The sequence below is a fragment of the Budorcas taxicolor genome, chromosome 6, assembly GCF_023091745.1.
Source record: "Budorcas taxicolor isolate Tak-1 chromosome 6, Takin1.1, whole genome shotgun sequence".
In the NCBI taxonomy this organism is placed as follows: Eukaryota; Metazoa; Chordata; class Mammalia; order Artiodactyla; family Bovidae; genus Budorcas; species Budorcas taxicolor.
This window is the reverse complement of record NC_068915.1, coordinates 68,613,150-69,766,582: the sequence shown is the minus strand read 5'-3', so window position 1 is coordinate 69,766,582 and position 1,153,433 is coordinate 68,613,150. Positions and strand designations below refer to the sequence as shown.

Below are 1,153,433 nucleotides of genomic sequence, written 5' to 3'. Positions count from 1 at the left end.
ACATCACCGTTTGCAGCTGGGACTCACCCTTGTTCAGAGTTCATCTCAAAAGCCATTTCCACTGAGAGGAGGCCCATTTTCTGGGCCTTGGTTTCCTCGTCTATAAAATGAGCTTGACAGCACTTGTCACTTAGCATGCGCATAAGAATTAAATGCAACATCATATGATGTCATCATCATGGAACGAGCACAGCTTGATGCCGGGGGTAAAGTAAACATTTAGCTTCTGAGCAACAACCACCTGTTCAACTTTGGCTCTATCCAGGGGTGGGGTGAGTGCTGGTGGTGCGGTTTGTTTGCTAGCCCTTTCTTTTTGTTGTTTTTTGTGTGTTATTTGGAGTTAGGCCAGTCTAACTTATCATCCTTATCCTTATCATGTAAGATTTAGATTTCTCTTTCTCTACCTTTGAGGCAAGGCATCAGGCCTGTATGATCCAAACTTCTTGCTGAAAGCACAGTTTCCCCACTTTTTCTCACCCCCTGTTTGTTGGCGCTCTGGGAGAGTGACTTTGGGTGGCACCAATCCTAGTGTGCTGTACTCGGGGGTAAGGCCTACTGTATGGCTCTCGGCTCAGCTCAATATTAAAGGGTCCTTCCCTGTTCTGTCAGCAATGACCTGCTCCAATCCTGTGCTGTCCCAGCTGCTAACTGTCAACAGGGCTGCCATTCTTACCTCAGCTGGTCTTGACCTCTGGGGTCCCTGGTTTTCACTCGACAATGGACTGACCTTCCTGGGTTCCTGACTGTGGCCTGAAAATCTTAACCTATTTGGCTCCTTTGGTTTCCCTATTTCACTTCCTGTTTTCCTTGTAGAAAAAAAGGAGTGAGGTAGAAAAGGGTGGACAGACTTGGGTTGTGGGCTGCTTACTAGCCCTGTGATGCTAGGTAAGCTAGATTTTCTGGGCCTTGGTTTCCTCATCTATAAAATGAGCTTGACAGCGCTTGTCATTTAGCATGGTCACCAGGATTAAATGCGACATCATATTATGTCATCATCATGGAAAGAGTACAGATTAATGCTGTGGGTAAAGTAGACATTTAGCTTCTGAGCAACAAGCATCTGTTCAGCTTTGGCTCTGTCCAGGGGGCATTTTAGCAGTGAGGAGTGGTGGGGAGCAATGTACACAGCTTCCTGCTCAAACAAACTTACTGTCTGGAGGGAGAAACAGACACAGACAAGGAAACAAATAAAGGAATAAAAGATGCTTGATAGTAAAATGCTCTAAAGAGAATATGTCAAGGCAAGGGGACGGGAAGGAATTGGGTAGGAAGACCAGCCACAGCCTCCCAGAGGAGGAGATGGTTGAGCCAAGACCTAGTTGACAAGAAGGAGCCAGACATGGGGGGATGTGAAAGACTCACTTTCTGAACAGAAGAATTGGCAGGTGCAAAGTCCCCGTGGGCCAGCAGAGCCCAGGTGAGTGTGGGTGAGAGGCTAGTGTGGCTATAGAGAGGGTGGGAAGTAGAAGACCCTGGGGGAGGCAGGTGGCATTTTGGAGGGTCAGGTGCTATTTCGTCTCTTTCTGTCCTTCCTCCCAAATCTGGCCTCAGGCTGGTACCTTGATCTCCCCTGCCTTACAATTCAGGTTGGGAATGTTACCCTGGTACCAAATTCTGACCTTGTTCCCAGTGTCTTAGTGTTAAGGATTTAAGGCTCTTCCTCATCGCCCGTGCCTCCCCCCTGCCCCTGCCCACCCCATTCAACCAGATCCACAATTTATTCCCAGTTGCTAAGACTCATCTTTTGAGAAACCGGTCCTTTCTTGCTGTTGCTTGCTCCAGTCACTGCCTTGTGAAGGAAGCACTGTGCCATGCTTCCAGGTTTACACGTAGGTTTTGCATATTCATAATTTCTTCTGAACACTTACACTCTTCTCTCATCTCTCCAGCTACACATAAGGTCCTTCAAACAGAACCATCACTCCTTCTCTTTCTTTGGTAACCCTCCATGACTACTACCTTGTGTAGCTACTGAGTGAATGAAAGCTCCCCTCTTTCCACTCAAGCTGCCACAGGCATCACTGTTGACACCAACTTTCTATTTTATGTTCTTTATAGCATTCTCACTATCCAATTATCTGGTCTGTTCATCGGCTGCCTGCCCCAGTGGAAATGTCGATGCCACAAGAGCAGGGCCTCACCTGTGTTTTCCCTGTGCTGCCCCAGGAGAAGCTCAGTGAATGAATTTTTCTGCACTGAAGACTTGGCCTTTAGTGGGTGTGTTGGCCAAGTTAGCCTCATTGGTCAGGTGATCCTGACTTCATTGTGCAAAGGAGAAACTTGTTCTGGAAAGGCATCTTATGCCTTCTCCCTGACTCTACTTCTTGGAAATCAGACTATGGGGGTCTGCCAAAGGCTGTTGCTTTGGGTCAGTGGCAAAATCGTGCATGTCCTGTTATGTCCCTGTGGCCTCTTTCAGTACTTAATCTAGAGGTGAAAAGTTTGGGATGGTTGGCAGCAGCGGCCCTGAGGTATACGTGTTCCCCGAAACTGTGACTTCATTTGTTTAATTCATTTCAACCATCTCCTTTTTAATTGACCATTTACAATCCCCCGGGACTATAGTAATGACCTGTGGGGTTAAGAGAAAATAATGGTGTGTCAATGATGAGCCTGCTCTCTGCGCCTTGACACCCACTTTGCCTCCCCCGCTGGCTCAGGGAAGATGTGGTTTATATTAGTGACCTGGAGAAAGTTCGTGCCCTCTGGGAAAAGTATGTCCATGAAATGGCAGAGTGATTAATGGTTTACTTGCAGCCCTGACATCCAGCCTGTCAGGACCCTTCAGTGGCCTTTGATGTAAAACACACTGAGAGGCCTTGGGCCGTCCTTATCTGCTCAGAGGAGAGAAATCAGAAATGAAGAATGGTGGGCTGAGGCTCTGAATGGGGGACTTCAGGGGTTTAGATGATGAAAACAGACAGGGGCCCGGGCACGGGGGTGGGCAGCACTCAGCAGGGTGCTCTAGCGTCTTCTCTGGGTGCTCATTTTTCCTTTTTTAAAATCTTGTGTCTTCTTCGTTGGGTACCCCTACATCAACTCAGATCCCTCAAGTTACACAGGGTAATGATTTCACAAATTACACAGGGGTGTTCCCAGGAGTAATGTCATGGATATTTGTATTTCTCAGGGTGGGTAGGTGGGTGGGTGTGTGGGTAATGGCTATGCCTTAGTGTTGAACCATTAATGATCATTTAAAACTCTCTGGCCTGTGGAAGGAGCCATGTTTCTTTAAGAGAACAAAAGAACCCCAAACGATCCCCAGTTGCCCAGGACAGAGGACAGAGTCTGCAAATAGGCGGTCTACAAGCTGAATCCAGCCCACAGCTGTATTTTGTTTGGCTGCAGAGAGCTGAAAAACTTCTTAATAGCTGCCAACATTTAACAATAAGATTTCAATTTCACATAACAATTTGGATTTCTGCTTTCTCTTGAAAGTTTTTCTCTGGAAAAACTGGGCTTGGGTTCCCTCACAGCAAAAGGGGCTGCAACTGAAGAGAGGCTTCTCCCCTTTAACCTGAATAAGGTCTCTTTTCACTGATTCCTCCCAAATGGCGCTGTATGTTCATTGCCATTTGTCACTGTGTTTGAACTGTTGTTTCATTTATTTCTAATCTACTTTATGCATATTTTGGGTGAGTTATTTAATCTATTTTCTTTGAAATCACAGTGTTTTGATCAGTAAACTGGGGATACCAAAACCACCCTGAATGGTGATGTCACAAGAGATAGCACCAATAAAGAGGTTAGCGCAGTGCCTGGCCTATAAAACATGTTTAGCAGATGGTACTGATTATCTTATTGTAGACATGAATTTAGGCTCTCCATGCAGTAGATTCTCTCTGGTGATTCCATCTTGGTTTTGAAGCTAAACTGTTCAAATCAATGCTTTAGGAAAAGGTTCTGCCTTTATAAAGACCCTCCCCCCACCCCTTCCTCTTCCCTGCACTGAGATCAATAATATTTCAAAGTAGCCTGGATTTTGGAGTTTTAAAGAATTCTTTGAGGATGCTGATTGCAAATACTCCACCTTCTGAGGTGAGAATTTAGGAAGCACCATGTGCTTTATCATTTCATGGTAAATTGGTGTTGAGCTAACCAGAAATGTATCTGGCTGAGAATGAATAGATGTAAAAAGAAATAGTCCTTATAAAAGAATGTTAGGATAGTCTCTGCTGCTGCTGCTGCTGCTAAGTCGCTTCAGTCATGTCTGACTCTGTGCGACCCCATAGACGGCAGCCCACCAGGCTCCACCATCCCTGGGATTCTCCAGGCAAAAATACTGGAGTGGGTTGTCATTTCTTTCTCCAATGCATGAAGGTGAAAAGTGAAAGTGAAGTCGCTCAGTTGTGTCTGACTCTTAGCGATCCCATGGTCTGCAGCCTACCAGGCTCCTCCGTCCATGGGGTTTTCCAGGCAAGAGTACTGGAGTGGGGTGCCTTTGCCTTCTCCGAGGATAGTCTCTAGCAGTTCTCTATCCTCCTGTGGAAAAAATGAGGCAAGGGAGAACAGCAGTTGGTCTAATGAGTCACGACCCATAACGAGACACATGTGGCCTAAAGTACTTGACTCCTAGCAGGCATTCTGTTTGCCTTCCTTACTTTGTAATTCCTCCTGTGGTTCTTCCCAGGCCTGTTACCTACAGCATGGCAATCTGGAAGCAATGGTGTTTAGTACAATTTGATGTATGGTTTCCAATAGTTCTGTCTATAGCCATGAAACCTCACTTCGATGCAAGAGGGAGGTTGGGTCATTTGGAATCAGGTCCACACAAAGGAAATGACCAACTCTTGATTCTTTTGCCCACGTTATTTCCTAACTAGAAAGAGGTCTGTGCTTTTGGATGTGTGCCTCTGAGATGTTGATTTCCATCATGGCTGCTGTGGTGTGCTTAAATTAGCATGAACCAGAATGCTTTTGGCTGCAAGTGACAAGCAGATAAAGGTATTTTGTTATTTCATTCATCAAGAAGTCAAGTGTCGGTTTAGTTCTTTCCTACCAACAGGGCTCGAGCTTTTGCAGATAGTTGAGCTATGTTTCCCAGTGGCACTCATGGGAGAGTCTTAGAATAAAATTCCAGGAATAGAAAAAAAAAATTGGTCTAGTACTAAAGCTCTGTTCTATGTCACATGTAAAATTCTGCATTGAGGAACAGTTAATAATTCTTAGATGAAGTCTGTTAGGACCTTATTTAAAGATTTTTTTTCTGTTGCTTGTGAGAGAAGAAAAGCCATGTTGAGAATTTGTGGACAGCCATCTACAAACTCTGGTGGTTCAGTGGTAAAGAATCCGCCTGTCAATGCAGGAGACATGGGTTCAGTCCCTGATCTGGGAAGATCCCATATGCCGTGAAGGAACTATGCCTGTGTGCCACAACTATTGAGCCTGTGCTCCAGAGCCCAGGAGCCACAACTGCTGAGCCCACGTGCCGCAACTGCTGAAGCCCAAGCGCCCTAGAGCCCATGCTCTGCAACAAGAAAAGCCACTGCAATGAAAAGCCTGCACACTGCAACTAGAGAGTAGCCCCTAGCTTGCCGCAACTAGAGAGAAACCTGCGCAGCAATGAAGACCCAGCACAACCAAAAATAAACAAAATTTTAAAATAATAAAAAAAGGAGAAGAGTATCCAAAAGCTTGTGTAATGGGGCAGACATCCTCTGAAATTTCTGGCTGCAGTGGTAGTGAGATGGCAACTGGATAAGCAAGGAATGCTCTGTGTTGGGTGGTTCAGGGTGCTGGCATCTGGAGCAATAGCTGGTGCATGGTGAGGAGATCTCCTGGGGGTGGTGTTAGAAGGTGCTCTGACCACTAGAACAGCATGTGAGTTCACAGCAGTAACTATAGAAGGTACAAAGTAGATTCCCAGTTAGAGATGGTACCTTGAGGGAATAATATGCAAGGATCTGGGTCAGGATTTCTCAACATATAACCTCTAGTCTAGCTGCATCAAATCATCTGGCAGATTTCTTGACCTTACCCACCACCTTTACATTTAAATAATTTTTAGGAGCATGGCCCGAGAACCTGCATTTTAATCAAGATATTCTAGGAGATTTGAAGGCACAGAGAGCAGATGAGGCAACAAGAGCTGTAGGACTCCAGAGACAGGTAGCTTCAGAAAAGTGAACTGACTTTTGCGTCAGATTTAACCTGGGAGCAGTTGACATTTCTGGCCTCAAGCTGAAGGTGAAGAATCTCAGGTTTATACCTGAGGAGGGTTGCATCTTTTGGAAGAGAACTGAAGGCCTCAAGCAGTTGACCAGCTCCTCACTCAGGACTTCTGCATAATTTGGGGGCTGTACTGGATGGGAGGCCACAGGAGGTCAAGAGCCTTTGAAAATCAGAGCAGAGTTTCAGCAGTCTGGCGAGGCAAAGATTCATGTTCAGGACCTGCCAGGAAGAGAGATTGTGTAGAATATACCAGCCTCTCAGCTGAAAACCCCTGTCAGGGGAAAATAAGTTGTGATGTGGATGAAACTAGGGCCTCTCATGCAGAGTGAAGACAGAAAGAGAAAAACAAATATATCATATGTTAATGCATGTATATGGAATCTAGAAAAATACAGCTGATGAAACTATTTGCAAGGCAGGAATAGAGACACAGATGTAGAGGATGGAATTATGAACATGGGGAGGGGGAAGGAGAGAGTGGGGTGAATTGAGAGAGTATCATTGACATATATACTGCTGCTGCTGCTGCTGCAGCTGCTAAGTCACTTCAGTCGTGTCCGACTCTGTGTGACCCCATAGACGGCAGCCCACCAGGCTCCCCCATCCCTGGGATTCTCCAGGCAAGAACACTGGGAGTGGGTTGCCATTTTCGTCTCCAATGCGTGAAAGTGAAGTCGCTCAGTTGTGTCCACCTGGTCGTGACCGCATGGACTGCAGCCCACTGGGCTCCTCCACCCATGGGATTTTCCAGGCAAGGGTACTGGAGTGGGTTGTCATTGCCTTCTCCCGACATATATACTACCTTGTGTAAAATAGATAGCTAGAGGGAAGCTGCTATGTAGCACAGGGAATTCAGCTTGATGCTCATTGATGACCTAGAGAGGAGACATGGGGGGTTGGGAGGAAGGCTCAAGAGGGAGGGGATATATGTATACTTATGACTGATTCACATTGTTATACAGTAGAAATTAACACTTCATTGTAAAGCAATTATATTCCAATAAAAATAAATATATTAAAATTACAAGAACTACGACAGAGCTTTCATAGAATACCACATTTATTGGCCTAGTGAAAGGTAGGGTGCACCCTCTTTGAAAGAATTTACCATCACATGGAGCTTCTACACCCTTTAATACGCAATGTCTCTCCTTCATTCAGAAAAACTATTAGTCATGGCAAAAGAGGGCATGACAAGAATAAAAATCAAGAAATAAAACAAATAATAGAAATAGCCCTACATTGGAGTAGCTAACTAGAAATTTAAAATAACTATGACTACTATATTTTTTTAAAAAGGGAAAAAGGTAGAGAAAATATATGATAAAAGAATTTCACCAGGGAATTGGAATTTGTAAGAAAGAATAAAATCAAATTCTAGGAGCAAAGAACAATACCTGGAATTAAGAACCTATTAGATGGGCTTAATGTCAGTTTAGATAAGTGAAATATGGGAACAGGTGATTGAAAATAACCAAACAGAAGCACAAAGAGAAAAAAAGAATGAGACTGCAGGAAAGATGATTGAGACATGTAGGGCATATGCGTGATTAGAGTTCTAGGAAAAGAGGAGAGAGAAATAATTGGTCAGAGAAAGAATAGGACAAAAGAATATTTGAAGACATAATATTTAAAAGCATTTCCCAAGCTGACGAAAGATATTCACCCACAGATTTGGGAAGTTTTTCGAACCTCAAGCAACATAAATATGAAAAAAAAAAAACCCACATACAGATGCATCATAGTAAGATAGTTGAAAATTATAGACAAAGAGAAAAATCTCAAAAAGAGCTAGGAAAAAGTGCGCATTACCTTTAGAGGAGCAAAAATTACTCTAATAATTGACTTCAAGACAATGAAGATATTTTTAAAGGGCTGAAAGAAAAACTATCAACCCAGATTCTTCAAAAGTCAAGGGGAAAAAAGAAAAATGAGAGAATTCATTGCCAACAAACCTCAATAAGAGAAATTCTAAAGAGAGTTCTTATGACAAAATGAAAATAATTGCAGAGGAAACCCCCAAATGGCAACAAAATTGAAATAAAGGTGACAGAAATGCTGTTATACAAATGTGTAAATTTGAATGAATTTTAAATAAATATTAACTCTATGCTATATATGACCATGGGGTTTCCCTTGTGGCTCAGTGGTAAAGAATCCACCTGCCAGGGCAGGAGATGCGGGTTCCATCCTTGAGTTGGGAAGACCCCCTAGAGAAGGAAAAGACAACCTACTTCAGTATTCTTGCCTAGGAAATCCTGTGGACAGAGAGGAGTGGCAGGCTGCAGCCCATGGGGTCATGAGAGAGTCAGACATGACTTAATTACCGAACAACAATAATATATGATTATACGTGGTATTAATACATATAGTATTAATCATATCTATTTCTCTATATAGAGAGAATTAAAATTTAGGATAACATTAATGCAAAAGTTGAAAAGATTATAAATGCAGTTAAAGATTTCTAAAGTTTTGGCACTGTATAGGAATTCATAAAAATAATCATTTCTATAATAGTAAGTTAAGGAAACATTTTAACATGTAAATGATCACTAAACCATTGTAAAATGTACATAGGAGAAAATGGAACAATAAAGATTAAAATTATGATTCATTATTAATCAAAAAAAGCAGGAAAAGAGAAAAAATATGGGTTACATATAAAATAAATGGTAATATAAATAAAAATGCCAATATATCATTAATTAGACTAAATAGCCCAACTAAATCAAGTGGCAAAGTTTTAGTAGTCAAATGGTAGGCAGTGATACTGGAGGTTGGAACATAGTGATCCAAGTCTTACAGTGACAAACATATTTGTTAAAACTGTGCCTGAGCTCTTGTGGCAGGAAGACCATGCTACCAATTCTTTAACTTCAAGGAAAATGTTTGGAAGACAGAATGTTAAAAGTGTGTGGTTGTTGTGACCGGATGTATTATTAGAAGAAAGAAATGCGTTCAGACTAGGATTTGCTGATTTGAAATCATAAATAAAAATGGATCTAAGGAGTCCAGATATTTGAATACTGAAAGATTAAAAAATCCATCTGCTTTTAGACTCCAAACACTAGGAAATAAGATGGAGAAACCGTCTGAACTACATTGGTTTATTAAGGTGCAGATTTATAGCAAAGATCAGATTATATGGCTTTTTAGATCCAAGCTGGATGGCCTGAAGTTGGTTGCCATTATGTTAGAGAGTCATGGGAGCAAGAGAGCAAAGAAATATATCAGACTATAAAATGAATCTAAAAACTGATGTTTGCAACTAGCAGGAGGCAGATAGATGGGAAACATTACTCTATTTTTGAGGAAATTTTGTTACCAAAGAAATATGAATAAGGAACCATGAAACTAGACTAAAAATGCCTTTTCCTGTTTAATGCATAAGATAACATTTGGACCCCACAATTTGAACCTGCAGGAATGTTTTCACACCTGGGCAATCCCTGAAAGGGCATTCTTTCCAATGTCCACTTCAGATGCACCCAAGTAGGCCATGGTGGACATGGAAGAATGTCCCATAGGGTGGAGCCATGAGTTATGGAGAAAAATAGACTTCTGTCTAATGTCCTCTTAGCAAAATCAGGGTCTAATCAAGAAACCTGTTCTATCTTCAGAATAGAGATTTTTCTAATACCTGTCCAGCAAAATTCCATCATTGCTATGGCATAATTATGCTGAGTATTCCCCATGCTTTCTATTTGTGAATGGAAGTTTCATTGTGGTTATTCTATCTCCCTCCCCACTGTATAATGGTGTGTGTGTGTGTGTGTGTGTGTGTGAGAGAGAGAGAGAGATGAGTTCATAGGAGACTGAATCACAAGGACCACATTTGGTCATGATTGATAGAAAATAAAGGGGAGTCAGCATTCCATTGGGGGTCCTGGACTTTGAAATGATTGGATGGGACTTTGGATTGCCTCCCTTGGCGAGAAAAAGTGAGATGGATATTCAATGACTAAAATGTTGGACAGTGACTGAGAATGGTGTGTGTTCACCAAAACCTGTTTCCTCTACTTCTTGAGCCCACAGACAGACAGACTTGTTGTCCATCTTCCCTCGTAGTTACACGGGGCCAAGTGCCCAAATTCTGTGGGTAGAAGTGCGTTATGCCACTTCCAGTCCTGGCCCATAGAAACTTCACAGGATCTCTTACATTCTGTCTTTATCCATAGGCTGACTAGACGGCAATGCCCCAGGGGACTTTGGGAGATGTATACTGATGGTGGATACTCAATCAACCTTTGTTCCTGAATAACTGCAGGGCACCTCCCTATATGCCCACCCTCAGCCACTGGCCTTTGTGAACTTCCACTGTATTAAGTCAAAGACATCTGGAGGTTATCTATTTTAGCAGCTACCAGTATTCCCTACAAGTCATCCCCTACATTCTTTGATGCTCTTTAACTTGTATTAATACCCCTATGGTTACAGAGAGCAAAGAGTGAGCTTTGACAGCTGGGTAGCCAACAGTACAGAAAGAAGTAGATTACCTTGCTGGATTTGGACATCCCAGAGAATGGAAAAGGGTACAGCATATGGTCATGGCTCCAGACATCGAGTGGAGTTATTTTACAATCCTGTTTCTGAGCCACACCCCCATGACCTTAAAACTCTTTCCGCAATTCCGGTCACTGAAGGGGCAGCAGGGCCTGTGAGAGAGCCACCCCTTACTACCACTGAAAACCTTTATTCTGCTGTGGATGTGCTTACAACATGTCTCTCTTAGAGCAGTTTTCTGCAATGGGGTCAACATATTTTTCCCCAGAGCGCAAATCCTGGAAATGTCTGACTAACTCTAGCATCATGTCTTAAGGGGGTAAAATAGTTTTGCTATCTGGCCCCAGGAATGTAGGCCTGCTAATTTCAAGTAATTCATCTCATAGGGGTGTTTTTGTGTGTTAGCATGTTTTCCTTGGTCAACTATACAGTCATCTCATTGCAGCCAGAAGCAATTTGTTTCTCTTAAACCATCCAGCTTACATGTTTTGCTTTCCAACCAGGAAGGGCGTTGTGGGGAACAGTTCTGTCTGACACAGACTGATTCATGATTGCATTAGGGAAATAGTTTCTTGTCATCTTATTAGAATATGAATTTGGCTGCTGAGTTCAGTTTGTACAAGAACAGAAGAGAATAAGTTTGCTTTTGAGTCTGTGTGTGATTCTGTGTGCCTGTCTTTTATTATGCAATGAGACAAAAAAAATAAATAAAGTCGATTCTCAGAGCCCTAGAACATGCATGATTTGTCATGAAAACGGGAAGCAGGTTTCTGGGAAGCCATGCTTAGGCCCAATTCAAGAGTTTTGAATCTGATGATTTATTTAGGAAGTCTGATGGGAGGAAGCCTGGCCCTAACTGGCTGAGGCCAGCATAAAAGAGCTAACAGGAGGTTGTACTTGATTTTTGTCAATAAAAGGAAGCCTCCACCGCTTGCCTCACACCTTCTGAAAGTCTGAGGAAGATAATTTCAGAGACTGTGTCTTGGATTGTATTATACCATTCATCTGAGAGATTCCTCCCTGGGGAATGAGAATTTGAGATTCGGGGATCTGGTGATAGAATTTTACGATTTCGCATGGCAGCAAAGCTGAGTTGGATCCACTGACTGATCCTTTCCTTCATCATGTATTTATTTATTAACAGTTGCCACAGTAGAGGTCCTAAGCTAGGACCTGGGGGTACAGTGGGGAGCAACACAAAGAGCTTTAGCCCCTTTGAAATTTACAGGCCAGAGTGGGAGACAGATCAGTGCAGAGACTCAATTATAGTGAAGCATAGGGAATGCTATGAAGTGGGTAGCAGAGCTGCGAAGGGATGCCAGAGAAGGGTCATCCCATCCAGCTTTGTGGAAGGGCCAGAGAGGGCTTCTTGGAAGAAATGATGTCTAGACCATGACACATGAGATGAGGGGAAAGCAGCTAGGTAAAGGACTGGGGTCAGGGTCAGGGTCAGGGAAACTGGGTGATTGAATGGAATGGGCTGATGAGTTTTAAGAGAGGGAATCACAGAGACTGTATTGTGGGAATACAGAGCAAACACATGACTAGATTCTAACATGGGAGGCAAGAAAAGTTGAAATCTGACTGAGGGCAGGAGTCAGAGCTTGCTGAGCACTGTGGAATATTTTTAAAAAGGCTGCCCTGTATTTCAAGAGAGATAAAATATATATTCTTTTTCAGATTCTTTTCCATTGCAGGTTATCGCACACAAGGTATTGAAAATAGTTCCCTTTGCTACACAGTAGGTCCTTGTTGTTTATTTTATATATAGTAGTGTTTATCTGTTAATCCCAAACTCCTAATTTCATATATGCATTTTTCATGTAAAACAGTATTATCAAGGGGACCTCAAGTTCTTAGGTTTTCAATCAGATAATATTAAAAAATGGGCTTCCAGGTTAAACAATTCCAGGTAGCATGAGAAGAAGTTAAATTTCTTTACTAAGAAATGGATATGTTAATGTGCCTTGTGACTCTGAGAAAGGAACACGATCTGCAACACTCTTTAAGATTCTCCTAGTGTGCCTGGCCACAGAAACCTTTTTAGTTTTGGGTGGATCATCATAAAGCATAGGGCTGATTATAAGCCATTTAGAAAAAGACATGATGTCTCTGAGGCTGAGCACTGCCTCTGGGACGGGGGGATCCCAGCCCCACTCCAGCCTCCTCCCCTGGCCTGGGCTTTGTATGCGTCTCTGTGACCAGGGCACCCAGTGGCTAACACACTAATGGCTATTGGATTCCTCTCTCCAGGAGAGATAATTTGCTGGTTTGCTAAAGTCTCCAGGGATTCATCCGAGAGTGAAGGAACAGGACTCAGAAATGCCGTTCCTTTGTCAAAACAAACACAGGCACCCCTGCGTCAGCAAACCCCACGGAGAGTAACTTGCTCAATATTTGAAATAGAGTTTAAATGAGGATTTGGGGTCTTAAACTTGACATTGAGGAGAAAAAAAAATCTTTGTTAAGAAAGAGCGTATGTGACACAAGTGCTGGGCAGATGAAAATCTTGGTTAATTCTGACGCCTCCAGATGTTTAATTGAAAATATGATACAGAAAACTCTCTCTTAAAAAAACTCATCTTTCAGACAAATAAAACCTGTCATAAAAGGCAAGAAGCTCCAGGTGACATCTGCCTAAGGACATGATGTTTTGAAAACAGCAAAAGTAGGAGAGAATTCCTAGGACACATTTGTTGAAAATCTTAAAGGGCCACCACCCCATATCCAGAGGAGTTTCTTGAAATGTACTTTCTCAACATATTCTTACCGATACATATAATTTTCACCAGCTCTTTGTCTTTGGATCTTACAAGTATCATTAGAAGGGTCATTCACATTAACTGAACAGATAAATTTATGATTTAAGAAAGATATTAACAGTAACAATACTCAAAGACCAGAAAGGCTCAACAGGTTACATATCACCCCCCCTCCCCCAATCTAGTATGAATCCTTGACCAGATTTTCAAAAACTGTAAGAGAACCAGTTAAATGCAGGCAAGTTAAAGTAAAAAGATAAAGGCTGAATCTTATCAGGAAGAGAACTCTCCCTCCCTCTACCACAGCCCGCCCCCCGCCCCACCCCTGCCACTGCCCCAGTCACGCCAGCTGGACTATCTGCCAAGTACTTTCCACAATAACTTTTATTAATTTCATGATCCTAAGAGGCTCATATTATTCCCAGTTTGCTAATGACTAAATTGAGTTCAGAGAACTTAGGAAACTCTCTCAAGTCCTCACAGTTGAGTGTTGAATTCATATTTTAACCCAGATTCTTCAATGAATGCATGACCTCTGTTCAATGTTTTTGCTTCCAAAGGCAAAGTTGTCCCCCCTAAACACATTTAAGTTGAAAGTCAAAAACAATAGATCTGGAACAAGTAAGGAAACTACTACTGTTTTTAAATGAAATAGAATCCACGGATGGGAAGAAGTGGCACTGGAAATAAAATCGTTTCTGCAAACCTATTCATTTTATTCAGCACACATTGATCTAACTCTGACTAGGCATAGGTTTAAGCACTTTGCAAATAAAGGTCCTCCTACTAGTCCTATGAAGTAGGTATGATTAGCATCTCCTTTTTACAGAAAAAGAAACAGAGAGGTTAAGTAATTTGCCCAAGGTTCTCCAGCTCATAAGTTGCAGAGCAGAGTCCAGACCCAGGAAGGCAGCCTCCTGAGTCCGTGTTTTCAGCCTCTTGGTTAGGCGCATCTTTGATGGACCACTCCAGGTCTCAGGAACAGCGACATTAGAGTGCAGGGTCAGATGTTCGCCTTCACAGCGCGTCTACTTGCCTAACATAAGTCGTGCTTTAGGCCAAAGCAGATTTTCAAAGCTTTCCTGACTCCTGCTTTGTCAGGGAACAGGAGGCCTGGATGTCTATATCTGATGAGGATCTCGTAACCCCGCACAACCTGCCTGTGCTTTTCTAAGGGGTGGTCTATTTTCCTCAGCCACGGTGAATTAAAACCCCACCGGTTTCCCATTTGGGTGGGCAGCGGGTGGGAGGTGTGTATTGCCCAGAGGGTCAGAAGCATCTATTGGCACAGAGTAATAAAGAGGATCACTTTGTGTTCTCTATGTTCTAGGAAAACCCAGATTAAGAGTAACCCTTGCCGCTGCTAACACACACACACACTTGCACACACAGCTGAGTCCGGATCCCTCTGAACAAACATCTGTGCAGAGGCTTGACAGAGCAGTATTGTGCTTGGGCTAAGGGCTGGGAGCCGAGCCCTCCCAGCAATCGTTTTACCAGAGTTAAACCTACAACTGGCCCTATAAATAATTACCACATTGAAAAATAAGGGGGTGTAATCATACAAGCACTTTTGAAAAGCAGCTTGCTGATTGACAAAGTACTTCATGATGTTAAAACCTTCCCACTGAAGTCATTTTCCTCTATCTAGGTCAAGGCATAAACAAGCAATGTTTTTTCCCTCCCTGCTGAAAGACAAATTACACAAGCCATGAAGCAAAAGATAGCACAGGATATAAATACAATTCTCTTTAAATCGTGACACAGACACTCGCTTCAGCTCGCCATTTTCTTTTATGTAAAATAATGGTAAACACTTCCTTTGACTTCTAATTTCCGTTTGTCTTCTAACTTTAATAAAATTTCCGTTTGTTTCTTTTTCACATTTTCACTTCAGGAAGGTCTGAGACACAAGATTTAAATTGTCAAGTTTAATCGGTTTTTAAAAGACACATGAAATATTGGTAGAAAAAATTTTTTCAAATAGCCTATTTAATCTAGGGAGTACTATGTAAAATATGTTTCCTTTGACCAGAAACTAACTGGTAGCAGGTCTACACAGCTCTGGATTTTTCCAGCCAGAGACACTGGAAAATTTCACCTTCTGGGCTGAACATGCAAACCCATTCCATTTTCAGAAAGTCAACTGCTGGAATGCCCTGGGTGTCTGGAAAGAAGAGTGCTTGCCTGCGAGGTATGTTGACGTTTTGCTGAAGAAGAGAATGACCGCAATGCTGAGAATCATGACTGACCCTCAGCATTTCCAGATGTGGAACCAAGTGTCAGCATAAATTTCCCCAGATTCGTTTCAGGTCCGGGCTTGGCTCCCCGTGCTGCCCGGAACACACAGGCAGAAGGCACCGAGGTAGGGACTCTCCTGCCCTGTGTCCACCCAGCATATATCTTATGTGTAAGCCAGCTCTACAGAGACAAAGCAGAGACACAATGTTGGCTGTAGGTAAGATCTTCCAAACCTCTAATACCAGACTAAGAAATTCCAAGAAAGCAAGGAGCATGGGGACCCAAGAGAGAGTCCATCCTTTGCTTACGTATCTTAAGCTTTGTTTCAAGACAAAGATATTTAACTCTCTTCCCTTGACACTTCTGTGCCTACACATTTCCATGTGTATATATGGCTATATAATCTTTACAATCATAATTTAAATTATTGATAATATTCCTTTGGGTAGCTATCTTGTAACTTAATTAATCATTTTTCTGCTCTTGAAAATTGGGCACCTTCTGATCATTTAATGAAGTAAATAATCTTAATTAGTATTTCTATGGATATGATTACCCTCAAACCATTTTGTGATATTTCCTATTTTCAGAGTGATTCTTTCAATGGAATGTACACGGGTCATTGGTATACATATCCTTTTAGCTCTTTAGTCACACCATTGCTTGGAAATCCATTAACAAGCAAGTCAAAAAATAAATCTGAGAAAATGTCCATTTAATAAAATCTGAAGGTAAATAAATCTGTTGCGAGATCTATGTAAGCCTTTAAAAATTAAAATAATTTTTTAAATGCAAAAATGGAAAAAATAGAAAAAAGTTCCCACAATCTTAACCATCCTAATTAATAATTATACAACCACATATACCAGAATGACACTGTTTTGTTATTTTTGTCCAGCCCTTTTGCATTTGCAGAGACAAAACAGCATAGCAAACATATATTAAAACATTAAATAATATGCTTTCTCTGTGCCAGGAATTTTTGTGTAAGAGTTTTATGTGATAGTAACTTATTTAACCCTTGGGGGGAGAAATCTATGAGGAAGCCATTACTGTTTTTCCTAATTTACAAATGAGGAAATGAGCATCAGAGATATTAAGTAAGCTATCCAACGTCACAGCTGGTAGGTGACAGGGCTGGGACATGAACCTAGCCAGCTCAGCTCAGTGATCTTTGCTCTTAACCGCTATACTTACTGACTTTCTAGAATGCACACATAAGTCTGTGTTTGGCTCTCTTCAGTAATGTTACATCATGTATATACTCCCATATGTATATGTGGCTATATAGATTTTATAACAATTATTTTAATTCTTGCATAACACCACCATAAAATTTTCCATAATGATTCAATGCACCCACTACTGAAAATTGAGTTTCTCTAATTGTTCAAAGTTATTAGTGATCTATGATAAATTATTCCATGAACATGATTGTTCAAGCCATTTTCAGAATTTCATTGGCATAGATTCCCATCAATGGTACTTCTAGATCAAAGAGTAAACATTTAATGACTCGATACATATTTCAAGAATGATTTCCAAAAGAGTCATTCCAATTTACATCACCAACATTACCGTATGAGAACACTAGATTCTTTGAAACCTAGCCAGGATTGGATATTTGTAATAGTTGTATTTGTAAAATTTATTATTTTCAGATGTATGGCTTTGGCAAATGTTTGTAATCATGTACCCACTACCTCAGTCAAGATATAAAATATTTTCTTCACCCTCACCTCCAAAATTCTCTTTGTAGACAATCTCCTCCCCAGATCACCAGCCCCTGGTTTTCTCTAATGTGTCTTCTGTTCCTACAGTTCTTCTTCTTCCAGAGTGTCATATATATCAATCATAAAGTATGTATGGTTCCTTGTTGTGGTTTCTGTCATAGCATAACAATATTTGAGATTTTGCCATATTATTGCGTATATCAGTGACTGTTCCTTCTTCTAGCAGCATGGTATTCTTTTGTACGAATGCACCACCATTTGTTTATCCATTAGCCAGCTGGGCTGTTTCCTCTTTGGACAATTATGAATCAAGTGGCTATACATATTTGCAAACAACTTTTTAAAAAATCTTCTTTGAGGAATTTTTGTCCAAGTAATTTTCTTTACCAGTATCTTTGGGTTTTGTTATCCATTTATATCAGCTCTAGGTTGAAAATTTTTCTCTTTTTCAGACATTCAATATTTGTTTATCCTGGCCTTTAAAGTTATTTTTCACTTTTAGTTCTAAAATGTGGTAAAATCAGTCTCTTCCCTTGTTAATTATTCTGTTACTTCTATGCTTAGAATCTTACTTTGTCGTCTATACTTAGTAAATTACACCTATGTTTAGAATTTTGAAAAATATTACGTTTTCTTCATTGGTAGTTGGTTGGAATTTTTATGTTGAATTTCTGTTCACTTGGAATTGATTTTGATTCATGGGATAATAACTTTAATGTTTAACTGTTCTATGATACTATTTGTATTGATAAATATCCTACCACAGAAGTCCACAATGACAGTAGGTAAAGCCTGTGAAAAAGACGTTTTCAACCCCTTGTGTTCTTACAGGCTTCAAAAAGATGGAATTAGTAAAAGACATATCCACTCTTGAGTAGCTTTTAGAGGAGTTAAAAATCAAATATGTATTCGTCAGGGTTTTCCAGAGAAAAGAACCAATAGGAGATGTGTGTGTGTGTGTGTGTGTGTGTGTGTGTGTGTGTGCTGTTTATTATAAGAAATTTGTCCACATAACTAGAAGGCTGTGAAGTCTTAAGGTCTGCTGTCTGAAAGTTAGAAACCCAGGAAAACTGGTGCCATAGTTGTAGCCTGGGTCCAAAGCCTTGAGAACCAGGTGTAAGCCCCAGTCCCGGAGCAGATGACCCGCGCCTCAGCTCCAGAAGTCAGGCAGAGAGCACATCCTCTCTTCCTCTGCCTTTTAGTTCTATTAGCTCTAGGCTCTTAAAGGATTGGTTGGTGCCCGTCCACACTGGGGAGGGCCATCCACTTTACCTGGTATACTGATTCAAATATTAATCTCATCTGGAAAGCTCTCACAAACATACCCAGAAACAATATTTAACCAAATATCTGGGTGCTCCCAGGACCCAGTCAAGCTGACGTGTAAAATCAACCATCATAGATACCTAGTTAAGGTGGAAGGATAATTCAGGTTAAATATTTCTGTTCATGTCAGTAGCTACAGTTGCTGTAGTCCTAGAACGTATACGAATGGAAGGTATTTGACATCTTTGATTTCTTGTCAGATTAGGGCAATGGGAAGTGAGATAGTCCCACCATCAGAAAGGAGAGATCTAAGTGTGGGTGGGTGGAGGAGACTAGGAAGCTTTCAGAGAGGAGGTGGGTTACTTGAGGGGGGAAAAAAAGAGAGAGATTGAAGCTCTCAGGTGTCATTCAGTAATTTAATGTTGTCTGTGGAATCCACTGGCCATCAATCTTGATGAGTTGCCCGGGCCAAAGGGGTCAAGCTTAAGCTCCCCCACCAGGGCTCTTCATCTGGTCTCTGTGTAGGATGCTGAGCAGCCATGGTTGCTGTTCCTGCCTGCCCATCCACTCCTTCTTATTTGTGGTAGAAGAATCTAATCCTGGGGAGGCTGGATTATATCAGCATCGAGTAATCCATGGCTGTCAGACTCCCACAAGGAGTGTGATAATAGACTTAGGAAAATATGGGAATATACTCACCCTCACACGTTTGTAAAGGTGGTTGCCTCACTTTAATGGGCAGATAATTTGAGGCAAAAAATATCCAGACTTGGAATATAGAGACTTGCTATTTACTTGCTGTGTGACTTGGGCATGTTGCCTATCCTCTCTGAGTCTTGGTTTTTGCTAAGATAAAAAAGGAATTCAGTTCTCTAGAAACAAGTTCTGTGAAGTTTTCTGTCCAGGCCCTTGAGATCAGTAGCTGTGAGCCTGTTATTGGTTTTACTTAGCTTTACAAACTCACAATAGATGTGTCCATCGCACTTAGGTAAGTTGATTCATTTTCTAAAGAAATAGAGCAATTCACCACTTAAGTGAAACTGCTGGTAGTTCCTCTGGTTAATCCAATGGATTTTCCTTTGATTATTAATTAATTAATATAGATAGGCTGTTGTTGTTTAGTCACTAAGTCATTTCCAATTCTTTGCAGCCCATGAAATGTAGCCCGCCAGGCTCCTCTGTCTATGGGATTTCCCAGGCAAGAATACTGGAGTGGGTTGCCATTTCCTTCTGCAGGGGATCTTCCTGATTGAACCCACATCTTCTGCATGAGCAGGAGGATTCTTGACCACTGAGCCACTCACTCCCTTATTCAGGGGAGCCTAGATAGAGACATAAAAAGAAAGAAATATTTAGCCAGAAGCCTTATTTAAAATGAGAAACTATGTTGGTCAGCTAGGCAATTCCCTTCCTCCCCTGAGTAATTCTCAAAAGAGGCACCACTAGACATGAGCCTCCCCCGGTGGGTCTCCCACATTTATTACCTTTGGGATAAATTTCTTGGCCATCTTCTAGGAAAACAGGAAAGGTGCCTCCAAAAGTCAGATTTGAGATTTGCATCTGTGCTTTACTTTAGCCCCCTTCAAAGCTATTGCCCTGACAACCAGCATCACTCTGGATATCTTGTCCAGAGTATACTGACATCTAATCCAGTGTGACAGAGCATAGGACCACAGCCTTCAAATTTGGTAATGACTGAGACTCAGTGAAAGGATGAGCCTCTGGACAACCTGGACTAGACAGTGAGGGACCAGAAAGAAAGGAAGACCATGGTAGCTTAGGTGTGTTGACTGTAGCTGGCAGATCTGTGAGCCTGCATGAAAACGCCTTTGAAGATGCCCCAGTGAGCTGAGGGGACTCTGAAGGGGGGGTGAGGACTGTTGTCCTGAAAACAAACAAGTGGGAATTCTAATTTGGCTTTAATCTTAGTGCGATCACACGGGAGTTCACAAGTTGCTGAAGCCGTAATGCAGCCTCTTTTCAGTTTCCTCCCAACTAACGGGCTCCAACTTTGACCCTGGGGTCAGGGTGCTCTTATGCCCCTTACACGTCATCATCACTCTACTTCCACTCTCTGGACTAGAGTCAGCTTTTTGTCTCAGCATCTTAGGTCCCTTAAGAAAAATATTTCCTCAATCTGGGCTCCATGCCAGCAACTGGTCAAAACTGCCCTCCTCACACCATTTTATCCAGTAATCTAGTTTATGTCTCCTGGCATCTGTCCCTGGAGGCATTTTCATTTTTAATGTAGTTTTAAAAATCAAGGTTATACTGCACAGCATTTAAAGAATCAAATGTATCTACAAAGTTTCCCCAAAACACAGCAGCCTCTCCCCATCCATATACCATGCCTCCAAAGCCCTTTCAACTCCTTTGGCCTTTCTTGTGGTTCAAGTACAATTCTTGATTTTTCAGTGTTAAGCATCATCTATTGACTTTCAGGCTCTTCTCTGGTGGCTAAGAGGTTAAAGTGTCTGCCTCTAATGCAGGAGACCTGGGTTTGATCCCTGGGTCAGGAAGATCCGTTGGAGAAGGAAATGGCAACCCACTCCAGTATTCCTGCCTGGAGAATCCCATGGACAGAGAAGCCTGGTGGGCTACAGTCCATGGGGTCGCAAAGAGTCGGACACGACTGAGCGACTTAACTTTAACTTAACTATTGACTTTCAACTATGGAAGATGAGGATTTATCTTTCTTTCCAATCCCCACCTAACTCTGCCACAGAGACTTTTTTGGCTCCATCTATTGTAATTTTGGTTAGATTGACGTGTAGTACTTGATGACTTTGTAAACTTCATACCTGAGTCATGTATGATTATCTTCCAGCACAAACATTTGTTGTCCTAAAGTTAATAACGGTTTTGGTTCTACATGTGCTTAGTTTCCTGTGCAGTTGTCATTACCATATTCCTAAACCGTCCCCCAACTGTATCTCTCTTTCAACATCTTTTCATATATTAGAGAGTCTATTAATTTTATATGCTGTGAAATGGTCCCTTCTGGAGTCTGCCCTGTGGGCCTCATCACAGTTGTCATCTTGGGATTTCCCTTCCTCATTTTCCTGAATTTTTTCTTCACTTCTTTTCATTGGGTCTCCTATTTTCTGCATTCTATGTCTGTCTCTTCCTGGGTGTACTTTCTTGTTTTGGTGAACGATCTCTGAGAAAAAATGAAAAGGAGGTAGACTTTTGGGGATCTTGGAGTCCAAAAATCCAAAATCCTTTCATTTCCTCTTCCCCTCATTTATCTTGGGTAGGGCTTGCCAGGTGGCTCAATGGTAAAAAGTCCCCCTGCCAATGCAGGAAACTCAGGAGCCACGGGTTTGATTCCTGGGTCTGGTAGATCCCCTGGAGGAGGAACTGGCAATCCTCTCCAATATTCTTGCCTGGAATATTCCATGGTCAGAGGAGCCTGTTGGTTACAGTCCATGAGGTCATGAAGAGTTGGACATGCTGAACACACATGCACTTATGCACTTAACATCATTCTATGTTGGAAATCATTTTCCTTCAGAATTTTTAAGGAACCTCTCCCTTGTCTTTCAGCCTCAAAGTTTGAGAAAGCCAATGCCATTCTGCTTCTTGAGACTTTGTATAATCCTACTTTTTATCTCTGAAAGCTTTTAGAAACCTCTTTGTTTCCTATCACCTTCCGTTGGGTTTCCTGGAAACTGAGATTAAGACAGGAATTAGAGTGCATGTGACTAATTGAGGGATTCCTCTCAGGAGAAGGTAAATGAGGGAAGGAGGATGGGTCTGGGGAAAAGAGCTAAGGATGTGGTTTTGGCTGGAAGCTAGCTTTGGCCAGTACCCAGCCCTGCTCTGGTGCGCAATTTGTACCAACATTGGTTCCTCTTTCGGGGCAAGGCTCTAGACCTTTCTCTTCAGTCATTGGTGTGAACTCTCCTGTGCAGAAGCTGGAATGGTGGACAGATCCTTCCAGGAGACACAGCTGCCCCAGAGGAAGGGGCTATGAGCCCCGAGAGGGAAGTAGTTGGATGTGCTGGGCAGGTACAGGCGATCTGGACAAAGAACCTGCAGCATCTTCTAAACACATGCTCTGAAGCTTGCAGTGATTCTGTTTCACTCTGGAAACCCATATTTCAGTTCTGAGAATTTTCCTCCAATCATTTTGTTGATAACATCATCTTCTCTGGAACTCCTTTTATTCAGATATTGGAGATTCTGGAAACGTTCTCTGACTTATTCTCTGTTCTCTCCTGTTTTCCTTCTGTTTTTCATTTTGTTCCTTCTTTTTCTCCCTTTCTTCTGAGCTTTAAAATCTCTTCTATCTTGTTTTTAATTTCTGAGGCCTCTTCTTTGTTCTGAGTATTCTTTATTTAGTCTCCCGCTTCTATTTCATGCTGCAATATCTTCTTTTCTTAAAGAGAGTAATTATAGTTTTTTTTTCTTTTCAGTTTTTCTCTGCCTCCAAGTTATTTTCCTCTGTGTATTGGTTTGTCCCTAATATTTTATAATTGAGAATTTCCCCTAATATGTCTGGCTTGGATATACACTCATATTTAAAACTGGGACACTCTAAAGCTGATTGGAAATTCTTAGTCAGTGGGGTTATCAACTGTGAGCTTCCTGGTAGGGTGAGCCAGATGAGTCATTTTGTCAGTTCAATTCAGTTCAGTTGCTCAGTCGTGTCCAACTCTTTGTGACCCCATGAATCACAGCATGCCAGGCCTCCCTGTCCATCACCAACTCCCAGAATCCACCCAAACCCATGTCCATTGAGTTGGTGATGTCATCCAAATCTCATCTTCTGTCATCCCCTTCTTCTCCTGCCTTCAATCTTTCCCAGCATCAGGGTCTTTTCAAATGAGTTAGCTCTTAACATCAGGTGGCCAAAGTATTGGATTTCCAGCTTCAACATCAGTCCTTCCAATGAACATCCAGGACTGGTCTCCTTTACGATAGATTGCTTGGATCTCCTTGCAGTCCAAGGGACTCTCAAGAGTCTTCTCCAACACCACAGTTCAAAAGCATCAATTCTTCGGCACTCAGCTTTCTTCACAGTCCAACTCTCACATCCATACATGACTACTGGAAAAACCATAGCCTTGACTAGATGGACCTTTGTTGGCAAAGTAATGTCTCTGCTTTTTAATATGCTGTCTAGGATGGTCATAACTTTCCTTCTTAGGAGTAAGCGACTTTTAATTTCATGGCTGCAATCATTATCTGCAGTGCTTTTGGAGCCCAGAAAAATAAAGTCAGCCACTGTTTCTGCTGTTTTCCCATCTATTTCCCATGAAGTGATGGGACCGGATGCCATGATCTTAGTTTTCTGAATGTTGAGCTTTGAGCCAACTTTTTCACTCTCCTCTTTCACTTTCATCAAGAGGCTCTTTAGTTCTTCTTCACTTTCTGCCATAAGGGTGGTGTCATCTGCATATCTGAGCTTATTGATATTTCTCCTGGCAATCTTGATTCCAGCTTGTGCTTCCTCCAGCCCAGCATTTCTCATGATGTACTCTGCATATAAGTTAAATAAGCAGGGTGATAATATACAGCCTTGACGTACTCCTTTTCCTATTTGGACCCAGTCTGTTGTTCCATGCCTAGTTCTAACCGTTGCTTCCTGACCTGCAAACAGATTTCTCAAGAGGCAGGTTAGGTGGTCTGGTATTCCCATCTCTTTCAGAATGTTCCACAGTTTATTGTGATCCACACAGTCAAAGGCTTTGGCATAGTCAATAAAGCAGAAGTAGATGCTTTTCTTGAACTCTCTTGCGTTTTTGATGATCCAGTGGATGTTGGCAATTCGATCTCTGGTTCCTCTGCCTTTTCTAAAACCAGCTTGAACATCAGGAAGTTCACAGTTCATGTATTGCTGAAGCCTGGCTTGGAGACTTTTGAGCATTAGTTTACTAACGTGTGAGATGAGTGCAATTGTGCGGTAGTTTGAGCATTCTTTGGCATTGCCTTTCTTTGGGATTGGAATGAAAACTGACCTTTTCCAGTCCTGCGGCCACTGCTGAGTTTTCCAAATTTGCTGGCATATTGAGTGCAGCACTTTCATGGCATCATCTTCCAGGATTTGAAATAGCTTAACTGGAATTCCATCACCTCCACTAGCTTTGTTCATAGTGATGCTTTCTAAGGCCCACTTGACTTCACACTCCAAGATGTCTGGCTCTAGATGAGTGATCACATCATCATGATTATCTGGGTCATGAGGATCTTTTTTATACAGTTCTTCTGTGTATTCTTGCCACCTCTTCTTAATATCTTCTGCTTCTGTTAGGTCCATACCATTTCTGTCCTTTACTGTGCCCATCTTTGCATGAAATGTTCCCTTGGTATCTCTCATTTTCTTGAAGAGATCTCTAGTCTTTCCCATTCTATTATTTTCCTCTATTTCTTTGCATTGATTGCTGAAGAAGGCTTTCTTATCTCTCCTTGCTATTCTTTGGAATTCTGCATTCAAATGGGTATACTTTCCTTTTCTCCTTTGCTTTTCACTTCCCTTCTTTTCACAGCTATTTGTAAGCCTTCCTCAAACAGCTATTTTGCTTTTTTGCATTTCTTTTTCTTGGGGATGGTCTTGATTCCTGTCTCCTGTACAATGTCATGAATCTCCATCCATAGTACTTTAGGCACTATGTTTATCAGATCTAGTCCCTTTAATCTATTTCTCTCTTCCACTGTATAATTGTTAGGGATTTGATTTAGGTCATACCTGAATGGTCTAGCGGTTTTCTCCACCTTGAGCCTGTATTTGGCAATAAGGAGTTCGTCATCCGAGCCACAGTCAGCTCCCGGTTTTGTTTTTGCTGATTATATAGAGCTTCTCCATCTTTGGCTGCAAAGAATATAACCAATCTGATTTCAGTGTCGACCATCTGGTGATGTCCCTGTATGGAGTCTTCTCTTGCATTGTTGGAAGAGGGTGTTTGATGTTACCAGTGTGTTCTCTCGGCAGAACTCTACTAGCCTTTGCCCTGCTTCATTCTGTACTCCAAGGCCAAATTTGCCTGTTACTCCAGCTATCTCTTGACTTCTACTTTTGCATTCCAGTCCTCTGTAATGAAAAGGACATCTTTTTTGGGTGTTAGTTCTAGAAGGTCTTGTAGGTCTTCATAGAACTGTTTAACTTCAGCTTCTTCATACTGGTCGAGGTATAGACTTGGATTACCATGATATTGAATGGTTTGCCTTGGAAATGAACAGAGATCATTCTGTTGTTTTTGAGATTGCATCCAAGTACTGCATTTCAGACTCTTGTTGACTATGATGGCCACTCCATTTCTTCTAAGGGATTCCTGCCCACAGTAGTAGATATGATGGTCCTCTGAGTTAAATTCACCCATTCCAATCCATTTAGTTCACTGATTCCTAGAATGTCGACGTTCACTCTTGCCATCTCCTTTTTGACCACTTCCAATGTGCCTTGATTCATGGACCTGACATTCCAGGTTCCTGTGCAATATTGCTCTTTACAGCATCTGACCTGCTTCCATCACCAGTCACATCCATAGCTGGGTATTGTTTTTGCTTTGGCTCCATTCCTTCATTCTTTCTGGAGTTATTTCTCCACTGATCTCCAGTTGCATATTGGGCACCTACCGACCTGGGGAGTTCATCTTTCAGTATCCTATCTTTTTGCCTTTTCATACTGTTCATGGGGTTCTCAAAGCAAGAATACTGAAGTGGTTTGCCATTCCCTTTTCCAGTGGACCACATTCTGTCAGACCTCTCCACCATGACACAGCTGTTCAGTGTTGCCCGTCCAGGTTTGCCCCACACGGCATGGCTTAGTTTCATTGAGTTAGACAAGGCTGTGGTCCATGTGATCAGATTGGCTAGTTGTCTGTGATTGTAGTTTCAGTCTGTCTGCCCTCTGATCCCCTCTTTCAGCGCCTACCATCATTTTCTAGGGAAGCCTCATTATTTTTAGGCCTTTTCCTGTGAGTCGATCAGATTCCAGAGAGAAGGCTGTGTTAATGGAGGATATAAACCTGATTTCCAGTGCTTTGAGAGCCAAGTAAGGTGAGATTAATGTTTCAGTTTCAATATTACGTAAATATTCATTTAATCATTCTTTTTTTCTTTTTTAAAAATTAATTTATTTTAATTGGAGGCTAATTACTTTACAATATTGTAGTGGTTTTTGCCATACATTGACATGAATCAGCCATGGGTGTACATGTGTTCCCCAACCTGAACCTCCCTTCCACCTTCCTCCTCATCCTATCCCTCAGGGTCATCCCAGTGCACTGGCCCTGAGTGCCCTGTCTCATGCATTGAACCTGGACTGGCGATCTATTTCACATATGGTAATATACATGTTTCAATGCTATTCTCTCAAATCATCCTACCCTCGCCTTCTCCCACAGAGTCCAAAAGTCTGTTCTTTACATCTGTGTCTCTTTTGCTATCTTGCATATAGGATTATTGTTTCCATCTTTCTAAATTCCATATATGTGCATTAATATACTGTATTGGCGTTTTTCTTTCTGACTTATTTCGCTCTGTATAATAGGCTCCAGTTGCATCCACCTCATTAGAACTGATTAAAATGCATTCTTTTTAATACCTGAGTAATATTCCATTGTGTATATCTTACCCATTCATCTGTCAGTGGACATCTAGGTTGCTTCCATGTCCTAGCTATTGTAAACAGTGCTGTGATGAACATTGGGGTACACGTGTCTCTTTCATTCTGGTTTCCTCGGTGTGTATGCCCAGCAGTGGGATTGCTGGGTTGTATGGCAGTTCCATTTCTGGTTTTGAAAGGAATCTCCACATTGTTCTCCACAGTGGTGGTATTAGTTTGCATTCCCACCAACAGTGTAAGAGGGTTCCCTTTTCTCCACACCCTCTCCAGTGTTTATCATTTGTAGACTTTTTGATAGCAGCCATTCTGATCAGCATGAGATGGTACCTCATTGTGGTTTTGATTTGCATTTCTCTGATAATGAGTGATGTTGAGCATCTTTTCATGTGTTTGTTAGCCATCTGTATGTCTTCTTTGGAGAAATGTCTGTTTAGTTCTTTGGCCCATTTTTTGGTTGGGTCATTAATTTTTCTGGAATTGAGCTGCATGAGCTGCTTGTATATTTTTGAGATTAATTCTTTGTCAGTTGCTTCATTTGCTATTATTTTCTCCCATTCTGAAGGCTGTCTTTTCACCTTGCTTAGAGTTTCCTTTGTTGTACAGAAGCTTTTAAGTTTAATTAGGTCCCATTTGTTTATTTTTACTTTTATTTCCATTACTCTGGGAGGTGGATCATAGAGGATCCTGCTGTGATTTATGTCAGTGTTTTGCCTATGTTTTCCTCTACGTGTTTTATAGTTTCTGGTCTTACATTTAGATCTTTAATCCATTTTGAGTTTATTTTTGTGTATGGTGTTAGAAAGTGTTCTAGTTTCATTCTTTTACAAGTGGTTGACCAGTTTTTCCAGAACCACTTGTTAAAGACATTGTATTTTCTCCATTGTATATTCTTGCCTCCTTTGTCAAAGATAAGGTGTCCATAGGTGCATGGATTTATCTCTGGGCTTTCTATTTGTTCCATTGATCTATATTTCTGTCTTTGTGCCAGTAACCTTACTGTCTTAATGATTGTAGCTTTGTAGTATAGCCTGAAGTCAGGCAGGTTGATTCCTCCATTTCCACTCTTCTTTCTCAAGACTGATTTGGCTATTTGAGGGTTTTGTATTTCCCTACAAATTGTGAAATTATTTGCTTTCGTTCTCTGAAAAATAGCATTGGTAGCTTGATAGAGATTGCACGGAATCTGTAGATCGCTTTGGGTAGTATACTCATTTTCTAATCCATGAACATGGTATATTTCTCCATCTATTTGTGTCATCTTTCTTTCATCAGTGTTTTATAGTTTTCTATATATAAGTCTTTTGTTTCTTTAGGTAGATTTATTCCTAAGTATTTTATTCTTTTCATCTCAATGGTGAATGGAATTGTTTCCTTAATTTCTCTTTCTGTTTTCTCATTGTTAGTGTATAAGAATGCAAGGGATTTCTGTGTGTTGATTTTATATCCTTCAACTTTACTGTATTTATTGATTAGTTCTAGTAATTTTCTGGTGGTGTCTTTAGGGTTTTCTATGTAGAGGATTAGGTCATCTGCAAACAGTGAGAGTTTTACTTCTTTTCCAGTCTCGATTCCTTTTATTTCTTTTTCTTCTCTGATTGCTGTGGCTAAAACTTCCAAAACTATGTTGAATAGTAGTAGTGAGAGTGGGCATCCTTATCTTGTTCCTGACTTCAGGGGAAGTGCTTTCAATTTTTTACCATTGAAAGCATTCTGCTTTCATTACACCATCTGCTTTTATTACATCATCTCCACCCTCAGCTATGACTGGTGTCCTCCAGTCCATAAACCATGATTTATCTTTTCCAAAGACCAGTCCTCTTTCTTTTTCTCACTTTGGGTAGAGCTTGTCACTTGGCTCCATAAAAGAGAAGGGATATGAAGGGTCTAAGCTCCTCTTAAACAGATTTCCATTCAACACCGTTAGCCTCACCTCTTCCCCAAGTTCTACAAGTGCCTCCGATTCCTCAGACTTTTGTGAGATCTTCACTATAAATTGTGTCTCCATTTCCCTCGCTTAAGATTTATCTTTCTTGAGATGATCAGTAACTATGCAGACATCTGCTTTCCAATTTCCAAAATTTTGTTGCTATTGTATCCTCTCTGGAATTCTTTATTTTTATGTGTTTATGCCTTTTTTTTTTTCATCCTTTTATTGTTATTTGAGAGAAATTTCAGGAGGGACTAGATATTAAGATATGCATTCAATCCAACATCTTCAGTTGAAAATTCCCCATAAAATCTTGTAATATTTCTGTCAAGGGAAAGAAATTTTCCCTGACATTTCTCTCAGCTCCTTATTATTTATTTTAATTGTGTTGAGCTTGCTTTCTTCATGGGTAAGGACTGTCCTCATAGTCCAAACCTCTTTCCTAGAATGTACTTCATCTCAGGTACATAATAATAATAATTTTCTGTTAAATGCTTATGTAACATTGTACACAATCCTCAAAGAGCTTATCTAGTTGAAGAAACACACACACAGTACAACAAAGGGCTGTTCCAATGTGTTAAAGAAACAATAATCTGTTCAGAGATTCTGTAGCAATAGATTTTTTAACAGCAGATTCAAAAGTCCACATTAACAATTCACTAATTCACATGCATAATCTAAATTACCTCAATTCACACACTTTACAAGAGATGGAGTTTTCATCATGTGCTTCTAAGTTGTGTTCCAATGTGGAGGAGCTGACTAGAACTGTAGCATCAGAAACTGATATGGTGGTGAAATACAAAGCTATTTCTACCTTCCCTTTCCTCACACCTGAAGGTCATGAAGAACACTAGTGCCTAGAATCAGGAGAAATAAATTTCATAAGCTGAGTACCGCAAAGACAATAGTTTAGCACACACCACTGGCATTCTTCCCAGTGGTCTTAACTTTTCACCTCTACACACCCAAGGCTGCTTGCTGTGAACATTGACAACTCTTTCTGAAGACTTTCTTCCTGATTGCAGGATCAAGCTCTGTTTGTGCATAGGATAGGCTAGAAATACCAGAGTTAATATCCTTAGTAATCCTTGAATCAGTAGCAGATTCGAGATGTTATTGATGGGTAAATTCACCAGCTTCCTAAATACTTCAGTTGAGATAACTCTGAGGCATGTTCTATACTACCATCCAGCAGGACTGAATTTCAGTTACCCACCCTGCTAACTGACTCTGAAATGTACCCTTCACTGGCTTCTTTCCCTTTCTTATCCCTTCTTCACTTCCTTAACAGTGCTTCCCATGGTCAACCCCAAAATAAATGACTGGCACTCAAAATTTTGGTTTAGTGGAACTCAAACCCAGATCAGGAGCTTCCCTAAAGACTATATATTTCAGAGAGGTCATATTCTTATTTTGAACTTTACAGAAGTAGAATGAACCCAAAAGATATATCAGGAGACTGTCACTCCAGATACACATAACATTAGAGAAAATCAACAGCCAACCAATGCTTACAAGGCTAAATCTTGGAGCTGGAAAGGGTTCAAATAGTAATTCAGTACAACTTCCACTCAAAATGAGAGCTGTCTTCTAAAGATCCCTGATCAGTGATCACCTCAAGTCTTTATTCAAATACTGCAAAACAACAGAAAACCTAAAGAAACTCAGCCTTTCATAAATAGGTTCCCACATTGAGTTGACCTTGGTGGACCCTAATGAAGAAGATAACAAAAGATGTCCACAATACATGGATGGCTTTGAGAACAATTTAGACTGTCATCTACAAGAAAACCAGTGAAAACAGACTTTATACATATTACCAAGCCATTAAACTAAGTTATTTCTTTGGCAATGAATTTCCAAAAGATCTCCTTCTCTAGCTTCTAACCCATCCCTATTTTCCTTGGATTGAAAATTTCCTTCCCCTCTCTCTTTTTCTATCCTTCTCTGTTTGAACAAGTATGTTCTCGACAGCCACCCAGTGGACCCCGTTGACACTCAGTAGATAGTAAACAGTTTTAGCAGCACATGTCCATTCCTAGTCACATAAACCTCATTAGAGACTGCTTATCACAAAGTCTCACCCCCTGGGTAAACAAAGAAAAGCTAAGAAGTAGTGTGAATATATAAATTATTGCCCAAACCAGGAGCAGCTTAGACAAAGCACAGCAGCAAACCCAGCCTTCCATAGAGTTTGTTAGAACACTGGGTGGCTTGCCATAATTCTCCTCCTTCCCCCAACACGGAAACACTCTCAGAGCCACTGAATATTTTCAAGGGATATTAACATGCAAACTTCTGAAACAGAAGGCAACCAACCAATCTAGGATGTACTAGAATCCAGTCACAAAACTTTAGGGGCTGAGGACAATTGACTTCAGCAGCTGGATGGATGCGAATGCACAGGGCAACATGACGGAAAGAGCTGTATTCTGGAATGTGTTAAGATGTAGATTTCAATCACCAGTATATGAGCTGAGGCACACAGTTAGGCTCTCTTAACCTCCATTTGCTTCAGTAAAGTGGGAATGATACTGATATTTGAAAGATTCTTTGGGGAGTAAACAAATTAAATATGTTTAGTAAAATATCAAATTATATGGCAAAGTATCCAGATTACTTATTACCTTTCCTTGCTGCTGTGCTGCATTTGGTGACAGCAATGCCCTATTGCTATTCGAATGATCCAATCTGAATCAGGTAGCCTTAGTCAATCCAAAGCAATTATCAATTTTCATTAAAAATCATTATTACCATTGTAAGACTATGACTTACAGATCATTTCCAGCATGTTAGGGACTGTTAAGCTCTTTTCATGATCATCTCATAGAATTCTTAACATAGACCTATGAGATGAGCTATTTTTCCTGTTTTATAGCTGAGGAAATTGTGGTTCAGGGAAGTTGAATTTGTTTTATGAAAACTACAACAGACATGTGGTAGTACCAGGGTTAAAACTCAAGTCTGTCTGACTTTAAAACCTGTGCTCTGAACCATCAGTAGCTGCAACCATGGTGGTTGGATTTGGTGAGAGTGGGAGCCATGGCATTCTCAAAGGAGGGGGAGCTGGGGTGGGGGTGCAGAGGAAGGCATTGGCCAGGGCGACTGGACGGCCACACTTTACACTGTGATGGGGCTAAGTGAAGAGTTTTGCCAGGGAACTAAGTGGGAACCTAATGTATCAAGTTGTTAGATGTGTTTTATCAAGGCAAAAAGCTCTTACCATGAAACATCTAGCTGCAAACAACCAAAGACTCAGCTTCAAATGGCCTATGCAGAATGGAATTTAATCTCAGTAAATACCAAGTCCAGGGGTGGAGTGGCTCGAGGATCAATTTGGCCATTTGACGGCATCATCAAGGATCCAGGTCTTTAACATCCTGCTGTTCTGCCATTCCCAGAATGTCTACAGCCCTCTCTCTATTCTCTGACAAGTTGTATGATGCTTGCCGTAGTTCTGATGCATCACAGAAAATCCACACTCAGCAAGTAGGGGTGTTTCTTTCCACGTGCCTGCTGCTGCTAACTTGCTTCAGTTGTGTCCAACTGTGCAACCCTATGGACTGCAGCCTGCCAGGCTCCTCTGTCCATGGGATTCTCCAGGCAAGAATACGGGAGTGGGCTGCCATGCCCTACTCCAGGGGATCTTTCCAACCCAGGAATCAAACGCAGGTCTCTCCCGTCTACCTGCATTGGCAGCAAGGTTCTTTACCACTAGCGCCAACTGGGAAGCCCTTCCATGTGTCTGTCTCTTCTTATTATGCAGAAAAATCTTTCCAGAAGTCCTGAAAGGACCACCTCAGCTTCCACTTGTCAGATTTGTGTTATGTGGTTGCACCCAAACCAGTACATGGCAAAAAGTTACTATAATTAAAAATTATTATAATGTTCATCTTCTGGGACCAGGATGATGTGTTCCATTGAGAACATGGGAGAGGGGCACCTAGACAAAATCAAGGCTCTACCAACAGGGAAGAAGTATGTGTGTGTGTGTGTGTGTGTGTGGGTATGGGTGTGATGCATGCGTGTGCAAGTATGAGCTCTAGAAGAGGCAAACAACAGGTTCTGCCACAGCGGTCTGCACGCAGTGTCTCTCCTGAAAGTGAGAAACCTTTCCTGGAATTACATCAAGGAAAGTTAGTCTGCACTAAACTTTCTCAGCCAGAGGTCTCTGTTTTCTCCCTGAGCATTGTCATTTTATTATTTGTTGAACAGACCTACTTCCTGCCTGGTCTGTATCTGACCTGCCTCCGACATCACTCTTCCATGACTTTGTAGCCTTTCTCACCACTTGCCATGGTTGGTCCTAGAGCCCTTATTCCCCAGATCTTTATTTCCCTAGGTTTTTAAAAAAATCTTCCTTCTATATTTTTTTAAAAGAAACATCCACTGACACCATGGATCCCAGTTTAGGAACTGCAAAGTCAACAATTAATTCAGCAGTAAATGATTATCGAAAGGAAAGACAGAACCATAAAGACTATCTTGGGGAAAGAGCATTTCCTCCTGTAAACATTCCTGTATTTTTAGTTCCTACTCCCCAAAGCTGCTCTCTGTGTCCCATTAGAGAAACAGATGCCACCACACCACTTACCCAGCATGCATCCAGCCTCATGGCACCCCCGTTTGTTTCCTTAGCAGGCACTGAACACGATGGTGTCCATCCTTCCTCACGCGGATGGTGGCGGGGTGGGAAGTTTGACCTAATATTGAACAGAGCTGCAGCTAGTCCTGAAATGAGCAGTGGCCAGGAGCCCAGCATTAAAGACATAAATAAGCTGCAGGTTTTTAGAAACTTGCCAGCAACCCTCTGAAACAGGAAGAGGATACTTAGAGCTGTTCTGCTAACTCTCAATCGTGAGCCTGCCGTTAAGGTCTGAGGCTCCCTGGCTGCTGAAACCACCAGCCTTGGAGCTGACTCCGAGGGCACCAAGCTGAGAGGACACCTGAGGTCCCAGGGACCGCTGATGGGGGAATCGCTAGATAATCCCTCCATTTGCAGGAGCAGAGAGGGGTTGTAAATGTCATTCCTTTTCTGGGAGGTGTGGTATCTGACTCCATTAGACTTCCAGGAGAGTTCAAAACAAACAAACAGAAAAGGCAAGGGCTTAGGATAATGGAATAGGGTCAGTGCCGCCACTGGAGTGTCATTAGGGAACTGACCCACGCACCCTATGGTCTGGGACCCCAGCTTGACTGGCATTGAGAACTATGCTGCTCACATACAGATGGGCTGGAACAAGTCTTTGAAACTCTGCTGCAATCAAATGAGGCTTTTGGGGGGATGTTTCTCAAGTCTGAAAGCCATTAGTTTTGTATGAAAAGCCATCATGGATGAACACAGTAGTTAAAACAGATCCTTTGTACGAAAACAAGTGATAAACAATCGAATGTAACTGATGGTCTATTTAGTCAAGCAGTGGTTGATAACATAGAATTCCTATCCAGTAGGTGAGTGGGGATCATTCCTTAGAGTTCATGGTGCTTAGAGTCAAACCTAGGAGATAGAACTCTAAATTTCATCATTCAATAGGAAATATTGATATTTAACAAGCACTCTGTGCTCAAAGACACAAAAGATGTCTCCTATTCTTCAGAGCTCAAAATCATTACAGCCATATGAAGTTAAATAATGATTTAAATAATAGGATGAGAGTACATGAGGAGTCTTAGGTGCTATCTGAGAAATTAGTGTATATGTGTTAACACATGTATATGCTTAGCTTCTCAGTCTTGTCTGACTCTTTGCAACCCTACAGACTGCAGCCTGCCAGGATCCTCTCTCTGTGGAATTCTTCAGGCACAAGTACTAGAGCAGTTTGCCATTTCCTGCTCCAGGGGATCTTCCTGATCCAGGGATCGAACTCCCTTCTCTTGCATCTGCTGCTTTGGCTGGCAGATTCTTTACCACTGTACCACCTGGGAAACCCTAAGACATTCATCAGTTCAGTTCAGTTCAGTTCAGTCGCTCAGTCGTGTCCGACTCTTTGCGACCCCAGGAATAGCAGCACGCCAGGCCTCCCTGTCCATCACCATCTCCCGGAGTTCACTCAGACTCACGTCCATCGAGTCCGTGATGCCATCCAGCCATCTCATCCTCAGTCATCCCCTTCTCCTCCTGCCCCCAATCCCTCCCAGCATCAAAGTCTTTTCCAATGAGTCAACTCTTTGCATGAGGTGGCCAAAGTATTGGAGTTTCAACTTTAGCATCAGTCCTTCCAAAGAAATCCCAGGGCTGATCTCCTTCAGAATGGACTGGTTGGATCTCCTTGCAGTCCAAGGGACTCTCAAGAGTCTTCTCCAACACCACAGTTCAAAAGCATCAATTCTTCGGCGCTCAGCCTTCTTCACAGTCCAACTCTCACATCTATACATGACCACAGGAAAAACCAGAGCCTTGACTAGACGGACCTTAGTCGGCAAAGTAATATGTCTGCTTTTGAATATGCTGTCTAGGTTGGTCATAACTTTTCTTCCAAGGAGTAAGTGTCTTTTAATTTCATGGCTGCAGTCACCATCTGCAGTGATTTTGGAGCCCCCCAAAATAAAGTCTGACACTGTTTCCACTGTTTCCCCATCTATTTCCCATGAAGTGATGGGACCAGATGCCATGATCTTCGTTTTCTGAATGTTGAGCTTTAAGCCAACTTTGTCACTCTCCTCTTTCACTTTCATCAAGAGGCTTTTTAGTTCCTCTTCACTTTCTGCCATAAGGGTGGTGTCATCTGCATATCTGAGGTTATTGAGATTTCTCCCGGCAATCTTGATTCCAGCTTGTGTTTCTTCCAGCCCAGCGTTTCACATGATGTACTCTACATAGAAGTTAAATACGCAGGGTGACAATATACAGCCTTGACGTACTCCTTTTCCTATTTGGAACCAGTCTGTTGTTCCATGTCCAGTTCTAACTGTTGCTTCCTGACCTGCATACAGATTTCTCAAGAGGCAGGTCAGGTGGTCTGGTATTCCCATTTCTCTCAGAATTTTCCACAGTTTATTGTGATCCACACAGTCAAAGGCTTTGGCATAGTCAATAAAGCAGAAAGAGATGTTTTTTCTGTAACTCTCTTGCTTTTTCCATGATCCAGAGGATGTTGGCAATTTGATCTCTGGTTCCTCTGCCTTTTCTAAAACCAGCTTGAACATCAGGGAGTTCACGGTTCATGTACTGCTGAAGCCTGGCTTGGAGAATTTTGAGCATTAGTTTACTAGCGTGTGAGATGAGTGCAATTGTGCGGTAGTTTGAGCATTCTTTGGCATTGACATTCATAGGTGGGTTCAATTATGATGAGGTGGAGTGGCCTGTGAAGGCTTCTGAGAGAAGGTGGGACTTGAGGTGGGGCTTATAAAGGAAGGATCTGGATAGATGAAGGGAAAGAGAAAGGAGGGGCTTTAAGAAAACTGCAAGCAATAGTCATATATGAAGTGTTTATACTGAAGTTTCCATATACCCACATGTCCATCCACTTATCATCACCAGCCTGAAAACCATTGTTATTATGGTCTTCTTTTTGTTGCTGTTCTACAAGTGAATTATTTTCCTTTTTAACTGCCTTATTGAGATACAACTGAAATGCAAAAACTGTACTCATTGAAAGTATATAATTTGATATGTTTGTTTTTGACATATGTAATACAACTCCACAATCAACACAGTGAACCTATCCATCACCTCTACTAAAAAGTTGTAAACTTGTTTCAAATTGGAAAGCCCAATATATGGCTTCGGGACACTCATTCTACTCAGATTCCAAAAGCCAGTTCTCTCATCTCTGACATGAGGGCTTCTTTCTTCCTCTCCCACCAAAGTACACAGGTTTCATCTTTTAATGATAATTGAAGGGATTACCCTTCATTGAGGGCATTTGGCAACCTGGAATTGTGCTTATTTCTTTATTATTCCTAAGGAGAACCCATGAGAAAGGTATTAACGTTATTCCCATTTTGCAGGCAGAGAAAGCAAACCTTAGGAGGGCAGTCACTTGCCCAAGTCTGATAGACTTATAGTCAGTAGATGGCAAAGCCGCTGTTGGATCTCAAGGTTGCCTTTCCTTCAGGCATATCCTCATACATATGTATTCTTAGACCTTTATAAACCTTTTCCAGGACAAAGGATCCTGCCAGCCTGGCACATAGGGAAGGAGGATACGGAGGACTGAGTTTCTAAATCATTGAATCCTGACCATGGATACACAGTAAAATCACGTTGGCTCATTCAGCTTTCAAAAGTATCAGTTTACATTACTTCAAAGGTGCACGTGGGTTTGCTTTTCTCCATATCCTTGCCAACATTTGTTGTCTTTGTCTTTCTGATTACAGTCATCTTAACAGATGTGAGATGATATCTCATTGTGGTTTTGCTGGCATTTCCCTGATAATTAATCTACACTCCCACGTTCAAATCAGCATTATTCACAATAGGAAAGATGTGGAAACATGAAAACAACATAGATATCAATGGGAAAGTGAAAGTCTCTCAGTTCAGTTCAGTCGCTCAGTTGTGTCCAACTCTTTGTGACCCCAGGAATAGCAGCACGCCAGGATCCCTGTCTGTCACCAACTCCCGGAGTTCACTCAGACTCACGTCCATCGAGTCAGTGATGCCATCCAGCCATCTCATCCTCAGTCGTCCCCTTCTCCTCCTGCCCCCAATCCCTCCCAGCATCAAAGTCTTTTCCAATGAGTCAATTCTTCACATGAGGTGGCCAAAGTACTGGAGTTTCAACTTTAGCATCATTCCTTCCAAAGAATCCCAGGGCTGATCTTCAGAATGGACTGGTTGGATCTCCCTGCAGTCCAAGGGACTCTCAAGAGTCTTCTCCAACACCACAGTTCAAAAGCATCAATTTTTCGGTGCTCAGCCTTCTTCACAGTCCAACTCTCACACCCATACATGACTACTGGAAAAACCATAGCCTTGACTAGATGGACCTTAGTCAGCAAAGTAATGTCTCTGCTTTTGAATATGCTATCTAGGTTGGTCATAACTTTTCTTCCAAGGAGTAAGCGTCTTTTAATTTCATGGCTGCAGTCACCATCTGCAGTGATTTTGGAGCCCCCCAAAATAAAGTCTGACACTGTTTCCACTGTTTCCCCATCTATTTCCCATGAAGTGATGGGACCAGATGCCATGATCTTCGTTTTCTGAATGTTGCACTTTAAGCCAACTTTTTCACTCTTCTCTTTCACTTTCATCAAGAGGCTTTTTAGTTCCTCTAAGCTTTCTGCCATAAGGGTGGTGTCATCTGCATATCTGAGGTTATTGATATTTCTCCTGGCAATCTTGATTCCAGTTTGTGTTTCTTCCAGTCCAGCATTTCTCATGATGTACTCTGCACAGAAGTTAAATACGCAGGGTGACAATATACAGCCTTGACGTACTCCTTTTCCTATTTGGAACCAGTCTGTTGTTCCATGTCCAGTTCTAACTGTTGCTTCCTGACCTGCATACAGATTTCTCAAGAGGCAGGTCAGGTGGTCTGGTATTCCCATCTCTTTCAGAATGTTCCACAGTTTATTGTGATCCACACAGTCAAAGGCTTTAGCATAGTCAATAAAGCAGAAAGAGATGTTTTTCTGGAACACTCTTGCTTTTCCCATGATCCAGCGGATGTTGGCAATTTGATCTCTGGTTCCTCTGCCATTTCTAAAACCAGCTTGAACATCAGGAAGTTCACGGTTCACGTATTGCTGAAGCCTGGCTTGGAGAATTTTGAGCATTAGTTTACTAGCATGTGAGATGAGTGCAATTGTGCAGTAGTTTGAGCATTCTTTGGCATTGCCTTTCTTTGGGATTGAAATGAAAACTGACCTTTTCCAGTCCTGTGGCCGCTGCTGTTTTCCAGATTTGCTGGCATATTGAGTGATGCACTTTCACAGCATCATCTTTCAGGATTTGAAATAGCTCAACTGGAATTCCATCACCTCCACTAGCTTTGTTCGTAGTGATGCTTTCTAAGGCCCACTTGACTTCACATTCCAGGATGTCTGGCTCTAGATGAGTGATCACACCATAGTGATTATCTTGGTTGTGAAGATCTTTTTTGTACAGTTCTTCCGTGTATTCTTGCCACCTCTTCTTAATATCTTCTGCTTCTGTTAGGTCCATACCATTTCTGTCCTTTATCGAGCCCATCTTTGCATGAAATGTTCCCTTGGTATCTCTAATTTTCTTGAAGAGATCGCTAGTCTTTCCAATTCTGTTCTTTCCCTCTATTTCTTTGCATTGATTGCTGAAGAAGGCTTTCTTATCTCTTCTTGCTAGTCTTTGGAACTCTGCATTCAGATGCTTATATCTTTACTTTTCTCCTTTGCTTTTCGCCTCTCTTCTTTTCACAGCTATTTGTAAGGCCTCCCCAGACAGCCATTTAGCTTTCTTGCATTTCTTTTCCATGGGGATGGTCTTGATCCCTGTCTCCTGTACAGTGTCACGAACCTCATTCCATAGTTCATCAGGCACTCTATCTATCAGATCTAGACCCTTAAATCTATTTCTCACTTCCACTGTATTATCATAAGGGATTTGATTTAGGTCATGCCAGAATGGTCTAGCAGTTTTCCCTACTTTTTTCAATTTAAGTCTGAATTTGGTAATAAAGTGTTCATGATCTGAGCCACAGTCAGCTCCTGGTCTTGTTTTTGTTGACTGTATAGAGCTTCTCCATCTTTGGCTGCAAAGAATATAATCAATCTGATTTCAGTGTTGACCATCTGGTGATGTCCATGTGTAGAGTCTTCTCTTGTGTTGTTGGAAAAGGGCATTTGCTATGACCAGTGCATATTCATGGCAAAACTCTATTAGCCTTTGCCCTGCTTCATTCTGCATTCCAAGGCCAAATTTGCCTGTTACTCCAGGTGTTTCTTGACTTCCTACTTTTGCATTCCATTCCCCTATAATGAAAAGGACATCTTTTTTGGGTGTTAGTTCTAGAAGGTCTTGTAGGTCTTCATAGAACCGTTCAACTTCAGTTTCTTCAGCGTTACTGGTTGGGGCATAGACTTAGATTACTGTGATATTGAATGGTTTGCCTTGGAAATGAACAGAGATCATTCTTTGGTTTTTGAGATTGCATCCAAGTACTGCATTTTGGACTCTTTTGTTGACCATGATGGCTACTCCATTTCTTCTGAGGGATTCCTGCCCACAGTAGTAGATATAATGGTCATCTGAGTTAAATTCACCCATTCCAGTCCATTTTAGTTCACTGATTCCTAGAATGTCAATGTTCACCCTTGCCATCTCCTGTTTGACCACTTCCAATTTGCCTTGATTCATGGAACTGACATTCCAGGTTCCTATGCAATATTGCTCTTTACAGCATCAGACCTTGCTTCTATCACCAGTCACATCCACAGCTGGATATTGTTTTTGCTTTGCCTCCATCCCTTCATTCTTTCTGGAGTTATTTCTCCACTGATCTCCAGTAGCATATTGGGCACCTACCGACCTGGGGAGTTCATCTTTCAGTATCCTATCATTTTGCCTTTTCATAGTGTTCATGGGGTTCTCAAGGCAAGAATACTGAAGTGGTTTGCCATTCCCTTTTCCAGTGGGCCACATTCTGTCAGACCTTTCCACCATGACCCGCCCATCTTGGGTTGCCCTAGGGCATGGCTTAGTTTCATTGAGTTAGACAAGGCAAATACCGCACAATTGCACTAATCTCACATGCTAGTAAAGTCATGCTCAAAATTCTCCACGCCAACCTTCAGCAATACATGAACCGTGAACTCCCTGATGTTCAAGCTGGTTTTAGAAATGGCAGAGGAACCAGAGATCAAATTGCCAACATCCGCTGGATCATGGAAAAAGCAAGAGAGTTCCAGAAAAACATCTCTTTCTGCTTTATTGACTATGCTAAAGCCTTTGACTGTGTGGATCACAATAAACTGTGGAACATTCTGAAAGAGATGGGAATACCAGACCACCTGACCTGCCTCTTGAGAAATCTGTATGCAGGTCAGGAAGCAACAGTTAGAACTGGACATGGAACAACAGACTGGTTCCAAATAGGAAAAGGAGTACGACAAGGCTGTATATTGTCACCCTGCGTATTTAACTTCTGTGCAGAGTACATCATGAGAAATGCTGGACTGGAAGAAACACAAACTGGAATCAAGATTGCCAGGAGAAATATCAATAACCTCAGATATGCAGATGACACCACCCTTATGGCAGAAAGCTTAGAGGAACTAAAAAGCCTCTTGATGAAAGTGAAAGAGGAGAGTGAAAAAGTTGGCTTAAAGTGCAACATTCAGAAAACGAAGATCATGGCATTGGGTCCCATCACTTCATGGGAAATAGATGGGGAAACAGTGGAAACAGTGTCAGACTTTATTTTGGGGGGCTCCAAAATCACTGCAGATGGTGACTGCAGCCATGAAATTAAAAGACACTTACTCCTTGGAAGAAAAGTTATGACCAACCTAGATAGCATATTCAAAAGCAGAGACATTACTTTGCTGACTAAGGTCCATCTAGTCAAGGCTATGGTTTTTCCAGTAGTCATGTATGGATGTGAGAGTTGGACTGTGAAGAAGGCTGAGCACCGAAGAATTGATGCTTTTGAATTGTGGTGTTGGAGAAGACTTTGAGAGTCGCTTGGACTGCAAAGAGATCCAACCAGTCCATTCTGAAGGAGATCAACCCTGGGATTTCTTTGGAAGGACTGATGCTAAAGCTGAAGCTCCAGTACTTTGGGTATCTCATGCGAAGAGTTGACTCACTGGAAAAGACTTTGATGCTGGGAGGGATTGGGGGCAGGAGGAGAAGGGGACGACTGAGGATGAGATGGCTGGATGGCATCACGGACTCGATGGACATGAGTCTGAGTGAACTCCAGGAGATGGTGATGGACAGGGAGGCCTGGTGTGCTGTGATTCATGGGGTCGCAAAGAGTCGGACACGACTGAGCAACTAAACTGAATTGAACTGAGACAAGGCTGTGGTCCTAGTGTGATTAGATTGACTAGTTTTCTGTGAGTGTGGTTTCAGTGTGTCTGCCCTCTGATGCCCTTTTGTAACACCTACCGTCTTACTTGGGTTTCTCTTACCTTGGGCGTGGGGTATCTTCACGGTTGCTCCAGCAAAGCGCAGCCGCTGCTCCTTATTTTGGATGAGGGGTATCTCCTCACCACCGCCTTTCCTGACCTTCAACGTGGGATAGCTCCTCTAGGCCCTCCTGCGCCGCACAGCCACCACTCCTTGGACGTGGTGTTGCTCCTCCACCGCCCCTGGCCTCGGACGGGGGGTGGCTCCTTTCGTCCGTCGCCCCTGACCTCGGACGTGGGGTGGCTCCTCCTGGCCGTTCCTGTGCCGTCGCAGCCTGGCACTCTCGGCCGCTGCCCTTGACCTTGGACGTGGGGTAACTCCTCTTGGCTGCCGCCCTTCGGGTATGGGGTCCTCCCGGCTTCTGCCCCTGACCTCGGACGTGGGGTAGCTCCTGTCGGCCGTGCTTAGTGCACCGGTCGCAGCCGCCTGCGCTTAGTGCGCTGGTCACAGTCAGATCCAATTCTTTGTGACCCCATTGGACTTCTCCAGGCCAGAATACAGGGGTGGGTAGCCTTTTCCTTCTTCAGGGAATCTTCCCAACCCAGGGATTGAACCCAGTTCTCCCACATTGCAGGTGATTCTTTAGTAGCTGAGCCACAAGGGAAGCCCAAGAATACTGGAGTGGGTAGACTATCCCTTCTCCAGTGGATCTTCCTGACTCAGGAATCGAACCAGGGTCTTCTCCATTGCAGGCGCATTCTTTACCAACTGAGCTATCAGGGAAGCTCTAAATGTCAATAGGTGAATGGATAAATATATTTGCTTTATATATATATTTATAACATAATTACTCAGCTTTTTTTTTTTAAAAAAAAGGAGGGAATCTTGCTATTTACAACCACATGGAGGAACCTGGAGGACATTATGCTAAATGAAATAAGCCAGATACAGAAGGCAAATACTGCTGATTCTCTTTATCAGTGAAATCTAAAATAGTCAAACTCATAGAAGCGAAGAGTTGACTGGTGGTTACTAGAGACTGGGCATAGTCCATTGTGCCTCAATCAAGCTGGAAGAAAGAAGTTAGATTATGACTTCTCCCCTTCTGTTTCCTGTAAAAGAACTTCGGTGGTCCTGAGTGGGAGTAGGATGACGTTTCCTCCATCTGCTGCTGTCCCTGCAAACCCACCCCATCGCTCATCCTTCGCAGAAACTCAGCCAGGCTCTTTCCTAACCGCCAGAAGCAGACCGTCTCAGAAAGAAGAACAAAGATGAATGTCTAGCTCTCTAGATCACCCCTGTTGGCCTCCAACACACCGGGGAAGGGGGACCCAGCTCTGCTTGCTGCTGTATAAATGTCCTGTCAGGCTGTTTATATGCTTAATGCATTTTCTTGGCTTTCCCCGTTCTGTTAATTGCCCCCCGTTTAGGAATCTTCGAAGGGATGAAAGCCAGATTGCAGAAACACACCAGTGTTTATCATGAATGACTTTCCAGGGATCACCATAACAGCAAGAGGCAGGTCCTTTCCTACAGAAGCCAAGGCTTTGCTGCCTCAAGTCTGGGCCCGACTTTGGCTCCTGCACCAGCTCTCTTTGAACAAGGAAGGGGTTTCTGGTTCACAGGAGATGGCTGATTCCTCCTCTCACTCAGAAACTTGTGTGAAGTTGCAGCTCATAATGTGAAATGCTTGTGCTGTGCAAATGGGTCTTTGATTATGTGCTTTTACATTACAATATTTCACCCTCCTAGCTCTTCTAGACAATGTTTCATCGAGCCTCCGAACACTGATCTTGCCCCTGCTCCTTCTTCCCAGCAATGTCTCACTCTTGGGCTTAGGGACTTCTTTGCTGCAGGTATTGATACTCAAGGAGGGTGTTTAAAAGTATGTATTTGGAAAATACTGTATCAGAAGGATCCTTCTTTCTTCCCTTTCATTTATTTATTTATTTTTATTGACAATTGACGTACAATATTATATAGATCGTGCTGTGCTGTGCTTAGTTGCTCAGTCATGTCTGACTCTTTGTGACCCCATGGACTGCAGACTGCAAGGCTCCTTTGTCCATGGGGATGCTCCAGGCAAAAATACTGGAGTGGGTTGCCATGCCCTCCTCCAGGGATTATATAGGTAACAAGTGTACTATTGTACATAGTGGTTCACAATTTTTAAAGTCTATACTCCATTTATAGTAATTATGAAATATTGGTTATATTCCCCACTATATATCCTTAAGCCCCTTACCCCTATATCACCCCTCCTCCCTTCCTTCTTCCCATTGGTGATCATTTGTTTGTTTTCTCTATCTGTGAGTCTGCTTCTTCTTTGTTATATTCCACTAGTTTTTAAATATTTTTTAGATTCCATACGTAAGTGATATCATACAGTATTTGTCTTCCTTTGTCTGGTTTATTTCACTTGAGCATAATGCCCTTCAAATCCATCCATGTTGCTGCAAATGACAAAATTTCATTCTTTTTGTGGACGAGTAGCATTCCATTTTGTGTGTGTGTGTGTGTGTATCACATATTCCTTATCCACTCATCTGTTGATAGACACTTAGATTGCCTCCATATCTTGGCTATTGTAAATAATGCTGCAGTGAACATTGCGGTACATATATCTTTTCAAATTAGTGTTTAATCTACCCAGTAGTAGAATTGTTGGGTTATATGGTAGTTCTGTTTTTAGTGTTTTGTGAAAATACCATACTGTTTTCACAGTGGCTGCATTAGTTTACATTCCCACCAACAGTGTATGAAGGTTCCCTTTTCTTCACTCTTTGCCAATGTTTGTTATTTGAGTTCTTTTTGATGATGGCCATTCTGACACCACCCTTATGGCAGAAAGTGAAGAGGAACTAAAAAGCCTCTTGATGAAAGTGAAAGAGGAGACTGAAAAAGTTGGCTTAAAGCTCAACATTCAGAAAACGAAGATCATGGCATCTGGTCCCATCGCTTCATAGGAAATAGATGGGGAAACAGTGGAAACAGTGTCAGACTTTATTTTGGGGGGCTCCAAAATCACTGCAGATGGTGACTGCAGCCATGAAATTAAAAGACGCTTACTCCTTGGAAGAAAAGTTATGACCAACCTAGATAGCATATTCAAAAGCAGAGACATTACTTTGCCAACAAAGGTCTGTGTAGTCAAGGCTATGGTTTTTCCAGTAGTCATGTATGGATGTGAGAGTTGGACTGTGAAGAAAGCTGACTGCCAAAGAATTGATGCTTTTGAACTGTGGTGTTGGAGAAGACTCTTGAGAGTCCCTTGGACTGCAAGGAGATCCAACCAGTCCATCCTAAAGGAGACCAGTCCTGGGATTTCTTTGAAAGGACTGATGCTAAAGCTGAAGCTCCAGTACTTTGGGTACCTCATGTGATGAGCTGACTCATTGGAAAAGACTTTGATGCTGGGAGGGATTGGGGGCAGGAGGAGAAGGGGACAACAGAGTATGAGATGGCTGGATGGCATCACTGACTTGATGGACGTGAGTCTGAGTGAACTCCAGGAGTGATGGACAGGGAGGCCTGGCGTGCTGCGATTCATGGGGTCGCAAAGAGTCGGACACGACTGAGCGACTGAACTGAACTGAACTGATTCTGACAGGTGTGAGGTGGTATTGTGATTTCGATTTGCATTTCCCAGATAATAAGCTATGTTGAGTATCTTTCCTTGTGCCTGTTGAGAAGGCCCCTTTTGTTAAGGAAAGCACTGTATGTACAAAGATAACTAGAAGATGAGAAAATATGACAAGTTCTTAAGACAGTCAATGTAATATTGGTGTTCAAAGGAGAAAATGCTAGATACCCAGTTGGGGAGCAGTAGCAGAGGTGTATTAATTAAGCATATTTCAGACATCATATTATTTCACCTTCGCAGAAATCCCTCTAGATCAGGAAACTAAGGCTTAGAGATATGAAGTAATTTAATTCAGGTCACACAGTAAGCAAGCTGTAGAATAGGGATTTGAACTCCGAAAGCCTGGTTCCTACCTGCACTGTCATACTGCAGAAGTAGCAGTAGAGCTGGCCCATGGAAGGTGAATGAGATCATGCTTAGTAGGGTTGGGAGAGGGCATTCTTGGTTTGGAGGACAGGAGGAGAATAGTGAAAGACACGTAGTAAGAATATTGTTAAAAGCATTCCTAGGGAAATCCATCCATCCATCCGTCTATCCACCTATTCATCTATCCATCCATCTATCCAGTAAATATTTTTTGAGAATCCACTGTGTACCAGGCACTGTGGAGGCTGATAGAAGTTATAAGGGTACGAACAAAGATCCATGTCATCATGAAGCTTACATTCTAGAATGAAAAGACAGATAATGGAAATAAAGTATGTTAGAAGTCATAGAAATAGAAAAAATACGGCCTGGTGAGGGAGAGTTTGGCATGCAGGGTGAGGTGGAGTCAGTAACAGTTTACAACAAGGTGGTGAGAGGTCGGCCCGCCCCTTACTGCTCCCTCTGACTCTCCCTTCTCCTCCTTTCATCTATTTGTTTATCCATCTATCACACCAGACTCAGAAACCCTGAAATTCTTGAGGTGGCATCTTAGGACAAGTTCTTCTTGCCACACTGACAACTCCAAGCTGCTGGAAGAATCTTCAAACCAGCCTGGGAGGTGTTGCAAGCTCAGATGGCTATGATCCGGGCCCAGGGCTGAGAGTGGTCGCTGATATTTCCTGCTCTCCAGGCCAAGCGGCGCTTGCTGCCTTCCTGTTTACCACACCCTACTCAGCCTCCTTCCACACCGGAGGGTCAGCTGCTAGGACAAGGTTGGGTGCAAGCCCTCCATGGGTCATGCAGCCAATAGTTTTGCTGCCCAGTGACCCTTCCTCAGAGGAGGCATCAACGGAATGCAGAGTGTGACTAAGGGAGGGGCGTGCAGAATTCCGCTGGAGAAATACAACCCGTCCGCAGCACCCTGGCCTGGATTCTGCAGTAAACAGGCAGAGAGCAGCGTGCTGAGGGGATGTGTGGAGAGAGACACTGTCTCAGAGCAGAGACTGCCTCTTAGGGAGTCACTGGGGAACTCAAAGTGAACCAGAGCAAAGTTGCTGCGGGGAAGGACATGGAGGGAACTCAGAGTGGGGGTCTTTTTAACTAACGACTCAGTGACGAGGGTGTGGAGTAACTTGATTTTGGTCTAGACAAGCAGCATGTGAGTCACAGAAGGCAAAAGCAAGAGAAGATGACCTCTTTAGTCCTTTGACACCTTGTGTGCCCCCCACCCAAATGGTGTATCACCCTCCCCCCTCCACCACACCAAACGAAAACATCTCCTTTTCTGACCTCCAACTCAGTAGCAGATCAAATCACAGACATGTATCAACACAGCATCCTTGTTGGCACCATTCTTTCCCAGTGGGCCCTGGTGACCACCCTAGTGTTTTCCAGCAAGATTTCATTATTTTCTCAGGGAAGGGGTGTAGGAGAGGGGCAAGGATGTCATGGGCTGGTTGAGACAATGTTAAGGTTGAAAACCAAGTGTTAAAAATTCACAGAAAACCCAGAAAGGGCCTTTTGTAGTCAGATATTATTTAATTTCAATGACCTGAAGACCTCTCAAACTGGTTTAAATGAAAAAATAAAAGGAGGGGGTGAGGTGAGGATATATCTTTGGAAGGGTAAGAAGGCATGTCACACACCTGAGATGGGGGAGAGCCAGGCTTAGACAGCACCTGATTCAGAAAGCCGTGAGCTGAACGCACTCTGAAGGCCTCTCCCTGCACATCCGCCTCTCCCTCCCCTCTCTGCAGCTGGCTTCCTCTCTTTCCATGTCTGTGCAGACCCAGTTCTAGCATCACACAATGCCTGGGGGTCCAGGGCAATGACCAGGGTCTCTGGATTCCATTTCTAAATGCCTGTGGGGCAGAGTTGGCCCATCTTAGTTCAGCTGTTTAACCTTTCTTTAATTGGATGGAGCCAGGGAGGACTGAAGTTATTTATTACAAAAATGGTCACAGAAATTCCCAGAAAGGAGAAGCAGGGCAGAGGTGGAGGAAGGGGGAAATTTTCTGAGAAAAGGGTTTAGTTGGGCACTTGTTCCAGGAAGTGTCTATTGCAGGCTCTTTACTAGAATGAAGCAAATTCAATACTATCAACTAGAATGCAGGTATGGCTACTGTGATGCACACCCTGTTTTAAAGAAGGTGAGTGTTTATTTAACCTCCCCTAATGATTAGGACATGACTGAGTGACTGAACTGAACTGAACTGAACTGAACTGAGTGATTATAGCAAGGAGATCCAACCAGTCCATTCTAAAGGAGATCAGTCCTGGGTGTTCTTTGGAAGGAATGATGCTAAAGCTGAAACTCCAGTACTTTGGCCACCTCATGTGAAGAGTTGACTCATTGGAAAAGACTCTGATGCTGGGAGGGATTGGGGGCAGGAGGAAAAGGGGACGACAGAGGATGAGATGGCTGGATGGCATCACTGACTCGATGGACGTGAGTTTGAGTGAACTCTGGGAGTTGGTGATGGACAGGGAGGCCTGGAGTGCCACGATTCATGGGGTTGCAAAGAGTCAGACACGACTGAGTGACTTAACTGAATGATTATAGTGGAGAAGGCAATGGCAACCCACTCCAGTACTCTTGCCTGGAAAATCCCATGGGTGGAGGAGCCTGGGAGGCTGCATTCCATGAGGTCGCTAAGAGTCGGACACGACTGAGCAATTTCACTTTCACTTTTCACTTTCATGCATTGGAGAAGGAAATGGCAACCCACTCCAGTGTTCTTGCCTGGAGAATCCCAGGGACGGGGGAGCCTGGTGGGCTGCTGTCAATGGGGTTGCACAGACTTGGACATGACTGAAGCGACTTAGCAGCAGCAGCAGCAGCAGCAGCAATGATTATAGCAGAAACAGACCAACAAGGAGAGGGCAGCTTCATGGTGTCAGGACCCAAGGGAGGCAGCCTCTGAAAACTCTTCCAGGGACCCTCTCCTCCTCATCCTTCATGCCCTGTGGAAACACTTCCACTCAAATGTAGGCTGGACCTGGAGACTTCCTTCTATTAATAGCACACAGCAGAGGTAATGGGAGGTGGCTGCTGAGAGTGGGGTACAGAAGGAGTGTCTTCCATTTTGTTGGCTCTTTCTGTTTTCCTTTCACCCTCAGGGAAGCCGCTGCCATGCTGTGAGCTGCCCCACAGAGAGGCCCACAGGAAGAGGAACTGATGTCCTGGTTAACTGCCAGCTGGGACCTGATGGCTGCCAACAACCACAAGAGTGAGCTTGGACATGGGCCCCACTTCAGTGAATCTCTGAGATCCAGCAGCCCTGGCCAGCACTGTGTTTGCAGACTTGAGAGAGACTCTAAGCCAGGAGATCCAGATTTCTGACCCAGAGGGAGACCATAAATGTTTGTTACTTAAGCAACTGTATTTTAGAATGGCTTATTATAGAGAAATAATAATCTAATACAGGGTACCAGGTTTCTTCCATCCCGTTTCTCTGCCATCCTGCCCATCTACATGGTACAAGATGACTCACCAGCAGGAAGGGGGAAGAAACACAGCAGGGCTCGCTTCTTATTTTTCAGAGCTTAATTCAGAAGTTGCACACATCACTTCTGCTCATACCCCATTGGCCAGAATTTTGTTGCTACCAAGAAGGGTGCGAGGGGTGGCCTTGTGCCCAAGGGAAAATCAAGGATTATATTACAATGAAAGAACAGGAGAAGGGACGCTGGAGGACAATTAGCAGGCTCTGCCACAAACACCCACACCCATGTTTGTTTGCTTTGTGTGTGTGATGAGACTCCAGCCGTATGTTTCTGGTCCACAGAAGCTGGGATACACATACACAGAGCATCAGGAAGACTCCAAGGAGGTGGTAAAGAGAAGCCGCCTCCATAGTCCTAGCACAGAGCCTGCAGGGCAGGTGACAAATGCATGTTCATTGGAGGAATTCTTGCACCAGAAACCGAGGCTCCGTCTGTTATTTCTTCAAGGTCATGCTCAGCAGCAGAGTCATTACATAAGCCAGGGCTTCGGTCTCCCAGCCCAGCTCTCTCTCACTCCGCTCCTAAAGGACAATTTTAAAGAATTGTTTTTGAGTTAGGACTACACCAGCAGTATGAATACGAAGAGAGGATGGCACACAGCAGAAGGCTTCACTTGCAGTCCTGGACGTGACTTTTCCTGCCAGACCAAAACGGTTTGGTTTCCAGCACCTGGTGAACGCTATGCCTGCTCTTCATATCTCCGTGAGCTCACCCAGTGCTGCATCACCGCTGGGTGTTCAAAACATTTTAATTCAACTGATGCCAGGTGAGAGGAGAAGGGGTTCACCTTCCCTGTGCTCTCCTGCAGAGAAATGAATATATAAGGGATGATCTATCTGTGAATTTAGTTAAAATAGGTTGGGGTTTTCCTTTTGACAAAGGCATCACACTCACAAAGTCCTTTTTTCTTCAAAGTTTATGGCAAGATAGAATACTGGCACACAAGCAGTACCCGATAAATGTTTGTTAAGTGAAATTACAGACTTAATTCCTTTCTAATAATTACTGAGTCATAGAGGAGACTACTGTCCCCCCAGTACTCCCTGTATCCATTCTCCCACTTTTTATTTAGTAACAGAACTCCTGCATTTCACTGGGCGTGTTGGTGACCAGCCACAGACTGTATTATCCAGCCTTCCTTGTGGCCTTGTGACCATTTTGTGGCCTTTTGACCCATTTGGGCCATGGGAATGTGAAAGGCAATGGCGTGAGCAGCATGGGGTTGGTGGGGGGATGTCCCTAATCCCTGAGAAATGGTGGCAGTGCCGTTGGAGTAGCATTCTTAGACTCAGCAATGGAAGTCACATGTTGATAAAGGGAGAGATATCAAGCCTGGTGTGTGGATGAGCTCGTGGCTGGAAATACCTGCACCCAAGATCACCTGCTTCACTCTGGACTTTTATACAGGGATGAGTACATTTTCATTTTCTATACTTGGGGTCATTACTTTCTACTATAATACATTACTAAGTTCACTAAGTAATATATACTAATATTACTATTGTATACTACTAGTGTTACTATTGTGTACTAATGTACTATTAGTAACTAATGTTGGTAACTAACATATACTAATCTTAGCATTACTCTTAGTCATGTGTTCTAATATTGCTAAGTTTGAGACATTCTTTAATCAATATGTTTTCCTTTCTTCTAAGACAGTGTGTGCACTCAAGCATGTTTCATCTAATGTATAGACTAGTTTAAGAGCTGGATGCTAACATTTCTCTAAGTTGATCCCTGAGTGCCAAGGTGAAGGACAGATCGGCTAGTCTGGTACTGTTCCATGGATAATAACATTGATTTTACCACACGACACACATCTGTCTGCCTTGTCAAAATAGAGATTAGGGTGCTATGACTACACAAAATATCTACTCTGTGAAGGATAGGGTCTTTTAAGAGAAAGTGACCTCATTACATTTTATGAGTCAAGAGTGTAAGAAATTCCATGTAGGTGATGAAAATACTTATTGTTTAAAAGACTACTCATATGTCCTGATGGTTCCAAGCACATTATGAGTGTTCACAAAATATCCAGTAAAAACCATGAAATAATTGATCCCCTGTTACAGAGATAACTGATCCCCATTACACTTGGCCCTGCATTTCTGGGGCTGCACGCTGAAGTTTCAGCCTGGGTACCTCTTCATAGGTACCAGCCTCTTCGCATCCTCTTCTGTATACTTGTCATGTGTTGACTTTTCAATGACAAATTCTTGGCATATGGCCATGCTCTCTCTGCAAGGGTCCAAGACATATCCTTGGCATTTGCTTCAGCCTTTGCTGACCTGAATTTTTCCTACAAATCTCCCATCACTCCTTTTATAATACTGTATCATCTTTCAATCACATAGTATCAATCTGTCTTTTTTGGACATCCTTATACTCACAAATATATGTATATAAAGAGAGATGTGTGTATGTGTTTAATATATGAAGATGTATAAATGAATGAATTGAACATCAAAAATTCTACCTAGAAAGCAGCATCTTTCCTTTTTTACCATTTCTCATCAGATACTCTGAAGACTTGAATTATTCTTCACTACCCATTGGGTAAAGTCTCAGGCAGTCCAATAGCTTTTTTGGTCAATTTCGAATGTTAAATGTCCAGGCTTATCCATTAAACTCTGTACTCTCTTCCAATGAGAATGTTTCCTCCTTTAGCTCTGACCTGCCTCAGGCAAGGACACTGCAGTGGACACGGATACAGTAATGTTTTCTCCTCCCTTCCTCACTAGACCTCCTTCTTTTCCAGGTTTTGTTTAGCTCTGAGGGTCAGGATAGCAAGGGGTGGGAGAGGCCGGGTGAATTAGAGGATGAGGGCCTAGCTGTCACTGCGTCTATCATTAGGACCCTCTGTGTGCTGTGTGCTCCAGAGCTTGTGGTTCCCTGGTTTCTTGCATCCTCAGCACTGGAGATTTCACATTTCACACCTGAGGTTCCTTTGAAGCAATGTCTGCTTTGACTGGCTGCAGTTGCCCCCTGCCCCCGCCTCTCTTGCTTCTGGGTGGTTCTCTGTTGGGGTCACCTCATCCCGCCTGCAGCTCCTTCCTCAGGCCCACATTTGGCTTGGGAAACATGAATGGATCCTCTTCTTCCCTCTCCCAAACCCAGCAAGCACTGACCTTTCTCAGGCAAGCTGCTACTCCACCCCACACCTGCTTTTAGAGTTATAGATGAAAATACCAGTCTACAAATTTCAGGGAACATAGGTTGTGGGGTGCTTAAAGGAGTCCCCACCAGCCTTTTCACTTTGTGCTGAACAAGAGGAGGGCTGGGTTCACATGCTGTCTCCACGTTCCCCGCTGAGAACTGTCCATCTGATTCTTTTCTTACTTGGCTCCTCACTGCAGGGGTCCCCATAACCCAGCCAACTCCCCAAGGGCTGTCTTCCTAAAGCCCTTCTTGGTTGAGGAGGGCATCAGGTGGAATGTTGGCAGCAGCCTTGTGCCCAGCTGTGTGGTGCCAGGGGCACAGCCTGCAGGTGTGCACGAGTGGCCCCCCAACTGCTCACTGAGCCAGGCCAGCTGTTAGCACAACCACCAGCAGACAAGCAGTGTGCCAGGCCCTGGGAGTCCTGCATGGCAGGGCAAGGCTCACCCAGAGCTGTGGCTCCAGCCTTGGGGTGGTACAAACACAGCCCAGTAAGGAGGCCCCACTAAGCACCGCCCCCCCAAGGCTTTTTTCTGATTTATGGTTCACCAGATTCCCACCAAATTGAACACATGTGCCATTGTTGATTTAGCCACCATTTGTTGGTCAAGTTTAGTTTTGTTTTAACCTACAGCACCTTGATTATTTCATCAATAGATACTTACATCTTCTCTGGGTTGTGGCTGAGGTCTAAGCCAGGTGAACTTCTGTGGCTTTTATTTGTCTATAATTTTTCATTTTTGTTGTAGTATAGTTGACATAATGTGTTAGTTTCAGGTATACAGCAAAGTGAACCTCTGTGCCTCCTTTTAGATCTGGTATCTGTTGGTGGCTGAGGTCAGGGCTGGGATGGTGGGGGAACTCAAGGCACATTTCTCTCTGTAGCCAAAATCCATTTCAGCTCACACTGAAGAGGAGGTAGGATTGGGGTTAAGGGCCCAGGCTCTGGAGCCAGACTGCCTGAGTTTGATTTCTGGCTCCATCAGTTATCAGTTGTATAAGCTGGAACAAACAAGACCAATGCGTGCATGCATGCCGAGTTGTTTCGGTCGTGTCCGACTCTTGCCATCCTACAGACTGTAGCCCACCAGGCTCCCCTTTCCATGGGATTCTCCAGGCAAGAATTCTGGGGTGGGTTGCCATGCCCTCCTCCAGGGGATCTTCTAACCCAGGGATCCAACTCACATCTCTTACCTCTCTTGCATTGGCAGGTGGGTTCTTTATCATTGTGCTGCCTGGGAAGTGCATTCCCATTTCCTGTTCTGTTTAGTTAGGATAATAATCCATGATGTCTTCAGAACAGGGCCTGGCACACAGGAAGGTCTCAATAAATGTCAGCTGTCATTATAAGCAGAGAATGCTTGCATACTTTAGTAATGGCCTACTTCCCTTGCATCATGCTCTAAGTTCTGTATCAGCTTGCTTGGTCAACGGTGCCCAAAACTCAGCAAATGGCTGTGTGGTGCATGTCAGTCTGATGCAGATGCTGACCTTGATCACATTACATCCCAGCTATGTCCCATAAAGACCTAGCAGTATGATTTCAGTGGTCCCCATTGTCCCAGCTCAGGCTGCTATAACGAAACACCAAAACTGTGTGACTTAGAAAGATAATCATCCATGTAAAAGAAGTTAGAACAGTACCTGGCAAATAGAAATGTTGAGTAAACTTGGTTATAAGCATTGTGGTCATTCTTAAAATGCTTATTGTTGAAAGCGAGTGGTGTGATGGTTTACTATTACTGGTTTCTGCCTTCACGGTCTCTGATTTAAGAGATCTGGGGTGGTGCCTGGAGTTTGCATTTCTAACCAGCTACTGCTGCTGCTGGTCTGGGGACCACACTTTGAGAACCACTTTCTTATTTCTTTCAGGGGAAATCAGGAGTACACCGAATGGGCACTTTCACCTTGACCTTCAGCACTGGGCTGAGCTTTTTAAAGACAATGATGAGCAGATGAGCCTTTGAGCTCTGCGTGGGGACAGCAGAAGCTCTCACACTGTAGGAAAAGAAGTGCCAGCTCCTAAACTTAGGGGTCAGGTGAGAGGGAGCCCCCACTATACCCTTCCTCCCACTGACAGCCACATGTTCCCAGGCAGGAACGTTTGCCCGGTTTTGCCTGGACTTCAAAGGAGGGTCTGGTCACCAAATGTCTGCATGTGCTGAGCAGTTGCTGCGGGGGCTGGGGGTCCCTGGAGTGGGCCAGTCTTACCTTGGCAGAGGCTGGCTCGAGCATTTCTAGGCTGCGCTGAGTCCCACGTGTGGTAGCAAAGACGCTGTGTTCCTCTTGTGCAACCTTCACAGCTGTGATCGCTCAGACCCACGGGCAAGGCAGAGTTGCATTTGAAGCACTTTGAGGGGCTCACAGACAAATATTTTTGGAATGATTGTGGTAAGAAGCCCAGCTGGGGAGGGTACTGGTATTGCAGAACGGTTCCCAGTCGCTGCTGTGTCTGCTCTTGTCTTTCAGCCCCGGAGCTGGGCTGGACAGGAGGAAGCAGCTGATTTTCTCTGTGGAGCTGGCCCTCACTTGACTTAACCACTCTCCCTGATGGGTGGCTTGGAGGTGGTTGAGACAGTGACTGCTGAAAGAATGTCTGGGAGTCGTCTTATGATTTCCCCCAGGATTGGACCTCTGGCTGGTGCTTCCTTTAACACAGGTAGACATCAGCTATAGTGATTACCCTCCAGGTGACACAGGGGCGGCTTCCTGCCTGTGTGACACCTACACCGTCACCATGACCCCCACCCCCACCCCCCACTCAGAAGAGTCCACACCAGGTGCTTAATATTCTGTGGTCACTGTCTTGAAATTCTGAGTAAATTTTGAAAGGGTCCTGAATTTTCATTTTGCTCTGAGCCCTGCAAATTATATAGAGGTCCTGGGTGGCAGTGTCAACCAGAAAGTTAAGAACAGAGTCAAGAGGAAGGAAATGGATTTCCACTGGAGCTCCTGAATCAAGTGAGCTTTCAGCTTTGCCCTCCTGAAATCCTGGGAACCACCAGTGAGGAAGGTCACTCACTCCGAGTCATTCCATTCAGCTCCAGGGGCTCGGAAACTTCTGTGTTGAAATCTTGTTGGGAGTAAATATCAGGGTAGTGGTTAGAATCAGGGAGAGTTTTTCACTTTTCGTGCATGCATGCTAAGTCTCTTCAGTGGTGCCCGACTTTTTGCAACCCCATGAAGTGTAGCCCACTAGGCTCCTCTGTCCATGCGATTTCCCAGGCAAGAATACTGGAGTGAGTAGCCATTTCCTTCTCCAGGCAATCTTCCTGACCCAGGGATTGAACCCACATGTCTTAAATCTCCTGCATTGGCATTGGGAGGCAGGTTCTTTACCATTAGTACCAAGGTCTTATTCTTTAACCAGTGTGCCTTGAATGAAATCTGGCCAGATTGAGTCAATTCAGATGGAATTCCATTTGACAGATTCCTCCCATGATGAAGCAAGAAGATAGACCACAGTCCAGGCTCACAACCTGTCTGCTAATCATCTCTAGTGAAAGGAACACATCCCTTTTCTAATAATATCAAAGAGAGTCTAGAAATTGAATTGTATCGGTCTAGCTTTATGGGTCGGAGAAGGCAATGGTAACCCACTCCAGTGTTCTTGCCTGGAGAATCCCAGGGATAGGGGAGCCTGGTGGGCTGCCATCTATGGGGTTGCACAGAGTTGGACACGACTGAAGCGACTTAGCAGCAGCAGCAGCAGCAGCAGCAGCAGCAGCAGCAGCAGCTTTATGGGTCACGTGTCCATCCTTGAACCAATCACTATAGCCAAAGGGAATGAAAGGCTCTGATTGCCTAGGTCTGACTTCTATGTCTATATAGTGTCAGAGGGGTGGTCTCAGTGCCTTCATCCCAGATTTTGTCCTGCAGTGGGGTCATAGCTTTTCTAGAGCACTGACCTGACCTTATACCTCCCACAATTTCCCCCAGCACTGGGCCTAGGGCAGGTGCCTTTAGTGTTTGTTGTTTACGATGATGGTCCTGACAGTGAACACAGTTCCCCCTCATCTCTCCTGGATTCCCAAGAAGCTAGAGCCCCTTGTCACCCAAAAAGATCCTTCCTACTGAAATTACCACTTACTCTCCAAATTGCTTTCCTCAGTTCAGGCAGGGTCAACCCAAAACAATTCAACCAAACCCCCAAAGATATTTACAGCCCTTCACTGTATTGGTTACCTCTGTTACTATACAATGCTGTGTAAGAAAACACCCCAAACTCAGTGGCTTAAAACAGCAATCACTTGTTCTCATGGGTCTATCACTGAGCTTGGTTGATTAAGTTTGTTGTGTCTGGGAGGCTTTGCTTCAAGCTGTAGGTCCAGCCGGACTTTTCTGGGAAGCTCTGCTCCAAATGTGTTACTTTGGGCCTGGATGAAAGGTGGCTTAGCTCTACTCAGGGAAAATGCCTTTCAGGGATTTGGCAAAAACGGGAGAGGGCAAGTGGAGATACTGAAGGTCTCCAAAGGCCCAGATTGAGAACTGTGTATGTTACATATGTCCACATTCCTTTGAGCAAGCCAAGATACATGGGCAAACTCAAAGTCAAGAGGTGGGCAAATATTCCCTGCCAGTATAAGGTGAAGAATTGGGGCTGATAATTCAATTTACTCTAATAATCCTATTACCTAAAATATTCCATCTGTACTCTAGCCATAACCTGGGGCCATTTTTTCTTGTGCATATGGCATCAACAAGATGTCAGCTAACCAGGTAGTGAGCAGAGAGCAAGTAGAATTAAGTGGAAACATACACCCCATGGTCTAAAATCCCCAGATTCTTACCATGTAAGCCAATTTATTAAAATTTTCCTAGCGAGTATGTGAAAATGTTGATATCCTATTCCCTGATGGCATGACAGAGAGGTCTGGGCTCCAAGATTCTGCATTTTTATAAGCACCTCAGGTGAGATAAGGCCAATATTTTTCTTTTTCTAAAGTTTTATCTATTTATTTTTGTCTGCTCTGCTCTGGGTCGTCGTTGGTGCGCGTGGGCTTTGTCCAGTTGCGATGAGCAGGGGCTGCTCTCTCGTGGTGTGTGAGCTTCTCACTGTGGTGACTTCTCTTGTGGCGCACAGGCTCTAGGGTGAGCAGGCTCAGCAATCGTGGTGCACAGACGTAGTTGCCCTGGGGCATGTGGAATCTTCCTGGACCAGGGATCAAAACCTGTCTCCTGCATTGGCAGGTGGATTCTTTACCACTGGATCACCAGGGAAGTCCATGTCTGAGGTAAATTGTCTTAATCCTTAACCACACTATTAGGTTAATCAACACTAGGATGTTGGCAAATTTGAGCAGATCTGCTGAAATTCTTTGTGATGGGTATTTAGTAAACTTCTACACAAATGAACTCTTTTTTCAATCTCTCCCATTCTCTTCATTTCTTGGTATGTCACTACCTACCAGTTTGACAGGCAGCTTCTGGGTTAGAGATACTCACTCAGCACATCTATCTTAGTGCCATCTTTGAAATCTGAAAACAAGCTTCTTGTGTTTGTGCATAACTATAAAAAGTATCTTAATCAGCGAACTCCAGCTTTTGTGACTTCACTCAGATTTTTTTCTGGTAGTCACACCTCTCTCTTTCAACAAGGGGAGGCACCCAAAGTCACCATGATTATTGTGAACAGCCATGTATCCCAGCCTGAACCAAATCTCATTCTGCAATTTTGCTGGTAGGAAAAAAAAAAATGTTTGGAGCTGCTAGAGCTCATCTTGACCACCACAAAACTAAAACCTGCTGAAGAGTGAAGTCAGTACAAAGGAAAGCAGAGCAAAGGATTTCAGCAACAACTCTGAGCACCTGAATCCAACTGTGCCTGAAGGTGTTCCTCCTGGACTTTTCCATTATATAAGCCAATGCGTGGTCTGTGTCGTTTAATCTAGTTGAGTTCGGTTTGTTTCGCTTGCTACTGAAAGGGTCCTAAAGGATATATCATAATCTGGTATTGAGGCCAATACGACCAAAGCAACGGAACTAGTCAGAACTTAGCAAAGCCCAGAATTCACTTAGCTAGTCATACACAGATACAAGTTTATTCTGATAAATCAGACCAGACTTGGGACCAAACCTTATCAGTAGTTACTGAGGTACTTTAAACCAAAATAGATTGAAAAATGAATACAGCTATTAAATATATCTGTGTATTCTTAGCAAGGTCTAATTGCATTTTAAAAAACTACTCCATGGCAAAGGCATAAACTTATTTTATTAGTACTTTGCTTTATTGCGTTTTCACAAACTGTGTGTTTAAAACAAGTTGAAGATTTGTGGCAACCCTGCATTTTTAGATGATGGTTAGCATTTTTTTAGCAATAAAATATCTTTAATAATTTTATGTACATCATATTTTTAGACACAATGCTATTGCCCACAGTATAGTATAAACACTTTTATATGCAATGGGAAATGAAAAAAATCGTGTGACATACTTTATTGCAATAGTCTCCTATTGTGGTGGTCCGGAATCGAATCCTCAATACCTCTGAGGTGTGCCTGTGTTTACAGCTGCTACAAGAGTTACAGTTTCTCTCTCCCAACTCCCATTAGTAACACATTCAGTGGCTTCTTCCCAGGTATTGCACAGAAGGATCTCTCTGAAATCTTTTTTTTTTCCCTCTGCTTGGCTGTGCTAAAAGGACAGAAGCCTCACTCTGGACAGCAGGAAATAATGCATCACTTTTAACAAGTTGTCTTTTTATTATAAATATGATGATATGGCTAGGTGGGACGGCTTCAAAGAGGCAGGATGTTACCTTAAACATTTACAATGCTGTGGTTAAAACAGTCTCTTTAAATTACCGTTTCAGCCCATGGAGCTTGCATAAATATTTGGCTGTTGGTGACAGGCCTAATAAATCTGTTTAGGATGTCGCAGCAATATTTACTTACAAAGTAAAAGCATAAGCCCGCCTTGGCCAATAATTTTAAGACGAGATGCTACTTTTTAGCACCTTGCGTAAATATTTGCAAGACCTATAAATCCAAGATAACCTTGCCTCTTCTCTAAAGCTATTTACTATTAATACTTCCTATCATGGTCCAGCCAAATGCCACTTTTAAATGTCTTTTGATTCACTTCGCAAAACTTGACATTTACTTGAAATATATTAGAAAACATCAACTGATTCTTGGGCAATGGAGGAATTTCTAATTGCCTAAAGTTTTTAAAAAAAAATAGTTTAATTGGAGTATACTTGATTTACAAGGTTGTGTTAGTTTCTGGTATACAGCAAAGCATATTGGATATATATATATATCTCTCCACTCTTTTTTTAGATTCTATTCCCATATAAGTCATTGGGAGTACTGAATAGAGTTTCTGTGCTATACAAGGGTTCTTATCTATTTTATGTATGAAGTGAAGTCTCTCAGTTGTGTCTGACTCTTTGCGACCCCACGGACTGTAGCCTACCAGGCTCCTCTGTCGATGGGATTTTCCAGGCGATAGTACTGGAGTGGATTGCCATTTCCTTCTCCAGTTTTATGTATAGCAGTGTGTATATGTCAGTCCCAATCTTCCAGTTTATTCCTCCTCCTCCTCCTTGGTAATAATAAGTTGCTTTCTGTATCTGTGGCTCTACTTCTGTTTTATAAATAGGTTCATTTGTACCATTTTTTTTAGATTCCACACATAAGTGATATTATGTGGTATTTATTTTTCTCTCTCTGACGACTGCAAGGAGATCCAACCAGTCCATTCTGAAGGAGATCAACCCTGGGATTTCTTTGGAAGGAATGATGCTAAAGCTGAAGCTCCAGTACTTTGGCCACCTCATGCAAAGAGTTGACTCATTGGAAAAGACTCTGATGCTGGGAGGGATTGGGGCAGGAGGAGAAGGGGACGACTGAGGATGAGATGGCTGGATGGCATCACGGACTCGATGGACGTGAGTCTGAGTGAACTCTGGGAGTTGGTTGATGGACAGGGAAGCCTGGCGTGTTGCAATTCATGGGGTCGCAAAGAGTCGGACACGACTGAGTGACTGAACTGAACTGACTTGACTTGGTACGGCAGTCTCTAGGTCCATCCTTGTTGTAGCAAGTGGCATTATTTTATTCTTTTTTATGGCTGAGTAATATTGCATTGTATATATGTACCACTTCTTTATCCATCCCTCCCTTGATGGACGTTTAGGTTGCTTCCATGTCCTGGCTATTGTAAACAGTGCTGCAATGAACATTGGGGTACAAGTATCTTTTCAAGTTATGGTTTTCTCCAGATATATGCCCAGGAGTGAGGTATCTGGATCATATGGTAACTCTAGTTTTAGTTTTTAAAGAAATATCCATACTGTTCTCCATAATGGCTATACCAATTTACATCCCCACCAACAGTGTAGGTGAGTTCCTTTTTTCCCACATCCTTTCCAGCATTTGTTTGTAGATTTCTTGAAGACAGCAATTTCAGTTGGTGTAAGGTGATACCTTTTTGTAGTTTTGATTTGCTCTTGTCTAATAATTAGTAATGTTGAGCATCTTTTCATGTGTCTCTCGGCCATCTGCATGTCTCCTTTGGAGACATGTCTATTTAGTGCTCTACTGGCCTAAAGTTCTGCATGATACTTCCAGGCTAGGGGAAGGGCCAAACTTCCTTTGCCTCTAAAGCTTGTGAATCAAAATATGCACAGTTAGGGGAAACATCTTATTATGTCTCATCAGAAACTGAAGGACACTCTTTATTTGATTTTCCACATTATACGGATTGTAGAAAACTTGAAACAAAAGTAGAAAGGATGGTGGCTGGTTGGGCAACTGTTTACTCTGGAAAAACTGAGATGTAACCTCAGTGTTCTGGGCAAGGCTTTTACACAAACTGGAAAGGACTCTGGTCTTTCTCAAATAGAATGAAACACCATCTGAATTCTCTCTTGGTCTTTTCAAGAGTTGAGTTTCTTCCTGATTTTAAGAGATGGCTCCCCAGGGGAAAGACACCAACAGTGAGTGGCAAACATCTCTTTATGGAGGTCAAGCAACAAAATAAACTCTTGATTGCCCAACGCATGCCTGTACTGGGTTTTTTTTTTCCCCCCATAGTTGAGTTTTTTCAAAAACTTTAAGAGGTATTTCCTGTTTACTACATGGTAGAAAAACAGGCTGTGGACAACTCACCCCAAGCCCAGATACCAGAGAATTCCAAAGTGCTTGTCATTTGCGTATTAGTTACATTATCAGATTTGACTTCCAGTGAGTGTTAACTAAGCAAGTGGTCACCATTTACAGGAAAACAGAATGACTGATTTAGAAAAGAAAACAATTTTTTTCCAGTATCATGTAGAAATTACTTTTTTCCCCAAACTCATAATGAGGCCTCCTGGTCTGAATATTTCTGAGGAAGGAGAACAAAAGAAGTTTGCTTTGGTATTTACATTATCTAGGGGTGGAAGAAAAGGCTACAACCAAGACTTTGATGTTTCTGAGGAGGACGGGAGATGATTTGATATTTATCCCTTCTTAGTATGTGAATTCATACCAGATGGTCCATTTAAAATAGTTCCCATTGTAAACCAGTTTGCATTAAGCAGGGCCGACCAGAAAGCTCTCATTTCCTCTCTGGCGATAGCTGGTGTGAGACCAGCCTCCTAGGAGTGGCAGGACTGCCACATTTGTGTCTGCTGCCAGGCTGCAGGAACTTGCCTGCCCTGCCACCCACTAATGCCAGATGGTCCAGAGTAACTCCAGGAAGAGAAGTCCTAGCCAGTGACTGCCGTCGGGGTCACAGCCTCTCTCCTCTCTCTGGGAATGGTGGATGCGAACAGTACTTTGTCGATGTGTTTCATTTATTCCTGGGAGGATTGTGGAAGGTGTCACAGAAGATTCAAGGAGTAGATGAGTCAGGCTGGGCTAGGTGTTATAACAAGCATCCTCAGGATACAGCGCTAGGATTTGGAGACACAAAGTAAAGAGAACAAAGTCCTGGTTCTCACAGAGCTTCCATTTCAGTGCCGCTTTCAGGGTTACACTGAACCTCTAAAGTGAATAATCCTTTCCATCAAAGATCAGTTCTGGACTCTTTCTACATCAGTGTCACTCTCTGTAAGGAATGGGCCTGGATGAATGGATGCTATTTACATATCGAAACAAAGGGAAAGAGAAGCAGAGAATTCAGATAATTCTGTTTCCTGCCCACTAGAAGAAATACCTTCCAGTTCCTCTCACTTGAGTCTCCTTCAAACATCTCAGCCTCTCCTGTGGTTTTCAATTCTTGCTGCACAGTAAAGTCACTGTGTGTGTGTGTGTGTATGTACACTCAGGCAGATCCAACCCTTTGTGACCCCATGAACTGTAGCCCTCCAGGCTCCTCTGTCCATGGAATTTTCCAGGCAAGAATACTGGAATGGGTTGCCATTTCTTCCTCCTGGGAATCTTCCAGACCCAGGGATTGAATCGATGTCTCTTGTGTCTCCTGCATTGGCAGGCAGATTCTTCACCACTGCACCACCTGGGAAGCCCTATTAAAGTCATCCTTCCCCCTCAAGCACCATCCACCACCACCCTATCAAAACCTACTACTCTGGGAACTTCCCTGGTGGTCCTGCGCTAAGTCGTTCAGTTGTACCTGACTCTTTGCAACCCATGGACTGTAGCCCACCAGTCTTCTCTGTCCCTGGAATTTCCCAGGCAAGAATACTGGAGTGGGTTGCCATTTCCTTCTCCAGGGGATCTTCCCAACCCAGGGATCGAACCCGTGTCTCTTATGTCTTCTGCACTGGCAAGTGGATTCTTCACCACTAATGCCACACGGGAAGCGCTGTGGGAGGTAGGGTATACAGTAACTCTGTATTTTCCACAGATCTTTTTTATGAGCCTAAAACTGCTCTGAAAAATAAGGTCTGTGGATTTTCCAAAAGTCAACCATTTTTTTTTCTTCCTGGAAAAAAATCAATGATTCATAATTCAAATTCATAATTCATCATGGAGACTGCCTCTCAAGCAAGTTTTGCCATCTCCTCTTTTCCCTCTTGAGGATAAAAATCAAGGTTGATATTCAGACCACTAGATAAATAATATTTCTGGATTAAAGTATGACCCTAAGAAGTTATTTAACTAGCGTTTCTTCTGAAATGTTAGTCCTGGACAACTGAGAATGCTGCCCTTTTGATAGTGCTCATTGGAAAGGAGAGGCTAATTTCACAGCCCGTCTTTTAAGGACAGCTCATGGAGGGAAGAAAAGTGCCTGGCATGAGTGTTACAAAGAAGGCCGTATTCCTCTACAGGGCATTTCCCCAAGCAGCTGGGCAGAGTCCTACAGGCTTATTCTATGGTGAAAAACTCAAGTGTTTGGCATCCAAAAGTGATGTCATACCCACCTAACTTTTGGTAAATGTGGGTTTAGTTAGATTGGTTGCATTTCAAGACTAAGGGGAAAACTGGAGGATAAAGTTGTTTCCTTCTGATCACACCCTGGTACGCACAGACAGAAATCAAATAGAAAAACCAGCTGTCATCAAGTAGTGAAAATATTGGGATAAAAAATAGACTGTGAGGCATTACAAAGATATTCTACAAGGCTGAATTAGCTGCAATCAACCACTGGGGGTCTGATGAATGCCTACGAGTATTTCTCTCTTCTGCTCTCTTCCAAGTATTCCTGCCCTCACTGAGGTTAACTCGGGATCAAAGAATCTTTGAATCCACTCGAGTGTTCAAGAACAGCCTGCCCTTACATGGCCTGAGTGACCCCCATAGCCCCCGCACACTCAGGCACTCGTGTGTACCAACTCAGAGACACCCTAGACTGAGAATTCTCACAACCACACACACATACACTATATATATATATATATATATATATATATATATATATATATATATATGTTTCCTCATCTTATTCTTTAAAGTTTGAAGGCTTTAAACTTTTTGGATATGTTTCAGAGATAGAATCTTCATAATATAGGTACAGGTAGCAAGTAATTTAATAGTAAACCACTTAATAATTTATTAATGGGAAATATTAAATGAATGGGTTTCCCTGGAGGCTCATATGGTAAAGAATTTTCCTGCAATGTGGGAGCCCCAAGTTTGATCCCGGGGTTGGGAAGATGCCCTGGAGAAGAGGCATCCTTCTCAAAATTCTCCAAGCCAGGCTTCAGCAGTACATGAACCATGAACTTCCAGATGTTCAAGCTGGATTTAGAAAAGGCAGAGAAACCAGAGATCAAATTGCCAACATCCACTGGATCATCCAAAAAAGCAACAGAGTTCCAGAAAAACATCTACTTCTGCTTTATTGATTGCACCAAAGTCTTTGACTGTGTGGATCACAACAAACTGTGGAAAATTCTTCAAGAGATAGGAATACTAGACCACCTTACCTGCCTCCTGAGAAATCTGTATGCAACTCAAGAAGCAATAGTTAGAACTGGACATGGAACAACAGACTGGTTCCAAATTGGGAAAGGAACATGTCAAGGCTATATATTGTCACCCTGCTTATTTAACTTATATGCAGAGTACATCATGCGAAATAACAGGCTGGATGAAGCACAGGCTGGGGTCAAGATTGCCGGGAGAAATATCAATAGCCTCAGATATACAGATGACACCGCCCTTATGGCAGAAAGTGAAGATCTAAAGAGCCTCTTGATGAAAGTGAAAGAGGGAAGTGAAAAAGCTGGCTTAAAACTCAACATTCAAAAAAAACTAAGAACATGGCATCTGGTCCCATCACTTCATGGCAAATAGATGGGGAGATAATGGAAACAGTGACAGACTTTATTTTCTTGGGCTCCAAAATCACTGCAGATGGTGACTATAGCCATGAAATTAAAAGACGCTTACTCCTTGGAAGAAAAGCTATGACCAACCTAGACAGCATATTAAAAAGCATTTTACTTTGCCAACGAAGGGCCATCTAGTCAAAGCTATGGTTTTTCCAGTAGTCATTTATGGATGTGAGAGTTGGACTGTAAAGAAAGCTGAGCACTGAAGAATTAACGCTGTTGAACTGTGGTGTTGGAGAAGACCCTTGAGAGTCCCTTGGACTGCAAGGAGATCCAACCAGTCCATCCTAAAGGAGATCAGTCCTGAATATTCATTGGAAGGACTGATGCTGAAGCTGAAACTCCAATACTTTGGCCACCTGATGCGAAGAACTGACTCATTTGGAAAGACCTTGATGTTGGGAAAGATTGAAGGCAGGAGAATGGGATGACAGAGGATGAGATGGTTGAGTGGCATCACTGACTTGATGGGGAAGAGTTTGAACAAGCTCTGGGAGTTGGTGATGGACAGGGAAGCCTGGCGTGCTGTGTGCTGCAGTCCTGAGGCTGAAACTCCAGTACTTTGGCCACCTCATGCGAAGAGTCGACTCATTGGAGAAGACTGATGCTGGGAGGGATTGGGGGCAGGAGGAGAAGGGGACGACCGAGGATGAGATGGCTGGATGGCATCACTGACTTGATGGACGCGAGTCTGAGTGAACTCCGGGAGTTGGTGATGGACAGGGAGGCCTGGCGTGCTGCGATTCATGGGGTCGCAAAGAGTCGGACACGACTGAGCGACTGAACTGAACTGAACTGAAGCAACTGAACTGAAGTGAACCCACTCCAATATTCCTGCCTGGAGAATCCCATGGAGAGGAATAAATGAATAATACTGTTCATTTTAGGAAGCCTTATCAGTGCCAGCCATGGTACTTGGTGTTGGGACAAATCAGAGATGAAACAGATGCAGATCAACGTGCAGAGACTTGAGGCCCGGCGGATAATGGGGTGTATTCCCAAGTAACAACAACGTGAGGCAGGCAGTGGTAAATGCCAGGAAAGAATCTCAAATGACAAACAGCAGGAGCGCAGGGCAGTGGGCCTTACTCCCAGCTGAGCGAATGGAGGAGGTGGTATTAGTGATATTAGACGTTGATCTGGGAGGCCAGGATTGGGTCTGCAGACAGGGAGCATCCTAAATGCCATTTTATCAAACACTCCAGGAGAGGAGAGCCTGCTTTCAAGAGCAGGAAGGGAAGAGGGGCTGGGGTTGGTGGAGGGGAGGAAAATCAGGACTATCCAAAGGCATTTTGCCCTGAGCGGGCACCACAGACATGGAGATGACAGGGGCACATCCAGGAGGAGTTGTGGGGGAACATAGGAAGGAGATGGGAAGAGTGGGGAATAGGTGGTCTCTGGCCAGAAGAATTTTGTTTTTTCCTTTTATTTTCTTTCAAGTTAGAAGTGTTCAGATTTCTGGCCATGTGTGCAGGATGAGGCGAAGAAATGGGAAGGGAAGGGATTAGAAACACAAGGAGAGGTGGGGAAGGGTGTGAGGAATGATCAAACATTTGGACAAGAATGTTCACAGCAGCTGTATGCGAAAGAGCCCCAAACTGGAAAACCTAATGCCCATCTATGGGGGGGTGGTTAGAGAAACTGCAGCATATATTCAGACAATGGAATGCTACCCAGCAAAGGAAAAAATAAAATACTGGCATTTTATGAGCAACATAGATTAATCTCACAGATATGGTGCTGAGTTTGAGAAGCACAAAGTTGAAAGAGTACAGATGCCAAAGAGTTCCTATTGTGTGACTGCATTTATACAGAGCTCAGAATTAGGCTCACTAGTCTATGGTGGCAGAGAAGGCAATGGCACCCCACTCCAGTACTCTTGCCTGGAAAATCCCATGGGCAGAGGAGTCTGGAAGGCTGCAGTCCGTGGGGTCACTAAGAGTCGGATACGACTGAGCAGCTTCACTTTCACTTTTCACTTTCATGTATTGGAGAAGGAAATGGCAACCCACTCCAGTGTTCTTGCCTGGAGAATCCCAGGGATGGGGGAGCCTGATGGGCTGCCGTCTATGGGGTCGCACAGAGCCGGACACGACTGAAGCAACTTAGCAGCAGCAGCAGCAGCAGCAGTCTATGATGGACAGAGGTAGGATGGTGGTTACTCTTGAGGTAGATAATAGCTGGAAGGGGCCACAAAGGAGCCAGTGGGTGTGAGACTGAAAATGTTCCTTATCTTGACTCGGTGTGTGTGCCTATGGACAATTATGGTGAGCTACAAGTAAGACTTGCGCACTTGACAGAGTTTATTCCTCAATAGGGAAAGAGAGACAAGAAATTGGGGGCAAAGAGGTGAATGAGATAAAGCTAGGAGACTGGGAGAGTGTAAGGACAGGGATTGTAAGGTAGAGTGAAGTCAAATTGCTCTGTTGTGTCTAACTTCTTCATCCATCTAGGTATGAGCAGGTAGTGCCTCACCTGGAGTGGTGGGGATGATGGAGATGGAAAGACAGGGACAGCTTCTGCAAGGGCATGGTCTACAGGAAGTGGCAACTGAGTACAGGACTTGGAGGGCATCTGAAGAAGAGGAGGGAGTCTCAGGTTCTCCCAAGGCCCAGAACCTAGATGTGTGCCCTACATCACTGTGTCTGGTAGAAAGGCATTGACCCACCTACTGGGCACTTATCCCAGTGATGGAACATGACCATACATCTAATTCATGGGCTCCATCCTGTCCAGTATCAACCTTGATTTAGCTGGTTCTAGCTGAGTCATCAGGAGCCTTCAGAGGATAAACAAACATGTCAGGGAATACTGTTAGTTTAGTTTAGCAGCAGCTCTCATCTTGTCCTGGGTAAGACTGAGTAGGGGCGGGGCTTGGAGTTGTCCCCCAAAGCTATTAAATGCAGTCGCTTGCAATGCAGCTGATGCTGGTGTGAATTAAGGGGGCCTGAGTACGGCTTCATAATGGACACACAACAGAGAGCCTGTGCCTGCCAGTACCGACTGGGAAAGCCAGCTCAGAAGCCCTGGGCAGAAAGCAAAGGGAAGGAGAAGCAGCGAACCCACCGTGCATGCAAAGCTTCCCTTCCCCTGGGCAGCATCAGAAAAAGCAGGGAAGCACAGTGTGCTTGGCCCTGCTCTGCCAGTGGTCTCACGTCCTTCCTAAAGCACCTGGAGTTCCACACAGACGGAGTCCTTTCTTTAGGCCACAGTGAGATTCAGAAATCCCATCCACCTGGGCAAGTTTGGGAAACTGGGCCATCAGGGATGCTGAGAACTGGGGCAGAGAGTTGCCCAGCTGGCATCTCCTGGACCCTGACCCTCCCTTCTCCTCCTGGATGAAGATGTGGTTTTACTGGTGTGAAGTCCTGGTCAGATCCAGGAGAGCTTGATGCTTGTGAGTGCTGAGTGCTCAGTTGCTCTGTTGAGTCCGACACTTTGCATCCACATGGACTGTAGCCCGCCAGGCTCCTCTGTCCATGGGATTTCCCAGGCAAGAAGACTGGAGCAGGTTGCTATTTCCTTCTCCAGGCTGATGCTTGTGATCAGCCCCACAAATGCAAGTCCATTGGTCGTTAGTGTAAGCTCTTCCTGGGGAGGGGTGAGCCTAAGGCTAACAGTGGCTGAGCAAGGCTTGAGCCCTCTCCTGAACCCTGGCAGAGCCCCATCTGCAGTGCTGCCTGTAAGAGAACTCGGGAGCAAAGGAGAAACCTCGTCCAGACAGGCCGCACCTGCTTCTGCCTGGGGTGACCATTTCCCTGCCCTATTGCTCTGTATCCTGCCTAATAAACAGGACTGTCCCACGAACATGTGCACGCAACACGCGAGAGTGTGTGAGAGCCCTTCAGGGAGCGTGTAACCCGCTGAACCAGTGTTGTCACCGTGATTGCATCACAGGCTGTGGAAAGAGGTGGGCACAAAGGGATGCGGGGGACTCAGGGAACCTAAAAAGCAGATCGCCATCGACCTTCCGAAAATGCTTGGCTTAAAATACGTACCACCTGATGTGGGCCCCAAAGACAACTCCAGGCCAAGGAGGTGGTACTGAAGAGAGGTCCAGAGAACTGATGGGGGTGAGGAGAGAGAAAGGAATGCAGGAGGGGAGGAGACAGGCGAGGAGAGCTGTCAGCAAGGGCAGTCAGAGAAGGAGGACAGCGTGATAAAAGGACGCTGGATCGGGGGTCTTAGAGGAAGCAGCTTAAACTTAGGATGAGAGAGAAAGGAAATTATTCTCCCCCCAAGAGAGTTGGTAGGTACAAAGGCACGGGGTGGGGGCAAGTGGACAGTGTTCAGGCAGAGAAGGAGCAGAACTTTGTGCGCTGGGAGTCAGCTGTGTCTGGCAGAGTCCACCTGCCGCTTCACGTGTTAGTCAGGCAGCAGTCAGCAGGGTAAGTCAAGTGTTTTATACTCACACACACCTCTCTATATATAATTCACATGTAATTCTATACATGAGTATAGGAGGCTGTGGGCTCAGTAGAAGGTGGGAGGATTAAGAGAATAGTTTTAAAGGAATAGAAACATATAACACAGCATGAACTCCATGGACATGAGTTTGAGCAAACTCAGGGAGATGGTGAAGGACAGCGAAGCACAGCCTGGTGTACTGAAGTCCGTGGGGTTGCAAAGGGTTGGACACAACTGAGCGACTGAACAACAACATGCAACAGAGATGACTGCAAAGTCAGTATTGCACATCTCGTTAATGTAGCAACAGGTAAGAAAAGGCAGCTCTCAGCGGTGCTCCCACAGTCACCGGGCTACCGGGGTGACCTCAGTCCCCTCCTTCAGCTCCTCAACGTCTCAGAGCAGCCCCATTGTCATGGAGGCTGGGCTGTGCGACAGGCATATCTGGTTCAAGCTTGCCTCTGCCACTCTCCAGCCATGGGACCGCTGGCAAATTACTTGCTCTTCCTGAGCCTCAGTTTTCTCATCTGTAAGTGGGAATACCATAATATAATCAATCTCAGAGGGTTGTCATGAGTTTTATTGAATCTGGAGGAACCAAGTCCAGTGTCAGAGAGCCCTCAGCCAATGTTAGCTTCTTTTATTATCAAACATTACAAGTTAGAGGAGGTGACAGTGTTCTCTGCCTCGGCCACATGAGTGCTAAGATGTGTGGCTTACGAGGCCCCTGTGGTAGAGAGTAGTTGCCCACCCAATATCTAGTCTCCCCTTCTTCCTTAGTAATTGACCCTTTATTTTGTTCAACATAGATTAAATACACACACACACACACCTATTTCACTTGCTTCCCTTGCACCTATGCCCATCCTGTTCTGACCAAAGAGATGTAAGCACTAGGTGTACCCTCTATGAAGCTCTTTAAATGAGTTGACTGAGGAAACACACACCACTTTGCCCTTCCTAATCTTCCTTTTTCTTCCTGCCTAAAATGTAGATGTGATGGCGGAAGCTTCAGCAGCCTGGTTGAACCATGTAGTGACCCAAGGATGGAAACCTTAAACTAAGGCTGGACAGAGAGACAAGGAGCAGAAGGGTCCCAGACAATGATGTGTGTATGTTTGTGTGTGTGTGTGTGTGTGTGTTAGTCACTCAGTTGTGTCTGACTCTTTGTGACCCCATGTTCTGTAGCCCACCAGACTCCTCTGTCCATGGGATTCTCCAGGCAAAAATACTGGAGTAGGTTGCCATTTCCTTCTCCCCAAGACAGTGATAGAGCAGCATGAACGTTTTAAGCTGCCTATCTCTTAACTCTTATTGCATGATAAACATATCTCATACATGATAAACTTGATAAACACCTATACTGTTTGAGTACTGTATGTATGATACTCACCACTAATGACATTTCCCCATGACTAAAAAATAGGATTAGGGGCTGGAGCTGGCTGGAAGCTGAGATCCCTGGGTAGGCAACTGGTTTCTTCCATGCCCTTGCCTCTCTCTCTTTCTCTCTCTTATACAAGCACACACCTGCAGTGGGCTGAATGTCCATCTCCCAGTCTCCAGAAACTGTGACTGTTACCTTATTCAGAAAAAGAGGTCTCTGCAGATGTAATTAAGTTACAGTTCTTAAGATGAGGTGATGATCCTGGATTATCTGGACAGGACCTCAGTCCAGTGACAAGTGTCCTTATAAGAGACATACAGAAGAGAAGACAGACGAGGACGCAATGTGACCACCAAGGCAGAGGTTGGGGTGATGCAGCCAGGAGTCAAGGAAAGCTGTTAGCCACCAAAAGCTGGAAGAGGCAAAATAGACTGCTTCCTGGAGCCTCCAGAGGCAGTGTGGCCCTGCCAATGCCTTGATTTGGGGCCTCTGTGTTTCTCTCCAGAACCACAAGAGAATACATTTCTGTTGTTTTAACCAATCCAGTTCATGGTAATTTGTTATGGCATCCACAAGAAACTCATACATACCCACTGGCACACTGCGCCCAGGCTTATATCATGTAGAGTGGGAGCCTTGAGCCCTTTGTGGTTCTTCAATAAATTCTTCTTGAACTAAATGGGTATTGGAAACATGAAAGCCTGGCTGCTCTCCCCTCCTCAGGAAGGAAGGAGCAGGTCTACAGCTCTGACATTCCCCACATACTGTCCTGCACAGACTCTGTAAACAGCTGTATTCCAGTGGCAGCTGCGACCCAATGGTACACAGAAGAGGAAAACCGTTTGTACCATCTGGAGGACACAGCCTGATACTCTTTGCTCTGAAACATCTCTGAGTTTAGAAATCTAAACACATATTCCAGTTTGTCAAGCTTCCTGAAAGACTGGGATCTGTTACATGGTTGCATAATATAGTTAAGTGACTGCACTGCTCTGGCCTCCCGCCACCCCCACGTCAGGACCAAGGTTAGGAGAGGAAGTAGGCTGGAGAAGATGGGCCAGAGGATGGGAACCAGAAGGGCAGGAAGCATGGGCAAGCACACTCAAGATTCTAGAACCTTCCAATGGGCTGTGGGAGGAAAAGCTGTTGTACTACCCGCTACTTTTGTCAGAACCGGAAAGCAACACAGGCTGGTGGTGATGTGCACGGTGACAGTCTTGAATTAGAGACGAGGTTCTTCCTCTAACCTGCTGTGTATCCTGGACCAATTTGATCTGTAAGATTTGTCTTACCTGTCCATAAACTGGGGCTAGTAACTACATTTTCCTCTTGGAGTTGGTTGTGAGGATTAAGGGAGATAAAATGCATGGAAAGTGCTTTGGGCAGTACTTGGTGCTAGATAAGAATGTGTTAACAGAAATACCAAGTGTTTCAGAATCCATGATAATCAAAAATGCTAGGCTTCTCCCAGTCACAGAAGTTCATCAGCAAGGCATTCATTTCCTGTGGGTAAGGTGTTCAACCACAATTTTTCAAGGACTTCCCTTTGTATTTTTGTTGTTGTTTGTTTTTATTTACTTATGTATTTTTATGGCCACACTGTACAACAAATGGGGTCTTAACTCCCTGACCAAGGATCGAATCCTCACCCCGTGCTGTGGAAGTGCGGAGTCTTAACCGCTGGACCATCAAGGAAGTCCCACTGCTAAACAGTGCTGGCCCAAGCCTCATACCACAGAATTCCTCCACTCCTCATTCATGCCTGAAATTCCATTGCTAAAGGCTTTATTCCTATCGAATCCAGAGAGGTCAGCAAACTATTAAAAGCTAGAGAGTAAATACGCTAGGCTCTGTGGGTTACATGTGGTCTCTGTCACATAGTCTTCCTTTTTTATTTTTAACTTGAGAGGACTACAGAGTCTGGATTTGGCCCAAGGGCCGTGATTTGCCAAGTCCTGCTAGATGAAGATTTAAAGAGCCTCGAAGTTTTCTGACGAGGTTAGTCATTAGATAAAGAAAGAGGTTTTCTGTCTTCTCTCCCTTTAGCAGGAGAGGAGGAGATGGCAATGGTGGCCCCCAAGGGGAAGGACTCACTGAAGGGATTAACTGACTAAAGGACATAAAGCAGACCTTGAAGACAGAGCAGATGCCTGATTTTGCCCGAGGCAGGCCTGTTTCAGAGTTTGCAGCCATCAGTGAACAACAGGTGAGAACCAGACTAACATCTGTGCTTTAGTATGGCTCGCATCGCACACTAAAAAGTGCTGTCATTTTCCAGCAATCTAACCTAGTAAATGCTCAGAAGTTAAAATGCCAAAAACCTGATTTCGTGAGTAATCCACTCCTGTTGATAGGTTCTCCTCATCCTGTGACCTTTCATTCGAAGCAGCAGAAGACAGGACTATGATTTTAACTCTGACAGCAACAAAGAAACCCCCTGGATGATAGAATGAGATCACAGATGCAATCTGCAGGGCCAGAAGACTCCCATCTGCGCTTGGTGGAAAACTGGCTTGTGAAGATGCTGACCACTGGGCCAGGATCTAATGGATATGACTGCACAGAAAAGAAGAATGCTGAAGATTAAGTAAATTGAGCCTGGACGGAATGTAAACTAGTCTTTGATCAAAAGAGAAAGTAGAATAGATCAAGTTTTTCTTTATCCAAAAATGACCAAAAAAATTTATAAACATGCTCAACAAGGTTTGGAATGACAGTTCTTAATGGTTTCTGCTGAGGTGGATATTTCAAGGGATCTTTGCTTCCTACTAAAAGTTTATTCTTTCCCTGAGTTCCTATGTATACCCAATGTATTAGTATGATTCTCTGGGGAAAAAGAACCAATGATACATATTGGTTTTGTTTGGTTCTGTTTTATACATACATACATACATACATATGAGAAAGATGGATTGATTGTAAGGAATTAGCTTACACAATTGTGGGGGCTCGCAAGTCTAAAATCTATAAGGTAGACCACAGGCTGGAAACACCAGGAAGAGTTCATATTCCATCTGAAGCTCAAACGCAATGTACAGGTAGAATTCATCCTTGGGAAACATTAGCATTTCTCTCGTAAGGCCTTCAGCTGATTGGATGAGGCTCATACACATTATGGAAGATAATCTACTTTACTGATTTAAATGTTAATCTCATCTAAAAAATATATTCACAACAACATCTAGATTGATGTTTGACCAAATAGCTGGATACCATGGCCTCAGTTCAGTTCAGTTCAGTTCAGTCACTCAGTCATGTCCAACTCTTTGCGACCCCATGAATCACAGCACACCAGGCCTCCCTGTTCATCACCATCTCCTGGAGTTCACTCAGACTCACACCCATCAAGTCAGTGTTGCCATCCAGCCATCTCATCCTCTGTCATCCCCTTCTCCTCCTGCCCCCAATCCCTCCCAGCATCAGAGTCTTTTCCAATGAGTCAACTTTTCGCATGAGGTGGCCAAAGTACTGGAGTTTCAGCTTTAGCATCATTCCTTCCAAAGAAATCCCAGGGCTCATCTCCTTCAGAATGGACCGGTAGGATCTCCTTGCAGTCCAAGGGACTCTCAAGAGTCTTCTCCAACACCACAGTTCAAAAGCATCAATTCTTCGGCGCTCAGCTTTCTTCACAGTCCAACTCTCACATCCATACATGACCACAGGAAAAACCATAGCCTTGACTAGATGGACCTTAGTCAGCAAAGTAATGTCTCTGCTTTTGAATATGCTATCTAGGTTGGTCATAACTTTTCTTCCAAGGAGTAAGCGTCTTTTCATTTCATGGCTGCAGTCACCATCTGCAGTGATTTTGGAGCCCAAAAAAATAAAGTCTGTCACTGTTTCCACTGTTTCCCCATCTATTTCCCATGGAGTGATGGGACCGGATGCCATGATCTTCGTTTTCTGAATGTTGCACTTTAAGCCAACTTTTTCACTCTCCTCTTTCACTTTCATCAAGAGGCTTTTTAGTTCCTCTAAGCTTTCTGCCATAAGGGTGGTGTCATCTGCATATCTAGGGTTATTGATATTTCTCCCATCAATCTTGATTCCAGCTTGTGCTTCCTCCAGTCCAGGGTTTCTCATGATGTACTCTGCATAGAAGTTAAATAAGCAGGGTGACAATATACAGCCTTGACGTACTCCTTTCCCTATTTGGAACCAGTGTGTTATTCCATGTCCAGTTCTAACTGTTGCTTCCTGACCTGCATACAGATTTCTCAAGAGGCAGGTTAGGTGGTCTGGTATTCCCATCTCTTTCAGAATTTTCCACAGTTTATTGTGATCCACACAGTCAAAGACTTTGGCATAGTCAATAAAGCAGAAAGAGATGTTTTTCTGGAACTCTCTTGCTTTTTCCACGATCCAGCAGATATTGGTAATTTGATCTCTGGTTCCTCTGCCTTTTCTAAAACCAGCTTGAATATCAGGGAGTTCACGGTTCATGTATTGCTGAACCCTGGCTTGGAGAATTTTGAGCATTACTTTACTAGCATGTGAGATGAGTGCAATTGTGCAGTAGTTTGAGCATTCTTTGGCATTGCCTTTCTTTGGGATTGGAATGAAAACTGACCTTTTCCAGTCCTGTGGCCACTGCTGAGTTTTCCAAAATTGCTGACCTATTGAGTGCAGCACTTTCACAGCATCATCTTTCAGGATTTGAAATAACTCAACTGGAATTCCATCACCTCCATTAGCTTTGTTCATAGTGATGCTTTCTAAGGCCCACTTGACTTCACATTCCAGGATGTCTGGCTCTAGATGAGTGATCACACCATCGTGATTATCCAGGTCATGAAGATCTTTATTGTACAGTTCCTCTGCGTATTCTTGCCACCTCTTCTTAATATCTTCTGCTTCTGTTAGGTCCATACCATTTCTGTCCTTTATCGAGCCCATCTTTGCATGAAATGTTCCCTTGGTATCTCTAATTTTCTTGAAGAGATCTCTAGTCTTTCCCATTCTGTTGTTTTCCTCTGTTTCTTTGCATTGATCACTGAAGAAGGCTTTCTTATCTCTTCTTGCTATTCTTTGAAACTCTGCATTCAAATGCTTATATCTTTACTTTTCTCCTTTGCTTTTCGCCTCGCTTCTTTTCACAGCTATTTGTAAGGCCTCCCCAGACAGCCATTTTGCTTTTTTGCATTTCTTTTCCATGGGGATGGTCTTGATCCCTGTCTCATGTACAGTGTCACGAACCTCATTCCATAGTTCACCAGGCACTCTATCTATCAGATCTAGGCCCTTAAATCTATTTCTCACTTCCACTGTATAATCATAAGGAATTTGATTTAGGTCATACCTGAACCATAACCTAGCCAAGTTGAAAACACAGAATTAACCATTATACCCTGAAATAGTAGAATGGGTTTGCAATTCCACCCCCGCCTTTTTTTTTTTTTTTTTTTTTTTTTTTCCGAGAGAAAAGCTTTCTCAGAAACCTCCCCAGAAGTCCTCATTTGCTTCACTGGATAGGCCTCTCATGTGACCACCTTGAACTGCAAGGGAGGCTGGAAACACTGCTGCTCCAAACAGAACTAGGTTTCTGTTAGCAAGAAAAAAAGGAGATGAGACTATTCAAGTGGGTAACTTACAGTATCTGCCACAAGGATAGTATGCAATTACTTTTATCTGGATTTTAAAAGATATATTTTTTAAAAAATTAATTTTTATTAGAGTATAGTTGATTTACAATGTTGTATTAGATTCTGTTGTATAGCAAAGTGAATCAGTTTTACATATACATATATCCTGGGGCTGTCCCAGGTGGCACAGTGGTAAAGGATATGCTTGCCAATGTAGGAGATGTAAGAGCTGCAGTTTCAATCCCTAGGTCAGGAAGACCCCCCTGGAGAAAGGGATGGCTACTCACTGCAGTATTCTTGTCTAAAAAATTCTGGGGACAGGGAAGCATGATGGGCTACAGTCCATGGGGTCACAAAGAGTCAGACACAACTGTGCACAGTCACATATGCACACACTCTCACACACACATATCTACTCTTCTGTAAGATACTATTTCCATTTAGGTCGTTACAGAGTATTGAATAGAGTTCCCTGTGCTGTACAGAGCGTTCTTGCTAGTTATCTATCTTGTATATAGTAGTGTGTATATATATCAATCCCAGTATACATCTGTGACTCTATGTCTGTCTTGTAAATAGGTTCATTTGTAATTTTTAGATTTCATTTTTTAGAAATCATATGATATTTCTCTTTGACTTCAGTTAGTATAAGAAGTATTTTTAAAGTTTCACATTTTGCCATTTGTCTAATAAATATTATGCCTTCTATAAGATAAGTCTGTGATACCACAGTGAATACCACAGTGTACTTGCTCTTAAGAAAATTAAATCTATAGTGGTTTCCAAGAATAAACCACTATTATGAGAGAAATGTGATAGAGGAGGGTACCCAATTAATTCTTTAGAAAGAAGTGGGTGGGAAACTGGGACAGTTTCAAAGAGGAGGAGACAGGAGAATACAGTCTTAAAGGATGAGTAAGAGTTGGCTTTGGGGATGAGGAGGCAACGGAGGAGAATAAGCAAAGGCCTGTGGTGGGAAGGCAGGTTGTGTGAATCAGTCAGGGTCTCTGCAGGAGAGCAGACACCTCTTCAAGTACTTACAACGGAGGAAATTTAAGGCAAGGGACTGGCTGTATGGTAGAGAGAGATGCTGAGAGCTAAGCATGGGATGATGAGTCCATGCAGAAAATGGCATCAGCAAGAAGCCATTATCACCTCAGATGGTAAAGAGTCTGACTGCAATGCATGAGACCCAGGTCCAATCCCTTGGTTGGGAAGATCCCCTGGAGAAGGGAAAGGCAACCCACTCCAGTATTCTTGCCTGGGGAATCCCATGGACAGAGGAGCCTGGCAGGCTACAGTTCATGGCATCGCAAAGAGTTGGATACGACTGAGCAACTAACGCTAAACTAGAGGGAAAAAGAAGGGACCAGAAGCTGAAATCACACTGGGCCTATTTGGTAAGGGCCAGAACTACAGAAGACACATAGTTACTGCTGTGGAAGCCACCAAGGCAGCAAGGAGAGAGATACCCTCTCCCTTCTTGCTATCCTCCCTATTTCACCAGGGCCTCCCTCTGGCCTAACCCAGCCAGCTGGCCATCAGAAACAATGTGGCCTGCAAGTGTCAGCCATGGTGGATAAAAACAGAGCAAGGGGAGGGTGAGCTTGGATTCCCAGGTGAAGCAAGGGACCAGAGATGCATCTTTGGGAATCTACAAGTTTCACTAATGTGCAATAGTGATAGTTGACATTTATAAGCGTTTACCAAATGCTAGGAAGCGCGCTAAGTGTTTTATATGTATAAACCTATTTACTTGGTATAGGTTAGGTACATAAAGAGGATTGGCAGGAGTTGATGCTGCAATATGGAATTAACAGCAAGGGTCACACCACTAAAGGCTTATATACCATATCAAGATTTTTAAATTTAGTCCTGAAGGCACTGGGAAATCAATGAAGCTTCGAAGCAGAGGAATGATATGATTTGGTTTGTATTTTTGAAAGATCATTTCATGACCATGTCTAAGTTCTGACCATCAATAATTCATCAAAGTAAATAATGGAGATGTGACTAAAGAGACTTGGGAGTGTGACCAGTTTCTCTTTCTGCTTTCTCTGTTCGTCTGCTTGGAGCAGACAGCATCAGTTCTGAACACTTGTGTCATCTGTTGACATGCTGGAACTTTGTTTACTTTAGCTCAGCAAAACTGGAGCAGTAGACCTTTTAAAAGCAAAATATTTATTACTAATCTATACAATAGCTATGACAGTTAATGTATTAGTGTATTACTCACTTCATTAACACACTTCCGGAGGAATCTACATCCTAGTAATGTTCTAGAGATAGTCTTTCTCTATCTACTAGTCCCTTAAAGTGTATGTGGTACTTATGATTTGGATTTCAACTTTTAAAATAAATCAGTGTCATTTGTCATTGGGTGTGGAGGTGGCAGTTGGAGACAGAACTTCAGATTAGCTTGAAGTGTTGACACAGTGTTATCACAGAGCCAAGACTTATGGCCCTAGAAGAGACATTTAGAGTTTTTTTCATCCAACAACCTCTTTTAGATGAGAAAAGTGAGCCCACACAAATAAAACCACTAGCCCAAGCATTTTAAAGTGGTTAGTGGAGCTAGGGTTACAACCCAGACTCTCAGATCAATTCTTTCCACACTTGGCTTTATTGCTAAGGCATCTAGAGGTAATAAGAAGTTGCCATGTTCAGAAATACTGCTCAGGTGACCACTTTCATCTCACATGGACTTGAGCAAAAAAATAAATAAATAAAACAGTTTATTGGCTCAGGAAACAGTTTAGGGGATATTTCAGTTTCAGGCATGGGTCAGTCTACAGGCTTGCTCTTATAGTTAGGACTCAACCACTTTCTTTTCCTTTTTTAAAAAAGCTTTTTATTTTGTATTGGGGTTCAGTTCAGTTCAGTTCAGTCACTCAGTTGTGTCCGACTCTTTGCGACCCCATGAATCGCAGCACGCCAGGCCTCCCTGTCCATTACCAACTCCCGGAGTTCACTCAAACTCATGTCCATCGAGTCAGTGATGCCATCCAGCCATCTCATCCTCTGTTGTCCCCTTCTCCTCCTGCCCCCAATTGCTCCCAGCATCAGAGTCTTTTCCAATGAGTCAACTCTTTGCATGAGGTGGCCAAAGTACTGGAGTTTCAGCTTTAGCATCATTCCTTCCAAAGAACACCCAGGGCTAATCTCCTTCAGAATGGACTGGTTGGATCTCCCTGCAGTCCAAGGGACTCTCAAGAGTCTTCTCCAACACCACAGTTCAAAAGCATCAATTCTTTGGCACTCAGCTTTCTTCACAGTCCAACTCTCACATCCATACATGACCACTGGAAAAACCGTAGCCTTGACTAGACGGACCTTTGTTGGCCAAGTAATGTCTCTGCTTTTGAATATGCTATCTAGGTTGGTCATAACTTTCCTTCCAAGGAGTAAGCGTCTTTTAATTTCATGGCTGCAGTCACCATCTGCAGTGATTTTGGACCCCCAAAAAATAAAGTCTGACACTGTTTCCACTATTTCCCCATCTGTTTGCCGTGAAGTGATGGGACCAGATGCCATGATCTTCGTTTTCTGAATATTGAGCTTTAAACCAACTTCTTCACTCTTCTCTTTCACTTTCATCAAGAGGCTTTTTAGTTCCTCTTCACTTTCTGCCATAAGGGTAGTGTGATCTGTGACGGGGTCCAGCCCTGGTGGATCCAGGGTGATTCGAAGGTGGGGACGGAGTCGGCGTCCTGGAAAAAACTTATTTAATTACAGATATAGAGGGAGATTAGGAGCAGATAGTGTAGTAGAAAAAGAGGCTGAATTCAGATAGGAAAACTGGGAGTGAGAAAAAGACGACACGGGGGAATCAGTCTTTCCAGAAACTGATCCAATTTCTTTATTTTTCAGGTTCGTTTATATACCTTTTTGTTATACATAGGGATGAATACAGAGTCATGCGGGGGTCAGCAGACCTGAACCTTGTCACAATCAGGTGCTTCATATAAAATTATACAAAGGTCTTATGAGTTTCATCATCTTTTGGCCATGAGGTCTGCTGACATTTTATGGCCCTTTCTGATACCAGTCAGTTAACCGGAAAACTTATTTTTCCAGGGGTGATTTTTTCTTAAATCAGGCGCCACCCTCCAAATAAAGTTGCATTCCTATAGGGTGAGGGTGTAGTGAGTTACAATCAAGAAAGGAATTTACTTAACCTAAGGTTTAACATGATTAATCTTAAAGGTTAATACTTATTTCTCCTATATGCTAGTTATATTCATTATAAGGGCAGGAATATGAAGATTTAGCAGCAAATATTGGCTCAACAAATGTAAACCCTTCACCAACGTTCCCCTGAAGATCTATTTTGTTTTAAGATAGTGATAAAGTTACATTTTTGCATAGCAAGGACACAGTGATTTATAGTGATTTATAACAAAGTACAGTGATCTATAATAAAAGAGAAGATTCATTAACTCAAAAAGTCTAGTATTGCTAACATCAAAAACTACTATATTGCCTTTTCTATATTCCAAATACATTGATTAATATATTCCCAGGTGCCTAGGGATATGGAGGGCTGATGGCAATCATTGACTCATCAATGAAAAAAGCCTTATGCTAATATTCCAAACTCTCTGTGCTGTTTATGATTGAGGGGTTGTCACACAAGCTAGTCTGTCAGCAGAGAGGTTTGACCTGAGACACCCTTGTCATACCCAGGGCAGGGAATTAGCAGTAATTATTGGCAGGACAAATGAAAAAACCCTTCACCAATGTAATTCCTAATCAACCTACTAATACTATACTAATGATCTTCTAACTTCTCAAAAGAGTCTGTATTTAGAAAGTTTTAAAACATCCCGTGCCTCTCACTGTTGGGAGGCTGTAAACAATCACATGCGGCTGGACGAGCCTGATCAGGCAGGCCAGAGAACCTTCAGAGTTCGTAAGTTGAAACACTCTTGTCACGCCCAGGAATTTTTATTAACTGGAGCTGCAAGTTAACTCCTTTTCTGAGAGAAATGGTTATGGGGGAGAGCTCCCCGTAAAGTACTCTGATTTGGGGGTAGATGCTCGGGAACAGGGGGTTTCCTGAGGCTTGATCATGCCTTTGCGTATGCCAAGCTTCCTTCCTCATGACCTTTATCATGGGCGGAGTTCCTCACACTGGCTCCCAACAGATCTGCATATCTGAGGTTATTGATATTTCTCCCAGCAATTCTAGGACCAGTCAATGAGGTTATGATAGTTTCAGGTGAGCTGCGAAGGGACTCAGCTATACACATTCGTGTATCCATTCTCTCCCACACATCCCTCCCATCCAGGCTGCCACGTAACACTGAGCAGAATTCCAGGTGCTATACAGTAGGTTTTGTTGGTTATCTATTTTAAATATAGCAGTATGTACATGTCAATCCCAAACTTCCTAACTATCCCTTCCCCCCATTCTTCTCCCCAGTAACCATAAGTTTGTTCTTTAAATCTGTGAATCTGTTTCTGTTTTGTAAGTAAATTCATTTGTATCATTTATTTTTAGATTCCACATATAAGGGATGTCATCCGATATTTCTCCTTCTCCGTCTGACTGACTTCACTCAGTATGACAGTCTTTAGGTCCATCCATGTTCCTGCTAATGACATTATTTCATTCTTTTTAATAGACCCAGCCACTTTCATCTGAGTAGGTTTCATTCACATAGGCTCTTCCCATGATGAGTCAAGGAGACCAAAATCCAGACCTACCGCCTGTCTGCTCAGCATCCCTAGTGAAAAGGACTTGTCTCTTTCCTAATAAAATCAGTGAAAGTCTTGGAAATAAATTTTATTGGTCTAGCTTGGGTCCTGTGCCCATCCTTGAACCAATCACTCTAGCCAAGGGGAATGAAATGCTCTGATTGGCTAGGTCTGACTCCTATGTCTACACAGTGTCAGGGGCTGGTCTCAGCACCTCTGTCCTCAAATTGTGTGTTTGGAGAATGAGGGCAGTTAAATTCCCTGGAGAAGATTCAAGTTTCATCAACCCAAGAAGAGAAAATGGGTGCTAGACAGGCACAAAACTGAGATGGACTCTAGACTCTTATGTCAAATAACAGAGTGGATTTCTAGGTATTATTGGTTAGGGTTATCCTGACCCTACCCCATGGATTGATCACTTTTGAGAAACACTCCTTTAACCAAGAGACTCTTGCCTTGGGCTTCCTTTAGAGGCAGTCACTCCAACAAATTTAGCAAACTGAGTGTTTAACACAGTAGGGTGCTCAGGGGTGAAAAAGAAACTTGAGGTAAGGTGAGTGTGTCTGCTCAGAACTCTCTCCAAAGAAACAAGGTTCCAAATGAATCTGAGCATTCAAGTGAAGAAGCAGCATGCCTTTGGGCATCATTGTCTATTGGGGGGGCTTTACTGGAATGTTCATGTTCTGTGACAAATCAGCAAAAGCTAACTAACTCTAGTAAGCAAAAATATATAAAACTTTATTCCACTGTAATTTAAGTCTCACTGAGTCTCTTCATTGCCTCTGTTTCTTTTGTCTAAAAAATGCATAAAACATAGCTATGGAGGTTTGCTGAAGCATTGTCTAAAAGCCTCCACATTTCCTCAGAGAGCAAAATGGAGAACTTTGTAAGCATGATTCCAAGGCAGAAACCTTCTTTTTTCCTAATTAAAAAATTTTAAGTATATCAGTTCAGTTCAATCACTCAGTCGTGTCCAACTCTTTGTGACCCCATGGACTGTAGCGTGCCATGCTTTCCTGTCCATCACCAACCCCCGGAGCTTGCTCAGACTCACGTGCATCAAATCAGTGATGCCATCCAACCATCTCATCCTCTGTCATCCCCTTCTCCTCCTGCCTTCAATCTTTCCCAGCATCAGAGTCTTTTCAAATAAGTCAGTTGCATCAAGTGGCCAAAGTATAGCCTCAGCATCAGTCCTTCCAATGAATATTCAGGAATGATTTCCATTTAGGATTGACTGGTTTGATCTCCTTGCAGTCCAAGGGACTCTCGAGAGTCTTCTCCAATACCACAGTTCAAAAGCATCAATTCTTTGGTGCTCAGCTTTCTTTATAGTCCAACTCTAATATCCATACATGACTACTGGAAAAACCATATAGCAAAACACTATTAAAAAGTTAAAGGACAAAAGACAAACTTTAAAGAAATATGTAACATATTAAAAGCTGATAAAGAATATCTTTTACATATAAAGGGTTCTTTTGAAGAAAAAGATGAAAAATGTACCACAATAGAAAAATAAGGTAACGGAATGCATAGCTAGTTAATTAAAAAACGGACAATACATATATGAAAAATAATTTATTTTACTAGTAATTAAAGAAATGCAAATTAAAACAACAGTTAGATGCCACTGTCACACAATCAAATTAGCAGAAGAAAAGAGTGATGCTACTTGGAGTTAGCACAAGAAGAGTATATGGGAGTGAAGATTGATGAAACTTGACATGGAATGTGGGTGTTGGGAAAGTTGCAGTTTAGTATCAACCATTCTGAGAAGCCTCACAATATGCACAATATTGACTTGACACCTCTAGGAATGTATCCTAAGGAAATGAGGAATTTGCACAAAGATTTAGGTTGTTTATAAGGATAAAATACTGGATATAACCAGGCTGTCCAATACAGGGGATTAATTAAACATATTATGACATGTTCATTGTAAGTGGAAGAAATGAGAAAATTATTTTTAAAAAAAGTTTAGTGTTATCTTCCATTTGGTTTTCTGCAGAAAGCTTTGGAAGAATATTTAAGAAAATGTAACAGTGGTTTTCTTCTTTTTGGCCCATTTGTACTTTCTCATTTATCTTAAGTGAACAGAAATGAAAATTGTAATATTAAAAAAGAAGCAAGGATAAGCAAGCCTGGCTGATACCAGGGGCTTCTGATCTTTATGCCTTGACAAGCGATATCAAGGCTTAGCGAAGTCTTGCTCACAATGCAAACATGAAGAAGAAGGGGCTTTTTACATATGCCAGGGCATTTTCTTTTTACTTTAGAAATACAATGTTTCTTGGATTCCGGCTGCCACTGCACACAGATATACATCAGCTGTTCCAAGAGAAAAAGGGAAGTGGAAAGAAAGACAAAGGGAATTCAAGTCAGCCCAATTTGTCCCCAGGTCCTATCTGGTGTATTTTTAAGTCTACTAGTTTATATCTCTTTCTGGATTCTAAAACCCCTCGATAAGATTCCCTTTGGGTATCTCTATGCTTTTCAGGGAAAGAGATTCAGAGCTAGCCAGACCCTTTCATCTCTAGCTGATAAAGCTGCGTGTTTATTTAGATTCAGTCATATTGAATCCATCTCAACATTTACACATTAAGCCTCCCACCCCCTGAACAATAGATGCTCCCTTTGCCCCTCCCATAGGCCTGGATTTCCAAGGAATTTGAGAGATGTGAATCAGAGCTCTGAGAGGGAATGATAGGCTTATTTCTAAGGTCCAGGAGTATACAGAACTGACATGTTTTCCAGTGCTCCCATCCTTCCCAATCCCTCACTTTAACCTCATGTCCTTTGATTTCACTTGGTTTTGTTTCGCTTTTCAACATAGACGCTTCATGGCTCTGATCGTGCCTCATCTGGATGGAATTGCAGGGTTACCCTCTCCCACCTGATGGATAATTTCCTGCACAGCACGTTGCAAGACAATCTGGTGAACACTCCTTCCTCCAGCCCAGCCAAAACATTTCATAATTCTTTAGCCCTTCACTAGGGGATCCAGAAGCTGCCGTGACTCAGAAGAGAAAGAGTGTTTCCATTGGTCTTATCTTTTTTTCCTTTTAGTTTAATTTCTAAATATATATCTTGAGCTTTATCTGAACCTGTTGGGTCTCGTGGGTTGAATTTGGCTTCAGAAATCAGGGGACAGCATCCTTGTGAACGTCCCCTTCACTGCCGTCTTTCTAAGTGATTCCAAAAAGGTCACTGAGAGTCGATACACTTTCTTTCCCATCTGTTTACAATAAGACCTCAGAGAACCCCATCGGGTTGGATGAGCCTAGTTTATGGAGTGCTTAGAAATCCCTGAAGGACACTTGTGCTCCAAAAGCCTTTTTCATCATTAGCAGACATGCAGCTAGGAAAGCAGAGAGTCTCCATAACGGGTAATTAGTTCCTCTTAAAGTTCTGAAAGTCAGCTTTGCAATGGAGGTGTCTGTCACTCCACTCCCAGTTTCTCTGCCGAGTTTCCCTATATGTATTAAAAATCTTTGCTTGTAAACTGTGTTTGTCTTTACCTTAGAAAAGTGAGACAAATTTTAGAGGAAGGGGAAAGGAGTTCTGGGGGTGACTTTTATCTTATTCTTCATTGTAGTAATGATTTCACAGGTGTGTACATACGCCAAATCTTATCGAAGTTGACACTTTAAATGTGTATAGTTTATTATGTCAATTATGCCTCAATAAAGCTGTTAAAACAAGGACAAAACAAAACACTGTGACATTCCCTGCTTCCACTGCCAAGAGTCTGCTGTACTGCCCTCCACCGTTACCAATAAATAGATATTTAAGTGGAAAAAACAAACAAAATGCCATAAAGAAATAGTGTTGACCTAGGCAAAACTTTCTAAAGTATTAAAATTTTATTCAATTATTATTTTGCCTACTTTCAGAATCTAAGAGTATTTAAAGCAAGATTTTGTTTTTGGGAAAAAAAATTTGAGAGTAACTTGCCATCAGAAAGAAGGCAAAGTGATAAAGTTCCACCAGAAATTATGAAAGACAAAGCCATATCCTGGAGATACCTGGGAATCCACTCTCAAACAATCTTCAACATTTTTAGCCTTTCTCAGGCATCACCTTAATTGTTATCATATGGTTAACTTCTCTCCAGTTCTCATGGCCTATGATTTAGGCAGTGATTATTGGTCATTTTTAAGGCTAAAATTTCCAACAGGCCTCTATGGATTGGAACAGGAAGCATATAAGCAGGGAAAGGGAAGAGTTGATGATCATTTAAATGGTGAAAAATTGCCTTTTCTTTGTTCACTACCAAAAAGGACACTGAATTTGCTCCTCTACTTAGATCAAATGTTAAAACTGCTTGTGGATGGGGAAGAACCAAAGGGGTTCTTGCAGTGACTGAATATTCAGGAGTTACATGGGATAACACTCACTGGAAGGGAATCAACAGCAGGGCTTTCTCTCCCACTAGGTCTTGGTTCTTTTTCCATGGTCAGGACCCAGGGATGGGCCCGGAAATTATGAAGCAGAACATTTCCCATCTGATGATGGCCAACTTTGTCTTTCTGCAATATACTGTGGTCTATGTAACTTCCCTGGTGGCTCAGACAGTAAAGAATCTGCCTGCAACGCAGGAGATCTGGGTTTGATCCCTGGGTTGGGAAGATCCCTTGGAGAAGGGAACAGCAATCTACTCCAGTATTCTTGCCTGGAGAATTCCATGGATAGAGGAGCCTGGTGGGCTGCAGTCCATGGGTTGCAAAGAGTAGGTCACGACTGAGTGACTCACACACATGCTCTACATGGGGCTTCCCAGCTGGCACTAGTGGTAAAGAAGCCACCCACCAATGCAGGAGACATAAGAGACGTGGGTTCAATCTCCTGGAAGAGGGCATGGCAACCAACTCCCATACCTAGAAAATCTCATAGACAGAGGAGCCTGGTGGGTTACAGCCCATGGGGTTGCAAAGAGTCAGACACGACTGAAGTGACTTAGCACGCACACATGTGCTCTGTATGTGTTGTTTTTACCTAAACCTCAGGTTGTTGTGTTTTTTTTTAAGGTGGTAAGATATTTTGATTAGGTTATTCTTTTAAAATGTTTTTCTTTTTTCTTTATTTATGTTTGACTCTGCTGGGTCTTTGTTGCTGAGTGGGTTTTTCTCTAGTTGTGGCGAGCAATGGCTACTCTCTAGTTGCAGTGCGAATGCTTCTCATTGTGGTGGCTTCTCTTGTTGCTGAGCACGGGCTCTAGTGTGTGCGGGCTTCAGCAGTTACTGCTCCCGGGCTCGCGAGCACAGGTTCAGTAGTTGTGGCACACGGGCTTAGTTGCTGCTCGGCATGTGGTATCTTCTAGGATCAGGGATGGAACTGTGTCTCCTGCACTGGCTGGTAGATGCTTTACCACTGAACCACCAAGGAAGCCCCTGCACCTCACACTTTGAAATAGGCGTCGCTTTCCCATTTTCCAGAGAGGAATCGGAAGCACAGACGTATGAAGCTACTTGAGCAAGGTTACACAACATGAATATTAATACTAATACTAAAAGAATAACACAGCATTTATGAGGAGCCAGGCAGGCTCTACACCAATGCCTTTACATATATTAACATGTTTATATTACTATGAGGTATGGAATACAGTTATTCTCACTCAGTTCAGTTCAGTTCAGTCGCTCAGTCGAGTCCGACCCTTTGGACCCCATGAATCGCAGCACGCCAGGCCTCCCTGTTCATCACCAACTCCCGGAGTTCACCCAGACTCACGTCCATCGAGTCCGTGATGCCATCCAGCCATCTCATCCTCTGTCATCCCCTTCTCCTCCTGCCCCCAATCCCTCCCAACATCAGAGTCTGTTCCAATGAGTCAACTTTTCGCATCAGGTGGCCAAAGTACTGGAGCTTCAGCTTTAGCATCATTTCTTCCAAAGAAATCCCAGGGCTCATCTCCTTCAGAATGGACTGGTTGGATCTCCCTGCAGTCCAAGGGACTCTCAAGAGTCTTCTCCAACACCACAGTTCAAAAGCATCAATTCTTCGGCACTCAGCCTTCTTCACAGTCCAACTCTCACATCCATACATGACCACAGGAAAAACCATAGCCTTGACTAGATGGACATTGGTCGGCAAAGTAATGTCTCTGCTTTTGAATATACTATCTACGTTGCTCATAACTTTTCTTCCAAGGAGTAAGCGTCTTTTCATTTCATGGCTGCAGTCACCATCTGTAGTGATTTTGGAGCCCCCAAAAATAAAGTCTGACACTGTTTCTACTGTTTCCCCATCTATTTCCCATGGAGTGATGGGACCAGATGCCATGATCTTCGTTTTCTGAATGTTGAGCTTTAAGCCAACTTTGTCACTCTCCTCTTTCACTTTCATCAAGAGGCTTTTTAGCTCCTCTTCACTTTCTGCCATAAGGGTGGTGTCATCTGCATATCTGAGGTTATTGATATTTCTCCCGGCAATCTTGATTCCAGCTTGTGTTTCTTCCAGTCCAGCGTTTCTCAGGATGTACTCTGCATATAAGTTAAATAAGCAGGGTGACAATATACAGCCTTGACGTACTCCTTTTCCTATTTGGACCCAGTCTGTTGTTCCATGTCCAGTTCTAACTGTTGCTTCCTGACCTGCATACAGGTTTCTCAAGAGGCAGGTCAGGTGGTCTGGTATTCCCATCTCTTTCAGAATGTTCCACAGTTTATTGTGATCCACACAGTCAAAGGATTTGGCATAGTCAATGAAGCAGAAATAGATGTTTTTCTGGAACTCTCTTGCTTTTTCCATGATCCAGCGGATGTTGGCAATTTGATCTCTGGTTCCTCTGCCTTTTCTAAAACCAGCTTGAATATCAGGGAGTTCATGGTTCATGTATTGCTGAAGCCTGGCTTGGAGAATTTTGAGCATTACTTTACTAGCATGTGAGATGAGTGCAACTGTGCAGTAGTTTGAGCATTCTTTGGCATTGCCTTTCTTTGGGATTAGAATGAAAACTGACCTTTTCCAGTCCTGTGGCCACTGCTGAGTTTTCCAAATTTGCTGGCATATTGAGTGCAGCACTTTCACAGCATCATCTTTCAGGATTTGACACAGCTCAACTGGAATTCCATCACCTGCACAGGCTTTGTTTGTAGTGATGCTTTCTAAGGCCCACTTGACTTCACATTCCAGGATCTCTGGCTCTAGATTAGTGATCACATCATCATGATTATCTTGGTCATGAAGATTTTTTTGTACAGTTCTTCCGTGTATTCTTGCCACCGCTTAATATCTTCTGCTTCTGTTAGGTCCAGACCATTTCTGTCCTTTATCGAGCCCATCTTTGCATGAAATGTTCCCTTGGTATCTCTAATTTTCTTGAAGAGATCTCTAGTCTTTCCCATTCTGTTGTTTTCCTCTGTTTCTTTGCATTGATCGCTGAAGAAAGCTTTCTTATCTCTTCTTGCTATTTGGAACTCTGCATTCAGATGCTTATCAGTTCAGTAGCTCAGTCGTGTCCGACTCTTTGCGACCCCAGGAATCGCAGCACACCAGGCCTCCCTGTCCATCACCAACTCCCGGAGTTCACCCAGACTCACGTCCATTGAGTCCGTGATGCCATCCAGCCATCTCATCCTCAGTCGTCCCCTTCTCCTCCTGCCCCCAATCCCTCCCAGCATCAGAGTCTTTTCCAATGAGTCAACTCTTTGCATGAGGTGGCCAAAGTACTGGAGCTTCAGCTTTACCATCATTCCTTCCAAAGAAATCCCAGGGTTGATCTCCTTCAGAGTGGACTGGTTGGATCTCCTTGCAGTGCAAGGGACTCTCAAGAGTCTTCTCCAACACCACCGTTCAAAAGCATCAATTCTTCAGCGCTCAGCCCTCTTCACAGTCTAACTCTCACATCCATACATGACCACAGGAAAAACCATATCTTTCCTTTTCTCCTTTGCTTTTCGCCTCTCTTCTTGTCACAGCTATTTGTAAGGCCTCCCCAGACAGCCATTTTGCTTTTTTGCATTTCTTTTCCATGGGGTTGGTCTTGATCCCTGTCTCCTGTACAATGTCACGAACCTCATTCCATAGTTCATCAGGCACTCTATCTATCAATTCTAGGCCCTTAAATCTATTTCTCACTTCCACTGTATAATCATAAGGGATTTGATTTAGGTCATACCTGAATGGTCTAGCAGTTTTCCCTACATTCTTCAATTTCAGTCTGAATTTGGCAATAAGGAGATCATGATCTGAGCCACAGTCAGCTCCTGGTCTTGTTTTTGTTGACTGTATAGAGCTTCTCCATCTTTGGCTGCAAAGAATATAATCAATCTGATTTCGGTGTTGACCATCTGGTGATGTCCATGTGTAGAGTCTTCTCCTGTGTTGTTGGAAGAGGGTGTTTGCTATGACCAGTGCATTTTCTTGGCAAACTTCTATTAGTGTTTGCCCTGCTTCATTCCGCAGTCCAAGGCCAAATTTGCCTGTTACTCCAGGTTTTTCTTGACTTCCTACTTTTTCATTCCAGCCCCCTATAATGAAAAGGATATCTTTTTTGGGTGTTAGTTCTAAAAGGTCTTGTAGGTCTTCATAAAACCATTCAACTTCAGCTTCTTCAGCATTACTGGTTGGGGCATAGACTTGGATAACTGTGATACTGAATGGTTTGCCTTGGAGACGAACAGAGATCATTCTGTCATTTTTGAGATTGCATCCAAGTACTGCATTTTGGACTCTTTTGTTGACCATGATGGCTACTCCATTTCTTCTGAGGGATTCTTGCCCGCAGTAGTAGATATAATGGTCATCTGAGTTAAATTCACCCATTCCGGTCCATTTTAGATTGCTGATTCCTAGAATGTGACGTTCACCCTTGCCATCTCTTGTTTGATCACTTCCAATTTGCCTTGATTCATGGACCTGACATTCCAGGTTCCTATGCAATATTGCTCTTATAGCATTGGATCTTGCTTCTATCACCAGTCACATCCACAACTGGATATTGTCTTTGCTTTGGCTCCATCCCTTCATTCTTTCTGCAGTTATTTCTCCACTGATCTCCAGTAGCATATTGGGCACCTACTGACCTGGGGAGTTCCTCTTTTGGTATCCTATCATTTTGCCTTTTCCTACTGTTCATGGTATTCTCAAGGCAAGAATAGTGAAGTGGCTTGCCATTGCCTTCTCCAGTGGATCACGTTCTGTCAGACGTCTCCACCATGACCCGCCCGTCTTGGGTGGCCCCACAGGCATGGCTTGGTTTCATTGAGTTAGACAAGGCTGTGGTCCTAGTGTGATTAGATTGACTAGTTTTCTGTGAGTATGGTTTCAGTGTGTGCCTTCTGATGCCCCCTTGCAACACCTACCATCTTACTTGGGTTTCTCTTACCTTGGGCGTGGGGTATCTCTTCATGGCTGCTCCAGCAAAGCACAGCCGCTGCTCCTTACCTTGGACGAGGGGTATCTCCTTACCACCGCCCTTCCTGACCTTCAACGTGGGGTAGCTCCTCTAGGCCCTCCTGTGCCTGTGCAGCCACCGCTCCTCGGGATGCTTCTCCCGGCCGCCGCCTGCCCTGGCCTCGGGCGTGGGTGTCTCCTCCCACCTCCCACCCTTGGCCTCGGGCTCAAGGTGGCTCCTCAGGGTCACCGCCCTTGGCATCGGGCACGAGGTGGCTTCTCCCGGCCGCCCCTGACCTCAGACGCGCGGTAGCTCCTCTCGGCCGCCACCCTGACCTTCGACGCGGGGTGTCTTCTCCTGGTCGCCAGTGACCTTGAACGCAGGTTAGCTCCTCCCGGCCGCAGGCGGCTGCGAGAGCCAGCACACTAAGCGCAGCCGAGAGGAGCTTCCCCACGTCCGAGGTCAGTTATTCTCACTAAAGACAAGAAAATATGAAGGGGATAGTAACTCTTCCACTCACACGATTGATCATCAATAGAGTCTGTTATGCACTGAATAAAAAATTGTGTGCCTTTCTAGTCTATTGGAGGTGCTCTGTGGGTGTTTGTGTGTGTGTTTGTACGTGACATTTTTGTGTGTATTATTGGGCAAGTAAGTTATGGAACATAATAAATTATTTTTATAGCCCAAATCCCCTATTTGGCTAAAATGATTAAGGTTACATTGGAGTTGACCTTTACTGCAGTTTCTGCTCTGCCAGGGCCACGGAACTGGCCATACGACACTAGCCACTTTCTATTCACAGCTTTCAACTGCCTCTGGGCAGCAGGCCCACTCACTCTCCTGCGGGTTCTTCTTCCCAGAGAAGGGTAGTTAATGACAGCACTCAGCCCTTGACCACAGAAATGACCGTGTACTCTCTAGCTGGCCAACTTCAAACCTGTTCGTGGCCACAGCAACTGGCCCAGCAAAAAGCATTTGACCAAGTAAGAACCAGTTAGAGTTTTTTCTTGAGTTGTTTATATATGTGCTCAGAGAGAAAACCTCTCTGTTTCTTCTGCAAATTTTCATTAAGAGTAACTATGCTTGAAGCTGCATGAGGCCACCTTCTTCCTCATGGAGGAGGTTCAACCACGATGGGAGGAACTGAGGCCCAAATACCCTGAAAATCAGAGACCAGAAAGACACAGAGATGGAACGAGGCAGCAGATCACATCATTTGAGACTTAAAGGATCCTCAGGCCCGCTTGATTTCTGAATTTCCTAATTATATGAACTCATTTCCTTCATTATTTAAGATAGCTTTATTTGAGCTTCTTTCATTTGTTAAAGAAATGAAAGTGCTTAACAGTACTGACACATACAGGAAATATTCTTATTTTTTTTCTTAAATATTAAAATTATGCCCCCTCCAAAGTTACTTTTAATAATGATAGCATTATACCTACAGCATTATGAAGGAAGGTAATTGCAATTCTTCAAATACTTATAGTGAGAATACTATTTTATTTATTTTTAGGTAAGTCCTACTATGGAATGTAGTATCGTTGTTGTTGTTTAGTCCCTAAGTCATGTCCGACTCATTTGCAACCCATAGACGGTAGCCCGCCAAGCTCCTCTCTCCATGGGGTTTCCCAGGCAAGAGTACTGGAGTGGGTTGCCATTTCCTTCTCCAGGGGATCTTCCCGCCTCAGGGATCGAACCTGCATTGGCAGATGGATTCTTTAGCCACCAGGAAGGCCCTGTAGTATCATTAGAGAGGAAAATAGGATCAAAGGATCAATATTACCCTCTCTATCAAAATCAAAACAGAATCAGAAGAGCAGAGACATGACTTAGACAAAACTAGTGAAATGCATTGGACATGAGAATAAAAGTAGACTCTGTGTTGAAATGATTGCTTTGGGCAACATGAAAGATTAACCGGGATCAGTAAAAATCAGGGCCAGAGTCTAGAACTTCCCTCTAAACCAGAACACATTTGAAAATTTTCCAACAAAATCTTTCCCAGGTTCAGAGACTAGGGACTTCAGGGCAGAGAAGTTATCATAGAAAGAGACCTTTTTAAAAAATCCCCATATGTTTCTGAAATTCCTCCTTTAGAGGGTCATCCTATTGATTAGCATTCACTCTTTCTCTAGTTTCCCTTGAAAAAAACTTCTTTGCAGGGTAATATTACATTACTTTTATTTTAAGATGGTAATGTTATAGTAGTTAAGTAGTTAATTTTAGCCAAACAGCTTGGGGTCCCATCTTGGTTGCACTGTTTATTAGCTATGTGACTTTGCCTCTCTTTACCACTCCCACGCCATACCTTATTTTACTTATCTGTAAAGTGGGGATAATAATAATTATATATATATACACACACACACACACACACACATATACACTCCTGGACCATTATGGTGGAATTAAAGAAGACACCATATGAAAGGCTCTCAGCATGGTGCCTGGCACACAGGGTGTATTTGATAAATGTTAGCTATTCTCCTGAGAGTGAGGCATTCTAGCTGGGTGCAAAGGGCACTGAGAAACTAGCCAGGAGCACTGATGCTAAGCCTGCATCTCCAAACACTGTCCAGGTGACTTCAACCAAGTGTATCTTGGGTTCCACTGTCCCCCCTCCCACCCCCCACCCGTTCCCACCGCCCCGATGAAGGGCAATACTAATGCGTCTCATGCTAGGTTTCCAGTGGTGGCAAACCTGAAATAGGCGTTTTGAGGATAAAATGAAGTGACTGAAATGAAAGAGGTTTGGAAAGAGTAAATAGATTTTATAAATAATTGGGCGGGGGGATAGTTTATTCATTCAGCTAATATTTACCAAGTGTCTACCAGGTGCAAGGACCAAAACCAGTTTTATTTTCAAGTGAATCTTACTCTGTGATGAAAGAAAGTCAGACAAGAGCATAAAAGTCAGACAAAATTAAGGAAAATACAAGAAATGGGAGATGAGGGAAGGACCAATCTTGCCTTCTCCACACTTTTGCAGCAGGTTAACTCTGCAAGGTTTTCCTGAATCTTCCTCAGTGTGGCCAGCCCAGAGTCACCTTAGTGTCTTCTGCTCTGCAAGCCAGTGCAGGCAAAGTTAAGTTGGGCCTGAAAGAGAAACTACTGCAACACAGCATGCTCACAGCTCTGAAGTAATGCCACCTGCTCTCCAAGGAACGGAATACATATACATACATACATCTATATTATAGATAGAGATTGTATATATTATATATATAATATAGAAGTATATAAATATATTTTATGTATATTTATATATGTGTATATATAGAAATATTTAATTGTAATAAAATGCACAACAATTTACCATCTTAATTATTTTCATGGTAGTTCAGTGGTATTAAATACATTCATAATATTGTCCGACCATCACCACCTTTCATTTCCAGAACTCTTTTATTTTGTAAAACTGACACTGTACCCATTAAACAACATTCCCCAATTCCTCTGTTTCCCCAGTCCCCCTGGCAACCTGCATTCTGCTTTCTGTGTCTATAATTTGTTTTCTGAGCCTCATATAAGAAGTGTCATGCAGTATTTGCCTTTTTGTGATTGGCTTATTTCATACAGAGTTCTTTTGGAAAAGGTCTGAGATCCCTGTCCCTGGAGGTTTGGACATGGCCGCTTTCCCTTCCTGTATCTGCAAGCCCACAGGTTTATGACAAGTTCTCTCACGAGGTTCCAATGGCAGCTAGGCTTCAGTAAGGTTGGGGAAGGGGATACTCTGTGTTTCTTACAGTTTTTAACCCAAGCGACAGTGTCGGGTTCCTCAGATTCCACCTTTTTTTGCTTCTCTCCATTTTCCTTCACTTTCCACATAAACAAGGACTTGGGGGACGGGGTGGGTGGTGTGTGAGCCGTGGCCCCTCAGACACTTTTGTCCAAGGAGTTTAATGGAGGCTTCTGAAGTCTGTAAAGCACAGTGAGAAACAACAGCTGCTTGTTCACCCCGAAGCTCCATTAATAATGAGATGTGCCTTTGTCGTAAAGGTAAACACACTGAAATGGGAAAGTTACCAAGAGGCCCTGAGCGAGGCTTATCAGCAGGAGGAGAGGCCAAAGGTACAGGTCACCACCGATGCAGGGCCATCAGACAGAGGAATGATGCCACTGTTACCTTGGGAACGGGCCTCGGCACCTGAACCTTGGAAAGAACACAGGGTCTGTGTGTCCTCATCTGCTACATCTGGGCTCCCAAGACACATTCTCAGCTAAGCAGATCCCACCTCCTTGCGCAACTGATATTTTAAGAAAGCCTGCCTTTCAGAATTTACATTCCCAAATGGAGATTGCCCTCTAAAGTCGCCACACCATGGGGATGTTACCTTGTCTACCAGGGCCTCCAGCATTCCACGTGGAATGCTGCTTTGCACAGACCTACGAGCAAAGATGAAGTCCTCTGAGCTTTCTCAATGGTGTCAAGTCAAACTTTGGCTTGGATTTTGAGACAGATGGTGAAATAAGATAGAGGAAGCATGTTATCCACACAGTTAAGTTATTTGGGGTGAAAAAACAAGGCACCAATTCATATAAAACAATATGTGATGTTTATTGTGACAGGCCAGGGACTGTTCTAAGTGTTCTGGATAGACTATTCTATTTAATTCTCATAATAACCCCATGGGTTGAATTGTGTCATCGCAATCTTTCAGAGCAGGAAACTGAGATACAGAGAAGAAAGTAATGTGCCCAAGGTCACACAGTCACTGAGCGGTAGAGTCAGAGTTCAGGTCAGGCTCTTAACCAGTCTCTATATCGACTCTGTGATTTGCTTGAGTGAATTCTTTACTGGAATTACTGACTTGAGAGGTTACCAAAGAGACTTCTGACTCAATCTCTTACTCTTCCCCAGGTCCACAAGGCCTAGAGTTTCACTATTAGAGTTACTCCTCAGGCATTTGGTTTTGACAGAGGCTCCTATTAAAATGCACATAATTTGCTTTGGAGAACATTTATTCAGGTGTGTCTAATCAATTAAAAAGAACAAGGAGACATAAATATGGAAAACAGAGCTATGCATTTTGATGGGACAAGAAGTAGTGAGAGAGCCTAATCCTAGAGTTCCTTGGGATGATAGTCTGGATACCCCGTCCATCCATCCATCCATACATTCATCCATCCATCCCTCCATCCATTTATTTAACAGATATTTACTGAAGGCCTGTGATGTTCTAGGAATCATGCCAAAAACTGAGGCGCAATGTTGAGCAAAAACAGACTGAACCCCTCTGAGAGTTTAGAGTCTGAAAAGGGAGAAGTAAAATTTGAAGCGTGATAACATCTGGGAAAGAGAAATACAAGGTGCTATGAGAACAGATAACAGAGGGCTGGAATGGAATGCTCTGAGGGCAATGGGTGTTGGGAGGAGGGAGAAAGAGATGCCAGATAAGAGGCAGGGAGGCGCTCAGCGTGGTTGATGGTGCTGAATGCTCAACGCGTCCATCTGGGTCCCCCAAGGTAACTCTGCCTACATGTTTGGTGGTGGACAGGCACATATGTGTGAAAACTGCTTTAATCCTGTGAAGGAAGTTATTGTGCTCATACAGAGTGTTATTTAGAGAGGAAGAAATAATGACTTTGAACACACACTCAGCCTTGACTCTTTACTTCCCCAAGCTTACTTCTCCATCACTTTGACATCCTCCACCGTAGTTGCCTCGTGGATAAAATGGTGAAGGCAGACAGACAGAGGTTTTCTCTAATCTCCCTTGAGAGTCTGCATGAGGCTGTGAAAGGAGCCCAGAGGACAGTCTCCTCTGTCTGTCTTTGGTTGTCCTGGTGTCCCTGTGGAGCCTGAGAGACACGAGGGATGTTGCAAGGCAGCATGGTGGCTGAGGCATTTGGTGCCAGAGAGTCCGAGATGGGGAGTGGCAGGGAGAGCAGAGACGACTTTCTTTCCTCTGTTCTTGGAGGGAGATAATCAGACAAAAAAGTTTCAACACTGTATATACTATAATCTGAAAGCTGGGCTCATTTAGCCAGGGCCAAACCAATTCATTTTGGAAACATCCCAAAAGACAGGGTTTGTGTGGCAAATTCATAATGTAAGAAAGAGTGCAGTCCAACCTCTTGCTAAGAGCACATGTTTCAAGCAGTCATTTAGTTATTAATAATGTTAATAATAATAATAGATAATGTTCATTGAGCATTTACTATACCCTCACGTGGGCTTCCCAGGTGGTGCTAGTGATAAAGAACTTGCCTGACAATGCAGGAGATATAAGAGACACAGGTTCAGTCCCTGAGTTGGGAAGATCCCCTGGAGAAGGGCATGGCAACCCACTCCAGTATTCTTGCCTGGAGAATCCCATGGAGAGAGGAGCCTAGTGGGCTACAGTCCATAGGGCTGCAAAGAGTCAGACACAACTGAATGCATAGCATGCATGCATTCATGCCCTCACTTTCTCATCCATTTCTCACATTAACTGTGAAGTGAAGTGAAGTGGTTCAGTCGTGTCCAACTCTTTGTGACCCCATGGACTATAGCCTACCACACTCCTCCATCCATGGGATTTTCCAGGCCAGAGTACTGGAGTGGGTTGCCAAAGAAACAGATTGTTGTTATTTAGTCACTAAGTTGTGTACAACTTTTCACGACCCCATGGATTGTAGCCCGCCAGGCTTCTCTGTTCGTGGGATTTTCCAGGCAAGAATACTGCAGTGGGTTGCCATTTCCTTCTCCAAGGGATCTTCTGAACTCAGAGATCAAATCTGCATTTCTTGCGTTGGCAGGTTCTTTACCACCGAGCCACCTGGGAAGCCCTGAGAAATAGATACTGTGCTGTTATTCAGTTCAGTTCAGTTGCTCAGTCGTGTCCAACTCTGTGACCCCATGAATTGCAGCACACCAGGCCTCCCTGTCCATCACCACCTCCCAGAGTTCACTAACTCATGTCCATTGAGTCAGTGATGCCATCCAGCCATCTCATCCTCTGTTGTCCCATTCTCCTCCAGCCCCCAATCCCTCCCAGCATCAGAGTCTTTTCCAGTGAGTCAACTCTTCGCATGTGGTGGCCAAAGTATTGGAGTTTCAGCTTTAGCATCAGTCCCTCCAATGAACACCCAGGACTGATCTCCTTTAGGATGGACTGGTTGGATCTCCTTGCAGTCCAAGGGACTCTCAAGAGTCTTCTCCAACACCACAGTTCAAAAGCAACAACTCTTTGGCACTCAGCTTTCTTCACAGTCCAACACTCACATCTATATATGACCACTGGAAAAACCATAGCCTTGACTAGATGGACCTTTGTTGGCAAAGTAATATCTCTGATTTTTAATGCTGTCTAGGTTGGTCATTACTTTCCTTCTAAGGAGTAAGTGTCTTTTAATTTCATGGTTGCAATCACCATCTGCAGTGATTTTGGAGCCCCCCAAAATAAAGTCTGACACTGTTTCCACTGTTGCCCCATCTATTTGCCATGAAGTGGTGGGACCGGATGCCATGGTCTTAGTTTTCTGAATGTTGAGCTTTAAGCCAACTTTTTCACTCTCCTCTTTCACTTTCATCAAAAGGCTTTTTAGTTGCTCTTCACTTTCTGCCATAAGGGTGGTGTCATCTGCATATCTGAGGTTTTGATATTTCTCCCAGCAATCTTGATTCCAGCTTGTGCTTCTTCCAGCCCAGCGTTTCTTATGATGTACTCTGCTGCAATTACATATTATTATATAATATTATGTATTATATTATAATATTACCCCCATTTTACAGATGAGGAAACAGTGGTCTAGAGATGTCATGTGACTTGCCCAGGGTCTTATTGCTGTAAGTGGTATACCCAAGGTTAGAATGGAGGTCTGACTGCAAAGTCCAGACTTTTAAATACTACTCTCCACTGCCTTGTGGTGAAAGCTATTGATATCCAGATATTTACCAACCTGTAACTTGTTCATTAAGAAAGGCAGATTTCTAAAGACGCTGAGGCCAACATTGTTAGATTTTACAGATGCGTAAAATTTTTAAAGTATTTGGGAGTCAAGGGGTATCAAGTTTTTGCTTTGCTAAATGAACACATTCCTCTTATATAAAAAATAAAAAGCCTATTTCACCATTTTTCTTGAATAGTTAAAAATCAAAACATTAAGAACTAAATAAACTTAGAATTTCAAAGCTGGATAAATATAACCCTGTGAACAAACCACTGCATGGTTCTTGCTTTTCTCTTTTTGCTTCAAATCAATGAAAACAGAGTCCCAACCCACTGACTGGCACCAGGGTAAGAATTAATACTGGAAGTATCTATCCTTTGGCCACTTATTAGCAACACTTTGATTTTTAATATAGCTTGGAAAAAAATAGGATGGTATTTCTTAGAATCGTTTATAACTCAGACTTTCCACTAACTTCATCTGGTTTCTATCCTCCCCCACCATACAATTAGTTTGAATATTTGAGGTTTTCCTATTGTCTCCAGTAAGGTTCTTGGAGACAAGGTCAAACTAAGGGCAAGTCTCACAGGTCAGAGTATTGTTTTGAACCATATGGATGTTTCTCTAAATAATTTTAAAAAAATAAAATCACTGAGTAAATGAAGTTTTTTAAGTGTTCAAACCACATAGGTGACTAGGTTTGGGGCCAAAACTCAAGGCCATATTTTAAAGACGATCGGTGATTTAAAACTGGTAATTCCTCACAGCACAGATCGGCAAAGAGAATCCACTCCAGCCGTGAGGAAGGTATGGATCTGATCGATGTTTGGGTGAGCCTGATTTGTTTGGGGCCAGTGACCTTTCCCTGCTCTGGTATTTCTTCAGACCTTTTTTTTGACCACAGCATCACACAGTTCTTAGTTTATGCGTCACAGGGTATCTCCAGGGCAATGCCTCCTTTTCTGGGGGTGTACATGAAATTTCAACCCTGTAAGCTGTGTGCCATCAACTTACTTCATTTTTCGTTTCTTGGTCACTTTGGAAACGATCTGTCGAAAGTGTGCAAAACACCTAAACATCTTCCTTTAAAATGAAACAAAGCACACGAGGAAATACTACCTAGGTGACGTTTTTTAATATTAGAAATAAAATGCTGCACTTAATATAAGAGTATCACCAATCTTAAACACAAGTCTTCATATCTTCAAGTCACCCAGATAATTTGGATGGTGCAAACATCGTACTTCAGGATTTTAATCTTTCATTTTCCCCTCAGTTTTCAGAGTGATTCAGAAGACAAGTAAAAATAAAGATAAGGGCTCTGAGGTTTTTAGGAAGAATTTTCCATCAGTATAGCCTATGCCTTTGGACTCTTGGAAATAGACATATCTGAATCCCCATGTGGGTTGTACCACTTACTTTTATTTGACCTTGGGCAATATAAGCACTTAAGTTTCAGATTCCACATTTATAAAAACGGGATGAAGCAAAACCCTATATGTAAAGGTCTTAGCACTATAATTAGTACATAATGAAACTTCAAAAATGACAGAGATCCTCCTAGTTCAGCAAATATTCTAAGCACTTCCCTACATTTCCCAACTTCCCTTGATGTCAGTAGGAACAAAAGGAACATGAGCAGATTTTCACATTGGATCTAGGCAATTAAAAGCTGGTATATATGCTCTCTTTTTCTCCCCCTGCCCTAGTGATCTTGAGAGCCCCATTTTAAAAACTGATTTTTAAAATTAAAGCACAGTCCCATTACAATATTATATATGTTACAGGTGTACAATATAGTGATTCACAACTTTTAAAGGTTATATTCCATTAATCAGTTCAGTTCAGTCGCTCAGTCGTGTCCACTCTACGACCCCATGAGTCGCAGCACGCCAGGCCTCCCTGTCCATCACCAACTCCTGGAGTCCACCAAAACCCATGTCCATTGAGTCAGTGATGTCATCCAACCATCTCATCCTCTGTCGTCCCCTTTTCCTCCTGCCCTCAATCTTTCCCAGCATCAGGGTCTTTTCAAATGCGAAGAGTCAGCTCTTCACATCAGGTGGCCAAAGTATTGGAGTTTCAGCTTCAACATCAGTCCTTCCAATGAACACCCAGGACTGACCTCCTTTAGGATGGACTGGTTAGATCTCCTTGCAGTCCAAGGGACTCTCAAGAGTCTTCTCCAACACCACAGTTCAAAAGCATCATTTCTTCAGTGCTCAGCTTTCTTTATAGTCCAACTCTCACATCCATACATGACCACAGGAAAAACCATAGCCTTGACTAGATGGACCTTTGTTGACAAAGTAATGTCTCTGTTTTTTAATATGCTATCTAGGTTGGTCATAACTTTTCTTCCAAGGAGTAAGCGTCTTTTCATTTCATGGTTGCAATCACCATCTGCAGTGATTTTGGAGCCCAGAAAAATAAGTTAGCCACTGTTTCCACTGTTTCCCTATCTATTTCCCATGAAGTGATGGGACCAGATGCCATGATCTTCGTTTTCTGAATGTTGAGCTTTAAGCCAACTTTTTCACTCTCCTCTTTCACTTTCATCAAGAGGCTTTTTCCTCTTCACTTTCTGCCATAAGTGTGGTGTCATCTGTATATCTGAGGTTATTGATATTTCTCCCAGCAATCTTGATTCCAGCTTGTGCTTCTTCCAAACCAGAGTTTCTCATGATGTACTCTGCATATAAATTAAATAAGCAGGGTGACGATATACAGCCTTGACGTACTCCTTTTCCTATTTGGAACCAGTCTGTTGTTCCATGTCCAGTTCTAACTGTTGCTTCCTGACCTGCATACAGGTTTCTCAAGAGGCAGGTCAGGTGGTCTGGTATTCCCATCTCTTTCAGAATTTCCCACAGTTTATTGTGATCCACACAGTCAAAGGCTTTGGCATAGTCAAGAAACCAGAAAGAGATGTTTTTCTGGAAGTCTCTTGCTTTTTCAATGATCCAGTGGATGTTGGCAATTTGCTCTCTGGTTCCTCTGCCTTTTCTAAAACCAGCTTGAACATCTGGAAGTTCACGGTCCACATATTACTGAAGTCTGGCTTGGAGAATTTTGAGCATTACTTTACTAGCATGTGAGATGAGTGCAGTTGTGTGGTAATTTGAGTATTCTTTGGCATTGCCTTTCTTTGGGATTGGAATGAAAACTGACCTTTTTCAGTCCTGTGGCCACTGCTGAGTTTTCCAAATTTGCTGACGTATTGAGTGCAACACTTTCACAGCATCATCTTTTAGGATTTGAAATAGCTCAACTGGAATGCCATCACCTCCACTAACTTTGTTTGTAGTGATGCTTCCTAAGGCCTGCTTGACGTCACATTCCAGGATGTCTGGCTCTAGGTATGTGTGAGTGATCACAGTTATTACAAAATATTGTCTCTATTCCCCATGTTATACAGTATATAGTTGCACTTTATTTTATACCCAATACTCTGTATTATTTCCCTCCTTGTTGTATTGCCCCTCTTTGTTCCCTACCCCACTGGTCACCACTAGTTTTTTCTCTGTATCTGCTTTTTTTATGTTACATTCACTAGTTTGCTGCCGCATAGAAGTGATAACATACAGTATTTGCCTTGAAAGCCTCATGCTACCATGACAGCATCACAGGATAGAGCGATCCTTGATCCCTGAGTCACCACTTGGAGGAGAACTCCTGCTGAGCCACATCAAATTTTATTGTAAAGACTCATCAAACGTTTTCATATAAAGGCCCTAAGGCTTTGAGGATTATCTGTGGGTTGCCATTTAGTTGCTAAGTTGTGTCTGACTTTTTCATGACTCCTTGGACTGTAACCCCCCAGGTACTTCAGTCCATGGGATTTCCCAGGTAAGAATATTGGAGTGGCTTGCCATCGCCTTCCTCAGGGCATCTTCCCAACCCAGGGATTGAACCAGTTTACCGTTTAGCCACCAAGGAAACTCTGTCTGTGGATAGTTTACATTATTTACATTTATGTACAATATATTTACATTGTATTAATTAACCCAGTGATTGAGATACATATGTTCTTACATTCATAGGATCAAACACATTACATGTACCAGGACCCCTTGTGCACAGAGTTACCTCAGCTTCCTGGGATAGGAAACTCAAAGAAGCCTCCAGCTCATACATAATTGGTCCCCTCCTGATCTGTAAGAGGAGAAGCTCAGTTTAAGAGTATGAGTTCCAACCAGTCAGTTACCAAGTTCCTGGGAAGAATCTGCCTACCTGATGGCTATGTGTTCACCAAGGTTTCCAAATTCTCTTCTTAAATGATCTCTAAGCATATGTAATGGCAACCCACTCCAATACTCTTGTCTGGAAAATCCCACTGATGGAGGAGCCATGGATGGAGGTTGCAGTCCATGGGGTCGCTGAGGGTCGGACACGACTTCACTTTCACTTTTCACTTTCATGCATTGGAGAAGGAAATGGCAACCCACTCCAGTGTTCTTGCCTGGAGAATCCCAGGGACAGGGGAGCCTGGTGGGCTGCCGTCTGGTGGGTCGCACAGAGTCAGACTGAAGTGACTTAGCAGCAGCAGCAGCAAGCATATGTAACAACTAGCATATGTAACTTTTAAAAGTTCCATGTATTATTTTTTAGCCTAAGTAGTAAATTTAAGACCTGAGTGAATGCTGAGTGTTTAAGTTTCCATAAAAAAAGTACCACAGAGTGGCTGCTTAAACAACCAGAAATTTATGTTCTGACAGAGCTGGAGGCTGGAAACCTAAGATCGGGGTGTCGTGGGATTCGTCTCTTCTGAGGCCTCTCTCCTTGGCTTCTGGATGGCCGTCTTCTCCCTGGGTCTTCACATGGCTTTCCTTCTGTACATGGCTGTGTCCATTTTTTCTCTTTTAATAAAGACAGTAGTCATGTACAGGTGTGAGAGTTGGACCGTAAAGAAGGCTGAGTGCTGAAGAATCAATACTTTCAAACTGTGGTGTTAGAGAAGACTCTTGAGAGTGCCTTGGACTGCAAGGAGATCAAACGAGATCAAACCAGTCAGTCCTAACAGAAATCAACCCTGAATATTCATGAGAAGAGCTGATGATGAAGCTGAAGCTCCAATACTTTGGCTGCTTGATGGGAAGAGCCAACTCATTGGAAGAGACCCTGATGCTGGGAAAGATTGAAGGCAGGAGGAGAAGGGGACGACAGAGAATGAGACGTTTGGATGGCATCACCAACTCAATGTAAATGACTTTGGGCAAACTGGGAAGACAGTGAAGGACAGGGAAGCCTGGAATATTGCAGTTCATGGGGGTGCAAAGAGTTGGACATGACTCAGTGACTAAACAACAACAGCAATAAGGATAAAAGCCATCTTGGATTAGGAACCACCTTAACAACCTCAGTTTAAGTTAATTACCTCTTTGAAGACCCTATCTCCAAATCCAGTCATATTTTGAAGTACTGGGGCTTGCTTTGATGTACGAACTTGAGGAGAACATAATTCAACCATCACACTGGGTTGCAAGGATTTCATCGAGAAATGAAGCCCAAACATGGGTGTCTCGTGGGCTTTCAGCCTCCCATGTATGAATCTCAGACAAAGGACTCGTATGAAAAGTAAATGCACATGTTGTGACCCAACAGTGAGATTCTTAGACCCTATTACCAGGCGGTGGCGGAGCCTGGTGGGCTGCCGTCTATGGGGTCGCACAGAGTCAGACACAACTGAAGCGACTTAGCAGTAGCAGCAGTAGCAGCTGGTCAGAACACAATTTTTACTTGTGCTAATTTGGGTAATCTCAAGATTGATCAATAATCTATCTAGAGCCAGTCTGAAAAGTACACACTTTTAAAACTCATTTAAGATAGAAAGAAGAGTGGACTTTTCACTAGTTTCTCTGCTGCAAGTTAGTAAACAATAGCAGAGAATGAAAAAAAGCAAAAGAACAGTCCGTTCCCACTCTGCTCTTTAGCTTTCAGGCTTTTGTTTACTTTGTGTTTATCAGTCAGCTGGAACTGGAAAGCTGGACCAGCCCATTGACTGAGTTAGTCTGAGCGGCTGGTTAATGTGCCTTCCTCGGGGGCATACTTTCAATCCTGCAGAGGAGAGACTGTATTTGCATAAATAAAACTTGGTCATAATCTTCTCCAATTTGAGGAAAATATGTCCTTTTAAATGGATTTTGCTCCACTCTTTGAATATGCAAAATGCCAATTTGAGGTTTCATATATGCTTTGGCATCGTATCACTGTTTCAAACTCATGTATGAGTGCAAAGACTTTAGAAGGAAGTTAAACTGAGACTCTTGGAGCAGGAAGATGTGATTAATTGCTGGCTTTTCAAGTCAAGTCACCACACAAAGCGAAGTAGTAAATTAATAATGCCTCAGATCAGGAGTTAATAAAGACAGTTTTGCCTGAGAGGCCTGGGCAGGCAGAATGTCCTGGACAGCCGTTAGGCTGTAAGACAATTGGAAAGAACATCCACCGTGACGGCATTCACTATTACTGTAAGAAATGCAACAAACAAATCTCAGATCCCAGAGCTCATTTAGTTTAGATTGGAAAGAAACTTTTGACCTGTACCAATTTTGGGCACCAACTCGATGGACACAAGTTTGAGTAAGCTCCAGGAGTTGGTGATGGACAGGGAAGCCTGGAGTGCTGCAGTCCATGGGGTCTCAAAGTGTCGGATACGACTGAGCAACTAAACTGAATGGAACTTGGGCAGGGGGTGTCCTGATAGCTTAGTTGGTAAAGAATCTGTCTGCAGTGCAGGAGACCTGGTTCGATTCCTGGGACAGGATGATTTGGCCTGGAGAATTCCATGAACTATATAGTCCATGGGGTCACAAAGAGTTGGACATCACTGAGCGACTTTCACTTCACTTCAACTTTGGACAGGGATGGGGGCTATTTGGTGTTGGTATCAGAGGGTCTCCTTAGTGGTATCAGAGGGACACCTTAGTGATCAGGGTCAACATGCCTAGTATTTGCTGATGGCCCAGACGTCTATAAGTGCGCACTGGGAAAAATAAAGGTGATCAGTCTGTCAAACCAGGGGGTGGGTTTGGTGGCAGGTGTCTGTGTCCCAGCCTCCAGCAGGGAGTGGGCTGGGCTGTGGTCTGCAGCACTCTTTGACAGCCACAGTCACCCAGTTCTGCCTCTTATTGGACTTATTTGAGGTAAACAGGTTCGGAGCACTGTGGGAAGAGTGCTGTATTCAGGGTCAGGGGGACTGGATCTTAGTCCTGACTCTCATAAATGTATCCTGTGAGTGTTAGCTACTCCCATCGCCTCCCATGGCCTTTGTTTCTTCATTGGTAAAATAAGAGTTGGAAGATGGTTTTCAACTTTTTTTAGCTCTCTACCATTTTCTTCAACCCAAAGTTTAAGTAGAAGCCAAGGAACTGGGCCTGTGGTTGCAACAGGAATGAAGGTGACCCCTCCTTCCTCATGCCCACCCCACCTCAGGGATGTGCTGAGACCATGGCTTAAATCTGAAGTCTAAAGCAGTGCTCCTCAAATTTCAACCTGCTTTATCACCTAGCTCTTGTTCAAACACAGATTCTGACTTATCACTTTGGGGGTGGAGAGGGAGACGTGGGATCAGAGTTGAGATTCTGCATTTTAATCAACCCCCCACCCCCACCTCTGCCAGGGTAAGCTGATACTGCTGGTCCATGGACCCCACTTTGAGAAATGAGATCATCTCTGTTTAATTCTAAAAGCCTATGAAGTCTTCTGACCCCCAGCTCAGTGCCCATCACCACCCAGGGTCCCCAGCAATGATGGGAGGTACCAAGCACTGGCTCTCTGTTTCTTTCACTCTTAATGGAAATGTGTGGGAGCACTTTTGGACGCCTTCAAGGGAGATATCAGCATTTAGTAATTTTAAGCTCAGGCCAAGCTAGATGCTCTGCAAAGCACAGAACTGCTTCAGGTGGCAAAGAGTTATCCCATATCCTGCATAATTTCCTTTTCTTAAACTCAATAGCCACTTCTCAGGTGGTACTAGTGGTAAAGAACCCAAGACTCAGATTCAATCTCTGGGTCAGAAAGAGCCCCTGGAGGAGGGCATGGCAACCCACTCCTGTATTCTTGCCTGAAGAATCTGATGGACAGAGAAGCCTGGTGGACTACAGTCCATGGGGTCACAAAGAGTCGGACATGACTGAAGCGACAGCGTGAATGCATAGCCAGCAAAAAGCTTTCTCTCACATTCAACTTTTTATTCTGGAAAATACAGGTGTCCCTCAGTATCCATGGGGCATTGATCGTAGGAACCTTGTGGATACCAAAATCCATGATTGCTCAAGTCCTTTATATGAAATCGTGTAGTGTTTGCATAAAATCGTGTAGTATTTGCATAAAATCGTGTAGTATTTGCATATAATCTACACAATCCTCCAGTATACTTTAAATTCTCTATAATGTAATACCTGATACAATATAAATGCTAGGTAAACAGCCACTAGGGCAATGAAAATTCAAGTTTTACTTTTTGGGAATTTTTAGAATTTTTTCCCCAATAATTTTGATCCATGGTTTGTTGAATTCACGAGTGTGGAACCCATGGGCTGACTGTACTCACAGGCTTCCAAGATGGCACTAGTGGTAAAGAATCTGCCTGCCAGTGCAGGGGATGCAAGAGACGCAGTTTGATCCCTGGGTTGGGAAGTTCCCCTGGAGGAGGGAATGGCAACCCACTCCAGTATTCTTGCCTGGGAAATCCCATAGACAGAGGAGCCTGCTGGGCTACAGTCCAGGGTTGCAAACAGTCGAGCATGATTGAGCAGGCACACACGCACAACTGTATTCACACCTACAGAAAAGGTGCAGGAACAACTGGTAATATTTTGGCACATTTGCTTTATTATTGTTATGTATATAAGAAAATCTCTTCCTGTCTCCTTGTCTGAATCGTGTGACATTTCATTGCAGATATCCTAATGTTGTCATTCAGTTGCTCAGTTGTATCTGGTTTTTTGTGATCCCAGGGACAGCAGCACACCAGGCTTCCCTGTCATTCACCATGTCCCAGAGCTTGCTCAAACTCATGTCCATTGATAGTGATGTCATCCAACCATCTCATTCTCTGTTGCCTCCTTCTTCTTTTGCCTTCAATCTTTCCCAGTATCAGGGTCTTTTACAATGAGTTGGCTCTTCCCATCAGATGGCCAAAGTATTGGAGCTTCAAATTCAACATCATCCCTTCCAATGAATATTCAGGGTTGATTTCCTTTAGCACTGACTGGTTTGATCTCCTTGCAGTCCACGGGACTCTCAAGAGTCTTCTCCAACAGCATAGTTCAAAGGGCTTAATTCTTTGGTGCTCAGCCTTATTTACAGTCCAACTCTCACATCTGTACATGACTACTGGAAAAAACCATAGCTTTGACTAGATGAACCTTTGTTTGTAAAGTAATGTCTCTGCTTTTCAATATGCTATCTAGATTTGTTATAGCTTTTCTTCCAAGGAGCAAGCATCTTTTGATTTCATGACTGCAGTCACCATCTGCAGTGATTTTGGAGCCCAAGAAAATAAAGCATGTCACCACTTCCATTGTTTCCTCATCTATTTGCCATGACGTGATGGGACCAGATGCTATGATCTTAGTTTTTTGAATGTTGAGCTTTAAGCCAGCTTTTTCACTCTTCTTTTTCATGTTCATTAACAGGCTCTTTAGCTTCTCTTTGCTTTCTGCCATAAGTGTGGTGTCAGTTGTATATCTGAGGTTATTGATATTTCTCCCTGCAATCTTGATTCAGCTTGTGCTTCATCCAGAGCAACATTTCTCATGATGTGCTCTGCATATAAATTAAATAAGCAGGGTAACAATATATAGCCTTGACATATTCCTTTCCCAATTTGGAACCAGTCAGTTGTTCGATGTCCAGTTCTAACTGTTGCTTCTTGATCTGCATACAGATTTCTCAGAAGGCAGATAAGGTGGTCTGGTATTCCCATCTCTTTAAGAACGTTCCAGTTTGTTGTGATCCACACAGTCAAAGGCTTTAGCATAGTGAGTGCAGCAGAAGTAGATGGTTTTCTGGAATTTGCTAGCTTTTTCTATGATCAAATGAATGTTGGCAATTTGATCTCTGGTTCCTCTGCCTTTTCTAAATCCAGCTTGTACATTTGCAAGTTCTTGGTTCACATACTGTTGAAGCCTAGCTTGGATTTTGAGCATGACCTTGCTAGCGTGTCAAATGAGTGAAATTGTGTGAAAGTTTGAACAGTCTTTGGCATTGTCCTCTTTGGGATTGGAATGAAAACTGACCTTTTCCAGTCCTGTGGTCACTGCTGAATTTTACAAATTTGCTGACGTATTGAGTGCAGCACTTTCACAGCATCATATTTTAGGATTTGAAATAGCTCAGCTAGAATTCTGTCACCTCCAATAACTTTGTTTGGAGTGATGCTTCCTAAGGCCCACTTGACTTTGCACTCCAGGATGTCTGACTTTAGGTGAGTGATCACACTATCGTGGTTATCTGAGTCATTAGGATCTTATTTGCATAGTTCTTCTGTGTGTTCTTGCCACCTCTTCTTAATATCTTCCGCTCTGTTAGGTCCATACAATTTCTGTCCTTTATTGTGCTTATCTTTGCATGAAATTGTCCCTTGGTGTCTCTAATTTTCTTGAAGAGATCTCTAATCTTTCCCATTCTACTGTTTAATTCTATTTCTTTGCACTGATCACTGAGGAAGGCTTTCTTATCTCTCCTTGCTATTCTTTGGAACTCTGCATTCAAATGAGTATATCTTTCCTTTTCTCCTTTGCCTTTTGCTTCTCTTCTTTTCTCAGCTACTTGTAAGGCCTCCTCAGACAACCATTTTCCCTTTTTGCATTTCTTTTACTTGGGGATGGTTTTCATTACTGTCTCCTGTACAGTGTTATGAACCTCTGTCCATAGTTCTTCAGGCACTCTATCAGATCTAATCCCTTGAGTCTATTTGTCTCTTCCACTGTATAATTGTAAGGGTTTTAGTTTAGGTCATACCTGAATGGCCTAGTGGTTTTCACTACTTTCTGCAATTTAAGTGAATTTGGCAATAAGGAGTTCATGCTCTGAGCCACAGTAAGGTCCCAGTCTTGTTTTTGCTGACTGTATAGAGCTTTTCCATCTTTGGCTGCAAAGAATATAATCAATCTGATTTCAGTATTGACCGTCTTGTGATGTCCATGTGTAGAGTCATTTCTCAGGTTGTTGGAAGAGGGTGTTTGCTAAGACCAGTGCGTTCTCTTGTCAAAACTCTTAGCCTTTGTCCTGCTTTATTTCGCACTGCAAGGCCAAACTTGCTTAGTCTCCAGGTATCTCTTGACTTCCTACTTTTGCATTCCAGTTCCCTATGATGAAAAGGACATCTTTTTTTGGTGTTAGTTCTAGGATATCTTGTAGGTTTTCATAGAACCGTTCAAATTCAGCTTCTTCAGCGTTAGTGGTTGGGGCATAGACTTGGATTACTCTGTTTACTGAATGTTTTGCCTTGGAAATTAACCGAGATCACTTTGTCAATTTTGAGATTTCACTCAAGTACTGCATTTCAGACTCTTTTATTGACTGTGGGTCCTACTCCATTTCTTCTAAGGGATTCTTGCCCACAGTAGTAGATATAATGGTTATCTGAATTAAATTCACCCATTCCCATCCATTTTAGTTCACTGATTCCTGGAATGTCGATGTTCACTCTTGCTGTCTTCTGTTTGACCACGTCCAATTTACCTTGATTCATGGACCTAACATTCCAGCTTCCCATGCAATATTGTTCTTTATAGCATCAGACTTTACTTTCGGACATCCTAATACTTTACCCCTAAATAATTCACCTTGTTTTTTCTAATTATAAGGTCATTCTCTTCCATAACTACAGATTATATACTCAGGAAATCTAACACTTATACAATTCTATGTCATATTAATAGTTTATAAATAGCCCATATTTATAAATGTCCCAAGATGTACCAAAAATATTCTCTCTAGATGTTTTTAAAAAATCCATAATATAATCAGAAATTTTCTCCATAGGGCTTCCTAATACTCACTGGACATTTAGGTACATAACAAATTAAATCTCTTTGTTTCTGAGCCCAGAATCTAACTTTATAAGTAAGCATAAAGAAAATTTTCCATAGTTTTAATAAATATTAAATTTTATACAAATGCATTTCCTGGGTAACAAAACAAAGAATACACTTTGTTTTGCTTGACAGTTTCGGTAAAGTTGTCCACCGTTTTGATAGATCACATCACTGATGGTATGCTACTTGTGGGGTTTGGATTGCCAAAATGACCCACCTCTATTGATCTGTATTTGTCATAGGAGGCCTCATAAGGACTCCACCCACAAGTGTGAGCATTTGACTATTCAACTATGGCTTCCAGTTTATTATGCCCACTTATTTACATACTGAAATACACATTATTTTATTAGAAATTTTATATTTCTCTTTCACTTACAGTTAGGGCATTGTGTGGACTTTCTGTAATTATTCATTATGAATAATGTTAATGTCTCTGTCGTATCTGACTCTTTGGGACCGCATGGACTGTAACCCACCAGTCTCGTCTGTGCATGGGATTTCCTAGGCAAGAATACTGGAGTGGGTAGCCATTCCCTTCTCCAGGGAATCTTCCCGACCCAGGGATTGAACCAGAGTCTCCTGCACTGCAGGCAGATTCTTTACCATCTGAGCCACCAGGGAAGCCCCCAATATGGGTAGGTATAATAACAAATTTTATTTCTGAATAATAGAAGGGGTGTTACAAAGTATTCATTATAGAAAGGAGTTGTTGACTTCTGTGACATCAGAAAGACTGACCATATTGAGTGCTTGCAAAGATGTGGATAGTTGGGATTCTCAACTATCAGCACTAGTAAGAATATAAAATGATAGAGCCACTGTGGGAAACAGTATGTCAGTTTCTTAAAAAGTGAAACATATACCTACCATATGATCAGTCATTATCTTCCTAGAGATTTACTCAAAAGAAGTAAAAGCATTTGTTCATAAGAGGACCTCTACACAAATGTTAATAGCAGTTTTACTTGCATAGTCCAAGCTAGAAATAATCCAACCAAATATCCACCGACAGATGAATGGATAAACAAATTTCAGTATATCCACACAATGGAATACTACTAAACAATAAAAGGAATGAACATAATACACACAAAATTATGGGCAAATTTCCAAATAATTTTGCTGATTGGAAGCAACCAGGACAAAAGAGTACACTTTGTATGATTATTGAAAATTATAGAAAATTCTAGAAAATAGGAGCTAATCTACAGGGATGGAAAATCAATTAATGGTGCCTAGGGGCAAAGGGTGGGTAGGAAGGGGCCTGAGGGAGAAAATTTGTAAGAGTACTAGTTATGTTCACTATGTTGCTCTTTCAAAAGTGCATACATATGTCAAATCATGTCAAATTGTTATACTTCAAATATGTGAAAATGTAAATATGTCAGTTATACCAACATACAGCTTTTAGAGAAAAACTGGGGTTGTTGTCAACATCTGCCCTATTAATTGCAGTCCATACAGCATCCTCCACAACCTGGGCCTGTATGGCCTTTGTTTAGGTAACTACTCTTGGGTGGTGGATCCCTAGTGGTCTAGGTTTATTATGGTGTTTTTTATAATCCCTTTGTCCCTCAAAGGGATTGAATTAAGTGTGGGGATAAATAGCCATTCTGCACAATGAAATACAAGGGACAAGGGATAGTGTAGGGCAGAAAGAGAAGAGGGTATCAGAGGATGAGCTATCTGGATGGCATCACTGATGCAATGGACATGAACTTGGGCAAACTTCAGAAGATGGTGAGGGCAGGAGTAATGGTGTGCTGCAGTCCATGGGGTTACAAAGAGTCGGACACGACTGGGCAACTGAACAACGAACAACGCTGTGTAGGGCAAGGTTTTGTGAAGGATTTACCTCCTTCAGAGAAAGACCGAAAGAGGAGGACCCCTCTTTCTTTCTGGCATGGGTATATCCACGTGTAATATCTGGAATTTCTGTAGCCATCTTGTGACCATGAGGGGTCCTTTGTGTTTGAGAACACAGCTAACATGTTGAGGAGTGTAAAAGGGAGACATGGGAAGAATCTGAGTCCTTGACAGTCTCCAGACTATATTGTGTGGTATAATGAGCTCCCCTATCACGTGAGGCAATTGAGTTTAGGTTTGTTGTTACATGCAGCCAAAGGCATCCTACCTAACATATTCCTTATCTTTAAAGACTCAAGTCAAGGACTACCTCTTCCAGGAAGTCTTCTCTGATACCTGCTCCCTTCTAGGCCTGGGCTGAGTTATATACCCCTACTCTGTGTTCTCAGGATATCCTTTTAATGGTCCTTAAAAAAAAAAAAAAAACATTGCATGTAATTATCTATTCACAATTCTCTCCTGCATTGATTGAACTGGGAGCTCCCCAGGGCAGGACTGGGTTTCATTTGTCTCCACTTCACCAGAATATAGACAGTAAGTAAAAAACAGTAGGGATGTAATAAATGCCAGAACATCTGAATTGAAACTCTCCTTTTCGTGCACTAACAAATGAGAATCTCACTGCTCCCTAGTCATTACAACTTAATTAAATTTTTCATATCTGAGAATTCCTTTCTTCTATTCCTCAGTATTTTGTGGTTGCTCTTCTTGAGTATCTTTAGAAACTGGAGTTATTTTTGAGGTCTCCCTGGACTACAAAAGATCATCTTCCTGGTGTGCCCTTACAGGCTGCAAGGGAGGAAGGAGAGGGGGGTTCCCCTTTCTCCACGTTTGGGGCACTGCCTCTTCAATTTCTCCAACTGTGGTCTTGGCTCTTTGGGGGAGTGTTGGCTTTTCCGTCCCAGCAGAACAGTGGACTGAAAGACCTGTGCCTTCACCTGCCTCTCCCTGCCTCCTCCCCCAAGTCCCAACCAGGATTATTTTTTTACAGCTGTCTTGGCTCAAGTTGGCCAGGATTTCTGAATTCCCTCTATTAGATCCTTCTGTGTGTCCTGTGGGACCCTTTCCAATAGCACAGCTCCAATGACACTGACAGGTAATGTTTTTTCTGTTTCCCAGATCATTACCAATGAAAAAGATGTAAACCCAGAGCTGGCCAACCCCTTGCCCCTGGGGGTCCTGCTCAACATTTTTCTTCCCTTCCTTCCTTGGAATCTCAGGCTGGAGGCAACACTATTCATCATTTCTTTGGCTGCAAATTGTGCAAGAAGATGCATTCCATTTTCAAAAAAAGAAAATGGAATAAACAGAAAATGGCATCTTCTCTCTCCTTCCCATCCCCCTCCTTTCTTACATCTGTCCCCTCTCATTCACTCCCTCCCATCCCCAGAATTTCTTCCATATCTTCCCTAGATTACTACTTAAGTGCATAGACTCTGGAATGAGAAAACCTGGTTGCGGATCCTTGTTCCATAACTTCATAGCTCTACTGTCATCTGGATGGAGAAACTTAACCCTCTGTACTGTGACATCCTCATTTAGAAAGTGATGATAATTATGCTTAATAGAGTCATTTTAAGTGTTAAAATGCAGTATGCACAGGGATTACAAACACACCTAATAAAAATGCCAAAACACACCTAATAAATGCAATATAGATGTTTGGCATTATTGCTACTACTACCATCATTAATACTACTACTAGCCAGCATTATTGAACATATACTATGTATCGTGTGCTTGATGTTTACTATACTAAACTTCAAAAACATGGTCCCTTTTAATCCTCATAATAGCCCTCACAGATGGTTCCCCAAACCCCACAGTTTTTGAATCCTCTGTGACTGACTCTTTGCTAAGCTCTGTACACTTATTTTATTGTTATTTTCATAACAATCCTATCAAGTAGCTACTGTGAAGGTCCAGCTGACACAGATGGCAAAACTGAGGCTTAAATTAAAAGTCTTGCCAATGTCACACTAAGTATAAATGGAGAAGCCAGGATTTGAATTCAGGTCTGTGTAAACTTGGAATTCTCAAACAATATGCATCAGATCATCAGTTGGTTAGTCACTCAGTCATGTCCAACTCTTTGCAACCTCATGGACTGTAGCCTGCCAAGATCCTCTGTCCATGGAAATCTCCAGGCAAGAGCACTGGATTCGGTAGCCATTCTCTTCTCCAGGGGATTGTCCCGACCCAGGGAAGGAACTCAGGTCTCTTGCATTGTAGGCAGATTCATTATACAGTCTGAGCTACCAGGAAACCTCTAGATCCCCTGGGGGCTTGTTAAAACACATATTGCTGGGCCCCACACCCAGAGTCTCTGGTTTAAGAAGTCTGGGATGGGGCCTAAGACTTTGCATTTCTAATAAGTTCCCAGGTGATGCTGACACTGATGGATGATCTGGGGCCATATTTTGAGATCTATTTTATTAGTGGTAGGCATTGCTTTATTCTTGGAATAGGCATAACCCTTTGGTTGATATCTTGAGTTTTGCTATAGAATCTTAACTAAGAGCTATTTCTCATCATAGGAACAGAGGGGAATATATCATGTTCATCATTCCACTCATGATGTTCCAGAGACCTTCTGACTTCAGTCTTATTTACAAGCTAGTAGTTTTGTGTTAGCAGTGCTATCACCTACATCTCATGCTCTGGTTTAGATTTATATTCTTTTATTCTTTCTTTTTCTACAAAGAGGCCATTTATTTCAGAAGCTTTCCTTGCAAAGGAGCCATGAATCGGAGCATCAGAGATACTGATGTTGTAGATTTCAAATGCCAAAATGTGCAGAAAATCAAGCACCAGTTTGAAGGGGTGATGGTTACTTTTATATGTCGTCTTGACTGGGCCACAGCGAGTGCCCTGATTACATGTTATTTCTGGGTGTATCTGTGAAGTTGTTTCTGGATGAGTTAGCATTTGAACAGTTGGACTCAGTGAAGTAGATTGCCTTTCCTAATGTGGGTAGGCATCATTCAGTTCACTGAGGACCTGCATAAAACAAAAGGTGAAGGAAGAAGGAGTTTGTTCCCTTTTTCCTATGTTATTGCTTTCCTGGGTCTCCAGCTTATAGACAATCATGGGACTTCTCTGCCTTCATAATCCCATGAGCCAGTTCCTCATAATCAATTTCTCTTTCTCTCTATGTACAGGCTTGAGTGCAATGATGAGTTCCTTGCCAATGTGAAATATAGATCCTAATAACTCATGGCATCTGGTGGCTTCACAATTAATCACACTAGGGTGGTCATGATGATGTCTGAATGGAAGCAAGGGCTGTGGCATTGGATGGATTCTCCTGAGGGCACTGGATCATCTATAGAAAGCAAATGACAAGCTGAGGCCTTTTAAATCTCAGTTCAAGTAATGATCTGAGAGCAAGAAATATCCATGGCAGCTACAAAAGAACCCAGCATTTCTTAGAGATAGAGGTTCATATTGCTGAAAATCAAATAAAATGTAATTGGGTGGGTTACAGAGTTGCAATGTTAGTTGAATTCACAGCCTTACCAAGTTTCTCATGTAAAAGTCAGGGAATTGATAGGAAAAGAATGAGACACTGAATCCAGAAGTCAGTTGCTATGTTGGAACTAATGCTTTATCAACCCCACCTCACTTTGGGGTTCCCTTGCTAGCGGAAGTAGCTTGTCTTCTTCTATTTAAGGAGATGAGCCTTCCTTGAAAAGTCCTGTGGTAACCTTACTCAGGATAGAAACCTTGCAAGGGGAGTTTCATTCTCCTAAAGACCCACCACAGTTGCCCCTTGTTGTCATTAAAGCAGTTCAGTTCAGTTCAGTTCAGTTCAATTGCTCAGTCATGCCCAACTCTTTGTGACCCCATGGACTGCAGCACACCAGGCTTCCCTGTCCATCACCAACTCCCAGAGCTTATTCAAACTCATGTCCATATAGTCAGTGATGCCATCCAACCATCTCATCCTCTGTCATCCCCTTCTCTTCCCACCTTCAATCTTTCCCAGCATCAGGGTCTTTTCCAATGAGTCAGTTCTTCATATCAAGTGGCCTAAGTATTGGAGTTTCAGCTTCAACATCAGTCCTTCCAATGAATATTCAGGACTGATATCCTTTAGGATTGACTGATTTGATCTCCTTGCAGTCCAAGGGACTCTCAAGAGTCTTCTCCAACACCATGCTTCAAAAGCATCAATTCTTCAGCGCTCAGCTTTCTTCATAGTCCAACTCTTACATCCATACATGACTACTGGAAAAACCATAGCCTTGACTAGATGGACCTTTGTTGGCAAAGTAATGTCTCTGCTTTTGAATATGCTATCTAGGTTAGTCAGAACTTTCCATCCAAGGAGCAAGTATCTTTTAATTCATAGCTGCAGTCACCATCTGCAGTGATTTTGGAGCCAAAAAAAAGAAAGTCTGTCACTGTTTCCGCTGTTTCCCCATCTATTTCCTATGAAGTGATGGGACCAGATGCCATGATCTTAGTTTTCTGAATGTTGAGCTTTAAGCCAACTTTTTCACTCTCCTCTTTGACTCTCATCAAGAGGCTCTTTAGTTCTTTGATTTCTGCCATAAGGGTGATGTCATCTGCATATCTGAGGTTATTAAAACAGTATTTAGGATCAAATTTCAGTATACCCAGGGGTCCAGGACCTAGGAGGAGGAAAGAGCATATACACATTATAAAATTTCACTGATACCTAAAACCTGAAGAATATGTATGATAGTGGATTTTTAAAAATATAATGCTATGTCTTTTCTTTGGGACACAATCAAGAGTCTTTTTTTTTTTTTTTTAAGAAAAACAAACTTCATTTTATGGAAGAGTTTTGGGGAGATTAGTGTTTATAGAATACATTATAAAGCTACAGTATTTGAAAAAGAATGATACTAGTATATAAATGAACAGAATGATCAGTGAAATAAAATAGAACCCAGTGAAATGCCAGTTAAAATAGAACCCAGTTAAATACTTATTATGAAAAGTAACGATTTATGGAAACAATGACACTTCATATAACTGATCAAAGAACAAACCAATCAATCAATCAATAGCACTAAGACAATTAGCCAGTGATCTGGGGGGGAAAAGGAAGAGAAAAAAGAAGAGACAGAAAGAGAGAAAAGGGGGGAAAGAGGAAGCTGAGGCCTACATTATTGCTTGCCTAAAATAAATTCCATTTTGGTCTGTTATTTGCAACAGATAGAAAATCCATAAAAGATTTAGAATAGAGATTGAATTTTATCCTCTGGAACAGTGAAAATCTCTCAAAGCATGACATAAGATGCAGGAGGTATAAAGAACAGATTTGTAAAGTTGACCACACAAATGTTTTAAATAGGAAAACAAATACACATAGCCAAGGGGCAAACAACAAATGGGAAAATATAGCTACCACCCATATATCAAAGATTCATTTATTTAATTTACAACAAACTGCTATAATACAATAAGAAAAGGGTAAAAAATAAATGGAAAAATTGGGGGGGGGGGTGGAGATAAAAACAAGCAGATCACACATAGAGGATCCTGCTGTGATGTATGTCAGAGAGTGTTTTGCCTATGTTCTTCTCTAGGAGTTTTATAGTTTCTGGTCTTACATTTAGATCTTTAATCCTTTTTGAGTTTATTTCTGTGTATGGTGTTAGAAAGTGTTCTAGTTTCATTCTGTTACAAGAGATTGACCAGTTTTCCCAGCACCACTTATTAAAGAGATTGTCACACAAAAATAATATTAAAAAAGCTATTCACAATACAAATGGATGTTCACTTTTACTGAGTCAAGAATATGCATGCAAACAGCACAAGAAAAACAGAAGAAAGATGTGCTGTGCATAGTAGTGTCCAATTCTTTGTGACCCCATGGACTGTAGCCTGCCAGGCTCCTCTGCCCATGGGGGTTCTCCAGGCAAGTATACTGGAGTGGGTTGTCACGTCCTTTTCCAGGGGATCTTCCCAACCTGGGAATTGACCCAGATCTCCTACATTGCAGGCAGATTCTTTACTGTCTGAGACATCAGGGAAGTCTAGGTGTAGAAAAAGGGGAATTGGCCTATACTCTTGGTGGAAATGGGGCTTTGCAGGTGGTGCTAGTGATAAAGAACCAGCCTGCCTATGCTGGAGACAAAAGAGGCATGGGTTGGATCCCTGGGTTGGGAAGATCCTCTGGAAGAGGGCATGGCAGCTCACTCCAGTGAGATTGCCTGGAGAATCCCATGGACAGAGGAGCCTGGCGGCCTACAATCCATAGAGTTGCAAAAAAGTGGACATGACTGAAGTGACCGAGCATGCAGCATACTTGATGGATGTACAAACTGATTCAGTCTTTGAAAGCATAGTCAGGCGAATCTATCAAAATTCAAAATGAGTATGTTGTTTGATCCAGTTCTAAAATATTTCTGAGAGATATGCTCACACAGGTGGATGGGGTATTTGAACAAGATGCTCATTGCTGGTTTGTTTGTATTAATGAGAAAAATGTTGGATGCAACTAGAACACCCATTATTAGAGAACTCATTAAGTAAATCACTTTACACCAATAATATGACACTGTAGAGCCACTTAAAACTACGTGCTGATCTGCTAGTGTCCAACTTTTTGTGACCCCATGGACTGTAGCCCACCAGGCTCACATTTTATCCATGGGATTTCCTAGGCAAGAATACTGGAGTGGGTTGCCATTTCCTTCTCCATAAAACAATGAGGTAGATCTATTCAATAGAAGCAACAACATGGAATTGAATATATTATTATGCCAAAAAGTAAATTTGCTGAATGATATTTATTTTATAATTTCATCTATGGTCAACCAAAAATATACATATTAATATATAGAAACACTAGAGAAGGGAATGTAAACCACGTCAGTATTCTTGCCTTGAGAGCCCCATGAACAGTATGAAAAAACAAAAAGTCACTAAAAAATGAACTCCTTAGGTTTTTAGGTGCCCAATATGCTACTAGAGAAGAGTGGAGAAATAATTCCAGAAAGAAGGAAGAGATGGAGCCAAAGCATAAACAATGCCCAGCTGTGGATGTGACTGGTGAAGGAAGTAGTCCAATGTTGTAAAGAATAATATTGCATAGGAACCTGGAATGTTAGGTCCATGAATCAAGGCAAACTGGAAGTGGTCAAACAGGAGATGGCAACAGTGAACATTGACATTTTAGGAATCAGTGAACTAAAATGGACTGGAATGGGTGAATTTAATTCAGATGACCATTATATCTATCATTGTGAGCAAGAATCCCTTAGCCACCATAGTCAACAATAGAGTCCAAAATGCAATCTTGGATGTAATCTAAAAAATGACAGAATGATCTCTGTTCATTTCCAAGGCAAACCATTCTATATCACAGTAATCCAAGTTTAAGCCCTGACCAGTAATGCTGAAGAAGTTGAAGTTGAATGGTTCTATGAAGACCTACAAGATCTTCTAGAACTAACACCCAGAAAAGATGTCCTTTTCATCATAGGGGACTGGAATGCATAAGTAGGAAGTCAAGAAACACCCGGGATAACAGGCAAATTTGGCCTTGGAGTACAGAATGAAGCAGGGCACAGGCTATCAGAGTTTTGCCAAGAGAACGCACTCATCATAGCAAACACCCTCTTCCAACAACACAAAAGAGACTCTACGTGTGGACATCACCAGATGGTCAATACTGAAATCAGATTGATTATATTCTTTGCAGCCGAAGATAGAGAAGCTCTATAGAGTCAGCAAAAGCAAGACCAAGAGCTGACTGTGGCTCAGATCATGAACACCATACTGCCAAATTCAGACTTAAACTGAAGAAAGTAAGGAAGACCACTAGACCACTCAGGTATGACCTAAATCAAATGATTTATGATTATACAGTGGAAGTGACAAATAGATTCAAGGAATCAGATCTGATAGAGTGCGTGATGAACTATAGGTGGAGGTTCATGACATTGTACATGAGGCAGTGATCAAGACCATCCCCAAGAAAAAGAAATGCAAAAAGGCAAAATGGTTGACTGAAGAGGCCTTACAAATAGCTGTGAAAAGAAGAGAAGTGAAAGGCAAAGGAGAAAAGGAAAGATATATCCATCTGAATGCAGAGTTCCAAAGAATAGCAAGGAGAGATGAGAAAGCCTTCCTCATTGATCAGTGCAAAGAAACAGAGGAAAACAATAGAATGGGAAAGACTAGAGATCTGTTCAAGAAAATTAAAGATATGAAGGGAAATTTTCACACAAAGATGGGCACAATAAAGGACAGAAATGGTATGGACCTAACAGAAGCAGAAGATATTAAGAAGAGGTGGCAAGAATAAACAGAAGAATTATACAAAAATGTTCTTCACAACCCAGGTAATTATGATACTGTGATCACTCACCTAGAGCCAGACATCCTGGAATGCAAAGTCAAATGGCCCTTAGGAAGCATCACTACAAACAAAGCTAGTGGAGGTGATAGAATTCCAGGTGAGCTATTTCAAATCCTAAAAGATGATGCTGTGAAAGTGTTGCACTTAATAAGCCAGCAAATTTGGAAAATTCAGCAGTGGCCACAGGACTGGAAAAGGTCAGTTTTCATTCCAGTCCCAAAGAAAGGCAATGCCAAAGAATGCTCAAACTACTGCACAATTGCACTCATCTCACACACTAGTAAAGTAATGCTCAAAATTCTCCAAGCCAGACCTCAATAGTACGTGAACTATGAACTTCAAGATGTCAAGCAAGGTAGAGGAACCAGAGATCAAATTACCAGCATCCGTCGGATCATCCAAAAAGCAAGAGAGTTCCAGAAATACATCTACTTCAGCTTTATTGACTATGCCAAAGCCTTTGACTGTGTGGATCACTACAAACTGTGGAAAATTCTGAAAGAGATGGGAATACCAGACCACCTGACCTGCCTCTTGAGAAACCTATATGCAGGTCAGGAAGCAACAGTTAGAACTGGACATGGAACAACAGACTGGTTCCAAATAGGAAAAGAAGTATGTCAAGGCTGTATATTGTCACCCTACTTATTTAACTTCTATGCAGAGTACATCATGAGAAATGCTGGGCTGGAGGAAGCACAAGCTGGAATCAAGATTGCTGGGAGAAACATCAATAAACTCAGATAGGCAGATGACACTACACTTATGGCAGAAAGCAAAAAAGAACTAAAGAGTCTCTTGGTGAAAGTAAAAGAGGAGAGTGAAAAAGTTGGCTTAAAATTCAACATTCAGAAAACTGAGATCATGGCATCTGGTCCCATCACTTCATGGCAAATAGATGGTAATACAATGGAAACAGTGACAGACTATTTTAGGGGGCTCCAAAATCACTGCAGATGGTGACTGCATGAAATTAAAAGACACTTGTTCCTTGCAAGAAAAGTTGTGATCACCCTCGACAGCATATTAGGAGAAGGTAATGGCAACCCACTCCAGTACTCTTGCCTGGAAAATCCCATGGACGGAGGAGCCTGGTAGGCTACAGTCCATGGGGTCACTAGAAGTCGGAAACAACTGAGTGACTTCACTTTCACTTTTCATTGCATTGGAGAAGGAAATGGCAACCCACTCCAGTATTCTTGCCTGGAGAATCCCAGGGATGGGGGAGCCTGGTGGGTTGTTGTCTATGGGGTCGCACAGAGTCAGACACGACTGAAGCAACTTAGCAGCAGCAGCAGACAGCATATTAAAAAGCAGAGACATTACTTTTCCAACAAAGGTCCGTCTAGTCAGAGCTTTGGTTTGTCCAGTAGTCATTTATGGATATGAGAGTTGGACTACAAAGAAAGCTGAGCACTGAAGAATTGATGCTTTTTAACTGTGGTGTTGGAGAAGATTCTTGAGAGTCCCTTGGACTGCAAGGAGATCCAGCCAGTCCATCCTAAAGGAGATCAGTCCTGGGTGTTTTTTGGAAGGACTGATGCTAAAGCTGAAACTCCAATACTTAGGCCACCTGATGCGAAGAACTGACTTATTTGAAAAGACCCCGATGCTGGGAAAGATTGAAGGCGGGAGGAGAAGGGGTTGACAGAGGATGAGATGGCTGGATGGCATCACTGACTCAATGGACGAGACTGACTAAACTCCGGGAGTTGGTGATGGACAGGGAGGCCTGACATGCTGCAGTTCATGGGGTCGCAAAGAGTCAGACACGACTGAGTGACTGAACTAATACATAGAAAAAGTCTGAAAGACACACTAAAACTTAACAGTTTTTACCTCTGGGGGCGGGATGGGGGAGGTTGTGCTTGATAAGCAGTGTGAGATTTTTACTTTTTATGTTATACAGTTCTCATTTTTGTAAGCATATATCAATTTTATATTTTAAAATGCATTCCTCTCTCTTTTTCTCACTCTTTTTTTAAAAAAGAATATTCCTTTCTCTTTCTTCTTTAGTGCTCCCTGCCTCAGAAAGACTTTCCTGTCCTCCAGTCTGGATGTTTCCCAGAGGGATCCCGCTCCAGCTCCACCTGGGTAAGAGGACCCCAGGAGATGTGGAGAAGGCACTGGCAGGTTGAGAGGCAGCTTTGCTCCCTCTAAGGAAATGATCTCGTGTAGCTTACTCGGCCTCTGGGAGCCTCAGTTGGGAAATGTGACCATCGGGAAGGTTTTCCCCAGGGTCTGTGTCATATCGATGGCCCCAGCAGTGACCTACTGCAGGTCAGTAGTTTTCCAGGCTCTGCCCTTGCCTCCTGGAGACCATCTCCTGCCTTATATGGGAAGCTTGCAGCACCTTTCACACTGAGGTGCTGCTGACACTGATGGGTAACAGAGCGCTTTATCCACCTCAGGCCTGTTCTATTTCGGGGCTGCTATCAGCCATTTCTCATCTCAGACTTGCCTCTGTTATCTAAATGGCCCCTTGGGGGAGGGGAAGCTGATGCTTCAGCCTTCAAGGAGAGCTGCTTTTGTCTAGGTTTGAAGTTGGTTTCTCTGAGTGAGCGTGTCACTCAAATGCCCTGGTGGCTCCTGAGTTGCATCTAGAGACATTGTTGGTTGAGTCACCTGTATGTGAAGACGATAGTCCCAGGCTTTACTGCCAACTCTCTAAATGTGACATAAACAACTCCATAAACATGACATTGTGTGAATGTGTGTGTGACTACCTGGTACTAAGCACTCCCTCTGTGCCTGCCAGCCTGCTTGATGCTCTACATGGGACCAGAACCTAGGGGCTATGTGTTATTAAGCCCATTTCACAGATGAGGAAACCTGAGACTCAGAGAAAGCAAGTAACTTGTAAGTTCATCTATAAGAGATCCTTTAGTTTTAAGAAGTTGAGTTTAGGAGTAGCCACGAAACTTGACTCACCTTAGTCAAGTCTGCCGCTTTCTTTTGCTTTTGGCAAGTACATAACAAGTCATCCAAAACACCGCAGTAACTACTGGAGGAGAACAAAATTCATTGCTGATCTTTTCTTGGCTCTTCCCCCACCCCCACCCCTCAACCGCCACCAACATTTGATTATTTCCATTTTCTTTCTTCACCAGATATTTGTTCAAAGAAATAAAATCCTTATGGTTAGCAGTATCTGCCAAGTTTTGGCAGCTGGGTCGGGGAGAAGAGGACCAGCACTGAGCAGGCGGGGTACAAAGCAAATGCTTATGTGTCATTTGAAATATGGTCTGTGCCTGTGTCAGACATTTGCACAACGCTCTGAATCAATTTTGTTGATTCGGGTGCTTTTGGGAGAATAACAAACCTATCTTGAAATACGGGGCCAGGAAACAACTTCCCTGGAGCTCATTTTCCAGTGACAAGTTCCACCTTATCTCAAGTGGCTCCACTCCTGAAATTATAAGCATATGTCCTACCGCCATTGAAAATAAATTTGTCGAGACAACAAGCTGGCGTGGAGAGACAGTGTGCAAAACAGGAAACCACAGCAAGTGCTTCCATACTTCTCCAGGAGACAAATTGCTTTGTAATTTTCACTCAAAACAACTTTTAGAAGTTAGTACTTTATTCCCCAGTCCTGTAAAAGCCTAATTGGTGCCCATATATTAGACTAATATTTTTTCCAGCCCTTTAAACTCTGCTGCAAATTTAGAATGGGGGAAAAAGAATAACTGAGTTCTCCTTGGAATGAGATGACATCACCTGAAAAATGCCCAGATTTCACCTATAAACTGTTGGGATATTTCCTTGATTGTTTCATGGCTCTTCTCTTAGCCCCTCTCACCTTCACCAGGAAAACTCCATATAGCCTTTGCATATCCCTTCTCTATGATTTAAAAGCCCCAGTTGCTTCTTTGTGGACCTAAAGATTCTTCTCTAGCCCCTGGTGTGTTTGGTAATATTCCCAGAAGAAGGTACACATAAGCTTTTTAAGAGGTCGCAAGAAATTGCTTCATCATTCTTGAATGCGAGGACCTTTCTGGGAGAGAAGGGATTTTTGTCTGCCTTCTTCAGTCTGCATGCCCATTGCCTAAGACAAGGTCAGGTACATTCTTGGTGCTCAACAAATATCTATTAAAATCAAGGAATAAATTACTGTAGACATCTGCGGTTATTGCCTGCCTGCACTCATTCCTTTCTTCCTGGGAAGAGCACTTGGAGCTTTTCTGGAAAACCTCATCTTTCTCATTCCCAGTGTGCCTGAGTGTGATCTGTAAAGGTGAATTATCCCCAGCTCCAGGGGTGGGCACATGTCCCAGGCCTGAACCATGAACCACAGCGATTGGTTCAGAGATGGGCACATGATCTAAGGTGAGTCCAATGAGAGTGAGCCTTGAGGATTTTATGGGAACTCTGGGGATAAGAGTTTTTGTTTTGTTTTCCCCCACCATAACTGTGATCTCTAAGGATACTGTGAGCCAGGAGTTTCAGCCATCACCTCATAGAAAAGCCCTCCCTACGAATCAGTTTAACACAGAGAAACGCAGAGCCAAGAGAGGGAGGAAAGGGTTAAGTTCTACGGTCATTGTTTAATCCTTGAATCTAACTATATCTGGGCCCCAAAATCCCCTGGAGTTTTTAATCTTGTCACCCAATAAATTCCCTCAAACTGGTTTCTAGAAATCTAATATTTTTAAAAATAAAATAAAGAACCAAATTAAGGAAATGTCAGCGATTTCACCATTCTGATAACTATGGTTTCTATTAGAATGTGCCCATACTTGACGCATAGGAATCAAGAATCAGGCTGCTATTTCTAACAGACACCAAGAGGCAACAACTTAAACAGGATAACTTTTTATTCCCCCATACTGAAATCTGGGAAGCAGTCCAAGCTGGAACAGTGGCTTAACCAGTATTCTATTTTGTTACTTTGCCATCCTCAAAATGTAGCTTTCCTTTCCTGCTCTCATGGTCTGAGATGGCTGTTTGAGCTCCTACCATCATGCGTCTTGCCACCAGCGGAAAGAGTAAAAGCAGAAAGTGAAAAACATGTTCATCCCTTGGCGCCGTGGACTTGGAGAAAGGTATAGGTGGGCAGATCAGAAGTGAAACTGAAAATAAGTCCTCCCTCCCTCTTTCCTTCTCTGCTTTTTTCTTCCTTCCTCTCTCCCCGCTTCCCTTCTTCCTGCTTCTTGCTTTCTCTCTTCCTCTCTTCCTTCCTTCCTTTCCTTCTTCCCTCCTTCTGCCTTCCCTCCATCCCCCTCTCCCTTCTTCCCATTCTCTCCTTTCCTCCAAGGATTCACTGAGGACCCACTATGTACCAGCTACTGTGATGGGTACTAGAGAGACAACATTGAATAAGGCGGACTATTAAAAATGCCAGAGGTCCAGTTTTGGGAGGTAGCAGCTCTCAGAGTGAGTTTTGGGACTTTCTTTTTACAAGATTGAGAAAACCCTGCCACCCCCAACTTCCAAAAGCCTAGAGATTGCCAATCTACCCTGTGTCTACCAAACCAGGAAAAGATCTATTACCTCTATTTGCATTTTGAGTAGCATTATTCATGTGTACATATTACTTTTCTCCATCCCATGTATATTATAAACCTTTGATGTTTAATCATGCTATTAAAGACTTTCTTTTCCAAGGAATTTCAGGAAATCACAAAAAGGTGAAAAAGATATTTCTCTATAAAATGGAGACAATAATGTTACCTGCTTCATAGATGTGAAAATTAAATAAGATAATACATATAAAGTGCTTAGTATAATAAAGATTTAATAGTTTCAAAAATGATATTTATTATATTTTCTGACCAGAAAATGTTCTTTTTTCCCCCTAATTCTATTTGGGGCGCTTGGTAAAGAAAACGTTTATATATATTTTTTTGTAATGAATATATATGACTTTTATGTTTAACAATTTAATATTCAAGAAGGATGACTATTCTGTGTTTGTAAAAATGGAACATTCTCATCGTGAATATTTAAGAAATGGAGAAATGTCCATGCTTTATAATAACCCCAAATGATTATCATTAAGTGAATGATATTTCACATCTTTCTAAGCAGATGAATCAAGTACAATGTTTTTAGCTCCAAAAAGATGTGTATAAAATCTGATTCAAATGGGTTTAGCTCATATGGAATGTGTTGATTGCCATAACTGATGTTCAGAGGCAGCAGTCTGATCCACTTCATTTTCCTGTGGCTCTACCCTCTGTGTGTGGGGGCATTAGCCTCAGGCTGGCTTCATTTGTGGTAAAAATGGCTGAAGCCACTCTGGGCTTTGCACTTTCCCATACCAAGTCCAGAGGGAGAGAAGGAGCCTCCCCTGGTGAGTGTGGTGTGTGTATTGTAAAAGCTAGAATACCTCTTTTCCCAGAAGTCCCCAGCGAACCTTCCCTCAAGCTATGCTGGCCTTACTCAGCTGGGTCACAAGCCTAGATTCTGAGGCAGGACTGTACCACACTCTGGTTGGCTTTGCCTGAGTTCCATGGGATAAGGAGAAATGGGATTATCCTGGGATGAGTCACCACATGGCAGAGCTAGAGCTGGGCTCAGAGTCCCCTGTGCGGGTTCGATCCCTGGGTCAGGAGGATCCCCTGGAGGAGGAAATGGCAACCCACTCCAGTATTCTTAGCTGGAGAATTTCGTGGACAGATGAGCCTGGCAGGCTACAGTACATAGGGTCGCCGAGAGTCAGACACGACTGAAGTGACTTAGCACATGCATGCACGACACATATTATCTGGTGGAGATAGCTAAATGAAAATCAGGGCACTGTTTAGAAGGGAGAAGACAGGAGAGAAGAAGGTATGCTTGAAGAGACAAGATGACACAGACCTAGAGAGGAAGAAACCTTTTTACAGAAGTATGAGAATACCACACATGCTATTTTTAATAAAATAATAGATTTAATATGACTTGAATTTAACATTGGAAAAGTAAAACTAAATTAAAACTGAAGGAATCACTGCCCTTCTGTTAAATGTATCTTCACCACAAAGGCCATTATTTCCTTAAAATTCCCTCTTGGGGAAATAAGGTTAAGAAGCGAAATTATGAAAGATTTTAAGATGTTGGAATCATTACTTCATAAGAATAGGTTTCAATTTTAGAGAGTATTGAATGACTCAGGATATGAAACATGAGTAAACCCTTTGTCTTGCACTTCCTGTCATCTCCCCACCCCTCACCCCCCTGTGCTGACTCTGTTACTGTTTTTTACAGTATCATCATTTGTAACATTCACATTCTGTTGTGGAAACATTACTCCCATAATGGTTTCATATCATCAGTTCGGTATTCAAGTAAATTTTATGTTCATGACCCGTCTTTTTTACCCCATCCTGTCCCTTTCCAGATGCTTTGTTTTGCCTCATCTCTAAATTGACTGAGTTTAATCACTGAGTAATTTTTTCGAGAAAGATCATAGGTGTGTCTTCTCTGAGTCCTTTCCTATGTCAGAATATTTGTCTGAGATATTTAAGCTAGAAATCATCTTGGGTGAGTAAACAATTCTTGAGTCACACTCTCCCTTAGAAGTTCTAGACGGTGCTTCATTCTATTCTGGCACTGAGTATTGATTATCACAGTTAAATGCAGACCTAATTGACTTCCCTCACTTTTAACGTCAGTATGCCAAAGGATTTTTTTTTTTTTTGGTTTTCCCTTCAAGTCCTTGATGTTCAATAAGCTAAAGAGGCTGTGTATCAGTGCTGAGCATCCCGTTTTTCCTTTCCTGGATCCTGCTGTGCTCTATCAGTCTTTGCTTCATTCCATCAGGTGTCAGGGCAATTTTCTTGTTTTATATCTTTGCATATTTAGTCCGTCCTATTTGTGGATTCGCTATTTTAAGAATAACAAACAGGTTTAAATTGCTTTGCGCTTTTCATATTTACTGTTTATCTCAAGCATTTTTTTCTGTCTGTAATTCTATTTTGAGCTGTGTCTATTCAGCTTTTTGCTATTTTTATTTATTTATTAGTTCCATGATAATATTTTGGTCTTTAATTTCTTTCAATAGACTTTAAATCTCCATTTTTTAAAAAGATCATTCTCTTATTATTTTTCCCTTTGGGCCTCAGTATGTTGAATTCATATTATTATTAACCTGTTTTATAACCTCATATACTCAGCTAGTTTTCTTCTTCCCAGATGTGGAACTTTTGATGAAAATGCTCAAGATTTTTGATAATTCAAGGCCTCTAGGAAGAGCACAGGGTTGGAATCTGCACTCTTCTAAAAGTTCCCCTTCCTTTCCTTGTCCTCCTCTTTTTTAAGTACTTTGCTTCACTTCACTTGACGCTATTTCACTTCCTTGTTTGTACCCATTTCCTTGTTTGCTTGCTGTTGCTGATTTCCTTTTCTTACTGGTTTTTATTATTTTTGTTCATATACTATATATTAAGGGAGGAGAATATTTTGTCTTCATTCTGCCTTCTTTCTTCAGAAGTTTGTATTATTTTTATTTACTGACACTGGTTATAAAGTCAGAAAGAAGTGATCTCCATTGCTTAAAAATAAATCAATGATGGGGCTTCCCTGGCAGTCCAGTGGCTGAGATTTCACCTTCCAGGGCAGGGGGTGCAGGTTCCATCCTGGTCTGGGAACCAGGAGCCCACATGCCTCTTAGCCAAAAGTCTGAAACATGAAACAGAAACAGTATTGCACCAAATTCAGTAAAGACTTTAAAAAATAAAAATAAAATAAAACTAAATCAATGAGATCATGTGAGGTTTATTAAACACTTTGAAGTCCTATGCAAATATTATTTTTAGAAGGTGAGATCATAGCATCTTAAGCTTAGAAAAGGCCTAGGATCTTGTGTTTTAATCCCGCAGCCAACTCAGAAACCCTCCTGCAGCATTTCTCATGATGACTTCTCCTGCTCTCTGTGATGGGAATTCACTGTTGGGGAAAGCCAAACAAATTCAGGGAATAGACAGCTCTCAGTGTGAGTAACTACCTCTGTGTATTAAAGCAAAATGTGCTTTCCTGAACTTCAGCCTAGAGACTCTAGCTCTGCTCTGTCAGCAGGTGGCAAAACGGGCATCATCTGAAGTTGTCACAACGTGGAGACATCAGCAAACTACAAGGACAAAAATAAGAAAGGAAGATTTAATGGGCTTGCATATGAACAAGACAATCACAATAATTCGTGTGAACTGTTTTCTACTTGTGTCCCCAAAACACACCTCAGGAAAAAAAAAGGATTTTAGCTGTAAGAATGATTAACTTTGTAGCAAGTTTTTATCTGAATTTAACCGAATCCTACAAAATTTTGTTATAGGCTCATAGATAGTTGCTCCTATAAACGTTGGCAACCTTCAAAGAAGAAAGATTGCTCCTGATATCTGGCCCTTATCACCTCTTTCTGCCTCTCAGGCTGCAGAGTAAGCACTTGCTGAGTGAGAAACACATTTCCCAGTGGGTCAAGCACTTCTCAAGAGGAAGCCAGCCTGCCGATCACTTCCTAACCTACACACCCCTGCCAGGCAGTGCTAAATGACCCATTTGGAAAAAGTTTTTGGACAAATAACTGTTCCTGTAGCCAAATGTTTTTTAAAAAATACTTCCGAAAGAATCTTTTCAACAATGCTGATTCTAATCTGTAACAGAAATGCATTTATATTTTACGATTTTTTTTTTTTTTGGCATCAGTTCAAATTTCCCTTGAAAATGCTTAGGAGCTTTGGGCAGTCTTTTGTTCTCCTTTTTAGAATAAACATTTCCAAAAAATTTGTGTGGCACTTCAGTACTGACACTTAGGTGTTAAATAAGAGACTGATGGAGGGCGGTGTAGAGATCCACAGTGATACAGGTTAAGAGTCCCCTGAACCCCCCATCAGCCCTGCCTTCAGGAAGGTTCACGTGGTTTGTGAATTCTTTCCACAACCTCTCTATATGAGGTTGACACCTCCGAGCTTGAGAACCGCTTGAGATCCTTCTGTGGAGTTTCATTTTTATTTATTATTATTATTTTTAGTGAAACATAGTTGATTTACAATGTTGTGTTAGTTTCTGGTGTATAGCAAATTGATTTAGTATATATACCGTTACTGTTACTGTTAAGTCACTTCAGTCGTGTCCGACTCTGTGCAACCCCATAGACGGCAGCCCACCAGGCTCCCCTGTCCTTGGAATTCTCCAGGCAAGAACACTGGAGTGGGTTGCCATTTCCTTCTCCAGTGCATGAAAGTGAAAAGTGAAAGTGAAGTCGCTCAGTCGTGTCCGACTCTTAGCGACCCCATGGACTGCAGCCCACCAGGCTCCTCCGTCCATGGGATTCTCCAGGCAAGAGTACTGGAGTGGGGTGCCGTTGCCTTCTCCGTCAGTATATATAAATATATATCCCTTTTCATATTCTTTTCCATTATGGTTTATTTGAGTAAAGTTTCATGCACACACACCTTTAGGTAATCCTTACCCAAGTCTACATTTTCTAAGGGACTATCTTATTATTTATTCATTTATTTTCCTGAGGACTGGGTCAGAATCTTTTCAGCTGCAAAGGCGATGATCTCAGGGTTGGTTTGTTTTTTTCTTACCCTCCTTGTTTTTACTTCAGAGAAGAGGCAGGACAGTTCTGTCCCTCCATCACTGGTCTGGTGCATGAGAGGGCTTAGAGAAGAGCCTCCCCAGTGCAGGGCCTTTTCCTTAAACTCTCACCCTGTGCCAGGCCGTTTGTGTGCACTGCTTTATCTAATGCTCTCAGCAGTTCTCTGGGGTTAGTTGTACCTTATTCCTGCTTCACACGTTGGGAAATGAAGGTGCAGAGAGGTTCAATGGCTTGCCCAAGGTTTCTCATCTTGGAAGCAGAAGAACCCAAATGTGAAACTCAGTCTGATTCAGAACCTTCCCACCCCCACTACTGTGCTGCTCCCCTACAATGAGGGTGTCGAGTACCTACATCAGCAGCCGGGTAACTAGCTCAAATGATCATCTCCAGCGACCCTCTTGCTAGCAGCTCTTGAGTGCTATTATAGGAGATAAATAAAGTGACAAAGGAAGATGTCTGCGGGTGGCACACGACGCTGGCAGATTCTTACACAGGATCTCAGGGGCCTAATGGGCTTTCTATTTCCAGCAATGTGGTGGATTGCAATACATAGAGCCCTCCTGCTATGAAGACACCTGGAAATGCGATCTGAAATAGAGCTAGCATTCCTTTAAATGTCATACTGGGCTCAAAAGAGAGAAAAGGAAATCCCAGGGACCAAAAAAGAAATGAAAACTAGAAACCAGAGTGCGATCTGCAAACTAAAGCTGGAGCTGCCTGGGGGGATTTGATGATCTCAGAACCCGAGGGGCTTGGGATATAGTGGTTACTCCGGGACAGAAGGAAAACTCAACATCTCTTGTAAAGCTGGTACCCGTAGTGAAAGGGTAAAGAGAAAAGAAAAGACCCTCAAAAGACTGAGAGAAATGACAGGAAGGCTCACATTCCTTGGAGTGAGTTCTCAGTGGTGGAAAAGTTTGAAACCCCAGGCCTGCCCTCTCTAGCCTTGGAGTTCAACAGTGAACTTCCCATGTGGTACCAGACACCTCTGGATGTTAAATTAGCATAGTGGCATTTCTTAGATGTTCCGCAAGTTCCTGACAAATGCAGAGCTGAGGCATTACTAGAGAGATATCCCCAAACCTGGAGCCCCAAGATTCCCATGGATCAAACAGTAGATGAAATGAGTTCACAATCCAAGGTCTTTAAAAAAAAAAAACAAAACAGCAAATGTATGAGCCAATGCCAACAGGCATAGCAATAGAAATATCCATCTTTCCAAGACCAGATATCAGATAGAAGCTATAAAATAAGAACAGAGAAAGTGATTAAAGGTAAGAAAGGAGTAATGAGAAAAAAGATATCATCAAAAAAAAAAAAAAAAAAACCACCACCAAAAAACAAAACTAAGCAGATTGCTTAGTGCAGATAGAACTTTGAACAAAGGAGCAAGGCTACATACTTCAGAGCAGCTTAAGGAAGAACCAGGGGAGCACTTGATTCAACTCTGTCTGACATCTGAGACAGATGGAAAAATTTCCAGAACACTGCACAGGGGAACAAGTGGTCCCAGGAAGGCAGTCTTGGGCCTTTTACTGGAAACAACAGACAAGAATAGCTCTTTTTGTATTGGACTGCCCTGTCATCAGCAAACCATTGTTGTAAAGGGCCATATAATAATTATTTTCAGCTTTGCCAGCCATGCGTGTCACATAATTGTCTTCGCATTTTTCTGCAACCCTTGAAAATGCAAACATTTTCCTTAGCTCACAGGCCTCGGGTGGGTTTTGACCTGAGGGCTATCATTTGCAGACCCTGTGCTGAGCGCTAGTCTGCCGTTCTCCTGGGCATTTGCCACCACCGTGTGCATGGGGAGAGTCTGCCTGCGGATGAAACTGCTCGAAGGAAGGCCTTGCCAGGAAGAGGACAAAGAGAACACAGATTCCTGATGACAGGGTTTGAGTGTCTGGACCCACCATACACAAAGGTCCAACCAGGAATTCTTAGTTATGTGAATTAATAAATATTCTTTTTTAAAAAAAGCCACTTTTCCTTGGTTTTATGCCACTTACAAACAAAAGAGCAACATGCACATTTAGCAATGCCCTTGAAGCTCATTTTAAGAGAATCTTGAAATCCTTTGTGTGTGATAGTCGGCTGGCCTTAACATTGTCTAAACAGAAATTGATTTCATTTGGAAATTACAGAAGATATAATGAGTGCACCATTATTCTACAATCAGCTGCTATGTGGAGGGAAAAAGAGAAGAGTCCAGCACCATACTGAGTGTTTTACAAGTTGTCTCATTAAAGCGTTACAATGACTTTTTCAACCCCATATCGCAAATGTCCTAGATCAGGGGTCATCAAACTTTTCCTGTAAAGGGCCAGAGAGTAAATACTTTTGGCTTTGTGGTCTACATACAGTCTACTGAAACGACTTAACCCCGCCATGCAGAGCAAATGTAGCCATCAGTTCAGTTCAGTTCAGTTCAGTCGCTCAGTCGTGCCCGACTCTTTGCGACCCCAGGAATCGCAGCATGCCAGGCTTCCCTGTCCATCATCAACTCCCGGAGTTCACTCAGACTCACGTCCATCGAGTCAGTGATGCCATCCAGCCATCTCATCCTTGGTCGTCCCCTTCTCCTCCTGCCCCCAATCCCTCCCAGCATCAAAGTCTTTTCCAGTGAGTCAACTCTTCGCATGAGGTGGCCAAAGTACTGGAGCTTCAGCTTTAGCATCATTCCCTCCAAAGAAATCCCAGGGCTGATCTCCTTCAGAATGGACTGGTTGGATCTCCCTGTAGTCCAAGGGACTCTCAAGAGTCTTCTCCAACACCACAGTTCAAAAGCATCAATTCTTTGGCGCTCAGCCTTCTTCACAGTCCAACTCTCACATCCATACACGACTACAGGAAAAACCATAGCCTTGACCAAATGGACCTTAGTCGGCAAAGTAATGTCTCTGCTTTTGAATATACTATCTAGTTTGGTCATAACTTTTCTTCCAAGGAGTAAGCGTCTTTTCATTTCATGGCTGCAGTCACCATCTGCAGTGATTTTGGAGCCCCCCAAAATAAAGTCTGACACTGTTTCCACTGTTTCCCCATCTATTTCCCATGAAGTGATGGGACTGGATGCCATGATCTTCGTTTTCTGAATGTTGAGCTTTAAGCCAACTTTTTCACTCTCCTCTTTCACTTTCCTCAAGAGGCTTTTTAGCTCCTCTTCACTTTCTGCCATAAGGGTGATATCATCTGCATATCTGAAGTTATTGATATTTCTCCCGGCAATCTTGATTCCAGCTTGTGCTTCTTCCAGCCCAGTGTTTCTCATGATGTACTCTATATATAAGTTAAATAAGCAGGGTGACAATATACCGCCTTGATGTACTCCTTTTCCTATTTGGAACCAGTCTGTTGTTCCATGTCCAGTTCTAACTGTTGCTTCCTGACCTGCATACAGATTTCTCAAGAGGCAGGTCAGGCGGTCTGGTATTCCCATCTCTTGAAGAATTTTCTACATTTTATTGTGATCCACAAAGTCAAAGGTTTTGGCATAGTCAATAAAGCAGAAATAGATGTTTTTTCTGGAACTCTCTTGCTTTTTCCATGATCCAGTGGATGTTGGCAATTTGATCTCTGATTCCTCTGCCTTTTCTAAAACCAGCTTGAACATCAGGAAGTTCACGGTTCACATATTGTTGAAGCCTGGCTTGGAGAATTTTGAGCATTACTTTACTAGCATGTGAGATGAATGCAACTGTGCAGTAGTTTGAGCATTCTTTGGCATTGCCTTTCTTTGGGATTAGACAATATGTAAATAGAGCAGGTATGGCTGTGTTCCAATAAAACTTTATTTGCAAAAACAGGTGGTGTAAAGCAATCAGCAATCAATAAAAATAAATAAATATTAAAAAGCAGGTGGTGGGCAGGATTTGGTGTGTGGGCTGTAGATTGTTGACATTTGTACAAGATGATCATTGCCCTCCTAGCAAATGAGCTTAGCTATTTGAAAAGAGCACTTCCCCCAACACTATAAAGGTTACTTGTGCTTCATCCAATATTGCATTAAGAAATTTCTATCAAAATGTCAGCTTGGATAACCTGACTCTTTCATCTGGAACTTAGCACTCATCACCTGTTAAAAATTAGTGATCTTCATGTTTCTGCTTGTTTGCCCTGACTTGACTGGAAGCTCTTTAAGGATACGGTTGTTTGTTCACTTATTGTCTAAAATAGGGTAAAAGTGGACGTGTTGGTTGCTCAGTCCTGTCTGACCCTTCGTGACCCCATGGACTGTAGTATGCCAGGCTGCTCTGTCCATGGAATTCTCCAGACAAGAATACTGGAGTAGTAGTCATTTCCTCCTCCAGGGGATCTTCCCAACCCAGGGATCGAACCTGGGTCTCCTTCATTGCAGACAGATTCTTTAAGGTCTGAGCCACTGGGGAAGCCCCAAACAGGGTAGTCAGTGACTACCATCCTTGGGCTAAATCCTGCCCCTGAGCAAACTCTGGCCTGGGGATCAAGCCTGCCCCCGCACTGCTTGTTTTACAAATAAAGTTTTATTGAAGCATACTAATTCACTTTCATATTTGCTATTTTAGTGCTCTAATGGCAGAATTGAGTAGTTGTGGCAGAGATCAAAGCCAAAATTATTTGCCATCTGAACCTTTGCATAAAAGGTTTCCTGGTTCATTCTCTAGACAGAAGGTGAAGTTATAATTACCTTAATTGCTGGCTGAGTATTTTCTTAAGTAGGAAGTTGTCTTTGCTTGGGAAAATAGGTTGATGACAGTTTGGTCTGGAGAACACCCAGCACACAGGTATTTGGAAGAGCCCAGGCAGAAAGATGTACCATTCTATGTAAGAAAATGAGAAGAATGTTGGGTTTGGCTCCTAAAACAATGGAGGGGAAAAGCAGGGTGGGTGGTGGGAAAGACTGGAGAGAGAGGAGCTGGGAAGTTCTTGAGAGGTAGGAACATTACAGGAGGTGGTAGCCAGGCCGAAGAAAGAGCTAATACATGATTTTAAGTTGTTTGCTCAGTTGTATGCAATGTCACCCTTCCTGTGATCACTTGGTCTTTAGGAAAACGCCTTGTTCTCATGGTTGCTTTGGGGGTGGGTTGGGTCAGAGAAGGAGCTGTATGCTATATAGCAGCTGGTGCCAGAGCAGAATGAAGAACTAGCGACAAGATAAAGAGCAAAACAAAGTTTGGTAAAGTCAGGACATGAGAACTAATCATATAACCATACAACTAACATGAGAATTAACTATAAGTCTATAAGAACTTCTCCTCGAATTTGAAGAACCCTTGGAAGTGCTTTAGGTGTCTTTCATCTATGGAATTGGGTTTGGAGCCATCATCTAGAATTTAAGGACCCGGGTGACCCTAGCTGATAGCTGAGTTAGACCTTTACTCAACAAGCATGAGTAAAGCATTCTCCTTACTCCCAGGAGCTCACACTCTGTGGGAGACAGAAACACATGCGTAATAAGGTCTCTGACAGAAAGAGGCTGTGAATGCACAAAAGGCCAGGTGTCATGGAGGAATTCCTGCAGGAGGTGACCTTTGAGCTGAATCCTGAAGGATGAGAAAGGGTTAATTGCTCAGAGAGGGAGAGGGAGGATCTCCCAGCCAGAGGGAACCAGGGGTGCCCAGATGGGAGTCAGGAAGTTTCCTGTGAGGGAAATTGAAGAGGCAGACTGTGCAGAGATGGGTCAGGGCCAGGTAATTTTGTTTACTTCTTATTTTTCCTCCATAATGTTTATTATACGAGGAAGAGGCCCAATAAAAGATGTTCTCAGATGGGTTAGCATCTATTATTTAATTGATGCTGGGAAATATTTAAGGCAGGAGAAGAAGGGGATGACAGAGGATGAGACAGTTGGATGGCGTCACCGGCTCATGGATGTGAGTTTGAGCAAGCTCTGGGAGTTAGTGATGGACAGGGAAGCCTGGTGTGCTGCAGTCCGTGGGATCACAGGGTCAGACATGTCTGAACGACTGACCTGAAATGATTTAATAGGAACTGGGCATTGATGAGGCGTCTCGTGGGCTTTCCAGGTGGTGCTGGTGGTAAAGAATCCACCTGACAATGCAGGAGACATGAGAGACCCGGGTTCGATCCTTGGTCAGGAAGACCCTCTGGAGGAGGAAATGGCAACACACTCCAGCATTCTTGCCTGGAGAATCCTGTGGATGGAGGAGCCTGGCAGGGTACAGTCCATAGGCTCACAAAGAGTCGGTCGGATACAACTGACTGACAGCATGTGTGCGCACGAGGTGTCCCTTTCTCATTGCTCTTTAGACTGTTTAATATCTGGAGGCCTTACAGCTGTTCTTACTGTGAGCATGCATCTTGAGTGAACATCGTGATCTATATCAAGGACTGGGGGATTTTAACTGATCTTTTAAAGTTTTTTATTGATGTATAGTTGATTTATAGTATTGTGTTAGTTTTAGGTATACAGCACAGTGATTCACTTATACATCTTTTTTATACATTCTTTTTTATATTCTTTATATTTATATTCCTTATTTATATATGTTGCTTTTCAGATTCTTTTCCCTTATAGGTTATTATAAAATATTGAGAATAGTTCCCCATGCTATGCAGTAGGTCCCTGCTGGTTATCTCTTTTTTATACAGTAGTGTGTATCCTAACCTTCTAATTTATCCCTCCCACCAACCCCCTTTCCCTTTTGGCAACCATAAGTTTGTTTTCTATATCAGTGAGTCTCTGTTTTTGAAATAAGTTCATTTGTATCATATTTTTAGACTCCACATATAAGTGATCTCTTATATTTGTCTTTCTCTCCAACCATGTTGCTACAGATAGCATTATTTCATTCTTTTTATGGCTTAGCAGTATTCCATTATGCACATGTAAGACATCTTTATCCATTCCTCTGTTGATGGACATTTAGGTTGCTTCCATGTCTCGGCTGCCGTAAACAGTGTTGCAATGAACACTGGGGTGCATGTATCTTTCTAAATTATGATTTTCTCCAGACATGTCTAGGAGTGGGATTGCTGGGTCATATGGTTGTTGTGATTTAGTTGCTAAGCCATGCCCCATTCTTTGCAAGCCCATGGACTGCAGTGCAGATCATATGGTAGTTTATTTTTAATTTTTAAAGAAACTTCCATAGAGTTCTCTGTAGCAGCTATACTAACTTACCTTCCCACCAACAGTGTGGGAGGACTTCTTTTTTTCCACATCCTTTAGCATTTATTGTTTACAGACTTTTTGATGATGACCATTCTGACTGGTGTGAGGTGACACCTCATTGCAGTTTTGATCTGTATTTCTCTAATAATTAGTGATGCTGAGCATCTTTTCATGTGCTTTTTGGCAACCACTATGTCTTCTTTGGGCTTTCCTAGTGGCTCAGTGGTAGAGAATCCACCAGCCAATGCCGGAGATGCAGGTTCTATCCCTGGGTAGGAAAGACCCCCTGAAGAAGAAAATGGCAACCCACTCCAGTATTGTTGCCTGGGAAATCCAATGGACACAGGAGCCTGGCAGGCTACAGTCCACAGGGTCACAAAGGGTCGAACGCAATTTAGCAACTAAACAACAATAAACATCTTCTTTGGAGAAATGTCTATTTGTAATTGATTATTTATGTTGTCAAAGATTATGTGTTAAAAAAAAAAAAGGCTCATGCTTGAGTTTAAAACCTGACATTACCACTTCTTAATTGTAAAGTACAATTTACTTAACCTCTCGGTTCACTCTCCATGGAGGGGGGGATGATGATATCTGTGTAGCATAATTATGGAGATGAGCAAATTACGTGACATAAGTAAAATTATCAGCCCAGTGGCTATCACATAGTTGCTGTTCCATAAATACAAGCTCCCTATTTCCAATTAAATCTCTGTACATGATTCTTTGACAGTTGTTTACAACATTCATATTTTCCAGTAGAGTAGCCACCAGCCATCTGTGGCTATCGAGCACTTGAACCATGGCTCGTGAGAACTGGACGTGTCATAAATGTAAAATGCATAACAAGTTTCAAAGACTTAGTATGAACTTAAGAGCAGAAAATACCCCATTAATACATTTGCATATTGATTACAGGTTTAAATGATATTTTGGATATATTCAGATAAAAGATATATTCTTTTAAAAAATATCTCACTTCTTTCATTTTAAAAAAATTGTGTGTGTTTATGTATTTGGTTTTATTTTTGGCTGCACTGTGCCTTTGTTGCTATGTTTGGGCTTTCTCTAGTTGGGGCAAATGGGATGCCCATTCATTGTGATGCTCTGGCTTCGCATTGTGGTGGCTTCTCTTGTTGTGGAACATGGGCTCTGGAGCTCGTGGGTTTCAGTAGTTCTGGCATAGGGTCTTAGTTGTCCTGTGGCATGGGGATCTTCCTGGACCAGGGATCGAACCTGTGTCCCCTGCATTGACAGGCAGATTCTTAACCACTGGACCACCAGAGAAATCTCTCACCTGTTTCCTTTTAATTTTCTAACATAATAGAAAATTCCAAGTTAGATTCATGGCTCACCTAATACTGCTGGTGGACAGTTACTCATCCGGAAGAGTGATGGAATTAAATTTTAAGGCTTCTCTAAAGCCCCTAGATGATCAATTAAATGTTACAATTTTTCACCTTTTGCTATAAATATCTATTGCCTTAAATTCAATGGGGTTTTGAAAGTAAAGTACTTAACCATTAGGGAATAGGCTAAACGACTTTGATAGAGAAAAACTCAGTGGGTAAACCTGTTCTTTTTTCACATTTTTACCACCACCTGTGTCATCTGAATGCCGTGTTCTCTAACGTGGGGATGAAGGTTCAAGAACTGCCTCTCTGTCTCACTTCTGATGGATGGAATCCCGAAGCCCAGCTGCCCCGCAGTACTCTCTGTCCCTTCTGGATTGCACAGTGAATTCGTTTTCTTTTTATGTGCGACAGTGCCTTCACTTTTTGAACTCCCCATCTTTCTTAGAAACCACACAGGGATGTCCCTGGACTACGGGGGAGATTCTTTTGAACTCTAAATCAGCAGTAGGCCTTGGGCTTGACATCAAAATCATTTAAACACACAAATGAGGAAACCCAATACAGGAGGTCTGGTTTGTATCTAAAATCCAGTACACTAGCTGCCTTTGGGATGCAGAGAAAAGCTGAAGCATTTCTTCACACACTGTCTCTCCTCTTCCTTGCTACCATCTGTTGATCTTTTTGCTGGGGGAGGCAAGGGGTGAGTGAGGCTCCCATTAAGCACTTGACATGGGTGGAGGCAGAGAGACAAAGGAGAGGGAAGCCAGTTTTCATTACGCGGCCACGTCGCTTTCATAGTCTCCATTTTCCTTTCACATCCTCAAATCCTCTAACCTCTCTTCCAACCCTCATACCCTCCCACAGTGGCTGCTTCTTCCCAAGGACACCCATGACCTCTGTCTCATTGAAACCCATGGACACTTTCTGTCCTATCCAGGGATAATCATAAAGTCCACATCACTTATCCACTGCCGGCCTGGGTACCACAGCTGTGTTCAGTCTCTCCCTAGCCTCATCTCCCAGCCAGCACTCTCCAGTGGGCTTTCTTCTGCCACGCCCAGCAGCCTTCTGAACGGCTCCTTCAGAGATCGCTCATGACGCGTGTGATGCCACATCAGTGGCGTCTGTCAGTTTCCATCTTCCTTGACCGCTCGTCAGCCCATCACTCCTTCCACCTTGAGACCCTTTGTTCCTTGGCTTTCCAATACAATCCTCGCCTAGTTTGCTCCTAGACCTTTGGACACTCCCTCTCTATGTTCTCCAACAATCATAACATTTCCAGGGTTTCAACAACTAATAATCCTGATATTTTTCAAATTTACATCCTCAGCCCAGAAAACTTTTCTGAGCTCCAAGCGCATAAACCTAACCTCTTTCTAGACATTTCAGCTTGAATGTCTCAAAGAGCTTCAAAATTAACAAGGCCAAAATGAACCTCCAAGGCCTGGTTCTCCCCAACTCTTTCCTCTTTCAAGGAGTAATAGTAGTATTCATTTCTTGTGTGAGCCAGCAATCACTTTGAAAGTCACTTTGAAAGTCTCCCTTTCTTCGCCTTTACTATCTGTTCCATTATATCATCCAATCCCAACACTCCTATATAGCTATAGTCTCTCAGATCCATTCACTTCTTTCCACCCTCCCTGCCAACCCTGGGGCCACAGTTCCCATCATTTCTTGCTTGGATGTCTTCAATAGACTCCAGTCTTCTTCCCATTCCTCCCCAAACACAGTAACCAGAATCATTTGGCATACTGAGTCTTAGGCCTGTTGAGTCTTCCACAACCTGGTTTCCTTCCTGAGTGTAGAAGTCCTGGACACTTTGGGATATGTGACCTGGGAGCTCTATGATTTCTAAAAGCCTGAGGGTTTTACAGGAGTTCAGGGAAGGATAAAGTTACTTCTAGCAAGGGGCTGGGGATCTTCACAGAGGAGGGGCTTGACTGTGAAGGATGGTTAAGTCCCAATCATGTGGATATGAGAGAAGGGCAATTTAGAGAGTGGAAACATGCGCAAAAATAGGGAAGTGGAAAATGTAAGTATTGGTTCATTGATTTATTGAACAATGAATTATTGAGCATTCATCATGAGCATGGCTGGGAAGGGCTGGGAATAGTTTGATGAACAAAACAGACATGGCCTCTGGCCTCATAAAACTGATAAGAGGTGTGGTATGGGGAGTGTTTGGGTCACAGAGCACATAACGGTGGATCAAGGAAAGTTAATGTGGAAGAGAGAACAAAGGCCAGTTAGTAGGAGAGCCTTAAAGAGCAAACAAGGAGTTTTAGACTTTCAGTCAAGACTCAACCTCAAGTCCTTACAGGAGATGCTCAGGAAATGTATAGGGAAGTAGTCTGGGTGTGAAGCAAGAGGACGAGTAGGTAAGGATTGGGGCAGACTGGAAATCCCAATTCTATCCAGAGCCGTGAGTGATTACTCACCGCAGGTATTATTGCCATTCAGGGGCACAGGCCCTGAGTCCCTGCTATCAAAAGAGGGAAACACAGGATTTTAGAGCGATTTTTGGTTTGTTACATTTTGATAAGTAGTTCAATTCACTTATTTTTCAAAATACGTGAAGGTCAATCAAACTCTGTTGGCTAGATGCTGCTTGTGAGATGCTAGTTTGTGGGTTCTGCTCAAAGGAGATGGGAGACACTTAACACATTATTGACCAGGGGATTTTTGCAGAAACCAATGCCTGTGCCCATACTACATCGCCAGTCAATAGTGTGTTAATATCTAGGAAGACTATTCATGTGTAAGATGGGCTGAAGGTGGGAACCTTAGGCAGAGAGCCCACGAGAAGTGGCCTAGGAGACAAAGAATGAGAGATTGCATTAGAATTAGGCAGTGAGAAAGAAGGTGGGCCTATCCCAGAAAGATTCAGCCTCAATAACCAAACCACATGCAGGGTGCCAATGTCCCTTCTAGCTGGGGTCTGTCATTCTGGCTGATGGAATAACAGCATATTGTTGGGTGGGGTTTCAGAAACAGTACTAAAGGAGTGTGCCTTTTGTTATTTATTTATTTATTTTTGCTCTTTATTTTTTATTAAAAAAATTTGTTTTTTTACTTTACAATACTGTATTGGTTTTGCCATACATTGACATGAATCTGCCACGGGTGTACATGAGTTCCCAATCCTGAACCCCCCTCCCACCACCCTCCCCATATCATCTCTCTGGGTCAACCCAGTGCACCAGCCCCAAGCATCCTGTATCCTGTATCGAACCTAGACTGGCGATTTGTTTCTTACATGATAGTATACATGTTTCAGTGCCATTGTCCCAAATCATCCCACCTTCTCCCTCTCCCACAGAGTCCAAAAGTCTGTTCTATACATCTGTGTCTCCTTTGCTGTCTCGCATACAGGGTTATCATTACCATCTTTCTAAATTCCATATATATGTGTTAGTATACTGTATTGTTGTTTTTCTTTCTGGCTTACTTCACTGTGTGTAATCAGCTCCAGTTTCATCCACCTCATTAGAACTGATTCAAATGTATTCTTTTTAATGGCTGAGTAATACTCCATTATGTATATGTACCACAGCTTTCTTATCCATTCATCTGCTGATGGACATCTAGGTTGCTTCCATGTCCTGGCTATTATAAACAGTGCTGTGATGCCTTTTCTCCCTCCTGCCTTTCATCTTGGAATGTGGGTGTGATAATGGCTGAAACTCCAGCAACTATCCGAAGCCAGAGTGAAAGATGATAGAGGAGAAAGATGGAAGAACCTGGGTCCACAGAACCGTCGTCTCAGCCTGGGCCTGCTACCTCAGGATTTCTACTTGGAAGGAAAATAAGTTTCCTCCCTTTAACTCCTGTTATATATTTTCTGTTATATACAGTTCAACATAATTGTAAAATGAGAAAGCACCTAACTAAATGTAGAGAGCGGGGAGGGGGAGGCAGGGTGACAGAAGCTGGTTGTGGGTATGAGATATTGGAAAAACAGAAGTTGCAGGAAGCTTGACACACATTAGGAAGGGTGTAAAGGACACATTGAGTCCTTGCAATGTTTCAGGCATTGCTTTCCACAGGCTAACTCGTTGAAGTCTAACAACTGCTCTATAAAGACATGATTCTATAACCATTTTACAGATGGGAAAACCAAGGCACAGAGGAACTAAGTAACTTACCCAAGATATCCTGGGTAGTAAGTGGTAGAACCATGGGTGTCCAAGTGGCATATTCCAGAACCCATTCCTAAAACCTCCACGCGGTGCCACCTCCACAGGGCAGGAGGCCTGTTCCTACCATCACTCCTATAGCAGCATCTTCTCCCTCCCTCTTACATGCTGCTTTCCAGCCACACTGCTTCATCCCGTCCTGCCTCAAATCAAAGCTTTGTCCTAGCTGAACTCTCTGTCCACAAGGCCCTTCCCTCTCATCTCTTGATTGGCACTTTCTCCTAATTCTGACCTCAGTTCAAAGATCACTTCCTCAAAGAGGAGGCTTTGTATCAGTAGTTGGAGTACTTTTGCAATGCATGTTTCTTGTGTAGAATTATAAGCTGTGTCCACAGACCCAGACATCTATGGTTATGTTTCTCCTTTTAAGCTAAACACAGTGATCTATTTAAAGAAAAAAAAAAAAAAAAAAACCAGAAATCTGGGACTTGAATGCCAGACAGCTATCCATGCCCTCAAGAAATTCTCTGCCTAATGGTGTGGCACACAAGAACATCTACGTGTCTGGTGCGTAATCAGTGCTCTTAGGGACATGCAGGTGAGACGCAGACCAAGGGCAGAAAGAACAGCTTCTGCAGAGGCTGCTGCAAATAACTGAGAGGGAAAGTGTCAGAGTTTACTACTTGTCCCCAGTATTTTGCTGGACATATGACCACCCTAAACAGTGACTGCATTTCCCAAATCTGTTTTGCAGCAAATGTGGCCATGTGACAATTACATGGAGACTAAATGAAGATTAGTAAGTGGCACTTCTTAGAAGGGACCATCAGGGGAGGAGTAAGACTCTCTTTGGTCCCGCTTCCTTCCTGTGGTTTAAAATGTGGTGCAGGAGCTGGATCTCAAGCAGCCATCTTGGCCCATGATGTGGAAGCCACACGGTGAAGAAAATGGAGCAGTGAAGAAGAACTTGGGTTTTGGAGACTTGAAAAAAACATTCTTGTCATATGAGAAGGGGGGAAAAAATCAATGTTTAATAGTTTATATCACTTTTTAGTTTTCTGTTGAAAGAAAGATAGTGAAGTCCCCTTGTGACCCCATGGACTGTAGCGCACCAGGCTCCTCCGTCCATGGAATTTTCCAGGCAAGAGTACTGGAGTGGACTGCTATTTCCTTCTCCAAGGGATCTTCCTGACCCAGGGATCGAACCCGGTCTCCTGCATTGCAGGCAGATGCTCTACCATCTGAGCCACCAGGGAATCTCTAATCTTGAGTAAGGGAGTATTACATAGTAAATGAATCTGAAAAGATAAAGCCAAAACAGCAGTGTCATTTCAAGGAATATCAAGAAACTTCAACTTTATCCTGAAACAATGAAAAGAGAGTGAACTTTTTTACTGGTAGGTAAGATAGGGTTCAGATTTTTCAAAAAGTTACTTTTGGGAGTAAAAACGTTTTGGGGAAGCATGAAAGGGAAGGGGCAAGCCTAGAGTCAGGGAGGGCAGTAAGGAGGCTGTTATAAGTAATGCAATGGAATAATAAACTTCTGAATTGTAGTAACAGACAGAGTGGGAGAAGATGGACTGCAAAGAAATTAAGGGGGCAGAACCTCTAGAATTCTTGTCTTGTTACTCTGGCCAAGGAGAAGGGAGCACCTTTACTAACTTACAGATTTCTGACTTGAGCAGCTCCATCACTCATGAGTGGAAGTTACAAGGAGAAGCTCACCAGGCTGTGAAAGGATCTCTAAGAATACAGAATCAAAGGGTTGGCAGAGTCTGGAAACAGAGTATTGTTAATCCAGTTTCAAAATTTCAAATCTGCAGAGTCAAAAGCATGCACCAAATAGATTGGTTCCAATTTCGGACAAACCAAGCCATGTTGCTTGATGTTAGGCCTATTTATTTAACCTCCCAGATCTTCAGTTCCCTTAACTATAAAAGGGACAAGACCACAAAGACCTCATTGGTTTCTGTGAAGAATAAATGGAATTCCCAGTAGATGTCCAGACGTACTAAGTGGTCAGTACATGGTAGTTATTGTTATTTGTTGCTTGCTAAATATTCAGACCATCCATGTAGGAGTATTTTTCCTCCTGGTGCTTCGGATTGAAGGTTCATGTCCCACCCCATCCCCACAAAAGTCATGTGTTGAGGGGTGATTAGGTTTAATGTGATCACAAGGGTGGAGCCCCTGTGATGGGATTGTGTGTGTGTGTATGCTCATTCACTCATGTCCAGCTCTTTGCAACCCCGTGGACTTCAGCCTGCCAGGCTTCTCTGTCCATGGGATTCTCCAGGCAAGAATACTGGAATGGGTAGCCTTTCCCTTCTCCAGGGGATCTTCCCAATCCAGGGACTGAGCCCACTGAGTCTCCTGCACTGGCAGGTGGATTCTTTACCACTGAACCACCAAAGAAGCCGTGATGGGATTAGTGCCTTTACAAGAAGAGGAAGAGACTTGAGACCTCTCTCTCTTCCTCCTTTCCCTCTCTCTGCCATGTGAGGATACAGCAAGAAGATAATCACCTTCAAACTAAAAAGAGGGCTCTCATCAAGAACATAAATGGCTGGCACTTTGAACTTGGCCTCTCCTGTCTCCAGAAATGTAACAAATCAATTTCTGTTGTTTAAGACACAGGTTTTATCATAGCATCTTGAGCTAAGATGCCTTACATAGTCTCTGGAATGTTGTTAGTACACAACACAGCATGTAGGACCTTCAGTCTCAGCTAACTCTCAATATACAGCACATTCTCAATAAAAACACAAGGAATAAAAGAGCCCAGTGTATCCTCACTGGTTGAAGGAGAACCTATTCAGGTTTACTCTCATCTTGATTCTCTTCCTGCCCCGAGATCTCTCTTACCTTCTCCCAGACTGTATACTCTACCTAGAAGTTCCAGCAAAGCGTTTTTAAAATTAAATATTCCTGATAAAGATTTTGGAACATTTCTTGATGTCTTAGTGTGGTATACAAATGATTCCTTCTCTTTCATAAATTTTTTTTTCCCTTTGGAAGAATCTCAGTTGATATTATTAGACCCACCCCCCCCCCCCCCCCGGCCAAAAAAAAATCAACTTGGCATATATATTAACCAGCTATGAGTCTGGAAGAAATTCAAAAAATCAAACAGAAGTCTTTGATTTTTAAAGCATATTTAATCATGTTTTAAAGCAAAATGAAAGACCGCAAATCTATTCAGACATTCCAAACAGTGAAGGAATAATTTTTATCAAAATCTGTAGCCCTACTCATGCAGAAAGAAATTGTCCCTAAGCAGTGCTGACAACTCTGTCTGAGACGTGAATCTGAAAACACTGCACATTTTTTCAATTATATTTTGGAAGCACTGAGTGTGCTCAATGAAATTCCAGAATTAATCCACTCTGGTTTTGCAATAGACACTGACTCATCCAAACTCCTCCCCTCTTTCCTTTTGGCAAAGTCTCTCTTCTACTACCCGCTTTAACACACACACACACACACACAACTTAAGCTAGAGCCAATGACTATGAAACATCAAAATATTCAGCTAACCCAAAGACTTTCATTTCTGTTTCCTGCCGTTGTTTTTCTACCCAAGATAAAGGGAAAACACCTCATTTACCACCTGCAACATCTCCCAGATGAGCTGAGATGCAAGGTACCCTCCCCTCTAAGGGCATAGGCTGCCCCTTCGTGCCCATAAATTTCATGGAGTGACAAGACAGCTACTGATAACTACAAATGCTGAGATTGCAATGGATTGACAATTACTGGGCAGTCATCAGAGAACAAATGATTCACCTAGAAAGAGACAGAGTCTTCCAATGAGATGGATCATTCTGATTCCAGTGCTGAAGAGGTAGAGAGTCCATGAAACAAATTGGCTTCAAAATTCATGGTTTTAGTTCATAATAGCTATTTTTTAAAAAATTAACTATTTTTGAGAAATAATTTACATATATAAAATTTAGCCTTTTAAAGTGTACAATTCAGTAGGCTTTAGTATATTCACAAATTTATATAACCATCACTATTACTTATTTCCAGAATATTTTTATTATCCCCAAAAGAAATGCCATATCCACTGGCACTTAAGCCCAATCTCTCCAACCCTCCAGCCCTAGGCCATCACTCATTTACTTTCTGTCCCTCTGTGTGTGTGTGTTGGTTGCTCAGCTGTGTCCGACGCTTTGTGATGCCGTGGACTGTAGCCTGCCAGGCTCCTCTTGTCCAGGCAAGAATACTGGAGTGGGTTGCCATAGCCTTCTCCATAGATTTGCCTATTCTTAACACACATTTTGTATAAATGGCTACATGTGGCCTTTGTGACTGGCTTTTCTCACTTCATGTTTTTAAGGTTCCAAATGAGATTTTTTGATGATACGTTGAATTTCTCTTCTAACAGTCTTCCAATATTGAATGATTTTCCACTGTGAAGTGCCGTACACGCATCGTCTCACATCATTCTCACAGCATGGGATGAGGCATTCACAACTATATCTATTTTACAGACAAGGAATTGGGGTTTAGAGAGAAGTCGAGTAACTTGTCCAGGGTCAGACAGCTAATAAACAACAGAGCAGGATTTCAATCTAGATCCATTTGACTCCAAAGCTGGTGATCATAACCTCCAGGCTCCAGGATTTTTAGAGATGTGTTCTGATTTGTCTGGCCTTTCCAGTCACTTCTTTTACACAGGAAAATGTAGATTGGGAAAATGCTCAAAAGTGAAGGAAGTTCTCTGGGGCCCGGACTGGGTGCAATGAGTCTGAAATGCAGGCTAGCCAGTCAGTGAACTGAGTATTGGTGAATGATGGCTGGAAGTCTAAGGCCACAGGAATCTCAGAAACTTTAAGGAGATTGACTGCAGAGCTTCCATCATACCAGAGCAGCAAACAGCTTGGGGTGTCTGGCTGAAGCTTGGAATGCCATTAACATCCCTGCTTGGGTCTCCAATCGGTAGGCTCATAAATCAGATTATTCACCAACAGAAATGGTCTTCTTGATGAACCTTGGAAAAACATAAAAGAAGAGTCATCTTGCCCATCACATTGCTATGATCCACAGCAAGGCTCAATTTAAGAATCTTGGGATGACATTCAACTTATTTTTTTAATATTTATTTTATTTTTTAATTGAGATGTAGTTGATTTACAATCAGAGTTTATTTCTGAAGACTCTCCAAACAGTGACAAAATGTCCATGCAGAGATCTATCAAAGGCTGTCAATTTTCTTGTTTCTCCCAGGAGAAATGACAAAAATTCTAACTGAAACCCACAGCTTAATCTTTAACCTTCTTTCAATTTTTTGTTCCAACTCCTCCTTTGAAATTTCAAGAACCCAATGGCCAGGAATGATCAGCCTCACTTCTTGTTTCCACCTCCTGACTTTGAGAGGCCTTGACATGCTTAAACTGTGACGTGGTTCAAAATGGGCTGCATTTGAGCAAATTAGAGGCTGTGAGGAATTCTTAAAACACTGGCCCGTATGCATTTTGAATGCAGGTGCGGAGGAAACGGTCTTTCAGTGAAGATAGATTATTAGGCCCATTGTTAAAAGCAAAGTCAACCAAACTCAAATGCTGAGCTCTTCCTCTTGGTGCAGCTTTAAGCTCAAGTTGAATCTTTAAAAAATTTATTTTAATTTTTTTTAACTTATTTTGTATTGGAGTGGGGTCGCACAGAGTCAGACATGATTGAAGTGACTTAGCAGCAGCAGCATAGCCAATTAACAATGTTGTGATAATTTCAGCAAAGGATAGTGATAGTGAACAGCAAAGGGACTCAGCCATATATATACATGTATCTGTTCTCCCCTCAAACTCCTCTCCCATCCAGGCTGCCATATAACATTGAACAGAGTTCCCTGTGCTATGCAGTAGGTTCTTGTTGGTTATCCATTTTAAATAAAGCAGTGTGTACATTTTTCTTTTTTTTTATTGTAGTATAGTGGATTTACAGTATCGTGTTAGTTTCAGGTGTAGACGTAGTGATTCCATACTTTTGCAGATTATAATCCCTTGGGTGCATGTTATCGTTTTAGTTGTGTCTGGCTCTTTGTGACCCCATGGACTGTAGCCTGCCAGTCTCCTCTATCCACGGGATTGTCCAGGCAAGAATACTGGCGTGGGTTGCCACGCCCTTCTCCAGGGGATCTTCCCGACCCAGGGATCGAACCCACATCTCTTATATCTCCTGCATTGGCAGGAAGGTTCTTTACCACTAGCGCCACCTGGGAAGCCCTCATGATCCCTTACAGATTATTAAAAAACAATGGCTATAATTCCCTGTTAAATCCTTGTGGTGTATCTATTTTACATATTATAGTTCATTAATCACACACTCCTAACTTCTCACTCGTCCTCCTTCAAAGGGAAGTGAGAGTAGTGTTTTCCCTCCACTCCAAAGGCAGGGGCAATCAGCTGCCTGGGCCCTGCTCTCCTTCCGCTGTTTCCAGTAGTGGGAACCTTTGCTGAAAACAAGTCCTCTGACATCACACCTGAGAGAGCTCACTCTAGCTCTGTGGTCAGACAAGAGCACCTCGGCAACCCTACTCTGCAAATTACTTAATCTCTCTAAGCCTGTGTTTCCTTCCTGTGTTAGGAAGATTGAATGAGATCAAAATACGTGAAGTTCTCAGCAGAGTGTCTGACATGGAATGAGTACCAGTAAACACTGGCTTTTTTTTTTGTTTTGTTTTATAAAATTCTCAGAGCTATTTGGAAGCACGTCCCAGTGAGATGTTACACTGTCCTTATTTTGGCCTGCAGAACACACACATGATTTAGAGAGGCTGTTGCTGCAGCTGCTAAGTCACTTCAATCGTGTTCGACTCTGTGAGACCCCATAGATGGCAGCCCACCAGGCTCCACCATCCCTGGGATTCTCGAGGCAAGAACACTGGACTGGATTGCCATTTCCTTCTCCAATTTAGAGAGGCTGGGAGGGAATAAAGATGTGAGCTCACCCTCCTAGGTGCTTTCTGGTATGAGCACTGAGTCTCAAAGGCAAGGCTTAGAAATGGGAGTGTTTCTGCCACTGATCTCCTCCAGGAGGAAGGAATTAAGGAGCAAGGAGCCCAGACAATGGAAGATTCTGAGGCAAGAGATGAAGGCCTCACTTCAGACAGTCAGAGTGAGGAGAGGAGGGTGCAGGCCCATGAGAGTAGAGGCCGGGAGGCAGCTTGGCCACTGCTAGCCATAGACTCCCAGGAGCCAGTTAGGGACAGGCACCCCTCCACCCAGGACCCATGATTTTGCGAGGGGAGCACAGGATGGATTCCAGTCCCCTACCCTTCCTCTTTTGTCTCCTCATGTAAGTCCTTTATCAGGACCCAGACTTCACAGCCTCAAGCAATAGCTGAGGGCTGGGCATGGGTATCTGAGTTTGGATTTGGACCAAGAGTCCAGAACCATGAGGATAAGAGCAAGTAGGCTGCTATCTGTGGAGGGCAGGAGGGGAAGAAAGGAGGGTCTTAGCAAAGTGTTTCTCTATATGTAACGGAGGAGGACCCTATCAGGCCTTTCCCAGGACAGATTCCCACCCCTCCTTCCCACTCCATGTCCTCTGCCTGCATCTTTTTCATAGAAAAACTCTAGCCCCCTAGGCTTTCCCTGAGTTCCAAATAATAAATTTAATACAAGAAATGAGAAATCGCAGAAACAAAGGAAAGCAGTCAAGAAGGCAAAATAATAATAGTTTAGCCATTAAACAAAGTCAGGGATCTTTAGTTCCTCCTCAATGGCCATAGATAGCATTCTGAGCCATGTCCTTCGAGCTGCTTTGCAGATATTGAAAACCCCAGCAGGTGGGAGAAGTTAACTACATACTGATCATGATCACTGATCACTGATAACTACATACTGACCCCAGGCCAGTTGGAAACAGGAGGTTAATGATGATGTTCATTCTCGATTACCTCACCACCCACCAACCAGAAGAATGTCTATGATCTGACCATGCACCCCAAAACCCCCTCCTCACCAGGTCTTGGAAAACTTTTCCCTGAAAGCCATCAAGGAGTCCAGGTCTCTTAGACACTAACTGCCTGAACTCCTAGCTTGATGCCCTGCAATGAACGCTGTACTTTCCTTCACCATAACCAGTGTCGGTAACTGGCTTTACTGTGATTGGGCAAGTGGACTCAAGTTTGGTTGGATAATGTATACTTTGCCAAATGTGTGAACCACCTTACAGGTTGTGTTCTTCAGAAAATGAAGCTGAAATGAAGGTTGGAATTGTTGTGTTGTCTCTAAGTTGTGTCTGACTCTTTTGCAACCCCATGGACTATAGCCTGCCAGGCTCCCCAGTCCATGGGATTTCCCAGGCAAGAATACTGGAGTGGGTTGCCATTTCCTTCTCCAGGGGATCTTCCTGACCCAGGGATTGAGCGTGCATCTCCTGTGTTGGCAGGTGGATTCTTTACTACTGAGCCACCAGGGAAGCCAAAAGTTGGGATATGAGATGTTTATTAAAGATAAATGTGAAGCACAGGATTGGGCCTAGAGGAACCACCAGCTGAAAGCTGTTGACCAAACTCCCGTCAGCTGGGCAACAAGGCCTTCCTAAAAGGGCGGTGTGGCGGCGCCGTTCTAAGTGAACCACAATTACCAGTCAACAGCACTGAGTTAGCAAGTAGTGAAACGTTGCTCCTGGGGAAATACAGGGCCTAGGTTCCTGTGAGCCTCTGATCACAACATTGTCACCAACAGATCAATACGGGACCTGGTTTGATGTGTGTTTCTTTTTTAAGGCAACTTTTAGAAAATATATTATTGATTCATAGCTGTTGAACTCATGGTCAACAAGACTGCAACTCAGGCCTGAGCAAAGCTTAATCTAACACACGTGTTTTCTGTTTTCTGCGTAAGGCTCATTATAGCCTTCTAGTACTCAGAAACACGAGTCCAGCTTCAGAATTGAGCCTGGGGGCCATTTTAAAACAGCAAAACCACCGATGAGAAGCACAAAATATAGCACTAAATAGACCTTGAAAAGGACACGTTGGCAGGGTGTGAACTGAAAAAAGAAGTCATCAAGTCACCTGTCCAGTCTCAGCTGAGAACTTGCAGGTCCGGCAATACAATTTTTTGCTCCTTTGCACATCAGCAAATGACCGTGGGAGCATCGTAAGTACTGGCTTTGGGGTCACAGGTACATTTCGGCAAGCAGGCAAATTCACAGATTCAGAATCCATGAAGAATGAGGATCAATCATGCTTAATATTAATTGCCTCCTTAATTTAAAATGTTACTCTACTTTCACTCTAGGTAATATTGATGAAATCATGGTTTAATTGTGCAGGATGTGTTTTTTCTAACATACATTAATTTGAATACATTGTTGTTAAAATTGTTCATCTTTACATCTAAATCATCTCACACAGCACCCGAGTGGTGCACAGAACTCAGGTGTCCATGGTTCTTTGAAGCTGCATTTTTGTGAGTGTCACGGATTTGATACATGGATGATTTGGTCTGACCCACTCTCAGGATATCCTTCTCTCCTCAGGTTTCTACTGGAATCATTCATTTGTTCCAGGATCTCTGGACTAAGAAGGAATTCTCATCCACATTCCACTCAGCATAAGCTATGCTTATCCTTTACTTGCTAATAAAACAGCAGCTTGTATTTAATGCGGATTGATTCAAATAAGAGAATTCAGCGACTTTCCAAACCCACCAACTTCTTCCTGTGTGGTTAAACGTTCCCATATTTGGTGAAAATGGAGAAAGGAAATGACAAAGGATTGGATATTATCCTGAAACCTATTTGTTTACTTTAAAAATCTTAATAAAAAGATTTCTCCAATTTATTTTTCATAACTTCGTAGGAAGCAAGAACAATTTCTGAGAAAGAGCTGGTTTTTAGACAAAAATGTCATTTAATCTCCAATTACACAGTAAATTATTTTAAAGTGCTACTTGGCATTTGTTATCTAAGATGTCCAGAATCAATAACATTGCAAAGATTCTCTGATAATCATGAGGATGCAGATTTATTTCCTTCAGTGGAGAGTCCATTAAAAGCATATGAACTTTTTAACTGGCCTCCAACCTCTTATGCCATGTGATCTACCTGCATTTTTCCATAATTTGTAAGCATCAGCTGAGGTTTTTTAATAGTTGAAGCTAATATTTGTTAACTGAAAGTGGAGGTGATTTAAACCAAACCAAAGATAGCATGTATACTTTTTTTTTTAACATTGAACCTATGTTGGGACCTTTGTTCTATTTTCTTCTTTGTGCTTTTCTTGTTTTGTAAACAAATTTCAGCTTTATTAAGGTATAACTGACAAATATGTTATTTAAGGTATTTAAGGGTACATGTGATGATTTGATACATGTTATGAGAGAATTCTCCCCATCTAGTTAATTAACACATCCATCACCTCACATATTTATCTTTTTTTTTTTTAAAGAGAACATTTAAGTACTATGCTCAGCAAAATTCAGTTATACGATAGAGTGTTGTCAACTGTAGTCACCATGTTTGAAGTTAGATCCTCAGACCTTGTTCATCTCACACCTGAAACTGTGAACCCTTTTCATCATCATTTCCCTATTCCCCAGCCCCCCAGCCTCTGGCAACCACTGTTTTATTCTCTGTGTCTAGGAGTTAGTCTTTTTGTGTTTGTTTTTAAGATTCCAGGTATAAGTGACACTTTGGAGTCTTTGTCTTTCTCTGTCTGGCTTATTTCACTTAGCATAATACCCTCAAGATCCATTCATAAATGGCATGATTTCTTTCTTTCTGAGAGCTGGATAATATTTTACATCTCTATCCATTCATCTGTCTGGACATTTAGGTTGCTTTCATTTCTTGGCTATTGTAAATAGTGCTGCTATGAACATGGGGCTGTAGTTATCTCATTTGATACCCTGTTTTCATCCCCTTTAAATATATACTCACAGTTGGAATTATGGAATCATATGGTAATTATATTTTTAATTTTTCTGAGGAACCTCCCAATTGTTTTCCGCAGTGACTGAACCATTTTACATTCTTACCAACACTGCACAAGTGTTCCCTTTTCTCCACAGCCTCGTCAACACTACTATCTCTTGTCTATTTGGTGACAGCCAGTCTAACAGTTGTGAGGAGATAACTTGTTGTGGGTTTGACTTGCATTTCCCTGATTAGTGGTGTTGAGCCTCATTTCGTGTACTCATTAGCCATTTGTCTTCTTTAGAAAAGTGTCTATTCAATTCCTCTGACCACCTTTAAATTGGATTGTTCTCATGCTACTGGGTCTTTTGAGTTCTTTTCATATTTTGGCTACAAATATAACATAATTGATAGTTCAACTTGCTAGTCCTGCTCACCAGGAGGGACTTTCCCATTCTGAATGTGGTTTCCAGATGAGGACAAAGTCTGTGATCCCAGCACCTGATCATCCTCAGAGCCTTCACAATTCTGCTTCCCCAGGTTTTTATAGTCCCTGGTTCCCCTCTTGTGGGTTTTAGCCCATGATGGCAACAGTAGGTTTTGATCATCACAGAATACACGCCTGGTGTATATCACCTGCTTTGTTCTCTGGACCACACTTTGCCCCCTGAGTGGCAGCTCACAACTATGTTCCAAACAGGTCATCAATATATGCTCCTCCTTAGTACTTTGGCCACCTCATGCGAAGAGCTGACTCGTTAGAAAAGACTCTGATGCTGGGAGGGACTGGCGGCTGGAGGAGAAGGGGACAACAGAGGGTGAGATGGCTGGATGGCATCACCGACTTAATGGACGTGAGTTTGAGTGAACTCTGAGAGTTAGTGATGGACAGGGAGGCCTGGCGTGCTGCGATTCATGGAGTCACAGAGAGCTGGACACAACTGAACGACTGAATGGACTGACTGACTGACTCAGCCTTCACAGTGGTCACATGGCCCCCTGGAGAGGTTAGAGCCCTGGAACTCTCACCCCTGGCCTTGAATAGCCTCATTCGTATCTCACACATAGAACACAAATGATCATTTTCCACATGTACTGGGACGTGAATAGGTTGGGAAGCACCTCTGAAGACTAAGATTCAGCTTGGCTTTGGGAATCTCCAAGCATCCCTCACTACCTCAGTTCTGTGTGCTAGACTCTGTCTCCAGTACCTGGATGCCAGTCCCCAGAACAACTGGCCCATCTTTAGACTTGAGACTCACTTGCTTCATTCCTGTGGCAGAGACCGACTGGATGGTCACCCAACCCGCTTCTCTCCTGGGTTTATACACAAACTGCATTTCCAAGGCCCTTGCATCCGGGCAGGGCTGTGAGACTAGCTCTGGCTGATGGACTGTCAGTGTAAATGACGTATCACTCCTGGGTTAAGACCAGTAGAGCTGTATGGTCTCGCCACACTTTCCTTCTAACTTCTTTGTCCAAAGTGTCCTTTGCATGTGTTGAAGATGGTTACTAGGTCCCTAAATGACTATACCCTTTGTCCAGCTACCCCACAGCTTCTAACTGAAACAAACTTGGACTTGAATGAAAAGAATTTATTGGGTTAAGCCCTAAAACGTCAGGACTTATCTGTTATAATAACTAGCATTATCTACAGTAATCAGTACAGTTTCTCTATCATAGACATTCATGGTGTTCGGGGATGAACTATGCCACCCTAAAATTCATGCATGGAAGTCCCAACCCCCAGGATCTCTGAATGTCATGGTAAGTTCTTTAAAGAGGCATTTAGTTAGAATGAGGACATTAGAGAGGGTTCTAATCTGACATGCCAGTGCCCTTATAGGGAAAGACATAGACCAGAGGTGGTAGTACACAGGTGGATAATGATGGGAAGAGGCAGCGAGAGGGTGCCCGCCTGTGAGCCAAGGAGGGAGGAAACCAAGCCTGCCAGTTCTTTGATCTTGGACTTCCCACCTCCAGAGCTGCAGGCAATAAATTCCCTTTTTTTTTTAAACCACCCAGTCTGTGGGATTTTTGTTACAGGAGCTCCAGAAAACTAGTACACATGGTCCCGTCTCCCTGTGTATCATTTTGCTTCCTTGTTTCCCAACAGATGTGTTTATTTAAAATACTATCAGTTCTCAAAGATGCTAGTTTTGCCAGCTTTCCTGTCTTTGCCATTTTATCTTTCATGACTTGCAATCAGTTTTGGTAATTCCTATTCTTACATAAACCCAAACACACACACATACATGTATTGCTTCTGCTTGATATTTTCCAATTTCACAACAGTCTTGCTCTTAGAGGTTTGCTCAATAAAAGTCTTTATTGAGGGCTGCCGTGGATTTGAACTTAGCCAAGTCCAAGTCTGCACAGTGAGCTAATGGGTTAAGTGAATACCAGCTCCAAACATTCTGTGAGATCCTCCAATCCCTGTCTTCCCTTCCCATCCACTGCCCTTGAAGGTAGTCGCTAGCAAACTCCCTAAGTTGCAGGTTTCTCTGACATAGGATCTATCTTCAGAGACCGTGAACATAAGCAGCCCTGACTGTGTGAGTGCAAGGTCAGCACAATCGCCCATTTCCCTCACTGTGTTGGAGCCAGGCCCTGCTCTGGAATCTGTGAGCCTGTCAAATTGTGGCAACTGTCACACTGAGCCAAAACCAAGTTTTGCTGATGGAAGCAAGCTGCACAATCCAGGGCAGCCCACAAACCCCAAGATACCACCTTGCAGAAGTTTTGCTCTGGCTCTGAGCTTTTAACTAGGTAACCACCTATTGATAAATGGAGCTTCCAAAATACACACAGGGACCACCTGTTTGGCTAATTCCAAGTATTTTACATTCGACTTCAGTAAATTGTTTAACACAGCTCCCTCTACTGGGCTGTTAGTGACGCTGAAGCTTTTGGTTTCAAAACCAGGGAGAAAGGTTTTGAAACCAAAACCTTTCAGCTACCACCAGTTGGGCTGACAGAATCAATGAGGAAATAGCATTGCCTGATGTGAAAATCCTAACGGGTATTTGAGTGGGACCCTTTGGGGTTTTGCCAGTGCCTTTTGGGTCTGCCACCTTGCATCTCAGTAACTTGCCATCTGGGAAAAGGGGGTCAGCAATCCTGATGGGCTTCCCAAGAGGTGTATGGGTTAATACAGCGTTTGTTTCTAGGAACAACTGTGATTCCAAGTTTAGCTCCACAGGAAGTCAACAAGCACAAGAAACAACAGGGCAAAGGTGTTCCCAAAAAGCCAGCCAAAACACATTCGCAAATGGGGACCCTTTCAAAATAAAAGCAGACCGAAAGTAAGGCAGGCTGCTTTCCCAAGAGTCTGATCTGGGACAATCAGCGTGAGTTCCAGGTTTGAACCAAGGCCCATTTGTGACCTTTGTTCTGACCATTAAAGACTCTTAAGAAGGACAGTCCAGATTTGCTTCTTTCATCCTGAATCAGGAAGCTCTGCAGTAAGGGATGAGGCAAAGAGAGTCCCTGAAAATTTGTCTCCTTTGTCTACAGGGCTCAGGGTGATCCTGGTCCCACTGAGCATGTGGAGTGAAGATTTCCTTCAGCCCAGCCTAAGTGACACACCCACCCCTCTGCACCTGTCTACATGTCTGCCCAGACCCTAAGTAAGCATCATCTGTGTTGGAGATTGAGAGAATCCAATAAAGCAAACGGAGATCAAAATGACAGTGCTGATACAAGCTGGCTTGGTGAGTGCGGCTTTGATTATATTAGCCAAGTGGCTTTTTAATCTCTCCCTCTGTACTGAACGTACTTCCCAGGCTCTTGCCGGGAAGGTTACAAAGAGTCTGTTCCCCGCAAAAGCCTGGCTCTGTAAAGTTTACGGCACAGGGGAGCAGGAGGAACGATCCCTGCCAAAGAATGACTGACTCATTCTCCCGGTTCCCTCTCCTGGACTCACAGATCAGATAAGTCATTCCTCTCCCCCTGGGGAGATGAATAAAGTGGTGGCGAGAGTCCAGGAGCTGTGCTTTGGTGGAGGTGTCCACATGGAAGGAAGCATCAAGAGACGGAAATAAGTGTCCCCAGCAGCCTCTTCTTGGAAGCCCCCGTGCAGCCTCACCCTACCTCCCTGTGTATGGATACAGGTGGGTGTACACACACACGCACACACACACCCACCAGCACCTCCTGCAAAGATCGACTCGAGGCTCCACCGTGGGCTTCATAGCCTGTGATGATGTCTGTGTGTGTGCTAAGCCACTTCAGTCGTGTCTGACTTGTTGCCATGCTACGGATTGTAGCCCACCAGGCTCCTCTGTCCATGGGATTCTCCAGAGGAGCAAGAATATTGGAAAATGTTTCCATGCCCTCCTCCATGGGATCTTCCTGACCCAGGGACTGAACCCACGTCTCTTACATCTCCTGCTTCGGCAGGTGGTCCTTTACCACTAGTGCCACCTGGGAATCAGTCTCCTTAGCATTGTGCTCCTCCACTGTTTCCTTTCTACCTCCTCCATTAGGACTTGAACTCCCAGAAGGCAAGATTGTATTCCATTACTTTTTTTCTTCCAATTTTATTGAGAAATAATTGGCATATATTATTGCATAAGTTTAAGATGCAAAGTGTGATGGTTTGATTTCCATATATTGTGAAATGATTGCCATGATAGATATAGATAAATTTTACCATCTCATTAATATACAATTTAAAAACTTTCTTCTTGAGAGAAGATTTATCTGGACTTTTTCACTAATCATGATTTTAAGATTCTTCTATATTGTTGAATGTGTTAATATTTCTTCTGCTTGCTGAGGAGTATTCCATTGTATGGACATACTAGACTTTATTCTTGGGTTCAGCAGTTGATAAGATATTTTGTTCCTTTTCTTTCTTTCTTCTTCTAGTTTTATTGAGAGATAATTGACATATGGCACTGTAAAAGGTTAAGGTATACAGCATAATGATTTGACTTACATATGTCATGAAATGATTATCACAATAAGTTTAGAGAACATTCATCATCTCACATAGACACACACACAAAAAGAAAAAAATATCCTTGCGATGAGAACTCTTAGTATTTACTCTCTTAACAACGTTCATGTATAACGTACAGCTGTGTGATCATGTTGTATGCATTGCGTATCTCTGTTTACCTGGAATTCGCACATAGTAGATGCTTGAGAAATGTTTCTGGGCTGGCTGGCTGGATGGATGGATGGACAGATGAATAACATGAATATAGAATAAAACTTTGGGAACCCAGAGAGATAGGGCTTTTTTCTAGATGCAAACTAAGGCTTTGACTCAGTCTTAGGGCTGCCTCAGGCCTGGGGCGATCCTGGAGCAACCCCGGAAGCAGCCAGCTGCACAGAGGCTGCCAGAGTAGAGAAGATCTGGTATGTGTGTGTTAGTCGCTCAGTCGTGTCCAACTCTGCGACCCCATGGACTGTGGCCCGCCAGGCTCCTCTGCCCATGGAATTCTCCAGGCAAGAATACTGGAGTGGATTGCCATTCCCTTCTCCAGAGGAACTTCCCAACCCAGGATCAAACCCTGGTCTCCTGCATCACAGGCAGATTCTTTACCATTTGAGCTACAGGGAAGATCTGGATCTGAACTAAATTCCTCTGAATGCCAGGGTTTCCCAGGTTATATCAGTCCCCTGCTGGACCTCCCCGGCCTGGCTCTGGCCCCTTGGTCTGAGTGTGGACCTTTCCAATGTAGGGTTCCTTCTAGCTCCCCACATGCTTCCCTCCCTCTCTCCTGCAGACTGGCACACCTGCTAGTTCCTAGCCAGAGACTTGGTTTGGGGATCTTCAGCTTGAGAAACTTAAGACCCTCTCACAACCGAAGTACAACTGTCAATAAAATATGAGCTAAGTATTCACATACTATACATCATGCTATTTCTTTTTGGCCTGTGTAGACTCAAATAGCATCTTGCCTAGAGAACATAACATGCCCAATAAATATTGGTTAAGTAAGGAATTAATCAATATAATATATTTAATTACACTGAGAACGAGTAGGAGGGCTTGGATTTTGACCAAGGAAGACTATGGAAAAGAGGTGGTATAAGCCCCTATGGACTGTTTTCTAGGACATCTGAGGCAGCGGTTAAGATGTGAAAACTAGCCCTACAGGCTTGAGTGTGTTCCACCTCTGCTGTATCATCGACACACCCTATAATACTTCTATAAATATAGGAAATTACCGTTTACTCTTCTGAAGTCTTCTGGAGATTAACATCACACCTATCTCATAGGTTTGCTCAATGAGAAATAAAATGAAACAGCATAAAATGCTTAGTATAGTATCAGGCACATAGTTTTTAACCAATATCTTTTTAAGTTGCTGATGCTGTTTTGTTATTTTTTTTTTTTTTTGAGTCAGGATTCTGGGGCAACGCAGGGGGAAAAGATCATTATTGGTGTTCAGGGGCAGTGTGGAGGTGGTAAAGCCGAGGGTGGCATCACAGCTGTGTCACAGCTCTGTGAAGCTCCGGATATGCACAGATGGAATGGTTTTCTGCAAAAAGAAGTAGTGTAAATGGAGTCAGAGGAGCTTACAGGAGCTCAGAGAGAGTTCGAAGAGGGTTCAATCACAAAGGCACATAGGAAGGCTCGAAAGGAGAAGGCACAAAGCTCAAAAGAAAGCCCTGACAAGGAAGCCTCGTGGTCTGACCTGGAGAGCTTGCTCGTGGGCTCCCACTCACACTCCATCCTGTAAAGTGTGTGGGGAGAGAGAGACAGAGACTCAGAGAGAGGAGCCGGCCCTGCTCACACCTGCTGCCGGCCCACCCAGCTATCCCTCAGACCTGGCTTCCTGCCTCTCTGGTGAGGGATGTGTCCCTTGGCTCAGTAGCCATCAAAGGTCTTCGAGCATAGAGGGACATCTGCCAGGGAAAACAAAGGGACCCCGCCCTCTGCTGCTGGGGAAATCTCTTGAGGATGCTCTAGAGTACTGTCCGCACATGGAGGCAAGCAGTTCATCAGCGCTGGGGACCTTGATGGATGCTGGAGAGACTCTGCAGAGTCAGGGGGGAAAGCCGCGGGCTATTTTAGGCCAGGCCCAGACTGGAGTCAATGGAAGTTTTGTTTATGTAACATCTGCCGAAGGCCCTTTGGAGAGAATGACCCCGGGCTCCCCGCCGGGGCTGTAGTGAGCAGGGGTGGGATGGAAGCTTCCTGTTGTTCTTGGCCGGGCCGCCCAGCTGGTGGTGCAGCTCCCCTCCTGGAGCTCTTGGTTTTGCTCCGCCCGCTCCTTCCAATCACCCTCACTTCAGCTTCCTTCCTCCGGCGCAGTGCAGGCAGGGTGTCCCTCAGAGGGGGTGACTCAGGCTCTGGACCCCACAGAGCTGCCCCCTTGACCCCAGGCCTCCCTGCTCACTCTATGTCTTGGATGTTCCAGGGCGTCCTTCCTGCACATTTCCTTGGCTGCGGGTTTGCTATCAGACGCTGCAGTTAGGGAACGGGGCGGGGTCTGAATCTAGCGCTACCATTGGGTCCTTGCTGGGCAACTTGTAGGATCCCTTGAGTTTTTATTATATTCAAATATGTATATAAATACATCAGACAAAGCATATATGTCAATTTCCCTCCTATCAGCCTTATTCAAAGGCATTCAGACTATTTTGGTATATTTTTTAAACACAGATTCTCTTGGTACTAAAGTATGTTTGAGTCCCTCCAAAATGTGTGTGCTGAATTCCTAACTCCCAAAGTGATGGTATTAGGTAGTGCAGTCTTAGATCATGAGGGTGGAGCCCACATGCATTAAATATTTTAAGGGTGGAGTCCATATAAAAGAGCCTCCAGAGAGATCTGAGGTCCCTTGGCCAAGTGAGGACACCGCAGGAGGTCTGCAATCCAAAGGAGAGCCCTCAACATTAATCCTGGCACTCTAATCTCAGATTTCAGCCTCCTGAACTGTGAGAAATCTATTTTTATTGTTTATAAGCCACTCAGTCTATAGTGTTTTATGACAGCAGCCTGACCTAAGACCATTGGGAAGGATGGTGGTGGGAAGGATGGTGGTAGGAAATAGAAGGACTTTTTTAAGGTTAAGACATAAAGATGTACAAATCTGAAATGGACAGTTGGATGCAATCTGGTTATCTAGATATCTACCCATGTAACCACTAGTCAGATCAAGACACAGTGTGTTTCCTTCACCCTTATGTGAACAGTTCCATTGTGTATCTGTCTAATCAGTAACTTGTTCACACCCAATCTGCCCTTCTTAATCTGCTTAGGCTACCATAACAAAATAGCACAGGCTGGACTGTGTAAATAACAGAGACTCATCTCTGAGTTCTGGAGGCTGGAAGTCTGAAATCAGGGTTCCAGCTTGGTTGGGTTCTGGTGAGGGCTCTTTTTCGGGCTTGCAGATAGCCCCCTTCTCACTGTGTGTTCCCCGGACCTCTTATTTGTGCACCGAGCTCTTTGATGTCTCTTCTTATAAGCACACTGTTCCTATCAGATTGAAGATAGAGCCTCCCTGGTGGCTCAGAGGTTAAAGTGTCTGCCTCTAATGCGGGAGACTGGGGTTCAATCCCTGGGTCGGGAAGATCCCTTGGAGAAGGAAATGGCAATCCACTCCAGTATTCTTGCCTGGAGAATCCCATGGATGGAGAAGCCTAGTAGGTTACAGTCCATGGGGTCGCAAAGAGTCGGACACGACTGAGTGACTTCACCTTCACCTATCAGATTAGTGTGCTTGTGTGCATGCTCAGTCATGTCCGACTCTTTGTGACCCCATTGGCTGTAGCCTGCCAGGCTCCCCTGTCCAAGGAGTTTTCTTCAGGCAAAATACTAGAGTGGGTTGCCATGTCCTCCTCCAGGAGATCTTCTTGACCCAGGAATCAAATTCAGGTCTTTTGTATTGGCAGGCAGATTCTTTACTACTGCGCCACCTGGGAAGCCAGGCCAGGGCCCCACCCTTATGAACTCACTTAACCTTAATGAGTTCTATAAAGGCTCTGTCTCCAAATACCATCACTTTGGAGGCTAGAACCTTAACACAGGCATTTTGGAGGAAGACAGTTCAGATCTCAGCATTAATACCACTCCCTCCTCCTCCAGCCCCTGACTGTAGCCACTGCTTCACTTACAGTGCTTCAAATCTGAAAGCAACCCAATTGTCCATCAACACAAAAATGGATAAGAAAACATTGTTCAAGTAAAGTCACACAAAGGAATATATGCTACTGCAATTTACAAAAAGAATGTGTACTGGTACATCGGATCCATTCTGGGCGTTCCTCTGATCAAGTTATGAACAGGGCAAAGTAACACAGGCCTTTGGGACTGACATTCTAGTCTCTGCCTCCTCTTCTCCAAAGGCTGGTTCATTCAGGCCAAGTTAAATTATCCCCTCACATCTGAAAGCAAAATTTCAAGTCTTTCGGGACCTTGGCTAACCACTGACAATCCTTCCACCCTGGGGTCATGATGGAGACCCCTGCTCCCAGCATGAGTGGTTTTCAGTAGAGCTTTGTTAACATAAAACATAGCTTTCTTGGGGGCAGAAACTGAATTTGAACTTTCTGTTGTTTTTATTAAAAAACAATAGAGTACCCCATTGGCCTAGGAAAAAGCAGTTGTTTCAAATTAGGTGTAATTTTGAATTAAGACAATATTGGCTTAACAGATTTTACCCAAGATATTTTTCTATACATATACATCTATACATGTTTTTGTTTTTTTTTTTCCTGAGAAAAACTGTGGTAGATTTTCATGTCCACTGTTGTTTCGCTTTATATTTTGTAAAGTATCAAAGTAAGTTTATTTTTAGCAATTGTGCTTTAACAGATTGGGCTAAACTGTTTGAGAAAGGGTTCTGCTGATAATCATCTCTTTTGAGGTGGAGAGTTTTAATTCACTGATATAATTGATTTTAAAATGAAGGCAGCTAGAACTTGAGATCTGAGATAACAAGCTAGTTCAGTTCAGTTGCTCAGTCGTGTCCGACTCTGCGACCCCATGGACTGCAGCATGCCAGGCTTTCCTGTCCATCACCCACCCCTGGAGCTTGCTCAAACTCATGTCCATAGAGTCAGTGATGCCATCCAACCATCTCATCCTCTGTTGTTCCCTTCTCCTTCTTCCCTCAATCTTTCCCAGCATTAGGGTCTTTTCCTATGAATCAGTTCTTCGCATCAGGTGGCCAAAGTGTTGGAGCTTCAGCATCAGTCCTTCTAATGAATATTCAGAACTGATTTCCTTTAGGATTATCTGGTTTGATCTCCTTGCAGTCCAAGGGACTCTCAAGAGTCTTCTCCAACACCACAATTCAAAAATATCAATTCTTCGGCACGCAGCTTTCTTTGAGGTCCAGCTGTCACATCACACATGACTACTGGGAAAACCATAGCTTTGACTATTGCCATTGTGTAAATCACAGCATTTCCCAGGCAGTGGACTGGATATTCTACTTCCAGATATTTCATTCTGATTTCTGTGAGTCTGGATTTTTTATCCAGAGGCCTTTCTTGCCTGAGATCCCAATTTGCCTTTGGTGGTTTTTTTTTTTCTTTTTTCTTTTTGCACTGGGAAGATATTTAAAAGGCCAGAAGCAGAGATGCTAGTGAAGTATAGAGGCAGCATCTGTGTGTTCACATCAAAGACCCATGTTTTGGGTCCTATTTATTCCCTCTGCCTGGCTATGTGATCTTAGTATCCATTATCCATATCTATCCGTATCTATAATCCATAGATTAGGGATGTTGATGCCTCCCTCTGATTTGATAAGAATTTGGAAATAATATCTGTGGCATGCCTGGCACATGGTGGTTTATTCATTCAAAAATATTTATTAAGTGCCTATCACATGTCAGATTCTTTAACAGTGGGGACAGAGCAATGAACAAAATGATCTCTGCCCAACAGAGCTCACAGTTGTTCAGTAAATAGCCGCCATTCCAGCTGGTACATGAAAAGCTGCTCAGCATCACTAATCATCAGGGAAATGCACATCAAAATCGTAATGAGATTGTCTCACGCCAACTAGCAGGGCTGTTACATTTCTTTAAGGTTGTGTTGCTAAGAATTTGGAGAAATTGGAACTCTTGTTGGTGGGGATGTAAAATGAAAGAGCCACCATGAAAGACAGTGTAGAAGTTCCTCAAAACATTACAGATAAGAACTATCATCTGATCCAGCAGTTTCACTTCCAAGTAGGTATCCAGAAGAATCGAAAGCACGACCTTGAAGAGGCATTTGCATTCCTCTCTTCACGGCAGCACTGTTGACAATAGCCAAAATGTGGAAACAATCTAAATGCCCATTGATGGGTGAGTGGATAAGGAAACTGTGGCATGTACATGCAATGGAATGCTATTCAGCCTCAGAAAAGAAGGAAATCCTACAGCGTGCAACAACATGGATGAATCTGCAGGGTATTACGCTAAATGAAATAAGCCAGCCACAGAGCATGATTCCACTCAAGAGAAACAGAGAATAGATTGGTGGTTGCCAGGGGCTGAGGAGAGGTAGAAATGGGAAATAGCTGTTTAACAAGTATGGGGTTTCAGTTCTACAAGGCGAATAGAGATCTCTGTGCAGCAGAGTGCCTGGAGGTCACAGGACTGTGCAACACATATGAAAACTGTTAAGATGGTTGATCTCTTGTGAAGTGTTCCTACCACAATAAAGAAACATTCTAAATCTGGATTATGGCAATGTTTGCATAAGTGTAGATTTACTTAAATTCATTGAATTTTATGGTATGTAAATTATACCTCAATAAAGCTGCTTTTAAAAAAATCAATGGAATATTATTCAGTGCAAAAAAAAAGTGAGCGATCAAGCTGTGAAAAGACACAAGGCAGCCTTAAACGCATATTACTAAGTGAAAGAACCCAGTCTGAAAGGGCTACATCCTTTATGATTCCGACTATAAGACACTCTGGAAAAGGCAAAGTAACAGAGACAGTAAAGAAGATTGGAGGTTGCCAGGGGTGGGATGGAGGAGAGGGATGAAGAGATGGGCCACAGAGGACTTTTAGGACAGTGAAACTACTCTGTATGATATAATGATAAATGCATGTCATTATATGTTTGTTAAAACCTATAGAATGTACAACACCAGGAGTGAGTCCTCTGCAGGGAGAGAATGGAGATGCAAATGTAGAGAACAGACTTGCCGCCACAGGGCAGCTGCTTTATGATGCAGGGAGCCCAGCCTGGCACTCTGTGACGACTTAGAGGGGTGGGATGGGACCGAGGCTCAAGAGGGAGGGAATATATATATATATATATAGTTATAATCGATTTGCATTGTTGTATGGCAGAAAGCAATACAACATTGTAAAGCAATTATCCTCCAATTTTTTTTTTTAAAAGTGAACCCTAAGGTGTAAACAGTGGGCTTTGGTGATCATGATATATTGATGCTGGTTCATCCTGGGGCAAATGTACCACTCTGATGACCGATGTCCATACTGAGGAGGCTACATGTGTGTGGGGGCAAGGGGCATATGGGAAATCTCTGTACCTTTCTCTCAGTTTTATTATAAACCTAAAAGTGCTATTAAAAAATCAAGTCTTATAAAAATTTAATAGCTCTGTCTCCTTCAAGTCTGTTCCATATCACCACTCCTCTTCCCAAACCTTCTTTGCCTGCTCTGCTTTTGTTTCTAATAGCCACCTACTATACTATAGAATTTATCTTCTATAGGTAATCAGGGCTCCCCTGGTGGCTCAGACCATAAAGAGTCTTCCTGCAATGCAGGAGACCCGAGTTCGATCCCTGGGTTGGGAAAATTCTGGAGAGGGGAATGGCTACCCACTGCAGTATTCTTACCTGGAGAATTCCAAGGACAGGAGCCTGGCAGGCTACAGTCCATGAGATTGCAAAGAGTCAGACACGATTGAGCGACTAACACTTTCACATAGGTAGTCAATTCTGAATTGCACGACATTTTACACACTTTGAAGAGAAATGAACTGCTAGTCACTCAGTCATGTCCGACTCCTTGCGACCCCATGGACGGTAGCCTGCCCTCCAGGATCCTCTGTCCATGGCATTCTCCAGGCAAGAATACTGAAGTGGGTTGCCTTTCCCTTCTCCAGGAGATCTTTCCAACCTAGGGATCGAACCCAGGTCTCCTGCATCAGAGGCAGATTTTTTACTATCTGAGCTACCAGGGAAGCTGTGAAATCAGGATTTTTAAAAAATAATTGGCAGCAATTATTAGCACCAATTTCTTTTTTTCATGGCACACAGAATAATGGTATGTTTGTATCATTGCCATCTTAGAGATGGTAAACTACGGCGTTATTTAATTGTTTCTTGGCCCTTTCTGCCTTCTAGAATATCAGCTCCACAAAGGTAGGGGTCTTTACTTTGTTCCCTGCTATATTCCAAGTCCCTTGAACAGTGTCTGCTACATAGTAGGTCCTCAGTAAACACTTGTTGCATGAGTGAGTGAATGATTGGATGCCATGCCTGCTGATAATAAACTGACAATAAAGCAAAGGAACTGAAATAAAAAGACAAGATGAGTTAAGAGCAGAACAACCTACCTCCATTATTTCCTCACTGTTCTATCCCCTGGATACCAGGAAAAAAGCCTAGTTAAGAAAAATGTCAGCAACTCACCAAGACTCATCTTCCAGGGCAAGAGACTCCCTGAGACATGTGAGAGGGTTGAAAAGAAGGCTACATGCTTCGTTAGCTCAGTCCCAGAAGCTTCTGTCCATACTGTCTCCCACTGAAGTACTAATTCACAAAACTCCCTAGAGATGATGTGAGAAGCCCTGTCCTGTAGGAAAGTGTTCGGGTTCCCCTAGGTGGTCAGTTCATCTCTTTGCTGCACTCCCCAGTGGTCTGGGATCACCTGTCCCCCAGAGCAGGCCCAGTCTTTTGGTTTTGTTAGCCAGTTATGGCGGCTGGCTCTCAGGAACTGAGACATGAGAACCCTGAGTTTGGTCTGGGAGTGGGTAGTTTCCTGGGCTTCTGGAGGGGCTATGGGCATTCATTCCTGATGCCCTGGGGGTATGATTTACACCAGGCCTGGGTGTGCAAAAGTTCCTTAGAGGAACCACTGCTCTAGTTCACATTAGCCCCATGACAAGTTGCCTCTTTATTTTCCTTTAGTTTCAAGGGACAAATCTCATAATGTCCCTCCCCCTGCTGGCCCTCTAGAGGGGACGGGAAGGAGGGAAAGGTGGGGAAAACCCACTTTAGGAGACGAGACCCCTTCCTCATGTAGCGGCTTCCCCATTTCTGTCTCTCCCAGCCACTCACCCATCAGGCACAGTCCCTGGGGCCTGTGATGATTTTAGAGCCCACAAAAATGTTTTCATTTCTTTTAGAATCAGAAGAAAAAGAAAAGAACTTTCAAAGGTAAAAAATGTTTTTATCTCACAGGGAAAAAAAGAGAAAATTTTAGGATTTCTAAAAATCAATGGCATTTTGCCTGAAATAAAAATAAAATGTTGCAGTATTTAAAGCTCTATTAAAAACTTTTAATTTTGATATTATAATGAGGAAGGGGCCACAAAAGTCACATGGAGGCCCTGCTTGTTATTAAATCAGAAAAGCGATCGTGTCATTTATGGGTGGCCAGGTGGATCAAGAACATTCGGGGCTGTGGCAAATAGTGAGTGCATTTAAGGGAGAAGGCAAGGGGGATGAGCATTTCTTGAGTCCCACTCTGTGGTCAGCGTGATGTTTGGTATTTTAGGTTTATTATCTCACTGAAGGCTTTCAACTCCAGGAGGCCATTTAACCACCCACTTTTATTATGAATTTAATGAACCACTCCCTTGTCTAACTCAAACTATGAGGCATGCCAATGTAGGACCACCCAAGATGGACGGGTCAAGGTGGAGAGTTCTGACAAATTGTGGTTCACTGGAGAAAGGAATGGCAAACCATTTCAGTATTCTTGCCTTGAGAACCCCATGAACAGTATGAAAAGGCAAAAAGATTAGACACTGAAAGATGAACGCCACAAGTCTGTAGGTGCCCAATATGCTACTGGAGAAGAGTGGAGAAATAACTCCAGAAAGAATGAAGAGACAGAACCAAAGCAAAAGCAACACCCAGTTGTAGATGGGACTGGGGATGGAAGCAAGGTCCGATGTTGTAAAGAGCAATATTGCATAAGAACCTGGAATGTTAGGTCCATGAATCAAGGCAAATTGGAAGTGGTCAAACAGGAGATGGCAAGAGTGACGTCAACATTCTAGGAATCAGCAAACTAAAATGGACTGGAATGGGTGAATTTAACTCAGATGACCATTATATCTACTACTGTGGGCAAGAATCCCTTAGAAGAAAGGGAGTAGCCATCATAGTCAACAAAAGAGTCTGAAATGCAGTACTTGGATGCAATCTCAAAAACGACAGAATGATCTCTGTTCATTTCCAAGGCAAATTATTCAATACCATGAAAAGCAGAGATATTACTTTGCCAACAAAAGTTCGTCTAGTCAAGGCTATGGTTTTTCCAGTGGTCATGTATGGATGTGAGGGTTGGACTATAAAGAAAGCTGAGTGCTGAAGAATTGATGCTTTTGAACTATGGTGTTGGAGAAGACTCTTGAGAGTCCCTTGGACTGCAAGGAGATCCAACCAGTCCATCCTAGTGGAGATCAGTCCTGGGTGTTCGTTGGAAGGACTGATGTTGAAGCTGAAACTCCAATACTTTGGCCACCTGATGCAAAGAGCTGACTCATTGGAAAAGACCCTGATGCTGGGAAAGATTGAGGACAGAAGGAGAAGGGGACAACAGAGGATGAGATGGTTGGATGGCATCACCAACTCGATGGACATGGGTTTGAGTGGACTCTGGGAGTTGGTGATGGACAGAGAGGCCTGGCGCGCTGCGGTTCATGGGGTCACAAAGAGTCAGACAGGACTGAGTAACTGATCTGAAATGAACTGAACTGAATCCAACCAAGTCTATGCCCTGACCAATAAGGCTGAAGAAGCTGAAGTTGAATAGTTCTATGAAGATCTACAAGACCTTCTAGGACTAACACCACCAAAAGACGTCTTTTTCATTATAGAGGACTGGAATGCAAATATAGGAAGTCAAGAAACACCTGGGGTAACAGGCAAATTTGGCCTTGGAGTATAGAATGAAGCAGGGCAAAGACTAATAGAGTTTTCCCAAGAGAACGCACTGGTCATAGCAAGCATCCTCTTCCAACAACACAAGAGAAGACTCTACATGGACATCACCAGATGGTCAATACCAAAATCAGATTGATTATATTCTTTGCAGCCAAAGATGGAGTAGCTCTATACAGCCAGCAAAAACAAGACTAAGAGCTGACTGTGGCTCAGATCATGAACTTCTTATTGTTAAATTCAGACTTATATTGAAGAAAGTAGGGAAAACAACTAGACCATTCAGGTATGACCTAAATCAAATCGCTAAAAATTATACAGTGGAAGTGAGAAATAGATTTAAGGGAATAGATCTGATAGTGTGCTTGATGAACTATGGATGGAAGTTTGTGACACTATTTAGGAGACAGGGAGCAAGACCATTCCCAAGAAAAAGAAATGCAAAAAGATAAAAAGGCTGTCTGAGGAGGCCTTACAAATAGCTGTGAAAAGAAGAGAAGCCAAAAGCAAAGGAGAAAAGAAAATATATACCCATTTGAATGCAGAGTTCCAAAGAATAGCAAGGAGAGATAAGAAAGCCTTCCTCAGTGATCAGTGCAAAGAAATAGAAGTAAACAAACAGTAGAATGGGGAAGATTAGAGATCTCTTCAAGAAAATTAGAGATACCAAGGGAATATTTCATGCAAAGATGGGCTCAATAAAGGACAGAAATGGTATGGACTTAACAGATGCAGAAGATATTAAGAAAAAGTGGCAAGAATACACAGAAAAACTGTACAAAAAAGATCTTCATGACCCAGATAATCACGATGATGTGATCACTCATCTAGAGCCAGACATCCTGGAATGTGAAGTCAAGTGGGCCATAGGAAGCATCACTGTGAACAAAGCTAGTGGAGGTGGTGGCCTTCCAGTTGAGCTATTTCAAATCCTAAAAGATGACGCTGTGAAAGTGCTGCACTCAATATGCCAGCAAATTTGGAAAACTCAGCAGTGGCCACAGGACTGGAAAAGGTCAGCTTTCATTCCAATTCCAAAGAAAAGCAATGTCAAAGAATGCTCAAACTACTGCAAAATTGCATTCATCTCACATGCTAGTAAAGTAATGCTCAAAATTCTCCAAGCCAGGCTTCAATAATACGTAAACCGTGAACTTCCAGATGTTCAAGCTGGTTTTAGAAAAGGTAGAGAAACCAGAGATCAAACTGCCAACATCTGTTGGATCATCTAAAAAGCAAGAGAGTTCCAGAAAAACATCTATTTTTGCTTTATTGACTGTGCCAAAGCCTTTGACTATGTGATTCACAATAAACTGTGGAAAATTCTGAAAGAGACGGGAATACCAGACCACCTGACCTGCCTCTTGAGAAATCTATATGCAGCTCAGGAAGCAAAAGTTAGAACTTGCCATGGAACAACAGACTGGTTCCAAATAGGAAAAGGAGTACGTCAAGGCTGTATATCGTCACCCTGCTTATTTAACTTATATGCAGAGTACATCATGAGAAACACTGGACTGGAGGAAGCACAAGCTGGAATCAAGATTGATGGGAGAAATATCAATAATCTTAGGTATGTAGATGATACCACCCTTATGGCAGAAAGTGAAGAAGAACTAAAGAGCCTTTTGATGAAAGTGCAAGGGGAGAGTGAAAAAGTTGACTTAAAGCTCAACATTCAGAAACCTAAGATCATGGCATCCAGTCCCATCACTTCATAGTTAATTGATGGGGAAACAGTGGAAACAGTGTCAGACTTTTTTGGGGGGCTCCAAAATCACTGCAGATGATGACTGCAGCCATGACATTAAAAAATGCTTACTCCTTGGAAGAAAAGTTATTACCAACCTAGACAGCATTTAAAAAGCAGAGACATTACTTTGCCAACAAAGTTCCATCTAGTCAAGGCTATGGTTTTTCCAGTAGTCATGTATGGATGTGAGAGTTGGATTATAAAGAAAGCTGAGTGCAGAAGAATTGATGCTTTTGGACTGTGGTGTTGGAGAAGATTATTGAGTGTCCCTTGGACAGCAAGGAGATCCAACCAGTCCATCCTAAAGGAAATTAGTCCTTAGTATTCGTTGGAAGGACTGATGTTGAAGCTGAAAATACAATACTTTGGCCACCTGATGGCAAAGAGCTGACTCATTTGAAAAGATCTTAATGCTGGGAACAATTGAAGGCAGAGGAGAAGGGGACAACAGAGGATGAGACGGTTGGATTGCATCACTGACTCAATGGGCGTGAGTTTGAGTAAACCCGGGGAGTTGGTTATGGACAGGGAGGCCTGGTGTGCTGTAGTCCATGGGGTCACAAAGAATTTGATATGACTGAGTGAGTGAACTGAACTGAACTAATGAATCACTTACTACCGAGTCCCTCTGACACCTCCCTGTGTATTTCCATTTTCTTAGACAAATGAATTCACAGGTTCATGAATCCTTCTCAATGATCTTATCTAAATATTATTTTGAAATCATTTTTAAAATGCATTTTCCTTTTGATCCTTAAAATAGAACCAGAATAATGGGTTTTGGTAGTCAGAGGCCTGACTTAAATTCCAAGCAAGTTTTGTCTGTATTCTACGATGCTCCTGGGGTCTTGGTTGTGGGGAGCTTGATTACCTAAGGCAGCCTGCCTTGAAGAAATGTGTAATTTTTTTTACTGATCTTTTTAAGAAACAAATTTCAGATGTCCAAAGGTAATTTAAAAAACAATTTCACTGTCAGACTTCAGTGGTCTAGTTGGCCCCCAGGCAAACACCCACACCGTCCTCAAAATGTGGCCTACAGGCTATTCAATTAGGAAAAACAGAAAATAAAGCCTACCCACTGGAAACAAAATCCTGAAATATCTTGTCCTAGAAAAACAAACAGTGATGACTCTAGGAGCTCTGGTTTCTTGATTGAACAACTTGATTCATTCATTTAGTCAGTGTCCTTGAGTCCCTGCTGTTATGTGTTTGGTTCCATGCTGGGGTTGCCAACATAAATGGGATTTTGTCCCAGCTCTCATGTCACTCCCAGGCTAATGGGACAGCCTTTCATCTGGATACTGGCAGAGGCCTCCTAACCAGTCTCCCTGCCTCCATCCTGGCCCTCCATCCTCCAAACATTAGACAGAGGGATCCTGTGGCATAGGGATTCAAATGTGTGGCAGCTCATCCCCTCTAACCACCTAGCGCTCTGTTCCTGCTCTCTGGTCTGGCTCCTGTCTCCAACCCTTGCTGACTGTGATCCAAGAACTCTGGCCTTTTCTAAAGCAGGACAGACCCACTCCCACATTCAGAGTTCTCCACTTGCTATTCCATAGGCCAGGATGCTTGTTCAGCAGAGGTCCAAGAGGCACACTCTTCACCTTCTTCAGGCCGCTATTCAAGTGTCGTTTCAAAGATGCCTTCCTTGACTGCCTGTTCAATCCTGCAGTTCCCACCTCAAGCCTCCGTATGCCTCCTCCTGAATTATTTTATTCCATTGCACTTATCATCATCTAACCACCCTGGGTGTATTTTGCTTATCTTCTTTCATTGTCTCCCCTTTGCTTCTTGAGAACAAATATTTTTGCCTTTTTATACCTAACCATATCCTTAGTGCCTAGAATAGAGCTTAGAATATAGCATTCACTCAGTAAGAACTGATCTTTTGAATAAAGAGGTGACTGAATGAGACATTCATGTAAAAAAAAAAAAAAAACAGAAAATGCTATGCAGGTATGGTGTTTTGAGAGCACAGAGGAAAAAATAAAACCATCTGCTTAGAGAAATCAGGAAGGTTGACTCAAAGAGGTAACTTCATGCTGAATTTCAAATGATAAGTAGCAACTAGCAAGGTGAAGAAAAGGAAATGTACTCAAACAGGAAATGGTGTAAAGAACGTGCCTGTTTGGGACCTATAGGAAGTTTGGGTACAATAGAGAAAAGGATGCCTGAAATGAGATGGGAAATGTGAACAGATATCAACTCATGTCCAGTTAAGGAGTTTTGATTTCCTTCTTCAGGTGAAGGGGAGATACTGAAGACCCAAGCAGAAGAGAGACATGATAGAATTGATGTTTTTAGAAGGCCTCTCTGGGGAATTCCGCAGTGGTCCAGTGGTTAGGACTCTGCGTTTCCTCTGCTGTCCTTGGGAAAAGAAATGTGGGGAAGCTAGGAAGACCAGCCATAGAGGTTGCTTCAGTAGAGCTGTTGAAAGATGACAGAGCCCTGCAGAATGACTGCAGCTGTGACAGAGAGGAGGGATTTAAGAGACATTGGGGTAGCAGTTTCTAAAGGACTTGATGAACCATGGTGGGGGTTGGAGAGGGGACCGGCTTGAGCAGAAAGAGACAAGAATGACTCTCCCTAGTGTCTTTTGGGTAATTGAGTAAATATTTAAATTCATCCAACAAATATTTATTGAAAACCTACTATGTAGCAGGCACTAATCTAGGCACTGGGGTTATGGCTTTACACAAAGTAGGAAAAGCCCGAGCAGAAGAGGCTGCAAATAAATAAACAAAGAGATGGTGGAATTTCAGACTGTGATAAGCCTTATGGCAACAGATATAGCTTGCTAAAAAGTTGGAACATGATGTTTATTTTATGCAGGAGCCAAGGAATGATTCTCCAAGGAGACAATATGAGAGCACAGAGGAGCCATGTGAAGATCTGGAAGGAAAGATATGTCCAGGTGACGGGAAGAGTGGTGTAGAGAACTTGTGACTGGAACAAGGGGTCTTGTCTGACAAACACTGAGAAGGTGAGTGTGGCTGAAGCTCAGTAAGTTAAGTCTCAGGTTAAAGGAGGGTGGCAAGGGCAGATTCTTACAGTTTTGGCCACCATGACAATGAGTGTGAATTTCATTTGAAATGTGGAAGGAAGCAACTGGATGGGGTTGGGTAAGGGAGAGACATAACCTGACTTATGTTTTTGCTGTTGGTGTTAAGTTACTCTGGTTGTGGAGTATAGAATGAATTTGAGAGATGCATGAATGGAAGGAATAATCCAGGCAAAAGAAAATGGTGGCTGAGACTTGGGTTGTAGCACTGAGAGTGTGGAAAAGTAGGGATCTTTTTTGTTTTTTTTGAGGGTAGAAAAATCAGGATTTGCTGATGGATTGAATGTGGGGGGGGGGGGAATTAAAAATCACTCATAAGTTCATCACCTGAGACAATAGGTGAATATTAGTGCTCTTTACTGAGATTGGGAACTGTTGGGAAGGAATAGGTTTTAAGGCAATGGAGGAGGAAACCAAACATTTTGTTTCAGACATACTTTACTTGGAAAGCCTGTTAAACATCCAAGGGGAAATATGGAAAAACAGCTAGACACACAGATCTGGAGCTCTTAGGAAAGGTTTGGGTGGAGATAAAAATTTGAAAGTGTTTGATGTCTTGAGATTGAATGAGGTCACCGGGGAGCTGAACATGGATTGGGAAGAGAAGGTGGTCCAGGACTGCCCCTTGTTCACTCAAGATGATACCAGTTGACTGGAGAAGGAGCAGCCAGTGAAGGAGATTGAGGAGGAGATGCCAGTGAAGGAAATTTGAAGGATGGTGTTCCAAATACCAATGAAGAAACTTATTTTCAGAAGGAAGGAAGGCATTTCTATGCTGGATGATGCTGAGAGGTCTAGTAAAGTGAGATCTGAGGATTGACCCCTGGACATGGCGAGACGGAGGTGATTGGCAAGCTTGACAATAGCTGTTTTGGCAAAATGGTGAAAACACAAGGATACTGGGAGCTGAGATAGTGAAGAGAAGGCCTGTTGATGACACTTTGAAAAATATTGGCTTTAGAAGAGTAGAGAGAGATGGAGTAGAGCTGGATGGGGACGAGAGGTCAAGGCAATTCAATCTTGTTTTGTTGCCACAGCATATTTATGTACAGATGGGAATTATTCGGTAGAGAACAGAAAACTAGTGATCTAGAAGGAAAAGGAGCAAATCGTAGGACTAAGCAGGAGGATGGGATGCAGTGTGTAGTGGAGGGACTGGTCTTGGAATAGGTTCTGTCCCACCTGTTTTAAGAGAAAGGAAGACAGAATGTAAGTGCACAGGTGCTTGGTCTTACCAGGAGGAGTCCTCTCTGGTTGGCTTTACTTTCTTAGAAAACTATTCAGCTGAGAGTGAGGAAGTATTACTAGAAGGGATGCTGAAATTTTGAGAGGCCAGTGGTGGGTGGGTGAGGGGAGTATGAGTAGCTGCAATATTGAGAGAGCAAATTGGGTGGCAGTCATGTTAGGATTGCCAGGCAGTTGTGATGCTCACCTAAGCGATATGCGATCTTCAAATGTTTTTCTAGCTGTATTGAAATTTAACTGACATATAGCGTTGTATAAGTTTAAGGTGTGCCATGTTGATTTGATACACATATATTCTGAAAATATTACCACAGCAGCCTTAGTTAACACCTTCATCATTAGCGCATAATTACTATTTCTTTTGGCGTTGAGTACTCTCTTAGCAACATTCAAGTATACAATACAAAGTTGTTAACCTCAGTCACCAAGCTGATCTCCAGAACTTGTTCACCATAGAATTGGAAGTTTGTATCCTTTGACCGACATCTCCCCATTTTCACCACCTACCAGCCACTGTCAACCACCATTCTACTCTCTCGCTTTTCTAAATGAAAGATTTTATGATGTGGCTTCAAACTGGGCAGCTCCAAACTACTTTTTAAACCTTTTATTGCCAGCATTGATGATAAATTAAGTGGATAATCCAACAACTATAAGGACAGAGAGCTAAAAATGGGTACATCTTGGTTTCCTTTTCAAGAAAGAAAGAAAAGATTATTACTCCATATTTACATAGCTCTGTGTATCTTCCTTCCTAACCCCCTCCATTTCTGATCACCATGCATTGCCAAGAGTGCAAAATTAAGATCCAGGAGATACAAGTTTCAATATTCTTGCTGCCCCTGACTCTTGGGAGCTCTGCCCTATTTCTCTGAGTTTGGCATTTTTAGGTTTCACATATGAGATCATACGGTATTTGTCATTTTCTGACTTGTTTCACTTAGCATAATGCCTGCAGGATCCATCCATATTCTTCCAAATGACACAAATTCTTTCTCGTGGCTAAATAATATGGTCTCAAGTAAGCTCAGTCAGGCTGATTGTGTTTAACTCCAATGAATTTAGCCAGATGGGGGTAGGTGTAAAGTAGGAAGAGAAACAAAAGAGATGATGCTTTGGTGGACAGAGACATTATGTGGTAGGAAGAGAAGAACTCAGCTTGGAATATGCTAGGTTTAAAATAGCTACAGAGATGCAGGTAAAGCTGTCTGGTAGACAGTTGGAAGTGAGTTTATGCTATACATAGAGGTTTGGGAATCACTCGCTGATTTAGCAAACATTTTACTGAATGTGTCTCAAACATTTACTGAATGTGTCTTGAGTGCCAGACACTGTTCTAAATCATGGGATGTGGCAGCAAACAAGAGACAGGCTCTCTGCCCTCATGTGGAGCTTGCATACTGGAGAGGAAAATTATCATGTGTAGTTCAAAGGTTTCCAAAGAGAGATGTGCAGCTCAGGGATGGCCGAGATGGTCTTTTGGTATGTGGCTAGAAAATAGTTGAACTTCCACTTCTACATTTCTTATCTCATTTACTATCTATCTTTATATGTGTGTTATTTTATAATACATTAACGCAGTAGTACATATATCATTACATAATAAATATGTGTATATTGGGGGCTTCCCAGGTGGCACTAGTAGTAAAGAAATTGGCTGCCAATGCAGGAGATGTAAGAGACACAGGTTTGATCCCTAGGCCAGAAAAATCCCCTGGAGGATGGCATGGCAACCCACTCTAGCATTCTTGCCTAGAGAATTCCATGGACAGAGGAGCCTGGTGGGCTATGGTCCGTAGGGTCACAGAGAGTCAGACATGACTGAGGTGACCTAGCACACACGTACACATGTGTATGTTGGGAGTTGCATGCTCAGAAATCACTTACTGAAGGAGGTGCTTCATCAAAATAAACTTGGAAAACACTAGCCATATGTGAGTAGTAAAGGAAGAAGGATTGTATCAATATATCAGTTCCTTCCAAATAACACTGTTGAGAATGTATATAAGGAATAAGATTCATGTTCTATGGGGCACAGCCACTGAATTATCCCATCCTGTGTATAACATTTCTAAGTGATGAGGCTTACAGAAATGGCACAGGATGAAAACATCAAAAAGAAGATTATTATGAGTGTGCTGTTGAAAAAAGGACAAGCTGCAATGTGACACAGTGGAGACCCTTCATAGAGGCAAGAAGATCATTGGTGAGGTTGACTGTGGACAAGCTTGGTTCTTGCAGGACCCTGTTGATGTGATAGAGAAGATCTGATCACACAGCCTTCAAGTGCGTTGTAACTCTAAGCATCATTGGGGAATTATAATTCCAAAGAGTTGAATAGAGGATGGGTGAATCATAGCCTTACATCTACAAACAGAGGGGCAACACTCTGCCCAGATGGGAGCCCAGGGAGAGCAGGAGAGCATGTCAGCATTTCTAGCTTACTTCGTGGGAGAGGGTGCTGAAGAGCAGATGTGAACATTCTGGTTTCTGTGGTTGGTGTTTTCCTGTAGTGGAGGAGAGTGACTCATGGCATCCCTGAAGCCTGATGATAATCATCTCGAGAGGCTGCTTGGAATCATGGAACGCTGCTCCAGGTTTACAAGTAAGGAGACTGAAGCTCAGTTCAGTTCAGTTCAGCTGCTCAGCCATGTCCAACTCTTTGCGACCCCATGAACCGCAGCACGCCAGGCCTCCCTGTCCATCACCAACTCCCGGAGTCCACCCAAACCCATGTCCATTGTGTCGGTGATGCCATCCAACTATCTCATCCACTGTCGTCCCCTTCTCCCCCTGCCCTCAATCTTTCCCAGCATCAGGGTCTTTTCAAACGAGTCAGCTCTTTGCATGAGGTGGCCAAAGTATTGGAGTTTCAGCTTCAGCATCAGTCCCTCCAATGAACACCCAGGACTAATCTCCTTTAGGATGGACTGGTTGGATCTCCTTGCAGTCCAAGGGACTCTCAAGAGTCTTCTCCAACACCACAGTTCAAAAACATCAATTATTCAGCACTCAGCTTTCTTTATAGTCCAGCTCTCACATCCATACATGACCATCTAGTCAAGGCTATGGAAAAACCATAGCCTTGACTAGATGGAACTTTGCTGACAAAGTAATGTCTCTGCTTTTTAATATGCTGTCTAGGTTGGTCATAACTTTTCTTGCAAGGAGCAAGCATCTTTTAATTTCATGGCTGCAATCACCATCTGCAATGCTTTTGGAGCCCAGAAAAATAAAGTCAGCCACTGAAGCTCAGAGAGGGTAAATCACTATTCCACAGTCACTCGGCTGATAAATGGTGGAGCTAGAATTCAAGCTGGGGATATCCAACTTAAAATCCCATGTTTTCCCTGCTATGTGTAAATGGAGAATGTGTCCTAGGAAAAAAACAGGGGCTGCAGGGGGAAGGTACAAGAATGCATTCATTTGGATGATGTGGGCTTCTATAGACAAGAGACCCCAAAATCATGAAAACCAAACAGTGGTCTGAACAAGATGCAATACTTCCCTCTCACACATAGGCAGCCCCAGAGTGATATACCAGCTCCACTGGGTTGGACACCAGGCTGCTTTTAGATCCTGGCCCTGCCATCACTGTGGCATTGCCTTCAGCTGCTTGGTTGAAGATGGCATTGCACCCCACCACATCCACTGGGTCTGTATTTCGTGCTGTATGAGGGAGAGGAGAAGGGGGTCCCTGCATCGTCTGGGTTGTGATCATCACTGCACACTTTGCTTCTGCTCCCAGATCACTGGGCAAAACTAATCACATGGCCACACCAAGTCAGGAGAGAAGCTAGGAAACATCTTCCTTCCAGGGATCTGTCTGCCTAGTTAAGCCTCAGAACCTCTCCCTCTAGAAGAAGAAGGGGAACGGATATTGACAGACAACCAGCAGCCTCGGACCCAGGAAGTTACATCTGTTAGAAGAACAAGAAGAGGTACACAGAGGAAAGATTGAGACTATTCTAGCTTAAAATGAGGGAGGGCAGTCCTGGCACTGGAAACAGCCTGGGCAAGGGCAAAAGAGACAGGCCCATTTGTAGAGAAGAGCTTGTGGTCAAGTTGGCTGAAGAGTTTAGTGGTGCACACAGGGAACATTCAGAAACAAAGCTAAAAATTTCCATCACGGGCCTTCAGTAGATCAGGGAGGAATTTGTACCGCCTCTTGGTCAGCAAGAGATTGCAGGAATGTAAGCAGAAAAGGTTCTGATTAGGGTTGCACTTGTCAGAGATTTGTTCTCGCAGTTGCATGCAGAGTGTAGATAGAGCACGGCAAGATAGGAAGCAGGGAGGGATTGTGGAAAAACACTAGATGGTGTTCAGAAGGCCTGGCTGCAAAGCCTCTGCCACTAAGCCACTCTTGTGCAGCAGTTACGAGTCTGGCTCTGGAGCCATGTCCATGTGTTCCATCTCAGCTCCACTGCGTACTAACCACGCAGAGAACCCAGACGCTGATGGAGAGTTCTTAGCACATGCCAGCACAAGGCAAATGTTAGCCTGGCTGTAACCTTGAATAAACCTCTCTCCTTAGTGGAACATAGATTCCTTAGTTAAATCTAAAGGTTCAATGAGTTGATTTCTAAAGACACTTTTAGCTTTAATACTCTCTGATTCTAAAAACTAAAATAAAGTTCCCTGATTACATGAGTATAATACAAATGTCTAACATTGGTTGAAGAAATACGAGAATAATACTTTAGAATAGTGTTCTTTCCCTTGAGTAATGTGTTACTGCTGCTGCTGCTAAGTCACTTCAGTCATGTCCAACTCTGTGCGGCCCCATACACGGCAGCCCACCAGGCTCCCTTGTCCCTGGGATTCTCCAGGCAAGAACACTGGAGTGGGTTGCCATTTCCTTCTCCAATGCATGAAAGTGAAAAGTGAAAGTGAAGTCTCTCAGTCGTGTCCGACTCCTAGCGACTCCATGGACTGCAGCCTACCAGGCTCCTCCATCCATGGGATTTTCCAAGCAAGCATACTGGAGTGGGTTCCCATTGCCTTCTCTGGAGTAATGTGTTACTATTGTTAAATTCACCTCTGCGTCTTCCCCCACAACTGAATCGTGGCTCGGTGGTAAAAAATCCACCTGCAATGCAGGAGACATGGGTTCAATTCCTGGGTTGGGAAGATCCCCTGGAGAAGGGAATGGCAACCTATCCACTATTCTTGCCTGGGAAATCCCCTGGACAGAGGAGCTTGGTGGGCTATAGTCCATGGGGTCATAAGAGCTGGTCACGACTTAGTGACTAAACCACCAACACCCAACTGAATTGTAATGATTTGTTGATTAGAGGAAAAGAGAATTATTTTTAAATCACATTTTACTCAATACAAAATAATGATGCTAGTCCAGGACATTGGGGAAATAGTGCCACCCAGCTGTGTATTTCTGTCTCCTGTCTTAGAAGAGGAAGGAGGATTCCATATAGCCCGTTAGTTTCCTAAATCAAATCAGGAAGTAGTTTCTTTATCGTAGTCTTTTGAGAAAGCTACTAAAGAGATCCCTAGGTCCAAATGCACTTTCTAGATAGATTTTCTACTTCCTGGAGAGTTACTGGGGACCCTTGGATCCCGAGGTTGGGAGAGCACAGTGAGCAAAGGAGCTGCACCTCTGTAGCTAAAAGGGTGGATGGATAAAAGGGAAACAGGCAGCTAGTCTGATATCATTTAGTCCACACTAAGGGTTAGATTGTGTCCCCACTAAAGTCGTATGTTGCATCCTAACCCAGTGCCTGAGAGGGAGATAGGGTCTCTACAAGGTAATCAAGGTAAAATAAAGCCATTCGGGTGACTCTAATCCAGTACAAGTGGTGTCCTTATAAAAAGGGGAAATTTGGAGAAGACATGCATGCAAGGAGAATGTCATGTGAAGATGAAGGCAGAGATAAGGGTAATGTTTACAAGCCAAAAAACACCAAAGATCATCAGAAAACCACCAGAAGCCAGGTGAGAGGCACAGAACAGAGTCAAAGAAGGAAGGAGCCAAACCTGACAACACCCTAGTCTCAGGCTTCCAGCTCCCTGAACTGTGAGACAGTGTTGATACATTTCTATCATTCAAGCCACCTAGTCTGTGGTGCTCTGTTCCAGCAGCCCTAAGAAATGAATGCAGTCCTCATCACAGAGAAGGGAAAATGACCAGCTCATGAAAAGTGCCTGCCTGACATATAGTAAGTGATCAATAAATACTTGTTGGCTGGATAAATAAATTCATGAGGAAACAGCTTTGAACAAACCCATGACCTACCCTCACTTCAGGAATCTGCCCTCTGTTGTAAATGGTACACCCTACACCCTTTCTGGGCAATAAGAGAGGGGAACAGAGGTCACGAGAGCAGGAAGAAGAAGCAAAAACCTCCATTAAAAAAATTTTTTTTTCTCTCCAGGTTGCAGGGCTCCAGCTTTGGCCAGCCACGCTCAGTCCGGGGAACTCACCTAGGAGGTTGACAAGTTGCCATTTATTATTATTTATTATTAGAGCTCAGAACACAGTCACCTCTATAAATTCCCTTAGTTATTAAAATCAGCAAAACACGTTCAGAAGGTTTACAGACCGAGGGTAACCTCTGGTGTGTATTTTCAGAAAAGTTTTCCACTTTATTGTGAAAGACATCTGAGTTTCTGAGAAAATTTAATCCATATGTTTCTGGCCCCTTTATCCTGAAAACCTCGGGAAGACTTGCTCTGTGAGCTCCATGCAAAAGAAACGCTGGAGATCTTTCAACCCATTCCCTGTGAATGAGTTGTATTTCCTGTCGCCAGCTTCACTGGCAAAGTCTTTTGATTAAGTCCTGTTTCCCAGTCCACTCTCAGAGCTCACCCGTGACTTCTCTGGTTGTTTCTTCTTCAGAGAACAGACCCATTTCCCAGTGGGTCTGACTCGAATGAATCTCACACGTAGGTGATACAGTCCCAGACCCAGGCTTTGCTCTATTTCTTAAATAGCAGAGATTTACTTCAATTCTCTAGCCACCTCTCCTCTGTGTATCTCTTTCTGGAAGGTGGTAGATGATTTCTTGTAGATTTTTTTTGATATTAAAAAAAGAAAAGCAAAGTACTAACAACCCCCCAAAATTGGACAAGATAAGAACTTGCTCAAGTATTAATGGAAGCAAAATATTTGTCCCATGCAGACCAGAAGAAGATTGTTTCATAGTAAATTCTTATGTCTCCCGTTCAGAGAAATGTGAAGCTCTATTCCAGGAAAACTCCAGATTATATAAACCACATGGGACTGAGCCCTTCCAGTTTAATGCCTCTTACGACAGTCCTCTTTGGAATTTGTTATATTCATTTATTCATTGCTTTGTGTAGGTAGGTAACTTCAGACAGTTAGTTTAGTTTCTCAGTCGTGTCCAACTCTGTGCAACCCCATGGACTGCAGCACGCCAGGCCTCCCTGTCCATCACCAACTCCTGGAGTTAACTCCAACTCGTGTCCATTGAGTTGGTGATGCCATCTAATCATCTTATCCTCTGTCATCCCCTTCTCCTCCTGCCTTCAATCTTTCCCAGCATCAGGGTCTTTTCAAATGAGTCAGTTCTTCGCATCAGGTGGTCAAAGTATTCGAGTTTCAGTTTCAACATCAGTCCTTCCAATGAATATTCAGAACTCATTTCCTTTAGGATGGACTGGTTGGATCTCCTTGCAGTCCAAGGGGCTCTCAAGAGTCTTCTCTAACACCACAGTTCAAAAGCATCAATTCTTTGGCACTCAGCTTACTTTAAAGTCCAACTCTCACATCTATACATGACTACTGGAAAAACCATAGCTTTGAATAGATGGACATTTGTTGGCAAAATAGTGTCTCTGCATTTTAATATGCTGTCTAGGCTGGTCATAACTTTTCTTCCAAGGAGTAAGCGTCTTTTAATTTCATGGCTGCGGTCACCATCTGCAGTGATTATGGAGCCCCCCAAAATAAAATCTGTCACTGTTTCCATTGTTTCCCCATCTATTTGCCGTTAAATGATGGGAACAGATGCCATGATCTCAGGTTTCTGAATTTGAGCTTTAAGCCAACTTTTTCACTCTCCTCTTTCACTTTCATCAAGAGGCTCTTTAGTTCTTCGCTTTCTGCAGTAAGTGTGGTGTCATCTGCATATCTGAGGCTATTGATATTTCTCCCGGCAATCTTGATTCCAGCTTGTGCTTCCTCCAGCCCAGCATTTCTCATGATGTACTCTGCATATAACTTAAATAAGCAGGGTGACAATATACAGCCTTGACGTACTCCTTTCCCGATTTGGAAACAGTCTGTTGTTCCATATCCAGTTCTGACTGTTGCTTCTTGACCTGCATACAGATTTCTCAAGAGGCAGGTCAGGTGGTCTGGTATTCCCATCTCTTTCAGAATTTTCCACAGTTTTTAGTGATCCACACAGTCAAAGGCTTTGGCATAGTCAATAAAGCAGAAATATATGTTTTTCTGGAAATGTCTTGCTTTTTTGATGATCCAATGGATGTTGGCAGTTTGATCTCTGGTTCCTCTACCTTTTCTAAAACCAGCTTGGACATCTGACAGTTCACGGTTCACGTATCGCTGAAGCCTGGTTTGGAGAATTTTGAGCATTACTTTACTAGCACGTGAGATGAGTGCAATTGTGCAATAGTTTGAGCATTCTTTGGCATTGCTTTGGGATTGGAATGAAAACTGACCTTTTCCAGTCCTGTGGCCACTGCTGAGTTTTCCAAATTTGCTGGCATATTGAGTGCAGCGCTTTCACAACATCATCTTTTAGGGTTTGAAACAGCTCAACTGGAATTCTGTCACCTCCTCTAGCTTTGTTCGTAACTTCAAAACCCTCAAAAACTCCGTCATCATTTTTAAGCAGCCAAAGGAAATTTAAATGAGAATTCTTTATTTGAATTGAAAACATTTTACTGGTAGGAGATGTGAGAGAAAGAGAAACAGTAAATGCTCGGGGCGAAAAACCTGTGGGTCTTGGGACAAGCTACAGGATGTGAGTAAGCCAACTGCAGAGTTGGCTGACTCAGCCAACTTGCGGACAAGAGGCATCACACCCCTGAGCAAGGCACAGAGCATCCTAGTCTAAGTCCTCTCAGGCTTAACTCCTGTGTCATTTACCCAACCTGAACATGCAGTTCCCCACTTGAGGAGTAAACCATCTCTGAGCTGATCTGTGAAGGGGAAGGACAATTTGAGTTAGCAAAATTACTGAAGTGCATTGTTTTCTTAAACTCACATCCCTAGTGTGGAATTAGCTCACATTTCTCATTTCATGATGCATTGTTAGAATTGTCCTTGGAAAGTCCCTTCCGTTCTTTTCCTCCTTTCCATTTTTTTTTTCTTCTTTATTTTTTAACCTTTTAACTGTCTTCCACATCGCCATCCATTCTGGCATGTTATATATGTTTTTGAATGTACATGTAGTTTGCCAAATGAGAACTATGCTTTTGTGCACATGCACTTTCATTTTGCACATTGTATTGTGTTACAGATCTTATGATATGCAACATCAATACTTAGTCATCCAGTGTCCCAGGGATAGATATGGAGATGGCCTTCAACAAGTCAACCCACAAATAAGCCTGCAATTAATTCATTTATTCAGCAAATACTTGTATAAGCATCTACTATGTTTCAAGTGTAATTCTAGGTACTTGGGATGTATCAACAGAGGAGGCAATGGCGACCCACTCCAGTACTCTTGCCTGGAAAATCTCATGGACAGAGGAGCCTGGTAGGCTGCAGTCCATGGGGTCACTGAGTCAGACACGGCTGAGGGCCTTCACTTTCACTTTTCACTTTCATGCACTGGAGAAGGAAATGACAACCAACTCCAGTGTTCTTGCCTGGAGAATCCCAGGGACAGGGGAGCCTGGTGGGCTGCCATCTATGGGGTCGCACAGAGTTGGACACGACTAAAGCAACTCAGCAGCAGCAGCAGCAGCAGGATGTATCAAAAAACAAAACACATAAAAATTCCTCTACTTGCAGAGTTAACAATCCAGCAGAGAAAGAGAGAAAATAAATAAAAACATAATATATAAGTAATTTACATAGTATGTTAGAAAGTGATAAAGGTGACAAAAGAAAAAAAGTTGGTCAGAGAAAGCAGGACTGGTGTAGTGGGGAGGGAGTGGGCAGTGATTTAAATAGTTTATCAGGGTAGTCACTGGAGCCTAGACTTTGAAGGAGATGTGGGGATAATCATGCAGAGACCTGCGGGCAGGGAGATTCAAGGAGCAGGCACAGCCATTGCAAAGCCTTCAGAGTTAGAACATGACTGACCTGTTCAGAGTAGAGAGGGCAGGCCAAGTGACCAGAGCAGCGTGAACAAGGTGGAGGGCAGTAGGAAGTGAGGACAGGCCATGGAAGGCCCTGGAGGGCACTTCAAAGGACTTTGATTTTGGATGGGGATTTTTTGGGAATATTGAGCAAGAAAGTGTCGTGATCTGATTTGTGTTTTAACAGGATTAGTCTGGCCAACATGTTGAGAAAAGACTGCCTGAAAAACAAGGGTAAAAGCAGTGATTCTTATCTGATTAAATAAATTTGTAATAATTTGAGCATGAGATGATGATAGATGAGATCAGAATAGAAGTGGTAAAGATGGTGGAAGGTGGTCAGATTTGAGACGAACTTTAAATTTAAAACTGATAAATGTCTCAAAGTTCCATTTTTACTCAGGATGTAGAAACCCACAAGAATACTAATAATGAGAAAAGTCTGGAATATCTATAAAATCATAACTTAATCCATCAGAGAGCTGAGGTCTCAAGGTAACCGAAGAAATGGAATTTTAACGAAATGATAAGATTCTCCCAGCAGAAACGAAATACATAGACAGTTCCACTTTCAGCAAGACACAGGGAGAAGAGGTGGCTGCCATAGAAGTGAGTCAAAAGAAACAAGCTAAAATTTTAGGAAATTCCCAAAGCCCTAGAGTGAGTAGTGTGCCAGTATAACTGGAAGCTATAGATATAAGGTGAGCATTCACTCTTAAGTTTTTTCTCCATAAGCCTCCAACAGGTATTCACAGGGACTGAGGGCAGGGCAGGGGACCAGAGAGAGTATCCGTCAGTAGCCCATGTGTGTGGGAAATGACTAGACACCCCTGGAAACAGGGTGAAACAACTGCACACTCTCCCAACGTTTCTGCCATTCCATTCCAAGCAAAAGCCTTATGTTGCTGGGGGAAGCACAGGGGAACTAGCTCACCTCCAGAGCGCCTTGTTGGGAGTGGGAAGGGGTGAAAGGTAACCCCATCTCCCTTTGAGGGAAGTGTATGAAAGCCTCCTTCCTGCCCGCCAGAAACCAGGCAGAGATGCACTGCTTCTAGGGGAAGGATAGAAGCCAAAACCATCTTCCCTAGAGAAGGGACAGGAAAATCTCTTGGTACCTGGATCTCATACCAGTACAAAGCAGAGGTCTGCAGCTGCTGGCTTTATTTGCAAGGTCAAGGGCACAGCCTTGCCTAAGATCAAGGCTGGACCAGGACAATTGACAATCTCCTCCTGTCTCCTGATCAGGAGCCAAGCGCGAAGCCACAAGCACTAGTAGTGTCCACTGCAGGAACAGGGGGTGGGGGCAGGAAAAGAGCACCCTTCTATGGTGACTTCACAGAGACTGCTGAAATCTGAGGGTGGAGAAGACATACAGGAAAAGTTACTCTGGTGCCCGAGGCCTCTCACCACAGAAGGTAAGACAGTGTACCCCGGGAGGAACGTGAGGTGATGTACTGGAGGGAATGACAGCAACAGTGAGCCCCAATCCAGCTCAACTACCGAGCAGACAGACTGTTCCCCAATATGAATGGCCTGACAGAGGAGGCACGCCCACTTTTGGAACTGAATACTACGTGTCCTTCAGTTCAGTTCAGTCGCTCAAGAATGTCTGACTCTTTGCCACCCCATGAATCGCAGCACACCAGGCCTCCCTGTCCATCACCATCTCCCGGAGTTCACTCAGACTCACGTCCATTGAGTCAGTAATGCCATCCAGCCATCTTATCCTCTGTCATCCCCTTCTCCTTCTGCCCCCAATCCCTCCCAGCATTAGAGTCTTTTCCAATGAGTCAACTCTTCGCATGAGGTGGCCCAAGTACTGGAGTTTCAGCTTTAGCATCCGTCCTTCCAAAGAAATCCCAGGGCTGATCTCCTTCAGAATGGACTGGTTGGATCTCCTTGCAGTCCAAGGGACTCTCAAGAGTCTTCTCCAACACCACAGTTCAAAAGCATCAATTCTTCGGTGCTCAGCCTTCTTCACAGTCCAACTCTCACATCCATACATGACCACTGGAAAAACCGTAGCCTTGACTAGACGGGCCTTTGTTAGCAAAGTAATGTCTCTGCTTTTGAATATGCTATCTAGGTTGGTCATAACTTTTCTTCCAAGGAGTAAGCGTCTTTTAATTTCATGGCTGCAGTCACCATCTGCAGTGATTTTGGAGCCCCCCAAAATAAAGTCTGACACTGTTTCTACTACTGTTCTTTAAACGTAGTGCCTGGCAGTCAATGAGAAATGATGAGATACAAAAAAGCGAGAGAAAAAAAAGACATTATTTTTTGTTTTCCCTAGTTTTATTGAGATATAATAAAAATAGAACATTGTTTAAGGTGATTGGATGGATGTATATATTACAAAACAATTACCACAATTAATTAACATCCATCACCTCCTATTTTTTTTCTTGTCATGAGTGCGTCTAAGATCTTGCTTAGTAATTTCAAATATATACTACAGCATTAAAAACTATAATCACCAGGCGGTCTTTATGTTACATCCTTAGGACTTATTCATCTTAAAATTGAATGTTTGAATCTTTTGAATACCTTCCCCAACTTTGTAACTTTGGACCATCTTCTCCTTTCCCCCATTATTCCCTCTGCCTCTGGCAACTACTAATCTGTTCTCTGTTTCTATAAGATCCATTGTTAAAAGAGAAAGCCATTAATAGAAACAACTCAGAGATGCTGGAATGATCACACTTTGTCTTTAGGATAACTATGATAACTATGTTAAAGGAACAAGTAAAAAGTTGAACTATATGCATGAATAGACAGGAAATTGACCACTCACAAGCAAGAAGGATGATTCTTTGAACAATTACAGATAACTTCTTGTGACTGGTGGATTGGTGTGTGTGGGTTTCAATCTATAAGCATAAACAATTCTTCCTGTAAACTGAAAAACATCAAGGCTTGCCAGGAGCCAGCACAGGAGATCTCACCCATGACAAGGTCGTGTGGAAGAGACCTGATAAGCAAGGCTTCAGGACTCGAGAGACTCCCTAGACCTGCTCAAGCATCTACCCCAAAACCAGAATCTGTCTGTCGTACTATTTTAGGCCTTTCACCAACTCTTCTGATATTAACAGGGGGCTATCCATGACCACCTTTCTCTGGAGAAAATCAACTTAGGGCTCTAGCTAAGTCTCTTGGGCATGAAAGGAGTATTTCAATTCAGATCCCCCTGTTAGCATTCTAGCTTGCCTGACAGGTTTATCCAGACTCTTGCAGCTACGCTTATGATTATTCACAGCTTCCTAACTGTGAGAGGCATGGGAAGCCTAAAAATATAGAGTCTTTCAAAGAGTTAAAAATATTAGAGTAGTGCTGGTGTAGGATTTCACTGTTGAGCCAATGCTTGCTGCTAAGTTCCCATATCTCTTATCCACTGTGCGCTTGGGAGTGCGTTAGTTAACATAGTTGGAATGCAAGAAAAACAAGTGTAGCCTTGGAATTAACCACATCAGACCTTTGAGCTAATTGGTTCTTTTTTTGTTGTAACTCACTGCACCTTTGCTCCATGAGAAATGTAACTCTGTTTAATACTTTCTGAGGCTGACATAGATTAGAAATATAAAGAAAAAACACTTTGAGGGAAAGTAAGTTTTTTGGTTGAGCCGCCTTTATCAAAAGAGGGTCATAAAATGTCCACAGGCCTCCAAGGCCAGAAGATAATGTACACAATATTGTTTATGGGAAAGGTATGCAGAAAAAATCCTGGTTTCGATAAGGGCAAAACTGCTGGAGTGTTTGGGCTGATTCTGCATGACCTTGCATCTTTCATTTCCCTCTAGGTACAAGTCAAGGTATAAAAGTCCCTTTTGAAAATAAAGTTAAGGGCCTCGCTCACCGAAGAAGCTTGGTCTCCCCATGTCTTTCTTTCTTTCTTTTTCTCTCTTACTCTCTTTTTCAGGCTGATCCCTTGGAACATAGAGGCTCTCTGTGTTCACTTTCCTGCCTGGGCTTCTAAGACCTGAACAGAAAGGCGCTCTGCGTCTTCACTCCCTCGGGAGACCGGGAGGGCGCCTGCGGGCTCCGTGAACACAGCAAGTCCCTTGTCTTGGGACTTTATTGGCTTTCTGTGTAAACCAAGGAATATCAGCTTCTCTTCTTTCCTCTTTCATTCATTTGCCGATGCCATTTCTCCTGAGGGTTCCCCTGGATCCTGCGGGAGCTGGACCCCAGCAAAGGCTCTGCTAGCAAAGAAAAATGAAGAAACGATTACAATGGAGGCAACCAACAGCAACATTGCAAGAATACTTATAGGACTTGAAAATCACTACTCTTTACGGGATAATTTTCAAAGACTTAAGGCAAACTCTATGTTCTTATCTTCCACTACCTTTCAGGTGTGTCTGTGTGAAAGTTAAGGTAATGTAAGAAGGAATGTCCACAATGACACTGAAGCCACATTGCTATTGTCCCTGGACTGAGTCAGAACTCATCATACACTAGATGAAGAAGCCTTAATACACTAGGCTGGACCTAGAGGAGAAAACAGACATGGAGGTAAAAACTCAAAAAGGAAATGGAATTAAGCAGAACCACTGGATAGGGAAGTGATCCATACAAACAGAGCTCAGAGGAGAAACAAATGGACTTACAATGCAGTAAAGGGGAAGAAAAGGAGAAAAACCTAGACAGCACAAAACTAAAACCAACTCCAATATCATTGTGAGTTTTACCAATTAGAATGCCATTACTAAAACTAACTGTAAATTTGACTATAGAGGCTTAAACAAGGAGTTGTTTGGATTTTTTTCATATAATATGAACTGTGGAAGTTGACAATTGCTAACATAGTTTCAGCAGTTTCGTGATATTAGGGCTGACATCTTTACCATTGCAATATGGTTGCCACAGCTCCAGCCACTACATCTGAATTTCAGGAAGGAAGATGACAGAAGAGGTTGCGGTAAGGAAAGCTGTCTCTGTCCTCTTTATCAGGAAAGCAGCCACTGTACCAGAACCAGCCCTCTCCATCAATATACTTCTATTTACATTCATTGGCCAGCTGGTCACATGGTCACTTCTAGCAGCAAGGGAAAGTGGGAAAGAAAGTCCATTTCCTCTGCAAACAAAATCTAGGTTCTGTAAACAAGAAGGAAGGGAGTATATGATATTGGATAGACAATATCAACAGAGTCTGCTCTGTGAGTATTCATTGAGACAGTGTATGCAAAAGAAGCTAACATAACATCTGGCATGTATAGGCACTCAATAACTTATGTTTTTATAAAGCTGAAGAGATGGAACTTATTGGAGATGGGAGGATAGGAGACAGCCTGTATATCAGAGGTCAGGTTCCCACACTGTAAGACTGACAGATTTAAAAGTTTACACTTGATTTTGTGAATCCTTAAAATACTCAGCAAAAATAGAGCCATACACTTGAAGAGCAGTATTAACAGTTGGAGGAGGGTGGTTGTCTATATATCCTTAACGGGTGGGATGGTTATTGTAAACCGAGAGAAAGAAACAGGGCCAGATGCAGAGAAATAGCAAATGTCACAGGAAATAAGCAAATGCAGAGGTAGCCTCAGTTCTGAAGAGGACTTCTGAGAGGTGGAAGACAAATGGCACACAGAGTCTGTAAGTGTATTTTATATACACACATGTGCACTCTATAAATATTTCACAGGCCAAGCCATTCTTCAGAATCGTGATATAGGAGAGGTTTCCATACACCAAAACAAATCATCTCAACATATCCCTTCTATCAACTTTGCAAAGTTATTACAGACTATTAACTTTGTTGCTTTTAAGAAAGTTTAAGGGATAACTTTTAGAGTCTGTGTCTACACAGTCTAAGCAAAAAGAGGAACTGAATTAAAACACTCAGCTTTTTTTTTTTAACAGTGATAACCGAACAGCATAATGAATTTAAGCTCACCACAAAATCTCTTCCATAGTAATAAATTCTTTTTGTGACATTTCTGATGATAACAGTTCTAGAGCATAATTTTCAACTCTCTTAATTTCTTGAGGGTGCATGAGTCTACAAGTCAGAAGTATCACAGACACCATGGGTACCTGGCCCTTTTCCAGGGGGCATTCTGAATCCTCAAGGCCATCTCCTTTTCTATCAAACAGAAAATGGCAGAGCAGGGTAACTATAGAGATGTACCAGACATCTCTGAAAGGATAGCAGTTAAGAGAATGTATCTTTAGTTGAGATCATCCTGTGGCAAATAATTATCTTCAGTCAGTGCCCTGTTAGGGATCTTAATCAGGTCGCAAGACAAAAAAGATTGGTTTGAAAGGATTTCTTCACTATTGATGAATTATTAACTAACATTACCATACAGTTAAGTTAAACATAGTAACTAATTAGAAACCTACCACATAGGAATGTTTCACTTTGACCACCAACATTTTTTTACCTAGGATTATTGCTGTATTAGCTTGAACACAAGCTTTGATGCTTTAATAAAGACCCCCAAATAACATTGATTTCATAGAAGTTTGTGCTTTCTCATATAGAAAATCAAGAAGGTGATCCAGAGCTGGTATAACAACTTCACAACCACCATTATCCCAGGCTCCTCCTAATCTCATTGTCCTGTTATCCTCAACATGTGACTTTTATCTCATGGTCTGTATCAGCCTGCTGGGGCTGCTACAACAAAATACCACAGACTGCGGAGCACAAACAAGAGAAATGTATTTTCTTGCAGCTCTGGAGGCTGGAAGTCCCAGATCAAGGGGCCAACAAGGCTGGTTTCTGGTGAGGTCTCTCTTCCTTACTTGTCAATAACCACCTTTTTGCTGTGTCTGCACATGAACTTTTTTCTGTGAGTGTGCACATCCCTGGGGTCTCTTCCTCTTTTTTCTGGTTTTTGTTTTGTTTTGTTTTTTAATTGGAGTATAATTGCTTTACAATGTGTGTTTAGTTTCTGTTGCACAATGAAGTGAATCAGCTGTATACATGTCTATTTCCTCCCTCGTAAACCTCCCTTCCACCGTCTCTCCAATCCCCCCCACCATACCATCACAGAACACTGAACTGAGTTCCCTGTGCTATACCACAGGTGCCCACTAGCTATCTCGTCTACACATTGGGTGTTCCCTGGTGGTCTAGTGGTCAGGATTCAGTGATCTCCTCCTCTTCTTATAAGGGCACCAGCTGTATTGGATTAGAGCCTCACCCTTATGACCCCATTTAACTTCAGTTACCTCCTTAAAGGCCCTGTCTTCATATACAATCACATTGGGAATTAGGGCTTCAGCATGTAAATTTTAGGAGGGTACCGTATGGCCTAGCATAGCTGCCCCAGCTCTCACCACAATGTCCACATCCCATCCAGAAAGCAGAGAAAGAAAAAAGGGAAGGACACAAGTCCTCTCTTAAAGGGCATAGCAAGAAATTTAAACCTATCACTTCTACTCCAATCTCATTCAGTTCAGTTCAGTCACTCAGTCACGTCTGACTCTCTGCAGCCCCATGGACTGCAGTACGCCAGGCCTCCCTGTCCATCACCAACTCCTAGAGCTTACTCAAATGCATATCCATTGAGTTGGTGATGTCATCCAACCATCTCATCATCCTCTGTCATCCCCTTCTCTTCCCATCTTCAATCTCTCCCAGAATCAAGGTCTTTTCAAATGAGTCAGTTCTTCGCATTAGGTGGCCAAAGTACTGGAGTTTCAGCTTCAACATCAGTCCTTCCATGAATATTCAGGACTGATCTCCTTCAGAATGGACTGGTTGGATCTCCTTGCAGTCCAAGGGACTCTCAAGAGTCTTCTCCAACACCACAGTTCAACAGCATCAATTCTTTGGTGCTCAGCTTTCTTTATAGTCCAACTCTCACATGCATACATGACTCCTGGAAAAACCATAGCTTTGACTAGATGGATCTTTGCCAGCAAAGTAATGTCTCTGCTTTTTAAATGCTGTCTAGGTTGGTCATAACTTTTCTTCCAAGGAGTAAGCATTTTTTAATTTCATGGTTGCAGTCACCATCTGCAGTGATTTTGGAGCCCAAAAAAGTAAAGTCTGTCACTGTTTCCCCATCTATTTGCCATGAAGTGATGGGACCAGGTGCCATGATCTTAGTTTTCTGAATATTGAGCTTTAAGCCAACTTTTTTCCTCTCCTCTTTCACTTTCATCAAGAGATTCTTCAGTTCTTCTTTGCTTTCTGCCATAAGGATGGTGTCATCTGCCTATCTGAGGTTATTAATATTTCTCCCAGCAATCTTGATTCCAGCTTGTATTTCTTACAGCCCAGCATTTCCATGATGTACTCTGCATATAAATTAAATAAGCAGGGAGATAGCTCCTAACCACATGGTCACACTTAACTGCAAGGCAGGCTGGGAAATAGATTCTTTAGTGGAACTTCCATGTGCCTGGCTTAAATTTCTATTCAGAAGGGGAGAACAGATGTTATGAGATGACCAGCAGTTTCAGCCACAGTTGGAAAGATTCCGTTGCCTGGTATAATCTAACATCTCCGTTTTGTCCATTCTGTTTTCATTTCCCTTTCATACCCCTCTCTTTCCCCTCCAGAGTCTTGGTTCCACTCAGTGCAACCTGGGAGGAGCCTGTTGCATACTTGGAACTAAAAGCTTCTTTATGGCATCCATAGAAGACAAGAAAGTATTATTATACCAAAAGTTCTCTTTCCCTTCAAGGATGAAGGAGATAAAATATGGGAGGGGATGATGCAACTAGCAATGTAAGAGTAATTAGGGGAGAATGTAGGGTCAAGAAAGAGAAAGGAGATTGGCAACATTAGAGCACTTAGTCTGCTGGTAGGAGTGATAACCCTTTGTTCTATTTTTAAATCTCTGCAACAAGAACAACCTTTTGTGCTGGAGGAAATGTTTAGAACCAGTTGATTTTCTATGCTTTTTCACTCTGAGCAACAATGGCCTCTTGCCTTCTGCTTCATGTCTCTTGAAAGTGGAATGTCTCCTTTCATTAGCATTTTTAATCTGGTTCCTCCAACATTGTGCAATTTCCTGCTATTTCTTCTCCAGTAATCCAGCCAAGTTCTGCTTTGGGGGAATCTCCCCTGTTGCTTTAAGGTCTCCCCAAAGCCCTCCGTCATTCTCTTACTCTTCTATGCCTTTGTGGGAACACTTTGTTCTGGTACTCACAGAAGAGCTGAAAGTGCATCTTGTTACCTTGGCCCCATTTCAGTCAACAAGTATTTATTGAGAGCTGCCTTTGCTCCAGTGCTATTCTAGATCCTGTCAAATATAGACATGAAAGAGTCTTGAGGTCTGGAAAGCACCTTAGAGATAGCTGCTCATTTTCCAAATGAGGAAACTGAAGGCCAAAGAATAAACAACTTGCTCCAGGGTCATGAGGCCATTTAGAAAAAGAACCTGCTGAGTTTTCCCATTTCCTACTCTCATGTATGATTTGTCCTTTGATTGGGAAGATGAAATAAAGTGTATGGAACATTATGTCACCTTTTCCAAGCCAAACTTCATGGTTTCAGTATGTTATGTAAATTGCATCATCTCCCAAAGAATTTAGTAAGATTATCTACTAACCCCACCCCCCCAAAAATTAATTAAATTATGCACAATAGCTTCTCCTACCCCATGGTCCTATCTAGATGAACTCATAGTCCAAATTCTGGACATATAAAGCTAAGGGCCAGATCCTGGATCCTCCAGGTGCTGATACTTTGCAGGGACTGTTGGAGAGCAATAAGCCAGACATCTTGGGGTCTACCTTTCTCTTGACCTTGTGTAAGTTGGTAACTATATCTTCCAAACATCCCTGTGAAGTGAATATCACTATCCCCATTTCATGGATGAAAACATCCAGGCTTAAAGGGGAATTCCTATGCAGGAGACTGGGCTGATTGCCAAAAGATTCTGAAGGGATTCAAGCTTTATTGATGTCTCTTCTTATCTTTAAGTCACATCTGTCTTTTCTTTGTACAGTTTCCCCAGCATGGAATGGTACAAGAGCATGGGGCAGGAGCACATAGGTGGACAGGGACTTGGCTGTCAGGACGAACTTGATGGTGAGTTCTGACCCTCACAGCTGAGCTCTGTGTGCAGCTTTAAGTCTCATGCCCCTCCCTGCACAGGAAGAAGAGCTCTTTCAGGGTGAGGCGCAATGAGCCCCTGAGCCTCCAGAATGGAACTGAGCCCCCTGGAAACAAGCAGGGGCTAGAAAAGACTGTCAGAGCCGTGTTGCGGTGGGGAGTAGAGGACTATAGACCAGAGAAGATGCTCAGGCCAGGTTCCCACCCGAGATGGCTCTGTTTGGCCTGAAATGAGAGTCCAGGGGAAAGGCAACATTTTGAACTATCTTCCAGAATCATATGATTGCTCTCTGTGTGGAACTGAGTTCTGCCTCCCTAATCTTCTAGATGGTGCAGGCCTAAGAATGGAGTTTTATATTTGTGTATACATGCAGGAAAAAAAAATGTCTGAAATAATATCCATAAAAATATCACTGGTTATTAGAGGGGAAGGGTTTGGTGTTTTTTAATTTCTTCTTTCTGCCGATGCTTTCTGCACTATTAAAAATAATAAGCCAAAATTACTTTTCAATCAGAAAAAATGAAAATTTCTTTCATTGTTGTTTGGGAAAGAAAGAAACCACCACATGTACCCACTAGCTTCTAATGTGATTGCTGCCTTGGGGATATTTGGTAGTTTCAAAATGACTTTGTGTGTAAAGTGATATTCTCTGGCCACACAAACAATTTCAGAAGAGATAGAAGAAATTTAATCTAAGAGCATGTCTGTACTAAACCGGCTTTTAATCTGAGAGCATGTTTGTATTAAACCAATCACACATCCCACCTTTTCTGGTTCCCAGAATAGGCTGTCTGGTATTTCATGTCCCCACACATCATCACCTTCAAACTTTTCAGCTACTTGCTCACTGTCCCTTAGGGCAAAAAGAGCAATTTACAGCTAACTGTCATTAGCCAGGATCTAGTATAAGAAGCTCACAAAACAAATGGGGAAAATGAGTGTGGATTTTCCAAATCGGGATCCAAGAAGAAAGATGACCACACCACAGTGAGGGACAGGAGGTAGACGAGAGTCAACATAGATAATGCCCACTTAGTACTCTAGAGTGAGGCCAGTTAAATGTTGGCCTAGGAACTATGGCAGGCTGCAGATATCCTTCTTTGCAGACCTCTTCTCCAAAAACATGTGAACATCCAATAGGATTTGTTTATGTGATTGTCTGCATAAAGGCACAGAGATAGACTCCATCAATTTCCCAATGTGTGGTTACAGACAATTCATATTTTACTGTATCTCAAGAGGAAAACAGCAATTGCAGACCTACCCCCTTCTCCCTCTCTATCCTGAGTGTGGCATTCTTAAAATTCATCAACTTTTCCTAAAGGCTGTAGTTTTCAGAGTCCAAGTTATATAATGCATCAGGGCTGGATCACTGAAAAGGAAGAAGGAGGCATTACTCCCTCTATTCCTACCAGGCAGAGGGGAGCAAGGGTACAAGGGTCAGAATCCCACCATTTTTGAAGAATTGGATCTTTGTTGGAGAAAGAGTGTTTTCTTAGGCTTTGGCTGTGCCACATGTAGCCATGTGTGAGTATGTAAATTTATGTTAATTAAATTAGGTGAGGGAGTCTTGGAGACACGGACACAGACAGAAAGTTCCTGAGCTAGGACCTCCTCCTGCTTTCATCTTTCTTACTTGTTTGAGAATTCTAACAAAAAGTATTGACTACCTCCAAAAAACTGGGCAACGAATTTTTGTTTTAAAAGAGTCTACTTTCTTTTCATGTGACAGGAAGAAGCTTAGAGGGAGGCACAGTTCAGTTCAGTTCAGTCACTCAGTCGTGTCCAACTCTTTGTGACCCCATGAACCGCAGCATGCCAGGCCTCCCTGTCCATCACCAACTCCCGGAGTTTACCCAAACTCATGTCCATTGAGTTAGTGATGCCATCCAACCATCTCTTCCTCTGTCATCCCTTTTTCCTCCTGCCCTCAATCTTTCCCAGCATCAGGGTCTTTTTGAATGAATCAGCTCTTTGCATCAGGTGGCCAAAGTATCGGACTTTCAGCTTCAACATCAGTCCTTCCAATGAACACCCAGGACTGATCTCCTTTAGAATGGACCGGTTGGATCTCCTTGCAGTCCAAGGGACTCTCAAGAGTCTTCTCCAACACCACAGTTCAACAGCATCAATTCTTTGGTGCTCGCTTTCTTTCTAGTCCAACTCTCCCATCCATACATGACCACTGGAAAAACCATAGCCTTGACTAGAGGGTCGCTCAGGTCTCCTGCATTGCAGGCAGATGCTTTACCGTCTGAGCCACCAGGGAAGTTCCCCTGACTAGGGGGAGGCACACCCAGTGACTAACTATGGGACTCAGAGTGGGACATGAGGGCCATGGGTGAGAAGGAGAATGGGGAGATGCCGAGGGATTTTCACTTGTTCCCATATCCACCTCTGGGTTGTTGAGGTTTTTTCCTTTGATGAGGTTATTTTCATTTCTAGTGTGAGAAAACTATTACAGAGACTTAAAAATGAATAAGCAAACAAACACATGGATCCAAAATGCTAGCTAATCTCATTTTTATTCTCTAAGAACAAAGATTGTGAAGAATAATAAACAAACATTTGGGAGGAAATCTTGTTTGTTTCCAGCCTGCATGTGTTTTGCCTGGTCCAAAGCAGCTGTCATGGCATTGTTTACCCATGATGTGTGTGTGACTTGGGTTGGCTTCATGTCCTGGGCTCTGCAATTCTAAAATTAATAGGAGGCTAACTGGGGAACTTCCCTGCCTTCAGTGCGATAGGGGCACAGATTTGAGTTCTTGGATTTGCTTGGTAAATCCTTCCTTCCATTTTAAGAGATAACTCTTTGTCTTATGTAGGGGTCAAACTGACTGAGATGCTGAGCTTGCTCTTTATCTAAATGGTCATAGAGGTATGTCCTATCTATCTATCTAAAGGAAATCAGTCCTGGGTGTTCATTGCAAGGACTGATGTTGAAGCTAAAACTCTGGTATTTTGGCCACCTGATGTGAAGAGCTGACTCATTTGAAAAGACCCTTATGTTGGGAAAGATTGAAGGCAGGAGGAGAAGGGGATGACAGAGGATGAGAGGGTTGGATTGCATCACCAACTCAATGGACAAGAGTTTTGGGTAAACTCCAGGAGTTGGTGATGGACAGGTAGGCCTGGCATGCTGCAGTTCTTGAGGTCACAAAGAGTCGGACACGACTGAGTGACTGAACTGAACTGATCTATCTACCTATCTTCAACCATCCAAGTCTTTTTCCTGTTAAGTAAGTTTAAAAACTTCCCAGCTAGTATATACGGAACATTATAATTCACTAAAAGCTGAATATAAATGGAAATTGACAAATAGCTAAGAAAATATCAAGTAGGAATCTCATGATTATTTATGAAAGTTATGCTCTGATTCTTCTCTCAAGATTCCTTAGTTCTTTTTAAAATACAGTGTCAAAAAGAGTGGATATATGTATATGTATAACAGGTTCACTTTGCTGTATACCTGCCACAAATACAATATTATAAATCAACTATATGCCAATAAAATTTTTAAATGAAATCTCAAAATCCAGGTTATAATAATTAAATTCTCTGGGAGGCAGCATAATGTAGTAATGTTTCAGTCCAGTTGCTTTCAGTTACAAGTAACAGAATACCTCCATTAAAAGTGGTTTTAAACAGAAAGGAATTTAGTAATCTCATAAAACAATAATTTGAGAGGTAGGCGGGCAAGGACAGAGCTGAATCAGCAGATCAGCAGCATCATTAAGGATGGAAGTTCTTTTCCTCTCTCCACTCTGCCATCTTCAAGATTGACAGCATAGCTGCAAAAATGCTGCCACTTGCCAGGCAACACAGTTATGCCCCACAATATCTGGAAGAGAGAGATTGAAAAGATAGAGACAGGGATTTCTTGCCCAGCATCTTCTTCTATTAGGAGGGAAATTCTTCCCCAGAAACCCCCCCGCTGATGTCTCCTGAGGTCTCATTGGCCAACACTGGGTCACATATTCTAGCTGCAAGGGAGGCAGGAAGAGAACACTACTCCAGTCCCTTCCAGGAAGGAAGAATGGCAGCCAACAGGTCAGCCACACAGAGATTGATAGGATCAGAGCCTCTGGTACCAAACTGATGAGAATGCTGTCTCTTTCACTTAATGCCACTGCAAACTTGAGCAAGTTACTCAATTACTCAGTGCCTTAGTTTCTCCTCTGCTGTGTGAAATAAATTCTACCGTATATATATATATAAAGCCCTTTATAGTGTCTGGCATGTGCTGCCTATTAGGCATCACGGTTATTTGCATATCTAGGATGACAGAGGGTCTCCTGGGGTTTGGAGTTCATCCAGATGCTCCCACTGAAAATTTGACAGATAAGTTGGATTTAAGTTGCTGTGATGTTAAATTCCTATAGGACCCTAACCACAATGGCCAACATCCGCTGGATCATGGAAAAGGCAAGAGAGTTCCAGAAAAACATCTATTTCTGCTTTATTGACTATGCCAAAGCCTTTGACTGTGGGGATCACAATAAAATGTGGAAAATTCGGAGAGATGGGAATACCAGACCACCTGACCTGCCTCTTGAGAAATCTGTATGCAGGTCAGGAAGCAACAGTTAGAACTGGACATGGAACAACAGACTGGTTCCAAATAGGAAAAGGAGTACGTCAAGGCTGTATATTGTCACCCTGCTTATTTAACTTATATGCAGAGTACATCATGAGAAACGCTGGGCTGGATGAAACACAAGCTGGAATCAAGATTGCTGGGAGAAATACCAATAACCTCAGATATACAGATGACACCACCCTTATGGCAGAAAGTGAAGAGGAACTAAAAAGCCTCTTGATGAAAGTGAAGGAGGAGAGTGAAAAAGTTGGCTTAAAGCTCAACATTCAGAAAACGAAGGTCATGGCATCCAGTCCCATTATTTCATGGGAAATAGATGAGGAAACAGTGGAAACAGTGTCAGACTTTATTTTTTCGGGCTCCAAAATCACTGCAGATGGTGACTGCAGCCATGAAATTAAAAGAGGCTTACTCCTTGGAAGAAAAGTTATGACCAACCTAGATAGCATATTCAAAAGCAGAGACATTACTTTGCCGACTAAGGTCCGTCTAGTCAAGGCTATGGTTTTTCCTGTGGTCATGTATGGATGTGAGAATTGGACTGTGAAGAAGGCTGAGTGCCAAAGAATTGATGCTTTTGAACTGTGGTGTTGGAGAAGACTCTTGAGAGTCCCTTGGACTGCAAGGAGATCCAACCAGTCCATCCTAAAGGAGATCAGTCCTGGGTGTTCTTTGGAAGGGCTGATGCTGAAGATGAAACTCCAGTACTTTGGCCACCTCATGCGAAGAGTTGACTCATTGGAGAAGATTCTGATGCTGGGAGGGATTGGGGGCAGGAGGAGAAGGGGGCGACCGAGGATGAGATGGCTGGATGGCATCACTGACTCAATGGACGTGAGTCTGAGTGAACTCCGGGAGTTGGTGATGGACAGGGAGGCCTGGCGTGCTGCAATTCATGGGGTCACAAAGAGTTGAACACGACTGAGCGACTGAACTGAACTGAACCACAATGGCTGCCCTCAATTCTTCAGACTTAATGCTTAATATTGTCATTTATTTTTAAAATCTTTTAGCTGACAGCCTTGTCTATTAAACTTATTTCCAAAAAAACTTCCCAGAGATAGAAAGAGTGTCTTTGGTTCCTATGGGAGATGCCAACCTCTTCCAAGATTCCATCTCTTCCTCTCTCACATTGCTTGTGTGTCTGACTTTTTGGTCTGTTCTCATTGCAGCTTAATGCAGGCACTAGTTCACACAGTCCTATACCTCATCTCAGCTCTGTTTCCCAATCCCCTGGCGTCAAATGAGGGCAAATTCAGGATGAGGACAGAAAGTAGCTCTTAGGAGTTTCCTTTAAAATTTGATACACTGTTAAATGGGATGGAAATTGGCACAACCTTTCTGAAGTGCAATTTGACACATGAAATATTTAAATACATAATTCCCTTCACCCACTTCTATGCATGTAAGCAAGAAATAAAATTCATAAAGCATCGCTTGCCATAGCAAAAAAAAAAAAAATTAACAACCTAGATGTCCATTAATAGTAAATATGTTAAATAATTAGAGCATTACCATAATATAAGATTGCTATATCGGAACATTTTTTAAAACATGAGGAAGATCTTTATGTACTGACATGAAGGGATGCCTACAGTATATTATTGCGCTTAAAATCAACAAAATACAGACTGTTGTTTACCATACTGTATCAGTTTTCTATGGTTGCATAGTAAACCATTCCAAAGCTTTAGTGTCTTAAAACAACCGTATTTATTCACAGCTCTTTGATTTGGCGTTTGAGTTGGGCTCAGCAAGAACAGCCTGTCTTTACTGAACGTGCTGCTGGCTGGACTCACTCGTGTATCTGAGGCCTCGGCTGGTATGTCAGGGACAAGTCCGTCCCTCTTCCTGTTCTCTCATCCTCAAGGAGGCGAGTCCAGGCTGCTCACATGGCAGGAGCACTCCAAGAGGGTGGGAGCAGCAAAAGGAAACCTGGTTGCTTGGCTCAGGACCCTGACAGCATCATTTCCCCCAGTTTCTCCTGGTCAAAGCAAGTTTCAAGGTCAGACCAGAATCAAGGAGTGGAGAAAGAGACTTCTCCTCTTCATGGGAGTTGCTGTCTCAGAGCCATCATCCAAAATGTCCTTCAACCACCCTCGCTTGCTGAGGTCCATGCCTCCGTGTAGCCCTTCCGCTATTGAGCCTGGGCTGTCTGTTGGACCACCAGGATGTCTGAGTGTGTGTTGGAGTGTGATGTCAGAGGCTAGATCACACCAGGTCTTGCACCTTCCACCTTGCTCTCTTGGTCCTCTCCCTGTGGGGGAAGTCAGATGCCATTTCATGAGGAAATTCATGTGGAGAGGCCCGGATGTATAGGAATTGAGGCCTCCTGCCAACAACCGGCACGGGTATGTCAGCTGTGGGAGTGAGCCACCATGGAAGGCAATCCTCCAGCCCCAGTCAGGTGTGCAGGAGTGTAGCCCCAGCCAGAATGTGACTACAGCCTCGGGAGAGCCCCTCAGCCCCCCAGAACCTAGAACTACTGCTCAAGCCCCTCTTGTCCATGGAAGCTGAGAGACAGTAAATGATTAGTGTTTTTTTTAAGCCACTAAATATTAGAATGACTTGTTACACAACGTTCAAGAATGAATGAGATGCAAATGATTTGTGGCTTCTGTGTGTGTGTGTGTGTATACGTAAATATACACAAGATAAATGTTGTCTATCTATTTAATGTTTATCCCTAGAGACCAGGAATAGGGTGTGTGTCTGTGTGTGTGTGTTTTTGTTGTCTGGCACTAAGAGGCAGGCAGACATACTTTTTAATTAAGGCCCTTTTTTCTTCAGACTTGTTTGAGTTTCCTACTAGGAAAGCTTTACTTCTATAATTGTTTAAACAAAAACCTTTTCCCTGCCATTTCAAAGCCTTTGTATGTACACATGAATATGAGCAACTGGGCTAGGTACAGAAGGAGGAGGTACAGATCCTCCTTCTGTACAGAAGGAGGTACAGATCCATTGAGGCGTCTTTAGAGAGGCCCCCTCGCACAATTTTTCTGGACACTTCAGTTCTAGTAATGGTGCCACACGCCCCCAGCACATCAGCACAGGCTTGCTCTACGGAGATGAACACTGTCCAACCAAGCATAGCATCAAGACTGCAGTAATAAGGCAACTACAGTGAGATTTAAGCATCCGTTTTCTTTTTAAATGAGATTTTCCCAAAAAGACAACATCCAACCGAGTCACTGAAATGCAATTAGTACATACAGCTGGATCGAGTTTAGAACACTGAGAATCTGTTTGAAAAAACACATGAAATGGGGTCCAGCTGTCTGAACTTTTTAGTTTTGTGAAATCCACATTTAAAAACAAAACCCGCCTATATGTTTTCTGACCGTTTTTTCATTGCAGTGTGGTTTTACAAATGAACCAACCCAATCAATTCATCAGTGCAATTGACCAGGCCTCTTAAAAATAAGGAATCTAAAGCCTTTTGTCCCCTGAAAATAGAGATAAATGTCATAGAATCTTGGTTTTTTTCCCTAAAGTCTGTGGTAACTCCATGCATTTCTGGGTTTTAAGAAATCTGAATGCCTGTCACATTATTATTTCCATTCATTCATTTATTATTGCTATATTTATTTGTTATTTACCAAGTATTGATGGTATCCTCAGAGCTGGAAACAAAATTCTAGAGGAGACTATAGTTTTTGCCTAAGAGATTACAGTCTTGTCTTCTCCGTGATGTCCCAGAATGTACAATATTTACTCTTATGGCATTTCATATAGCCCTGAAAGAGGTCGTTTCCCCTTAATGGATATATCTCTAACTTAAAAAAAAAAGTATATAGTAAAGAAATATATACATAAAGACATCATCCTAACCCCTGGGAATCATAAGCAGAGCATTGAGAATTTCTAATATTTGTGACACAGTGGAAGAGTTTAAACACATGTGGTCTTTCTACTCAGGTTAAGTTTAGAGGCATTGCAAAGAAAATTGGATTTTTCTTAATGTAACAACTCATTTTATTTATTTTTATTGCCCAACCTCTGCCCCCAAATCCAATTTAAGACAGTAATCTGGGGCACCTCATGTGTTTAAATATGAAAAAGACAACCTTTCTTCAGAGATTGCAAACAATTTTCCCAGGAACTGTTTGGAGAAATTCAGTGGTAAAGAATCTGCCTGCCAATGCAGAAGCTGCAGGAGACGCAGGTTCGACCCCTGAGTCAGGAAGATTCCCCTGGAGGAGAAAATGGCAACTCTCTCCAGTATTCTTGCCTGGAGAATCCCATGGACAGGGGAGCCTGGTAGGTTACAGTCCATGGGGTCTCAAAGAGTTGGACATGACTGTGACTACACATGCATGCATGTACACACAGCCACTGCCCAGTAATTTGGGATTTCTGGCGTGCAGGTTTGAGAGCTACATATTTAATTCATGTGCCTAGCACCAGGACCTGCTGTGGTTTTGAGCAAGCCCCCTATATCCTTCTAGCCTATTCCCTTCAATGACGTGATACTTATTTGTGAACAAAGCTTTGTAAAACTATGGTTACACGGATGACAAAATCTGGAGTCGGGATGCATGGCTGTGTGAATTTGTTTGGGTTGACTCAAGGGCAAAGCTGATTCATATAAAATTCCTCAGGGAGTTTTCCTGGGTTTTGTTGAAAAATCTAGGATGTAGAAAGACTTCATTTTAACCCTGATTTTGGAGGCTTAATAACTGGCAAACACTTGATGTACACACTTTATAACTCAAGTGTTAGATTTATTTTCACATATGTTTACACATAGATATAGAAAAGTTGTTTATGAGGGGCTTCCCTGGTGGTCCAGTAATTAACAGTCCACCTTGTAATGCAAGGGATGTAGGTTCGATCCCTGGTCTGAGAAGATTCCGCATGTCATGGAGCAACTAAGCCTGTGCGCCTCAATTACTGAGCTCTGGAGCCCATGAGCCACAACTAGAGAACCATGCACTAAAACTGAGACTCAATGAGGCCAACTAAATAATTGTTTTTAATGGACGTGATTTTTTTTTAAGTTGTTTATGAAAGAAAAAAGTTAAAATACAACACAAATTGCTGATTCTGGTTGAGGACAGACATCTAGAGCAAGGGGGATCTTAATACAGCATCTGCTTTCTGAGGAGGTAGATTGAGAACGAAGGTTTCCTGCCACCTTCCCTGAACTATAAGACCCACAGGACTCTGACTCCTCCAGCCAACGAGAGGGAAGAAAACGGAAGCAAGAAAGCAGAGGCCCGTGTCCACTGGCCTGGCATCCCCACACGCCCTGCCTCTAACGGGGAGGTGGGGGCTGCATAGTCACCACCTCCCTTCATCCGAGTCTTGCCAGACAAGATCCAGGAGGCAAAGGAAAAGAGGTCTTTGCTTTTCAATGCAGCAGTCAAGTACCTGGCATAGGGGGCCCAGAAAGGACCTTCTCACCCTGTCTTTCCAATCAGATTGGCCATCACGTCTCTTCTTGGGAGCAGCACCAGGAAAGCTGGGGAGGGGAGGGTAGATGGAAGTGCAGTTCTAGATTGCTCCTTCCTGGGGAATGAGTCACAAGTTCCTTCTGAAATATGAACAGGAAAATAAATGTTTCTTGGCTGTGCCTCAACACCAGTAAATAAAATGCCTGTGAGAATAAATTATCTCATGGGCCTCCCCAATGCCATCTAACACATGCTCACCAGGACCCGAATTCAATGAGCAGTCAGGGAGGGTGTGGCTGATGATGAGTCTCCATATTTTAGAAAATTTACAGGAAACACAAAATGTTCCTGCTTAGAGGTTTGTTTTTTTATTTGGGTTTTTTTTGGGGTATGTCAGTTGTTAGAGAATTTGGAACAGATTTTTCCCCATAAACTGATGTTCTAAATCTAAATGGTGTTTGTCTTCCCAAAACTGGCCCCCCAAAGTTTTTATAGCAGTACAGTCTTTGCCTTATTGTTTTCATGGGAAATTAATTACAAAATTAACACAGTCAGAAATGCATTAGTCCTGGGTCCACACCAGTCCACCCCCTTCTTCTCCCCTGACATCTCCCTGGGCCATGTTGTGGCACTCCCAGATGTAACAGCCAGTGGTCTCTCAGAAGGGAGAACGGGGTTAGATTCTCTGAGACCACAGTTCTTTGCTAATTCTCAACATCTGCATCTACAAATTCTATCTGTGTCTGAATAAGAACTAGTAAGTACCTCTCAACAGCTATTTAACAAACTCTTCCTTAAGTGATCTGAATTGAGAGGAAAAGATTTTTCTCATTCAATTACTCATTCGTTCATTCAACTTAAAAAAATTTGGAACCTGGACATGTAGCTGTGAACCAAACGGACATAGTTGCTGCTTTCCTAGTTGTAGGTGGAGGAGTGGACATAGGAGGGTAAACTGTATAAGTTCTATATTAAGGAAATAAGCAAATAAATAATACGCTTACAAATCACATCAAGTGCTACAAAGAAAATAGGTGCTGGGGGGATATGCCTCTAGGAAATGACATTTGCGCTGAGACCTGGAAGATGAGAAAGAGGCAGGAAGAGAGTGAGTTTGTGTGCTTTTGGCAGAAGATCTGGGAATGGGGGTGTGAAGGTCAGTACACGCCAGCCCAAGATTAGCAAAGCTCTGAGATGGAGAAAAGTTTGGAGTGTTCAAGAAACTGACAGTAAGCTAGTGTCGCCAAGGCAATGTTGGAGAGGTGAGTGGGGATCAAATTTGCCAAGACCAGCTGGCCAGTTCAGAGATTTTATATTTCCTCCTTATTGCACTGGAAAGCCTTGAGGCTTTTAGGTAAGTTAATGGCCTCATGTGACTTATCTTTGAAAAATCTACTCTGGCTGGAATGTGGAGCTTAGATTTGGTTAGGGGGGGCAACATGGGCAGCAAGAAGACCAGCTAGGAGCCAAGATGAGGGCTAAAGTTGGGTCGGTATTTGTGGTAGTAGAAGTTTTGAATAGAAAGTTGCAGTTGATATCAATTTAGGAGGTGAGATTGACAGAACAGACTCATGGGTTGGTTGTGGGACTGGAGGGAGAGACCGGAGCACTTGGGTGGCTGGAAAGATCATTGGCTAAGATGGAAGCAGCTGCTGCTGCTGCTAAGTCGCTTCAGTCGTGTCTGACTCTGTGCAACCCCATACACGGCAGCCCACCAGGCTCCTGTGTGCCTGGGGTTTTCCAGGCAAGAATACTGGACTGGGTTGCCATTTCCTTCTCCATGGAAGCAGCAGGAGGGGGAAAAAGAGGTAGAAGGCTTGGCTTTGCCTGAGTGGAGTTGGAGATGGCAGTGAGATTCTGAGAACACGATTGGAAACTCAGAAGAGAGTTCTGAGCCAGAGATCCAAATATGGGAGTTGTTGGCACAGAGATGGTGTTTAAAGCCTCAGGGTGGAACTTCGCACTCCTCATTGCCTCGCCCATTTGCAGACACAGGTGGACAAACTATCAGTGATGAGCATGGAGGAGGATAAGGAAAGCAATCAGCCCATAATGGTCTAAGGAAACCATTTTCTGCCTCCTATTTTGATAAATCCATGTTCACCCTGAGCATCTTGTAAGCATACAAACAAGCCTAAAAGAAAGCGAGTTAATCTTCTGATTTCTTGCTCACAGAACATTGAAATATGGAGGGGAGAGATGAATTAGGAATTTGGGAATAATACATACACACTATCATGTAGAACATAGATAAATAATAAAGACCTACTGTATACCACAGGAACTATACTCAATATTCGGTTTAAAAATCTATGTGGAAAAAGAATCTGAAAAAAAAAAAATATATATATATAACTGAATCACTTTGCTGTGAAACTATCACCTGAAACTAATACAACAATGTAAATCAACTATACTTTGATTAAAAAGAAAATAAAAAGAATCCTGAAATAGCTCCTCTAGCATTTTACATAATTCAGTTTTAAGATTCCTCCTTCAAAATGCACCAAAAATGACATTTTCTCTGCATACAAGTGGACACATTACTTTTAGGGACACTTAGAAAGGCCATATTTCTTTGCATGGCAAAGTTGTGCTTGCTTTCCCATAATAATTAAAATCCGTGAGGATTCTAATTGCATCTGGATGTCTCTGCTGAGTTGGAACCTGTCACTCATCTACAACATCCCACACCAAACGGAAAGGACATACTAAAGCCGTGGCATTTGCGCAGACCCAGGTCCCACACAGTGAGTTGCCAGGGAGTGAGTAATTCTGGCCTTGGAAAGGGCACATTTGTAAAGCTAAATTAATACGTCCTGTTTTTCATCCGTGACTTCTCTCTGTTTCCAGTTTTAAACAGTCAGCTGCCTTGGTTACATGACCATGCAAAAAAAAAAAAAAAAATGGGGTGGGGGGAGGTTTGTATGTTTATTGTCAATCCCAGAATGGACTCAACTCTTGGAACCAACTCAATCAGTACTGATCCAGATGCTCAAAGGAGAGGAAGGAAAAATAAAATCCATCTACTTCATTACCTTTCTGAATGGAAACCCCCAAAGCATCTGACAGTCCCCAAGTCTGCTATCTTTATTCCCTGGTGGTGAAAAGCTGTGAAGCAGATGAGGAACATGAAAGCTTTCATTACATCAGCTCCCTTCCAACATTTTGGTTTTCATTTCATACGATAAGGTTGAAAGGCCCATTTGACTTATAAATTGCCTTTCCTCATCAAAGAACTCCAAGACCAGAGTCTGTAAACATATCTGGACACTGTGTTTAGTTGTAAACCACTGGGAAAGAAAAATGAAATGACATCTAAACTAAAAGCCCGGCCCCTTTCCAATCTTCTTTTTTTATTGCTATAAATCCAGTAAATGTCTTTAGTTTCTGTTGAGAATGAAAGCTGACCAACCTCAGACTTCAAGGCATATGTGGCCCCAGAGTGAAGTACCCCTAAGCTCCACAAAACCAAATGCAAGTGTCCCATGTGCAAGCAGCGGCCCTAATGTCACAAGTTCTATATTTACAAAAACGGACAACTTAGACGTTGCTGGGAGGCATCTCCTTGTCTCCTAATTACAGGTTTTACTTTCCTTTGACCAGCAGCCAGTTGCCCTGGGTAACTGCACTGGAGAGCTACATGCTAACAGTTGGAAGTAAAGATGAGCGCCCCCCCCCCCCCAAAAAAAAATGTTGCACTAGGACCTGAGGACTGAAGATACATGCGCTGATTTCTTCTCATCAGGCAGAAGTTTCCAGGTTGGAACTTAAAAGTATTCATCCCCTGAATTATTGATTAAAAGAAGCTGGTAACTGTTGGGCTTCTAGAGTCAAAAAGACGAATCTGCGTGATCAGGCCATAACTGAAGCACACACACAGGCCAAGAGATTTACAGGGCCCTTCCTTCTGGGTCAGTCAGAATCACAGTGGAGAACTGGGTGAAAGCAGCCAGCAGCACCCCCTTGGAGAAGAAGAGAGGGTGCCATGGTAGGTGAGTCCTATGCACAAGTCACATAAAGGTAGCACCACCTCATAACTCCTGGAAGAGGTCATTTAACTAACCGATGAGCCGTGGTTCTGTTTAGACTTCTATTCCCGGGCCTAAGAGTTTGTTTAAGCAACTCTTTGGCCATCACAGGAGCTGTCAGCCCACCAAAGTGCTTAAGCTGACTGTTGGGAAAAGCAAGACTCAGAAGAGCATCCTTCCAGAAGGGCAATTTCTACATTTTTAACTAGTGGGGTCACTGTGCAGGAGTGACTTAATCTCTCTAATCCTTATTTTCTTCATCTACAAAATGGGAATGAGGATGATAGAATTATGTTGAGAATGAAATGAAATAACACAGGTTGAGGTCATTAGCACAGCACCTGGCAGACGATAAGCTGTCAATAAATGCTGGCAAAGATGATGCCGCTGATGATGACCGTGACATTGAAGAGTAAGTAGAAGAAAACTTTATTCAAACAATAATCTTGTATCTTTAGAGGATGTCTTGAAAGTCTTACCTGTGTCTTTAAAAGTCTCGGCTTGTGTCAGCCATAAACTTGCTCATTCTTTTCCTTTGGCTACAAACGTTTGCCAGTGTTTGGTTACAAGAGATGCTGCCTATGGAAAAATCTTTGAAAGATTTGGCAAGGCATTGGAGCGAGTCAGGATTGCTTGGTTGGTCCAACATAGATTTCACACTTCTGATAGAAATGCACACTTCTTTGCATATTTAAAATTTTTTAAATGCCTGGGGCAATTAAAAAATGTCTGGGGCCCCTTCAGGCAGCGGCCAGCTCCTGCCTCTTTAGAAAGTGATCCCAGCATGATGATGTCCCAGCCTGGTGATGACCTGGAGGGGTAATGACCCTGTGTTTATTTCCTTGTTGATTTCCCTTCCCTGGCTCCAAGCTCATTTTCCCATTGCCTGCAGGAAAACAACATCCAGGGGTGCGGTAGGCCTGACTTGGCAGCCCTAAAGGTGAACAAAAGGACCTGGCTCTGGCCGAGAGCAGAAGGAAGTTGGAGGGAGACTCAGCCCATCCAAACCAGAACAGACACATCGCTGATGCTCTTGAGTGGCTGCTCAGTGGTAGCCACTCTCCCTGGAAGCTCCCCAGAGGCTGCTCTCGGGGTTATGGCTCAGTTCTGTGCAGAGCCTGCAGCAGGGGCAGGGGATGCACTGATTGAGTCCAAGGTGGAGTGGATCTCATGTGTGTCTGGAAGACGGGGCACAGGAAAGAGAAGGGAAATTTTCCCAGGCTACTGCTGAGTCAGAAAAACTCAGTTCCCGAATGGACTTCACCCGAAGGCCTCACACAGCTGAAAATTGATCCGCAATGCAGCAAAGGTAAGAGGCCTGCCACCTCCAGAGGGTTGCGTCTCAGGCAATTGGAGAAAACTGTCCTGACTCTCCGAGCCCAGCCCCCACCCCACTCCTGCCATATACCACACACACACACACACACACACACACACACACACACACACACACGCACACACTTGTTAAGGAGAACTTGTTAAGCGCGCACACACACACACACTTGTTAAGGAGAACTTGTTAAGGGCACACACACACACACATACACACACTTGTTAAGGAGAACCTAGAAATACTTTCAACACTCTAGAAAGGCCTCAGGACATTTACTGTCTTTATGTTCAAGGATACCACTTCCTTGACTTTCAAAAATAAAAACTACTTTTTTATTTCATTTTTCACTGGCCAAACTGGTCAGTTAAAATGTAAGTAATCCAATTAATGGTAACTGGGTTTCTATAACATTATTCTTTATCAGTATTCAAAACACATTCACATGTTTTGTCCCATTTCTGTGGTAGAAAATAGGCATTTCCGTTACTGTTTTACCCACAGAGGCACTTAGGTGCAGAGAAATTGTGACCTGCCCAGCAGTATGTAGGAAAGTGACAGGCAGCTCATCTTGTCTCCATTCCTGCCTCTTTTCAGTAGAATGGGGACTCTACTTTCTAAAGCAAATGCCAGACTACCCTGTCTGTCGCATATTCCAGCAAATGGTCTGATGAGAGGATCCAGAAATGGAGAGTCACAGTATCCAGGACAATACCCCACTGTGTCCTGTATCCTTATTCACATCCATCCCTGGACACTGAAGCCAGTTCAACAGATATTGATAAGCAGTGGCCCCAGTGCCCAGTTCTGGGTCACACATCAGTGCAAGGTGCAGACCCTATGCCCAGAGGGTGCTGAAGGAGGCAGAGTGGGGGCTGGGGGACGGGGTATGAGTGAGAAAGCTCTCCATGGGAGGGGAGCTTCACACTTGGGCTTAGCATGCTGAAGGAGCAGTTTCAGATCAGCACAGCCCTCGAGTAGGGAGGGAGTGTACATTTATAGCAAGACCACAGCAGCAGGGCAGGAGGTGAAGAGCACAGCCTGAAGAATTAGACCATCCAATGGTGAATCCTGGTTCCACCACCTACTAGCTCTGTTGTTGCTGTTGTTCAGCCACTAAGTCGTGTCCGACTGTTTGTGACCCCGTGGACTGCAGCACACCAGGCTTCCCTGTCCTTCACTATCTCCTGGAGTTTGCTCAAACTCAAGAGCATTGAGTCATTGGTGCCATCCAACCATCTCATCCTCTGTTGCCCTCTTCTCCTCCTGTCTTTAATCTTTCCCAGCATCAGGGTCTTTTCCAATGAGTTGGCTCTTTGCATTAGGTGACCAAAGTATTGGAGCTTCAGCTTTATGTCTGGGCTAATTCAGGTAACACCTCTGACCTCAGTTTTTTGACATGTAAAATGGGAACAATTGGTGATACGTACCTTAAGGAGTTGTTTTAAAGTATAAATGAGATAACACATATGAAATCTTGATTGGCACACAAGTGTTTAATACATACTAACTGGCTCCATGGGAGATGCCAGGGATAAAGATAAGAGGAGCCCTACCCTCAATTTGATCACAAGATCATGAGTTCCTTGTGTGCCACTATCAATATATGCAGTGTGGTAAGGGCTATGGGGTCGCAGAGAAGGGATCCACTCAGTCTGGGAGATTCTGGATGAAGGTTTTGGGCAGCCTGTTGGGGGAGGTGGGGAGAAGTTACACAGCAGAGGCCGTGTAGGAAGGTGGCAGAGAACAGGATTGCACTGATTTGATGTTGAACACCAACTTCATCCTCCCCCAGATGCCTCCACCTGTTAGACTGCTGGGACTGCCATAACAGTACCACAGCCTGCATGGCTTAAACAACAGAAATGTATTTTGTCGTAGTTATGGAGCCTGAAGTCCAACATCAGGGTGAGGCCATTCACCTTGGCTTGCAGCCGGCCACCTTTTTGCTGTGTCCTCATGTGGTCATTCCTCTTTCAGGAGAGCGTCTCTCTCTGTATGTCCAAATTTCATCTTCTTAAGAGAGCCAGTCATTAGTTGGATTAGAGTCTACCCTCAAGGCCTGTCTTTAACTCAGTCACCTCTCTCAGGGCCCTATCTCCAAATCCAGCCACATTCTGAGACATGGGACTTCAGCATATGAATTTGGGGGGATACAATTCAACCCATAATGTTGAGGCTGTTACTAAGACTTCCCAAGCCTTACTTCTTTATTTATAAGATGGGGACAATCTACTTAACAAGGAGAACCATTGGAATGATTATAAAAAGAACCTGGGCAGCATCTATCCCAGTTTCTGACCCTTAGAAGGTGCACAGTAGCAGTGGTGGTCACTATCAGCACTTTAGGCCAAGTCTCCAAAGAACATGGGGTCCCCTGCACAATCCATGTTCCAGACGGACATCGGAGAACTGGCCCTTAGGTATCCTGCAGACTTTTGGACAAGGCAAGGGGCATTCAGTGCTTCCACTTCCTTGGTTCTGGCAGAAAGCCCATCATCAGATAAGTCAAGTGGCTGGCATGTGTCCTACAGAAACTGTGTTCTCTCTCTCTAGTTATTCAAGAATCCAGATGCCCATTCTTTACTAAGTGACTTGGATGAGAACGTCCATCTCTGCACCTCAGCAGAGAAACAACACTTGGCAGATACACCCTGATTCTACTCCTGGGGCAGCCACGCCAAGCTCTGTCCACCCAAGGCAGGCCCCAGGTACCTGTGTCCTGGCAAGTCTGGAAAACGGTATCATTCCAACCTACACCACTAGATATAGATATATTATTTTGAAAAATCTCAAAGTTACAGAAAAGTTGCCAGCACAATACAGTAAAAAAAAAAAAATTCTATAATGTATTTTTCCTGAACCCTTTGAGAATAAGCTGCCAAAGAGATGCCTCATCTTCCACAAATACTTTAGTGTGCATTTCCCATACACAGTACATCTCCCACACAACCACAAAACCAGGAGCTTAAAGTTGATACATTACTATTATCTAATCCTCAGACTCTAGGAAGTTTTCATTAATTGTCATTGGATCCTCAGACCAGTTCAAGTTCTTGTCACTTGTCCCCAAAATAGTCTTTATAGCAAAAAGAGTACTTTCAAATCAAGCGTTGCATTTAGTTGTCACATGTCCTTAATCTACTTCAATATAGACCCTTTCCTCAGTATTTCCTTCACTTACATGACCTTGACAGTTTTTTTTTTTCTTTTTTTTTTTTTTTTTTTGAATACTGGCTGGTTATTCTGTAGAATGTTCCTCACTTTGAGTTTGTCTGAGTTTTCTCACACTTAGATTCAGGTTCTACAACTTTGGCAAGAATATCACAGAAGTGATGCCATGCTCTTCTTACTGCATCCTATTAAATGGCAAAAGATTTTAAATTCTTTTGAGAATTTCACTGAGGCCCCAGTCTCCAAATAGGAGATCACTGGGAGTAGTTGGTTAAAGTGATATCTTCTAGGGATCTCCACTGGAAAGTTCCTCTTCTTCCTTCTTTAAATTCATAAGTGTTCTGTAGAAAAGGACCTTGAAATTATGTAAAATCTCATACCCATCAGACTGTCTTTTTGATATGTTCCCATCATTATTTGCACTTCCTTACTTGCTGTTACGATGAGATGTTCCAGCCTTATAGTCAAGGAGCTCTGGTTCCATTTAGTGGGAAATTATTTAGAATCCAAATTCTCACTGTTAGGTAGGCTCATTGCTGCATTAGGTATTGCTGTTCCCCGATTCTTTCAGTGGAAGAGCTAGGGTGTATGAGTGTGTGTGTGTGTATCTATGATTTGGATGCATTGAAAACCAGGATTTCACTCTCATACTTTCAATTCCAATCCAACCCCTCATGTTTCATTCTAGCTTCCTCCCTTTCTATATTGTAAGTTCCTTCCCTCACATTACAGAGCCTGGTTTCCATTATCCTTAATACACTTGCTTGTTTGATCAATCCCCTGAATGTAACCAACCGCTATCATGACCTCTGCTATCACGACCTTCCCTACAGGTGCCCTCCTCATCCCGCTGGGATTCTGGCAATTGAGCCAGGCTGTCCCTCCAGAGGAACCCCTTCCTCTGCCCATCCAGGGTCTGGCCCTTGTGCAGGGCAGCCCCTCTAGGTGGTTAATCTCCTTACTCTATCTGGACCAGCATACCAGCTCCACCCACCATGTGGGTGATTACCTTACTCAGACCCCATTAATGGCCTTAAGTATTATACTAAATTAGGAAGAGAAGAGAAGATGAAGAAGACATTCATTTAATTTTAACATTTTTTTGAAACCTGGAAGTGGCTCTATGACCCCTGCTATGCATTTGTATGTATGTAAGCATTGTCAGTCTCTTTGATTAGTGGGGAGCAGTCTCTGCCATATGAATTGGGCACGTGTTTCCAGTACTAACCCTGAAGGCATGGGGTTCACACCACTGATTCAATTCCATTCAAGACCTCTCTAGTCTACATGGATGTGGACCTCCCACCCCACTGTCTGCTCAGGGTACCAACAACATTTCTAGGGTGAAAGCTAATATTTGGACAGTCATTACTCCATCTTCTACACCAAGTCCCAGTCTGGGCTCTGCCTCCTTTATTTCCTTAAGACCAGGTACCAGGCATTTACTATGAATTAAGTACTTGGCTAGGTTGGGACACAGAGATTTAAAGCCTTGTTCTCTACCCTCAGGGAACTCTCAGTCCACCATGAGAAACAGACAAGAGTCAGACAGTTACAATTCCATGTGGCAAAGTGCAATGTGAGCTGTCTGAACAGCCAGCCACAGGAAGACATAGGTGTCCCCAGACAGGGAAGGCAGAGAGGGGATACCAAGGGGAACCCTGAGTGGGGATTAACAAGGTGGGACAGGCAGGAAGGAAGGCTCAGGGAGAGTTGTGTAGAAGGGCCAGCGGTGAGGGGAGAGCTGGAAAGGCAGATGCAGACAGGTGGAGGTGGGCACACCCTCCAGGTTAATATGCCCGGAGTTTAGACTTTAGGACAAGAGGTTCTGAAGCCCAACATTCTGGGTTCAAATCGTGGCTCTGCCACTTACTAGCTGTCTGATCTTAGGCAAGTGACTGCCCTGTGCCTCAGTTTCCTTGACTGTAAAACCAGAGATTATAATCATGCTTATCTCATGGAACTGATATAATGGTTAAATTAGTTATTTTATATAGTGCACAGAAAAAAACATAGCATATAAATAGCAAGTAATAAATATTAAGTGTTATTATCATTTCCCAATAGATGGCTTAAAAGAAATTGTGGTAGCTTAATCGCTCAGTCGTGTCTGACTCTTACAACCCTGTGGACGGTGGCCCACCAGGCTCATCTGCTCATGGGATTTCCCAGGCGAGAATATTGGAGTCGGTTGCCATTTCCTTCTTCAGGGGATCTTCCTGACCCAGGAACTGAATCTGGGTCTCCTGCATTGCAGGCAGATTCTTTACTGACTGAGCTATGAGAAATTGGCAAGGCAGAGACAGCAAACATATCATTAGTTAAAAGAAAGAGAAAGTTTTTAAAAATAGATACTGGCATTTCAAAAGAAACTCTATGCTGTTATTTTGGAAAAATTAGGACTTTGTTGTCTTTCTCGAAGCACATTTTATGGTTTACTGTTGTTTTTCCTTTGCCATACTTGGAGGGATGGGAGACTACCATAATCTTTCCATTGCTGCAGCCTCTAAAGGTCCCAGAGAGGTGTTACAGAGAGACACACTGTGGAGACCTCCTCTCTCATTTTTCACTTAATATGTAGCATTCTCAAGGTTCATTCATATTGTGGTGAGTGTCAGAATTTCCTTCCTTTTTAAGTCTGAGTATTATTCTATGCATTGGAGAAGGAAATGGCAACCCACTCCAGCGTTCTTGCCTGGAAAATTCCATGGACGGAGGAGCCTGGTAGGCTGCAGTCCATTGGGGTCGCAAAGAGTCGGACACGACTGAGGACTTCACTTCCACTTTTCACTTTCATGCGTTGGAGAAGGCAGTGGCGACCCACTCCAGTGTTCTTGCCTGGAGAATCCCAGGGACGGGGGAGCCTGGTGGGCTGCCGTCTATGGGGTCGCACAGAGTCGGACGCGACTGAAGTGACTTAGCAGCAGCAGCAGTATTCCATTATATGTTTATGCCCTATTTTATTTATTCATTAATCTGTTCATGGATATTTGAGTTTCTTTCATCCCATGGCTATTGTGAATAATGCTTCTATAAACATGGTGTACAAATATCTGTTTGGTTTCCTGTTTTCAGTTATTTTGGACATATACTCAGAAACAGAATTGCTGGCTCATATTATAATTCTATTTTTAAGCCTCTGAGGAGTCACCACGCCAATTCCCCATTTTTCTTAAGTGCTCTTGCTCATTCCTGGAAGTGGGGTTGTCAGCAAGCTGGTTCCTTCGAGGGGGTGACGGTGGGAGTGGATAAGTGGATTGAGCTGCAGGGTTGGCTTAGGTGGTCTGCGTTACACCTTGGCGGTGCTGTGTGCAAGGATCATGTGTAGTACCCTGCTTTTGCTCCTGGTACTTCAAAAGTGGAAATTAGGATTTAGCCTTTTTATTTTTTTTAATTTTTATTCTATATTGGAATACAGTTGATTTGCAGTGTGATTTCAGTTTTATGTGCACAGCAAAGTGAGTTGGTTACACATATACTTTTATCTATTCTCTTTCAGAATCTTTTCCCGTATAGATTATTAGAGTATTGAGTAGAGTTCCTTTTGTTATAGAGTAAGTCCTTGTTGATTATCTCTTTTATATATAGTAGTTGCTGCTGCTGCTGCTAAGTCACTTCAGTCGCGTCCGACTCTGTGCAACCCCATAGACGGCAGCCCACCAGGCTCCCCCGTCCCTGGGATTCTCCAGGCAGGAACACTGGAGTGGGTTGCCATTGCCTTCTCCAATGCAGGAAAGTGAAAAGTGAATGTATATATTAATCCCAACTTCCTAATTTATCCCTCCCCTCCCAAACTTTCCTCTTTGGTAACCATAGGTTTGTTTTCTAAGTCTGAATCTATTTCTCTTCTGTATTATGTTCATTTGTATCATTTTCTTAGATTCCGTATGTAGGTGATATCATATATGTCTTTCTCTGTCTAACTTACTTCACTTAATACAACAATCTCTAGGTCCATCCATGTTGCTGCAAATGGCATCAGTTCATTCTTTTTATGGCTGAGTAATATTCCATTGCATATATGTACCACGTCTTCATTATCCATTCATCTACAGTGGACATTTAGGTTGCTTCCATGTCTTGGCTACTGTGAATAGTGCTACAGTGAACACTGGTGTATCTTTTTGAATTACGGTTTTCTCCTGATGTATGATCAGCAGTAGGATTGCTGGATCATATGGTAGTTCTACTTTTAGTTTTTTAAAGGAAACTTCATACTGTTCTCCATAATTTTACCAACTTACATTCCCATCAACATTGTACAAGGGTTCCCTTTTCTCCACATCCTCTCCAGCATTTATTGTTTGTAGACTTTTTGATTATAGCCATTCTGACCAGTGTAAGGTGACACCTCATTGTAGCTTTGATTTGCATTTCTTTAATAGTTAACTATACTGAGAATATTTTCATGTACTTTCTGAGGTTTTGGCCTTTTTATACCTATTGTTCATAATTTGCCCCAACTGTGCATGCACACAATTATTTTTAGTCCCTTAATAGTTTCTTTGTGTTCTGTTGCTCGAGGAGATATTTGTCCAGTTGCAAGCACTCCAGTAGAGGGTCTCAGGTCCAATCCTGTCTCAGCTATAGCTGGAAAATATGAGAGCCATATGCTAACATGGCCCATTTCTGGCCAGCAGAGTGTTTTTAATTTTTTATACTTGCCACCAATATCTAAAAATCAGGAGATTTCATATAAAAATCCAAATTCCAAACTGTTAAAATGTAGTAAAAACCTAGCCACACTGGTCCCACTGAGTCATTAATTCACTCAACAGATGTGATTAGGTGACAGTTCAGTGCCAGGCATTGCTATGGGTTCTGGGGATATAGCAGAGGTGAGAGACAGTAAACAGATAAATAAGATAATTTCAGAAAATGATGAATAAGCAGGGTTCGGGGCTAGGGACTGACAGTGGCAGGAGGTGATGCTATTAGAGTAGAATGGCCGGGAAAGATCTCTTTCCATTTGCTACAGTCTACACCATGCTCCATTATCCCCACTTACTTCAGTCATTTACTGCTACCTGCCTGGCAGTTAAAGGTATCTGAGATTTTATGAACTCTGCAATAACAATGATTGGAAATATAATCAAGAATTTAAGCTGGGAACAAGGAAAATAAAAATAAGATTAGGTTGACAAGACCAGAGGAATAAGAATCAAGTATGAATGCCAAAAAAGCCTTCATCACTGATACAGCTGAGCAGCAGATTGAACCCTAAGCTTCCAGACAACTAGAGCAAAAGAGAGATATGTCCAATGACATCATCCTCATTTTCAGAAAGGAAGAAAGCAAGCCATTCCTTTATAGGTACAAAGCTTTCCTCACTTAAACTTGGAGTAGAAATTGACCATATCAGGCTTTTTATAAAGGGAACTGTGATCAGTTCCTCATGAACACATGCACAGAAGTATGATACATTCCACTGATCGGTCATTCATTCAAAACCCCTTTGTTGAGACACTAACATAAGCGCTACCGATGCAAAAATGCCTGTTGTTTTCTATTCCCTTAGTGTCCATAGATAAGAGATGAGGGTATCTCTTACAAGAATGTTGTTGTATGAAAGGTCAAGTTAATGCCATGCAGACCTCTTCTCCTGCTGATTTCAATTCACGAAGTATCAGAAGAATGCACAGAATGCCTGTCACTCAAACTCTCATCCTTCCATGAATCTTCTCTCAGCTGGTTAGACAGAGGGGGATTAAGAGTAGAATTAACAGCTCTACATGACTTTCCTCAGTGACAGCCACTCCTACTGCTAAAACGCAATTTTTGCAGCCCTTGAAACTTCTGATTTAAGTAGATAAACCTCTCTCTTTCTCTGGACTAGCCCAGTGGGGGAAGCGCCTATAGATACACATTCTGACTGCTTAATACTGAGAAGAGCCCTCATGAGGGAAGGAAATTCCTACATCTATTTATTCACCCCCTGCATGAGAAGTCTGCCACACTCCTGGGCTGGTGACCTAATACTGGGAAACTAGTCTGTCTTCTAGAATGCTCCTGGGAGCTCTTTCGTGGCTTCAGCGTCCAAAGCTTCTTAAGGGCTCCCTTGCTAACAGAGCCCAAAGGATTCCTACATTGTATATCCCCCAAGTACAGTGCATACCCATGTTTTCAAATATATCTCCTGCCCCACAAGAAAACACACCGGCAGAAATAGAGTTAAGCAAATTTTCCACCCTTATTTTTTGGCCTGGGGGTTGCCTAGCTGAATCCTTATCACCAGGATTATCTTTTGGCTCACTGGCGATTTTGCGGACTCAACTCTCCTACGCTTGGCAAGAACGAGGTAGTCTGAGGTCTAGGGCCAAGCTTTACTTCTCCCTCACTCTTCTGAAAGCTGAGAAGAGCCTTTGGACTGTGCTAGTTATAATCCCTACCCAGACTTCCTCCACTCCATTACCATACCTCTCTGTTACTCTGACTAAATGTTCCCTTTGAGCTAACCTCACAGAACTGGTTCTCTGGGTTTGCAACAATGACCTTCCAGAAACACCCTGAGCTCAGTCTGGCTCAAGCCTCATAGTCTCTGCTTGGCTATCTGGCAAAGAGGCCCTGCTGGTGCCAAAGTAACCGACCCCATCTGAGATCTGATCCAAGTCACCTGACATGGAATCCTGCCCCATCCTGCAATGGGACAGCCCAAGAGTTCCCAAGGATTTGCTACAAGAGCCCAGGCTAGTGCTGTGTTTCTGACAAACTTCATTGTGAAAATTTCTTTCCATGGACATTGAAAAAATATATAGGGTGTAATCTATATACATGCATAGTACCTCAATACAAATCATTTTTCATTCATTTCTTTTTATCACTAAAGTCAAGTTCTAAACAGTGCATCCAATGTATCCACTGAGCTTTGTTTCCAAACAGAGAGGGTTCATATTATTAAGACTTTTAGAGTAAATGCTTTGAAGACTAATAAAAAATTGTCACCAACTGGCACTGGGGGGCTAGGAAACACCTAGAAAAGGTGCTTTAAGTTCAGCAGGTGCTTAATTCACAAAATAATGACAGTCACTTCTGAGTTCTTTCCAGTCTGTCAGATCCTGTCAGACTCTTCATGTGGCTTGGCTTATCTGGTTTAATTCTCGTGATTCTGCAAAGTACTAAGGTAATTTCCATGTTTCAAGTGGAAACTGAGTCTTAAAAAGGTTACATCATTTGCCCAAAGTCCCTGAACAGCAGGACTGGGTTTGAAGCCAGGTCTGTTACACAGCAGTTCTTAACAGGAGGGAGAAGGCAAGGCAGGGGAAGGTGGTGAGAGGGTCAGAGGTTTTGGGCAGCTCACTGCTCACGACCCCTCAAGCTCCGTGATCAACTCTCCATGTCTGTACTGTGGCGCTCGTCTGCTTAATGGACATAGAACCAGTTTTTCAGAATCTGCAGTCATATTCTCTGTCCATTCTTGTTGACAGTTGATTGAGTCATACAAAAAACAATTTCCCAACCTCACCAACACTGGCATTTAGGGCTGGATAATTCTTGGATGTGGGGAGCTGTCTTGTAGAATATTTTGCAGCATCCTGGCTTCTGCTCACTAGATGTCAGTAACATCTCCCAAGTTTTGACAACGACATTTCCAGACTTTGCCAAATGTGCCCTCATGGAGAACCCTGCACTGGATACTATGAGAAGTGAGAGGAATTGAAAGTTTCTCAGAGGTGATGGCAAAATTCCCCAGAGGACAGGCACTTCTGTGGGTGTTGCTGGGAGGCCTCTGGGATTTCTTCACACAAAGCTGCCCCTCTCCTAGTCACCCTGCAATGCTGACCTCAAACTAAGTGGAAAAGGTCAAGACCCAATCACCCAAAGGACTTCCCTGTAGCTCAAATGTTAAAGAATCTGCCTACAATGCATGAGACCAGGGTTCGATCCTTGAGTCAGGAAGATCCTCTGGAGAAGGGGATGGCAATCCACTCCAGTATTCTTGCTTGGAGAATTCCACGGACAGAGAAGCCTCGTGGGCTACAGTTTGTGGAGTCGCAAAGAGTCGGACATGACCGAGTGACTAACACACACGCCAATCACCCAAAGGAAGGCCAAACCTCAGGCCCCACAGTCTTGCAGGTGAGCAGAGCACGGGGTCCCTCCAAAAGGCCCTGATGGCCATGGTTGACCTTCCCAGTGTCACCATTCTGGTAGGAAATTTGCATTGATCTGGGAAAGGGTCCTTTCTTCCATAGCCATCTCTGTAGCGTTCAGTTGACCCCAAGTATAAATGGCTATAGAGTGACCATGCCAGATGTGACTTTAGGGTACACCGGGTATGTGAGAAGTATCCAAGCTGGCACTGGTGTCTCATGGCCCATCACAAGGTAGCCAATGGGACACCAGAGTCCTTTGTCTCAGGCCCCACATTGGACCTCAAATTTAAAATGTTGACATCCTCTCCAATGTTATGTACATGCTGAATGTTTGCATGTGGTCAAAAGCACTCATTTGTTCAACATATGCATTTAAAATGCATCACCCTTTTCATATGGCTATTTTGGAATTTCTTTTATTTTAAATATCTTAAGAGCCTCAAAAAGTGGGCATGACCTAGGCCTGTCAGGCATGGCCTATTTGCATCATAAGACTGAGCCAGGCGAGAGTGATCTCCAGGCGCCTGAAGGCCCCAGGCCCCCAAATCATTCCCCATATGCTCTGGTTTGTTGTTGTCATGTATTCACTAAGTCATGCCCAACTCTTTGCAACCCCATGGACTATACACACCAGGCCCTTCTGTCCATCACTATCTCCAGGTTTGCCAAAATTTCGTGTCCATTGAGTCAGTGATGATATCTAATTATCTCATCCTCTGCTGTCCCCTTCTCCTTTTGCCTTCAGTCTCACCCAGTATCAGGATTTTTTCCAATGAGAGCTCTGATTAGTTCTATCAAAATCGTCTATGCAGTGTCTTACATTCCATGATAACTCTTTAAATAAAAATATCTCTGGGAGAATCTATAATGACCTCTCAAAACTCAATCATGAGAAAATAGACAAGCCAATTTAAGGAATGGTTAAAAGATTTACACAGTCACTTTGCCAAAAGATGATTTACAGATAATAAGTAAACACATGGAAAAGATGCACAACATGATTAGTCATTAGAGAGAAGCAAATTAAAACCAGACTGAGACACCCTTACATACATATTAGAATAGCTAAGTCTAAAAAAGAATGACCATACCAAACGTTGGAAAGTACAGGACCAAATACAGGAACTGCACCTACTAGTGGGGGAAAAAAACGGTACAACTACTTGGACAACAGTTTGGCAGTTTCTTAAAAGGTTGAACAGATACCTACAGTATGATCCAGTTATTGCAATGCTCAGAATTTACCAAGAAATGAAGGCTTGTATCCACACAAAGACTTGCATACATATATTCACAGCAGCTTTACTTGCAATCACTTCAAACTAGGAATAACCCAAATGCCCATCAACAGTGAATGAATGGACAGACCATGATACATCCACACAATGGAATACCACTCAACAGTAAAAAGAAACAAACCATTAATACACACAATATGAATGAATCTCAAAAAGTATTGTGCTGAGTGGAAAAAGTCAGACAAAAAAAGATCATACTGTGATTCCATTTATGTGGGGCTCTAGAAAATGCAAATAATCCATAGTTATAGAAAGCAGATTGATGGTTGTCTGGGGATGCAAAGTGGAGGAAAGAGTGAGACGAGGGATTATAAAGGGGCATAAGGAAACTTTAGGGGGTGATGGACATGTTCATTATCTCGATTGCAGTGTGGATGAAGAGAGTCACCTGTTGTATCAGTAAACAAAGGATGTTGCAACCATCAAGGAAGCAACCGCTGCAACAACCCCCCAACCCCCACCCCCACCCCCAACCCCCACCCCCACCCCAGAATTCAGGATGGAGGAAATCAGCATCCTGGCCCTAGATATTACTAGTTAAGATGCATATCAAAGAATGATTTTAGTGAGTCCAGACTCTTGCATCCTCCCATACATAAAAAGGCACTAAATTCATTAACTTGAGATGTCAAGTTTTCTTTAATAGTAATCTTTTGATGTTCTGATTACCTTGTTTTTGTTGCAGAACTTCTATACATCCTGACTCCTCCCTTACCTTTGTGAAGCAGTCCCTCAGAGCTATCTGAGAGGCTGTCTTCCATGCTTATATCTTCAGTTTTGTCCACCGAATAAAACATAACCCTTAACTTTTAGGTTATGCGTTATTTTCAGTCCACAGTGGTGATTTCATGACTGTATCTGGATGCCAAAATTGATCATACTGTACACATTCAATATGTGCATTAGGATGGAGATCAGGCACTAGGGTGTTGTGAGGGGAACAGAGGCACAGACATTAATTAAATCCACCTGGGCAGTTTCTCCATCTCCCTCTCCCTGGGCTAAGCACAGAGCTGTAGCCATCACTCTTGAATGCTGCCTGGATTATGTCACTAGTCAAGTGTGAGAAACCCATAAAAAATGCAGCAGCTTCTGGGTGGGTGAAAGCCAGGCTGTGACATCCTCTCATACTACCTGAAGGGCGCCTCTTATCTGGGTGAGTTCTCTTGGGGCCAGAAGAGACTAGATTAAAATATACTAGATTTATTAAGACTTGCAGGGCTAAAAATCCCTCCTTCTTAGAGAGGAGAGAAAAGAGGGTCCCTCTCCACTAGAGCAGAGAAAGTGGCTAAGCAGCTTGGATCCCCTCCAGACGATTCAGGCCAAAAGAACCGTGCAGTGTCCCAGTGTTCATTGAGGAAATCAAATGCACACACACACACACACACACACACACACACACACACAGAGCAGCACCAGAGCCCAGCCGCCTTCAAGGCTGGGGTCTGCAGGTGCAAACTCCAATTAGAGCAGCCGGCCTTCCAATACCTTTTCATCCCAAACAAGGACTGGGTCTCAGCCCCCGCCAGGGATTGAGGAAGGGCCCGGAAGGACTGCCGACCAGACTGGAGAAAACAAAGACTGTCCAAATAAAAGCAGTTCATGTGAGTCGAACCTGAAACCCTCCCTTCATTTTTAATACTCTTGGGAGAATTAGCCAATGTGCACTTAGTGGAAAATCAGTCACTGGCCACAAGGAAACAAACTGCCTTCCAAGGCACTCCTCTTCCTCCCCCAAGTTGGGGACATTTCTTTTGCAAACCAGCGAGGCGCAGATTTCTATAAGGGCACAGTCTCCTTGGTCATTTCCACCTGCAACAATGGTTCACCCTAAGCTGATGTTTCTTTCAGGATTACGGATGCAGTGTGGTCCCTTTATAACTGGCGGCTCTTTATCATCAATTTCCCATCAAGGTTTAAGAGAAATAAGCCTTATGGTTAGCAAATAAGTGTGTGCTTGATATGCTTGCCAACCCTCTATCCTCAGCAGAAAAATATTGAGGCCACAGACTCATGTTCTCCACTCCTCCTTTTCTTCCTCTTTATTTTCTTTTATTGACTTTTTAAAGAGAAGGCTAGATAGGTCAAAAAGCTTAAATGGAGCTCGGTGCTTCCTCTATAGTCAAGCCAGCTTGTACCACAGCTAAGGAAGCACTCCAGAGGTGGGAAGACATCTCTGCAGGGGAGTCACTTCCTTCTGAGCTCTTTGGGTGTTTAGCCACCAAGGCCACCACCCCCTTTCAGCGAGTGCTTCCTCCCCTTCCTGACAATCTTGCTTGTTTCTAAATCTAAATCTCTGAAGGAGTATCAGCAATTAGAAATATAAACAAAAGAATGTTTAAACCGTTCTCGACCTTTTTAGTCTTCTCTTTAAAACTTTAAACATTTGTTTGAGGTCAGAAGGTCTGCCTTTGAGTGGTGCTTCAGCCTCCATTGGCAGCCTGACCTTGAGCAAGGCGTACATTTCCTGCTCTGTAAAAGCGGAAGTCCAGAGTTCATCAATTCAAAGACACTCATTCTTTCACGTCTTAACATATCTGAAATTACGTGGTCTTTTTGTTTTGTTTTACAACTGATGGTGTGTCATGGTTTAACTGGCAGCATTCTGTTTTCTTTTTGGGTGGTACATAAAATGAAGGTGAATATTCCACCCTTTGGCCTCTTAGAAGCAGTGAAATACAAGAATAATGATACCCACCTCATGATATCTTGAGGACTGGGAAATGCTGCAGCTTGACAGGGTTGATGTGAAAAAGTAAACAGAGTGTGAAAGGATATGGACAGTGCAGAGCACTTGCAAATGAGGGCGTTGTTATCATGACTTGGGAGTATTTTCTTGCTCCTGGAATAGATGAATCTTTTTTACTTTTGAAGTTACTCAGGAAATTTCATAAAAGCTGCACCCGTGATCCCCTATGACTATATTTTTCATGCAATGGTTGTTACAAACGAATTAGTTTAGTGGATCATGATGTTTTTGTCATTGGAAATAGATTCCAAAAAGCATTTGAGAACTACTGCTTTGGGAAAAGCAAAACACAAGTTTCTGGGGGCCAGAGCACTCCTTCCTCCACGTCTATGATGTTGCAACTGTGGGTCTGCATGGGACCTGATTATTGGGATTCTATTATTTGCTGTGAGATTCGTTGCCAGTAGAAATTAGATTTCCTCTCATAAAACTGCTTTTGCATATGTTCTGTCGTTTCAGTGGTAAAAGGGATGTGAAACAATTGAGGTAATAATTCAGTCCTAAATTATTAATATACCCCGAGATTCTTTCACATAGTTCATCCAGATTATCACCTCAATTGCCCTTCTTTTGCAGGCGTTGGGGGAGATGGGAGGGGGAGGGGGAGGAAGGAAGATTACCTGGATCCTGAGTACAAGAGAAGGTTTGTAACACCTTCACTCCAAACAGATGTCTTAAACTACAGATCTTGGCCATGTTCTTTACACATGTTTGTTTCCTCCTTGATATAAAGGGAAGGGAAGCCGCTCAGTCATGTCCAACTCTTTGCAACCCCATGGACTGTAGCCTACCAGGTTTCTCCATCCATGGGATTCTCCAGGCAAGAATACTGGAGTGGGTTACCGTTTCCTTCTCCACTTGATATAAAGGAACAGTATAAATCCAAGACATTTCTCTCGAGTCTAAATACAAATTTAGGGTGGTATCTGTTGATTGCATGTGTAGGACTGAATGTCTGCTGAGGGTTTGCTCCCTGAGAGCAAAGCACAGCAGTCTGCGGTCCTATTGCCGACTTCCTATCCAAGTAAGTAAATAAATGGAAGGGCTAGGAAACCAGGATTCATCAGGCTCCTAAGTGCCATTTTGTTAGGTGCTTGTGCTGTTTCAACATACTTAAACATGAGCGTTACTGTTTCCATGTCTCTATGGTCACAACCTGGCACTTGAAGGTAAGATGATTTGTGTTAAGGTCATAAGAGTTTCAGAACAGAGTCACCCTAACATCCAAATCCTGTCTCAAAGCCCAGCTCTTCTATTCTAAGGGGCAAGAAGGGCCAACCAGTGTCCCAAAGATGTCGTGATAATGGCCCTGCCATCTGCTTGTCCTACCACCTTCTCTAAAGGGAACTGCAAACCTGACTACATTATTCACATGGTTATTTTCGCAGTGACATGCAGAAGCAGATGCTTGCTAATTTTTTTGAGACCACAAAGTTTCATTTTTCTCTAAGACTGAAAGGATACATCCCTTTCATCCCACCACTTCTCCTCCCTTAAAAAACAGAGAAAAGTTAATAGAAGAGCAGTCTCAATGAGAGTCCCCTTCGGTTTCCATTCTGAAAAGCAGATATTGTCCTCAGAGGTTATTACTTTCGGAGAGCTGGCCAATAGAGATTAGTATCTCCTTTGTTTAAATGCAGTGCGAGAACACAGATTTTAATTGACCTGCTCAAGGTCACACAGGAATTAGCAGTGGAGCCAGAAGTGGGGCCCAGTGCTCGAATTTCCCTTCTCTGGCCGTATCAGCCCACACTGCTGTTTTATGTACACTCAGTAAATATTTACAGCCTTCAATATCTTCCCCATTGCAGTTAGGACAAGACGTACTCTCATATACGTGTGTGTGCATGTAAAACAGATGTGAAAAATATAAACTTGAATTATATGGACACAACGCTCCTGATAGTCAAGTGCAGAGTAAAACTCAGAAAACCTAAGATTCAAGACTACAGTTTTGTCCTTTCCCACCTCTTGGTGGTTTTTCAATGTTCTGAACAGAGTACATTTTTGACTAAGAGACCTAAAATCTGTGCCTACCTAGAAGAGCACTGATGAAAAAGGACAAGGAAAACCTTCCCTGTGTTGCAACCTTCCCAAGTTCATGATGCCCTAAAACAGCCCATTGTAAGATGGCTGAGTTTTGTGTTGGAAAGAATATTGATCAAATCATGCCCCACTTCCTGAGACTTAATTTGCTAAGTTAAATCACATATAACTCACATCAAGTGTGAGAAGAGAGTGATTCTACTTTTCTTTATATGTGTGTTAGCTGCTCAGTCGTGTCCGACTCTTTTCAGCCCCATGGACTGTAGCCCACCAGGCTCTCTGTCCACGCAATTCTCCAGGTAAGAACACTGAAATGCGTAGCCATTTCCTTCTCCAGGGGGTTTTCTGACCTGGGATCAAGCCTTCTTCTTCAGGTACATTCTTCTCCAGGTGGATTTTTTTACTGTCTGAGCCTTGAAATACAATTGACCCTTGAATAATATGGGGATTAGGGCACCGACAGTAACCAAAGTTGAAAATCTGCCTATCACTGATAGTCAGCCCTTAGCATTCATGTTTCCTCTGTATACACAATTCACATCCACAGATTCAACCAATGTTCAATTGGGTAGCAGTGTATTTACTATTGAAAAAGATTGCATATGAGTGGACTTCCGCTGTTCAAACCCATATTATTCAAGAGTCAACTGTAATTGCAATGTATTAACACTAAATGCACTCATTCTAATCTAATTGCATATATTCTTTAATATAAGATACTTGAAGGAGAATATCTATCTGAATGGAAGACTATATTTTTAAAATTAGATTTTTAAAATGTTGTAGTAAGTTATGTGCTGCTGCTGCTGCTGCTAAGTTGCTTCAGTCGTGTCCGACTCTGTGCAACCCCATAGATGGCAGCCCACCAGGCTCCTCTGTCCCTGGGATTCTCCAGGCAAGAACACTGGAGTGGGTTGCCATTTCCTTCTCCAATGCATGAAAGTGAAAAGTGAAGGTGAAGTCGCTCAACTGTATCCGACTCTAGCGACCCCATGGACTACAGCCTACCTATAACCTCAATTCTGACTAAAGAAAAGGAGAGATTTCATTGGCTCACGTAACCAGGCAGTCCAGGGCAGAGTTCTGGCTCAATCAGTGTCAGCGTTTTCTTCTCTCTCCACATCTGGCCTCTGTATTTGTAATACTTTGGTTTCTGAGTGTACTGGTAGCATTCTCTCCACTCCCACCCCCTGCAACAGGAGAAATGGATGGTGAGCTTCATCCTAACAGCTTTTGTTCAAAAAGATGGGGGATACTACCCTTCTAACTCTTATTCCAAGATACTGGAGAAGGATTCTGATTCACTTGATGAGCCAGCCACCCCTTGGACCAATGTCTGTGACCAGGGAGAAGAGGACTGTTGTCAATGGAGGCTGGGTGGCAGGCCCATCCTTCCTGTAGAGGATGGGATGATTTAGCTGGGCAACAAGCCACCATGATCGCAGCCCCGCTAGGACTGGGGATTGGAGACAGAGCTCTCCAGAGGAAAAGGAATCCACTGCCAGAAGGCGGAGAATAAAAGGAGCTGGGCAGATACAAAATATTAATTAGCTCCAGCTGTGCCATTAAACTTATGGTAATAATTATTATAAAAATCCACTTGAGCAGCTGGTATTGGGTTAATGCCAATTGAACCAAAGCTAATGTGTGACCTGCAGATTTCCCTCCTTCTTCAATGGAGCATGTGATCGTGACAAACACGATATACTTCATGTCCCACAGAGTTGAATTGCAATAGTTTCATAACATTATTAACAAGAATATTTGTAACAATATACATTGTTCTTAGTTGGTTTCTGCACAGGGTTCCAGTGCTTCCCTCCCAAAACATTTTATGAATTCTAGGAGGTCCCTAGTGAAGTAGCTGGCACATATTCTGCTATAGAGCCTTCCTGGTGATGGAGAAACTAGACTCCAAGGAGGTTATGTAATCTCCCCAGTCCCACAGCTAGTTTGTGGCTGAGCCAGTAAACTCTTGTCTCAGGTTCTGGCTGTGGTGATCAGCTCCCTTCTGCTCCACTGTTTGGCCCAGAAGTTGAAGACTGATGTTGATGAGGGTTCTTTATGTCCAGTGCTAGTGTAATCGGTTTTTAATGGGCTTATTTTCATCTCACAAGGAAAATAACATATCCTTTCCTGGCTAAACACTATCTCAGAAAGAGCCACAAACCAACCCCCTGAGTCCTGTTTACAGAACTGAACCCAACCTAATTCTGCTGAATTGGTAAAAACTGATAACTTCACTGCTGCTTTCCTGGCCATGGCCCACAGAACAAGGATCTGTGTTTCTGGATATTACTGTATATCTCTCTTAGTCTATCATGGCTGGAGGAAGTGAAAAGCACTATAAAAAAATGAGGTGAGGAACCCTGGGGAAAGGAGATAGTAAAAGGATAATACAGAAGAGAAGAAAGAAGAATGGAGAGACCAAGAAAATCATAGCACAGGGGCACCAAAGATATCCGTGGAGGACCAAGTTTGGAGGGAGGTAGCAGGAAGGTTCTAGGAGGCAAGGGAAATTAACATCCCTGGATCTCTACTATGTGCCATGGAATTTCACGTCCATCCTCTTGCTGCATTTAGTATCATCACAACATCCTGGCAAGGGATGCAAGGCCATTCCAGATTTTATTGATAAGGAAATAGAATATCATAGCTTCCAGGTAATTTGATGGATTCATGCAACAAAGAAGTGCTGACACTGGTGAATCCAGACGTATCTGACTCTGTGGTTCATATTCTCTCTGCCCTCCCCTCCCCATCACCCACATACTATCTACTCATTACTTGTCCTACAAATTATCTGGAGCCTGAGTCAAGGATTTTTATACAAAGGATGTCTTGAGGAAGGGCTCTCAGGAGAAGAGGAATGAGGGAAGCAGGATGGGGCAGGGAATCTGTAAGCGAGGATAGAGCCACAGTGAGTCTAGCTTTAGCCTGATCAGACAGAGCACACGGATCACCCTTCAGAATTCATCCCACCTTGAGGCAAGAGGCACCCCAGCTAGTCAGTCATTGTCTGTGGGCCTTGCCACCTGGCCAGAGTGGAGAACACTGTGGGGGTGTAACATCTCAGGGGAGCATCTTCTTAGGAGAAGGGGGCCCTGAAAAGAAGAAACCACCACACTAGTGGTCACTAAAGACCCATGCAAAGTGTTGATGTCAGTTCCAAAGGCCTGACCGCTGAGCAGCCAAACTGTGGGTAACAAGATTTACACTGGGGTAGTTCCTGTGATAGTGCAGCCCTAGGTCTGTCCCTCGCAAATCCCCTGCTCCCCTCAATGGCCCACCTGCCTCCCCTCCCAGGTGACAGTTCAATGGATTAGAAGAACCAGAGGACCAGGACCTTTGAAGGTAGCCAATGGCTGGTCTCACTTTCACTACATTCATGTATGTATCCCTTTCAAATATTTTACCATTCATATTTATCACCAACTCTCTCCACTCTCCATCTTGCTTTTCTCCAGCAGATTTTATTTCAAACATGCGATAACTATGGCATCTCACTAAACCAGGGATTCTCAAGGACTTAAAAAAATATACACCAATGCCCAGGCTTTCTCTACCTTCAAGGGGGTTTTGAATTGATTCACCTGAGATTTAAGTACCAGAGTGATTCTAATGCAGGCAAGATTGAGAATCACTATATCAGACATACTTCAGTCACCTGGGGCCGGTATATTAGAATCACCAGGGCAATGAAAAAATTACCCATGCTTAGGTCCCATCCCCCAGAAATTCTGATTTGATTGATCTTAATCAGAGCTTTTTGAAAGCTCCCCAGATGCTTCAAATGTGCAGCCAAAGTGGAAAGTTGGGGGATTTTTGAATTGTGCCACAGGGAAGCATGTCATGATAGGAGATTTGGGACTGTGTTGGGATCAGAGTGCTTATGAAAAGAGGACCCTGAGGACAACTGTGACAGAGGTGAAATGAGAAACTCTCACTTTTAATTCAACAGCCAATAGCCAGTTTAATTACATTTCCTGTCAAAAGCAAAGTAAAACCTGGAGAAGGAAATGGCAACCCACTCCAGTGTTCTTGCCTGGAAAATTCCATGAACAGAGGAGTCTGGCAGGCTCCAGTCCATGTGGTCACAAAGAGTCAGACACAACTGAGCAACAAGTGAGTGTGCACACGTACACACACACACACACACACACACACAAAGTAAAACCAGATTTTTCAGGAATCTTTATGTGTCTTCAGGTCTTGCTGGAGAGCTTTCTGGTAGCAGTTTTCTACCAGAAGTCCACAGGAGGATCCCCCCAAGTGATGGATCTTTGTGCCTGATCTCAGGCCCAGAATCAATTTGGCTGATCGATCAATCAACCTGATCAAGATGGCTCAGGCTCCTGTATTATTCCACCAAACACTCGATCCTTCACCCATGAAAACCAGCCACTGGATAATGAAATTCTTTCCAAGTGTCTCCCTCCCTCACACAGCCCTCAGCCCTCCTTCCCCACCCATCTCTCTTTCTCTCCCCCTCTCTTTCACACACACACACACACACACACACACACACACACACACACACACTTCTCCATATTGACCCGATCCATAAGACTATACTTCTATCCAGTGGAGACTTATTGCAAAGTTCTCACCTAGTTCCCCTCATTGCCTTACCTGGACTGGCTTTGCATGAACTGGCAAAAATGCACAAAACTGCACAGAAATGTAAAAAACAACAACAAAAAAAGCATTAAACAGATCATGAAAAAAACATGTTTATAGTATGAAAGCTGATAAAAGAAGGCAACTGTGTCTGAGCGCTTCCACAGATGACTGTGAAAGTGTCACAGGCATCGAATCTGGGATTACAAATACATTTTAGTAACTAGGAGAATCCACAAGTATGGAATCTACAAATAAGAAAGATTGGTTGTGTAAGCATCCTGTTCTGAGTGATAAGATTTGTTTTAATGCCTTGTGTTGCTATTAATTTAAAAGCCTCTGTTCTAAGCAAGAATTCCTGAAATACTACATAGCTCAGGTCAAGAGAAAACTCACACAGTGATATTATACTTCTTTATTTTTTTAACCAAGAAATAATTTTTGTGGAAAAATGCTCATACTTCCAAAGATGATTGAAGGTACCCCCCCCCCCCCCCCCGCTGCCACCAACCAATGAAACATAATAGAAAAAATCAGAATCCACACATTATGTAGATTTTGGCTTTTCACTAGGATAGTGTTTTGTCATAATGAGAAAAACATTTATTTATGCTCTATTGAGGGAGGCCTGGCGTTCTGCAATTCATGGGGTCACAAAGTCAGACATGACTAAGTGGCTGAACTGAACATGGAACTGTGGATATATGAAGAGGTTCTTTCCCTTCCTCTTTGTGCAACATTGTATCATTCATTCAAAAAAAATCAGACCATAGTGTCTGTGTCATGTAAAACAAAAGGCTCCCTCCCGCCAAGCCAGGGCTGTTGATCTCAGTGTTGTCCCACTGAGATCTGCTGGAAAGAGGCACAGACTTGCCACCACCACCCTGATCACCCCCAGAGACTGAGCAGATTTCAGGAGTGGGTGTCTTTTTTCCACCTCCCAGGTCTGAGCCTGTCCCTAACCTCTGGTTCAGTTCTGTTAGAAATGGCTTTGCCTTTGGTTCAGAACACCCTTGAACTGGGCTGCAGCCTGTGTACAGACGGGCCATTTGGAAGGCACACTCCTTTCCAGGTCAAGGAGTGAAGCCACACTTTGGCACTGCCTTGAAAAAAATTGTTAGGTGCTCAGTCACGTCCAACTCTTTGTGGTCCCCATGGATTGTAGTCCCCCAGGCTCATCTGTCCATGGGATTTTCCAGGCAAGAATACTGGAATAGGTAGCCATTACCTTCTCCAAGGGATCTTCCTGACCCAGAGATCGAACCTGACTCTTTTGCTTTGCTGGCAGATTCTTTACCGCCTGAGCCACCAGGCATTGCCTTGGCCACATTTGAAAGGATGGGTCAACACAGCTCAGAAAGAGCTAGAGAGAGTTCTTAGCACTGAAACCCTGCGCCTTTGCTGGATGGTGTGATACTGGTCTGTTTCTTGGTGGCAAGAACCTTGTAGCCATCATTCTGCCCGCCGCCTCCCCATCACTCATCTAGGGGCAGCTTCCAGTCTTGTTTGTGGATGCACTGAGGAATGGCTGGAGCCACAGGGGGTGGGGGCTTCCCTGCCCTGCCCATCTCGAGTAGCCCCCCCATCAGCCCACACAAGCACTCAAAACCTGTGTGCTTGCCACATGCACTCAGCTTCAAGAAGTCTTTACTTGCCCCGTCCTCACAACCAAATGGCTGCCTCCACACTTTTCCTAATGAAAATCCTGGAGATGATTCTGTTCCCAGTGAATTTAATTTTCACTCCCACTTGAAAATGAGAAAAGGTGCTAAAGAAAAAGCCTTCAGGTTGGAGTGCTGTGAACCAACACCCACGGTCTTCTCTTTTAGTTGCTTCCTAAATGCAGTTTCCCTCAGAGACTTCTGAAGTTGGAATTAGGTAAATCCCAGGTCCACTTGATCCAGAGCTGAACACTCCCATTGGGCCCCCACCTGGAATCCTCCCATGGGAAGTGCAAAGAAGGACTGGCTAATAAGGAAGGTACAGGCTCCTTAAAAACCATGTCTGGATACTTCAGAGGGCCAGCAATGGCAGTGGAAGCTTTAACAGGCTCTAGGTCAGCTCAGAGTATTACATTTTTTAAATAATAAATTTTAACTTAAAAGTTTTTTAAATTTCTTTAAAAAAATTATACAATTTTAAAGGTTACTTTCCATTTGTAAATTGTAAGATATTGGCTATATTCCCTGTGTTGTACAATATATCCTGGAGCCTATCATACATGCAATAGTGTGTATCTCCAACTACTCTACCCCTCTACTGCCCTCCCCAGTCCCATTGGCAACCACTAGTTTGTTCTCTGTATCTGCGAGTCTGCTTCTTTTTTGTTACATTCACTCGTTTTGGTTGTAGTTTTTAGAATCCATAAATAAGTGATATCATACAGTATTTGTGTTTCTCTGACTTATTTCACTTAGCCTAATGCCCTCCGAGTCCATCCATGTTGCTCAGAGCAGCATCCATGTTACATTTGAGCAGATTATGGTATCTGTCTTCCAGAGGTGTGCTGACTCAAGACTGCTTGACCCTTTACCACATTTAAAAAAGAGCCACCAATTACTTTGCTTCCATACACTCAACAATTATTTCATTTCTTTAATATTTAAATTTTCTTTAGGTTGAGAGAATCTAGTCTGGGATTATTTCATTTTATTGGAGTAAAAAAAAAAATCAATTCCAAGTTTAAAAAAAATCGCATTTTTTGGAATGAGTTGTTTGCAAGTGAGTTCCTTTCAACATAAAAACTTGCCATCAGTAGGAATTCTCATGGAAGAGATGTGTGTCAACCCAAGTTATTTGGAAGCAAATTAAGCTTTCAACAAGATAGCTCAACTCTGTTAGAATCAGTTTAACACACCTTGATTCGGCTTTCCTTATAAATGTTAATGAGAACTGGGAAGGGTGATGAATACATTCTGAGGACCAGATTGTACCTTCAAGGACTGTGATAAGAGAATTGAGAGGATGGGGCAGCCCGTAGGTAATCCATAACTCTGAACCAAGCCGTCTTCACGCCATCTAGGAGAGTCTCATTACACTAGCTAAGTTTTCCTTCTCCCTGAAGACATAACTGTCCCAGGAGACAGAGGCTGGGCAACAGTCTGAACTGTCCTGTGCTGCAGCCCCACTAAGTACCCGGGGACACATGAGGTCCAGGGGACAAGAGGGAGACATGTTGCAGCAGGTGGCTCCCCCGCGTGCTGCTCCTGGGCAAGCAAGCTGGCCTGGGGTCCTCAGCACTCATTCCATGCTGTGGTTTGTCAATAGTGTGTGAGGAATGAAGGCCCAGTCCTCCAGATCTCTTGCCATATTCCCATCTTCACTTCCATTTCAGACTCTTGGCAAAGATGGGCCTATGTCATGCTTTTTATTAGGTTTCAAAGGTAAAATTAATACTCAAGTCTTCAGTTTTACGATTATAAAGCTCTTTTCTGAAGCCCCTGAGAAACCCTGGAGGGTTTTTTTTTTTTTTTTTTTTTGTGATCACAAAGAGGCTAGAGAAGAGCTTATTTGCCTTCCTTGCTCTGTTATTTATGGTGAAAAGAGTGTAAAGAAACGATATTTGACTAGCAGCGATTTGATACTCTGTATTGGCTAACTCCCAGTTTTTTCAACTGTCCATATGGCTCTTGGTGCCCTTCCAGTCTGGTCACCATGAATCTTTCTCAAAATACTGAGATGACCAGCTCCTAACACAATCCCTTGTTCAAGGAATGTTCCACAAGAATTTGGTAATTGAATGAACGAGGAAATGAACACTAACTTGCAGGTAGTTAATCCCTACTTTTTTCCTTTTAAAAAAAGCTTTATTGTGTTATAATTCATGTATCACAGAATTCACTCTTTTAAAGTGTACGATTCATTTACAAGGTTGTGCAACCATCAACACTATCAAATTTCAGAACATCTTGATCACCCCAGAATGAAATCTAGACCCAGTCACAGTGCCTCTCCATTCCCTGCTCTGCTCAGTCCCTAAAAACTTCTGATCTATTTTCTATCTCTATGGACTTGCTTATTCTGGACATTTCTTTTAAGTGAATCATACGATATCTGTCCTTTTGAGTCGAGCTTCTGTCACTTAGTGTAATGTTTTCAAGATTCATTTGTGTTGTAGCATGTATCAGCACTTCATTCCTTTTTATTAGTGAATAATATTCTATTATATGCATAGCAGAGCTTCCCAGGTGGTGCTAGTGGTAAAGAATCCACCTGCCAATGCAGGAGACATAAGAGATGCAAGTTTGATCCCTGGGTCAAGAAGATACCCTGAAGGAGGAAGTGGCACCCCATGCCAGTATTCCTGCCAGAAGAATCCCACAGACAGAGAAGCCTGGCGGGCTATAGTCCACGGGGTCGCGAAGAGTCGAACACGACTGAGTGTCTGAGCACACATATGGGTATATCCTATTTCGTGTACCCATTCATCAGTTCATGGAAGTTTGAGCTGTTTCCATTTTATGGCTATTATGAAGAATGCTGCTATGAACATTTGTGTACATATTTTATATGGATACATATTTTAAATGTTCTTAGGGATATGTATTATATAGCAGTGGAATTGCTGGATAATATGTTATCTCTGTTTAACGTTTTGAGGAACTACAGAACTCAAAAGTGGCTATACTATTATACAATCTCAGCAGTGTATGAGGCTTCCAATTTATATCCTTGTCAATGCCTTTTTTTAAAATTTGCTTGGTTGGTTTTGATTTGTTTTTGCCAAGTTTAAGGTGTATTGTGGCATTAAATACATTCACTTCTTGTATAACAATCACCACCATCCATCTCCAGAACTTTCTCATCTACCCAACCTGAAAATCTGTACCCATTAAACTATAGCTTTCCCTTCCCTTCTTCTTAAGACCCTTGCATCCACCATTTTACGTTCTGTGTCTATGAATTTGACTACTCTGGGTACCTTATATAACTAAAATCATACAGTATTTGGCCTTTGTGACTGGCCTGTTCCATGTAGCATTATGTCTTCAAGGTTTATCTATGTCATAGCATAAGTCAGAATTTCTTTCCTTTTTAAGGTTGATTAATATTTCATTGTATGTATGTACCTCAATTTCTTTATCCATTCATCCATTGATGGAACTTGAATTGCTTCGACTCTTTTGCTATTCTGAATAACGCTTCTTCAAACATGGGTGTAGAAATATCTGTTTGAGTCCCTGATTTAAATTCTTTTGGATATATATCCAAAAGTGGAATTTCTGAATCATGTGGTAGTTCAATGTTTAATTTTTTTGAGGAACTACCATACTGTTTTCCACAGTAGCTGCACAATTTCACATTCTCATCAGTCATGAACAAGTGTTATAATTTCTTCACATCCTGGCCTGACTTGTTATTTTCTTTCTTTCTTTTCTTTTTTATGTTTAAATAATAACCAATCTGATGGAAAGGAAGTGGTATCTCCTTGTAGGCCAATATTTGTCCTGTCTTTTTTATTTCAGATAACCCTAGTGGGTGTGAAGTGGTATCTCATGATTTTGATTTGTATTTCCCTAATAATCTGTGGTGTTGAACATCTTTCCATGTACTTATTGACCATTTGTATGGTCAATAGTGAAAGTGAGGGCACTCAGTCGTGTCGACTCTTTGCGACCCCATGGACTGTAGCCTATCAGGCTCCTCCATCCATGGGATTTTCCAGGCAAGAGTACTGGAGTGGATTGCCATTTCCTTCTCCAGGGGATCTTCCCAACCCAGGAATTGAACCTGGGTCTCCCACATTGCAGGTAGACGCTTTACCGTCTGAGCCACTACAAATGTCTATTTAAGCCATTTAAGAGAAATGCCTATTTAAGTCATCTGCCCAATTTTCAACTGGCCTGCTTGTCTTTTTATTGTTGAGTTGTAAGTGTTCTTTATACATTCTTTTAAAATTGTTTTTATTTTATTGCTCAAGCACAGAAATTGAGGCAAACCTGGAGAGTTTTTATATTAATATATTCTGAAGACAAGTTCCTTATCGTATATATGATTTGCAAATATTTTCTCATGATCCATGGGTTCTTTTTTTTGTTTTCTTGATGGTGTGCTTTGGAGCGCAAATATGTTTAATTTTGATAAAGGCCAATTTATTTCTTCTTTTGTTGTTTTTCCTTATGCATCGTTTCTAAGAAATCATTGCTTAATTCAGTCTTCAAATCATAAAGACTGACTTTTATATTTTCTTCTAAGAGTTTTAATTTTCACTCTTGCATTTAAACCAATGATCCTTTTTAAAAGTTGAAATGTCATTGACATATAACATTGTGTTCATTTTATATGTATCATATAATGATTTACACATATTACAAAATGACTACCATTAGGTTTAGTTAATATCTATCACCACACATAGTTACAAAAATATTTTTCTTGTAATAAGAACTTTTATGGTGTACTCTATTAAGAATTATCAAATATACTGTACAGTATTGTTAACTATAGTCACCATGCGAATAGTCCATTTTGAGTTAAATTTTTATATATTACATACCTCTAATTTAAAAAGTATTCATCAAAAACATATAAATCTTTTTTAAAAACAATTGATTTTATTCCTTACTCTATGAAAGATGGCTGTTGCTGAAATGTCAGGCAGTTTCCTTAACTAGAATCATTTTCTTATGAATTCTTTAAAAATATAGAAGGATGTTTATGTATAAAAATTTTTTTCTGATCTTTAACCATATGCACATTGTATTTAAGAATTTTTAAAATCTTTGAATATATTTTTAACCAATCATTTAATAAATTTTTGTGTGTCTAATGTGCACAGGCAGGATTCCAAGCAGGGGATGGTCTGCGGGGCCAGACCAGGTCAAGGCGAAGGACAGCTAGGGAAGGCCTTCAGGTTTGGTGGTTGAAGATTATGAGTGCCCGTGAGGACGCAGCTTTAGCAGAGTTTGGGGTGGGAGGTGTTGTGAGGGCCATGAAGTTGAAGCAAAAGAGCTTACTTCTTGAGGAAAGGACAGAACTAGGATAATTATTAAAAGGTACAAAAGAGTCAAGAATTATTCAGCATAGAGGTAGCTGGAATATTAGTGTGTCGAGAGGAGACAGCCAGTAGGAAGATGAGCCTGAAGTTTCTCAAGGAAAGGAGAACAGGAGAGCCCTGTTCTCAGAGGGAAGAGGAGAGGGCAGAGGTAAGAGCATAGGTTACTCAAGTAACCGGGCAATCAGGAAAACGTATATTCCTTTGATGAGTAACTATCTACAGATAGACCTTTCAATGCAAGACTGTCATTTAAACTATTATGAAGGAAGTTCAAAATGTATAACTTGTACTCCAGGTGCAAAGAGAACTGGGTTTAGATTCTGGCTTTGCTACTCATTAGCTGAGCAGCCATGGGAACGTTATAAGGCCACAGGGCTTCAGTTCACTTGCCTATAAAATGGGAACAAAGAAGACCTACCTCATTGGACTGTGTGTGAGGACTCTGAGGAGGACTACACATACATGTCTGGATAGGTATACATTCTCTGTAGCTCTAGCAGAAATGAAACACACCCGTGTTACTTCAGTTGAGAATTCAATGGGTTGAAATGATATTTTATTCATGTTCTATGGAGTCAGACCTCTTCCCCTTCCACCCTCTGGTGTAATGGAGATGAAGTTAGCCCTTGTTTAAGTCAAGCATTCACAGTGGCTGGCCTGGATATCTTCTCGCCATACGATTCTAGAATGGTGGATCCTGAGTGGTGACATCAGCACACCATTTTGAAATCTCTTTCAGCCCCAAGTTTGGATAAGTTATTAAAGCTTTTTAAGACTAAATACCACCATACACCATATCCCTTAATCTCTGGCTAATGAAAGGACAAGCTGTTTCCCTCTTTATTGTATAACCATATTCACCCCTAGGCAAAACTCATGAAAACTCCCCTCCCAAAGAATAACAGTTTACTTCTAAGAGAAATGAAATTGTGAAAGAAAATGCTGCTGATTTCCAGTTAAGTTAGATTTTTCAAGTCCTATAACATAGACAAGGGTGAGGGATCTTTCCGGCAACATATGCGACAGCTCTATGCAGTCACTCATGTCTCCAGCAATGCTGTTTTTCCCCAGCAAACGCAAGAAACTGTGCTGTGCTCGAGGTATTTGGTTTTCTCAGAAATTTTTCGTTTACACTTTTAAACCTTTTCCTTCTCATGAGCATCTTTCTGTGTTTTCTTTACAGGATCCTGTTGTAATAAGAGGATTTTGTTTTTATACTGATTTGGAAAACTTCCTTCCTGGCATTCAGATTCTCTCTTCAGATGTCAGAGTGAGAGATAATGGTCCCTTGCCAGCCCTTGGGTGGGGGAGCAGTGGAGAAACAAGGGGAGCCCCAGTCTGCCCAGGCCGGCCAGGTTGGCAGTCTCCGTGTGTGAGAACGGCCCAGTGTGTGCCAACAGTGCTTCACTGTTCCCTCCCACAACACCGGGCCATTAACATGCAAGGCTAGTGTTCTGAAAATTGTCAGTATTTTCCAATCAACACACTCGTTGAGGCATTAGTCAGTTTTGTAAGGAACTTAGTCACTCAGAACAAAGTTGGGTTTATTGCAAATGCCAACTTTCTTGATCAAATCCACTCTTCCTGGCTTGCAATACGCCTAGGTCTTTCTGAATCAGGTTCCATTCAATAGATTCCTTTTCATGAAAAACTAAAAATACAATAAACAATGATTTAAGAAAACGTCTGGGGAAATAGGGAAAGCATATAACTTAGTGTAACTTGCCTATGAAAGAGATTTTGAAAACTGATTATCCTTCAGAGGCCTGTTTAAATAAAACCTGCATTTCCCAAAGTCGCTTGCATTAGATGGCATTAATAGCTCAGAAATATTATAACTTTAGTGTTTAAAGCGATCTATGGTGGGGCAGGAGAAGACCAAGGGGGTTTCTGAGTCCAACTCCCTCATTTATTAATGAAGGGACAGAGCCCAAGAAGGGGAAAGGAAAGGACCACAGTGATTCACCCCAGATCAGCAACGTATTCAGAGCCCAGCTCTTACCCCCGTGCTCATTTCCGATTATGTCACGGCCTCTGTCTTTTGAGGTGGGATCTGGGAAATCAAAGTAGAATGAGAACTCATAATGTGATCTTTTCAAAAGTAGGAATTGGATTAACCCTTGGCCACTTCCCAGTCCCCTGTTGTTCTAACTTTCTGTCTACACCCATTACGTCCAATAGGGCCAGTATGACCTGAATCTGCAAATTACAGAGAAAAATAAAATGAGCTCCCTGATCTTGAGAAACTCTCAGTCTAGTACTAAAGACAAACAGATAAATAAACGACTGCAGTCTGGTGCTGTCATGGAAGGATATCCAGTTTCTCTACAGGTCAGAGGAGCCAAAGGATAGAAGGATATTCCGGACAGAGGGTGTTACAGGGGATATAACTGGACAGTTAAAGAGAATGGCTTGGTCCTTCCCACTAGCTGGAGCTGTACTTTTGAAACTTTATTATACATGCAAATCGCCCGAGGTTCTTACTCAAATGCAGATTCTGATTCTGTAGGAGTGAGCTCTGAAACTCTGCATTGCTAAGGAGTTCCCAGGCGATGTCAGTATACTCTGTGGCCCCCTTTGAGTAGCAGGGGCTATAGGAGAGATAAGGTGGGAACAGAAGTAGGAGCTGGTTAGTAAAGTGTTTTAAAAGTCATGCTATAGAATTTAGATTCTCTCCTGAAAGTAACAGGGGTAACCAAAATACTTGAATAACCTGAAATTGGTGGCTTTCTAAGTTTATTGGAAGCTCAATAAGGCATTTCCTCCAGGAAGCTTTCTCACTCTTCCCTGGGAGGAGCATCATGCTGCTGCTGCTGCTGCTAAGTCGCTTCAGTCGTGTCTGACTCTGTGTGACCCCATAGACAGCAGCCCACCAGGCTTCCCCGTCCCTGGGATTCTCCAGGCAAGAACACTGGAGTGGGTTGCCATTTCCTTCTCCAATGCATGAAAGTGAAAAGTAAAAGTGAAGTTGCTCCGTCATGTCCGACTCTAGCGCCCCCATGGACTGCAGCCTACCAGGCTCCTCTGTCCATGGGATTTTCCAGGCAAGAGTACTGGAGTGGGGTGTCATTGCCTTCTCCAGGAACATCATGTGCATACCTTAATTTAGAACTAGCTTTACTATAAGGTAACACTGAGCTACCCTTCTATCAAATTCACTTGATTCTAAATCCTAGAAGGACAGTGATGTCTTTTTCAGTATTGAAGTCTCAGATAGAATCATCAGACTCCTGCCACTGTATCTGACTCATAGGGGTTTATTTATAAATTGTGATCCTATGACATTCTTGCTCTAGATCAGTGATTTTCAAATATTCACATGCATCAAAATGACAGAAGGCTTGTAGAGTCAGAAATTGCTGGATCCCACCCTCAGAGTTGGTGATGCAGTAATTCTGGACTAGAGCCCAAGAGTTTGTACTTCTAACATACTCACATGTGATGCAGATGCAGCTGGTCCGGGGACCACATTTTGGGAACCACTGGTCTAGAGGAGATCACAGATTGCTTCCTACCAAGTAGTACTAACAAATGAGATAAAGCAAATTACTGCCTTAAAAGCATGGACCCTAAGCCATGGAATCTTGAGCAATTAGTTAACGTCTTCAGGCTTCAGAGTACTCATCCATAAAGTGAAGATGGTAATTCTAGCACATACCCCACTAGGGCCAATGTGAGGATTCACTGAGCTAATATATATGTATATAATATATATAAAACACTCAGGAATCACAGATATTAATTGTCATTGCTAAAAGAACTCACCTCACTTGCTGATGGTGTAGAGAGAATAAAACAGCTTCTTAGCAAAGCTAAAATGTGCTTCCCTGATGGCTCAGGAGGTAAAGAATCTGACTGCAATCCGGGAGACCCAGGTTCAATCCCTGGGTTGGGAAGATCCCCTGGAGGAGGGCATGGCAACCCACTCTAATATACTTGCCTGGAGAGTCCCCACGGACAGAGGAGCCTGGTGGGTTACAGTCCATGGGTCACAAAGAGTCGGACATGACTTAGTGACTAATACTTTCACTTTACAAGTAAACTTGGCAAATGTGAGTTTTACCCCTCTTCTTTGAAGTCTGTAGAAATACAATAGCTCCTGTTGCATTTTTATAAGCACAGTTTTCAAATTTTTAATCTGTAAAACATTAGCTAACCTCACATTTGTTAAAAAGATTTATACTTCACACTCATCATGATGGCTATAATAAAAAAAAAAGTGAAAATATTAGTCTCTCAGTCATGACCAACTCTTTGCAACCCATGGACTGTAGCCCACCAGGCTCCTCTGTCCATGGAATTCTCCAAGACAAGAATACTGGAGTGGGTAGCCATCCCCCTCTTCAGGGCATCTTCTGACACTGGGATCAAATTGGGTCTCCTGCACTGCAGGTGGATTCTTTACCATCAGAGCTACCAGGGAAGCCCTGTAATAAGAAAGTGGATAATAACACACATTGATGAAATTGGAACCTACATACACTGCTGGTGGGAGTGTAAAATGGTTCAAACACTTTGGAAAACAGTTTGGCTGTTCCTTAAATTGTTTAACATAGTGTTTTGATTTGACCCAGAAATTCCATTCCTAGATAGAGTTGACGGAGAAGGCGATGGCACCCCACTCCAGTACTCTTGCCTGGAAAATCCCATGGACAGAGGAGCCTGGTAGGCTGCAGTCCACGGGGTCACGAAGAGTAGGACATGACTGAACGACTTCACTTTCACTTTTCACTTTCATGCATTGGAGAAGGAAATGGCAACCCACTCCAGTGTTCTTGCCTGGAGAATCCCAGGGATGGGGGAGCCTGGTGGGCTGCCATCTATGGGATCGCACAGAGTCGGACACAACTGACGCAACTTAGCAGCAGCAGGTAGAATTGAAAACATGTGATCTCACAAAAACTTTTACATGTTCATAATAGTATTGTTCATAGTAGCTAAAATGTGATAAGAACCCAAAGTCCCATCAATTGATGAATATGTAGTTAAAGAAACTGTAGTATATATCCATACAAGGGAAGAGCAGTCAACCTTAAAAAGGAGTGAAGTTCTGATACATGCTACAACATGGATAAAGCTTTGATAACATTATGCTAAGTGAAAGAAGTCTGATACAAAACACCACATATATTGTATAAATGAGTCCATTTATATAAAATGTCCAAAAGAGGCAAGTCCATGGAGACAGAATGCTCTGTTGGGGCTGGGAAAAGAGGGGAATGGGGAGTGACTGATAATGGCATGGAATTTCTCTGGGGAATGATGAAAATGTTCTGGAATTAGTGGTGATAAAGAGTGGTAACCAACAGTCTTGTGATAATAATAAAGAGCATTGGATTGTATGCTTCAAATCAGTGTGTGAATTTTATCTCAACATAAAAAATAATTTAAGACGCTAAAATCCTACTTGGAGAGAAAAACGTTTTCATCCTAGAGTGGCACTGTCCCATAAGATAGCCACCGGTTACATGTGGCTCTTGAACCCTTGAAATGTGGTTGGTCCAAAGTGAGCTGTGCCGTAAGGGTGAAATGCACACTGCAATTGAAAGTACATTTGAAAAATTGAAATGATTCTATTTTAGAGACATTTAGTTAAATAAAATGTAATGGTAAAATTAACTTACCTGTTTGTTTTCCCCTTGTAAAATGTGGCCACTAGAAAATCTAAAATTCTGTAGGTGGCTCTCATTTGTGGCTCACATGATCCTTGGATTGGCCTGATCTGCCTCCGAGGTCCTCCTCACTGGGTTCGAGGCTTTGTCAAGACACATGAAAGTATTTGCATCTGGGGTTAGTGAATCTGAAGCTGGTCCTTTTCCTTTACATAAAGGGCTTTATACCCAGGACTTGATTAGCTCTGTTCCATCAGCATGACTCAACACATGTAAACAGGGCAATTCAATGGATGCTTCCAGTTTTTGTTCTTTGAGTAGAAGGCCACCTGCAAAAACAGAGCCTTGTTATCTCAAAGAGCAAGGTTCTGGACCATTATTATTTTAGAAAGTACTTTTTGTGTGTCTTGCTAATGAACTACACAGCAAGTCATCTGAAAAAGAAATTTTTAAGGCATAATTTCTTTCCGCTTCACAGTTAATTTTTTTTCAAGGCTCAAGTCCTATGTCAAAGTTTTCTTAGCCTAGATATAAATTTTTAGATACCAGTGAAAATTGATCATAAGAATTCTTTGGAAAGGGAAAACTGTTTTTAAATAAACTGAAGACAAGGATTTATTTGGTAGGCAAAGTAGTTAAGAGCAAATTATTTAAATATTGCAGGAATGTCTATCAGTAAGTTAACTAGGTTGATTGCTTTTAAAAACTGTAATTTTTTATTATAAAAAATATGCTCTTATATATGCTCTTTTGAAAACAACAATATATGCTATTTTGAAAAATTTAAAAAACAACAAAAAGCAAAGAGAAGTAAATAGCCAACACTCCTAATCATACTACCAGAGATATTTATTGTTAATATATACTAATAGATGTTTATCCTCCTGGGGACAGAAAGGTCCAAATTATCCTATGTAGAGAAAACTGGCCCCAGTTCTATTAACTTTTGGTCAAAAAATAGTAAAACAGTGATTTTTCATCCAATAAAAATAATCCTATTGGCACTCTAAATTTTGAGAAGATAAATCCAATTTTTATAAGTTTGGTTATAATATTCCTGTGCTACAATTTACTTGCTGGGCTGAATGTAATCCTTTAGCCTTTACTTCAATAAAACAAGAAAGATATTTACTTTACACACATCAAAGATGTGGGTGGGCATGTCTATACATTTTTCTCCTCTCTTCACAAACAAGGTTGTATAAAAATATTTACTGCTTCCCCATAGGTTCATGTATGGGGTGTAGTGTCCACGTCATGAGGCAGAAGGATGGATTATTCACTGGAGTTTTTATGGACCCACATTCAAGTATTTCCCCAGCTGTGTTTACAGCTTTGGGTTTCTAAGCCTCTTGAAAAGTAATCAGTTTTGATCATCTTAAATCCCAAAGTAAATTTTCTTTTCTGGAGATTATTCTAGTTGCTAACACAGGTTAGTCTGGCCTATTGAGCCATTTTTTAGTGCTGTAACATCCAAACATGAAAGCTGTGGTTTTGCTTCAAGGAAACAGGGAGCTTTGAAACACGACTCAGATTCTTCCCTACAAGAGGTGAGGTCTCAGAAATGCTTTGTTCTCTTTTAAATTGTATCTTGTCTTATTCTCTGGTCATTTCATTTTATAAGGCTGGTCACTTCAAAATAGTGTAAATACCTTTAAAGCCAAGTTCTCATATAATGCTATTTTTTGTATTAGTTTATATGTTTTAAAACTTTCTGTGTACAACTGCAATAATGCTGTCAGTAATACTTGTTCTTGACTAATGAGAAGTACAGTGATATTTAAAACTTTGGGGATTGTCATTTATAGGTGATTTCTTGTTAGATAACTTTTACAAACTACTATGTTTAATATTCTTTAGCTTAAACCTTTCTGCTGTAACCATTTTACCTACAAAAAGCCAGAATGTTTGCTAAAAGCAGGAAAGCTAAGACTTTACCATGTAACTGTGCTGGCTTGAGCAGATAAATTAGTCCATCTGTGCCTCAGTTGCCTTATGGAAATAATAATGAACTAATAACTCCATTAGCTAATTTATGTAAAGTGAATAGTGTGATGACTGATATACGATAAGTGCCAATCAATTTTAGCTGCTCCTCCTGCCACCAGTAACTATAGTCAGAGTCATGTCCAACCCTTTGTGACCCCGTGGACCATAAGCCCACCAGGCTCCTCTATCCATAGGATTTCCCAGGCAAGAATACTGGAGTGGATTGCCATTTCCTTCTCCAAGGGATCTTCCTCAACCAGGGATTGAACCTGGGTCTCCTGCATTGCAGGCAGATTATTTACCAACTAAGCTCCCAGGGAAGCCCATAGTCAGAACACTCTGGTCCAATGACATCAGTTCCTCCACCAAGTGGAGACGGGCTCACTTCCTCCAGCCTGGCAACTATGAGAACTTTCTATGTGGAAAAGTGAAGCAACAAGCGATCATCTGCTGGGCTGTTCAGGTAAGCCAAATCAACCACAAGTCACCATTTGTTCAGTGACACATGCAAACACTAAGAAAATGAGATGAAAGCAGCAACAGGTGTCTCACGAGACACTTAATTTGGTCAACAAACGCTGACCATCCATGGGTCACATGGTGCTGTTCTGGGTATGCGATACTGGAGCACAGACACATAAGATGTACTGCTTGCCTTTAGAATCTTCTGTCTCTAAGGAACTTTTAAATGCATGGTACTTAGGGGTTATTTGCATCCATGAAGAGAATGTATTTTCCAAGATTTCTAAGGAAAAATATTTAAAAGGAGCCCCCATTATACACAGAACACTAGAAAAAGAGAAAGAAAAGATAGACACTCAGTTAAAATATCCAAGTGTCTATCTTCATCACTTATTGCTGTTACGATAAACTGCTTTAAACTCAGTGACTAAACCGACAACCCTTTGTTATTTCTCATAATTCTGGGAGTTGGCTGAGCTCTTCCACTGTGGATTTTGCCTGAGATCACTCGTGAGCCTGCTTTCGCCTGCCAGGTCTGAGATGGCCTGACTCCCACATCAGGGAGTTGGTGCTGCCCATTGGTGAGAGCCTCTGTTCTCTTCCAAAAGCCTTTCATTCACCAGTAGACTTGCCTGAGCTTCTCAACAGCATGGCCATCGCAGGGTCCCAGGAGGGTGAGAGTGGAGGGGGCCAAGCCTCTCAGTGCCTAGGCTCTGGAACTCCCACAACATCCTGAGGCCTGAGCAGGTTGATTCACGGGGGTGGGGACATGGTCCCTAATTCTCACTGGGAGAAGCATATCATATTGCAAGGGGGTTGGACACAGCATCAGTTAACTACTGCATAACAAACCACCCCAAAAGTTAAAGACCTAAGACTAATCTCCCACAGCTCATTCACCTCTCTTCAACTTGTCTCCTGTTCTCTTCAGTGGCATGTGTAATTATTCCTGCTGTTTCTGCAGTTCATCAGTTTGAAATGTCATGACAAAGTTAGAATCAATGACTTGAGGGAAAAAGAAAACTACACTTCTTTTTCACTCTCAGAGTTCAAAAGCGTTTGAATGCATTGAGGAATAGCTCCTGAAGTCAACTTGGGATAAGATGAAGAGAGGACATGTTTCATTAAGAAGAGGAGCCAGATTTGGAGGCGGGGCCACAGCCTGGTGTCCTCCCTGCACCTGGAGCTCCTTTGAAGTGAAGGAAATTGCTCCGCCACGAGGAGGCGGAGGGAGGCAGACAGATGTGAGCACGGAATGTAAAACTAGCAAACGTTCTGTACACACCCAGGGGGCAGTCAACAGCGTAGGCCGCCTAATAGTAGCTCTGGTTCATTTTCTTGGCTTCTTGTATTTTACCTCATATTTGATGCTGAAGAAGTTTACAATTTAGACTACTTCAAAGTTCTTGGACTTATGATCTAAAGAGCAACTAGTCATTTTCCAGTACCTTCACTTTCTGCTTCTCTGTTGTGGGGAGAGAACCACGGCCTGACGCTCCTAGAGAAGCGGCCCCAAATTGTGTCATTTGCTTTAGTTACAAAGGTTAACCTAGGAGTCATTTCACAGAAGGAAGTATAGACAAAAAGCAACAGAGGTAGAAACCCCAAAGGATATGCATTTCCAGAAGGATGTTGGAGCCTTTCTGAGTGCTGTTTCTGAGATGAGACACTATGCCGCGAGGGGTGTGTTGGCTCAGCCATGTCTGACTCTGTGATGCCGTGGACTGTAGCCCATCAGGCTCCTTTGTCCTTGGGATTTTCCAGGCAAGAATACTAGAGAGGGGCGCATTTCGTAAGTCTTTGGATTAAAAATGGGAATCCCAGAAGCAGAAATTCTTTCCTGAGGAATGTGTCGGTGCAGGGGTACAAATGAACAACCAGTGTTCCTGGAAAGGAAGAAGTTATCAGGGAGACGGAATCCTTCAAACTGGCTGGGTGAGGTCTTTATGTCTGAACCATACACATTCGCGTATTTTCACAGATGCATGTGTGAGATCAGTTTAAACACAGGCGTGTGGCTGTGTGGGTGGCCTTTTGGCTTGTTTTCCTTTTTGTAGACTTGGTGCCCCCTCTTCTCTTACATCAATTCCCCACCCACCCACCTACACAGATAACTGATATTACTAATCTAATATGTATCTTTCCTACTTTTGCTGATGACTGTATAGTCATATAAAAATGTATGCCTACACACACATGCACTTTCTGATCGTTGTTTGGCAACAACAGAAAAATATTACCCTTCTTTTCCCTGCATTGTGCTTTACTCAGTCAATAATACTTTCTGAAACTTCCTGTCACCTAGCAGAACTCTGTCGTTCTTTTTGATAGCCGTGTTGTTCGACCACAGGGCTCCCCTATAGTTTATTCAATCAAACACAGGGCTCCCCTATAGTTTATTCAATCACTTTCCTATTGCCAGAAACATTGCAGCTTTCAGAGACAATTTGCAAAAAAGAACTAACACAGTCCTCCCCTTCCGAAAAAAACACTTTATATAAACCCTTAGGTTCTAGCAACTACATCTATTGGAGTGTTTCCCAGGAAGAAGATTGCTGGCCTCAAAAGTATGTGTATTTTAAGTTTTAGTAGGTATTGCGGTACTGCTTCCCCAAGAGGCTCTAGCATTGCTCATTCTGACTATGAAAGTGATCCCTTTCCTACAACCCTGCCAGCAAGAAGTGCTTCAGATCTTTTAAGTTTTAGAAAATCTGGTAGGTACAAAATGATATCTCATCATTAATTTGCATTCCCCTCACTTTGGGTGAACTTGGACATCTTTCCGTGTTTCTTAGCCATTGGATTTGCTTTTCAACGAATTACCCATTTATATGTTTTGCCCATTTTCCTACTAGTTTGTTCTCATTCCTCTTGTCAAATTACAATAAATCTTTGTATATTCTAAAAATGAAATAAACTATCTACACAATATGGATTTCTGCAAACCTACTTTTGGTCAATGATATTTTTACAATAGCTTTGCCTTAAAGTTATAATTTTAGAGTTAAATATGCCTTCATTTTCTCTCATAGAATTTGACTTCTCAGTTTTGATCAGGAAAGTTTTCCTGTACAATATAGTACATATAATCTAGATCCTTCTTGCAAGAGCTTTGCTTTACCTTTATATTTTTACTGGTACATTTTACTCATCCATTTGTACCTTTAGATAATACAATAAAATTGGGATCAAATAAGGTGCTTATCTGAATACAATGGTTTTCTAGAGAGTTCTAATAACTGGTGAGGAAGTCTCTGCCCCATGTTTACTCTTCTAAAATTACTTACTTTTTCTTCAGTATTTCACTTGTTTTCTAGAAATGATAAAAATCATCTTATTTAATTGCCAAAGCCTAACAAACCAAAATACCCACCTCGCTGTGAGTTTTAGTGTAATACATACACAATTTGAGGGAATATTTTTGTGGCATTGAGTCTTCTCATCCAAAAATATGGCATGTCTGTCCATTTCTCCTTTTACATACATATTTTAGTATGATTTTGTTATTTCTTTTTTTTTGGTATCTATTTCTAAGTATTCCATAGGGGTTGATTTTGAACGTTTTTTTTCCATTCCTATTTTATTGCTAGAGTAGAGAAAATTTAATGATTTTTGTTTTTTGCATATTTTTGGATCCGTCTACTTTACAAAATTCTCTTCTTAGATCTAGGAGATTTTTGCCAGATTCCTTTGGGTTTTCTAAGTTTACAATCATATCATCTGCAAAAATAGATCATTTTTCCTCTTCTTTTCCAATGTTTCCTACAGTTTTCAAATTTGTTGCCATAAAGTTTTAAATTATATTTTCTTTTAATACTCTTGGTCATTTTAATATTTGATCTTTCTATTTTCTGATCTTTTATAATTGTGCTTTTTTTCTTTTAAAAAATTAGATTATCAAGTGGATAGAATTTTAATATAATAAGATTTTAAATTTATTTATATACTTTATTACTTTTCTCCTTTCTATTAAGATTTTATCTTTATTCAGTTCAGTTCAGTTCAGTTCAGTCGCTCAGTCGTGTCCGACTCCCTGCAACCCCATGAACTGCAGCACGCCAGGCCTCCCTGTCCATCACCAACTCCCGGAGTTCACTCAAACTCATGTCCATCGGGTCAGTGATGCCATCCAGCCATCTCATCCTCTGTCGTCCCCTTCTCCTCCTGCCCCCAATCCCTCCCAGCATCAGAGTCTTTTCCAAGGAGTCAACTCTTCACATGAGGTGGCCAAAGTTTATCAATCATTCTTTAAAGTTATTTTTCTAATTTCTTAGAATGTAGACTTAGTTTCTTTACTTCTCATCTTTATTCTTTCACAAGGAAGGCCTTTTGACTGTAAAATTGCTACAACTCCATGAAATTAGAGTAGAAAAATTGTACAGTCAAAAGGCCTTCCTAGTGAAAGAAGGTCAGTAATTTCCCCTTTGATTTCTTTTCAAGTCAATTGTTTTCTATTTCTTCATTTTCAAGAAGACAATTTTTGGTCATCTTTTGATAATTTTTTTTCTTACTAATTGAATTAGGATCAGATAATGTGACCTATAAAATCTTTATTTTTTGAATTTCTGAAGCTTTTTTTTGTAGCCAGCTATATGATCATTTTTATAAATGTTCTATAGACATAAAAAGTAATGAAAATTATCTATATTTGAAATGTAGGGTATTCTCCAGTTATTGTGTGTGGGAGCAGTATGGCACATAGATTAAAAGCAAAGAATGGAGGAAAATGTCTACTTTCAATCTCAAACTTACCGTATGACATTGACTGTATTTGTAAGACATAAATAATAATGGTATTTACCTCACAGGGTATTTGAGAGAATTAAATTATTTAACATTCTTAAGTACTTAGAATAGAAATTAGCACATACCAAATGCTATATCACTAACTTTGTAAACAAAAAGAATTCATATATGTCAGTTCATATATGTCCTTATTTCTTCTTTTCTACGGAATTGCCCAATACAGTCCAAAGAGATATAATGGGTTTATTTAAGTTTTTGGTGTCTTTAAGGATGGCTCTGTATCAAAACATTGTAAGTGAAAGTGAAAGTCACTCAGTCGTGTCCAACTCTTTGTCACCCCATGGACTGTCCATGGAATTCTCCAAGCCAGAATACAGGAGTGGGTAGCCTATCCCTTCTCCAGGGGATCTTCCCAACCCAGGAATCAAACCAGGGTCTCCTGCATTGCAGGCAGATTCTTTACCAACTCAGCTATGAGGGAAGTCCTTATCAAAACATCGTTCTGGTTCTATTTTAAATTTCAAATTATTAAAGTGATAGATTTTAAAATGTAATCCTTTTTTTCTTCTTTAGATTTTCGATGCTCATTTTACTTCCTTGAATTTTTTCTTATCTCTATTATTAATTTTTTACATTTGATGCACAATTAAAAATGTCTTTGCCCTTTAATAAACTTAGTCTCAGTTTCATTCTTCCTTAATTAAGTTGCCTTTTCTCCCAAATCATACATAAATAACCATTCTCCTTATACTTTAGAATGCTGGATTTCTTTCAGAGGAGTTCAGGCAAATTAAGTAGCCTGTGTAATCAGATTGGATTACAGGTGTGTTCCCAAAATGACGTTAGGTGTACTGAGTTCTGTAGTCAGTTCATTCTTACAGTTTCCAATGTCCTTCATTTGTTGTGTAAGTCCAAGTTTTTGTCTCATATCATATTCCTTCTGCCTAAAGAAATCTCTTTAAACTTTCTTGCAGTTCATGTCTGTTAGTAATAAATGATCTAGGTCTTTGTTTTTCTGAACAAAAGTCTCAATTTTCTTTCATATTTGCTATAGAATTGGGGATTGACAATTTTCCCCTTCTAGCATTTTAAAGACATTCCTCTGCAGCCTTAAGCTTTATTCATTTCTCATGAGAAGTCTGATCTTTCTTATCTTCCTTCCATAGACCTGAACCATGAGGAAGGCTTTCTCCTACCTTCTACTCCACCACTGTCAAATCCAATCATTGAAAACAGCTTACCAACAGGGGCCATTTCCAAAGGTAAGCAGGAGGCCAGGGCAGACTCCGAGCTAGAGATAGTATGCTTTTCAGGGGCTGTATAGTTGGATAGTAGTAGTGCTCAGGCGTGTCCGACTCTTTGCAACCCCATGGACTGTAGCCCGCCAGGCTCTTCTGTTCATGGGGATTCTCCAGGCAAGAACGCTGGAGTGGGTTGTCATTCCCTTCTCCAGGGGATCTTCCCAACCCCGGGATCAAACACACATATCTTGTATCTCCTGCATTGGCAGGCAGATTCTTTCCCACTGATCCCACCTGGAAGCCCAGGGCGTGTGGGTGAAGCCATTACCATGCAGGAGAGAAGCAATAATTAGAACTCAGAGAAAGACAGCTTGTGCCCTATGTCAGAAAATGAACCACTCCATTACCCTGGAAGGGGAGTTTAAATGCATGAAAGAAAACATGTCACTTCCCTCAGAATTCTATACCCCCAAAGCATCATCTTTCCAAGTTTCCTGCTTATGCATCTCTCTCTTCTTGGAAGAAGTAACCCATGACCTGCTATTTCCCACCCAAGCGGTTCAGGCCCATTCCAGACATGAACACAGATTTTCAGTCTCAGGGAATTAAATGAAAGAAAAATTAGTCTGTCTCTGCCTTTGCACTGATATTTATAATTCATTTCTGGTGTAAGAAATAACAAATCCAGCTAGACTAAGTACACCTCGGATAGGAAGTATGCTCACATGCCGTTTGGAGCTCTAGTTAAGCTTGGCCTGAACCCCAGTACCACCTCCCACGAGAGTTCAGAGTCCTTGGTACAATCTCTGAGGGTCCTGGGTTCCTTTGTCTTATGTCTCCCTCTCTCCAGCTCCTACATCCACATGGGCTCTGCTAGTTCTGCTTAAGTCTAGACAGTTTATCAGTTTGCCCCCAAATACCACCCGCCCATTACTTCAGTATGTTGTGGGTATAAAAACTTTAATAACAGGTCACATATCATTTGGTCTCCATTTATTTTTTCTTCAAACACTCTCCAGTTTAAGGAGGATGTCCTGGGCTTATGATAAGAGAACAGAGAAGTCCACCAGCAGTAGTTGCTGGTATATTTTTAGTGGGAGGGTGAGGGAAAAGCAATATAAATTCTTTCCTAGGGAGAGTAGAGCAAAAATCAGCAGCTCATCAGAAACTTGGAATGGACATAGCCTCAAGTGATAAATTGCCCTCCACTAAATTCATAGAACAATAAATGGATTTGAGCAGCTCCCCTGACTTCAGCACTACCAACATCTGTGAGAATTGTTAATATGTGTGGTGGCCCCATGTTGCAGTGAATGGCCATCAGAAATAAATTACTTTCCATTTGTGAAAACATTGCCAAATGTTCTAGGCAAATGTGATTGTCCGTATACTTGGGTTGATTTTCAAAATATTTAATAATCAGTACAGCAGAGGCATCAACCAATCTGGATAGACCTGACCAATCATTAGAGATGTTAGGAGTAAGGACCCACTACAGCCCCGTGGTGGACACCAGGTGAATACCTACCCTGCCTACAACTTAATAACAACTCTGCTAATTCATATCATTTTGTACCCAGATGCTTCCTTTCTCCTTCCCTTTCCCAAGGGAAGGGAAACTGGCCAAAAAAGTTTTATGGAAAAACATTTTGGCCAGCCCAATACTTTGTTCATTCATTCATCTATCCATCTAGTCAATAAAGACATCATTAAGCTCTTCTATTTGCTTTCCCAAACTTTTACTCGGCTCCTGTCCTATTATCCCTCATACAGGTATCTTCCCTAATTACGTCCTTACGTGCTTAGCCTCATCCTGGCATCTGTTTCTCACAAGACCCAGACTAATTCCTAATAGTGGTGTCACAATCACAGACAACAGAGTAGTTTGTTATATTTGAAACCATCCTTGTATCACTATGGAGGGTAACTTCCTTTCCATTTCTTTGGGCATGCGCATTAACAGACCCTGATTGCTGTTTCTCACTCTGTTCCTCTTCCCATCACACCAGCAGAATTCTACAGCTTCCCAATGAGAACCTACTTTTGCTTTTATATGAAATCTCATATGATCGCTTCCAGCGGAGGATAACAGAAGTCAGCCATTTAAGCAGGAGTGAAGACAGTAGTATTCGGATGCCATAGAACAGGAAGATTTGTAGGAGAGGGGCTGGTGGAGCAGGGCAGGGAGAAATAATAGCAACCAGTTTAGAATGATTGGTTTAGAGAAGACTGGAACTTGGAACAGACCTGTTGGTGAACTCTGGCATGTGGTTCCTGGTTCATTTATTCTGGAGAAGATGCTACCTTAAGATGGGTGGAGGATAGACCAAGAGAGTCACAGATCTTCTTCCAACTTCAAGTTCATAGGAGTTAGTGTGTGCAGTGTTCTCTGGTGGCAGAGATGAGGACAGGACGTGCCCAACATAACTGCTGCCCCCTCTGCCAAAACCCTGCAGCAACATGACATTGACGAATAAGCATCCTGAAGTCCGCCTGGCTTGCTGCCACACACACTCCAAAATCACAGCTGTGACTTTATGGATGGGTGGACAGAACATGATCAGTGTTGACCCAGGTGCAACCAAATCACTGAGAAGGACTGGCCACCCTGGGGAGACACTTTAATGAGAGTCACCCAACATAGAGGTGGGAATACACCTGTGGCAGGACTTGCCAAAGACGTGCTTTCAGTCAGCCTCTGGGGCAACTCAGAGAAAGTGGGAGAAAGGACTGAAAGCAGCCTCTCCCTTGCCACATGGACCATGCTGCTTCAAGGGGACAGGCTGAGCTGGAAGGACCAGTCTAGCCACCCTAGGCTGATAGCCAGTACTGATATTGACAAAGCCTCAAATTACAACAGGGCAAATGGGGAACTTAGTGATCCAGGGCCTCTGGATCACTGCTTCTAGCTCTTAACTCTCCATAAATATTCATGGAACTAAGCTGAATGGATTTGAAAATTAAATGGAGGCATCTTTCAGACATTCTCATACCCTAGAGAGAATGGGTTCCTGCTGTCTCACCTGTACTTTGGCCACTTGGTTGCAGTTGAGGTCAGCATTTCCAGTGCGGGATTAGATGAGCCATCCAGGGGTGGAGGACTCGAGGATAAGTCCACAGTGATAACACATTCTCATAACTGGTAGGAGGGGAAACTATTCATTACTCTGTGATCATCTAAACTTCAACTGGAAGTGCAGCTTCTATGCTGCCCTTGGGAGGAGCAGCAGCTCCTCGGGCCAGAGGTACCAGGACTGGCCATGGAAGTGCCTTTGTCCACGTCACCCGAGCCTGTGTCCATGGCTCCGCCTTGTTGTGGCTTCACGGCCACAAGGAAGTGCCCTTACTTACTCCAGACCCCTCATCGTGGCTTAGCAGCAGGTGCCCAGGGAAATTCATCTCTAAGAAGGGCTGAAAAGAGAGGCAGGCAGTCATCCAGGTTCAGTGTCCAAGTTGAGAAGGAAAATCTTCACCTGCTTGTGATTTGAGAAAAGCCAAACGAATTGCCCCTTGCTGAGATTCTGTTGGAAGATTAACAGCTGTCTCTGCTTTAATGGTGAGTAGTTTGCAAGATATTCTTTCTTATATGTGACTTTGGAGAATTGAAGGACAGGATTCTTGGCAGTGAACCCCGCTTTTGAGGACCTGCCCTCTCTTGGATGGAGGCAAAATTTCACTGGGAAGGAAAACACTTCTCCATCTAGACGCTGGCTTCTTCTATGCTTACAACACCCAAAGGGACCAGCAGCATGCTTTGCCTCTTGTTTTTGCCTTTTCCATGCCATCTCTTATTGGGCCATTTTGGGTGTGTATCTATGAGTCACTGTAGGTTATTAGTTATTGTGAAATTTTAACTTTAACTTTATCAGGAAGAAGTTTGAAGAAGTTGGGCTCTTAGGCCTGGACAGAGCACTCTATTAAACAACATGAAAGATAGCAAGTATAAGGAGGTTTTGTGAAGAAAATGGTCATTTGGTCTTATTCACTGAGGATTGAATATACAGAAAGTAGAATTAAGTGGGACTTAAATTATGCAACACTGAAAGCTTATGAAGTTTAAGGAAGGAATCTTTAATAAGGGTTTACTAACATTGTCAATTCCACTTGAAAGGAATTTAAATTTGTCTAAATAGCTACAGATGTTACTGTCACATGAGAGCTCAGGTCTTTTTCAGGTTCTTCCCAAGGTACCACCCAAACCTGACTGTGGGCATGAAACTCCAAGACCACGTTTGAGGCAGTTTTTCTACCCACTCAAGACAAACCACATCTACATTTGTGAAAATCATTAAGGTGTAAGAGGATCCCCTGGAGAAGGAAATGGCAACCCACTCCAGTATTCTTGCCTGGAAAAATCCCATGGACAGAGGTGCCTGGCAGGCTGCAGTCCATGGGGTCAGAAGAGCAGGACATGACCACGTGACTAAAGCACCACCGCCAAGAAGACCCAGATTCTCTGAAGCGAACCTAGAGGCACAATGGGCCCCTGTTCTCACGGGCCCCCTTTTTGGCAAAGGGCCAGGGCAATGCCATGTGGGCCCGGGAAGGTCACGGGCACTAAAATGGACCTGCACCCCATTGTAAGCTCTGTCATTACCAGTTGGGCGAACTTGGGCAGAAGTTTTTAACAACTTAAATCTTTTCAATGAGAAGAAACAAGCCACCCTTCCTCTTTCCTGTAACTGTATGAATACCTGGCAATCTCCACCTTGGGCTTTAATCCTCTGTCTTTATCTCTGCTTCTTCATGGATGAGGAGTTCCTGAAAACTGAGATTCTTCTCCTTGACAGTGACTAGCACATCAACAGTTTAATACGTTTTTTGAATATTTGAATAAATGAATCGTGAAGGTCTAGGTTGTGGCATTACAGTGAAAATTAAGTGTAATAAAGTTAGTCTCCTTTCTAAAGTCCATAGGCTTAGACTTCTAGGAAAAGGAAGGGATCCTTCCAGATGTAACCTAACAGTGAGAATTCCCTCATTTGTCCACTTGTTTTACAGTCATCTTTAGTTCTTTTGACTAATGTCTGTTGAAGGCACTGGGCAGTGTTCCTTCCAGACACTGGGCCAAGTCCTGCAGGTCTATGAGAAGTCATGTTCCCTAGCTGACTGTCTAGAGAGAAGACTATCTTTTAAAAATTATAATCAGGATAATAACTGCCTGAGTAGGGCATGCAGCGAGCACAGCGCGCGTATGGATGTCTGCTCAGGAAAGTGAGAAGAGGTTCCATAAAGGAGGTGGCACTGTGCTGAGCCCTGAAGATAGAGCAGGAGTTTCCCAAACTGAGGGAAGAGAAATACCTGAGTGTTGGGTCTGCCTGTAACCCACTGGGCAATTTGGACAAGTTACTTTACTCTAAGGGATTCAGTCTCCTCACCTGTCAAGTAGAGTTAGCTCCTGGGGTTTCTGCCAGGATCCTGTAAGAGAGCATTTAAAAGTGCCCCACATCAATGCAGGTGATGCCAGATGAATAAGAACTGTTAGGGTGGTGTTGCATGAATAAGAGCCCAGCAGTGAGAGACCCTGGTTGTTTTGGGAACCGCAGGTTTTCTTGGGTATCTAAGAGGGTCCCCAACAAAGAGTGCTTCCCTTTCCCACCTGAGTTTGGAATAATTAGAGAAAAATTGAAGAGTAATTACTGAGGCCAAAATATCACCTTTCAAATGGTAATCGCTAAGTTGGAGAACAAGACCTGGAACAAGGTAAAAAGAGCTTGAAGGCACCCAGCCCAGGCAGATCTGGGCATGATGTCTTCTCAAACAGAAGCCTGCCCTGGGAAGACTCAGCATATGGAGCGGCAGAGGAAAACTCCCAAGACAGCCAAGGGAGGAGTGCAGCTGAGCTGGCCCGTCGTTCTTTCCTCTTTTTCCACTGAAGGACTTGTAGGAGGCAGGGTGAGTGAAGGGCAAAGTATGGCTGGAGTTTTCTTTGGAAATCACTTTCTTGTGGAAATTTTGGGGCGGTGAGGGGGGCAAGGGCAGACCCCTCTAACACAGTGTTACTAGGGCATGGGGGCTGGGGCACGGGCAGTATTCTGAGGGTGGAAAGGCTATAGAGATGTTGCTGAGGTATGATAGGCAGGCAGGGCCCAGGGTCATGAAAAGCCTGGTGTGCCAGGCCAAGCAAATGGACTGCAGGTGGGCTGACCGCAGAGAAGAGACATGGTGGACCAGGACTGCTGAAGAGATCAACTAGAGGGGCTGGCATTGCAGACATATGGATACAGTGGCTCCAACCCTCATGCTCATAGGAAGAGAGAAGGCTGGAGCCCTGGTTCCGCCAGGCCATTGGGAAGTTGAGGATGCAGGCAAGGAAGTGGGATCTGGGTCAGACAAGCTTGAAGTGAAAACAGAAGAGAGAGAGATTCTTGGATGAGCTCCAGAAGTCAAGAACAAGGAGTACAATCCATTCAGAGAGGAAAGCAAAATTTGAGTAAGGGAGTGGAAAATTTGAACAGTTAAAAGAATATAGAAGAGAGTAACATTCTCAGAGTTTTTTGAAATGAAAGATTTTTGGATGATGAGAAGATGCAAGTGGCAGCCCTGAAAACGGGCAGCTTCATAGGAATAGAGGTAAATGTCCTTAGAGTTGGTGGGGTCAAGGATGTAGAGGGGTCATCCACAAGGACATGGACTCCCTTAGAATGAGGTCACAGTTCAAAAGGAGAGGCAACATTTTACACTTTCGACATATGGTACTAGGTCAATTGGGCTTCCCTCATGGTTCAGATGGTAAAAAATCTATCTGCAATGTAGGCTACCTGGGTTCAATCCCTGGGTCAGGAAGATCCGCTGGAGGAGGGCATGGCAACCCACTCCAGTATTGTGCCTGGAGAATCCCATGAACAGAGGAGCCTGGCAGGCTACATTCCATGCAGTTGCAAAGAGTCCAACATGACTGAGTAACACATACACACACACATTGTGTCAATTTTAATAGCTATATGGGAAGATCCCCTGGAGAAGGGAATGGCAACCCACTCCAATATTCTTGCCTAGAAAATTCCATGGACAGAGAAGCCTGGTGGTCTACAGTCCATGGAGTTGCAAAGAGCTGAACATGACTGAGCAGCTAACACAAATGATGGAACCAAGAAAGGCAGACACAACAACCTTCAAAATATCAACAACCATCAGCAAAAAAATTAAATAACCCACCTGGTTTATGTAAGAATGGAGTCATATAAACACAGATATTTACAGTTGTGGAATATAGGCCTTGTAACATTTATAGAGGGAGCAACAATGAAGTTTTTTTTTTTTTTTCTACTAAAGAAGAATGCACTGGCTGCAGGTCCATGGAGGAAATCTTCACACAATATGTGCCACCTCCAGTGGCTAATGTACTCCCTCTTACCTCCAAAGCACACAACCTGGAGCAGTGTCTGCCCCCAAACTGTAAATCCATCCGTATCCTAGAAGCTCATCTGCAAACCAGGCTACACATGGGCTGTGAGTTTGTGAGAGAAATGCAGTCTCTTCCACATATACAGAACCAGATGGCATTTATCCCATCAGCTGATATTTGTGATTATTACTATTATTTTCTGTAATTGCCCTTCTGGGTTCTATTTACTCATATCATGCTAAGTAATTGTAATTAACCAATGAAATATTTGGAGCTAAGCTAGTTCAAGGCTATGGTTTTTCCAGTGGTCATGTATGGATGTGAGAGTTGGACTGTGAAGAAGGCTGAGTGCCAAAGAATTGATGCTTTTGAACTGTTGGAGAAGACTCTTGAGAGTCTCTTGGACTGCAAGGAGATCCAACCAGTCCATTCTGAAGGAGATCAGCCCTGGGATTTCTTTGGAAGGAATGATGCTAAAGCTGAAACTCCAGTACTTCAGCCACCTCATGCGAAGAGTTGACTCGTTGGAAAAGACTCTGATGCTGGGAGGGATGGGGAGCAGGAGGAAAAGGGGATGACCGAGGATGAGATGGCTGGATGGCATCACGGACTCGATGGATGTGAGTCTGAGTGAACTCCAGGAGATGGTGATGGACAGGGAGGCCTGGTGTGCTGCGATTCATGGGGTCGCAAAGAGTCAGACACGACTGAGCAACTGAACTGAAGCTAGTTCAAAAAAAAAACTGAGACCAACATGATGGAATGTGTACAGCAATTCCATCTCATAATGCTATATACTTTCAGCTAAAGTGTATAGCATTTTATTAAAATCAGATGGAATTTGTTCACTTTTGTTGTGGCGTTCAGTCATCTTAGACAATCCTACAAATATGCTATGAAAAAAAAAGGAAGCCAACAGGGGCAAAGTAATTCTCACGAATCTTGAGGTACTGTCTTAGCAACAATTCTTTGCCAGGAATGTCTTACAATAGTTTTCTGCCAGGAAGAATCCTTGAGAATGCCAACCTTCATTGTGGTGATCTAATAGGAAAGAGCTTTGAAAAACAGACCTCCTTTCCCCCATAGATTTCCCAGTCAAGATACATAAAATAATTCAGACTAATCAAAAAGCCCAAGTGAGCTGGCTGCCTAACTAGGACAGGCGCAACCTTGAGTTCAGAGAGCTTTCTAATGCATTCCATCCGTCTCTCCAAAGAACAAAGTTTACAGGATATGTTGACTGCAAAGGAGGCTTGCTTCTAACGAGAAAGATGATCACATAGTAGCTGAAATGGCATATCATGGAAGTTTAACTCAACTCTGAATATACTGTTGCTCTGAATAAATGACCCATGCCCAAGATGCTGAATTTTTTTCTCTTTCTTCCTCCCTCTCTTCCTCCCTTCCTTCATTCTTTCCCTCCTTTCTTTATCTCTTCCTTCTTCCCTTGCTTCCCTCCCTTCCTTCCTTCCTCCATTCCTTTTTACTCTTTCTGCCTTTTGCTGTTTAATCATCATGAGAGAAGTAGCTGGAAGTCATGCGAAGACCTGAGGAGTCAGCCCTTGAGGTTCTTTATCATCTGGTCCTCCTTTCCCATGCAAGCCAAGCAGAGGATGGCTCCTCTTCACCCCAGCAGGATGAACACTCTATTGTCTCATCTTTTCCCTTCTTTCCACTCACACCTTCCTCCCCAGCACTCACAGGCTGTGATCACTCTGTCTCCACCTGCTGTCTGCACTGGCTTTTTTTGTTTTGTTTTCTTTGTTTTCATTGCTGCACAGGCTTATCCCCAGTTTCAGAGAGAGGGAGGGGGCACTTCAGCTGTGGTTCCATGGGCTTCTCACTGTGGTGGCTTCTCTTACTCCAGACGTGGTCTTAGTTGCCCCAAGGCATGTGGGATCCTCCTGGATCAGGGATCAAACTCATTTCTCCTACATTGGCAGGTGGATTCCTTACCACTGAGCCACCAGGGAAGGCCCCTGCCTGGATTTGTCTGCCCCTCTCAACAATCTCCCCATATCCTTCAAGGTCTAATTCATGTTCCATTCTCCATGAAATCTTGCCTAATGAACCAGCCAACACCAATCTTATCCTTTCCTGATTATCCCTCCCACTTACTATCAAATCAAGGATAGAAATTGTTGCTGTGCTTGGACCTCTGTCTTGAAGATTCCTAGGTTACCTCTGAGCTGAAGGCCTTCTAGCAATAATGATGAGAATGATATAGGAGCAGTGTGTGTCTGCTGCTGCTGCTGCTAAGTCGCTTCAGTCGTGTCTGACTCTGTGCGACCCCATAGACAACAGCCCACCAGGCTCCCCCGTCCCTGGGATTCTCCAGGCAAGAACACTGGAGTGGGTTGCCATTTCCTTCTCCAGTGCATGAAAGTGAAAAGTGAAAGTGAAGTTGCTCAGTCATGTCCGACTCTTTGTGACCCCATGGACTGCAGCCTACCAGACTCCTCCATCCATAGGATTTTTCAGGCAAGAGTACTGGAGTGGGGTGCCATCGCCTTCTTTGAGTGTGTGTCCAGTACTTACCAAACCTGGTCTAAACTATCTAACTTGGTAGTGGTTGCATTGGAACTTAATTTTACACAGTCTCGATTATCCAAATGTATAAAGTTCTAGGCTCTTATGGCCCTTCTGATAGCATTTGCAGCTTTTAAGGGATAAACCGTTAAAGTTTTAGAGAGAGAGAACCATAAAAGATGTCGTGGAGAGTTACAACTGATCCCTCTGGAGGGGCCCCTCAAGTTGGCTTTCCTTTCTTGGGTTGGTTTGACAGAACCCAAAATATGATTTTGAGGATGCACTCAGGGTTGATGGATTTCCTGGTGTGTTTTCTCACAAATACATGTATAAATGTATCCATCTACATACTCAATATGTAAACCAGATTAATAATTCTTTTGTAATTAGAGATAGTCCTTCCCAGAAACTATACTTCCCAGGGCTACATCTACAAGGCACTTCCTTCTAAACAGAGGATGGGTAAGAATTTTGATTAGTGCCCAAGAAGTTGCCAGGGAACATGAAATCAAACCCTTTCCACATTTTTCCCCCCAGTGGATGAAACTGCTCCGGTCCTGTCACTTATTGGCTGTGCTGGCCTTTAGCATGTACTCAATATCTCTATGCCTTGGTTTTCCAATTGTCTACACAAATAGTACGTAACTCAGTGTCGTTGTAAAAAGTGCTCACAACAGTGAGTAGCACCAGCTAAGCACTTAGTCAATGGTAGTTTTTTATGATTATTATGTATATCTTTTCACCAGTATTTGAGACATACTTCCATAATAACACAACAGCCCTAATGGAATAATGAAGCCCACACTGATTTTTTTGAAACTTCAAAGATTATTCTAAATCCAAGAGCACCAAGTCAAATGGCCTATTTTTCCTTTGTCTTTTGTACACTTCTCCACTCTTTTTGTTTTTTTGACCGTGATCTCTACTCCTGGTTGAACTTCTTTTCTCAATTTTTATTCATCAAAGCACAGGAGCAGAATGCTGTGTGTCTCTGAAGCCCTTAACCTCAAGGACTTGTTGTCACTTCCTGAAAATGCTTTTCCCCAGAAATCTTGCTCCTCCTTTTACTATATTTTCTGTGAAAGTGTTAGCTGCTCAGTTACGACCTATTCTTTGAGACCCTATGGACTGTAGCCCGCCAGGCTCCTCTGTCCATAGGATTGCCATTTCCTTTTCCAGGGGATCTTCCCAACCCAGGGATTGAACCCGGGTTTCCTGCATTACAGGCAGATACTTGACCCTCTGAGCCACCAGGGAAGCCTTGTGGCTTCCCCCTACCTAGGTGGGACCTGCCGCCTTCAAAGCTGATTGACACACATGGAAGGCAGCTGTAGGCAGGCCTGGATGATTCATGAGGCTGGCGGCTGGCCCTGCGCCTCCTCCTGTCTCGGGGGACACTCAAGCCAGGGTAGAAGCCTGTTTTGCAGGGGTATCTTAGTTGAATATCAAACCGGTGGACCGGTACTTATTCCTGAAACACCGGCAGGCATATAAAAGACTTTGCTGCCTTATTCTTTTTATGTAGTCGTTGATAATAATAAAGGAGTAGCCACACCTACCATAGTTTCTATTGGATGAAAACGTGAATGGGGAATTTTTTTTTAAGCTTCCAGCTCTCTACGAAGTGCAGGCAGTTCCCAGGTGGGGACGGTGGTCTAGAGCAGCCAGGGACAGCTCGGGAGAGCAGCCAGGGACAGCTTGGGATAGGACCCAGCTCTATTGCAAGAGAAATATGCAGAGCCTGCCCGGTGGACCCGTGACTAGAATTTTTCCTCCTTCCCTTCCTGGTTGTTTTACAAGGTATCGGATGACTGGAGGCACCCAGTCAATGTGGAGAACTAGAGACTGGAGTCAACACCTTCCTCCCTTCCCCCTCCTGTTTATTCTTCTTCCTCTACCCCTCCCCCTCAGTCAAAACACCAACCCACCAGCCCAATTTCAAAACCTCTGAAGAAGTACAGTGTTAGAATGTGTGAAATCAAAGGATTAACAGTATCAAGAGAAGAGGGAGTACAGTAGAAACTAACACAGCATTGTAGAGCAACTATACTCCAATGAAAGTTAACTTAAAACAGAGAGAGAGGGAAGACGGAGACAGAAGAAGAGGAAGAGTCAGAATTTCAACATTTTTTTCTCCTTCCAGGGAAAAAATAGAGTATATCTCTCTGGGCAAGTAAGCCATCCACCTGGGGGGAGAACCCACGTTTTCCCCAGGTAGTACATTCCAGAGATGCTAGACTGGGGCCATAGAAATACATGATTTAAAATGCAATGATAGAAGCTGTTGACAATCCTTCGAAAGATGCCAGAGGGTTTAAGAGGCAGCTGCAATACCTCACAGGTGCTGCTGCCGCACCGGCTGAGTTGCAGGGATCCTGTCTTTTGCTGCTGGAAAAGCTGAGGCAACACAAGGACTTGCCCAGGGTCACACACCGAGCTTGGGACAGAAATAACCCTGACTCCTCCTTCCTGGCTCTAACCAGCTGACAACGCCACTTTATTACTGCACTATCATTCCAATCTGAATCATGTAAATTGCTCCTAATTGCAGGTCTGAAGTGAACTGTAACCTCCATGTGACTTTTAGCTGCCAGACCAGCAAGCTAGGAAGTGACTGAAGTTCCACAAACTCCTGAACATGGAATGAACTGCTGGGGCAGGGAGTGGGGGAGTGTTTGAAAACTTGACTCCGAAATTTCTGAAAAGCATCATATTTGGATTTTTTTTAAAAATGAATTTGAAATGTCACCTCTCATTTATTAAATCTGAACAAAGAAGCACTTGGGATCCAAATGGATGACATTCAGAAAAGCATTCAGGAATAAATCTCTGATATTTTCCAAGCATTCAATCTTCACACAGTTCCTTTTCATGCTCATTAAGTGACTGTTTTTGTATTTAAACATCCTAGGTTATCACATGTGAAATCTAAAAGATAAACGAACAGACTCAGAACAAACTAGTGACGACCGGTGGGAGAGGGAAAAGGGGAGGGGCAAGACAGGGTAGGGGAAAAGTGAAAGTCACTCAGTCGTGTCCAACCAGTCGTGTCCGACTCTTTGCAACCCCCTGGACTGTAGTCCGCCAGGCTCCTCTGTCCATGGAATTCTCTAGGCCAGAATACTGGAGTGGGTAGCCATTCCCTTCTCCAGGGGATCTTCCCAGCCTAGGGATGGAACCCAGGTCTTCTGCATTGCAAGTGGATTCTTTACCATCTGAGCCAGCAAGGAAGCCCTAAATGTAGGGCACTAAGAGGTAAAAACCAGTAGATATAAAATAAATAAGAAAAAAAGATATATTGTACAGCACAGGGAAATATGGCTGTGATTTCGTAAGAACTTTAAATGGAATAAAATATAGAGACTAAAATAACATTGCAAATCAACTATACTTCAATTTTTTGAAAGCTGTCAAAATGATAAAAGTAAATAAACTTCGTCTATGGGGTCGCACAGGGTCGGACACCACTGAAGCAACTTAGCATAGGATAGCATTGGAAGGGGGTGGGAGGAGGGGCCCAGGAAGCAACCAGGCATAGAAATTCAGACCTGTTCTTGGGGCTGGACACGTGCCATGCAGGAAAGAAAGTAAATTCCAGTCGGCAAATTGCTCTAACTGATTCATCTGTCCACCCAGAGACGCCACCTACCTGCTCGCAGGTATTCAGGTGAACGACAGGTGGGTGGGACCTACTGACTGTTTCAATAACTAAGGTCCCAGCAATGTTTTATCTGTCGAGGCTCCTGTGATGTCACACATTTCCTGGTCTCCACCAACCAATGCCCTCCTTGTTCCTCTAGGCACCTGTAGGACGGAGTTGGAGGCCGGTTACTGCCGGGGCAGCCCAAGGAGTTGCTGGACTCAGCCACAGGCGTGAGAACGGCTGGGGTGCTGCTGCTTTGAGAGCCCCAGGCAGCATTTGGAAAGGTGAGCTGAAAACCTGTTTGTTCCTCTTTAGACCGTGGACCCCTGACGGATCTGAAGGAAGAATGTGAGTGAAAAATAGAAGCTGAATGGTTTAGCCCTGGGTGTTTGTCCCAGAGGGAGAAGTTCTTTTTGAAAGGAAAGAGATGTCTTTGACATTTTGGATGCAGAAGAAAATTCTCCCAGGTCAGATATTTAATCCTTTCGGTTTCTCTTAATCATTAATCCAGCCTCTGATTGTCTGGGAAGTTGAACTGATTATTATTATTTTTAAACTCTGAGGTGGAGTGGATACTTTTTTTTGAAACTTCAAGATGCAGACCTGTGTTGGGAGGGGGCTGAAATCTTATTTTCCCTTACCTTCTGCGTTCACCAGAGGCAATTTCCATCTAAACCTGTGAGATGACCTTAATTATTTCCCCCCACCCTCTGAAAATCTGTTCCTCCGGCAGGTAAATTCTATTGCCCTTACTCAGAAGCACTCCAGGCTTCTTCCTTCTTTCTTCTCTAGAGAAGTCTACTATTTTCTTTGTCCTTTATTCTTTTTAAAACTACTTCACAGACTTGGATTAGAATTGTTTACATTCAGACCCTGAGTTGGCTGCCTGCTGACCTTTGGCTAAAGTAAAGATCATTTCCTCAGTGTTTACAAGAATATAGATTCAGGTCTGATATGTAATTTTTGGGAACTCTTCCATTTTTTTTTTTCTCTCTTTCCTTTGCAAATATACCAAGGAGACTGTTCTGCCAGGACCTTTCTTCCTTGAGAAATTTTGCCTCTAGGATCCATTTTGTTTTCTTAATCCTGACCACACAGACTGTTACCACTTCTGTTCTCGATGGCCCAGTACCCACACACACTCTCCACCCAATACTGTTGTTAGAGGAAGAGAAACCATTTCCAAACCTGGCTCCCTACTGGGATGAGCTGGAAAACTGGGGGAGAAAAGTCAACCTGTGAGGGAGGCATTTCATCCTGAATTCCTTCATGGGCTATTTTTTCTGAGATTTCAGTTAGCAAGGTAATAATCTGTTAGGAATATTCCTATTCCTATAAATATTCATATTCATCCACCCAGAAATTCAAAGTGCATGTCAGTTCTCCTAAAGTATAAACAGACACAAATTGAGAACACTTTAATCTTGGATGTTTGCTCCTCCCCTGAGACTCTGCCTCACATTTGTTGCCAGTTTCTCTTACTCCTCAGAGGCTTGTATTGCTCTTCAGCTGACCTTTGAGTCTGTCCTTTTCCCCTGAGCCTTGTGTTTGGGTGGTGGTGGCTGCTTGTCCTTCACCAATAGCCTCACTTGATTCAGAGTTTTGTCAACACAAGTGAGAAAAAGATCGCTTAGATCCTAAATCTTCTGGATAGAATTATGTCCTTAAAGTCACAAACCTCTCCACGATATTTCCTTCCCCCTGTGGGCCGCGGTTCGTTAGGTCTCTGCATAGTAGATAATGTATGATTAAACCAGTCAGTTTATCACTATATGTCAGGGCTCCTGACTATTAAAGGAACAAAGCTATGGATACTATGCCCCTAGATATAAGAAGAAAAAAAAAATTACAGAGACTGGAATTCAGAGTCAGGTGATTTGGAATGCAACTGGTATCTTGGATAATGTGTACATGAGTTTTGTTCACAGGGATGAAAAGACCCACAGTGGTTCCCTTCCTATAGTAACTCCATCCCTTGGTTAAGTGCAAAATGGCTTGATTGAAAACGGTACAGTCTCTTCCATTTACATCTTCCTTATATTACTTCCCTAAGTCTCTGTTTCTTCATCAGTAAAACAAGAACTAATAATCCCAGCAACATAAAATGGTCCTGAGAAGTGCATGGGGTAATAGATAGAGCATCTAGTGGCCAGTGCCTGGTGTCAAGTGGGTACCAAGCAAAGGCTAGATCCAGCCTCCTTGAGGCTGTTTATCTGGATTGCTGGAGGAAATAGTCTGACCTTTCTGAGATAAAAGGTCTAATGTGGTTGCAATTGTTAGGAACCCTGATAGTTCTTGTTATGGTTATTAGTTGTAAGTAATTAACACCGATGTTCACAGTGCAGAGAAAGGAAACAGGCAGGAGGGAGGAAAATGCTTAAACCGTGTCATTAAACAGGCCAGGCAGATTGGTTCCTGCCGTTCTCCCAGGCCAGCTTTAGGAGCTGCTAGCCACGCTGTTACTCCTGCCTTTTTCCTCCTCAAGACTCTCATCCCACAACAGCCCCACAAAATGTGGTCCTCCACAGGCTTTCGGGGGATGGCATTTGTGCAATCTGACTTGGCAGACAGCCCTTTCTGCTTTCAATTGTGTTATCTCCAGGGCAGACTGGTGCTTGGTCTCCTCCAGTCTTGGAGGTAAACACACTTGGCTGTAGCCTGGTGAGCTGGGAGGAGGAGCCTGCCCTGGACTGAGGAAGGGGAACTGGGAAGACTTGCGAACATGATCATCCCTTTAACGGACTGTCGTGTGCTCTTTGATGACCTTGAGCCATTGCATGAGAGCAGGCGTGTTCCTAGTGCCCTGGGAACTTCTCCAGGTCTCACCTTATCCTGAAAAGATAAGGTCATCATCAAGAAGAAAATTTTCATCATCAAGAGCAAGGTAACAGCCTAGTGGATTGAGATCAGGGGTTTATAACCTTGAACTGATTACTAGCTTGCTCAGTGGAACCTGGAGATGCACCTCAACCTCCCCATCCATCAGTTTCCATATTTACCTTTTCCCCCAAAAGAGATGTCAATGTGTTGTGGTTCACATCCCCAGGCCGCATAACAGAAGCTGGATGGGCTGTGCACCTATGTGAGTAGGTCAGGTTGACTGCAGGGGAGTAGCCATATGCCTCACTAGGAAATATTAGTCTTATTTATTGAATTCTAGGTGGAATGGTGCTACTGCATTAGAACAGTGGCCTGTCCTTTGCCATCAGCCTCCCTGAGTTCAAAAACCCAGCACCACCTCCTACTAGCCTTGTAACCTGGGATGCGTTATTTAACCTCACTTCACCTCAGCTAAAAGAAAATTATGAAGCTGAAATGAATTGAAATGTTTAAAGTGCTTAGAATAGTCTTTGGCACAATGTCAACTATTATTTTCTTAAAAGGAAGGCATAGTGGCTAGAATCAATCAGATCTGGGCCAGTTCCATCAGGTAATTATTAAACTAAATAAGTAATTGAATATCTCTTTGTCTCAGTTTCATCATCTGGAAAACAGAATACTTACCAAACCCAGTGTTATTGTGAGGAATAACTGAAATGGTTTCATATAAAGTGCCTGGTATATAGAAAGCACTCAGTAAGTGTTAAATTGTGTAGTATTAGAGGAAACAATTATTATATTGGATACAGCTAGACTTCCTAGGTCATGCTACAGTTTGGGTATAATAATGATGGAAACAGTAGTAAATTGAGAACCAAAGACTCTCTGAGCAAAACAGATTTCCCAAAAGCCCCCCAAAGGCTTAGAAGGAGAACCTGGTAACAAAGATTATTAATATCTTGTTTATCTTGGAGTTCCGGGCTGGGGTGCTGTCAGTTGAAATGCCTGGTCCTTTGCAGAACTGTGGGTAGTAGGATTCTGCGATGTAAATAAACAGTGGGGTTTCGTGATTCCTGGCTTCCAGTGTCTCCTTTTTAGATTTGAATTCCACACTCCAAGTGGAGAAGATAAGGTCTGCTAGGATTCTAACTACTTAAAAGACCATTCTGTAGGATGCTCCTTAGAGGGGACATATGAGAGGTACCCTAAAATGTGTCCTTCCCCCTTGCCTCAGCATTCATGGACTCTCTAGTGTACATAACTTGTCCTAATATTTGCATGCTGGCACCGCATAGACTCACTTTTATGTGGGTGGCAAATTTATTGTTCTCTGACAGGGCCTCTAAATAACATGGGCTTTTCAAAACCATTTGGAAGGAAGACTACATCACTCTTTCTGGGTTAATAGGGTTTAACCATCTATTATCTCCAAAGAATAAAGGCTTACATGAAAGCCATACAAATTGCAAAGCACAAAAACTTCACTGAGCTGAAATAAGAACAGAGAATGTTGATTCTCCTCTATAAACTTCTTCCATTCATCTTTTCCTCTTCTTTGGTTCTAAGATGAGGACAACGCAGTGACCTGTTGCCTACCACAGATATATTTCAGATCAACATGAGGCAGAACTTTCTAAGAATTAGAGTTGTCTAAAAATCCAGTAGACTGCCTTGCAGTGCACTGAGCTCCCTGTCTGAAGGTGATTGGTTTTTGCTATATTTAGTACCTAGTACAATGGCAACCCACTCCAGTACTCTTGCCTGTAAAATCCCATGGATGGAGGAACCTGGTAGACTACAGTCCATGGAGTCCCAAAGAGTCAGACACGACTGAGCAACTTCACATGTTTACTGAACGAACGAATGAAAGAGAAGACCTGCATCTCTTTAGCAGCACATACCACTCATCTGTACAATAAAAATTAGATCACGGATCTCATAGGGTCATTCTAAAGATTAACTGAGAACATACATGAAAAGTATCCAACATAGTATCTTGCACTTAGTGAACTGCTCATTAACTAGTAATAATTATGTCTTATTTTACATTATAAAATATAACCTAAAAAGGAGGGGAGAGAAGGGATTCCTGGAATTCAAGTAGAGGATAGACAAGATGACCCCCAAATTTGAGGTTTGTGGTTTTCTGTTCCTGTCCTCTTCACCCTGCCCTTCTGTGTCTGCCTTTCCAGAAGAATACCTCATCCCCTCCCCGACCCTCTCTCTGGTTTAGGGAGCCACACTCTTTGACATGGTGGATTGGCAATACACTTCTGTCAGTGGCTAAGTTCTGCCCCAATTAACCAGAGATCTTTTATATATCTATCATCAATATGTGACTTAGAATGTGTGGACTGCAGCTCCACCATTATTTCCCAGTGACTCTCAGTCGCTTCTTGTGTTTGAAGCATTTGTCACAGGGATGGAAAAGACTGCACCAATAGCAGAGTGGAAACTCTACAAGAATTTTCTTTAATAGCTTCTTGGCATGGAGCATGGCAATAACACGCATATGATGGTGAGGTCTAAATATGTCATTGCTATCTGTTGAGATGATTTACATAACTTGCTTATGACTGCTCTCACAGTCACGTGGCCATCTTTGAATAGTACGCTACATGTTTAGGCTTCAGCATACTCATGTTAACACATGAGTCATCTGGTGTTTTCAGATTCCTCATTAACTAGTATCATTATGCTTGTCTTATGTCTTCCACAACACACGCACAAACTCAGCTATTCTACCTGTAGTTCTTTTTTCTCCCTTGGGGCCCTAGAAATTTGGTTGAACAGTCATCTCTGGAGACATCTGTGTTCTCGCTTAGCTATGGATTAAAAGAAAATTAGGTTTTTATACTAGGGCAGAACTGCTATCCAGAAGTATGTATTAATAGATGTCTAAATGGCTGCCACTCACCATATTGTCCCTAAATCCTGTAGAGAAGCATTGGAAAAGATCATGGGGAATGTGTACCCCCTTCTGGGTATACAGGGCCCTGTTTTCATTTCCTATCGCTGTTGATATGAATTACCACACACCTGGCATCTCAAAACAGCATGCATTTATTTCCTCACAATTCTGGAAGCTGGAACTGTGAAATCAAGGCATTGGCAGAGCCCTGCTTCCGCTGGAAGCTCCAGAAAAGGATCCTTCTTTCCTTCTTTCAGCTTCTGTGCCTCCTGGTGTCCCAGGCTTGTGGCTGCTTCATTCCAATCTGTCTGCACATCCCCATCTCCTCTGTGTCTTCTCTTCCTCTGTCTTACAAAGACACTTGTCATTGGATTTGGGGTAAATCAGATAATCCAGGATGATCTCATTTCAAGATCTTTAACTTAATTTTATCATCAAAGACAAGACCGTTTTTTCTAATAAGTTCACACTCTCAGGTACTAGGAGTTAGGATGTGGGCATATCTTTGGGAGGGACTATCCTACACGTAGGCCCCTCCCACTTCTTATGATGAAATTCCTTATCTACTTGGAGATTGATATATTGGGCAAAGTACAGCCAGGGAGAAACAGAATTGGCAACCTTCACCACTACAATTATTTATTCCTATGTTCAAAGTTCAAAATACAATTGTGAAGTGTTTTATATGCTAAAGACCTGCTGAATCTTTTCAGTCACTAGTATGATGAATCTACAAAAACAAATCAGTGAAGGTCATCTTAGGTTGCTTTAACAGTTAGGTGGTATCCTGGCTAAGGAAACGTACTGGAGATATTTCAAACAGAAGCTGGTCATCCCCCAGCATGTCATAAAGAGGATTCTTGCTCTTGGTGAGAATCTAAGATCATCACCCAACTCAAATCCCTGTGACTTCTTAATAATTTTAAAATCTCAGACATGTGGGAACACCAGACACATGGTGGGTGGATTCCTTTTGCTTGAAGAATTTGCTCAGTTTCTTCCTTCTGCCTGGATTTCTTCCAACTTTCCCAAATTTCTTGAATCTTTCGTGACCCTCCCTGAGGACAATCTGTTCCAAGAACTTTGCTTGACTGTTCTGAGCCATGCCACACTGCTTTCTCACTCCTTTTCCTCCACACTTGTCCCTGGCTCCTATTTTGGAGGACCATACTTATTGTATGTTTTCTTACACTGTTTAAAGTTTGTTTTTTTTTTCTATATGAAAGCTCTATTTTCCTAATTAGAAAAACTCGTTGAGGGTGAAATTTAATTGCCTATGGGAACTCCCACAAAAATGCAGACAAGAGAAGGCAATGGCAACCCACTCCAGTACTCTTGCCTGAAAAATCCCATGGATGGAGGAGCCTGGTAGGCTGCAGTCCATGGGATCACTAGGAGTCGGACTCGGCTGAGCGACTTCACTTTCACTTTTCACTTTCATGCATTGGAGGAGGAAATGGCAACCCATTCCAGTATTCTTGCCTGGAGAATCCCAGGGACGGGGGAGTCTGGTGGGCTGCTGTCCATGGGGTCGCACAGAGTCGGACACGACTGAAGCAACTTAGCAGCAGCAGCAGCAGTCAGGCACATAAGAGGTAAATACCTATAGAATTGAAGCAGTAGAGAAATGTTGAGCACTTAAATGTCTTCCTCCACCTTGTCCTTTCTTCCTTAAACCTTGGTTATAGGTTAAAAGAAAAAAAAAAAAAAAAGCATTTCCTAAGTATGTTTAGGCTACCCACTCCAGTATTCTTGGGCTTCCATGGTGGCTCAGACAGTTAAGAATCCACCTGCAATGCAGGAGACCTGGGTTCAATCCCTGGGTTGGGAAGATCCCCTGGAGGACGGCATGGCAACCCACTCCAGTGTTCTTGCCTAGAGAATCCCCAGGGACAAGAGGAGCCTGGCGGGCTGTGGTCCATGGGGTCACAAAGGGTCAGACATGACTGAGCGACCAAGCACGGCATAGCAGAAGGATGTTTTTCAGCCTTGAGTGTAAGAAGGCCAGTCTGCTTCTTGATCATACTTCTCATCTGACATCAGCCCTGCCCAGGACCTTGTGATAACTGACTGCAAGGGCCATGAGCCGTTGGTCAATGCAGAATATTCTGCTTTCATTTTGTTGTTGGCAGGGGGTCAGTTCCACCTCAATATGTTGGTAGACCAGAAGTGGAAGGACGTCTTTTATGGGCCGGAGTTCTTACAAACAAACCCAAGTTTGAAAGGTGTGCCCTGACACCCCAGGGGAAAGGCAGTAAAGTCTTCTGACAAGAAAGACAAAGCTCCTCTCCAACAGGAGCTTGTGAAAGTCCATCGTGACGTCTAAAACTTAAATTTCTTCTCGTGTAACACTCCATTGTTTTTCCCACTCTCTGAACATCTATCTTCTCAGTTATTGACTCTAGGTATATCACATGTTCTCCTTTTAGTTCAATTTTCCTTGAATTTCCTGACTGTATTTCAACACTATACAGACAGGTGTCATTCACAGACTGCATTAATGAATTACTCTCTCTTAGAGACTGGTGATTTGGATATTAAGTAGGAGCAGAGCTAACCCTGACCTTTGTATCCCATACACACCTGCCCTCCCTCTGTCCTCTCTTTCCCCTGCAATGCATATGGCGCCCTCATCTCCCCACCTCCACTTCCAACCCAGGCTCTTGGTTTGAACATAGTTTTTATCCTGTGCATGACTCTTTTTATTCAGATCACTAAAGTACCTGGAAATGGAAGTGTAAGTCACTTAGTCATGTCCAGCTCTTTGCAATCCCATGTACTGTAGCCTACCAGGCTTCTCTGTCCATGGAATTATCCAAGCAAGAATACTAGGGTGGGTTGCCATGCCCTTCTCCATGGCATCTTTCTGACTCAGGGACTGAACCCAGGTCTCCTGCATTACAGGCAGATTTTTTTACCATCTGGGTCACCAGTGTGCTAAATTGCTTCAGTCATGTTTTTGAGCCAACAGGGAAGCCCATTAAAGCCCCTAATTTCTCCCCACTACAAATAAGTTAAAGTATAGCCCCCAGAGCATTTGTCTAGCCTCTTATATATCTTAATTCAAAGTTAGTATTTATATAAAAAAAAATGATGGCACTTTGATACCTGCAAGTCTCATACAATTTATCCATAATTTAACATGTAACTGTAAATTTACATTGTTTAATAGAGAAAGAATGAAGTAGGGCAAAGGCTATAGAGTTTTGCCAAGAGAACTCACTGGTCATAGCAAACACCCTCTTCCAACAACACAAGAAAAGACTCTACACATGGACATCACCAGATGGTCAATACTGAAATCAGATTGATTATATTCTTTGCAGCCAAAGATGGAGAAGCTCTATATAGTCAGCAAAAACAAGACGGGGAGCTGACTGTGGCTCAGATCATGAACTCCTTATTGCCAAATACAGAGTTAAATTGAAGAAAGTAGGGAAAACCATTAGACCATTCAGGTATGACCTAAATGAAAACCCTTATGATTATACAGTGGAAGTGACAAACAGATTCAAAGGATTAGACCTGATAGACAGAGTGCCTGGAGAACTATGGACAGAGGTTCGTGACATTGTACAGGAGGCAGGAGTCAAGACCATCTGCAAGAAAAAGAAATGCAAAAATGCACAATGGTTATCTTAGGAGGCCTTACAAATAGATGTGAAAGGAAGAGAAGAGAAAGGAAAAGGAGGAAAGGAAATATATACCATCTGAATGCAGAGTTCCAAAAAATAGCAAGGAGAGATAAGAAAGCCTTCCTCAGTGATCAATGCAAAGAAATAGAGGAAAACAATAGAATGGGAAAGACTAGAGATCTCTTCAAGAAAATTAGAGATACCAAGGGAACATTTCATGCAAAGATGGGCACAATAAAGAAAAGAAATGGTATGGACCTAACCTAACCCTCTTAATACCTAGAAGATATTAAGAAAAGGTGGCAAGAATACACAGAAGAACTAGCCAAAAAAGATCTTCATGACCCACATAATCAAGATGGTATAATCACTCACCTAGAGCTAGACATTCTGGAATATGAAGTCAAGTGGGCCTTAGAAAGCATCACTACAAACAAAGCTAGTGGAGGTGATAGAATTCCAGTTGAGCTATATCAAATCCTAAAAGATGATGCTGTGAAAGGGCTACACTCAATATGCCAGCAAATTTGGAAAACTCAGCAGTGGCCGCAGGACTGGAAAAGGTCAGTTTCATTCCAATCCCAAAGAAAGGCAATGCCAAAGAATGCTCAAACTACCACATAATTGTACCCATCTCACATACTAGTAAAGTAATAATCAAAATTCTCCAAGCCAGGCTTCAGTAGTATGTGAACCATGAACTTCCATATGTTCATGCTGGATTTAGAAAAGGAAGAGGAACCAGAGATCAAATTGCCAACATCTATTGCATCATTGAAAAAGCAAGAGAGTTCCAGAAAAATCATCTACTTCTTCTTGACTGACTATGCCAAAGGCTTTGACTGTGTAGATCACAACAAACGGTGGAAAATTCTTCAAGAGATGGGAATACCAGACCACCTGACCTTCCTCTCAAGAAATCTGTATGCAGGTCAGGAAGCAACAGTTAGAACTGGACATGGAACAACAGACTGGTTCCAAATCGGGAAAGGAGAACATCAAGGCTGTATATTGTCACCCTGCTTATTTAATTTATATGCAGAGTACATCATGAGAAATGCTGGGCTGGATGAAACACAAGCTTGAATTAAGATTGCCAGGAGAAATAGCAATAACCTCAGATATGCAGATGACACCACCCTATGGCAGAAAGTGAAGAACTAAAGAGCCTCTTGATGAAAGTGAAAGAGGAGAGTGAAAAAGCTGGCTTAAAACTCAACATTCAGAAAACTAAGATCATTGTGGTCCCATCACTTCATGGCAAATAAATGGGGAAAAAATGGAAACAGTGATAGACTTTATTTTGGGGGGCTCCCAAGAATCACTGCAGATGGTGACTGCAGCCATGAAATTAAAAAACACTTGCTCCTTGGAAGAAAAGTTATGACCAACCTAGACAGCATATTAAAAAGCAGAGACATTACTTTGCCAACAAAGGTCCATCTAGCCAAAGCAATGGTTTTTCTAGTAGTCATGTATGGATGTGAAGGTTGGACTATAAAGAAAGCTGATCACTGAAGAACTGATGCTTTTGAACTGTGGTGTTGGAGAAGACTCTTGAGAGTCCCTTGGACTGCAAAGAGATCCAACCGGTCTATTCTAAAGGAAATCAGTTCTGAATATTCATTGGAAGGACTGATGCTGAAGCTGAAACTCCAATACTTTAACCACCTGATGGGAAGAATTGACTCATTTGAAAAGACCCTGATGCTGGGAAAGATTGAAGGCAGGAGGAGAAGCGGACATTAGAGGATGAGATGGTTGGATGGCATCACTGACTCAATGAACATGAGTTTGAGTAAACTCCAGGAGTTGGTGATGGACAGGGAGGTCTGGAATGTTGCAGTCCATGCGGTCGCAGAGTCGGACACGATTGAGCGACCGACCTGAACTGAATAGAGAGATAGAGTTTGCCCTGACTTTGGCAATTCCTTTCCCCCAATAATCTAATTTAGGTGTTGAAGCCAGAGCCAGGGCAGTGGTTGGACTGATAATCATTGTAGAAAGGGAGACAAGGCCGTTGGTGTTACAAGAATTTATTGGCATTGTTCCACCCACTCTTTTCCTCAAGGGCTGTATATCTAGTCTCCACAGTTTCAATGTTCCTGGCTATGAGTGTGATCTGTACTGTCTCTGTACTGCGACATGGCCTCAGTGACCAGTTTGAAACCAGCTCTGCAGCCATTCTGCCCTGTGGAGCTTCATCCAAATTTTAAAGCATCATCAACAACAGGAAAACTTTAAGCTCAGTTTCATTTTTTTTTTTAAAGGCTAATTCTTTTTTTTAAATTTTAAACGTTGAAGTGTAGTTGATTCACAATATCACGTTAGTTTCAGGTATATAACACAGTGATTCAGGTATATATATATATATATATATATATATGTATATTCTTCCTTAGGTTCTTTTACCTTGTAGGTTTTTAAAAATATTCAATTTAGTTCCTTGTGCTACACAGTAGGTCCTTGTTGGTTATCTACTTTATATATAGTAGTGCATATGTGTTAATCACAACCTCCTAGTTTATCTCTCCCCCAGGTAGGGCCAAGTCCCACATTGTTTGTATAGCAACAGTTCATGCAGTGTCCTTCCTTGAGAGAACTATTTCTATTACTTGCATGGGCTCTCTTATATACTCACAAAACACAGCTCTTTCAGGATTCAGTTGTCCTGTGATTGTTTGGCGGACCTGGCCTTAGGCTACATTTTCTTCCTCTCATTTGAAGAAAGTTCTTCCTCCTGCTTCATGAACCCATCAGCAGATTGCTCACCTGCTGCCTCTATCAAGCATGTATCAAGACAATGCTCAGTCAAATCAGTTTAGATCTTGGTTAAATTTAGTGGTACACCTGTGACAAGGTTATAATTCTTTGCTTTTGCCATTGCACCTGACTGGGAATCAGGGCAGGTCCAAGGAAAATATTGAGACCCACAGAGGTAGCTGGAAGCAGAGCTGAGTCCTCACCATAGCCTCAACACACAGCTCTACCTGAGTCTCTGAAATGGCAACAGTGGCAGGGCCATGAGTTTGTGAGGCAAATGCAGGACTTGCCTTTGGGTGTAAATTTTAAGGGGGCCCCCTGGTAATCATGATAAGTACTGTTTTAATGCATTATTTTAAAAAACCAAAATTAATGCGAAAATCCATGATGAATAAAAGGATCAGTAGCTCAAGTTATCTAAAGATTACTTAAGGTTATCACTTAGTCAAAAGAGATTGTCAAACAGCAGTTTCCTCAGTTGAAAATCAGACAAAAGAATAGGCAGATTTTTGAAAATGCTATTGCTGGGCTTGCTTCCTTTAAAGCCAGGAAAGTGAAACTATGGGGTAAAAATGTTTGTTTTTAGTACAAATAAACTATTTAAACTTAAAATAATGTTGTACATTTAATATATGTGTTTTTCATGTTTCCCATGTTTTTTCAATTAGCTTAATGATCTAGGGGAAATTAACCATTAGAAAATATACATGTATATCACGACGCATATCTCCTTTGGCCTTAGGCTGCAACATAGGGACTTCCTCGATGGCTCAGTGGTAAAGAATTCGCTTGCAATGCAGGAGACACAAGAGACATCGGTTTGATCTCTGGGTCGGGAAGATCCCTTGGAGGAGGAAACAGCAATCCACTCCAGTATTCTTGCCTGGAAAAATACCCCATAGATAAAGGAGCCTGGCGGGCTGCCGACCATGGGGTTGCAAGAGATAAACATGACTGAGTGACTAAGCACGCACTACATATTGCAACGTGGACCACACAGCACTGGTGGGATAAGTGTATCTGTTATATAGGAATGTCTTCAGTGGATTTTTTCCTGTGTTTGTCATAGGCTAAGTAGGAATTTTCTATAAGCAATGCTTTCTGGCAGATAAATGGAGAAGCCTAATGTTCCAAGGTGACTGGCTAATAAGCCTCCTTAGGTACACTTTCCTTCTCAAGCACTTGTGCATCTTCTTCTTCTCCCTTTTTAAAGCAGCTGGACAGGAAGAGGTACAGAGCATTTGGAGTTGCAGAATTTCTAGTTTATTCCATCACCTGCCCCTTCATCAGCTGCCCTTGGCCCTATTTTCATTTTTTCATTAATAGTGAATTTCAGTGAAAACTCCATGTTTATGCTCTGGATGGGAAAAATTATCTCAGATTTACCATTTTTTAAAGTGGTTTCCATTTCTCTTGTGTTATGTATGTCAGGATATTGTAAAATACCAAGAGTTGTCAAAATAAAGGAATGTTTACAAACAAATGGGAGAGCCCCAAATTCCTCAAATACCATTCATTCTTCAGTTCAGATTATATGCTGAGAATTCCAATACTGGAACTGTTTGGCCATTAAGAATTTTATTTTGTTTACAGAAATCTAGCTAATGCCAGTAAATATCACTGCATTTTCTAAATTGCTCCAAACCCTTGCTTTCGCCTTTTAAAGCATCTACTTCTCCACTTCATTACCCTTAATCTTTTTTCACTTCTGTGGCCAAGACTTCCTAATAGCTTCCTTCAGGGCTCAGTGTAATGTCCCCTGCTCAGCCCTGGCAGGACTGCAGTAACAGCCAAGGTGTGTATTGCCACCAAGAAAGCAGATGCAGTCTTTGGCTATGGGAGCAGTTGGTTACTCTCATTTCACTCTGTCTTGGAGGCTGTTCATATGTTGCAGGAAGTACACTGATAAGTTTAGAGCTTGCAGAAGAGTGTGGTCAGGCTCTTGGAGTTTGGAAACTGGAAGGAATGTCGGACACACCTAAGGCTGCTGAACCTATGGGAAGACTTGGGGGCTGTCTTCAAATAATTGAAATGGATTTAAGGAATTAGACATGTTCTAAATGGCACCCATGAAGGGGTTAGGGGAGTTACAGAGAGAAAAAAATTTGGTCAGTGTGTAGACTTCCCCTCCTTAGTAGGTTGTTATTATTTAGTCGCTCAGTTGTGTCTGACTCTTTTGTGACCCCATGGGCTGTAGCTCACCAGGCTCCTCTGTCCTCAGGATTTCCCAGGCAAGAATACTGGAGTGGGTTGCCATTTCTTTTTCCAGGGGATCTTCCTGATCTAGGGATTGAACCTGTGTTTCCTGCATTGGCAGGCAGATTCTGTACCACTGAGCCACCATGGACGCCCACATCCCTAGTAGTTATTTATCCTTTAACTGTAATTTTTTATCTTTTGACTACATTTACCCACTCTAACTCTCCCCCCACTCTGGTAACTACAAATATGATCTCTTTTCTTCCAAGTTTGTCAAAGTATAACACCATGCTAATTCCTGGTGTACCACGTAGTGACTCAATATTTCTATACATTACAAAATGATCACCACAATAATCTGGTTACAATATGTTACCACATGAAGATATTATATCATTACTGAGTATATTATTTCATAAAATATAAAGCTCATTCATTTTGCAGCTGGAAGTCTGTACCTCTTAATCGCCCTCCTGAAGGCTGCTCTTAAGGCTACTAAGTTTCCAATCCATTGAATTTTGCAGTCCAGGTGACAGTATGCATACGACCTCTAATGAACCTCTTGGCTGCAGATGGCGCTGACTCACATTTGCTCTGAAACGTATCTTTGTTGTCAACCACAGATGTTTAGAATTTCAAAGTTAGGTAGAAGAACTTCTGGACAGATTGCAGGCACCATGAAGTAGTGGGGAAGGAAACAGGGATTAAGGACAAACAGAGATGGGCGTTGTTATTTTTCCTGTCACTTCCTGGCATGCCATTGGTGGACTACACATCTCTGTAAACATCCCCTCAGGCTTCTATTCTACCCCAAATCAGAGATAAGGAGGAAGGATGGTTCCTAAGTCGCAATAGTGTATCAAGGCACAGTAAGATATCCCCCCATCCCCATACACATACTCAAGGAAGGAATCTACTTCCTGCTTTTTCTCACTCCAAACTGCAAAAAAAGCCATCTTGCATATCCCTTTCTCCTTACCACAGCTAGGACCAGATTGCTGACAGCTGACATACAGACTAACGTGTATGGACAGACCCTCTTGCTCCCTCTTAGGGGACAAAAGAGTCTACCTTTTAAGCCTTAATGAGTTTCTATAATTTCTTCTCAGTTCATCAGCAAGGCACATATATGTCCAAAAACATGACACATCATACATATTTATAAGATGTAAACTGGAAATAAGAAACATCAAGTAAATCACATTAATCATACTTTTTAAAGTCTACCTAGTTCTTTTTTTGGAACCCAAACTCCTTTTTTTAGCCAATTCTCTCATAATCTGCGTCTATTCATATAGGCTTTATTTAGTCTAAAGCAAAGTTGAAAAATATATACAGCAGTGTTTACTTTAATATTATATGAGGAATCTGGTTTACTCACAAGAGTAAGTGCCAGGGAATTCAAATTGCTCTCAGATAAAAAAGAATGAAAGGAAAAACAAATTGGTGTTGGAGCTAAAGCCTGCCATTTCTGCTTACTCCAATCTACTTATCCTGTCTTAGGCATTTTAGCACTCAGTAAAGTCAAAGAATCTTTTTATTCAGAGATCTTGGAAAACTCCATTTGCAATGGGGCCTACAGGGATTTTTAACCTTATAATTTCCTGGGGCTCTTATATTTGGTTCAGTTCCTGGGTCGGGAAGATCTGCTGGAGAAGGGATGGGCTACCTGCTCCAGTATTCTTGGGCTTCCCTTATGGCTCAGATGGTAAAGAATCTGCCTACAGTGATGGAGACTGGGCTTCAGTCCCTGCATTGGGAAGATCCCCTGGAGAAGGGAAAGGCTACCCACTCCAGTACTCTGGCCTAGAGAATTCCATGGACTACAGCCCATGGGATCTCAAAGAGTCGGACATGACTGAGTGACTTTCACTTTCCTTTTTACTTTTTTTGGATTCTGACTGGTCATAGTCAAGATAGGTTATGGGAGAAAAGTAGCAATGTTGTAAAGAGCAGTAAGGAGTTATGAGCCCCTGCTAGTTTGTTCTTTTTTGGTGTAACTGGCAAGTTACTTACCTACTACACCCAGTTTCCTTATCTGTTAAATTAAAAACAAAATCCCTGGGGATGTGTAAGGATTAAACAACATAATTATATATATATATGTATATATATATATATATATGCCCCAGAAAAAAAAAAAATTCCCCAAAGCCAACCACCCTAAAATACCCCAAGAAAACACCTCTATTATATTAGCATGGAATCACAGGACTTTGTTTCTGAAAGGGATTTCATGGTATCTAGTCCGGAGGATTTTTTTTGGCTTTTGTTTTCCTTAAGCCATGGTCCTTTGAACAGAATCTATGAGGAACCTAATGCATGAGATGAAAGTGGAGCTGGGTCTGGGTGGAGTGGAAAATTGGACACAGCCTACCATCCCCCTTCCCTTCCCTGGAAGAGCCTGAGGCATCTGACACACCTTGCCGAGCACAGTGAGAAAACCAAACATCAGGTCCAATTCCACCTTTGCACCAATGAGGAAGTGGCCCAGAAACGTGACATTGTTGCAGTGGTCAGAGCAGGGCGACCACCGGCAGTCCTATCACCCTTCCCTTCAGCACAATGAGAAAGAATACGTGGGAGGATTTGACCCAACTCTAAGTACTAAAGACATAGGGTTTTAGTTCAAAATATGTGAACTTTTTTTTCCTATAGCAGATGATAATCTTTTGGGTGGCCCATTTCCATTTTCATGTTTATTTTCGAACTGTTTTTCATGCTACTGAAAGTATTTCCTGTGTGGTTCCAATATCTTCTCTGAGCCTTGAGGACAAATAGCAGCTGTGTAGGTTTCTATGAAATTTGACTATAAACAGCTTCACCCCCCTCCTGTATCCTCTACTTTTGCCTCCTGTGATCTCTTCTGATGCTAAATAAAAGTCTGTGATTTCTACATGCTTTCACATTTGGGGCACTTTACTTCTACCTCTTGACCAGAGTGTTCTTCAAGGCTTATTAACACAGTGCAGAAATGTAAGCTGACTCAGCACAAGTTTGAAGTCAATGTATTTTCTTTTTGAGATAAGGCTATGTTTGTAGAAACAACCTCAAACTTTACTTGGAAAAGAAAAGAACTGTAAGGCAGTTTGTGACTGCTGTGCTGTTTCAAAATATGGCCAGTTTCCTGTTAGGCGATTCATCTGTCTTTATGTTTCTGCGGAAAACTTCAAGTCATTTTAGTTACTTTTGGAAAAGAAGAAAGTTGTGTTGAGGGCTGGGATACGACAGATTCTTCATTGTCATGAGTATTGACCTTGAGTCCCCTAGTGCTGACCTCTGTCTGCACTGCTTACCTGGGTTTCTCATTATTTGGTCATGTCCACATCCCCCGGGAAGGTCTGGGGACTCCAAGAGGGTAGGCATGTCTTTTAAAGCTCTCTTGAAGGTCTCCCGCACAGCCAGTTTGCTACCTTGCTCAAGATTGGTGCCTACAAAATGCTTATTGAAATCAGATGTTTATGATTATCATTGTCACTAATCTCACACTACTGCAGTTCATTAATAAAAAATATTGAAGGCAAAGAAAAAACTGTTTATTGACTGGTCAGGAGACTTTCCTAGATGTTGATCAGGCATGTTGAAATCTCCACTTTAAACTCCTATACCACAGGAAAAATAGCTTCCCTGGTGGCTCAGATGGTATAGAATCTGCTTGCAATGTGGGTGACCCAGGTTCACAATCCCTGGGTTGGAAAGATCCCCTGGAGAAGGAAATGGCAACCCATTCCAATATTCTTGCCTGAAGAATTCCATGGACAGAGGAACCTGGCAGGCTACAGTCCATAAGGTTGCAGAGAGTCAGACACAATTGAGCGACTCTTTCACTTTTCACCAAAGGAAAATACATAGTGTGATAATATTCTACTAGTTTGAATATATATATATATATAATTGAATGAAAGAGAACTATGAGAATAAAGCAAAAGACCCCTGAGAGGAACTATAGCTTTCAGTTTCCAGGCGAAATGAGCTTGGCTGGAGACAGAACGACTTCAGCAACAAATATATGTAAGAATAGTTAATACTTACTGGGCACTTACTGTATTTTAGGCATAATTCTAAAGTGTTTTATGCCGCATATGTCATTTACTCTTCACAACAACCCTCTGAGATAGGCCATTACAGTATTATCTCCACTTTACAGACATGGAAGTGAAAGTGAAAGTGAAATCACTCAGTCGTGTCCGACTCTTTGGGACCCCATGGACTGTAGCCCACCAGGCTCCTCCCTCTATGGGATTCTCCAGGCAAGCATACTGGAGTGGGTTGCCATTTCCTTCTCCAGGGGATCTTCCTGACCCAGGGATCGAACCTGGATCTCCAGTATTGCAGGCAGACACTTTAACCTCTGAGCCACTACAGACATGGAAACGGAGACTTCCATCATTGGTGCAGTGACGGTGAGATTGGCACAGACAGCGTGGCTCCGGAAACACCTTTACCACGAAGTGACTGAATAAATGAAATGCACGCAGAAGAAAACAATGCTTTCATCTTCATAAAAATACAACTGTGTCAGCAGCTCTTATTTCTTCTCAGATGATTTAGTTGAAGACTATGAGGTGTCCTTTATTTTCTGGGTTTTAGAGAAAGGTAGTGAAGAGAGATAAGAGAAAGCCATCAGAGCATTAACATCTTCTTCTTGTCATGATCTGACAGGATTTTATAAATCACTGGTCTGTTTTGTTAGGGCCTGTTTCTGGGCATTCCCAGATTTCACTCAAATAATTTTCACTGCACTAATATGAGGAAATTAGGCGTAAGTATTATTCCTGCTAAGATAGGTAGTTAAACTGAGGCATAAGGAAGCCAGGCTTCAGGTCTCGTTGGTCAGTCACCACGTGGTCACTCATTCCAGGCCTTCCTAGTCACAGCTCAGTTCTGTCCACTGGCAGCACCGCCTACCGTCCATAACCAAGATAGATGAGCAGTCTCATTCTCTTTCAGGTTTGTGGATGGCTCCTAGAAGATCCTGATTTACTCTGGAGGAAATACTGTTTTCCGGGGTTGGTTTCCGGTCATCCTGCTCCACCCACTCCCAGTTGACCATGAACCAGCCAGACCCCGCTGAGGACCCGGATCCCAGCGCTGCACCCCTGTGTGTGGTGTGCGGCCAAGCCCACTCCCCCGAGGAAAACCACTTCTACACCTACACGGAAGATGTGGACGATGACCTCGTTTGCCACATCTGCCTGCAAGCTCTTCTGGGCCCTCTGGACACGCCATGTGGACACACCTTCTGTGCAGTCTGTCTCACCAACTTCCTGGTGGAGAAGGACTTCTGCCCCGTGGATCGAAAGCCTCTGGTTCTGCAGCACTGCAAGAAATCCAACATCCTGGTCAACAAGCTCCTCAACAAGCTGCTGGTGACCTGCCCGTTCACGGAGCACTGCGCCGAGGTGCTGCAGCGCTGCGACCTTGAGCATCACTTTCAAACGAGGTAGGGAGGGGGCTTCCCTTGTGGCTCAGCTGGTCAAGAATCAGCCTGCAGTGCGGGAGACCTGAGTTCAGTCCCTGGTTTGGGAAGATCCCCTGAAGAAGGGAAAGGCTACCCACTCTAGTATTCTGGCCTGGAGAATTCTATACAGTCCATGGGGTCGCGCGAAAGTCGGAGGCGATTTTCACTTTCGCTTTCTAGGGCTGCTGCTGCAAGGGCGGGGTGTTGCAGGGTCCCGGTGCTCCCGGAAATACCTGTTTTTTTACCTTATGCTTTGCAGCCAGTGAAAGGATTCATTCAAAGTAAGAAACGGTTGAGATATTCTGGCTGTGGTTCAGTGTGAGGAAACAGCACATGGTGGAGTTGTGGGGTGTGAATGTGTGTATATGTGTGGGTGTGTGTTTATACGGTTGGAAGGTTTTCTGGTAAAATATAAATAATATAAAATTTGCCGAGCATTTTTAAGTGTGCTTTTAAGTGACATTAAGTACGTTTACACTGATGTAACAATCATCACCAATAACCATTTCCAGGATTTTTTTCATCTTCCAGAACTAAAACTTCACATCCATTTAAAAAATTAAAATAAACCCCCCTCATTTCTTCCTCTCCAGCCACTGGCACCCACCATTCTGCTTTCTGTCTCCATGAATTTGACTGCTGTAGAAACCTCATATAAGAAGCATCGTTCAGTATTTGTTCTTTTGTGACTGGTTTATTTCATTTGGGTGCATCTGAAATGTGAAAGATACTGCAGAATCTAATGAGAAGCTTTCTCATCTCATTTTGTGAGGCTTCAGGTTCCCAAAAAGATATCCTGGAGAACATTGCTTGCCTTTTTATGTAAGAAAAAAAAAAATCTCTCCCAGTTTGGCCCATGACTTGCTCTGTACAGGAAATACCAAAGCCCAACTATCCTTTGAGGAGACACGAGGTATTTTCAACTAAGTTTCTAAGAGGAGAGATTTACAAAACTTTTGTCCTTCTAGTGATTTCTTCTGCACGTTTTTCCGCACAGGTGTGCACACTGATGCAGAACTGTGGTGTGACTGCTCCTGCTGGTGGTCAGCACCATCCACCCCACCATCTACCTCTTACTTCACCCACTCACATCGTGTGTTCCTGAGCGTGCTTCTTGTGGACAGCCTCAGGGGGTGGCCCTGGGTCTCAGGCGCAGGAGTTCCTCTCTTAGAACATCTAAGGTGCTTAATAAGACATGAACAGTAATACCAGAATTATTTTGTAAGAGGAAATTTGGAAACTGGTGTTTATCTTGGTTCCTATTGTGACAAGGGTGAGAGGCAGGTGCGGGTGTTTTTTTTTCCTAAAGATCACATTCCTTAAGCCCTGAATCTGAGTCTTTGTCTTTGGGGACATGCAGAATCTCTTAACATGGAAGTTTGCATCCAAAGCACCTGCCTGGGTATAATGCTTCACACATGTTTTCCATAGTAATTAATTATGTTGGTAAACACACTTTCCCCCACTAGATGTTGAGCCAGATGCATCTATGTCAGGTTTGTGAGTTGCCTCTGACCCTCTGTGATCTCAGGTGTGTGAGCTAGGATGTGCCTCTTGTCTGGTTGCTCGGAAGGAAACGTGGCCAGAGGAAAAGGGGTAAGGGAGTCTGTGTGTGACTTTTGCTGCAAGTTTTGTCTGGGTAGGGGAGGCGTTGCCTGCATAAGGGAGGCATTGCCTGCAGGGGAGTGGGCCTGGGGTCAAAGATGAGGTGGATGCAGACAGATGCTAACACAGGGCCAGGGCCAAGACTGCAGCCACACCAGATAGAAGAGGTGAGGAGCAAGAGGAGGAGAAAAGGCCCTGGGAGACCTCCCTGCCCCATTCCCATGTTGGCTACTTTTGCCGTTTATATAATACATTTGTGTTTGGGAGCTGTATTTGATTCCTGCTGCTGCTGTAACAAATGATCGCAAACTTAGTGGCTTAAAACAATGCCAGGTGTGTTACTTTCCAGTTCCGAGTATTCGAAGTCCAACACAGGTCTCACTGACATCAGGGTGTTCGGAGGCTGGTTCCCTTTGGCTCTGGGCTTCCAAAGGCCCCTGCATTCCTTGGCTTGTGGTTTCTTTCTCCATCTTCAAAGCCAGCAGCCTAGCATCTCTCTCTCTTCTCTCCTTCCTCGTTCCCTTCTCTTTCTCTGTCTCTCTCCTTTCCTTCCATCACCACATCTCTTTCTATGACTGTGATCCTCCTGACTTCCTTATATAAGGACGCCTGTGATGACACTGGGATCCACTCAGTGAATCCACCTGGATAGTTCAGGTTCCTTTCCTCATCTCAGGATTTATTTAGTTGCATCTGTAAGTCCCCTTTGCCATGTGAGGAGACACATTCACAGGTTCTGAGGGTGAGGAGGCAGACTGCTTTGGGGAGGGGTGTGTTAGGTATTCTGCCCACTACTGGAGTTTTGCAGGAGAGGGGTAGAGAGGACAGAGACAAGGAGAGAAATAGAAGCACTCTGAAGTAAGAGAGTAAAAACACGGCAGCCCTACCCCCTCCCCTCATCAAGCACTGACTTGGGGCCAAGAATATCCCTAAGAATTGGGATAAGATAGCACATGGAGCTGAGAGCAAGGCTGGAAAGAAGTGCTTCCAGGGGAGGTCTGGGAAGAGACTGGTCGGGGTCAGGAGGGGTGGGGCGCTTCTGGGGTCTAGAGAGAGATGACTCAAGTGCACCTCAGCTGCCCACACTGGCTGCATGACCCCACACCTCAAGGAAGCCTGGGAGAAAGGTCTGCTGAACGCTCAGCGCATAACGAGGTGTGCAGAGCTAATTGAATTCACATGTCTGAGCTGTGGCCTCAGAGTCTTTCACCTTCCCCTTCAGCAGCCCTCGGTGACGAGGGAACTCTCAGGGCAAGGTGTTGGGCCTCCACACTTGCTGTGACTCCACACTTCAGCTTCCTAAGTAGGTTAAAACCAACATTTCCAAAAATACATTGAATTTGTTAGTCATCAAATGCTTAATATATACTTCCTTGCCTCCTGCTCCCTGAGCATTTTACTGGCCAGGATTCAGAATCTGGAGCTAATCTGGAACTTGACTCCAGAGCCCTCTTGGGCCCAGGGCCTGTGACCAACCAGTTCAGTAGACTGCCTCTTCCTCCTCTTAGAAGAGAGGTTAAGATTAAGGCACTACTACTGCTGGAGTCTCTTAAAGTAGGAAAACTCAGATGTTACCAGGAAGCTGGTGTTTTCCTTACATTTGGATTCGAGGCCTCCAGGTTGGTGGCTGCTTGTATGGAAGTGTTGTCATATGTTTGTACTAGAAGATAAATTTATATTTATAAATTTTGCATTCTTCGTTTCAGTATTTAAAATGTAATGAGTTAAAAATATTTCCTTTGACTGATGGTACTTTGATGAGTATAAAGTAGGCAGGCTGAGAATTGACCTAAAATGGAGAACTTCACTGTAATTCTGGTTGATGACTACGGGGAGACTGACGTGGATCCACATGTCCTTCCAGGGGATCCTAGAGAGCTAGCAACCGTGGGCTTCACGGGAAGCTCCTTATAGGCGGTTTGTCCACCTGTGCAATGGGAATTTATTTCAGTTGACTCCTTGAATACTAAGCTCTTGCAGAAATAAATCACATTTAGAATGTTTCCATTGTCCCTTTAGTAAATAACCTGTGTTCAAGAACTATTTCCCCAAGGTCTCTGTTCACGGCCTGTCTAGAGGATCATGCATGCTATGGTTATCAGGGATGCTGCCTGTTTTTCTGCAGAATTTATGTCATTTGTAAACATTGCTTACTACTTCAGACCCTGGGTTGAATATGAATCCTAAAGTAAAGCAGGTATGGGCAACTGGGGTGTGTATGACCGGCTGGACCAGCAATGACTTGGGTGACTTTTTTAACTTCAGACTGGAGAATTCTTCTGTGGGAGTAAATCTAAGCATGTAAGCTGATGTTTGGAATCTTCTGGATAATTCTGTTGTCCTCTGCTCTTAGATGATTGCACACTCCTATCACATGGGTCTACTATAAAGAATTCCCACAAGAGTGATGGGCTGTTGAGTGCAATGGCAGACTTCCCAACCAAGGGATATTGGCATAGTTGGGGCACAGCAGAGGGTCAGTTCAATGCACCTCTCTTGACCCAGACTGGCAGTGAGAGGGTGTGTGGAGGTGAAGTTTTACTTCCTTGATCCTGAGTGGGCATTTTTTTAGTCTCAAGACTACATCTCTATTTTGCAGTATCATTCTCTGCATATATAATATTTATCAACAATCCACAATAGGCCAGGCCCAGAATGAAAGAAAAATCTATATAAGCCACAATTTCTGCCTTTGAGAAAATGACCTCTGAAAAGTCAAAGAGAATTTGAAAACACACACATGTTGAGTTCATGGGACAAGCCACTTTGCCCTTGAGTTTCTCTCTCATGGATGATAATAAAAACGTGAGATAGTAAAGCTGACCCCCTTCAGTATTTACGTAGCACAAATAAAGAGCTCATTGTTCAGTGTTTTGAAAACAGTCCTGGGTGAAAATGTGACGGTATTGGCACACCTGACTGAAGACTCTCTAGAGTTATTTTCTTGATTAAGTTTAAACCCAGTGTCCTGGAAATTTCTTCCCCAAAGACCTACACTGGAACCTCTCCTGACCTTTTCTTCTATCAGGGGCCCTTCTCTGTTGTTGTTCAGTTGCTCAGTCATGTCTGACACGTTGTGACCCCGTGGACTGCAGTGCGCCAGGTTTCCCTGTCCTTCGCCAGCTCCTAGAATTTGCTCAGACTCATATCCATCGAGTTGGTGATGCCATCCAACCATCTCATCCTCTGTGGCCCTCTTCTCTCCTGCCCTCAATCTTTCCCAGCCATCAGGGTCTTTTCCAATGAGTTCGCTCTTAGCGTCGGGTAGCCAAAGTATTGGAGCTTTAGTCTTAGCATCAGTCCTTCCAATGAATATTCAGACCCTTCTCTGTACCATGTTCCATAAACACAGACTCAGGTAGCTGCCTACAGGGCAGGGAAAGTTCTACTGCCAGAGTAAAGGACTAGGGACTATTACCCTATGGAAAGGTGGTCAAGTAACAAGTCTCGTTGGTCATTTTAGCCTGGCTTAACATCTCCACTCTGACTGTGCTTAACATGCATCCTTCACATGACTTTCCAAACCTGAACCCACTTTCTCCTGGCCGTGCCTAACTGAGATCTGTTCTTTTAGTTCTCCTGGGCACAGAAGAGATGAGGAAAATTTCTGCCTTTGTTTTTGAGAGAACCATTGAGCATCCATCAGGTTATGCTCCAAGAAATTCTTTAGAGAAATCACATTCTCCTAGACACCCATTCCAAGAAATATTCCTTACCTTTTTCCTTGGTTCCTGGGCATTTATTATCCATTCATATACATGCTCAACCCCTGCCATCACTCTCATAAAGTTTGAAGTCTGTTTTTGCTAATTTGCCTGTGATCAAGAAAGACTATTCCAAGAAATGGTCTCTTTAACCAAGTTGAATTCTCTTTCATTCAACAGATATTTATTGAGCATCTACTGTGTTCTAGGCACTGTGATGAGAATACAGTAGAAAACAATATCAATAGAGCTCCTGCCCTCAAGGAGTTCCCTGCTTAGTGACAAGAAAAAAAGACAAGAAAACTGGAGGTGATTGATGATTGGTGATGTCTGAGCTGACATTTAAAGATAAAGAGGACTCAGAGCCTGGAGGCAAGGATTAGGGTTATGACTGTACTGTTTACAGTGATCCATGACCATTTGAAAGTAGGATTTTATTCCAAAAAGATTATATTAGATAGGACTACATCTGAGGATGGGTAATAAAAGATTCAAGTTATATTGATCTAACTATGTAGAAGTTTCCTTTTTCTCATTTAGCACAAACTTTGGGGCTAGGAAGCCCACAACTAGTATGATGTTGCTATCAGGAATCCAGGCTCCTTCTGCTTTTCAATTAGCATTCATCCTCATAATTATTACCTCCTGGCCTCAAAATGGCTGCTCAAGCCCCAGCATCACATCCAATTTCCAGGCAAAAAGAACCAGGCCTCAAGGGCAAAATGCAGTGTACAAACTGAGACTCCCTCCTTTAAAGAGCTTTCTAGGCTGTGTCACCCAGTAATTTCTTCTTATACCTTGTTAGCCATTGTCATATTACATGGCTGCCTGTCTGTGGGAGAGGCAAAGTGCATCACCACCATAAACAAAACACAGGTGCTCTTAAAAAGAAGATGAGATTAGATATTGAATAGGAAGCCAGCTGTTTTTGCAAGAGTAACAGAAACAATAAAAAACAATACCTTCATTTTTATATTGCATTCATATCCATTGGGATTCCCTGGTGGCTCAGATGGTAAAGTGTCTGCCCGCAATGTGGGAGACCCGGGTTCGATCCCTGGGTCAGGAAGATCCCCTGGAGAAGGAAATGGCAACCCACTCCAGTACTCTTGCCTAGAAAATTGCATGGATGGAGGAGCCTGGTGGGCTATAGTCCATGGGGTCGCAAAGAGTCGGACACGACTGAGCGACTTCACTTCACTTCACTTCTTCAGATCCATTAAGGCATCTTATCCTTTTGAAATGCAAGAAGTGAAAGGCAGACATCTTTCTTTTTAACAGAGACTTGGAGAAGCAATCTGACCTACCCAAGATCATCAGAAATACAATCCAGCACACTCTGAAGCCTCTATGTTATATACGATGCTACTTATGAGTTATGCTCTATACAGTAGGTCCTGGACATTCAAGATGAGCACGTCCCAGGACTCTGTGAAACTCTGTATTCAGGAAAAGACTGAGCAGGAGGAAAGAAGGGCCAGGGTGAGAACAGCAAAGCCTTTTGGAAATAGATACTGATCTGCCAGCCAGGCTCATCCACAATTATTAGTGGCTATTAATAACAACATTTACAACAACAGCTAAACACTCATACAGTCCTTTGTTCTTACAGGCATTATTTCATTCCACCTTCATAACAACACTGTGAGTTAAGCATGCTATTGTTGTCTTTACAAAGGAGGATACGGAAGTTCAGAGAGATTAAGCAACATGCCCAGTGTCACACAGCTCATTCCTGGCAGAGCTAGGGTTCAGACTCAAGCCTGTTTGATGACAGCATCTCAATTCCAAACCTAACTTCCTTTTTTATGCTCTTCACAGACTCTGACTCTCTTGCACACCAGAGAAAGGGAGTGGAATTCAAATTAGGACCTCCAAAGAATTATAGATGCCATGCTTTATCAAGGTTGTGTATCTCAGATCTAAACTGTAGAAGTGAAATCTGTACATCCTCAGGGTCTCCTGTAGTTAAAGCCTTTTAGCACTGTCAAAGATGAATGCAAATCTCTGATGCCAGTTTCCTGCTTGTGTGTGTGTGTTTAAGTCGCTTTAGTCGTGTCTGACTCTTGTGACCCCATGGACTGTAGCCTGCCAGGCTCCTCTGTCCATGGGATTCTCCAGGCAAGAATATTGGAGTGGCTTGCTATTTCCTCATCCAGGGGATCTTTCCAACCCAGGGATTGACCCATGTCTCTTCTGTCTCCTGCACTGGCAGACAAATTCTTTACCAGTAGCACCTGCAGTTGGTGTCATCCTGTAGATTTTCCTTAATCTTCTTCCTGTGAAGTGGAGTTTGTTGTAATTGCCAGGTTGTGGTTAATGTAACTATCTTTTTGAGCCAGTTCTATTAAGATTTGGGTCTTCAGTTACCAAAATGGATTTCCATCTTCTTAAATATGAACTAGAAGGAGAGGAATCTGAGGCTTCTATGGCATTCCAGAGCTTAGGCATGCAAAGAAGCCCTCGTGTTAAGACAAGTAATATGGTCTGGAATCATAGACCTCAAAGGTGGAAGAGATGCTGTGGTCCAGCCTCCACAGAACCAAGGAATTAAGGCATTATTAGCTCCATTTCAAAAATGAGATGACTGAGGCTCAGAGCTTCAATGAGATGCCCAGAATCCTGCAGCTAGTGTCAGAGCCTAATTCAGTTACTCCAGGGAGCAGGAGGAATGGAATAACTTTTCTTCTTACAGATCAGGAGTCTGTGTACACTGTTTTTAAAGAACTTCATGTCTGTCTATTGAGGCCTTTGGTTAGTCTCAGAGAGAATGACACAACCTATTCTGTCATGGGGACAGTTTTCAAAATTAACAGGAAAGATATCACTTCCCTTACCTCTGTCTGTGTGGTCAGGAAATTGACAGGTAAATTACCTTAAGTACATATTCTAAATATACATGGAGAGGTGGAGCTGGTTCCTATTAACATTCCTGTGCAACAATATCCAAAGACTCACTTTGAGCTCAGCTCTCTAGGCTCTGTTCCAAAGATGCTGATTTCAACCCGTGTCTTCCTCCAGTCAAGCTGGAGGACAGCTTCTGAGTATCTGCTTATTCACACAGTGGGCTCTGCATGTGCCATCTTCATGCCCTCTTCCAACACAGATCAGCTTCCAGCCCGGCTGCTCCCGGCCAGTGATGTAAATGTACCAGCTGCTTCCTGAGAACCAGTCGGCAGCCTGCAGGAGGGGGCAGGTCCCTTTCCCAGGCATCAGCCTGTCTGCTCTCAGCCTAACCCTCTCTCCAGCCTTGGTGGGGCCCTTCATTCTCATATCTCCCCATCTGAGAATCAGAGCACCTCACAGTCCCCTTACGAGCCTGTGATTTATCAACGCAGCTCCAGCCAAGGGCTCTGAGTCTGATTCTCCATGATCTGCTGATTGTGGGAACATGGCAAAGGTTGTTTAAAGGGGCGGGCTGGGCTGGGCCCCTGCCACTGACAGAGAGAAGGTGGCTGGTGGGGGGAGAAAAAGCTGCACCCTGATCGGAAAATGAAGGCGCTTCTGTTGCTGATCCTGCCTTGGCTCAGCCCTGCCAACTACGTTGACAATGTGGGCAATCTGCACTTCCTGTACTCAGAACTGTGAGTCCGCCTCTCACCGTGCCTGCCTGTGTCTGTGTCTCGGGGTGTCGGGGGTGGGACCGAGTCTGTCCTTGGGCCGGTATGTCGGTTTAGAGGGATAAATTCCACATCCACTAGATGCACTTGGACAAAACATCCTGCCAGTAGTTTGAAGTCGCGTGCTTAGCAGTCTGTGACTTAAAAGAGAAACACCATCTTACTAATGCAGTGCTTTCCCAACAAGGCATTTTTTCCCCTGCATCTGTGCCAACACTGCTTTCTTCCTTCCTTTTTTTTTTTTTTTTTTTTTGATACTCTGCTTTTTCTCAATAGCTGCTTCTTCACTTCCCTCCATAAATAGAACCAAAGGACCGTTAAGAACAGAAGCTGCATGTACAGACCTGAAGTCTCTACTGGACATTTCTAGTTATAAACAGATATCATCCTTTTTTGAGACAATCGGTCTCCAATCCTGAAAACACCAAGAGTGTCAGTATGCGGGCAAGATAGCCCTATATGTAAAAAATCTACACCCTTTTTGTTTTTATTTTTGATAATTTTTATGCATCAGAAAGCAGAAAGAACCCTGTAGTGAATACCTGTATTCCTATCACCTAGATATAATGATTAACATTTTGCCAATTTTGCCTCATTTGTTTTATTTTTTATGGAAGTGGTTTGGAGTACATTGCAGTCATCATAACATTTTACCTCTAAATATTTCATTATGCATCTCAAAAAAAAAAGACATTTTCCTCCATGACCTATGTTCATTTTGTAAGAGGAAATGACACACATCCCCAATCTTTACAGTAATATTTTTCAGGCTGTTTTTGTTAATAAGCTTTGAAAAAGGATTGCAGACTGATGTGAACAGCTTCTAGCAATCAGATGCAAAGTGCTGCTGTGTATGTCTCAGTGTTGGGAGTATTTACAAAAATGTAGTTCTCTTTACTCACTGGACAGGTGAAAATAGCAAGAGTTGCTTCTTTATAAATTAGAGTCTGGGTGAGGGGTAATTGAAAAGAGGGACTCTAAATAGAGTCCAGACATCAGACATCCCAGAATAGAAAAGCTTGACTGGTCAGATTTAAGTAGAGATCCTCACATGTTCAGATATAACCAGTGCCTCTGTTATAGTTAGGCAGACTGATCAATTTGCCCAGCGCAGTAGATGCTCAATAAATGCTCCAGAAGCAGAGAAGAGAATGAATGACCTGGGTCTATGAAGGACATTCATTTTGAGGACTCTTCATTTTAGGGTTTCCTGGTCCTATCTTATGGGAATGTAAACCTGGTCTACCTTGGATAAGAAGGTTCATAGAGAAAGTATCTGGCTTAAGCCTGAATAGTGAACATCTCTGGGGTAATAATGACATTGTGGAAGCTTGTCTAGAAAAACATATGATGGCAGATTTAATTGGGATTATGGAAAAGCCCCTTCCTGTCTCATGATGGATGCTGAAGCTATCTCTCAAATCTAGTGCCAGAAAGCGTTCCTCCCAACCCTTTTCACCTGCATCTCTCCACCCCCATCCCCCACCCCCATCCGCTATCCTTGTTATTTGCTGTATTAGTTTCCCAGGGCTGCTGCAACTAATTATATACAAGACAGCACATATTTAATCTCTCACAGTTCTGGGGGCTAGGAGCTTGAAATTAAGGTGGCAGTAGGGCCACACTCTGTGAGGGCTGTCGGAGAGAATCCTTCCTCACCTCTCCCAGCTTCTGGGGGCTCCAGGCATTCCTTGGCTGTGGCTGCCTCACTTCAGTCTCTTCCTCCATCTTCACATGGCCTCCTGCGGCGTGTGCTCTCCAGTTCTACATCTTCTTCCCCTCTTATAAGGATACGTGTCCCTGGATTCAGGACTCATCTGGATAATCCAGATGATCTTGAGAACCTTAGTGTAATTGCATCTGTAAGACTCCTTATCCAAATAGGGTCACATTCACAGGTTCTGGGTGGCATGTTTTTAGGGGCCACCATTCAGCCCATGTCAGGTGCTAATGAGGAACCTTTCCATTGAGGTACTTTCCATTGATAGCCTAATTAAATGCAAGCTCTTCATACTGGCTTACAGTTTTCTTTTCCACAATTGCATGAATCAAAGGCAACTTTTCTGAGTGAATTCAAGCTAGCCACCTTTTCTGAATGTGACGCAATCCAGGAGGCATGATACAATTAGAAATATCACGTTCCTGTACTGATTTGATAGAACTTTCTTGGAAGCTCCCAGTTCTGTGCAGCTGTTACCTGATGCTGCTAGTGATAATGAACTAATCAGTGAATTAAAGACATGTTTCAGGTGCTGGGGCTTCCCTGTAGTTCATGTACTGCGGCAGGTACTGGAAGGAATATATGGGCAATAAAAAATTAGTCACAGCACCTACCCGCAGGTAATGATCTAAGACATAAAGGGTTAAGTCTTTAGACAGTAGGTTAGGTAACCAGTTGAGAGGAGGAAGAGATTGTGCATTTCAGTGAAATTGATCAGGGAAAGTTTGGCAAGGAGATGGGGGCCTGAGCCGGCATTTGAAGTAATTAGGGAGGAATTAGGCAGAGTCAGAGATGCACAGAGAAATGTTTCAGGCAGAGTTTCAGAAAGGATAAGAGGTGGCTGTGGTTGTCAGCAAAGGTTAGAAAACAACTGAGAGCTGTGAATGGCACTGCTGGTTGGTTCTGCTCAGTATTCTTGGCACTGGGGCCACAGGGTGGTGAGATGCTACTGTCGGCCGCTGGGATCTCAAAGGTGGAGTGCATTAACCAGGCTTTTTCTGACACCCTCGTCTAGGCTTTGGTGTCCAGGCCTTGGGTAAAGCTTGCCCTGTGTCCTGAGCTTCCAACCACAAAACTGCTTCTGGATTTTCCTTTCTCTCTGACACCAAGACTCTCTCAGCCTGAGTCCTTTTCCCTAGCATCCCAGCTGGAAAACTGGAGTTAATCCAGTAAATGGATTCAAATTTAAGATGTGGTCCCCAAGGGTCTCAAACTCAAATGCCTAGAGGAACCAGGCAGGAGTTATCTAAACATGTGAATCATTCAGATCTAAGATTACAGGAAGACCTGAGGCCTCTGATCAACTGCTGAGAAAGTAGGTATACAAATAGGTATGCATATATATATAAAAACATGTATGAAAAGAAATTGAAAGTGAAGTCGCTCAGTCATGTCCGACTCTTTACAAACCCATGGACTATAGCCTACCACACTCCTCCGTCCATGGGATTTTCCAGGCAAGAGTACTGGAGTGGGTTGTCATTCCCTTCTCCAGGGGGATCTTCCTGACCCAGGGATCGAACCCGGGTCTCCTGCATTGTAGGCAGACGCTTTACCATCTGAGCCACCAGGGAAGTCCATACACATATATATGTATATATAAGGTCAGGGGAGTGTGTAATTTCCTCGGTTCTATCTCATCACAACAAAAATTTAAAGTGACAGACGTTAAAGCCCTCGGACAGGGCGTGTCACAGCTCTCAGCTCTCGGACAGACCATGTTCCTTGTCTTTTAGCCACTGCCATTCTGGACTCCTTTTTCCTATTCTAACTACCTAATATATAATATACATATTACGTATACAGGTTCGATCCCTGGGTTTAGAAGATTTCCTGGAGAAGGGAAAGGCTACCCACTCCAGTATTCTGGCCTAGAGAATTCCATGGACTGTATAATCCATGGTTCAGTTCAGTTCAGTCACTCAGTCATGTCTTACTCTTTGCTACCCCATGAACCGCAGTACACCAGGCCTCCCTGTCCATCACCAACTCCCGGAGTTCACCAAAACCCATGTCCATTGAGTCAGTGATGCCATCCAACCATCTCATCCTCTGTTGTCCCCTTCTCCTCCTGCCCTCAATCTTTCCCAGCATCAGGGTCTTTTCAAATGAGTCAGTTCTTCCCATCAGGTGGCCAAAATATTGGAGTTTCAGTTTCAACAGTGATCCTTCCAATGAACACCCAGGACTGATCTGCTTTAGGATGGACTGGTTGGATCTCCTTGCAGTCCAAGGGACTCTCAAGAGTCTTCTCCAACACCACAGTTCAAAAGCATCAATTCTTTGGCATTCAGTTTTCTTTATAGTCCATCTCTCATATCCATACATGACCACTGGAAAAACCATAGCCTTGACTAGATGGACCTTTGTTGACAAAGTAATGTCTCTGCTTTTTAATATGCTGTCTCAGTTCAGTTCAGTCATTCAGTTGTGTCCAACTCTTTGCAACCCCATGAATCACAGCATGCCAGGCCTCCCTATCCATCACCAACTCCCGGAATTCACTCAAACTCATGTCCATAGAGTTGGTGATGCCATCCAGCCATCTCATCCTCTGTCATCCCCTTTTCCTCCTGCCCCCAATCCCTCCCAGCATCTAGGTTGGTCATAACTTTCCTTCCATGGAGTAAGCATCTTTTAATTTCATGGCTGCAGTCATCATCTACAGTGCTTTTGGAGACCAGAAAAATAAAGTCGGCCACTGTTTCCACTGTTTCCCCATCTATTTCCCATGAAGTGATGGGACAGGATGCCATGATCTTAGTTTTCTGAATGTTGAGTTTTAAGCCAACTTTTTCACTCTCCTCTTTCACTTTCATCAAGAGGCTTTTTAGTTCTTCACTTTCTGCCATAGGGTGGTGTCATCTGCATATCTGAGGTTATTGATATTTCCCTGCAGTCTTGATTCCAGCATGTGCTTCTTCCAGTCCAGCATTTTGCATGATGCACTCTGCATATAAATTAAATAAGCAGGGTGACAATATACAGCCTTGACATACTCCTTTTCCTATTTGGAACCAGTCTGTTGTTCCCTGTCCAGTTCTAACTGTTGCTTCCTGACCTGCATATAGGTGTCTCAAGAGGCAGGTCAGGTGATTGGTATTCCCATCTCTTTAAGAATTTTCTACAGTTTATGGTGTCCACACAGTCAAAGGATTTGGCATAGTCAATAAAGCAGAAGTAGATTTTTTCTGGAACTCTCTTGCTTTTTCCGTGATCCATCGGATGTTGGCAATTTGATCTCTGGTTCCTCTTCCTTTTCTAAAACCAGCTTGAACATCTGGAAGTTCACGGTTCACCGTACTATTGAAGCCTGGCTTGGAGAATTTTAAGCATTACTTTACTGGCGTGTGAGATGAGTGCAATTGTGCGGTAGTTTGAGCATTCTTTGGCATTGCCTTTCTTTGGGATTGGAATGAAAACCGACCTTTTCTGGTCCTGTGGCCACTGTTGAGTTTTCCAAATTTGTTGGCATATTGAGTGCAGCACTTTCATAGCATCATCTTTTAGGATTTGAAGTAGCTCAACTGGAATTCTATCACCTCCACTAGCTTTGTTTGTAGTGATGCTTCCTAAGACCCACTTGACTTTGCATTCCAGGATGTCTGGCTCTAGGTGAGTGATCATACCATTGTGATTATCTGGGTAATGAAGATCTTTTTTATACAGTTCTTCTGTGTATTCTTGCCACCTCTTCTTAATATCTTCTGCTTCTGTTAGGTCCATTTCTGTCCTTTATCCAGCCCATCTTTGCGTGAAATGTTCCCTTGGTATCTCTAATTTCTTGAAGAGGTCTCTAGTCTTTCCCATTCTATTGTTTTCCTCTATTTCTTTTCATTGATTGCTGAGGAAGGCTTTCTTATCTCTCCTTGCTATTCTTTGGAACTCTGCATTCAAATGGGCATATCTTTCCTTTTCTCCTTTACTTTTCGCTTCCCTTCTTTTCACAGCTATTTGTAAGGCCTCCTCAGACAGCCATTTTGCCTTTTTGCATTTCTTTTTCTTGCAAAAGAAAAAGATGGTCTTGATTCCTGTTTCCTGTACAATGTCACAAACCTCCGTCCATAGTTCATCAGGCACTCTGTCTATCAGATCTAGTCCCTTAAATCTATTTCTCGCTACCACTTATAGTCATAAGGGATTTGATTTAGGTCATACCTGAATGGTCCAGTGGTTTTCTCCACTTTCTTCAATTTCAGTCTGAATTTGACAATAAGGAGTTCATGGTCTGAGCCACAGTCAGCTCCCAGTCTTGTTTTTGTTGACTGTATAGAGCTTCTCCATCTTTGGCTGCAAAGAATATAGTCAATCTGATTTCGGGTGTCGACCACCTGGTGATAATCCATGGATGAGGTCACAAAAGAGTCAGACAGGACAGAGTGACTTTCATTTTCATATATATATAAACATGTATATATATACATAACATATATATTATGTATAACATGCATAATATATAAAGTAAACATGTATACATATATCCTGGCTTGATGTTGTTTTAGTTGCTAAGTCATGTCCTATTCTTTTGTGACTGCATGGACTGTAGCCCACCAGGCTCCTCTGTCCATGGCAAGAATACTGGAGTGGGTTGCCGTTTCCTCCACCAGGGGATTTTCCCCACCCAGGGATCGAACCCATGTCACCTGCATTGGCAGGCAGGTTCTTTACCACTAAGCCACCAGGGAAGTCCATAGATACTGGCTAAAAGGCATTCAAATTCAACTTAACTCCAAATAAAAACACCTGTGTCCAATTCAGCAGACGCTTCTGCCTGCCTGGTTTGGCCTTGAGGGCCAAGAGTTTATGACCCTAGGCAGCTCCTTCTTTAAACATTTCCATCAGCACCTGTTGACATGACCCAGAGGAGAGTGAATTCCGTAGAAGAAGCCTAAAACCAGAGTGTTTAGTATAAAGGAGTCCCAGTCAGAGATTAGGGGGCAGGGAGCCGAGGATTGCTCTTGAGGTCTACAGAAAGCCTGCCAAAAGGATCAAGGGCAGTGCTTTCTTTCATAAGCCCTCACCTCCAGACTTCTATGAACTCTTTCTGAACTTTCTAGATGCCCAAGCAAATTGAAGAAATAGACTTTGAGTTTCACACACATGAGCACGGATCCAGCGTTATAGCCTTTCTGGGTCTATTTACAGCTTCATGCATGTCCAGACTTATAGGTGAAGTCCTTGGAGCAGCAAGGGTTCTGAGGACCACCTACATAACAACTGAGGGCTGATTTTTTTTTTTTAATGCAGATGTTCAGGCTCTAAATCACTTCCCTAAAACAAAAGTCTTGGGTGGAGAGCATCCATTTTCATTCTCAAGTTCCCCTTGATTCTTATGAGGCCCATCCTATTTTCATTCTTAACAAAAAACTCCGCAAGTGATCCTTATGGGCATTACAGTTTAAGAACCCTTAGTTCCAGCTCAGGTGTCCACTCACCCTGACATCCTGTGGAAAGTTGTCTCTCTGTCCCTCTGCATTCCTCTGTGGTGTATCCTGTACAGCGTTCCCATCCATTCTGCTCTGCCTGCTGAGTCCTAAGGAGGAGGGTTGGTTGAGAGTTGTTTATTTCTTGCACCCAGTGTCTGCACAGTACAGGCTTAAATTGAACTAAATGAAATGAATTCATCTCGTGTCTTGGCCGCTTCCACGACAAGTTGTCTGTATATCAGGTTTTGCAGAAAGCAGCACTGGGCCTGAGTAACTGAAACGGCTGCTGCTGCTCAGGTTAATAAATCTCCTGTGGCTTTTGTAATATTTCTTTAAATATTTTGTTTAGCAAAAATCCCAAGGAGAAACTTTAGAGTTGGGGGTGGTGAAATGATGAAATGAATTTTACGATACACTCCCAACTCACAAAAGCTATTTACAGAAAATTGAAAGTTTTGTCATGTTTCCCCAACCATTCAAATTCTGTCTCCTATTGTGCCTGAAAACAGTTCTGACTTTGTGTCATATTTTGGTGGAAACTGTGTTTATGCTTGTGGTATAGAGTCGGAGCGAATTCCCTGAATCTGGAGCCCTTTTCTTCAAAGCAGGTAACTGTCCTTTGTTTGAAAGATGAAAGTATCAATAAGGCAGCCAGGCACTGTCAGCCAGTGGGGGATAACTGGTCCCTAAAACTGGTGCTATGCTATGGCCATGTGGCTTCTCAGGTTGTCAGGAAATGCCGGCTGTCGTTCTCACTTACAGTCAAATATTCTTGGTTTGGAACTGGCATCACTAGAAACAGAATCCATGGCCATATCTGGCGGGAGAAATTGCACTCTTTCCTGACCCCTGCAGAGAGAGTAGCTCTAAACAGGGATGATTTATTCCCCCTGGAGTTTTGTGCTTGGGAAATTAAAATGCATGACTCCAGTTTTGCAACCTGAATCATTTAAGGCTGTGGAAGGATGTCTCTGGAGAAGCTGCCAAGAACAGCAGTTCTGAGGCGGCCCTGTGTGTGTCCTTCTGGGAAGTGGGATAGGGCCTGGGAGTCAGAGACGCAGAACACCCACTGCATGTCTCGGGTCCAAGGAGCCCAGCCACCCTCTGCTCCCCTAGCAGAACTTCCTTGAGCCAACTTGCAAAACACACCTCGGACAAATTGCAGTCTTCATTGGGGTTCACAGACCAATAAGAGCCTTAAATCACACCCCGCTGGGCATTCTGGGCTTTCAAGGGTTTCAAGATGGTTTGCCCTGGTCCAACTTCTCCATTTCCCCTTCTTTAGAGAAAGGTCATGTGGTAGCACTGGCTTCCTCCCTGCTGGCTTCAGCCAGACTTGGCCATGAGCTACACAGCCCGGGGAAGCATCTTTTCCAAAGGCTTTGTACTAAGCAGAGGTCCACACAAGGCACGTCGAGACGATTGCTGTTGGACTCTTCTTCGTGTGAATGAGGAGGAAGAGGGTTGAGGGAGAGGAGGGCAGTAGAATGACCTCAGCATCCTTTTCCTCCTCACTTCATTTGCACTGTGTTAACGACTCCCAGCACTTTCCAAGTTTAAACCAACAAAGTGAACTCCATGGGTTTGCCAGGAGATTCTTTCCAAGTTAAGTCTCAAAGAAATTATTTCTTTTTCATCAAAATTGAAAAGGGGGGAAAAAAAACCTGCTGATCTCTGGATTTTTCTCATCCTCTGTTTTGAGACTCCAAGGTCAAGTTTAGATTAGGATTTAGAAGGAAGGACATAGCATTCACAGAGGAAATGGGGTGAGGTGGAGAAATCCTACTCCACTAGAGAGGAGCAAGGTCCATTCTGGGGGAGTAGAGCCAGAGTCCATCTGTGTTCAGTGACTCTCAATGTCTTCCAAAGCATTGCAGCTCAGCACATGTCTAATAGGGCATTTCCCCCTTAAATCTACAGCTTGTGTATCTGGAAGGAAATTGAAGCTGCGTGTTCCCAATTCATTATACTCAACTCATCAAAATGGTGCTCTGTAATGATGCTTTGTCCAAAGAGCATAGTGATCCTGTTTAATGGTCTTTTTTTTTTTTTTTTTTCTCCTTGAGAATCAGCAAGTTCTCTTTTGCCAGTAGAAAAGCAACATCAGTCCCAAATTATTTACATCCTGATCTAAAATGCCAAACTCAGGGGCCTCAAGGTACCACTCTAGTGCTCGGTAAATTGTTTGCTTTTCTTGATGTCACCTAACTATGTCAGGTTGATGAAAGACAGTGGGGATTTTTTTAAAATATCGGGCCTCACTGATTTCTTCATGTTTGGTTGATTTTTGTTGTAAAATTCTTAGCTTTTATAATGAAAATCTCAGTGTAAAAGTAGAGTATAAGGAATCCCCATGTACATTAACACCAGTCTCCAATAATTAACAATTCATGGCTATCTTTTTTCATCTATAGTATCTTTTGAAGCAAATCTCAAACATCATAGTTCATCTGCAGATGTCTTAGTGTTTATCTCTGAAGGATACAGGTTCTTAAGAAATGTAGCTATAACATTAATATCACACAAAACAACCATAATCCCTTAAAATCAAAATGCAATCAGTTTAAATATGCAATCAGTTCAGCATTTCCCTGTTGACTTGGCAAACTCCAAATACCAGGTTAGTAGCTAGAAAAAAATACAGCAATTATTTAATTTACTGTAAAGTTGAGGGAAATGTAAAGAAGACAATTTTTACATTCAAAACGTGGAACAGTCTTATGAATTCAACCAAGATAGGTGTTTTTGATGACTTTGTCACCCAGAAGCTTTAAGAGGGGAAACTTAAAGAGGATTGGGCAGTATCTTCTCTTTAAAGTGATAGTCTCCCAACTTTTTTCATCACAGTGTTAGTCACTCAGCCATGTCCTACTCTTTGCAACCCCATGGACTGTAGCCCACCAGGCTCCTCTGTCCATGGGATTTCCCAGACAAGAATACTGGAGAGGGTTGCCATTCCCTTCTCCAGGGGATCTTCCCAACCCAGGAATCAAACCCAGGTCTTCTGCATTGCAGGCAGATTCTTTACTGTGTAAGCCACCAGGGAAGCCCTTTTTCCATCACAGACCTATAGCAATACATTCCAGGCAAGAACACTGGAGTGGGTAGCCATTCCATTCTTCACGGGATCTTCCCCACCCAGAGGTTGAACCAAGTCTCCTGTATTGCAGGCAGGTTCTCTACCATCTGAACTATCAGGGAAGCCCTTACCTATCCTGTGTTGTGTTGTGCTAAGTCGCTTCAGATGTGTCCAACTCTTTGTGACCCTAAAAAACCCTGACAGGCTCCTCTCTCCATGGGATTCTCCAGGCAAGAATAGTGGAATAGGTTGCCATTTCTTTCTTCAGGGGATCTTCCTGACCCAGGGATCAAACCCACATCTCTTATATCTTCTCCATATGTATGATATATTTACAAATTATATACATGTATTAATGTGTTATATCCATTATCAGACATATAAAAATGCTGTTAAAGGATCAGAAAATTCTGCATAAGAGCTCTATTATAGTCCCCCACATTCCTCACGGGTATCATCACTTTGGCGACTACCGCGGAGGAATGGCAGGCTCTCAGGACTGGTTGGCATCAGAACACAACCCCTTCATTAAAGTAAACAGGGGAAATTTCCCACTGCCAGTCTGTGGGATTGGCCTTGGAAGGAATAGGGCAGGAAATGGCCCGTTTCTGCAAGCCAACGAAAACTCACAGACCAAACAGCCAGACAACTTTTCTCCTAGTTATTTCCCCATTTTCAGTCATCATTACTTCTTCTGCGTGGCCCATGTGGACCCTACTCTCTTCCAGCTTCCTCTATCCTGAACAACACCTGCTTTCATAAACACTGGGTCTGGTAGCATTGGGGGGCGGGGGTGGTCCAGGGTTGTGAAGCCTGAAGCATTTAGAGGAGTCCTCTTAAAAAAAAAAACAGGATCATGAATTCATACTGGCTAGGTCCCTGGTGAGGTCTTGGAAGGACTCATGCGTGCCTTGAGCTGGAATCATCAGTCTTAACAGTAACAACTGCCCCCCACCCCCCTCCCATGCGTGAGCACTGAAATACCAGCTGTGTGTCTGTATCCCCTTTCCCTCCCTATTTCTCACTTTTAGTTCCCTATAGAACAAGCTCTGGGAATGCCGGTGCCTCTCTAAGCCCACTCCTGTGTTTTAACTCCCACATATCCAGAGCTAGAAGTCTTCCTGACTGTTCTGTAGGCCAAGGAAGTACCTGTGGCCCTTTTCCACCATCTTCCTTCATTATCAGTTCTACCCAGAAGAGTCAGGGAGAGGCCTGGGCCCCAAGACCTTTGTCACCCTGAGAACTGTGATGAAGTGCCCACCACTGAAAAGTTGGAGGTGAGGTAACTTGGTGATTAAAGGCACACACGCTGCAGTCAGGTTGACTCAGCTTCCTATTCAGTCTCTGCCAGCTGGGCAAACTTAGACAAGTTACTTAGCCTCTCTGAGCTTTTCTCCTCTATAAATGAGGGTAGTGACACCTATCTCACAGATTGCGAATATTGAGTGCAATTATATAAAGCGTTTACTACAGTTCCTGGTACCTAGCAAACCATTATAGAGAAGGAAATGGCACCCCATTCCAGTACTCTTGCCTGGAAAATCCCATGGATGGAGGAGCCTGGTGGGCCACAGTCCATGGGGTCGCGAAGAGTCAGGCACGACTGAGAGACTTCACTTTCTCTTTTCACTTTCCTGCATTGGAGAAGGAAACAGCAACCTACTCCAGTGTTCTTGCCTGGAGAATCCTAGGAACAGCGGAGCCTGGTGGGCTGCCATCTATGGGGTCGCACAGAGTCGAACACGACTGAAGCGACTTAGCAGCAGCAGCTGCAGCAGCAAACCCTTAAGTTATGGATTTTATTAGTAGTAATAACAGTAGTTATAAGAACTTCTCATCAATTTTAAGATAATTCTTCATGTAAGAGCCACCCTTGTCTTCTAATGGCACTGTACAAAGATAAGGGTAGTGCTTTTTTTTTCCTATTTCTGTAAAATAATGGTGTACCTACAGTAGATGAAATCTTTAATGAAATTTGATAATAGCTAAATTTCATCCAGGATTAGCAGGGATGGGCTGAGATCAAGAAAGTGGAGTTACTGAAAGTGTACATTCCCTCCTTTCTTCCCTCCCTCTCTGAAGGCTTAGCTCAGACAGGGATGACTAGTGTCTCTGGGAAAACCTGGGGAAACGCTAAGCCATTTGTCAGTGGACAAGGGCCCCGCCTCCCACACAGCTCTGTAGGTCCTTGTCTCTGAACTGACTCCCGTGCTTCCTCCTCCCCAGTCATTCCTCCCCACTTGGCTCCTTGTCTTGTAACCTTGACACTGCAGTTCCTACTTCTCCTTTCCTCTTTCCTACCCTTCTTTCCCCTTTCCTAATTTGCAGAGGAAGACTCGATCCAGCATGGTTCTTGGCTGAGGAGTCTGTGGCCCAAAGTCATATTTTTTTTCCTAGCCAAAGGGGGCTGTGGAGATGATCCAACCCAGTCTGCCCACTTTGTAGAAGAACATGAGGTATAGGAATTCACCCAGATAACTCAGTCCTACCAGTGACAAGCTACGTGACCTCAAACATGATGCTTTGGGGGAAACAATGCATTCATTATTTTAATTTTTCCTCAGGAAACAGTAAAGCTGGAGTTAGTTGTTAAAATTGGACAAAGCAATGGCATAGATGTGATAAAAATGATACATGTGACATCATCTTTAAGGAGTGAGTGACTTCTGAGGGTATATGACCACCCAGGCGTACTCAGCATCGTTGTGGGACTTCCTTGATCAGTTTTGGACAAATGCAACCTAAGGTCCTTAGGTCAAGAATAAAGCTTAGCTTAGGTTAAGCTAAATATAAAGCTTCACATTGGAATATGGCATTCCAAGGATTTTCATATAATCCCAAGGGTCTCATATACAAGGGATGGCAGCAGAGAGACAGGGTGGAGCCCGATCACAAAGCAGTCACAAGCTTCAGCTTGTAGAGATTAAAACCATGGCTTCAGAAGGTACTCACATCTGAATTCAGGTTCTGACCTGTCACTTACCAGCTGTGTAACCTTGGATAGATTACTTAAGCTCAGCTAGGCCCCAAGTTTCTCATCCTTAAATCAGAGGTTTTAATGATAAGTACCTAACCCCTGGGTTAAAAATTAAATATACGCATGAAGCGCTTAGTAGATGCTTGGAGCATTCCAAGGACACTATAAACATTTTCCATGGTGATGACAACCTAGCTCATTTGAACCTCATAGCAAATGTAGTGACTCCCCGTCTTATTGATGAGAAAACTAAGCTTCACTGAGGTTAAGGAGGTTCCCCTAGAATACAGGCATCCTGATTCAAGGACCGAGGCTGCTTTTCTACTGCATCTCTCTTTGTTGCCGTGGAGATGGCATCACTGAAATGCATCTTGGGTTGCTCCAGGCCTTTACAATTCATTAGCACCAGGTTGGGGAACTGAGATGGATTCGGAACCCCAAAAGTCAATTGCTTTGTAGATGACACATTTCTGAGTGAGATATTTGGGTAGTTCTCTGGCAAGTTGTGCTGAAGACAGAGCTTTCCCGCACACACAACTATTTTTGCCACTGGAGTAGGCATAAGAGGGCAGACTACAAGTGGTCCCAAAGACGTTCTTTAAAATGGTCAGCCAAAAATGGTTTTGGGCCCCATAAGTTAATTGATGATAGATTGAAGAGGATCAAAGGGATTCTGTTGCAAATGCATCTGAAATAACCCTTCCCTCCAAGGTGCTGCTGCAGTTTTTGTAGAAAAACATCTGGGCACCATCAAAAGTGGAAGTCCGTTCCATCCTCGCTCCCTCTATGAGACAAACCCTGTGCAGGTCGTATAGCATTATGGTCAGGAGTGTGGGCTCCAGAAAGCCAAACCGACCCTGGTCCTGTCATTCACTATATATGGAGGCTTCAGGCAGCTAACCTAACCTCCAAGATTATCCTCTGGAGTGAGTGGGGACTACAGACCCAGCAACATGCCTGCCACATGAGCATTCACAACCAATGGTAGCTCTTACGCTTCGGGCTTTGCTACTCTACAACGCAACTTCCTTTCTTCACTCTATGCACATTTTTCTCTTTTCGAAAGAGGAGTGGTGGTGGTGTCTGATTACTGAAGGCTCCTTGCTGATGAGATATCCCTCTTACGGTCTCGTTGGATGCTAGTCAGGACAGCAGCCCAACCCCATCAGGGAATTATATTTCCTTTAACATCATGAAAGAATGACTCAACCCCTGAGAGGTACTGATTCTCCAAGAAAAGCCCCCAGACACTTATAGTCAGCTTCCAAGAATTAAATACTCCAAGTGGCAACTAGACAGGAATGGTGTCTAGGGCTCAAATACAGGACTGGGGAGGGTAAAGGAGAGGAAGAGAACGTGTGTTTTTAACTCAGCATCATTTCCTTATGAAAGAACCAACAACTTAGATTATTCTGTGGAGAAAGGAGTCAGTTTGTTTGTTTAATCCCTCTTCAGTTTCTTGGCATCAGTAAAGAAAGCATCAGGGCAATGAATTGACTTTTTTCACCTGAATTTTCTTCGTTTCTCTGCACATCCATCTATCCCCTCCTCCTTTCTTGGTGTTGTTGACAGAGTTGGGTCAAGCCATGTGGACATCCAAGGAGTCCAGTGGTTTGGTTCTCCTTCAGATTCTTTATTTAACACTTAACAAAAGCAGGGAATTTCTGTTAATAAAAACAGTACCTTACAGAAACTGTCTGCTCGGTCCAGTAGACATAAATTAATATTCTGGACAAATCTAACAAGACATTTCCTATTCCTCTGTTCAGCATTTTGTTTTATAAGTGTGATTTTTTTTTCCAAACTAGGTACCTTTAATAGATTAATTAGTGTGCATTTAGGTAATAAAAAGAAAGCATTTGTTCCTGAGAAGCGTATAATTTAGTAACAAATATTTATTGAGTACCTGTGAAGTATCAGCCATGTTTGAGACCAGAGACTCTGTAGTAAACATAGATTCCAGCGAGAGGGCAGAAAGCAAGCAAAAAACAAAGTCATCATAGCTGGTAACCTCCACTTGTTTTCCACTGAAAATGGTATACTTGTCCCTGGACCCTCCTCACGGTGGCTTCTCAGAGGCTGTGAGCCTCTGGATGCCCTGCACCAACGCAGCACGGTTAGAAGCTCTGCGAAAGATGCAGACTGAAGGCTGAAGGGACGGTGGCTGCAGACCAAGCGCTCCTTTCCCCACCACCTAGTTTCCCCTTTAATTTTTTTTTTTTACCATTTTAACTTGTTGTTTTGTATTGGAATATAGCCAATTAACAATGTTGTGATAGTTTAGGTGGATAGGAAAGGGACTCAACCATACAAATGCATGGATCCATTCTCCTGAAAGCTCTTCCTCCATCCAGGCTGCCACATTACACTGAGCAGAGTTCCCTGTGCTATATGGTAGGACCTTGTTCTCACATCCCCATTCTTAATCAGTATGAATTCATGTTAAATATTCTCATCCCTAAACTATGTTGTTTTCTAAATTTATCCAGCCTGTTTGTATCTGTTTCCAATGGATCCTCTCTTTGCAGATGTGTCTATGTCTAACCTAGTTTATTTTTTTTTTCTTGCTCCTCTCATATTTTCCATGGCTCTCCCCACCAGAGTATCATCCATAAATTTTGTGACACCCCATCCTGGGTCATCTGTCAGGGTACTAACTGAGACTGATGTGGTGGCAGCTTGTTAAGACATCTTCTGAAACATGTCCCTATGACTGGGCTTAATACCATGTTTGTTTGAGATTTCTGTCCATTTTCAGCCTCCCTTCTGAATCTTTAGGTTAATGGTGAAATCTTGACTGAGACACTGCATGTTCATGCACCTTAATGTCCCCCTCCTCATCCCTTTACATTCTTAACTACAAGAATGTGTCAAAGTCGTCAAGATAATCTCAAGTTCATCTGCAGTTATCTAAATGCAGACATTGTTTTATTCACCTCTGCTATTCTGAACCTCCCTAAATTTTACCTCCCTAGTGTTTATTCTGGCCTTCCCAGGTGACTTGGTGATAAAGAATCTGCCAGCAACGCATGAGACCCAGGTTCAATCCCTGGGTCGGGAAGATCCCCTGGAAAAGGGGATCCCACTCCGATATTCTTGCCTGGGAAATCCCAGGGAAAGCCTGGAGGGCTAGAGTCCATGGGGTCACAAAGAGTCGGACATGACTTCGTGGCTGAATAACAACAGCGTTTATTCCACAGCTTTTAACACCAGCAATTGCATATATTATATGCTAATTTTTCCCTACCCTTTCCTTCTGTTTTCTTTCTACATTACTGCCACATGTTGTTGGTCTTTTTCCAAGCTTCTGACATTCCCCCTGTGTGCAAGGTAATTTTTCAGAAATAATTGTTCATCTTCACTGCACCATTGTTCAGTAAGCATATTAGTCAAATTCTTTTATTCCCTGGAGCTGTATGTCTTCTGGAGCAGCTGATTTATGTGTGTGTGTGTGTGTGTGTTTGCCAAATATTCCTTTACCTAATTTTTTCTTGTCCAAACTACTCTGCCTAAGTTTAATTCTTCAAATTTTTATTTATACTTATTTGTACTTATAAAGATATCTTTAAGGAGTTTAGCATTTCATGTGTTAACATTTTCATTTCAGTGTTTGCCTCTTTTAAAAACTTAGATCTGTGTTCTTTCAAGCTTCTTGGCCTATTTTTTTTATGACTACTCAGAGTGAGCTTACAGATTTTAAAGCTATTGCTAAGTATTAAATCCTCCTGTTTCAACTCATATGTATTCTTCTCTGAGTTTAACAAAGTCCCTTGTCTGGGCATTTTACTGTTCTTAAGTATTAAAAACTGTTTAGTGATTCTAAGAGTTTCTGACATAGGACTGAATAGATGTCCTCTTTTTCCATTTGATGTAAATAGTTAGAGACTGGAGTTAAGGAATTATGAACTGTGGATTTCTTTCAGAAAATAAGGCAATGGAATATGCTGATCAGCGTCTTAGAACCCACCAAGTCTCATCTTCCCAAAGGGCAGAATTTTCCACTATGTAAATAGTTTGGCACTAATTATTCACTCTTTCCCTCCGAGAAATCATTTTATTCAACCCAGCCTCTTTTTTTTACCATGACCTTGCCAAGTCATCATGCTCGTACAGAGCATTTTGCTGAAGCTTATTCTGTGTCCTGATTTGGTTGATACCTCCACCCACCCACTGGAGAATCCTCAAGTCATAGAACACATTCCTGCCAGTTATTTTTAGAGTCTAGTCCAACGCCCTTATTTTACTAAAGACAAATGTTTGACCCCAATAAGCGAGGACACAAATCTGTAAGGACTCTTTGCCAGTGATGACTCCAACAGAAAACTCTGTTTCTGATGCAATAACCCTTCTTAATGAGCTTTGCCAGCTGGTGTGGCACTTGACTTGGAGGCTGTGTTGGAGAACGTTTAAGTGAGGCCCCATTGTCATTTGAAGCTGTTGGCAAAAACAGTGGCTGTGCTGTTTTATTGTATTCAAATGCATTAGATTTGGTATTGATTAGTAGCCTGAGCAAAAAAAGAATTGGAACAAACCCAAATACTAAATTCCCAGTTTTAACCGTGCAGCCAAATCAAAACCTTTGTTGCAAGGACTGCAGAAATTATTACTAACTGCTGCTAGGGGTAGAAGAGGAAGCAGCCTGGTCATGGTGAGTCCCCTACAAGCAGCTGTTGTCACTGTCCTCAGAAAGCAAACTTTTCATCTTAAAATAAGCAGTAAACAACGTCTTTGATAGTATCAATTTTATATAGATAACAGAAGTCCTGGTGTTTGGAGACTTATGTATACATACACGCAAAAGGGATCAGAGCGGGGGTTAAAGCAAACAGGTTAGAGCTGAATCACTGTCTAAAAATTAAAGACTTTGTGTGAATCATGATCCTGCTACTAGAAGAAAAATGTCAGTTCTAAAATATTACTTACCGAACCCAGAACTAACCACCCCCACACTCCAGGGCCACTTTCACCTGAGAGATATGCATTCTGCCTATGGGATGTGTATCTCTCTAAATAAACTTGCTTTCACTTAAGAAATTTTTTTTCTTTTAATAAAATGTTACCTACCAAGGTTCTAAAATCTTATGCTTAGATGATTCATTTTAAAAGGAGGAACTAAGGACCATGTGAGCATTTATCAGCCCAGACATAACTCAGTGGGTAAATATCTCTATATGTCTTATGGACAGGAGGTAAAATAATGTTCCCTCTTCTTGAGACTCTGATTAGAGCACCAGAAGGGTAGGACATATTGCTGGGGACCTTCTGGGAAGGAGATAGCGGACATTCTCTAGCTCAGATCTAGCCTTGGGCAGCTTCACTTGGCAGAGGGCCCTTGTGGTCCCATTCCTGCCAGAGAGAGCCCTTAACTCATGTGGGCTTCTTTGAGAAGTGGGATATGGCTGATCCAGTTTTAGTGAGGAAATCTATCTTATTTAAAGTAGAAAAAAAAATGCAAACAGATTAAGGCCTTGGAACTGACCCCATTTTCAGTGGAACCGAGTTGATTTCATGCTCTTTCTGGAGCCCCTTCAGCCAGGCAGCTCTCCAGGAGTCCGTCAAGTAAACGTGCAGAAGTGTCAGTCAGCTGTTTGGCTTACTTCCTCTGATTGCTTCCAGAAGGGGTAGAACATGTTGTCCCTACTGAGGGTCTTCTGTTACCCCCGCTCCCTCCCTCCCTCCCTCTCTCTCTTTCCCCCTTCCCCCAAAAGGGCCCTTGTTCCCGTGTGTTCATGTTCGGCCTTTCCTGACCACATGAAGATCATAAGACTGGTTGCTAATGACACCTGCATTGTGACTCTTGTGTCATGTCCCTAGTGACCTGTACACCTGTAAATCTGAAAGTTCTTTCAGTCACAGCTTTTGAATCACAGATGAATTCAGCAAGAATCAGGAACAAAGCTTTCTGCCCGCAGAAAGCTTTTAACCAAACAAATGCCATGACATCAGGCTTACAACATCTGGGAGATCAAGTGGATCGACTGACTCTTTTAAAATGTAGGACTTAACTCAGATTAATTGGACCAGACTGTAATTTAGTTGTTTTCCAGAGGTAAACCTTAATCCATTCAGAAAAGAAGAAGTGTAGGGTTCTTCTGTCCTACCGCACCTCCGTTCATGCATGTGTCTCTTCCCTGCATTTCACCTGGAGTTATGAGCCCCAGATGCAGCAAGACTGTAAGGAAAAGCTGTTCTAAATAGCAAACGATAGTGCTGCCAAAGGTGCTTTTCTGTCACTGCTGATCCTGGCTCTTAGTCTTAAAGATGAGGCCCCACTCGATACAGAGGTTATGTGGCCAGACCAGTAGAAAGAGATGCAGATAGAGCCCAGACACCATAGTGTCCCAGCCCCAGGTGCCATCCAGACATCCGCACTTAGGGCTCTGTGTATGACTCACTGTCCCTTCCTCTGTGTTCTTGGCTTTGGAGTGGATTCTGTGATTGTTTGTGGGTTGTTGTTTTTTTTAATGAGACATTCATATTTAGCCAGTAGCTGTTTGAAACCAATTGCCATGCAATTTATTTTTATTTTGGGGGGCTCCAAAATCACTGAAGATGGTGACTGCAGCCATGGAATAAGAAGACACTTGCTCCTTGAAAGAAAAGGTATTACCAACCTAGACAGCATATTAAAAAGCAGAGACATTACTTTACCAACAAAGGTTCATCTGGTCAAAGCTATGGTTTTTCCAGTAGTCATGTATGGATGTGAGAGTTGGACTATAAAGAAAGCTGAGCACCAAAGAATTGATGCTTTTGAACTGTGATGATGGAGAAGACTCTTGAGAGTCCCATGGACTGCAAGGAGATCCAACCAGTTCATCCTAAAGGATTTCAGTCTTGGGTGTTCATTGGAAGGAATGATGCTGAAGCTGAAACTCCCAATACTTTGGCCACCTGATGAGAAGAACCGTCTCATTGGAAAAGACTCTGATGCTGGGAGGGATTGGGGGCAGGAGGAGAAGGGGATGACAGAGGATGAGATGGCTGGATGGCATCACTGACTTGATGGACATGAGTTTGAGTAAGCTCTGGGAGTTGGTGATGGACAGGGAGGCCTGGTGTGCTACAGTCCATGGGGTCACAAAGAGTCGGACACGACTGAGCAACTGAACTGAACTGCCATGCAAATATAATTCTTTACTTACTTTGGGTCCCCTAATGTTTCACACTCTGAAGAAGAAGTGAGAAGCAGTTGCTGACAGTAGCCAAGCCTCACCCAGCTTGAAGATACTGTCTCAGGTCAGCCAGCTCACTGACTTCCCTGTGTCGTGACCTGAAAGGAAGAATCTGGCTGGACCAGACTGTGCATGTTTATGAGGAAGGAGTACTACTCTCGGGAAGCACTTTCTATTTTCAGTGACCGAGACCTTCTCCTTGGCTCTGTGGTAGAGTGTGGTTTGCTGGGACTCCTATCCAATGCGGAGGCAGTGCAAAGGAAGGTGCCCGGGCTGCCCACCTCCGTGGAGCTTGGGCGTCCCCGAGTCTCACGAGGCTGACAGCAGAGCCTGGTGCTGGGTGCAAAGCTGAGCTAGAATGGAGAAGGTGAGAGGATACTAATGGAGCCTGAAAAGTGGCCACATCCCAGTGCTTTGTAAGGTTTCAGGGTGTGTGCACACGCACACAAATGCATGCACACCTATAAAGGAGTAAAACTATTGAATGCTTTCCAAAGAGCAAGCATCTGGCTACCTACTGATAGAAAAATAACAGCCTCCCTCCCTTCTCCACCCAGGAGTAGAACTGGACGTAGCATTAGAAACTGACCCTCAGTCTAAAGATTCATTCCATTGAGAAAAGGTACACCTAAGGCTGTTGTATGCAGAGGCTTTCAGGGCTGTTGTTTACTATTAAAGCATTTATAAGCATGCTCTCAATTCCTATATGATTGGCTCGATGTTTGCATAAAAGTGCCAGGTGTTCATGCAAGTTGGATGCCTTTAAATGTATCTTTTTCACTTAGTTTAAGGCAAATTACATTTCATAGGAAAATCAGTGTACCTTTCCCGGTACCAGCCTAAAATGCAAAGGGAAGTGACCTAGAGGTGAATCTTTTCGCTAGTGGCATGCTAATGACCAGCTCAGACTAGAAATAAAGCAATAAACAAACAGGTAGATTTTCCTAAGTAATCAGGAAGTGATTGCTGCTAAAACCATGTTAGTGATACTTAGAATTTACTACAAGCAGAAAAGATAACAGTCCTGGGACTGGAGTGGAAATTCCATCCTGATGCTGATATTTGCATCATTGTGTGATAAACGCTATCGCCCACATCTTTAGCGGTGGTGTTCAGCTGGGTCAATGCATCCTTAGGTGGGGAATCAAGAAGAGGAAGAGAACCAGCTAATTATAGAAAAACAAAGGGGTGATTTCTCAGGAACATTCTGTGCTTCCTCAGTGCAATCAGGGGCTCTTGAGAGGCCCTGAGAGCATTCAAGGAAACTGTCGCTTTGGTATCTAAAACTCTGAAGTGACGTGGGAACAGAAGCGCCAGACTAGGAACGTGGTGGCCTGAGATCTAATCTGGAGTTCGCACGTCAGGACTGCTGAACCAGTTTCAATAAAGCATAACTTCAGAACACACCGAGTTCTAGGACAAAGGTGGAGGAGAAAGGGGAAATCTTTTCAGGCCAGGAGTTGCTTGTGGTCTAGGCACCATTCCGTCAAGAACATTTCTAGGTGCTTTGCTGTGACCATTTTGTACTTGTCTTCCACAGTAACAGTTCCTCAGGGGACAACCTCAGTAGCTGTACCTTTTGTGTTAAGATCATCTTTCAAAGAAGGGGTACAGTGAGACTCTCCTCTCCTCTGGGTGATGAGTATCTTCAGTTAATGGAGAAAATCCTGCGAGGCATTTCCCCTGAAAGTCTGACTTGAACTTGAGACTTGTTCAGTCACTTAGGTGTGTTCTGCTCTCTGCAAACCCATGGACTGCAGCACACCAGGCAGGCTTCTCTGTCCTTCACTGCCTCCCAGGGTTTGCTTAAATTCATGTCCACTGAGTCAGTGATGCTATCTAACCATCTATAGGGGACTAGCGACTATCAGAGGTGTATTCACAGATAGAGGGCTTTGTACTCACATAGAGATGGCCTTGCGTGTACACTCAATCCTGTCTGACTCTTTGCATCCCTATGGACTATAAATCGCCAGACTCCTCTGTCCACAGGGTTCTCCAGGCAAGAATACTGGAGTGGGTTGCCTTGTTCTGCTCCAGCGGTCTTCCTGACCCGGGGATTGAACCCACATCTCTTCAGTCTCCTGAGTTGGCAGGTGTTTTTTTGTTTTTTTTTTCTTTTTTACCACTAGTGCCAGCTGAGAAGCCCCAGAGATGGCCTTATTCTCTACCTATTTCCTCATGGTTAAATGAGGAAACCACATGACCATGTCATGTGGAATAACTAACTAAACAATGGTAAGACAGTTACTTACTAAAAGCAGGCTGAAAGACTTCAGGTCGGGGTCAAGTGATTAACCCACAAGGCTTACATTGGTGCAAGTCCCTGAAAAGTTCTCAGCTGTACTGGCCTTGGTTAAGTCTAATACTCCAATATTTGAAGTTACCCTTCTGCAAAATGGGGGTGATGGTACCTTTGTCAATGGTTATCAGATGCTATTTCAAATGTAGGAGTAAAGATAGTCCCAGCCCCGTTGCTCAAGAACCGAGCCAATAGATGAAGGAAAAATAATAAAGGAAATAAGAGAGATGTAACAGGAAGTGGGGACTGACTATGAACTGGCATCCATATGGGGCTGGGGAGCTGAAGCAGGGATGTGAGGCTGATCATTGAGTCAACTCATGTTTCGCTGGCTTTTGTTATTCCTCATTTCATTCCAGTCTACATCATGGGGTTACCATGTTTTGTTTTGTTTTGTTTTGTTTTGTTTTGAATAACTGATAATGTTTACCTTTGAGAAGATTAATGTGCCGTTTAAAAATATTCACTAATAGAATAGAAGTGTCTATTGATAAAAATAATTTTAATAAAATGTTAATAAAATTAACATTAGTATATGTGGTTTCATTAATGTTCAGTTTCATTACAATGTGTTACTAATGAGCCAATCTGTTTTATTGGATTGACTTCTCATGTGCCTGTGCAGGTAGGCAGAGTAAAATAGTTTGCTCTTCTGGATGGAGGGGAGATATTTCATTTGTGGCCCCATCAAGAGGCAGATTTTGTGTCATAGAAACATTTCAGGGGGAAGACAATAACTGCAGTAGAATTTGCAAAAGGAGAAAAAGAATCATTCCTTAAGCATCCAAAACAACAAAGCCTGTTCTCTGTTGTTTATGGGGTCTACTGAGCCTAATTTTGCACAGGAAGCTTTGGGAGATGTTGCTTACTGTAGTCTGCCTGAAGTTGGGACAAAGTTGAACAAACAAGGTGAGTGTTTTTCTAATCTTGATATGTCATGATTCATGCCATGAGTTTTATCTTGAATAATAACTTGTCTGTGTCCTGTTGCCATCCCTAGCTGTAAGGAATGATGATAGTGAAGAATAGTGAACATTTTCATATTTTATAATGGAAGGTAGGAAGTAGAGAGAAATGGCTCTTAGCACCATCCCTGCTACACATTGATGCATTAGTGATATAGCTGAGGTCTCTTAAGTTTAAAAAATAAAATCTGTTTTTCTCTGGAGGCAGTAAAGAATATCAGAACGTGAGCTCATGAGTCAGAATCTGGTTTTAAATCCAGGCCCCTCAACATATCAGCTGTGTGATTTGGAGGAAATTACTTAATGTAGATCTCATCTGTGAGTTAGGATAATAATAACTGCCTCATATAGTAGTTGTAAAGATTAAGTGGAATTAGCATAATATCCAGCATAAGATTTGTTGTTGTTTAGACACTAAGTTGTGTCCAACTCTTTTGTAACCCTTTGGACTGTGGCCCACCAGGCTCCTCTGTCCATGGGATCTTCCAGGCAAGAATCTTGGAGTGGGTTGCCATTCCTCCTCTTCCTGATCCAGGCATGGAACTCATGTCTCCTGCATTGGCAGGTGGATTCTTTACCATGGACATTAGTACTTGATAAATGTCAAGCAGTGGAACCACGTGTATTATTGTTCATGGGCTCCTTGATATGTATAAGACACTGCTAGAGAATTTAAGTATCTGTTTTCTAATATCTTTGACAATATCAGCCATATCTTTTTCTGCTTAAACTTTCCCTGTCACCCCTATTATCTTGTTTAAACTTTCTTTTTATCTGTACATCAGTTGTTTTCTTTTTTATGCTTAATTTTAAAATTTCTATTAATAAAAATATGTTGAGTAACCTCCTTAAACTAATAAATGCTTTAAACTTTCTGCCAAAGGTGTTTTTTAAATTGAGGTACACCCATGGCAGATTCATGTTGATGTATGGCAAAACGAATACAGTATTATAAAGTAAAATTTAAAAAATTTTTTTAAATAAATTTATATATGGTGAAAATGCCTAAATCTAGATCTTAACTAGATCTAGGCATTAACTATATACTCTTAACTGTATAATCCAAACAGTTTTGGTAAACGATAATCTCTTCTCTGATTTCTATCACCATAGATTACTTCTGCCTATTCTTTAACTTCATTTAAAAGGAATCGGACAATATTATGCCTGGTTTCTTTTGTCTACTGTCATGAGTTTGAGATACATTCATATTAAGTGCTCAGTAATTTGCTTTTTATGCCAGCGGTATCCCATTGTGTTTGCTGAAGTGGTTATACCATTTGCATTCTCACCAACAGTATCAGAGAGTTCCACGTACAACGTGTCTCATTGTGGTTTTAACGTGCATTTCCCTAGTGACAGATTATTCACCTTTCCATGAGCTTTTTGCCACTCTCATCTTTGTGAAGTCTCTAGTCTAATTTATCTTTTTTACCATTGATTTTAGGCACCTTTTATAAATTCTAGATACAAAACCTTTTTCAGGTATGTATTTTATGACTATTTTGTCATATTTGTGTATAAAACATTGTGTCTTCTCTAAGATATCTTTGTCTGTCTTCATAGTTCCCAGATTATATACCCCAGTAACATGAGGTGCTGTGAGATATTTTTAATTTTTAACGTCTGTTGGACACAGCACGAACTAAGAATCAGTGAAGTTAACAATTTCAGTATTGAATCTTACTCTATTACTTTGGGTAATGTATCTTTGAAGCAAGTACTACACGGTTGGTGTGGAACATGAGGTTGGGCACTGGTTGATATGACCTGATTCCCTGATGGAGGACTTAAGCAATATGCAGCAGACACACTTATCTCTGTAAATTGTAATTAAGAATGAAAATTCTATTTTTATTCCATTTCTGTATTTTTTTTTTAAACTGCTACTCAATTGTTAGGAAAGTTATGACCAACCTAGATAGCGTATTGAAAAGCAGAGACGTTACTTTGCCAACAAAGGTCCGTCTAGTCAAGGCTATGGTTTTTCCAGTGGTCATGCATGGATGTGAGAGTTGGACTGTGAAGAAGGCTGAGCACCGAAGAATTGATGCTTTTGAACTGTGGTGTTGGAGAAGACTCTTGAGAGTCCCTTGGACTACAAGGAAATCCAACCAGTCCATTCTGAAGGCGATCAGCCCTGGGATTTCTTTGGAAGGAATGATGCTAAAGCTGAAACTCCAGTACTTTGGCCACCTGATGTGAAGAGTTGACTCACTGGAAAAGACCCTGATACTGGGAGGGATTGGGGGCAGGAGGAGAAGGGGACGACAGAGGATGAGATGGCTAGATGGCATCACTGACTTGATGGACGTGAGCTTAAGTGAACTCTGGGAGGTGGTGATGGACAGGGAGGCCTGGCGTGCTGCAATTCCTGGGGTCGCAAAGATTCGGACACGACTGAGCGACTGAACTGAACTGCACTGAACTGAACTCAATTGTTAGGATATAAAAACTTTCTAAGTAGTTTGGACCTGACCTCTTAATAAATTGAAATGTTAGGTATTTGTTTTCGTGTAGGAGAAGGCAATGGCAACCCACTCCAGTACTCTTGCCTGGAGAATCCCAGGGACAGAGGAGCCTGGTAGGCTGCAGTCCATGGGGTCGCTAGGAGTCAGACACGACTGAGCGACTTCACTTTCACTTTTCACTTTCATGCATTGGAGAAGGAAATGGCAACCCACTCCAGTTCTTGCCTGGAGAATTCCAGGGACGGGAAAGCCTGGTGGGCTGCCGTCTATGGGGTCGCACAGAGTCGGACATGACTGAAGCGACTTAGCAGCAATAGCAGAGCCTAATTAAACAAACTTAGCTTGGAAATGGAAATGGAAATAGTAAAGTTGGTGGGTCCCATATGATTTTGATTATATTCTTTATGTTCCTTTAAAAAAGAAAAAGTCTAAACCTTTAAGTAATGATGCAAAAAGAAAAGTCTGCTTTTCTTTCTCTTCTGATTCTTTATAGCCATAAAAAATCATAATTATTCAAAGGAAGATATAAACACCTTCCCTAAACCCCATGACTTAATAGAACATTTCCATTTACAATAGGTTGCCACTACTGGTTTCTTTCCTTTCACGTACAAACACAAATCACCTCTTCCCATTTAAATTTTTTAGAATCACCTTGCTAAGACCTCTCACTCATCCTTCAGCAGTTCAGTGAGTTAGGTCAGGCATTATCATAGGGGAGGACACCAGGGCCCCCAGAGACAGCAGCTTGGCCAAAGTGTATGGCTGCTAAGGAGAAAGAGAGAGTAGAGCAGAAATTATTTGACTCTCTATATGGTACTCTTGAACACTAGAAGATAGTGGAGAGTGGAGAAGTTTCTCCTTAACTTTTTCATCCTTCCCCAAGGAAAAGATGTGCCAAAGTACTGTGGCACAGCCGGTAACCAAAACATAAGCCCTAGAAATAACTCCTGCTCTCCCCGTGATCTACTTATGACGTTTAAGGTTGACGATAGGGCCCTCCTACGGAGAAGCACAGTGCACTGGCAAAGACTTGCAAACTCTCTTGAGTCAATCAAGCCAGCAGAGTTATAACAATGGGGAAATTGGCAGTGAAGCTAACATTTCAGACACACAGCTGCTCAGCTTTCCCTTGCTTTTCTGCTTGGGGGTAACTGGACCCTAAGGTTACTCATCCCCATGGTCCCATAATAAGTCCTGTTAAAGTCTCCCATGGGTCCTGCGTGGAATAAATTTGTAAAGTGTGTTGTGACTGTCTTTAGTGTTACTTATCTGAGTGTGTTCCATGTCTGCCTTGACCCATCCTCACTGCCCTAGCAACCTGATGTCATCAGCCGGTTGACAACACAGGTGGAAATTCTCAAACCTCAGAGTGCATTGGAATCACATGCAGAGTTTATTTAAAAACAGAAGTACTCGGCACCGCTCTAACCCAAAGAGCAAGGTTTACTCAGCCTTGGGATGTTGGCATTTTAGACCAGATGCCTCTTTGCTGCGGGGGCCATCTGTGCATCACAGGATATTCAGCAGTAACCCTGGCCCCAACCCACTGGATGCCAGTAACCCCTTCCCTAGTCATGACAACCAAAAATGTCTTTAGACATTGTCCCTGGCTAAGAACTACTGTCCTAGGGATTCTAAGTCCTAAGGGAAGAGTAGCCACGATTGTCTTTTTAACGTACTTCCCTTCTTCCCTTTCAATGCCCCATGTCCTTCAGCCCCTGCTTCCAAGGCCACCTAGAGGATGACTGCTGTCTTAGTAAAAGTAAAAGGTAAAGCCCAGTTCTCCTCTTCCCAGGCCAGGCCAACTGTGCTGCCCAGAAGGCAATTAACTAAATAAACAAAATCCTGCTCTGTGCTATTGAATGGCCCACTCTGCATCCAGGGAGCATATGTGCTTAATACCAGAGCACTTTTGGAGGGAATGTCCCTGCTGTGGTTGTATAAGCCAAGAAAACAATAAATAGGCTCCCCTGATGGGATCTTTGGACCCAAAAGGGAGAAAGCAAAATTGGTATGGCTGGCTCCCAGAGGGGGAAATATTTAGAGCAGATGATGCTTGGTAGCAACTCCCGGGGCAGCATGGAGCCTTCCCTGGGGAGGCTGGACCTGAATTCACGGGCAGGTGAGGCAGCTTCAGCAGAGACCATCAGCCTGCAGCCCAGCACAACCTGGGCACCAGCAAAGCCGAATCTGACGCGTTTGTTGCAGTGTGAATGGCTTGGATGCGTTCAGGAATTCCGCTGTTTAGTCTATCTCCTGTGGTTGGAACTTCCTCTCCAAACAGTCATACTGGGGATGTTATTTTCCAACTGGCACGAGGAGAATTTCCTACGGTAACTCTAAGTGCTGTGCTCTAGCCGAGCTGGTCCATTCAAGGCGAGAAGGCCTTCCGCAGGGATCTTTACTGAAAGCAAACCTTTTGTTCAAAATAAACCTGGTCGCGCTCTGGGGACACAAGGGTTTCTGGTCTGTGGGTTTCCTTGTTTTCAACTGTTGTAGCTGGTGACCTGTGTCAACAGGTGTACCCTCAAAGAGGACACTGAATATATTGTTGGTATTGCGTCCTCGATCCACATTTTCTGAAGAACTTAAGCCATTGCAAATGTACTTTGAAATAAGTACATATGTTGCCTTGATTGGTTTCTCACTGGAAGATCAGAATAGATGTTTGGGGGTCAGCTCATGGCTTGGATATTTCTTAAACTACACCAGAGGTCTTCAGTTCCTTTCCAGAAACAAAACAAAACAAAACAAAACAAAAACGAGTAACTGAGGCAAAGGGTGATGTCCAATCCTCAGAGAGGCCACCCTGTGTCTCCTAGGCATCCCTGAAGAGGCAGAGATTATTACATCACCGGGACGATGATGTGATGGGACAAGTCCTGAGCGCTTCGTCCTAAGATCCTTCTTAGAACTCCAAGCCTTCGTTATGGTCCCATGTCAAAAAAAATGAAGTGCAAACATCACAGTTTACCAGCAGCTTGGTCTGAACGTATTGCAAATGCGGGGCATTGCAGTCTCATGTTTAATCCTCATTCACAGTTTACACAGTGATCACAAGTTCATTCACCTCCTTTATATTCTCCCCAAGCTTATATGTTTACATGGTGGGGAGGCATCCGAGCAGGCAAAAGCAAGCAGGCAGCTTCAAGCTAAGATAATTTATACTAAAAACATTTTGAAACTAAATATTGTCCTAACCACTGTCTTTTTCTGTGTGCCTCATCCAGGAAGCTGTGGGTGTACAGTAGGAGACAGACTCCTGTCTGAGCCAGGACGAGCCGTAGAATGTTAGGATTATTCTGGGCAAGAGAGGTGATCCAATTCAATCCTGTGCTTTACAGATGAATAGACTGAGCCTTTGGAAAATTAAGTGGCTTGCTTCTGAGAACACAGCAAGCTGGTGCAGAGAACGGACCGTGGCATGTCTTAATTTCTGACCCAGTCTTCTACAGATCACAGAATTCTGTTGCCCATAAAGTATCCTGTCCCTGCCTCACAACCACAGCACTTTCTCATTAGATAAAAGTAGAGACAAATCCTCAGTCAATGCCAGTTGAACTTAACTTATAGAAGAAAGAGAAGGCTGAAGTTGTATGTATCAATAGTATGCATGAGTTGGCTCAGGCTGCCATAACAGTGTCACAGGCTGGCAGAGAGGTGGGGTGGGCTGAAACAACAGGAGTCTAGTTGCTCACAGTTCTGGGGGTAGGCATCTGTGGTCAGGGTATCAGCAGGGTTAGCTTCTTCTGAGGGCCAACAGGGAAGGGTCATGTTCCAGCCTTTCTCCAGCTTGTAGATGGCTGGCTGCTCCAGGTGGCTTCTTGTGTTCCTCCCTTCCTACCCTTCTGTGTCCTAATTTTCCGTAAGGACACCAGTCAGATGAGAGCCTACTCTAAAGACCTCATTTAACCTCAATTACCTATTTAAAGACCCATACCTGCAAACAGTGTCATATTGAGGTACTGGGGCTTAGGGCTTTACCATAAATTTGCAGGGACACAGCTCAGTCCGTGCAACATATGTACACATGTTCTTTGCTGTTGTTTAGTCGCTAAGTCATGTCCAGCTCTTTTGCAACCCCATGGACTATATATAGCCCACCAGGCTCCTCTGTACATGGGATTCTCCAGGCAAGAAGGCTGCAGTGGGGTGCCATGCCCTCCCCCAGGAGATCTTCCCAACCCAGGGATTGAACCCATGTCTCTTTCACTGGCAGGTAGATTCTTTGCCACTGAGCCCTAGATACATGCATGTTTTGTGCAAAAGAGAGAAAATGGAAGAGAGTAACAGAAAATAAGGACAGGAACAAGAGGTCCCTTGGAGGCCTGTCCGGGAGGCATTATCATTTCATGCCAGGACCTTGGCAGGAGACTGAGGGAGAAAGAAGAAGAAATAAGAAAGGAAGGGAAGTGGGGCTTCTACCTGGACAAGTCTGTGGACCCTCAAGATTTCTTATTGTCCAACAGGGCCAGGTACACTTGAACTTGGTGTGTTAGTCTTCCAAGAGAACAAGCTAGAGGTTAGAGCATCATACTTCTAACTGAATTATTTGGTGTGCAAACACATTACCCAGGAGTCAGTACTAAGTCAGAGGGGCTTACAAGGACTGGCTGTGTACTGCTGTTACGGTAGCCACAAGCCTCACGTGTGGCTCTTGGTCCGGCAAATGTGGCACTTCCAAGTCCAGATAAGCTGCAAACAGAAAACAGTCGATTTCTAGAACTTAGAATGGAAAAAAATGTAAATTGTTTTATCATTTTTTTATTGATGTTGAAATAGCAATATTATACCCTAGCCTAAAGTATATTAAAAATTAACTTGTTTCTTAAGATCCTACTTTATATAATAGTGATTAGAAAGTTTTAAATTACCTATGTGACTTTCATTAATTTTCCATTGGACAGTTCAATGCTCTAAACTGCACGAAAAAAACATGACTTGAATGAAATTAAGCTTATGTTATATTTTAAATATATATTCATATAGTTTCTAATCTTTTAAAATGTATAGTATATATAGATGTATATATAAGCAATTTTCTATCTTGCATTTCTTATTTTATATTGTAATCAATAATATTTAATATTCATAATAATTGAGTCATGTTTCCATTTTATTTACTATTCTTTACAACTATGATTTTTAAGTTTGTAGGGTAGAGTTTTTCAAACATAAGTAAAAGTAGAATAGTTTAAGGAACTCCTGTGTGTACATCTCCCACGCTCAACAATTATTTCATACCCTGCCCACCAATTTTTTATCTTTTTTTTAAACTGGAATATTTTAAAACAAATTCCAGACATATATGTAATTTTACCCAGAAATACCTCAACAAAATGTTTTTCACTTGCTTCTTGGTATTCTGTCTTTTAGCATGTCATAATTGATTGTCTCTATGTCTAGAGAATAGACATATTTAAATTTTCAGATTCTAACCCTAAGTAATCTGTGAGGAACACCTTTTGTGTGTGTGTTTGATTTTTTAAATTTATTTTTAATTGAAGGATAATTGCTTTACAATGTTGTGCTGGTGTCTGCCATACATCAACATGAATCAGCCATGGTATACATATGTCCCCTCCCTCTTGAACTCCCCTCCCACGCTATCCCTCCCCTCTAGGCTGTCACAGAGCACCAGGTTGAGCTCCCTGTATTATACAGCAATTTCCCATTAGGTATCTACTTTACATATGGTAATATATATATATTTCAATGCTGCTCTCTCAATTCATCCCACCCTCTCCTGCCCTCGCTGAGAACATTAGTCTGTTCTCTCTGTCTGAGTCTATGTTCCCGCCCTGCAAATAGGTGTGATGAACATCTTTTAAGATCTTAGTAGAATTACTTATTCAAAGTAGGAGACTTTAAAAATATGATACATATGCTAGGTTGCCTTCTAAAAATTTAAGTTCCTACTATAAGCATTTATCAAAGTGCTTCACCTTAAACACTTTGACCAGCAGTGGATATTATCAATGCCAATTTGATAGATGAAATACTGTCTCAGTGTTGCTTCTTTAATTATAATGTTGTACTTCTTTAATTACAATGAGATCAAACAATTTTTTTTCTCCTGCTTCACTGGCTATTTACATGTCGCCCCTTCTCCCTTTGACCTTTATTCTCTTGTTTCCTGGGAATCTCAGTCTCCACATGAAGGTAGAAATAAGTGAACGTAGTAGCTTGGTTGCCTGAAAAAATCAGCGCTCATACTATCCTCTTTTTCAGTTGGATTAACCTCTCTCGGTCTCTGGATCAGGGAGAAGACAGGTGTGAAAGAAAGCATCTTTTCCTCACCAACCCTGAGCAGATTCTGTTCTGTTTCATGAGTCAGTGCATACGGTGCAAGGTAGCTACTGGCTTTCTCAATCCAGTTCCAGCACCCCCATCTCCTAGACTGTGTCAGTTCATTGTCCTAAGTCTTTTCATTCTCTCCCCATCCACCTCTCCTGCCTTAATCATGCTGTGTTGACCTGTGTTCTCATGTGTGTTGGTCAGGACTCTGCAGCTGCAGTTGTCAAACCAGCGAAAACAGGACAGCTCATACCAAAAACCCCAGGCATCACTGGATGTTGAGTCTCCATGCCTCCATCAGTATGATTTTCTCTCACCATCTCATACTCTGTTTTCCTCTCAGATGGCTTCTTTCAGAGACAGCCTCTTCCCACCAACTGAAATACAGAGTGCCAAATTGGATTCATCTGATGGGAGTCACATGCCCATCCTGGACCCAGTCCCTTTAGCTGTGGATGCTCTGATTGCTAAGATAGATCACCTGCCTCACCCTTCTTACCTCCAAGGAAGATGGTCCCAGGGGAGATATAGTCCACTAGTTCATAAGGCTGGCTTTGATTTATATTGTTCAATTATTTATTCTTGCTGGTTGCTGTGTAGGCTGCTCTTGCTTTTTATTTATGTTTTAAATAAAGATATAATTGACATATAACATTGTGTTAGTTTTAGGTACACAGCATAATGATTCGATGTTCATATATACTGCAAAATGATCACCACAATAAATCTAGTTAACATCTGACTCCCTGCACAATTATAAATTTTTTTTCTTGTGATGACAAATTTTAACGTTTATTCTATTGGCTTTCAAATAGTATGATCTATAGCCACCATGCTGTACATTACATCCCCATGATTTATTTATTTTATAACTGGAAGTTTGTACATTTTGATCCCCCTTCACTCATTTTGCCCCATGTTCTATACCACCCACCCCACCTTTGCCTCTAGCAACTACCAATCTGTTCTCTGTGTCTGTGAGCTTAGTTTTTTACTTACTCATATGAGATCATATGATACGTGTCTTTTACTGTAACTTATTTCCCTTAGCATAATGCCTGTAAGAGCTATTCGTTTGTCACAAATAGCAAGATTTCCTTCTTTTTTGTGGCTGAATAACATTCCATTGTACATATACCACATTTTCTTCATTCATCTATTAATAGACACACAGGTTGTATTCATACCTTGACTCACACCTTGGCTATTGTAAATAGTGCTGCAGTGAACACAGAAGTGCGTGTATCTTTCCAACTTAATATTCATTTTCTTTTGATAAACACAGAATTGTTGATTGTGCGGTAGTTCTAATTTTAATTCTTTGAGAAAACTCCACACCATTTATCATAGTGACTGCACAGATGTACATTCCCACCAACAATACACAAGGGTTTCCTGTTCTCCACATCCTTGCCAACACTTGTTACCTCTTGTCTTTCTGATGAAGGCAATGACACCCCACTCCAGCACTCTTGCCTGGAAAATCCCATGGATGGGGGAGCCTGGAAGGCTGCAGTCCATGGGGTCGCTGAGAGTCACACATGACTGAGCGACTTCACTTGCACTTTTTACTTTCATGCATTGGAGAAGGAAATGGCAACCCACTCCAGTGTTCTTGCCTGGAGAATCCCAGGGACAGGGGAGCCTGGTGGGCTGCCGTCTACGGGGTCGCACAGCGTCGGACACGACTAAGAATTGATGCTTTTGAACTGTAGTGTTGGAGAAGACTCTTGAGAGTCCCTTGGACTGCAAGGAGATCCAACCAGTCCATTCTGAAGGACATCAGCCTGGGATTTCTTTGGAGGGAATGATGCTGAAGCTGAAACTCCAGTACTTTGGCCACCTCATGTGAAGAGTTGACTCATTAGAAAAGACTCTGATGCTGGGAGGGATTAGGGGCAGGAGGAAAACAGGAGGACGGAGGATGAGATGGCTGGATGGCATCACCAACTCGATGGACGTGAGTTTCAGGTGTGAGGTGATATCTCATTGTGGTTTTGATTTGCATTTGGCTGACAGAGTGATACTGAACATTTTTTCGTGTACATACTGGACATCTGTGTGTCTTTGGAAGAATGTCTATTCAGATCTTCTGCGTATTGCTATCTATTGCTCCCTTTAGGTTTGTTAATGCTTACTTTCTATATTTGGGTGCTCTCATTTTGGGTCATAGATACTTACAAATGTTATATTCTCTTGTTGGGTTGACTCCTTTATCATTGTATAGCACCCTTCTTTATCCCTTTTTACAGTCTTTGTTTTAAAGTATACTTTCTCTGTTATAAACATAGCTATACCCCGCTTTCCATTGATTTCCATTTGTGTGGAAACCATGTAGAAGGGTCTTGTTTTTTAAATCCATTCAACCACAGTTTTTTGATTGGAACATTTAATCACTTTGCATTTAGAGTAATTGGAGAAGGAAATGGCAACCCACTCCAGTACTCTTGCCTGGGAAATTCCCTGGATGAAGGAGCCTGATAGGCTACAGTCCATGGGGTCACAAAGAGTCGGAGAAGACTGAGCGACTTCATTTTCTTTCTATAGTTCCTTTTGGAGAAGGAAATGGCAACCCACTCCAGTATTCTTGCCTGGAGAATCCCACGGACAGAGGGGCTTGGTGGCCTCAGTCTGTGGGGTTGCAGAGAGTCAGACGTGACTAACAACTACACAAGCAACTAACACACACACATTTAGGGTAATTATTCATTGTTGTTGTTGTTTAGTTGCTAAATCGGGTCTGATTCTTTGTGATCCCATGGACTGCAGGCAACCAGGCTCTTCTATCCATGGGGTTTCCCAGGCAAGAATACTGGAGTGAGTTGCCTTTTCCTTTTCCAGGGGATCTTCCCGACCCAGGGATCAAACCCAGGTCTCCTACACTGGCAGGTGGATTCTTTACCACTGCGCCACCAGGGAAGATGGGTATATACTAATTGCCATTTTGTGATTGTTCTCTACTGTTTTGTAGTTACTCTTACTCTCTTCCTTTGTGGTTTCATCACTTTCTTTAGTGTTATGCTTGGATTTCTTTCTCAGTATCTTTTGCATATCTACTATAGGATTTTACTTTGTGGTTACCATGAGACTTACCTATAAGGACTTTTACTTATTATAAGTTCTTATAATAAATATATTTTATATGAAGTTGATAACAAGTTCTGAGCACATTCTAGAGCTCTGCATTTTAGTTGTCCGGTCCCTTCACATTTTATGATTTTGCTGTCACATCTTTGATCTTTCTGTCTCGTTATTCTTCAATAATTGTAGTTATTATTTTCACTGCTTTTTGTGGTTAACCTTTATGCAGCTCCACAAGTGATTAATCTACTATCTATACTAAATATTTACCTTTACCAATGAGATTTATACTTTCATATGTTTCTTCTTACTAATTAGCACATTTTCTTTTCAACTTAAAGAAATCCCTCTAACATCTCCTGTAAGGCCAGTGTAGTGATGACCTCCTTTAGCTTTTGCTTGTTCGGAAAGCATCACTTTTTCAGTTCTGAACTTTGCTGGGTCGAGTATTCTGGGGAGTTTTTTCTTTTAGCACTTTGACTATATTGTGTCCCTCTATTCTGACTAGCTGAGTTTCTGCTGAAAAATCTCCTGAGAGTCGTATGAGGGTTTCCTTGTATATAACAAGTTGTTTTTTCTCTTGTTGCTTTTAAGATTGTCTCCTTGTCTTTAAATTTTGACATTTTAATTATAAGAAGCCTTGGTGTGGATCTCTGTGCTTCTTCTCATTTGGAACTCTCTGGTCTTCCTGGATCTGAATGTCAGTTTCCTTCCTCGGGTTAGAGAAGCTTTCAGCCATTATGTCTTCAAATAACTTCCTGCTCCTTTCCCACTCTCTTCTCCTTCTGGTACCCCTGTATTTAGAAAATGTTAGGCTGCTTGATGTTGTCCTATAAGTCAGTATTGTTATTTTATCTTCACCTCTAATTGGTATTTTCTTATATTTTCTATCTCTTTGTTGAAATTTTCAGTGTGTTCATCTGTTTTTCTCCCGAGTTCAATGGGCATCTTTATGATCATTACTTTGAACTTCTTTCATTAAACCTTTTTTCCAGAGATTTTATCTTATTCTTTCCTTGTAACATATTCCTGTTTCTTATCCTTGACTCTCTGTGTTGGTTTCTAAGATTATATTAAATAGCTACATCTCCCAGTCTTGATGAAATATGCTCATGTAGGAGATGAACCTCATCATTCAACCCTGCCTTAGCTCTTGGCTGTCTCTCAAACCTTTGTGATTATCCAAGCAACTGATTTTATTTTACACCCTCCCCATAGTTGAGGGTGTGCCAAGGCCTGTCAGTGTCTCAAAGGGAAGGATCTTAGCACCTAGATTCAGGCTGATTGGAAGCCAGACTCTAAGGCAGCAACTGTTAAGGTATGCAAATAGACAGTCCTGCTGACCGCCACAGCCAAGTGATCCCGAGGTGTCCCGAGGTGCAGTTGCAGAAAGTGAGGTTCCAGATGTGTGTCTAAGCTCCTTTCTGTAAGATACAGAAATATTTTCTTGGGTTTCAAAATCACTTCAGATGGTGACTACAGCCATGAAATTAAGAGATGCTTGCTCTTTGGAAGAAAATCTATGACCAACCTAGACAGTGTATTAAAAATCAGAGACATCACTTTGCCAACAAGGGTCCGTCTAGTCAAAGCTATAGTTTTTCCAGTGGTCATGTATGGATGTGACAATTGGACTATAAAGAAAGCTGAGCACTGAAGAATTGATGCTTTTGAACTGTGGTGACTCTAGAGTCCCTTGGACTGCAAGGAGATCCAACCAGTCAATCCTAAAGGATATCAGTCCTGAATATTCATTGGAAGGACTGATGCTGAAGCTGAAACTCCAATACTTTGGCCACCTGATGTGAAGAAATGACTCATTGGAAAAGATCCTGATGCTGGGAAAGATTGAAGGCGGGAGGAGAAGGGGACAACAAAGGATGAGATAGTTGGATGGCATCACCAACATGATGGACATGAGTTTGAGCAAGCTCTGAGAGTTGGTGATGGACAGGGGAGCCTGGCGTGCTGCAGTCCATGGGGCCGCAAAGAGTCGGACACAACTGACAAACTGAACTGAACAGTGAGGCAGAGGGAGAATGCAAAGAAAATGTCCCCCAGCCTATTTTCCCTGAGAGTACCTCTGGAGGCTCGGAGGTGTGCACGCTGAACCTGAAGCTTGCCCCTCAGGCCGAAGCTCCAGGACTAGCAAATTTTCCTCTTTAACAGAAAGGCCGAGACTGTCTGTGTAGTGCTCTGGGAGTGGTAGCCTGCCAAAAGCTATCTCTGGTTGTCACTGTCCCATGGCTCCCAGGACTGAGAACCAGGTGATCAATGGATATTCCCTGGGGGCCAGTCACAAAAGTCAGGGCAGCAGATGTAAAAACTGAGGCACTAGACTTGTGAGAAATCCCGTCCAAGTGATATTGGCGCTCTGGAGAGCATGAAGACAATGCCTGTCCTCCCTGGTCTCAGGAAAGCATTACAGTCAGCCTTTGTTGTTTAGCTGCCAAGTCATTTCCCACTCTTGCAACCCCATGGGCTATGTAGCCCACCAGGCTCCTCTGTCCGTGGGTTTTCCCAGGCAAGAATACTGGAGTGGGTTGCCATTTCCTTCTCCAGGGGATCTTCCTGACCTGAGGATCTTCCCGATCCAGGGATCTAGCCTACATCTCTTGCATCTCCTGCATTGGCAGGAGGATTCTTTACCACTCAGCCAATGGGGAGGCCCATAGTCAGCCTTTAGATGTGTTTAATTAGATGTCTGCCCCTTGGGCTGCAGCCAGGATAATAAGCTGATAGGTTCGGAAAGAATGATCTTCCAGGTCGGTTGCTTCTTGCTGCGCCCTGAGGGTGGTAGCTGTTTAAGGACTTTTTCTCCATTGGTTACTGTTCTGTGGGACCTGCAAAGGTAAGCTTCTTGGGCCACCAGACCCAGGAGATATAGAGGTGTCCCCTGGTAGCAGCCACAAAATTCAAGGAGCCCGACCAGGATATAAACACTTCCCTAGGATGTTGATGAGCTGAAGCCAGGTAGATGGAGAGCGCAAAGGTTGCATCCCCCCGTCTCCATTCCCCAAGTGCACCTGTGTAGCTCCTAGAAATGGGCCAGGCCAGAGGCTGCACTGAGCCAAAGCTCCTGGGCAAGCAAATAGGCTCCTTTCTCAGAAAAAATGGAGATGTTTTGTTCTGCTCTGTGCAGTGTCCTGGGGGGTGATCTGCCAAGAACTGTCTCTGTGAGTGTTACAATCCCATGGGACACAGGAAGGCGAGCTGCCCTGGCCTTCAGAGCCAGCCAACCAAGGGACATCCCCTGGGCAGCGGCCACCAAAACCTGGGCATCAGGCACATATGTAGAAGCTCCCCTGCAGGTGATACAGGCACTGGAGTGTGGCTAATGCAGAGGATAAAAATACCACCACCACCACCACAACCCCCCCCTCGCCCCCCCCCCAGAAAACAGTGGCACCTGCAGGGTTTAGCAAGGCAGAGGGACAGTGTGAGCATGGTGCTCACCAGCCTCCATCCCCGGAGAATATCCCAGCAAGCCCCTGCCCCTCAGGCTGATGCTCTATTAGCAAATGAACATCTTTCCCATAAAGTCTAGGTACTTTCCAAATGGCTGCTTCTGTGCTGTATCCCAGCGGGTGCATGAGTCATTACAGAGCCCTTACAGAGCCATTTCTCAGTTTGGTGCAGTTTGGTGGGTCTCATGCACGTGGGCCCTGCTGGTTTTCAAAGCCAGATGTTTGTGAGGACTCATTTAGAGTGCAGGTCTTAAAAGATAGGGTGCTTGGTATGGGGTTTTCACGAAGACACCTCAAGTTTTGAGTTCCCTCCTGGTTGTGGGTCACTGTGTCGGGGAAGGGGCTTGTGGTGAACTTGTGTCTCAGCCTCTCCTTCCTGCTTTAATGTGTTTCCCTCTCATTTGTTCAAGATGCAGAAGTCACTCAGCTAGTTCTTGGTCTTTTTTATTCCAAAGAAAGTGTTGCAAATCGTAGCTATAGACTCAGTGTGTCTGTGGGAGGAAGTGGGCTTAGGATCTTCCAGACCCTCACACTAGCTTTTTACTTATTTTGCATATCTTCCCTGGGCAGTACATGATTGGTTGATTGAAGTCAAAGGGAGGAGCCAATCTCAAAGGGGAAACATGGACACAGGGGAAAATAGGCACAAAGGGTTAAGCAACAACATCTGTGGTGTTATAAGGCATCAGGGCGGGGGTGGGGTGCTTTCCTGGTGGTTCAGGTGGTAAAGAATGTGCCTGCTATGCAAGACACCTGGTTTCAGTCCCTGGATCAGGAAGATCCCCTGGAGAAGGGAATGGCAACCCACTCCAGTATTCTTGCCTGGGAAATTCCATGGACAGAAGAGCCTGGAGAGCTACAGTTCGTTGAGTCTCAAAGACACAACTGAGCGACTAACGCTTTCACACTTTAAGGGCATCTTAGAAGACAGAAAAACAATGGAACACGGATGGGAAGTTTAGGTAATCTTCAAAAACAAAACTTTATTCCCAGGACCTGGCATGTAGTAGGCTCAACTTTATATTTTGGCAGGGTAAATGAATGAATGGAAGAAAAAGTAGACTCTTTCAGACCACAATCATCATCTGGTTGCTGGAGGCTTTTTGCCTGTGTAATGGGATTAGAATCCATCTGCTTGCTCTTTGATTATTGGGGAAGATCTGAATCTGTCATGCAGAGGGTGGTTTCCCGAGGTCTTTGTCTTCAGACACACTAGCTGTCAGCCCCAGTGCTCCAATTCCCTGGTGCGGCCCCCTGTTGCACTCGACACCCTCTGTGGTGGATCTGTGGATGTGGGCATTACCGCTGATCCAGTGAGGAGTCAGGATTCAGGCTTGGCTGAGTGATGGGGACAGAAGGTAAAGACAGGAAATGTACAGAGGCTTCCAAGCATCTCCTAGACACAGTGAAGGGTTTGAGAGGGGACTGGGGTGTGCCCGCAAGATGGAGCCAGCGGATGCCCTGGGATTGAGGACCTTTATAACATCAGAGCCTGCACCAGGCGTGTGGAAGCCGATTCTGGGTATGGGGAGTCATGCAGATCCCTTCCCAAGGATTTTGAAGCCAGCAGAGAGTGAGCAGCACATCAAATTAGGAAAACATTTAGGTGGATAAATTCCTAAAATGGAAAATTAGTTACAATGGTAACTAATTAGTTACAACCCTTGACTTAAATAGCCTATTTGTACTGTGAACCTGGGAATCAGCTAATTCATTGACTATATAGAAATAGAATTTCAGTAAATGGATATAGTTTTATTTCAGGTGCAGTAAAGAAGTTGACCTTGGTACTGATAATATAGAACTGAATTTCTTTTTAAAATTATTATTAATGGATTTATTAAAGATGTTAATAAAAATAGCTGGCAATCCATAATTTTGGATTTAAGCTTATGCTTTCAGTTATGTACATAACATTCAATATTGTGTGTAATGCATAGTATTTTGTAAAAATGGGATGACATTGTACATTCTATATTTAACATGCCTTTCTTTTCACATAGCACTGCACTCTGGGTACCTTCCTATCTCACTGAATATTCTTCTCTACCTTTAGTCTTTTTTTTTTTAAAGAACTGAATTTTCTAAATTCCTAGCCATATATTTTAGTTACAACTACTATCTCTAAATGCAAGCTCAGGTTGTTTTTTGTTTTCGTTTTTCTTGGGGTTTGGGGGGAGTTGGGGTGGGAAGGTTCAGGAGTCTGAAATTTTATTTGACCCAGCATATCTTTGGGCTCTAATTCAAGCATTCCCTACCCCTTGCTTAGGCTTCATTTTCTATTATTTTGGGCTTCCCTGATAGCTCATTTGGTAAAGAATCCGCCTGCAATGCAGGAGACTCTGGTTTGATTCCTGGGTTGGGAAGATCCGCTGGAGAAAGGATAGACTACCCACTCTAGTATTCTTGTGCTTCCCTTGTGGCTCAGCAGGTGAAGAAACTGCCTGCAATGCGGGAGGCCTGGGTTTGATCCCTGGGTTTGGAAGATCCCCTGCAGAAGGGAAAGGCTACCTACTCCAATATTCTGGCCTGGAGAATTCCATGGGATAACAAAGAGTCTAACACAACTGAGAGACTTTCACTTCTATTACTTAAAAATGAGTGTATACCTTACAAAAAGGAATTTACTCTGTATTTTGATTCATTCTGTAACCTTGTGAGCCTTCCATGGAGCCGACTACTGAGGTTATAAAGATTTTAATACGCCTCTCTACAATAAAGATAAGGTTTCCCTAAAGAGACTGAGGAATTCACAACTAATAATTGCCAAAGGTAACAAAGTTTCAAAAGAATAATTTTACCCTGAGAAGCCTAGGAGAGGTTAAGCAAGCAGAGACTAGAGCACATGGAAAGGCGCTGAGAGGGTAGCCACCTGGCTGCTGGAGGGAGAAATCTCTCAACATTATGACTGAAAGGATGTGCATTCTGCATCTTTATCAGCTGCCTGGGCAACAGTTTTCCTTGGGCTTTAAGATTTCTTCCAAACGCTGTCATTCTAATAAGAAGTTACACTTGATTTCCCCATCAGGTGCCAAGTTACTCATTGCTTGACTGGTTGGTAATTCGGACATGAGAATTTCGGATTATGGGACAAGTTCAGAAGTAGCTGATCTGTTTCATTTACATAGTAATCAGTCCCCATCATTTTACATCAACATGTATAAATTCCCCAAACTGAATTTCTGATGAAAACATAGGGATGAACACTTAGGAATGTGGCCAGTGATTTTTTGTTGTTGTTCATATCATCATTGCTTAGAAGAGTTTTCTTGTTGAATGTGACTTAAGTTACCCTGAAATTTTTATTACCTTTTTTTCTTTCTAAAACATTCCAAAACATGCTATGGTGCTTTCTTTTAGGCAGCTTCTAAACAAATTGCCAGCATTTTTTTTTAATTGAATACCCATAACCAAGTGATCATTTTGATTGAAGAATAATTAGATATTGACAATTTGTAAAGTCCAATTTGCAAATTACCCCTTTGCCCGTTTTTATAACGTGACAGGGTGCATGCCAACACCAATCAGGTGATATTTCCTAAAAATGTGGCTGAGCTAACAAAGAACCTCATTATCTTAACTATCAACCCAGCTTGCCAGCACCTCCCCACAGGCACACCCCTTCCTGGCCTTCCAGTACTCTCCCTGAAAGGGCGGGGCTGCTTTAGCCACTGGATAATAGCATTCACTACCAGGTTTTTTGTTTTGTTTTTTTTAATTGAAGTATAGTTGGTTTACAATGCTGTATTAATATCTGCTGTAGAGCAAAGTTATACATGTATATTCTTTTCATCATAGCTTATCACAGGATATTGAATATAGTTCCTTGTGCTATACCATAGGATCTTATTGTTTATCCAATCTATTTAATGTGTGTAATAGTTTGTGTCTGCTAATCCTAAGCTCCTAATCCCTTCCCACTTGGCAGCCACAGATCTGTTCACTATGTCTGTGAGTTGGCTTCTGTTTCATAGATACGTTCATTTGTGTTGTATTTTGGATTCTACATGTAAATTATATCATAGGGTATTTATCTTTATCTGACTTACTTCACTTAGTACAATAATTCCTAGGTGTATCCATGTTGCTGCAAATGACATTGCTCCCTTCTTTCTCAAGGCTAAGTGCTATTCCATTGTGCCTAGGTACCACGTCTTCTTTATCCATTTCTTTATCCATTCCCCTGCCAAGGGACATCTAGGTCGCTTCCATGTCTTGGCTATTGTAGATAGTGCTGTGATGAACATTGGGTGCATGAATCAGGTCACATTATTGCTTTGGCCCAGGAGTGGAATTGCTGTATCATAGGGTAATTCTAGTTTGGTGAGGAACCTCCATGCTGTTTTCCATAATGGCTGCACCAACACTACTGTGTTTTTGATTCAAGACCCTTCTGTCGAAGGTTGCCTCCTGCTGAGTCTCTACCCTTTAGAAATCTTAAATACTTGACCTATTTCCAGTCACCAGGCTGACTGATAGCTTTTTCCCTATGGTAGTGATGGCCAGCCAGCTTTGAAGACTAAAGGATAGACATATTTCTGAGATTTGCTGAGATCAAAATAGAGCTGGAATTGCAGATTAGAAACCAAGCATCATTATGTGTGGTTAACTAGATAAGCTGGGCAGAGCAGAGAACTGAAAAAATAGAAGTAAGGAGGTGGGAAAAGACATGTTTCTATCCTCTTGGTTTACCAACTCTCTGACTTTGCACAAATGGCAGACCTTTTAATTAGTTTCTCAAATCTGTAACAAGGGGTGCTCATGGCCTACCTCAAGTGGCTCTGGGAGCTTTAAATGAGAGTGAAAGAAGATCACGTGAAGTATATGAAGGTCTTGTGGCTTCAGAGGCTACAAAATGTAGCTGACTACTGTCTGTGCTACACATGAGAGCTTTCTGGAAGCTTCCAAATCAATCACAAATTCTCACCTGTACACTCAAAGATTCCTTCCACACTAGACCACCTTTAGATCATGTGTAAATTAGAATAAAGCAGTCCCTTAGCAAATGGACAGAGACTTTTTTAAAAAAAAAAAAGAAAGGGCCCCTTCCTCCTGGCATGTGAATTCTTTGCTGGCACTTAACTTGGAAGGCAGAGCACAAGCTGGATGCTGGCCCTCAAACCCTCACTTGGGCACCTTTGTGCAGAATCCAAACTGCCCAACTGTGCTCATATCCCCTAAACCTTACTAGTAGTCTCCTCAGAAATGCAATAAACTTCCCAGGAATTGGATTCATTCTGAAGATGACATTTACTGGTAGAAAGAAATGGACTTGAAGTCATATAGACCCATTTTTCTTTTCTTGATCTGCCATCTGCCAGTTGTTAGCATTGAATGACTTCCAGGAAAATCATCTTGGTCTTCTTGTGTGATCTTGAATGAATGACTTAGTTTTCTCTGACTCTATTTCCCCATCTGTAAAATGGAGACCCAATAGTATGTAGGCCGCCCAGTAAATGTGAAAGATACCACGTATGAAAGAGTAGCAGAAGGCTCGACAAGTGTCTGCTCAGCAGAAGGCCACTTACAACCTGGCTCATGGGTTATTATGGGACAAGAGACTTCACTCTCCATCACTAGCTCTTCAGATCACTGCAAAATTTCAACAAGATGATGAATAAGGTGCTGTCAAGGTCCAATGAAAGCCTTGTTGACTATAATTTTAAAACAGAGGCTGTGGGGGAGAACCCACTTTAGTTTAAACATTGAACTGTTTCTTTTTCTTTTTTTGGCTCTGCTGCTTGACATGCAGGACCTTAATTCCCCAACCAGGGATCAAACCTATGGCCCCTGCAGTGGAAACACAGTCTCAACCACTGCCAGGGAAGTCCTCCTGGACTGTTTCTTATCAAACCATATCTTCCCCAAACACACTGATGCTATTAACATTAAGAGAGCAGATGTCAGGTAAATCTCCTGGTTTTCTGGGAGAACAAAGACTTATCCAAAATGTCAGTTTTATGTACTCCAGTTGATGGTCAATTTAAGAATAGGCTGACCAGCCAGATGACAATTAATAGAAAAAGTTGTCTTCTGAAGGTCAGTTCTCAGTACTGAATTAACAGAATCATCTACTGTAATTACCCAAATCCTCTGTCACTGACAGGCAAGCAGGCGGAGAGGGGACAGTGTAAATGGAGTCCCCAGAGGGTATCTTAGGACAATTGGCAGAGTGTCTGAGACCACCTGAATCCAGAGTGATTTCTGCAATATCCGAGCCTGTCTTCATATGAAGAGGCCAAAATTATACTTTCAAGTCCTCATACAAATCAGAAAATCTGTCTGATTTTGCATGAGATGTGCATATTCATACTTAAACTCATTATACAGCTTGAGGTAATCATTTTCAAATATCAGAGTATAACATTCTTTCTCTCTAATTATCCTTTACTTGGTCAAGAACAGAAACCCATGCCTAGGTTGATCTTCCCTTCGAAGATTTCTCGAAGGTCCTATTATTTAATCTAGCTGGAGGTCTGTGCAATTTTTATCTTATGATAAACAACTCACAGCAGATGAAAGGCCTATCATCTAAATAAAACTTTAAAATATCTAAGAGTTCAAATCTAAAGGCTCTTGGCATCAAAGTTCCATCCTTTAGAGACGGAAGTCGCCCGCTGTTTGTGACGATGCTCTGCAGCTTTACTCCCCACTCTGCTTTCCCCAGTGTTGGCAGATGGGTAAAAGCTTGCTTGGACAACTGGGAAGTCCACATTTCTCTGATAAATCTGGAGCCCTGTTTACTCCCTCTGGAATAATTGGACAGATTAAACTGTTTGACCCCCATTGATTTCAGTGCAGTTCTCTGATGATAGATTTTAGTCATGAGCAAGTTGAGTGATAAATTAGATGGTTGGCAAACAGCCAACACTTAGGTTTCCCTTACGTTCTTTTTCCATTCCCTTTCCATGCTATCCCTTCCCTAGGGATTGTTGAATTCCTAGAAAAGAAAAAGGAAACCGAATCAAATGGATTGAAACCAAAAAGGCAACCTCCAAGCTCACAAGTGGTAGAAAGTCGGGGCTAAAGCCATGTTGAGGATTCAGTCAGGGTCATAGGGGTCAACACCAAACACCGACTGTTGAAGGGTCACGGTACAGACAGAGCCTTTAACAGGAGGCAAACCCTAAACTCTGCTTGTTGAAAGTCATTAAGAACACATGCTGGGTAAGTGGTACCTTAAGACATTTACCCGCTTCAAGGATTTTATAAGCTGTGTGTGTGTGTGTGACAGAGAGAAAGTGAGAAGAGAGAGTAGGTGAGAGCGGGCGTGAAAATAGCTTTACCATCAGTGTATCACTGCATCCCCTTCCAGTGTTTCTTAACCTTGGATGAACAGTGGGATCACCTGAGGAGATTTAAAAATGAGTGTGGAAATAAATGGGATGATGAGAAAGTTAGGGGTATTGTTAAAGTTATTTCAATTTTAAATGAGACTGTCAAACCAGGAATTGAGTGACACTTCTACACTTCTTGTTGGAATCAAGAATCTAATTATTAAAATATGCTTGTATCAACACTTAACACATGTTCATTGACAGCCTGTCATATATTAAGCACTCAGCCTAGCTCCCAATAGGGATTTATTATTTTAAGCTTATAGAAGCTAGAGCTGAAAGAGAACCCAGTAGGTTCTATTAAAAGGTTTAACCATCTAGGATGATGGGAAAGACCTTCACATAAAAATCTATCACTGTGTTTACTGAGGTGGCCTTTCAATTTACCCTTTGTGATCATAATGGCCATCCTTTGATGTGTTGTTGGCCCGATTATACCTTAACTATACCATGCAAATAAAACTGTAAGAATTCAGCGAATTGCATTTTAGATAAAACACTGATTTGTGCAGCACATTGTAGCCCCTCGCCCACCCCTCCCCCTCCCCCTGCCATGCACTGTGGAATGTCAGGGTTAAGTGACCGCTTTCCCATGGAGGAGATGACGATGAGTCATAATCTTTTTCCAAGTCCAGATTCGATAGCAGGGAAAGAAACACCATCCCACCTCCTTCCCTAAGGGACTGCACACCTAGTTCTCACCACCCCAGACTATCTCCACGGATGGTTCCCAGCACAGCCTTCAAGGAGGAGTGAGGGAAGTACTTCAGCAGTACCCTGGAAGCCAGCACCCCTGGTTGCTCAGAATCAACAGTGAGAAATACATGATTTCAAGGATTCACACAGCAGTGATTGGCTGATGAGCAGTCAGTTCTAAGCAGATTCTATAACTCAATCAACTAAAATAATCAGTGAGATGGAAAAGGTTAGGCTGGTGGTTCTCAACCAGGCTACACATTAAGATCAGCTGGAGAGCTTTACAAAAACATAGATGCATGGTAGACCCACCCCAGAGATGTTCATTTAAGTACCTGAGAGGCTGGATTTTTAAAAATCTTCCCAGGTGATTCTATGGTTCATAAGGTTAAGAACCACTGGGTAGGGGAACAAGCATGTTGATATGCTGCTGCTGCTGTAAATAACTATTATCAATGTATCTCAAATGCCTTAAAAACGTGCATCTCATTTGGTCCAGTTATGGGAAAAAAGTAAGTATAAACAGATGGATATGTGTGTCTATACATTTAAAGAGATTAGAGGAATAAAATAACAGATTAGCAAAAATAAAGATTAGCAAGACTTCTTTGTGGGATCATTATGGGATCTTTATTTTCTTTTTTCTATATTTTCAAAAATTTCTTCTCTGAACCTCTATTGCTTTTGAAATTTAAAAAGGGGACTATTTTAATTTGATTCTAATAAGACTAAGTATTTTATGAATATCCAGCATGCTCTTAATCCTGTTCTCATGGTGGAGGATGCAAAAGACGTGATCTTAGGGGCTTTGCTAGCTAGTCCAAGAGATATAAGCAGTGTCCGTCAATTTGGAGTGAAATATTGTCCTGGAGCCAAGAGTGTGGTTCAGACCAATCTTGTTTCTGTGCTAGATCACTAGCTAGTAAAGGGCAGAGCCTTAGGAACACCTAGCCGTGGGTTTGGTAGCCACTCAGATCTTTGTGCAGAGAAGGCAATGGCACCCCACTCCAGTACTCTTGCCTGGAAAATCCCATGGACGGAGGAGCCTGGTTGGCTGCAGTTCATGGGGTCGCACAGAGTCAGACACGACTGAGCGACTTCACTTTGACTTTTCACTTTCATGCATTGGAGAAGGAAATGGCAACCCACTCCAGTGTTCTTGCCTGGAGAATCCCAGGGACGGGGAAGCCTGGTGGGCTGCTGTCTATGGGGTCGCACAGAGTCGGACACGACTGAAGTGACTTAGCAGCAGCAGCAGCAGCAGACCTTTGTGGAAGGCAGGAATGAGTTCAGAGAGCAGAGTGATTCCCCGAAGCATCAGTGGAGAAAGTGGGATTAGCGTTATCGCTGGAGAATATGAGTTGGCATGGCCACCGTTCAAACAGATCCAGGGAACAGGCCCGTGGTGGAGTCGTGTGTGTGAGGAGCGACAGCTTGCAGATGTACTGGACTGCAGAAGTCTTGTCGAGGGCACTGACTGTGCCACACCAAACACATGGGGCTAAGCCGCAGCCAAAGGGCAGGGCTGGCAAGACGAGGAGAAAGAAGTGTTTGATTATCTGAGAAAAAGAAATAAGAGCCAGCGTTTCCTGCAAGTGCTCCCTCCCCCATTTGCATAACACAACTTGGGGGAAATGAAATATGACTTACAGGAGTCAGGGAATATAGTGAGAAGGAAGAAGCAGTTCACTTAGCAAACAGAAGCTGGCTGGGAAAATAGGGTTTTTGTTTCAGGCAAAAAGATTTGGCACAAAAGAGCAAAGTATCTTCACAAGGCATATTCTCAAACACAGAGCAAGACAGAACCCACTTTCTCAATACCTGAGAGTCCCATAAAGTCCATCCAGGAGGGCTCTGGACATCCAGCCCAGAAAGAGCTTGGAAAAACTGGGGCATTTTGAGTTAGCCCTGAGGGCACTTAGAGGAAAGAAGGAGATGCTTTAAAATAGCATCTGGGAATGATTTCCACTGGAGGGTCCTGATACCGTCTCCCACCCCTCCCCCATCCCCATGCCAAACCGTCACCTCTGAGCAGCCCCTGGGGTTGTGCAGATTTCACAGAAATTGAGGCTCTCAAAACCTCATCCGAGGTGGCTAGAAGCCTAGGCTGCTTTCAGAGCCCATCAGAAAACCTCACTGGGCAGTCAGTTCCAATATTTAGAAAACCTCACCACCGTGAAACCCACCGTTTCCCATTCCCCTAAACACAGTTCCTAGTCAATCCTGAAATAGAAAGCGCCATTGACCCATAGCCCAATTTCCCAAAACTGAGAAGCTGAACCTTGGTCATTTTTAAGCATTTTAAAAGTAAAGATGACAAGTCTAAATGGAGCCATGAATTGCAGGGACCTAAATGTTAGCCTCCCCAAAATGATGACCCTCCCCCCGACACGCACACACTGTAACCCATGGAAAGCTGACAGAAGACTCCAATCATTTGTGCCTCGGGAACTGTCTGCTCTCCCTCCCCCCAAAACATCCAGGAAACAACTTCGTGACCCCAAAGATGCCGGAGACTCACAGAGTGGATAAACCACTGTGATGTCTCTGTGAGGAATTGACCTGGCATGTGGACTGTGCCTGAGCCCTCAACCGTCGCTCATTAAGCACTGTCAACTTCACATCTGGTTTGGGCTTTGGAATTCTTAGACATCACCCCAGGGAGCAGCCTGGTATTCATCAGGCACCCCTTGCTATCAGCCAGGGTCCTCCTCACTAACAAGTGAAGCTGATTCTTCCAGTTGTGGGAAAGCCCTGGAATTGCCTGTGTTCCGTACCTGTCGGGGCTGCTGTGAGGCTGAACTGAAGCAGCGGTGTAGGGAGGTGGTCTTCTGGAGGCCCTGCTAAGAGGGTGTCTTCTGAGCACACACTGGGAGGCACTGAAACCATGAAAGCCCCCACCTCAGTCGCTTCTGCTTCTGTGAAATTGTGGAGTAAAATACATGCAAAAGGAAACAAGGCCATAGTGTACCATAGTAAAGGGGCTTCCCTGGTGTCTCAGACAGTAAAGAGTCTGCCTGCACTGCGAGAGACCCGAGTTTGATCCCTGGGTTGGGAAGATCCCCTGGAGAAGGGAATGGCAACCTACGCCAGTCTTCTTGCCTGAAGAATCCCATGGACAGAAGAACCTGGCAGGCTACAGTCCAAGGGGTGGCAAAGAGTCGGACACGACTGAGTGACTAACACACACACACCATAGTAAAGAGTATGTTATTTGGAGTCGTGACTCTGACTTAAACTCTCTTTCTGCCCTTTACCGAGTGACCAGCTTGTCCTGGTGTGCCTGGCACTGGCCTGGGTTTAAAACTGAAAATCCTACATCCCAAGAACCCAGTCAGTCCAAAGGCAAGCTGGGATGGCCTGTCACCCTAGGTACTGTGTGACCCTATGCAAGTGAACCTCTGTATTATGTTTCTACATGTGCAACGTGGGCATAATGATTATATCTACCTCATTAGGTGGTGGTAAGGATTAAGTGAACAGAGGGGAAAGTGCTTTGAAGCACCTGACCCACATTAAGGGCTAAGATAACTTGATAATTGTGTGCTCATGCTAAGTCACTTAAGTCATGTCCAACTCTGCGACCCTATGGGCTCTAGCCCACCAGGCTCCTCTGTCCATGGGGATTCCAGGCAAGAATATTGAAGTGGGTTGCCATGCTCTCCTCCAGGGGATCTTTCCAACCCAGAGATCGAACCTGTGTCTCTTATGTCTCCTGCATTGGCAGGCAGGTTCCTTACCACTAGTGTCATTTGGGAAGCCCATTACACATTGTTTAAATCAGCAACAAATTCCCAGACAGAGCTATGTTCAACTTTCAGCTCCTTTGCCTTAGTGCTCTGTCATTTTGGATAAACTACATAACTTCTCTAAGCCTCGCTTTCCCCGTCAGTAAAATGGGGATAATATAAGCCAGCTGGGGCAGTGTTGCTAGCCTAAGCCCTATTTCTATGTCTGATGATAAAGACCAAGCTTGGAACAAGTGACAGCTCAGGTGGTTACTGATATGACTTGTTATTAATAGGGCAGAAGATGATGCAGTCCTTGCTGGTATGGGATGGAGATGTCTGCCTCTTTTCCCCTGATAAGTTGTTTTCCACCACAAATGTGGTGCATTTGAGTATCTAAATGCCCGGACTAAAGAGCTCCCTCTAGAGGAAGAATAAATAAATCACAAGTTACCCACTCACCCGGCCCAGATTGTTTTAAGCCACTGCCTCTTATAGAAGTTTGAAGTGGAACCTGTTCTCAGATAATTATGTTATGTTTGGAGAGGAAGGAGAGCAGGAAGACAGCGAGCCTGAGGGCACATGGGGACCGCTGCAGTTGCCTCACTCTACCAGCAACCCACCACGTGAGCTCCACTGACAAATGGTCCTGCTGAGGGCAGAAACGGAGGTGCAGGCAGCTCAAAGCTTGCCGCTCGTGTCTGTCAACTGCAGGTCTGAAGATGCCAACTTGATTAGAACAGGCCACCGTTCCAGCTCATGCCGTTTGTATTTCTTATGGCAGCCACACCATAGCTGGCAGCAAACAGTAGCTGCAGTACAGAGTATACCGTTATAAAGGACCTTCTCATGTTTCTTGCCTTTTCCCTGCCTCCTACATTGCAGTCCCCTCCAGACTGTCCGCCACCAAAATTCATGGCATGTTACAATCATGAGGTGCACACTTCAGCTAAAATCCTGTCTGCTTTGGGTTCAGATCCTAGCCCCTCCACTTGCCTACTGTGTGACCTTGGGAAAGTTATTTAACCTCTCTGTGCCTTAGTTGCTTATTAGCAAAGTGGCTAACTGGGATGATGCAAAAGCCAATGAATTAATATGCATAAAGCATATTATGCATAATAGTGCTTAGTCCATATAAGTGTACTGTAAGTGTTGGCCATAATTCTAAATTGTTATTAATATATGAGTTGAGATTTGAAGGATAAAAAGATGAAGTCACAGGTTGGCTGACAGACCTAATCCTGCAGACTAACAGAAAACATAGAAAAGGAGCCTTTAACATTAGGTAAAAGAATATCTGCCTTTCTCTGCCTAAATAAAAATAGACACTGTGCAGAGAAGGGCCAGCTGTTTCTCATGCCTGCACAGCACCAGGTCATCAGTCTCACAGGAACACATCAGCATCTTTGGTAAACTGAGTCACGTATGCTGGCTTCATTGTCATTAGACCATTTGTTTGTGGAGCCACTTTCACTTTAAGAGCATCCTGCCCCTCACCCCATCTCACGAGGCCCAGGAGACTGGGGTTCCAGTTGCCCAAATCTTGGCCTGTGCTTCCAAGGCACTCTCCAGTTTGTTTTAAATCTCCCTTCCTGGGATTCATTAACAAGGGAGGCAAGGGTGGTTGGAATCACTGGGGATGTTCTCCCCTGTGGTTTGGAGGCAGAAGAAAGAAGCTAATGAGAGGAAGAAGTGTGTGGTCGGTGGTGATGTTAAGAAATCCCTTGGTCCCGTGGGATGAGGGCCTTTCAGGCTCAAGTTCATATCCAGGGTCTAAGGCGACTCCCAGATGGTAGGCTTGTCCAGCTGATGACCTCCTTCACTTATTAACCGACGCTGGTTTCACCCATGAGTACACAACAGTGCTAATGACTCTTCTATGTATGGTTTCGGGTAGCTTCATGAGTGACCATGTAATTCAGTCCCAGGGAACATGCATTTTAACCAAGAGGAGAAAAAGTAATCCAAACAAAGAACGACTTTACCTAATATCCTTAAACCAGAGATTAGTTTCAAAGCTGCAGGTATAATGAGTGAAATACAGAATTATCCAATTGAACTCAGAAAATGCCCAAAAAAGTTGCAGTGCTTAGGATCTATCTGCTGAAAAACTAGAGGAGTCATATTAATAGAAGTTATATTATTGTTACTTGAGTCTTTTCCAAGTGATCAGGACTTAATTAGCAAGGGTGGGTTCTGTTAGAGGGCGGGCTCAGGGATCCCAGGTGGGTCTGATTTAGAAGATGACTGATGTGTTTATTTTTATCCTAAATATAATAAAGATTTCCAGTGTCTTGGATTTTAAAAGTTACTAAATATTCTCACATATTTAAAAACACAGCCTGTCTTCCTCCAAAAAAAAGAAGGCAGCTTGCAATAATGGAAACATACCTGGGTCAGCATGATTAAAAATGTAAACAGAAAGTGTCTAATACAAGGAGCCGAAAAGTATATAGCATAGGGTATTATGCTTAGAGAAATAAGTCAGAGAAAGGCATATCATATAAGCCTATGTGTGGAAACTTAAAAAGCGAAAACAAGACTCAGATATGGAGAATCAATCGGCGGTTGCCAGAGGCAGGGGGTAAAGGCTAGGCAAAATGGGTGAAGGGTGTCAAAAGCTACAAACTTCAAAGTTATAAAATAAGTCATGAGGATGTAGTATACAGAATGGTATATATAATCTGCATTGCATATTTGAAAGTTGCTAAGAAAGTATTGGATTGGCCAAAAAGTTTGTTTGCGTTTTTCTGTAAGAATGTATGGAAAAACTCAAATTAACTTTTTGGCCAACCCAATGGATCTTAGGGGCTTCCCAGGTGGCGCTAGTGGTAAAGAATCTGCCTGCAATGTAGGAGACCCTTGTTTGGTCCCTAGGTCAGGAAGATCCCCTGCAGGAGGAAATGGCAACCCACTCCAGTATTCTTGCCTGGAGAATCCCATGAACTGAGGGATTTAGCGGACTACAGTCCATAGAGTCTCAAAGAGTCAGACACAACTGAGCATGCACACAGTAGATCTTTAAAGTGCTCGTCAAAAGAGAAAAAAATTAAACTATGCACGTTAGGTAGACTTATTGTGGTGATGATTTTACAATATAAAAATATCAAATCCTTATGTTGTGTACCTGAAACTTATTATAATATGTCAATTGTACCTCCATAAAATCAATAAAAAACATATCTAAGTCAACATAATTGAAAGTATAAACAGAAAGCATCTAATAAAGCGAGTAAGAAACATAGCTGTTCCCAGGATCTCTCAGACTGTTCTGACACATGGCTGACCCCATGTCTCTCTGAGCGCTGTGTGGTGTGTTGAGGATTTAGTGGTGACCAAGACATGCTGGACTCTTACTTTTGGGGGGAGACAGTGATTTAAAAGGGAAGCAAATAAACATACAAAATCATTTCCAAAGATGTTAAGTGCTGGGAATTGAAAGCGGGTGCTGGGGGGAGAGAAAATCCACTTCAAACAGAGGGTAAGGGAGCCTCTGTGAGGGGGCGACTTGGAGCTCTCCATTGTCACCTTCATCCCTCTTCTGTGTTGGCATCAGACTTCTCAATGCCCTAGTCTCCTGCACCCACAGGCATGGCTTCAGCCCTGCCAAACTCCAGAGGTGGCAACAAACGAGTAGTCAAGTACCCTGGGCTTTCTCCTCAACACCACTGCTAGCATTTGTCTTCCTCTTTGGCCTCACTTTTGTGTGTTTCTCCATCAATGTCTCAAGGGATAAGATCTGCACCAAACATAGTAATCCTGCCATGCACTTGCATCCTTGGTGTCTTTAAATGTGGCATTCACACCTAGTCTGCCAGAACAATGTCACTCACTTTCCTAGACTCAGCTCAGATATCACCTCTTCTGGGACACCTTCCCTGATTACCCCTTGATAATGAGCTACCTGCAGAGAGTGAGTGGCCCCCTTCTCTGAGGTCTTCCAACACTTGGCTTGTACCTCCATCTCTCTCTGATAACCTGGCAGTTTTCTGTTTTCATACCAGTCTCCTCGCAGGCATATACTGTATAATATGTTTCTTTGCAACCATAGGACCTAACATTATGCTTGACATATAATAATCATGCTGATTAGTGCTTATTGAGTTGCTAGTATATTCCAGGTGCTATTAGGGGCTTGGCATAGATCTGTAAATCTTACTATAAATTAACACTGAGCCCATTTAACTTCTGGGAAAGTGAAAAGTGAAAGTGTTAGTCACTGTGAAAAGTTGTGGAAAGTGAAAGTTGTGAAAGTGAAAAGTGAAAGTTGTGTCTGACTCTTTGCAACCCCATGGACTGTAGCCCAACAGGCTCATCTTTCCATGGAATTCTCCAGGCAAGAATACTGGCGTAGGTTGCCATTCCCTTCTCCAGAGGATCTTCCCGACCTAGCATTCAAACCTGGGTCTCCTGCATTGTAGGCAAATTCTTTACCAACATCTGGGAAAGGCTGAAAGGAGTCACGGAACTTGTCCACAGTCACAGAGCTGGTGGTGCAGACCTAGGATTCATACCCAGATGTTTTAAACGTGAAAGCCTGAGCTTTTTCCACATCACTCCACCCTCTTTTTCAGGAGGTCCTCCGTAAGTGCCCACTGAATGAAAAAACAAAGTATTAGTATTCAAAATCACTCATCCCATTGTAGCAGCATAACCCACCAAAAGAAGGTATATGGCAACTGTTTATTCCTCCTATGTACAGACTGGTTTTAAAACCCAGATCCAATAGAATCCTTTTAGAGTTACCAGGGAAGTATGTGAAAAAGAGAGAATGTTAAAAATCTCACTTTTTCCTCTTCCTTCTCACTTCTCATCTCGCATTAGAGTGCAGGGAAATCATGAGTTTGCTGAGGGGAAAAGGCAGCCTGGCAGAGGCATCACAACCAACCACAATTACATGTTAGCAGGACCATGTGGGTGGATCATCAATCCCCAGTCACGTAATTTCAGTAGAACACCCAAAGGGAGACTTCAGTCTAATTCAACACATGTTTGCCAAGTGCCTGCCTGAGGAAATCTACTGACTATGTGGACTCTCTGAAAGTCACCAGGTGAGCAAGGCTTTGTTCTTCCCTCCATTCCCTTCTGGCTCCATGGAGCAGACGTGCCCAAAGCTGACCAGGCAGCTGACACAGAGCTGGTGTGTCTGGACTGTCAGCCAGGAGGGACATGGGAATCCCTGAGCTCACTCTTTCTCAAGAACCGATATGATGAAGCCCCTTTGAACCTAGAGGGATAGAGTTTTCAAAGTTTGGTTCAATTGGTGGTTGCTGCTGCTAAGTCACTTCAGTCGTGTCGGACTCTATGCAACCCCACAGACGGCAGCCCACCAGGCTCCCCCATCCCTGGGATTCTCCAGGCAAGAACACTGGAGTGGGTTGCTATTTCCTTCTCCAGTGCGTGAAAGTGAAAAGTGAAGTGAAGTCGCTCAGTCATGTCCGACTCTTAGCGACCCCATGGACTGCAGCCCACCAGGCTCCTCCATCCGTGGGATTTTCCAGGCAAGAGTACTGGAGTGGGGTGCCATTGCCTTCGATGGAACTAAACTCCCTCTCTCCCCAACTTTGGAACTTTTACTCCAAAATAAGCAGAGAAGAGAGAAGTAGGGAAGAAAAATAAGAAGGGTTAAAATGTTCCAGGAAAAAGCTGCTGCGTGAAAAATGGTGCTCAGGCAAGGTGGGCTTCAATCACAGACCCAACGAGGCTGAAGGAGCAGACCAGGCGGGAATCTGGGGCACGTGTTCCAGACAGAGAGCAGGAGCAGAAATGCAAGGTCCAGGAGACAGGAACATGCTGGGCAATGGTGAGAACCAATAGGAGGCCGGATGAGCGGGAGATGGAGATGGGAACGAAAGTAACCCAGAGAGCATACAGGGCCCACTGGGCTATTCTGAGGGCCTTGTGTTTTAGTGGCATGGAGAGCTGTTTTAAAGGGATGACACTACTGCTCTGTTGAAAATAAACAGGGGAGGGGAATGAGTGTAGAAGTAGAAAGACCTCTCAGGAGCCTGTTGTAATAATCCAGGCTTTGATGATGGCAGCACGGACTAGGGCCGTGGTGGTAGAAGTGATGAAAAGCATTTGGATTCTGGATAAATCTGGCTTGATTATATCTGTAGGGTTGAAAAAAAGAAAGGAATCAGGGCTGACTCGGGAGTTTCGGGTCTGAGAAGGATGTAAGGTAAAACAGAAGAGGCAGGAAGAGCTGGTTTGGCAGGGAAGGTTGGGGCGTTTGGATGTGTTAGGTTTCAGATGCCTATTGAGAGTGAAAATGTGGCATGAGCAGTCAGGAATCTGACTGCACGTCAGGAGTCTGGAGTGTAGGGTGAGCCCCAGGCTGGAGGCCAGGCCACAGGAGGGGAGAAAGCATGGACCCCACAACTTGGATACGAGCCCCAGCTTCACTCTGACAGCTAGAAGGGAAGAAAGCTTTATCCAAGTTTTCATATCCTCATCTGCAGAGTGGAGGTAGTTTAACTGACTTGACAGCTGGAGCCACTGGGAGGGTTTAACAAGGTTTTAGCTGAGCCTAAGACCACATTTCAGCGAAGACAATGGCACCTCACTCCAGTACTCTTGCCTGGAAAATCCCATGCGTGAAGTAGCCTGGTAGGCTGCAGTCCACGGAGTCGCACAGAGTCAGACAGGACTGAGCAACTTCGCTTTCATTTTTCACTTCCATGCATTGGAGAAGGAAATGGGAATCCACTCCAGTGTTCTTGCCTGGAGAATCCCAGGGACGGGGGAGCCTGGTGGGCTGCCGTCTATGGGGTCCCACAGAGTCGGACACAACTGAAGCAACTTAGCAGCAGCAGCAGCAAGATCACATTTGTGAAATGTAACACACAGTACACAGTAGTCCAATAGATGTTAGCTCTTCCCAGCCCCTTTCTGGGTTGCCAGACCCTATCATGAGGCCATGATCAACACAGCTCAGAGATAAGTTCAGTTCAGTCACTCAGGCGTGTCCGACTCTTTGCAACCCCATGGACTGCAGCACACCAGGCTTTCCTATCCATCACCAACTCCCGGAGCTTACTCAAACTGATGTGCATTGAGTCGGTGATGCCATCCAACCATCTCATCCTCTGTCGTCCCCTTCTCCTCCTGCCCTCAATCTTTCCCAGCACCAGGGTCTTTTCAAACGAGTCAGTTCTTCGCATCAGGTGGCCAAAATATTGGAGTTTCAGCTTCAATGAATATTCAGGACTGATTTCCTTTAGGATAGACTGGTTGGATCTCCTTGCAGTCCAAGGGACTCTCAAGAGTCTTCTCCAACACCACAGTTCAAAAGCATCAATTCTTTGATGCTCAGCTTTCTTTATAGTCCAACTCTCACACCCATGCTTGACTACTGGGAAAACCATAGCTTTGACTAGATGGACCTTTGTTGGCAAAGTAGTGTCTCTGCTTTTTAATATACTGTCTAGGTTGGTCATAACTTTTCTTCCAAGAAGCAAATGTCTTTTAATTTCGTGGCTGCAGTCACCATCTTCAGTGATTTTGAAACCCCCAAAGTTAAAGTCTATCACTGTTTCCATTGTTTCCCTATCTATTTGCCATGAAGTGATGGGACCAGATGCCATGATCTTAGTTTTCTGAATGCTGAGTTTTAAACCAACATTTTCACTCTTCTCTTTCACTTTCATCAAGGGGCTCTTTAGTTCTTCTTCACTTTCTGCCATAAGGGTGGTGTCATCTGCATATCTGAGGTTATTGATATTTCTCCCGGCAATCTTGATTCCAGCTTGTGCCTCTTCCAGTCCAGCGTTTCTCATGATGTACTCTGTATATAAGTTAAATAAACAGGGTGACAGTATACAGCCTTGATGTACTCCTTTCCCAATTTGGAACCAGTCTGTTGTTCCATGTCCAGTTCTAACTGTTGCTTCCTGACCTGCATATAGGTTTCTCAAGAGGCAGGTCAGGTGGTCTGGTATTCCCATCTCTTGAAGAATTTTCCACAGTTTGTTGTGATCCACACAGTCAAAGGCTTTGGCATGGTCAATAAAGCAGAAGTAGATGTTTTTCTGGAACTCTCTTGCTTTTTCAATGATCCAATGGATGTTGGCAATTTGATCTCTGGTTCCTCTGCCTTTTCTAAATCCAACGCTCAGAGATGGCCCTGGGTAAATACTTCAACCTGCGGAGCCGGGACTTGATCCTATAAGCAGTAGGAAATACTTCCATGGGAAGTTTTTGAGAAAAGAAATTGTGTTGGTGTGGTTGTGTTAAGGATGGATTGGATGATGGGGAGGAGGGGCAAGACTGGGAGCAGGGAGATGGGCTGGAATGTGTTGAAAAGCCCTGGAGGTGTCAGAAGGGCCAGGATGGCAGCCCTGGAGATGGAGTTGGGAACCAGACACATGAGCAAGGCCCATCCTCAGCCTCTGGGTCACCAGCATCCTGACACAGACTCTCTCTGAGCTGGAGCAGTGTGGGTGGATTCCATGAGGCTGCCAGTGGCCCATCTCCCAGGCACCTTGTCCAAGGACACCAAGGAGAGGCTGTGGGTCTCTGACAGCAATCATGTCCTCCTGCAATGGGCTCCCAACCTGGCCCCAAGGACCCCACTTTGAATAAAGCTTGAGTTGTTCATCCTGTTCAGTAGAGCAGCTGAGCCTATGACCCAGCCGTTAGCAGGGAACCTCGCTTCCCTTTAGAGCCCCCTAATCTCGATTCTCTTGGCCTGAAAGAAAGAATTCATCCATTTGAGTTGAATGTGTCCCTTTTGCATGATGTTGTAACTTCCGGCACATGACGAGCTCTCCCATGAATGGAAGACAGTTGGGAATATCCCCTTCTCTGACTGGGATCAGAAATGGGGCTGGGGCAAATGTTGAAAGGGAAGCCCCATCTGAGGCCATGTTCTCTGTGCTTGCACATGCATACACCCCCACAAAAGTGGGGAGGAAGGGAGGGAGGGAGCGAGCAAACTCAGCGGGAGAGTGAGAGGAGTGTTGAGTTGCTTCCGGAGGACTGAAAGAGAAATGGGTCTGACTTACACACATTGGCAGGTGTGTTTTTTTTTTTTTTTAATTCCCAGAGGCTGGAATTTGTCATCCCTTGAGATAGATCTGGCCTACAGATGTGGTTTTTTTTTTTTTGCCCAGAAAATGGTCTGAAAAGTTTTGAATTTGTTGCCAGCTTTTAAAAATGAAGAGATTTCACATTAAAAACTGGGATTTAGGCTTCCATATTGTTTGCTCTAATAACACTGGACCACTCTTACGGTTTTTCTTCCAGTTTTATGAAGATACAATTGATATATAGCACTGTGTAAGTTTAAGGCATGCAACATAATGATGTGACTTAACATACATCATGAAATGACCACAAAGTTTACTGAACATCTATCTTCTCATATAGATATAAAATTAAAGAAATGGAAAAAAAAATTTCCTGATGAAAATTCTTAGGATTTACTCTCTTAAGGACTTTTCATATATAACATACAACAGTGTTAATTGTGTTTACCATGTTGCACATTAGCTCCCAAGTACTTAGTTATAGCAAGAAGTTTGGACATTTTGACTGTCTTCATCGAATTCCCTTCCCCATCTCCCACTCCCTCTGCTTTGTGCTTAGTTTTGTTTTGTTTTTAAGATTCCACATATAAGTGAGATCAAACAATACTTGTCTTTCTATCTGATTTATCTCAGTTAGCATAATGCCTTTAAGGTCCATCCATGTTTTGCAAATGGCAAGATCTCATTCTTTTTTATGGCTGAATAATATTCCATTTTAATATATATACACAATTACTGTAGCCCACCAGGCTTCTCTGTCCACAGGGATTCTCTAGGCCAGAATACTGGAGTGGGTAGCATTTCCGTTCTCCAGGGGATCTTCCCAACCCAGGGATCAAACCCAGGTCTCCCACATTGCAAGTGTATTCTTGACTGTCTGAGCCACTAGGGAAGCCCTGTATGTATATATACACACACACACACAAGTATTTATCCTTCAGAGGGCACTTAGGTTGTTTCCATGCCTTGACTACTATAAATAATGCTGCAGTAAACATGGGGTGCATATATCTTTTCCTGCTAGCATTTTCAGTTTCTTCAAATAAATACCAAGTGGAAATCCTGGATCATATGGCAGTCTATTTTTAACATTTTGAAGAGCCTTTATACTGTGCTCCATAGTGGCTGTACCAATTTATGTTCCTACCAGCAGTGCACACAGCTTCCCTTTTCTCCACATCTTCACCAACATTTGTAATCTCTTGTATCTTTAGGTGTCTTAACAGGTGTGAGGTGATATATCGTTGTGATTTCAATTTGCATTTCCCTGACAAGAGAGTGATGTTGAGCATCTTTTCATGTACCTATTGGTCACCTGTGTGTCTTGTGTGGAAGAATGTCTCTTCAGATCTTCCTGTTTTTTAAATCTTTTGGAGGTTTTTTGCTATTGAGCTGTGTAGATTCTTGTTATATTTTGGATATTAATTTCTTATGAGATATGATTTGCAAATATTTTTTTGCATTTAGTAGTTGTCTTATTTTGTTGATGGTTTACTTTTTTTGTGGAAAATCTTTTTAGTTTATCTGTTTATTTTTGCTTTTTCTGCTTTTAGTGTCAGATTCAAACAATCATCTCCAAGACCAGTATCAAAGAGCTTATCATCTGTTTTCTTTTAGGAGGTTTATGATATCAGTTCATACATTTGTCTGTAACCCATTTGAGTTAACTTTGGTGTGTAGCGTAAGATAGGGGTCCAGTTTCATTCTTTCACATGTGGCCGTACAGTTTTCCTAACACCATTTACCAAAGAGACTGTCCCTTCCCCATCATATAGCCTTTACTCCTTTGTCATAAATTAATTGACCATCTGTGTGTGGGTTTATTTCTTGACTCTCTATTCTGTTCCAGCAATCTACATCTGGGTTTTTTGCCAATATCATACTATTTTGACTACTATAGCTTTGTAATATAGATTGATATCAAGGAGCATGATGCCTCTAGCTTTGCTCTTCATTCTAAAGATTGCTTTGTCTATTTGGGATCTTTTGTGGTTCTACACAAATTCTAGGAATGTTTGTTTTATTACTGTGAAAAACACCATTGGAATTTTGATAAGAATTACACTGAACATGTAGATTGATTTGTGTAGTATGGACAGTTTAACAATATTTTCCAATCCATGAGCACACAGTATCTTTCCATTTATTTGTGTCATCTTAATTTCTTTTATCAACGTCTTACAGTTTTCATTGTATAGATCTTTTGCTTCCTTGGTCAAATCCCTAGATATTTTTCATGCAATTGTAAGTGGGATTTTTAAAAAAATTCCTTTTCTGATAGTTCTTTGTTAGTGTATAGAAATGCGACAAATATTTCTGTATTGATTTTGTATAGAAATGCAACAAACATTTCTGTGTTGACTTTATATCCTGCAACTTTGCTGAATTCATTCAGGAAAATTGTAGCGAGGTTTTTTGGGTTTCTTTTTTTTTGAGTCTTTGAAGGTTTCTATATATAATATGGCATTGCAAACAGTGACAGTTCCCCTTTTCCTTTCCAATCTGGCAACTTTCATTTCTTGACTAATTGCTCTTAGGCTGGTGTTCTTGAGGCAACACTCAGGAGGTCTGTAGGGCTGCCTGTCGCACTTTTCAAATGGAATAGCACTGATCACCACAACCACCGCTCCCCTCTCCCCTCTACCCCCTGGCCTGATTAGCGTATGAGTTTGCAAGCCCTAGTTTAAAGTAAGAGCAGACTGAGCAATTAATGAACTCAACTTGAGGGCAGATTCAGTGTTTACCTAATTCAGAAGTGAACTGAGAAAGAATGTGAGGGAAGTTGAAGCATCAAAGAGAGGTGGTATAATTACCCAGACTGTTATAATGAGTGTATTGAGGCTTGATTTCTCAAGGACCTCTTTTATTCTATCATCAGAAAGGAGCCCTCCCCTGCAAACCAACTTGTGCTGAGCTCTGATCCCATCAGAACCTCTGTAAAGTACACCAGAGGTCCAACCTGCTTGCAGTCAACCCCCATTAGCAGTGAACTCACGGACTCAGGAATTTTTGCAAGAAGAGCTTCATTTTCTCTTCTTACTTTCGCCTCTCCCTTGCAGAAAAGACAAAAATTCCATGGCACATGCCCCCAGTGTCAGCATTTTTATATTAAGACAGATTTGCCTCCGCTCACTTTGATATAGGAGCTCAGGATCTCAACTCCGTTATTAACAAAACTGATCTTCAGAGCTACTTTAACAGATGGCATATCAAAAGTGGTTGAAAAATGGTTTACCACGTTCCTTGTGTTCATCCTTCAAGTTCATGGCTGTCACCCATCACCACCTGAGAGTACTTAATGCTCAGGATAACTAAAGGGAGAATAAATCCTGTTTGCTTTGAACACAGCCCAGGGTTCAGCATATGTTCCTGTACTGGCCAAGGCTAATCAGCTCTTTCCCCCTCCTCCCCTCACTTGTGCCTGTAAATCAAGAGGCCCCAGGATCAGTCAACACGAAAGAGGTAATTAGTAAGTACAAGCTGCTACCTTCATAGATCACGCTGTGCCTTAGATTCAAGCTCATCCAAGAAGCTGAAACAAGCAACATTACACAAGTATTAGTCACTTTTACAGAACCTTTTTCACACAAAGCTTATGAGTCTGAATGTTTAAATCTACCCTCCCTGGCTATTGTGAGGATACCTGAGGTACGAGGCCAGAGGGGAGTGATCTTAGCCATTTTATGATGTTTTCCTTTCCTGGACTAAAATGGGTCTTTGGAACCCCAAGGATCTGAAACAGAAATGGTTTCTTAATGGCATAGGCTTGGCATTCAGAGATCTTTAAATACCTTACCCCTTCTCACAGATGTGGCAGCAGAACAAGATGCTACTTTTTTCCACTGATATGTGGTCCATCCCCTCGGAAGGCCATGGCTTGTGCCTTTGCCGGTCATTTGTCCAATTGGAAGATTCGTTTCCTGCTCTGGCAGGGCACATGGTGAAGAGCATTGCTGCCCCAAAAAAAGAAAGACTGTTTCTAGTCCAACAAAATAGCCTAGGAACTTCCTTCCCATGTGTTGCTAGTCTGAGACTGCTGGCTTACGGAGAAGTGTTCCACTCATGTGTTTATGACTTTGGAGCTGCTCAACTGCATGCTGGCTTTTTATTTTTTCCATCACACGTTTCTTCCAATTTTTGAGCTTCTCATATCAACCACTTTGCTATTTTTAAGCAGAATGATTCAAACCCAAAGTAGCTCATCAGAACAGTAAAATCTCACCAGTTCAAGCAAGAAGCTTATACTCTTTCAGGGAGAGAAAGACTAGTATGAGAAGCTAGAGTCCCATTTCATCTTCTATAAGATAAAGATGTAGGTAGAGTTGTATAATCAGTCCTTTTCTACTAATATTAAAACCACATAAAATCATCATCATTGATTATAAGAAGCATCATGTTTTATGTACCAACAAGAAAATTTTAAAAACTGTCACTGGTTTTTTATCATTGCAAAACACTGTTAAAGATATCCTTGCAATACATGAGTTGGTTAGATCAGACTTCAAAATCCATTCAGACAAATTCCATTCAGACCTCTCCTGCCCTCTAGTTGTATTGTTTGGCATGAAAGAGGCCCATTCTTTTGGATGATTTCAGTAACAAAATGTGACACCACTTTTCATCTCCTTGGTGGTATCTTTCTTTCTAAGCAAATAAAGCGTCTGCTTGTCTCTTCATAAGAAAATCGGAAATTGCTGTCCTTCTAATGACAAATATTTACTTTGCCAATGTCAAATTTACATGACACTGCTCTGTTTTTGAGAGTTTCTATTTATACAGTTACTTTTCGTTTCAATGCTTAATTGTAATGTAATCTTTTCTAAGACAATGAACAGCATTTAAACTTGGCCTAGTACCAAGAGTGGATGCCACTCAATGGAAGGGACAAGCTGGACACCTGTTACCATGTTTGCCATGCTTGGACAATGGCGTTTGCATCATGACTGCAGCTTGGCAACTGAAGTTTTGGAACCCCATCCATCCCCCATGCACTCTAATCTCAAAGAAGTTAATGTGATAAAACAGGCAACTTAGATGGTTCAGTTATGGAAGTGGCTACAATCTGTTGAGAATTTTCCGTATATCTGGCAAAATACTAAACTCTTGCCAAGACCTAATATCTAGCAGACTTCACAGCAACCCAAGATGTATGTGCAGATTAGAAAGTTTAACCACGTTAACAAAATTTTCCCAGATGATACAGCTACGTAAATTTCAGAGCAAAGATTTCCATCCAGACAGAGGCCCTTCTATCCACCAGCTCTATGGCTCTCTCAGGCCGTATCAATTATGGGCACATCAACTGCAGGCTGCTTTTGATTCTATTCAGAAACATCACTCCAAATAGGCTCTCAAAGTGTTATCTAAAATAGCTCAATCATATCCAGTTTTCTGTAATGAGTTGGTGAAGATAATTTAGAAATTAACATCCATTATATGCAAATGGTCGCTTCTTAAAGGGACTTGCCCATTCAATTTCTGCCTTCATGATCACTGGGAAGCTAGTGTGGCTGTCTGTGGCTACATCCTCACCACAACAATGAAAGAGTGAAATCATCAGCATTTTCTGATCGAAACCTACCTAAGAACTGAGATGACTTGCTTAGTGATAATGGAAGGGCATTCACAGCAAAAATATGGACTTAGATAAACTCAAACCTTGGTCTCCTGATTCTTAGGCTTGCTGTTTAACATGGAGGGTGAATGGATATAGACCTATTTTTTAAAAGACCGTGAATGTTGTTTTACTCTCCCAATGTTAGAAGACAGGCACATTTTTAGTCCATGGGAGCCCCCAGTCCTCAGTCCCTCAGAGGTCCTGGCCACTCTGAGACCAGCCCCAAGGCAGGGAACTGGAAGCCAGCAAGCCGGCCTCTAGAGAACCATGGTGCTGAGCAAACTCCTGTGGCTTTGTAATGTGGGCGATTCTATTTCCATGGACAGTTAAATATGGAATCTGGGAGGAGTTTTGTATTTATGTTCAGTGGTTTGGGAAACTAAACCCAAAAGAAAGGACTGCGAGGGTGACTAAGGGCTTTCATGGTCAAGATAAATACCAGCAAGAAGGAATTACCACGTCCAAATAGTTGAAGATAGCCAGCCTCAAGCCCTAGTCTTTGTGACCCCATGACAACTCTTACAGTTTGCATTTCAGGCACCAGGATAGAGAGTGTTTTAACAAAAAGCAATAGACGAATTTTAAAAGCTGTTCTCTCAAGTCATTCATTCGTTTGATTGGCAAGTGTATATTGACTTACCTCCATGTGAAAAGAGAGGGGAACCAGGGGCGAGCAAATCGATTTCTGAGGGCAGCAAGCACATGCACTGGAAGAGGCCCAGCTGAGCGATGTGCAAAGCTTTCTCTGACCTCCTTCTGGCTTTGTTACAGCTGCAAAGGTGCCTCCCACTACGGTCTCACTAAAGACAGGAAGAGGCGCTCTCAGGATGGCTGTCCAGATGGCAGCACCAGCCTCACAGCAACAGCACTGTCCCCAGAGATTTCCACAGTTCCCACCGTCTCCTTAATGACAGATGAGCCTGGCCTAGACAACCCTGCCTACGTGTCCACAGCAGAGGATGGTCAGCCAACTAGCCCCCTGGACTCTGGCCGGAGCAACCCAACAAGGGGTGAGTCAAATGGGTGGTTGTCCGGGAATGGGCTCTTCTGCCTTGGGACTGTCCTCTGTGAAACGGTCACTGTGGAAAGTCCTAGAAATGTTTTGTTTAAGAGGAAATTGTTCTGGTAGTTTTGGCCACAACCCAACATCCAGTTCTCCAAAGTGAAATGAAACCACGAGGACTTGAGATCATTAGAAACGTGTGTAATCTGACTTGGTGAAAGGAGTTGAAGTTAGCCCTAGTGATTCATCACTCCCGCAGCGTCCATACCTTCCCGCCCAGGCAACTCGAGAAAAGTGCTGTTATATTCCATCCAGCCTAGGAAAAAATGACAAGCAGATTTTAAATAAACCGTCCATATTTCATTGTAGAAAACTGAGAACATACAGATAAGCAAATTGTATCATCCTGCCGCCTCGAAGTAATCACCGTTTGCATTCTGTTGTGTATCTTGCCAGCCGTGTCCATTAAAAAGACCTTTTTCTCTCTTGTCTTCAGCACGGCCCTTTGAGCGATCCACCATCAGAAGCAGATCCTTTAAAAAAATAAACCGAGCCTTGAGTGTTCTCCGAAGGACAAAGAGTGGAAGTACCGTTGTCAGCCAAGCTGACCAGGGACGAGAGGATTCTGAAAACACCCCTGTCCTTGATGGTAAGTTGCTTCCCCATGAGGCTGGGCGTGGCCTGGGCTTCCAGAATGACGCCAGGGGTGATGACCACAGGACTAGCCCTCACTTTCTACGACACCTCTCTTCCTAAAGGCATAAATATTTTTTACCTTGATTACTCTACTTATATAAGTAACCAAAGGCAAAAAGTACTTTTCCTTTTTTTTTTTTTCTGGCTACATTGGGTGCTTGTTGCGGCTCACCGGCTTCTCTAGTTTGGCATGGATCTTAGTTCCTGAACCAGGGCTCAAACCCATATCCCTTGCATTGGAAGGCAGATTCCCAACAACCGGACCATTAGGAAAGTCCCTATTCTCTTTTTACATAGATTGAGGGAAAAGATTTTGGAACCCTTACCTTCAGGTCTTAGCTTAGTGTATATAAAGAATAATATAGTTAAGTGAAGAGCAGTTAGAACAGTGCCTGGCACACAGGAAATGCCACATGAGTATCCTTATCTCCACCTTGTGTGATGTGTGATTCTGAGGGTTTTCTATGTATTAATTCATGTACTCCTCAACAACTCTATGAGGGAGCTACAGTTATCATCCCTGTTTTATAGATGAGGAAACTGAGGTACCAGGCAATTACTTAGTTTGCCCCTTCTGAACTTGGAATCCAAGTAATGTGGCTCTAAAATTCACGCAAATCAAGTTTCTGGATCTTAGATTCTACATCTTTTTTTCAATATAAATGGAGCTGAGAAAATACTGTCCTGTCCTTTCCTTCTCATCTTACATTAGAACTTCACAGCAGTAATGATAATAACTAAAAGAACGCTTTTGAGCTTTCCTGGGTGCCAGGCAGTGCTCTAAGGCATTTAAAGGTCACAATGATAAGAGATGGGGATTGTGATTCCCAGTTTACAGAAGAAGAAACCAAGGTTTAGAGAGACTGGGTAACTAGCCCAAAGCCACCCAGCTGGAAAATGGCAGTCCTGGGATTTTAATTTGTGTCCTCTGGCTCCAGAGCCCACTCGTTTACTCACTGGATTAAAGTGCCCTCTGCTCCTTCAAGATTGGGGAGTGAAAGTGTTAGTTGCTCAGTCATGTCCGACTCTTTGAGACCCCATGGACTGTAGCCCAACAGGCTCCTCTGTCCATGGAATTCTCCAGGCAAGAATACTGGAGTGGGTTGCCATTCCCTTCTCCATAGGATCTTCCCAACCCAGGGATCAAACCTGGGTCTCCAGCATTGCAGGCAGATTCTTTTCCATCTGAGCCACCAGGGAAGCCCCCTCAAGGCTGGGGGCTAAACCCCAAACCTCTGTCTTTATCATGTTCTCAGAGAACTTTGAGCAGTTGTATAAGCCCCTTCTTACCTGTCTTACCCTGTACCTATACTACGTGCTCTTAGTACTCTCACTGCTGCTGCTGCTGCTAAGTCGCTTCAGTCGTGTCCGACTCTGTGCAACCCCATAGATGGCAGCCCACCAGGCTCGCCGTCCCTGGGATTCTCCAGGCAGGAACACTGGAGTCTGCCATCGTGTAAATACTGTTTCTCTCACTTCCATGTTGCTGTCCAACCTGTACTCTCACTTGCCTTCAGCTGGCATCCTAATTTCTCTTTAGGCTTTGCCTCCTCCTGGGAGCCCGCCTTGACTCCCCCAGTCCTCTCTCCTTTGTGTTCTCAAAGCACCTGCATCTCTGTTATAGCAATGTCATCTTTTATTGTAACTCTACCAGTGAGGGCAGGGGTTCTTTATCTAAGTCTTTGTGTTCTCAAGGCCAAGCACAGTATCTAGTACATAATAGTTTTCACCGAATGTTTCTGCAATGAATAAAAGGATCATAACTTCCTTTCTGCCAGTCTTCCCCCTTATTCAGTTCAGTTCAGTTCAGTCGCTCAGTCGTGTCTGACTTTTTGCGACCCCATGAATCGCAGCACGCCAGGCCTCCCTGTCCATCACCGACTCCCGGAGTTCACTCAAACTCACGTCCACCGAGTCAGTGATGCCATCCAGCCATCTCATCCTCTGTCGTCCCCTTCTCCTCCTGCCCCCAATCCCTCCCAGCATCAGAGTCTTTTCCAATGAGTCAACTCTTCCCATGAGGTGGCCAAAGTACTGGAGCTTCAGCTTTAGCATCATTCCTTCCAAAGAAATCCCAGGGCTGATCTCCTTCAGAATGGACTGGTTGGATCTCGTTGCAGTCCAAGGGACTCTCAAGAGTCTTCTCCAACACCACAGTTCAAAAGCAAAAGCCTCCTTAATTCTATTCCACAAAAAGTTTTCTCTTGCCTGAATAAGACTGATTTGCATGTTTATTGCCGAAACTTTTAAAAATAAGAGATTACTATGTGTAGGACATTGGCCTAAGCTTTGTGCTTTTTTAAAATTGAAATATAGTTGATTTACAATATCGTATTTGTTTCAGATGTACAACATAGTGATTCATTATTTTTATAGATTATACTCAATTTAGAGTTATTATAAAATATTGGCTATATTCACTGTACTGTACAATGTTTCCTTATAGCTTGCTTATTTTGCATAAGCAGTTTATACCTTTTTCCCTGTTGTGTCCCTCTCCCTTTCCCTCTCCCCACTGGGTATCTACTAGTTTGATCTCTATATATGTGAATCTGTTTTTTTATTTGTTTTTATTTTCTAGATTCGACACGGAAGTGATAACATAAAGTGTTTGTATTTTACTATCTGACTTATTTTACTTAGCATAAAATGTTCAGGCCCGTCTACACTGTTGCAGATAGCAGAAGTTCATTCTATTTTATGGCTGAGTAGTATTCCATTGTATACATACCAATCTTTATTCATCTGTTGATGGACACTTAGGTTGCTTCCACTTCTTGGTTATGAACATTGGAGTCCATGTGTCTTTTCAGATTAATGTTTCTGTTTTCTTTGGATGTATACCCAGAAATGGAATTGCTGGATCATATGATAGTTCTATTTTTAGTTGTTTGAAAGCTTCCATACTGTTTTCTATAGTGGCTGCATCAGTTTACATTCCCACCAACAGTGTGCCGCTGTTCCCTTTTCTCTTCATCCTCACCAACATTTGTTATTTGAAGAATTTTTGATGAAGCCATTCTGACAGGTGTGAGGTGATTAACAATGTTGAGCATCTTTTCATATGCCTGTTGGCCAGCTGTATGTATTCTTTAGAAAAATACCTATCTGTATCTTCTCCCCTTTTTAAATCAGGTTATTTGGTTTTTTTGATAGAGTTGCATGAGCTGTTTATATATTTAGGCTCAGTGATTTTATATAAGAAACTGCCTGCCAATGCAGGAGACACAGGAAATACAGCTTCAATCCCTGGGTCAGGAAGATCCCCTGGAGAAGGAAATGGCAACCCACTCTGGTATTGTTGCCTAGGGAATCCCGTGGACAGAGGTGCCTGGCAGGCTACAGTCCATAGATTCACAAAGAGTCAGACACAATTGAAGCAACTTAGGACACACGGAGGACTTTTATATAAAGATTATAAAATCTAGTTCCTGGCTCCAAGGGGTTCATTCAAGACTAAAAGAAAAGAAAATACCATGAAGACTGAAATATAAATAAATGAAAATGGGGGCCACCAGAAGAGACACACCACTTGCCAATGGGACAGTGTAGTCCGTGTTTAAGGGGCAGTTATGACCTGGATGGGCACTGGGATCTTGACTGTGTGTTGGGAAGTGGGGGAAGATGAGGATAAAGCTGGATTAGAAGAGTCCTGGAGGCCATTTAGGAGTCTTGACTTGGGGCAGTGAACATACCTGAATGCTTTTGCATCAAGTTATAGCAGAATCAAAACTTTATTTCACAAAGATGAAGATTGCAGCTATATTATGTGTGCAGGGGTTTTGCATGGGAGAGAATGAAATTTCCTTTTCTGCTCCAGGACCTATTACTTCACAATGGGGGAGGGATTAAGACTCAAGTGAGGCTGGTACAGGATTTGTGAGGTAACAGAGATTTCAAAAATGACCTTAGGGTCTCATTGCTTCAGTAACCCATGGTTAGTGTGGTGAACTTCCATGGTTTATCCATCCTTTTCATATCAGTAAAGAGATTGGCTTTAATTTTTATCAGCCATATGACCTGCATGGTTTACTTGACTCCTCTAAGCTTTAGTGTCTCATCATCTAAAAAAACAGGGATAATAATAACCTAGTTCCAATCTTAATCTATTGTGAGGACTAAACAAACAAACAAAAATATCATACAAATTGCTTAGCTGAATGGTCAGCGTATAATAAACACTTGGTAAATGATACTATATTCCTTGGTCCTTAAGTAAGGACAAAATATTGGACAACTGTTTCTTTTCAGACCAGTACCAAGTGGGAATTAAAAATTTCATTAACTCTTGAAGGTCTCATTATCGTGGCTGTAATTAACATTTTCAACTGTGACTGAGTATGTCCTTTCAGACTATCAAAACAAACAGTGTTGACTCGTTTAGATTTGGGAGCATGGTTTTTGTAACTCTGTTGGGAGAAAGCGTAGAAGGGGGGCGGGGAGAGCAAAAATCAGCAGCTTTGATGATTATTTCCAAATCTTTCTTAGCTCAAAATGATTTTTTAAAAAAAACTTCCATTCCCTTGTCACCAGAGCTGTTCCAACAAATGCTTGTGGGTAGCGCCTACTTAAGGTAATCAAAGCAGTTTAAACATTAATTGAACTTGATCACTCAAGCACTGTTAGCACCAGGAACTGACAGATGAAGACTGCTGCCCACAACCTTACAACAAAGCCCAGTTGCTTACATTAAATCAAATCCCAACGGCAGTCAAGGGCCCACATTTACAACCCGGCTTCCTCTGGCCACTAAATTTCTTTGTTTATCATGTTTTGTAATATTTAGAAATAATTTTAATTCTTTCTGTATCGTTCCTAGAGAGTTGAGTACTTGTTAATGAATTTGGAGTTCATTAGGGAAAATGGACTAAGGTCATGGGTTTTGAAAATAGTCGCAAAAAGTGTTTTATGTAGAACCAGGCCTGCAGTTTTGATCTTTCCCAGTGATATACTTAGAATCTTAGGGCAACGGCTGCTGTCAGCAGCTACAGGAGACAAAAGTAACCCCACCTTCAATGTCCAGACTCGAGCCTCCAGCATCTGGGGAAGAGCTGCGGCTCCTGTCATGCTAGGTGTTGTGTGGCAGCTGGTGTTGCCTCTATACCCTTCTATTCCACCGGGGTGGAGAACCATGCCAGTTGGCACTGCTGGCTCAAGAGAGTGTGTGTCTACAGAGCAAGTCCCCTGTGGGCCTGTTGCCAGCTATGAAGGAGGGAGCCTAGCAGGAGCCCCAGGTTCTGACCCGGTTTTGGGGACCACCACTAAACTACCACCTCTAACTGGTCATGTCACTTCCGTTCTCCCAGCTTATGCATCCTCACTTGTGAAATAAAGGTTTGACTGTGGCTAACTTTATTTGGGGGCTCCAAAATCACTGCAGATGGTGATTGCAGCCATGAAATTAAAAGACACTTACTTCTTGGAAGGAAAGTTACGACCAACCTAGACAGCATGTTAAAAAGCAGAGACATTACTTTGTCAACAAAGTTCTGTCTAGTCAAGGCTATGGTTTTTCCAGTGGTCGTGTGTGGATGTGAGTTGGACTGTGAAGAAAGCTGAGCACTGAAGAATTAATGCTTTTGAACTGTGGTGCTGGAGATGACTCTTAAGAGTCCCTTGGACTGCAAGAAGATCCAACCAGTCCATCCTAAAGGAGATCAGTCTTGGATGTTCATTGGAAGGACTGATGTTGAAGCTGAAACTCCAGTACTTTGGCCACCTGATGTGAAGAGCTGACTCATTTGAAAAGACCCTGATTCTGGGAAAGATTGAGGGCAGGAGGAAAAGGGGACAACAGAGAATGAGATGGTTGGATGGCATCACCGACTCAATGGACATGGGTTTGGGTGGACTCTGGGAGTTGGTGATGGACAGGGAGGCCTGGCATGCTGTGGTTCATGGGGTTGTAAAGAGTCGGACACGAATGAGCGACTGAACTGAACTGAACTGATGGTTGTCAAACTGCAAAGCCTGAAATGGTCTTCTGTGTGTGGGCTGAGGGGATGGGGGCAGAGGAACCTGTGAAAATCTTCCCAGGGTAAGGGTCCTCACTGAAAATGTATGGTTTGGAAACCCCAGCCTAGATCTCTGAATCTCCTTCTAGCTCTGAATTCAGCAATGCAAGAGGATCAGGGACGAACCCCTTGACACCGCCAGCTGGGCCCGGGTGCTTTTCCTGATTGTGAATTAGGCCATTTGACTTCCCTTCACTGACAGCAGGGGTGGGGAGAGAGCCTGCTTTTCAGTGAGACTGAAAGACAGGGCCTCCCAGGAGGAAACCTTCAGAATAATCAGAAAGAGCAGAACAGGTTTGTTCTGTTTTTTCCCCTTGATAAGTAAGTGAGCAAACTGTGGTCCATTCCATAATGACTGTTCATTCATTCCTCTTCACTCAATAAACATGGGACAAAGACTTCTGTGTACAGAGATCTGTGCACAGACCTAAGAAACAAGGATCTTAGAGTCCAGTGATGGGTATAAGAAATGGCCATACGTAATACTAATAGTAATAGAAGGCTCAGTGCCCTGAGAAATACAGCTTTGTGGGAAATAGGAAGTTGAGAGAGAGTAGGGGAGGAGGGAGGAGGGCAGAGTTTCATTGGAAGGGATCATTTCATGCAGGCCTTGAAGGAAAAATTGGGTTTAGGCCTAGGATGGAAAACATTCCAGGCAGAAAAACTTATGCTGGCTCAGAGGCAGGAAGATGGAAAACATGTACAAAGAATGATGAATAGTTTAGTTTGGCTGGAACCAAAAGCCTGGCAAGAAGAGAAGTGGTTGGAAATGGCCGTTGGTGGGTGTCTTAAAAGAACACTGTCTTTGTCCATTTTAGTCTTTCCAAGGTTGTATCACCTGATTCCAGATGGTGAAATTACCAGCATCAAGATCAATCGAACGGATCCCAATGAAAACCTCTCCATTAGGCTTGTGGGAGGCAGTGAAACCCCTCTGGTCCATATCATTGTCCAGCACATTTATCGTGATGGGGTGATAGCCAGAGATGGCCGGCTCCTGCCAGGAGACATCATCCTAAAGGTAGAGACTGTGGCTGTGGGGGCCATGAAAATGGGCTTAATAAGAGTCACTTCTGAGCACATCATTGGATGCATGGGTTAGGGTTATGATGGGTGAGTGGTTGGACAAATAAGTAAGACACTAACATAAATGTGGAACAGTCACTTTCCATAGTTATTAGGTTGATATGACTCTTCATACAAGATTAGTAATTTTCAGTAGGTCCCTAACCCTTCTGTCTTGTTCTTCTGACCTCTTTCTCTCTCTGTATAAATACTATCTTTATATCATTTTGTCTCTGTCCTCCTCCTTCCTCTTCTTATGTCTTCCCCTCCCCTAACTTTCTCTACCTCTTCAGTCTTCTCTCTTCCTTCTTCTCCCTCCTCATTCTTCCTCTCCTACCTCTCTCTCCTTCTTTAAGTAACAATAACATAAAACAATATAAAACTGTAGCATATTAAGTTGTTTTTAAAACAGATTACTGGAACATTTTGTATTTTATCTAATCACTCACATTCACACACTCCCCTAAAGTAAATTTCCTATAGCTTAATGACCCTTCAGCAAAGAAAAAAAAAAAAAATCCCTAAGCTATTCAGCCAACCCACAGACATTCCACGGGAGACAGGTGGTGGAACAGAACGCCTTGGGCATTACTGTCCTCTGTGGCTTGGCCGAGGGTAAGGATGCTCGGGAAGAATTTTCAGTTGAAGAGAAAGGACAAAGGAAGAGTTGTTCATCAGACAGAAGTCTAACATGTGCCAAAAGTGATAAGGAAAAATCCCTCCCTTGGTCATATATTTCCTGTCTGACCCTCAGATGACAGTTTCATCCTATCCCTTCTGGGTTGCTGACAGGCCAGCTCCTAACACATTATGTGCTATTTCTCTGGCAAAGAAATTCTTATTTTTTTGGAATAAGAGGAAAAAGAATTTGAAGCAGTTATTGTAGAAACACTGATATTCCCACTGGCCTCTGAGATGGAGTACGAGGCAGGGCCCGTCAACCTCAGGGGATGATTGGCCATGCAATTAGCAACACTCTACATGGCTTCCCTCCAGTTCTATGGAAGCTATGCTGCCTGGGAGGGTTGCATAAGGAAAACATTTTGATTCTTGTGGCCTTCAGCTGGCACTTGCAAGCAAAAAAGCTGCCAGGACTGTTTAGCAGGCGACCCTGACTTTCTCTTGGCCCGGGTGTGATGGGGAAAGCTGGACATGGGATAAGGTGACAGAGCAGAGAAAGGCCTTTGAGCTCACCTGCGCTTGAACAAAGGTTCTGAGCCTTGTCCACACACGAAGGAGCCTCCGTGCATCCCTGGAGATGCAGCAGAGGACGGGCAATTGCACGCGGCAGGCAGGCCCGGGAAAATCTCACTCCGCGACTCTTCTAACAGTTGGCTGCCGAGTGCGAGAAATCTTCCCAAACCATAGAAATTCAAGAAGGTTGTTTCTCTTCTGTGGGGCCTCCTTCCTTAAGAACAGTGCAGTGCTGCTGTGAAATTATTTTCTTCCCAAGTAGTGACCACCACTGGGGGCCGAAGCCTTGAGGCTGGGTCTGCCTAGAGTAATTAAAACCAGAAAGCCCCACACAGCATCAGTCCCACAGATTATTAGTGAGGCACAAATGAGTGGGCCGAGCTGGAGGATATTTAAGCAGTTTAATAAGGGGACCCAGGCTTTCAGTAAAAGAGCCTAAAACTTCCATTTACATCGGTTCATTTGAAATAGTACAGAGATTTTTTTTTTCTCTTTTATTGAGAACATGGGCAAAAGACCTTGTAGGAGACTGCCTGGGGACTTCACAGATGTACACACTGTCACACACATTCACACACTTGCCAAAACACAAATACATGTATGTACACATACATTCTCTGTGTCACACACACACACACACATACACACACACCAGTGAAGCCTAGAAATTCCAGTACAGGTGACCTAGGGAGAAAAATTCATTTGGAGATGTTTGGAAAGGAAATGTCAGCTCAGTTTTACTTAAATAGCACTTTAACATAATCATTAATCAAAAATTTTCTTTTCTTCTTTGGCCTTCTCCCACTTTTTCTTCCTTTTCCTTCCTCCCTCAGCCAAAAAATAAGTTTAGCAAGCAACAGCAATGAGGGTTAGGACCATATAATTAAACTTGAGGGCCTATGTAAGGACAGGGCTGAGAAAAGATTCTGTCTGCTGAGACAGAGAGTTGAAAAGGTGTGCAGGTAACAGTGGAGGAAAGCTGGGTTACAAGTCCTGTTGGAAGATGGAGTATTTGGGCATTTGGACAGGGAAGAAGGGGACAGAGCAGAGTGGTCCTTTAGGAAGGGCCCTGGTGGGTGTGCAGGCAGGGCCTTTTAGGCAGGATTGTGGCAGGTGGATCTGATGGCTCGGTGGCTCCAGATTCGAGGTCCCCTTCCTGCAGGTCAACGGGATGGACATCAGCAACGTCCGACACAACTACGCCCTGCGCCTCCTGCGGCAGCCATGCCAGGTGCTGCGGTTGACCGTGCTCCGGGAGCAGAAGTTCCGGAGCAGGACCGACGGACAGCCCCTGGATACCTACGGGCCCCGGGATGACAGTTTCCACGTGATCCTCAACAAAAGCAGCCCAGAGGAACAGCTTGGAATAAAACTGGTGCGCAAGGTGGATGAACCAGGGGTGTTTATTTTCAACGTGCTGGACGGTGGCGTGGCAGACAGACACGGCCAGCTGGAGGAGAATGACCGTGTGTTAGCCATCAACGGGCATGACCTTCGGTACGGCAGCCCAGAAAGTGCAGCTCATCTGATTCAGGTAGGTCACAGACGAGTACGAGATCCTGGTCAGAAACTGCCAGCATGAGCAGGACTGCTCATCGCCTTGATCCACCTACCCTGTTTCTACCCCCGGTAACACGCAGTGCCTCCTTTTCAAGAGTCAAGAGTGAAGGGCCAGGTAAGAACATTGCTCCAGCAAATGATGTGTCTCAAGGTCATGGGCATTCTGTTAGTGTTGCCAGCCATCCAGTCTGACTGCAGGTAGACCCATTGGGCTCTGTTGCAGCCTCACCAGGTTAAGATCACTCAGGGTCAGCAGGGTTGCATCATCCTTGTACCCAGTATGGTAGTCACAGACCTTGGGGTCACGCAGATACACTCTGAGGACATCCGGTGTGCTACTCACATAGAGGCTGGGCCATGTGCCTTTCATGATCCTGTGGATCAGAGACCATGGTAGGACTGGCTAAGTTTGAGCCCCCTCTCCATGGCTAAGTCCAGCCCCTTTCAAAAGCCCATGGGAACTCAAATATGAGCCTAAGGAAGCCCTCTGTAAGAGAGACATGCAAATTATTATTACTCAGGCAAATAGAGCTCATGACAGCCTGACATTGGTTCAAACTAATTCACGCTCCTGACAGGCATGATGCCACCAAGCCCCAGCATGCATCTTGTTAACTTCAGCTGGATGACCTTGAGTTTTTGTTGTTGGTTTTCTTTTTAAATTGAAGTATAGTCGATTGACAATGTTGTGTTAGTTTCAGATGTACAGCAAAATGATTCAGTTTTACATGGATATATATACATGTTCAGTTCAGTCACTCAGTAGTGTCCAACTCTTTGCAACCCCATGGACTGGATGTGTACCTATATAGATATATAATATATTTTATATATGTATAAGATCTATTCTTTTTCAGATTCTTTTCCCTTACAGGTTATTACAAAATATTGAGTATAGTTCCCTGTGCTGTACAGTAGGTCCTTGTGATTTACGCGTTCTACGTATAGTGGTGTATGTATGTTAATCCCAAACTCTTAATTTATCCCTCCCCTCTCCTTTGGTAACAATAAGTCAGTGGATTTATTTCTGTTTTGTAAATAAGTTCATTAATATCTCTTTTTAGATTCTACATACTAGCAAAATCATATGATATTTGTATTTTTCTGTCTGACCTTACTTAGTATGATAACCTCTAGGTCCATCCATATTGCTGCAAATGGCATTTTTTAATTCTTGGTTTCATGAAAAAAGTAATATTTTTAACTTTGCTGAGTAATATTTCATTATACATATACCATCTTTTCTTTATCCATTCCTCTATCGATGAATATTAGATTGTGTTCATGCCTTGATTATTATAAATAGTGGTGCTATGAACATAGGATTGCATGTATCTTTTTTAATTATAATTTTCTCCAGACATATGCCTAGGTGTGGGATTGCAGGATCATATACTAACTCTTGTTTATTTAAGAAACTTCCATACTGTTCTCCATAGTGGCTGTTACCAATTTACATTCTCACCAACAGTGTAAGAGGGTTCCCCTTTCTCCACACCCTCTCCAACATTTATTTGTAGACTTTTTGATGATGGCTATTCTCACTGGTGTGAGGTGATACCTCATTGTAGTTTTGATTTGTCTTCCTCTAATAATTAGTGATGTTGAAGATTTTTTTTTCATGTGTCTGTTGGCTATCTGTATGTCTTCTTTGGAGAAACATCCACTCAGATCTTCTGCCCATTTTTGATTGGATTATTTGCTTTTCACCATGAGTTTTTCTAATATTCACTGAGCTTCCAGCTTTATTCCTAGAGACAGGCTTTGTTCTGGACTCTTATATTCTAACCCTTCTGTTTACTTCATTTAGCCAAAATGTATTAAGTTTTTGCTTCTTGCTTAGTTCTGGATTGCGTTCAGAGAACAGGGAGATGATAACCTCTTAGGCTGCTCTTCCAAAGGAGCCCACAGTTTAGTAGAGAGGTGGGTTTTTTCTGAATGACGGCCATGTGGTGTGATAGTGTGTCATGGAGAAATTAAGCGTGGTACTGGTTCAGACAAAGGAGAGATTTTTTTACTTAGTGGGGTCTAGAAATTCTTCACAGAGAAGGAAAATCTTGCACTGGGATTTTGAGGGATCAGAAGGGGTTCTCTAGGTGGTTGAGGCAGAGAGGGTCATTCTAAGGAGATACAACACAAAAGAATGCTTCCCCCAAAGCCAGGTAGGGAAATGGTTAACACCTGGAGTGTGGTATACACTTTTAAAAGCAACAATAGATAAGGTAGGAGTGGTAGCTAAGGGCCAGATCATGTAGAGTTTTATAAGTCATGCTAAGAAGTTCAGACTTTACCTCTAAGGCCATGAGGTATCATTGGAAGGGTTTAAGACAGAAAGTGACATGATTTTCTAGAAAGATCTCTCTAGAGGCAGTGGAAAGCTCATAGGAGAGGGACAGGAATGGAGGCCTTAAGATGTGTTTCTGGTTATCCATACATCATGTCAGCTTCCCCTTGGTGGGTTAGAATGAAGAAGTATTCATTCTTCAAGTATATATAGAGAGAGTCAGCAGCAGTAGTTGAGTGGACCTTGTATCAAAGCTCCACAGAGGATGACAGTCAGAAGACAGAGCCTCCCCTCAAGGACTTGATCATCTCAGTACAAAACAAATCTCCCTACCCTTGGGTTCCAGTCATGGAGTTCTTCCAGGTGTTGGCAACTCTTTTCACTATCATGTGTGTAGTATCTTATCTCTGTTTTTTAGGAGGAGAACCAAGTAGTGGTTGAAATCATTGTCATTTTAGATGTGGAAAGCCTGAAGCAGAGGGTGCAAGGGGACTTCCCCTGCTTCTTCCATCCATCAGGACAGGAAGGCTGCATGGTGCTTTGGCCCCTGATCTGGGGCTTTTGATGGTGTCTCATTTCCAAGGTCATTCTCAATCTGGTGGATGCCCATCTGCCCTAAGGGGCCTGATGTCATGCCCTGTGGAGCCGATGAAGAACAAACCAGAGTTACAAGAGGCATTTCCTTCTGGAGTTTATGTCATCCATTCCCAAGTTCACATGCCCAGTCCCAACTTTTCTGAACACCACCCTTACATGGCCAATTGCCTACTTGGTATCTCCATCTGAATGTCTGAAAGCCATCTCAAATTTAATATTCAAAAGTGAAACCTTGGCCTCTCCACTCTCCACCCCTTGCCAAACCTGCTGTTCCCCTCAGTCTTTCCTTAACTCTAGAAATGACAACATCATTTATTCAGTTACTTAGAGCAAAAAGTATCTTGACTCTCCTCCACATCCCCTGCCTGTAATCTATCTCACCTGCAAGGCTTCCATCAGCCAGGCTGCCATTACCTTTAGTCTGGGCTGCTGTAAGAACCTCTTAACTGGTCTCCTTGCTTCCATCTCCACTCTCATTCAACGTTTAGAATGACCACTTTACAGAGTTAATCCCACTATATCACTTTCCTGCCCTCAGCCATCCAGTACTTCCCAAGACACCTAGATTCAAATACCAAATCCTTCCAGTGCCCAGCAGAGCCATATAAGCTGGTCTTTAGTTGTCTCTCCAACCTCATATCTTAAGCAAATGGGAGGATTTCTGGTATTCTCCCCCTTGTTTAGCCATGTTCTTCTTAACATTGCCTTCTTTCTATTGCTGCTCCTCAAGCATTTTAGGAACTTTCTCAACCCAAGGCTGATGATCTTGCCTCTCTGAAAGACTCTTCCAGATATCTGCATACTCTTGCACTTCACTCAGGTCTCTCTTCAAATGTTACCTCGGATACACCTTCACTGACCATCCTGCTTAAAGTAGCATCCCCTACCCTCAATTCTATATCCTCTAATCTTATGTGCTACTAACAAATTATTTGATTAATACCTGCCAATCTAGCATAGTATAGTATAGTATTTTATCTCGAGCAATTAGAGAAATGTCTGGTAGTAAGAGACACTCAATAAATATTTGAATGAATAAACTTAGCAAGTTATGTTGTTGTTCGGTGGCTAAGCTGTGTCCAACCCTTTGCAGTCCCATGAACTGCAGCACACCAGGCTTCCCTGTCCTTCACTATCTCCTGGAGTTTGCTATATAATTCACACATTAATTTCATCTCATAGGGATATTTTTTGTCAAACCATTTACTGAAGAAAAAGCACCAAATCCACTTTTACATTATTTTTCCCCAAGGTAAAAGTCTTTTTATCCCTTTGAATTTGTTCAGTTATTATTGGTTGAGCACCTTCTAAATGTCAAGAGGTGTGTAGGACAATGGAGAACGAGACTGACGCAGTCCTGGCCTCGTAGAGCTTAGACTACATTCCCATCTCTCCCCAAATACAGTCAAGTCAGCACTGAGCAGGCAGTCTAGCCTGTATGTACCAATGGGTGAGAACAGGAAATAGACAATGTTTATGAAAATATTAATCCATGGAAAATGAAGAGCCCTGCTTTTTTTCTTTATTAAGAAACTGCACTCTCAGCATGCCTTTTCTCTTTAAAAAGCAGACTCTTGGGTGATCATCAGTTTTTTCCGTTATACTTGTCAACTCCCTCTGCAGGTCAGTTTGTGCAGCTCACAGTCTAAAGATCACCTGCCAACTATCCTTCGCAATAGACAAAAGAAAAACTCCCTTACTCATGTCACTTGGAAAAATCTTGATTACACATGGCATTCGACTTTTGTAGATTAGTAACAGAAGAGGAAAAAATTTTTTCCCTGAGAACGTTAACTTATGAAATAAAATCTTGCTTAACAGTGGGATTTCCTAAAAGAGTCTTCTGCTTACCAAACAAAGCCAATGTGCTTTGTAGGCAGGGGAAGAAGAAAGGGGAAGAAAAATTGGGCCAAATGAGTTGGAAAAGAAATGGAAAAAGTAGAATGCTGAGCAAACTCAGTTAAGTAACCTCAAGTGTGGATTTTATTCATGAGATACTTGTAACACACACCCGGCTGGGGGGATTAAACCAGATGCCCTTCAAAAGTTGAGAGTCAAATTTCCAACCAATCTTTGGCTGCACTGGCCTGGTGTGTCCACTCCATGAATCATGTTTGTCTTGCAAAGAAATTCCCAGACAACATGACCTTTTGGTCATGTTTTCACCCACAGTCCCACGCATTCTACCTTTTTCTACATTATTTCAGGGAAAAGTTATTACAGAGAAGCCACAACTGTTTTAAATTTGACCAACTTTACATATGTAGAGCCCTAACCTTGGCTTACTCAGCAGAAGCCCTAAGTACCAGACCCCAGAGTTAGGCTGAAAGTTGATCGGCTCTTGGAGAGAAACCCGGTGGAGATGGAAGCTTCAAATATGAGGCACTTGACTTATTTAGAACTTAGTACAACTTTATTTTTCTCTGTTGTCAATTTTAGCTTTTTGAGCACCATGACTAGAATCTCTGCATGTAAGGGACAACTATCTGGTGTCATACCTAAAATAATAGAACAAAGAAATATGGCCAGAGATCCCAAACCTGGAAGGTTCCACATATATCCATCCAGTATTCAATATGAGAATGATTTCTGCTGAGAGTTATACCTGCTTTGAGATGCTCTCATCTACCTGCAATTCTGAATCCGTGAATCTAGGAGTTCAAATGTATACATAGTTAATAAATGAAGAAAGCAATGATGGATTTTAAATTCGAGTATCTCCTTTGTGCCCTTTTTTCTTAGCCAACTTACCATACTTGATGCAGAAGCTGAAATAATTCAAAACCATTTGCAGAGGTTGTGATAAGATGAGCTCTCATTAATATAGGTCTATGTGATTTTCTTTCCCTTTCACATGAATTAATGTTTAAGTGAGAAGTTATTTCACTAAAGAGCAACTGACAACCAGGTTCTTCAGACTTTCTAGAAGGATATAATAGGCTTTTAAACAGATTCAGAAATTAAATAATAATGGACTACTCACATTACCTACACTTGTTCTAAATAGGTGGTTCCAGTTCATGAGCTTAGGGGCAGGACTTTTGTCCCCAGGAGCCAGTAAGAATTGCCAATAAAATAAGAGTTCTGTGTGTGTATATGTGTTTTACAGATTAGTGCAGCTAATATAATCCCTATTTAAACAAATTTTCTTAATGTGGCATGGTAGTAAATTTAAAGCACATAAGACTAAACAGTATGTAGATTTTTAAAACATTCTTCTTGAGCTGAATTCTTAGCGTCCAAATGACTTTTAACACAAAACTCCAGGTTCCATGTGTTCATGGTTCAAGCATGACTTGAAAAACTGTTCAGTTTTTCAACTCAGAATGTTATGAGTGAATCTTCTGCCTAGCCACACTGCAAATATTAGGGGATCTCGAAACTTCACTATCCTTCCCCAACTCTCACTACCCTTCCCCACCTCTCATGTCTCCACACATGATTTTGTTTTGTTTTTTATTATTGTGGAACGAAATCAATCAGAGTAACTTCCAGTTGCCATAAAAGAAATGGCGTTTGAGGACTTAGGTCATTCTGCTGAGGTTCAGGACCTAAATTCTTATTTTGACCTTGTCATTGACATCTGTTTGACCCTGTATAAGTCAGACTGTCCATTGTTAATTTCTTAGCACTTAAAAAATACACTTCTGGGAACATAAAGATGTACATGGAGCTAAAGTCTAGTGGGAAAAATAGATCAAATTGCTGTGTCAGATCTCCTCTTCTACCCTCATCAAACCCTAAGTTCCTATTCATCACTTTTCCTCAAAGCCTCCTTAATCTCCTTTTTTCTTGGCACAACTCTGGTCACCCTTAGCTCAAGTGGCTGCCGCCTGTCTAAAAGACATTCACAATTCTCTTTAGACTGTGCCAGGCTTTCTATGTGCCAGGAGCTAAAGTCTCGATGGTGAATTAGTCGACATACCAGATTTGCCTTCACCAAGCTCATGTTATAGAGAGTAGCAATTAACATTGCCCCATGAGCTCAACCCAGAGTTGTAATTCTGGAGCCCCCAACTTATTGCCCAGTGAGAAAGATTTCCTTTAACTTTTTTATTCAAGCATGGTTGATTTGCGATGCAGTTTTAATTTCTGCTATATAGTAAAGTGATTCCAAACTTCCAAACCCCTCCCTTGGCAACCACAAGTGTGTTTTCTGAATCTGTGAGTCTGTTTCTGTTTCTTGGATTTATTTGTGTCACTTTAGACTGCACACGTAAATGATATCATGTGATATTTGTCTTTCTCTGTCTGACTTCACTTAGTATGATCATCTCTAGTGCATCCATGTTGCTACAAATGGTCTTTTTCATTTTTATGGCCAAGTAATATTCCATTGTATATACATAACATCTTCTTTATCCATTCATCTTGTCAGTGGACCCTTAGGTTGCTTCCATGTCTTGGCTGTTGTGAATAGTGCAGTTATGAACAGGCAGGCATGTATCTTTTGAATTATAGTTTTGTCTGGATATAAGTCCAGGAGTAGGACTGCTGGATCATCAGTTCAGTTCAGTCGTTCAGTCGTGTCCGACTCTTTGCGACCCCATGAATTGCAGCACGCCAGGCCTCCCTGTCCATCACCAACTCCTGGAGTTCACTCAGACTCATGTCCATCGAGTCAGTGATGCCATCCAGCCATCTCATCCTCTGTCATCCCCTTCTCCTCTTGCCCCTAATCCCTCCCAGCATCAGAGTCTTTTCCAATGAGTCAACTCTTCACATGAGGTGGCCAAAGTATTGGAGTTTCAGCTTTAGCATCAGTCCTTCCAATGAACACTCAGGACTGATCTCCCTTAGGATGGACTGGTTTGATCTCCTTGCAGTCCAAGGGACTCTCAAGAGTCCTCTCCAACACCACAGTTCAAAAGCATCAATTCTTTGGAGCTCAGCTTTCTTCACAGTCCAACTCTCACATCCATACATGACCACTGGAAAAACCATAGCCTTGACTAGATGGACCTTTGTTGGCAAAGTAATAGGTAGCTCTATTTTTAGTTTTTTGAGGAACTGCAGTACTGTTTTCCATAGTGGCTGCACCAGTTTACATCCCCAGCAACAGTGTAGGAGGGTTTCCTTGTAGGGAGACATCTTTCTGTTTCTCAGCTCTTCTCTTGCTCACTGGCAGAACCTTCGGGCAAGGATTTTGTTTCTGTACCTCACTGTGAAGTATGTTGCTCTGTCAGCAGGAACAGCTGAAAACTGTTACTTTGCTAGCATATCAGTGGGTAACCCTGTTCGGATGCCTCCTATTGCCTGCATGGCTGTGTATGGTCTGTGTGCCACATGTGATCTCAGAGGCAGGCTGCACTGCTGTGATGTATTCACAGCAGCATCTTGGGAACCTCCCTGTCATCTTTCAATTAAGCAGCAATAACCAAGACAGACACCTGTGGAGTTCTTGGCCCCATGGAACAGAGACAGTCTTTATGCATATGTGAAATGACAAAATGGGAACTCCATAAATGAAGTCCTGGGTGCAGCTGGTCCATCCAAAAACAGTTTATTCTGCTGGTCAGACTATGCTATATCTTCTAGGTCTAATTCTCTTATACACACCCAGCTCACTTTATTAGAGTGAGTTCAGAGTTCATGTTTTTGAGGCGACTTGTTAAATATGAAAGAAACTAGAAATCCTTGACCTGGAAAGGAGAAGAGCTAAGGGAAGGTCATGAGAGTTATTTTCAAATAGGCTTGTCACATGGAAATTGATTGGGGTTGCCTGAGAGGACATGGCTAGAACCAATGGGCAAGCAAGAGAAAGACAAATTTAAATTTGCCCTAAGGGCAAACTTGCTAATTAGTGCTGTCTAAAAATGGCCTGCACCACCTTGGGACACAGTGACTTCACTGTCATTGGATGCATTGAAGCGCACACCGGGTTACAACATGGCAAGGAGTTGGAGGGGAATTGAAGCAGGCTGCCCATCAGTCAGTTCAGAGTCCCCTGTGTCAGGCTTTTGTATAGAATGATACTCTGCAGCATTGAGGGGGCAGGAGTGTGGTAACTCTTGAGATTTTTTGAAGCTAATATGTCAATGCAATGACCAAACCCACACAAATTACAGTTTACCAAATATTTTATTTAAGCATATATGTATGCTAAAATACGGGCTACCCCAGTGCAGCGGTGAAGAATCCACTGCAATGCAGGAGTCACAGGAGATGCAGGTTCAATCCCTGGGTCGGGCCGATCCCCTGGAGGAGGGCATGGCAACCCACTCCAGTATTCTTGCCTGGAGAATCCCATGGACAGAGGAGTCTGGCAAGCTACAGTCTATAGGTCACAAAGAGTCAAACACGACTGAAGCGACTTAGCATGCACACATGTATGCTTAAATATGTGTGTGTATAAATATATATATACATGTGTCTGTCACACATATTAAGCAGCAAATGCTAGTGTGCATTTGGTTTAACTCCAGTGTTTTGGACATGAATAGGTAGAGAATTTGGCTTGGTCACCATACTTTTAAGTACAGGTAGTCTATCAACTCTTGCTCTGCCCTAACTAGCCTCCATATAGACCATGCCACTGTGGGTCAGTATAGAGTCCTACTCTGCTCTGGGCACAGCTCTGTAGAACATCTGTCCTGGCCCCTGGTGCAGTGGCATCTTTGATTTCCACCTCTCTACTCTGTGAGTCTGAGTGAACTCCGGGAGTTGGTGATGGACAGGGAGGCCTGGCGTGCTGCGATTCATGGGGTCGCAAAGAGTCAGACACGACTGAGCGACTGAACTGAACTGAACTCTGTGAAGAGCCTGGTCCTTGTTGCATCCTGACAATCAACTGAAGTGCGTTTTGTAGAAAAAAGAGCCATTTCCAAGCTGAACACAAAGGAAGATGCTTGCCCTGGGAAACATCAGAGTAGCACTCTCAGACTCTTCTTCCTTCTAGCTATGAAGGATGGGATTGTATTATTTTAAAATGGGCTAAATATAAATGAGGCTGCTGGACTGTGCTTGCCTTTTGTGACCTCTGCTTACTCTCATCATATAAACATGATTGGCAGCTTTGAGTCAAATCTCAAAAGAGCAGAGAAGTCATTAAATGAAACAAAAGCAAACAAGCTTTTCTATGAGAAATGCTATTCAGTTTTAGCCTTCTGGTTTTCTCTGAATATGAGATTTGTCCTGTTTTTTCAGCTAGGAGTAATTGGTCCCACTTCAGGAGACTTTTATGTATGTTACTCATGTCTCCTTCTTGGCACCTGTTTCAGACTTTTCCTGAAGTAGGACAACCCCCTGAGGGCAGAAGCCTTGTCCCCAGGGCTCTTAGAGGCTAGTCTAAAGCAGACACCTGTCAACCATGGGGACAGAATGTTTTTCGAGAGGCCTGCCAGCAAGTGGAGGTCCACAGGGGGGAAGGTGGAGGCCATTAGAATCCCTTCCCCTTAACCAAGGAAGGGAGAAGAGAAAGTTAAGGCTTCGGTGCTTAGAATAGAAAAAATACGGTATTGCAGTCAGACTGTGCAGCTTATAACCTCTATGTCCAGAATTTGTCTGGATCAAAATTTAGACTGTTTAAAGAAGAGAAGGGGCTTGCTTCCCTGGTGGCTCAGAGGTTAAAGCGTCTGCCTGCAATGTGGGAGACCTGGGTTCGATCCCTGGGTCGGGAAGATCCCCTGGAGAAGGAAATGGCAACCCACTCCAGTATTCTTTGCCTGGAGAATCCCATGGATGGAGGAGCCTGGTGTGCTACAGTCCACAGGGCGGCAAAGAGTCGGACACGACTGAGCGACTTCACTTAAGAGGGAGAAGAGAGGAGAGGAAAATTACCTCTAGCTTGGTCTGTTACTTGAGTTGCAATTGTTAAACAGTTCTTTTGCCCAAATTACAGCATCCCAAGAGATGCCAGAAAGAAGCAGGGCCCTCTCTTCTTTTGAGAGTTATTTAAACAACAGGTCTGCTGCCCACCTTCCTCCTGGCACAGATTATATGGGTATGAAATAAGCAAGTTCTTGCCATTCTCTCCTTCATTCAGTCTTTCTATGATCCCCCTCCTTCTCCCACTCATCCCACATTCACACTACATTCAACCAGTGGAAAGAAAGGCTATCTGGTGCTAAGGGCTGTTTCTCAGCCCTAAATCCAGCTGCTCCTGAGAGTTAAAGCCAGGATAAACACATTAGCCCATTTTCCACCTTCAACTTCAAATACTTGGAAAGAAAGAGCATCAAATAGCATCTCTCTGAGAGCAATTTATAAGGTGGCTGGTAAGAGCCTGGGATCTAGCCTTGCAGGGAATTTATTTCCAAGTAAATTGATACCAGGGTTATTTATTGGAGTGTTATTTCTGCCAGAGCCGGCATTTGAAAATCCAGTGAGAAATTCATGCTAGAAAATGTGAATTAAATAGCTCTTACAGGCTACTCCTTGGCATTTGGGATATTGCCTAGTGAGTTGATTCAATCTGTCTCTGATTTTCTCAATTCTTATTAGGTGCTTAGGCCTGCAGCTGCTGCTAGTCCAGATTGAACACAGCACAGCACGTGGGCCTAGACACAAACCTACCACCGAGATCTTTCAAAACGTTGGAGTTTCCCTGAAGATAAAGAGCATATTTGGACTCAGCAGCTGAAGTTTTGACTTGAATGTTTGCCACTTCTTATCTTTTAGTGACTTTTGCTTCAAAAGGTTCCTAGAGATAACCTCATTTGGATAAGTGAGGCTTACAGTATAAAGAAAAAGCTATTACAAAATCCTCTTCCAAGAATTGAGTTTAGTTGGCTAGTACCATAGTTCTTCATGTCAGCTTACTTCACTGTTGTTTCCTGGCCTTGTTATTTTTATCCTGGTCTGACACAAGCTTTATATATGATGAGAAACACCAGGGAATTCGAGATAGGCAAATGAGCAGGGGAGACGAGTATGTAAGTGATGACTGGGCAGAGCAGCAGAAGTGATGATCAAGCTCGATATGAAGGAGAGGGAGTGAAGGACTTAAACTCTCTTTGTAGGGTTTTCTACATGTATGTGTAATGAGTCATGCTGGCCCACCATCCACCATGATGTTTACAACAGGCACTGTACTTTAGCAGCTGTTTTTTAACATTCATCTAATTTATAACCACCCAGCTGATGACCTCTACGTTTCTAAAGAGTCCTGAGATATTAATAGAAGAATGTAAAGCCACAAAGTTTTGGGCTAGGCAACTGTAGGGATCTGATTTCATTGGTGGGGTTCTCATTGCTTAAGATTTTAAAACAAGGTCCTAGTTCCTGAGAGTGACTTACAGGCCACGGGAAAGAAGAGGCAGAGAGGCACTCCCATTGTCTGAGCTCATGGAGAAGAACATGGACTTTCCGTGGCCTCTTTTCATGACCTGACTTGTCCATGGTCTGAGAACCGTGTCTGTGAAGGAAGAGGGCAGGTAGGCCGCTATCCACCTGTGCTGTGATGCTGGTGGCTAGGGGAGGGGATGTAGAGGGAAAACGCCTAGAACTTAGTCTTCTCTTCTCCACCTCCCTTGTCCCCAAACCTAATCTTTCCTGGTTTCCAATCCAATCCAGCCATGCCTCAGCCACAGTCAGCTTTTATTCAAGTGACAGGGAGGTCAGCAGGCTCCTTCAGCCTGGGCCATCAGGGAGCCTTGTTAGGTATGTTTCACAGGTCCAAGGTTTCCTCTATCTCGCCTGCAGGTCTGGAACCTCTGTAGTCAGTGGTTCTAGAATAATGACCCCATGTGTTCTCAGACACAAGTGAAACTCCTCAGCGGCAGAGAGCCAATTGGTAGGTTTATGGTGTGGAATCAACCTTCCTAATAAGCTGTGCAGCTGCTCTTTGTCAGGGTACATAGCAGAGAGGACTGGTCAACACAGTTAGTGACTGTCACATTTAAAAAAAGGATCAGGGCAAAGGGCTTTAATCAGGCTGTGTTAGAGCCTGCTGTCATCCTCAGATTTCTGAAATGCTCATCCTTTCCAATACTCACATGTTTGAGGCTGTCACTCACAGGATTCGTATTCCTGCAGTGGTAGTGTTGCCATCACCAACTCCATTTTCCTTTCCTCTTTACCTTTGGTCTTAGACCTTGGCTCTGGGATTTGAACTAGGCTACAACCTTACACAGCACACTCTGTTCTAGCTGGAAAGTTCTTCAGTCATGGCTTGTGTGCAGTTCATTAAAAATAAGTTAGCAATGCCCAACAGTGTCTTTTCAAAGACTGTTGAATGAGTCAAATATTCCTTAGTTTCTCCCTTTGAAGTGATGTTCATTACCTAAAGTATAGGGATAAAGGAAATAACTCAAGTTCTGGCCAAATTACAAAGTGGGTATAATCACGGAGAATGTGAGAAATCATTTTTTTCCATAAAAAAGGTAAAACCTTGGGGAAAAATGGATACAGGTATACGTTGACCGAGTCCCTTTGCTGCTCACCTGTAACTATCACAACACTGTTTATCGGCTGTACCTCAACACAAAAAGTTAAAAAGAAAAGTAAAACCAGACTCACATCTCGGTAAGTCATCGGTGCTGAATGTTTAGGATGGAAGCTCCAAGTGGCTAACGCCTGTGTCTCATCACGCAGGCCAGTGAGAGGCGTGTTCACCTCGTCGTGTCCCGCCAGGTTCGGCGGCAGAGTCCTGACATCTTTCAGGAAGGCAGCTGGAACAGCAACGGCAGCCAGTCCCCGGGGCCAGGGGCCAGGAGCAACACTCCCAAGGTGAGGCCCAGCCGGGATATGTCCACTGGTCCTGCAGGGAGCTCTTTCTTGGGAAGCCTACACACTTGAACATTTCTAAGTGTCATCTCTGGACTTCATCACTTAAACACTGTTTGACTTGTCTTGTAAAACAAAAGCCCTAAATCCCATCTTCGCGACCTGGCGAGATAACAGGTGTCTCCTGTCCGAGGAGGGGGAAAGGTACAGGAGTGTTTTGAAACTGGATCGTGAAAACCAGACCTCATATGGGGACCTAATTTCTAGTCTAAGCCAAATGGATGTCTTATTTTTAAAACAAGCATTTTGTTTAAGGATGGTTCCCATTCACGTTGAAATGAGGAAGGTGGCTTGGTTTCTGGCTTTTGAAGTACCCAACCTGCCTGAAAATGAATGATTCTCTGCTATCTTTTTTTTTTTGCTGCACCACAAGTCAGGCAGGATTTTAGTTTCCCAACCAGGGATCAAACCCATGCCCTCTGCGGTTTGGAGCATGAGCGTTAACTACTGGACCACCAGGGCTGTTTCCCCCTTCTATTTTTAGTGTGTTTATTTTTTGCAAGAATACCCAGGAAGATAATAAAAACATTCAATTCATGTAACATTAGGGAGTAGTGGGGATTGGGACAAATTAGAGAGCGTATGCCCTTATGGTTTTCAATTCCAGAAAAACTTTAAAACACTGTGGATGAAGCAGAATGCATCTCTAGGCAGAATGCCTCCTTCAGGTCAGCAATTTGTAGCGTCTTTAAGTGAGGTGACTCAGGCCAATGTGTACTTTTGTCTATGGCTTTTATTTGAGGGAGTACTGTACCCTCCCCATTTGGATGGGTATCTAAGTAACACAAACCTTGCTTAGTCCTATGCCTTGGCTTGGCATCCTACTGTGATGGCAATGAGTTTCTAGCTGTCATTTCTCCTGAGACCTGGTTTCATTAATCACTTGTCACTAAACTCTTATAGGTAGCCCATTCTTCTTGCAACAGATATTAGGAATGCCTACATTCTATATCGGGCTGTATTTCAGTTTGGAATCACTCACAAGTTTGAGTTTTTGAGCAACGTATGCAGATTTTTTATTTTGGAATATCTGTTTTGTATACTGTTAACTACATAGCCTGCAAGGCTACACCACCTTGCCTTCCTCCAGCCAGCCAGCCAGCCAGCCATACCCCATAAATCCATAAATTTTAGGTTTGTTTACAATAAGCAATCCAGAAAAACCAAGTACCTCCTGCTAAAACCTTTTATGGATAATGACTACCTGGTGTCTTTTTGATAATAAATACCATTAGTGTTTAAGTTAAACCAATGGTATCTGTTAATGGAAAACTGGCTTATTAGCTCAATTATTTATTTAAAGTTTTAGTGTGAGTTAACTAGACCATATTATATTCTGGTTCATTAAACCACTAAGAATGTGGCTTCCACCAGCACTGTGGCTTTATAATCCCTTCCACCTAACCATCATGAATCATGGAAATAGGGTAATCTGATCAAATTTTTGCTGCAACCTTCTGTCATGTGTCCAGTTTCTGGAAAACATACACAACAGACTGGCCTAGTGGGAAATTGTAATTATTTTCATTTTAATTTATAGTTCTATCTGCCTTCTGAAATGTCCCCTCTCTCTCTCTCTCACCTACACACAGTGGTATATTTAAAACATGTAGACATTTGATGATTTAGTTTTTCATGACCCTACTCAAGTGTTTTTTTTGGTTAGGAAGTAATATGGCTTTTTTAAAGCAGGCACTTAATGATTCAAAGAAATACCAAAAGAAGGGAAACCAAGATTTGTGAAATAGAGAAGTTTTTAGGCAGTTGAAAAGCTAAAGGACGATTGACAGTATGGTTACCTCTGTGGGGAAGAACTAATGCTTACCTACACAACCAGTCTCTACAGGGCACTTCAAAGTTCTAAGGTTTATATAAACACACCCCCGATGTTAGAAGTACTAATTGCAGCATATACCTTGCTATAATTATTAATTTCCAATTTATTATTCTATTACGATCAAAAACAAGGTGTGCCAACTTGCAGTTTATCCATCCATTTATTCAACAGATGTATACTTATTGTCATCAATGTGTTAAATGCTATGCTCCGTGCTAGGGATACACTCACATGGCATTACTGTATATAATAAAACCATTACAAGAGACATGGGTTATTTAAAACCATAGGAAATCATGAGGTAATAAATGCGCAAAAATCCTAGGTTTATCTTGCTTCATAATGAAGCATTAAAAATTGATTCTGTGCATGCAAGCATTAGTTCTGTATTATGAAAACCATCAAATTTACAGAAGTTTGAGTATAGCCATTTGGTTTACTGAATACATAATATATTCACAGAGTTCAAAAGATGGAAAGCATAGTTTCTCACCTATCCCTGCCCTGCCCAGTACTCACCTCCACCACTTTTTCTTTCAGAGATCCTTTATGAAAATGCAAAAGCTAATACAAGTTCTTATTTCAGAAGCACGCTTACATTTTGTTCTGTGACGTGATTATTTTTGTCAAATTTAAAAAATTTTTATTTCTTTAGATAGAACTATCAGCCATGTTTTGAACCATAGACCTCCTTGAGGTTTGATCAGGTGTTATATTGATTTGCAGTGCACATGCTGACTTAATCTGCTTGGTCACTGCCCAAGCAGGAAAGAGAATAACTTTTTAGAAAAATATATATTGATATATATTCACTGATATATATTCCTTGACTCACTCTTAATGCTTTCAAGATAATGTTGCGTATGGCTTTGATGTTTTTAGTCTTGTGCTGTTGAATCAAAATCACAATTCTCTTGTTTTAGAAGGTATTCTATTAATACAATGTGTATTATGCAATGTGTATATTTTATGTAATAAAATTAAAGGGAATAACTGCACATTTTTTAGAACGCTAAAGTAAGAATAAAGTTGTCAGCTGGAGAAAACCCAGATATTGGTGAGTTTTTAGAGCACAGTATCTATGAAGTTCATTATTTTTCTTTGTGGATTTCTGTGATTACCTGAATAAATTAAACTGAGGCCATTTAATTTAAATATGGTTACTCTTAACTTAGAAAAAGGTGCTGATCTTCATGAGTGACAAGCGTTTCATGAAATGCTGACTCACTATATCAGGAATAAATGAGTCACATGAAAAATTTTGGGTGCAGTTCACTTTGTATGCTTAATATTTCTCCAGTGGTCTCCACCCTATTCGTCTTTCCATTTTTTACTTCTCTATTTGAAATGTAAATGTTCCGAGTCACCCAATGGCATTTGGGATAATGTAACTGTAGTGAGGACCAAGTGAGTTCTCTGCATCTCTCTCCCTCCAACTCTTCCCCCCTCCCCGCCCTTCCTCTCTGTAAGACAAGAACCTCCATCACATTTATGCAACTTTGGTAGTTTTTGTATGTAAGCAAGTCAAACCCACTTGTGAACAAATGTGCTATATATATATATATAATTTTTTTTTTTTTTGGTCTGTGCCTTTAGCCCCTCCATCCTGTGGTCACTTGTCATGAGAAAGTGGTAAGTGTCCGAAAAGACCCTGGTGAATCACTCGGCATGACCGTTGCAGGGGGCGCATCACACACAGAGTGGGATTTGCCAATCTATGTCATCAGTGTTGAGCCCGGAGGAGTCATAAGCAGAGATGGAAGAATAAAAACAGGTAAAAAGTAAAGAGACTTAAGGAACTAGGGCAGCAGAGTGTTAAAAGGAATTAGGGTGGCTTCCTGGATTAGCTGTTTCCAGAAATTAACGAGGGAATGTAAGGGTGATCTGGCCAGGACATCTCTTACTCATTGACCATAAATGGTTTGAGTGTAGTTGCTGGACTGGGTTTCACCCCTCTTGGTTCATGTAGTTTGATTGTGGGCCACGTTGCTTGCTGAGAAAGTGAGTACCTGCCAAGGATGCCAAGCATTAATGGGAAGAACTGCAGTTATGAGCAAGCTGCTTCTATTAACTGGAGTAATTTGGTTCTGTTCATTCTAGATTCTGTGATTCTTTGCTAGAATGACCAGTGATGAAACTGTTTGTGAATTGTTTATTTATGGGTTGGATAGGAAAATGATTTGAATGAATATTAAGTGAAAATACCGAGCCAGATACTTGTTCGTCGGTGAAAAGTGTTTCACTACTTTAATCTTAATGTGATCTAGGGTACTCTAAGTAAAGGAAAGAGATGTCCAATCTCATGGGAAGCTTATTTATTCACTCAATCTGTATTTATGGGGTGTCTACTACATGCCAGGATCTGTGTAAGCTTTTGCCACCTTGCTCTGCCTTTGTGCTAAAAATAAAAGGGGGTGGGAGAGGGCAGGGAAGAAAAAAAAAAGGTTTTCTCTGATTAGTGAATGTGACTATTTTGTCTTCCTCTCATTCTCCCTCTCCCTTGTCTTCCCTCCCTTCCCCCCATTCTAAAGGCAAGAGCCAAATACCAACACATACGTTTAGAAACCGCCCCCCCCACACACAAATTTATCAACACCTTGCAACATGCACGCTGCTCACAATTTGCTATGTGAGAACCAACCTCACGTCACCAGGGTGTCCTTTGCCCTCACGTTTCCGCATCCCAGTCAGCCCTGCCCCTTTATCCTCTCCAGCAGAAGTTCCCATTTGTAGCCTCACCAAGAATGGCTTCTGCTTCTCTGGCCCCTAGGTGATATTTTGTTGAATGTGAATGGGATTGAACTGACCGAGGTCAGCCGGAGTGAGGCAGTTGGTGTATTGAAAAGCACGTCCTCCTCGGTGGTACTGAAAGCTTTGGAAGTCAAAGAGTATGAGCCCCAGGAAGATGACAGCAGCCTGGCAGCCCTGGACTCTGACCACGACACAGCCCCACCCAGCGACTGGTTCCCCTCGTGGGTCATGTGGCTGGAATTACCGCGGTGAGTTCCAATGTGACATCCTTGGGGAGGTGTGGGAGGGAACAATTATAGTTCGTAGACCAGTTTCACTCTCGGGCTGATTCAGGGCAGTTAACAGTCTTAATGAGACCCATGTGTGATTGTGGGTCTATTTGAAATAATTCATCTTCCCTTTTGTAACTGAAAACACAGTAATCCTCAGGCAGGAATGAAAGCTTGAATATGGGCACTCCTGTTGAGGAGCTTACAGGGCTGCCATGTACAGTGGTGTGGGTCATACATGCAGCAGGAAGCCCAGCCAACAGGGAGAAGGGGCTTGTGTTCACACACCCTGGAGCCATGGGAAGGTCCCCTTTTCCGAATTGGCTAGCGGCAGCGCTGGGAACTTGCAGAGGCAAAACTCTTCCATGGCTTCCCCTCTCCAGCTTTTGGGTGGCCCTGGCTAGACACAAAGCGACGCAGCAGCACATTTTCCTTTTGCCCGGATGCTGGGGCACGTGCTGATTGAGGGTCTGGCTCAGATCACCTCTCCTTAGTTCCTACTCTTATAAAGTTCTTGCGCAAGCCTTCAGGAAGTGGCTGCGTTGTCATTCCAGTGAGACGTAACTAGAGCCTTATAGGGAAGCCAGTTAAGTGTTTTAGTTCAGGAAAAGATTTGGGAGCAACCTTGCTCAGGGCTAGATACAGAAATCAAACATTCACAGGACAGATAAATTTGAGGTTTGCTCACCTGCATCAGAGTGTGAACTCTTGGCCTACGAGAAGGATTGCCTTAAAAATCCCAAATGTGTGATTTCAGTGTTAAACATGGGCGTTGCTGATGACAACATGCTGGCAGAGGATTAAATGAATGAAAGTAGGATGTTTGGTTTGAGTACATTTGCGGGGTGGGAATAGGTTGGCCTCTAATTTTTAAATGAGGTTTTAAAAAACAACCTTATCTTAAATACAAACCGGGATTCCTTTTTGAGCCTTCCCTTGATAAAATGTTTTTTACAACGAGTACGTTTTAGGTTGAAAATTGAGCATTGAGTTTAAAAATCTTTAAAAATGTTAAAACTGAGCCTAAGTGGAAGAGAGTATTAAAGTTATATTAAAAAAAATCTAAGCCTGCAGTCTGCTAAAATAGATCATTTTGAAGTATATTTGTACTTGAAAGCTATGTCATACAATTGAAGTTCCTCGTTCATTCATGTAAAGCAGAACAAATGTGAGATGTTTTTTTTAGTCCAAATACAACCAAGTGAATAGCTTTCTCTCCCTCTACCTTTTGCCCCTGACCTTGGCACAGCACTTACCCCCTTGTTTTTTGTGGCACTGCTGGCAGGAGCTTAGTTCCTCCACCAGGGACCGAACACACCCCGCTTGCAGTGGAACTGCAGAGTTCTCATCACTGGACAACCAGGAAGGTCCCTTCCCTGCTCTTGCCAGAAGTCTAACCTGAGCTTTGCTCATTTCCTTTAAGAATAGAAAGCATGTAATGACAACACTGGTTTGCTGTCACCCTGGCAATTCTTGTTTTCCTTCATCCACGTATCTCCTTGCAGTCACGTAATAAGCAAAGTGAACATGCACAGGCACCAAACGCTAACAGAGTGACCCTCTGAAAGTGACTCTCCCAGCCCTTGCCCTTCAGATCTGCTCAACAGCGGTCACGGTTACCAGTTCCTTGTGTAGTATTTCAGGGAGCGTCGATGTCAGAGGTTGGTAAACTTTTTCTGAAAAGGGCCAGAGTGTGTAGGTTTGGAGGGTCTGTCTGTCTCTGTTGCCACTATTCATTTCTGCTGTTGTGCAAAAGCAGCCATAAACAGTAAATGCTCAACACATAAATGAATAGGTATGGCTGGTTATTTATAAAATTGGGTGTTGGGCTGGGCTGCAGTTTGCTGACCCCTGGTCTAGTACAGATGTACACCCACACACAGTGGAAACACACACAAATGTGCTATACCATACTTTTTAAAATCTACAAATATACACTGGTATCATTTCACATCAGGACACATCAGCTTGCCTCTTCTCCACGGCCGAGAGTATTCTCTTGTATAGATGTGCTATACTGATTCAGCCAGTCCTATCGGTAGTGGACACGTAGGTTGTTTCCCTCTTGGCTTTCACAAACAATGCTGAGAAAAGAATTCATAAGGTACAGTGATACTCACTGTAGTATTGTCATGCCCACTACTGGTAAGAACTGGTTACAGAAATCATGCTGCATCTGTACAGCCCTGTGACAGGTTACTTGGTTATGAAACTATCTCATCACCTCTTTTTGGACTTTGTAGGTGATGCATCACTGTTGACTTGCACTGAGTGGTGATGTGGAGAAATGAGGTCCGTCTCATTTCTTTACTTCCCCATGTGGCTTGCTCTTTGCATCTAACATTCAAGATAAATGTTCTCTGTTATTTGGGTTCTTCTTTTCAGGGAGTTCAGACATGTATTTATCTTTTTCTTTTTATCCTTTCACTTGAATCATTGTCATCTGTTCACTTTCATTCTGCTTTGTTTGAGCGCCTCTTCATACTCCGAAGTTTCCAGCCATTCATCTTTGCCTTTGTAGGCACTTATATATTTCTGTTTTTTCTCTTCCACTTCTTTCTTCTCAACCCTTTTCCTCTCATCTTTTTATTGCCCCTTGGAATCTTGTGTCTCTGCCTTAAGAGCTGTTGTTTCAGGAATATTTTAAATTCATAGGAAAAGGGCTGGTGTTATACATTTCCTTGTCTATAGCGGCAGTTCTTTTCTGTGGCAGCATTTTTCTGGTGAGTTGTTTTTTGTCTGTTACTGTTTTTACTGCTACTTTCCATCCTTTTATTTTTATAATGTGTCTCTACTGGTTCATTCTTTTTGAGCTAAATTTTTCCTGGAGTGGCTATTTGCTGGAATTTTATAATGAAAGGAAGAAACCAGGACCATCTTTCAGGTGGTAGAAACATCTCTTTATGACAAGAGTTGTGTGTTTTACTTCTCCCAAGCCAATTAAGATCTGCCTTGCAGGGCCACTCACAGTACACATCCTTCCCCCACCCTACCACCAGGACAGGCTGCTAATTCCTGCATTTCCAGCCATGCATCCTGTGTGGGTTATCTGTTTGGGTTTTCATTGCCTCACTCATGCCCTTCTTCTCAGCCAAACTGGGTCTGGTGCTGTCTGCGGAATGGCATTCTGCACATCAGAGGGGCACTCACCATGGGCTCAGGGCGCTGCGGGCTTGGTTTGCAAGCCCCTGGTGTAGGCAGCCTCATTTCCATCTACAATCTGACTTTCACTGCCTTTGGTGGCTCTCCTTCAGTTTTAACATGGAGTTCTCATCTGTTTCCATGATCCCTAGTTGGCGTTCTAGTAATTTTTGAAAGCAAAAGGGTTAACAGTCTGCACTCTGACATTTAGAGGTGTGGTTCTTTTTGGGAGTCCTTAAAATTCAGTCATGCTCTTGCAAGTCTTCTCCAGCAGAATTAAAAAGCATCAGTTCTTCAGTGCTCAGCCTTCTTCATGCCTTCATATCCATACGTGACTACTGGAGAAGCTACAGCTTTGACTATATGGACCTTTGTCAGAAAAGTGATGTCTTTGCTTTCTAATATGCTGTCTAGGTTTGTCATAGCTTTCCTTTTGAGGAGCAAATGCCTTTTAATTTCATGGCTGCAGTCACTGCAGTGATTTTGGAGCCCAAGAAAATAAAATCTGTCACTGGTTCCATTGTTTCCCCATCTATTTGCCATAAAGTGAAGGGACAGGAAGCCATCAATTTCATTTTTAAATGTTGAGTTTTAAACCAGCTTTTTCACTCTCCTCTTTCACTCTTTAGTTCCTCTTTGGTTTCTGCCATTAGGGTGGTGTCATTTGCATATATGAGGTTACTGGTATTTCTTTTAGCAATCTTTTTTTTTAAAATTTTTAATTGGAGGCTAATATTGTGGTGGTTTTTGTTCTTTTGGCAATCTTGATTTCCACTTGTGCTTCATCCAGCTTGGCATTTCACATGACGTACTCTACACATAAGTTAAATAAATAGGGTGACAATATATAGCCTTGACGTACTTCCTTTCCCAACTTTGAACCAGTCTGTTTTTTCATGTCTAAGTGTTGCTTCTTGTCCTGCATATAGGTTTCTCAGGAGGCAGGTAAGGTGGTCTGATATTCCCAACTCTAAAAATTTTCCACTTTGTTGTGATCCACACAGTCAAAGGCTTTAGTGCAGTCAATGAAACAGAAGATTTTTTGCAATTCCCTTGCTTTTCCAATGATCCAAAAGATGTTGGCAATCTGATCTCTGGTTCCTCTGTCTTTTCTAAATTCAGCTTGTACCTCTGCAAGTTCGTGGTTCACAAACTGCTGAAGTCTAGCTTGAAGGATTTTGAGCATTACGTTGCTAGCATGTGAAATGACTGCAATTACACAGTAGTCTGAACATTCTTCAGCATTGTCTTTCTTTGGGATTGGAATGAAAACTGACCTTTTCAGTCCTGTGGCCACTGCTGCTGAGTTTTTCAAACTTGCTGGCATATTGAGTGTAGAACTTCATCAGCATCATCTTTTAGGATTTTAAATAGCTCAGTTGGAATTCCATCACCTCCATAGCTTTGTTCTAAGTAATGCTTCCTAAGGCCCACTTGACTTCACACTCCAGGATGTCTGGCTCTAGGTGAGTGACCATACCATTGTGGTTATCCAGGTCATTAAGGCCTTTTGTATAGTTCTGTGTATTCTTGCCAACTGTTCTTAATCTCTTCTGCTAGATCCTTGCAGTTTCCGGTTCTTTATTGTGCACATCTTTGCATGAAATGCTCCCTTAATATCTCCAATTTTCTTGGAGAGATCTCTAGTCTTTCCCATCCTATTGTTTTCCTCTATTTCTTTTCATTTTTCACTTACGAAGGGTTTCTTATCTCTCCTTGTTATTCTCAGGAACTCTGCATTCAGTTGGGTATGTATCTTTCTCTTTCACGTTTCACTTCTCTTCTTTTTTCAGCTATTTTCCAGGCCTCATCCGACAACCACTTTGCCTTCCTGTGTTTTTCTTGGGGATGTAAAACTCCATGACTCCTGTAAGGTGAACCTACTAATATCAAGTCTTACTGTGAAATACAGCAGATAACATCCTGTACGATGTTATGAATCTCTGACCATAGTTCTTCAGGCATTCTGTCACCAGATCTAATCATTATTCTTTGCACTATGCTAAATCTTCACCAGTGAACCAGTGAAGTAGCTTCAGTTGTGTCCGACTCTTTGCAATACCATGGACTGTAGCCTACCAGGCTCCTCCATCCATGGAATTTTCCAGGCAAGAGTACTGGAGTGGGTTGCCACTTCCTTCTCCACAAATCTTCACAACTAGGCCTAAATTTAGAGAACTGAGAATAGGAAAAAAGCTCATATTTAAATTTCGATTTTAAATTAACTTAATTTCTCAAGGGTATATCCTCAACATTGATCAAGACAGCTGCCACATTTCCCAGTAGAGAGTGAAGTAATTCAACTTAAGAAAAAAATGCCCTAAAACTTACTCAGTCCCAACTGACCAAGATCTGACTCTGAGAGTTTAACATAGTGAGTTCTCACTGCTATAATGAAATAAACACTTAACTGAAGGAAAGCACTTAATGAAATAAAATTAGTAACACTGAAATTCCCTTGAATAAAGCTACACAGGGCAGGGGTTTCACCTGCTTTGTTCACTGATATATACCAAGTGCTCAGAACATGGTATACCCATATCAAAACAAGAGTCTAAGAAAAAAGACACACTTGTGACTTAACGTTATGCTGAAAATTTTCTATTGGTACATAAAAATTTTAGATGGTTATTTGTATAGCGTGTCCACATGGGATAAAATATTCAATAAGAGTCAAGGTGATACTTAATGAAAAAACAGTCAAAAGGATGAGAAATACTTAAAGTTTCTGAGTACTGCTTTTTGTACCCGTTCATATATTTTAAAGAATATAGAGATATATTTGGTCATAACCTTGGATAAGAAGCACCCACCTGCTTTCCCCCAAGTACTGGCATAGGTGAGAACATAAGTGCTCTGGGGTTTGGGGAACAATACCTGCTATGAACACGAGCTGTTAGGGTGCCACTGTGTAAAACTCCACGACTCCTGTAAGGTGCACCTACTAACATCAAGTCTTACTGTGAAATACAGCAGATAAACATTTTACAGTAAAAACATGGTTGTTTCATGTAATGAAATCAATACTTTTCAGCTGTCATTTCAGTGAAACTGATTACTGTAAATGCTCTATGATGACAGATACAAAACAAAAAAACTGAGTTGAATTTTAGTACTACATTTTAAAATTACCCACCATCAAACCCAAATCTTATTTTACTTCAAATGGGAGTCTAAATGCCAAGAAAAAGTTGTTACATTAATTAGCAAGGTCGGTAACAATAACCAATTTTATCACTTAAAACATTTCATAAGAGAGTTTTTTAATTGGTTTCTCAAAAATCAGTTAATATTTTAATGTAGAGTTTATAAACAAAATCACCATATCTTGATTTTTACCAACATGAAAATGCTAATTTCCTTTCAAAACAGTTCCTGGCCTGGGGATTCTGGAGTCAAATCCAGCTCCTGATATACCTGTCATAATTGTAACACAGTTTTGTACTTAGCTTGCATCTATGTTAACACTGATCTAATTGCCACTGAATAATAAAGGAACAGCTTCCTCAATCTAGTTTTCTATTTTAGCTGAAGGTTCTACTCATTTACAGAAGACCTGTGGTCATTCTCCTATTCCTACTATAACTTGCTATTCAGTTTACCGCTGGGTTTTTTCCCCCTTCGATATGAATCATTCTTATTATCTTTAAATGTACCTCAATCTCCACTCACTATATTATGTGGCCTGCATGCTTCTCTATAACCTATCAAATATGTAGAACTATGTATAAACTGATTAAGTCAAAATAATACTTCAGGAAATGCATTAATGACAGTTATGTTTACATTTTTTCAGATTAACCATTTATTCAAAGACTTTCCTTCATTAAAAATTATTTATATCCATAATTTAAAAAAATGGTACTGTAAGTATGCTTGAATGTGGTTCATCAGTAAAGATTTAGGCATAACTAACTTTTTAATATAAATTGAGGGGTTAAATCTTCAAGGGGAAAATGAATCTTTCCTAGTAGACATATAAACAGAATGTAATAAATAGATGGCCTCATTTTTTAAAGGGTGTTTAGAAAAGGTAAGTTCAGTGAGAAAAAGCCAGCTTTTTAGCACAAAGGTTACTGGGCTACGACAATTTTGAGTGAGAACCATCGCATGTTATTAACCCTAATAATGCCAATAAAGGGAATGGGAGATGAACCACAGTAATTACTATGAGTTCAAATTAACTGTGGATTTACATTGATTTTGTTCTATTTAAGGTACCTGTATAACTGTAAAGATGTTATATTACGAAGAAATACAGCTGGAAGTCTAGGCTTCTGCATCGTAGGAGGTTATGAAGAATACAATGGAAACAAACCCTTTTTTATCAAATCCATTGTTGAAGGAACACCAGCATACAATGATGGAAGAATTAGGTAATAATAATGACTGCTTAACAAAACACTTATATTCAAAGATTCTGGTTTTTATGTGCAAAAGCTTGGCCCCATTTGAAATAAGGCATATATTTATTATGCCTATTTTTATTGGTCATAAATTTTAAACATTTATGTAGCACTCCATTCCCAAGAAATCCAAAATTAAGTTATTCTTGATCCCACACAGCAACTTCTGCTACTTTTAGAAATCTTCCTAAAACAAGATGAATAATACAATTTGATAGAATTTAAGTGATGGATGTGGGGAGAATCTTAGTTAGAAGTAATATAATCAAAACTGACAAGCGTAGCAAAAACAAGGACCACCATAAAAATTGCATTAACTTCAGCTATGGCTCAGAATGTTAATCATATACCTTGTTTATTTATTTACTTTTTAGATGTGGTGATATTCTTCTGGCTGTCAATGGTAGAAGTACAACAGGAATGATACATGCCTGCTTGGCAAGGATGCTAAAAGAACTTAAAGGAAAAATAACTCTCACCATTGCTTCTTGGCCTGGCACTTTTTTATAGAATGAATGATGGGTTATAGAAAAATAGGAAATCACAAGTAAGCTAAGTTGAAACAATGTATTTATCTTGTCATTTTTTTTTTTTATTTGAAGGCTATACTGTAAAAATACTAAACTTTAACATCAGGAAAAGTAGGATCTAATGAAAGCAAATTACACCTCAGAAAATATAATTCTCAAAATATAAAATTTTTATTCAGTGTGGAACATTTCTCATTACTCCACAGCTTTAAGATTAAATTTTCTACTCACTATAAGGCTCTTCAACAGCTGACATGGTTTGTATGCTCCCACTGAATTCAAATCATACAGTTTAATTAAAATTTGGTATGTGCTGAGGTCTGTAAAGCATTCATTATGGACATTTTAAAAACAATTTCCAGACACGGGATTATAAAAGTGCACTGCTGAAAAGTGTTCATCAAATGAGAAATAAATATTTTTTTAAAATTATATAGCTGTCCTTTAGTATGTGATACTAAGTACATTTCTATCATCACTATTTAAAAGTTCCTAGTAATTCATTCTTTTAAAACCATGTTGTTACCTTCACTGACAAACACTTCCTATGGATTATCCCTAAAAATGCTCACAGAATTTTGTAAACTTGTATTTTCTTAAATGTTACAGAAAATGACTAAAGCTCTTGTTATTTATTTTCATTCACAATATAGCTAGTAACTATAAAAACCCAACATGCTGCTCAACCAATAAGCCTTGAAAAAGCATCAAGAAAAGGCCAAACCACTTTGACCCTGGTTTGGCTCACAGAAGATGGCAGTGAGGCAATTCAAATTTTTGTCACAGTGATGAGTATTTGTCCATGTGCCTGCTCTCTAGAAACTACAAGTTATTTTAGAGGCAACCCAAATGCCATTAGATTTTATTACTGTGGATATAAAACTTCCCCATTTAGTTTCACCATAAACCCAAATTTAGAACACTGAAAACCTGCTATAAAAAAGCTGTGATATCAAAACTGAGTAAGAGTTCTTTAATATGCAAAACCACAGTGCCACAGCAGTGATGAGAAAAGACTAGTTTTAATCTCAATATGCAGAGGTACCTTTTGATGCCTTTTGTAGTGCAACTTCGTAAGAGACTGGTATTTGATTAAGTCAAGAAAACCAGCCAAGACCTCTTCTGCGGGGGCTGGCCCACTCTCTTGCCCCGAAAGTGTACTGCTTGCTCGATAAATCTTGCCTGCTTGAGCTGTAAAAAAGAGAAAGAAAGAAAGAAAACCGGCCAAGAGGGAACCTTGACTTTTATCAGAGATTGTGTATGTACACAGCTAAACAGAGCTCTTTAAATTCTCTGCTGAGTAACTCATTCACATTACTTTCTTCCATACAAAGTCATTACTGCCTTTTTATTTTTTAAATATTACAAGACAAAAATTTTAACTTAACATGAAAAACTCACTCTTTTATTTTGGAAGAGAAAATTAACTTTTCATACTAACAGAACAAGATGAAAGGCAAGTTTCTTAAACATTATCCAGAAAAATAACAAGATTTACAGTATCTACTTCTGGCACTACTATACACAGAAGGCCATGACCACGCCTATTCTGCAGGTGTAGCTTCAGTGCTCTCCTGTTCAGGGGCAGGCTCACTGCCAGCTTCTTTTCCTTCTTTGCTTCTTTTAGATTTTTTGTGCTTGTGTCTCCTATGACTGTCTCCTTCTTCACTTTCATGGCGACGTCTACTATTGCTGAAGGCAAAAAGAAAGGCATATTTTTCTTAAAAATGTTTACCTACATAAGTAGTGACAAATCAACCCACTTTAGGTAAATTCTTGGGAGAGCAATGGGTTTTAAATAACCTAATACTTTTTTTTCTCAAATACATTTTGGAGAGTGATCACATTCTATGTGACTTCTATGCTGGGATTATACTTACATTTAACGCTCACCTTCACTGTTGTTATACTAGAACAGTAAGGCCCACATACTTTAGATTATGAGACTGACACAATGCCCACTGTGCCGAGAGGGCCAGTAGGGACCATATACTGTATTCTAAAAGAATAATTACAAATTAGAAACTAAAGTACTAAATCATAACAGGAAATACTTTCTAGAGTTGATTTTATGCAAACAATACACATTAAAAATGTAATGCTTTTTTTTGAGACTACAGGGCCCTGAATGTTTTTTGATTAAACTGAACATTGCTTTAATAATATTTACTACTAAAAACTGATTCATGACAAATTCCCTCCTGCTCAACAAGATAATATAGTAAAGTTTAATTTTCATATATATATTTTTCATTTCATGCTAATTTTGGCTTATGGGTATTAAACATAATCTTGTTAGATTTCAAGGTCTTTGTTGAAATTTGTAAAAGAACCAACTATTTTAACAGATTATTCTTGATCTTCTAATTAGGAACACATACATGCTCTAGTGGTTATTGGCAATGTCTGCTTCTACTTCCTGAAGTCAAATCAATTTGCCTGGCTTCAAACTGATTCACTATTAAAGAGCAAACCTTCGAGAGGACTTGTGTCTGGTTTCCTCTTTCTCTCTGTGTCGTCTTTCTCTGTGTCGTTCTTCTTTCTCCCGACTTGCTCTGTGGCGCTCATAGCCTCTTTCTGCATACTCCCTGTATCTGTATCGTTCTTCATCACTGAAACAGAATAGAAACAAGTATTCTTGACAGCTGGACTGTTGATTCTGAACGACTTCAAATTATAAAAGAGGTGACCTGAGTCCAGAAGTTCCCATGTTAGCACATTAAACAGAACAGGTACAAAGTATGTGTCTGCTGAACTGAGAAGAAAACAATGCTGCTCCCAAATTAGTACTAGATCTAATACAATACAAAATATACAGTAATTACACATTATGTTAAAGGATCAAGTTTTTTCTATGCTTTCAGTTGTTACAGGGAAGAAATTTTACAAAAACAATGCTGTTTTTCTTCAAAAATTGGGAGCTGAAACTGATTTAAATTTTAATTTGCACCTTCCCTTGTGGCTCAGCTGGTAAAGAAACTGCCTGCAATGCGGGAGACCTGGGCTTGATCCCTGGGTTGGGAAGATCCCCTGGAGAAGGGAATGGCTACCCACTCCAGTATTCTGGCCTGGAGAACTCCACGGACTGTAGTTTATGGGGTCGCAAAGAGTTGGACATGACTGAGTGACTTTCACTTTCACTTTATTTTAGTTTTTAGAATTAAAAGAATGTTTGCTTATCTCAGATTTCCAACCAAAACTCTTATATTTATAAAACCTTAGGTAGACAGTTAAAATTCTAAAAACATTATTAAAAATATTTGGCTTTCAAATACAGATAAGGTTCTTAAGATTTTGAATCACATAAAAAGTATATTCATCTAAAGAAGCAGTACAAACATTAAGAACAGTGTGACACCAAAGCAACTTCCACAAGACCCACACAAAATGCAGGCTGAAAACTGCCTGTGTACACTTGAATTCCGACATCCTGATAACACCACTACTGTGTGTGTGTCACTGGGGGTGGGATGGAGAGGTGGCCATGGGAATAACTTCAAATCCATATTAAGCTGCACCTCCATTTTCTGATCTTGGAGAAAATGGACTAAGGAAACTGGGACTGATGGCTACTGTTACCAGCATAATCATCTTTACCTACCTCCTGAGACCTCTCTTCAGGCCCTTTTGTGAAAACAGAGATATACTCTGTTTTTTTCTTAATCCTTCAGGTCTTTTTATTTAGCATACAAGCCAACATTCTCTACAGCCTAATATCAGTGAACTCTTCTTTTAGAATGAATAAAAGTATCTTTTGGAACACTGTGTGCTAAAGAGCTATGGTTTCTAGAAATATTCTGTGTAATACAAATTATTAAATTAGTAATTTGTACACAGCATCAAGATGCTAAGGAATCTTAGAGAGTAATAGGAAACAGATTCAGGTGGAAGTATAAGCCATATAAAAACCAATCAACCTAATTGTCTCTTAGCAACAGTGATAATTCAGGAGTGCTATACCTAATGCCAAGTCATATTGCTGACCAAGTTGGTATTGCCTGTGATACATTTTTATTTTTAAAAGTATTCATATATGCAGACATACATAGAGATATATATGCACACACACACACACACACGAAAATAATTTTTCCTAATCATAAATATGTACTTGGTATTGGGAAAATGGAAATGTGCCACCAGAAAGGTAATGCACTATGTCCGGAAGTGGGAAGTAGCAAGAGCAGTCTGGGCAGAGCAGGCCCCAGGGGAATCCTGACTCTGCTATGGTCCAAGGTAAGTAACTTAACCTCTCTCCTCAGTTATCTCACCTGTAAAACTGGCAACAGTCTTTTTCAGGGTTGTTGCAGAACTGATAATAGTATTTATAAAGTGTGTCTGGAACAAGAGTAGGCCCTCAACAAACATCCACTAACATGCAGGTTCATTATCTTCATTAAATTTAATGCTAAACTTTTCAGAAGCAGAACCCTTTTTGTAAAGGTAACTGACTAATAAAGTTTCTAAAAGGAGAATAAACTTGCACCTAGCTACCATGACAAATATTAGCATTAATGTTATCCTCCTTAAAAATGAGGTTCTTGGGGACTTTCTTGATGGCCCAGTTATTAAGAATCCACCTTGCAATGCACGGTACGTGTGTTCAATTCCTGGTCCAGGAAGATCTCACCTGCCACAGGGCAACTAAGCCCCAGCGCTCTAAAGCCTGTGCTCCACACCAAGAGAAGCCACTCCAACAAGAGGCCCATGTGCCAACTGCCCATGCACAGCAACAAAGAGCCCGTGCACCACAAGGAGGACCCAGTGCAGCCAAAAATAAATGAAGCTCTTTGTAATGATTCCAACTAGATTTACATAAAAATAACTAAAGTCAATTATCTCACAATTTGTCATTTCTAACCTCTTTCCCTCTCACCCTGCCACCAATTTTTATTAGATTTGAGCCAGATTCTGAAAGCAAGCCAAACGGTCTTCTGATGAGACCGTTCCCACAGATGGTGGAAGATTTGGTCTCATACTCAAAATATAAAGACCCCTTCTCCGATAAGCAGCTGCAGCACAAAGGTTTTTCTGGGCCTGGAAATCATTAGAGCTCATTTCAAACACCCTAGAATGACCAGCCTTCCCTCTGGCCCACAATTAAGCAGCCTAAAAAACACGTTGAAACTTGTCTGTAATTTTCAAAACAATAACTCTGTAATTTGTAACACAGCACATACTACATGCCACATTGCTAGAATGTCAGTCTTGAAGAAACACAGCCTTCACTTACACTTCGCTGGGACTTTCCAGAGATCACTACTGCTGGGATAATTCAGAACACCACAGAATTCTTCCACCTGTTTTCCCCTCTCTGGCCTTGAACTTTTAGTCAGATTTAGGTAAACATTACCCCTGATGCCCTACAGCTAGCAACCTGAAAATCAAATGTGGTTTAACGATTAACACTTTTTAGCATCAATAAAAATTGAGTAGAATCTGTGCATGGGTGTGCCTGAAATTAAACTCAAAGTATTTTATAAACATTGTATTATTCATGCAAAGTAAACTTATATGAGCTCTAGCAAAGCAATTCATTTTAGACTTCTTTCCTATTAAGTTTTGAATTACGTTCCTTACCTTGTGAACATGTACATTCAAGAGATAACAGTACTATCTCGAATATATTAATTTTAACTACATTCGAAACAATTCAACTTTCTGGAAAGTAGTGCCCTTGATTTAACAGAATTTGTGCACTTTTTTGACTAAAGTTAACAGCACATTTCCCACCACACAAACTTGAAACATACACTACACACACAGATACAAACATGTATGGACCCATACCTTCACTTATTTAGTCAATAAAATTTTACCAGGTGCCTACAATATATAAGTCATATTATTAGCAGGTATTAGAGAAAAAAGATTAATAAATCTTACTGAGTTTCTTTCTGCACTTTTTTTTTTACACAACCTTTAAACTTCCAACCACAGTCCTAGTTAAGGTGACAATTATTATATGGTTAATCTGTAACGACAGTATATGAGTAATTCTGTATCCTCAGCACACAACTTTGTCCCTGGCATATAATGGGGATTCAAAGAATGTCAGTTAATGAATGAAAGAATTAATCTGATTCCCCATGACCTCTAAAAGAAGAAAGAAAAAACAAAAATCAAGTACAGAAAAATAAGAAAAACAGAAGGCAATAGAATTTTTAAACTACCAAATTCCAAGACTAGAAATGATTTTAAGTAATATCTCAACCATATTTCCAGTAGATACCATGGTTGTACTGTTGGTTTAATTTCTCTATGCTTCCATTCTCTCACCTGACAAGTTAAAATTTAGGCTGGATAATCCTCAAGAACCTTTCTGGATTAAGAAGTATATGATTACATGATCACATCTAACAAAACAAATGTTGTCTGAATCAGGCATATGTTCACATCCTGAACTGAAACATTGCTTCATCTCACCAAGCAACATCCGGAAAACTGTGTACCTGTGTATCTTATGCATAAAAGTAGCTGGTAAAACAAGAAAAAGTTATCTTAAAGGTATTTCATTCTACACTGTAAAGGTACCTCAATGGATATCTTAATTAGAAAGATGTTCATATTAATGCCTTGACAGTGATAAAGGGTGATTTTTAACCATTTCAAAACCTATCTAGCTAGCACAGTTTCACCAAGTTTACAAGATCTTTTTTTCTCTATTGTATTCACCTCCCTGATATGTGTACGTCATTTTATTCACCGACATATTCATTATGTGCCAGGCATAAATGGACAAAGGGGTGAGAACAGAGAGATGAAAAATGGCAGTCAATGCCCTCAAAGAGGCTTACTAAGAAAGACATGCTCTAAAGAAAATACATGAAGTGCTTAGGGAATATGTGAAGGAATAATTAAATTCTTTCTTTCAGGTTCAGAGGAGCTCACGGAAGACAAATGTGAGCAGAACCTTGAAGAATCAGTAGAAATTTGTGAGGCAGTAAAGGATAGGAATAACATGAAGGAGTAAAGGATAGGAATAACATGAAGGAAGGAGGTATGAAAACTATGAGGACTTCCAGATGTACAACTAGTTCACTATAGATAGAGCATGCAGTATACTGGCTTGGGAGAGAATTGGGGTTAAAATATAGAAGGGTGCACTGGACTTGTGACTTATGGGTCATAAAAAGAATTTTGAATTCCTTCTTTCAGCTAGCAATAAATGAGTTCTTTCCAATGGCACAAAGTTTTAGGGAATCAATTTCCATACCCTGAACTTCCATATTTATTCTTTCCTAAACGTGCTTAGTCATTCAGTCATGTCCAACTCTTGGCAACCCCATGGACTGTAGCCTGCCAGGTTCCTCTCCATGGGGTTCTCCAGGCAAGAATAATGGAGTGAGTAGCTACTGCCATCTCTAATTCCTTCCTAAATATGGAGTGCCTAATGATACACCTGCAGGTAAAACATCACACCATTTCTCCAGTTAATCTCTTCTCCATCATGTTCCTGATCTTTTACAAAACAAAGGCATTCTTTTCAACAATTTTCTACAGTACATTATTGGCTCAGGGTATAAAAACCATCATGGCATCAATAAGATCTAAGTTAAAAATATTAGTGTCAGTAAGACCAATTTTATTTCAGAAACCATAAATTTTTTATAGGGCTTTAGGCCTTTATCTCTTATATATCCTTCTGTTACAAAGTATGAAGTAAGAAATGGAATATTTTGGCCTGTGTCGTGAGACATTCTAACTTCAGATATACTGCAGAGAAGCATGGTGGGAGTCCTGAGAATTTTCCCTGAACTAGTAAAAAAAATAAATAAATCAAAAATTCCTTCTAAAGGAAAGCAAAAACAGCGTTGGGGAGGCAGCACCTTATTTTGAGTTCTGTGACTATTTTATCTTAGACAAGAGATATGGACTAACTCATTTAACAGAACAAGAAAAATGAAGTCAGACTTTTCCCCCACAGAAATTGGGTATAATGTGGCTGGCTGGCTTGCCAATAAATAGGAGCTGTATTTCATGAATTATTTGGTAGCTATTTTCCATAAATGGAATGGGGGAACTTGCAGCTCCAGGTTTGCATGAAAATAAATATGAAAGTACACATAAAGGTGTTCCATTAATTTTTAAAGACATTTTGGAAAAGATATACTAAAATTAACAGTATTTCAATTTTCCTAACCCTTGAAAGAGGAGAGTGAAAAAGTTGGCTTAAAGCTCAACATTCAGAAAACGAAGATCATGGCATCCAGTCCCATCACTTCATGGGAAATAGATGGGGAAACAGTGTCAGACTTTATTTTTTTGGGCTCCAAAATCACTGCAGATGGTGCCTGCAGCCATGAAATTAAAAGACGCTTACTCCTTGGAAGAAAAGTTATGACCAACCTAGACAGTATATTGACAAGCAGAGACATTACTTTGCTGACTAAGGTCCGTCTAGTCAAGGCTATGGTTTTTCCAGTGGTCATGTATGGATGTGAGAGTTGGACTGTGAAGAAGGCTGAGCGCTGAAGAATTGATGCTTTTGAACTGTGGTGCTGGAGAAGACTCTTGAGAGTCCCTAGGACTGCAAGGAGATCCAACCAGTCCATTCTAAAGGAGATCAGCCCTGGGTGTTCTTTGGAAGGAATGATGCTGAAGCTGAAACTCCAGTACTTTGGCCACCTCATGCGAAGAGTTGACTCATTGGAAAAGACTCTGAGTTGGACACAACTGAGCGACTGAACTGAACTGAACCCTTTCTAAGCATACTAAGTTGAACAGGGTACCTCTAACATGAAGAGTATTAAATATAATTTGTAGTCTTCTGGTAAGTCTTGGTAAAGTCCTTTTGATATTCCAAGAAACTCAGAACACTGAAAACTTTGGAAACAGGATCTTTCTGGATGTAATCATCAAGGCAAGATTAGGTTATACTGGATCTGGCTGTGCCCTAATCCAAAGACTGATATCCTTATAAGAACAGGGAAACTTGTACGCAGACAGAGAGAGGAGAATGCTGTGTGAAGACAGAGATAAAAATTGGAGTTAAGCATCAAGGGATACCAAGGACAGCTAACAACAACCAGAAGGTACGAGAGGGGCAGGGAACAAATTCTCTCTCAAAGCCTCCAGACCTGTGAGAGCAAATTTCTGTTGTTCTAGGCTACCAGTCTGTGGTACTTTTATTGTTACACTGAGTAACAATTGGGTGATTTCTAATTCTTTGCTTTTAAGAAAACTAAGCCATGAGCTTATGGATTCTTAAAAGTAATTTCTGATGATATGTAAATTGTATAATTTTGACATATCACTAAATCTTAAAGTGCTCAAATAACATCGACAGAGCCACAACAAAATTCCATTAATTCTTATTTACATATTTCATGTGAACAAGGTTTGTCAGGGCTTACATCTATACAATAAAGAAAGAAAGAAATATAATACTGGCAAAGCCTTTTTTCCCCCTAACAATAGTAACATTTATTTATGGATACAAACATTAATTAAGAGATGGGCAGAAGCTCTTTCATCACACTAAGGAATGTAGCTCCAGTGAATTATTTTCAGAATTTGCATATTTATATATAGAAATAAATCATGATAACCAACATGAGAAAAAAATTTTAAATACTTAATAGGAAATGGCACCCCACTCCAGTACTCTTGCCTAGAAAATTCCATGGATGGAGGACCTGGTGGGCTACAGTCCATGGAGTTGCAAGAGTCGGACACGACTGAGTGACTTCACTTTTACTTTACTATGGTCATTACGTTTTTAATACATTAACTTACATAGGTATGTTGCAGGGTAAATAGGATGGATAATTAAAAATACTTTTTCATAATAAAAATACTTTACATTAGAATAAAATTCTTTCAGGACATGGTTCAGAAATAAGAATTCAAGCACAAAAAGAAACCCAGAGTTTCCAACTGTTAAAGAGAGCTTGCTTATACATTTTAAAAAGATGGATAATGATGTTTAACAAATCACTGTAGTATCCTTAATCCACTGGATATGTTCAAAAGAATAACAGTAACTTTCAAAATTATGATACTTATAACAGACTGGAAATTTTATCTATGTGGTTGGTTGGTTGGTTTAGTTGCTAAGTTGACCCCATGGACTGCAGCCTGCCTGGCTCCTCTGGTCATGGAATTCTCCAGGCAAGAATACTGGAGTGGGTTGTCATTTCCTTCTCCAGGGGACCTTCCCAACTTGAATCAAACCCGGATCTCCTGCATTGCAGGCAGATTCTTTACCAATTAGCCAAACGTTTATACTTAAAATGAAAAATTTTATGTGGCAAGTGGGGGTATGACATTTTCAAAACTGTTTTAAGGAAGAAATGAACAAAGAAATTTGGACACTGTTGCTTTAGATAGTGGGAAGTCCTTAAGAAATACATGACAGCCTTGATGCTTTTAAAATGGCTATCCTCACTACTCTTCAAACAATCCTTTCCCAGTTGAATTGGATTTTCCATTCTGGCACTGAATAAAAATTCTGAAATGCATATAAAACACACATGTATAAATCCCTGTGTGCTGAACATACCTGTTGAAGACACTCGGCGTGGGACTGTGATCACGCTCCCTCTCCCTCTCTCTGGTGCGTTCTCGTTCTCTGTCTCGATCACGGTCTCGCTCTCGGTCTCGGTCTCTCTCTCTGTCTCGGTCTTTCTCTCTCCTTGAGTAATAGTCCCATTGCTTGCTGGTGTCCACAAGACTAGGCCATGAAGGAGTAGAACCAGGAAGGTGGGGAAAGGCAACTAAAGAGAAAGAATAATAATTAAAAATAAAAGTTATGGTACTTAAAAAACAAAAGAGAAAGACGAGGGAGAAAAAAGGTAAAAATCCCACAAAAATGCTTCATTAGATTAAAAAGAAAATTATTTAGTATGTAGAAAAGAGAAGTAATACACGGTGAATACCCACAGTCTGGGGACATGGCCAGAAACAAATCTTAAAGGTTTAACTCTTCATTTGAAAGGTGGACAGCAAACCAGAATTAGATACATCACCAACTTCCCAAAGAGCAAAAATATAAACCAGAATACATTAGGACATCTTCAGAGTGCTGAGACAAAGTAACGGTCAACCTAGAAATGTGTACTCAAAATTATATTTGAAGAATAAAACAAAAGGCATTCATAAAAAATAAGCAAAAGTTATAAACAGAGTTCACACACAAAAATAACTTCTATTAGATATATGCAAAATATATTTCAAGAGTAACCACTAAAAAAATAGAGATAAATATATTATTTCAGAACAATGTAGGGAAAAAGAATATTTTAAAAAATCACCTAAAAATTTCAGTCACTTCACAACAGAAAGAATGGGGATATGCAAGACAAGTTTGAATGGCTCAAAAATCACAGTAATACAAAGAGGATGGAATTAATCACTTAAGTGACAGAAATTGTTGATTTGTATTTTTCAAAATTCTACCTATATTTTGAACACTAAACATAAAAACAAGATGGTTGAAAGTGAAAGGATGGGAGAAAAAATGGAAAACACTAATATCCCCTAATATCCATGAGTAACTGTGTAAGTGGCAAAGCATACTCATACAGAAAGGGTCACCCGAGGAAGAATGACTACGTGAAGATGGAGGATGCAACTCACTAAGGACACAAAACAAATTCAACTTCCAAATATCTAACAACACAGCCTTACTTTCCATGGAATAAAAACTAATAGAAATAATACAGGTAGAAACAGAAAAATCAACCATGATCATTGGAGACTAATGTAATTTTTCAATTATCAACACTTTAAGCAAACAAAAAAATCACTACAGATATATAAGGACTAAGGAAAATATTGTTAATAGAGTTGATTTAATGAACATAACATAGAAATCTGCCAGGCAGGTAAAGAGTACTCATTCTCTTCACCCATATGAAACATTTATGAAAATATGTTCTTTCAAAGCATAATAGACATCATGCTTTCTGACCACCACACAATTTAAATTAGAAGTAAAAATGAAAAGTTATGGGAAAATAATCTCCACTTATCTCAAATTTAAAACACATTTCTGATAACTCAGGGGTGAGTCAAAAATGTCATAAATTTAAAATCATTTAAAAACTGAACACAAAGAAAGTACAATATGTCAAAATGAAAACTGTTCTGAAGGAAATTAATCTTAAAAAAACCTGCATTACAAAAGATGGAACGTGAAGGAATTAAGCTTTCAACTTATGAGCTTAGAAAAAAGTAGAATAATCCAACAGAAGGGAGATAAGAAATCATGTCAGCAGAAAACTACCATGTAGTAAACAAAGGTAGAAGTTGGCTCTTAAAGACTAGATGAGTAAAACATAATAATCTTCTGACAAGATTAGGAAAGAGACCTTATAAAAAAATATCAGAACCAGTAAGGGACTACAACTACAGATGTTACAGGGATTAAACAACACAGAGTATTATATATTTTAGACCAACACATTAAGTAATTCAAAGAAATCTTGACTAGTCTCATAATTATTAAAGACATTAAATCAGCAATTTAAAACCTTCCCACAAGACCAGATGGCTTTTACAGGTGACTTTTACTCATTTATAAGGTACAGACCAGTTGAATAATACAAAAACTTTCAGAGAATGGGAAAAAAGATTATCCCCTTAACTTATCCCATGTGGCTTGTATAACCTTAATACTAAAACCAGTTAACGACAATAGAAATAAAGGAAAATCACAGAACAATATTACATATGAACTTATATATGAACTTAGATGTCCAAATTCTAAGTAAGTCTGTATTTATTTTAAAAAAGTAATCAGTTGTGACCAAATTAGGTTTATGTCAGCAAATAAACAGTGGTTTAATATTAGAAAAATTTAGAAATCTGCCACATTAACAGAGAAAGAAAACAATACGATCAACTCAGAAAGCATCTGATGAAACTCGATATCCATTCACAGTTTAAAAGCCCTTGGAAAACTGGAAGAGATTTTCCTTATTCTGACAGAGGGTTCTATCAAAAATCTGAGAGTAAAAATTGCATAATATAAATATAAAAGGATTTCCTTAAAAAAATTTTTTTAAAGGGTAGGTGGGGCAGTTCCAGACAAGAACTCCACTTGCAGTACTTCAACATTATATAGAGGTCCTAGTCAGACCAGTAAGATCAAAAAATGAGGAGGCATGGGGTGTGAGGAATAAATACCTGAAAAGGAAAGAAGGGTAGATGATATTGCCTCAGTTCTACAGGTAACAGCTACAAAGTATATACTGATATACCTGTTATACATATAAATAAAACAAAACCCAATTCTATTTCTAAATACAAGCAAACACAAACAGAACACGTGGCTTACATGAAGATACTATTTATAAGGACAATAAAAACATTAGGTACCTATGACTAAATCTAACTAAAGATGTCTAAGAAGTGGAGGGAGAGTTATAGCACTCAACTGGAACACATTAAAGAATATCTCCGTAAATGGAGAGAATGCTTGTTCAGAAGTTAACTCAATGTTGTAAGGCATGAATTCCTACAAACTGACCTAGAGCATCAGGATAATAACACAGTACAGTAAGAGAAAGGACTCTGGCAGCAGGCTGCATGGTTTCAAATTCTGACCTGACTATGCCACTTACTGCGTGACACTGGGCAAATTACTTAATCTGGCTGTTCTTAAATTCCCTAGTCCATAAAATAATGGTAACAGTATGCCTGCTTTATAAGGCTGTCAGGATTACATGAATCAATAGTTTGTCATATTGTAAACATGAGTTAGTCATTAATAAAAATCTCAATAGTTTTCAATGAAACTTGAAAAGTTGATTCTAAAATAGATATATAAAACCAATGGCCCAAATCACTTCTGAAGCAGAGTAAGATAGCTTTTGCTAAAACAGATGTCAGATTTACTATAAAACTCAAAATTAAAGAGTTTTATAGTAAGTGTGGCACTGTTAGCATAGGGATAATTAAAAACTAACCAAATGAATAGTCTTGAAAGCTAAGAAATAGATACATGCATGCAGGGAACTTGATACACAATGGAGATGACGCTACTGCTACCTCAGGAAGGAGGGACAATTACATCTTTACTAAAGAAATGAAAAATATTCTGTTAAGTAACCTGGAATATATGTAAGACTCATTATTTCTAGAGTAAACATTTTTAAATTCCTTTTAAGATAGTACTTTAAACCATGGGAGCATGTTTCTACTATTTTAAAGAATTTAAGTACTTTACTGGTTTAAACTGAATCCGGGCAATTAAAAAATAACACTTACCATTGCCATATGGAAAAGCACGTGCAGAACGACTATCATAACCAGAGGAATGTCCACTGTCAAAGAAAAATGTATTTTTACATGTTGCAAGTTCTGAATTTTAGCTTGGCGCAAACGCAAAACATAAGGTAGAATTATGACTTTTACTTAACCACCATGTAATTTGTTCTGTTTGTTTTTGTTTGTTCTTAGTCGCTCAACTGTGTCCCACTCTTTGCGACCCCATGGACTGTAGCCCACCAGGCTCCTCCGTCCATGTAGTGTTAGGTGTAATACTGTTAAATAGCCTGTGTTTTCAGTACTAAAAAATTAAGTTACTATGGAATTACAACCACCATATTATGGTAGCTGCAATTCCATAATAACTTTATTTTTTAATACTGAAAACACAGGCTATTAACAGTATTAAGCCTAATACCACATATAAAGAAGATACAGCTTGTTAGTATTATTTAACATGAATAGTCCAATCAATTCAGCCTGACACAACAGATAACAGAAACTTTGAGGCTGACAGAGTACTTCAGACATAGTTAAAATTTAGCCTTAAAAAACTAATTTTAATGAATAAAAATCAGAAATTCCGCCCTACTGACAGACTCAACAAATACTACTTCTTAACATTTTGAATGAGAAAACAAATATATATAACAAGGATTTAAAATTAAATGCTTATGGTCTCACAAGTCACACTTTGCTGAGTTTTATCATTTCTTCTGAAAATCATATGCAGTTTGATGCTACTGATCTAAAGTTCCCATGATTTTTCTTTAGTTTGAATCACTTTCTCAGAAATACAGTATTTTTTTTAGTTTTTTGCCACTCTTAAGGAAATAATAATAGCTACCATTTATTGGTTATTTCTGTCTGCCAAGAATGGTGCTGATGCTTTATATTCACCTGAGTTGTTTTAATCTTCATAATTCTATCAACCCCATTTGGCAAAAGAGGAATCTGAGTCTCAATGAGTTATTATGCACCCTGCCTTGCCACAAAGCTGGGAAATTTTGAAGGCAAATTTGAACCAGGTTTGTGTGATTCCAAAGCATATGCTGTTAAACATGATATTGCCATCCATGAGGTAAATGTTCTTTACCACAGCATTCCAAATAACATAAACTATAAATACAGGGTATAAAAAATAAGGTAACTGCCAGGCAGAAGGGATCCATTCTTCCTCTATGGAAGCCGAGTTGCACTGGGTCGCAAGGAATAAGGCAGCTTTTCTTTACTGTGGTCCCTGATAGTAGCTGTCCTTACTTAATCCTAAAACAGACATGCATTATTCATAATTTCTAGTCATCTGTTTGTATATCCCACAAAACTTGACTATAGCCAGGTTTTTACCAATCTAGCGGTTTCTTTAATAAGAGTACCATAAATCAAAGCAAGCTATTTCAAAATAACTATCATTTCGTTTTCTTTGTCCTGTTCTATAATTAGGTATAGGTCCAATATCTTATCTAAGAGTAAATAACACAGATCTAGACTCATGAATTAAAAGGTAGGTACTACTGTTTACAAAATTAAATCTTTGAAAATATTACCAAGATACATATGATTCTTCTGTCAAAAGCCTATGAATGATAAAAAATTTATAGTGTCCATACTGATTACCTTTCTATTGTTGGTATAAGGGATGGAGGTGGAGCACCTGGTGGAGGAGGAAAACCTGAAACATTCAATCATAAGATAAACAGAAGTTAGAATGTAATACAATGTCGAGGTAAAAGTTGTGTGTCATTAAATTTCTCTGGGACTATAACGTGCTTCTCTATGTTATAATGGACAGGAAAAAAATGGAGCTTAAATTTATAAACAGATTTTGGATCAATATTAACTTTGAATGAACAGTCTGGTCTAATACACAGAGCACAAACTGGGAGTCAGGACACTCGGTCTTATTTTCAGCACCACACACAGCCCATTTTGTGAGTATAAGAAAGTTAATCTCAATGCCTTACCTTTTCCATATATTAAACAGTAGTAGGATTGCCACCAGATACATTTAAAGTATTTTAGAAGAAAAGCAAATAAAATAACATTTACCTCTTTCAAAAATATTTTGAGAGTTTATATGTATAGAAATGGTCTTAAAATGCATAATTTTAAAATAAAATCTTACCAGTAAATATATAATGCTTAAGGCTGAGAATATCCATCATAAAATGTGTTTTAAATAGCACAACCCTAAAGAACTAATTTACAAAGAAAAGCATATAATGTAGTTTTTAAATTAGTTTAGAAAGGAAATAATTTGCAGCTTTGTATCATGAGGTCTGCATTCTGAATAATCCACAAAACCTAGATGAAATACCACAGAATACGGCTACCAGGGACCTTAACAGTTAATCTACTCTGCACTTTCAAATTCAGTCAGGCAACAAAGCATCTCAACAACACTTGAAGAGTCTACAACTTACAATACCAATTCTTTATGACATCAATTTTTGCCAAGTTTTAACAACCCTGACTATTACAAAGTACATTAAATTATGTAATATAAATTTCTCATACTACAACTCACATACTGATCTTAATGAGGACAAGAAGCAATCCAACAAAATACATGTTTGAAAACACTTCCACTAAGCCTCCTTTTTAGTATTCTATGTAAAAATGAATTTCAGTTCTCCTACCCCTTTTCAAATGTCCATTTAAATCAATTTTTAGCCTTGTTTCAAGCTGTTTTAAATTCACCATGCTCATCTTCACTGTGTCGAGTTTTAGGTTCTCCTCTATTAAATATCTTAGCAGTGTAAAACTTAGCAATTACTACTTAGTCTTAGAGTCCACAATCCTATTTTAGATAATCTTACAATCACATTTCTTTTTAACCTGTAAGGACAGACCAATGACTCCTTTAAGACTTCTCCTGATAGGTCTTTTTCAGCCACACTCATACATAATCAGTGACTCTCTATCTGACAACTAAATATGTATACTATCCTAAGCTATTTAAACTCCACTATTTATCAAGGTCATTTTGAATTTAGACCCACCCTTCCAAGCACTGTCACCTCTCATCTCTTTATATTTCATGACTTTCAATACTGAACTTCATAAACACACACTATCATATCTGTATCACACTACAAAACAAAAAAAACCACCACCCTGAAAAACTGTACTAAAAAAAAAACAAAAACCCACACTGGGCCACATGTAACACTCCTGTTGATCATATTCTTAGAAGAGTGAACAATTAAATCACTGCTCCATGAACAATCATCTGACCAGCTGTCAACCTATCAGTGTGGTTCAGAACATATTTTCTCATAATATTGAGTTATGTCAGGAGGGTAAAACAATCAGAAACCATGATAAAATCAAGATAAATGGGAACTTTCTCTTCTCTTGCAGTCACTTCATCATATAAAAAATTCTTTGGTTTGAAAAAACAATTTTTAATAAAAATTTTCTTTTTAATCCTATACTCTGTTTTCTTCAATAAATTGATATGGTAAGAATTTTCTCAGAATCTCTATTTCTACAGAAATGGGTAAGACAGGTATAAGAAAACTAAGTATCTTAATCAAAACTGGAATGAAGCAAAGGCAGAGCTGAAAATAGGACCTTGAAATCCCAATAACCTATTTTATATTCTAACCACATCAACACCGTCCCTCCTGTAACTATAAGCTTGAAATTTCATGTTTATTAACAATGATGGAGAAAACATGAAAAAAGTTTTACCTGGAGGTGGTACAGTTATTGGAATACCTAAAAAACAAGTGATGAAATTTAATATAGTAACTGGATTTCAAAACCTGTTATGTACTTATGCCATCACGAAAGAAAACTTTGAAATAAAACCCCTCGCCTCATCGTCCTGGCTTATTCACTCAAAAGCAGCATTCTGTTTTCTTGCAGAGGACCAACAATTCGAGTATAATATCAGACTTCCTGATGAAAACCCAGTCTAACAACTTGATAACAAGATTTCCCCACTAATTGTAACCACGAACAAAGTGAGATGTTAGTTAAAAAAAAGCACCTTTGTGCACACACAAATATCAAACTCCATGAAATTAACACTAAGCTTGATAATCAACATCTGATCTTGTTATTTTAACAGTATATTAGGCAAAGTGATAGGGGGCTCTTAAATACTGCAGGTAATACAAGGTAACTCGGAAGATGATGGATATTCACTATAGTAAAGCTATGAGGGATGTTCAAGTATGGACATGAATTGTTTCTATTGGTGACAGGAGTGTGGAAAGGTTATTATTTCCCTTGACTTGTGGGAGTAGAGACAAGGGATATAGCCAATTCACATATTTACATCCCTAGGGCACGCTAAAATGAATGTGGTGGTTTACTTCAACACAAGTCAGTAAATACTAACTTGAGTGACTCTCACTCGCACACATTATAATCTTTAAAGGAATAAACTACGGATAAACATTCTCAATTTACACTGGTCAAGAAACTGAAAGTGTTAGTCGCTCAGTCGTATCTGACTTTTTGCGACCCCATGGACTGTAGCCCACCAAGCTCCTCTGTCCATGGAATTCTCCAGGCAAGAATACTGGAATGGGTAGCCATTCCCTTTTCCAAGGGTTCTTCCTGACCCAGGGTTAGAACCTGGGTCTCCTGCATTGCAAGCAGATTCTTTATCATCTGAGCCACCAGGGACTCTTCGAATGTGTCCTTAAATCCTAATTTAAAATTTATGTGTCATACAAATTATAATTTTCTTGTTTGAAGAAAAATGACATTACTAAGTAGAAAAATTTCAAATATGAAAAACTTTTTCAAGCAAAACGTTCAATCATAAAGAACTTCAACAAAGTCAGAATGGTTTACTAAATCCTATCTTTTAAAAACTGCATCAAAACTATTCCCAAAGAGGAAAAGTAACCTAAATTCATTAACTAAGTACACAGGAAAAAATAATGAAAAAAATTGCTTTCAAATGTTTGCTTGTCAATGGAAACATCTGCTAATAATTTAAAAATTTTCTATGCATGTTTTACCAGATTAAGAGGTTTATTCAAACAGAACTTAAGGAAATAAGCAGGCCTTAAAATGGAGAATGAAGCACCTTACTTAACCACCCATGCAATAAAAGGATATGGTAAACTCAAACCAACAAGATGAAATAAATAATGCAGCAGTCATGTTTCAAAAATCATTAGGCATCCACAAGTCTACTACAATGAGCTACACTCCATGGCAATTCTCATACCTCGAGCTACCTCCCTGCTTCCTACATTACTAAGCTAAAAGAATCCAGCAAACAATACAAACTAACAAAAGTTCCAGACACCACACTAAGTGGGAAATTAAGGCAGGCAGAGTATATTAAATGCTCTTAATAGCTATTACTTGATCTTCATTAGAAGATTATAGATTTTTTTTAGAGTACTACTGAACTTCACTATATGTCCCAGTTTTCATATTTAAATGCATGACTATTTAATTCATGACCATTGTCCTAGGTATGGTAAGGTAACCATGACGATTTCAGCAACCCACCCTGTAATCCTAATAACTTTACCCAAGTAAATACATGAACAACATACATCACTTAAGCTAACTACAATGTGAACTCATATAAAATAACTAAGAAAATACTATTCACCTCTCTCAACATTTAGTCTTCAAAAACATTTAAGTTACCAAACTTCCACAAAACATAAAAATAAAAGAATATAACCAAACTATTAAGTGTGCTATGAAGACAGTTAAAATTACAAACATTCTGCTTTTAAGTTTTCTTACTATATTAGTATCATAAGAAAGATTCTTCTCAAAAATCAACTGAAAGGAATTAAGAACACAAAAATTATGCTACATAGATAGATATGGATGTCTTTCCAAACAATATCTACACATCAGAAAGTTGGCATAGAAACTAGAGAAGATGCTTTGCGTGAGACATATACCTCATCTAAGATAGCGCGAGATGTATATCTCATCTAAGATAATTCAAATCTTAATTTTGAATTAAAGTTCACTGAAACAGAACTTTAGAGTTGATGAAACACTGTACGATCCATTCTTTTGACAATTAGTAAATATATTTTAAGTAAGTAAGTAAAGTCACTCAGTCGTGTCCGACTCTTTGTGACCCCGTGGACTGCAGCCCACCAGGCTCCTCAGTCCATGGGATTCTCCAGGCAGGAATACTGGAGTGGGTTGGCATTTCCTTCTCCAGGGGATCTTCCCGACCCAGGGTTCGAACCCGGGTCACCCGCATTGGAGGCAGACGCTTTAACCTCTGAGCCACCAATGCTACTTAAAAAGTTTAATATGTAATATAATGTTAGACCAACACAATTGTCATCTAGAAAATCACTATTTAGTATTTGACTTTTGTTAACGAGAGAACAGTAAAATGAAGGACAAAATTCACCTCAAAATTCCCTGTCCTGTTTCTCCTGGCACTCCCAACTTTCCTGGCCAACACATGTGCTGCCCAGCCAACAGATTTGAAATACACAAATTACACACTGTGTTTCTATATGCTTTATCTTTAAAATGAGTAGCAAAAACAAAATGTTTTCCTGGGAAATTCTGCATACAGTAGTAAAAGTAAGATTTCTATTACTGGCAAAAAGCTTTTGGAAAAGTTATATTCAAGTTCTAAAGGGAATGAATAGGTGGGGTTTTGACACTTTAGCGACCACCAGAATTACTTCAAGAATTTGTTAAAATGCAGATTGCTGGGCCCCTCCCCTGGAACTTCTGATGCAGTAGGTCTGGCATGAGGCAGAGAATCTGCATTCCAAACAAGGAGATGATGGTGTTGCTGACCAGAGACTGTATTTTGGGAATCAATGGATTTACATTCAGACTTCCCTGCAAACTGCACTGCGAAGCTACTCAAAACGCATAAACTCCATTTCAAATTTTTATTAAAGCATGTGCCACTGTGATATAAAACAGTACAGCTGTATGACAGCCTATACTGTCTGGCACCTTCAAAAGAAAGAAAATAGGATTTAACTTTTCTAGTATGTAATATGAACTTTTAAATGTAAAGAAGTGTAAGGGTGGGTGGGGGGACTGTCAGGGGGTTGAAGGAACTGGTACAAAGGAACAGAAAGGCAGCCCGCCAGCGAAACATCACATCGAAAGGAATTCAACTATAAATTCATTATTTTTAAAATTCTCACAAAAGCAATAGCTCTGTATTTAAGTTAAAAACTGGAATAAAAATTATCTATGAATTCATTCTTAATGTATCCCATCATTATTTTACATAACTTAGGCAAAGAAAGAGTTCTGTGATAGGAGGCCTCCAACTTGGCTTCCAATGATTCCTGCCTCCTGGTATTCATGTCTTTTTACACCCTCTGGTATTCATATCCTCTCCTTGAAGGTGGGCTAGATAATAATTTATTTCCAACAAATGAAATACAGCAAAAATGATGGAATGTTATTTCCATGACTAGGTTACAAAAGAGACTGACTTCTATTTTGCTGGTTTCTTCTACTGTGTTCTCAGCATTCATGCTATGATGAAGCAAACTACCATGGTGAAGAGGAAGTGAATCTTTTAACAAAGAAGTCTGTGAATCTGAACATGAATCTTTTCTTAGGAAGTCTTTGAGATGACCATCTCAAAGTCTGTGAGAGACCTTGAAGCAGAGAACCAGCTAAGCCGTCCCCACATTGCTAATCCACAATCACTGTTCAACAATAAACGTATGTGTCTTAAACCACTGCGCTCTACAAAAGTAATCTGTCGTCGTGGATCAAGAGCTAACTAATATATATAGTTACCAGCTATCAACTACCTATTATTTCTCTATTCAGTTCAAATAAAAGAAAGAAGCACACCAGAACAATGGGAACTATGCTTTCTATTTCTCACTTGGAAATTATAATCTTCATCAACACTAGTATGTTACAAACACCAAAAAGCCTAATCGCTTGCCTTAAGTCTCACCAATTACTACTTTCAAGTCATCAAGCTCGTAAGTAAATTCTGCACACACAAAAAAACTGAGTACAAAACATCAAGCTTTATAAAAATCTTTAAATATGACCTTCCACCACATGCTTTTCTATGTACCAGTGTTTTAAAGATTACATACACATACACATCATCTACAATCTATACTTAAAAAATATATGAGGTAGAATACTTATAAACCTATAAAGTAAAACAATTACAAGGTGCAACAAGGAACAGGAGTAATTTGAAAGAAAAAATTGTGTTAAAAGGCACTATGAACACTTAAAGCATCAGAAATAGTAATCACCATACTCTACACCTAAAAAGTAAAAAAGATAATTTTACATTAACTATAAAATTGGTGAATTATTTTATCTTTATTACAATCTCTCACTCTTCCAATTATAAAATAACCTAAAAGCCTATGGGAAACAAAAATTCTTTTAGACAAAAACATCTCAGATTAGAAATACCGATATTTTTACCTGTAAAGGAATTAAACTCTAAAGGCAAAATAACTAGACGAGTAGCACGAATGAAAGCAAATATTAAATCATCATTAAATTCTACAATATACAGCATCTATGCTGGTGAAGAAGACTCTTGAGAGTCCCTTGGACTGCAAGGAGATCAAACCAGTCAACCCAAAAGGAAATCAAGCCTGAATATTAAGGACTGCTCTTGAAGCTAAAGTTCCAGTACTCTGGCAACTTGGTACCAAGAGCCGACTCACTGGAAAAGACTTTGATGCCGAGAAAGACTGAAGGCAGGAGAAGGGGATGCAGAGGACGAGGAGGCTGGATGGCATCACCAACTCAGTGGACATGAGTTTGAGCAAGCTCTAGAAGACGGTGAAGGACAGGGAAGCCTGGCGAGCTGCAGTCCACGGGGTCGCAAAGAGGTGAACATGACTGAGCGACTGAACAACGAAGGATGTGTTAAAAATATAACTGTTATAAAGGGAGCAACAGGGAGAAAAAGACATTCAAAAATCAACGTCTTAAAGAAGCTTTTAATTGCTATTAAACTTAAATTGTGCTCATTATAATCAGCATTATACCCTATTTTGGGTTTATGGAAAACACCAATAGACTATTGTATTTTTTTAATATAGAAAACTACAACAAAACAGAAAATGAGTACTTCTTCAAAAATTCAAGAAGTTATTTGTCAAAAGGTACTTCTGGAAACTACATTTTTAGTGCTTTCATTTTTGGCAAATAGCATAGATTAACCTGCAGATTTGCTGTGTAAGACCAAAAATCTTGATGAAACTGTAAAACCAGCTTAATGTTATACTCACAAAATAATTTCTCAAATAAAGGGACAAAATCATACTTCCTCAAGGGTGCAGATAACATTCACTGAATATAAGCCAAGCTTCTGCAAAGTAGCAGTTCTCAAAGTATTATCTGGAGCTTCCTGGGGGTGTCCCTAAGGCCCTTCTAAGAATCTTTAAAGCTCAAAACTCCTTTCATAAAAACACTAGGATGTTATTTGCCATTTTCATGCTCATTCTCTTACAAATGTACAATGAATTTTTCCAGAGGTTACATGACATGTGCAATCACAACTGATTTAATGTGAAAGCAAACAGGAGAATCCAGTTTTTGTGTATTATGCCACATGAGCAAAGAGATTTACAAGGTGTAAAAGAAAGCCACTCTTTGCACTAAAATTTTTTGTCATTCTGGAAGAATAATTTTTCATTAAAATGTTATCTTAGTATGTAATTGGATTAGATATACATTAAAAATAATATTTAAATAAAATATCTTAATTTATTGGGTTTAATTTCTAATAAAAAGATGAATATATCACACATAAAGAAAAGCTCTTTGGGGTCTACAGTAATTTTTAAGAGTATAAAGGGATCTGTGACCAAAAAGTTTAACAGCCACTGCACTAGAAACCAGACTGCTAACAGGAAAATAATCTAAAGACAATGAAAACCCTGAGGAAATACTGAAAAACTTCAGAAGTAAGCTGCTTTCAGCCCCATGTGTCATCACTAACTCAAATTCAAAATATTTAAGGAACAAACAAGATTTTTAGGTTCATATAATTTGTAGTACTAGATGACTACTAAGATGCTATTTGTCTTACCTACCTAACAAAAGTCTTTTAGTAAAAAAAATACTTTGCTCTAAAATGCAGAATTTTATACATTTTGAAATCTAGATAAAGAGCCTAAATCCTATGCATGTATGCTAAGTTGCTTCACTCATGTCTGACTGTGTGTGACTCTATGGACTACAGCCTGCCAGGCTCCTCTGTTCATGGAATTCTCCAGGCCAGAATACTGGAGTGGGTTGCCAGTCCGTTCTTCAGGGGATCTTCCCAACCCAGGGAACGAACCTGGGTCTCCTGCACTGCAGGCAGTTTCTTTACTGTCTGAGCCTCTAGGGAAGCCCACTAAATTCTATATCCAACTTTAAAAGCAGAGGTGACTTATCTATGGTCTGGGCTCCATCTCCGTAAAGCAAAGAGACTTACTCAACTTAGTAGAATTCTACTCATGCGCTAAATTTCAACTGTTGCCAAGACTTAACAGAACAATAGTCACATGAGCCTCAACACTCTTAAGGTAACAAGACAGGAGTTAAACTGACTCCCTTTTCTTGTTCAACAAACTAAATTATATAAAAATGAACATCAAATATGACACTAAAAGTAAATTAACATTTAAAATCTAAATTAAAAATCTATCATAAAACGTAATACAGTTTGATCAAAGTTTAAAAAACAGCCTATTTACAACTATGAATTAAAATGTTATTAAAAAATAATAATATAAACCAGACACAAACAAATACTGTATGATTCCACTTATATGAGGCACCAAGAGTAGGCAAATTCAGAGAGACAGAAAGAAGCCACCAGAAGCTACAGTAGGGAGGAAGGTATTATGTTTAATGAATATATAGGCTTTGTTATGCATGATGGAAAAGTTTTGGGTATAGATAGGGGTGATGGTTACACAACACAGTGAATGTACTAATGCCACTGAACTGTACAATTACAAATGGGTATGATGATCAATCTTATGTCATGTTATCACAAACACACACACCCACACAAAATCAACTGCTCTATAATATCAATCCTTCCAATTCTACGATTTTTCTTCCAACACACAAGTATTTAAAAACTGGTTTAATCAGTAAACAGACTTCTTAACACAAAACAGGCAAATAGTAAAACCTCAATTACTGTAGCTGTTTGGTCACTAGGTCGTGTCCGACTCTTTTTCAACCCCACTGACTATAGCCTGCTAGGCTTACTCCACGGGATTTCTGAGCCAAGAATACTGGAGTGGACTGACAGTTCCTTCTCCAGGGATCTTCTTGATCCAGGAATTGAAGCTGAATCTCCTGAATTGGCAGGCAGACTACTGAGCCACCTAGGAAGCCCAAAATCTCAATTAATTGAATTAAAAAAAAAAGTCTGATCCCTACTTTTCACTCCCTAACTTCCTTCATCACAAATATAGATGCATGCACTTTCACAACAAGAACATTTTTTAAAAGAGCTTTTAGGCCATGTTACCAGAGTGACTACAGATAGGTAATGATTCACTTCTTCATTTCAATGTAGCTGAATAAAATAGGCATTCAAGCAAAATTGCCTATGTTAGAATTCTGGTTCTGCTACTTTCTAGCTATTACAATTCCAGTTTTCTCATCTGTAAAACCAGAATAGTATCTACTTCAGATGGTGTTGAGAATCAAATTGAGCTAAAACATGAAATGTGTTCAGAACAGTGCTTTCAACAGTAGCATTTAATAAACATTAACTTTTATTTCTATTATTACTCAGTGAAAGCATGGAAGCACACTAATAATGTGTGTCTGAAAAAACTCTTAACAATAGAAAGTATTTTCTGGATTACTAATAACAACAGATTTTCTGAAAATTAAGGAAGATCCTGAATAAATTACAGTGTTTGTTTTCAAGCTACTATCAGTATGGTAGCAAGGAACCATATTACTTTTCCATTTAGAAAAGCTAATCCAGAAGTCATAACATTAATTTAGGACCGAACCGTCCCTTACATGTTTATTGTACTCGCCAATACAAAACCTCCTCTACTCTTTAGACAAATCTACTATGGCCAGAAATATGACTTTGTCTGTTATAACAAGACTTCACATATGTTGTAGATGTGTTTGAGGGGGAGAGGAAACAACACATCTCTTTTCTGTTAACTATTTTACAGTGAAAATTTCTTGAATGAAGCAGCTTCCCTGGTACCTCAGTCAGTAAAGAATTCGACTGTAACGCAAGAGACCAGGATTCAATCCCTGGATCAGGAAGATCCCTTGGGAGAAGAAAATGGCAACCCACTCCAGCATTCTTGCCTAGAAAATCCTGTGGACAGAGGAGCTTGGAAGGCTTCAGTCCATGAAAGTGAAAGTGACGGCGCTCAATCGTGTCCAACTCTTTGCAACCCCATGGACTGTAGCCCACCAGGCTTCTCTGTCCATGGGATTTTTCAGGCAAGAATACTGGAGTGGGTTGCCATTTCCTTCTCCAGGAGATATTCCCAACCCAAGGATTGCTCCCGGGTCTCCCACACTGTAGGCAGACGCATCACCATCTGAGCCACCAGGGAAGTCTTGGGGTTGCAAGAATCGGATACAACTTAGCAACTAAGCCACCACAAGTGTCTATTCATGCAATAAGCCACATCTGTAAACCTCCAAGAGTTGATCATAAATGTTACCCTCCACACCAGGGCGTTTCTGAGTGAATAACAACAATTAAGCTGGGACAATAGGTTTAATAGGACTATTCCAGACAAATCTGGATTAACACCCCAAATTATGGGCATAATACATCATCACTATATTTGTTCCATCATTTACAGCTCTACAGTCTTAAAAACTTGAGCATTTGAAAGCTGATGTTAACAAAGGCAACATTAGAATGTTTAAATTAATTCTCCAAAGATTTATTCCATTTTTCCTTTCAGTATTTCTCAAGGAGACAAAAAGAAAACCCAAGGTTTCTCTAAGAATACTTTTAAAAGCAATACTTACGAAAAGACTGCTTGAGCCACAGCTTTCTTTCATTAGCCGCTTATGATTCTTAAGATGATCTAAATTATAGCAAACTCTACAGAACATGCTGTAATCATATGACTCTGTGGTAAATGGTAACTGCAAATGTGGCTTTAATCACTGCCTATATTCATCTGGTATATATATTAATGCAGCCATACTGTTTTTAAAGCCAGTGCCCACTCTGACTGATAAGAGCCTGTGTGACTGTACCAACTGTCAACCTGAAAATTTCTTTGGTGTTACGGATACATAAATATGTTGCTAACTCAATTAGCTAACACATGTAGGGAAAGTCAGGTATACAGAGGATCTCTGTGATTGGCACTGCAAGGAAACACAGATGGGAATGGAGCGCTTATGCTCTCTCCAACAGCTCACAATCTAGTAAAAACAAGGAGCAATCCAGAGAGTCTCAACTTACAAATATTTGGTTTTAACATGAACTGGCATCTTTCCCTCACCATCATCCCTAGCAAATATACCAGTTAAGACTATGACCACATGCACTGATCATCTTTTAGTCTTATTATTTACATATTTTATCTTTCTCATAGGACAAAAGACCCATTATGAATCATTAAATCCTCATTATTTTCTCTTTTCATTTACTTAATTCTCACCATGTCAAATATCCCAACCAATATATACTGCTTAAACCAGCATTAGAATTCATCTGAATTTGTATTCCTTAAATGCTGACAGGATGACACGGAAAGGTAATATAAGGATAAGCATCAAAAGAAATCTGTACAGGTGTTAAAAATATGGAAAGCATACAATTGAAAATTAACATTAAATAGCTTAAACAAAAAAAAAATAATCAGTGGTACTCTACGGTATAATTCCATAGGTAATCTAAACATTTTAATAATAGATTTGTTATCCTTATAAACAGATTTTATGGCAAAGAAATGAAATGATTTTTACCATTTTGAAAAAGAACACACATCCAGATAATGCCACTGCCTATCAATATCCTACAGAGCTTCTAAATATTCTTACACCAGTGAGGTGTTTATTCCTTTGTTATTATTTTGTACCACTATTTTCTCTCACTTACTTTAATAACAAGTGTTGAAGAATACCTGGGGATATACTATATTAGGTAGTAAATAAGAAAATTCTTTTAAATCACCTTTAGTAATTAAATAAGATTACAAAGCAATGTAAAGACTATGACCACATGCACTGATCATCTTTTAGTCTCGTTATTTCCACATTTTATCTTTCTCATAGGACAAAAGATCCATTTATGAATCACTAAGTCCTCATTACTTTCTCTTATCATTTAGTTAATTCTCACCACATCAAAGATCTACAGACCACAGATCGAATCTTAACTTCTGAATGGTTTCAGCTTCGGAACAAGCAATTTATTGTCAGAACAAGAAATTCACTGAACTTGAAAAATATATCAGTCTGGAGTAAGCAACTCGAACCTATCTAATCTTCTCTTTCTACTATTTTTGAAACAACAGATTCCCTAAAGCCATAGTCATGTTTCATAAGTTTCTAATCCTTTTTGGAAAGCAGAATCTCAGAAGGAAATCAAAGGTGCTGTGGTTGTGGGGCTGATGCAATAGCTGAATTTTAGAGGAAAAGGATGAATATTACAAAGGTTATTCAGACCCCTTAAATGCCTCTGTAGTCTAATCAGAACTGCCACCTCCTAAAGACAACTCTCTGGCAAATGCAGAGTGAGTGAGTGAATGTGGCTCTCTAGCATAAACTGATTTTATTAATAAAAAGCAAATTTTTACATATGTGGCACATGTAGTTCTGGTTAGGATCAGCAGCTAATTTTTAACACTTATTACTGGCGCTCTCCCTAGGAAGAAAATAATTATTATCTCAATCTGGTTAGTTTCATTAAAAACTGGCTGAGGGATATAAATATTAAAAGCCTGCCGTGAATAAAATAACAAAGGCTATCAGACAAAAGTTGAAAGTATACAATTAGGAAATTATTTGTGAATTTTTTCCTACTACCACTGATCTAGCTTTTAATAAATAACCAAAAGTGGCTAAGAATATTATAAAAACTGACATTAATTTTCTGTTATGTTTAATAAGCCCCTGGCACCCAGAAACAGTCTCCAAAAAGGAAACCAGTATACAAAGACGACAGCTAGACTTGAGATTTTAATTTAATTCTCTTCATAGGATATAATTTTTTTTAACTTATGCAATTCTAAAAGTATCTTTATTTACTTTTTTCCAAAACAAGGTAACATGCCTCAATGTGAGTTTATATACACAATCAGCAACTTTAATTTGGGGAATCACTATCACATTTTCGGAACACTGTTTTAGTCCACTTGTCTCTATTTTAGTATACTGCCTCTTTGCTTTGCTGAAATTGTTAAGACACATATACAGCTGATTCAGTGTGAATCTATTGAAGATTGAGCATAAGTTTCTTATTCTATTACTTTTAATGTAATGCAATGAAGATTCTGTTTCCAAATATATACTTTAATTGTTAAGTTCAAAATTTAAAAACACACATAGGCTATTTTTCTTTCAGAATCAAATGTCTCATTTACTATTTACCTGGTGGTGGAATCAGAGGTGGAGCAGTGCTGACAGTCGGAGGAGGCGGAAGAAATGGAGGAGGTGGAAGGTGAGTTGGAGGAGCTCCTGGAGGGAAAAATGGAGGTGGTTTGCTAAAATTGTTGTCTACTTCAGTGGCAGATCTTTCAGAAAGGACCTAAAATTAGAGCACAGTTAAGTAAAAAGGTGAATAAATATTCTTATCTTAGAGTAAACGCAGTAAATCAATCTCATTTAATCTAAGAAATAAGTTTTATTCACATACACGTATTTTGGATAAGTAGGACTAATTGCTCTATGCATGGGGTATGAGTGAACATTACACGTATGTGAGTATACACTCAAACACACTTTTAAAAATGCTCATAGTCAAAGCCTAGGAAAAAATGAATCATTACAAGTAAAATTCTTATGGAATAACTAAGAGATTTAATAACGTTGTAAGCAAGAGACAATCACAAATAAAATGTAATGAGTATTATCTTTGTTACTCAACCAAAGATAAAGTATTCAAATTAAGGCATTCTAATCATTAGTCACAGATAGCAGAATTAAGAAACTAAGATGGCAGCAGAACCAGATATGCATTATACCAAAGCCTGTCATCATCAGGCTGTAAAGTAAGAGGCTGTAAGGCATGCATCAAATAGGGTGCAAGTAAAAGGCAACTGGATATATAAAAAGCTTCTTCATATGAGCCCTGTAACTTTCAGAACAAGGGTTTATACTCAATAAGCAAAAGTATTTATAAAATACCGATCTTCGTGAATAGGTAAGGGACAAGCATCAAACCTACAGGAGAGTGGCACCTAGAAATATGAATTTTTTACAAGATCCCTGACAGACTCTAATGTGCAAATGTGTTTGGGAAAAACAGAAAAAGCAGGAACATAATGTTATATATTTATAGTTTTCAAATCCTTGCTGGCTGAAGCATTATCATTTAAACATATAATCCTTCCTTTCATTAACTTTTCCTATATTTAAGTACAGTATTTTTGTAAGGCTTATGTTGAAAAGGTATTTTTTAAGTAGAAAGCAGAGTTATTTTAAGAATAAGCATGGCCTTTTAATTGTGGGGGAAAAGAAAGAAGACTGTCTTCCAGTTTAGGAATAATTTACCTTTAAAGGTGCTAAAAAGAACACTCATATGATTAATTTATTAAAGATAATAAGAATCAAAACACTTTGGATATTTTTTAAAGTACTCAGAGAAAGAAAAGTAATAATGAAAAAGTGTGGTCAATTAATGGCTGAAAATCTTCAGTTACTCAAGTTCAAACTTGAGTTATCCACGCTACTAATAACTCATCTCCTTTCATCCTTTTAACTAAAAAGCACGAGACCTATTTCTCTCAGGAATGTCACATTAAATAAATTATGGTACAGCCATAGAATAAATCTATCAAGCTGCTGCTGCTGCTGCTAAGTCACTTCAGTCGTGTCCGACTCAGTGTGACCCCATAGACGGCAGCCCACCAGGCTCCCCCGTCCTGGGATTCTCCAGGCAAGAACACTGGAGTGGGTTGCCATTTCCTTCTCCAATGCATGAAAGTGAAAAGTGAAAGTGAAGTCGCTCAGTCATGTCTGACTCTTAGCAACCCCATGGACTGCAGCCCACCAGGATCCTCCGCCCATGGGATTTTCCAGGCAAGAGCACTGCAGTAGGGTGCCACTGCCTTCTCCGAAAGAGATTTTAAATCAAATTGTTAAGAATATGGAAAAATGCAAATGATAATTTTAAACAGAAAAAAATGGATACACAAAAATATAACTGTAGTTGTATCTGTCCCAATCTTACTTAGTGATGAGGAAAAGGTGTATCAAAATGTTAAGAGTAGTTATCTTTAGATGGCAGAACTATGAATGATTTTATTTTCTTCTTTAAACTTTTCTCATATCTTCCCTTTTCAGTCCACTGAGTCTATATATCACACTCATAGCAAGGAAAAGAAATTTTACTGAAAAATAGCCAAAGGTTATACATTTTAAATAGAACAGTTTTTGTAATAACACAGTGATTATGTTGCAGTGATTGATTCACATTTTAAATCCCCTTTGTATTAAAAGCACCGAAAGTACCTAACACATAGGAGAGAGCTATGACTGAATACATTAAACCAGAACACAGATATAATCTTTCATTTAAAAACAGTAACTCATAAAATACTAAACCTGTATATTGCTGTTTTCATTTGCCCGTCGCCTTCCTTCTACTCGGCTGATAGTTATAGTCTGACCAATAACATCAATTGCCCCAGGTAATCTCCTGTAACGTAAAAATTGAATCATTTCAGTTTCATCTAACTAGATGTTTGGACAGTATATACATATTAGGTGAGAAATAAAGACCAAAACCCTTTGCAATGTAATTTAAGATAAAACTATCACAACACACTTTGAAAAAAACTTCATTTAGGTAAAAAGTTTTATTAATGAGCTAAGACTAGCACATCCAACAATGATCATAATGCTAATTTTTAAGTATATTTGAAGGTTTTCTTTAAAGTTTATTATTTTTAGTACTCTCCAACTGAATTTACCTTTGTGGAATTGAAACAGGTAGCACATACTAAACAAATGGAAATAAAATTTATTGGCCACTATAATTGTAACACATACCACAGTTATATTACAGACTTAAAAATTCTTCAAAAGGGCCTGAAAATATATAATGCATAAATAATATATAAAATAATAATTTTGAGACACTAAGAATATTTTTCTTAGTAATTTATTCTGAGCATTAGAAAAGAATAAAAAGGGAACCAGTTCTGTATTGCTGTTAGAAAGCCTCAAATATTTAAATGCCAGACCCACCTCCAACTGTATTTACAACTGTTAAAGTTTGTGAGTAGATGGAAAAACAGTCTATCACAAAATAATGCTGCAAATTTAATAGGAAAATCTAACAAGTTAAATTTTTTAAAAATAAAGTAACATTAAAAGTCATTTATACATGTAATTAAGGACTATAAAAATGCATATGGTTAATAAAATACAAAAGTCACTTGTAGGCATTGGCAATGAAAAATGGACACAAATTAGATGAATTTCTCTTTATCTGTACTTCAGTTCTGAACAATTGTGCTTTTAAAATTTTAGAACAATCAAAGTACCATAAATCCTTCCACAGTCATCAAGTTAGATTCCTTAAAATGACTAGTAACAGCAGCTACTATTTGTTGAACAATTACATTCTATACCTAAATCTCACAATAACCCTTAAAGAAAATCAACATATTACCAGTCAGAGATGATAAAGCTAGAGCTAGAGTGATGTCACTGACTTCAGTAATAACTAAATGGCAAAACTAATTTACACACCTCAGTCTTCCTGATTTCAAAGCCTCAGATTCCTTCCCTTGAGCCATGCTGCCTTCCAGCAAGATACAGCAGCCCTTGAAAAATCTAGGACTTTTGGAAAGCAAGAATTGGTGGAAATATGTCTCAAGTAAACCTTGAAATGACCAATAAATAATTTTATGCTCAGAAAAAGAGAGCCCTATAAAAAGCCTATAATATCATTTGAAATGTCTTTAACTACTGATCCTGCCCATGTAAGATTTCTATCAATATATTTTTTTAAATGTTCAAGCCTTACTGATTTAATGCCTGGGTCACTGACGTCCCCAAGTTTCCTCATAATCTCAAAGATCAAAAGTGATTTTCCTTCACTTGTATTCTTTAGTATAGCTGGGAAACTATCCTAACATTCACGGATTAGGAAAATTCATATACTTCTACAAAACAAATACTGCTGTAATTTTTCCCTAAAATTTAAAATACTTATAAAGGTATGATCACTGTAATTTCACATGAAATGCACATGCCATCCGTTCTCCCATATAAAAACATATCTCAGATTTTAACATCTCAGCAGATAAAAGTATATATTTTCTGAGATCTGGACTTCTCTCACCATTTACTGTACCTAGACTTCATTGTAAAAATCCTTACTTCTACTGTTTTCTTTTCCGTTCTCTTCTGTTCTCAATCACCAGATTCTCCCCACTCCATTCTTTTTTTTTTTTAGATGTTCAAGCTGCTTTTATTTTTTTAATTTTACTTTTTTTTTAACTTTACAATACTGTATTGGTTTTGCCATCCATCAACATGAATCCGCCACGGGTGTACATGAGTTCCCAATCCTGTACCCCCTTCCCACCTCCCTCCCCATACCATCTCTGTGGGTCATTCCAGTGCACCAGCCCCAAGCATCCTGTATCCTGCATCGAACCTGGACTGGCGATTCGTTTCTTACATGATATTATACATGTTTCAATGTTCCTGTCAAGAATAAATTCTCACAAAGTTGTTTGGGTTTGCAACCTGCATTACAAATCCTCCAAATTGTTAAAAGTAACAAAAGGGAAAGATTCTATAACTTTGACCGTGGATTTCTAAGCATTTGTGCTTTCAAAAATTCTGGGCCATATGGGAGTACTCATTTAACAAAATTTGATCTTCAGTGTAGTTAGAGAAGTCTGATTATCTTTTTCAGCTTTAAATGGATTTCTCTATCACTAAAAGGGCATCCCCGGTGGCTCAGCGGTAAAGAATCCGCCCACATGCAATACAGGAGCTGCAGGAGACATAGGTCTGATCCTTTGGTGTACAAGATCCCGCCGAGGAGGGCATGGCAGCCACTCCAGTATTTTTGCCTGGAGAATCCCATGGACAGAGGAGCCTGGTGGGATATGGTCCATACGGTTGCAAAGAGTCAGACATGACTGCAGTGATTTAGCAGGCTATCACTGAAGATTCAAAATGGCAAATACTATGTTTCTAAAAAGATACAAATGAGAAATTAGTCTGAACAAACACATATGGCTAGAGGGAGTCTAAAAAATTACAATTCCTTGCATTTCCATAATAGTAACATCTTCTTGCCCAAGTACTTTTACCACACAAATTGATTTAACTGAATCAAAAATTTTGTTAGGAATTAGAAATTGATGAGAAATTTTGTTATTTTAGAACAGATACATATGTATCACAGTAACATTTAATTTGATAATATTTAATATTAAAATAGAATAATCAAGTATCAATTCTGTTGCCACATTATGCAGAACAATATTGAACCATATTTTTAAAGTTTCTGATGCACCACTTACTATTTCAATGTATAAAAAGATTTGTAGAGCTTCACCATGAAGATCTACAATAACTTGGATTTCTACAAAGCACAGATTTAACTGGACTTAAAAACTTGTTCAGTAAGGCAGATAGCAGTTAATGGAGTATCAAGATTCTCTTCTCTATATTAGACTCAATCACATAGTAAAAAGTGAAAAGACAGCAACTAACCATGGTTGACAGCTACTGTTTCATCAACTAGTTTAATACAGGCAGTAAATATTCACAAGAACCTCTACCTCTCCTCCTAACACAGATGAATATGAAAACAACTCTGAAACTTTAATGGAATCAAATTAAAATGCCATATTTTGGTAGCTCTGATGTTCCAGAAAGGGTATGAGAGCTGCTTACATAGATACAACAGAAAATCTAAAGTAATGAACTCGGGACAAAGGGAAGATAGACAAAAGGTTATTAATCTTTGGCCACATATTTATCTCTCAGTTTATTTTTTAACAGCCAAAATAAAAGACATTCTTAATAACAAAAGTCTCTAGTGTGCATTTAAGATAAAAATAAAACACTAGCACTGAAGATTACTTTTCTTGGTAATTATGACAGCTAGCATTTATTGAACCCCTACTATGGTGCTAGGAAAGCACTGTTCTAAGCATTTTACATGTATTTACACCTCATAACAATCCTATGAGGCAGCACTTTCCCTCTCCCATTTTATAGATAGCAAAAAGACAAAAAGTTTCTCCTTTGATTACATCTTAAGAGAAAGTATGATAGACTGCAGTAGTTTTTAAGCTTTTAAACAACAAAACAGTTATTTAGGAAATATATTTTACATAGGAACCCAGCACATACATTATATAAAAAACAAAAACAGAGGTTTCATAAAACAGTAGTAACACTTACTATAAAGGAAAATGGTAACATTAAAATCAAATATGCCTTTATTAATATTTACATACAATACAGGGGGGAAAAACTAAAATCAATTAATATTTGGTGGCTGAGACTACCAAACTGATCTCATACCCCACTAATGGATGGCAATCTCATGCTTTGAAAAACACTGAAATAGTGACAAAGTTTCCAATATTACTATAGCCAAAAGGGAAGTGAATTTCACATCCTGTTTCTCAAGTTTCCTCCACAGTGGGTGAAGCATAACAATGTACTAGTCAATAAAAGCAATTTAATCAGGGGAGCAAAACAATGTGGTTTGAGAACACTGCCCTCTTGATGGTCAGGCTTACCCTAAGGATTTAATTGTACTTCTGAGCAAGAGTTCTTAACTAGCATCCATGGGATACAGAGAAATCAAGAAGTCCCTGAACCTAAATATGTGCATAAATATACATGTATTTTCTAGGCAAGAGTCCACAGTTTGCAGCAAATTTTCAAAGGACTTACTGCTTCAAAGAAAGTTGAGAACCTCTATTCTAAAAAAAAAAAACAAAAGGAATGAAACACATATCCTTGCAGAAATCTATGAATGTAGTCTTCTCACAACGGAGATTCTAATAAGAACAAAGCAGGAGATATTTTAAGAGTGAAATCTCTAGGAAAATACCTAGAATGTGACTATTTTATATTTCCAAATTAAAGACAGATGGACTTGGTGGTATGATTATCTAACTCAGGTCATACATCTGAATAGATGGGTGTAACAATTCTGCATGAAAATCGATATGACATTTTTTTAAGTCACTTAGGAAAAAGCCTTAGAAGACATGTAAAATGGATTTAGCCAAATCAGATGGGAAGGGAGGACATTTTAGATCGAGGGGAGAACAAGAATGGGGTAAATATTATGCGCTGGATTCCAAATATACTATCTACCAATCTGTTTGCAACAGGACAGAAGGATCCACTTTTGGTAGAGATAACCATATTTTAAGCTCAGCTGCATTTTTTAAGTGTATCACTGATAGGAAAAGACATGCTTCTACAGGTAATTTTAAAAAAAAAGACCTTCATATGTGCAATCACATAAAATCTTATAAGCCCCACAATATAGCAATATGCATTCAGAGTGCTCAAATGCTTTGAAGAACAGGTACATTTTTTTCAGTATACAAATCTCATTTTTTTCAGTATACAAATTAAGACAGAACAGTAAGCAGTGCAAGAACAAATGAGGAAGTCAATCTTACATTTAATGCTCATTTAACATCCACTTCAAAAGTCTTATGTTTCTCTAATCATAAGAAACCCAAGCAGGTTTAAATATTTTAGTAATTCTACACGGTAATGGAATTTTTATTATTCCTCTTACAAGAGTTTGAATTGGTTTAAAAGAATTATGACATTGGAAAAAAGCTTAAAAAAGAACTTCAGTTCAGTCGCTCAGTCGTGTCCAACTCTGTGACCCCAAGAACCGCAGCATGGCAGGCCTCTCTGTCCAATACCAACTCCTGGAGTCTACCCAAACCTACGTCCATTGACTTGGTGATGCCACCCAACCATCTCATCCTCTGTTGCCCCCTTCTCCTCCTGCCCTCAATCTTTCCCAGCATCAGGGTCTTTTCATATGAGTCAGCTCTTCCCATCTGGTGGCCAAAGTATTGGGAGTTTCAGCTTCAACATCAGTCCTTCCAATGAACACCCAGGACTGATCTCCTTTAGGATGGACTAGTTGGATCTCCTTGCAGTCCAAGGGACTCTCAAGAGTCTTCTCCAACACCACAGTTAAAAGCATCAATTCTTCAGCACTCAACTTTCTTTATAGCCCACCTCTCACATCCATACATGACCACCGGAAAAACCATAACCTTGACTAGACAGACCTTTGTGGACAAAGTAGTATCTCTGCTTTTTAATATGCTAAGTTGGTCATAACTTTCCTTTCAAGGAGTAAGTGTCTTTTAATTTCATGGCTGCAATCCCTTAGAAGAAACGGAGTAGCCATCATAGTCAACAAGAGTCCGAAATGCAGTACATGGATGCAATCTCAAAAATAACAGAATGATCTCTGTTCGTTTCCAAGGCAAACCATTCAATATCATGGTAATCGAAGTCTATGCCCCAACCAGTAACACTGAAGATCAAGCTGAATGGTTCTATGAAGACCTATAAGACCTTCTAGAACTAACACTCACAAAAGATGTCCTTTTCATTACAGACGACTGGAATGCAAAAATAGGAAGTCAAGACACACCTGGAGTAACAGGCAAATTTGGCTTTGGAATGCAGAATGAAGCAGGGCAAAGACTAATAGAGTTCTGCCAAGAGAACGCATTGGTCATCGCAAATACCCTCTTCCAACAACCCAAGAGAAGACTCTACACATGGATGTCACTAGATGGTCAACATCGAAATCAGACTGATTATTGTTAGGGACCAAACGACAGGCTCTAGGACCTGAGTCATGTTTACCAAAAAGAGACAGGATATGCGCTCATCCTGCCTGGCCAATCATGTAACGCCAGCTACTCCTGTAACTGAGACAAAGAACTGCCTGTATATAAGCCGCCATATTCCTTTGTTCGGGGCTCTTGTCAGATTCCCTTGTGTGGGATGAGACTTGGGCCCTAGCGCGCTAGGAATAAACAAACTCCCTTCTTGCGTTTGCAATACTGTGGTGGACTTCCTCTCTCGGTCGGTTCGGAGATACGGGCTCGGAGCATAACATCTGGGGGCTCGTCCGGGATCTCCGTCCCGCCAGGGAGGACAACTCTCCTGGTAGAAGGGAGTAACCTCGTTAGGAGATAAGAGCTCTGAGCACCGGTGCTAACATTGCAGAAGCCCAGATTAAGTCTGGGGCCCAGTATCGTACTGGGGAGGCATCTGGCTGTAAAGTGCAGAGGCAAGTCCAGCATAAGGCCGGGGCCTAGTTTCGTGCTGGGGAGGCAGCTGGCTCTGGTTACTGGATTAAGTCCAGCGTAAGGCCGGGGCCCGGTTTCGTGCTGGGGAGGCAGCTGGCTCTGTGAACATCCTGCAGGTAAGATTGAGTGCATTGTCGGTGGCCACCCTGCGTTTGTTATCTGTTTGTCTATTTGTGGTGTCTGCGTTGCTCTTCGTGTGCTCTGTTGGCTCCCAGTGTACTTTTCTGTGATCATGGGACAAACAACTTCTACTCCTTTATCTCTTATGATTAACCACTTCTCTGATTTCAAGTCTAGAGCACAGAATCTATCATTGCTGGTGAAGAAAAGCAAGTTAGTAACTTTTTGTTCTGCCGAGTGGCCTGCTTTTGATGTCAGCTGGCCACAAGAAGGCACCTTCAGCCTGCCTACTATTCGAGCAGTCAGAGAGAAGGTGCTCGCCCCCTACCCTTCGGGACACCCAGCCAGACCAAACTCCATACATTTTGGTCTGACAGGACCTGGTGGAAAACCCCCTGGCCTGGCTAAAACCTTTTGTTTTTCAGCCCCTCACTTCCCTTCCCTCTTCCCCGCCCTTGCTTCCACAGGTTCCACAGGTTTCATCGGGAGAAGCCAGAAAGAAAACCAAGCCTTCAGCTCCTCCCAGAAAAAGGGGACCCACCTAGGAAACTCGGGAAAAGGCGAAAAAAAGAAAAAAATGGCCGGCGTAGAGGAAGAAGACCTGGAGGTTCCCTCCTCCACCATTCATGCGTTTCCGGTCCGGGTGGGGCCAGCCAGAGAGGGTGGAGAACGGACATATCAGTATTGGCCCTTCTCCACTAGTGATTTGTACAATTAAAAAACCCAGACTCCCTCCTTCTCTGAAAAACCGCAGGGTCTAATTGATCTTTTAGAGTCTATCCTGTTTACTCACAATCCCACTTGGGATGATTGTCAGCAACTGTTACAGGTACTTTTTACTACAGAGGAGAGTGAACAGATCCTGTCAGAAGCCCGGAAAAATGTGCCAGGGGTGGATGGGAGGCCCACAATACAGCCTAACTTCATTGAGGAGGGGTTCCCCTTGGTGCGACCCAACTGGGACTTCGAACACGCTGAAGGTAGGGAGCGTCTCCGAGTGTACCATCAGACTCTCGTGGCTGGCCTTAGAGCGGCCGCCAGAAAGCCAACTAATTTGGCCAAAATAAATTCAGTGAGACAAGAGCCAAATGAGAGCCCAGCAGCCTTCCTGAAAAGGATAATGGAAGCTTTTAGACAGTATACCCCTATGGACCCACAGGCAGATGAGTCACGAGTGGCAGTTATGTTAGCACTTGTAAATCAAGCAGCCCCCGATATTAGAAAAAAGTTACAAAAGAGAGAGAAGTTAAGTGAACAATCCTTGCAAGATCTAGTGAGGGCAGCCGAGAGAGTTTTTAATCATAGAGAGACCCCAAAAGAGAGAGAGGACCACATTAGAAGAAAAAAAAAAAATTTACAGCTTAAAAAAAACCGTAAAAATCAAAAAGAGCTGGCCCAGATATTTTTTGCTGGGGTTAAAAACAAAAACAGGTTCCAGAAAGGAAAAAAATTGGACTCAAAAACTGAAGAAAAAACGACAAGGCGTAAGCTTGAGAAAAACCAATGTGCGTTTTGTAAAGAGTTTGGACATTGGAAAGATAAATGCCCCAAGAAAAATCTAAAAGAGGGGCCCAAGGACCCCAAGAACGAGACTCCCTCTCCAGACAGTCATATCCTCTACGCGGGTGAGGATAGCGACTAGGGGGGTCAGGGCTCAAAGCCCCTCCCCGAGTCCTGGGTAACTATAAATGTGGAGGGGAAACCGGTTGGCTTCATGGTGGACACAGAGCCCAATACTCAGTCTTAAACCAAAAAGATGGACCCACGTCTAAAAAAAAGTAGCTGGGTGCAGGGAGCAACCGGGACTAAACGATATGGATCGACTACAAAACGGCATGTGAACTTGGGGGCCCACCAGGTAACCCATTCTTTTCTGGTTATACCTAAGTGTCCAGTGCCCTTGTTGGAAAGAGATTTACTGTCTAAAGTGAATGCCCAAATTCATTTCGACCATGGACAAGTGTTGGTTTTAGATGGGACCGGGCATCCTCTTCAGGTCCTCTGTCTGGCATTAAAAGATGAATACAGACTCTACTTGCCAGAGGCCCCAGAGACAATAAGCCCCGAAGTACAACCATGGGTTCAAAGATACCCTCAGGCCTGGGCTGAAACTGCAGGAATGGGACTGGCCAAACAGAGGCCCCCTATCATTGTGGAAATGAAAGCCAGTGCTTCCCCGGTGAGGGTACGACAGTATCCCATTAGTCAAGAGGCTCGACAAGAAATTACTCCTCATATACAATGCCTCATAGACGCTGGGGTCCTAAAAAGGTGCCGGTCCCCATGGAACACTCCCCTGTTGCCTGTGAAAAAGCCTGGGGGAACTGATTTTAGACCGGTTCAAGATCTACGAGAAGTCAACAAACGGGTGAGTGATATTCATCCTATGGTTCCTAACCCTTATACATTGCTAAGCAACTTGCCTCCAAACTACATTTGGTACACTGTTTTAGATTTAAAAGATGCCTTTTTCAGTTTGCCTCTTGCCCCCGCAAGCCAAGAGATCTTTGCCTTCGAATGGCAGGAAGACGGTAGTCAGACCCCTGTGCAGCTGACATGGACTCGCTTACCACAGGGTTTCAAAAACTCACCCACGTTATTTAATGAGGCCCTGGATGAAGACCTCCGTGAGTATCGGGTTGAACACCCTACCATTGTTTTATTACAATATGTTGATGACCTTATGCTGGCAGCGGCTACAAAAAAAGAGTGCCAAGAGGCAACAGATGACCTTCTCCAAACCTTGGGGACTTTAGGTTACAGGGCCAGTGCCAAAAAGGCCCAGATTGCCAAGCAAGAGGTTACATACCTCGGTTATAAGATAAAACAGGGCCAGAGGTGGCTAACACAGGCTATAAAAAAAACCGTCCTCCAGATCCCTGAGCCGGCTAACCCTAGACACATGAGAAAATTTCTGGGAACTGTGGGATATTGCCGGTTATCGATCTTGGGGTTTGCAGAAAAGGCCAGGCCCCTACATTGAAGGGACCAAAGAAAACAAGGACTGGAAATGGACTGAGCCAATAAAAGAGGCCTTCCAAGAGCTCAGGCGAGCCTTGCTAGAAGCTCCTGCCCTTGCCCTCCCTGATCCATCTAAGCCTTTCCAATTATTTGTAGATAAAAAGCGGGGGATAAAAAAAGGGGTACTAACACAGAGATGGGGACCATGGAAGCGACCTGTAGCTTACCTTTCCAAGAGACTGGACCCAGTGGCAGCCGGATGGCCACCCTGCCTCCGTATCATCGCGGCCACCGTGCTCTTAGTCCACAATGCTGATAAACTGACTTATGGACAGAGACTCTTGGTCTACACTCCTCATGCCATAGAGAGAGTTTTAAAGCAACCCCCAGGTAAATGGATTTCTAATGCCCGCTTGACGCACTACCAGGCCTTGCTACCTGACACCCCACGGATTCATTTCCAAACGCCCTGCACTCTAAATCCGGCCACTCTTTTGCCCAATCCGGAGGAAAATAGCCCCCTCCATGATTGTGATGAAATACTGGCCGGGGTAACAGCAATGCGAAAAGACTTAACCGATACTCCACTGGATAACAGTGAGCTAAAATGGTTCACAGATGGCAGCAGTTATATAAAAGATGGACAGAGACGGGAGGGAGCCGCAGTAGTAGATGACTCTAGACAGACGATATGGGCAGAGGCCCTTCCCCCAGATACCTCAGCACAAAAGGCAGAGTTAATTGCCCTGATTCAAGCATTAGAGAGAGCCAAAGAAAAAAAAATAACTATTTTCACTGACAGTCGCTATGCTTTTGGCACGGTACACATCCAGGGCCGAATATATCGGAAACGGGGGTTTTTGACAGCTAAAAAAAGAAAAAAATTAAAAACTTGCCTGAAATCCGTAGACTTTTAGAGGCTGTACAGATGCCTCAGGCTGTGTCAACAGTACACGTACCTGGACATCAGAAGGGTGACAGCCCCACGGCACGAGGGAATCGTGCCACAGACCTGGCAGCTCAAAAAGTAGCTGATGAAGATTTCATCACACCTGTGTTGGCGATCGGACTTCCACCTCCAGGTATAGAAACTCTGCCCCCAACCCCTGAGTATTCATCCACAGACTTTGCTTGGATCCAAAAACACACCAACCTTCAAAGAGATAAAGATGGATGGTACCGAGACTCAGACGGCTACTTGATACTCCCTGCTCAGTTGGGACGGCAACTATGTGAGCATTTGCACTTGTCTACTCATCTGGGAGAAAAGAAGACTCTGATGCTCTTTCAAACTGCGCGCCTGCGATTTCCCCGGCACCAGACAACTGTAAAGAACATAGTGCGTGCTTGTAAGGCGTGTCAACAGATAAGGCCAGGAAAAGGACAACATGCAGGACTGAGGTATCGGGGAGAAGGACCAGGGCAACACTGGAAAATAGATTTCACCGAGGTAAGGCCAGGCAAGTATGGTTACCGGTACTTGTTCGTGTTGGTGGATACCTTCTCAGGGTGGGTGGAGGCTTTTCCTACAAAGGGAGAAACCGCGATGATAGTGGCAAAAGAGATTTTTTAAAAAATAGTTCCCAGGTTTGGCCTGCCAGTGACCATCGGCTCTGATAATGGACCTGCTTTTGTGAGTCAAATAGTTCAGAGCCTTGCCCTAGCCCTAGGGACTAAATGGAAGTTACATTGTGAATACAGTCCACAGAGCTCAGGGCAAGTAAAAAGAATGAATCGGACTCTAAAAAAAACTTTAACTAAATTGGCTATAGAGACTGGTGGGGACTGGGTGATCCTCCTTCCCTTCGCCCTCTTCCGTGCGTGTAATACTCCTTATCAACTTAATCTGACCCCATTTGAAATTCTGTATGGGAGACCTCCCCCTGTATGTCCAATATTTAAAGGGAAGAAACTACCGCCTCCCACGTTGGGGCAATTCCAAGAGGCCTTGATGGCCTTAAGCAAGGTGCACTCTCGTGTCTGGAAACTGCTCCGGGAAATACATGTGGGTCAAAATAAGGGAACTATTCCCTCACATGACATTGGCCCAGGAGACTGGGTATGGGTCAAAAGGCACCAAACCAAGGCACTAGAACCCAAATGGAAGGGTCCTTATGTTGTTCTTCTTACCACCCCAACTGCCCTAAAGGTCGACAGTATTGGGCCTTGGGTGCATTGCAACCACGTACGCCCAGCTGCTTCAGCAGAGCAGGAAGACACTAAAAAAAAATGGAAAGCATCTCTGCACCCGTCCAACCCCCTGAGGCTAAAGCTTCAAAGGCGCCAACAGGACCAGGACAACTCGGCTGGGCCGTCTTGTGGATGACCCAGTTACTCTGCTCCGGAGGTGCCAGCATGAACCCGCATCAACCCGTCAAAATCACCTAAAAACTGCAAAATAGACTAACACGTGAGATGCTTAACTCCACCACCGCAATACATCCACCAAATACTTGGTGGCCAGACTTATACTTTGACCTTAAGCCGGTGGTAAATATACCCTGAAAGAGAGGCAAGCTCCGAAATCATGCATTCTGGGCATGTCCACCGCAATACATCCACCAAATACTTGGTGGCCAGACTTATACTCTGACCTTAAGCCAGTGGTAAATATACCCTGAAAGAGGGGCAAGCTCCGAAATCATGCATTCTGGGCATGTCCAGGTGCGCCCAGGCATAACTAAAAGATCTATGGGGAGATACAGGGGTGACTCTGCGCTGCCCTAAAAAAAAAAGTGTTGTTTTTATGCTGATCACACAAAATTAGTTAAAAAATCTGTGGCCAAAATAAGAGAGGGACTAGCCCAATGTAAACAAGAACGTGAGGCTCAACAAAGATGGTCTGAGTCTTGGTTTCAACAATCCCCTTGGTTGACCACCCTAATCTCCACCTTGCTGGGACCCCTGCTAATACTTTTACTAATGCTTACCTTTGGCCCATGTATTATCAATAGACTTGTAGCCTTTGTTAAAAAATGCATAAATACAGTACAGCTGTTTGTGCTTCGACAACAACATCAAACTGTGTCTCAAGACCGAGAGGAAGATTCCTCTATATGATCTAAGGACAGGGGGGAATGTTAGGGACCAAACGACGGGCTCTAGGACCTGAGTCATGTTTACCAGAAAGAGACAGGATATGCGCTCATCCTGCCTGGCCAATCATGTAACGCCAGCTACTCCTGTAACTGAGACAAAGAACTGCCTGTATATAAGCCGCCATACTCCTTTGTTCGCGGCTCTTGTCAGATTCCCTTGTGTGGGATGAGACCTGGGCCCTAGCGCGCTAGGAATAAACAAACTCCCTTCTTGCGTTTGCAATACTGTGGTGGACTTGCTCTCTCGGTCGGTTCGGAGATACGGGCTCGGAGCATAACAATTATATTCTTTGCAGCCAAAGATGGAGAAGCTCTATACACTCAGCAAAAACAAGACTGGGAGCTGACTGACTCAGATCATGAACTCCTTATTGCCAAATTCAGACTTAAACTGAAGAAAGTAGGGAATGCCACTAGACCATTCAGGTATGACCTAAATCAAATCCCTTATGACTATACAGTGTAAGTGAGAAATAGATTTAAGGGACTAGATCTGATAGACAGAGTGCCTGATGAACTATGGACGGAGGTTCATGACACTGCACAAGAGACAGGAATCAAGACCATCCCCAAGGAAAAGAAATCCAAAAAAGCAAAATGGCTGTCTGAGGAGGCCTTACAAATAGCAGTGAAAAGAAGGGAAGTGAAAAGCAAAGGAAAAAAGGAAAGATATAAGCATCTGAATGCAGAGTTCCAAAGAAGAGCAAGGAGAGATAAGAAAGCCTTCCTCAGCAATCAATGAAAAGAAATAGAGGAAAACAATAGAATGGGAAAGACTAGAGATCTCTTCAAGAAAATTAGAGATAACAAGGGAACATTTCATGCAAAGATGAGTTCAATAAAGGACAGAAATGGTATGAACTCAACAGAAGCAGAAGATATTAAGAAGAGCTGGCAAAAATACACAGAAGAACTGTACAAAAAAGTTCTTCACAACCAAGATAATCATGATGGTGTGATCACTCACACTCACCTAGAGCCAGACATCCTGGAATGTGAAGTCAAGTGGGCCTTAGGAAGCATCACTATGAACAAACCTAGTGGAGGTGATGGAATTCCAGTTGAGCTATTTCAAATACTGAAAGATGATGCTGTGAAAGTGCTACACTCAATATGCCAGCAAATTTGGAAAACTCAGCAGTGGCCACAGGACTGGAAAAGGTCAGTTTTCATTCCAATCCCAAAGAAAGGCAATGCCAAAGAATGCTCAAACTACCACACCAATTGCACTCATCTCACATGCTAGTAAAGTAATGTTCAAAATTCTCCAAGCCAGGCTTCAGCAATACGTGAACCTTGAACTTCCAGATGTTCAAGCTGGTTTTAGAAAAGGCAGAGGAACCAGAGATCAAATTGTCAACATCCACTGGATCATCGAAAAAGCAACAGAGTTCCAGAAAAACATCTATTTCTGCTTTATTGACTATGCCAAAGCCTTTGACTGTGTGGATCACAATCAACTGTGGAAAATTCTGAAAGAGATGGGAATACCAGACCACCTAACCTGCCTCTTGAGAAACCTATATGCAGGTCAGGAAGGAACGGTTAGAACTAGGCATGGAACAACAGACTGGTTCCAAATAGGAAAAGGAGTACGTCAAGGCTGTATATTGTCACCCTGCTTATTTAACTTCTATGTAGAGTACATCATGAGAAATGCTGGGCTGGAGGAAGCACAAGCTGGAATCAAGATTGCTGGGAGAAATATCAATAACCTCAGACATGCAGATGATACCACCCTTATGGCAGAAAGTGAAGAAGAACTAAAAAGCCTCTTGATGAAAGTGAAAGAGGAGAGTGAAAAAGTTGGCTCAAAGCTCAACATTCAGAAAACTAAGATCATGGTATCACTTGATGGCAAATAGATGGGAAAACAACTTAGAATTTGCAACTAATAAACTAAAAGGAGCACAGTTTAAAATTTAAAATGGAAACAAAATACAGAAATAAACTGAACACTGGGATAAGATTATAGCAATCATCTGTAATGCCAATTCTAATTTTCTGTGTTCATTAAACAACTTCATTCTTCTCAGTAACTGGCTTTACAAGAGTAACAAGTCTGAATGAACAAAACAAACTAGACTCTATACTAGACTGTATTATTCTTTACAGTGGGCTTCAAGAGTTAAAAAAAAAAAAATGCAAAAACACAGTACTATATAAATTAAGAGTAACATGGTGAGAAAAGTCTGTGTCTCCAAATACAGTAATTTATGAAATGGATTTCAACCATTGTACAACTGTTCTCATATAGACCTAAGGAATGCTTTAAAAATAACTCCCCATTTCTCAATTACATTCATTATAAGAGCTGGAATCTCATTTTCTATCTTCTGCTCTAAGAAAATATGTGCAGCTTTCAGCTACAGTTTTTACTTTTAATTTTCAAAAGCACAAAATACTCACTGAAAATACAGTGTCAAAATTCCTAATAACTACCCCCTGACATTAAACACAAAATCAGAACAGGAGTTTTCTAAGTTACCAAAACCATTTTTTGGGGGGTGGGGGGAGAAGGCAAAGTGTGGGGAGAGTTATACAATCTAAGTACTGAGATGTATCACTTTCAAATTAAAAAACTAATATCTTCCTTATAAAATGGCCAATTTATTTCAAGAAATAAACTGATATCAAAAGAAAAACTAAGTTAAAAATTATAAGTCAAATGATTTATATAAAAGAAACTTCAGATGCTAAAACAGTAGCAGTAAAAGCAACAAATATAAAGTTTAAAGTTACATTAAAATGAAACTTATGAAAGTCAACTTTCCTGACCCGCAGCATTTAAAAGTGAAAAAACAGGGATTCTTGCCCTGGCTCTGCCTCTTACTTAGCCATGAATCTGGGCAAATTCCCTAATTTCTCAAATCTCCTCTTCCATGTAAACCAGGGACTAGCCAGAAAATAAATAATTCAGGGCTTTTTCAGATAAAATAGTCCAGCCCCATCATTTTACAATCATGGAAACAGAGCCCTAGACATTTAAGGAAACTGTCCTAAATTAACATAAGGGCAAACCCAAATATAATATCCAAATCCAATGTCCATGACACGAAACTGCTCTAAGTTTAAGAAAGCAGTCATTCTCTTTCTACCAATATGGCTACTGATTCATTATCAATAGTAGAATGATGGAACACAATGCTCTATTGTCTGGCCCTTTGGGGATCAGTAAATAGGCCCTCCATGTTGCTGGCCAGGTTAAATATAAATCCAAGTGTTTCTTTATACACTATAATAACAAAGTTGATTATTATTTAGAAATTATATTATTAACACTGCTATTAAATTTTGAGTTCCACAGAAATATTAAAAGTAAAGACTCAAACAGCACTCCACACCTGTCACATCTAACTTTTCTTCATTCAAAACAAATCTTGAAATTTTCTATTGGTTCTTCAAGGAGAACTGCAGCTTTAAAAACTAAGATCCCTGGTTCCCATGGTTAAGAATCTACCTGCCAATGCAGGGGACACAGGTTCGATCCCTGGTCCAGGAAGATTCCACATGCCCTGGGGCAACTAACCACATGAGCCACAACTACTGAAGCCTGCTTGCTTTAGAGCCCATACTCCACAAGAGAAGCCAACACAACGAGAAGCTCACACACCACAACTAGAGACTAACCCCTGCTGCCCACAACTAGAGACAAGCTTCGCACAGTAACAAAGATCCAGAGCAGACAAAAATAAAACATATATTAATTAGTTTAAAACCTAAGATCAGCATTATATAACACATCTGCAAAAATATCAATGAGGATCCCTTTAAAGTAACAGTCATGTATGCAAACTGTCATTCTATAACCTATTAAAATAATATATGCAACTTGAGGCTATTCTAAGGCTATAAATAATATATTTTGGTCTACATCAATTATCATTTGGATATTTACTGAAAAGTCAGAATATTTTTGACTTTCAGATGAATACCCTTTTGAGAATGAGTAAGTTTATTTTCACTTAAGAAATTTTATCAAAGCAAGTTGACTAGAAAATTCTTACTTCTCACAGGGAATATATAATGGAGACCCCCAAAGAAAAGAAATCAAAGAAATAAAATTTAGACATTTCCTCCTTTTACTTTTCTTTTAGGTGCTATGACCAAAACATCTGATCATAATTTATATATTTAAGTCCGTAAGTGAAAGTAATTAAAAGCACACTAATATAGCATCAAGTTGCCCAGGAAAAAAGCTTTAAATTATTTAACAATAATGACACACAAAATACACCCCCATATACTATCACCTTGTTTAAAACTTCAAATGATAAATTAGGAAGGTTCTTAGTTTGTATTACTAGTCAAGCAAAGTATAATTTCTTAGACTGATGAGTGCTGCCAATGTACTTTCATACCCTAACATATTTGCTTCTCATTACATCCCTTAGTCTAGAAATTATTACTCCCGTTTTACAGACTCAAGAGTTTACAATATCCATCCAAGGCTGTATGCTTTGTAAATTTAAGATTTTGAACACAAACCAAAATTTTATGGAGAATGGATATGAGAAATTAGCAAAGAAACAATAGGGAGATAATATTTCCAAAGACACCTGATAGACTCACCTAAAAGAAAGGCGGGTTTATGCACTGTAGTTGGAAATAAAGATTGAAAAGATTCAGTGGTGTCCAATTTTAAAAAGGTCCTAAAGACTGAAAAGGTCAATTTTCATTCCAATCCAAAGAGGGGCAATGCCAAAGAATGTTCAAACAACTGCACTCTAGCAAGGTAATGCGCAAAATCCTTCAAGTTAGGCTTCAGCAGTACAAGAACAAAGAACTTCCAGTAGTACAAGCTGTGTTTAGAAAAGACAGAGGTACCAGAGGCCAAATTGCCAACATCTGTTGGATCATAGGAAAAGCAATGGAATTCCAAAAAAACATCTACTTCTGCTTCACTGACTACACTACAGCCACTGACTGTGTGGATCACAACAAACTGTGGAAAATTCTGAGATGGGAATTCCAGACCACCTTACCTGTCGCCTGAGGAAGCTCTATGCAGGACAAGAAGCAACACTTAGAACTGGACACAGAAGAACGGACTAGTTCAAAATTCGGAAAGGAGTACATCAAAGCTGTATATTGTCACCCTGCTCCATGCAGAGCACATCATGAAAAATGCTGGGCTGGATGAATCACAAGTTGGAATCAAGATTGTCCAGAGAAATATCAACAACCTCAGCCATGCAGATGATAGCATCCTAATGGCAGAAAGCGAAGAGGAACTAAAGAGCCTCTTGATGAGGGTAAAACAGTGAAAGCTGGCTTAAAACTCAACATTCAAAAAACTAAGAGCATGGCATCTGGTGTCATCACTTCATGGCAAATATTAAGGGGAAAAAGTGCAAAGGGTGATAGATTTTATTTTCCTGGGCTCCAGAATCACTGCAGATGGTGACTGCAGCCATGAAATTAAAAGACACTTGCTCCTTGGTAGGAAAGCTATGACAAACCTAGAAAGTGTATTAAAAAGCAGTGACATCACTTTGCCGTATATTAGTCTATATAGCCAAAGCTATGGATTTTCCAGTAGTCATGTACAGATGTGAGAGTCAGACTATAAAGAAAGCTGAGTGCTGAAGAATTGATACTTTCAAATTGTGGTGCTGGGAAGACTCTTTTGAGAGTTCCTTGGACTGCAAGGAGACCAAACCAGTCAATCCTAAAGGAAATCAGTCCTGAATATTCACTGGAAGGACTGATGCTGAAGCTCCAACACTCTGATGCCACCTGATGCAAAGAGCTGACTCACTGGGAAAGATTCTGATGCTGGGAAAGACTGAAGGCAGGAGGAGAAGGGGATGACAGAGGATAAGATGGTTGGATGGCATCACTGACTCAATGGACAGTGATGATGAATTTGCTCAATGAATTTGAGCAAGCTCCAGGAGATAGTGAAGGACAGGAAAGCCTGATGTGCTGCAGTCCATGGGGTTGCAAAGTGCCAGCCACAACTTAGTGACTGAACAACAACGAAGATTGACTCAGAGGGCTAAATTTTATTTCAGATAGTGAAAAGCACCCAGGGTTTTTTGAAAAATAATTATAGTTGGTCAAAGTAAAATTCTAAAGAAAGCTAATTTTATCTTCTGTGTTTACTACTTCATTCCTGCCGACCCTTTAAAAATAAGATACTCTTTTAAAGCCAACAGGAAAAATATATATTTATAATTACACATCTGCTTATTTATATAATAAAAAACAGGAAGAACAAAAAAAACTATATGAAATGAAACTTTTTATTGACAGAAATGAAAAAAACTGTGACAAGAGTAACTAAGGATACTTTTAGATAGCCTTGCCTGTGGAACTATGTTAAATGTTCTGAACATGTAGAAAAAAATTAGTAAGTGTGGAGAAGAAATGCTAATACTGAATAGCAACAAAAAATGAATCAAATTATCTTTTAAATGATTAATAAGATGCAATACGAAATAAGGAAAGAGGAGTAGAATCTGTGCTTTCAAACTGCAAGTAAATGAAACATGACTTTGTGACTAAAATTTTATAAAAATAACGTACATATGGCAATTTCATATCAAAAATGCTTAATTTTTCCTAGCTCTGAGTGCTGAAAAGGACTAGAAAGACTGTAACACCTCAACAGCAATGAGATAATTAGTGCCAAGATTGTGGTTTCTAACTACCGTTTCCAACTAAAAAGCATCAGGATCCCTTCAAGATTTGGTTGCTTCTATGGAAGGGGCAGGGAAAGTACAAGACTAAAACATCTAGGAGTACCAGAAAATATCAGTTCAGTTCAGTGGCTCAGTCGTGTCCGACTCTTTGCGACCCCATGAACTGCAGCACGCCAGGCCTCCCTGTCCATCACCAACTCCCAGAGTTCACTCGGACTCACGTCCATTGAGTCAGTGATGCCATCCAGCCATCTCATCCTCTGTTGTCCCCTTTTCCTCCTGCCCCCAATCCCTCCCAGCATCAGGGTCTTTTCCAATGAGTCAACCCTATACACGAGGTGGCCAAAGTACTGGAGTTTCAGCTTTGGCATCATTCCTTCCAAAGAACACCTAGGACCGATCTCCTTTAGAATGGACTGGTTGGCTCTCCTTGGAATCCAAGGGACTCTCAAGAGTCTTCTCCAACACCACAGTTCAAAAGCATCAATTCTTCGGCACTCAGCTTAGAAAATATAGAAATCATCAAAAAAAGAGATGGTGGGGACATGTCAAAAGGTCATAGGAGCCGGTTTAAAGAAGCTCCCACAGACTAAGTTTGGAATAATTTGAGAAGCAGTATGCATTACAGTGTGTGTGTGGTATCCATACAAACTAATAAGCCATATTAATGTCACACATACTCTCTCAAGCATATAAAATAAAAATTGCATCTAATAATAAATAAATGAGGGAGGTGGGAAAACTCATTTTTAAAGTAGAATGCCAACTAAAATGTAAGAGGAATAACAGATAACTATTTTTAAGTAATAACTGACTAAATAAAAATCATAATTGAACATTGAAATTCTTAGACAAGTTCAAAGACAGAATATTGATGCAGTCTCCTCACAGATCACTTATTTAGACAGTTACTTTGTAGAAACCCAAAGGACACCACAACAAAGTAATAAAGTTATCACCGCTAATAGTAAGACAAACTGACATAAGCACCTATAGAGTAACTCAATGAGAAGAACACAGCATTCATTACCTACGTAGGAGTCCTGTCCAAAAAGCAAAACCTAAACCTAATAATACAGAAATATCAGACAAAACCAGATTGAAGGATGATTTACAAAATAACCAGATAGAACTCTTCCAAGAGTTAACGTCAACAAACCCAAAGAACGCTATTATCCTAGATCAAAGAAGAATAGACACAAAAGAATTAATTGTAATGAATAATATTAGACTGAACCCTAAATCCAGGAGGAAAGAAAAGAATTATCAGATATTATTGAAATATAGTAATCAGCAAAATTTATTGGTTATATACTAAAGTACTAATTGATTATTAGATGTTTTGGCTTTGATAACTGTTCTCTGTAATTATGGAACACAATGTCCTTGTTCTTAGGAATACACATTGAAGTAGTCAAGGAAAAAGCGCATAATGTCTATAATTAGCATTCAAATGGTTCAGGAAAAAATATTTCAGAGAAATTATAAAGCAAACATGGCACAAAGTTAATAATTAGTGAATCTGAGTGAACTGTGTATAATACTTTTCCTGTACCTCTGCTAAGTCCCTTCAGTCATGTCCGACTCTGTGTGACCCCATAGACAGCAGCCCACCAGGCTCCCCCGTCCCTGGGATTCTCCAGGCAAGAACACTGGAGTGGGTTGCCATTTCCTTCTCCAATGTATGAAAGTGAAAGGGAAGTTGCTCAGTCGTGTCCGACTCTTTGCGACCTCATGGACTGCAGCCCACCAGGCTCCTCCGTCCATGGGATTTTCCAGGCAAGAGTATTGGAGTGGGGTGCCATCGCCTTCTCCGTGCACCTCTTCATAAGTCTAAATTTTTGTCAATACTAAAAAATGAAAACAATAAATGAGGGGGCACAACAGGGGCTTCTGGTTGTAATGGTAATATTCTGTTTCCTGTTCTATATGAAAACTTTTAAAAACTAAGCAAAACATTCTGATATGTTCAATATTAACATTTTATTTAATTATGTCAATTTGCTGGGCAGTACAGAAAGGCAGAAATCCAACATTTCTACTGATAAAGTACAAAGAACCATTAAAAAATAATTTCTATGCAAACATTCTATCAGTCACCTATATGTTAATAAAATAATCTAAGATTTTAAAAAAAGAAATAGTGACTACATCAGTAGTACACCTCATTACTGCTAAATACTTGCTATGCAGTCTCTATTATGACTTAAAAGACATTCACTGTCTTCTCCCTAAAGTCAATAGAAGCTTACTTTCAAAAACATCTAATTTCTATAAGTACAGAGAAAAAAACAGATACACTTTGTACATCTATAAGAATAAGAAACAAATATGTATTTAGAGGAATACTTCACAGTGGCTGAAAAATATCCTTTTGATCAAGTGGAGATGAATCCCAAAAACAAATTTTTCTAATAAGCGATGAATACTGTTCTCTGTATCCAAAAGTGAGAGTATTGACATGTTGGGTTTGTTTCCACACGCTGTGGTGGTAGTTACCCACTCTTCAGTAGTAGTGATGAATCAGCTAATTCTTCCAATCATTTTTTTTACATCCTTTGCAGTGTGTCATATCCACCAGTGTCCCTTTATCACTCCTTGGATCCATGCATGATTCATCATCACGATCATGCTCTTAAGTACACTCTCACCTTCCTTGCCCTCTCTATATCCCTTTGTCATACATGTCTGGTAAAACTTCAACTCCTGCTAAATCCAACTCCAGCCACTCTTCATGAACACACGAACACCTGACAATGGCAAGAGGAACACACCCAGACAAGCTGACTGGTCTCACTTCAACTTACGGCCATCAACCTCAAGAACAGTTTGGAATGTAGGGTCTCTCTTCCTGTGTCACCAATTTTTCACTCTTCTAACTTATTCCTATCAGCATATAAAAGTGCTGTGGTTTCTCCCATCTAGGGGGAAAAAAAGCCCTCACTTGACCCCACATTTCCCTCCAGGTAACTGCCTAGCAATCCTACTTCTTTTCCCTAGTTTATTTATACACCCTCTAAATAACTATTTCATATCATCTCCTCTCCTCTCAAATATTCAATACTCCCTTCCATTATTTTCACTTTTACCAGATAAATCTGCATCCTATGCTGCTGGCAAAAACTGAAGCCATCAGAAAGAGAACTTTCAGTTGTTCCCATCACCACTAACTATCCACGCCCCTCCCCCTTCACCCCACCCCCGACACCTTCACTGAACCCTGGCCCCTCTCCTATTGCTGTTTAGTCCGTAGGTTGTGTCTGACTCTTTTGTGACCCCATGGACTGTAGCTCACCTGGTTCCCCTGCCCATGGGATTTAACAGGCAAGAATACTGGAGTGGGCTGCTGTTTCCTATTCCAGGAGATCTTCCCAACCCAGGGATAAAACTTGTGCCTCCTGCATTGGCAGAAGGATTCTTTACCACTGAGCCACCAGGAAAGCTCTCCTTTCACCTACTGCAATGAGTAAAATTGTCTCCACTTCTCCCTAAGGTTAAATCCTTCACTGGCACACTACATCCACAAGCTCTGACCTTAAGGACATTGCTTTAGTAACGGTACTTTCTCTTTTCTTACATCATTAATTTTCCCTTCTAGTAACTCATTCTCATAAGTATAAAAACATGTTATAATTCCATTTTGGCAAAAGCAAACAAACAGAAATCTCCTCCCAACCCCACATTTCCCTCTAGATACTGTCAAAAGCATCCCACACTTCCCTCCATATACCCTCAAAAGGAGAACAAAAAACCTCAAAAAAAAAAAGGTTCATTCTAATCCCTCGTCCTAGTTATCTCATTGTAATTCCTTCCCTCCTGTTGTCTCCTGAATCCATTTCAAAAATTCTTTCTAAAATCTTCATTTTACACCACTTTAAAATGATTCTGGTCAGAATCACCACAATCTTTGCATTCTAAAATCTCAAAGTCAGCCCCAGTCCTGTTATTCCTGGTCATTCAATATTATTTGATAGTTAAACATTCCTCCGACATTAAAATACATCCTTTTTAAGATGTACCACCTTGGTCCAGTTTACCATTATCTTTGCTAGATAATTGCTGCAGCCTCCTAACTGGTCTCCCAATTACTGCCCTTAATCACTCTGTAATCTCGGCTTAATAAAGCAATTAAATTGAGACTTTAAAAACCAAAATCAGATTACTTCATTCCCCTGCTCAAAATCTGATGGAGATTCCCCATATATTTCATGTATAGGAAAAGTCAAAACCCTTATAATGGCACAATGTCCTACATAATTTGATCCAAATTTTTAAAGCAGGGTGGGGCAGTGGTGCTTCAGTTAGAAGTGGGCAAAATACAGAAAAACTGCTATTGACTTTTAAAAGTTCAATTAGTTTAATCATGATAATGACATCTAAAAATAATTATTATGTATACACTGCTATTCTAAACACCTTCAATAAATTAATCCATTTAATATCCACTGAGGGTATTACTGTAATACTATTACTGCATTTTATAGACCAAGAAATGAAAAAACAAGACCGGGGGATGTACCCAAGAACACACAGCTTGTAAGTAATACAGCCAGAAACTGAACCAAAAGTCTGGCCCTGGAGTCCAAGCTCTTACACCATTCTAGAGTGTAGACCACCACAAACTCAAAGAATGAAAGTTGGTCTCATGTAAAATATGAAAAAAACAAAATAATACTATATATTAAAAGAACCAATATTCCTCATTTATCATACTTCTTAAACAAACATTTTATGAGATCCTATTAAGTTTAAAAAACCTTATTCAGAAACATCCACAACTTGTAACTGTTAAGCTGAGAAAAGACAGTCAAAATCTGAGATGGCTTTATGACCTTTAATTTTTGCTGAAAGTTTTAAAATTTTATGTCAGAGCTTCTTACCGTCATACAGTATGAAACATCATAATGACAAAACCAGTAAAGTATATGAAATAAGTAACACAAAAGGTAAATGATCTGGCTGAGAACTAGTCACAACTGAGTTATTGTCTTGTTTCAGGCTCACAGAAATAACTGGTTTAATTCATCTTTGTCTAACCCAAGATTAACCTGCTGACATCCAACTTCCCTAGTTTTGGCCTACCCTTTATCATTTTCCTGGTAACAGGCTAATCACGTGTTATGCTTAAGTTAAAAGGACATTTACCAAAATATTTGCCTCCAACAATTGGTACTCTATGGAACTTAAAGTTAGGTATTATCACAATAAATCAAAGAAAGAAGAGGAAATGGCTTTAATTTTCAAAGATTCCTCAGGCTAAAATTTCTATGTTTTACTAAAATCAGTAAACATCTTTAGGTCTGTCGCTCTAGACTTAGGATGTTCAATAATTCTTTATGAAAGAACAATATACACAGAAAACAGCAAGACCACTGTTAATCACCTTTCCCAAATATGAGATTACTGTCTCTTTGTATATACAAATATAACTATATACCATGGTTCATTCCTTGCTTACCTAGATTTTTTAGATGAAATAGCACTCAGAAGAGTTTTTCACAAAGAATTCATTTTGTACTAAAAACCAAACAGAAGGTTCCAGTTTTTTGATGTATCATTCAGAGGTTTCATACTTTACACAGCACTCAAGGTGAAGAAACCAAAGCCTTCAATAAACTAAACCATCACTGTCTTACTAACCTGCTTGGTGGAAGTCCAGTCTTGAACAAAGAAGGAGGAGAAGTAAACTCCGCTTTTGTAGATGGAAGTGCTGTCTCCTTTTCTGCGTTTCCAGTTCTTCCCTGCTGTACCTTAAAAAAAAGGGTTATTAGCTTGTTTAATGAAACACGGAAAGAAAAAACAGTAAAGATGTTGACATAAATTCATAATGTTTTGTTTCAAATGATATGAAGAATGTTTTGTTGCCAAATATATAATAAATTAAACCTATTTTAGAATAGCATTAAGTGTAAGGCACCAAACATGGATCGTGGGATCAAAATGTTTCCAACTACTAAAAAGTTCAAATTAATGTCACTTCAAGTCCAATAAATTGTAACTCTTAAGGACTTTCATAAACTCCCTCAGATCACTCACTATATATACGTCCAAGATACTTGTTTAACACTCCATGTTTCAGAGTTCAAGAAAGGCCTTGAAGAATTCAGTACACCTAGGAGCTTGAAGTCAGTCATCTGCTTCCTAAATCTTTTTTCTTACTCTTTACATTCGGTTATAAACCAATAATCTACCTAACTCCATAATTTCTCCCATATTTGCCCATCCTTTGTGCTCCTATCAGATCCTTGAGTATGGTCCAATCATACTCCTTTAGATTGGTGAAAATCTTTATGCTCTTTTGCTTTCATACTCATCTTCCTATCTTAAAACCATCATTAATTTATTAAACTTAAACAAAGTTCAAGCTGACCTGTACTTAAAAAATCTCTACTTTCTTAGGCCCTATTTAAATTCTACTACCCCTGTTCAGTCTAAATTCAGCATTACTCTCCTTCCCCATGAGGCAAAGGCCAAGAGACCTCAAGACACCTTGACTCTGCTATATTCAAACCACTGATTCAACTTCAGACACCATCTATCTCTCAAATAAACATTATGTGGAACTCATTTTCAAATAAAATATTAATGTTAAATCCTTATATAAGAGATGATGAGGATCAGCACCTAGACAATGAAGATAGAAAGATGAAATAGATTTGATAGACATGTGACAGGTAAAATTCAGAATGCAGTGACAGGGAAAATAAACATGATTTATTTGTCAAACATTTATTAAGTATCTACTATGTACCAGAAACTGGGACCACAGGGAGAAATACCACAAAATCCCATACTGTGGGAAAATACGGACACACAAATCATCAGAGCACTGTAACTGTTATGAAAAAAATTAATGGGATAAAAAGATCCTATGAGAGAACAGACAAAGAAATGTGCTGCTCTTCCTGGGGATGTGAAGAATACTCAAAAATGACACTAAGGTCTCAAGTGCACTCCTGAGCACCTAGCTTCCTACCATGTCTAACAAGCATCTCAAACTGATATGGACAAAACAAAGCTACTGACTTCCCTCTATCCGCCAATCTGATTCTCTCCAAGTCTTCCTCCTATGAGTAAACGGCACCATCATCTACCCAGTTGCTTAGTAAAAACAAAAAGAAAAACAAAACCTTAGCAAATAGCCAATACATAGGTACATCCAATATCAACTTTACTTTGACAATATATACCAAATTCAACCACTTTTCACTATGTTCACTACTAAAATTCAGGTCAAACCCATCACCACATCTCAACTGTTCTGCTGCATTATCTGGACTCTTTCCTTTGATTTTACCTCTCTAAAACCCATCCTCTGTACAGTCAAAGCAATCTTTGGTATGGACCCTGCCTACCTCCCCAACTTATTTTGACAACAACCAATCACAATGGCCTTTTCTCTTGTTCTTTTAAACAGTAAGTTCCTCCTTAATGTTGCTTCTGCACTAGATGTTCTTTTTGCTTTATAAGATCATCATGACAACCTCCTTGTAATCATTCAAGTATTGTTCAAATATTTCCTTGAAATGGCCAATCCCAGTCTCCATCATGTCATCTCTATCACATTACTGTTTTGTATTTTCTTCACAGAATTTCTCACTAGTATCATTATCTAAAGTCCTCTTATTTATGTTTATTGTCTGCCTGCTGCCACTATAACATAGGATCTTGGAAAACATGGATGTCATCCAGCTCAAGACTATATCCTAAGAGCCTAAACATATTGCCTGGCATGCAGTTAGTGCTCAAATATATTTGCTATTTGACTGGCTTTAGGACTCAGCTTAAATGTCACTAAGGGAAGCCTGCTTGGAGTTTGTAACAACATAATTTTTGCCATGATTTTCTAGTTATCTTTCCCATTAAGTCAGATAATCTCTGAGACCACAAAATCTATGTCTATAAATGTTTATTTCCCCTTTCCACTCGAACCTAAGAAACTTCCTCAGACAGACAATGCTCAATTAAAAATTGGGAAGGAGGAAAAAAAAAACTGGGGAGGAGGAAGGGAGAAGGGTTGGAAAGAAGTAGGGGGTGTGGGAAGAGAGTAAAAATTAGAGTATTTGTAATACGGGAAAAAGTGAGAGAAGGTAACAGGAAGACATGGTACATTTTTAACCATGTAAAAATTGCTGTTTCCTAACTTAGTTTTCTTTTCTTGTTAATTTCTTCATAACATACTCAAACAATTCTGAAAATCTTCACCATTTTAGCAACCCTCCTAGTCAACTTGCAATAACACTATCACCTTATCTTCAAATGTTGATTAGCATTAATAGACTCAAAACTTTAGTCAGAACATAATGAGATTACTTTTTCCACATGATCTAATATTTTAAGAAAAGACTATAAAAAAATAACTCTAAGACTTAGCAACTGATTTTATTTAAAAATTCAGATTTTATGTATTCAAAGAAAAGTTGACTGAAGTCTATAACCTTAAGAAGCTATTTACTCAAATTATCAAATTATGCCAAAACTTATTTTGTAAAATTTCTTTCAACTGCCCTTTATAGCATTATTTACAAGCTTATTACAAAATAATATCTAAAAATAAATTGTGAAACACCCAAATAAAGGACTACGCAACTATTTATAAAGTGTTATTTATCAAAAAACTTTATTAACCTAGGAAAACAGCTTATGTTAAGATGAAAAAAGAAAAGTAGAAAACCACATAAAGTATTACAATTTTGTTTCAACTCACAAGAACAAAAATATTGCGAAGACAACAGAAGTCAGGACTTTGAAAGCAGACGAAAAAAAAGTAACTGAGCAAACCAAAGAATCTGAATCCTAAGTCAGCAATGAGAAAGCAAAGACATATTGATTTTCACAGCAAGACCTGCAAAGATTCAGGAACTAACAACTCTAGCTCCTAAAATATTTCAACCAGTCAAATATAAACATCAGCCCTCAGACAAATGTCTTCTCTGAAAACTCAGATTTCAAAAACAAAAACCCAAGAAAGCAAAAAGATAAAGACACTGGCCATCAGAGACTGAAAAACGCTTAACCGCAGTCAAGTGTACAGCCAGCAAGCTCTACCCGTATGCACAAACCTCTCAACTGTTTCTTCAGTGGCCCACACTCTTGTCAGTTCATAATGGCCAGGGATCAACAAATACTTGAGAAGAGTCAAAGGCAAAAGCCAGAAACAACAAATTTAAAAGATTAACTTGGAGAAAATAGACTATGCACAAAAAGAAAGCCTAACAATCAATCTACCATTAATATTAAGATATTTTGAGAGACAGAGGGAGAAAAAAACACTGCATCACTGCATGAATGAGTAAGACTAGGACGCTAGGGGCTTCCCTAGTGGTTCAGGGGTTGAGAATCCGCCTTGCAGTGCAAGGGAAACCGGTTTGATCCCTGGTTTGAACCCTGAGCCGGGAAGATCCTATATGCCATTTATTAAGCCCATGAGCCTAGAGCTGGTGCTCTGCAACAAAAGAAGCCACCGCACCACTAGCAGAGTAGGCCCCGCTCGGTGCAACTAAAGAAAGCCCACATGCAACCACAGAGACGTTTCAACCACAGCTAAAAAATAAAAATAAATATTTTTTTAAACTTTTTTAAACAAAAGAAAGACTCAATACTACAGTTAAATACTGAAGAAAAACCTTCTTATATATTCAAAAACATAACAGTAGAAATAAAAAAGTGAATAGAGGCACTCTGAAGCCAAAGAAATCTCCAGATAATGGAAAACAAAGACATAGGAAAAGAAAAACGAATCAGCATAAGGAGATTTTGAATTTTTGAATAAGAGGGCCAAAAGGCACATGAAGACAAAGTAAAAAAAAAAATAACAAGAAAATATCCCACAAATGAAGGATTTATACTTCCAGATTTAGAAGGTACAAATAAATGCTTGGTACAATGGATAACAGACCGACACATCTTAAGAAATTCACAACGGTGACAGAGCTCACACATGCTTCCACAGAGCTGGGGGGTGGGGTGGGAGGGAGACCTATGCAGCCGTGCACACACAAACTTTAATATTTGAGAGAAGGCTGTGGCCAATTTTTCTTATACACATCACTCGTTCTTACTAGTCACTTCTTTCTTGCCCTCACTCCCAGTTATACAATTGTACAATTGTTTTCATACTCAATTGACTTTATACTGAAGTGTACAAAAAGTCTTTAAGAATGTTAAAACATTAATAAATCCCTGGAGACACTATAATAAACACCTGGTGGTTCACTGTGCAGTGAAATGGCAACCCACTCGAGAGTCCCAAAGAGTCTGACAGACTTAGTGACCAAACAAAAACAACAAATCTACTTGTCAGTATGTTTAAAAATTCACTTAATCAAAAGTTAAAAAGTTATTTTAAAGAGGCTGACTGGCTGTCCCTCAGAAAACTAAGGATAAAAAAAAAATCTTTGTATTAGATATAAAAATAACTTTAAAAACCTGTTCTTTTGTCCATTCCCCAGTATCAGTCTGAGTCCTTGATCATTTCGTACCTATAGTACTCCAACAGTTTCCTATCTGGACTCTGACTCACATTTCCCCCCTTTATACTCTGTGGCCCACCCTGGTTACCAGTTCTTTTTTCTGAAAACCGATCTGCTTACGCTATTCTTATACCCAAGAACTTTCAAATGGCTTCCTACTACCTATCCATCCGTCTGCAGGTTAGGTGCACACTAGTCTTTCACATCATTTCTACCATTCCCAGGCTTCTCCTCTATCTCTCATCGATTCTCAACTCTTCTTTCACACTATCTGGTTTTGTTCACATTGTTTTCTCTGCCTACAATCTTCTCCACTCTCCTCTCTCCTAGTGCAAACTTACTCATTTTTAATCGCATCCCATTTGAAACCTTTTAGACTCTGCAATGTAGGATAACCCACTCTCGCCTCTGAACTCCTTACTGTATTTTGTCAATACACCAATATAACACTTTCACAATACAATATGGTTATCAGTTTGTATGTACACATCACTCAGATCGTGAGCTTCCTGAACACAAAGACTGTTTTACTGTAGCACAGGGCTGGGCACAATGAAGGCATTCAGATATGTCAATAAAGTTGGGCAAGTTTTTTTCCTTCTATCTCCTTCTCACCAATCCTAATAATTACAGTTCAAAATGGTAGAGAAGTGGACAAGAGCTTGGACTTTATTCAACTACACCATACACTGCCATCCAAACAGTAAACTTGTAAGTTACTGTCCTAATCACGAATAGACAGTAATTCCTTCAACTCATCTTCCTGGTTTCCATGCTTTCTAAAATTACACCCTACAAAGCCATGTCTTCTATTCTCCAGAAAAAATTAACTCTCTGATTCAATAAGGCTGATTTCTTAAATAATTTGACTACACCTATCAAATTCAAGTCCTTATTCCTTCAGAAGTAAATAAATCAGAATGGAACAATCATCTCCTCTCACATGATCAAAAGAAACTTCAAAATGATTTTTTGATAGACTGTATGTATAACTTATTCACTGTGGCTACCTTCAATAAAAGACCAGACCCTAGCAGTTTCTTCTTATTCTTTGCTTTTAGTAGTTTACTGCAAGAGAACACAAAGTATACAAAAACTGGAAGTTTAAAAAGGCAGTTCTTTTTTCTGTTGGAAGAAAATGAAAAGCACCATTGCCAACAAACTATTTCCTCATCAAGATAACTTCTCTAACTATTCATTGCAATTGTAAAAGACAATATATTCAATGTCTAACTAAGTAGGTATCAAAAATAACTTGATGACCATTTAAAATAAGAGAGACATCAAACACTTTCAAAATATTTACAGCAGAACAAGAACCAAATACTTACCCAAAGTAGGATGTAAATTAAAATTAAATTCTCTATACAGAACTGTGTCCAGCAGAGCGGCTACATCTGCGGATATAGCACATGCATCGCATAAGGCAGTATTTTGGAGGACAGGGCTATAAGCCCCAAAAGGGACACAGAAAAGTTCCTGCCCATAAAAATTCCCTGAGTGTATAGCTCAAACTAAAAGTCACTCCCAGTCACTGACATCCCAGTGTCACTCAACACAAGAATCAAGAATTAAGACTTAAGGTAAAGGAAGAAGAGTTTATAATCAGGTTTTGAGAAAGTTTGTGGGATGCTGTGTATCACACAAGTATGAAAATATATTATTATTCTTTGGAATGATCATATGGAATAGAGAAGCAAAAAGTCAGACCTGATACCCAAGTGGTATCAACCTACAAGTTCCTCACTAACTTGCTCCTTTTAAATATTCATTTAAAAAATCAATGACTTTATCCTAATTTTGTTGAGTCTCTCTTGGTGACTCTCAAAGAATACCTAAGATTCTTGAGATACCTTCAACTGTAAGAGACATCACATCAATGATTTCAGTGTCACACAGATAATACAGGGTATGCCATCTACCTTACCATTTTTTAACAGAAAATCAGGAAAAATAAGTCTCCAATTCTGATAAAAATTACAGCAGGATCTACAATGAGTGCTTAGCCTGTTGGCATGAACTTTTATATCCTACAAACAAACATACACTTGACTCAAAATAAAATCACAACATACAGCAAGAAGAGTTTTACTTTGCATTTGTTAGTATAATAGGCTATAATTCACATGCTTGCAAAAGTGGAGATAAAACAACAATCAGCAAATTTGTAAGTCACCAGGAAGCTGAAGATTTGGAAAAAAGGTAGCTATTTCCATTTTAATCTTGTCCCTCGAGTAGTGGTATGGGAGCAGACTCAAGAACAAAAAATGAGAGCAACCAAGGATAATTTACTAAAATTCACCTTAAAAAGATTGAATCTGCCATCTTGGATCTCTGCACCTGGTGTAACTTCCATAGTACAGTCTTCGGCCTAAGTTAAATAACATATTCCCCATTAAGATACCACATAATTTTTAATTGACAGGCCACATAAAGACAAACCAGCTGTGGCTAGTCTGCAACATGAAACTAAAAACATCAGATAATCATTAATATGAAACTCTGAAAGGGAAGGAGGGGGAAAAAAACAAACACGGTAAAACGGAATTTTTAAACTATCATAGAACATTTAACCACCTTTATAGGGAAAAACTGATGTATTTAGGGAATAAAATTGGGATAGTAGAAAAGGCCGGGGTATTTTGGAATATTTACTAATTACCGTAATTTTATTTGTAGTAGAGGTAACTGGTATAACTTCAAGCCCCATTCGTATCCTCTTCTGTTTTTCACAGTAAGCCTTCCAGGTATCTTCATTAAACCCGTAATTAAAATAATCAGAAAGATCAGCACCTAAAGATAAAACATACTTTCAGTGTACAAATGATTTCAATTCTATTTTTATGTAGTACATAAAATATAATAAACTGTAAAAATATAGAGTTCTATTAAGTCTTATCACCTCTTCTAATTTTACCAATTCTCCCAATTAATACCATAAAGCAACAGAACTATACAAAGTTTTGACCAAAATGATTTCCTCTAGAATTGGCATTATAATAAAAACAATGAGTCTACTTTTATATAATGCTGGGTCACCTGTAAGATTTAATATTATAAGTCACTATTGTGTGCTTAAGACAATAAAAATTACATTTAAAAAGTAATATTATATGCTGAAAAAAACTTTTCTAATGATTGTTCATACTGTTTGCTAATGACTATTTATAGTAAAATTTTTTCAAACTGATATAATCCACAATGATCTTACCAGGTTTACGCCATGGTTTATCTTCAAAAGAATCCAAATCCACCTCCAAGAGCGGAACTCCATTAATGCTTCCAGGCGCATCCAGATCTACTCCTTTCACTTTCGTTCCTACTTTAGAAAATTACAAAACCATAAAGGACCCATATTAGTGAGACATACCACAGACAAACAGAAAACAATGACACCCTTTTACTACTGCTAATGCTAGCACTAATTGTGGCAAAGATTTCTCACTGAGTAGTAACGTTTCCACAAATAAAAAGTGAGGTCAAAGTTTATGGTGTAGTTATAAGATAAAACAGAGAGATTAGAGACTTCTTGTTTATAATAAGGGATTCCTGTACCAAGAAACTTCCCTCTTTTAAATCATTATCTTCATACATTCTGTGAGCTAAGAAAGATTTCTACCTTTTAAAAAAGCTGTAGAACAAACAAACAACAACAAAATCACACACGTGACAGGAACCCTATGTGACCCACAGCCTAAAGGATTTACTAACTAGCCATTTACAGGAAAGTGCCCACTATATATGGTCAAAACTGTTCTTTTTAACTGAGTTGTAATAACTAACATCTATTCTTGACTTATTCAGATATATGCCCGATTTTCCTATTGATGCAACTACAAATATAAATTTACCGGTAGTTCCATAAACTCTTCCTCCTGTCTTGATGTTAAGATTTACAGGTGCTGTACCGTAACTCCTAAAAGCAAAATAATAAAAATTATCCTGAAATGCTGCAATGAAAACAGTAAAATATTCAGTATGTACATACAAATTATATACCCACATATTAACTGGATAGACTGACACTAAAACATTTTAGAAAATGTTTTAAATTTTAAAAGTCTATCACTTGCTCAATAAAAGATAAAAACAAATTTTTTAAAAAGTATGATTAATTTTCCATCTTAAAAACCTACCTGTAAATAATTCAATATTCCACTGTTACAAACTAACCAGAAATTTGGCTGGACAGGAAAGAATAGTTTATATGCCTTGTTTTTACTTCCTCATCTCCTACTCATTCATCTGGACTTGCAAAAACTCACTGCTTCTTGCCCGCCTAATAATGTTCATCTTTTGTCTCCAACGTGTTAATTGTGACACCTAGGTTGTTCCGTCTTAGAAAACTAAGGCTATATTCAATAAAATACTCAAATATTTGTATAAAGCTCCACTGCTATAAATTTAAGAAATATAAGGTAGCTCAAACAAAACTGTTACTATCAGGGAGGACCATCATTACCAACTTGAAAGGTTTCATCATCTCACTGACTAATTAATTCATCTAATAAATGCTTTTGCCCATGGCTTAGGGGTAAAGAACCCGCCTGCAATGCAGGAGAGCAGCAGGAGCCATGGATTCCATTCTTGGGTCAGGAAGATTCCCTGGAGAAAGAAATGGCAACCCACTCCAGTACTCTTCTTGGGAAATCCCAGGGACAGGGAAGCCTGACAGAGGAGTCGATGGGGTCGAAAGAGTCAGACACAACAATAAATGCTTAAGTACCAACAATGTATCACATATAGTTCTAAGCTAAGGACAGAGAATGAGGAACTGGACAAATATGGTTCCTGTCTGTTAATACTTACATTTCAACAATCAAGTTCAGCACAGCAAAAGCACTCTGAGGTATCTATATAAGATATACAAAAGTCCCAGCTATTTGAAAGTCAAAGTACAAAAACCCAGGACTGTCTCCAAATGGCCCTCTTACAGAACTGCTAAAGGATAAATCAAAACAGTATTTATGGCTTACCGTAGTTCATTACATGAAGTTCTTTACTTCCCACCCAGCTACTTTCCCTTCCCCAAAGTGCCTTTTAAAATGTTACTTTTCTTTTTTAACACCACCAAGCCTTTGCATTCATTGTGAGTAAAGAAGCTCAGCTGTCTGGAAAACTGTATTCAAGTAAATCTGACACCAATCAATAGCTGCCCTGCCACCATGAGATGTCAGGCTTCTCTAGGGGCTAGATCCTATGTACCTGGATGTCTAAATGAACTTCAAATTAAATGTACCAAGAAATTTTATTTTAACCTGCTCCTCCCACCTTACCCATATATGGTAATACACTGCTATGTATACAATGAACTAATCTAGAAATCTCCAAATCATTGAGTCCTTTATCTCCCTTTCCATCTATAACCAACCATTACCCACATTATTTCCATTTATTCTTTACTCATATATATCAAATTATTTCATCTATCCCTATATTACTGCTGCTGGCTTAGCTTTATCATCCCATGTGGATGATTACTTCAAATCTATTAACTAATTTCTGTCTAGCACATCTCAACTACTTCTGCTAGTTTTATTTCAAATGTGACCGACTATTTATAATAACCTTTAAAGGTTCCATGATGACCTGGCAAAAATGTACTAACGTTCCTCTTCTGTGGTTTAAATAAGCAACCTTTCTCATCTACCTTATTCTCCAGCATTCTGGTTCCTCTAAGTCATGCTTCCACTACATCTAAGTAGCTTCCTCTGCCAAAACCGTCAGTCCATTTCCTTCTGTCTCAAGAATTACTGAAATAACTTCAAATACTACCTCCTTTAGAATTTTCTCTTTAACACATGCAGACTTTTAGCAACCATCCTCTCAAAACTTTTAAATCATTGTACATGTTTCTAGCTAAACACTTACACTGCTTAGCTAGAAAGTGTTTGCTCACGTCTGTCTTCCTCACTACTTTTGATAAACAAGAATAGTTTATATTCCCATCATCAATTAATAGAATGCCACACAAGCTGTCTTTAAAAAGTATTTAATGAATGAGCAGATGAATTTCAAAGACATAGCTGAGAAGCCACTCTTCTATACAAGGTAAATTATTCCTACCCTAAGATTTGCTTTTCTTCCTACCTTACTTATAGATACAATAAACTCTGTGACAAAAAGTGTGTTACCTACAACAATTCTAGTTTTTACTTTCTAGCAGCTTAAATAAACCAATTTAGCATTGTTCCTTAAAAACAATTTGCTCTTTAAATTTGCTTCTGAAAACACTGCACAAAGTAAGTATTCATCAAATTTTCTCCTTGGCTTTCTTTCAGTTTTCAACGGCTATATCTTGAGATAGCAAGGTTAAAAAAGCTTTATACTCTCCAGAAAGATCTGTAACTTAGTTTGAAATGCATTAAAAAATACAAAAGAAAAGATGGACTGTTGAGTGGGTGGAGGCATGGAAGTAGGTAGTAGACAGACAGGTGATAGAGCAAACACAGCAAAACATAAATTATATAATCCAGCTGATGAGTAAATGGGTGTCCACATCAATTCCTTAAACTTCCTCGAATGTTTGAAAATTTTCATGGTCAAATGTTGAGGGAAGAAAAAAGTTCAAAGACAACTGTGTTTTTTAACATGCAGTCTATTTACTAAATAAATATCTACTAAATACCATATGTAGGACAATGTAAGAAATAGGAAAATTCATAAACCATGGTTTCTACTCAAAGATTTCAGAGTCTAACTGTGTTAAACGTGCAAACATAATTACAATCCATGAAACTGCTATAAGAAATAAAGTTCAGATAAAAGTACTATGGGAGCCTATGTGTATTTGATATTTGTATGAAAGTCTTATCCCAAAATTGGTCATATTAGTAAAAACTAATCACCATTTCCTTTAATTCTTCTATACTTGCAAATACAAAAAATTTTAGAGGATAATATTTACTAAAAATGCAATGAATACTATGGTATTATTTTGAAGTGTTCCTTCTGCGTAGTGCAAATGAAAAACAAAGTCAAAGTGTTAGTCACTCAATTATGTCCAACTCTTTGTGACCCCATGGACTGCAACCTGCCAGTAGGACTGTAGTTCCTCCTGTCTATGGGATTCTCCAGTCAAGAATACTGGAGGGGGTACACATTCCTTTCTCCAGGGGATGTTCCCAACCCAGGGAGTGAACCCGGGTCGTCTCCTGCACGGTAGGTAGATTCTTTACTATCTGAGCCACCAGGGAAGCCCAGATGACAAAGGCCTATTACCATAAGGGCTTACTAACATCACAAGCTCAACATTAATCATTTACATCAGCATTACCCTAACATGAATCATTTAAATCCTGCCCCCCCACAAAAGTTGCTGGGGTCTTAAAATTCCACAAGCAGTCATTATTATAATGCAAAACTGATTATGATAACTGAATTACCTTTAAGCTTTCTGAAATAACTTCAAAAAATTTCTCTACTAGATAAAATATTCAAAAGTATTTAGGTATATATTGTTCCATTTCAGATAAGACTGTGCAATTAATGAAAAGCTTGTTTCCAATGTACTAGTACCACAGTATACATCCAAATTGAAAAGCAGAGAAACAATGTCAACTCTTATTCTACCACAACAAAATCACAATCCGTACTTTATTCCTCAGCAGTCCATTCACTTGATCCAGCTTTACAGACTATAAACCCTGAGACAACATACTGGCATAAACAGCCCTCAGGATTATTAACCACTTGAAAAATACACTATAAAAAGCAAAAATAAGTACTTTGGTTATTGTTTTTATTGAACAAAAAAAACGAAACTCAGGTCTGGAAAAGTAATAAAATGTTAAAAACAATATAGATGCAAACAACAATTTAAGGTTTTCTAATTAAAGAATCTGTGGCACTCAATTAATTTGTAAAAACACTTCAATTTCAAGAATAAAAAACTGCTACTTCCACACAAGTTTACCTAACTTTATATTTAAGAAAAAAAATTTAATTTTGAAATCCCTTTACATCATGAGATATAACTAAATGCACGCATGCATGCCAAGTCGCTTCAGTTGTGTCTTGACTCTTTGTGACCCTATGGACCATAGCCCTCCAGGCTCCTCTGTCCATGGGATTCTCCATGCAAGAATACTTGAGTGGGTTCCCCTGCCCTCCTCCAGGGGATTTTCCTGACCGAGAGATCAAACCCGTGTCTCTTATGTCTCCTGCACTGGCAGGCGGGTTCTTTACCACTAGTGCCACCTGGGAAGCCCTGTAACTGACATATAACACTGTATTAACTTCAGGTTTACAACAGAATGATTTGACATACGTATAAATTGTCAAAATGATTACAGTAAGTTAACATCCACCACCACAGATAGTTACAAATATTTTTTTTCCTTGTGACAAGAACTTGTACCTACTATCTTAGCAATTTTTCAGATGAAATTTTAATAAGAATTCATATCATGGTCAGATGGAAAATTGTAAAAACAATGGAATCAATCACTAATTGTCTGATACAGGCACACTGCCTTTGATTTAAGCACATACAACTGTTACTTATAACTCACCCATACTGTGGTGCTCCCGTTTTAATGTCTCCTATAGTGACGTGAACATCGTCCTCATCATCATCACTGTCGCTATCACTATCATCTTCAGTCTCAGTCACTTTCTACACCAAAAAAGAACAACCACAAAATGCACTCATTAATCCGTTTCAACATTTGATCTGAGATGTGTAACTGAAAAGGTAACCATTTTGCATTTTTTGAGCTCCTTTTAAAGGAAAAAGTTATAGTGTCACTGCCTATTTCAACTCATTTACAACTCTGATGTTTTACATGACAAAAGGATAACGATGTTAAGTAAAACTTTTTTTCATCATTGTCTTTTTGTAAATAACACCGTATGTATTCTTCCTGTTAAGAACTGCTCCTCTTGAAAATAAGATCTAAGGCAACATACTAAAATATCTAAAAGATAAACTTAAAAAAACTTGAGGAATTCTTAACAGAAAGAACATGAAGGTAGTAGGAAAACAATTTTTAAGGGTCACAGAGTCATGGTTAAAATCACCAAAGAGTTAAAAAACAGTTCACTTACTCCTGACAATCATTTACACACAGTAGAGGCCCTGCATGCAGATGACTGAGGGAATACTTCGTTTCCATGAGGAAAAGTTGGGCCATACACAAAGGTTTTATTTTGGCTCTAAAAGGCTGTTTTGTGCTTAGTCACATAAGAGTAAAATTAAAAAGTAAAACTCTTAGGCTAAATACTTTTTTGTATACAAGTTCGAGCTTGCAGAATACAATCTCGTTTTTACAGGATTAAAACATGTTAAAACATTCCTAAGACCAATGATTTGTCACCTGTAAAACGTCACTTTTAACAGGCATGAGGTCAGACTGTCACACACACACATATATATAAATATATATAAATAAAATATAGATATATCTGCTAAAGAAATTGACAAACTTGGGTTGCAAGATGCAATGTTTGCTTTGGAAAAAACTAGGCTATTATTATTAATAATAAACTGCTATTTTATTAAAGCCATAAACATTAAGCCTTTGTAAATGTTCCATTTCATCTAGAGTTTCCTGCCACTAATTCTCATGCAAAATACTGTAAGTAATTCTAAATTTTGGGTTTTTTTCCTATGTGAACGGGAAACTACCGATAAAGATTTTGAACAGAGAAGTAACCAGATCTCAAAGCCTTGTGTTACCGGTTTAGGTACGCCATTTTCAGGAGTTTCGTCTTCAATTCCAGATGGAGGATTGGCACTACAAGCAACAAAAACAAGCACACGCTGTGTATTACTTTTCTGAAGTAAGGATGGAGCATTATAGTATTTTTAAGCTATGTCTGATAGTTCCTTGAAATTACTGTCTCCGTTGGATAAGAAGATGGTAAAAACTGCCTGTCTTACTCTGCTATTCCTAATGCCTATACAAAACATGTACATTCAACACTGGAAGTAAAATGGAATTGCACCCACAGTTTGTTAATGATGCCAAATTTGCAGTTTGATGATGGAATACAATTTGAGTTTTTTACATTTTTAAAATATGCATCATACTTTATCTTATTTACCCTAAAACTACCTTGAACATTGAGGTACTGTAGGAACTGCCAAGGGCTATGTAACAGTTTCCTCTTTTCTTCCTCATTTTATAGTTTTATCTTATTGGATATATATCCTTTGTGAAATACAAAACAAATTTTAAGATTTTAATAAAGTTAATTTTCATTTAAGACTGCCTTCCAGTTTGGCAGTGAGGAGCTCCAGATCTAATTTTCACACATGACAAAAATACTTTTTTAAGGCTAGTTATTAATTGGAATTTGCCCTGTTATAACAAAATTGCTATATAATAATAAATATTCTTATTCTCACAAGACTCAGCATATGGCCATTATCCATGGTGTCAGATTTCCAGTACTATAGTGCAATTGGTTCTTACAATTATAATTTTTATAGTGGAAATTAACCATTAACCTCATTTTATAGATAAATTAACTCAACTCACAATTATGTAGGTAAAGCATTTCTAGGAAAAATGTCCAGATGTTGATACAGTTCAAAGCTCTTTTCACTGAATTCCTGCTAATCTCTTCTAAACTTCACTTTTTGTCAGTTTCTATAGGAATCAATTTAATCTCTAGAGTGGTTTTTTTTTTCCGTAATACAATTTCCAAATAAAGCAAAATGAAGGGTAAAACCTGAAAATTTATCTGTTAAATTTTCATTGTTCTACACTAGCCCAAGGAAAAAAATATGCAACTGTGATTATTCAGTACATTTCTCAGAAACCAGCTGGGCTTGTTCTTTTATGTCACAAAACAGTATATTTAACCAAAACTTGGATCAGTGAAACATGACAATTAAGAGACAGCACAATGCAATAGTTAATGACAATTTCAAGGATGGGTTAGTCATTTTTTTAGTCACAAGAATCTGGGGAAAACTAATAGCAAGAGCTCAGCTCATTTAGGGCAATGTAATATGTACCACTCTGAATACCAGAACACAGGTTTGTCTGGCAGGGCGCTCGTGCCCAACAGACTTAAGTTTTTATTCCCTATCACCATTAAAATCCTAGAAATGTGGTAAAATTATAAGCTTTTTCTAGAAAAATAAAATTTTAAAGATAGATCTTTTCCTTTGGATGAAATAAACAGCTTTCCAAATAAAGTGCTAATAAGGAACATGGAGACATTTTGACAATGACAAGGGAGAGGGCCTCCTCTCCAATCAATTTAATCAGGCTGTGTACTGAGGAAGTAAGAAATCAAAAAATAAGCTTCAAGAATTATAGCCAAGAACTCATATTAACAAAATAAAATAAAAATTAGTTCACAAAATCATGTTATTATCATTAATTTCTGGACTAAGTGAAAAACAGGATAGGAAGTAATATTACTTTCATCACTATATACTACACAAATCCCAACTTTGTGATTAATTGAGATCAGGGTTAGGAACTGATTTGGATATATCCATTTCAAAATTAAATAACAAGATTTCAGATGGTACAGTACTGAGTTAATTTAAAAAAAAACACATCCAAAATAGGGGTATTTTTAAGCAAAGAATAAGTTCAACACCCCCTAAGCTGTTTCCATTTCTCACTTCTTCCCTTCATCCACTTTTTAAAAAACAGCAGCAGAGATACAATTCATATTCCATACAATCTACTCATTTGAAGCATACAACCAGAAGATTAAGTATGAAGACAGAATACTGTATCTATATAATTACAGTACATTTCCACCATCCCAAAAAGAAATCTTACAGATATGTAGTTGGTCTCCATTTTTCCTACCCCAGTAACTACTAACCACTTTCTGTCTCTTTGGATTTACCTATTGTGTACACTTAATATAATTAGAAACGTAATACACAGTCCTTTGTGCCTGGCTTCTTTTACTAAGCATAATGTTTTCAAGGTTCACCTGTGTTCTAACATATCAGTACTTCGTTTCTCTTCACTGTCAAACAGTATTTCAACTTATGAATATATCACTTTTCTAAATCTGTTGATTCATCATTTAATGGCTATTATGAATAATGCTGCTATGAACATTCACATAAAACTTTTTGCGATGTGTTTTAATTTCTCTAAAGAATGTATCTAGTAGAATTCCTGGATCATGTATATATGGCAGCTCTACATTTTAACCTTTAGAGAAACTATTAGACAGTTATCCATAGTAGTTGCACCATTTTACAATTCCACCATCAGAGTTACAATTTCTCTGTATTTTCAGGAGCACCTGTTACTACCTGTCTTGATTACAACCATCCTAGAGTCAGACACGACTGAGCGACTTCACTTTGACTCTTCACTTTCATGCACTGGAAGAAGGAAATGGCAACCCACTCCAGTGTTCTTGCCTGGAGAATCCCAGGGACAGGGGAGCCTGGTGGGCTGCCATCTATGGTGTCGCACAGTCAGACACAACTGAAGCGACTTAGCAGCAGCAGCAGCAGCAGTGGATGTGAGGCATTTCCTCCTCTTTTTATACCCAAATATTCTTTAAAAGTCCTTTTTGCAATCATGCCTTCCCCATTATAAGACACTAAGGAATCCGGTCAGAGTAATGTCAGCGTGTATCCATGTACTTGTATCAATGAGCTATTTTGAATTTAGGGTAAGTTTCTAGCTCCCTAATATGTTTGATAAATGACACACCTTTCTAATAATCTAACAAACACTTCCAATCTTATAAGAAATTCATTCATTCCACACTTAATTTTACATTTGAAATACTTAAGTTGTAAAAGTAGTTACCCAAATAACTCTTTATTTTTTAAAAATTTAAACGTTTTTTCCTTAGTAGTGTAATGGTTATACCGTATACTCCACTACTAAGCTCACTTAAGGTTATGAAGTTATTTAATATGAAAAATATTCAAACCCTTACCTCAAAACCTGTTTGTCCCCTAGGCTACTAGCAAACAGAATTGGTTTAAGAGTACATCCTGAAATAGTAATAAACTATAAAGGACTCAAGTGTCTTCCAATCTCATTCAAGCAATGATTATAACCAAATAATGTTGACAGTCTGTTGACAGGACCACTGTACCACACAATCTTTGTTGAGTATCAACAAGAAATTTCACTAACCTGGCGTTTTCTTCTTCTGGCCTTTCAACTTCATTTTCATCTACCAAAAAAAATACATACATACATAAATAAAATTAACAAACAAATCACTCTTAAAGAAACCATTATTATGAAAATCTGAAGTGATCATCACAAGCACTAACCTAGGTCCTTTGCCAAATCAGTGTGCACATGCACGTCCCATGGGCCTATAAGCACATCCAAAGTTAGATCACCTTAGAATGACTTAACAAGATTATGTTTCTAATGAAAAATAAAATTAAAAAAATCAACTTTTAAGTAAAGATTTCTAGGTCTTTGTAAAAGAAACCCTATACAGTTACATTTCAAAGAGTACTAACTAATGCTAAATCTTGCACCAAAGGTAATGTATTTTACAAGTTTACCAGAATCAACATTTGTCAAAGTCACATCTAGGAGCAGCAAGGTGCCCAAACATGCACTTTTACTAGACTACTCTAAACACAATTGAGAATATGCCCTTTAGGCACGAAACAAACATTAACTTTCAAACTTAGCACGAACAGACAAAAAGGGACTGCGACTTCATGGAAGTTAAAAAACAAATGTCAAGCAACTCTCTTTCAACGGGTAAGCAAAAGATGCAGTAAATTCATTTTGTGAAAAAGATAGATACACGAGATGATACTGAAAACCATAAGCCTAAGGGACATAAGGTACTTCTACGTGGGTTACAGCGCAGTCTCTTAAAAAAGAAAAATTTCACCTTAATACAGGAGACATTCGGGGTTTTCTTTATGGGCCATAATGTATTCCATCTCTTTCTCTCACTTTTTAATTAATTATTTTTAAAGCACGACTTTCAGACAAGGAGGTACCCTTGCAGGTGCATTCCACACAAACTGACCATCAAGAAACAAGACGTTAGTTTTACAGCATCAACTTTATTTAGCTATTATTACAGAATGACTGTTTGTGGGACAAGAAGGGCATCCTACAGTCAAAGGGCAACAAGAAACACGCCAACAAAGCTCAGAATCGATACAAGAAACAAGTGAAAGAGTGCCGAGGCGAGGTGGCCGAGAACGGCGGGCGCGGAGGAGGGCGAGGCTGGGTTGCGACCCCGCGTCCCCGGCCCGGCCCGGCCCCGCAGCCGCTGGGTCGTTGCGCGTTGGGGGCGTGGGCTGGGCGGGAGGAGGAGGAGGGGGGCGGGGAACGCGCACGCCGCGCTCGGCCTAAGGCAGGCCGGAGGAAGCTCCGCACGGAAGGCCGCAGGCGGCGGCGTGAGGGGCCCGGGACGCCGGCAGTTTGCGGGTCGGGAGGGGAAGCCTGAGAGAACCCGGGAGAGAGAGAAGGGACAGGAAGTTCCGTACCGCCATAGAGCCACTCTTCCTCCTCATCCCCTCCGGTCCCGCCGCTCAGCTCCGACACTAGGCGCTCGACCTCGCCGGCCGACATGGCCGCTCCGAGCACAACTTAAGCGCAGTGATCAACAGCCCCCTCCAACCCCTTCCCCTGCCTCGCTGACCAGGGGCTCGAGAGGGGCGCGAACCCGCCGGCGAGCGGACGAAGGAAGCACGAGACTGAAATCCAGGGCAGACAGCCGCGGAGGCGGCAAAGCAGACGACTCCGGCGCCCTCCGCCCGCGCACGCGCAGCAGCACCAAAGCGGCGCGGCGTTTCTAGGTGGCTTCACTTCCGCGGCGGCGGCCCTGAGTCTTGGTGCGCGTGCGCGTCGTGGCGGGCCCCGCCCCCCCATGGGATCCCGCCGGCGTTTTAGCGTGGCTTTATCTCCTGACGTTCTACGTTGGCTAGAATTCCCCTCCCCCTATGTGGACTCTGATAGCTTGTGTTTCTACTGCTGGAGAGAACACCATTCTTACTTTCTGGCTTTGATGCCTGCATTCTCTTCTCTACCTGTTCTGTTTTTCTAAATCTTCTGAAAAGCGTTTCATTTTTCACTTGTATCAGAAGTGATATAAAATCGTTACCCTATCGGTCCCTGTATCTCATCACAGAAGAAATCTAACTCATGCTCACGTTCTTGAAAAATTACTTTTAACAGCAAACAAAAGTCAAACCAAAAAATCAAGCATGCGTTTTCCTTGTCAAAAAGAACTCATCCACTACCTTCCTTTCCAGAAGTAGGTCTTGTTTTTCTGTTTCACATGCAGCATTATGAAATTTTATACATAGTTGCTTCAAGTATATCGTTGTGGAAGAACCTGAGATTAATGAGCCTTAAAGTGTACAACATTCAGAAACATTTCAACATTCAGAAAACTAAGATCATGGCATCCGGTCCCATCACTTCATGGCAAATAGATGCGGAAACAGTGGCTGACTTTATTTTTGGTGGCTCCAAAATCACTAGGGATGGTGATTGCAGCCATGAAATTAAAAGATGCTTGCTCCTTCGAAGGAAAGTTACGACCAACCTCAGTTCAGTTCAGTTGCTCAATCATATCCAACTCTTTGCCACCCCATGAATTGCAGCACACCAGGCTTCCCTGTCCATCACCAGCTCCCAGAGTTCACTCAAATTCACGTCCATCGAGTTGGTGATGCCATCCAGCCATCTCATCCTCTGTCGTCCCCTTCTCCTCCTGCCCCCAGTTCCTCCCAGCATCAGAGTCTTTTCCAATGAGTCAACTCTTCGCATGAGGTGGCTAAAGTAATGGAGTTTGAGCTTTAGCATCATTCCTTCCAAAGAACACCCTGGACTGATCTCCTTTAGAATGGACTGGTTGGATCTCCTTGCAGTCCAAGGAACTCTCAAGTCTTCTCCAACACCACAGTTCAAAAGCATCAATTCTTCAGTGCTCAGCTTTCTTCACAGTCTAACTCTCACATCCATACATGACCACAGGAAAAACCATAGCCTTGACTAGACGGACCTTTGTTGGCAAACTAATTTCTCTGCTTTTGAAGATGCTATCTAGGTTGGTCATAACTTTCCTTCCAAGAAGTAAGCGTCTTTTAATTTTATGGCTGCAATCACCATCTGCAGTGATTTGGGAGTCCCAGAAAATAAAGTCTGACACTGTTTCCACTGTTTCCCCATCTATTTCCCATGAAGTGATGGGACCAGATGCCATGATCTTCGTTTTGTGAATGTTGAGCTTTAAGCCAACTCTTTCACTCTCCTCTTTCACCTTCATCAACAGGCTTCTCAGTTCCTCTTCACTTTCTGCCATAAGGGTGGTGTCATCTGTGTATCTGAGGTTATTGATATTTATCCCAGCAATCTTGATTCCAGCTGGTGCTTCTTCCAGCCCAGCGTTTCTTATGATCTACTCTGCATAGAAGTTAAATAAGCAGGATGATAATATACAGCCTTGACGTACTCCTTTTCCTATTTGGAACCAGTCTGTTGTTCCATGTCCAGTTCTAACTGTTGCTTCCTGACCTGCATATAGGTTTCTCAAGAGGCAGGTCAGGTGGTCTGGTATTCCCATCTCTTTCAGAATTTTCCACAGTTGATTGTGATCCACACAGTCAAAGGCTTTGGCATAGTCAAGAAAGCAGAAATAGATGTTTTCCTGGAACTCTCTTGCTTTTTCCATGATCCAGCGAATGTTGGCAATTTGATCTCTGGTTCCTCTGCCTTTTCTAAAACCAGCTTGAACATCTGGAAGTTCACGGTTCATGTATTGCTGAAGCCTGGCTTCGAGAATTTTGAGCATCACTTTACTAGTGTGTGAAATGAGTGCAATTGTGTCGTAGTTTGAGCATTCTTTGGCATTGCCTTTCTTTGGGATTGGAATGAAAACTGACCTTTTCCAGTCCTGTGGCCACTGCTGAGTTTTCCAAATTTGCTGGCATATTGAGTGATGCACTTTCACAGCATCATCTTTCAGGATTTGAAATAGCTCAACTAGCATTCCATCACCTCCACTAGCTCTGTTCATATTGATGCTTTCTAAGGCCCACTTGACTTCACATTCCAGGGTGACTGGCTCTAGGTGAGTGATCACACCATCGTGATTATCTTGGTCATGAAGGTCTTTTTTGTATAGACAACATATTAAAAAGCAGACAATCTAGACAGCATATTAAAACGCCAACAAAGGTCCATCTAGTCAGGGCTATGGTTTTTCCAGTGGTCATGGATGGATGTGAGAGTTGGACTATAAAGAAAGCTGAGTGCCAAAGAATTGATGCTTTTGAATTATGGTGTTGGAGAAGACTCTTGAGACTCCCTTGGACTACGAGGAGATCCAACCAGTCCATCCTAAGGGAGATCAGTCCTGGGTATTCATTGGAGGAACTGATGTTGAAGCTGAAACTTCAATACTTTGGCCACCTGATGCAGAGAGCTGACTCATTTGAAAAGACCCTGATGCTGGAAAGATTGTGGGCAGGAGGAGAAGGGCACGACAGAGGATGAGATGGTTGTATGGCTTCACTGACACAATGGACATGGGTTTGGGTGAACTCTGGGAGTTGCTGATGGACAGGGAGGCCTAGCATGCTGCAGTTCATGGGGTCACAAAGAGTCCAACACAACTGAGCAGCTGAACTGAGCTGAACTGAAAGTGTACAAAACTGTATGTATTATTGTGTACTTGTCTTGTTTGCCTTTTTTTTTTCTCAGCAAAGTCTTGAAGATCCTCTCTGTGTTCATGTATGTCAAACTATGTCCATTTCTTAAGTGCTTCATGATATTTTTTTTCTTTCTTTTAACAGTAATTGAATATATGCTGTTTAAGAACTTTGGAGATAAAAATATGAGTAAAACACAGCCCTCCACCGCCACTGTTAAAGAGGGCTCGGTTTTTTGAGAAAGTCAGAAGGGTGGTAAAAAATTAACTCTCCTACAAGGGAAAAGTGGGTCTTAATAGAAGCATAAAATGTTTTTATACCACCAATGCCACAGCAGCTTATGTTATTTAAGTCATGTGGCTTTTATCCTCATTACCATTAAATATTGGGCTTTTCCACAGGGCTCAGCAGTAAAGAGATACAGGTTCCATTACTGGGTAGGGAAGATCCCCTGGAAGAGGGCGTGGCAACTCACTCCAGTATTCTTGCCTAGAGAATCTCATGAACAGATGAACTTGGTAGGCTACTGAGTAAGGCTGTGAAGTGTTAGACCCCACTGAAGATTTAGCATGCTTGCGTGCACCATTAAATGTTCCTCTATTGCTATTTTCAGTCTCCATTATCTGTAGAGGATAATCCTTTGTATATTTCTGAAGTCTGTTGAGATACAATAAACTTTTAAAATCTTTCCTGAACCCCATTTCTTTATCCTATAAATATGGAGGGCCTACCAAGTTCCAAAGACACTTCTAAACTATGTAAATTCAGCAGTGAGTAAAACAGACCTTCCTCTCATGAAATTTTCATTCTAATGAGAAAGACAGATAATAAATATGTAAATGTACAGTATGTCAAATGGTGATAAGGATGATAGAATAAGCAGGAAAGGGGGATCCAGAGAAGAATGATGAAGAGGGATAGGACGTAATCTTATGTGGTTATGAAAGGCCACTCTAATGAGGTTGTAGAAGAATAGAGACCTGAATGGAAAGAAGTAAACTCTTGTGAATTTCTGGGAGAAGCCTTATCAGATGGAGAGAATAGCATGTGCAAAGACCCTGAGGCAAAAGCATACTTGGGGCATTCAAGGAACCCAAAATATAGCTGGAGTGGAGAGAGGGAGGGAGGATGAAGATATACAGATGAGGTTAGAGTTATTCTGGAGTAGCTAGTGCAGAGCTAAACACTCATTTCTGTACACTGGGCCGATTCCGTGGCATGTGTCTATCACATCGTATAGTGATTATTTAACTACATCTCTGTTTTCCTAAGATTCTTCACCGTGTCCTCTCTCCAAAAGGGCATCTTCTTATGTGTCATTCTAATTCCTGGTGTTGTGCCTAGTACTAAGGAGATCTTAGCCTCTGCTGACACTAATGAAATAAAGATTTTACATTCTGCTTGAGAGTTTCATAAGGCGATCACTCACAGTCCTGTCTATCTATTTACCATTCAGTAAGTCTGTAACAAACTTGATAGTTTCATGAGAGGCCAATTGCCATTTGCTGAGGAGCCTCTTTCTCCTTTCAACTGCCTGAAATGAGCTTTTCTTTCAAGGCATTAGTTAAACTGAAGAACTGACAAATAATAATCAATGTATCAGAATCACCTTCGTGGTAGAGGTAGCATTTGAGCTAAGCTTTGAAAATAAAGATTTTCACAAGCAGAGAAGCCCATAAATCACTAATAACTACTCTTTAAAATACCTCTTCCTTTCATGCTTGCAAACTGAGTTTTTGCCTGGATATACTTCCTTGGTTAAAGGTATCTTTGTCTCCTACCGGGGGAGACTTGAAAGATAGGTAGCTTGAAGATGTTATATAAAATTATGCCTTTATCAAAATTATAACATCAAAATTATTCCCTCAGTGGCTTCCCTTCATCTGCAGATCCAGAAATGTTGCTCAGAGATCTGTCCATCACCCTCATTGTCTTTGGTCTTCTTTATGCACAAGCAATCTCAAGCACATCCATTTGCTAATGACTCCCAAGTTACTAGACGTCTCTCCTGCAATCCATAATCATAATCCAACTGTTTACCATGATACATGTTTCCACCTGGATGTCTCATGGTACTTTTAAAACAACAAGCCCCTATACCCAATAGAAAGGCTATTATCAAAACAATAACAATAACAGAAATAACAAGTGTTAGCAGGAATGTGGAGAAATTAGAATGTTTTTACACTTTTGGTGGGGATGTAAAATGGTATCCAGCAGCTGTGGAAACAGAGGGTCCTTGAAAAAGGTAAAGAGGGGCCGTCCATTTCTCCATCAGCCTGAGAGGATGTCGCGGTTGAGCCGTTGAGAAGAAAAGCTGCCATGTCCACTGCTTTGGCAAAACCTCAGATGCATGGCCTCCTGGCCAAACGTCTGCGATTTCATATTGTTGGAGCATTCGTGGTCTCCCTGGGGTTTGCAACTTTCTGTAAGTTTGCTGTGGCTGAAAAAAGAAAGAAGGCATATGCAGACTTCTACAGAAATTATGATTCCATGAAAGATTTTGAGGAGATGAGGAAGGCTGGTATCTTTCAGAGTGCAAAGTGATTTGGAATATAAAGAATCTCTTTGGGTTGAGTTCCTTGGAAGTTTGTAACTTTGCTGTGCTCCTGAACTATGAAACTGTGACTCTTTGGGGTGAGAAATAGTCTCTCAATAAATAAACAATTAACCAAAAAAAAAAAAAAGAAAAAGGTAAAGAAGGAATTATTGTATGACTCAGCAATTCTATTTCTGGGTATATATCCACAAGAATGGAAGGCAGAATTTTAAAGAAATATTTGTATACCCACGTTCCTAGTAGGATTATCCACAAATGCCAAAACATGAAAGCAATCCAAATGTCTATTGAGATGAATGAAAGAACAAAATACAGTATACACAATGGTGTATGCAGGGGGCTATTCAGTCAGTTCAGTTGCTCAGTCGTGTCTGACTCTGTGACCTCATGGACTGTAGCACATCAGGCTTCCCCGTCTATCACCAACTCCCAGATCAAACTCTTGTCCATCAAGTCGGTGAGGCCATCCAACTATCTCATCCTCTGTTGTCCCCTTCTCCTCCTACCTTCAATCTTTCCCAGCATCAGGGTCTTTGCCAATGAGTCAGTTCTCCACATCAGGTGGCCAAAGTATTGGAGTTTCAGCTTCAACAACAGTCCTTCCAATGAATATCCAGGACTGATTTCCTTTAGGATTGACAGGTTTGATCTCCTTGCAGTCCAAGGGACTCTCAAGAGTCTTCTCCAACATCCCAGTTCAAAAGCATCAGTTCTTTGGCACTCAGCTTTCTTTATAGTCCAACTCTCACATCCATACATGACTACTGAAAAAACCATAGCTTTGACTAGATGGGCCTTTGTTGGCAAAGTAGTGTCTCTGCTTTTTAATATGCAATCTAGGTTGGTCATAGCTTTTCTTCCAAGGAGCAAGCATCTCTTAATTTCATGGTTGCAGTCACCATCTGCAGTGATTTTGGAACCCAAGAAAATAAAGTCTCTCATTGTTTCCATTGTTTCCCCATCTACTTGTATGAACAGTATGAAAAGACAGGGGGATATTATTCAGCCTTAAAAAAAAAAGGAAATTCTTGCACATGTTACAACATGGAGAAACTTTAAGGATATTACTAAGTGAAATAAGTCAGTCACAAAAAGATAAATATTATATAATTCAACTTATATAAGGGACCTAGAATAGTCAACTCATAGAAACAGAAAGTAGAATGGTGGTTGCTGGGGTTGGGGGGACTAGAGAATTGTTAATAGAGTTTCAGTTTCAGCAGACAAAAACGTTCTGAATATTGGTTGGAAAACTGTGAAAATACTGAACTGTGCACTTAAAAATGGTTAAGACGGTAAATTTCATATATTTTTCCACAGTTAAAAAAACAGAAACAAAAACATGTGCCAATCAAATTCAGTATATTTATTCTCCAATCTGCTTTTCCACATCTCAGTTACTGCCACTTACTAGTCTCCCAAATAGAAAGCTGGCCATTAATCTGTGATTTTCCCTCTGCCTCTGCCTTTGTCAATCTAGTTACCTGAATTGTGTCTCTATCTTCTTAACATCTTTTCATAAATCCCAGGCTATCTACTCTCTTTATCAGTACTATTCTTATGTGCTGTTTTCCATAGGTATTGCTGTTACTTTTTTCTAGCTGCACTTCCTGCCCTAAATCTTACTCCGGTCAAACTATTTTCCATTTAGAATATTTTTCCCCTAAACTGAATATCTGAATAAATGTTTCTGCTCCTAAAAATACATTGAGATCCTCCATATTGGTGGGTTCCACATCCATGGACTCAACCAACTTTGGATGGAAAATATTTGAAAAGAAAATCAGAAAGTTTCAAAAAGCAAAACCTGTATTTGCTGTGTACCAGCAGCTATTTACTTAGCTTGTACATCATATTCACAAACATTTACATAGCACTTACCTTGTATTAGACATTTCAAGTAACCTAAACCTGATTTAAAGTGCACAGTGCACAGGCTGTATGCAAATATTACAGCATTTTATATAACAGATGAGCATATGGTATTTTGTTATTTGTAAGATGTCAGGGCAGGGGCTGTACTGGAACCAAACTTCCAGCATAGGGTTACCAAGAGATTGTACTTTAATAGCTCCCCATTGGCTGCTACTATTTAGAATAAGGAAATAAGACTTACTCTAATATAGTCCATTCTTTTCTATATACTAGCTCCTATTTCTTCATGGGCCTCTCTCTAAAGAAGACACTCAAGCCACAGTAAACCATTTGTAGCTCCAAAGAACATACTGTAAGGTTTCATAATTCTGTACCTTTGTTTATGCTTCACTCTTTGCTTGGGCTGCCAGGAATGCCCTTCCTCATCCTGTACACCTGGTTAACACCTGGTTTTCTTTGAAGACAAATAAAAACTTATGTCCTATATGAAACTTCTGACCACTTCCCTTTTTCCTTTGCTTAGAATTTATTTTTCCCACTTTATAGCTCAAAGTTTTAAAAAAATTGCTTCTGTAATGTTTTATTTCATTTGCTTGCTTTACTTGTGTGTGTTAGGGAAATTAAAAGTCTTGTTCAGTCTTCAGAAAGTAGGACAACAGGCCTCTGACCAACTTTCAACCTGCCTGCACCCTGCCTGGACTATGAGCCTGCCTGCAAGCACACCAACTGTTACCAGCAAGTCAAGCAGTACCTTAGATAAAAAAGGAAGTGGGTCTTAGAATTTCTTGAGCCCCTGGGGGCTTAACTAGCGCCCGCAACTGATGATAATATTAGTTTACAGCCTGGGATTATAAATGGGAGCCTGCCTCCACCTCGCAAACTGCAATCTGAAGTCTCACCCATGGAGTGGACGCAACGCCCAGGACCCTTTCCCGCAGTGGGACTCCAGATTGCTGTTACTCAGGACTTCCCAGTGCTGTTCAAGTCGGGATGTAGGTTTTGACCCAACTCGGTGATGTTGATGCCATTACTCTCTCTATTGTTTCTATTTCTTTTCTTTTAATGATTGTATATTGAAATTAAGTTAAATATTAACTCTGAAATATTAAAAATTGTTTATTTTGTGTTTAATAAGTGGTTTCTTTTGTTAATGAATCTTTTGCACCTAAAACGAAAAGTAAAACTTTAGCCAAAACAGTGTGAGTCCTTTTACTTCAGGTTATTTCGAAGGCAAGGCTATGGATCGCTTCCATCTATATCTTCAGTGCCCAACACAATGTATGGAATATTGTACATATGCATTAAAATTTGGATGAATATATTATTTATTATAATGATATGAATTCAACAAACATTTATTCAACATTTATTTAGTACCTGTTATTTTCTAGTGCTGGGGAAGCCAAGCTTTTAGTGCCCCATCTAGTAGAACAGATACGTTAAGGAAAACAAGTATGTTAAAATTTACTCCATGATACGGCAAATACTTAGCAGAGGTGTATATTTTTCATAGATCATGTAATATATCTCATTGACTACTGTTTTGGAGCCTAGCTCAGTGATCACAATAAGTGCTTAATAAATAGTGATTGAACAAACTGAACCTATGATGCAATCCGGGCTCAATCTGTTGACTTCATTGTGCAGGCATTTAACGTTCTAAGCTAGAAATGGCTGGAGAGAAACTGAAAAATTGTGAAGGTTTTTGGTGCCATTATAATGCTTTGGCTGGATCTGTAGGCAATTGGGCTAGGAGAGGTTTTAAACAGAAAATTGGCTGAACAGGCTTAGTTTACTAGGAAGAAAAGTGAATCAAAGGGTGAAGAGGTGGGAAACTGGGAAACGACAAGAGAGGGGTAAGGCGTCCTCACTCAGTCGTGTCCGACTCTTTGTGACCCCATGGACTGTAGCCTACCAGGCAAGAGTACTGGAGTGGGGTGCTATTTCCTTCTCCAGGGGACCTTCCCGACCCAGGGATTGAACCTGGGTCTCCTGCATTGCAAGCAGATGCTTTACCCTCTAAGCCACCAGGGAAGCCCTAAGAGAGGGGTGGTCACTGCTATTGTCCAGTTGAGTGACGACGGTGGATTAAGGCAGTGAGAAAAAAGATGGATGAGGAGAAAGGACTGGATTCTCGAATTTTGAAGCAGGTCAAGATTTAGTGTCAATGAGAGGCGGGAAGGAAGATAGAGAAAGTGAAAGCGAAACTGGTATGTGTATTACAGGTTTGTATCAAATGCATGGGATAGTAATCTATAAACAACAAAACCTCACAGTAGTTGGTTGTTTTTAATCTCCGGCCGCTCTTAATTTGGGCAAAGTGGCAGTACGTTTAAAGACATGTGTTCAGATCCATAAAAAACATCATATTTCAAATTAGGTTTTATCACTCCTCAGATTTCTCAAGGAGCAGAGAAGGATAATCTGAGCAGAGAGGGAGAAGAGGACAAAATTCCTCAGCTATTTCTTCAGCGCCTTCCCACTTCCACAAACCTACCGTGGCACCCTGGAGGCTCGGAGCCCCGCCCATATCGTCTCAGCCGTAAACAATTCTTCCGCGACGGATTTCCTGACTAGCCAATCACGCTCCGTGGCGTCATTACCTTGCGCCACACTGGACAAGTCAGAGGCCGCCCCACGTGTACTGTGTTGACTGTCAATGTCTCTTGAAGCCCAATTTCCGGAAGCTGTGAGTTCTGCGAGAAGTTCCTGCACTCGGTGCCCCGAGTCTGCGAATTCCCAAAAATGAACACTCCAGGCGTGCTGTCCTTTACCCAGCAAGCCTGGGAGCAGGTGCTGGCCAAAATGAAACGGGCCGTGGTCTACCTGGACGCCGCCTGCGCGGAGAGCCTGCACTGGGGCTGCGGGTCCTCGAGGCTGCTGGAGGCGGTGGGGAGCCCTGCGTGTTACCTGCGCGAGTTCGAGCCCGCCGCAGTTGGTGGCGGAGCCGAGCAGCCCAAGGCAGTGTTTGTGTTGAGCTCCCTGCTGAAAGGCCGGGTCGTGGAGACCCTGCGGGACATCATCTGCCGAAGTCACTTCCAGTACTGTGTGGTGGTCACGGCTGTGAACCACGCAGTCCATCTTACGGCTAATCATGTGCCGCCGGCGGCAGCAGCCGAGTTGGAAGGGCAGCAGCCAGTGTTCGAGCAACTGGAGGAGAAGCTGTGTGAGTGGATGGGCAACATGAACTACACAGCTGAGGTGCTGCACATACCATTGTTACTCGCCCCTGTGGCTCCCCACCTTGCCCTGACTCCAGCTTTTGCTTCCCTTTTCCCACTGTTACCCCAGGATGTGCATATCCTCAACAGTGCCCGACCTGACAGAAGGAGGCTGGGAAGCCTGGCTGAAGTGGATGCCACTGCCCTGACCCCTGAGCTGCTGCTGCAGATTAGGTGCCTGGTGTCAGGGCTCAGTTCCCTGTGTGAGCATTTAGGGGTACGAGAGGAGTGCTTTGCTGTAGGTTCCCTCAGTCGGATCATCGCTGCAGATCTGGCCAATTTTGCTCCTGCCAAGAACAGGAGGAAGACTGCCACAGGCAGGGCATCAGTGGTCTTTGTGGACAGAACGCTGGATCTCACAGGTAAGTGGCAGTTACTGTGGGGGGCTTCATAACCACTCTCCAAAGTGATTCAACCTATAATTAATTTACCTCTTTCTATGTGTCCCCGGTGGCTCAGACGGTAAAGAATCCTGCAGTGCTGGAGACACGAGATGTGGGTTTGATCCCTGAGTCGGGAAGATCCCCTGGAAAAGGAAATGGCTACCCACTCCAATATTCTTGTCTGGAGAATCGCTGGAGAGGAGCCTGGCAGGCTACAGTCCATGGGGTCCCAAAGAGTTAGACATGACTGAGGGACTGACGTTTTGACTATGTGTCAGGTTAAGGAGACAAAGAAGAACTAAATAGACACAGTCCCTGATCTCACAGTTTATGGTCTAGAGGGGGTTAGAAACAAACAAATAGCAATTAAAATCAACTTATTAAATGCTGTAATGGATAAATACATCCTTAAGGTGTACTATCCTGTTAAAAACAACTGCATCTAGCCCAAAGACTGAAAAACTGGACTTATGCTGACATGGAGGAGAACTGTCCACCTGGGAACCTTTAGAAATGTGCAGATATGAGTATTCACAGCAATCCTTCATAAGAAGGCTTTAAGTTGTTGGAGAACTATTACCAGATGACCAAGTTGAAGGAAGCTGTACAACAAAACACAAAAAATATTACAGAAAGTTGACTTTCAAATCTCTTTACATGAGTGTTAATGAGGCTGAACTTAAATTTCACCAGAAAATGAGACTAAATAGACTTGTAGAAAATATTTTCAAGTGTTCATTGATTTATTCTTACCTCTTATTCTATTGAAGATTGAAAAGTGAAAGTGAAAGTGAAGTTGCTGAGTCCTGTCCAACTCTTTGCAACCCCATGGAGTGAAGCCTATCAGGCTCCTCCGTCCATGGGATTTTTCCAGGCAAGAGTGCTGGAGTGGATTGCCATTTCCTTCCCCCGGGGATCTTCCCAACCAGGAATCGAACCCGGGTCTCCCGCATTGCAGGCAGACGTTTAAGATTGGGTAGTCTCAAACTGTAATAATATTTATACACATAAGTAACAAATGGTACCCTTAATATGTTGTTGTTTAGTTCCCAAGTCATGTCCAACTCTTCTGCGACCCCATGGACAGTAGGCTGCCAGGTTCCTCTGTCCATGGAATTTCCCAGACAAGGATACTGGAGTGGGTTGCTATTTACTTCTCCAGGGGATGTTCCTGACCCAGGGTTTGAACCTGAGTCACCTGCTTGGCAGGCAGATTATTTACCACTGAGCCACCTGGGAAGCCCACCATTAAACAGGTGAAGGAAAAACACTTTCTCATACTTGACATGCGCATTACTTTTTTAAAAAATAATTTTTATTTTTATTATTTTTGGCTGTCCTGGGTCTTTTTTACTGTGTGAGCTTCTCTCTAGTTGTGGAGAGTGGGGTCTACTCTCTAGTTGCAGTCCGCGGGCTTCTCACGGTGGTGGCTTCTCTTGTTTCAGAGCATGAGCCACAGGACTTGCAAGCGTCAGTGGTTGTGGCACATGGACTCAGTGTTTGATGGGTCCCTGGCTGTAAAACACAAGCTTAATAGTTGTGGCTTATGGATTTAGTTCCTCTGTGGCATGTGGGATCTTCCCAGATTAGGGATTGAATCCACTGCATTGGCAGGTGGATTCCTTACCACTTAACCACAAGAGAAACCCTTTATATTTATCTTCAAAGGTCAGTTTTATTGATCTCTAATTAGGTAAATGTATGGTTGCTGGTAGTACAGGCTGGAAACACCCAAGTTCATGGATAATGATCAGGTAACTGATTTTGGTAAGCATTCCCTTCAGCAGATAAACAAAAATGTTTTAAACACCCTTGAATTCTTAGAGGATTAAAAACACCTGATGAGTATATGCTTGTTGAGGTTTTGAGTCATGGTGTATACCGCTTATGCTTCTTTTTCTTTTTGCCGAAAATGTGACATTTCAAATGTTCAGTTCAGTTGCTCAGTTGTGTCTGACTCTGTGACCCCATGGACTTCAGCATGCCAGGATTCCCTGTCTGTCACCAATTCCCAGAGCTTGCTCAAACTCATGTCCATTGAGTCCATGATGCCATCCAACCATCTCATCTTCTGTTGTCCCCTTCTCCTCCTGCCTTCAATCTTTCCCAACATCAGGGTCTTTTCCAGTAAGTCAGTTCTTCACATCAGGTGGCCAAATTATTGGAGTTTCAGCTTCAACAACAGTCCTTCCAATGAATATTCAGGACTGATTTCCTTTAGGATTGACTGGTTTGATCTTCTTACAGTCCAAGGGACTCTCAAGAGTCTTCTCCAACACCACAGTTCAAAAGCATCAATTTGTCAGTGCTCAGCTTTCTTTATAGTCCAACTCCCACATCCATATATGACTACTGAAAAACCATAGCTTTGACTAGATGGACCTTTGTTGGCAAAGTAATGTCTCTGCTTTTTAATATGCTGTCTAGGTTGGTCATAGCTTTTCTTCCAAGAAGCAAGCGTCTTTTCATTTCATGGCTGCAGTCACCATCTGCAGTGATTTTGGAGCCCCCCAAAATAAAGTCTGTCACTCTTTCAATTGTTCCCCGTCTATTTCCCATGAAGTGATGGGACCAGATGCCATGATCTTCGTTTTCTGAATGTTGAGTTTTAAGCCAACTTTTTCACTCTCTCTTTCATTTTCATCAAGAGGCTCTTCAGTTCCTCTTCACTTTCTGCCATAAGTGTGGTGTCATCTGTGTATCTGAGATTATTAATATTTCTTCCAGCAATCTTGATTCCAGCTTGTGCTTCATCCAGCCCAACATTTCACATGGGATATACTCTGCATAGAAGTAAAATATGCAGGGTCACAATATACAGCCTTGATGTACTCCTTTCCCAGTTTGAAACCAGTCTGTTTTTCCATGTCCAGTTCTAACTGTTGCTTCTTGACCTGAATACAGATTTCTCAGAAGGCAAGTCAGGTGGTCTGGTATTGCCATCTCTTGAGGAATTTTCCGCAGTTTGTTGTGATCCACACAGTGACATACTGCTGCATAAATCAAGCAAGGTCACTTCTCTCCCTGCCCTGCCCCAAGACTCCAGTTAGGCAGACTTTAATGTCCTGGCCATCTAGCATCATAGCAACTACTTTTTTATATAATATGCATCTCTTCCTTATATACAACTTCTAAAACTAGAAAATAAGAACAAGGAAAGCATAGCTTCTGCCCTCCGAAAGCTCCCAAAGCAAAACTATTAGGAATGATTTAGAAAATAAGGGCATGTAGGAAGGCCTAAGTTGCCAAGTCTCCCGATCTCTCCATATTTACCCCTCAGATTGCTTGCTTTTTATCACTGAGGAAATATGAGCCATCAGGAAGCTTCTGTATCTTCCCATCCCCAAATCTACCAACCTTTCTACATCTATAGCCACGTACTTCTCTCTCCTTCCTTCATATTAAAATGAGATGTATTGTCTCTGCTACTATGTAGTGCCAACTTTTCCTCCTTTGCAGACTAGATCTTTTCCTTTCCCACTCCCCTCATAGACTGACTTCTTTAAAATATCCTCCCCCTTTCCTAGCTTATCATTTTTTAAAAATGTGTTTTCTCCCAGATTTTTCCCATTAGCATGCACACAGAATGGACCATCTCCATTCTTAATCCCTCTGGCTCCTGCAACTTCAGATTCATTTTTGCTCCATTTTACAGCAAACTTAAAAATTGGTCTATTCTTGCTATCTCTACAATCCTCTGCTCAGTTTCCCCTTGACTTCACTCTTTCAGGCTTACTCCGCCTCAATACTCCTCAGAAGTTTCCTCTGTCAAGATCACCAGTGGCCTCCATGTTGTCAAATCTAGTGTTCAATTATCAGGATTCATTTTAGTCCATCTCAAAGCATCATTTGTCACAGCAGAGTAGAGGATGCAAATAGTTTAAAAAATAATACAGATATTAAAGAAATGCAGAAGATACACAGATAATGCAGTTTCTTGTGTAATCCCATCAGAAGATAAAACTGATGCTTTATTTGCTTGCTCACAGTCCTTCCATCAAATCTGGGTTCCTTAGCATTGTTTTCAAGATCATACATGACCTGCCTGTGTGTACTTCGCCCACCTGGACCCTAAATGATCTCCCGTCACACGTAGCTTTCTTGGTACACTGGCCACCTCGCTCTTCCGCAACATGCCAAGTGTGTCGCAGCCTCTGGGCCTTTGAAGTTCTTCTGCTCAGCTTGGAATGTTCTTCCTTTAGGTATCTGCATGGCTTTCTCGCTCGCTTCCTTCTCAGACAACCCTTCCCTGACCATTTTCTAGAGACATTCTCTAAACGTTGGTTGTTTATTGCCTGTCTCCTCACATTTGAATGGAAGCTCCTGAGGGGAGGGGCTCCATTTTGTTTAACTATTTATTAACCAGCAGTCGGAAGAGTGTCTTGAAAATAGTAGGTACTCAATAAGTATTTATTGAAGGACTGGATGAGTGTACAGGTGAATTAAAGTTTGCTGTTATTTGGATATTCAGTGAGGTTAATATACTCATTTTTTGTGATAGAAAATACTTTTGAGATTCCTAAGTTGCATCATTAGTCATTCACAAATAAAGTGGAAGTATACCAGGGCACACATTTTCTGAATATTCTAAAATTTGACAATTTGGGTCTATGATAGTATTTGAGAAAGGAAATAATTACTATTCATATTTATCTGGTTAATAGATAAAAATCACTTCTATACTACCTTATTTGATCTTCTCAACAAATTAGGTGAGCTATTTATCATTTCAGGAATAAGAAATTGAGGCTCTGAAGTTTCTCTTTACTGGAAAAAAGAAAAGCAGAAACATTAAGTAGTAGGCCAGATGTGACAGGATTGCTCCAATATTTTTATAAACGGCCATGTTCAGCAACTTTTGTTTTCTGAGTTATCAGTGTTGTTAGTGTAAAGCCCTCATTTTCTTCTGTATTTGTTTAGGAGCCTTCTGCCAGTAGGTGGGCTTCCAGGGTGTTCTTTAATTTGGTGAAGGTACTCAGCAGGAAATTGGTGTGGGAGAAAACATTTTAGGTCCATAAGATCACGTGAGCGACTAGGAGAGCATAGCTTTAGCGACAAGCAAAATAGCAATTAAAATCAACTAATTAAATGCTGTAATGGGTAAGTACATCCCTAATGTGCACTGCCCTGTTAAACAAAGCAACTGCATCTAGCCAAAGGTTGAAACACTGGACTTACGCTGACATGGAGGAGAACTGTCCACCTGGGAACCTTTTAGAAATGTGCAGATACCAGTATTCACAACAGGCCTTCATAAGAAGGATTTAAGTTGTTGGAGAACTGTTAACAGATGACCAAACTGAGGGAAGCTGTACAACAAAACACGAAAATAACTGAAATACTACAGACAGTTGACTTTCAAGTTTGAAAGGGACATTGTTCAAAGGGAGCAAATAGAAAAGTTTCTCTGGGTAGATTCAAGGCAACAAACAGGTAAAAGAGAAAGAAAAATCAATCTACTTTGTCCAGGGCTTATGAGGAACCATGAAAGTATTATTTTCAATAGCATGCTGAGAGCAATATGCAATGTGATGACAGAGCAAGGAGAGTGAACCTCCGGAAAGTTTCTTGAGATATTTCCCAAGTATGTTTAAAATGATAAGGACTGTTTCCTTCCTGAAGAGTTCATTTGAAAAGCACCAGGTGGGGCTCAGCCAGGCAGTGTCTATGCGTTGAGGAAAGCACTCCCAGGCCCGGGTAAGGGAACTCAAGTTAGGTGAGATCTCCTGAGCGGGAGAGGTCACCTGCCTGGGGTAGCAGGTGACAGCAGGAATGCCCTGGTGGGAGAGGGGGTCAAGGGAAGCCAGAATGGGTGGCATAACGGTGTCCCTGGGGCCCAGCATATTTACCTCTCTACTGGGGCCTGGAACCAAGTTTGAAACCTATCGACTTTGGCAGAGTGTAGCCAAGAAAGTTTCACTGATCTACATCCCATTTTTAAATTATGACAATGCTCTCCTTCAGAAGGGATCAAATTATTGCTGGCTGATTGATAGAGGGAAGATTTTGGAGGAGAGATTCTGATTGGAACAAATTTGTTGCTATAGTCCTAATAACTTATAAATTAAAGTCTATTTAATGGATGCGTTTGTGGTAATCATCCGAACTGTCTTCCAAATAATCAGTTTATTGGTTCATTTATGTCAAAGATGTTTCAAGATAGTGTTGCAATTTCATATTGATGATTCTTAGGACTGATTTTCAGCTGGTATACAGTCGTATTGTCAAACTTGTTTTTTAAAGACGGAAATACGTCTGTGCGTGTGTGTTCAGTCACTTCAGTCTTAGCAAATCCATAGACTGTAGCCTGCCAGGCCCTTCTGTCCATAAGATTCTCCAGGCAAGCATACTGGAGTGGGTTGCCGTGCCCTCCTCCAGGGAATGTTCTCAGCCCAGGAACTGAACCCATGTCTCTTGCATCTCCTGCAGTGGCAGGTTGATTCTTTACCACTGAACCACCTGGGAAACCCAAAGATGTTTGTACTAGTAAGTAAAGAGAAATCCTCTACTTGGTGAGACCACAACTCACTTAATACTGTTGCTTGGTAGAGGTAAGTGATAGGGCCTAAGACAGTGGGGGTGCTGACGGTACTGAGGCCGCAGAAGGATTTCATGCTGGTAATGATGATTGTAGAGAAGCAACACGTGTCCTTTGCTCCACAGTGGCCCAAAACTGGCTGGGGTGGTGAGGTAAGTGGAGTTGGTGGCATTACTTTTGGCCCAGGTGCTTTCCAACCTTGATCTAGCCTCTGACATCCAGGAACATACCTGGTCACCATGCCTTTTTTTTTTTTTTAATTGATCTGTCCTGGCTGCAGCAAGCATAGGGAGCTGGGGAGCTCATGACTTGTTGCTAAGAGTTTGTTGTGAACTTCCCTATTCGTCCAGTTGCTGGGATTCTGAGTTCCTAGTGCAGGGTTTGATCTCTGGTCACGGAAGTGGATCCCACATGCCACCTGGGGCAGCCAAATAAATAAAAAATAAATATTACAAAAAAAGAATTTGTTGTGACAAGAATTTTGATGTGGTTTCTTACATCAAATTGCAGCTTAGATTGGGGCATTGTTTAGCTAAGGATAGCTGCAGCATGTAGAAGATTGCACCAGCAATTTCTAAAAATCAAAAGGTAACTGGAAATCATCAGAATGATTTGAATCTGATATGAATTTCAATTTAAATTACATATGACAGCGATTTTCTTATAGTGACCAAAAGAAAATCCATTTTCAGTTGTTGGTTTGAATGTTAATTTATATACATAGTGTATTAAAATGTTATTTGTTGTTGAATATTTTGGGTGCTATTCTTGACCCTTTACCATTAGAAGTATATATGCATTTGTATATATTCTTCTTAGATGTAAAATTGATGCTACCCAAAATAACACAAATAACCTCCAATAGTTCATAAATACTCCACAGTGTTAATGTCATGCTTAGAAATATAGAGAAGCTTCTCATCTTTTTGTCATCATCTTTGCTGAAAGTAATGTCACTTTGTCTAATAGTTGCTTTATATTTTTTCAATAAACAGTTATTGAGTGCCTGTTATGTGCCAGGTGTTGTTCAGGCCTAGGGGAACACTGGTGAACAAGATAGACACATTCTCTGATCCCTTGAAGCAGTCAATACACACTCAGGGCTGAAAAATAGAATAAGTTCGTTCTAATTGTTTGAGAAGTTATTGTAGTTGTTTGAGAAGGCCCCCAGTATCTGTTCCTGTGATTTTGGTATACCTTTACCGCATCTAGACCACACAGAAGCTTGTCTGCAGTATTCTTCAGACATGTTTGCATAGGGGATTTCAAGACAAACTTCTATGGACCGTTCTGCCTTCTGATTTTGTTTCAAGGGACAATTAAAAAGGTAGACATGATTTATGAATATCAGAGAGATTTGAGTCTGTTTTTTTCTTTTTCCTAATATTTTTTGGCTCTTTTCAGATGGGCTAGAGTGCTTTGGTGATTATTTACAGGTTCAAGATTAAAAGATAAGAGGGAGCAGTAACTCTGGGAATTAAATTTCCTTTCTTGGTTCAATTCTTTTGAATTTTAGTTTCATGTAAACTTTTAAATTAAATCCATCCAGATAAAGATTAACTCCCAATCCAATGGGTGGTTCTTCATCCTTGGATTAGGATTTATTGGTTCATTCAAGATGTGGTTGTATATTGTTTTATTAAAGTCTTAAAATTTGAGACTATTCATAATTGCTAACCTTTGGGATCACACTACTTTTCTCAGCACTGTACGTACATGTTGTTATTCAGTTGCTAAGTTGTGCCTGACTCTTTGGGACCCCATGGACTGCAGCATGCCAGGCTTCCCTGTCCTTCCCTATTTCTCAGAGTTTGCTCAAACTCATGTCCATTGAGTCAGTGATGCCATCCAACCATCTCATCCTCTGTTGCCCCCTTTTCCTCTTGCCCTCAATCTTTCCCAGCTTTGGAGTCTTATGTAGGGAGTCTGTTGTTCCATCAGGTGGCCAAAGCATTGGAGCTTTAGTTTTAGCATCTGTCTTTCCAGTGAGTATTCAGGGTTGATTTCCTTTAGAATTGACTGGTTTGATCTCCTTGCTGTACAAGGGATAAATTCATTTAATTTTTATGACAAGTCTTCTATAACTATCCCCATTTTACAGATGAGGAAACAGAGACATGGAAGAGTTAAGGAACTCACCCAAGATCACACAGCTAGTGAGTGGGAGAGCTGGGGTTTGAATCTTGGCAACTTGCTCCAGAGCCTGTGCTCATAACCTCTCTCACATGAAAGGCTATTCTCGTCCTGGATAGTAGAGATGAAGCTGATGTGGTCTCTAGAAGCTGGCAGCCTCAGAGACTCAGCACAGTTGTTGGACTCTGGTGCTGCTTTAGTGGTCAGAAAAGTTACTTATTCTTACCCCCCTCCGCCCCCCACATCTGGTTTTCCACAAAATGTAAAATAACCAATGAATATCTGTATTTTGGAGAGGGAAATGGCAACCCACTCCAGTATTCTTGCGTGGAGAATACCGTGAACAGAGGAGCCTGGCAGGCTACAGTCTATGGAATCGCAAGAGCTGGACACAACTTAGCAACTAAACCACCACCGCCATCTTTATTTTAGGGTTAAGAGGATATTGTTTAAAATCAGCATAGGTAATGAGAACAATTGAGAAGCCATGTAAGGCGCCGACTAGGTTGCGAGTGTTAGATCTAGACCGGTGTAATAAATTCAAGGCTTAGCTCAGTGACTTACCTGCTGTTTGGTTCTCATTGAGCTTTTTGAGGGATTTTTCATTTGTAAACGGGGGAAATTATGACCGTAAAGTACTGTTGGAAAAATGTAAAATCATCCATCCATTTACTTATTCAATATATAACTAATACAGTAGATAAGAGATTAAAAAGGGATAGTGTTTCCATTTTAGATAGCATAGCTAGGGAAGACCTCTCTGAGGATGTGATGTCTGAGCAGAGAATGACAGGAGAGGGGAAATAGGATGTGTGACAGCCTTGGTATAGAACATATAAGACCCAGGTACAGAACACGAAAGACCCAGCTATCGAATACGTAACACCCAGGGAATGGCAAGTGCAAAGGACCTGAGGTGGGAGGATGCTGGACGAGTTTGAGGAGTCCAGCGTGGCTTCCTTCAGCTTGCCCTGCAAGCAAGGAGGGCAGTGAGAGGAGATGAAGTTGGAGAGAGAGAGAGGCAGAAGGACAGGACAGAGTAAAAACCTGGATATGACAGGAAAGTTGGAGGGTTTTGAGCTGTGATGTGACATGCTCGCATTTACATTCCACAGGATCACATATGTAAGGAGTGAGGGGATTGAGGCAGATCCTCAATGTATAGTAGCTGCTGCCGCTCTCTAGGGTGTGTAATAGGCATGCGTGGCAGTCATAGTGGCCTTAGCTCTGCCCTGCCTAGTCATAAGTCTTTGGGCGAGTTTCAACTTATAGGTCTCAGTTTCTTGATCTGTGAATTGAGAATAACAGGGTAAAATAAGTTAACAGGTCCAGCTCCTAGAATAGTGTCTGGTGCATGATGGGGAAAATGTTAGTTATTACCATTGTTAATTAATGACATGCCTTTGAAATGATTTAATGTCTTTGAAATGTATGTTTTCCCCTTCAATATAAGGCTAAGACTGTAAGTATGAGAATAATTTGCCATACATATAACCCAGAAGAATTCTACTACCTAACCTATTATCTGCCACTAAAGTAAATGAGGGCTAAAGAATTGATGCTTTCAAATTATGGTGCTAGAGAAGACTCTTAAGAGTTCCCTGGACAGCAAGGAGATCAAACTAGTCAATCCTAGAGGACATCAACCCTGGATATTCATTGGAAAGACTGATGCTGAAGCTCCAATACTTTGGCCACCTGACGTGAAGAGCCAACTTATTGGAAAAGACCAGGATGCTGGGAAAGATTGAGGGCAAGAGGAGAAGGGGGTGACAGAGGATGAGATGGTTGGATGGCATCATTAACTCAGTGGATGAGTTTGAGCAAGGTCTGGGAGCTGGTGAAGGACAGGGAAGCCTGGCGTGCTGCAGTCCATGGGGTTGTAAATAGTTGGACACGACTTAGCGACTGGAAAAGCAACAGCAAACTAAATGAGAGTTGGTTAGAATTAACCATTTGTCGGGAACTATATTCTATGCCATTTTGGGTGTTAGTATATAATGTTTTAAGGATGTAAATAATACTTTGGTTCTGTAAAAACAGCTATTAGCTACTGAACCTTAAGGAAAATTAAGTACCTTGACTTCTCATATTAAAGAGTTTCTAGATTAGTTTCTAGATTTGCTGAGAGTTTTTGTTTTAATTTGCTGGGAGTGTAATGAATTGAGACTTGCTAAAGTCCCCTGTGCTTGCATAGGGAGGAGGAGTATCAGTTAGACTGTAGGCGCTAAAGAAGTTAAGAAAGAAAGGCAGAACACGTAGGCAACTTGTTTGTACCATGTGTCTAAGAATGGCAGGTGACAGATGACAATAACTTAGGGGCAAGACTCCGAATTTGGGCACTGAGTTCAAAGAAAAGTTATTGTGGTGATGAGGAGAAGTTTTTAAATTATTGAGAAGGTTACCAGTGGAAAGTGAAATTCATGATGCTGTGGGGTAATCTAGTATCTCCATTCCAGGGTTAAAGATAGGATTCACTTAGAGACTTTTGACTCTCCTGTGGGTCTCAGGGCCACTAACAGTCACTAGGCATTCATTCAGCAAGTATTTAGTGACTAAGTTATAGTCTGAGTGCTGGGGAGACAACCATAAACCATAGAAAACATAAATAAGATATGGTTCCTTCCAGCCCTGATAAGTGAATATTTTTCTGGTGGAATAAGAACTCTTCTTTAACAGCAGAAGTCCCCTTCAAAGCACTCATACTGGTTCTGTCATGAGTCACTTTTATGGCTCTTTTTTTTTTTTTTAATAGTGTGGCTATCTGCCTCCTGTGTTTGAGTTCTTTCTCTGTAATTTACAGCATATATAATTTTGAGCAAGTGACTTAAACTGAATCCTCTGCTGTGTCATTGAGCATAATAATACCTGTGTATTAGAGTTATTTTAAGAATTAAGCGGATAATAAATGTATAGTTTGGAAGTTAACATCTGGTACATCATCAGGTCTCAATCAGTTCAATTCAGTCACTCATTCATGTCCGACTCTTTGAACCCCATGAACCACAGCACGCCAGGCCTTCCTATCCATCACCAACTGCTGGAGTCCACTCAAACCTATGTTCATTGAGTTGGTGATGCCATCCAACCATATCATCCTCTGTCATCCCCTTCTCCTCCTGCCCTCAATCTTTCCCAGCATCAGGGCCTTTTCCAATGAGTCAGCTCTTCACATGAGGTGGCCAAAGTACTGGAGTTTCAGCTTCAACATCAGTCCTTCCAATGAAAACCCAGGGCTGATCTCCTTTAGGATGGACTGGTTGGATCTCCTTGCAGTCCAAGGGACTCTCAAGAGTCTTCTCCAACACCATAGTTCAAAAGCATCAATTCTTTGGTGCTCAGCTTTCTTTGTAGTCCAACTCCCACATCCATACATGACTACTGGAAAAACCATGGCCTTAACTAGATGGACCTTTGTTGACAAAGTAATGTCTCTGCTTTTTAATATGCTGTCTAGGTTGGTCATAACTTCCCTTCCAAGGAGAAAGCATCTTTTAATTTCATGGCTGCAATCACCACCTGCAGTGATTTGGGAGCCCCCCAAAATAAAGTCAGCCACTGTTTCCACTGTTTCCCCGTTATTTGCCATGAAGTAATGGGACCGGATGCCGTGATCTTCGTTTTCTGAATGTTGAGCTTTAAGCCAACTTTTTCACTTTCCTCTTTCACTTTCATCAAGAGGGTCTTTAGTTCTTCACTTTCTGCCATAAGGGTGGTATCATCAGCATATCTGAGGTTATTGATATTTCCCCATAATCTTGATTCTAGCTTGTGCTTCCTTCAGCCCAGCATTTCTCGTGATGTACTCTGCATATAAATTAAATAACCAGGGTGACAATATACACCCTTGACGTACTCCTTTTCCGATTTGGAACCAGGCTGTTGTTCCATGTCCAGTTCTAACTATTGCTTCCTGACCTGCATACAGGTTTCTCAAGAGGCAGGTCAGGTGGTCTGGTATTCCCATCTTCTTCAGAATTTTTCACAGTTGATTGTGATCCACACAGTCAAAGGCTTTGGCATAGTCAATAAAGCAGAAATAGATGTTTTTCTGGAACTTTCTTGCTTTTTCCATGATCTAGCGGATGTTGACAATTTGATCTCTGGTTCATTCCTCTACCTTTTTAAAACCAGCTTGAACATCTGGAAGTTCATGGTTCACGTATTGCTGAAGCCTGGCTTGAAGAATTTTGAGCATTACTTAAATAGTGTGTGAGATGAGTGCAATTGTGTGGTAGTTTGAGCATTCTTTGGCATTGCCTTTCTTTAGGATTGGAATGAAAACTGACCTTTTCCAGTCCTGTGGCTACTGCTGAGTTTTCCAAATTTTCTGACATATTGAGTGCATCACTTTCACAGCATCATCTTTCAGGATTTGAAATAGCTCAACTGGAATTCCATCACCTCCACTAGGTTTGTTCATAGTGATGCTTCCTAAGGCTTACTTGACTTCACATTCCAGGATGTCTGGCTCTAGGTGAGTGTGAATGATCACACCATCATGATTATCTGGGTCATGAAGATCTTTTTTGTACAGTTCTTCTGTGTATTCTTGCCACCTCTTCTTAATATCTTCTGCTTCTGTGAAGTCCATACCATTTCTGTTCTTTATTGAACCCATCTTTGCATGAAATGTTCCCTTGGTATCTCTCATTTTCTTGAAGAGATCTCTAGTCTTTCCCATTCTGTTCTTTTCCTCTATTTCTTTGCATTGCTCGCTGAGGAAGGTTTTCTTATCTCTTCTTGCTATTCTTTGGAACTCTGCATTCAGATGGGTATATCTTTCCTTTTCTCCTTTGCTTTTCACTTCTCTTTTTTTCACAGCTATTTGTAAGGCCTCCCCCGACAGCCATTTTGCTTTTTTGCATTCCTTTCTCGTGGGGATGATTTTGATCCCAGTCTCCTGTACAATGTCACGAACCTCCGTCCATAGTTCATCAGGCACTCTGTCTATCAGATCTGGTCCCTTAAATCTATTTCTCACTTCCACTGTATAGTCATAAGGGGTTTGATTTAGATCATACCTGGATGGTCTAGTGGTTTTCCCTACTTTCTTCAGTTTAAGTCTGAATTTGGCAATAAGGGGTTCATGATCCGAGCCACAGTCAGCTCCTGGTATTTTTGCTGACTGTATAGAGCTTCTCTGTCTTTACCTGCAAAGAATATAATCAGTCTGATTTCGGTGTTGACCATCTGGTGATGTCCATGAGTAGAGTCTTCTCTTGTGTTGTTGGAAGAGGGTATTTGCAATGAGCAGTGCGTTCTTTTGGCAGAACTCTGTTAGCCTTTGCCCTGCTTCATTCTGTACTCTGAGCCCAAATTTGCCTGTTATTCCAGGTGTTTCTTGACTTCCTGCTTTTGCATTCCAGTCCTCTATAATGAAAAGGACATCTTTTGCGGGTGTTAGTTCTAGAAGATCTTGTAGGTCTTCATAGAACCGTTCAACTTCAGCTTCTTCAGTGTTACTGGTCGGGATATAGGCTTGGATTACTGTGATATTGAATGGTTTGCCTTGGAGACGAACAGAGATCATTCTGTTATTTTTGAGATTGCATCCAGATACTGCATTTCAGCTTCTTTTGTTGACTATGATGGCTACTCCATTTCTCCTGAGGGATTCCTGCCCACAGTAGTGGAAATAATGGTCATCTGAGTTAAATTCACCCATTCCAGTCCATTTTAGTTTGCTGATTCCTAGAATGTCGATGTTCACTCTTGCCATCTCCTGTTTGACCACTTCCATCTCCTGTTTGACCAGGTCTCAATAAATATTAACTATTCTGATGATGAGGGTGATGACAGTGATTCCTTGAATTTCTGGTTTAGTCTTTTCCACCTAGTTCTTCTGCCCAATTAATATGACATGGCAAATACAATAGAGAGATACGGATAGAAAGACATTAGGAAATCAAGTGTTAATTGATTTGAAGCGAGTGAGATCAAAACAAGTTGATTTGGCCGGTCACATCCATTGTTGCCACTCTAACAGCAGAAAGTGAAGAGAAACCAAAGACCCTCTTGATGAGGGTGAAAGAAGAGAATGAAAAAACTTGCTTAAAACTCAACATTTAAAAAAATAAGATCATGGCATCCGGTCTCATCATTTCATGGCAAATAGAAAGATTGGAAGATTGGGAAAGATTGGAAGCAGTGGCACATTTTATTTTCTAAGGCTCCAAAATCACTGCAGATATTGACTGCAGCCATGAAATTAAAAGATGCTTGCTCCTTGAAAGAAAAGCTATGACAAAGTTAGCATTTCAAAAAGCAGAGACGTCACTTTGCCAACACAGGTCCATATAGTAAAAGCTATGGTTTTTCCAGTAGTCATTTACAGAAGTGAGAGTTGGCCCATAGAGAAAGCTGATCACTGAAGAATTGATGCTTTTGAACTGTGGTGCTGGAGAAGACTCTTGAGAGATCCTTGGGCTGTAAGGAGATCAAAGCAGTCAATCCTAAAGGAAGGCATCCCTGAATATTCATTGGAAGAATACTTTGGCCACCTGATGCAAAGAGCTGACTCACTGAAATGATGCTGGGAAGGGTTGAAGGCAAAAGGAGAAGGAAGCAACAGAGGACAAGATGGTTGGATGGCATCACCGACACAATGGATATGAGTTTGAGCAAACTCCAGGAGATAATAAAGGACAGGGAAGTCTGTTGTGCTGCAGTCCACGGGGTTAGAAGAGTTGGGCATGACAGTGACTGAACAACAACAATAGGTGGTTGTTGAAATGGTATCTTTCAAGCATTGATGACTTTTGGAAAGATAACTTGGCCTTATGGAAAAGCATTAAGCTATGTATTTGGTCTTGATTTTAATTTGAGCTTATTAATCATTTGTTATTAAAGGAGTTAATATATGTAAAGCACCTAGAACAGTGCCTGGTAAATATAAAATGCTCTATAAATCCTTCTATCAGTACAAATTTTTTCCATTCATTCGTTATTTTCTTCATCTAACAAATAATTAGTAAACCTACCAGCTGCCAAGTTGCCTTTATGTAGAGAATGGACTAGGTAAACAGCTGCCATTGTGAAGATAAGCTTCTAGCAAAGGGGAGATCTGCTATTCTTGGTCAGGTCACTAAGCCCTTCTAAGTCTTATAGTCTTCATCAGTAAAATTAAGAAAATCTTTTTGGCTTGAAAATTTCAGGATAATGTCATCTTATGACACCATTTACCTGACCTACCAAATGTTGACTATTTGTTTATTCACTAAGTACCTGTTGATGCCTTCCATGTGTAGGCACTATGCCAAGTGCTAGAAATATAGCAGTAACCAGAGCAGACATAGTGCCTACCCTCAAGGACAATTAAGTCCAACACACAAGACATACATTGTCTAGGTAATTGTGAACGTGATTAGTGTTCAGTTCAGTTCAGTTCAGTTGCTCAGTCATGTCTGACTCTTTGCAACCCCATGAATTGCAACACGCCAGGCCTCCCTGTCCATCACCAACTCCCAGAGTTCACTCAAACACATGCCCATCGAGTCGGTGATGCCATCCAGCCGTCTCATCCTCTGCCGTCCCCTTTTCCTTCTGCCCTTAATCCCTCCCAGCATCAGAGTCTTTTCTAATGAGTCAGTTCTTCGCATGAGGTGGCCAAAGTACTGGAGTTTCAGCTTTAGCATCATTCCTTTCAAAGAAATCCCAGGACTGATCTGTAGAATGCACTGGTTGGATCTCCTTGCAGTCCAAGGGACTGTCAAGAGTCTTCTCCAACACCACAGTTCAAAAGCATCAATTCTTCGGTGCTCAGCTTTCTTCACAGTCCAACTCTCACATCCATACATGACCACAGGAAAAACCTTGACTAGACGGACCTTAGTCAGCAAAGTAATGTCTCTGCTTTTGAATATGCTGTCTAGGTTGGTCATAACTTTCCTTTCAAGGAGTAAGCGTCTTTTAATTTCATGGCTGCAGTCACCATCTGCAGTTATTTTGGAGCCCCCCAAATTAAAGTCTGACACTGTTTCCCCATATATTTGCCATGAAGTGAAAGAGGAGAGTGAAAAAGTTGGCTTAAAGCTCAACATTCAGAAAACTAAGATCATGGCATCTGGTCCCATCACTTCATGATTAGTGTTACCAAGGGCAAAATGTTAGGATTGTGTTACTGATTTCTGTAACAGCTTCTTTTCCCTTCCATTTTGTGAGTTCACAGTTTCTCGTCTGTTTAAATAGGGGCTGTAGGACATCATGGAGATAACTTGGTGGAGAAGATCCTTGCAGTGCTTCCCCGGCTTCCAGGCCACACCAATGATGTGATGGTTAACATGGTGCAGCTCACTGCACTCCAAGCTGAGGAGGAGAATCAGAATGTCATTGTACCTGGCTGTCTTGCACAATCCAAGTAAGATGTGTGGTTTTCCCCCTCTTTTCCTTTTCATTCTCTTCTAGAGTGTTCCTGTAGAAGGGAAACAATGAAGAGTTAGTCTGGTTAAAAAATTTATAGTGGAGAGCCTTTAGAAAAAAGAATTTTTTCTGAACTTTGAAATAATTGTGTTTGTTAAACAATGTAAGCCAAGAAGTACAGAATTTTGAAAAGGTGTTATTTAGATGCAATAGAAGCTTGTTCCCAGGGTCAGCTAAGTGAGTCAGTTTATACATCTCCATTTCTCAGACAGTTTCACGTGGAGTTGAGGCTAGGTTTACTCAACTTTTCTTTCCCAGCTGACTCTTCCACATGACGAAAATACTGCCCACAAAGCTCTGAAACAGTGCCATCTTTTTATGTAAATGATATACTCTTGGGCATCAGTGGGAAAAGTTTTTATTTCTGTGTATACTTTTGCACATGGTTAGAGAAATCAGAGAAAGGAGGTGAGGTACCTTGTATTATGCAGAGTTCCAAAAATAATAATAATAATTCCAGAAACATGACAATGAAAAGAAACAGTAATTACCTTTCCTACTTTTTCCTTCATCAGCAGTTTTTATGAGAAAAAATATATATTTCAAGAGAAAAAAGTGTTTGAGGAGCTATTTCCCTCACCTCCCAAGTTTTAAAGTTTTAAACAAAGCAGGACCTTTCAGCTGTACGGTTTCCAATGTTAACAGTAATAGATGTGTTTGGAATTTCCTGTCATAGTTGGGATTAATCTTCAGCTCCTGAGATTTTCAGCTTTTTTGTAGACAGTTAATAACATTTATTGGATGCCTAGTGTGTATGGGCTAGTGTGTGAAGAAAACAGAAACTTCTGTCCCTGTCTTTTTGTGTGCTCTTACACGCAATAAAAACAACGGCCTGTGCTTGGCAGCATATATGCTAAAATGTCGGCCTAATGGCTTGAAGCCATACAAACTCAGAAGTAACTATTATTGGAAATATTTTTAGCTTCTCAGAGGGCAATTTAAAACTTTATTATTAAGGGCTTACTATAAGCGTTACTCTGGGCCAAGTAATATGGAGGACATAAAGTAATATGAAATGTCATTGTTGCCTTCAAGGAACACTTTTCTTGTTGGGTAGTCATGATTTACACACAGGTACAATTAAAAAGTAATAGAATGATACAGAATTAAGACTCATGTGTCTGCTATAGATTATGATTCCTATAAGTGAAGTATCAAGTTAATGTGGCCTTTGTAGATCAATGTGGGCATTGTGAAAGTGGTGGTTCTTACTTCAGTTATGTCTTGAAGAATTCAGAAAAGGAGAGAGGGCCAGCATGAAGACAAGAACAGTAAGGACAGTAAGAACAGTAAGAACGGAAGTAAGAACAGTCAGGGCCTAAAGTGATAGGTTGTGAGAAATAAAGACAGTGACAGGACCATCACCAGACCATCACTGCGTCAGCTTAATTAGCATTTTTCAGGACTTACTATTATACATGCCAGGCATTGGGGAAGTCATTTAAGTTTCGCAGTGACCCATTGAGGCAGATGTTTTTATTCTGTTTGAGGAAACTAAGACAAAGAGATGTTAAGTAACTAGTAGGACATAGGATTAGAATTTGAGCCCAGGATATTTGACTTCTGAGGCACTGTGTTAATTTATGTACCATGTATGCAGGGGCAAGAGAAAATCTAACCTCATGAATAGCTGTAAAAAAACAATGAGAGAGAAACACAAAGCTATTTCATGATTTAATTTGGGAAAACCTGTGTATTCGACATAATGGTTACACAAACAACAGGAATCAGTTTTGACTAATTTCAGCAAAAAGGGAATTTATTAAAGGGGATTGGAAAGCTAGCAGAATCAAAGGAAGAATGGTTAATCAGATTTTGGAATGGATTAGTACAGTTCCTGAAGCTGAAAGTCCGATACTTTGGCCACTTGATGCGAAGAACTGACTCATTGGAACAGACCCTGATGCTGGGAAAGATTGAAGGCAGGAGGAGAAGGGAACAACAGATGATGAGATGGTTGAATGGCATCACCAATTTGATGAACCTGAGTTTGAACAAGCTCCAGGAGTTGGTGATGGACAGGGAAGCCTGGCGTGCTGCAGTCCATGGGGTCTCAAAGAGTTGGACACGACAGGGACTGAACTGAACTGAACTGAACTGAGTACAGTTCCAGGGACCTAGGGGCCAAGAGCTCAGGAAAAGCTCTTCCAGTCATTGACACCAAGAGAGACTGAATTTGAATTGTTTTCTGTCTTGAGTCATTCTACCTAAGATTCAGATTCCAGGGGAAAAAGTAAGATTGGCCTAACTCGGTGCCAGTAGGGGTTGGGAGCAGTTCATGCTGACTGAGATTTGTGCCAGGATCATATGGCATGGCAGAGGGATAGTTCTTCAAAGGAAAACTGAAATGTTTATCAAAAGGAGGGAGAGAGATCCTGAGCATATGTCTTTTCCATTCCTGGTCTGTGTTTTTAATGGGTGCCTTTTCCTCTCTTTAGACTATGAGTGAGTATTGCGTAGAATATCAGTTTTCAGTGCCACTCAAGTATCAGAGTGCAGTCATAAATGTCTAAGGCTGTGGTGAATTCTAGAAAGATCTAAAGAAAACTTTAAGAGCAAGTTTGGTGACATAGTGAGACCAGAAGGCAGGTCGCAGATGATAAAGAGAAAGATAGTGAGAAAATTATAACCAAATAAAAATATAAAACAATAATTAGGAGAAAATATGGTATTTTCTTTATAGTTGCTTTGAAGACTGAAGGAATTGTGCTGATTAATTTCTTTGTAAAGTGATATTGAAATCAATTACAGCCAACCTAGTGTCTACTATACTTCCATCAAAATAATGAGAGCCATTACTATTTCCAGTGCCACTCCCAAGAAAGTTCTTAGTGAAATGAGTGTGAGGATTAAAAATTTAGTACTAAAAGGCAAATCAGATCGCTGTTTGGCACTAAATAATGTGACTGCAGTGGAATAATCTTTAAAAACCAAGTCTCTAACTAGGATATAAACCTTAACAGGCAAAATTGATTGTGAAAATAATTTTTATAAAAGGTTGTTCATAATTACAGCAATTAAAATTATGACCTATGCAGATGAAAAATTGATAACTTAGATGCATTATAGCCTGGCTTTCCAGTTCCTGTCCACTGGTCCCTGGATTATATGGAATATATTGTTCAAGAAAGAGGCAGGATCTTTTCTGTTCTCGTGTTCACCTTTTGTTGAAGTGGGTTTCCATCCTCTGCCCCAGCTCCACTCTCCTAACCTATTACTCTTTCAGTTCCTGAAGAATGCTTTCCCTCATGCCATACCTGCATTGACTGTGTGTGTTCTTGGTGCCCCTGCCTTGGTTCAGCCCCACACCCACAGTGCGGCTGGTTCCACTCTGTCCAGTGCCCGCTTTTCCTCCCATAGCACCGCAGGTGCCTGCCTCATGTTTCATTCTCTCCTCCTTCCTCGCTTCTTATAGCCACACTAGCTTCCTTTCTCTTCCTCCAGTAGGGCACTCACTTTCCTGCCATGGGACTTTCCTCTTGATTTTCCTGGATCATTCTATCTGCCGATATAAACCTGCCCTGATTTCCTGTCTTCCTTCCTTCTCAGGCCTTCATATTTCCTTTCTCTCTTTAGCTAGTTTTCCTCCTCAGCCCAGAAAACTTTCTAATAAACTTACTGATGTTGTGTATTTATCTGTCCTTTTCCTAGAGACCCACAGAATGAACTCCTACTAGCAAGTCCTATGAAAGGAGGGATATTTGTCTGTTTTCTTTGCTGCTAGACCCCCTTCCTAGAACAATACCTGGCACTCAAGAGATTGCTTTTGTTTGTTTGTTTTGTTTGTTGATTGGTTTTTTGGTTTATTTGTTTTTGGCCATGCTGTACACCTTGGGGAATCTTAGTTCCCTGACCAGCGAGTGAACATGAGCTCTCAAGAGTGAAAGCATGGAGTCCTAACAACTGGACTACCAAGGAATTCTCATCAAGAGATGTTTGTTTAATGGTGATGGTGCTGCTAGGGCAGGATCTGTGAGAGAGTAAAGCTGAAGACTAAGATAGAAAGGTGATGTCAAACCAGAGCATAGGAGAGGTTAGTATGGGGATGTCTAGATTCTATTTATTTATTTGGCTGCATTGAGTCCTAGTTGTGGCACACGGGATCTTTCATTGTGATATGCAGGCTTCTCATGGTGATATGCAGGCTTCTCATGGTGATATGCAGGTTCTCATGGTGATATGCAGGCAGTCCTAGTTGTGGTGCATGGGCATAGTTGCCCCCTAGCTTGTGCGGTTCTCAGTTCCCTAACCAGGGATCCAGCCCACATCTTCTGCATTGCAAGGTGGACTCCTAAGCACTGTACTGCTAGGGAAGTCCCTGCTGCTGCTGCTGCTGCTAAGTCGCTTCAGTCGTGTCTGACTCCGTGCGACCCCGTAGACAGCAGCCCACCAGGCTTTGCCATCCCTGGGATTCTCCAGGGAAGTCCCTAGACTCTAATTATTGAATATTTAAAACAGTCACATCGTGTTAGCTAAACATAGCAAAATTGGCCCAGAAATTCTGCTTTTAAGACCTTATTTCTTAGATGTATTTTGTACACATGTACAGAATGATATATTACATTAATTTGTCATAACAGCATTTCTAATAACAAGACTGGAAATAATTTTCATGTCTTATCAGTTCAGTAAATTGTGGTATATTCATACTATAAAATAATATATAGGTATTGAAATAGGATGAAGAATGAATAAGCCATTTATATATTAAGAAGCAATGAGCCTCAGTGACATACTTCAAATGAAATTAGCAAGGTATAGCATACCCGTTTGTTAGAAAGGGGGAGATACATATTTGCATTTGCTTGTGATATATTAAATATGCCTGGAAAGTGCACAAGAGACTGATAACATTGGCTGCCTTTGTAGAGGGGTACTAGTTGGCCAGAGCTTGCTGAGAAGTTGGTGAAATGAATGAAGGTGGAGGATGGTAGAAGATGTCTTATTACATATATTATATACTTGTGTATTTTGTATTTTCAGTCGTGTGAATGAATCTTCCTGTTAAAAACATAGAAATTACTCAACATCACTCATTATTAGAGAAATGCAAATCAAAAGTTCAATGAAGTATCACCTCACACCAGCCAGAGTAGCCATCATCAAAAAAATCTGCAAACAGTAAATGCTAGAGAGAATGTGGAGAAAAGGGAACCCTCTTCCACTATTGATGGGAATATAAGTTGATACAGCCCCTTATGGAGATTCCTTTAAAAACTAGGAATAAAACTACCATATGACCCAGCAATCTTACTATTGGGTATAAGTAAGTAAATGTTAGTCGCTCACTCGTGCCCAACTCTTTTCGACCCCATGGACTGCAACCCACCAGGCTCCTCTGTCCATGAGATTTTCCAGGCAAGGACACTGGAGTAGGTTGCCATTTCCCTCTCCAGAGGATGTTCCCAACCCAGGGATGGAACCCGGGTCTCCTGCACTGCAGACAGATTCTTTACCGACTGAGCTACTACTGGGTATATACACTGAGAAAACCATAATTGAAAAAGACACGTGTACCGTGTGTTCATTGTAGCACTATTTGCAATAGCCAGGAAATGAAAGCTACCTAGACATCCATTGACAGACGAATGGATAAAGAAGATGTAGTACATATATACAAGGGACTATTACTCAGCCATAAAGAGAAAAAAATTTGAATAGTTCTAGTGAGGTGAGTGAACCTAGAACCTGTTATACAGAGTGAAGTAAGTCAGAAAGAGAAAAACAAATATCATTTATTAATGCATATATATGGAATCTAGGAGCTTCCCTGGTAGCTCAGCTGGTAAAGAATTGGCCTGCAATGTGGGAGACCTGGGTTTGATCCCTGGGTTGGGAAGATAACATGGAGAAGGGCATGGCAACCCACTCCAGTACTCATGGAGAATCCCCATGGACAGAGGAGCCGGGCAGGCTATAGTCCGTGGGGCCACAAAGTCAGGCAGGACTGAGCGACTAAGCATAACACATGGAATCTAGAAAAATGGTACTGATGAACCTTTTTGCAGGGCAGGAATAGAGATGCAGACATAGAGGCAGAGAGTATAGACTTGTGGACCACTGGGAGAAGGAGAGTGCGGGACGAATTGAGAGGGTAGCGCTGAAACATGTACGTTACCATATGTAAAATAGACAGCTAAAGGGAAGTTGCTGTTTAACACAGGGAGCTCAACCTGGTGCTCTGTGACAACCTAGAGAGTTGGGCTGGGGTGGCATATGGGAGGGAGGTCCAAGAGAGAGGGGACATCTGTGTACTTACGGCTGATTCATGTTCTTGTGTGGCAGAAACCAGCATAATGTTGTAAAGCTATTATCCTCCAATTGAAAATAAATTTAAAAAACAAATTAGAAACAAATAAAAACACTACTCCCTTATTAAGCTAGCTTAAGGTAGGATTCCATGCTCTTAGGAAGGAAAACTGCTGTCTCTCAATTTGGAACCTCTACAGAGCTTCTTGTCTTCCTTTCCCAATGAACCATACTTTTCTTTTAATACTTCTATCAAAATGTGAAAACATTATACCCCAGTAATTTGTTGTGTGTCCATTTCCCCTGTGCTGTGCTCAGTTGCTTCAGTCATGTCCAGCTCTTTGCACTGTTGATTGTAGCCCTCCAGGCTCCTCTGTCCATGGGATTCTCCAGGCAAGAATGCTGGAGTGGGTTGCTGTGCCCTTTTCCAGGGGATCTTCCTGACCCAGGATCGAAACCCTATCTCTGGTGTCTTCTGCATTGCAGGCAGGTTCTTTACCCACTGAGCCACCTGGGAAGCCCCGTCCATTTCCCCTGCTATACTATAAATTCCTTGAAGGTAGTAAGTGTACAGGCACTTCAAAAGTGCTAATAAATTGCGTAAAGAAAGAATGAATAAATTTTATTAGATTTGAGGCCAAGTATAAAAATGATGACATAAATCCCTGAAGAGCCTTAACTGTTTCATTTTAGCACTTCAGTCATTGTCTAACATTGATATGTTTTAATTTCTTCTGTAAGTTCCTATAGTGTAGACATTTTCTATGTACTTTTCACCAAATGCACCTATTGTCTAGGTCAGTGAGAAGGAAGGGTGGTAACAATGAGTGCCTAAATTTTTTCAAACGTTGTACTGTTTTTTAAATGTATTATTTCATTTAATTCTGAAAACAACTGTTTGTTGTTGTTCAGTCGATCAGTCGTGTCTGACTCTTTGTGACCCCATGGACTGCAGCACGCCAGGCTTCCCTGTCCTTCATCTCCTGGAGCTTGCTCAGACTCACGTCCATTAAGTCGGTGATGCCGTCCAACTATCTCATCCTCTGTCACCCCCTTCTCCTTCTGCCTTCAGTCTTTCCCAGCATCAGGGTCTTTTCTAATGAGTTGGCTCTTTGCATCAGGTGGCCAAAGTATTGGAGCTTCAGCTTCAGCATCAGTTCTTCCAATGAATATTCAGGGTTAATTTCCTTTAGGTTTGATTGATTTGATCTCCTTGCAGTCCAAGGGACTCTCAAGAGTCCTCTCCAACACCACAGTTCAAAAGTTAAGAGAAAGAGACTGAGTAACTTGCTTTAAGCCAAACTTTCCCTAATTGATTGAATCAGGTCATTGAAAATATCTTTTTGCTGTTTCTTTAAAAAAATTGAGGAATAATTGACATACAGCATTATTTTAGTTTTAGGTATAGACCATAATGATTTGACATTTGATTGTATTAGCAAATCATCACCACGATAAATCTAATAGACATTCATCACCATACAGAGTTAAAGATTTTTTTCTTGTGATAAAAATTTTAAAAATTTACTCTCCTAGGTGACTTTCAAATATGCAATACAGTATTATTAACTATAGTAACCAGGCTGCACATTACATCTGCATGACTTATTTACTTTATAACTGGAAGTTTGTACCTTTTGACTCTATTTACCCATATTGGTACCTTGCCTTATGCCTTTGGCAACCACCAGTCTGTTCTCTGTATCAATAAGCTTGGTTTAAAAAAATTATTGTTTTTTAATTCCAAGGCACATTTATTTTGTACTATACCATACCAGCTCTCTGATACATGGTTAGTTAATGAGTGTATAAATAGACCAATGAATTCAGAAATTATGGGTACTCTGGTTTATAAAATGAAAATATAGTTTTAAATAAATTAAGACCAGGGCACTGTGCCCCAAGGGTCTTTTTAAAATTGCATACTTAGTTAATTTGTTTATTAATTATTTATTTTTGGCTGCCTTGAGTCTTTGTTGCTACAAGTGGGTTTTCTCTAGTTGTGGCGAGCAGAAGCTACTTTCTGCTTGCGGTACTTGAGCTTCTCCTTGCAGTGGCTTCTGTTGTTGTGGAGCACAGGCTTACTTGCCTCATGACCTGTGGAATCTTCCCAAACCAGGGATTGAACCGATGTCCCCTGCACTGGCAGGTGGATTCTTAACAACTGAACTACCAGGGACGTCTTAAGTCCAATTTTCTTGTTAGTTTTAATGTTGAAGGTGGCATTTTTTTCTTAGACCCTAGAACAACGGAATAATAGAGTAGATCTTATAGTGAGAGACAAATGCAACAGTGGTTTCACCCTAACCACTGCTGAGCGAGTTTTTTGTTAACTTTCACATTATTAAGCAACCTGTTAGTGGTGTATATTAAATCACTAACTCAATGTCAAAAGCTGTTAAATTACCTCTTAATAGTGGTAATTTTTTATCTTCTCTCCTTGGTTTCCAAATACAATTAAATATTACTGTTCAAGAGACTAATATTAGGACTTCCCTGATGATCCAGTAGTTGACTCCATGCTTCCACTTCAGGGAACTTGGGTTCGATCCTGGTGGGGGAACCAAGATCCTGCTTGCTGCATGATGCAGCCAGGAAAAAAAAAAAAGAAAGACTAACATTTTCAGAGGGAAGAAAAATAATTTTTATTAGAGCAGAATCAGAGATACTACTTTGATTTTAAATTTCCTTGCAGATAGAGTTACTGAACTCTATGTCGCATTGACTTTGAGGTGTAAAGCCAGTACGCAAGAGGATGTCACCATGTAGCTGTATAATGAATGACCTGGCTGTTGGTGCACACTGTGGGTATCTTCTTTTCCCCACTTGGACCTCCCTGCAAAAATGTCATTATGTCTTATTTTATGTTTTTACTTTTTAAATAAACATTGCAAATTGAGCAGGAGAAAAACTTACCTCTTCTCAGCATACAGCTGCTATATTTAACTTTCTTTTTTTTGTTTTGTTTTGAGGAATTCTATAAGCCAGGTTCTTTTCTACAAATGAAGGGATGAGTGTGTCTACTAAGAAATAGCTAAATAATTTGGTATGCCAGAGACATTTAACTTATATTTCTTGATAAAGAATTATGTTTAATAGTTATATTTTTCTGAATTTTTAAAATGCATGCTAAGAAAAGAAAATTTAAAGGTAGAAATTCTTATTCTATAATCGCTTACATATTACAACTCTGTCATGGTATTTGTTTGTTAAGGCATGTGCAGGTAATCCCCGGAATCTTGCTCATCTGAAAAATTTTCAATGATTTGTGGTCTATGTGTTGTGAGAAGACTGAATTCTGGGTCACTGTGACTTTGGGATCCATAATTTAAATGGAAACTGTGAGTCCTTTAAATAAAACCAGGAATGCTCCAAAGTTAGCTAAAATGGAAAAGAAGGAATGGAAAGACTCACTACATTTGAATGACAAGTTCTTAATTAGTTTGATGTTCACTGCCAAGCAAAAATCAACAAGTTCAAAAATATCTTGCAAAGCCAACCACAGTCTTTACTGGGTTGACTTCTCGGTCTTGTGTTATACAGACCAGGGTGTATTCAACAGCATGCCAAGAATGTCCCAAAGCTCTGGCTGCAGCTTTTCTCGTCTAACACATGCTGGTATTCTTGTTCAAGGGTCCTTTTCCTTTCTTTTTTCACTCTGTCTTCTATTACAGTATCACACTGGTTAGTGATGGGGTGGCTAGAATCAACAGAGTTGGGGTAAGTGTCCTTCTAGGAAAGCTGGAAGGAGGACTAAATAACTAAGAACAAGGCAATGGCTTTAGCATTTAGAGAAGGTTTTAAGACACAGCAGGCAGATGAGGTCGGAAATCCAGAAAATTTGAGTAAAACTTCATGAATGGAAATATGAAAGCCCATCCTCTGAATGTGTTGTAGTTTATTTATCCAAAATAAATAAATATTTATTTAGTTTATTTATCCAAAATAAATATTTGTTGACTACTCTTTGCCAGACACTTGATGAAGATAAGATCTCTGGCCTCTTGGAAGTTATTCTATTAATAAGTGGGGAGACAAACAACAAACAGATGAACAAGTGACTATATAATGTCAGCTGGGAATAAGTGCCATGAAGGCGATAAAGCAAGGAATTCAAGAGTAAATAGGGACTTGGGGTGGTGAGGAGATGTCTGGATGGGGGAGAAAAGGCCTTTCTAAGGAGGTATCTTTCAAGCAAAGACCTCAGTGAAGTAAATTGTAAGCCTCATGGGTATCTGAGACTAGAGCACTGCAACCCAGTGGAAAGACTAGGTATTTATAGATTACTTGTGTTGATTTGCTTTCCCCTAAAAGACGCTTACTCCTTGGAAGGAAAGTTATGACCAACCTAGATAGCATATTGAAAAGCAGAGACATTACTTTGCCAACAAAGGTCCGTCTAGTCAAGGCTATGGTTTTTCCGGTGGTCATGTATGGATGTGAGAGTTGGACTGTGAAGAAAGCTGAGCGCCGAAGAATTGATGCTTTTGAACTGTGGTGTTGGAGAAGACTCTTGAGAGTCCCTTGGACTGCAAGGAGATCCAACCAGTCCATTCTGAAGGAGATCAGCCCTGGGTGTTCTTTGGAAGGAATGATGCTAAAGCTGAAACTCCAATGCTTTGGCCACCTGATGTGAAGTGCTGACTCATTGGAAAAGACCCTGATGTTAGGAGGGATTGGAGGCAGGAGGAGAAGGAGACGACAGAGGATGAGGTGGCTGGATGGCATCACCGACTCGATGGACGTGAGTTTGAGTGAACTCTGGGAGTTGGTGATGGACAGGGAGGCCTGGCATGCTGCGATTCATGGGGTCGCAGAGAGCCGGACACGACTGAGCAACTGAACTGAACTGAACTGGATGGCTCGTGATGTTGAGCATCTTTTCCTGTACTTATTTCCTGTTTGCATATCCTCTTAAATAAAATGTCTCCACATCTTTAGCCCACTTTCTAATTGGACTTTTTTTTTAAATATTGAAGTTCCTTATCACAATTTATTGGTGGTATTTTACCTGTTTAAGTGAAATGTAGAAAGCTTACCATGCCTTACTTCCCTGTACCTTCCCACACCTATAATCATCTTAATATTTCCTCTACATACATTTAGGACTGCAACACAGTGTTAAAATTTTTACTTCTACTGCCAAACATAGCTAACAAAACTTAGGAGAAGAAGGAATGCTTATTGTATTTACACACAGACACACACACATTTAAGCTGGTTTTTTTAAAAAAATAATTAATTTCTTTTAATTTTTGGTTGTGCTGGACCTTTGTTGCTGCACGGGCTTTCCTCTAGTTGTGGTGAGTGGAGCTAGTCTCTAGTTGCAATGTGCAGGCTTCCCATTGTGGTGGCTTCTCTCTTCTTCTCTTCTTCTTGCAGAGCACAAGCTCTAGGGCGTGGAGGCTTGGGTAGTTGCAGCACCTGGGCTCCATAACTGCGGCTTCCGGGCTCTAGAACGCAGGCTCGATGCAAGCTGTGTTGCATGGTCTTAGTTGCTGTGTGGCATGTGGGTTCTTCCCCGCCCAGGGATGGAACCGTGAGTCCGGTATTCGCAGGTGGATTCTTTTCCACAGAGTCACCCAGGAAGCCCTTACTATATTTTTGCTTACTGTTTTCTTTCTTCATTATGTTTTAAGATTTCCTATTTTTACTTTTCCTTTTTAGAGATTTTCTTTAGCCATTCTTTTAGGATAGGTTTGCTGATGACAGAATCTCTTAATTTTCATTAATCTGAGAATACTGAGAATATTTTTTTTCTTCTCATCTTTCTTTTTTCTTTTGGCTGAGGTGAGTCTGTTGTGGCTCAAAGGCTTCTGCTTGGGGCAGTCAGGCTTTCTCTAGTTGTGGTGCGAGGTGGAGCATAGGCTTAGTGCAGGCTCAGCAGTTGCAGTGAGTGACCTTAATTGCCCTGTGGCATGTAATGTCTTAGTTCCTCAACCAGGGATTGAACCTGAATCCCCTGCATTGTACATGCAGAGGCTTAGCCACTGGATCTCCAGGGAAGTCCCGCAACAATATCTTACGGTTTTTTGAGTACAGGTCTTTTACCTCCTTAGTTAGATTTTTTTCCTTAGGTGTTTTTTCTGTTTGATGTGACGGTAAATGAGATTGTTTTCTTAATTTCTCTTGCTGATAGTTCATTGTTAGTTTATGGTAATGAGACAGATGTCTCTGTGTTAATTTTGTATCCTGAGACTTACCAAATTCATTTATTAGCTCCAGTAGTTTTCTGGAGGCATCTTTAGAATTTTTATGTATAGTATCATATCATCTGCAAGCAGTGACAGTTTTACTTCTTTTCCAGTTCGGATTCCTTTTTTTTTTCCCTTCTCTGATTGCTGTGTCTAGGACTTCCAAAACTATGTTGAATAAAAGTGGTGAAAATGGATATCCTTGTCTTGTTCCTGAACTTACAGGAAATGCTTTCAGCTTTTCACTGGTGAATATGTTAGCTGTAGGTTTGCCCTACTTGGCTTTTATTATGTTGAGATATGATTCCCTTGTAGCTCAGTTGGTAAAGAAACTTCCTGCAATGTGGGACACCTGGGTTCCATTTCTGGGTCAGGAAGATCCCCTGGAGAAGAAAATAGCAACCCACTTCAGTGTTCTTGCCTGGAGAATCCCATTGACAGAGGAGCCTGGTGGGTCACAGTCCAGGGGGTCACAAAGAGTCGGAAATGGTTCAGTGACTAAACCACCACCACCATGTTATCTCTGTGACCACTTTCTGGAGAGTTTGTATCATAAATGAATATGGAATTCTGTCGAAAACCTTTTCTGCATCTATTGAGATCATCATGTAGCTTTTATTATTCAGTCTATTAATGTGGTATATTACACTGATTGGTTTGTGGAAAAATCCTTGCATCCCTGAGATAAATCCCAATTTATCATGGTATATGGTCCTTTTAATGTATAGTTGAATTTGGATTGCTAGTATTTTTTTTCTTTTCTGTGTTCAGCCTTAGTGATTTCCACGACTCTATCTTCTAGCCCACTAATCTATTCCTCTGTATTATTTAGTCTATGGTGGGTGTTTCCAGTGTATTTTTCCTTTCAGTTATTGCATTCTTCATTTCTGTTTGATTGTTTTCATATATTTTCTGACTTTTTAAAACACTTCTAACTGTTCACTCTGTGCATCCATTTTTCTCCTGAGTTCTTCGGTCATTTTTACCATCATTACTTTGCACTCCATTTCAGGTAGATTGCCTGCCTCCACTCCACTTAGTAGTTCTTTTGGGGTTTTATCTTGTTCTTTCATTTGGAACATGTTCCTCTGTCCCGTTGTCCTGCCTGACTTGTTTTTATTTCTGTTTCTGGCCTGTTGATTATATTTCCTGGCCTTGGAGCAATGGCCTTTTGCAGATGTATCCCAGCAGCAGACTTCCCTCTCATCACCGGAGCTGTATGCTCTCGTTGGTGCCCTTGTTTTGGGCTCTGTGGGATCCTTCTCTTGTTTCGGGCTGACTGCTGTTGGTGGTCTGGTAGGCATAACGGGCCCTGGTCCTGTCGGTTGCCAGGCCCTGCCTGGTGCTGAGGCTACTGGCCACTGGTTGTTGGGGCTGGGTCATGAGGTAGCTGGCCATGGAAACCCAGGGGGTCCCTGGGGTGCTGGTGGCTTGTGGGTGTATGGACCAGGACCTGCCTTGGCAGACTGTATGACTGTGGTGGTCCTGGAGCTGGTGTCCACCCATGCTGGCTGTGGCTTGGGCTCATTGGGCCCTGAGGGTGGTACCTGCCCTTCAGTGTGTGAAGTTCGTCTCTGGGCTAGTTCCTGTCCTCTGGTGGGGCTGGTGCCATCTCACTGATAGGTGGAGCTGCTTCACAGAGTCTGGTTGCAGGGCCCTGGGGCTCCCGGAGGTGGTGTGTTGGCCCATTTGTGGGTGGACCTTGGACCCAGGGGATTCTGTGGTTTGTCTGGATGAGGCTGGTCCTGAAGCTTGTGCTCTCGAGGCCTTCTGGTGGGTGGGGCCAGACCCCAATGCTAAAAAGCTAGAGGGAGAATTCAGAAATGTCGCTTGCCAGGACCAGTGTCCACGTGGTAGAATGATCACTCCAGAATGGCTGCCTCCAGTGTCTATATCCCCAGGGTGAGCTCCGTTTGCCTCCTCTCTTCTCTGGGAGACTGCTCAGGATCAGCACCTGGTTCCTTTCAAGTTACCGCTTCTTCCCTGGGTCCCAGAGAGTGTGAGATTTTGTGTACACCCTTTAACAGTGGAGTCTCTATTTCCCTCTAAGAGTGACGTTTCTGTTTCCCTTTACGAATGGAGTCTCTATTTCCCACAGCCCTCCCTGCTAACCTTCAAAACCAAATGGTCTGATGGCTTGTCTGATGCTGGACCCCTCGGCTGTGGCACCTGATACGGGGAGCCTGTTTTGTGGAGGAAGGAGCCTCTTGCTTCTTGGGGTGAAACTCTACAATTGTAATTATCTTAATTATCACCTACCCAGGGATGTAGGTATTGACTATACTATATGTCTCCGCTCCACCTTTCTCATTGTGGTTCCTTCTTTACATCTCTAGTTGTAAAAGATATATATATATATATAATTTTAAACTAGATTCTAGTCTTTCTCATCAATGCATGCTCTGTAAACAGTTATAATTTTGGTGTGCCCATAACAGAAGGTGATCTCAGAGTCTTCCCACTTTTATCACCTTGGTTAAGCTCCCAGCATAATTTTTTTTTTCCCCCCAGCATAATTTTTAACTTAGAAAGGGTTGTGAGCATTTAGGTGTTTGGTATTACTGAGTTTTTTTCCTTGCCTTTACTTAGAACAGTGTTCCCAAACTTTGTTAATTGAAGAATAACTTATTGATATACTGACCTTCCAAAGCTGCTGTTTGATATTTTTCTTTGAATTGATTGATGCCATAAAAGTTTTTTTCAAATATTTTTTAACATGTAAAAAAAGTGGCAAGAAGAGTACAAGAAACATTTTTTTTTTCCTTTGAAACATTTGAGAATAATTCGCCTGTGCCCATCACTCCCAAAGACTTTAGTGTGTATTTGTCTCAAAGGGATATTCTCCACTGTAATCTCAATCACGGAATCAACCATGTTAAACTAGTACCATCTAACCCACACATTTTGCCACTTATCTCAATAATATTCTTTATCAAAACAAAAGGATATTGGTCAGAATCGCACATTAGTTATCACATCGCCTTAGTGCCCTTTATCATGAGTCTTTCCTTGACATTCATGACCTTCACACTGCTGAAGAGCATAGGCCAGTTATTTTGTAGAATATCCCTTAGTTTAGGTTTGTCTCATGTTTCCTCGTGAGTAGATTTCAATTATGCATTTTTGGCTAGAATATCACATAAGCAATGCTGTGTTCTTTTCATTACTTTCTGTCAGGTGGCACACAATTTAACTTTGTCTACTCATAGTGACAACTTTGATCACTTGATTAAAGGAAACATTTTGAGATTATGTAAATATGCTTTTCCTCATCTAACTTTAACCCACTGGTTTAGCATCTATTCGTATTTCGTGGCTGAATTATTTCCATGGTGGCTGTTTTTAATCGGAGTTGTTTCAGACATGTGTACTTATAATCCCTTCATTTTGGGTTTCTACTTTGAATTACTATCTTTTACTAACAGAATAATTTTAACTACAAAAATCTAGAAGAAAACCTGAAGATTTCTTTTTACTCTCTTTCTTATGGTTGGAGCTCTGTGAAGGGGTTTTCAGATGTTCGAATTTCAAGGAGCAGAGAAATTCAACAACAATGTAAAGCTCCTGACTTTTATTAGTCAAGTGAAATCCTCCAGTTTTTCCATACAACACAGGCACTAAAGATTCTTTATCTTACAGTATTGAAAATACTTTAATTCAAATATTTAGCTTTATGAGAAACTACCTTATCCTCACTGTAAGTAACATAGTATGCTTGCTGTGCAAATGTAACTTCAAAAATAAGTTCTTTTTTCTAGCCTCTAAACATATGGCCACCCCCCAACCACGCTTATAGAAAAATCTGTTATATATTCTTCTCTCTTCAGATTTGCATCCATAGTAACACTTCAACAAGGTTTCGTATCTCTAAGGTGGCAAGGGACATGTACAAAATGCCTTAACAAAATATTAAAATGTGGGTGTTAAGATGATATAAATAATATGAGCAACATAAATTCATATTCCACCTGAATTAATGACTGTTATAATTTCAACAAATCAGGTTTTCTTGATTTAGTAGCTTTGAAAACTCACTCTTAATGTGTGTATAGGTACAGTGGTGTCAACCAGGATGAGTAGAGTATTAGATTCTGGACTTACTGTGTGGTAGTAGAATAATAATAGGTGTGCTGATTTTGACTTTCCATCTTCCTCATAGAGTGGAGTGATTGAAGGTGTGAAGTGAACAGGTTGAGTTTGTCTCCAGGAGCCTCTATAAAACTGTCACTAACTCTTTATCTTATAGTTTCTCTACACATGAACTAGTCCTCAACTTTGCAAATCTCGTTCAAGCCAAAACACACAGATGTAATCCACCACAGAGGAGAGTTTCCCAGTGGAGCAGATGCTGACCTTTGGAATGGGTCATGGAACTCAAAGTATAGCCTTCAGAGTCAGAAAAATGTTCATAGAAGGGACATGTATTTGGTTTTTTAAGTAACTTAGTTCTGTTAGTAATTTTAAAGTCTTCATACTGAGTTAATCTGTTTATGCATTAGAAATCCATGAGAAAACCCCTATTCTTTGTTTATGAATAAGTGTATATCGATTATGGTTACTATCATTAGTGAGCTGGTAGAGAGGAGGAATAAGAAATATTTATCTGTACTGAGATGAAGTTCAGCTTCCCACAGTTATTTTATATGACTGTCAAACAGTTTATATGTTGCATTCTGGTCCATTTTTTATAGTTTCATAGGCCCATTGCTATGAATGAAATTTGCTATGCTGAATGAAAGCATCATATTGAAGGAAGAAATGATGAGAGGAAACTTTGATTATATATCAAGTGGAGATTATTCTTTTATTATTCTGAACATTATAAAGCTTGTGTGGAGCTGTTTATCCTGGATTTAAACAATGTTTTATCCTGAACTTTATTTAGTTTGCTTAACACATGGTTGTGATTTCTGCACTGTTAAAGTTATTCCAGTGTCATTTATAATGTGGAACCAGTCACACCAACAGATTTCTATTAGCTGTAGATTGATAGAGAAGGCACATGCATTTTTTAGGACATTTAAAGTTTTTGAATACCAAACTGAAAGTCTAGTTCACAAGATTATTGACAGTTGATAACAGACAATACATTTATTTATGCTTTTAAAATGACAGCACTTTCCCTAGGTAGACTAATGCAGAATAAATTGGTGTGGTGGTTTATTCTTAAGTGAATATCCTGAGCAAATAATGAAAATCACTTCCCTATAGTAGAAGAGATACAGAGTATCAGTGAGGGTTGGGGGGTTGATACCAGTGACCTGATCATAGTGGGAGCTACATCATGGTTCCTGCTTTTTCCGTTCTCCTCTGCTTCTTCCCTGAAGTGTACTTCAGTGCCATAGTGAGTTTAACAGTTTTGAAGTGACCTTATCTTTTTCAGCAATATAGTTGATAGTTATGGGAACATTCTGTAAGAAATAGGACAGTGGATATAAAACGTCCTTAAAACAATCCCTTCCTTTCACTTGAACCAGAGAGGATGTGTTGATGTGGCTGTGTGTGTGTGTGTGTGTGTGTGTGTGTGTGTGTGTCTTTGAACAGTTTCTGTGCAGTTTTTGTTTTCTAATCATTATTGTAGTATAGTGACTTTTCCACCAAAACTTTGTGACCTTGAGCAAGATACTTACTTTCTCATAGTCACAGTTTCCTTTTCTGTAAAAGAAAAGTTCAGTGAGTGATTTCTAAGGAAACTTTGATTCAGATTCCTTTTATGTTATGATTTTCATGTGCTGTGCTTGAAAAATAAGCTCTAAACTTGATTTAGCAATACATGAGGGGAGTGATTTTATGTCTCATTTGTTCACTAAAATATTCCCTGTCCCAAGAACAGGGCCGGGTGCAAAGTAAACACTCATATTTGTTGGAAAAAATGAATAAAACCCAACAGAAGAATCTTCAATAGAAAAGAAATAAATGATTATATTTTAAAATTAAATTTTATCTGCATACTTTGAAAGCATTATAATTTTAATATTCATCTTGAGTTAATTTTGTAAGGCTATTTATACATACATTTAACTCTGCAAATAATAATACATCTTATTCTTACCTCATCCTGGTAAAATCCTTTAGTGGCTCTCCATTGCCCTTTAAGTAAAGATGAAAACTTTCACTTGTTTCAGAATGCCTTCTTAGATCTGTACCATGCTTATTTCTTCAGCCTTCATCTCGTCCATGTTTTCCTGCCACTTCCTTCTCTTCCCTCCTATGTGCTCACACTCTTGGCTGCAGCTACACTAAACTTCTTTCAGGACCTTAGCATCCTGCTTTTCCATCTTCTGGCCATCCCACATGTTACTCTTTTCCTTTCCTCATCTTTTATTTCTTCCAATAGCTCATAGTGCATTAGCTTATTAGACGACTAGTTTGGTATCTATTCTCCCCAACTAGACTTTGGAGCCTTTCTGAGCCTTTCTGAGAGGTTTGTGCCTGACTTGTTCACCCTTGTGGCCTGTTACACCTCCAGTGCCTGGCACAGTCCATGGTCATAGGTCGCTGATGGCCTCAGTACACTGCCACTCATGGACCCAGGATGCTGACATTCTGCTAAAGCTAGAATATTTCTGTGCTCAGTGCCCTGAAACCAGTTCCCTCTCGCTTCATTAAAATAAATTCTATTTAACAGCTTGTAATTTGAGTTAATGACAAATGTTATAGATAAAATAGGACAAGTGGGATTTGAAATAGGAAGCACCATATTAGCTAGTGTGATCGAGGAGGGAAGCCTTGAGCAGTGCCTACGACAAGACTGACTCTTGGTCAGTGCTCAATGAGTATTTGTTGAATGAACGAGAGTTAATCAGTGGACACCTGGAGGAAAAGGGTTCTAGGCAAAGGGAATAGCAAATACGACGGCCCTGAGAACGTACTTTGACCCATTCAAGGGGCTGAAATCAGAGCAGTGGGTCTGGGGCCTAATGGGTAAAAGTGAGACGTGAAGATATAAAGTATAGGAATGCACTGAAGTATATAAGCTTGTTGGCCAAAATAAGGAAATTAAATTTCAGTGTGATAGTAGTAAGAAGCTTAGAAGGGTTTTGAGCAGAATGATATGATCTGGTAGCTTTAGGAAATCACTCTAGTCCAGGCTATCAGTTCTTGTCCGTACTGCACAGTAACCTCTTTCCCAGTCCTTAGATCCATTCTGAACAATGGGGCCAGAGTGGTCTTTTAATAACACAGATCTGATTAGGTTAGTCTGTTGCTGAAGACCCTTCAGTTGCCCTTGAAAAAATGTCTAGAATCTCTAATGTGGATTACCAAGCCTTGGATAATTTGACATAAGCTGAAGGCAGTATCAGACTAGATCTTCATGCTCCATTCAGACTAGTTTTCATTTCCTTGAGAAGGTCTCAAGTTCTCTCCTCAGAACCCCTTCCTGTGATGCTGCTCTTACTTAGACTGATCTTACTTGTTTTTTAACTGGCGAGTTCCTGCTGATTTTTCCGGTCTCACTGTCACATCCTTAGCCACTCCCTGTCCTCTGCGCTCACACCCAGACCAGTGTTCTCCTCCCCCTGAGCTCCTGTATTCTCTTTTGTCACCTCGTCCCTAGGCGTATGCTCAGCTCCAGCTGCCCTGCCAGCTTGCTAGCTCCCTGAGGCCTGGGCACTAGAAGCTGCTCGCCAGCTGTGATGAGCGCTTGATCACAGGATGTGCCCATGAGAGAAAGAAGCAATGAAGAACGGCTTTCCAGTGCCAGGCATCTACTTCAGGATCCTTCTGTGTTTATCCTTCTGTTTTCTGTTCTGTTGAGATGAAGGTTAACGGATTATTTTGTTTAAGATGAGGTAATTGTTTTAAAAAGTAGTCCAGAGGGAAGATGACTATTGAAAGCTCTGTGAATAATTCAGTTAACAAACCTACCTTCATAGCTCATTAAGCTTACCGCTGATGGAAGCCATTATTCCCTGCTGTGAAAAACTATGACTCAGATGGCCCTCTGTTTAAAATTAGTTGAAAATGCTTATTTGGTTGTTTTTGTTGTTGTATCATTGTATTTCTGTTGCAATACTATAACTGTTACTGCAAACTGTGTGAGTCAACTTAGCTTCTCGTGCATGCTGTGGAGAAACCATTTCTCTGAGTTTAGTCATAAGATAATAGTGTGCATTCATGTTTTACCCTCGGTCTCTTAATTGCAAGCCTTTCATCTGATTAAGTAGAACCATGATTCAGTTTTTAGCCACCTTTAAAAAATTAATGCTGTCTTTTTTATATTTTATTTGATGATGAATATTTCCTGTTCCTGACATTTTATACATGCCAAACCAATATGCTTCTAAGATTTCATTCATAGTTGAGTAATTCTGGTGAATAAAATGTCAAGAATTATCTGGAAGGACCATATCTTCCTGTATAGAAGTCTCCTGAGACTTAAAGTTAATTCTAGAAGGTTATTATTATGTATATTGCTGGTCTGTAGTCTTCAAACACAACAGTTTGATTTTTAAGGATACAAGATAATCAGTTTATCAAAAAAAGAACATGAATTTAGTATGCATTTCGCATCTTATGTAGTTACAATGACAATGTAGAAACAAATTCTGTATAATTCATAGTAATAAAATGGATCTTTTCATAGGACAAATATTCTACTTTTATATTACATATTTCAAGGAATCTATTGAAGCAAACAAAATTGTATTCTAGTAACTACAGGGAAATAAAGTTTGTCTCATAGGAAAATGACTTTAAAAACAGAGGAAAAGAAAATAATTTAATATATTTTGTAAGCTGTCAGGAATATTCTTTTGTTAGCTCTTTTTGTCACTGGGCTTGTGAAGAAGAAAAAAGGTTTTAATAAAAGTAACAGCAGGGGATATTCACCCATCTTTCACTGTGTTGCACAATTAATCAAATTCATACATGTGAACTTGGAGTACCAAGGCATAAGGAAAACCATGTGAGTATGGCTTGTTAGAGATCCTGGGAATCTCAGTAGTATTCTAGTTTGAGCATTTTGTTTTACAGAATTGTGTAGAACTGTGGTAAAATAGTTAGATTTTGGAGTTCACAGGGACCTGGGTTCAAATCCTTATTTATTGGCTGTGTGATTTGGGTAAATTATTTTATTTAAGACTCAGCTTTCTCACTTGTAATGTGGCATTGATTCTTACCCTTGAGAGTTGTTGATCAATAAGCTAATATAGTCATGTTAGTGAGTTTCCAATAAATGAAAATGATAGATTAATAATATTTATAAAATATAAAGCCCCGGAAAAGTAAAGCAAATTATTCAAGGTCACAGAAACATCCCATTGATGCTTTGAGTGTCAGTTCCTCTATCGAAATATTCCTTCCTTTAATGTTAACAATGGGACATTAGGTAGGTGGCTTCATTTTGTCTCCACTTTTATCAGTGATAAAATAGCTGGAGGCCATTTCTTCTTTCTTTCCCAAAGATATAATGAACATCAAATAAGAGCTAATAATATCTCAGGGCAATTTAGACTTCAATTTTTTTTGTCAGTTCAGTTACATAATGTTGTATATATGTTGACTTAAAATTCAGCAAGTCTTCTTAGAAACATTTAAAGAAGAGAGTTGTCTAAAAGTGGGACATGATGGTCATTGTGTCCCAAGGACTGTCAGTGACTAATGGTGACCTACAAGGGGAGTAGTATGATATTGTTTAAAATAAAAAGTGTGCAGAATCCTGAGGTCAAGCTTTACCTGCTTCATGAGTGAATGTGGATCTGCTTCATTCTTCTCTAAGGCAGAATAGAGGATATATTAAGAACTGGAAAAGAGAGCTGACATGAGAAACTTAAAATAATTGATATTATGAATAATGAATTCTCCCTGCTGATTTGTATAGTGCAACATGGCACGGCATAGTAGAAAGATTACTGGATCAGAGCCAGTAACTTGGGTATGAATCCTGGTTTTGCCAGATGCAGATTGAGTCATTACAGAAGTCAGTTGGCTTCTCTGAGGCTCTTTAAACTGGGGCAGTGATAATGGCTTAGCTCCTGAGATGAGGATTGTGTGAGACATAACTTGTTTTGTAAATTCTGAAATGTTTCTAAAAGGGAATGTAGTGATGGTGTTTTTTACTCATATTTTATTTACCTTTAAAAACTCTTCCTTAAGTTACCCATGAAAAAAATTGGTTTTGGCTGGGCTCAATTATTAAAAAGATGTTGTCATGATCCAAAAGGATACATGCATCCCAGCGTTCATTGCAGCACTATTTACGATAGCCAGGACATGGAAGCAACCTAAATGTCCGTCAGCAGAGGAATGGATAAGAAAGATGTGCTATATATATACAGTGGAATATTACTAAAATCATTGCAGATGGTGATTGCAGCCATGAAATTAAAAGACGCTTACTCCTTGGAAGGAAAGTTATGACCAACTTAGACAGCATATTAAAAAGCAGAGATATTACTTTGCCAACAAAGGTCCATCTAGTCAAGGCTAGTACAAGGTTTTCCCAGCAGTCATGTATGGATGTGAGAGTTGGACTATAAAGAAAGCTGAGTGCTGAGGAATTGATGCTTTTGAACTATGGTGTTGGAGAAGACTCTTGAGAGTCCTTTGGACTGCAAGGAGATCCAACCAGTGCATCCTAAAGGAGATCAGTCCTGGGTGTTCACTTGAAGGACTGATATTGAAGCTGAAACTCCAGTACTTGGCCTCCTGATGCGAAGAGCTGACTCATCTGAAAGGACCCTGATGCTATGAAAGATTGAAGGCAGGAGGAGAAGGGGACGACAGAGGATGAGATGGTTGAATGGCATGACTGACTCAGTGGACATGAGTTTGGGTAAACTCCGGGAGTTGGTGATGGACAGGGAGGCCTGGCATGCTGCGGTTCATGGGGTTGCAAAGAGTTGGACACGACTGAGCAACTGAACTGAACTGAATAAGAATGAAATAATGCCTTTTGCAGCAGCATGGATGAGCCTAAAGATTGTCATAATGAGTGAAGTAAGTCAGAGAAGGAGAAATATTATATGACATCCCTTAGATGTGAAATCTAAAAAGAAACGATATAAATGGACTTAACAAAACAGAGACTCTCAGACTTAAAGACGGACACGATTGAGCGACTTCCCTTTCACTTTTCACTTGCACGCATTGGAGAAGGAAATGGCAACCCACTCCAGTGTTCTTGCCTGGAGAATCCCAGGGATGGGGGAGCCTGGTGGGCTGCCATCTATGGGGTCGCACAGAGTCGGACACGACTGAGGCGACTTAGCAGCAGCAGCAGCAGCAGCAGACTTAAAGAACAGATTTATGGTTTCTGGGGAGAAGGATGTGGGGAGGGGATAGTTAGGGGATTTGGGATGGACCTGTACACGGTGCTGTGTTTAAAATGGATAACCAACGAGGGCCTACTGTATAACATGGAATTCTGCCCAATGTTATATGGCAGCTGGGATGGGAGGGGAGTTTAAGGGAGAATGGATACATGTATATGTATGGCTGAGTCTCCTCTTTTCGCCTGAAACTATCACAACGCTGTTAATTGGCTATAACCCAATAGAAAATATAAAGATTTTTTTTCAAGGTGTTGTCCAGCTGTTCCTTAATTTAAAGGATAAATCATGATGAAGTTGGTTTACAGTAGAGCACAAAGGATTTAGATTTGGCATAAAGAGTATCTAATAACGGTTTAATTTGTTTGAAGCTGTAGTGTTTTTCTCATAAAGTTTTCTTTAGATGCCTTCAAAAACTAGGGATAAATTTATATCTGTGTTGGGTTAAGTAGCATCCTGCAGAAGATGTAGAGTTGATTAGCATTATTTTTGATGTTCACTTCTACCCCTGAAGTTGTACATCCACTTTATAAGTCAGTCTGGAAATATTTATAGAACCTGAACTCCTTGTAAAAGTAAAAATTGTAGGCTTAAAATGTCTTTTTGTGTGCAATCTACAGAATTTCAGTGTTGTTAAATTGATGAGTACCAAAGTCATTGCTTAAAAAGTTTGTACAGAAAACGCTAATTCCCTAAAACTTTGAGTCTCTATCTTTAGTAAAGTTTCTTATCTTATTCCTGAAAGTCAAAATTCATCACACTGTCTTATGTATGGGGATTGGTTAGGTTGGTCTTAATATGTTTCATTATGAATTTTGTACTATATATTGTTGACCTTTTCATATTAGAAAATGAACCTACTGACAGTGGTTATCCATGCTGCTGCTGCTGCTAAGTCGCTTCAGTCGTGTCCGACTCTGTGCGACCCCATAGACGGCAACCCACCAGGCTCCCCCGTCCATGGGATTCTCTAGGCAAGGATACTGGAGTGGGTTGCCATTTCCTTCTCCAATGCATGAAAGTGAAAAGTCAAAGTGAAGTCGCTCAGTCGTGTCCGAATCTTAGCGACCCCATGGACTGCAGCCTACCAGGCTCCTCCGTCCATGTGTATATATAATTTTGTAGAAGAAATGGAAGTACTTCTAAAACAGGCTTCCTTCTATATATCTTATGAGAAGATCCTGACCACTGATTTTTTTTTTTAATTTGTTAAAATATAGTTGATTTTAGCTTCCTGGTGGCTCAGATGGTAAAGAGTCCACCTGCCAGTGCAAGAGACTCAGGCAACATGGGTTTGATCCCTGGGTTGGGAAGATCCCCTGGAGAAGGAAATGGCAACCCACTCCAGTACTCTTGCCTGGGAAATCCCATGGACAGAGGAGCTCGGTGGCCTACAGTCAGTGGGGTCCCAGAGAGCTGACACAACTGAGCAACTGAGCAACAACAGCAGTTGATTTGCAATGTTATATTAATTTCTGTTGTACAGTAAAGTGACTCAGTTATACATATATATTCTTTTCTTTTATGATTTATCACACAGTATTGAGTATAGTTCTCTGTGCTATGAATATAGTAAGACCTTGTTGTTTATCCATCTTTTATACAGTTGTTTGCATCTGCTAATCCCAAACCCCCAATCCATACTCCCATCTTGGAAACCACAACTCTGTTCTTCATGTCTGTTGACTGATTTCTTTTTTTTTTAGTATTACAGCTGCTGCTGCTACTGCTGTGTTTTGGGGGGCACTTACTGTATGCCAAGCATTGTCCTAGGTCTTTAGATAAACTAGCACATTCATTTCTCATAACAACCCACTGATAATGTACTATTATCATCCCCAGACAACAGAGGAAGAAACATGCATAGAGCGTTTAAGTAACCCTGCTAGGGATGTAGAGCCCTTCGTGTTTGGGATCCAGATCCTGTGCTTCTACGCATCTACATAGCTGCTACCACCCGTGTGCCACACTGGCCCTGCTGTGATTGCTCTCTGTGTAGTGCTTTTTCCCTCACTGGGAAAACAGAGAGCTTGTACACTCAGAGAGGACAGAGAATTATTCAAAACATACTCTCATGATTATAATGTGAATTTCAGTGAACTTTACTTGACATGAAATTGGACATCAGGAATTGATTTCATGCATGAAATGTCTATTGAATGTCTATTGAATCAACTTCTGTGAACACATCAGAGAAAGGCAGTGGTTAACTCCTCCATTCAGCTCCGATGCTGATATATGCTTACACATTCAGTATGTGTGTAAGCCACCAAGTGGCAGCAAGGGAGACCTGGTGAAGAAGTGAGTGCAGGACACAGTGGAGCGGCTGGCAAGTCTGATCTTCTTCAGCTCTGATTTTTCAGAGAACCAGAGCTAGTTCATGAATGTTGGTAAGCTTGATAATGACCATGTTCACTGTGGGGGTATGATATGTTGAGAAAACTGTTTTGGACAGAAAGTAGACATTAGCAAGGGTAGTATCTAGAGAGTTTGAATTGTTCATATCAACAAAACAGTTTTCATGACCCAGCTCCACATCAGTGTTAGAGAATGTATAAACTGTATATTTCTCTTGCGTTTTAATAGAAAAGAGCCTGAGAGTTCAAGACCCCAGTGACTTCAGTACAGATGAACTAATCAAGATTGTATGAAAAACATACTCAGTGTAATTAAGTAGATTCATTTAATATATCACAAACCCTTAAGCATATTGAATTTTAAGACAATACCTTTTATAGCAATAGTAATAACAACCACAACAACCACACAAATGCATTTACTGTAAATCAGGAGAGTGCTTTAGGTTCATTATCTTAGTTAACCCTTCAACTACCTTCTGAGGTAGTCGCTATGTTACTTCCATCTCAAAGACGAGGAAACAGAACAAGAGAGCATTAGTTACATGCACGAGGTTACGCAACTAGCAAGCATTGTTTGTTCATTCACTGTTTGTTGAGTGTTAACTACCACAGCCTGGCACTGTTCTAGGTAATGGGGAATTAGCAATGAGTATAAAAGAACCTCTGCCTTCATAGAAGGACCTTACCTTCAATGAGGGAGCTAGACAACAAAGAGAAACATGGAAACCTAGAATGAGTCAATGGTAATATGGATTATGCAGGCTAATAAAACCCCATAGGTGGAAGGGTGTGCTGGGAAAAGGTGCTGCGATGGGTTCTCATCATTTTTTTACACTGGTGGTAATGCCAAAGAATACTCAAACTACCGCACAATTGCACTCATCTCACATGCTAGTAAGGTAATGCTCAAAATTCTCCAAGCCAGGCTTCAGCAATAGGTGAACTGTGAACTACCTGATGTTCAAGCTGATTTTAGAAAAGGCAGAGGAACCAGAGATCAAATTGCCAACATCTGCTGGATCATGGAAAAAGCAAGAGAGTTCCAGAAAAAACATCTATTTCTGCTTTATTGACTACGCCAAAGCCTTTGACTGTGTGGATCACAATCAACTGTGGAAAATTCTGAAAGAGATGGGAATACCAGACTACCTAACCTGCCTCTTGAGAAATCTGCATGCAGATCAGGAAGCAACAGTTAGAACTGGACATGGAACAACAGACTGGTTCCAAATAGGAAAAGGAGTACGTCAAGGCTGTATTTTGTCACCCTGCATATTTAACTTCTATGAAGAGTACATCATGAGAAACGCTGGACTGGAAGAAACACAAGCTGGAATCAAGATTGCCAGGAGAAATATCAATAACCTCAGATATGCAGATGACACCACTGTTATGGCAGAAAGTGAAGAGGAGCTAAAAAGCCTCTTGATGAAAGTGAAAGAGTAGAGCGAAAAAGTTGGCTTAAAGCTCAACATTCAGAAAACGAAGATCATGGCATCTGGTCCCATCACTTCATGGGAAATAGATGGAGAAACAGTGGAAACAGTGTCAGACTTTATTTTTTGGGGCTCCAGAATCACTGCAGATGATGATTGCAGCCATGAAATTAAAAGACGCTTACTCCTTGGAAGAAAAGTTATGACCAACCTAGATAGTATATTCAAAAGCAGAGACATTACTTTGCTGACTAAGGTCCGTCTAGTCAAGGCTATAGTTTTTCCGTGGTCATGTATGGATGTGAGAGTTGGACTTCGAAGAAGGCTGAGCGCTGAAGAATTGATGCTTTTGATGTGAGAGTTGGACTTGGAAGAAGGCTGAGCACCAAAGAATTGATGCTTTTGAACTGTGGTGTTGGAGAAGACTCTTGAGAGTCCCTTGGACTGCAAGGAGATCCAACCAGTCCATTCTGAAGGACATCAACCCTGGGATTTCTTTGGAAGGAATGATGCTAAAGCTGAAACTCCAGTAGTTTGGCTACCTCATGCGAAGAGTTGACTCATTGGAAAAGACTTTGATGCTGGGAGGGATTGGGGGCAGGAGGAGAAGGGGATGACAGAGGATGAGATGGCTGGATGGCATCACTGACTCGATGGACGTGAGTCTGAGTGAACTCCGGGAGATGGTGATGAACAGGGAGGCCTGGCGTGCTGCAGTTCATGGGGTCGCAAAGAGTCGGACACGACTGAGCAACTGAACTGAACTGAACTGAAGGAGGGACTTCTCTGAAATAGTGACATCTCAGCTGACACTTCAAGAGAGAGAGGAATGTTTGTAAGAAGGAAATTCCTGGCAAAGGAGCAAAAGAGGTCCCTGTGCTTGGAGTGCCTGAGGAGGCTCACAGAGGCCATGTAATTGCTGTGGGTGAAGGGAGGATGGTTGGGTTTGGAACCTAGATTTATCTGACCCCAGAACTCACATTTTAACAATTACGGTAGTCTGATGGGGCAGCCACCGCATTGCCCAACCTGTTGTGATCTTGGAGACACTATTATTCTCGTGGAAAAGAAAGCAAGAGAGAGCATTAGTTGCTCAGTCCTGTCTTTGCAATCCCATGAACTCTTCGTGACCCCATGAACTGTAGCCTGCCAGGCTACCTTGTCCGTGGGATTTCCCAGGCACTGGAGTTGGTTGCCATTTCTTTCTCCAGGGGGTCTTCCCAACCCAGGGATTGAACCCATGTCTCCCACATCTCCTGCATTGCAAGCAAATTCTTTACTGCTGAGCCACCAGGAAAGCCTCATAGAAAACAAGAGGGCAGTCAATTTCTACTCTAGAGGGTCTGTGTGTAGAGTTGAGAGTATAGGAGAAATCTCTGTGGTTTAGGAGCTTTGGAAGATAAAAGTAGGAAGTGATTGATTCACTTCAGTTCAGTTCAGTCGTTCAGTCATGTCTCATTCTTTGCGACCGCATGAACCGCAGCACGCCAGGCCTCCCTGTCCATCACCAGTTCCCAGAATCCACCCAAACCCATGTCCATAGAGTCAGTGACACCATCCAACCATCTCATCCTCTGTCATCCCCTTCTCCTCCTGCCCTCAATCTTTCCCAGCATCAGGGTCTTTTCAAATGAGTCAGCACTTCGCATCAGGTGGCCAAAGTATTGGAGTTTCAGCTTCAACACCAGTCCTTCCAGTGAACACCCAGAACTGATTTCCTTTAGGATGCACTGGTTGGATCTCCTTGCAGTCCAAGGGACTCTCAAGAATTTTCTCCAACACCACAGTTCAAAAGCATCAACTCTTCGGCACTCAGCTTTCTTTATAGTCCAACTCTCATATCCATACAGGACCACTGGAAAAACCATAGCCTTGACTAGACGGACCTTTGTTGGCAAAGTAATGTCTTAGCTTTTTAATATGCTGTCTATAGACCATAAACTTGGGAAACTGGGAGGTTGTATATCTTCCTTTCCCAAAATTCCTCAGTGGTTCTGCATTGCCTTCGAGCTTTAAAGAAATTAAGTAACTCTCCCAAAGCCCCATAGCAAATAGATCTAGTTAAAACTATTTTTTTTTAATTGTAGTGTAGTTAATTTACAATATTGTGTTAGTTTCAAGTGTAAAACAAAGTAATTCAATTATATATTCAAATTATTTTCCATTATAAGTTATTAGAAGTTATTGAGTATTGTTCCCTGTGCTACACAGTAAATCCTTGTTGTTTATCTGTTTTATGTATAGTAGTGTGTATCTGTTAATCTCATACTCCTGATTTATCCTTCCCCCTCTTCCCTTTGCCGACCATAAATTTGTTTTCTGTATCTGTCTGTTTCTGCTTTGTAAACAGATTCACTTGTATTATTTTTTAGGTTCCACGTCTAGATGTAGTCTAGTTTTGAATGATGATGAAAACTTCGTTCATGACTGCTGAGCTATGTTACTCTTCTCAGGAAGTGAAACCAGTCACATGTTCCTGGGCTTCTTGTCACTTGCAGGATGCAGGGCTCCCCCAGAGTAGCTCCCCCGATCTCTTTCACACTTACATCTGCTGCCCCTCCCCTTCCACCTTAGCATGGAACAAACCAGTGCTTCTTAGAGTCATTTAAGACCTAAACTTTGAACGCTCTGAAATGTCCTTCCTCTTGTTTTGTGGCTAAGATTTTATATCTTTCTTGAAGGTTGAGTTATAATTTCTAGTTTGATTTATAATTTCTTCTGTTGGCTGCTTTTGTATCTGTGTAATTGCTTATCATTTCTGGTAGAGAACATTATCTGAGTCCTTGCCCTCCCAGTGAGAATTGGAGCCCCTCTGTGCTACCACAGAAATCTATGCCAGTGTTTGCTATGCCTCTTACCATGCTCTTTTGGGGGGTTAATTTCTTTGTTCATATGTCTGCCTATTCTTCCAGATAATAAATCACTAAAAGCTTGTGCCCTAGCTTTTTTTTTTTTGGTCTGTGTTCTAACCATGGAGAATAGGGCGTGGCACCTAGTTTACTTGCTCCTTTAAATTAAACAGAATATTAATTTTAATATTAATGATGACAGTTTTGGTCAGATCAAAACAAGTGGAATATATTGAGCAACGATGTTAGTGCACTGAGGAAAAAATAAATGATAATAAAAGCAACTACTTTTAATGAAAGGTTATTATGTGCCAGACTCTAAACTCAGCCTGAAATACATCATTCCATTATTCCAAATCACATTCAAATGTGAAAGTTATACCTTATTAGGTATAATTTTAAAGCTAAGTTAATATCTTATTAGATATAACTTTTAAGATGAAACTTTTAAAAATGTATCAATGTTTAAACTATGGCTAACTGAATAGTAGGAGGTATTTCTGGAGCTTTAAGTAGAGGGAAATGTCCTTAGGAAGGGACAGAAGTAACCTTTGTTTCTTTATACTCAGTTTTGAAAACGTTACTACAAATGTGTATACTTGGCTCCATGCAGAGATCTTCCGGAAAGAACACTGTACTCATTTATAACTGGGACATGGCATGTTGGGAGAGACAGAGGGCTGTTGGAGAAGTGAGGCCAGATGAGACCCTGCAGAGTGCAGCGCTTCGTGCGCTTATCAACGGTTAATTGTAAGGGCTTCGCAGCGCCGTCCTTGCAGCCCAAGGCCGCTAAGTGGGCTACTTGCATGGTTTCTTAACCTAATTCCTGATTGCCATTCACTTGGAAATCTACTCATTAAGAATTCTGTTGAGTAATTTTTGAATAGGAAAAATTGAATCATTGAATCATTGCTGGTTGCTTTCTGTTTCTCAGACAAGTGTATTATCTGAAATCAATATGCTTATAATCACATCAGTTTGGGACATGTATTTAATTTTGGTTTACATAACATTTATATCTTATCTAGCAGTGTTCAGTTTTACTTTGAAATACTTTTAAATGCAAATTCTCAGGATATCACACAGTTTTCCTACACTTCTCATAGTATAGTATGATTCCCTCCCACTTTGAAGGTGCTTGATTTTACTGTCTTCTTAATTTTTCAATGTTTTGTGCTGCTTAGAATGGATCAGATATTTTTTATTTAATCCTAATATTTTTAATACTTTGAGTCCATCAGTTAGAAGGACTACACTGGTACTCAAAAAAGATGCTTAAGAAATTATTTTGCTTGCTACTCTTTCCATTATTCAGTAGAAATTTACTCTAAAGCTATTTTTGTGGTTTTATTGCAGTGACCCTGCAGCCAAAGCCCTGTGGGAAGCCTTATTGAACACCAAGCACAAAGAAGCAGTAATGGAAGTCCGGAGACACCTAGTGGAGGCAGCAAGCAGAGAAAACCTGCCAATCAAGATGAGTATGGGTAAGTTACCAGCTTCCCCAGCAGACCATGACCGCCTGCTCTGAGGAAGTTCCTTTAAGCCTGCTCTGACCTGTGGGCCAACCTAGTCATCATGGCATCTAGATAAACGTATTGAAGACATCTTTAAACTGTTGAAAGAGTGGGAAAGGATGCCCCCCGGGGCTCAACCATGAGCCCTTTCCGTAGACTCAGCTTTGGGAAGCTCAGGCAAGTCCTTGCCCACAAAGGGTCATGCTGTTAGTTGTTTCATCTAGAATGATTAAAATCAGTCTGAACTCCTCCTTCATTCTGCCCCACACACCCCTACTCCCCACTTGCTGTGATTAAATGATCTTTTATTGGATTTGAATTGATGAATGAATGATGATGCTGAGAAATCAGTTGAGCAAATGGACGTGTTCTGTTCTGGCTCCTCACTCTTAGACTGATCTGCTGATTGTCTGGTCACATCCCTCTTACCCCTTCTTCACTGTGGTGTTTTATAACTTCTCATTTCTCTCTCTCTCTCTTTTAACATGCAGTTTTATCTTTAGTATTAGAAGAATGGGGCTACAGTGAAATTTAAGTTTTAAATTGCTGTTTTCTTTTGATTTAAAAAATCAGAGAGCTAATGTTTTGAGAAAAATAAACTTGGCTTTACATTTTTTGAAATAAATACTTTTATTAATGTAGAAATATTTAAATATGGCTATTGAATCTGATTAATAGGTAGAATTTATTTCTGGAAACTTGCAAAGGTTTATTTCTCTATTTTAAAAGTAAGGTTTCTTTTATAATATGATCTTAGGTATCTGATAAATACTGATACATTTTACTAGATGGGTAAATTTTTCTTATTGAGATTTCTTGCCCAAATTCTTGATTACTGATGAGTACAAAAAAAATGAAAAAATCAAACTGTCAAGTTGAAATAGAAGAGCAGAATTTTGGAAATAAAAGAATACAGATGAACCCAGAAGAAGAAAAAATTTAGAAGGTCATAATGTGAAAAAAAAAAACTGTAACTCTCAGTGTGTTAAGTGATTACATATGAAGGTTTTAAGTAACGTGAAGGATGATAAGAAAAGTGAAAGTAACTAACATTTATTGAGCACTTGTACCAGGTCTTATTCTACCTCTTTACATGTGTTATTTAAAATTCACAGTAATTCTATGAGATTGATACTGTGAGTATCCCATTTTTCAGATAAAGAACCTAAAACAGAGAAAAAGTATGGTACGCAGGGCCCATACATCTGATAAAGAGTAGGACTGGAATTTAAATCTAGACATTGTAATGTGAAAGAATGTGTTTTTTATGTATAAGATTATCCCAACTCCATACAACCAATGCCAGAGTTATAATGTTGTTTTGGAGTAGAAATAAAGTTGTTTCTTTGAGGTCATTCTGGTATTTGACTGTAATTCTGGTTTCTTTTTCACTCTTTCCTTCCTGCCTCCCCTCTTTCTTTCTTTCTCCCTCTCTCCTTCCCTCCCTTCTTCCTTCCTTCCTTTTTCCCATAGTTAGAGGTATCCATTAATAAGGTATGTTTACCTAGTATAGTTCTCTATCTGTGCCTATGCTGAAATAAGAACTAATTCACATTGTGAATAGAGAAGAGTAGGAATGCACAGAAGGTCTGAGTGAAAGGTTAATTTATACTGTGTTTCAGTGATAGAATCTTATGATGCTATCCCAGAGCATAAATCAGCTTTTATTGCTCAATCAGTGTAGAACTCTTAAAAGTTCAAAACACTTTACATTTCTAAAGCTCTGTATCTTTTAAAAATAATCAGAGTCAGAAAAAAAAAAAAGCGGGTAAGCCCATAAGGAATTCAGTTTAAATATTTGAGTTTTCTGTCGACAAAAAAAAAATTTAGATAAGATGGTTTGATTTATCCCCAAACTCCAGACATGGGGGAGGGGCTGGAGGGGGGAGAAGGAAAGAATCAGACAATTGTTAGCAACCTTTGTTGTAAGAAGGACCAAAAAGATTGATCCAAATCATGTTCTATCTATGTGCCAACTGTAATTTAGGAAAAGATAACACATTACAGCTATGCATTTCTGCTTCATATCACTGGTCAGAATTTCTGGTGTGTCTCATTTCCATTTACAAACAGATACATAACCATGAACAGCAAGGGAAAAGACTGGAATTTAAACAAATGTTGATATTTGAAAACTGCTTATCATAAAAGAAAAAAGAAATAATGTTCTGATATCCTAGATCGCTGAAATCCTATTTCTAGCAGCATTAAAAAATGTGAAATTCAAACTATGCACTGTTCAACCCCTGCTGTAAATTCTACTGAGGTATACATTCTTCTGACTGTGATAGGGGCTTCTAGTATTTTGGGGACATTAAACAGATATTTTAATTTAGATTTTTCTTATAGTGAAATTCACAGGGAGGGATCCCATGTGTGAAACCTCAGTTCTTAAATATAAAATTTCCCAGTAAAAGGTTGTGAAAGTGAAAGTGCGACCCCATGGACTGTAGCCTACCAGGCTCCTCCGTCCATGGGATTTTTTAGGCAAGAGTACTGGAGTGGGTTGCCATTTCCTTCTCCAGAGGATCTTCCTGACCCAGGGATCAAACCCGGGTCTCCTGCATTGTAGGCAGACATTTTTACCATCTGAGCCACCAGGGGAGTCCAGTAAAAAGAAAGTTCATATTAAAACATCGTGAGTATAAAGAGAAATAAACATCATTTTCTTAGGAAAAAAAAGTTTAATTGCTAAAAGAAAGAAAACATTCATTTTGTCATTTCACATATAAACATATGCCTTCTTTCCAAGAACTTGTTATTAAATTGTCAGTTAACTAAGCATATATGTTCCAGAAAAGTGATTTTTATTTTTTTTACAACATTGCAAACTGAATTGTGTTTTTCCCACTGGCCTTTCATCATGGAAAATGTATTCTGAAAGTAAAAAACAAATAACCTCTAAGAAACCCATTTGTTTGGACCCAAAATGTTCACTCACAGAGGAAATGAGTAGAAGATGCCCATGGTGGTGTCTCCATTTACAGAGAATCTGTTTCTCTGGACTGACACTGGTTGTGCATCTTCCCTGGTTTATCCCATAGCTCTCCGCAGAGTGGCTGTATTTAATGGCTGGTGGAAAGATCCTATTACGGCTGAAGTGAAACAGATCTTTTTATGACACTGTCCTTTGTTTCCCAGCCAGATTTCTTGAAAGAGTGTCCTATGCTTGATGCCTCTGTTTCTTTATAATTTTCTTGCTGATTAGTTCAGTGTAGTCTGGCTTCTGGGACTTTTTTGCTGAGAAAGTGAAGATTATGATTATCAAGCAAACTGGAATTGGTGTGCTGCAGTTGTGTTCTGTCTATGGGATAGATATCCAGAGGGGGTCCCCTGGAGAGGGAAATAACAACCTACTCCAGTGTTCTTGGCTGGGATGTCCCATGGACAGAGGAGCCTGGCAGGCTGCAGTCCACAGGGTTGCAAAAGAGTCAGACACGACTTAACCACTAAACAACAAAATGGGGAAATCTACATGGAAAGCCATATTATAAAAGGATTGTTTGATGAGAGTAAAATAAAAACAGATCAAGTTCAATGATTTTCTCCTTTCTTTCTTGGAAATGTACCAATTTATTCTTTTCACTTAATTTGTCTTTTTTCTAGTCTTTATGCTGAGTATTCCCCTTTTGATAACACATTCTTTCTTTGAGCAGAATTCTAAGTAGTTTTTCCATTTTCAGCTTAGTTATGATTACATTCTGTTATATCTTCCCTGACTTTGTTCACCCTCACATCACCTTGGCTATATTTGGGATTCCCAGACCTCTGTGGTCACACTTTTACCGGAAGGTCTCTTGAGCTGTGTTTCCAGATAACAATCAGATCCATTGTGTTGTGAAGCTTCATGATTACTCTGTTCATTTTGGGGCACAGGAGTGTCAGCTCTGTGTAATCACCATCACTTTCTCTTTCGTAAATTAAATGTGATGAGTTCATCCAACCATTTGTGAAAGGACTAGCCTTTAACCATTACAATTTTTTCTAGTTCTGAGCCACTGACAAAGCTCTAGTTTGTTAATGTTTGGCCTAAAATGTGATGTTCAGAGCTGAATAAAGACGTCTTGTTCTATGCCTCTTTTTGGACGTCATATTTCTCTTAATGAAGCCCCAGATGAAATTAGTGATTTTTGCTTTTCACCAATGACACACACACCTATCATTTCCTGCTTTCATAACTTAGCAATACTGGCTTTGAAAAACAGCAATAAATCAACACACTCTAAAATTTTATTCAATATGTACTTTTTCAACATCACTGAGACTACTCTGATTCCTAGTATTGGTACTTGAGTTCATCCTGTTTTGTGTTTTGATCACATTTATATCTTTTGCCTTCATTACGGAGAGGTTTTTTGATTGTTTGTTTGTTTGGGATTAAAAGGAACATGTATGCATATACATCTGTGTGTGTGAGTGTGAAGTGGGTGTGGAGACTGTCGCACTTGGCAAAATGGATAGGTTAAAACCTAGTAAGACCAATGTTGCATTTCATGTATGGTAACTGATAAGAGATGAGAAAATCTGGATGTCTCATAGGCACATACACTGAGTGTTAACTCTCACACATGCTTGTCTTCATGTTTTAGATGTTGCCACAGTTTGGAGAATGGGGAAGGGAATTTTATGGGATAGCTACTTTTTTCAGGTACTATAGCAAGTTTTGGAAAACTCAGCAGTGGCCACAGGACTGGAAAAGGTCAGTTTTCATTCCAATCCCAAAGAAAGGCAATGCCAAAGAATGCTCAAACTACCGCACAATTGCACTCATCAAACACGCTAGTAAAGTAATGCTCAAAATTCTCCAAGCCAGGCTTCAGCAATACGTGAACCGTGAACTTCCAGATGTTCAAGATGGCTTTAGAAGCAGAGGAACCAGAGATCAAATTGCCAACATCCGCTGGATCATGGAAAAAGCAAGAGAGTTCCAGAAAAACATCTATTTCTGTTTCATTGACTATGCCAAAGCCTTTGACTGTGTGGATCACAATGAACTGTGGAAAATTCGGAAAGAGATGGGAATACCAGACCATCTAACCTGCCTCTTGAGAAACCTATATGCAGATCAGGAAGCAACAGTTAGAACTGGACATGGAACAACAGACTGGTTCCAAATAGGAAAAGGAGTACATCAAGGCTGTATATTGTCACCCTGCTTATTTAACTTCTATGCAGAGTACATCATGAGAAACGCTGGGCTGGAAGAAGCACCAGCTGGAATCAAGATTGCCGGGAGAAATATCAATAACCTCAGATATGCAGATGACACCACCCTTATGGCAGAAAGTGAAGAGGATCTAAAAGCCTCTTGATGAAAGTAAAAGAGGAGAGCAGAAAAGTTGGCTTAAAGCTCAACATTCAGAAAACGAAGATCATGGCATCTGGTCTCATCACTTAGTGGCAAATAGATGGGGAAACAGTGGAAATAGTGTCAGACTTTATTTTGAGGGGCTCCAAAATCACTGCAGATGGTGACTGCAGCCATGAAATTAAAAGACGCTTACTCCTTGGAAGAAAGTCATGACCAACCTAGACAGCATGTTAAAAAGCAGAGACATTACTTTGCCAACAAAGGTCCGTCTAGTCAAGGCTATAGTTTTTCCTGTGGTCATGTATGGGTGTGAGATTTGGACTGTGAAGGAAGCTGAGCACCGAAGAATTGATGCTTTTGAACTGTGGTATTGGAGAAGACTCTCGAGAGTCCCTTGGACTGCAAGGAGATCCAACCAGTCCATTCTAAAGGAGATCAGTCCAGGGTGTTCATTGGAAGGACTGATGCTAAAGCTGAAACTCCAGTACTTTGGCCACCTCATGCGAAGAGTTGCCTCATTGGAAAAGACATGGGAGGGATTGGGGGCAGGAGGAGAAGGGGACAACAGAGGATGAGATGGCTGGATGGCATCACCGACTCAATGGACATGAATTTGAGTGAACTCCAGGATTTGGTGATGGACAAGGAGGCCTGGCGTGCTGCGATTCATGGGGTTGCAAAGAGTCGGACGCGACTGAGCTACTGAACTGAACTGATAGCAAGTTTTATATAGTTGATACTCCCCCTGCCATCCCCATTTCACAGACAAGGAAACCTGAGACTCAGAAAGGTTGAGTTTTTTCCCGGAATTATTGTGCTAGTTAAGTTGCTGTCTCGCAGATCTCACCCCACCCTTCTCCTCCGTGCTGCTGGGGCTGGAGCTCTGCAGTCCACATTCTGCTCCACCCTCTGGCTCCCTGGTGAGCTGTGCTGGTGGAGGGGTGCCAGAGGGAAATGGCAAGGTTGAAAGGGAAAAAGCAGCTTGCGCCTTCCCGTCTGCCCCTGCCCCATGGAGTCCACTTCTACTTGAGAGTGTCATGGCAGCAACACTTTCTTCACCCTGGCAGTGGCAGGTCCTTCCTGTGGGAGCAGCTGAATCCAGTTTGCAGTTCTTCCAATTCTTGCAGAACCAGCTCCATGGCACCCTTTCCTCAGAGGTACCAACCCAGCTGAGTAGGGCTCGGTTCTCAGAGGTGTAATTCCAGGCCTTCTCCTTGTGTTTTTCCTTCCACCCTCCTGCCAGGTAGCTGCTTCCAACAGCTGTTGCCTGCATGATACCTTGGAGTTCTCTTTTTACCTTTCAGTTTCCCAGTTAACAATTCTGTATGCTAAATTTTCTCTACTCAGATATCTGGTGTGTTTTATACCTTCTGCCTGGGCCCTGACTGATACAGTCATATACCAAGTAAGCCAGGATGTGGCCTGGTCTGTGTGACTTCTGTATCAGGAATCAAACTACTGGCAGGAGCAGCTATAGAGGCTCAAACACAGATATGGTTGTGGCAGTCCTCTGTCTAAACCCTCTAATGGTTCCTCATTGCCTTAGGACAGTATACCAACTCCTTAGCCTGCTATTTCTGTAAATCTCTGACTTCTAGCCCCATGCTTCATCCACCACTCATGTTATTTTTCCTCCCTGCTCCCTACTCGCCAGCAAGGAACTTCTGTAGATCCAGGTCTTTGTTATTTTTGCCTGAAATAATCTCATTTGGTATCCCTTTAGATCTCCGCCACCCTTCTCTTGCTGTGCTTCTAGGGTCTCACCATTATGGACTGCCTCAGCAGGCTTTTCTGCCCTTGGCCTCTCAGCTGAGTTTGGCTATTGGGAGGCCTGAGTGGGAGATTTAGAGGGTGAGAGGCAGTTATGGTTCCAGGTGTTGATTGCCTCACTCCATCCCTGCCAGGATGCAGTTGGTTGTTTCTCTCTACCCTTCCCTTGTTGGATTCCCTTCACACTCCTGATTGTCCTTAGCCTCACTTCTTAGAAAGTCATGTTGTTCAGTTCAGTTCAGTTCAGTTCAGTCGCTCAGTCGTGTCCGACTCTGCGACCCCATGAATCGCAGCACACCAGGCCTCCCTGTCCATCACCAACTCCCGGAGTTCATTCGGACTCACGTCCACCGAGTCAGTGATGCCATCCAGCCATCTCATCCTCGGTCGTCCCCTTCTCCTCCTGCCCACAATGCCTCCCAGCATCAGAGTCTTTTCCAATGAGTCAACTCTTTACATGAGGTAGCCAAAGTACTGGAGTTTCAGCTTTAGCATCATTCCTTCCAAACAAATCCCAGGGCTGATCTCCTTCAGAATGGACTGGTTGCATCTCCTTGCAGTCCAAGGGACTCTCAAGAGTCTTCTCCAACACCACAGTTCAAAAGCATCAATTCTTCAGCACTCAGCCTTCTTCACAGTCCAACTCTCACATCCATACATGACTACTGGAAAGGTCACCTTATTTTCTGTTTGTGTGTGCCATTTATTTCCTGCTGGGACCTTGATTAATATAACCACACACTTTCCAATGCATGCACACACACACACACACACACACACACATACACACATACACACATTCCTATGAAACCCATCTTAGTTTTCATGATCTCGTACAAATGTCACTTTCTCTGTGGAACCATATTTAATTCCCCTTAACCTTTCTTCCTTCCCCTCCTCAGCAGGCTGCGTTGACTGTTCTGCCTTCTAAGGACCCACAGCTCTTTCTCTTTTTGTTGTCTTAGCACTTACCACAGCGAAAAATAGTTGTGTGTGTGTGGATCCAAAACTTTATACTAGACAGTGTCCATGTCATATATTCTCTGTTGGCTATTTGGCTTGGTACATAGTGGGTGGCTTGGTACTTGCTGTTTGGATGGATGATTGCCTAATGAATATGCATGAATAGTATTGATGATGGGTATTTCTGCTTCCAGTTACGTGCATTACTATTTCTTTTTTTTTTAATTTTTTTTTTATGGAAGGATAATTGCTTTACAGACCTTTGTTGTTTTCTGTCAAACCTCAATATGAATCAGCCGTAGGTATACATATATCCCCCGCTTCTGAACCTCCCTCCCACCTCCCTTCCTACCCCACCCCTCTAGGTTGGTACAGTACTATTTTCTGTTTACAGCTGTCCTTTCTACTCTTTTGTGTTCCTCTTGATACCCTGTAGCATCTGACTGTGTCTTCCTTCTTGATTCTTTTCCCTTGGTCTTCATGTCACTCTGTTCTTCTGATCACCTTCTCTCTGATAACTGCTTCATGCTTTCTCTTCTTTGCTTCTAGCTTCCTCTAGAAGCTTCCTTACTTCTAGCTTCCTCTAGACTGTAGCTCTATTTGTATCCCTTGTTGTGCTTTGCATGTAGATACTCAGCTAATGGTAAAGAGTCTGCCTGCAGTGAGGGAGACCGGAGTTCAATCCCTGGGTTGGGAAGATCCGCTGGAGGAGGAAACGGCAACCCGCTCCAGTATTCTTGCTTGGAGAATCCCATGGATGGAGGAGCCTAGAAGGCTACAGTCCATGAGGTCACAAAGAGTCGGACACGACTGAGCGACTTCACTTTCACTTTCTTTTACTCAGTTAATAACTGCTACTGATCTTAAAGCCTTATCCTGCTCTATTCACTCTCCAGAAAGAATGCTCATTTTAGTCTCCTGTATTTTAAAATTCTCCTCCAACATTTTTTCCATGCTATCTCTCATCCCTTATCATCCTTTCTGAAAGGTGACATCTTATATTCCTATCAGTACTGTTTTTGTTCATATTTCTGTTACAGCAGTTACCACCAGACCCTGAGTAGTTAGGGCTGAGAATTCTTATCTGTATTTCCTAGTATTCTCCGCACCTAACACAAGACCTTGAAATTCCTATATAGTCAGTAAGTGTTTATGGAATGAATAAATAAATTCTTTAATTAATACTGTCAGTTGGTATTCATTATGTAGTTAATGGATTACTTTTTCTATCTCTCTCCTATGGAATCCAAGAGGGACACTGGTTTAGACCTTCAGTTCTCAAACTTTTATGTCTCAGAACCCCTTTACATTGTCAAAAGCTGTTGATGTTCACAACAACCTATGAATGGAAAACAAAACAGACCTATTGAGGACACCATAAGGTTTTGTTATGTGGAGTTTATCTATTAATATATGTGAGACTGATAGATAGGAAGAAAATATCACATTAGGAATTTAAGCAGGGAAAATTTCTAAAAATATTTTGGAAGAAAACATCAATTAGTGATTCAAGTAGGGAAAATTTTTAAAATATTAATTAATGTAAAAATATGATAAACCTATTGCATGTTGCTGCTGCTGCTAAGTCACTTCAGTTGTGTCTGACTCTGTGCGACCCCATAGACAGAAGCCAACCAGGCTCCCCTGTCCCTGGGATTCTCCAGGCAAGAACACTGGAGTGGGTTGCCATTTCCTTCTCCAATATTGCATGTTAATATAACATATTTTTGTGAGAAATAACTATTTTCTCAAATAAAATGTGGGGAAGAAAGCGGCACCATTTTCCATTTTTGTATATCTCTAACGTCTGGTTTAATAGAAGGCAGCTCTATACTCATATCTGCTTCTTTATAGAATCTGTTGTGATCGAAAGAAAAGCTGGCCTTACAAAGATATGTAGTTGAAAAGGGAAAGATTTTTTAAAATAATTTTCAGAAAATTGTGGCTATTCTAGAATTGCAGATATGCTATACCAAATTTACAAGAGGTAATTTCTTACAGGTAATTGCAGTGTGGAATATGAAACCATATCATTAAATTTTCCACACTCTGGTACATTAAGGACCATTGATCTCTTTCACTTTGGCTCTTTTACTCACACATTATTTTATAGCATTTTACATTAGTCACTTGGACCATAAAGGTTCTCTGAGTTATGCAGATTTTCCAAATGTTGACACATGTTATACAGTGTAGCAGACCACATTTGTTGATATCCCCATTGTTATCATTAGAAAATCTTCACATATTAGGATGTAAAGATACAGAGGCAGATACAAGCTTTCCAAAATTATGATTTCACATGAAAACTTGAGTTTTGATTTTGACAAAACAAATAGCTGTTTTCCTTGAAGTGATAGGCTCACTTTATTCTTTTTCTTTTGGAAGAATGTATGAAGAACCATACGCTTTCAGTTGTCTTTCCAGTAAAAGTCATACCATTGAGTATGAAGAGTATTCTACCCAACCTAGGGGTGGGATTACGTTGTCTGTAGGATTATTCCCTGATCACCTTAGTTGGGTGACATGTGGCTAGAGTAGTGATTCCAGAAGTGAAAGTGGAGGTTGGAGATGTAGTTACCTAGTCATTATGTTGGAGCCTAAGTAGTGAATTTCTAAGGAAATATAAGAGTGATCATCCAGGAAAAGAATATAGAATGAATGAGAAGAGGGTTGAAGGCAGAGCTGTAAAGAACACATCCACTTAGGGATATGAAGAAGTAGAGAATCTAGAGAAAGAGCCAGAAAGAGTATTTACTGAATTAATAATTAATAATGCCCCAAAGCCTTAAGGTCAGCAAACAGATATTTCCTTCTTACACTTCATCACCTAAAACAAAACCTGAATTGCCTCTGCTACTGTTATTTCCTTGTCTGCAAATGGTCATCTGAATTTCTAATACCCTTTCTTCAAGCATCTGTCCTCTGACTCTATGTTTCTAACTTTAATTGGTGCATCTGTTTTTTTCATCCTCCTCCTCCTCTTGTTAATTTTTATGTTTTCTCAACAGAAGGAATCCTCAGCACATGAGAATATGGGCTAGGAGTTAAAAAAAAACCCCCAAGGAAAGATCCATGGCTGTGGGGTGGGAGTTGCTTTATTTGGAAGTACAGCCTTCCAAGTCAGGGTGGACCCACCAAGGAATGGCTCCTTACCTGGCAGGCTGGAAATCTGCCTTGTGGAAAACAAGAATAGTCTATCAGTGTCTTTCCGTGTGCTCAGCTGAGTTTGTAAACATTGATGCAGTGATTTAAATTAGCCTCAGGAAGGCTGCATTTCCAAAGAAAGCCAAACCATAAATGTTTCTGTGGTTTTATATTTCATGGTTTTTGTATAAATCTCAGGGAGAGCTGTTTATTTTCTATTTGTGACCCCTGGTCCTGCAGCAGTTATGCTTTATTCCATACTCTCCTGAAATCGTATCTTGCAATAGATTTCTCAATTTTGGATCCACTTGATTGAATTGATTCATATAATTAAAATGCTCTTTTCACATTACTTTCTTATTCTGTCTTTGTAATACTGTAGAACTCAAAAATTTGTTTAACAAGAAACATACTATTTAAAGGAAATCTCAGGAAAACCTTCTTCAGTATTTATAGTGTTATAAAAGTAGACATTGATTCCCAGCTGGTTTTTATCCAAGTTTCACTATACAGATGGCTGTATATACTGCCCTTCAAATCCCTACGGGAGAAGATTTATAATGTCTTCCCTCTTCCTCCTTTAATAACTGGTTTCCATGTCTAATAGTCATCACGAATGTGGAGTTTTTTTTCTCAGGTCTGACTTAAATCTCCCCACCTGCATGTTAACCATATTTCTTTGTCCTTTGACCTCAGTAGAGGTGGGGAACTAGCAGTAATTATTACTCTTATATTTCTTTTTCTCTTGAAAGACAATGCTTCATCCCTTGTACAAATCAGTGATAGTAATAGACTCAAATTTCTCAGAGAAAAATGCTTGTCTATTAATTCCACATGAAACAGACATTATTTTATTTCAGAACCAAGAGACTATTTAAAAAGTAATATAGCACGTTTCTAGAAAATTCATATTGTAACATTAGTAGCATAAAAAGTAATTGTCTCTCCACCCCCCACCGGCCCCCCGCCATCATCTTACTCTTCAGTGTAACCTTTGTTCCTAAATTAGTATCTTGACTTCCAGGCCTTTTTCTGTGTAATTCGGTAAGAAAGTAAGTAAATAAGCTAGTAAACCAACAATAAGCAAAATAAAGGTGTGTACTAAGAGCATGACAATGTGGTTTCCATTGTGACTTCTTTTCTCTCTTATTAGAGTTTTGGCTACCCAACATAAAATACCATGAAGGAAACTTAATTATACAGTTGTGCCAGGTTTTAAACATTATATGTATACTTTAAAATTTATGTTAAATTTGATCACATTTAAAGTGTGTGGATATATTGATACAACCATGGAAAGCCAGCTGTATTATCTTAAGTATACCCATCTGATCCGCTGGTTTCACAACTGGGCATATAGCCAATGGAAGCGAGTCTACCAAAAGGCATGTAGTAGACTGTTCACAGCCTCATTGTGTATAATGGCCCTAAATGTCCTTCAAAGTAGAATGGACAGAGAAGCAGTCAGAGTCGTACAGAACAGTAAACCAGAGGAAGGGAAAAAAAAGATTGAGATTTTGGATGATGTTGAACTAAAGAAGCTAAACACAAAATAGTGTATCTGTGTATATGACATTCAAAGGCAAACGAAAAATTAGCTGTACTGAGAGAGTTAAAAGTAATGGTTTGCTTTTAACTAGGATTAATTGAGGTAGGATTATTGATTAGGTAGGTATCAAGGGAATCTTCTAGAGCACTGGGTATATTCCATACCTTTATCTGGGTGGTGGTTATGTGGATAGATATATGTGTAAAAAGTAACTGAACTACATACTTAAGATGTGTATCCTTTATTTTATGTTATACTCCTCACTTTCCTCCTCCATTATATCTGAGGCCTCTGAGTCTGAAACTGGTTATATCTTCTAGGTAAGTGACCCCTCTTTGTTGTAATGCCTTGTCACATATTCTAGGCAAAGTGTTTGGAGGAGGGAAGGAAGTTTATTTTTATTGTTTGTTTTGCTCCGTGATTTAGTAAGTATTTTTCTAGTCCTATATTACCTTCCAGGAATTTATACTTCAATTGAAAAAATTTTTTTAGTGTATCTGCTGCTGCTGCTGCTAAGTCGCTTCCGTCGTGTCCGACTCTGTGCGACCCCATCGACAGCAGCCCACCAGGCTCCCCCATCCCTGGGATTCTCCAGGCAAGAATACTGGAGTGGGTTGCCATTTCCTTCTCCAATGCATGAAGATGAAAAGAGAAAGTGAAGTTGCTCAGTTGTGTCTGACTCCTAGTGACTCCATGGACTGCAGCCTACCAGGCTCCTCTGTCCATGGGATTTTCCAGGCAAGAGTACTGGAGTGGGGTGCCATTGCCTTCTCCATTTAGTGTATCACCATAGTATTATCATATATAAAAAAGCAAGAATTCTATTATAGCTATAATTACCTGAATATTCTCCCTTCTGTTATTTCTGTTTCCTGGTTTAACTAAGTACAGTTAAATCTCCCAACTGGAAATTTTATTTAGGCTATATTCTAATATGTATGGATTTATATAGCTGTATATCTTTTTCATAACTGGGGAAATTTGAGTATAGGGTTTCTTGGGATAATGAGAATGTTCTGAAATTATATAGTAGTGATGATTACATAATTCTGAGTGTACTAAAAACCACTGTATTGTACATTTTAAGGGCGAATTTTATGATATGTGAGTTATATCTCTATAAAGCTCATGTTAAAAAAGAAGCTCTTAGGGACTTCCCTGTGGTTCAGTGGCCAAGACTGTATGTTCCTAATGCAGGGGGTCCTGGTTCGATCCCTGGTCAGGGAACAAGATCCAACAGGCTGCAACTAAGAGTTCTCGTGCTGCTATGAAGATTCAATATGCTGAGTGCTGCAACTATGACCTGGTGCAGCCAAATAAATAAACAAAATGATAAAAAAAGAAGAAGCTCTTAGTAATAAAGGTTTTATGGTTAAAAAAAAAAAAATCAGGACTTCCCTGTAGCTTGAATGGTAAAGAATCTGCCTGCAATGCAGGAGACTCAGGTTCAGTCCCTAGTTTGGGAAGATCCTCTGGAGAAGGGAATTGCAATCTACTCCAGTATTCTTGCCTGGAGAATCCCATGGGCAGAGAAGCCTGGTGGGCTACAGACCTTGGGGTCGCAAAGAGTCAGCAATTCAACCAAAGTTTAAAGATAAATCAAGAAAATCTCCTAAAATGTAGAAAGAACAGGGCATTGAAAATATGATACAAAAAGCAAGATATATAGAAAACCAATTCAGGAGACCGAAGAACTATTGAAAGTTTTAGAGAGACAAAGCGGAGGACAGGAAATTAGTAAGGAAAGAATGTGAGACTTCCCAGATGTGAAGAAAGACATATCAAATAGTAGAACAGGCTTAACTGAAAAGCAAGTGGAAAGAATAAAAACCCTCTAAACTAGACGTCATCACTATGACTCCTTAGAGTACAAGAGAATGAAAAGATCCTATGAACCTCTAGATGGAAAAAGGGAAGCTCGTCTACAAAGGAACAAAAATAGGACTAGCGCAGCTTTCTTATGAGCAATGCTCAGCCAGAAAATAATGAAGCAATGCATTATTTTCAACCTTGAATTATAGATCTGGATAAACTATTAGTCAACTTGGAGGGCAAGAAAAAACTTTTTTAGAGATAAAATGAACTTTGCTTTCCACACACCTTTTCTGAGGAAGTTACTTGAGATTGTCCAGCGAAACAAGGCAGCATAGCAGGAAAGAAAAATCCGAAATTTAAGCAAACAGTGTTCCAATAGAGGAAAGCAACAGTCAGTTCCAGGCTGCTGACTACACAGAAAGGCCTGGAGAACAGCCCGCCCATGATGGGACTGGAGAATGAAAGGGTTTGGTTGTAAAGTTTTCAGGGAGGGGAAAAAGCAAAACAAAACCCCCACAGCTCAACTATACCTCAGTTAAAAGAAACAACAACAACATAACCTGGACTTCAAAGATGAGACAGTGTATTTGAAATTAGGAGACTTCACAGCTTTGATTAAGGCGGGGAATTCAGCTCCCCCATCCCCTTAGAAAAAGCCCATAAGCGTTCTAGGACCAAAGTATATGTATAAGGAAATGCAATCATAATTTGTACCTTGGTTCTATTATTAATAGTTATATAGTTCATTATGATGGAAACACACAATTGACTGATTTTGAACTGTTTGAATCAAGCTATACAAAAAGCACGTACGGTCTTCCCTGGTGGCTCAGTGGTAAAGAATCTGCCTGCCAGTGCAGGAGACATGAGTTCAATCCCTGGTCTGGGAAGATCCCACACGCTGCAGAACAACCAAGCCCGCGGGCCACAATTACTGAGCCTATGTTCTAGAGCCTGGGAACTGCAACTACTGAGCCCATGCACTCTAGCGCCCATGCTCTGCAACAAGAGAAGCCACAGGAAGAGGAGTCTGCACATCGCAACTGGAGAGTAGCCCCCACTCACTGCAACTAGAGAAAGCCCTCACAGCAGCGAAGACCCAGCACAGCCAAAAATAAATAAATAAAATTATTTTTTAAAAAGCACGTAAGACTAAATTATGGTCATAAGACAAAATATAAATGCTATCCATCTTGATGAAAATAAAAGTACAGATGATTTGAAAGATGAAAGGAGGAGATACAAAGTAGAGGGGGGGCAAAGAGGGATTAATATCCTCTGCTCAGAAGACGAAAAGCCATAGGATACCATCTGTAATTGACAGAACAAAGAAGAAAGTTTAAGAATGTAATGTAAATTACGAAGATAACCAACAAATGGGGAGGAATAGTGCTCAAAGCCTCTGTCAGTTTAGAGTCTATCTCACGATCTCTTTGTTGTGTATTCCTTTCCCTTTGTAATTCCTTTTTGTCTTTCTGATGAAATGAGATGAGGATATAAACCCATGTGTTCAGTCTACCCTCTCAACCTTTTGTATATTATTTACAGAACTCTGAAAGTATCTTTTGTACACAAGAGCTTTCTATTGTCAACTGTAGAATTAACATTGGAACTTTTCCCTGACCATGCTGCTTACCAACCAATAGTTATGTTTTAGTAGCACCACCACCTTTGTCTACATGTTAGTATGAGCGCTTTTGCTATAATTTACATGCATTCCTGGAAAACTTGTTTTGCAAAATCACATACTGGTTATCAGGGCTCATGATAAAAAATATCATTAGCAGAAGCCCATTTAAAAATCTATACAAATTTATAATTAGAGCACTAACAAAAAAAACAATAAAAACCTTGATTAAAATACTAGCACAGTTCAAAAGGTATGCCAGTTTCCTATAGATAAAGAAATGTTACAGTGTATTTGGGACTTCATGTGAACAAAAGAGTTGAAGGTAGCTCACTGGAAGGGAATGTAAAGAGAAGTTGAGGCTGTTTGTTAATGGAGGCAAAGGCAAACTGCACTGAAGATTGGGGAGGACCAAACAGGAAGCACTTCCAGGACAGGGCATATGATCAAGCAGAGCTAAGAGGAAGAACTAGGAATGCGTCAGGACTCACTTCCTCTTATGGCTTGCAGTGTTCAACTATGTTGGCTTACTTTGTGTTCAACTGCTCTTATTTGGCGGCACAGGATGTTAAGTGACAAATGAATAGGTGTGACTTTTTGTGTAATATTAAAAGTATTCCTGTTTGCCAGTTGTGTGTTGGTTAATAAACCAGAGTTTTAGCAGAACATGTTATATTTCATTATTTTAATATGCTTTGTCTTTATTATATTAGAAGAGTAATTAAAAAGTAGACAAATGAAATGCTGATATTTGAATTCTGGGAATACATGTCTTAATACATAACTTTGTTTATTCAGATTTCACATACTAGGTTTTCATTCACAGTTTCAAGACAATGATGAATAAAAAACATGCATGATAGTGTTATTATCTGTTATAGAGTTTTTTTTTTGAAGAAAACATTTAGTAGCTAAATATACTATTTTAGACAAAATTTCTGATGGTTGCTTTCTACCATTAAGACACATTTTGAGGATTAAGTCAAACCTACCACTGACAGAATGCTCTTTTTTGTTGTTGTTAAGAAAATAAACAAAAAATCATATATGTGTAAATATTTTAAATATATCTTACCAAGCCACAAAACAAGTTCAGAAGTTTCAGTCACTCAGTCATGTATGACTTTTTGTGACCCCATGGACTGCAGCATGCCAGGTCTCCCTGTCCATCACCAACTCCCGGAGTTTACCCAAACTCATGTCCATCGAGTCGGTGATGCCATCCAGCCATCTCATCCTTTGTCATCCCCTTCTCCTCCTGCCCTCAATCTTTCCCAGCATCAGGGTCTTTTCCGATGAGTCAACTCTTCACATCAGGTGGCCAAAGTATTGGAGTTTCAGCTTCAGCATCAGTCCTTCCAATGAACATTAAGGACTGATCTCCTTTAGAATGAACTGGTTGGATCTCCATGCAATCCAAGGGACTCTTAAGAATCTTCTTCAACACCACCGTTCAAAAGCATCAATTCTTCAGCATTCAGCTTTCTTTACAGTCCAACTCTCACATCCATACATGACTACTGGAAAAACCATAGCCTTGACTAGATAGACCTTTGTTGGCAAAGTAATGTGTCTGCTTTTTAATATGCTGTCTAGGTTGGTCATAACTTTCCTTCCAAGGAGTAAGCATCTTTTAATTTCATGGCTGCAGTCTAGTTTATCAAATGTATGTAGTAAGTAGAAAGGTAATTTCCATAATTCATTTGAATACAATGGAATTAAATATTATAAGGATCATAGACAATATTAAAATATTAAATCATTTTATTTTCTAAATCTGTCCCTTTTCTCCCAAGCAATAATTCTATTTTACTGTTTCAAAATATACATAGAATTAATGGTTGTTAAAGTTTTCTGTTTTTTTTCCTTAACTAAATATCAGAAGCCTGATTCTCTTTCTTAAAAACTATGTTTTAGAAAAAGAGCCTAATAGATTTTCTTACTTGAAAACTAGTTTTCAAATTTCAAAATTGTCCCTTTTCACAGAGTTGCTATATATTATGTCTTGATATAAAATAACCTTTGTTTTTATGACTGAAAAAAAGTGTGTTGGCAAGCCTTCTTGGGTTGACATTTTTAAATCACTATGTAAATCTACCTGAGAAGGTTTTTTTTTGGTAACATGAGATATGAATAAATGTTCTGTCTATTACTTTTTCAACACCTGGTCCTAGTTGCTTGCAGTTTTAGTTGAAATAAACTGGGAAGATTTCTCAAGTTATTAGTCTTATTGTATAACATTTTTAATACTCAATTAGTTAATTTTACTTGTTTTATGTAAGATTCTGATTAAACTTATATTTTAAAATGTCACTAGTCTATATTTTAAAGCATTTGTGTAAACTACTCTTTTAATAAATTTAAATTACCATGTTTGGGATTTTTACCAAAACCCCCCTGCTTTCATGACATGTATAAGAAGTGTTAGTGGCCTGTGTATGTAAGAAAAAGATATGCGGAGGGAAAGAGACTAGAGCAGCAAGGGTGAATAATCGCTAATTCACAATGCAGTATTCTGTTGGCAGTTCCTATTATGAAATATAGCCATTTGTTCCTTGGATCTCATGCTTTATGTTGGAAGGTGGCGTTATGCAAATACGGTTGTTGAGTCCAAGTCTGAGATTGGAAGATGCTAAGTGAATAAAGTTTAACTATATTTTTGAATTGAAGACATTATTATCTTCAAGTTGAACATATGGTTATTGCAATTGAAATTGAAACAGACCTGATGACTTTCTCTGATGATTTCCATTTTTTTAGGTCTCTCTAAAGGGCAGTTATGCTATAAACGGATTGTGTGTATTCTGAGCCTTTTTAATTTCTTCTTCTTCAGGTCCTGAAGATAGGGTTGGAGAGGTAGGCAGTTATGTACCACATAGACCCTTTCACAGTTTCAAGACTTTTTAGTTATTGCCTTAGCAGTGCTTGTCACAATCATGATTAAGTAATTGTTCATGTAATTGTTCTATGACGATCTCTCTTGGTCGACAAAGCTCTGTGTGTCCAGGGACTACACTGCCATCAACTGCAGCACAATGTTTAAAGAAATAAATGGAGCTCACTGCAGTGTTAGATCTGAACCCATTTCAAGTGAAAATTTGTTTTCACATGTTTGTGTCAGAAGATGTTCTTGGGTAAAAATGTTCATCCTCTGCACAAAAGATCCCATCCCCTAAGAGAGTGACATGTAATGAGCTGGATTAGTTAGGAGAGCATTCTGGGAGTCATTTGTCTTCCTTATTTGCTGGCCGTGACGACAGACTTTTCTTTGATTTGTTCATGGGCTTGTGCTTAGCAGTAAGAACAATCCCTAGCACAAAAACATGTGTCGAACCAATGGATTAATAAAAGTTAATGATACTCTTAACTCAAGAAAGCAAACAACTTAATAAAAATGAGCAAAGGATTTGAACAGACACTTCACCAAAGAAGATATAGGGTGGCAAATAGGCACATGAAAAGATGAACAACATTATTAGTCATTAAAAAATCCAAATTAAAACCCTAGTAAGCTGTTGCCTATTGGATAACCTATTAGACTGGCTAAAACCAAAATACCTGGCAATACTAAGGCTATTGAGGATGTGAGGCAATAGAACTCTCATTTGTCACTAGTAGGATAGCTCACTTTGGAAATTAGTTTGTCAATTTCTTGTAAAGTTAAGCATACATTTAGCATATGATCCAGCAACCCTAGAAATTTCTTACGAAAAAACTGAAATCGTATGTCCACAGACACATACGCACATAAAATACTATATGAAGATGTATGTGAAGTTTTTATTCATCATTTCTAAAAATTGGAAACAACCCAAATGATCATGAACTGGTGAATGGATAAGTTTAAACAAACCATGGTTCTTACAACGGATTACTACTCAACAAGAAAATAGAGCAAATTACTGATACAAGCAACAACATGAATGAACACAAAATACCTTATGCTCAAGTAAAAGAAGCTAGACTCAAAAGGCTATGTGCTATATGATTCCATTTATAGAACATTCTGGAAAGGAATGACTATGGGACAGAAACCAGATAAACACAGACAAGTGTTCACCAAGGACTGGGGATGGGAAAAGAGAATTGACTATAAAAGGGGAACTTTTGGGAGTAAAGGAAATAATCTATCTTGATTATGACTGTGTTTTTGTCAAAATTCATAGAACTATTTTGAGAACACCCTGAACCAGAAAAGAGTGAATTTTACTTTATGTAAATTATACCTTAATCAAGCCAACTTAAAACCAAGTAAAGAAGGGATTAATGAGGCTCTTCTCTGTTAGTACTTAAGCTAGCAAATTGTTAGCTTGCTGCTTGAGAATCAGGAATGAACTATGCTTTACCAAGGGACCAAAGAAACTAGTGAGACTCAGCTCTGTACTACTCATTTCCACTGTTCTTCCCCGCCACCAGCTGTTCTTATTGTTTGGAAATGAAAGTTGCTCAGTCAAGTCCGACTCTGTGTGACCCCATGGACTATACAAGTCCATGGAATTCTCCAGGCCAGAACACTGGAGTAGGTAGCCTTTCCCTTCTCCAGGGGATCTTCCCAACCCAGGGATCAAACCTAGGTCTGCCTTGTTGAAGGTAAATTCTTTACCAGCTGAGCCACAAGGAGTGGGTAGCCTGTCCCTTCTCCAGCGGACCTTCCCAATCAAGGAATTGAACCAGGGTCTCCTGCATTGCTCTTTACCAATTGAGCTATCAGGAAAGCACCATATAAGTGGGTAATAAGGCACTTTAGAATCCTTAATCTCTCCAAAACATGCAATAAAAAGGTAGACTATATTACGGGCTTGTAAGTTTCTTGTGACAAGGTCTTTATTTTTGTGTATTATAATCTGTAGCAAAACCACTAATTGACAGATGCCCACCATGTGAGACACAGAACTCTCACTTGTTTGCTACCCCATAGAATTGCTATGAAAATCAGAAGAGGACATGCGCTAAATAAATACAGGTAGTTTTGTTGCCAAATATTAGCAAACCTAGGCATAGCAAACAAACCTGGATTTTAGGCATCAGAGGGTAAACCAGGAAGACAGTGTGGCTGAAATGTACAGGAAGGATTTACTGGCCTTGCATTTGTGTTTGGCTCCATTGCACTCTTCTTGCCCAGTGAGGAGAAACTGTAGTGTTCTGGAGTTCTGCCCATTGCATTGATGAATGGCAGGAATGAGATCTGACATAGTAGAATGGGAAGTGACTAAATGGAAGGAGTGCTATTTAGGAAAAGGTTGGACTTAGAGGTCTGAAAGACTGAATCTTCAACAGGGTTTGTTTGTGTTTTTGGTACTCCGGTGTTTAATGAGGTGAGAGTCTTGTTCTAGATCTAGGTGACCATGATAGTAAATGTGCTCTCACCCACGAGAAATCCTTTCTTTGGATATCTCATCTTCCAGGGTTTTTTCCCCTCTGGTTCGCCATACATTTTTGTTCCAACAACAGTCTGCTTTTATGCTCAAGGATATTGTCATAAACCCATTGATATATCAATGATAAAGTTTTAGCTATAGTCCTAACAGATTTCTCCTTTGCTTTATATACGTAACACACACAATTGGAAACCTTGCCTTTTTGGCTTTTAGATTGCTATATCATATGTCTTGCAGAGGTACTCCACATTGACCTCAAGAAATATTTATTCATAAGACTTTATTTGAAAATGCATTTATGGGGTATTGCAGAGTTATGAAATGAATCATAATAGCAATATGGCTTTGGCAAGAGCACTTCACATCTGTTTTCTTGCTTGCAAAATGTAGTTGGTAGTTTCAACTTTGCTGTTGTCACCATGTTGTTTTAAGAGTCACAAAAGCTTAGGAAAGCTTGCAGTTGACTCTGAAATTTTGTGCTGATGGGAGATAGTGAAGAACAGGGAAGCCTGGCGTACTGCAGTCCGTGGGTCACAAAGAGTCAGACATGACTGAGCAACTGAACAACAACAAGGCGGTAGTAGTATTAATAGCACGTTCCTCTTTATTTTTACCGCTCCCAGAAGAGGCTACACTGATATATTGTATGTTTTTCCAGGGAGAGTCACTCCGGGGCAGCTCATGTCCTATATTCAGCTCTTCAAGAACAACCTCAAATCTCTAGGGAATCACTGTGGGCTCCTACAGCTTGGGCTGGCCACTGTCCAAACTCTGAAACACCCACAGACTGCCAAGTGGGACAACTTTCTGGCTTTTGAAAGGCTCCTTCTCCAGGTATGTTGCTCTGGGAGCTTCTTGGGATATTAATAATTAAAGTTTTTACTTCCAGGGGAAAATTTAACATTTATTATAATCTGAGTAATAAATCATATTGTTGACATGTGCCCTATATCATATTCTGTAAGTGCCCTCAATTTAAAATGCAAGTAGCAGCTTGTTCTATTTTTTTAGTTTTTCTATTTCTTTTTTCTCTTGACAGTAATGTCTTTGGCTTCTCACTCAAAACTTAGATAAATGTGTTTTTTTTGAGTATTTAACTAAACTTTGAAAACCTCTTTTTGATTTTATGCCATTTGGACCTTTCTTAATTTTTATGGCATCTTTATGCAATCCTTGCTACTTTTCCTGTAGAATATGCTACTTTTTACCCTTCTTCTGTCAATAGTTTCTAATCCTTAACAACATATAATAACATGTGGCTTAAAATGATGTTTAATAACAGATGAAAGGGAGGCAAACTCCCTTTGTAGTTTTATGAAGAGATATGTACATGGGGTATGGCCTTTTCATTATTGTTAAAATATTTACATGGGATACTTTAAAAAACATGTATTTTTAAAATTATAAGGTATTTTGAAACACAAAATATTATGAATATTTAGGTATTTTACACATAGATTCAATATAATTTAATAATTTTTTATATTTATATGCATTTTCATTAAAGAAATAAAACTAGAGGTAAAGTTGAAACATCTCTGATACTTAACCCTTTCCATGCTCTGATTCTCCTTTTTCCTTTCCTGGGGTAATCAGAAGCTTAATTCCTTGTTTCTACATATTTATTAAAAACTTATTTTTCCGTAAATAATACAGAGTATTGTGCTACAGGTTTTACTTTTTATGTAAGTGATGTCGTATTATAAATATCCCTGAACAACCTGCTTTTGCCTCTCAGCATTCTGTTTTTAAGATAATCCAAATTGACATATACAGATTTAATTATATGAATATTCAACAATTTAGCCAATCCATATTGATATATAGCTAGACTGTCCCACACATGTGTGTGTGTGGTTAGAAAGAATGAGATGAATATCCTGGAGCTTATCTTCTGGTTTACATGTGAGAGAGTGTCTCTAGGGCACATACCTTGGAGAGGATTGTTAAATTTGTTGACCATGCATATTGATGAGTTTAAAAAATATCTGTGACCAAACTGACCACTAGATTTTTCATGGGTATTTTACTGATTCTAATACCATATGTAAATTGAATTTTCTAATTGCCTACTGGTATACTGGAATACTCTTGACTTTTGATTGGTGATCACACGTCCAACAGCCTTGCATTTTAAAAAATGTTCATTGGAGGATAATTGCTTTACAATGTTGTGCCAGCTTCCGCCATACAACGACGCGAATCAGTAATGAGTATACATATGTTCCCTTCCTCTTGAATCTCCCTCCAGCTTCCCACCTCCTACCCCATCCTACCCCTCTGGGTTGTTACATAGCACTAGGTTGAGCTTGTTTTCCTTTTTCTTGCTGTGTATTTGGTTCTCCTGTATTTCCTCTGCTGCTGCTGCTGCTAAGTCGCTTCAGTCATGTCCAACTCTGTGCGACCCCATAGACGGCAGCTTACGAGGCTCCCCCGTCCTTGGGATTCTCCAGGCAAGAACACTGGAGTGGGTTGCCATTTCCTTCTCCAATGCATGAAAGTGAAAAGTGAAAGTGAAGACACTCGGTCGTATTTCCTCTGCAGGCAGTAATATCTGTAAATAATAACAGTTCTGTTTCTTCCTTTCCACATGTGATAACACTTTCTTTTTTTTTAATTTCAATTTTAATTAGAGACTAATTACTTTACAATATTGTAGTGGTTTTTGCCATACATTGACATGAATCAGCCATGGGTGTACATGTGTTCCCCATCCTGAAACCCCTTCCCACCTCCCTACCCATCCTATCCCTCAAGGTCATCCCAGTGTGATAGCACTTTCTTAGTGCACTGACCAGGCATACTAAAACTTGCAGTGAAAGTAGGTGTTTTCATCTTATTCCTGACTATAAAGAAAATGTTCTAAAGTTTTACTGTTAAATATTATTTTTTGTTTTTAAGTTTCTTCTTAATTAAATTTTGCCGAGTAATTGTTATTGCTATTTTTGTCATGCATAAGTATTGAATTTCACTTAATACAGAGTCTGAATTTTTAGATGTATATATATATATGGGCTTCCCAGGTGGCACTAGTGGGAAAGAACCCGCTTGCCAATGCGGGAGACATAAGAGATACAGGTTTGATCCCTGGGTTGGGAAGATCCCCTGGATGAGGGCATGGCAACCAACTCCAGTATTCTTGCCTGGAGAATCCCCATGGACCGAGGTGCCTGGTGGGCTGCAGAGTCAAACATGACTGCATGCAGACACACGTGCAGCTGGGTTTACTATGGTAAACCCTATGAAAAATTCATAACCTATAAAGAATTCTTTTGGTAGCCTATGAAGAATTATTTTTTTAAATTCTAGCAAGAAGGTTTGATTTAGCTTGCTCAATTAAATGGGAATAAAGTACCTATATCACAGTGTTATATCATCAGGATTGAATGAGATTGCATATGTATATCACTAAGTTATACTGCTTAACGTATAGTAAATGCTCAATAAGTATTAGTTATTATTCTTTTAGCTGAGCCAGAAATATTGCCAGTGCTTGCCAGTTTACTTTATGGAAATAATGGTTTTAACATATTCTCACCTAGGTTTTGTTTTTCTAAATTAAAATTTATTAAGGAATAATGAGACTCTTACATAGAAATATATTACCATCTTTTTTACTTACTATTTGATAATGTTTGACAGTATTTTTCTTTAAATCCAGATTTAAATACCATTGTTTCTACACTATATATCTGATGTTATGCTAATTGTTTCAAAGAAAAAATTTTATTGATCATAACTTGATGATGGTTATGAAACAATCACAAACTGTATAGCAGAGGGAGCATCTGTGTTTATACTTTCTGAAAAGCATACTTTATAAATATGTATGTAATATCTATCTCCAGTTATTTTTTAGGTAAGAATTTACATTTCAAAATTTAAAAAAAAATCCAATTTGGAAAATGGCTTTTAAATAACATGTAAATGATTTATAGAGCCACTCAAGATTTCCCAGATAAACGTTGCTTTAGTTTTAAATGTTCTCATCTTTGTAGTGAAAAGTAGGCACGGCATCTTGTCAGTTGCCAAAGTAGTTTTTAATAGGTAGAATTAGTTTTCTTTATGAGATACTAAATTTCAGAGTATCTGTTCTGTAACAGATCAAGTTTAGCTAAACTAAATGACAGTATGTCTGCTTGTCCTATAGCAAATTGATGAGCTTTACCTTCTCAGTCCTCTAGTGCTTCTGTTAGGTCCCCCAGCCAGATGGCTAGGCTTGGAAATGTAGTGGCTCATTTTAGGTCTGTTCCTGACTTCGCCAGCACCGTGGGAGGTCCTGACTTGCCAAGTGCTGGCAATATTATTTCGATAAAGAGTGAGGGAGGAAGCAGAAAATAGTGATCCCTAAAGTCAGGCCAGAGTGTTGTTGACATTTATGGAGATTTTTCATAGGATTTTTCCTGAAAAGAAAAATTGTGGAGCATGCTTAAAAGAAAACCTCTTGTTTCTTTACTTTCTACTCTTAACACTTCTGATACCAGATGTGTAGGAGTTTTTCCCACGCCAGGCAATCCCTCCAACTCACTCCTGGGTATCACACCCACTGGAGGGTGTCCTGTAATTCAATTATGACTGACTAAATGGAGGAGCACAGACCCCACAGGTTATGGACTCAGTCCCACAAGACTGCTCCCCACTGTAGACATCAATTACAAGTCTGGGCCTCTGATACTTCTGACCAGTCCACTATCAATCAGGGTTCCCATGCCCCACCCCCACCCCCACCTCCTTGGGTTCCATAATTTGTTATAATGGCTCACAAAACTCAAGGAAACATTTAAGTTTATGGGGTCATTAGAGCTCAGGTAAGGTCCAAATGGTTTTTCCTGTGGTCATATATGGATGTGAGAGTTGGACTGTGAAGAAAGCTGAGTGCCAAAGAATTGATGCTTTTGAACTATGGCGTTGGAGAAGACTCTTGAGAGTCCCTTGGACTGCAAGGAGATCCAACCAGTCCATTCTGAAGATCAGCCCTGGGATTTCTTTGGAAGGAACGATGCTAAAGCTGAAACTCCAGTACTTTGGCCACCTCATGCGAAGAGTTGACTCATTGGAAAAGACTCTGATGCTGTCAGGGACTGGGGGCAGGAGGAGAAGGGGACAACAGAGGATGAGATGGCTGGATGGCATCACTGACTTGATGGACGTGAGTTTGGGTGAACTCCGGGAGTTGGTGATGGACAAGGAGGCCTGGCGTGCTGCGATTCATGGGGTCGCAAAGAGTCGGACACGACTGAGTGACTAAACTGAACTGAACAGAAGGTCCAAAAGTGTCCTGAGAGCAGGAGCTTCTGTTCCCATGGAGTTGGGGTTTCCTACCCTCCCAGCCCATGGGTGTGTTTACTAACCCAAAAGCTCTGTGAACTCTATCCTCTAGGGATTTTTACGGAGGCTTCATCTTGTAGGCATGATTAGTAAGTCAGTCTCTAGCTCTTCTCCCCTCCCTGGAGGATGGAGGGTGGGTATGTAATTGAAAGTCCAAGCTTCTACTCTTGGCTTGGCCTTTCTGGTGACAACCCCTGTCTAGGAGCTACCCAGGAGCTCACCAGTAACCCCCTCATTAGAACAAAAGATGCTCCTTATCACACAGGAAATTCCTAGAGATTTAGGAGTTCTGTGTGCCAGAAATCAGGGTCCAAGACCAAATATTGGAAACAAAGATATTCCTGGCACCCCTGTTGATCATGAAATTACAAGGACTTATGTACCTGGAACTTTGGGCAGAGATCTAGTATGTGTTTTTAACTGCAAAGGCAAGTTATTAGGAGGAAACACCCCACTCCCACCACAGATTTCCACAAGGAGAGGTTCTTCCTAGGCATGTTCTTGGTCTGTTTCTGACCCTTTATTCCTTCCTTTCCTAGGGAGAGGGGATTTTATCCAGTTAGCAAGTTCAGGACAAGTGAATGGGCTCAGCTCTCTTTTCTCCTCTTGGGAGGTGTCCTGTCTGTGGAGTGCAGTGTGAGGCTCAGCTCTTTCAAAGTCAGAATCTGCTCTCATTGGCTGGCAGCCTCTTCTTTTTCTATCCTTCTTATTCTTTATTCTGGTAACTTGGTTATTTTGAATGAAATGTCAAATATTTGGGAGAAAATGTTAAATGGGGATTTATCAGTTATATCTTTGGAGTTGTACACAAAGAGAAGTAGGGATGAACATAGTACAGAAAAAGACATTTTTTATGACTGAGCCGAAAATAGTGAAAGTCATTTTCCATGCTGAAAAGAAAAGGGGCATATTTGGCTTAAAGAATACTACCATTTCTATTGATTCTAAGCAATCCTTTGTTTCACATTTCTGAAATTGGGATGCATCTTGGAATCAGTTGCATTTCTCACTTCAAGTGCAGTATTTTTTTCCCCCCTTGTTAGGGTACATCAAATAATGATGTGTGTTACAGTCAGTTGTGTCCTAGAGTCAACGAACTTGGGTTTTGAAGGTATAAGTCAATGAAAATTTCCCCAGACCTTGGGTCTGACTTGGTACCTTTCTTACTGCTCTTTGGGCAAAGCCATTGTGTTAAAATTGTGACATTTGAGTGGCAGCTTGCCTTCACTGGTCATGAAAAGTGAAAGAAAGTGAAAGTTGCTCAGTCGTGTCCAACTCTTTGTGACCCCATGGACTATACAGTACATGGAATTCTCTAGGCCAGAATACTGGAGTGGGTAGCCTTTCCCATCCCCAGGGGTTCTTCCCAGCCCAGGGATCGAACCCAGGTCTTCTGCCTTGCAGGCAGATTCGTTACCAGCTGAGCCACAAGGGAAGCTCAGGAATACTGGAGGGGTAGCCTATCCCTTCTCCAGTGGATCTTCCCGACCCACGAATCAAACTGGGATCTCCTGCATTGCAGGCAGATTCTTTACCAGCTGAGCTATCAGGGAAGCCTGATCATGAGTTTGATAGAAAGATTTGTCACTTGGAGTAGTTATCTCACTGTAGTACCTTTCATAAGTTAAGTTGGTCTTTCTTTTATTCAAATTTGTGACTATTAGACAATGCTGTGAATACATCATGATAGTTCAAGCAGTACTAAACTTTCTCCTAAACTGCTCTCAGACCAAGGAATAGATGCTTTGGGAAAGATCTCTTGGCTGGTGCTACCAAATCCTTAGGTTAAGATTTTTATGAGTAGATTCCTGATAGCTTAAGAATGTGACTTAGTTTGGATCCCTAAATATAAGTTGTGTGATATTTGAAATATATATTAATTTATGGTACAAATGTACCATAATGTACAAATATTTGAATATTAAATTTGCTTATTTTTACCCTGTTTTGTATATGTTGTTGTGCATGTTGTTGTGTATGTTGTTAAGTCATGTCTGTCTCTTTGTGACCCCCATGGACTGCAGCACGCCAGGCTTGCCTGTCCTTCAATATCTCCTGGAGTTTGTTCAAACTCATGTCCATTGAGTCAGTGGAGCCATCCAACCATCTCATCCATCTCAACAGAGGATGAGATGCCCCTTCACCTCCTGCCCTCAGTCTTTCCCAGCATCAGGATCTTTTCCAATGAGTTAGCTCTTTGCATCAGGTGGCTAAAGTATTGGAGCTTCAACTTCAGCCTCAGTCCTTCCAATGAATATTCAGGGTTGGTTTCCTTTAGGATTGACTGCTTTGATCTCCTTGTGGGCCAAGGTATTCTCAAGGCTCTTCTCCAGCACCACAGTTTGAAATCATCAATTCTTTGGTGCTCAGCCTTCTCATTTTAATTAAAATAAAATGTGTAAGACATTTTATTTACAGCTGCCAATTTCTCATTGGGAGCTAAAATTTAGTTAGAACAATATACCTGAAATTAGTTAGCTTTATTTAAGAAACAGATGGGATCTAATTAAAATTAAAAGCTTCTGCACAACAAAGGAAACTATAAGCAAGGTGAAAAGACAGCCTTCTGAATGGGAGAAAATAATAGCAAATGAAGCAACTGACAAACAACTAATCTCAAAAATATACAAGCAACTTATGCAGCTCAATTCCAGAAAAATAAATGACCCAATCAAAAAATGGGCCAAAGAACTAAATAGACATTTTCCCAAAGAAGACATACAGATGGCTAAGAAACACATGAAAAGATGCTCAACATCACTCATTATCAGAGAAACGCAAATCAAGACCACAATGAGGTACCATTTCACACCAGTCAGAATGTCTGCAATCCAAAAGTCTACAAGCAATAAATGCTGGATAGGGTGTGGAGAAAAGGGAACCCTCTTACACTGTTGGTGGGAATGCAAACTAGTACAGCCACTATGGAGAACAGTGTGGAGATTCCTTAAAAAATTGCAAATAGAACTGCCTTATAACCCAGCACTCCCACTGCTGGGCATACACACCAAGGAAACCAGAATAGAAAGAGACACATGTACTGCAATGTTCATCGCAGCACTGTTTATAATAGCCAGGACATGGAAACAACCTAGATGTCCATCAGCAGATGAATGGATAAGAAAGCTATGGTACATATGCACAATGGAGTATTACTCAGCCATTAAAAAGAATACATTTGAATCAGTTCTAATGAGGTGGATGAAACTGGAGCCGATATACAGAGTGAAGTAAGCCAGAAAGAAAAACACCAATACAGTATAGTAACACATATATATGGAATTTAGAAAGATGGTAATGATGACCCTGTATGTGAGACAGCAAAAGAGACACAGATGTGTAGAGCGGACTTTTGGACTCTGAGGGAGGGGGAGAGGGTGGGATGATGTGGGAGAATGGCATTGAAACATATATATTATCATGTAAGAAACGAATCGCCAGTCTGTGTTCGATACAGGATACAGGATGCTTGGGGCTGGTGCACAGGGATCATCCAGAGAGATGATATGGGGTGGGAGGTGGGAGGGGGGTTCATGTTTGGGAACTCATGTACACCAGTGGTGGATTCATGTCAATGTATGGCAAAACCAATACAGTATTGTAAAACAAAATAAAGTAAAAATTAAAAATAAAAAAAAAAAGTACCGAGAAACACTATTTACAACAAGTGAAAACAACAAAAAAAATCTTTTAAATGAAAAGGCTGTACTATCTCTCAACTTCTGTAACCATTTGTTTTGTTTTTCATCTCTTCTCTGTATGGCCCCGGGCTCTCTTTCTTCCTGGTTTCGGAGTGTTCCACATTATTACTGGATGTTAAATATTAATCCTAGGAGTAGAATCATAGATCTCCTCTTCCTAAGCGTGAACACATGCATGCATACACACATACACACAAACACACACATGTTCTTTCATCCTGTCCCATGTATGCTGCTGCTGCTGCTGCTGCTGCTAAGTCGCCTCAGTCGTGTCCGACTCTGTGCGACCCCATCGATGGCAGCCCACCAGGCTCCCCCATCCCTGGGATTCTCCAGGCAAGAACACTGGAATGGGTTGCCATTTCCTTCTCCAATGCATGAAAGTGAAAAGTGAAAGTGAAGTCGCTCAGTCGTGTCTGACTCTTAGCGACCCCACGGACTGCAGCCCACCGGGCTCCTCCGTCCATGGGATTTTCCAGGCAAGAGCACTGGAGTGGCGTGCCATTGCCTTCTCCATGTCCCATGTATAGCAGGCCTAAATAAAGAAAGCTAGAGCTAAAGCAACTTGATTCTGACAAATAGGGAGCCTTGGGGCTTTAACAATTGTTAATCTCTCTTATTAGAATGTTCTTTTCCAGCTCTTCTCATGGCTAGTCAGATTAAAACTGAAATGCCGTTTCCTCAGGGAAGCCTTCCCTGGATAGCTTTTCCCTGAGAAGCTCTAAAACTTTGGAGCTTCAGCATCAGTCCTTCTAATGAGTATTCAGTGTTGACTTCCTTTAAGATTGACTGGTGTGATCTCCTTGCTGTCCAAGGGACTCTCAAGAGTCTTCTCCAGCACCATGATTCAAAAGCATCGTTTCTTTGATACTCAACCTTCTTCGTGGTCCAACTCTCACATCCGTCCATAACTACTGGAAAAACCATTGCTTTGACTATATGGACCTTTGTCACCAAAGTGATGCTTCTGCTTTTTAATGTGCTATCTTGGTTTGTCATATCTTTCCTTCCAAGGAGCAAGTGTCTTAATTTCATGGCTGCAGTCATCATCTGCAATGATTTTGGAGCCCAAGAAAAGAAATTCTGTCACTGTTTCCATTTTCCTCCATCTATTTGCCATGAAGTGATGAGATCAGATGCCATGATCTTAGTTTTTTGAGTGCTGAATTTTAAGCCAGCTTTTTCATTCTCCTCTGTTACCTTCGTCAAGAAGCTCTTTAGTTCCTCTTCACTTTCTGCCATTAGGCTAGTATCATCTACATCTCTGAGGTTGTTGATATTTCTCCTGGCACTTTTGATTCCAGCTTGTGATTCATGCAGCTTGGCATTTCACGTGATGTACGCTGCATATAAATTAAATAAGCAAGGAGACAGTATACAGCCTTGATGTACTCCTTTTCCAATTTTGAACCACTCCACTTTTCCATGTCTGGTTCTAATTGTTGCTTCTTGACCTGCATATAGATTTCTCCGGAGACAGGTAAGGTGATCTGGTATTCCCATTTCTTGATTGGCTTGCAGTAAGTAAAGATTTGAGTGGCTTACCTGAGTCTTAAATGATATCTTGCCCTATGGCCTTTAGGACAGAGGCTTCTTAATGTTCCCACCACCTAGTGTCACCTTTTTACATACATATTATGTGATCACCCAAAATAATGACAGTGATTTGCAGTTAGCCTACCAGCTTAATGTGACCAAGTTCTCCTGAGTGAGAAATGAGTAGGATTGTGTGGGCCACTTTCAGGCTGTGCAGTGAAAGGACAGGTATGTGCTTTTCCTACACTTTCTTTGTGTTGAAATGTAAGACTAGGATGTGGCTGACTTGAATTATGAGAGGAAGCTGCGGTGTTGAAGATATTTAATGGAAAGATGGAAGAACCATAATTGGTTCGCTGAAGATGGTGTAAACACCATACCAGCCCTGGACTCCTGACCTGGTCTTCATGTGTGTGAGAAATATATTCCTATTTTGTTTAAGCCACTGCAGTTTTGAATTTCAGTGATAGCGGCCAAGCATTCTAATTAACATGGCTGTCTTTCACTATAATTTTCATCACAGAAGTCTGTGCTGTGAGTCTTGTATTTCTGATCGTTTATGATCTCATGGGGAAGTGATAATGGAGTGTCTTAACATTTGTACTCTTAAACATCCCTAGATTCTGAGTTATTTGGAAACAGTGTAGGAGATTTAACTTATTTTTATGAAACACTAAATTGTTAGAGTTTAAAATTTTTTCCACAGAAATTTATGGGTAAATTTCCAGATGAAAGACATTTGTAATTAAAGAGATCTGAGTAGCCTAAGATGTTGGTTCTTTAGGGGCTCATGTAATTAGACTCATATTAACTCAAAAGACCTCTATTCTTCTTTCTCCCCACAGTTCAGAACACCTGGGGAGACACTGCCTCATCTGTAGATTGAATAAACTTTACTGACCCTCAGAAATAAAAATCGTCTCTTCATCACTTTCTGCCTCCTCCAGGGAAGCTCTGCCCTCTAGTTTCTTGCCAAGAGAGGTGTCACTTCCAGATGGTGGAGGGAAAAACCCAAACACATTTTCTAAAAGAAAATATTCTTTTCCATTTCATATAATAACAATCTATTGAACACAAGCTCTTTGCCAGATAGTGAAGTTATAAAACCAAAGCATATATGGTTTCTTGGATGAGTGTTCAGTTTATTCTGTAATGTGGATTAGATGTCAGTATTTAGTACCATTTGTGCTATTTTCAGGGATACAGGACCAAGTAGGATTTCCTGGCCTGGTCTGAGTACCTGAGTACTGCATTTATAGTATTTTTAAAAAAATTTCTTGAACTGCTGACTTAACTTTGAGGATTGTATAGTAGAGGTTGGACAAGTTATGAACTTGATCACGGTCCTACCACTAGAGTCAGAACCAGGTTAAAACCCAGATATGTCTGATACTGAAGCCATGCCCTTCACTGCTGTGTAGTGCTGGAATATTTATCCTGGGGCAAGGCATCAAGTGACGGTTGGCCACTTTCTTCTCATACTCCACTCAGGCTTTGTTCTCCGGCATTGGCATAAAAAAGTTTTCAAAACACAATAAGGTCTACATAATTCATTAATTAAGGTTTCAGTTTATATCATTTAAATTGATAACTTTCTCTGTGAATACTGGGATCATTTAAATGTGTTTTTCACTAATTTGTTTGTTATTGATACATCTATAAATTTGGCATCCAGGTTAGAATTTCATCTTGAGCTTTGCTCCTCAGCAAGCCTTTTGTTAAAACCACATGAGACTTACACATTTTTCTGTAAGGATGCAACGTCACTATTTCACTTTTATCCCACAGAATATTTTATTTTAATCTGGTTCTTCTCTTCTATCACATTAGGATATTATGTTTTTGAATAATAAAAGAGAAAGACACATGGAAAATAGAAAAATACCCATGAACCTTTTGTTCCTTTGCCCAGGGAGGGCACATTGCCAGGTTTTGGAGTTAGGTGAATTCATGCCAAGCATCTGATTAGAAAGTGAGAGCTGAATATATAGGCTAAGTAAACTGTTGCTTTTAAACTGGGTTTGCCTTAGAAGCAATGATATCATATGTTATTCCAGCTGGAAGCTAGAGCTCGTAATCAGGCAAAGTAAGTTCAAGGCTAGCAATTTTGGTTCTAGCGTTTTGTGGGTCTACCAAAAACGTTTCAAATACAGACATTATGCCAGTGACCAAAGGCACATCTGGGTGAGGCTTCGTTTTATGAAAAACAAGAAGGGTGCAGCCATTCTGGTTTGCTTGACCAAAAGAGAAATAATAATGGTTCGTGCTTCCCTGCATGTACTGAATCTTCTCTCTAAGCCTCTCCCTCCAGCTGTTTGTACTATGCTGGCCACTCCAATGCTGGGGTTCTCTTTTCCTATTTAAACATCTGGGTCTTAAAGAATGGAAGGCAATAGCACTGTCTAATTGATGTTTTCTTTTTATAGTGTTTGTCAGTCTTGGAGAAACCAAGTCTTGCTTATGCCCCGTCACAGGATGTCTTAGGTGCAACCTGATGGCAGATCTTTCTGAAGGAAGCCTGTGTCTGCCTGCATGCATAGTTGCTCAGTCGAGTCAGATTCTTTTTGACCCCATGGATGGTAGCCTGCCAGGCTCCTCTATCCGTGGGATTTTTCAGACAGGAGTGCTGCAGGTGTGTTGCCACTTCCTTCTCCAAGGGATCTTCCTGACCCAGGGATCGAACCTGCGTCTCCAGTGTCCCCTGCATTGCAGGTGGATTCTTTATCTCCTGAGCCACTGGGGGGTTCAGCCTATGCCTAGGCTGGCTGAATGTCTCAAGGACCCCAGTGCTTCCACTTCTGACGTAGAATACCTAAGGTGCAAGAGACTTGCTTAACATCGCTAACGAGCATCTGAGACTAGATGGTAGGCTTGGGCCTGGATGTGGAGAAACCTAAAAAGTTTTTTATTTTTTACCAGTCACAAAGAGTTGCATAAAATGAATTATTTATTGAGGATTTTTCTTTCTTTTTTCTTTTTTTTTTTTATGGAGAACAGTGCTACTGGATCTTCAAAAGTAGGAGATATATTTGTTCAGGATCTCAAGTTTCTTTCTGGTGAGGGATGCTGAGGATTTGGCCATACCTGGTTTACCTTAGCACCTTGACCAAATGTGTGTGTCTTGGTAGCCCCCTTGTTACTTCCATCTTTGCTTCTAAGGTGAGTGGCTCAAAGCAGAAGAGCAAGAGGACTGAGTGGAAGCTGACCAGTCTGTCCCTTTTTCTCCAGAAAGTGTTGGCCCTTGAAGAGAAGAACATCGAATGATCCGACTCTCCTAAAGCAGACATCCCTTACGAGGGGCACTGTACGTGGCACTTTTGCACCCTCGAGGTTTCAAGGAGCAGTGTTAGCTTATAACTTGCAAGATACTGTTGCAGTGTCACTTTATAATCATTATGGAAATAGTTCTTCTAGAGTGATTGATGTAATTTCATATCTGCACAGAAAAAAATCCACAACTGGGCGATTCCATGTTGGTTGTACTGTATGTCTTTAACAGGAATTTTCCCTATTATAGTATGCAGAAACACTGTTCTTACTTTTCATTAATCTCCTGATTTTAAGCTCTTAAAAAAAGTAACAAATAAGCAAAACAGTTGCCAATAAGCCTATTCCTAGGGACAAAATGTGTTAAAAAGTGATAGATTACCATGCTGCCACATGGAACTATTTCTGTTATTATATATTTTTAAATCTATTGCAGTTTGACAAAAAGAGTACAAAAGATTCCTTTTTACTTAGTCCACATAGAGTTGATATAGTCCTTTTTCTTTTAAGTGAGTCGTTTTGTTCAGTGTTGCTGTTTTGTTTGATGTATTAGTAAGTGTTGTTTTCTTTGCAATGTTTTGGATTTGTAATGTTAAATGGAAAAAAAATAAGGAAAGTGGAAAAACATTATTTTTAAGGTAATTTTGTTTGATGGGTTTCTTTTTTCCTTTCCTCCCATAGAATTTTTTTTTAAAGATTATAGTCTAAATTAGAAGAGAAAAGAAAAAGATACATTACCAATAATCCCATAAATATATCTCTTTAGAGGAAAGCTGCCTGTTTAAATAGGATAAAATACAATAACCAAGGCATGGGTTACCAGCACTCAACTGACAACAATAGTTTCTAATGATACCCACCTGATTGAAATTCTCTTTATGAATAATTACTATACTGATTGTGAAAAGGACTAATTCACTGTGTTCTTGCTTAACATGATAAAAGAATAGAGGAAAAAAGGGAAATATAGATCAAATTTTCGAAGCAAAGGCATTTCACGTTTGTACTGGTGAAATTACCTCCAAATGAAGATTATTTCTTATGTACCCAGAATATAAAATCTGTCTGCTTAACCGACAGATATTTATTGGGCACCTACTAGACACCAGACACCATCTTGGCACTGAGGCTGAATCAGTTAACAAGTAAAACAAGGTCTCTGCTGTTCTGGAGCTTACATCATATAATGAGTAAAGTCAAGCAACAGACAGTTAAATAATGAGCCGGCAGTCAGCACAGATTTTGAGCATCTTGGGACTTCCTTGGTGGTCCAGTGGTTAAGACTCCACCTTGCAATGCAGGGGACCTGGGTTTGATCCTTGGTTGGGGAACTGAGATCCCACATATAGAGGAGCAGCTAGGTCCATGCACCACAGCCACTGAGCCCACTTGTTCCCGAGCCCATACACCACAGCTAGCCAGTCTGCATGCCACAGAGGAAGATCCCACATGATGCAAGAAGGTACCGCGTGCCACGACTAAGACCTCAGACAGTCAAATAAATAAATGTTTTTTAAAAGTTTGGTGTGAAGCATACTATTAGAAGTTAAGGGTTTTTAAAAAATTAGTTTTCAGTTGATAGAAGATGCATGTTTGAACTCATGAGTGATTCCTTTTGGGTATGCCATAGCCCACTTCACATGCATCCATAATATGCACGTTAGTTATAACATGAGTGATAGTTGCTTGCATCCAGCTCCATCTGTCATAGCCACACCAACACTGACAGACTAGCATCTTAGGGCTTATTTACCCATGCTTCCCCTTCACTTGGAGCTTGCTTACGTGATATATGAGGCTCACGGTGTATATTGGTTCACTGAATGTAGTTCTTCACAGTTAGTGAGACATTTTCATCTGATTTTTGTCTCAAATTGATTCTCAACAAATCCATGTAAGTGAGGTCATTTAATGGTTGAAACAACAGAAGATGAAAGAATTTCAGTGACTACCTATGGTTGCATGGAAAATACATATATTTTTATGCACATATGAAAGAATCATGGGTCATAGACAAGCCAACTTTAAGAATACCTCTTTGGACCTAAATTTCCCATTTTTGTTGTGAAAGGTCATCAAGAATGGTGTAACTGATCATGTCTAATGTAACTTTTCAAATTTTGTCAGATTTACAAATCTTACCAAAAATTCATCATCTTTTTTTTGCCAAACCACTCTCATTTTTACCTTACACTTTGTGAAATCATTCTGAAGCTTGTACAAGATGTTTGTACTGAAGTTACAAGATAATCAGTCCTCAATACCTCCATCATTGAGCTTTTGCTAAGTGCAGGAACCAGACTTAAGTACTTTATATGCACTGTTTTATTCAAACCTTACCATTCCCTGGGTTGGGAAGATCCCCTAGAAAAGGAAATGGCAGTCCACTCTAGTATTTGTGCCTGGGAAATTTCATGGACAGTGGAGCCTGCTGGGCTACAGTTAATGGGGTCGAAAAGAGTCAGACACGACTCAGTGACTAAACATTAACATACCATTCCAGCGGCTATGACGGATGAGGAACTAGAAGGTTAGAGAAGTGCCAGCCTAAGGTTACATGTTGGTGGTAGAGACTAGATTCTATCCTGACTCCTCCCAGTCGCAAAGTTTGTGCTCTCAGCAATTATACTACACTACTTCAAAAGGCTTTCTTGAAAATGTGAACTCAATAATGTTGTCAAGCTACGTGTCTAGTATAGAAGGTGAAAATCTGCCTATTTATGAAGCAACCATCTGTACATCACTTTACCAGAAAATATAAAGTCAGTCTCACTGATTTTTATTTTTTGTAGAAATAAAAAAATTTCTTGTAGTGTTTTCAGGGAACAAGCCCCTTCACTATGTCAAATTCATTTTATTTGCCGCTTTTCAGCTATACATCATGAATGATGAGCAGTGCGTAAGGAGTAGAGGGTTTAGGCTCCATAGTTTGAGGTGCAAAACTTGGATGTTCAAGCGTAGTGAGGTTAATCCAAACGGACACAGCTTTTGAGTTTTTGGAAAGACTTTGACCTGTTGTCTTCATTTATTTCAGCACTCTCGGCTGTATTTGATTGTACCAGCCATAGATGCTCTTTGCTGGGAAGTACTTTAGTGGTCATCTATGTAAGAATCCCTCTATGGCATCTTCTCTATGGACAGCTTGTGTGAGTCTATTTACATTTAAAGTCTAGATTTCTTTCTAAATATTGCATGCACAGATTTTGCTCTTAGCTTTGAGGGGGTAACATAATTGAGGCAATGGATTATTTGCTTTTTTCTTAAAAAAAACTTCATTTCAAATTTTATGTTGGTATCTCTTATATACGGGCTTCTCCCAATGTCTCAGCAGTAAAGAATCCACCTGCAACGCAGGAGATGCACGAGATGTGAGTTCCATCTCTGAGTCAGGAAGATCCCCTGGAGTAGGAAATGGCAACCCACTCCAGTATTCTTGCCTGGAAATCCCGCGGACAGCGGCCCCTGGTGGGATACAAAGAGTCGGACACAACTTAGCGACTGAGCACGGAGATGCACTCTTACACACAATGCTCTTTTCTCAAACTGTACTTCATTTTGTCATCTTTCCGTGGCTGAAATTACATTTGGTGCTCTTTTATACAAGCTTATGAATGGTGATAGGAAGGCTCTTTATCATTGAAGGACAATGGATACTCAACCCAACCAGGAGGCCAGAAGAGATGCTCGCAGAGGCCACCCATGCTAGCTGCCTTTCTATGCTGCCAGCCGCGTGCTCCGTCTTTTCCCTCGGGAAGACAGAATGGTAAGAAGACGTGAGAAAATCCAAGACATCCTTAACAGCTAGATCTCCCAAGTATACCTCTCTGGGGGCTTCTGTTTTTCCCTTAGGGTGAAATAACCCATAGCAATTGTAGTCATCTGACCACTGCAAAGAGTGTGTTAAAAATAATTTTGTTGGTGATGAGGGGTTTTTGTAGGGCAGTTGGTTTGTGGTCTACAATGCGGGAGACCCAGGTTCGATCCCTGGGTTGGGAAGATCCCCTGGAGAAGGAAATGGCAATCCACTCCAGGACTGTTGCCTGGAAAATCCCATGGACAGAGGAGCCTGGTAGGCTACAGCCCCTGGGGTCGCAAAGAGTCGGACACGACTGAGCGACTTCACTTGCTTTCTTTCTTTGGTGTGTGGTAGTAGCAGTGAGTGTTCTGAGGAGAGTCTTAGCCACAGTGATCTGAATGTGCACATCCAGTCATTTCATTGTCCTCTGTGTCTTCGCACATGCTGTTTGCTTTTACTAGATCATAGTCTCTACTGATCTAGAATACCTGTCCCCCTCCTTCAAGTTCAGAATAGCTGCCTTTCCTTGGATGCTTCCTGCCAATTTTGCTGATCACCCTGTCTTCTTATTGCCTAGTTTATTTTTATCTACTAAGCTCTCTGCGGGTGGGGGTCCTGTATGTTTTGTTTATTGCTGTTTTTCCACATAGTAGCTGTTCAATAAAGATTTCTTCTTGACTTCTGAATTTAATGCAATGTCACTCTGAATTCTAGCAAATGATTTTTTTTAAATTTGATTAAACTATTCTTAAAAATAGCCAATAAAGACATGAAAAACAGTAATGCTGATTGAAACACTTGTCCATTTTAGCCTACATTATGATACTACCAATATATGTATCAATAATACTTGTTAATGTTTTCTAGTATTTTTTGTTTTTGTTCTTGTATTTCCCATTTTAATTCAATAATAATCACTACCTTTCCCTGCTATAAAATAGTTCAGAAATAGATGCTGTAGTATTTTAGTGTATTAATAAATTTTGTTTATTTAATGAAAGCAGTACCATAAGCCCTGGAAAAGCAAAGAATAAGAAATGGGCAAAAGCAACTGGTGCCTTTTTATTACTGTGTAAAAATAGTATATTAAAAACCGAAACCAAAATAAGTCTTCTATAAAATATTGGTAAGCATATGTTTTATCTAGGAATAGGGAAAGTGTTAGAGCTTCCCTGGTGGCTCAGCTGATAAAGAATCTGCCTGCAACGTAGAAGAGCCAGGTTTGATCCCTGGGTTGGGAAGATGCCCTGGAGAAGGGAAAGGCTACCCACTCTAGTATTCTGGCATGGAGAATTCCCTGGACTGTATAGTCCATGAGGTCACAAAGAGTCGGACACGACTGAGTGAGTTTCACTTTCTTTTTCTTTCAGTATAGCTTAATGTGTAAGAGAAAGGACTTTAAATCAGTTGGTCCATCTGAATTTTGATCTGAATATTGCCTTTGACACCTAGCAAGTGAACTTACAGCAAATTATTACCTCATTAAGCCTCAGTTTCCTCATCTATAAATTGGAAGGGCTGATAATAATAGCAAACTCATTAAACCTTTAGAATACAAAAATTTACCTAAAGTACCCTTTGCCAGTCACATGAAAAATGCAAAAATTTTTCACCATTCTCACCCTTAAAATTTTTATATAGGAAGTTGGTAAATTAAAAATCCCATAAAGGGCAAGAAAAATAGGAAAAATACTGCCATAAAGATGAAGATTGATATACATGACATGGATCTTCCCAGGTGGCTCAGTGGTAAAGAATATCCCTGCTTATGCAGGAGACACAGGAGATGCAGGTTCAACCCCTGGGTCAGGAAGATTCCCTGGAAAAGGAAATGAAAACCCACTCCAGTATTCTTGCCTGGTAAATCCCATGGATAGAGAAGCCTATCAGACTACAGTCCATGAGGGTCCCAAAGAATTGGACACGACTTAGCAGACACAACTTAGTGACTAAAAAACAGCAATATATGACATGAAACTAATCCACTCATAGATAAGAGAAACGTAATGGTTCAGCGGAGGAAAAAATGGTTAAAAAATGTGACCAACCGTTATCCAGATGAAATAACTGTGGTTACTGAGCATGTGAAAAAATATTCACCTTTCCTAGTTAAAAAAGTAAACTCAAGCTACACTAAAAAGCAATTTACCACTTTAAATTAAAGATTAACAATTGATAATTTAGTGTTAGGCAGAATTCAATGTCATGATCAAGAAACATTACTCTTGGGAAGATGAATTTTGTCAAAGCACTTTAACAATGTATGGTGAGACTCTTAAGATTTATACCTTTCCTGGTAATTTCACTTCTGGTAATTAATCTTAAGGACACAATCAGAGATGCTGTTATCTTTCACTTTGATATGTATTCATTGCAGTTTTATTTATAGTGATGAAGAATTAGGAACAGCCTAACTATCCCAGGTCGCACAGTGGTAAAGAATCTGCCTGCAGATGCAGGAGACGCAAGAGATGCAGGTTTGACTCCTGGGTCAGGAAGATCCCTTGGAGTAGGAAATGGTAACCCACTCCAGTATTCTTGCCTGAAAGATTCCATGGACAGAGTAACCTGGTGGGCTACAGTTCATCGGGTCACAAAGAGTCAATGCTGAGTGACTCAGCACACACACACACACAAATATTCCACAGTAGAATGGTAGAATACAGTATGTAGTCATTAAAAATCAAGTTATTGAAAAATATTTTTGATGAGGTGAGAAAATGTTAATCATGTAATGCTAATGGAATAAGAGTTTAATCATGAATATGGAAAACAAAACTGCGTATAGTATGAATCCAACTCTTAAATAACAACAACAAAGGATGAAGAAAGTAAAGAAGGTTAGGTATACAGACAAAATTAGAAGAAACAATGGACAAAATACATGGGAATGATTATCATAGTTTTCAGTTTGTAGTGGGCTTTTCAGTTACCTATTGTTACAGCAAAATTTAGTGTCTTAAAACAAGCATTTTATTATAGCTCACAATTATTTTGTATAGCAGTATTTTAAGCAGTAATCAGCTGGACAGTTTGCAACCCCAGCCTTCCAGGTGCCTCTATCTGTGGAATTTTCCAAGCAAGAATACTGAAGTGGGTAGCCATTCCCTTTTCTTAGGGATCTTCTCAACCCAGGGATCGAACCTGGGTCTCCTGCATTGCAGATGGATTCTTTCCCATCTGAGCCATCAGGGAAGGCCAGCTTTCAGCTGAGCAGTTCTTTAGCTCCATGTAGCAGCTAATGGGAGAAGGCAATAGCATCCCACTCCAGTACTCTTGCCTGGAAAATCCCATGGACGGAAAAGCCTGGTAGGCTACAGTCCATGGGGTCGCGAAGGGTCGGACACGACTGAGTGACCTCACTTTCACTTTTCATTTTCATGCATTGGGGAAGGAAATGGCAACCCACTCCAGTGTTCTTGCCTGGAGAATCCCAGGGACGGGGGAGCCTGGTGGGCTGTCGTCTATGGGGTCGCACAGAGTCGGACACAACTGAAGCAACTTAGCAGCAGCAGCAGCAGCAGCTAATGAGGTGGCTTGGTGGTGGTGGTATTCAGCTGGGAGGGAGGCTGAAATAGTGGGTCCTAGGCACTGTCAGTCACATGTCTGGGCCTGAAGGGAGCAGCTGGGAGGATGAGCTCAGCTGTAATTCCTACACATGATCTCTTCACATGGCAGTCTCAGGGGGCTCAGACTTCTTATGGGGTAGGCTCAGGTCTTCCTGGGAAAGTGTTCCAGCTTCCTGGTGGAAACTGCTGGGCTTCTAATGCTAACAACCTAGGCTTGGAAGTCCCAGCACATTGTTTCTATTCACCAGCCCAGGATCAAGGAGATGAAACTGGACTTCAGAAGGGGAGGAGAAGCAAAGGATTTGTGACCATCTTTAGTCTACCTCAATTGAATTGAGTGATTTTATTTCTTTGTTTCTGTAAAGTCCATAATGAATGTATTTTTGTGTACATTTATAAGAGCTCCTTATATATTAAGTTTATAAGTTTGAGTGAAATAGTTCCCATAAAATACTTAACAGTGTATCTGGCATAAATAAGATGCCAGCTGCCATCAGTATTATCTTTATTCCTTTCTCATTATAATAGAAATGTATTCGTGGGTTTATTCAAAAGGCTCATTGAAAAAGGCTTTAAAAAGAAAAGGCATAATTTTGCTTGGGCAAGCCAAATAAGATCTCATGAGCAGTTGATTCTTAAATAATGTTTTGAAGGACAAAAAGGAATTCACCAGTTTGGGAAGAGGGGGAAAGGCACTCAGGGAAGTAGGAGCTGTGTATTCAGACATGGACTCCGGGTAGTGCTTGGGTGCTGGAGAATCTTTTAGTGTGCAGCATTCGAATATGAGATGCACATCTGGGGAGAAAAGGGCTGAGAATAGGATTAAATTCAAGAGGTAATCCAGAATCAGAGTATATAGGTTTCAGTGACTGATTAGCTCTAACAATTCCTTGAGAGTTATAGCAAATACAGTGTATCTGTTCTCTAGTTAAAGCTTTGGTATCTGTTGCTGATTCCGTTTTCTTTCTTTTAACTTCAGCATGAATTGTATGTGAAAAGGACAGATTCAGAGCTAGTAATAAACTACACATGGATAAATTTCCTTTCAAACCAAAAAAATAAAGAGTTGGGAAAAATGACTGGCTAAGCTGTATTTCTTGGTTTAAAAGTAAAATGATTAATATATACATATATTTTTCAGAAAGTCAGCAACCGAAGACTTGTCCATCATCTCAGAGTGGCTGTTCCAGCCTTTTGAGCTTATTAGCTCCATTCTTTTGTCCCAAGTCTCATACTCATGTGCCATATGGCTTCCACATCTGGTGACCAGTCCATGGTCTTTTAGGGGCAAAAAACAAAATTTCCTTTGAGGTACTACATAAATACATTTCTGTAGAATCTGCTACTGCCCATGTCTGCAAATATCTGGGTCCCAAATTAAATGCATAAAGCTGAAGTTGTATTACTTTTCAAAGATAACAGTGATTAAATGAGACACAATACAAATTAGGGCTTTAAACTTTTTGGCACTAGTTCTTTCCTTCCAGCTTATTACTCGTGATGATAGCCCTTTGATGTTTTGACATATCTCTGAAATCGTGATTAAATATGGTAACCAAAGCTAGTACTGGCTTATTGTACTGGTAAGTAATTCAGAATCAATATTATAGGGAAAACAATGCTATTTGGAAAAGTTCTTCTAAATTTAATGAATTTAATTTTTATCTTTTTTTCCTCCTTAACTGTCATTAAAGTAGTTATCATAAGTTATTAAACCAAATAAAAACTTCAAATAAGAAGTTAGTTCAAGATATCATTAACAGATATTTATCACTTAATATTTTTAAAATTGATCATAGGTATCCACTGTCCCATGGATAAAAATGACAATTAAGCTTTTCAGCAACCGCTTGTACTGGTATGCTCTGCAGTCATTTAAAAATAATTTCTTTGACCAAAGTTTTGAGAAGAATGCTGAAGCACACATATGTGCAAGACTGTGCTGGTAACACAATCAGAGTTCTGTGTTTCAACACCAGAGTTTTTATTCTCTTCTTAATTCGTTGAGTCACTGTTGCTTCTCCCACTGTTTTAGAACATGATTAAAATTTGTACCATTTTTCCTGTGTTAAAGAAACAAAGTGGGGGAAAAGCTGGAAAGACATAATCCAGATAAGATGGTTGTATTGAAACAGATTTTTCCAAAGTGTTAACTGATGTTGTAAAAAGCTGTTTTAGTAATGAGCCAAATGGGAAAACAATGTGGTCAGGAAACTCAGTGATACTGAAATTTGACTCTTTCAAAGTCATGTCAGGTACCAGGAACAAAGGGGCCTGATGAGCAGAATCAGTCCCATGTGTTGGGAAAATAGTTTTTTTTTGTTTTGTTTTTTCTCCTTTGCTGCCTCTTCTTGTAGCCTCCCATGGTGTTGATGGGGGGGTCAGGGCCTGGCTCTGGTAGAACTTCTGGCTTCTCCCCATTGTTAAGCTCCTCATCACCATCTTCCAGCAATGTTAATCTTGTTTCACCTTCCTCTAACTTGCCCCCTTGTGATGGCATTTTGGTCTTAGCTTGTTTTTTTTTCTATTACAATTGTCTTGATTTGAAATTCATTCAAGTAATAAGTAAAAAAGTAAGCAAGCAATCAGTGCAATCACATTCTAAAAGTTATATGTAAAATCTGGAAATACCTGTTGGATGGGGATTCATATTATAAATCACCATTGAAAAAGGAGTTAGAGATGGGGAGGCATAAACACCCCAAACTGTTGTAATATTCTTAAGAGTAGATAGCTACTCTTAACAAGGGTTTTAATGTTACTTTTTTTGTTGTTCCGAGGCAATGTCTTGACAAAATTAAAAATGCACGGGAGAATTTTTTTTTTTTTCCAGTCTCAGCAGACAAAGACTCCTGTGAATGGGAGCCAGGAGACCTGATTTTCAGTCTTTAAACCCTTTGCTTTTTCGTTTCTTCATCAATCAAACACAAACATTTTCTTTCCTTCTTTCCTCATGGAAATACTCCAATGATCAATATTATGTGACTTTCAAGTCTCCAAGAAGAGTTGCTTTGTCTTTCTAATCCCACCCCCCCATTTCTCAGTTGTTTAATTGGGCTGACTTTGGGGTGGTCCTGGGCATCAGGAATAATGTATGCACTGCATTAGGCATGGTGCCTGCTAGGTCATGGTTCCTCAAAAGAGAGATTTGACCATTGCAGTTACTGCTGTTGCGCCTGCTATTACTCTGTTGCTGTTACGAGTGCTATCATCACCTCCTTATTTCCTAGGACTTTGTCAATACTAGTTCTTTTCATGATAAGCATCATGATATGGCTGAGATTCATTTGCACCACTTCCTGCAAAGGAAATTTTGTTCGTTTTATTGAAAAGGAAAGAGAAGATAACATTTCAAATAACCCTACATATAATTTAGCATTTCAAATTTTTTATTTAGGTAAGGTGTAAGGCATGTTTATTTTCTTAGAGACTGTCCCCCTCCTCTAGACTCTCAGCAGTAGAATCAATCAGTACTGGCTAAGTCTTTGGGACTCTTGTTCTGTATGTGAAGCCTTGAAGTTGACCTCTGAATCAGCAAAGATACTGACTTACGGTTAGTAAGGTGTCATTAGTAACTGCTTTCTTGTATGTAATGCTATAAAATTCTGCCTGTGTGTACTTGTATATGATCTTTAAATAAGTCAATACCTAACTATATTTCATATAATAATCTTTATATTTCTGATAATTTGTTAGAATATTATATATAGACACACAGAAAGTACTCAGTTACTCATTTCAGCAAATACTTACTGAGTGCCTACTTTGTTTCTAATACTCATGTTCCGTCTGGTGGGACTAGAACAGTGAATATTACAAAATCCCTTCTCTGATAGAATGCACATTCTAGTTAAGGAGACAGACAATGAGCAAACATATAAAGCACGTATGATACTGAGCTTATAAACTGATCAGGTTGTCTGTAGCTCTATTCCGTTGTTTGCTGCCTCTGCTCTACTGGCTTTGACTACTTTGAGTAGCACTGTTTGTGATAAGTGCTCTGATGAAAAATGAATCTGGGTCATGGGAATAATAAATGCTGGGGGCTGGGGAAGCTGTCATATATCATGTGGTGAAGGCTGGACATTTCTGAAGTGACCTCTGAGTGGAAAGCTGAATGAAGAGAGGGACTGAGCCATGAGGCCATCCAGGAAAGAGTGTTCCAGGTAGAGGCGGCAGGAAGGGCCGAAACCCTGGCGCAGATTGGAGGCCATAGCTGGGGAGTGAGTGTCAGGTAGTAGGGGCGGGCTCAGGTGTGGCAGGGGGTAGATTTTGAGACCCTGTAGGCTCTAGTGCTAGTGGTGGTGGGAGTAACTGTTATTATCAATTGTTATTATTAATAATTATTATTGGTATTTTGATCTTGAAAGTGAAAGTGAAGTCGCTCAGTCGTGTCCGACTCTTTGCGACCCTGTGAACTGTAGCCTATCAGGCTCCTCCGTCCATGGGATTCTCCAGGCAAGAATACTGGAGTGGGCTGCCATTCCCTTCTCCAGGAGATCTTCCCAACCCAGGGATCAAACCCAGGTCTCCCGCATTGCAGGCAGACGCTTTAACCATCTGAGCCACCAGGGAAGCTCTATTTTGATCTTAGTAGATTTTAAATAATGTTAAACACTGGGGGAAAACACACATGACATTATTAATTGAATGAATGAAAAAAATTTAAGAACTCTTTGAAGAAGAATCCCACTGGTAGTCTTATATCCTACACCATTTGCTTGTGCATCTTAATTGTTAAATTTTCTTTTAGTTTGAAGCAGCCTGAAGTTTTTACGTATGAGCTCTTAAGAGTTGTGACGGAAAACTTTTTTACAGAGCCTAACTGAAGGCAGGTGGACTTCTCAGGCCCCACTCACTCTGGTTTGAATTTCAGCTCTCTCTCTGTAACGAAAGTCAGGTCCCTGAAGAGAAGTGAATTAAGTCAGAGGTGTTGTTTTTTCTAATTCTATTCCAAAGAAGGTTTTTTTCTTTTTGGAGTTTTTGTTTTGGTACTGTGCATCTCCAAGAGGAATTTTTTCCCCATACACCTGCAGCAATAAAAAGTAAAAGGATTGTGAACTTGAGTTCTATCTTAACTCATCATCTCTTCATGCTTATGCTAGAGACAGTTGCATCTAAATGCTTTTGTGCAGTTGGGTTGTTTTTGGATGGTAAGCTTTGTAAAAAGGTAGTACTTTTAATTCTAAACCTGCTAAATAATTCTAGTATAATCACCACTGTTAGAAACTATTTATGCGTACCACATGTGCTTAAACATACTTCATTTATCATTATTACAGAAGTGTTTTAATATTTTAACAGTCGAAACAGCCATATTGAATACATTCAGGCTGAGTATTTTTCTTGGCTCGCTGTCTACCAGCACCTAATTATGTGTGGATTTTTTTTTTTAAACCAACTATATTTTCTAACAAGATAGAAAAAGTAGAATGTGCTGGTTAATATATATATATATTGATGTAATCATTTCAAATGAGTTAAGGTTCACTTGTAAAGCAGAATTTGAATGATTCAATTGGTTTCCTTTAAAAAACTGCCATCATTTCAAAAGAACAAACGACTCCATGTAGCCATTGTATAAAAATAACTCAACTCCACGTCTAAAGTGAACAGTTTTCTTTGTATTTTAGTGAATATTAGTCGTTTGTCTTGAATTCCTGTGTCTTTCCCCTTCATCCCAATTCCCTATCTCCTTAATACTTTATTGTGCTGTTCTCCGTTCACAGGCAAATAGCCTTTGCTTTCTTTTGGTTTGGATACTCTCTTCAGCCTGTTCTGGACTGTGTTGTTGGTTTGGAAAGTGAGATGGGCAGATTTTTCCTAACAAGCTAATTGCTTTCATCATGGTTGTGTCAGTAGGTGCACTGAGAACACCACGCTAAACATTTACCGTTTAGTCGCCAAGTTATGTCTGACTCTTTTGCGACCCCATGAACTGTAACCCGCCAGGCTTCTCTGTCCATGGAATTTCCCAGACAAGAATACTGGAGTGTGCTGTCATTTCCTTCTCCAGGGGATCTTCCCGACCCAGGGATCAAACCTGCATCTGCTGCTTTGGTGGGCGGATTCTTTACTTCTGAGCCACCTAGGAAGCCTCAAGCCAATCACACTTCCCACATTTTGTATTGTTTTGACCCTTTCAAGTCCTTTTAAAGCTATATGATACATGGTTAACTTTAGCAACCTCAGGGAAGGAAAAGAGCATTTGGTTTTGAGGGGAGGAGAATGTTTTCCCAACAGTGAATTCCACTAAGTGCTAGACTTTTCTTTCTTTTTCCCCAGCAGAAGGAATACAGGTGTCATGCCTGAATAATTTAAAATTCAGCTGGAGGAAGTTTAGCTTGGGCATATACCACCCATCTGATACTATAAGACAACCAAACAATGGAAGGAAAAGTAAAGGTGAAGTAGTAAAATAGAAAGTAGAAAATAACCTCATTAAGCCTAAAGTTCAGTCTCCTTAGCTGACAGCTTTAACCTTTCAGTTTATAGTTTAAACTTGTGGATCTCAAACTTTAGATCATGAACTTCTTTTAATTCTTAAACATTATTATGGACCCCAAAGAGCGTTTGTTTATATGGGTTCTGTTGATTATTAGGCATCTTAGAAATTTTTTTAAAATTCATTAAAAGCAACAATAATACATGCATTGCATGTTAATATAAATAGTACGTTTTTCATGGAAAATAACTTTTTCAAAAAAACATTTAGTGAGAAGAGCGGCAGTGTTTTACATTTTACGAATCTCTTTAAAATGTCTGGCTTAATAGGAGACAGCTGGGATTCTATCTGCTTCTGCATTCAATCTGTTGTCATATCACATGTTACATAGCTTCTGGAAAACTTCACCCTGTGCTCCTGAGAGAATGAGTGAAAAAAAGGCAAATAATGTCTTAGTATTATTATGAAAATAATTTTGACCTTGTGGACCCCCTGAAAAGGTTCCCCAGCGTCCCCTAACCACAGTTTGAGAACTGTTGGCCTTGACAAATTTTTCTAGTCACACTCTTGTGTCAGCTCCCCATGCAGCCTCTTAGTATTAACACGTCAGCCTGTTCTTCTCCCCGCTCCCACCCACCTATGCCCCAGCTGCCCACAGTTTGGAGACCGGAATTTTAAGCATTAGAGTCAAATGGAATCTACCCAGTACTTGTGTCTATCATGGAAGGGTTCAGCTCCAGATATTATGAAAATAACAGAAGAGTGAACTGAGAATGAATGAACCCACTTTCTGAAGTGTTAAAGCTATAGTTGAAGTCTTATCATGGTGATCAGGGCCAGGAGATGACTGTTTAATTTAAAAAGCAGTTCAAAAGAGAGAAACATAAAAAAAGATTCATCCACACATCAGCATTTTAAAACTCATATAAAGCATATCTGTTCATTCACCAATCTTCTCATGTAGTGTCCGGTCTTCTCTTTAAGTAAGGATTTGCTAATTGGAGTTCTCCATCCTGTTTTTTGCATAAACCACATTCAAAATGCATCATCTACTGTTTCTAGTTTTGCAGTTTTAGAATGTGGAGTAAGATCTTAAAGTCATTTGCAAAACAAGCCAAGGGCTCTACAAACACTGGCCTGTCATTTCTCTATGATGTGGTTTCTTGAGGACAGAGACCGTTCTTTGTCATCTTTTTCCTCATCTTAACACAGTGACTGACAACCATAAGATACTCCTCACAATATTGATTGAGTCTATAGTATGGGCATACATCCATGAATGAATGAAGCAGAGGTTGTATGATGAAATACACTGTTAGCAGTTCAGGGAGGAACAAATAAGTAGACATTCTTGTATTCAAAGAGGAACAAACTACTAATTTTGTGTTTCCACTACATCTTCATCCTGAATTTTTGTTGAAAGTACTAATGCTGAAGCTGAAGCTCCAATACTTTGGCCACCTGGTGTGAAGACCCAATTCACTAGACAAGACCCTGATGCTGAAAAAGGTTGAGGGCAGGAGGAGAAGAGGGCAACAGAGGATAAGATGGTTGGATGGCATCAGACTTGATGGACATGAATTTGAGCAAACTCCAGGAGAACAGGGAAGCCTGGTGTGCTGCAGTTCACAGGGTTGCAAAGAGTCGGACATGACTGAGTGACTGAACAACATCAACTTCATCTTTAAAGAGAGTTACCACATTTTCCCATGTCAGCTTCCAGTTTTTGAGGGGTACAGAGATTAACCAGTACTCTTGCCTGGGAAATCCCATGGATGGAGGAGCCTGGTAGGCTACAGTCCATGGGGTCGCGAAGAGTGGGACACGACTGAGCGACTTCACTTTCACTTTTCACTTTCATGCATTGGAGAAGGAAATGGCAACCCACTCCAGTGTTCTTGCCTGGAGAATCCGAAGGACGGGAGCCAGGTGGGCTGCTGTCTATGGGGTCGCACAGAGTCGGACACGACTGACGTGACTTAGAAGAAGAGATTAACCAAAGTCAGATTTTTATTCAAAAGGAAGGCTTGCTGGCTGCTACGCCCTCATCTAAAGTATCTTCTTGTCTACCTTGATCAATGATATGGGAGGATGCATTAAGGTCTAAGCTTTTGAATTGTTGATATTGTGTTAGTAACTCCATAAGCTTTGCTTGATTGGGGGATGTGTACCCCCTGATGTTAAGCAGCCTCCTTAGAATGATAATCTCACCCAGTGTACTGTACCTGAGACTTCCCCTGGTTTACCACTGAGTGTATTAAGTCTGGAGATTTCCCTCAGATCCTCACCAGCTGTCACAAGCAACCCCAGCTTCAAGGCAACTGGAAATGTAGCTGTGGGGTGAGAGGTCAGGGATGGAAAGTTGGAGGAAGAACGAGGCAGCTGCCCTCCCAGGGACTGAGCAAGTCTGAACCACAGAATCCCACAGAAAACAGTGCCCATTTGTCTGATGATGGAATACAAGGCATGTGTGGCAGCACCCTGCCAGCCATGGTGCAGTGTGGAACATGTGGCTGGGAGTCAGAAGACTGGGTTTGCACACTGGCTCTGCCACAAACCTGGGTTTGGGGACCTTGGACAGGTGACCTAGCTTTGCTGAGCCTGGCTTTCTTTTTCTGTAAAATGGGATCAATTATAATAGCAATGTCACAGATTATTTTGATTGTTATTAAGAGGGACAACTTGTCGGGAAGTATATGATACACACTGAATTCTTCAATAAATGTTTGTAGAGCAATTGCTGATATATCTGCAGTACCCACTTGTTGCTTCACAGATAAGATTATTGTTTCCAATGTCAAGTTTTATTTTTAGAACATAATTGGTGTAAAATGTGATGATTTGTTGATATAACTACTTAACACTTTCTATTACTGACTTTTCAAACTACTCAGCCACATTTTTGTTTGTTCATGATCTACTTCTGTTATTCAAGTTTGGCCTTTTTGAACACTGGAGATTATTGATTTGTCACACAACACAATAATTTTAAAAATGTGAAGTATGAACATTCTTTTTTTAAAAAATCCTCCCCACCTCCTTTCCTACTTTTTTATTTTCACTTTTTTGCAGAAATGTATTAAGTTCCCAGGTTTGCCATCTTTAGACCTAGGCACTAGACACACATGGGTTAACACTGGTTCCTGCTTTTTTGGAACTTCCAAACTTTATGTCCTTTATTTTATCTATCAGAAGTTTTCTCAATATTTCCAGCTAGTTTCAAAAACTTGAAGGATTGCAAAAAGAGTGGATTAAGAACCAAAGAAATAAAGGTATTTAAAGGCAAATGATGTGGAAAGTGCATGGCTTCATGTACTTTTCACCACTTTATAGCTGTATGATTCTGGACAAGTTACTTCCCTGAGACTTTTTTTTTTCCAGTTTTGGAGAAAGGAATTGCACCCATATCACACAGTTTTTTGAAGCAAAAATAAGATAGTGTATACAATAGCACTTGGTTTATAAATAACACAATCATGTTTAGCATGCACTAAGGACTGTTCTTTGATTCTTGAAACTCTTTCCTCATTGATCTTCCTCTCTTACTCATACAGCAGTTTTAGTTTTCATGTCTTTGTTAATTTAATCTTTAGCAGAGTAATACATGAGTATAATTTTTATAAATCAGATACAGTCATCACTTGAACAGTAGCAAAAATCACTGTAAAAAGTGACTGAAGCTGTGCAAAGCAACTTTAACAGTCAATGAGAAAAGTTACAGTTGTCCCATGACCTTAAACATTTTTTTTTTTTTGGTCAAAACTGACAACTCCTCTACTTTTGCTTATATAAGGGTAAATTAATATTTATTTCCTTCAATGTAGTTTGAAATATCAGAAACATTGAGAATTGTGGGGGGGTTTTGGCTAAAAATTTTATTGAGTAGTTGGAACATTGCTTGTCTTCTTGTATAACTTAGAGTGTGGAGCAGGCATCTTTTCTGTGCCTTGGTGAATATCATACTCCTTTCTAAGTTTGGAGCAGCTTCCAGCATCTTATCCTCTGTACTTTGAATGTTATGACTGTCTCTGAGAGGTCCTTTAATGTGAAGTGTTTGCTTGTGTCACTCCCTCTGGATCATCTTTGTCCTCTTTGTGACCACGTCCCTCACTTATGTGGTTACGTTTACCTTCTGTTGGCTGCATATGTGGAATTTCTTGAATGGCAGCAGTATCAGCGTTCTCAAAGTCGGCTCTCCTTTCTGTCCTGACACCAGCACTCTGTTTGAACCTCATTTCTAGTGTTATCCTGTGTTATTCGCTGCACTTTCATCTTTTGGGGCTAATTTCTACTTTCAGATATCCATTTGTGTACAATGTTGGGTGAATTCATCACTCACAGACAAGGAGGCGACACCACTGCATACTTTGCTGTCTGTGTGTGAGCTGAGCAACAGGTGTACAGTAACCGGTCACCAGCAAACTTTGAAAGGACTGAGGTGACTGGTCACTGACCATGATGCACGTGTGTTATTTGTGTAGTGTTTGTGGACTAACGAACTCACAGTGGAATTTCTACAGTTATTCATGGTAATATACTGAAATTTGAGTTGCGTTTCGTGGAACTGAGGCTATTAATTAGTGTTAATAACACCTAGACAAATAATGTACACAGCTGAGCCTTGTAATATACTGCAATTGTGTTTACCTTTTTACTTTCTGCTTTTCTAGAGTTAAGAAATAACTTCTTAATTTGTTGTTTGATTTTTACCAATTAACTTTTTGTACATGTTTCAAAAAAAGTTTTTGTTTTTGTTTTTTTAGTCCTGTTGTTATAATTATCCATAAGATTAATCACATCAGAGTCAGGGTTTCAATCTTTTTTGTTGCTGTTTTTGTTTTAAACCTCCATTCTCAAGAGTTCTATGTGAGTGTGTCTGTATATGGGTGTATATGTATTCTGTATACTTATTTTTTAACTATCATTTTGTCTTTGTTTTATAGCTACATTGTCTTCTTTCTGCATAATTTTTACACATTGCCTTTTTTCCCTGTAAGTTGTTTTTTCCTCCACCTTCCATGTCAAAAGTTTTCCTCAGATGTTGGATAATTCCTGATAAGAAAGGTGAAGAATAGATGTCCAGCCAGCTGATTGGACATGCTGAACCTATGGTAGGTTTGCAAATTTGAAGTTTACTCTAAGTGGTCAGGTGAGTTGTTTGTTGATAAACCATCCGGATTAGCAGTAGGTCTTTGCTAGAAGTATTCTCCCAAGGGTACTCTTCCAGTTTCCTTCATGGAATGGGAAAGGTCTGTCTGTTTCTTCTGAGAGTCACTTAGAAGAAAGGGTGGTATCTTAGTCCTTTCAGACTGCTATAGCAAAATGCCGCCAACTAGGTAGCTCATATAAACAGATTTATTTTCCACAGTTTTGGAAGTTGAGGGGTATAAGATCGCAGTGCCTGCACGGTTACCTTTTGGTGAAGTCTGTCTTTTTGGTTTATAACCAGCATCTTTTTGCTATGTCCTCACATGGTGGAAGGGGTGAGGGATCTCTCTGGAGCACTAATCCCATTCAGGAGGGCCGCACCCTCATGACTTAAGTACCTCCCAAAGGTCCCACCTCCTGATGCCATCATCTTTGGAAGTTAGGCTTTCAACACATGAATTATGTTGACCCAAACATCCAACCATACCAGGTGGGTAGTGTTAGCATCCAGCTTTTGGTGTGCAATCAATTAATTCCTATGTCTTTGTCAGCCAATCTGTAGACCAAAGCCCTCTGCTTTACTCTCTCCAGAGAATAAACCTCTCGTCTGCTGCCAGCCTGAGGGAGGGGCAGCTGCCAAGTGGTGTAGAGCATTAGAGGAGACTCAGTTTTATCACACGTATGACTAATGTACCCCAGTTCCCTCCCAATTGCTAGGGGACCTCTTGCTGCCATTTGCTGAGCCTTTTGTGGATTCTGCAATCTTAAGTAGGTTTGCTTCTTATAATAGCTTTGCCACTAGTTAGGGCCTGGCTTTTCTTTTGTTTTCTGCCACTCTTCATGGCATGTGGAATTGTAGTTCCTCAAACAATGTTGGAACCCTTACCTCCTACATTAGAAGAACGTGGTCTTAACCACTGGCTGCTGCTGCTGCTGCTAAGTCGCTTCAGTCGTGTCTGACTCTGTACAACCCCATAGACGGCAGCCCACCAGGCTCCCCCGTCCCTAAGATTCTCCAGGCAGGAACACTGGAGTGGGTTATCATTTCCTTCTTCAATGCACGAAAGTGAAAAGTGAAAGTGAAGTTCTTCAGTCGTGTCCAACTAGTATCGACCCCATGGACTGCAGCCTACCAGGCTCCTCTGTCCATGGGATTCTCCAGGCAAGAGTACTGGACCGTCAGGGAAATCCCAAGGCTTGGCATCCTTGGTTCTCCCAAATAGTTTAACACTTATGCATTGACTTTGAAGTTTCCAACATTTTGTGGCTGTTATTTCGTCGGTGGCTTTTTCTTTGTATATGTGGGTTTATTTATTAAAAATACAAAACCTTTCTTTTTCTATTACCTTTCTTGGGTAGTTTCAGTAGGGCTTTAGTGGGCAGCATACGTAGAGATAAATGTTTAATCCACCATCTGAACCCTGAATTCCTGCGATCTTTCTATAATTGAAAATCTGACTTATGAATCTTCAGTTATACTCCATGATCTCACTAGAGTCAGATACAAACTAAAAGGGAATATATGTCTTGTCAGGATGCTTTTTGACTAGGTAAATGAGCAATGTCTTAAATAACAAGGAAAATATATTATTGTTAGAAGGAAAATGCTGCTCCATTCTCTTGTCACAAATGACAGACAGCATTTATGGATGAAATGATGCTTGCCTTTGGAGAACTGAGTGGTTATATCAGGTTTTGCTACAGAACAGAACCTTAGCTCCTGTATCTACTTAAAACGACTTTGGCAATGATGTTTTGGCTGGTGAGAAACTAATTAGAAGATGAGACAATTTTACATACACTTCAAATGACCCAGAGTTTTAAACAGATGTTTCAAGGAAATGCATACCTGTTTAGACAATTTCTTTGTTGCAGCTGTCACAGGCTCTTTTGTACAATAATTATGAAGAATTATGTCCCAGCTGGCAACAGAAATGTACATTGTTTAGCTCAATTTGGAGGAAGTTTGGTGGTAATTAGAGACCCAGTTTTTCTGTTAAGCCTTGAAAAAGGAAACCATCACAGTTGAGAAGACCTTGATGAAAGGCATAGGAGCAGATCACATTCTTCAAGAGGCATGCACTGTAGAGTCTTGAAGGATCATATACGCACACACGTATACATGCAGTCAAAAAAGCTCTAACTCCAAAACAACTTAAACAGAAGTGGAGACGTAGAGAAAGACTGAGGAATAACCTCTACCATAACTTGAAGCCCTGAAATTTAAATTTTAACGTGTCAATAATTGCATGAATTCTTGCTGGCTTCTCCTGGTGTCTCAATAATTTTTTTTAGGATCCCTTTATGAACCTTAACACTATTCCTTTATATCTCTGTAAAGGAATAGTTTTAATATTGAATTTTTCAGTAGAATTATTAAGTTGGTTGGGAAAATGCTTGTTTGAATCTATAATATTTTGCTCTCTTAAAGCAAGTAAGCGAACAAATCTTTGAGTCAAAATTAGAGACAAAGACACACATAAACACTTAAGACTGTATAAAGGTTGATTCTTTTAGAGTCAAATAATTAGTTATTGTTTTGCTTAATGATCTTAAGGCTTTTGTGTAAATTTATGTCTAGTCACTCAAATATACAGAATTTAGAGAAAGCCATATGGATTACCATTATGTATGATAAAAAAATTTCCATTATGTATCTATAGGTTTTATTCTTAGTACCTGGCCAAGAATTTGCTATTTTCCTCCACAAACTCCCAAAGCATAGTAAGTCATTGGAAGCCAAGCATTCAGTGCAAACAGTTTCAGTTTCCATATTTCCTTGCAGGCCAGCCAAGAGCCATCCTAGGCAAGTGCAAAGAAGTCGATTTCTAGAAAATATGAATACATACTTGTAAATATTTTCCTACCCCATTTTTTGAAATTAACATCATTTAACTGGATCACATTGACTTGTGTTTATAAACTAGCTCTGCATTTCATTTTAGACCAAGATGAAATATTCATTCTATTTTTTTTTACCAGCTCCCAATGTGATATTTACAATAAAGAACATCTGGATATTTGCAACTGGAGAAGTATTCATGCTTTTGAAATATGACATTTAATAAATAGTTCTCCTTCCACTGCTAAGTAACTGTCAGCATGTCTCCGATATTTAGGTGTTCTTTTTCATAAAAGCATTTCCTTTTTGTATTATTTAAGACATCTTAATATTGTAGGTAGGTGGTAAAAAAGCAAGTTGGACATCAGGAGGAAAAAATCTAAAATTTGTAATAAATTAGGATAATTATGCCAACATGATTAAATCTTAATGAAGAATAATGGTTCTTTTTCCTCTCTTGGTCAGGCCTTGTTTCAAGTGTGAGCATGATGTTACAATACTGCCCCCTACTGTATAACTTTACTGGGCCCTTTCAAAGGAACATCAAGAAAAAAACAGGAGAAAGTAACTGATGACGGGGGCAAGTATATCTTATTACGTTTGGCATTTTAAAAGCATACTCTGATGAATGGTTTAGGCCCTTCAAATGCAGAAATCTAGAATAATAATAAAATATATACTTTTGTTTCTCAGTTTGTCTTCTTTTGGATTAATGTCTTTGCTGCTCTGTTCCTTTTGTTAAAAAGAGGGAACTTTCCTCCCCTGACATACTTTGAGAGGATTGATCTTACTAGGGGTTTTGTGAATGTGTTTCTGTTTTAATTTGTGTTGGTTTCAAGGAATTTTGCATCTTTGAAAAAAGCACACAGGGTATCTTTGAGGCTGGATAAAGAATGATGCTTTTGTCTATCTTTGGTGTGGCTTTGGTATTTTGAATAATGGGAATGAGTCTTGGAGTAAAATATATCAACTCAACCAATCATATCTTGGAGTTTATCCAATCTTAAACTGTCTGTAAACAACTTTGTATTCTTTTACGTTGAGTAAAGCTACAAATACATGTGAGCAAGCCTTTGGCATGAATACGATTTAGGCTGCCTTTTTGTTTTATTTTTTGAAAAGTTGAAAATTTTCCTCTTTTATGGATACTGGTTTAACAAAATGATTCTGATGACATTTCTTTTGCCAATGCATATTTTCTGACATTAAAATACAAATCAAAAGCCACTTATCATATGAATCATTGTTAAAGTCAGCAGTAATCCACTGCGTAAAATCTCCCTTGGAAGATGCAGAGGCTGGGGGCTTCAACCTGGAGCACATTAAATTAGTTCCAGTCCCTCACGAATGGGCTTCGCCTGGCTTGCTTAGGCAGGCAAAACGGAAACAGGCAGTTTATAACGCAAGGTCGGCTTGAAAAACCAGGGGGTTCATTGGAGGAAGATTTATATCCCCCACTTATATAAACATTACAAATGTGGACTGCAAGTAGGAGGGAAACCTTTATCGAAATCTCTTCAAGAGCTTTCTCATTGTGAGTAAAATGGACAGCTTGCACTGTTGTTTGAAGATACGCCAGGAGTTTGACAATCATCTTTTTCACTGCTTCGCCTGATTAAAACGTAGCATTGTGAAAACTAACCAGACCACCTACTTTTAATTTACTTTCCTGATGAGACTATGTTGGCATAAAAAATGAGTAAAAAAACTCTGTGCCAAAGGAGAAAATAGTCATTCCAGGATTTTTTTTTAAGACAATGTATTTATATGAAGACTTGGGGAAAAGGGAATCTGGATGTCCGTTTATATCACCTCCTAATTGAATATGATTTTTATATATAAACACTATCCTAGATTTCATGTTGTCTTTAGGATTGTAATGGAACACAGATGAGGCTTGAAATATTTGGCCCAATAAAATGAGAAAGGCTGCAAGGAAAGATTACCAGTTGAGATTAGAGTTGCTATTTATTTGATATTTTGCATATGGTGACTTTGAGTCCATGGGCTAAATTTCTGTTTTTCTCTCATTTGTTTTTATCTTAAAAATAACTTTAAGATCTTCAAAATTTCCATAAACGTGTACTTTCCTTTGCCCCATACTTGTTGAACAGGGCCCTAAGATCAAGTTATCTTTTTTCCTTAGGCTTCTTAGCAGTAGCTTCATGGCAAATAACATCACTTCATGGCAAATAGAAGGGGAAACAATGGAAACAGTGAGGGACTTTATCTTCTTGGGCTCCAAAATCACTGCAGATGGTGACTGCAGCCATGGAATTAAAAGACACTTGCTCTTTGGAAGAAAAGCTATGACAAACCTAGACAGCATATTAAAAAGCAAAGACACCACCCTGCTGACAAAGGTCTGTCTAGTCAAAGCTATGGTTTTTCCAGTAATCATGTACAGATGTGAGAGTTGTACCATAAAGAAGGCTGAGCACCAAAGAATTGATGCTTTTGAACTGTGGTGCTGAAGAAGACTCTTAAGAGTCCCTTGGACTGCATGGAGATCAAGCCAGTCAATCCTAAAGGAAATGAGTCCTAACTATTCATTGGAAAGACTGATGTTGAAGCTGAAGCTCCAATGCTTTAGCCACCTGATGCGAATAACTGACTCCTTAAAAAAGACCCTGATGCTGGGAAAGATTGAAGGCAGGAGAAGGGAACAACAGAGGATGAGGTGGTTAGATGGTATCACTGACTCAGTGGACATGAGTTTGAGCAAGCTCCAGGAGTTGGTGATGGACAGGGAAGCCCTGACGTGCTGCAGTCCATGAGGTCACAAAGAGTCGGACACAGCTGAGAGACTGAACTGAACTGTTAGCAGTAGCTACCATTTGATAGGCTTTAGCCACAATCCAGGTAGTGCTGAATCAGTTTTTCTTAGGATTTCTTCACTCTTTCTGAAAGATAGCACATCTGTTTTTAGCATTGTTAGCTGGTTCCAAACATAATGTTATTCTTATACCTTAAAAATCTTAAAACCTTAAACCTATAATCTAAACCTAAAACCATAAACCTAAAAACTTTAAAAATCAGGGCTGACTATAAGAAGCAACACGGTGAAAGTATTTGAAGGACATAACATGAAACCAGGACTTACAGGAGTGTGGGGGTTAGCATCTCAGGAGCTCAGCCCAGAAGGGCCAGCTTGGCTATTTGCCCACTAGGCCTATTAGCTGTGACTGCCATTAGAGGTAAAGGCAGATTTTTGAAAGGGAAGGACAGTGCAGAAGTGGAAACTGTACTTAGATTCAGTGTAAAAAAAATTTTTTTTTTAAAGGCACAGACAAAGCTCTCTGGCCAATAACATAATAATAGAGATAATAATGATCATTTTATGTGTGTGCAGCTCAGTCATGTCCAGCTCTTTGTGACCCCATGGACTGTAGCCCACCAGGCTCCTCTGTCCATGGGATTCTCCAGGCAAGAATACTGGAGTGGGTTGGTGTTTCCTTCTCCAGGTCATCTTCCCAACCCAGGGATCGAACTCGCTTTTCTTGTGTTTCTGGCATTGGCAGGTGGGTTCTTTCCCACTGGCATCACGAGGGAAGCTTAATGATCATCTTAGTGAGTCTCATTTGTTAAGCTCTGATTATACGCCATGTATCACGTACTTCACATGTATCATTATTTTTCATCTTTGCAACAACTCATTTTCTTAAGTGAGGAACCCAGGGTACAGTGGTGCTCAGGTCACACCACTGGTAGTGAAAGAGCTGGTCATTGAAACTGGAAATTCTGAGTGCAGAGCTGTGCTCTTAGCTTACTTAACCATGGCATGACACGTATTGGTTTTTCCTGTTTCGACTTGGAATCCTGTTATTGCCAAGTGCTGTCCAGTTTAAATCCATGGACTTTTTTTAATCAGCAGCTCTATCTGCCCCTACAGCCATGTTACTCAGATGAGTGGCCCTGAGCGTGATAATGAATGGCTTTGTGTTGTGAACTGGGATGGAGGCAGAAGAGATGTAGGGAGACTGTTCAGAGGTTGTCAGGTAGTGATGGAAGAAACTCTTTGTACAGAAGGACTAAGATAAAGGATGATTCTTGTTAATCTGCGGTTAGCCTGTGATCTGTCCTTCCAAACAATTAAGTTATTCTAAATCCATACTGTCTTCCAATGAGGGTTAGAGTTTTACTCAGGAAGACCTCCAGTTTCAAAGATAAGCTGACCTCTACTCAAAGGCAGCAGAACTATTAGTCACTTATAACTATGACTTCATTGGTTGAGTAAAACTTTGTTCTTTGAGAAATTTTATTTATATTCACCTGTAACATAACAAACAGAATGTGTATGTTATTAAAATGGATTTTTATAATGAATAGCAGTCTGCCCTCAAAAATAAGGCATGAAAAAAGAAAAAAGAAAAACAAAAGTAAGGCACAAATATATCACCAGAAATAACACATAATTTTAGGCTTTAAAGAGGTTGTGGTAGATGATAGTGAATTTCTTCTTTACTTCACATAACTGGACAACCCCCTTCCCCCATAAAAAAGGAAACCCAAAAGGTAGAAGCTAACAGTGAAAGCAATGATAAGAGGAGGAAGAGAAGAAAATGGAGAAAACCCTCCTAACTACTAGTGTTAATCTGTGAAATAAGATGTGTGGTCTAGAGGGGGTGGAAGAAGAAACAAAGATGGACCTATCGCACTTACAGTATTTAAAATGAAGGAGGTGATCAGTAGAGAAACCAGAGTTGTAATACAAATGTCTGATATCTGGATATGTGTGGTTATATTTCGGGAAAATGGGGTAGGGATGCAAATGAGCTAAATTCTAGTCTTTCATGGTAGAAAGTCAATGTAATGTAGGAAAAAGGTGATCTATAAAAAAATAGTATAGATATAACATGTTATTTAATGATTTGATGGTGATCTCCAGAGAAACCAAAACCAAAAATCAGCTCAAAGTGGTTTCCTTTAGCAAGCAGGAGCGGACTTGGGAAGCAGTGAGCAGGAGGCTGTTGTTTTCCATTTCAACCCCTTGAACTATTTGAATCAAATCTTATGAACCATATTCATGTTTTACTTTGATAAGAATAATTCTTTTAAGAGAACTTCGATTAAGGGACTTCCCTGGTTTAGATTTCTGGTTGTTAAGATTTTGCTTCCCGTGCAGGGGACCTGGGTTCCATCCCTGGTCAGGGAACTGCTGTCCCACATGCCACACAGCCAAAAAAACAAAAACAAACCAAAAACAAACCAAAAAACCCCCACTTGATTAAAAACAAAAGAACACTCAAGAGTCTACATTTTTTAAAAAGAAAGAACAAAATATTCCCTCATGTACTTCATTACACTTTTCTTTGTCCCCTTAAGCAGGGGTATGAAAAATTAACTACCCTTACTTAGTTTTGTTTAGTCTCAGAAGTTCTCTTTGTTGGTAAGGTGAAGGTTTCCAGAAAAGACATTTTTCATAATCTGGTTAATTAGGCCAATGTTGTTGATGACTAAATAAACCTGACCAATGACCTGTAGACCATTTTGATTAATTTTCAATCCCAAATTACTGAGACTCATAGATTTAAATGATGGATATAGTGACATGACGCCTCAAGGCCTTTCTTAGATTATGTTTGCCTTTTCATTACCGCTACTGGAATAGATTAGTATTCTGGAGATCTGTTTCTCTGTCACAGATAATCACAGCAACCTTGACTGTCTGGAATCTTAAAGCTGGTTAACCACTTATAAAACCCTGTTATGCTCACTTTGGAGGTTGATAATCCTGGCTCATTACATGCCTTTTAATGCCAGCATTTGTCTTAAGTTTTCTTCACAGACTAATTTTGTTCATGTTTTATATCGTCATTCCTAGATAGACTCTTTTGGTCATGTGTATAGTTCCTGAAAACGTTTTTTGGCTGACCTGATTTGACCTTGAAGTTATCTTTAGTTCTCAGGAAATTTAGTTCTTTCCCAGTTTAGCAATCTGACAAGTTAAATGTTATTTATGCTTATAAAGTTCCTTAAAAGGAGATGGTTTTCAGTATATATAAATATATATTTGCATTTCCTGAATTTGTAGTCTGAGGCCTACTAATTTCTTTTGTGCCATTAATCATGACTAGAAGATCAAGCTTTCTCTGTGTACCAACCTCAAACATTCATGTAAGATGCGGTTGTTTTATAATATTTTTAAAATGTGCCTATCCTAATCATGGATTCATGTTCACTATGCGGTGACATCACTTCTCCATCGAGCACTTTTATACTTTTGTTCCATTTACTCATCACAACAACCCTGTGAGGAAGGCAGGGGAGGAGTCGTCATCCCCACGTCATAGATGAGAACGAGGGAAGATGAGTGATTTGTATACAGTCACATAGTCAATGTCAAAGAACAACTCAGTGCTCTGGCCTTGACTTCATGGTACTCTGCAGCAGGATTTAAATCTAGGGTTTATGCTGAACGTCAACAAGGGGATGTGTTGGACTTAGGGGCCAGGCAGGTGATGTAAACTAGGTGGAAGACAATAGGGAGCCGTGGGGAAAGTAGTGGCCCTAGGAGGAGATGCCCAGCCTCAAAGGAACAGTGACTCCTCATAGATTCTCCTTCTATTCAGTAGTTGCACCTCAGTGTTGCTTGAACTTGTGGATTTTTAAGAGAAGTTGGAAGTTTGAATATTTGGGGGGAAATTTCCTAATTTTCGAATACCCTTCTTCCTAAATAAAACATTTGATTTCCGGGGCCTGTAGCTTGGGACCCCTGACATAAATCCTGCTCTTCTTCTGTCTACGCATTTGGAGCAGCCAGAACTGAGGCCACCCCTGGCACTAAACTCTTCTTTCCACACATCACGGGTGGTGAACTGGAAAGGAGACCACAAGAGAGGTGTTCTTAGAACAGGGTTGAAGAAAGGAATGGCAACCCACTCCAGTATTCTTGCCTGGAGAATTCCATGGACAGAGGAACCTGATGGGCTACAGTCCATGGGGTTGTACAGACTCAGACATGACTGAACACCTAACACTTTGGGACAAGGAAAGTTATGGGCAGTGGGTGTGGGACCTTAGGGCATCTAGGAAACCCATTCCCAAAGGACGTTTTTCAATTTTCCTATAGTAACCCCTTTCTGGAATTTCAAAGTACATCTCTATTGCTTTCTATGACCATGCCTTACCTATTTCTGTTAAGAAGCCAAATAATCATGCCTATGTTTGATGTATGTAGGAAAAAATGATTCATGAATATTTTCAAACTTGATTTTTCTGCTAGCAAATATTGCTTAACTTTTATATTTAATACTGTTCTAGATCTAAAGCAAAGTAAATGTATACCTTATACTTCTTGAATGTCACTATAGTTTTTGTGATGACATATTTTGGTTCTCAAATAATTTTATATATTTTAATTTCTATAATGTCAGGGACCTTTTCATTGCAACTCTGGTTTTAAAAATATTTAAGCAACTCTCTGGTTTCAACTTCTGGAAGAGGTCACATATATACCTGCTATAGTTTATTGGATTGGAAATTATTCGTATTTAATTTAATTTGAATCAGAGCATTTAATAACCCAGTTGTGGTTTTATTGTTTCATATTTTCATTCATTTATCTAGCATCAATTATTTCCCTGGCATTGGGGGTTCAAGATAGAACAAAGACCACATGAAATCTTTGCTCTCATAGAGTTTATCTTCTAGTGTGGAGAAAATGAAAAAGGATAAAGAATATAAATAGGTACATTATGTAGTGTATTAAAAGGTGATAAATGCTGTGGAATAGGAAGTGTTAGTGGTGGAGACGTTTGTAATTGGAAATAGAGTGGTCAGGAAGACCTCACTGAAGTGATATCTGGACAAAGACCTAAAGAGAGATAAGGCAGTAAGCCATATAGATCCTGTGCAGGCAGCAGTTACAGAAAAGCAAAGGTCCTGAGGTGGGAGGTGCCAGACATTTTTCAGAGAAGACCTAGCAGCCCTGTGTGGCTAGAAAAGAGCAGGCACGGGAAGGATGTGAGGTCACACAGACCCTGTAGGACCTTGTAGACTGTGGTCTAACACACCACACACACACACACACACACACACACTCTCTCTCTCTCTCTCTCTCTCTCTCTCTCTCTCTCTCTCTCTCTCTCTCTCTCTCTCTCAAGTATCTGTCTCCACTAAAATTCCAGAACTGGTTCCCCATTTAATTAAATAGAAAAGGCCATTGACTGGGGATTATTTTCCATGATTAAAGTGTTTTGTGCCAGTTGAATGTCAGGCTAAAGAGAAGATGAAGAATAGGTTGACTGATTAAGTGTTGGGTTGCAAAACCAGAATCTCTAGTTTCCCTTACGGTATTAGACATCTCCTGTGTATTTTTATATATGTCATTCACTTTTCAGCAGATACTCACTGAGTGATGTTATGTGCCAGCCACTGGACAAAACTTTGGAGTAAGTAGTGTTATGTATTCAAGGGTAGAACCAACGTCCTAGTGATGGTTTCTAGTACAATGAAGGTTACACAGATGTGCTGGGCAGTAGCATAGTCTAACCTCACCCAATCTATTTGTGTGTATGTCTAAAGGTGGTTTAGGTAGCATCATGGACTGAATGCTTGTGTCCGCTCACAGTTCGTTTGTAGACAGTAAAGAATCTGCCTGCCGTGCAGGAGACCAGGATTCGATCCCTGAGATGGGAAGATCCCCTTGAGAAGGGAATGGCAACCCACGCCAGTATTCTTGCCTGGGAAATCCCATGGACAGAGGAGCCTGGCGGGCAATAGTTCGTGGGATTGCAAAGAGTTGGACATGACTGACGAACACACACACACACACCCCCTTGGTATGATAACATTGACAGATGGGGCCTTTTGGAGGTGATTTGGTTTAGATGAGGTCACAAGGCTGAGATCCTCATTGTGGGATTAGTGCCTGTACTAGGAGAGGTTATGCTCTCTCCACCGTCTGAGGACACAGCCAGAAGGCAGCAAAGTCTGAAAGCCAGGAAGAGGACTCTCCCCAGAACCTAAGCATGTGGCACCCTTCAGAGGTCAAGCCTTCAGAACTGTGTGAAATAAATGTCTGTTCTTTAAGCCATCCAGTCCATGGTATTTTGTGAAAGAAGTCCCATTTGCTCTACTCCTGAAACTAACACAACATTGTCTAACAACTATACTCCAATTTTTTTTTTTTTTAAAGAAAGCTGCCCCTGCTGAGATAGGTAGAGCCGCTGGGGAGGGAGACATGACTGTCCAACCTCCCTTTCCCTGTATTTGTTATCTCCTTTTGGTTTCATTTGACAGAAATCCAAATCAAATGATATGAATGGCTTCAGGCACGGTTTGACCCAACTTTTAAAAATAGTTTGTTACAAGTCTGTTTCTCTCTGTTTCATGGATCTACTCCCTTCTTTATTTCTTAGGTGGACTGCAAAGTAATGACAAAAATGTCTTCAGCAATAAGTTTATATTCTTTGCATGGAAGCTAGGGAGGAAAGAATATGCTTCTTTCCCAGGAGCTTAAAGAATTCTTATTCTTTAAGAATTCTCAGTTCTTACTCTTATTCTTAATTCTTGCCCCAAATGATCCTCACTTGGGTCTGTGGCTGCTGAATATTCATTCTGTCTAGGGGAATGAATTATATTGCATGACCATTCCTGGGTTACTCATTAGTTCCTGAAGTTAGGAAATGAGGTCAACTCCACCATATGGGCCAAAATGTGAGAAGTACTCCTCCAGAGGAAACCTGGGTGCTCTTAACCAGAGAAGGAGCAGTGAATACTGGGCAGAAAAAACAAATGACCAGCCTACCTGGGATAGACAGTGGATAGCAATTTAAATAGCTATTTACTTAGTCTTTCTCTCTGTCTCCCCAACCTTTTTTTTTTTTTTTTTAACATTTTGTGTTCAAGATTTATTTTGCTAGATGAAATTAAGAATCTTCAATTGATCTAGTCTTTCATTAGTTTTAAAAAGGCACAAGTGAATACCGTAGGACTTACTCTGAATTCTTGAGACTTTTGTTCAATATTAAATGTAAGAATGAATCAATGTCCAACCTAGTTACACAATCTGTGCCTGCTCCCTCCCTTCCATGCAGGGTGGTGGGGGTTAAATGTATTTGTATTCACACTCACTTCATTCTGAGTAAGGCCTTTCTTAGATTTATTATGAAGTTGGAAAGCCACACTAAACACACACACACACACATACACAAAGATATGCCCCATTTTTGAAGCATGAGGACCTTCTCCTTTTGCCTATTTCTAAAATGATTGAACTGATTTTTTTCCCCTTAGTTGTGACCAAGCATTTGACCTGTCAGCCGAGAGGTCCCTTTAAATTTGCAGAAAGCAATGAGTTATAGCATAGATAAACACTCACTGAAGTGTTTCTAGAATTATAACCATACAGATCACTAAATCTTTCATAATTAATGTTTGTTTTTATTGTTTGTTCTCTTTGCTGCTGAGTAAGCATGAGATTAAGGTTTTAACTTTATCCAGTACTGCTTAGTTGTGTTTTGTTTTGTTTTACCCTAATGCCATTTAACCATTAAGCATGTGATGGTCCCTTGAGTTATTTTGGTATTTAATTGAACTTTTGCACTGAATTACTTGAATTGCTTATATATGCATAGAACCTATAGGCTGATTTTCATTCTTGTATGCCCATTTCAAGGAACACAGGGCAGCCACTATTGATTGGTGGTGATGAATACCATCTAACATGAAGGGTCTCTGATAGGACTGGACTGTCCCCTAATGGTAAATTTTTTTCTTTTGAAAAAGACAGTTTTTATTTTCTTGATTTGTAAAAATATAGTCATTATAAAAATATGTTATAGCTTTCCAAAGCCACCTAAAATTTCATTATCTAGAGATATTTGACATTAACCTCTTGGTATATTTCCTTTCAAACCTTTTTTTATGTCTGTGTACACATGCACACATACATACACACACATCTTCTTTTATGGTTTCTGTTTAATTAAAATAGAATCATGTAGTAGTGCTGTTATAGCATTTTTTTTCATTAATGGTATTAAATATCTTCCATGAGATCACATTATTCAGTGTTGTAATTTACTATTACATTGTAATTTACTATTCTCATCCAGTTTTCACTTACAAGCAAGCATTCAGTTTATATATTTGATGATTTCTTTATTAAAAATACCTGGTTTCCATGGTCAAAACATGCATACATTTTAAGACTTTTGATGCTCTTTGGCAAAACGGTCTATAGAAACCTGCAAATTTAAACTCTTCACAAAGCTCTGTAAGCATGACCATTGCTTCATACCATCATCAGTATTGCTGACTTAATAAGCAAAACTTATATCTCATTTTAACTAATGACCTTCAATTACTTAATTAAGGTGGATATTTTTTCATGTTTGGTCATTTTACTGTTGTTGTTGAGTCGCTCAGTTGTGTCTGACTCTGCGATACCATGGACTACAGCACACCAGGTTTCCCTGTCCATCACCAACACCCACAGCTTACTCAAACTCGTGTCCATTGGGTCGATGATACCATCCAACCATCTTATCCTCTGTTGCCCCTTTCTCCTCCTGCCTTCAATCTTTCCCAGTGTCCGGGTCTTTTCTAAGGAGTCAGTTCTTCGAATCAGCTGGCCAAAGTGTTGGAGCTTCAGCTTCAGCATCAGTATAATGAATAGTCAAGACTGATTTCCTTTAGGATTGACTGAATTGATCTCCTAGGAGTCCAAGGGACTCTCAAGAGTCTTCTCCAACACCACAGTTCAAAAGCATTAAATCTTGGGCGCTCAGCCTTCTTTATGGTCCAACTCTCACATCCGTACATTACTGCTGGAAAAACCATAGCTTAGACTATATATTTCATTGTATTTATTCATATTTTGTGAAATGCTCAATTCAGCTTTCCTATTTTTTTTTTTCTATTAGGGTTTTACTCTCCTTGTTAATTTGTTAAAGTTCTTCCTATATTTGGAGAAGGAAATGGCAACCCACTTCACTATTCTTGCCTGAAAAATCCCATGGACAGAGGAACCTGGCGGGCTACAGTCTAAGGGTCGAAAAGAGTCAGACTTAACTGAGCTACTAAGTTCACAGGCTTTCCTACTTTTTTTCTGTTAGGGTTTTACTCTACTTGTTAATTTGTTAAAGCACTTCATATATTTAGGATATCCATCCTTTTTCATCCTGTGTATTATTTAATATTCATTTATTTGTGAGTACTCTTTTTTAGACTACAAAGATTATTTTCATGCAGCCACATCTGAGTCTTTTCCTCTGTTGATTTGCTTTTAAACATGTATGGAAGACACTGTGTCAGACATTGTGGTATGAACTTTACAGTCATTATCTTATTAATTCCACCTTGTGAACTGTATGAGACTGGTATTATTATCATCCTATTTTACAGTGAAGAAATTGACTCTACAGATGGCATCCTGGGAACTGAGTCTGCAGCCTGACTCAGAGCTGGCCATCTTCACCATTTATTTCATTCCTCTTTTGCTTGCTTTTGTTTTTTTGGTGTCATGTTTAGAAACATGCCTTCCACCTCTTAAGATTATGTAAATGTTCCGTGATTTCTTTTAGTGTAATTATGGTTATATGTTTACCTTTTATTTAATTAAATGCTTTATCCTATTATATCTGGATCTCTTCTGTCCTCTCCTCAGCAGACACAGAGAATAATTGCTAGTTGCTGTGTATTCATGACTCTTTGTTTCTAAAGTGGCTGCTAAATTCTTTCCTTCTTTCTTCTCCTATTAATGCTAGTGCTAGTTCCATCAGCGTTTGCTGGGCATGTACTTTGTGCAAGAATTCTCCATTAGTCACCATAGGTATACAGCAATGAATGAGAAAAAGTCTGCCTCTCCGACAATTTGTGACGTAATGGCGAGAAGAAGAGCCATACATAAAGAACTCTTAAGGTGATCTATGGTAAATCTTACAAAAGAGAGGCAAATAAAATAGTGGAGAGGGGGAGGTAGACAAAATTTGACTTGGTGAGCGGGGTAGGCATAATTAAAGAAGAACTTGTGAGCAACTGAAATTTAAATCAGACCTCAAAGGATAGGAAGGTCCCAGACTATAAAATGAGGATGATAACAGAACCATTTCATAGACCCGTTTTAAAGATCAAACAAATAGCATGCAAAGAGTGTGGGACAGCACCTGGTATGTTGTTAAGAGTTGGGTCATTGTTAAGCATCGTCTTCTTGATCACAGCTTGAGCAAAATCTTGAAAAAAAAATGCTGATTCTAGAATAAGTCCAACCTTGTAGATTTGTATTTATACTTTAGAATATCCCTCTTTATTTTTCTCTGTTAGTAGTTGCTGATTTGTATGTTTCATAATTTTCTACCTTGCTTTCACAAGGCTATTCATGTTGCATTTGGAGGGGAGCAAATAAATTTGAAGGAAAATAGATATAATTAACATGGAGCCAGTTTTATTAACTTTTATGTACCATGCTTTTATTTTGAAAAATATTCATTCATTACAAATTAACCTTAGACTTCTGTTTAATTAAGAGAGTCTAACGGTCTCACTCAAAGATTGTAATCACAGTTAAACTGAAGTATTTTCAGTTATGTGCCTGTGTGCATGCACGCACAGTGTAACTTATTCTTAGTAACTAAAGCAGGAAGTTTAAATTAAAGTATTGGAATTATTCAAGTTTAATGTAGGCAATTAATAGAGTTAAAAACCGTGTTTGATACCTTTTCCTTTCGGCGACTTAGGTGCCTGGAGGACTCTCCCAGTTGGAGGTAGGCCCCTGCCAGAGAACAATAATCAGCAACAGAAACCAGAAAGCAGGAAATTTGAAACCCAGAATGGGAATTTCAGAGCAGCAGTGTACAGCAGTCTGAAGCCTGGGGCCAGGACTACGTCAAATGATTTTGACTGTTAGACCTTTCTCATGTCACCTTGAGAATAGAAGCCAGTTCCAAGCCTTGAGGACAGCCTACAGGCAGAAGATCAGTGTTGGTGGACTAAAGGCTGGGCTCAGCTGTTGATTATCTTTAATGTTTATGGAACACTTGGATGGGACACGGTGAGAAACCAGACTATCTGCCTTACTCTTCTCTTCTCTCCGTTCATACAGATCATCAGAACTATCCCTTCCTTCCCCATTAGGACCAGTTGTCTTTGTACATGTGTGGAGTTGGAGAGAAAAATAGAACTACCACTAGTCCAGATGGTACCTTAATAGGAATAAGAAAAGGCCTTTATTTTTTTTTTTTTTTTGCTTTTTCAAAAAGATTTATTTATTTTTTAATTGAAGGATAATTGCTTTACAGAATTTTGTTGTCTTCTGTTAAACATCAACATGAATCAGTCATAGGTATACATATGTTTCCTTAAGACATTCCACTGCTTCTGCTGGAAAATTTTTATAATCAATACACAAATCTATGATGTCTATAATTTTAACTGTGTAAGTATACAGTAAATGTGCATGTAATCTAAATGTACAGTGTACAGCCGTATGGTACTGCCCTGGGGAGTAAAGACTGCAGATTGGGAGAGAAGAGAGAAAAATGATAAAGGCCATTTTGAAGACACTTTCCCCCTTGTAGTCATTTATCCTCCCACATAACTTCACCCATTCTGTCCTCCACGAAAGATGTAGTTGGCATTTTGGATTTGGTTGTGTAAGTCTGCCATGGGCACTGAACAATATTTAGTGCCCCTGGCCCCGCTTTCCACCTTCACACTAAAACTGTAGTGCTCCCCAGGTATTCTGCCAGCCCATCCCCCTGCTCCCATTTCTAGATGCCCCTGAGATGGACAGTGTCATTCAGGTTGGGAACCTCTGCTCTGGTTTCATGGTACTAATCCTCCATTCCTGAAGATTTCAAAGTTGCCGTGCGTAAAGGCTCATCCTTCACGTCACCTCCTCTGTGAATATTTCTGGTCTTCTCTCTGGGTATAATTGACCCCTCCTGTGTGCACTTTATGTTGCCACTTATTAGGGCAAATACTAGTCTGCATGTGGTTGGATTTGAGGATTCCTCTTTCTGTCTCCCCCTCCCCATTGGACTTTGAACTATTTGAAATAAGGGATAATGTTGACTTCCTGGAATCCATAAAGTCTAAGACAGCCTCTGCGTCTCCCTGGGAGGTTTTTCTCTCTCTTCTCTACCAGGTCAGCTCAAATTTTTAAACTTTAATTTGTGAAAGCATTTTGCATAACAAAGAGCTACTTGAAATCAAATAAGAATATTGTGTATTATAATTCAAAGTACATTAAAAATTGGAAATTGCTTCTCTAATTTATCTAAAATGTTAGTTTCCTATTAAGACCAGTATTTTTAAGGATACCAGTCTGTTGGTTTGCTAGTGCCAAATATTGTTTTAGGTCAAAATTGCCATGATTCTCCTACATAAGGGAGTAGGATCATGGCAATTTTGACCTGAAGCAATATTGTATTAGCAAACCAACAGACTGGTAAGGGAGTAAGATTAGAAAAGAAAATGGCAACACACTCCAGTGTTCTTGCCTGGGAAATCCCATGGACTCAGAGCCCGCTACAGTCCATGGAGTCACAAAGAACTGGACATGACTTAGCGACTAAACAACAACAGGGGAGTAAGATAAGATGTTTTGTAATATGGTTCTTATATAGGTTCTTGTCTTAAACTTAATATTGCAAAGGATTATTTTCAGAGATATTTCATTATTGTTCATACTTCCCTTTGGATTATGTGTCTCTCTGATTCAGCCCTAAGTCAACTGCTGTGACCTGAGATAACACACTCTGTGAGTCAGTTAGCAATTAGTAATGTTCTCTGGCTTCTATTTGGGGAGGGCATTTTTATATTTCATTTTACTTGTTTTAAAAGTGTTTTCTCCCCCTGATGAGAGATGAGTCAAAACCATCTCAATAAAACAAGCTACAAAGAGAATGCTTGCTCATCAGGAAAGCTAAATCTCCTGTAGCTGGTAGAAAGACTGTTTCATGGGCAGCCTGATTATATTAGAGCAAGAAAAAACTTCTGCGTGAACTCATGATAACAAATGAAGATTGTTCTTTCTGCTTAGCACTGTTGCCATTTGACATGAAGCAAATAGTGAGTACAAAAATGAGGTGTTGATGAGCTGAGTTCCCTGTTGCCAGATATTTGCTTCAGGGCAGTGCACCAGCCATCTGGAAAGGCCTTTGGACTCACAAGGCAGATGATGGTTCAGTTCATTAGGATACATATTAGGCAGCTATCATAAACAGACTCTAAAATATAGTAGACAGAAGCAAGATAGAAATATCGCTGTCTCTCACGTAAAATTCTCCATCAGTGGTCTAGGACTAGTAAGACAGCTTCTTGGTGCTGGGGGCCCAGCTATCTTCCATTTGGATGTTTTGCTGTGCACACTTCCATTTTGTGATTCCAAATGGCTGCTCTCACTTTCACAAGCATTTCCTTATCCCATAGATAAAAAAAAAAAATAGGCACTGAAAGGTAGTGGTGGGTACAGCAAGTTCCCTTTAAGATCATGACCCAGAATTTGCACCTGTCACCACAGTTCACCATCCCACACCCCTCCACCCCTTAGTTACAGGGCAATACCTAGTTGCAAGGGAAGCTGGAAAATGTGGTTTCTTTCTAGGTGGCTAGGCACTGAGCTAAAGGGGTGGTTTTATTACCAGTTAAAGTGCTAAGTCTCTTCAGTAGTGTCTGACTCTGCAACCCCATCAACTGTAGCCCACCAGGCTCCTCTGTCCAAGGGATTCTCTAGGCAAGAATACTGTAGTGGGTTGCCATTTCCTTCTCCAGGGGATCTTTCTGACCCAGCGATTGAACCCATGTCTCCTATGGCTCCTGCATTGAAGGCAGATTCTTTACCACTAAGACAAGTAAAGAGGCAACACCAGTGTGGTAGGAGTGGGAGCATTTCTGTGTTGGCTGAAAGATCTGCTGGTCAAGGTAATAGTCACATTTTCTGTCTAAGGTATCTCAGTGGTTCATCCCCAAAGCGCTCCAAGGAGAGCTCTCAGGAGTTTTTGAGCAATGTATTTCAACTGTATTTTTATATTCCATCAGTTCATGGAAATAAATTTCCTTTCAGCATTATCTGTATTTTCAGATTACTAATTTAAAAGCATATATTTTTTTGACTTGATAAAATGTATTCTACTTATGCTTTAAGGTGCAGACTTCTGAAAAACTTGTTTGGAGCTAGGACATGTTTTTAGTTTACTCTGTTATTTAATTTAAACCTGAGTATTCAATGAAACATTTTTATTGTGGTACATTCAATTATTGTCTTTAACATTGAAAGGTCTTTCCCAATTGATGTGCCTGTTCTGTAAAATATTATATTGAATAAATAGAAATAGTTGAAAATGGGCTATTGTGTGGAGGGTAGAGAGATATAAAGAATGGAGCTGGCAAAACAACGTCACTATGGTTATAATTCACAGCCATGGTGATAGATTATTAGTGAATAATGAAGGAAGCCAAGAACTTGGGAGGTATAATGATTCTATAAGCATCATGAGATTGCTAAAATGGAACCAGAAACCTTTGAAATCCACTTGTGTAGTGATCCCATTTTATAGATAAGAACAGTGCCTAAGTATCTGTCCAGAGTCACTGGGTGGGGCAGTTGTCTTCAGTTCAGTCGCTCATTCGTGTCTGACTCTTGGCGACCCCATGGACTGCAGCACGCCAGGCCTCCCTGTCCATCACCAACTCCCGGGGTTTACTCAAACCCATGTCCATCGAGTCAGTGATGCCATCCAGCCATCTCATCCTCTGTCGTCCCCTTCTCCTCCCGCCTTCAGTCTTTCCCAGCATCAGGGTCTTTTCAAAAGAGTCAGCTCTCCGCATCCGGTGGCCAAAGTGTTGGAGTTTCAGCTTCAGCACCAGTCCTTCCAGTGAACACTCAGGACTGATTTCGTAAATGCTCTTCAGTTTCTAAACCTGTCGTAGCCCGTAGTCTGCTAAAATATTCCATGGAGGCAAATTTTCAAAGATACCAAAGTTTCTAAATAAAAGGCTTTTTTCACTTTAAGTCTTTTTTGGGGGCCGGGGTGGGGGGCGGGAGCGGGGAGAGACAGGGCATAAATAAACTAACTGTAAATATAAATCTGATTCATGGCAATATTTCAGTTAACTTAGGAGTTAATTTTGGTGTACAATAAATGCTAAAAAATGCAAAGATTTCAGAAGAACATAATTATCATGTGAACTCATTAAATTACTTGCAGATTAAACCAATTATTCAGTTTCACTCCATGTGCAAATGAAAATTTAAATTTAGATGGATTTTGGAGCATTTATATTTGGATAATTTGGAAAATATTCCAGTTTTGTCTCTCCAGTGAATTTGTACATCCAATTTCCTAGTCTCTTAAAGAGGAAATTAAAAAATTCAAATGAAGCTATAATATTTTAGCTTACACTGCTTTAAGAAATAAAATTTATTTCTGTGCTCATAATATTTTCTTTTTACTCAACTGGAAAATTACTAACTCTAAAATGGTTTGAAGTGTTTTCTATTTGTTAGGTACCTTATGCATTCCTGAATTTCAATTCAAATTCCTGTGGAATTCTATGGGGATGACTAAATATATGCAGCCGTTGTTGGGGAAGAAAGCTTGGTGTGCAGTCAGCAGAATCTGAAACCCCACAGTAAACTGAAGTTGGAGCTGAGTCAGACTTTCTGTAGTCAGTGTGGTACAGTGGTCGGTCACAAACATGTGTGATGGCCATCAGCGCTCACAGCACAGGCAGCAACATTTACGTGGATGATATGGATCTTTATTATACACAGAAACATTCCATGCCAAATATACTGAATAAAAGGCATTTCTCTTGACGGAGAACAAGAGTGATAGGGTATAGGGACTGTTTCTTATTAACAGATACTTTTCACTTTGTGGTGAATTTATTGTTCCTTTCTCCTGCCCTAAGACTCTAACAAAATGAGGAAATAAGCCAATTTCAGATTTTATTACTGTGAGTCTCAGTTTAGTCTTCCTAGTGGCTAATTTAATCACTTAATTGGCGTATAGAAGAATAGAGTTGATTTATTCAACCATTGTTCTCTGAACAGTTTAGGGTATGCTCAGCAGTATAACGGGCTTCCCTTGTGGCTCAGCTGGTAAAGAATCTGCCTGCAATATGGGAGACCTGGGTTTGATCCTTGGGTTGGAAGATCCCCTGGACTAGGGAAAGGGTACCCACTCCAGTGTTCTGGCCTGGAGAATTCCATATATAGTCCAGTGGGTCGCAAAGAGTCAGACATGACTGAGTGACTGTCACTTCACTTCACTTTGGCGATATAATAGGAGCTCATACACAGAGATGACTGGTACTCAGGACTTTGACAACGTTATTTATCCCTTGTATATCCAGACTTCGTTATTGCTGTTGAGACATCTGTAGTCTCTGTAATGTCAATTCCTTTGACTGTAATCCATTTTCCTTTGACTTTCCAGATTTGTGGTTTTTTGTTTTGTTTTTTTTGTTTTTTTACAATTTTATTGTACTGTTACAGTGTCTGATTATGGCTCTCTTTCTATTTGCCCTGCTTGGTATATGTTGTATTTCTTAGGTGTGTGGGTTTGTGCTTTTCTTCAGTTCTAAACAATTGTAATGTATTATCTCTTCCAATATTATGTGTCTTTTCTATTTTTTTTAATCACTCTGGGGCTCCAATTAAACCTATTTTAGACCTTCTTATTCGACTGTCTTTTCATATTTTTGTCTTTTGTTTCTTTGCCATATTTACGGTAATATCTTCACATTTATCCTCTATTTCATTATTTATCTCTTCAGTATTTGTAGTTGACATTTAAGTTTTATATTTTAAATAATACGTTTTTCTCTTTAAAAAACTTTTATTCTAATAGTCCCACTTTAAAAAATTTTCATCTTTTATTTCTTTGAACATTTTATATATTATCAGTTTATATTCTTTATTTGATAATTTCATCCTGAAGTCACTGGGTTCTGAATCTGCTGAACAGTGTGTCTGCTGACTCATCCATGGTTTGCTTTTTGTATGTTTTATAGTTTTTGGTTCTGCGATCATTGCTGGTTGAATAACCTTTGGTAATTCTGCAAGACTAAATCAGGAGTGTGTTCCTTCAAAGATGATTTGGTTAGGAACCTCCCTTGAAGCTAAGGGTCTCTAGGGACACTTACCAATCTGCAACTGCTGTAGCCCACATTGTTGTTGTTGTTTACTCTCTTAAGTTTTGTCCAACTATTTTGAGACCCCATGGACTGTGGTCTGCCAGGCTCCTCTGTCCGTGGGATTTTCCAAGGAAAGAACACTAGAACAGGTTGCATTTCCTTTTCCAGGGGATCTTCCTGACCCAGGGATGGAACCCATGTCTTCTGCATAGCAGATGGATTCTTTATCACTGAGCCACTGAGGAAGCCTGCTGTAGCCCACATAAGTGCCCTAAATTAATGTAGCATATGCAGATTCAGCTCTTTCACCTTGAGGGGATCCAAAGTCAAATTTCTAGATTTCTGTGTAGAATCCAGTAGTTTCCCCAAGACAGCACCAGCTTTCTGGTACTCATTATCCTAAACTGGGTTTCAGCTCACTGGTTAACAGTTTGTTTGCCTGCATAGGTTTTCTTTACTTTCTTACAACTCAGCAGTGAATTGAAAAGTTTATTATTATTTATGATTGTATTGTATGTGTGCAAGAGAACTTTATTTTAGCAGGAGAACTCATCATAGTATCTAGCACAGTAATACTCCAGAACACTTTGGTCCCTCTTTAATAATAGACCACCAGTAATCTGTGTTGTTAAGAAAATAAAACATATGACATTATTAATCTTGAGAAGTTTGCATAATGAAGTGTTTTCATGGGGTAAACATTTCAAGTTACAGAGATTAGTCCTATATGAAAAAAGAAAACTTCCTTTATCCTCCTGGTTTTGGTAGACAGTTTAATTAATGGAAAATCTTAGCACTTGGCACTAATTTTAATCTTAAGTTACCAGGTATTTTTACATGATTTCAAACCAAAATTAAAACCTAAATCAAGTGTCTTCATTCACTTGCCAGGTTACAAGTAGCATTTGGAAATGCAGAGAACAACTGGCCAGGTGGACATCTCGAAATGTGACTGTGTTTTACTGTTGGAACTTTTTGACCTGTTATACATACTTTGGTCATATCAGTGTTTCTGCAAAATATTCAGTTGATTCTTCATAAGTTAATTTTGCTTCCCTGTCATTGTTTAAGTCTAGCAGGATCAGTTACTAGGGGATGGTAACCTAAAAATAATCGAAATGTGTGCCTTGGACATGGTAGTAAAATGGGAAGGTCATGTAAGCAAATAATCATAGTTCAGTGGGCTAAGATCTAGAAGAGAATACACAGTATATTATGAGGGTATCTAGGACAGAACATCCATACCTATAATAATCTCATCAGTCTGAGATGGGTGGCTTCCCTGATGACTCAGATGGTGAAGAATCCGCTTGCAATGAGGGAGACCTGGGTTCGATCCCTGGGTTGGGAAGATCCCCTAGAGGAGGGCATGACAGTCCACTCCAGTATTCCCTCCTGGAGGATCCCCATGGGTAGAGGAGCCTGGGAGGCTACAGTCCATGGAGTCACAAAGAGTCAGACATGACTGAGCAACTAAGCACAGCCATCAGTCTGAGAAGACTTCTCAGAGGAAGGGGGGGCCATGTGAATTCGATGTTATAGGATAAGTAGGAATTACCAGGTAGAGAAGGAGGATGAGGGATTCCAAGCAAAGGGGTTATTAGTAGATGGAGCAGTTTAGAAAGGATTTTCAGAGGAAGAGCTGAATAGTAGTATAACACATTCATTTTCTTATAAGGGATCAAAGCTGTAAGTTAGTGTTTTACAAAATCACAGATTTTCTATTTCTCCCATTCACCCTCACATCCCCTCTTTCTCAAGTACCACTAAATGTTTCATCTTTGTTATCATCTTTGATATGATGGCAACTTCTGATCCTCAGGATATGATCTCTGGTTCTTCTAGGATCTTCAAGCCAAGTCTTGATTACTGGTGGCCTTGGTTGTGATGGGCTCCACCTTGCTTCCTGTGTCTATATATCAACATTTATGGCAGGAGTAGGGGAAGTACTTGATATTACTTAGGGTTGCTATAACCCTTTTTTCTCATTTTCTGAAACTTTTTTTCAAGCTAGAGAGTTGCTTTTTGTTTGTCTTAGACACTTTTTTTCTCATGTAATTTCAAAATTTCACTTTCCATTACGTCTTCCAACCTTCCCATCTCTCTGTGGACCTTTCCATAGAGTAGGCCTCTTTCACAAGCATGAAGGAAAAATATTTTAGGCATTACCAATTCAGAGGTAATGATTTCTTCAAGTAGCTAGGTTGCTTCACAGATTTTTTTTTCTTTTTGCCACAAAGGCAAAGAAAAGACATTGGTATGTTGGCATAGCTTGGATATCATGACTTCTAAGGCTTTATTCTGTTTTTGTTTTCTATAAAAAGTGCATTTGATATACCAGTATTCATAAGAGCATTATTCCCAATAGCCAAAAGATAGAAACAACCCAAATGTCTACCAACAGATAAACAGATAAAAAGGGGTATATACACACAATGGAATATCATTCGCCCTCAAAAAGGAAGGAAATTCTGATACTTGCTACAATATGGACAAACATTAGAAAACTTTATAATTGAAATAAGCCTGACACAAAAGGATACATATTGTATTATTTTACTTAAGTGAGATATATAGAATAGACAGAAAGTAGGGTTATGGTTTCTGGGGACTGAGGGAGGGGAGCATTGGAGGAGTCAGTGTTTAATTGGGCATAGAGTTTCAGTTCGGGAAGATGATCAACTTCTGAAGATGTGTGGTGGTGATGGTTGCACAATAATGTGAATGCACCGAATGCCACTGGCTGCACCTTTAACGATGGCAAATTTTGTGCTACGTATTTTTTTTTACCATAATTTAAAAGGTGCACCTGAGAAAAGATGACTTGGAGAAAATTACGTGGTACCTAGGGTCATTCTGAGCCACAAGGGAAACCCAAGAATACTGGAGTGGGTAACATATCCCTTCTCCAGCGGATCTTCCTAACCCAGGAATTGAACCAGGATCTCCTGCCTTGCAGGCGGATTCTTTCCCAACTGAGCTATCAGAGAAGCCCATCATTATTTAAGATACTTTATTTATTCAGTCATCCATTCATTCAATAAATATTGAGTTGCTACTATGTATCATATATGTTTTAGACGCTAGGGATATGGTAATGAACAAAACAGACAATAGTACTAGGCTCACTGAGCAGTTTAGTAAGGTGAGACAGATAATAAAGTAAATAAAGAAAACATGTAGTAAGTAGATGGTGAAAATTCTCTGTGTGTTAGTCACTCAGTCTTGTCCGACTCTTTGCTGCCCGTGGACTGCAGCCTGCCAGGCTCCTCTGTCCATGGAATTCTCAAGCATAATGGAGTGGGCAGCCATTCCTTCTCTAGGGGTCTTCCCCATCTAGGGATCAAACTACGGGTCTCCTGCATTGCAGGCGGATTCTTTAATAAAGCAGGAAGGGAGGATGGAGTAAATGGAATTAGGTGAGGATTGTTGTAACTTGTCAGGTTACTCCCTGAGAAGTGGCACTTAAGTAAGACCTGAGGAAATGAGGGGGCAGCCACACAGATGTCTGTGGGAAGGGTTCCAGGAAGACAAAGTAGCAGGGGTCAAGGCCTTGAGACAGACTGATGGTAATAATGATAGATTTCACTTACTAAGCACTGGCTTCAGATACTGTATTATTTTTATCTTTTTTCCTCAGTTTTATTGAGATATAATTGACATAAGCACTGTGTAAATTTAAGGTATGCACCCTAATGGCTTGACTTAACGTATCTTGTGAAATGATTACCATACTCAGTTTAGTTAATATCCACCATCTCTCTCTCACACACACACATATACATGCTTTATTATTAATCTCTAAAATAATTCAAGTAACTCTTATTTTTTAGATGTAGCTGTTGAAATTCTTGGAAGTCGCCATAGCAAAGCAGGAATATATAACCATGTCTGTCTGGCTAACTGTCTTTGTTTTTCTGCTTTTCCATGTGGCTGTCTATGGCACAAAAGTAACAATATTAATGGGGTAGCCCCAAAGAATGAGTTGCTCAGCATTTAAAAGTGTTTCCTTAGAATGTCATGTGGGCCCTTTTAAATGATCTTGTTTATATTCAGGATAATAAAAAATCACATAAACAGACTACTGGATTCTAGCTCTACAACTTAGAACTTGCCACTCCAGCCTAACAAGCAAGAGGCTAAACAAACTAAAAATTCAGTAACTCTCCTTGGATCACAAGAGAGGGAAGAGCAAGCTGCTGCCCCTGAGATTGGAGAGAATGACAAACACACTCAGTTGCCACTTCCCAGAGGAGAGATTCACAAACAGAAACTACCACAAGGACCTGTGCTGGGTAAGGAAACCCAGATTGTAATTGATGACTTGCTGGAGGCTCATTTGCAGCAAACTGACATAGAGTTAAAAGCTCCAGGGAAATCCAGTCATAGGACAGCCCTCACATGTTATGACATTTGCTCAGTTGTGTCCGACTCTTTCTGACCCCATGAATTGCAGCATGCCAGGCCTCCCTGTCCATCACCAATTCCCAGAGTTCACTCAAACTCACATCCATCGAGTCGGTGATGCCATCCAGCCATCTCACCCTCTGTTGTCCCCTTCTCCTCCTGCCCCCAATCCCTCCCAGCATCAGAGTCTTTTCCAATGAGTCAACTCTTCACATCAGGTGGCCAAAGTACTGGAGTTTCAGCTTTAGCATCATTCCTTCCAAAGAACACCCAGGACTGATCTCCTTTAGAATGGACTGGTTAGATCTCCTTGCAGTCCAAGGGACTCTCAAGAGTCTTCTCCAACACCACAGTTCAAAAGCATCAATTCTTCGGCGCTCAGCTTTCTTCGCAGTCAGACTCTCACGTCCATACATGACCACTGGAAATACCATAGCCTTGACTAGATGGACCTTTGTTGGCAAAGTAATGTCTCTGCTTTTAATATGCTATCTAGGTTGGTCATAACTTTCCTTCCAAGGGTAAGCAACTTTTAATGTCATGGCTGCAGTCACCATCTGCAGTGATTTTGGAGCCGCCCAAAATAAAGTCTGACACTGTTTCCACTGTTTCCCCATCTATTTGCCATGAAGTGATGGGACCCAATGCCATGATCTTAGTTTTCTGAATGTTGAGCGTTAAGCCAACTTTTTCACTCTCCTCTTTCACTTTCATCAAGAGGGTTTTGAGTTCCTCTTCACTTTCTGCCATAATGGTGGTGTCTTCTGCATATCTGAGGTTATTGATATTTCTCCTGGCAATCTTGATTCCAGCTTGTGCTTTTTCCAGCCCAGCGTTTCTCCTGATGTACTCTGCATATAAGTTAAATAAGCAGGGTGACAATATACAGCCTTGATGTACTCCTTTTCCTATTTGGAACCAGTCTGCTGTTCCATGTCCAGTTCTAAGTGTTGCTTCCTGACCTGCATATAGGTTTTTCAAGAGGCAGGTCAGGTGGTCTGGTATTCCCATCTCTTTCCGAATTTTCCACAGTTCATTGTGATCCACACAGTCAAAGGCTTTGGCATAGTCAATGAAGCAGAAATAGATGTTTTTCTGGAATTCTCTTGCTTTTTCAATGATCCAGCGGATGTTGGCAATTTGATCTCTGGTTCCTCTGCCTTTTTAAAAACCAGCTTGAACATCTGGAAGTTCACGGTTCACGTATGGCTGAAGCCTGGCTTGGAGAATTTTGAGCATTACTTTACTAGCATGTGAGATGAGTGCAATTGTGCAGTAGTTTGAGCATTTTTTGGCATTGCCTTTCTTTGGGATTGGAATGAAAACTGACCTTTTCCAGTCCTGTGGCCACTGCTGAGTTTTCCAAATTTGCTGGCATATTGAGTGTAGCACTTTCACAGCATCATCTTTCAGGATTTGAAACAGCTCAACTGGAATTCCATCACCTCCACTAGCTTTGTTCGTAGTGATGCTTTCTAAGGCCCACTTGACTTCACCTTCCAGGATGTCTGGCTCTAGGTGAGTGATCACACCGTCGTGATTATCTGGGTTGTGAAGATCTTTTTTGTACAGTTGTTCTGTGTATTGTTGCCACCTCTTCTTAATATCTTCTGCTTCTGTTAGGTCCATACCATTTCTGTCCTTTATCGAGCCCATCTTTGCATGAAATGTTCCCTTGGTATCTCTAATTTTCTTGAAGAGATCTCTAGTCTTTCCCATTCTGTTGTTTTCCTCTATTTCTTTGTATTGATCGCTGAGGAAGGCTTTCTTATCTCTCCTTGCTATTCTTTGGAACTCTGCATTCAGATGCTTATATCTTTCCTGTTCTCCTTTGCTTTTTACTTCTTTTCTTTTCACAGCTATTTGTAAGGCCTCCCCAGACAGCCATTTTGCTTTTTTGCATTTCTTTTCCATGGGGATGGTTTTGATCCCTGTCTCCTGTACAATGTCATGAACCTCATTCCATAGTTCATCAGGCACTCTATCAGATCCAGTCCCTTAAATCTATTTCTCACTTCCACTGTATAATCATAAGGGATTTGATTTAGGTCATACCTCAATGGCCTAGTGATTTTCCCTACTTTCTTCAATTTAAGTCTGAATTTGGCAATAAGGAGTTCATGATCTGAGCCACAGTCAGCTCCCGGTCTTGTTTTTGCTGACCGTATAGAGCTTCTCTATCTTTGGCTGCAAAATAAATATAAGAGAAAAATCCCCTTGGGCTTTAGAAAGGAACAAGGAAAATATTCCAGAGCACTCTGTTCTCAACAAGGCCTGCCCTCAGGGGAAGCCAGTGAACCAGAGCCTAACTGACCTGGGAAAGGGGAATACTCAAGCCCAGTCCACTCTAGCCATCCTGTTCCACCTGGGAGGGGGACAGGGTGGAGTGAGAAAAAACTGAAAAATAATTCTGAAGTTCACAGTCCAGAGGCATAGGCTTAGTAAAACTCTGAGTTCTAAGCATAAAGCAATAAAATTCTCCTCCAAACCCTACAACACACTACCACATTACTTAAGTTCTATAGCAGTTCCTCTTACCTGGAACGTCGTATCCAGCTGCCACAAAAAATTATGGATACAAGGCATACCAAAAGGCAAAAAATGCAATTTGAAGAGACTGAGCAAGTGTCAGAACTAGACATGGCAGGGATGTTGGAATTATCAGTTTGGGAACTTAAAACAACTATGATTAATATGTTAAGGGCTGAAATGTATAAAGTGGAATGCAAGAACAGATGGACAGTATAAGCAGAGGGATGGAAATTCTAGTAGAGAATAAAAAAGAAACAGTAAAGATTTTTTTTTTTAAGTGCTTCAGCAGAAATGAAGAATACTTTTGGTGGTCTTATATTTAAGACTAAGGAAAGAATCCCTGAGCTAGGAATATATCAATGGAATTCTCACAAACTGAAAAGCAAAGAGAAAAAAAAAAGCAGGACAGACTATCATGGACTGTGGGGTAACTATAAACGGTATAACCTAAGCATAATGGGAATATCAAAAGAAGAAAACAGGAAAGGAACAGAAGCCATATCGGAAACGGTATTGACTGGAATTTCCCTAAGTTAATGTTTAGACAGTCACAGATCTAGGAAGCTCAGAGAAACCCAGGCATATCAGATAAATGCCAACAATTAATGCTCAGGAATATTATTTTCAAATTATAAAAAATCATAGATAAAATTCTGAAAGAAGCCAGAGGAGAAAGTATTTTATCTATAGAAAAACGAAGGTAAGAATTGTATCCAACTTCTCCTCAGAAACTATGCAATCAGGAAGAATGGAGTGAAATATTTTAAGTGTTGATAGAAAAAAACTCACCAACCTAGAATCCTATATTCTGCAAAATAATCCTTCAAAAGTGAAGGAGAAATAAAGACATTTCAGACAAACAAAAGGGAATCTATTGCTAATAGATCTGCCTTGCAAGAAATGATAAAAGTGCTTTAGAGAGGGGGAAAGTAGTATAGGTCAGAAAGCCACATATTCGTACAGAAAAGAACATCAAAGAAGAAATGTCAAAGTAAAATACAACCTTTTATTTTCCTTATTATTTTTAAGTTTCATCTTGGAGTTTACTTGATTCAGTTATACACATACATATATCTGGCTTTTTCATATTCTTTTTCCATTTAGGTTGTTCCAGAGTATTGAGCAGAGATCCCTGAGCTATACAGTAGATCCTATATTTTAAATATAGGAATGTTTACACATTAGCCCCAGCCTCTTAAGTCTGTGAATCTGTTCATTTGTATCATTTTTTTTTTCAGATTCCACATATAAGCAATATATTATTTGTCTTTCTCTGTCCGACTTACTTCACTTAGTATGATAATTTGCAGGTCCATCCATGTTGCTGCAAATGGCATTATATCATTCTTTTTAATGGCTGAGTAATAGTCATATATATTTATGTATATATACACACATACACACACACCACATCTTCTTTACCCGTTCATCTGTCAGTGGTTGCTTCCATGTCTTGAGTTTTGTAAACAGTGCTGCAGAGAGCACTGGGGTGCATGTATCCTTTTGAACCATGTTTTTCTCCAGATATATGCCCAGGAGTGGGATTGCTGGATCATACGGTACCTCTATTTTTAACCTTTTAAGGAACCTCCATTCTGTTGCTCCATAGCCACCGTATCAGTTTACACTTCCACCAGTAGTGTAGGCAAGTTCCTTTTTCTACACATCCTCTCTAGCATTTGCTGTTTATAGACTTTTTGATCATGGCCATTCTGACTGGTATGAGGTGATATCTCATTGTAATTTTGATTTGCATTCCTCTAATAATTAGTGATGTTGACCTTTTTTCATGTGCCTTTTGGCCATCTGTATGTCTTCTTTGGAGAAATGTCTGTTTATTTAGGTTGACATTGTTACCCTAATTTTTGGTTGAGTTGATTGTTTTTTGATATTGAGCTTCATGAGATGTTTGTATATTTTGGAGATTAATCCCTTGTCAGTCTCATTGTTTGCAAATATTTTCTCCCATTCTGTGGATTTTCTTTTCAGCTTTTTTTTTTTTTTTATGGTCTCCTATGCTGTGCAATAGTTCTGGAGTTTAATTAGGTCCCATCTGTTTGTTTTTGTTTTTATGTCCATTACTCTAGGAGAATAAATTGAAAAAGATATTGCTATAATTCATATCAAAGAGTGTTCTACCTATATTTTCCTTTGAGAGTTTGGTCTTATAGTTCCTCTATATTGGATCTCTAATCCAATTTGAGTTTATTTTTGTGTATGGTGTTAAAGAATGTTCTAATTTCAGTTTTTTTACTTGTGGCTGTCCAGTTTTCCTGGTACCACTTATTGAAGGACTGTCTTTTCTCCATTGTATAGTCATAACTCCTTTGTCATAGCTAATTGACCATAGGTGTGTGGGTTTATTTTTGGGCTCTCTATCCTGTTCTACCAATCTGTATTTCTGTTTTTGTGCCAGTACCATACTGTTTTTTAAAAATCGATTTATAATTGAAAGATAGTTGCTTTACAGTATTGTGTTGGTTTCTGCCATACATGAACATGAATCAGCCATAGGTACACATATGTCCCCTCCCTCTTGATCCTCCCTCCTACCTCCCACCCCATCCCACACCTCTAGGTTGTCACAGAGCCCCAGTTTGAGCTCCCTGTGTCATGCACCAAATTCCCACTGGCTATCTATTTTACATATGATAGTGTATATGTTTTCATGCTACATAGACATAGAGAACAGATTTGTGGACATTGGGTGAGAGAGGAGAGGGTGAGATGAATGGATAGAGTACCATACTGTTCTAATGATTGGAGTTTTATAGTATAGTCTGAAGTCAGGGAGCTCAATTCCTGTTTTTCTTTCTCAAGATTGCTTTGGCTATTCAGTCTTTTGTATCTCCAAACAAATTTATTTTTCTTAATTGATCAAATAGATAATGGTTCAAGATAGTAGTAGCAACAATATGTTAAACTAGTGCACTTATCCATATATCATATATATGCACATGATACACACACACACACACACACCCTAGGTATATGTGAAATGAATGACAACAGTGATGCAAGGAATGGAAGCAAAAGGTATCAGGATTATTTTATTAATATAAGGTACTCATACTACCTGTGATGTGGTATACTTATATTTGAAAGTAGACCTGGATTAGTTGCAATTGTATCAATAATATCACAAACTCTAGGGCAACCGCTGTCTTTAAAATAGGCCCTTAACTGATATACTAGAAAAGGAGAGAAAACTGAGCTGTACAAAATGCTCAGTTAAAAGCACAAAAGCAAAAACAGATCAAAAGACAAAACTAAGAACAAAGATAAAGGCACCAAATAGAAAACAGTAATGAATATGGTAAATATTAATCCAGCCTTATCAGTAATCACTTTCAATGTCAATGGTCTAAATGCACCAGTTAAAAGAGATTGTAAAAGTAGATTTTAAAACATATGACCCAACTATATGTTTATAAGAAACCCACTTTAATGTAAAGACCCATGTAGATTAAAAGTAAATGATTGGAGAAAAATACATTATGCTAACACTAATTAAAAGAAACTACAGATAGCTATGGGCTTCCTTGGTGGCTTAGATGGTAAAGAATTTGCCTGCAGTGCAGGAGACCCAGGTTACTGATCCCTGGGTCCAGAAGATTCCCCTGGAGAAGGGCATGGCAACCCACTCCAGTATTCTTGTCTGGACAGAGAAGCCTGGGGAGCTATAGTCCATGGGGTCACAAGAAGTTGGACACGACTTAGTGACTGTCACTATCACAGGTAGCTATATTAATTTCAGAGCAGAAATCAGAGGTAGGAAATTTATCAGGTATTAAGTCATTATATAATGATAAGAGGTCTATTCTCTGTGAAAACATAATTCTTCACACATATGTGCCTAAAAACAGAGTGTTAAACTTTATGAGGTAAGAACTGCAATGAGAAATGAATGAATTTCTATCCTACTTGAAGAGTTCAACACCCCTGTCTCAGAAGTGACAGATCTAGCAGGCAGGAAATCAGGAAGGACATAGTTAAACTCTACAATACCATCAGTCAATTGCTTATGCTTGACATCTGTAGACTACTTCATCCAGCAACAGCAGAATACAGATTTCAACTGTGAATAAATCATAATAATGATCATTATTGTTATTTCTTAACTACTAGCCCTGGACCATGGCTGCAATCCAGAATGCTCACCAGGTTCCAAATGCCTGACTCTACATTAGTAATTGCTGCTGTAGCAAATTAGTACACAGTTAGTGGCTTAAAACAGCACTAATGTATTAGCTTACAGTTCTGGAGGTGAGAATTTGAAATTGGTCTTCCAGAACTAAAGTTAAGGTGTTGACAGAGCTGCATTCTTCCTGAAGGCTCCAGGAAAGAAAACATTGCTCTGCCTTTCCAGCTTCTAGAGGCTGCCTGTTTTCCTTGGCTTATGGCCCCTTACTCCTTCAAAGTACATTACTCCAACCTCTGCTTCTGCACATATTTTTTCTCTAACTTTCACCCTTTTGCTTCCTTACTATAGAGCCCTTGTGATTACATTGGGTCTATATGAATAATCCAGGGTAATCTCCCCATCTAAAAATTACTTTGCCAAGTAAGGTAACATAGGTTCTAGGGATTAGGATCTTGGCATCTTTGAGAATCCATCATTCTGTGGTCTAGGTAGTCCGTGTGCTTGATTTTTTATTCAGGGCAATTTACTCCATTTCTAAATCTTAGCTTTCTCACCAGTAGAATAAGATCTCACTTTTAGGCATTAAAATTAAATATGAAGATATATACTATATTTAACTCAATAAAGTTTGAATACCTAGTGCTAGTTTTGAACTTGGAGGTTGGTGAAAGTATTAGACTCTAGAGCAGCACTGTCTCATAGGAATACAATGTGAGATACAACATAAGCCACAAATATAATTTCAAATCTTTAATAGCTACATTAAAAGATAAAAGGAAACAGGTACAATGATGTTAAAAATATATTTTATTTAACCAAATATGTTCAAAAGTATTATCTCAGTAAGATAGAATTATTAATGGGATTTATTACATTTCTACTCTAAGTCCTCAAAATATAGTATATATCATAAAATAGTGTATATATGTATATATATATAATACAGCTCAATTTGGACTTGACTGCATGTCGAAAATTTACTAGCTAATATGATTAATTTCTACTGTATTGGGCAGGGCAGGTTCAAAATAATCACTGTCATTTCCTTGTGTGACATGTAATTCACAGCATTTACCCAACCAAGTTTTCTATTCAAAATGTTCACAGATCTGACTCCTAAAAGGTCAAAGTAAGGGAGTTTATTTATATACCACACAAATACATACTGACTACCTTTGCAATTAATTTAAAAAAATTTTCAGATAGTGATAAAAGCTATGAAGATAAGAGAATAGCTTAAGGAGTGATTAGGACTAGCAGTGGGGTAGAAGGCAGGCTACCTTAGATGGCAGAGAAGAGCTCTGAGAAGTGGACAGCTGAACTGAAACCTGGATGATGAGACAGCGTTTTCACCAATCACTGAATTTCCATCCTGGGAAAACCTGGAAAAGAGCATTTCAAGCAGAGGGAGCAAGTACAAAGGCATCATTATGGAGACAGCCTGGAGGAATGGAGGAACTGAATGGTGGTAACCAGCATGAGCAGAGCATACTGAAGGGAGGAGGGAAGAGAAGGGTTGGGGAGAGCAGTGGTACTAGGTACAAGTGAGAAGTGGGGCAGGCCTGATTCTGGAGGGTTGTACGGGTCAGTGCAAGAAGTGCAGATTTCATTGCATTCCAAAGCTTCCCCAGACTAAAGCTCCATCAGCCTTAGAGTAACAATAGATCCTTTTCTTCATCACACTGGTTAGTGTTTATTTTTCACTGATTATATAAGCACAAGCAGAGAGTTCCCCTTTCCTCAAGGACTTTTCCAAAAATGTTACAAGTATACACTTGTGACCACAACATACACACACTTTCTTTCTCTCTCTCTCTCTTTCTCTCTCTCATATAGTTGAGCAATATCAAGCCCCTAGGTTGCCTAATTCACCTTTGTTGCCTCTTTAATTATCTTTTGTCTTATTTTTCTAGGAAACAGACTCAGAGGCAACATTTATATGAAGATGCTTTAAAAGGGGAAGGAGGTAGAATCCCAGACCAGCAAAAGAGTGAGGGAAAAAGGGAAATGAGTCAAGGAAGGAAGTACAGCAGATACAAGAAGGCTGAGCTGGCCATTGCCTCCCTAGAAACACAGCTGGTTGTAGCTGTGTGTAGCACTCTTGGTACTTGAAATTGCTTGTAGGGGAGGAGCTAGGTTAAGACTCTATGCCACTTCTTTCCAGGGCCCCTGCCTTTCATCGGTCTTAAAGTTTCTTATGCGTGCATGCTCAATCACTTGGTCGTGTCTGACTCTTTGTGACCCCATGGACAGTAGCCTGCCAGGCTCTTCTGTCCACGGGATTATCCTGGCAAGAGTACTGGAACGGGTTTCCATTTCCTCCTTTCCTCCTCCAGGGGATCTTCCCAACCCAGGGACTGAACTAACATCTCCTGCTTTAGCAGGCGGACTCTTTACCACTGAGCCACCAGGGAAGCCCAAAATTTATTATAAGAAGTGTTAACTCCTCTTTCTTTCAGGTAGTCTTCTCTTTTAGGTTCTGGCCGTGAGGGAGGTCAGGGCTCCACAGGACTTGTTGGATTGGACGTGGACGTGTTGCTGATATGGCCTTCACTTGGTGGGGATGAGAGAGCCAAGTCGAGTTGTGCCCAGGAAGTCTGAGGGCATTGGTGGTGGGGAGATGAGGCCGTGGAGCAGTGGCCCAGCCACTCCCTTCAACAAGGGGCCAAGTCCAGGCACTGGAGGGCAGTGTGCAGCTGAGTCCTTGGGGGTGAGACACCAGATCTCTGAACAGAAGCATGGCTTCGGTGAAGAAGGTGGTGAAGTAGTAATAAATGTAGTAATGCTTTATAGTTTATTAAGTGCTCATTTCACTGATACTCCTTGAAAGTCTGAGTCTAAGCTAAAAGTCTGAGCTGAGGGATGTGGTATTATCGTCCTTTTTACTGAGACCTTGAAGCCTTGAGATGTTAAATGCCTTTTCAGTGGTAGAGTGGAACTTAAATTGCACCCCTTCATACTGTCTCTTTAAGGAAATGAGATGTTTATATTCTGAATCTATACAAAAGATTGTATAGAGTAGGAAAAAGAGTAAGTATGCTTTAGTTAATTTCTGTAAAATGTGACTTTGAGGAGCTCTAGAAAGACTTTCTGTGACACGTGGTTGCTGCCCAGCTACCAATGAACCAGAAATTTTATCATGGAATAGTCGTCTCACTTTTAGATTCTATCTCTCTTCTCTTGTTTTAAAACACAGAAGTCCAGCCATTGAGTCATTCATTTCTTAGAGGAAGAATGGCTCATTCACTGGTGCTAGGAGGAAGTCAGCGAGTTCTGCATACTTGGTGGGGAAAGGGAAGAGCAAAGTCACAGCAAGGACAGTGGAGACCACTCAAGTCAAGTTGGCGGCCTTCGCTGCAGTGCTGCTGGGTGCTCAGCCCAGCACTAAGGCGTCTTCTGGAGTCTGTCCAAACTTCTCTTCTGGAGCAGATAGTATTCCAGAGTTTCTTCTGAATAAGATGACACAGCCTGCTGAGATGCCAGCCGGGGTGCTTTTGGGAGAAGCAGCTCTGATGCCTTGTCCCGGCTCCACCCAGCTCATGGGTTTCTGCAGGCAGGTTATGGATATGAGGAAGTGTTCTGTTCCTGAGTAGAATCTCCTTGTTGCTGGTCATTTTCCTAAGGGGGCTTGAGGCCTTACAGTACATTTTCCTTCTTTCTTCCCATCAAGTGATACAGAACATTTTGAACTAATACTTAGGATAACTGTTCTGGTTTACACAGACAGCCTTTCTGCTGGTCTATTTTACTGGAGCCTCCACTGCATTTTTCTTCTTCCTCCCGATCAGTAGTCTTTGCTCGGCTCTGTGGATCCTGGAATTCAAATTCTCTCACAGGCTGGGAAGTGCAGTATCACATTCTCCATTAAGATAGCTACAATTTATATTTCCATCTTCTCATATACTCTTTAATTTACCAAAATGTAACTCCTTTTCTGGAGTCAGCAAAATGACTTCATTTCAGTTGCCTGCTAGTTGTGAAATTGCTGCTTAGCTAGATTAAAAAACAAGCAAGCAGAGAGGGGAAAAGTTGATTTTTAGTTAATGTATACAGCCTATGGGATATTTTGTTATTGAAGACGAAATTTACTGAGAACTCGAGCAAAGAGTGGACACAGTGAGTTGGCACTGATTAGAGGAGTGTGAATATTTTTATATAGGCTTCAGAAAGCCCAAGGTTGACCTGTTTTTATTATTTTTATTGGCTCCCTTGATGACAGACAAACTGGTCTAACCTGGGGCCAACAGAACCAGCAGGAAATTTAGGTCACGGATAGTTGCATTTTAAAAACTCAGGTTTTTTAGATGCTGCTCAGTCATAATTGATTGATGATAACATGGCAGAGAGGGCTCTTAAATCATAAAAGGTGGCCAGATAAAGACAAATGGCTGGAGATTTCACTGGATGCATGGTCCCCAGCTCCCTGTGGTGTTCTGTTCTGCTCTCTGAAGGAGCTGCTTGTCCCTCCTTTCATGCAACTTACGGCCCAGCTGGCCTGTGTACAGAAAAGGGCCTCTTAAACTTGGCAGTTCTGTTTGAAGTAACATCATTTCTCAAGAGATGGGGGGGAAAAATTACAAAAAAGTTTTTATCCCCCTAAAACATATGTATGTTTTAAAATGAATAGCCTTTAAAAGTTGTTCTTTCCAGCCTCTCTGAAATGAAGGCCCTAGCCTTTACTGGTAGCCGAAGTTCAGTGTAGTCAAATGAGATAATTTGATAACTCCTATAAGCTTTTTATATGGTCCTGCTCTGGCTTTAGGTAAATGCTAATTTGTAATAAGAACTCTAAGTAGATAGCTCTGTTCTTCCCAGGATTCAGGAAATGTGGCCTGGTATAATGGCATTTTAAAGAGTTTTTATTCAACTAAAATATAATGCTGTAGGAAAGTACAACTCAATGAATTTTTACTAACTGAAAACATCTGTGTAATCAGCACCTAGGTCGAGAAATAAAATATGAGCAGCAACTCTGGAAGTCCTGCTTTTTCTTCCTCCCTGAATTCTAAAGACATAGATAGTTTTCCCTGGCTTTTATATTTCACATAAATGGGATCGTATAGTATGTTCTTTGTTACAGATTCTTTCATTCAATGTTTTATTTGTGAGATTCATCTGTGTTATTGTTTTATGAAATTGGAGGTCATTCTCATTGCTGTGTACTATTTCATTGTGTGGCTCTCACACAGGTTTTCTCTGAGCATTTTCAGTAGGAGAGAAAGTTTGTACAGTCTGTCTGCACCTTCCCTGAGGAGTTCATCATTTCCCGTACTCGAGAACCATGTTGCAGGGGGCGCTCCGCAGAAAGAGAGGGGCAGTGGAACTTCCCTCAGCAGAGCTGAGGGGTCCCAAGGAAAAGTGAGCCTGGTGTCTGCCAACCCAGCCCCTCCACGAGTGAGAGACAATCAGAGGCGACAGGGGTTCTGTCTAAGCAGTTCCGCTTTATTGTCGTAAGCTCCTGGTTTATATAGGCAAGCAGGGGGGTTTTGCGAGGGACTTTCCATAGTTCTACCTATCAGGCTAAAGGTCAGATTACCACGTGCTTACATCATGACAGGGGTCTATGGTGATCACGCATTGTCCACATGCACGGAAATCAAGAGAGCCAATCAAAAATTTTGACAAACAACTTAAGCTGCGCCCTCATCTCTTCCGCCAGGCGCCATCTTAGCTCTAAACCGCAAAGCTAGCCCTTCTTTTTAAGGTTTCCCATTTAGGGCCCCACACCATGTGCTCTGCAGATGCAGAGTGCCAGTAAGTTCCAAGGGCCCCTTAGAGGGATAAATTTTAGGAAACGCTTTCATACTTGGAGATCAGCCTCTCATTGCTCCTTTATTTCTGCTTATTTTATTAGGTCTTCTTGATACCTTCTTCCAACTTTCTTGTCTATGATAGTATTTTGCTCACTCCAGAATCCTTCCATTCATTTTTGTCTCTTTCTCCCAGTCCTAAGCTCAGACAGCCCCCCTTTCTGAAATATTTGTTTCTGTCCTATGCTTACATATTGCTCCAATTCTACCTTCTCTGTTCTCTACTTTGAACCATATCCTCCTACTCTGAACTTCCATTCAAAAACCTTGCAATAATTCTAGATTCTTCTGTTTCTCTCATACTTCATATTAAATCCATTAATAAACTATGCCAGCTTTAGCTTCAGAATATTTCCAAATGTAACTAATTCACATCACCTCCAATGTGTCTACCTCAGTCCAAGACCCATTTCTTCTTACTGGGATTATTGAGATTGTTTCCTACCTGTCTCTCTGCTTCCCTTGCTCCTCTGAAGTCTGTTCTCTTCATCAGAGCCTGAGTAATAACCTTTTTAAAAAATTTCGTTTACATTTTTATTCTATATGGAGGTACAACCGATTAACAAACAGCGTTGCGATAGTTTGAGGGGAAGAGTGAAGGGAGTCAGCCTTACATATACATGTATCCATTCTTCCCTAAAATCCCCTCCCATCCACACTGCCGCTGAACACTGAGCGGAGTCCCATGTGCTATACAGTGGGTTCTGGTTGGTTATCCATTTTAAGTATAACAGTGTATACATGTCTACTTCAAACTCCCTAACTGTTCCTCCCCCTCATCCTTCCCCGTGGCAGCTGTAAGTTCATTCTCTAAGTCTGTGAGTGTGCTTCTGTTTTGTAGGTAAGTTCATTTGTATCATTTCTTTTTAGATTTCACATATAAAGGATGTCATACAATATTTCTCCTTCTCTGTCTGGCTTATTTCGCTCAGAATGACAGTCTCTAGGTCTGTCCAATTTGCTACAAATGGCATTATTTCAGTCTTCTTAATGGCTGAGGAATATTCCTTTGTACATATTGAAAGGTTGTTGTTGAATCACGATGCCGGGATTCTTGGCCCCTGGAGGAGAAGAACTCAATCCGGGGCCAGAGACGAGGCTTGATCGCTCAGAGGTTTTGTGTAATAAAGTTTTATTAAAGTATAAAGGAGATAGAGAAAGCTTCTGACATAGGCATCAGAAGGGGGTAGAAAGAGTACCCGCTTGTTAGTGTTAGCAGTGAAGTTATATACTCTCCAATGAATCCAAAGAATGTCTGGAGGTTGTAAAGACCTCACCAGACCTACTCCCATAATTTACGCTTTAAGATAACAGAATTAGCCAGAAGGTTTAATCCAGAGACTGTCCTCAGGCAGAATACATTATTGTTATATAATCCTAAGGAATGTAGAGAAGGAAAAAAGTTCGTCCTTTCTTCCTCCTTGAGGATTCCAGACCCCCCTCTCCTTGGGGACCCCTAGACTTCTTATCAACCTGCCTAGGAAATGACTCTTTGAATGTGTACCACATGTTCTTCATCCACTTCTCTGTCGATGGACATTTAGGTGCCTTCCACATCTTGGCTATTGTAAGTGATGGTAATAGCCTTTTCTTTTTAATAGTTGATTCATAATATTGTATTAGTTTTGAGTGTACAGCAAAGTATAAATACATCAATCAAGATACATATATGCACTCTTTTTAGATTCTTTTCCCATATAGGGCATTACAGAGTATTGACTAGAGTTCCCTGTGCTATATACTGTAGGTCCTTATTAGGCATCTATTTTATACATAGTAGTGTGTTTACGTCAATCCCAATCTCTCAGTTTTATCCCTCATCCTACCAAGCCTGGTAAAACAGATCATACCATTCCTCTGTTCGGAAGCTCATTTATCTCAGAGGAAAAGCAAAGGTTCTAACAATGGGCTATGTGGTCCTGAATGATCTTTGCTCTTATCCGCCTTGTGTCTTAGCCTCTTCCCATTTCTCTTGCTGAGGGAACTGAGCCTGCTTAAACAACTTCTACACCATTGATCTACCACTTCCTCCTGCTGCTCCTCCTCTGAAGCCCAGACCATGACCCCAGTCTGCCATCTTTAAATCAACTGCTCCTGGAGACCATTTCCACCCTCTTTGATGACTTCAGGATCTGATTCCTTTTTGTGCATATCTCTTCAGTGTGCCCCATCCTTTTTTTTTTAACATAGTTGTAGATGTACATAGAAAATTATGTGGTTTGTAAAGAACACACTGGGTTGACAGCTACACAGAACTGGAGGCCACTGCCGTGTGGCACTGGCTGATCTAAGCCTCAGTCAGCTGTCCCTTGGGCTTAGGGATGGCGGGTAAATATGGCATGGAAACACTCTGAATGAAAAATTCTTTCTTAACATTGTCATTGCAACTACATATCCTTCCACCAGGGGTTTTTAGCCTTGAATGAGGTTCTGGGGCCAATCATCTACCTTCCTGGGGGGCCCTAAAGAGCTGCCAGTCTGTAGATCTCCTCTGACATGCTGAGTTGGTCTACTGCTGCTCTTGCTTTGTGTGATTTATCTCACTTACTGGGTTCCCTTGGTGATTTGTCCCAGTCAGAATCCTGGCTTCAGAGCCTGTTTCAAGGGTCTGAAATCCCCTTCCTTCACAAACTCAGATTTCCCTCTGACTGGGAAGCTCTAGAGAGGAAATGTGTAATGGATCAGTTCTCAGTTTTAGAGAAAGACAGTCTTAAGTGGATCCCAGCTCAACTATTCACCAGCTGATGTCCTTGACAAGTCATCTTTCTCAACCTTAATTTCTTCCTCTGAAATAACAATGCCCATGTTATAGGGTAATCAGGAGGATTAAATGAAGTAATCTATAATAATAATATTTTTGTAGATGTTTGTTTCTCTTTTTCTGATGTCAGCTACTTCACTATAGAGATGAGTGTACTTTTGATCCTTTATTCAAAGGACTGAGCTAGATGCTGGAGATGCCATTAGGAATTAGATGTGTTTCTTGCCATCAAGAATTTTTCAGTCTTCTTTGGAAGGAATGATGCTAAAGCTGAAACTCCAGTACTTTGGCCGCCTCACGCGAAGAGTTGACTCATTAGAAAAGACTCTGATGCTGGGAGGGACTGGGGGCAGGAGGAGAAGTGGGCGATAGAGGATGAGATGGCTGGATGGTATCACCGGCTCAATGGACGTGAGTCTGAGTGAACTCCAGGAGTTGGGTGATGGACAGGGAGGCCTGGCATGCTGCGATTCATGGGGTTGCAAAGAGTCGGACACGACTGAGCGACTGGACTGAACTGAACTGAGACATGAATAAACAGTTATGAAGTTCAAGGTGGTAAGAACCATAGTAGAGGAAAACAGAGGCTACTCAGGGGTTATAGAGTAGTACCCTTAACACAGGGAAAATCACGGGCGAACAGGTGGAAAATATGGGGGCAAAAAGCCAAAAACATCCTGGACAGCAATATAAGCCTGTAGTTCAGCTAAACTAAAATGTAGCCTGGAAGGAAAGGGTTCATGATGGATAAGGCTGAATGGTCAATTAGAGCCACAGAAGCAAAAGAAATGTGTGTATCATGTAAAAGCTTTATCTTGAAGACAATGGAAACCATGAAATGTCTTGAAGGATATCAGATTTTTGGTTCAGAATGAGATAAGTCATGATCAGAAATATTAGTCCTCGCAACCTAGGTGGCAGAGGAAAGAAGAGAGGAGATGGATATATAAAATCATCAGGCCTTGGTGGCTGATTTGATGTGGCAGGGACAAGGAAAGCCCAAGTAGACTCCAAGTTTCAGTCTTGTCCAGCTGGAATAGTGATGGTACCACACAGTCAGTATGGGTATAGACTGTATAGACTGCAGAACAGAATCTGGGGTAAAAAATCCTCATTTCAGTTTTAGACAAGTTGGATTAAATTTGCTAATGAGATATATGAGAAGCTCATTTGTTGGCTGTATAGCTAGGGAGCAAAGGAGAGAAATTTGGCTGAAGATGTAGATTTATGAGTTATTAGCATTCTGATTCGGAGAAGGCAATGGCAGCCCACTCCAGCACTCTTGCCTGGAAAATCCCATGGACGGAGGAGCCTGGTGGGCTGCAGTCCATGGGGTCGCGAAGAGTCTGACATGACTGAGCAACTTCACTTTCACTTTTCACTTTCATGCATTGGAGAAGGAAACGGCAACCCACTCCAGTGTTCTTGCCTGGAGAATCCCAGGGACGGGGGAGCCTGATGGGCTGCCGTCTGTGGGGTCGCACAGAGTCGGACACGACTGAAGTGACTTAGCAGCAGCAGCAACATTCTGATTAAGGTGAGATATCAGAGGAATTCACAAATACAGTGACTCAAACAGGATTGTTTATTTCCCATATACCCTGCAGTCTAGAAATTGTTGAATAGTCCAGTCCAGATGCCACTCAAAATGTGGTCCACTGGCCTTCAGCATTGTTATCACCTGACAGCTTATTAGATGTGCAGAATCTTCAAGTCCTGTCCCCAAACCTAGTGAATTCACATCTGCATGTAACAAAAGCCCCAGGAAAGCCACATCCACATAATTTTGAGAAGCTCTGGTTCAAGGGATCGATGGTATATGAGAAGGGGCAAAGAGCACACAAAGTAACGAAATTTTTTTTTTTAGATGTGACATCTTTAAACCAGTAGATATTAATTTTCACTATAGTAGAAATTAAAACTGAGAAAAGTTTAAAATGTTTATTTATCAATTCCTTTAAAGATAATAACAAACCTGTTACGCGTTAACATAAATAACATATTTTATGAAAAATAGCAGTATTTACAAACCAAAGAAAAAGTGAGAATGGCATTGGTTTATATTTTTGCAAGTCTCTTAAATGTCTCCCTGAAGAGAAAAACAGCTGGACTCTTGTATTTGCCTCCTCATTCAATATGCTGCTGTATGTTGTTTTGGTTGAAGCATCTGAAGAAAGTCCAGCTTCATGCAGATGCATAGTTGAAAAAGGCAGGAACATTTTGATTTCCTTTTCAGATGTTTGCAGATACTATGTTTTGATACCATACCTTGACACTGCAAGTAGTAATTTCTTAAAGGTGTGCTGTAATATGGGATTGGAAATCATATCAATGTGCTTTCTGTACTCTTTTACATTAGAATCCACTCATCTATCCTGCATTTTGGATGAATCTTTTGCCTTTGCCCGATTTTCTTACATCATGCATGGGTCATTTGGAAAACACTGACTCACTGTCGAATGCAAATCTTTTCAGATGGTGACACATTTCGTCATTCAATTCAAAGAAAAAAATCACATTTTTAATATCATACTAGATCTTATAAAAAATGTCTTTAAGTACTTAGAATCTGATAGTGAGAGATACAAGTTTTCCAAAACTGATTTTTTTAAACTTAAAAGCCAGAATTTTATCACTGGCAATAAATATATCAGTTGTTTTCCTGGAAGAAGCAGGCTCAGTTTGTTCATTTTTAAGAAGTTTGTCAAATACCCAAATTTTAATTATAATTCTCTATCTGAAATTTTTTTCAAGAAATGATGGTATTCATGAGAGAAACAGTTAATTTGGCTTACGATTCAAACAGTTGCACAAATGGTTTTCCTCAGAATAAGCATGACATTAAAAGATACTTGTTCCTTGGAGGAAAAGGTATGACAAACTCAGTGTATTGAAAAGCAGGAACATCTCTGTGCCAGCAAAGGCCCGTATAGTCAAAGCTGTGGTTTTTCCAGTGGTCATGTATGGATGTGAGAGCTGGGCCATGAGGAAGGCTGAGTGCCCAAGAGTTGATGCTTTTGAACTGTGGCGCTAGATAGGTCTCTTGAGAGTCCCCTGGACAGCCAGGAGATCAGACCAGTCAATCCTAAAGGAAATCACCCCTGAATATTCATTGGAAGGACTGATGCTGAAGGTGAAGTGCCAATACTTTGGCCACTTGATGCAGAGAGCCAACTCATTGGAAAAGACCCTGGTGTTGGGAAAGGTTGAAGGGAGGAGAAGAAGGGGTTGATGATGGTTGGATGGCATCATCGACTCAGTGGACATGAGTTTGAGCAAACTCCAAGAGATAGTGAAGGACAGGGAAGTCTGGCGTGCTGTAGTCCGTGAGGTCGGGAAGAGTCGGGAAGAGTCAGACAGGACTGAACAACAAGATAATGTAGGTTACTCTCCTCGTCTCAAGGTCTATAACCTTAGTCACATCTGCAAAGTCCCTTTTGTCATATAATGTAACATGGATGGTTCTGGGGACAAGAGTGTGGGTCTCTTTGGGGGAGGTGCATTATTTTGCCTACCACGCACTAGTGTGTATTAAATATTTGTTGAAGGGATGAACAAAGGATCCTAACCCATCACTCATTTCTCAGAGCTTTGCTCTGCCATGATATTAGGTGTTGATTGTTCAAGACTCAGTTGAGGTACTACCTCTTCAAAGATGCAGGTATTCCTCGGCTCTGTTTCCGGAGTGAATGAAGCCCTCTGCTAAAGCAGCAGCAGCATCCCTGTTTACTCCTGTCCTCACTCTCCTGTGAGCTTCTTGTGTCTTGCTCTGTTCCTTGCATGCCTAGAGTAGAGCGCAGTGTAGGGCACGTAATATGTATACAATGCATATTTGTTGATGAATGCACGAGGGCAGCAATTAGTTATCCTGTACACACCAAGTTACACTTTTGCATTTTCCCTGGAGCATATAAAGCTTATCCCCTCCCCCAAAAAGCAGAATGGCTTTAGTTATGGGGATGTAAGGCCTTGTGGCAAGTATTAATGCAAGAACAGCAAAGGCCATTAATACAAATGGTATTTGAGATCAGAAGGGCCTCACATACTCCCTCAGGCCCCACACTGGCACCATCCCTTGAGCCTGCACCCCCTAACTGAGTGGAAGTTGGAGGAATTGCAGACAGGTTCTCAGCAGAGCAGCAGTTTAGATGGCTTAGAGTTTCCCTGAGGGTCCTCAGGCTCACGCCCCAGAGGGGCAGGTGTGGAACCAGCAGTCTACTCTGTAGCCATACCACACATGGCCGGTTTACACCTCATGCCTGCAGAGCCAGCCAGCAGAGACTGACTGACATTGCAGAGGGATCTTAATTCAGCCCCCAACTTGGCTGTTCTAAAGACAACATACATTTTACAGAGGACCTTTTGTATGAAGTTACTGGGGACTCATTCAAGAATAACAGAAGTCCCAGTCTGCAGAATTTTAAAGAAAGAAATTCTTTTTTTGGTCATTCCAGACACAGCTCCAGTCTTCCACCTCCCACCAGTAAGCCCATTTATATCAAAATGAGTGAGAAATTTAATCCCTGGTACTTTATAAATAAGCCATTTCCCCCCCTTTCTTTGTGGTTTACTCTGTATGTGCTTTTTAATGGCAGCGTTTAATAATGTTTATATTGCCTTTAACCTTTGACTAATTTTGCAGTTAGGTTCCAAAATCTGGTTTCACATTCAGTGTGTGTAGGCTGCTGCTCCTTCCTTTGAGACTACTGGCTTCTTATCCCTGGAAGGTATTTCATTCCCTTAATCACTTCTGCTGGGTAAAAAGCGTGTCCATGGGGTAGTAGGCAATAGTAGTAGTAGTGGTAGCTCTGTAGTCTGGTAGGTGGGCTAAGTCGCTTCAGTTTTGTCTGACTTTTTGCAACACTGCACTGTAGCCTGCCAGGCTCCTCTGTCCGTGGGATTCTCCAGGCAGGAATACTGGTTGCCATGCTCTCCTCCAGGGGGTCTTCCTCACACAGAGATTGAACCCGTGTCTCTTATGCCTCCTGCATTGGCAGGCAGTTTCTTCACCACCAGCACCACCTGGGAAGCCCTCTCCCTTATACTGTGCCAAAATCAGTCTTCTTGGAATTTTCAATCTGATAGAAAGAAGATCAGAATGTACCTATCTTTGTCTCTTACTGTCCTTCCCTCCCCTCCCCCCTTCCTCTTCCCTTTCCAATAAATGTTTTCAGAATGGTTTTAGATTTATAGAAAAATTGCCAAGATAATACAGAGAATTTCTGTGTACCCCTCACTTTACAGTATTGTGTATCTACAACCATTCATCAAAATTCAGAAACGAACATTGGTACATAGCTCTTAACTATAAACTCCAGACTTTGGTCTGATTTCACTAGTTTTTCTCTAATGTCCCTTTTCTGTTCCAGGATCCTATCCAGGACATCACATTACATTTAGTCATTGTGTTTCCTTTGTTTCATGTAGTGTGTGATGGTTTTTCTTTTTGTTCTAAATTTTTTATGACCTTGACAGTTTGGGGGAGTACTGGTCAGGCATTTTATAGAATGTCCCCCAGCATCTATCTGATGTTTTTCTCATGGGTTTATGGGTTTGGGAGAAGAATACTGCAAACAATGAAGTGTTGTTCTTATCACATCATGTTAGGGACACATGATATCACTATGACATCACTAGTGACATTAACCTTGATCCTCAGATAAAGTCACTCTTCCCTCCCTTTTCCATACATAGTTTTTTAGAAGCAAGTCACTATGTTCAGCCCATACTTAAGAGGTAGGGCAATTAAGTTCTACCCCCTGGAGGAGAAGTATCCTATATAGGTAAGTAATCTGGAATTATTTTGTTAAGGAAGGTTTGTGTCTTCTCCTGCATTTATTAATGCAGTCATTTATTCGTATCAGTTTGGAGTGATGCATATTTACTTTACACTTTGGGTTATAATCCATTACTGCTTTAATTATTCTCTTGCTCAATTTGTTCCAGCCTTGGCCACTGGAAGGGCTTCCAGTTGTCTCTTGTGTCCTTTTCATGTGTCCCCATTTGTGTGTTTTCTAAGGATTTCCTTACTTTGTGGCACTATAAGATATTCCAGGTTCTTCTTGTATTTCTCCTGCCCCAGCCCTAGAATCAGCCATTTCTCCAAGGATCTCTGGTTCCTATTATTGGAGAGTGAGATTAGAAACTAAGATCTGACCACTGGGGTGCCCATTGCTACTGGGGTGTCACTACTTCCAGATCTTCTCAGTAGACAAAATTAAATACATGAGTGTATATCAGCGCATGTTACACATGTATGTGCAATGTTTCTGCATCTACATTTCTTCCTATAGTAAAGCTCTTCTATTTTGAGTATTTATATTTTGTTGTGTAGCAAACAATGAGAATATGATTCTATTCTACCATTACTGGTAATTTTTTTAAAGGAGTGAGAAGAAAGTAGAAATGGAAATCTTAGCATAACTATGACTTAAGAACTCAGTCATCCTCCTGACAGATCATGTCGTTTCAGAGATAAAGACTTCCTAAGAAGTTTACTGAGGTCCAAAGAAGTTAAGAAACTAGTTAGTGGAATAGTCAGAAGTGGATTCTGGATTTTTGAAATGAAATCTCTTTATTTCCACCATATCTAATGCCTCTGTGGACTGATTAGTATTCTTGGCTTTGTTTTCATCTCAGTTATTAACTACGTAGAATGCATTAATAAGCCTTTTAGAGTTGGTGTGCACAAGTATGACCAGGTAATCCGAAGTCCACCACAGTATCACTGAGGAGGGATTTTGCTCTCCAGTGACAGGTGTGTGTGTGTTTTTGTGTGTTTGTGTGTGTGTGTGTATTCAGTTGCTCAGTCATGTCCAACTGTTTGCTGTAGCCCAACAGGCTCCTCTGTCCATGGGATTTCCCAGGCAAGAACATTGGAGTGGGGTGCCATTTCCTCCTGCAGGGGATCTTCCCAACCCAGGGATCAGACCCACCTCTTTTGTGTCTCCTGCATTGCTGCTGCTGCTAAATCACTTCAGTCGTGTCCGACTCTGTGTGACCCCATAGACGGCAGCCCACCAGGCTCCCCTGTCCCTGGGATTCTCCAGGCAAGAACACTGGAGTGGGTTGCCATTTCCTTCTCCATTGTATGGAAGTGAAAAGTGAAAGGGAAGTCGCTCAGTCGGGTCCAACTCTTCGCGACCCCATGGACTGCAGCCTACCAGACTCCTCCGTCCAAGGGATTTTCCAGGCAAGAGTACTGGAGAGGGGCGCCATCGCCTTCTCCGCGTGGCAGGCGGATTCTTCGCCACTGAGCCAGAGTACTGGAGTGGGGAGCCATCGCATTCTCCGCATGGCAGGCGGATTCATCACCAATGACCCAGAGTGCTGGAGAGGGGGCGCCATCGCCTTCTCTGCATGGCAGGCGGATTCATCACCACTGAGCCAGAGTGCTGGAGCTGGGCGCCATCGCCTTCTTCGCATGGCCAGGGGGATTCTTTACCACTGAGCCACAGAGGCATATCGTAGATCAGTAACTCAAAACTGAAGCTGTAATGGCTGGATGTTAGTGAGTGAGTCTTTTCAGATCATTATGATGATTACCCTGCCCCATTTTACTTTTTATAACTATCTCCAAAAAAGTCTTTTTTGCTCTGGGAAGAGAATCACAGGGCTCCTACAGGACAGATACTTGATGTGTACACCTGCTTTTCAGAAGTGGGTCATAAAGCAATAAAGGAATCTGCTTAATGACATCCAGGAGTTGGTGATAGGGTAAAAAGTAAAAAAAAACGAAAACTGTAGCCCCCACAGCCCCTCTTTTAACACACAGCTCCTTTCTTTTAAATTGCTTTTGACAGTATGTAAAGCAAAGAACATACACTTGAAAGTTCCTCTCAAGAGATTCCCAAGGCTATAGGACAGTCCTAGGATGCCTTCAAACCTTTCAGCCATGTCCTTTAAGACGTGGGTATGTTTATACTTGGTAAACCATGTCTTGTTACCAGGTAACAGTAAAATCTCCATTCTGTTCTTTTCCAGTTGTACTTTTATCCATTTCATTTTGTTTTTGTTTGGTACATTGTGAACGTCCAAGATTTTTAGTGGAAATAAAAACAGCTGTTTCTCATGTACCAAAGAATTTAATTGTGAACTTTAACCTTGAGATAATATATCCAAATTTTCCCAGGTGTAGGAATGACTTGACTAGAAAAGCTCGTTTTGGGTAGTTATCCCAATAAGAACCAAATTCAGCTGCTTACTGTCAACTTCATTAAGAGAGAGAGTTTCTATAGGTCTTTCGTTATTTCAATACTCCTTTCTTAACATGGCTTTTCTTCTTTAAAATAGTGCATATTTACCTACATAAACAAACACACCCTAATGTCCCATCTTTCATTCCGGCTTTATTTTTCTCCAAAGCTCTTCCCAACATTTAATATGCTATATATTTTACTTCTTTAGCTTTTTGTCTGTTTTCCCCCACTAAAATGTAAACTCTATGAGAACAGAGGATTTGTTTTGTTCACTGCTGTATTCCCCAGACCCAGAGTAGTACCTGGAACATAGCAGATGCTCAGGGAATGCTTCAGAATGAATCATGTGAAAGTTGCAAGTTCTGATTATTTAGCTCCTGATTTTAATATAAATGCAAATAGTTGAACTTTATTTTATAGGGTCATTTTAGATTATAAGTAAAATTAAATCACCATGTAAGTTAGGGATTTATCTATTCACCAAAAACCTCAGAATTTGTACAAGCAGTGTGCATAGTGCCTTGGAAATTATGCAACTCACTCAGTACTACGATGCTATTATCACTTGAAAGGAATTTTGAAATTCTCTGCTAAATATCACTCAGGAAATTGAAATATCTAAAAGCACACTTTTTTTTTTTTTAAGTTTAAAGGTGAATCAATTCAGTTCCGTCACTCAGTCATGTCCAATTTTTTGTGACCCCATGGACTGCAGCATGCCAGGCCTCCCTGTCCATCACCATACCTTTAGACTAATGCAAAGATATCTTGAAGTGTCATTACCCACTTTGACCAGATTTAGCAGAAAATGACTTTTCATTGTTATTTTTAAAAAAATCTATTCTGACTCATATTTGCCAACTTAAAGAATATGTTATAAAATCCAAAGTAATTCCTCTGAAAGAGTGTCAGCATTCATTTGTATACATAGGTGCTGGCATGTTTTTATTTTTAATGATATTACTTTACAGATATTTACATTTTCTAGTGTCTGAAGTACTTACACTTTTATTTTTAGAATACATGGGCTCTTATTTGTTTAAGAAATATGTAAGATAATACAAAAGGGTATGCAACTTGACTAGCCTTTTGATGAACTAGATCTTTCAAAAACAATAGCTCTAATGCCAAATTTCCTGCAGTATTCTCTCCAGGACAAGAAACAAATAAAAAACCCATCTAGTCAGTGAACATCACAGACTTGTTTGCATGCTATCCTTGGACTCATGTAGTGCATAAATTACACCTTTGTACAGATTGACGTATGTCCAATCCCCCCTTTTATTTCAGAACATTGGGGAATCGACAATGTCTGTTGTGTTAAATCAGCTGCTGCCCATGATTAAGCCTTTGAACCAGAGGACCAATGATGACTACAGCCCCGAAGAGCTGCTGGTCCTCCTGCTATATATTTATTCTGTCAGTGGAGAGTTCTTAGTGGACAAAGACCTGGGTGAAGGTGAAGAAAAAGTGAAGAAAGCGTTGGCTCAGGTCTTTTGTGAGGAGTCTGAATTGTCACCTTTGCTGCAGAAAATCACAGGTAAGTGTTTAACAAAAATAGAGGACATATACATCACTGATACAGAGAACAGGTTTTAAAATAAAGGCATTTTGGAAAGAGGATGTAACTATCTTCATTAGAGTTGTTTAGAATTTCATGAGGCCTGATGAATGCTAGTCAGCTTTTAGGATTAGAAGTTTTTATTGCAGTAATTTTTTTTTTCCAATTGTGGTAGTAAAATGCCCTTCTAGCTGCTTTTTTAGAATTCATAGTCTTAGAACCTAAGTCTTGTTAAAACAGCAAAATTCTCACAAGATGTAATATCTTTAAGAAAAAATAAAATATGGTGCATCCTATTCAAAAGGTTTCTGATGACGTATTCTCTTTGAGATTGTCTTTTCAAGCTTAGAAAAAGCAAACCCGTTTCCCTAAGATATTATACAATGTTATAGAATGAAAATTGACATTTTCAAGAATAGTTTTATATTTTGACTTTCATTTTTCATTTTAAATCTGAGTTAATTGATAGCATCCAAAATAATACCCAAATATCCCAGTGGAGTAGACTGTGCTGATTTGGGGAAAATATTTAATTAAAAGTCATAAAATCTCACCATTTTCACTTCTAATAAGAACTGTGATAAAACTTATGAAAGCCTAACTTAAGGAGATAATCAGTTGTATTGTTTCATATCAAATTCAGTGTTATTTATATTTTGTGTAAAACTTATTGCCAGTAGTATGGATTGAGCCTGAGTCTGTTTGACAGTGAGAAGTTATTAAAACTTACATGTGAAACTTAAATACTTTATAAAAACAGACCAAGTTGCCATTCATTCTTGAGCGTATGTGCGTGTGGGTGTGATTAGACCTTCCCACTGGAGAAAGCTCAACTTGATAGGTTACTAACGTATCTCCTGACCTTTCCTCCTGTCTCCTGTCTTGCCTCCCTGGGTGGAGGAGCTTGCTCAGAAGTAAGCTGTGTTGCTGTCCACCTGAGTGTCCTGTGCATATGTGCTTTCCTTTGTGCCCCTCTGCTGGCCTTTCCTGTGTCTGGTCATGGAAAATGAAACCCTGATGAGATGGAAACTGAATGAAGTTCCCATAGAAGTGAAGCATTTCCTTGCTCAGTACAGAACCTGCTTGCCAACATAAAATCTACATAAGGAAAATTGTGGGAGTTGTTCCCATTTCATTAAGGTACAGCGCTGTATGTGATTCCATGTGTGTGTTTGGTTATAAATGAATATTGACTTAGAAAGGCTTCATACGGTTTGTATAAAGCTTTAGAACAGTGATTTGATTCAAAGTCGATTTGAATGCTAGGAGAGTGTAATTGGATGTTATTCTTAACACACATGATTCCAGAAACAGACAACAAGCATGGTATGTTTTAGTGAGGGTGTTTGGCTAGCTTTTTTGCAGCACTAGTGAGTTACTGTATTATTTTGAGAATTAAGGTCAAGCAGTCAGAGTGTTCATTTGATATTTGCTCAAGGTGTTTATTGACCCCGAATTTCATTCTTTATTAGTTTCTCTGTTTTTGATTGCTCAGGATATTGCATTTTCTTGCTTATAAATGTGATTTCACGATGGAAAACACTTCTGTACATTTGTATTTATATATCAGGAAAATTTGTAAGCTTAGCAGTTGAAGGTGAAAAAAAGAATCTATGAAAGTTTTAGTGCAGTTTTAAACTTTTGAGACATCTTTTTTAAAATTTATTTATTTATTTTAATTGGAGGCTAATTACTTTACAATATTGTGGTGGTTCTTGCTATACATTGACATGAATCAGCCATGGGTGTGGCTGATTGTTTTATAATACAAAGTATACGTTCCTACCCAGATTAACTTTGAATGTGCAATTTAAATAGATGAATAAGATGTGCTGTCTAAACTTGACATAAGTTAACTTGCCAGTGGAACATGTGTGCATTGGTCAACTTCTGTGGACACAAAAAGGACTTGCTTTCTGAAGATAGACTTTTACTGGCCAGTATAGATATGCCTCTTATTAAGTATGTTGAAATGCGATGTGGCCTGAAGAGTAGGGTTTATGTTTACACTTAGCTGCTGAAGAGAATGTTTAACCTACATCTCAAGATAAGGAGTAATAGGATGGTGTTGAGGCAGTGGTGACTCAGTCTTGTATCAGTACAAGGCATGCCCAGTATGTACTGGAAGAACTGAATTGTCTTCCAAATGTGCTTAGCCTATCATGGAACTAGGTTAGTTCGGCCCACAGTATTGCACTTAACATTATTCCAACGTTTAGTCTTGACTTACTTGTTACTGGGTGGCAGAAATTATTTTACGTCTTCTGCACATTTTGTGGTTGATGAGATTTGAAAGTATTATTGAAAATAAGCATGTAATCAATATAAGAATTGTGCTTTTCATATAATTCTGTAATTTTACTAATCTTAACTGTTGATAGAATCAAGAAAGCAATACTTTCTAAAGTGAAGTTGAATACTGGACTGAAGATGAAGCGTGTTATCATCACACAACTGCTAAGTGATAGAACCAGGACTTGAACCCAGGTGTTCTGAGTCTGGAGCCCATGTCTTTAAACATGAGACCTAAAGCTGACACACATTCATTTCCATAACCATTGAATATTGTATTCTGTAACTTATGCTTGCCTACATTTATTGTTTTATGCCGTGCATGCTCATTTTCTGAACAGTGAATTAATATTTGGTTAATATCGTAGATATTACTTGTGTTTTTGAATCTATCTGTAAAGATCCTTTCTCCAGGGGATCTTCCCAACCCAGGGATCAAACCCAGGTCTCCCACATTGTAGATGGATTCTTTAGCAGCTGAGCCACAAGGGAAGCCCAGGAATACTGGAGTGGGTAGCCTATCCCTTCTCCAGCAGATCTTCCCAACTCAGGAATTGAACCAGGGTCTCCTGCATTGCAGGCTGATTCTTTACCAATTGAGCTATCAGGGAAGCCCAATAGCTACTTACAGATATTTCCTTGTACTGTCCTGTTTTGGTGCATGTATCCTCTTTGTTCCGCATTGCTATAAAGAAATTAAAATATTTTTTCTAGTCATTGAAATCTATTGGTTGTCTAGCTTTCTAAAACAGGAGTAGCAAACTTAAATTCTTTTTGTTTCAGTAGTATCTCTTAATAATTGTGCTGTGTTTAAAATTCATATTTCCTTTTATATGTTAAAAATGTAATTTACTTTTGACAGTGTCTTTCATCTCTATTCTTCCCTTTTATGGAAAGGGCAATGAGAAATTGTAATTGGAAAAACAAAACAAAATTTAAGATGGTCAACGGCAGCTATTATTTTCTTTTTAATAGGTACTCTTGGGGAAAATAGTGGGCAAAAACTCCTTTCTATTCACACAAAATAACAAAGGTTGACTCTTGGGTGTCAGGGATGGGAGCTGCAAAAAGAAAATTGATATGGCCTCAATGTGTCATTTAGTGTTGTGCTTTCTCAGTCTTGCTAAGTTCAAAGAGAATATCGGTTTCTATATATGTTAGTGTTTGCATGGGAGTCACAAGAGAAAACAAAGGAAAACCATTTGAACTTTCTTCAGGCTATGAAATCAAAACACTGATTTTAATCTGTGCAAACTTGGACTGTCCTCATACAGGGAGGTATATCAGAAAATTATAGACTTAGAGCAGAAATCCTTGACTCAGAAGTCCTGGCTGTGTCATTTCCTCTCCGTGTGTGTTAGTGGGCAAATCAATGTCTCTGAAGTTTGATAATAAATACAAGCAGCCTATTGACCACTCATGGTTTTGCTGAGAATAAAACGATGTTATGTGTATGAGCTAATTTTTGGTCCATTTACTACTGTAATAGGTAATTTTTTCCCATTGCTGTTATTATTTTGCGAGCATCTAGCTATCTTATAGGACAGTGCTTCCCAGCCTTTTCACACTGCGATGCATTCAAACAATGAGAATGCTTGCATAGCCTACCATGGTGAGTGGACAGGCTATTGTGGGAGGAAACCAGCAGCAGGGGCTCTGATCACTTCCGGCCCTACCCTATTGACCTGTGACCTGAAGTGAAGGAGCAGCTTGGCACACCTGTAAACTATTAAAGGCAAATCAGTGCACTAAGGTGTGGGTCAGAAGGCTCTGGAATCAGGAAACAAAGAGAAACAAAACTTGCGTATATAGTTTTTGGCACCAGAACTCTTGGAAAAAGAATTTTTTTTGGTACACAATTTTTATATTAATCAATTTATTTTCCTGAATTTTTATATTTCCTGTCTTTAATTTTTCCATGTCTTTAAAGGAGCTAGATCTATTTATTTAGGTTCAGTGTAATGCTAGGGAATGAAAGATTCAAAATATCTAAAAACTGTGCTTCAAGAGAGAAGCATGACAATACCATGGAAACTGATTTACATTTCTTAGATTCTTATTTTACTTCCTGTTGATAATTTGGGATTATCAATTTCTGTATTCTTGTATTAGGATTGTACCTGGTTATATGTGATGGAAAATTTACTAGATTAGCTTAAATAATAAATAAAAATAAACAGGGATTTTTTTTTTTCCACAGCAGGAAGTTCAGAAACAGGCAGCAGAACTCACACTCTTTTTGGCTTCCTCCTTCATTTATTCTGTCATCATGGTCATGAGGTGGATACTCCGCTTCCGTGTGTTATATCCATGCTTCAGGCAAGGAGGGAGGAAGGATGAAAGTAAAAGGAATATGCTAGTGAAATCTGCCCTTTTTTCTTCACATAGGAAGACCACAACTTTTGGACTTGTAATCATTTGCCTATGAAGTTGTCTCATTTTCTAAAATGCTGCATGAGTCAAAGGGATCTTACTGAAAGGCAGGATTCAGCCTGTAGGCTTATAGGTTGCAATCTTTATATATATATATATTTTTAGATTTTAGCATCCAGTATACAAGACAGTATACAGGTTGCAGTCTTTAGGCTAGTACTGCTTCAGGTATTGACTATTACAGAGAAACGCTTTTGAATCTCTAATACTAGAAATCTGAAAGATCGCTAGGCAGTGAAATTATACGCTACAGATCTCATGAACTCCTTTTTTGACTTTTTTTTTCAACTAAAAGAAAAATCACATTCGTTTACATTTTAATCTGCAGTGAGTTCACCAGTGAAGTAGCATAGGTTTTCCTTCCAAATCGATACTGTAAAGATACCATCTAAGTGGAAGTCGACCTCCCACGGAACTCTGACTATTGGATGGAAAATGCTAAGAAGCAATTTGGGGCTTAATGTTAGGAAGACATATCAAGAAAATAAAGCCAGCCAGAAAGTCTGACTCACTCCCACGAGAAGAGCTTCCCAGCACAGAAGGCCGACACCAGAACTTGAGCATCAGTAGGAATTTTACCAAGACATTTTAGGACTTGAAAATGTTATGAAAAGTCAGTTTTGTGGAAGGAATGGTGCCTCAGTTGTCCTCAATTTCTGGGAAGGTGGTACTTTTCCTAGCAAGATCTTTAGTCATGCTCCCTTTCCTATGTAGTTCCCCAAACCTCGATATAAAATAATGGCAGGATTCCTGTTACTCTCACTGGAATAATCAGAACTTCACACTGATTGGAATAAAATGTATAAATTACCTTCATGATGGACCATGATTTTTTAAATCATCTTCAACTTTGTTAAGGGATCTTGTTTCCTGAGTTTTTTTCTTCTCTGTTCCTCCTCACTTGCCTATTGCCCCGTTTAAGATTAACCATGGATGACAGATGAGGAAAGGCTGAAGGTAAGAACAGTCTAGAGAGTTCTCATCTGGCATCCACTTGTGTTCTCTAATGGAAATCTGAGAGGACTTCGAATGAGGAGGGAGCTGAGAACTTGTTTTCAGTGGGTTGTAGAAGGCAGCTTATGATACTCTCAAGCCTGCTTGCCAATGGGAAGCATGTACATGCCCCTGTCCTTAGCAAAACAAAGTCACATTCTACAACCAAACGTAAAAATCTATTTGCAATGATTTGTATATGACAGCTTTTCTCTTTTGAAAAAGTTCACATAAACATTAGTTCAGTTCAGTCGCTCTGTCGTGTCCGACTCTTTGTGACCCCATGAATCGCAGCACGCCAGGCCTCCCTGTCCATCACTAACTCCCAGAGTTCACTCAGACTCATGTCCATCGAGTTGGTGATGCCATCCAGCCATCTCATCCTCTGTCATCCCTTTCTCCTCCTGCCTCCAATCCTACCCAGCATCAGAGTCTTTTCCAATGAGTCAACTCTTCGCATGAGGTGGCCAAAGTACTGGAGTTTCAGCTTCAGCATCATTCCCTCCAAAGAAATCCCAGGTAAACATAGACCATATAAAATTATTATTGCCATTCATGGCTGATACTTTATTATGAAAACTTTCATCTCCATCAGCATAAGGCACAGACATTTTGTTTATTATGTTAGTAGAGGTATTTCTTTCAAACAAAGCATTTTTCATCATTGGTCAAGTACTTTTCCCAGCCTCGTAGAAAGTCAGTCTTCTTTGTAAAATATGAAGTACTTCCCAACAGAGGACTGTAAAAGATGAGGAGCTAATGAGAACTCCTCCTCTTTTGTGCTTCCTTTCCTCTGTCACCTCTGCATTCTTTCCTCCTTTCACAGCTTCCCCTCAGTAATTCATCAAATTTCAAAACACACATTTCTGCAGATTTCTACTCTTAAGGGCACTATTTCAGTTGAAAAACAGTTTTCAAGATTTCAGATATCTTTCCCTTGAAAAGTTGTTCCTTGGACCTTGAGCATTGGCAATGATAAGGATGTTGCCACGGTAACTAGCAGAGTGATCCTGAAAGTTCATTGCCAGCTTAAATGTTACCCACAGTTGAGTGAAAACTTGAGCTCATTACAGGAGGTGACAGTTTACAAAACCATGACTGACAATCCACTACTCACTCAGCTGAAAGACTTCAGGATACAGGGGAAAATTCATTTCAGAAAAGATTCTGCTTCATCTCCTCTCAGTTATTGTGGCATTCCAGCATTAGACTTTTCATCAAGGCATGTACCTTCATTTCTAGTGTTTCAGATTTCTTGTTTCAGGGCACCAAAACAAAACAAAACAGCTTTTAAGACTGTTGTTTTCCATTATGATTTGTAACACTGTTGGTATAATAGGGTCTATTTTTCCTCTTGATTTCTAAGATTTCTGCTGGAAACTCTGATGAAGAACATATGTCTGCCCTAAATCACTCCCATGAGAAATGTTGGAACTGTTACATTTAGTTTTACTGTCCAACATATTAAAATAGTTAACTGCAGCATGTATTACAAAATGGCTCTATCAAGTGAAGTTTACAATGTTTAGTTCATATTTAAAATACATCACAAGCTGTGTAGAAAAATATTTAGAGCTGCCTATTAAGGTAGCTAACTAGTTAAGTAATTTTGCAAAGATATTAAGGGATTACTGCAAACTACTTTCTCAAGTACTTAATTTTTTCATGCCAGATCATAAAAATGATCATTCTTAATTAAGACAATGGAACAGATCTTCTTGCAGTGGTATTTATATATGCACAAAGGCATGAGACAGACTGTCTAAATCATTAATTTTTATGTCTGCTCAGGATGCCAATAGTAATAATTGTGTGTATGACAGAGCGATTAATAATTGCTGACTCTTATTAACTGCACATTAGATTATACATTTCCCAGTCATGAAAGACAACAAATGGAATGCATGGAATACAGCGTAGTTTTCTTAAACATATAGTTATGGATCAGATGGGTGTGACTGAGTGTTGTGGTCGGAAAGAGCACAGAGGAGAAGGGGACTAATGTTTATTCCTCAAAATCCTCATTGGTATGTAACCTGAAAATAAGTCACTTAGCTTCCTCATTGTAAAGTGAGACTCTTATTAGGTGAATCCTAGGTCTCTTCTTTCGCTGATCCTCTGTGGTTCTAGCTTCATTTGTTTTTTATTTTTATCAGATTCGGTGTACCCCCATCCCTACCTCTAAGCCTACTCCTTCTCAGTACCGTTGTCTCTGTTAGGCCGTCATTGTCATCTCGGGAGGGAAGCAGTGCAGTCACTGACTCAACCTCAGCTCCGAGAGCTGTGGCCTCTCCCCGCGGCTGTGTCTGCTTCCTCTGAGATGGCCTTCTCTGTTCACAGTTCTCCGGCAGTGCTCCCTGTGCCCCAGGCACACAGTGGCCCGTGGCCGCTCCACCCCTGCCCACCCATTCATTCAGCTTACTGATAACCAGGTTAGCATTCTGAAATTTAATTTTATATTTTAATATCTTTAAGGTTTTCCCTCCACTATTGTAGTCATACTTTCTCTTTGTAGAAAATTTGGAAATGTGAAGAACAGTGTAGAAGGCACATATAAATTTCATTTCATTGAATATTGATGAAAATCAGGTATTTGCCATTTGTATTTCGTCCTCTGTGAATTGCCTGCTCATGGTCTTCTCCTTTTTTTCGGGCTGAGTTGTTAATTCTGCTCTTGATGATTTTAAATCAGAGCACCTGTATTATTAAGGTTATTAGTGCTCAGTCATGTGTTTCGTTAGCATGTCTTCCTGGTCGGTATTTGCCTCTCATGTTTGCTCGAACGGCAGGTCTGGAGATGGAGCTGTGTTTAGGAATGAGGGCGCAGGGACGCTAGAGGTATGATCGGGGCACTCTTCCTCCTGAGTACTGGGCTCATTCTTTCCAGTCACAGCTGCCTCCATGTGACCTGCTCATCCCTCTAAGGCATTCCTGGCTTCTGCCGTTTCAGAACAACAACTCAGGAAAAAGGAGAGTTTTTGGTTTTCAATCCTAAGACATGAAACTGACCGACTTCCAGTCGTCATTGCCAGGGGAATAGGGTTGTCTGTGGCCAGGCTGAGTCCTGAGTTTATAACTGCATTGGGGCGTAGGCAGGAGAGAGACGGGGGCAGGATTTGGAGAACCAGCAGTGGACTGTGATCAACAGTCCAGCATTACCATTTACTAATAGAATAGGGACTGGAGTGGTTCCACAAAGGAAGGGACACTGGTGTACAAATGCTAGGCATGGCCATTGTGAAGACATCCACAAATAAACCAGTTTTCTTTCTTTATATCTAAAAAACGTATCTTATCTTCTCCCTCTTGAGTTTGGTACTTTGCCTGTAAATGGATGAAGATGTCACTGGCACCAGAATAATTGCTTCAGGAGTAGATGTTTATATGCCTAAAAATCATTGTCTGGAATTTTCACTAATGTTTTAGAAAACAGCATCAGAACAACTGGGAAAATTCTTAGACCTCAAACTGCTTTCACTATATAATTGCTGTCAACACTCAAGTAGCCATAATTGTGCCTGTCATGTATGACTGTGTAATTATATGTAATTTTTTGAATATAAGTATTAGCAGGACAATGATTATCATTTGGGTGAATTTTAAAACTCCATTCATGTTTATACATTTCCTAAAATATTTATAATTGGATTTTTTCCCTGATTACAGAAGTATACTTGTTCATTGTAGAGTACTTGGACTATCTTTTACTCTTTAATAAACACAGAATAAAATTGAAAGTTACACTATGAACCCACTACTGAGAGAAAACTACTGTTAGTATTTTGATGTGTACTTGGTGACCTATTGGTAAGTAGAAATTCAGATCCCATATAAGTCTCCCAAGTAAAAGTGGCAGGTGAGATTTTTGTTTTAAATTTGTTTTGTATTTTATCTGTCAAGGTCAGAGTGCCTAAAATAAAGGGGATCAGAAATAATGTCATATATGGCTTTTGAAACTAACGTTGGAAAGTTAATTGTTGAGAATGTTGGTACTGAATTAATGTCCCGAGTTCTAGGAGACAGTATCCCTCAAAAGTCAAATTACCCTTAATCAGAACATAAAGGAGAATAGGGGCTTCTCTGTCCACGGGATTTCCCAGGCAAGCAAACTGCTGTGGGTTGCCATTTCCTTCTCCAACGGATTGTCCCAACCCAGGGATTGAACCCAGCTTCTCCTGCATTGTAGGTGGATTCTTTACCATCTGGTCCACCAGGAAATGCACACAAAGGAGAATTCTCTCAGCCAAAAAGCAGGACCTTGGGTAGGAGGGAAAACACTTAGATACAAATAGTTCAGCCTAGAATTTTGGCAAAAGAAAATTAAAAAGAGACACAACAGGCTCTAGACACCGATATTATTTTATTATGTGAGGAGAGAAGATTAATATTTTAAAAACCAGAAGGAGAACATATGTGTACAACCATGGTGATATTCATTTGTATTTTGAAATTTAGTTGTAAACGTAACCAAGAATGTAATTCCCATGGAAACCTGACTTTTTCTGCCTTCATATGTTGCCTGTTTATTCTGTTCTTAGCACCTGGAGTGAATTGGTCCCAAATGGAATGGTAATTTTCACTGAAGTGTTTATAAAATGAAGCCCCCTTCTGCTTTTTTTCCTTTCATTTTAAACACAAGACATATGCCTGCACCTCTTCGTCAGGCTCTTGAGTTGTTGCCAGCCTGACAGAGAGCCAGCTGGAACAGGAAACTGATAGGATGCAGTGTTCATTAACAATTAACATTTTCCAATGTGTAAAATGCATTAGAATTTTCATTTTAAATGCTGTGGTTTTTTCCAAACTATACTCTGAAATAATTGTATTCTTTCTTTCCTTATTTTTGTTGTGGTGGTTAAGAAAAACAGTTAAATCTGATTTATTTATTTATTTTTTGCATACAGTGATGTAGAATTGAGTTTCTTTTGTGTACAAATCACCACCTTGCAAAGAATTCAATCTTTGGCCAAAAAAGTTTTCTTCATAGTTAAAATGTGGTTGGATACTTCCTCGCTGGAAATGCACACCCTTTCTGTCCAAGTGTGGAAACAATGCACTATGTCAACAAGCACGCTTGTGAGTTACAGTTTACAGTATTCAGAGCGTCTCTTTGATGTACAAGAAGTGAAGCACATGTTTTCATCTGTTAAAAAGGCAGAATGCTTTAAATTTTGTTCCCAGATTTTTCTATGGTTTTCCCTTTGTTATTTTTTTAAACTTGAATCTCTTGCTTACCATCCCTCTTCTCGCTTTCTCCCTCCTAATCTCACCTAATCTCACACTTCTACGAGAGAAATCGGAAAACTGGTCACCTGGGGAGTTTGCACACTGTACTCTTGATTATTTCAAGTTGTTCTCCTGGAGAATGCAGAAGCCCAGACAACATGACATCATCTGAGATGAGTACAGCCTATTATTATAGAAGTCGGTATTGAATGGCTTTTGAATGTAGAGCGACTGTAGCATTTCAGAGCAATAGCCCTTCCAGATATTCGATTGCAAGTGCTGACACCATTCTGTGTCAGGGCCCCTATGCACAGAGTTTAAAATAGAGCAAAACCACCAGAGTGTATTTGTTGGGACTTCTTGGTAGGGTATGTGCAAATAACAATCAAAATATCAGATCTCTAATTACTTCCTTATTGTTTTTATCTTTGCAGTTCTCTCTTGAGCCAAGTTATGCCTTATCATTTATTTAAAATGCAGATTCAACATGTGAAAAATCCAGGAAAAAGCTCTGGGAACATAGATATGTTGGCTTTTTGATTGGCCCTTTTAAGGACATGGCTCTTGTTTTGCAATTTGGCAGTGAAAAAAATATCAGTATTTTGCTTAAAATAATTGAAGAGCAAAAATGAACATGATCAGGCTCAAAAAAAATCTGGGTCATTACTCTCCAGGGTAGGGAGGAGCTAGAAATGGTTACCGAATAGTGTGCTCCACCCACGATGTCCTCCGTGTCTGGACTAAAGCGACACACCCTCTGCACTGGACTCTTCAGAGCAGTAGAATGACATTTTTCCACAATCACCTTCTCACGCTGGAGGTTTTGTATTCTATCATACCCTGTGTTCTAGCCACAGGCTTTTCAGTTCCTTAAATCCATTACACTCCCTCCAACTAACTCCCCACCCCAATCCAGGTAACCTCTTTGGGGCACGGCTCAGGCAGACCACGTGTCCTGGGCTCAGCCTTGTGCCCCTGCCTGCTAGCTCAGAGCCTCCACCCTCACCATGTGTCTAGTGAGCAGTTTATTATATATTTGTGTGATAAATTGATTAGTGTCTGCCTTCCCTCTGCCCCAGACCATAAACTCCATCAGTGTGGTTCACCATTGTATCTCAAACACCAGCTGTGCTCAGGAGCAACATGGAAGGCTTTTCCTAAGTACAGTATTTACTGAATGAAGGAGGGAATGAGAAAGCAGGCCTGGCTCAGCTCTAGTTTTCATCTGACACTGCAGCGCTGCAAATAGATTGCAGCTTTACCGGAGGAGAAAAGAGAATAGAACATTAAAGGAAGCCATGCCCCACCAATGAGAGTTTGAAATCCCACTGTTTGCAATATAGTGAAGAAAATGATTCATGCAGTGAAAACAAAGACTACCAGCCAGTGATGGAACTGTTATTTTGTGCTAAATACTAAATCTGGCAGTCTTTTGTGCTGCCAGATTTTGAATTCTGGAGGTTTTTGGTTAAATTCACTGTTTTTCCATTACTCCTCTTTTTTTTTTTTTTTTCATCTTTATTTCTTTGTCCATCTTCTCTTTTGTCCCCTTATCTTGTTTCCTGGCCAGGTAGTGAGGCTGTTATTCAGCCACACCTGGAAGGCAAAACATTTTTTGACTTAACTTTTAAACCTCAGGCCTACTGACAGTTCTTCTCCCACCTGAATATATCAAGGGTGAAACCGGCCACAGAACATCTGTGGAAGTTCAGTGGCCCATGGACAGAATCACCGGGGCAGGAGAGCTTTCCTCCTGAATGCCTGTCAGCAGTATCCAGCCATAACGCCCTGACTAACATCTCTGAGCAAATCTCTCCTCAGCCAGCTTCTGTGGCCCTTTCTGGCTGCTCTCCCAAACTCTCCCCCTCCTACCCTGAACAGAACCATTTCTCCAGAAATGTTTTCTAAAATAACATTTTTTTTTTCCACCACATCTGCTGCTCCCACCCCCTTCACCCCGCACCTCCACACCTAATTATCAGACCTAAACCAAGGGAGTTTGGTCATGAAACTAGCATTCCTAAGTTACAGTATTCTATTAGGTACTTACTGATAAGGAAACGGCTTGGCATACGTAATGTATCATACAAAGTGGAGGAGGGGGTTTGCCCCCAGCCCCATGTATCTCTTGTTTGCTCATGTGTAACCTGAGGCTCCATCATCAGGCATGTGTGCCCATTGACAGGAACATGAGCCTGCGTACTGGCTCTGAAGTTTTGCTTCTCAAGGCAGGAGCTGACTAGCCTGAGCACCTTTTGCTTTTCATACATATAGAAGAATCTGTGATCATTTCTTATTGCTGTGGCAAATAGGAAAGTTACAAAATGCTAGTGAAGGAGAATGAGAATGAGAAAAGCTTTAGATCCAGATACATGTAATAGTATGTTTCAGAACCTCAAGTGTTCTCTTCTTAGGATTAAAACAGTTTTAATTTCAACTCTACAATATTTCCCAGTTGTGCTATATTTCAATACCATTTCTTATGCCTAAAATACATTCCCTGCCTCTGCATTCCTACCTGTAAAACTCCCACTTATTCCAAATGCAACTACAATAGCATTGCCTTTCTTATTCCTTCTCTAATCATTCCAGCCCAAAGTGACCCTGCCCCTCGGTATTGACTTGTGGCATCTCTAGAGCATTTACATTTGTGTCAACCTCACATGGGTGATACTTGTACACGTGTGTGCTTCCTACCTGGTCATCTTGAACAAGTTACTTATTCTCTCGTTACCTTCGCTAGTCTATCTTTAAAATGAATGTACATGAGTTTGAGCAAACTCCGAGAGATGGTGAAGGACAGGGAAGCCTGGCATGCTGCAGCCCTTTGGGTTGCAAAGAGTCGGACACGACTCAGCGACTGAACAACAAATAATATTACAACTCTTGTTGGACTACTATATACACTTCACAGTATACAGCTACTATTGTCGTTTGGTTTCTATTAAGTTCCTTGAGGGCAGCAGCCATTTATTATTCACCCCTGTATTCTCAGTCCCCCTTTTTAAATGGTGGTGCTGAATGAAGGAAGAGAGAAAAACTGGGTTGTGTATTTTCATGCTGCCCTTCACTTTTCTCTATTCCTAGAGTTGTTTCAGATGGAATGGAGGCTAGACTGACAGCTCAGCCTTTGGGGACTAGAACTGGTTCTGAGATGTTACATGGTGAGAGAACTATTTGATAATGAGGATAGAGGAGCCTGGTGGGCTACAGTCCATTGAGTCACAGAGTTAGACATGACTGAGCACACACACATTGTTTTTTGCAAAATATTGCTTTATAAACCTGCTGTATTGCAGAAAACTTTTTCTTCTATTCCTGATAAGCCGAACACTAAACAGCATATCATCACCTTGGGAGTAGATCTAGATACTCTTCTCCAAGGTTACTTTACTCATCTAGGCATTGACTGTCACATTTTTCCTTCACACATACATGTTTGGAACTGATAAGATTTAACTTTATAAGAAAAGGAAATTTAACCCATGTGTAGTTGAAAGAACTTACTTTCTTCTTATACTTCGTTTCTCTGAAGAAAATCTTACAGGTTGGGTATAACTTCCTGACCCTCAGCTTTCATCGGTCCAACTCTGTGGAGTTACCAGACACCAGTGAATTTGCCTATATGAGAAGGGCAGTAAGAGAGTTGGTCTTTCTCTTTCTCAAATATTGGTTTCATGTTCCTAGCATATCTGTCAGCACTAATAAGAATATTTATGGCACACCAAAAATGTCTAGACGTGGCTCCAGAACCATCCCGTGGGATGATCTAGCTCACTGAGCTCATCGTCTGAGTGATACAGTGAGATGTCCAGAGCTCTCGCAGGACAAAGCCCCGCCCCAGCAGCGCTCTGTTCCAATAGGCTTATCACCAGAGCACACAGGGCCTTTGTTCTCTGGCTGCGCGGGGTGGGAATTCTTAGACCCTTGTTACCACAGACGTGCCTGTGAAGATCCGTTTGAATCCTTCCCTAGAGTGGTTCCCAAGCACTGTTCTATAAACCGGCTGTGTTAGAATCCCTAGAGACAGTTGTTTACCAAACAGAGTTATAGACCCTACCCGAGCCCTACCCTATCAGAGAGTTGAGGGGTCAGGTCTGGGGATCTGGGTAGAAAAGGAGTAGCGTGTTCTGTCTGGAGCTTCCTGGACCAGGCACAAGACAGGGCTTTCCCTTGAGACGTCACCCCGCTGGAGGTATGTGGGCTGCACCCTCTCTTTTGGGGTACTTGGAGAAGGAAATGGCAACCCACTCCAGTGTTCTTGCCTGGAGAATCCCAGGGACGGGGGAGCCTGGTGGGCTGCCATCTGTGGGGTCGCACAGAGTCGGACACGCCTGAAGCGACTTAGCAGCAGCAGCAGCAGCAGCGAGGTCCCAGGTTACTGAACAGGGTAGATGTTGTCTGCTTGGAGTAGGTCAGCAGGCAGTCTGAGGTATCAACGAGAATCTTACAGGTACTCAGCTGGCGACTGGCTGGCCATGTCTGTCAGTGCCTGTCACACAGCTCTTAGTGAAGGTGCTAGAAGTCAAACCTAGTCCTGTCTGGGGCCAGTGTCAGAGGTCTCTGTCTCTGCACTGTGTTGCCTGCTCACTCCCGACTGAGCAGCTCCAGCCACTCCTTCCCACCTGTTTACTGTGTGTGTGTTTCTCCTTGTTTATCGTGACACAGCTGTTCCATTTGGTGACCGAAGCTCTTGCCAGGGCAGTGTTTATGCTGGGACTCTTCCTTCCCTTTCATGGTAAGTGAGCTGCAGTTTGTTAGCCGGCCAGTGTTCAGAAGTCAGGGTCCGGGAGTTATTTCCCTTTAGTTTAGTTTTTTTTTTTTTTTTTAACTTGGTACCAAAGTGATTGAGTCTTGGGAAGTTATTCCTCAGGTGATCCCATTAGGTCAGAACCTGGTTTAAATGGATAATAGGAGGTAATGATGGCAGCTGAAACATTTAAAGCAACAACACATTTTGGGAAAGAAGACTAGAAAAATGAGAGCAATCCTGGTAACTGCTTATATTAGTATTCTTGATTAATGTCTGCTTTTTAAAACATCAAATTGCTAATGCATCTCTAATCACTGCAGCAGTCATAACCAATTAGTTGTGTTTATGTAATATTAAAGAGTGCACGGGCAGGGCTGGCCGAAATGTCACTTTCTTCCACGGAGGGAGTCAAGATTGCATGCCTCGCTGCTTCTCCAAGCCTGGTCTCTGCAAAACCATGAGCAGCTCACAGCCCCGCACCGAGGCAGCTCTCTGGGCGACTCAGAGTCGGTTCAGCTGTGGACTCGAAAGGGCCCCCAAGAAACTACCCATGACAGCCTTCTCTGAAGCCAGGCTGCCTCTTTCCTTCCACACCTCAGAAGCGCAGCGGATTGCAGGCTCATACCCAGCAAGCCTCAGCTGTTCTCTAGGCCTGTTGTGTTTGGCCTCTGCAGTGTTTGTGAAAACCTTCAGTTGGAAGCCAGATTGGAATAGAGCAGCTTTAAATAAAGAACTGGGTTTTTGTAGCTGTTGTTATTTCGTTTCTCTGAAAAATGTAAAGAATGGCAGGAATTGATTGAGGCTAAGTCGTGGCTTCTCTCTGGACATCCCAGGTGGCTCGGTAGATAAAGAATCCACCTGTCAATGAAGGAGATGCAAGAGATGCAGTTTCCATCCCTGTGTCGGGAAGATCCTCTGGAAGAGGAAATGGCAACCCACTGCAGTATTTTTGCCTGGAAAATACCACGGGCAGAGATGCCTGGCGGGCTGTGCAGTCCGTGGGGCTGCAGAGAGTCAGACACGACAGCACGCACGCCCATGCAGCTGTTCTCCAGCTGGCTGGAGCATCCATCCCTCACCTCCTTCTCCTATAGTATCTATGGCCCCCCTGCTGCAGGCAGTGTGTGGCTGTACTTTCCTATCACTGCTATATTATCCCTCCACCTGCCTGTTAGCAGATGGACGAGCTGGACAAGCAGCCATTCTGACCAATTGGAAAGGGTTCACTTATCATTGCATCACTATTTTGTAAACAGGAACTTGAGATCCATGCATTCCTGAGTGTTTTAAGAGAAATGTATCAGGCACAAGCTGTGGCATGTATTGACCACTTGGCAAACATCTGCTGACTGACTGAATCTTTGACTAGAGGTCCAGGGGTTTGGGGACCCAGGGTCCTGTGTTTGGCTGGAAGAGACATCAGGGGCAGATTGGGAATATTACTGGTACTCTGTAGATATATGCAGAGCAGGGAAGCCAGCTAGCGATTTTTCACTTTCCGTGAAATACAGGACTTGGTCTTGTGTTGGGACACTTTGACCACTTTATACTGAAGCCTATTTGAAGACATTAAACTTTAGTGACTTTGTAAAATTTCAGTAAATTTTCTGCTCAACTGAGCAAAAAGTCCTTTTGGGTTTAGTTGGGTGTGACTGTCTCTCTCACCTGACACTGTCTATTTCTCCCAGTGAGGGCTGTGAAACAGGACTGCCTCCCATGTCTCTGCTGCCTCTGTGCCGCAGAGCCCTTTGATGTCAACCGTGAACCCTCATTTTGTTACTCACACCTGGGCTCTGCCCTACCAGACCCAAAACAAGTTCTCAATGATCCTATCACAGTGGTTTGGGACTAAGGTTTCACAGATTGCCTGGGTTGAAATCCTGATTCATCCTGTGGCCCTGCAAGTTATCTATCATTTCTATATCTTAATTTTCTCATCTGCAAAATGGGTATGGTAGTAGCCCCTACATCATAGCATCGTCAGAACTGTGCTGGGCACATTGGGAGTGCTCGGTGAGTGACAGCTGCTGTCTTGGTGGTGGCAGTGACAGCAGCAGTCATCTCTGTCTTGAATTATGAGAATGTAGCCACCAAGAGCTTTTTAGTGATTTAGTTTCATCTTACCTGCATTGAATCCTTGGAGCATCGTGGAGTGCTTTTGTCACCGGATTGTAAGAGTTTTGTATACTTCCCCCACCCCCGCCCCTTAATGTGCGGTCAAGTTTGATTTGATAAAACAAGATACACATATAAGGGGTCCATTACTTCCTGGTTATAAAAGGCACACGAGGCCTATGTGAGGGAAGGTCTTTGTCTTCCCATAGTAATTACTATGCTTTAAAGCTCAACACACTCTCACACCTTTTACTGAGGGAAAACAAGACTGGTTTCTGTGTAAAGCTCCTTGTGGTAACGGCCAGCTTTGGAATGTGGTGTGATGTCACTGCTGATTGATCCTGGAGGTCTCTGTTTCATTTGTGTTATTAGAATACCTCAATTTATCTGTTTTCCACAGGGGATCACAGCGTTTTTCAGGGGTTTGGAAAGTTCTGAAATGAAAGCACACTTCAGGGCTAAGACATGTCTGCCCCAAACACTGGCAGTTCTCACAAGGCTAAGTGTCGGTTGACCTTAAGGAATGATATTTTTTCCTTAGCTATCAAGCCACAGGATTTTAAAACTGGTTTTATGACCAACTCTCCCTCTAGTCCACCCCCTTACTTACTTTGGACAGAAACTTGATTTCAGGGACAGAGTTGTAAAGTAAATGTTTGTGTTGGGGCCTTTTCTTTCCAGTTCCTCACAGATTCCTTTCAGGTCTGTAAGAGAAAGCAAATTCTGTCAGTTATATTTGATTCCCAAAGTGGCTTTTGAACCCCAAGTCATATGTATCCTACTGAAACAAAAGACTTCCATTAAAAAAAAAAAAACAGAAACAGTAGATGCCTTGCAGATTATAAGAGAAATGTCCTATCGTGGATAAAAGAAATGGGAGGGAGGTATGGAAGGAAGTCTCTGAGAATCAGAATTGAAGGTGTCCCTGCCAGTTAGGTCCATGACCTTGACTAGTTCTTAGCTGTTGGTGTCTTCCTCTGTGAAGCTGAGAATCACAGGTACCACCATCACACAATGTGGGAGGACCAGAGCTTGGGCTGCCCATAGTTTTTTAAGCACTCAGTAAGTAATACGTTACCATGGTTACCATTACTATTACCATGCCTTGCTCTAGACTGAACTCCACTTATTCAATTATGAGATCTCAGGTCACCAAAACATTTTGTAAATACTTTTTTCTTTTCCTGGTAGAAATATTTGAATGAGCCCTCTCTTTGTTTATTGATCACCAAACCTCTTGATCTAATCACCATCTACTTACACGTGGAGAAACGCAGCCGCTAACATGACTGATACTGTATATCTTTGACTCCTGGTAGACCATCAGTCACCACATGTTTACTGAGTGCCTACTCTGTGCCAGGTAGAAGTGGGTTCTGGGGATATAAGAGAAAGCTTCTGCCCTGAAAGAGCTTGTATTGTTGTTGTAATATTACTTGTATTTATGCCATATTCATTCTACAGAGGACCTGGCATATCGGAAGTACTCAATAAATGTTGGCGGGGTCGGGGGGAGTTGGTGAATTGAGTGCAACTTACTGAAATGTAAATCCAGTTTAACAATCTTTATCCATCTGGTTGGGTAGAAAAATAGGTCTTGCTGATTACTATCTTCTGTCTGGCTGTTTGAAGAGACTCTTCACTGTGATACTTATAGGTCTTTACGTGTGCTGCTTCTATGTGTAAAAGGAGAATTAGCAGAAATACAAACCAAGGTTGGCATACTTGTTCTTGAACCTGACCAGATTTTGCAAGTTTGTCAAGAGCTCTTCCTTTAATGGACACAGAACCCCCAGTTTGTCTGCATACCAGCAGCCTCCCCCTGTACACCTGCAAATCAAGAAGAAGGAGAGCAGGTGAGGTGGGTGGGAAGGAGGCAGCAGGCCAAGACCTGTTAGTGCTTGGCCTTGTATAGAATGCTTCACCTGTTTAGAATCACTTTTTATCTCTGAAGTAGGTTCTGTTCACCACTGCACTCCACCTCCAGTTGGTCTTGTAGCAAAAGGTGATGTAAAAGTCAAAGTTGAGAATCTTATGCAAATGCTTCCATTTAAATTAATTTATGCAGTAAGGCTTGGAGCTTGATGTTTTAGGGTTGGTTAAGGTACCTTAGAGGTTTTAATGCCTCCTGATTCCTCTCTTCTCCTCTCCCTCCTTCCATTCTGTGTTCCCTTTTTCTTTCATCCATTCACTGTGGTCATCACTTTTGTCGTTTTCTGAGTGATGTTTATTGCAGGGCAGTATAGCAAAGTGATTCATAATGTAGACTCCCAAATCCTTCCATAGGTACTTCCCTAATGGTCCCGTGGTTAAAAATTCACCTTCCACTGCAGGGGATGCAAGTTCAGTCCCTGGAAAGGAAACTGAGATCCCACATGCTGAACAGCAACTAAGCCCATGCGTTACAGCTAGAGAAATCTGGTGTGCCGCAGTGAAAACCTAGCACAGCCAAAACAAAATCAAGCAAAATCCTTCTGCAAATGCTTTCCCATACCTTCTACTGACATCAGAATTTGGGGTCTAGAACAATATATCCACCAGTCTACCAAGCCTTCTCCACTTCTGCCGATCAGTTCTCAATGATTTTTCACTGTGGTTATTTTAAATACAGTTTATCTTAGGCTAACCTCCTATCTCTCTCTGTAGCCTGTTCTCCTGGAGAATGGGGAGCTCATTCTTTAGACTTCTTTCACTTTCCAGAATGTACTCATCATGATGTTAAGTATGCAGTCACTTCTTAATATACTCAAGAATAGAACAGTGATGTCTTATCTTAATCTTTATTTGGCATAGATTTTTGAACATGAAAGTGAAAGTGTTAGTCGCTCAGTCATGTTCAACTCTTTACAACCACGTGGACTGTAGCCCACCAGGCTCCTCTGTCTGTGGAATTCTCTAGGCAGAAATACTGGAGTGGATTGCCATTTCCTTCTCTAGGGGTTCTTCCCAACCCAGGGATCGAACCTGGGTCTCCCACGTTGCAGGCAGATTCTTTACTGTCCAAGCCACCAGGAAAGCCATGATAGGCTATGACATACAAGTGCTCTTGATATATAATCACTCGTTAAAATTTCATAAAGCTCAAATTAATATATTTAAATATGGAAATTTTTAAACAGTAAAATTAACGGTGTTTCCCAATGTTCTTTTTCTGTTCCAAGAACCTCTAGGATATCATCTTAACATTTAGTCGTCATATCTCTTGCCTATGATGGTTTCTGAGACTTTCAGTATTTTTGATGATATAGATATTCTTAAGGAGTACTGCTCAGCTATTTTGTAGGATGTTCCTCAGCTGAGATTTTTCTGATGTTTTTCTCATCATTAGAAGCGAGTTATGGGTTTTCTTTTTATTTCTTGCCTCAGTCCTAGAATCAGCTGTTTCTACAAGGAGCCCCGGTTCCTTTCACTGGAGAATGGTATTAGAAATCAAGATCTGGTAGTAAGTATGCTCACTGCTGTTGGGATGTTATTCTTCTAGACCTTCAAAACTAACAAAGCAACAAATTACATGTATATATATAAACCCGTGTAAATATACACATTTATAAATATTTCCATTACAAAGCCATCTGTATTCAGGTTAAAGTAAACATGAGTTTATATTAGAGTTTATATTATTAGAGTCTCCAAGTCTAATCCATTACTATGTGGCTCATTGTAGCCTCATCCCCTTGTTTTCGGTATACATCCATACCAATAATATTTCATAGAAACCTGGCTTCCTCTGTCCTCTATCCACTTACTTAATGTGTTAGAATCAGTTTATGTACCCCTCCCCTCCATCAGAATACTACACATGGGAAGTTGTAGATGTCTTAGGGTCAGGTATTCTTCTTCAGTTATGATGTTAATTTTGGTCACCTGATCAAGGCATTGTTGGAGTTCTTCCTGTAATGTATTTAATGTGTTCTCTTTTGCAACTAATAAGCAATTTATGGTCATTTATTTTGATATAATACAAATATCTTGCTCCACATAAAGCTATCACCCACTGATTCTCGCTCTTACAAATCTTACAATTATGGTTACAAAAAAATGGTTTTAACTCCACTATATCTCTGCTCATTAGTTGACATTCTGCTAGAAGGAAAAGCTCTCTTCTCCACTAGATGTCAATGTATATTTTTATCTATTTATTATCAGTATGGGTTCCTATTTGGAACTGGCCCCCTAATTTGGGGGCCAGTCTGTTCAGTCGCTCAGTTGTGTCCAGCTCTTTACAACCCCATAGACTGCAGCAAGCCAGGCCTCCCTGTCCATCACCAACTCCTGGAGCTTGCTCAAACTTATGTCCATTGAGTCAGTGATGCCATGCAACTATCTCATCCTCTGTCATCCCCTTCTCCTCCTGCCTTCAATCTTTCCCAGCATCAGAGTTTCCTACAATGAGTCAGTTCTTTGCATCAGGTGGCCAAAGTATTGGAGCTCCAACTTCAGCATCAGTCCTTCCAATGAATACTCAGGACTGATTTCCTTTAGAGTTGACTTGTTTGATCTCCTTACAGTGCAAGGGACTCTCAAGAGTCTTCTCCAACACCACAGTTCAAAAGCATCAATTCTTCGGCACTCAGTTTTCTTTATAGTCCAACTCTCACATCCATACATGGCTACTGGAAAAACCATAGCCTTGACTAGATGGACCTTTGTTGGCAAAGTAATATCTCTGCTTTTTAATATACTGTCTAGGCTGGTCATAGCTTTTCTTCTAAGGAGCAAGCATCTTTTAATTTCATGGCTGCAGACACCATCTGCAGTAATTTTGGAACCCCCAAAAATAAAGTCTGTCACTGTTTCCCCATCTATTTGCCATGAAGTGATGGGACCGGATGCCATGATCTTAGTTTCCTTAATGTTGAGCTTTAAGCCAACTTTTTCACTCTCCTCTTTCACTTTCAACAAGAGGCTTTTTAGTTCTTCTCTTTCTGCCATAAGTGTGGTGTCATCTGCATATCTGAGGTTATTGATATTTCTCCTGGCAACCTTGATTCCAGCTTGTGCTTCATCTAGCCCAGCATTTCTCATGATGTACTCTGTGTGTAAGTTAAATAAACAGGGTGACAATATATAGCCTTGATGTACTCCTTTCCCAATTTGGAACTAGTCTGTTGTTCCATGTCCAGTTCTAACTGTTGCTTCCTGACCTGCATACAGATTTCTCAAGAGGCAGGTCAGGTGGTCTGGTATTCCCATCTCTTTCAGAATTTTCGAGAGTTTGTTGTGGTCCACACAGTCAAAGGCTTTGGCATAGTCAATAAAGCAGAAGTAGGTGTTTTTCTGGAATTCTCTTGCTTTTTCGATGATCCAGCAAATGTTGGCAATTTGATCTCTGGTTCCTCTGCCTTTTCTAAATCCAGCTTTGAACATCTGGAAATTTGCAGTTTACGTACTGGTGAAGGCTGACTTGGAGAATTTTGAGCATTACTTCACTAGCATGTGAGATGAGTGCAATTGTGCAGTAGTTTGAGCATTCTTTGGCATTGCCTTTCTTTGGGATTGGAATGAAAACTGACTTTTTCCAGTTCTGTGGCCACTGCTGAGTTTTCCAGATTTGGTGGCATGTTGAGTGCAGCACTTTGACAGCATCATCTTTCAGGATTTCAAATAACTCAACTGGAATTCCATCACCTCCACTAGCTTTGTTCATAGTGATGCTTCCTAAGGCCCACTTGACTTTGCATTTCAGGATGTCTGGCTCTAGGTTGGTGATCACACCATTGTGATTATCTGGGTCATGAAGATCTTTTTTGTATAGTTCTTCTGTGTATTCTTGCCACCTCTTCTTAATATCTTCTGCTTCTGTTAGGACCATACCATTTCTCTAATTTTCTTGAAGAGATCTCTAGTCTTTCCCATTCTATTGTTTTCATTTCTTCCTTTGCAGTGATCACTGAGGTAAGGCTTTCTTATCTCTCCTTGCTATTCTTTGGAACTCTGCATTCAGATGGGTATATCTTTCCTTTTCTCCTTCGCCTTTAGCATCTCTTCTTTTTCACAGCTATTTGCAAGGCCTCCTCAGACAACCATTTTGCCTTTTTGATTTCTTTTTCTTGAGGGTGGTCTTGATCACTGCCTCCTGTACAGTGTCATGAACCTCCATCCATAGTTTTTCAGGCACTCTGTCTGTCAGATCTAATCCCTTGAATCTATTTGCTACTTCCACCATATAATTGATTATACCGAATGGCTATATAATCGTAATTTTGGTGCCAGTTTTCTCAGAGCTGGCAAGGCTCTTAAAGCTGGTCCCTATGTGCATTTGATATGCCTCATTATTTGGGGGCATTTCCTTAATTTCTGGCACAGCAAAAATATTCTGGACTCACCTTATGCTTTTCTCCGTACATCCCTGAAATCATCCATTAAAAAAGAAATTCCCTGGTTCCGTTTGCTAGAGAGCTGCGTATAGAAGACAAGATATAGGCATACTCACTGCTACTGACCTATCATAGACTCCAGTCCTATCAGCAGATGAAGCTATGGGAAAAAAGGCTTTAAACAAACGTACGAATTAAAGCATATATACATGCAAATTCATATCAGAAGCGTACATATATATTAGGAAATGTTTTTTTAAACAGTTATATCCTTAGTTATGTAGTTACATAATTGTATATAATATATATCTGTCTAGTTGATACGTATACCTGCCATTCTACCCTACCTCCCAAGAGTCTTTGTTGCCTTTGCCTCAACCCATGCTTGCATTCCACTTTCTCACAATGAGAGCCCTGGCTTTCAGCGATGTCAACACGTTTGCTCCATTTGCTCAATCCTACAATGCACAAACAAACAAACTCGGAATTGCTATACTCATAGTGCTATGAAAAAGAGGCCTACTAAAAATAGTTCAAGATGTATGTGCAGTTCTTTTTTCCACAGACTGAGGGTATGTATCAAAGCATTGTGTTCTGAAGCTACTGGGATCAGTTCTGTCCTAGCTTGGCCCCTTGCCACAGCATAGTTCTGTTTCGCAGTTGGGATCATATGGTATCTCTGTTTTCTTTCAATTTTAGCATTTTTCTGAAACTTACTGATTTAATTATATTGATACTTTTGAACATGTACAGCATTAACATTTTTCCACATTTAAAATTAAACTTGCGATATATTCAGAAATGTCACTCACTCCTCCGTTGCTTTTAATTTGTGTTCTACCCTCCTCATTCATTCCTTTTGCAGGTCACCAGTTTCATTGTTTTCTAATTTATTCTTCCTGAACTTCCTTTTGCAAAAATAAGCAGGGAATTTTATGCTTTGTTACTTCCCGCCTTTTCTTACACAAAGGCAGCATATACTATATATACTGTGTTGTATTGTGCTTTTTTTACCTAACAGTATATCCTGCGAATTATTCCCTATCAGTTCATAGAGCACTTTCTTGTTCTTTAGTACATTCACCTAGTATTTCATTGTGTGAGCGCACCATACTTTATTCAACCATGTACTGTTAGGTAATTTCTATAGTTCATGATTACAAATGATAGTACAATGGATAACTCTATGTATGTGTGTTGGAGATAATATGATCAGGATAAATTGCATTCATGGTATTGCTGGGTCAAGAGTAAATTATTTAGTCTTATTAGATACTGTCAAATCCCCCCGCCCCAAATAGGGATTGTACCCTTTTCCCTTCCCGTCAGCTATATAGGAGAGGGCCTATTTCCCTTTAGCCTCACCACAGACCGTATTGTCTGGCGTTTGATTTTTTTGCCAGTCTGATGGCTGAGGTATATCAATATTGTTTTAACATGATTCCTTTTTTAAGTGAATTTGAACACCTTGCCATATTTTAGTGTCATATCTTCCATGGGAAATTTTTATTTATGTCTTTCTATAATATTTTTGGTGTGTTTTTGATCAATTTTTGAACGTATTTTGGTAAATTAGAGACCTTAGTCCTTTATCTAGGATAGATTTTCAAATATTTTTCTTCTAATTTGCTGTCTTTTTGTTTAGCTTGCAGTGTTTTTTGTCATGCATTTTTCTTGTTGTTGTTTAGTCGCTAAATCGTCCAACTGTGACCCCATGGCCTGTAGCCTGCCAGGCTCCTCTCTCCATGGGAATTCTTCCCAGGCAAGAATACTGGAGTGGGTTGCCATTTCCTTCTCCAGGAGATCTTCCTGACCCAAGGATTGAACCTGCATCTTCTGTACTGGTAGGCAGATCCATTACCACTGAGCTACCAGGGAAGCCCATAACAGGCACTTACTGCTTTTTTTTAAGATAGTCAAATATAACATTTTTTTTTTTTTCATTGCATCTGGATTTTGAGCCACAGTTAGAAAGCCTTTTTAACTTTCAGGGTAGAGAAGAATAATTTGGAATTCACCCATTTGAATATTAATTATATAATTTTATCTTTTAGAATATCTTATTAATTTGGAGTTTGTGCCTATGAGTAGCATGAAGAATGGATCAACATTTATCATTTTCCAAAGGCTATCCAGTTGTCCCAGCCATATATTAAAAAGCCCATCTTTATTCCCCCATTTTGGGAAGCCCCTTGTCATATACTAATTTCCATCTGTGGTCCCGAGGAGAACTTGCTGTTGTGTTTCATTGGTCTGTCTATCTATGCGCCAAGACCACACTTTAGTTAAAGAGGCTTCGTAGTAGGAGTAGTTACAGAAACCGCGTTATTTCTGTTAGCTACTCCCTCACAGTTCTTCCTTTCCATTGTTTTCCTTAGATAACATTTTGCTGTTACTTTTTTATAGGAACTTCAGTATTTACTAGTGTCAGTTTGTTTTTTCCCCAAAACATGACTCATTGGTATTGGGATTTCACAAAATTTATAAATTGACTTAGAGAACCCAGGGTTTTGATTTTTTTTAAAAAATAATGCTTAGATGTTCTAACCAAGAACTAGTGATGTCTTTCTATTTGTTCAAATATACCATTGCGTTTTAGAGGAGGGTTTTAAAACAGTGTTTTTTCATAGAAGTTTTAAGCTTTTCAAATTTAAGTTCTTGTTAAGTTTACCTCTTTCGTTGTTACTGTAAATTGAGTTTTTTCTACCAAAGTGAAGTGAAGTCGCTCAGTCATGCCTGACTCTTTGCGACCCCATGGATAGTAGCCTGCGCCAAGCTCCTCCATCCGTGGGATTTTCCAGGCAAGAGTACTGGAGTGGGTTGCCATTGCCTTCTCCAGGGAATCTTCCCGACCCAGGGATCAAACCCAGGTCTCCCGCATTGTAGACAGACGCTTTACCGTCTGAGCCACCAGGGAAGACCTTTTCTACCAAAGTATCTTTTAACTTCTACCGGTGTTCTTAACATTTCTATCTAAAACCAATGCTTAGCACATTTTTTTTTTCTTTTCAAACAACTATCTCAGCACAGCCAGACTGTGTGCAGTGCGTCAAAGATAATTTTTCCATGAGTAACTTCGTCTAAGTCAGCAGATACTTTAAGCTTCACACATGTACTGTGGATTAGAATCCACTGGAACCTTCACCACCCAGATTGCAGATCAGCTGTTGTTCAAAGGAGAGTATCATTGTGGAAGCTCTGTGAGTTGCTGTTTGGACTAGTGCAACATGAATATTGTAACTATGATCAAGGAAAAGAATAGGACCAGAGATCACACCGGGTCTTATTGGAACAACAGCCATTTGAACGTGCAGCTCTTCAAGCCGGGTTTTTCTGCAGCACATGGGAGTGACTTGTGCAGCCCCATAAAGTCACTCATCCTGAGTTTCTGCAAGCTGATCCTTTTTACAGTGCATGAGGGGTGAAGTGTGTTAAGTAGTTTACCATACAGAATGCTCTGGTAGTTTCTTTCCGGTCCCTGGGAGCTGCAGTGCTTCAGTGTAAACTTTGGGTTTGACATTTCTCTGTCTCTGATGAGGCATTTGAAGTTGTGCCAGAGTGGAGATCTGTGTTTTCTGTACTTAATCTCACAGCTGTGGGTTTGCGTGTTTCATTCGGCAACAGAGTTTGGGGTAGTGATGAGTATTTATGCTAAAGCTCTGAGTATTTGCATAATTGTGAGATTTTAATGGAAACTTAACAAACTGCTTTTTACAAACTACTTCCAACATTGGTGTACTTTACGCTCACTAGAAAGGATAAATACTAGAAAATGCTAAAAAAGAAAAGGAAATAAAGCAGAAATTAAATCAGAAGTTCAATTTCTACTATCTCTTGATACTTGCTGAGTTTGGCTGAGGTCATATGTTATTCCATAGGGAACCTTGTGTGTTTGTTCATCTCCAGCCATTTGTCATTCATTCAAGTCTTATTCTCAATGAGTATTTTGTTAGAATACCTCTTTCTGATAATAGGAATTTGTAATGTAGTCCTAATGACCTTTTAACACCTAATTTAATGAAGGTAATTAAATTTTGCTAACGAGACTGTATAGAAAATTGGTTTTATGACTAATTAAATAACCAGATTAAGAAACCATTCCTGTCTCTCTTTGCACATATACTTGCCTGCATGTGCACAAATTTCTTTGTTTATATAATTTATTTAGTCTCTTAGAACTGTGATTTTTCTAATTCTTAATAATGGGCCATCCCTGGGAATGCTAATACTTTTAGAATGTAGTTCAGTTCAGTCGCTCAGTTGTGTCCAACTCTTTGTGACCCCATGAATCGCAGCACGCCAGGCCTCCCTGTCCATCACCATCTCCCGGAGTTCACTCAGACTCACGTCCATCGAGTCCGTGATGCCATCCAGCCATCTCATCCTCGGTCGTCCCCTTTTCCTCCTGCCCCCAATCCCTCCCAGCATCAGAGTTTTTTCCAATGAGTCAACTCTTCTCATGAGGTGGCCAAAGTACTGGAGTAAATAATAATAATAGATAATATTTATTGTATACAGCTATACCAGGCACTATTCCAAATGATATATTTATCCTTCATAGGAGCCCTGTTAAGTGGTTGCTATTATTATCCTACGTTGAACAAATGAAGAAACTGAGGCAAGTTAAACAACTTACCCAAGCTCACTCAGGTAATAACTATTGGTAATATAGTCCCTAGGCTCTTAACCACTTAGCAGAAATGAGGCTAAGAACTGTGGTTACTAACTAACATGACAGGTAAGAGTCCTGTTATTTCCATTTTCTCCACCAGTTCCCTGATACCCACTTTGGCTTCCTTTTAATTTACACTTACTATCATTTGTTGGTATTTCTTGTGCTTCTACACTAGTTTTTCCTTTATACTTCCAATTTCACAGAGCTGGGATGAGGTTTATGGAGTGTTTTATAAACATTCACATATCTCTTATCCATAAATAATTTTTTTAAAGAAACAAAAGCTTCCAGTGCATTAACACCTACTTGGGGACATTTAACAAGGGGAATGTTAATAATTATGTGTTCAATGGGCACCAAGTAGGAGGAATGCAATGATAATTTTACTCTTTTCTGTTTCGATTCTCAACCTTATGAAATTTTGCAATCCCATGTGGACAAGAGAGATTGATGAAACAGCTCTATGAGTAATATTAGTGACTTGGAAAACTGGGAAAGGCTTGTACTTGTTAACTACTTTTGTATTTCTAACAGTCATGGTCGTTGTGGAAATGGTAGAAGCGATATCCAGGTCCTCCTGCCAGCCACCCTTTTATCTTTCCTGGAGACAGCTAAAAGAAGCACAACCATGTGTGTGTGTGTGTGTGTGTGTGTGTGTGTGCACGTGTGCACACGCATGCATGCATGCTCAGTAGTGTCTGACTCTGCAACCCCATGGACTGTAGCCTACCAGGTTCCTTTGTCCATGCAACTTTCCAGGCAAGAATACTGGAGTGGGTTGCCATTTCCTACTCCACGGAGATCAAACCCACCTCTCTTGCATCTCCTGTGTTGACAGTCGGATTCTTTGCCACTGTGCCACCTGGGAAGCATATATATATATGGATGTGTGTGTGTGTGTGTGTGTGTATATATATATATATATATATATATATAATATATAACATATATGGGTATATATATAAATTCATAGGACTTCTCTGGTGACTCAGACGGTAAAAATTCTGCCTGTAATGCATGTGATCCGAGTTAGATCTCTGGGTTGGGAAGATCCCCTGGAGAAGGGAATGCCTACCTACTCTACTATTTTTGCCTAGAGAATTCCATGGACAGAGCAGCCTGTTGGGCTATAGTCCATGGCATCTCAAAGAGTTGGACACACCTAAGTAACTAACACATATATAAATTAATATATATTTTCTTCTTTATTCTCACCTTTTTATACAAATGATAGCATTGGACTCTTCTTTGCTTTTTTCACTGATTTATATTAATCAATATTACATAGTGTATTATTATATATTTTTTACATAATAAAATTATGTAATTATATAATGTAAATTTATCAGAGGCTGAGAATGTGCCCTTCTGTCTCTGTCCATGTGCCTGTAGCACAAAGCCTGGCATACTGTTACTATGTAAATATTGGTTAAACGAAATGAAACACAAATCTGGGCTGCAATTTGCATAGTACATCATGTGGCAGTTTCTAATTTAGCTATGAATCACTGGGACTATTTTGCATGTATAACATTCTGCTGTCATTTTAATATCTCCTTTTTTTCCACACTTACCTAAAAATCTGCAATGGTGTTGATTTTGACCCTGGAAGATTTGTATTTCTTTAATTACTGAATCACTGCATCTTTTGAGAGATTTGATATCCCAGCAGAATAAAATCAAGAAAAATTACTATTTAAGAGGAAAAATCTATAAATTATAGTAATTAGAAAAAGGCATGACCTACTTTATCTTAATAGTGAAGATGTGATATTGCTAGAACAGATTAAAAAGTACCATATACTTCAGAGCATATCTTTTCTCCCAGAAATCCTCAGTCTGCCTGTGTTATGTCACAGGCCACCTAAGCCATTTTTATGAAAGTTATAGCCACAGGACTCAGGAGGGACTTTAGTATTCTAAATTTGAACTGAAGGTTGAAATAAGTTGACATTTTATGAAGCAATACCCATAATTAACTTTTATATAGCAATCATATTTTTGTAGATATTCCTGGAGGATTATGATAATATAAGGTATTTTCAAGAGTCTGAATTACTGAAAAACCATCAGAGATAATATATACTCTAGTGTCTTTAGTTGTTTGTTTGTTTGTTTGTTTTTTCCATTATCTATCTCCTGTTAATAATCACTTTGGGATTTACACACCTCTCTAGCACAGAGTTTGCCAGATTTCCTCTTTTATCTATTTTCTTCTTTTCCTTAGGTGCCAAGTCATTTCTTTATTTCTATTGGGAGATAGTGCTTTTCCATCTTAAAATAACTCAGAGCATTATTTCTTCCCACATGAATATCTCTTTTAACTTTGTATCTCCTTTCTCCTTTCAACAATAATCAGACAGACATGCCGTCACATAGCATCGTATTTAAACTTTACAAATCTTGAGGATTTTTCTCTCATCTATAAATGACTGCATGCTGTGTGCCAAGTCACTTCAGTTGTGTCTGACTCTGCAACCCTTTGGACTGTAACCCTCCAGGCACCCCTGTCCATGGAATTCTTCAGGCAAGAATCCTGGAGTGGGTAGGCATTTCCTGCTGCAGGGGATCTTCCTGACCCAGGGATCGAACCCAGGTCTCCTACATTGCAGTCAGACAATTTACCCTCTGAGCCACTAGGGAAGCCCACAAATGACTGTACTGCTATAATATAGGAAAAAATGGTATAACAGTCATTTGTATAATTGTCATCCAAAATTAAACAACATGACAGCAGCTGTAAGATTATGGTCTTAGAATCACAGAGTGAATCTCTGATGGAGTATGCAGCTGTGAAGACTAGAGAAAGTTTCAGTGGTTGGGCAGACCTATGTGTGAGTCACTGATTCCAGTACCTAGGCAAGTCCCTTAACCTAAACTTCAGTTGTCTTACCTGTAAGGTGGAAATAATAATAACAGTTTATCCATAGGACTGGAGTGAAGATCAAAGAAGCTATCACATATGAAGATCTGAATACAATCGTTGTTCAGTTGCTCAGTCTTGTCCAGTTGAATACAATGGTTGGCACAAATCAATGCTCTATGAATGTTAGCTTTTAATTGTATGCGCCATGAGGGCAAGGTTTTCATTCTTTTTGTTTCTAGTTGTATCACCAGCACCTAAGGTAGTACCCATGCTAAGTGCTCTACAAATATTTGCTGAATAAGTGATGAACGGCTATTAAAGACTTCACTGTAGAATACCACTTCCAGGGTAGAATATACTGCTTCCAGAGTCACTATTCTTTCCTCATCTGAAATCGCATGCTGTAGGTATTTTCATTCAAGCTCATTTATTTCCTCTACAGATCACATGATCCTTTTCTATAGCTTCTCCTAACATATTTAGCCAGACCTGAGGTTCTAAGAAGGCAGAGGTCTCTGCCTCCAGGAGCTTCTGTCTTTGGAGGAAACACAACTAAACAGACAAATGCCTCCTGAAGAGGAGGTCCCCTCCTGGTTTTCTTTCAGTCTTCACTGTCTCTTTTGGCATTTTCAGTGAGATTAGCTTGTACATTTTCAAAAAATTCTTACCATGTATGATTTGAATCCAACAGAAAATCTGTTTGTGGGGAGATGTTTGTTTTGGGTTTCTTATTTTTTATTTTGTTGCCAAAATAGTTTTCACTTGTTATCCTCTTTTTGACTGGCTTCCAGTAGAATTGCAGATACAAAGCAACAGATGGCTGGGAGTAGGGTTTTGCAATGTCCCTTGAGCCCAGTGAGATCCCGCTTGCCACCCAGACGTTGCAGTTTCTGACAAACCTTCAAAGCTACTCCAGCTTGTTTTCCATTTGAAAACTATACAGTGCTTGGAAGTCACCATAGCATATTTTATGCTTACCAAAGTGAAGTTCTGGCTGTTGTAGCTCTCTACACAAGAAGCAAATACACATATTGGCACAGATGTCTTTTAAATTAATTTTTTTCTAATGATTGAGCATGTTTGGAAATGTCACAGGGGAAATATGCTTGTATAACTTCACATCTTTAGAAATGATGCCAAGCAAAGATGTTCTGTGAACTAATAATATTAGCATTTAGTCAAGATACAGATTCCAAAATATTTAAAAATACGGAAATTCTATAAGCAGATAGGCTGTCTAGATATGGTCCTAACTTTTATCCATTGTCAAAGAAATGGCACAGATTTACTTTAATGTCCTATTAAGCAATTTTGCCCTAACTTGTACAGAAAAACATTATTTTATTATAAATGTCTCATGACAAAATTAATATGCATTCTTTAATTTTTCTACTTCATAGATGTTGTCTCTTTCATAACTTTAGAATTAAACAGAAATAATTTAAAACAGAAATGTGGTTGTTGGCATAGCTCTAATTGTATACATCAGCATAATTGGACTTGATCAAAATTTAAAACATTTTTTTGCTTTGAAGAATACTATCTAGAAAGTCAAAAAACAATTCATAAAATTGGAGAAAGCACTTGCAAATCCATATTTGACAACAGTCTGATATTCAGAATATATAAAGAACTCTTACAACTCAACAATTAAAAGACAAATAACCCAACTGAAAAATTGGCAAAGGATTTTAATAGACTTTTATGCAAAGATGATGACCAATGAGCATATGAAAAGATACTCAGCTTCATAAGCCATGCTGCTAAGTCGCTTCAGTCGTGTCCGACTCTGTGTGACCCCATAGACAGCAGCCCACCAGGCTCCCCCATCCCTGGGTTGCCACTTCCTTCTCCAATGCATGAAAGTGAAAAGTGAAAGTGAAGTCGCTCATTCGTGCCCGACTCTTAGAGACCCCATGGACTGCAGCCTACCAGGCTCCTCCATCCATGGGATTTTCCAGGCAAGAGTACTGGAGTGGGTTGCCATTGCCTTCTCCTCATGAGCCATGAGGGAAATATAAATCAAAACTACAATGAGATAACACTTTACATTCACTCACTCATGAGAATGACTATATATTTTTAAAAGTAAAATAATAAATGTTGGTGAGGATGTGGAAAAACCTTCATACGTTAATGGCTGGAACGTAAAATGATGCAGCCACTTTAGAAAATAGCAGTTCCTCAGAAAGTTAAACATAAAGCTATCATATAACCCAGAAATTCTACTCCTGTACCCAGGAGAACTGAGGACATGTGTTTACACAAAATCTTGTACGTGAGTGGTCACAGTAATATTCACAAAATCCCCCAAATTTAGAAGCAACCCAAATGTTCTTTAGCTGATGAATGGTTTTTACAAAATGTGGTATGTCTATACAATGGAATATTATTCATTCATAAAAATAGATGACATATTCTCATATGCTACAACCTGCATAAACCTCAAAGACCTTATGCTAAATAAAAGAAGGCAGACACAAGAGGGTTGGGTTATATGATTCCATTTTTGTGAAATATTTGAAATAATTTACTATAGAGACCACAAGTAAATTAACGATTGCCAGGGGCTAGTGAAGTGGGGAAGGAGGAGTGGGAGTAACTGCTAAGGGGCCTGGGCTTCTTTATGGGGTGATGACAATGTTCTGGAATTAGATAGTAGGGATGGTTACACACTAAAATTCAATAAATTGCATACTTTGAAATAGTGTATTTTATGGTATGTGAACTACAACTTAACTTTAAAAAATCAACATAGAAAACCAATTTAAAAATCAGTTAACAAATTAAGACTCACCTTGATATCATTCAGTTGTGATTTTTCTCCTTGAGGTCTTATTAGAAAGTGGTTTGAGCAATTATCCCTCCCAGGATATAACATAAATTATACAGAGATCACCTAGACTTTGTTAACCCACACACTAAGATAATTGCCTGAAATGCTGGGTGGTCAAGTATAGATTTAACTGTATGTTGCATTTAAGGGGCTTTAGGAGGTAGATTGTAATTTGCAATTCTAACTGAAATACTGTAGTGGATCACCCTCAAAGCTGGAATTATCACATGCTCACTGTAGTTCATCTACTCTAAGATGCACATTTTTTTCTAAATTTTAACATCTTTGCAATGTATCTTACAATTGATAGTGTCTCAGATTAGATAAAATATGGCAATTTTGTACTGTGTGTGTTTGCTTTTAATGCCTTTCTAGAGTAGTTATACAAAATTAACTTTGCTGTCCCCTAAAGGGCTATTTATATTAAAATATCATTGCCAGTGCACCCCTGTGGCGTGTTTATTTTGAGGCTTGGAAACCCGGTTATTGACATATCTCCTAGTTGCATAAAAATAGTTCTCAGAGGTTAAAGGAAGGTTCCCACGTTTCCCATCCATTTCTCTCTGGACTGAAAGGAAAAAGGCCTCTCAAGTTGTCCACCTTCTTATTCTTTTCTGTCATGTTGGGTCATTTGAAGGACTAAATGGAAACTTGAAATAATCAAGCATTAAAAAAATTCCTGTCTCTATATATGATATTTTGATTTGAAGCTTTGAGAATTAAGTCTTTAAAGTATCTATGACAGACCATAATTTTATAGCTTTTTAAAAAATTGCTCTAATATATTTTAAGTATACCATAAACTCCTGCCATATAATAAAGTTTTGCCCAAGTATCTTCTCTAAGGCCTTTGGAAGCAGAAGGTTTTGGATTTCTGAGTGGAGATTGAGGAGGATATTGTTAATCCATGGTTTACAAAATGTTTGTTTTACCCCTAAACACAGAGAGAACCTGGTTATTACAAATGGCAATACTTCTTAAAAATATAAACATAAAATGAAACCTGAGGGCATCCATAGGCTAAGGAGCAGTTGTCAAGGAAAGTAGAGAGGGAGGGAGTATTTTCACTATTAGAACACTTGGTTCTGTATGATAGTGACCTTTTACAAAGGTAAAATTTTGCTGGCATTGCCTTTAACAAATGTATAACCCCAGCCATATGTCCATATGTGTTATACAACAAGAATACCTAACTATTCCCATAGTGAAGAAAGGAATGTTTTCATGTATATATTAAAATGTGTATTTATACATATATATCTTCTTATATATATTTTCTACGTAACACAGATATATTTCTGTATATGCCATATGGCCATCAAACATTCCCTAAGGTCTTTGCTCAATGGTGATATGTAATGGAGCAAGTGACTTTCTCATGCTCTTGGTTGAGAACTTAAAATTGGATAGTAAGTCCAAGTTATAAAGCACACTGTGAGGGGAGGGGAAGCATTAGTAAGAGCCTAATAATCGCTGTGCCAGGAAACAAATAATGATAATTATTAGGTGCTTTGAACACTCTTTCCAGTTTGGATTCTTGCTGTTGTTAAACAATACTTCAGGTTCTTGGATGTGCACATGATCTGGACATTGTCTCCTCTCCCACTTTCTTTCCAGCACTGTTCAGGCCCCTCCTGGTGAAAGGGGACTAGCTCTTAGAGGACAGGGAAAACCCTGAGTCGCTGAACTCTCAGTGCTGTCTGCCTTGTTGTTGTTCAGTCAGTAACATGTGTATGACTCTGCAACCCCATGGACTGCAGCAAGCAAGGCTTCCTTGTTCTTCACTATCTCCCAGAGTTTGGTCAAACTCAGGTCCATTGAGTCGGCAATGCCATCCAACCATCTCATCCTCTGTTGCCCCCTTTTCCTCCTGCCTTCAATCTTTCCCAGCATCAGAGTCTTTTCTAATAAATCAGTTCTTTGCATCAGGTGGCCAAAGTATTGGAGCTTCAGCTTTAGAATCAGTCCTTCCAATGAATATTCAGGGTTGATTTCCTTTAGAATTGACTGGTTTGATCTCCTTGCAGCCCAAGGGACTCTCAAGAGTCTTCTTTAGCACCATAATGCTGAAGCATCTATTCTTCAGTATTCAGCCTTCTTTATGGTCCAACTCTCACATCTCTATATGACTACTGGAAAAAGCATAGCTTTGACTATACAGGCCTTTGTCAGCAAGGTGATGTGTCTGCCTAGCTGGTATTATAGCGAGTGATGGCACACAGGGCCTAGACTCAGGATGACCCATGAAAACCTCATTTCAGACGCAAGATAACACAGTGTGTTCTTACTTGACTTACACCTCATTCTATATTCCATCTTAACTCAATGAGCATGAGTAAAAGAACTGATTATAGCCATTTGGCAGGTTGTTTTATTATATTGGCTAATACGGTATTGTGGATAAGGCCATGGGTAGTGGAATCAGATTATGTGGGTTCATATTCTGATTCCATTGTTTGACTTTGGGCAGGTTATTTGACCTCTCTGTACCTTAAGATTCCTATTTGTAATGTAGGGCTAGCAATAACATGTGCCATGTAGCAGTATCATTATAATGAAGTGAACCTCTTAAAACATTACCAGCATACAGAGTAACTGCCCAAGGATGCTTCTTGATTTGCTGTAGAAAGCAAGCAATAGGAAAAAACTACCTTTGGAGCTGGGGAAGGGCCTGAGCTGGCAAAGTAGCCTTGAACAGTGAAAGCCATCATGTGAACTTTGATGTAGAATCCTAATGTCATTTGTCAGAGGAGCAGAGGAACAGTCCCAAAAGAAAGAAAGAAAGAGGGGGAGAGGGAGGTAGGAGAGGGAAGGGAGAAAAAAGGAGGAAGGAATTTGGACCCTATTATTTAGAGAAGCATACAAGGCACAGAATGAAAATTGAAATCTTGGGAATATTTTCTCACTCAAAAAATTTAAATAACTTAAAACTATGAATTGTCTTTTTATCAAAACCTTTAATATTGGGCTTTGCCACCAATTATTCATTAATTACTTAATTATGACAATTTTTTCCATTTGTAGAACTAAAATAAATTTCTGGCCTAATACTTTGACAATTTAAATTATTTGCTATAAAAAAGGGTAAGTTGTGACTAAAAGCAATTTAGTGTAGTAGAAAAAATATAAAGATTAGAGATATAATGACCCAACTGTGAGATTCCATTCTGCCACTTACTGCATTGTGATCCTAGGCAAGAACTTAACTTCTCTGAGCCTGAGATTCTTCTATAGAAAATGAAACTGAAAAGGCATTCAACCTATCATAGTTCAAGGAAGTGACTGTGCTCAAAAAATGGTTCCAATAACTAATTCTTATTAACCATGGAAAGGGTTACATGAATCATGGAAGAAGTCTTATGTGGTGATTCCAGTGGTGCCGACCTTGATCTTACACTGCTCCTAACCACACTGGAACTTCACAGTGGTAACAATACACCTGGCTGAACATGATGTAAAGCTCGTGTGCAGAAGTTTGGCCTGAAAATGGAGACTTAAAGAAATAGCGATATATATTTTAGATGTAAAATCCAAGAAGCTAATAATGACAGCTAATTATGGGATCTTGTGCAAGTTAACTGTTCTATACCTCGTTCTTGATGTGCAACATTGGATTAGATGACTTTTGAGAAATAAATATTCATGAACCCAGAAAAGCTTGACTAAGCTTTGAATACCATAGAGACAACTGAGCCTTTGCAATCGAGGATGTAAATATTCCTGGAGTCTGCCATGATTTGTTCAGAAAACGTGTGGATTTGAGAAAGGGAAGAGTGAAAATTAGATCTTAAAGCTGAAGTATAACCTGTTAAATAGTCAAGCATTTAAAGAGATCATCATAAAGCTTTGGAAAGCACTCATCTTATATTGAATTAACTGCATGTGGAAAACTTATATTTTTGTGTCCTTATTTTTACTGTCATACAGTGGGATCATAAAGTTAAAAGTGACCACACTTAGGCTGATTACCTACATATGTATCCCCCAGTGCTAGACTTTTCTTAGAGCAAAGAATGATACTGTTGGATACTAGAACAATATTCATCTGATAGCTGAATGCTCTTCTTAAGACCTTTCCTTGGCCAAGTTTGAACAATATATGAAATCTCTTCCAGTGCATTTAAATCAGAATAATTACCCAGCCTATTGTCTCCAGATTCTCCTCTGCTGCTGAATGAAGAAATAACTTATCTTTAAAGAAAACGAAGCCCCACTGGATAAAACCAAGTGTGCTGGGTGTTGACTCTGGCCAGTGAAAAGAAATGCTGCTGAGGGGCTCCTGTTTGTCACCTTTTAAGGGTCCGTCAACTTTGAAGGAGAATTATAGTTAAATGCTTAGAACTGGCAGGTCCGTCTTTCCTCACAGCTTTTTAAATGACTTCTTTTGCCACTGATTGGTCTGGCCACCTCATTTTGCTCTTAATATTTCACTAGCACCTCTGTTCCTGACAGTTATGAGGACTCAACGCCAGCCAGATATCAGCAGGCCCGCCCAGCCCAGTGGCAGCTTAGCGAGGAGTCTGACCAGAGGCGGGGAGGAAAGGCTTTTCATAAATAACGGTGTGTTCTTGTCAGTGGTTTTGGCCCTCGCAGGATGGTAACATGTTTCCATAGCAGATGGGTCAGCTCTTGCTTGCCGTTCTGTCTTTTGAACTTCTGTGCGAGAGTATGGTTTTCATCAACCTTGATGCTGTAGAGAACACCTCCTTTATAAGACTGGATTTTTTTTTTTAGCCAAAAGAAAATAACTGAATGTTTTTATGTATTAAATGTTTCTTTGGCAAAGATTAAAAGGGGGTGGAGTAGCCAGCCCAGATGTCCAAGTGAAAAATTGTAACTGTGATAGAAGCTTTTCCTAGTAATGCGTGAAAATTAAGACTGAGGAGAACAACTCTTTCTAGGCTCAGATTTCATTAAATGTCATTAAGAAATTATACCTTTTGCTATAAAACTGCTTTGCCTTATTATTATTATTATATTTTTGGTAAACAATCCCTGTACATAGATGTCATTTTGCCTGCTTATGTCTGCAGATCTTTTGGCAGGAAAGCTAATGTCTCCTACCTTTTCCTTTCAGCATCTTGATCTCATTTTCAGAAGGACAATTCAAATGTAGTGCTTATAGGGTGAACAGAGTTTGGAATGCTGAATACGCTGGCCTTATTCCGATGGTATTTACTGCTGGGGGCTAAACATGGCTCAGGTAAATTGTAAGGACTCTATCAACCTTATTGGACCCATAAATTTAGCTTGACCCAAGTAGTTGAAAGTAATTTTTCAAAGCTCTGAACATTTCCAAAGGAAAAAATAACACATATGTTACTGTCGTGTCTGTGTAGTAGAAACACAAGTATGTCGTACTTCAAGAAGCTCTAATATGTAAAAACAGAAACATTGAAAGCCCATAAACTAGGTGGTGACTAGATACGCTCCTACATTTATATTCAGATTATGATTACTTGATGATGAGAGTAAGTGGCAAACTGTTAGAGTCTATAGAGAGAATTCCATTTACAAATGTTTAAGAAATGATTGTATGGTCCAGTAAGAATGCATAACACAGCCAGAAAGAAATGTCTGATGTTGTGGTTTTTGCCAACAAAAATCTCAGAGATTTGAAGACCAAATAAATCTGAGGGAAAACTTAACCCCATTAGTTAAAATATGATTGACGTGTAATTTTTGAAACAAAGAAGTACCCCCTTTACTGTAGTCCTTGGATAACCCCCGGAATATTCAACCTGATCTGCCATGCCCGACCGATTTGCCAGAAGGGACCCCATGGTACCCATCTGCCTGTGAAACCATTATGGAAGGCCATAGTAGCCACCTCATAGGTGAATTCTGAGTGCTTTTGTGTCTGAATGTTTAGCCAAAGGGATGAGAAGTGTTAAGTCCTGATTAGGCATTCACTTGTATTAGGACATGTCTTGTATTGCACACACTGTGCTAGGTGTATGTGCTGCTGCTGCTGCTGCTAAGTCGCTTCAGTCGTGTCCGACTCTGTGCGACCCCATAGACGGCAGCCCACCAGGCTCCCCCGTCCCTGGGATTCTCCAGGCAAGAACACTGGAGTGGGTTGCCATTTCCTTCTCCAATGCATGAAAGTGAAAGTGAAGTCGCTCAGTCGTGACTCTTAGCGACCCCTTGGACTACAGCCTACCAGGCTCCTCCATCCATGGGATTTTCCAGGCAAGAGTACTGGAGTGGGGTACTAGGGTACAAAACAGTAGTGGTAATTGTGGTCCAAACAGTACTAGTAAGAAGAGAAGAAAGAGTTGGTAGCAAGAAGCCAAAACCCATATGAACTAGACAAGTGAAAAGTGACTGATTATAGGGAAAAATGGAAAGTGCTATGGGATCCAGTTGTAGGAAGTTAAACAGCCAAGTTTAACAGGAACTAAAACATCTTTGAGTGTTCAGTATGATGATTCAGAAGGTCTCGATCTCAAGACTGTCTCCTGTATTGCTTCTCTGTGCACATCTGGGTGCCCTCTTAGCTGGCCAGCATCTTCTGCTGCTCCCTTGATTTCTGCTTCTCCATAAGCTTAGTCAACAAAGGACTTTGATGGGCCATGAAGGACTCCTTGGCTATATTCTATATAATTCTATGCTTCATTTCCTCACAGCTAACTAACTCAATCTTTGTGCCCAATTTTAAATTCCCAAGAAAGAGATCTTACTAAGCCAAGCCTATTGATTAAGTTGTCCTTAGATCCCCCTAACACAAAAAGAATCACCGTGTTTTTTTTCCCTCTGAGCCAGGTCCTGCTTTAAACACTCTATGTACTTTATGTGGTTCAGTCACTCAGTCGTGTCCAACTCTTTACGACCCCATGGACTGCAGCATGCCAGGCTTCCCTGTCCTTCACCATCTCCTGGAGCTTGCTCAAACTCATGTCCATTAAGCTGGTGATGCCATCCAACCATCTTGTCCTTTGTTGTCTCATTCTCCTGCCTTCAGTCTTTCCCAGCATCAGGGTCTTTTCCAGTTAGTTGGCTCTTCACATCAGGTGGCCAAAGTATTGCAGCTTCAGCATCCATCCTTCCAATGAATATTCAGTGTTGATTTCCTTTAGGATTGACTGGTTGGATCTCCTTGCTGTCCAAGGGACTCTCAAGAGTCTTCTCCAGCACCACAGTTCAAAAGCATCCATTCTTCAGTGCTCAGCCTTCTTTATGATCCAGCTCTCACATCTGTACCTGACTACTGGAGAAACCATAGCTTTGCCCATATGGACTTTTGTTGGCAAAGTGATGTTTCTGCTTTGTAATGCATTGTCTGGGTTTGCCATAGCTTTTCTTCCCAGGAGCAGGCATCTTTTAATTTCGTGGCTGCCATCTCGTGTAATTAGCAAGCATTTGATCCGCAACATCTCGTTCAGTTCTTCAGAAATATTATGAACTTCATGTGGTCCTTGAGGGGATAAAATGAGATAACATGTGACCAAACAGTGTGTTTCACAGAACCTAGCCTTCATTAATAAGGGCTTCATTAATATTAACTCATAATCAAAGTGGTTTCAATGATGAAGACTTCTAGGTTAAAGCTCCGAGGACCTAAAGATCTTATTATGGTTTTTGTCAGCAACAAGTCTCTAACCACCATTAGTTTCCACTTCATCAGATTAAATGAAATTATTATTAATTTTTTAGGTATGAGAGTATTATTATGGTTGTGTTTTTAAAAGTCCTTATCTTTAAGGATATGTACTGAAATATTTGTGGATAAAATTATATGATATCTGGGATTGACTTCAAAATAATTTGAAGAGGGGGTGTGACGGAGATTAAAAAGATTGGCCGTGAGTTATAATTGTTGAAGTTGTGTCAAGGGTTTTATTGTAGTACTATTCTTTTTACTTTTGTGTAGGTTTCAAATTTCCCATAGGAAAAAAAAAAGTTAAAAAAAGATTGGAATAAGATCACAGAAGTCTTTTCAACTCTGTTTTGTGTTTGTTTTTTTTTTTATTCTGCCGTTTGGAACAGAATAAGTCTTAGCCAGTGTTTACTCTGAATATTTAAGTTCTATGACTAGTCTTTGAGTTTTATACAGTTGGTATTTTTTTAATCACAAAGTAATGTGAGTTAATTATGATGAGATTGGCCTCTGCCATCCCCTTTTCCAAATTCCCATTGCTCCTGCAGTAATCAGAGTGTCCACACATTTTTTTCTGCAGTCATAAAAATATTTTTATATATGCATATACAGGCTTTGGTGAATTTTGTTTTATTTTCTTTAAAAAATTTGTGCATTTATTCATCACTTGATTATCATATATATCAAGGACACCCCCCAATAAATAGACATGGATCTAACTTATCCTTATGGTCCAGGATGCTCACTAGTATTTCACATTCTAGCCAGTTAGAAGTGGGACAGGGGCAGGAGAACGTATGAACCATCCCTTCAATGGCCACAACCAGAAGTTCTAAACGTTGCCTTATTCTCCCATGTCCCAGATTTAGTCACAAGACCACAGTCTTCCCTTACTGAGAGACGCTCAAGTTATTCCCGTTTGTTTTTTGCCTTTACAAACAATGCTATATTAACATTCCTATGCATAGGTCCTATGTATTTTCACTGTTATTTCTGTAGGATAGTTCCCCAAAAGTGGAATTGCTGTAAATCTGCAATTTATATCTTATGAACTGAAACATTTAAATTTTTGTAGTTGAATTCGTTTGTTAGTTGGTTAAGATCACTACCTTTTCTAAAATTAGTTTTTATAGAAGTATAGTTGGTTTACAATGTTCTGTTGGTTTCTACTGTACTGCAAATTGATTCAGTTATACATGTCTCCTCTTTTTTAAATTCTACTCTCAAATAGGTCATTACAGAGTATGGAGCAGAGTTCTCTGTGCTATATAGTAGAATGTTACTGTTGTTTTTCAGTTGCAAAGTTGTGTCCAGCGCTTTGCGACTCCATAGCTTGCTCAAACTCATGTCCTTTGAGTCAGTGACACCATGCAACCATCTCATCCATCCTCTGTTGCCCCCTTCTCCTGCCCTCAGTCTTTCCCAGAATCACGGTCTTTTCCGATGAGTTGGCCCTTCACATCAGGTGACCAAAGTATTGGAGCTTCAACTTCAGCATCAGTCCTTCCAGTGAATATTCAGGGTTGATTTCCTTTAGGATTGACTGGTTTGATCTCCTTGGTGTCCAAAGACTCACTGGAGTCTTCTCCAGTCCCATAGTTTAAAAGCATTGATTCTTCGACACTCAACCTTCTTTATGGTCCAACTCTCACATCCATAGTTATCTATTTTGTATAAAATAGTGTGTATATGTCAATCCCAATTTCCCAACTTTTTCTTCTCCCCCTTCCCCCCTTGTGCTAGTTGCTCAGTCATGTCCAACTCATTGTGACCCCTGGACTGTAGCCCACCAGACTCCTTTGTCCATGGGATTCTCCAGGCAAGAATACTGGAGTGGGTTGCCATTTCCTTCTCCAGAGGATCTTCCCGACCCAGGGATCGAACCCGGGTCTCCTGCACTGTAGCAGATTCTTTACCATCTGAGCTACAGGGAATCTTTTCCCCCCTTGGTAACCATAAATTTGTTTTCTACATCTGCGATGCTTTCTGTTTTGTAAATAAGTTCATTTGTACCTTTTGTAACATTTCTTTAGATCCCACATACAGGCAATATCATATGACATCTGTCTCTGACCTACATCACTCATTGTGACAGTCTCTAGGTCTATCCATGTCACTAAAATGGCCTTGTTTTGTTCTTTTTTATAGCTGAATAATGCTCCATTATATATATGCACCACATCTTCTTTATTCACACCTCTGTCGGTGGGCATTTAGGTTACATTCATGTCCTGGCTATTGTGAATAGTGCTGCAATGAACATTGGGGTACATGTATCTTCAAATTATGGTTTTCTCCAGATATGTGCCAAGATCTCTAACTCTTGATGGCATTGTCTCATAGTGAGCAACCAGTCTTGAAAATGTCACCATATTTATATAATGTTGTTTTGACAATTATATAACTATTTTATTGTATTTCATACTTATCTATAAAAATTAATGAGCAATGGAAAAATGAAAGTTTTGCTATTAGTGAGACTTCCACTATAATTTTCCCCCTTGAGAACAGGGGATTTGGGCTCTTTTCTTCCCTGCTTTATTCCTGACACCTAAAAGAATATGATACATAATAGGCTTTCAATACATACTTGTTGAGTGGATATAAGAAATCAGTGAATAATTTTATTACTGTAAATCAGAAATTATAAGGAGCATTAAAAGCAGTAAATCTTTAGGCTCAATTGGACACTATGTTTAAACTGATCACTTGTATTTTTCTTTGTGAAAAAAAAAAAAAAAGCTAAGTAAAATATACAAAATGCTAGAAAGATGCCACCGAAGATGCAGTGATACAGTCATTGGGAGGGCTCTAAAAGTATAGACAGAATTATCCCTTTGGTGTTTTAAATGCCAAAGAAATTCAGAGAATGTTGATTGGGGATCTGGCTTGTTCTAGAATCTTTGCCAAGAAAAGAAGATGATCAACATTTTTGTGACAGAATTTTTGAGATGGTTAACTAGATTTGAACTGCACAATTTCCATCAGCAAATCCCAAGCCTCCATATTAAAATTATTCTTTTGTTAGTTACTTCAGTACAGTTCAGTAACTCAGTCGAGTCTAACACTTTTCAACCCCATAGACTGCAGCACCCCAGGCTTCCCTGTCCATCACCAACTCCTGGAGCTTACTCAAACTCATGTCCATTGATTCAGTGATGCCATCCAACCATCTCATCCTCTGTCGTCCCCTTCTCCTCCTGCCTTCAACCTTTCCCAGCATCAGGGTCTTTTCCAATGAGTCTGTTCGTTGTTGCATCAGGTGGCCAAAGTATTGGAGCTTCAGCTTCAGCATCAGTTCCTCCAATGAGTATTTAGGACTGATTTCCTTTAGGATTGACAGGTTTGATCTCCTTTCAGTCCAATGGACTCTCAAGAGTCTTCTCCAGCACCACAGTTCAAAAGCTGTTATTAGTTACTTAGTTTGTACCTGTTTCATCCATGAGGAGACTAGTCCAATCAAAGTCTACAGAATCCAGGGAAGCCTGGACATCTCAGGGGCTAAAACTAGCAGGACTCCCTTTCCACCTCTGTCTCTTGTCTCACCCTCTTTTTATGTGTGTGTGATGATCATTTATTGCACATGAGATTTTAAGTATCTGCATCGTGGGGCCCATATTCTAATAATCATCCAGCAGAGAAGAAATTTTGTCCCACCAGCTCCCTTTATAAAATTATTGGAGGAGCACTGAATTGTCCTATCTTGGGTTATGCACCACTGAGGAAAAGACCATTCTCCAGAGGAAAGGTGGGGGTGATGTCATTAGTACAGCATTGCACATTAAACAAATATTTCTCTTTTGCTTTTTGTATTTTAAATAATCATAGGCAAATTGTAACACTATCTGTTGCTAAAAATAAAAACTAGAAGCAATTTTAATTAATGAAGAATTTTGTAATGTCAAAAATTTTGTTCAATTAAATGAAAATAGAATCCCCCTGTTAGAACATAACTCTTACTTTTAAGTTTTATACACATCTAACTTTCTTAGGTGTTTTTAGAATGATTTTTTACAGAAGTTGGGAAAGCCTATACGGGGCTTCCCTGATGGCTCAGCCAGGAAAGAATCAGCCTGCAATGCAGGAGATACAGGAGACATGGGTTGAATTGATGGGTTGGAAAGATTTGCTGGAGAAGGAAATGGCAACCCTCTCCAGTGTTCTTGCCTGAAAAATCCCGTGACAGATGAGCCTGGCAGGCTCATGGGGTCTCAGAGAGTCAGACATGCCTAAGCAACAGTGTGCGCACACACACACACACACACATACTACAGTCATTGGCACAGTGATAAGGGCATGGGCATCCCCCTTGGTTACAGTTTTCTGTTATTAACTTTGAGCAAGAGATATATCCTGAGATTCAGTTTTGTATCTGTTTTTGTTTTTAAATCAATTTTGTGGGGTTTTGTTTGCTTTTTAATCTATAAACTGATGGGAATAAAAGCAATTTTTATTTCACAGACTGACTGTGAAGATCAAGAGAGATAATGGATGTTAAAAAATGTGTTAATTACAGAGTACAAAACTTAAGTAGTTATCATTGTATCCTGTTTCTAAAGTAGTATTCTGAATTTGGGATCTATGAACATCCCTCCTCCTGCCCCCAAATTATATGCAAACTTGAATGTGTTTCTACCTGTATTAGTTAATAATAGGTTCAGCTGTGAGTGACAGAACACCAAGTAGCTGTAGTCTAACAAAGTGTAAGTCCACTTGCCTCTCAAACTATACAAACTCCAGAGATAAGCCATCCAGGACAAGTACGGCAGTTCCACGGTCACCAGTGGTCCAAGCTCCTTCCATCTTGTTTTGCTTTACTGAGCCTCTAGTTTTTACCTCATGGTCCAGAATGACAGCTTAAACACTCAGTCAACAATAAAGGAGTAGAAGAAGGACATGCTGTCTTTAAGAACACTTCCTGGAAGTTGAACATGACACTTAAACTCTTTTATCTCACTGAATTTAGTCACATGGCCGCACCTCACTTAAGAGCAGCTAAGAAAATGTAGTCTTTTTTCTAGGGCATCCATTACTAAGCAAGGCCCTGGAGAAGGAAATGGCAACCCACTCCAATATCCTTGCCTGGACAATCCCATGGACAGAGGAGCCTGATGGGCTAAAGTCCATGAGGTCACAAAGAGTTGGGCACAGCTGAGCCACTGAGCACATTACTAAGCAGGAAGGGAGAGTACCTAAAGGGAGAATCTTCAGTGTCTGCAATAAAATGGGTATATATTTTAAACAGAATAGTGGGGAGATATATTTCAAATAGAGCTTTCATCAGAATCTTAAAGAGGTCTATTAAAAGTTATAAATAGAAAAAAACACCCCACTGTTTCAGAACAGAATCAGCTATTTTACTATGTAAATATATAGATTAAGGGTATCTTTCTAATTATCACCTGTCTGTGCTTTGAGCAGGAGAGTAGGAAGTAATAAATAGGCAGAAGTTCAGTGCTGTCATATATGCAGTATCAATGCCATTTGATAATGATGGTTTATTATTTTAATTTACTCTCTTAAATCAATCACTTTACATAAGTTAATGACTTCTTTTTCACACACTCTACTGATGATGTATTACTTAAAAGATTTTTAAGCAATTTAAAATTGTATCTATCCCCTCTTCCTCTTTCATCATTTTGGATTCTAATCTCAATTCTTTTTGAGAATTAGTTGAGTTTTGCTTTTCATAATTAATTTCAAATTAATAAAGCCTAGTAAACATCTTTTCTAGCTTAATTGAATTTTTCTTTTAAAGCTTTGCTTTGTACAAATCATCTGATCTTATTGTTTATACCCCATTTTAAGTAACACATGTTAAGCAACACATAAAATGTCAAAATTCTAACTTAAATCATTTTGAAAGTAAACAACTGATAAAACCAACTCAAAAAAAGTAAATAGTTTTTAGACATTTTAATGGTTTAGTTTTTGTTTTTATTGTGCATAGTCTTTTCTTATGCAAAAATTTGTAGCTATAAATGGTTAGATTATTTATTTGAATTAATGTCCACTAAGAAGTTTCCCTCTTTAGAAACAAGCCAGATGTCAACATTAAACACAAGAACACCCAAAAAAGAAAGAAAAAGTTTTTACTAATGTAATTGTCAAAGTAAACATGCGTCAGGATTTTTTTAAGTATTTAAAAATAGTTAATTATGCAGCCATTTAAAAAACTTGATTGACAAAGATGTATATTCATATTGTTAAAGTAGAAAGGAAGGTTACAAAGTAAGTATGTCTAATGTGTTTTTTTGAATATTTACGTGTCAGAAGGGAAACAGTCTAACAATATACATCAGCTCTCCAACCATTTAATATCATCTGTCTGTGAATGATGGGATTAAAGGTGATTTTTACTTTCTAGAATATTCCTTCCTATATTGTATGGATTTTTATAGTGTCATGTTGCATTACTTTTATTACTGGCGCCGCCCCCCCCTCAAAAAAAAAAAAAAAACTAGCCAGTTTTTCCCATTTTGAAGAAAATTTAATTATAATAAAACGTATAAAGAAAGGTAGCATTTTGGGATTTTTTTTTTTTTTCCCCCACTGCAGAGCTCTATCTTTAAAAATGAAAAAGTCAACAGTGCTTACTTTGGCAGCACATATACTTAAAAAAAGAAAGAAAGAAATTAAAAAGTCATTTAGAAGGTAGGTAGAATTATATACCCATAACTGACTACTGCAATTTTAAAGCATAGCATTTAGGAAATTTCACAGGAGACTTGATACATTGCTGCTTTTGTTGAAGAAACTTCTTTTCTTTGCCTTGTCTGTGCAGGGCTGATAGCTACACTGAATTGCAATGAGATGTGAAAGTAGAGTAAGTCAGTGTGAATTAGAAATTCAGTCTCCTGGATCTCCTTCCCTTCAGAGTCACTGACGCAGTGTTAATGAGGATGTGTGTGTGTTACTTATCTCAAGGTGTGAGGTCAGCAAATGACTGCGGGGCACATCAGTAAAGCTTTTGTGCTCTGTGGAAGCAAGAATAAACCAGCTATTTTCGCCCAAGCCCAGGCATTCCCTTCTCTGGATTCCCCAGCGGTTCCTTCAGCTGAATTTAAGCCTTCAAATAAAGCCACTTTCTGTACTCCTCTGTGCATGCTGAGAATCCTGCCAAAGCCTTCTATGAGGTATCTGTGAGTCTCTCCTGGGAGAACACCACACAGTGTCCTTGGCTTCCTGCTCTAAACGATCCACCCCAATGACACACTGTAATCCTACTCAAGGTAGGGAGAATGAGCTGCCAAAACCTATTTATCACTTTGCTGGCCTTGAACCGTGCACATCTGTCTAAAGTTAAACAAGGGTCATAGGAAGAGCTTTTCTTCTTTCCCATCTTGCCAACACTAGAATCTTGTATAAAGATTAAAATAAATTGTCTAGTGTTTCACTGCATTGGTTTTCCCACCCTACAAAGTGCCATTCTTTAAAGTTGTATAAAAGAGTGAATTTGGTAAAATAGATGCTTGCAGTTGCGCAAATAAATATTGAATATCCAGAGCTAGGAGAAACTGGTTAAATAGATGATGCTTGCCATTAAAATGGAATATTATGCTACCATTAAAAATAATATTGAAGAATATTTAATGAAGTGTCAAATGGCCAGGATATTCCATTGAATGTATAAGTATCATCTGTTTAACCAAAATAGTATGTAGAATATGATCCCAGTTTTGTTTTTAAAAATTAAAAATATATACACAGAAAGATATGTACCAATAAACTTTTTTTAGTTACCTTTGAATGAAAGAATTATGTCTGAATTTTCCTTTCTGTCTTCGCTTTCTTTCTTTTATCAGTATTTATTAGCTTTTCTACTCCTGAAATAGCCTAGAAAGTCATTTAAAATAGGTTGATTAGTGTTCATCCTTATGTAAAATAGAAAATTTGCTAATTAATATGAAACATAAGGTGAAGATGTTAGAGCATTTTATTTCTGGCGGCTAAGTTTATATTTTTTAAAAGACACTGTGGATTGTCTTTATATTTTTTAAAGACGCTTCAGAAACTGTGGAGAGGGAACAGAGGGTAATACAGGAACTCTCTGTACCTCAATTCCCCTCTAAACCTAAAACTTCTCTACAAATAAAATCTATTAATTAAAATTTTAGAAGCCCTTCTACACTTGTTCTACTTGGCCATCTTTTATTTTTTTCTCCATCACGTGATGTCACTAATCACATGTACCATGAATACTTAAGTTTTAACAAGCCATAGGACAGTGTCTGCCGGCTTCCCAGGTGGCACTGATGGTAAAGAACCTGCCCGCCAGTGCAGGAGATGTGAGAGACACCAGTGCAAACCCCTGGGTCAGGAAGATGCCCTGGAGAAGGGCAGGGCAACCGGCTCCACTGCTCTTGCCTGGAGAATTCCATGGACAGAGGAGCCTGGCGGGTTACAGTCCATAGGATTGCGAAGAGTCAGACATGACTGAATTGACTTAGCATGCATGCCGGGAATGTTTATGAGCAAGATGGCTGGGACTATAGTTTGGAAAACAGTATGGGCTTGCTGAATACTCTGTTCTGTTAGGATCCCATGTTGTGAGTTTCTCCCTCTGACTGACTCCCCTGGCCTCCTGAACCTCAAACAGTATCAGCCCCCTTCCCCTCCCAGCCATAGAACAAAACAGACTGTGCACCCCCTGGAATTCTGTAGGCGTTAGCGATAACCCCTATTCTCAGGGGCCTGTCATCAGTGGCACTGCTGTAGAATCAATTCAATGCATGTAACTGCTCTGAAAGTTTGCGGCCATACCATTACAGCCACTCTTTTGGGTAAGACTGACCTCCAGGTGGCACTAGTGGTAAAGAGGTTGCCTGCCAACGCAGGAGACTTAAGAGACATTGGTTCAATCCCTGGGTCAGGAAGATCCCCTGAAGAAGAGCAGGGCAACCCACTCCAGGATTCCTGCCTGGAGAATCGCCAGGACAGAGAAGCCTGGCAGGTTATGGTCCATAAGCTCACGAAAAGTCAGACACAACCGAAGCGACTTAGCACACACCAGAAAGCTCTCACTGAAGTAGAAGTATGAATGAATACTGACCATATGACCAAAAGGAATGTGTGAGGTCCAGCATGAATAAAGCGTGTAAGGATGAGTGAGGGCACTAGAAAGCTATGATATAGGGTATTGAGATCTCCTTCTAATCCTGTATATCTTGCCCCATGTTCTCAGTAGCATGGGCTTCAGAAAGAAGGTAGAAGGGAACCCAGTAAGATAGAGGCAAGGGGGTCCACTATCCTATGCTTGGCTTGGGGTAGAATTCTAGTCATCATTTTTACCCAGTGGTAACTGCCCAGTAACAGTAATTACTTCTTTCCTTCTTTTTCATCATCCCATAAACATGCATTAGACATCTATTCTGTGCCCAGCTTTGTGCTAGATTCTGAAGTTGTAAGGTGAGAACAAGCAGCCATGTCCTCTTTCCTTCCTGAGGTATATAGTCTAATGGGAAGGAACTGATCAAAAAACAATACATCAGTTCAGTTCAGTCGCTCAGTCGTGTCCGACTCTTTGCGACCCCGTGAATCGCAGCACACCAGGCCTCCCTGTCCATCACCAACTCCCGGAGTTCACTCAGACTCACATCCATCAAGGCCGTGATGCCATCCAAACATCTCATCCTGGGTCGTCCCCTTCTCCTCCTGCCCCCAATCCCTCCCAGCATCAAAGTCTTTTCCAATGAGTCAACTCTTCGCATGAGGTGTCCAAAGTACTGGAGCTTCAGCTTTAGCATCATTCCTTCCAAAGAAATCCCAGGGTTGATCTCCTTCAGAATGGACTGGTTGGATCTCCTTGCAGTCCAAGGGACTCGCAAGAGTCTTCTTCAACACCACAGTTCAAAAGCATCAATTCTTCGGTGCTCAGCTTTCTTCACAGTCCAACTCTCACATCCATACATGACCGCAGGAAAAACCATAGCCTTGACTAGACGGACCTTAGTCAGCAAAGTAATGTCTCTGCTTTTGAATATGCTATCTAGGTTGGTCATAACTTTTCTTCCAAGGAGTACGCGTCTTTTAATTTCATGGCTGCAGTCACTGTCTGCAGTGATTTTGGAGCCCAAAATATGTTTCTACTGTTTCCCCATCTATTTCCCATGAAGTGATGGGACCAGATGCCATGATCTTCATTTTCTGAATATTGAGCTTTAAGCCAACTTTTTCACTCTCCTCTTTCACTTTCATCAAGACATACACAAAACAACACATAAAAATGTAAAATTGTAGCTATGCCAAGTGCCATGGAAGAGAGGCACACTGGTATAGTATCAGAGTCAAAAGTCAAAGTGTTAGTTGCTCAGTCGTGTCTGACTCTGCGATCCCACAGACTCTAGCCTGCCAGGCTCCTCTGCCCGTGGGATTTCCCAGGCAAGAATACTGGAGTGGGCTGCCATTCCCTTCTCCAGGGGATCTTCCTGACTCAGGGATTGAACCCAGGTCTCCCACGTTGCACGCAGAGTCTTTACCTCCTGAGCCAACAGGGAACAACAGTATAGGAGGGCTGAATCTGGGAAGTCAGGCTAGACACCACAAGCAAGTGATGCTTCAGCTGAACTCTGAAGAATAATTCAAGTGAATGAGGCAGGGAACATGAAGGGTTTTCCAGACAGAAGGAAGAAGCTTGTGCTGAAGCTTGGAAGGGGGCTACTAGAGCACTGAGAAAAAAACTTAAGTTTTTAATGTTCTGACTTTCAGACACCCCAAAGGATTCATCCAGATGCAAGCAAAGGTTCCCCTGAACCTGTGATATTCATCTTTTATGTTTTGCTTCAGCTATAAAATTTGTTTTTACAGCTGCACTTTCTCGTACAGAATTTGAATATGGATCATAAAACGATCACAGGGAAAGACTGCACATATTGATTGTTCTGATTTTGATTGCTAAATGGCCGATGTCATCCAACAGTTACTTTGTCACCTTGATAAAGTAACATAAGCACCAAAGGTCAGGCTCTCAAATTTAGGTTGTCTTCATAACATGATTCTCATACACTTTTAAAATTTTGTTTAACATTGCGGCTTTGATTTTGGATACAAGCCAAATTGGATTGCGCTTTGCCCGCAAGTTGTTTTCTTTGTAATTTTTTGATAAGGTAAAGAGTTTTGTCAAGCACTGTTTTTAATGCTTGAATTTAAAGAACTTCAAAGACAATTAGTCCTGGTTAGACCATTCATCTGTGATTATTTTCATGGTGAAATGGTAGTATTAAATCTCCTGATGTTAAGGAATAATTTGACTTCAAAGCATAGTTCCAGAATATTCTGTCCGGTCTTGCCACAAGTTCCTGTTCTTTAAGGTTTTATTCTTAGAAGAGCTGTTCAGTGAGTACAGTAGCAAGAAAATGGATGAAAAACATACGCGGTTCTTATTTAAGGGTTCATTATCAATTTCAAACTTTCAGTTCTCCACCTTATTAATTTCTCCAGTGTATTGGGCTATACTGTGCATACGTTAGCCCTTGCCAGGTGGCACTAGTGGTAAAGAACTCACCTGCCAGTGCAGGAGACATAAGAGACACAGGTTTGATCCCTGGGTCAGGAAGATCCCCTGGAGATGGAAATGGCAACCCACTCCACTATTCTTGCCTGGAGAACTCCATGGACAGAGGAGTCTGGTGGGCTATCGTCCATGGAGTCACACAGAGTCAGAGGGAGGTGCATATATTAAAACTGTTGAAAATGACAAAATGTGGACTGTGATAGTGGAATGCAACAGGAAGCATTATGTGTATTAAAATTTTTTTTAGAAAAAACCAAACTCTATTTTGATAAGACACACTAACAGAAACCAATTGGAAAGACTAAATTATTTTTCTAAGATAAAAAATTTTGAAATAGAGTGTCAATGTTTTTGAATAATGTTGACCTAAAAGATACTATGACATACTTTGAAGTGTGATATTATTAGTGTAAAAGCAGGATAACAGTTAATGTCTTTAAATATGACTAACTATAGTTTAAGAAAAATAATAAAATCTATTAGATGAACCAGAGAATTATTGAAGGTTTGCTGGGATAGTTTCTCAGCAGGATTGCAGAGATCTTCCATGCTTTCTTCTAATATAACATCTACTTATTATTTGTATCATGTGTTCTTCAGTCGAAGTATTCATTTTCTTTCTATATTTCCCTTTTATATTTAGACTAAAGTTTATCTGTGTTAGCTATCCTTTTCTCCAGGTTACTTCCCTGGTCTGTATCTTTGAATTAATTTATATATGGTATAGGTAGTCTTAACTCATAAGAGCCATATTGAATTTACTGTGCTAAGTGGTGTAAGCAGTCTATGCTGTTATTGTTCAGTTGCTCAGTCATGAACAGCTCTTTGCAACCCTGTGGACTGCAGCATGCCAGGCTTTGCTGTCCTTCACTATCTCCTGGAGTTTGCTCAGATTCATGTCCATTGAATCGATGATGCTATCTAACCATCTCATCCTCTGCCACCCTCTTCTCCTTTTGCCTTCAATCCTTCTGAGCATCAGGGTCTTTTCCAACAAGTTGGCTCTTTGCATAAGGTGGCCTAAGTTTTGGAGATTCAGCTTCAGCAACAGTCCTTCCAATGAATATTCAGGGTTGATTTCCTTTAGGATTGACCGGTTTGATCTCCTTGCAGTCCAAGGGGCTCTCAAGAGTCTTCTCCAGCACCACAGTTCAAAGCAATCTATGACCATTGCTAATTACATGCTTGTCTTTTGTGTAACAATTATTCTACTGAAATTTTCTTCCACTGAAAGTTTCCCTGCCACTCTCAAGATATCTAGTGCCATGACTAGAGTTCTCTCCCCTCCCTTCCTATTTTTTGATTGCTCCTCACCCCACCCCCTTTTTCTTGCCTCCTGTAACTATAGAAGCTTATGTAAGCAAACTTCTAGAAGCACTCATCTTACTAGAAAATGATAGATGACCCAAATAAAATATTAATAATATTATAATTATAAACAGCAATTTATTGAGCATTTTTTATGTGCCAGGCAGTAGACTAACTACCTTACAGGAATTATCTCATTGAACCCTGTGCAATTTGTACCTAATTTTTAATGCATCAAATAATAGTGAATCTTATTCACATTATGCAGTTGCTTTCTACTTTTCTCAGTTAATGAGAGAGAAGCAGTATTGCCCTTGTGCTAAGTCACTCAGTCGTGTCTGACTCTTTGTGACCCCATGAACTGCAGCCTGCCAGGCTCCTCTGTCTGTGGGATTCCCCAGGTAGGAATACTGGAGTGGGTTGCCATTTCCTCTTCCGGGAGTATTGCCCTAGAGCTAGACAAATTTAAGTTTGAATCCTAACTTCCCTGTTTATCAGGTTGTAGACTTTGGGTAAATTTCACCTCTCTGATCTTCACTCTCCTTATCTGTTAAAGGGGCTAATAGTATCAATATTGGGAGAAAGCAATGGCACCCCACTCCAGTACTCTTGCCTGGAAAATCCCATGGATGGAGGAGCCAGGTGGGCTGCAGTCCATGGGGTCGCTAAGAGTCGGACACGACTGAGAGACTTCGCGTTCACTTTTCACTTTCAAGCATTGGAGAAGGAAATGGCAACCCACTCCAGTGTTCTTGCCTGGAGAATCCCAGGGACGGGGGAGCCTGGTGGGCTGCTGTCTATGGGGTTGCACAGAGTCGGACATGACTGAAGCGACTTAGCAGCAGCAGCAGCTGCAGTATCAAGATTTGCTCCTAAGGACCATTAGATAAATTTGTGGAAGTGAAATCAGACCCATCCCTCTCTTTCCTTCCCTTTTTATCTTTTTATAAAATGGGAAATATCATTTAAATGTATTGTATGGTACCTTTTTTTTAAGGAACTATACTCCTATTTGCTTTGAGAATTGTTACATAAGGGGACAAGTTGCCTACAGAATAATTGCTCTGGGTTCTAGTATAAGGGCTTCCCAGGTGGTGCAGTGGTAAAGAATCTGCCTGCCAATGTAGGAGACACAAGAGACATGGGTTTGATCCCTGGGTCACAAAGATCCCCTGGAGGAGGAATTGGCAACCCACTCCACTGTTCTTGCCTGGAAAATCCCATGGACAGCAGAGCCTAGCAGGCTACAGTCCAGGAGGTCACAAAGATTGGGACATGACTGAGTATACATGCATGCTTTTTCTAATATAAAGATTGATTGTATATTGTTTTGTCCACTTAAGAAGTTAAAGTCATAAAATCAGTATTCACAAATAAATTATGAAAGAAATCAAGCAAAACATTATTCCAAACATTCTTTGAAGAAGATGAAACTGTTAAATTAATCCTCACCATGTTAAGCTCTTATTGTTATTATCTGTAGGACTTGCACATAATAAGTAGGAATTTTAAGTAGGAACATATAATTTTATAAATGAAGATTCCATTTTTTCATCTCATTGTGAAAGGAACTCAGGAAGTTACTAGATGAATTTTTTTGGTAGGCCAAGCTTATTTCACATTTTAATAGTACTTTCATATTAAACAGTTTCATATTAAGCATAGTGTACACCTGTTAAATTATATGGGTTCCATGTAGTGATGGCAGTCTTGTTGCTCAAGAGACTGAATCCCTGGAGGGTACTCAAAAAGCAAATTTTCTTGTGACAAGTTATATATGTGATATTGTATCACCTCTCACTTGAAGTGAAAGTACTTCCTTTTCCTGTGTCACAGTTGAATCATAATTTTTTTCCTGCTATTACATTTATATTATGGTGGCATAAAAGTTGTAAAATTGGGGTAAATTTTAGAAAGCGCAGGAAGAGCTCCTGATTTTGGTTATTAGAATACCACTCTCCCCACTCTTGAGTTCCCCAACTGTCTAGAAATATTATTTTTGCTGTTAGGTATGCATGTTAAGATGCCTAAGCAAAGAAGACCTATAATTCTTTGCTCCATTCTCTGATAATTAGGGTTAGAGTGAGCACAAATGCAGAGGAAATTTTCCAAATCACCTATTGTCTATACAGAAGTAAGGAGCCAGATAGATAGATACTCTTCCATGAGAGACTGCTGCTACTCGTGACAGTGATGATGGTGATGTTATATATTGTATTTTATAATTACAACAATAATGGTGTATATTTTAAAGTCACCAATAAGATAGTCACCCAGACTGAAGGCTGTGCGGCATCTGACTGTAATAACATCAGGCAAGTGGGCTCTCTCACCACTCTGTCCAAATGTGGGTTCAGGAAAGGTGACCTATTATTTCTCTTGTATCATCATTTACTAGTATCACGTTTCCTTTTAAAGTCCTAAAGAAGGGCTGAGTGAGGCAATTGTGTTTGTGCCATGGAAATAGGGGACATACTGCCTTTATGAGAATCGCTTGTGAAAAACCTCCCCAGGGAAAAACAAATTCTTAAAAGCTACCATCTGATGGCCCAGCTCTGAAGCACTTCACACGTAGGGTGTTATTTTCCAAATGAATAAATAATGCAACTGCAGTAAGGACAGCTGTGCCCTAAAGGAACCCACGCTGTAAAGGCAGCAGAAGGCGGAACCATGGATTCCTATCCACATCCCTTAAGTCATACACTTAAGAGCTTTTCTGATTTGTATTTCCCATTTCATCATTTGCAATCAAAATGCCTTCTGCTCTGACAAGAAGGAGAGGAAGGTTTCTAAAACAGGGGTGGACTAGGTAAGTCACAGTGGTCCACACAGTAGTTTGGAGTAGAGACTCTGGAGACAGACAGGTCCGAATCCTGGCTCTCCCACTTACTGGAAGAGGAGCCTGGACAAGCCCATCCTCTTGTATATTGAGGACTCAGGGAGAACACAAGTGGAAAACACTTAGGAACAGGCCAGGCACAGAGTAAGTGCTCAATAAATACTTGCCATTGGTGTTGGCAGTGTCAAACCTGATTTCAGTTTCATATTTTCTTCACTATTGGATGTTCAGAATTCAAGAAAAGTCTAATGTTTTTAAGCTCTTAGCACATTTAAAAGAGAGAAATGTCAAAACAGACTTACAAACATTATGGTATGTTTTAAATATTTATATTTTCATTATTGATACTTCTAGTATATGCTATTTATGGAAAAGCACTTGGTTTTATGCATTTAACCAAAAATACAGTGCAGTTTATTTTTGCTGCTCACCAAATAATTACAGAATAACTTCTAATCTGTAGCTCACTCTAGGTGTTATGACCCAACAAAGAAGTGGTTCTTGAACTTTGTGCTCTTCGGGACATCTTTATATTCTTATAAATAATTCAGAAACCCCAGAGAACTTTTGTTTATATGTTTTATCTGTTACTGTTTATGTTAGAAATGAAGCCAGGCAATAATAAACCCATAATATGTCAACACAGTAACATATAAAAAACTGTGTAAACAGAGAAAGTAAATATATCTTCATAAAAAAATAACTGTAGTTTCAAAAACAAAAAAAAAGCATAGGTAGTGAGTGGTATTGTTTTAAATTTTTGCAAGTTTCCGTAATATCTTTGTCAACAAAAGACAGGTGGGTTCTCCTATCTATCTTTTGTATTTAATCTGTTGTGATATCACATGACACGTAGCCACTGTGTACTCAGGAGAGAATGAGAATGGAAAATACAAATGACATTTCATGCCACATATCCACATTGGAAGGCCCGTCATAGATCAGAACCTGGCCTTCCCTAGTAGCCCTGTGATAACTTTGGAATAATACGAGCATAATATCTTTTTGAAAATAAGCACTCTGACCTAACTCTATAATGTTTATTTCTTTTTTAAAACCCCTGTGTGTTCCTCATTAATTTCATATCCACTGAGCAGGGCAGATTGTCTCGGTCTAAGTATTATGGAAAAAATTTTTGGCTCGTTTGAAAGAATCATTTTTCTGGACCTTGGTGTCCCCTTGTGTAAATGAGAAAATTGAATCAGATGAGTCCAAGAATCCTTTTGGTATGAGATTCTATTCTTCTCACTTAAAAGTGGAAAGATTGTCATTAAAAAAGAAGAAAGCAGAATTTGCTTTATGTATCTAGTTACAATAGACCTAGGGATTGCTTAATACATAAAATTACAGATTGCATAATTGCGAGGAGCAATAAGTTTGTTCTGAGAAGAACTGAAGTCATCTCCGTCAACCTCCTGCCATGTTAGAATCTCCAGTTGGGTTACACTGCTTTCAATTAGTTTTTGAAACTTGACTTAATGGAAGGAGAGCCCTACAGATTACCCCTTCCCAGACACAGTCAGGAAAAAGAAAAGGAGATTTTATCAGAAGGCATTTGCAAATTGGAGATTAGTAAATTGGGCTCTGCGTATGTTTTAAGTTAATGTTTAAGTGATTAGGCAGGCTCTGAAGTCAGGCGTAACACATCTCTGCAACTTGGTCCTGACAGATCCTCAGGATAGTTCATCTCTCTGAACCTCAGTTTCCTCCTCTCTAAAATGTCCGCTTTATAGGGTCGCTTTGAAGATTGGATGGAACAAGATGCTATCATGCCAGATCAATGGTAGTTCCAAATGTTGGCTCTGTCCTTTACTACCAGGTTTCTTCATCTGTAAAATGGAACTAATGGCACCTCCCTTTCACAGTTGTGGGAGGATTTAATGCACAAGTCCTAGCATATAATTCTGAACTTTGCAAATTGGAATCAACTGAGACTTTTGAATTGTGGTATTGGAGAAGACTCTTCAGAGTCCCTTGGACAGCAAGGAGATCAAACCAGTCAATCCTAAAGGAAATCAGTCCTGAATATTCATTGGAAGGACTGATGCTGAAGCTGAAACTGAAGAAGTGACTCATTTGAAAAGACCCTGATGCTGGGAATGATTGAAGGCGGGAGGAGAAGGGGACGACGGAGGATGAGATGGTTGGATGGCATCACTGACTCTATGGACATGACTTTGAGTAAGTTCCGGGAGTTGGTGATAGACAGGGAAGCCTGGCATACCGCAGTCCATGGGATCGCAAAGAGTCGGACACAACTGAGTAACTAACTGAACTGAACTGAGGTATTAAAATTCCTGACTCCTAATTTCACCTACAGAGATTCTGGAGTGTGGCCTGGGAATAACAATTTTTAAAGTTCTCCAGGTGATTCCAGTGTATAGCCAGTCCACTGAAATCCTGCTTATATTTAAAACAGCCATTTTCCCTGGAACATTGTAATTGAACTGAAGACACAGTCAGTTTTCTATGTGGTTGTCTGACTGGCTTGTATATCAAAAACATATATTATTTTTGTTTCACTAAATATAACATCAGTATAGATCTTTTCTTAAAGCCGCCGAATCTCCTTCTCTCTGCCACACAATTACCTGGAAACATTCCAGTGAAGTATTACTTATAAATGAAATAGGACTCTCATTTAAATAATCTATTTAATAGCATGGAATACTTAAATTGCCCTCTGTGTCTTAGCATTGTTACTTATAGTAGACTGTGAAAATTCGTCATATTCGGAATAAGATTTGTAATGAGCTGAGTCAGTAATAAATTCAGCTGCCTGCTGAATGTTTAGGTTTTGCCTGCTAGCCTTAGTTAGGCTGGAAAATGAGGTGCTGACAATGAGGTGGGACTCGTGGTGCTTGCATTCTGGAGATGACTCAGGCTGGTTTCCTACCCTCGAAGCTGTCGCCCTTCTGGAAAGGGAGGTAGTTTGTGCTGGTCTCTGCATTGCCCTGTAACTGCTCAACAGTGTTGATAACTTTACTTTTTGGCTCCTAACACAGCACAAAGTATATATGACTTCAATTTTATGCTCAACCACCTTGGAAAACCAATAAGAGCTCCCTAGTCACCCTCCTTCTAGCCTGGCATGTACTTTCTCCACGAGCTGATGAACAAGTGCCCTCTCCCGGATATTTTTGACTTTATCAGCTGTACTCAAGTGTCCTCCTTTTCTCGGCATCTCCTCCCACACCCTCATTACTTCTCTTTTTCCTCCATCCTTTAGTCTCCCCACTCAGCACCCTGATTCTTCTTCCCTCTCATCATGGTGTTCTGATACATACAAGAATCAACCCAGAGGAAGTATAGCAACAAATTACTAGTGATTAAAAGTGGTTTATTAGCAGAGAAGCTAACAGTTAGAAAGAGACACACAATATATCATGGAAAATCCTGTCTCTGGGAGGGAGCTGGGATAGTTCACACTATTTGTTATTATTATTCAACTTGTAGTTCATGTACAATTCTTCCATTTAATTGAATAATACTTGGGAAAAAATATTAGGTGTAAGTCTTTGTTGTGAATAAAACAGAATCAGCACTTTCCTGTAAGTCAACTATTTTTCCTTTCCTTAAGTCCAGGAGCTGTCATTTCTTTGGGGCCAAAACATACATTGCACAGTAAGATTTTAGAGACGCTGATGGGGCTCAATGACTGTGGCCGAGGCTGCGTGGTCGAGATTTACTGTAAGAATGGACATCCCCTGAGTCCTCACCTGAGGTCATTAAATTGATTTAGTCTGGATCCACTGCCTGTATTTTAATGCATCTTAGCTGTAAAAATACAAGGCCCCATTGTGTAATACAGGCAGTGTATTGTGATTTTTCTAGGCCTGTCAATGTAAAAAATGTGTCTGTTTGCCTTCCCCTATGACCTGAAAAAAAAATTTTTTTTTAGCTATATTACAGAGTAGCAGGACACCCTGGAAATGTTGGTTTTGGAAGATACCTTGAGGAATAACATAGAAAGATCTGGCAACGTAATTTGTTAAAGGTGCCAGGGATATATACATGCTCATCTGGGGGTACTTTATTACCCTCCCTTTTCAATTAAGTACCAGGCCTAGGAATGAACCACATTAAGAGTCTCCAAGAAGCTGGTGGTTCTTCCAGTGGTGGTCTGCTGTGACCAGAGAGGTCATTTTCACTGCAGCCAGTCAGGAGAGAGGCCAAGCAGATGGGCACACGCTCCAATACCCAGAGCCCTAGGAAACCACACTAAATATACTGTGTCCAAGATTTGCCCAAAATAAACCAGGTGGCATTCAACTTGCCAGTGCCTTTAGTATAATGTGCATTGTGGGTTCTTGCAGGACCCGTGTGTCTGTCATAAGATTCTGTTGAATCCGGGTGTTTTCTTTTCTCTCTCCATTTTTTTTCCTCTCTGGCATGTGGTCACTGGTAACCATTTCTTCAGATATATCTTCTTGTGGGTCCCTCTAGGGTGGTTCTGCTTTATTGTAGTAGGTGCTGGGTTGAATACCTTACAGGAAATTGCCACACAGCTTCATAGTGCGGTTTTGTACTAGCCGTATTTTTAGACTCTTTTCCATACCTTTGGGACTCCGGGGTGTTCTTTCCCAAGAATAAATCTCCAGCTATGGATGTTTAAATACTGCCCATAAACATGGGAGAGAGGCTGTGCCACTTTTCTGCCTGTTCCCCCGCCATGATGTGGGCTTCTGAGATGCTCATTTGAGAGTGTCTTTGGGAAAAGTCTCACTGCCAGACTCTAGAGCCCCTTAGGCCTGGGTTAGAATCTGAACACTGCCACAGCCTGTCTCCTTACCTTCCTAGAGCATCAGTTACCTCATACGTAAAAATGGAGGTTAAGAGCAGACCGTCAAGCATTTGCTTCCAAGATTAAATCAGATAATGAATGCAAATTGCCTGATAGATAGTAAGCATTCAATAAATGTCAGATACTGCAATTAAGTAGTATTACTGCTATTACTGTGAATATCCTGACCTAATTCAGGCCCTATACCCATAAACACAGTCCCCTAAATTATCATCATGGTTGCTTCTCTTCTCTTAAACTGTTTAACATTTTAAACTTGGACTTAAAAAAAGACCTCGTTTTTGAAGACTAAGGTATTCATTTTGATTCTTTACTTCACCTGTCTCTGTCTCCTTATGCTCTGAAAGGGGTTTTTGTTTCTTTAAACTACCGTTGGTCAACGTGTCCTTATTCTGTGCTAACAGTTATATGCTTTACTGTGCATTTTCCCCACTCCAGTATTCTGGCCTGGAGAAATCCATGGACTGTATAGTCCACGGGGTCGCAAAGAGTCAGACATGACTTTGCGACTTGCACTTGCACTTGTGCATTTTTCAGTTCAAGTTCAACCAGTGTTTGTCAGGCACCTTCTGTCTGACAAGCACCATGGGCACAGCAGATGCAGAAGCATGGAGGTGAGCAATGCAATGGCCTGTCTAGAGAATTAGGGGGAACCACATGCCTGGAGCATCCTGTGCACATGTGGAGCGCTGGATGTTGAGATGAGAGTGTCTCTGGAAGGGGCTAGATTACAAAGAGCTCTGTAGACCTTCCTGAGGAATTTAGACGTTATCCTGTAGACTGTGATAGGGCCATTGCAGGGGTTTCAGAAGTAGAGTTCCTGTTTTCTTTTTCATTAAAGTACCACTTTCCTACAGTGAAGCGTGCAAATCCGGAGTCCACAGCCTAATGAATTTTTCATACGTATGCACCTACAGTCGTTCAGTCGTGTCTGACTCATGTGTGAACAGTATTTCTAGCAACTCACTTGTATTTCTTCCCATCAATTCCCCCAGAGGTAATCACCATTCTCCCTTATTTCAGCCTACGTTAGTTTGCCAGTTTTCAGCTTTGTATAACTGGATTCATACAGTATGTGCTCATTTGTGTGTCTGGCTTCTTTCATTCCACATTTTGTGTGTGAGAATCATCCATGTTGTTGTGTATAGCCGTAGTCTGTTCCTGTTTGAATGCTGTGTCGCCTTGCCTTGTATTAAAAATGCCTCTGCAGGCATTTGTGACTACTGTTTTATTTTCATTTATTCACCTAAAATTACCTAAAAATGGACTCCTTCTCCACTTTCACTTTTGTGCCCCTTACAAAATGCTCACCGTTCAAGGACCATCTGAAGGACCAAGGCTCTGTCAATAGCTGGAACATTTAAGATCCCAAGGGAAGATGGCTCAAGGGTGTTCTAGTTTATAATGTAAGGTCTTTATTTTCCTGTTATTCTTTACCGCCTCCCATGACCTTCCACCTCATCAATTAACAAATGATTATTGAGAACTGACAAGGTGCCAGACACTGGGACATGCAACAAGAAGTCTGTAATACACAGTCAATCAAGAGTCCCTCCTAATCTGGAGGGTTGGGGAACTTTCTTAAAGCAGTAACAGTTGATCTGTGAACTGAAGGATGAGCAGCAGTTAGCTAGGGAGGAAGAATAGCAGTCACAGAGGCCCTTCAGTTCAGTTCAGTTCAGTCACTCAGTCGTGTCCAACTCTTTGCGACTCCATGAATCGCAGCATGCCAGGCCTCCCTGTCCATCACCAACTCCCAGAGTTCACTCAGATTCACGTCCATCGAGTCCGTGATGCCATCCAGCCATCTCATCCTCTGTCGTCCCCTTCTCCTCCTGCCCCTAATCCCTCCCAGCATCAAAGTCTTTTCCAATGAGTCAACTCTTCACATGAGGTGGCCAAAGTACTGGAGTTTCAGCTTTAGCGTCATTCCTTCCAAAGAAATCCCAGGGCTGATCTCCTTCAGAATGGACTGGTTGGATCTCCTTGCAGTCCAAGGGACTCTCAAGAGTCTTCTTCAACACCACAGTTCAAAAGCATCAATTCTTTGGCACTTAGCCTTCTTCACAGTCCAACTCTCACATCCATACATGACTACTGGAAAAACCATAGCCTTGACTAGACGGACCTTAGGTGGGAGGAAATCCCGAAAGCTTGAGCAACTACAAGAAGGTATATCTGGAATGGAAAGGAAGAGGGGGAGGGTGGCAGAGTTGGAGCTGGAGACAGAGACAGTGACCCAGTCAAGTGAGAGCTCGTGTTCCCTTAAGGATCTTGGACTTTATTGTAAAGGCAACGTAAAGCCTTTGAGCAGAAAGGGACTAATGCGATCTGTTTTGCATTTTTTAAATACTTAGATTCCCTGATGATGCATGTTTATTATAAGAAAGGGGCCTACTGCTGCATATCTGACCTATTGGTTTGGGACCTGTAGGACAATTAGCCCTAGTTAAGGGACCAGTCATTATTCTTTGATGGCTTCATCTCATTTTTAACATTTTCAGGTCTTTTCTGTACATTTTCTCTTCCTTGCATCCTAGATTTTCAGAACTTCCTTCCCTTTGACTAGACTGTAAGGGGAAGTACTCTTCAGAACTAATTTAAAATCTTGACTTTCTTCTTTAAATTGAACTCTTCATTTAATGGTGGTAAATCTCAGGATTTAAACTTCAAAGGGGTTACCACGTTGATACATCACTAGTCTTCTTCAGCGTCATTAGTTTTACTGTGTATCCAGACTGAGAACAATTTATTAAGAGTAACATAAGCACTTGTATTAATTAGCCCTAACCACTGTACTTAAAAAAATTTTTTGAAGTGACTTAACCTAAAGTTTCATGTTCTTACTCCTGCCCAGTATGAGGGAGGTGGCACTCTTCCAAGAGGCAACTCAGGAACCTGGGCTCCTGTCCCCAGGTGCTTCCATCATATCAGAGTCTTTAGCTTCCAATGGCACTGCTGGGGAAAGAATGGCATAGACGATTGTGTTGGGCATTCTGCCACAAGTCCTGGAAGAGGTGACTCTCACTTCTGCACACATTCTGTTGACCAGAGCAGTCTCATGTCCCCAGAATTTAGCTGTAAGGGAGACAGGATGATAAATGACCTCCTGAGTACCAGGAAGATTTAAGGAGTCAGCATCCTGCCATCCAGCCAGTCTGACACAGTGATAGAAAATGTGCTCAAACTTTTGTTGCTTTTTTGCAAATTACATTTATTCAGCTTTCTATTCACTGAGGATTCTAAGTACCAGCGCTGTGCCAGACCCTAGGAGTACAATGGGAAGCAAGACAGACATGGTTTCTGCAGTTTAGCCAAGAGAGTGACAGAAATAACAGAGTCACAGGAACGGCTGTTTAATGGGGTGGCATTGTAGTAAGGGTTATGAGGGAAATTAGTGTGAGTTCAGGGAGAGTGCCCCTGAGGAAGGGGCGGTTTAAGCTGTCTCCTGACAGATGACAGGGAGCAGAGAGACAGAAGTGGGCAGCTTTCAGAGGGAGCAAGAAGGGGCACTGGAAGTTTAAGGAACTGAAGAAAGCATGGCAAAGCCTAGGGGGGATGGGGAGACAGGAGCCAGATGATCCAGGGCCCTGGTGGACCACGAGAGGCAAACAATGGGGGACATAAAGCAGTGGGAAGCCAGTGAAGGATGTTCAACCTGGGAGTACATGATCATAAACATGTTTTGTAAAACACTGCCCTCAACATGGAAGATAGATTGGAATAAGGCCAGGGACGGTGTCAGCAACCCAGATGTTTTATCTGTATGGCTTCTTTCTGGTTTCTGTTCTTCCTTCGTAGCCTCCCACCACTGTACGTAACACTGATAGGCTACAGTGGAAGCGCTGGAATTTTCAGTTCCAAACGTGGAGATGTTATCTGTATTATTGAGGTAGAATAATCTCATCCACTTCTGAGCTCTTTGTCTTCTTGAAATATTCCTCATGGCCTCTGCTATCTGTCTTGACTCAGTTAATCACATCAGCTGTGTGGCCAGACCCTTATTGGTGAGGTTTGCCGCCACTTAATCTGAAGCTGGTATTGTATTAATAAACAGCAGTGCCCATGACTGCCCTGTCTGCCATTTTGAAAAAGTCTAATCAACACCTCATTCATCCAGCATTATTGGGTGATAAGCTGTCTCCTATAAGATCTTATTTCTCTTAAGTACTCAGAGGTGTTTTAAAGACTTTTTAAAAATTTTCTGGTTTCTAAAATGGACATAGAACAATATTAAAGATGGAGTTTTAAAGGGAAAAAGTCCTTAACTCCATTAGACAACAATGTTTACTTTTGCATATCACATTAGAATATTTTTAGACTTGTGTACGTGTATCAAAATATCTTCCATTGGTTTTTTCCTTTTTCTTCAATATAGTATCTTGTCTATAGCAGAAATAAATAAATATGTTGGATGTGTTAGAGAACATATGAAGGAATGTGTGTTAATAAAAGAAATTTTTAAATATTGAAAAGCCAAAAGAAGGAAATTTGAATGACCTAAAATAATTTTTAACAGTAACAAAAAGAGACCTGTGATTGCTCCACTGAAAGACAAATTTTACCTGTACATTTTAACGTAGTTTTAATCAGCATTTTGTATCCTACTTTTCTGGAGAAAAAAAAAAATTTATGGCCTTTTTTCTAAAATATCAGATGTAATTTTCTGACATGAGGTAGTCACAGAGCAGATAACATTATCAGACATTTTTATACAGAAATAAACTCAGACTCAGATTAGATGGCTGGGTGCAAGGAGCAGGGCCAGAAAAGGTCCCATGCTTCCTTCCAACTGATGAATTTCTTTCATTCATCACATTGCGCTGCCCTTCTGCTCACTCTTATTTGTCATTCTGTCATTTGGGAACAAAATGAGGAGGAGGGAGGAGTTAACGGCGGTGACATATGTGCCTTAGAGTACAAAGAAGCCAGGCTGCCTGGATCTGAGTCCCAGTTCCTCCGTGTGAGTTTGCTAAAGTAACTTAACCTCTGTAGACTTACCACACATGTGTATCATTGATATATGTGTGTGACTGTACAGGTGAGGTGATAAGGAACACATAATTAAGGGGTCAAGAGGAAACATAACCTATAAAGAAAATGCCTGGAAGAGAACTGTGTTTTTCTCTTGGAGAAGAGCTCAAGAGAGGTGTAATGATACATTCATACTGGGTGGATCTTATGTTGCAAAAAGCACTTCCATCAGAGGAAGAAATGTCTTTTTTTTTTTTCATTTGCTCTCCTTAAGTCCTAGAACAATTCTTGAAATATACTAAGCATTCAGAAAACATTTGTTGAATATAAAAAATGAAATAAAAACTTGGGGAAATAATTACCATACATTATCATTGCAAGAACATATAGCATTTATAGCATTGTTAAAGTGGGGGTATGTATGAGGTACCATTAAAATTAGAACTTTCTAGTTCCTTTTGAAACATTATTTTCCGAAACTTGTTCTTTAAGAGCTTCTAGTTATCACAGAAAATGTGTATGCTTTTTTTTTAAACTTATGCTCTTTGAAAAATATTATAGAGTCATTCATGACATTGCTAACTCTAAGATTACAAGCACTGAAGATTTGTTCTGAAAACATTTTTCAGTATGGATATGAAAAGGATTTCTATTCAGAGTGAAGTAGAAATAAAAATTGCATTGGAAATCTAGAGAGATGGATTCTGGTCCTATTTCTGCCCCTTAGTAGCTGTGTGACCTTGGGTAACTAAATGTCCTCTCTGATCGTTAGTGTCCTCATCTTTAAAATGGAGTTTTCAGCTAAATGACCTGTGGGAGACTTTGCACCTCTTCAAAGCTATGATTTTTTTTTAATTCCACAGACATTTAGTAAACTTTTATATTTAAGAAGCTAGATTATAAGAGAATTTATTTATGAAGAGCATTTCAAGGGATATTAAAGCTCTTCTTAGTTAATAGGCATGAGCATCAACATAGTCATAGACTTTATTTTCTAAAATATGTGAATAATTAGTAGATGAATTCATTCACTCATTAAATAAGTGTTTTACACTCCATAAGTGCACCTGCTATATATGCACCAGGTATTGTGTGTTAATCCCACAAAGAAAAATACCTTATTTGGCAGAATATAAGGTTTGTTGTGCAATCACTTTGTCGTGTCCACCTGTTTGCAGCCCCATGGACTGTAGCAAACCAGGCTCCTCTGTCCTTCACTATCTCCTGGAGTTTGCTCAAACTCATGTCCATTGAATCGGTGATGCCATCCGACCATCTCATCCTCTGTCATCCTCAATCTTTCTCAGCACTGGGATCTTTTCCAATGAGTTGGCTCTTTGCATCAGATGGCCAAATTGTTGGAGCTTCAGCTTCAGCATCAGTCCTTGCAATGAATATTCAGGGTTGATTTCCTTCAGAACTGACACTGGTCTGATCTCCTTTCTTTCCAAGGGACTGTCAAGAGTCTTCTCCAGCACCACAATTCGAAATCATCAGTTCTTCAGTGCTCAACCTTCTTTACGGTTCAATTCTCACATTCTTACACAACTACTGGAAAAACCATAGCTTTGACTAGGTGGACGTTTGTTGGTAAAGTGGTGTCTCTGCTTTTTAATGCACTGTCTATGTTTGTCATAGCTTTTAATTTCAAGGCTTCAGTCATCATCCGCAGTGATTTTGAAGCCCAAGAAAAGAAAATCTGTCACTGTTTCCCCTTTTTCTCTATTTACCATGAAACGATGGGATCAGATACCATGATCTTAGTTTTTTGAATGTTGAGTTTAAACCAGCTTTTTCACTCTCCTCTTCCACCCTCATCAAGAGGCTCTTCAGTTTCACTTTCTGCCATTAGAGTGGTATTATCTGCATATCTGAGGTTGTTAATATAAAAATATATGAGTGTTCTTGATATAAGATAAGCCGTTAGAATGGAATCATCTGCATATCTGAGGTTGCTTATAGAAGAATATAAAATATGTAGATATAAAAGAGTCAAAAAATATTGAGGGCAAAAGAAGAGGACAAGAGAGGATGAGATGGGATGGCATTATTGACTCAATGGACATGAGTCTGAGCAAACTCCAGGAGATAGTGAAGGAAGGAAAGCCTGGCATGCTGTAGTTCATGGGGTTGCAAAGGGTCGGACATGACTTAGCGACTGAACAACAAGTTAATTTCATAAGGAAATTTAGGGGAAAATAAAATTTTAAATATGTTTTATTATATAGAGAGTAAAAAAAGATATTATATATATGTGAGTGTGTGTGTATTTGTAGAGTGTATGAAAACCCAAACTCTGGATGTATGGTAACATGTTATCATCAAAAGTACATTTTTAGAGCTAGATTACATATCTAATACCTTCTTCCCTGGTGGCTCAGAGGTTAAAGCATCTGCCTCCAATGCGGGAGACCTGGGTTTGATCCCTGGGTTGGGAAGATCCTCTGGAGAAGGAAATGGCAACCCACTCCAGTATTCTTGCCTGGAGAATCCCATGGACGGAGGAGCCTGGTGGGCTGCAGTCCACGGGGTCGCAAAGAGTCGTACACGACTGAGCGGCTGCACCTTCACCTTACATATCTAATAAGAAATACATTGACCATGGAATACTAGTGCATAGCAGACAACAGAGCATTAATTGATTTGGTAAATGGTGTGACTATACTCTCATAGGGTTAGGAAAGCAAATAGAAGTACTAAATGTCATTGAACAGTCATCGATAAAAAGCCCACTTCAAAAAACAAATGAGTTCCAGTAGGATACGTGCAGTCAAAGCAATAACATTAATAAAATCTAGCACAGGGGAAAAGTAAAATGCTATAAGTACGCTTGAATTCTTCTCCAGATAACCTAGGTATTTGTGAAACTCACCCTTTAGCCCCAGGAACTGTGTGGCTATCGTCCTGTTACTGTCCACGGATACAAACAACAAACTTTTCAGCTGAATTTCCCATTGCAGTAGCTTTGTTTATTTATAGTTCTGTACTAAATGGACTATAATAAGTTCATACAGCTCATTCCAAAGCCAAGACAGGCTTTCTTTTATGGGTGAGTAGAGGTGGGAGTCGGGATGGAGAGATAGATGGATTCACTTAGGTGCTGGCAGAAAAGGCGGGGGGGAAATGACAGTAAAGAGAAATACTCTTGCCTCTTGTTGAACTCAGGGTCTGGGATGGTGACAGAGCTGTAAACATGCAGTGTGATTGCTAGTCGTTCTAATCCTGGCTGCACTGCATCACTGAGGGAGCTTTGTAAAATCGAAAAGGAGGAGCAGGGGGGTAGGGAGAGAAGTAAATAAGTCTAAGACCTACTAGAGCATAGTCTCTGTGGCTAGAGTCTTTTGAACAACTTTTCTACTGTGGCTGGATAATAGGATACAAGGGAGTGAACAGCACGTGCCCAGTCCAAATGGCCAAGCAAGGCTACTTCCCAAATGACCTTGTGTGACCAGCTGCACAGAGTCACCTTATTCCTTAAGGAGTGAGGAGTCGTGAAAGCCAAGGACCGTTGTGTTCATGTTTGGGTCTTGAAAAAAATTATTGTTCTGAGGACCAGCACTGGAAAAAAGGCTGCTGTTAGGAGGTTACGGCCCTAGTCCAGGCCAGTGACCGTTGAGCCGTGACGGTGGGGCGGAGAAGAGGTGATGGTTTCTGAGGAGGAGGAGGAGGAGGAGGAGGTGGGGAGGAGAGTCAGCAGGGTCTGCTGTGAGTTGTAAGAGAAGGTTTCTAGACTGGGCAGCTAGGACTCAAGCAGTGCTGTTGTTGAAGAGGGAAAGAGTAGGTAACAGAAACACGTCTGGGGAGGACACAGTGGATTCCTGTAGTTTGGAATGACTGTGGAACACTTGTCTAACAGGCATACTTGTATTATCTCCAAACGGGTCTCTCTGCTCCTGCCTTTGCGCCCCCATGATCTTATCATGGCAGCCAAAATCGGCCTTTAAAAACATAATTCAAACCATGTCACTCCTCTGCTGAGTAGCTTCTCAGCTCACTCAGTGAAAGCTGCCGTCTCCTCAGTGGCCCACAAGCGTCACCTGCCGTGTCACCTTGGACCTCGCTTCCTACGGTTCTTCCCTTAGTCACTTCACGTCAGCTACACAGGCCTCCACACTGTCCCTCAGACAGGCCGGGGCCGCTCCTGCCTCAGGACCTTTGTCCTTGCTGTGGTCCCTGCCTTGAGTAGGGGTTTTGCTGCTTCTGTTGGTGCTGCTGGTATTGTTTTGGACTGTGTTCAAGCCAAGAACAGGGTCCAGGACCTTATTAAGCGAAAGAGGAGTTCCTTCCTCACAAGTTGCAGGTCCTTGCTGGAATGTCTTCTCCTCTATTAAAACGATAAATGCCGCCTCCCCTCTCCTATGCCCTTTTCAAAGTCCTCATATTTAAAGCCCCTTTCTGAAGGATAGTTCCATATTTAGAATTGCTGTTCAATCAACAAATATTTAGTAAGTACCTACCAGGTGTCGGCCACGGTTTTAAGCACTATAGACAAAACAATGAACAAAACAGACAAATATCCATCCCTTCATGGAGCCACATTCCAGCTGGGGGAGAGAGTCAACAAATAAGTACAATATACTATTATTGCATGGTACTTTTCATGCTGTGCTGTGCGTAGTCTCTCAGTCATACGTGACTCTTTGTGATCCTGTGGACTGTAGCCCACTGGGCTCCTCTGTCCATGGGGATTCTCCAGGAAGTGGGTTGCCATGCCCTCCTCAAGGGGATCTTCCTGACTCAGGGATCGAACCCAGGTCTCCCACATTGCAGGTGGCTTTTCACACTACTTGCTCAGAAAACCTGATGTAGGACAGGAGAATAGAAGAAGTTTGACTTGCATTCAGGTTTAGCAGGAGAAAGTAGTGACAGGAATGACAAGGTGTGGACTGGAGAGAGAATAAAGCAAATTCCAGAAACTACAGAAAAGTTTAAAGAGGAAAGAAAAGTAGATCATATTTCTTTTGCCCACATGTTTAAATATTTTCATTTACTTACTTCTAATGTCTGAAAAATATCCTTAAAATTCATAATTACTTATTAATTGATTCAATTCAGAAAATATTTATTGAGTCCATATTATGGGCCAGACACTGTCTATAGTCTCTGGAAAAATAATGTTAGGCATTTTATTGAATTATTGAGTTGGGAGAATCCTTAGAAATAAATTAGGCTAAAATCTCCACATTTTATAAATCATAAAACCAAGCCCCAGGAAAGTGATGTGGCTTGCCCAATGACGCATAACCAGTTAATGGCAAAGCTGGAATTTGTAACTGGGTCTCCAGACTCAAAATCAGTGCTTAATCCAAGCTACATTTCCTGGGATCAAACCATTAAAGGTCTAAACTTGACATTTTATGATGGAAATCACTGGGGGAAATGAGCCTTTCGGGAATCTCCATAAAACAAAGTCCAGTGCATGAGTATACTAGAAGTGAGAGACACAGTCATTGAATATATCAGCTAAGAATGGTGTTTACAAGTGAGAGAAGTTTAACTGAGCTGGCATGCACATCATAAAGGAGAAACTGGGGTAAACAATGAGGTCCTACTGTATATCACAGAGAACGATACGCAGTATCCTGTGATAAACCATAATGGAAAAGAATATGAAAGGGTACATATATGTGTGCAGCCTCACTGGTGGTTCAGACAGTAAAGAATCTGCCTGCAATGTGAGAGACCCGGTTCAGTTCCTGGGTTAGGCAGGTCCCCTAAAGAAGGGAATGGCAACCCACTCCAGTATTCTTGCCTGGAGAATCCCAGGGACAGAGGAAGCTGGCGGACTATAATCCAGAGGGTCGCAAAGAGTCAGGCACGACTGAGCGACTAACACGTGTATGTATGTATAACTGACTCATTTTGCTGTACAGCAGAAATTAATGCATCATTGTATATCAATATACTTCAATAAAATTTTTATTTAAAAAGGTGGGGAAACTGGGGAAGTATTTATCAGCTCCAAGAGTAATTGGTGTAGCCTGAGTTATGTGCCTTCTTCCTCCACGGCCAATATTGTCACGACAAAGCCAAATGATAAAACCAAAGTTGGGCAAGAGATTATGAAGTAAGGATGGAAAGAGGCATTCTCAGAATAAAAGGAGCGTCCTTGTAAAGTGTGTAACACCTCCCAAAAGATGCCTGTGTTGGTTGAGCCCTCCAACAAGCAGGTGCTGAGACAGGGTTATAGGATAGCTGGTAATGACTTTGAAAGGTAAGAAGGGGAGGGAGTGGGACTGAGCACAGAAAGCCTTTGGCTAACATGTAGGTCTGACAACCGCGAAAGGGGAGAAGGGGGAGGCAGGGCCAGGGGAGGAGAGCCTCAGGTCTGGATGCAGATCTGACTGAGAGGTGACCAGACCAAGGGGGATTTGAGAGCAGAGACTGTCTGTCAGGGGAGATTCCTCGGAGGTAGTGGCAGGCCCTTGAAGACCATGCCTTCACCATCCTCAGTCACTGGCTGGTCCATCCAGGAGTGTGCCCTTGGCCTTGGCTTAGAAGCAGAGGAGGATGCCAGTGGATGATGGCTGACAGCTGTCCACTAATTACAGTCCTTCCAGCTCAAAGGAAGGGAGATGGCTGCCACAACATCTAACATTAACTGTGAATGTTCTGCTGACAAAATGCAGGAAGCATATAAATGCCAAAAAATATCAATAAGAGAGTTTATTTGGGGGGAAATTTTCTATTTTGGGGGGAAAATTTCTATTTTTATTTTAAAAGGATTTTTTTTTTAAGAGTTTTGGTTTTTTTTTGAAAAAAAAAAAAAAATACAGAAAAGCTGAAATGTTCCCTCAGTTACCACTTCAAAAATCTGGTGTGTGTCCTAGCAAAACTTTTTCTGTGTCATATATATTTACATACTTTGTATATAGAAAAGTAGAACACTATTACGAGCAATTCTGCCTTGTAAGTTGCCTTTTTTATCCCATAAGATAGATAACCTCTAGCATACATTAATATATTTTCCTGTTCTAACACCCCATGTTTTGTTATTATTTTTTCATTATATACTTCTTCAATTTAATTAATCTTTGTTTACAAATGCATGGAATGTCACAGTGACATGGTCAATGGTTATTGTGAGTTAAGTATGACTGAGTTCTCAACATGCTTCTTACACGTTCAGTTCAGTTCAGTTCAGTCACTCAGTCGTGTCCGACTCTTTGCGACCCCATGAATCGCAGCACGCCAGGCCTCCCTGTCCATCACCAACTCCCGGGGTTCACTCAGACTCGCGTCCATCAAGTCAGTGATTCCATCCAGCCATCTCATCCTCTGTCGTCCCCTTCTTGTCCTGCCCCCAATCCCTCCCAGCATCAGAGTCTTTTCCAATGAGTCACGTTAAGTCTCCCTAATTCATTTATATTTGTTAGTTGACAGCACCTAAGAGCTCCAACCTAATCAGATGCTTTAATTCTGCTGCCATATGTCTCCCAAGTGCTTCCATCCCGAGGCTCTGCTGACTTATACTTAAAGAGGCAAATGAGGTAGAGGGAGTGGGGAGAGAGGGAATGAGGAAGGAACATGTGCACCTAACTGTAGAGCCTGGAGATTGCATAAGGGTGTTCATGCACAATGCTCAGAGTCAGTCACGTGGCCAGCCTGACACAAAGCACTCTGGGAAATAGAAAGAAGCACATCCACATTGTTGAGCATCAGCAATTGCAAAATACTATCAAAACACTAATACATGCAGGTAAGTAGATGGTTGTTGTTGTTGTTATTTTGAATACTAGAATACTCTTTAACTAAATAGTAGGATTAACTCCCATATCTGTATGGCACATATTGGTGCTTTTGGTAAACTTCAGTTGATACATAACATATTTTAATATGCACTGAGGTTTTTCTGGGCTTTATTATTATTTTTTAATGATGCAAATCAGACACTTATGGACTCCTTGGAAACTGAGGCCTAGAAATGGGATGAAAGGAACCAAGATAAGATCTTGGCTCTTTTTCCAGTTTCAGTGCTTCTTCATGTGTTCTGTCCCCACCAACTTTTAATCACATTTATGCCTTCAATGGTGGTCTAAAATTAGCCATATACCTTGATAAAAGCCAAGATTGATTTATACAAATACGGGAAGCATAAGAGTATTAAGGGCCTTGTGCAATGGCTCGTCCCCTACAGAAACAGCAAACACAAATGCTTACAAGAACCAGAAAGGTCTCCAGATAAGGAGACCTGGGTTATACCATAGGAAATGGGCACATTTGCTCCTTTCTGTTATGACCGTGTGGGAATCAGAGCCCAGTGTTCTCAGATCTTGGGGGTTTATTTGTTTGTTTGTTTTAGGAGAAGCCATCTACTGCCTACATAGAAACAAATGTTTGTAATATCATGTTATTGAAATCAGAGCAGTGATTTTGTACTCTTCCAGAGTTGCGTTGGTATCTGATGGCAATTCCATCTTCATCGCATATAGAGAAGGAGAGAAGACTGTGCACTAGTCCAACCAAGACCAGCTCTGTAAACCACATTAGGGTTATCAGTGACCAAAGGGCCCAGAAGTCCCCAGAAGCTCTATCCAGTTCTGCCTTAATGAGACCTATTCGCCTCGGTCTTGGCTCTAGTATATTTGAGATGTTCCATCTTTTGGACACAGCCTATTTATCCCTTAGCTTATCTTAACAAAGAGGAGTGGGTTTTGCTTCAGGTTCTTGCATTGAAGAGAGGGCAGATACAGAAACAAGGAAACTCCCGGGGGCAGCAGATGATGGAAGTAAAGAGCTGGGAAAGGCCTGGGAAACAGAGCTGTGCTGAGGAGTACTTAACAAGAATAAAACTTATTCTCACACCATCAATTTCAAGTAATTTTATTACCATCAACATAGTGAAGCACAGTTTTTAAAGCAATAATATGTGCATTTCTTAAGAGCTACGTCAAACCAACCATGAACCACACGTACAAAGGGACCGCTTCCATGTTCAAAGCCAGAGACAGTAAGGCTCATTCTCTTTGTTCCTCTCATCTTCACCCAAAATTTACTCTTGCAAAACTAAATTCTTACATATCCCAAAGTGCCAGACTGGGTGCACAAGTTATTCACTTACTCGCATAGGACATCTCATCTCCTGGCTTAAATGCTGTTATACTATGCACAAGTGTTATAAATAGGTCAGTGTAATGTGATGTTGATATACTCTCCATAGAACTGTCATTAGGGCAACCTGACTCCATCGAAACTTGTTAAGTCTTCCAAGTTATAGGCCTTGATTTCACTTCCCTATTAAGTTCTTATGAATCCACAAGGTTCAATAACACATTTGTTATCATCATCATCGGTAAGAATGTTTCAGGCACCAATAAAACGGAAACTACATCAGATGCAGCACCACTGAGGGTTCTAGAAACAAGCCTGCTGTTGGGGATCCCATGGATGGTTGCATAAACCCCTTTAATTAGCATATTATTGACTAAATAATAGCTTCTTCTCAGAGATGTGTTTTCTATTCCAGTCCACCCAGCTGGCATGGACATACTGCTTAAAGACTACATAATGAAATTCTATAAAAATACTCACAGAATGTGTCTGGTAGCAGATTTATAGACTAAATAGTCCCTGTGGTTTTCTCTCTCTCTCCACCAAATAAGAGAAATGAATAAACACCCAGAACCTGAATAATTATTTAGGTTCAGCAAAGTTTTCTTTATCTTATTCATAAAAGACTTTATATCAATAAATATAAAACTTTTTAACCCCCACTTTCAAAACTAGTTATCATTTTCACTCTTGGTAAAGATCCTTTACAAATTCATCAGTAACGTATGAGTCATTAGAAAACCAGTGCTTTTTGGAATTCCACAGTGAACCTGCTCTAAGAGGTAATGAGTAAGAAGTGTCCACTGGAAGAACTTAACGTGGCTGTGGTTTGCAAAAAAGATAGAGAACCCAAAGAATAGAGATACAGAGATATTTATCATTGCAGTTTGTGTGTGCTGTGTATGTATGCTTAGTTGCTCAGTCATGTCCAGCTCTTTGCAACCCCATTGACTGTAGCCCACTAGGCTCCTCTGTCCATGGAGATTCTCCAGGCAAGAATACTGGAGTGGGTTGCCATGCCCTCCTCCAGGGGATCTTCCCAGTCCAGGGATTGAACCCAGGTCTCCCTCATTGCAGGCAGATTCTTTTCCATCTGAGCCACCAGGGAAGTCCTTGCACAAATTGAAAAAGGAGAAGGGGACAACAGAGGATGAGATGGTTGGATGGCATCACCAATGCAATTGGACATGAGTTTGAGTAAGCTCCGGCAGTTGGTGATGGACAGGGAAGCCTGGCATGCTGCAGTCCATGGGGTCGCAAAGAGTTGGACACGACTGAAAGACTAAACTGAAAAGAAATTTTCAGCCAAAGTAGTCAGAGAAAAATATCTGTGTTAAACACAGCTACCTGCTTTCCAATTTTCATGCTAGTAAGCTTCCATAATAAAATGTTATTGAATCTCAAAATGTTGTATTTTTATTGCATTGGAGAAAATTAAATTTTTGGTTTAAATGAATCCTGCTGTATGAAATTGAGGTATGCTTAGAGGAAAAGTATCAAATTCCAATGCAGATTGTTTATAAAGCTCCTTCATCAGATGATTTACTTAACTCTATTCAAGATTTCATTCATGCCAGACAACTGATACTGCAGTCAGGCTCACCTCCTTCTTCATATCCTGTATGAGTTACACCCTCTGCTAATTACATGGGCTAAAGATACAAAGATATGCTCTTCATTTGATAACCTTAGCTCCACAGAGTGTAGTGTTATTGACAGAAATAAGAGGCCAAGGGGAGAACCCAGTTTGAAAGGAACATATATGTAGGATTCCAGGCCACGCTCACCTGCTGTGTATTTGCTGTGTCCACAGCACCATGCTAGAGGCTGATGGAGGTGATATCTCACTAAGTGTGAAGTCACTGCCCTCTAACAATCACATGGGAAAGTAAGCACAAGTGAACCATGTAACTAGCCATTCAAAACAGAATGAGGTTAAGTGTCAACTAAGTGATAACAAGGGCTTCTCTGGTAGCTTAGATGATAAAGAATCTGCCTGCAATGCAGGAGACCTGGGTCTGATCCTTGGATTGGGAAGATCCCCCAGAGGAGAGCATGGCAACCCACTCCAGTATTCTTGCCTGGAGAATCCTCATGGACAGAGGGGCCTGGCAGGCTACAGTCCATGGGATTGCAAAAAGCTGGACATGACAGTAAGCACAGCACAGCACAAGTGATCCCAAAGAGAAATCTAGGCAAGGTTCAGAGCAGAAGAGATGGGTGAAAGCAGCGTAGAGCCAGGAAAGAGCAGTGACTGTGGGATCAGGGAGCCTTAGGATAAAGTCTCATTTTCACCCTTCTCTGAGAGCAGCATGATCTTAAATCAGTGTCACGCTGTGCATGCTAAGTCGCTTCAGTCACGTCCTACTCTTTGCGACTCCATGAACTATAGCCCGCCAGGCTCCTCTTTCCATGGGATTTTCCAGGCAAGAATACTGGAGTGGGTTGCCATGCCTTCCTCTTCCCAACTCAGGGATCAAACCCGTGTCACTTAAGTCTCCTGCATGGGCAGATGGGTTCTTTACCACTAGCACCACCTGGGAAGTCCAAAGTCAATGTCACCATGCTCCAATTCCCTTATCTGTAAAACAGGGATCAGAACACCTTCTTTACTAGTTGTTTCCATGATGAAATGAGATACTATATGGGAAATGCATGATGTGAGTTCAGTTCAGTCACTTGGTCATGTCTGACTCTTTGCGACCCCATGAACTGCAGCACGCCAGGCCTCCCTGTCCATCACCAACTCCTGGAGTTCACCCAAACCCATGTCCATTGAGTTGATGATGCCATCCAACCATCTCATCCTCTGTCATCCCCTTCTCCTCCTGCCTTCAATCTTTCCCAGCATCAGGGTCTTTTCAAATGAGTCAGCTCTTTGCATCAGTTGGCCAAAGTATTGGAGTTTCAGCTTCAGCATCAGTCCTTCCAGTGAACACTCAGGACTGATATCCTTTAGGATGGACTGGTTGGATCTCCCTGCAGTCCAAGGGACGTGAAGGAGGCACTAATTATTTGGCGGGTGTTCCTGTGGCTATTGTGATCCAGTAGAGGAGGAATGGAACAGTCAGATCTCATGCAAAGATGTGCTTGAAGTTGAGGACAATGAAGGATTTGCTTGGGGCTTGCCATTTAAAAACAAGAATCAGTGACAAAATTGATCCACTAGAAATTTGTCTTCAGAATGTGGTAGAGAAGCTTAAAGTAATTGGGGTCAGATTACAGACGGCCTTGATTGCCAGGAAGAGATGTTCAGATTACATTCTGTGGGCAGTTGGGAGCCACTGGAAAATTTTGAGCAGGGAAGTTACCTGATGAAATCGGTGTTTTAAGGCTCTTGTTTTGATAGATCTGATAATCAGATATGCAACCTGGATAGCAAATGAGAGAGTCAAGAGTGAAGAGTGAGAAAGGGAGAATGAACATTTATTGAACAGCAATGGTGTGTGTTTTAGGCCATGTCCTGAGAGCCAGTCTCTGATTCCAAATGGGGCTCCCCCCGAAGAAGAATTAATCTTCTTCTTTAATGGAATGGAAAGTGAAAGTACAGAAGAGCTTTTCAGAATTCTGAAGGGAATAAACTAGAGCATGAAGATGACTGTTGATGGTAGATTGAGGGAATCTTTGGTTCTGGTAGAAGGAAATCTCAGAATGCAAATTCTTAATATAAATATATATTCTTTTTCTGTTAGGTGTCTTCTTTCCTGTGTTCTTTCCCTCATCCTTTTGTATTTAAGAGTAAAACTCATAATGGGGAAAACTCAGAGGCCTTAGACATAAGCTATAATTGCTATATAAAACTCTCCACTCAAGCTCATTCTCATTAAAACCAGACAGCTTTAAAATGAAAGCTATTTTAAACAAGCTCGTCTGTGAACATTTGAATATCCATAAGGAAATGTACAAGAGCCCAATTATCAATCTGAAAAGTTGTATTTTAAAAAAATGCAATTTCCTTTACAGTTGAGGATGGACCAAAGAAAGGTGACTTCATTTTGGCAGACTCCCTGGTCTCTAGAACCCTCTTCAGACTCATGAAAAGATTTGCCAACCCTAGGGGTTTGCAACCTCTTCTACAGAGTTCTCTTATTGGACTCCAGTGAATGCCAGTAAATAGCTCAGTAAATCAGAAAACAGAAATTTTTCTAGACTCGTATTCATTTTTATTTCCAGAAGTATCTTCAACATGTTGTTCTTGTTAAGGAAAATCTTGGGAACTGTGTGACTCTCGAAGAGTGAATTTGTGTTTCCAGTTAATTTTTTTTAAAATGTTACACTCAAAGCCTAACATTGGCCAACACTTTCATTAAAACTATAGCACCACCATTTTATTTTCACTGAATGAAATCTTAAAAACTTTATATTCTGGCTTACAGGGAAGAAGAAGGTTCCAAGAAAATATTCAAGATCTACATTTCCCAGGGTTTGGTTGAACTATGACATTATGTTCATTGTTGGATTGTTTGCATGTTTATCATAGATTTTCTTGCCTTGTTTGGCCAAGTGGTATTCTCTGGCCTATAAAGGATATATGTGGTTTTAGAAAGATAAGACATTTTACTGTGAAAAACAACTTCAGATCTGAGAGAACATAAGTGTTTAAAAAACACTTTTAAGGTTTGGAAGCTACTTTAAAAAAAAAACAAAAACACTTTGCTTTTGATGCATATGTCCCAGGTTTGATTTGTGTTTTTCATTGATTATATAAAATGTTCTTTTAAACCTATCAGGCACTTGCTGATGGGAAAATTCAGATTTTCCTTATGCATATTCAAATGAGAGAGTATGCTTTTCTCTCTTAGACATATTTTATGGCTATTGGATCTAAACCTGAAAGTGAAAGCGAAAGTGTTAGTTTCTCCCTTATGCCTGACTTTTTGCGACCCCATTGACTATGTAGCCCATGAGGCTCCTCTGTCCATGAAATTCTCCAGGCAAGAATACTGGAGTGAGTTGCCATACCCTTCTCCAGGAGATCTTCCCAGCTCGGGGATTGAACCCCGGTCTCTTGCATTGGAGGCAGATTCTTTACCATCTAAGCTACCAGCTTATTCTTTTTTGAAAGGAGTATTTTATCTTTTTGTGAAGTGGCCCATAATTTATTTGGACAGTCCTCTGTTGATGGATAGAGACTTCCTGGGTGGCTCAGATGGTAAAGTGTCTGCCTACAATGCAGGAGACCTGGGTTCGATCCCTGGGTCAGGAAGATCCTCTGGAGAAGGAAATGGCAACCCACTCCAGTACTCTTGCCTGGAAAATCCCATGAATGGAGGAGCGTGGTAGGCTACAGTCCATGGAGTCCCAAAGAGTCAGACACGACTGAGTGGCTTCACTTTCTTTCTCTCTGTTAATGGATAGTATTTACATGAGATAGTAATTGTTTATCCAGTTTTTTGTTCATGTACAGAAAATTTTACTCTTTTTGTTGTAATGTTTTATGAGTTTTGATGAACAAATATAGTCATGTGACCACCACCACAACTAAGATACAGAACTGTTCCAACCCTCTTAAAGTTTCCCTTTGTAGCCAACCCTTTTCTCTACCATCTGCCCCTGGCAATCTGTTTTCTCTTTCTATAATCTTGCTGTTTCCAGAATATCATAAAAATGGAATTATGCAATATGTGGCTTATTTCACTGAGCATAATGCTTCTGAGATCTACCAATGTTACTGTCTATATCAGTTCATTATTTTTATTGTTGGGTGTTCTTCTACTATGTGGAGGTGCCAGTTTGTTTATCTGTTCTCCTATTGAGGGACATTTAGATTGCTTCTAGTTTTTGAAATTATGAATTAAGCCACTATAAATATTCATATGTAGGGTTTTGTGTTCATGAAAGCTTTAATTTCCTTTGGGTAAATACTCAGGAGTGAGATGACTGAGTCACATAAGTGTATGTTTAACTTCATAAAGGCTGCCAGATTGTTTCCAAAGTCCCTATGCAAGTTTGCACTCCCACCAGCAATGTGTGAGGATTCCAATTGTGTGTTTTCATTAGTGCTTAGCATTATCAATTTCTTGTTTTTTTTTTTTTTAATTTTTACTTTATAATATTGTATTGGTTTTGCCATACATCAACATGAACCTGCCACAGGTATACACGTGTTCCCCATCCTGAACCCCCCTCCCTCCTCCTTCCCCGTACCATCCCTCTAGGTCATCCCAGTGCACAAGCCCCAAGCATCCAGTATCATGCATCGAACCTGGACTGGCGATTCGTTTCATATATGATATTATACATGTTTCAATGCCATTCTCCCAAATCATCCCACCCTCTCCCTCTCCCACAGAGTCCAAAAGACTGTTCTATACATCTGTGTCTCTTTTGCTATCTTGCATACAGGGTTATCATTACCATCTTTCTAAATTCCATATATATGTGTTACTATACTGTATTGGTGTTTTTCTTTCTGGCTTACTTCACTCTGTATAATCGGCTCCAGTTTCATCCACCTCATTAGAACTGATTGAAATGCATTCTTTTTAATGGCTGAGTAATACTCCATTATGTATATGTGCCACAGCTTTCTTATCAATTCGTCTGCTGATGGACATCTAGGTTGCTTCCATGTCCTGGGTATTATAAACAGTGCTGTGATGAACATTGGGGTACACGTGTCTCTTTCAATTCTGGTTTCCTTGGTGTGTATGCCCAGCAGTGGGATTGCTGGGTCATAAGGCAGTTCTATTTCCAGTTTTTTAAGGAATCCTCACACTGCTCTCCATAGTGGCTGTACTAGTTTGCATTCCCACCAACAGTGTAAGAGGGTTCCCTTTTCTCCACACCTTCTCCAGCATTTATTGCTTGTAGACTTTTGGATCACAGCCATTCTGACTGGTGTGAAATGGTACCTCATTGTGGTTTTGATTTGCATTTCTCCGATAATGAGTGATGTTGAGCATCTTTTCATGTGTTTGTTAGCCGTCTGTATGTCTTTGGAGAAATGTCTTTTTAGTTCTTTGGCCCATTTTTTGATTGGGTCATTTATTTTTCTGGAATTGAGCTTCAGGAGTTGCTTGTATATTTTTGAGATTAGTTGTTTGTCCATTGCTTCATTTGCTATTATTTTCTCCCGTTCAGAAGGCTGTCTTTTCACCTTGCTTATAGTTTCCTTCATTGTGCAGAAGATTTTAATTTTAATTAGGTCCCATTTGTTTATTTTTGCTTTTATTTCCAGTATTCTGGGAGGTGGGTCATAGAGGATCCTGCTGTGATGTATGTCGGAGACTGTTTTGCCTATGTTCTCCTCTAGGAGTTTTATAGTTTCTGGTCTTACGTTTAGATCTTTAATCCATTTTGAGTTTATTTTTGTGTATGGTGTTAGAAAGTGTTCTAGTTTCATTCTTTTACAAGTGGTTGACCAGTTTTCCCAGCGCCACTTGTTAAAGAGATTGTCTTTAATCCATTGTATATTCTTGCCTCCTTTGTCAAAGATAAGGTGTCCATAGGTGCGTGGATTTATCTCTGGGCTTTCTATTTTGTTCCATTGATCTATATTTCTGTCTTTGTGCCAGTACCATACTGTCTTGATGACTGTGGCTTTGTAGTAGAGCCTGAAGTCAAGCAGGTTGATTCCTCCAGTTCCATTCTTCTTTCTCAAGATTGCTTTGGCTATTCGAGATTTTTTGTATTTCCATACAAATTGTGAAATTATTTGTTCTAGCTCTGTGAAGAATACCATTGGTAGCTTGATAGGGATTGCATTGAGTCTATAGATTGCTTTGGGTGGTATATTCATTTTCACTATATTGATTCTTCCAATCCATGAACATGGTATATTTCTCCATCTATTAGTATCCTCTTCGATTTCTTTCACCAGTTTTATAGTTATCTATATATAGGTCTTTAGTTTCTTTAGTTAGATATATTTCTAAGTATTTTATTCTTTTTGTTGCAATGGTGAATGGAATTGTTTCCTATTCTACTTTCTCATTATTAGTGTATAGGAATGCAAGGGATTTCTGTGTGTCAAATCAATAAAATTAGAAATGAAAATGGACAGATCACAACAGACAACACAGAAATACAAAGGATCATAAGAGACTACAATCAGCAATTATATGCCAATAAAATGGACAATGTGGAAGAAATGAACAGATTCCTAGAAAAGTACACCTTTCCAAAACTGAACCAGGAAGAAATAGAAAATCTTAACAGACCCATCACAAGCATGGAAATTGAAGCTGTAATCAGAAATCTTCCAGCAAACAAAAGCCCAGGTCCAGACGGCTTCACAGCTGAATTCTACCAAAAATTTCGAGAAGAGCTAACACCTGTCCTACTCAAACTCTTCCAGAAAATTGCAGAGGAAGGTAAACTTCCAAACTCATTCTATGAGGCCACCATCACCCTAATACCAAAACCTGACAAAGATGCCACAAAAAAAGAAAACTACAGGCCAATATCATGGATGAACATAGATGCAAAAATCCTTAACAAAATTCTAGCAAACAGAATCCAACAACACATTAAGAGGATCATACACCATGACCAAGTGGGCTTTATCCCAGGGATGCAAGGATTCTTCAATATCCAAAAATCAATCAATGTAATACACCACATTAACAAATTGAAAAATAGAAGCTATATGATTATCTCAATAGATGCAGAGAAAGCCTTTGACAAAATTCAACATCCATTTATGATTAAAAAAACTCTCCAGAAAGCAGGAATAGAAGGAACATACCTCAACATAATAAAAGCTATATATGACAAACCCCCAGCAAACATTATCCTCAATGGTGAAAAATTGAAAGCATTTCCCCTAAAGTCAGGAACAAGACAAGGGTGCCCACTTTCACCACTACTATCCAACATAGTTCTGGAAGTTTTGGCCACAGCAATCAGAGCAGGAAAAGAAATAAACGGAATCCAAATTGGAAAAGAAGAAGTAAAACTCTCACTGTTTGCAGATGACATGATCCTCTACATAGAAAACCCTAAAGACTCCACCAGAAAATTACTAGAGCTAATCAATGAATATAGTAAAGTTGCAGGATATAAAATAAACACACAGAAATTTCTTGTTTCTTGAACCATTCTGATAGTGATTTTAATTTGCATTTTTGTTGTGACTAATGATGTTGAATATCTTTTCACATCCTTATTTGCCATTTATATGCTTTCTTAAGAACTTCCCTGGTAGCTCAGTGGTAAAGAATCCACCTGCCAATGCAGGAGACCAGGGATCAATCCCAGGGTAGGGAAGATTCCCTGGAGTAGGAAATGGCAACCCACTCCAGTATTCATACCTGTGAAATCCCATGGACAGAGGAGCTTGGTGGGCTACAGTTCATAGGATCCCAAAGAGTTAGACACGACTCAGCAACTAAATAACAACAATATACTTTCTTATGTAAAGTGTCTGTTCAGATCTCTTCCCATTTTTTTTTTACTGGGTTGTTTTCTTATTAGTGAGCTTTGAGAGTTCTTTGTATTTTCTGGATACACGTTCTTTCGGAGATGATATTCTGCAAGTAGTTCTTCCAGATTGTGTTTGTCTTTTCAGACTGTGTTTTTTACATGTCAGAAACTTTACATTTTGATGATTTCCAAATTATCATTGTTACATGTCATATTTAAATTCTTGCCTAACCTGAGACTTCAGTGATTTTCTCCTGTGTTTTCTTCTAGAAGTATTATAGTTTTAACTCTTACATTCAGACCTATAGGCCAGTTAGAGTTAATTTTCTTGGTTAAGGTTCATGTTTTGTTTATGAATGTGCAATCAGTTCAACGCCATTCACTGAAAAGATTATCCTTTGTCCATGAAATTCAAACTCAGTTCAGTTCAGTCGCTCAGTCATGTCCAACTCTTTGTGACCCCATGAATCGCAGCATGCCAGGCCTCCCTGTCCATCACCAACTCTGGGAGCTCACTCAGACTCATGTCCATTGAGCCCGTGATGCCATCCAGCCATCTCATCCTCTGTCGTCCCCTTCTCCTCCTGCACCCAATCCCTCCCAGCATCAGAGTCTTTTCCAATGAGTCAACTCTTCTCATGAGGTGGCCAGTATTGGAGTTTCAGCTTTAGCCTCAGTCCTTCACCCAGGACTGATCTCCTCTAGAATGGACTGGTTGGATCTCCTTGCAGTCCAAGGGACTCTCAAGAGTCTTCTCCAACACCACAGTTCAAAAGCATCAATTCTTCGGCGCTCAGCTTTCTTCACAGTCCGACTCTCACGTCCATACATGACCACTGGAAAAACCATAGCCTTGACTAGACAGACCTTAGTTGGCAAAGTAATGTCTCTGCTTTTGAATATGCTATCTAGGTTGGTCATAACTTTCCTTCCCAGGAGTAAGCGTCTTTTAATTTCATGGTTGCAGTCACCATCTGCAGTGATTTTGGAGCCCCCCAAAATAAAGTCTGACACTGTTTCCACTGTTTCCCCATCTATTTCTCATGAAGTGATAGGACCAGATTCCATGATCTTAGTTTTCTGAATGTTGAGCTTTAAGCAACTTTTTCACTCTCCTCTTGCACTTTCATCAAGAGGCTTTTTAGTTCCTCTTCACTTTCTGCCATAAGGGTGGTGTCATCTACGTATCTGAGGTTATTGATATTTCTCCCGGTAATCTTGATTCCAGCTTGTGCTTCTTCCAGCCCAGCGTTTCTCAGGATGTACTCTGCATAGAAGTTAAATAAGCAGGGTGACAATATACAGCCTTGATGTACTCCTTTTCCTATTTGGAACCAGTCTGTCTTTCCATGTCCAGTTCTAACTGTTGCTTCCTGACCTGTATACAGATTTCTCAAGAGGCAGGTCAGGTGGTCTGGTATTCCCATCTCTTTCAGAATTTTCCACAGTTGATTGTGATCCACACAGTCAAAGGCTTTGGCATAGTCAATAAAGCAGAAATAGATGTTTTTCTGGAAGTCTCTTGCTTTTTCCATGATGCAGTGGATGTTGGCAATTTGATCACTTGTTCCTCTGCCTTTTCTAAAACCAGCTTGAACATCTCTGGAAGTTCATGGTTCATGTATTGCTAAAGCCTGGCTTGGAGAATTTTGAGCACACTTTACTAGTGTGTGAGATGAGTGCAACTGTGCAGTAGTTTGAACATTCTTTGGCATTGCCTTTCTTTGGGATTGGAATGAAAACTGACTTTTTCCAGTCCTGTGGCCACTGCTGAGTTTTCCAAATTTGCTGGCATATTGAGTGCAGCACTTTCACAGCATCATCTTTCAGGATTTGAAATAGCTCAACTGGAATTCTGTCACCTCCACTAGCTTTGTTTGAAGTGATGCTTCTAAGACCCACTTGACTTCACATTCTAGAATATCTGACTCCAGGTGAGTGATCACACCATCATGATTATCTGGGTTGTGAAGATCTTTTTTGTACAGTTCTTCTGTGTATTGTTGCCACCTCTTCTTAATATCTTCTGCTTCTGTTAGGTCCATACCATTTCTGTCCTTTATCGAGCCCGTCTTTGCATGAAATGTTCCCTTGGTATCTCTCATTTTCTTCAACAGATCAAATGTCTTTCCAATTCTGTTGTTTTCTTCTATTTCTTTGCATTGATCTCTGAGGAAGGCTTTCTTATCTCTCCTTGCTATTCTTTGGAACTCTGCATTCAGATGCTTATATCTTTCCTTTTCTCCTTTGGTTTTCGCTTCTCTTCTTTTCACAGCTATTTGTAAGGCCTCCCCAGACAGCCGTTTTGCTTTTTTGCATTTCTTTTCCACGGGGATGGTCTTGATCCCTGTCTCCTGTACAGTGTCATGAACCTCCATCCATAGTTCATCAGGCACTCTATCTATCAGATCTAGGCCCTTAAATCTATTTCTCACTTCCACTGTATAATCATAAGGGATTTGATTGAGGTGATACCTGAATGGTCTAGTGGTTTTCCCCACTTTCTTCAATTTCAGTCTGAATTTGGCAATAAGGAAGTCATGATCTGAGCCACAGTCAGCTCCCAGTCTTGTTTTTGCTAACTGTAAAGAGCTTCTCCATCTTTGGCTGCAAAGAATATAATCAGTCAGATTTTGGTGTTGACCATCTGGTGATGTCCATGTGTAGAGTCTTCTCTTATGTTGTTGGAAGAGGGTGTTTGCTATGACCAGTGTGTTCTCTTGGCAAAACTCTGTTAGACTTTGCCGTGCTTCATTTTGTATTCCAAGGCCAAATTTGCCTGTTACCCCAGGTGTTTCTTGACTTCCTACTTTTGCATTCCAGTCCCCTATAATGAAAAGGACATTTTTTGGGGGGGTGTTAGTTCTAAAAGGTCTTGTAGGTATTCATAGAACCGTTCAACTTCAGCTTCTTCAGCATTACTGGTTGGGGCATAGGCTTGGATTACTGTGATATTGAATGGTTTGCCTTGTAAACAAACAGAGATCATTCTGTCATTCTTGAGATTGCATCCAAGTACTGCATTTTGGACTCTGTTGACCATGATGGCTACTCCATTTCTTCTGAGGGATTCCTGCCCTCAGTAGTAGATATAATGGTCATCTGAGTTAAATTCATCCATTCCAGTCCATTTTAGTTCGCTGATTCCTAGAATGTCGATGTTCACTCTTGCCATCTCCTGTTTGACCACTTCCAATTTGCCTTGATTCATGGACATAACATTCCAGGTTCCTATGCAATGGTGCTCTTTACAGCATCAGACCTTGCTTCTATCAACTGGGTGTTGTTTTTGCTTTGGCTCCATCCCTTCATTCTTTCTGGAGTTATTTCTCCACTGATCTCCAGTAGCATATTCAGTTGTGTCCAACTCTTTGTAGCCCTATGCACTGTAGCCCACTAGGCTCCTCTGTTCATGGGATTTTCCAGGCAAAAATACTGGAGTGGGTTGCTATGCCCTTCTCTAGGGGATCTTTCTGACCAAGGGATAGAACCTAGGTCTCCTACATTGCCAACAGATTCTTTGCTGTCGGAGCCATCAGGGAAGCACCCCCCCCCCCCAACCTTGTTATGTTGGTGTATATTAATTCTGACAGGTTATCAGGGTGATAATTGCTATACCACTCTTTTATAAGAATAAGGCATACACATCTCATTTCAGTTCAGTTCAATTCAGTTCAGTTCAGTTCAGTCACTCAATCGTGTCCAACTCTTTGCGACCCCATGAATCGCAGCACGCCAGGCCTCCCTGTCCATCACCATCTCCCGGAGTTCACTCAGACTCATGTCCATCAAGTCCGTGATGCCATCCAGCCATCTCATCCTGGGTCGTCTCCTTCTCCTCCTGTCCCCAATCCCTCCCAGCATCAGAGTCTTTTCCAATGAGTCAACTCTGCACATGAGGTGTCCAAAGTACTGGAGCTTCAGCTTTAGCATCATTCCTTCCAAAGAGATCCCAGGGCTGATCTCCTTCAGAATGGACCAGTTGGACATCTCATTTAGTCAGAGGGATTTTACTTTACATTTTTACTAGTAGGGAAAATCTGGAAGAGTTTTGTAACCATTTCCAACTTTGAAATTTGTCATTCTCCATTCCTTGCTTTTTTCCTTTAAAATTTTTTTTGTTTTTTTATTTTAAATGGTTTGAGTTTGAAAATTTGCATTTCATGAAGTTCCTTCTAGTGCCCTGGACCACAGCTTGTTCCAGTGACATTGAAGACGCAGTTGCTACTACTCTGGTTGTGTGGAAGCTATGGAGTGGTTCAGATATCCACAAGGATCAGGCTACTGGAATGACTGCCTGAAAATGTGAGATTAGGAAATAGCAGTACATGATTCTAGTTTGCCAGGATCATGTGTAGGATTCTCAATGTAACTTCATCCTGGTATCCACAGCTGGCAAGAGGTAACTCAGCCCTGGAGATGCCCACTTCAAGCATGTGGTCTGACATCCCTATTTCCCATTTCGTGTATCACTGTAAGAGTGGTCTTATGGCTTGGCCATAGTGCTGTCGTAACACTGGACAGGGAACTCAGAGACAGCATTTTCAGCTCCTGACAGCATTTTCAGCTTCTGTTAAGTCATTTGTTTATCCAACAAATATCTATTGAATATCTACTGTGTGCCAGGCATTCTGCTAGATAGACATTGAAAATCTAATGTTAGTTCCTGCCCTTGAGGAGCTTTGCTTTTGCCTCTAATTAGCACTGGAATCTGGGTAAGTTTTCCTTTCCTATAAATGAAAGATCTGGACTGAATATTCTTGCAAAGTCCTTTCCAACTAGAATATTCTATTCCTGAAAGCAGAGAGTTCCAGTGTCTCCAAGGGGGACAGAGGGTTAATTTAAGAAGCAGTATGGAAAATAGTTCCTAGTGTAACAACAATTTAACACAAGAATTTGGTTTGGGGGAGTTGTTGTTGTTGTTTAGGTGGTGATAGCTTGCTTTTTTTGGAAAATTTTATGGACTTTTCCTAAGAAGGAGAAAGAAGAAAATGAAACATTTGAGTCATTTATATCATCCATGATAACCCTAGTAGATTTTAAGAACATAATTCAGTCCAAGTTAAAAGATTTCTTGAAATGTTTAATATATGAAACTGTCCTTGTACAAATCAAGTTAGTTTTACTTGTATTTAACAAAGGTTGGGTTTTGACAGACTTTTACTTCAAAATTAAACCTATGAACTCAGTAATACGACTCTAGTTAGTAAATTTTTGTGTCTTCTGTTGGGCTCAGCAGCAGGCCACGTGGCCATCAAAAGTGAATAAGATGAATTAGTCTTGTCTTTAAGGAGCTCAAAGTGTGGTAGTTTCTCCTTCATGAACTGAGTAACTTTTTGAAATTCTAAAAAAAAAAAAACTTGATTCTTTAGCATTTATAGTAGAAATATGATGCCCTTAAGTAACTGGGGGATTGGGTGGGGGGTGGAGGTGTGATACCACAATAGAATCCACTGAGAAGGCTTTAGAAGTGAATGCTGGAGCTTGGAGAGGAGCTGTCTTCCTCCTGCAGTGGTGATCTCTAAATTGTACTTACTGAGCATTCTCTATTAGTAGCACAGAGAATATTTGGTTTTATTTGATACATTACTTGGTTTGGAAGTATCAATGTTATTTGGCATCAATTAAACTAAAAGATGTTTTGTGGATTAACAGCAATGTTTGCTTTAGCATTGATTTTATAATTTTGTTGTACAACGGATATCCCCATCTGTGTTTTATCCAGGAAAACATGGAAATAAAGACAGTTTTGAATGTGTAAATGTGATTGGAGAATTTGAAAAACTTAGAGTGGTATTTAAATGAGCGAGTATAGATTTCTATTTAAGAGATGGCCACCCAGAAGGGCTGAGCCACCCCTACCCCCGCTTCTTTTCATTCCATTCCTTGTATTCCTAACTGTAAGAATAGAGGCTTGCAGCAGAGCAACACAGCAGGGCTGTGGAGATGTCAGATGTTGGATCAATCATAGCACTCCTCAACCATGAATAGAGAAGGTACAGTATAACCAGGGGGCTAGATGTAACAGGTGCTCACAGTCCAAGCTGATGCTCTGGGGGTGGGGAGGATTCACAATTTTAGAAGCTGTTTTAATGCCTCTGGGTTACCAAGGACTGGCTTCTTCAAAATGCTCATGCCTGGAATAATCAGGGCCAATGTGTGATTACTGAAGTGTTAGTTGCTCCATCGAGTCCAACTCTTTGTGATCATATGGACTGTAGCCCGCCAGGCTCCTCTGTCCATGGGATTCTCCAGGCAAGAATACTGGAGTGGGTTACAATTTCCTTACTGAAGTGGTGATAAAACAGAAGCAGAGACACCTGAACCCTTTTGCAGTAACATCCTTCTGTGGGTCAGCTAAGAACTGACTTGGAGTAGCTGAAGGCAAAGGAAATGGATGTAGACATTAAAAATAACCTTTCAATTAAAATACTATTAAAGGGGAAAAATGCAATTTTTTTGTTATTTTTTTTAATTAAGATTTTAGATAGCCAGTCTTCAAAACAGGCCAAATGAAGGGTTTATAAAGAACTGATAGTGTCTTAGCCTACCAATTTATTCATTCCACCATTTGTTCATCAAATACTTTTTATCTGGCTACTTAATATCACTTTTCTTGAAATTTCCACCCCTCCCCCATCTTTTGTATCAATATATTCCTCCAAGTCAATCATGCCATTTTTAAATAGGGCTTTAAATTCTGTTAAATTCATCACCTAGAACTTGTTGGATAAAAAAGCCTTCAGTTCCCAATGTTTGTTCACCTGTTTGAGTTGAATAAGAGAAGAATTGAGCCAGCCATCACCTCTTTAGAGGACTTTTCTGGAGCCAAAATGTATGTAACCCAGAAACCTTCACACTAGTGAGGTAAGCGAATCTTCAAGTCTTCAGGTTTCCTTGTGATGACCAGGACTTGCCATAAGGCTTTTAGAAACACAGCCACAAATACTTAATGAAAGCAAACATCTTGCGAACAGCAGGTTTCCATTGGGTAGTTGTTTCCAGATGCCCAAGAACAGAGCTGCTGCTGACTCTGGTGTTTAGGTTCCAAGTCGGAGCAGATCCATTTGAATGACAGTGTCTCTGGAACTCTGACTTGTCACCAGCAGGGTTCCCCTCCCCCACCACCACCTGTGATCTCCCACCCAAACAGAGAGGTGTTATCAGTGTTAGGGATGAAGTTTTCTCTTGGATGATTAACTTCACATGGTGAGACCTGCCCCAGCCAGTGAGCTAAGAGCTCACACACGACAGGTTTCACTCCATACTCAGATTTCACTTGGGAAGCCTCCCAGACTGGCACTTGGAGTTGCATTTATTGATATTATGCCAAAAGATATCCAAAGTGATTTCCAGAGAAACACACTGTAAAAACTGTGATAATGCCGGAGCAAAAAGAGGAGAGTAGAAAATAAAATGAAACTAAACGTAAGATAATCTCTCATGTAATTCTAAAACATAAGATAAAAGCCATAGGGTTCTGTGTTGTTGGGACTGGTCTAGATTTGGCACCAAGATTCTTGACAGCCGAGGAGAAGAGAGAACTAAGATTGGGTTAGAATTTGGGAGACGGGACTGATGTCACAGCATTCTGTCCAGGCAGACTCCACCTTCTAAGTTTGGACTGAGTCTTCCAGGTTTCTGGAAACTCCAGCAGCCACACCAGTATTTTTAGGGCCAGGGTCATGTAGGTCTGTGATTCCTTTTCCCAAACCATGCCTTGGCAAGCTGGTATCCCAGTTTTCTTAAGCATGCTGTTGGAGACACACAGTTCATTGAATTGGAGATACAGATGTAGATTTCAATTCATCTCAGCAACACTAATCTTTGAGGGAGCAAATTCAAGTCAGAAGGAAGGGCATGAGAAGTGAATTAAGAGTCTAAAATAAGATGTAGTATCACAGGAAAGGATTTTCCTCCCTGGAGTCTAGTTCTGCATTCAGCCCCATGTCCCCATGAGTCTAAATATTTATCGGACCCACTATGCACTAAGTTCTCAAGAAGACACAACGACCTATGTGTACCATAAATTAAGTCAGTTGCCTATGATGCACTGAAGAGGTCTATTGTGCCTTTCTTTTAGCCTTTTGGATACTTTTCAGGAAGGCTGTATGAGCACTGCTTATTTACCTCGCCTTATTCATTCATTTGTATAATAGATAATTCTCACACTCCACATTCATGCCAGACTTTGTGGGGATAAAGCAATGAATAAAAATGTCCAAATCTCTATACACATACAGCTTATAATTATTATTTCGCTGTTGCTACTTAATGTTAAGAAAAATTCAGCCCTCCTTGCATGTTTTTCTAGCTGACCAATCAGTCTCTGAGGTATTATCCCATGTCTATTCTGATCTCTAAATTACCCTGTGAGGTAGTTTGGCAGGGATTAATCCCTTCTTTAGAGATCAGGAAAAAGAATAGACTTGCCAAGGTCACGCAGAGCTGGGATTCAAAACCAGGTCTCTTAACTCTAAGGCCTAACCTTTCTCTCTTATTCCATTTTCCCAGTTTAGTACCTTTACTTTATTTTCTGACCTCCAGTTTGCTAGATAGATGGAGATAAGCAGTTCTTTGCGACACTGTAGATTACAAATTTCTCAGAAAACCAAACAGATAGCAAGGAATCAGAAGTTTTTTCTTAGACCTACTGCCTGATTTAATGTAGGCCTCCAGTGGCCTCAGGGGCCCTGACTGTGTTGGTTCCAGCTTATTTCCAGGGCTACCTAATGGGTAGAGAAGACAGACAGATACTGTGTTCTTATTCCTTGTCACTATCATTTTTAAAAATCCAGGCCCCTTTAAGGAAAGTAACATCCTTCCATGTTTGTTCCTCTTAATAGTTAACTTTCATTTAACGTCCTTCTGTAATCCAACCTCCTTCTCCTAACCCACCAGAGACCGTGTTTTTCTTACCCCCAAAAGCTTAAAGAATAAAAAACCATAGAGGGAGGAGGGTTTCTGCCCACAGCCCAGATCACTTGACAGCACCCGCAGTGGCGTTAACCATCATGCTCTATGATACATGGACCTGTGGCCCCTCCTCATTTTTCAAACAGGGGTGCTGGCATCCAGGCATTGGAGTAGAGCTGGTCCTGTAATGTTTTCCATCTGCCGGCTTGGCACCAGTCATCACGGAGTGTCACCTGGGTTCTGTCTTCTGGTCTCTAGGGCCAAGGCTAGAGGCACGACAGAAGAACAATTACCTTATTCATCTGTCAGCACTGTTTACTTTATGTGAATAAAACAAGATTTTTCTGAAGTATATGAAAGAAATTTACTGGGGGGAGGGGAAAAAGGCTCAGCACCGTCTCTCTTCCTTTCCTCTCCCCCACACCTTCAAATTCTGACGGATCTCAAATGTCACCTTCTCCCAGGAGCTTTTCCCAACACCCTCACCTTCCTTGTCCCCCTGGAGAACTCATTTCATTTTGCATTGTGTCACCATTGTTTATTTGTATTTCTCTCTTGCCCACTAGACTGTAAACTCTTCGAAGGAAAACATGCGCTGTATCTTTTAAAGTTCATACCATTCAGTATGTTCCTGTTCAGGGAATGATTTGCAAGCTTAGAAAAAAAATGGCAATTCCTGTTAGCTTTAAACTAAATCAACGGGAATAAACTATGTTGAAATTTGCCATTCTGAAAAATAAATTAGTTAATGCTGTTTTCCCTTTTATAAAAAGTTAGCAATAGGAAGTTCAGTGTTAGGGCTGTACGATATCCTTTTAAGGACAATTTTTAAAACAATTGAACTTATTGTTGAAAACCAACAGGATATTTGAAGCTACTCTGTATCACTTAAAACAGAGCTAAGACATTTGACGGCACCATCATTAATTAAATGGCCCAGTAAGTTCATGCTTGTGGTTCTAAAGTAGTGGGTTTCTGTTTTAAAGTAAATTTTCACATTATTAGTATTTCATCACAAGTGAAGTACATGCGAATCATAGTAGAAATTATTCCTAAACAAATGTAAGATTTTTTTTTTAATGTGTCACATTAATGCTGACTTAGTCAAGTCAGCGAGAGTGGATGAGGTGGCTACACGAGCAATTCTGGAAGGAGGAATGTCTGGGACAAAAATATAACTCAAAAAAACAAAACAAAAACCATCTACCATGGCATTAAGGCCCTCCACACAAATTTTCATCAAGAGCAGAGACTGGTATTTATGATCAGCTCTCATCTGAGCAGTTACCTCAATGCCAGACTCCATCATCTTCAGTGCATGGTTCCTGTGACCACATCGGGATGGACTTTATGGGCCAGATGTGGTGGTGGCGCAGAGCGTCACGTGGACCCCGCAGTCAGTCCCACGGCACTTCCTGCCGGCAGGGAAGGCTGGGGAACACAGGCTGGCTGTGTGTCCTGGAGGAAGGGGAAGGCACTGTGGGGAACAGCCATCTAGTCCCTGAGATCTGAACTCATCTCTTAGGAAACCCAGTTCCAGGCACAGAGTAGTGTGTGGTCTGGAAGATACAAATCCCAGAGCTCTTCAGATGGGAATCATCAGGATTTAGGGACTGGATGGGGAAGTAGGAACACAAGAAGAGCATCAACAGTTTCCTAACCTCTCCCTGGGTCTGTCCTTATTAGGCTCTCTGAAAATGATTTCTGAAAAGCAGCTGGGAAAGGCTCTCAGACATTTGTCTGTCACAAAGTTGTTCTTACACAGTGGCCCTTTCTCTAATAAGCTATGTATAAACCCAGTTTTCACACCCCCTCAAGACCAGATGAATTTTTACAGGGACCACAGTGTGATTTGAAAATGAATATCATTTAGTTAATGTGAACTAACGTAAGCAACTACAGTTTTGTTCCCAGGACATTAATAAAGACCTGAAATGGCATGCTAATTTAGTGTGTGGGCACAGGAAGAGCCATTCTGTATTCAAAAATAGTTGTCAAAGAAAAGAATCAACCAAGACGAGCTTGCTGCTAATAGTTTTGGCGTGGGAGGAAAAACTGCTCTGCAGTTCTTGGCTCTGAGGTGGGGTCAGGAAGGTCAGCAGCCCAGTGTTGACCCTTGTGTTTGGAATCTTTCTTACTGACTCACCAGACTCTTGTAATTTGCGGAGCCGACGAACAGAAGTGTGGATGGTGGTCTCTGGGCCTCGACTTTAAACTCCTGAGACGCTTGTCTTTTACAATAATAATTAGCACTGCCTGGAATCCAAAGCAGGATAGCCAGCAAAGACCTACCATATTAAACTAAATTAAATCAATGAATGACCATCGGAGAACCCGCTGGGGAGCTGGGAGCGGGCAGCAGAGTAGCACCATTGCCTGACCGTGCACCATTGGGAAGTCTGTCAAGAGGTGATTTTTACAAGACTAATAGGTCTGAGAGGCTGAGAGAATGTCAGCCACACTGATGTGATCACATGCTGCCCTGGTGTTGAGGTTCTCTGGTCCCTTTAAATCTAAATGGAACTTTTACTCCTTATTTCTTCTAATGATGATGAAGTAGTAAATCGTCGTTTTGTAATCAGGTCAATGGTATTTTAAAAAATTAAGTAATATGTGTTTATGGTAGAAAGCTATGAAGCTAAAGATTTTAAATCAGATTTAATCCCATCTCCTACAGATGACCAGTATAAATATTTTGGGAAGTTTCTTTCAGCTCATAGGCATGTGTATGTATAAATGTACATATACCTATATAAATAAGGCTTAAGTATATAACCTTGATATCAGGATCACTTCCCAAGATTTTTGTTTGTTTTTTTTTATTTACCTTTGTTGTGTTGTTTAGTTGCTCAGTTGTGTCTGAATCTTTATGGCCCCATGGACTGTAGCTCTCCAGGCTTCTCTGTCCATGGAGTTTTCCAGGCAAGAATATTGGAGTGGGTTGCCATTACCTTCTCTAGGGAATCTTCCTGACCCAGGGATCAAACCCAAGTCTTCTCCATTGGCAAACTGGTTCTTTACCACTGAGCCACCAGGGAACAAACTTACCCCTAATAGTTGCCTAATGTTCTAAGATCTACTATTACTTACCTAAGCATTTCCTGTTTTCGAACATTTCCGTTTTTTCTAGATTTTGAATATCCTTGTGCATAAGTCTTCGTCCTTATCTTCAACTTCTTCCTTAGGATAAAGTCATAGAAATGGAATTACTAGGTCAAAGGCTGCAGTCTTTTTTAAGACTCCTAATGAATGTAAGTCACATGGTAACCTAGGAAATGTACTGCTGTTTACTCCTGTCATCTGGGTATGAGACAGCCTGACTGATCAGAAATCCTTTCAGCATTGAGTATGATTCTTTACTTATCAAGTGAGAATTGGCACATTCAACTGGGCTATCACTTCAGTAGTTTTACAGACTGCTTTGCTTCATAACTGACTGTCTCGAGTACATACTGTGTGGAAGGCTGCCACAAGAAAACCTCATTACAGCTGCCCTTAGTCTAAAGTAAGATGGACACAGACAATCTGAGATGTGTCCACCGTGAGTATGTGCATCAGATAGTTCTTAGTGAGCAGAGTCAGACTGGTATGAGTTTTGTTTCTGATACATGTCCCGAGCATCCTCTGGGAGGGTTGTGTTTGGTTTCCAGAGTTGATCTGCTGAGTCTCTTCCCCAGAAATGTCTTGTCAAGCAATAAAGGAAACTCCAAGCGTGAAAACTGCACATCGTAAGCCCGGTGGAGTTTTCCTGCTGACAGAATTGATTGACTGAATATAAATCACTCTGACTTGAGTGATTGTGTCCACTCAGGATGAATTGGGGAGAAATCACCAGAAGGAAATTGGCCTCTGAAGGGTGAGCACATTGGATTATTGCAGTCAGGGGCAATGCTTGTCAGGAGCATTGCGTTTTTGCCTTACTTTGGATCTCATGTTATTTGGAGCAGTGTTGGAGTGCTGTGGGATTTAGAGCTACCTTTCTGTGGGTGTAATGTTGTAGGTTTTTGTTTTTTTCTTTTTCTTTGTTGCCGTTTTAGTAATCTAGGAACAATGGATTATAATATTTTATTATAGTTTACAATGCTTGGCTCATTCTGTAACATTATCAAGATTCCACTGACTTTTTCTTAAATGCTTAACAATGTCCCAGAAATCTATTAAATCGTTCCATGAGTGTATCTGGTCCTATCCCATGCCCTGGGAGTAGAACTGTGAGTAAATCCAGTGAATCCACGCCATCATAGAGCTTACATTCTGGCGTGGGAAGACAGTAAACAGATACGAAGTATGTCACGTGCTGATAACAGCTTTGGAGGAAAATAGAGCAGGAGAAGGGGGCAGGGTGGGTACAGAGGGGATACGGGTATGGGATTTTATATGGGATGATCAGGAGAGGCCTCCCTGGAAAGATATTTGAGCAGACCTCTGAAGCGACTTAGCAGCAGCAGCAGCAGCAGCAGCAGAAGTGAGCAAGGCCCCGAGCCTTTTGGACATTTTGGGGAATGACATGCCAGGCAGAGGAAAGAGCACATGCAGAGGCCCCAAAGAAAGCAGCGGCTTGCATGGCCTCTTCCAGAACAGCAGCAGGAGGGTGGAATGAACGGGTGGGGCGGAAGGAGAGGTGGCAGGGCTTAGAGCTGGTAGGGCCTAGTTGACCTTCGTGGAGGTTTTGGCTTTGGCTCTGTGTGAGGAGAGGGTCGCAGAGGGTTTTGAGCAGAGAAGTAACATGATTTGATTTCAGTTTTTGTTGGCAGCAGAGGTGGTTTATCCACCGAAACAGGAGGGAAGTCGGAGTCCCTTGGAAGGTGGGTGGTGGGAACTTGTGGAAGGCCTGATTCAATGCCTTTCGCTTCTTGGTGAAGGAGGAAGCCAGGCCGCCAGCCAGCAGGGAGGTGGGGGAGGAGGCGCTGGAAGGTTGAGAAGAGAAGGTTTGAAGTAAATGGTCTGGGAGGGTGGGAGACTGAGTGGAGAAAGGTAGGAGGCATGACAATTGCTATGGCCATGAGTGCTGTGATTATCAGTAACTTGAGTGAAGGACCAGTTGTATAAAATTGTTTCTGAAATCATTTTCAGATTTTCCTTTGCCTGGCTGCTTCTTCAGCCTTCAGTAGCCCTTGGCTTGATTTTCTTTGCCAGTCTTGGTACATTTTAACTCTAGGGGTTTGGGTCTAAGGACCAAAATCCTCATAGACAAGGACTGATAGAGCCGGAAAGAGCTCAGAAATCATGTGGTCCAACCCCTTCATTTTACAGATAGAGCCCACCAGGGAGCTTGAGTGACCTGCCCGGGGCAGAGAACTCGTGGTCATAGAGCTGACCTCAAATCCTGTCTCCTGGTTCCCCACCAAGGACTCTTCATACTACAACAAATTATTTTCTCTTTTTTCCCCCCAGAAATTAATAAAAAAAAAAAAAACACCTAATCTTGGATATTTTAAAATCCCTAACATAATGTCATCTAGCTGGTTTAACTTTAGAAGATAAAAGAAAATAGAAGAAAATAATTTTGACAACTTTATTGAGATTTGTAAAATCCATAAAACACTTCCTTTTTCATCTTTCATGTTAAATATAGAGACAGATCAGCATTATCATCAGCAGCAAAAATTTGGGCGAGTGAGTTCCCTATTTCACATGTTTTTATTTCAGTGTGCTTTTTATGTAACTAGCTTTTGTTCATCTTTTCTCTCCTTGGTTTTTTTCTGTTTGTTTGTTTTAAATATGTGATTGAAATGTTTTCACCGTGTATTTTCAGCGGGTGAAGTGTGGTCCATGTGGTCTATTGCATAATAACCCCTACCCCTGGATAATTACCCTCCTTATTTTTAGAAAGCAGAAAACAGCCTATTGTGTTATAATTAGGCAATGATGCCCACCCAAACATAAGTATTAGACAAGAATTTTTGCTTCTTCTCTCTTTTAGGGAAAGGAATGGGGATGGAAACAGGAGGGAGAATAAGATTTTGATCATTTTTGTACATCCTGAATACCATCTCGGGAAAGGTTCATGTTTTTTCAGGTTCCCTAAGAGACTTTTTTAAAAAATCCATTAAACCTAATTTTAAAATTAAATGTCCCCAAAGTAACAAGTATATGTTTTCTTTCACCTATCTTCTAATTAGAACGGCATACCTATTTCTAAGTTGATTCATTTATTTTGTCTCATACAAAGAAGATTTAGAATACTCACTGATGGCTAAAGAGCTCAGGAATTTTAGCTAGAAAAAAAATGTACATTAATAAAAAGTAATAAAAAATAGAAACCTCAGCAGTAGCTTATAAACAACAGATACTTAAATTAAAAAAAAAGTTTTTGTACTTTTTTTTTGAAAATCTATGTAAAGATCTTGAAGACTTTTGAAAGATTAATGTCATAACAGTTTTGAAGTTTGTATGATAGTTCTAACTTGTTTGACCCCTAACAAATGAAAATGTTAGCACATGGCAGGTATGATATTCTTGCTTTCTGCTCCTATATGATCCAGGATAATAACCAAAAAATTATTTGGTAACATCAGATTTCTTCCCATGGCAACTGACTGTAATGTTACAAACATTGGATTATTGACGGTTCAGGATGAAGGTTAAGGAAGATTCCTATTTGCACAGGATCATACAAACCAACTCCCAGGGGAATACTGTCAGAGACGTGTCCAAGGAATTAGTCCCTTTCAAAAATGTTCTCATTATTTTGAGAGCGTTATTTTGTGAGGGTTTTCATTGTTTGTTGTTGTTATTGTTTAATGTTTTAATTTTGTTTGCTTGCTTTACTTATTTATTCCCTCCTCCCCTAGAGGTGATGGGGTGGAAAAACGGTTATTTTTAGTAATAGAAGCTCCCTCTCATAAGAAACAGTCTCTACCTTCATGTAATTCTTCCTTCATAAATAAGATTTATTTTGGAACTTCAGTCAAAAACATCTGTACTTTATGCTGGACAAACATCTGCTTTCCTACAAGAGCTGCTGGCCTTCCTGATGTTAGATAAACCCATTTTGTTCTCTGAAAGCCCCTTGATAGAGCAAAGAAAAAATGTAGGATGGGAAAGAGAAGCCCACTCATTCTTTAATCCAGAGCGCCTCTGTGTGGCCTGAGCCAATTACTACAAGAGGGGGATGAAGACAGCCAAACTGCTCTCCATTCCCCACCCCCAAACTTCATACATTTTAAAGCCAAAATATATTTTTATAAACGTATTACTTGATGGTGTGGTATTAATACAAAAAGAGAGCATGGAGCTATTTGTCTCGGAAGATAAGCGAGTGTTAACCAGCCTTCTACTTGAGATATTTTTCTAATAGTGATGGGAGACATGTGATGATCAATTTTTAAAGCCTCATCTGAACCAGCCAATGATTGACAGCAGGCCTTTGAGAGATTCTGTTTCTCTTGGGAATCCTGCCCTCACTCTCATACCACTTCCCCCAAAGGTTAGATGAGTTGTAATCTGTTTAAACTTACTTTTCTGTATCCCTTACTAGGTTATCAATTCCTCACAGCAGAGCTGTTGTGTTCCTCACCTCTGTATTCCCAAGGCATAGCATACTGCCTGGCACATAGTAGGTCCTCAAAAAAGACTGGATAAATGATAGGTATTTAAGGATCAACAGTGGTGCATCAGAGACATGAAATCCTTAATCTTGACCTGTGTCTTGACCACCAATCGTGTATGGTTAGTCTTTATTACTGTGTTTTTCTGTGCTTACTCTTTGAAAATCGCCTTAAATACAGTGAACTTTGCTTAATGAGAAACCAAGGTAGTAAATAGTAGACCCTATAATAAAGTTGGACATTTTGACTTCATTCTCCTTCTCCCTCCTGACTTGCTGGCTTTTGGTTTGTTTTGCTAAATCATTAGTTTGTAATGTCTACTTTTTATTCAAAACATCTGCCACCCAGTACTACACCAGTAAAATCTTCTAGTGGATACAATAAGCTTGGAGAAAAAAATAGTACCATTGCCCTAATAGCAGGGAATGCTAAGTTATGCTGCTTTTCAGAGAACAGAGACACCCCTCCAAAAAAGACTTTCTTTTTTTTACTGTTCACTTACCATCTGCGTTGAAACATACTATGTAGGAAACACTTTTTTTAAAGGTGAATTTAAGTATATTTTGGGAACTGAACTATATCCCACCAATCACGTGGGTCATTCAACAGTCACTTACTGACCCCTTTTCGTGTCTGGCGTTGCGCTAAGGTTACAGAAGTGGGTGAGACAGTCCTCCCTGGACTTCATGGGGAGGCTGAGGGGGGCCTAATATAGGTGATCTGTACACACAGGGCTGAATAATGAAGAGTAGTGCCTCTGAGATGCTTAATAAGTGCTCCAGGAATTGAATTTAAGGTTGGTGGAAGCACCTTTGTGTGTTGCAAAGCCAAACTGAGAACAGTGTCTTGGATTACAGGGGAGAATAGTCAGGCAAATAATGTTCCATACCACACTTAAAAATGTTTAATTTAGACAAAGCAAATAAGAAATGTATAGATTTTAGGTGTGACTAATTAAAGTCAGGGACTCTGACTATAGTCTGTTTCTTATGTTCCCCCCAGTGTGGAACAGTGATACTGATTTATCAAAAACCCCAAAACTTTCCTTTCCGGACTTTTATAAAAGTTGTTCCTTCTGCCTGGAACAGTCACTGCAACTCTGTCTCCAGACCATCTTCTCCTTTCAGCCTGGAGGGGTCTCCTCGCTCACAGGGCTCTGTGCTGCCCCCCATAGCACCTGCCACGCCGTCATGTAAACAGGTTCACCTGCTTACCTGCCTGGCTCCCTGCATGACCTGAAGCCACGTGGAAAAGGGTGTGTTCTCTTTCCTCCAGGGCCCAGGCCTGGCTTGGCACCTCCAGGAGTAATAAAGATGTGTTGATCAAATTAGCTAATTAATTTCCAATAGCTCTCTGGTATTGTGTCTCTCTATGTGACCTTGGAAACCTAAAATATTTTAGTTGCCCTATTTTATTTTATGCTGGGAGAAGAGATAAGCTCTTATCATATAGATATGAGGAATATATACCCTTCACTGCATAGAATCCAAGCAGTGTCCTCTACAGATGCGGTAGAGGGGAACCTGGTAGTTAAGTGAGAAATATGTGTACCATTGATGGGATTTTCAAGAAAGGGAGAATTGTCTGCAAGGGCCAAAGTGGACATTTATTGTGAAAACGTGTTCCTTAAACAGTTCCATTATTTATTTACTTGGGAAATGGCCCGTGGATCTACGGCACAAAACGTTTATGAGAGAATTAGACCTCGAAACTAGTGTAGCTGTACTTACGGATCAGTGCTTGAAAATGCCATGAACTAATGAAGTGACCAAGTGTCTTTTTGAAATTTAGAAACGAGGAGTCCCAGGAAAGTGAGGAAGGTGAGAAAAAGAATAGCCTGTCCTAGAAATAATGCCATCTGCGGCAACATGGATGGACCTAGGGACTGTCATACTGAGTGAAGTAAGTCAGAGAAGGAGTAGTATCATATGACATCCCTTATACGTGGAATCCAAAAAGACACAATACAGGTGAGCTTAACTTACAAAATGGAAAGAGACTCACAGACTTAGAGAACAAACTTATGGTTGCTGGGGCAAAGGGGATAATTAGGGGGTTGGGATGGACATGTACACCCTGCCATATTTAAAATGGATAACCAACAAGGACCTACCGTATAGCCCAGGAACTCTGCTCGGTGTTAGGTGTCAGCCTGGATGGGAAGGGAGTTTGGGGTAGAATGAATACGTGTATGTGTATGGCTGAGTCCCTTGGCTGTTCACCTGAGACTGTCACAACATTGTTAATTGTCTATACCCCAATACAAAATAAAAAGGTAAAACAATTAGCCTGTTCTAGACAGATTTCTTTCCTTGTCTCTTTCAGGTGGCTGTCTTGAGGGAGGGGGGCTTCTAACAGTTTTCAAGCACAGACTGCAAATGGTTTGTTGTCACTGAGGCGGCCATTGGACTTGGTGCCGGAGCCCTGCAGCTTCTTGTCTCTGGAACAGTCTAAGTGTGGTGGTGTTCAGTCTAGCTGGGGCCCCTTCCTGTCATAAATAAGATTACTTTCATTTCACTTGTGGAGTGTGCTATTCCTCAGAGTAATGAATTTCCTCTGTGCCTTTGAGCACATAAACATGGTTTTCATTAGCTTTCTCTTTAAAAAAAAAAAAAGAGAGAGAGAGACAGGGAGGTGGGAAGGAGGAGAGAGAATCTGAGTAAAATTAATAGATGTCAATTAACTCCATAAATGCAGATGGAGATATATATATATATATATTTTTTTTTTTTTTTTGGCCTGCTGGCTGAAACAGGCTTGTGAGCAGTTCCAGAAAAGCATTAGATAGTTCATCTCTTCTGAAAAGCTGCAAAAATTCAGCGGGGCAGAAAGGGGTGCCGATTTTAACCTACATGAACAGAGAAACAAAGAAAAAGAGAGGGGAAGGGAGAGAGAGTATTCCTTTTTTAACTTCGTTTTATTAAGAACTGTGTCCCAAAAAAGTCCATCAGAGTGGTGACCAGGCCAGACAACTAGCCCTGGATTCCTCTGCAATTAGGGAGCCCATCTCAGAGGGCAACCTGACGTGACCAGGATCACAGCGCATCCTCTGTGTCCACCTCCCCCTTTGCCTTCACTGTGTGTGATATCTCAGCCTTTCTCAATTTCAGACTTACCCTGTTGAGATTTGTGCTAACTATGCGGTTGTTCAGTTTTATGGTCTGGAATCTCTTGTCAAGGGGTGACTCATTATAACACGGCTGGACTTTTCTCGTTGACATTGTATAATTGAGCCTGAAAGCTATTTAGGAGCCATTGACCCTTTGACTTCTGCCAGGATCTTTTTTGCTGTTGTTTTTGGAAATTTGGGGCCAGAGAGTGGAGGCATGGGGCGTTTGCAAATGGTGTCCCAGTGCGAAGGAGTCAAGCCATTTTTTTTTTTAAGCCTGAAACTTATTTTCAAAATTACTTATTCTCAGTGGAAAATCCCCAGATTTGTCTTTCCAGAGTCTGTTTCTCTCTCCCCTCAAATCAAGGTCTGTTACAGCCTCCAGTTCATAATATATTGTGTGTTTATGTCTGCCTCCTGAGAGGAAGAAATGATAATGCTCTGAAAGCATCAGTGAACTGAATTCCGGGTCGCAGGTTGTCACTGACAATTCACCGCAGACAAACTTTAACCCAGATAAAGAGGCTTGATGCATTTTCCAGTGAGGTGCCTTCAGCCCAGCTCTGACCTTGTGGATAGGTGTTCTCGTTACAGTTTAAACATACAGCTGGTTTCCATTTGAAATGAGAAGGAGGGAGCTGTTTAAGGAGCCAGTGCTTCTAGGTGAAGGCTGCTTTGCTGAAATGCATACAGCATACAGCAAGGAGCCTTAGAAACGAGCTTCCATTTCAGTTAGCTCGGGAAATTGTTTCTGGCTTGTTGTTGTTGTGAACAAAGAGCGTGTTGCATATTAAAAATTCCCCGTAGTTGTTTAATATTTACTGGGTGGTGCGCTAGTCCCCCATCAAGGCCTTCTCCTCAGTAAATCATGTCAACTCTGTCACTGTTTTGATTGGAAGCATGAATTGTAACGTTGAAAATCTCCCAGGACAGTAAACCTCTGCAGCTGTGGAAGGCTGCAGCTATTTACTGGGGTTATTAAAGGAACCTGCATGACTTCTTTAGGGGGGAGGAGAAGCTAACGTGGAGTGAAATTCATGAGGCCTACAGGGCTTTAAAATGAAGGTTCTATTATGAGCACAGTCCCACAACCATATCCTCATAGAAATGGATACAGTATAATAACAGTTGTTCCTTGAATATTCTGCTGTCTTTTTACTTTAGAGGAAAACAATAAGAGTCCAAATGTGGATACTAAAACAGACATATTTAGTGCTTTAGAACAGTGTTTGAACTGAATGGTTTTCAAAGATGACATTTCAAACAAATGTCACCTTTATTTCCTAAAGGCCTTTTGGAAGGGTCTGCCATTAATGTTTTTATGGCCTTAATTCTCTTTAGAACAAAAGAATTGGAGAAACTTTTTATTTTTATTATCTAAAGACATGGCTGAGTAGCCTGCTTCCTGCTACTGGGGCCCCAGGAATGTCCTCAGGGCACAAAGGATGTGTTGGAGGGGCAGGAGCCCAAGGGGTGGAAAAGAGAATGCAGAGAAATGAAAACTCTTGCTAGGGAGTCACCCCTTACCTGAGATGTATCTTTTCCCGAATGTTTCTTTGCTCATCTGTTCATTTCTTTATTCAATCATGTATTCTTTTAAGCAGTGTTTATTGAGCATCTACTCTGAGCACGGAACTATGCCAGGTCCTGGGAGGTCTAATTAAAAGGCAGCTTGCCCCCAAGGACAGGCTTTTCTGGCAAGAATGTTCTGTTTTCAGTGCTGCAGTGCAAGGAGCAACTGGATGCCCCAGTTCAGCCTTGACATTCGGCAGAACTCAGTGTGTCTGCTTCTGAAAGCACAAACCCGTTTGCTTGGCTGCTGTTCTTATAATTGCTGGCATCTCTGCTATTGTGTGAAAGCCATTATTCATTTTAAAGGCAACCTTCTAATTGGACGTAAATCTCTGTTGTACCTAGAAGCTGTTGCGGATGCTACTGCTGCTGCTGCTGCTGCTAAGTCACTTCAGTCGTGTCCAACTCTGTGCGACCCCATAGACGGTAGCCCACCAGGCTCCCCCATTCCTGGCATTCTCCAGGCAAGAATACTGGAGTGGATTGCCATTTCCTTCAGTGCATGAAAGTGAAAAGTGAAACTGAAATTGTGTCCAACTCTTAGCGACGCTATGGACTGCAGCCTACCAGGCTCCTCCGTCCATGGGATTTTCCAGGCAAGGGTACTGGAGTGGGGTGCCATTGCCTTCTCCGATCTAGAAGAAGCAGTACAAGGCCCTAAGAAACAGTTTATAGAAAATAGTTTTTGAGTCATTTAAAGAAAGTAACTGTAAATTTGGTATAATTCCAAAGTTCACTGTCAAGGGTAAACATCAAGAACCTCTGGCACATTTATAGAAAAGCAGTGCATGTATTTTCTTTGGGGCAAGAGCTGGATAATCAGGGATGAAATTTCTAAACTATTAACTCAGCAAAGCAGATGCAGAACTTTTGGAGACTCAGTCTTCCAGTGGGGGACTGGACACTGTGGGAGACATGACAGAGGATAGATTGTCCCCAGCCTAACCTAGGGCAGGAAAAGAAGCTTAAGCCCTTGACCTAGAAGACCATGTCCTCGAAGCTATCAGTGCAGCCACAGAAAGTACAGTGAGCTCTGGCTCCTGTGGCCGGAGGGCCAATGAAACGCTGGGACCTTGGGAAGGTTACAAGAAGCCAGACTGAAAACATGTCCAGAGCTATCCGGTGTTCCTACCTGGAATGTATATGCTGTTCCTGGCCTTGTTCCTCGAGAAAAATAGTTTGGAATTGGACAAGGTTCAGAGAAATGCAATTAAAATGATAAAGAGGAGCAAAGGGTGATGGTGAGAGAGGACGCAGGCCATATTAGGAAAAATCAAAAAGGTTGAGATTCTTCAGTCTCCCAAAATGGAGGTTGAGACTAGTTGTGTCTATGAAAGAAGGTTGCACACAAGGTCAGTGCTAAATCTCAGCGTTACTAGAAGCAGGAGGAGGGAGCCATATCAGTTGCGAAGCCTTGAGCAAGATGTTTCTTTTCTTGGAGTCCAAGTTTCTTCCTTTGTAACCCACATTCCATAGTGTCATTAGCAGCACACCTGTCCTGCAAAATGCTTGCCTGGAAAAAAGGTACTCTTTAGCCAAATAAATTTGAAAATCTCTCCACACCACAGGTTCTTCCAGGAGATTCACCATTTGCATTTGATATTAAAAGCTCTCAGAAGTTCATTCTTAAGGGAAATCTATTTAACTTTCGTGAATCTCAATCGCTATTTCCCCAAACTCATTTGACCATGTGGAATCTTTTGTTCACATAGTGTCTATGAGGACTTTTGAAAATGCTTTTGGGAAGACTGGAGTCCAAGATCTTTAAGGTCCCTGAAAGTTCATCCGAAACAAAGAAAGTGCTTCCTGACCATGTGAAACTTACTACTTCTAGAGCTGATACAGGAAGAAAAGCATACTTTGCAAGGAGTAGAAATTATAGCCACTTAAAGAGTCAGACACAACTGAGCAACACACACACACACACATATGGACAGTGGCAGGTTTGTCAAAGGTAACTGAGAGGTATAGGTTCACAATATGAAGAAAAGTTGTTAGAGTCCACACAGTGCTTTGGGGAGCTACTGTTGAGACCCACAGGCTTCTCTAGTGGCTCAGTGGGAGGGAATCCACCTGCCAAGCAGGAGATGTAGGTTCGATCCCTGGGTCAGGAAGATCCCCTGGAGAAGGAAATGGCAACCCGCTCCAGTATTCTTGCCTGGGAAATCCCATGGACAGAGGAGCCTGGAGGGCTATAGTCTATGGGGTTGCCAAAGAGTTGGACATGACTTAGCAGCTAAACAACAACAAATTTCAACCCAGGCCCCTGGATTTAGATTGTTGTATCAGGACATGACAGGCACCATCAAAAGAGAAAGTACATAGAGACAGCTCATTTAAATTTTAGCTGAAGCAAGCAGAGCGGCCTGCAACATAATAAAATTGCAGACAGTTGGAAAACACTTCTCCTGGACCTTTTGACCTGTCACATTCCATTATTTAAGATTCGAGTTCATGTCCGTTAAGACCCTATCAGTTGTTTTCTATAGCTTGTCTCCAAAAACCTGGCCAAAGATTCAGGTTCAACAGTTTTATGCCTGGTGTGCTTGGGTTGTTTTTCCCTGGAAACCTTTTGCTATTTTGGAAAACTGTTTTATGCATTACAGCTCTCCACCCGTGGAGCCACTGGTCGACTCTCCCTCCTTTCTCTCACTTCCCTACCTCACTGAGCGTGTGTATGTAGCCACGGTGTCCTTCCAGCATTCTAAAATGTTTTCCTGTTATTTATGGAACTTTAGGGAGAACAAAGATATATGTTAGATTGAAAGACTAAGGCTGAGAATAACTTTCTTGCTTTCCAGCATGTTTTGGCCTGTCTTCCTTTTGCTTCCTCCATCTCTTTGGGCTGGACCTTCTCCACTGCCCACTCCTCGCCACTGTGCATTGTGTGGGGGCAGGGAGGAAAAGGTTAACCTGTATGGACTGCACCAGTGGGCTCCCTTGCCCTATGACTTCCGGTTGGGATCCGTTGATGGAGAGGCACCAGCTGGAGATTGTAGGAGGAGACTGAGGTTTGGGTGTCTGTCCACCACCCCCTCCATAGAGCTTGTTTCTCGTGTTCTGGACACAGCTTCCTTCCCTTGTGTCTCAGACCTGCACGTGCCTCTGGCATTAGTAGCGCTCTAGTGCCTTACTTCTACTTGTTATTTTCCGTTAGCCCTGCCCACATCTTTGTAAATAGTCCTTTTCTGAAACTCTCCACATCTCACCCAGTTTGACTGTGTTGTCTCTTTCCTGCAGAGACGCTGACTCACATACCCACCTGCCTGTAACTTCTTCTGTCTTTCTTGAGGTCTAATGAATAGCACCATTCAGTGGAGCCTGGCACAGGCTCACCTTCTTCAGGAACAATCTCCATTCCACATGAATCTCTTCTTGAGATCTGCTTGCCATTATACTCTGTCCCACTCATCAGCGCCTAAAAATGCCATCTTGTATACCGACTTAACTGCACTAAGACTAATGCTCTTCACATGTGTGGCTGCTGTCTCATGGGTGTGCAGGAAGGAAGGCTAATGAGTGGAGTTTGCCAGTTGGCAACCTGACTAGCCACTATTGGCCAGTTACCATAATTTTATAGAATGCTTCCAGGCACTGTTAAGCAGAGTATAAAGTTAACAGGTAGCACAGTTATTATCTTCCTTTTACAAATACAGATGCTGACTCAGAGAAGTTAGGTAGCTTGTCCTGGGACACACCAATAGTAAATTCTGGAACTAGGATGTAAACCTAATCTGCCTAGCTCTAGAATCTATGCCCTTAACACTATACTAAGTTACCTCTCACAGTGTTTTTTTAAGTTTTTGAATCACCAATTATCACTTAAAATTCACATGTCACTTTAGAATCTGCATTTCTATGTCTCTTGAAAAAATAAATCATCTGGTTATTGGGGCCCAAAGGCCATGGCCGCGGTTGGCCCAAGGTCAGTAGGAGCTACCCCGTTGAGGTGGGGATGTGTTCTCCAGCTCACAAGGTAGGCTGGGGATCTCTGCTCAGTTTCAGTTCAGTTCAGTCACTCAGTCGTGTCCGACTCTTTGCGACCCCATGAATCGCAGCATGCCAGGCCTCCCTGTCCATCACCAACTCCTGGAGTTCACTCAGACTCGCGTCCATCGAGTCAGTGATGCCATCCAGCCATCTCATCCTGGGTCATCCCCTTCTCCTCCTGCCCCCAATCCCTCTCAGCATCAAAGTCTTTTCCAATGAGTCAACTCTTCGCATGAGGTGGCCAAAGTACTGGAGTTTCAGCTTTCATTCCTTCCAAAGAAATCCCAGGATTGATCTCCTTCAGAATGGAGTGGTTGGATCTCCTTGCAGTCCAAGGGACTCTCAAGAGTCTTCTCCAACACCACAGTTCAAAAGCATCAATTCTTCGGCGCTCAGCCTTCTTCACAGTCCAACTCTCACATCCATACATGACCACAGGAAAAACCATAGCCTTGACTAGACGGACCTTAGTCAGCAAAGTAATGTCTCTGCTTTTGAATGCTATCTAGGTTGGTCATAACTTTTCTTCCAAGGAGTAAGCGTCTTTTAATTTCATGTCTGCAATCACCATCTGCAGTGATTTTGGAGCCCAAGAAAATGAAGTCTGACACTGTTTACACTGTTTCCCCATCTATTTCCCATGGAGTGATGGGACTGGATGCCATGATCTTCGTTTTCTGAATGTTGAGCTTTAAGCCACCTTTTTCACTCTCCTCTTTCACTTTCATCAAGAGGCTTTTTAGTTCCTCTTCACTTTCTGCCATAAGGGTGGTGTCATCTGCATATCTGAGGTTATTGATATTTCTCCCAGCAATCTTGATTCCAGCTTGTGTTTCTTCCAGTCCAGCGTTTCTCATGATGTACTCTGCATAGAAGTTAAATAAGCAGGGTGACAATATACAGGCTTGAGGTACTCCTTTTCCTATTTGGAACCAGTCTGTTGTTCCATGTCCAGTTCTAACTGTTGCTTCCTGGCCTGCATACAGATTTCTCAAGAGGCAGGTTAGGTGATCTGGTATTCCCATTTGGTCCTACATAAATGCTCTTTCCCATCCTCAGGAGCATTGGGTCTGGGACCCTTGAATAAGAGTGATTCTGATGTGTAGCCTTTTAGAGAGCATTCACGTGCCTTTGGTCATTTCCCATGTGAACACCTGTTTCTCCAGCTAGATGAGGTTTGAGCAGCATCACCACTGCTTCCAACTAAAGGAGAATCCACATCCCCTGTAGGCCCAGTGCTGTGAAGTTCGTAGGAAAGGAAGCAGCCACTGCTTGAGAGGGTGGTGGGAAAGGGGAGAGCCTACTCTTTGGAAGAGCAGCAAGGTGAAGCAATGTTTCAAAGTGGAAGTTGAGAATACAGAGGCTCTTGCTGCTGAATGACATAGGTTCTAGAAGGCACAGGGATTTGGAAGTTGGGCAGGAGAAGGAAATGGAGGCAGAGTGGGGGTGTGCAGGGCCATATTAGAAACAGGCAAGATGAGGGATAACTGGGATCCTTGGGTGACAGATATAAAAAGGGGTGCTGGATATGTTGGAGTTAGTCCTAATGGTCTTCAAAGCAGTTGCAGTAGTGGAAACCTGGGTGTGGAAGGTGGGGCAGAGATGGAGGAAGGGAAAGGTTCTGCCAGGAACACACAGAGCTGGGGGCCCCCTCTTCTTCCTCTTTTCTCCTGGAGTGTAGAGCATGGCAGGCAGGAGTGCTTCCTCTAAGGCAGGTGCACAGCAGAATGCCCTGTTTGGGATCATGCCTTTTGCTTTTGCGAATGCACTTAGAATGTGGGCCATCTCAGTAGAATCTGCATGTTATCATAAAGTACAGCTAAGAAGCTTGCTTCATCATGTTCAGTTCAGTCTAGTCGCTCAGTCGTGCCTGACTCTAAGGGCACATAAATCTTTATTTATTTAGGCATGATATTCTTTACCTGTCTTTGATTGCAGGTTTTATTAATTCATCTTATTACAGTTTGACTCTTCTTTATGGGACAAAACGACTTCAAGAGATAGATGCCGGTTTAGGAAAATGAATCATCTTTCCTTAGCCAGGGGGCTGGTGTATTTGTAAGGCTGTAGTTGGCATACCTACTGATTATAGGCTAAAGGAAGATGAAGGGTCAGTGGTACCTGCAGCCCTCTCAGTTTAATGGGCGGGCACATGAACGCCCCCTCATGAGTTGGAAACACTGTCAGTGGCTGGGGCTGCGGCACTGGCCAACAGTTGGAGCTCTTGGTCCTGGCTGAGCAGGATCAGATGCCAGACCTCCATCAGGCAAGCCAGGGGCTTTCCTGCCAGCAGAGATCTGCTGTGATGGGTCACTCTTGCTCATACCCCTTGGGACTTCATGGAAAAGTACAGAATTTGCAGATCTCATCAGCATCTGTTCCCTTGGCCTCTATGGATTCAGGGAGTGCAGTCTTGACCAAAGTGGAATAGAAATCCCCATCTCTCCCGAGAGCACTGAGATTTTAGGAGGCAAAAAAGGATATATCAGACTTAAAAATCGGGTGATGAGTGATTTTCCTAACTCTACCTTCCTCATTCCTGGTGGTGTATCACCTGTCCTCAGGGATTTGGGCAGGGGAACCACCCTGGAAAGTTTTTAGGATGCCCCCACCAGTATAAGCAAGGGTCGAACCTTCCTACCATTCTGCCCTCTTTGGCCTGTCTCTCCCCAACCACACTTGGCATATGATCAATACTTTCAGATTCCAGCTCAGTTCAGTTCAGTTCAGTCTCTCAGTCATGTCTGACTCTCTGCAACCCCGTGGACGGAAGCCTGCCAGGCTTCCATGTCCATCACCAACTCCCGGAGCTTGCTCTACCACTTGCCAGTTAGTTGTGTGACCTTGGGCAAGTCACTTCGCCTCTCTGTACCTCAGTTCCTTCGTCTGTCAAGAGGAATCATAAGGGTACCCCTCTCGTAGGGTTGTCGTTGGAACTAAATGCATTCAGTGACGCCTGGCATGTGAAGTGTTAGTGATAGACGGTGGGTGTCTGGTCGGCTGCCTGGTCACCTTTACACAGGTCCAGCCAGGTTGACTTCATGCTTTTCTGGTGAGTAGACATTGGTAGCTGAAGTCAGCCTGACCTGACCTCTATGCGCTGCTTGTTTACGTCTTTCTTCCATACCTCCCAGCCGTCTGGCTCTCGTGTAGCTGAGACACTCACAGAATCAGACGGCTCTAGATGAGTGTGATTCTGAATGAGACCCCAGAGGTCTCCGTCGCTGACCGCATGGCGTGTGTACGTTGTCATTCAGTTTCCTTCGTGGCTAAGGAGTGGACACCTAAGTACTGTTTCTTTTTATGGAAGGCTCTGACTAGCATATTTGCTGATTAAAAGGGAGGCCTCGTAGAGCATTCATTTCGAGGCATATAGTGATACTTAAAAACCAGCACTATTCCAGGCATTTACTGCAAACTGTCTATTTCCTAAAATAGGGAGGCCATGCTTTTGTTTACTTCCTCCTAATGAGAATTCCTTGGGAGTTTGAAAGCTGCTATTGTGGCCTTTTCCTCTTCCCCTGCATTTTGCAGCCTACCCCGTCCAAGGAGCAGCTGAACAGTGCTTAAAGTGGTCATTCAACATGGAAAGGAATCCCCTTCCACTTTCCCCTTCGAATTGTGGGAAGCTGCCTTTGTCGATCAAACGTATATAAAAACTTCTAACATATTTCAAAGCCTATCACCAATTCCTCTCTCCTCTGGAGGATATTCCCTGACCCCCATCCTGTTATGTAAAATATTTCCTTCTCTGATATTTATGTACTGGGACGTATCTTTATTGTTGTACTTCTCACACTGCCTTAACACGTAGTAGCTGCTAATAGTACCTACTGTGTGCCCAGCACAGTGTGAGACACCAAAGACCTGATCACAACTAAGACTCCAGTGCACCACGGCCTAATGCAGCTGCGGGTGACAGTGCACGTGTTCTGCATCGACACCGCCCACTCTCGAAGTCCCCAGCCCCCTGTGCCTATGGAACACTTGAAGTGTGGCTAGTGCGACTGAGGAAATAAGTATATAATTCCATTCATTTAAATTTACATTTAACTAGTTACATGTGGCTGATGACTACTGTATTAAATAGCTCTAGAGCCTATGCCTCAGAAGGCCAGAGATTCTTTTGTTTATTGCTGTGCTTCTAGCACCAAGAACAGTGCCTGGCAGGTGATGTGAAGGAGAGAAAGAAGGGGTGGCAGAGAGAAAGAAGAAGGTCTCTGTCCTTGTAGAACTCAAGATACAGGTAGGACCTAGTATTTATGTTATTTGTTTGTAGGTGCTCAAGTCCAGAGACAGGGATTGTCTTTGCATTGCCTGTCCCCTTAGACGCGCTGCTTAGAACCATAATCAAAGCCGTAGGAGATGCTCGAGAAACGTAAGTGGGATTGATGCTGATGAAGGAGTAGGCACTAGGAAAGCCAAGACAGCTCTTTTGAGATTAATATTCCCTTTCATTTTCATGAATATGCATTTGAGAATGAATAAGGGGGATTTAGTCTCTTATCATGAGCCACCTTCAAAAGCTATGTATGGTGCCAACAGTAACAACTTCGAGTGGGCTCAGAGGGACACAGTCGTAAACATAACATACCTATATGCTATAGGAGGGAGGGGTCCTTGGTTTTGGGGAAGAAGGTCACAGTCCCCTGAGCCGAACCTAGTCCATAGCTGACCTGAAGTCACGCATGCCCCTGAAGCCAGGTACAGGTTAGACGTCTGAAATGTGCCTGGTGACGCTGCCGTCCTGAGTGTCTTAGATGCACAAATGCAACCAAGTCCTCAGCCTGGGTTTTGAAAAGTAACCCGATTGTGCCTCCAGTAAATGGCTTTTCTGGTAGAAGCCCTGGAATGCAGCCTTATCTCCTCCTTCTCTTGGGCTGATCCTTTGTCCTGGCTGCTGACCTTTCTCCTTCCTCACACAAGGAGGTTTGCTTGATTGGGAAGAGTAACAGATGCAGACAGCTTCATTTGTTCTTGGCAGGCACCACAATCTGCATTTCTGTGGAGGTCAGGAGAATCATAAATCATTCACAGGGTTCTGGTTTTCTGGGATGAAATGGGCCAAATTAGTCATAATTTCATTGCATTCTCCCTCTTCTCACCCCAAACCCCATACACCCCTATAGCCACTTAGCCCCTACGCCAGCACCTTCCCTTTGATGCCTTAGAAGGAGAGGACAGAGCGGGCTCTCTCCGCATGAACGTGAAGCACATGGAGTCGGTATGTGAAGATACTGTGATGCAGAAACTAGCACATCTTGAAAGCTGAAACATAAAACAGCATTTTTAAAAGGGAAAATAACCCCAATGTGTCTCCAATATGCTGCGCGCAGGAAACAGGACAGAGGCTGGAGTGAGGCCGAGGGGAGTTGTCTCCAACTGGAGGGCTTTCATCATTGCCCTGTTACCATCCGCGCATCAGAGCCCCAAGACCTTTTTACTCCCGCTCCAGGAGACAGTGGGTACGCAAGTCTAGAGAGCTTGGAATGTCAGCATGACCTCGCAGGCCCCTCTGTCTCCTTCAGCATTTAAAAATTCAGATAATAAGCCTGGTCCCAATCTGACTCAGAGTGGTGAACGTGTGAGCAAGCGTCTGGGCAATCCACAGTGACCTTTTGTTTGGGACTTACTCACTTTTAACCAAAGGTGGGGGAAGAAAGCAACTCAAAGGCAGGCCCAGGGCTTCTGTGTAATGTTGTTTAGCCACAGGTGGTTTAGTCGCTCAGTCGTGTCCAACTCTTTGTGACTCCGTGGACAGCCTGCTAGGGATTGAACTGTAGCCTGCTGTAGTCCCTGTAAAGGGCCTGTCCTCTGTCCATGGGGATTCTCCAGACAAGAATACTGGAGTGGGTTGCCATGCCCTCCTCCGGGAGATCTTCCCAACCCAGGGATCGAACCTGGGTCTCCTGCATTGCAGGCAGATTCTTTACCAACTGAGACACCAGGAAAAAGTCTTTTTAGCCTCAGTAGAGGCTAAATGCAACCAGAGTGCCGCTCTGGCTAGATCCGGGGTGGGGAGAGACCTCAGCTCAGTGTCTGGACTACCATCAGCAGGGCCTGTCCTGCTTCCAGCTTCTGAGTCCCCTGCCTCGCCGGGTTCTAGAGCCGGGGGCATGGGGCAGCCTCCGAAGGTTGTGTAGAGGACGGTATGCTTTGCACTGGCACTGTGCGAGGAAGACCACAGTGATCTGCTTACATCCACCCTCCCCGCTGCAGACCTGGAGTACTTCAGACCCCTCCCCTCTATCCTTCTCATGCTGCCACGCTTGCTGTCTTTGCCCCTTTCCTTGGAGGTGAATCCAGAGAGCTGTTAGTTCCTCAAAGCAGGCAGGGCTTTGTTGGAAAAGGTGTGAAGGAGATCAAAGTTTTATTTTTCTTTCTGTCTTACGGAGACCAGTCATGGTGCTAATTAAATAAGTGCTGCCCAAACAGCGGTCCATGCAGTCCTTGCCTTTACGAAGCTGAATCTAGAAGAGGAAACACAAGTAAACACAATAGTTACTTATGGTACCAGTTTGCTTCCTTTCTTACAGGTGATATTATTAGAGGTCAATAAAAATGATTTTGAGCTCTAGTCAATATCCTGTTCTTCCCTAGTAACAGATGGTGGTGGTATCATAAACATAGTAGGTGTTAGGAAGTGTTTGTTATGTTGATGTTGGTCATGATTATGGTAAATATGCTTTATGATAGTATGCAGAAACTCTCACTCCTCTCTTAGTGATGATGAGTGGATGCCTTTGTGTTGTCAACACTCAGGGCAGAAATGACGTGCGTGTCCGTGGTTCTATGGAGTCTCACAGGCAGACAGGACTTCACCTAATGACAGTGTGGCTGGGTGTGGAATGGGGAGGAGGAGGCAGGGGGGCTCAGGAGACAGAGCGCGGGCCCCAGCACCCGGGTTCCAGGGGAGCAGGATGTGTGATGCTTCGGCTTCCGCCCTGCTCAGTTCCACGTGTCAAATGGGCTAGATGATGTCAGGCTCTTCGCTGACCACCGGGGCTTGCATCCATCCTCTACCTTTGAGAGATAAGAACACCGATGCCAAAGGGTTTAATGAACCCACATGAGGTCAGTGGTAGCAGGGCCAGAAGTAGAATCCAGTTCTCTGGCCAAGTCTCCAGTCCTTTTCTCTTCCCCTGTCATAATTTCAGGGTGGCCAGAGGCAGTGTAAGATATTAGTGAAATGTTAGGGCTCTGCAGAAATCTCTAGTAACACAGCAGCATGACAAAAAAATAAGGATCCTGTCTGTTTGGTCATGGTCCATCCAAGACGTGTCCAGAATACCTGGGCTTCCTCAGGTACCCCCGACTGGGATCCACAGCCCTGGGGTATTTGTCATCCTTCCCTCCAGCCATTCAGGGGAGCCACTGGCCTGAGGGTGCTGCCTGCTCCAAACCCAGTTGTCGAGAGCAGGGCCAGCCTCCAGACAAGGAGGCCAGACCGGGGATGGGGGCGCGGGGGCGGCAGAAGGCTGGTCTGTGTCCTCAGCCCCTCTCCTCAGCACTGCCAGCAGACCCACAGTTTGGGCCGCTGGCTATCTATTTGACACCCCAAGAATTTCCCACACTCCTCCTATCTCCAGCTCTTCTCCTGACAGTGTTTGTTGTCAAGGACAAAGCACTCTAAATAATTTCAATGTCCAAACAAAAGTACCTGTCCTAGAGAGTTTAAATGATTTCCATTGACTTTATGGTGCTTTTATAAAGTAATTTTATTAATCTGTTTATTTGTGACTGTGCTGGGTTTCCGTTGCTGCACGTGGGCTTTCTGCAGTTGGAGCGAGCTGAGGCTGCTCTTCATTGTGGTGCTTGAGCTTCTCATTGCGGTGGCTCCTCGGGGAGCACAGGCTCTAGGGACTCAGGCTTTAGTAGCTGCGGCTCCCAAGCTCTGGAGCACAGACCCGATAGTTGTGCTGCACAGGCTTAGTTGCTCTGTGGCATGTGGGATCTTCCTGGATCAGGGATCAAACCCGTGTCCCCTGCTTTGGCAGGCGGTTTCTTTACCACTGAGCCACCACGAAAGCCTCTTATGACCAGTTATTATGATTGTAGTTTGGAGACTTGGGGGTACAAATCCAGCAATATTGTCTGCATCTCCCCACACTGTGCAGCATGGCATTTTGTTTTGACCAACAGCCTGTGTGTGCCAGCCCCTTGCCACTGTCTCTGTGTCTTCAGTTTTCTTGAAGCAGTCATTTTGAGGAGAGAGACAGCATATGTAAAAAATTATGAGCTTATGAACATAGTTGAAGCCAAAACACAGAGCTACTTTCAGACATGCATTGTAGTGAATATTTTGATGATTTAGTTGCAGCACATAAATAAAAGATCCAATTAAAGACAAAAAGTACTTAAGAAAAATGCACACACTTTTTCAGGCTGCTTGGGGACATGTACATTTGTTAAGTTCATAGCCTGCCTCATTCCAGAAGGACTTGAGAGAGCTTCGGGACAAATACTGGCAGAGAACCATCTGAACTCAACGTTTTCAGGCCAGAATGACTTCCTGCCAGCACAGGACTACACAGCAACAACTCCACTCCAGTTTTCAGAACCAGAGAGAATCAAAGGCACTTCCCTCACTTGGCGGATGGGTGGAGCCAAGCCAAGTAACCTTGAGGCTGGTTCTGCTCAGAAGTGCAGAAGTAATAACCAGACTCCTCATCTGTCTTTGGTGATCAAATCCTCTCCCCTGACCTTACCCCAAGTTAAGGGTGCCAGTCTTGTTCCCCAAGGCTGAGGTCATCCTCAAAAGTCTGTGATTTTTCCTGGTCCTCCAACCCTGAACCTTCCCTGCTAGTATTCGTTGTGGCAGAAGCTCTCCCTTGAACCCTGATCCCAAAGGGTCTCCACTTGAACCCCAGCCTCTCCTCCTAAAGTGAAGGGGAAGCATATGAACTTTGAAATCAGCAGATCTGGGAATGAATTCAGAGTCAATCTGCCTTTCACTGTCCATAAAACCCTGCCCGCTTGCTTAGCTTCAGTTTCCTCAGCTTGAAATGGGAGGAATAGTAGTATTGATCACAGAGGTTCTGCTGCAGATGAAAAAACACCTCTAGTAGGCAGGGCCTGACACTGATACTCATCTAAGGCACGGTCGCCACTATTGCTGAACTTGCCTCTCCGTAAGCACAGGGGACAGCAGCAGTGTGTCTCCCGAGTCTCCCTGTATCACCTGTAAACAGGCTTTCCTGTCGCCAGCTCTGCTCAGCCTCCGGGGTACTCCCCAGTACTCCTTACTGGACATCCCTCCTTCCTCCCGCCTACTTTCCACCCCCATCACCATGATGTCCTGACTGCATATCAGAGGCCTGCCTTGCATTGCTCCCCCGCAGCCACGTCTATTCCAAGTTCAAGAGTAGGTGTCCAAACCCTCCCACACTCGCCCTGGTCACCTCAGCCCTGTTCTGACGTAAAGAGAGAACTAATGCTTAAGAGTTAAAACGGTGAGATCTTACAGTTAAGATCATTGTATGTCTCTTTTGTTGGAAAAATCAATCCTTTTGGTGTTTCATGACTTTTACCCTTTATTTTTTCATTCATTCCAAAAATAATAGCTACAGGGGTGAACAAGATGGACCGAGTGCCTGTCCTCAATTTGCTTACTGTTTAGTAAGGGACTAGTATACAGCATGATAGGTTATATAATTGTTAAAATGTATTAAAGGCCCCATTTTAACTTTGTAATTTACATGGCTCTTCCATTTTGGAGCAAATTACTTAACTCGTCTGTGCGTCATCTTCTTCATCTGAAAAATGGAATAACAGTAGCTTTTACCTACAGTTCAATAAGCAGCCTCAACTCTCCTCTCTGCTGGATTCCTCAGCACGGTAACAGACTGCTCAGCTGTGTTAAGAGCCCTGAATTTGCTCATTCACTTTTAATAGAACAGAGCTGATGCCTTGTAAGTACACAATAATAAGTTATTATTAATTGTAGTGATAAAACTAAGGAAACGCCTTGGGCGTACAGAGATTGCTATCATTCGGTTTTGCAGCAACTTTGTCTCTTTAGAAACATTTGCAATCACCCTTAGATATAAGAAGACAGCTTTCTTATTAACTATCACTCGCTCCCCCTTCAGGAGCTGCTGAATCAGGCAGGATGTCTCCTTCACTTCTGACCCCCTGCTTCAGCACTTCTCCAAAGAGGATAATAAATGAGCAGGATAAGTTTGCCTGTCACAGTTCACTACTGTCTGTGAGATGTGGCAGGAGATTAACTGAGCATGTTTGGATAAATGATAGATCACTTGGAGGCGATTTATAAGTTCAGCATTAATGAAGAAAAGTTGAAGGAGGCATGAAGGATGAGAGGGAGGGAATCAATGCCAGAATGTTAACTGTGAAGACAGAGGAGGCAAGTCAGGGAAGGAAAACATAACGGGAGGTGAGCAACTGGGCTGGAAACACGTGAGCAGAGAGGGCAGAAAGTGGGCATCAGAAGGCGAGGGGAAAGAGGATACAGAGAGAGAGAGATGGCATTGTCCACCAACGAAAAGGCTGAATTTTGAGTAAACAAAATACATCAGGCACATTAGGAAAAAAGTGGAATAAGCAAAATGGAAACAGAAAGTTGAGAAGAATATAAATCAGTGCATAAATGGAGAACACATATTAGATTATGGCTATTTTTATAAACCAAGGAGTAACTGTTTTGCCTGATAGAGATTACTGAGCTCCTCTAAAGTCACTACCATAAGCATTCCATGACTGTTATATTCTTTTCTCTTTTTTCTACAATATATTTGAAATAGACAAACTAGGGAAATTTATGGAGTATCTTTATAATAAATTGAACTCCTAAGTTGTGGCATTTCAAATGCTGAAATAATTTGATATGATATAATATAATAGTATAAAGGAAATTATGGTATGAGTAGAGAAAAACTGGAGTTATGCTGTTAATAAGACTGTTTGCATCATCTCTCTTTAGTCTGCTTTATTAGCAGTGGTATATCTGACTCATGATATCCCTTTAAGATATATTTACAGATAAGATATAGCATGGTTTTTGTTTCACCATGTGCTATGCTTAGCCAGTCAGTCACGTCTGACTCTGCAACCCCATGGACACATCCTGCCAGGCTTCTCTGTCCATGGGATTCTGCAGGCAAGAATACTAGAGTGGTTAGCCCTTCCCTTCTCCCGGGGATCTTCCAGGAATCAAACCCAGGTCTGCATTGCTGGTGGATTCTTTACCATCTGAGCCACCAGAAGAGATTAAAAGACTAGTCAAATAATCCATAGTCATTCATGGAATAGAAACATCATTAAGTTTTCTGTTCCATTCTTACGACACCCAACTCTGTTTGTCTTCCATAAACAAATGAGCCTGGGGAGTGGACATACTCGGGTGAGAGTCCAGGCTCCCTGATGTGTTAACTTTATGAACTGGAATGGCTAACTTGGCCTGTCTGAAATTTCATTTCCTCCCACTGTAAAATGGGGATACTGCTACTCCCCGCCCACTGCCCCCGGAGATCATTATACCTATTAGAGATAAAAATACAGTAAAGCATTTGGAACAAGTAGATGGTCAATAAATTTTAGCTATTATTATTTTCATGCAACAGAAACTAGTGATATACATCTTTATAGTCAAGTAAAAGCATCATTGCATCAACAAGGAAAGGAGAGAAGAGAGTGGCAAGATTAAATCAAGGAGGAAAAGGGGAAAAATCACATGAGTAAGCATGCTTGTTGTTGTTGTTCAGTGACTAAGTCGTGTCTGACTCTTTGTGACCCTGTGGACTGTAGCACACCAGTCTCCTCCGTCCTTTACTATCTCCCAGGGTTTATTCAGATTCATGTCCATTGAGTCGGTGATGCTGTCTAACCATCTCATCCTCTGCTGCCCCCTTCTCCTTTTGCCTTTAATCTTTACCATCATCAGGGTCTTTTCCAATGAGTTGGCTCTTCAAATCAAGTGGCCAGAGTATCGGTGGAGCTTCAGCTTTAACATCAGTCCTTCCAATGAATATTCAGGGTTGATTTCCTTTAGAATTGACTGTCCAGGGGACTTTCAAGAGTCTTCTCCAGCACCACAATTCAAAAGCATCAATTCTTCGGCATTCAGCCTTCTTTATGGTCCAGTTCTCATATCTGTACGTGACTACTGGAGAAACTATAGCTTTGACTATATGGACCTTTGCCAGCAAAGTGATGTCTCTGCTTTTTTAACATGCTGCCTAGGTTTGTCATAGCTTTCCTTCCAAGGAGCAAGCATCATTTAATTTCATGGTTGCAGTCACCGTCTGCAGTGATTTTGGAGCCCAAGAAAATGAAATCTGTCACTGCTGAGAAAGCATACTGGGATTAGTGTATCGCAAACTAAAGGGAAATGTATTCCTATAGTGCCCTGGATTAATGTACCTAAATGAAAATCAATATAGAAAGGAAGTCAGTTCAGCCACAGACATAAGGAAATGCTATTAAAATGGAGGTTTGCCATCCTTCAGAAGATGTCTAAATCTATACCTTAAGATTAAGGTAAAGAGATAAGTGGAAATGACACTATAAAAACCAGTGTTACATAGTTGAAGCTTGATTTATTGATATTGAAAATCCTAAACAATAACAGTAACCATTTCCTCCCGGTCTTGATGATCCGCACTTATATCCTCACTAGACCCCCAGGTTGTATAGGCCCTGTAAATCATGTAACTAATATGTTGAATAATCATGGCTCACAAGGGAGGTCAGATCATAAAGCAATCTTACTTTGTTTCTCCGTGTTACTTTCAGTTTTTCAGTGAGGTCTAGTTCTTTCCCTATCTTTGGATGAGTATTGGGCAAGTCCATAAGTTTTATGGTCCCCCTTAGGAAATATAAATGGTCTCAATTTAGTAATTTATGTGTCTAATCCCATGGAATAGTCAAAGCTTCAAACTTGATTTAAAGTTTAGGCATTCTTTCTCTCCCAGTTTCTGCCTCCTGCAGTTGAAGAAGGGAGGTGCGGCTGGTTGCCTCTCTCTTCCCTCCTCTAAGATTCCTCCTCCTCCTCCCATAGCTGAAAATCTGCACTGTCCAGCACCTGCAAAGTTCTGAGAGATAGCAGAGGGGCAGGGTGTAGGGAAACTCTTGCCTCGCCGACACAGTGATGAGCGGATCTGACACTGTTTGGTCTTGGCAGCTGTATCAACCTGCCTTTTTTCTCATGTGCACTTTGGCAGGGGCTTTTGAGACCCCCATATCCCTGGAGATCACCTGTGGGTCCTTCAGTGTGGAGAAATGCTGTGCTGTATTGGTCAGCGGTTAGGAGCAGCTGCATCGTGGTGTTTTGTTTTTTTTTTCTGCCTCTCTTTTAGGGATAGGAGTTGTGTGTGCCACCACCTACTCAGTTAATAGTGCAAAAAGCATGGAGAATAATTCAAATACATGAAAAGATGGAGATCGATGAATGAGCAGAAATGCTATTGCTTAGAGTTAGTACAGCCAAGAATTTACCAATTATTCTGATTTATAAGAGGCTTAATGATATTGGAGCTTCTCAGGTGGCTCAGTGGTAAAGAATCCACCTGCCCATGCAGGAGACACAGGTTCGATCCCTAGCTCAAGAAGATCCCTTGGAGGAGGAAATGGCAACCCACTCCAGTATTCTTGCCTGGAAAACCCCATGAACAGAGGAGCCTGGTGGGCTATAGTCCATAGGGTTGCAAAGAGTCAGATATTGGCAGATTGCTAATCCCCAGTTTCTGAAAGGTTCCCCTCCTCAGATGAAATGGCTCACCTTTCCACAGGCTCTGTTGAAAGAGAAACTCTACAGAAACCTGTGCCCGAGAGATTTCAAAAGGGGGAGCGGGCAATAGGGTAGGGTAGGCAGAGTAGGCAATGGCACCCCACTCCAGTACTCTTGCCTGGAAAATCTCATGGACGAAGGAGCCTGGTAGGTGCAGTCCATGGGGTCGCCAAGAGTCGAACCCGACTGAGCGACTTCCCTTTCACTTTTCACTTTCATGCATTGGAGAAGGAAATGGCAACCCACTCCAGTGTTCTTACCTGGAGAATCCCAGGGACGGGGGAGCCTGGTGGGCTGCCGTCTTTGGGGTCGCACAGAGTCAGACACGACTGAAGCGACTTAACAGCAGCAGCAGCAGCAGCAGGCAGAGTAGAGCAGATCTTGCAGTGCTGTCTTGAGCAGGAAGGGATGGCCATTTTACAATGAGTTTGCTCATCGGTGGTTTAGAAAACAAATCATGAAGCAATGAAGGGAGAGGGAGGTGACACGTAAGCATTCATTTTAAAATCCTTTCAAACAATTGTGTTTGCAACTAAGTTACAAAGCATTATGTATCAAGCTCTAAATACTCACAAAGTATTGTTAAGCCATGAAAATTTTGATTTTTTTAGGCTAGAAGAATGTTCAAATGTTAGCAATTTCATTTGGTTCAGACTTTTTTCACTCCCTCTCGTCACTAATACTGAATTCCACCTTGTAGTTTAGAAATTTTAAAACTTAAATGAGGTACTTTTATCATCCCACACATATCTCTAAACTTCCTGAGATGAGGAATGGTGATTATTTATCTTTGCAATCCCTACAGTACCCAGCACACAGTGGTTGCTGACAGAATACTTATTAACTTGTATCACAAATTCAGAGTCAGGCTAGAACTCATTATTAGCCACAAAATGGCAGAGTTCAATTCTAATCAGCAATCTTTACCTTGATATAGAAAGTGAAAAGTGCAAGAAGTTGAAAAACCTTATTTGTCACCTGCAATGGAAAACTTTGTACTTTTTTCCCTTGTAAATGGCCCAGAGAAGGGAGAAGAAGAGGGAAAGATGGTACCTCCCCCAAGATGCAAAGAGGAGCAGCTGTAGAGGGAGGATTTGGAGTCCAGCCTCCACCCTCAGGCACCCCCAGAATCTGAGGGCAGTGGCTAGACCAAGCCGGCTTCCCTATGCTCCTCCCAGATGTCAGGCAGGGACCAGAGCAAAAGCAGAATCTTAAGAGGAATTGTGCACCCCTTCTGCCCACTCAGTGTCTAAGGAGAAATTGTTTTCTGGCGATTGTTTCAGCATTTGAAAAAATTCCCAGCCCCAACCCGCTCTCTCTGGTGTTTGTCTGATCTGATTGGAAATTCCCCAAGTGTGTTTAGGGCTTTGCTCTAGAATGGGTGAATATAGTTGAAATTGCAGAGTGTCATCTGTTACATATTTGGAGAAACTTTTTAAAACCTAACTCGACACTAACCTGCTAACTCTAACCCAGAATTCCAGACAAATACGTGGGTCTTCTAACATCATAAACATTTGATGTTTGTGTTCCTGATCTATTTGTTTTTTTAAAACAAAAATACTTGCATCTGGCATTTTGAAACCTTCTAAAGGAAGTTTTCCAGACACCTTTGAGGGGATGATCTCTTAATCAGATAAAACTACCTTCGTTTTTTTTTTTTTTAATTTTGGTAGAATTTTCACTAGACACCACTCTAAAACATCCTAAGATTTATCAATACCAAAGTCCCCAGTCACAAAGATGATATTAGTGTTTTATCATAAATGCATTTGAAATCGTCAGTAACTTCAAAGGCTATTAGGATAAAACATAAGGCTAATTAGGAAAATATGAAGCTAAGCACCATGACAAATGAAACAGATATTTATTGGAAATAACCAAAATGACTTTGCTCCAGTGAAAAGATCCTAAATCTGTGCTCTGTGGAATAAGGCTGAATGTGTTCATATGTTTTCACAAACACATCATGAATATTATGCCCAGCTCTTCAGAACTGGGTAAAAATTGGGTGAGGGTTTACCCCTACTACCAGGAAGCAGTCATACAGTTGAACAATATTAGAGAAGGATTTTAAGGTCAATACTCTTAAAACCCCAATAGAAACTTTAAAAATGAAATTGTCTGAAATTTAGCAGTATGGCTCCCAATTAAATGAATGAGTTGTGTCTTTAAATGCCTATGCCCTGCTGAAAATTCGCCATAGCTTTTTAAATTATTTACTTATTTAGACCACACTGTGCAGCACGTGGGATCTTAGTTCCCCAAGGATTGAACCCATGCCTCCCTGCAGTGAGAGCACTTATCTTAGCCGCCGGATTGCCAGGGAAGTCCCTCTCCATAACTGTTCCAAAAAGCTGTAAATGTGTTTACTGGTGACAGAATTCAGCTTAATAAGTTTTCAAAGGTCTTGATAGTTCCTTTCACACATTTTTTTTTTGAACTCATAAAAAGTGTAGGCGAGTAAGTGGAATCATTTTTCCCATCTTCTACATGATTAGGAAAGGTACAAAACCCAGTACACTCTGTTAGAGCAATTTGGGGAAGCCTGAGATGACTCATGAGAAGGGAAGACTCCAGGTGAGTCCTTGGCACGTTGCATGTGGCTCGGTTCGCCCTTCTCCTGTTCTTCTCAGGAGCAAAGACAGTCTCAGACCTCTGCTGACCTAAGGATTTGTCACTGTTGATTCAAACAGAAAAACTATTAATACTTAGACCCATTTAGGATTCACAGCTTACAAGCAATTTCCCATTCTTCCTATCATATAATGGTTACTCTTAGGTCATAGATGCCCCCAGAGGACCTTAGTTTCAGAACAACTTAATTCTTCGTAAGTTGCAGACTCTGGTATGAGTCTAGTCCCATTGGAGAGCGTCTGATTTCAGTGTCAATCACCTTTGGCTCTTTTGTTTCCCTAATAAGAATTAAAAGTGAGTCGGATCCTCACAGTGAGTTTGCAGGACACCCTGGACAATGGTGGCTTTGTGATAGTGTTGAGGTCATCATTTTACAGAGCAGCACAAAAAGGTGCTCCAGAGACAAACCAGCACTCAAAACTCTCCAACTTGTTATGTCAGTGATTTTGACTTTATACATGTTCCTCCCTTTCCTTTCAATATGAATGTATCTAACCCAGCCCCTTCCTCTTCCAAAGTTAGAGTTTTAGAAAAAGTGCCTTTGGCATAAGTTTCCAACTGGTGTCATAATTACAACCTGTTCCACTGGCTTCCTGTTTGGGAACCCGGGAAAAGCAACCATGAGCAGACTTCAGACATGCTGTGAAAAGTCCGTGACTCTGTTGATGCAGTCCTTCATGACACAAGGCACTGCTACCACTCTGCAGAGAGGAGGCAAACTGATAACCCTAGGAACTTAGTCAAAAAGCTGTGTGGAGTCATTATTTGGAGAGAGCTTTCTCTTAGGAAAATAAGTGCTCACCAAACAGCCTAAATTTAAATTCTTCATGGTAGATGAGAGCAGATAGAGCATCCGTCATGGAAAGCACCTGTTTACTGGCAGGCTACGATGTGAATGTTTCCTTTTCCATACTCCAGGTAGTGGGACCAAGCCAAAGGAAAGGAGAGGTTCCTCTTGATTTTCCCAGCAGAGGTCACCATTCTCATGATCTGAATGGATTTTGTGCTTAGAATCCACACATTGAAAGATCGTGGTTACTGAGCCCTCAGTTCCTGGAACAGAGGACAGACCATCTACAGGCCACTTTATTCTGTGCATAAAGAAAAATAGCAATGGTCTAGAAACTGTAGATTGTTCAAGCAGTTTAAGTTAGATTTTGGTATTTAAAATGTCTTGACTAAGCTAAAGACATCTCCTTTGAACATTTGCACACACATGCATATGTGTGTTGTACACACACAACAACTGTTTTTATATTATTTAAGCTGCCTCATAATATGGCTTTCCATCCCCGCTGTAGAATATTTAGCCCAAAAGAAGAGTCATAAATATTACCTATTGCAAATTTCTGCTGCACTGTGACTTTAGTTATATATACCTTTTAAAACCAATTCTATAGGTATGAAAAATGGCAGATGTACATATTGAGCATTGGAATTTGGTTTTATGGGCTCTGGTGCCCTTAGGTGGCTAGGCAGAGTCATCATGCCCTTTTGTCCTTTTACTTATGAACTTCCATAGACTCTTGTCTAGCAAGTATCCAGGTTTTATGTTAAAGGCGTCAAACCATTACATTGTCAAAGCAAAGGATCAAATAGTTCACACTAGAACTCAACGAAAATACCTTCTCTAAGAGTGAGTAGGGAATGGTGATTGTAAATAGCACCCAGTGGACATCTTTGAAAATAGATTTGCTTTAAAATATTTGTTACACCTCATGAATCATTATTTTGAATATTTCTGTCATGTGAATGTCCCTAAAATAAGTTAGGCTGAAATAGCAGGTAGAGTTGCTACTTCCCTAGTGGATTGCCATGTGTGCAACCTTAGCTGGCTGCTGAATAATTTTGAACAGTAGAGAGCAGTAGAAGAGTGTCAGAGCACATAGCTGGCCAAAAATCAAGAGGCTGTAAAGCAAAATCAAGGCATATTCTCTTAAAATGATGTTGACTTTCTACTGACAATGAGAGACACTTTTGACCTATATTGTAAATGTATCCATTTTTAAAGAATGGCTAAGTAACATCCAAACAATAAGTTATCAAATAAGGATGCCAGTATTTATTACTGAACAGCTGTTTATTTATTAGAATTAAGGCTATTCCCTTTGGAGACATGGAAACATTCAGTAAAAACTTCTGTACAAGCTCCATCATCAATAGCAGCAGCAGCATTGTAATCTAAAGCAGGCCACAGACTAATCATATAGGAGAGTCGTCAGAATCGATCATCATTTCTGTGAATGCCGACTTACATGGAACATTCAACGCATGTGCATCAACTTCCCAGCAAATGTGTTTGCCACTCTCTCTGTAGTCAAACCAGCCTTTGTAGAAACTACACCGTAATTCTGATGTTTCCCTTTGGCCTTGGTAACCCCACTGGGGTGGTAGTGAATACAGCAGTGGTTTAAAAAAGAAACAAGCAAAACACCAACCGAGAAGCCAACAGCATCACCGCCACCATGCTTACTCCTGCCAGACACGGGGCAACCCACGTCTATTGCACTGTTCCATCTCAAGCCTCACTTGACCACCTGACCAACAGTGGATTCTTGGTTCCTTGCCTTTATTTTTTTTCCCATCTCACAGATAGTCCCTGCATCCACACAAGCTCAGAAACGTAAGAATCATCCTTGACCTGGCCTTCTTCCTGATCACCCACAATAGCAAGTCCTCTAGATTCTAATTCTAAAAATGCCTCCAATTCTAAAAACCTCAAATCCGTTCTCTTTTCACTCCATCGTCACACCTGCAGCTGGGCCACCATCGTCTTACACTGCTAGAGCCTCTAAGTGGCCTTTCTCCTCCAGGCAGCAACATGGTCTTTATATTTGAAAACATGGGTCAGATCCTGGCATGCTCCTGAGTAAAACCCTTCAGCTGCTGCCCACTGAGCTGGGAAGGCAATGTCAATCCCTGGCGCTGGCCCACCGAGCCCTCGCCAGCTTTCCTGCCTCCCCTGCACCCTCTCCAAAGTCTTTCGGACTCGGGACCTTCCACGTGATGCTGCCTGTGCCTGGAGGCTGTGTGACTTGGGGAAGTCATTCAGTCTCCTGGGTCTTGGTTTTCTCCTCTGAAAGGCGGGAGCTTGGTCCTTTTCCAGCAGTGTTCCTCCTATTTCCTTTGATAAGACAGGAGTTCTTGTGAATCTGTCTTTAAGTAACCTTCTACCACACACTGATCCTGAGATAGCAGAAGAGGCTAGCCACATGTCCATCAGAACATATTTTCCAAGGATAGTACAGGAATAAAAAGTGCTTTGAAACTGAGATGTATATGTTAACCAGCACTGTTTTCAATTAATAGAGGGATGTTTATACCATATGAGAAGCCTAAAAGCCTCAAATTACAGCAGGGCAGGAGACTTAATCCTTACAAAGTAAATTTACTGCTCTTGCCCTAGGCTCTATTTGAACACACCAGTTACATGTGGGTACCTATCTAAATTGGCATTCCAACCATCCTGTATTAAAAGTGCATTTTCAAGGTTTATCCTTTTCTCATCGACAGGACAGTGTTACCAGGTTTTCAGTTTCAGATTGTCAGACACACAAGCCAGGATTTTGAGCCATTTTCTTTCTTCCACTGCCTATATTCCTAAACCAATCTACCATGCACAATGAAGGTGAATTCTTAAAACATGTTTATTAACTGAGCCAACCTTATACCAATTCAGTCCAGTTATGCAAACTTTGTCGAGTATCTGCTGGATGCCAGACACCTACCAAGTACCAGGCTACAATGAGTAGGTCCTGGCCTCAGCTCTCAAACGGTTCACAGTCCAGCAGGCAGACCCAGATGCAAACAAATCCTGTAAAAGTCCAGTGTGTGCTCGGTCGTGTCTGACTCTTTGCGACCCTTTGGACTATAGCCCGCCAGGCTCCTCTGTCCGTAGGATTTCCCAGGCAAAACTACTGGAGTAGGTTGCCATTTCCCCCTATAGGGGATCTTCCCGACCCAGGAATCGAACCTGCATCTCCCACACCTCCTGCATTGCAGGCAGATTCTTTACCTGCTGAGCCATCGGGAAAGCCCATCACGTAAAAGAGTTGGTGAAAAAATAAAGGAAGATGCTGTGGGCTCTGGGACAACTGTCTCAGCATGGAGTGATCGGGCAAAGTGTGATGCATGAATAGTATTTACCTGTCAGAGAAGAAAACAGCATTTCAGGAAAGAAAATCAGGTATACAGACAAACAGGAGTGCAACAGCTGTGTCCTTTGGGGGTTCTAGAGGGTCTGTGGCCAGATAAAGCTGGAAAGAGGAAGGAACCTTGTTATGAAGGGTCTGGTATGATCTGCATGCTGTCCATCAAGTTTGATTGGATCCTGAAATACTACTCACTCACTACTACTTTCCATGAAATGACTCCTGTGGGCCTGAAGAGCTGAGACTCCAGGCCTCATCTGCCATCTCTTCAGCCCTGCTATGTTGTTGTTATATTCGACTCTTTGTGACCCCGTGGACTGCAGCACACCAGGCTTCCCTGTCCTTCACCATCTCCTGGACTGTGCTCAAACTCATGTCCCTTGAGTTGGTGATGCCATCCAACCATCTCATCCTCTGTTGCCCCCTTCTCCTCCCGCCCTTAATCTTTCCCAGCATCAGGGTCTTTTCTAAGGAGTCAGTTCTTCGCATCAGGTAGCCAAAGTACTGGAGCTTCAGCATCAGTGTAATGAATAGTCAGGATTGATTTCCTTTAGGATTGACTGAATTGATCTCCTAGGAGTCCAAGGGACTCTCAAGAGTCTTCTCTGGCACCACAATTCAGAAGCATCAATTCTTCAGTGCTCAGCCTTCTTTATGGTCCAACTCTCACATCCATACATTAGCCGTGCTATGAAGCACTATTACTCTGCCTCCCAGATAAAAGGAGACGTTAAAACTCTGTGATCCTAGGCAAGTTACCCAACACCTCTGAACCTCACGACATCCTCTGTAAAATGGGAATAACTTGTGCAAGGAGAATAGTTGAGTTTTTGTAAGAACTAAGGTTAAAACATGTGAAATATTTAGTACTATACCTTGTGCATGGTATGTACCTGCCATTTTTAGCATCTTAAACATCATCACTAGAAAAGACTCTGATGCTGGGAGGGATTGGGGGCAGGAGGAGAAGGGGACAACAGAGGATGAGATGGCTGGATGGTATCACTGACTCGATGGACATGAGTTTGGGTGAACTCCATGAGTTGGTGATGGACAGGGAGGCCTGGCGTGCTGCAGTTCATGGGGGTGCAAAGAGTCGGACACGACTGAGCGACTGAACTGAACTGAAACATCATCATTATAATTCATTTTTAAGATTTGAAGAAATGAAGCAGCATAACCTTATTTGCAGGTTGAAAGGGGTCTAATAAGAGAGTAGGGTGAAGGGAGGCTAGGGGCAGGACTGCATGCATGTGGACAGCTCCGGGGGGCGGGCATCATTCACTTTGTAATCAGTATGCAAGTGCCCCTTGAACCCAGGCCCTGGGTGAGGCTCTAAGCTGAGAGCTTTACATGTATGACTCAGCCCTCCAGCAACCTTCAAAGTAGGCACTATTATTGTTCCCATTTTTTGAGAAGGGAAAGCTAAAGTACAGAGAGGTTAAGTAACTCTCCCAAGATGACCCAGCTGGTAAGAAGTGGAATGAGGATTCAGATCAAGGCTGCCTGTCCCCAGAGTCATCGCCAGCATTTCTGCTCTGACCTCTCTCAACACCGAAGCAAAGGATGCTCAGACGATGCAGCTGTGACAAGCTGCAGGCGCTGGTGGTCGGCTGGGCTAACTCGCTGTGAGTGGAGCCACCACAGCTGCCTTTGGCCCAGGTCGTGCTGATCCATGCCTCAGGATCAGAGTGGCAGATTGTCACCGGTGTTTGGGTCCTTAGAATGTGAGCTCTTCCGATGCCGGGGTCTGGGAGCATTCTGCCTTCACTGAACCCATATTCTCTGTAGTTCATAAAGGTTTGTTCTTGGTGTGTAGCCTTCCTTTCCCCCCACCAGACTTTTCAGTATCTCAGGAGAAGGCAAAGCCCTGGGAGAGAGATCTCTATTTGGAAATGACACTGCTGATCAAGAAGGGAGCACCAGTTTCCTATGACTTTGAATTAATTTTCTATTTAACTCTAGAAGACCCCAGAAATGCCTCCCTGCCAGATTTTGTTTATTAAAGCTGCTAGGTATGTGTTACTTCATTTAAATACAACGGCGCCCTTCGGCAGAATATTCCCAGTGCTTTCTTTAATAAAGCCTTCTGCTCCACATTTATACAAGAAGAGAATCTTAGAATCAGTTCATAGTCTTTCATGTTCTTTGAGCTTTCTATCCTTTTAAACTGTTTCGTAAGTGAAAAAAATGACGATATTAAAGAAAACTGCTTTTTAGAGAAGCTCACAGTGATTTTCATTTTTGCATGATGTATTCCAGTCCAGGCTCCATCTAATAATGTTTTCCATAATGTACTTGCAGCTCATATTAGTCAGTAGAGTAATAGAGTAACTCTAGTAACATGACTCCCAGACCTCAGGAGCTTAACACAAGTCAAGTTCGCATCTCACTCAGTCAGCATCTCTCTCTCAGGCCAGCAAGAGCTCTGCTGGTCACAGTCACAGAGGCGCAGACCCGAGGGATGGGGCCCCACTGTGATGCACATCTCACTGAGGCAGGGCAAGGAGAAACAGATTATAGCCAGGCCCTCAAACCTCTGCCTGGAAGTAACACCCATTACCTCAGCTCCTTTCCACCGGCCAGAGTGAGTCACGCAGCCAAGCCAACTTCAGGGGAGACGGGGTTGGACGTTTACTGTGTACCTGGAAGAACAAGAGATGGGATATTTGAAAACATCCCTTTACTGTTCCATAACTGTTATATTCTACCACAAGTCATAATTTATTGAATTATTTTCATACTGGTGGGTATTAATACCAAAAGCAAAGAGTTTATATAGGATTTAGAGTTTATATTTGAATGTGTTTTATGGTACCATCACCAAGCAACATTTGCCTGCTCCTGCTGTATGAAATCTCTCTCTCTGTATCTCTCTCATACACACACACACTCACTCTCCCACACATACATATCCCCACACGGTCACACACATGCACACACACTCTCACACACATACTCACACTCACACACACACACTTCTGGTCATCTGTTTGCCCTCTGGCCACAGACTGGAAGATCAGACACTGACAAAGCCCGGCTCAGCAGGACAGTCCAGCGCACTAACGCGTTCTAGTTTGCTCCCATTTCAATTCTGGTTGCTGTTTTAAGCATCTCACTCCTGCAGCCCTGACTTTGGGCCTTTTGCTAAGAATCCCAGCCTCTAAAGCATCCAGCAACAGCCCCCTCTGCACAGTCAAATGACAGCAGGCAGGCCCTCGGCCCAAGCTCAGTGGTCATGTCCAAATGAGACAGAAACGACTCTAGCGATGAAGTGAAGGTGCGTGGAAGTCGTACTGTCTCTGTGAAGGCAGTGACCTTTCCCAGTTATAAAACTGATTCTATTAATCCAGGTCAAAGAACTACCATGGCCTTTGAATTGAATTATGTTGTTTACAGACAGTCTTCCAGATTATAAAGTAAAATGTTAGTGGGACACCAGAGCCACCTGGCCTGTAGTGGAATAATTACACTGAACTGAAACATTGATGACCGACAGAACCTGCCTGAAGTTTTGTTGAAACTGAGAAGCAACTCAGCACCCAGGAGGGTGACATAAGGAAGGGGAAGGGACAGAATCACAGAAACAGGCTGTGAGGCGTAGGCTCCAGAGCCCAGGTGGTCGACAGAGCAGCCAGCAGAGGGCCTCGGAAACTCAGGCCAGCCTCAGGGAGAACACGGTACCACCAGGCCCAAACTAGCTGACGGGACAGTGGAGAGAGTGTCCAAGAGGAATCAGCAACATTTGCAGTTTAATGAGAAAATGTGTCCATTTGTGGGCCTATGAAAAGTTCAGAGAACTGAACTTCCTCCCCTATGGAAGGAAAGCCAAGCCCTGCAGAAACTAAGGGACATTACAGGACGTATGGGGCTGCCTAGCTTCTAGTTCCGGAGAAGGCAATGGCACCCCACTCCAGTGTTCTTGCCTGGAGAGTCCCAGGGACAGGGGAGCCTGGTGGGCTGCCATCTATGGGGTCGCACAGAGTCGGACACGACTGAAGCGACTTAGCAGCAGCAGCAGCAGCAGCTTCTGGTTCAGGAGCTGCCACTTGTCAACGGTATTCCTTTGGCATGTTGCTTAATCTCCCTATGCTTGAGTTTCCTAATCTGTAAAACGAGATAAATAATAGTACCTACCTCACAAGGATGTATTTTCACATTTAAACAAGATAGTATGTGTATCTTGTTATTATATGTATTATATATGTGTTGTATGTATTTAATATTACACATATTATATATATATTGTTTAGAACAAGGAGCTACATAGTAAGTACTTTTAATATGTAAGTTCCTATGAGGAATTCTTGGATCCCAGATACTAAAGGGGATTTAGGACAGAGTCCTGGAAACAGAGGCAATCTAGCACTCACTGTAGTATAGGGCCGACTCTATAGTAGAGAATCAGAAAGTAGAGTGAAGATTCAGAATGTGCAGAATCATACCGTTTTGAAGTCGGCTGAAGATTCAGAAGATGGACAACATAGACAAACCTGAAAGACATTATGCGAAGTGGAGTAAAGCAGTCGCTAAAGGACAAATACTGGATGACTCCACTTATTTGGCGTGCCTAGCCCAGTCAGCCTCATTGACACAGAAAGTGAAATGGCAGTTGCTAGGGATGTGGGGAGGGGAATATGGTGATTTATTGTTTCACGGGCACAGAGTTTCAGCTTTGCAAGATGAAGGAGTTCTGGAGATGGATGATCGTGATGTCCGTACAATAATGTGAATGGACTTATTGTCACTAAACTATACACTGAAAAATGGTTAAAATAATGTTATGTTTCTTTGATCACATTAAAAAAAAACTAAGGAAGTCTGTATAAAATATGGACTTTAGTCATAATAATGGGTCAATTTTGATTCATAGATAGTAACAAATGAATCATGCTAATCTGGGTTCCCCTTGTAGCTCAGTTGGTAGGGAATCTGCCTGCAAAGCAGGAGACCTGGGTTTGACTCCTGGGTTGGGAAGATCTCCTGGAGCAAGAAATGGCAATGGGGAAGCTAGGTTCAAGGGTATATGAGAAATATCTGTACTATCTTCATAATTTTTTTTTGTAAATCTAGAACTGTCCTACAAAATAAAGTTTAGTTTTGAGAAACAACTCTAGAAGATGGGGAGAACCAGATGAAGAGCTGCTCTGGCTTGAGTGAGGGACAGTTGAGCTAGTTGGAGGGATCATTATGAATCTGAAAACAGAGGTTCCCCCTGTGGTTTCGGAGGTCACGTGTAAAGAAGAAAGAGACTTAAGGAATCAGAAAGTTGGTCTCAGCAGCAGGAGGGGACAGATGACCAGTGACACTGACTGGGAAAGGATCAGGTCATCAAAGTGGACCCACAGTCAACCCAGTCCCACGTTGCATGAGTGCAGGAGAAAAATCATAAAGACACACGTACCATCAACTGAGGCTGTTTCAACTTCCAGATAAGGAAGATTAGTAGACCTGAACCCTTGGCCATTTCCTTAAAGCCAAAGAAAAAGCAGACAATTAGGAGCCGGCAGAAAGGGGACTGAGCAGGGCAGGTGGTGTTGGCCCCAGAGCCCCAGTAGTCTGGTGGGTCTAAGTACATCTAAGCACCTAAGCTTGTCAAGACTGAACAGTACAGTCGATGCTGTAAATTCAGATGTCATTTTACAATAAGATTTACTGTTTTAAATTCTTGTCCCTGAATGTCCCTAGGAAGTCTTTATGAATCTGATCTAAGTTCAACACATTTTTAGCACCTATGGAGTTCTGTATTTGGCATGTTTGCTCATATTGTTTTAATTCTCATAATAGCTAGTCATCATATTACCGTAGAATATTATGTGAAAAACTAGAATCGCATTATTTAAGTAATCAGTGATAGAGGAAGGAATCAAGCTATGATCTTCTAACCATGTAAATGAATCGTGAGTTTCTAAGCTCCTTCTATAACAACTGTTAAAGCAAATCAAATCATATATGGTGGTGAGGAGTTTGCCTAAAGGCCTGATCAAGCCAGACGTGCTGGCTACAGAGGAGATCCTAGGGGAGGCACTGGAGAGCAGATGTGGGCATAGCACAGCCCTTTTTAGAGGACGTGTGACCTGCCCCACTCCTGCTGAGTACCACAATGTCAGCAGGGTGGGCATCGTTTTGAACATCTGCAGTGCTGTGAAAATTGGGCATGCACAGATTCTGACCAGTCACCACAGGAAGAGAGTGAGGCAGCTGTGGGGGATGCAGGAACACATGTCACAGTGTGGGCAGAAGGAGGGGAAATGATGAGGTGGAATAAAGGGGATGTGCACTCAGCAACTGGAGGAAAGTGGGCATTAGGGTGGGGCTGCAAGAGGGAACAGAGCCCTGGGCTGAGGCAGGAAATCAGCAAATCTGCGCCATAAGCAAAGAAATCTTTAAACATTAGTAATATGCTATGAGAAACATCAACACTAGGCTCCTCATATTTTTGAGCTTTCATAATCTACTTCACTTACTGGGATACAGTGCAGCTCCCAGAAAAGGAAAAACATGCACCGGGGTGCACAAATGGTATGGAAAGATTAGTATGAAACCTAATATGCTCCAGCCCAGCCTCCAGTGGCCATGGTGGTGCTGTGCATAGTAGGTGCTCAGGAACAGGAATGTCACTCAGTCGTGTCTGACTCTTTGCGACCCCATGGACTGTAGCCTACCAGGCTCCTCTGTCCATGGGATTTTCCAGGCAATAGTACTGGAGTGGATTGCCATTTCCTTCTCCAGCAGATCTTCCTGACCCAGGGATCGAACCCAGGTCTCCCACATTGTAGACAGATGCTTTACCGTCTGAGCCACCAGGGAAGTCCAAGAAATGCTTTTTGAATGAATGGTTACAACATGGAGTAAGTGGCATCAGCACGTGCACCCGTGTGTGTGTGTCTCTGTGCAGTTTGGGTTACTATATGAGGCTTTTTGTTTTTTTTTTTAATGTATTTTTTATTATATATTCTTGCCTTTAAGGTCAGGAATCATGTCGTTTAGCGTCTTTGTAACTATTCATAGCTTCTGTGAGGTTTTTTTTATCCCCTTGTGGAATGGAATCTATAGTGATACAGTTTTCTAAATTCCAGACTGAGTTAACATGGTGATATTTTATTTGAAATGCTTATCTCAGCCCATCCTATTTCATGCTGGCCCATACTTAGAAGCACTCAGGTAACGGCTGGACAAACAACTACATTGAATGGGAACTGGGATTAAAAGATTCAAGGATCCTTTCTGACTTTGAGTCCATTTTTCTGTGGACCCCCGCAACAAGTCCCCCAAGGTCAGTATTCTCTTTATAATCATATTGCAAATCCACTCATAGGTGGATTGTAGTACCTGAGTATATTATCTTCACATTGCTAACCAGTGTTATTTAGCCATCCATTCAATGAAAGGAAAACTCAAGCTGCTGAGTGGAATGTGGATGGAGGAACCAAGAAGCTTCAGGGGACACTGGCAATGATATTGGTTTTAGAAAAGGGTGAGGCTCCTCTGAGTATAGTAAAATCTCTCTCTTTAATATTTTGAAAACCTTGGGCCTGTTGGCTAAAGCAATTAGTAGTCAGTACTAATGACTTTTTGGCCTTTTATACAGTTCATGAGGTTCTAATGACTTATTGTTGAATCAGGTCTGACCTGGTGGCACAATGCAGGTTTACCTTTTGCTAAACTCTTATGCCTTCAACTGGTCCAGACCTTAAACAACTAACAATAGGCAGAAAACATTCCTGACCTAGTTTTTGAATCTTTACATGATGCAGAGATAAAAATAAGTTCTCTACACTAATTAACTGAGAAGTCTTGGAACATTACAGCTTGGAATCTTTCCATTTCTAAAACTGGTGCCCAGAATATTGCTGAGTGGTTTGCTTTAGGGAACGATGTGTTGGATTTCATTAATCCATTGTTGAGCTTTTCAGTGGAAAGAATTCAGTAAAATCTTTGTATTACTTTTTCTCCCAATTAATAACAAGAACATAATGTACTTTGGGAAGGACAAATGTATGACTAATCCTTCACTCCTATGTCTAATTTTTCTTATGCACCTTTTTGCATTCCATGTATGTGTTTAACGGTTCAGATAACCACATAACGGAACCTTAAAATTCTGTCATTATAGATTCTTGTTTTGTCCAACTTAGGAAATCAGAGAGCAACCTTTTCTCCTCCCATCACCTCTGTTTTTATCGGTCATATGTCTTGTGGAGAGAAGCTAAGACTGACTGAGAGACATGGGCACTGCCCATCAGGCTGATGAAAAGACTCCTGTCTCAGAGAAGCTCTTTTCCCCTCTTCCTGAGAGAACCAAATAGATAATCATGGCTAGAAGAGAAAGAATTTGAGTTCATTTGATAGAGACTCTTTTGAACACAGCTGAGTTTATACCTTTATCCTTGAAACTTATATCTGAAGTAGTTTGACCCTAAGGTCAATAATGTTGGGGGAGGAAATCACAAAGACAAAATGTCAAGTCAAGGTCATGGGTACTCTCAGAAATATAGAGTGCCTTGTAGAACCTGGCTTCAAAAAATGGAGAAGAGAAGGCAGTTCAAGGACCTTCCAGCAAATTCTTAGTGCAGAAGAATTAAGTATATGTAAACATTTTTATAGCAGTGTGGTGAGTAACCCCAAATATTCCTGCTGTTCCTCTGACCTTGTATTGCATCAGAAGAAAATAACAGCAAAAATGATGGCAATAAAGAAAAATAGGTTCTTTGGCTGTTTTCTGTTCATCAGAAAACAGATGAACCCATATGATCCCAATAGTAATCTCACTTGTAATTTTTTTTTCTTGATTAGTAACTAGGGCATTTCTGATAATAATTTGCAAGCTTAGGAGAATACATTTGTTCTTTTTATAATAATAGAAGGTAGTTAAAATGCTTTAGTAGCCAGTGGAATAACTGTGAGGATTTAAACTTGGTCCAACACATGTTTGTTTAGTGACTTCTTGATTTCAGCAAAACCAGTATGTGTGTGTGTGAGGACAGAAATCAACGAGCTTGTATATAAACAAGTCACTTTTATGTGAATTTGAGGCCTTGGCTCTTCTCTTAGTCTCTCTCTCTCCTTTGGGGATCTCATCCAAGCTCAGAATTTTAGCTACATCATCTGTGGAGATAATTAATTTGGAAAAGAAAGGTTCACAATGACCATGAGAGTAAAATATTGGATAGGCTGTTCTGGGTAAAAGGGATTAGACTTCATTTCAGAGACAACCGAATTCCATCATCTGGAAGCCAGCCTGGGGAGGAGGCAAGTTTCCACCCACTGATTAGAGAGAGGAAGGGGAAGGGGGGCCAAGAATATACAGCTTCCATCTACTTGCTTACCGTAGTTCGTGGTCATTCTATTTTCCCTAAACTGTTTACATCATAGTCTTAACACGGCTGTCATTTTAATGTGTTGCTTAAAAAAATAGGTGAGAATACTGCCACTTCTTGAGAGTGTGGCCAGGGAGAGTTGCCTCTGGCATCCCACTCTGCAGCCCAGCTATGCCCTTCCTAACTGAGTCACTTTCAAGAGGAACTACTATTACAATCTGTGGGTTGAGTTTACAGGGAAGTCCATTTCAGCTCAGTGAAAGGAATCACTTTGTGTTAAAGCTACCTGGTGACAAACTCTTGATGGCCTTAGGAATTTGTGAGGTGCCAGGAGTAAAGAAGGGATGAAGGGCCATCTGTCAACATTTCTGGAAAGGGGATTCCTGTCTTCGGTTGGAGCTTATGCTTCGGTTGGAACCTCTGAGGTCACTCAGAACTGTGAATTCCCCCTCACTACCAAACCTGCATTTCCAACCTCAGCCTCACCCCTGGAATCAGGGAGCTGTAGAATTGGCCGTGACCTCAGAGGCCATCTTATTCAACCCTGTAGGGGTAAGGGACTAGCTACGGTCCCCTTTGAGCTCTAGTCCCTCTCCTCCCAGTGCTACCCTTTAAGTCTGAGGCGGGAGAAGTCCTCCCCACTTTCAAACCAGCCCCACATCTACTTTCCATCCGTGGAACTGGCATCCTCCCAACTCAGAGGAGCAGGCACTCCACATCACCTGCCTCCTTTTCCCTTGTCTCCCCCAGCTGGTCATCAAAGTACTTTTACAATGCCATTCTGAGTCTCCCCTCCTCATTCCTATCACCACTACAGTATTGCCTCTAGCCTGACAATAATGGCCTGAGAATGTCCCGGATTCCAGTCCTACCCCCTCTAAGCCATGGTGCAGACCATCACCAGCGACTGCCATCTACCACACAGTCTCAAGATTGGAAGAAACCAGGGAATTCATCTTGTTCCACCTTCTATCCCATACCTGACCCCTTACTAAAACATTTCCTCTTTCATCAGTATTCCATTTCTCAGAGGTCACCATGGCTTCTCGTGCCTATAGGCTATAAAGGTCTTATCCCCTAGCTTTGTAACCATGCCTCCCTTCCATCTCCTGCCAAATTTGGCCCCAGTTTATTCTTCCAGCTGTCCTTTCAACAGCATCAACCAATGAGACTCATCTTCCCACTCTTCCGTTAACACTCTTACACATTTACTGCTATAGTGACAAAAAGTTAATCAGCCAAACTAGCTTTAAAAAACAAAAACAGCCTGCGCACATGATGTAAATGATCCAGGTATAGAGCTGGTTTCCTCAGTCTTCATCCTCGGGGCTAAGACCTCTGTTGGCTCTGCTTCCGTCTGTGATGGCTTCGCTCTCAGGCCACCCCCCTCCCTGTAGCAGTAAAATGGCCCCAGTGGCCCCAGGATTACATTCTCTTCGCAGACAGCCATGAAGAAAGGAGAGATTCTCTTTATCCATGGTTCCTGCAAAGGTCTTGGGATCCAGTCTCATTGGGCTGGTCTGGAGCATGTACTCAATCCTGAACCCTTATAGTGGCCAAATGGATAGGATTTTGATGAGCAAGGTCAAGTTCAGGCCCACCTGAATCACAGAGCTAAGCGTGAGTTTAAGGAAGATCAGGGCACTGTTACCAGAAATAGTGGGAATGAAGACTGCAGTCATCCCCTCGACTCCAAATACTCTGCCAGCTCTCCTCAGCTTCTCCAAGACCCAGGTCCCTCTTTCCCCCAGAGGCTGTTTGGTAACCAGCCTACTCACTGTGACTCCTGAACTCCCACCATGCTTGCTTTCTGGAGCATATCTATATCTAGGTGCTAAGGTCCTTGAAGGGAGACACCACGTCTAATGCAGCTTCTCGTTTTTTTCTCATTGTGCCTAGGACTGTGCTTTGCACAACTGATACATAATAAATTTTTATTGTGATAGTGACATTGGCTAATATTAGCATTCATGTGTATCTGTCAGAAAGAGGGAAGAAGTGCATGGAAAAAGCAGATGTGCGTCTCTGTGGAAACATAGCAGCGGGCAGCCCCTGAGCCTGGCGGCTGCATGATTGATGTGGGCATTTGGCCATCTTGGTCAGCCAGGGGTGAGGCCTTGGTTGAGGGGGTCTCGCATCCTTGTGCTGGGCAGTAAAATGATGACATTACAAGGTGTGCCGAGTGCAGGCTTTCTTGTCACTCTGACCTCGATGCCAGCAGGAAAGGACAAAAATAAAGAGACCATAAGGCAAGCTAGAGGGAAAAATGAAAACAAGAGGTAAGAGGGCATTTTTTAGGGGAAATAAGGAAATAAATTAGGAGGAAAAGTCAAGACCATGGCTGATGGTAACATGTTTTTAGTGGAAAAAGGCCTATTTGCTCTCACACTCTTCTTTCACAGCCCAGTGTTACCTGTGTCTTCTATGTGTATGATTGGAATGTGTGTGTGTGTGTGTGTGTGTGTGTGTGTTGATTTAGAAATACATTCTCTCCTCCCACCCCCTTTCTCTGAGAAATGAGAGAGATCATTGTATATGTTCCCTGGTCCAGTGACTCTTCTCAGTAACTACTTCCATATGTGTGTGGACTTCCACTTGTAAAATACCTTTAAGAAAATTCTTTTGGCTAAGGTCATGTCATCTTGTTTTTGCATTCCTTCTAAATGGGAGGGATTTGTTTCGTATGGTTTAAACATCTTAGAGAATAAAGAATTTGCTTGTGTCTTGTATGAAACAAGATTGCATGTTGTCTATAGCTGATCTAAAGAAAATGTGTGGGATATTTAAGGGTTAATTCTGGGTGGGATGGAAGAGGAACGCTTGCATTCTTGAAGAGTCTCTAACAAAAGGAAAGCACAGGCCATCATAGTAGAGCTGGGTGAAATTTGGGGATTATATGCCTGGGGGTTCTCAGACCTTAATATGCTTAAGAATCACCTGGGGTTCTTGTTAGATTCCTGGGCCTCACCCCCAGGGATTCCTATCTGGGGTGGAGCCAGGAGTCTGCAGGTCAATAAGCACCCCTGGTGACTCGGGACAGTGGTCCACATACCACATTCTGAGAAATACTGACCCCCAGCCAACCTCTGGCTTTTAGGCAGGAAGAAACTTCAGTCAATAGTTGTGGGCATCACACAGCCATAAAGGCTTTACCTCTGTAGGCCTCAGTTCTGTATTCAGTAAAGCAGGAGTGACAGCGTTGTCTTTTTCCAAGGGTTTTGGGGAGGATTACGTTCACATAGAGCACTTGCATCATGCCTAATATTAATATGTAATAGGTTCTGGTTAATGTATTATTATCAGCTTATTGTTACCATTTTAAATATATTATTTCCCTGTTTGAACTCTAGTTATCTGTGGAGCTTGCTAAAAGGTACCAGGGTCATTCAGGATGGACTGACAAAGTGTCCCTGGGGAGGAAGAGAGGTACTGCGGGGCTGGGCAGAGCCCCTCCTCCTCAGCTCCAGCCACAAGCTTTCATTCTGCAATTACGACATGGGTGACTGACGGGAGACCCCACTGCCCCCCAGGCTAAGGCTGCCCACGTGGGAGCTTTACCTTTGGCCTGTGGTGGCTGTGAATGAGGCAGTCTGTCACAGACATGAAGATGTTGGCTCAGACAGTAAGCAGACAAAAGTCAACTGTTGGCTGCTGCTGCTGCTGCTGCTGCTAAGTCGCTTCAGTCGTGTCCGACTCTGTGCGACTCCAGAGACGGCAGCCCACCAGGCTCCCCCGTCCCTGGGATTCTCCAGGCAAGAACACTGGAGTGGGTTGCCATTTCCTTCTCCAATGCATGAAAGTGAAAAGTGAAAGTGAAGTCGCTCAGTCGTGTCCGACTCCCAGCGACCCCATGGACTGCAGCCTACCAGGCTCCTCCGTCCATGGGGTTTTCCAGGCGAAAGTACTGGAGTGGGGTGCCATTGCCTTCTCCGTCAATTGTTGGCAGTGGGTGTGAAACACTAAGAAAGGTCGGTAACGAGAACCTCTCCAGCACGTGAACAAAGTCACCGAGTCATAGAAGGTTAGTGCCGAAAGGCACAGCAACACAGTCGTTGTCCAGTGGGCCCCTCCCTCAGTCAATAAGCGAGAGAAGTACTTGGTCCAAGACAGCTGGGGTAAGAACCCAGTGAATTCCCTTCCTGAACAGAAATTAACAAACGCGTGGTACTTTCCTTACAGCATCAACAAGGGCCTCAGAGCCCAGCCAGATTTTAATATGTGAATACAAGTTCGTAACCTTGTCATGCAGACCGGGATCAAATGTTTATGCAGGGGTGTATTTTTTCACTGCACTCAGAGTGTCGTTGTTTTTCCTTCCCACCTTGGGGAGCAGAATAGCCCCTTTCAGTTTAAAGGAACATTTTAGATGCAGTAGGAGAAAATGAACCTTTTCTCCTTTGTGTCTGACTTTATTTCTCGTGTACAAAGAGCTTGTGTTCCGAGGAGAGCCTGGAGATGGCAACCGGAGTCCTAACAATCCCGTTTACTGTTTGACTGCACAAGGGGGCCGTCTGTCGGGTTTAACGGCCCTCTCTCTTAAAAACAGCAATGACCAGCCAGTTAATAAAAAACAGCCCCGGCTGAGTCCTGCTCGGTCTGGTTAACTTAGATTTGTATTAACACGTGAAAATATAAGCATCAACCTTGGTCTGACGTGAGCACATGACCCCACTGGGTCTGGGGTTTCATCTAAACCAGCACTAAGAGCCGCACGTGCAAGCTCGTCTCTGTGGATAAAATCAAACGATGAGCAGGTCAGAGGAGTCAGGCACGAGGAAAATGCTTCTGCTGAGATCTCCACGAGCCGCCACCTCCCTTTCTTTCTTGCGGTGGGACCTGGTGCGCGCTGGCCATTGTGAGGCTGCAGAAGAGATGGGAACAAAAGCTCCTAAACGTGCTTGATGAGCGATGGCCATTGGAGCTGCTCGGGGTGTGGACCCCCGCCTTTGTGAGGGGTCAGCCGGGATTTGTGAGAGTCCATAAACTGCCACGTCAGGAGGATCACTGCTATTCTCAGCACAGAGAGCTGGCAGCTGCTGCCAACGCTTTTTTTTTTTTTTTTTTTTAAACTCAGACCCCATACCGCTCCTGTCCTGCTGATCCTTTCAGTACTCCTCTCCGAGTGGCAGATGGTGACATTTTTCCAGATGTTGCAGCTTTCATGTTCATCTGATGTGTACATGGTGCACCAGGGTTATTTGTGTCAAGAGACTTGCACACGGATCCAGGTGCGTGCTTCTCATACTGGCTGTCACGGTGGCCTCTGCAGTGCCCAGGTGGAGGTGCTGAGCCCACCCTGGGCCCCTCCCATCCACCAACCCTCCTGGCCTAGGATGGCTGCGTCTCGTTCCTCTGGAAGGGCAGCATTTGCGTTTGAAGCTTCGAGTTGTTTCTGGAATCATGGGGTGTCTGTAGTCCACTTGTCCTCTTCCACTATGTGACTTCAGTCTCCCAGGCTGTGAGTTCCCCAGAGCATCGAAGACTGGAGTATAAAGGAGGGTTTCATCTGCCCTTCAGCCCATGTTTGCTAGGATTTCAGCAACTCTGTCCCCTTTGTTGTTTCCCCCGGTCACCCTGGGGCAACTCCCCACGTGACTACAGATCCGTGATGGTCCAAGACTGCAAGGTCCTTTGGCGGCCATCCGTGGTTTTGCCTGGCCCACACCAGTCCTCCTATTGGGAAACTTAGGTGAGCAGTTGCTCATCCTCGTCCTCTGTTTGATTTTACTGGGGCTGTCTATCACAATACCTGCCTTGTTGGCCACAGAAGTGGGCCAGTTGGATTTCTCATCTGGGACATTACTAATTGAAATGAAGAGTCTCCCCTCCTAGTTGAGAAGATGGGCTCATGACAGCTGCTGGCAGCCTCATTTCATGCTTCATGGAAGATGCCAGTCTGCAAGAAAGTTCAGCTGATCATCAGAGAGAAGAGAAATGAGCCATTGAGGGAAGAGTGGGCTCTGGTTTCACTGCCCCAGGACCCAGCTAGCCACCTGGCCCTTCCTTCGGCTTAGTTACTTGAGCCAATAAATTCCCTTGTTCGCCTTTAGATACTTTAAGTTGGGTTTGTGTCACTTGTGATCAAGAGTCCTAGCTCACGCAGTCACGTTGACTTCTGTCATGAAGTCACTCCACGCTCTGCTGGCCCCTTGGCGGCCTCTCCCCAGCTGGTCTCCGAGAGGAAGGAGGTTTTTCCTTCAGCACGTGACGGGTGATTGTGACGTGCTGTTGGGGAGACAGCCACTGCTTTCCAGAATGGGGGTTCTTTGAGCTCCTAAAGGTAGTCTTGGGCTTCTTCCAAGACTCAGGCTGTGGAGAAATTTATATCAAGGCCCCTCATGTGATACTTCAGAGACCTGAAAGCCGGAAGGAAAATTGGGACCCCCGTATCACCTTCACTTGACCAGCACATCTGAAGTCCCCGTGGTGTCACTGACCACAGCAATAGGTATCTCAGCCTGTTGTGGGACACAGGCTTAACACGATTGGTCACCTGTCCTTGGGAGGTGTTTCCTTCATCAAGTAGCTGCCTTTACTTGAATTCAGCATTCGATTTCAGGCAATACAAGGACTGCTCTTCTCAGTCCTGAATCATCGTGGTCGCCCGCTGCCTTTGTCCTGGAATACCATCACAGAAAATCATGTTTTTCTACTTTCATGTATGTTAAGTATGTTTTCTGTTCCCAATCCCGAGGCAGAGTTTGCTGCCAGAATTTTCTGATGAATGTCCTACAAGGTTATAGCAAAATGAGACCAATTCTTGGTGATATTTAGAGTAAGGCTAAGAGCAGCGGCTGCAGAGTTCAGCTGCCTGGTTGAGCTCTCAGCTTTGTCACCTACCAATGGTGGCTCCTAAAGCCAGTCACTTACCCCTTCTGTAAGGGGTTCTCATGTATTACAAATGGGGATAACCATACCACCTGTTATAAGGACCTTTGTGAAGAGTGGCTATTCTAAAAGATATACAGGGCTTAGCATAGGTTCTATCACATTAGTGTCATTTAGTAAATATCTAGGAGAAGGCAATGGCAACCCACTCCAGTACTCTTGCCTGGAAAATCCCATAGATGGAGGAGCCTGGTAGGCTGCATTCAATGCGGTCACTAAGAGGTGGACACGATGGAGCAACTTCACTTTCACTTTTCACTTTCATGCATTGGAGAATGAATTGGCAACCCACTCCAGTATTCTTGCCTGGAGAATCCCAGGGACGGGGGAGCCTGATGGGCTGCCGTCTAGGGGTCACACAGAGCCAGACACTACTGAAGCGACTCAGCAGCAGCAGCAGTAAATATTTAGTAAATAATTTAGTAAATATTACCAACAATAATGGGCTTCTCTGGTGGCTCAGAGGTTAAAGCATCTGCCTGCAATGCAGGAGATCTGGGTTCGATCCCTGGGTCAGGAAGATCCCCTGGAGAAAGAAATAGCAACCCATTCCAGTATTCTTGCCTGGAGAATCCCATGGACGGAGGAGCCTGATGGGCTACAGTCCACGGGGTCGCAAAGAGTCGGACACGACTGAGTGACTTCGCTTTTCACTTTCACCAACAATAATATTAGTTCTTTCACCTGGAGTCTCTGGGATCTGGTTTCTTATGTTTGGTCAGATATTTTGCTGCTAGGAAATGGGACTTGGAAAATTTGACAGAACGAAGAGCAGTGGGATAAAGGAAGAAAAAGATGCTGGCATGACCTCTTGCCGGTGCTAAACCCACTGCCCTATGCCCTCCTGCCTAGTAGTGCAGAGGGAGAACCCCTGAAACCTGGCCACGCGTCTACTCTCTGCTTCCTCCCCAACAGGCTGCCTTAGTCAGAGAGAGGGGATGGAAGGTGAACCTTGAAGGGTGGGAGGAGAGTCGCCGACAGATGGAATAAGGAGAGGGTACAGCGTGGGAGGAGGCTTGACGTCAGGAGCAGGAGGGGTGGGTGAAGAGGGCGGGTTGAGATTCTCCTTTGTGGATCAAAAGGAGCAGAGAGGAAAAGCGGCACATGAAAGAGTGTGCGGCCGTGCACATAGGAACGAGCTCCCTGGCTCCCTGGCTCCCTTCTGTGTCTCTTTTATGGCCTTAATAAAAGTCCTCCTCTTCCCACTTCTTAGTCACACACGTACATCTGCATACCCACCAGCCCCTTGAGCTCATGTTTGTGCTTAACGGACATGATTAGATCCTGCAGTTAATTTATACATCTCTTTGATACTGATGCAGCTGTGTAAGCCGTGGTTATTTTACATTTCATCTGACTCTCCCTTTCTGATTTTTGCTAGACTGCTTGTTCCTTTTTCTCCCCTGCTTTTCCAGGCTTTATCTCTGTTTGCTTATGTGTGTTAGGTTGAAGAATATGAAATTGGGGATTTCCCCCCCTCCATATTTGACCTACCAAAACAGCCATTTCTTAGGGTACAAGTGAATTTTTTTCACATTTAGGTTATAACCGTAAGTTTCCAGAGGCACGGGGCCATAGCCACATGCCCTGAGGACGTGTCACTGAGGCTTGATGGTGACAGAAAGCTGGTTAACCATCCAGAGCAGACAGAGGACATGCGAACAGCTCCCGCTTTGCCAGCGGTGCTCTGTGCTAGGCACTGCTCCTGGTTCTTGCTCATGATCCTCACACCAGCCCTATGACACGGGTGCTTGGGGGGTCCCCCTCTGTGATGAGGGGACAGACGCACAGAGATCAAGGAGCTCGCCCACCGTGACACAGCCAGCAAGTGGCAGAACTGGGATTCGAACCCAGACGGCTTAGCTCAGGAGTCAGTGGTCTTAACTACTACACTATAGAATGTTTGACCAAATACCTGTAATGTAATAATTTTTTTTTGTTTGTTTTAGTCGCTAAGCTATATCTGACTCTTTTTGCAACCCCATGGACTGTAGCCCACCAGGATCCTCTGTCCATGGGATTTCCCAGGCAAAAATACTGGAGTGGTTTACCATTTCCTTCTCCAGGGGATCTTCCCGACTCAGGGATCAAACCCACATCTCCTGCATTGGTAGGAGGAATTTATCATTGAGCCACCAAGGAAGCCCATAATGAAATAATGCTTAGCCATTAAAAAAAGGAATGAAATAATGCCATTTGCAACAACATGAATGAACCCTAGAGACTACCATACAGAATGAAGTAAGTCAGACAGAGAGAGAGACAAATACCATATGATACCACTTACATGTGGAATCTAAAAAAAAATATATCATACAAATGAATTCATTAACAAAACAGAAATAGATTCATAGACATAGAAAACAGATTTATGGTTACCAAAGGGGAATGGGCGTGGGGGAGGGATAAATTAGGAGTTTGAAATTAGCAGATACACACTACTATGTATAAACTAAACAATAGGGACCTAATACCACAGGGAGCTCTACTCAATATCTTATAACCTATAATGGAAAAGAATCTGAAAAAGAATGTGTATATATATGTGTGTGTGTGTATATATATTTGAATCACTTTGCTATACATTTGAAACTCACACATTATAAATCAACTAAACTTCAATTTTTTAAAAAAAAGAATATACTTTTTTTTTTTAATGCAAATAAGACAAAGAAAAAAAGTTTGACCCAACAGTGGAGTAGTCAGCGGTGCCCATAGGTCCGTTGCAAACACTCCTGCCCCGCCTGCCCAGCTCTTGTTGGCTTGGATGAAACTGCATTTCTGGATAAGCTCTAATATAAATTCATTAGTAATTACCTGCTTGAGGATTTTATTTGTATTTGGCATTTTACCACCACCTTGCACTTCTTTGATCTCACATGTATGCAGGGTCTGAGACTTACAAAGCCTTTCACCGTCATCTTCTCATTCATCCTTCACAAACCCTGTCTCTTGTGCGAGGGAACCAGCGCGCTGAGAGAAGAAAAGGGAACCCTCCTACACTGTTGGTGGGAATGCAAACTAGTACAGCCACTATGGAGAAAAGTGTGGAGATTCCTTAAAAAATTGCAAATAGAACTACCTTATGACCCAGCAATCCCACTGCTGGGCATACACACCGAGGAAACCAGAATTGAAAGAGACACATGTACCCCAATGTTCATCGCAGCACTGTTTATAATAGCCAGGACATGGAAACAACCTAGATGTCCATCAGCAGATGAATGGATAAGAAAGCTGTGGTACGTATACACAATGGAGTATTACTCAGCCGTTAAAAAGAACACATTTGAATCAGTTCTGATGAGATGGATGAAACTGGAGCCGATTATACAGAGTGAAGTAAGCCAGAAAGAAAAACAGCAATACAGTATACTAACACATATAAATGGAATTTAGAAAGATGGCAATGATGACCCTGTATGCAAGACAGCAAAAAAGACACAGATGTGTATAGCGGACTTTTGGACTCAGAGGGAGAGGGAGAGGGTGGGATGATTTGGGAGAATGGCATTGAAACATGTATACTATCATGTAAGAATTGAATCGCCAATCTATGTCCGATGCAGGATACAGCATGCTTGGGGCTGGTGCACGGTGATGACCCAGAGAGATGTTATGGGGAGGGAGGTGGGAGGGGGGTTCATGTTTGGGAACGCATGTACACCCGTGGTAGATTCATGTCAGTGTATGGCAAAACCAATACAGTATTGTAAAGTAAAATAAAGTAAAAATTAAAATTAAAAAAATTAAATTAAATTAAATTAAGTTAAATTAAATTAAAAAGAAAAAGAAAGGACTTTACCAGCTCACACATGTGACTCCTGTCAGGCAGGCACTGACCGCAACTCCACACAAGGTTCACCCCAGGACTCACTTGGTACACTGAAGGCATGCATGACCCTCTCTACACTTAGGGTGTGTGGCTTTGGTGAGGCCATCTGCCCTCCCCCAGCTTCCGTGTCTTTTAATAAGTTTATTTATGTTTGGCTTGGCTTCGTTGGTGTGTGGGTTTTTCTCTAGTTGCAACAAGTGGGAGCTGCTCCCTAGTTGAGGTGCACGGGCTTCTCATTGCTGGGGCTTCTGTTGTCACGGAACACGGGCTCCAGAGTGCATGCGCTTCAGCCCTTGCGGCTCCCGGGCTCTAGAGCACAGGCTCAGAAGTTGAGGCACACAGGTTTAGTTGCTCTGCAGCATGTGAGATCTTCCTGGGCCAAGGATCGAACCCCTGTCTCCTGCTTTGGCAGGCAGATTCTTTACCACTGAGCCACCCAGGAAGCCGTGTGTCTATTTTTAGAAGGGAGGTATTCATAGTGCAGGATTGGTATTCATCACTGTCATGAACTACTTTAGGCAGTAGACCCACTAGGAGTCTCCTTCCTTCATATCCGTTCCACCCAAGGCTGTGCTGAGAGATTGCACGTCACAGCTATTGGCATAGACTGACACCAGGTCTCGAGGGTATAAAACAAACTCAACTGGACACACATTCTTCACCACTCTCTGGTTGTAAACTAATATAGTGAAATGACTGCTTTTAGAGTTTTCATTTGCCAGGTTGGGGCAGTAATAATAATAATAACCCCCTCGAGAGCTGTCTGTGAGGACTGGAGGTGATGGGTAGAGCTCAGGGCCTGACGCTTTACAAGATCTCAGATGATGTAGCTGTTGCTGTAGTTGTCGCTGTTGTTTGTGGTGTTGTTACTTGTCCAACAGGCCCTTATGTTCAACCAAACCAGCGGAGGAGCTTGCCAGCCCTGTGGGATATTATAAAACTGTGAGCACTTTGCTACTGTTCTGCAGTTACTAAAAAAATACTTATGCTAGATTTCAGAATGCCAGCTGTCACTTTATCATCCATTCCCTGCTACTTGGTGACTTTCCCAGGGAACACATGAAGATTTCTATTTTTATCTGGGAAAAAGCCAGGGAGAATTTGAGTAACATTCAGGGGCACAAAAGGATTATCGTTTTTCTAATGGACCTGTTTCCAACATGGGTCCCCTTATCACTAGCAGATTGTAAAGCTGTAAACCCTCCTGTTCCACACGAAATCATGAGTCACGTATCAGGAAAGAAAAATGCCTTCAGCAGTCTGTCAAGCAGCTCCCTGATACTCGCTTCACCTACATGTTACCCATATGTGGTTACTGCTTATTTCAAAAGATATTTTTAAATTAACTGCTGCAGTAGTAATGGAAATATTTTAAAGTCTATGTTTAGTATGGGAGTGGGGAAAAGAAACCTTATTCCAGGATGAAATTACACTGGCCTTGTTAAGTTTGTTTTCTTTGTTTCTCTCTCAGGAGTTACTACCCTTTGAAAGGTGTCAGCTCTTAAGCTATTCATTCTTTCTCAGTAGACATTAGGGGGCTGCATAGAAAGGCACAACTACCCTGAGACTGCCCCCCAAGAGGTCCCTGATGGGGGTGCCTTACTGTCTGGGCCCCGCATGGGACCATCTGGGGTAGACGGGTGGGAGAGGCTGGGGGTAGGGAATGGCTTTGACTGTTCCATAGACAGACAGAGAACTCAGAAGCGTGGCTTCCTGCCTCCCTCTTCTCCTCTGCGCCCTCTCGTCTTCTGTTCAGGCTTCTCTTTACCAGCTTAACGTCTGAACCTATATCCAGGTACCAGCTCTAAGTGAAGAGATCACACTACTTACCGTCTGTCACTTTCATCTCTTTCAGGAGATTATTCTTAAAAGACTGGTCACCTAGGAACAAAGCCCCTTTTCCTCTGAACAATATTGGAATGCATTTCAATAACCCAACTCCCCCTTTTAATCCATCATCATTCTTACTATTGGTCAGGATATTCTGAGTTTTGCTGCAGTAACAACATAACCCCAAAAGTTAAGGGACTTAATCAAGAACTTATTTCTTGCTCATATTACATGTTGATTGTGGCTCAATGGAGTCTCTTTTCCACACATTTTCTTAAAGATTCAGGACAATGAAGGCTCAGACGTCTTGAAGCCACACCACCTGGAATAAGAAGGCTCCACAGGCACCATGGTAGGGACAGAGGAAAGCTGAGCTGGATGGTCGTAGGAGTCCCCCTTCTTGTAGCCTATTGGCAAGAATTAGTCACATGGCCTCTGCTAACCACAAGGGAGGCTAAAAAATGTGGTGGGTCCCCATGAATAGCCAGTATGCAGACGATGTCTCTGCCACAACTCATCCTCAGATTTTCCATGTGACTGAGTGGATGATAGCTTAAGGTAGCTTTCCTAAGGGTACTGGTTGGATAGAAGGGAGTTATCAGTTTTCAGAGACTTCCGAATCTTGGACTAGTAAGCTTTCCTCTGTGCTCCTAGACCACATTGTATGCACTTTCATCACAGTCCTTACCAAACTGTGTTAGATTTAGTTGTCAGTGTCTCTATTTCTGCATCCCCCTGCCTCCCCCTCCTAACTAAATTAATAAATCTGAGGGCAGAAAACACATATTTGAAGTCTGGTTTAAAAAAAAAAAAAAAAAAAGCATTGCTCAGGACTTCCCTGGTAGTCCAGTGGCTAAGACTGTGCACCCAATGCAGGGGACATGGGTTCAATTCCTGGTCAAGGAACTAGATCCCACATTCTGCAACTAAGAGCACAATGCAACTAAAATCCCAGGTGCCCTAACAAAGATCAAAGATTCTGCTTGCTGCAACTAAAACCAGGCACAGCTAGCTAAAGAATGAATCAATCAATGAATAGAGAAATAAATAAGCAAGCAAGCAAGACTTGTTAGTCCTCAGCAGAGTACCTGTCTGTTTGGTAAGTCAGAGAGGAAGAAAAGAAGGGAAGGAATGAGTCAGTCAGTCAATTAATCAGTCAAACAAAACCACCTCTTGGGGTGGCTTAGTCATAAATTAGACTCATCCGTTATGGGTTGATTTTGACCAATGTACACATTTGGGTATCTAACAAATGCAGGCTTAGTTGTTGTTTTCTCAGCTCTCTTCATTGTTATATGTGCTCCTGTTGCTCTGCGTGGTGGAAGTTTCTGTCTGGCAATTCCGCATCCTCCCACCTTTCTCCCAGGATGTATCTAAGGCTGGTGCCTGTGCGCCACGTGCTGTCTGTCCCTGAAGGCACCCCTGTAGCATCCTTGTTCCACAGGATCCCCGCTGTCAGTCCACAAGTCCCCGATGGGCAGCTGTTTGGCAAGGCTTCTCTGTCCAAGCTCTCTATCTCTCCTCCGAGTCTCTTTGAACTTCCTTAGGCCAAGAGAAGCTTTCCGCTGCCCTTGAGCAAGAGCCCAAGGGGCTCTTGTGAGTCTGTTCAGGGCTTCACCGCCGGCCAGGCCCTCTGGGCCACAGGCAGTTTGGGGCCATGGGAAGCTCTGTGACCTCCTGTGATGTCTGACACAGCCCTGGGGCTTCTGCTCCCCTGGGCTCCACTTGAGAGGTGAAGCATAGGCGCCCTTTGTTCTATAACCTACAAGTGTATCCAAGGGTTCTCTCCTCCCCGGACGTCCCCACCCCAGGGGCCTTTCTCTAGTCAAGAGGACTGGATGCCTACCTCTGCCGCTGCTGCTTTCAGTCTCTTGAGAATCCTCAGAGTCTACCTTTTGACACTCTACACCTGGAAGAAGATGGGTTTTAGGGTCAAAAGAAATGTGATTCTGTGCATGTATATGAAACTCATTAATGCTTTAAATTATTACCTTGCCTCCCTAGTACCTCTCTCAGGGTCACCAACTTCTTCTTAGGTCCCAGATTTAGTCTAGGGACAGCTTCATCTGTCTCATACCCTGTCTTTCAGGGTTTGCTGTCCTGCTGGGCGCACTGGTGCCTCAGTCCACCACCTCTGCCCAGAGCAGAGGCACGGCCAGCTTTACACAGCACCTGTGCAGTGCTAGCTACAATGCTCAGGAGGAACTCCACCCCTGTCCCCGGAGCTGCACGTCCCCCTTCTCTGGATTCTGCACCAAGGTTCAAAGACACCCTGCCCATTCTGTCATTTTGGTGGTACAGGCCTGATATATTTAGGCCCTAAATCAAAGGATAAGAAATCTGTGCTTTCCTTGTTTCCATGGAGCATTTGGTCCTGGCCTTTGTGGTTCACCCATGTATCGCTGCATCTTCCAAGAAATGGAAAAGATCGAGGCTTCAGGGTGGTCACAACAGGCTGCTGTTTCAACAGTGGAGCCAGTGGGCCAGGCCTATCAGTAATCTTGTAGGAAAAATTCTGTCTATGCAGAATGCCGAGGGAAGACAGCCCAAAAAGAAAAGAGAACAAGAACACCTGTTGGTTCAGTTAAAAATGAAAGTAATTGGGCTTCAGACATCCAAAGGGAAGGTGGCCACTTTTGGAAACAGCTGAAGCCACACACGGTTATTGGGGAAAAATATACCCACCTCTGAAGAGCAGCCCTGTTCAATCTCCAGGTCCCTCGGATCTGAACCTTGAACCAGATTTTCATAATGTACATCTTGGAAAAGATCCTACTCTTAAAATATAACCAAATAAATATTAGTACTAAATATAAAAAATAAACCCATGTGTGTATATAGTAAGCTAGTGCTCTGAGGGTATTTTAATGCCCTGTAAGAATTTACGATGAGAACATGGAGTCCCCAAGAGGGCCTGTGGCTTTGCCTGGGTCCCACAGAGAGTAGATGGCTCCACAGCATCTGTCAAAGCCAGGCTCTTCTGGCTACTTGTCCTGTGTTTCTCCTCCAGAAGCCTTTATGCTCAGAATTTTATCTTAGCCTGATGCAAGAGAGTCTTTTTGAGCCATATCTTAAGATGCCTGCTTTTCATTAATTGGTATTAAAAGTGCCTGTGTAAAGAAAGAGAAGAAAAATAGAAGGCAGGATGTGGGAGAGAGAGAATATACATTACAATCCTGGAAATAGATACACAGAAAGAACCAACCCGCCCATTGTTTTAAATCTAGCCTGTCCACCCCCATGAAGGTTCAATTCAGTTCAGTCGCTCAGTAGTGGCTAACTCTTTGCAGCCCCATAGACTGCAGCACACCAGGCTTTCCTGTCCATCACCAACTCCCAGAGCTTGCTCAAATTCATGCCCATCAAGCCGGTGATGCCATCCAACCATCTCATCCTCTGTTGTCCCCTTCTCCTCCTGCCTTCAATCTTTCCCAGCATCAGGATCTTTTCCAATGAGTCAGTTCTTCGCATCAGGTGGCCAAAGTATTGCGGTTTCAGCTTCAGCGTCAGTCCTTCCACTGAGTATTCAGTTTTGATTTCCTTTAGGATTGACTGGTTTGATCTCTTTGCAGTCCGAGGGACTCTCAAGAGTCTTTCCAACACTACAGTTCAAAACCATCAATTCTTTGGTGCTCAGCTTTCTTTATAGTCCAACTCTCACATTTGTATATGATTGCTGGAAAAACCATAGCTTTGACTAGATGGACCGTTGTTGGGAAAGTAATGTTGGCAAAGCTTTTCTTCCAAGGAGCAAGCATCTTTGACTTTCATGGCTGCATTCACCATCTGCAGTGATTTTGGATCCCAAAAAAATAACGTCTCTCAGTGTTTCCATTGTTTCCCCATCATTTTGCCATAAAGTGATGGGACTGGATGCCATGTTTTTGAATGTTGAGGTTTAAGCCAGCTTTTTCACATTCCTCTTTTGCTTTCATCGAGCGGTTCTTTAGTTCCTCTTCACTTTTTGCCATAAGGGTGGTGTCATCTACATATCTGAGGTTATTGACATTTCTCCTGGCAATCTTGATTCCAGCCTGTGCTTCATCCAGTCGGGCATTTCACATGATGTACTCTAAATATAAGTTAAATAACCAGCATGACAATATACAGCCTTAATGAACTCCTTTCCCAATTTGTAATCAGTCTGTTGTTCCATGTCCAGTTCTAACTGTTGCTTCCTGACCTGCATACAGATTTCTCAGGAGGCAGGTCAGGTGGTCTGGCATTCCCATCTCTTTCAGAATTTTCCACCCAGTCAAAGGCTTTAGCATAGTCAATGAAGCAGAAGTGGATGTTTTCTGGAATTCTCTTGCTTTCTCTACGATCCAGTGGATGTTGGCAATTTGATCTCTGATTCCTCTGCCTTTTCTAAATCCAGCTTGAACATCTGGAAGTTCTCAGTTCACATATTGTTGAAGCCTAGCTTGGAGAATTTTGAGAATTACTTTGCTAGTGTGTGAGATGAGTACCATTGTGTGGTAGTTTGAGCATTCTTTGGCATTGCCTTTCTTTGGGATTGGAATGAAAACTGACCTTTTCCAGTCCTGTAGCCACTGCTGAGTTTTCTAAATTTGCTGGCATATTGAGTGCAGCACTTTCACAGCATCAACTTTCAGGATTTGAAATAGCTCAACTGGAATTCCATCACCTCCACTAGCTTTGTTCATAGTGATGCTTTCTAAGGCCCACTTGACTTCACATTCCAGGATGTCAGGCTCTAGGTGAGTGATCACACCATCGTGAATATCTGGGTCATGAAGATCTTTCTTGTACTGTTCTTCTGTGTATTGTTGCCACCTCTTCTTAATATCTTCTGCTTCTGTTAGGTCCATACCATTTCTGTCCTTTATCGAACCCATCTTTGCATGAAATGTTCCCTTGGTATCTCTGATTTTCTTGAAGAGATCTCTAGTCTTTCCCATTCTGTTCTTTTCCTCTATTTCTTTGCACTGATCTCTGAGGAAGGCTTTCTTATCTCTCCTTGCTAGTCTTTGGAACTCTGCTTTCAGATGGGTGCATTCCTTTTCTCCTTTGCCTTTAGCTTCTCTTCTTTTCTCAGCTATTTGTAAGACCTCCTCAGACAACCATTTTGCCTTTTTGCATTTCTTCTTCTTGGGGACGGTTTTGATCACCACCTCCTGTATAATGTCACGAACCTCCATCCATGATTCTTTAGGTGCTCTATCTATCAGATCTAATCCCTTGACTCTATTTGTCACTTCCACTGCATAATGGTAAGGGATTTGATTTGGGTCATACCTGAATGGTCTAGTGGTTACACTGATCAGAAAAAAAATGGATCTAGTGTGATCGAGCGTGTGTTCCTGTTGAGTGCTGATGCTGGTGGCTGCATCCTTCAGGGTCATCACTGCATACATATAAGCAAGAGTTGGAAAGAATGCCATTTCCACATGTGAACCATTGGCAGCGAAGAGAGTCGGCATGTGACCGCTAGCAGCGGCTTATCAGCGCCAATACATCTGTGTGGTGGGTACAGTTTAAGTTGTACTTTCTCCAGCTCACTGGCATCTTCAAGGTCACATTGAGGTCAGTGTAGTTCTGTCACTTTGTAGAAGAGGAAATGGGATACCAAGTTAAAGCATGTGTCCAAAGGTCCACAGTAAGTCCAGATTCTCTGACTCAGAACCCCTCATTTCTTCTGTGACCCTGCACTTATGTGACTTCAGTTTTTTAGGGGCACCAGGCCTTGGGAGACAGTTGGCCAAGCTCGGCTCTGCCAATTCAGAACCAGGCTCCAGTGAAATAGAAGAGGGAAGAGGGCACATCTGAGGAGCACGGCACATCTGCCGACACTCGGAGCCTGCATCTGTGTATCACAGCCCAGCCCCCTCTCACCCAAGGCTCCCTGCCTCGGCCACATCCCCAAAGCCCCTGGGTAGTACCAGACTCTCATATCTGTGTCATTCTCATTCCCTGACTGCTGTGGAACGATGCATGTATGAACATATTTTTAACCATTCACGTGATTTTTTTTCTCTCTGTGATTTGCCTCTTTATATTCTTTGCCTATTTTTCTACTTGATTGTCTTTTTTCTACAGATTTTCTTACTGATTTATTCCTTTGGCAAATAGTTGGTTGATTTTGTATGTTACAAATGCCTTATACTCATTGAAGCCTTCTCTCTTCACTTTGATTATGGTATCTCTCGGGCTTCCCTGATGGCTCAGCAGTAAAGAATCCGCCTGCCAATGCTGGAGTTACAGGAGATGCAGGTTCAGTCCTTGGGTCAGGAAGATCCAGAATTCAAATTCTTGGCTGGAGAATCCCATGGACAGAGGAGCCTGGGGGGACAGCAGTCCACAGGGTTGCAAAGAATCAGACACGACTGAAGCAGCTTAGCACACACACACGCATGCATGGTATCTCCTTTTTTTCTAAAAAATTTTCAAATTTTGTTTTTTCACATTTAGGTCTTTAATATCTCTGCATTTTGGCATGTAATAAATGGTATAGGAATCAAGTTTTATACTGATTTTGTCCAAATACCACTTGTTGATTAGTTCATCCTCTCCACACTGAATTTCAGCAGCATCTTGGTTGTGTATCAAGTTTCCATGATGTGCCTGACAGTTCACAGGCTCTCTGCTTTCATTTCATTCTTTGGTTTCTCCCCGTGCCAATACCACACTGTCTTCATTACTAAATCTGTATAATGAACCTTGTCCAGCTTCAGCTTTTTGCTGGTTTCTCTTAACTCTTTGCTCTCCCATAGAAGTTTTAGAATCAAATTGTTAAGTTTTACACATGCATACACACACCCCCCTCACTTTCTTGATTTGCACTGAAGGTGGACAGAGTTAGTAGATTTATCTGGAGAGAATTGATATAGTTACAGTCTTAATCCCTAAGGGAATTTGAGTTTGTCACAGGTGCATGAAGGCCAGAGCTCACTCTGAATAATGAAGGGACACCTGGCTTCTGTCTGGTGGTTTCCCTGTAAATGGAGAGCTTTTTCTAAATGGCCATCCTTGACTGAACTTCGGGTGCATCATTATAACAGCTCTTTCTCTGCATGGTGACCCAAGGTGGGAAATGGTCATTATAGTGCAATTTGCCAAGATTTTTTTCTAGCTGAGTGATCAAATATATATAGTTAAGAAGAGAAGAGCCTGTAAGAACAGTGCAAAGGCCAACACAGCTCTGGCAGCTGGATTCTCTTGCTGCCCAGTACGAGAACACTCTTAAACATCAGGACACAGTGAGCAGTTTTCACAGGCTGGATACTCTGCCAGTGAGATAAGATGCAAAATAGAATAATGAGAAAACAAGAAGGGTATCTTCAAACCTGCTGAGCATGACATGTCCCAGCCAATTTCATCCTGAAGATTATTACCCTTCTGCTCTGATGTGTACTTTCCTGTTCCTCCCAGCTCTCCTACCTGAGAGTCAAAGAAAAACAGTCCCTGCATTCTGAAGAGTAACAATGCTGATCCTTTACTCTGGAAGGCTCTGATACATATTAAATGAAGATTTTTAAAGGATGGAAGCCTGTTTCTTTTAATTCTTAAGATTTTCAAGAAAATAAAATAAGCATCTGTATTATGTTAAACTACAGACACATATGTAATCTTTTTGAGCTGAGGGATGAAAACTATAGTGACTGCTCATGACTTTAATCATAGGCACTATCATGGTAAGTCATTTGTAGTTCCAATTATCATGAGAATTATAATACTCCTTTCTCTTTGTTCAAGAAAGAATAATGAATTTGAGGTTTATACATCAAATGTTTTTTAAGGGAGAGATATTCCCGACCTTTTTAGAACTGAAATACCCTAGCTTTTAGTAATTTTGAAACACAGCCCCCCTAATCTTGTAAAAGTACTCAATTGAATATATTTATTTTAAAGTGAAAAAAATTTTAATATTTTCCTATGAGACTTGAGAATATCTTTAAAATTCTTCTAAGATAAACCTATGATATCCATGGGGGATAATCACTCATTTGAAGTTGAATTTCACACCAACATGGGACCTGGCTATGACCATCATAACCAACTATGGCAGTAAAAGTTCAGATCCCTAAGTCCCACTCCAGGAGATTCCAGAACTTGCCTGGTGATCGACAGTCTGCCCTTCCAATGCAGGGGGTGCATGTTTGAATCCTGGTTGGGGAACTAAGATCCCACATGCCACACAGTGTGGCCAGAGCAAGAGAGATTCTGTGTTAGCTGCCTGGGACAATTTTCTATGCTTTTGAAACAAGCATGCAACCTATTTTCAACTTCTTACAAGTAACATATTACACTTTTCCACTATAATTAATCATTCTAAATTTATAGGCTTATTTTCTCTTTATGAGATCTAGAAGATGATTTTAAAAGGATGCCACATTTGGCTCACGAGGACTGTCCTCAGGCGTCCCTCACCACCACTCTGCCAAATTAAAAAAAAAAAGGAAGGATGCAGCATTTGCTTTTAAAATCCGGCTAACAATAATTTAAGAGAAGAATAAGACAAGATGCTTGATGTAGAAATCCCAAGCTCATAATTCCTTCTTGAAAAAAAAAGGGAAGAGTATTACAGTTCTCATGGGTCTCTCTATAAGTGGAAGTTTGGAGAAAGAAAAAGAGAGTTAAATTTAAAGTCAGTAAAAGAATCATTCCATTTGAAACTTGTGTCCTTTTACATTTCTTGGAAAGAATGTCCAGAAATATCTGATAACTGAAGCCTGTGAGAAAGCCATGTCCTAGTAGAAGCATAACTTTCTGTCGATAAGGAATTCTGTCCCCTTGGTTTTATTTATTAGTAGTGGTATTTTTTGGATTTGAGTTTCTTCCCCCTGGACTTAGCAGAAACACAACTCATTTCTCTATGGATTAAAACTAGGAACTGATGAAAAAAGGAAACATTTATGAGAAGGTTAGTGTTACACCCTCACGTTTGTCTCCACAACAAGGATGTGATACGATTGTGTGTCAGTTCCAAACTGTGTGGGTTGGGGGAAGAGGAGTTGAGGGAAAAAAATCTTTAGTGGAGGCTCGAGCTATGGAAATAAAGAAGCAAGTCGATTTGGGGCTAGGCCTCTAGTTCCCTAAAGAAAGTAAGTTAAACGTAAAATTCAGTTTATAACACTTGTGATATATGAATATAGCCTATTGAACAAAATTTAACCAGTACAGGTAAAAACACGAGTTCCTCTTGATGTCTCCCCTTCTCCAATTCCATTCCTCTTTCCATAAGTAACCTTGGTCATCAGTTTGAATATAATCATCCACATTATTTTCCAAGTTTTCACATCCAGATGTATGTGCAATGATATACCAAGATGTATACAGGGCTTTTTAAAGTAGATATCATATGAGTATGATATCATAGTCTATCTATTATTCTGCAACTTGTTTTTTCCACTAAGTACGTCTTAAGAGTTCTTTCCAGGGGACCACATATAGATCTACCCCATCCTGTTTTTAACGGCTGCATAATATTCTATGTTAATTTAATCCTTATTCATTGGTGCACATATTAAACAGTTGTTTCTAATCATTCTTTGTTGTAAGTCAGGCATAGTGACCACCTTTCTACATGCTTCTTTGTACCCAAATAAGATTATTTCTAGGGTAGATTGCTGAAAGCAGAGCTGCTAGGTCAAAGGGCCTGCATATTTGTAATTTTCATAGAAGCCACCCTGTGTGTGTGTGTCACTTCAGTCATGTCTGACTCTGTGCAACCCCATGGACTGTAGTCTGACAGGCTCCTCTGTCCATGAAACTCTCTAGGCAAGAATACTGGAGTGGATTGCCATCCTCCAAATGATTTCACCAATCCACATCTCCACCAGCTCTCTATCACCACCATGCTTGATGTAGTCAAATGCTTTAAAATGCTTGCAATTAATCATACTTTGATTTAATTAGATTTAATATTCAATGCCTTTTGAGAACTGTCATATTAATAAATTCATATGCACACAGAGGGGAACCTATTGTCTGCCCATATGCTCATGTTTAGCTTCACTGTAAACATGCCTTGTTATAGCCTCTAGTCAGTACTTCCTCTAGAGCCCAAATTGAAGACAGACTAGGTGGCTACTATGGCAACCAGCTTTATGTTAGATCCTGGGGGAGAAGGGGTGACTATTACATGAGGAGAGGTGAGATAGACAGTAGTTTCTGGAAAATATCCTTCCTGCTGGTGTAAATCGAAGCCTGGAAATTTCTTTCAGAAAACAAATCCCTTTAGATGAAGCACTGACCCTTGGCACGGAAAGGAGTTGGTCTGTAATATGAGAGTACTGCATGGCCTCCATAGCCCTTTCAGCTTGACGTTCTATCACTCCTCTATGAAACTAGCTATTATAGTTGACAGGAATAAACAAGGGCTTGAGAGAATGGAATTCAGGAGGGAGGAGGTAGTCCAGAAGTCAGAGTTTCCCTGGTGGCTCAATGGTAAAGAATCCGCCTGTCAATATAGGAGACTCAAGAGATGCGAGTTCAATCCCTGGAGAAGGAAATGGCAACCCACTCCAGTATTCTTGCCTGGGAAATTCCATGGACAGAAGAGCCTGGCGGGCTACAGTCCATGGGATTGCAGAGTTGGACAGACTGAAGGCCTAAAACAAAAATAGCAACAGAAGGGCAGATACAAGATTTGATTACTTCTAGGGAGCTCAAAGACATTGACTGCAGGAGGGACATGGATGGGAGGTCACCTTCCCCACCCGCCCACTGACCCGGCTGTCACCTCACCTGCCTGTAGCTCTGCTCAGAGGGATATGTCTATTCAGACATTAGGCAGTAGCTCCCAGCTAATCAACTGAAATGTTTTTAAAACCAGATTAGAAAGTTGAAATAGTTCCTCTATGACGTTCTTTAAGACATATGAGAAGAGAGGTCAGCCAATTATGTCATTGAGAGCAAAGTTTGGACGATAAAATGTATCATTAGAACAACAGATACAGGCAATTCAATTTTCTTTTATAGAAGAGTCATAACATCTGTTTCTTTATAGGGTTGCATCGTTCTCTGGCATGGACTCTGAAGGATTAGAATAATTTGTTGTTCAGACGCTAAGTCATGTCTGACTCTTTGTGATCCCATGGACTGGAACACACCAGGCTTTCCTGTCCTTCACTATCTCCTAGAATTTGCTCAAACTCATCAAACTCATGTCCTTTGAGTTGGTGATGCAATCTAACCATTTTATCCTCTGTTGACCCCTTCTACTCCTGCCCTCAATCTTTCCCAGCATCAGTGTCTTTTCCAGTGAGTTAGATCTTCCCATCAGGTGACCAAAGTATTGGAGCTTCAGCTTCAGCATCAGACCTTCCAATGAATATTCAGGATTGATTTCCTTTAGGATTGACTGGTTTGATCTCCTTAATGTCCAAAGGACTCTCAAGAGTCTTCTCCCACACTGCAATTTGAGAGCATCAATTCTTTAGCGCTCAGCCTTCTTTATGGTCCAACTTTCACATCTGTACATGAATATTGGAAAAATCATGGCTTTGATTATACAGACCCTTATCAGCAAAGTGATGTCTCTGATTTTAATATGCTGTTTAGGTTGGTCATAGCTTTTTCTTCCAAGAAGCAAGCATCTTTTAATTTCATGGCTGCATTCACTGTTGGCAGTGGTTTTGGAGTCCAAGAAACTAAAATCTGCCACTGTTTCCACCTGTTCTTTTTTCCCATCTATTTGCCATGAATTGATGGGACTGGATGCCATGATCTTAGTTTTTTGAATGTTGAGTTTTAAGCCAACTTTTTCGCTCTCCTCTTTTACCCTCATCAAGAGGCTCTCTAGTTCCTCTTCACTTTCTGCCATTAGAGTGGTATCATCTGCACATCTGAGGTTGTTGATATTGCTCCTGGCTGTCTTGATTCCAACCTGTGATTCATCCAGCCCAGCGTTTTACATGAATAGAAGAAGAATATAGGTTGATATTCTTTTTTGCCTGATAGCTTCTTCCTCTAGTGCTTAACCCTATTTGTTGAGGTTCTACTCTTATGTCCCAGACATGTGGGGTATGAGAGGGACCTTAACATTTCCAGGACATAGTTGTTACAAAGCAATATCATCTCCAGTGCCCATCACCTTCTGGGTGATGAATTCTATAATATTGCTGCAGCATGGAAATCTTTTTAAAAATGAGATAATACATTATTTGAATGAATAAAGGAACAAAAGAATCCTCAATCTTAGTCTCAATTGACATAAGTATTGAGAGGTCTTATGCTTAATTATATTATTCTAGACACAACTAAAAGGGAGAGAATATGTCTAAAATTACAAGTTTTATCTATTGCACAATAAAGTTCATTGACAATATTTGTAGTGCATATTATCCTTGTCAATTTCTAAAGACTTATCTGCTGAATAATTGTCTATGTCACTGACATATTGACATCCTGGAGATTTTATGTTTGGGCTCTCATTTCATTATATAGTTTGGTAAATAAAATGTTCTCAGTGTGCTAAAAATAAAGGTGTACCTTGTGTCTGAATTCACCCCTTCCTTGTGGTTCTATTTTAGACATCCTGAAGGGTTGGGAAAGAACAGGCGAGTTGAGATGGACCGTACAAGGCCATTGCAGTGTAAGTCAGGGTCTCTCTTTGCATCAGTCCTGTTATGCTGGGTTTTCATGTACATAAAGGATAAGCCCAGTGCCTATCTTTTACAGGGATTGTTTTTTCAACTAGCACTTTAAAATGAGATTTAAAAATACCATATTCCTACTCTGGTCACAAGAGCCAGAAAAGCTGGAAGCTGCCCCTTGTCTTCTTGAGTTAGGCACACCGCCTTGAATCATTGGCTTATTCTCACTCCTTTGTTTTAATTATTTTTTACAATGTTAAAAGATTTTCTTTAGTAGCAGCAGATTAATGTCATATTTGAAAGTGAAAGAAGTGTTAGTCACTCAGTGGTGTCCAACTCTTTGCAACCCTGTGGACTGTAGCCCGCCAAGCTCCTCTGTCCGTGGAATTCTCCAGGCAAGAATATAGGAGTGGGTTGCCATCCCCTTATCCAGGGGATCTTCCCAACCCAGGACTGAACCCGGGTCTCCCACATTGCAGGCAGATTCTTTACTATCTGAGCCACCAGGGAAGCCCAGTGTCATATTTAAATAATGCCAAATTCCCTTCTGCCTAATGCTTTTTTCTTTTTTTTCTTTAACCTTTTTTTGGGCTTTTCCCTTCCATAATGGATTTACATAAGTCGGATCCCCAGCTATCTTAAGCTATGCTATAGAGGCATATCTCATTTTGATGAGGAATATTCTCATATCAAAATGCTCAGGATATCTAAAGTACTTCCAAGGCCAACCCAGTGGCCCACTTGTTTTAAGAGGTATTCATTAAAGTGCTTTCTCCCTGGACCTCAGCCCATCTTCCCTCCTATACCCCTCACCCTGAAATGCTGCTCATTCAGTGCTATCTAAAGATAACATTAACAATAGTTAACTTTCAAGACCTTTCTATGTATTCACTCATGTATTTCCCCTCCCCACTAAAACCTGTATTAATGAAGCCCAGGGAAGTTAGGTCATTCATCCAGGCTCACACAGCCTGTGCTTGGCAATATCACACCAGTCTGCCTGGCCTGGGAGCCAGTTCTCCTAACAGCCACCTGACTCTGCGTTTCCTGAGTCAGTGCCTCTAACCAAGATGGTGGCACCTCTGCACATCTGCTCCCAGCTCCTCTCAGGGAATGTTGGCACTGGAATCAGCACGTTCAGCTTCTTTCAAACTAACACTCAGTTTCCAACTTTCTCCAACATAGCCCACCTCTCTCTTGTCCCTCGGTGAGTTAGCTCAAAAGTCAGTCTTTTTGCCAGATCTTCTGCGTTGGCTCAGATGATAAAGCATTTGCCTATAATGCAGGAGACCTGGGTTTGATCCCTGGGTTGGGAAGATCTTCTGGAGAAAGAAATGACAACCCACTCCAGTACTCTTGCCTGGAAAATCCCATGGACGGAGGAGCCTGATGGGCTACAGTCCATGGAGTCACAAAGAGTCAGACATGACTGAGCAACTTCACTCACTCTGCGGCCTCTGCTCCAACTTTCCTCTCCCTTTAGCTATTACCTTTCTACCATCTAGATTCAGTATTTTCACCCCGCCTTCCACTCCTTTTCTGTCAATTCTAGTTCCTCCATGCACAGATACTAGAAAAATATTTCTTAGCACTCACCATTTTCATCAAACTCCTGTCGCTGCTAAAGAACAGCAATAGGTTCTCTTTCATTAATAATACAGTATTCCTGGGGCCTCCTAGCATTCACCATCCCATGGGTAACTTGTCCCCATGTCCTCACTCTCTGAATTTCTCTCATCTCTACCAGACAGATCTTGTGTTTAGGCGAGGTAGTCTGTTTTAGATGGAGCCATTCACTCAACAGGTATTTCGTATGTGCCTTCAATGTGCCAGGCTAGTGAACCAGTGTAAGTGCCTGACTTCCACAAGCTCCTTGTCCAGTGATGGAACTAGGCTCAACATAATGGGATGATGCCCCAGTACAGTATCTCTAGGGTCTTTGATTCTACTGCAAGGGAACTTCTGAGCTCCTGGGCAAGACTCTAAGAAGTGGAGCATTTAGTTTTCTGGCATCCGCTGTGCAGGAAGACCCACCAAAGGAAGCAGGAAGAGATGTCAGGAAGCCGTTTACCCTGTCTGCCCTGTGCTGCTGTGTTTTCTTCATGTCACTTATATTCAAACATTTGCTTCTATATCTATTCGTGTACTGTCTGTCTCCTCCGCCAAATATAAGAGCCACGAAGCAGGACTGTTGTGCTTGTTCACAGATGCATCTTCTGGAAACTAGCACACAGTTCAGTTTAGTTCAGTTCATTTGCTCATTCATGTCTGACTCTGTGACCCCATGAACCACAGCACGCCAGGCCTCCCTGTCCATCACTAACTCCCAGAGTTTACCCAAACTCATGTCCATTGAGTCGATGATGTCATCCAACCATCTCATCCTCTGTCAACCCCTTTTCCTCCTGCCTTCAATCTTTCCCAGCATCAGGGTCTTTTCAAATGAGTCAGCTCTTCGCATCAGGTGGCCAAAGTATTGGAGTTTCAGCTTCAACATCAATCCTTCCAATGAACACTCAGGATTGATCTCCTTCAGGATGGACTGGTTGGATTTCCTTGCTGTCCAAGGGACTCTCAAGAGTCTTCTCCAGCACCACAGTTCAAAAGCATCATTTCTTCTATGCTCAGCTTTCTTTATAGTCCAACTCTCACATCCATAGATGACTACTGGAAAAACCATAGCCTTGACTAGATGGACCTTTGTTGGCAAAGTAATGTCTCTGTTTTTTAATATGCTGTCTAGGTTGGTCATAACTTTCTTCCAAGGAGTAAGCATATTTTAATTCCATGGCTACAGTCACCATCTGCAGTGATTTTGGAGCCCCAAAAAATAAAGTCTGCCACTTACCATTGTTTCCCCATCTATTTGCCATGAAGTGATGGGACCAGATGCCATGATCTTCGTTTTCTGAATGTTGAGCTTTAAGCCACCTTTTTCACTCTCCTCTTTCACTTTCATCAAGAGGCTCTTTAGTTCTTCTTCAGTTTCTGCCATAAGGGTGATGTCATCTGTATATCTGAGGTTATTGATATTTCTCCCAGCAGTCTTGATTCCAGTTTGTGCTTCCTCCAGCCCAGCGTTTCTCATGATGTACTCTGCATATAAGTTAAATAAGCAGGGTGACAATATACAGCCTTGATGTACTCCTTTTCCTATTTGGAACCAGTCTGTCTTTCCATGTCCAGTTCTAACTGTTGCTTCCTGACCTGCATACAGATTTCTCAAGAGGCAGGTCAGGTGGTCTGGGATTCCCATCTCTTTCAGAATTTTCCACAGTTTCTTGTGATCCACACAGTCAAAGGCTTTGGCATAGTCAAGAAAGCAGAAATAGACGTTTTTCTGGAACTCTCTTGCTTTTTCCATGATTCAGCGGATGTTCGCAATTTGATCTCTGGTTCCTGTGCCTTTTCTAAAACCAGCTTGAACATCTGGTAGTTTATGGTTCATGTATTCCTGAAGCCTGGCTTGGAGAATTTTGAGCATTAGTTTACTAGCATGTGAGATGAGTGCAATTGTGCAGTAGTTTGAGCATTCTTTGGCATTACCTTTCTTTGGGATTGGAATGAAAACTGACCTCTTCCAGTCCTGTGGCCACTGCTGAGTTTTCCAAATTTGCTGGCATATTGAGTGCAGCACTTTCACAGCATCAACTTTCAGGATTTGAAATAGCTCAACTGGAATTCCATCACCTCCACTAGCTTTGTTCATAGTGATGCTTCCTAAGGCCCACTTGACTTCACATTCCAAGATGTCTTGCTTTAGGTGAGTGATCACACCATCGTGACTATCTGGGTCATGAAGATGTTTTTTGTATAGTTCTTCTGTGTATTCTTGCCACCTCTTCTTAATATCTTCTGCTTCTGTTGGGTCCATACCATTTCTGTCCTTTATTGTGCCCATCTTTGCATGAAATGTTCCCTTAGTATCTCTAATTTTCTTCAAGAGATCTCTAGTCTTTCCCATTCTGTTGTTTTCCCCTATTTGTTTGCGCTGATCACTGAGGAAGGCTTTCTTATCTCTCCTTGCTAGTCTTTGGAACTCTGCATTCAAGTGGATATATCTTTCCTTTTCTTCTTTGCTTCTCATTTCTCTTCTTTTCACAGCTATTTGTAAGCCCTCCTCAGACAACCATTTTGCTTCTTTGCATTTCTTTTCCATGGGGATGGTCTTGATCCCTGTCTCCTGTACAATGTCACAAACCTCATTCCATAGTTCATCAGGCATTCTGTCTATCAGATCTAGTCCCTCCAGTCTATTTCTCACTTCCACTGTATAATCATTAGGGATTTCATTTAGGTCATACCTGAATGGTCTAGAGGTTTTCTCTACTTTCTTCAATTTCAGTCTGAATTTGGCAGTAAGGAGTTCATGATCTGAGCCACAGTCAGCTCCCAGTCTTGTTTTTGCTGACTGTATAGAGCTTCTCCGTCTTTGGCTGCAAAGAATATAATCAGTCTGATTTTGGTGTTGGCCATCTGGTGATGTCCATGTGTAGAGTCTTCTCCTGTGTTATTGGAAGAGGGTGTTTGCTATGACCAGTGGATTTTCTTGGCCAAGTGGATACTCAGTAAATATGTGTGTGATTAATTCAGTCAGCTGGAAGTAGCTTTCTGGAACTGTACTAAGAAGGGGTGTGAAGCTGCCTCCCACTTCTACAGAGAAAAGTGCCAAGACTTAGCAGTGACTTTCTTTGGCCTGGGAGAGGGTCTCACCCCCTAGGCTACAAAACTACTATCCAGAGCCTGGTGGGGCACGAAGGGGACCACACAGGGAAAGGTGACATCCATGCTGGTAAAGCAAAGAAAAGGAGAGTTTACCAGGCAGAGTCCAGACAGATGTTTCTAACTGAGGGAAGAGCATGCCTGAGGGTCCTGACCGCTGCTCTCCTTAGAACCTACCCATTCCTATCCCACCCTCACAGAGGGGCGTGTGCTCCTTACACCCTTGGAATGCCATTCCCTCCCCAGCTTTCTATCAGTTTATGTCTTTTGCTCCTTAATTCTGAAGCCGCTTGCCCTTTGCCTCAGACAGAACAGACTGCCCCCTGTTCATGCTCTCAGAGATCATGTGGCTTGGGGGTGCTGAGGTCCCCTTTTGAAATTTGAACTCACAAAAGCAGTGTTTCATGTTTCCTATTGTTCCACCCACTTGCCTCTTTCCAGCTGCAATTGGAATCTCCAGGTTTCAAGACTTCTCTCAGATCATCTTCTAATCTCCAATGTGATGTGTTAACCCTTCTAGCCTTAAATCGCCCAAAACAGAGACCCTAACGTTAACTTCCAAAGCACATTGTGTTTCTCTCCCCAGACTCTCTGACCCCAGATGTGGCCTAGCAGCCCCTACCCTAAGACATGTATTTCTTCATTCCCAAGTGGGACAGGTCTCCTTCTGAAGCTCAGACCTGCATGCGTTCGTTTGTGCATGCTAAGTTGCTTCAGTTGTGTCTGTCTCTTTGCAACCAATGGACTGTAGCCTGACAGGCTCCTCTGTCCTGGGATTCTCCAGTCATGAATACTGGAGTGGGTTGCCATGCCCTCCTCCAGAAAATCTTCCCGACTCAGGGATCAAACCCGTGTCTCTTAGATCTTCTGCACTGGCAGGCGGGTTCTTTGCTTCTAGTGCCATCTGGGAAACTCTCAGTCCTGCATAGCTGAGTATTATAGGAAGAAGCCTGAGCTGTTCTATGATCTATTCCAGTCCCCCCAGGCCTCAGACATGTGGGTGCTCAACAGCCCCTGAGCTTCCTTAGACACCTTTCCGCCTCCACAGCTTCTGTTCATGCCCTGCGCATCACCAGTCAGCATTGACAGGGCAACTGTCTCATATCAGGCCCCATATGAGGTCTGGTGAATATTACAGAAAGCAACAGATGAGCAGGGAAGACCAGCAAGCAGATTGTCCTCAGCCCTCTTGACTTGGGGTGCCAGCCACCAGGGAAGGCACACTCTCTGCTTGGGTTTGAATTCCTGAGCTGGCAGGGCAGGGGGCTGCTGTTCCTAGCAGGTGGAGCTGCCTCTCTTGGCTTCTGTGGGTGTCTTGATGTCATCAGTCAGTGGCAGCATGCCACCATAGTTGTATGTGCCAGGGCGAGGCCTATGGCGTATTCTTACCAAACGTGTGCAGATCTGAAAAGGAAGAGAATTCCATTAATGGCACGTCTTTTTTCACCATCATCTCTCATTTGCATTCCTAGGTTTCCCTTCTGTGCTGTGTGTGGGTTTGGGAAGGTGCTTTCCTCCTAGTTTTCCCTTCCACGACTTTGAGTATACTCCTAAACTGCACCCGATCCTTGCCCTAGCCAAACATATAGCTCATAGACTGTATTGAAATTGCAACTTTTCTCATCTGTGGCCCGCTCTGGTCTGTCAGTTCCTCAGGGCAGGAGACATAGCCACGTTAGTCACTGGAGGAGCCCACTGCAGTGCCTGATGCAGGGTAAGCGTGCTGTACGTGTTTGGTGAATGACTGGTTGACTGACTGTCTTTCCCACCGAGTGGTCCTAAGTCTGGCCTTCAGAGGAATCTAGTTGCATATGCTTCTGTTGACAGCATTGCATAATCACAGAATTCAGACAAACTTGAATTTGAAACTTGCTTCTGTCACTTACTAGCTATATAATCTTGGCTAAGTCCCATTCCCTTTCTGAACTTCAGTTTCTTTGTCTGTAGAGTGGAGGTCATACCTACTTCTCAGTGTTGCCAAGAGGATTAGGTATGATAATATGTTAATACCTGACCTGCCTCTTGAGAAACCTATATGCAGGTCAAGAAGCAACAGTTAGAACTGGACATGGGACAACAGACTGGAAAAGGAGTACGTCAAGGCTGTATATTGTCACCCTGCTTATTTAACTTCTATGCAGAGTACATCATGAGAAATGCTGGGCTGGAAGAAGCACAAGCTGGAATCAAGATTGCTGGGAGAAATATCAATAACCTCAGATATGCAGATGACACCACCCTAATGGCAGAAAGTGAAGAGGAACTAGAAAGCCTCTTGATGAAAGTGGAAAGTGGAGAGTGAAAAAGTTGGCTTAAAGTTCAACATTCAGTAAACAAAGATCATGGCATCTGGTCCCATCACTTCATGGGAAATAGATGGGAAAACAGTGGAAACAGTGTCAGACTTTATTCGGGGGGGGGCTCCAAAATCACTGCAGATGGTGACTGCAGCCATGAAATTAAAAGACGTTTACTCCTTGGAAGAAAAGTTATGACCAACCTAGATAGCATGTTGAAAAGCAGACATTACTTTGCAAATAAAGGTCCGTCTAGTCAAGGCTATGGTTTCTCCAGTGGTCATGTATGGATGTGAGAGTTGGACTGCGAAGAAAGCTGAGCGCTGAAATATTGATGCTTTTGAACTGTGGTGTTGGAGAAGACTCTTGAGAGTCCCTTGGACTGCAAGGAGATCCAGCCAGTTCATTCTGAAGGAGATCAGCCTTGGGATTTGTTTGGAAGGAATGATGCCAAAGCTGAAACTCCAGTACTTTGGCTACCTCATGCGAGGAGTTGATTCATTGGAAAAAACTGTGATGCTGGGAGGGATTGGGTGCAGGAGGAGAAGGGGACGACAGAGGATGAGATGGCTGGATGGCATCACTGACTTGATGGACGTGAGTCTGAGTGAACTCCGGGAGTCGGTGATGGACAGGGAGGCCTGGCGTGCTGTGATTCATGGGGCTGCAAAGAGTTGGACACGACTGAGTGACTGAACTATGTTAATACCTAAAATATAGTAATGGTCAATGTTTGTTTTCCTTTGCCTTCTAATTGGCTCTATAGATTATTTATTCATCCCTCTTTGCACCAAGAATTTAGAGGGTTGGTGTTTGTAATAGTTAAGATGGGCTAAACACAAACAACCCAGAATCTTAGTGATTTAAAACAGCCATGGTAGTTTCTTCTTTGTATTCCGTGTGTACCTCAGGCCTACAGGGACTCTACCAGATGGCCAAGGACCTGTTCTCGCTATAGCCTCCATGATCGCTGATGCAGGGGGAATGGATGGGGGGAACTGAACCATAGCTTTTAAAGGCTTCCCCCTAGAAGTGGCACATATCACTGCCACTTCTACTTTACAGGCCAAAGTAAACACCATGGTCCTACCTCATGCAGGGACACATGTAATCCTACCACACACCAGAAAGAGAAGACAAAGTTGCTAAAAATTGAACATCAGTGACCACCCAGGAATATTTAAGATAACTTGACTTTAAAGTACAGTGAAATCATAATTTGCTTTGGCTTAGACAGGGCATGAGGACTGTTGAGCAAATGAGTAAAATCAATGAGATTGTAATGATGAGTGGATAGCCTTCCCAAGAGAACACATAGTTTTTAAGGATATTAAGTGTTAGTTATTAGCTATGGACACTTGAGTTGCAGTCTTAAATTTTCGTCCGAACAGGCAACAGAGTCCTCTGCTTGTTATAGACTGTTGGTTTTTTTTTGTTCCGTTTTTAAGTTGTATGTGACTCTTGACCACCCCATGGACTGTTCTCGTTGACTCATTGGAAAAAGACCCTGATACTGGGAAAGATTGAAGGCAGGAGGAGAAGGGGACGACAAAAGATGAGATGGTTGGGTGGCATCACCAACTCGATGAACATGAGTTTGAGCAAGCTCTGGGAGTTGGTGATGGACAGGGAGGCCATGGGGTCACAAACAGTTGGACACGACTGAGTGACTGAACTGAACTGAACTGGACTGTAGCTCACCAGTCTCCCCTGTCCTTCACCACCTCCTGGAATTTGCTCAGATTCATGTCTGTTGAGTCGGTGATGCCATCTATCCATCTCGTCCTCTGCCACCATCTTCTCCTTTTGCCTTCAATCTTTCCTAGCATCCGCATTTTCCTGTTAATAGATTGTGTGCACACACGCATGTGTATGCTCAGTTGCTTTAATCATGTCCAACTCTGTGCAACCCTATGGGCTATCACCTGCCAGGTTCCTCTGTCCATGGGATTTTCCAGGCAAGAATACTGCAGTGCTTTGCCATGTTAATAAATTACCAGTCACTAAATTGACCCTAGTCTCAGTATGCACTTGCAGGTCGTAACAATATAGTTTGTTCCAAATAACCTAGAATTTAAATTTGTCACAGTGTAAACTGACCCTTCTCCTATCTGTTTGCTTAAATTCGGGCTATTTTACTGTGTTTTTGCTATACTTTTAAAAATCATAATAATTTAGTTAATAAGTTGTTTATTGATTTCTGTAGTGAAAGAGTCTGGATTCTGGGTCCTAACTGCCTGGGTTCAAATTATAGTTCTGTCATTAGTTGGCTGTGAGACCTTGGACAAATTACTCAGCCTCTCTGTGCCCCATTTTTCTCAGCTGTGAGTTGGAGGTGATGATAGCATCTACCTATAGGATAGTACTCGGAGAAGACAATGACACCCCACTCCAGTACTCTTGCCTGGAAAATCCCATGGACGGAGGAGCCTGTAGGCTGCAGTCCATGGGGTCGCTAAGGGTCAGACACGACTGAAGTGACTTAACAGCAGTAGCAGCAGCATAGGATAGTACTGAGGATTAAATAAATTATTACTGCTGCTGCTGCTGCTAAGTCGCTTCAGTCGTGTCCAACTCTCTGCGACCCCGTAGATGGCAGCATACACATAAAATACTTAGATTAGTACTTGGCACATGGTAAGTCCTCAATCGGAGAAGGCAATGGCAACCCACTCCAGTACTCTTGCCTGGAAAATCCCATGGGCGGAGGAGCCTGGTAGGCTGCAGTCCATGGGGTCGCTAGGAGTCGGAGACGACTGAGCAAAATGGCAACCCACTCCAATATTCTTGCCTGGAGGATCCCAGGGAGAGGGGAGCCTGGTGGGCTGGCATGTATGGGGTCACACAGAGTCAGACACGACTGAAGCGACTTAGCAGGATGACTTAGCAAGTCCTCAATGTATATCCTTTGGCTCAGAAGTCCTCAATAAATGTTAACTATTATCATCATGTTAAAGTTGGACCGTAAAGAAAGCTGAGCACCAAAGAATTGTTGATTTTTTTTCCCCCAGTTATGCTGTATTTACTGTGGTGATGATATTAGAGACTGAGAAGAAATTTTTCTCAATATCTTTATGGAATTGTTGCTTTTGAACTGTGGTGTTGGAGAAGACTCTTGAGAGTCCCTTAGACTGTAAGGAGATCAAACCAGTCAATCATAAAGGAAAGCAGTCCCGAATATTCATTGGAAGGACTGATGCTGAAGCTGAAGCTCCAATACTTTGGCCACCTGATGCAAAGAACTGACTTATTGGAAAAGACCCTGACACTGGGAAAGACTGAAGGCAGGAGGAGAAGGGGATGACAGAGGATGAGATGGTTGGATGGCACCACCAACTCAATGGACATGGATTTGAGTAAACTCCAGGAGTTGGTGATGGACAGGGAAGCCTGGCGTGCTACAGTCCATGGGGTCACAAAGAGTCAGACACGACTGAGTGACCGAACTGAACTGATAATCATTGTTTTTAGGCAATGGGGAAAAGTACAAAGGAAACCTGATGCAGGAAGACATTTTTACATTTTATTTGCTGCTGCTTAGAACAGTGCCTCATGTTGGGCACTCAGTAAATATTTGTTGAGTGAATCAACGAATAGGTTCCACCCTGGTGAAACTGAAATCCAGCCTAACCCTCAATTCCTTCCTTAAAATAATAAGAGAACTTCCTTCTCTCAAATCTACCATAGCCAACCTGGAATTTTCAGGTGAGCACCAGCTCTTGATCTCCCTGACCAGGGATTTTCATTTTCCCTTAGCTTGCCAACTCAGTCTCTTAACACATTCTAGCAGCCATACCAGTCTTGCGCTTCACAGGCTGCCCTTCTCTTTGCACCTTCTGTGGGTGAGCCTGGCACGATAGCATTGAGCTCTCACAGCAGGGGCTGGCAGCCATGAGGCAGCACTAATATGCCCGTTTCCTCCTGTGGCAGTTTGGATAGTTCTCTGCCTGTCTCCCTGACCTTCCCTTTCTCTCACTTGCTTTGCCTCCGTTCTCCCCTTGCTGCTCACTTCAGCTGTTCTATCTCCTTGCTCTCCCGAAGCCCTTTCTGCCTCAGGGCCTTTGCACCTCCTGCCCTTATGCCTAGAAAGGTCTTTCCTAGGTGTCTGCAGTGCTTGCCTCATCACTCCATAAAGGTCTCTGCTAAAATGCCACCTCCTCCAAGAAGCCCTTCTTTACCATCTCTAAAACAGCTCCTGCCTCTATTTTTCCCTCTGAGCATTTATCTCTAAGGACACATTATGACTTGTTTACTTGCCTATTTATTTCCATATTGTCTTCTTTCCCCTCCCCCCGCCCCGAAGTGTAGGCTTCTGATAGCAGACACTGTCTTCAGTGCCCAGCAAGTAGCTCAGTAAATATGTAATGATGGAACAGAAGGAAGGAAAGAGAGAAGGGAGGGAGGGAGAAAAAACAAGAAAAGGAAATACATTTCTACGTACTTATAAATGTTGATAAAGCACTTTAGGTCTTCCCAGATGGCACTAGATGGTAAAGAACTTACCTGCCAATGCAGGAGACAAGAGACACGAGTTTGATCCCTGTATCAGGAAGATCCCCTGGAGAAGGAAATGGCAACCCACTCCAGTATCCTTGCCTGGAGAATCCAGGACAGAGGAGGCTGGCGGGCTGTAGTCCATAGGGTCACAAAGAGTCAGACATGACTGAGGCAATTTAGCATGCACACACCAAGTATTATACTTTAAGAAAGACAACTTAACTGAGATGGTGAAGAAGTGAAGTGTTAGTTGCTCAGTCTTGTCTGACTCTTTGCAACCCCATGGACTGTAGCCCACCAGGCTCCTCTGTCCATGGAATTCTCCAGGCAAAAATACTGGAATCGGGTACCATTCCCTTTCCCAGGGGATCTTCCCAACCCAGGAATTGAACCCAGGTCTCCTGCATTGCAGGCAGATTCTTTACCATCTGAGCCACCAAAGGCATCTTTGAGGAGATGTCCTAAGCTGATACCTAATATATATGGTAACAGTCAGAACAGGTAGAGAGAAAAAAAGTATACAGAGATCCTAAGCTTGACATCTACTGGGGAACAAGAGAAGGCCAGAGCAGCTGGAACCCTGAGGGCAAGGAGGAAGGGATGGTGGGACTGGATCACAGATATATAGCAAGGGGACTCCCCTGATGAGGCTAGACTGGCACCAAGCAGGTCAGAACAAAGGCAGATTCTGGGGTCGCATGGTCATAAAGAAGGCCCGGGAGAGCAGAGCTGTCTGCAGAAGAGATGTCTTCCTCCCTGAACTCCTGACTCTGCGAGGCTGTTTGCTTTTTAGAGGAGTTGCTTAGTCATGAAGCCAGCCTTCCTGGAGCCGTGGCAGCGTCCGTGCCTTCATGTGAAAAATGAGCAGAACAGCACCTGCTCCAAGCAGTCACCATCAGCACGGCTCCCAGCGCCCGGGAGCCGCCTCCTGACAGTTGGCTGACTCTCAGTTTCCCACATGCAGCTTGGTACTGGGGCCATGGCGGGGACAGAGGGAGAGGGGCCCCTGCCTCTGAGAAGCAGATGAGCTTCTTAGGAAAAGGCATGTGGTCCTGGCATTGCACGAGAAGAGCATCCATCACACACCCATGAGTGCACACCAGTCCTTAGGGTGGTCTTTGAGAGGAGTTGAGGGGAGGGCACCAATGAATATCTTCTATTTTCAGTTATATTTTTTCTGATGCATGTTAAAATAAGTAAATATTAGCACATTAGGTCAAGTCACATAGAACAATAAATGAGTTGAATCAGTATCACGAAGAATCAGTCAATGAGTTGATTTCAAGCTAACTTATAGAAACAGGCAGAGTCAGTCTTGGAAGCAGGCAGTGCCAGGAGTGAAGGTGGCCAGTGAAGTTCAGGAAGCGGGGATCTGGCATGTGCGAGCCGAAGGAGGCAGAGTGGACTGGTGTTGAGTCAGTTTCTAGAGTCACACTGTGAAGAGGAACAGGTAGGACGTGAGCCGGAGGGGCCAGCCAGCAGGAAGCCAGATAGTGGCATTCATCAAGGCTCGTGGAGAGGGCCGAGTGGGTGCTGGGGGGACATGGAGAAGCAGATGACCTAGACTGCACCAGGGGTGGAGAAGAGACATCTTGAGGTCTTATTCTAAGACACACGCTGACTTAGGAAGGTTGTCAGGACTCTAACTGACCCTGTACATAACAGAGAACAGTGTGCCTGATCCCACATGTAATGGCAGGGACAGTCTTTCTGTCAGATTTTCTTCCCCACTAGAAATACAGACTCTCTGCTGACCTCATTTAGGGAAATGGAAGCCATGAAGGCCTTGTTGAAGGAAGAAAATGAAATTGAGAGAATGATATCTACTATGAATCAGGAGCAAGGAGGCAAGGAGAGGCAGGTGGAACTGTGGCATCCAGCAGTGTTCATCTGGGAGAAAGTGGTCCAGGTGGCCAAAAATAAACACGCCACCACTCAGGGGCCAGCCTTCCCCTCCAGCCAAAGGGAGCTGTACTTAGAGCAGTTAGGAAAAAGAAAAGGATGCGACTGGTGTGCACTGTACTGTGGAACTAGAATATCTTTATTGTTTTGCTAATTTAAAATGTATCAGTTCAGTTCAGTCACTCAGTCGTGTCCGACTCTTTGTGACCCCATGAATCGCAGCACACCAGGCCTCCCTGTCCATCAGCAACTCCCGGAGTTCACTCAGATTCACATCCATCGAGTCCGTGATGCCATCCAGCCATCTCATCCTCCGTCATCCCCTTCTCCTCCTGCTCCCAATCCCTCCCAGCATCAGAGTCTTTTCCAAGGAGTCAACTCTTCACATGAGGTGGCCAAAGTACTGGAGTTTCAGCTTTGGCATCATTCCTTCCAAAGAAATCCCAAGGCTGATCTCCTTCAGAATGGACCTGTTGGATCTCCTTGCAGTCCAAGGGACTCTCAAGTGTCTTCTCCAACACCACAGTTCAAAAGCATCAATTCTTCAGTGCTCAGCCTTCTTCACAGTCCAACTCTCACATCCATACATGACCACTGGAAAAACCATAACCTTGACTAGATGGACCTTAGTTGGCAAAGTAATGTCTCTGCTTTTGAATATGCTATCTAGGTTGATCATAACTTTTCTTCCAAGGAGTAAGTGTCTTTTAATTTCATGGCTGCAATCACCATCTGCAGTGATTTTGGAGCCCCCCCGAATAAAGTCTGACACTGTTTCCACTGTTTTCCCATCTATTTCCCATGAAGTGATGGGACCGGATGCCATGATCTTCGTTTTCTGAAAGTTGAGCTTTAAGCAAACTTTTTCACTCTCCTCTTTCACTTTCATCAAGAGGCTCTTTAGTTCCTCTTCACTTTCTTCCATAAGGGTGGTGTCATATGTATATCTGAGGTTATTGATATTTCTCCCAGCAATCTTGATTCCAGCTTGTGCTTCTTCCAGTCCAGCGTTTCTCGTGATGTACTCTGCATATAAGTTAAATAAGCAGGGTGACAATATACAGCCTTGATGTACTCCTTTTCCTATTTGGAACCAGTCTGTTGTTCCATGTCCAGTTCTAACTGTTGCTTCCTGACCTGCATACAGATTTCTCAAGAGGCAGGTCAGGTGGTCTGGGATTCCCATCTCTTTCAGAATTTTCCACAGTTTCTTGTGATCCACACAGTCAAAGGCTTTGGCATAGTCAAGAAAGCAGAAATAGATGTTTTTCTGGAACTCTCTTGCTTTCTCCATGATCCAGCAGATGTTGGCAATTTGGTCTCTGGTTCCTCTGCCTTTTCTAAAACCAGCTTGAACATCAGGAACATCAGGAACCCTAATCACACTAGGACCACAGCCTTGTCTAACTCAATGAAACTTAAAATGTATTTACTTATTTAAAAGTTAGAATGACACAGAAGTACATCAAGTAGAAAGTCTCCCATAATTCCATAGGTAGCAACCTTTAACAGGCCGTGGTTTATTTCATTCGACAGCTGTTTATTGAGTGCCTGCCATCTGCAAGGCACAAACATGATTTAGGAGATTCAGATACATCTGTAATTAAAACAGAAGTCTTAGTCCTCACTAGGCTTACATTCTTGAGCTGTGCTGTCCAATACAGTAGCCACTAGCCATGTGTGGCAATTAAATTAAAATTTAATGTGACTTAAAACTGAGATTCCCCTAGTCACATTTCAAGTGCTCAGGTGTAGGCAGTGGCTGCCGTATTAGACAAAACAGATGTACAACATTTCCATCATGGCAGACAGTTCTTTGGGGCAGTGATATTCCTGCCTTCAGGTCCCAGAGTTGGCTAGAGCTCAGTGATTTCACCCCTCCCCTTACCCAGCCTTTTGGGGAAAGAGCTCTGAACCCAGGGCCCCCCTTGCTCACCCTCCCTGACATGTGATGGACATAGAGTAACTGTGAAAACAGCTGTGGGCTTAAGAATGTCCCTGCCCAGAAGCAAGTGAAAGCCTAGAATGCTAAGCCTTTGTGATAGTTCATTTTTGTCGACAGAGTTGAAATCACTTGGTAGACATGCAGTTCATCTGAGCCATCTCCATCAGAGGTTGGAGTTGGTGGGTGAGAGCCCACCTGAGACCGGACTGGGGCTGGGACAAGTAAAAGTGTCCAGAAGCCCACAGACAGCAGCCTGCAGCCTGCTCCACCCAAACAGGAAGCCTGGCTCCGCACTCAGGCTTAGGGAGGCAGGGAGAACAGCTGCCCACCCCCGCCGCCCCACCCCCGGACCTGAACTCTGAGTTGCAGGAGGCAGGCCTCGGGCTGTATGCTTTCCGGAGTTCTCTGCATTTGCTTCTGGGGTCCACCCTCAAGGCTCCTTCTGCCCCCCAGAAGAGACAAGGGCAATGGTAGTGTTTCTCCCCTTCCCCTCCAGGCCAGGGGCCGCTGGCAAGCCTCCCTGGACTGTGTCCCATCTCTGCATCAGGAACGGCTGACCCACAATTAAGCCACGCTGCCTCCGAAAGAAAATACAGAAAAGTGATAGATAAGAGGCCTCATTTAGTGGGAGCTTAAATTTCAGGCATAGCGATGCTGGCTCGGTTCAATGGAGATTTACAACAACAGGTGCAGGGGAACCTTAGATTGAGGCTGAGAGTGATTTTTGTGTGCGTTGGGGGAAGGGTGAGGTGGGGTCTCATTTGATCTGGCTGCTACTTAGAAGAAAAATAAACGCCATTTGCTCTTCCATTCTTTTAAGAAACAAAAGGGATGAAAGAAACCTTAGGCCAATAAGCTTCCCTTTCATTCTTTCCTTTTTCTCAGATCAGAAAGTGATCCCATATCATTAACCACCTACCCTTTCCCAAAAATATAGAGAGACACTACTTTCCCTCCATACTTAAAAAGTCTCATGATAACAAGCGCAGTGAGGCTGGACCTCCAGAAACACAGTAGAAAAGACAAGACTTAGATTTTGTTATAAAGCTCCTCTAAATGATAGTGAGAACACGAGGCCAGGCAGGGCCAGACAGTCATTTGAAAGGCTTTGAAATGTGCCATGATTTGGACTTTTGATTTCATCCTTTTCTGCAAGCGATTAGCTACAGCACAGGTTTGTGTAATCAGCAGACAAATCAAAGCCGGAGTGATTTATTCACTGGAACTCGGATAAGAAAGCCTTGCCCAGTGACACATCATAGCCAGAAGCGACACTATATTACTCCCACCTTCTAAGTTTTATTGGAATTTTAGAATAAAGTACAACCTTATCTCTTAAGAATCCTTTGTGGGCAATGGACCTTTGGTACTGTTTGTTAAACCAGGAGCGAGACTGGGCCTGGAATAAGATTCAGGATGGAGCAGAAAGTGGGCACCTTGATGGGGTCCTTCACATCTGCCTTCTTCTGCTCCTCCAGGAAGCCTTCCAGGTGGTTTCCTTTTTTTTTTTTTTGGGCCATGTGGCATGAGGATCTTAATTCCCCAGCCAGGGATGGAACCTGTACCCCCTGCAATGGAGGCACAAAGTCTTAACCACTGGACAGCCAGGGAAATCCCCAGCTGGTTTTCTCGGGGGAGCTCTAGACCTCTGCTGCAACTGTGTCAGGTAGAACCACCTCACGCCCTACACACACATCTCTGCATGGGAGAACAGGGAGGGACGGAACATGGGAGGTGAAGAGGAACAGGGCTGGTGATGCATCAGGCTCACTTCCTGGAGGACAGGTGGGATCAGCCTCCACAGGTCTCAGGAGGAGCCTCTGGGCTTCCTTGTCCCTCTCTCTGAAATGCCCAACTGCCTCATTGATTCTGAAACTGTGCCCTGGGGGAATACTATTCATGGATAAAATCGAACGATGGCACACTTTACTCAGTTCAGAGAAAAATACAGTAAGCAGATCAGATTTCCCCTAACATAAATTTGTATCTATCCTGTGTTTTCTGCCCTTTGTTGTTATGTCAGCTTTGGTAGCACCCAAAAAAGAACAGACGAAAAGCAAGCAAATGTTAACAGAAGAACTGCCAGCTGTGCTCAACGCACAGCCGTGCTCGGGTGTTGCCTTGATGTGCATATAACACAGCCTTCGGTGCTTCCCTGGTGGCTCAGCTGGTAAAGAATCTGCCTGCAGTGCGGGAGACCTGGGTTCGATCCCTGGGTTGGGAAGATCCCCTGGAGGAGGGCATGGCAACCCCCTCTAGTATTCTTGCCTGGAGAATCCCATGGACAGAGGAGCCTGGCGGGCTGCAGTCCATGGGTCGCAAAGAGTCAGATGCAACTGAGTGACTAAAGCACAGCTCAGCACAGCCTTGCTTTCTCCTAGTTTAGGAAACAATATCAACAGCAGTCATTGTCACAGGGGCCTCCGAGGCTCGCAGGTGCTCTGCCACCTGACAGCTTGTGAAAACAACCAGAGGCAGATTATCTCTCAGCTTGGCTCCGAGAGGCCAGTGCTCCATGTTGAGCTATTCAGAACCATCAGAAATGTCAGCACGCTTTGAAAGGGGACTTAGGGTGTCAGTGGCAAGTTAGTAAATCAATAGAATTAACTCAACAGAATAAAAACAATCAGCCTATTAGGAAGCACTCAGCATGCGATGGGGGTTTGAGACCGTATCCGTGATTACTGTTAGCAGCCTGTGTGCCAGCCTGCTTGGGACTGGGCAGGTTTATGAGTGCAGGTTTCAGTTGTTATGTGGGCATCTCCACTGGTGGCAGGTTTTGTTCAAAGGGGGCCCAAAGTTGAAATGATATGAGAGAAATCTGATTTTTCCCATGGTGATAGCCCCAATAATAGGAGATTGGGTAACTGATCAAAAACCAGTGTCTATCTTTTGAAAGAAATAGCCTCAAACATGGTATTTCACTTTCTCTGAATGCTGAACATCCCTTTGCCTAAGGTGATTTGGATTAATTTAATAGGATAACACAGTAACTGATATATGAAGTTGTACTATTTAATATGATATAGTTTCACAAGAGTTTTTACACTTACTCCGTCCTTGATTAATCACATGAAATCTTAGGATAAAGAAACTCTATGGGTATAGTTTCGGTAGTCAAAAAAGCTGCTTTGAATTTTCAGCAGCGTCTCGGAGGGAATGTTTTTAAATAGCTGAAGCTGTCTCCTTATTTGTGCAGTGATCCAGGATTGTCTGTCTTGCTGCCTCCTGGGTTCCTCCTGAAGCGGCACAGATGTCCAGGATCCCGAGGCTGCTTGTCTCTGTGTCTCCATTCTGCTCCCTGGGCCTCACTGACATCTTGACCTTATTCCTTGCCTTCATTAAAGGTGCAAGTTCCAAAGCATATTCCTAACAATGTCCCTTCTTTCAGATTTCCCCCACCACAGATTTCTCACAAGAAGCCTCAGATCTTGGGCTAGAATTCTGGGCAGTGACATTCTCTCATGATTGTACAAGCCTTTCCATATCTACCACACATCCCAAACCTGCCTAATAATAATGCATTTCAGCTGTCATTTCTTCCTTTTTCCAACTGTTATAGAAAAGCTGAATTTGCTGGAGGCTTAAGAAAGTAGTGTGACTGGTTTTTTGTTTCATTATAGTTTTTAAGATTGTGTCCAACTCTTTGCAACCCCATGGACTGTAGCCTGCCAGGCTCTTCTGTCCGTGGAATTTTCCAGGCAAGGATTACTAGAGTGGGTTGCCATTTCCTGCTCCAGGGGATCTTCCCAACCCAGGGATCGAACCCACATCTCTTGTGTCTCCTGCATTGGTAAGCAGATTCTCTACCACTGCGCCACCTGGGAAGCCCAAGATGGTAGGGGATACATTTAAAAGATTATATGATATATATGTGATAAAGCACTTATATAAGAAACACTCATGAACCCATCACCCCCTCCCAAAGGGTTGCTTATTCACTCACCCCCTCCCCTAGGGGTAACCACTTTCTGAAGCTTGTATTTACCATTTTCTTTCCTTTTAAAACAGTTTTATCTCATATGCACGTATACCCAAACCATGTAAGTTTAGTTTTGCTTGCTAAAGAGACAAAATGAATTTATGCGGCCAATTGAGGTAGTTCTTTTAAACTAGCCTTCCTGGGACATGATCCACTTATGCGTGGAGGCTGCACTTGCTCAAACCCATCTGGGAGCCCTTTGTTTGAAATTTCCTGTAGAGACATTTTTATCAGCTCCTCAAGAATCATGGCTGTTGCTTTATGGCATGTTTGGTCTGATTCATCTTTTTCCCGTCACCTATTTTCCTCATTCATTTATTTGAATGAGAGATATTTCATGAGTTCTTCTATGAACAAAGACTCTGTGTTGGAGACCAATGGAGAACCAAGTAGAGCCCTGGCTTCCCTGGAGCTTGTCCCCACCCCTCCCCTCCTGCCCTCCTCTGTCATTTGAACAATAACTAGAGGCCACAGGCTAGGAGACTCCAGAACCCTGAGCAGAATCCAGTGCACCAAGGGGCCATGGGATCAGCCTGGGCTAAGAGCCTGAGGGGAGATCTAGAAGGGACTTCTGAAGGTGGTCCAGTCTCCATGAGCTGTCTCCAGCCTTTTGTGGCCTCATCCGAGTATTTCTGACCCTGATTTTCTTAGTTAGGTCAGGCACACTAATAGTCTCATCCAAGCATGTTTATGTCGGCACCTGCTGAGGAGCCCCTGCCGTGTGGTGTAGATCAAGGATCCTACAAGGAAAAAAAATCAGGCCAGTAAGATCTAAAGGCTGAAAACTCAGATTTTGGATGTTTTATGTTAGAAGAACTTAAAAGCCACACTAGATCATTATATAAATATTAGATTAATGACATAAATACATTGCCTATATAGTATAAATATGAGACCTTAGAAATATGTTATGTATATATATGTTTCATTTATTGTATATGCAGTATAATATAAATTCAATGAATATAAATAATATGTACATCTAATTCATGTGTTCTCAACCAGCCTCCACATGACCCATTCACCCAAATAACTTACATCCTGCAATCCTTCTGTGAAACAGAATGACTCATGCAGAACTGTGACCCCTGCAGAGCTCGAAGCAGCCTGCCTGTGCCTGGGCATATCTGCTCTTCCTGGTTTAGGCGTGTGATTCCCGGGAGCCAGTTGTGTTTGTTCCCAAACCTGCCTCTGCTAATTGTAATTTTTATTAAGTTGCAAACTCTAATTAAATGTTCTCTGAGAAAATATGAATTCAAAAAAAATTGTTTCAGTGAAAACCAAATTGAATGCTTTGAAAAGCATTTAAAGATGAGTCATTTTAAACATGCTTTTGAATTAAGTCTGAACTAGGTGATTATGGAAGATTGAAGGGAAAAGCAAGATTAAAATCTAGAAGAATTCTGCTTTCAGATTGTGCTTCAGGGGTCTTCAACTTCTTGTTCCACTTTTAATGGACTAAAACTGGAAATTACACCTGGTATGTAGTGGTTTAAAAGAAGAAAAAAGAACTCTAATCAGCAGACAGTACTCAAAGAAAAGACCTTGGCCTTTTCTTGAAAGATTAGTGAATAAATAGACCCTTACATTTTTTTAAATGTATTTGTAATTGAGTAATTGTTTTAAAATGTTGTGTTGGTTTGTGCTATACAACGTGAATCAGCCGTAAGTATGCACATGTCCTCTCCCTCTTGAACCTCCCTCCCTCCCCTCTAGGTTGTCACAGAGCACCAGGCTGAGCTCCTTGCATGCACAGCAAATTCCCACTGAATATTTGTTTGACAATGGTAACGGATGTGTTTCAGTGCTCCTGTCTCAATCGTCCCACTCTCTCCTTCTCCCGCTGTGCTCACATGTCTGTTCTCTTATGTCTGTGTCTCCACTGCAGCCCTGCAAATAGGTTCATAGTTTATGTTTTAATTTTAAATGAAACTGTACATACACACAAATACACATATATGTCTATGTGTATACATACATGTGTGTATGCATGGAAGAGAGATCAATTTTTCATGATCCCTCCCCTGTGTTAAATGACTCCTAACACCTACTGGTCCCAAGCACATTTGAAAAGGAGGGCTTCTACTATAAATATTACCGGGACTGCCCTACATAAGAGTGGTTTTACACAGTCTCCCTAAGAGATTTCAGATGTGACACCACTCGCTAAGGTTTATTTGGGTTTTTTATTGTGTTTGGTTTTGTTTTCATTTACCAACCTTTTATTGAGAGCCATGAAAAAATGACTCCATCTTTAAAACAATGGCTTGAAAAGAGAGAAAAGGCAATGTCAGACAGCCGGATGGATGAGGGAGGTCATGACCTCCCAGCACTCTCTCCTTTCTGGCAGTCTTGCCCTCCCAAGCCAACCCTTTCTCTAACTTCCTGGGGATCCCACAGAGGTGGGTCCCCTGCTGCCAAGGGTTTGCAGAGAGGCAGGAGGGCTGGATACAAATTGGAAAAATGGGCCTGATGTTCTCAACCTTGGGCTGGAAGAAGGATGAGGAGGCCATCTTTGGATAATTTGGGTCCAGATAAGAAAAGAGCCTCTTGACCAGGCTCCAATGATATTCTTTGACTCTAGCTTTTCCTACTCAGATGTGAGGGAACTTTACAGCTGTGAAGAGAGTAATATCTCTAAATAGGGAGGCATTTCAAGTCCTGTTCCAACCATGCTCCCCAGCTTATCCACCCACAAAGGTTCCGTGTGTGTGTGTGTGTGTGTGTGTGTGTGTGTGTGTGTGTGTGTGTGTGTGTGTGTTGGAAGACCTTAGGTGAGGTGCTACATCTCTAATCCAGACTGAAGCTTTGGATAAGGCAGCCTCCTGTTGCAAGATGCTTTTTTTCCCTGAATACCTAAGAAATAAAACCCAAAGTCTGGAAGCCAGGCTCTTTTGAAAAAAGTTCCCCTCACCCTGGAAAGTTTAAAATCTGCTCCATGCAAGAACCAAACAGAAGGGGTAGGCAGACTGGAGAGGGGTTCAGTTTCATTTCAGCCCTCCCAAAAGGATCGCTCAGCTACTCAGCTTGCTCTCCACTTTAACTTTGTTGTTGCCTGAACTGTGGGTCCCTGCAGCACTCACGGCCATGAAAACTGCTCTCCTCCCTCTGCCCAAGGAAAGCCACTTCAGTAAGCGGAGACGGGTGAGAGGGGCCTGGCGAGGGCAGACCTGGACACTGGAGCTCTATTTGGTTGCTTGGAGAAGTAACTGGACCCCTGCCTGAGATTGCCAAGCCCTCCAGAGAAAGGAATTGCAGGGGCATGAGTCATACCCCATTTTAGACGAACTCAAGGGTGCCCTGGGGGTTGGGGGCCTCCCTTATCAAGAAACAGGCAACTGAAGTACACAGATTGTGCTTGGCCAAAGGCTAGGATTAGCTTCTGCTTTATTATCTATTAAACTAAGTGGATTAAATGAGAATTGACTGGAACTGTACACTTAGTGTTCCCTTACAAAACACCGTTATCTCATAAGCTGGCTTAATGGAACAGGCTGTCAGGGGCTTCTAAGAAGTAACTGAATATAGTGCCTTACGGGACAGAGATCCGATGGAGGGTGTGCAGCAGTCCTGGGAGATCCCAAGATCCCACACTTTGTATGGATGCAAAAGACAGGCCAGGGGTATAACTGCAAACCACACTATTAGCATCTACCCCCAGGGATGGGCCCACATCTTCCCAAGAAAGGCATCTGCCACTCATTCCATTTTAAAAGCACTTCTAATGCTGGGAAAGATTGAGGGCAGGAGGAGAAGGGGACAACAGAGGATGAGATGGTTGGATGGCATCACCGACTCAATGGACATGAGTTTGAGCAAGCTTCCAGAGATGGTGAAGGACAGGGAAGCCTGACGTGCTGCAGTCCATGGGGTCGCAAAAGACACAACTGGGTGGCTGAACAACAAAAAGTGCTTTACTAGCCTTTTATATATGTGGCCTCCAGCACATATGAAGGCAGTAGAGTGGAGTGGCTAATACGACTCTCTTGGGAGTTAGGCCACAGGCTTTGCATTGTAGCTTTACTGCTTTCATTGAGTGACCATGTGTTACTTCTCATGGCTCAGTTTCCCCATCTGCAAAATGGGAGTAATAATAATAGTACTTACTTCATTGGGTTTCTCTGGAGATTAAATGAGCTAATATCTATAAACTTCTTAGAATAGTGCCTGATGTAAGTGGTTATTTAGGTGAGCTTTAAGTGATTATAGCTTTACACAGAAAAAGAATTCATCCCATTTCATAACTTTTGCACCCACATCTCCTTTAGCTATTATTAGTTGCAGCATGAGTTTGGAATGAGCTGCTTTCACAAAGGAGGTATTCTGAAAGGCAGGAGGCAGTGTACATGGAAGAGGTCAGGCCTGTGATCAGAGGACATTTTGCTGGATCTTCTTTGATCCACATTTCTCGTGTGTGTGTGTGTATGACTTTTCTTTATAGGGTTTGGGTAACTGAATGTAAACCCTGCTTTTGGTGAAGATTGATATAATTATGAAAATGCTCAGAGATGATAAAAATGAGACTTTGGTGTCCCAGAAGCATGTCCATTGTAGAGCACTTGCTTTGAGGATAACAGACACATCAGAACGAGATGATGGTTTGGAAGAAGTTGCCGTTGTGCAGTTGATTTGAACAGTGGAGAATATTAACTGGTTGTCAGGGAAATTTTAGTTTATTTATAAATTTAGGAGTTTTTTCCCAACAATTTCTTTGACAGTTTTATTTTTCTGTTGGGTTTGAGTTCAGTTTACTTGTAAACATTTCTATCAACAACCTGCTCCACAGTCAACCTGCCTCTTTGGAATTACACAGCCTTTGCTTAATCTAATTCTAATGTATAATCCACAACTTCCGCATGTAGTTTATTATTTTCAGTACTCTACAATCCAGGATATGGTTTTATCCCTCTCAGCCTAATGGAAGAACATTATCGTCCTCACTTTTCAAAAAACTTGAAAGAGACCAAATAAAAAATTGTATAAACTGTTGTTGTTCTTGATGTTTAGTCACTAACTCATGTTCAACTCTTTTGTGACCCCAGGGACTGTAGCCCCCCAGGCTCCTTAGTCCATGGGATTTCCCAGGCAAGAATACTGGAGTGGGTTGCCATTTCCTACTCCAGGGGATCTTCCCAATCCAGGAATGGAACCTGTGTCTCTAGCATCTCCTGCATTGGTGGGCAGATTCTTTACCACCGCACTATCTGGGAAGGTCTAGGCTGCCTGTGTTCAAATCGCCCTGGAAGCTCTGGTTTCCTGTGACAAGGGTTGAGTGCAAGTACTATATTTGAGAAGATGTCCCAGGCAGTGTGGTCAGGAAGTAGGGAAGTGAGACAAGGGGGGAAGGAAAGCTCAGTAGTGAAGGCATTCATGAGTGAGTTACTACTGTGGGCAACTAGGACTCAGCCCTACCACCCCCTCCCCATCAGACTATGGAGACCACAATTCAGAATCGTTCCAACTGTCTCCCCAGTTGTTACTATCCCCCCAACAACAATTGTGTTGTTGCTTCTGAGTGCTGACTTCCATGCTTCTAACCAGAAGAAGCCCTCAGACAGGAAGAGAGACACAGACACAGAAACAGATACAGAGACAGGCGTGCAGGTACTTGAGGAAGGACACAGAGGCCCTAAGATCTGCTCTCCAGACCTACACACGGCCCGCAGTGACTGAGCCAGTGTGGGCCGGGCATTGTCAGCGTGCTAGCGGCAGTGCTCCTTAATCTCTCCGGATCTCATCTCTCTTATCCTTAAAATAGAAAGAATAGCTCCTGCCTCATAAGGGTGATATGAGGATTGATGAATTCCTATATCTGCAGTATTTCAACACCCCAAAATTCTCATCTTAAGTCTTTCTCTATTTTTTGAACTTCTAACTTACCATAGTCATTCCTCTTCTGAATAGGCTTCTAACAAGATAGAGGATAAATCCATCTATTATAAGTTTCAAAAAGAAATAGAACCATTCCCGAGAATGGTCTCCGTATAAGGCCCCCTTTGTGTTTGATCAGCTTGGAATGGTTGCCTTTTGAAATACGCCGTATGCTTTGTTAGCACATTAGATGCCCAGCCCAGCAAGTTCTGTTATTGGAGCAGCTCTATGAGCTTGCTCGTTCTGGCTGTTCTATTTTATGGAAACCGTTGGTGGGATTCAAGTGTGAGCGGCTCATCCCAGTCCTCTGTTGTATTTTCCTCTATGTCTCCTCCTCTTTTCTCAGAGCTGTTTTCTAAGGATAAGACCCTAGGGAGCTTTCTTTTTGTGAAACTTCTACAGTCTAGGGGTTGAACCCAGTGGCTGCAATCCCGGGCAATTTTGAGTTCTACTTCTGTCAAAGGCATTTATACTCAGTGTGTTTCCTTGCTCAGGGATGATTGAAACAGCCCAATTGGTGAACAGCCAGGGGGAAATAGGGTTAAAAAAAAAAGAGGAACCCAACTATGTTACATGGAGCTCAGCCTGTCATGATTAAAACTCAGTTTAAAGATTTGTTCACCCAAGAAAATATCTCTGGACTGTTTCAGGCTGTGACTCTTCAATTAACCTGACATTTCACAAATCCAAAAGTGCTGTGGATGAACTCTTCACTTCGCTTCGGGATATTGCTGGAGCTCGGAACCTCATGAAACAGTTTAAGTCTGTATATGTTCCTGGAAATCATACCCACCAGGCAAGTACATATGTTTTAAAGTAACCGGCTAATCTGTGCTGTGTTTTTAGGATTCAGAGACTAAAAAAAAAGTTTCCATGTTAAGCTGTTTAAAATGAAGGATTTGTTCAAGATGAAACCTAAGGCTCTTCTAGTCCAGAGTTCTGGATTCCCCTGAATCTGAAAGCTTCCCAGTTTATTTGTACCACAGGCTTAAAGCCGTGAGATGAGCAATGGATTGGGGGTCAGCTCTACTTTGTCAGTGGCCCAGACCTGTCCTGTCACCTTAGGCAAGTCCGTAAGTACTAGATGAGGGGCTGGCTTTAGACAGTGCCCAGGTTTCTGGACCTAACAATAACAGAATTACCGAGTAATATTATGCAAAGAAAATAAAAGTTGATGTCAGCAAAAACAGTTGTTATTTAAAACGCCCCCATCACTTTATGGGCTTCCCTTGTGGCTCAGCTGATGAGGAATCTGCGTGCAATGCGGGAGACCTGGGTTCGATCCCTGGGTTGGGAAGATCCCATGAAGAAGGGTAAGGATACCCACTCTAGTATTCTGGCCTGGAGAATTCCATGAACTGTATAGTCCATGGGGTCACAAAGAGTCAGACACGACTGAGCAACTTTCACCTTCACCACTTTATAAGGAGAGTAGGAGAACCTTACAAGGATGTTTTGAGTAGGGAGTCGGAAAATGGTAAGAAAATCCAAGATGAATGGGGTAATTACTGTACCACACCTTGATGGCAAAGGGAAGAGGGAGGTGGCAGAGTGAGGCACAGAAAGACCCAAAGGGAAGATAAAGGGTAAAGAAAGGCTAGAGCCATCGAGGCTGGGTAGTCTCTGTTAGACAAGGAGGAAAGTGATCAGGTTGCTGGTGGCCAAAGATGAGCTTTCAAGGAAGAGAAAATGTTTCTGACAGAAAAGCTCATTATGTTTTGGTGTGGAGTGGATGAAGGAATCTTCTCTCCCATCTTCCTATGAAATAGTCCACAGAATTCACTCTGTTTGCTAAGGCTTTCACGGAGAGTTAAATGAGCTGTTAGTGGGGACTATGATCCAGTGAGGGGTTCAGCTTCAGGGTGCTGACTCTCCAAGGTGGGCATGTAGACAGGAGCTGAGGTTACCCACTATCACCTGGCGACATGCAGGTTCTTCCTCCCATTTATTCATATAGTAGCTGATACTTGAAGAGCCCTGCATTTGGTTCCCCTTTGATCCTCACGCAAGTAGGCCAGAGAGGTATTATTATCAGAGACCTAGGAAGGCCGCAGTGACTTGCCACAGGCACACAGGTGGCCAGCACCCGACCCCGTGTTTGCTGCCAACACAAAGCTTCCAGTCACTGCACCATGGTTCTCATGGAGGTTCTAGAAATACTAACTGATGGTGCTGTGGGTACCTGAAGTCACCCACCAAGACACCGAAGACCTTAGAAACTGGCACTCAACTTAGTAATATAAGTTCCCATTCTTTGTTCAATGATCTAAAAAAATACTGATAAAATCACTCAGATAATTGATCAGTTGTAGTTTTGTCATTTAAAAAATTACCAGTATTAAATATGGCAGTGTAGACCGGTTCTACAAGATGTGATGGAACTGAAGATGCATGATGAAATTTGCATCTTCAAAGACTGTTGAGAGGCAAGTGGCTGCTGTCATTAACAATGGGAAAGTAACCACTAAATTACTAAGGTCTTTTCAGTTTTTTTTTTGACCATCGTGGTGGCTGATTTGGCCAACTTCACATAAACATGTTATCTTTAAATCTTGAGCATGACAAAGACAATGATCAGCTTCCTAGACTTTATCTCCCTGCCACCAACTCAGTCATTTCCCCAGACCTCAGAACCCTGTCTGAGCAGCCATTGCCTTTGGAAAATGAACTCTCCCTTGTTGCATACACTTCCTGTATAGTGAGTCCGTAATATTATCAACTCATTCAGCAAAACTCCTAAAGGTCCATGAATGGAAGTGGGGGCAAGGCAGACAGTATATGTGTATCTTGAGGGGATTAAATAATATTAATCCAGACACCAAGTGAAGTGCTATGCAACCAAAAAGTGAGATCTATACATACTCAACAATGACTGTGTTTGGATCCTTAGGTTCTACTTGGAGAACTCAAACAGTGGTTTGTGGTCTATTGGGTGAAAAGTGTTGTAGATTATTCTGTAAAGTGTTATCTTAATTTTCTTTTAAAAAACAATAAAATAAAAAGTATGTGGGTATGTATACTTAATAAGTATTTAAAATTTTAGGAAAAATGTATAATGGTTACTTATGGGGAATAGGAAGGGTCGACTGGACAAGAAGGAACTCTGGCTTCTTGCTTTATATATGTAGAGAAAGAATTTTTGATGGGATTACAGATAATTTTTACCTGTTTGGGCTTTTCAATGCCTTTTGGAGGTAAAGAAATACTAAGTCACAGGTGTAAGCCCTGTGAGGACAGGGATTTGATCTGGTGCGTCTACTGCCATAGTTTCCCTGCTATAGTGGTATCATGCACATAATAGATGCCTGAGAGATGTTTTGGGGTACATCCTGAATGCACTACATATATTTTTATCATTTTTTGGAAGAGTCGTTGGGACAAAAATATATACAGATAGAAAATAACAGGTGTCCAGACTAGAAGCAGAGTCCAGCTCCATCTAGCTTTAAAGATGGACCTTGGCTAGGCAACTTTCTGTCCATCTCTTCTCCCAGTTTGGTCCTCAGCTCTAGGAAAAATTAGTGCTTTCTCTCTAGCTCCATGCTGTTTCTACACATCATTTAGTTTGGATGTCCTGGGCTTCCTGGGGCACTCAGGAAAGACATAGACCTGGTCTGGCGAGGGATTCCTGCCTCAGCTCTGACCAGTGCTGTGTATCTGGGCTCCCTCCCCTGGACCTTGGGGCCCTACTCAGCCCCAGGCTTCCTCCCAGAGTACCTTTCTCCTGCTCTGATGCAAATGGGTTGACTCTTAGAGCCACTCCTCTTTACTCTATTAGCTAGAGGCACTTCTTATTTAACCTTCATCCGTTAGCCCTTTGGATTAATGTTTTGGTCACAGCTCAGATATAGAAAGCAGACACGGCTCTCATCATTTTAAAGAAAATGTGATTTCATATAAGGAATTAAGTACCTGTAGTATCTGAAAGAACTGGAGAAGTGGGATCTAGACCAGGTATGTAGAAATGAGCCCCGAACATCATCACACACTTGGATCCAAGAGAACCAGTACCTCTGCCACAGCCAGGGGAGTGGGCATGGTGCCACCACGAGGCTGCCATTGAATCTCTTGGCTTGAAGAGCATGCCAGCGAAGCTGGAGACAGCTTCTGTGTTTGCTCATCCTGATAAATACACAGCCCAGCTCAGTGCTTGCCACCTGAGGGTAAAGGGGTAGGTGGATGGATCCTGGACTATGGGTCTAATTCAGAATGGTATTTCTTACGTTCTTAATTCTAAGTGAGAGAGAGGTTAGCATGTAGGTTAACATCAGCCTTTGGGTTCATAACCCAGCTCTGCTCCTTACTAACTGTGTGACCTTAGGCAAATTACTTTACCTCTCTGAGCTTAGTTCCTCTTAGCTACTTTTATTAGCTCCTTCATAAAAGTGCTCTGATGATTAGGTGAGTTGATACATATAAGGCTTTTCAGGACACAAGCCAACACAGACCGTGCTATGTAAGTACTGGCTGTAACCAGTGTTATAAAGGATGAAATAGACCTTCTCTTTGTCCTCTTTTGTAGCGTTTCATTGATTCCTTTGTTAGGAGATGGGCTACACAGAAAGGGGGTCATTCTCAAGTTGACTTTCCCGTTAGCTGTGACATATGGTCAGAATTTACTACTCATACCCCTTTGTTTGGAAAAGTCATGTTTGTCCATAGACTCTGTTGACCGGAAACGTAAGCCCCGGTTTTGCCTTTATAGCAAGCCTTCTTCTGCTTTCGTTTCTGACTACAAATGTTCCAGTTTAATGGGAGGCTTAACCCTCTTTCTGAATGTCAGCGTTTCATGTGCTGCTGTTCCTCAGATGACTCAGGGCAAGGAGCTTAAGAGCCCTTTCAGACAAAATACTGTATGACTCTTGCTTGACTGGCTTTGGCAAAACTCTCAAAGTGCTGTGCTGTGTTGGAGGAAACGTCCCACAGATGGGTACCATCTTCTGTGCCTCTGGCGTGTTGAACAAGAGCCTTTAGAACCTGCAGGGCCCAAGGAGGCTCAATTCATCTTGTGCCTGGTGAAATAGGGCCTCTGAACAGTCTGTAGGCCCAGTCTCTTCATCAGCAATCCCCAGCCCTAGCCACCAGCTGTCCTTTTTCAAGTGCTAAGCTCTGTTCTTCCTCCTGATTCTATCTACCTAACTCCAGACCTGCTGACATCCTTTTTGAAAGCATCTACGTGAGATAGCGTAAACCCGGGGCCAGGGAGCTTGACTCTCTCCTGCAGCCTAACTTCTAACTGCCTGTGTGTGAATTCAAGCAAGTTGATTAATAGCTTTGGGCTTTGATTTCCTTATATTGAAGTTAAAGGGACTAGACTGAAAACTTTAAAGGTCATCTGCTTGTGGTTTGAGGGATGGAAGGATGGATGGATGGATGGATGGACGGATGGATGGATGGACGAACAGATAGACGAATAAACCACTTTTTAATCTCCAGAACAAACCATTATCCTTAAGAAGATGAAAGGAGGAAAAAAATCAGTCATAGTATATAGCGAAAGATTAAATAAGCCATGGAGTAGTCAAAGCCCAAAGCCAAGACCAGTTTTGAACAAAAGTTTTTTCTGTGCGATCTTGGATTGAAACAAAGTAAATATCCTCTGTACGAGTCTAGTTCTCCTGGGAAGTTGATTGTTTAGAGTCAGTTTTGCAGAAAAGAAGCATTTGCAGCAGAAAGACTAAGAGGGGCCCCGGCTGCACCAGTATCAACTAGCAAAAGCCAGAGTCAGCAGCACGACTGAAGGGATATGGTTGTGGCATCAACAGTTTTCTTGGAAACTGATCTCCTTGGCCATCTTCATGTAGCCAAATTTAAGAAGATGTTGGAGTTGGTTTTTCAGAATTGTCTCTGACTTATGTGTAATGTCAGAAACTGTTGCTGTGCTCAGAACCTTTCTTCAAGGATTGGAATCAGGTCAGTAAGAACCTTCTGGACTGAATCATACGTTATCTCCACCATGAAAAGGAACCAAAGACATAGAAACAAGTGTTTTATTTTTCATATTCTGATTAACTATGGGATATTAAAAGTCCAGTTTGTTCTGGAACAGATACTGGCCGTTTAATGACAAAAAGAGTTTCTATTTGTTTTGAAACCTCATCTATTTCATGTGTAACACCCATGGAGGTCTCGTTAGGTTCTGCCAAACCTTCAAGCTAGCCTCATGAGACTGTCATACAGGGCCACGTTGTGATCTCCACGGCCCTAAGCATGTTTGCCTTCATGGCTCTCTTCCTATATTAATATATATATATTTATGTGAATAAATATTTATTAAGTATTATATGGGGCTTCCCTGGTGGCTCAGATGGTAAAGAATCTGTAGCTTCAATCCCTGGATTGGGAAGATCCCCTGGAGAAGGACGTGACACTCCAGTATTCTTGCCTGGAGAAATCCCTTGGACAGAGGAGTCTGGCGGGCTGCACTCCATGGGTCACAAAAAGTCGGACACAAGTGAGTGACTAACACTGAGACTAAAGTATTATGTAATAAAATTTATAAATATATTCATTTGAATATATATGTTGAGTATATAATACATGTATTTATATGAATATTCTTATATTTGCATATGTTCAATTGTGTACATGTAATTATACAGTTACATTGGTATAGAGACAAATCTATTTATATTATGTATCAAAACATTATCTTTCACCTAAAAGTTCATAATTTTCTTCTGATTTTAAAAGAAATTAATACATTTCCATGGATTGCTAACAGTCTCATGGGCCCTAGGCATCATGCATTCTGTGCCTACTGCTTCAGTCATCTCTGTGCTCATAGCCCCCACTGGCACCAGTCTGCCCAGGATAGGAACATAGCTCACCCATAGGCAGCAGTGGGCATTTTTCTGCTCTGGAGTAACCGTTGTGCCCATCCATGAAGCAGTCCATGCAGCTACCCAGGAGCTGTTTGGTTTGGTCCCAGAGTGACAGCTGAGGGGTGAAGGAACTAGACTCACAAGGAAGGAAGGGTCGGGGCAGGAGTCTCCTGGCTTAAAACTCTCATATCCTATAGGAGCCACTTTCTCTGAACCAGCTCCACAGACATGGTTCTAGCATTCCTCCAAGGGACATGCCAATTATACAAGGGTCATTGTACTCAGAGAAGCCCAAAGCCCTGACTTTCTGTCCAGTATTTATAGTTCTCCCCATCTAATGCAATTTACTAAGCGGGGGTCATTTTTATCATAGGCAATCTTGCTTGGCTAGAGTTTGACATTCTTCCCTTATCAGGTTTCCAGGGAAACAGAGCTCAAAAGTTAACCAAAGGTCAAATTCTTATGCAGAAGGGAAAAGAGGTTTAATAATCCTTTGCCTACCACAAGCAACCTGCCAGTTATTAAGGAAATAACTAATACTTCAATTCAGACTTTGCTGTATGTCTGTGGTAGAGACAGGCTATGTGGGTTCCCCAAACTGTATTTCTGTTTCCTTCTGGCACGATTAGACCACATTTTCCAAGTTCCCTTGCAGGTAGATGTAGGTTTGTGATTAATTCTGACCCGTGAACAATGGGTAGACATGATACAGATCACCTTCACCCCATAAAAATCTCTCTGGAAATCCTCCACACTGTCTCTCTTTCATCCTCAGTTGATGAGATGCAAAGGCTTCCATGTGGGATTCCAGAGCCCTAGGGGGTGGCAGGGGCTGCTCAACAGCAGGAACACGGATGTCTGTCTGAATGATTGTGTAGAGCATAGACCCCCTACTGCCGGGACACGCTGAATGTGGTAGAAGCAAGAAATAGGGATGAATTTGTCTGTGTTTTTAATCCCTCTCCTTCCCCGCTGAAAGATGAACTGCCAGTGAATGTTTGATTAGGAAAATTAAATTATTCTCGTTAACATCTCATGAAGTCAAACTACGCAACTGATCTCCCCTCTGTTCCTCTCTAACACATGAGGAAAACTGAACAGGGCCCTAGGGAAAGACATCTGTCTTCCCATCACCCCCTTCTATGGGCCTTTGCTGAGAAGTAAGCAGCTTCTGGCTGAATAGAAAATTTCATAATAGTTAGAGGAGTCTCATCTAGGAAGCTACTGCCAGGGCTTTCCTGGGGGCTCAGTGTTAAAGAATCCACCCACCAATGCAGTAGACATAGGTTTGATCCCTGGTCCAGGAAGATCCCACATGCCGAGGAGCAGCTAAGCCCACACGCCACACCTCCTGAGCCTGTGCCCCTCAGCAAGAGAAGCCACTGCAACGCGAAGCCCCCCCCACACCGCCCCTAGAGAGCAGCCCCCGCTCACCACAACTAGGGAAAAGCCAGGACAGCAAAGAATACCCAGCACAGGGAAAAAAAAGACTCAAAGTCTTAAAATATAAAAAAAGAAGATGCTACTGCCAAAGCCATTCATTCTAGTCAGATTTCAGTGACACGATTTGGGGCAGAAAAAAATCCAGACTGAGTAAGGAAGAAGTCAAAAGTTCTCATGATTAAAACCCTGATTGGGGAAACTAAGAAATGTGTTTGCTAACGAATCATGAGACAAGTATCGCTTTGAACCTGAAAAAGTCTTTTCCTAAATCGAGCTCTTTAAATGAACAATGTTATTTAGTTGTTCTGTGCTTAGTTGTTTTAAATAAAAATTTAGAAGTCTTTTTCTATATAATATTTAAAAGTGGCATAACATCTTTTTTTTTTTTCTTTACTGTGCTGCTCAGCTTGTGGGATCTCAGTTCCCTGATCAGGGATTGAACTTGGGCCCCAGCAGTAAAAGCACCAAGTCCTAATCACTGGACCGTAAATCACTGTAAATTCTCTCTCTCTCTCTCTTTTTTTAATTGAAGTAGAGTTGTTTGCAATATTGTTAGTTCAGGTATATAGTACATTGATTCAGTTATATGTATATTATTATTTTTCAGATTATTTTCCCTTATAGGTTATTACAAAATATCAAGTATAGTTCCCTGTGTTATACAATAGGTCCTTGTTGATTATCTGTTTTATATATAATAGTGTGTATATGTTAATCCCAACCTTCTAATTTATCCCTCCCTACCCCTTTCCCTTTTGATAACCATAAGTTTCTTTTCCATGTCTGTGGGTCTTTTCTGTTTTGTAAATAAGTTCATTTGTATCATTTTTTTAGATTCGACATATAAGTGACATCTATTTGTCTTTTTCTGGCTTCCTTCACTTAGTATGATAATCTTTAGGTCCATCCATGTTGCTGCAAATAGCCTGATTCTTTCTTGTGGCTGAGCAATATTCTGTGTGTGTGTGTGTGTGTGTGTGTGTGTGTGTATACGCCACATCTCCTTATTCTTTCTTATGGCTGAGTAATACTCTCTGTATGTGTGTGTGTGCATGTGTGTGTGTGTACACCACATCGCCTTATTCTTTCTTATGGTTGAGTAATACTCTGTGTGTGTGTATACACCACACCTTCTTTATCCATTCCTCTGTCAATGGACATTTAGGTTGTTTCCATGTCCTGGCTATTGTAAATAGTGCTGCAGTGAACATTGGGGTGCATGTATCTTTAAATTAACCATACTTATATCATTTAATGAGGTTTTGGTTACCAGTGAAAATAGAAAAAAGAAAAAAGCTGAAAGCAGTTTAAACAAGAAAGGTAATGTATTGGATTCTATGATTTAACGGCCAGAGAAGGGACAGCTTCAAGTGGTAAGGAACCATTGCTGGGGTGATGCTAACAGAAATAACAGAGAGGAGCAGGTTCCTGCTTGCTTTCCCTGCCTTCCAGTGTCCTTCCTGGGCTCCTGTGGGCAGATTCGAACAGATCTAGATGGCAAAGCACAAATATGGTTGGCAGGCCAGCCTCCCAGAACTGAGCATGGAAGAGAGGATTTGGGCTTGAGAGACAACAGCTTAATAACCATCACATCTCATTATAAAAAATGATATTTCAAAATTGCCATCACGGGGCTTCCCTCCCCACCCCCAGAGTTGGACCATAAAGAAAGCTGAGCACCAAAGAATTGATGCTTTTGAACTGTGGTATTGGAGAATACTCTTGCGAGTCCCTTGGACTGCAAGGAGATCCAACCAGTCCACCCTACAGGAGACCAGTCCTGAGTGTTCATTGGAAGGACCGATGCTAAAGCTGAAACTCCAATACTTTGGCCACCTGAAGTGAACAACTGACTCCTTGGAACAGACCCTGATGCTGGGACAGATTGAAGGCAGGAGGAGAAGGGGACGACAGAGGATGAGATGGCTGGATGGCATCACTGACTCAGTGGACATGAGTTTGAGTAAACTCCGGGAGTTGGTGATGGACAGGGAGGCCTGGCGTGCTGCAGTCCATGGGGTTGCAAAGAGTCGGACACGACTGAGTGACTGAACTGAACTGAACTGGGGCTTCCCTGGTGGCTCACCAGTAGAGAATCAACCTGCCAATGCAGGAAACATGGGTTTGATCCCTGGGCTGGGAAGATCCCACATGTTGCGGAGCAGCTAAGCCCATGTGCTTTAACTGTTGAGCCTGCTCTCTAGAGACTGGGAGCCACAACGACTGAAGTCCGCGTGCCCTAGAGCCCATGCTGTGCAGCAAGGGAAACACTGCAGTGAGAAGCCCCAGCATCACATCTAGGGAGTAGCCCCACCTCTCTGCAACTAGAAAAGCCCATGCAACAGTGAAGGCCCAACACAGCCAAAATAAAAATAAAATTACTTTTAAAAATTGCTCTCATGTGAGAACGTCATGTGAATGTCATAGGAGAGAGTTCAGTCAAGAGAAAAAATGAGTATTACAGAGGTATGAGAGGCAGTTCATTAAGAAAAGCACTTTGACTATTTCTCTGGATTATGTGATGTGCCTGTTATCTGTGACTTTTCCGTACTTAATTTGTGGCTGCTTTTCTCAATCTAAATAAATGTTATCTACACATCTTAAAAAATAATAAAACGTGTTTACAGCCCTGCCCAGTAACATTCCATGATCACAAAGTCCCAAGAATGAAGGTGTTAACGGAATAGCACTTCCAAATCTCTGCTCACCCTCAAGGGGAGGCTGACTCAAAGGGCCTTTCTCCCTGGAGCTGCATTCCGCAGAGCTGAGCTGAAAGTAGAGCAAGGGAGAAAGGGGATGTCTAACCCTCCACGCTTCCTTCTTTTCCTGTCTCCAGTCTACACAGGGGCTTCTGGGGCCCTGAGCACAGTCCTGTCACCCTGGTACCCTGTGCCTTGCACAGAGGGGGCCCCGACATAATGTTTTTGCTGGACAACAGGATGGCCTTTTTCCTATGCCTGAGCTCTTCTTGGGGTCACTACTCATCCTACTTACTGAAGGTGCATCCTATGGTGAGCAACAGCCTTCTTTTGGTTTCTGAAGGTTGAGGGGTATCCTCCCTCCTCTCTTAAATGTGTCAGCCTATGTGTATCTCTCTGGTTCTGCCCAATGTTAGTCTGTATACCTATAGGTAGACTAATAAAAGAAATAACTATAAGCTCCGGGAAAGAAAAGTGGGCTTTTTATTTATCTTCCCTTTGTGCTTTGTAACAGAATTTTATTAAGCTGCAAGTAGCAGAGATCTGAAACACAATGGCTCAAACATGCAAGGTTTCGTCTTGTCACATATGTAGGTTCTGATTCAGTCCATCTGTGCTGTAGTAATGCCATGAGTCTCCACTGACCCAGATTTCTTCCAGCCCTCTGCTCTAGCATCTCCAAGAAATGGTTCAGTTTTCCACAGTGGCTGCTGGGGCTGCCGCCATCTCTTTCATATTCCAGGCAGCAGAAAAGAGAAAGGGGAGGAAAGCTTCTAGAAGACCCACTCCCCTTCTCCTTGCATATCATTCTCCAAAACTTCTAGACTCAGCAGCAAGAAAGGCTGCAGAATGAAGTCTTTCAGCCAATTGATCATGTGGCCAAAAACTGGTTCTATTTCTAAGGAAGCAGTTGATGAATATTTGAGAAGTTAGCAGAGTATTGGCCAAAGGACTTCTCCTTGGAGGGCAGTTTAGAGAGATTAAAGTGTAAGAGATTAAATATCCAGAAAGGCTGAGATGGTAGAAAATTACTCAAGACAGTTTACTCGGGGAGGAGGATTTGGAAAATTCAGAGGCCATTCTGTGAACTTTTTTTTTAACATTGAAAATACATATTGGATTGTTTCAATTCCAGAAATATACCTGTTAATTTCTGAAGTTTTGGAAAAAGAAGAAAATAGAGTATCCCCCACTCGCAGAACCTAGCATTAGCCCTCGTTTACATTTTTGTGTGCTTTATTCCAACCTCTTCCAGACATAAATAACTTATTAATTTTTAACAAGTGAGGAAAAAAAGACTGTTCTTGATCTGTGGGAGTATGTGTGGGTGTAGATGTGTGTGTGTGGTAGTGTTTTAACTGTGCTTTGTAAAAAAGGAATACAGTGAAAAGACTTCTCCCACCTTCGTCTCTTGTCCGGTCCCCCACTTCATGATCACTGCTCATGGTGGTTCTGTATATCACACCTGAGTTTATTTTTTGCATGTTTCAGCAAGTGCAAACTTTCATATTCCCTTTGGCAGATTTTACACAAACGCCCATTATTCATACTGTTCCTCATCTTGCTTTCTCCACTCACAGTTTATTCTCACCTTGCTTTTTCCTATCAACACAGAGTTCCCCTCTAAACTTCCACAGCATTCCTTCATGGAGATGGATTCCATTTATTAAGCAGCTCCCTACTGATGGGCACATGAGTTTCCAATCTTTTGCTGTAACAAATAGACTTTTATGGATCTCATTTGCATACAGTAGCACATTTGTAGGATTAAGTTTTAGATGTGGGATTGCTAGGTCAGATGCATTCATAACTTTGATAGGTATCTCCAGATTACTCTCTGTGCTGATTGTAACAATTTACACTCCCACCAGCAGTATATGAGCATGTCTGTTTCCCTATGACCTCGTCATATATGAGCATGTCTGTTTCCCTATGACCTCGTCAAAAGAATGTATTTTCAAACCTCTGCGTTTTTGCCTGTATGATAAATTTTAAAAATCTAACTTGGTGTTACAGCTTTATAATGAGGAGGTTGACTTGTAGTTTTGTTTGTTTATAAAATTCCCTGTCTCTGCACAGTGCTCTCCCTTTCATGAGCATCTGCCTATGAGATCTCTGGGCATGCCATGGTCTGTTTGATTAATAAACAGAGGAGAGCTGCAGCTTCAATTCAACAGTTGTTATTTCTCCCTGCATCTTATCCCTGTTAAATGCACTAGTTGCCTTCTAGCTAAGTGATTGTTTAGGATTGTGATGATTTATACCCTGATTTACTTCTAAGATATTTCAAGTAAGAAAGTTGGAATAAGGGGAAACTAAGAGTAAAACATGACTGTAGGGAAAGCAGGACGAGGCCAGATATGAAGTCAGCACCCCAGATGTCCTCAACACTGGCTAGAGGTCGGTCACAGATCTGGCCAGTACAAAGAGAGACACAGTTCACCGCATCTCTGCAGCACTGGCTTTCCTGAGTCTGTGATAGATCACTGCATCTCTGCAGCGCTGGCTTTCCTGAGTCTGTGATAGATCACTGCATCTCTGCAGCGCTGTCTTTCCTGAGTCTGTGATAGATACAGCAGAGTGCTTTGAGGGTAGACACCCCTCTTCCTTCACGCTTCATGGTTTCACTGGGGTGCCATACAGAACTGGAGCAACAAAGGCAGCAACACGACTGGGAGGAAAGCAGTCCAGCTGATGGGAAGGGAAGGAGAGAGGAAAAGCTTGGTAGTAGGGAGACCCAAGGAGAGGAGGAAGGGAATTTGCTTAGAATACACATTGGTCAGAGGCAGCTGCCTCCAAATATTACCAAAACCTGGATAGATGTAGCACCATTTACCAAACTGTAGGTGTTGTAAATTCACATCAACTTAATTCTACTGAAATTCTTTTTTTCTTTAATTTATTCATTTATTTAACTGTGCCAGGTCTTAGTTGTGACATGTGGAATCTTTAGTTGCAGCATGTGGGATCTAGTTCCATGATCAGGGATTGAACCCAGGCCCCCTGCGTTGGGAGTGTCCAGGCAAGTCCCCTACTGAAATTCTTCTTGTTCACGTGGCATCCTTTCTCTAAGTCCTGACCTTGGTCAGATTTCTTTGGGGTAACTTGGCTTCTTTTTCTGGGCAAGTTGTACTTGGAGTTGACTTTTCTAGAAAAAAGAGATTGCTTTGGGCTTGGTTAGTGACAGTACATTGTAAGAAAACATTTGGGATCCTAAGGAAGGGAGCATAATTCTAAGGATGTTTAGGAAAGACCTGAGAGCATCTTCATGTCTATCTAAGTTGACAGTATTTTGCTTTTCAGCATACTTCATGCTGAAGGGAATGGCAAACCACTTCAGTATTCTTGCCTTGAGGACCCCATGAAGAGTATGAAAAAGCAAAAAGATATGACACTGAAAGATGAACTCCCCACATCAGTAGGTGCCCAATATGCTACTAGAGAAGAGTGGGGAAATAGCTCCAGAAAGAATTAAGGGGCTGAATCAAAGCGAAAACAGCATCCAGCTGTGGATGTGACTGGTGATAGAAATAAAGTCCGAGGCATAGAAACCTGGAATGTGAAGTCCATAAATCAAGGTAAATTGGAAGTGGTCAAACAGGAGATGGCAAGAATGAATATCGACATTTTAGGAATCAGTAAGCTAAAATGGACCAGAATGGGTGAATTTAATTCAGATGACCATTATAACTACTATTGTAGGCAAGAATCCCTTAGAAGAAATGGAGTAGCCCTCAGTATCAACAAAAGAGTCCAAAATGCAATATTTGGGTGCAGTCTCAAAAAACAAAAAAATGATCTCTGTTCATTTCCAAGGCAAACCATTCAATATCACAGTAATCCAAGTCTATGCCCCAACCACTAATGCCAAAGAAGCTGAAGTTGAACAGTTCTGTGAAGACCTACAAGACCTTCTAGAACTAACATCAAAAAAAAGGTGTCCTTTTCATCATAGGGAACTGGAATGCAAAAATAGGAAGTCAAGGGATACCTGGAGTAACAGGCAAGTTTGGCCTTGGAGTACAAAATGAAACAGGGCAAGGGCTAACAGAGTTTTGCCAAGAGAATGCACCAGTCATAATAAACACCCTCTCCCAACAACACAAGAGATGACTCTACACATGGACTTCACCAGATGATCAACACCAAAATCAGATGGATTATATTCTTCACAGTCGAAGATGGAGAAGTTCTATGTAGTCAGTGAAAACAAGACCGGGAGCTGACTGTGGCTCAGATCATGAACTCCTTATTGCCAAATTCAGACTTAAATTGAAGAAAGTAGGGAAAACCTCTAGACCATTCAGGTATGACCTAAATCTAATCCCTTTTGATTATACAGTGGAAGTGACAGATAGATTCAAGGGATTAGATCTGATAGAGAGAGTGCCTGAGGAACTATGGACAGAGGTTCCTAACACTGTGCAGGAGGCAGGGATCAAAACCGTCCCCAAGAAAAAGAAATGCAAAAAGCAAAAATGGTTGTCTGAGGAGGCCTTACAGATAGCTGAGAAAAGAAGAGAAGCAAAAGGAAAAGGAGAAAAGGAAAGATATATCCATCTGAATGGAGAGTTCCAAACAATAGCAAGGAGAGATAAGAAAGCCTTCCTAAATGATCAACGCAAAGAAAGAGAGGGAAATAATAGAATGGGAAAGACTAGAGATCTCTTCAAGAAAATTAAAGATACCAAGGGAACAGTTCATGCAAAGATGGGTAAAATAAAGGACAGAAACGGTATGTACCTAACAGAAGCAGAAGATATTAGGAAGAGGTGGCAAGAATTCACAGGAGAACTATACAGAAAAGATCTTAATGACCCAGATAACCATGATGGCGGGACAACTTACCTAGAGCCAGACATCCTGGAATGTGAAGTCAAGTGGCCCTTAGGAAGCATCTCTACGAACAAAGCTAGTGGAAGTGATGGAATTCCAGCTGAGCTATTTCAAATTCTAAAAGATAATGCTGTGAAAGTGCGACACTCAATATGCCAGCAAATTTGGAAAACTCAGCAGTGGCCACAGGACTGGAAAAGATCCGTTTTCATTCTAATCCCAAAGAAAGACAATGCCAAAGAATGTTCAGAATACTGAATAATTGTTCTCATCTCACACGCTGGCAAAGTAATGCTCAAAATTCTCCAAGCTAGGTTTCAACAGTACATGAACCAAGAACCTCCAGAAATTCAAGCTGGTTTTTAGAAAAGGCAGGGTAGCCAGAGATCAAATTGCCAACATCTGCTGGATCTTAGAGAACGCAAGAGAGTTCCAGAGAAACGTCTACTTCTGCTTCATTGACTATGCTAAAGCCTTTGACTGTGGATCACAACAAACTGTGGAAAATTTTTCAAGAGATGGGAATACCAGACCACCTTACCTGTCTCCTGAGAAATCTGTATGCAGGTCAAGAAGCAACAGTTAGCACTGGACATGGAACAACAGACTGGTTCCAAATAGGGAAAGGAGTATGTCAAGGCTGTATATTGTCACCCTGCTTATTTAACTTACATTGTGCGAAATGCCAGGCTGGACGAAGCACAAGCTGGAACCAAATTGCTGGGAGAAATATCAATAACCTCAGATAGGCAAATGACACCACCCTTATGGCAGAAAATGAAGAGAAACTAAAGAGCCTCTTGATGAAAGTGAAAGAGGAGAGTGAAAAAGTTGGCTTAAAACTCAACATTCAGAAAACGAAGATCATGGCAACCAGTCCCATCTCTTCATGGCAAAAAGATGGGGAAACAATGGAAACAGTGAGAGACTTTATTTTGGGGGCTCCAAAATCACTGCAGATGGTGACTGCAGCTATGAAATTAAAAGACACTTTTTCCTTGGAAGAAAAGCTATGACCAACCTAGACAGCATGTTAAAAAGCAGAGATATTACTTTGCCAGCAAATGTCCATCTAGTCAAACCTCTGGTTTTTCCAGTAGTCATGTATGGATGTGAGAATTAGACCATAAAGAAAGCTGAGTGCCAAAGAATTGATGCTTTTGAACTGTGGTATTGGAGAAGACTCTTGAGAGTCCCTTGGACTGCAAGGAGATCAAACCAGTCAATCCTATAGGAAATCAAACCTGAATATTCATTGGAAGGACTGATGCTGATGCTGCAGTTCCAATACACTGCCCACCTGATGCAAAGAGCTGGCTCATTAGAAAAGACCTGAATGCTGGAAAAGATTGAAGGCAGGAGGAGAAGGGGACGACAGAGATGAGATGGTTGGATGGCATCACTGACTTGACGAACATGAGTTTGAGCAAGCTCTGGGAGTTGGTAATGGACAGGGGAGGGTTGGTGATGGACACGTTAGGGAAGCCTAGCGTGCTGCAGTCTTTTGGGTTGCAAAGAGTCGGACATGACTGAGCAACTGAACTGAACTTATACTTCATACATTAAATTGTCACTTTAAATCTAGATTGAAAAATTAGCCATCCTATAACTATAGCTCTGGTAAGAGTTGTTTGCTTGTGGAAGGGAGTATGAGAAACAAAAAATAGTGCCAGTGTACTGGAATAAACATTTTTCCCAAAAAATCAATGTTGTTATATTATCTTTTCACACACACACAAAACCATAGCCATTGCTCAGGATCAAAAATAAACTTGTTTTGCTTCGTTTGGTACAGATAAAGCTATCCTCTCTCCAGACAAACCAAACAAACTCTTTTACTTACGGCACAATATTTTGTCTTTCCAGGCATCCTATAAACCATTGTTGAAGCAGGTCGTGGAGGAAATATTTAATCCCGAGAAGCCAGATCCAGTTGACATTGAACATATGTCTTCAGGCCTCACTGATCTCCTTAAAACTGGATTCAGCATGTTCATGAAGGTAAAGTCACCATGATGAGGTAATCCTAAGTGTAACGCTGTCTTGGCTGGACTTGAAAATGCTGGTACCTCCTTAACCCTGGTGAGTATCACCGAAGAGAATGTCTGGCCTTTCTGAAACCAGGTACAATCTTCATGTAACTTTTGCTTATAAACAGCCTGACCCTCTAGCTTCCCTTGACCTAAGTATTATGATCTTTTGTGATCAATAGGTAAGGACATAGCCCTCCAGGGTAGCACTACTGAAAATATCCCTCCTGGTTCACGTTTTCACTTAACACAAATCCACATACAGATCTTAGTGGTAGTCTTATACCCTTAATTCTAGAGCTTACTGTGTGGATAACAAGTAACTCTTCTCAGTCATATAACCAGCATCATCCCAAAATCCATTTGAAAATGACTTTTATTTTGGCTTAGCAGACTCCCCGGTGACAAGTACGAGAATTTCTCTGGCTAATATCGAGGCTAAGTCAAAATTACCAAACCGCCTTTGCAGTGGAGATGAAAGGAGGCAAAGTACACAAATGTGATCTATTTTTAACCCACTGTAAAGTTTCTAAATTTAAAAAGATCTAAATGAGATTACAGGCTGACCTCCTCGTCTATGCCAGGATTTCGGTTGTAATAACTCTTGGAAATAACAGAATGTTTTGCCAGTTTCAAAGTGTCTTTGAAATCATGAATTAATCTTCATAGACGATCTGGCCTTTCAGAGTTCAATAAATGCATATGCCAGGAAAACTGGTCCGCTCCAAAAGCCAGAGGGCGGAAGCCAGTCAGACTCTAAACCAAGCAGTGAGCAGCTGGAATGGATGCTAGGTCTCCTCCCCAGTGCTCCCAGTCGTTATCAACTTCTGATGCAACATGTGGCTGGGGCATTTTCCCTCTATCTGTTTTTTGTTTCTTGTTTTTAATAATAGAGCACAGATCAGCTTCTCAAAAGTGTTCAAGGGCTCCTGTGTAGATGTGAGCCAGGGTTGTCTAGCAGCTCTTCATACTGGCTGGTTTTTACAGATGCTTCCCGGCTAGACATGCTCTCTGACTTTCTCTGCCTGAGCACTCTATTGCTTCATTCATAAGCTTGGACTTAACCTTGAAGAGAAACTCAAATAAGAAGTGTGGACTTCCCTGCCCTGGTCGCTCAGGTCTGAGGACAGCCCACTGTGACCTTTTGCAGTCAGCCTGCTGCATCCATAGTCTGGCCAAGGGCCCAAGTGGAGGCTCGAACCTGCCCATGCTCTGCTCACTACGGGAGTTTCTGATTTGCAAAGAGGCACGGTGTCAGTGAGACACCTAACTTGCCCGAACATAGCTCTCCAGTGATGTTCCACAAAAGAACAGTTTCCTGGCAAAAGGGTTCTGTGACAAAATATGTTCAGAAAACCCTCAGTTAAACAGAAAATTAAACCAAAAGTCTTTGCTGTCATATGTCACAGTGCCTTTAATACACTAATGGACTTTGCAACTCTCTGACGGCCGACAGAGACCATCTGTTGTAGGAGGACTGTCCACTTGCGTTTTCCATCACTGTTTCATGAACCATGAGACATCACATCTTTTAATTACCCTTTGAAACTCTACAGTGTGTTTTCTGCAGCTCTCCTCGCAGTTGGAAGCTTCACTGTCCTAAGACGGGCTTTGCCTGGGGAGATGTTTAGAACTGTCCTGGGCCATCACTGGGCTGCCGTGTTTCTCTCCGTTCAAATCCCTGGAGTTAGGGCTCATGCAGAGATGCTCCTGCCCCCAGAGATGGATCCCAAAGGGAGGTTTCCATTTAACGGATTTAGGAAAAAGAATCATGCATTCTCCCAGCAGCTGCCAGGACCCACTCCTCAGCCCCCAGCTGCTGGGCCTCTGCACTCACTTACCAGGGGCATCTCATTTGTCTGCGGGTGGTGGGAGAGTCTTGGTGGGCTAGGCAGACCCTCCCCACCCCAGCACCCCAAGGGAGAGTCGTTTCATTTTGTTTCTACCTGGGCCTCTATGGCTGGCTCTTACCATCATTCCAGAGAACTTGGCAAGGAAAGTTACTGGCAGCCGACGTGTCAGGGTTTGAACAAACCTGCAGTAAATGAAAAGAGGAACACTAGGGCTTTGAGGAACCACCTTTGATTTCCCGTGGAGCTCCATCTTTGACACAGGGGTGTGCCATCGGGAGAGGGTGTCTTCTACTTTGGTTTACGGCTGGTGGAAAGAAGAGGATGTGGAGGGAGGCGGCAGAGGCTGTCATGGCTGCGGCCATTCACCAGTCTCCCTGGTCCTGTTCTCTGAGGCTTCTCGCTACCAAAGTCAGGCAGCTAAGCTGTGGTCACCTGTACCCGGGGATCAGCCATTCTAACATTCAAACCTCACGATGACCCTTTCATTATCCCTGCTTTACCCATGGGGAAACTGAAGCCCAGAAGGGGTACGCAGCAGACAGGAACTTTCAGAAGGCTAGGGTTGGGCCGTCCTCCCCACCCCCCCCCCCCCCCCCCGCCACCCCGCTAGGTGTTTTCTGAACAGCACACAGGAAGTGGGACGCCAGGATTCATCCCCAGACCTATCTTATTCCAAAGTCCACGGTCTTACACACAACATTTCTTAGCACCAGGATGCTACTAGGTATTCTCTTGGAAGTTCAGCATTCATGTGTCATAAATCCTTTTCTTCCTGATGCCTCATTAGCACAGATGCTTTCCCTCTCCAGTATCTATGCAGTGCCTCAATCAGCTCCCGGCCCGGAGTGATCCTCAGAACAGTCCAGGTGAGGGTGCTCTCCCCGGGTCATCTGCTGGCACTGCTTCTCTGGGACTCAGTCCAGGGACTCATGGGCCGTACAGCCCCGCGAGGAGAAATGTGTGCAGTGGTGTTGGGTTGCCTCCACACGCTGCAGCTTCATTCTGTATCAGCGGCCAACAGCCGTTGCTTTCCTGCCACTCGCTGCTCTACTCTGTGCCTCTGGGGCCTGTTTCCCCCTCTTCTTACTCAGAGCCAACTGAAGGTGAGCCTGAAAGGCGCAAACAAACAGAACCTGATGGAATAAAGGTGTCCATGTGGCCTCCTTCTCGGCTTGGGGTGCTACTCGTCCAAACGAGAGAGCCGCGGTGCTGGAAAGGGAGCTGAGCTGCTCGCCTCTGGTTTCACAGATGACATCGGCTTAGAGTCGTCAGAGGGAGGACCTGTAGCCTAGGCAGGGGGTGAGAAGCCGGGGAGAGATGTGCTAGTAAGTAGACCAGTAGATGTTCCCACAGGGTGTGCTGTGGGCCCCACAGCGGTGATAGGAAGACCATAGGAGAGGGGTTTCCAGGCCCCAGGGTATCGTCAGGGCTCCATACCTTCTGCACACACCTCTGCGGCTGCACATACTCCTTACTTTATCATTATACATCTTTATCATTACACATTGAAGTGAAGTGAAAGTCACTCAGTCATGTCCGACTCTCTGCAGACTATAAATTGAGGAGGATAATAGTAGCCACTTTATAGGGCTGTTGTGAGAATGAAGTGAGTTCATACATACAGAGTATTTACAATGGTGCCTGTCCTACAGTAAGTGCTAAGTACATATTTGCTATTTTTATTTTTACAAGTTCATGGTCCTGGTCTGAGTGTGGTTCCCAAGAGCCACCTTGAGAATCTTTGTATCCCTGTGTGGAGCCAACATGTGGGCATTTGGTGCATACAGATCGACTGCTGAGTGAACAAGTGAATCACATAGGAGAGACTAGACACCTCCCCGCAGAGCCACGAGCATGTCCTCTCTCACTCCTGACTTGTTCTTGCTAAGGGACATGGAGTCTCAGCACCTGTGGGCAGCTGTGTTTGTACGACCGCACTGTGGTTTTCCAGACCCCCTTGTTCTCCCCTGTGAGTCCAACCTAGGTGTCCTCAGTCTCAGGGGACACAGACCATCCCGCCTGGGGCAAGCTGTAGAGCCTGTGAGATTCCGTACATGTGCTGTGATGAGATGGTTCAAGGAAGGAGAGGCTAGCTGGGCTAGACCCTGACCACCTGGGGGATGGAGGCAGAAGCCCAAAACAACTCGGGCCCCTAACTCCACCAGGAGCCCTACAGAAGCTGTCTCCACATCCCGGGAGAGGGCAAATGCTCCACCCCACAAGTGCCCCTCAGACAGCCTCTGTGCTGTAGGGAAATGAGACTTCCATTCCAGATGCTCCAAAGTGGCTCACAGCATTCAGTCTCATTGACGTACATGTCTGCAGATGGTGGAAGTTAGGGGATACGCCCATATGTCCAAGATTCTCTGCAGCAAACAAATCCTCTGTGAGAGGGAAGTCAGGGCGGCTGGGTTCTGCCCTTAGTACAGTCAGAACCTCATGTGCTGATATCAGACTGCAGCTTGTTTAAGTCACTTTCCTTCCATTGCTTTAGCACGCTTTCCTGTATAAATCAGACTCTCCAGACAAGTCTCTCATCCCCGCCTGTCCCGGTTATCAATGGGTACATCAGAAGCCGTGTTGAAACACTGGCTTTAAATATCATTGATCATTTATTTTGTTCATGAATGTGCTGTCTGGGCAGAGCTCAGCAGAGAAGAATTCGCCTCCAAGGTTATGCTGACCATCAACTGGTAGCTCAGCCCGGCCTGTGAGCTGAAGGCCTCAGTTCCTCTCCACACAGGCTTCTCCGCGTGGCCTGAGCTTCCTCACAGCAAGGCAGCCGCATTCCAAGGACAAGCATCCTGAGAGAGAGCACCAGGTGGGAACCTCAGAAGCCGCAGAGCATCACTCCCACAGTGGTCTGTCGGTCGAGGCAGTCACAAATGCCTTCCTGGGTTCAAGGGGAGGAACCTGCTCTCTTCCTGTTAAAAAGGGAACCAGAGCATGAGGAGCAGAAAATATCATTGAGGCCTCTTTGGAAAAATACCATCCGCCCTCCACCTAAGTGTAGGATTGGCTGTCCAGCCCAGCAAGAGCGGTGTTTGAATTCTAGAAGTTTTCCCTTCAATCTAAAGGACAGAAAATTCACTCATGCTTCTGATCTGGTTTCAAAATAAATGAGCCTGGAAAGTCTCTGATAGCAAAAGGCATGCTTGCTATTTGCCTAAAATCATTTTAAATAATATAGTCTTTTTAAAAAAATTAACAAAAAATAATAAAAGCCTTCCTGAGGGATGAGACGCTGAGCTGTAGAACTTTGCTCTTCCAAGTTCTCCCATCAGGCCCTGTCAAGGAAAGAGACAGGCCGGGAAGTAGAGCTGGGCACCCTCAGGGTCATTCTGCCTGAGGTTCTGAGAAAGTGTTTGGAGTCAACTCGGTGTACTCCTCCACCGGAGGCTAGACTTGTGGTTAGCCGCACAGAACTGTCGGCTTCAAAGGGCAGTGCCCTGGGTGGAGGGGAGTATCAAAGTCCAGAGAAACCGCTTTGGCAGAACCTGACTTTTTTTAAACAGTCAAGTAAGTCTTCTATCCCAATGCCTGTGTGTGAAGCACCTTGATCTCTGTAGAAAAACACTTGATAGCGATCTAATAAATAAGTTGAACCATACCTTCCCACTCTCACAACAGCGTTAATTTAATTTAAAATGAGCATGTCTAATAGGCAGCACTTTGAAAATGCGTTTCTGGAATTTGTGGTTTGGATTTCAGTCTCCTGAAAATAATACATTTTATATCTACTCCATGTGTTTGGACTCCAACTTGTTTTGACTAAAGGACATGATTTGTCAAGATGTTTTCTCTGCTGAAATTGGCATGAGGAGGGCGGGTTGTATCTGATGAAATTGCACAAGGCCCTTTTACCTCCTTTTACGAGTGTTGTTAAACTGCGTGTTGTTGTTCCCTTTCGTATATGGCCGTGCTTAACTGGAAAAAAATAAAATAAAAGATTTATGAAAAACACTCACAGAAGACTCAATGCTTGCCTCTGGGCCCTCAATAGGAGTTCCTGTGAGTGCTCCATGGCCTGGGCCCACAGGATAGAGGGGGCAGCTGCTCAGGCCCACCCGGAAAAGCTGGAGCTGAGATACGTTGTTGGCAATTAACCAAGTGGCACTAACTTCATCAAGGAAAGCCCTCATCGGGAGGACCGAGTGTCTCCGAGAATGCAAGGGCAGCCATGCAGTGAGCCTCAGGAAAGATTGGGCCCAAGAACTGGAAAGCCATCAGGAAACCAGACAGTTCTTGAAGACAGGCTGCGGCCTGCAGAGATGCCAAGAACCATCCCAGCTCAGTGTCCATGCTCAGTGAACGAGAGTCAAGTGAACGGCTGGGAGCTGTGCCACAGGTGCTGGTGCTTCTTAGGAGCCTTGACTGGGCCTCATCTGTCTTAGGTCAAGTGTCCATTCCCAGGGGAGGGTCTCACATTGGGCCTGGGTCAGGGGCCCATTCCTACACCATTCAGTCAAGGTCGGAGGAAGGCAGGATCACATTGTAACTACACGGCTGCCAGGAGCCCACCCTGTGACCATGCAGATGGAGGGGACTGTTCATGTGTGAGCTGGACAGACATCTACAGATGCAACTATGATGGGGTGAAGGAAGCTGTAAGGACAAAGGGCAAAAATGATGAGCTTCAGGTGCAATTTGATGTCAGATCCCTGGACTGAGGATGGTCATCAAGTCCAGCTCCTCATAGTTTACATAAGAAAAACACAACTCAGAGATGGACTGTTGGCTTAGGCCCATTATACTTAATAGCGTTTCTGATGAGAGGAAAACATCTCAGCATTTGGTGTCTGTTGATTAAATCAGCACAAGTCTTGGAATTTGTTTGCAATACTATTTATAACTATTGTTTATATTTTCTCCTTCTCAATTATGCTCCATACTGTGGTTTGATTTTTGTGTAACATTTGCTAAATAAGATCCATAAGTTCTAGTGAGTTAGATCTTGGAAGGAATCATTAAACACAAACTTGGGTTTGGCCGGCTACAAACTTTGCCTGCCTGTGAACAATTACCGAGAGCCTCTTACGTGCTAGTCACTGCTGTGGGTAAGGAAGATGCAGACAGGCTAGCTGTCCTACCTGCCACAGCACAGCTCACATTGGAGAGCTTACAGTTGGTTAGGGAGAAGGACAGGAACCTTGAGAGTTGTGGGGACAAGAGAGAAGTGGTGTCTGGGCGGGCTGTGAGAGTACAGAGAAGGAGGAGCTTAATCAGGGAGTCAGAGGAACTGAATGTGTCTGACCAGGAGTGAGATACAAAGTGATGGAAGTTCTGGGCTAAGTCGAAGGAATTCCAGGTAGCTCCAAACGGCTGGAGCTCAGAGCAGCCTGTGAGGAGTGGAAGAAGATAAGACAGAGAGAGAAGCAGAAGGCAGGTCACGAAGGGCTGGAGGCTTGACATTTGACCAGAAACCATGAGGTTTTATGCCATGTTTTTTAGGAATATAGAACCAGTGTATTAGAGAAGGAAATGGCAACCTGCTCCAGTATTCTTGCCTGGGAAACCCCATGGACAGAGGAGCCTGGCAGGCTACAGTCCATGGAGTCATGAGGGTTGGACACAACTTAGCAAGCAAATCACCAAAACAACCAGTGTATATTTTATAGAGATCACCTGGCAGCAGGGAACGAGGCCAGACTGGCATCAGATTAGGGAGAGAAGGTAAGAAGAGTCGGGGTCAGGTAGGGGCTGAGGGGATGAAGGCAAGGATGCAGCCCTGGTGGGTCCCACTGGACTGGGCATTGATGGGATGTGAAAGTAAATGAGGGCATTGTCCAGGGCCCCTCGTCCAGTCGGGGATGATTGGATGGCAGGTGTTTACATTCTCTCTGACTCAGAAGCAGAAATGGAGAAGAAAATAACTTGTGTTTTAGAGTTTAGGTGCCTGTGAGACAGCTTTGCAGCTTAGCAGAGCCTGGGCCTGTGGTAGCGACCTGGGGACACAAGCCCTCTGAGGCCTGGACCATGGACAGGGCAGGGCCACTCAAGGAGGGTGTTTGGGAGAAGAGGCCCCAGCAGTCAGGAACACAGTGTGTGATGGGACAGGTCAAGCAAGAGGAGAGCCCAGGAGGCAGGAAAGACACTGAGAGGGCTTGGAAAACAGAGAGGGGTTGGGGTGGGGTGGGGAGTCTCCAGAATGGGGACGCCATCCACGGCAGCAAATGCAACAGGGAAGTCGAGCTAATGACAGAGTGACTTTGGCAGCAGGGCAGCCTTTGCACTGAGATGAAATAAGTCCACGAGAAAACTGGTAATTGGCTGACATTGCCCAAAGAACTAAAAGTACAGAGTTTTAAGAGATGAAAGCTAGTAAAAATGCTTTCAGTTTGAAGAATCTGTTTATAAATGAGGGCGTGTGGAATGTATCCCGCTCTTCTCTGAGGCAGACCTGGATTTCTGTCTCAGCCTTATAGCTTATGAATTGGAAAACTTGGGACAAGTCACTTTACCTCTGTAAGCCTCACTGTCTCTATCTGTAAAATGGAGCTTCTACATACTTCATAGATCCTAAGATTGTGCAAAGTAATGCTTGCCCTGTGCGTGCCTGTGAAGTCGCTTCAGTTGTGTCCGACTCCATGCAGCCCTATGGATTATAGCCCACTAGGTTCCTCTGGCCGTGGGTTTCTCCAGGCAAGAATGCTGGAGTGGGTTGCCTATTCCCTTCTCCAGGGGAATCTTCCCTACTCAGGGATCAAACCCATGTCTCTTACTTCTCCTGTGTTGGCAGGTGGGTTCTTTACCGCTAGTACCACGTGGGAACCCCAACCCTGCTTTATTTCCTCCATAGCACTCACTGTTTTCCTCACTTATCAGTTTACTTCTGTATTTTGTCATTTTCCCCAACAAAAATATAAATTCTTTGATGGCAGAAATTCTTCTTGGTTCATTTACTGCTGAGTTCCCAGTGCCTACAGCAGTGCCTGGCCCATAGTACTTGCTCAATAGGTATTTGTGGAATGGATGAATAAATGAATAAAAAGCGGAGCTGGACGTCAAGTGTTCAGTGGCAGCAGTAGTGCTGTTACTGACTCCTTTTGGGACAAGAGCCATTACGAGGCCACCTTCAAAGTCAGCACAGCTGCTCTCAGGGCCCAGGGACCTTTGAGTCAACGCTCCCATTATGCTGTCTCTCTCCTGCAACGCCCGCCCACTGTTGGAGAATGGAGGACCTGACTGTTGCCTGTGCTGGGGACAAATGAGTCAGTCATGAAGAGAAACAGAGTGGAGGAGGATCAGCAGCTGGGTTCCCGGAATGCCCAGAGAACTCCAGGGAACCAGGAGCAGAGGAAACACTTCCCATAGAAACCAGTCAGGACATCAAAGAGTGCTCTTGGGGCCACAGCTGCAGAGAAGGTGTCGGCAGCCTTGGCTTCAAAGGCTGGCTAAATGGTGGGGAGAAATGGTCTTCTCTGACCAGAACTGATGTCTTAAAATCACAGCCAATGAAGGTTTAGAAATGTCTTAAAGTCACAGCCAGTGAAGGTTTAGAAAATGAAAGAAAGGGCAGTGAGCCCGACTTGCTTTATTAATCTGCGTGTTTTTGATGGCAGTAATGACGTTTACATCTTGCAACTTCAAAGTGCCCTACACCGTGAACTCACATACAAATGAGACTCAGCCGAGTGTGGCTGATTATAAGGAATGTGTTATTCTGATGGAAAAGACTGGAAAGACTCCACTTCCCAACAGTCTGCCAACTTGATGTGTTCTATAAAGGAAGCTGGTATCAAAACATAAATCTAAACAGAAACCAAAATAGCAAACAGCAACATGCATTAATGGCACCCGTTAATTTGTACCAAAATCAACATTCTCTCAACTCCTTGGCCCAGGGGTATTGATCCTTGTTGCTGTTTCTTTTTTCCTTTTCATCTTTCAATGCATCCTTCCAAGATTCTTGCAGTGTATTTCAGAGTCCGGACTCTCTTATGGAAAGCATATGTCTTTGAGAACATGCTGTACCAATGTGAAGTTCTGAAGCCAGTTGTATTTCCTTCCCAGGAATAAGTGAGAAACAATTGTTTGTAGGGTTGGAAGGAACTCCAGGTTGTTACTCAGCCAGGAAAAGCATGCATAGAACAGAGTGTCTGAAAGATCTCTCTCTTAGAGAGAGAGCTAAGGAAAGAAGGACATCTCCAGTTAACCTGTGGACCTCATCCATTCATTCATTCTTTTTATTCATGCAACACTTGTTGAAAGTTTACCATGAGCTAGCTCTATGCCCAGAGCCCAAAATACCAAGATAGATACAATCAGTCCCTACCCTCCAGTAGCTTACAGTCTAGGAGAGGAGATAGGCAGGCCTATCAAGGTTGCAGCCAGTGTGACAAGGCCAGAGCAGAGGTGTCTATCAGATTCGGGTCATGGGGCAGGAGTTGAGAGGTGGTTAGAGAGAGATTTTTAGAGGCGAGGATGGCTTTTAAAGAGAGAAGAAGGAGGTAAAGAAGAGCAGACAAATATGCAACAAGCAGCAAAGGTTTACTGTGTAGCACAGGGAACTACAGTCAATATCTTATAATAACCTATAATGGAAAATAATTTCAAAAATAATGTATGTGTATTTGTATAACTGAATCACCTTGCTATGTACCTGAAATGTAAGTCAACTGCACTTCAATAAAATGCATATATTAAGATAAAAAGAAGGAGAGGCAAGGGCACTTTATACAGAGGAAGCTATCCATGCCACGTAACATAACACGATGCAGATGGTGCTCAGTGTGACGGGCGCAGACAGAGGCCACTGGTGTGGCTAGGCCAAACCCACCGGTGCAGTCCCAGCCAATGCCTGTGGGCCCCAGATCTTCCCCACTAATATAGAAAAACCCTCAGATTATATCATTGAGCAAGAAAAGCAAAGTCCAGTACTGAGCGGCTAGAAGTCAAGATGGCAGTTGCCCCTTGGCGAGGTAGTGACGTGAAGGGGGCTTGAAGGGATCCAGAGTGCCAGCTTTCTGTTTCTGATCTAAGTACTGGTCACAAGGGTTTGTTTAGTTTATGAAAATAAATTGAACACTTGTGATAAATGCTCTTTTCAGGGCAAGTGTTCAGTAAAATGTTGCATGTTTAGCAAAATTTTTTTTTTTAATATCATGCATTCATGGATGGTTCAGGTCTTTGAGTGACTTCAGCAAACAGTGTATATGGAGGAGATGAAGATGGAGACAAAAAGCAAAGCCATATGAGAAAAACCTTCTGTACTAAATTGAGGAGTCTGAACTTTATCTTTCCTGGCTCTGAGCATGCAGTGGAGGTGACGGGTGTTTAAGAGTGTAACCTCTGCAGTTTGGCCCCTGCCTCCACGATTTAGTCACTATGTGTAAACTTCAGTCTCTTCATCTGCATCATATACCAATGATTGTATTTGCCTCCTAAGGATTTTTGAGAATCAGATAAGATAATGCACAAAGATTCAATAATAAATATTTGCACTTTAGAAAGTTCACTTAAGCAGGAATGAGAAGAATGGATGGGGGTGGCCAGATGAGGGACAGGAAGACAAGTTAGAAGACCCTAGCAATAATCTCGGAGAAGGCAATGGCACCCCACTCCAGTACTCTTGCCTGGAAAATCCCATGGACGGAGGAGCCTGGAAGGCTGCAGTCCATGGCATCGCTGAGTCGGACACGGCTGAGCGACTTCACTTTCACTTTTCACTTTCATGCATTGGAGAAGGCAATGGCAACCCACTCCAGTGTTCTTGCCTGGAGAATCCCAGGGACGGGGGAGCCTGGTGGGCTGCCATCTATGGGGTCGCACAGAGTCGGACACGACTGAAGCGACTTAGCAGCAGCAGCAGCAATAATCTAGTAAAGAAGAAATGAGGGAGTTCCCTGGTGGTCCAGTGACTAAGACTCCGAGCTCCCATTGCAGGGAGCCAGGGTTCAGTCCCTGGTCAGGGAGCTAGATCCCACATGCCACAACAAAGAGTTTGCATGCTGCGACTAAGACCTAGTGCAGCCAAAATAAATAATAAATATAAATATTAAAAAGAAGAAGAAATGAAAGCCAACCAGAACAGGGATAGTGGGAATCAAATAGAGATCAGTAAATTGGAGGGGGCAGAATTAATAGGACTTACCTAGGAGATCAAAAAGATAGCAAATCTAAAGTGACTTCTGGGTATCTGGCTCAGGGGACTGTGAAGGTGGTGATGCTTATAAAAAGTTAAGAGAAGGAATAAACTTGGCGGGAGTGGGGAGTGGTTAAAATCATTCATCAAATTTGAAATGTGTTGAGTTTAGGAATGCCAGGAGGCATCCAGGTGGAGATGGCCACTGGAACTAAATAGAGATGCTAAAGACATGATTTGAAGAATTAAAAGATTATTGGAGGCATATAAGTAGATGAGGTCCTCAAGTGAGAGTACCACAGTTCACTTCAGTTCAGTTCAGTCACTCAGTCATGTCTGACTCTTTGTGACACCATGGACTGCAGCACGCCAGGCCTCCCTGTCCATCACCAACTCCCAGAGTTTACTCAAACTCATGTCCATTGAGTCGGTGATGCCATCCAATCATCTCATCCTCTGTTGTCCTCTTCTCCTCCCTCCTTCAGTCTCTCCTAGCATCAGGGTCTTTTCGAATGAGTCAGTTTTTTGCATCAGGTAGCGAAAGTATTGGAGCTTCAGCTTCAGCATCAGTCCTTCCAATGAACAGTCAGAACTGATTTCCTTTAGAATGGACTGGTTGGATCTCCTTGCAGTCCAAGGGACTCTCAAGAGTCTTCAACATCACAGTTCAAAAGCATCAATTCTTCAGTGCTCAGCATTTTCACATCCATACATGACTACTGGAAAAACCACAGCTTTGACTACATGGACCTTTGTTGGCAAAGTAATGTCTCTGCTTTTTAATATGCTGTCTAGGTTGGTCATAACTTTTCTTCCAAGGAGTAAGTGTCTTTTAATTTTATGGCTGCAGTCACCATCTGCAGTGACATTGGAGCTCAAAAAAAAGTCTGACACTGTTTCCACTATTTCCCCATCTATTTGCCATGAAGTGATGGGACCAGATGCCATGATCTTAGTTTTCTGAATGTTGAGCTTTAAGCAACTTTTTCACTCTCCTCTTTCACTTTCATCAAGAGGCTCTTTAGTTCTTCACTTTCTGCTGTAAGGTTGGTGTCATCTGCATATCTGAGGTTATTGATATTTCTCCGGGCAATCTTGATTCCAGCTTGCGCTTCATCCAGCCCAGTGTTTCTCCAGATGTACTCTGCATATAAGTTAAATAAGCAGGGTAACAGTATATAGCCTTGACATACTCCTTTCCCAATTTGGAACTAGTCTGTTGTTCCATGTCCAGTTCTAACTGTTGCTTCCTGACCTGCATACAGATTTCTCAAGAGGCAAGTCAGGTGATCTGGTATTCTCATCTCTTGAATTTTCCACAGTTTGTTGTGATCCACCCAGTCAAAGGCTTTAGCTTAGTCAATAAAGCAGAAATAGATGTTTTTCTGGAACTCTGTTGCTTTTTTTGATGATCTAACAGATGTTGGCAATTTGATCTCTGGTTCTTCTGCCTTTTCTAAATCCAGCTTGAATATCTGGAAGTTCACAGTTCACGTATTGCTGAAGCCTGGCTTGGAGAATTTTGAGCATTACTTTACTAGCGTGTGAGATGAGTGCAATTGTGCGGTAGTTTGAGCATTCTTTGGCATTGTCTTTCTTTAGGATTGGAATGAAAACTGACCTTTTCCAGTCCTGTGGCCACTGCTGAGTTTTCCAAATTTGCTGGCATATTGAGTGTAGCACTTTCACAGCATCATCTTTCAGGATTTGAAATAGCTCAACTGGAATTCTGTCACCTCCACTAGCTTTGTTTGTAGTGATGCTTCCTAAGGCCCACTTGACTTTACATTCCAGGATGTCTGGCTCTAGGTGAGTGATCACACCATCGTGATTATCTGGGTCGTGAAGATCTTTTTTGTACAGTTCTTCTGTGTATTCATGCCACCTCTTCTTAATATCTTCTGCTTCTGTTAGGATCATACCATTTTGTCCTTTATTGTGCCCATCTTTGCATGAAATGTTCCCTTGGTATCTCTGATTTTCTTGAAGAGATCTCTAGTCTTTTCCATTCTATTGTTTCCTCTATTTCTTTGCACTGATTACTGAGGAAGGCTTTCCTTGCTATGCTTTGGAACTCTGCATTCAGATGCTTATATCTTTCCTTTTCTCCTCTGCTTTTCACTTCTCTTCTTTTCACAGCTATTTGTAAGGCCTCCTCAGATGGTCATTTTGCTTTTTTGCATTTCTTTTTCTTAGGGATAGTCTTGATCCCTGTCTCCTGTACAGTGTCACAAACCTCCATCCATAGTTCTTCAGGCACTCTGTCTATCAGATCTAGTCCCTTAAATTTATTTCTCACTTCTACTGTATAATCATATGGGATTTGACTTAGGTCATACCTGAATGGTCTAGTGGTTTTGCCTACTTTCTTCAATTTAAGTCTGAATTTGGCAATAAGGAGTTCATGATCTGAGCCACAGTCAGCTCCTGGTGTGTTTTTGTTGACTGTATAGAGCTTCTCCATCTTTGGCTGCAAAGAATATAATCAATCTGATTTCAATGTTGTCCATCTGGTGATGTCCACATGTAGAGTCTTCTCTTGTGTTGTTGCAAAAGGGTATTTGCTATGACCAGTGTGTCCCCTTGGCAAAACTCTATTAGCCTTTGCGCTGTTTCATTCTGTACTCCAAGGCCAAATTTGCCTGTTACTCCAGGTGTTTCTTGACTTCCTACTTTTGCATTCCAGTCCCTTATGATGAAAAGGGTATCTTTTTAGAGTGTTAGTCCTAGAAGGTTTTATAGGTTTTCATAGAACTGTTCCACTTCAGCTTCTTCAGCATTACTGGTCGGGGCATAGACTTGGATTACTGTGATATTTAATAGTTTGCCTTGGAAATGAACAGAGAACATTCTGTCATTTTGGAGATTGCATCCAAGTACTGCATTTCGGACTCTTTTGTTGACTATGATGGCTGCTCCATTTCTTCTAAGGGATTCTTGCCCACAGTAGTAGGCATAATAGTCATCTGAGTTAAATTCACCCATTCCAGTCCATTTTAGTTTGCTGATTCCTAGCACAGGGTCAAAGATAAAGGCCAAGGAGTATCGACAATTGAGCAGACCAAGAAAAGGAACCTATGAAGAAATGTGAGAAGAAGCCATGGGAAAGGCAGCAGGGAGACCCCAGAGAGAGTGCTATTGTGGTGGCCAAGAAGGATGTCATCAGCTGGGACACATGCCACAGAAATGCCAAGATAAATGAAGACAAATGTCTGTCGACCCCCATCTGTGACAGCCATTGGTGACTATAGTGAGAGCTATTACAGGGGGACAGCTGGACAGAAGCAGCACGGCTGTGGGTGTGTGGTACCTGGACTGGAAGACAGCCGTCAACAAATGCAGTCAAGGGAAGGAGCCACAGGGCAGAAAGTTGGGGGGTGGGGCGGGGAGTCTAGTCTTTTTCTAAAGATCCAAGAGTTCCGTAACTTTGTCCAGTATTCCACACTGCCCATTTGGAAGAAGTTTAGACCCACTTTTCCTTCTTTCTTCCTGCCTTTTGTTTCTCCCCTCCTTCCCCCGATTTCTCCCCATCCTTCCCTCACTCCCTCTTCACTCTGAGTTTCCTCTTCAGAAGCCAAGAAATAACTTATGTAACTGGAAGCATTTAATGTATTACCCTCCTAAGTGTTTTAAAATAAGATATTGAAAAGTTATATTTAGGCAAGGGAGTCAGAAGAACCAAGTTGAAAATAGAGTTGGAGCCAGGGTAAGAGAAGGGCTGGCTCTCTTCCTCTCAACCTGCTGCCCACCCTGCCACTCATGGGGACCATCCTTTGGCCCAAAGACGGCTTATGTGTTAGTGAGTGTTGTGAGCACAGACACTTACCTACTTTGCCTACCCTCTTCTGGCTGGAGACCAGCCTGCTTCTCCTGCCTCTGGCTTCACTGGTCATGCAGCCAACTGGCAGCATCCTTCCTATAATGACTCCATGCGGCCATCCTGCTCACTCCCCCCAGCTGGTGACCTCTTGCCTGCAGAACTTGGCTCATACCACTTGCACCCACTCCTCACCGAACCATCCTGAACTTGCAGGTAGGACTGAAACACACTGTCTTCAGGAACCCCCTCTTGTCCCCTTCAGTTAGTCACCAGGTGTACGCGTTGGCATTGTGCATTTCCTGAGAGGGTGCTGGGAGATGCTCTCATTTGAGTTGTTTGTACTGTGCCTCATTGGTGAGACCTTAAGGCCCCGGCAGGGATTCTCCACGACATTCAGTGCAGCATTGCATGCAGCTGCAATCCTCAGCTGAGGTTGGTTTGCAGAAGGTAAGGGCATGAAGTGCCCTCAAGGGTGGGCACGGGGCTCTTGCATCTTTGTGCACCCTTCACTTCCTCCTCCCTAGGGATGTGACCATCTTTCAATGCCAAAGGCATTTTTTGAGCACCTATTCTGAAATGGCACTAAGTACTCTGGGACTTCAACAGTGACCCAGGCAGACAAGATCGCTGCCTCCTCAGTTTGTGTTCCATTAAAGGAGACAGCCATCAAAGAAACGTGTGTAAGCAGAGACGATGACTCCAGGCTGTGGCTATCGCTTGGAAGGAACTACACAGGCTCTGTAAGGCAGGAGCACGTTGGTGTTGAGACTTGTAGACTGGAAAGGAAGGGAAAGTTGCCCTCAGTATTCTCTGTTATTTAATAGCTCCTGCTCCTTTAACTGGAGAAGACAATGGCACCCCACTCTAGTACTCTTGCCTGGAGAATCCCATGGATGGAGGAGCCTGGTAGGCTGTGGTCTATCAGTTCAGTTCAGTTCAGTCGTTCAGTCGTGTCTGACTCTTTGCGACCCCATGAATCACAGCACACCAGGCCTCCCTGTCCATCACCATCTCCCGGAGTTCACTCAGACTCACGTCCATCGAGGCAGTGATGCCATCCAGCCATCTCATCCTCTGTCATCCCCTTCTCCTCCTGCCCCCAATCCCTCCCAGCATCAGAGTCTTTTCCAATGAGTCAACTCTTCACATGAGGTGGCCAAAGTACTGGAGTTTCAGCTTCAGCATCATTCCCTCCAAAGAAATCCCAGGGTTGATCTCCTTCAGAATGGACTGGTTGGATCTCCTTGCAGTCCAAGGGACTCTCAAGAGTCTTCTCCAACACCACAGTTCAAAAGCATCAATTCTTCAACGCTCAGCCTTCTTCACAGTCCAGCTCTCACATCCATACATGACCACAGGAAAAACCATAGCCTTGACTAGACGGACCTTAGTCGGCAAAGTAATGTCCCTGCTTTTGAATATGCCATCTAGGTTGGTCATAACTTTTCTTCCAAGGAGTAAGCGTCTTTTAATTTCATGGCTGCAGTCACCATCTGCGGTGATTTTGGAGCCCCAAAAAATAAAGTCTGACACTGTTTCCACTGTTTCCCCGTGTATTTCCCATGAAGTGATGGGACCGGATGCCATGATCTTCGTTTTCTGAATGTTGAGCTTTAAGCCAACTTTTTCACTCTCCTCTTTCACTTTCATCAAGAGGCTTTTTAGCTCCTCTTCACTTTCTGCTATAAGGGTGGTGTCATCTGCATATCTGAGGTCCATGGGGTCGTGAAAAGTCTGACATGACTGAGCGACTTTGCTTTCACTTTTCACTTTCACGCATTGGAGAAGGAAATGGCAACCCGCTCCAGTGTTCTTGCCTGGAGAATCCCATGGATGGAGGAGCCTGGTGGGCTGCCATCTATGGGGTCACACAGAGTTGGACACAACTGAAGCAACTTAGCAGCAGCAGCAGCAGCTCCTTTAACTTCTCTTTCAATAAAATATTTATGTAAAGGGCTGTAGGAAGGCGACGTGCCAGGCATGCTCCTGGTCAATGGGCAAACACCCCCTAACACATTGTACCCCTAACAAATTATAATCTCTCTAATGGCTATTCACTGCCCCTGAAGATGCCTCTAATGCTAGGTTTTGTTTTGCAGGTGAGCCGGCCTCATCCCAGCGACCACCCTCTCCTCATCCTCTTCATGGTGGGCGGAGTCACAGTCTCTGAAGCCAAAATGATCAAAGACCTAGTGCCCTCCCTGAAGCCGGGAACCCAGGTACTGAGTCCTCAGTGACGCTTGGTGACATGATCTGAATGGGGAGCCTGGACAGGGGGCAGGGTGGGCCTCCGTTAGGCTTCCCAGCCGTCTGCGTCACCATCCCCCAGCATCCTCTCCCCTGCTCCTTCTGCCTGTCCCAGGCCCGGGACCTCTCCTACCCCTGGGCTACAGTGCTGTTCCCCCGACTCCTGAAAGGCATGTCTTCTCTGATGTCCAAGCAGTGCTTAATTACTCTTACCAGGCTCTAGATAATTGAGGGCAGCTCCCAGGGACCCTCTCCACCCCATGGAGAGGACAGAAAGACACCTCGTCCGGACAGTGACAAGTGCAGTGTCTTTCTTCTCTGCCTCCTGCCAGGCCCCGTCTCCCTCCCCACAAAATGCCCCCAGTGGTTAAGGCACAGCCCTCCTCTATCTGCCTTTTACTAGCCAGGTGAGAAAAGCCTTCGGTTTTCTCACTGAACCGACAGGATGGGGTGACTGTGAATCTTAACTCAGAGACGGGAGAGAATATGCTTCTTAGTGTTGTGCGCAGCACACAGCCCTCAATACAGGTGGCCAAGGTTATTATCAAAAACCACTTCTGAGCAGTTGCCACCCTACCCTGCAGCAGGAGCTCGGGGAGAGGGACTTGAGGAACAGGCAAGGACTTCCCTGTCTCTGGAAGCTCTCAGCTGGCTGGGGCAGCAGAGCCTGTAACTCAGTAGGACTGAAAACTCCTTGCCTTAGTAGTTTCCCAAAGCAGCCTGAAACAGGAGGCCCCAAGCAGACTTTACATGGGAGGGGATCCCAAGAAGCGGAAGGGAGGGGACTGGAAGAGAGAGAGTGGAAGGAGAAAAGCCGGTACAGAGAGCGTGGCCGGGCTGCTTGCTGCTGTGGGCACCCCGGGCCGAGGACTGTCCTCGGAACTGGAGCGCCTGGGACTTCACCCTGAGGTTGAGGCTTGTCTCCTGGGGCCTGTCTTCAGCTTTGTGTTGGGTCTGGATGCTGCCAGCAGCCTCCTGTGGTTTGGAGACAGCAGAACAGAGATGCCAATGCAGTGCTTCGGGTAGGATGCTGGCTCAGAAGAGAACTGTCTGCCACAACCACACAGAATCCTGGTGGTATTCCAGCCATGCCTGGCTGACCACCCCCCCCCACCCCCGCCAACTCCCCAGGGGAGAGGTACAGATGCCCATGTCTCCCACTTTCACCCACTCAGCCAGCCAAGGAGCCCCTATTCCCACTGGCATCCCAGGAAGCTTGCTGATGGCTCCCCATTGCTGACCTAGCCTCCTGAAGCAAGTGTGCATTCCTTGAGGACAAAGACTGGGCCTTCCCAGGCCTGTGCACAGGACAGGAGCTCTGTCACCTTGTAAAAAAGGCCAGATCTCTGTGGGTCTCCAAACACCCAACTTAGGAAAGGGACCCAGGTGTCCCAGGAGCCATGATATGTTTTTGAGCAAAGGAGTGACCCGTCATTGGCTATGGCCACTTCTGCTCTTACTAACACCTGTCTTGGTCATAGCTGGTGAGATTTCGGATAAAGTGGTAAATTCAGCCTCATCTCACACCCACTCTGTCAGCAGTGTCCAGGGTCTGTTTAGTGAGCAGTTGTTTTTTTGAGCAAGACGTTCTTTTTTTTATCAGCAAGCATGCTTCTCACTGCCCCTAACATGGTGAAGCGAATTCTTAGCTGCTGCATTGTGAACTGGCTGACAGACATGTTAATCTCCCCTCTAAAAGGATGAAATGCACACTTTTTCAAAGCCGTGTGACCTGAGTTTGACAACAGAGACCCGGAATCTGCAGTGGCTCAGTGGCTGGGCTGCAACTGACCGACCTTGTGCTCAGTCATCTGCAGAGAGAGTGGCTCAAAGAATTGGGGGCTTAAGGGGCAGGCGTGCCTGCTGCTTGTCCTTTGTGCAGAAAGCTCCCCCTGAAGAGTTAACAGGGCCTAGGAAGATTCCAGAGAGGAGTTATTTACCATCATGGCCTTCATTCCAAGTCCTGAAAGGAGGTGGATTATCTGCCTGTTCGCTGGAGCGACACCTGCGGAGGCAGGCCTCCCGGTATTAGACCTCCACAGACTGGCAGCTAAGTCAGCCCAGATCTGAGATGTAACCAGCTCCAGCTTCGGAGGTGCATTCAGAGGGATGAGGGCTGGATGCTCTGGCTGTACACGGAAAGGCCTGCTGATCTGTCGCCTGCTTAGACCTCTGTTGGGGCGCACGTGGGAACAACTGAAGTGGGGCAGGTCTGGCAACCAAGAGAGTGACTCTAACCTGACCGATGATTTAAACATACGTATCTAATACTGCTGTCTGATACATATCTAATCCAGCCTACATGTAAAGGTCCCTGGGGATGAGGATTTGCCCCTTGCCCATAGCCTACCCGAGTCCTGGAGGCCTTGGCCCTTAGGACTATTTGCTCTGCCGATTCCACCTCCATTCCTCCTGAGGTCTCACTCAGCAGTTGCTGCCTGTAGCTCCCGGGCCCCACAGAATCTCCAAACAGATCAGGCTCACCCCTGCTCCACAGGTCCTCTTCCAGGCTGCTCTTCGCCAAACTAGATGTCTTCAGTCCCTCCAGCCACCTCACCGCAGCCCGTGCCGTGAACCTGGGTATCCCAGTTCCCAGGCAGCTCTCCTGGGACCCTGGTCTCTCTTTTCAGGCTCACTTACACCTGAGCACCTCCCTTGCCAGGGGCTGAGCAGTGCAGAGGTGCTGGGGCCACCTCCTCCTCCCACCATGGCCCCTACCTGCCGCTGGGCCTTTTTTTCCTACCCCTTTCTGCTGGCCTCTCTCCCTTGCCTCAGGACTTTGCACTTATTTTAATTCCAGCACCTCAGAAAGGATCTGGCACTGGGTGTCATGATTACTCATTGAATATTGAACACTAGAGGGCTTCCCAGGTGGCTCAGTCGGTGAAGAACCCCCTGGAGAATGAAATGGTATCCAGTAGTCTTGCTTGGGAAATCCCATGGACAGAGGAGCCTGGGAGACTACAGCTCATGGGATTGCTAGAATTGGACATGACTTAGTGACTAAACCAACACCATTGACCACTAGAAACTCTACTTGCATTATTGAAGAACTGTAAGATAAAAGCAGTTTTTCTGGAGACTACACCAGCCTGTTATTGATTCTGAGATTATGGACAACTAAGACCACCCTGTCTTTTGCATCAGTTGCTGTAATTCATATCTATTCTGTACCACATAGATGATTTGGACCCAGGAATAGGAACTTAACAGCCTCTTAAATTGGATTAGTTGGTTATTCAGTAAACATTTATTGAGCATCTCCTCTGTGCCAAGCACTGTTCTTTGTGCTGAGGATAGAGCAGTAACCAAGCCAGACTTGTACCTGCTTTCATGGAACTTACACTCTAACAGTGAGTGAGTGACTGACATCAAACACAGAAGCTCCAGCCAGTCGTGAGTGTTCTGGAACATAGGCAGGTGCTCTGATGGGAATACCTGCAGGAAAGGGGTGGAGGCGGGAGGGTCCTTCCAATGGCATCAGCTTCTCCTGAAGGAGAGGGTTGATGAGCTGAGATGTGCAAGGCATTCAGGGATCCACTCATCAAAGGAAACTGCCAATAGAAGCCACGTAAGGCCCACATTTCTTGGAGAGAGAAAAGCTTCCTCTAAATTATTTCATCTGACTGATGACTGTCATTTATAACTTTGTTGCTACTTCTGTCTTGGGTATTCCTTTGGAAAAGGTGTATAGATTCATTACATATTCAAATGTGTTGTCTATAGATTATAAGATAAAGTCAAGCACGTATCTGCTGATACTTTTTAAGTTGACCTGTCTTTATACTTACAGTGTGTTGTGTGTTAGTCGCTCAGTCGTGCCCGACTCTTTGCAACCCCATGGACTGCAGCCCACCAGGCTCCTCTGTCCATGAGATTTTCCAGGCAAGGATACTGGAGTGGGTTGCCATTTCCTTCTCCAGGGGGTCTTCCCAGCCCAGGGATCGAACCCATGTCTCCTGCACTGCAGGCAGGTTCTTTACCGACTGAGCTAGAAATGTCTCTTAATAGTAGGCTTCCCTGGTGGCTCAGATGGTAAAGACTTTCCTGCAGTGTAGCATCCCTGGGTTGAGAAGATCCCCTGGAGAAGGAAATGGCAACCCACTCCAGTAATCTTGCCTGGAGAATTCCATGGACAGAGGAGCCTGGCAGGCTACAGTCCATGGGGTTGCAAAGAGTCAGGCATGACTGAGCAACTGTCACTCACTCAAGGCACATCCAGAAATAAATTCTCTTTTACAGAGGGTGATAAGGATCTCATGAAACAGTGGCATTCAGAAACCACGTTAGCACCTGCTAGTCCCAGAGGATGGCTGTGCTACACTACAGTGGGCGTGTTTTCTCTGCTCTCCTCCCCTGGTTGTTGCTAAACGTGCTGATGAGAGAAAGTGGGCAGCTAGAGAAAGCCCTCTTCCCTGACTACAAAAAAAGGGATCAAACAGGCAGCCTCTCAACCCCACCCCAAACAGCCGCAGCCACAAGCAGCTGACTTTGCAGGCTTGCCCTGGCTCTGGAACGCATGTGCCCAGCACTGGCCTCTTCTCACTGCAGACAGCTCTGCAGGCTGAACCCTGGAGCTGGGAGGTGGCCAAGATGCCAGCCAAAGGCTGGGATTGTGGGAGGAAAATAACAGGGAGGGACCCTCCCAGAAAGCACAGGGAAAGGCCAGCTCAGGAAACAGAGAGAGACAGAGTGGGCCAGACCTGCCACCATGGCTCTTCACGGTACACGTTGCCCAACCACGCTTTCATGTGCGTCTACATTTCTGGAACCAAACACTCAGTGAGACTGTAATAGAAAAAAAAAAGTAGAGCCAGAAATATGCTCATACACTTACAATTTTGTGCCACTGTAGACGTTCAAGGATAACTAAATCTTGACTCTGAACCCTGGCTCCAGGTTATTCTAAAATTTAATGCAAGCCCTCAAGGAGAGAAGTCAGGCAACTTCTATTTTTTTCTTCTGGTCTGCATTTAATTTGTTATGAAGTTTCCTATTCCAAGGAAAATGTCAGTGAGATTTACAATTTTTCTTCTTTACCTTATAATTTGAAATATTAGACAGCATCACACATGTTCATATTATTCATATTAATATTGCCCTTTATTCCTATATACTTTGTGTATCTTTGATATTTGATGCAATCCTCTTAGCAATGTTGAAGTCATTTGCAACAGAAGTTTCTTATTGTTTTCCCTCAAGTAACTTATTTTTAAACAACCATCGGAAGGGACAAAAATGGAGACATCTGAAATCTCAGGGGATTCTTTAGAAGAGCCTAAGCACAACACACTCACCCCACCAGCAACACAAAGGCAATGGGTTTTCCAGAAAGCTTGATCATGTCTGTTTTAATCCGCTATCCCAGTGGTTTAACAAGACACTTAATGTTTAACACACGTGACACCTGTATAAATGAGGGCAAATAGTGCCCTGAATATCGTATGTGCTCAAGAGCCAGTTCATCAGCTGGATGAATATGCATGTTGGTGCCTGTGCATGGGAGTTGCTTGTACTGGAAAGCATCTCCCAAGTTTAAGAGAAAAATGGAGAAAAAACATTAGTGTCCCCTGCTCCTTTCAGTTCACAGTGTTGGAAGTCAAGGGATATGAGTCTAAATCCTGGGCTGCCCTGCTTCCTCTCTTTCAGCAGAAATAGAACAGGAAGATGCTGGCACCTCCAAATTATAGCAATGGCCCAAAAAAGCAAAAAGTGGAGAGAAAGCAGGTGGACTGGGCCACTCCCACAGAAACTAGGGCAGTCTGAGCACAGAGACAAGCGGTTCTTCTTTCGGCTGGAGGAGAAGCTGCATGGAGCCCCAAAGGCTGCTTTTTAGGGGCTTGGTTCCAAGGTGCCCTTGGGCCCTCTGGCCCTGCCTCACAGATGGAGATTTTCATCCTTGCCCTCGGTTGCTTGAGAAAAAGCCGGTCCTCTGAAAGGAAGTCTCTAGTGCTTAATTTGCCTCATATTGCACGTTTGATGACTATGTTTATAAAATTTAAATTTCATATCCAGCAGGCTGATTTCGGATTGCTTTAAGCATTTTCTTTTTCATTTTAGAGTGCCTTTCTGCTCCCCCTCCCGCCATTTAGCTAAGATTTTTATAATTTTAAGGACTATTTTAGTCAAATAATGTAGAAATACCTTCATTTGAATAGGCTAGAAAACTGAAAATGAATAAAAGACACCTGAGATGTGAAAATACTTAAGGACCATCAGCTATTATACTGTAAAGGAAATGTTAGTCATATGATCCTGCTTGTTCTTCAAAATAGGAATTTTAGACAAATGGGTTTTCAGTTAAACCAATTTGAAACAAATTTACACAGAGCCATTATATTTGAGCTACCAGAGCCTCTTGGTGTGAAAAACTCACTGCTGAACATGGCTAAACCCACTCCCTCCTTCCTAGTCTTGTTTTTGTTTATTCAATTAATCAATCATTGGCTAACTTATTGTATCAGGGATCTGCTAGGTATCAGGCACTGTGCTAGGAAACAACAAAGAAACTCAAGGAAACAAGGAGTACAGTGTAATAGCAGCAGCCATGGGAACATCCTCAGTCTTCAGGGAGAGGTGGTCTGGGAAGGCTTCCTGGAGGTGGTGATGCCTGAGCAGATGGTTGAAGGATGACTAAAAGGTCTTCAGGCAAAGAGTTGGTGACTCTCATTCTAGATGAAGAAACACCCCCAAAGTTCCATTTGTGAAACTGCAAATAGTTTAGAGTGTCTAGAATGTGGAACTGGTGATAAGGGGGATGCTGTGGCCAGGGGCTGGGGTGTGGAGTGCTGAGCAGCCATCAGACTCCAAAGTCTTGTGATGCTCTCTAAGCGGGTCAGGCTTATAGATTTTCGGTTTGCGGTTACCATAAGTTTTTGATACAGTAATTTATCTACATACAAGACTGGTCTCTTAATTTCAAATGCATGTCCGACAGCCTGCATTTGTACTCTCCTCTTCTCACGGTTGCTGCTTTTGAATTTGTATTTGTGTGGGGGTGATTTCCGACCCTTACTGTACATTTGCCTTTACCAGTGAGCTTTCCCATTCATAATTTTCTTATTTCTAGTTGTGGCCTCTTCTTTTCCATCTAGAAAAGTTCCTTTAATATTTGTTGTACAGCTAGTTTGGTGGTGCTGAGTGCTCTTAGCTTGTGCTTATCTAGAAAGCTTTTGATTTCCCTATCGGGTCTGAACAAGCCTTTGGGTAAAGTATTCTTGATTGTAGGTTTTTCCCTTTCATCACTTTAAATATATTATGCCTCTCCTTCCAGCCTGCAGAGTTTCTGCTGAAAAATCAGCTGATAATCTTAAGGGGATTCTCTTGTATGTTATTTGTTGCTGTTCCCTTATTGCTCTTAATATTTTTCTCTTTGCCTTTAAGTTTTGCCAGTTTGATTAATATGTGTCTTGGTATGTTCTTCCTTCAGTTTATCCTATATGGGACTCTCTGTGGTTCTTGGACTTGAGTGACTATTTCCTTTCCCATATTAGGGCAGTTTTTGGCTATGATCTTTTCAGATATTTTCTCAGGCCCTTTCTCTCTCTCTCTTCTCCTTCTGGGACCCCTATAATGTGAATGTTGATGCCTTTAATGTTGTCCCAGAGGCCCATTAGACTGTCCTCAGTTCTTTCATTCTTCTTTGTTTATTCTGTTCTGCATCAGTGGGTCAAGCTTAGAAAGGGTGGAGGAAGGCAGTCAGGATTTGCAGCCTGTGAGTAAATGCTATCAGACTTACACATGAGGAAGACGTCTCTGGCACATCCGCCTCCCCTGTATCAGCCCAGTGACTGCTCTGTGCTGAATAGAGGGAACGCAGCAGAGGATGAGACTAGAGAAGGTGGTGCTGCTAATGAAGGTGATAATAGCAGGCACCATTTTAAGCCCCTCCAAAGTCTGTCATTGTGCTGAATATTTCATATCTATGTTCACATTTGATCCTTATGATAGTCATGTGAGGTGGATGTCATTATTTCCACTTCACAGACAAAGAACTTGAGGCTCAAAGTGATCCAGCAAATTCTCTAGGGTCCGTCGTCTGGCAGGTGGCCTATTGGACACCCCTAAGGCCACTGTACCATCTGGCGGGAGTCCTTGGTCCCAACATCCTTCCCTCCTAATGACGCTGACACCTCTCAGTTACTTCACAGGCTGCCTTTGTTTTCCATTTGTTTCTTCCCAACCCTCCAGAACACACACCCAAGACGGCCTCTGGTTCAGCCCTCATGCCAAATACCACTTGTCTAGTTGTGACAGGGTCCCGGTCCTTAGTGCCGGCTCAGTGCAGGTGACTGGGCAACAGTCCATCAGCCACGACTGAAAGCCCAGCCTCCACCCTGAGAGTGATGGATCTTTGGGCTTAGTTGTCACTGCCCTGGAAGTCTGCACACACCCGAGTCTACAGCCTTTCCCTCCCAGCTCCTCTACCGTGTTCATGAGACCCACGCACCCTCAGAGACTCGCTGTAGCCGTTATACTTGCCCTCGCCTGAGCCAGAGAGAAATCTGCAGTCTTGGCTTTGGAACTAAGAACCCCAGGGGTTAGCATGGTCTAACCATGGTGGTTAGCTCCATCTAACCCAGGTGGAGGGGTCTGGCAAGCACAGGGCAAGGGAGGGGCCTGTGGCCTAGCTACCTGTCCTCCTGTACTTCACGAGAGTCTGCTCTCGTGTGAAGGATTCTTGTCTTTATGTGTGCTCTTTTTAAAATATCTGAATAAGGGTCTTTTAACTTGTTATCTGGGCTTCCCTGGTGGCTCAGATGATAAAGAATCCGCCTGCAATGTGGGAGACCTGGGTTTAGTCCCTGGGTTGGGAAGATCCCCTGGAGGATGGCGTGGCTCCCCATTCCAGTATTCTTGCCTGAAGAATCCCCATGGACAGGAGGAGCCTGGCGGGCTCTAGTCCATGGGGTCACAAAGATTCAGACGTGGCCGAGCATCTAAGCACAGCACAACCTGTGGCCTATGAACCCTAGTTAGCCACAAACTTCACCTGAAACTGTATTCAAAATCTTGTATAGATGAACATACATGTATTTTTCTAGAGAGTTCTTAGCTTTCATAATATTCAAAAGGAGGCCTGGGCTTCCCTGGTGGCTCAATAGGTAAAGAATCTGCCTGCAATGCAGGAGACCCAGATTCAATCCTTTGGTCAAGATGATTCCCTGGAGAAGGCAATGGCTCCCCACTCCAGTATTCTTGCCTGAAGAATCCCATGGACAGAGGAGCCTGATGGGCTACAGTCCATGACGTCTCAAGAGCTGGACACGACTTAGTGACTAAACCACCATGACCCAGTCACAAAATCACAATCAAACAGCAGCTCAGAATTGCTGAGCAGCTTGTGTGCTTTAGAGTCTTCACCTTGCGTAATCCTTGCCATAATTCTCCAAACTTTTATTTTTCTCCTGGGATGGATAAAGTGAGGCCACAAGTGGAATCACCTTCCCCAGGGTATGTAGCCAATCAGCCATGGTACCAGGCTCTGCTAGCATCTGATGAGCCTGCTGGTCTGGGTACCACCATTCTCAACTACCTGTTGGACTTGGTCTCGAAGACCCCGAGGGGTGAGTAGAGGCCCTCTCCAGAGCCGCGTATGCCAATGGTGTCTACACCATGTGATAAGAGGATGCCAGCGTTCACTCTCTGCCCTCAAACTCTCATCACATGGCTTTCAAGGAAAAACGTGAGCACAGACTGCAGTGTACTTCTTCTGCCAAAAATATGACTTGACTGATATTAACCATATATTTTCAAGGATAATTCTCTTTCAAAATAAAAAGTAATCACTGCTTTCAAAGGTTAATTTTTGTTTTAAACAGAAAACTTTTTAATACTGAGAACAAGAGAATTCTAAAATGCTTTCTTCTCTCCTCCCTTCCCTCTGCTTGTCCTCCACGTAAGAGAGTAGGCTCTGTTTTTGGCCAGTGAATTGCTGACTTATTGGTTTCGTTCTACCTAGCACAATATGGGGTGCAGAGGGGAAGAGAGTGAGTGAGTCTCTTGCTCCCCACCAAGAGACCCAGCCAGGGGGTGTGAACCCCTTAAAGCCCAGGCTTTCTGGCCACCTGGGACCCCTGCATTCAGGGGCTGAGTTCCAGAATCTGACTCCAGTGCCTCCTTCCTCACTTCCCTCCATCATCTGGGTATAAAACCCCTACCTGGGAAAACCTCACCAGATTGACAGAGCACATCACTGCCCCAGCCCAGCACTGGGAACGAGCTCTCCCAGTGCTGCAGAGGGAACTCTGCCCCCCAGGAATAGCTGAGTCTTGGGGAAGCAGAAGGGGATACGATGACAACAGGCCAGAGAGGTCCAAGTGTCCATGTGGACTCAGGGAGTAAGCAGCCTTCCCAGAGCCCTTGATAATGGAGAAGTGACCCGACAGGCACTTGGACGCTGGAGCCAGCCTGCCTGGGTTGGAATCCTGATTCAGCTTCTTCCTGTGTGTCCTTGGTCAAGTTACTTAATCTTTCTGTTTTTCATTTTCCGTATCTGCAAATAGGGTTGTTATGAAGATTAAATGGATATTAAATGAGAGCATCCTCTGTGCCTGGCACATCCTAAGAACTAATAAATATTAGCAAATATCATTATTATCATCATTGTCATGGGTGGAAATGTGTCCCCTCCCAAAAGATGTTAAAGTCCGAACCCCTTGTACCTGTGAGTGTGGCCTTATTTGGAAATGGGTCTTTGCAGATGATCAGTTTAGATGAGGGCTTCCCAGGTGGTGCTAGTGGTAAAGAAGCCACCTGCCAATGCAGAACATGTGGGAAACGCAGGGTTCAATCCCTGGGTCAGGAAGATTCCCCTGGAGTAGGAAACGGCAACTTGCTCCAGTATTCTTGCCTGGAAAATTCTATGGACAGAGGAGCCTGGCCAACTGAGCAACTGAGCACAATGAAGATGAGGTCATTAACCAGTCCAAGTTCAATGCATGAAACGGGGCACTCAAAGCCGGTCACTGGGACCCAGAGAGATGGGATGGGGGAGAGGTGGGATGGGGGTTCAGGACAGGGGGACACATGTACACCCATGGCTGATTTAATGTATGGCAAAAACCACCACAATATTGTAAAGTAATTAGCCTCCAATTAAAATAATTAATTTTTAAAAAAAGATGAGGTCATTAGGGTAAGCTCTCATCCTATGCAACTGTGTCCTTATCAAAGGGGAAAGAGAGACCCAGAGACAGACACGCAGAGGGAGGACAGGGTGAAGACATGAGGAAGCTTGAGAGGGAAGCTTCTCCCTCGCAACCCGTAGATGGAACCAACCTGCCAACACCTTCAGCTTGGACTTCTGACCTTCTGAGCTGTGAGATGATGACTTTCTGGCATGGAAACTGGGTACTAGGAGATAGATACAGTCATCATCGTCATCATCACCCACAGCAACATGCTGCTCTTGAGTATGCCTTCTCTCTTTCTCTGAAGGAGCAAAGCCTCCCTGGAGGACAGAGGGACCTCTGTGTGGAGTTCAGATTACCAGATCACAAAGCAAAGGTCTGATTTAGTACAACTGAGCAGCGAGGTGGTGGCTAGGCTTGGCCCTGCCCAGTGCCCACCAGTTAAAGGCTCAGCAGACGCAGCCCCACTGTCCCGGCAAGCCACCCTTCCCAGCCTGCGTTCCCCTTCTTCCACCTGGGACTCGAGAACTCACTGGCATTCTAGCAGCTGCCTTCTGCCCTCTTCTCCACAGCATCCACTCTATGCCTTCCCCTCAAAGAAGTGTGTTGCATTTTATTTTTTGTTATCGAATAAGCTGGGCTTGGCTCTCCTAATTGTCTGCAATGTGTTTGCCCCTCCCATTGTTAGGTAATCGTGCTGTCCACGCGACTCCTGAAGCCACTTAACATCCCTGAGCTGTTGTTTGCGACTGACCGGCTGCATCCAGACCTTGGCTTCTAAGCATCTCCTAAGAAGATGATCCCTACCTGAGCTGGAAATCCCAATACTGTTATCTGTTAAAATCCAAATCAGTGTCCCTGTTACTAATCATGGTTATGACTGAATGCTGTCCAAAGGATCTTCATAACCACACAGTGTGAAGTATTGCTGAGATTTTTTAAAAATCATTTTTCTAAAGGCATCAAACTGCCTTTCAGCTGGCCTAATTCATGATAATGCCCATTTATCCTTACCCCTCTCTCTGTGATCTTTCTGACTCCACCTGCAAGTTCATTCATTCCAAACAAGTGCCTGTCGGTGAGTGTTGGTAGATTACAAGCCGTTTGATCTGCAGTTGCTCCAGGAGAAGTTAGACATGCTTTAGAATCATGGGTGTCAGGAAAGTTTGGTTTTCAAGATAATGTAGCTGAGGAGGGAACATTGCAAATGGGATGTGAGGCTTTGTTTCTCTCTTGATCTGAGACATTTCTGAACAGGGGAGGAAAAGAGGGGGGGCGGCTAGGGCAGTGCCGATCATCTGCCTCTGTTGTAAATCTCCTGCCTTTACAAAGAGCTGCGTTGTTCCTGTCTGCTCACTGGGCAGGGCTGCCAGCCTGCCTGGAACAGGAGTGGGAGAGAGGTTGATTGGAGCACTGCGACAGCCCATGAAAGGTTTCCTCTCCTCCCAAAGCAAGGCCCCAGTCAAGATATCTGGTCCAGGAGATCTAGGTGGGAACCCTACCCCTTATGACTTATGATTGCACATTTCGACTTCTTTCTTTTCTGTGAATCTTAGTCTTCCTTCTAGCCATAACAGAGAAACCTAGACCCACAGAGTGGAATTATATAAGAACTCCAGCAGAGAGGGACCTCTTGGAACCCATGCATTTGTAGGTGTACAGTTGATGGAAATTTCTAGCATCTCTAAAAGATGTTTATAATAAAGAGGGAAAGCTGAAAAACAATGACTGGTGTGAATTGAACAGGTAGAGAAATAAAATGTAAACCAAAATGTGTCTCTACTTTTAGTTCTGTGCAAAACACTACCATTTTATGAGAAAACTGTGAAGTTGGAAATCATTTTGAGATGTCATCAAGGCAGGTTTTCTTGACCCCGACATTCTTTATTTTGTCCAAGTATGTTTTCCACCTAACACTGGTTCTTTCATGGTGCTGAAATAGTGGAGACCCCAGATGCTTTCATTCATTCTACTCAGAAGTTTGAATTTGAGTAAGGGAGAAAATGGCAGATAGCTCCAAAGAAATGATCATTAAAGCAAAGATCACTCTTTTTAAAAATGAATAAATAACCTCTTGAATCCTCCCCTGGTGGTCCTGTGGTTACAACTTAACATTTTCCCTGTAGTTCCCTTAGTTCCCTGACCAGGGAACTAGGCATGGCCAATAAATTAATTAATTCATTAATAAAGTAAATAAGTAACCTGTTGTGGGTCTCCAATCTGTATTCATTTGATCACTCATTCATTCCCAACTCCCCAGTGGCACGTGCCAGGCAGTCCCCAACGTTCCAGGACACAGTGGGGAATGAGGCTCATCCTGGACTCCATGTCTCTCACAGAATGAACATCTGGTGCTTTTCCTGATGCTTGGGCCCTGTGAGAGGATCTGCTCAAGGTTAAATTTCAAACCATATGTCTATATGCAAAGGAAACTTTCAGAAAATACAAAACTCAAACTGCTAACAAGCGGTTCCCTCTGGGAAGGAGTCTATCATAGGAGGACTAAGAAAAGGTGACGCCTCTCAATATATTTGTGTCATTTGAATATTTTCACAGTAGATGTATTGATATATTACTCTTGGGCCTTTAATGTATTTTTACAAGTTGATTTCCTCTTGTATAAAAAGAATATTCCAAAGCTTCTAATCTGAAGTGGTAAACAAAGGAAGTTTCTGATTGTAAATGTTACGTATCATCAGTTACTGTGTTCCCCAAATGCTCACAATACTAGATTAAATATAGCCAGAGGCAGTCTCTGAGTGGTGGGGGAAACATCAAAAGTTTAGTTTATAATCATCTTTTTCCATCTCTGTGGTCACAGATTGTAGAAACTGAGCTAGACAGACAATCAGATAGCAGAAGGCTTTGGAGGAAAGGTGAGCTGAAAGAAGATCATGGTGACCAGAGTTCGCTTTGAATAAAAAGGTCGGAGGCACAGGACAGGGTGCTGCTCCTTGAATGAAAAGCAGGAGCAAAATGAAGACTTGGTGTAAATCCTGCAAAGGGCCTTCAGCAGATAAGGAAAAAGCAGGGACTCCAGAAGGAGCACATCTGGCCCTGGGTGGAGGATGGGGTGGGGGGGGACGCAGGGAACAGTTGTGCTCTTGGCATCTTGTGAAGCAGCAGTGGTTAGAACAGAGGTCCACAGTCTTGTCTGGGTTTGAGTCTCAGCTTGCCACTGCCAGCAGTGTGGAGATCTCCAGGCCTCAGCGCCTCCATCTATAAACCAGGGAATAATAATGAGCGGTCCCCACCTTGTGAGAGGGCTGCTGTAGAAGGATCCCATCCCTAACACAGCTAGCCTGTGGCACTTAGCAAGGTGGGTTTTCACTCCTGGTTCATTTATTATAACAGATAAAGCTCTGTAATTCCTAGTGGCCTTTTCCAAGCACCATCTTGACTTACCAACAGAGACTCAGCGGGGCAGCCCCACGCCACCATCCTACACCAGAATTACCCAAGGGCTCATTCCTAAGGGATTTCACCACAAGCTTGAGCAACAGCTTTATCTTCCACAGGGTATAAAGTGAATGTTGAAATCTCATTTTTCACCAGCACGAGGGGCTCACCACAAGCAGGCCCACAGCTCTGGAAACTGGGATTCAGGCAGGGTGGTGGCTGGGTGCTGACAGGGAGCCCCAGGCCAGGAGCATTCAGCCACCTCAGCCCACAACTCAGTGCCAGGCCGGCTGTAGAGTGTTTGGATGGTTTTGATTTGCAGCAGGGAGGAAACTTGAAAGCCAGACATCTCTACAGACGAGGATCTGGGGCTGAGGCAGACAGGCTGTGGGCCGTGCTGGCCCCTGCTCCAGCTTGGACGTCTTTATTACTGAACTGGGACTGGAGGCCAGTGAGCAGCTGGCTGATGGCAAGAGCAGATGCGGCCTTGGCAGCCAGGCAGGCCTGGGCCAGGGAGGAGCCACGAGCCCGGGGTAGCAACAAGGAGGCTAAGGGAAGCCTGATGAAGAACACGGGGCCAAGACAGGGAGGACCTGCATCTGCATGCCAGAGGAACAGAGAAGCGATGGTGGCTTGCTTAGAGGAGCCTGAGCTGCAGAGTCGTGAGCTGGCTGCCTGGCGTCTGGGCATCAGGCAGACCTGGGTGGAGTCCTGAAGCTGAATCTGCCACTTAGGAGCTCATTTTTCTGAGCCTCCCTTCTCTGCGTCTGTAGAAGGGACTAAAGATGGATTGTGGGGTTGGTGTGGAGAATGAAAGTTATGTCAAATCCCCCTCCAGTGCTGGGGACATAGGTTTTCAGTCAATAGAAACAATGACTGCCTGTGTGATCCCAGCTTTCATCTCTCCGACTCTCAGTTTTCTCATCTTTAAACTGGAAGTGCTATCATTACCTTCCTTGCAGGATTCTTCAGAAGATTAAAGGAGATGGATTATAGTCTGGCATTCTGTAAATGCTCAGTAATTCTGATTCCTTTCTTCACTCCCCTGAACACACACACATCTCTCCCTTCTTCTACCCAGGTGGCAGGGAGGCCATCCCCTGCCTAGGTAGGAGGGGACCGTCCTTGGTGCCATGTGATTGCAGATACTAAAAACCAACAAGGAAGTCAGAGATATAATGAAAGAGAAGAACAAAGGTAATGAAATAGGATGATAAATTTGTGAGAAGAAAACATGGTGTACTCTAGAACTGTAAATAGTCAAGTCAGCCTGAGACAGTGGACAGGAATGCAACTCAGGGGGTTTCCAGCCAGGGGTCAATCTCTCTCTTCCAGAGCGGCCTCCAGCGAAGCATTATCCCCAGGATGGATGAGAACCGAGACTCTTTCAGCCCAAATTTCTGAAAGGAAGTTTAAGAGACCGAGTCCAGTGTGGTGGGGAAGTGAGAGGCAATGGACAAGTGCCAGGAGGTCAGGAAGGACAGCTCACGAGGGAGGAGGAGAGGTCTGCCTGAGCTCTGCAGATTCCTGGAGCAGGTGGGATGGAGAGGGAGGCAGCCAGGCACCACTCATAAACAGAGGATGTCCAACACTGCTCAGCACCACTGCAAGATAAAGCCCTGGGGAACACTCATCTTATTTCCAGAACATGGGTAGAAGACCATTGTTAAGTATATAAAGATGAACCACTCACTCACTGGACATTACTAATATAGCCATGTAGGATTAATAAAACCAAACGTGAGCAGAATCTAATCAGAGATCCTTGTCACTGCCTTTGAAAGAAGAGATTTTTAGAACCTCCTGTGAGCACCATTCCCTCCCTGCACCCAATACCTTCTCAGAGGTTAGGTTAGGCTTGAAGTGTAGAAAATTGCCCTCCACCTAAGGAAGGTGTAGGGCATAACCAGAAGCCCTGTCAAGAGCAGGCAGGACATTTACCCTGTGGGAAACAGATTTGAAAGTCTGGCATTGTGCCATAGTAGACCCCCCACTCTTCATGATGGCTGCTTCCCTCAGTCCCAAGGCCCCATACATGCAGCAGAGGCCCGTATATGAAATGCTGTGAAGGAGTAAGAACATTGAATATAGTCCGAAGACATTGATTCATGCCCTGTGAACTCAAGGACATCACTCTAAACTCAGAGCCTGTTTCTCTCACTCTAAACTCAGAGCCTGTTTCTCTCACCTGTAGAAACAGTGGCATTTCCTCCTCTGCCCTCCCCACAGGGTTATCCTGAGGGTTACATGAGATCAGTTATGTGAAAGCACTCTCAAGACAAATACAAGGTGTAATTATTTTCCCGTAAAGGTGGTGACTCACCTGGCTTGTATGAAAGTTCTCCCTGGCCCGGATGGAAGCAGATGAGGGTTTTAGCACGTCACCTGGGGCAGGTGCCACGCGGGAAGGGTTCCTGAACCACCCTGCATCAATGGCTATGAGCTTCTACAACATGAGAAAAACGTGCACTTTTCAAAAGTGGCATACCCAATGAAGGCTCGCCAAATAGGGCAAATAATAAGCAGTGATCTTGTATAGGAGCATGCTCTTCCATGGCTTAGCCAGGACATCTCTTATCAGCTTAAAATATAGACCCAGACATCTGTCTTAAGTTTCCCTGGAGGATCAGGAAGGAAATGAATAGATGTGTTACTCTTGACTAAAGAGCAGCAAACCAGAATTTACAAACTCAAAGCCCGGGGCCTTTGACAAGTTATCTAACTTGTTTTCAAGTTTGTTTCCTCATCTGTAAAACAGGGATAAGAATAGAATGCACCTTGGTGGTTTGTTGGGAAACTCCAGGGCTCACCCCAGGAAGGCAGAATGCCCGCTCGACGTGCCTGAGAAACACTAGGTGCTGAGACATACAGTCTGAAGGACAAAAGGTGAACATTTCAATCAAGACCAAGTCAGACGTCTGCCCTTTTAAAATGAGCTTTATTGTACACAAAATAAATTACAGTTTAAGCCAAAGCATGAGTGGCTTTTTAAAGTGCATCTGTGTAGGGGATTCGGCAGTCGCCCCTGCATCTGTTCACCTGCTGTAAGATAGTGTTTCCACAGTTAAGCCACAACTCAGCCAGGTCTCGAAGCAACCCAGCGTTATTGCTGTGTTTACACAAATCACATCAAAATCAGTTGGACACATTTTGTTTTTCTGTACCTGATGCAATGATCTGGAAAAAAAAAAAAAAAAAACTTATACAGCCTCACAATTATTCAAAAGTCTGGGCTGAAAAGTTTGTGCTCTCAACCAGCCAACACGTTCCCAACTCAGCATCCTCATACTGTGTCTGAGCCCAGAAGCTTACACAAGTCTGCATATATAACATTTGGCCCCAAAACTCCACTCTTTCTAGTAGGGTGGAGGTAGCATTTTCTTCTTTTTCTTCAAAAAAAAAAAAAAAAGAAATGAGTATCCTTCAGGTTTGAAAGTCATTCTATAAGGAAGAGTATTCCAGAGACACATACTTGTATAAGAAAATCAATTCTTTCTTTTGGGGGGAGAAAAATAAAGAAGGGGAAAAAAAAAAGTCTGTGAATGCTTAATCTGTTCTTTCATTCCCACTGTAAATCACATCAATATATTGGGTGAATCTACAACTGACTGTCATGTACAAGGTAGTTAACAAAATCCCAAGCCATCACCCAACCCCTCCCCGCTCCAGAGGGAAAGTCGTGGAGGCTGTTTGGCATCATCAGAGGTGGCTCGATCACACCACATCAGTTCTGTCCCCCTGCTCAGGACAACACTTCCTCTCCTGAAGCGGTTCAACAGGCCCTCCTGGCCTCTCTGCTCCAGCCCTCCCTGGAACCACAAGTAACCGCCAGCATCCAACGTTCCTGCATCACCCCGGACCCCTTCCCGGGAAGACCGAACCCCCTCAAGTACCCCTGCTTCAGACGGAGGTGACAGTCCTGACTTTGGCCGAGAGGGCTTGCTTGAACCTCCTCTTCAGGTCCTGCATGTTGGGGGACTTGGGCCGAGGGATGAGGGAGGTCCGTCGCTTCTCTGGCGTGCCACTGGGCTGCTGTTTGTGACTCACTTCTTTGCACAGCACGTGGAAAGCATTGTAGACGTCATTGTCATTCTCGCTGACGGACACCTCATAGAAGGAGCAGCCCAGCATGCTGGCCAGCTGCAGTCCGAGCTGTGGGTCCACCTGCTTGATGTGTAGCAGGTCGGCCTTGTTGGCCACAACCACCACGGGCAGCCGGGCGCCCAGGTGCAGCTGCTGCACGTGCTGGTAAAGCTGGCTGGTGAGCTCATAGCTCTTGTAGTCAGTGATGGAGAAGACGATCACCACGGCATCTGCCCAGCGGATGCACCTGTTCAGCTGCTCGGTGCAGCTCAGGCCATTCTCATGGACCTGAAAGAGAAGGGGTGACAGCAAGGTGAAGGGCAAGGGCTGGAGAGAGCCCTGGCTCAGCTACAGAGAGAATTCAAAAGAGCCCTGAGCAAGAACACCAGGTTGCAGGCCATCAACAAGTTCTATCCCCCTACACTTCAGCTTTCTCGACAATATGTTGATCCAGCTGCATGGAGCTGGAATAAATAACAGAGCAGCTCACCACACTCAAGTGGAAAATTGACCTGCAGAGAACTCCATGCAGAGAGACTTTGTAGTTGCACAAAATGGGAAATTAACTGGCTAGACAGTAAGTCTGGGGAAGTAAAGATAGGAGCTGGAAGCATTTAAACCTGGATAACTGCCCAGTTCAAGAGGGAAAACACACACACACACACATGCTAGCATGGCTCTTTGTCTATAGAGTAACTTTCCACAGTGTAAGAGTGATTCTGAGGATTTGGAGACGATACTTAGATGTTTGATTTTTAATGCCAAAAACACAAATGTAAAAACTGACCTTTTAAACCCTAGTACGGGCATTCTGCCAAATCCAAGTGTGTTTGGTTTGGTCTTTCCTGCTGAGTAAAATCGTCCTAAAAGATTTCTGCCCCTTTAGCCAAGTCTCCCATCTAGGCTAAGACTGATCAACAGCCAGATACAACTGAAGTGTCAAGCAATATATAAAAGCCTAGACTTGACTCCCCAGGTTTCTTTCCTTCTTCAGCACAAGGTACTTTGAAAACATGAGAACAACTCTGTGGCCAAGCAGACTCCCTTTAGACTTAGTCACATATCTCAGACACTCACCTGAATACCTGGAGTGTCTTGAACCTGAATAGCCAGGGTTTCACCTTCTATTTGGACTTGCCTGGTATAGAGATTACCTATAAAGAGGGGGAAAAAAAAGATTATGTCCTTCCTTCTTGTACAACTTTTAAAACATTGTAGGGAGGAAAAAAACATCATAGGATAATTCTTACTTAGAAATTATAACCTGAACCAATGCACAAAATAAGCTATAGTCTATTCTATTTAATGGGCTTATTTCAGATGTTTTTTTAAAACAACTGCAGTTTCAACCCTGCATAGGCAGGTTTATTAAAACTAGGACAAAGCTTGTTACATTTTTGGAAACTTAATTGTCTAATTTTAAACAAAACTTACATGTTTAGAGAATTTCCTTGAAAAAAAATGTTCTTGTTCTATTTTCGTACTTATTGCTCTTTGGCACCAATTTATTTTTTAGCCATTAGATATAATGGCTTAGTGGGCAGATATTGTTAGTAAATTCACAGCCAACATCATCAATTGGAATAAAATTGTAACATAGCTGACTCTACATCAAAGCAGAAGGCTGCCATGCCTTATCAGGGGATGGTTTATATAGTACATTTGAAGTAATCCCCTGTAGGTACTTCATATGGTCTAAGGAATTAAGCAATTTGCTAACAGTGCATAGGTAGAAAGCCCTTAAGCCTTCCCAGTGGATATCCTTAATCACAGGAATTGAAAGGGTGTCCAATCATTTATTCAGGAACTCTCCTCCTAAAATTTTACCATGTAGTTATTTTTCTTTGTTAAAAAAAGAGAACTTTAGGTTTACAACTGTGCTCCTTTGGCCTCTGCTTTAAAAGGTCACCTCTGAAAGGCAGCCAACAGAGAAGGCGAGGGGTGGGGGTAAGCGCTGGCCATCTTTTTTTTTTTTTTTTTTTTTTATGACTTTTGCAGGAGTGTTTTGAAGGGAGAGGCTCTTGAGTACAAAGGGTGCTTCCAACTGGGGTCCCTATAGTTAAAACATACCAAGGAGAATACTTTCAGGCCCTTGATAAAATGATGAATGGGCTTGGAATGGAATGAGGCCAGATGGCAGTTATGGGAAGAGGGGGCACACAGGAAGGGGCTAGGAAAGTTGGAAGGGGCAGGATCCCGGTGCTCTAGCTGTCACTCTGAAGGAACCTGCCTGGTAGACACTTATAAAATGGGAACAGCAGTACTAGTGCAGGCTGACAGCACTTTCTTCAAATACATTTCCTCACCTGCATTTCTTTCATAGTCGCCGATGAATCGTTTGGTGAGGAACCGGACCACGAGAGCTGCAGGTCAGAAAAGAGAAAGGAAAGGGGGTTAGCCTTGGCACAAGAAGTTAGATTGGTCTCCCCCCTTTAACCCCTACCCTAAAAAACAACTCTCAGGAAAAGCCAACCACCAAATGAAATTCCTACCCTGCAGCTCCCTGACCCTACTTCCAGACACAACGGCGAGGGGGCTAGGAGGCATTGTGAATTATGGCTCTGTCCAGCTGGAAGGGTCATTTGGCCCACCCCCATTCTCCGAGCCCGGCCGAGCCACACCTAAGCCTGCCCGCAGACAAACGTCTTTCCTAACCTTAAAGAGCTCTAGGAAGGGTTACGTTCACTGACTCCCCTTTCTGTGCCAGATACTGCCAGGGGCTCAAGAACCCAAAACTTCGAATCCCAGTTGTGTCGGTTGTGCAGAGGGCCGTCAAGCCATTTAGGATCAGTTTGTTCCCCTCATCTGATGAAGGAAGGGGGAGTGGAAAGGAAGCTGTCTAAGGTCCTTCCCCAGGGACCGCGGATCAATAGGAGAGGGTAGGCGGTCCGGTTGCAGCTCCAACCTCTACTCCAAGCCGGGTTTAGTCGAAACTGCCAGCGGGGGCCGCCGAACTCCAGACCGAGAGTTAAGCGGGTTCTCGCCGGAGCGCGAGGACTCACCAGTCTTGCCCACGCCACTGGCGCCCACTACGGCGATCTTGACCAGGCGGCGGCCTGCGGCCCCCAGGCAGAAATCTGCTGCGGCTGCGCTGCCCGGGGCGGGGTACTCGGCTATGGTGCACATGTTCTGAATGAGGCGCATCGCCGCTTCGGCCGGGGCTTCACCGCGGGGGACGGGACCTGCTGAGCAGGAAAAGGATCGCGCTGCGCGACAGCGGCAGGAGGACCAAGCAGAGGACTCCGCGGTTGAAAAGAAGAAAAGAAAAAGAAACGGGAAAAGAAAAAAAAAAAAGGCACCGAAGAGGACGCGGAGGCCAACTAGAGCAGGCTCAGGCTCCCGGCTGGGACTGCAGCCGGGTTGCGCGCGCGCTGTTTTCTCCGCGACCGGCCCCACCCCTTGCTTCCCGCGGCCAATCCCGGGGCGTCCTTCGCGAGGCCCCGCCCACGGCGCCGCTCCTAGCGCGCCGCGCCCCTGGGGTCTCTCGGAGCCAGTGCGGGGCCCCGTGAGGCGTGGGGGAAATGGGACAGGCAGCCTGGGAGGGGGTAACGGGGGGGCTGGAGGCGACCGCGCAGCCAATGGCGGGCGCCGGGGACAACAGCGCCGGGCGCGGGCCTAGGTCCTGCTGCACCCGCACGGGGCAGATGCTGTGGCTGTGGGGTTGGGGAAGCGAGGCTGGGTCTGGGGTCGGCGGTGGGAGATGTCTGCACCCTGGCTGCCTGCCAGCCCACAAGAGCGCCGCCCCAGTCCCTCATGAGCTTTCCTAGGCATCTTCACCCTCCCGGATGACCAGCCCGCCCGCCTACTCCCTGCAGCCTGCGGACCTCTGGGCCCAGCCCCGCCCACCTTCAGGGAACCTGCGCCCAGGAGGCCGGGGCCTCTAGGGTGTGAGCCCTCGGGGTCTCTCGTCTGGCTGTCCAGCTGCGTGCTTGTCTCCTAAATTTGAGAGACATTGACTCGGGTGCACCCGTGGTGGCATATCCCGGATCACAGATTTGACTGCAGTGGCAATCTATTAAAAGACCCGGTACCCACTCCCACTTTGACGTTGACTTTGGCGGGTTGGGCGGGGGGTGGTGGTGGTGGGAAATAAAGTCACCCTTCTCGTTCTACCTCTTGTTGGCCGAGTGACAAGCTCACGTGAACACACATATGGTCGGGTGCGTGTACAGCATACCCGGAGGCAAATCCAGAAGTAATGATAGAACAAGCTTTCTAGCGCCTCACACACCTCACACCTCCTCCAGGAGCTGTGAAAAGGAAAGAAACGGTTGCCCCAGCTGTCTCGGGGACCAGATTGGGAGGCAAAAAGCATCTGAACTTAGTCTGGTTATGAGGAATGGTATCAGTTAAGTGACTTGATGCCAGTTTGAGCTCATAAAATCCCAAGCTCCAACCCCTCACATCCTCACCAAGGAAAGGCATCTGAATTCCCCATGCAAGCAACGTTCTGTAGCTGGAACTGCTGCACAATGTCACCAGACACTCAGGCTGACCGCTTACCCATCCCCCCATCTCACCCCTCTCCTCACCACCTCCCTAACCTTGCCAGCCCCCAAATCTTCCAGAGGCTTTTATCCTAGAGGTATATGAGAGCAAACACTGTGGCACTGTGTCCACACCCACATTAAAGGATAAAATGTAAAAGTAAAGTAAACCAATTCCCTTATCTACACATCAGGCATCTAGTTCAGCTCCCCCTTCCAACCTTGACTTCACCGACCAGGTATGTGACAGAATTTATGATGCTGACCTAGTTCAGATGCTGAGATGAACTCTCTAGCCTGTCACGGTTTAGGTGTTTGCAGGAACTCAAGGACAAAATAGGATAGTAATCTCAAGTTGCTTGGCAGCAAGTCTGCTAGAAAAGGCAACATAATTAGCAAGACACACAACCTTAGCCATAAACACAAGGAAAGACTGGCTTCTAGGGAGATCTCAAGAATGACAGAAATTCAGCTATTTTAGTCCAAAGGGAAAAGATATATCCAAATGCACTTTGTTTTTCTGTCTAGTTTAACTCAAACTTGAATTTTGCTGTTCATAAACACTCCAAAGAAATGTTCTGTGTTTTGTTTTTGGTTTTTTTTTTTTTTTTTTGCCATAAAATCAAACTTAGGAAGACTGTAATTACAAGGTAACCATGTACTTTTCAACCACCCCCCCTCCAAAAAAAGGCGGTAATTCTATGATGCTTACATGGTAAAATAATTGTGTACTCTATAAAGTGGTTGTTTAACTGTTTTATACACACACACACACACACACACACAGAGACATACAAAAGTTGTCAAGGGGAAATTTGCTTTGAATCATTTTAGCTTCTGGAGCTTGATTTTTCAGTACCATAAGCCTGTACCAAGCCTATGATTTTTCTGTCTGAAACACAAAGGCTGAATTTGGTATTCTTATTTTAGGTCTAAACCATCTAACTGTGCGTTAAAGAACACAGGAAGGAAAGAAAAAAGAAAAAGATGGGGGAAAGCTCTTCAGATTCCAAATATCAAGAAAAGAACCTACCTACCTCCACCCCACCCTGCCTCAGACCATGACACTGAGAGTTACCCCTTCTCAGAAATACATAGAATTAGTATAAAGGAAGAGGAAGGAGCAGGAGAATTGATGTACATTGAAGGCTTGTTTTATTCCAGGCTGCAGATTAGGGATTTAACAAGCAAAACTCTCCTTTTTCCTTTGTGACAGTCCTAAAAGGTAGATGCCATCATTACTTCCCATTGCAGTTTTCTGCTGCTGCTCAGTAAACCACCCCCAGCCTTCATGTCTCACAGTTCTGTGGGTTGACTGTGCTCAGCTGGGTGGTTCTCCCTTGGGGCCTCTCGTGTTGCTGCAGTCAGACACCAGCTGGGCTGGAGTCATCTGAAGCCTCATCTGGGCTAGATGTCTGAGATGGCTTCTTCACTGACATCTCTGCATCTCAGCTGGAATGGCTGAAACAGCTGGGGACTGGCCAGTATCTCGTGCGCGCGCACACCTCTCAGTGTGGTTAGCTCAGGCTCCCTCCCAGCATGCCGAGGGGCTTCCTTTAGAAGGAGTATTCTAAGAAAGGAAACGGAAGCTGTCAGTCTCTTAAGGCCTGTGCACAGCAGCTGGCACAGCATCACTTCAGCTATATTGGTCAGTCCCAGAACCCACCCAGATTAAGGGACAAGGGGAATAGAGCCTCCTTCCTGAAAAGCAGATGTCGGCATCCTCACCAGCTTTCCAAACACCTGATCCATTGCTCCCAAGCCTTCCATGGCATTTGGAAAGGACTAAAGGACTGAATAAGAGAAAAGGAAAGGTACTTGCCTAAAGGAACAAGAAAAACCCACCGGAGGCGAGTCTCCTGCATCTTCACTGAGGATGACTTGTAATAGCATTTCAATCATTCTATTTTAACAGTTAAGAAGAACTATTGCTCAGAAGCAGCATCTGGATGAAAGAGGGGAAAGAATTCATTTTGAGCTGCTCATTTTCTAAGAGCTTTCTGAGTGTGGAAATAGCACCAGATGGAAGTAAGTGTAACAGAGGGTTTGCACCCAATGGCTCTGTGCACTGTGTGTTGAATGTCTTGCAGTTCTGTGCATTCCACTGCAGAGAGTCACGCCTGGTACACAGTGGGGGCACAATGATTTTTTTAAATTGTCAGCCTTCTCTTTGGCAGAGGCTGGACTGAAAGAATAACTAAGCTCAAGAGACAAAGGAGGGAAGGCAGATTGGAAATCAAATAAAAAGGATACATGCACACACATACACATACCTCTTGCCATTAGAAAGATTACCTATTGACCAGAACAATTTAACTTTGAAAAAAGTTAAGATCTTTAAGTTCCTCAAATGGGCCTTCCCTCCCCTCTACATACCTTTGTTGGTTTCTATGGTAGCGAATGACCCACACTCCCCACCCCCCTTTCCACACTCAGGGAGAAAGAAGAACTAGTGTTCTACAATTATAATCCCTTGCTGCTCTACCAGATTTTATCTTTATATTCTGGAAGGTTTCCTTCACTCTCTTTCTCTACTTCAATGTATGTACATAAAGTGAAGGTAAAAGAAAAAGTGGAGATAATCCTCCTTGTCCTTTAGGGCAAAACTGGAGATTTTCTTCTCCTCTCAATGATTTATATCTTAAGGCCTAAGTTGTTTTTCTCTGGTAACATAGAAGACCTATTTGATAAGAAATCTGATGACAGTGGGGCTTCCCAGGTGGCACTAGGGGTAAGGAACCCGCCTGTCAATGAAGGAGACATAAGAGATGTGGGTTCAATCCCTGGATCAGGAAGATCCCCTGGAGAAGGGAATAGCAACCCACTTCAATATTCTTGCCTGGAGAATCCCATGAACAGAGGAGCCTTGCAGGCTACAGTCCATAGGGTTGCAAAGAGTCAAACATGACTGAAGCAACTTAGTACACACACACTGATGACAATACTCAGAATATATTCAAGTTTTAAACATTACTTGGAGCAGCTAGTGAATTTCCACTGTGTTTTCATGGGAAGTAAGAAAACTCACAGGGTGCATTTTCCCAAAGCCTTTTAAAATATTGAGCATTAGGAACTGACTGCATTAATTCCTAATTATTGTTAGGACTGCATATTATTAGTTCCAGGACTGCATTATTAATAAAGCCATGATTCGGGTTCCCTTAAGTTAAATGAAAAATCTTACAATATTAGCACTGCTGCTGCTGCTGCTGCTAAGTCACTTCAGTCATGTCCGACTCTGTGCGACCCCATAGACGGCAGCCCACCAGGCTCCCCTGTCCCTGGGATTCTCCAGGCAAGAACACTGGAGTGGGTTGCCATTTCTTTCTCCAATGCATGAAAGTGAAAAGTGAAAGGGAAGTCGCTCAGTCATGTCCGACTCTTCGCGACCCCATGGACCGCAGACTACCAGGCTCCTCTGTCCATGGGATTTTCCAGGCAAGAGTACTGGAGTGGGGTGCCATCGCCCTCTCCGAATATTAGCACTAGACTGTGTTAATTTTCTCTGAGATCGTTTTCATCTTCTTTTCTCCAGTGCAAAGAATCCTGCAAGCATACAAGGATCCTGCCCCTTCTCTCTCCAACCCATCATTTGCCCAGAAGACTAAGGAGCCAAGAGGAATCAGAACTGGTCCTGCAGGAGTGATGCTCTTGGGATATTGACAGGATTCTGGGATCAGGTGATAAACATAAGAAGAAACGGTTCAGAAAGAATCAGACAATTGAGCCAATTGTTTAGTAGAATCATTGATTCCAAGTTCCTAAGCAGATTGGACACACCTATTATTTGCCCTATAACTTTTCTTAGGGTGCTTAAAAGGTCACCTCAGAACACTTCAGTCATCTTTATGTGTCTTTGCAGAGAAAGCAAAGCCTCTCCCTACAGCCTCAGCTTCTAAGCATAAGGTGAGAAGCTAAAAGGAAATTAAAACTTCATAAATATCCAGCCACGTTATGAGAGAACAAACTTCAACTACTTCCCTTCATTCCGAGATCACCTGGATGGCGGAATTAACAGGACCGAAGTCTTGTTTGGGGCCAAAGCTACTGATTCTCACTACTTTAATTAGCTCTCAAAATCACAGGAACCATCAAATACTTTCTAAGCCCTAATTAGCATCTCTGGCTCAGGCCATTCTGGAGTGTCTAAAATATCACAGGTCATATTGTGAATTATAGAAATGGAGCTCCAGGTTAGCCGAGATAGGCAAGTTACTTGGTTCATGAAATATAAATCGTGATGTGATCATTTCTTAAACAAGCATGAAATTCAGTCACTGCCAAAAAATAAGAAAACATTTTCTTTCCAACAGAACTCTATGAGAGTTTAGGATTTGCACCAAGATATTTGCATTAATGCATCTCCCTTCTGATTAAAAAAGAAAATGGATAACAGATGAGAAAAGTGATGCGATCGCTTTTAGGAAATGCACAAATGACTCATGTACTCCCTTAATTTGACGAGGGTGCTGGTTTCTATATAAAGAAACAACCTAGTCCCAAAATAGAGCTTCACACAGCAGAATGTAGCTCATAGAGGAATTACACATTCCAAGCCTGAGGAACATGAAGCTTGGTATGCTGGGCCATCTCTGCCGGGAATGTTGTGTGAAGTCCATTATTAATTCATGTGGAATGTAAAGCTAGCCGCTCCATGACCTTAGCATTTGTCAAGCTAGGAAAACTCCAGTGTAGCTTGAGACAGTTCTTACCTTGCTCTAAAAGCTAACAACAATGACTTAATTTTTTTTCTTTTGCAGAGAATACGTGGTGGTGGTTTAGTCACTTAGTTGTGTTTGACACTTTGCAACCCTATGAACTGTAGCCCACAAGGCTCCTCTGTCCACAGGACTCTCCAGACAAGGATACTGGAGTGGGTGTCATGCCCTCCTCCAGGGGCTCTTCCAGGCCCAGGAATTGAACCTGGATCTCTTGCAATACAGGCAGATGCTTTACCAACTGAGCCACCAGGGAAGCACCTAAAGAACGTGTACTCCCATATTAACTAAAAAATATGTTTAGCTCAATAGTAAATACATTATAACAGTTTTTGTGCCATATGTATGTTGAATATCCATTAAGATTAGGCCAATGAAAGTGCTCTGTAAATTATCAAGGTTTAATACTTTTATATCTTCATTATGAGACTGAAGCAGAGTAATTTTCCAGCGTGGATCATCCCATAATCAGTTGTTGGGAAGTATTCCATTGACAACAGGCATTCCAGGTAGTGCTAGTGGTAAAGAATCCACCTGCCAATAAAGGACACATAAGAGATGCAGTCTCGATCCCTGGGTCAGCAAGACATCTGGGAGGAGGGCGTGGCAACCCACTCCAGTATTCTTCTCTGGAGAATCCCATGGACAGAGGAATCTGGCGGGCTACAGTCCATGGGGTCACAAAGTGTCAGACAGGACTGAAGTGACTTAGCACACACAAGTCTATTTACATTTCAGTCAAATCCTCCCTCAAATCCCTCTTTCCCTGGGCCTAAATGTGGAGATAGGCTGCAAAGAGCAAGGCTGAATAAAGCCTTTCTTGTGTTTATTTGTCAAAACATCCAGCCAAGGCATTCCTCTCTCCCTATCTGCAGGCAAGAGGTGGAATCATGTCTTTTGGACCAGCCAGTGTACCGCTTATCAAGCAGACCCACTCTGATTCGAGGGCAGAACGTGGCCGGCTCCCTGAGGTCATGGCGCACACCCAGCCCAAGAACATGTGGAGAGCAATTTCCAGGCAATTGTGCTGTACAGCAGCCGGCTCAGGGAATTCCTCAAATTGGCCAAGCAGCATCTTAAAGGAGCCCTAAGCAGCTTCTCCTTCATTATAAAGAAAGAGCCTTGACCTACAGGAGGCCCTTCTGTGGCATGATCTGTCCTGTTCCTCCATCCTTCCTTCCCAGTTCACCCGCCAGGCCCAGCGCCACTGGAATACGCTGCAGCCTGCTGTATCCTTTACCCTTCATGCCACACTATTTGCTTGTTTATTGTCTAATTCTCCACACTAGAGTGTAAGCTCCACGCAGTAGAGATGCGCTGTTCTTTGTTGGTGCGTCTCCAGAACCCAGAAGCATGCACATGGCACATACTCCCACTTACTCACGTGCGTGCTCAGCTGTTCAGTCATGTCTGCCTCTTTCCAATCCCGTGGACTGTGGCCCGCCAGGCTCCTCTGTCCAGGGGGTTCTCCAGGCAAGGACACTGGAGTGAGTTGCCATGCCCTCCTCCAGGGGATCTTCCCAGCCCAGGGATCGAACCTGGGTCTCCTGCATTGCAGGTGGATTCTTTACCATCTGAAGCACCAGGGAAGCCCACTAACACTTATAGGTATTGTGAAAAGTGAACAGATGAAAGAATCTGTGCATTTTCTAGGGACTGAGAAAGGAGGTGGTGAAGACAGCCTAGGAAGCTAGAACTGTGGATGGGAATGTGGGGGAGTCAGGACCAGAGTGGGCACAGGGAGGAGAGTATGGAGGAGAACACAGACGGAGAAGGGCTTCAGAGGTGAGGCAGGCTCCAGGCTGCTCCAGGCTCTGACTCAGCCTTGGTTCACTGTTTCCACTGATGCCAGGAGCTGGGCTAAGAGGGTGGCTTTGGACTAAGAGGATGGCTTTGCGGTCAGAGGTTACTGTCAGGTGGAGAAGATGGAGAGGGTGCTACGGCTGGCTGACTGGGGGCTTGGGAAGCAGAATTGAGGCCAATGGCCCAGACTCGGGGAGAGGACGAGGAAATGACAGGGTGGTGGTGAGGATAGCTCAAGAAGAACCTAACAGGCAAGTCAAATCCGGCTGAAAAGAGAATAGGAATATGGGGGCTGTGGCTCAAGCAACAATATTCCACGTGGGTAAGGAGAAGCAGAGAAAGGGGTATGGCATCTCAGGGAACTAAGGGGGTGGTTTATCTGGGATTTGGATGGGCAGGTGACTCTTGAATCTACATGGGCAGGCTGTCTGTGAGGAGGGAGAGAGTAATGGTGAGTGACTGTCGGACCTTCCCAGCGGCCAGTCCCTGTGCCACACAGCCAGCCTCCAGTCTGTGCAGAGACAGGCAGGCTGGACCATAAGCTCATAGCGGGCCAGGACTGTATTCTCTGTGCCTGGCAAGTGTCAGGCACATACTGGTGGTGGTTTAGTCGCTAAGTCGTGTCTGACTCTTTTGTGACCCCATGGCCTGTAAACCACCAGTCTCCCCTATCCATGTGATTTCCCAGGCAAAAATACTGGCGTGGGTTGCCATTTCTTTCTCCAGGGGATCTTCCCAACCCAGCAATCAAACCTGGGTCTCTTGCATTGCAGGCGAGTCTTTATCAACTGAGCCACTGGGGAAGCAGGTCTCGGTAAATAGTTGTTGATTAAAATTAATGGCTAGAGGAGATTTTGTGCAGGAACAAGTCCGATGTGGCTTTCTATCATTTATTGTCTCGTGTGGGTCTTAGCTGGGTCCTGAGGGGACTCATGTGCCTTCCCTGACAATGATAATTAATACTGATTAGGCATAGGCCACATCACAGGCACTGTTCCAAGTGTTCCATATGTATTGAGTCAGTTAATTGTCGCCATAAACCCATAAGACAAGGCTAATACTGTTGTCTCCTTGTTTAACGACAGGCCCAGAAAAACTCAGCACTTTGCTCAAGATGATATAGGTAAAAAGTGGGAAAGGCAACGTCTGAACCCAGACAGTCTGGCTCCAGAGCTCCGCCACCCACAACCTATAGCCCACCTCTCAGTATGGTCCCACCTCCCTGGAGCCAAGTCCCCTCTATCCTCAGCCATCATCTTGCTTGTTGATCTTTTGTGCAACTTGCAGGTGGAGAGGCTTTGTATTTGGAAAGGAATATGTGAAATGCGAGGATGAAGAGGGCAGCTGACTGGGGAAAGGCTGGAGTCCCAAGTTCTGTGTGTGTGTGTTTGGTGTGTGGTGTAGCAGGAGTTGCAGCTATTAAAAATGACTTCTCATATGTATTTAAAAGTGGCTTCTCACATAACCCACCAGGGTAAGAGCATTTCCCAGCCACAACCCCAGGGCTGGGATGTGACCAGGCTGTTACTGTGTCAATTTAGGATCAGAGCCCAGAAAGTGGAGGATTGTTTCATCAGAAGAGCAGTGACAACACGAAGACTTTCAGCTTATTCTCAGGTGGGAAGAGGAAAGAGTGTCACTTCTTGAATTTAACTTAAGCATTCAGTTCAACTACCTCTTCATTTTGCCCAGAAGGCTCGAGGTCTGAAAAAGAGACTCTAGTCAGCCCTCCACAGCTATGGGTGCAAAACCCACAGAAACTGAGGGAAGACTGAGCATCTGTGGATTTGGGCCACTGAGGGGCCTGCTGGAACAATGCTCCACTAGTACTGGGGGACTGGGTACTTAGAAATGGGTCTATGGAGTGAAATTCCATTTAACTCCAGCTGCAAGCCTGGTACTCTGCAAGGTACTTTAAAAAAGGAAAAGTGGCATTCGTCTATTTCTTTTTCCACCTCCTGTCCTTCTATTATATAACATCAGCCCTATTCAGAGCAGAGATAATGCCTCACAATAGGCCCGGTGCTCAGTGACCAGAAGCACATTTGCTGAACACTGGTGGCTGTTGACAAATGCCGCAGCCCCGCTTGAGCGTTTAGCCATTCATAGACTCTCTGATTGCTTCGTATGTTCTTCCCATGTGACCATTATGTACAGGTAACAGGCTTCAGCAGGGGTTCAGAGGAGAGTATTCTAGTTTGTTCTGCATCCCTGGCAAACATATGTTCAATTGTCCTCATCAACGTGATGCTGAAATTTCGAAAAAACTGGTGCTTTTTCAAATGTTAACAGAAGAAGATACATCAGACATACTAGGTATTTAAATATGAAGTAGAATCTGTTTACTTGTTTAAACTGGCATGTGGGGGGGGCCATGTGAAGGTCACTGAAATAATTTGGCATGATGCCTTCTCCCAGGGAATGTGTAGTCTGGTTAGGAAGGCAAGATTTACGGAGGAAAGAATGGGTGATATATGGTGATGCATACAAAGAGTGTCAAGTTGTTCTTAAGGAGAAAGAGGAAGATCAACAGGGCTGGAGTGACCAAGGGAGGCTTCTTAAAAGAACTGCAAGTGGAGCTGGACGTTGAGGGTTGAGTGAGCTTTGGATAAGAGAGTGCATTTAAAGGAAGAATGAATGTGGCTTCGTAGAGAGGGGCAGAAGAGGCTGCCCTGATGAAGGAATTGTGCCAGGATGGAGTGGGAGCTTACTTGGCTTGGGTGAGTAAGATGTAGCCAGAAGATGGAAGCATTTGGAAGCTGGAAGGCAGGTCATTTACACTGGTTCTGGTGCCCAAACCCAACAGGGAACCCCAAGGTCCCAAAAGGCACAAGGTGCTAGCACAGCAGGGTTTAAGAAAGCAAAGGAAATGCGAGAAGAAACATCGAGACCATAGTTAATGTCAAAAATGGACCACAGCAATGATAACCTACTGTATAGCACAGGGTCTCCACTCAGCGCTCTGTGGTGACCTAAATGGGAAGGAAATCCAAAAAAAGAGGAGCTATATGTACACATAACAGATTCACTTTGCTGTACACCTGAAACTAACACAGCACTGCAAAAAACTATACTCCAATAAACATCAATAAAACAAAAAAGAGTATCACCTTAAAAAAAAATAAAGGACAACATCAGCAGAAAAAAGCTGACCGTGGTTTAATGGCTAACTTGAATTACCGTCCATTTCTGACATTTATTTTTCCATAAGAAATAAAGAAGCTAAAACCACTGATACTGGTGCCTTGACAGTCCAGGAGCAAAAATCCACATGCAGGATCAAGCGGGAATAAAAGAGAGATGGGGAGAGGGGTACAGGTCAGGAACCCTGAAGAGTTCGCTGCTAGAGTGGAACTTGTCCGGAAGTTAAAACAAGCAATCACATTTCTTAAATGGAAAGCAGCTAGGCGCAGGAACAGGATTAATCTAGAGGCTGATGCCATCAGTCAATATTTATGAATAGAATTTTAGTGAAAAGAACCATGGGTATTAAAGGAGAGAAGCCAAAGCACGACCAACCAAGATTTCTTTCATTCATTCATTTGTCTATTCATCAGCAAAATATATTGAATGCCGTCGCTGAGTTGCCTGATTCCAGGGAGCCCATTCACATTGTTTTCCATATAAATGGCACCACTGGAGCACCATGTAGAATAAATATAAATTGGGTCTTTGGAGCTGTGCATCAAGGTAGCCTGGATTGCATGGCTACTATGTGTCAGGCACTGATGTAGGTGCAGAAGAGTTAGGTTCCTGGTCAAATCTAAGGATATTTTGTTTTGTTTATTTTTTTCTTTTTGGCTGCATCACACAGCATATGGGATCTTAGTTCCCCAACCAGGGATCAAACCCATGTCTCTTGCATTGGAAGCTCAGAGTCTTTACCACTGGACTGTTAGGAAAGTCTCCTGTGGTCAAATATAAGGATAGAAACAGCCGAGGCTGAGGGTTGAAAGGGCATAGAAAAGAGAATAAGACATGCATGTGTGTGTTGTGCTTAGTTGTTAGTCATGTCTGACTTTTTTGCGACTGTAACCCGCCAGGCTCCTGTGTCCATGGAATTCTCCAAGCAAGAATACTGGAGTGGGTTGCCATTCCCTTCTCCAGGGGATCTTCCCGACCCAGGAATCAAACCCAGGTCTCCTGCACTGCAGGCAGATTCTTTACTGTCTGATCCACCAGGGAAGCCCTGTAGATAAGCATGTTCACATCCTCAAAGCAAATCCTGCCAGATCCCAGGGATCAGGTCTTGTTTGTGCCCAGTCATTCCTGTCTGCCCATTAGAACAGATGTGAGGAAAACTGCAGGCAGAGAGGTGCTGGAGAGGGAGAGGTGAGAAATAAAGCACATTTATAGACAAACGCTAGATTAAAAAGTTGCCTCCGCTAAGCCCCCAGGGGGTTGCCTTCCTTCGGTGATGAAAGGTCAGTATGAGCACAAACAGATCCAGCCCCTCTGGAGACAGACCAGACACCTGAAATGACTTGATTCTCTAGTCTGTGCTGTGGAACAAATGGCTTTACTCCCTCTGGAAAGCCTCTGACAAAGAATAACAACAAACCTGTTATGATACCTTTCTCTCTACCTCATTAAACACATACTTGAGTGAGAAAATTGAAGTCAGTAAAAATTTGTGGACTTCTCTGCCCTCATTTCTGCAAATCTTTTCTTTCTCATCAGCTACATGAGTTCTTGAACATGAGCTAGCAGTCACAAGCCGGGTACCAGGGGAGGGCACAGGATGCTTTGAGGAAGTGGATAGTAGTGCCCCACTGATGGTTTATATAGTAGAAAACTGGCTTAATGTCACAGCGGATGTCTGATTAATTACAATGATGAAGAGTGATTTCCATAGAAAGCTTGAGTCAGCAAAGCAATGGAAAAGCTGAATCTTTTCCATGGAAAGCCTCTGCTTACAGCTGTCTCCCACTCAAACCAAAATCCCTCAGTCCTGAGGTCATTGTTGGAGATGGGGTCATCACGGTGTCAGTCTGTGATGCTGAAGAATAAATAATCCATGATGTTTAGCTGAGAGAGCAGGGCTGTTCTCAGCTACAGAGCAAAGGAGCAAGGCTAGTGGAACGGTTTTCATCTTATCTAGAGACTATAGGAGGAGAAGTTTTCTTTTCAAAGTAGTCAGGATACTTTCTACAGGAAAAAAATGCCAGAAACTCCATTTAAACTGGCTTAAGGATCAATACTCTTGCCTGGAAAATCCCATGGATGGAGGAGCCTGGTAGGCTGCAGTCCATGGGGTGGCGAAGAGTCGGACATGACTGAGCAACTTCCCTTTCACTTTTCACTTTCATGCATTGGAGAAGGAAATGGCAACCCACTCCAGTGTTCTTGCCTGGAGAATCCCAGGGACGGGGGAGACTGGTGGGCTGCCGTCTCTGGGGTCGCACAGAGTCGGACACGACTGAAGTGACTTAGCAGCAGCAGCAAGGATCAATATGAAATTTCTAAGCTTGTGTAACTGCTCAGAAAATCCAAAGGTAGACTTGGGGGGGTTCAAGTATGGCTGAACATATGGGTTCATAGGCTCCAACAGTGTTCATAAGTCCACAGGTCCCAGGCCGGCTTCTCCTCTCTTGCCTGATTTCTTTCCCAGGCAGGCTCTAGCCAGGTGACTTTCCTTGGCAGCTCCAGGCTGAGCTCAGCCACACAGCATGCAACTCTCAGCTCAAAGAGACAACCTCTCTCCCAGTATCTCCAGCGAAAGTTCCAGGATTGAGTCTCATTGGCTAAGCTTGGGTTATATCCTCAACCCAAAGGCGATCATCTCGACCAAGAGGATAGAAAATGATGATCAATCAGGTGTAGATCACATGCCCAGCCCTGGAGCAGAGCAGGAGAAGTCTGGATTCCCCACTGGATTGCTGGGACCAGGAGTGAAAACAGGTTGCTTATAATTAGGAAATGAATGGCAGGCAGGTCAAAGAGCAGATCTCCAGCTCATGCTCCCCCTATATGTAAATGAACAGTCTCTTCTGGGGTCTTCTTTGACTCATATGGGTCCTGGATTGTGACACTGAAATAGAACAGTACACTGCCTTAGACTCCTTGAGAGCTTTGTGCTTCTCTTGTTTCCTTTTAGTATGTCTCTGTGGAAGACAGAAAAATAGGATTTAGATGGCATTTCTGAAAGAGCCTTTATCTCCAATGACTGGCCCATGTACACTGGACAATCAGAACGTCATGGAGAGGGTTGAGGGGAGGGCAGAGATGTTTGTATCTCCAGGTCTAAGTTCCAGCTGTACCACCTGCTTCCCATGTGCTCTTGGACAGGTTAATCAAAGGAATTACTCCCTACCTCAAAGACTGGTGAGGATGTGAATACTTGAAATTATGAGAAAGTGCTTGATAGACAATTAGTAGTTACAGTAATAGCTGTGTGTCAGTACATACATTGTATTTCTTGCTTTTAAAATTTTCATGTATTTATTTTTTGGGCCATGCTTTTAACACATAAATTATAAATATATAAATAATGTTATTTATTTTTATAATGAATATATAAATATGTGTTTATTGGGGTCTTTGTTGCTGCGTGGGCTTTTCGCTAGTTAAGGCAAGCAGGGGCTACTCTCTGATTGTGGTGCATGGGCTTGTCATTGTGATGGCTTCTCTGGTTGCAGAGCGCATCCTCAATAGTTGCGGCACTGGGCTCAGTTGCTCCAGGGCCTGTGGATCTTCCCAGGCCAGGGATTGAACCCATGTCTCCTGCATGGCAGGCAGCTTCTTTACCACTGAGCCACCAGGGAATGCCTATTTCTTGCATTTTAAAGTAAAGAGAAATGAGTCCTAGAGAGGCTAAGGAACTTAGTCACAGTCACCCAGCTGGTAGACAGTAGAGCTAAGATTTGAATCCCAGCCTTTTTCACCCCAAAGCCTACCTTTCCTCCACCATGCAGATCGTGGCAGATGCCTCAGGTTGCCTCTAGAAACCATCTCTTTCCCTCATCATTCTTTCTTCCTCACCAACAATACCCTATTTTGCTGTGGGTAGAAATGGGCCTAGCTCTTCATCACGCCTCATGATTAGTCTAAGCTAACCCTAGCTCTCCCACTTCCCTCTACGGGATATTTACTTCCCCAGGCTCCTTTGCCACAAGAAGTGACCAGTGAGATATTAAGGGGAGTCTTCTGAGGGAGGTTTTGAGAATCACCTTCCACCTAGTTGAAAAGAAACATAGTTTCTTCCTTCCCCATTCTCTTCTGCTTGGATCGCTTGTCTGAAGACATATGCCTGGAGCTGTTGCAACCACATTGTGATCATGAGGGAGGAAGCACAAGGGTAAAAAGCCAACTTGATGGCCGTGCAAAAGCCTAGCTCTTTGTGGATACCTTTGAGTCAGTGAAAAAAATGAGTGAAATCACCTCCCTCCAAACTTTCTGTAAGGAAATAGTAATAAACGTTCTTTCATTGTAAGTGATCACTGCCAAATGAGATTTAAACTGGTACAGCCTCTAGTTTTAATTTGAACAGAAGAGTCAGGTTATTCTCTCTGCACTTCATTTTTCCCTTCTGTAAAATAAGGTTGTTGGAGTAGAACACATCTAAGGTCTCTTCTTCACTCTAGTGGAGAAGGAAATGGCAACCCACTCCGGTAATCTCGCCTGGATTTTATCCATGGACAGAGGAGCCTGGCAAGCTACAGTCCATATCGGACACAAATGAGCACGCACGTACTCATGACTCTAAGATTCCCTCATTCTGTGACTACCTCTGAACCAGGGCTGTTAGGAGACCCTATAAGCCATTCAGTCCAACTAAAGAAAAGGACCCCAGAGGAGCAGCATGTGGGGGTATTTTGGAGGCCTGGGCCTGAAGGGACACATTGTACAACTGGGCTTAGAGGGCCTAGTACTGCTTTGGCTGAATTCACAGACCTGCTTTATTGAGAAGCGACACCGGAAATCCTTATCAATCTTATAGCACAAAATCTGACCTCAAAGGGACCCAGGCTGCCCCACAATGCATGTGCGATGGCCATCAGCCCAGACTCAAGTGCAGCTGCCCTTTCGCTTTCCTGCTTTTCACCCCTGCCAGGGCTTATCTCCCCACAGTGCCCACTATCTGTGCCCACTGGCGCTCCCACCGTCTGGAGCCTCCAGAGACACCTTGGTCTTGTGGTTTGCCAGAAGAGTGACTTCCGCCACCATTAGAGCCAGGGTTTCTGCCTCTGACATCTTGGTCCTTTCCTGAAACAAAATTTGAAGATTAATTGTAATTGACCAAGGAAGGGCATTGTGGGTTCTGCCACCTCCCTCATTCTCACATTATTTGCCTTCTCCACCAGGACTGTCACCAAGACCACCATAACCACTGAAGTTTTTGCCCATCAATACAGTGGATTCTATCACAATATCACTCAACCTCATTATTTACTTCCATACTGTTCAACTAACCTCTTGAAAGGAGTTCTTCAGTGTCTAACTTAGCCAGGTTGGCAGGCTTTCAAGAGCCTTCTCTTGAGAAAAGCTTGTTTGGCTCGCCTTGAAGTTTTCTCATCCATCCACCTTCAGAGGCCTTGCATACATGGCTGCTTCGACGTCTTCCACGGGGGCCTGCTGACAAATACAATTTCTCTGGAGTGGTTGGTACCTGCCTCTTCCAACACCTCGCAGTTGGTGAACATTCCCCATTGTTCACAAAGCTCCTCAGGCTCCCGCAGTTCATCTCCAAGTTCAAGTCCCCAGTGAGGAGCCTCTGTAGCCATGGGACTTCAACATGGTGGTTGTTACAGCAGACCCTGCCACCACCTTCCTCAGGGACATCCACAACAGAAAGAAGTTGATCCAGACCAGACCCCAGAATTTCTTGTTTTCTGAACCGAGTCAGGCTGGTGAGACACACTTTCACTCTTTCTCCTCAAAAGCAGAGACATAACTTTGCCAACAAAGGTCCGTCTAGTCAAAGCTATGGTTTTTCCAGCAGTCAGGTATGCATGTGAGAGTTGGACCATAAAGAAAGCTGAGCACTGAAGAACTGATGCTTTTGCACTGTGGTGTTGGAGAAGTCTCTTGAGAGTCCCTTGGACTGCAAGGAGATCCAACCAGTCCATCCTAAAGGAGATCAGTCCTAGGTGTTCATTGGAAGGACTGATGCTGAAGCTGAAGCTCCAATACTTTGGCCACCTGATGCGAAGAACTGACTCATTGGGAAAGACCCTGATGCTGGGAAAGATTGAAGGCAGGAGGAGAAGGGGATGACAGAGGATGAGATGGTTGGATGGCATCACTGACTCGATGGACATGAGTTTGAGCAAGCTCCAGGAAATGGTGATGGAAAGAGAAGCCTGGCGTGCTGCAGTCCATGTGGTCGCAAAGAGTAGGGCATGACTGAGCAACTGAACGGAATTGACACACAGCACTGTATAATTTTAAGGTATACAGCATAATGACTTGACTTACATACATCATGAAGTGACCACAATGAATTGAGTGACCATCCATCATTTCATACAGATACAATACTAAGGAAAATTTTTAAAGTTTTTCCTTGTGATGGGAACTCTTAGGATTTACCCTCTTAACAACTTTTCACACAGAACATACAACAATTAAATATGTATCATGTTGTACACTATATTCTTAGTACCTAATTTACCTTATGGCTGGGAGTTTGTACATTTTGACTCTCTTCATCCACTTTTTTCTCCCTACCCCTGACACCCTTTTGCTCTTTAGTGGCTACCATACACTATTACATTGCCCAGGAAGCTCAGACCTAAGGTTTACCCTTAACTGGATGCATTTTCCCTATCCTGAACACCCTGGTATAACTATTCTGCACCTTCATCGATAAGCCTTCATTGTTTTAATTGGTTTAGAATTTCGTTGTATCTTTGGCTTTTTTTTTATAAAGCAGTCTCAATCCCCAACATAAATACATGGTTGAGAGAATATGAAAAAATACCTACCAATCACCAAGAAAGAAACATAAGCAGAACAGAACCTCCAGCTCGGTTTAAGTTGTAGGGACTGTGTCCCATAGATTGAATAAGGTGGTAGTTAGTGTGTTGATTAAGGTCTAGAGGGAGATAGGAAGTCAAAAAGCCCACAAGAGCTGTTCCCTTCCTTCTAGCCTGGCTGAGAACCCTCCTCCTCCTAGAACAGTGTCCATGAGCTCCCCTCCCCCACCCACTTCGAAGAGGGAAGGACCCTCCAGAAGAACATCACATAATCCAGGAAACCAATTTGCTGCTGTGAATGAGTCTTGGGGAATGAGACTGTATTTGTGGCAGACACTCCAATGCCAGTCACAACCCCCTGGCCCTTGCTGCTTTTGCTACAGAAGCAAAAGAGACAGCCTTTCCTTTCTCAGTCTCCTTTACAGCAAGGAGGATGAAGCATGGTTCCGGCCAATGAAACAGAGGAAGTGGAGGTTTGTTGAGTTGCAAGAAGACCTTTGGCTTTGATGCAGCTGGCCCTGGACTCTCTCCTAACGGGCAGAGGGAGGTCAGTGTATGGGAGCAAGCAGGCTAGTTGGGGGTTGAGGGGGTAGGAGGAGCAGGGCGGAGGGCACATGGGAGTCTCTTCCCATCATTCCCTTCTCACAGTGAAGCAGACAGCAAGACCGTCAACTTCAAGTGAGGACGAGTAAGGAGACATGGAGACACATACTAGGATCAGTGGACAGGCCCAGGACTGACCTGAGGTTAGTGGTCGAGGATGTAGAGGAAGACCAGACAGCATGGGTGAGTGTTTCCCTCCAATCTTGTTCGTCAGCCTGTGCGCAGCTGGGGACCAGGATAGTAGAGTTCATGTTTTACCAAAAAAAGGTTCAGCGAAAAGAGAGAGGGAAAGGGGTTGAAGGTTCTTGCAAGGAAGTGACTATAAATGTGGGCCATGGGCTCTAAACTGGGGCTGGGGGCAACTAAGGAAGGGAAGTGGGGGAGGCACACTGCCTGTAGGCTGTAGGGAGCCTTCTGCCCAATGGGGCTGAGAATGGTGCACGATGAGCTGCAGGGAAAAGAAGCTGAAAACGTGGGAAGTGGTGTCAGAGAGATGCTTGAAACTGAGCTGAAGAAGATGGTGGAGCTGTTGGTCACAACCAACTGATGATAAAGATGCAGTGTCGAGTGGAAGACAAGGGCAGAAGAGATTATGCTCCATCTTTCCTTGAAGTTAGATACCCAGACCCAAGGCCTGAAACCTCAGAAGTACCAGCCTTCCATTTCCACCAAACTGACCTGCTAGAGCCAGTAAATGGAAGCTTTTCTCCAGTCACAGAGCTTCATAAGCTCGCTCCTTCCCTCCCTATACCTATCAGCAAACTCTCAGCTAGCGCCCAGTTCAGGGGACCCCCAGCACCAAACAAGCAGCAGGATGGGTCAGAAGGATCCTAGGGGGCCAGGGTGGTTGTGGCGGAAATGGCAACTTCATCTCAGAACAAGGCAGGGACTTGGGAATTAGAAGAGATTGTAAGAGCGGGTGGAGGCAGGCGCCCCTGAACTGAAGGGCTGTTCTCCAGGGCTGGGAAGACCTCTCTTTCCTTATTCAAGGGAAGCCTGAGGTAGAGGAGAAAGCAGAGGTGTGGGTAAAGCTCTACGTGGGTTTTAAAGGTTAGAAAGTAAAGGGCTGCAGTGCAAGCTGGACATTGTGTTCATAGTCAGGACTCCAGAATGGGAAGAGATCTGGGAGAACATTAAAGTTAGATGAGCTGCATGTAACAGAAGTCTTAGGGTGGACCTTGGGGTCATCCACGGTGGATGGACATGATCTCTGCACAACTGTCAGGGTCTTGGCTTCATTTTTTGGCCCACCACCCAACAAGCAGCTTCCATTCTAGTGATAATATTTGGGGAAAGTTGCCCTATTTCTCTAAGCCTCAGTTTCTTCAGCTGAAGAATGGGGCTAACTTTACTTTCTACTTCATGAGGTTAAGGAGCAGGCTAGTTAAGATGGCATATGAAAAGCGATTTGCACCCATGCCGACACAATAGACCTATGTTCAGCACTAGTCCAGCACCGGGTATATAGTTGGGGCTCAATAAATATGGAGCTCGGACTTCCCTCATGGTCCAGTGGTTAAGAATTCGCCTGCCAATTCAAAGGACACAGGTTCTATCCCTGATCTGGGAAGATTTCACATGACCCACACAGAGCAACTAAGCACATGCTGCCAGACTTAGGAAGCCTGCATGCTGCAACTACTGAAACCCTTGTGCCTAGAGCTGTGCTCCCTAAACCCTGTGCTCCCTAGAGCCTGTGCTCCACAAGGGAAGCCACTGCAATGAGAAGCCTGTGCACAGCAACTAGAGAGCAACCCCAGCTCACTGCAGCTAGAGAAAGCCTTGCACACAGCAATGGAGAACCAGTGAAGCCACAAGTAAATAAATAAATAAAAGTAAATAAATATGGAGCTCAGCATATATGGCTTGAATTGATGATAATTAGTAATATTATCATTAGTACTGATGTGGCTTCACACAGTACACGCGAGCTATATCCAGACCCACTCCACTATCCTGCACAGGAAGGGCCTGATTTCCTTGATCCATTTTTATTTCTGGATGACCAGTTGCTGGTACTAGAACTGACCAGAGGACCAACTGTCGAAGAGCAGCTGAGGGAGGGTGCAGCCCACGGATAACCTGGCAGAGCCCAAGGCCCGCCTCCGCCAGACCAGACGCTGCTCATGGCTTTTGTTTGCTGCCAAATTCCCCAGGCCGTTCTCCTCTGGGAAGAAAGAGCAGACATGACTGAGTCGTTGCAAGGCCGACACAGGCTAGAGGCTGGGAGCCTGGGAAGGAGAGGGGCGGGTGCGGGGAGTCACTGCAGGGGGCCCTTCTGGGGGCTTCTGCACAGGCCTGAGAGGTGTTTTCCTTCCCTGTACCCTCAGCGAGTCTGTGTGCACAGCCCTCACTCAGGATGGCCTCACTTCCTCTCTCCCAGAGTCGTGAAGGGATTGTGGCGAGAAAGCTCAAGAAAGTCAAAACAAGCCTGCTGATGTGAAAACCATATGGGGACCTGGTGGGCCCCCAGGTCAGCCTAATGGGCCTCCCAGCCATCCCTGCCGCAGACACTGGCCTTGTGTGAGGTGGGGGCCCTGGCCCCCTCACTCAAATTCAACAGAAACAAAATTTAAAAGGAAAGGAAGATGAGAAGGCTGCTAGGCTCGTCATCTCTGTGCTTCCAAGGGCTGAGCAGTACAGTGACACCAGGCCCATAAAGCGAGGCACAGTTCCTGAGCACTTGCTACCTGCTAGGCTCATCCACAGGACCTCATTTCTCCTCTCACCCCTCTCACTGATCTCATGGGTTACCTGATTCCTGTGTCAAAGCTCAGGTCTCCGAGGTTTATGGAGGGCAAGTCACCAAGGTGACTGGCTAATATGTGGTGGACAGCCTGGGGCTGGGGAGGAGGTTCAAATGCAGACCCATCTGGCTGAAAACCTTGATATTTGATCATCACAGAGCTGCCTCCCTGATGACCTTTGGTTTTTTCAAGCAAATTTACCAACTTTCAAAATTGTACCAAGGTGTAGCTTTCAGAAGATGTTCCCTGTCCTAGAGAGAAGGGGAGACATATTTTTTTCTTCCAGTCATATTACCTAATCTTTGGACAATACTCTAACATGCCAATTGTTATTTATGCCTGAAGTTATTGTGTTGGAAAGCCTGTCAGGATGGAAGGGAGACTACTTTCCAGAGTTATCATTATTGTGATGCTAAAATTAAATATTCTCTTAGAGTAACTGAAAAAAAAAAACTATTCAGAAAGTGAGAGAAATGGCTGTGCACATATAATGGCTTGTTCCTGGGGTTCCCAACGACCAGAAAAACAAGTTTGATGTACAAATATATAAATACATATGCAGACTTTCACTTGTCTTTGATCTGCAATTCTGTACACATCCAACATCTATCTTCTTGGAATGGTTTCTTGAAAATCATTCAAATCCATTTTAAAACTCAACAAACTTTTGGAAGTCTGACCAGACCCAGGTGTTCTGAATTTTTTTTAATTGAAGTATACTTGATTTACAGTGTCATGTTAGTTTTAGGTATACTGCGTAGTGAGTCGGTTATATGTATATGTATGTATGTATGTATATATGTATGTATATATATTTTTCAGATTCTTTTCCATAGGTTATTACTAGCTATTGAATACAGTTCTCTGTGCTACATATTAATAGTAGGTCCTTGTTGTTTATCTACTTTATATATAGTAGCATGCATATGTTAACCCCAAACTCCTAACTTATCCCTCCCACCTCCTTTTCCCTTTGGTAACCATGTTCATTTTCAAATTCTGTGAATTTCTTTCTCACGGACTGTGGTCAACCACCTGGACATGGAGCTGCTTCCAGAGCTGCCTGGCTCACATCTGGAGTCAGTATGAGGCCTGATTATTTCAGGAGAAGTGAGGGCCCGCTTCAGATTCTTCACGAAAAGACTCAGGTAGGGTCCTCCCACTTAACTGACAAGAGGGAAGGCAAAGAGCAGCATGTAGGAGCGAAAGCAATGCAGGCAAAGGGGGCGACAAAACCCAAATGCCCAAAGGCTGGTTAAAGGGTCGCTGCACATCCAGACAGGGGCTCATGCAGCTGCTGAGAATGAGCTGGATCTGTAGGGATTAATAAGGAACAATTTGTTTGTCTTCTCATTTACAACAAATATTTTTTTGCACTTAAAATTTGAAAGTACAGATCATTGTATAATCTGTTTTATTTTATTTAAGTTGGGAGCTATCTGTATCTATAGCTTTCTCTCCACTATGTGTAGTGTAGTAGCGTGAGTGCTCAGCCGTGTCCCACTCTTTGCAACGCCATGGGCTGTAACCCGCCACAGTCCTCTGTCCATGGAATTTTCCAGGGAAGAATACTGAAGTAGGTTGTCACTTCCTACTCCAGGGGATCTTCCTGACCCAAGGATAGAACCCGAGTCTCTCTTATCTAGGCAAATTCTTTACCACTGTGCAATCTGAGAAGCCTCTCTGTTATGTGTATATCTGTATAAATAACTATATTTGTATACAAGTATGCTTTAAATAGCTCTTGGCTGACAGCTGGTTAACTTGTAACTGTGGTTTTTCGGGAGAAGAAAACTAAGAGCTTTCAAATCAAGCTCAAAGGAACATTTACTTTTCATTCCATCCCCATCTATACTATTTGAATTTTAGAACTTTTTTAAAAGTATTGTTACCATCACGAACACTGATTCGGCACTTTGCTGTTGTTCATTGTTCCGCAGTCACGCCCGACTCTCTGTGACTCCATGAATTGCTGCACACCAGGCTTCCCTGTTTTTCACTGTCTCCTGGAGTTTGCTCAGACTCATGTCCATTGAGTCAATGATGCCATTCAACTATCTCATCCTCTGTCACCCCCTTCTCCTCTTGCCCTCAGTCTTTCCCAGCATCAGGGTCTTTTCCACTATTTGGCACTATCATATACCAAGTACTGTTCTTAAGCACTTAACATGTTTAAATTCACTTAAAATTGTCACCATGCCCTAAGATGTAGGAACTCTTATTATGACCATTTTACAGATGAGAAAACTGTGGTACAGAGTGTGTATACCTCTAGTAAGTGGCAGAGCAGCCATTTGATTGCAAATAGAGAGGCTCCGAATACCGCATGCATGTACTGTTTTCAAATAAAAACAAAGACACTGTTTTTTTCATGTCAAGGGGTTTGTTGAAGCTGTCTCTGATCTTGAGAGTTACGCCATCCCCGTGCCCAGCTCTCAGAGTAAGGGGTGGGTTGGGTGGTGTCTAGAGGGAGGTGAGGGTGATCAGGACCATGAGCCCAGGGCCCAGGTTCTCCAGCTTCTCGAGTAAGAAGCTGAGGTTTACTTTTAGCCAGCCTTCTGCTACTATTCTATTGCTAATTTTAGAATATATAAATAGATCCTGCTTTCAGCCTTCATTATGTTAGCATACCAAGGGAGAGGAATTAACTGAGAGCCTCTCCTGGTCTCCAGTGGATGGATGGAAATTGAAACCCCTCTTCCCACTGTTTTCCTCACCACCTAAAAGGAACTCATTGTGTTGTCTGAACCGGTCAGGGCCGCGGTGAGAACGGCACTCTGTCCAGAGTCGCCGTAACCCTGAACCAAGTTCAACCTGTGGGCCCTCTGGCCTTGAACCCTGCAGTCCTCTAACTTACACTGAGAGTACTAATTGCCTTGCTAACAGACCTGTCTCAAGAGAATGAAACTTAAGCAGAGGAGTATCAGAGCATGACGTCCAGGGAAATGAGCAGATCCAGAAACTAACAGTCTTTCCAGCAGCCCAGTCGCAGAAGGCCCTCAGAGCAAATAAAAGAGCACTTTAATGGTATCGTCAGGGGGGATATGACTTGTCAAGGCAGATTTGCAAACCGGAAAGGGGGCAGGGGCCGTTCTTGTCTAGACATCTGATTAGGGGAAACCATAGGATTATGAGGAGCGTGGGTTTTTCTGGCTGCCTCTTCTGAGGAGGTCAGGCTTTCGCACACAGGGCTGGATGAGAGAAACATTTGTCCCCAGTGGAAATCACTGGCTGGTTCTCACCCTCCTTTGGGCTCCAGCAACCAGTTCAGGACCAAGAAACTATACTGTGTGTGTATTCATGCACGTTCAGTCATGTCCCACTCTTTGCGACCCCATGGACTGTAGCCCGCCAGGCTCCTCTGTCCGTGGGATTTCCCACGCAAGAATACTGGAGTGGGTTGCCATTTCCTCCTCAAGGAGATCTTCCTGACCCAGGGTGTTCCTTATGTCTCCTGTTTTGGCTGGCGGGTTCTTTACCACTAGCGCCACCTGGGAAGCCCAAGAGACTATATTAGTGGGTTTTAACCTGTTCCTGCTCCAAGCGATGGGCACTCACCTGGGAAAGTCTGGGCCTTGAAGACAAGGGAATCACCGCCTAGCTTGTCACCTCTTCCTGCCCTTCCATCAGCAATCCTGGCTTACTCCCTGATCACGCTGCAGGCTGATCCCCTGGACTTGAGACCTCTGTCCTGCTTAAAATGACAGCCCAGCTTTTGCCCCTTCACCTCAGGACACTAAGGAAACAACAGCACTTTCAGATGGGGATTGTGGGTTCTGGGCTCAGACAAATTCTCGCTTGGATAGTAATGAAGTCAGGTGAACCTGAGGTGCATGTAGGAAGGATTGCAGGGTAATGGGTGGGACCCTAGAGGTGACAGGTGGGCTCCTCAAGGAAATGGGCTGGGAATCAGGAAATGTGAGATTCTAGAACAGGTTCCTCACCCCCCAAGTGAGGACATTATTTCTTAATATTGATTGATTGATTGATTTGGCTGCACCAGTCTTAGCTGTAATATTGATTAACATTGATTGATTGATTGATTCGGCTACACCGGTCTTAGCTGTGGTGCACAGGCTGTCCACTGCAGTGCTTGGGCTTCTCTCCAGCTGCGGTGCGTGGGCTCAGTAGTTGCTGTGTGTGGGCTTAGTTTCCCCCGTGGCATGTGGTGTCTTAATTCCCCAACCAGGGATCGAACCTGCATCGCCTTCGTTGGAAGTAGATTCTTAACCACCAGGGAAGCCCCCCAAGGGTGGAAATTGCATCACAATCCCTGCCTCTGTCCCGCTGAGTGCTTGCAGCTCAGTGCTGTCGGCCATCCCTGGGGCTGAAAGAGTCACAGCCCCACTCCCCGCGGGCAGCACGCACTAGGGCACATGCCATAGTCAGGGCTGAAGCTGCAAAGAGTCATCCCATCAGTCTGAGTCCAACGAGGCCAAGAAAAACCGCTGTGGATTTCAAACAAGGAATGCCTTCCAAGGACTTTGTTACAGGGGTGATGGGAGAGCTGAGAAGCCCAGTGAGGGATGGTGAGACAGTCCTGAAATTGGCAACATCAGGAAGTAGCTACCTCCCAAAGGCTGGGGAGGTTGAGAGGAGACGGGAGAACCAGAGCTGAGGCAGGAGGTCCCTGGCAGGAGCCATAACCAAAGCAGGCCTGTCTGGTGGGAGTTAGGATCTCCCAGGCAGGGAGGGAAAGGGGACAAAAATATCTTCGATTTTCTCCCTTCGCCCTGCCCTCCAGCCTCCTCCTGGCATGCGGCCTTCACGGGTCTGGCGCTTGTGGGAAAAGCAGAACAAGACAGTGCAATCTGAAGCAGATGCACTGGGCCAGACAGTCTGTGCAGCAGTCTCCTCACCTCCTGTGCTCTTTCCTCTGCAAGAACCGGAGTCAAATCACAGAATTAAACATTTGCATAATTATTGGTTTAATACTTTTTTTGCCTCCACCACATCCCCAGCACTGCAAACCCTGAGCTCCATGAAGGCAGGGTTGGAGTCAGCTCTATTTGCTGTTGTAACCAAGCACCCAGCATGGTCAGTAATTCCTAGCTGATTCTTTAGTGCATTTGTTAAGAAGAATTGAATGAACTGATGTGTACTGCACAGAGTCGGACACCACTGAAGCGACTTAGCAGCAGCAGCCCATTGCGTAAGAAACTAGGATTTTAAATCAAAAAACAGTAGCACTTACACTCACCACATGCTTGTACGTGCTAAGTCGCTTCAGTCGTGTCCGACTCTTTACGACCCTATGGACCATCGCCTGCCTGTCTCCTCTGTCCATGGGATTCTCCAGGCAAGAATAGTGGAATGGGTTGCCATTTCCTACTCCAGGGGATCTTCTCAATCAAAGGATCAAACCCACATCTCTCATGTCTCCTTCATTGGTAGGCAGGGGTTTTTTTGTTTTTTTGTTTTACCACTAGTGCCTCCTAGGAAGCCCACACACTCCATAAAGTCTAGGAAATCACCCAGCCCCTAGGGTTGGTCTTCTGAGAGCTCAACTTCACGTGGTGGGATTTTAGAATTTAAACAGATTTTAGTGTGTTACTAGGACAGGGTTTTGCCCCACGATAGATATGAATTTATTTTGTGAGCCACCAAATGATGCACTTCTCTCAGAGAGCATAGTAACGTGTATGGCATTTCCCACAAGTAAGCCCTGCTTCTGCATCTCCTGAGAGTGGCAGGGGAGGGGTTTGGGGTTCCTCCTGTCTATGACCTGTAAATATCTGGCACCGACAGAAATTCCAAGAGACAACTCAAAAGTTAGTCATAGGAAGAAAGGATAAAGGGGAAGATGTCACTGGGACTGACCCTGCCTCTTCCCTCCTGCACCCTCCCCACCTTGCCCACAACCAGCTCCCTCACCTCCTTCAGGTGCTTTCTCAGTGAGCTCTCCCTAACCAGCCTATCTAGGGTTTACCTTCCGCTGGCACTTTATTCCCCCTCCCTCAAGGTAGACCCTGTTGTCACCACACCCAGATTCTTTTCTGGGCCAGTGCACCCAACCCTAGCCACTGTGAGTGGGGTTGCCAATAGCTCTGAGATGCCCTGCTTTCCAGAGAACTGCCTACAACCAAAATGCTCTGCCTTGGCTGGGACATCGTAGCCCCTTTCTCCCCTACCTCAGGGCTTGTGCAGCTCACAGCAAAGAAGTGCCCCCATGGAAAGGAGTGTTGAGCATTTGCTATTATTGAAACCAAAGAACACACACTGCCCAGAAGCTAAGGCCAGGGAGGAAACAGGTCACTAACAAGTCAACAGTGCAGAACCCGCAAGATCTGAGCCCCACCTGACTGTCTGATTCCATGTGTCCAGTCCCTTAGTCACTCGGGGCTGGCAGCCATGCAGCCTTGCTGGAATGCAGCCTTAAATATGTGTGTGCCAAGTTGCCTCAGTCAAGTGTGACTCTGTGCAACCCCATGGACTGTAGCCCACCAGGCTCCTCTGTCCATGGGATTCTCCAGGCGAGAATACTGGGGTGGGTTGCCATGCCCTCCTCCAGGGGATCTTTCCAACCAGGGGTCAAACCTGCATCTCTTAGGTGGCTTGCATTGGCAGTTGGGTTCTTTACTACTAGCGCCACCTGGGAAGCCCAGACACGCCCATGAAACGTGTGGGAATTAACCTCTAGAATGAGTTAGGCCGTGGTCCTCAGCTGGCTTTGGCAGAGCGCCAACCCAGGAAAATAGAAGTCTTTCCCCTGCCCCTGGCCATTCCTGCCTGGGTCGCATATTCTGATCGCTCGGCCTGAGGAGGAATCACAGCCTTACCTGGATGCCTTCTACTGCGCATCTTTCCTCATCCACCTAGTTTTCAGATCACATTGGGGCAGATGAACAGATTTCTCTTGTTTACTTATCATCTGACTGAGACCTGAGTGAACCAGCCTGTGGGAGGCAGGGAGTCCCAAGAGAAGCTGACAGATGCTTTTGGACAAACAAGCAAGTGAGCCAGGTTGCTGGCAGATCATCCAAGACGGAGAGGAAAAGGCCCCTGGGGTCAGAAGCCAGCTTCCGTAGACTGGAGGAAATAGATGAGAATGCGGCCTGAGGTTGTGGGCAACAGTGTTAACAGTTTAAGACTCCTGGCTTGTTGACCAAGGTCAGGATTTGTGCAAGTCCTGGGGTGCATAGAGGTGTGGGGACTCAGTCATCCCTTCAACACCCATTTGCTGAGCACCTACTATATGCCAGGTGCTGTTTTAGCTACTGAGGATGCAGCGGGGGAAAAAGGAGATAATGACTGCCTTAGCTGGACAATTTACTGAAAGATGGACAAAGTTAAATATGTCAATATGTTATGCTAAGTAACTGAACCGAAGAAAGAAAAAACAAAGGAAATGTCTTAGGTTGGATTCCCTAGAAGCAGAGTCTGAGACAGGCATTTTATGCAGGTGGGTTTGTTTTTATTAGTTTGTTTGGGTTTTGTTTTTGGGAAGAGTTCTTAGATGAAAGGGAGTAAAATAAGCAGGTAATGCATGGGAGAAAGTCAAGTAAGAATGTGGGCTTAGGTCTGATCCATGAGAGACTCTAGAGTTTTCATATAACTCTTATAGAACTGTCTCCACCTTGAAGCAAGGCAGCCAGCGTCTTGTGTCCCTTTACCCTTCAGTCACTGGCTGTGAGCTGCCCTTAGATGGGTAAGGAAGGGCTGCAACGTCCCAGCCAAAGCAGAGCCTCTTAATTGAGGGCAGTTCTCCAGAAAAACAGGGCATCTCAGCGCCACTGGCAGCCACACTCATACAGCTAGGGGTAGGTGCACTGGCCCAGAAAAGAATCTGGGTAGGATGACAGAAGTGTCTGCCTTGGAGGGAAGGGGGAATAAAGTGCCAATGGAAGGTAAAATCCTTGATAGGCTGGGATGGGGAGTTCCAGAAGGAGGCAGGGTCAGCACCAGTGATCTGATGTGGTCGTGGTCCCAGCACTGAGGACAGAGGAATGAGACTGGAGCAGAGCAGTGTCAGGGGTAGGAGCAGAAGAGGAGGTCTGCGATGGAATGGAGGGGGGGGGGGGGCAAATCAAAGGGCAGGCGGGGGGTCTAGCAAGGACTGTGACTTCCTCCTGGGAGTTAAGAAGCCCTTGGAAGTTTCTGAGCGGAGGGTTGACATGGTCTTTCGTTTTAATCAGTTTGTCCTGGCTGCCACGGTGACAGTAGATGGAAGAGGCCAAGAGTGGAAGCTGGAGAACTGATCAGGAGGCCACTGCAATAATCCAAGTGAGAGAAGAGAGTGGCTTGGACCAGGGGGTAAGAGGGAGGGTGGTGAGAGTGGTCAGATTCTGGAAATATTTTGAAAGTAATATCAATGGAGTTTTCTGAGCATCTGAATGTCAGGTATGAAAGAAAAAGAAGGTCAAGGTTGGCTCCAAGTCTTTTGGCCTGAAATCTTGACAGATGGTTTCCATTAACTGACATGGGGGAGCTGTGGGTGAGGCATACTCCTTTTTGTGTTCAGAGGGAGCTCTGTTTGGACATATTGGTGTGTGATGTCTACTGGACATCCATGTGGAGATGTATATGAGTAGGTTGTTGGATATAATTGTGGGAACTGTGGGTGAAAAGATGTTCCTTAAGCTATGAGATCATACAGGGAGTGAGTCACGATGCCAAAGAGAAGGGGTCCAGGAAAGTTTGTCAAACAAAGCGTGGTGACCATGAGCCACCCCACTGGAAGTATGGGTGTCTCCCGAACAGCCTAGGCCAGACCCACACTTACGTCTCCTGTCACAGGGAACGTCACTGATCCCCAGGAACCGCCCCTCTTGGAGACTGTGTTTCAGAATCAGACATATAGAGATATTCAGATTTCAACAATCCTTATATCAAAAACCTACATTTTTAAGAGAAATAAAATGGAGGGTGGGCAATAACTGGTAACAGGCCATGTGAATGGGTCCCCACAGACCTGCCCCAAGTTTCACACACACAGCCTTTTTGGGCATTTCAAACAGAATTGTCTGTAAAAATAAGGCATCAGCTTTTTTATTGGCTCATCTGTTGTTCAAAGGGTCACTGGTCCCCAGGTGGAGATGCTCAAAGGTCATCAGCATATACTGCCCTGTGGGAACATTACTTGCCAAGCTGTCCATCCAGGGCCTCTGTGCCTGGAGAGGACAAGGGCAGAGCAGGCACGGAGGAGACAAAGCTTGCTGTCCCCTAGCACCTGCTGTGAGTCCAGCCTGTAGGTGAAGTCTGTCGCTCCAGGTCACACGAAGATGGAGGCAGCCATCACAGAAAGACTAAAAGATTTTGCCTTTTCAAAAATGACTCTAGCTTAGAGGCCTTTTTTTAAGTGCTTGCGCTATGGTGAAGATCCCCTGGAATAGGAAATGACAGTCCACTCCAGTATTCTTGCCTGGAAAATTGCACGGACAGAGGATCCTGGCAGGCTACAGTCCATAGGGTCGCAAAATGTTGGACACGACTAAGTGAGCACACATACTCACACGTGCTGGGGTAGAAGGAACTCTGGAGTGAGGAGCCCTCTGTCTGGGTTCTGCCATGAACCAGCAGGTTGGCTTTGGGAGCATGTTTTACCTATTTGTGCCTCAGTGTCCTCATCTGTGAATTGGGAATCTTAGTGCCCCATGAGGTCATTCTGAGGATTAAAGAAGTTGAAATGGGTCAAGGGCACAGAAGAATTTCTGTCACCAATTAAGGTATTGTCATATTTTATGTTGTGTTAGTAATAATATAGCTCTTGGTTGCTTTTATTATTGTTGTTGTTGAATTGACTCTTCGAATGGTCTTGGTGATCTTGGGCAAGTAGGTTCACGTCTCAAGGCCCACCGAGGTGCTCTCACAGGAATCTGTGAACAGCCCTCCCTCCCAGGCTGAGACTGAGGAAAACTCCACAACCGCATTCTAAAGGCCCGGCAACTGCTGAAGCCTTTACAGGTAGAAAAGCGGCACCGTCAGGAGGAGGCGATGACTGCATGGGAGGCGAGGGGGCCAGGAACTGGCCAGGCTGCCTTCGTTCCCTTCACTGTCTCCCTTTCTCACTGGAACAAGGATGTCTTCCCCAGTCCTCTGAGTTCTCCCTGGCACCCTGGTCCCGGGAGGAACACTACAGAGTGTTCTGAACAGCCTACCATAGTGGTATTCTTCATCTACAATTTCAGGAGAAAAAAATCACGTCATCTGTTTATTCCAGGCAACAGGTTGCATAGTAAATGAGAAGCGCCAAACTTCTGAGAAAGCCTCTCTGTTTACAGTATTTGTAGAATCTTGCTTATGTTTGTGTTTCCCCTGCTAATCACTGTTTCGGCACTCCATCTGCTGCACGCACGTGCACTACCTCAGCCTGGGTGCACCTTGCCAAGTTGGGTTGGCGGGGGGACTGCTTATAGGCAGCCTGCAAGAATCACTGGGTTCCTGGGCCTGTGAGGGAAGTAAAGAAGGAAAAAGGAAGAGGGCTCTGGGCTAAGAACCTGGAGCAGACCCAGTGGAGGCATATAGCACCCCAGGCAACTTGACTCCTGACTCACTTAGAAATAGTGTTAATTGTATTAGCGATCTAATTGTGGTACCTTCTAGAAGAGGTTTATTTCTCTCTTAAAGAAGTCTGGAGGGCTTCTGTAGTAGCTCCTCAAACTCTTTAGCTTTCTGCTCCACCATCCTGGTTCACTGCTTTCCTCCTTCAAGTTTGCTTCATGATCCAGCGTGGCTGCCCGGAGCTCTAGCCATTACGTCCATATTCCAGACAACAGGAAGGAGGAACCAAGGAAGGGTAAAAGGAGTATTCACACCCTTTGCCTTTTACAGAGCCTTCCCGGAAATCCCATATAGCAACTCTGCCTACATCTCAGTGGCCAGAGCTCAGCCACACACCTGTTCCTGACTGCAGAAGAGGCTATGCTACATAGACACTGAGAATGGCTCGAGGGAAAGGGGCGAATGAAGCCTGTTAGCAGAAGCACAGCCTCCAGTTTTCTGTCCTGAGCAATTCTGCTCTGGCTCCAAATTTGCACACCCACCTAGCAATAACGTGGTTCCTAAAGCATCGTATTTACTTGTTACTCAAGTATCCCCCTGGAGAATGTTAAGATTTCTCCCATCTGTCTATGTTATACTATACTCTCTTACAGAAGGATTCTAGTAAATAGAGTTTGTTCCACGTCAGAACATGACTAAGGATGGTTTAATTTAACAACACTATTTTAAACTCCCCTCGACTCTTGGTCTGAAAAGTTACCTGGCTCTGACAAGAGGTCCTAGTCTTAGCAAAGGCACCATGAGTCTGGATTCTTTATTCATTCAACAAATATTTGACATCTGACCTGCCCAAGATATTGTGCTAAGTACTGTGGACCCAGGAACCCACACACACAATGTCATTGGTTCTCATGTACTCACCTATAGGAAATCCATAGGCACTGGTAATGCATGGTGGGGAGGTGCTAGGGGCCAGGAGTGAGGCTCCCTGATGGTTCCTTGGCAGGTTTCATTTGATCCTGTCTGGGAAATCCCATGGACAGAGGAGCCTGGTGGGCTATAGTCCATGGGGTGGCAAAGAGTCAGACGTGACTTATTGACTAAACAACAACAGGACAGGTGGGAGGTCACAAGGGTGACCTCCAAGTTGAGAGCTGAAGGTCAAGCAGAGGTTATTCAGATTGTAAATGACAAAGAAGTCGCAAGATCAAAGGATGAAAGATCCTGGTGGCCGCAGTACAGAGGATGAATTGGAGAGGGGCTCGTGTGGAGATGAGGAACCCAGCGATGAGGCTGTTGCTCCGTCTGGAGGAGCCGGAGGGTCAGAGGCAGCTTGGATGGTGAGAAGGGAAAGCATACAGGGTCACGCTGGTGGTGACATCAGAATGTGGTGAGGAGTATCTGATTTGGGACGGGAGAAGGAATTCAAACATGATGGCGGGTTTCCAGCTCAGGGTTTCTAGCTTCGGACACTAGCTGGTGATGTGTCCTAGGACTGGATAATGCAGGGGAACAGGCCACGACTCGTGGCTGAGGCCTGCCCTGTACCTGCCTCCTGAGAAGTCAGGCAAGTGGACACACTGGCCCATATAGCCCAGCTCCCCTGACACCCTTTCCCACAGAAATGGCCCCTCCTGAGGCAGAAAGCGTCGTTTGGGGGGCTGACCTGGCCCAGAGGCCAGTGCAGACTCTGGGAGAAGCTCGGAACTGTTTGGTTGGGGAATGCTGAGGCCTGGGAACATGAGATTGTTGAGGGGTTGGCATGGGCTCTGGGTGGCCTTGTCCCTGCGGGAAGGGGCAGAGGCAAAAGTCAGCGGAAGGTAGGAGGCCTCCAAGTGCCCTGAGGCAGAGGTCCCAGGACCCAGGTGTAAGGGCAATGCTGCCAGGAGAAAGCGGGGTGCAGGGAGATGCTGACTTTAGTTCTGGGCTGCTTGTGTTTGAAGTGCCTGTGGAGATAACTGGGCTTTCTGGGTGGCTCTAGTGGTAAAGAACCTGCTTACCAATGCAGGAGATGTAATAAGGGACCTGGATTCAATCCCTGGGGCCAGAAAGATCCTCTGAAGAAGGGCGTGGCAACCCACTCCACGACTCTTGCCTGGAGAAGCCCGTGGAGAGAGGAGCCCAGCGGGCTATAGCCCACAGAGTAGCAATGTGTCGGACACAACTGAAGTGACTTAGCACACATGCATGTGGAGATAACCAGGAGGGAGTCAGAGGTGTCATGCTGGGACACAGAAAGAAGATTTTGAAGTCGCACTTCTCACACTGGCTCCCCTCAGCATCATTTATAAGACAGGGCTCTGCAGGGCTGTGTGACTGGGTCCTCGAGGCTCCTTTCTCCTCTAGTATTCTCTGGACTGTAAACCAGCCTCCTCACCCCACTGCCCCACCCCAGGGCTGCCTGGCCTCCGTGGAGGCAGAGACTGAGGAAGCCTGTCTGAGGGGCCCAACCTCGCCCGATTCACCACATTCTTGTAATCAGTTTAGTTACACGACAGAGTTCGGATCAGAGTGAGGATTAGCAGAGGAAGTTTGTGAACGGTGCTTTGAACTTCACAGATGAAAGCCCCCTCCCCTATTCTCACAAAGAAAGTCCGGGGAATGAACGCATGGCCCCCACCCCCTCCAGCCTCACCACCTCCCGCTGCAACTGGCTGGTGAGCCCTTGGCATCCCAAATGGCTTTCCCCCACCATGGCATTCCACCCAGGTCTCCCAGAGCGGGGAAATGGATTCTGTCCTCAGCCCGCTGCTCCTGGAATTGCAGGCATTCGGTGAGCCAGTCCTCAGCTCTGCCTTCTCCAGGACTCCCGCATGTAGCTGGGACATTTACGTCCCCACCAGCTTCTCCACCCCAATCGGAGTCCACATCCCACAGCGGCACAGGGAGGGAAAGAAGAGGACAGTGCTGGGGGAAGAGCAGCCCTCCCCAAGGCTCAGCCTGCCGCTGGTGGGTTATTGTTCCCAGATGGAGACTGTCAAACCCTGTCAGCCTCAGATACACATTGGGCGCTACATCCGCATTCCTGGGATGTGTAACTGCCCGGCTTCACCTTCTGTGGCCCTCGATTCAACAACATGTCAAGTTCCTTCAGTCTCACCCGGGGCTAAAACCCTCTCACCCACTCCCAGCCTCTGCATTTGGAACACATATTTGCTGTGGCTGTCTAAATATTTAAGCTGGGCCGAGGGGAGGCCCATGAAGTTGGATTGATTACACGGAGTTGTCCAAGCTGAGGGGGGGTCTCACCTGTTAGTGCTGGTTCCATGATGAGCTTTGGAAGCGATGAGTCATGGGCTGTGCTCACTGGACTCTGGGGCTGATGATCCTGGATGCTGTCCCCAGTTAGCAGTCCTGGGTACCTGAGGGGGTGCTAGTGGTTTAGTCCCTCAGTCGTGTCCGACTCTTTGAGACCCTCATGGAGTGTAGCCCACCAGGCTCCTCTCCATGGGAATTCCCAGGCAAGAATACTGGAGTGGCTAGCCATTTCCTTCTCCAGGGAATCTTCCCCCACCCAGGGATTGAACCTAGGCCTTCTGCATTGCAGGCAGATTCTTTATCCACAGAGACACCAGGGAAGCCTGGGGGAGGAGCATGGCAGTTATGCTCATGACTTCAGTTGAGGGCCTGGCTGCAGGAAGGATCCTGTGTCCTTGATCCTGCCATGCTAGGAAGCGCATTCCACAGCCCCCTCCATCCCTTCCTCTGAGGGTCTGCCTCTCAGGGTCATGATGCTGCTCCCACCCTCGCAGACCCTTTCCACAGTGAGTCCATTTTCTTTAACTAATTTGCAATAAATTAGGCTCTTGTTTGGATTTCCTGGGTGGCACTAGTGGTAAAGAACCCGCCTGCCCATACAGGAGATGTGAGAGACGCAGGTTCAGTCCCTGGGTCGGGAAGATCCCCTGGAGGAGGGCATGGCAACCCACTCCAGTATTCTTGCCTGGAGAATCCCATGGACAGAGGAGCCCGGTGGGCTAGAGTCCACAGGTTCGTAGAGTTGGACACAACTGAAGTGACTTAGTACACATGCAGGCTCTCACTCAAACTGCATTGTATCTGAGGGCCATAAGGGTAACCGTGGGGACAGATGAGGGCACCTGGGACTCAGACATGATAAATGACTTGCTCAGGATCACAGAGCAATTGGTAATGAAGCTGGATCTACTATCCTAGAACTCTGACTTTGTATCTGTCATAGGTTGAATTGTATCCCCTGCAAGATATGCTGTGGTCTTAACTTCTGGTGCCTGTGACTGTGACCTTGTTTGGAAACAGAATCTTGGCAGATGGAATCAAGTCGAGGTGAGGTCACTGGGGGGACCCTGATCCAATATGGTGATTTCATTTTTTCTCTCTCTGCACCCAGACTTTATTTTATTTTTTTATATAAATTTATTTATTTTAAATGGAAGCTAATTATTCTACAATATTGTATTGGTTTTGCCCTACATTGACATGAATCCGCCACGGGTGTACATGTGTTCCCTATCCTGAAGCCCTCTTCCACCTCCCTCCCTATCCCATCTCTCTGGGTCATCCCAGTGCACCAGCCCCGAGCACCCTGTCTCATGCATCGAACCTAGACTGGTGATCCGTTTCACATGTGATAATTTACATGTTTCAATGCCATTCTCCCAAATCATCCCACCCTCGCCCACTCCCACAGAATCCAAAAGACTGTTCTATACATCTGTGTCTCTTTTGCTGTCTCACATGTAGGGTTATCGTTACCATCTTTCTACAATATGGTGGTTTCCTATCGGAAGAGGGGAGTGTAAGACAGAGGCCCCCTCATAGAGGAAAGTCAGTGTCCTCCTCTAGGGCTTGGAGGGAGCATGGCCCTGCCCCACACCTGGATTCCAAACTTTGGACTTCCAGAACAGTGAGAGTACACTTCGGTCGTTCTAAGTAGTCCAGTCTGTGCACTTTGTACTGCAGCCCTGAGAAACTAATACATCATCCAAAAGTATTTCTGATACAAGATGTAAGTGAATTCTGGATGAAAATGCAGCTCCTTAGAAGCGATGAGAGGCTATGGGTCTGGACTCCTGGCTACCGACCAGATCACATTTACTGTGCAAGTCACCTCTGCGCTGCCTCCTATCCTGAGATGTGCCCTCCAGTGGGGCTGGCTGATATGGGCTCCTTCTCAATTTCTCAGCTTTAATTTATGAGTTGATGTCAAACCAGGAGACTTTTCCCCTGAATCCGTCTCAGGCTGCCCAACATAATTCTGATCATTTGCTCTTGAGTGGCCTTCCCCTCTAAGGGATTTCAAAGCACTTAAACCAAATTCTGTGACCCATGGGAGTGGCTGCAGGGTTAGGAATTCCTGGTTTACATCTACCCTCTGACCTCTCCCTGTCCCTATGACTTCATTAAACTGAGTCCTTTTGTTGAGCAGGCTTCAGGAAAGAGGTTAAGATCTGGTGTAGAAAATACCATGGCTCAGGCTTGGCCTGACGGTGGGCCAGGGGTTTGGGCAAATGGATGCTTTGCAATTAATCTTAAGGTTTATCTTCAATCTCAAGAGCTGGCAGTTTTCCAGATTCCACTGGCCTGCTCCTGAGTCTATGGGATTTCTTACAAGGCAGTCAGTTGGTGGTTTACATCCAGGGGTGGCTGTGTTCATATCCTAAAACCCAGCAATTCTGGCCCATGAGAGCCCTAAGCCCACTGCCTTCTGTCAACCTCACACATTGGCCAAGGTTGGTTGACCAGATCCTAGATCTGGTTGCATAACGTTGGGAGTAACGGTTCTAAAAGATGTGTTCTATTTTCTTGCCTCACTGCTCTTCCCTGAAGCTTCTTGTTTACTGTGGAATTGCTAAGAATCTAAACACATCCAGGGACAATGCTCCCAGTCCCATAGGCATGAGTTGAACTAAATGGAACCATACCTTTGCTTTCCTCCCAAACCAATGGGTGGAACCAATGTAACACCTCAGGATCATTCACTGTGTGTGCAGAGACTCCCCTGTGTGTTTTTATGTTCCTCCCGAAAAGGACATGTGTTCTTGCCTGTGTTTTATCTACCAAAAACAGGCATTGCATTCCAAAGGCGACAGGTCTAAACAACTGGTCACTGCTAATACCAATTGTGGTACAGCCATACAATGCACCCCTGTGTAGCCACAGAATGTCATGCTTTGGAAGCAAATTTAATGACATGGGAAAATGTTTGTGGTCTGCTATTAAGTGAAAAAAGCTGCTTACAAAACAAAATGTACACTATGAAAATAATTATGCAAAAATTAGGTAGATAGCCATTGAAAATCTGGAAGGCTATAATCCAAAATATAAACATTGATGAAATACTCTAGGTCACAAACACACAAAGGAGAGTCTGTGTATTCCTCAAGGGCATCTATTTGAGAGAACAGAAGTGGCTGACACCTTGGCACAGGACAGACCCTGTTGGGAAGGGCCATCTTTTTCTGAACATACTTGGCACCATGGAGACTGGCCTTAGCTCTGGGATTGTGCTTGCTACTGCTGTGCTGTGCTCAGTCATGTCTGACTCTTGATACCCCATGGGCTGTAGCCTGCCAGGCTCCTCTGTCCATGGGATTCTCCAGGCAAGAATACTCGAGTGGGCTACCATTTCCTCCTCCAGGGGATCTTCGTGACCCAGGAATCGAACCCATGCCTCCTGCATCTCCTGCATTGCAGGCACATTCTTTACCCCAGAACCATCAGGGAAGCCCTCTAGGATTGTGGGTGAGTCAAACTTGTCTTCTGTGAGCTTTTCCATATTTCCCCAGAGTTGTTCTGTGATTAAGTGCTGCTTTTGTGTCAGCTAAAGACCTTGATGTATAATATAATCAGCCTTAAAAATGAAAACAGGTGGAAATTTGAACACTGATAGAATATTTGATGATATTAAGGAAGTGCCTTTAGGTATACTAATGATATTGTGGTTATATTTTTTAATGACTTATTAGCTCTTAGAGATGCATACTGACATGTTTGTAGATGAAATGATATGTCTTCTGGAATTTGCTTCAAAAAAGAATATGGGAAGGGAATTCTCTGGCTGTCCAGTGGTTAGAATTTGGCCCTCTTACTGTCAGGGGCCCCAGGTTCAATCTCTGGTCAAGGAACTAAGATCCCACAAGCCAAGCAGTGCAGCAAAAAAAAAAAAAAAAAAAATTGAATGGAAATATAAAGTGTTGCCTGCAAAAAAAGAAAAAAATGCAAAGATGGATAACCATCAATTCCTTCACTCTATCGAGGCAAAATAAAAAGAAAAGGATTAATTTACAAGATTGAGAAATTTGATTTAGCCAGATGGAAAAAATAAATTAATTCAAGTATTGGAGTGTTAAATACCACAGTATTATTGTATCAGCTAGGACTGCTTTCAGCTGCAAGTACCTAAAAAAAAATCTTGGACTTCCCTCGTGGTCCAGTGGTTAGACATCTGTTTGCCAATGCAGGGGACACAGGTTTGATCCCTGGTCTGGGAAGATTCCACATGCTGTGGAGCAACTAGATCTGTGTGCCACAACTACAGGGCCTGAGCTCTAGAGCCTGAGAGCTGCAACTACTGAAGCCCTGCACCCTGCAGCCTGTGCTCCTCACCAAGAGAAGCCACCGCAATAACAAGCCCACGCACCACAACTAGAGAGTAGCCCCTGCCTGCTGCAGCTAGAGAAAGCCTGCATGCACCAGTGAAGACCGAGTGCAAAAAAAGAAAAGAAAATCTTACAGTGATTTAAGCCCTAGGTATATCTGTCAGTTAGTTAGCGTGGAGAAAACAGGTAGAAAATCCCAGGGTTATTCAGCAACTAAAGGTGACGTCAAGATACTGAGAAGTCAGGTGTTTTCCATCCTTCTGTTGCTGTTGTTGTTTTAACGTAGACTTACTGCCGCGTAGTTGTAAGATGGGTGCATGAGCTCCAAACTACCCAGCCTTAAGTAACCATATCCAAAGGCAGGAAGCAGAGGGAGGAGAGTGAGAGGAAAGTCTCATGTGTAGCTCTTTTTGTCCTTCTCTTTTCCCGGGAAGGAAAACTCTTGCCCCAAACCCCTTTGGCAATCTTGCCTTTGTATCTTACTGGATGATACTTGGTTGCCTGGTCCAACTGAAGGGAGACTAGGAAGATGAATATGCAGCTGTTTAAGGCCCTACAAGAAGGAAGAAAAGGATTAGGAGTGGCTGCCATAATTATAGAAGAGAGCTATGGCATATCCGTCCTCATTTTTGAAGCAATTTTTGCTAATTCTAGGAAGATTGAAAAATGCAGGTAATTAGCTATTTCTTCATCCAGAGAAATCCGTTAATAACATTTTGGTGTCAGAGGAGTAGCTTTTAACAAAGTCAGATCTTCTTTATTGGGTACATGAAGATAAGGGGAGACAGAGCGGGTCAACCCAGGCCTTCCAGGTTTTTTGCAGATTTGTGAGTCAGAGTAAAAGGCTCTATCTTGATTTCTAACACTCTTCAGGAACAGAAAAAGAGTATTTGGGTAGAGTTTATCAGTTGTGCACTGCTGTATAACAAACCATCAAAATTTAATGGTTTACAACAAAAAGTATTCATTATTTTTTAATAATTATTTATTATATATTTTTTATTTACTTACTTGGCCACGCTGGGTCTTAGTTGTGGCACGTGGGACCTCTTGATCTTGGTTAATGGCATGTAGAATCTAGTTCCCTGAACAGGGGACGAACTCAGGTCCCCTGCATTGGGAGTACAGAGTCTTAGCCATTGGACCACCAGGAAAGTCCTCAACCATTTATTACTGTTCATGTCACTCTGGGTCAGGAATTTGGGCTGGGCTCAGTGTGAAGACTCTTTCATGTGGCGCTGGCTCCTTCACTCCAGTAACAGCATTCAGCTGACCGATCAGCTGGGCTGGAAGGTCCAAGATGGCTTCCCCCATCTGTCTGCAGCCTCTCTGGATTCATTCTGCCTGGTCCTCCAGTGCCTTTCTCTCTAGGTGTCCTCTCGCTTTAGCAGGATAGCCTCAAGTTCTCCCTATAGTGGCTGCTTTCCCCAAGTGAAGTGTGTTTGTCACTCAGTCGTGTCTGACTCTTTGCAATCCCATAGACTGTAGCCCACCAGACTTCTCTGTCCATAGAATTCTCCAGGCGAGAGTACTGGAGCAGGGTGCCATTTCCTTCTCCAAGGGATCTTCCCGACCCAGGGATCAGACCTGGGTCTCCTGCATTGCAGGCAGGTTTTGTTTTTTTTTTTCTTACCATCTGAGCCAAATGCAGAAGCTAAATTTTAAGGCATGCCCGAAGTTCCATAATATCATTTCCACCATCTTCTAACTGGTTGGAGCAAAAGGCACAAAGGCAATCCAGATCCAAGGGAAGGAAAATAGATTCTCTTTTTTTTCCTTTGTAGTTCGGTTCAGTTCAGTCGTTCAGTCGTGTCTGACTCTTTGCGACCCCATGAATCACAGCACGCCAGGCCTCCCTGTCCATCACCAACTCCCGGAGTTCACTCAAACTCATGTCCTTCAAGTCCATGGTGCCATCTAGCCATCTCATCCTCTGTCATCCCCTTCTCCTCCTGCCCCCAATCCCTCCCAGCATCAAAGTCTTTTCCAATGAGTCAACTCTTCACATGAGGTGGCCAAAGTACTGGAGTATCAACTTTAGCATCATTCCTTTCAAAGAACACCCAGGGTTGATCTCCTTCAGAATGGACTGATTGGATCTCCTTGCAGTCCAAGGGACTCTCAAGAGTCTTCTCCAACACCACACTTCAAAAGCATCAGTTCTTCGGCACTCAGCTTTCTTCACAGTCCAACTCTCATATCCATACATGACACTGGAAAAACCATAGCCTTGACTAGATGGACCTTTGTTGGCAAAGTAATGTCTCTGCTTTTGAATATGCTATCCAGGTTGGTCATAACTTTCCTTCCAAGGAGCAAGCGTCTTTTAATTTCATGGCTGCAATCACCATCTGTAGTGATTTTGGAGCCCAGAAAAATAAAGTCAGCTACTGTTTACACTGTTTCCCCATCTATTTGCCATGAAGTGATGGGACCAGATCCCATGATCTTCGTTTTCTTAATGTTGAACTTTAAGCCAACTTTTTCACTCTTTTTTAATGAAATATAATTGATTTACAGTATTGTATTAGTTTCTTTTGTACAGCAAAGTGATTCAATTATACATACAGATGTGTGTGTATATATATGTATTACATATGTGCATAAATATATGTACATATATATATTTGTTTTCATATTCTCTTCCTTGAAGGAGAGGCAAAGGGTGTGCTGGATAGGAGGTATTGTTGTAATCATCTTGGAAACATTCTGCTCCATATGGCAATAGATCTGCTCAGGGTTAGAGAAGTTGAAACACACACACACATGCAAATGCTCTAAAATTCAAAACCAAAAACCCTTTTGCCTCTGGCATCTGTATGCCATGTGTGTACGTATGTATGGATGCAAGTATGTATACATCAACTGTGATCTTCTATAATTCTTTTCAAATAAGATCTTTCAGGTTTGTTGAGGAATCTCTGTCAACTATTGGTGAGGGTGTAGTACTTAATAGCACTAACCTCAGAGCCAGAATGCCCAGATTCAAATCCAGGAGCACATCTTCAGAAGAGATTAGCATTTGAATCAGCAGAATGAGTAAAGCAGATGACCCTTCCCAACAGGAGCCCGCATCACCCACTGAGCTGTCAAAAAAGTGAAGGAAGGGCACCTTTGCTTTCTCTCTCCTGGAGCTAAGACATCCACCATCTCCTGCCCTAGGACTCTGACGCTCCTGGTTTGGATCAGGTCTTAACAATGTCAGCTCCCTGATTCTTGGACCTTCAGCCTCAGACTGAATTATATCATCATCTTTCCTGGTTCTCCAGCTTGCAGACAGCAGATCATGGAACTTCTTAGCCTCCATAACTGTGTAAGCCTTTGATAACTATGTAATTCCTATAATAAATCTCTTCTAATCTGCATCTATCTATCTCCATCTATATATCTATATCTATCCTGTTGGTTCTATATCTCCCTAGAGAACCTAATACAAGACCCTTAGTTGAATTACATTGGCAAAAACCCTTTTCCCAAGTATGGTCACTTTCACAGGTTCCAGGTGTTAGCATCTGTTTTGGGGGGCCATTATTCAACCCACTACACCACTATATATAATAACTGCAAAATATAAACATGTGCATGCATGCACACACACTTACACATGGATACACACACCGGGTCTTCCTAACCTTGTTACTTACCCTGCTACTATTTTCTTATTTTTCCATAGTACTTGCCACCTTTTAGTGTACTATGTCAATTGTATAAGGTTATTAAATCCTTTGTATAAGGTTTATAGTTATTCTCCCCTCCCACTGGAATGTCAACTCACCAGATTTATGTCTGTTTTGTTCATTGATGTAACACAAGAATCTAGACATACAGCAATGCTTGACACATAACAGATGATAACTTCTTACAGAATGGATGAATGAATAAATGCCACTTGTTACAGGGAACCAGTCACCCAAACAACTCCAGGCGTACAAGCAGGAGTCAATAAATGCCTCTTGAATAAGATGAGATGAAACAGTCTGGAGCCTGCCCTTAGGAGAATCCTGGGAGACCCTGTTACAAAGGCAAAGATACTCCCTTTCCAAGCTAGTTTTTCTAGTTGTTTGGTTTTTTTTTTTCTCATCAGATTTGCAAATACTGAGCTGCCCACTTCAGGGCAGTGATTCTCCATTGGTGATTCAGTGTTACATGGTCCTGAAGCTGCCTGAGCTGAAAATTACTTCCCCTAAATTAGAAAAGGTTACATTTCCAGAGAATATATCTTGGTCTCTAAATAAGGTATAATTAATCACACCAGCAAGCATAATGACCAAAATAGTTTCCAAAGAGCAACTTAGAGCTGGATAATTACAAATCAGAGAGTGTGATGAGTCCAGGATGCCACTGCACAAGGCTCTGATGGCCCAAGCTAAGCAAACCGAAAATGCCATGGAAAAATACAGACCAGGGCGTGCTCTGTACCTGTTTCCCAGACCGCCCTCCCCCTTCACACCCCACTCTGATGTTCACTCTTGTTTGTCCTTTATAAGCTACACTCAGTTCAGTTCAGTCCCCCAGTCATGTCCGACTCTTTGTGACCCCATGGACTGTAGCACGCCAGGCTTCCCTGTCCATCACCAACTCCCATAGCTTACTCAAACTCATGTCCATCGAGTTGGTGATGCTATACAACCATCTCATCCTCTGTCGTCCCCTTCTTCTCCCGCCTTCAGTCTTTCCCAGCATCAGGGTCTTTTCCAGTGAATCAGTTCTTTGCATCAGTTGGCCAAAGTATTGGAGTTTTAGCTTCAGCATCAGTCCTTCCAATGAATAGTCAGGACTGATTTCCTTTAGAATTAACAGATTTCATCTTCTTGTAGTCCAAGAGACTCTCAAGAGTCTTTTCCAACACCACAGTTCAAAAACATCAATTCTTCAGTGCCCAACTTTCTTTATAGTCCAACTCTCATGTCCAGACATGACTAGTGGAAAAACCACTTTGGTGTTTGACTAGCTTTGACTAGACACCTTTGCTGGCAAAGTAATGTCTCTGCTTTTTGATATGCTGTCTAGGTTGGTCATAGCTTTTCTTCCAAGGAGAAAGTGTCTTTTAATTTCATGGTTGCAGTCACCATCTGCAGTGATTTTGAAGCCCCCCAAAAATAAGGTTTGCCACTGTTTCCATTATTTCCCCATCTATTTGCCATGAAGTAATGGGACAAGATGCCATCATCTTCGTTTTCTGAATGTTGAGTTTTAAGCCAACTTTTTCCTTCGCCTCTTTCACTTTCATCAAGAGGCTCTTTAGTTTCTCTTCATTTTCTGCCATAAGGGCAGTGTCATCTGCATATCTGAGGCTATTGATATCTCTCCCAACAATCTTGACTCCAGCTTGTACTTCATCTGGCCTGGCATTTCACATGTTGTACTCTGCATAGAAGTTAAACAAGCAGGATGACAATATACAGCCTTGATGTACTCCTTTCCTGATTTGGAACCAGTCTGTTGTTTCATGTCCAGTTCTAACTGTTGCTTCTTGACCTGCATACAGATTTCTTAGGAGGCAGGTAAGGTGGTCCAGTATTCCCATCTCTTTAAGAATTTTCCAGTTTGTTGTGATCTACACAGAGGCTTTGACATAGTCAATAATGCAGAAATAGATGTTTTTCTGGAACTCTCTTGCTTTTTCTATGATCCAATGGATGTTGGCAATTTAATCTCTGGTTCCTCTGCCTTTTCTAAATCCAGCTTGAATATCGGGAAGTTCACGGTTCATGTGTTGTTGAAGCCTAGCTTGGAGGATTTTGAGCATCACTTTGCTAGCATGTGGGAAGAGTGCAACTGTGTGGTAGTATGAACATTCTTTGACATTGCCTTTCTTTGGGATTGGAATGAAAACTGACCTTTTCCAGTCCTGTGGCCACTGCTGAGTTTTCCAAATTTGCCGGCATATTGGGTGCAGCACTTTCACAGCATCATCTTTTAGGATTTGAAATAGCTCAGCTGGAATTCCGTCACCTCCACTAGCTTTGTTCATAGTGATGCTTCTTAAGGCCCACTTGACTTCACATTCCAGGATGTCTGGTTCTAGGTGAATGATCACACCATCGTGGTTATCTGGGTCATAGGATATGTCTATTTCTTTATTTCCTCAAATAGTCACCTTTAAAACTAAAAACAAAAATTGATTAGCTGCTGAGAATGAAGGTTTGGAGCCTGAGTTTTTTTTTTTTCCTCCTTCTGCAAAGTTCAGGGCACAAAGTCTTTAAATGAAAACGTATTTCTTAGTTTTTGTAAAACAGTAAGGCGTGTTTTGAAGGGTATTTAGGAGATGCAGATGAGCAAAAGGAAGAAAGTATTTGAAATGGCCTGTAAGGCCCCCTACCCACAGACAGCTTGTGGCCATTGTTCATGTTGACTCTCACTTTCACCTTGTTGCATCTCATGAACTTCCTCACTTCCTGCCCATCTCACTCCTTGCTTAGATGTTTTGGGTGTGTTTCTGGTGGTTTAAAGATGGCATTTGCTGCAGTAAGCAATGGAGCCAGTGCCAGCCCAGCAAACACCCCCAGTCCTTTCTCCCACATGTGTCCTCAACTCCTGGACCCACTCCTGCAGGGGAAGTCCATCTTCTCCTTGCATTACTCTTGCAAGGATTAAATCACAGGCCTGCAGTAAGGTTCTGTGGCCCAGGGCTAGAGGTCCACCCTGGAGGACACACCAGTTCTACGTCTGTCTCACATTACTGTGGCCCTATAGCTTCCAGCTACCAAAGAACAAAAAGACGAAATCCATCATTCATTTGACAGGGGCCTACTCTCTGTCCGGGGTTCACATTATCTATTGCTGACTAACAAACTGCCCAGAAATAAAATGGCTTTACACAACTGTTTACTATTACTTCTTATGAATTTGTCCTTTGGCTGCGCTCAGCTCAGGGGTCCTAGCTTTAGGTCTCATGTGGTTGTCACCAGGTTGCAGCTGGGCCTGGAGTTACCCAAAGGGTCCTCTGGGCAGGATGACCAGGGTGGCTCCCTCACACAGCGGGTGCCCCATGGACTCTCCCTCCCCTCACATGGTGTTTCAGTGTCCAGGCCTTCTCCACTTGGTGTGAGCTTCACATAGCATGGTAGCTGCAAGGTACCTGCATGTCTTACATGGCAACTGGCTTCCAAGGGTGGAAAGCAGACTCTGCCGGCCCAATTAAGGGCCCCCCAGAACAGATAGTGCCACTTTTGCCATAGTCTCTGAGTCAAAGCTGTCACAGTGTCTATCCAGATTGAAGGAGGTGGAGAAATAGATTCTACTCCTTGACCGGAGAGTGCAGTAGCATACGTGGGGTAGGAAATATTGTTGCCAGGTCCAGCTGCAAGTGACAGAAACTCCAAATAACAATCTATTAAACAATTAAACTCTTCCCCACATGAAGTAAGGTTTGCATAATCCATCAGAGGCTGCAGGAACTAGCACCTTCAGCCTTTCATCCACAATCCTCAGAACACAGTTTACCCCTACCTCATGGTTCAGAATGGCTGCCTGAGTGCCAGCTATCACATCTACATGGCAATCAGCAAGAAGGAGGATATGCTTTCTCCCTTTTGTGGTACACATCATTTCCACATCTGCCTGTGAGGGAGGCTGGGGAATAGAGGCTTTCTCTGATTACCCAGGTGCCTAGTTAAGAATTGAATGTTGTACTACTAAGGAAGCAGGAGAGAAAATGGATAAACAGCAGTCTCCCCTGGAAGACTTAAAGGAAGGGCATATTTCTAACATTGCCAAAACATCTTATAAAACAGGAAATTGGTTTCTTTGTCAAGAGTCCTGAATTCTACAGTGCCCTTCCCCCATCCCACTACTGTTCTCAAGGTGACCTTGTGAATTCCCTTAACTTCTCTGGGACTTTGATTTCTCGTTCACAAAAGGGAGGCTAGCCTGCCCACAGCATAAGCATGTTATGTGAGCTGGTAAAATCATAATAATTAAAAGGTTTAGCAGGGGATGGGAGTGAGTAATCACATTTAGGGAGGATGTTAATTTTGAGAAATTCCCAATCTGTGAAGTATTTAGAGATTTGGAGGCACTCAGGAAGCAAACAACACTCTGTCTTTCTGATGTTCCTCCTGTAACCCAGCAACCAGCAAGAAGTCCTTATGTGCACAGAAGTGGGATAATGTCCACTGTCCTTAAGTGGACAGAATGAGGCTGATATCATCAGCTTCTTTGGAAATGCCAAAGTTAAACTGACTTGCTGCCTGAGCAGCCATGAGCCTTGGTCACAGAGCCCAGACTGTTGAGATAGGGACTAGAATGTTGCTTCCAGGAAAGCTGAAGCTGTTCACACACCACACAAAGATAGATTTTGGATAAGCTGATCTCTAAAACCTGTATTAAAGGCCAAGTAGGGACAGAACTAGGGTTCACTTGTTCTTGTTCTGAAAGTTTCACTCACCTAACAATACAGCAATATTAGCTGTTGTTTATGGACTGCCTACTAAGCTAGAAAACTAAGATCATGGCACCTGGTCCCATCACTTCATGGGAAATAGATGGGGAAACAGTGGTTGACTTTATTTTGGGGGCTCCAAAATCACTGCAGATGGTGATTGCAGTCATGAAATTAAAAGACTCTTACTCCTTGGAAGGAAAACATTTTAAAAGCAGAGACATTACTTTGCCAAAAAAGGTCCATCTAGTTAAGGCTATAGTTTTTCCAGTGGTCATGTATGGGTGTGAGAGTTGGACTATAAAGAAAGCTGAGTGCCAAAGAATTGATGCTTTTGAAGTGTGGTGTTGGGGAAGACTCTTGAGAGTCCCTTGGACCGCAAGAAGATCCAACCAGTCCATCCTAAGGAGATCAGTCCTGGGTGTTCATTGGAAGAACTGATGTTGAAGCTGAAACTCCAATACTTTGGCCACCTCATGCGAAGAGTTGACTCATTGGAAAAGACCCTAATGCTGGGAAGAATTGGGGGCAGGAGGAGAAGGGGATGACAGAGGATGAGATGGTTGGGTGGCATCACCAACTCGATGGACATGGGTTTGGGTGAACTCTGGGTGTTGGTGATGGACAGGGAGGCCTGGCGTGCTGCAGTCCATGGAGGTCACAAAGAGTTGGACACGACTGAGCGACTGAACTGAACTAAGCCAAGTGGCAGAGTCTGGGCTAAGCTCTTGAAATAATTACCTCATTCAAGCTCAATAGTCCAAAGAGGCAGGTGCCAATCATACCCCCAGGTGAAAAGGTGAGGAAATTGGGCTTTAAGAATCCACAGTTACTACAAGCTAATAGCATGGCTTATTCCTAGAAGTCTGGCTCCAGAGCCATTCAGTGTGAACCACTGTGTCCAGCCCCTTAAAGTCCAAAGATGCCTCACTTCCAAGCACACAGGTCTTGAAGGCCTACTATATGCCAGGTCCTGGACTAGGTGTTAGTATCATAAAAACCAAAGCCTGGGCCATAAGAAGTTCGCAGCTGGTGGAAAAGTACACTAGTTAAATGTGCTGCTGGGTATTCTGAGTGGTTGCTTTGTACCTGGGAGGAAGGCCTAACCCACTCTGTAGATTGTGCTGGGAACAGTCTGGTAAGGCTTCCTGGAGGAGGCAATGCAAGAGTCAAATCTGACATCTCTGATTCAAACACACTTGAATGTGTCTGAAAGGCTTCACACACACAAGCACACAAATATTACTACTTTATATTATGCTTTTTTGACCCATCAGGCTGATCCTCCTAACTTACTTATAAACAGAGCTCCAGGGACCATTGGTAAAGACAGCAGGGTAGGCTCTCCTGAAACTCAGCTCCCCCTGTTTTATTGGTCAGCCCATTTATTTTATCATGTCTCATCTTAGGTTCCAGCAGGTTTGGAGCAAAAGGTAGCCTCGCATGAGCATCCAGAGGAGGACAGAAGTGGGCAGCAGTGGCCTCACCTCTAGAGAGCCTGGGCCCTGGGTGTGAACCAGGTCATTCTTTCTTCCACTTACACTTCTTCACCACAAGCTTCTTATGACCTTCATCCTTGTCTTGTATTCCAATAATTGTTTCAGTGGAGAACATTTTCTTCTCTCAGAAAACACAAGGCTTGAAACTGAAAAAAATGAAAACGTGTGGACAATTTTCAGTTGCTTCTTTAGGAGGGGCTGTCCTCACATGGAAGGGTTCATGTCCTGCACCCACCTATCTGAGCATTCTTTCTCTTTTTGTTCATCAGGGGTAAGAGAAATGAGAAACCTGGATTTCAGCCCTTTGCAAGAAAGACCCAGAAAGTGCACAGCAGGAATAATGGGGTAGCCTGGATGATTGGCCTTGCTTCCTGAGAGTCACATGTGTGTGTGTGTGCACAGTCATGTGTGACTCTTTGTGACATCATAAACTGTAGCCTGCTGGCCTCTGTCCATGGGATTATCCCAGGAAGAATACTGGAGAGGGTTTACCATTTCCTCCTCCAGGGGATCTTCCTGACCCAGGGATGGAACTTGTGTCTCCCGTGTCTCCTGCATTGGCAGGCAGATTTTTTACCTTTTATGCCCCCTGAGAGGCACAGTATCCCAGATACACTGATCATCTGTCACAGGTGCACAGGAACATGGGCCTGCACAGAACTTCTACAAAGACAGGACTGTGGGGCCAGGCTGATAACGGGGGTTCGGGGAGGGGGCTGGCTCTGAGGCGGTACTACATATATGATGCAAAAAACATCAGTTGTTTCCATATCAGAGATGGAAGGCTGGATATTAAGAGGTGGGGCTTAAAACTGCTCCTTCAGATTAGAAAAAAGAAAAGATAAAGGGAGAGAGAAGACCAGATGGGGGAGAGGGGAATAATGAATGGACAGAAGTAAAGTGAAAGTTACTCAGCTGCATCTGACTCTTTGCGACTACTTGGTATATACAGACCGTGGAATTCTCCAGGCCAGAATACTGGAGCGGGTAGCCTTTCCCTTCTCCAGGGGATCTACCCAACCCAGGGATCAAACCGGGGTCTCCTGCATTGTCGGCGGATTCTTTACCAGCTGAGCTACCAGGGAAGCCCCGGACAGAAGCCGGGAAAGGAGAAAATACTTACCAGAATTTCTAAAACCAGGTTCCAACAGAAATTCTTGCCACCATTTGTTAAAGATTTACCATTAGGGCTAGAACTCTGATTGGCATTATGGGGTGATTAAAAACATCTGAGTTTTAGAGGAAAGCAGGACTGATTTTAAATCCTGATGCTGCTGCTTCTCAGCTGAGTGAGCCAGGAAAGCCCTCCTTTCCTCGTGAGTAAAAAAAGGCTGTGATAATACCTGGTGAAGAGTCCCCAGCAATGTCGGCTGCAGGCGGGGGCTCGGAGAGGACAGCGAGGGGACTTCTTCCGCTTGTGGGACTAGGCGATCTGACAGCCTGGCCTGATGCTCCCTACTGCTCCCAGGGGAGAGGAGGATCGGAGGGGGCCTGAGGTGAGAAGGACCATCGCCCTGACAGCACCTGAAAAGGTGAGATTGTGCTGAGGGTGTGTAAGAACAGAGTTGGGGGCAGTGGGTGGCCACTCGGCTCCAGCCCTGGCCAGGCACTTGCTGAAAACCACTGGACCACTAGGTTCTCATATGTGAATTACTTTTCTTCTCTTGTTTCTGTTTATAGTCCTGCCCTGTGACACTCTGGCAGCTAGTCACGTCTTCATTCACTCACAGTCTCTATTCCAGACGTGGAATTCAGGCCTGAAGCCACTGTCTTCTGTTTCAAGGTTGATGGCATGTCTGTTCTTTCATGGTCTCCGTCCCCTTATCTTGGGCTCCTTTGACTGTGCTGAACACACTCTTGGGAACAGGCATTTGGCTCATGTTCAGTTCTTAGAAGTGAGGACAGTTTGCGGTGGGGGCCATGTGAACAGTGGGGTGTGTACCTGCGTGCACGTGTGTGTGCCTATCTGTGACGTGTGTTTTTCTCCAGTGTAACCCCTCCTGTCAACTGTCAGCTCTTCCACTCTCTTCGCAGCCTCTCTTTCAACAAATTCATTCCAATCCTTTGAAACATTTCATCTTTAAACCCGCAAGAATGTTCAGATTCTATCTGGGCTTCAGGAATTAGCTAGTTTCAAAGTCACTTCCAATTGCATGACCATTCATGTAGAAACATTAACCTTTTTGAATCTTTCAAGTTGTTCCATTAGCAGATCTAAATGTGTCCTTTTCCTTCTTCGTTTAGTAAGTTAACTAATCATTCTGTCATTGCCCTCATTTTTGATGTTAAGGAACCCCGCAGTACCCCTCACACTATATAGGTTTTAGACTGCTTTTAAAATGGCTTGTGATCAGCAAAAAAGCAAAAACCAAAAAAACCCGCAAGTGACGTTTCCAAGACAGGCTTTAAACAAGATTATTCTCCAGGAGTAGAGTTAAAAGAGAAAAATTATATAAGTAATTGCTTAAGAATGTGCCTTAATACTATAATTTCTTAATATGATGACACAGTCTAAATGTGCTATCTGAGATGTTCTTGAAACAACTCGAGGTCCTTTGTGCTATGGAATGAGATACTTTTCTCCAATTAAGAGATGCTAGTGCTCCAAACAGAAACAGAATGTAATGCCTGTTAGGAAGTGGGGTCGGGGGTGGGGATTTCTCCAAAAGAAAGAAAAAGAAAAACTAAACTTTATTAAAACTTTGAAAATCTAGTGGGCGTAAATGAAATGGTTGATTACAGTTCAGCTAGATAAGGATGTTGCCATACAATTAAATTATTTTAATCGGCCAAATAAAACACAGTTGTAACAACCTAACTTCTTAGAATCCTTGGATATTTCACAAGGATCTAGTCTTACCTTTCAGCTATTCAGGTATGCTGAATTTTTTTCATAACATTTTTAGGGTAGAATATAAATAGGAAAGCATATTTTAATATTGAGGCAGCGGTTCCTCTTAAAAATAATGTTTTATTATTATAAAAAGTTACACAGAAATTTACAAAGAAAATAAAAATCACCTATAATCATACCATTAGGGGAAACCATTATTAATGTTTTGGTGTATTTCTTCTAAACATTTTGTGTGTGTGTGTGTGCATGAAATAATGTAATTTTTCAAAATTGGGGAATCATGATGTGGATACAGTGTAATATTATATTTTATCATCTTTATTGTTTATACTTATATGCTGGGGAGGTTTTTCCATGTCATTTTATATTCTTTTATACCATCGTTAGTACTGGCTATATAGCTTTCCATTGTGTGAATGTACCATGATTTTTTAAAAAAATCAGTTCCCTGCTTTGCATCACTTGGGTTCTCTCCTGGGTTTTTTTTTTGCCGTTACAAACAATGGCATAGATAGGTCTCCATGTGTATCCTGATTAGTTCTCTGAAACAAAGGGTGGGAACATTCATAAAGCCATTCATACAAAGGCTGAATTACCCTCCAGAAGTGCAACACCAATTAATACTCCAGGAATGAAGAAGGATAGTGAGGAAGTCGAACCTGCAGGCTAGGCTTGAACCTCTGCCACCCTCCAATCATGCGATCTTGGGCAAATGATAGAAGTACTCTGTGCTGCAGACTTTTTATCTGAAAAAATGGGGGAAATCAGTGCATTTATGTCACATGGCTATTTTGAGGATTAAATGAGAGAAAGTGCTTGGACCTGAGATGCTGGTCCATCAGGAGAATCTTACAACCAGATTCTTCCACCTATCGATTCAATTCACTTAACAAATCCTCAGTGAGTGCCCATCCCCCGTGTGCCAGGCTCTGTTCTTGGCACTTGGAGGGGCCATCCGTGAGCCGAGCAGTTGAAGATCCTGGCCTGAAAGGGAGCTGCCATCCTAGTGGTGGGGAGGAGACAGACAATAACTAATAGAGCTGAAGAAGTAAGTGTACAGTATCTTAGAAGGTAATGAGTGTGCTATGGAGAACGACAAGGCAGAGCAGTGTAAGGATTTTCAGGAATTTGGGGTTTCGGTTTGGAATTTTAAGAAGGGTAATCAGAAGAGGCGCCAGTGAAAAAGTGACCGTTTAGCAAAGACTTGGAGAGGGTGGGAGAGCAGACAAGCAGATAACAGCAGAAAGGCTGGGAGCAGCAGTGTGCTGGAGCCTCAGAGGCAGGCAAGCGGCAGTGTGGTGGGAACAAAAGGCGAGAGTGGGGTGGCAGGGGAAGGTGATGAGAGAGAGGTGGCGGGGCAGACCACATGGAGCCTTACAAGACCTCTTTCTCCGTGTGGAGGGAGGTGCTACTGCAGACTTCTGAGCAGGGGAGTAACAGGGTGGGGCTTCCATGTTGTAAAATCAATGCCTGCTGTGTTGGAATAGACTGTAAGGGTCAAGGGTAGAAACAGGGAGTCTGTTAGGGTGACAATGACAGGTGACGGGTTATGATGACTCTGATCATGTGGAAAGAGTGAAAGCGGCCCAGCGTAGGCAGAGTCTGGACCTGCTGTGAAGGCAGCACCAGTAGGATTTCCCATGGGTGGGAATTGGACGTGGGGTGTGAGAGGAATAGGAGTCAAGGATTTACTCCATGGCTTTTGACCTGAGCACCTAGAATAATGGAGCTGCCTTTCATTGAGCTAGAAGATCAGCCATGGAGTTTGGAAAATGCCCAGTTTGAGGAGTCAATCAGATATCCAAGTGGAGATACGGAGAAGGCAGTTAGGAAGATGAACATCAGGACGGGGCTCCCTGGTGATTCAGTGGTTAAGACTCTGAGCTACCAATGCAGGGGGTGCAGGTTTGATCCCTGGTTGGGGAACTAAGATACCACATGCCTTGCAGCGTGACCAAATAATTAAAACGTGGGGCTTCCCTAGTGGGTCAGAAGGTAAACAATCTACCTGCAATGTGGGAGACCCAGGTTCAACCCCTGAATCGGGAGGATTCCTCTGGAGAAGGGAATGGCTACCCACACTAGTATTTTTGCCTGGAGAATTCCATGGACAGAGGAGTCTGGCAGGCTACAGTCCATGAGATCACAAAGAGTCATACACGACTGAGCGACTAACACAAGAGTCATAGGTATATGAGAGATAATTTTAAAACTACAAGATTAAATAAAATCTCCTAGAAAATGTGTTTGCGCAGAAAAGAGAAAAGGGGCAAAGACTGAACTATGATGGTGCCCCAGCTTTATAAGATTGGAGGAAGAGGAAAAAGCATTGCAGGGGAGTGAGGAGAGCCAGTATCAAGGTAGGAAGAAAGTTAGAGAGTCCGATGTCCTGGAACCCAGGTGAAGAGAAATGGTCAAGGCAGAAGGAATGATCAAATGGTTCAGATGCTACAGAGACGATCAAGTTAATCTGAGGGTGGACTGATGGGTTCTTGTGTATTCTGCAGCCTCACCAGATGAGAGCAGATTTGATAGAGCGGGCAGAACAAAAAGCCTGATGCAAGTAGGCTGAGGAAAAACGAGAGAAGGCTTGGAGACAGTGAGTATACACATCTTTGAGGAATTTTACTCTAAAATAAAGGTGACAGGGGCTAGCTGAGGAAGTATAATCAAAAGAAGTTACAGTGTGTGCATTTGTGTGTATATGCGTGCATGCTAAGTCGCTTCAGTCATGTCCAATTTTTTGCAACGCTATGGACTATAGCCCGCCAGGCTCCTCTCTCCATGGGACTCTCCAGGCAAGCATACTGGAGTGGGTTGTCATGCCCTCCTCCAGGGAATCTTCCCGATTCAGGGATAGAAACTGCATCTCTTATACCTCCAGCATTGACAGGCGGGTTCTTTTTTTTTCTTTTTTTTTTTTAATTTTTATTTTTACTTTATTTTGCTTTACAATACTGCATTGGTTTTGCCATACATTGACATGAATCAGCCACAGGTGTACATGAGTTCCCAATCCTGAACCCCCCCTCCCACCTCCCACCCCATATCATCTCTCTGGATCATCCCCGTGCACCGGCCCCAAGCATCCTGTATCCTGTATCGAACATAGACTGGCAATTCGTCTCTTACATGATAGTATACATGTTTCAATGCCATTCTCCCAAATCATCCCACCCTCTCCCTCTCCCACAGAGTCCAAAAGTCCGTTCTATACATCTGTGTCTTTTTTGCTGTCTTGCATACAGGGTCATCATTGCCATCTTTCTAAATTCCATATATATGTGTTAGTATACTGTATTGGTGTTTTTCTTTCTGGCTTACTTCACTCTGTATAATCGGCTCCAGTTTCATCGAACCTCATTAGAACTGATTCAAATGTATTCTTTTTAATGGCTGAGTAACACTCCATTGTGTATATGTACCACAGCTTTCTTATCCATTCATCTGCTAATGGACATCTAGGTTGCTTCCATGTCCTGGCTATTAAAACAGTGCTGCGATGAACATTGGGGTACATGTGTCTCTTTCAATTCTGGTTTCCTTGGTGTGTATGCCCAGCAGTGGGATTGCTGGGTCATAAGGCAGTTCTATTCGCAATTTTTTAAGGAATCTCCACACTGTTCTCCATAGTGGCTATACTAGTTTGCATTCCCACCAACAGTGTAAGAGAGTTCCCTTTTCTCCACACTCTCTCCAGCATTTATTGCTTGTAGACTTTTGGATCGCAGCCATTCTGACTGGTGTAAAATGGTACGTCATTGTGGTCTTGATTTGCATTTCTCCGATAATGAGTGATGTGGAGCATCTTTTCATGTGTTTGTTAGCCATCCATATATCTTCTTTGGAGAAATGTCTTTAGTTCTTTGGCCCATGTTTTGATTGGGTCATTTATTTTTCTGGAATTGAGTTGCGTATGTTGCTTGTATATTTTTGAGATTAGTTGTTTGTCAGTTGCTTCATTTGCTATTATTTTCTCCCATTCAGAAGGCTGTCTTTTCACCTTGCGTATAGTTTCCTTTGTTGTGCAGAAGCTTTTAATTTCAATTAGGTCCCATTTGTTTATTTTTGCTTTTATTTCCAGTATTCTGGGAGGTGGATCATAGAGGATCCTGCTGTGATTTATGACAGGCGGGTTTTTTTTTACCACTAGTGCCACCTGGGAAGCCCCATTCATGTGTACATGTGTGTTTAAATAATAGCAGGTGTATATGTTGTGGAAGAATCCTGAAGAGAGAAGACTTTCTGACTGTAGGAGAGAGAACTGTTGGAATACTGTTGTGAGTAGGCAAGAGCAAATGGGCTCTAGTGCAAAGTGAAAAAACTGACTTTAGACAGCAGCATAGGAAATTCGTCTGCATTAAGATATGGCCCCAGAAGCCACCAGTGGGTAGATGTGGTCAAAAGAGGCTGGAAATTTCACTTCCGATTGCCACATTTTCTCATGTACTTATTGAGTGTCTCCTGCATGTCCAGCCCTTGGCTGTCCATCCAGTCTTTTTGCCAGGTTCCCCACATCTTTGACATGCCTTCACCTCTCTGAAATAACTCAGGACTGTTTCAAGGACTTATTAGGTTTCAAGTGACAGCAGTAATGGTACCCAAAGAAGCCTGGAGGGATGAGCACCTTTCCAAACGCCTCCCTGAATACCTGGGCTCTTTCTGGGGTCAAGAATTTAAAGCAGTTACTCTATCACCCATTACTAAATGTTGATAGAAGCTCAGGCTAAAAATAGTTGTGCTAAAAATAAAAAGTCCCTGCACTTATCTGAATTTCGTCAATGAAACTGCCAACATCTACATATTTGGAAATATCTGTGCAAACACTTAGGTGTTTGGAAACATCAGGAACCTTGGCATCGCTTGGCATTTTTAAAGTTTTATACTCCTTATCCTGATATTTTGGTTTCATGTGGACATAGCCAGGTGGTGTGAAGGATACATTTGAATTTGAGTCCCTGCCCACAAAGGTCTGTTTTCTTCTTCATTCAAATACCAAAGGAGAGAACACAGTCATCATGGAACTCTGAGAAACCAATGTCATTGCCATTTTACCTGATCTTGCCCATGAAAATAAATATTCTTATATTTAGAGCTAAACCGTCACAATTCTCATTCTAAACAGTCAAACTAATTTTAATGTCTTTTGTTACCTCAAGCAATTACAAGCATTTCCTTCATCTTTTTTTTTTAATGTTTGATGAAATCTTAAACCTATTAAAACCCTTTCAATGTGTACTCCTCATGGTTCTTATCAAGTCTCATCGGTAAGGCAGCTTTGTTTTTTATTGCCTTTGGATTATGTTACTGCAATCCATTATGAGTTATTGGATAAGATGCTGTAGCCAACTGGAAATTAAATCCAAGGTACCCCCCAGCTTTTCAAAAGCTTGTGATTTCTTGTGGTCAATGAGGTATTAAATTCAGCTTCCTTTCTTTAATACAAGGTTTCATGATAAAGGGTAGGCAAATCTTTTTTTTTTTTTGGTCACACATCATGTGGGATCTTATGTTCTCTGACCAGGGATCCAACCCACATGCCCTGCAGTGAAAGTGTGGAGTCTTAACAACTGAACCACCAGAGAACTTTCTGCAAATTTTTTATCCGTTCTTCTTTGCAACTGAAGAGCACTTTGCAAACTGACATCCTTTGCTTATACAAACTTATTTTCCACTCAATGCAAGGAAAAGCAAAATTTGCAGTATCTGTTCCCAGTATCTTTGACACCTTTTTGTCGCTTTGGAGTAGTAGTAACTTGAGGATTTTTAGATGACTTTCTTTTCAAGATCAGATCCTATACTAAAAGAAAGGGACAGAAAGGATCATACTGCCAGCTTTTTACTCCTTCTCCTATGGATCTCTCCAATATCTTTTAGATGATGTGAAGTCTGAGAATTAAAAACCAGTGAGGATGCTCATTGCTATAACTAGAGCTCTGAAACCCACAAATATTATTGTTATGTTTTTAATTACACATATATGAAAAGAAGAAAATAAAGAGTATAAATACTGATCAGTCAATATAACTTGTATTAGATAGGGTAGCACCATTACTCGTATTAGGTAGGATGCCATAACAAACTCCAAATTCACATAACACAGCACAACAGAAGCTTGTTTATTGCTCACATAACTGTAAGTGTTCTTGCCTAGCCTGTGGCTATTCCTCACTTCAGTTGAGTTCAGTTGCTCAGTCATGTCCGACTCTTTGCGACCCCATGGACTGCAGCACACCAGGCTTCCCTGTCCATCACCAACTCCCGGAGCTTGCTCAAACTCATGTCCATTGAGTCGGTGATGCCATCCAACCATCTCATCCTTTGTTATCTCCTTCTCCTCCTGCCTTCAATCTTTCCCAGCATCAGGGTCTTTTCTAATGAGTCAGCCCTTCTCAACAGGTGGCCAAAGTATTGGAGCTTCAGCTTCAGCATCAGTCCTTGCAATGAATAATCAGGACTGATTTCCTTTAAGGGACTCTCAAGAGTCTTCTCCAACACCACAATTCAAAAGTGCCGGGGTCCAGCCCCGGTGGATCCAGGGAATTGGAAGGGTGGACGGAGTCGGCGAGGAAAACTTATTTATTTATTAATATAAGATTAGATTAGGAAGAAATAGTGTAGTAGGAAAATTAAGTGGAGAGAAGAGGCTGATTAACTTGGGTTACGTGGAAAACCAATAAAGTTCCGGACAAGGAGCTTGCACCATCTACGTTAGGCCGCCGGTGCCCATTTGAATATCGGAGAGTGCCCCGCCTTGGGCTCTCTCTCTTATGGATCTTAAAAGCCCGGACAAGTAAGTAGACATAGTGAGCCTCCACGCTCCAGATGGGAATTCAGTCTGAAATTAGAGTAAAGAGGAGACACGGGGAAAACCAGTCCAGCGACTGGCTCTCCTTCTATTGTGCTTCAAGGCCTTTTGTACTTTTGATTATACATAGAGATCAATGGGTAATACAAAATTATGTAGCGTTAGCATCCCAGACTCTTTCTGTATATCTTTTTGTATATAAAAGGTCTCAGGTGATTTACATTATCTTCTGGCCAAGAGGCTTGTTAACACTTTTTGGCTCTCTTCCTTAATGAATGTTAATTTCGTTTCCCCTAAGTGTTTTTCTTTAATCTGCATCACCTTAAAGCACTAAAGTTACATCTCTATAGAACAAAGGCGGAGTGGGTTATAACAAAGAAGGTACTTAACTCAAAGATCTAATGTTGCTAATACCAGGTCTACTACTTGTTTTTCTATATACCAACTATATCTAAAAATAAAGGATATGAAAATTTGGCAGCAAGTATTGGCTCAACAAATAAAACCTTTAATCAATTCTATTCTAATGATTTTGACTCCTCGGAAGCCCCTACATTCCTAGGATGTTTTAAGCTTCCTGTGCCTCCTGTGGTCAGGAGGCCTCAAACAATCACATGCACAGCTGTACATCACATGCACAGCTGTACAAGTCCTGCAGGCAGGCTAGAAAGCCATCAGAGGGGTTTTTGGATTGAAACACTCTTTCAAATGCAGAGGACTAAAGCCCTGAATTGACTTTTTCCAGAGAATGTCAGAAGAGTGGAAAAGCAGGCAGATTCTTATTTTTTGGGGTACATGCTCAGGAAATGCCAGGGGGGAAACCTGAGATCTGACTCGACCCTGCCCATCAGATCTCTGCCGCATGACCTGTCACGGGTGGAATTCCTCACGCTGGCTTCCGGCACAAAAGCATCAATTTTTTGGCACTCAGCTTTCTTTATGGTCCAACTCTCACATGTATACATGACTACTGGAAAAACCATAGCTTTGACTAGACAGACATTTGTTGGCAAGGTAACGTCTCTGCTTTTTAATATGCTGTCTAGGTTGGAAATAGCTTTTCTTCCAAGGAGCAAGCATCTTTTAATTTTGTGGCTACAGTCACCATCTGCAGTGATTATGAAGCCCCAAAAAATAAGATCTCTTACTGTTTCTATTGTTTCCCCATCTATTTGCCATGAAGTGATGGGACCAGATGCCGTCATCTTCGTTTTTTGAATGTTGAGTTTTAAGCCAACTTTTTTCACTCTCCTCTTTCACTTTCATCAAGAGGCTCTTTAGTTCCTCTTCGCTTTCTGCCATAAAGGTGGTGTCATTTGCATATCTGAGGTTATTGATATTTCTCCCTGCAATCTTGATTCCAGCTTGTGCTTCATCCAGTCTGGCATTTCGCATGATGTACTCTGCACAGAAGGTAAATAAGCAAGGTGAGAATATATAGCCTTGACGGACTCCTTTCCCAATTTGGAACCAGTCCGTTGTTTCATGTCTGGTTCTAACTGTTGCTTCTTGACCTGCATACAGATTTCTCAGGAGACAGGTGAGGTGGTCTGGTATTCCCATCTCTTGAAGAATTTTCTACAGTTTGTTGTAATCCACACGGTCAAAGACTTTAACATAGTCAATGAAGCAGAAGATGCTTTTCTGGAATTCTGCTTTTTCTGTGATCCAGAGGATGTTGGCAATTTGATCACTGGTTCCTCTGCCTTTTCTAATTCCAGCTTGAACATCTAGAAGTTCTTGGTTCACGTACTCTTGAAGCCTAGCTTGGAGAATTTTGAGCATTGCTTTACTAGTGTATGAGATGGGTGCTATTGTGCAGTAGTTAGAACATTCTTTGGCATTGCCTTTTTTGGGGATTGGAATGAAAACTGACTGTGGCAACTGCTCAGTTTTCCAATTTTGCTGGCATATTGAGTGTAAGACAGAGGAGAAAAGGAAAGATACATCCATCTGAATGCAGAGTTCCTGGAGTGGCTGTACCCACACATGGTTATTCAGGGACCTGGGCTCCTTCCACATGGTGGGTCCAATAGCCCCAGTTTCCTTGGAGTCCTCTGCATCTGGCTGACAGGTGGCAGAGGGGAACAGGAAAAAAGGCATCACCCACTACTTAAAACACAAACCAGAAGTGACACAGCACTTCTGTTCACATCCCATGGGTAAGAATTAGCCATACGTCCTGTTCTGGATGCAAAGGAGGCTGAGATTTGTAGTCCCTAATTAGGCAGCTGTGTCTGAGTAATAACTCTCAGTTAAAGGTTAGCCAGCCATCCCTGACACACTGTGTAATGTAATCACATTTTTAAAATATATTCTGTAATGCCTCCTACTGTTAACATTTGGAATATAGCTAACAAATGGGATCATACTACATATATTAATATTGTTGTTGTTGTTTAGGTGCTAATTCATGTCTGACTCTTTGGGACCCCACGGACTGTAGAACGCCAGACTTCCCAGACCTTCACTATCTCCCTGGAGTTTGCTCAGATTCATGTCCCATGAGTCTGTGATGCTATCTAACTATCTCATCCTCTGCCACCCTCTTCTCCTTTCTCCCTTCTGACAAAACGTGGTCCACTGGAGGAGGGAATAGCAAACCAGTGTAGTATTCTTGCCGTGATAACCCCATGAACAGTGTGAAAAGGCAAAAAGATATATATTAATACTTACTGCTTTATTACAGTAAAGACGATCTTTCTTCATCAGCAATAAATCAAATCAGACATCCGTCACATATATTGCTGTACGTCATTGCTGTGAACAGAACATGGTGTACATCACTCCCCAGATGTACATCATTGCTGTGAACAGAACATGGTTGCAAGTAGCAGCCAGACATCTTTCTGGTGTGTCTGTTTGGTAGCCAGTATCACAACGACAGAGGACAGCATGAGGCTATGCAGCGTAATGAAGGGGGCTTTGGGCTCAAGCATATCTGGGCTCTAGTCCCAGTCCTTGCATTCACCAACTTGTAATGATAAGGAAGCCTTTTGTTTAACCCATAAAATGGGAATAGGAGACTTCTTTTTATTAGGTTTTTGTGAGGGTTAGTGAAATAATTTACGCAAAGAACTCAAATACCAGGATGAGTGATAACCTTATTTTTTAAAGTTTATAAGTGAATTTAAAATTTATAAGTTTTATAAGAAAAGCTTTATATTTTGGCATTTTGTGGCCTAGTGAGATAGAGGAACACGTAAAGCAGACTGCATACAAGTCACCTGGGGATGTCAATACTGATTTGGTAGGTCACAGTTTGGGCCCATGAAACTGAATTTCTAGCAGATTCCTGAGCTGACTCTGATGGATGTTGTCCTTGGGACCTAAATAGAGAAACACTGATATAAAGGCTCCATATAGGCAGTCAAAAGGGGACCAACAGATGGCAAAAAGTAGGAAAGCAGAAATCAAGAGAAAGGAATAAATGACCCAGAGTCACAAGAGAGGTAAAAAGTAAGAGGAACATCCAGCAGTATCTCAAGAGGCACTTTGGGGGAAATGGATTTTCTTTATTGGGAGCACACCAAGCATTGTGGACGTTTGGCATGCCTGCCCACTCAGTGAGTGCCCGCCGTGTCTCCACACTTACTGCAATAATGAAAAGTGCCCTACATTTCCCCAGATATCTCTTATGGGAGTGGAACCACCCATCGTTGAGGACCACTGATCTAGTCCAACAGGCTCGCCGCTTGAGATGAGGAAGGTGAGTTTCAGAGAGGTGAAGTGACTTGCTTATGGTCACACAGCCTCTAGGTGGCAAGGCTGGGAATAGAACCAAGTGTTCTGCTCCAGCCAAGGGTTTATTTCCACCATGTGACCATTTTACTTTACATGTTACTGTAAGTCATAGAAAACCCAATTTTATCTTCCCTCAATAACAGGGAAGTTGATTGATGCGTTCCACTGGAAAGTCAGAGGTAGAACCCACTTCGAGATGATACGGGTCCAATGGCTGTGATTCCATAGGTCTGTGGCATAACTGGCTTTGCTGTCTGTGTCAGCTTCATCGTCAAGCTGATAAGATGATTACAGTAACACCAGGCCTTGCATCTGGACAGCAATATCGAGGGAAAGTGAGAGAGGGTAGCTTTCGGAAACTCCCCAAGAAAATGAGAAAGAACTTCCCCAGGAGCTCCTGGATCTGCTTCCTGTATCCCAGTGGCCCAACTTGGGTCATAGAGCCATTCCTGAACCAAATTCTGAGCAGAAATCTGGGATAACGCTTAGTTCACCAGGCTGTCCCCAGAGTAGAGGTGAGGTTAGGTTGTCTTATCCCAGGCTGTGTTGAACAGAAGTGAGTAGCTATCTGAAAAAAAATTAAGTTTCTATTAGAACGGACTCTCCTGCTGGTTAGACCACCATCAGCGTTAATGATAATAATGTTGGCTCCTTTGCATCTTATACTTCTAAGTAGTTACCCCAGTATTCAGTCTACAACTACGATGTCATGTTCTTTGGGGTTCTCAGAATGTGCATTAAAGAAATAAATAGTAATATTTTCACACATCAAATAATATACGGTTAGAGGTCTGGCACAGCTATCATTTCAGACTAGCTTTAGCTGTGTGTGACAAAAGGCTGAAATAGGAGTGACTTAAAAGACACGGTAGTTCTCTTCTCACACATGTAAATAATCCATAGGGTGGCAGGCCAGGCTGATAGGGTGGCTCCACAGTCACCAAGCATGCAGATGTCTATCTTGTTTATCCCTCATCCGAAATCTGAGCTCTGAGCTCCATGGTCCAGGTTGGCTGCTTGACTCCAATCACTGTGTCCACACTTCAACCAGCAGAAAGACAGGAAGGCCTGAAGAAGGGTCTGCTCTCCTTTTAAAGACATTTCCTAGAAGGACTAGGAGATATAAACTTCTACTCAGAGTCCTTGGCCACCCCTAGCTGCAAGGAAAGTTGGGCAATGTGGTCCTTATTCTGGAAGCTAAAACATTTGGAATTTTATTATTAAGGAAAAAAAGGAAAAGGATACCGAGGGTAATTATTGGAATCATTGCTACATATACACAATTTTGAAAGAATGAGGGCTTTTCTGGTAGCTCAGTGGTAACGAATCTGCCTGCCAATGCAGAATACATGGGTTCGATCCCTGGTCTGGAAGGATCCCACATGCCATGGAACATATAAGCGCAAGCATCACAACTACTAACCTGTGTTCCAGAACCCAGGAGCCACAACTACTGAAGCCCACACACTCTAGAGGCCATGCTCCGCAACAAGGGAAGCCACCACAATGATAAGTCCATGAACAGAAAATAGAGAGTAGCTCCCACTCTCCACAACTAGAGAAAAGTGTGCACAGCAATGAAGACCAAGCACAGCCAAAAATAAAACAGATAAATAAAATTACTTTAAAAAATAAATTCTGAATATTCCCGTGACACCAATAAAATACATTGCAAGAATTACTCAACAATACTCTATAGTATTTAGAATTCTTTTTAAAAAAACACATTTATTTATATATTTGGCTGCACTGGGTTTTAATTGCAGTATGTGGGACCTTTAGTTGCAGCATGTGGGATCTTTAATTGCAGCATGTGGGATCTAGTTCCCTGACTAGGGATCAAACCCAGGGCCCCTGCACTGGGAGTGTGCAGTCAGCCACTGAACCACCAGAAAGTTCCTAGTATTTAGAAATCTTCAGCCTCACTGGAAAGTCCAGCCAAGTAAAAATTAAGAAGTGCCAGCCAAGTAAGGAAGAGTCAGTTTACTCTTAGCTCCTTAAAGATGCTTCCCTACCCCTAATACCAGGCATTTCTCCCTGGGTGACAGAGAGAATAAACTTAACCAGTCACAGATAAGAGTCAACAACCCAAGCAAATGAAGGGGGTGGTTATCCAACTGTAACCCGGAGGTAAGGTGGGGCTCATATTGCCAAATTAAACATTAAGCACCTTTGAAGGAAAATACCTGAAAACCAGAAATAGCCAAAAAGTAACTCTAGTTATTCATCGTATTTTCCAAGATCAGTAGAGGAACCTGAGTCATATGCCACAGCCACACCTCCTCGTCATCCCAGGGATCTTACTTGCTCACACTCTGACACTGCTTCAGCATCTTGATGCTTTGCTGTTTCTTGAAAGCTGTATTCTCTTTCCTCTTTCCTGCCTCCTCTCCTGCCCTATCAAACCATACCCATTCTCTCTGTGTAGAATCCCCAAGACCCAGAAAGCAGCAAATCAAGACAGGACTGTCCCCAGTGTAGGGGAGGGAGAAACTGAGCCAGCAAAGCAAGACCAGGGCAGAAGGGGACACAGAGGGAGGGGACATTCCCACTGAACTAATTCTGTGTGACGAGCACTCCTGAACCATATGATCATAAGGTCAGTCTGCTACCTGGACACCCTCATCTCCTCCCAGAGTGGATCTCGGCAGGCCTCCCTCGGAAATGACCACCTCTGTCTGGAGGGTAATTGTATAGCAGCTGGGGGTTGATAAAGATGATGCTGTGCTGTGCTCAGCTGCTCAATCATGTCTGACTCTTTGCAACCCCACTGGCTGTAGCCCTCCAGGCTCCTCTGTCCATGGGATTTCCCAGGCAAGAATACTGGAGTGGGTAGCCATTCCCTTCTCCAGGGGATCTTCCTGACCCGGGGATCGAACCTGTTTCTCTTGAATCTCCTGCATTGGCAATCAGATTTTTTACCACTAGCGCCACCTGGGAAGGCCAAAGATGATCCTATCACTCTCTCTGCTCTTCAGGACTAAGTCAGAAATAATTTCTTATGAAGTTAATTCTTAAAAATGAGAGCATAGGTGAGAATATGAAGAATTAGCAACCCACATACACAAAAGGATGACTTCTAGTTGATGTAACCGACAAAAACAGAATCCTGATGTACTTTAAATACATAGAAATGATGGACTAAATGTCTTTTGAAATATATTTTAAAATATGTATTCATCAAGAGTTCCCTGATAGCCCAGTGGTTAAGACTCTTGAGCTGCCAGTGCAGGGGGCACTGGTTAGATCCTAGGTCAGGGAACTAAGATCCCACATGCTGCGTGGTGTGGCCAAAAATTAAAAACAAAACAAAACACACATGTTCACACTCAAAAGTAAGAAAAGGGTACCTCCAGGAGCTAAACATGAAGCAGTAACTCACAGCCCCAGAATTATGCAGAGATTAAATCAATATAGCCTGCAGACAGATAGACTGGATTAGTGGTTTCAGAGCTGAGCTTCTAATGCCCAGGGCTGAGAATTAAAGCAGTGGGTCCTGCACGGGGCAGAGAGCTGGAACTGGGCTCCCTGTGAGAATTTAGAAGCCAGAAATCTGCTAACTCCTTTATCCATCAACAGATACTAGGAAAGGTCTGGGAGCAACTGTATAGTTATAACAGGAAGCAAGGCGAGAAATTCACAGAAGACAAACAGGAGAGATTATAAAACCCAAAACTTGTTTTCTGAAAAGACAAGTAAAGCAGTGGACCTCTGGGGGAGTTCCCTGGGGGCCTAGTGTTAGGATTCCAGGCTTTCACGGCCTTGATCTAGGTTCTGTCCCTGGTCAGGAAACTGAGATCCCGGTAAGGCATGTGTCATGGCCAAAAAAAAAACCCAAATGGACCTATGGCTACACTAATCTTTTTTGAAGCATAAACAAGCCAATATTAGGGCAGAAAATAAAATAATAACCATGGGTACACTAGAGAGGGAAACAGATACTCTATGAATGAAGAATATTGTGGGCCAATAAAATTGAAAACTTAAATGGGATAATTTTCTAGAAGAATATGAAATACTAAAATTTATTCAATATGAAAAAGATCTGAAGAGAAGATTTAGTTATGGTTCCTATGGTCAAGAAACAAAATAATTTTGCCTTGTTTTAAAAAAAGTGAAAAAGGATAGTACAAGAAAAGTTACCAGCCAATGTTTCTTATGACTATGCCAGAAAATACCCAAAATAAAATATTAATTCACTGACTGCAGCAACGGATTTTAAAAAAGAGGATCTAAAGGTAAATCATGCCATAATTGGGAAGGATATCATGATACCGCTAAGCATTGTTCTTAAACATTTGATGCTGGTTTTCATACCATTGCCACATGCAAAAAAAAACACCCCACCTCTCTCAAATGTCCCTGATTCTTTGCTGATTGGCTCCAGACTTAAAATCCTGGGTACCGTGAGCTGAGTCAAACACATAGTTCCAGGTCCTAGATGCTAGAGCACAGAGGAAAGTATATGTTGATTGTTTCAACTCTTACAATGAATACAGGTCGGGAATTTCCCAACAGGAAGGTATTTCAGATACTGGATGGCAATAAATAAATAAATTAAATAAAAAAATTTAAATCTACAAATACTAAAGAAATTTTAAAAACTTTTTCCTCTTCCCAAAAGACAGCATGTTCAAATGATTTTTATGGGCAACTTCTGTCAAATCATCAGTTATAAAATTATTCCCAATATTTCTATTTTCCCCACATTAAGCTATACATTCACTGCAATCTCAATCCAATTTCCATTTAGATATTTCTGGGGAAATTGAAAAACTGATTCTAATGTTTAATTGAAAGAATAAATGTTTGAGAAGAGTCAAGAAACTCTGAGATAGATGAGATAATCACTCTTCAGAAAGTGAAGATGTATTATGAACCTATAATAATGGTAAGTATTAGAAAAAATATCCACGGAAAGAGAAGAAAGCTCCTGAAGAGACCCATGCTTTTGTAGGAACCTGAAGTATGATAGAGAGGGTGTCTTCTAATCACTCTGAGAAGCCTTCCTGAAGGTGATAGAGGAGGCATTTGGTAATTGTGGGGAATTAAAAGTAATGAGGAAACTGGACATGTTTTCTACAATTTCCAGTTCAAAAATCACCGTGAGGATTTCCCTAAACCTTTATTCCAAGTTCTTTCTTTAGAATATAGATAGATGGATAATAGAAATGTAGATATTTTTTTAAATAACTATTTTGGACTTCCTTTTAAATAGCTATAGTTTCATGCTGTGCTAGAGACTAGAAAATAATGATTATATTTAAATAGCCTCTACCACATTACAAAATGCAAAGTACCTAAGCAAAATGAATAGTGATCAAATAAAATCCTTGGTAGAACTCACAGATACATTGATTTATTATTTCACCAGAAGAACACACTAAGTACTTGGGGGCTTTTTATTCTTATCATTTTAGAGTAAAGAGAATTAACTTCTACAGATGCAGCAAGGATACCAGAGGAAATACGAGAGTCAAGTTCTTAAAATCTAGAAAAGAAGCACAGTATGGAGATCGGAGCCATGACATGAGAAGGAACACATCTAGTTACTGTATAGGGAAACCCTACTGAAGGAAAGATGGACTTCTGAAGCTGTTGAGTAAACGATAGTCATTGTTTCATGGAAAGAGTGGAACCAAGCTTATCACACCACACAACTAAAGGCATTTCTTAGCTTTGATCAGTCAGAGCTAAGTCACTCAGTCATGTCTGACTCTTTGCGACCCCACAAACCACAGCACGCCAGGCCTCCCTGTCTATCACCAACTCTCAGAGTCCACCCAAACTCATGTCCATTGAGTCGGTGATGCCATCCAGCCATCTCATCCTCTGTCATCCCCTTCTCCTCCTGCCCTCAATTTTTCCCAGCATCAGGCTCTTCTCAAATGAGTCAGCTCTTCATATCAGGTGCCCAAAGTATTGGAGTTTCAGCTTCAACATCAGTCCTTCCAATGAACACCCAGGACTGATCTCCTTTAGGATGGACTGGTTGGATCTCCTTGCAGTCCAAGGGACTCTCAAGAGTCTTCTCCAGCACCATGGTTCAAAAGCATCAATTCTTCAGCACTCAGCTTTCTTTATAGTCCAACTCTCACATCCATACATGACCACTGGAAAAACCAGAGCTTTGCCCAGTCTGATTACAGAGGTCAGTCATCCCTTCTTACACCTTGTCATTTTGATTGTCTAAAATTATATTTTACTAAACCATCCCTTGCTTAAAAAAATAAATAAAAGTTCAACAAAGTCAATAACGATATGTATCCAAAATTATCAAACAAACATTGATATTCTGAAGATAGTTGGGGATAATAAACCTATGGAATCTTATTCCGAACAGTGCTTAGCTCTTAGCCTCCCCATCCCCCAATTAAACCCAACAGTATTCACTGGCTTCTGGAAAATGCAAAACCCAAGCTAGAACAGAAGAGACATTCTTAGCTTTTTTCTTCAAATGAGATTTTTTTTTAAAATTTAACAATTGGATAATAATTTTGCAAGGGTTTGACATAATATATCTAAGAGGTACTTCTGATAACATACTAATAATAAAAACTGTATGCAATAATACCCATGTTCCATACCCTGTTCCAAGTGCTTCAGACATTTAATCTTTACCAGAAATTTCTCATTTTCTCCATCCCATTTTAAAAGTGAGGAAACAGAGACCCAGAGGGGTGCAGTAACTTGTCCTGGGTCATGCAGCTAGTATCTAGTGGAGCCAGAGTTAGAGCCCAGACAATCTGACTCCCGAGCTAATGCAGTGGATGGTTTACTCATTCAGTCATGTCCACGTCTGTGTGACCCCAAGGACGGTAGCCCACCAGGCTTCTCTGTCCATGGGATTTCCCAGGCAAGAATACTGGAGTGGGTTGCCATTTCCTTCTCCATGGGATATTCCTGACCCAGGGATGAAACCCAGGTCTCCTGAGTTGCAGGAGGATTCTTTTTCATTGAGTCACTAGGGAAGCCCATGAGCTAATGCAAACCCCACTCCAAATACACAGTGGATAAACATAGAAAGAGCGCTTCAAATGGCCATCCTTGAAAGATAGTTCCAAAACCAGAGAGACTTGGAGCTTGAACAGTGACCACAGCTTTGCCTGTTACTTCAGCCATCCGTTTAATCGACTTGGCACAACCCATCAGGAGCCTTTGACTTTAACCCTGTTTCTACACCTAGGTGTGTGATTAGTGGACACATCTCAGTGAACAGGGTCTGGCTCACTCAAGAGCTGTCAGATTTCTGTCACCAGGGCGGGGAGTGGGGGTAGGGGGGTGGGGTGAGTACCAAGCCTATGCGGTGGGACCATATGACAATATGTGACATTTTAAGGTCAGTTCATCAAGGGTAACACAAATGTGTATAAAAAGTCAGAGAGAATGTAAACCTTTATTTATGTTTATAATCACCTTTATTTTTAATCAAACCTGTTTTTTGATATATGTTATTAACTGAATCAAAGAATTGAAATCTATATTTTTTAAAAAACATTAAGCCCTATTGATAAACAAGTTTTTTCTGGGTTTTCTTGTCAAGAAATGATACTACTGTTTCAAACCCACTGGTAGCTGACAACCAAATGATGATGATGGAAATGATTCTGAAGAAATGAATACCCTAATATGTAACCAGTGAGAGAAACTGAGTAAAAGGTATAAAGACTTCTCTGTAGTATCTGTGCAATTTCCGTCAATCTATAATCATTTCAAATTAAAAAAAAATTTTTTTTAAAGCTTGAGTCCAGACAAGAGACTAAGAGACTATAATTTCTGTCTCTCTCTTTCCATATATTAAAGGTAAAATGCACTAATCATCACTGAACAGCTTGCTCAAATTTTAACATAAGTATATATCCTTGCGAACATAACTCAGACCACAATATAGAGCATTTCAATAAATAGAAAAAAATCTTGATGTCTCTCCCAGTCCATGGCCCTCTTCCAAGGACATAATGTCCCAATTTCTATCACCATAGATCACTTTTCTCTGATTTGAACCTCATGTAGGTAGAATCATACAGTATGCTCTCTTTGTTGTTTGGTTTCTTTCACTCAGCATTTGTCTGTTACATTCATCAGTGTTGTTGAGGATATTGGTTATTCTTTTTGATGCTAAGTAGCATCTCATTCTATGAATAAAATATACAGCATTTGCCCTTCCTACTATTGATGGCTACTTGAACTATTTTTGGTTTGAGGCTATCGCAAAAAAAGCTGCTAAAAAATTTTCATTTTATAAAGAGAAGAAGAAAAAGGAAATGAACACCAAAGAAATAAGTTTATTTCAGCTTTGAGAGGATATATTTGTCAGGGTAGCAAAGCCGCTGAGGGTGTTATGGAATATGGTAGGGTTTAGGTCTGAATGACTGGGCAGAGAGTCTGTCTATAAGGTGAAGTTAATGGATCAGAGCAAATGTCACTGACAGTTTCTCTGTGCACTGGTGTAGGCAAATAAGTCTGTGATTCTTGAGATGCTAAGCATGGCCAGCTATTGAAATGGGATCATAAAGAAGGAGCTTATGGACTGTTCTGTGGGAGGCTGCTACCTTGAAGTAGTGCATATCCTTTGATAGTCCCTTTGAGAGTCCACCACCCAGCATTTGCAGTGAGTCTGGGGGCTACTGCTGGCTAGCAGGGTTAGCACTTCAGAGCTAAAGACATACAGATGAGCTTATTTATGAAAAGAAATAGATTTACAGACTTAGAAAACAAACGTATGGTTATCCAAGAGGAGAGTGGGGGATAAGTTAGGAGTCTGGGATTAACAGATATACATATTATATGTAAAATAGGCAAACAACAATACTGTATGGCTCAGAGAACTATATCCAATATCTTGTAATAACCTATAATGGAAAAGAATCTGAAAAAGAAAGGATAGATAGATATTAGAGTATATGTGAATCACTTTGCTCTACACTTCAAACTAACACAGTATTATAAATTAACTATGTTTCAATTTTTAAAAAAAAAAGCAGAAACAAACTATAAACAGAACAAAGGAGGTCAAGGGCCCGCTGGAATCTGTGGGCAAACTCTATTTGTCACTGTATCTGACTGTAAAGACTAACATGAATGTCCATAGAAGCTTTATTTACAATGGACAAAAAAACAAAAACAACCCAAAGATCCATTGGTGGGTGAGTGGATAAACAAATGATGCTATATACATACAATTAAATGCAACTCATCGATTGAAAGGAATGAACACTGAGGGGATTTCCTGGTGGTCCAGTGGTTAGGTCTCTATGCTTCCCCTGCAAGATCCCTGGTCAGGGAACTCAGATCCTGGAAGCCACTTAGCATGCCCACCCCACCCCCCCCCAAAAAAGGAATGATCACGGAGAAGTAAGGGAGGGATACAGGAAGAATTGGCCTGCATGGATATTGATATGCCATAAATTAGGGTAGAAGTAGTGTTGAAGAGAATATCAAGGAAGCAGAAGCAAAAATGATTTTTAAATAAAGGGGAATAACCTATGAATCAGTAGATTACTCCAACCACAAAGGGCAGAAGGGCAGTAAAATCTGCGGAAGAAGCAGAGAGAGTTGCAGTGAGGAGCAAAGACGATATTCAAACACATCAGAACAAGAGAGTTGGGGGAGACTCATATCCAAGATTAAGCAATACCAAGACATCACTTAATACCCACTATGCATGTGTGTGTGCTCAGACGCTTTGGTCATGTCTGACTCTGCGACCCATGGACTGTAGCCTGCCAAGCTCCTCTGTCCACAGGATTCTCCAGGCAAGAATACTGGAGTCAGTTGCCATTTCCCTCTCCAAGGGATATTGCTGACCCAGGGGTCAAACCTGGGTCTCCTGCATTGCAGTTGGGTTCTTTACCAACTGAGCCACCAGGGAAGCCCAATACCCATCATACTGGCAAGAATTTTAAAGAGCTGCTACTGCTGCTGCTGCTGCTGCTGCGTCGCTTCAGTCGTGTCTGACTCTGTGCGACCCCATAGATGGCAGCCCACCAGGCTCCCCTGTCCCTAGGATTCTCCAGGCAAGAACACTGGAGTGGGTTGCCATTGCCTTCTTCAATGCATGAAAGTGAAAAATGAAGTCGCTCAGTCGTGTCAGACTCTTAGCGACCCCATGGACTGCAGCCCACCAGGCTCCTCCATCCATGGGATTTTCCAGGCAAGAGTGCTGGAGTGGGGTGTCATTGCAGTGACATATAATAATCATGGGATTTGGAGGAAGGGACTTAAATAAGGTCAGGATTCAAGTGAATAAAAGAGGCATCACTTTAGCTGTTTGAATTAGAAAGAAACTTAATACCAGAATTTATTGAAAAAGCTAAGACAGTTGGCTCTATGCTAGACCTCCGGTAATGATTCCCAGAAGACTCTGCTGAACATACTACCAGAGGCACTGCTTTCTTTTTTCTTTATGTGGAAGTGAATATAATGAGATAGCATTTCTTTTTTTTTCTTTTTTTACTTTATTTTACTTTACAATACTGTATTGGTTTTGCCATACATTGACAAATCCACCACGGGTGTACATGCGTTCCCAAACATGAACCCCCCTCCCACCTCCCTCTCCATAACATCTCTCTGGGTCATCCCTGTGCACTAGCCCCAAGCATGCTGTATCCTGCATCGGACATAGACTGGCGATTCGATTCTTACATGATAGTATACATGTTTCAATGCCATTCTCCCAAATCATCCCATCCTCTCCCTCTCCCTCTGAGTCCAAAAGTCCGCTATACACATCTGTGTCTTTTTTGCTGTCTTGCATACAGGGTCATCATTGCCATCTTTCTAAATTCCATATATATGTGTTATAAAATAACAAGATTATATGTGTGTGCATGTGGGTGTATAAATGTATAACTGATTATGTGAGCTTGAGAAAAAACATGGAAGGATGGGTTACCAGCATAAGTGAAGGCTTGGAAACGGGGTAAAGGATTTTAAATTGTATGCATAAAAAAGAGTAAGAAAGGGAATGAAGAGATTAGCTGTAAGAAATGAACAAAAAAGAAAAACACCTGAAAAATGTCCATTGTTTTCAGCATGGTTCATTCAAAGTCACCCTCTCAAAACCTATAATTTAAAAAGTCTATGTCCGATGCAGGATACAGCATGCTTGGGGCTGGTGCACAGGGATGACCAGAGAGATGTTATGGGGAGGGAGTTGGGGGGGGGGCGGTTCATGTTTGGGAACACATGTACACCTGTGGTGGATTCATGTCAATGTACAGCAAAACCAATACAGTATTGTAAAGTAAAAATAAAAATTAAAAATTAAAAGTCTGTGTCCAAACGTTCACCTGTAGAAGACATTACCATTCAGCCGAATATGGCATTGTGATTGATATGCATGACAGCAAACACTGAGCTAAACTATTTTAAAATTTTCTAGATATTCTAGAGTGGAATCTTTTCTATTCTGGAAGGCAATTTGGCAAAAACCATAAAACTTTCATATGCATTTATCCAGAAATTACACTTCTAGAAATCTAAGGGGAAATCCTAAGGAGATTTGGGTGCAATTTTTGGTTTAAAGATGTTATTTTAGTATTAATTCAAAGCAAAAAAATAAGGGAAATAAGAACAGTCTAAATTTCTAGCAAAAATTAATAGATCTATAGAATGGGACATCAAGCAACTACTATAAGTCCTATCTTTAATAATTTAATAGCATAGGAAATTGCTCATGATATAATGTTAAGCAAATAATAAAACAAGAGACTTAAAATTATGTATTGTATATTTCACTGTTGTTACACACATACACAGAAGACTTTAAGTAAATACACCAAAATGTTAATGGTGATTAGTGTTAGTCGCCCAGTTGTGTCCGACGCTTTGAGACCCTATGGATTGTAGCCTGCCAGGCTCCTCTGTCCATGGAACTCTCCAGGCAAGAATACTGGAGTAGGTAGCCATTCCCTTCTCCTGGGAATCTTCCCAACCCAGGGATCAAACCTGAGTCTCCCGCATTGCAGGCAGATTCTTTACTGTCTGAACCATCAAGGAGGTCCCTTATAGTGATTAGTTCTAGGAAATATTAAAAATGATCATCCTTTCCTTTATTTGTATATTTTCTAAATTTTCTAGATTAAGTAATTATTTAGGATGGAATGCTCTTATTTTGCTCTGATGGGAAGACAAACAGGCTGGCAGATCAGCCACCCCAGTGATTCATAGATTACAAAGTCTATGAGGGTAGTTGTCTGCTTAACATTATGTCCCCACTGCTTAAAACAGTGGTAGATGGATAGACGGATGGATGTGCACGTGCATGGATGAAAGCATGGATGGATGTTTGGATGAATTTGGTTGTTCTGTTGGGCCAGGCAGCAGTTTCCTTCTTTAAGGCACAGTAGGATAGTCAGAGATTAGAGGGCCATTCTGCTGAGTAAAGCACTACTTCTACCTATGTGTTGTTGTTATTGTTGTTTAGTCACCAAGTTGTATCCAGCTCTTTCGCAACCCCATGGACTGTAGCCCACCAGGCTTCTCTGTCCATGGGATTTCCCAGGCAAGAATACTGGAGAGGGTCACCATGTCCTACTCCAGGGGCTCTTCCTGACTCAGAAATCAAACCTGCATCTCCTGCATTGGCAGGTGGACTCTTTACCACAGAGCCAACAGGGAAGCTCCCACCTTTATATATCAGGTCATAAACTAAGGAGAGGATAATATTTGTAAGAGAAAGCCAGAAATCATTGTGGCTTATGTTACTACAGTATATAGGATAATTACAATCATTATGTGTGTGAACAAATTGGTTCTCTACCAGGTTCCCTACCAGGTTTCATCCATATCATTCCATGAGTCCTGTCTGACATTTTCGGCCTTCCATGGCAATGATGAAACACGTTAGCCAATATACCAAGAAGTGCTGGCAAGGTAGGGTATATGGGGCACTTAGTGCATTTAAAATTCATACCCATGGCTGATTCATGTCAGTGTATGGCAAAAACCACTACAATATTGTATAGTAATTAGACTCCAATTAAAATAAATACATTTAAGAAAAAAGAATGAAAAATAATAAAATTCATACCATAACTTTAAATGCATTTAGTACACTTAATATTCATATCAAAGGATACCATATTCTTTGAGGCTTCAGTTAAAATTTTGTGAAATTACTAGTTTGCTCAAGATCAGTGTATCTACCATTTTGAGCATGTACTTATGTATTAGTCATCTCAACTATGCAAACTATTCATTTGCAGTCAGTTAAATCAGTTTTTTCCGTAGACTGTTAATGGATGTTAATGCTTCTCTTCTAGAACTAGCTTTCCCTTCAGCGTGCCCAAGAACATTTCAAACTCACACTGAGCAGTAACAAATTATATTTTCCTTAACAAACTTCTCACCTAATCATAAAGTGATATGGATGTTGCCACCGAATATTGGTGTTTACATCCTGCCTGTGAGCATTCGTGCAGGAAAACATCAAAGTTTTGTGGGTGACAAAGAATCACCTCTGATCTTCACTTCAAAGACAGCCAAACAAAAAACCCTTCCCATCAACACCTTTGGGATTATCGTCAATTACACTTTTTCCCTCAACTTGTCTATACAAGTATGCAAGTTATAATGAGTGAAGCTTGTCAGGAAACCATAAACCTCCCCTAAAATGGCAGTAAAATTCTACAGCACACACCCAATTTCCCCTGATGTATTATAAGAGAATTTTAGTAAATGGACCCTTTTTATCCCTTATCCCTGATTCTCTAACCCCAGCTTCTCAAAGGGACCAATAAGGCCCCATCAAAAAGAGGGAAGAGTGCTGTTTCTAAGCACCCAAATCTAAACTAACATTTTCTGTAATGTCTACGGAACTTTCCTTTCCTTCTGCAGAGCCCACGTCTAGCTATTCCTCTTTATCTGACCACAGACTCAGCTTCATAAAGCCTTTTGTTGTGGATCTGGGACTTGTTCAAAATTCTCAATTCTCAAGTCAGAATGGCCATCACCAAAAAGTCTGCAAACAAAAAATTCTGGAGAGGGTATGAAGAAAAGTGAAGCTGTCGTAGCCACGTGTTCTGGGAAACAAACTCACTCAGAAGGACAATGCAGATAGTGGAGTGCAGTTTATTACACCGGCGGGCCCAAGGCAGAGTCTCCTCTCAGCCAAGGACCCTGACCAGTTTTTTCTGAAAACCTTATATACCCTAAGTGCCCGTGCCAAACCCACCTCCCCAAATACCCTGAAACTAGTCTGAACAAGGAAAGATACAATCAGAGTTAACCCGTGATTCATATGCCTTAAGCCCAGGTAGTTAACAGGGGACAATTATCGATAGGCCTGTGGTCATACCCCAATAAGCATAATAGAATTTATGATTCTATTCGGCTACACAGATACTTAGGGTATTCTTTTAGGCAACAAAGAGTCTAGGTATGAGCCCTGGGGCTCTTCCGTTCAGGGGGCTTGGTTTTCCAGTTGGTATGTCGTTTCCATAGATACTGGGCATATAGCTGAAAGTCCACAGTCTGGCCCAAGATAGAGTCCTGCTTTCAAGATGGAGCCTGTTCTGTCTGTTTCCTCCTTCAAAGCCTCCAACACTATTGGTGGGAATATAAATTGGCACAGCAACTATGGAGAATAGTATGGAGATTCCTTAAGGAAACTAAAAATACAGCTACCATATGATCCGACAGTCCTACTCCGGGGCATACATCTGGATAAAAACACGGTCCAAAAGGATACATGCACCCCAGTGTTCCCTGTAGCATTGTCTACGATAGTCAAGACATGGAAGTAAACTCAATGTCCATTGATAGATGAATGGATAAAGAAGATGTGGTGTGTGTGTATATATGTATATACACACTGGAATATTATCCATTAAAAAGAATGAAATAATACCATTTGCAGCAATGTGCATGGGCCTGGAGGTTGTCATACTAAGTGAAATAAGTTAGAGAAAGACAAATATTATATGATATCTCTTATAATAATGCAAATGAAGTAATTACCAAACAGAAACAGGCTCATAGGGAATGAACTTATGGTCACCAGTGGGGAAAGTTTGGGAGGAGGGATACATTTGGAGTCTGGGACTGACATGTACAAACTGGTATATTTATTAATAAAATAGTTAACTAACAAACACCTATTATTAAAAAAATTAAAAATTTAAAACAAAATCTCAATTCTGCCTCCACCTAAGTCTCTTCTGGGACATGGCAACTTGAGGAAGGAGGTCTTGCACCTGGAACTCTTCTAGGTCTGGCTCAGTGTCTCATTTCTGTTTCCATAGTGCCTGGTGCTAACTCGACCACATCACTTACTGTCCAGTCATTACCCATGAGCTCTGGGAGAGCCAGAATTAGGTGTAGATCATCTCTGTATCCCAGGCACATAGCCCAGTGCTCAACACCCTTGGTGCTCCGTTAGTGCCTGTTACTCAATTAAGTGCATTAATGAAATTGAGACCACTCCACCCATGAGGCTGAAAATGAGAGTCCCCAGGAGTCTGGAAAAGGAGAGGCAATTGGAGTTTGTGATGTGGAACGGTCCAGGGAGTCAGAGGAAGTACACTTGGTAAGTACATAGGGGCTCATTAGGCACAGGCAAAGGGTGAGGTGAACACTGAATGACAGCTATTGCTGGGCACAGGCTAAAGCTTCAGGCCCCAGCAGGCTGATATTTTCCTTGTAATTAGTGTCCATGATTGATGCTTCCCATCTAGAAGTGTTTGTCTGGGATTCTGTATTTCTGTATTCTATATTTATGTAGATCTCTCTCTCTCTCTCTCTCTCTCTCTCTCTCTCTCTCTCTCTCTGTGTGTGTGCCTGTGTGTGTGTGTGTGCTTAATCACGTCTGACTCTTTGTGACCCCCATGGGCTGTAGCACGCCAGGATCCTCTGTCCATGGGATTCTCCAGGCAAGAATACTGAAGTAGGTTGCCATGCCCTCTGCCAGGGGATCTTCCTGACCCAGGGATCGAATTTGCATCTCCTGCATTGCACATGGATTCTTTATGGCTTGAACCTCTGTGCTGGGGCGGAGAGTGGGATGGGGAGTCTGTATGCTAATCGGTAGTTGCCCCTTTGTGTGATAAATGCTTTTAAAACTTCCTCATTTCTGCATACCCATGACCTTTGTGATGGAATGCCCCGAAAGAAGCCTGGTAAGACCCCAGGTTGGATCCGATAACCTGTAAGTAGTTATGGAATTTGATTAAGGGCATTATGAAATATCTTAAAATGTTTTTTTAAACCTTTTCAATGAAAATGCTCTGAATTTAATAATTCATTCAGTCAGTAAATAAGATTGAGCTTCAACTATGTGTTAGCTACTATGTTAGACCTAAGGAGATGGCCTTGTATAACCCACAGTCTTTGTTAAAATTAAAGTAGGAAAAGTAAATGTAAAAATGCTGCACTTTTCCCATTCTCTCTGCACTTATACAGCCACTGCTTATAGAGAACATGAAGAAGGTGAACAGGAGTAAAAGACAGAATATCCATTATTTTCCATTTTATCTGGATTCCAGGATATATAAAAGGGTGATTTCTCCTCTGAGTTACTTAAATGAGATGAGTCTTGATTGAGGGGAATTTTATGAATATGGATGAATTGTCTTCATTATGCAAAATTCATTCCAGAGTCCAAATAACGAACATTAATAATAACATGGACAGAAGCATGAAGTAAATATGTTACATGGACTCAGAGTGGTAGTAAACAGAAATCACATCAGCTCCTACGGCTCAGCTGCCCTCAGGACCCCAGAGGTGGGGAGAAGCTGCCCAGCTCCTTCTCCAAACTCATCCAGGAGAGAAGCTCCTCCTTCCCCAGGGGAAGAGGAAGGAAGTAGACAACCAAGGGTGTTATTTCACTCGAAATACTTCCACCTGGAACCTATAGATTAGGGAATTAAGCACTTTCCACTAACCAGCTCCATATTTGGGGAGTAGTTGATTTCATTCCTTGTGATTCTGACCTAAATTGTGTCTTTCAAAAACAAGTAAATCATCATGTGTATCTAACTCAATCACCGAAATAAGGACTGCATTCTCCCACAGTGATACAGACCAGTAACCGTTGCCTAGGATGAAAAAAGAATCTCCTGACTACTGGAGCTCTGCAAAAGCACCACGTTTGCGAATGTTTTCTTCCTTCGTGAACCATCAGTCCCAGGCCCACAGCATCAGTATCGGGATTGATGGAAAGATTTCAGTAGTCAACAAGCATTCTAAATTAGCTTATTATCACAAACTTCTCAACTGGCTTAACATGTAAACACACGAACACCACATCCTAACATGCCAACTTACTTCTGGCATGATTTCTTCCAGCAAGCCAGCCTCATTCACCATGGCTTTACTAACATAAATATTTCAGACACTCTTACTAATCTTACTGAAAATCATAGTTTTTGAAAAACAGACTTCAATTTATAAGGCAACCCATATACTTCCTTCCTACTGTTTTGATTATCACTTGAAAGATTTATCTTATTCTCCTTTTGTTTAAATTTGGAAACTGGAATTTTTAAAAACAACTGATAAAGTACATGTTCCAGACTTTAAAGTTTTAGCCTAATATTGACTCATTAAAAAAAAAAATTTAGCAGATTTTCATTTTTCATGAATATTTGGCAATAAAAAGACATTTGCAGTTACAAAACAGGTCAAGGTCATTTGTGGCTCTCATTAATCCTGTGCCTCTGTAAAAAAGGCTAAAAGCATTGCCTACATTTTGCAGGTGGAAAAAAGTAACAAGTTCCTTCTTGCTCTGGGTATAACAGCAAAGCCTGTGGTAGAACCAGAAATAGAAGCTGGAGGGATTTGTGTTTCTTTTCTGATGTAGAGCAAGACTCATCCGAAGCAGTCTCATTAAAATTGCCACAGAAGAAGCGGGGTCTAGCTCTTCACTCCATTATATTTAATGGAATTAAATAGTCTATTTAGACTGTACTTTCAATTGGCTACCTTATGCTAATTAGTTTAGCTGACCAACCAAATATAATTTAATAGTACTTTTATAGAGTACATTGGATGTTAAGCATAATGGATAGAAACTGAAAATACATAATTCACAACCTAAAAGTTGAGAGTTATGTTTTTAGGGTTTACCAAATATAATTTATATAGTACTTTTATAGAGCACATTGGATGTTAAGCACAATGGATAGAAACTAAAACTACACAATTCACAACCTAAAAGTTGAGAGTGATGTTTTTAGGGTTTTTAAAAGATTTATTTGTGTTTGGCTGCACTGGCTCTTCATTGCTGCACACGGGCTTTCTCTAGTTGCGGTGAGTGGGGGCTACTTTTACTGTGGGCTTCTCATGGCAGTAGCTTCTCTTGTTGGGGAACACACGCTCTAGGGTGCTTGGGCCTTAGTAGTTGCAGCACTTGGGCCCAGGAGTTGGGTGCATGGGCTTAGTTACTCCAGTGCCTATTAAATCTTCCCAGACCAGGGATCGAACCCATGTCCCCTGCATTGGCAGATGGACTCTAAACCATTGAACCACCAGGGAAGTCCAGGAGTTACATTTTATTTGGTGGAAATTTTTAGGATTTCAAGCCTAGAAGGCAGCATCTCAAGTAACCCTGAGAGAACTGAGTGGGGAGCCAGGATATTATAGGAGTTTTCCAACAAAAGAGCAGGTGCTCTGAATGTCAAGACATTATTGTTATTTAAGGAAAATCAGATTCATCAAGGTATTTAACACTTTTCTATGAATGAGAAAGGGCTTCTCAGGTGTCACTAGTGGTAAAGAACCCACCACCTGCCAATGCAGGAGACATAAGAGAAAGGAGTTTGATCCCTGAGTTGGGAAGGTCCCCTGGAGGAGAGCATGGCAACCCACTTCAGTATTCTTGCCTACAGAGGCCCATAGACAGAGGATCCTCGTGGGCTACAGTTCGTAGGATCACAAAGAGCTGGACACAACTGCAGTGACTTGGCATGCATGCACGCATGTATGGGAAAATGCATGAGTCTGGGCTCATTGAAGTCATTCCTTTGATATGCACCGCAGCTAGCAGGGCCAGTATCCGTGTCTTCACACCTTGAATCTCCTCTGGGCTCACTGTAGGGAGTGGCTACAGTCTGAGAACTGCTAGATGGTAGTTATTCTTTTCCTTCCTAAGTTCCCTCAGGGCTCACTAGCTCACTGTCATCAGTAGCTGCAATGGCTGGTGACGGTGACATCCTTTTTTTATTGACATGGCAGGCAATATTCCATTTCTCATGAATAACGTGTAATCAAATTGAAGAGTGCTCTTTCAAAAAAAAAAAAAGAAAGAAAGAAAGAAAAAGCAGTCTTTGGGAATACCCTGGTAGTCCAGCAGTCAGGACTCTGTGCTGTCAGTGCCAAGGGCCTGGGTTCAATCCCTGTTTGGGGAACTAAGATCCCACAAGCTGTGTTGTATGGCCAAAAAGAGAAGGAAAAGGCAATATTTAAAATCCAATATAATCTAATGTTATATGATGTAGCTCAACTGGTAAAGAATCTGCCTGCAATGCAGGAGACTCCGGTTTGATTCCTGGGTTGGGAAGATCCCCTGGAGAAGGAAATGGCAACCCACTCCAGTATTCTTGCCTGGGAAATCCCATGGACAGAGGAATCTGGCAGGCTACAGTCTATGGGGTCTCAAGAGTTGGACACTACAACCACTACTGTTTAGGTTCAGTTGATCAATGTGCAACTTCTAATATGGCCATCAACATACTTCTGGGTTTTTTCAGTGTTCTAATTTAAATTCCACAATCATTTTTAGAGAAATGCACCTTCAAAGCTACAGAAATTGAGAATTCCATGCTGCCATCCTATGTCTACCAGCTGGCCATTGCAGCTATGATTTCTGTTTTCTTCCCTAAGGTTGTGTTTGTGTATACATTTCACAAAGGAACTTGACCCACTAGATGCTACCCTGGATGTGCTTATAATTCCTTATATGTTTGAAGTAAAGAGAAGTGAAAGTCACTCAGTCATGTCCGACTTTGCGACCGCATGGACTGTAGCCTGCCAGGCTCCAAGCAAAAATACTGTAGAGAGCACCCATTCCCTTCTCCAGGGGATCTTCCTAACCCAGGGATCAAACCCAGGTCTCCTGCATTGCAGGCAGATTCTTTACCAGCTGAGCCACAAGGGAAGCCCCCCAATTTTTTTATGGTCAAAGGGCATGTGAGAGCTTAGGGTCCTGACCAGGAATTGAACTTGCATCCCCTGCATTGGAAGCACAGAGTCTTAACCACTGGGCTGCCAAGAAGCCCCTTCATATGTTTACCAGCCACCTAAACTGTTAAAGTGACAAGGGAACAGCTCTCACAAAATATTAGCAAGATGTGGATCCTCTGGTACAAAATGAGAAATGTTATACCGCGTGAATAGCTGAAAGGAGTAAATAAGATGATATGTGTAGAACACTTAAAGGAACGTTAATGGCGAGTTCATGTGCTCAACACACAAGTGAGGCCAAACAAACTGAAATGTCAGAGTATGGAAAAGAGAAAAGGTTTACTGCAAGGCCAAGTAAGGAAATAAGCCAGCTCATACCCTGAAAAGCCTCTAGCTCGCCAAAGGGTTTTGGCAAAGTATTTTTAAAGGGCAGGTGGAGGGGAGGGGCATCAGAGGTCAGCAGTGTACCTGACCAGTTTTTTGCACAATTCTCTGACTGGCTGATGGTGAGGAAGCAGGGTGGTATCACACGGGTAACATTATCTGTCCTTAGGCTCCAGACAACATGCTTATGCTCATCAAGAGGTTCCTTCACTTGGTGAGGGTGGAGGGTGGTGGCATTTCACATCTACAAAATGACTCAGGAAATGTGCGTCAAATACTATTACCTATTAACAGGTACTTCAGAGAGGAGCTGAAGCAGAGAGTTTGGGGTAAGGTGTGTCCCAGGAAGGCCCCATAGGGGCGTGCTCAGTTACAGAAGCATGTAGTAAGTGTGCAGTCAAGGCTAAGACTTATTATCTTTGACATGCTGGCCTGAACACATGCCAGACTTGCAAATGAATTTTTACTAACATGCGTATATACAACACATTATAACCCCCACCCCCAACCTTACCCCAGGCCCTCACCCCCACAGCCCAGTTTACATCATGCCTTATCCTGCAGCTCCATCCTCATCCTTTGGTTTTCAGTGCAGAAGTCACAACAGCCTTCCTCCATGTCCATGTAAGCACTGAGCTCCTTTCTGGAGTTCACATTCCGCACGTACATGCTCTTCCCTCTACACAGAAGCCCCTGTACTTTGCCTCATAAACTCATCTTCAGTTTTCTGCTTTGAAATCCCTTCCTCAGCCTCACGGCTGAGTCTCTGACCTCCAATGTGATTCTTATATTAATGTGTTTTACTCACTAGACTAAAAGTTCCACACGGCAAGATCCGTGTTTTGTTCCATTTTTTTCTTCTGTCTATTTATCTCCATTTATCTCCAGGTCTACCACAGGACTTGGCATATGGTAGTTCTCAATACAAATGGGTTCTATAAATGAATAAACACACCCCAACATGAGGCAATTGCTTCCAAAGCCTGAACATTTGTCTCTTTCCACTTTATTTCACCATCGCTGCTCTCTTCATCCCTGGCTTCACTCAATTATACTGTAAAAACACACATATTTTAGAAGGTAGAAACAGCTTGGGGAAAACAAAATGTGATTTGATTTAAAAGGGAGAGGGAGGAAAGGAGACATCAAAGAAATAAAGATAGTTACAAATGAGGTGGTCCATCAGCATAAGCAAAGGGCAGTTTGAATAGTGGTTACACCCATTTCTGGAGCCAGACTGAAGAGCCAAAAGAGAAGCCACTGAAGAGGCAAGAGACAAAAAATAAATAGCCTGGGGAGGGCTGAAGAGGCTAATGGGATTGGAGCCCAGACTGGAAGAGTGGGATTGCTGCTGCTCTGTGGGAAGTGTTCCCCTGAGCTATTAGAACACTGGAAAGGATAGCATTGCAGGCCTATTCAGTGCTGGGAGAGGAGGACTGGGAATATGAAAGGTCTGAAGACCACTATCCCAGCCCCATGACAGTTAGCCTCCTTCCTGAGCATCCTTTAACTAGTGACTGCCCCCAGGGCTGTGTCCCACGTGTCCCACGTGTCCCACACCTCAGGGCCATTGTTCTTGTCCATCTCGGCCTCCTCTGTGTGATCAAATACAGATCCAAATAGGACCTTACTCGGGTGTGCAGGGCGCCACCCAGCTATCACTCCTGGTAAAAAGCCTTCTGTCATATTTAATCATTTCTGCAGTGAAATATGTTTTCCTGCTTTCCTTAAAGCAGCGCAGTAACACCAATCATGATGAGTTTTGCTTCTTTGTTTCTCACTGTCAGAAGAGGCATTTGTTCACAGAAAATACTATTTTCTATCTTTAGTCTTCCAAGTAGTAATAAATACTTAGTTTTTTCTCCTTATTATTAAGACATTATATATCTACATCTTGATTTTTTTTGTTGTTGTTGTTCTCCACTAGAATGTCAGAGGTTTCTGTTTTGTCCTTTGAAGAATTAGAAGGGTGCATGACACATAGGAGACATGCAAAATAAACTGAAACGCGGCAAAGGAGCAAGCAACTCAGGATTCTAGGGGGTTGTGTAACCGGAAGCCCTGGACCAGGCGCGGACCTGAGGAGAGGATAAAGGTGAAGGCCTTGCTAGAAGAGTTCTTGTGGAAGGACCATTGGCGGGGAGAATCAGATCCATGAAGGCCAAGGCCTGGGAAGGCACCAGATAAACCCAGCTCCTATTCACAGGCTCCTTAAGCCATAATGAAGAGCCATTCCACCCAGTCACTTTATGACCATCTAGATGGTTTCTAAACCACAAGAAAAACTCTTTAGTGCATCCTTTTGCAAACCATATGTGTTCTTTTCTATGATGGCTCTTGTAATAAAATGTTCAGGGAAGCTGACTATCCCACAGAAAACACTTGCTGCATGCTGCCTACTGGAAAGGGCTTCCCAAGTGGCTCAGTGTAAAGAATCCACCTGCCCATGTAGGAGACTCAGGAGATGCAGGTTCAATCCCTGAGTCAGGAATATCCCCTGGAGAAGGAAATGGCAACCCACTTCAGTATTCTTGCCTGGGAAATCCCATGGAGAGAGGAGCCTGGAGGGCTATAGTCCATGGGGTTGCAAAGAGTCAGACAACTCAGTGACTAAGCGTGCATGCCCACTACAAACTCTGCCCAAGCTGCAAAACTCCTAACTCTTTCGAGGGCTGATACATTGGCAGAAGGGGAAGCTACAACCCTTTACAGAACCAGATAAGCCTCTGGAGTCCGTCATGCTGTTAGCATACTTTGGTAGCTCCGTAGTTTCTTGACCTCTCTGCAGCTACTTCCTGCACTTTATATCCCACTGCACCACCTATAATAAATCTTACCAAGTTTCCAGAGGTACCTAGTGTACCCCAGGGAGACCTCCAAGACCCTACACTGTCCTTTATGACACTCCAGGTGGACTTTATTGATTTACCTTCAGCCTTTGACTCTTTTTCACTGTTTGGCTATTGTCTGTACGTTTAGTGGATGGACTGTGCTATCCAGTTAGACATACTGATGCCACAGTGGTTGTAACTAACAACTTCAACTATTCCTTGTTTTGGCACTCCTTTTTGAACTGAATCTGATCAAGGAACTCTCTGGTTTTTTATAATATTTAAATTTTTCACACAATTAATAAAGCTTACACTCCATATACAGTTACTGCAAAATATTAGCTGCATTCCCCGTGTTGTACAGTACACCACTGTAGCCTATTGTACACCCAATAGTTTGTACCTTCCACTCCTCCACCTCTATATTGCCTGTCCCCACGCTTGCACTGGTAACCACCAGTTTGTCCAAGGAACTCACTTTACAGCAGAAGCAAATCACTTGCTCACAAAGACCTGTGAGAGGATATTCATTAAAATTTCATGTTCCCTACCATCCCTGATCCTCAAGGGAAGGAAGACATTAAAGTGTAGACATCAAAAAGAATGTTAAGGGGGAAAAGATTTATCTAGAAATTAGACTTATATGGAAAAGGTCATTCTAATCCCAAAGAAAGGCAATGCTGAAGAATTTTCAAACTACCACACAATTGCACTCATCTCACATGCTAGCAAAGTAATGCTCAAAATTCTGCAAGCCAGGCTACAACAGTATGTGAATTGTGAACTTCTAGATGTTCAACCTGGATTTAGAAAAAGCAGAGGAACCAGAGATCAAATTGCCAACATCCACTGGATCACTGAAAAAGGAAGAGAGTTCCAGAAATACAACTACTTTTGCTTTATTGACTATACAAAGAGTCTTTGTGTGGATCACAACAAACTGTGGAAAATTCTTCAAGAGATGGGAATACCAGACCATCTGACCTGCCTCCTGAGAAATCTGTATGCAGGTCAAGAAGCAACAGTTAGAACCAGGCATGAAACAACAGACTATTTCCAGATTGGGAAAGGAGTACGTCAAGGCTGTATATTCTCACCCTGCTTATTTAACTTCTATGCAGAATACATCATGCTAAATGCCAGGCTGGATGAGCACAAGTTGGAATCAAGACTGCAGGGAGAAATATCAATAACCTCAGATATGCAGATGACACCACCCTTATGGCAGAAAGCTAAGAGGAACTAAAGAGACTTTTGATGAAAATGAAAGAGGAGAGTGAAAAAGTTGGCTTGAAACTCAACATTCAGGAAACTAAGATCATGGCACCCAGTCCCATTACTTCATCACAAATAGATGGAGAAACAGTAGAAACAGTGAGAGACTTTATTTTCTTGGGTTCCAACATCACTGCAGATGGTGACTGCAGCCATGAAATTAAAAGACACTTGCTCCTTGGAAGAAAAGTTATGACCAAACTAGACAGCATATTAAAAAGCAGAGACATTACTTTGCCAACAAAGGTCTGTCTAGTCAAAGTTATGGTTTTTCCAGTAGTCATGTATGGATGTGAGAGATGGACTATAAAGAAAGCTGAGCACTGAAGAATTGATGCTTTTGAATTGTTGTGTTGAAGGATACTCTTGAGAGTCCCTTGGATTGCAAGGAGATCTAACTGTCAATCTTAAAGGAAATCAGTCCTGACTATTCATTGGAAGGACTGATGCTGAAGCTGAAACTCCAATACTTTGGTTACCTGATGCAAAGAACCAACTCACTGGAAAAGACCCTCATGCTGGGAAAGATTGAAGGTGGGAGGAGAGAGGGACGACAGAGGATGAGATGGTTGGATGGCATCACTGACACGAAGGACATGAGTTTGAGCAAGTTCTGGGAGTTGGTGATGGACAGGGAAGCCTGGCATACTGCAGTCCATGGGGTGGCAAAGAGTCGGACATGACTGAGGGACTGAACTGAACTGAACTGAGACTTACATGGATAGAAATATTAGCCCTGGCCCTTATGCAGATCCAGATGACTCAAAATGAACCTCTTTTGAAATAGTTTTTAGTCACTCCAATGCCTGCTGGCATTTCTAAACCTTCCATTCCTGGACTGGGCTAGCTTCTTGGGGATTTGAGTGAACAGTTTCAGTATTCTGACTAGTTTTTTACTTGGTGTATATCATCAACATGTGAAAAAATCATGGTCTTCACTGACAGGCCATGCTTTCCCTTTCTTCCGGGAGGTGAGTATACATCAACATTTTTAGAAGAAAACATATGCCATCACCTTGCCAGGATAGGCCCTAGGAAGTACGGCTATCTGCACTGTCATCAGAATAAAAGTCCTCCTGGATTTACATGAAATAGCAAACTGCATCCTGATATCACCCTCCAGAACGATTAGAAGGCCATTCCTATGAGCAACCTCAAACTGAGGATTTCCAAGGCTCTCTAGAGTTCCAGAAGCAGACAATACCACAAAGTAGATGGCTCTACCCAAGATCTCAGATCAAAAATTCTCCATTTATCTTCCCTTGAAACCTCTCCTCTGCCTGACCTGCAAAATTCTCTGACCTACAAATTTAAAACAAAACCCTTCCTCTTTCAGTTAGTGAAAGATTAACTGGAGGTTGCTTGTCTTAACCTATCCCCCCTCTATTCCTTTACTGTGCACTCCCTTTCAAGCTATGTCTTGCTTCAGCTAACTCTTACTGCTTTTCAACAATTTTAACATGGCCCCAACACTTACTCACACTAATCTTCCAGACCCTATCCACCTTACAGAGAAGGCAATGGCACCCCACTCCAGTACTCTTGCCTGGAAAATCCCATGGATGGAGGAGCCTGGTAGGCTGCAGTCCATGGGGTCACTAAGAGTCGGACACAACTGAGCGACTTCACTTTTCACTTTCATGCATTGGAGAAGGCAATGGCAACCCACTCCAGTGTTCTTGCCTGGAGATCTCAGCCTGGTGGGCTGCCATCTATGGGGTCGCACAGAGTCAGACACGACTGAAGCGACTTAGCAGCAGCAGCCACTTTAACTAATCAGGGTAATTGCTGGTTATGTCAACATCTAAATACTGCCCAAGAACCTGAATTAGGTTTCGTTCCTGCCAGTGCGAACATCTGGTAGACCCATTCTGGACAGTGGATGTATGGAAGACACCCTACTTCGTCCTGTGGCAGGGCACTTGGGGATCCCCCATGGAAGCTCAGGGTCTGTCCTTCACTCAGATGAGGCTATTGGAGGGAAAATTTTCTCTTTGCATTGAAAATAAAAATGGCACTGGGCTCTTCTTAGGTTACATACCAAAGTGGTACTATAATCAAGCACTAAGGTTGTATTCCATGGATGGATGGCACCTCAAACCCTCCATAGATGTTACAAATGAGTTCAAGACTGATTATAATGATACAAATGTTTGCCTAGTCACTGGGCAGTATTCCTGGTCTGCAGACCACACAAATGGGACCTGGAACAGCTCAGCTGTTTCCCTGGTTGATCTGCCCGATGCTCCAGGCGACAAAGGGGCCAACCAGAATTCTGGAATGACCTGGGCAGGTAATGACACCTATCTCTACAGCTGCCAAAACTGGACTGAAGGTCTTCACCACCAGATGTCCCACAATCCACTCTGCTCTGACAACCTCACAGAGGCCCGTGGGAAATGGAGATGTGCAGACGCCAGCATAACTGACAACATGAATGACAGGCCACCGTGGACACCAGGCTCCAACCTGGTGGGTCACAGGTTCCACTCTGACCTTGTCTGCAAGCACCTCTGGTCTCTTTATTTGATGTGGCAATAAAGTACATAAGGGTTCCCATATAAATGGTCAGGGCGATGCGGTCTTGGCTACTTGGCACCTTCCTCACTAGGGGCATGCGTGTGTGCCAAGTCGCTTCAGTTGTGTCCAACTCCATGACCCTATGAACCCACCAGGCTCCTCTGTCCATGGGTATCTCCAGGCAAGAATACTGGAGTGGGTTGCCATGACCTTCTCCAGGGGATCTTCCCAACTTGGGATCGAACCGGCATCTCTTAGGTCTCCAGCTTGGCAGGATGGGTTCTTTACCACCGGCATCACCTGGGAAGCTCCCCTCACTAGGTATCCCACTTTAAATGCTAACCAGATTACAAGCCTGGGCCCCTTCAGGCATAAAGTTGCACCACATAGAAGCATCCAACCAGACGTTGTAGGCAAGTACTCGTGTATCACAATACTGATTCAGTAAGGATGCTTTTTCAAGTTTGAGAACTTCTGATTCAGAAGAAGCAATCCTGAACATTTCCAGAACCATGGAACCAGTACCTCCCCACACACCTTGAAAGTATGTCCACCAGGGGTTGGCAGCTTTGCCTCTGTGCTCCATAATCACCATCTCTTGGCCCCATGGGCTGCCTAACAAGGGTCACAGTGTACCATCATCGGGGCTTCCCTGGTGGCTCAGAGGTTAAAGCATCTGCCTCCAATGCGGGAGACACGGGTTCAGTCCCTGGGTCGGGAAGATCCCCTGGAGAAGGAAATGGCAACCCACTCCAGTATTCTTGCCTGGAGAATCCCATGAACGGAGGAGCCTGGTGGGCTACAGTCCACAGGTTGTAAAGGGTTGGACACGACTGAGCGACTTCACTTTTCAGGCTGCTTGTATGGAAGCAGATCAGCAGAAATACAGAAGGATGTGAGCCAGCTACTAAAACAGGCTGACATCCTACATAAGATGAGGGAAGCATGGATTAATTGGACTGACGTGTTCTCGAGGATAAGAGACTGGTTCAGTGAAAGATGGGGCTACATGTTGGGATTTGCTCTTTTAGGCATATTCATCCTTGTAACTGTGCTTTTGTTTGCTGATCTCTTACCTCCCGGCTCTCCACAGCAATCTCCCCAGCTCCTTGCCAGTGAAATTTCATGACAGCTTTTAACCGGGAAATGAAGGGGCTAACCCCACCAAAATGGCATGATGGCTATTTTAAACTGAGAACATCTGAACAAACAGCAGCTGAAGGGGGTAAAAAAAAAAAAAAAAACAAACTTCCCTTTGATATGTATAGCAAGTCTTTCTAAGAATTCAGCTGCTATAACCCAGATGGCACTAATGGTATAAAATCTGCCTGCCCACGCAAGAGATACAAAAAATGTGGGTTTGATCCCTGGGTCGGGAAAATCCCCTGGAGAGGAAATGGCAACCCACTCCAGTATTCTAGCCTGGAAAATCCCATTGAGCCTGGTGGGCTACAGTCTATGAGGGTGCAGAGTCAGACAAGACTAAGCATCCATACACTTAACCCCTCTCCCAGGGAGCTTTCTCTAAGGGAGGAGCCGGACTCCACAGCAGGACCTGCCAAGGAGCTGTGTAAATACGTCCTGTCAGAACCTCCCATGCTTTCCACTGAGGCCTTAAAACCTTTCCCCAGCTGACCCCGTCCTATTCAGCTGGATTATAAATCTGTATTCCTTGAAGTGTGCTCCTGCATACATGTATAAGAATCTCTGCTTCTATTAATCTGTCTGTTCATCCACAGGCCCCCAACTACTTCGGCCTAAGTTGAAAAAAGAAAAAGTTGGTAAAGGAAAACTTTTTCTCCCAATAATCTTTTCTAGACTTTGCTAGGGACACCAGAGAGTGTTTTCACATACATGAGGGAATTTGGAAACCTGGATTTTGTTTGAAGGTGAAAGAATCCAGTGTACATGTACACAGGTTCCGTGGAAATCTTTTAGTTTGTTTCAAACTGTAAATCTTGGGTAATCATCTGGTGTCTTTAATAACTCTCTCTTTATTTCCCTTAGGGAGAAAACTATGGACCCTTTAATGTGGGATGACCTGCTGTACCGGCCTGATTTCCTGTGGGCATTTAATCTAGTCTAAAGGGATGTTTGTCTGGTACAGACTGTAGTCTTGTTACCACGATAGGCAGTGGCAGTGAGGGAGGAGAACGTATTGAATTTGTCACTTTGTCGCTTCTGTCCTTATATTTTTTTCATTTAATTCGCACAGTGCTCTTCCCATTTTACAGATGAATAAATCCAAAGGGTCGATAACTTGCTAAAGATTATACCATTACTGAGAATAAAAGCAAGATGCAGAACTGGTATCTAGGGTGCCCCCTTTCATAAAGCAGAAGAAAGGAGGAGAGATTCCTCAGAGATATTGCTAGGTTTGGTTCCACACACAATACTGGTGGTAAATAAAGTCATGCAGATTGTCTGCTTTCCCTGTGCATATAAAAGTTGTCTATACTGTAGTATATTAAGTGCAGTAGCAATATGTCTAAAAAAAAATCCACATTCTTCAATTTAAAACAGTTCCTTAATTTAAAAAATGGTAACCATCACTGAACTTCCAGCAAGTCATAATCTTTTTCGTAGTAGTAACTTCACAGATATCTATAATATCTATAATGACATTAATGAAAAAGTTGATGTATTGGAAGAGTTACCAAAATGTGGCACAGATGCAAAGTGAGTACGTGCTGTTGGAAAAATGGAGCGGACAGGCTTGCTCCACACAGGCTTACACAGACCGTCAGTTTGTAAACTATGCAGTATCTACAAAGCGCAATAAACTGAAGCCATAAAAGAAGATATGCCTGTGTGTATATATACATATTTACCCAGTTTCGCAAAGAGACAGGGAAGGATAAGCCAGAAGCTAATGAAAGTGATTACTTCTCATGGGGCTGGGCAGATGCCTACTCCCCTTTCAAAAGCTGAATATAAACAAACTCATGAACATTGCAACAAATTGACAACTTATCCACAGAGAGAAAATTATTCCAATAGTTATTTATTTCAAGCTGTGCCTAAAACAAACCATATTCTGGGTACATCCTTAGAAGTGGGTTTATCGCACATAGTAATGCTGGTATCAAAAGACGGTAAGAAATGGAATCAGTGCCAGTAGTACAGGGTTTAGTAAGAGGGCTCCTGAGCAGAAGTCCTCTATCTATCCCATTACTGGGTGTGTTAAGCCAAGTTGTTAAGCTTTTGCACTAAAACTAGAGAAACCTTTAAAAGATGAGCATTTAGCTTTCGGTATTGCGTGATCGTGGCACATGTATAGATGAGAGACCTGAGATGCTGTATTAAAGGGGCAGGAGTTGTTCTAAGCAATTGGGGGAAGTGATAAATTCTTGACAATCTGCATTTTCTTCTGTAAAATGGAGAAATAAATAGCTTTCCTGGTGGCCTTTTAGACAAAAACAATGATATAAAAATGTTTATTAACAAATTTCCTTTCTGGAGAAGATTGATGATAGCCACTGACCATTAGAATTCAGTGTTCAAGGATCACTTTTTTTAAAAAATTGTTAATTTATTTTAATTGGAGACAAATTACTTTACAGCATTGTGGTGGTTTTTGCCATACATCAACATAAATCAGCCACAGGTGTACATGTGTCCCCCACAACCCTGAACACCCCTCCCACCCCCCCTCCCCACCCCACCCCTCTGGGTTGTCCCAGAGCACCAGCTTTGAGTGCCCTGCTTCATGCATCAAACTTGCACTGGTCATCTATTTTACATATGGTAATATATATGTTTCAATGCTCTTCTTTCAAATCATCCCACCCTTGCCTTCTCCCACAGAGTTCAAAAGTCAGTTCTTTACATCTGTGTCGCTTTTGCTGTTTTGTATATAGTGTCATCGTTATTGTCTTCCTAAATTCCAAGTATATGCATTAATATACTGTATTGGTGTTTCTCTTTCTGACTTCTTCACTCTGTATAATAGGGTCCAGTTTCATCTACCTCATTAGGACCCAAATGCATTCTTTTTTATAGCTGAGTAATATTCCATCGTGTATATGTACCACAGCTTCCTTATCCATTTGTCTGCCAATGGACATCTAGGTTGCTTCCATGTCCTAGCCAGTGTAAACAGTGCTGCAATGAACACTGGGGTACATGTGTCTCTTTCAGTTCTGGTTTCCTTGGTGTGTATGCCCAGCAATAGGATTGCTCAGTTGTAAGGCAGTTCTATTTCCAGTTTTTAAGGAATTTCCACACTGTTCTCCATAGTGGCTGTACTAGTTTGCATTCCCACCAACAGTGTAAGAGGGTTCCCTTTTCTCCACACCTTCTCCAGCATTTATTGTTTGTAGACTTTTAATGGCAACCATTCTGACCAGTGTGAGATGGTACCTCATTGTGGTCAAGGGTCACTTTTAAAGAGGTTTGAGACAGATTCAGTCAGTCAGTTCAGTCACTCAATCATGTCCAACTCTTTGCGACCAACCTGGACTGCAGCACACCAGGCTTTCCTGTCCATCACCAACTCCCAGAGCTTGCTCAGATTCATTTCCATAGAGTCAGTGATGCCCTCAGTGATGAGACAGACTAGATTTACTAATTTGTATACCAATTGTCTATTCCCTGGTAGAAGGTAAGCTTCACAAGGACAGGCATATATTTTGAAACATGATGAAGAGGGTTTTGATGAGCATTAAGTAGTGTATGTAAACCTGACCTTAGGCATTGCTTAGCTAAATGTAAGTGAACTCAGTTGGGCTTTCCTGATGTCTTAATGGTAAAGAAACTGCCTGCCAATATAGGAGACTCAGGAGACATGATTTCAACACCTGGGTTGGGAAGATATCTTGGAGAAAGAAATGGCAACCTACTCCGGTATTCTTGTCTGGGAAATCCCATGCACAGAGGAGCCCGGCAGGCTACATACAGTCCACGGGATCACAAAAGAGTCTGACACAACTTAGCAACTCAGCAACAATAGCCAATGTTGCTAGCAGGTTTGAACTTCAGCATTGGCTATTGTCAGATGTAAATTTCCAAAAACTTATGAATAAAGTTGATTATACCATTTTGGAGTTCTGATCATGGCTCACTTTGGTTCCCTTTTCAAATACTCAGGTATGTTAGAAACCTCATACAAATGTGCAGATGTGTTTATTCAGCCCTTATTTCACTGTGTGGGCTGTGTGTTCAGTCATGTTTGACTCTTCGTGACCCCATGGGCTGTAGCTCACCAGGCTCCTCTATCCAAGGAATTTTCCAGGCAAGGATACTAGAGTGGGTTGCTATTGCTCCTCTAGGGGATCTTCCTGACCTAGGGATTGAACCCACGTCTCTTATGTCTCCTGAATTGGCATGCAGATTCTGTAAAACTCCACCACAACTATTCAGTCTTTATTTCACACTGTTGAGTTCCAACAAAGTTAGGAACAGTTGTGAAATAAGACTGCAGTGATTGGAATGTTAGAAAATGTCTGTTGGAAGGATAAAGTCTTTTTTTTTTTTGAGGGATAAAGTCTTATTCTGTCAACTGGTGTGAGTGATTTCAAGGTGTGTTTAGCAACACAATACTGGGTTAAAGAATATGAATCTTTTATGCTTCCTTATGCAAAAATAGTTTCAATATTATTAATAATGAACACATATTTTTTAATATTTGGATCTTAAATTATTTGTAGGACAGATTCCCTCTTTCCATCATTTTGTAACAGATGGAGCACAAGATACATTGACTGGTGAAAGAATTTATCTATTAGCCAACTCAAAAGGCTTCTCAGATGTTTTAGCAATTAATTGAATTATTTATCAACATTTACCAAGACTCAGTGAAAGATGCCAAAAAATAAGGGCCGTTGTAATCAATTCTGTTAGAGTTAAGAGTGGTATTTGTTACAGTGATAAAGGATTTGAACACCTGAACTCAGAAATGGAATTAAGACAGCTCTCTAAAAGGCATTGTTTTTAAGTGCTTTGTTCACAAATTGATACCATTTTAGAAATTTTAGTTTAATGACTGAAACCACCAAAATTGAAGTGTTGTTACGCAAATATCCTGTTTCTTATTAAGGTGTAACTCACAGAATTTTGCTGTTCTACAGTGGATCTTGCCAATTTCAGTTATTACTGTGATGATTTACTACTTATCTATTTATTAATGGGAATTCTACTGTAAGAAAGGTTTGTCATCTCAGTCATTTTTATCAGTATGGACTTATGGATATATACATTATTCTTTGGTTGTAATCCAAGTCTACTCTTTATACTATTGTTCAAACTGTCCCAGCTTTGGCCTCTGAGAACTCTGAAGGTGGCTCCTACATCCTTTTGACACACTCCCATCCTTTTGTTTTGAACACTTCCTTACTTTTTTTGTATTGCTTCAGCCTCATCTTGTAGTTTTCCTGTCCAATCCTAGGACCTATCATTTTTCTAAGTAACCATGACTCCTTTTACTGATAATGTTAATTAGAAACCAAGATCTAGGCACAAACTGAGCTCATTGTTATTGCTACTAGGGTGTCAATGCCTGGGTCCCCTTGGTGGACAAAGCTAGGAAATACATCTGTATATTAATCCATGTAGACACAGGTTCCTACAGTTCTGCATCCAGACATAATAAATAAAAGAGTTCATACTGATGTCTGCCACCCTCAGCACCACAGGGCGCATTCTAACCCAACCTCCTCCCTTACTTACTCGTGACTTCTGTCTCTAATAATGAGAAGTCTGCTGTCATTTGTTAAACTCTCTCCTGTGTGTAAATTTGTTGCATAAAATTACAGAATTGCTGACCTGTACCCCTACCAGTCTCAGGCTTCCCAGTTAGAATACAGCCTTGGTCTGTCTTGAGCTTTACAAGTACATTACAATTACTGTTGTAATCCAATCAAAGTACTGTTTTCAAAAGTCAAGTCTGCTCCCAGATTTTTTTTTTTTTGTCAGAAAGATACCTGTAAGAATTGGCATTTAAAAATTTTTAATTCATATTTCAGTGATCTTTTCAGGAAAAAATATATATGTGTTTTTCTGAAACAATGAAATACTATCATGTGTGTATACAATATAAAACTATTTAAAAATTGATCCATCATTGAAATCTAGATTATCTATGTAAAAATGGAATTGAGCAAGAAAACCACTTAAAGGAAATGGCATATATCCCTCACTCAGTTCTAATGTTGCATAGATGATCTACTGGAAAAAACACATTGTATTCTAAAACACATTGTTATATTGTGACTTTACAGAAGATAAAGTATTTAAAGGTAGCTCTCAATAAATAGTACCACTGCAAAGGAATATTTTAGGGGGAACCTCTGTACCTGAGCGTTGCTGTGATTTAATGTACCTGTAATGAAAACTTGAGAAATGGAGACCTGATTGAAATAAAAAAGATGTTTATTGGGGTTTTGTTAGGACTGAAGTCCAGAAGGCAGCCTCAAGAAGCACTTGAATTGCGTTCCTCCAGACTACAAAATGGGAGAGGTTTATCAAGGTAAAAACTGCAAGGTTACAGTTGTTACGTAACTTGTTTATCAAGAATTATAATTGGAGCTGGCAGGAAGTAGGGGTACTTATTAAAACAAGGGTTGATTGGGGTCTGAAATGGTTGCATAGTTACAAGGGGGAACAGCCTTGCAATAAGCTTGCAGCTAGCAGATGTTTTAAAAATGGTTGGTGTCCTTGGTTAGGTATAGTTTATAAAAAGCTCAGGTTCTCAGGGGGAGAGGGATGTGTCTGAGACGAGGTCCTCAGTGAACTCTGGTCTCCATTGCCTGTACAATGATTATTCTGTTATTGTTTCGATTTGTCATGACTCCTAAATGTGCTGCCAGGTCTCACTTTAAGTTCACAATCACAGAACCAGAACGGGCACTTAGCACTGCCTGACAAATTCTATAATCTCTACTCTCTTAAATGACTGCCATACTTTGTCATCTTTTCCCTCAGAATAGTCTCATACTCCCCTACTTCACCCCCCAAGCACATTTTCATCTGATGACCTTGCCTCATACTTCATTGAGAAGTAGACGCAATTAGACAAGCAGTCTTTTATTTATTTACCTTCTCACCAGCCAGCCTCTACTGGTACCTGCACTCTGCCTTCCCTTTGTTCCGATGAAGTGCCCTTGAACCTACCAATGTCTGCATCTCACATTCTTTCATGAAGCTTGTATCCACCAACCTCGCTTTTCTCATTGAGGACTTCAATTATGTCCATCTTGCCAAATCAGTAGTCCTAACTAGGTTCTTAACAAATCTCTCAATACCATTCTTTTTCATATTTTTAAAATTTTTATTTTTATACAATTCTGTATGGTTACTTTTGTATATTTACACTTATTACAAAATACTGCTTCCTTTGTTTTTTTTTTTTAATTTTATTGAAATATAGTTGATTTACAATGCTGTGTTAATTTCTGATATACAGCAAAGTGATTCAGTTATAGATTCTTTTTCATATTCTTTTCCATTATGTTTTATCCCAGGATATTGAATAAGTTTCTGTGCTATACCGTAGAGTCTTATTTTTTATCCATCCTGTCTATAATAATTTGTACATGTTAACACTGCTAATCCCAAACTCCCAATTTGTCCCTCCCCCTTGGCAACCACCAGTCTGTTCTGTATGTCTGTGAGTCTGGTTCTTTCACCAGAGAACCAGTGAAGTCGCTCAGTCGTGTCTGACTCTTTGCGAGCCCATGGACTGTGGCCTACCAGGCTCCTCCATCCACGGAATTTTCCAGGCAAGTGTACTGGAGTGGGCTGCCATTTCCTTCTCCAGGGGATCTTCCCGACCCAGGGATCGAACCCAGGTCTCCTGCACTGCAGGCAGACTCTGCGGTCTGAGCCACCAATGTGTTCATTTGTGTCGCGTTTTGAATTCTGCATATAAGTGATATCATATGGTATTAATATTTGTCTTTCTCTGTCTGGCTTACTTCCCTTATGATAATCTCTAGTTGCATCCATGTTGCTGCTAATGGCATTATTTCATTCCTTCTGCGGTTAAGTATTCTATTATATATGCTTGTAGTACCATTCTTAATAATTGACCACTTCCTCTTTCCAGATACCTTCTTCCTTCAACCTTCACTTTGATGGTTAATTTTACATGTCAGCTTGACTTGGCCCTGGGGTGCCCAGATAGTTGGTCAAATGTTCTAGGTATTTCTGTGAGGGTGTTTTGGATAAGATTAACATTTAAACGGGTAGTCTCAGAGCAGGTTTCTCTCTCTAATGTAGATGGGCTTTATCTCATCAGTTGAAGGGCTAAATAGACCAAAAAGAATGCCTCTCCCAAGAGTAAGAGAATTCCTCTTGCCTGACTTTCTTCAAACTGGGACATCAGCTTTTTTCTTGTCTTTGAACTTGAACTAAAACACCAGCTCTTCCTGGGTCTTGAGCCTGCTGGCCCTCAATAGGAGCTGCACTCTGTCCTCCTGGTTCTCAGGCCTGTGGGCTCAGACTGGAACTAAAGCGTCAGCTCTCCTACACCTCCAGTTTGTTGACTTACCCTGCAGATCTTGGGGCTTGCCAGGCTTGTAATCATACGAGCCAATTTCTTTTAATAAATCTGTGTGCACTCCCCTGGCTTTCCTCCTACTGTACGAGGTGCTCTCCTTGGCCAACCCCTCTGTTCCATCTCTAAATGTTGCAGTGTTCTGGGGCTGGACTCCATACTACTTGTGCAATGGCAATGTGCATGCTCAGTTGCTCAGCCGTGTCTGATTCTCTATGATCCCACGGACTGTAGCCACCAGGCTCCTCTATCCATGGAATTTTCTAGACCAGATTACTGGAGTAGGTTGCCACTTCCTACTCCAGGGGATCTTCCTGACTCAGGGATTGAACCCATGTCTCCTGCAGCTCCAGCATTGGTGGGTAGATTCTTTACCACTGAGCCACCTGGGAAACCCCTACTAATCTCTATCTGCATAATATTCCATACCAGTGTCCTAGTCCAGGACTGGTCTCTATGAACAGTATCTTTGTGTCAATGATTCCCAAATCTATCTCCAAAGCTGATTCCTCCCCTCACCTCTAAACTAACATATTCTTACGTATTTGTTGTGACCACTTAAATGTTTCATGTCCACCTCTACTTAATCATGGTCAAAACTTCACTCTCGATTCCCTCCCCAAACCTGCTGCCTCTTCAGTTTTCCTGGGCTCATTGAGTGATGACACTGTGCACTCAAGTTGCTCATCCCTGAATCAGAGGGTTTCCACTATTCCTCTGTCCTTTTCCCCATCTGCCCACACATGCAATTTGCCAGCCCATCAGCAAATTCTTTCAGCTCATTTCTATCCACATCACCCTATTCAAACAACTTCTAGCTAGACTGCTCCTGTGCTGTGCTGCGCTTAGTTGCTCAGTCATGTCCGACTCTTTGCAACCCCAGGGACTGTAGCCCACCAGGTTCCTCTGTCCATGGGGATTCTCCAGGCAAGAACACTGGAGTGGGTTGCCATGCTCTCCTCCAGGGGATCTTCACCCACTACTAACTCTTCTAACAGAATCCAATCTTGTCCTCCTGAAATTTATTCTTTATTTACAAGAAATAAAAATTTGTTCTTTATTCTTTTAAAAGGAGACTTTTAAAAGCAAACAATGTCACAGAATTTCTGACATGTCAAGGGCTTCCCATGATAACTAGAATAAGATCCAAAGCCCTTATGTGGCCTGTAAGGCCTTAGTGATCAGAGCCTTCTCTCCCCTACGTTTGCTCTTGAGACGGTTGTGCTAGCTCTGCCCACAGTGCTCACCCTGGCCCCATCTTCAATAACTGGAGCTCTTGCCACTCAGGTCTCAGTTTATTTATTTATTTATTTTTGAACTTTACAATTTTTTTTGAGAAATTTATTGGATATAAAAAGATTTACACTATGAGGGGTCTCAGTTTAAATACTACCTTTCAGAGGCTTCGTTTACCTGAGCACCACATCTCAAGAAGCACTTGCATCCCTCACTTTGTGGCACATTTACTCCCCAGTAGTTTTTTTCCCTTCTAGAATAAATGAGGGATAGTGCAGGCTACATCCATCAGAATGCAGGAGGTTTTGAATGAGAATAAAAGTGAACTTTTTGGGACTTCCCTGGTGGTCCAGCAGTTAAAACTCTGAGCTTCCAAAGCAGGGGTGGGGGGACACGGAGGGCAAGTTAGATCCCTGGTTGAGGAACTAAGATCTCACAAACCACGTGGCCCAAAAAATTAAAAATTAAAATTAGGTCTTTAAATAAAAGTAAAACAACCAAAAAAAATTAATTTTTTTAAAGTGAAACTTTGGTTCTCCTGGTCTTTGTTTTTTTAATCTAGTTTATTTTATAATTATTTACTTATTTACTCATGCATTCATTCAACATTCAAGAAACATTAATTGAGAAAAAAAAATTACTTGATTATTTCCCATGTGCCCGCCCTTGTTTTATGTGCTGGACATATCAGTGAGCAAGACAGACAGGTTTACATTCTTCCAAGAGGAGAAAACAATACACAAGCAAAATCACACTTTGAAAAGTATGATTGTGACGTGATTGTGAGTAGCTGGCAGGCTATCTTATAAGCAGCGGAGCACTTAACCAAAGTTTCTGATAAGCTACTTTCTTGCAATATATTAAGATTTTTACATATCTTTGCTGAGAGTTAGTTCCCTTCCTATAAAATGGAAATGATAATAATAGAATGTGTCTCATTGGGTTCTTGTGAGAGTCTTGGATTATTGAAAATAAAGTGTCAGAAAGTGCCTTGACACTTCATAAATTTTAGTTTTTATTATTACTTTAAACTGAGGACTCACGTAAAGTTTCCGGGAGGAAGAAACATTTAAGCTGAGACCTAAAGGACATAAGAGACCCAGCCTTGTGAAGATGGGCTAGGGAGAACATTGCAGTCAGAGGAAACAGGCGATACAAGACTCAAGCGGGGCCCTTCAAGGCGAGAGACTGAGGGGGAGGTGAGTGATCACACAGGGCTACACGAGCTTGACCAAGGGTTTAAATTTTAGAAGCCATGGAAAAGCAAGGGAGAGTGTTGAGTGTGAGAGTTGACCCAGTCTTAACTAAAATCTTTAAAAAGGATCACTCAGCTCATCATGCAGAGAATGGATTTTTAGGAAAGCAAGGGTGGAAGTAGACGGACAAGTTGGAGAATCTGTTTTGGAGGTTAAGGTACGGAAGGCGGTGGGCAGGATAATAGCTGTGGAGACTGGGAGAAGTGATGGTTTAACTGTGTCGTACTTGATTTTTAAACTTCTAATTCTGATATTGTGCTTTTGTTTTCCATTTTACAAATATTTAAAGTTACAATATATATTCCAATGTCTTTTTTATTGAGTTCTTCAAAACAGAGAGAAATTGACTTTTCTTCCACAGATGTGTTTCAAAAATCATTCCCTGATAAGTCTCCATGAAGTTAAGCTTTTAAGTTTAAATTTTTATCTATGAATTTTTCTTTTAGATTTCTATTCAGTTATCAAAATATATTCATTAGTTTCCTGTATCTCTTTGATTTTGAATGCTCTTAACACAGCCAGATTTTCTGTTTTCTGTTTCTTTCTTCTTTAAACTTGGGGTTTCTTCTTTAAACTTGTGTCTGTTTCTGGATTCTTTTACACTGAAGTAGAATTCCACTATACCACTGCTAGTCTGTAATTGCTGCAAAAGAAGATGTAAAAACTGATAACAGCCTTTCCCTTTCAGATATTCCTCTATAGTTGAATCCATGTACTTTTCCACTTTAAAAATTATTTTTTCTTTATATTTAGTATTCTCTATGTTTAATTGGAATTGCATTAAAATAAAATGTTATAATTTACATATTATGCAATTATAAATAAGGAAAACATACATATGAAAACTTAGTTTCAAGTTTCAGAATTTCTTATGCATCCAATGTTTCATTGTTTATTTTCTATCTCCCTCCATCCTTTATACCTATAAATTCACACTATTTGAGAACATGCTATAGTTCTCCACTTGTCTTTATTCCTTTTTCAAAAAACTCCCATTTTACAGATGGATAAACTAAGACTCAGAGAGGTTAAATAATTTCCCAATTTCCCACAGCTGCTAAGGGTGAAAGCCAAGATGGGCACCAAACAGCCCACTCTACAAGCTGCCCTCTGAAGCACTATCCTGTATGGCTGATAATTAAACCAATAAAACAAAAGAAAATAAAGTATATATCTAGTATTATATATTTTTAAGTTTGATCTCTTATTTTCAGTTGGTTATATGAGGATCCTATCAATTTTCATCTTTTTCTCACCATTAATCTATTTTTATATCTCTAGAATTTTTCTTTAAAACCTAATTTTCTAAGACTATCAATTGCATTACCAGCAAATAATAGTGCTTTTCTCTTTTCATGTATAATTACATTAGCATACAATTTCCAAAGAAATCTTAAATAGTTGTGTAAATGGGAGCTGATTTTTAGACCTGAAATTAAAGAAAATAGTCTAGTTTAATTATTAGATCTAATTGCATGAAAGTTTATTTTTTTTTATTCTTAAATGTATTCACTTTGTCGCTGATAGGAACAAAGATTTCTGTAATAATGGATGGTAGAGTTGAAACTTCCTCTCAACCACCCCCCTTCCAAACTTAGATTATAGGTCTAAGTTCTCTGACTGCGTGCATGCTAAGTCACTTCAGTCGTGTCTGACTCTGTGCGACTCCATGGACTGTAGCCCACCAGGCTCCACTGTCCACGGGGATTCTCCAGGCAGGGATACTGGAGGGGGTTGCCATGCCCTCCCCCAGGGGATCTTCCCGACTCAGGGATCAAACCACGTCTTCTGCATTGTAGGCAGATTCTTTACCACTGAGCCACCAGGGAAGCCCCAAATGCTCTGACTAGAAGATCTTAAAATTATAAAGATGAATTCAGTTAAACTGGATTTGAAAGTATGGAAAATTTAAGTGTGATTTAGATACTGTGGGAAAGAAAAAAGATGAAACGGTGTTCCTAGTCCACTGTTTAGAGCACTGATTCTCAAACCGGGCTGCACATTGGGATTAAGATTTACAAAAGATATTGATGCCTGTGCTCCACTCCCAGGTAATCTGATATAATTGGTCTGGGGTGCAACATGAACACTGGAAGCTTTTAAAAACACCCCAGAAAGTTCTAATGTATGGCCAAGTTTTACAACCACTTGTTTAGGGAAGACTCTAAATCTGTTTCTCACCCTGCACAAATTCTGGTTAAAAAGGTTTGTATAACCTAGTAGTAAAATATGCCACTGTGTACACCAACATTCATAGTAGGCAAAAAAATGGAAACAATCCAATACCCACTGATGGATGTGAATAAATAAAATGTATATCCATACAATGGAGTATTATTTAGCCTTACGAGGGAATGAAATTCTGTTAGATGCTGCAACATTCATAGACACTGAAAACATCATGCTGAGTGAAATAAGCCAGATCTTGCATGATTCCCAGTAAATTCCCCTGGGAGATTTACTGTTTAAGAGGTATAGTTTCAGTTTAGAGATGATAAAAATTTTCTGGAAATGGATAGAGGTGTTGATTGCACAACATTGTGAATATTCTTAATACCACTTAATTGTATATTTAAAAAATGGTTAAAATGGTAAATTTTATATTATGTATATTTTAGGACAATTAAAAAATGTTAAGCATAAAGGTTGCCAGTGGTGGGCTACAAGCCACATTTCCCAGCTAGTTTTAGAGTGTAGATGGCAAGGAATATGATACAGAGTAATTTAGTAATAGAGTTTGGTGGTGATTTTCTCTCCACATCATTTTCAAAGAAGGCAGCTCTTTTTATTTTTATTTTTTAATTTTTGGTTGTGCTGGGTCTTTTTTTTGGCTGTGCTGGGTCTTCCTCTCAGTGCATGGGCTTTCTGTAGCTGTGGCACAAGGACCTCTCATTGCGGAGCATGGTCTTCTCATGTTGCAGAGCATGGGCTCTGGAGCTCACTGGCTTCTCTAGCTGTGGTGTGTGGGCTCAGTTGCCCCAAGGCATTTGGGATCTTAGTTCCCCAACCAGGGATAGAACCCACGTCCCCACATTGGAAGGTGGATTCTTAACCACTGGACCAGACAACAGTTAACTGTTTTAAAACCTTTGCATGTGTGCAGACAGGTAGAGACCGTAAAGCTGAAATCTGCAATGCAATGCTGTATAAACTACTGTGTGAGGATCCTTTTGAAGCAAAGTTCAGAAGTGAGTGTCTTTGACCCTCACATCTTTGATGCACTCCCTCCTGGACTGTACATGTACACAGCAAACAAAACCGAGACATCTATATCACTATTTCTGTGAGACATTTAGCGAGAGAAGTATAATTTGTATCTGACGTGACGCTATTTCTGGTGTTCCAAAGAGAAAGATAAAGTGAAATAAGTCTCTTTGGTATCAAATTTTCATGACAGAAATGAGGCTATTTATAAGCTGTCTTAACTGAAGTAAATGGATCACAATGTCCAAGGCCTTGATTTACCAGTCTGGATGATCTGCTTGAGCAGAAGACAGATGAGCTCTCGGAGCTTGGTTTTCCTATGCAAAATAATTGTGTCATAAATTCATACTGGCTGCAAGGAACATATTAACATTCAGAGTTTCTAAATTCTAAAAGATGTCCAGGAGATACTCTTCCTCCTTAAGCAGAAGATTCTAGAACTGTACTGTCTAGAAGTGTGCTCTTGAAATGAGGCTAGTGCTACTGAGTATATGAATTCACTATGGCTGCTGTAACAAATGTTGCAAACTTGTTGGCTTGAAGCACACATTTATGATCTTACAGTTCTGGGGGGTCAGAGTTGGAAGTCAGTTTCCCTGGGCCACATCAGGGTGTCTGCAGGGCCATGCTCCTCTTGAAGGTTCCAGGGAACAGTCTGCTTCTTTGCCTCTTCCAGCTTGTAGAGCTCCACTCTGAGCATTCATTGGCTCAAGGCCCCCGCTCCACCTTCAAAGCCTGCAGTGTAGCATCTTGCCTCAGCTGTCACACTGTCTTTTTCTTCTGTTCTGCAGTCAGATCTCTCTGTCCCCTTCTTATAAGACACCTGTAATTACATTTAGGGCCCATTAGAATAATGCAGGATAATTTCTCCACCTCAAGATCTATAATCTAGAGGGGAGGAGAGGGTGAGATGTATGGAAAAACTAACATGGAAACTTACATTACCATATGTAAAATAGATATCCAACAGGAATTTGCAGTATGACTCAGGAAACTCAAACAGAGGCTCTGTGTCAACCTAGAGGGGTGGGATGGGGAGGGAGATGGGAGGGAGGTTCAAAAGGGAGGGATTATATGTATGCCTATGGGGGCTTCTCTGGTGGCTCAGATGGTAAAGAGTCTGCCTGCAGTGTGGGAGACCCAGGTTCGATCCGTGGGTCAGGAAGATCCCCTGGAGAAGGAAATGGCAACCCACTCCAGTATTCTTGCCTGGAAAATCCCACGGATGAAGGAGCCTGGCATTCCATGGGGTCACAAAGATTTGGACACGACTGAGCAACTTCACTTTTCTTTCTTATGGCTGATTCATGTTGAAGTTTGACAGAAAACAACAAAATTCTGTAAAGCAATTATTCTTCAATTTAAAAAAATAGATTTAAAAAAAGATCTTTAGTCTAATCATATCCATAACGTCTCTTTTGTTATATAAGGTACAACTAATAGGTGCTGGATATTAGGAGGTGGATCTGTTTGGAGGCCACTATTCAACCTACCATACTGAGGACTGAATTTCTTATTTAATTAAATTTAAATATCCATGTGGCTAGTGGCCACCCTAGTGGACAGTACAAACACAGGACATTTCATCCTCCCAGGAAGTTCTACAGAAACAGCACTGCTTTACGAGACATCTAGCAGCCAATGTAGGTTTCCCTGATAGCTCAGTTGGTAAAGAATCCACCTGCAACGCAGGAGACCCCAGTTCAATTCAGGGGTTAGGAAAATCTGCTGGAGAAGGGATAAGCTACCCACCCCAGTATTCTTGGGCTTCCCTGGTGGCTCAGTTGGTAAAGAACCCGCCTACAATGTGGGAGACCTGGGTTCAATCCCTGGGTGGGGAAGATCCCCTGGAGAAGGGAAAGGTTACTCACTCCAGTTTTCTGACCTGGAGAATTCTAAGGACTGTATAGTCCATGGGGTCACAAAGAGTCGGACACGACTGAGCGATTTTCACTTTCAGTAGCCAGTTCTAGATAGTTCATTTCATAGTTACAGGCCATCTTAAGTTATTATTGGGCTGCTCTTCAAAAAAAAAAAAAAAACTATATAATTTTTTTAAAGAAATTCAGAACACCTCTTCCCATAGATGGCCAAGGAAACCCCCAGTGACCCTTCGTCACTGAGCAAGGGGGTAATGAGTAGTTATGGTGGGGCAGGCACTGAACTCTAAATTTCATAATCTACAGCATAATTAATAAACCTCATGATAGCGGGAGGCACTGGGAGCATGAGATCAAAAACCAGCCCTGGTGAGGTCAGGAAAGGAATTCTGGAGAATGAAAAAGCCTAAGGGGTTGCCAGGCCAAGAAGGGTGAGAAAGAACACAGGCAGAGGGTAAGAAAGATGTTACTGGCACAGAGGAAAGAGATTAAGAGAGGATTTGGGAGTAAAGTAGTGCCATGCGACTGAATATGCAGGCTCCAAAGGGAGAAGGCAGGAAATAAGGCAGGGGACACTTCTTAACCGGCTCTAGTATGTTATCATAAGGAGATTGAGCTTTTCCCTTACTATCAGGATTGGTTTTCATGCAAATAACAGAGGCCCGGTGATAGTGTCCAAGGTTCTGATCACTAATTAAGATGTATGGGAATTTGCCACACACATCAGCTCTATTCTGACACTATCTACCTGGAGATAGCATCAGATCCCACAGATCAGGGGCTCAGTCCCAACACCCCCTCCGGGCTCAAACATCCAATGCCAATTGTGAGTCTGGGTTATTACCTGTGGTTTTGACCGACTGACTTAAATTGGATGTCCCCACAACTCTAGACTTGCGTTCAACTATAGTAACTAGAATGACTCACAGACCTTAGAGAAACATTTTATTTACTAAATTATCCGTTTATTATGAAAAGGCATAACTCAGGAACAGCCAGATGGAAGAGATGTAAGGGCAACATATTAAAAAGGGGAGCAGAATTTACATGCCCACTTTGGATGTACTATTCTTTCAGAATCTCCATGAGTTCACCAGCCCATAGTTCTCTGAACCCTGTCTTGTTTGGTGTTTTGTAGAGGCTCCTCACTAAGGCGTGACTGATTAAATCAGTGGCCATTAGTGACTGAGTCAGCCTCCAGCCCCTTTCCTGCCCTGCTGTGGGGTAGAGGGGAGAGAGGAGGGACTAAAAGTTCCAGTCCTCGAACACAGGGTCGGGTCCTCGGGCAACCAGCCCGTATCCTGTGCTTTCCGAAAGTCACGTCATTAACATAAGAAAAGACACTTTTTATTGTAGTCATGAAGAGTTTTGGGAGTTCTGTGCCAGAAACAGGGCCATGATACACAGGACCTTGATCAAGGCAGATGTTTATCAGGACCAAAGCTGATGCAGAAGTCGTCTCCATACAGTTCTCAGGGGCTCAGATTCCTCCTAGCTCATTTCTCTACCATCTTTAGCATGTTAGTTTCCAAGGGCTGCCGTAAGAAAGGACCACAAGCTGGGTGGCTTAAGGAACAGAAGAGCAGCGTCTCCCAGTTCTGGAGGTTGGACATCTGAGAAGGAGCTTTCTAGAGCCTGGAGGGATGAATCTGGGCCACGTCTACCTGCTGGTTTCTGGTGGTTTCCTGGGAACCTTGGGCATTCCTGGGCTTGTAGAGTCATCTCTTCCTTCATCTTCGTATTCATGTAGCATTCTTCCTGAGAGTGTGCTCCTGTGCCCATGTCTCTCCTTTTCAGAAGGACACCAGTCATAATGGATTAGGTGCTGCTCTACTGCAGTACAACCTTCTTATCTAATTACACCTGCAATGATCCTACAATATCACGTTTCAAATAAAGTCATGTCCAAGGTTGGGGGGTAGGACTTGGACACAAGAATTTAGGGGAGACACAATCCAACCCGTCACATCTAGGAGATGGTCAAAGATAGCAGCTAGAGATGCAGCCATCACAGTCACATCCAAGGTCTTCTTAAAGGGCCCATCCTTACTCTGGAGGGTTTCTCAAAGCAGCCTAGCACGAACAGAATCTGGTTTTGAGGTGAGAGTCATTGGAGAGTCGTCCTTTAAAGAGGATACTGACCACTTGTTAGCAATGCCTCCTCTTCAGAAGTGAGATCAGAGAAAAGCCTGGCTGAGCATTGAGAAGACGAACAGGGAAACTTGTCACTTCTCAGATCATTCCGGAAGGAGGAGAAAGGATCTGGAGTCATCTGCAAGACCAAGCTGCTAAGGACATCTGAGTCATTTCCCACAGGCTAGTTTCAACTGTGGCGTGCTACAGACCTGCTGGCAGGACTCATGGCCAATTGCCATTTCTTCTGTGCTTTCACCCCCTTTTCTTTTTGTAGTATCTTTTCTGCTAGGGGGTTGTGGTTATTGTGGGTTTGCCTCCACTATGAGACCATATGTTCCCAAAGTACCTTTTGAGAGGTCAGGGCAAGATGGTTAAGGCAGGCCTGGGCCTGCCCGGGCATGTCGGGACATGACCCGGCAGAGGACTGCAGACACACCTCGGAGACGGACCGGCAACCAAGCGGACCAACCAGGAGCCGACACAGAGCCCTTGGATGCCAATCACCACTGAGCCCGTACTTTCTTCATGGGAACCCGGCCCTGGCTATAAAACCTTTCCCCACCCCCCATACCTCGCAGACTCCCTTTGTCTCCTTGCTCGCTCGCCCCCGGGAGTTCTGCCCGAGAGCGACCGCCCAATAAAGGCCCTCATCAACGGTCCATAGAGGTGGCTCTTTTTTCCCGCGGAGGCTCTTACACCTTTTAAGTCTGATAACTCTCATAGAGGTGGCGGTGGTGGGATTCATAGCTTTAATCTCAGCTCCAGCACTGATAAGCCATCTGACTCCTAGAACCTTAGTTTTATCATCTGAAAAAAAATGTAGTAACAGTATATATCTTACAATGTTGTTAGGATTAAAAATAACAAATGCAAGTGCTTGGGGTATAGTATTTAGTAGATGCTCAATGGTAACTCAGAGAAGGCAATGGCACCCCACTCCAGTACTCTTGCCTGGAAAATCCATGGACGGAGGAGCCTGGTGGGCTGCAGTCCATGGGGTTGCTAAGAGTTGGACACAACTGAGCGACTTCACTTTCACTTTTTACTTTCATGCATTGGAGAAGGAAATGGCAACCCACTCCAGTGTTCTTGCCTGGAGAATCCCAGGGACGGGGAAGCCTAGTGGGCTGTCGTCTATGGGGTCGCACAGAGTCAGACACGACTGAAGTGACTTAGCAGCAGCAGCAGCAGCAATGGTAACTATCACTGGTTATTTGTCAGAGTTTATCCTAGGGGCCAGCACAGGGCATCTCACAGAGTAAGCACTCAATAAATATCTGTTGCCCCGATGGAAATTTAGATCATGACCATAGCCCTGTGCTATCCTCATGTGTGGAAACTGGTGATAATTAAAACAGCCATCACAGTAACTATAAGACACAGGACATTGGAAAAGAAACAGTCATCAAATGCAATCAAGCATTGTGGGCAGAAATAAATACATGTAACATAAAAAGTAACACCGGAAGGACATAATAAGTACATATGTATCATTTACAAGTCAAAGACTCCAATGATACCATGGAATAAACAGGACAGTATGGTTTAAGGAATCCCTTACACACAGGAGCCAGATTTGACTCAGACCTTTGATTACAAGTCTGAGGGCAAACTCTCAGACACAGCTAGTAACAGCCCAGGAAAGCCCTCTGAAAGAGAATTGTGTGACCTTGGATGAGAGCAGACAATAAACTACAGGTGATGGTGCTACAGCAGGAAACTTTCCCTATGATTTGGGGCTACATATTTTATGGTGTCTGATCACAGGAAATGTCTCCTAAAACATTAAACTCTCCCAAACCTGAAATATTTTCGTTGCTAAAAGTACAAGGTCAAAACAGCTGGATGTCTTACCTATCTTTGGGAAGATGCATTTTTAATTTCTTTTTTAAAAGATATTACACAGATATTTTTGAAGAGCAGCCCAGCCATAAACTCAAGATAGCCTGTGGCTGTGAAATGAAGTATCTGGTATTGGCCTCTAGATGTCTTCTAAAGCAGTACTGTCAACAGAACTTCCTATGAGGATTTTCTATATCTGCTGTTACCAATATGGTAGCCACTAGCCCCATAGCTATTTAAATTAAATTTAAAAAATCAGCTCACTGGTACATTATCAAGGCTCATTATAAAGCTATAGTAGTGAAGACTATGTGGTATTGGTGCAAAGATAGACAAAATCAACCTATTAAATGGAACAGAGTGGGAAATAGGTCTAATGTGGTCACCTGATCTGTGACAACTGCAACTGTGGGCAAGTGATCAACTGAAAACCATGCTGGACTCACTGGATAGCCACACAGAAAAAAAGATGTCTGGATCTACCTTTATATCTGATCACTCACAGCCATCAGTTCAAAGTGGATTACTATTCTAAATGGGCAAATCAAAACAGTAAAACTTTTGGAGGAAAATAGACAAGGAATCTTTATAACCTGGAGTAGGCAGAGATTTCTTAAAACCAGCCGCCATCAAAAATTGATACATTGGAGTATTAAAACTAAGAACGTGGGCTTTGCTGGTGTCTCTGTGGTAAAGAATCTGCCTGCCAACACACGGGACACGGGTTCAGTCCCTGGTCCAGGAAGACCTCACAAACTGGGGAGCAACTAAACCCATGTGCCGCTACTACGGAGCCTGTGCTTTACAGCCCAGAAGTCACAGCTACGGAAGCCTCGTGCCTAGAGCCTGTGCTATGCAACAAGAGAAGATGCAGCAATGAGAAACCCATGGACCATAACTACAGACAAGACCCCCTCACTGCAACTAGAGAAAAAGCCCATACAGCCATGCAGACCCCAGCCCAGCCAATAAGTAAATAATAAGAACTCTCCCTCTCAACGGGCATCGCTAGAAGAATGAGAAGGAACTCAGAATTGAAAGAGATATTTGAAACACATACACTTGACAAAGGAGGCATATTTTAAAAGTCCTCTTACTATGGATAAACTAGTATATTTACCCAATGGAATTCTACTCAGCAATAAAAGGAAATGAATTATTGACACATGAAACGACATGAAGGAATCTAAAGTACAGTAGGCTGAGTGAAAGAAGTCACAAAATAGCAGATATGTATGATTCTAGTTATATGAACTCTGAAGCAGGTAAAGCTAATCTACTGCAGGGAAAAAATAAATCAGAACTGTGGTTTCCATCAGGAAGGTGGAAATGGAGATTGACTGGAAGGTGGCATTGAACTTGAAACTCCTTTGCTCAAAACTCAGCCAATCTACACTGAAGATTTGTGCATTTAAGTTTATATCAAAAGAAGAAACCTTAAATACTGAATTATATATATGCTGAAGTATTTAGAAGACACATATTGCTATCTGCAATCAATTTTGAAATGCAACAACATGAAGATAGATAAAGGGAAACAGGTTCTACAAAAAACGGGAGATCAAAGCATCAATCCTAAAGGAGATCAACCCTGAATATTCACTGGAAGGACTGATGCTGAAGCTGAAGCTCCAATACTTTGGTCACTTTACATGTGCTGGGCTGTACTTAGTCACTCAGTTGTGTCCAACTCTTTGCAACCCCATGGACTGGTGCCTGCCAGGCTCCTCTGTCCATGGGGATTCTCCAGGAAAGAATACTGGAGTAGGTTGCCATTCCCTCCTCCAGGGAATCTTCCCAACCCAGGGATCAAAACCAGGTCTCCCGCATTGCAGCCAGATTCTTTACCAACTGAACCACCAGCGAAGCCCTTGGTCACTTGATTCAAAGAGCCAACTCATTGGAAAATACCCTGATGTGGGGAAAGATTGAAGGCAGGAGGAGAAGTGGAGGACAGAGGATGAGATGGTTGGATGGTATCACCGACTCAACAGACATGAGTTTGAGCAAACTCCAGAAGATAGTGAAGGACAGGGAAGCCTGGCATGCTGCAGTCCATGGGGTCCCAAGGAGTCAGACATGACTTAGCACTTGAACAACAACAACAGAATCTGTGTGGCAGGTTTACTTGTGTTTACTGTAAAATTCCTTAAACTTTGCTATTTGAACATTTTTATAATCAAGTATTAGGAAAAAAAATAAAAAACTCAGGAAAATGGGCAAAAAATTTAAAGAAATTTCGTAAAGTTATTTCTAAATAACCAACAACCATACGACAAGGTGCTCAACTTCATTAATCCAGTTCCAGTTCAGTCCAGTCCAGTCTAGTTTGTGTCCGACTCTTTATGACCCCATGAACCACAGCACAACAGGCTTCCCTGTCCATCACCAACTCCCGGAGTTCACCCAAACCCATGTCCATTGAGTCGGTGATGCCATCCAACCATCTCATCCTCTGTCATCCCCTTCTCCTCCTGCCCTCAATCTTCCCCAGAATCAGGGTATTTTCAAATGAGTCAGCCCTTCACATCAGGTGGCCAAAGTACTGGAGTTTCAGCTTCAACATTAGTCCTTCCAATGAACACCCAGGACTGATCTCCTTTAGGAAGGACTGGCTGGATCTCCTTGCAGTCCAAGGGACTCTCAAGAGTCTTCTCCAACACCATAGTTCAAAAACATCAATTCTTCGGCACTCAGCTTTCTTTATAGTCCAACTCTCACATCCATACATGGCTACTGGAAAAACCATAGCCTTGACTAGACGGATCTTTGTTGACAAAGTAATGTCTCTGCTTTTTAATATGCTGGTCATAACTTTTCTTCCAAGGAATAAGTCTCTTTTAATTTCATGGCTGCAATCACCATCTGCAGTGATTTGGGAGCCCCAAAATATAAAGTCAGCCAAGGTTTCCACTGTTTCCCTATCTATTTGCCATGAAGTGATGGGACTGAATGCCATGATCTTAGTTTTCTGAATGTTGAGCTTTAAGCCAAATTTTTCACTTTCCTCTTTCACTTTCATCAAGAGTCTCTTTAGTTCTTCACTTTCTGCCATAAGGGTGGTGTCATCTGCATATTTGAGGTTATTGATATTTCTCCCAGCAATCTTGATTCCAGCTTGTGCTTCCTCCAGCCCAGCGTTTCTCATGATGTATTTCATTAATCAGGGAGATGAAAATTAAAATCACAGAAAACATAATCATCACCCACCAAAATGGCCAAAATGAAAAAAGACAGGACATACTTAGCACTGACAAATATGTGGAATGACTGGAACTCTCATATGTTGCTGATCAGAGTGTAAATTTGTGCAAACACTGGAAAACTGCATTAAAATGTCTACTAAATTTGAACATAGCACAACTCTGATCCAACAGTACCGTTTCTGGTTATACAGCCAACATGGCTTGTGTACTTATCTGCAGATGTGAATATTTCAATAAATAGCACTGTGTGCCAGAGAGTGGCAATAAGGAACCACAGAAGGATTTGACATTTCTGAGGCCTGAGAAGGATTTGAGAGAGACGATCAGATTTGGCTTAGGAAGATTAATCCTTGGATTTGTAGAGGATGGCAAGGAGAGGAGTTAAGAAGCTATTTGTAGAGGTAATCCAGCAATTATGAAGTCCCGGATTAAAATAAGAGAGATAGGGATGAAAAGGACAGAGTATAGTTCATATTTGCACAGCAAACACAGAACTTGGGCAGGTCACTAAAGTTTTCTGTGCTTCTGGTTTCTTCACTTGAAAAACCACTGACAGTACCCACTTCAGTGATGATTATTTTGATGACATAATGAATTAAGGCAAGCGGGGCGGGGGGTGGTGGTTAACGATTGTTAAAAAAAAATTTAATTCTCACTGCATGCTATGCAGAGCAAGACGTAGGTTTGGAGACCATAAAGCTTGAAATACCTTAATTTGGCAAGGTCTATGGAAGCCTGTTTTCTCCCAAGCACAGGTAAAAACAGCTCCCTGCCCAGGACAAGGTCAGTTTGGGGACACAGATTAGAAAACTGAGGTTAGGAACGAGACAAGACATGCTAGAATCTGGGCAAGAAATGATTCTAAAATGCCACGGGGGAAGAGGTGGGATTCTACTCCGGCAGCCCAAGCTCTCGCACTAGGAACTGGGGCAAGCGTAGGCGTTTCCTCTCCTGCTCCCCACCTTCTCAGCTGAGAAGCGGCGCCGGAGAGTGGGAGGAGGATTCAGACACAGACGGCGAAGTTGGCTCCGGAAAACATGCCAATGGGACGCGAACTTTCCCGTGCTTAGCCAATTGGGTGCGCGCGGAACCGCCTCCATGTGGTGATTGGCAGGCAGGCTGCGTCCCCCAGGGTTCTCGCGGCCTGTAGGGGCGTGTCAGAACTCTCGCGAGGGTGCAGGTCTTCCACCAGGTTTGGGAAACTTGGTCTCATTGCCGGTGGGTGGAGGGTGTGGCTTCTTTGTCCACCTCGGATGCCTCGGCCCCTGGTGGCCTCTATTCGCTCGCTACCCCGAGCCGCGGGGCTTTGAGCGGCAGTGGGCGTGGTCAGGGAGTTTGACGAGCCGCAGGCAGAGAGCTGCCTGTCTCGAACCCCGGACCCGTGGCGGAGGTGAGGCTGGGCCCGGGCCGTGGGGTCGCTTAGCCGCCCGGTCTTGGGTGTTCCCTCCTGGTTCCCTGCCTTCCTCTCCGCGGGGCGGAGATTCGCTGTTGGCGCGGCTCTGCTGCCGCTTGGCGGGAGGAACCCAAGGTAGTAAAGCGCGACCTGATTGGGCCCTGCCGGGCACTGACGCTCGCTCCGTCTGCTGAACGGTTTGCGGCCTCGGAAGGGATATTTGCATTAAAAATAGTGGATGAGTTTGTGGCTCTCTGGTTACCGCGCTTGAGTGCTCGCAGGACAGTGAGATAGAATGCTTAAGAGGAATGAACCGCCTCGCTTAAATGGTCGGTTCTTGTTCCAGCCTGTTTCTAGTTCGTGATTATTCGGCTGCTGTACAGATAGTTAAGTGAGGGTAAAGTCATCTACATTTTGAAGGTCGTCTCTAATGGAAACTTAAAGCAGTAATGTAGATTCCTCCAGTAATGAGGTGTGTCAGTATGTATTGAATTCTTGCACTTGGCAAACAACACAAAGTTATCTTCAAGTATTTTACACTTAATACTAAGTCTTGTGGCTAAATCTGTTTTCACTGCAGAAAAAGCACGGCCAAGAAACGGGTAAAAGGTAAATGGGGATCTCGAATACTGAGCCCTGTACATACCTGAATATTCATGTACTGTTGTGGAAAGTGGTAGAAAATAGCAAATGTTGAGGTTCGACCTCCTGGTATATACTCAAAAGAACTGAAAGCAGATTTTAGACAACAGCATCCATTCTCTTGTTATGCATTTGGCCTATTTATACAACGTTTCAGCTGACCACACTGCTTTCTAGGTTGCCAGCTAATTTTGTGAGTAGATGACAATGTTTTTCAACCATAAAAACGAATCATTTAGAGCAAAACTTTTGTATTAAGCTTTGTATAAAGCTAAGTGTAAATCTGCGAGACCCTTGAAATGTTAAATATAACTTATGGTGAAGAAGTACTGTCAAGAGCAAGCCTCTGACTAGCATAAAAGGCTTGAAGGCAGAGATAAAACCCAGGACGATGCAAGGATATTGCAGTTACCCATATTACACATGAACAGTTGAGGGTCAGGAATTTTGCTGAAAGTCAACTTAAGAAAAAAAAAAATGAGTTAAGAAGCTAAATTAATACAGACTCATCCTGAAAGGAAACGTGCACCTGAGGGAAGTTCCTAGCAAACTCTGTTGTGGGCAATGATCCTGTAGGAAGTCTAACCAAAATAGGGCTGCACCAGAATTAGGGAATGCCAAGTTGCTTCAGTCGTGTTCAACTCGGTGCTACCCCATGGACTGTAGCCTGCCTGGCTCCTGTCCTTGGGGATTCTCCAGGCAATACTGGAGTGAGTTGCCATGCCCTCCTCCAGATCTTCCCAACCCAGGGATGGAACTGACATCTCCCACATTGCAGATGGATCCTTTACCTTCTGAGCCTCCAGGGAATCAGGGAATAAGGCCAGAGATAATGGGAATATCTCAAAGAGTGGCCACTTTTAGGCAGAAATATTCACTTTTAATAATGAAGGTTTTTTGCTGTGGCAAGTATTAAAAATAGGTATTCAAATCTGTCAGCAAGAAAGGAATGGTGGGGAGTTTTTAATACTTTCACTCTATTCAGGTCTACAACTTGCTATGGTTGAGTTTTGATCCTAACTTCTTTGAAAGGAATGAGATTCAAAAGGCATTACTGTGAATGACAACATGTAAACAACACACGATCTTTTCAATAATGTTTTATTTATTGACTGTGATAGCCCCACAAGAATACTGACATTCATAAGTTTTTTATTCAGAAACTTGGGTCTGCCCATCTGTTACCAACCTCTAGCATGAAGCTGCCATTATTCAGTATCAATACTTGTTGCAACCTGTGTGCTGTGCTTAGTCACTCAGTCGTGTCTGGCTCTGCAACCACATGGACTGTAGCCTGCATGGACTGTAGAATTTTAAAGAACGAACTTCTGGTTACTTAAAAAAATTTTGGAAAACCAGCCTATGAACAGGACTGTACGGGTTGCAGCTGCTTCCTGGGAGAGGGGGAAATCTGTGGCAGACCCAAGGTTTCCACCTGTCTGTCCAGCCCAGGTGACTCCTCAAGGGACAGAGAGCCACCAGCAGGGCTCAGTGGAGTGAAGCTTCTTGTGCAACCAGTGGTTACCCTTGGAAACTTTGCTAGTGCCCTCAGACTTTCATCTAGGCCTTTAGTCTACCGAATACCGTTTCCACCAAAATGCTAACTAGTCACAGGCCTATACACCGGAGGCCTCCGTCAAAGACCAGTTGCAATTACATACTCTGATGTGCTTTGTTCACAATACCCAAAATAGGTCTTGGCCCATAGCAGGTACTCTATTATTTTAATGAACATTAAAGTCAGCATCTTAGTACCATATAAATATCAAGTATCAGTGTTTTCATTTTGATCTAAATTACAGTGACCATACAGTATTATCAAAATGATCCTATAGCACCACTAAGTACCTACTGCTTACCAGGAAGTTAGATGTACTGTGTATAAACTCCAGTAACTATCATCAACTTAAGAGTTAGGCTCGACTTAGCGACTAAACCACCACCAAAGATAAAGAAATTGAAGTTAAGAACTGGTCAGAGATCATTTAGGATGGGGATCTGAATCTAGGCCCCACTCCTAAGTAAGCCACTTACCTCAGTGTGATTTATAAGACAATTCCACACAACCAGCAATAGTATTATAAACGATACTGCTGCTTGTACTATAGTCACCATGGTTTTAAGGCTAAGTATTTGAGAACTTAAAATATGCCAGGTATTTAGTCAGACCCCAGGAATATGGTAGAAACCAAGATGGGTTTTATTGGCAGGGGCAGGTAGGCAAGCTCACAAGAAACTACAAAATGTGCTTCCAAGTATAAGGGCATTACAAGGTGCTATAGAAATCCAGAATAAGAGCACTGGGGAGGGAAGATAGCACTTAATAGAAACGTGGGAAAGTATATGGATGGCAGGGGGCATTGCAGGTTAAGTGATAGCATTCCGAGGTCTGACAGGCCAGAAAGCAAGCTGCCATCTTAGAATGGTCTCAAATATCCACCCTAGCCCTGCACACAAACTTAAGGCCAGTTCTCTGCAGCTTCACTTTGCTTTCCTCCCCAGGGCCTTTGCACTTGCTTTCCCTCTACCTGAAATCCTCTTCATCAAAATATGTACAGTTGACCTTTGTATAATAAAGGAGTTAATGTGAATAATTTATAGATGGCCCTCTGCATCCACAAATTCAACCAACCATGTAGTAATGTATTTACTACTGAAAATACCTGTGAATAAGGGTACCCATGAAGTTCAAATCCATGTTACTCAAAGGTTGACTGTAACAACTATGTTACCCTCTGCAGCCCTTTCAGGTCTTCTGTAGTTAGTCTCAGCCAGCTCTATCTGAAATTATGTCCTCCACTCACAGTGCATACACACGCCTTTCCTATTTCCCTCCGTCTTTTCCCTCTAGCAATTATGCTTTTACAACATATTTGTTGAATTTCCTATATTAGGAGGCTAGATTTTACAGAATATGGAATACTAAAGAAATGAAGTTTACAGAGAGGCTAAAACAATGTTTTAAGAGTGAGTCCTAGGTGAACACCTTTAAGATTTCTGGAAAATGAGGTATTTGCAAACATTCAGTGCTGATCAAGAGGAAGAATTCCTAGCTCCTCCTGGGCTGTTAATTTTGCTACACTGACATTTCTTCCCATATGAAAACTTTCCCATCACCTCCAATACTTTCAGAATTTTAACAATCTGGCATCACTGTGTCCTTTAAACTCCTTCTTATAGCTCACTGTGCTACATTCATCAGCAACATTTAACATGCTGAAGAATGGCCCCTTTGTGCCAAATTTCGACATATATTCTTAGTAAGTCTCTAATCCTAACTCCCTCCCCAAATGGCCTAATCTCTATTTGAATACTTCTGCTATTACACAAAGACACTAAATCTTAAGAGCGATACATGACTTTCCATAGTTTACATAGCCAAAAAGGTACATATGAGGCTCCTTGTTTAGGGCTATGCATGTGATGGAATATTAATTCACTACCTGAACTACTGCTTCATCTGTAATTTTACACTACCCACTTCATAAAGCTGGGAGAATTAAACCACCAGCTTTATCCCACTGACCCAACTCCTATGCCAGTGCAGATCCATAGCTGCTACAAGTTATGTGAGAACAGCTGGCCTCATTAGACACACTTGGGTGTTGTACACTGCAGAGTGATGTAGTTGGTGTAGGTCAGTTAAAATACCAGCATCAGAGAGCATTCTGGCTTCAACGGCTTGTACCTGTAGTTTTCAACCTAAAAAAATAAATGTTTTAAAATTACCTTTTTGAATAGAAAATTTGTACACGTGTTCCGTCATCTAGATCTTTCTCCACCATCAGAGGCGACCAGAGTACCCAAACTGCCTTGTATTTTTGAATACACTAGATGGAACCCCCAGAGGAATCTAAAAATCAGGCCTGAACGTACTGTCAAACTGAAGGTCAAGTTTCAATTTAATGACCTTGGTATTAACTATACACATGCTACTAAGTGCTAAGACTTAAAATCTTCTGGTTCAGTTGTGACTCCAGACAGGATCCAGAGAGGAGTTCTAAAATCTCTTCTCTGGGTTTTATGGAGACTTTCTTTACCCTCCTGTGTTAGCCTCTTAAGGCACTGCGTCAGCCTTAAAAGGGCACTGGAAAGGGCAATCTGGGTTTCTCACAGGGTTCTCTACAATTTCCTGCACTCCTCTTGATAATATCCGTGGACATCAGCAGTTTCTTTAGCCGAGTCTGAAAACCCACTAGAAGCAGCTGTTCTGCTGGGTGAAGCCAGTAAACGTCCATTTCTTTTAACATTAAGGAAGAGCCTGGTCCAAGCCTTTGCATGGAGCTTGGGAACCCTCTGGTCGCCATTAGCCACGTGCTCCGGCCTGGGTCATCTTACTTTCACTCAAGGACAGGGTTGTAAGGAATAGGCAGGGCGTTTTGGGTAATCTTTACCTGAGATGGCATTTGCAGTTGAGCAGAGGGCGGAAAGTTCCAGGCTGATGCAATCTGCCTGGAGTACTGGAGTGGGGCAAAGTTCAGTTTTGTTTTCCCTAAGGTCACGTGGTCCAGCAAGGGCCCTTGAGGTAGTTATCTTCTTTTTCTAGGCCTGAGGCCTCCATTACAGACCCTGAAGTCATAAAAGGATGGGAAAAGGGCGCCGTATCTCTCTGGCTACTTCCTGCTGGATAGGGGCGATGGTTTTAGGGTCTGGAACAGAGGATCTTTCTAGGGCTGAGGGTTTCCTTTTGCCGACATTAAGGTGAGGCTCTCAACAAGAATGGTCTTTGACTTGGTCTTGAGAGATGGCCCGAATCTGGTCTTGGAGAAACCTTTGAAAGAGATTGAAGAAACAGGGGCCAAATAAGAGGAGTAAGATAATAAGTACTAATGGTTCCAAGAAAGGGAGCAACCAAGGGAAGGCCAGTTGGAACACGCTTCTGGGAGTGGAAAGCTTTTGTAACTCTTTTTTGTGGCCTTTTGATTCTGTCTCTAAGTTCTCTGACCCTACCCTGGACTATGCCTGTTTCGTTAACAAAAGAGCAGTAGTCTTCTCCCAGGAAAAGGCAGATCCGTCCCTTTTCTATGGTGAGAAGGTCCAGGGCTCGTCTATTTTGTAGGGCCACAGAAACCAATGAGTTAATTTGCCTTTGGACTGCAACAAAGGACTCCACCACCTGTTGCATATTCCTAAGTTCCTGGGACAGTTTGCAGTAGAAATGGGCTGAGGTCGAGATGCCCCCAATCCCAGTGCCCAGAGCTGCTGCTATGCCAGTCCCAATCAGGAGGTGGGCCATGACAGCCCGTTTTTTCCTGTGGCAGTGTCTCACCTGGGGATCAGCAACTTGTTCTCTCTGTCTTTTAGATGCTAAGACCTGGGGTCAGAAAGACCAAGATGCAAGGTCCAAGGGTTGGGGGGAAGACATGAGTACCCAGCACTGGGATGTGTAGTGAGTGTTCTAGAAGAACTGGGATGAGTTAAGGAGGATAAGGTGTCAGTTGTCAGAAGGATTTAGGAGGGGCCGTAATTGGGAAAGGTAGTCTGGGCGTCTATCGGGCTCAGGGGTTGCCCGATTGGGAGATTAGTTTTCTTATAACCTGTTCTTGGTTCTTTTTACGCTGTTGATCTTGTGCCCCTCCCCCATCTGAGTACCCCCAGTGGGTAGTGGGATAGAAACATATGTCTTTTCCATTTGGCTTATAGCAGTTGTTCACGGCACTCCCTGTCTTCTGTACTTTAACAGTGAGTAGGGATTTGGACTTTCCCGCCCCGATGTTCATGGTGCATGGTTTAGGGGCCGTGTTATAACATGAGGAATGGACATAGGAATGAATTTCATTGCAAGGGCAGGAACTAGCCAGAAGGCTGGGGATCATAGCAAGGATAAGAAACAGGGGAGTCATGGGTCTGGTAGTCAGACAATGTGGAGGAAATAGAATCCGAGGAGTAAAATACAGTAGCTGACAGCATAGGCGGCACCGACGAAGAGACGGAGGATGGGTGACCAGTTTAGAGGGGAGACAGTTGTTAGGCCTATTGCAAGGGCTAAGGTTAAGAGTACAGTTATGGCTAGAGAGATGGGGAGAGGCCAATCCGGCGAGAGGTGGAAGGCCCCAAATTCGTGGTAGCTTGAATCTGGGGAAGACGAATCAGGATGTAGAGGATGAGAGTAAAGAAATAAATTTCGTCTGGAGTTAGGTTGTAGAAGGTTCCCTTAAGCCACAGTTGAGACACTAGTGTGGTCAGGTCTTTGAAGGAGGTTCCTGCCAGGACACTGGTCCAGAGGTCTTGTAGTAGTCAGGTCAGGAACAGCTGTGGATTGTGAGTGTCCAGGTCATTCAGTGTCTTCTTGGATGATCGACAGAGGTTGTCGCCGGGTGATTTTTAAGGAGGTGGGCCCTGTGAGGGAGACCAGCGCAAGATTGGAGTCAACCCGTTTTAGGCTAAGAGAGGCATTCCCAGGAAGCGACCTTTTTGAGCTTAGCTGCAGTTGGGGTAAGGGGGATGATTTTGAATGCTCCCTGCTACTTTGGGGTTAGGTCACCCTGGGGATCTTCAGACAGATAGACCATGTCCCCAATTTGTAGAGGGGGTGAGGGGGCTTGGGGGTTAGGAGCGGGCAAGCTGTGGTTGACCTATTTGCGGGGGGCACTGTGGAGTTAGTTCTGCTAGCAGAGGGGAGTACAGGGAGTTTGGTATGGGAGGAGTTTTAGGGGGAAGTCCGGGAGGGTTTATGGGTCTTCTGTAGGTAACTTCAAAGGGGCTTAGCCCAAGGGGTTTTCTAGGCAAAGCTCGTACTTTTACGAGAATGACTGGCGATAGTTTAGTCCAGTCTAGATGCACCTCGAGGGATAATTTGGTTGAGTTTCTTTACTTATCCTGTTCATCCTTTCTACCTTCCCTGAGAACCAGGGACAATATGGAATGTGAAATTTCCAGGGGATGTGTAAGAATTGGACAAGTTGTTGGGTGACCTTAGACATGAATTCTGGGCCATTATCAGACTATAGAGATGAAGGCAAGGCAAACTTGGGGATGATTTCTGTGAGGAGGGCCTGGGCCGCAGTGTGGGCTCTTTTGTTTCTGGTGGGAAATGCTTCTACCCATCCCGAAAAGGTGTCTACAGGACCAGCAGGTACTGACTCTCCGAACTGGGGGCATATAAGTAGAGTCTGTCTGCTCCTCTTGTGCTGGGAGACTGCCACGTGTCTGATGGGTTGGAAAGGATGTAGGTTTAAGGTTGGAATTGAGATTAGTTCGTTGACATATCTGACAGGAATGGGTAAGGTCATCTAAATATTTTTGGTCGACAGTAGATATGGGGAAGTGGTTGTGGATGACCTGTTGGAGTACCTTGGACGAAGGATCTAACAGTGAGTGTAGATAGGAGGGAATTTCTCTGGTGGTGGGAAGCTCGGATGGAGTCAGGGCTAAAATGACAGGGGACTGGAGGGAGGGATGGGACAGGGCTACCTCTTGCCTTTTGATCTGCGACATTGTTGTAGGTTGGTATGAGACTTCCCTTTTGATATCCCCTACAGTGGAGGATGGAAACTGTCTGCTAAGAGTGCGGCCTCTAGAAGTTTGTAGATCAGGTCAGAATTAATAATGGAGGATCCCTTCTGGGTGTGGAACCCTCCTTCCCTCCGTATCAGGATGTTTGAGTGAACTGTTATAGGCATGTTTGGAGTCTGTGTAGATGCTAACTCTTAGATGCTTAGCCAGGGTCAAAGCTTTGGTGAGGGCTACTAGTTCTGCCTGTTGGGAGGTGGTGTGAGGTGGCACAGGTGAGGTGTCAATTATCTGTGTCTTGTGGTTGTGATGAAGGTTTCCCTGGATGATGGCATATCCTGCCGCAAAGGGTGGGGATTTTTGAGAGCTGCCATCAATGAACCAGTATGGGGTGTTAGGGTCTAAGATGGGCTGATCTGTCAAGTGTTGGAAGGGATTTTGAGACTACAGTGATGTAGGGGAAGGTCTGCTGTAGAGGCATGGGTAATAAACTGGCAGGGTTAAGGAGAGCACAGGGAGAGAATGAGAGCTGGGGGTTGAGAAAAAAGGCACGCAGAGTCTGTATCCTGGAAGAGGAAAGGGAGTAAAGCCTGGTTTGAGAGTAGGTCTTGGAGGGTGTGTAGAGAGCAGACTGTCAGGGGGGCACGTTGAGAGAATGTGTTTGCTTCTGGAACCAGGGCGGCGATGGCAGCCATGGCTTGTATGCAGGGAGCCCACCCCGTGGTCACCAGGTCAAGTTGTTTGATAAACAGGCTGTAGGAGTCCAGGTGTCTCCAGCCTGCTGGCATAGAAGCCCCAGGGCCTGTCCTTGACTGGAATGGGCAAAGAGAAAAAACTGTCTGGTATAATTTGGTAGGTGGAGAGTTGGCACTCGGAGGAGGCTCTCAGTGAGCTGGTGAATGGGAGAGGCCAGTGAGGAGGGGTCAAAGAGAGGTTCGTCTAGGGACTCTTTGGTCACCTCATAAAGTAGCTTTGCAATGAGAAAGAAACTGGGGATCCAGATACAGAAAAAGTTTAGGAGGCTGAGGAAAGACATGAGGTTCTGTTTTGTTTTTGGAGGCAGGCAGTCAATTTAAGGCCTGGATTCTGTCTGGAGGAATGATTCTCCGTTGGTAGGATAGGGAGGGTCCCAGGTAAGTGATGTTTGTCTGGGCTATCTGGGCCTTGGATTGGGATACCCGATAACCCCAGAACCCCAGGGCCCCAAGGAATTTGGCAAAGCTTTCAGGTTGAGCTACAGAGGAGGAGGTCATCTACATACTGAAGGAGGTGACCAGGGGCCAGGTAGAGTGTCTGTAGATCCTTTTGTAAGGATCTGTCCAAAAAAGTGCGGGTTGTCCCTGAACCCTTGGAGAACTGTTCACTTTAGTTGTTGGGAAACATGAGTCTCGGGGTCTTGCCAGGTGAAGGCAAAGAGGGGTTGGGAGAGGGGATGGAGGGGGGACGGTGAAGAAGGCATCTTCAAGATCAAATACTGTGAAGAAGGTTGTAGTTGGGCGAATGGCAGACAGAAGGGTGTAGGGTCTGGGGACTACTGGGAGTGCTGGTGTGATGGTCTCATTGATTTTTCGTAGGTCTTGGACCAGTCTCCCAAGAGCTTGGTCTCCTTTTTACTGCCAGAATGGGGGTGTTGTGTGGTGAATGGGTAGGAATTAAGATGGAGGCTTAAAGAAGACAGTCAATGATAGGCTTAAGTCCCTTGTGGGCCTCCAGAGTGAGAGAGTACTGTTGTTGGACGATTATAGCTGAGGGGCCTTTAAGGTGATGGGGACTGGGGTATGTTTGGCTATGGATGGGTGACCAGTATCCCAGACTCAGGGGTCTATGGCGGATAGGTCCAGGGAAGGTCAGGAGTAGGGGATTCGGAGGGTCCAGGTGCCATCTGCATGTAGAACAGAGACCGCATTGAGAGGGCGTATGGTAACAGACACCCCTAATTTGGGTAACAAATCTCTCCCTAGGAGCACCATGGGGCACTGAGGCATTATGAGAAATGAGTGTTCGAGGGTCAAGTTTCCAAATTGACAGAGTAATGGGAGGCTGATTCTTGGGCTCAGGGCGACTCCAGAGACCCCCTTGATTGTGAGCTCTGAGTTTGGGGTTGGGCCAGAGTAGGAGATCAAGAGAGGGAAGGCAGCTCCAGCGTCTACTATGAAGGAGACCTTTCTCCCAGCCACTATCCCGTCCACCCTGAGTTCTGAGCTCGTGTCCAGGACGCGGGCCAGGGTGGGAGGTGGGGGGCTGGAACCTGGTTTCCATCATTGGATCAACTCTCACAGGGTCAGGCTGGAGTTTTGGGGAGAGCTGGGGACCTTCCCAGGGGTGCCAGGGCGTCCCTGGGGGCAGTCCACCTTCCAGTGTCCCCACTGGCCTCAGTTCAGGCACGCCTTGGTGTGGGTCGGTGGGTTTGGGCATGCCTTTGACCAGTGTCCCAACTGGTTACAGGGTCCGGGCTGGGGGGGTTGGGGAGGGGGACGGTTTAAGCCCCAGTCTGGGATGACTTGGGCTGGGCTGATCTCTTCCCTTAATTGCTGCTGCCAAAAAGGTATATTTAGCCTTTCTCAGTCTTTTTCTCTTTTAGCCTCCTCCTATTATTGAAAACCTTGAAGGCTACTTCTAGAAGGTCCCTTTGGGGAGATCTTGGGGCCCTTCTCTAGGGGCGGACGAAAATTCATCCTTGTTGGTGCGCCTTACAGAGGCAGTCCAAAAGTATAACCACCTCAATATCAGTCCGCCCCTTGGGTGATTTATCAGAATTGACATGGATGAGCATTTTTCTGCATGCTCTGTAGGAGGCAGATGACCATTATGATCGAGTCCCCTGAAGCCTCGGTCACTGGGCTGGTATGTCCAGTGAGGTTCTAGTTGAGGCACCACCTCATCAGCAGCTGGGCTGGCCCAGCTTGCCAGATACGGTCTTTTTCATCTGGATTGAGAGTGGCATTTAGGATATAATATACGTCACTCCATGTGAAGGTTATAGGCCTGGGTAAGCCTCAGGAACTCTTTTCTGTACCTGGTACAGTTTTCAGAAAATGATCCTAACTTTTCTTCTATCTGGCTCATGTCTAACAATGAAAATGACACGTGGACTCGGGTGGGGCCTTCTGGTTCTGCCACTCTCAGGGGAAACGTGTTGGGTAAGTGATTGTGTGGCATGGTGGTTGGGAAGGGGGGAGGAGGGACTGGGGGAATGGGGTCATGGGGATGAGAAAGGCTCAGGAGAGGTTTCAGAGTCAGTAGGTTGAGTTCGGTGAGGGGGAAGGAGGGGGTTGATGGTGTGGCTGGTAGGGAGGGGGCTCGTCTGCAGGGTCGAACTCTAGGGGTGCGTAATGTCATGCGCAGCTGGTTGAAGCAGAAGGGTCCTTTTGTTTGGGAGGCAAGGTGCACAGAAGGACCTCATGCAACAGGATTTGCATAGGGAGGGCCTGCTCTGAAGGGCCCAAAAGGCTTGGGCATGTGGGACCTCTGACCATTTGCCATTATGAAGTTGGTAAGATCTTGAAGAATGTAAAAGTCAAATGTGCCAAATTCAGGCCAGCGGTTTTGACTGTCTGATTAGTCCTGAGGCCAGATCTGCATACAGAGCTGCTCTAAGCAGCTAGCCTTGAGTTCAGTAAGAGTGGTGTGGGATTTCTGAGGACGCAGGCCAGAGGGGAATCTTTTGGGATAGATTGGCCAGACCCCATGATTGGGAGGCAAGCAGAGGCTCCTATTCTGAGTTTGGGTCGTCACCCGTAGTCACAACAGGAGTTATGAGAAGAGAGCTCAGTATCAAGGCGGAGCAGCCCCCACCGTCGGCTACAGAGTGGCCTTAGGCCAGGGGTCCCCAGGACCAGAGAGGACAGCGTACTAGAGTACCTCTAGAACACTATCCGGATCTTACCTTAATGTAGGGGCCGGAGTGAGTGGAATGGTGGATGCGGAGCGGTCGAATGGCCAGAGTTCCCTGTTCCGGAGGTCGTCAGAGAGAGAGAGAGGAAAGAGAGAGAGGAGAGTAGAGAGAGAGACGAGTGCCTCGCCCATTCTGGGGTTTCAGCACCAAAAAAATGAAAGCAATAGTTCGGAAGGAGGCAAAGAATAAAGGAAAACGACCTCAACGAAGACAGGTTACCTTTATTCAGGCAAGGAGGGGGGACAAGTGGCCTAACGACCAGGCTGAGCGCGCGAAGGATCAAGGAGGCTGCGTATCTGGGTTGGGGGTGGGTTGCGGAAGTGACACGGGAAGTTTTAGGCGGGGCGTTTGGGGTAATCTTTAGCTGAGATGGCATTTGCGATTGAGCAGGGGGCGGGAAGGTCTGGACAGCGCGGGGAAGTCCCGGGCTCATGCCATTATCTTTTTCTAGGCCCGAGGACTCCTTCAAGGGTCATACCTGCGCTTAGTACTCAGGCCGCTGCAGCCGGCAGTAGCTGGAGATAAACTCCCCAGGCCCACGGTTGGTTCAAGATCCGCTGTAGCCGCCGCAGTCTTGGTGGGGCCCGACCCCGCTACAAAGTAGCCGCGGCTGCACCCTGGGGAAGCAAAGCGCAAACTTGTTACCGCGCCCGGGTCCGCCAGCCTGGAAGCCTCCTGGCGACTCGGCGCGGCGCAATGTGCCTCGAGCGGCCCCGGGACGGGCACCGCCGCCCGTCCCTCCCAGGCCGCCGAGGGCTGCTCTACCCCTGCGTTCTGGCCGCCGAGAGCAGTGGAGCTCCGGGCGGGCAAAGCTCGAGGGGACGAGGGGCAAGCCCAGCCCTACCCGGCCCGCAGGCCCGCCGGATGCCCTCCCCGCCGCACCGACCTACACTCACCGCTCAATTCAGCAAGACTGAGGCCGGTGCACGCGTGCTGCGCCGAGACAATGCAAGCGGGGCAGGGCGGGGCGCGAGTAGGGCGTCCGGGGCGGGACGGTCGGGGGTAGGGCGGTCCGGGCAGCCAATCCCGGGAATTCTCCGGACGTGGGCGGTGCGGGCCTGGCCAGGCGGTCTCTGGCTAGACCGGATGCTGCAGGTCTTTCTGTGGCGGGAGGACTAGGCAAACCTCCGCAGAGCGTTCTACTCGGGTGCTCTAGGAGTCTTGTCGCCTTCCTAGGCCTTGGTGTTCGTGAATCTGGTTCTCTCGGCCAAGTGTCTTCCTCTGGACTGCCCTTAGAAGGCTCTGGCTGACCCAGAGATTCCCCTTCCCGTAGCTACGCTTGTTCTGTTTGTGTCCTGCAAAACTGTAAACTTAGAGGCCAGAGCCTCGTCGTCTTGAACAAGCTTACTCCATGGTCCCTCCTAAACGTGGAGGACCAGCCTTTCTTCATACTTTCTGTTCACTCATTCTCAGTGTTCAATAAGTAAATCTGGTTGGGGAGTGTTGGTGGTGAATGGGGGCGGGTGGGCAAAGAGGCACTATAAACCTTTCCTAGGTGACAGGTCTCAAACTTGGCAATCAACTGGAATAAAATTGGAGTATATAAAATGAGAACTTATATTACTGTTCTAAGAGTTTATCATCTGTTAAATTTAATTCTCAAAATATTTTTAATCATCCCCACATTATAGGTGGATAAACCCAGACACGTCCAGTAACTTTCCAAAGTCACAGAGCAGCAAACAAGTGGTGAATCTGGGATTTGAATGCATTTTGAAGGCAGAGCCCCTCAAAACACCTTGCTACATTGCTCTCCCCAGGTGGGTGCAGTGGGTGGGAAGGAAAACAAATGGCCTAGGTTTGAATGGCTGACCAAGGTTGACATCTCCAGTGGAGCTGGGGGTCTGCGGGCACAGAGAACAGCTTGTGATAGAGCCCTAAGATAGAATGGAAAGCTCTTGACCTGTTAATTGGAAGGACTGATGTTGAAGCTGAAACTCCAATATTTTGGCCACCTGATGGGAAGAACTGACTCATTTGAAAAGACCCTGATGTTGGGAAAGATTGAAGGCAGGAGGAGAAGGGGACAACAGAGGATGAGATGGTTGGATGGCATCACTGACTCAGTGGACATGACTTTGGGTAAACTTTGGGAGTTAGTGATGAACAGGGAGGCCTGGCATGCTGCGGTTCATGGGGTCGCAGAGTCGGACACGACTGAGCGACCGAACTGACCTGTTAAGGACCCCAAAGTGCAAATAGAACTTAAGGATGTAGGAGTACCATGGCCTGAGAAAAGCATGGGGCCACACCATGCAGGAGCCCCTGGCAGGCTTTGTGTTTTATGCTGAGAACAAATGAAAATCTGTTCAAGCATTTTGTTTTTTATTAATTTTTTTTATTGGGGTATAGTTGATTTACAGTGTTAGTTTCTGTTGTATACCAAAGTGAATTGGTTGTACATAGATTGACTCTTTTTTAGATTCGTTTCCCGTAGAGGTCCATAGAGAATATTGAGTGGAGTTCCCTGTGCTATGCAGTAGGCTATTGTGCCACTGCATGTGCTAAGTTGCTTCAGTCATGTCCATCCCTTCGACCCTGTGGACTGCAGCCCACCAGCCTCCTCTGTCGTTGGGATCTTCCAAGCAACAATACTGACTTAAGTAGATTGCTGTGCTCTCCTCCAGGGGATCTTCCTGACCCAGGAATTGAACCTGTGTCTCTTATGTCTCCTGCATTGGCCAATTGCACTGTCTAAAAATGGCCAATTGCCTGCGCTTTCTAAGCAGCCCTCAAGTCCTCCGGACAAAAAAAAAAAACTGCTAGGAAGTGATCTGGGAACAGTTTAACACTGCTTTCTCCACTCTCCTTGGGATGGAATATATATCACATGCTCTTTTATACGGTCTTGCACAGAAATACATAAATCACAGTATCTTCCTCAGACCTTTTAAAATCTACTTTTCCCCCTCCAATGTTGAAAAGTCATAATAAACCTGAAACCTTGTTAGTCCCTTCATTATATTTGTGTCATAAAGCTCACAGTTGATGTCAGAAAAGAGACTTCCATGTATAAAGATGTGGAAAGTATGTTAAAGTAAGATGGATTTAACGAGCAACTTGAAAATGAGCTGCAATGTATTTCTTTGTAATTTTTTGTGCTTATATTGATATTTATTTATAATTTTTAAAATAATTTATTGTTGTTCATTCATTTGTTTATTCACTGTTTTACATCTCATTTTAGCCCAAGAAGAATGTAGTTTACAAGAATATATTACAATTCTATTTTTAAAACACAGTGGGAAAATTGGATTGCAGGGAAAATAAGATAAAGTCTGGGGCTGGTACAGAAAATATAACCCATGAAGCTCTGTTGACTTGCTGGAAAAAGGCCAAAAATTTTGCTCTGAGCTGCCTAACAGTCAATTCAAAAACCAGAAAATGGAAACAAAACAGACACTCAAGAGAAGTACAAAGATTCCTGAAGAAAATTTCCTCCATGGATCTTCATAAAGAGGGCACTGCAACCAACTTCCTCAATATCGAAAACCTAAAAAAATATAATTCACGTGTTCAAGATTTTTGACCCCCGGGCAGACAGTTTCCTAGTCAAGGTGATTCCACATGCTTAAATTTACTTAAAATAATTATTTTCTTCCAAGTCCTAATTATCATGTGATAGGAGGGTTATCAGGCCACATGCATCTGAGAACAAAATTGCACCTGATTTTGAAGCAGATAGGCCACATTCTGTAACACTGAAATCAGTGATCAAAAATAGGTAGTATGATCCCAAAGAAAGACATGGTAATTTGGGTTAATTCCCTGATCAAAGATTCATCATTAAGTTTGTGTGTGTGTGTGTGTGTGTGTGTGTGTGTGTGTGTGTGTGTGTGTACAGTAGTAGATTTTTAAGAAACTAAATCTCTAACAACATTATAGAATTAGGAAGTTCTCAACAATAAAATCTTTTTAAATTAAAAAAAAATTATTTATTTATTTTAATTGGAGGCTAATTACTTTACAATACTGTGGTGGTTTTTGCCATACATTGACATGAATCAGCCACCTGTGTACATGTGTCCCCCTCATCCTGAACACACCTCCGAGCTCCCTCCCCACCCCATCCCTCTAGGTTGTCCCAGAGCACCAGCTTTGAGTGCCCTGCTTCATGCATCAAACTTACACTGGTCATCTATTTTATATTGATAATATACCTGTTTCAATGCTATTCTCTCAAATCATCCCACCCTCGCCTTCTCCCACAGAATTTAAAAGTCTGCTGTTTACATCTGTGTCTCTTTTGCTGTCTTTTATATAGGATCATTGTTACTGTCTTTCTAGATTCCATATATATGCATTAATATATTGAATTGGTGTTTCTCTTTCTGACTTCACTCTGTATAATAGGTTCCAGTTTCATCCACCTCATTAGAACTGACTCAAATGCATTCTTTTTTTTTTTGCATTAAGTATGTTTTTAAAAAATATAAATTTATTTATTTTAATTGGAGGTTCATTACTTTACAATATTGTATTGGTTTTGCCATACATCAACATGAATCCGCCACAGGTATACACGTGTTCCCCATCCTGAACCGCCCCCCCCACCCTCCCCGTACCATCCCTCTGGGTCGTCCCAGTGCACCAGCCCCAAGCATCCAGTATCATGCATTGAACCTGGACTGGCGATTCATTTCATATATGATATTATACGTTTCAATGCCGTTCTCCCAAATCATCCCACGCTCTCCCTCTCCCACAGAGTCCAAATCTCTCTCCCTCTCCCACAGAGTCAGCATTCTTTATAGCTGAGTGATATTCAATTGTGTATCTGTACCACAGCTTTCTTATCCATTCATCTGCTGATGGACATCTAGGTTGCTTCCATATCCTAGCTATAGTAAACAGTGTTGCGATGAACCTGAGGTACATGTGTCTCTTTCAATTCTGGTTTCCTCAGTGTGTATGCCCAGCAGTGGGATTGCTGGGTCATAAGGCAGTTCTATTTCCAGTTTTTTAAGGAATCTCTACACTGTTCTCCATAGTGGCTGTACTAGTTTGCATTCCCACCAATAGTATAAGAGGGTTCCCTTTTCTCCACACCCTCTCCAGCACTTATCAACAATAAAATCTTAAGTCCAGAACAGCACATCAAAGTACAAATTTATTTTGATGTGAAGTCAATTCATTGTTTAGAGTAAATATCAACTAAAATTTAATAAGAATTTTATCCCCTGAGAACTTAAAGTGACTTTTGAGGAAAGAATTAGAATGGCTTTTCTCTTTTTAAAAAAATAGCGAAAGAACTTTGAGCTCAATTCCTTTCCAGTGTGTCCATTAATTTTTCTGAGTATATGGAATTATTCTCAATTCTCCCTCTAATCTTTTCCTGTTGAAAAGCTAAAAAGTTAAGAATCTGCCTCTAATATTTGCCCTTCAGTCTCACTCTAACACTGCAGGTACCATTGAAATTTTTGGAATCAAAACAAAATCATCAAGAAGCCCTGAGTTCCTTCATTCTTAAATCTTATCATGCTGCTAAGTCGCTTCAGTCGTGTCCGACTCTGTGCGACCCCATAGACAGCAGCCCACCAGGCTCTGCCGTCCCTGGGATTCTCCAGGCAAGAACACTGGAGTGGTTGCCATTTCCTTCTCCATAAAAATTTCCAAATATAGAAGGGAGAGAATTCAACAAGAATTCAATAAGTCCCTGTATACTTATCTTCCAGGCAACAACTGTCAACCAAAACTATCATTTATTTTGTATATTTCTTCCATTTATCTCCCTTTTTTCTTGAAGTATTTCAAAGAAAACTCCAGATATTATGTTATTTCAGTCCTCAGTATTTCAGTATTAATCTCAAAAGACATAATTGTACCTGAAAATGTGAACATGGTTGCTAAGAAAATAAACAATAATTCCAAATTCATATTCAACATCTCCCCTTGTCTAAAAATGTCTATTTTACAATTTATTTGAATCAAGATTCAAACAGGTTTACTTACATTTAGTATGTCTTCAAAGTTTAATCCTCTTTTGGTCTGGAAAAAAATGCCCTCTTTTTGTTGTTGTTGTTCCAATGTCTTTAGCTTTTTAAGTAATAGTCTTGGAGATATTAGGCTTCCCTGGTGGCTCAGACGGTAAATAATTTGCCCACAGTGCCAGAGACCCAAGTTCGATCCCTGGTTGGCAAAGATCCCCTGGGAATGGTGACCCACTCCAGTATTCTTGCCTGGAGAATTCCATGGACAAGGGAGCCTGGCCGGCTGCAGTCCATGGCATCACAGAGAGTTGGACACGACTGAGTCACTAACACTAGCTTTCTAACTTTGGAGATATAATTCAGATGCCATAAAATTCACCTTTTTTAAAGTGTGCAATTCAGTAATTTTTAGAGTTGTACAATCATCATCATTATCTAATTCCAGAACATTTTCATCACTCTAGAAAGAAACTCTGATCCACCAACAGTCACTCCCTGCCCCTCCTCCCCAGGTCCTCTGGCAACCATTAATTTACTTTCTGTCTCTATGAATTTGCCTAGTTCTGGACATTTCCTATAAATGGGGTGATACAGGATGTGGTCTTTTGTTTCTGGCTTCTTTTAGTGTAATGCTTTCAAGGTGGAACAAACAAGAGCAGTGCTATGCACTGGTGGACTTCATTTCTTTATGGCTGTCATATTCCACTGATTGGCCTTCCTAAATTTGTTCACCTGTTTATTAGCTGGTGGACAGGTCAGTCGTGCTGTGGTAATGTTCCACATGTTGGCTGATTGCTTCCTTCTGCTGCTATTTAACTGGGGTGTTTTATCCTGTTTTTCTTAAAAACCTGAGAGAAACTCACGTTCTTGAAAACTTGTTTGCCAGACTTTAATGTGTGAAAGAACTACCCGTCATACTTGCTAAAGGTGCAGAATTCCAGGCCCATCAGCAGAGAGTCTGATGTAGTCTGGTGAGGAGGCCCAGGAAACTGCATTTTTTTTAACCCACCAGTTGATTCTTATGCAAGTATTCCCAGAAAATGCTCTGAGAAGCTCTACTGCTGCTGCTGCTGCTGCTAAGTCACTTCAGTCGTATCCGACTCTGTGCGACCTCATAGATGGCAGCCCACCAGGCTCCCCCGTCCCTGGGATTCTCCAGGCAAGAACACTGGAGTGCGTTGCCATTTCCTTCTCCAATGCGTGAAAGTGAAAAGTGAAAGTGAAGTTGCTCAGTTGTGTCCGACTCTTCACAACCCCATGGACTGCAGCCCACCAGGCTCCTCTGTCCCTGGGATTTTCCAGGCAAGAGTACTGGAGTGGGTTGCCATTGCCTTCTCCGGAAGCTGTATTAGGTGTCCCTAAATCTTGATTTTAATAGCACTTGACGTTAAAAAAAAAAAAAAAAGTCCAAACAGCAACTGGGAGATTATTAACTAAGACTTTAAAAAATAAAGTTGGAAATATTACTACAGAGTTACTGGAAGGGGCTAAGTGAATACCCTGGATGACGTCTTGTGGGTTGGATTTAGACATCTGCAGGAGTGATGGCCAGGAGAATTGAGTTGTGGATGTTAATTAGCCACCCTGGAGTAAGTGAAGTAGCCAAATTTAGTTTTAAACATAGTGGAAGTCAAATAGCCTCTAAGAATTAAATTATTGTATGGATCTTTACATTATTGACCTCAACATTTACAAATGCACTCAGCCTGATTAATTAGAGTACTTCTGATGCAGGAAATTTTAGTTCTTAATCTGAAGCCATTTTTTCTTAGGTGACCAAAGCCAAAGTAGGTCGTGAGTATTCTAAGACAGCTCCCCTTTTCCTCTAGAAATAGGCTATTACCATATACAACCACATGTGCTTCAACACTTTTTCATGATCTTTTTCACTATGTAAATATTGCATTTAAACACCCCAAACTCCTGAGTATGAAGAGTGGTTTTCCCTTAAGTCAATGACAAGGCTTTTCTTTCACTTAATAGATGAGTGATGTTAGCAGGGTCTTAATGGTTCTCAAGCAGCTAGAGGAGCAAATGAAGTTCCATTTACCCTGCACATCTCATTATTACAGAAGAGATCAACGTGGGAGAAAAACCACCGTGATTTTCTGGGCTGTGAGAGAGAGAGAGATTAAAAAAAAAAAAAAAAGGATTTCAGGATATGAAAACTTAGTTTGGGGCATTTATAGGGGAGTTACCAGTAAAAGGGAAAGTTTAATTTGTGACGAATGATAATCTCAATGTCTTGACTCATTACCCTGGCTTGTAAGGGATATGTACCTGCAGCAAAAGTATATTTTAAAAACTTTTTATTATGGGAAATTTCAAGCATACCCCCATACAGGAGAAACTTCACTTACTCAGCACCAGTCTTCAGGAATTAGTAACATTTTGCCAATCTCATTTCATCTGCCTACCCACCTTTATTTTTACTCGTTTTCAAGGAAATTCCAGACTTTGTCATTTCACTCATTAAAATTGTAGGAAGCATTTCTAGATTGATTAAAAAAAAAAAACATTTTAAAACATAACTGTTTGCCATTATCATACTTAATAATTTTTTTTTTATCATCTAATACCAGGTCCATGTTCAGACTTCCCCTATTGTCTCAAAACTCTCTTTTTACAGTTGTTTTTTTCCGATCAGAATCCAAATAAGATCCACACATAGCATTTGGCTACATCTTTAAGTCTCTTTTATTTAATGATCTTCCTTCTTTACCTGATCGCTGATGTGTTGTAGAATTGGGTAACTTTTTCTATTAAAATGACCCACATTATGGATTTGTCTTTTTGTTTTCCCTTCTGTCATTTAGTGTGTTTATCCTTGTTTAGCTTGTTTTCTTTATTTAACTTATTTTCTATAAACTAGCTGAATAAGTATCAAGTTGAATTTTGGGGTGAGAAAACCTTCAGCACTTCTGGTGCATCATTCCAAAAGGCCCATAATGGCACAATTGTCCCCCTTTTTTACACTTTATTAGTGGGTTGAGGTTGGAGAAGCGAAGGCCAACCCATTCCAGTGGGTGTCCTCCACTACTGCAGGACACCATCCTTAGTCATCACCCTATCACCGACTAGTCTCTTGTTAATCCCAGGTGGCTCAGTGGTAAAGAATCTACCTGCCAATGCAGGAGATGCAGGAGCTGCTGCTGCTGCTAAGTTGCTTCCGTCGTATCTGACTCTGTGCGACCCCATAGACGGCAGCCCACCAGGCTCCCCCGTCCCTGGGATTCTCCAGGCAAGAACACTGGAGTGGCTTGCCGTTTCCTTCTCCAATGCATGAAAGTGAAAAGTGAAAGTGAAGTCGCTTAGTTGTGTTGACTCTTTGCGACCCCATGGACTGCAGCCTATCAGGCTCCTCTGTCCCTGGGATTTTCCAGGCAAGAGTACTGGAGTGGAGTGCCATTGCCTTCTCCAGAGATGCAGGAGACGTGGCTTCGATCCCTGGGTTGGAAAGATCCCCTGGAGGAGGAAATGGCAACCCACTCCAGTATTCTTGGTGGGAATCCCATACCCATAGGGTTGCAAAGAATCGAATACGACTGAGCACGCATGCACCGTTTCACTAAATGGCTTTGGCTTCCACTCGTGCTCATTCCTTAAGCTCTTTATTCATAGCTGTGAAATATTGGAATTATTAGAAATTAACAAAAAATCATTCCTTCTGCTTTTATTAGCTGGACTTCTAGAAAGAACAAGTTTTTTTCAAATACTACTTGATTACTCCCCAAAACAGGTCACATGGGTAGGGCAGGATAAACCTTTTTTCTTTGGCCCCCCCACCTCAAATTTCAGAGTAATATTATACAACCTCAAGAATTACAGGAAGGTTTTATATTTTCATGAATTCAGGGTTTTTATATGTTTTACATTCATCAAAAGTAAGTTTCTAAAACTGATGCTGGAAATGGAATAATGAAATACTGGCATCAGTCTTTTGAGCCAGAGTTTCTCAAAGTATGATCACAGACCATATACATCAGAATCCCCTGGGGCACTGGCTAATTTGTAAATTCCTGGTCCCCACCAAGACCTCCTCTCCAAGGAGGAAAACCCTGGAATCTGCAAAGCAGCTATGGAATGGATAGCTTTACGGAACAAACTCATCAGAGCTCAGGGACAAAGCACCAGGTGGGTACACACCTGAGCAATTACTTCAAAATAAGGTCACAAGATCAATGACCACTGATAATTCAAGAAAAGAGAAGGTGGATACACTAACTCCTTCAAAAAGGGCCCAACAGGAACTTCCCTGGTGGCCCAATGCCTAAGACTCTGTGCTTCCAATACAGGGGGCCCAGGTTCGACCCCAGGGAACTAGATCCCACATACCGCAACTAAGGGTTCACATGCCAAGGCTAAAAGATCCCGAATGCTGCAACGAAAGCCCTGAACAGCCAAATAAATGAAGTAAGTATATATATTTTTATTAAAATGGGCCCAACAGGCAAGAGTAGTACTGTACAGTGACCTTATCTCTTTCAAGTTTCTGATCAGATGTCACCTTCTCAATGAAGCCAATCTTCTAACCTCGTAACATGGCAACCTGCCAAATTACTCTGTTCTACCTTTTTTTTTACATAGTAATTATCAAGTTATTTATTATGCCCATTGTCTGACTCCACCTGCTAGAATGCAGGCCATATTAGAGCAGTGAACTTCGTTTTCCCAACTATTTCAAGGGCCTAGGAAAGTGGTTCCACATAGTAGGTGTTCAATAAATGTTTGCAGAATGTTGAATAAATAAAAGTGGGGTGCTCGTGTAATGAAAGAAAATAATAGTTCTACCTTATATTTCAATACTTGGAAGATATTTTGTAAACATAATGTTTACGCATGTGGATCATTTCCTATTAGAGGAAGCATCTAACATTTTGGACTGAAAAGCACTAGATTCCTTGCCTGGTCTTTGATGCAAATGGCCCTGGACCCCTTACAGTGCTCTACCTGGATTGAGACGATCTAGGTTCTGACTACACGTTGTTCTTAGAACTCTGGAAAACTTCCACAACAATAAATTCTGTACAACATGGCTCGACATGACATTGAACTAACCTCTGTGGATTTTCTTGGACCAGTGTGTTGTTCACACCCAAAGCCTCAGATCCTGCACAGCTGCTGTCCACCAGGCCCCAGAGACCATCACTGTATGATATGTGTCATCACATCAGGTAACACGGCTCTGCATCCGTTAAGACATGGAGTGTCACTGGTATTTGGAGGATCATGTAGCGACCTACTTTCGAATTGCTCATCTCCTCCAGGGGATATACTTTCAACATTCTGTTAAAGTGTCCAGGTGCTTGGCATTTTGAGCGAAACATTTATTTAGTTGGTTTTCCATAGAAGTGATGATCCATTTCTGTAATTTCACTTGCCTTCATTTATTGAATTTTAAATATCATTGTTGAATGCACTGACTCACAGGGGCTAAAATACAGATGCGTAGACGAAGAGCCAAACTTGCAGATCTTGCCAGTTGAATTTTCTGCAGATTGGAGAATGCTAAACTACATCACTCAGCATTTTTTCTGCCCATGTACTTGAAGGGGTAAAAAAGTATGAGAATTAGGTTGCTAGGGCATAGCGGAAGTCCCAGCTCTCCCTGAATGAATGCAGCCCCATTCTACGCCAGTGAAGCTCTGGGTTACGCCAATACCCAGCCCAGAGAAGGGCATGGCAAAGGACAGCGCTGGGTGATCCAGAAGGCCCTACAGGGGACTGGAATTATATGCAGCTTTTATTGAGATTCTTTAAGTTGCTGCCAATGAATGCCCTGGCATTGAGTTCCAGGCAGAAACCTAGCCTTGATGTTATTTGATTAGGGCAGAAGTCAGTTCAAGTGCCTGTGAAAGGAAGGCAGCATAAAGGAGTGAAGAGGCCTGGATAGGAGGCTGGTAAATTAGGGAGATATGTCCCCAGTGAACAAAGCCACCCCAGTCAACAAGATCTCTGAATGGCTTGAACTTTTGGTATTTCAAGAGAGGCTTATCATCTAAATTTTTATGTGAACTCTCTAGATTTCAAAGGTTGTCATTAATTCAAATAGCTTCTAAACACTGCAGTGGTTAAACTAAACACATCTGTGGGCTACTGTTGGGGGGCTTTTGATTTAAGGGGCTGTCGTTGTTCAGTCACTAAGTCATGTCCAGGTCTTTGCAATCACATGGACTGCAGCATGCCAGGCTCCCTTGTCCTCCACTATCTCCCAGAGTCTGCTCAAATTAATCTCCACTGAGTCAATGATGCCATCCAACCATCTCATCCTCTGCTACCCGCTTCTCCTTTTGCCTTCAATCTTTCCCAGCATCAGGGTCTTCTCCAATGAGCTGGTGCTTTGCATCAGGTAACCAAACTATTGGAGCTTCAGCTTCAACATCAGTCCTTCCAACAAATACTCAGGGTTGATTTCATTTAGGATTGACTTAAGAGATACAGAGAAGGCAATGGCACCCCACTCCAGAACTCTTGCCTGGAAAATCCCATGGATGGAGGCGCCTGGACAGTACCTTAAATTAATACCACAGTGAAATAGAGAATGTATATTTCCCAGACCAAGATGGTGAGTTAGTCTATAGATGGTTTGCTGATGCTATTAGCAAAGTGAAAGTCACTCAGTTGTGTCTGACTCTCTGCAACCCCATGGACTATAGAGTCCATGGAATTCTCCAGGCCAGAATACTGGAGTAGGTAGCCTTTCCCTTCTCCAGGGGATCTTCCCAACCCAGAGATCAAACACAGGTCTTCCGCCTTGCAGGCAGATTCTTTACCAGCTGAGCCACAAGGGAAGCAGAAACTCAAACCATGAACTTCGTAGGGATAATTAGCTACATTTTGGTCAGTAGAGAAAGGCTAGACATTTGCAATTGTGTGCCATTTGTCATCTAGAAGTTCTGGATAAATGTACAAAGATCAGTGCGGAGCCATAACTTCAGGTTCACAATCTACTGATTGTGGGTCAGTAGTGAAATCTTCCTACAAGAAAGTCACCACATTAAGGAGCCAGCCCTCAAACCCCCTTGAGTCCTCAGAGGAAGACAGCAGAGTATTTGCATGGATTGCTCTATAAAACTCTTAGTCTTGACTTGCTGGTGAAGACAGTAGTGGGAATTTGACAGACTGCTTTTGTCTTTCTGAAGAGTGATAGCCAGATGGCATGTTCTGTTGGGATTGGATTTCAGTGTTCAGTTGTCTTCTAATTAGTCAGAGAAAGCATGGCTGTATAATTACAACATGTGGACAGAGTGTTCTTTCATGGTTAACTAAGTGCACTTACAAAAGTAATCTGAACTCTAGGAAATTGAGTTCAAAGCGAAATTTTAGACTTAAGAAAGTACATTGAATAAAATTTTAGGTACCCTACAAAAGACCAGGGATGTAGGGACTAGAATTCTAGTTCTGGTTCTGTCCGCAACTGGTATGGGTCTTAATCATTTAATCTCTCCTGGCTCCAAGGCAGTTGAATTAGATTAACATAACTGTAATATTCAATTATTCTACAACTTACACTTTACTTTTTAAAAAGCTGGTTGTTTTCTGTTACTGCTTATAGGCACTGACTATTCATTTCTCTGCCTTGTTTTATTTTGAGGAGAGAGGGGATGGATCCTTTTCTTGCTAGATGATTCACATGTACTTGTCACATGTCTATGTTATTGCTTTTATACTAGTTGGGACATGGACCTTACTGAGATGGGCTTACAATGAAACAGGGTGATGTGGACTCAGTACCAAAAATATTTAATAAGCATTATTAAGTTATATGGAGAAGGAAATGGCAACCCACTCCAGTACTCTTGCCTGGAAAAAACCCAAGGACAGAGGAGCCTGATAGGCTACAGTCCATGGGGTCGCAAAGAGTCGGACACGACTGAGCGACTTCACTTTCTTTCACTTTATTAAGTTATATATGGCATACTTAGCAAAAGGTGAAAGTTAAAAAGCTTGATTGTACTAAGCCACTTCAGTCATGTTCAGCTGTTTGTGACCCCCATGGGTGTAACTGGCCAGGCTCCTCTGACAATGGAATTCTCCAGGCAAGAATACTGGAGTGGGTTGCCATTTTCTTCTCCATGGGATCTTCCCAACCCAGGGATTGAAACTGCGTCTCCTGTGTCTCCTTCACTGCAGGTGGATTCTTTACCACTGAGCCATGTGAAGCAACGGGTGAGTGTAAGTTAGTATGACCCCTTTAAAAACCAGTTTGGCATTATCACCCCAAGTTGAAAACATGCCTACCCTATGACCCAGCAACTTACACCTAGATGTATATCTAACAAAAATGTGTGTGCATGTTCACCAAAGGACACATATAAGAACATTCATAGACGCGTTTTTTGGTAATACATTTAAGATGAAAGCCAACCAAATACCCAGCAGTGTTGAATTTTTATATAAACTGTGATATCTTCATACAACAGAATACTGCATAGCAACAAGAGCTAACAAACTACAGATTTTCTGAGCAACATGGCTGAATCTTGCAATACTGAGCAAAAGAAGCCACACAAAAAAGTTACACACTGCATGGTTTTATTTAGATAAACACAAACAGAAAACCCAGGGAAAAATAAGCTATTGATTTAGAGGTCAGTGTAGGGGTTTGAGAGGGGAGAGGAGTTGGGAGGAGCATGGGCTAAGACTTCAGGAATGCTGGTTATGTTCTATTTCTTCACTTGGGTGATGGTTGTACAGGTGTGCCTGTTTTGTGACAATTCACTTAAGATTTATGCCTGTGCTGCTAGGTCGCTTCAGTCGTGTCCGACTCTGTGTGACCCCATAGATGGCAGCCCACCAGGCTCCCCTGTCCCTGGGATTCTCCAGGCAAGAACACTGGAGTGGGTTGCCATTTCCTTCTCCAATGCATGAAGGTGAAAAGTGAAAGTGAAGTCGCTCAGTCATGTCCGACTCTTAGCGACCCCATGGCCTGCAGCCTACCAGGCTCCTCCGTCCATGGGATTTTCCAGGCAGGAGTACTGGAGTAGGGTGCCATCGCCTTCTCATTTATGCCTGTATATATGTTTTAATTAAAAATTAGAAGTTCTGCATGTGTGCTTTAATTTAAAATATTAAAAACATGTAAAAGTCTCATAATCTGTTCTTAGACATAATATCAACAGCTCTTTTAAAAAGTTGTTATAACCGATAGGAATCAATAATAGCTGACACTTATTATAAGTGACTTCAGCTAAATGGCCGAAGAAGTAAGCTATCTTGATTTGTCCTTTTTATTTAAATATAAAGTCTAAACAGCAAGGAATGTAGTGTGCTTAAAATGGAAACATCCACAGTATCATTGTTTCAATTGAACCAGAATTCCATCAAAAACAGCAGAAATCATTTGTAATCATTTGAATCAATTTGTACTCTTGAAACATTTGAATTCACTTACTGAGCTTCCCTCATAGCTCAGTCGGTAAAAAAAAATCTGTCTGGTCGGTAAAAAAAAATCTGTCTGCAATGCAGGAGACCCAGGTTCAATCCCTGGGTCAGGAAGATGCCCTGGAGAAGGATATGGCAGCCCATTCCAGTATTCTTGCCTGGGAAATCCCATGGACAGAGGAGCCTGGCAGGCTACAGTCCATGCAGTCACAAGTTAGACATAACTTAGTGACTAAACCACCACTACCACCACCTAGCTCATGGAGGTCTTGAAAGGCTTGTCGAATGAGTATGTAGAGCATCCCAAGCCATCAGCTCCTCACAGCCTCTTTTGGACCACTGACGATGGCAGGTGATGACTGGCATGTGTACAGTACTTTTCAGGGTACACAGCACCACAGCCACCAGTAGGAGGATCTGCTCACGTGGCCTTATTACCCTTAATTTGGCTGTCTGACCCTATTTTCTTTCTTTTTTTAAATTTATTTTTAAATTGCTGACCCCTTTCTCTGAGAAGAAATGCAAGAGTAGAACCCTAAACATTCACTGGAGACAAAACTATATAGTGAGAGTTCACGTCAGTCTTGCTTTCAACGAACCACATGGTTGCCAGTTTTCTGGAAGAGCATGACCACAAAGGACACTTAAAAGCGCTGCTGCTGGAGGGAAGTCTCATTCCAGGTGTCACTTGTGAATCCCTGCCCTTCCACCAGGTGGCAGTGGTTGTCAGGAGGTTGTTAAAGCTATGCAAGCGATCAGACATGGGCTGGGGAGCACACCTTTGGGTATAATCTGGTGAGGAGGCATACATCTTTCCTCTATTGTAAATAGTGTTTATGGACATGGAAGGAATGCAAGTGCCCCCAAAGAAAGCCTGTTCTAAATCTGATTAGGCTATTCGAACAACGATTCACTTATACTAGAGTTGATACTTGGAGTTTTTCTAATCTTATCCTTTCAAACACCCTTTCAACAAATATTAATCGAGTCTTCTAAGAGCCTTACTGTTCTGAGGGCCATGGCAGCAAAGAAAGCAGTCAAAACCCCTTGGGAGCAATGGAGCTTCTATTCCTGTCTAAGACAGTGGAGGCCATCTCCTATTAATTTCTTCAATCTAATGGATGGACGACTTCCTCCTTTCCAAAGCTCTTGGGCGCTCAACCTGACTGAGTGCTGTGCTCAGGCATGTCTGACTCTTTGCAATCCTATGGACTGCAGCCTGCCAGGCTCCCCTGTCCATTGGGTTCTCCAGGCAAGAATACTGGAAGGGGTTGCCGTGCCCTCCTCCAAGGGATGTTTCTGACTCAGATCAAACCCGCATCTCCTGCACTGGCAGGTGGATTCTTCACCACTGAGCCACCTGGGAAGCCGCCTGACCTGACCGTCATTTGTAGGTTCACTGGCTCCTCACATCTTGATGACAAATATACTAATAATTGTGGTAAAAGAAAAAATAAAATGACTAAACCCTTCCATCGATTCCCTTGCCTTCCTTAGGCTGCTGAGATCTCTCCTTATTTTATGATCAAATCTCTTTAGAAGTCTCATTTCTAAATGAGGGAAGCTTATTTGTTTCAACTTCCTCATCATGCACTTACCTTCTAAACCCTGCCTTCTCCATATGCATGATGGCTAAATTCTGTATAATTCAGATCAGAACTTGAAGGAAAGAGAAAACCGCCAGGAAAGCAGGATGGAGAGCAAAATAGTTCTGATCAAGGGAGCCAAGTGTTGTAGGTAAAGAATTAATTACCTGTTAATTATCTGAGAGCTTCCTGTGTGTACATAGCATTGTGCCAGGCATTTCCGGTTTCTAAAGAAATGTCAAAAGTGATCTCTGATAAAAACCTACCAAGAAAGGTGAGACTGAGAAGACTTCCTCTGGAAGCACGCTTTGAATTGTTTTGAGGAGTGAGTGGACTTGAAATGGAAGGCAGAATAATTAGCTGAGGGTGGGGGGAGATGTGAGGTTGCAGGCCTGGAGGCACAGACAGTGAAGTGATTTAAAGGAGGTCCTTGCAAACCAGGCAGAGACCCACTTCAGGAAGGTAACTTTAATTATCTATTTATCTCCTCTTCCCTTGAAAGCCAAACACCTTTAGTCTGTTTTCTCATCTCACTCATTAATCTAATACAAATAATCCAATAGCCTAACTGTTCCATGCAAACTCCCTTTGATATAATTCAAAGAACTTTTCAGTAGTAGGTTCTGGTGCTTAATTGAATCTGAGCAAGTTACTTAAACCCTTTCAGTCTTGGTTTTCTCTTCTCTAAAATGCGGACTGTAACAGGGCTTTCCTCCACAGGATTGTCAGAGGAATGCATCTTAAAGTTTTGCTCAAGAATTGAACAATGTTATTAATCACCTTTGGTATCTAAGCTGTATTTGATACTTTTGACTACCCCCTCCCATCTTGAAGCACTCCAGCATTTGCCACTGTTCGTTTCTCGTCTACCACTTTAGAAGCACTGGATTCGTTTTCTTTGGCTCCTCCTTCCTCCACCTGATCTGTTGCATGGTGGAGCTCTTCCCAGCTATTCCTTTGTCTTTCAGTCAACACACCTTGGCAAAACTCTTCCTATGCAATTTCATCCATAACCACATGCCTTCTGTTATCTTCTCTATGTTAATCAGACTTATCCCCACCCCAGACATCTCTTCTGAGCCCGATTGGTACCTGACATAATCTTTCAGGTTGTTTCATGGTTATCTCTAACTCAGCCTCTGAAATCAAGTTCATTTCTTCTCAACCATCTACACCTGCACCTTCTCCTTCAGCATTCTCTATAATTTAAAAAAAAATGACATTCCTTTTCATTCTAGTGAGAAACCTGGGTTTTATCTTTGACTCATCCTTGTCCCTCATCCCAACCTCGAAAAACGTCTGCAGTCTGTCTGCTTCTCCCCTTTGCATTGCTGTTCCTTACCTAAACCCAGGCTCCCAGGAGCTCTGGGAATCTCTCTCCATGGATTTCTAACTGGCCTCCCCTAGAGCACTTTTGCTCTCTGTCAACCCTCTTTCCTTAGTCATCTCTTCTTTCAGTTAATCAAAATGTATTAGCAAATAGAAATCTAATTATGTTCTAGCCCAGTTTAAAAGTCCTTCAATGGTATTTCAATTGGCACTTCAAAATAAGTCAGTTGTTCCAAAGACTTAGGGAATCTTAACCACCCATAAACACATTCATGGCATTAGAGGTAAGTTTTCTCATTGTAGGAATTCACTCTGAAGTTTGCTTATCCTAATTTTATATTAACTGCATGCAAAAAGTAGTGAAGACATCCACAGTGATGCCAACGACCATCACGCTAGAAACACAGAGCATAGCAGAATGCTGTGACTGCCTCCTCTTATTTTAGGACCATTGGTACTGAAGAATCTAAGCTACTCCATTTTGTTAACAGGAAAACTCCATTTTGTAAGGTTCCGGGAAAAGAGCCTTTGGAAATCCCCTGACCTCACCCCACCACTCAGGAGCCAATGGACCCCAGACCAAAATCTCCTTACTTAATGCTCAGGAACGTGTGGTCTACCTAGACAATAGGGACCAATCAGAACCTGTGGCCAGCCCCGGAAATGGGAACCAATCAGAAGCCAACACCTAACCCTTCCACAGAAGGTAACCAATTAGACGTCTCCCAACCCGGAAGCTCCCGTTTTTTCAAATTTTTCGCGCGAGAATACCCTACATAAGCAATGTAACCCAGAGCTCCTCCCTATAGCCGCTGCATCGATATCGGTGGGAGCCCCAGCTCGAGCTTGGTAATAAAAACTCTCTTGCTTTTGCACTGGATATCGGCTCCCTGGTGGTCACTGGGAGATTTCGTGACTTGGGCATAACAGTACCTCACACAGCACCTGGTGCAAAGCATGTTTTTAGTATTTGCTGTATACGTGATGTAAAAGGGAAAAGACTCATAAAGTTCCTCACAGAATTGAAATATAACCCTCAGATGCCAGTCTGCTTTTAAACTGAAGTCTACAACTAGGAAAATGTTTTTCCCCTGACAACCAGATATTTACTAGTCTTTGCCTCTCAAATGAGGTGCAATAACCTATTCAGCAATGAGGGGAAAGTGAGAGGAATGAATGTGCCAGGCACAGTGCCTAAGACCAGATGAGATATTTTTTAATACAAAAGACAAGGTACCGTCCCTCTGGGAGCTTCCAGGCCACTTGGAGAGAGGCAATTGCCCAAATATTTAATATCTGATTTCTTGCCTGCTCTTTCGGACCAGGCACTGTGTCTTAGGTGTAAAATGGTAAGCAAAAACGGACCTCTCACTTCACATCTGAGATGAGAAACATATTATTAAACACATGCACAAAAATAATAGCAGTGATCACTTATAATGCACATCAGCCAGTTTTGTACTCTACATAAACTAACAATCACACTACTCTACATAAACTAACAAACACAATCACAATGCTCTACATAAACTAACACAATCACACTACTCTACATAAACTAACAAACACAATCACAATACTCTACATAAACTAACACAATCACTCTATGAAGGGCCTCTTCTTTTTATGGATCCAGGAATTTTGGCATAGAGAAGGTAAGACATTTGCCCAAGTCCAAAGAGTCTGGATCCAGGACTCCCCTTTTTAACCACCCACTCTACTGTCTCCACGCTGTGTGCTGGATGGCATAAGCAATTCACAAATATAAGGTCCATGAAGGGAAGGGGGATGGCGCTGTGAGAACATATGACGAAGGCATCCCGTCTTGTCTCAGGTCATCTGGAGGCTGCATAACGGTAACTAAGCCAAGAGGGGAAGCAGGAGGGCAATGACACAAAACTGGTAACAACAGAGGGGCATGAACCATCTGCATATACTTCATTGGTGGTGGTGGTGGGAAGCAACCTTGGACGGCATCATGGAGAAGAAGATGAAATATCCACGTAGTGGGACGAGAACAGAGGAAAAGGGAACACCATGAATTCAGAATGAACCTAATGAATTTTGGGAACAGGGAGACAATGATGTTTTAGAATTGTTTCGGTCATGAGCAGCAGTCACTCAATTTGAACAACCGAAGAAAACAAGGACATTACCACCTTGAGCTGCTGAAGAGGCCAGGATATAGATTTGGCAGCAGTAGGACAAAAGATGTTTTTACATTTCTCAGCTTTATTTTTCTTCACTCAAGCAGTGGAAAGACAGAAGCTCTAGATATCGTACCAGCTCAGCAAACTAAAGCAGGGGAGCACTTCTTTCCCCAAAGACCCAGGGCCAACTCTCATTGACTCAGCTTATATCACATCCTCCTAGCTGAACCAGTCACTGTGGCTGGGCCATGTGGTGCTTTCACTGGCCTGGCCTGAGTCATGTTCCTTCATCTGTTTAGTGCTAGCCTATGTCCCAACTTTCCACGTGTGTACTTTGCCCAGATTTTACTCTATACCTTCCTATCAGCTGGCCCCTATATATGAAACACTTCTAAAAATTCTCATTAGCTTGTCAACATTTTCATTACTTTGCATCTTATCACCTGCAAACAATGTTTACCACTGAAAAAGACTGAGGTTACAATTCAACTAATGCCCTTTCTGATTTAGGCCTGTGAATACCAACCTCGTAGTAGTGTAAAAATATATTTAATTATTCATGAGTCTGACAAGATCTGCTGTGTTCAATTGATTTGTTGTTTGTAATTCACTGAGTTTCAATCTGAATGTTTGTCTATATTGAACACTTGGGTTTTAGCCTATAGGCTGTTCATGCAAAGGATGCCTTGCTGACATAGCACTCAGTAATCCAACGATGTTCAATTTTCACTGTGTCAATGGCATTTTCAATCCTGTGGACTTTGCCATCCATTATGCTATACTAATGGCAGATATTCTGAACCCTATTATGGTATAAATTTTCTATATTATTTAAGGTTTTGTATTAATGCTTTTATAGTGGAATGTCTGTGAAATTTTGAGTCCTGAGTTCTAGCCTTGAGGTTGCTCCTGAACTTGTTTCATGACTTTCCTCAAGTATAATATTTTAAACCTTTACAGGGGTCAGTTGTGGGCTTCCCAGGCGGCACGGTGGTAAAGAATCTGCCTCCAGTGCAGGAAATGCAAAAGACACGGGTTCAGTCCCTGGGTCGGGAAGATCCTCTGGAGGAGGAAATGGCAACCCACTCCAGTATTCTTACCTCGAGAATCCCATGGACAGAGGAGCTTGGAGGGCTACAGTTCCTAGGGCGCAAAAGAGTGGGATGTGATTGAGCCACTGAGCAGGCACATTCACCCAGGTGTCAGTTACCCTAACTGGCCATAGGTTGGGTGTTTTGTTTTCTTGTCTTCAAGGTGCTCAGCCAGATTAGCACCCCAGCTTCAGTTGTAACATATGGGTAACATGATGGAAATAGGATGCTTGGTATCCTAAGCTTTTTTTTTTTTTTTAACTGACCTACAAAAGGCGATTATAATAGGATCCGTCATCCGATGGGTTTGGTGGTGACCAAGATCATGAATGTAAAGAGCATCACGACTGACAATGGTAAAAAGTCAAAGTGAGCTACCATCATTATCAGGATCTGTTTGGAAATAAGATGTAGGCAGAATAACTTAAGCAGGAATTGATGTCTGGAAATCCATTAAATATCCAGAGCCAAGATGACCCCCAACGAAACTTTGTCTCCGTTGTCTTATTTCCATCCCAGGTCCTAGGGACATTAACAATCAATGGTTAATCAACTACTAAAGAGCATAACACTAAATAGATAATGGAGGACAGGAAGTGAGCTATTTTCCCAGTATGTTCCTCTTGGTTAAATAAAAGCTATCTTCAATTTTATTAATTTCTCCTCTAATTCGATTTGTCATTAAATATATGGGTTTAAGAACTGTCAGGCGTTTCCCTCGTACAACTTCTCTGTTGAAAGCATAAAACTGCAACTTTGCATGAGAACTGTTTTACACCTTCGGAAATGGGCTCCTCCACTTCACAGAACGTAACTGCTAAGTGGTGCAGATTCGCGCTTTGAGTTAAAAACCACGACTGTGTATGCAGGAAATGTGTGAGCCAATACAATGACCTTCCAAACCTGAAGAAGTTGGGTGGCCCCGAGAGAAGTAGGTGTTTCTAGAAGACGCGGAAAAGTTTGTTTTTCATTCTTTCCAGGTTCCACCGCTCCCTGGACCATCCCTAGTCCTTATCCAGTACCGAGACTTCCCCTTTGTACCTGCTGCTGTCACCCACTGCCCGAGCGCGCCTCGGCCCACGCTCCCGTCCCCTCCCGGCGCCCTCGACCCGGCAGGCCAAGGGCTCTCGGCACTCCCGTGTCCTGACCCCATTTACTTCGTGGGTCCCCGCTGGTGCCATCTAGCTGGAAACCCGGGGACAAACGAAAAGTTGGACGTAGTCACCCCTGCCCCTTGCCTCCTCCACTCGCCGGAACGTGAAAACGCGGGGCTGCTGCGGGCCGCGCGGCCAGAAAGAACAAGTGAAGAGAGAAAGCGGCCCCGAGTCCCCAGCCCGCGCGCTGCGCCTTCCGCCGGCCGACACCCAGCGCGGGCTCGGTCTCGCTTCCCGGGCGGCGCCGCGGGCCGGAGCTGGGCGGAGGAGACCGCCGGCGCGGACGGGTCCGCGCGGGGGACCGGCTGCAGCTGCGCGAGCCGGGGCCTGGCCGCGCTTTCCAGCCAGTTCGGAGGGAAGCAGGACGCCGAGAGAGAAAAAAGAGAAAAGCCGAGCCGGGGCGGCCGGCGGAGGCGGGAGGAGGAGCCGCGGGGACCCGGGCCGGGTCGGGGCCGGAGCGCGGCGGGAGCGCTCGGGGCGTGCGGGTTGCACGCGGCGCTCGGGCCGCCCCTCCTCCCGGCGCCGCCGGCCGCGGCCCAGGCTCCCTCGCTCCGCCACTCCCCGCCCCTCCGCTCTCCCGCCCGCCTCCCGCCTTCCCCGCCCTCCCCGCCTCCTCTCCTCCCTCCCGGCCTCCCTTCTCCCAGCCAAACTGAAAGCCGGACCCCAGGCCGTCTCCCCGCCGCCGCCGCCGCTGCGCCCGGCCTCCCCGCGAGCGCTCCACCATGGCCGGTCCTGTTTTCCCCTTGTAAAGATGGCGGTGCGGGATCGCTGTAACCTTTAGACTAATGACTGTCCGAAACATCGCCTCCATCTGTAATATGGTGAGTGGTCGCCGCCGCCGCCGCCGCCGCCGCCTCGAGGGTCGAGCCCCAGGCGTGGGGAGGCGAAGAATGGGAAACCCGAGCTGCACGCCCGCCGAGCGGCCGGTGGGGGTGGGGGCGGCGGGGGCCGTGCGGCGCCGCCAGAAGTTCCCGGCCCCCGGGCTGGGCGGGCCGGTCGCGGCCCGGAGAGCTGCCGGGGGAGGGGCCCGGAGCCCCCCGCCCCCTTCTCGGCCCCGAGACCCGGGAGCCCGCCCGCCCGCGCGTCCCTGCGCCGCTGCGCCTCCGCCCTCGGGTTGCGGTGAAGCGTCTTGGGGGGAGGAGGTAGGCCGAACCCGGACGTCCCGGGGGACCAGGTTGGAGGAGAAGCTGGGGTGGCGGGGAACGCCCACCATGTTCTTGCCGAAGATAAAGCCCTGCCGGACACCCTGACCGCCCTTATCTCATTTTTGAGTTCACTCTTTTAAACTGTATTTAAGATTCACTTTGCAGAGGCAGTCGGTGTGTCTGGAGAAATCAGAAATGTGATAGAGCTGTAAAAAAAAGTGCAAAATTGTGGTCAGGGAAGTGAACTTCTACCTGGTTTGGGAAAGCACGGTCATTTGTTGTGGATGCCTCAGTTTCCCCATCTGTGAAAGGGGGACAAGGTCATAAGGCAGTGACATTTAAAGGTCCTGAGGATGCGGGCCAGCTGGGGGGCATGGAGGAGGTCTCCAGGGTTATCCTGCCTGTCACTGTAGACCCAAGTGTGGACCGGTGGGTGTGGACGCAGCAAGAGGACATTGCTGGGCTCTGGTGAGGACGGGGCCCACGACATCGTGATCACTTTAACTTGTATTTCTCCCATGGCTTTGCCTTCTGCAGGAACAACCTCTAGCCCTTGGGTCTCAAGGGTGCCTCCTGCTGGTACTTCCACTTGTCAGAGCCTTGGGGACCAAGGCTTGCCCGCTGGAGTGAGGCACTGCCTTCCTGTGCACGATGAGAGGGTGTGTGCTTTGCCTTGGCTGTCCAAGGACCAACCCCCCACCCCGCCCCCATCCTGTCTCCCCTTCCTCCAGCTGGATGGAACACATGCTCTTTTAATACCAGTTTGGGGAAACCTCTCTCAAGCTAGTAACACAGGCCGCTAAAGGGAATCTGAGGAGGCTTGATTGAAAAGCCTGGGAGTAAGGTGATCTGGCTGCCCTTCCCCCATCACCCAGCTTTTCAAATCTTCTGTCCCATATTCTCCTGCAAGATTAACACATGGGAAAGGAGCATTAAGGAGCCATGTGTTACTCAGGGATGGAATCAAGACCCACTGGCGCTGGCTTCAGTTTTCAGCGCTGTTGGACGTGGCTACTGCTGTGGTGGGCAGAGCAAAAGCTGGGCCTTCCCGGGGTGACAGCTGCAAAAATACTGGCGCAGGACCAGTTAGACGTGGTGGGTGGCTCCTGGCGGGTTTCCATTTCCTCTCTTCTCCACGCGGAGACAGGCCCCCTGCTCCCTTCTGTCGAGTGGCATTAATGTTGCTTGGTGCAGTGAAAAGGTGATGCCTCTCTTCCCAGTTTCTCTGTCTGCTAAGACCAGCTCCTGAGGGGAACTGTGACACCAGAGCAACTCTAACACACTTTCGTGCCTACTGGGGTGGCTTTGGGCTTACAGGGCAGTGGAGCCGTCGGTGGTAGTATTCCTGCCCTGCTTGTTTGTGGTGACACCTCTGTATTGAAGCAGGCTGGAAACTTGAGAGCTAGCGTGTGCCAAGATGAAGCCAGCCTCCAGCTTTTTTTCTTTTCTGCCCTCAGTGCAGCTGGGGCTTCTTGGCACACCTGAGCAGAATGTCACAACCTGTTTCCAACAACACTCAGCTAGAGAGGCAAGCTGCAGGGCAGACGAGAGGAGTGGGCTGTGGAGAATTGAAATCTCATGTGAAGTCCTTAAAAAGGCACCAAACTTAGGGTCATCACCCAAGTGAGATGAGGAACCAATAATTCACAACTCGGGAGTTGTACATTCTGGTATAGACCCTGTGCCTAGAGTAAGGGACATGAAGAGTCTGGGCTCTAAAGTCAGACTTCCTGGGTTCAGGGTTTTGGTTCGAACATACACTAGCTTTTTGTCCCAGAACCAGTTGCTCTCCTACTTTCCTAATCTACAAGAAGGGTATGATAATGGTTCCTCCTCATGCGACTGTTGTATTAAAGGAGTTACTGAGCCTACTAGGTAGCAAGTACTTACTGAGTATCAGGTGTTGATGATCAGCTTCATCTTTCTCATTATTATGTCATCTTCAGTTATTTAAAGGACAGTGTCTTCTTGGACCTGATGTAAGCAGCTGCTAAGATAAATGCTAAGATAAATGTTTGTTTATGCAAACCAAGCCCATACAGGGAGACTGGGGTGGCAGTCCTTAACCCTGCCCCCTTATAAAAGGCTGCTCTGGTGCCCTGGTCCCTCCCAGTGTTGCTTCCCACAGAGGAGGCTGGGTGATGAGACTGCTGTCTTTTCACTTGTTCAGACATACAGTTTCATTGGACCTCCCTTAAGATTCTTCACTCAATGATGAATTGTTTCCAGGTAGGTCTTCTGTGGGTCTCTCCTCACCATTTCTTTTCTCTCTGGGGGGGCTCTAACTGATCTTCCCAGTCCCAACTCCATTTGGTCCCAAATGGAGTTGTAGTAAGAAGAAGTGACAGTTGACAGTTGCGTCTTTTTTTTTTTTTTTTTTAAAGCAGGTCATCTGGCATATTTTAAACAGGCTGATGTGTGTCACAGAAACAGTGATAGAAGATTCATCCTTCTAGGTAAGGCTTGTGCAAACCAGGACCTAGTACTGAGTCTGGATTTGTTTCATCCAGCAGACAAGAAAGGACCCAGCAGAGCAGGAAAAACCTTGTTGCAAATCCTTGTGTGATTGAGAAATAAACACCTTCTCTTTTCCCCACACTTCTTGTGCCAGTTTTAGATACAGGGGTCGTGGAAAATACTCCCATCCCTCTACTTGTCTTCTACCCCCGAGGTTTTATTGTCCATTGGCAGTTTAATACGAGTTCCCGTTTGTCTTAATTTCACTTCGTGTGAATTCCTGCCATAGTGATTCTTGATCAGCTTGCTGAGGGCTTGTCACCTTAGCTACACAGCGTGTCTGTTCAGAGATAGTAAAGCTTGTTTGGCTGGTATGTTGTAATTTTTTAAATGTATTAGCTGCTACCAAGCATGAGGAAATGTCCCTTGTTGATAGTCTTCTGATTTTGGCCAGGCTAATGGATTTAACTTTTGTAAGTGAAAGGTTTTTTGGGGGTAGATTTTCTGTTTGAAAAGCCTGAGGAATTTTCTAAAGAGGAAGCATTTGTTAGTAGAAACCAAATGTGCCCTCTAGAAATGTGACTTGTACAGATGCAGATTGGCCTAAATCATCAAATCTTAATTTCATTTGTGAATAGTGCTGTAAAATATTCCGTGAAAGAAATGCCGTGTGTCAAATAGATTACGTTTTTTGCCTGGAAATGGCCATCTGTTGAGGATCTCTGTGTTAGTGTCGGCACATATTATGTGCAGGTGTGTAATTGAGCGAGGTGAGTCGCTGTCCCCAAGGAGCTCAATGGTTTCTTATCTTGTGGGCATAACATTGGTAAAGATGAAACTATCTCAATACAGTGGGATGTCCACACGGATCAAGATTGAGCAAAATCTCAGAAGCAGGACAGTAAACTGGTGATCACAGCAGGATGTTTCTTTAATTTGCATTTGATTCAAGTTTGATTCTTTTATTTTCTATGATTGTAGTCAGAAGAGCTTAGAACTGAAATCTGTGCTATTGGGTGTCTCTCCAGCTAAGCTTGAGTCTAATGGTGCCATTGAACAAATTGTTGTGTTTCTTGGGACCGTAGTTTCTTTCTCAACTTGTAGAACTGATGTGTATATACATTTGGTTGTCAGAAACTTCCTTAGTGAGTAGTAGTTCTTAACTACTTTGTTTGAAACTATGTTGAATTTACCAGATATTACCATTTCAGCATCCATTGAACAACCCCAGGATGTTATTGGGCACCACTGTGAGTGCCAGATTTGAATTCTTTATTTAAATAGAAGTCACCTCGATGTGAAGGGAAAATAAAATTACTAGAAATTTGTAATAAAGCTGGAGGACATTTATAGAGATCATTTTATATTGGAAAGTCAATTACTTATTTGAGGCAGGCATTTTTAGAATAGTTGAAAACATTAAAAAAAATTAAAAATATGTAAAACTCAAAATTTGAGAGAAGAGATGACTGTGTTTCTTCCTCTGTTACTCCTTCCCATTGAAAGATAATTGGAGACTCTGAGTTAATGAATCAGCTACAAGAGGTTAAGGTCATGTGTGAGCATCTACACTGATAATCGTCAGATTTAGAAATTGCAGCCTGAAGTGGGCTGGGTTAATGTTTAAAAAAACATTCTGTTCTTCTGGCCTCTTATGTCTAACATGAAGGAGTTGGTGTTGGGTCAGGACCTGACAATTAGGTCTACAGATTCTTCTCTATTTTTCTTGGAATCATACGGGAAAACAAAACTGAAAGCCAGTATTTTGTTAGAATTAAATCTTCTCTGGTGGCTCAGACGGTAAAGTGTCTGCCTATAATGCAGGAGACCCAGGTTCAATCCCTGGGTCGGGAAGCTCTCCTGGAGAAGGCAATGGCAACCCACTCCAGTATTCTTACCTGGAAAATCCCATGGATGGAGGAGCCTGGTACGCTATAGTCCATGGGGTCGCAAAGAGTCGGACACGACTGAGTGACTTCACTTTCACTAAAGATTGTGATACCCGCTTCTGGATATCAGCTTCGTGTTTTCCAGTTCACCCAAATAATAAAACCTAGTTATTTTTCAGTAATGTGGAATTTTGGCGTGTTTGGGTAGTAACTGAAAGTTTTTATTCTCTTGAGCAATTAAGAGAAAGCTCCCTAAACTTTTCTAAACAAGAAAGTTCACATGTCTTTTTTCACCCTACACTGGGCCTAGTCTATCTAGTTAGTTTTAATGAATTGAAGTTTTGTGATGGTATTGAATTCTTTGGTATCATCAGAAAGGTATCTCTCAGTGGTTTTATCTCTGGCCTACCCACGGAGCCAGCCCAAAGCAAACCAACTGGAAGAGTTGTAAAAGTTAACTTTGAGTCTAGTTAACTTTTCTGGCCTAAATATTTTAATGCAGTTTCTTATAGTAAACCTTCATTTGTGGTGAAACCCAATGCTCATTTAAGGGTTTGAAAGGCCTTGCTGATCTTTTCAAAGAAAAGGCCACCCAAAAATGAACCAGGAAAAAAGTGTCTTCAGGCAAATAAATTATATGTCAGCACTAAAGGCTGTTTGGAATGTTTCTGTTCTGGGATTGCGGCTTAGAATTTTGGGGGTGTCACAAGTCCTCTACATGGAATTTTACCACAATTCTGAGAATGATTTTTTGCCATGGATAGTTTGAAGAGGGAGAGGGGAACCCTATTGGTTGTTTCAGCTTTCCATTCATAGGTCCAACTTTCCTTCTTCCCATCAAATTCTGATTCAGCTCTCAGAACCTGCAAATGCTTTCAGGTAGCTCAGACGTGGGACTGTCTTTCTAGGTGGTGATAAATTTCAGGCATGCAGAAAAATATGGAAATGCATAGAGTGACCACTCAGTGTCTACACCCTGTGAAGAAATAAAATAATTACAAATATGAGTGAGCATTTCCCCATCCCCTTCCTACCAGACAGTGACCGCTGTTCTGAATTTGGTGTTTATCATGTGTTTCTACACCTTTTCCTGAATATGTAGGTGTTCGTACACTAGATATTGTATTGCTTCCTCATGTTTTAAACATGCTTTTGTAATACTGAACAACTTCAAAGTTGCTTTTAAGTTATGATTTTGAGATTTATCAATGCAAGCATGCAATCTAGGTTGTTTTTAACTACTGTACAGTATCCCATCACACAGATGTGTTACATTTATTCATTTTTTGGCTAGTTTTACATTTTTGTCTGTGTGCCATGACCGTTGGGAGCTTGTGTCCCTGTGCATCTGTTCAGTTTTTCCCTGTGTTGTACATACCTAGAAAGGAAATCATGGGTCAAAGGAAGCGGGCATCTTTGACTCGAATATGTGACCTGATTTCTCTTCAAAGCACTTGTACCAATTTACGTTCCAGCTGGCAGGTTTGGGAGTTTCAGTTGCTTCATGTGCTTGCAGACACTCAAAATTGTTAGACTTAAAGTTTTGCCAGTCTTATGGGCGTGAAATGATATCATTGTGGTTTAAAATGTGCAATTTCTAATTTCCTAATGAGGCTGAACATCTTTTCATTTGTGTGTTGTGCTGTTTTTTTAAATTTTATTTTCAAAAATTGCTTATTGAAATATAGTTGATTTACAGTGTTGTGTTAGTTTCAGTTATACATATGTGTGTATACACACACACACATTATTCTCTTTTATAGGGATTCCCAGATGGCTCAGTGGTAAAGTTTCCACTGCCGGTGCATGAGATGCGGGTTCAGTCTCTGGGTGGGGCAGATCTCCTGGAGGAGGAAATGGCAATCCACTTCATATTTTTGCCAGGAAAATTCCATAGACAGAGGAGGCCGGCAGGCTACAGTCCATGGGGTTACAAAGAGTCAGACAAGACTGAGCAACTGAGCACTCACTCAGCGTGCGCGCATGTGCACGCGTGCGCACACACACACACACACATTGTTTTCTAGATTATTTTCCATTATAGGTTATTATAAGATATTGAGTATAGTTCCCTGTGCTGTATGCAGTAGGTTCTTGTTGGTGGTCTATTTTATATACAACAGTGTATATACGTTAATCCCAACCTCTTAATTTACCCTCCCCCCAACATGCACACACTCTGTGCTGTGGGTTGGTTTTTTTTTTTTTTTGCTGCATATGTGGGATCTTAGTTTCTTCACCAGGGAGTGAACCCAGACCTCTGGTTGTGGAAGTGCCGAGTCCTAACCCCTGGATCTCCAGCGAAGTCCCTGTACTGGATTGTTTTTAACCCAGGGGCTCCAGAGAGGTTTTCCAGGGCTTGAAAGTCAGGACTGTGGTATTGGTTTCGTTTGCACGTAGGGAAATAGAAAATGAAGGGGAACATGGAGGAGGCCGAAGGAAAAGTCAAGAAAGATGAGGATGGAATGGAAGATACTCAGACCAAGGAGATGTTAACAAGATGTGGAAAACTTGTAGCAAAAGGACTATAGAATGAAGAAGATGGTCCTAAGAGGAAATTTGGCATCTCTTACTCTGCTAACCATTTTTGTTTAATTGAGTCTGGCTCTGGGGTCGGGGCCAGCAGCAAGGCTGGACCTGTGGAGCTTTCCTGTTTACCCAGTTGCTTTTTGAAGTTCTTTTATTTAGAAAGGCAGTGTGAAGTTATGTTCTTCCTGAAATACGTTTCTTTGTCCTTCAGGGTTAGATACATTGTGCGGGAAACCAGTTTTCATCAGGATCTGCTTGCATATACTTGTGGAATTATGATCTCGAGCATTTAGAAAACATTCCCTGCACCTTAATTTTCAGAGTATGAAGCATGTCACCTAATGGTGACATAAAGACACATATGTTTTTAAAAATTTGAGCAATAGTAACTTAAAAAAATATACTTGAGTGGTTCTTCAGTGTACAGTTGCACCCATGGGTGCATTCTTTTATTAAAAATTCAGCCTCTGGGTTTCTGCCCTCAGAGATTTTGATTAAGTAGGTCTAAGGCAGGAAACCTGGAATCTGCATTTTAATAAACACTCCCTCTCCTCCTTACTCCCTCTTCCTTGTGTTGCTGGTGAACTGAGGATCACAGTTTGAGAAATGTTGCTTTCCTTGGGTAATACTTACCTTTGCCTCCTGAAAAAATATATATAGCTTGTAGAAACTATCTGCCACGTGAAAGTTTTTTTTTTAATCTATATGAAATTATTTAAGGAAGTAATTTAACTTCAAGAGCTATAGATCATTGCCGTTCTATAGATGTATTTCCTGATATTAAACAGAGTTGTATTGCTTCATATTCTTAGAACAGGGATTCCCAACCCTGACTATATATTATATCCCCTGTGAAGCATTTGAAAGAATTTTAAAGAAATTAAATCACAAAACATTAGCACCCAAAAATGTGTGAGGGGGAAAAATGTAATTTAATGTAAATTAGATACCCAAATTCTAACCTTCAGATTTAGCAGACTTAAACTTTAGTTGTATTTGGTTAAGATCTTTTTTCAGATCTACTAAGTACCTTAGAAAAAACTGCTAACCACCGCTTTCTCTTTCCTCTCCCCTCCTCCTAGAACTAGCCATTTTCCTGAAGATGGTGTGTGTTTGCCACGCATGTCTTTATGCTTCATGTTTATGAATCCATATATGAGCGTGTATAAAATTATGTAGCCTTTTGGAACTATTTCCACTCAACAATTATATTTGAGAATATACCAACACGTACAGGAGACACAGGAGATGCGAGTTTGATCCCTGGGTTGGAAAAATCCACTGTGGTAGGAAATGGCAACCCACTCCAGTATTCTTGCCTGGAAAATTCCACAGACAGAGGAACCTGGAAGGCTGCAGTCCACGGGGCCTCAAAGAGTTGGACACCACTGAGCTTTCTATTTGTTTATTCATCCTGAGGGCTCTTTAACAGTATGCTTTATTTAACCATGGGTTACTTGTTCATTCCCTTTTTTAGGGACAGTTGAATAGTTTCCCAGATTTCTGTCTGGAAGCATTGCTGCAGTGAGTGTTCCTGTTCCTGTCTTCTTTGCACACATGCTTCCATTTCTCCAGGATATAGTCCTGGAAGTAGAAACGCTGCTCTTAGGATACGCTTGCCCACAGCTTTCCTAGATACTGTCAATTTATTCTCCAAGGTAGGTGCATGAGTTGGAGCTTTTCTGATAAGCAGCATCTAGGGTTTCAGCCTCTGTTTTTGACTGTATAGAGATGTAGGTGGGTCTGGGATGGGATTTAGGCATCTGCTTTTTGTTAAGTGCCACCTTTGATTATGGTGAGCACCCAAGGTTGAAAAACCACTGTGTTCGACTGGCAACCCATGAGGGCAGGAGCTGTGTTTATGTTATTCACTGCAGATTTCCCAGCATTCAGCACAGTGTGGTAGGTGCACAAAAAATAAGTATTGGATAAATGAATGAAGAGATGCAGTGTGGGAGAATGGAAGGATTGCCTTGCAGTAAAGCAGTGCTCCTCAGATTGTCTTGTCCCCAGAAATTACCTGGGGAGCTTGTTTAAAATGCAGATTCTGATCCAGTATGTCAGGAGCGGGCTGACATTTTGCCTTTCTGGGGCCCTCTCTCGTGACCAGATGATCTTGGTTTGGGGAGCACACTTAAGACCCTAGGAAGAAAATGAAAACAATTTTTTTTCCATACAGCTCCAAAGTGGAGCAGTTCAGGTTTGAAATCCTGCTTGGTGAATCTCAGAGCCTGTTTCCCCATCTCTTTACAACACAAAAAGACATGATGAAATACCCTCCTCACAGCTTTTTTTTTTTTTTTTAGAGAATCAAAGGATATCTCTCTTATGAAAGCATTTTGAACCATGATGCCCTCACACATATTACTTTTCATAATTCTTTTTTAGTGAATTGAACATTTTCTTTAGTTTGATCAAAGCACAGAGCTGTTGGCATTGCAGGACCCAGTGTGATCCTTTAACTGTGCCCTGCCATCTACATATAGTGGGCATTTGGGGAAAAATAGGATTGGACAAAGAGGCTGGGCAAGAGCAGAGGCAACATTCACTAGATGGTGCAGTTCTGACTGTGGCTGCTGGGGAAGTGGGGTTCCTTCTCACTGTTTCTGGGGTGACAAGGGCTAGAGAGGTCACAGGTCTCTCCCAGTTGGCTCTCCAGTTTGTTCGCCAGGTCAGATACTTAAAGTGAGAGAGGGCACGCTCAAAATAATTATCTCGTATTAATTGATCTACTATACGTATAATCAGAACTATTCAGGGTCAAACCTTGATAGAAGGTTTCAAGTTGCTTTGGTAACAGGGGTCCTGCCTCGTCCATCTGAGAGAGGCTGGGTGGTGTGGACAGTGAAGGGCAGATGGAAATGAAATAAATACAAATAAAGCGACATTCAGAACCCATGTGTATTATGTGCTGGAGTATTCCTGAGATTGGATCCACTTCCTTAGATCCATGATTCTCAAATGTCAGTTTGTTTTCCTTCATGGTTTTCATTATATCTGTGAACCACCTGAACTTATTTATTTAGCAGTTATCCTTAAATCTGTTCAGCTTCTTTTAATTCAGTCTCATTCTGTGCTAAGACATCTGTGAAGTAATGGGTTTGATGAGCTAGTTATATACTTTTTAAATACATATCAAGTATAATTGCTAAAGTTAAAAAAAAATGTTCATATTCGTGCCACCTAAGATTATTTCTCCTTCTTTGGGCATTCATGGTCTGTGGTTTGGGAGACATTGGCTCAGAAAAGAAGTTCTTTATGATGGTTCGTATAACTGGCTCTTGGAGTAACACTGTTAAACTGGTTTGCAGGTTGTGGGCTGGTGAGCTTCCTCGGGAGACAGGTCAGTGTGTGGATGCGATCTGGTTGGTTGGGTGTGAGAGCTCCCCATGCTCCACCCTCTCATCCACGTGCTTCTCATCCACGGCATGTGGGTCATGAGAGCACCTCCCTCCCTGGGGCATTGTGGGGCGTAAGTGGCATCATTTATGTGCAGTGCAGCCCAGAACCTGGCCATTTTATTTTATTGCTGTTTTCTTCTGGTGCCCCCTCCTTCCCACTAGCAAAGGAGTCCACAGGATGTAGTGGAAAGAGCCCTGCACTTGGGATCCAAGGTCCCGAGTTCCAATCCTGATCCTGCCACTTTGTAGCTTTTGTGATGCTGGGCGGCAGGTGAGTTAGGTCTCCCGGTCTGTAAGATGCTAAGAGCCATTCCTCCTGGTGAGTAGCGCTAAAGAAGGAGATGAGCAGACTTGTAAACTCACTGGGGCTTCCAGTCAGAGGCAGGCCTGGGGAGGGAACGTGCATGGAGCGGACAAAAGGAGGAAGAAGCTGTGATTTCCTACTGAGATGTTGGAAGACATGGGGCTGCTGGTGTGTGGCAATGCTTTTATAATCATCAGTCAGGATGCTGTGTTTTCCCTTTCCTAGTAACGAGCGTGTGTGATGCAGTAAACAATTTTCAGTCATCTGATAAGCCAACAAACATACCCTTTTGTGTTATCTGGTGTACAGTGAGACATTCTTAACAAAAACACGTGAAGCGGCTAAGCTCAGTTTCTTTCTTTTTTAAAAGTTTTGAAATAAAGTTTTTGAAAAGGAGTATGAGTTACTGGTAGAAAAAAATTTCAGATTGTACAAAAGGATATACTGTGTTGCAATTATATCCACCCTCCGATTCTTGTCTGTGGCATTCATCAGTATTTGCCATTTCTTCCTCTTATATTCAGTGATGTCTTCTTATGCATATACAAGCAAGTATGTTTTTGTTTCTCTCCTAGTTTTTAAAAACACAAATAGTGCTTGTAGCGTATACTGAATAGTCTGGACCTGCCCTTTGCTTTTTGTATCTTGGACTTGGGTCTGTGCCACTATGTGAAGAGCATCCTCATTCTCTTTTTATGGCTGCAGAGTATTCAGTTGCCTGAACGTATTGAATTTACTTAACCAGCCCCCACTGATGGGAGTGGAGGTAGTTTTCCATGCCTTTTTTTTTTTTTTTACGAACAAGGCTGCAGGGAACAACTTTGTCCCTACATCATTTTGCGTATATGGGGGTGTATCTGTCAGCTGACTTCCTTGCAATAGGTCTGCATTTGTAACTTTGATGAGTTTTGCCAAATTGCCCTCCACTATCAATGGGTGCGACTGTTGCTGCCCCAGCCTTGCCAAAGTAGGGTGCGATCCAAAAGCCTTTTGATCTTTGCCAATAGGGGGAAAATGGTGTCTTAGTATATTTTTAGTTTGCATCTCTCATATTAAGAGTGAGCTTGAGCAGCTATTCACACATTTCAGAAAACAAGCTCAATTTCACTCAGCTGTTTTGCTGTTGGCAATTATTTTCAAAGTCTGTAGGGAAGGACCAAGTTTTATTTTTAATCTGTCACAGACTGATACTTTTGTAAACTACAATAAAAAATTAATTGCAAAATGGAAAAAAAGCCCCGGAGATACATAAAACACCAACTCGAGAGGTTTTTTGTTTTTTTTTTTTTTTTGTCGTTGTTGTTGTTGTTACTAAACTCAACAGATAGGAAATTACTCTGTGCATTCATTATACATGTTTTCAGTTTCTGAACTTTGCTCCTGGCAGAGGGTTAATAACACTTTGAGTAATACTGCTGGGAAGACCTTCTTGTTCCCTCTGCTTTCTCCCATTGCAACACTGTCTGGGAATGGGGGAGGAGTCCACAGAATTTTACATTTTATGTTTCATAATGAGTACATTACAGGGTGTTTCCAGTGCATTGACTAAAATATCTCTGAGAGGGCAATACTGATCCAAGGGCAGGGATTCCCTGCTGTCAGGTGGGGGTACTGGGTTTTAACGACCGTGAGCTTGTGCTAGAGAGAGTGAGGGAAGTACTTGAGGTCACCCTGTTAATTAAATTTGCAGAGTTGGCCTCTTTGACCAGGATTCCTGTGCCACCTGATGGTCAAGGAGGCAACTTGGTGCCTTTGCAGAACTTTGGATTTAGAAGAATGAGGTTCTTCCACAACTCTGAAAGACGCATGTACCCCACTGTTCATTGCAGCAGTATTTACAACAGCCAGAACATGGAAGCAACCTAGATGTCCATCGACAGATGAATAAGTTGTACATATATACAGTGGAATATTACTCCGTAAAAAGGGATGAATTTGAGTTGGTCTTAGTCAGGTGGGTGAATCTAGAGCCTGTTTTACAGAGTGAAGTAAGTCAGAGAAAAACGTAGATTTTATATTAATGCATATATAGGAATCTCGGAAGGCTACTGATGACCCTAATTGCAGGGCAGTGATAGAGATACAGACAGGGAACAGGCTAGTGGGTACGGCTGGGGAAGGACAGGGTGGATGGACTGAGGGAGTGGCATGGAAACATACCCTTTACCGTATGTAAAACAGTGGGAATTTGCTGTATGTCTTGGGGACCTCGATCCATGCTCTGTGACAACCTAGAGGGGTGGGATGGGGTGGAGGATGGGAAGGACGTCCAAGAAGGAGGGGACATAGGTATACCTATGGCTGATTCGTGTTGATGTATGGCAGAAACCAGTATAACATTGTAAAGCAGTTATCCTCCAATTAAAAATAAATAAATTTAAAATAATAATACAGCGAAAAAAAGAATGAGGTTCTTGCTTCTAATTCACTGAATTCAGGGACTGGATAGATATTTTCTCTTTCCCATTCTGCTGGAAGACAGACCCAGTCCCAGTTTTCTCCTTTTGAGTTGAAATTTTGCCTTTGCCTGAGGACTTTGTTGTGCTGTGTCTAGCCACGAGGAGAATTGTTTCACAGGCCGGAATCTCCCGCTGCTCTTTACTGTCCTTCCTATGACGACTTGGGATCGTTATGTATCCCTGGGTCGTTGTCTTCAATTACAGGCATTTTTGCCTCTGTGTTACGGTCATTAAGTGAAGTCACACTGAGGTTTTTTCCAGCATTGTTTCTCCCTCCCCAGAAAGGCATGGAAATGATATGCTCTCCTGGTGTAGAATGAAAATGCCCGTCACTGCCTTCTTGTGAATGCCTTTTTCCTTGTGGGAGTCTGGAGGGAGGTGCAGGAGTGCTGTTGAACTGGGAGTTGGCATTGTGATGGTAAATAAGATGGTGGGTTTGCAGCTGACCTCCGCCTCATACTAACACTTGACCTTGGCAATTTACTGAACCTCCGTTAACTTCGTTTCCCTTACCTGTGAGATGGAGGTGGTGAGTCTGAGTGAGTGCCTCGTCTCGGGGGGAGAGTGTCCTTATTGCTCTGTGGGACCAGGTGACGTGTCTGTTCTCTGAGGAGGATGGATGGCACCCGAACTCCTCTGGGTACAGTGCACTGGTGGTTAGGTGATGTGTGAGGGCCAGCAGAAGGAGGACACAGTCAGAACCAGTCGTGGCCCTCTGCCCAGACCCTCCATCTGCAGCTAAGGAATTACTCAAAGTCTGAATGGGTAGATCATTTTCCCTGCCTTGTGGTCAGAAGCCCAGGCTCTGGAGCTGAGTGGTCTGGGGTTGAGTCCTGGCTCTGCCGTTACTGGTGGAGTGGAAGGGGACAATAGTGGAATGGTTTTGGCTGGTTGACAGTGGAGTTGATGAGTACAGAGATGTGAAATTCTCTGAACCACAAGCGGCACATACTGCTTATTACCCACCAAGTTGATTCAGTCAGCAGCTTTAGTAAGTGCCTTTTGCATGTCAAGTGTTCTGTAGGGTCCTGGTAGACCAATCAGACACAGTCCTGTCCTCATAGAGTTTATGGTCCAGTGCAGGACTTGGCAGGGCTGTTGGTAAAGGGCTTGTGGGCCCTTTAGGCTTTATGGGCCATGTGTCTCTGTCGCAGCTACTCAACTCTGCTGTCATATTGTGAAAATAGCTACAATAAGTAAATGAGTGATCACAGCTGTGTTCCAATAAAACTTTATTTACAAAAACAGTTAGTGGGCCACATCTGGCCCAGGGACTGTCATTTGCCAAATCTGTGGTCCAGTGGGAAGACAGATATTAAAGACATCAGCCCCAAGTAAATATATTATTACAGATTGTAATTAGTTGCATGAAGAGTGACCCAGGATTCTGTGAGAGGGAAGGGTCAGAGAAGATAGCTTTGAAGAAGTGATGTTAAAGCCAAATGCTAAGGAGGAGGTGGTGGGAGTTGGGGGAGAGGGGACAGCATTGAGGGGCCAGAGAAGTGGCTGCACTAGTTCTGAGCCAAGAGGCACAGAATTGCAATCTGCATTTCTGTCTCTATAGAGGCACGACAGAGGCTTTGCCACTTTCTTTGGCTAAGAAAAAAAATGACAGTTTTTCCCCTGATACATAATTCACACCATTTCTCCCCACTTACCCATCCCAGATAGTCCCAGTACTGAGAGATGAGTTGTATTAATATATTAACATATTTTATTCTGAACACTTCTGGTGGGTCCTTTCTCTCTGGCTTCCTTTTCTTTTTTTAATTGTCAATATCTATCCATGTTAGGGAAGTAAGAATGCACATTATTCCATTGTTAGATTTCTACTTTTTGATCTTGTTTTTGCTTTCTCCTATTTTAAACAGTAATATTTTCTTTTAGTATTATATTTGGCTGGATAAAAATTCACAGCCTGAAACTATTTTGGAAAAAAAATATTATTATCTCTTGATTATATCTCAGGTTTCTCCTGATTTTCAACCTCAATTTTATATATTCTTTAAACTGGTTGCAGTATTCTGTGGTGATTTTACAGAGAAGGACACCTGTGTTCCTCATTCTAGAATATTTGGAGTGGTGCCTCAGAGGTAGGGGTTTAGATCTGTTAACTGTGACCTCTTCTCTTTCCTCCGTTTTTTATTCTTTCGGTTCCAGGGCTCTGAGGGGACCCTATGACCTTGAGAGTCAGTGTGTATAGTGCTTGGGAGCCTACACTCTGGAGCCAGATGGTGTGAATTAAAACCTAATTTCAGTATTTATTATCTGTGTGAAATTGGATGAAGTTATTTACTCCCTCTGTACCTCAATTTTCTTATCTTTAAAATGGAAACAGTAATGATATCCACCTCATAGAGTTATTGTGAAGATTAAAATGAGTAAAATATACCTTAAGTCCTCAGAGCAGTGACTGGACACAGTGTTATTTTTTGTGTTATCTGTTATTATTATTAATTGTGTTTGGAAGACAGTGACTGTAATCCCTCCTTAACCATCCTTGAATTCTGGCAGTTGGCTCCTGACTCATCCTGAGATCTTGAGTTGCATCACTTTATTTATTTATTTTTATTTCTCATTTGTAATTTTAATCAAAGTATTGCTATTCATTTTTAAGTCCTTCCTTATAAGCACCAAATTTTAATATCTCTATCGGTTTTGATGTGTGGGGGGAAGAAGCTCCATCAAAAACTTCCTTCCAGAAGAAAACAAAACATTTCATTTTGGCTTCACTTTCTCCTTAAGGCTCTACGAAAGACCTTTTGTCATCAGAAGTCTGGGAATTTTAGTCCTTTTGAGAATTTGTCCTCAAAATACTTTTGTACTTTGAAACACGCTTGTTAAGTAAGTGAAGTGAAGTCGCTCAGTCATGTCCGACTCTTTGCGACCCATGAACTGTAGCCCACCACGCTCCTCCGTCCATGGGATTCTCCAGGCAAGAATACTGGAGTGGGTTGCCATTTCCTTCTTCAGAGGATCTTCCCGACCCAGGGATCGAACCCAGGTCTCCCGCATTGCAGGCAGACGCTTTAACCTCTGCGCCACCAGGGACCGCTTGTTAAGTAAAATAGCCCTTTTTTGAATGTCGACTTTAAAAGGTCGTTTTAGCAACAACATTCACCTCTCCTGTCATGTATTTTAATTCATGGTTTATAATCAGCGACTTACTCTCTGTGTACTTAGAATTCTTACGTGTTATTTGGGGCCTTTCTGTACTTTGTACAACCTCGAAAGAGATCCTGCATGCCTTAGGATGCAGAAGAGTAGGCTGCCTTGGGGTGATCTTGAGCAAGTAGGTTTATGTGTATGATCTTAGGTGTTGGTTTTTTTGATCTGTATAATGGTCTAGCTGATCTTCAAGGCCCCTTCCTGGTTTCTGTTTTCGGTTTTGGCTCCTGCATAATATACAGTGTTCTCTTTTTTTTTTTTTTAAGTTTTATTTGGCTGCTTCTGGTCTTCGTTGTGGCATGCGGGATCTTAGCTACAGCTTGAGGGATCTAGTTCTCCCGACCAGGGACGGAACCTGGGCCCCCTGCATTGGGAGTGCAGAATCTTAGCCACTGGACCAACCAGGGAAATCCTTCATGGACTTTTCTAGATCTTGCAGTGCCATTGTTCTGATTACATCCTCCTGGGCAAGAATCTGTCTTCATCCTCTCTCCCCTGAGGGAAGGCATTCTAACTTGTTTTCCTATAAGCTGCTTTTAAAATTGCTTTAGAAGAACTGTTTTTCTTTATACATCTCATACATTTATGATTCATTCTTCCCGAGTTGTTGTTGTTGCTTCTGTGTTTTTGTCGCACCCCTTGGCAGCCACACAACTGCTTTCAGACATGCTGTGAAGAGCTAGCATTACAGTCTTCTTGTTGGAACTTGTCCCAGCCCAGATTCTATTTTTAATAAACTGCGGTGCATTGTTCTCAAAGGTTACCACGTTTCTTACCGATGTAAATGAAAACCCTGTCTTATACCCGCAGACCCTGTGATTTACTGCTGTGGATCAGTTTTTCGTTCAGTATCTGGTCAGTTATTCTCAGTGGCCCGTTTGCCTTTTGTGTCATTACGCTGGGTGCCACTGATCAAAGGGCAGGCTTGGGTTTACAATGCATCTTGCCATTTACTTAGTGCTGATAACGTTCCTTGTTTTGCTTGATTTCCTCTGCCACCCTGAGCCACAGGCAGGCTGAATATGAGCAAGCCCACTTCTAACCCAAAACAAAGGCCAAGAGAGAGCACGTGCTCGAAATCAAAAGGAAGTTCATACTGGGGGGAGCAATGGCCAAACACAGCTGTGAGGTGTGTGCTGTGGGCTTTTGATGACTGGTCTGCAGGATATTAGTTTGCTAACTTTCATTACATTTTTTTCATGACAAAGATAATATGTGCTCATAGTTAAAAATTGGAACAGTTGAAAAAACAAAAAGCCCCTTGGTGGGCTTGTCATCTGTGAGCCCTTCTCCTAGACACTGGTTCAGTCCAGTCTCTCAGTCATGTCCGACTCTGCGACCCCATGAATCGCAGCACACCAGGCCTCCCCGTCCATCACCAACTCCCGGAGTTTATCCAAACTCATGTCCATTGAGTCTGTGATGCCATCCAGCCATCTCATCCTCTGTCATCTGCTTCTCCTCCTGCCCCAGTTCCTCCCAGCATCAGGGTCTTTTCCAGTGAGTCAACTCTTCGCATGAGGTGGGTGAAGTATTGGAGTTTCAGCTTCAGCATCAGTCCTTCCAGTGAACACCCAGGACTGATCTCCTTTAGGATGGACTGGTTGGATCTCCTTGCAGTCCAAGGGACTCTCAAGAATTTTCTCCAACACCACAGTTCAAAAGCATCAATTCTTGGGCGCTCAGCTTTCTTCACAGTCCAACTCTCACATCTATACATGACCACTGGAAAAACCATAGCCTCGACTAGATGGACCTTTGTTGGCAAAGTAACGTCTCTGCTTGTTAATATGCTATCTAGTTTGGTCATAACTTTCTTCCAAGGAGTAAGCGTCTTTTAATTTCATGGCTGCAATTGCCATCTGCAGTGATTTTGGAGCCCCCCAAAATAAAGTCTGACACTGTTTCCACTGTTTCCCCATCTATTTCCCATGAAGTGATGGGACCAGATGCCATGATCTTAGTTTTCTGAATGTTGAGCTTGAAGCCAACTTTTTCACTCTCCTCTTTCACTTTCATCAAGAGGCTTTTGAGTTCCTCTTCACTTTCTGCCACAAGGGTGGTGTCATCTGCATATCTGAGGTTATTGATATTTCTCTTGGCAATCATTCCAGCTTGTGCTTCTTCTAGCCCAGCGTTTCTCATGATGTACTCTGCATATGAGTTAAATAAGCACGGTGACAATATACAGCCTTGACGCACTTCTTTTCCTATTTGGAACCAGTCTGTTGTTGAATGTCCATAACTATTGCTTCCTGACCTGCATACAGGTTTCTCAAGAGGCAGGTCAGGTGGTCTGGTATTCCCATCTCTTTCAGAATTTTCCACAGTTGATTGTGATCCACGTAGTCAAAGGCTTTGGTATAGTCCATAAAGCGGAAATAGATGTTTTTCTGGAACTCTGTTGCTTTTTTGATGATCCAGACACTGGTGACAAGTGTTAATAATTTCTCAAGTATTCTTTCTGGAATTTCCATTAAAGCATAGATGTTGAAGGCAGGCTCTGGCCGCTGTGTCCCTTTGTGTCCCTCAGGTATATAGTTGTGCTGTGGACCAAGAGGGCTCAGTGTCTGCTGCTTGGATGGAGGACATTTCCAGTAATTGTTCTGTACACATGTTGGCTCTCTCACACGTTTTTACTTATTGTTGTATCTTGGACAAATTTTCATAGCCATACCTATGGAGTAGGTTCTGTCTTATTTATTACTGTAATTATTTAACCAGTTAAATTATTTCTTGGAGAAGGAAATGGCTACCTACTCCAGTATTCTTTCTTGAAGAATTCCCTAGACAGAGGAGCCTGGCAGGCTACAGTCCATGGAGTCACAAATAGTCGGACACGACTGAATGACTAACGCTAAATTATTTCTAACTTTTTTCAGTTAAAACCTTGCCAGGGAGGACCATTGCATGCTGACTGTTATTTCAGTATCCTTTTTCCATTTCTAATTTTGGTGGCTCATCGCTGCTCAGGAGCATGTTTGCCAAGTTCCCCTGGCAGCTAGGTGTAGCCACGTGGCTGGGAGATGTTCTGGCCCTCAAGATCAAGAGAAAAAGCGATGTGTGTGACTCTCAGGGACTTTTTTGGAAGGGAAGGAGAAATGTCTCTCCTTCTTGTCTGTTTGCCCCTCGAACAGGTTCGATGATAGGGGGCTGGAGTGGCCACGTTGGTTCCTAAGATAGACTCTTGAGGATGACAAAGCAACAGGTTAAAAGGAGCCTGTGTCCCTGGCCCTGCAGAGCTGCCGTTTCAGACCTGCACTGCTTCCTCCCTGTGAACACTTACGTGAAAGAGAGAAACAAACTTCCATCTTGTTTTAAGCCAGGCCTGGATCATTTGGGGCCTGGATACAGGCTCTGTATCTTTTCTACCTGTGTGAGTATAGATGTAGAACAGATTGCAGGGCTGAAGGACATGCTCATGTAAAGGTTTGATTTACATTGTCTAATTGAGATTTAAGTGTCTGTCATCATCATCTCATGAAACATTCCCCATGATGTCTATGTCCTTTTGTTGTACAGAGATCTACATTTAACATAGAGAACTCTGAAATCTGTTAAGGTTGCACAAAAATTCATGTTACCAATGGAAAATGCTAGCATGTAAAGTAAGAGTTTGGTTCCAAGGGTCAATATTAGTAACATTCTGTATCCATAGGAAGGAGTTCCTAGGATGTGTATTTATAAAAGGGCAGGGAGAATGGGGAAGTGGTTGAGGGTACCACTTAGGTAACCTCACTGAACAATAGATCTGGAGAGTGCACACACCCATGTGTGGACCCATGTCCAAATGATCATGGATATGGAAGCAGTTCACACACCCCTGACCATTCCCATCCACGCATCCACCCAACCATCCAGCCAGCCACTTATTCATCCATCCATCCATTTACCCACCCAGCAGGACTGGGCCTGCCCTGTGCTAGTCACTTAGTACTGTACTTGCAGGATTAAGTAGGTTAAACATAGTCTCTGCTACCATGGGACATGCAGTTTAGGGGTTGGACAGATATTAATGTTCATGCAAATGACAACTGGCATAAATACTGTAAGGGAGACAGTATGCTATGAGTGGAGGGTGGAGGTTGTTGGGGAGGGGGGTATGTCAATTTTGTGTTGCTACAGTAAAATAGTACCACAGATTTAGCAGCTTTTTTTATTTGGCCATGCTGTGTGGAATGTGGGATCTGAATTCCCCAACCAGGGATCCAGCCAGGGCCCCCTGCAGTGGAAGCACAGAGTCTTGATGACTGGGCCACCAGGGCAGTCCCTTAGCAGCTAAAAACGACAGGAGTTTATTCTCTTGGAGCTCTGGAGGTCAGAAGTCCTAAAACCAAGGTGTTGGCAGGGCTGCACAGCTTCCAGAGGCTCTGGGAGAGCTCTTTCCATTGCCTAGGGCCTGTGTGCGTTCCTTGGCTCAGGGTGCCGTGCATCCTCAAGGCCAGCAGCAGGGTAGCATCTTCAGGGCTCTCTCAGCCCTGCACGGGTCATCATGCCTTCTCACTGACTGTGATACTCTTGCCTCCTCCTCATGAGGACCCTTGAGGACACTGGGCCCACTCAGACCATCCAGGATAATCCCCGCATGTCAAGCTTCTTAACTCAGTCACATCTGCAGAGTCCCTTTTGCCACACTGGGTCATCGTTACTGCGAGCGCTTTTCTCTAGTTGCGGTGCACGGGCTTCTTCTTGCAGCGGCTTCGCTTGTTGCGGAGCACAGGCTCCAGGGTGCGCGGGCTTCAGCGGTTGTGGCACGTGCATCCCGTAGTTGCGGCTGCCAGGCTCTGGACCACAAGCTCAGTAGTTGTGGCACATGAGCTTATTGGGTTTTGGGATCTTACCAGACCACGGATTCTTTACCAGTGAGCCACCAGGGACACCCCAGATTTGTATTTAAAAAGAACAGTTTTGCTGCCACGTTGACAGTGGGGTTAAGGCCAGCAAGGTGGATGTTAGATGCCATTTAGGAGGCTGTTTAAATTCAGATGAGAAATGGTGGTGGCTTGGTCTCACTGGTGGCTGGAGGTTAAAGAGAAGCGAAAGGACTTGAGAGACTTAAGGAGAGGGAATCAGTCAATACACTGTGATGAATGAGTGTTGAGTGGGGAATGGGATGTTGGGGCTGGCCCTGAGGTTTGTAGAAGGAGCTGGAGGGAAGGTAGCATTGTCATGGACTAAGTGGGGAAACACCGGGAAAAGATTGGATTTGGGGGGAAGGAGAAGTGAAAGCTAGGGCTTGGGGTGGAATGATTTTGAGGGTCTGTGAGACAAGCAAGTGGAAACGTGTATTCGTCCTTCCTGAATGAGCTCAGAAGTGAGCTTCCAGGGATGAAGGTGGTGAAGAGTTGGAGGTGTTTGGCACATAGCTGCTGATTAAAGCCTGGTTATTATCTGGACCCTCCACAGAGAGGCACGGAGGGAGGGAGGAAGACCTCAGACAGTGGCTGGGGAAAGCTAGCAGCTGTGTGCACCGTCCAGAGCTGACTGTGTGTGGAGTGCAGCAAGAGTGGCATCCAGAAGGGGCTATTTTGAGGAGAGATGGCAAGGAGAGAAAACAGAGACAGGTCTCAACACGTATTATGGAAAACTTCAAACACAGTGTGTTTGTTTCCTCTTGCTGCTGTAACAAGTTACCATGACCTTAAGTGGCTTAAACAGTACAAATTTATTATCTTATAGCCTCAAGGTCAGATGTCTGAGCTGAGTTTCCCTGAGCCAAAATGAAGGCAGTACAGTGCTGTGTTCTTCCTGAAAGTTCTAGTGGAAACTACTTGCTTGTCTTTTAAGCTTCTAGACGCTGCTTGGCTCTTTGGCTCCTGGCCCCTTCCTCCACCTACAAAGTCAGCAAAGGCATGACTTACATATCATATCACTCTCATTGGGTGTCCTGCTCTGTCTCCCCCTTTTAAGGATGCTTGTGATTACATTGTGCTCAACTGGATAGTCCAGGACAATCCCCCTATTTTTGGTCAGCTGATTAGCAAATCAGTTCTTCTGCAATCTAAGTTTCCCTCTGCTATGTAAGGTGATGTCATCCCATGTTTTGGGAGTCATCACAAGTTTTTCCCATGTCATCACAAGAGGACATGGGCATCTTTGGGAGACCATTACCCTGCCCATAATATCTGTAAAAGTATAAACGAGATGGTATAACAAGCCCCACGTACCCACGCTCAGCTTCAACAGCAGAGTTTTATCCCCACCTCCCACCTCCCACTTCTCCCCACTGGATTATTTGAAACAACTCTTAGAGATCATCTGATTCATTTGTAAATGTTTCAGAACAGATAGTTGTTTAAAGCAGTTCAGCTGTGAAGAGAAGGTGAGAAAGGATGGGGACTGGGGAGATGTGGGAAGAAGATGTGTGTATATATTTTCACATGAGAGACACGTAGGCATGTTCAGTTCAGCAGGGCAGGATCTAATAGTGCAGGAGCGATTGACTTTGGACGAGAGCGAGATCTCCGTCATTGACAGGGAGGCATGTAGGTTTGAAGGGTTCAGTTCAGTCGCTCGGTTGTGTCCGACCCTTTGTGACCCCATGAACTGCAGCATGCCAGGCCTCTCTGTCCATCACCAACTCTCGGAGTTCACTCAAACCCATGGCCATTGAGTCGGTGATGCCATCCAACCATCTCATCCTCTGTCGTCCCCTTCTCCTCCTGCCCTCAATCTTTCCCTGTATCAGGGTCTTTTCAAATGAGTCAGCTCTTCGCATCAGGTGGCCAAAGTATTGGAGTTTCAGCTTCAACATCAGTCCTTCCAGTGAACACCCAGGACTGATCTCCTTTAGGATGGACTGGTTGGATCTCCTTGCAGTCCAAAGGACTCTCAAGAGTCTTCTCCAACACCACAAAAGCATCAATTCTTTGGCACTGAGCTTTCTTTATAGTCCAACTCTCACATCCATACATGACCACTGGAAAAACCATAACCTTGACTAGACAGACCTTTGTTGACAAAGTAATGTCTCTGCTTTTTAATATGCTGTCTAGGTTGGTCATAACTTTCCTCCCAAGGAGTAAGCGTCTTTTAATTTCATGGCTGCAGTCGCCACCTGCAGTGATTTTTGGAGCCCCCCAAAATAAAATCAGCCACTATTTCCACTGTTTCCCCATCTATTTCCCATGAAGTGATGGGACCAGATGCCATGATCTTCGTTTTCTGAATGTTGAGCCTTAAGCCAACTTTTTCACTCTCTTCTTCACTTTCTGCCATAAGGGTGGTGTCATCTGCATATCGGAGGTTATTGATATTTCTCCCAGCAATCTTGATTCCAGCTTGTGCTTCTTCCAGTCCAGCGTTTCTCATGATGTACTCTGCATATAAGTTAAATAAGCACGGTGACAATATACAGCCTTGACGTACTCTTTTTCCTATTTGGAACCAGTCTGTTGTACCATGTCCAGTTCTAACTGTTGCTTCCTGACCTGCATATAGGTTTCTCAAGAGGCAGATCAGGTGGTCTGGTATTCCTATCTCTTTCAGAATTTTCCACAGTTGATTGTGATCTACACAGTCAAAGACTTTGGCATAGTCAATAAGGCAGAAATAGATGTTTTTCTGGGAATGTGTAATTAAAGATCCTCTCTGCTCATTTTATTTTGTTATTTTTGCTGTTGAGTGGGAGGCCAGTGAGAGGGGCAAAGGAGTGTAAGAGTTTTGAGGAACTTGGAGAAGGCTGGAAATAGTCACTGTGGAGTGGAGAATGAGCATGTTAGAAAAACGCTATTGGAATGTGGGCATGTTGAGAGCTGCTTGAATTTGTTGAGTTCAATCGAGTGCAATCAGCTTGGGGGTGTGACTTCTCCCCTCTAATGTTGCTCATCTGTCTGGGTTGAGAGAAGGTGGATAGTTTGGTCCCCTCTGGGTTGACTTTTTGCCAAGTAGTGTAAGCAAAGGATGGCAGGGTGGCGGGGGATGGGGGGTCCTGTTTATGAGAGCCATTGAAATTGTGATCCATGGAGTCTAAGCGGGATGAGAAAGGAGAGGAGTGAGGGGTTCCAGCCAGTCTCTGTGTGGCTGTAATGGGATGAGCCGGCAGGCAGAGCCCAGCCTACCTGGGTTTAGGTGGTGACCAGATCCAGGCTGTGTCTTTGGGAGTGGGTAGCTGGAGTGGAGTGGAATAAAAGGCAGCTGCAAAAGAGGACACCAACACTGAGAGAGCAGATGTGGGAGGCTGCTGCCACGTGGATCCTGAAACCACCCAGCATGATTGCAGGAGACGGGTTGTCAAGGTAGGTCTCCAGGGATGGGGAGTTAGGCAAGATGAGGAGAAAGGAAGGGGTTTGTACAGTGCCGGGAGGCATGGGCTGCAGGGGGGAGATTTTTTAAAATTATGTATTTATTTCCACAGGCTTTCTCTCGTTGCAGCAAGCAGGGGCTACTCTCGAGTTGCGGTGCAGGGGCTTCTCATTGCAGTGGCTTCTCTTGTTGCAGAGCATGGGTTCTGGGACATGCGGGCTTTAGCAGTTGCAGCACGTGGGCTCAGAAGTTGTGGCACATGGGCTCTAGGGTGCACGGACTCAGTAGTTGCAGGCACAGGCTTAGTTGCTCCATGGCACGTGGGATCTTCGTGGATCAGAGATTGAACTCATGTCCCCTCTATTGGCAGGCAGATTCTTAACCAGTGGGCCACCAGGGAAGTCTGAGGGTAGCTGTTCTGACAAAAGGGTGACGTTGCAGTGATCTGGAAGCAGCCCAGGGTATCAGACCTCCCTTTGGAGCCTTCCAGACCTCCTGCGAGAGGTTGAGCAGGCCTGACCTGAGGCGTGGCCAGAAAGTGTGGATCTCAGGTTTCACGAAGACCCCGTTAGCTCCCTCCCCTCTTCCTGAGCTATGCTGTGGGTGCCTCCTCCCCCGCCGCCTCTTGCCCAGGGTATCCTCTCAAGCACCACCGTCCCCCATCCCCTGCTGCCAGTCGCTGTAGTCAGCCTGAGTCACAACCAGAACTGCCTCCTCTACCCCCACCAGCTCCCTCTTTGGTGGGAAAGTATTAAGATAGATAGAAAAAAGCAGACTCCATTCAGGAATTCCCAAATAGCAGAAGTCATGGATTGAATAAATGGCTGCCTCATAAAGAAAGATTTAATGAGATCTGTCTCCATGTGCTCTACTTTTATATCTGACATTCCTCCTGGGCACTAAGCCATATTTCCTAACGTTGCTTTAGAAATGGCCGTGGGTATATTTAATACACATTATTTACATCAATTTATGATTGAGATGTAGCGTTATTGGAAAATATTCGTGATTTTTTTCAATACCATGAAATCCTGCTTTAATGAAGTATTATTTTATGAATTCAGCCTGTATATGGAGTCACATCATTGTGAAGGCAACGAACCGCTCCCTACCCCCCAACCGGACACCCCACTATTAAAAGATAGTGAAACTGTTGTGCACACAAATGGCCACTGAATGTAAAGTCTCTGGTGAAGGGTAAAGGACTTTAGATTGGCGGAACAGTAAGGACCTAGAAGACAAGTGAAAACAAAGGATAAATAAGGGGATGGAATGTACTATTTCTGCTGAGGTTCTGTTTGCTCAGAATTGAGTTGTTCTGCATTTAATGTTTGCTTGTTGACACGTGACCATCTTGACAGGTTCTTAGCCTGCCTTTTGGCCATTTCTTTCTGTGATAGGAGATTCTAATTATACGAATCCAGAATAAGTAGCAGCAGCAGATTTATTTTTTATAAAGCCTAACAGTCTCTTTTTAAAATGCCTGTCTCCCAGATCTTTGAGAATCTGTGAGCTATAGGTCTTCTGTGATAGCCCGAGGATTTGGGGAGCATAGAATGATGTAGAGCTGTAGGTAACCGTGGGGCCTGGTCCTCCCCACCGCCAGATTACTCACCTGGTTGGACTGAATTTTGGTCACTTTTCTTAATCCCGGTATCCAGGCCTCGGGAGAAAATGATCATCAGTGAGGCATTGCCAATGACCTCTTGGCCCTTAGCAGGGCTCAGGAAATGGTTTTATTCAGTAGGATTGCTCTGCGTAGTATTTGGTTAAGGTTGTGAAATCCCAAGTCTGACTCCAGGGTTCAAGTCTAAGCTCTGCCACTTATTAACTGTGGTTCTCGGACAGATTCTCAACCATTCGAAGCCTTAAGTTCCTAACTGTTAAATGGGGATTATAATAGTAAGTGCTTACCTGATGCTGAAGCTCCAATACGTTGGCCACCTGATGCGAGGAGCTGACTCATTGGATCCTGGGAAGACCTGATGCTGGGAAAGACTGAAGGCGGGAGGAGAAGGGGTGGCAGAGGATGAGATGGTTGGATAGCATCACCAACTCAGGGGACATGAGTGTGAGCCAGCTGCAGAAGAGAGTGAAGGCGACTTGTATGCTACAGTCTATGGGGTTGCAAAGAGTTGGATGTGACTGAGCGACTGAACAATAACAGTTTACCTACTAGGAATGTTGTGAGAATCAATAGTGCAGTTCCTGGCACACAGTGGGAGTATCCAGTAACTTACTATCCTCAGGCTGGAGTGTTGAACTTGAGTATGCATGGCTTACGATTTGATACACTTGGGAACAGTTAGGTTTTAAATGTTTTAAATCTGTGTCTCCATTATTTATAATGTTTCCTTGGACATTTTGCTTTCTCAATAAGGCCTTCCCTGACTGCCCTATTTAAAGCTGCAACTATCTACCCTTCACACCTCCCCACTCCATGCCTTCCCTCCTCCCCCTACTCCCTGGAGTCCCTACCCTCATTTCCAGCTTTGTTTTTCTCCACTGCACTTACCACATTCTGAAGTACTGTCCAGTATACTTGCTTTTTCTTTCAGACTGCCTTTGTCCACTGTTCTGTTGTCAGAGCCTAGAACAGTGCCTGGCATGTGGTGGGTGCACAGTAGATAAATCTTTATCAGAAAAACACCATGACTTTGAAATTGGTGGTATGATTCTATACACCACTGAGTAGTAGAAAAGCTACTCCAGGTATCTGAGCTTAGAACATTTTATTTGGAAGTTCTGAGTGGCAGTTTGCTCATTACCTGTCCTAAACCTCCTTTCCTAATGGAAGGTCATTGAAGCCGGGTAGAACAGATTTGAGGGACGATGAAGTCGGGTGAGGACAGGAATAGGCTGACCTCATTACCTCATCTACGGTTTACTTCCGACACCTGTTTTCAGCATGATCATCTCCAGACTCTGCGGCCACTAGGGGAAATGTTGGTCTCAATAGCAGGCTCTCTCAAGTATCCTTTTGCTTTCTTGTCTGTTTTACACGCAATAGAACTTTTGCTGTTTTTCTCTTTCAGGGCACCAATGCCTCTGCTCTGGAAAAAGACATTGGTCCAGAGCAGTTTCCAATCAATGAACACTACTTCGGATTGGTCAACGTAAGTATTTTGAAATGTACTGTCTTAATCAGGTGTTTTAGCATTCTTGAAGCAGTGTCACTGCCATTTTCATCATTACCAAGTTTTAAATATCGGTCATACTCCTTGGTTACCATAGGTGGCAAATACCAGAGTAGGGGATATTTAGTCCAATTTTGGGAAGTATGAGTTGCCCCAGAAGAGGAGGTTTAATTAATGCATTATTAGGTCGGATTCTCATTTTCCCCCCTGTGCTTTAAAGGATTTCCTTTGCACACTAACTTTCAGAGCAATATTATTAGCCTTTGTAGCAAAATCTGCTTTTGTGTGTCCTCCCTTTACCATCTGAATGGGCTCGTCAGATGGTATACATCAGCTCAACCAGAGTGTTGAAAGGGTTACCAGCTCATCACCAGTGGTTGCTTCCTGGCATAATTTGGTATCTGAAGCATGGGTTGGAAGTTGGGGGAGACTGGGGCCAGTTTATCTCTAAATCCCTTGGCCTCATTTCACTTGTGCTCAGCAACGGTCCCCTTGTATATAGCCAGACTTGTTCGGCACTGTGTCCTGGATAAGTTCATGATAGCCGGGTAGTAAGGCAATATTACCCACCACCCTCATGAGCTTTCTTCTCCAGCTGATCCTTTCTCTCTGGGGTGGAGGATGTAAATAACATCAGCTGCTACCTCACAAGCACCAGGTTTTCTGGAACAACTGCTCTGAGCATGGTCTGCGAGAACTCAGATGTCATAGGTCATAGTCTCTACTGAGTGTCCTGAGTGAATGCCGCTGTGGACTAATGGAGTGGACATTGTCTCTGAAGTAGTACAGACCTAATCCAGAGTCTGCCTGTGCTGCTCCCTGGCTGTGTGATCTTGGGCGAGTCACTTGCCCTCTCTGAGCTTCCATTTCCCCTTCTGTGAAATGGGTCACAGCGGTTTCTACACCTTGGCTTATAGTGAAGGATCCGTGAGAGCTCCTACTGAGGGTCCTGACGTGAGGCGGAGGCACACAGTGACGCTCGGTAAATGTTAGTTCCTTTTCTTTGCCAGGAGTGGTTCACTGGTCCAGGGACCAAGCGTTACTAAAGGGTGTCTGGCTAAAGGTGAGGTACTGAGTAAGGAAAAGAATGGGAGGAGGAGGCTAAAGTACTGGCATATAGGGCACTGTGTTGATGGAATACTGACTTATAATTTTAATGCAGCTTTTTAGGCATTGTGCAAAGGCCTCTTGCTTAAGCTCTATGAGGATATTTAAGTTGAGGGAGGTCTGCCTTGGCCAGGGAAAAGATGGATGCAGACTGTGGAGGAATAAAGAACTAAAGCCATCTCCTAGCCTGTGGAAGCATTGTGAGATCTAAACCTAATACCAGTTTTGTACATGTTCACTTCGAATGGTAGTTCGTGAAAGTTACAGCTTCTCTTTAAAAAGGGGTTTGTCTCATCACGTAATTGTGTCAAAGTAGATTAAAATGTATAAAAATAGGAAGTGTTCTATCTTAGCATACGAAGAAATGTCCCGTTAAGGATGGCCGTGCATCTGCCTCACTCTTGGGCAGATGACACACAAGCCAGCAACCAGGCTTGAGAAGGTGTTCATGTTCCATTTCAATCTTACACAGCATTTTCTAATCTGCTATTAATCTTCTAATTGTCCTAGATGGTTTCCCTCTTTATTTTAGCACATATGAACAACTCTAAAATGAACGTCTCCGCTATGTGTTCTCCCATAGAACTGGTTATCCAGTCAGTTGAAAACCAGTGAGACGATGACTTTTTGCCTCGTTAAATCATAACCATGGCTTTTGAGAAGTGCAACGTGTCACTCTGCGGGTCCTGCTACGGTGGCAGGAGACCAGGACCTATGTGGTATTGTATTGAGACAGTGGCTACTTTGGCAGAAACGAGATTGCTTTGGACAAAGTGAGGTGATTAGTCTGAAGCCTGTAGCAGGAGTGCCAAACCCTTGAAAGAGACAAACTTAAAACAAGTCCCCACTCGGTTAAGGCTGTTTCAGCTGAGCAAGCGGTTCCTAGTAGCTGGATTTCTTTCTGATTGGGGTTTTTATTGTCCCTGTCATAGGAGTTTTGATGTGTTGCAGTGTGACGTCTTTTGTGTCGCCAGCTGCTTTTCTATGTCTCCATATCATGTTGATTTTTTTTTTCCTTCTTCACCCTCTCTTTTGAGCACCAGAAAGTCTCAATAGATTTTTAAAAACCAAGGCCGAGTGTTCCTTATAATTTTATAGAGACTTTTATAGCCTAGCGAGCTCTCCAGCTTGTGTATACTAGGATTCATTTCCCTGGCGATCAGATAGTCACTGGTGTTCGGCCTGGCTTACTGGTCTACCACGGCATGCAGCCCGTGACACAGGGGATCTGGGCCAGTTCACACAAGGGCGGCCCCTCCCTCTCCTTGCTGGTCCAGAGAACCCTGATTTAAATCGGCCCTCTGTCCTTTGGCAGTTCGGAAACACATGCTACTGTAACTCCGTTCTTCAAGCCCTGTACTTCTGCCGGCCATTCCGGGAGAATGTGCTGGCATACAAGGCCCAGCAAAAAAAGAAAGAGAACTTGTTGACATGCCTGGCAGACCTTTTCCACAGCATCGCCACGCAGAAGAAGAAGGTCGGCGTGATCCCACCAAAGAAGTTCATTTCGAGGCTGAGAAAAGAAAATGGTGAGTAACATGGAGACGAATGTGTTTCAGATCTGAGATAAGGAGAATCAACAGGTCTGTGTAACCTCAAAATGAATCCCCCCCCTTTTTTTTTAAATGGGAAAATAGTATGGCCAACTACTCAAATATCAGTTTTTAAATACAAGATATTTCTTCTTTTCCACCCGGTATATAAAGCAAAATTGGATTAAAAAAATATACTTAAAAATTCTGATTGGAACTTCCCTAGTGGTTCAGTGGTTAAGACTGCACACTTCCAGTGCAGGGGGTGTGCGTTCCATCTCTGGCCAGGGAATTAAGATCCCACATGCCACATGGCCAAAAAAAACCACAAGTAATTTATCCTTCCAAAATGGAATGATCTTTTTATTTGCTCCACATTCGGAGGACTTTTTTCTGGGTAGGATCATTATAAGAGGGAAAATTGCCCAAGGCAGGACACTGACTGGAATAAATAGGTTGATGTAGTAATTGAATAAAATAGTACTGTCTTATAAACTTGTCATAAGTGATTAAACTAGATGCACATTATCTAATTAGAGCCTCTGCTGTTTTAAAAATAATACCTCTGATTTTTATATGTCTAAAAGAGTTGAAGGATAGCTAATTGATGTTTTTCTATAATACAAATGTCCTGCTGTCACTTGATTTTCTTCCTTTTTTCCCCCTCTATCTGGTTTTTTTGGGGCGACATGGTGCATGGGTAAATTTTATGACTCTAGAAATATTTGATATGGCAACTTGTGTTTAGCCTAGATTTCAGCCGTATTGCAGCAGACTTGCACAGATAATCAGATGTTTGTTTTTTAAAGTCTCATTCAATTTGATTGCTGTCTTTTGAAGTTGTTGTAGTTTATACAGAGCAGAATAAAAATAATCTGAGAAGGAAGCAGAACCCTCCCAAGTCTCCCTTGTGAACATGATTAATAATGAAGTTTCACAGCTGTATTCATCTCTTGATTGTTTGTCCTTATGGCAGGGAGCAGCAGCGGGCTGCTGGAATCTTCTGTATTTGGTTTCAGAATGCTATCAGATAGATACATTCTTGTATATATATCTCTCGTCTCCCTTATGTGTTTCATTTAAGCTGCTTCTAGGCTGGTCCAGAGTTTAATATGATCTTTGGGAAGAGACCCTGTCATTCTGGATAGATTACAAAGTGAATAATTGATCATTGGTGGTCATATCATATTAAATATTGATATTTTATCAGGGAGCTTGTCAAGTATTTCCTGTTCTTTTTCTTTTTTTGTAGAGCAAATACAAATGTTTGTAGCTTTATATATTTATGATGACTTTACAGAGGGAGATTGGGAAAATTTAGTTCTCGGTGTTAAAAAGTAGAAGTGAACAAAACGTTTTTTAAAAAACTTATCCATTGAAGTTGCAAGATAGAGGTGAATAGATCCCATACATGTCCATTCTTTTGATATAAAAATTGAAACATGGTTTGTAAAATTAAGCATTTCCTTTGCTTTTCAAGAGCCAGAGACTGAAATAACAACCCTCTCCTTTCCAGATCTTTTTGATAACTACATGCAGCAGGACGCCCACGAGTTTTTAAATTATTTACTAAACACTATTGCGGACATCCTGCAGGAAGAGAAGAAACAGGAGAAACAAAATGGAAAATTAAAAAATGGCAACATGAATGAACCTGCGGAGAATAATAAACCAGAACTCACCTGGGTCCATGAGATTTTTCAGGGAACGCTCACCAATGAAACGCGATGCTTGAACTGTGAAACTGTAAGCATCACAAGGGCTTTCATGTAACTTGCTTGTGCATATTTGTGCATGAGCTATGTTGTGCGTGAGTGCAGCGTGGCATCGTAGCACCTAGCAGTTGTCTTCCTTGTATACAGACTGTTCTGTTCATATGTATGAGCCTCAGGTGCAAACTTTGGAAGCTTGTTTACATCTAAGATGCCTCAGCCGGTGGAAGTAGAGTGATGAGGGAAAAATCTCAAAAACTTAGATCGCTATGCTGCATGGGGTAATTTGAGGGTCTAAAGATTGAACTATTGAATTGGACCTCTGCCAGTTATCTTGAAAAGATTTGGGCCACGAGGAAGTCATGTGTGACTTAGAACAGACCATTTCCCTGGCATAAAGGGAATCAGCTGTGCTATGGTGAACTTGAACTCAGAAGACAGACCTAACTTCTGATTCTCCAGCAGTTAGCTGGGTGTCTGGGATGAATCTCTAACAGCGCTGTTGCAGGGCCTGGGTGAGTCTGGCACATAGTAGGCACTTAGCGTTGAATTTGAAGATGTTTTCCAAAGGGTGATTCAGGAGGTCATGTTGGCTTCATATATTTGATTTAACTCTATGAGTGGCCTCAAGATGTGGTATATAAAAGCCCAACTCTAGCACCAGGCTGCCAAGTTTGTATGTAGGCTGCCAAGTTTGGACCTTATGCAAATTATCCAACCTCTCTGACGTCACTCTCCTCGTCTGTAAAGTGGAGGTGATGAGAGTGCTTATCTCCTAGGATTACTGGTTGTTGGTTTAGTCACTAACTCATGTCCAACTCTTGTGACCCCATGAACTGTAGCCCACCAGGCTCCTCTGCCCATAAGATTTTCCAGGTAAGAATACTAGAGTAGGCTGCCATTTCCTTTCCCAGGGGATTGTCCCAACCCTGGAATCAAACCTGGGTCTCCTGCACTGCAGGCAGATTGCTTACCAGCTGAGCTACCAGGGAAGCTCCAGGGCTGCTGGGAGGCTTAAACGAGTTAACTCTTGGAAAGCACTTAAAAACCATGCTTGGCACGTACCAAGTAGGCAGTAAAAGTCAGCTTTTATTATTTATTATTATAACTACTAACAGTATGGAGAGTATGGGCTCATTTGGGGTCTCAAAGTTTCACGTTCTGAAAAATTCTGAAGGATTGGCATTTCTAGGGGAGAGAATGATTTTCATCAGATTCTGCAAGGGGACTAGGACCCAGAAATGGTTAAGAAATGTGAACTCAAGTGGGAGGCTTTTTGTTTTTTGGCAGTCTTCTATCCTTTTAAACAAGTTTTGACGCATTCTGATATGTTCATTTTAGAAATAATTAGAAAACACAGCTAAGCGAAAAGAGACTAAGAGTTACCAGTAATCTCCACTAGAGATGATAAATTTGTAACATTTTCTAAAAATTGTGATCATGTTCGCCGGAGATAACCACTTAAACATTTTAACATTTTGAAATATATCCTGCCAAAACATTTTCTACACATATTTATCTATCTACCTAGAGATTTCTCCTCCCTCCCTTTCTCCTTCTGTTCCTTTATATTTTATATTCCATTAAAATTCAATGGAATATAGAAGTAGAATGTGTAATAAATCCATATGTCTATTACTTGGGGTCAATGGTTGTTAGCACACTGACGCGTCTTGATCATCTTTCCTGTCATGTCCCTCTTCACTGAACCGGTCTGTTTTTAAGGAAGTCCTAGATAACATCATTTCTCATTTCTTCATTGAAGTGAAGCGAAGTCGCTCAGTCATGTCCGACTCTTTGCGACCACATGGGCTGTAGCCTACCAGGCTCCTCTGTCCATGGGATTTTCCAGGCAGTAGTCCTGGAGTGGATTGCCATTTCCTTCTCCAGGGGATCTTCCCAACCCAGGGATCGAACCCGGGTCTCCTGCATTGTAGACAGACGCTTTACCGTCTGAGCCACCATTTCTTCATTACTTTGCTATAAATCTCTGAAAGATAATAAAAGGTAAGAAAAAAAAATTTTTTTTTAAACACTAGTACAATACCATTATCACACCTAAAAATGATTCTTTAGGTTATTATTCACTCAGCGTTCAAGTTTCTCTGAGTATGTCTGGTTTTTTTTTAAACAGCTAGTTAATTCAAATCAGGATCCAAACATGATCCATACATAGTCCATTTTCTTTGGGAGAGTTTGTATACATTTTGAATGTTTGGTAGAACTCAGAACTTATCTTTGCCTCCTTAAAACATATGGTTCAGTTTGCCTTGTTTTTGATCTCTGTTTGAATGAAATCATACAATACGTGTTCTTTTGCATCCTGGTTTTTTTTTCCTCACTAACCCTTGTGAGATTTATTTGTGTTGTTACATGATGCTTTAGTTCATTCATTCTCAGTGTCCTGTCAGTATTTATACAACTCTATTATTTTTATGATACAGGCTATTTATTTGAGATTACTTCTTAAACATTTGCTCTCTATTAAATTAATTATTGCCTGAAAATATCACAATTCATGAATCCATTTTATTGCTGATGGATATTTAGTTGTTTTCAATTTGGGGCAACTATGAACAATGAACATTCTAACATATAATCTAGTATACATAAATTTAGTTTCTTTAGGCTATATGCACAGAAGTAAATTTGTTAGGTCATTAGGTGTGCTTATCATTAAACTCATTTGAAAATATCAAATTCCCACCTGATGTATAAGTATTCTCATTTCTCTACCTTCTTGTCTATACCCACTATTCTCAGATATCTTCACTTTGGTAATATAGTGGCTGTATAGACAAGTATTCTTTTATTCAATAAACACCTGTTTTTCACATGTACTAAGTAAAGATATAGACACTGAGGATGCAGTGAGACCTTTGCCTTTCTGGAAGTTTAAGAATGAATGATAGACATGACAAAACAAATAATGAGTTTTGTAATTATGATTGCAAAATTCTATGAAGGAGGACAGAGTATTCTGTGAGCTTATGATACAAGAACCAGAACAGTGGGTCATCACATCTCTTCATTTAGCCAGGTAACCCTCCCCAGATTGTCTAGTCCTTTTGGTTCTTTGAAATGAATACAGTTACTGAATCTATCTTGTGATTCTCTGCATGGATTTTCAGATAGGCTCAGTCACATTTGTAATTTCTTTTTTTTGGTCTAAGAACAGGTCAGTTGATCCCAACAAATACAAAGGTTGCACCCCCAGACAGCTGTATTGCAGAAGCTGTTACTGAGCCTGTTAGTTTGTGGAGGGGCTCAGAGGTTAAAGCGTCTGCCCGCAATGCGGGAGACCCCGGTTCGATCCCTGGGTTGGGAAGATCCCCTGGAGAAGGAAATGGCAACCCACTCCAGTATTCTTGCCTGGAGAATCCCATGGAGGAAGGAGCCTGGTAGGCTACAGTCCACGGGGTCGCAAAGAGTCGGACATGACTGAGCGACTTCACTTACTTTACCTTTCACTTACTATGGATCAGAAGCCTGTGCCCAAAGATTCCTCCAAAACTTTTGGATCATGCCATAGTGTTTGTTTCAGTGGGATTCCAACCATTCCAACCATTTATACTTCATTTGCAGAAAACAATGAGACTGTCTTTGTGGAGGATGGTGCACTCTGAAAAACCTGGATCTTTTCCCCCCCCACCACAATTTTATTTTTTTAATTTATTTTTTAAATGGAGGATAATTGCTTGACAGTGTTGGTTTTTGCCCTGCAACAATGTGAATCAGTCATAATTATATATATCTCCCCTCCTTCTTGAGCCTCCCTTCCCTCTCCCATCCCACTCCTCTACATCATAGAGGGAGAGACTGGGCTTCCTGTGTTATATAGCAATGATTAGATTTGTGGCAAGAGTTTTTTTTGTTTTTGTTTTTTTTACCCCCTCTGGAGTTACTTGGATAATCATCTCCATTTTCTTAGAGATTTTAACTGGTTGGGATCCTAGGAGTCACCTAATCCTTTCTCTCCCTGTGCCCAAGTCCCTCCAGTGACATCCTAGCCAGTTGGTCATCAGCATCCGCTGGATTCTGTCCAGTGATAGGGAACCCAATCTCCCCAGGCGACACCTTCCATTTTTAGAAAGCTCTGATTGTTAGAAATCCGTATACTTTCTAAGAAAATACATAGTCTGCAGGCTTTTTCATTGTTGTTATTGTAGAATGTTGAGAATTTAGTGTAAAAGAAGACCTTAAGTTAAAGTTTTCCTTCACAGGATGAGAAATACAGGGCCCCATTTGAGTACTGTCCTCTGCCCCGGGCAAGCAGCCTTTTCAGAGTGCTTCCGGCAGAATTGCCAAGGCCATTAGTGAGTGCTCACAGTGGGATTAAACTACACTGGATCTGGAGCAGCAAATTGACCCCTGGGGGAGCCTCGCTGTTTGGGCAGCCTCAGCTGGTAGTTCCTCCAATTGGGCAAAAACCTTTTATGCCAGTCTTCATGCTTTCAGACAACAATGTTTTTTGTCTTTTTCTGGGTCTCACCCTTTGTAAATGTTGCCTGGGATTGCAGTGCAAATGTCAAGGGAAAGGTTTATGGAGAACAGCCGGTTTTCATTCTGCAGTAGAATTGGGGAGACCATTTTAAGGGGCTCATCCTGTGCTGAATTTTCCAGATGAGCTTGAGCAAGCTACTTTAGAATTGAGGCATGGGATTTTCTAGTCTAGCCTCAGCGCTCCCTTGGTTGTCCTCTGCTTGGATCACAAGATTTGCTGCACCAATTGGAGCTTAATTTTGTTGTTGTTGTTAATTTTCCCCCCTTTCTGTTTAATCCGAGTTTTTGCTTTGCAAATTTGTGGTTTTCATAGCTTCTCAGTGGCTTTAATGCATTTATATCTGTTGCTAGAGCCAAAAGTTTGTCTGAAGAGCTGCTTTATTAAGTACCAGTTATAGGCTCCTTCTTGCTCTGTTTGCCAAGGTTAAAATGGATTCAGCAGAGCTTCTGAGCCCTGTACAGAGGAGCAGTGGGGGATGGGCACTCAGCATGATGAGTAATGGTGCTGAGTTCCTGGGATTCAGGTGGGCTGTCATTGCCACTTTGCCTGAGCCCACCTTCTTGGCATCGCCCCTAAGCCAGTTTTCAGTTCCTGGCTGAACAGCATGGAGCTGCCACCTGGTCACCTTTACTGCTAAGCCTAGCAAAGGCTGCTGGGAATTTAGAAGCACATTTGAATAGGATTTTAATTACTCAGGAACTTAGCAAAGCTCCTGATTTTTTATGTATGCCCTGTATATTAATTTGTTCTATTAATTTGTAATTAAAAAGAAGAGCAAGTAGGATCTCTTTCACTCTTTTAAAATTAGTTTCTGAGGAAGTCCATGCCCAGAATCAGGAGGGAAGAAAGGAGAATAAGATGTAGCCTGTACCTGCTGAGAGTATTGGAGTCTCAGCGATATATATGTTTCCTTGGAGACAAGCTGTGTTTTCACTTAGACCAGAATGAGATTCTTCTGTGTGGGAAGAAAATGGTTTTATTTTCTGGCAGTTTCCTGGGAAGAGAGAAAAGGGGGGGGAAATTGCTTGATCACTCACTGCTTTTGACTATGTCAGTCTGAGACGGAGAGGGAGAGAGAAAAATCCCCATGGAAGAGTTAGTGCCATGTTTTGATGTCCCTGGCGTGGCTGACCCACCTGAGCAGTGCTTGCTCACTCTTAATTCTGGAAGCAGTTTGCACTGGGAATTGAGAAAGTTACAATAACTTTCTCCAGTCCTTTAATTAGATGCGTACCTTTCTTCCCTCTCCCTAGAATAATTAAGTAGAGGAAAAGATTTGCATCTAAAGGGAGACAGTGTTTCTTTGTTTTTATCCCCCTTTAAGTACCAGAACTTTAATACAACTATCTAAATTGTGTGTGAATTTCAGTTGGCTAGAATCCTTTTATGATCTCTTAAAGAAGAGCCATTTGAGTTTTTAAAAAGTTTTCTGATTAAAAAAATATAATACCCATGAATTATGTTTTTAAAAATCAGGAACAGGCATTTATAAACAGTAAATCATCCATAATTCTGCCACCCAGATGCCACTGTTGGCATTTAGATATCTTTTCATTTGTTCAGTCTTTTGTTCAGTTTTGTATTCATTTATTTAGTGAATATTAATATTAATCTAGTAAATAATGGAAATTGTTTTATGTACCAGAGATATAGCAGTTAAAGCAAACAGAAAAGACAGTCCCTGCTTTTTTATTTACTAACGTACACGTTTAAAGCTATACTTTTTCCTTTTAGCATGCAACCAATGCTGGTTGCGTCTCTCAAATCCTGATATGTTTTCTTTGTCACTAGCTCAAAATATTTTCTAATTTCTCTTGTGTCTTTTTTTCCTTTTACTCATGTATTGCTTAGAAGTATGTTGTTTAATTTTCAAATGCCTGGTGTTTTCCCAGGTTTCTTAATGTTTTCCAATTTCATTCTGTTTTGGTTAAGGAATATACTCTGTATGATTTCAGTCTTTTAAAATTTATTGTAACATGTTTTGGATCCTAACACAGTGTCTGTCTTGGTAAATGTACTTGAAAACAGGGTGTCTCAACCTTAGAACTATTAGCCGTTCGGATCCGATGTTTCTTTGTTGTGGGGTGCTGCTCTGAGCATGGTTAGCTGCATCCTTGGCTTACCTACTGGATGCCAGTAGCATCCCCAAAGATGTCACAACAAAGATGTCTGTAGACATGGCCAAATATCCCCCGAAAGGCAAAGTTTCCCTTATTAAGAACCGTTGAGTCAAACACAATTTGTATTTTGCAATGGTTGGGTATAGTATTCTATAATTATCAGTAGGCCATGATGACTGGTAGAGTTATTCAGATTGTCTGTGTTTTTCTTAACTCCTCTGCCTGCCCCCCGCCCCCGGGTTTTATGTCGTTTGTTGAGAAAGAAATGTTAAAATATCTAACCATAATGTGGGATTGTCTTATTTCTCCCTCTAATCCTGTCAGTTTTTGCTTCATGAATTTTTTTTACTTTTTAAAAACAACTTTGTTGAGGTGCAGTTTATGTACCATAAAATTTATCGATTCAGTGCAAAATATATATATATATATATTTTTTGGTGATTTGCTGGATTATGCAACTATAACCGTAATCCAGTTTTAAAACATTTCCACCACACCAATAAGATCCTTTGTATTGAGCAGCATCAAGAATGGGAATGTGATATCATCTTGTGGGATTATATCAACTTCTGTCTTTAGATATTTACCTTTTTTGAACATTTCATATAATTAGAATCATACAAATGTCTTTTGTATCTGATTTCTTTTGTATCTGTGTTATAGTATGTGGTTCATTCTTTTTTTTCTTGGTGAAGTGTTCCAACTTCATGTATTTTTGAGACTTTGCTACAAGTAATTAGGGCTTCCCTAGTAGCTCAGCTGGTAAAAAACCCGCCTGCAATGCAGGAGACCCCGGTTTGATTCCTGGGTCAGGAAGATCCCCTGGAGAAGGGATAAGCTACTCACTCCAGTATTCTTAGGCTTCCCTGGTGGCTCAGCTGGTAAAGAATCTGCAATGTGGGAGACCTGGGTTCGATCCCTGAGTTGGGGAGATTCCCTGGAGAAGGGAACGGCTACCCACTCCAGTATTCTGGCCTGGAGAATTCCAAGGAGTGTATATAGTTTTTGGGGTTGCAAAGACTCGGACACGACTGAGTGACTTTCACTTTCACACTTCTACGAAGGACTTCTATATTTTGTATTATGTTTTTCTAGTAAATTGACCCAATTATTAGGAAATAGCTTTTTTACTTATAATTTTGTCTAAAATTTGTTTTCTTATATTAAATAGCCCACTATATATGCATGTTAACTCTTTACATAGTGTATCTTTTCCACCCATTTATTTTTAGCTTATCTATTTCTTTATATTTAACATATACTTGTGGACAGTATATAACTGGTCTTGCTTTTTAAAAAAAGTCCAACTTAAAACTTTTACTTGAAAAAAGTGTTTAATTATTAACATGGTTGGGTTTGATGCTCCATTTTAGTATTTTCTATTTTTCCTTCTGAGTTCTATTCCTGTTTCTCTGATTTTTTTTTTTCTTTCCCCTTTTTGGATTATTTGTGCATGTATATGTATGTATTATATTTAATAATTCCATTTTAATTTTTCTCTTAGTGTTTCTTTGGAGAGTATAGTATACTTTGCACAGTCCACTTAAAGTTATTCGGTTGGTGCAAATGTAATTGTAGTTTTGGACCGTGAATTTTAAATCATTCTAACTAGGCTCAAACATATCTTTATTAATCAAAATAGGAGCCGTTACAATCAACACATTTTTGCCAATGAGAAATAAGTTTGTTTATTCCTTTAGCATAAAAATCCCTGCTTTGGGATTTGATGAACTCTTGGAGACATTTTCTGCCTCCTGCTGGTTGTGGAAGTGTTTTCCCTGCAAATGTTGTGGAGATGCTTGAAGAAGTAGTAGTTGATTGGCAAGAAGTCAGGTGAATGTGGCGGGTGGGGCAAACCTTTGTGGCCCAGTTCGTTCAACTTTTGGCGTGTTGGTTGTGCGATGTGCAGTCAGGCGTTGTCATGGAGAAGAACTGGGCCCTTCCTGTTGACCACTGCTGGGTGCAAGGTGCTGCAGTTCTCAGTGCATCTCATCAATTTGCTGAGCACGCTTCTCAGATATAATGGTTTCACTGGGATTCAGACAGCTGTAGTGGATCCGACAGTCAGCAGACTACCAGTGACCATGACCTTTTTTTGGTGCAAGTTTGGCTTTGGGAAGTGTGCTTTGGAGCTGCTTCTCAGTTCAGCCTCTGAGCTGGCCATCGCCAGTTATTGTATAAAATCCACTTTTCATCCAGTGCCACAATCCAATCAAGAAATGGTTCGTTGCAGTTGCGTAGAATAAGAAAAGATGACACATGAAAACGACAATTTTTTTTGATTTGCAGTCATCTCATCAGGCATTCAGGGCTTCCCTGATGGCTGAGATGGTAAAGAATCAGCTGCAGTGCAGGAGACCCAGGTTCAATTCGTGGGTCAGGAAGATCCCCTGGAGGAGGGAATGGCAACCCACTCCACTATTCTTGCCTGGAGAATCCCATGGACAGAGGAGCCTGGCAGGCTACAGTCCATGGGGTCGCAAAGAGTCAGGTATGACTGAGTGACTAACACATGAAACATTCACTTAATCAAGCTTATTCACCTTTCCAATTTGCTTCAAATGCCGAACAACCATAGAATAGATCAACATTGAGTTCTTTGGCAACTTCTGTAATTATAAGAGGATCAGCTTCGATGATGTCTCTCAGTTTGTCATTATCAACTTCCAATGCCTGGTCACTGCACTGCTAATCTTCAAGGCTCTCGTCTCCTTTGCAAAACTTCTTGAACCACCACTGCACTGTACGTCCGTTAGCTGTTCCTGGACCAAACATGTTGATGTTGGAAGTTAATCTCTGCTGCTTTATGACCCATTTTGAACTCAAAGAAGAAAATCGCTTGAATTTGCTTTTTGTCTAACGTCATTTCCATAGTCTAAAATAAATATAAAATGAACAGCAAGTAATAAATCATTAGCAAAAAACAAAGTGAGAAATGTGTTTTAAAATGATGTATGACATAACCACTTTTATTGTAAAACATATTCTAATATCAGATGGCAAATTTCAATGTTGCAAAACCACAATTAGTTTTGCACCAACCTAATACTAATGTTAAATTTCGCATAAAACATAGTTAACTCATAACTGTGTAGGTGCCTATTCCTTCCACCCCAACCTTCCTTGTCTTTTGTGCTGTAATTATATGTATTACATTTACACATATTATAACCCCCACAAGACAAAATCACAGTTCCCATTTTCGATGCTTTTCATTTCTTCTTGAGGATCTGGATTTCCATCTGGTAACTTTTCCTTTTGGTTTAAAGAATTTTCTTTAACCTTTCTTGTGGTGCAGTTCTGTTAATAATGAATTCTGTTCATTTTTTGGTCTTCATTCTTGAAGGATATATTTATCAGATACCGGAATTCTGTTCTGATAGTTTTTCCTTTAGCACACTAAAGAAGTTCAGTGTCTTCCAGCCCTTGAGTTTTTGATGAGAGACCAGCGTCCAGTGAAATCATTCTCTGGTAATGTGTCATTTTTTGAAAAAAAAAAAAAAAAAAAAAAAAAAAAAGTTTATTGTGGGATCTCCATTCCCCAACCAGGATTTGAATCCGGGCCACAGTCACAAAAGCCCAGAATTCCAATCATTAGATCACCAGGGAACTCCCTGTAATGTGTCATTTCTCTCTACATGTTTTTAAGATTTGCTTTTTCACCTTTGGCTTTCAATAGTTTGACCTTGGCCGGCCTTCTTTGTATTTATCCTGCTTGATTCTTGTTGAGTATCTTCAATCTATATCTTTCACTGAATTTAGGGAATATTCAGCCATTATTTTTCAAATAGTTTTTCTGCCCTATTCTCTCTCCTCCCCTTCTGGGACTCCTGTTAGTTTATGATATTTTCTAACAGGTTTATTGAGTATCTATTAATTTTTATTTCAGTCTTTTTTCTTTCTTTATTCTCATTGGATAATTTCTAAAGTTCTGTCTTCAGATCCACTGATCTCTCTCCAGATCTCTGATAAGTCCAACAGTATATTAATTTTTTAGTTCTGGAATTTCCATTTGATTCTTTTTTTGTTTGTTTCTATTTCTCTGCTGTCTTATGTTTTGGTTCACTGTGAATATATTATATTTCACTTTATTGAAGAAAATTACAATAGCTTCTTTAGAATCATTGTTTGTTACTTCCAACATCTGGGGCATCCCAGGATTGGTCTCAGTTATTTTCTTTTATTTAAGAATATCTTCCATTTTCCTGATTCTTCACATATTGTAAATTTGGATCATATCTAGGACACTGAGAATGTTAAGTTTGAGTGTCTCTGGGTTCTGCTACTTTTCTTCAATGAGTTTCTTCAGTTTTAGCAGGTAGTTGTATTGGTTGGACTCAAACCGCAGACTCTGTTTCTTAGGCAGCAGTTTGGCTCTTGGGTCAGCCCTCTTGTCTCCAGCCGTGTTGCTGTGACTGTACTCTGTGTGAGCATGGCTCAGGGGTCAGCCAGAGATGTGGGCAGACAGAGTTGGGAATACCTTCTCAGATTTTTTCCCTTCTTAGTGGACATGGTTTCCCAGGTTGGTTTTTCTGACTCCTAAACCAGAAAGATTGCATTTTCGCCCCATGAATCCCCAGCTAAAGGCTGTGAAACTATGAATTCATCCTTTGCAACTCTTCTTCCTCCCAAATGTGGACCACCCATCTGTCTGTCTTTGTTTCTTCTCTGTTGCTTTATCTGAGTTTATAGTTTTCTGGAGGAGTGCCGGAAGACAGGATCTTAGTCATTACTGAAGCCAGTCTTTCAAACTTTCATTTTAGTAAGGGGGAAACTGACAATAAATGAATAAAAATAAAAAGTATATACAGACATACCTTGGAGGTATTGTGAGTTTGGTTTCCTATCACTGCAGTAAAGTGAATATTACAAAGAGGCAAGTCACACAAATTTTTTGGTTTCCCAGTGCATGTGAAAGTTATTTTTACACTATATTGTAGTCTTTTAAGTGTACAATAGCATTGCATTTAAAAAATGTATATACCTTAATTGGACTTCCCTGGTGGCTCAGATGGTAAAGCGTCTGTCTACAATGCAGGAGACCCGGGTTTGAGCCCTGGGTTGGGAAGATCCCTTGGAGAAGGAAATGGCAACCCACTCCAGTACTATTGCCTGGAAAATCCCATGGATAGAGGAGCCTGGTAGACTACAGTCTATGGGGTCGCAAAGAGTCGGACACGACTGAGCGACTTCACTTCACTTCACTATATACCTTAATTAAAAAATACTTAAATCTAAAAAATGATAATCATCATTTGAACCTTCAGTAAGCCATAGTAGTAACATCAAAGATCACTGATTATAGATCACCATAAGACATAATAATTAAAAAATTTTCAATGTTGCAAAAATTACCAAAATGTGACACAGAGACATGAAGTGAGCAAATGCTGTTACCGATAGACTTGCCTGACACACAGTTGCCACAAATCTTCAAATTATAAAAAACACACTATCTGCCAGGTGCAATGAAAGGACGAATGCCTGTTGGTTATTTGTTGCTTTGTTAGACTTCCCCAAAACTCTGAGGCTTAAATCAACTCTGGTTTTTTTTCCACTATAATTCTGCAGCCTTGGGTTGGTGGGGAGTTGCCTGATCCAGTTGGCCTTGCCCAAACCTGTTGGTCTGCATCTCAGCTGTCTCACACATGTATCCACAGGCTGGTGGGGGTTGAGCTCTAGTCTGGGCTTGACCAGGACACCTTAGTGAGAACCACTCTCCTCTGTGGGCTCTCATCTTCTTCAGGGGAACAGTCACTGGGCCAGCCTGGATTACCTTTCTCATGGTGGTGGAAGTGCAGGAGAGGAGTCTCGTATTTCATGTAATATTATGCCCACAACATAGTAACCTATTCCCAACTATTTGACCATTTTAGGCCATTTAAAATATTTTGCCCCTCCTGGATTTGTTAAGTACTGACTTCTTAAAGCACTTTACATGTATTAGTTTATTTCATTCTCATAGCAACCTTATGAAATAGCTACTTTTACTGCTCCCACTTCACAGATGAGGAAACTGAGGTACAGAGTAGCTAAAGTCGTCCACTGTAAGTAGCAGAGACAGGATATGGAGCTGGGCAACTGCCAGTACCCATTCTTCGGTGTGGTAATAAAAGCATGAAGGATTGTGTCCACATCTCTGAATGTTGGAGTACTGGCTCCTAGGATAGTTGTCATATTTATAGGTGTATTATTTTTGTTTGCTGCCAGGTTACTGGGCATCTTAAATTTGCTGCTGGGCTAGTTTGTCCCTCCTACTCCAAGATGGTGAAATGCTAGGCTAGCTGGTGAGCTTCATTAAGTACAGACTCAGAAGTGGTGTGGTGTTAGCCGTGCAGGCTGAGAAACAGTCGGGACTGATGATCGACTCAGCCAGCACAGGAGAAATTAGAGATGTGGGTTCAGTCCCTGGGTCGGGAAGATCCTCTGGAGGAAGGCATGGCAACCCACTCCAGTATTCTTGCCTGGAAAATCCCACGGACAGAGGAGCCTGGCAGGTTATAGTCCATGGGATCACAAAGAGTCAGACATGAGTGAAGTGACTTAGCAAGCAAAGCAGCCCAAGCCCCAAGTCCAGGTCTGGGTGGTACCCCAGACAGCAATGGGCGTTCGGCAGGATGGCATTTGCTGGGCCAGAGAACAGCTATGTGTGCAGGTAGGGTGACCCTCCAGCCCATAGCACTTTCAGCTCCCCAGCCCCACATACAGTTTGAATGACGAGACACCAGAGGAAGGGAGTGATTTCAGGGCACTGGCAGGAAGTGCAGACAGCTTAATGGAGGGCAGTCATCTGAGCAGTAGGTTTATAAGGCTCTTCTCATTTTTCTGTTTCCATTGTTAACCATTCTGCCAGGGTGAGCTGTAAGGATACCTGTCTGATACTTCTTGCTTTGAAACAGTGGGGGAAGTGAAAGGACAGGAAGAGAAATCTGGTTGAGTTATAATTGTGAAAAGCCTGAGTCAAAGCTGGGATACAGGTTAGGTTTAGAGTTTCCTAAGAATTTCGAGTTTCTCTTGTTTGGGATTGTTTTCAAGGTTAACCTGTTGCCAGTGAATATACAAAGTCCCACCTGCCTTTAACTGCAGTTACAGGTTTTAGTTCTCTGTAAGTATTCAAAATTATACCTGCTTGTCTATTATGTACTTTATACCTAATACTTCCTCCCTTTTTTGCTTCAGGTTAGCAGCAAAGATGAAGATTTTCTTGACCTTTCTGTTGATGTGGAGCAGAACACATCTATTACCCACTGTCTAAGGTAACCTCATGAATTCTGACTGTGGTCTGAGTTTTTGATGAGGCTAATAAGTCATGGGGGAAAATTTCCTGTATTTCTTCAGAAGATAATCTTCCTTTCTGTTAAACCAGTGTAATCCTATTATTTTCTATTTCTTCTTTCCCAAGAGAGATTAGAAATAAGTATATGTTGTCTAGAGAAGAGTCCTGCTGAGGAGTGAGGGGATCAAGTGGAAGTCTTTAGTCATTAACTTTAAAAATAAGGTTTTAATCTTTAATACAGATGTGTGCTTTGGGCCCTCATCTGCCTCTCCACACACACAGACACACCCAATCACAGTCACACAATTAAGTTGAAAAATGCTACTGATGCCTACCATTCCTTTCTTTTTCTAAGCTAATCTAGTCTTTGATTTTAAAAATTACGTACTTTTGAACTGAGAACCAATGAGGGCATTACCTTTTCCTCTATCTCGCAGCATTGTGTAGAGCTCATTCATGGAAGAAGGCTTTCTCCTAATTAGGGTTGAGGGGAGGTAAGGTTCCCTGAATGTAAGAGTAACACAGGCCCAGGGTTCCTGCAGATATTGTGTTTTGACTTGTGGTTGAAAATGTGCTCAGAGTTGATTTGTTGTTGTTCAGTTGCTAAATTGTATCTGATTCTTTGTGACCCCATAGGCTGCAGCTCACCTCGCTTCCCTGTCCTTCAGCGCTCTCTCATAATTTGTTCAAATTATGTCCTTGAGTCAGTGATGCTGTATAATCATCTCATCCTCTGTTGCCCCCTTCTCCTGCCTTCAGTCTTTGCCAGCATCAGGGTCTTTTCCAATGAGTCAACTGTTTGCATCAGGTGGCCAGAGTATTAGAGCTTCAGCATCAGTCCTTCCAATGAATATCCATGGTTGATTTCCTTTAGGATTGACTGGTTTGATCTCCTTGCAGTCCAAAGGACTCTCAAGCATCTTCCCAACACCACAATTGATGCTGAAATCATAAATTCTTCGCCACTCAGCCTTCTTTATGTTCCAACTCTTATTGTATATGGCTGCTGGAAAAACCATAGCTTTGACTGTACGGACCTTTGTTGACAAAGTGATGTCTCTGCTTTTTAATACTCTGTGGAGACACAATTCACTGTCCTGTCCTCACTGCTTTCTCCTCCTTTTAATTCACAATTAGCCCCGCTCTTCTGTACACCGGAGGTCAAGGGCTAGCTAGCATCAGGTGTGTATCTCGTGGCACTTACAGTCTAGTGGGAGTCCACAGACAGGAATTGGTGCTTTGCAGGACATTAAACACGTCTAGAGAGTGGCTGGTAGTGGGGGTGCAGGCCAGGTGGTCTGGGTGGCCCTTCCCATTGCTTAGAATGCCTTATCAGCTCAGGGCATTGTTGGTTTTTATTCATTTATTTTAAAAAAGTTTATTCTATTTAAGGATAGTTGATTTACAGTGTGGTGTTAATCTCTGCTATACCTCAGGGTAATTCAGTTATACTTATATATGCATTCTTTTTTGGTTTGTCACAGGATATTGAATATAGTTCCCTGTGCTGTATAGTAGGAACTTGTTCATCCATTCTGTATTTAATGGTTTGCATCTGCTAACCCCTAACTCCTAATCCTCCACCCCCTACCCACACCCCCCAGTGACCGCAAGTCTGTTATTCTCTGTGTCTGTGAGTCTGTTTCATAGATGAGCTCATTTCTGTCACATTTTAGATTCTACACATAAGTGATACCATATGGTATTTGTCTTTCTCTTTCAAGCCCTGTTGATCTTTATCAGTGGGCATTGTGTGACAGAATTGTTCTATCAGGAGTTCAGGTTACTCAGAACTCTTTAGATTAAAGGGACTTGCTGTGGCCGTCGACTGTTAGAAAGTCATTTTTCATGGTAGAGGCACCAGCTCCAACCTGGCAGAACGTCCCAGTTCATCTGGGTATCATGTATTGTGTGAGCTGGGGGCTGGTTACTCTCTAATTCCCAGGAGGCTGAGCCTTCCCCTGTCCCCACCAAGTTACTTCAGCACCTCCTGCTGGTCTGGCATTTCATCGCTTGTCTCCAGATGCCTTGGGTCCAGGTGTCCAGGACACGTTTATGGTCTCCGTTTGCAAAGCATTTTGCAGGCCAGGATAGCTTTTTTTGTTTCTTCTGATTGGTTCTGTTTTTGGCATAGGCTCTTAATATTCCTGTGAAAAGAAGCCAGTTTTGATTTCCTCAGGGTTTTGTGATCACAAGGAGGTGAAAACACTATAAAGTTATGCCAGAGCTGGTCATAGGTGAGGGAGCAGAAGAAAGGATATTACCTGCCCATTCCCCTTGGAGAAGGGGAGCTAGGAGGCTGGCTGCTTCCCCTCCCTTCTAAGAAATTCCTGGGCTGTTCAGGAGGGCAGATGGCAGTGGCTGTAGCTTTGAGACCAGCTAAGAATTTCAACCATTGGGGAGCCTTGTTACAGACAAATGTAACCCAGAACTAAGTCCCCCCACTTTTTTTTTCTGGAGGAAATATATACATTGGCAATGCATACCTGATGAAGGCAGGCTCGAGACATTTGGAGGCCTTAAAGCCGGAATGGGTAGGTACAGAATAGCCTCACAATACATTTTAAACAACATCAGATTCTCATCTGATTGTCCAGGCTGATATTCCTGAAGGGCCTGCCCCTCCCCCTTAGTACATCATCCTGAAAATAGACATTGGCTGACTTACCTGGACCTGCCTTCATCGACGCCTAAGAGCTCACCTCCCCAACAGAGAGAAGCCTGCCAGGTGTTGCTGTTCACCACTGAGAGTTCTGGGGCAGGGGTGGCAGCTTTCCTGCCTCTCCCAGAGGAACAAAGTGCAGGAGAGAGTTCCAGGAAATAAATGATGCCAGCTGATCCGTTAACTTTTTCTGTTTGAGACAAAAAAGAAGGAATGATCATGATCTTTTTTGGCCCCTTTCATGGCTTAATGTGCTTTGCATTCTTGAGGATTTATTTTTCAAACTAGAATTATGAGTTGTCTTCTTTAACATCATGCCTGCATATCTCTTCTGGTGTGATATCCTTATCATTTATTTTGATATTGAAAATAGTTAAAAATCAAGCTAAAATTGTAGGATTTAAACGTTAAGACTTCTGCCACCTTCGTCCAGAAGGGCTTTAGGTGATCAATTACAACGTGTTTTCAGTGAACTTTTATCCCAGAGAAATGATGATATAAATAGTGGTTAATTCAGGAAACAGGTTTAGAGAAGCCATTAAAGCCATATTGCAGCTGAGCTATACTTCTGATATTTCGCATCTCAGCCCTGTGTCTTAGGCAGGCAGAGTGAGCCATCTGCATCATAGGAGGATACTGAGAAACTTCTTTTTCTTTTGACTGAGAAACTTCTTTTTCTTTTGAAAAGTTGAGGGATGGCCTCAGGCAAAAACTTAAAATACGTGTTTATCTTACCCCCCTGTCCTTTTGGGTATTTTTTATCTTTCACTTCAGGGCCTAGTCCCTCCCTGTGGCTCCTGCACAGAAACCTACCTTTCTCCTCAAAGGGCTCCGTGCTCTGGCACCACTCTCCTCTTCCTCTGTCCTCCTCTCATTAAAAATGCCCATTCTCCCAGGGCCAGGGAGGTCAGCGTTTTTTAGTTCTCCCAAAGCTGTATTTTAAAATTACTCTTCCTTTTTAAAAAAATGTCTTTTCATTTTGGAAACTTCGCTGTGCCAAGTTTATATGGAACTCTATCACAAATCTCTTGCCATATGCTTATCTGTCAGTTTCTCTGTTTATCTGGCTTGTGTCTTAGTTTTGGCTATTTCTCATATATGGTATTTGCTAATATCTGACACATCTTTCTTGTGGATTTCTTTTTCTTAACCTTCTTGAACACTTGAGTCAGTAGTTCTCAAACTTTGGAGCATATCAGAATCATCTGGGGAAGTTGGTAAAAATGGAGGCCTAATGGCACCCCTCTCCAGTACTCTTGCCTGGAAAATCCCATGGATGAAGGAGCCTGGTGGGCTGCAGTCCATGGGGTCGCTAAGAGTCGGGCACGACTGAGCGACTTTACTTTCACTTTTCACTTTCCTGCATTGGAGAAGGAAATGGCAACCCACTCCAGTGTTCTTGCCTGGAGAATCCCAGGGACGGGGGAGCCTAGTGGGCTGCCGTCTGTGGGGTCACACAGAGTCGGACATGACTGAAGCGACTTAGCAGCAGCAGCAGCAGGTGATATTTAACTTCTGTGAGCCTGGGCATCTACTATTCCTTAAGTTTCCAGATGGTTTTGATACCGCCAGAGTTTGACAACTGCTGCCCTAGATCTTTGCTACTCGAATAGGGGTCTGCGGGCTAGTGCCGTTGACATTACCTGGGTCATTAGTAGGGCAGAATCTCTGGTCTCCTTCAAGAATGAGTGCACGAGTCCGTGCCTGCACTTGGACAAGATTTCCAGATGACTCCCATACATGTTCGTATTTGCAAAGCACTGGGGACAGTGGCTCTCAGCCCACCGAGCATATTGGAACCACCTAGGGAGTTTTAAGAACAGTGGTGCCTCTGGTTCTTGGAGACATTCTCGTGTAACTTGGCTTGGGACAGAGTGATGGAGGACTGAGATTGTTTTGAAAGCTCCCCTGGTGATTCTGATGAGCAGCCGAGTGAACCACTGCTATAGATTCTAGAACAAAGCTTCCTAGCTTATATACCATGGAAGATGGGTTACAGGTGTGTGTAGATGCCCTCAACTACCAGGCAGAGCCTGGGGCTGCTGGCAAAGCAGCTGTGTCAGTGTACCCCATCTCCTTTCTATGTGGCACTATTTTTGTTGTTGTTGTTTGTTTTGTTCTTGTTTTTCTTTTGCCACTATTTTTTAAATGTGCATCATAACATGAAATTATTGAGAGACCTCCTTAGCTTGAGAATTTTTTTTTTTTTTACTTGATAACATTGTACTGGTTTTGCCATACATTGACATGGATCTGCCATGGGTGTACATGTGTTCCCCATCCTGAACCCCTCTCCCACCTCCCTCCCCATCCCATCCCCCTGGGTCATCCCAGTGTACCAGCCCCGAGCACCCTATATCATGCATCAAACCTGGACTGGCGATTCATTTCACATATGATAATTTACATTTCAATGCCATTCTCCCAAATCATCCCACCCTCGCCCTCTCCCACAGAGTCCAAAAGACTATTCTATACATCTGTGTCTCTTTTGCTGTTTTGCATACAGGGTTATCATTACCATCTTTCTAAATTCCATATGTATTAGTATACTGTATTGGTGTTTTTCTTTCTGGCTTACTTCACTCTGTATAATCGGCTCCAGTTTCATCCACCTCATTAGAACTGATTCAAATGTATTCTTCTTAATGGCTGAGTAATATTCCATTGTGTATATGTACCACAGCTTTCTTATCCATTCGTCTGCTGATGGACATCTAGGTTGCTTCCATGTCCTGGCTATTATAAGGAGTGTTGTGATGAACGTTGGGGTACATATGTCTCTTTCAATTCTGGTTTCCTCAGTGTGTATGCCCAGCAGTGGGATTGCTGGGTCATATGGTAGTTCTATTTCCAGTTTTTTAAGGAATCTCCACACTGTTCTCCATAGTGGTTGTACTAGTTTGCATTCCCACCAACAGTGTAAGAGGGTTCCCTTTTCTCCACACCCTCTCCAGCATTTATTGCTTGTAGACTTTTGGATCGCAGCCATTCTGACTGGCGTGAAATGGTACCTCATTGTGGTTTTGATTTGCATTTCTCTGATAATGAGTGATGTTGAGCATCTTTTCATGTGTTTGTTAGCCATCTTTATGTCTTCTTTGGAGAAATGTCTGTTTAGTTCTTCAGCCCATTTTTTGATTGGGTTGCTTATTTTTCTGGAATTAAGCTGCAGGATTTGCTTGAATATTTTTGAGATTAATTCTTTGTCCATTGCTTCATTTGCTATTATTTTCTCCCATTCAGAAGGCTGTCTTTTCACCTTGCTTATAGTTTCCTTGTTGTGCAGAAGCTTTTAATTTCAATTAGGTCCCATTTGGTTATTTTTGATTTTATTTCCAATATTCTGGCAGGTGGGTCATAGAGGATCCTGCTGTGGTTTATGTTGGAGAGTGTTTTGCCTGTTTTCCTCTAGGAGTTTAATAGTTTCTGGTCTTATGTTTGGATCTTTAATCCATTTTGAGTTTATTTTTGTGTATGGTGTGAGAAAGTGTTCTAGTTTCATTCTTTTACAAGTGGTTGACCAGTTTTCCCAGCACCACTTGTAAAAGAGATTGTCTTTAATCCATTGTATATTCTTGCCTCCTTTGTCAAAGATAAGGTGTCCATAGGTGTGTGGATTTATCTCTGGGCTTTCTATTTTGTTCCATTGATCTATATTTCTGTCTTTGTGCCAGTACCATATTCTCTTGATGACTGTGGCTTTGTAGTAGAGCCTGAAGTCAAGCAGGTTGATTCCTCCAGTTCCATTCTTCTTTCTCAAGATTGCTTAGGCTATTCAAGATTTTTCGTATTTCCATACAAATTGTGAAATTCTTTGTTCTAGCTCTGTGAAAAATACCGTTGGTAGCTTGATAGGGATTGCATTGAATCTGTAGATTGCTTTGGGTAGTATACTCATTTTCACTATATTGATTCTTCATGAACACAGTATATTTCTCCATCTATTTGTGTCCTCTGATTTCTTTCACCAGTGTTTTATAGTTGCCTATATATAGGTCTTTTGTTTCTTTAGGTAGATATATTCCTAAGTATTTTATTCTTTTTGTTGCAATGGTGAATGGAATTGTTTCCTTAATTTCTCTTTCTGTTTTCTCACTGTTAGTGTATAGCAATGCAAGGGATTTCTGTGTGTTGATTTTATATCCTGCAACTTTACTATATTTGTTGATTAGCTCTAGTAATTTTCTGGTGCAATCTTTAGGGTTTTCTATGTAGAGGATCATGTCATCTGCAAACAGTGAAAGTTTTACTTTTTCTTTTCCAATCTGGATTCCTTTTATTTCTTTTTCTGCTCTGATTGCTGTGGCCAAAACTTCCAAAACTATGTTGAATAGTAGTGGTGAAAGTGGGCACCCTTGTCTTGTTCCTGACTTTAGGGAAAATGCTTTCAATTTTTCACCATTGAGGATAATGTTTGCTGTGGGTTTGTCATATATAGCTTTTATTATGTTGAGGTATGTTCCTTCTATTCCTGATTTCTGGAGGGTTTTTATCATAAATGGATGTTGATTTTTGTCAAAGGCTTTCTCTGCATCTATTGAAATAATCACATGGTTTTTATTTTTCAATTTGTTAATGTGATGTATTAAATTGATTGATTTGCAGTTATTGAAGAATCCTTGCATCTCTGGGATAAAGCCCACTTGGTCATGATGTATGACCTTTTTAATATGTTGTTGGATTCTGTTTGCTAGAATTTTGTTAAGGATTTTTGCATCTATGTTCATCAGTGATATTGACCTGTAGTTTTCTTTTTTTGTGACATCTTTGTCAGGTTTTGGTATTAGGGTGATGGTGGCCTCATAGAATGAGTTTGGAAGTTTACCTTCCTCTGCAATTTTCTGGAAGAGTTTGAATAGGAGAGGTGTTAGCTCTTCTCCAAATTTTTGGTAGAATTCAGATGTAAAGCCATCGGGTCCTGGGCTTTTGTTTGTTGGAAGATTTCTGATTACAGTTTCAATTTCCCTGCTTGTGATGGGTCTGGTAAGATTTTCTATTTCTTCCTGGTTCAGTTTTGAAAAGTTGTACTTTACTAAGAATTTGTCCATTTCTTCCAAGTTGTCCATTTTATTTGCATATAGTTGCTAATATTAGTCTCTTATGATCCTTTGTATTTCTGTGTTGTCTGTTGTGATCTCTCCATTTTCACTTCTAATTTTGTTGATTTGATTTTTCTCCCTTTGTTTCTTGGTGAGTCTGGCTAATGGTTTGTCAATTTTATTTATCTTGTCAAAGAACCAGCTTTTGGCTTTGTTGAATTTTGCTATGGTCTCTTGCCTTTTTTTTGCATTTATTTCTGCCCTAATTTTAAAGATTTCTTTCCTTCTACTAACCCTGGGGTTCTTCATTTCTTCCTTTTCTAGTTGGTTTAGGTGTAGAGTTAGGTTATTTATTTGACTTTTTTCTTGTTTCTTGAGGTAATCCTGTGTTGCTATGAACCTTCCCCTTAGCACTGCTTTTACAGTACCCCATAGGTTTTGGGTTGTTATGTTTTCATTTTCATTCATTTCTATGCATATTGTGATTTCTTTTTTGATTTCTTCTGTGATTTGTTGGTTATTCAGCAGCGTGTTGTTCAGCCTCCATATGTTGGAATTTTTAATAGTTTTTCTCCTGTAATTGACATCTAATCTTAATACATTATGGTCAGAAAAGATGCTTGAAATGATTTCAATTTTTTTGAATTTACCAAGGCTAGATTTATGGCCCAGGTTGTGGTCTTTCCTGGAGAAGTTTCCGTGTGCGCTTGAGAAAAAGGTGAAATTCATTGTTTTGGAGTGAAATGTCCTATAGGTATCAATTAGGTCTAATTGGTCTATTGTATGATTTAAAGTTTGTGTTTCCTTGTTAATTTTCTATTTAGTTGATATATCCATAGGTGTGAGTGGGGTATTAAAGTCTCCCACTATTATTGTGTTATTGTTAATTTCCCCTTTCATACTTATTAGCATTTGTCTTACATATTGTGGTGCTCCTATGTTGGGTGCATATATATTTATAATTGTTATGTCTTCTTCTTGGATTAATCCTTTGATCATTATGTAGTGTCCATCTTTGGCTCTTTTCACAGCCTTTGTTTTAAAGTCTACTTTATCTAATATGAGTATTGCTACTCCTGCTTTCTTTTTGTCTCTATTTCCATGGAATATCTTTTCCCAGCCCTTCACTTTCAGTCTGTATGTGTCCCTTGTTTCAAGGTGGGTCTCTTGTAGACAACATATATAGGGATCTTGTTTTTGTATCCATTCAGCCAGTCTTTTGTCTTTTGGTTGGGGCATTCAACCCATTTACATTTAAGGTAATTATTGATAAGTTTGATCCCGTTGCCATTTACCTTATTGCTTTGGGTTCGAATTTATACTCCCTTTCTGTGTTTCCTGTCTAGAGAAGATCCTTTAGCATTTGTTGGAGAGCTGGTTTGGTGGTGCTGAATTCCCTTAGCTTTTCCTTGTCTGTAAAGCTTTTGATTTCTCCTTCATATTTCCTTGCTGGGTATGGTAATCTGGGCTGTAGGTTATTTTCTTTCATCACTTTAAGTATGTCCTGCCATTCCCTCCTGGCCTGAAGAGTTTCTAGTGAAAGATCTGCAGTTATCCTTATGGGAATCCCTTTGTGTGTTATTTGTTGTTTTTCCCTTGCTGCTTTTAATATTTGTTCTTTGTGTTTGATCTTTGTTCATTTGATTAATATGTGTCTTGGGGTGTTTCGCCTTGGGTTTATCCTGTTTGGGACTCTGGGTTTCTTGGACTTTGGTGATTATTTCCTTCCCCGTTTTAGGGAAGTTTTCAACTATTACCTCCTCAAGTATTTTCTCATGGTCTTTCTTTTTTTCTTCTTCTTCTGGGACACCTATGGTTTGAATATTGGGGCGTTTAACATTGTCCCAGAGGTCTCTGAGGTTGTCCTTATTTCTTTTAATTCTTTTTTCTTTTTTCCTCTCTGTTTCATTTATTTCTACCATTCTATCTTCTACCTCACTTATCCTATCTTCTGCCTCTGTTATTCTACTGTTGGTTCCCTCCAGAGTGTTTTTGATCTCATTTATTGGATTATTCATTATATATTGACTCTTTTTTATTTCTTCTATGATTATTATTATCTCTATGATTATTATGGGGCCAATTATTTGTTTGAAAGTGAAAGTGGCTCAGTCGTGTCCGACTCTTTGAGGCCTCATGGACTGTCCATGGAATTCTCGAGGCCAGAATACTGGAGTGGGTAGCGTTTCCCTTCTCCAGCAGATCTTCCCAACCCAGTAATCGAACCGGGGTCTCCTGCGTTGCAGGCAGATTCTTTACCAACTGAGCTATCAGGGAAGCCCAAAATACTTCTTTGAGCTGCTTTTGGGGGGGAGGGCAAGAATACTGGAGTGGGTTGCCATTCCCTTCTCCAGGAGATCTTCCCGACCCAGGGATTGAACCCAGGTCTCCCACATTGTAGGCAGACAGACGCTTTACCGAGCCACCAGGGAAGTTCTTTCTTGCATCTTCTCGATCCTTGTCTCCAGGCTATTTATCTGTAACTCCAGTTTGTTTTCAAGGTTTTGGATCATTTTCACTATCATTATTTGGAATTCTTTATCATGTAGATTCCCTATCTCTTCCTCTTTTGTTTGGTTTGGTGGGCATTTATCCTGTTCCTTTACCTGCTGGGTATTTCTCTGCCTTTTCATCTTGTTTATATTGCTGTGTTTGGGGTGGCCTTTCTGTATTCTGGCAGTTTGTGGTTCCTCTTTATTGTGGAGGTTCCTTGCTGTGGGTGAGGTTGGATGGGTGGCTTGTCAAGGTTTCCTGGTTAGGGAAGCTGGTGGGTGGAACTGGATTTCTTCTCTCTAGAGTGCAATGAAGTGTCCAGTAATGAGTTTTGAGATGTCAGTGGGTTTGGTGTGACTTTGGGCAGCCTGTATATTGAAGCTCATGGTTGTGTTCCCGTGTTGCTGGAGAATTTGCTTGGTATGTCTTGCTCTGGAACTTTTTGGCTCTTGGGTGGTTCTTGGTTTCAGTGTAGGTATAGAAGCATTTGATGAGCTCCTATCGATTAATGTTTCCTGGATTCAGGAGTTCTCTGGTGTTCTCAGGATTTGGACTTAAGCCTCCTGCCTCTGGTTTTCAGTCTTATTCTTACAGTAGCCTCAAGACTTCTCCATCTATACAGTACCAATGATAAAACATCTAGGTTAATGATGAAAAGTTTCTCCACAGTGAGGGACACCTGGAGAGGTACACATAGTTACATGGAGAAGAGAAGAGGGAGGAGGGAGATAGAGGTGACCAGGAGGAGAAGGGGGGGGAATCAAAAGGGGAGAGAGCAAGCTAGCCAGTAATCACTTTTCTATGTGCGCCCCACAGTCTGGACCACTCAGAGATATTCACGAAGTTACACAGAGAAGAGAAGAGGGAGGAAGGAGACAAGTGGCCAGGGGGATAAAAGGGGGAATCAGAAGGAGAGAGAGAGAGATCCAGCTAGTAATCAGTTCCCTAAGTATTCTCCACAGCCCAGAACACACAAAGAGATTCACAGAGTTGGGTAGAGAAGAAAAGGGGGAGGGAGGAGATAGAGGCGACCTGGTGGAGAAAAAGGAGAGTCCAAAGGGGGAGAGAGCAGTCAAGCCAGTAATCTCGCACCCAAGTTAAAATGGGTACTGAAGATTGGGTTCTTAAAGGTACAAAATTGATAACAAATACCAAAAAGCAAAGATTAAAAATCTAGAGTAGAGGTTAGATTCTCAAAAATAGAATATTAAAAAAAAGTCACAAAAATTATATATATATATGAAGTTTGCTTTAAAAATAGGGTCTCTCTTTTTTTGGCAAGGTAATAGTAGGTTATAAAAATGAAAATTAAAGAAGTAATAGGGGACTTAAAAATTAAAAGAATTTTTTTTTAATTTAAAAAATGATTATAGTAAAAATATATCTAGGACTTTCTCTGGAACTGTTGCAGATAGTGTGGGGTCAGTTCATTTTCAGATAGTTTCTTGGTCCAGCTTGTACTTCTCAAGGTCTACAGGCCCCTTCCTATGGAGTCGGTGCTAACTACAGGGTTTTAATCTATTGCGCCTGTCACTTCCAGAGTGGTTCCCTCTGTTTATTTCAGCTTCTTCTGTTTGCTGGTCTCTTCAGTGTCTAATTTCCGCCCTGACACAAGGCGGGTGGTGGAGGTCACTTTTTTTAGGCTCACTTGTTCAATCGTGCTGTGGGGAGGGAGGAACCCTGCAAACAAATATCAGTGGCGTGTGCTCACAATGATTCAGTCACACTGGGTTTGCCTCTGCTCACGGCATGTGTGCTTTCCCAGTCTATACTACTTAGGCTCTAGGTTGCTCTGCTGGGAACTGTCTGATGCAGGCCCTGGGTTTCATGCAGTCCCCAGGTCTAAGCCACTCAGGTTCAGGTTCTCAGGTACTCCACAAAGGTGCAGACTTGATTGGGCCTGCGTTTTGTGCCCTTCCAGGTCCGAGCAGCTCAGGTGACCAGGTGCTTGGTGAGCGCAGTTGGTCCCAGTTGAAGGCTGAGACTTATTGCCTCCCCCGTCCCAGCCACTTGGTTTTCTGGGTGTACAATGGGCATGCCTTCTCAGGTGTGCCATGTGTCTCTTCTGGGGAGCTGATCTCTGCAACTCTCCCAGAGGATGTTGACCATCCAGAATCCCAAGAAGTCTTGGTTAGCAATGACGTCAGCTTGCAGTTTGGTATAGGATGCCTCTCTGGGGCCAGGATTGCCCCCTTCCGGCTCTGGCTGCCCTCGCCTGCCTGCCTCCGGTGGGGGATGGGCCGGTCCTCAGCCGGCTAGCTCTGCTCAGTCCTTTGTTCTATGAGCAAGGCTGGCGGTGTCATGAAAGTGAAAGTGAAGTTGCTCAGTCGTGTCCGACTCTTTCCGACCCCATAGACTGTAGCCTACCAGGCTCCTCTGTCCATGGGATTTTCCAGGCAATTGTCCTGAAGTAGACTGCCATTTCCTTCTCGAGGGGATCTTCCCAACTCAGGGATCAAACTCAGGTCTCCCATATTGTAGACAGACGCTTTACCGACTGAACTACCGATAGCTGTTCCAGTCTGGGTTGCTGTCTCAAGCTAGTTCCCTCAGATTGCCCTCAGGGCATTCAGGCGAGGTCCTTACCCAAAGCAATGCAGCCCGCACCTCCCTGTCCAGCCCCTGCTTGCTAGTGGGCGATGCGAGCGTCTGGGCTCCTCCTCCTCCACTTGCTGTCAGGCACGTAATCTGTGGGTTTTAATTTTTTATTTATTTTTCCTCCTGGTTATTTTGCCCTCTGAGATTCCAAGGCTCGCCATAGACCCGCCAGCGAGAGTGTTTCCTGGTGTTTGGAAACTTCTCTTTTTTAAGACTCTCTTCTCAGGAGGGGTCTCCGTCCCTACCTCTTTTGTCTTTTTATCTTTTATATTTTGTCCTACCTCCTTTTGAAGACAATGGGCTCCCTTTCTGGGTGCCTGATGTCCTCTGCCAGCATTCAGAAGTTGTTTTATGGAATTTGCTCGGCTTTCAACTGTTCTTTTGATGAATTTGTGGGCGAGAACGTGGTCTCCCCGTCCTATTCCTCCGCCATCTTAGGACCGCCCCTGAGAATTTTTTTAAATCAATTTTTGAGCTAATGTGTTGAGCGAAAGGTTAAGATTTAAATCAAAAATGTTTTCTCTCAACCATAGACATTACCTTGGTCATGATAGCTATTCTTACGACCTGTAGCCATCTCAGCTGGAAACATAGTCATTCTCCATTTTTTTCAAGTTTTCTTGTGTACATTTCCATTAGGCTTTATAGTCCTTATGAAGGTATATGTTTCATATTAGACTTGCTCCCAAAGTATATTTTTAAAAAGTGTTTCTTTGACTCTTTTTCAAGAAATACAGAGTTTTGTGCTTTCCCAATAACCTCTCCTCTGTGCTTTGATGTAATTTATCCCGAGTGTCTAAAAGACCTTTCTCTTCTCTTGTTCATGGGGTTGCTTAGAGTTGGACACAACTGAACGACTTCACTTTCACGTTTCACTTTCATGCATTGGAGAAGAAAATGGCAACCCACTCCAGTGTTCTTGCCTGGAGAATCCCAGGGACCGAGGAGCCTGGTGGGCTGCCATCTGTGGGGTCGCACGGAGTTGGACACGACTAAAGCGACTTAGCAGCAGCAGCAGCCTCTCCTCTTTGATTTCCTCATTGAGGAGTTTCCTCAACATTTGTTGCCCTCTTTTATTCCAACAGCTGTACAGCATTATCTGACAGATCCGCTGTGCCTCAGTTTCCTGCTGGGGCCGCTCCGTCTCTCTAACTTAGCCGCATTTTCTAGTTTTTGACTCACAGATGCTCTGAAGGCTTTGTCCTGCCTCTCCTGTGGCAACAAGCTTCCAGTCATCTAGGGCTGGGCAGGATGGTGAATCGGGTCTTTAAGTACCAACTTCTGCTATGTTTTTACCTTTGTGGATCTACAAAAACTTTTTTTTTAATTGAGAAATTTGAGTAGAAAGTGTTTAATTTCTTATTTGTTGTACTTGCCTGAGGTCTTCTTGTTTTTAATTAACTTTTATTGGAGTGTACCTTATTTACAGTGTTGTTGCCTGACCTACTCTGATTCTTTAGTAGGACAGAGGAGAGGTTTGTCTGTGGTAGACATTCCAAAACTATGACTCTCCACCTTCACCCAGACTCACTGCCCCTTCTTGGTTGCTCTGTTCTACCCCAGTAAATCTTGTGCAGACCAAGAAGAGATTTCACAACAGTTACTCCATGAAGAGCCGAGCAGTATTCATTCAGCTGAGTTTGAGTCTGTATCAGGTACCAGGCACTTGGAGTCTGAGGGTTGCATATACTTGCCTTCTAAACTGTGTTTTTGCTTTTCGACCCCCTCCAGTCCTTCCTCCAGAGTGCTGCCATAAATGGTCCATAAAGCACCATCTGATGCTGTCAAGCCCACAGAGACAAGTTAGAGAGTCATAGGGTCCACACAGCTTCTAAGAAGCGTGCTCTGTACCTTGTGTTCATGCCTCTTGGTCATGGCCTTCACTCTGTCTGGAATCCTGGACTCTTAATCCCTTGGTTCACTTTCCCGTTTTAAGAATCTGACTCAGATATCACCCATCCTGAATTGCCCCAGTTCAAGTTCATTTCTCCATCTTCTGTACTTTGCTGGGGAGTTTGTATACATGCGTTTCCCTTTGTTCAGCCAGCACACATCATTGAGTGCTGTTGTGTGTCAGGCCCATCCTCAGTGCTGGGACTCTGGCAGTGAGCGAGACAGACACGGTCACTGCCCATACCCGTCATCCAGCAACTAGGAGGATGTTTCAGGTAGTGATAAGTGCTCAGAGGAAAACAAGACAGCAACAGAGTAGGGGCAGGATGGGTTTGGAGAGAGTGACTGGGGAAGTCCTTTCCAAAGAGGTGACGTAGAAGCTGAGCTCTGAACAATGAGCAGGGCCAGCGGTGGAAGCATCTGGAAAAAGCTGTTAGTGAAGAGAAAAATGGCACTGGCAAATGCCCTGGAGCAGGGAGAGCAAGGCTCCCTGGAGCTGCAGAGAAGGCCAGCCGGTGGGACTGGAGCAGGGAGAGCAAGGCACCCTGGAGCTGCAGAGAAGGCCAGCCGGTGGGACTGGAGCAGGGAGAGCAAGGCACCCTGGATCTGCAGAGAAGGCCTGCTGGTGGGACTGGAGCAGCGTGAAGGAGGCAGGAAGGCCAGAGATGGGGCAGAAGAGCAGACAGTCTGTTGGCATAGCAAGAAATGTGGATTTTAGGGACTTCCTTGGTGGTCCAGTGGCTGAGACGTGGCACCCCCAATGCAGGGGAGCAGGTTTGATCCCTGGCCTGGGAACTAGATCCCACATGCTGCAACTTAAGAGCCAGCAGTCAAATAAATTTTTTAAGAAGTTAAAAAAGAAATTTGGATTTTATTCCTGAATTCACCAAGAAACTATCTAAGAGCTTTAGGCAGGGGAGTCAGTAGTATGAAATGATGTATGTTTCACCTGCACCGAACACTGAGTGTTGTAAATGGCTCATTGCTTGTGTCTCTGGTAACCTGTGTGCTGTGAGGGCAGGCGTTCTCTGTGGATCCCCAGCACCCAGTCCAGGGTATGGTTGATAGCCACTGGGGAATCTAATGAATGAATAATCTATGTATTCTCTTGATAAACTCTATTTAAGTGGTTGAGTTAGTAACACCATGTAAATAACTTTTTCTGTTTGGTAAAAGCTGGTTGATCTAGTGCTAGGACACTCCCTGTGAATAAGGAAACGTCACGGCCTTTTTCAAGACTCCAGGGTGTTACGATATTCTGGATATTCTATTCAGCCTTTGAGGCAGTACCCCAGGAATGCTGAGTAGAATCTTGATGGCCAGAGAAGAATGAAAAGCCGTGACATTTTAAAAAATGAAAGCTGTCAGTAGCACAGTAAGATCTTACGATAAGGTGAATACTGACATAGCATCCCAATGGCGTTTGTTCTCAGGAGGAGGTGGTTGGGAGTTCTTATCATCCAGCATGTGGGCAGGAGGGGAGCAGGGGGTTGGTAGTCATCTCCTGATAATTTAAGATTTTCTGAGTTCAATATAAGGGCCATTGAATACGATTTAAATTTTATTATCTTTCGTGCTCTTTGAAAATGTAGACCACCTAAGACAGATCGTTTTTCATTAACCATGTAGTAATGTCTCCTAGCATTTTGTATGATGGTTTTTTGGATTTGACTTTGACTGTAATGGTTGGCTTTTACTATAGTTAGTATTTTTCTATTATAATTTTCATCTCCAGTTTTCGGGTACTGTCTCTTAAAAACCTTGAGTTTCTTTTTTTTTTTGTTTTTCCTGAATCAGTTGGAAACCCTAATTTAGATCTATCTGTGTCCCATTAAATAAAGCTTACTTGAAAATCTTTCATGGTGAAATCATAACCCAGCCCAGTGAACATGCTCTAATCCTCATAGCACTTGCTCCCAAGAAGACTCTTTTCTCATTACTTCTTTACCCACATTCACTTAAAAATTACCCTACAGGTAATAGAGAGTTTAGGACATGGTAAGCTGAATACATTTTGGACTTCTGTTAAGCTGAAAATATTTTTCTTTGCAGAGATTTCAGCAACACAGAAACACTGTGTAGTGAACAGAAGTATTATTGTGAAACATGCTGCAGCAAACAGGAGGCCCAGAAAAGGTGCGTAAGGGTTTAGCCCAGGGGCTGGCTTTCTATCCACAGAAGGGACCAGACTGTGGAGCCTGACAGATCTGATTTTTGAATCCCAGTTCCTAGGGCTCGTAACCAAGTAGCTTTGGAGAAGTCAGTTACCTTCTTCACTGGTAGAATACGATAAGAATGCCTACCTGGGGAAGTTGCCCATTCATCTGATCATGTGTTCATCTGTTTGTTTGTTCATTCATTTATTCAGTGTGCCAGATACTCATGCTGGGTAAACAAGTGGTGAGCAAGTGTGATCACTGTCCTCTTGGGATTAAAGGTGAATCATAAAAATGACGTAGCATAGTACATAACACATACTGGTCACCCAATAGTACTGTTAGTATTGCCTAATGTTGGAACTTCTTATTTAGAAGATAGAAGAGGCAAGTAATACTAATCATTTAATAAGGAAGCATGAGGAAATCAATAACATCAGTCTATGGATGGGTAAAAAGAAAGTTACCATATTCAGAGTTGATATAAGACCCAAGGTTGCCCGTCTTTTTACCAGCACTGGCCAGTTACAGGTCTTGAACAATGTGAAATAATTGTCCTTCCCTATGTTCTGTCCCCAGAAGCCAAAAATCTTGACATTTTTACTATCCTGTGAAGCTTTACCATGAGTTAAGTTTACCCTATCCATAGTTTGTGGCCTATTCAGGATAACTCACAGATGCCCAATCCTACCATCTAAAACTGTGAGGGATCTAGAGCTGAAGTTGAATGAGTTTCTCTGACCAGTCTCTCAGCCCTTCATCCCCAGACATGCACATCTTTCTTTGGTGCCTCAGAATTGGAGAAAGGTTAGTCATTGTGGTGGCAGATGGGAGTTAACATTCATTGGTGGTTGGGGAGCTTATCTCTGTCCCCATCCATATAATCTAAACTAAGTCTGCCTAAGGCCATCCTAGGTCTTCCAGTGGAGCATGAAAGCATATTCTATTCAACCCTGGAAGTTTCATACATTAAAATGCAGTGTTCCTAAAAAATAATAGGGATCCCCATAAATCTTACGTTTCTGCTGATGGTGTGGTTTTGCTTACTTTTATGCACAGGATTTTTTTTTCAATAGATTTCTAAATAATATTCTATTAAATTTGTCCTTTACAAACAATAATTCATGGAAAATATGCACAAGTCAAACAGCATTTACAATAATTCAGGACCTTCAAAGAAGGTGTCCTCGAAGGTAACCAGAAAATCCTCTATTCTATCAGAGTTATCTCCATAAACTATTGTCTTTGCGACTTCTTACTGAAGAATGTTAATGGTCATCTAGTTGAAAAAAGAGCTTTTCATGTTTGTGTAAGTTGCGGAACTGCTGCATCGAACAAAAGAAAATCCTTTTCTGCAGGATTTCTCAAAGCCTTAGGTATGTGGATGTGCAAGGAGGAACTTAGGAACAGAAGGGAGAGCAGCATCCTGACTTGACTTCAGAAACCCCACATCCATTAACATCTCCCGTGCTCTCACGAGCCTATTTTGAGAAATATAGCCCTAAGCCAATCAATCTCTGAATTTATAAGCGAGGAACCTGAGAGCCAGAAAAGGGAAATAACTTGCCCAGGAGTAAGGAGGGAGAATGGGCCCAGCATGCCTGATTATCTGATGGTAACCAGTTGGCAGTGGATATCTGAGGCATGCCTGTTTGTCGGTTCTCAGAACCTGAATGTACAGAATCCACCCTCTGCTTGTCCTTTCCCCAGCCTGCTTTTCTCAAAAACTGTCCCTCTCTCCATTATCTCAGAGTTGAGGGATTATCCAAATATCATTCTTCCTGGGAGGCAGAGGGCAGTGACGTAGAGCAATTGTGCATCATATTTTTATTGGTACATAAGTTCTGGGGTGTCTCCTTTGACCAAACAGATGATCCCACCCCCACATCCTAGCCCCACTGCGCTCTTCTCTGCTTACTAGGCTCCAGTTAGCCGAGTCTGTGCAAGCGAGCATCCCTTTACTCTGGCATGTGGATTGGCTGTTTGCTGGTTTGAGGTTTGTTGGACCCCTCCTGCTCTCCATTCATGCAGGCTGTGGTATAATTGGTCCCACTCACAGGCATTGGATGCCACTGATTTTCTGTTGCATGGTTTATTTTAGGATGAGAGTCAAAAAGCTGCCCATGATTTTGGCCCTGCACCTCAAGCGGTTCAAGTACATGGAGCAGCTCCATAGGTACACCAAGCTCTCTTACCGAGTGGTCTTCCCGTTGGAACTCCGGCTGTTCAACACCTCCAGTGATGCAGTCAACCTGGACCGCATGTATGACCTGGTCGCGGTGGTGGTGCACTGCGGCAGGTGAGGGTGGGCAGGGAGCGTGTGGAAGGAGGCGCTGTCCTTGGGCCACGTGGACTCTGCCACATCTTTCAGGGGTGGGGCCAGGGATATGAGACTCCGTGGTGATGGTGCTTCGGGGAATTTCCTCTAAGCTCCAGTTTATCACCTCAAAATGAATCTCTAAACTTATGTATATAAAGTAAAATAATAAATTTAAAAATAAAGATAAAATTAACACATAATAATAATTTAAATGTTCTCTCATAAAGGAAATAATAAATCTCCATTAGATACAAAGAATTTGAAATCACATGGAAAAGTAAATGTGCTGTGATTTTAATTTCTGAAAAACCAGGTTACTCATTTAGTATGATCACTAAAGTGTTTTAAGATACCTAAATAAAGACTGGAAGCAGTGGATGGAATTTAACACTTTTTTGGCATTTGAATAATTAAAATGTATCCTTAAGTGTTCTTTAGGCAGTTTTAAGCCTTTCCCCTGTATTCTATAAAAAGTACATAATCAAAAAAAAAAAAAAAGAGAGTGGAGAGAAATGCCCTTGATATGGAGAAGCAAAGTGTTTTTGCTGTAAGTCTTTTTGAGGAAATATTTTTTATTGTATAATTTGGTGTAAGTTGTGAAAACTCTACTGAAAATTCACCTGTTGCTATTATTTGCTCAGCTGGGATGGATCTGTGTCCCCTCCCTGGGATCGACATCGCTGTCGCCCTTGTAGACTTCAGATTGGGGCCTGTCACAGAGCAGGTGTCTTTTCCTCTCCACCCACCTGGATGGAGTGGTAGTAAACAGACCATTACCAAGAGGATGCGTGGTTCCACAGGGAGGGATGGAGTGATTTCCTTTCCTCGACTGGGTGGATGGTATCAGAAACTGTAACTACCTGAAGCAACCCTTGTTTTGTCCCATGCAGAGCCATAGTCACAGATTATTGTCTTAGTTCTCAGAAAGTTGTGTTTGTTGGTCAGTTACAAGCCACCTTTCTATTTGCCCCTGAAGCTTCTAACTGCTAATTATTTTAAAGAGCCTCAGGGTTGGGAAGATCCCCTGGAGGAGGGCGTGGCAACCCACTCCAGTACTCTTGCCTGGAGAACCCCATGGGCAGAGGAGCCTGGTGGGCTACAGTCCATGGAATCCCAAAGAGGTGGACACGACTGAGTGACTGAGCATACATGCACACACATCTATTTTCTATTTATTTATTTATAAGAGTTCTTTAACAGTTTTCTTTGATTTAACCATGCCCTCCTCCAGGGGATCCTCCCAACCCAGGGATCAAACCCAGGTCTCCCTCATTGCAGACAGATTCTTTACCGTCTGAGCCACCAGGGAAGCCCAAGAATTCTGGAGTGGGTAGCCTATCCCTTCTCCAGGGTATCTTTCTGACCCCGGAATTGAACCAGGGTCTCTTGCATTGCAGGTGGATTCTTTACCAGCTGAGCTACCAGGGAATCCCATATATTATGTATATGCTATGTATATTCTATGTTCCTGGTGGTTTAGTCAATAAGTCATGTCCGACTCTGTATATACTAGGAAATGGCAACCCACCACAATATTCTTACCTAGAGAATCCCCATGGACAGAGGAGCCTGGCAGGCTGCAGTCTACGGGGTCACACACAGTCAGACGTGACTGAGCGACTAAGCACACACATGAGTAAGGAAGAGGGCGATGACAGAGAGCAGTGGGAGGTGCCCCTTCAGGGAAGGTGGTCAGCAAAGGTTTATCTCCTGAGATGACATTTGAGCTGAAGCCCGCCCAAGGAATAAAAAGAGGCAAGAATGCAGACATGAGTGAGGACACTTTCAGGCAGAGCTGCAGCAGGCACAGAGGCCCCAGCTGAGAACGCTGATGTGTGTGAAAACAGAGGTGGCCCATGGGCTGGAGCTCAGAGGGAGGGGAGAGAGTGGCTGGAGAAAGGTGTGAACAATCCTCTGGGGTAGCTTTTATTTAAAGAAAGCAAACTAAAGGGACTTCCCTGGTGGTCCAGTGGTTAAGACCCTGCACTTTGAATGCACAGGATGTGGGTTTGATCCTTGACTGGGGAACTAACATCCCGCATGCTGTGCAGTGTAGCAAAGAAAAAGCAAACTAAGGCAGGTTCAGCTTTCCAACTTTGATGATGCATTGAGAAAACAAAACTTCAGAGTTAGAGTTAAAAACTCTGTCAGTTGTGCAAACCTGGCTTCATAGGAGAAGCTGTTTGGTTGTCCGGTCTACTTTTTTCTGCAGTGTGAAATAATGTACCTTTTTGTTTTCCTACTTGTTATTACACATTTTGGTTTAATATCTTTCTAAAACTTGAATCAGATCACATCACTCCTCAAAGTTCCCGAGTGTCTTCCTGGCTCACTCACAGTGAAGTCCGTAATCTTAACCACAGTGGCCCATTCCTAAGCCTCGTCCACTGCAGCTCACTTGGCTCTTCGAGCTGTTCCCTGATCACACTGTTCCCACCCCCACCCATCCCCTAGGCCTTGCACTTGCTCTTCTCCATTCCTGAGACTTCCATCACGTGGTCTCATGGCTTGTCTCTCCCTCCCCACCCCCCCCCCACACACACACATACACACACACCCACACACACTCCTCCCCTTCAGGGAAATTCCTTCTGCTCACATCTCATATCATCACCATAGCACCTTCCCTCTATCACTCACCACCCCGTTGCACTGCTATATTCTTCAGCATGTATCACCCCTTGAAATATATTTGTATTTTAGTTTATTACCACTCCAACCCTCAACCTCAGGAAAGGCAGGACTTTGTTTTATTCACTGCTTTTTTTTGTTTGTTTAAGTAGAAGAGAAGAGGCTTTTCTCCCAGTCTTAATATTTATTTATTTGGCTGCACCATGTGGTCTTAGTTGCACCATGCTGGATGTCCTGTGAACTGTGTTTTGGCACATGGGATCTGGTTCCCTGACCAGGAATCAAACCCAGGCCCTCTGCACTGGGCGCACAGAGTCACTGGACCACCAGGGAAGCCCCCATTCACTGCTTTTTTTTTTTTTTGCCTAACTGCCTGAATGGACCTAGATGGAGCATAGTGGGTGTACAATAATTATGTGTTAATATTTGTTGAATTTGAATGTCTGTTTTCCCCAGTGGATCGTGAATCCTTTGAAACAGAGGCTTCATTCATCTTCCCTTGTGCCCAGCACAGTGTCAGCACCCAGGTGTCTCTCTGTGAGTTGTGGCCAAAGACAGGTGGACGTGGACATGACTTATTCCAAGTTCTCTGTCCTAGTGATAGTTGGTTTTTTTTCCCCCCCAAAAGTCATTGCATATAAAGAGCTACACAGAGTTTTATAAAGAAGTAAATGTTAACTAGTAACATTCTTCTGTTTGTTCTTTTCCAGTGGTCCTAATCGTGGGCATTATATTACTATTGTGAAAAGTCATGGCTTCTGGCTCTTGTTTGACGACGACATCGTAGAGGTTGGTAAACAGATGATTGTACCCGAGGGAGCTGGGGTGGAGGCAGTGTTTTGGGATGTGCGCATACGGGCAGTTTCTAAAATAGACCTGTATTCCCGATATCTGACTTGAAAACAGTTTACATCTCTCTCAGAACTACATTCTGCTGCTCCCCAGCCTCTCTGGAAGGGGAGAAGGGGTAAGATCAGGGACTCATCAATACGGTGTTTTTGTTAACTGATCGACCACAGACGTGGGACCTCCTTGCCATCCTAAAAGACATGGTCTATTTGAGCCCACCTAAGGTAGCACTAAAAGGAATAAGCTTTGATGACCTGAATGAATTATGCTTATTCCCAAGAGCTCCTACAGTTCACCGTTTGAAAGACAGAAGTCCTGTCTTCTTCAAAGAGTGCACACCTATGGTTGCTAATAGTGGAAAGGGTGGCCTTCTCTCCCAGGGATCTGCAGTGTGAGTCGTCATGTTCTCTCGGTCAAGTCTGTGGAGTTACCCGTTTGCTGTTGAAAGTTCCCAGGTTTATGATGGTGTTTCTTCCATTTTCTTGTGCATCCCATTAGCCTTTCTTTCCTTCTCCCAGTAATCATGTTAAACCATTGTGTTGTTTCACTTCTCTTTCTTGCAGAAAATAGATGCCCAAGCTATTGAAGAATTCTATGGCCTGACATCAGATATATCGAAAAATTCAGAATCTGGATATATTTTATTCTATCAGTCAAGAGAATAACTTAAAGGACTGTGGAACTAACTCGAGTGAGGGAAAATGCACTCGGACCTGGTCTCTCTGCAGACGTCCCTCCTCTCCAGTGGACCACCAGTGAACGGCATCACTCCAAGTCTCGGTGGTCTGGCTGCGTGACTCTCTTCCCCCTTCATTTTTCTACAAGCAGCACTACTCGTGGTTTTATGTTAGTCTGAGGTAGAGTTAACTGCAATCAGATTGTAGTAAGGATTAGATGAATAACATTTGCTAATTTTAGTTTCAGGTACATACTATGCCACTGTCTGGCTGAATTAGAATGCCATTTCTTACAGACATCGACAGTCTATTTGGGGTCTTTGCTAATCTTCCTAAATGGCTTCCGGGGTCTCCTTTCAATGCATTCCTTTAACTTGTCCCTGGAAACATTGCTCCCCATTTTTAGCTTCTCTGCCTCTTTTCTGACAGAAGGACAGAAGAATGGGGTAGATGCTTACCTTTTAGAGCGGCAACTATAGCTTTAAGTTTGTTCGAGTGAAAATGTTTTAAAATTGAGTAACCTCGAAACTGAATTCATCTTCCGGGTGGAACAGGGTGAAGAGAAGCTGTTCGAGGATGCCCAGGGCTGTGCCCACCTGGCCGTTACAAGCCAGGGGCTGAGGAGACGTGGAGCTCAGGGCAGGCAAAGCCGAGAGGAGGAAGCTTTTGTGCACAGTGGAAAGTTGCTTTTCTTCTCTTTCTACCAAAACCAAGTTTCAGGAAAATAGCTCTGTGCTCTTTGTTTTTAGTGATGCTCTTCTTCTGTCCTGTGAGTTGTATCTCTCCTTTATCCGGCGCTGCTGAGCTTTCCAGGGTATCTTTCCAACCCCGCTGGTGTTCTGCGGTCAGAGGTAGTAGGGCTGAGACACCACGGGGACTGCCACCCGCCCAGCTCTGCTTAGCCAGGCAGCACCAACACCGTCCTTTCCCAGGAAGAACAAAGGTGCTGCACCTGTCCTTCCATCAGCCACATTGTACAACAGTTCATATTTCAGCATTTCAGGTCCTGGCAAGCCCAGGGCTACCATGGAACCTTCTCCAGAGGAGATATTGGAGTTAGCTGGGGATGCAGGTGGGTCAGAGGAAGTGTCAGTGGGCAGGTGGTGGGATGAACAAAGGGGCAGCATTTCTTTGGCTCAGGCTCCCAGGATGTTTGACAAGACGGAGTTTTTTGGAAGAACCTCATCTCACCATAGTTTTACTTTTTTTTTTTCACTTTTGTTGTATGTGTATTTATTAAATCATTTGAGTATCGATGCCTTTTATTAAAAGGTTCGATACGCTGTTTTGCTGTTGAGCAGGTTTTTGGTTTCCTACAAATCTTTTAAGTTGTAGATCTCAGCTTCCTGTGGGAAGACCGCTGACTTCCATACACTATAATATACTGTGAACCTGTTATTTTGTTACCTAAGACATCAGCGAAGGAACACGCAAACTTTGGCATAATGTGAACTAAAATTGAAATTGAAAATGTTACTGGCCATTTTGCAACAATTAAGAGCATAGCACTTTATCTAGATGAAAACTGGATTTCTTTATCTTTGAAGTATCTTGAACTGTTTATTGCTCACAACTTCCATAAGCATGCCACCCTTCATCTGTTCATGCTTGAAGTGAAATGTTTTACGTTTCACTGGAGAAGACAAAAACAGGGTGATCTTCTCGTTATTGTTTTATACAAGTGATGAAAATATACCTTGCCTTGTTTAGAGGTGAATTCATATTTATAAATATTTTGTCTTTTTTCCCTCCACAAGACTTATGCAGTAATCACTTACCTGGAAGGTGAGTTTTCATCCTGTTTTTAAGAAGAGATGCTTCTCAATTGAAGGTGACTGATACAGGGAGCTGTTTATACTATACATAATCCATATATTTGCAGGTTGCAAAGTTTAAAAAAAAACGATGGCTGATCCCTAATATAGTTGGAAGTGATACATGAGAAACACTGTTAAAATTATCTTTGAAGTGACTCTTGAAGCTAATTTATTAGGAAAAAAGTTTCAATTGGAAGCCTATAGAACTAATTTGTTGTTTAGTCGCAAAGTCATGTCCGACTTTATGACCCCATGGAGTGTAGCCTTCCAGGCTTTTCTGTCCATGGAACTTTTCCAGCAAGAATAATGAAGTGGGTTTCCTTCCCCGAGGGATCTTCCCAACCCAGTGATTGAACCCGAGTCTCCTGCATTGGCAGGCAGATTCTTTACTGCTGAGCCACCAGGGAAGCCCCTCATAGAAGTATTATCTGAGTGCTAAGTTATAAATTCAGTACTTTTGGGGTTTTTTGGATGAGCAAAAAGTTTTTCTCAGTGATTTAACTGAAATAATTCCTTTTAGTAGAAAAGGTCAGTTAAAATTCAGTGTTCATGAGTAAATGTTTGCCTAAATATTGAAGATAATACAAAGATATTAACATGGTCGTGTGGTGCAGGAAAAAGAAAATTGAGATAAAAATACACAAATCCACCAACACTCCATCAGTTTTTTAAACTTTCGCACTATCTGGGATCATCGTCCCCCTTCTTCTTTAATAAATGAAAGAAACACTAGGCAGCTACATCCTCCCAAGTCATTTCCCTTTGTGTGAAGACTAGAGCACATAACACTTCTTTATTTTTCATCCCTCACTCGTTGTGTGAAGCAGGGATGCTGTGGGATGTGTGAGACCATTCTGAGGTGAACGATAGCACAAAAGCTCAGCAACAGTCCCTCAAATGGCCAGGGTTTGTGTGTGTCATTTTTTCTGGCAGGAATGGGCAGGCTTGCTGTATTTCTTCTAACTGCTGGGTGTTTTAAAATAAGTTACAGTGTTTGCCACTTTCAGAAGAGAAGGAATGTTTGCTTTATTGGTTACTTCCTTGTTTAACATCTAGATTATGATACAGTATGCTAAAATGTCATGTGTTTAAAAGTAAATATTGGTAGAATGCTGACGCCCAGTCTTGTTATTCTGATGCATTTTCCATTCCGAAGAAACACGAAGTAAGCTGGTTTGAAGAGAGCCAAGGAGCAAAACCACAGGAGAGTGGTGCTTTGTCTAGGAAGCCAGTCATATTGGTTTTATAGCTTGGTATATTTTGGATTTCAGATGAAATGGGTAAAAAAATGACAGAAATGGTCCCTATGCATTTATTTTCATGGATACCCTTAATTTTCATGGGCATGCCTAACAATGAACTATGTTATAACTGGAGCTTTAGGGCTTATTTTAGATATTGGAGTGTAGCTTTATTACAAAGATGGATTTTATCTATAAACATTGCATTTTGATCAACTTTGTATGTTCATGTGTATTAAAATATTGTGCACTAAATGTTTTGCCCTCGTCTGCTATTATATGGTCAAGGCATTTATCAGCACTAGTGTGATTCACTCATGTAAGTGGCACGGGTCAGGGAAAATTATTTCCTACATTTCTGCCTAATTAAATTTGTTTTCCAGTATTATATTAATTTATTTCTGGCTTCCATTTCTGTGTAACCAAAATAGTTACTGCATTTGTGTGGCACATTTGACTGTGTTGCTAAAAAAAATTTTTTTTTTTTTAGTTTTTATTTAAAATAATCTGTACCTTTTTTAAAAAAATGTAACCAATTCAAGCACTTTAAGCAATAATGTCAATCTTGTGAAACTTCAATCAGTTTAATACCCTGCCTCTAAAGTTGTTGACAGAAAAATAAAGAGGAATTCTCTTCCTAGAGAATTATATCTGAGTAGTGTTAACACACATGGATTTAAAATCCTTTTTATAAAATGTGAGTCATTGGCAAGTCTCGTGTCCAGGTAATCAGTCCAAGCCTGATTTTGAGGCATTGTAGAGGATATTCTGGTTATCATAGCAAAGTTGCCACTATTGTCGAAGTTCAGAAAGTTAGGGTTCTGGAGGTTACTCACCACTTTTTTGAGTGAGAAAAAGCAACGCAATCCAGAAACCTGGGTCTGGGGATGAGCAAATTGAGAGTATCAGTGAAAAACAGAATTAGGGTAGGTATATTAGGCGTAATGAATTGCTTAGCTGAGATGTTTCATAGGAAATGCCCTTTATTGGTTATGAAATAAAAGATCCATTCTAAAAATAAGGCAGTGGCTTCCAGCTCATTAATCTCGTGGGCATCTGGTTTCTAGGAAAGAGTCAGTGTGGCTTTCCCCTGCCCGCAATACTGGCAGCAGCCACAGGCTTCTGGGCAGGGTCTGAGCTGCATAGACCCCATCGGGGTGCACACCAGTCCCACCACTGGCCTACCTGGTGGCGGGCAGTGTGGGCCCATTTCTTGTGGTCTCAGCATGTGGCTCCCCGGGGCTGATACTCAAGCTTGCTGTTAAAATGTCTAAGGATTTTTTCCCCCCAACAGTTACTCCAAGGGGTCCCTGTGTGGACAGGACATTGTCATCTGAATACATTTTCCTGGGCCCAGTAATGGAAATAGAACCGCATAGACCAAGAGCAGAGCAATGTGCTTTGAAGTCTCCCGGGTTCCGTCCATCCCAGAGCAGCTCAGGTGAAGCTGGCTGAGCCGCGACAGGCTCGGTAGGGAAGCGCCTCCCTCTTCCACAAAGGCCGTGTGAATGGAAGACCTCAGGAAAAGTGTTTTTCTTTCTTCCTTTTGTCCATCTGCCGAAAAGGTTTATGGGATAAGCCTGTTGCCACCAGCACAGTACAGTTTCTGGGGCATGAGAATTGCCCATTTCTTCAAATTTCCCTCCTGTTCGCTGAGACTTCAAACCCCTTGAACAGAGGACGAACCCTTCCATTTCCATGTCTTGTATCCCCATGAAGATGAAAAGGCTTGCCAAATCATTTTTCCTCCTGAGGGAAGATTTTGATCTTGGGGACAGAACTCTTAGACTTGTCCTAGAGATCCCCCAGGCTTCCCAGGTGGCATCCCTGGCTCAGAAAGATCTCCTGGAGGAGGAAATGGCAGCCCACTCCAGCGTCCTTGCCTAGAGAATCCTATGAATAGAGGAGCCTGGAGGGCTACAGTCCATAGGGTTGCACAGAGTCGGACACAACTGAGCAACTAAGCACAACACAGAGATTGGAGAGATTTTTAATGAAGACATCACTTAGCACCTGTAAGTGCTAGCCATGGGGACAGGAGTTGGGAGGTAAAAAGGTGAAGCAGATAGGATTCCCTTTCTAGTGTCCCGCCTCGGGAAAAAGTTCTGTGGAAAAGAAATTTAAATTGTGGAAATAATGTGAGCAGCGGAAGCCCTCACAACCTGGTGCATTTTGGTATTCGGCCTGGGTCTTCTGGTGCAAACGGGCACCGCCACAGCCGGTGCTGTGGGTGAAGCAGCCAGCTCTTTTTTTCCCCCTGGGTCGCCTTCCTGGAGTCCCCACTTTCCTCCTCGCCTGTGCTCAGTGTCGCCTTCACCTTCCTTTTAGCTCCTCGTAGTAGGGATGACCCCATTTTTAAAACAACGCATAAATCCATTATGTTATGGACTCGGGCATTTTGCTTGTTAATGCTTATGTTAAAAGAGCCAGAATATTGAAAATCTTCACAGGATTTTATGAATAAATTATCTAAAAAATCTCCTTCTGTGAGAATTATTCTACCAAATAATTAGAGCCTAAGTTACTTCACCAAAATCAAACAAGCATGAGTTTTCAAGACATTTTACTGACCTTTCAACCTATGCTCCCGCTTTGGATTCCATCATATTTTAATAGTGCTTTTGAACAAAGCACATTAGGAGCTTACAAACAAATGCTAGATAGCTTCATTCTGGTTCTGAGACTCCAAAGTCAGAAAAGACATTAGACTTTGTAAAAAGGGTCCCTAATTTTGCGCTTATTATCCGTGTGATGATTCATAATAAAGTATTTATTAACAACCCTGAGGGTATCCTATAAGTTACATCGATGTGTCTTTCACTTTTTTCCCCCTCCCTCAAGTGAGCATATGGGCTGTATCAAGGAGGTGTGGAATTCCACAGAAACTGCACAGGAAGGTTAAGCATTTGTGTTGTGGATGGAAATCTTTTCTTACCTCCTCCTAATAGGGAGCTTGGAGAAGAAAACTGAGATGTCGATTTGACTTGGCAGGAAGAATAGTTGAAACCACTCTTTCTATATATTTAACCAAGCCCTCCTTCTATGGTCCAACTCAACTGTATTTGTATTTCAGAGTGCCTCTTAGTTGACCTTGCCTGAGAGAACATTCTGTGCTGAGATAAATGAAAATAAACACTAGAAAAATTTGAGAGTGGGCTGTCATATCTTCCACAGAAAGCTAAGTCTCTTCACTGTAGAGCCCATCTTGAGTTGAGAATTGCCTGTTTCCCATGCTGAGGGGTACAAGAATATATTTTGATGGGTTATAAGACCTTTGTAAAGGAGAGACGACTCCTCGCTCCCCACCAACCCCATAGAACAATTTGAAAACTCTTTTTGAAAAGAAATTGTTTCTGCGTGTTTTCCTACCTCTGTTACTCCAAAGCCCAGAAAACAAAAAATAAGTATAAATTAGCCTAAGTGTGTTGCCAGTGCTAACTTGGACTTAGGAGGCTCCAGCAGAAGAAGGGGTGAAGACTGTAGGATGGAGAGAAACGTTCCTCCTGGACATTCATTGACCTGCTCTTTGTGTCAGACTCGAGGAGTCGGGGAAGATTAAGAAGAAGCAGCTCATGGCAGAATCTGCCCTCAAATGGAATTGGTACAAAATGTAGAATAAGTTGGTGGGGGGTGAATTTCAGGGGGTAAGAGGAGGGGAAAATGTTGAGACCCTCCTAATGTTTATATATATACAGAGAGACTGCTCTATTGAAACCTCATGAAACAGCAAACCCCCAAACTACAACTGATACACAAAAAAGAAAAAGCAACCCAAATAACACTACAGATGGTCATCAAACCACAAGAGAAGACAACAAAAGCGGAAGGAAAGGATAGAGACCTACAGGGACTTCCAAGGGGTACAGATTCCATCCTTGGCCAGGGAGCTAAGACCTCACATGCCTTGAGACCAAAAAAACAAAACATGGAACAGAAGCAATATTGTAACAAATTCAATAAAGGCTTTGAAAATGGTCTATGTCAAGAAAAAAAAAAATCTTAGAAAAGATCGCTAAAAATAAAACCCCAAACAAAAAAATAGGAACATAGTGATGATTAACTCCTAATGTGACTGCATAGCTTCTGACCTCAGGTGTCACCTCAATGTCTGTCCCAGTCTGTGCCTTTGCCCTGCAGGGTCAAGGGGAATCCCAGTGAGCCCCACAAGTGCCCCTAGCTGACAGACAACCTACAGACTTGATGCCCTTTCTGTCGTCCTGACTTTGATCTCTAATAGTAAAACTTCAGACTCGATTCAATAGCAATGTGAGAAAGCCCAGCTGGACTCACAAATCCAGGTTCCAGTGTGGGCTGTCATTCACTGGTGCCATCATTGTAGCGAAAGGCAGAGGGTCAGGAAGCAGGTCTGAGTTCAAGTCCTGACTGTGGCTTTCTGCTTGGATGATGTTAGGACTTTGTCACCTGTAGATGTTGACTCACCGACCTGAGTCAGATGTTGGTCATAATGTTGGGATGCTAATGAGTGGTGTTTGGCAGAGGGACCCTTCTCTGTAGGTCCTCAAGGGAGATAGAGATGCAATTGCCAAGACAATAGAAAGCACGTGAGAGCTAAGTTACTTAAATAGGAAGTCTGTGGGGTAGTGTGCTATGCTATTTGATTCAATCTAATCCCCACAATATCTTCCAGGCATAAAAGACAAGACTAAAAAGAGCTGAGTGAAAAAAAAGCCCCAGTAGCCAGATAGCCAGTGACAATTATGCCTGGGATGTTGTCTGAAGACGGGCTGTGCTGTTTCCTAGACATGAACAATCTCACAGGACACCAACCTCAGACAAGGTCATAGTGTGATCATGATGAAATGAAATAAGGCCACTTTGTAAGTTTGCCCAAGTGTGGACAAAAACCAGATCACTGAAAACCACAAAATACCAAACCTCCCTTCCGGACCAGATCCCAGTCGCTGCTGCTGCTGAACCGGTGATGGCGTCAGCACCACTCCCATCTGTCCTGGGTGAGATCTATTAAGATACACAAGCAAAGGACTAGTCCCGCTTCCTGACAGTACCCAGTCCAGAGCTAAACCCTTCCCCAAATCGCCAAACCAAAGCCTTGATCCTGTTTAAGTTCTAACAGCCTCTTATTGAAATCTGCCATGCTTCCCCCATGGTGTGTGGTCTCTCTGAGCTTTAAACACACTTGTGAACCACAGCTGTAGTCCTGGAGGTCTGGCTGGAGAGCATGGAGTCAGGACTTTCTGGACTGAGAGGTCAGCTGCTTCCTGGGGTCAGCCTGTGGCTGCTGACCTCATGGCTGCAAAGGAGAAAGCCAATTCAAGGTTGTCATGAGTGTCCTGAGACCTCGATCTGCAGTGACTCCCACCCAGAGGGAATGCTGGTGTGGGGCTGGTTGCCAAGGAGGCTTCTTACAAGTAGCTTTGGATGAATCTGGACCTCATTTTTCCCTGATCTGTGAAAAAAGCTAGAGATAACAGGGCCACTATTTGTAGAAACTGCTAGAAAGCAGAAGAGGTATTTAATATGATTATGAGCAGGATATGGTAACACTGACAATTTTGTTTATTGCTTACGGATTCCTGGCACCCCCATACCTACGCTTAGACTCCCTCAGGCTCAGCTGTGTCTGTCTCTAGAACCCTTGAGTTCACTGTCAGAACCCCTGTTTGGGGTAGGGTCTGAAACCAGTAAGATGGGGCCGGAGCTCCACCTGTAGGAAGAGTACAAAATCTTCAGGAATTCCAATCTTCTATAGCAGACAAGGTCTCAGTTCTTTCCAGATCTTTCGTATGTGCCAAAGAGCTCTGTATTTAGAAGCATACCGTTGGGTTGGCGTAAGAGCAGAGGGGGATGAAGACAAGCAGCAGCAGAAGTGATTGAGGACTTGTTGGGTCTAGGGCCCTCTAGTGGTGACGGTCTAAAATAGCTCCTGATTTTTTCTCAAACAATTGCTGGACATGTCTTGCTTTTATTTTATATACTTTTTTTGTCCATGGGTTTTTAATAGAAACAAGCCAACCTAAAATCTGACAACAGTAACCTTGACTCAAAGCCAAGGCTTAAGTTAAACAGGCCGTCACCTTTCAGCAAGACGGGGCAACACAGGATCCCAGGGTCAAAGGAGAGAGGAAAGAAACCTCCTTGAAGAGAGGCTGTCCTATACACCTCTGAAGTGTCGTGGCTAGAGAAGGGTGAAAACAAAAGCCTAAAGTCAAGCAGGAGCTGGAAAGAAGAGGATTGTTGGCTCCTGGTCCGACTTAGATTGTTAATGTCACGAAGTAGAAAGGGAAGAAAGAATATGGAAGGAAAGAAAAAGAATGACATCTTTGAGAAAGTGATGTAAGGGTTTAAATCAAATATCTAAGAGCTACTGTCTTATTTTGGGAAGTGACAGGAGAGCTGCCCACAGAAAGCCAGCTAAGGTGACAAGACATAATTTACTCCTTATAGTCCAACTAGAGTGCAAACATGCTATTTTATTTTTGCTGTTGTTCAGTCACTCAGTCGTGTCTGACTCTGCCACCCCGTGGACTGCAGCATGCCAGGCTTCCCTGTCCCTCACCATCTCCCAGAGTTTGCTCAACCTCATGTCCATTGAGTCGGTGGTGCCATGCATCCATCTCATCCTTTGTCGTCCCCTTTTCCTCCTGCCTTCAATCTTTCCCAGCATGAGGGTCTTTTCTAATGAGTCAGCTGTTTACATCATGGGGCCAAAGTATTGGAGCTTCAGTTTCAGCATCAGTTCTTCTAATGAATATTCAGGATTGATTTCCTTTAGGATTGACTGGTTTGATCTCCTTGCAGTCCAAGGAACTCTCAAGAGTCTTCTCCAAATTTTATTTTGCTATGCACATTTTGGCTAAAGTTCTTCACAAGCTATTGATTTTTGTGATAAAGCTTATGAGGCCTCATAGGGAGCTGATGGTTTGAGAGTTTCTGGGAAATTGTTTTGCATTTCGGAGCAGTCTTACATTATTCTTGTAGAGACCTTTATTGTAATCCTATCTGCTGACCCCAAACTTTAGCATATGTAATAGAACTTTAATTACATCAGACTCAGTATTTTTCTCTTCTCTGGATATATAGGAAGTAAAGTATTGGATGGAAAGTCTCTAGTGACATCTAAGAAGAGGAGTGTGAATAGTGAATGTTAGAAGTGTGAGAACATTCAATAAAGAAAAATCGCAAAGCAGAGCGGAAGGGAACAGGGAGAAAGAACGTGTGTTAATCTTCGTAGGCGAGGCTGGTTAGCATGTGGCTTCTGTCACAGGAAGAGTTAGATGAAGCTGGCTGAAAGCATCTATTTTAAAATAGGTTTCAAGGAAGGCAGATACATTTAAAAACTTTGTTATGGGAAATTTTAAACATGTACAAAAGTAGGGTACAGAATAGAATTGATTTCTGAACCTCCGTGAACCTGGAGCTCAGCTTCACCAGTTAACTATGGCTATTCCTGTTTCAGACAGAATTCTCAGATCATACTGGAAAGTTACCAAACTAACAAACTTTCAGAATCTCTAAACTGGTAGAGGATAATATGTGTGGTGCAGTACAGCTCGGATTAACCACCATCTCTAAGAGATCATCTGCCTAGTTGTTTGTTCCTCTGACTTGAAATAATGTGTCATTCCTCTAAGTTGAAATGTCCTTGCATAAATGCAGGTTTTTGTTAGTTTTTTGGTGATACAGAGGCATTATGGTTGAAATAAGTTTACTTTGTATAGTGGCTAAATAATGTGAAATATAGTGGAACTGAAGCTGTAGTGTTTGAAGGTGACCACATTTATTTGGAAAATTATAACAAAAATAATGGCACTTTACTATAGAATATGCATGATCTCACATATATATATGCAAAAGTGAAAAAGCCCGTGGCTGTTTCACATGCTTTCTGTTACAGGTTTTCACTTTTCCATCTACCCCCTACTTCTGGAATTTCCCCAAAGAGATGGGGTTAGTCTCAACATTGTTTGTCTCTGGCTTTTCCTGTTGGTATTTTTCCTCATGACGTGTCATTAGCTGGTTTCACTGATTAATGGATTAAATTGAAGAATGCAAGAGAGAGGAAGGAAGTTCCTGGATAAGAATGCAAGCTTTCCATAGTCATGATAAGAACTGGAGGCCCTAAGACCTTAGCAAGACTTGCTTCATTGTTCTCCAAGTCAGAATTACCTAAAATAAGGAGGCAGGGCTGGTAGAAGTTTCCAGGTGTTGAAGCAGGGTCACAATTCTGTGCGGTGGACCCTTGCAGCAGAAAAGGACTACAGGTTCCATTTCATCTTCCTGAATCTCTGTCTCTACCTGATGCCTGCAGAGCTGCAGAGCATTGGGCAGGAAAGAGAAAAGAGTTGGTTTTGGCACTCAGAGATTGGGGGCAGGAGGAGAAGGGGATGACCGAGGATGAGATGGCTGGATGGCATCACGGACTCGATGGACGTGAGTCTGAGTGAACTCCGGGAGATGGTGATGGACAGGGAGGCCTGGCGTGCTGCAATTCATGGGGTCGCAAAGAGTTGGACACAACTGAGCGGCTGAACTGAACTGAACTGAACTGGCAGTCAAGGTAGAGCAGGATCCAGAGGGTTTTATACAAGGGACTCACCTTCCCTGTCCCATTGTTCAAATGATCAAAGGCTGAAATTCTCAAACTTGTCATTTAGTAATAGTACCATAATCTTTTTGAAAAATAAAATGTTACGTAAAACCTTACTATTGTAAATACGTACATAGTATTTTATATGTTATTTTATTGGTACAGTTCTTTAGTAACTAAGTCATGTCCAACTCCTTTGTGATCCTATGAACTGTAGCCCACTAGGCTCCTCTGTCCATGGGATTTCCCAGGCAGGAATACTGGAGTGGGTGGCCATTCCCTTCTCCAGGGGATCTTCCCAACGCAGGGATGGAACCCATATCTCTCGCACTGGCAGGCAGATTCTTCATAGATGAGCCTCCAGGGAAGTCCTAGTGTATGGCTCTTTTATAAGTAAATTTTGAAAGTTAATGAGAACAAAACGGCTACTTGAAGAACATGAAATTTTGGAAGTGGTGATCTGCTATTGGTCTCAGCATTCAGTTTGTGTCAGAATTTTGTTTTTGCTCACAGAGGATTAAGACAATCCAAGTTCACACAAATATATAATTGCAAATTCCTCCTTTGTTTCTGTTGTTTTGTAAACAACTGTCTTGCATTATCCAAGATTCTTTTCAGTAAAGCAAGGTAGTAGAACTTTTGAGATCTTCATAAAAATAAGCTAACCTCCCAATTTATCTCAGTTGGGGTCTTCCAATGGGTTTAAATTTGATTTAGAACACCCTTGAGTATATCTGTTGATTATTTAACCAAGTTATATTTTTAAAGTGAAATCTTAATAAAAACATTTGTGGAACCCCCAAAGCAAGGTTCCATGAAACACAGTTTGAAAAACAACAATCTGATGTTAAAAAGGTAAGGCTTCCTTTTATTTCCTTCCCCAAACATCTTTCAGCCTTTAATAGGGCACCATCATGGCTTTTCCCCCTTTTAGAGAGAGCACTGAACTAATTTTTTTTCCCTTTATTGAGATATAATTAACAGATAACTTTGTATATGTTTAAGATATACAATGTAATTATTGACATATGTATGTACTGCAAATAAATATCACAGTGAAGTTAGTTAACACATCCCTCACCTCACATAGTTACAATGCTCTGTTTTGTGGTGAGAGCTGTCTTAACAACTTTCAAATAGTGTTGAACTCACTGTAACTCAATTTCACTAAGATTGGTGGGAGGATGGAGAGGAGGGCACAGCAGCCAGCTTGTCCTGCCTAGGTCCCTGCATTCCTATTTCCCTTCTTTCCCCTCTGCTCCCACATTGGTATCAAGAGATATGTTCCAGTTCAAAAGAGAATCAAGAACATGGACTTAAATCTTGTGGCCTCTTTAGTCCTTCCATCAAGACTCCCGTGTTCAGGATCCCATGGCTCGAACCGTGCTTTCTACGAAGGTGTCTGTTTGCTGGCTGTACTGGTAAGCTAACCTAGCTGATATAATCACTGGCATGCTTTTGCAAGTATTAGTTGTTTCAACTACATATCTATTGAGCAATTGCTATGTGCCAGATACTAAGCTAAGCTCTTTGTATGAGTTTCCTCCTTGGGTTCTCACCACTCTATGAGACAGAGTCTAGTAACACCATTCCCATTTAGAGATGAGAAAACTGAAGCTGGGGCTTCTGGAGTACACTGAGAATCTTTCTGGAGCACTTTGTTCTGGTACCACTCGAGCTACCTGGTTCGAATTCCAGGTATAAATAATGAGATAGTTTAGAACTTTTGTTTATCTGCAGAATAGAAAAATGAAAGTGATTTTCCAGGCAAGAGTACTGGAGTGGGTTGCCATTTCCTTCTCCAGAGGATCTTCCCGACCCAGCGATTGAACCTGGGTGTCCTGCGTTGTAGGCAAACGCTAGACCTTTCCCTCTAATAACACAGCTGCAGGCTCTAAAATCAAATGAACACAAATCAGGATATGGGCTCTGCTGCTTACCAGCTCTGTATTCTTAGTCTCCGTTTCCTCGTCTGTCAAACAGATAATGAAAATAACACTCACCTCTAATGTCATTGTGAGGATTACACGAGATGAAGTATGTCAGGCGTGTAACACAATACCTACCCGTGTGTTCAGGGCATCCAATACATTCAATGTTGGAATGTGTTTGGAAAGTATTTGCTGTTATTTTGTCATTATTAATTCATTAATAGAACTGCCTGAACAAAATGGTACCCATCAAATCTTCCACTTAAGCACATATTTAAAATAAGAATAAATGATGTTGTCTGGATTAATTATATATATATACACATATATATGTATATATATGTGTGTGTACATATATGTATATGTGTATATATAATTATATATGTATATGTGTATATATATAATTATATATATGTATATGTGTATATATATAATTTTATTTATTTATGTTTGACTGTTCTGGGTCTTTGTTGCTGTGTGCAGGTTTCCTTTAGCTCTGGCAAGTGGGATCTGCTCTTTGTTGTGGTGCTTGACTTTCTGATTGCAGAGTTTATCATTGTAGTGGCTTCTTTTATTTCAGATCACGGGCTCTAGGGCTCCTGGGCTTCAGTAATCAGGACCTGCAAGTTCTAGAGCTCCGGCTCAGTAGTTGTGCCCCATAGGCTCAGCTGCTCCGTGACATAGGGGATCTTCCCCAGACCAGGGATTGAACTGGTTTCCCCTGCATTGCAAGGGGGCCTCCTAACCACAGGATCACCAGGGAAGCCCTGCCTGGATTAATCTAATGAAAGAAATGAGATGATGCTAAAACCACCTAGCTTAATTCTTTGATCCTTTCAAAGTATCAGTCTCCTCTGGAAAGACACCAGCTCATACTGGGCCTCTGCCGTGGCCAGTTCTAAAGTTAACGTTTGATATCTTCTTTTCCCTTCGGGCAGGTGGGAGTCTCAGCATAGGTGGATGTTGTTTGAGGCAAGTCAACAAAAAAGAGAGCAGAGAGACCCAAGATCATCAAGCTGTCACCCTTGCATTTTGTGTAAACTTCTGTAAGTATCTCTGGGAGCAGTTTGGTCCCCGGGAGTGGGAAGATGATGCTGGTGTCTAATGAAGTCAGTGCTGTCCCCACAGGGGCTGTTTCTGCCCCTGCAGAAGGACAGAGGGGATTGCCAGCTGCAGGCCTTTGTGGTGCACACACCATGGGGCTCAGCAAGGGGCAGTCAGCTTGCTGTGTTCCAGACTCCCAGATACTGTTCACTCCTGGGCCCAAAGGGACAGTGAACGGGGGGCCTGAGGTGAGGGCTTCTTCGTCCTTGTCTGTCAGCTGAAGGTTGGCCCAGCAAACCAACTGGCATTTTTTTATTGTACATTTAAGTTGCATATAAATTATCAGAAAATTATAGAAGTGACATACAAATCATGATTATAGTTAAAAATTCAACAAGACCTGGCTAAATAGAGTAAAAATGAAAGTTTCTCCTTTCTCCCAACTCTATTTCCTTCTCCAGAGATAACTACTAATGAAAGTTTGTAGAAGACTCTTCTAGACCTTTTCTTGCATTAACACACATCTGTGTGCCAGAGATAATATTAACATGTACATATGTGTTTAGTTTTGATTTTTAAATGTAAATGTGGGACTTCCCTGGTGGTCCAGTGGTTAAGACTCCTTGTTTCCACTGTAGAGGGTGAGGGGGGTTTGATCCCTGGTCACCCACTCCAGTGTTCTTGCCTGGAGAATCCCAGGGACGGGGGAGCCTCGTGGGCTGCTGTCTATGGGGTTGCGCAGAGTCGGACACGACTGAAGCGACTCAGCAGCAGCAGCAGCAGCAGGGAACTAAGATCATGCATGCCACAAGGTGAGTCCAAAAAAAGAAAAAGAAAAAAATGTAAATGTTTTAAAATATTATTCTGCAATTTGCTTCCCTCTCCCCCGACTTAATAGCCTTGAAGATCTTTATGGACCAGAGTTACTTCATTTAAAAAAAAGTACTGCATACAGCTCCATAACATGGACACACCATAACTTATTTAAAAACATTTAGGTCCTTTTTTGCTGTGATAAGCAACCTTGCAATAAGTATCTTTGTACATATATCTTTATGCAAACAGCATTTTTCATTTAAACTTAAAACTTTCCCCCTTAGTGCAGGAAGGATTTATACCTGTAGGCGTGGAAGATTTAGCTGTCTATGTGCAAATGTTGCATTAGTCCAGGGAAGCACTTGGGGAAATTAGAGGGACTCTAAATCGTGGACAGGAATGAACATGGAACTTCAGAACTAGTCTGGTTTATGAATACTTAGAGATTTCTTAGTTTCCTATTGGTTTAATGTATGCAGACCCCAGAGCCATCATCTAAGGGGTCATCATTATAGTGTAATAGACTTGATGTCTATCCTCATCTGGTGTCTGAAATTCTTTCAAGTGTCTGAGAGCCAAGAGAGAGGCTTGAAAATTGATAGTGTCTGTTTTTCTCTTGTTTCCTTTCCGCCAGCATATAGAATTTCCATCTGGTCCACTTGTGAAACTCGCCTTCTTGCTGAAATGTTTTTCCTTGATTTGGGGTTGTTTTGTAACTGTTGCTAAAGTCACATGACTTAAATTGTCAATGCCACAAAATGTATTCTTATTCTACTATTCTTGAGATAAAATTTATAAATTGAAAAGTTGAAGGGTAGGACTTGGAGAGAGAATTTAAGAAGCTACGGTTGAGCTAAAGCCCTTAATGAGAGTGAGAGTATCTCCTCCTGCTTTGACGTCAGGGTCTCTTGAATCATCTTGTCTGTCTGTCCGATTATCCCTTCCACAGTGGTTAATAAATCTACTTAGGCTGAGGGTGGCTTCTTACGAAACACTGAGAGGCAACAGGGTGAGAGGCTAGAATCCAAACCCAGAGTAGAATGAATTTGGGTTTCCGGAGCCATGGTTCCACAACCTGACTACATCAGAATCATCTAGAAACTTTCAATATAATTTCCTGGGTCTCACTCCACACCTACTAGATCACAGACTCTGGCCTGTGGTGACAGTTCACCCATAAGCATTTGTTACCTAAGTAGAAACAAGTTATTTATATGTAGTTTGTAATAATTGCATTCATGATAGCACATATACATTTATACATATGGTGATTTTAGTGATTATTATAACATGTTGAAAGGTAATATTTTGCTAATACAGCAGTTAGAAAGGAGCTGACATTTAGCTTGTCACAGTCACAAGTGTAAATATCATTCCTTCACCTATAAGACATATGTCAATCACACAGGCATCTCTTCATGTCTGTTGCCAAAAGCCTAGTCCAGGCTACCTTTATGTCTTGTTTGGACCAACCTTCTTTACTGCTTCCTACAATCCATTCACTCATGGGCTTCCCAGGTGGCGCAGTGGTAAAGAATTAATTCACCTGCCAGTGCAGGAGACACAAGAGATGTGGGTTCTATTCCTGGGTTGGGAAGATTCCCCTGAAGTAGGAAATGGCAAACCGCTCCAGTATTCTTGCCTGGAAAATTCCATGGAGAGAGAAGCCTGGGGGGCTACAGTCCATGGGGTTGCAAAGAGTCAGATATGACTGAGCACGCACACGCACAATCCATTCATGGTACCTGCCTGCTAGGTTGCTTCAGTTGTGTCTAGCTCTTTGCGACGCTATGGACTAGAGTTTGCCAGGCTCCTCTGTTCATGGAATTCTCTAGGCAAGGATACTGGAGTGGGTAGCCATTCCTTTCTCCAGGGGATCTTCCCAACTGAGGGATAGAATGCACATCACTTGCACCTCTTGCGTTGGCAGGAGAGTTCTTTACCAATAATGCCACCCCGAAAGCCCATTCATGGTACAGCAGCCTGAGGAATCACTTTTACCTTTTTATTTTGAAAAACTGCAAACCTACAGATAAGTTGCAAGAATAGAGTAATAAGCATCCAAATTACCCCCTGGATTTACTGATTGCAATATTTTGCCATATTTGCTTTCTCTCTTTAAATATGTATGTCTTATTATTATTACTTTTATTATTTGCATTATTATTTTTGCAGATACACTTGAGAGTACACTGGAGACATCATGGCCCTTCACTTCTAAATATTTCAGCCTGTATCCTCCAAGAACAAGAGCAATCTCTTAACACAGTAACTACAGTACAATGATCAGATTGGGAAATTTGACATTGATTCAATACTATTATTTAATTTACAGTCCATAGTCAAAATTCACAAGTTGTCCCCAAAATGTGCTTTATAGCATTCTTTTTTCTTCCAGGAACTGGCCCCCAGCAGATATTTACTTCATCTTTTGTGACATTAGACTCTTTTGAAGGGTCCAGACCTGACCTGTCATTTACACAATACTCCTCCGTCTGGGTTCGTCTGAGGTTTTCTCATGAGTAAATAAATGTGGGTGATTCATTTTAGATAGGTTCTGTCTCTGAGCATCGCGTTAAGGGTTGGAGGGCTGTGGTAAGTCATCGGCCTTTGGTTCTTCTGGGTTATCACCCTCGAGAGGCATCTCATTGACCTAGCCTTTTCACATCATCTCTCCAGCCACATTGGGCTTGCTCTAGTTTCTTGAGCCCATCAAACCCTCACCGTGGAAAGCTCTTCCTCACCCTTCTCACAGTTGATCATTTCAAACATTCCAGAAGCTTGCCCAAGGAAAAGAGAGTGAGGAGTTACCACTGCCTTGAAAAGGAAGTCCCTGTAAGGTGATTTCTGTTCAAAACAGTTTTCCCTCTTTAAGGCTACTTGTCTTTTGCTTTCTTTGCTTCATTCCTTTAACGCTGTATTACTCAAAAAGCAGGATGTTCCACAATGCCCTTGGCACACTCTGAAGTACACCCCCTCTCCCATGTGGTACATTACCTGTTACTTTTGCCATTTAGAATTTAATATTGTTTTTTATTCAACTATTTCTGGAGGCAGAAAGGCTGTGTTTTGAAATGTTTTAATTGAACCATACTTCAATACCTCCCCCACACTAATTACAAAGGCCTTAGTATGATGTAGCGTTTCGAGCTGACTCAGAGCTAGAACTAGCAAAGATTTACTAGGCATCTTCTATTGAAAAGATTCTGAATTACATAGAGACTCCTATATTCACTTATTTGTTTAAAAAGTAGATATTTACTGAGTGCATACCATGTGCCAGAGGATACATGTGCTGGGGATCCATGGATACATTTCTCCATCCCATGGTTTGGTGGGGGAGAGGGAGAATTCCCAGCACTTACTGACTGCCTCCTGCGAGCTGGGCACTGGGCCCAGGGCTCTGTTCAGTTCAGTTCAGTCACTCAGTTTTGTCCGACGCTGCAACCCCATGGACTGCAGCATGCCAGGCTTCCCTGTCTATCGCCAACTCCTGGAGCTTACTCAAACTCATGTTCATCAAGTCAGTGATGCTATCCAACCATCTCATCCTCTGTCATCGCCTTCTCCTCTCGCCTTCAATCTTTCCCAGCATCAGGGTCTTTCCCAATGAGTCAGTCCTTCGCATCAGGTGGCCAAAGTATTGGAGTTTCAGCTTCGGCATCAGTCCTTCCAATGAATATTCAGGACTGATTTCCTTTAGGATGGACTAGTTGGATTTCCTTGCAGTCCAAGGGACTCTCAAGAGTCTTGTCCAACACCACAGTTCAAAAGCATCAATTCTTCGGTGCTCAGCTTTCTTTATAGTCCAACTCTCACATCCATACATGACTACTAGAAAAACCATAGCTTTGACTAGATGGACCTTTGTTGGCAAAGGAATGTTTCTGCTTTCTAATATGCTGTCTAAATTGGTCATAGCTTTTCTTCCAAGGAGCAAGCATCTTTTAATTTCATGGCTGCAGGCACCATCTACAGTGATTTTGGAGCCCCGCCCCGCCCCCTCCCCCCAAATAGAGTCTGTCACTGTTTCCATTGTTTCCTCATATTACTTTAAAAATTGATTTATTTTTATTTTTTAAAAATATTTATTTCTTTAGGGATGTGGGATCTTTTAGTTATGGCACATGAAACCTAACGTTTTTAGTTGTAGCTTGTGGACCTACTTCCCTGGCCAGGGACTGAACCCGGGCCCCTGCATTGGGAGCTCGGAGTCCCACTAGACCACCAGGGAAGTCCCAAAATTGGTTTATTTTTTAATAAAAACTCAGCATCAAAAGGTTTACAATGAAATATAGGTGTTCATCTCCCCTAAGCCAGACAACCCCCAGAAGGAAGTAGCTTCACTTGCTCTAGCCATCTCTCCTGGCCACCTCCGTATTTGTAAATAACAGGCTTATATTTTTTTTAAAAAATCTGTTTAAGGTAAAATAAAACACAGGGAACACCACATAAAGCCAATGAAGGGTTTAGCGGGATATGGTGAGCATACTGAACTCCTTGTAACCACCACCAGGGTGAGACAAAACTCGAGGAGTCACCCAGAAGCCCCTCCATGTGCCTCATGCTTGTCACCACCACCCCTTCCCCAGAAGTAATAGTTCTGCTGACTTAACTGCTATCATAGTCTTGTGTTTTTAAAAATATCGTTATTATCTGGTGTGCATTCTTCGACATTATGTCTTGTTTAGATTAGACTAGTTGACAGGTTCCGTCTCATCTTTTGTTTTTTTTTTAATAAAATCTACAATCCGCATTTTCTTGTTTTTAATCTTGGATTGTGTCCTTTATGTGACCTTGTCCAGTGGAGTCCTTTATATACTGGTTAGATAGGCAAATAGAGGCTGCTTGGCCTAAGAAACAATTTTACACTTAACATTCTCTGTAGAAAGATATTTGGTACAATCAAATTATCATTTTGGAAAGTAGCATGATGGAGGATAATTAGAAGTTCAGGAGTTTGGTAGAGCCTGGCAGGATGTGTTACCCAGCATTTTTGCCTTATGCAGAAAAATAAATATATATGTAATAGTGGTTATTATATAGCTTGGAAATAAAGAAGACTTTAAAAATTGTATACTGATTTGAAGTAGGTGCTTTGATGTCTGCCTGAGTTCAAATCCTGGTCTCTCTACTTCTTATTGGCTTTGTGACCTTGAGCAAGTACTTAGCTTCTTATTGCCTCAGTGTTCTCTTCTGCAAAATAAGGGCAGTAATTGTCATGGCATTGTTGTGAGGATCACATTAGATCATTTGTGTATAGTGCTTTAAGCAGTAGTTGGCGAGATAATGTAAATGTTCAGTTGTAAGCTGTTATTATTATTATTCTGTGCAGTGGGGAATAGACTGGAAATGATCAGCTTAAGTCTGATGCACATGGCTCACATTTTCAATTTATTTGTTTGCTTTTCCTCATGGTACATTTCCAGCTCTCAGTCATGTGATTCGGGATACAATTAATTCATCCACAGCTGTTCTTTAATTTCTGGTTATTTTCTGACTCTTTGGCACATAAATTATCAACCTTTAAACTACACAATTAGTCTTAGCTTGAAAGAATTTGTATAAATCTCCCAGGCCATGCACAATGAAACAAATCCTTTGTTCTGTCTGTTTATATATATACTGTGAGATGAAACTATGGAAGCCTCCTCTTTCCTCTAAAGGCATTTCAGAAAAAAAGAAAAAGACTATGGTAATTAATGTTTAGCAACATAGAGAAAGCTGGTGCATTTCTATGCACGTCCTTGAAACTCAGAAACGTCTCTCTTCAAATCTATTTCCTGCAGTCATATGTCCTAATATATGAGGCTGCTAAGTCACTTCAGTCGGGTCCAACTCTGTGCGACCCCACAGATGGCAGCCCACCAGGCTCCCCCATCCCTGGGATTCTCCAGGCAAGAACACTGGAGTGGGTTGCCATTTCCTTCTCCAATGCATGAAAGTGAAAAGTGAAAGTGAAGTGGCTCAGTCGTGTCCAACCCTCAGCGACCCCATGGACTGCAGCCTACCAGGCTCCTCCATCCATGGGATTTTCCAGGCAAGAGTACTGGAGTGGGGTGCTATTGCCTTCTCCCAATATACGAGGTTATCTTCTTGTAATCGAAACAGGAGGGAAAGGGGCAGGGTAAAAACTTTAAAAGAATGACATAACCTGAGGACACCACATAAACTGATTAGAACCAAATTGGTCCAAGATGATGGACAAGTCAACTTCCAGTTGAGACCCTGAGGCTCAGTATATGCTCATCTTCATATATCAGCAAGCTAAATCACAAGCCTGAAGCTCCAATACTTTGGCCACATGATGCAAAGAGCTGACTCATTGGAAAACATCCAAATACTTGGAAAGATTGATAGCAGAAGGAGAAGGGGGTGACAGAGGATGAAATGGCTGCATGGCGTCATCAACACAATGGACATGAGTTTGAGCAAACTCTGGGAGATGGTGATGGACAGAGAAGCCTGGCATGCTGCAGTCCATAGGGTCACAAAGAACTGGACATGACTTAGCTACTGAACGACAACAACAACAAAGCTAAGTGACATGCCTACCAGCGCCATGACAGTTCTGAGGTCAGCCATCAAAGATCAAAGTCCCAGAAGTCCCAGAAGTCCTCACCTCTCCCTGAAACAGCTCCCACTCATTGCTGCTGCTGCTGCTGCTAAGTCACTTCAGTCATGTCTGACTCTGTGTGACCCCATAGACGGAAGCCCACCAGGCTCCCCTGTCCCTGGGATTTTCCAGGCAAGAACACTGGAGTGGGTTGCCATTTCCTTCTCCAATGCGTGAAAGTGAAAAGTGAAAGTGAAGTCACTCAGTCGTGTCCGACTCTTAGTGACCCCAAGGACTACAGCCTACCAGGCTCCTCCGTCCATGGGATTTTCCAGGCACGAGTACTGGAGTGGGGTGCCATTGCTTTCTCCACTCCCACTCATTAGCCTATGAAATTACCCAGCCCATAAAAACTAACCATACAATATTTCAAGGCCACTCTCACCATCTTTGAAAGGCCCACATTTTGTCTGTGGAGTGTCTTTCTCTCTAAATAAGTCCATTTCGTACCAAGTACTTTTTCTCTCACTGAATTCTTTCTGTGATGAGACATTAAGAACCTGAGCTTCAGTAAGTTCTGAAACCAGGTGTGTGATCTCAGTTAAGAAAACTGTGGGGTTTGGCCAGGTTCCTGTCCTGTCTGCATGAGTTCAAGTCCCAATCTGGGTTTAGGCTGGGTTCAAGTTCCAGCTGCCTGGGTTTAAGTCCCAATTTGAGGTGCATGGTTTCATAATGGCTTGAAGGGTATCTCCTCAAACTTGTGTTCAAGCCCTAACACTCTGAATGAAACTAATTTGGAAATAGCATCTTAACAGATATACTTAAGTTAGGGATCATGAGATGGGATCTTCCTGGAAGTGGGATGGATCCTAAATCCAATGGCTGGTCCTTATGAAAGAAGAAAGAGAAAGTGTTAGTCATGACCGACTCTTTGCGACCCCATGGATGAGGCTCCTCTGTCCATGGGATTCTCCAGGCAAAAACACTGGAGTGGGTTGCCATTCCCTTCTCCAGGGGATCTTCCCCACCCAGAGATCGAACCTGGATCTCCCGCATTACGAGCAGATTCTTTACCATCTGAGCCACCGAGGAATAAGAGACCTTATAAAGGGGAAAGCCAGTGATAACCGAGGTTGAGGCTGAAGTGGTCTGTCTGCAAGTCAGGGAAGGTAAAGGATTGCCGCTAATGACTGGAAACTGGGCAGGTGGGGTGGATTCCCTCTCAGAGCCTCCAGAAAGGACCCGCCAACCCTGCTAACAGCTTACTTTCATATGTCTGGCTTCTGTGACTGTTAGCAAACACGTGTCTGTTGTTTTATGCCGCCATGTTTGCGGTCATTTGGGAAGCTAATAATATCCTCATGAGGATTGAGGACATTCTGAACAATTATTTTTTTTAATCTCACTATCTGACAAAATTAGAGGGTAGACCTAGACAATCTACTTCTGCCAGTAAAAATAACAGCCCCTCCTCATATGCACCTTTTATTTATCCCGGATTAAACATAAAGATTAAACATAGTAGCAGAGAAGGCCATGACACCCCACTCCAGTACTCTTGCCTGGAAAATCCCATGGACAGAGGAGCCTGGAAGCCTGCAGTCCATGGGGTCGCTGAGGGTTGGACACGACTGAGCCACTTCCCTTTCACTTTTCACTTTCATGCATTGGAGAAGGAAATGGCAACCCACTCCAGTGTTCTTGCCTGGAGAATCCCAGGGACTGGGAAGCCTGGTGGGCTGCTGTCTGTGGGGTCACGCAGAGTTGGACACGACTGAAGCGACTTAGCAGCAGCAGCAGCAAACACAGAGTAAAGGGCAATTTCTGGTTAACTACAGTGTCCCACAGCAGGGTCCTTGGTTTTAGGAATCCAAATATTTACACTGCATTGCACACTACCTCTTCATTCTTAGGTGATTCTGAAGGCACTGCTTATCTTCAGGGACCTGGAAGTTAACTGTGATCACCTTGACCCTGATGTTGAATGAGTCACCAAGTGCTGTGACCATTTCCTTCTAAATGTCTCTGTAATGTGTGCGCTCTTCCTAGGTCCTCTGCCACTCTCCGGGCCCAGCCACCATTGGTTCTCACCCTGACCACTAAGCTGCCTCCTAAATGGCCTCTGTGCCCTTCAGCGTGCTGCAAGTAGCCCAGTCTCTCAATACGAGTCTGATTGTGTTATCTCCTGCCTAAAATCCTTGCACAGGGCTTCCAGTGTTCTGGACAAAGATCAGACTCTTTGAGAGAAGAGATTCTGTTTTCTTCTTTATGTCAGTGCCTAAAACAGAGCATGGTACACAGTAGGTGCTCAGTAAATGTCCTCATTCATGAAATGAATGACTTAAAGCTACAATGTTCTGCATAGTCCAGCTCAGGATCCATCTGGTCCCCAAATGTCCTGGATGTTTGACCTTGGGACAAGTCATTGAAATTGTCAGGCTTCACTGGGGTCCTGTCCTCCCAGCTTCCTGTGCCTTAGTCACACAAGCCTCTCCGGTCTTTGCAGATGTTGAGTTTCTTCCTCTTTGAGGGTTTCATAAGGCAGTCCCATCTCCTCCTTATACCTCTTGTCTTAGCATCTGCACACCAAATGCCACTTCTGCAGCAAACCTGCCCAGGTGGGGTGCCATCTCCCTCCCACAGGCTCTTGTGCATGTCCTTCACCTTGCATATGACTGTTGGGAATCTCCACTGACTCAGTGGTAAAGGATTCACCTGCAGTGCAAGAGAGGCAGTTTTGATTTCTGGGTTGGGTCGATCCCCTGGAGAAGGAAATGGCAACCCACTCCAGTATTCTTGTCTGGAGAATCTCATGGATGGAGGAGACTGGTGGGCTACATACATTCCATGGGGTTGCGAAATAATTGGATACAACTTGGCGACTAAATCACTAACCACTGTGACTCTAAACTTTATTTAGTGATTACTGTTTACTGCCTCCCACACCAGGCTTCAAGTTCCATAAGAGGAGGGAGAGACAGGCTCTACCTTATTGACCACTGTCTCCCCAGGGCTGGGCACGTGGCCTGCTATATGGCAGTGGTCAGTAAAAGTTTGTGGGAGGAGTGAAGCCCCCTGGGGTGTCTCAGCATGGTCACTAGGACTGTCAGTGCCCAGCAGGTTTCTGGCTTTGGGGGATATAGGAGTGTTCATAGCAACACTCCCTGGGACCCAAGATGAGTAGGAGATTCTATATGATGGGAGATTTCCTATGGGTACTGCTGGGGAACACTGATGAGGTTCACTACTGAGGTACGTAGCTGGGGTCCTCTGCTAGGGTACATTCCTGGGTACACGCCTGTGGTACTCTGTTGGGGGTTTACTGCAGGAATCCACTGCTGGGGTATGGTGGGAGGTGGTTAGGAGGGAGGTGGGTAGAGGTATGCATGGAGCAGAGAGTCCCACGGCTTTGCTGGAAGTTGGTGACCCCGCTAGACTGCTTGCCTTAGAGCCAGTTGAACTTTGCATAAGCAAGAAAGAAAATTAATGAATGTTAAATTACTAGGGTTTTTTTTTTTTTTATCACAATAGCGAGTGGATTCTAATAGAGAAGATGAGAACCTCTGTCTAGTTTACTTCTGTTTTATTTTACTTTTGGGCTGGGACCAGATGGAAATCACACTCTGCAATTTAAGGGTATACCACCGGGTAGAGAATGCTTTGTTCAAGCTGACCAAATATGGAATTCTTGCTCCATATTGTTTTAATTAACAGACAAGCCAATGAGTAATTTGCTGTCCCTTTAACTTCATCTTCTAACAAAATGAAAAACAGGGTTTGAAGAATAGTAATTCTTTGAAACTTTGGGGATACATGCTCTGGTATTCATCCTAGTCCTAAATCTCATTATCCCATGGAGAATCCCTGACAGAATTTAGAGGAGCTTGAGCTCTACTTTAAAGACAAAAAGTGCAATCATCTTCTTAGAATGGAGAGTTCTCCTGGGGTGTTGTGATTTGTGGAATGTGGTTTAAGTTAAGCTTTCTCAGTAGGGGTCTTTCTTATGAACAAGGCTTATTCTTTTGGCTAAGCCCCTTTAGAAGGTCACCATGATCAGCAGCCAAGGGCAGCATATCCATTTTAGAAAACAGGCCCCAACTTGGAATGGAAAGCAAATACAGAGGAAACCTGCCCACTTCATGATAATAGATGCACGTTGGTTTGGGGATACCAGATGGAAACTGAGAGTCAGGAATCTCAACTATCAAAATCACCACAGCAGCCTCTGAAAAGCCAGAAGGCATTTGTAATAGCATGACATTTAAATGGCTGCACCAGCCAGGAGTCCTCTGAATATCTTCAGCATCTTGGTGACGGTTATAGACTGAACATTTGTGCCCCTCCCCCCATTAATATGTTGAAGCCCTAACCTCCAGTGTGATGGTATTAGGAGGTGGAGCCTTTGGAAGGTAATGAGGTTTGAATGAGATCATGAGGGTGCAGCCCTCATGATGGGATTAGTGGCCTTATAAGTAGAGAAAGAGAGGCTGGAGCTTCCCCTCTCCCTGCCATGAGGGGATACAGAAAGTAGGCAGCCGTCTGCAAGTCAGGAAGAGGCTTCTCACCAGAATCTTGCCAGACTGGCACCCAGATCTCAGACTTCCCAGCCTCCAGAACTGTGAGAAATAAATGTCGTTTAAACCACCAGTCTATGTTGTTTTGTTATAGTACCCTGAGCTAAGACAGTGGTTGACTTTGTACTTCACATTAGAAAGAGCTTCTGGGGTTTAGAGTGTGGAAACTGAGTTCTTTCCCTTGATCTGGGGATCTTTTTGATGAGTGTGTTAAAACCCTATGAGAATCATTTGCTTTCTGGAATCTGAGAGACTTAGGAAATCTCCCTATGAAGCAGTTTGTTATTTTCCTAATTGCAGGCTATCAAATCACATGTACTTCCAAATGTATAGCCATATAGCCTCAGTGTTACTTGATACAATGTGTCCTCTTTCCATTTTTATTTTTTTTAAGTCACTCAGTCATGTCCGACTCTTTGTGACCCCGTGGACTGCAGCCCACCAGGCTCCTCAGTCCATGGGATTCTCCAGGCAAGAATACTGGAGTGGGTTGCCATTTCCTTCTCCAGGGGATCTTCCCAACCCAGGGATCAAACCCGGGTCTCCCACATTGGAGGCAGACGCTTTAACCTCTGAGCCACCAGGGAAGCCCCCAAGATCTCAGCAATCCCAGGTTCTGAAGGATAAGCAGGAGGGTCTTCCATGAATACAATCTCTCCCGTTACATCTGCTACTCCTGGACCTGGTGTCCTTCAAGTCACATCAGTGATGTATCCTTTCCTCCTTGCTCTGTGTCGGTAGCTGCACCAGTCTATCAACTAGGCTTTTTTCTCTGCACACGATTGTAAAGGTAATGCAAATTGGTTTAAGTAGGAATAGATGATTGCTTGACATAACTGAAAAATCTATGCATCTACCTCCAGCCTTCAGCACAGTTTGATCCAGGGCTCACAGAATGTCAACAGGATCCAATCTCTCTTCCTACTTTCATTTTATATTCTTCATTTTTAACTTAAAAAATCCTTATTGTTATTTTATTTTTTGGCTGTGTTGCATGGAATGCAGGATCATAGTTCCCCATCCAGGGACTGAACTGACACCCCCTGCATTGGAATTGCAGAGTCTTAACCTCTGTACCACTAGGGAAGTTCCTCCTTTCATATCCTTTGTCTCTCCTATTTTATCTCATGCTTTTGGTTCTATTTCCTCAATTTTAGCTTTATTCTCAGTGCCTTCCTCATTCAAGATGGTTGTGGCCCTTGATTTTCCAATGTCAAGGTTCAAGTTTGTCAAGTAAGAGCGCTGATTTCTATTCCAGTAATTAATCGAAGGTCTCATTGCATTTCCCTGGCTCTGATTAGAACATATGTGGGTACCTAAGACCAATCACTGCTGGAGAGAGTTTTCATGAATTGCATAGCTGAGCTCACGTGTTTCATACCCTGTACTTTGGGGGCCATGGGGATGGGGGAAGGTGAGGGGCAGTGTACATCTAATCTACATGGTATAAGAATAAGGGAACATGGGTTTCCCAAAGAAAATGAAAGCAGGGCCTGTTGGTGGAAGTAGGGTGAATGGATACTGGATGACCCCAAATCAACAAATGTCCATTACCAGACCTGCCTAAACCTCTTTTCTGCTTTAAAACAGCAAAAGAAGTCAACATCCTAAACAGGCAAAGTAGACCTCAGCTTTCCAAATGCTTTTGCTCTGGGTTAAATGAGAAATTTTATCTGGAGCATAAATCCAAGTGCTTTAGAGGAACAGTGTTTCAGATAAGCAAAGTGTGTCTGGGAGTGTATGGGTACAGAGTCATCCTCGGACAAGGGGTAGAAAGCAGAACAGTTCACTAAAGTGGCTGTAATATCAAAATTTATCCATTGAGCATTGTATTCAGCACTTTACCTGTGTTTCTATATCCAATAAAGTGCAGACATGAAAAATTAGAATGTTAGGTCCCCAGCTCAGCAATGGATGGAGAGGACATCCAGTCCAGACCACACAGGGACTCAGGGAACATTGCTGACCCACTGCTGACCTGCTAGCTTGCCATTCTGCTCCTCTGTGCCCACCATCTTCACTCTTTGAGCTCATAAAGATCTTTTGTTTCCTAAGATTTAGAAGCCTACATGCACCACTTATATTTATTTTTCTTACCAAATTAGAATGAGTGGGTAAGTGTTTTCTAAAATTGGTCTTAATCCCTTTAAATGTAAGCTCTCTTTCATCCCCATGAGAATATAAGCTCCACCAGGAAAGGGTTTTTTCCCTTTGGGATCCCCGGTATGGAGAACAGTGCCTAGTACAACATGGGCAGCCTCCCCATATTGCCCAAACTTCCCAGTGCTTCCTGGGCTTGAGTTTGCCTGGGGACACTTGAGTTTGTTTGAGGCCATTAGGACTCTCTAGAGGTGACGATCACAGAGAAGAAGACCAGGCACCCCTGGCAGGACCCTGGCCTGAAATCTAGTCTGGAGCATCCCTTTGGAGGAAGTGGACAAGGATGGTCCTGGTGTGTACCTGAACCTCTCTTAACAGTGGTTCCAAAGACTGTGGAGTCCCTAGTGATAGGGGGTAGCTTAGAACCTACATGGCAGATAGCATCTGGACCTTTTCTGGGACTCTCACTGTCGGATCTTTAAATCCCCTAGGAACAAACTAGGTTAATATGATCTGAGGAAAGGTAGACAACCTGAAGAATAGCAGCTCTGTTTCCAACAGAGAAAGTTCAACTGAATGTTCTCCAGGTCATACGTGATACTAGATACAGGTCATACCTGATGTTCCTTCTCATGCAATCATAGGGGACCCAACCCCACACTGACATCACTGGAAGGACCATTGCAATGAATCATAGTAGGCTGAAAACACATACTTACCTCAGTCTACAACTGTTCCCCCATCACCAATATTTAGTAAGAAAGAAAGAAAGTGAAAGAAAGTGAAGTAGCTCAGTCGTGTCCGACTCTTTGCGACCCCGTGGACTGTAGCCCACCAGGCTCCTCCGTCCATGGGATTCTCCAGGCAAGAATACTGGAGTGGGGTGCCATTTCTTTCTCCAGGGGATCTTTCCGACCCAGGGATCGAACCCAGGTCTCCCACATTGTGGGCAGACATTTTAACTTCTGAGCCACCAGGGAAAGGGACAACCAAAGGGGAAATCACAAGAGAACATCAGCTGAACAGTGACTACCCTCTTCCCTAGTCCTCCTTCTCCACTGGGTTCTGAAAGCCCATGCAGACTGGAAAAGAGGCTTTATGTCCCTCTCTGTCCTAGGCAGGAAATCAGAGGATGCCCCTCTGGTAAAACCAGTCGGCCCAAGAGAAGAGAATAAGTGGTGTTTAGCCTGAGCATGTAAAGAATTAGGCATCTATAGCCTGCTATCCAACCAGAGAAGCCCCCCAGGCGACAAGCCCCATGCACAAAGTCTCTGCTATTTCTCACATTGTTCCCAAACTAATTTATGAGGACTGATACAAATAGCATAGAGATATGAGATGGTTCAGCAAAGAGGCTGTGTACAAGATGTAAACTCACGCTTGCTAAGGGTGGGCCAGCTCACCCGTTCAAAGTCAGCTGCGAAAGGGAAATGGACAGTTACCTGCTTTGTAATAGTCATAAGATAAAAGCTCATCAGTTGCTCCCAACTCTTTTCTCTCTTACTACATCCCTATATCCTAGCAATGGTTGCCATGGAATCTTCGTCTGGACGTCACTTTTGTAGATCTAGTGTCTGTCTTTGGGGGCATCTCAGTGAAATTCCAGAAACCTTTGGTTCTATTTGAACTGAAGACTGCCTGACCTGTCACCCATGCTACACACACGTTTCCAAGTTCGTAACCGCTATGAAAAGTTGTCATGGTGATTGATTTCTAACCTATCAATTCATTAGGTCCTTAAAGAAGATTAAAATGATGATAGGAATTAATTTTTAAAAACAAAAGAAATTTCATTGTAAGGGTTGACTCCCAGGATGGGTTTTGGCTTGGATTGCTGGTTTCCCATGCAGGTTGCCTTAAAGGGACTAGGGCATCACCTGCAGTCTCCAAGCATAGTGTTTTAGAAAGTCAGAGTGCCCTCAATAAAGTGTCATGCCATTAAATTCAGGGTATAGTCTGTGCTCTGCAAATTTACTACATAGAAGTATAAAAAAAAATACATATCTTTTCTTCTAAAAGCCTGTTAAGGACTCTGTTCTGATAGTCTCCAAATATCTAAACAGTACAATATAGATACAGTCATCTTTTCTTGCCCCTAAATGGTCAGCAAAGCAGAACTTTATCTCTTTATTCAAAATGGATGAGACAAAGAATCCTGTGTACCAATAAGGTATTTTTAGCTTAGATACCCCATGGTATTTACTTGTAACATATGGAATATCTATGATGTGCCAGGCACTGTGCTAGGTGTTGTAATACAGCAACAAATAAGATCCTGCCCTCCTCAAGGAGCTGCTGGTCTAGTGGGGAAATAGACACGTACATGAAATTTCACTACGGCACACTGTGATGGGACTCTTATATATGTGTATACAAAGGGCTGTGGAAATACCTAAAGGATCAATGAATTCCTTCCCACAGGGCTGGGTGTGGGCATGAGTTCAGTTCAGTTCAATTCAGTCACTCGGTTGTGTCCGACTCTTTGTGACCCCATGAATCGCAGCACGCCAGGCCTCCCTGTTCATCACCAACTCCCGGAGTTCACTCAAACTCATGTCCATTGAGTCAGTGATGCCATCCAGCCTTCTATTCCTCTGTCATCCCCTTCTCCTCCTGCCCCCAATCCCTCCCAGCATCAAAGTCTTTTCCAGTGAGTCAGCTCTTCGCATGAGGTGGCCAAAGTACTGGAGTTTCAGCTTTAGCATCATTCCTTCCAAAGAAATCCCAGGGTTGATCTCCTTCAGAATGGACTGGTTGGATCTCCTTGCAGTCCAAGGGACTCTCAAGAGTCTTCTCCAACACCACAGTTCAAAAGCATCAATTCTTCGGTGCTCAGCCTTCTTCATAGTCCAACTCTCACATCCATACATGACTACTGGAAAAACCATAGCCTTGACTAGATGGACCTTAGTCAGCAAAGTAATGTCTCTGCTTTTGAATATGCTATCTAGGTTGGTCATAACCTTCCTTCCAAGGAGTAAGCGTCTTTTAATTTCATGGCTGCAGTCACCATCTGCAGTGATTTTGGAGCCCCCCAAAATAAAGTCTGACACTGTTTCCACTGTTTCCCCATCTATTTCCCATGAAGTGATGGGACCAGATGCCATGATCTTAGTTTTCTGAATGTTGAGCTTGAAGCCACCTTTTTCATTCTCCTCTTTCACTTTCATCAAGAGGCTTTCGAGTTCCTCTTCACTTTCTACCATAAGGGTGGTGTCACCTGCGTATCTGAGGTTATTGATATTTCTCCCGGCAATCTTGATTCCAGCTTGTGTTTCTTCCAGTCCAGCATTTCTCATGATGTACTCTGCATAGAAGTTAAATAAGCAGGGTGACAATATACAGCCTTGACATACTCCTTTTCCTATTTGGAACCAGTCTGTTGTTCCATGTCCACTTCCAACTGTTGCTTCCTGGCCTGCATACAGATTTCTCAAGAGGCAGGTTAGGTGGTCTGGTATTCCCATCTCCTTCAGAATTTTCCACAGTTTATTGTGATCCACACAGTCAAAGGCTTTGGCATAGTCAAGAAAGTAGAACTAGATGTTTTTCTGGAACTCTCTTGTTTTTCCATGATTCAGCGGATGTTCGCAATTTGATCTCTGGTTCCTCTGCCTTTTCTAAAACCAGCTGGAACATATGGAAGTTCATGGTTCACGTATTGCTGAAGCCTGGCTTGGAGAATTTTGAGCATAACTTTACTAGTGTGTGAGATGAGTGCAATTGTGTGGTAGTTTGAGCGTTCTTTGACATTGCCTTTCTTTGGGATTGGAATGAAAATGACCTTTTCCAGTCCTATGCCCACTGCTGAGTTTTCCAAATTTGCTGGCATATTGAGTGCAGCAGTTTCACAGCATCATCTTTCAGGATTTGAAACAGCTCAACTGGAATTCCATCACCTCCACTAGCTTTGTTTGTAGTGATGCTTCCTAAGGCCCACTTGACTTCACGTTCCAGCATGTCTGGCTGTAGATGAGTGATCACACCATCATGATGATCTGGGTCATGAAGATCTTTTCTGTATAGTTCTGTGTATTCTTGCTACCTCTTCTTAATATCTTCTGCTTCTGTTAGGTCCATACCATTTCTGTCCTTTATTGAGCCCATCTTTGCATGAAATGTTCCCTTGGTATCTCTAGTTTTCTTGAAGAGATCTCTAGTCTTTCCCATTCTGTTATTTTCCTCTATTTCTTTGCATTGATTGCTAAGGAAGGCTTTCTTATCTCTCCTTGCTATTTTTTGGAACTCTGCATTCAGATGCTTATATCTTTCCTTTTCTCCTTTGCTTTTCGCTTCTCTTCTTTTCACAGCTATTTGTAAGGCCTCCTCAGACAGCCATTTTGCATTTTTGCATTTCTTTTCCATGGGGATGGTCTTGATCCCTGTCTCCTGTACAATGTCATGAACCTCATTCCATAGTTCATCAGGCACTCGATCAGATCTAGTCCCTTAAATCTATTTCTCACTTCCACTGTATAATCATAAGGGATTTGATTGAGGTCATACCTGAATGGTCTAGCGGTTTTCCCTGTTTTCTTCAATTTCAGTCTGAATTTGGTAATAAGGAGTTCATGATCTGAGCCACAGTCAGCTCCTGGTCTTGTTTTGTTGACTGTATAGAGCTTCTCCATCTTTTGCTGCAAAGAATATAATCAATCTGATTTCAGTGTTGACCATCCTGTGATGTCCATGTGTAGCGTCTTCTCTTGTGTTGTTGGAAGAGGGTGTCTGGTATGACCAATGCATTTTCTTGGCAAAACTCTATTAGTCTTTGCCCTGCTTCATTCCCTATTCCAAGGCTGAATTTGCCTGTTACTCCAGGTGTTTCTTGACTTCCTACTTTTGCATTCCAGTCCCCTATCATGAAAAGGACATCTTTTTTGGGTGTTAGTTCTAAAAGGTCTTGTAGGTCTTCATAGAATCATTCAACTTCAGCTTCTTCTGTGTTACTGGTGGGGGCATAGACTTGGATTACTGTGATATTGAATGGTTTGCCTTGGAAACGAACAGAGATCATTCTGTCATTTTTGAGATTCCATCCAAGTACTGCATTTCGGACTCTTCTGTTGACCATGATGGCTACTCCATTTCTTCTGAGGGATTCCTGCCCGCAGTAGTAGATATAATGGTCATCTGAGTTAAATTCACCCATTCCAGTCCATTTTAGTTCACTGATTCCTAGAATGTCGACGTTCACTCTTGCCATCTCCTGTTTGACCACTTCCAATTTGCCTAGATTCATGGACCTGACGTTCCAGGTTCCTATGCAATATTGCTCTTTACAGCATCAGACCTTGCTTCTATCACCAGTCACATCCACAACTGGGTATTGTTCTTGCTTTGGCTCCAACACTTCATTTTTTCTGGAGTTATTTCTCCACTGACCTGCAGTAGCATATTGGGCACCTACTGACGTGAGGAGTACCTCTTTCAGTATCCTATCATTTTGCCTTTTCATACTGTTCATGGGGTTCTGAAGGCAAGAATACTGAAGTGGTTTGCCATTCCTTTCTCCAGTGGACCACAATCAGGAGGGGGTAATATCAGAGAAGACTTTGGGGAGCGATGCTTCTCTTTTCACATTTAAACAATAAAAGAAAAGGGATAGCCAAAGTAACTGAGTTTGAACATTTATTGAGCCCTGGAAAGTGGACATAAAGAAAAGTAACATGAAATTGTTGGCTTTGAGAAATGTCTTACTTCTTTTTGGACCAAAGTTTGTTTTCTGTTTGGTTTCCTAAAACAGTATTCACTAAGAAAACACATACTTCACATGCATTGATGAATACCCAGATGTTTGATCTAAAGACTAATGAGGAGGTGATGTGCACAGTTTAGGAAGGGAGGATGTGGCTCCACAAGCTCAAGGACTGATTGATGGAACAGGCACTAGGCTGCTTCTATGCAGCTTAGGAAGGGGGAACTGGAGTAGGTGGGTGGAAGCGATTACAGGAAGGCAGGCATGAGCCCATTTTCAAGAAGATTCATTTTTCTGAATCTAGAACTTTCTAAGTCAAGAACAAGCTGTCTTGTGGGGTGAAGAGTACCTTGTTCCCACCAAGTAAAGCAAACATGATAAAATGATATTTGGGCATTATAAAGGATTGGGCCAGAATAGTTAAATTCAACAATTGCCTATCATGCGCTCAGCATTCTGCCAAGATCTAGGCATTTAATGATGAGTAAATCATGTATATTGCCCTCAGGGAAACAGACAGGTATATAGGAAAGTATATAGGGTATGATGCATGTCAGTAAAATTAACGTCCTAGAGGGGATCGCTTCTAAATTAAAATCCAAAGGGCAAGAATATAGTCGGGCCAGGTGGTGGCAGAGAAAAGTGGGAGTGCTGGGAGAGTTCTTGTAACAGTCTGCAAATCTATTGACTCAGTTCAGTCGCTCAGTTGTGTCCGACTCTTTGCGACCCCATGGACTGCAGCACTCCAGGCTTCCCTGTCCATCACCAACTCCTGAGCTTGCTCAAACTCATGTCCATTGAGTTGGTGATGCCATCCAACTGTCTTATCCTCTGTCATCCCCTTCTCCTCCTGCCTTCAATCTTTCCCAGCATCAGGGTCTTTTCTAATGAAAATTTATTGACTAACATACTAAAAAAGTAAATGAAACTATGCTTCCCATTTTACCTGGAATAAGAAATAAATAAGACCATAGTTATTGGGTATCTTTTAATAATTCTGAGTAGCCTAATCATGTAGGTTTAGTAATTTTGCGTATTTAGTTCCTTCAGTCATGTCCAACTCTTTGTGACCCCAAGGACTGTAACCTGCCAGGCTCCTCTGTCCAGGCTATTCTTCAGGCAAGAATGCTGGAGTGGGTTGCCAAGCGCTCCTCCAGGGGATCTTCCTGACCCAGGGATTGAACCTGAGCCTCCTGTGGCTCTTGCATTGCAGGTGGATTCTTTACTGCTGAGCCACCAGGAAGATCCTTGCTGATTATAGAGCATATTAAAAAAGAAATTCATGGAGGGTTAGATGTGTCTTTTCACTCTTCCTGACACTCAGTTTTACCACTATCTAACAGCCAGCACCACCTACTCCCACAAACTTTTGGATATCCCAAACTGTTTCAATTCATGCAATTTAAGAAATACTTCTTGAGGGACTTCCCTGTGCGCCTGTGGTTAAGAATCCACCTTCCAGTGCAGGGGATGCAGGTTCGATCCCTCGTCAGGAAACTAAGATCCCACATGCTTCGGGGCAACTAAGCCTTCACACAGCAACTACTGAGCCCGCATGCTGTGGAGCCCCTGTGCCACCACTAGAGAGTCTGTGCAATGCAAACAAAGATCCTGACGCAACAAAGACCTGACACAGCAAATAGATAGTTTTTAAAATAAAGCCTTGTTTACTAAAAAACAGCAACTACAAATATCCAGTATTTCAGTTTCTATGGGTCAGGAATTCGGGTGTCTCTCAGGATCTCTCATAAGGTTGCATTCAAGCCGGGGCTGCTGAAGGCTTGGTTGCAAAGATGGTCTGCTTCTAAGCTCACTCAGGTCATTGACATGCTAAGGAATACTCATTTCCAAGTGAAGTCCCACAGCTGTTTTCAAGTCTCAGAACCTCACTGGATCCTGGCTGGAGCACCTGAGCACACTGGCATCAGTTCTTTGCTTCATGAGATTCTCTGTAGGGTTGGTCACACAAGGCAGCTTGCTTCCCCAGTGTGACAGATGAAAGAGAGAAAAAGAGGAACTGTTGTAAGGAATTGGTTCACACAGTAGTGAAGGTTGGCAAAATCAGAATCTGTAGGGTGGTTTGGCAAACTGGAGACCCAGGAAAGAGCTGCAGCTTGAATCCGCAGGTCTGCTGGCAGAATTTCCTCTTCTTCAGGGGAGGTCAATCTTTGTTTTATTAAGGTCTTTGACTGATTGGACAGCACCCACTAACATTATAGAATGGAATCTGTTTACTCGAACTCTACTGGTTTAAATGTTAATCTCATCTAAAAATACCTTCATAGAAACATCTGGAACAAAGTTTGACCAAATATCTGAGTAAGGTGGCTTAGCCAAGCTGACACATAAAATGAACCATCACCATGCCTATGTGTGAGAGAGGGTGGGAGGGTTAGATCATGGGAGGCGGGGGTGGGGAGAGGAGGTGCCGTTTCCCAGTCACTCCCCTCTCCCCCAGTCAAACAGGTGACTCTCTCATGTACCACGACTCTGCCCCCACTGCACGGCTGTTTCTTTTAAGGGGCATGGCTTGAACACAGAGGTTGACCGAGGACCCACGAGAGGGGCAAAATGTGGTTCTAGTGGCTTCTGCAGGACACGAAGAACCTCGGACAGGGGGGTCAGTGCTTGCTACTCTGTCTTAGCTGGGTCCCACATCACTGTGCTGCAGCCCCCCAGAGCCACTGCTGGCGGGAGCAGCTCAGGGCCAAGGGCAGCTGGAAGGGAGATTTGACTTCTTACGTACAAGCCTCCACTTCCTTCTCCACCCTCAGCGAAGAGTTGTGCCCATTCCCTTCCACCCACACACCAACACTCACATGTGTTTCTTTTCTATCCCGGTAGGGTCTTCAAATCTCCTGGTGAACACTGATTTGGGAGAAAAGCAAGACCTAGCAGTTAGATTCGTTTTTCTGAAGAAAGGCAACTTCACAGAAGAATGATCCAGTTTACTTTTGTGTTTAGTCTAGCGTTCCAGTTTAATTACACTCTCAATACGCCCTCTGAATACCAATATTCAGAAACCTTGGGGTAATCATGTCTATTTTTTATCCACAGAAAAATGCTTAGAGATGGTTTAGGCTAGAGCAATTGTGTATGCAGCTTAATTATTATTTTAGAATATCTCAGAGCCATTTCTTGTTTGAACACTATCTATCAAGCCCAGGACTGAGTTAGAAGAGAGAAAATACGGTTTGGCAGTTCAGTAAAAAATGAGTTGCATTTTGCCTCCTGTGTTGGGGGAAGGGGAACTGTTGGTAGGGAAGGGATGGGCATCTTCTCTGGCGCTGACACTCTTTGTTCCAAAGTTCCTTTGTTCCTTTTTAATGCACTGGAAAGTTCTTTGAATCTAAAGAAATTTACTTCTGCCTCTTTCTATTTCTATGATTATAGAAAACATTTAAATTGAAAGGATCTCTGGAGACAGCAATTTTCATGCTTCTGTAGATCATATAATAATGAAATAGGTTCTTCAACTTGACTTCTAATTTGTTTTAAAACTAAGGTGAATTTTGTGTGTGTGTTTTTTAAACTTTATTGAAATATAGTTGATTTAAAATGTCATGTCAGTTTCAGGTATATAGCAAAGTGATTCAGTTATGCATCATAAATACATACACACACATATACATTCTTTTTCACATTCTTTTCCCTTATAAGTTAATACAAGATATTGAGTATATTTCCCTCTGCCCTACAGTAGGTCCTTGTTGGTTATCTATTCTATATATACTAATGTGTATATTTTAATCCTAAACTCCTAATTTATCTCTCCCAACCTTCTCCCTTTGCTAATCTTAAATTTGTTTTCTATGTTTGTGAGTCTATTTGTTTTGTAAATAAGTTCATTTGTATCATGTTTTTTAGTATTCCACATATAAGCAATATATGATATTTGTCTTTCTCTGTCTGGCTGACTATGATAATCTCTGTCTGACTTATTATGGTGTAATCTCTAGGTCCATCCCTGTTGTTCCAAATGGCATTATTTCATTCATTTCTATGGCTGAATAATATTCCATAGTGTATATGTGCCACAATTTTGTTATCTCGTTCATCTGTTGAAGTCTACTTAGGTGGCTTCCATGTCTTGGCTATTGTAAATAGTGCTGCTGTGAATTTTGGGTGCATGTATTTTTTCAAATGATGTTTTCCCCAAAATATATACTCAGGGTTGGGACCACTGATCACATGGTAACTCCAGTTTTAGTTTTTTAAGGAGCCTCCTTACTAT

General features: G+C 42.2%; 5 protein-coding genes, 1 long non-coding RNA gene and 4 other non-coding genes across 24 annotated transcripts; 4 read left to right on the top strand and 6 right to left on the bottom strand.

Moving 5' to 3' along the window:
• Positions 1 to 213,599: 213,599 nt before the first annotated feature.
• Positions 213,600 to 403,011, top strand: LNX1 (ligand of numb-protein X 1). Of its 3 annotated transcripts, none has more exons than XM_052641810.1 (12): positions 213,600 to 213,851; positions 270,577 to 270,703; positions 289,698 to 290,190; positions 365,279 to 365,517; positions 366,007 to 366,159; positions 373,069 to 373,241; positions 375,642 to 376,013; positions 389,454 to 389,588; positions 393,079 to 393,256; positions 394,253 to 394,481; positions 401,861 to 402,019; positions 402,424 to 403,011. In XM_052641810.1, exons 3-12 carry the CDS (start codon positions 289,799 to 289,801, stop codon positions 402,557 to 402,559), a joined length of 2,166 nt encoding a protein of 721 aa, XP_052497770.1. In that variant the 5' UTR covers positions 213,600 to 213,851; positions 270,577 to 270,703; positions 289,698 to 289,798; the 3' UTR covers positions 402,560 to 403,011. The 3 variants fall into 3 exon arrangements, with proteins under 3 accessions (XP_052497770.1, XP_052497769.1, XP_052497771.1); XM_052641809.1 differs by having other exon boundaries at positions 373,039 to 373,241; XM_052641811.1 differs by lacking the exons at positions 213,600 to 213,851; positions 270,577 to 270,703; positions 289,698 to 290,190 and adding an exon at positions 299,010 to 299,101 and having other exon boundaries at positions 373,039 to 373,241.
• Positions 302,359 to 302,431, bottom strand: TRNAC-ACA (transfer RNA cysteine (anticodon ACA)). Its single transcript has one exon. It is a non-coding gene; the product is annotated as a tRNA-Cys (tRNA).
• A 683-nt stretch (positions 403,012 to 403,694) lies between the features above and the next one.
• FIP1L1 (factor interacting with PAPOLA and CPSF1) lies at positions 403,695 to 479,269 on the bottom strand. 12 transcript variants are annotated; one of them, XM_052641813.1, is made up of 18 exons: positions 478,966 to 479,269; positions 477,775 to 477,819; positions 477,632 to 477,671; positions 474,226 to 474,283; positions 473,060 to 473,163; positions 468,398 to 468,462; positions 467,758 to 467,865; positions 467,209 to 467,339; positions 466,849 to 466,917; positions 459,715 to 459,824; positions 434,500 to 434,593; positions 432,325 to 432,481; positions 420,490 to 420,516; positions 418,411 to 418,465; positions 416,794 to 416,849; positions 413,084 to 413,297; positions 405,054 to 405,191; positions 403,696 to 404,271 (listed from the first exon to the last, which is right to left on the bottom strand). In XM_052641813.1, exons 1-18 carry the CDS (start codon positions 479,048 to 479,050, stop codon positions 404,124 to 404,126), a joined length of 1,704 nt encoding a protein of 567 aa, XP_052497773.1. In that variant the 5' UTR covers positions 479,051 to 479,269; the 3' UTR covers positions 403,696 to 404,123. The 12 variants fall into 12 exon arrangements, with proteins under 12 accessions (XP_052497782.1, XP_052497773.1, XP_052497778.1 ...); XM_052641812.1 differs by having other exon boundaries at positions 403,697 to 404,271; positions 467,758 to 467,868; XM_052641818.1 differs by lacking the exon at positions 466,849 to 466,917.
• A 9,958-nt stretch (positions 479,270 to 489,227) lies between these two features.
• On the top strand, positions 489,228 to 886,245 carry SCFD2 (sec1 family domain containing 2). The gene is made up of 9 exons (XM_052641944.1): positions 489,228 to 490,154; positions 507,037 to 507,205; positions 538,985 to 539,112; positions 561,361 to 561,536; positions 645,565 to 645,814; positions 837,770 to 837,915; positions 854,788 to 854,922; positions 872,808 to 872,927; positions 884,776 to 886,245. The coding sequence occupies exons 1-9, from the start codon at positions 489,317 to 489,319 to the stop codon at positions 884,866 to 884,868; spliced, it is 2,055 nt and encodes a 684-aa protein (XP_052497904.1). The 5' UTR covers positions 489,228 to 489,316; the 3' UTR covers positions 884,869 to 886,245.
• TRNAC-ACA (transfer RNA cysteine (anticodon ACA)) lies at positions 727,567 to 727,638 on the top strand. Its single transcript has one exon. It is a non-coding gene; the product is annotated as a tRNA-Cys (tRNA).
• Positions 762,814 to 762,886, bottom strand: TRNAC-GCA (transfer RNA cysteine (anticodon GCA)). The gene has a single exon. It is a non-coding gene; the product is annotated as a tRNA-Cys (tRNA).
• Positions 886,246 to 890,476: 4,231 nt separating the features above from the next.
• RASL11B (RAS like family 11 member B) lies at positions 890,477 to 894,901 on the bottom strand. Of its 2 annotated transcripts, XM_052642115.1 has the most exons (5): positions 894,572 to 894,901; positions 893,876 to 893,932; positions 892,647 to 892,723; positions 891,380 to 891,857; positions 890,477 to 890,663 (listed from the first exon to the last, which is right to left on the bottom strand). In XM_052642115.1, exons 1-4 carry the CDS (start codon positions 894,711 to 894,713, stop codon positions 891,387 to 891,389), a joined length of 747 nt encoding a protein of 248 aa, XP_052498075.1. In that variant the 5' UTR covers positions 894,714 to 894,901; the 3' UTR covers positions 890,477 to 890,663; positions 891,380 to 891,386. The 2 variants fall into 2 exon arrangements, with proteins under 2 accessions (XP_052498075.1, XP_052498074.1); XM_052642114.1 differs by having other exon boundaries at positions 890,477 to 891,857.
• Positions 894,902 to 1,012,417: 117,516 nt separating this feature from the next.
• Positions 1,012,418 to 1,022,492, bottom strand: LOC128049727 (uncharacterized). Its single transcript, XR_008199601.1, has 3 exons — positions 1,022,403 to 1,022,492; positions 1,014,972 to 1,016,916; positions 1,012,418 to 1,014,279 (listed from the first exon to the last, which is right to left on the bottom strand). It is a non-coding gene; the product is annotated as an uncharacterized LOC128049727 (long non-coding RNA).
• LOC128050114 (small nucleolar RNA SNORA26) lies at positions 1,014,544 to 1,014,665 on the bottom strand. Its single transcript, XR_008199626.1, has one exon. It is a non-coding gene; the product is annotated as a small nucleolar RNA SNORA26 (small nucleolar RNA).
• Positions 1,022,493 to 1,045,228: 22,736 nt separating the features above from the next.
• USP46 (ubiquitin specific peptidase 46) lies at positions 1,045,229 to 1,116,440 on the top strand. Its single transcript, XM_052642029.1, has 9 exons — positions 1,045,229 to 1,045,369; positions 1,073,180 to 1,073,260; positions 1,075,704 to 1,075,917; positions 1,077,437 to 1,077,666; positions 1,091,436 to 1,091,512; positions 1,108,273 to 1,108,356; positions 1,110,478 to 1,110,675; positions 1,114,038 to 1,114,116; positions 1,114,740 to 1,116,440. The coding sequence occupies exons 1-9, from the start codon at positions 1,045,334 to 1,045,336 to the stop codon at positions 1,114,839 to 1,114,841; spliced, it is 1,101 nt and encodes a 366-aa protein (XP_052497989.1). The 5' UTR covers positions 1,045,229 to 1,045,333; the 3' UTR covers positions 1,114,842 to 1,116,440.
• The last annotated feature ends 36,993 nt before the right edge of the window (positions 1,116,441 to 1,153,433 follow it).

Bases quoted from the DNA above. Each gene is read 5' to 3' on its own strand.
- LNX1 (XM_052641809.1), top strand. From the start codon at position 289,799: ATGAACCAGCCAGACCCCGCTGAGGACCCGGATCCCAGCGCTGCACCC. The intron at 373,242-375,641 runs GTAGAGACTGTG...CCCTTCCTGCAG, and splicing joins CAGGAGACATCATCCTAAAG to GTCAACGGGATGGACATCAG. The intron at 394,482-401,860 runs GTGAGTTCCAAT...GTTCTATTTAAG, and splicing joins ATGTGGCTGGAATTACCGCG to GTACCTGTATAACTGTAAAG.
- FIP1L1 (XM_052641812.1), bottom strand. From the start codon at position 479,050: ATGTCGGCCGGCGAGGTCGAGCGCCTAGTGTCGGAGCTGAGCGGCGGG. The intron at 477,672-477,774 runs GTTAGTGCTTGT...TTTTTTTGGTAG, and splicing joins TGATTTGGCAAAGGACCTAG to ATGAAAATGAAGTTGAAAGG. The intron at 467,869-468,397 runs GTAAATTTATAT...AATTTTCTAAAG, and splicing joins AAGAGTTTATGGAACTACCG to TAGGAACGAAAGTGAAAGGA.
- SCFD2 (XM_052641944.1), top strand. From the start codon at position 489,317: ATGAACACTCCAGGCGTGCTGTCCTTTACCCAGCAAGCCTGGGAGCAG. The intron at 561,537-645,564 runs GTATGTTGCTCT...CTTTTATTTCAG, and splicing joins TTGAAAGGCTCCTTCTCCAG to AACATTGGGGAATCGACAAT. The intron at 854,923-872,807 runs GTAAAGTCACCA...TTTGTTTTGCAG, and splicing joins GATTCAGCATGTTCATGAAG to GTGAGCCGGCCTCATCCCAG.
- RASL11B (XM_052642114.1), bottom strand. From the start codon at position 894,713: ATGCGCCTCATTCAGAACATGTGCACCATAGCCGAGTACCCCGCCCCG. The intron at 892,724-893,875 runs GTGAGGAAATGT...CCCTCTTTATAG, and splicing joins CGACTATGAAAGAAATGCAG to GTAATCTCTATACCAGGCAA. The intron at 891,858-892,646 runs GTGAGTGTCTGA...CTTCTCTTTCAG, and splicing joins AAGACACTCCAGGTATTCAG to GTCCATGAGAATGGCCTGAG.
- USP46 (XM_052642029.1), top strand. From the start codon at position 1,045,334: ATGACTGTCCGAAACATCGCCTCCATCTGTAATATG. The intron at 1,108,357-1,110,477 runs GTGCGTAAGGGT...GGTTTATTTTAG, and splicing joins AAACAGGAGGCCCAGAAAAG to GATGAGAGTCAAAAAGCTGC. The intron at 1,114,117-1,114,739 runs GTTGGTAAACAG...TCTTTCTTGCAG, and splicing joins TTGACGACGACATCGTAGAG to AAAATAGATGCCCAAGCTAT.